The sequence below is a fragment of the Triturus cristatus genome, chromosome 7 (genome assembly GCF_964204655.1).
Source record: "Triturus cristatus chromosome 7, aTriCri1.1, whole genome shotgun sequence".
NCBI lineage: Eukaryota > Metazoa > Chordata > Amphibia > Caudata > Salamandridae > Triturus > Triturus cristatus.
Window position 1 is genome coordinate 954055991 of NC_140590.1, and position 809843 is coordinate 954865833.

General features: G+C 45.7%; 1 protein-coding gene and 1 long non-coding RNA gene across 2 annotated transcripts; one reads left to right on the forward strand and one right to left on the reverse strand.

The window, feature by feature from the left end:
- Positions 1 to 168036: 168036 nt before the first annotated feature.
- Positions 168037 to 175970, reverse strand: LOC146810914 (uncharacterized). Its single transcript, XR_014966646.1, has 2 exons — positions 174392 to 175970; positions 168037 to 168663 (listed from the first exon to the last, which is right to left on the reverse strand). It is a non-coding gene; the product is annotated as an uncharacterized LOC146810914 (long non-coding RNA).
- A 522-nt stretch (positions 175971 to 176492) lies between these two features.
- SEC24A (SEC24 homolog A, COPII component) lies at positions 176493 to 771548 on the forward strand. The gene is made up of 23 exons (XM_085617984.1): positions 176493 to 176754; positions 205592 to 206125; positions 301647 to 301820; positions 314790 to 314870; positions 315499 to 315659; positions 364420 to 364604; positions 386122 to 386224; positions 455068 to 455194; positions 455751 to 455860; positions 503411 to 503523; positions 512609 to 512727; positions 546923 to 546978; positions 553401 to 553607; positions 559708 to 559831; positions 574949 to 575107; positions 603594 to 603767; positions 626892 to 627002; positions 644900 to 645075; positions 697072 to 697209; positions 738582 to 738686; positions 766971 to 767063; positions 768185 to 768288; positions 769082 to 771548. The coding sequence occupies exons 1-23, from the start codon at positions 176688 to 176690 to the stop codon at positions 769194 to 769196; spliced, it is 3336 nt and encodes a 1111-aa protein (XP_085474110.1). The 5' UTR covers positions 176493 to 176687; the 3' UTR covers positions 769197 to 771548.
- Positions 771549 to 809843: the final 38295 nt, after the last annotated feature.

The following is an 809843-nucleotide window of genomic DNA, read 5'->3' on the forward strand; positions in this document are numbered from 1 at the left end:
CCAATCTGTGCAAGAACACATATGTTTTATTCATCTAAATTTTAGGATTGCACACAGCAAAGTTGACCAGTGCCTTAGCGTTTTATCGCTGTAATATTTATATACAATTTGAACCAGACTTAAATGCACAAAGTGCGTGATTAAAGAATTAAGACTCTTGGGAGAACCAAAGGCACATTACAAAGAAAGATTATGCTTACAAATAACGTGGTAATGTTTCACGTCATGGACCCAGGCGGGGAGCGAGGACTTGTAGTCACACACTGTAACGTGAAAACAATTCATAAATAATCGCACGTATGAAGTGTTACCACATGATCTTCTCACGAACAGATGAGAGTAATCACTACTCCAAAGTCCAACGCTCTGGGAACACCTAAGTTCACCCGGCAGCAGGCTCCGATTGGTAAAGTATTCCTGCTCTTGCTGGTATTTAAAAGGAGTTTACCGCGTCATTGGAGCCGGGAACTGGGGCGCCTACGCAGTGACGTCACCGCGTTACCAGCAATCCTGCGGACTCATCGGAAAGACAACTAGAACGTTGCCTGGATTGCGGAAGCCCACCATTGTCAATACCAAACTTTATCAGTCTTAGATGATGAGACTGACAGGGACATCTGTAGTTGCGGGCTCTAAAGAAATATCATAATCAAATTTGCGGGATTCCTTGTTTGAAAAATATATTACCGCTCTCATTTTTAGCGCTCTGCCAAATGATGTATATATTCTAATAAAACTCATTTAAAAACAAAAAAATATACTAAATCCACGTAAAGAGGGACAAACGACCGCCTCACCTCCTGAGCCGCCAAGGGTAGTAGTATAGTGATCCATGGTACTCAGCTTGGAGCTGGCAGCCACCTGTTTGTCTTTGCCCATGTTGGTCAGAAGGTCGCAAGGGGGGGAGGGCAGCGAAATGAGGTACTGCGAGTGAGTTCACCCTCTAGTAGTTTTTCGTCTGTGCTTCCTGTGACCTCAATTATCAAGCCACCAAGCTTAAAGGCTCAAGTCAATGTGCCCCCAGTGCACCTCCAGAGACCTCCCTAGAGCAGGGTCCCAGGCCGGGCCTCACGGAAACCAACTCCTGGACCACAAGCCGCACCAAGCCAATCCTGTTCTCTGCCCCGGTGTGTCTGTGTCTTTGGAGTCTGAGGCTACGGCTGCTATCGGATATGGTCCAGTGGTAGGGAGGGTCTGTCTGGGGTCGCGTCGGGTAGCTGTCCTGTCTGTTGTGTGGTTTACTCACCAATGCGTTCCCCGGGTGACCAGCAGGTTGAGTTTGTACCCCCAGCGTCCAATTGGGTGGTGCAATGGGCCTGTTTAAGCATACAAAAGCCGGTACCGTGAAAGGTGGTAGGAGTTTCTGCTAATCGTGACAGGTAACACTGTTTATAGTGTGTCGGGGGGCCCATTATCTAGCGTTGTTCCCTGAGCTCCTGCTCCTCCGGTGTTTCATTCTTCAAGGCGCGGGTCTGCTGGGGCATGCAAGGGCGCCTCGTGATTGTCTGGCCTACTCGGGTCTCAGACGGCAGTTCTGGGCCCTGGGGCGGTCAGCCTCGACCTTTGATGCGGGCCGTGCTGTCTTCCCTGCCAGCGCCAGGTCTCGATCTAGCCCCCAGGGGGGCAGTCTTATGCAGCTCTTCAATGGCCCTTCGTTCGGCCCTTGACAGGTTTTGGATCCCGGTGACCACTGTCTTTGCCAAACATTCCCAGGGGGAAGAGGGTCTGAGCCAGCTCAGAAGCCTCTGAGGCGCTTCGGCCAGAGTCCGATCCCACTAGCGTCCCTGCCCTCACGTCAGTCGACGTAACAATCGCCGGGGCCTGCAGGCGATCTTTGTGTGATAGGGCGTGCCCACACTCGCAGGATCTATCCCCATGTCTTCTCACCTGAAGACACACTCACAATCAGCCTATCGCTCCGCTGCGGATCCGGCGGCACAGCTCTCAGCGCACTAGGGGCGTCAGCTAAGGCCGCATGGACTGGGTCGGATCCACTTCCCGGTGTGTCTGTTCTGTAGCCTTTTCAGGGTTTATTTATGGTCTCCTGTGTAGCGCAGCCCGTTGTGCATATTTGTCGATTTGGGATGGTCGTGCTGGGGTCCGGATTCAGTACGGATGATGGCAATAATGGCGCGGGCCAACAGAGCTTATTTAGAGCGCGTCCGCCATGTTGGCCTGCCAAGCCTTGTCCCCAAACAAAGACATTTTTGGCTTTAAAAATTAGGAGTCTCCCACCGAAATCAGGTATGTTGGTATGTATGCGATTGCCAAAGTTGTTGTGCTATTTATTATGGGTTTTTTTCCATACTGCTCCTGCCACTTTATTGTTGTCTTGCTGATTGTCCGAACTTTTCACTAGCTTTAGGTTTAAAGCCTTACGTAAGCATACATAGAAAGAATTTGAGAGTTGTGCTTGGGTTGGGATCGGGGGTCTGACGCTTCCTGTGCCACCACTGCATTATTCCAGTTCCAGAGTAGGGATATATGGCAGGGGCTGACGGCACTCCAGCATAAGTCTCTGGGGATCAAGATACCTGCCTGACACTTTACCAAGGCGTGCAGCAGCTCTCAGCAGTGGCTACCCCACTGTTTCCACTACTCAGCAACTAGCTTGATCAGGCCATACCCCACAAAGCAACAGAACCTAGGAGAATAGGGTCCATAATAGCTGACCAACTCTGGCGGTCTACACTAGCCATGCATGGAATTTTTATGTAGCCAGGACATGGGGGCAGCAGGGTTTCAGCGAGCAGAACAACTGGTGATCAGGATCGATCGCTCATAAGGATTGCCCAGGATAGAAGAAGGGGATTGGGAGGAGCCTCTTCAAAGTACGTACACAATATTGGCTAGTTGAGCCATGCCCCTGACAAGCAGCATTATTAATGGCATTATGTTGTCTGTAGAGAGATAGTATGTCAGCTTGGAATTCTATTTTGCACATAGCTCGGGCCATGGAGAGAATGTCTTACAGCACATAAGGTTTCTGCAGCAAATTCTGCCTTAATACTGAAGATTCACACCCAGGGATGATCTGTGACCACAAATCTTCCTCACATTTGTATCTGTAAAAGTCAGTGTTAAATATGTGTTTTCAGGCACGTGACAAAAGAAAAAATGGTTTTACCAGGCTTTTGATGCAATTAACATTTTTCTTTAGCAAAACATAAAATGTGAGTCATTTCTTTAGCTCATCATACACGTCAGTGTCACTCTCACCAAACTGGAAAATAATATATTTTGTGCCAGCACTCAGACAGTTTTGAAGGAGACATATTTATTGCATCTTATTCTTAATACCTATGGTGCAGGTGTATATACCGTACTCCTTCATCCCACAGCTCCTCAGGGGTGGGAGATTCTTGGAATCCTTCAGGATGAATGATCGTGGCATTCCAAGAGTAAGCAAGAGTCCATGGCTGTCAAATAAGCAGTCCTGGATGACATGTGCACCTCTACTCTTGGCTCTGATAGGGACAGGCAAACTTAGCCATGATATCCTCCTTCCATAGGATATCATGGCTAAGTCAGAAAAATACCAGACTTAAAAAAGCAGCGTTAACCGCGGTTAGCGCTGCTTTTTTTGTCTCTAACAGGGTTAGCGACATTCTTGATAATAGGAGAAATGTCGCTTAGCGACATTTCTCCTATTATTGTACTCTGGAACGCCCCCTTTGCATCTCATTAGAGATGCAAGGGGAAGCGTAGAGTAAAAGGGTGCTAAGATGCAAATTTGCATGTTAGCACCCTGTTGTTGATAGGGTGCTAGTTTTATCTCTGCTTTTTTGGCTTTTAAAGCCAAAAAAGCAGAGATAAAGTCCTTGTTGATATGCCCCTTCGTTCCTATGGAGCAACTTCATCAGGGCTTCAAATATCAGAAGAAGAATTACGTCTCTGTAATCATATGTAGCAACTCGGGAGAAAAACAAAAGAACCAGGAAATGTATTTTGCCCATTGACTAACATTGAAACACACACAGTTTTTGTTGGGATGGGGGGTCTCCCACCCGAATCGGGTATGTTGGTATGTATGCTATTACCTAGGCTGTCTAATCTTGATTCCACCTCATATCTCTTTCATGAAACACCATACACTTCCTTCCCATTTATTTCACTCTTTCAGGTTTTTTTTCATCCCTGCTTTCTTCCTTTGTCAGCATTTTACCATCATTCTCTTTCTCATTGCGGGTTTCAAAAAATGAGTGCTGGTGGGCACCTGCAACCAGCGGCTCAAAGTAAGCACGGTATAATCTTCACATTAGAGAGGAGCAGAAGCCCGACATCTCTGTTAACTCTGGCTGGGCCCTGCCCATGAACTTCAGATCCAGAGCCTGCTTGCTTACAGGTGACAGCGTCATCATCGACGACGCTATAGTCAGGACTGTCAACAGGTAGAATAGCAAGGCCTTAGGTATGTAATAAATACCAGGTACAACTTTTATTGTGGGCATAAATATAACCCAATCCTGTTGACCTGACTGTGGCAAGAGTCTGACGGAGGGGAAGACAATGCAGGCAGACGCGTGCAGCGTGAATAAACGCGCCATCTTAACCAAACGACGCGCCATTACGCTGTGAGCAGAATGGATTTATTTATACCACATACCCATTGGTGTCCGTAAAAACCACGTGAATTGAAGGTAGGCCACATCGCCAACCTGGTTCTAAATCACGTGTTGCCATGAAAGGTTTACGAAAGTGGTACTGGGCTTGCTGTGGCTGATTCAGCCAATTAAATGCCAGTTTTGTGGCGCATCACACATTGCCCAAGACCGTTCCTCTCTGACACGCACGTGGGGTGACTCATTCTCAGCCCGGCACGGTTCAAGTACAAAGTTTAGATGAGGTCAGCACCGATAATGCAACTTGGCCACGTAGCGATGCAGGCTCGATGAAAATGACAGCGATGCCAAAAGCGCGGGTGTTTATTTTAAGGAAGGAAAGTACGATTTTGGTAGGGAGCTGTTTTCATTTGGAATTGTGGTGCACTGCAGGCCTCTTGTATTATATACACCTTTCCAAATGAAAACTCGCTTTGCGCCCCCTAATTGGGGTGGCGGGTTGAGCCGTGCTCCTTTAGAGATGATCGGTGCTCTCTCCAAAACAGTGTCTGATCTGCATTGTAACCTATAATACTGTGCCTCTGCCTAAGTTCGCTTTCCAACAGACAGCTGTGCCTCTCACCTGCGTTCTGACCTTTTGTTTTCACTTGTAAAGTTACGGGCGGCGGTTGGCTATCTTGTTGCTACTTGAAATGCGCCTTCTTACCTCTGGCTCTGTTTCATTAAGAAAAAAAAATACATTAAATTAAATTGAAACACATCTCATGGAATATATTTTGGAAAGAAAAGATTATTCCCATCCTGAGAGCTTTGCAGTATTTATGTAAATGTTTTAAAACATAATGAAAATAACTTATGCTGCGTAAGGTACCGAGGGGGCAGCGCTGCCAACATATTTGGAAATGCTAGTGCTGGGGGGTTGTGGTCGAGAGAGGTTAGGGTGGGGAGCTTCACCCCAAGTTCTGTGCGAGAAGATCTGCATACTTGTCTACCCTTGTCTGGAGGCGAAAATGCGGCTGCACTAGAGGACAAACAACTTGGAGTGGGGGTAAAGGGTTGTAGGTGTGAGTCTTTGTCATGACGTAGGTATTAACACTTTACCACAGCCTCAAAAGTAGGGGTCCTAACTGAATCTCACCGGCAGTGGGTCTATTCAAGATGAGACGGCACCGGGACACTCCTACTCTGTTAAGCTAGATACTTTAGTGGGCAGGTGGGCGGGCCTAATGCAGATACCAGTTCTTAATTTGTAAACAAATAAGTGCTGGGGCTCTCGTCAAGAGGCCACTGCAGCTTGAACTACACATTGCACCTGCCATGCTGCAATGATAGTAACACAACTAATAACCATAACACTCCTACAAGTGTGACAATTCGGACTACTTCAGGCCCCTGATAGAGCACTTACAGCACTCTAAATTGTATGGGTGCACTATACTCATGGTTGAAACGCACTCACATGTATTTTGTCGTTTGCAGTGCTTCATAATTATTAAGATGCATTTATTCAAGTTGTAGTAGCTCAAAATTGTAGTGTGCATATTCAAGTAGGATTTTACATCTATTAGAGACACTTATAATTCCTGTTATTCGTAATGTGCAGGATGAAATTATATTCGTGCAGTGTATATTGTTTTTAGTTTAAGTTGTCTGAATTGTAGGCCCAGATTGTAAGTTGTTTTGAGTTTCGTTTCTCCTTGGTTGCTCAAGAAATTATTAAATGAGTCCTTTTTGTGCTCGAAGACAGTGTGTTCTCATCCTACTGCAGGTGCAGGAATTCGGCCTCGTTATTCTTAGATTTAAAGAGATACCCGGAATGTCTTTGAAGAAGTCTGGAAGGCGAGAAGGGAGGACTCCTTTAGTGCCTGGCCTATCTGAAACCCAAGGCCACTGGAAGACGAAGAAAAATTAATTAAAGGTCCTGTGGAAAGCTACTGAAAACGCTGCAATTGAAAAAAAGTTCATCATGTGACATATTGTGGGTTGAACATTGTCTTTTTGTATGATGCACAGGGACAGATTCGAGAGTCTTCTGCTTATTTTCGGAGGAGAAGGAGCATCTTAGCTTTAAGCTATCAGACCCATTTGACGTGAGTACTTCTTAAGAAGTCAACACGTGCTGACACCTTTGGGATATGACAATCGAGATTGGTAGGACCCTCATTTAGAGCAGTGTAGGGAAAGAAATTTTTGTTTTGTGTTCTTCCCAGATGAAAACAGAATTGAACTCAGCTTCTATTCTATGCTGTATTTTGATTTTGGAGTTCATTACTTTATGCCTTTTATGCCAAATGAATTATATTCGTACACTCGGCTTTGTATTTATTTTCATGTATCTATATACTCTCTTATTGAGGTCTGTTTATATTCAATTATTTTTGGCCTTATAATAAACCCACAAAATTGAAATTCTGAGTCTATGGTCCTTTAGAATATGACTAAATTGAAAGTATAACCTTGAATTGTTTTACTCCCCTCCACCACTTTTAGCAAGCAAATAAAAGACCATCAGTCTTAACTTTAGTAGAGAAAGCAGGGAATACAATTTGGCGTAATCACCCCCAAAGCTATAAGAATGGCTTGGACGGCAGGCAATAGTCATTTTTGAAGTATTTTGCATAAATAATTAGCTGTTGTTGTGGTCATCTCTAAATTAGCCAGACAGCGGCACTTTGTTGCAGGCTGCCACAAGCGCCGGTGATGACAATTAAGTGATGGCGCTGAGCACTGGGAAGCACTGGTTCAAATTAAGCACCAGACCCACGGCCACAAACCGCAAAGGCCTAGAAAGTAGAGGGCTCTGACTACCCGGGAGACCCCTGAGTTAACCAATGAGATAAGACACTCCACAGAATCAGCAAAATCCTCCTCTCTTCTGCACAGTACTCGCCCCGATACTCAATACTGCCCACGTGTACAAAGTGGTTCTGTATCTTGCTGCCTGCAGGAAGCACGGAGACTGGAGGTGCAAGCAAGCCGGCCACGCAGCGCCCCCAGCTTTCTCCCTATGACACTAATTCTATTCCTGGGAAGGAAGACACATAATAACAAATTGGCTCGTGACCCTTCTGGAACCCGTAAGGTCGGCTCGGCAGCCTGCAGGGAAGTCCCGGCCCGAGAACTTGTGTAAAACAGGAGTGTTGAATGTAACCAGGATACCCACTTTACCTGACCAGCCTGGTGGTCATAGTTTGTGGAGGCCTTGGGGCTCTACCACAAGACTGGAGCCTGCCTAGCTGTGTCGTCATCATCATCATCGCACTCGTGCCCTGACCTAACCCCATACAAAGGAACAGCTGGCCCAGCACTGCAGTAGGAAGCACATCTCAGTTCTGCCTTGGTATCTCATGGTATGCATAGCATCCTGCTGTCCCTGGCAAATTGAGACAAAGCCTCCCCCTCTTACAGTCGTGTGATTGGTACTCCCAGCATCTGTAATTACATGTAGTATGCCCCCAGATTAAAGAGGCTCTTGCATCTGTCAACCAGATGCTTCATCTGCTACCAGTTCCGCAATCATGGGAAGAGACCGCCACTCCTCTTTCTAAGCACAAACTAAAATAGGCAAATTTACCTTTCCTCTAATAGAGATGACTAAAGCTGTTGAAGCATCATCCCGACTCATCCTTTCCCTGAGTCATCAGGCACTGACACCATCCTGCAATACAGAAGTGAGCACAGATGTTGCCCTGCTACAGCAGGATCTCAACAAAGAAGTAGACAGAGTTTTCGAAACAGAAGGCCGCATTGCTGAACTTGAGAATGCAGTCATGGAACTACAATCCAAGTATCCAAGCTCACTGCACCATCCAAGATGATGGAAGTATGTGCCAAAGATTCTGGGAACAAGGTGTGAAGGAACAACTAGAGATTTGTGGGTTTAGAAGAGGGAAGTACCCTTACCAGAGAAACTCATTAAATCATGGATTACATCTTGATTTCCACTGGACCAATTTTCACCCTGCTTTGTCCTATAGGAGTCTCCACAGTCCCCCTGCCTGGTGCTCCCCCTTGAACTCTCATCGCTAAGGTCTTGATCTATAAGCACAGGAACACATGTTCAAAGTTGCGAGAGCAATTGGCAGCCTCCCCTTTCAGTTCACCCGTATACTCATCTTTCCTGACTACAACCACTTAGCCCAGAAAAAAAGGAAATCCTTTGAAATGGTCAAGCAGAAGCTATGTGTGATGAACCTCACGCACATGCTTATGTTCCTAGCCATACATAAGGTGCTCTACAACTTGCACTAGTATTTCTTTGAATTCCATAAGGCATTCTGGGGCTGGGTTGGAGAGAAGAAAGATCTGAAATAAACTCTGCAGTCCATGGTGAGGAAGAAGCCTTTGCTTCCAGCAGCAATGGTCATACTGGTGGCAATAAAGCGCACAGACAAAAGTTTCACAGTAGGGGGTGGAGAGGTACCCTACCGAATTACCAGACTCCTCGGATACAGAAGGGAACCTAATGTGGATTGGGGCCCAGATGGAGGGATCCCCACGGCACGGACCCACCACATCTTAGGGCTCTCACTCTAAATACACTTCGGACCCTGGACCAGGAGGAATTCTCCCAGTGACTCACCTTTGTTTGTTTAGCAGCTGACGGAATGCATTCCTGAACATGTTCTCCCTATTTCCTCTCCCATCAAGCTTAATTTTTTTTTTGTGTAATTTTTTTTATTGTTTTCACAACAGTTAGAACAGAAGGACATCGAGACAGACCTTGTTCAGAAATCTTATGACAAATTCCCACCCAAATGCACAATTCCTCAACCAAGCCCACTTCCAATGCAATGAGAAGGACAACGTTTCCCCCTCTCCCCGTCTCCCCCCAAACCAACCTAACCATCCGAATCAGAGGAGTCCCCATCAGACACGGGCGGCGGATCACATATTCCTCCCCTTCAAGCTTAATTTTTGCCAGCAACATATTATTTTTACATAAGGCAAGGTGTTGGGGAAGGTTCTGCCTTCATTAGACTCTAGTTGACTTTGTTAAAATAGGGGATTTTAGGGTGACAGATACTTCGGGGTTGGAGAAGGGGGTAGTTGGCGATACCAAGTTACCTAATTACAAATGTATCTTGTTTTGTATCTAAAGACAGTGTGCCCACCTCACTAGATATAATCGATATGTAACCTTCACAGGGGGGCTACTTATATACAAGCACCCCACTGGCGCTGGAGCCCGCCATCAAGGCATACTTATCCCCCATACTAACATGGCCCAGGTAACCACATATGATGTCAATGAATGTTAATAGCCTCAATGGTCACAAAAAGGGAAGTGTGGCTTTCGGACTGGCCAACCACCACTACCCGGCGACAATGCTTCTCCAGAAAACACACCTGCACGGGACACCATGCCCCGCAATGGCCACTTATGGCTATGACAGGGTTTTTCATGAGGGGCACACTAAAGGTTCTAAGAGCACTGCAATCCTTTCTGACAAATCTTTCCCACTATCCATCAACCAGGTTTCTATTGATGTCTCCGGAAGGTATGTAGTAGTAGAAGGCCAACTGGAAGGGAAGAAATGCAGCTTCATTAGTGTATCCATTTCCCCCCACTAATAAGGTCCTCTCTCGATGACCTTAGGTGGTCATAGGACTACCACAAGGTTTACAATCAGTGGTGGAGACATCTAAGCTGTGTTAGACCCCACGCTGAACTCCTCCGGGGCAATGGAAGCACAGCCAAAGAGAAATCTGGTCATATTGACTGACCTCCCTGGAATTATGCAATACCTGGCGAATATGGCATCCACGAGATGCCAAATATACCCATGTTTCGGCAATGCATGGAACCATGCCTAGAACCGACTACATTTACCTTCCAGCTACAGACATATTATGCACAAAGGCAGCAGACATCCTTCCCCTGGAATCTCAGATCATTCCCCACTCACACTTGGAGTGCATCGTGTATGATCAATACGTAATGATAAAACTATTTATTGCAAGGACTGAAAGCCAACATTGAACTCAATGTTGATTCAGTAGACTCCTTAGTGACACTTTGGGTTTCAGGGACAGTCACCCTGTGCGGCAAGGCAAAGATCGTGTTGAGGAGAAAGGACAAGGAGAAAGATCAACAGGTGTCTGGCCTGTAGGCATGGGTTCTTGCACTTGAATGTGAATATCTTATTAAGAAAGAGGAGATAATTTTGTGACAATAGGTGATGGATAGAACATCCCTGTATCAAATATGTATAAAGGAATTCTTGGCAGTGCTTTGTTGCCTCAAATAGACATATCTATGAATGGGGCGACAAACCTGGGATGTTGCTCCACTGGCAGAGACCATAGATGGTCCACCTTCACACTAGAGGAGACTGAGGCATGTATTGATGATATAAACACCAAGACACTGGGTTCAGATAGGATCTGCTTCAGTAGTATACCAACTGTAGACAAAATGTTCAAAAATAAGGACACAGAGGCAGCAAAATTTGATGGAGGAGCTTTACTACAACCGCCTTAGAATTAAAACATAAGTGTCACAAAAACGAACAGGTAGTCAAAAACAACCATATCAATCAGCATTTAATGAACAAAATTAAGAGCAGATCAAACGAATCAACAGACGTGGTTCACAGGGAAGAGGGGCCTCTGCAAAAGCAGGAACTCAATTTGATAGAATTAAATGACAGATAACTTGTCACGGAAAGACTGAGATATTTCCCAGCAAAAAAAAGAAATAACCTCAGATCAGTGTATAACATTCACAGTGCATAACGTACAGTGGGTAGAGTTTGACACAATCCCAAAGAACCACCCACACCACCGAAAACAGATAAACAAACAAGGATCACTTTCCACTACTAATAGACACGGTTTAATCTCTTTTTTCTAAAGGAGTGCTTGAGGAAGTACCACTATAAGTGTTGAAAAAAGGGGTGTATGTAGTGTCTTGTGAGTAAGAGATGACGGGACCCTTTTGGTTCCTGATGGACTTCATAGAACAGTGTTGTAAGTACGTGGGTGATAGAATTCATGATGTAGAAGTTCAGTTAAGATTACACGCTGATGAATAAAGGTGTATAATATGAAGCTGTGTGTGTGACATAATTATTTGCATGTTCTCAGGCTGGATAGGACGCTACAACTGGCTACGAGATAGGGGTTACTTAAACCCCGCGACCTAAAGAACGAAGATTGCCTCCTCAGAGAGTTTGCCATGGTCTAGCAAAATGCTTGTGTGTGCCACGTGTGCCTCAGTTGAAGTGAGAATCGGCGGTTGGTGTATGTGGAGTCAAAGCACCATTCCAGCGAGTGCTAGGCCTGTGAAGGCCTTACAGAAAGTTTGCTTTGTTTGTCGTCAGCTAGAAATTTGCTGATAAAGTTGAGACAGGAGGTACCGTGCACAACATGCCATTATGACACACCAATAGTGGCGTAAACATAATCAACCAACATAATCAACTTTTTCATGATGACCTTGCATACCAGAAATTCAAAAGAACTTTCAGTTACTCCAGAAGGCATCATCTTAGGAGTATGAATAATTGTCATACCCAAGAGTCTGAGACAACAAGTAATTGAGCTGGCTCATGATAGACACCGTCAAGTTGTTGCTACAAAACGAGCTCTATGGGACCGAGTGTGGTTCCCTCATCTTGACAAAAGAGTTGAAAAAGAGTTAAGGGCATTTCATTTGTGCAACTGCTGATCATCCAAGACAACCCCGCATCCGTTAAACATGTTTGATCTTTCAAAGCATGCATGTGAGAAGACTGCAATGAATCTCTTTGGACCCCTTGACAATGGACATCATCTACTAGTAATTGTTGATAAATATTCCAGTTTTGCCCTTGTGAAAGATCTGTCGTCAACTACTCATGAACGAGTCATTGAGAGATTAGAAAGTATCTTTGCAACATGGGGTGTTCCTTTGGTTTTGAAATCTGACAATGGCTCGCCTTTCAATAGTCGTGAATTTAAATATTTTCTCACTCACCCAAATATCAAGCATCAGAAAAGCACACCTCTCTGGCCACAGGCAAATGGTGTGGTTGAGAGATTTATGAGCACCCTTAAGAAGACCGTTGAGAGTGCTGCGCTGGAAAAGCTTGAACTCAAATCAGTTCTTCCGTCTACGCTTCGTTCATACAGGTCAACTCTGCATTCTACCACAGGTGAAAGCCCTGCCACCTTAATGTTTGGGAAAGCTATAGGCACCAAGTGGCCACAATGGACCAATGGGAGATCTATTGATAGACTACACACTACTGACGCATCTCACAAACTCCAAATGAAGATTTATATGGATAAACGTCACTGTGCTTGAAGCACTGTGTTCAACAGAGGAGACCAAGATATCGTCAGGCAGAAACAGAAACGCAAGTCTGATGCTTCTTTTGATGCTGACCCACTGAGGGTTGTGACTAGTAAAGGGCACATGGTGGCTGCTCACCATCCTGGAAAGTTCATTATACAAGATTCTTCACATTTCAAGCACCTGCCTCGACCTTCGCCAACTCCAGATGTCAGGAGTGAGACTTATCCACCTGAGAATCCAGAGAACCCAATGACTGCCCCAATGTCTTTGTCACCAATGCCAGTCATGGAAACTTCTCCGGTACCTCCGCATCCGCACAGGACCATATCTGGGCGATTTGAGCACCAAAATGACTTATTGAAGAGTTGTAATGTATATTTGTATTATTGGTACTTCTTATTTAACAAAGGTGGAGATGTAGTGTCTTGTGAGTTAGAGATGACGGGACCCTTTTGGTTCCTGATGGACTGCATAGAACAGTGACGTAAGTGGGTGAATGTGGGTATAGAATTCATGATGTAGAAGTTCAATTAATCGTTACATGCTGATGAATAAAGACATGTAATACCAAACTCCATCTGTGGCATGATCATTTGCTTGTTCCTGGACTGGGTAGAACGCAACAAGTAATATATTTACTTATATCAAAAAGGCAGGTTACTCATATTGACCCTAGATTTGAGGCTACTGAACAAGTATTACATTATCAGATGGGGTGCAGTGCCTCAAAAAGGAGGGAGACCCTAGCAAAACAATCGGGGGGTCTGGTCTGAAGGATTTGGAGAAAGGGGGGGTCTGAATTATCAGATCAAAGTGCCCTCACACACCCGGTAGGGTATCATGCTTCATCATGAGCCGCACCTAGTCGTGCCGGCGCTGCAATGCCCGACAAGCCCCTCAGTGGGGGCTATTTGGCAGAGATCTTTTGATCTTAAAGCCATATGATGCATACAAGTGAGGGGATGTGAGTGTAGAGTGATGCACAGGTGATTAAAAGAGTCTAAGGGACCCCCAAGAGATTTTAATGGGGTGGTGGTTCCCTTGACACATTAAAAACAGGGGAGTTATTGTGAGTGTCAATGTACTGTGATAGCTTCAATAAGTGTTAAGTGAGGTCAACATGTTTCAAGCCTTAATGCCAGGATGGTCAATGGCATTTCATCAGGACTGAATGAGAACCTACCCTACTAGGGAGTGAGGGCCAGAAAGTAATGCAGGGCCTCCACTCAAATAGGTAAATATTGCCTCTGTTGTGGTGCTGAAAGGGGATACAACCTGCAAGAGAAAATGAGGGGTATAGCCATAAAGAGACTTTGGCCGGAGAGGTTCCAGCCAGTTACCAATATTACATTACCAGTACAATGACTATCTCTGGCTGTCCTATGGTGCAGCAAAGTTCAATAGAGGCTATCTGTGAATAGGGAGGGATTAGAGGACATGACAAACATCTAAACAAGACATCCATATACTCAGGTTCCATCTAGATTGTCTCATTATTGCAAAGTATACCATAAAGGGAAAAAGTAAAAAAAGGGGGGGGAGAAATAACAGATATCTTTTAACACTTACACAGAACCCATATGATTACATATTAAAATTAACTGAACAAGTGTATCAAGATAGATTGGCATAATTACCCAGAAATTGAAGGAGTGATAGCCCTTGTGGGAGGCAGAGGATCGCGCCTTACTGCAGGGGAAGAAAGTGGTAAAAGAGGTATGTACTGGTGTGAAATCAGCATGTCCTTTAGGAAAGCCAAAACAACAGTACAAACGTACACAAAATGTGAGCAATAACTCATGCGGATCCTGCGGTAATCTAGCCGTGGATCTACCCTCCTCTGCCAATCTGTAGGTTGGGAATGAGACAGTGGTCATGCTTATAAGGGGGCTTGTGGTTTTAAATAACGAGCAACAGGTGTAGCTGTGTGGCCATCTAACAATTACAAGTAAAGTGTTTGAAACTGGTGTTTTTTTGGGATGGCCAGGCGGATTAACGTAATCAAACACAGCTGTCCAGTATATGGCGTGAAGCGCGTAATGTCGGCTCCTCTCTGCAGGTGTTGGTGCAGAGATTTTTACAGGATGGCCGAGCGGGCAACCACAATCAATGTCTAGTGTGTGGTGTATGGCGCATTGTGTGGACTGTTCCTACGGTGGCAATTTTGAAGTGGTCACTGCTGTCAGGGAGAACGTATAGTCACACTAAGGTGCTGATTACAATCCGTAAAAAAAAATTACCGACCGACTGGTATCCGTATTTTTTTACGTACGAATCGTACAAGTCCCGTACACACGGCGAAGTACGATTCGTACGTGAAAAATACATACGAATGACCTCGGGAAGAGTCTATGACACGTCCCAGGACAGTTTTACGTACGAGTCGTAAAACTGAAGTCCGAGCGCACAAGTCTGATCCGTCCCGGCGTCCCGAATACACAAGCGTATGGAAAACGTCCCGTACGGAGCGAACTGTGCACGACCCCTTCCCCGGGTACACTTGGGCCCGGGGTACGAGTCGTAAAGCCCCCCCCAGCCTCCCACCCCTCCCGCGTATGTCCGCACCGTACCCCCAGCCCCCCGGATGTACGCACCATACCCCCAGCCCCCACGTATGTACGCACCGTACCCCCAGCCCCCCGTATGTATGCACCGTACCCCCAGCCCCCCGTATGTACGCACCATACCCCCAGCCCCCCGTATGTACGCACCGTACCCCCAGCCCCCCATATGTACGCACCGTACCCCCAGCCCCCCGTATGTACGCACCATACCCCCAGCCCCCCCGTATGTACGCACCGTACCCCCAGCCCCCCGTATGTACGCACCATACCCCCAGCCCCCCGTATGTACGCACCATACCCCCAGCCCAATATGTACGCACCGTACCCCCAGCCCCCCGTATGTACGCACCGTACCCCCAGCCCCCCGTATGTACACACCGTACCCCCAGCCCCGTATGTACGCACCGTACCCCCAGCCCCCATATGTATGAGCCGTACCCCCAGCGCTGGGGGTATGGTGCATACATACGGGGGGCTGGGGGTACGGTGCGTACATACGGGGGGCTGGGGGTACGGTGTGTACATACGGGGCTGGGGGTACGGTGCGTACATACGGGGGGCTGGGGATACGGGGGGCTGGGGCTACGGTGCGTACATGCGGGGGGCTGGGGGTACGGTGCGTACCGGGCCCCCTTTTCCTCATGCATCGCGGCGTACTTAGCTTTTCCGGCACTTTTTGGCTCCCGTAAAAATATAGCCGTGCGGAGTGCTGTGGGTACGAATCGTACTTGCTGGTCCGTAACGCACTGTCCAGGATCGGAATTGTATGTATTTTTTAGCCGTACTGTGTTTTTTACGATTTGTATGGAAATGGTATTTCTGTACGAATCGTAATTGCTGGTTTGTACGGTGGAATTCCCGGGTACGAGTCGTATGTAGAAAACGCTCCGTACGACCATTTGTACCCGGGTTTTACAGGATCGGAATCGGCACCTAAGTGTTATGTTAATAGAAGATGCTCCAAGTATTGTACAGGCACCAGAATAACTAGAAGGCAAAGCTAGCCGTCTTAAACAGGACGCAAGGCTGGTTGCATGATTTCCCGCTCCTGAGGGCATACTAATTGATTTTGAATGCGCCCATTGTGTCACGTGAAAAGCTTATGTCATGTATTAAATTAGGCAGCCACCATATAGGATGTGTCAACAGCTGCTAAATTAAGACAGAAAATGATTTGAGATGTTAAAGACCATTGTCCATAAAAAAAAGTAAAAATGTGAATAATTTTACATGACAGTTGCACGCTTGCTGCATATTCTGTGGACCTTTAGAGAAGAGAGGGTGGATTTCATAGTTGGGGATTATCTGGCTCATATATGAGGGTTAGGAGTGGATCACTCCACTGGCTGTGGTATATAGGTCATAGATAAGTCATCACTTATTAACTAGAGGTCCCAAGAGACGAGAGTGAGGATTTCATGGTCTCAAGTGATTTAGCTCATTCCATGATATTTCATCGTTAAGTCTTTTTATGTGGGTTTGCAAGTGGTACACCCAACGTTGTTCAACTGGTTGTTGGCCTTCAGAATCGTCCATCGGAGGTCATTTGGAGTATGTTTGGCATCCAAAAAGTGAGAGCTCATCTTTGTCATGCTGCAGTGGCAGCGGATGTTGCAGCGATGTTTGGTAACACATACTTTGATGGTTCTGGCGGTCATTCCTGTATAGCCGAGTAGACAAGGGCAGTGGATCAAGTATATGCAATTCTTAGTATTGCAATTTATGTGGTTTCTCTAGGTCTAAATGTGGGTCTTGTCCAAAGTTACTTCTTTTGATGCTTCCTTAAGGTGACATACTCCACATGAGCCACATGGAAAGTTGCCAGCGTCTGGAGGGAGACTCCATAGTGTTCGCTGTTCGGGTTTGGGAATAGCCCGGGTCTGCTATGCAGTAAAAGGTCCCGCAGATTTTTAGTGCATTTGAAAGCGAATCGGGTTTGGCGATTTCCAAGAATCCTGAATAAAGTATGCACAAATGTTTCTGTATGATTCTCTGTATACCATTTGAGTTGGGTGTAAATGTAGTGACGCACAGAATAATGTCTTCTTCTTCTTGTTTGATCCTAGGTTCCAGGAAGGCTTCCTTGCGGTTATTCCTGACCCTCTTCCGAGCCCTGTACACTATCGGGGTAGGATAGTTCCGGGTTTGTAGGTTTTGGCTTAGTATTGCGGGCTGTTGTACGTAATCCCTGATGTTACTGCAATCACAACGTAAATGTAAAAACTGTCCTTAGTGGAGATTATTCCGGAGATGACTGTCATAAAGTAGTACATCTTCTTCTTGTACATGGTAGTAGACAGTCTACCATTATTGACTGTGATTTTGAGATCCAAGAATGGTAGTGCGCTGTCAGACACAGTCTTGGTGAATGTTAAGTATGGATTTAGGGAGCTGATCCATGTGAAGAAGGCCACACATGTATCCTAGTCACCATTCCAGAAGATGATAATTTCATTAATGTAGGGACGCCACAGTTTGATGTTGGCGTTGTTTGGGTTGGTATCCATGTAGATGTGTAGACGCTCTAAGTCTGTCATATAGAGGCAGGCCAAGGTTGGAGCAAAAGTGCTCCCCATAGAAGTTTCTTGTACTTGATGGAACAGCTGATCCTCAAATTGGAAGAAGGTCTCGTTTAATGCCAAGGTTGCACATTCAATTATAAAGCTCACCGGTGTGTTGGATGTCCATACTTCTTCCAGGAGGCACGCCTCGATGACTGCGATAGTCGCATCCTGCAGAATGTTTGTGTACAAGGCTTCCACATTGAGGGTCATCAAGAGGTTGATCTCTTCAAGGCCGTTCACTTCTTCCATGAGTTTAAGGACATCCTTTGTATCTTGGAGAAAGGAGAGGATTTTTCTCACCAAGGGTTGTAGATGGTAATCGCACAGCAGGTGCAGTATTAATCTATTTGAGTGGAGGCCCTACATTACTTTCTGGGCCCCATTTCCTAGTAGGGGAGGTTCTCACTAGGTCCTGATGAAATACCATTCCCCCACTTAGCATTAAGGCATGAAACATGCTGACCTCACTTTACATGTGTCAAAGAAACCACCACCCCATTACAATCTCTTGGGGGTCCCTTAGACCCTTCTAATCACCTGTGCACCACCCTTCACTCACATTCCCTCACTTGCACATATCATATGGCTTTAAGATCAAAAGATCTACGCCAAAGAGCCCCCACTGAGGGGCCCATCAGGCATTGCAGGGCCAGCCAGACAAGGAGCACCCTAGGATGAAGCATGACACCCTAGCGGGTGTGTGAGGTCACTTTGTTCTGATTATTCAGATCCCCTTCACCGGGATTCTTTGGACCAGGCCCTCTGATCAATTTGCTAGGGTCTCCCTCCCGTTTGAGGAACTGCACCCCATCTGATAATGTATTGTTTACTAAGGAAAATGGGTGCTGGGTCTCTTAAAATACAAACAAATCGCTCCTTGTCCCTCCCTTGATCATTGATTACTGGACAAATATGTCAGATCATTTGGTTTAAAGATGACAACATCACACTACCTGCTTCAGGAGAGACATCATGATTACAATGGCTCTGGACGATGCATTTTCCATTTACATATATGCATCTAACACTTTGCCAATACCTGAGATCTGTGGAAAGTGCAAACATTATCTGTACCTACTATATGGCATTAAGTCTCCACCAAGAGTGTTTATTAAATCCCTGACAATGAAGGCAACATATCTTATTCATCAGGATCTTCATGTCTACCCTTACCTGAATGCCTGGCTGATGAAGGATATGACCATTCAGAAATGCTAAATCCATAAAGAAGAAGCTATTTAATTAACAAACAATATAGGATACACAGCCAGTGTGAAAAACTCACATTTCCAACCCCTTCAGATTTAAAATGTTTGGGTTTTGTTTGAAACCTGACGCAACAGCAAACAGAATTGTGGTGTTTCACAATGTGATTCCTTTTACCAGACGTCAGAAAATCTCACAGGGAGAATGTGATGAAACTGTTGGTGATGATGGCATTATGCATTTTGCTCGTGGCACATGCTGCTTTAGAAATAGGTCTAGTTCAGGAATGTTTGAAGAGCCAATGGTTTCAGGTGGCTGGGTCACAGGAGGAACTAATATTGTTGTTGTCCAGAATATATCACGCATGACACTGCTGGAATAAACATAATCTGTTACTGGGGACATAACATGGCAGGCCTTCAGAGATCATTATCCAAGATGCATCTATGACTAAGTGGGAAGTATACATGCCAGAAATACTTATTCAGGAAACGTGGACAGCAAAGCAGGTGCCACAAAATATCAACCTGTTAGAACTCAGTGCAGTGAACCTCAAGCTGAAAGTGTTTCAGAAGATGCTACATGCCTAATTACTGTTATTAATCCCTGTGAGAAATTGGTTTACTGGTTGGGAGGGGCCTACTCAAGCAGAAACTTCATTCCTTGTCAGGGTGAGGCACAAGCAAACTCCATATTAACCTGTGTTCAATTCGCTTATAGCTCGACACAGAGTAGTCAGGCTTAACTTAGAGGCAAAGTGTAAAGTATTTGTGCAATACTTCAAACAGTAATAAAGCGAGAACACATTACAAGAAAAATCCCACACCAATTTTGAAAAATAGAGCATATTTTAATAAATAAATCAAGACCAAAATAACTTAAATTCTATCAGCAAAGCTGGAGATGAGCAAGTTTAAAGATTTTAGTAAAAATAACGCCAATAAGTACAAAGCGCCAACGGTGGATATCTGATCACGCCAGACCGGGACAAGTTCAGACTGACTGCGGGTCGGTGGAGACGGGCTGACTATAGGGCCCTAGTAAGGCTCACTGAACAAGAGTACCCTAAATCCTGGTTGTGGAGTGTTGCGAGGCCCCGCGTCAGGGATGTGTTGCGCAGCAGAGGAGCTGCAGAGCTGCAATGCGAGGTCCTGCATCATCGTCCAGGATCCTGTCGATGAGGGCTTGCAATATGTAGTCCGGCATCGAAGATGCGATGCGTAGTTTACGAAGAGCTAAGAGGCTGGGATGCGAGAACCTGCGTCATCGTCGAGGCTACTGTCAATGAAATATTCGTAACGTGAGGACTTATGCCAGTGAAGCTTTGCACAGCAGCGATTCTGATGCGGGTTGCTAGGTCGATGCACTTGGAGAACCCTCACAGCAACGGTGATGCATTGGTTCGGCTCAAGATGGGGCAGCACAGCAGAGGAAATTTGTCTGTTCTGCTGGATCCAAAGATGGGATGGCAGAGCACCTTCAGACCCACTTCCAAGGTTCCAGGACCAGGTGGCAGTAATTGGAAGGGTAGGACTCACAGATGGTAGAGTCCAGGTGTTGGGTTCAAGGTGGTTGGTTGCTCTAGTCAGAAGGCCAGCCAATTAGCCCTTGGAGTCACTCTGGGGTCCTGAGTTCAACAGATGCAGGTCCAGTTCTTCTGGCCCAGGTAAGAGGGCATAAGGCGTGGACAGCAGGGAAGCAGTCCTTCAGGGCAGCAATTCAGCAAATTGGCAGTCCTTTCACAAGCACAGCAGTCCTTCTTTCCGGCAGAGTACAGAAGTGTACTGAAGAATTGCAGTGTAAGGTCCAAAAATATATACTTGGGCCCTCCATTGAGGTGGTAGAAGCTCCTGCAGGTTTTCATTTGGGGTCCCAGGGCATCATTCCTGTGCTGGCTCAAGACTAACTACAGGAGGTATGAAGCCCTTTATGTGGTGACAGGACACAGCCTATTCAAATGTAAGCAGGGCTGTGCCTAGCTCCTCCCGCCCTCATCCTGCCAATGATGGCCCATCCAGGCACACCTAAGCATTCTATTGTGTGCGGCTGTCTAGGAGGAATACACAATGCCCAACTGTCAGCTGCACCCAGTCATGTGACACAGACAGGCTGCAGGCACTAAAGGGCTAAACCAGGAAAAAAGTGGTATTTTTATATTGCAATTTTAAATCAGACTTTACCATGAGGGGATTTTTCCCCACAATTTCAAAGACTCCAAACATGAACTGGTTACCTGTTACCATTTGGAAATTATCTCTTATTAGATGTAATAAAGTAACTCCAATCTTAGCCTATAGGAGAGGTAGACGTTTCAATAGTGAAAAACACGTCTTTCACTATGAGGACCTGAAAAACGGAAATGTTTGTGTCCAATTTTTTAAATACATTGCCCTCTGTGCTGTCCAGAGCCTACCCTTGGGGTGACTTACATGTATAAAAAAACAAAACCAAAATGTTCATTTTGCCAGGTCGAAATGGCAGTTTAAAACTGCTAACAGACTGCAGAGGAAGGCTTGAGACATGTTTTAAGGGCTACCTAAATGGGTGGCACAATCAGTGCTGCAAGCCAATTAGTACAAGACACACAATTGATGGGCGGAATGCAGAACAAATCATAACATTCACCCCCAGTCAAGAGATCTGGGTTAAATCCTTCATTCTTTTGCTCACCATGCCACCCCAGTTTAGACCTGGCCATATGCAAATCAGTCTTGACCCTGTGCCTCATGGGAACAGTCCAGCCCGAACTGCCAAGCCAGGCCTTCCATGGAATGGAAACACGCATCCTAGGACCGGTTTCGGGGTTTCACCCCTCTTCAGCCAGGATAGCTTGATTCCAGTGGCACAGTGGCCCAGGACCCACGTCTGGGTATACCTGGCACACTTAGGGCGAGAAAGCAAAAGACACACAATTGGAGGACGGAATGCAGAACAAATCAATTAGTAGCATATAATTTACAGACTCTGGGCACTGGTAGGGCCACTTTACCAGGAATGTACAAGTAAATTAAATATGCCAATTTGGTATAAGCCAATTCTACCATGTTTCAAGGAGAGAGCACACGCACTTCAGCACTGGTTAGCGGTGGTAAAGTGCATAGAGACATTAAAAGGCTAACAAAATTGGTTCAGAAAAAAAGCAGGGTGAAGGTTTGGGGATGACCCTGCAAAAAGGGTCACGTCCAGCAGTCCCAGACGAAATGGCAGCTATATATTGCATTCAAAAACAGGAAGGTATACACAGTCTTCTGTTGTCCAGCAATGGACAACAGATTTGACACTGGGTACATGGACATCACAATTACCGGTGGAGCAACTGCCAGGGGTGGATAACGATATTACTGACCTTATAAGCAGCAATGATCTGAAGAAACAAGAAAGGGATATGAAGATGAGAGTTCTACAACGTTTCTTTCAATATTGGGTAACTTCCCATATAGATATGTCTGCAAAAGAAAATAACAAGGAATGCTAAAATTGCAGCTTCAGATAGCCTCACTAATAATTTTTAGTGAATGATTTGTTGCAAATTACAGTACATCTATACATGTAAATTTGCCAAAACCTTCAGTTGAGATCATATTAATTACCTATTGACCTTAGAAAAGACATGCCTAGTTTAGTTAGCAATAAGGATACATATACATACTGTTCTGGCATTTCTAATATAGAACAGGCAATACTAATTTATTTTTGCATTCCTGTCATTAAAGGCTTGTTCGAAAGCTTTCCGAGGATAATTCCATCTAGAACCTTCGTGGTATTTCAACATTGTTCTTAAACGTCTCGTGATTTCCATTTGAACTATTGCTATCATGCACACTACAACACTTTAATGGGGTCCCTTCCCCATTATGAGAACTGACATGAAAGGGCAGTTGTTAGACTTGGCATCTTTTGGTGTGTTTCCCCTGAGTTTTTGCTTTCTGACCTCCCGGTTTTGACTCTGTTTTTGCTGGTGTAGTGTTTCTGCGCATTTTTCTCACTGCTTATCAGTGGTAAAGTGCAAGTGCTCCTGTGGCAAATTGAGTTTTGGATTGGTGTTTACATGATTGGATATTTGATTTACTTGTTAGTTCCTAGTAAAGTGCACTGAGTGTGCCAGGGCCTGTGAATCAAATGCTGCTAGTGGGTCTGCAGCACTGATTGTGCCACCCACGTGAGTAGCCCTGAAAAGGTAACTCAGACCTGCCATTGCGGAGTCTGCACCCAGTTTCTAACTGCCATGTCGACTTGGCCAGTGCACACACTTGCAAGTCCCTCACCTTACCTTTTCTTACATGTCAGCCACCCCTAAGGTAGGCCCAAGGTAGCCCTGTGGGCCGGGTGCAGTGTATGTGAAACGTAGGACATGCCCTGGTGTGTGTGGCATGTCCTGATAGTGAATTACAGCCAATTTAGTTTCTCGCTATTGCAAGTCTACCTGTTGCCCATAGGACAAAATGGGGAGTTTGTTTATAACATCTTATAAACATAACTGGCCCGGGGAATTAGGTAGGAAAATAAAGTTTAGTATGCCTGAACTCAGAATCTTAAGATGCATCTTTTAGTAAAGGTGATTTTTACATTCTGTGTTTGAAAATACCACTTTTAGAAAGTAGGTATTTTCTTGCTCAGTCATCTTGTGTGCCTCTGCTGGAATGTGTATTGCCTGTCTGGGTTTTGGATGACAGAAGGCTGGGGAACAGGAGTGGCTCCAGATAGTCTAGGTGGGTCAGGAAAGGGCTGAATAGACCTGTGCTGCAATTGCGGTTGGGGAGGAGATTTCCTAGCACCTCAAAGGGCCTCCTCTGACCATGCCGTCTCACACCAGAGAAGGCAGAACTGGTTCTGGCTGGGCACAGACATTCTCTGCCCAAGAGATCAAAGGATTTTGGGATATAAATATTGGGGCCCAGACCCCTGGATGTTAGGACTCTTTTGGACCGAGAAGACTGCCAAGAAGAAGAGCTGGAGAAGCTGTGAGGAGGAACTACCACATTGCTGTGTGCTTTACTGTGTTGGCCTGCAGTGGCTGCTTCTGTCTTGGGCAGTGAAAGGGCTGGACTGAACTTTCTGTAATATACTTTTGTGAGTTTCTCCAAGGGCTTGAGGTAGAGCTTGCCCCCTGTTCAAGAAGTCTCAGGAACTGCAAAGACTTCAAGCTCTTCTGCCCAGTGGCGTAACGAAAGTTTAAGGGGCCCCCCTGCAATGTAGACAGCGGGGCCCTGCTCCGGATTTAATCCGGAGCGCTCAGGCCTGTGTACTGTGCTGAGGGGGCACCCTGCAGCTCAGGGCCCCCCGCACCACGGGGGATGCGAGGGCCTGTGTTAAGCACCCCTGCTTCTGCCCTCAGCACTGGGGAGTGTGTGTTTTGTGCTGCCACAGAAGAAAAAGCAACCCGACGCCGTCTACGACGCCGCTGCTGACTCTGTGTCCTGAAGGCATCGCCGCAATGCTGCACCGCGACCCTGGTCTCACCGACGATGCCTGCTGATGCCGCCACTGAGCCGCTGCATGCACCCCGACCTGTGAACCCTGCACTCTGCACCGCCTCGCGACAACGCCTTGGTATCCCCGACGACAACGATCCAATGCCGAAATCAACGCCGCTGCTTGCACTGTGGTTCGAGGGCACCGCTCGTAAAGTTACACGACGCATCGCTCTCATCCCACACCGCAGCCTTGGCCTACCGACTCAGACGCCATCGACTTCAGTTCATCAGCGGACGACAGCACTTCAACAATGACGCCGCAGCCTCTTGCACCGCGACCTGCCAGCACCGCGATGAGCACCGCATTCACTTCGCACTGCGACCCTGGTCTCACGGACGACGCCATCTGATGCTGACACCGAGCCGCTGCTCGAACTGTGATCTGAGGGCACCGCACACCACACTGCTGCACTTCGCACCACAGCACCCGACGCCAGTGCTCCTGATTTCAACAGAGAGGAGTTCGATCTGCAATGCATGTGACTTCAAGGGCCCTGACGACTCCTGCACCAACCTCCGGAACCGACGCCTGCGGACGCAATACTTTCGGAAGCTCAATGAGAGGTCGCCGACGCCCTGCATTTCTAAAAGGCACTGTTTGCGGGTCTTCCCGACACCGTAGCCGGCCCACGATGCCACGGTCAGCCAGAACTGTTTGGATTTGTTTGCTATCAACATCAAGGATCTGTTTTTCACGCATATTTTGATAACTGAAGATTTTTAAGTTCTGTATTGTGGATTTTTATCGTTTTTGGTCTTGTCTTAAGTATATAAAAATATTGGATATTTTTCTAAACTGGTGTGGTGTCTTTTTGTAGTGCTTACACTGTATTACTGTTGATTATGTGCAAATACTTTAGACACTGACTCTAAGATAAGCCTGACTGCTCATTGATTATGTGCAAATGCTTTACACACTGCCTCTAAGATAAGCCTAACTGCTAGTGCCAAGCTACCAAGGGGATGAGCGAGGGTTATTTTAGGAGTGTAACTCCCTTATTCTGACTAGAGTGGTGGTTTCTGCCTGGCTTTGGCACATGCCGTAGCCTACCAAAAGTCCCATTTCTATCAGCAGTCTTTCATCCCAGTAAGGGAACATTAACTGATAAATGCTGCTTCCACTGCAAACGTAATCTATAAAGATCTCCAACATGGATAGTCACGTAACACCAGACTCAGAAGCTGTGAGTCCATTCATGTTTGGCTTTTTAATGAAGGGGCACAACACTACTTCACAACCTGGGTACAGAAGCATAAATGAAGGTCAGAAGAGGAAAGTGGAGAGTCTCAAACAGAAGAGAGAGAGCCAAGGATCCACATTCAGAAGAAAGATGAGGAGGGAGAACGAATGCCATGTGAAGGCATCTACACTGAGAACCTGCACCCACAGGAAGACTAAAAGGCATCCCAACCCGACCAGGAATCCTGAACTACCCAATTCATCACTTGTTGTTAGAATGTGCAAGGACACAGTTGCCAAGAAAAACAGTGACCAAGTGCCCAACTTGATATGTGCCTACCTTTATTTCCAAGGGGTGAGGCACCAGCTCATCCTTATGTTCTGGTTCTGTCAACTGTCACCATCAAAATCATCAAGTTTAAAGTGATTCCGGAAGTGTTAAAATCCAAAGGGACCTCAGAGAGAGACCCTTTAAGAATGAAACCACCCATGTTAATTTATTACTGTACCTTATTTTCTATGAGTAAATACTTAATATCAGCTCTTTGGTTGTGTCCTGTACCTACAGTTGTGTCAGAAGTTGGCTATGTCGTGCCACCATGCTGATACCTACAACACATGATGCAATAGTCCAAAATTTGTTGGAGAGCCAGCACCAACTATGAATAGTGCTTGAGCAGAACACCTAACTTGCATAATAAGAGAGGAAGGCCTTTAGAAAAGCCCTTGGAGATCAATCCTATCTCATGTTCCAAAAGAAAACCAACAAACTCATGATAATGCTATTTGACATCTTTTTGATGTAATGTAGTTTGTATAACGTGATTAGCCTCCAGGGTGTCCTGTCGCTAAGAAGGGAGAATGCTGCAGGCCACTGGATTATTCATCCACATCCTGTAAAAATGAATAAAAAAAACAAATATCATTTTATGGTATAGGTACAGAACATGTACTTGCCACTGACATATACCACACAATACGTTGAAGCCAAAACCCATTGGGAAAGGCAATGATGTTAAAACAGCAGCACCAAACGTAATGGCCAAGATACTTATACAGATTCTAACATTTTACCCACTTTCACCCCCTGGGCTGTGCAGATTATGGGCCTCATGTCTTGGAAGGGGGCTGGCAGGAATTTACAGTAAATCTCTGAGCTCTTGGGTCTGTGAAACTTATGGGAAGAGTCTTGCGAATGCTCCGCCTTTTCTTCCATTCTTCAGCCTTGCTCTCACAGATAGCTCCTCTTCTGGATTGGAGAGGAGATGGAGTGAAAGTGGCGCCTGGCACATGCCTGGACTCATAATGGCGATCTCCTATAGTTATGGTTGGCACATGAGCATGACTACAAACCAGAATACAATGCAAGTCAGGAAGGAATCCAGATCCGGTAGTAACTATTTGCTCATGCAAAATGTAAACGTTAAACATTCGCCGCGTGCACAATGCCATTGCCAAAGCCCACCGTCTGGGACGTCCTGCGGCGATCCTGTTGGCCGACATAGATAAGGCCTTTGACTCCCTAGGATGGACGTACCTTTTTAAGTTATTGGAGGCAGTCAATTTGGGGCCCCGCTTTCGAGCGTACGTTAAATTATTGTACACTGATCTGACGGTTTCTGTCCGGGTGGCCGGGTACCGCGCCGACCCCTTTCCTATAGGGAGGGGAACGAGGCAGGGATGCCCTCTTTCCCCGCTTCTTTTTGCCTTGGCAATTGAACCACTGGCAGCATGGGTGCACCTGGACGCGGTCTACAGGGGTCTAGTTTGGTCCCCGGAATATTCGGATAAAATTGCACTCTATGCAGACGATGTTTTATTCTTTTTCTCAGACCCTACAGGCACTGGATCGCGGGTGCTACAAATTTTGCGTGTCTTTGGCGAAATGACAGGGCTTCACGCTAACCCGTCTAAGTCGACGCTGTTCCCGATTTGTGGGGATCAGGGCAGTCAAGACTGGGCCTCACAGCTAGTCGTGGCACGGGACGGCTTTAAATACCTTGGGGTCCACATCACTAGAGTTCCCGCATTGGCGTGGTCGCTTAATATTGCCCCCTTGCTCCCTAAGGTCCGGGAGGAGACAACAATATGGTCCCATCTTCCTCTGTCTCTATATGGCCGCTCTGCAATTTTTAAAATGGTGTCCTTGCTGCGCTTGTTATACAGACTTCAGAATTACCCGCACTTTATCCCGCCGTCCTGGTTTCGCCAGGTGAACGCTCTCCTCAACAGTTTCCTATGGGGCGGCGGAGCGGTCCGGGTGGCTTTAGCGACCTGTGTCCAATCCACTTATTGTGGGGGTATTGCAGCAGCAGACTACTGGGCGTCCCAGCCGCTAGTCATCAACGACTGGTGGTATAGTCCGCAAGACGACCCGGCTTACGCGGTGGAACTTCTCTTCATGGAGGTGTACCCACTACTAGGTCTCCTATACAGCAACTCTGCTCTAGAGGCCCTTCCTCCGGCCAGCCGCATGGTGATTCAGATATGGAGACGTGTTTTGAGGTCCATGGGTTGGTGGGGCATGCTTACGCACGAGACGCCCCTCTGGTGGGGCACATACCTCAGACAGGTCTCGGGCTTACCCGGTTTCCGTCGCTGGGATACCATAGGGATCTCGACACTGGGCGATGTGATGCGTGGGCCCACACTTAAAACCTTTCAAAGGCTGCAGGAGGATTTTGATCTCCACAAGTCCCAGTTCCATAAATACCTCCAGCTCCGCCACGCCTTATCTCTCCTGATTAAGCACCTTACATCGTTGCCGGATTTCCACCCCCTAGAGGGTAGGTTATTGATGTGGGATCTGGGGGGACACAAAATCCGCCAACTTTATCAGACACTGACCACACATGCCTAGACGAACCTACACAGGACAAGAGTGGTGTGGGAGGCAGATGTGCCGACCCTCTCTGACGACGATTGGACTGAGGCTCTGGCTAGCCATAGGTGTTCAGCGGTGTCCTCGACATACCGGCTGATACAGTTTAAATACCTTCATCGAGTGTATTACACCTGTCTCTGCCTATGGAAGATGGGGGCTATTTCCTCTCCCACTTTCCTCAGATGCCGGTCAGAGGAGGGCTCCTTTATACATACGGTTTGGGGTTGCACAGTGCGGGGTCATTTTTGGTCGAGTGTGTTGTCATGCCTGGGGCGGGTACTGGGTTGGGCCCTCCCGGCAGATCCCCGACTGACTCTTCTCCACAGTATTGATGATGTAGGAGGGACCTGTACAAAAGACACCTGCTCTTTTTAGGTCTCACATTGGCCAACTGCGACACAGCCCAACAGTGGAAGTCCTCTTCTCCTCTAGGGGTGGCGGCCTGGAAATCCGCATTAGATAAATGTATGTCTGCCGAGGTGGCGGTATTCCGGGCTCGGGGTTGTCCGCAAAAGCACAAGAAGATCTGGTCTGCATGGGCCAAATACCGTGGCATTGATCTTTCTATCTTTCCCACGTCCACAACTCAGGAACTCATAGACGGACTTACCATTTAGTGTCCTCCCGGTTTGGCCCGGGGATTGACCGATACAGCGATATGCCTATCTGTTTATATGCCTATATAATGTTTTCAGCGGGATGTGCGGTGCAGGGGGTGGGGTAGGTGGGAGGCGGGGGGTGTTGGTGTGCTTTTTTTTTTTTATGATCCTCGGAGGATACCCTCATCACTGATTTGTAATGTGTTGATTCATGCAAATTATGACCATTATTTGTTGGGGGCACACCCCGTTGGATGTAAAATCTTAATAAAATCTATTGTCAAAAAAAAGAAATGTAAACGTTAAATGATGCGCAATGAAATTTCCATCTGTAACGCCATTTGGGCTCTAGCAATTACAAGAACACCAGCACACTTAGGCATTGCTAAATAAGGTATAGTATCCTGCTTTGTGAATGCAAGGTCAATGTAACAGACTCTGTGACAAGAATTTCAAGATTTGAACAGTTGGGCATCTTTCCCCGCGTTGTGCACCACCGCGCTAACCAACACAGAACCTTACCACATAAGAGGCAAACTAGAGTTTGAATTTGATAATGTGCCACTGCCAGCCAGGTCACATCATTAGAAGACCTTAATAGGCGAGATTATTAAAGTGCAACTGCCAACTTGATCACATCATTGGAAGATCTTAATGAATGCATTTATTAAAGTGCAACTGCCAGCTTGATCACATCATTGGAAGAACTTAATGAATGCATTTCTTAAAGTACAACTGCCAGCCTGATCACTTTACAAAAACAATGTACGGAGTCTGGAGTGTGATGCATGCCATTTTGGGAAAACAGAGAGGAACGATGTATGTTGCTAATTTCTGTAGCCATGGTAATTAGAATTCTTGAAATGTTGAAATATAGTACTAATCACCTAGGGCCAGATGTAGGTAACTTCAATTTAGTGAGTCTTTAATAGCGATTTTTACCGAATCGCTATTAAGGACTCGCTAAATGGAATGTAGGTAGGAATCGCTAAAATATTAGCGATTCCTTAACATTCCTTAATAACGAATCGGTAATTGAGATTCGTTATTAACAAATACCTACCCATTCATTCCTATGGGCTAGAAGTCCCGTAGGAATGAATGGGAAGATATTCACTATTAGCGATTCGGTATTACCGAATCGCTAATAGCGGGAGCTATTTCAAGGTTGCCAGGGTGTCCAAAGGACACCCTGTTGCACCCCTGAAATGTGCATGTGTGCACATGTGGTGCACATACATGCCCTAAGGGCATGGATGGGTGCCACATGGCACATTTAAAAAAGCAAAAAAGTGCTTTTCCAAAGGAAATCGCTACTTACCACCAACTTGAAGTTGGTGGTAATTAGCGATTCCTTAAGGCTGAAGTGCACTATTTTTAGTGCTACGTACATTGCATTTAAGGAATCGGTATTTCCAGTTCCTTAAATGCAATAGCAAAATAAGGAATCGCTATTTTGCAATTCCTTATTTTGCAAGTAGGTTTCAACTCACCTACATTGCACTCAGCCAAATACTGGTCGGTAACGCAAAAATTCTGTGAATTTCTGCGTTACCGCTCGGTATTTGGCCACCTACATCTGGCCCTTAGTGCCATATGGAGCTGATGGTGGATCCTTACCCGTTTATTTTAGTGAGTGCAAAATTATACTAACATCTATGTTGAAATGCACTGTGGAACGAGTTTATTGGCTCTCCTTGCTGTAATCAGCTCATACCTAAGCCAAAGCCAGCATGTAAAAATAGTCAACACCACTTCGCCTACCAAACCTGTTACTTCTGATGTCCCTCAGGACCTCTGCTCTTTGAGCATCCATATATGGCCTATTGCAAAAGTAATTTTCCAACATCAACTACAATTTCAAATGTACGCTGACCACTTGAAAATCTGAAAATTTGTAAGCACAAGACATAGGATAGGGTCAATTCCTTAAATATGGGTCAATCACAAGGGTCCTAAGCCTAATGTGGGGATGCGCTTAGATGGAACCAACAAGGTTTTACATTTACTACTAACAATAAGGGACGGGATAAATGAGAACTTTGCTATATCAAGCACTACAAAACGTATCTAAATTTAACTTGTATACCCTTAGGGAGTTGCAGTCTGAGGATATGGGGCCTTCACAGATATTGTAGGCAAAGCCAGGTTATGGAAACTTGGCTTACTTTCCAAGTTTAGGAAGGACAAATCAACATGCAAGTTTGTAGATTTGGCACTGCTGTTGGACAGGTGCTTGATAGCTACAAACTAGAAATCCACTGGAGCCCTGACATCTGAAATTGGATAACGGAATTTCACAAGTGGGTTGCAGTAGAAAATACCATCCCCAATCCGGAAGTACGAAGAGGCCAACATAAAACAAGTGACCCTCAGAACTGGAATGAAGTGCTAAGACAAGTTGTCAAGAAACAGAACAATGACAAGCTTCCATATGCATAAATCAATATTTCGCAAATGCTTGATGCAGTGAGAACATTGTCCGACTCCATCACAGGGAGGTTCAAAAACACAGACAGACAAAAACACATATTTGATAAGTTATGACCTTCAAGACCTAATATCATACTATTTTAATTTGGTTCCAACCCAGTTGAAAAAGTATATGCTTACTCAGACCAAGCCGATATATGCAGCTTTATTTGTCGACCAGCTGGCCCTGAGATCCAATGATTTTTACTTAACAGATGATGAATTATTGGAAAACAATATTGACCTGAAATCAATTTGGGGTACAAAATCCTTTTGCAGTCAGATTTGAAAAATGTAACTCAGAAGGGGTATCCAACGGAGGATCAGTATAAAGGACATCTATTGTAGAAGCTGGAGAAACAGAAACAAGTACCAAGTCAACAGAGGTCCCCCCACCCCCCGGCAGCCAGGGAGATGCAGCAACAGTGATGCTCACTGACTGCAAAGGAAAGTGTTGTGGGGGAACACTCCTGGGCATACTATGGTGAATGGGCCATATGTTGTAATTTGACATATTCAATAGAGACAAAGCGATTTTCTTTATGTCCTGGAAGTAGTGGCAAAATTACAGTTTGTGTACCCTAGATACCAAGCACTGGAACAGGAGCACGGTACGTCGGCCGAATTCTTTCGTGAGGGCCACTTTTTCGTGAACAAAGTCTCCCACTTTGGGAAGCCAACCACATACAGGAATTTGAGTATCTGGACTCAAAGAGAGAGAGGCAGGCATGCAAGCCAGTGTATCACTGCACTTTTGTAGATCCTGTAAGAGAGTACAGTGATTATCTACGTCAAAGGTTGCGGCTGCCGCCACAATGTCTGGACCATACATCTTAATGCCGAACAGAGGATTTCGTACAGTGTCCGCCCACCCGAGATCTTTTAGGGAGATTATTTAATGCTTGTTGAATCCCATAGAGATGATTCAACCAACCACGCCCTGTACCTAATACTCTAGCCGTTAAGGATTGCTGTAAGTCACAGTTTATTCTCTCCACAACAGAATTGCCCTCAGGCCTATACGGATGTAAAAATGCACTTGCATACCCATGGACTTCATTCAACCTAGGTATGCCTTGGAGGCAAAAGCCGGACCTTGGTTCGAGTGGAATGCACAACAGGCACAAGTCCCGACAAAGACTTGCAAATCTTTAATAACAGTTTGAGCATCAGCCGAGCGCTGTGGCCAAACCCAGAGGAACCTGGAGTAAGAATCAACTGCAACCAAAATAAACTTGAAAGCAGTACTTTCAATTAAATTAATGGACCACAATGATCAAGATAAACATTGCCGAAAAGCTGATTAGAAATAAAAAAAATGTGTCTGTGGTGGTCTAGACACCATGGCGCTTCAAATTTGTTGGCAAATGTCACAACCCAAGACATATTTCCTGGTTTACTTGTTGTAAAAGTGAAATTGTAGCTGACACTCCTGCATGTGCAGAAGTGACTCCTTCATGTGCGGCAACTATTAAAGAATGTCTGCGGTCAAGGTTGGGTATCATGCGATCGTCAACCCCTGGTATAGTTACAAAAGGAACCTGATGTTCATTCAGGTAATATGAATATTTTGAAGGAAAATATTTAGGTAAAGTGGATGCCAGCTTGAAAAGCATGGACAGCAGTTAAGATGTCATTATCAACATCAGGGCCGGACCGGGAACCGAAACCGGGCCTAGCAAACTGCTCGGCCGGCCCCCAGGGGGTGTGAGGTGAGCTGTTTGCTAGGGCCGATTTTGTTACAGGGGGACAATTTTGCCGCCCCCAATAACAAAAACGTCCCCTAGGGGCCCAAATCCAGCCCCCACCCTGGCAGCCCACTGGGGGAACGTCCGGTGCCCGCTAAGGCCAGTCCGGCCCTGATCAACATGAGTTTTAGAACGAGTAACTGCTGTTATTTTACATGTGGCTACTGCAGATTTGGCTACCTCATCAGCCAGAGAATTCCCTACCGCATGTGCTCCCACATGTTGATGACCCAATGTATGAATTAAATGAGCTTGTGGCAACTTATTCTTAAAATCTGCCACCTTAACCCAAAGCCTTTTATGTTTAAGTCATTTAGTCACCAAAAATGTGAATTATCATTAAATGATTGTACACAGTGAAATGAATCACACACTATAAGTGTTGGGAACTCAGGATCCGTATGATCAAGTGCAAGAAGCAAAGCTTTCAGTTCAGCCAAATGCGTAGTACCATCCCCTAGAGACTGAGTGTGAGTAATAGTAGGTTGAAAAACGCCATCTAACATAGTGCCTACAACGATTGTGCATCCTGTGGATTATTGCTGTTTAGAACCTATAGCCAGTTGTGCTGAACCATCGGTGTAGATAATACACTTGTATTCATTAAGTGGAAGAACTGAAGAGGGTACTGGATAAACATGTTCATATTGCAAAGATTCTTGCGACTGTAAAGAAGGGTCGAAAACAAAGTCAACATCAACTGCTGTTAAAGATGAGGCCCATTGAATCCACTGGGGATGAAGGGCTTTTGAATTAGGAACGCTAGCTTTTGTGACAGCCTCTAAGGCGGGCACAGGTGAAATGAGAATAATGCTTTTACATTGAGCCAAAGGCTGTTCTTTGAGGACGGCCATCTGGACAGCTGTCAGTATTTTTTTCAACGGGTGCAAAACGGATTTCCGCCAGAGAATACAAATGCGATTTATATACTATAGGTACTGTTTCACCCTCATTAAATGTGGCATAGGTAAATCCAATTGTACCCAGCAAAATCTGGATAACCAAATTCGTTGTATTAAGACGTGTATGTAAATGTTGCGTTTCAAGTAAATCACATTGTAAAGATCTGAGAATCTCAATGTGTTCAGGCATCCAGCATGATGCCGAAAAATCTGGACGTATCAAAGCATAGAGTGATTTAACATGTTGAGCATAGTCAGGAATGTAAATTCTCCCAAAATTCAAAAAGCCAAGCAAAGATTGGAATTTCTTAAGCATATTGGGTGGTTGCAACAGAGCACATTTTTCTAAAAAGTGAGGGTTAATCATAACCAAGGAAAATGACACTGAGGAAAGCAATGTGAGATTTAGATAAATTGAGCTTGTAACCAACTAAAGCAAATTGCGTTATTATGCGATCCTTTCTCGCCAAATGAGGATTCAATTCATTATCTGTTCAGTAAATATCTTTGACATAGGACAAAGCATATGGGTCAATCATATGTAGAGCAAAGATACCTGGGCTGTTTTTACAGCCTATAGGCAAACCAGCATATAGCCTCTGGGATCAAAAGGAGGTAAACGCGGACCTATCACTGCTCTCAGGAGCCAAATTGTGCCTGAAAAAAACATTGGAAATTTCAAGTGTGGTTTTATATTTTTTATGAACAATGTTTTTAATCAGTGCTGTAATATGTGCATTCTGGACAGCAAAAGTGTGGGTAAAACTACACAAATGTCTATAATCCAATATACAATAAGAGTGATCAGGTTTTAAAAATGGACAAAGAGGATTATTTATCTGAGATGCACTGGGTTCCATTACTCCCTGGTACTCAAATAGAGTAAGAATATGCTTTTGCATCACATTTATTTGGATACTGTGGCTGAGGCTGTGGAGTGGAACGTATAGGGTATACATAGAAAGGAGAATCTTTATCCCAACCAGCTTGGTTGCATTATAAAGCAGGGGTCAGTGCAAGGGCCCATTCAGAAGCATATGCTAGTTTAACTACGTCTAGACGCGATGCGAAAATGAAGGGAGGATAACATCCTCACTTTGGGGACAAGCAAGAAGGAGGAGGCAAATCAAGCTCCGCCAAAAGAATATCATATGAAGAAGTCAAGCTTTAATGGTGCGTTTAACGTCACCTTTAATTTGAATATCCAAGTGGTTGAGTCTGTCAGAGGGTGTAACGCGGGTGTCCTCGGGGTCTACCATGTCAAAGGTTTCAGTTGCTCTCGCCTCCAGATGCTGGCGAAGTGTCTTGAGCACTATGGTGACTTCTGTCAAGGAGAGGCACTGCCCAGCTCCTGTCGAGGAGAAGGGTTCTCACCGTGCGGGGCATAATTAGCGGTTAAGGCTGCAGCATTCTTCTTCTGATAATGGGGCTTATACGGAGGTGGTTGATCCTCCTTCTTGATCTTCACATCAAAAGAATGTTGTCTGTCTTGTTTAGGTTATATGTACTCTCCTTGTCTATGATCAGATTGCCCTCCTCTGTCGAACTGTTTATCAGACGAGTCCTGAAAGGAACGAGGAGAACGGGGATCAGGAATCTGATATTGATCAGTAGTTTTAATCTTAGAGAGCTCATGAAAATTGGAATGCCGTGAGGTCTACCTTTTTGTTTATGGGCAGGGCGAGCATCTTTGCCAGAACTGGTTTAACAAGGTTTGAAACAGAAGGTCTTGTCTCCAAACTGTTACGTCCTAAGGACATATACAGCTGAGAAATAATAATAGGCAACTCGCGTTCACGGTCGGCAATAGCTACAGCGGCAAGTCATTGGCGTATAGCCAAAGAAGCTGCTTCACCATTAGAAAGAATCATTTTGGAGACAACCAGAATATTTCCTACAAGTTTCATCCCCAAATCGACGGCAGGACCTGCCCCATGTTCATTTTGTATTTGTTTGAGGACATTCTGCAGAACGCCCATCAAGGGAGTGCCATAACAGAGAGTATATACTGTGGCAAACATGCAACCCCAGGTGTTGCAGTCGGCAAAAGGGGGAACCAGACCATTAGGCAAACACATGGTTAAAATCTTATGTTTTTCCTTTGGACCCAGAAGAGGAAACACAGCATCAGTTTGATCAATTTTCTGGGCAACCCAAAAGGGAATGTCCTCACGATTAGTTGGGCGTTTGCCCACAACCAAATTTACAATGACCAGACTAATTACATGTCCTACAGCTTGTTATGCCTGAGCAGGGATATCAGCTCTAGCAGGACCAGCCACAAAGGCACAGGAAACAAATTGTATTAAACATCGATATAAAGAACTACCTGGTTATACAACGCACATGTTTCTGCCAAATTTAGTGCAGCTAAATTCAGGTAGGGCGTAAAGCCTGCAAGAGTAGACCAGGTGGCCCAGTCACTACATAAGAGGCCCATACGAACAATGCAAAGGACATAGGGAAGGGCGCTATTGAACCAAGTATGGCGTTCCCAGACCGTAATAGGAACCTCATGAAGTGCATAAGGGCGATAAAGGTTCGGTGCAGCATGTGTAGTATAAGTATGAAACATTTTGTCATTTGTGTTGACAGCCAGAAATGTGACCCAAGAGTAAAAAACCTCAAAACGGTATGCAGCGTCCACCTCAATCAAAACTATAGGAGCCCCCGCATTAGGGACTCCATGCTGGAGTAAGTGTTGAGTAAACGCTGGGCGGCAATTAGCCGCAATTGCAATGCCCATAATCAATAAATACAGGATTAAAAAAGGCAGCACAAAAGAGGGTTTAAACCTTTTAACTTTCAAGCTTGAAAAACCAACAAAACGAGGTGTTCCCTAAAAACTGTGGAGGACAAAACCCACACACCACGGATGTGTTCGCAGGTGCAAGGGTATTGGGGACAAGCACAAGTGCTACTTAGGGTTTCTCAAATAAGTACCAAGCGCTGGTGGTGCCATGTTGCAGGGATTCTGCTCAGGAACAGAACTATCCTTGGGACCATAGAACATCAATAGATAGGGACTGAGTCACCATACCACCTCAGTACCATGACCCTGAGTCCGACTAGCTATAGTGTCTCACTTGCCCTCCTACTCATATCCAGAGAGACAAGTGAATTCACATCCCAGAACACAATACTACTGACCCTCTCAGGGATCGTGGTAACAGGACACACTCTTTTGCTCAAACACTCGTATTCATCCACAATAAGATATGACAGTCATAAAGGAAGTTTGAAATGTTTATTTAAACTATTGTGCTCTAGAATGCATGATACTTGCCATAATCAGAAAACAACTGCCTACCAAAAATACCATCAGCATAGTCAGTAAACTGTATATTATGAAAAGCCTTGTCATATTAGCCTAAACCCCTCCCCTTATACAGAAGCAAACGTATTATACGCAAAGATCTCTGAGATTAGTAGCGGACCCCGTACCTTAGCATACACAGATGGACAATCAACATCTCAGATACAGCCGTGATCTTTTCTCTCTTTTCTCTCTCTCTCTCTCTTTCTCTATCTCTCTCCCTGTTACATTACTGTGCATGCCTATATGACAAGACATACATGCTCATAAACAGCAGCTCTCTCTAGGTGCTAGCGCCTGACCAGAATAAAATAACAAGGGACATTGTTGTTTCACCATGCCAGCCGTGTTCAGAATAAATCTCAGGAAAGAATAGAACGTGAAAACAAGAGCAGGTTCGGACTGAAAATACAATGTGGCACAAAGGCAAATATGTTTATTTAGAAACGTGTGCAAAGCTAATACGGCCCGTGTCGTGCACAGTTAGGCTAACATAGGGAGAACTACAATGGGCCATGCACAGACCACATGACAAGGATACCTATACAAACAGCAGTGACGATGTTAACTCGACGCCAAGCCAAGCCAAGCTACAACTGATTGAACATGGCTGCCAGGCATGATGCAGTCAAACACAAACTGGCACGGGAACTTTTGACAAAACAAATATTTACCTGACAAGCAACCTAGGGCTTGCCTCACAGTTTACTCATGGAATGTAGAGGGCCTAGCAAGTAAAATCGATTATGTGTTTTTTTTTTAGATTATAGAAAGTCCTTTTGTGTGGCAATATTTCAGGAAACCTGGACTTTATCCTCCTTGGCTCTCCAGGCATTCCTTAGAACTAGTAAGTCGACTGTAAAATCTCATATGCTAGGCCATCTAGCTGGGGGTCCTGACATCTATATAGCGGCTGAAATCAAAGCACAAATAGAAGAGATTCATATGGACCATCATAATTTGAAAGCCATAAAGCTCTCAGAATGCTCCCTTGATAGTGGTCATCCTTTGCTGATCATAAATATTTACATTGACACCACGCCTGCCTAGAAAAGGGAAACAATCAATATTTTGTTGCCATTTATCATTGACCAAATATCCTACAGCACTCATCCTTATGGCAGGTGACTACAACATAAACCTGTTGCGGGCAACAGCTTTTGACCAAATCTCCAAGATCAGATCTAGCAAATCCCTTTGTTTCAACCATGGCCGCAAAGGAGGGACAATAGGGGTCGGATTTTTGGATCATTTGGGATTGAGATCCCTAAATGGCCGTACAAAGTCTGATGTCCCTGCACAGCTTACATTCCATTCAGCAACAGCCAACTCAATCATTGACTACACCTTTGTATCCCTCTCTCTCTTCCATATGATCAATTCCTTTGAGATAAGTACCCTTCTAGAAAGTGACCACCAACCTCAAAGAATCCTGCTAGGCTTACATTGCAAGCTATACGATCAACCACAACCGGACATTGGAATTGTCTCCATAACCAACTACAAGAGGCTATATGGGTTAACAAAATCCATTGCAAAGGATGAACTCTAAGTAAGGAACAAATGGGAGCTGAGAGGTATACCAACTTTTGATCCGCTAGAGCAATAGGCCTAGCTTCCAACTCTCCTTTTGTCTGAACAGGGACAACCCTGCGGGAAACCAAAGCCTCATTTTGGGGCTTACTCTAGGCGGTCTTCAGCCCAACTTATTATAGCAAAAGAGAAGCTGAATTACGCTTTGTGGTTACTCAGGAACTGGTCAACCTTCTCGCTGCTGAGGTTTGCCCCTCCCAAGCTGAGATCGTTACATAAACGAGCAATATGGGAGTCAGGCTAGTTAGAGACAGACTGGTATTAGCACAAACTTTTGATAGCCACTAGAAGAAAGGATGGCAGAATCCTCTGGAGGCTGGTAAATCATGCCGTATGTCCCCGGCCATCTCCTGCATCCTCTAACATCTCTGAAGCCTCATTGACTGAGGAAATATTTGGGGACACTAACGTTGTTCAGGTAAACTATGAAGGAAAAGCCTCAAACTCGGAAATCAAACAACCCCTTTGATATTATTCTGCCGGATGAAGTGAAAATAATTATTGCTTCAGGGCATCGTGACTGTGCTGCAGGGCCCAACGGTGTTCCGCAGGCTGTTTTCAAAGAGAACCTCCAATAGTGGGCCGAACAGCTGTGCATCCTTTATAACTACGCTCTTACCCACTAGGCTATTCCTGACAGCTGGCGGGGGTCGATCATAGCCCTGAGCTACAACGCTAGGAAGAAATCTATGCCACCAAACTACCACCTAAATGCTTTGTTAGACAGAGAGGCAAAATATTTTGCCAAGGTCTTGTTGGCTGAGCAAATCGATTGGACAGCAGACGACTCGCTGTCATTACTAGCACCTTAATGCTTACCTTGCTAACAGTTCAAGCTAGATTTCGCTCCTCGAATCTACACCCCTGTTTCGGGAACTTTGATGCTGTCCAGCGCAATACCTTGTGATGCGAGGTATTAAGTTTAGGAATCCCTCCTCAGAGGCATCCAACTACTTTACACCAATACGTGGGCATGGGTAAGGCTGGGCACAGGTGCATCCACTTCAAGGAAAATATAAACGGGCAACGGACTTAAGGTTGTGTGGTAGCCATGTTCTTGTTTAATTTGTATTTGGTGGAGTTGACAACTATTTTTAATAATGTAAACTCGCATGCCCCTATGCTATCCGGTTTTAAAGCCGCCCATATGCTGTATGCCAACTGCTGTATTGATCAGCTACACTAAGATCGGCCTCCAAAGGCTAATAAATGCAACAACACACGAGGCACAGCATGGGCTTCAAGTTAACCAGGGCTCGAGTCGGGGTACCACGCGGGTGGACGGCGTCCCCCCACTTATTTTACCAGGTTTTTCCGGGTGGACGCCGTCCCCCCTGCCCAAAAGCTGGACAGCATTGTGTGAGCAGAGAGCCCGGGTGGGAGGGAAGTTTCCCGTAAATGTTTGTAATTGGAGACTTTAAGAGGCACCGGTGGTGTGTGCAGGCTGGAGTGATTGGGAGGCGGAGCGAGCAGGCGTTGGCGGTTAACGCTTGGAATGTGTGTCCTTCTGTATCTTGTGCACTTTTGAGCACTTCGTTGTGCAACTGGGGCACCCCCTCGGGGGAGTGGGGGGGATGGGAGGGGGGGTTGCAAAGGACATCGAGGAACAGACCAGGGGTAGCAGTGCTGTGAAATGCCCCGTCATCTAAAGGCATATGAATACTCATGAGATTCCTGTTGTGACGTCACTTCCGGTGACAGCGTCCCCCCACTTCTTTTCATGAGATTCCTGTTGTGACGTCACTTCCGGTGACAGCGTCCCCCCACTTCTTTTTTTAGGACTTGTGCCCTGAAGTTAACCTTTCCAAAACAAAGACTATGTTTGTCAGCAAAAGCGGAAACTCACCGCCAACATTCATTCTGGAAGGCTCAACCTTGGAACCAGTAACATAAGTACCTAGGGGTAACCTTTGACTCAAGAGGCGCATTCAAAAAGCAGTGTTGCTCCATCCTAAGGAAAACAATACCCTAACATTTGATTTTTGCACTTTAAAAACACCTTGAAAGGCTTGTCTCCTCAACCACTACTGCAAGTTTTGGCTGCAAAACATGTCCCCTCTGTAGCGTTTGGAGCAGAAGCTCTCAGGGGGAGAGCAGAGAAAGTAATCGACAATGCTATAACTGGTACTTACCGGCGGGTTTCCAACCTTCCACACCACGCCTCACCAGCTCAAACACGACTTAAATTTGTCTACCGAGGCAGAATTTAAACAGTCTTGGCACCTATCTAAATACCTTCTAGAAGCTAAAAAACGAGTTGAGCAACACTTTAAAACAGTGTCCCATGGAAGGCTATTTCTGATCCTGAAATACTCAGAAATATGATTACTTGAACTTGGCTTTAACGACTTTCCCGGCAGAGGCACTCTGGCTCCTAACACTCACTCGACCTGCTTTTAATAGAGTCATTAATTCAGTAGCTAAGAAGCTCCCCTCACTTAATGATAAAGCTCTACTCTCTAAAAGATCACATGCTTGGATGTCAATAGGTACATACCTTCTCTGGAAGCCACAACCGTATTTAGGTGAACTGCTTGGGTTACAAGCAAAACTCAAGCTGCTAAACTTCCAACTAAGCAGTTTTCCTTCACTATGTAACTCCGTATGGCTGTGAAAATCCATTGTGACTGTATGCCTGCTGTGCCAATACGCAAAGGAAGACATCTGCCATATTGTTTGCACTTGCCCTACATTAATGGTATGGCGGAAAGGTCTGCTGAAATATCATCTTATAAGGGTCGGAAACCATGCATGCCGACAGGCACTAAGCGCCTGGCTACAAGGCGAGGACCTAATACCCTACAGGAATTTTTTTTAATTCCTGAGATGGGCAGAAATAAAACTGGCCAAGCGGGTCTTGCAGCAGGAGGACTGAATTTGTGCTCTGTTCGCACTTTGACCATCAAAAGGGTAATAAGCTCTACAGTCTGCCTCTCTACCTTTTAAACTCTCTCTCTTGCACTTGTTCACTTTGCTTCTGTACAGTCATCTGTCACGCCCTATGTACTTTATCCCGTGATCTCTGTGGGCATCAACACTTTACAGAAAGCAAGCCATTAGAACCAAGGAGTTCATTGTAACTGAGTTCGCCCCTCATTAGTCTTAACGTGCATGGTCATGATTTACCATCGACATTTCTTCTCTGGCAGACTATCCATTGCAACTTCCTACTACTCTCCGTGGGATATCACCCATCTCTGTAGCCAAAGCACTGCGCACTTTTATCTTGCAAACTTGCACATGCACTTTGTGCTTCTTGATTGTCCATTTCTAGTTACTATTTATTATAGTGCAGCACTTATCACCTTAGCTAAAGCTTTAAGCACTTTATCCACCAAATTTGCACTGTAATTTGATGATGCCCCTGCAACCATGCTTTTGACGTACCTTACTCTCGCTGAGTCTGTTTAATACTTTCCATGGCATAGGCCCTACCTCCGTAGCTAAAACTCTAAGCACTGTATCCTGCAAATTTGCATTGTATTTTGTACTTTCAGATTGTCCATTACTATTTATCATTTATTTTTGCGTGCACTCACCACCTTAGTTAAAGACCTAAGCACGTTATCCTGCAGTTTTGAACAGTAGACTATGATGTCTCTAAATCCATGCTTTTGCCGTTCGTCTCCTTGACTGAGTCATGCACTGAGCTAGTTCTGCTGACTCAGAGCACCAAGGCCCTCTTTCTCGTTCTGCCTCTAAAAATGCGGAGCAAATTAAAATCAAACATGCAGGTTTTAAACTCCTATTGTTCCGCATGTACACGCAATCTATCTTCTGCATCTTAGCAAATAACCGAGTTTAGTTTTCACTCCTCTGGTTAATGCACCTAGCATTTTTAATCTGTGTGGCTTCATTGTAACCATACCATTTTAGCACAGCAGCCTCCCACTGCACTAAGGCATTCTGATTAGGAACCATTAAGAACACTGGGACAATTGCTGATAGCTGGATTTGTACTAATCTCAAATAATAAAGTCTTCTGTGCTTTTTGTTGCATGTTTTTTAATGTAAGATCCTTTATCTAGCGTGTCATCAAGATCCCGGAGACAACTGCCTTCAGCTCGACTTTTATTGTAATTTCAAGGAGCAGGTCCTTTCTGCTTCTCTGTGTTTTAACTGTAAGTTTTAACTAACTGAACAATAAAGATATTCATTCATTCTAAGATCTGATATCAGTCTGCTAAACATTCCAAAATACCGCAGAAATAGTAAGAATTCAAGGGGCCATTCGATGGAATGTTCCGGCTCCTGGCCTCCCAGCCCTGCGCAATTTACCATGCATTAAAAGGGACTGAAGACAGAGCTTTTCAAATGCACCTTCGATAATAAGAAACTATTTTATGCCTGCCATCCTCCATTCCCTTTTCTAGGACATGGCTACTTCATCCCCCCTCATATAATAAACTCAAACCTAGTTCAATCAACATAATCTCTGAATTATGCGGTGCAACGGCCTTTAGTCTAAAAAAGCTCTCTGCTGTTATTCCTTTCCTTCTTGCACTGACAAGTGGTCCTGGGGACATGACAAATTACAAATCCAATAAATGTTTATTGGGCTGGGCATAATTTTGCTGTACATCAAGACTCTTAAAAATTGATTGTTTGGTTATTCTTGCTATAATTACAAAAACCTTTGTTCCTCGTGTGCTTCTTCAAGCATGGGATATTCCATGAAAAAGGATTAATGGGTATGTATTGTATTTAATTTTATTGAGCACACGATTACCTAAAAGGCATCATGGTGCAGTAACCACATACAGTGGGTTGACACAACAGCAGGGATAATATCTTGGAAACAACCAGGATTTAAGGTTCTTGTTCCTAAACGCAGAAGGAGAGAGTTCCATAGTTCAGCTGCTGTCACTGAGAAAGCATGGCCACCAGAAAAAGCCAGTCAGTAACTAAGGACAAACAGAAGTCTGGCCAAAGCAGACCTAAGCGGTCTCAAGGGTAACTACAGCTGGAACATATTTCGCAACTAAAGAGTACCACGTCTGTGGATGGCCTTGGAAGCCAAACAGAGCGACTTGAAGGCAATTTCTTGGCCACAGGGAGCCAATTTAATGTGTGTACGCCGCCTTGGTGATGAAAGAGAAAGCGGGCCAAGAAAGAGCTAACCAAGTGGCTGCATTTTGCAGCCAATGTAGCTGGTCAATAATGTAGTCAGGACCTCTAAGCAATAGAGAGTTAAACAGTCCAGCAGGTTGATTAAAACTGCCTGAATGGCCACTGGAACGGAAGACCATGGTGGGAGTGGCAGGGTTTTGCGTGGAAGATAGACCATCCTGAAACACTCAGAGTTTGTTTCTGCGTTAGCAGTCAGTTGAGTCCCTAACTCCCAACTATTTTGATACTGCTATTACCATTGACTGGCGACTTATGTGCTGATACTACTACAATTAACATTGTCTGATTGCATGAAATCATTGGATCCCTAAGAGTCTCCACAAATACTTTCGCAATCCCAACACAATGTCATTCTGTTTGAATGCATTGTTTTTGACTCTCTATCACACAACAGGGCTCAACCCTTACTCGCTGTCCTGAGGATCGACTCATGAATGTCCTCTGATTGGAGTCCAAAACCTCAATGACTTAACTTAGCCTACGTAACTATGCATTTAAAAAAAACTTTTGTACTCTCATTAAGAATCTGCGAATTTAGGTTGAGTTGCACTATCTGTATAATGACTCAGGTTGGGTGGTACTATCTCTATAATGACAAAAAGTTTTAATTACTGATTTTATGCTTTACAGAAACTAATTGCTAACACAGAAATACTTTTCATATAGTCTAAGAATAATTCATATAAATTCTAACTTCAGAAAATATGATATGACTATATCTCACTTCTAAGCAAAAGTAGGGTTTCTTGTTTCTAGAGAAAACAGCTAATCACTATCTTAATGCAAATAAATCAGGGTGTCTTTCAGCTGATTAACTGTGCATTATAAAGGCAAGAACTACAGTGATTGAATGAATGAATATAAAAGCTTTATTGTATTATTACTTAAAATCTTTACAAGCATTTAAAAAAAAAAAAACATCACAAGTTATATAACTACTAACGTACCCGTAGCGATTTTAAAAAACAAGCACGTGTGACGTTAATGAGTGTACTATTAAAAGGTGTAGCAATTTAGACTAATCGCAATGAGCAAAGGGACATTTCTAACGTATTCTAGGTGCCGGAGGGCAGGTTCTAAGGTTATCCTGTGAAAAGCCTCGGGGCAAGGTCCCCCATTGACAAGAACCTATCTAGCAGTGCTTTAATTTTATAAAGTGCCCTGTGCTAATGCAATTAAAGTGCTCCTTGCTAGTGCAATTATGAGAAAGCCTCCTAGGCAGTCAACTAGCTAGGTACCCTGTTATCTGATCTAGGCTAAGGGACACTAGGCATTATGAGTAAGTGCGCATGGCAGTCGACTAGCTAGGTCTCCTGTTATCAGATCTTGGCCAAGGGACACTAGGCTTTATGACAAGAGTTACAGCTTTGCTGGACCTAGAAGTAAAGAAGTTCACATCTTAAGCAAGTAGGAAAAAAGCCAATAGGCTATGGGCATTGTGGCAAGCGCTTACAGCCTTGCTAGGCCTAACGATCAAACAAGTACTAAAAAAGCCGAATAGGCTCTAGGAATTGAGGCAAGCACCTACGCTTTGCTTAAGATAAAGGAATTCACATTTTAAGCACGTACTAAAAGCCAATAGGCAATTCTGGCACGTTCTAGGTACGAAAGATCAGATTCGAAGGCTGTTCTGTAAAGTGCCACAATGCTAGTGCCGATTTGTGTGCGAAGTGACCTGTTACCTGAATCCATGCCAACCGTATCAGAACAGTGCAATAAAGTGTCACGGACTAATGCAATAAAGAGAAAACATGCTGGGCAATCAGCTGGCGAAGTGGCCTGTTGTCTAATCTTAGTCAAAATATTCTGGTTAATGCTGTCCCCAGTTCAGGTGCAATTTCCTTATGGAAAAGTCGTGTTTGGTTGTCTTGCATCCTGTGGGAGTCTTTTAGCTTCTGAGAAGAATTTGCCAATTCGGGCAACGTCCTTTGGTACTGCTGTAGAGTAAATGTATGTCAACGCCTCTTCACATGTTCTTATCCTGTTTTGCAAAACAATTGGGTTTAAATAAATGTGCCTTTGTGGTAGCACACCCAAGCAACAGCATACAATGTGTGCTGCAGACTCAGAATGATAGTGGCAACATCTGCACTGCCGTGCCTTGGAGCAGAATTCTTCCATTCGGACCTATATTCCCATATAGGCATTGTTAAGAGCCTGGTCAGCAGTATATTTCTAGCGCTTGTCTTCCCAAGTCAGCCTTCAAATATGGTTGGTAGGAGTTGGTTTCATGAGATGTATCGAGACCCGCTGCTCCTGGAATATTTCAGATTTGTTTTATATAGCAGTCTCTTGAAGCCTGCTTGCCTTGCTCTTTTAAGGTTCTCTTTAAATGATCAATTGTGGAACTTGAATCTATCAAGTCATTTGGGGCCAGGTTTAATGAGTCTCTAGTGTTGCCGAGTGACTCGTCTATTTGTTTTATGTTCCAGCTTATAATTGTGCGGTCTTCTGGCCTCCTGCATCTTCCTTTCTGTGTGATTATTTTTTAATTCTTGTATGAAGCCGTTCCGCACGATGGCACATCTGTTTACTCTCTGTGAGCTCTCTTGCGGAAGGTGGAGCAGCCTCCTGCTTGTAAACATAGTTTGCAGATTGGTCGGCTTTTGTGTTGTTGGTGCTTCGTGAAGATTCTTTATCGTTTGGTCCCAATGATTCTTAGCTTGGTGTGCTTTGTCCCTCGTAGTCAGGAGGAGTTAGGTTAATTTCCAGTGTGAGTACTTGGCCATGCAGGCTGGACCTCATGTGACTCTCTTGAGTATTCGGCCGACATTGCTGGATAATGGCTGGCCAGCCAGCTTGTGGATCTTGAAAAAAATCCAATTGGCCGTACTCTGCTCGTCCTACCAGCATGTTACCCCAAGGAACTGTGGTCCATGTAGTGGCGACGGCGATTACGCCTGTGCCAAAAGTATTCGAAGAAAGTAAGTGTCGCATTAGCCATCCCTGGACACGTGTTTCGAGGTAGTTGCCTCTCGTCAGCAGGGAGTTGGTGAGTGTGTGGGGTTGCCGTGTAGACTGCCAAAAAAGTATTATCAGGTAAAGTACCACTCATGGCGCGCAGGTGCTGGTCCGGGGCTCGTCAGCCCAATGGCTCAAGGGAGCCTTAATACAAAAAATCCAATTGGCCGCACTCTGCTCGTCCTACCAGCATGTTACTCCAAGGAACTGTGGTCCATGTAGTGGTGACGGCGATTACGCCTGTGCCAAAAGTATTCGAAGAAAGTAAGTGTCGCATTAGCCATCCCTGGACACGTGTTTCGAGGTAGTTGCCTCTCGTCAAGCTTGTGGATCTTGTGTGTCATCGCACTCACATTAAACTCTATTGTCACTGGGTGGTGGTCATTTTCTGTTCTTGTTTGAACCTGATAGTTGATACATCTGTTAAACAAATTCTTGCTTAATCAAATGTAGCACAACATTGAAATGTTTTCAAAGGTGGGCATAGCTTTGCCTCCCTTTGTGCCTTTTTGATCGTAAGAGCCCAAATCGAATTTGCTGAGACAGGCTTCAATGATGTTCCGGGGTTGATCCTCACAATTGTTCTCTGATTGGCACAGGTCGCGTATATCGACGTTTCCGGCTACTATGCACTCGTGCCCAGGATGATCATAGAGGATTGCTTTGATAACATCTGCATTGGCCATTTTTACTTCCCCCTGTGGATTCACATGCCGGCTTATTACCATGATTGACAAAGAGCTTCCATCTAGTACTAGGCCGTTTATACCGACCGCCTGCACGTCCCAGGGGGAGTGCTGCAGTACTTTTACTTTCGCTTGCAAGTCTAGTTTCACATATATTGAAAGTCCGCTCATGGGTCTACCAAAGAGATTTCTTTTGTGGGTTGCACTGTGAATGGTTTGGAACTATGGAGATGGGCGTGGTCGACTACGTTTCTTGCAGGCATTGTATGTCCCCAGTGAACTCCAGAACTCTTGTATTTGTCATTAGGGAAGTTAAACCTGCCACATTCCAGCTAATTATCTTCATAGTATTTCTTCAAGACATTGTGTTTCTCCAATCCTTGCAAGGAAGTTAACAGCTTATCTGTTGAGAGGGCTGCTGGAAGCCACGCCCAATCGGACTTTACCACTCTTGTGTGTGCCATAGATTTATGGCTGTCACCTGTGCCCCTAGACAATTGTGCTGTGATCTTTTCTTCCACATGAAAAAGGATTTGTTTGTTTTATTCCTCTCAGGATACTGCTTGCTACTTTATGTTGCACCGGAGGATGTTGCCTTTAGGATAGAACGTGGGGGTAATTTTCTCTCTCTGGCTTATTAATAAGTATGCCACATTCTTTGATTAGTTTGATTTCTGCAATGATGTTTTGCACATCAGTACTGATGGACCACTGTTTTTTTTTACTTATTCATGTGCAATTTGTGAATTCTACTGACATTAAATGCGCCGATGCAAGATAAGTGAGAGGGTATATTGTTAATGTTAATGTTAATGGGAATTTGTAAAGCGCACGTACGCCGATTGGCTTCATGGCGCTAGGGTTCAAAGATAACATTGAGGCAGATACTAACCCTGGGTAAACAGCCAGGTTTTCAGGAGTTTTCTAAATTGGAGGAGGTTAGTGCAGGATCGAATTTCAAGTGGAAAAGTGTTCCACAATTTAGGGGCAAGAATGGTAAATCTGCGTCCTCCTAGGCGTACCCTTTTGAAGTCTGGGATGGTAAGGAGACATTGATGGGCGGACCTCAGGGCACGTAAAGGGGAATACCTGAGTATCAGATTATTGATGAACTCAGGGCTAGTGCCATGCAAGGATTTGAAGATATGGCCATGTCTGAACTGGGGTGGCAGAGTGGGCTAAAGAACGGTGATGGGTCAAACCCAGATCTGTTGACTGGGTGTGAGTGTTTGATTGGTTCTGATGCTCCGTCCATCACCACCCCCTTTTGTACCTCCAGGATTTGAAGATAAGGCAACCCGTCTTGAAAGCGCACCGCTGAGCAATTGGAAGCCAATGTAGTTTCCTCAGCAGTGGGGAGGAAGAGTGCCATTTTGGTTGATGGAAAATCAATCGCGCTGCCTGGTTCTGAACCAGCTGGAGACACTTGAACAGGTAGTGAGGCATTCCCAGGTAGACGGAGTTGGAATAGTCTAGATGAGAGAGAACCGTAGAAATCAAAGCTTGGATCAAGGCGTCATGGGTAAGGAAACGATGGATTTTCCTAATTTTCCGCATCTGAAAAAAGCATTTAGACACCACGGCTCCAACCTGGGTTTTTAGTGACAAATCACTATCCAGCGTTACTCCTAGACTTTTAGCTGAGATGGAAGGGGTAGGTGGAGGGCCGAGTTCTAGAGGCCAATAATGAGGGCCCCAGTGCTTATGGCTGTCCCCAGTAAGCACTATTTCCGTTTTCCCAGAATTTAGCTTCAGATGATTAAGGTCCATCCAGGTTTGGATAAGTAGCATAGTATCCTGGAATCCCGTATCAGCGTTGTTGGAACTATCAACCCTAAGGAGGAGCTGAAGGTCGTCAGCATAGTTAAGAACCATCACGTTCCTGTCTTTAAGTAATTTGATCAAGGGGGCCATATAGACATTGAAAAGGTGAGGGGAAAGGGCAGAGCCCTGGGGTACACCACAGGTGATAGTATGAGGATGTGAAGAAAACTGACCCAGACGAACAGCTTGTGATCGGTCCTCCAAAAAGGAGGTGAGCCAGCGGGCCGCGGTCCCCCGAACTCCCGCACTCCTCACACGGTCGACCAAAATACCATGGTCGACCGTGTCGAAGGCCGCAGACAAATCCAGCAGGACCAAGGCTCGAGGGCAGCCTATATCAGCAAAATCCCGCAGGCTATCCACCGCCGATAGAATCACTGATTCGGTGGAATGGGCGGGTCGGAAGCCGGCCTGACGTGGGTCCAGATGTTTGGACGACTCTAAAAAATTAGAGAGACATTTTGCTATATAGCCTTCCAAGATTTTAGACAAGAAGGGTAGCAAAGAGATTGGACGGTAATTGGACAAAAGCGCCGGGTCAGCTCCCGGTTTTTTCAAAAGGGGAACAACTGTAGCTTTTTTAAAGGCCAGGGGTACTGATCCCGATGTAATAGATTCGTTCAGCAGTGTAAGAGCAGGACCAGAATGAATAGCAAGGCATTCTTTAAGAATGCGAGGGGGGCAACAGTCAGAGGGAGCACCTGATTTAATTTCTACCAATAGGTCTTGGAAGGCCTTATCACTAATGATAGGGAAGCTACTTAAGGTTTTATCATTACAATGTGAAATAAGAAGACCCAGAGGAAGCAGATGAGTTGGGATACTAGCTTTTATTAAAGAGATTTTGTCGATAAAATAGTCATTCAGTGAGTTGCACAAATCTTGGGAGGGGGCAGCCTTCAAGAGGGTGCGCTCAGGGTTAGAGAGTTCCTCTATCACAGAAAAGATGATCTTAGAGTTTTTGTTGGATGCAGGAATGCAATCAGAGAAAAAAGCTGCTTTAGCAGTCAGAATACTTTTCTTGTACTCTTTCTGGGCAGCGGTATATTGTAATCTTTTTTCTGGAGCATATTGCTGGCGCCATTGTCTCTCTAGTTGGCGCAAGACCAATTTCTGGGTCTTGAGCTCAGCTGAGAACCATCTGTTAACTTCCGCCCGACGTACTAATTTAATTTTTTTAAATGGGGCGTGTTTATTACTGGCATCAAGAAGCCATTTGGATACTTTTGTTTCCAGAATGTTGACATCATGGTCAGGAAATGGGGCAGTAACAGCTAGAGTATTAAGGAAATCTTCTTTATTAATGAGATTCCATTTTCTAGCCAACCCTCCTTCAGTGGCATTAATTTTGGGAGGCAATGGTCGTGTAAGTGAGAATTTAAGGAGATAGTGGTCGGACCAGATGCAGGGTAAGGCAATAGGGATAGAAATGGTCGCGCCAGTAACCCAGATTGTGTAGAAGATGTATAATATTTGATCTGTATAGAATGTCCCAGGGTCCTCTCGTCTTGAATTCTGGAGTGAAAATCAGAGCTGTAACTGTGGAAGCCGACAGGTGATCTTCGATTTTTCCATATTCATTCAAGTTTGAAGGGTGGCAATTTGCGCTTATGTTGTTGTGGGTAAGTGTGAAGAGTCATCTCGGGTCCTGCTTGTGCTGGCCGATCTCAGCACGGTTGGTTGAGCTGGCCCATTGTGTGTCAACTTGAGCGAGTGGAGCTATATCGGCCACACTTTTTACAGTCTACAGCTGTAGTCAGGGCTAAGGCCTGGGGCACACTTAAGCATCCAAATTGGGCACTTGTTTGCTCAACATTACTATCATTGGTAGTTCCATACATGACCTGTGAGTAGGTTTTAATGTCTGCATTTGATGCCATTGTCTGCATGTAGCTTTCCTTCTTCCCATCTGTTTTCTGGGGCAAGTTTGACTCAGGGCTTGTCTGCGCAGGTGTCCTCTCCAATGAGACAGCAGCTTGTTTCATTTGTGTGGGCAGATTGGATAAGCAATGTGTAGCTGTTTTTAGTTGAAAGATGGGATGGATCCCCAGCCCGACCGCGCCTTTTTCTTTTGCATTGTCGCCCTCTTTCTCCAAATTCATAGATTCTGGTATTTGCAGTGATTTTTCTTTTTGCATGTTGCAACTCAGTCTATACTTTCTTTTATTGTTTTTGAATGATTTCCGTAACTTTGTCTTTTGATGTAGTGTTCACTGTCTTATCCCATGTGTCCTCTGCTGTCGTCCCACTTGTCTGGCTGGCATTCAATGGCACATATTCTATTATATCTTCACAGTCGTTGTTATAAAGCAGCTGTTCATCATGTTGCTCACGCTCAGTTTCCTCAGTTTCTTCAACAGGTGAGATTGCGTTATTATCTTCCTGCAACCTCTTATTGGTGTTGCATTGTATTCCACCACTTGTGGACTCCTGTGTTCCAGGGTCCATGTGTACTTCATGGTCTATAGTTCTGCATTTATCTATGGCTCCTTTTTTGTTCATTGCTATTGCCGTTGGTTCTGTTTGAGAAGACGCACTCCCATGATGTGTGGTTTTTTTTTATTGGCTGCACAGTTATTTAGTAACATGGTCAGAAGCTCCGGGAGTGAGGTTAATTTCTCAACTATGGCATCACTTGTGCCTCTGGGTGGCGCATTCTCATACCTATGTTTGTTTACTCAGTAGTCTACCTTTGTGATTAGCATATCTATTTTTTTGTCAATCGTCAGCACACTATAGGCAAGCATGTGTTTTACCTCCACTTGGATTTCTGGTTTATGTGACTGCGAGGTGAGAGCTTTCACTGCTGCTAGTAGGGAGGAGTTTATGGTATTTATGATGAACTACGGACTCTCCCCACTGATTGAAGTGAGGCTCGTGGAGCGATCCCCTATGTACGTAGATGTTGATGCGGCCCTGCCTTCTGCCTCAATGAGGGTGTCAACACGTTCCATGTTAATAAGACGAGGTGTGATGGATTGTTGCCCATAAGCCGTCCTGGGTTTTTCCATGGGGGTTGAGCAATTCTGGTTGGGCCATTCGGTTACTGAATCATATAGGGTATTGTGTTGGTATTTGCTTGGCTGTTGAATCAATGCTTCAACTATATTTGGCTGTCTGTTGCATGGTATTGACCGCATGCGGGCCATTGCTCTGAGTAGTGGCCCCACAAATGGAGAGGTTAGGTCACCCCCCCATGAATGTCCCATGTCACCTTGTGCTTGTATCTCCAATATTAATAGTGGAAGAGATCTCTATGACCTCAATCTGCTCCACTGGTGTACTTTCAATATGGATGTCAGTGGTATTTCTATTTTTTTCCAATGCAATGTCTGCCAGCTTTGCCATCCCTTAAATAATAGCTGCGTCTAGACTGGAGATAGCAACACTGTCTGGAGTATAGAGGAATTGCTCTTGTTTCTTCGTCTATACCAGTGCTTCTGGGATTGGCTGCAGTGTGGTAGCCCCTGAGAATTCTACCATGCCGACCCTTGTCCTTGTTAGGTATTTATATATGGAATTTCTTTGTTGCCACCATGCCACATCCTTGGGCATGTGAGCCATTAGGTCTTGCCTCGCCTAGATTTCCCATTGGATGCGGGTCCTTCTCCAGTGTGCCATGGTTCTCTTTCTTGTGTTGTCCGGACAGGATTCTATACACCCTGTGGAAATATGGATTTTCCCGATCAGTTATGTCCCCTATCTTGGACCCCAACGGTTCTATGTGCATGTCACAAGTACATGTATGTTCCCTCCAGTTCCAGTTATGAAGACGCAAATACATGTGCGTCCACCGTCAACATGCCCTCTGTCAGATCCGCCATGACTAGGCCGGATATTCCATTCCTAAATATGAAAGGCCACCGGCTTTGTATGGTTCACTTATGCCATTTTACAGTCCAGGCAAGTAGGCCCAGATTCTGTCATCAAACTCCTCTTGCTTTCTGCCTCTGAAAACTCCAGTTCGAGCCTGCATCTGTGACCATGAACTTTGTCTCATTCTCTGCGCGGCTCACGAAGCCTGACCTCAGCCTATTCTCTGCCAAGAACTGTATTTCGCCTTCGAGTTATCTGCTTCCCCCTCAGCCGATGCATTCCTGTCTAGTAGTTTAAGTAAACATTCTTCCAGCTACCGAGCAAAAGGCTCGACTTCTCTGTCCTCATGCAAGTAATTCATAGCCCTGTTACCATGGAATATTCCTACCCCCTCGCTTTCAGTGTAGACATTTAGACGCTTGTACACGCACGCACAGTCAGTATAGAATAGATTCAGTCCGAGAGTCCTTCTTTTGTGGATAACATAGTTCTTTAAACATAGGATGTTAGATATGATTTGGGATTAGGTTGACTTGACCTCCCAGACTTTTTGTCTCCACATGTAGAGCTAAATGTCAAGTCCCCTTCACCCCCTAGTTGCACGTCAATCACACGTCATACTGCTGCGCGCGCATCTATGCCAAGCATTATCTTATAGATCCACCTATAGGTGACATCATAACCAATTATGTTCCTTTTTACTCCTTATTACACCCATTTTTTGGTTACGCAGACAAATCGTCATTTTCCTTATCAATTGTTACGCCTATTGCATTCGCTTCATTGTAATGTATGTACTATAAAGGTTACTTCATGTCAATAAAGTATGTACTTCACTTCCTGAACCTCCGTGGTGATGGAACTTGGAGCAACCGATTATAATCGATCATTGGAATAAAGCCCATTCCGAACCTCTAATACCACGGATTCTGCCTCTCATTTTACTGAGCTATTTAATTATGTTTCTGTATCAAATTATGTCCAGGTAAAGGAAAATTATTTACCACATGAATGGCGCCCGAATAGGGACACTTTCTCATCTCACGCGCCGGCGGTGCGTTGCAGGCCCGGTCTCCTGCCACAGCTGGACGGACAATAACGCGTACCAGCAGGATTTCCTGTATCTCCCTCCGGTCAAGCGGGGGCGACTGAGACTGCGATCAACACCCAGACGAGGCGGTGAGAAGTGCGAAGTATCCCGACCAGAGCCTAGCTGAGAGAGCAAGATCCGAGGTATACAGAGACCCACCAGTTCGAAGTCAAGCCCAGTGTCCGACGAGTCGAGTCGAGTCCAGTCCGGTTCAAGTTCAAGTTACCGAGGCCTTCCGTTTCCGAAGCTACCCGGTGAGTACCATTGCTGGGGAGGCATTTCTGACGTGCACATAGGTTGTGCCGGTCAAGACGGGTTTGGGTACACAAATCCGGTCTGCACTGTTTTAGCAGTGTATCTGTACTGTTTAGCAGTATATCAAGTATTCCGAAGTATCTAGTTATTTGTCAAGAATTAAGCTTGATGATTAGTTATGCAGACGATCATCATTGTTGGTTATTTTAAAGGTTAAAAATGTTTAATGTTTAATGTGTTAAACGTCCTGCATATTGTGGTATGAATGGTTGTTCATTATTGTGCTTTTTGTATTAAGTGTGTTCAAGATTAAGTATCGGATCAGTTGTCAATATGCCGCTCTTCTCGAAATTAAGACAGATCACTACTAGAAAAGGGGTTCTCGAAGAAGCCGTCCCTATTCCTCCTAGGGACACTCCAGGGCACTTCATGTATCACAAACATGGCTTAGACGCTATATTATTTCTTGATTTATGGGTAGACTACACCAAGGGATTACCGGAAAGTCAGAGGTGGCCCGCAGCGGGAACCTGGGATGCAGAGTGCATCATGAAAGTCGAGGAAGAGTTATGGAAAAGGAAAGTCAGACAGTCACAGAAAGACGCCGTTGAGTTATGGCGTAAAGAATCTCATAGACGCACAGAAAAAGCACGTAGACAGGAAGAAAAGAGTAAAGAAAGTTCAAATAAAGTTCGAGAAAATCTATTAATTGAGGAAGGTATCCGAGTGAAATCAGAACAAGTAGACAGACAAAGAAACGCCCTTGTGAATGGTATGTATCCCCTTCTGGCCGAAGGATTACCTAAGGCTACTCCAGAAATACCGAAAGACTTGCCACCCCCATTGTTCCCAATAAAGGTACATCCTAAGGGGCATCCTAGAACCGCAGAAGATGTTTTTCTTTCCTCATATTTAGATGACGCAGCTCCCGAATATGCCAACTCCGCCCCGCATAGACCGCATACCAGGGAGGTCCAACGCCAAGATCCAGCACCCGTATCCCTACCGCAACAAATCGAGTCACAAGTTCTGGCAAGCACATCTGTTTCTGCATCCGCTGCTACAGCTACTTCTATAGCTGTGTCCACACCTGTAGTTGCTGTGTCACGTTCAACGAATCCTTTCACACCCGACACCCCAGATGGGGCCACGGGAGGTGCTACCAATATCTTCTCTACGCCACCCAGAATAAATAAACTTACTTTTCAAGAGTCAGCACATTCACGTACACCCAAACTCATAAGTGCCCGTACGCTGAAGGAACTTCTTATAGATTGCCGATATGACCCTGTGCCCGGTAAAGAGGACGAAATGACCCTGGCATCATTGCGTATCAGACGAGCCGCAGTGTATTTAGGAAAGTTACCAGGAATGACTGCGCATCTAGATAATATATATCATTTTGTCCAAACAGGGCGAGATCCAGAATGTATTAACAGAGCTATGGAATACCAGAAAGTAGAGATACAGGGGGAACTGTTACGTTTCCTCATAAACTGTGTGATCAGAAATCAAGACCGACCGGGGGTAGACCCGGAAGCAATGCGAGTTCTTACAAGATGGAGCCAGAATATATCAGAAGGGAGACATGATAAACAAAATTGTATAATAGCCATGTGCCGAAAGATCCGTAAAGAAATAGAACGCCTACACGAAGAGAGATTAGAGGTAGACGAGTCCGAACAAAGCGAGGAAGAAGGGTCAGGACTGCCCACAGGACAGTCAGACACCATAGCCTATGTAGGTAGAGGAAGATCTTGTAATAATAATAGACGTCTTACTGACTCGATACGTCCGATATGTCCAGATAATAACAGGAATTTCCAAATACCTATAATTAATATAAGGTCTAACGAGCATTCGTTCCAAACCGCCGACAAACTACTCCGAGAACGAAGGGGTTATCATTTTCTCGATTCTATGGATGAACAAGATTTAGCCAGGGCAGCTGTCCATTGGGTGGACAGTCCCGGAAAATATAGTGATGATACAGTAGTACGCACATTTTTGAATCTTACCCCAGATGAACAGAGGTTAGCTGGGATTTATATGATTCAACAACTCATTATACTATATCGAAGTCAGCATTCGGACCCTGGTCCCTTACCTGACATACTGACTGAATTGCTTATGAATAAATGGAGAGGTGCAGGTACTAAATTAATTAAAGACATTCTAGAATCGAGAAAGCAGTATATCCTTTTTGTATGCGCAGAGCATGTCTCATTGCCCGTCAAGGAAAGAACCACGTATCACATGGATAGACAGAATCCCTTACGAGAAGTGCACCCAATAAAAGGCGAGGACAACGAGTTCAAGCGCGTATTTGTATATACGCCCATATCGAAAATAGAATTGTTACAAATGAAGAAAGTGGTACCCAGTCATGACAAAGATCCAGCGGGTTTTCACCGAGAAATTAAAGACATGTTACTCATGGGAGAGTATACCTATCCCGACATTATGACAATATTAAAGGTATTGATGCCTGCTGGTATTTATGAGAAACTCAAGGAAAAAGAGTGGGAGGTAGGAGACCAAAAGATAGAATGGTCAGTGTTAGAAGCAGAAGAAAAGGCCCGAACTGCAGGAGCAGGACTTGGGGATAAAACTAAAGCACTGCCAGGTTTATTAGTACAGGTACTGCCACGTTTATTAACTACGAAAAAGGAAGATTGGGGTACAATTTCAGCATGTAAACAGAAGCAAGATGAAGACACTAGTGATTACTATGCCCGATTTGAAAAATGTTTTGGTATAAATAGTGGCATAAAAGCAAGTAGCGAATCATACCCACATCTGTTTGTAACAAAATTAGTAGAAAATGCCCTGCCACCAGTAAAGAATAGAGTATTAAAATTCGAGAGTACCTGGCAAGGTAACACTCCATCACAAATGTTACAAATGTTACAGTACCATCACAATAGAATTAGAGAGGAACAAGAACATGAACACAGACGCATGAAAGACACGAAAATGAAAATGCTAGTTTCCCAGACAGTCCCAGCTGAAGGACATAAAAAGGGTATGACACATTCCGATTCAGCAGGACCTGTAAAAGGGACATGCAATTATTGTAAAAAGCCAGGTCATTATGTACACGATTGTCCAGTTCTAAAACATAATATCGCCATAGGTAAAACACAAGAAAGACCACGGCCATTTAGACAAGAGCAGAATGAACAAGGAGCTCTGCAGCATGCCCAGGCCATGCCAGCCGCACAACAGCCAATACAGTTTGTGCCAGCTGCACCACCGTTGCCTGTTGCTGCCACACAGACAACAACACGACAAATGTATCAGACCGCACAGTATGAATATCCTGAGTATCAGCGTTACGCATGAACTAGCCTAGAGAGGGAAGTTGATTTACCCCTTATCGAGATTCCTGTAGATCAAGAAGGACCTTATGTACATAGTGAATTATTAGGCCAAGATAGGAAATTTTTACTCGATACAGGGGCAAGTCGAACAACTATAAAACGTAGTGAAGTTCCAGGGGCACCCCTCTCAGGCTCACAGAATATTTCCCTTGGTTTTTCAGGGAAACCTATTGTTAATGAAGTATCACAACCTCTGCCACTTACGATAGGACCTCTGACCCGAACTACAGATTTATTGCTTACTAAATCATGTCCAGAAAACTTGCTAGGAATAAAAACATTGAAAGCTCTAGGAGCTATAATATGTTGTTCTCCGGAAGGAGTAAGGTTGTTTTTACGCGATTTTAAAGGTCACTATGTGTCTAGAGACATGGATCCCCGACTGCAGACTTTACCTACACGTCTATGGGCACAAGGCCCTACTGATGTTGGTTGCATGAATATTACACCATATAGAGTCACATTAAAGGCAGGAGTGGTGATACCACGAATGCGACAATACAAGTTACCACCAGATGCTGTAGTGGCTTTACTACAAATCATTGACGAGCTTATTGCCCAAGGAGTAGTTGTAGAAACAGACTCCAATGTATGTAATTCACCGATAATTCCGATTCTTAAACGAACAGATCCTAAGGCCCCGCCAGTATATCGATTGGTTATTGATCTGCGCGAGTTAAACAAATGCATTGTGCCACAATTTCCTGTGGTCCCAGATATCTCGTCATTACTGACAGCTATTGATTCCGAAGCAACATTCTTTACTGTAATCGATCTCAAGAATGCCTTTTTCAGCGTCCCAATAGATCCGGAAAGCCAACATTTGTTCGGATTTAGTTTAAATGGGCGTAGCTTTAAATTCTCACGCGCACCTCAAGGATTTACAGAAAGCCCCAGCATCTATAGCCAAGCACTGAAACGAGAACTCGATAGTATCCACATGCCAGTTAACACTGCTCTGCTTCAATATGTCGATGATCTGCTGATCACCGCGAGAAGCGAACCGGAATGTGAAAAAGCATCACTGACAGTTTTACAATTTCTAGCCGAAAAAGGGCACAAGGTGTCCCCTTCTAAGCTGCAATTCTGTGTCCAGCGAGTTGTTTATCTTGGACACTCGCTGTCCAAGGAGGGAAGGCAGCTTACACCCGACCGCATTCAGTTAATAGCTAACATGCCAATACCCAAGACACAAAAGGAGGTACGGGCTTTCATAGGCCTCACTTCATATTGTAGGCAGTGGATCCCTCAGTATGCATTTCTAGCAAAACCACTCATTCAGTTGACAACACAGGAGGCAGCCACATCGACTGTTCTCCCTTGGACTCAAGAACATACACAAGCTTTTGAAAGCCTAAAGAAAGCTTTATGTCAAGCACCTGTTTTAGCAACACCATGTTACAGAAAACAGTTTACACTTTCTGTTACAGAACGCGAAGGTACTGCCTTGTCAGTACTCACACAGGAACAAGCAGGAGCACACAAACCATGTGCTTACTTTTCTAGTACATTAGATCCAGTAGCTCAGGCTTTGCCTGCATGCCTGAAATCAGTAGCAGCGACAGCTTTAGCAATCAGACAAAGCGATGCCATAGTGTTAGGACATCCATTGACAGTTCAAGTACCACACACAGTAGAGGTCCTTGTAAATAGAACGCAAACACAACACTTGACTATAGCGCGACTTACAGGGTATGAACTTACATTGTTTCAGCCACATATAGAAATCAGACGCTGTAACACATTGAATCCTGCCACACTTTTGCCAGTAACCGGAACAGACCCACTAGCTCATGACTGTATTGAAGTTATTACTATAACGACAAAACCCAGACAAGACTTGACAGATGTCCCATTGTCAGATCCAGACCTGACGTTGTATGTAGATGGTTCATGTATGAGAACAAGTACAGGAGAGTTAGTGGCTGCTTACGCAGTCACCACAGATACTGAAGTCATTGAAACTAATCGTATAAATACTTTGTCAGCTCAAGCCGCAGAGCTCATCGCTCTGACACAAGCCTGTATTCAAGGCACAAATAAAAAAGTCAACATATACACTGATTCACGTTATGCATTCGGAGTTGTACATGACTTCGGCGTGCTGTGGCGAGAGAGAGGTTATTTAACTTCCCACGGTGCCCACATTCAGCACGGACCCCTCATTCATGCCTTATTAGATGCAATACATCTACCCACTGCAATATCAATTATGAAATGTAAGGCTCATACGAAGGTTACTGATATCATTTCCCAAGGCAATGATCTAGCCGACAGAACAGCTAAACAGACTGCTCAAACTCAAACCCTCGACATGACAAAGACAATAGTCCCGACACCGACACATTGTATGACAGTTAAAGATCCTACCCTTGACGTAATTGACATACAGACACATGCTACACCAGACGAAATAAAGAAATGGACTGAATTAGGAGGGATCCAAACGGACCAGGGATGGATGATGAAGGAAAAATCTGTATGGTTCCTTCCTGATTCAATGGTCCAAGTTATAATTAACACTATACATAGTCCAGCGCATCTAGGAGAAAAGGCTATGCTAGACAGCATTCAACACATCTGGTTCAATAAACATTTACGAGCAGCAGCCAAACAAAAGGTCCGTACCTGTATGATCTGTTGCCAGTTCAACCCAGGAAAAAGCGTTCCCGTAGAACAGGGTGGATTTCATCCTCCTGACCACCCTTTTGAAGTCCTCCAGATGGATTATATCCAGATGGAACGATGTCGAGGATTCAAATATGTTCTCGTAGTTGTCTGCGCTCTGTCCCGTTGGACGGAGGCATACCCGGTTTCAGATTACACTGCCCCGACTACTGCCAAACAGTTGGTTCGAGAATTCTTCCCACGATACGGTTTACCACGTGTTGTCTACTCAGATAACGGCCAGCCGTTCTCATCCGAATTAATGAAACATGTTTCATTTCTGCTAGGATATCAGTGGAAATTCCACTGTGTTCGACACCCCGAGGCAGCAGGTCTCGTAGAAAGACATAATCAGATACTGAAAATCAGACTGTCCAAAATATGCAGAGAGAAAGGTGTCGACTGGATGGTAGCATTACCAGTTGCACTCTTTTACATGAGAATGGTAGCACACTCTCGAACAGGGCTATCCCCGTATGAGGTGATCTTCGGCAGACCACCAAATATGTGGGGGACGCCCATACCACGCAAAATAACTGATATTGACTGTAATATGCTGACAGATTACTTGGCTTCCTTGATGTCTGCACTACAATCTTGTCGTTCACAGGTTGCTGCAGCATTTCCCGACAACACTGAGGTGAAACCCCATGACGTAGTTCCGGGTGATTTCGTGTTTGTGAAAAATTTCGACCGAAAGACTCAGCTGGAGCCCAGGTGGAAGACACCCAAGTTGGTTCTGCTAACCACAAGAACAGCCGTGAAGATCGAGGGCCGCAAGGGCTGGATTCATTCAAGTCATATCAAGAAATTTCATGGACAATCCTCGGATATAGACATTGTGCCCTGCACTCCCTCACAGACTGATTCAAAACTTCCTTTGGTTGAAAAGACTGAAACTGAACTTTATAAAATTAAATTGAGGCCTAGAACGTCAGACGATTTGATTGTTTAAGTCCTCTCCTAGGTGAAGCGGTTGAATCTGTCTCTGACATGTATCCTCTAGACCTGAATCATGGACAGTCGCGAAAAATGATGAAACGACAGGCGTATTATAAATCACTGCGTAGCCATTGCATAGTGACATTAATAATCTTGTTTTTCTTGAGTCTTTTAATAATTACTGCAAGCATATTGTTGCACATATATTACCCTATTTCTAGACATGTTTATAATGTTACTGCTGAACATTCTTTTAGTGACTTACCTCCGCATGAATTGTCTTATAGACTTGCGCTGCGCAATAACACTTTCATTAGTATGTTACATCATTCCCATCAGACTAGTAATGCCACTAATTGTTGGGTGTGTGGCCGACTCCCTCCCTATCAGAATTATGAAGGAGTCCTGCCTTTCTTTCCACATCCGTTTACACATAATGGATCCTGTGGAGCATGGTTTAGTTTAATCAATTCCATAGACTCAGACACAGCAGTTTACCAAGATCATTGGGTATGGGGAAATCTGAACCTAGTTTTACTCAAGGTCTGCTACCCTGACAAGGAGGGTCGCCCCAAGAGAACAGGAACTGATCTAGAAAATGAAGTATATGGATTAGGTAATTTTACACCTAATCTCATGATTCTAAATGTCATATCCGAAGTTGAACTAGTCTTGCCCACCATGTCAGTATTCCCAGCGAAGGGTGAATTATGTGTAAGAAAGGTCGGTTCCATACATATGGGCCATAGTAAATGCACTACTATAGTAGAATTCAGTGATCGAGGCAAATCTTCATTTAGAGCTTATCGCCACTCCTACTTTATATGTGGTCAGACTGCATATATGCGTCTACCTCTAGACTGGGATGGTACCTGCTACATTGCATTCCTTTTGCCACCTGTTTTCCTAGCTCCTCCTGATTATTACAGAAATATTCATTTAGTACACAACAGAGAGCGGAGAGATCTCCCAATTGTCGATTACACTGAAACAGCATGGGAAAAATACACAGATTTCAATAAAGGCATCTTTCCTTATATAGGTACTGTTACTAATAGTAAACTGATACGTAGATTAACTAGAACCCTTGAAGCAGTAGTGAATGAGACTATTTCCGCCTTAGGGAATTTAACGGAAGAGCAGTCTGCTATGCGGATTGTTGTGCTTCAAAATCGTCTTGTTCTTGACGTCATCCTGGCTGATAGGGGCGGAGCTTGTAGGGTCATCGGATCAAGCTGCTGCGTATTCATACCAGAAAATTCGCCATCTGTATATAAAGCCATCACTCGCCTTCATAAGATTGTAAACCAGATACACCAGAACCCAGGCACTTGGACTTGGTCCAGTTGGTTTTGGAGTGTGATATCGGCCTGGGGATGGAGAGTTTTATCCTTCCTAGGTATTGGCCTTCTCATACTATTCAGTTGCTGTCTATGTCTGCAATGTGGACCAGCGATTTGTGGTCTGTGTACCACATCGTGTATTCCACCACCAAGATTTCGTTCGTCCCGGAAGAAGAAAGAAGAACAAATGATGTTATATTAACAGATCAATGGATTAATGAAGATTGATATCTCTTAACGGGCAAGTAGGGGACAAGGAGGGAATGTGGAAATATGGATTTTCCCGATCAGTTATGTCCCCTATCTTGGACCCCAACGGTTCTATGTGCATGTCACAAGTACATGTATGTTCCCTCCAGTTCCAGTTATGAAGACGCAAATACATGTGCGTCCACCGTCAACATGCCCTCTGTCAGATCCGCCATGACTAGGCCGGATATTCCATTCCTAAATATGAAAGGCCACCGGCTTTGTATGGTTCACTTATGCCATTTTACAGTCCAGGCAAGTAGGCCCAGATTCTGTCATCAAACTCCTCTTGCTTTCTGCCTCTGAAAACTCCAGTTCGAGCCTGCATCTGTGACCATGAACTTTGTCTCATTCTCTGCGCGGCTCACGAAGCCTGACCTCAGCCTATTCTCTGCCAAGAACTGTATTTCGCCTTCGAGTTATCTGCTTCCCCCTCAGCCGATGCATTCCTGTCTAGTAGTTTAAGTAAACATTCTTCCAGCTACCGAGCAAAAGGCTCGACTTCTCTGTCCTCATGCAAGTAATTCATAGCCCTGTTACCATGGAATATTCCTACCCCCTCGCTTTCAGTGTAGACATTTAGACGCTTGTACACGCACGCACAGTCAGTATAGAATAGATTCAGTCCGAGAGTCCTTCTTTTGTGGATAACATAGTTCTTTAAACATAGGATGTTAGATATGATTTGGGATTAGGTTGACTTGACCTCCCAGACTTTTTGTCTCCACATGTAGAGCTAAATGTCAAGTCCCCTTCACCCCCTAGTTGCACGTCAATCACACGTCATACTGCTGCGCGCGCATCTATGCCAAGCATTATCTTATAGATCCACCTATAGGTGACATCATAACCAATTATGTTCCTTTTTACTCCTTATTACACCCATTTTTTGGTTACGCAGACAAATCGTCATTTTCCTTATCAATTGTTACGCCTATTGCATTCGCTTCATTGTAATGTATGTACTATAAAGGTTACTTCATGTCAATAAAGTATGTACTTCACTTCCTGAACCTCCGTGGTGATGGAACTTGGAGCAACCGATTATAATCGATCATTGGAATAAAGCCCATTCCGAACCTCTAATACCACGGATTCTGCCTCTCATTTTACTGAGCTATTTAATTATGTTTCTGTATCAAATTATGTCCAGGTAAAGGAAAATTATTTACCACAACCCCTTGAGGCTCCTGCCCACTTGCTACCGCTTTTTTTGCAGTGGATGTTGCAATGGCTTGCGCTATGTGTCTCAGGTCTGTTATCCTTTTTTAGGTCTCGCCTGGCGAACGCAGCGTGAAGCGCTGCTGTCGCCAGCGAGATCTATTGTTGCTGACTTGCCTCGGAAGCGGGACAGGAGATGTGCACGCGCAGGCTCTTGGCGGATTTGAATTGGTGTACGCGCTTACAGCCACGCGGCGTGCACATCTCCTGTCCCCCTTCCGACCACGTCAGCCCTGTTGGAGCGGCCCGCTGCAAGACGGGGCCGCTCATAATGCCAAAAGGACGCTGTGCCTCGATCAGGCACCAACAATAGCCCACACGGAACCCCCCAGCCCTTCTTCACTCACCGGGCTGCTCTTCTGGGGGGGGCTCCTCCTCGCGGCTGCAGCACTTTTCTTGCGGGGCTTCCCTGCACTCCCGGGAGCCCCGCGCTGCCGTGGGCAGCCTCGGCCGCCGCAGTCTTCACCCGGGCCCCCTCCTGGGACCCGGGGCTTCGCTCCACTCCGGTCGCCACCGCAGGGCACTCCCTTCAGCATGGGAGCCCCGCGTTAGCATGGCACGCCGTTTCTCTTCCTGCCGGAGCAGGCCCCGCCCACGTCCCGGGCAAGGGCGCCTGACTTCCGGCTTGTTCTTCTGTCCGACTGAACTAGCGATCTGTTCTGCAATGTTGTGAAGCGCCACAGAAAGGGCTTCAGGGCGCTAAGGGATGGCGTATGTTGGCCGGGGCAGCTGCAGCAGGATGGGACAGGGAAGGTAAACAACTTTTTCAAGGTTTGCTGGGGGGGACGTCATTAATGACTGCGGCATTCAGACTAGTGGTCGCCCATTCGTGCACTTTGAAAGTATGCAGGGTGCCATGGTGGACTGTGTTTTTTGGGAGGGGCAGTGGTTCATGCCCCTCCTCAAAAGATAAAACCATGCGGAGGGGAATAACGCTGAAGAGGGGCGTGCCTGTGTGAGATAACAGCGGGAGCGTACTTCGATGTATCCTAGCTTTTTGAGAACATCCGTGACACTTTGGGTCTTTAATGGTCGAAAAGGTAATGGATGAACAATCCTCCACGCTGTTAAAAAAGTAATAACATATTAGAACAGTCACCACCTTTTTTCCTTCTACCCATAACAAATAGTATTCCTGCCTGGAAGCGCCATGCTTGGGTCTTAAAAGCGGACTTTGAACAAGCGCTGCTGAGTGGTTAATGCAGGTATACATCCGCATGTGTGCCCAAAACATTACTTCCGTTCCAGCAAAGCACTCCACGGGAGGCCAGGGGGCCACCCCTCTTGATACATGAATCAGGCATAATGTGTACGTTGGCTAAGGGAGAATGGCTGCAGCCATGCTGGTAATATGCTTGGCGATTCAGGGGGCGCTGTAAAGGTGCTGCTGAGAGGGTGCTGCGTAGGATGGATAGTGGAAATTTAAAACACCAGCAGGTACTGGCTGCACACTTCGATGGGGACTGTAGGGGGAGTGGCTGTTTACCTTCTCAAAACTCACAGCTTCCCAGAGGACTCCTCTAGGGGCGTCTTTCCATGGCGTGACAGGCATTCTCACACGGAAACTGCAAGCTATCTTCCTTTTTTCCCCTCCTTACACAAAACACTTATCGCTCACACATCTACAAACCGCCCCTACTAACCACAGCGCTTCACATATTGCTAACAACACCTGCCCCCAAGCCACAGCATAGCCCGCCGGCGCCTCCTCTACTATCACACCCACACTGCGAGCTCCACCCTCCGCAAATGCATCACAAGCCATTGCCCCCCCACCTCCGTGAACATAACTGGCACTGACAGCCCTTCTCTCACACATTATGCCAGCCTCCTTCTGCACACTGCGCATACTCAAACAACTTGTGCGCATACTTAAACAACGCATCTTCCTCAAGCCACAACCCCTCTTCGCACCTACCCAGCCCTTCCACTTTTACTCCACACCACTGTGTTTTCCAGCCTCTTTTTACCCTCTAACCTTGCATCCTATAGCGCAACACCCACGGAACTACTCGCCCACCTCCTATGCACTCATCAAGGAGTAACCCATGGTGAAATTTTCTTTTCTACACTTCATCGTAGTTGCAGCTTTCTATACATATATTGGTCTGTGGTTTAGGAAAGTAAATGAGCAAGAGTTACACTGGTGTGAGTGAATGTATGGCATTATCATTCATAAAACTGAGCTCCTTTTACCTTTTGGCGCACTGATGAATTATTAATGGTCCAGAGTAAACTGGGTTTTCGTTTTTATTTAACGCACAATATATTGCTGCACTTTAAAAAAATATATTTCTCTGCAGATAAGGGCAACAAGCAAATGGGTCAGATTTGTTGAACGAAAATGTTCTACTGGGGACATCAAACATATGTATTGGGGTGCTGGGTGGTTACCACTGCAAGCACGAATCAGTCTGTCCTGCTCTTTTCTTGAGACCACGAATAAACTAGGATGATACATTTGTTTTGTCTAATTTGGCCCTATTCCTGCTGATAAGGAAGACACTTGCTCAGAAATTATGCACACAAAATTTAGACTTCAGTGATAGCAAACTATGCTGCTGTAAGAAGAAGCAGTTAACGTAGTAAAGAACCTTCATCACCTGCAGGATGCCAGGGGTCGTTTGCATTTGCAGTTCACAACAGGAATTACGTTTTTTTTTTTACATTGTAGGGCCATTTTATGGGATTTTGTGTATATTTGGAAGTCAGCACAAGGACCTTGGAGTATTTGCAATGCAATAGGTCTCGTATTTGCGAGACGTTTTTGGCTTTGTAAATGACAATGCCTTTTATGTATGTGTTTTGAAAAACCTGCAAGCGGCGCATAGTCATTGCCTGGCAGTAACTGCACCTCTTTTGCTGCCAGCTTTACTTCTCGTAAGCAATGGCTATATGTACAAAGTGCGTGTTTACGCACCGCTTACAGGTTTTCAAAACACAAATAAAATGCATTGCCCTTTACAATGCCAATAGCTCAAACTCTGGCAACTGCGAGACCTATTGCATTGCAAATGCTTGTTTCCTTCTTGTCTCCGCCACAAGTTTGCAAGACACAAAGATCCTGTGTGAGAGATTAAAGTTAGCACAGAATGCTGAAGACTGCTTCTGTACTTTGAGTGATCTAGGTGGGGGCCTTATTGGCGCCTTCAATTGCACCAGTGAGCAACCTGGTGAACGACCCGGTGGCTTGGCTTGGCTGGCGTGTGTGACTCTTGGGAAGGAATTGGCTGGCTCAATGCCTGTACTGTTGGTTTCTTTCATGTAATGGCACGAAGCGACGCATGCCCCTGCCTCGTATCCCCCCCCCCCCCCCCCCCCCTTCCAGCAGCCTCCTCTGTTTCAGCTTCTCCTCCAACGCAACTGGGGCCTCCCCTTAGCCTGTCCGCCTGGGAGACCCAGATGGTGACGTACAGGATGCGCAAGGTGTACCATGGGTAAATCAGAGGACAATTCAAAGGGCAATCCACAACTGCAAAGTGTCGATTTAGGCTTAGGCTGCTTAATTAAGGCTTAGTGGGGGCTTGATGCTTAAGAGAGGTTGGTAAAGCTGAAAAGTACTTAGTTTCCTGTTGTTTCCCCCTTTATACGCCCCTTTTCTGCTTTAGTGGCTGCTTTAGGTGGCTAGTTCAATAGCTACTTCACTAGTGCCGGTTACTGTGCAGCTGTGTTGATCTGTTGTTTATGCTGGAGCTGGACGCTAGCTGTGGGGGGATGCGACCCCGCAGTGTGGTGCAGGTATCACCGGCCTACTGACGACCTCCTTCTCCGCTGCTTGCAATGCGTGCTACAGGGATGGACGGTGGCGCGGGGGGAGAGAAGGGAGCTGCCGAATATTGACTGGAGCTACCCAGAGATGCTCACACCTGGCCGAGCTGCTCTGCGTGTTGTTACCGACTGTCCGCTGCTACTGGGGTCGACCTCCTCCCCACTCCACTCCTCTGCTCTGCTCTGATGTCTGCAGTGCTCCCTTGTGCGTCCTGGATCAATAAACAAGAGTGATTGGAGGGATGAAAGGATTGCCCCACAGGAACTGTCTGTATCAAGACTGTGCCTTACACAATTATGGGACTGATTTAAAGTTTTGAGTAATTGTATCCCAGAGTTAGAGTTGTCTGCCACCCCCGCGAACATCTTAGGTTTGGTGTAACCGCTGTCACAGGGGTTCTCATCAATGCATTTAAAGCATGATGTGCAGCTCCATCAACATGGAGGTTTTTCAAAATGAATAAAGACATATCTGTTGGGGAATTATGGATAGATGCGGATATTTTTTATATTTATAACATTCGTCAAAGCAATATATGTTTTTCTTTAGAATTACAACATAAAAGTTAGCTTCTTGGCATAGAAAATCATAAATATGTGTTACTATGTAACTTTATACTTATTGCATATAAAAATAACCTCACATCTTTTCAAATCTGTTTTAGACGTATGCATTAATATTTATATCCACACTGGGCCAGTAGCGGCCCATGCAGGTAAGAGTGGTGAGCCGAGTTGGCGAGGGGGATCTGACAGACAACCACGAGGAAAAATTAAATAAATTATTAATTTTCCCTCATTGTCGTCTGTCAAATCCCCCCCTCCCCCGGCCTCACAGCTATTACCTGCATGGGCCTCTGCTCCTCTGGACATATAGCCTGTAAAGTATATAAGAAACTTTTTTTTGACAACGCGAGCTGTAGAAATAATATTGAGCGAGAATGGAATTCCAAACTTAATAGTCAAATAGGTGTAGAACAATTGAGGAAAATACAGTTACATACAATTTCAGGTTGGTTATTAGCTTCTCTTTACCAAACTACTTTTTTAAATTTATACTATTGATTTTGAATTCCCTATAAAATATTTAAAGAAAAATTAATTGATAATCCAAATTGATTGCATTACAAAAATAAGATTGGTTCCTTAACATTTAATATATGAATGTCCAAACATATTTTATCAGACCTTTATCTTTCAATTAGATTATACAATCTAATGACCTAGAGTATCTTTTATTCATTTTTTACATTAAATTATTTTCTTTTCTTATTTCTTCAGCTATCAGTCAACTATATCAAACTGCAAAGATGAACATCTTCGGTTTGTTCATATTTGGTGGACATGGGTGCTATTTCTTAGACTTGTCCAGCCTCCTTCTTTTTATAATTTTAATAAATCTCTAACAACTATGTCTACAGTTTGAAAGACTCTTGGCACTTATGTGGCTAAGACCATTTCCTAATGTTCTTGTATATTTTCTCATGTTATTAATTGAAATGTGGGATTCCTTATTTTGGTAATCAGATTAATTAGTAACTCTTCATGATTTTCTTTTTAGTTTATATCCCACAGATACATTTTCAACATAAGAATTTATAATTTAAAGATTGATTTAGTATTTTTTTTAAGTGTTCCCTTTATTTGATACTAGTTTTTGTGTGCTTTTCTTTTTCTGTGTTTCTAACCGATTTACGTTGAGCCTTTCACCAACAACAGCCATCGGCATTTAAGCACAAAAACAGATCCATCTGGCCCTTTCCTCTGTGAAAAATTAGTGTTCCTCTTCCCTTTTTAATTTAATAAGAACAGGCAATAGACCAATATTGTCCCAGAAAAAGCAGTGTGGCAACACAGCCCACGGTTAAAGCCACAAGAGCCAATCTCTTCATGGGAAGATAGAATTAGTGACCAGTCTGCTTCCAGACCAACCAAAGTTATATCGGTAGGAGACCCATAGCTGAGGAATAAACTGGCGGCTGTGGTGGTTGCCCACAAACAGGGATATTAAAGGAGAGAGAAAGAGAGTGGAATACAATTATAAAGTTTTGTTGATGATATCTTTGAGGAATCCAAGTACAATTCATTGTACATGAAAATATGTTTTTGCAACCTGATTAACATATGTCATGTTCTCATTTCATTAGTATGACTTAAAGAAAGAAGTTCATGAGATTGGTGACCTTGGCAAGGTTGGGAGTTGATGTAATTCTCTCTATATTCAAACAACAGCAATGCCTAACTGAAACATGGCTAAAACTTTCTCTAGCTACACCATAAAACACCATTGCCTTCCAATGGCAGTTACAATTAAAGATGCTAGCTGCGGGTAACATGGCCTAAGGGAGAAAGCTCAACACATACGTTTGTGGATCACTACATATAAAATTGCATAAAAGTTTTTGATCATCCTACAAAAATAAGACGAGATGCCCAAAAAGAAAAAACATTGGCAACACCAATAGGTCTGGTGTTTTCCACCAGCCTTTTGGCAATTCTTATGCTGTTCTCTCAGGGTTTTTGCAAAACTTTATAGTTGGGTAAGCTGCTGGGCCTTCATCAACCTACAAACAACAAAAAAAACTTCTGGATAAATGTACAAATATTTTTGGGTCTGAAAAAACACACACTCCAAAATTAGTCCCTGGCACTGAAAGGAACTACTTTGTGTGTGGATGTGCTCCTCGTGAAAGGGAACTATGCTGTGACTCACAGTAAAGTTAGCCAATGGCTGAAGTTGGCTTACTCATTGTCCCATGGTGCATGCCGGAGTGGGTAGAAGAAAATATGAATGACACAGCAACAGACTAATGGAAGAAGGGCGGAGCTAGCGCCATGCAGTAAGGAGGTCTTGGCATTTGATTTCCAGCTGCCCGAGTCATGAAAGGCTTCCCAGCCGCTCACATACTTCGTTAAAAAGTTGGAGGAGAAGGAGAGCCTTAACAAAGCCCAGTGAGTCAGTAGTGTTGACTGAGAAAGGATGCTGAGCTGCAGCAGTGCCAGTAAGCCCTGCACACACTGCCAGTGAAAACAAGATTGTGGCTGTGACTGCCAGGCTACGGAGTACACTGCATCCTTAAGCACAATTCAGTGGTTCGTGAGGTAGCAGCAATCAAATGGAGTGAGGCTATCTGGAGTGCTACATGGGGTGGTAACTGCACTGTTACAAACCCGGAGTTTGTTTTCCAATGTGCACAAGAATCCAAGCCCATGACCGGCCCTCCCGGAGGAGAGGAACACTGCACACTACCCAGACGGTGCTAAGGGATTTGAAAGGACCAGCTTTCGCCTGGTGGGAGAAACTCCATGACAAAAAAAGATGGGACAAGGTGCTCTACATCTTGCCATAGTGTGTTTTGGTGCCCTACAAAGAGCGGAGGCCACGGCTTGTTGGGTGGACATGGGAGATTCACCTTTGTGTATACTCTATCTATGCGGCAATGAATGAGTGGGCTATCCTCGAGAGTTACTTGAAAACATGGACTCACTCTCAGCTCCAGGGATGTTATCTTCCTTCTGCTGTAGATCCGTATAAGAATTGGGGCCAATAAGTGATGTTCACATATACGAGTTGCACCGTGAGGCACACCAGAGTACATAACTAGCTTCCTGGCCCAGGTAGCTACTGAAAGTTTGGGAACACTGCTCTATGCACAATAATTGTTTACAGCCCCCTTTGATTTGCTCATAGTGCTGGGGTTCAACAGCGCCTACTGCAGGCTTCTCCAATGAATTGCTTGTGAGTGACTGGTAGCTCTCCAGGTGCCTGTAAGTAGTTCTCCTGTTTGCAGTCAGTTTACCAAGTTTTTCCTTAGCTGAAATAATATATGTATGCCAAAATTGAAAAGTGTACATCCGAGACACAAATGTGTGCACCAGACCTTGTAAGCTTATGTGTGGGGAAAAATTGGTTCATTTCCAAAATACATTTCAAGCTGACATTTAAGTGATACATCATGTGGCATGGGGGGACTTTTAATACTAATGTCATTACCTTGGTGGCAGGGGCATTGCAGCTATGGCTGCTATGTATTACCCATGTAAAGGTATTCCAAATTGACAAAGCCTTTTTTACATTGCTTCTGGTAACCCTGCATTGAAGCTATCACTGCTGGCAACACTGAACTACGGTGACCACTGCCTGCTATCTTGCATATGGAACCACCAATATTATCTTGCCTAATGTGGTCATTGTTCCAACACTAATAATATTAGTTGCTTGGGATTATATTCACTGAGCATAAGTAGTTCTTATTACAGAAAAGGTTGGAGACCCCAGCCTACAGGCACAGCTCTACGCAAGCTTCGAGTGGCCTAGAGGCCTGCATTACTTTGCTGTTCATCACTAGTCACTACCAGCCGGCGCTGAGTTGGTGGGGCGCCAGTTCAGCCTCATACAACCAATTACATATCAACCTCTTGCCTTCTTGGTCGACATTAATTGTTGGTCTGTGGCCTGTACAAGCCTTGCTCTAAATCCCACCCACTGACTGGGGCTTACAACACAATGGGAAGAAACCATAAATATAGAGATGATCCCACTGATGGTGCCAAAACTGAGGGGACAAGACTATGATGGTGTCTGCATCAAATGCGGTGCTGACAGTCCAGCATTTGGGGATAACCTTGATGCTATTATACCAGCCATAGGTGCCACCAGAGACCTCCCGGAAAGCAAAATAGACTATCTAGACATAGGACTGCTGAGAGATGACCACAAGAAGATGTCAGAACGGGTGAATAAAGTGGAAGCAGCTGTGCTGAAGTTCACCCTCACAATGGAAAAATTTTAAACAGCATCTGACAGGCATGACAAAAAGGCGCACATTTTGGAAAAGCAGAGTAGGTGACCTGGAAGTCAAAGCACGGTAGAATTATTTAAGGTGGGTCGGTCTGCCTGATAAAATTGAAGGGGATTCAATTTCTTGGGGGGCTGGTGAAAGAAGGTGGCACAGCCAGAGGCCCTTTGCTAGTTCTATGTGGTGGAGAGCACACAGAGATCCTCATTTGGTGATAGCAAAACTTTTGCAGTTCCGCGATAGAGACTATATATTGAAACAGGCAAGATAAGCTAGGCCCTATGTGATGGAGAATGCAAAGGCATCCATATACCCAGGTTTTATGATGCTGGTCTAATTTCAACATGCATCATGAAGCAAAATAGCATCTTTGAGAGCTCAGCCTAATAGATGCACTGTTGTTCCTGGTGCGCCTAAAGGTACAGTCACAAGGAAAGTTGTATTTTTTGTACTGACATTTCTGAAGCATTGACTGGGACAAAGAACTATGTTGCTGGCAGAGAGACTTTGCTGCCTGAGAGGGCCACGTATGTGCCAGTGACAATGATTCAGGCGTTGCAGGGGTTATATCCCACGAAAAGGCAGGTTGAATTATAGGAGAACGGGTGATTGCAGCTGCATCAACACCAACACTAAACAGCTCCTGGAAAAGACTGGCAGAGGGGTTACACATGGACCTGGACTCTGCTACAGCGTCAGAAAGTACTAGGAATTCTGTAACTAATACTGCATTACCTAAAGTAACTCCCGGCACGGCGGACGATATAATCCAAGGTTCTACTATTGGACTCCACCATTGAATTTCCTGCATTCTAATTCGTAAAGTGGAAAGGTTAAAACAGGCCAATATCCTTATATATTATCTAATGTGACGTCATGGAACAGTCGGGATTCATTCGACCCCCTGTGATATTGAACGTCACTTTCTCTCCAAAGCACTTCTCAGCGAGGCCTGCATAGCCTGCACTAGAGGTGCGATTATAGATAAAGTTACTACCGATTTGGACAAGATGTTTAGTCGTCACAGTCTTGGGGGGTTGTGTGAAGTAGTTGATTTTGTTAACTTTTTAGTTGTATCTTACAAGTTCATGTTGGAAAGACGAAGGGGGAAATTATAGTCTGTGTGGTTTCTTTTTAGAGGGCAATGTCACATAATAGACCTTATGCTTTAGTAAGTGATGCCTTTGTTGACACCGCTGATACGCAGTGAGGAACAGGCTGTATAAAAGAGATGGCAGGCCAACTATATTTTAAAAACATATTCACCATTTGCCTGCGGAGTTCTGATTTGTATTAAGCTGGGTACGCCCTTCCAGCTCTTGAGGGAAGTAATTGACTCAGAAGGTAGGTATTGTATGGTGACTGGAAGGTTGGAGGAGAAAAACAATGCACTGATAAATATTTAGGCCCCGAATACAGACCTTCCCAGGTTCTTTGAGGATATGTCTACTCACTTGACTTCGGCTTTGAGTTTTCCTCTTTGATTGGGTTTTGAGTTTTCCTCTTTGATTGGGATAGGGGGACTTCAAATGTATTGCTGATGTGGAACAGGACAGGTCACATCCTCCTCTCCCCGTGACTGTGACACATTCGGTAGCAAAGGCCTGTAGTGAATGGATGGGGCGTTAGGGGATAGTGGATAGTTGGAGAACACATAACACTAGGGGGAGAGAGTACTCCTATTGCTCTGGCCTGCTTGATTTGTATGTCCGGTTGAACATAATTCCTTGTTGTCCTCAAATGCATACAAAGGTGACACGCAATGAATGCTTGGCTAGGATGTACTGCAACCAAAGTCCTTTGATTATGACATTACAGTGGCTCACACCTAGGACGGCTATACCCACAAGGAAACTCAACACAGATTCTCAACAGAATGCAGATACTGCATTTATAGCCACCTTGTGCATATCGATCACTAAATACTTTGAGGACCCTGGCGGCACGACATACACAACATAGTGGAATTGAGGCCTTAAGATAGTAAGAAGGGGATATTGCATAGATAATAGGGTTGGGGGATGAGAACAGTTACACTCTGACATCATAAAGCAAGAATAGCTGCTAACCACGCTAGAGAAGGACCTGGCGGCGGGTGGCATGTGTCAGGAGCGCCTCAAGGAGGAAAAGGAGAAGTTGATGGCGCTGGTTGAATGGGTAAAAGGGTATGATTATAGGTTGTATATGGCAAGGGTACATAACGAAAGAGAGAAAGCTGGAAAACTATTGGCTCGGCTGGTTAAATGAAAAAAACGGGATGTCCTGATTCTTAATATCTCTGCTCCAGGGGATCAGTTAGTCTACTCAAAACTAGAGATAAACAATCCATTTAAAACCTATTATGACTATCTCTATTCGGTCAGGGACCCTGCAATTGACCAAGACATAGTTGACGGTGTCACAGGTACTTCCCCCTTAGGCTTACGTCAGAGGAGGCTGCTGTCTTAAGGGAGTATATAGTGGTACACTAAGTAAGGGTAGCCATGAAGGAGATGGCTTGGAGAAAAGTACCTTGCTTTCACATCAATTGGAGTCTACGCAATGTTTATAGACATGTTGGTTCCCAATTTAAGAGATATTTTGAATCCATCCAGAAATGTGGGATGATGAGGGAAGAAGTCATTGTTTCGTTTTTTTTAAAGGATAAAGACGCAAAGAATGTAGGCTCCTATCGCCCGTTGTCAATGCTTAATGTTGACTACAAAATATTATGAAAAAGTTTAGCAAATAGTTTGCTGTCAAGAGTGAGTACTGTAGTATATCCTGACCAGAAAAGGTTCATTCCCAAATGAAGCATCATGCCTTATATCAGGAGGCTGATCCAGGTACTGGACAACCCATTTGTCAGGACCCTGCTCCCACTCCTCCCTGTGTTATGCCTAGGTCAGTGACCAGGCATGTGAGATAGCAGAAATGAGAACTGGGGCTCTGACCCAATCTCCCTGTGTAGGCGGTAGGGGTCCAAAGCAGGGTTGTCCCATCTTCCCAGTCCTGTATGCCTTGGCAGTGAAGCTGCTGGCCTGGAAAATTAGCTAAAGGGGCTGTTATTGGGGCATGCAGTTAGATGGTCGCCCATTATACATTTCATTATAGGCGTATGACATTCTGCTTTACTTGAATGGGGAGGAGAGAGATGTGCAGTAGATAGTTGAAGCACTAGGAGTCAACTCTCAGGACAGAATGGGAAAAATCATGTGCATATGTTGACTAAGGAAACTGAAGATATGAACAGACCATGTGTGATCCACCAGGACATTAAACAGGATCCCGCCACAAGAAAATACTGAGTCATCTGAAGCTCCTGATCCAAGCGTAGGCTACTGGAAGGAAATATCATGGCAGCATTCACTTCTCTTAGAACAAGCTATTACCTTCTGGAATACAAAAATGATCATGCTGCCAAGGTTACTGTACTTATTTGCTTCCTTGCTCATCCAGATATCTGGAGCAGTGTTTCCTGAACTAGACAGCATGTTGGTAGGCTTACTGTGAGGGACAAAGAGACATAGGGTTGCATTGTCAAAGTTAAGACTTCCGGCAGGTGAGGAGGGTCTCTTTGCTCTCGAATTTGAATTCTATTATCTGGTTGCCCAGCTGCAGTGGGTTACTAGGTAGTAGGCAATTTGTAGGGGAGGACTGCTTGCCGGGTATTCTGGTACGACTCTGCAGACTCTTTTAATGTAATTGTTTGATCATTTTTTTTAAAAAGAGTTTGTTAAAAATGAGGGCATTCTGGATCGGACCGCTCTATTTGGTGTAGATTCATGCACTAGAGAGGACGCATGCATGTCTACTGTATTCTAGGCATATACCCATCTCCCCTTTAATGATCTGGACAGAAGTGGGAAGCTGGAAGGGGCTGACAAAGTGGGCCATGAAGGGCTTTACAGCACTAGACAGTTTATTTACAGGGGGCGCTAGCCAAGGGTTCCAGGAATTCTGTGCGGAATAAGCAATATGACAAGGGCATTTTCTGCTTCATAGGGCCCTCAGGGGCAATACAAACGTGGTGGAAGATGGGCATAAAAGACCTCACCTCCCGACCACGAATACCTACAATACATTTGTACCCAAGAAGGCAAAACAAGAGTAGTTACAATCTTGTATTTCACACTCCTGAAGTCTACTGGGGTAATCTGATGGTGTTGCATCATGAATGGACTGACGATATAAACATGCAGATCACTGATGCTGAATGCCAGATTTCAGTTGATACAACATTACTACTTGCACCAAGTGTACATCACTCCCAAAAGAATTAACCATGTGTTTTCCTGGGCTTGGGCAGGCTGAACTCGGTGTAAGTAGGAGGATTCTGATTTTGTATCATATGGCTTGGTCCTGCCCTTCACTTAGAACATTTTGTTGAGGCACAATTCTTCACACTATTAATAAGGCAACTGGTGGACAGGTCTGCCTCTCCCTGTTAGTGTACCTACTGGGGCATTTCCCAAGAAGCAAGGCTAACTTGGTAATGAGGAAATTCAGAGCATGGGCGCCAACACTGGCCAAACGCCAAATCACCATAAGTTGTATGAATCCTGGAGGCCCTAAACTTCAGAGATAAAGGAAAGAACTAGAGACATGGATGGAATCTGAGGGGGGTAGTGCTTAAACGAGTAGAGAGAGAGTCTGCGACAATCCTATTGTGGAGGCTTGGGATACGATCATAGAGTTCTTCCCGGAAATATACATTATGAGTGACTGATTAGGCCTTGGAATGATGGGGAGGATGCACCATCATGATGACCTGAACAAAGTATGATTATGAGTTGCTCAGCCACCCGTGCCTCTCCCCAACTCACCTCCACCCTGCTCCTCCCCACGGAGAGCCAAAAGAATTAGTAACAATCTGAAAGATAAGGTGTTTGCAATGCTACTGATTTAAATGAAACTTGGCTATTCTTATGTTTTCTCTTCCGTGGTTATGGTTTAGTTACATTGCACTTGCAGGGTTAGTATTGGGATAGCACTGGATAACATGGTCCAATGGTCTAGATCATTGTATTTTACGAGATATGGTTGCAATATAACGGTCTATATATACCCCTTTGTATCCCTTTCCTTACTACAGTATGTGTCAAGAGCCAATACTATAAATACTATATCATATAAAGAGGAACTGCTGCACTGCTGTCCCTTATAAGATTAATAAAACAATAAAAGCTGGATAAAAACAGACTAATTGAGGAAGTCTGGCTGTAAACCGCTATTGCTAACTATGTTATAGACACATTTTAGCAAAATCAAAAGGTCTTGGCTAGAACTACACCTAAAAAGCCAATCTGACTGTTGCAAAGATAGATAGATAGATTGATAGACCAATAGAGATAGACAGATAGACCAAGATTGATAGATAGATAGATAGATAGATAGATAGATAGATAGATAGATAGATAGATAGATAGATAGATAGATAGATAGATAGATAGATAGATAGATAGATAGATAGATAGATAGATAGATAGATAGATAGATAGATAGATAGATAGATAGATAGACATGCCAGTAGCTAGACAGGCAGGTGGCTAGACAGACAGAAAAACCTGTCAGAAAAACAGATAAATAGGTATACAGGCAGATAGATGTGGTTACATAGATAGGCAGATATAGAGAGATGGGGTTACTAAGATATATATTATATATTCACTTAAAAAACCATAGGTTTCACACATGTTATAGTTAGGTGGATATTTCACTCGTAAAAAACCAATGAAATTCCCCCGTTATAGTTACTTCAGATAACTATAACTCGCACGCCCGCAATCCTCTGCTCATGACGTCACATATTACATCACTCATGACATGGTCAGTGGCATCACTCTTGACATCACTGATGACATCATCCTTGTGATAGAGTGGCGGTCGCGCGAGTTATAGTTATCTGAAGTAACTATAACGGGGGAATTTCATTGGTTTTTTACGAGTGAAATATCCACCTAACTACAACATGTGTGAAACCTATGGTTTTTTAAGTGAATTTGCAAGGTTTTTTAAATGCTAATTCCTAATTATAACGTGTGTGAAACCTATGGTTTTTTCAGTGAATTTGTACGTTTTTTAAAAATGCTAAGTTATGTATGTATTATTTTTTTATATATATTTATTTTACAATTAACTATGTATTAATTTTTTTTTTTTTTATGGTTTTTCAGCGTGCGCGCACCCCCACGATTTAAAAAAAAAAAATTTAAATGTTTTTTTCTGCCTTTGGGGTCCTTCAGGGACACCCCTGACAAAGGCTAGGGGGTCAGGAACTCTCTACCTGCCCCCTTTTCACGTTCGCCACCTTCCTTTTCCACTCTCGCACTGAAAACAAACAAAATGGCGGCCGACACTTCCTGATTTCGACCGATTCGAACGTTGACTGACATGTAACAACCAATCAGAATTACACTCGCGCACGTTAAGGTGCGCGCACGGTGCGCGCACGGTGCGCGTCTATAGATATGGATGTGCTTTTAACTGCAATTTTCTCAGGAACTACTGAACAGATTGACTCCATATATGCAAAAGGCACTTCCCTGACCTGAGGACTAGCGCTCTGCCAAATTTCAAGTAATTCTGTTCAGCCGTTCGGGCTGTACCTTCGACTAAAGGTCCTATGGGAAAATGCATGGGGGAAACGCCTTTTGGGACCCCCCTTTTTTCTCGGCCCCCGCTTGACGAATCCCCCCGAGACTTTCAGGGTAGGAGCTGAGCGGAGCGCCCCATTAGTTTTGGAAATTTCGTGAAGATTCGTCAACCGGCGCCAAAGTTATTCAAAATAGAATTTTGAGATTTCCTATGGAAATACGGTCCTAACTATAACTATCTATTGGCGACCGCCAGTAGATAATATATATATATATTAAAACTAACTATATTTTAAACTAACTAGTTGTTAATGGTCCGCTACATGGAATATTTTACTGCATAACTCATCAATGGCCCTACTATTGGTATCTATTAAAGTAACCATTAAAAAAATGCAGATGGTTAAAGCCAAGCTACAAAAAGAACTGAAACTTTTAAAGAACACAAAAAGTGACTCTGAAGTGGCACACATACTACAGAGGATTGCAGTAGTAAAAAGATGACTGCCAGGAAAGCTATTGAAATTAAATCTGCAAAACTAAAAAGAGATCTGTTAAGATTTCATATACCTCCTCTTCCAACTCACCACTTCATAAATCATTCTGTTTTTGGAGATTTTCTTGTCAGTAAAAGCCCTGTGAGTAAACAGCATAAAAAGAATAGAAGATTTAGAAGACAAAAAAGGCTGCATAGCATCAGTCAGCTACAACCCTTCCAGACATCCGACCCAGTTATTGACTTGACTGGAGGGCTCATATCACCAGGCGAATTGAACCTCTTGAGCAAAGGCCTCTATTTCTGTCCTGTACCGAAGGACCATAATACTGCCAACATGATGAGAGACCTAAAAACCTTCGAGAGAAGATGCAGACTTGCAGAATACTTTTAAAATAATTCTAATGTTGATCTGCCAAGGTACCATCCAGATCCATTTAAGAAGTTCCGCCATCCCAAATCATGGACTCCTCAATGTGGTAGAAATCCTGTCCTTGATACATACATTTTATCCATCAAGAAGCTCATCAAGGAATCAACACCTAAAAGGATTTTTGATAACATCACCCGAGAAGAAAGAAAAGCTCTCCACCTCTTTCAACAGAGAATGGATGTCATTATAAAACCGGCAGACGGGGCGTGGCCAGGCGCCGACAGCGATGGCCGCCTAGTTCGTGAGCTCCGCTCGAGCTACCTGTGCTGCCCGCATAATCTGCCTATATATCCGACCTGCAAGCACCGGAGCAGCCGCGCCACCTTCCTGAAGGGGGGCACGCTCGGCAGAGGCCAGCGGGGGCGCCCGGCGACAGAGGGGGCGATCGGTGGCCGCATCGGCTGGTGCGGCGCCGGCATCCGCGACCGGCTGGAGCCTGAGGCCCGGGCCGGCCGCAACTCGAGGTCCCGGCTTGGGGCCTGTCTCGATTGCGGGGCCGCGACGTGGATCGTGCTCGCGGGAGGCAGCCGGACTGCTGTGGGAGAGCGTGAGGCCTGGATACTGTGCTGCGAAGGGGGCCGAGCCTACAGAGTTCCGGCGGGGGAGGTTGCCTCCGCGGCGCTGAGGCCCGGACGCGGAGCGAGGCACGTGGCAGGCCCGGCACTGGAAGGGGGGCCGTGCATCGGCGGAGGCAACGCTCTGGACTGGGAGAGGCGAGGAGAGTGCCGTGGCCCTGGCGCTCGGGCCCTGAAGAGCTCCGAGACAGTGGAACAAGGCTGCGACAGAGGCGGAGACAGCGGGGTCACCGCGGGGGTGAGGCCTGTACTGGACCCCACGAATGAGGAGCCCACACCCGGGCTGGCGGAGACGAGAGTGAATAGGCCCTGGCACACGAACTCGGTGGGCAGCTGCGACCCTGGGAATAAGGCTGCCGGGGAGGCAACGACTGGAGGCAGTGAACCGCTTTGGGCGAGGCGCGACTGGAACAGCCATCCCGCAATTTAGCGCCCAACATTTGGGGGGTCCCAGAGAGTGACTCACGCCGGAGGTTGGCGCGCACGGAGGGCGCGAGTGGCCGACGCTCGGAGCAGGGAGGCGACTGTTGGTCGAGGCACGAGTGCGACGCCGGCCGTGGAGGAGGCGCTGGTGCACTGGCCCGGGCGGCGTGAGGACACACCGCGAAGCCCGGGGCCCTGGCTTGCGCCCGGACTGGGGCACGTCTTTGACGGAGCGACGAGATACTGTTGCCATGCGCCCTAAGGCGGGGAAACCCTTGCAAACTAACAAGCTGGATCAGTATACAGTGCCCGCTGGTCCGGCGCTCCCCGGGGCGACGGCGGATCCCACGGCGGAGAAGGCGGAACCCTTCCTGACTTCCATCATGGCCGCCATACAGACGCTGGGCACGAACCTGGAGACCAAAATGGACAAGATCTCGATCGAGGTCAACCTACTGCGCACGGATCTCGGAAGGACTACATAGCGGTCGAAAGTCAACGAGACGGACATTAAGGCCCTGCAGACAGCAGAGAAGCGACTGGAGGGCCGCATCAATGAGTTAGTCTCTCAACACCGCCAAATGGCCCTGCGGCTTGAGGACCAAGAAGGGAGGGCGAGGCGAAGTAATATCCGCGTCGTGGGTGTGCCGGAGGGAATGGAGGGGGGCAGTGTGGAGCTCTTCCTCGAGGACCTCATCCTCCATCACTTGAAGCCCGGAAGGCTTTCGAAGCTTTTCACGATAGAGCGGGCTCACCGGGCCCCGATCCCTAAGCCCCGGGCGGGGGCCCCACCTAGGACAATCATCGCGAAGATCCTGAACTACCGGGACCGGGACGCCATCCTGCAAGAGGCCAGACGGAAAGGGGATCTCCAACGCGAGGGGGCCACCATCAGATTCTTCCCTGACTTCACGCTCCGGGTGCAGGAGGAGCGCCGCACGTTCCTGGGCGTCAAGGCGGCGCTCAGGGAGCGAGGGATTAAATACATGATGTTCTTCCCCGCTAAACTGAAGATCATCGCAGAGGGCAAGTCGCACTTCTTCACCTCGCCGGAGGCGGTCCAGGAGTGGGTGGACGCAGCGCCGGCGGAGGGCCGTGGTGGGCGCGACCGTGACCGCCTGCCCCGGGTGGTGGAAACATCCCCTGGCTCGTTGGAGAATGGAGTGGGGAGAGCGGAACAGAGCCAGGGGTCGTGGCGGTCCAGATCGAACAGTCCGCGGTGGGACTCTGCCCGGACACGACGAAGCGCTGAACATTCTGTCCACGGCAGCAGGCCGCAACGAACAGTAAAGTATGTGACCAGAACTGGGGACCTGGAGGGGCGGCAGGGAGGTGGGATGGATGGGAATCCCTTCCCCTCCCCCTCTCTTTAGTGCTTTTCAATGACATTGAGCTGGTACCTAAATTGCCTTGCACATTTCATGGTGTTCTACTGCGGGTAGCATAGTGTGGGCGGCGGCTAGAGTTGGCGCCGGCCTCAGTTTTTCCCTAACAGACTTTTCTCCGGGGAGGGTGGCTACTCTCTCCGGGTTGGGTTGAGCGACAGGCGCTCTGCTAATTGGGGTAGTGGGTAGTTTCAGGCCCGCAGAGCAGGGGGCAGGGAGGGGGGTGGGGGGCTTTGTTTGGGGGACAGTTCCAGGGGCTGTAGGGGAGTTATGGCTAACGCCGGTAGTTGGGCCTCTTGAGTTGGCCTTAATCGTGTTGTTCACAGCGGAGGGTTGCGGGGGGGGTGGTTGGGAGGGGAGGGACGTTGTATGGTTGTTATGGTCACACACTGCTGGTTACTGGGGGACGGCGGAAAGCGCCGGGGCACGGGGACGGGCGGAGATCTACAGTAGGGACTATGGCTAGGAGTGGAGGGGAGGGCCTTAGGCTCCTTAGTTGGAATGTCAATGGGCTGGGGGACGGGCTCCAGCATACTATTGTCATGCAGTTCATCAAACGCCACCTCCCCGATGTAGTGCTTTTACAGGAAACGCACTTGATGGGAAACACGTGTCAGGCCCTCAATAGATTTGGATATACACTAGCGGTGCACTCCGGCTTCACCTCTGGCTCGAGGGGAGTGGGGATCCTGCTGCGACGCTCCCTGTCCTTGCAAATTGACCGCACGGAAATAGACTCCCTGGGACGCTTCGCGGGTTTGTCGGGGAGGTGGGCGGGTCGCCGGGTCAACTTTGTGTCCACGTATATTCCCCCCGGCTTGCAGACGCTGGCATATGCGGACCTGGGTAAGCTTCTGCTCTCCTTCCCCGACGGAGAGTTGATGGTTGGGGGGGACTTTAACGTGGTGGCCTCCGGCACACTGGACAGGCACCCGCCTAGGGTGACCCCCCCGGGGCAGCGGTGGTTGGCGGATTTCCTTGTGGCCTTCGGGCTTGCGGACGCCTGGCAGCTGATGCACCCTGAGAGTAGACACTTCACCTTCCACTCGGGTCTGCATCGTTCTTTCTCTCGGCTGGACTATGTCCTGACCTCCCTGCAGCCAGATATGCACATCCGGGAGGCCTCGCTCCTGGCACGGGGCATCTCTGACCATTCGCCAGTGTACGTGCGGGCGGAGCTGGGGGGTGGAAGGGAGGGATGTATTTTCCCCATACCCACTTGGCGCCTCCGGAACGAGGACATGCGAAGAGAGCTGACTAGCTCCATTGAGCGCTACTTTGAGCTCAACACTGGGTCGACGAGCTCTGCAGTCACCCTGTGGGAGGCCTTCAAGGCGGTGCTGCGGGGGGAGGCCCGGTCGGCTATTGCTGGCTGCCGTAAGGAACGAGAGGCGCAGGTCGCCTCGGCTGAGGCAGACCTGCGAGCGCTTGAGGAGGCCGCGTGTGAGGAGGCGGAGCAGGGTGTAAACCACCGGCTGCAACTTAAAACCGCGGAATACAAGGAATTGGTAACACACGCGGCCCAGGCGGCCATTCAGCACAAGGTGGGCAGGATATACGACCAGGGAGACAAGGCAGGCAAACTTATCGCGTGGCTGGAGAAAAAGCAACGGGCCGCAACGGTGGTGCCGGAGATCAGGACGCGGGCGGGGGATACAGTAACGGAGCCCAGAGAGATTGTCGCGGAATTCGCGGAGCACTTCCGGCGGGTATACAGTAGAGGGTCGGACCGTCCGGAGGGAGACTCAGACGACTTGCTGGCGGATATTCGTATGCCCAGCCTGTCAGATGTCGACCGCGAGGCTCTGGAAGCCCCTCTCACCGCGACCGAACTGGAGCGCTCGATTTTGGACCTCCGCCCGGGGAAGGCGCTGGGCCCCAATGGTCTGCCTATCGAGCTCTACAAGCTGAAGCCGGACGTCCTTGGTGGGCATCTCCTTCGAATGTTCGAGGAGAGTGTAGAGGCGGGGATACTGCCGCGTGACCAACGCGTGGCCACCATAGTGGCCATACCCAAGGAGGGGAGGCCCAGGGATGCCTGCTCCTCGTATAGGCCGATCTCTCTACTGAACGCAGAGCCGAAAATACTTGCCAAGACTCTTGCGAACAGGCTCCACTCAGTCCTCCCCATGCTGGTCCACCCGGACCAATCCGGCTTCATGCCCCACCGTAACACGGCGCTCAATCTCCGCCACCTGCACGGGGTACTGGGAAGGTGCCATACGATTCGGGAGGACGCGGTGGTGGTATCGCTTGATGCCACAATGGCATTCGATACACTCGAATGGCCCTACATGATGGCAGTACTCCGAAAGCTGGGTTTTGGGCCGCGCTTCATGGCATGGGTTCGCCTCCTATACACGGAGCCACTGGCCCAGGTAGTGGTTAACGGCAGGGTGGCAGGGTGTCTGAGGTGTTTGGTCTGGAGAGGGGCACCAGGCAGGGGTGCCCGCTCTCCCCTCTCCTCTTCGCGCTTTCTCTCGAGCTGCTGGCGGCGTGGATCCGACAGGACAGATGCCTCACGGGGCTACGGTGGGCGGACGGATGGGAAGACAGAATATCCCTCTCCGCTGATGATATCCTCCTTTATCTTTCCCACCCGCGGAGATCTATACTGGCGGTGATGGATGTTCTTGTAAGCTTCGGGAAGAATTCTGGGTTTTGCATCAATTGGGCGAAATCCGTCCTTTATGTTCTGCATGGCGACCCCCCCAGGCTGCCTGACACCTGTCCACTGGCAATCGCGGATGAGGGCTTTAGATACCTCGGAGTGTTTGTCACGCTGGATAAGGCCCTCCGGTTTGAGAGGAATCGCATGCCGCCGCTGCAACGGTTCCAGCGTGACTCAGCCTCGTGGCAACGGCTGCCGCTGTCGCTGCTGGGCCACGCGGCCCTCTTCAAAATGATGGCCCTCCCTAGGTTTCTGTATGCGCTCCAAAACCATCCGGACCTGGTGCCTGCCTCGTATTTTGCGGCGGTGGAGGCGGCACAGAGGGCCCTCCTATGATCGGGAGCACCCAGAATAGCGCTGCGGAAGCTCACCCTGGGGTGGTATGATGGGGGGATCGCTCTCCCGGATATCCGCAAGTACTACTGGGCCGCCCACCTATCGGTGATAAACCAGGGGACATACTGCGACTGCAATGACCCGGGTTACGGGATGGACAGGTGGTTGCTCCCAGGGGGGAACTATGACGTTGCGTTATACTCTAGACCGGGCAAGTTCCACCTCACGGGCCCAACGAAACACTCAGTTCAAATATGGCACACCGCGCACCGGGCGCTGGGGTGGGCTAACACACTTACACTGGCCACCCCCCTGTGGGCGTCAGAGAGATTGGGCAGCCTGAGGCAGACGAAGGGGTTCCGTAACTGGGACCTCATTGGGATCTCCCGGGTGGGGGACCTTTGGGGGCCGGAGGGGGTCAGACCCTTTGCCTACCTCCAGGACACCTACGACATGGCGCGAACAGAATATTTCAGGTACCTACAGGTCCGTCACTCCCTTCGAGCTAACATCCCTACCTGGAGAGATGCAGCTTATTATTCCTGGGAACTTTATGTTACTTGGTTCATATGCTTTTATTTTTAAAACGTTGGTACAAGTTGAACCAATCAGCATTGGTTCCTCCAATCAACTATGGGACGATTTGTTTACGACTTGTAGGACGAGGAAGCCAGGGGTATGGAAACGTGTTCTAGCAGAATATATTGCGGATGATCTTAGCCAAAAAGCAATTAAAAAATGGCAAGAACAGGAGAATCATGTACTTACTATTAATACTTGGAAAATGATAAATAAACTGAATTTTAGTGTTCTTCGAGGATCTAATTGGAGAAGAATGCTGTTTTTCAGTAAATGGCTTCTGTACCGTACCCCTGCTGCCATTGCTAAAATGTTTCCCAATACTACCGCCACCTGTTTTAGATGCCAGCAATATACTCCTGCAAACTGGTCCCACACTATAGGTAACTGTGTTAAAATAATGCCTTTTTGGAATGAGATATTCGAATATTTGCAAAAGTATTGTGGGATTCTGATTACTTATAATGTTAAATTAATATTGTATGGTTACGATTCCGATCTTGGTTTGACAGAACAGAGGGTTAAACTATTATTTATTGCAATGGCAGTTGCAAGGTCATTAGTCCTGCAGAACTGGAAGTCAGTTCATGTCCCTCTCTTTAGTGCCTGGCTGCAAAAAATTAGGAATGTAAGAAAGACTGAAATGCGATATGCACAGCGAATAGGCGGGATTATGAAGTTTGATAGAATTTGGAGTCTTTACTTTGTGTAATGGTTGATTTCCGTATTGTGTAAATTATTTTCTTCATGTAATTCTGCATTTTTTCTTTCTGCTTGCCATTTATATTTTTTCTTTGTGTGCCAACTTATGGTATTATCAATTGTATTTCTGACACAAGATTTTCAATAAAAAATAAAAAATAAAAATAAAAAAAAGAGCTAACATCCCTCCGGGGATCCGACCTCCGCAGGCCTCCCCGCTTGAGGACAGGCTGTTGGACGGCCACATGCCGGAGCATGCCATTTCCCTCACATACAAAAAACTGATTAACAACCCCCCCGACCCCCTAGACTCCCTGAAAGCGAAATGGGTGGCAGACGGGCTGGAGATTGACGATGAGGAGTGGATTATCACGCTGGGGTCTCCTAGGGAAGTAGCGATATCAGTTAGACTCCGACTGGTGCAGTTAAAAATTTTGCACAGAGTGTATGTCTCCTGCACCAGGCTCCAGGCGATGGGTAGGGGAGGGGAGGGACTGTGCCGTCGGGGGTGTGGAGAGAGAGGTTCCTTTTTTCATATTTTATGGGAGTGCCCAGGGGTACAGCGGTACTGGAGGCGAGTGGTGTCCTGTATGGGGGAGGTGTGGGAAACTGAGATACGCACGGAGGCTAAGAGATGTTTGCTGAACATTTGGGAACCCACGGACTTGTCCCAACGGGGGAGACTATGGGTCACACTGGGACAAATGGTCGCCAAAAGGAATATAGCCCGTCTATGGGGGGCATCGACCCTGCCGAAATTGAGGGACTGGCAGAACGATATGGACTGGTGCATGCTGCAGGAAAAGACGGTATACACGGCACGAGGGTGCCCCAGGAAATGGGAGGAGGTGTGGTCGCTTTGGAACGCATACCGGGGAGATATAGTTGAGCCGCCGCGGGCCCGCCTATCCGGCCTGGAAAGTGTGGACGTCATATAGGCTGCAGGCCGGTTCGGGCTGCTAGCCTGGTCTTTGGACTGTCCTCAGCAGTTTCCGGTGCTGCGCCACCCTAGATGCACTGCATGAAAGAGACCTGTCTTGTGTGACCTGTTTGTGTTTTGTTGTCTGAAAATAATAAAAAGATTTACAAAAAAAAAAAAAAAACGGCAGACAAAGGTGGTGCAGTGGTTGCCATGAAAGTAATTGATTATATCGAGGAAGGAATGAGACAACTAATGGATACCAACACTTACAAACCTTTAGAAACTGATCCCACAGAAGACTTGAACAAAGAAATTAAGAACATGGTTGTAAGATACAGGAGCTTAAACCTCATTGATGAAACAACAGCAGATATACTTGTTCATCCCAAACCAAGACCTGGGAGATTTTATATGCTTCCCAAAATTCACAAAATGAACAATCCTGGCCGTCCCATCATCTCTGGCAATGACACAGCCACTGAGAGACTATCTTTATTTGTCGACCTGCACCTCCAGCCCATTGTACAGGAACTTCCATCATTTGTTAAAGATACCAGTCACTTCCTTCAGATTATTGAAAAATTAAACCAAACCTACACATTTGATGATGATACTCTTCTGGCTACATTTGATGTTACATCATTATACACCAATATACCACATGAGGATGGGCTTATGGCATTATCTGAAGCTCTTAATAAAAGAACTGTGAAAAAGCCATCAACAAATGTGCTTACCAACTTTGCAAGAGTTATCCTTAAATCCAACAATTTTACATTCAATGGTAAACACTATCTGCAGATACAAGGGACTTCCATGGGTACTCGGATGGTTCCATCCTATGCAAATATCTTCATGGGCAAACTAGAGAACTGTATACTTGCTACTTCTAGCAACAAACCACTGGTATGGCTACGATACATTGATGACATATTTATAATATGGAATTCAGGAAGTAGAACATTGGAACAATTTACAGCTTATATCAACAATATCCATCCTACCATCAAATTTACCAGCAGCAATACTAAACATAATCCTCATCTCCCTTTTCTGGATGTGCTACTCACCATTCATGAACACAAAATTACAACTGATCTGTACCACAAGCCTACAGATGCTCATTTGTATCTAAACTGGACTTCATGTCACCCACACCACACTAAACTGAGCATCATCTACAGCCAAGCACTCAGAATAAGACACATCTGCAGCAATGAGGAAACCTGTAAAGACCATCTACAGGAGCTTGCTACATTATTTAAAAGGCGAGGCTATCCTCTGCATATCATACAGCAACAAATTGACAAGCCTTTGCAGTTACCCAGAGAAGCACTTATTTGGAATACCAACGGCAGAAACAAAAGTGACAGAACTCCATTTGTAGTTGACTATCATCCATCAGCTCCTAACTACAGAAATATAATGCAAAAAACATTTCCCTTACTGTCCACTTGTAAAAAATTGCAAAAGGTTTTTCCAAAACCACCAGTCATTGCTTACAGCAGAGCTCCAAATTACGATCTCTTTTTGTGAGAGCTGAACTCAAGCACGCTGTAACAAATGCAGGGGTTCATTGCTGCGACTCTAAAAGGTGCATCACGTTTGAATATCTTTTACAAACATCATCTGCAACTAGTTCTGTTACGAGAAGGACCTATGCAATAAGGCAGCATCTTACATGTCGCTCAACATGCATTATTTATGTGATTCAGTGCCAACGGCAAAGCTGTAAAAAGCAATATGTAGGCCAAACAGTGAATGACGTACACGATTCAGGAACCACAAATATGCAATAATTAATAAGAAAATTGACCAGCCTGTAGCCAATCATTTTAACCTTGTGGATCATTCCTCATGATGCTTTTTGAAAATTCAGCTGTCATCTGTGCAGCCACAGAGCAAACCATCTTGTACTACCTGAGGAAGGCGGAAGCTGAAACGTTGTAGTGGAAATATATTTTTGTTCTTTGGTGAATCTATCTGTTTGAGTCACTTCTTTCTTGTATATTTTATCTCTTTGTGACTCATTGTATCCTTTGGGATCCAGATTTTTGCCCTGGCTGGCTGTTGTTTTCTTGTGGTCCTTCATCTTCAAGTATATATATATATATATATATATATATATATATATATATATATATATATATATATATATATTACCTACTGGCGGTCGCCAGTAGGTAGTTATAGTTAGGACCACGTTTCCATAGGAAATCCGCAACATTCTATTTTGAATAACTTTTGCGCCGGTCGACGAATCCTCGCGAATTTTTCAAAATAGGTGGGGCGCTACGCTCCGCTCCTTCCCTGAAAGTCTCGGGGGGATTCGTCAAGCGGGGGCTGAGATAAAAGGGGGGTCCCAAAACGCGTTTTTCCCATGCATTTTTCCATAGGACCTTTAGACAGGGCTACAGCCCTAACGGCTGAACAGAATTACTAGAAATTTGGCAGAGAGGTAGTCCTCAGGTCAAGGAAGTGCCTTTTGTAGGTTTGGTGTAAATCTGTTCAGTAGATTCTGAGAAAATAGCCTTTAAATCAATATGTATATCTGAGCCAGCTTACGGTGCGCTTACGGAACGCTTACCGTACGCGTACGGTGGCGTGCGCGAGCGCGATTCTGATTGGCTCTTAGATCTTAGTAAACATTCGAATCGGTCGAAAGCAGGAAGCGGCGGCCGCCATTTCGTGTGTTTCACTCAGAAAAAAAAGAGTGATAACAAGAAAAGGGGGCAAGGAGGAGAGTTACAGACCCCCTAACATTTGTAAGGGGGTCAAAGAAGGACAGAAAAGTACAAAGAAAACATTTATTGATTTTAAAAAAAATCACGGGGTACGCGTACGGTAAGCTCAACGTACGCGTACGGTAGAAAAAAAAAGAAAAAAAGAAATGAAAATCAGATTTAAGTGTTTAGATATTAGGGGGCTCTAAAAAGAGCCGTTGTGTTTATGAAGTGATTTTTTTGTGGTACCTACAAGTAAGTACCGATGCAGAGTCTAAGGTTCAAGAGGAAGACTCTGTTCCCTTCATCATTGAAGTGTACACCATCTCCTCTATAAATGTCTTGCATGTCATAACGCAAGTTGTTGTGGTAAATGGAACCCATACCATAGTCACGGAGGAAAGTAGAAACAGATTTGTTGACGTGCTTTCTTGCTTTGTCAATCTGCGGACAGAAATGATTGGACCAGTTTCATTTTTGCCTTTGGCATATGTTAGAAAACACAAAGGCAGTTTTAGGGAAAAGTGAAAACAGTTGTGCAAAGGTCTCCTTCATAAGCATTTCCAGACCTACCCCAGTCAAAGTGCCTAGGTCATTGCCACCACAGGGCACTATTATGAGGTCAGGGTGTTGGATGTGCATGAAGGATTTCACCAATGGCATCAATTGGTGCCACTTTAACCCTCTCTGACCAATCCATTTAATGTCTACATTTGGCAAAGCAAGGTCTCTCACCACACCTGTTTTCTCTGCAAACTTTTCACTCCAGAAGACATAGCTGTGCCCTACAATCCACACTGTGAACATCTTCAAAGGAGAACTGGATGCACTCAGGAGGTGTTTTTCAGTAGAATGGCAATATGAAAAGAAAGACAGTTTGGAAATGGAGGCATACATATTTTTTTTTTAAAAAAAAGAACTGATTGGCTGTTTCATACCATTCTAGAATAAAAACTAGGCTGTATGTGTAAATTAAAAGAAGCATGTTTTGTATTGGTACAGAAAAATGTGTTACCAAAGAACAGTACTATGGATTTGCTGTTAGGTTTGAAAAGTCAAGCACTCTTGCTCTGTGGAATTGAAACATTGTTTGGCGAACTTCTGACCTGACTCCACACAGCAGTGTTCCATGAGCTGTTGCTATGGTAGCAGGCAGAAGTCAAGTTGGGGGAAGGGTACTAGGCAGAAGTCAAGTTGGGGGAAGGGTACTTTTGGAAAAGGGTTGGTTTTCAACCAATAGAAATGTGTGATTACATTTGAAAAAAAGGGGCAAGCACTGAGATTTGAAACTAACATGTATATGTGTGGAAAAAGAGAGGGAAAGTTTGCCATTATCTGGTTCTGCTGAGAGGAGAGAGGTGTAGAGAACAGAGATCCTGGCTCTGATAATCTGCTGTTTGAGTGCCACATTTCTTTCACAACTAACTAATTTTAAAGGTGAGTTTAGAGTCTGAGAGGGGATGTATATGGTAAATTAAGAAATGAATAATAGAAATGCAATTCTTTTTGTTGAAGTTGTGTTTATTATTTTCTGTTTTGGGAGAAATTTAAATGTGAGGAACATGTAAAATAATATGGACTATGTTTTCACAATAAATTAAGGTGTACTGGTATAATAAAAGAATAGTTTAAGGGTTTGAGGTTGGACTCAGTAATGCAAATACATTCAGCATCACTAAGGCTGGTTGCCCTTGCTGGAGTGTAGGCAGACACCCAGGTTACAAATGATGCTGGTCTGAAAAAGCAGTTTGGACATGTGCTTTGAAAAAAATCTGAAAAGTGGATTCATAATGTGTCAGTCTGTAAAAGTGTTTATCACTTGCCAAAAAAAAGAGCAGTAAGTGTGCTTTGAAATTGGCAAAGAAATTTCGTTTTGTGACTAATGTGAAAACATGACTCTGTGTGCAAATAGGAATTACAGGCAGAGATTTATTGCGTATTGGTCTGGTGATTTCACAGTTGCATTAGATGGAAAGGGGGAGACATTTTTTGGTGCAGAAGCAGACTCTTAGCACACAGGTAGCTGCTTACCATGTGGAATCATGCACAGTATTCACAAGCGAGTGGGGTTTGAGGTTTCAGTCAGTAATGCAAATACATTCAGCATCACTAAGGCTGGTTGCCCTTGCTGGAGTGTAGGCAGACACCCAGGTTACAAATGATGCTGGTCTGAAAAAGCAGTTTGGACATGTGCTTTGTAAAAAATCTGAAAAGTGGATTCATAATGTGTCAGTCTGTAAAAGTGTTTATTACTTGCCAAAAAAAGAGCAGTAAGTGTGCTTTCAAATTGGCAAAGAAATTTCATTTTGTGACTAATGTGAAAACATGACTCTGTGTGCAAATAGGAATTACAGGCAGAGATTTATTGCGTATTGCTCTGGTGATTTCACAGTTGCATTAGAAGGAAAGGGGGAGCCTTTTTTTGGTGCAGAAGCTGACTCTTAGCACACAGGTAGCTGCTTACCATGTGGAATCATGCACAGTATTCACAAGCGAGTGGGGTTTGAGGTTTCAGTCAGTAATGCAAATACATTCAGCATCACTAAGGCTGGTTGCCCTTGCTGGAGTGTAGGCAGACACCCAGGTTACAAATGATGCAGGTCTGAAAAAGCAGTTTGGACATGTGCTTTGTAAAAAATCTGAAAAGTGGATTCATAATGTGTCAGTCTGTAAAAGTGTTTATCACTTGCCAAAAAAAAGAGTAGTAAGTGTGCTTTCAAATTGGCAAAGAAATTTGGTTTTGTGACTAATGTGAAAACATGACTCTGTGTGCAAATAGGAATTACAGGCAGAGATTTATTGCGTATTGCTCTGGTGATTTCACAGTTGCATTAGATGGAAAGGGGGAGACATTTTTTGGTGCAGAAGCAGACTCTTAGCACACAGGTAGCTGCTTACCATGTGGAATCATGCACAGTATTCACAAGCGAGTGGGGTTTGAGGTTTCAGTCAGTAATGCAAATACATTCAGCATCACTAAGGCTGGTTGCCCTTGCTGGAGTGTAGGCAGACACCCAGGTTACAAATGATGCTGGTCTGAAAAAGCAGTTTGAACATGTGCTTTGTAAAAAATCTGAAAAGTGGATTCATAATGTGTCAGTCTGTAAAAGTGTTTATTACTTGCCCAAAAAAAGAGCAGTAAGTGTGCTTTCAAATTGGCAAAGAAATTTCGTTTTGTGACTAATGTGAGAACATGACTCTGTGTGCAAATAGGAATTACAGGCAGAGATTTATTGCGTATTGCTCTGGTGATTTCACAGTTGCATTAGAAGGAAAGGGGGAGCCTTTTTTTGGTGCAGAAGCTGACTCTTAGCACACAGGTAGCTGCTTACCATGTGGAATCATGCACAGTATTCACAAGCGAGTGGGGTTTGAGGTTTCAGTCAGTAATGCAAATACATTCAGCATCACTAAGGCTGGTTGCCCTTGCTGGAGTGTAGGCAGACACCCAGGTTACAAATGATGCAGGTCTAAAAAAGCAGTTTGGACATGTGCTTTGTAAAAAATCTGAAAAGTGGATTCATAATGTGTCAGTCTATAAAAGTGTTTATCACTTGCCAAAAAAAAGAGTAGTAAGCGTGCTTTCAAATTGGCAAAGAAATTTCGTTTTGTGACTAATGTGAAAACATGACTCTGTGTCCAAATAGGAATTACAGGCAGAGATTTATTGCGTATTGCTCTGGTGATTTCACAGTTGCATTAGATGGAAAGGGGGAGACATTTTTTGGTGCAGAAGCAGACTCTTAGCACACAGGTAGCTGCTTACCATGTGGAATCATGCACAGTATTCACAAGCGAGTGGGGTTTGAGGTTTCAGTCAGTAATGCAAATACATTCAGCATCACTAAGGCTGGTTGCCCTTGCTGGAGTGTAGGCAGACACCCAGGTTACAAATGATGCTGGTCTGAAAAAGCAGTTTGAACATGTGCTTTGTAAAAAATCTGAAAAGTGGATTCATAATGTGTCAGTCTGTAAAAGTGTTTATTACTTGCCCAAAAAAAGAGCAGTAAGTGTGCTTTCAAATTGGCAAAGAAATTTCGTTTTGTGACTAATGTGAGAACATGACTCTGTGTGCAAATAGGAATTACAGGCAGAGATTTATTGCGTATTGCTCTGGTGATTTCACAGTTGCATTAGAAGGAAAGGGGGAGCCTTTTTTTGGTGCAGAAGCTGACTCTTAGCACACAGGTAGCTGCTTACCATGTGGAATCATGCACAGTATTCACAAGCGAGTGGGGTTTGAGGTTTCAGTCAGTAATGCAAATACATTCAGCATCACTAAGGCTGGTTGCCCTTGCTGGAGTGTAGGCAGACACCCAGGTTACAAATGATGCAGGTCTGAAAAAGCAGTTTGGACATGTGCTTTGTAAAAAATCTGAAAAGTGGATTCATAATGTGTCAGTCTGTAAAAGTGTTTATCACTTGCCAAAAAAAAGAGTAGTAAGCGTGCTTTCAAATTGGCAAAGAAATTTCGTTTTGTGACTAATGTGAAAACATGACTCTGTGTCCAAATAGGAATTACAGGCAGAGATTTATTGCGTATTGCTCTGGTGATTTCACAGTTGCATTAGATGGAAAGGGGGAGCCATTTTTTGGTGCAGAAGCAGACTCTTAGCACACAGCCAGCTACTTACCATGTGGAATCATGCACAGTATTCACAAGCGAGTGGGGTTTGAGGTTTCAGTCAGTAATGCAAATACATTCAGCATCACTAAGGCTGGTTGCCCTTGCTGGAGTGTAGGCAGACACCCAGGTTACAAATGATGCTGGTCTGAAAAAGCAGTTTGGACATGTGCTTTGTAAAAAATCTGAAAAGTGGATTCATAATGTGTCAGTCTGTAAAAGTGTTTATTACTTGCCAAAAAAAAGAGCAGTAAGTGTGCTTTCAAATTGGCAAAGAAATTTCGTTTTGTGACTAATGTGAAAACATGACTCTGTGTCCAAATAGGAATTACAGGCAGAGATTTATTGCGTATTGCTCTGGTGATTTCACAGTTGCATTAGATGGAAAGGGGGAGCCATTTTTTGGTGCAGAAGCAGACTCTTAGCACACAGCCAGTTACTTACCATGTGGAATCATGCACAGTATTCACAAGCGAGTGGGGTTTGAGGTTTCAGTCAGTAATGCAAATACATTCAGCATCACTAAGGCTGGTTGCCCTTGCTGGAGTGTAGGCAGACACCCAGGTTACAAATGATGCTGGTCTGAAAAAGCAGTTTGGACATGTGCTTTGTAAAAAATCTGAAAAGTGGATTCATAATGTGTCAGTCTGTAAAAGTGTTTATTACTTGACAAAAAAAAGAGCAGTAAGTGTGCTTTCAAATTGGCAAAGAAATTTGGTTTTGTGACTAATGTGAAAACATGACTCTGTGTCCAAATAGGAATTACAGGCAGAGATTTATTGCGTATTGCTCTGGTGATTTCACAGTTGCATTAGATGGAAAGGGGGAACCATTGTTTGGTGCAGAAGCAGACTCTTAGCACACAGCCAGCTACTTACCATGTGGAATCATGCACAGTATTCACAAGCGAGTGGGGTTTGAGGTTTCAGTCAGTAATGCAAATACATTCAGCATCACTAAGGCTGGTTGCCCTTGCTGGAGTGTAGGCAGACACCCAGGTTACAAATGATGCTGGTCTGAAAAAGCAGTTTGGACATGTGCTTTTTAAAAAATCTGAAAAGTGGATTCATAATGTGTCAGTCTGTAAAAGTGTTTATCACTTGCCAAAAAAAAGAGCAGTAAGTGTGCTTTCAAATTGGCAAAGAAATTTCGTTTTGTGACTAATGTGAAAACAAATGTAGTAATATATTTAAATAAAATAAAGGAATTTTTTTTTAGTTTTTTTCAGGTATTGCTGAAGAGCAGTGAACAAAATTTAAGATGCCTACAAAATCCAGAGTAAAAAAAGAGCAGAAAAAAAACCTATATTTGAAGACAACTGGAGGACCTAAGTTAGTTGAAGATGCTCATGTTGGGAAGAAGAAAAAATCTTCTGGTAAGCAAACAAAAGATTTTCTAAGGAACATATTCAAAAAAAGGAAAAATGTACAAAATGTCTGTACTGGAAAGAATGATTTCAATCGAAAAGGACAGGAAAAAATTGAGAATTTAGTTAATGCAAATATACCTTCTGCAACTAAAAAGATAAACTTAAACAGAAAAACAGCGTTTAAAGAGATACGTAGAAAAATGTTTCAGAGGAGAGTTATGTCCAATTTGATAAAGGATGTGAAGAAATATAAGCAAAAGGCAAAGTTTTATAAGAGAAAAAAAGAAATTGAAGCCATTGCAGCAAAGGCATTAGAATTAAAAAGGAAACTATTCATTTTAATTTTGAATAGGATGCGTACATTAGACAAAATGGTTAATGTACTGAAATCACATAGCAAAAGGAAAAGAGTAGTGAACAGAACAAACTTTTGTAAAGTGTTTTTAGGAAAATGGATGCATAGTTCAAGTAGTGAACCTTTTTTTAATGAAGAGAGTTATTTTCAAAGTAATAGTTTGCTGCATGCAGTTGACACCAGAGGTCGTGCTTATGAAGTGAAAAATGGTTGCATAATGGAGAAGGAGATAATGGTTCCAAGAGATGAGGTACAAGTGATGGCGGATGAGGCTATGGGGAGACGTCCTAAAGCCCCAGTGTACACTTGGAATTGTAGTAGTATTTGCACTGTGCGTCAGGAATCTATTGATAAATTTCGTGAGTTTCTAAGAGAATATAGCAAAAAAAGTGTGAAACAGAAGATTAAGGTGCTTCAAAGTCTAGATCCATGCAGAGTGAGAGAGAATACTGGTTTGCAGGGTCATTCTCTGGCTTGTCTATCTAGAAAAGTGTGTAATAGTGTTTTCCATCATTTTAGGATGCTGGCTGTTCATCATACTGAAATGAGAAAGTTTGTGAGACGGTTGTATTTTGCTAAAAGTCCAGCAATAAAGTTAGATGAATTGAATAGGGCTCTGTTCCGTGGAACGGTATCAGATGTAGAGAAGGTTGTTGATGAAATTCAGTTTTGTTACTTTGGTCCTGAACAAAACAGAGCAGAGAAGGACACAGTAAATGAGGAAGAAGTGGAAGAAAATGTAGAACCCTCTGTAAGTAAGACATTTAATGATCACATAACAAAATTTGCAATAATCTCTAATGAAAGACCAAATATTACTTGTATTTGTTGCCGCAGAACTCATTATAGAAAACAAACCAGGTATGTTGATCTCTACAGAAAGAGTGAAAATGAAGATAATTATAAGTGGAAGGATTTTGCCACCTATATATTTCTTGAAAATTGTTTTGAATTGGGTGAAGTTCAGCGTATTTGTAAATACTGTTACAACAAGTTAGAGGAAAATAGAATGCCGACCAGAGCTGTACATAATAATTTAGAATTGGATGCTATTCCTGTAGAACTTTCTGAATTAAATACATATGAGTCTATACTTATTCAATGTGTTCATCCGTTCCAGACCATAGTACGTATGGAGCCCAAAACTGGTAAATTACCTCCTTCAGATTTACTGAGAGGTTTAAAAGGTAGAGTGGTGTATTTGCCCTTGGATTTGAAAAAAAATATGGAAACTATTGATGCGGATACTTTGGAAACTGAACCATTAATTATTCTGGTTAATGGTGTACCTACAAAGAATAAGAAGATTTGGCAGGAGCTGGTAGATGTACGGAAAGTACAAAGAGCAAATTTGTATTTGAAAAGGAATAACAAATGGTATGAATCAATTTATATAGAAGAAGAAGAAGAAGAAGATTTACAAGAAGACACAGAAACACCAACTGGACAAATTGAAAAAGTGGACAAGTCAAAGGAAGAAGAAATTTATGAACATTTTAGCATACATCCTCTTCATTCAAAAGAAGTTATGGGAGTCAATATTGATCTATTTCAGATGAAGAAAGCAAAAGGAACTCCCGTGAGTGTATGGGAAGAGAGCTTGGAAGCTCGATGTTTTCCCCAGCTGTTTCCTAAAGGAAAAGGAGGACGATACGATGAACGTCCGGAACAGATTCCAGCTTCTGAGTATCGGACTACAAGACTATATGCTGAAGATCCCAGATTTCGACAAAGTATTCCTTATTTGTTCCATCTTTTATTTGAAAGCGACTTGTCTGCACTGTCTTATGCAGTAAATCACATTTTAAAAAGTGGAGTACATTTACAAAATGTGTCTGCTAAGGATTTTATGGAGAAAGTGCAGCACCGAGATGATCATTTGGAAACACAACTGATCAATCTGATGGCTTGTCAGCGTGGGACAAATGAATATTGGTACCGACGCCATGGTGAATTAAAATGCATGTTACGGAATTTAGGAACTCCAACATGGTTCCTTACCCTAAGCTGTGCCGAGTACGCTTGGGATGATTTACTGGATTTTCTACGAGAGGCAAATTCAAACATTAAAAACATCGAATACAAGACAGCAGGAGAACTGTGCTCATTGGATCCGGTTAATGTTTGCAGATATTTCAATCATAGATTTGAGGCTATGATGTCCTTCATCTGCAATAAAAAAAATCCACCTCTAGGAGAAGTAGTGGATTTCTTTTGGAGAAAAGAGTACCAGGCAAGAGGTGCTCCTCATATTCATATGCTGTTGTGGATCAAGGATGCCCCAAAGTTTGGAACAGATACTGATGAAGCAGTGTTATCTTACATTGAAGAATATGCAACATGTGCTATACCAAAAAGCACAGAAGAGAAAAAGTTAAAGGAGCAAGTTTTACGTTTCCAAAGTCATCGGTGTGGAAAATACTGTCGACGGAAATACAAGAGCAAAGATAAATACTACACTAAATGTCGATTTGGATTTCCTAGACCTGTTCTTTCAAATGGAAGAGTTAACAGTTTTATGTCAGCTGTGAGACATACTATCACAAGAAAATCACCTAAGAATACCTACAACCTTAAAAGAAAAGAAGAATCAAAAAATATAAATGACTACAACCCAGTGATTTTATCCATGTGGAACGCTAACATGGATATACAGTATGTAGCTGACAATTCCATTGCTGTTGCTCGATATGTAACGTCTTACATTACGAAATCAGAAAAAACAGAATTGAAGGAAATGTGGGAAGAGATTTCTCACGAGAAAACTGTCAGTAAGAAGCTGTACAGTTTCAGTTTGAAGATGTTATCGCATCGAGAAATTGGATCCTACGAATGTTCAGATAGGTTATCTTCTGCAAGTCTCTACTCGAAATCAAGAAGAATAATTTGGGCAAGGTTAGGCCTTGCAGCAATGAGAAATCGGGTACTGAAATCTGTTGGAGAAATTGAATATTTGGCCGAGAATGACCCAGAAAGTACAGATATTTTGAAATCAAACATGTTGGATACATATTACCCAAAGAGAAGTCATCATCTGGAGAACATGTGTCTCTATGAAGTGCTGCAGAACTACATTTATTCACGGAAAGCCGCAGAAGACATCAACAATGGAAAATATAAAGTCATTGGTGAGGAAGGATGTTTGGTGAAGCAAACAAAAGGAAGTTTGATAAATCACCGGAAGCTGAGTTGCAACACTACTGACAAAAAGGAATTTTACTACTTGGCTCTTTTACAGCTGTTTAAACCATGGCGTACAGAGGATGAACTACTGGGAGAATTTCAAAGCTATGAAGATTCATTTAATGCTTGCAAAGACAGCATACAATGCAGAACATTCACAACTTATCTGCAAATGTTAAATGAAGAAATTGAACAGGAAACTACAATTGCAGCAGAAATAGCTAGAGACAGTTCTCAGGACAGCCAAAGTTCAGGAACACTCAGTCAAGATCCCCTAGGACAACCAATCGTTGAAAATGAAGCATCGATAGCCATGAATGAAGTGGAAACAGCTATGAATCAAGCTCAAGAAGAATTTATAGACTTACAAAATTTGGAAAGACAACTGAATCAAGAGCAGCAACAAATTTATGAAGAGATCAGAAACAAAATTGATCACGGATTTCTACATGAAAAAAAAGAGTGCTCATGCACATCATTTCATCCAATCAGGATGTATGTAAGCGGACAAGCTGGAACTGGAAAAAGTTTCCTAATAAAAGTCATCAGAAGCTACCTACAGCAAAAAAACGGATTCTACTTTGTCTTGTGTGGTTACTGCTCCAACTGGGTTAGCAGCATATAACATAAAAGGAATCACTTTACATCGTTTGCTAATGTTACCAGTGGAGCATGAGAACAAAATACAATACAACAAGCTAACTGGAGAAGCATGCTTGGAAGTTTCAAGAGTATTGAAGAAGATGCAAGTTCTCATTATTGATGAGGTGAGCATGGTATCGAACTTAATGCTTGCCTTTGTGCATTTAAGAATGCAGCAAATTCTGAAGTCAGACTATGACGTGTTATTTGGAGGAAAACACGTCATAGTTTTTGGAGATCTTTTGCAACTTACTCCAGTTAAAGGACAACCAGTGTTTAATACTGTGACACATGAAGACACGAAGAAGTCATTGGGAAGCATAGGTAATACAAATATTTGGTCCTTCTTTGAGTACAAGGAACTTACAACTAATATGAGGCAAGCAAACGATGAAGAATATGGAAGTATTCTGAAAGATATCAGGATTGGACTACTCACAGAAGCTGGCAAAAAAGCATTACAGACTCGGCTGCTACATAATTTATTTCCAAAGGAAGAAATAGTTGCAGAGAAGATATACAAGAACATTGCAGAAAACAAAAGTGTCATCTGCTTAATGCCAACTCTACGTGAATGCTCAATATTCAATGAGGAGCTTTTGAAATTGGAAAAGGAAGATATCAGGAAATTGGAAGCAGTGGACAAAATTCAGGATGGAAGAATTACTGTCACATTAACAGGCACACTGAAAAATAAATTGGATTCACTAGAGAAGAAGATTTCCAAAACAGCTGGATTAGAAAAAAATCTATATGTTTGCATGAACTGTAGAGTATTTTTAAGGAGAAATTTGGATGTTGAAAAAGGTTTAGTTAATGGAGCTATGGGAAGAGTTGTGGGTTTTATTAATTATCAGAAAAAAGATGGAATTGAATGTTTAAAAATAAAATTTGATCAGATAGAAGAAGTTAAAGATATTTGTCGTTGTACAGTTCGTTTCATGCTTGTGAAAGACTTATATGTACGTAGGAAGCAGTTTCCGTTTTCTCTAGCATATGCTGTAACTATTCACAAGTCTCAAGGATTGACTGTAGATTGTGCATTTGTGAACATTGGTTCAACTGTGTTCAAAGAAGGTATGGCATATGTTGCTTTGTCACGAGTGAAAACATTATCAGGTTTATTCATGATAGACTTTGATGATTCAAAAGTTAGTGCTGATACAAACTGTGTAAAGGAGTATAATAGATTAAGAAGAAGCTATGCTCCTCATTTAGGTCAGTATCCTGTGTTGGAGAAACGTGTAGTTTCTCGTAAAAGGAGAAATGAGAATATCTGTAATGAAGATGTAGAGAGGAGGAAAAAAAAGAGGATTGATGTAATTGCAAGCAAAAAGAATAAGGAAAATGAAGAACAGGTTGTAGGATGTTATTTTGAAAATAGCTCTGGTGTCAACTGCTACGCTAATGTAGTGCTGAATGTTGCATTTTATCTGGAAAGTTTGCAAGAGCAGATAATAGTAAATCAGGGAAAAAGATTCTGTACTGTGCTGAGTCTCCTTTTTGAAAAGCTGAGTAATGATAAAACTCAAATAGAAAGTGCTACTGAAATTAGAAAAGTTTTAGATGTATGTTCAGGACGAACACAGTTTTCTCAAAATGTACAGCAAGACGCACAGGAATTCTTGATTTATTTTCTTCAGGTACTGGAAGAAGAAGGGGTTAACATTGAAAATGTATTTGGTCTCTCTTATAAATGGGAACATAGTTGTGAAAACTGTTATAATATATGTGGCTCTAATGTTGATTCTGAAAGGTTTATTTATTTAACATTGCCAGAGAGTAAAACAGTCACTTTTGCTAAATTAGTTAAAGATGCTAATCATAGCATGCAATGCAGTGAGTGTAAATCTGACATCTTTTCAACATTAATTTTAAAGGAATACAGACAGTATGTAATTTTAATGATGCAACGATGTAGAGCTGATGGTTCAAAATTGGATACTTTAATAAAGACGTTTACAGGACAGCAATTATCAATTTCAGGAAAAACTTTTGTAACAGTTGCAATAATTTTCCATGATGGACCTACTGTAACTTCTGGTCATTACACAGTTTATCTTAAATGTGAAAAAGGCTGGACACTGTGTAATGATTCCCAATTGATTTTTAAGCAACGTTTGCCTTTTGATTTAGCAAATTCCTATCTAATCTTCCTGAAACCTAAATTTTAGAGAGATTTGACAACATCTGGAGAAAACAATTTTACCATTTTATTGGATTACCATTTGGAATTTACAAATAAAAAGATTTAACAAATTATCATTTGGCCTAATGGAAAGGTAACCAATTGTAATGTGGAATTTTTCCATTTTTTAAGGAAACTTTGGAAAACCAAAAATTTAGAAAAAATCGGTAACATCTGCACAATTTAAATTTTGGAATGTTATTGGATTGCCATTGGAAATTTTTTCAAAAAAGATTTTTAAAATTACTATTTGGCCATGCGGAAAAGTAAACAATTCTATTGTGGACTTATTTAATTATTAATTAATCTTTCGGAAACCAAAATGTTACAGAGAAACGGTGACATCTGTACAATTTAAACTTTTGTTTTTTATTGGATTACCATTGGAAATTAAACAAAAAAAGAATTTTAAAATTACTATTTGGCCTAAAGGAAATGGAACCAGATGTATTCTGGAGTTATTTGACATATATTATTGTGATTATACTTCTGAAACAAAAATATCAGACGGTATTTTAAAGAAATAAGTATAGATATTAGATGATATTTTTTTAGAATATTATGCATTTCTTTAAAGTTATGTTTATGAAAAAAGAGATTCTGGGCTTTTTTAAAAACAATCTTTGAGATTGTTAATTTTTTTTTGCCTGCTGTTAAATGATGAATGCAATTGCTTTCACAATTTATAGTGAAATGCAATATTTTCTGAAAACAGCAAAAAAAAGGCAAAAATATTTTTTGAAAAATATGTAAATATGTGTACTGTATTATTAAATGTTTTATTAAATATTAATACTTTTTTCTTTTTTTTCAGATTGAGATAGAAAATTTTCGAAAACTATAACCATTTTAAAAGCAATTAAAAATAAATTAAATGAATAAATCTTTTTTTGAGTGGGTATGGTAAGTCAATAATGTCATGGTCCCTTTTTTCCACTTCTCTACAATCACATTTGCAGTTTTTAATTGTAGTCTCTCAAGGACCTTGTAATGTGATAATTGATTTTTAGTGTTTTTAAAAAACAAAAAAAACAAAAAATTACGCGTACCGTATGCGTACGGTAAAAAAAAACAATAAAAAAAGTTTTAAAAAAATATATAAAAAATAGATGAAAGGTAAGGTTGGCTCTTAAAAGAGCCGTTGTGTTCATGCAGGGACAGAGGAAAGAAAGATTGGGAATATTAGACGGTACGACAAGTGTGCTGATCTATTTTACTGTTCACTAGGGAAACACTGGTCTCCCTATAAGTAATTAGATCGTGACAATGGGCGCACCGTACTTCAACCCTCGCAAACCGAGGGTTAATTTCCAGAGGACCAGAAAAAGGAGATGCTCCCCCCACAGATGAAGGGCTCACCTGACCTGCAGAAGAAGGAGTCGGCTCTGCAGATGATGGTCCAGGCTGAGCTGCTGTGGATGTGCTTGGTTGATTTACTGAAGGGTTACCTTCAGTAAGTCGAGCATGTGTCCTTCTGTGTACATCCTTAAGGTGTCTCATCATGGTGTGATTCCCAAAGGAATACTTCCTGTCAGGATTACCTCTTGAAAGTACACGCTTACACAGCTTGTAAGTCACTAAGGGTGCATTTACCTTTTGCTGGCCTTCTGGAAAAGTAAAATAATCCCATACGTAAGAGGTCTTTTGTTTCCTCGCTCTCTGCCTCAAGGTAGTGCTGCTAGCCTCACTCTCAGAAGAGCTCTGCTGTTCTGCCATCGTATCACAAAGACAACCCAGCTCCTTCTCCTAAGGGATCACAAGCAGAAATGAGGGGAATGGGTGTGGTGTAGGAGAGTTCTAGAACTGAAAGTAGTTTCAACCAATCAAAAGTTGTGTTTCATGATCACATGACCCACCGTACGCTTACGGTACGCTTACGGTGCGCTTACGGTACGCTTACGGCAAAAGTACGCATGCGCGTAAAAAAGACACGCGCTTGCGCGCATGCGCATAACAGTCACTCCCCGACACTTCCGCGTAACGTGCGCGTGTAGCGTACACGCGTACGCGCCCCACGCGGAGTACGCGCGGCTACGCAAATTGCGTAACTATACGCAAACAGCGTAGATAAATTACGGACATTGCGTAAACCGTACGCTTACCGTAAGCTTACGGTACGCGTACTAAAAAAAAAATTTTAAAAAAAGGAAAAAATGTATTGCTAATAAATTTTACCTGTTTATTTTATAAAATATATTAAAAAAAACATTATAGAATTTTAAAAATTTAACCATAGTCTTTAAAAAAGGATAGAAAATTAAAATAAAAATATGTAAAAAAAAATAGAAGAAAAAAAAAAATTAGCATTTAAAAAACCTTGCAAATTCACTGAAAAAAACATGGGTTTCACACACGTTATAGTTAGGAATTAGCATTTAAAAAACCTTTGAAATTCACTGAAAAAACCATGGGTTTCACACACGTTATAGTTAGGAATTAGCATTTAAAAAACCTTAGAAATTCAATGAAAAAACCAAAGGTTTCACACATGTTATAGTTAGCTGGACATTTCACTCGTAAAAAACCAATGAAATTCCCCCGTTATAGTTAGTTCAGCTAACTATAACTCGCGCGCCCGCAATGCACTACTGATGACGTCACATATTACATCACTCATGACATGGTCAGTGACATCACTCATGACATCACTGATGACATCTCAAATGACATCACTGATGACATTATCCTTGTGACAGAGTGGTAGACCTCCTCTCACCCTAATATAACCTTTGATACAAACATTCAAAAATAGACACTAAAACTTTCAAAACAATGGACATACCAATAACAGTTACAACAACCTATTCAGTAATTCTAAGATCCACATACACATCCACTCATCCACCAACAATCCTATACAGTCACTCATACATGTACTCACACATCATATGTACTCATACACCTAAACATCCTGTAACACAATCCCACTCATCCATAGAGTTACTCACACACATAGTCACTCATGCTAATAAAGAATCAAACATCCATTTACTTGCATATACAGTTATACACACACCAGCACACTTACTTTTACAGAAACTTACACATACTTAGTCTTTTTAACAATCACTTATAGAAACACATACTTATTCATACAGGAACTCTTCCAATCTCTCACTCTCACATATACTCACTTATAAACAACAATAGTCACATATACTAGTTTAAAACATATGTAGTTACTTATGAAGACACTATTGAGACAGTCATTCACTCACTAACACACCCATGCACACACTCATCCACCCATACAGTCCTGCACACATGCTGTCTTCAACACATACAAACAGTGAGTCACTCATTCATGCATCTATGCACTACGTAATACCCCCCACCGCACCATGAAGACACTCAGACACTCATACTGATACTCAAAAAACCAACTATTAACCTATATAGACACTCATGTAGCTACTCACCAACCCATGCAGCCACTTATATACAAAGTGAGAGACTGATACAGGTATTTACACATTTAAACATTACTCACTAAGCCATGTATTCAAAAAGATACACTTAATCAGTCAGTTATACAATCAATTTTTCAGAAACAAATCATCAATTTAGACACTTATATACTCATTTATTCTTCCATCGACCTTGAGATATACATATATTAAAACATATTTAATTTTCAGAAAAACACACATTCACTGGATGATGTCATCAGTGATGTCATTTGAGATGTCATCAGTGATGTCATGAGTGATGTCACTGACCATGTCATGAGTGATGTAATATGTGACGTCATCAGTAGTGCATTGCGGGCGCGCGAGTTATAGTTAGCTGAACTAACTATAACGGGGGAATTTCATTGGTTTTTTACGAGTGAAATGTCCAGCTAACTATAACATGTGTGAAACCTTTGGTTTTTTCATTGAATATATATATATATATATATATATATATATATATATATATATATATATATATATATATATTTATATATTTATATATATATATATATATATATTGACGCTCCAAAATCCTTATTTAGTAAGAATAAAAGCACTCACGGGTGGCGTGTCAACGGGTCTTTATTCCCAGAACAGACGCGTTTTGGCGATCTGCCTTCCTCGGTGTTCACGGCACACCGTAACCGCCATATTTTTAAACATCACAGTGTGTCATACACATAGACATAGACAGAGGACAGCGGAAAATGTTTGCGGAGTTGATCGCGCCATCTTGTAATGTAGCCACATCGTATGTATAAATAGATATGTACAATGTAAGGTACAGAATGTTCAAAGTTATCAATTCATTAAACCTTCTTTGACACATTAAAACGTAAATCACTGTAAATAAAATGATCGCCGTGTATTTCAGGACCCGATTCCAAAGTACCTTAAAGTGTGTTTTGCTTGCAAAATCCATGGCAACAACTCCACATCTCAACAATAATGCCGTGTATCGGCACCACTCTAAATCATGCCGTGTATCGGCTTTCACTAGCTGTCAAAAATATGTCTAGTTTACACACATATGTAAAGGGGTAATTGAAAATAGCTCAACAAAGCGATCATTGCACTGTAAACAAAATCCACCAATTCTCTTACTTGTATTGCCAGACTGTCTTATTAAGTTCCCAAATGTACTGATAATTCTTCATTGCTGTTCAAACCAAAGGGAGACTTGGATTGTAGATCTATAATGTAACGTGATTCTAACCTTCGTAGTTTCTTCAGGTGGTCACCTCCTCTAATGTTTTCTGGGACTTAGTCAAGGCCAAAAAACTGTAAAACATTTTTACTGTTAGGATGTTTTTCATCATAATGCCTCGCTACAGGATACGAAGCGTCACCTTTCACTATTGCCCTCCTGTGTTCAAGTATTCGAATTTTCAAAGAATGAATTGTGCTGCCTATATATAATAGGCCGCACGGGCAGACAAGGCAATAAACTGCATAGGGGGTACTGCAAGTTAAAAACTTTTTGATAGGTCTTTTTAAGTTTACATTAGGTACTGAGTATGTTAAGACTCTCTGGCTATTAGAACAAGCCTTACACTTCCCACACGGAAAGAAACCTTGCATGTGTTTCAAAGTGCCCTGCATTGATGGTTGTTTTGCTAGGTGACTACTAACTAGCCTATCCTTTAATGACCTGGCCTTTTTGAAGGTTATCATGGGATAGTTAGGAATATCTTCCCCTATGATTACATCGCTTTTTAAAATATGCCAAGTTTTCTTGAACATTTGTTTCAGAAAATTGGCCTCTGCAGAATATGTGGTGATCATTCTGAACTTTCCTTCATGGGAGTCGTCAGACTCTTTTCTTACTTTCGTCTTATTCTCAAGCAAGTGTTGTCTAGGGATCCCCCTGACCTTTTTTAATGTGTTGTCCAATTGTGCCTGTCCATAGCCTCTTACGCGGAATCTAGAAACACATTCCCTGGCTGCTAGCTCAAAATCACAAGCTCTGGAGCTGTTCCGTTTTAATCTCAAAAGCTCTCCATATGGGATGCTTTGGATTAATTTGGGAGGGTGATTGCTGGTCGCAAAAATAATCTAATTGCCCGCTGTACTCTTGCGGTAAAGAGCAGTTTCTAACTTTCCTTCTGAAACAAACACCTTCAAATCCAGATAGTCCATCACCACTGGACTTACTGTACCTGAAAAGTGCAAATTAAGGTTGTTGTCATTCAAATTCTCTATATAACCTTTAGCTGACTCAGTCGTGCCCTCCCAGACAATGAACAGGTCATCGATATATCGATACCATACTTTCACCTGGCCTTTCATGTTGCCTCTCTCGTAGGTTTTGGGCACCTGTTCCTCCCACCAGCCCACAAACAAGTTGGCGTAACTGGGGGCGAAACAGGTGCCCATCGCCGTCCCTGAGATCTGTTTGAAATATTGATCTCCAAAGACAAAAATATTGTTAGAGAGGCAAAAGCTTGTGAATTCCATGAGCATAGAATTATGTTCTGCAAATCTTAGTTGTCGTTTATTTAGAAAGAATTGGACAGCTTTCATACCGTCTTCATGCTTTATGCATGTGTATAAACTGGTGATGTCCAATACCATCAGTATGTACCTGGAGTCCCAAATTAGATTATTCAGTTTGCTCAAAAAGTCTTTAGTGTCTTTCACATATGATTCCAATTTTAGCACAAATGGGAACAGAAAATGGTCAATAAACATGGACATGTGTTCTGTTAAACTGCCCTGGGAGGATACTATAGGTCTGCCCGGTGGTCTCTCGTTATCCTTGTGGATTTTCGGAATGTGATAGAATGTTGCCACCACAGGAGTAGTATTCCTTAGAAATAAATGTTCCTCCGTACCCAGCATCGATCTGTTATACCATTTTCTGATCAGAGTCTCGTAACTGTGTACACTTGCTTGGTAGATCTCTCGAGTAGATTTTACGTAGTAATTGCTATCCGACAACTGCCTCGGGCTTCACCACAGTATTGTTCCCTGGTTTGTAGCACTACGTTTCCGCCTTTATCAGAAGGCTTAATTATGATCGATGTATCTTGTAATAGACCATCTAGAGCTTGCTTCTCCTCTTTGGTCAGATTCTCACAAGTATTGTGTCTCTGATTGCTACATCTGAATTTCAATAAATCCTTAACCATCGTATCTGAAAATACGTCTATGGCATCAAAAGGCATTTGTGGTACAAACGTAGATTTTAATTTAAAAGGACTTACTTCCGATTCTTGTTCGATGCCCACAGCTATTGCCCTTTGAGCCATATCTTCCGTAGTGCTTGATTGAGTGGATGTTCCATTATGCAGATTATGCAGAAGTTCAACTCCTGGTAGGGCATTGCAGGTAAGTATATCAGTTGTAGTCATTCTCACTCCTACTGATGTCGATTTAGTTAAGATAGGTCTTAATTTAAAGTACTTGTGTAGCTTCAATTTGCGTATAAAATTGTACAAATCGATCCTTGTTTGTGTAAACTCAGGTTTACTAGTTGGGCAAAATGTTAATCCCAAAGTAAGTACCTTGCTTTCATTGTCTGATAATTTTTTAGGAGTGAGATTAACTACCGTTAAATTTGTTTCTGTTACTGCCGTTTGTAATTCCTCTTCTTGCGTGACATCCAGATGGGTTTTCCTCTGCCTCTTCCGGCCCCACCCTGATCGACGTGTTCTCCGGACTGATGTTCGGGTGGTTTGTTTTTCCCACCCCGCAGCCATGATTGCCTTATTATTTGGAACTCGTCGTGAAAAGGAGTCGGCCTACCAGCTCCTTCCAGTGTTGGCGTAGTGCGTTCATCTCCTGGTTCATTCTCCGTTAAATCGGATTCTGAAGTCTCCACTCGCACATTTGTTGTTGATGTTGTTCTTTGTGTCAGTTCTTTCCTTGGGCTTTCGAATTTCCGCGCAAATGTAAGCACGCTGCCTTGTAGGTAGTCTTTCTCGTCACGCTCAAATTTCTCTTGTTTTCTTGACTTGATTTTGTTTTCATATTTCAACAGTCGTGCATACATCAATTTGGTTTTTGTCTTCCTCTTTAGTTAAAAGTTCCTCCAGATCCTTAATCTCCACTAAGGCCTTCTCCCGGTCACTCCAAGCATACTTAACCAGGATATCAAGAGTACCCTGGCAGTACTTCGCGGTATGCTCTGCCCATTCCGATAGTAAATTGGGATCCGGGTTTTCATATGAGGGGACAGTGTAAACTCTAAGGCCTCTGGGAACTCTGTTAGTGTCCACATAATTCTGCAGAGAGGTGGCCTCCCACCACTTCCTTGTCTCACGTTCGTACAATCTTTCTAATTTCATTAAGTTATTATGGAGATTGCCGACAGATTGCAACGCTTCAACTGTGTTGGCTCCTTCAGTCCCCCTTTTCGTTTTAAACATGTCCTTCGCCGCTTCACGGCGTGCCGATTCACTGAACATGATAATACTGCTCAGTTCAGTGATTGATCCTGGAATGTGCCCCTGACACGCCACTCTCGACCTGCCGCTGATTGGCTATAATTGCAACTATAATTATTTGTTGCTCGATCGACTGGGCTGATCAAGCTCGTAGCTGCTCTCCACTCGTCAAGATGCTTGACCCATCCAGTCAGTCAGTCACTTATAAATCCATGCCGCGGTGCTGCTCGGTTCATGAATTACTGCTCCCGTTGCACCAAATCCGAGTCACTCGCAGTCGGGTGCTGTGAGTGCGGCGGTGCCTGCCGCACAATATTGACGCTCCAAAATCCTTATTTAGTAAGAATAAAAGCACTCATGGGTGGCGTGTCAACGGGTCTTTATTCCCAGAACAGACGCGTTTCGGCGATCTGCCTTCCTCGGTGTTCACGGCACACCGTAACCTCCATATTTTTAAACATCACAGTGTGTCATACACATAGACATAGACAGAGGACAGCGTAAAATGTTTGCGGAGTTGATCGCGCCATCTTGTAATGTAGCCACATCGTATGTATAAATAGATATGTACAATGCAAGGTACAGAATGTTCAAAGTTATCAATTCATTAAACCTTCTTTGACACATTAAAACGTAAATCACTGTAAATAAAATGATCGCCGTGTATTTCAGGACCCGAGTCCAAAGTACCTTAAAGTGTGTTTTGCTTGCAAAATCCATGGCAACAACTCCACATCTCAACAATAATGACGTGTATCGGCACCACTCTCAATCATGCCGTGTATCGGCTTTCACTAGCTGTCAAAAATTTGTCTAGTTTACACACATATGTAAAGGGGTAATTGAAAATAGCTCAACAAAGCGATCATTGCACTGGAAACAAAATCCACCAATTCTCTTACTTGTATTGCGTTTCAGGATTCTTTCCCTTTCTCAATGGCGTTTCGATTATATCTGAGACAATTCGTATTCCTTCATTTAAATGTATCTTGCCACAATGGGCGTGGCCCGCACAGCCCTCTGGTCTTTGAAGTTTTAATTTTTATAACCACTAATGGGTACGTCTCTTTATCAATGTTCTTTTTAATTAAAATTACCCCAGTCCCGGCCGCGGAAGTGCCCCGCCATGATCGTTGGTCCCGGGGTGAGAGAAAGACAAGCACCTGCATAGCGGGAGGTATTCCGTGCTGTCGGCGGAAGAATGCAGCCGTTGCTGATCGTAACCTGCCACCAACCCACTGGGGTAATTTTAATTAAAAAGAACATTGATAAAGAGACGTACCCATTAGTGGTTATTCAAAGTTATTCAAAATAGAATTTTGAGATTTCCTATGGAAACACGGTCCTAACTATAACTATCTACTGGCGACCGCCAGTGGATAATATATATATATATATCACCTACTGGCGGTTGCCAGTAGGTAGTTATAGTTAGGACCTATTTTCCATAGGAAATCTGCAACATTCTATTCCCAATAAGTCTGGCGCCGGTTGACGAATCTTCGCGAAATTTTCCAAACTTTTGGCCAGCTCTGGTCCGCTCCTATCCTGAAAGTTTCGTGGTGATTCGTCAAGCGGGCGCTGAGAAAAAAGGGGGGTCCCAAAACGCGTTTTCCCCATGCAATTTCCCATAGGACCTGTTGACGCAGCTACAGCCCGAACTGCTGAACGTAATTACACCAAATTTGGCAGAAAGGTAGACCTTGGTTTAGAGTTGTGCCTTTTGCTTAAATGGTGTAAATCCGTTCAGTAGTTCCTGAGAAAATCAAAAGTAAAATCACATATATATCTGGGCAGAGACTAACCACACATCTCATCGTGAGATCTGATTGGCTGTCAGCACTTCATCCAAGAAGTGTTGGCAGCCATCTAGTGACCAATATACATGATAGCACCACATTAAAAAGCATTGCAGTTAATAGAAGGTTTTAAGACTTTAGTTACATTATAAATCATTTGTTGATGGTACCATACTCATTTTAGGAATTGTGGTATGTTCTAAGGTGATTTTACCATGTGAAAAAGCCTTCTGCTGGAATATCATGAATCATGTTTGAGAGAAAACTATTTTCACATGCTTTTCCCACAGAGGTTTGGAAGGTGATCTATAAGCTAAACTGAGAGCATATTTTCTGTAAATTCACATTATCTTTCTTAGTCATGTGAGAATGAAGTCTGACATTCTCAGTAAAACATGTACATCCAACAAGGGCAGAGGCTGTCAATTGATTCCTTTGTGTTCTACTGCAGCTTCCCAGAGTGTTCCAAAGAACAACTAAAGCGCTAACACTCCTACTTATGATAAACGTATGGCACACCTGAAGCCATCTTGATTGGAATAAAGTGGTAACTCTTAAAACATTTAATTTAAAAAGGAACAAAATGAGGGAGTTCATTTTGCCATAGAATGTATGATTAGTGCTGCAGAAAGAAAAATTAGGGCACATTTTGAGTGACTTCACAAAACCTCTTCTATTTCATTAAAGAATTCTGACATGCAGACTGAAACATGCACTTTCAATACCAGCAGCAGACTTCCCTGGCGAGCAGTAGCTTTACTACAGTGATCTAATGAGCAACTAGAGTGCTAACATTCTGAATTTATGGCAAATGTGTGACACATCTGAATGCCTTCTTCATTGAATCAAAGTAAAAAACTGACAGTATGCCTACTGAGGAGACTAGTAAATGAGGAAATTAGGAAACTTCATAACAAGTCTCGCAAGATGGCCACCAGAGAAAAAGAGCCCAAATGTAGCACAAATATCACCGAGATGTAGCCCAAGTATAGCCCAATGACAGAAATCCCAGAGTGTTTTAAAGAACAACTAGAGCGCTAATAGCCTTACTTATGACAAAAGTATGGCACACCTGAAGCCATCTTGATTGGAATAAAGTGGTAACACTTAAAACATTTAATTTGCAAAGGAACAAAATGAGGGGGTTCATTTTGCCATAGAAATTATGATTAGTGCTGCAGAAAGAAAAATTAGGGCACATTTTGACTTCTCAAATCCTCTTCCATTTCATTAAAAAGTTCTGACATGCAGACTGAAACATGCACTTTGAATACCACCAGAAGACTTCCCTGGTGAGCAGTAGCTTTACTACAGTGATCTAATGAGGAACTAGAGTGCTACCATTCAGAATTTATGGCAAATGTGTCACATCTGAATGCCTTCTTGATGGAACCAAAGTAAACAAACATTGAAAATGCAATAGGTCTCGCCCTCGTTTAAGTTAAAGCAATTCTGTTTGTAATTAGGTGGCTTTTTAGCTTTGCTTTTATTAGTGTTTTTCAAAATTTCATGTTAATAACATGCATATATGTATATGTATGCATGCATTTATATTTGTATTTATATAATTATGCAGAGTATTTATATGTTTATATATGTATGTATATATATATATACACATACATATATATAAATGCATATGCATATATGTGCATATGTGTGTGTGTAGAGAGAGGTAGAGAGAGGTAGAGAGGTAGAGGTGTAGAGGTAGAGACGTAGAGGTAGAGAGGTAGAGGTAGAGAGGTAGAGAATAGTAGAGAGAGTGGTAGAGAGAGGTAGAAAGGTAGAGAGTAGAGGATGAGTAATAGAGAGTAGAGAGTAGTAGAGAGTAGTAGAGAGAGTAGCAGAGAGTGAGTAGGAGAGAGTAGTAGAGTGAGTAGTAGAGAGTGAGTAGTAGAGAGTAGTAGAAAGTGAGAAGTAGAGAGTAGTAGAGAGTAGTAAAGAGTGAGTAGTAGAGTGAGTAGTAGAGAGTAGTAGAGAGTGAGTAGTAGAGAGTAGTAGAGAGTGAGTATTAGAGAGTGAGTAGTAGAGAGTAGTAGAGAGTGAGTAGTGGAGACTGAGTAGCAGAGAGAGAGTAGTAGAGAATGAGTAGTAGAGAATGAGTAGTAGAGTGAGTAGTAGAGAGTAGCAGAGTGAGAGTAGTAGAGAGTAGTAGAGAGTGAGTAGTAGAGAGTAGTAGAGAGTAGTAGAGAGAGAGTAGTAGAGAGTAAATGTAAATGTAAATGTGCTTGTACTTATATAGCGCACAGCTACCCCGGTTCGGGGTTTCCCGGCGCTGTACTCATACCGCTAGGGAACCCTTCCTGGCTTTTTCCCTGTGAAATGTCCACTCCTGGGCATCCCCAGGGTGAAGCCAGGCATCCCAGCGCTGTTGGGGCCGTTGTGGAGATTAAGCAAGCTATTGCCCAGAGTTGCAGCGTGGGAACCATGATTAGAATAGGCACTGAGGCGAGAATATCCGGTCCGCGGAATTTTATAGCTCGAGACCCTGCCACGACGGGAATCGAACCCTGGTCCCGGACCAGTGCTCTGCATCGAGGTCTGCCGCTCTAACCATTGAGCCACACTTCTCCACTGAGTGAGTAGTAGATAGTGAGTAGTAGAGAGAGAGTAGGAGAGAGTGAGTAGTAGATAGTGAGTAGTAGAGAGTGAGTAGTAGAGAGTAGTAGTGTGAGTAGTACAGAGTGAGTAGTAGAGAGTGATTAGTAGAGAGTAGTGGAGTAGTAGAGAGTGAGTAGTAGAGAGTAGTAGAGAGTGAGTAGTAGAGTGAGTAGTAGAGTGAGTAGTAGAGAGCAAATAGTAGAGAGTGTGTAGTAGAGAGAGAGTAGTAGAGAGTAGTAGAGAGTGAGTAGTAGAGAGTGAGAAGTAGAGAGAGTAGTAGAGAGTAGTAGAGTAGTAGAGAGTGAGTAGTAGAGAGTGAGTAGTAGAGAGTGAGTAGCATAGAGAGTAGTAGAGAGTAGTAGAGTAGTAGAGAGTGAGTAGTAGAGTGAGTAGTAGAGTAGTAGAGTGCGTGTAGTAGAGAGTGAGTAGTGGAGAGTGAGTAGTAGAGTAGTAGAGAGTGAGTAGTAGAGAGTGAGTAGTAGAGAGAGAGTAGTAGAGAGTAGTAGAGTGAGTAGTAGAGAGTGAGTAGTAGAGCAGTAGAGAGTGAGTGGTAGAGAGTAGTAGAGAGTAGTAGAGTGAGTAGTAGAGAGTAGTAGAGAGTGAGTAGTAGAGAGAGTAGTTGAGAGTGAGTAGTAGAGAGTGAGTAGTAGAGAGTAGTAGAGAGTAGTAGAGTAGTAGAGAGTGAGTAGTAGAGAGTGAGTAGTAGAGAGTAGTAGAGTGAGTAGTAGAGAGGGAGTAGTAGAGAGAGAGTAGTAGAGAGTAGTAGAGAGTGAGTAGTAGAGTAGTAGAGAGCGAGTGGTAGAGAGTAGTAGAGAGCAGTAGAGTGAGTAGTAGAGAGTAGTAGAGAGTGAGTAGTAGAGAGTGAGTAGTAGAGAGTAGTAGTAGAGAGTAGTAGAGAGTAGTAGAGAGAGTAGTAGAGAGTGAGTAGTAGAAAGTAGTAGCGAGTGAGTAGTAGAGAGTGAGTAGTTTAATTTAAAACACAATGAGGAGGTTCATTTTGCCATAGAAATTGTGATTAGTGCGGAAAAAAGAAAATTAGGGCACATTTTGAGTGACTTCTCAAATCCTCTTCTATTTCATTACAAAATTCTGACATGCAGACTGAAACATGCACTTTTAATACCAGCAGCAGACTTCCCTGGTGAGCAGTAGCTTTACTACAGTGATCTAATAAGCAACTAGAGTGCTAACATTCCGAATGTATGGCAAATGTGTGACACATCTGAAGGCCTTCTTGATGGAATGAAAGTAAAAAACCTGAAAGTATTTCCTACTGAGGAGACTGTAAATTAGGAAACTTCAAAACAAATAAGTCTCCCAAGATGGCCACCAGAGACAAAAGAGCCCAAATGTAGCACAAATATCACCGAGATGTAGCCCAAGTATAGCCCGATGACAGAATGTCCCAGAGTGTTTTAAAGAACAACTAGAGCGCTAACAGTCTTACTTATGACAAAAGTATGGCACACCTGATGCCATCTTGATTGGAATAAAGTGGTAACACTTAAAACATTTAATTTGCAAAGGAACAAAATGAGGGAGTTCATTTTGCCATAGAAATTATGATTAGTGCTGCAGAAAGAAAGATTAGGGCACATTTTGACTTCTCAAATCCTCCTCCATTTCATTAAAACATTCTGACATGCAGACTGAAACATGCACTTTGAATACCAGCAGCAGACTTCCCTGGTGAGCAGTAGCTTTACTACAGTGATCTAATGAGCAACTAGAGTGCTACCATTCAGAATTTATGGAAAATGTGTGACACATCTGAATGCCTTCTTGATGGAATCAAAGTAAACAAGCATTGAAAATGCAATAGGTCTCGCCCTCGTGTAAATTAAAGCAATTCTGTTTGTAATTAGGTGGCTTTTTAGCTTTGCTTGTATTAGAGTGTTTCAAACTTTCATGTACATACCATGCATATGTATGCATATATGTATATGTATATGTTTGTATGGATTTATATTTATATAGATATGCAGATTATATTTATATGTTTATATATGTATATATATATATATATACCATTCAAAATTCGTCCCAAAAGCAGAGGCGCGCACAATGTCAGGCGGACTCCCGCTGCAACAAGAGTCCTTTATTTTGCAGAAACCAGCAATACAATGAATAATACCTTTAAAACATCCCTACGCGTTTCGGAGCTCCTGCTCCTTGCTCACGGGAAACTTGCATTGCGGCGGATACGGAAGAACATGTGTCCTTTAATTGGCCTTTATAACGCCCTCAGATGGGCTCTTTACTTCATGGGCTTCTGGGTCACGTAGTTCTCCCGTTGCAATATGACCCTGTATGGGTTCCGCCGTCAGCAGACTTTAGGTTAGACTCCCCATGGAGCCTTCAGTGTATATGGTGGTTTCAATCCATGCCCCTGACATCCTGTATAACGGATCTTGAAATCAAGGCCCACAGTCCACAAATCCATGTAGTGGCGCTGCCTCCCCGACCTGGACAGGCCGGAAAACATCATTCAAAATTCGTCCCAAAAGCAGAGGCGCGCACAATGTCAGGCGGACTCCCGCTGCAACAAGAGTCCTTTATTTTGCAGAAACCAGCAATACAATGAATAATACCTTTAAAACATCCCTACGCGTTTCGGAGCTCCTGCTCCTTGCTCACGGGAAACTTGCATTGCGGCGGATACGGAAGAACATGTGTCCTTTAATTGGCCTTTATAACGCCCTCAGATGGGCTCTTTACTTCATGGGCTTCTGGGTCACGTAGTTCTCCCGTTGCAATATGACCCTGTATGGGTTCCGCCGTCAGCAGACTTTAGGTTAGACTCCCCATGGAGCCTTCAGTGTATATGGTGGTTTCAATCCATGCCCCTGACATCCTGTATAACGGATCTTGAAATCAAGGCCCACAGTCCACAAATCCATGTAGTGGCGCTGCCTCCCCGACCTGGACAGGCCGGAAAACATCATTCAAAATTCGTCCCAAAAGCAGAGGCGCGCACAATGTCAGGCGGACTCCCGCTGCAACAAGAGTCCTTTATTTTGCAGAAACCAGCAATACAATGAATAATACCTTTAAAACATCCCTACGCGTTTCGGAGCTCCTGCTCCTTGCTCACGGGAAACTTGCATTGCGGCGGATACGGAAGAACATGTGTCCTTTAATTGGCCTTTATAACGCCCTCAGATGGGCTCTTTACTTCATGGGCTTCTGGGTCACGTAGTTCTCCCGTTGCAATATGACCCTGTATGGGTTCCGCCGTCAGCAGACTTTAGGTTAGACTCCCCATGGAGCCTTCAGTGTATATGGTGGTTTCAATCCATGCCCCTGACATCCTGTATAACGGATCTTGAAATCAAGGCCCACAGTCCACAAATCCATGTAGTGGCGCTGCCTCCCCGACCTGGACAGGCCGGAAAACATCATTCAAAATTCGTCCCAAAAGCAGAGGCGCGAACAATGTCAGGCGGACTCCCGCTGCAACAAGAGTCCTTTATTTTGCAGAAACCAGCAATACATATATATATACACATACATTACCTACTGGCGGTCGCCAGTAGGTAGTTATAGTTAGGACCCTGTTTCCATAGGAAATCCGCAACATTCTATTTGGAATAACTTTGGCGCCGATTGTCGAATCCTCGCGAAATTTTCAAAATAGGTGGGGCGCTCCGCTCCGCTCCTACACTGAAAGTCTCGGGGGGATTCGTCAAGCGGGGGCTGAGAAAAAAGGGGGGTCCCAAAACGCGTTTTTCCCATGCATTTTTCCATAGGACCTTTAGACACAGCTACAGCCCGAACGGCTGAACAGAGTTACTTGAAATTTGGCAGAGAGGTAGTCCTCAGGTCAAGGAAGTGCCTTTTGTAGGTCTGGTGTAAATCTGTTCAGTAGTTCCTGAGAAAATAGCATTTAAATCAATATATATATCTGTGGCAGCTTACGGTGCGCTTACCGTGCGCTTACGGTAAGCTTACCGTACGCGTACGGTGACGTGCGCGAGCGCGATTCTGATTGGCTGTTAGATCTTAGATCTTAGTAAACATTCGAATCGGTCTAAACCAGGAAGCGGCGGCCGCCATTTTGTGTGTTTCACACAGAAAAAAAAGGGTGATAACTTGAAAAGGGGGCAAGGAAGAGAGTTACAGACCCCCTAACATTTGAAAGGGGGTCAAAGAAGGACAGAAAAGTACAAAAAAACATTCATTTTTTAAAAAAATCGCGGGGTACGCGTACGGTAAGCTTACGGTGAGCTTACCGTACGCGTACGGTAGAAAAAAAAAATAAAAAAAGAAATAAAATTCAGATTTAAGTGTTTAGATATTAGGGGGCTCTAAAAGGGCCGTTGTGTTTATGAAGTGATTTGTTTTTTTAGTGGTACCTACAAGTAAGTACCGATGCAGAGTCTAAGGTTCAAGAGGAAGACTCTGTTCCCTTCATCAGTGAAGTGTACACCATCTCCTCTATAAATGTCTTGCATGTCGTAACGCAAGTTGTTGTGGTAAATGGAACCCATACCATAGTCTCGGAGGAAAGCAGAAACAGATTTGTTGACGTGCTTTCTTGCTTTGTCAATCTGCGGACAAAAATGATTGGACCAGTTCCATTTTTGCCTTTGGCATATGTTAGAATATGCAAAGGCAGTTTTAGGGAAAAGTGAAAACAGTTGTGTAAAGGTCTCCTTCATAAGCATTTCCAGACCTACCCCAGTCAAAGTGCCTAGGTCATTGCCACCACAGTGCACTATTATGAGGTCAGGGTGTTGGATTTGCATGAAGGATTTCACCAATGGCATCAATTGGTGCCACTTTAACCCTCTCTGACCAATCCATTTAATGTCTACATTTGGCAAAGCAAGGTCTCTCACCATACCTGTTTTCTCTGCATACTTTTCACTCCAGAAGACATAGCTGTGCCCTACAATCCACACTGTGAACATCTTAAAAGGAGAACTGGATGCACTCAGTAGAATGGGAAAAAAAATGAAAGACAGTTTGGAAATGGAGGCATACATATTTTTTTTTTTTTTAAAAGAACTGATTGGCTGTTTCATACCATTCTACACTAAAAACTAGGCTGTATGTGTAAATTTATAGAAGCATGTTTTGTATTGGTACAGAAAAATGTGTTACCAAAGAACAGTACTATGGATTTGCTGTTAGGTTTGAAAAGTCAAGCACTCCTGCTCTTTGCAAATGAAACATTGTGTGGTGAACTTCTGACCTAACTCTACACAGCAGTGTTTCAAGAGCTGTTGCTATGGTAGCAGGCAGAAGTCAAGTTGGGGGAAGGGTACTAGGCTGAAGTCAAGTTGGGGGAAGGGTACTTTTGGAAAAGGGTTGGTTTTCAACCAATAGAAATGTGTGATTACATTTGAAAAAAAGGGGGAAGCACTGAGATTTGAAATTAACATGTATATGTGTGGAAAAAGAGAGGGAAACATTGCCATTATCTGGTTCTGCTGAGAGGAGAGAGGTGTACAGAACAGAGATCCTGGCTCTGATAATCTGCTGTTTGAGTGCCACATTTCTTTCACAACTAACTAATTTTAAAGGTGAGTTATGAGTTTGAGAGGGGATGTATATGGTAAATTAAGAAATGAATAATAGAATTGGAATTCCTTTTGTTGAAGTTGTGTTTATCGTTTTGTGTTTTGGGAGAAATTTAAATTTGAGGAACATGTAAAATAATATGGACTATGTTTTCACCATAAAATAAGGTGTATTGTTATAAATGAGGAATACTTTTAGGGTTTGAGGTTCCAGTCAGTAATGCAAATACATTCAGCATCACTAAGGCTGGTTGCCCATGCTGGAGTGTAGTCAGTCACCCAGGTTACACATGTTTCTGGTCTGAAAAAGCTGTTTGGACATGTGCTTTTTTAAGAATCTGAAAAGAGGATTCAAAATGTGTCAGACTGTAAAAGTACTTATCACTTGCAAAAAAAAAGAGTAGTAAGTGTGCTTTCAAATTGGCAAAGAAATTTCGTTTTCTGACTAATATGAAACCATGACTCTGTGTGCAAAGAGGAATTATAGACAGAGATTTATTGCGTATTGCTCTGGTAATTTTACATTTGCATTAGATGGAAAGGGGGAGCTATTTTTTTCTGCAGAAGCAGACTCTTAGCACACACCCAGCTGCTTATCCTGTGGAATCATGCATAGTATTCACAACCGAGTGGGGTTTGAGGTTGCAGTCAGTAATGCAAATACATTCAGCATCACTAAGGCTGGTTGCCCTTGCTGGAGTGTAGTCAGTCACCCAGGTTACACATGTTTCTGGTCTGAAAAAGCTGTTTGGACATGTGCTTTTTTAAGAATCTGAAAAGTGGATTAAAAATGTGTCAGACTGTAAAAGTACTTATCACTTGCAAAAAAAGAGTAGTAAGTGTGCTTTCAAATTGGCAAAGAAATTTCGTTTTCTGACTAATATGAAACCATGACTCTGTGTGCAAAGAGGAATTATAGACAGAGATTTATTGCGTATTACTCTGGTAATTTTACAGTTGCATTAGTAGGAAAGGGGGAGCTATTTTTTCTGCAGAAGCAGACTCTTAGCACACACCCAGCTGCTTATCCTGTGGAATCATGCATAGTATTTACAACCGAGTGGGGTTTGAGGTTGCAGTCAGTAATGCAAATACATTCAGCATCACTAAGGCTGGTTGCCCTTACTGGAGTGTAGTCAGTCACCCAGGTTACACATGTTTCTGGTCTGAAAAAGCTGTTTGGACATGTGCTTTTTTAAGAATCTGAAAAGTGGATTAAAAATGTGTCAGACTGTAAAAGTACTTATCACTTGCAAAAAAAAGAGTAGTAAGTGTGCTTTCAAATTGGCAAAGAAATTTCGTTTTCTGACTAATATGAAACCATGACTCTGTGTGCAAAGAGGAATTATAGACAGAGATTTATTGCGTATTGCTCTGGTAATTTTACAGTTGCATTAGTAGGAAAGGGGGAGCTATTTTTTCTGCAGAAGCAGACTCTTAGCACACACCCAGCTGCTTATCCTGTGGAATCATGCATAGTATTCACAACCGAGTGGGGTTTGAGGTTGCAGTCAGTAATGCAAATACATTCAGCATCACTAAGGCTGGTTGCCCTTGCTGGAGTGTAGTCAGTCACCCAGGTTACACATGTTGCTGGTCTCAAAAAGCTGTTTGGACATGTGCTTTTTTAAGAATCTGAAAAGAGGATTCAAAATGTGTCAGACTGTAAAAGTACTTATCACTTGCCAAAAAAAAGAGTAGTAAGTGTGCTTTCAAATTGGCAAAGAAATTTCGTTTTCTGCCTAATTTCAAACCATGACTCTGTGTGCAAAGAGGAATTACACACAGAGATTTATTGCGTATTGCTCTGGTAATTTTACATTTGCATTAGATGGAAAGGGGGAGCTATTTTTTCTGCAGAAGCAGACTCTTAGCACACACCCAGCTGCTTATCCTGTGGAATCATGCACAGTATTCACAACTGAGTGGGGTTTGAGGTTGCAGTCAGTAATGCAAATACATTCAGCCTCACTAAGGCTGGTTGCCCTTGCTGGAGTGTAGTCAGTCACCCAGGTTACACATGTTGCTGGTCTCAAAAAGCTGTTTGGACATGTGCTTTTTTTCAGAATCTGAAAAGTGGATTCAAAATGTGTCAGACTGTAAAAGTACTTATCACTTGCAAAAAAAAGAGTAGTAAGTGTGCTTTCAAATTGGCAAAGAAATTTCGTTTTCTGACTAATATGAAACCATGACTCTGTGTGCAAAGAGGAATTATAGATAGAGATTTATTGCGTATTACTCTGGTAATTTTACATTTGCATTAGATGGAAAGGGGGAGCTATTTTTTCTGCAGAAGCAGAGTCTTAGCACACACCCAGCTGCTTATCCTGTGGAATCATGCACAGTATTCACAACCGAGTGGGGTTTGAGGTTGCAGTCAGTAATGCAAATACATTCAGCATCACTAAGGCTGGTTGCCCTTGCTGGAGTGTAGTCAGTCACCCAGGTTACACATGTTGCTGGTCTCAAAAAGCTGTTTGGACATGTGCTTTTTTAAGAATCTGAAAAGTGGATTCAAAATGTATCAGACTGTAAAAGTACTTTTCACTTGCCAAAAAAAGAGTAGTAAGTGTGCTTTCAAATTGGCAAAGAAATTTCGTTTTCTGACTAATATCAAAGCATGACTCTGTGTGCAAAGAGGAATTACACAAAGAGATTTATTGTGTATTACTCTGGTAATTTTACATTTGCATTAGATGGAAAGGGGGAGCTATTTTTTCTGCAGAAGCAGACTCTTCGCACACACCCAGCTGCTTATCCTGTGACATCATGCACAGTATTAACAACTGAGTGGGGTTTGAGGTTGCAGTCAGTAATGCAAATACATTCAGTATCACTAAGGCTGGTTGCCCTTGCTGGAGTGTAGTCAGTCACCCAGGTTACAGATGTTGCTGGTCTCAAAAAGCTGTTTGGACATGTGCTTTTTTCAGAATCTGAAAAGTGGATTCAAAATGTGTCAGACTGTAAAAGTACTTATCACTTGCCAAAAAAGCAGTAGGAAGTGTGCTTTCCAATTGGCAAAGAAATTTCGTTTTCTGCCTAATTTCAAACCATGACTCTGTGTGCACACAGGAATTGTTTTTAGATATTTAATTTGTGAAGGTGTTATTGTGATTTTCACTTGTAGGAAAGGGGTACATAGTATTTTAAGATTTGAAAAGATCATAAAAAATGTAGTAATATATTTAAATAAAATAAAGGAATTTTTTTTTAGTTTTTTTCAGGTATTGCTGAAGAGCAGTGAACAAAATTTAAGATGCCTACAAAATCCAGACTAAGGAAAAACCACAAAAAAAAACTATATTTGAAGACAACTGGAGGACCTAAGTTAGTTGGAGATGCTCATGTTGGGAAAAAGAGAAAGTCTTCTGGTAAGCAGACAAAAGATTTTTTAAACAACATCTTCAAAAAAAGGAAAAATGTACAAAATGTCTTTACTGGAAAGAATGTTTTAAATAGAAAACAACAGGAAAAAATTGAGCATTTAGTTAATGCAAATATACCTTCAGAAACAATAAAGATTAACTTAAAAAGAAAAACAGCGTTTAAAGAGATACGTAGAAAAATGTTTCAGAGAAGAGTTATGTCCAATTTGATAAAGGATGTGAAGAAATATAAGCAAAAGGCTAAATTTTATAAGAGAAAAAAAGAAATTGAAGCCATTGCAGCAAAGGCATTAGAATTAAAAAGGAAACTATTCATTTTAATTTTGAATAGGATGCGTACATTAGATAAAATGGTCAATGCACTGAAATCACAAAGCAAAAGGAAAAGAGTAGTGAAAAGAACAAACTTTTGTAAAGTGTTTTAGGAGAATGGATGCATAGTTCAAGTAGTGAACCTTTTTTTAATGAAGAGAGTTATTTTCAAAGTAATAGTTTGCTGCATGCAGTTGACACCAGAGGTCGTGCTTATGAAGTGAAAAATGGTTGTATAATGGTGAAGGAGAAAATGGTTCCAAGAGATGAGGTACAAGTGATGGCGGATGAGGCTATGGGGAGACGTCCTAAAGCCCCAGTGTACACTTGGAATTGTAGTAGTATTTGCGCTGTGCGTCAGGAATCTATTGATAAATTTCGTGAGTTTCTAAGAGAATATAGTAAAAAAAGTGTTAAACAGAAGATTAAGGTGCTTCAAAGTCTAGATCCATGCAGAGTGAGAGAGAATACTGGTTTGCAGGGTCATTCTCTGGCTTGTCTATGTAGAAAAGTGTGTAAAAGTGTGTTTCATCATTTTAGGATGCTGGCTGTTCATCATACTGAAATGAGAAAGTTTGTGAGACGGTTGTATTTTGCTAAAAGTCCAGCAATAAAGTTAGATGAATTGAATTGGGCTCTGTTCCGTGGATCGGTATCAGATGTAGAGAAGGTTACTGATGAAATTCAGTTTTGTTACTTTGGTCCTGAACAAGACAGTGCAGAAAAGGACACAGTAAATGAGGAAGAAGTGGAAGAGAATGTAGAACCCTCTGTAAGTAAGACATTTAATGATCACATAACAAAATTTGCAATAATCTCTAATGAAAGACCAAATATTACTTGTATTTGTTGCCGCAGAACTCATTATAGAAAACAAACCAGGAATGTTGATCTGTACAGAAAAAGTGAAAATGAAGATAATTATAAGTGGAAGGATTTTGCCACATATATATTTCTTGAAAATTGTTTTGAATTGGGTGAAGATCAGCGTATTTGTAAATACTGTTACAACAAGTTAGAGGAAAATAGAATGCCGACCAGAGCTGTACATAATAATTTAGAATTGGATGCTATTCCTGCCGAACTTTCTGAATTAAATACATGAGTCTATACTTATTCAATGTGTTCATCCGTTCCAGACCATAGTACGTATGGAGCCCAAAACGGGTAAATTACCTCCTTCAGATTTACTGAGAGGTTTAAAAGGTAGAGTGGTGTATTTGCCCTTGGATTTGAAAAAAAATATGGAAACTATTGATGCAGATACTTTGGAAACTGAACCATTAGTTATTCTGGTTAATGGTGTACCTACAAAGAATAAGAAGATTTGGCAGGAGCTGGTAGATGTACGGAAAGTACAAAGAGCAAATTTGTATTTGAAAAGGAATAACAAATGGTATGAATCAATTTATATAGAAGAAGAAGAAGAAGATTTACAAGAAGACACAGAAACACCAACTGGACAAATTGAAAAAGTGGACAAGTCAAAGGAAGAAGAAATTTATGAACATTTTAGCATACATCCTCTTCATTCAAAGAAGTTATGGGAGACAATATTGATCTGTTTCAGATGAAGAAAGCAAAAGGAACTCCCGTGAGTGTATGGGAGGAGAGCTTGGAAGCTCGATGTTTTCCCCAGCTGTTTCCTACAGGAAAAGGAGGACGATGCGATGAACGTCCAGAACAGATTCCAGCTTCTGAGTATCGAACTACAAGACTATATGCAGAAGATCCCAGATTTCGACAAAGTATTCCTTATTTGTTCCATCTTTTATTTGAAAGCGACTTGTCTGCATTATCATATGCAGTAAATCACATTTTAAAAAGTGGAGTACATTTACAAAATGTGTCTGCTAAGGATTTTATGGAGAAAGTGCAGCACCGAGATGATCATTTGGAAACACAACTGATCAATCTGATGGCTTGTCAGCGTGGGACAAATGAATATTGGTACCGACGCCATGGTGAATTAAAATGCATGTTACGGAATTTAGGAACACCAACATGGTTCCTTACCCTAAGCTGTGCTGAGTACGCTTGGGATGATTTACTGGATTTTCTACGAGAGGCAAATTCAAACATTAAAAACATCGAATACAAGACAGCAGGAGAACTGTGCTCATTGGATCCGGTTAATGTTTGCAGATATTTCAATCATAGATTTGAGGCTATGATGTCCTTCATCTGCAATAAAAAAAATCCACCTCTTGGAGAAGTAGTGGATTTCTTTTGGAGAAAAGAGTACCAAGCAAGAGGTGCTCCTCATATTCATATGCTGTTGTGGATCAAGGATGCCCCAAAGTTTGGAACAGATACTGATGAAGCAGTGTTATCTTTCATTGAAGAATATGCAACATGTGCTATACCAAAAAGCACAGAAGAGAAAAAGTTAAAGGAGCAAGTTTTACGTTTCCAAAGTCATCGGTGTGGAAAATACTGTCGACGGAAATACAAGAGCAAAGATAAATACTACACTAAATGTCGTTTTGGATTTCCTAGACCTGTTCTTTCAAATGGAAGAGTAAACAGTTTTATGTCATCTGTGAGACATACTATTACAAGAAAATCACCTAAGAATACCTACAACCTTAAAAGAAAAGAAGAATCAAAAAATATAAATGACTACAACCCAGTCATTTTATCCATGTGGAATGCTAACATGGATATACAGTATGCAGCTGACAATTCCATTGCTGTTGCTCGATACGTAACGTCTTACATTACTAAATCAGAAAAAACTGAATTGAAAGAAATGTGGGAAGAGATTTCTCACGAGAAGACTGTCAGTAAGAAGCTGTACAGTTTCAGTTTAAAGATGTTATCGCATCGAGAAATTGGATCCTACGAATGTTCAGATAGGTTATCTTCTGCAAGTCTCTACTCGAAATCAAGAAGAATAATTTGGGCAAGTTTAGGCCTTGCAGCAATGAGAAATCGGGTACTGAAATCTGTTGGAGAAATTGAATATTTGGCTGAGAATGACCCAGAAAGTACAGACATTTTGAAATCAAACATGTTGGACACATATTATCCCAAGAGAAGTCTTCATCTAGAGAACATGTGTCTCTATGAAGTGCTGCAGAACTACATTTATTCACGGAAAGCCACAGAAGACATCAACAATGGAAAATATAAAGTCATTGGTGAGGAAGGATGTTTGGTGAAGCAAACAAAAGGAAGTTTGATAAATCACAGGAAGCTGAGTTGCGACACTACTGACAAAAAGGAATTTTACTACTTGGCTCTTTTACAGCTGTTTAAACCATGGCGTACAGAGGATGAACTACTGGGAGAATTTCAAAGCTATGAAGATTCATTTAATGCTTGCAAAGACAGCATAGAATGCAGTACATTCACAAATTATGTGCAAATGTTAAATGAAGAAATTGAACAGGAAACTACAATTGCAGCTGAAGTAGCTAGAGACAGTTCTCAAGACAGCCAAAGTTCAGGAACACTCAGTCAAGATCCCCTAGGACAACCAATCGTTGAAAATGAAGCTGCAATAGCCATGAATGAAGTGGAAACGGCTATGAATCAAGCTCAAGAAGAATTTATAGACTTACCAAATTTGGAAAGACAACTGAATGAAGAGCAGCAACAAATTTATGAAGAGATCAGAAACAAAATTGATCACGGATTACTACATGAAAAAAAAGAGTGCTCATGCACATCATTTCATCCAATCAGGATGTATGTAAGCGGACAAGCTGAAACTGGAAAAAGTTTCTTAATAAAAGTCATCAGAAGCTACCTACAGCAAAAAACGGATTCAACTTTGTCTTGTGTGGTTACTGCTCCAACTGGGTTAGCAGCATATAACATAAAAGGAATCACCTTACATCGTTTGCTAATGTTACCAGTGGAGCATGAGAACAAAATACAATACCACAAGCTAACTGGAGAAGCATGCTTGGAAGTTTCAAGAGTATTGAAGAAGATGCAAGTTCTCATTATTGATGAGGTGAGCATGTATCAAACTTAATGCTTGCCTTTGTGCATTTAAGAATGCAGCAAATTCTAAGGACAGACTATGACGTGTTATTTGGTGGAAAACATGTCATAGTTTTTGGGGATCTTCTACAGCTTACTCTAGTTAAAGGACAACCAGTGTTTAATACTGTGACACATGAAGACACAAAGAAGTCATTGGGAAGCATTGGTAATGCAAATATTTGGTCCTTCTTTGAGTACAAGGAACTTACAACTAATATGAGGCAAGCAAACGATGAAGAATATGGAAGTATTCTGAAAGATATCAGAATTGGACTACTCACTGAAGCTGGCACGAAAGCATTACAGAGTCGGTTGCTACATAATTTATTCCCAAAGGAAGAAATAGTTGCAGAGAAGATATACAAGAACATTGCAGAAAAGAAATGTATCCTCTGCTTAATGCCAACTCTACGTGAATGCTCAATATTCAATGAGGAGCTTTTGAAATTGGAAAAGGAAGATATCAGGAAATTGGAAGCAGTGGACAAAATTCAGGATGGAAGAATTACTATCACATTAACAGGCAAACTGAAAAATAAATTGGATTCACTAGAGAAGAACATTTCCAAAACTGCTGGATTAGAAAAAAATCTATATGTTTGCATGAACTGTAGAGTATTTTTAAGGAGAAATTTGGATGTTGAAAAAGGTTTAGTTAATGGAGCTATGGGAAGAGTTGTGGGTTTTATTAATTATCAGAAAAAAGATGGAATTGAATGTTTAAAAATAAAATTTGATCAGATAGAAGAAGTTAAAGACATTTGTCGTTGTACAGTTCGTTTCATGCTTGTGAAAGACTTATATGTACAAAGGAAACAGTTTCCGTTTTCTCTAGCATATGCTGTAACCATTCACAAGTCTCAAGGATTGACTGTAGATTGTGCATTTGTAAACATTGGTTCAACTGTGTTCAAGGCAGGTATGGCTTATGTAGCTTTGTCACGAGTGAAAACATTATCTGGTTTATTCATGATAGACTTTGATGATTCAAAAGTTAGTGCTGATACAAACTGTGTAAAGGAGTATAATAGATTAAGAAGAACCTATGCTCCTCATTTAGGTCAGTATCCTGTGTTAGAGAAACGTGTAGTTTCTCGTAAAAGGAGAATTGAGAATATCTGTAATGAGGATGTAGAGAGGAGGAAAAAAAAGAGGAGTGATGTAATTGCAAGCAAAAAGAAAAAGGAAAATGTTGAAGAGGTTGTAGGATGTCATTTTGAAAATAGCTCTGGTGTCAACTGCTACGCTAATGTAGTGCTGAATGTTGCATTTTATCTGGAAAGTTTGCAAGAGCAGATAATAGTAAATCAGAGAAAAAGATTCTGTTCTGAGTTGAGTCTCCTTTTTCAAAAGCTGAGTAATGATAAAACTCAAATAGAAAGTGCTACTGAAATTAGAAAACTTTTAGATGTATGTTCAGGGCGAACACAGTTTTCTCAAAATGTACAGCAAGACGCACAGGAATTCTTGATGTATTTTCTTCAGGTACTGGAAGAAGAAGGGGTGCCAATTGAAAATATGTTTGGTGTCTCTTATAAATGGGAACATAGTTGTGAAAACTGTTTCAATACATGTGGCTCTAATGTTGATTCTGAAAGGTTTATTTATTTAACATTGCCAGACAGTAAAACAGTCACTTTTGCTAAATTAGTTAAAGATGCTAATCATAGCATGGAATGCGGTGAGTGTAAATCTGACATGTTTTCAACGTTAATTTTAAAGGAATACGGACAGTATGTAATTTTAATGATGCAACGATGTAAAGCTGATGGTTCAAATTGGAGTCTTTAATAAAGAAGTTTATAGGACAGCAATTATCAATTTCAGGAAAAACTTTTGTTACAGTTGCAATAATTTTCCATGAAGGACCTACTGTAACTTCTGGACATTACACAGTTTATCTTAAATGTGAAAAAGGCTGGACACTGTGTAATGATTCCCAATTGATTTTCAAGCAACGTTTGCGATTTGATTTAGCAAATTCCTATCTAATCTTCCTGAAACCTAAATTTTAGAGAGACTTAGCAAGATCTGTACAAAACAATTTTACCATTTTATTGGATTAGCATTGGAATTTTCAAAAAAAAAGATTTTTCAAATTACCATTTGGCCTAAAGGAAAGGTAACCAATTGTATTGTGGACTTATTTAATTCCTAATGAATCTTTCGGAAACCAAAAATTTTAGAGAGAATCGGTAACATCTGTACAATTTAAATTTTGGAATTTTATTGGATTACCATTGGAAATTTCATCAAAAAAGATTTTTAAAAATACCATTTGGCCTAAAGGAAAGGTAATCAACTGTATTGTGGACTTATTTAATTCCTAATTAATCTTTCGGAAACCAAAATTTTAGAGAGAATCGGTAACATCTGTCCAATTTAAATTTTGGAATTTTATTGGATTACCATTGGAAATTTAATCAAAAAAGAATTTTAAAATTACCATTTGGCCTAAAGGAAAGGTAACCAGATGTATTGTGGAGTTATTTGAGATATATTATTTTTGTGATTATGCTTCTGTAACAAAATTGTCAGACGGTATTTTAAAGAAATAGTTATTGTTATTAGATGAATTTTTTTTTGAATATTTTGCATTTCTATAATGTTATGTTTTAGTGAGAAGAGATTCTGGGCTTTTTTAAAACAATCTTTGAGATTGTTATTTTTTTTTGCCCGCTGTTAAGTGATGAATGCAATTGCTTTCACGATTTATAGTGAAATGCAATATATTCTGAAAACAGCAAAAAATAGGCAAAAAATTGTTTTTTGGAAAATATGTAAATACGTGTACTGTATTTATTAAATATTAATACTTTTTTCTTTTTTTTCAGATTGAGAAAGAAAATTTTCGAAAAAAACAACCATTTTTACAAGTAATTTTAATTTAAATTTTATTTAAAAATTAAATTGTTGGGTGGGTCAGGTAAGTCAGAAATTGGATGGTCTCTTTCTTCCACTTCTCTTCAAACAGATTTACAGTATTTAGTTATTAATCCCTCAAGGATCTTGAAATGTGGTAATTGTTTTTTAGTGTTTTAAAAAAAAAAAAAAAAAAAAAATACGCGTACGGTAAAAAAAAAAAAAGTTTTTAAGAAAAAATAAAAAAAAGATGAGAGGTAAGGTTGGCTCTTAAAAGAGCCGTTGTGCTCATGCAGGGACAGAGGAAAGGAAGAATGGGAACATTAGCTGGTAGGACAAATGTGCTGGTCTATTTTGTTGTTAATGAGGGGAAGACTGGTCTCCCTATGAACAATTAGACCATGGCAAAATGAACACCGCATTGTAACCCTCGCAAACCGATGGTTCGTTTCCAGAGGATCAGAAAAAGGTGAATCTGCCCCCACAGATGAAGGGCTCTGCTGAGCTTCCGAAGAAGGACTCGGCTGAGCTGCTGTGGATGTGCTTGGTCGACTTACTGAAGCGTTTCCTCCAGTATGTCGAGCATGTGTCCTAGGGTGTACATCGTGAAGGTGTTGTAACATAGTGTGATTCCCGAAGGAATACTTCTTGTTAGGATTACCTCTTGAAAGTACACGCTGGCACAGCTTACAAGTCACCAAAGCAGCATTGACTTTTTTCTCACCCTCTGGAAAACTAAAATACTCCCATATAAAAGAGCTCTTCTGTTTCCTCCTTCTCTGCCTGATGGTGGTGCTGCTAGCCTCACTCTCAGTTGAAGAGTGCTGGTCTGCCATCGTATCCCAAAGACAACTCAGCTCCTTCTCCTAATGGATCACAAGCAGAAATGAGGGGAATGGGTGTGGTGTAGGAGAGTTCTAGAACTGAAACTACTTTGAACCAATCAAAAGTTTTGTTTCATGATCACATGACCCACCGTGCGCGTACGTTACGCATACGTTACGCTTACGGAGCGCTTACGGTGCGCTTACGGTAAAAGTATGCATGCGCGTAAAAAAGATACGCGCTCGCGCGCATGCGCATAACAGGCACTCCCCAACACTTCCACGTAACGTACTCGTGTAGCGTACACGCTTACGCGCCCCAAACGCAGTACGCACGGCTACGTAAATTGCGTAACCATACGCAAAAAGAGTAGAAATTTTACGTACATTACGCAAACCGTACGCTTAACGTAAGCTTACCGTACGCGCACTTAAAAAAAAAAAAAGGAAAAAAAGAATCTCTATGTTATACTAATATATCTTACCTGTTTAGAAAAAAAAATGAAAAAAAATAATATATTGCAAAATTTTTAAAAATTAAGCATAGTGTATTAAGAGAATATAAAGTTTAAAAAAAACAAAAAAAAAAACTTGCAAATAAAAAAAAAATAAAAAAAATATAAGAATTTGTATTAAAAAAATCATAAAAAAACAGTGAAAAAACCATGGGAATCACACATGTTATAGGTAAGAATTAGCATTTAAAAAACCATACAAATTCACTGAAAAAACCATGGGTTTCACACACGTTATAGTTAGGAATTAGCATTTAAAAAACCTTGCAAATTCACTGAAAAAACCATAGGTTTCACACACGTTATAGTTAGGATTTAGCATTTAAAAAACCTTGCAAATTCAGTGAAAAAACCATAGGTTTCACACACGTTATAGTTAGCGGACATTTCACTCATAAAAAACCATTGAATTCCCCCGTTATAGTTAGTTAAGCTAACTATAACTCGCGCACCCGCAATCCACTGCTGATGACGTAACAGATTACATCACTCATGACATGGTCAGTGACATCACATATATATATGTGCATATGTGTGCATGTACAGAGAGGTAGAGGTGTATAGGTAGAGGTGTAGAGGTAGAGCAGGAGAGGTAGAGAGGTAGAGAGGTAGAGAGAGGTAGAGAGAGGTAGAGAGAGGTAGAGAGGTAGAGAGTAGAGAGCGAGTAATAGAGAGTAGAGAGTGAGTAGTAGAGAGTAGTGGAGAAAGTATCAGAGAGTGAGTAGTAGAGAGTAGTAGAGTGAGTTGTAGAGAGTGAGTAGTAGAGAGTGAGTATTAGAGAGTGAGTAGCAGAGAGTAGTAGAGAGTGAGTAGTAGAGTGAGTAGTAGAGAGTAGTAGAGAGTAGTAGAGAGTGAGTAGTAGAGAGTGAGTAGTAGAGAGTGAGTAGTAGAGAGTAGTAGAGAGTGAGTAGCGGAGAGAGAGTATTAGAGAGTAGTAGAGAGTGAGTAGCAGAGTGAGTAGTAGAGAGTAGTGGAGAGAGAGTAGTAGAGAGTAGTAGAGAGTGAGTAGTAGAGAGTAGTAGAGAGAGAGTAGTAGAGAGTGAGTAGTAGAGAGTAGTAGAGAGTGAGTAGTAGAGAGTAGTAGAGAGTGAGTATTAGAGAGTGAGTAGTAGAGAGTGAGTAGTAGAGAGAGAGTAGTAGAGAGTAGAAGAGTAGTAGAGTGTGAGTAGTAGAGAGAGAGTAGTAGAGAGTGAGTAGTAGAGTAGTAGAGAGTGAGTGGTAGAGAGTAGGAGAGAGTAGTAGAGTGAGTAGTAGAGAATAGTAGAGAGTGAGTAGTAGAGCGAGTAGTAGAGAGTAGTAGAGAGTGAGTAGTAGAGAGTGAGTAGCAGAGAGAGTAGTAGAGAGTAGTAGAAAGTGAGTAGTAGAGAGTGAGTAGTAGAGAGTAGTAGAGTGAGTAGTAGAGAGTGAATAGTAGAGAGTAGTAGAGAGAGAGAGTCGTAGAGAGTGTAGTAGAGAGTGAGTAGTAGAGAGTAGTAGCGAGTGAGTAGTAGAGAGTAGTAGAGAGTGAGTAGTAGAGTAGTAGAGAGTGTGTGGTAGAGAGTAGTAGAAAGTAGTAGAGTGAGTAGTAGAGAGTGAGTAGTAGAGAGTGAATAGTAGAGAGTAGTAGAGAGTGAGTAGTAGAGAGTAGTAGAGCGTGAGTAGTAGAGCGTGAGTAGTAGAGAGTGAGTAGTAGAGAGTGAGTAGTAGAGAGTAGTAGAGAGTCAGTAGTAGAGTAGTAGAGAGTAGTCAGTCAGTGTCAGTCAGTGTCAGTCAGTCAGTCAGTGTCAGTCAATCAGTGTCAGTCAGTGTCAGTCAATCAGTGTCAGTCAGTCAGTGTCAGTCAATCAGTGTCAGTCAGTGTCAATCAGTGTCAGTCAGTCAGTGTCAGTCAGTCAGTGTCAGTCAATCAGTGTCAGTCAGTGTCAGTGTCAGTCAATCTGTGTCAGTCAGTGTCAATCAGTCAGTGTCAGTCAGTCAGTGTCAGTCAGTCAGTGTCAGCTAGAGCAGCTCTGCTGACCTGGTTCTCTCTCTCTAAAGCAGCTCTGCTGACCTGGTTTCTCTGGCTCTACAGCAGGTCTGCTGACCTGGTTCTCTGGCTCTAGTGCAGCTCTGCCGACCCAGTTCTTATGCTACAGAGCAGCTCTGCTGATCTAGTTCTCTGGCTCTACAACAGCTCTGCTGACCTGGTTCTCTGGCTCTAAAGCAGCTCCGCTGACCCAGTTCTATGGCTCTGAAGCAGTTCTGCTGACATGGTTCTCTGGCTCTAGAGCAGCTCTGCTGACCTGGTTCTCTCTCTCTAAAGCAGCTCTGCTGACCTGGTTTCTCTGGCTCTACAGCAGGTCTGCTGACCTGGTTTCTGGCTCTAGAGCAGCTCTGCTGACCCAGTTCTTATGCTACAGAGCAGCTCTGCTGATCTAGTTCTCTGGCTCTACAACAGCTCTGCTGACCTGGTTCTCTGGCTCTAGAGCAGCTCTGCTAACCTGGTTTCTCTGGCTCTGCAGCAGCTCTGCAGACCTGGTTCTCTGGCTATAGAGCAGCTCTGTTGACCTGGTTCTTAGGCTCTAGAGCAGCTCTACTGACCTGGTTCTCTGGCTCTAAAGCCGCTCTGCTGACCTGGTTCTATGACTCTAAAGCAGCTCTGCTGACCTGGTTCTATGGCTCTAAAGCAGCCCTTCTGATTTGGTTCTCTGGCTCTAGAGTAGCTCTGCTGACCTGGTTCTCTGGCTCTAAAGCAGCTCTGCTAACCTGGTTGTCTGGCTCTAAAGCAGCTCTGATTGCCTGGTTCTCTGGCTCTAAAGCAGCTCTGCTGACCTGGTTCTCTCCCTCTAAAGCAGCTCTGCTGACCTGGTTTCTCTGGCTCTACCGCAGCTCTGCTGACCTGGTTCTCTGGCTCTAGAGCAGCTCTGCTGACCTGGTTCTTAGGCTCTAGAGCAGCTCCGCTGACCTGGTTCTCTGGCTCTACAGCAGCTCTGCTGACCTGGTTTTCTGCACTCACGATGCACGCACCCGACTTCGTGAAAATATATTTAAAAATAATATAAGTTTATTATAAGTACAAATATATTATTTTGATGAATATCTTACATAATCTCTTGCCTTAATATGTATATTAAAGACACATACTTATCATTTAGGAACATACATTTTTTTTGCGGGCCCCAGCACGTATATGATGTCACGCGGGACCCGCAACCGCGCAAACATCTCGTACCGTAATGCGCATGTGACGCGAATGCGCGGGAGCAGGAGTCGCAGACTGGTCGCATACCAATCGCGAATATCACGTGATATTAAATGTATATGATGTGACTGAAAAACACGCAGCCGTCGCACACCATACGTGGATCCTTCATGACTTTTCTAAAATGGCGGCTAGAATGCGCGCACCCACCGTGATGTGTACACTTTGAGTGCGCGACTCCGAAAAAAATTTGATTTTTTTTTTTAAAGAAAATAATATAAATATATTAAACTAAAAAATGAAAACAAGAAAATTAATCAATATTTCAGTTTTAATTAAAACATTTTTTTTGCAATTTTCAGAAAAATATATAATGTTATTTAATGAATAAAATATTTATAAATAAACAGTTAAAAGACTGTAGAAAATCAGTACAAAAAAATATATATAACTACTATCACACTTAAAAGTTATCATTTAAAAAACCTTTGAAATTCACTGAAAAAAAACATAGGTTTCAGAGATGTTATAGTTAGAAATTAGTATTTAAAAAACCTTAGAAATTCACAGAAAAAAACATAGGTTTCAGGGGTGTTATAGTTAGCTGCCCATTTCACTCATACAAAACCATAGAAATTCCTCCGTTATAGTTGGTTCTGCTAACTATAACTCACGCGCCCGCAATGCACTGCTGATGATGTCACATATTGCATCATTCATGACATGGTCAGTGACATCACTGATGACATCTCAAATGACATCACTGATGACATCATCCACTTGACAATCTGATACACCTCATCATACACTAGTATAACCTTTCATCACTCATTGTAAAATACCGAGTACCATATTTGAAACCATTGACACACAGGCGCGGTGCGTCCATTGGGGCGTGGGGGCGTAGCCCCCCCCGCCCGCGCCTCGCGCCCGCAGCTCTCCCTCCTCTGTGAATGTCAGTCAGCATGACGTCGGACCGTGGGCGGTCCGGCGTCATGTTGACTGACATCATTGTCAGACGCCTTTGGGAAAGGCAGCACAAGTGCGCATGAGTGGGCATGGAGCTTAATTTTTACTCCGTGCCCAGTCATGCGTACTTGTGTTTTTGCTGCCTTGCGCATGCCCATTAGGAGCCCCTCGGTCTCCTAATAGGCAGGCGGCGGGCGAGGAGTAGGCGGTGCCGTCAGCCAATCCTGGCGCTGCTGCAACGCCAGGATTGGCTGAGGGCCGGGTTGCCAGTCACTTGCGTCACGTGTGTCGCGACCCACAGATGGCGCCGAAGAGCACTGCTGGTTACCGGGAGAAACACCCGTGGTAGGCGGGAGTAAGGGGAACTACAGTTCCCAGGGCGCAATGCGGGCAGACGTTCATAACGTCAGCGCGCTCGGCGCAACCAAGAACAAAAGGAACATCCGGCGGAACTCAGGTGCCGGTTATTTTGGTTTCCTGGTTCGAGCAAGACAGAGTGCGGCGTACTGGTAGGGGTGCTCAGCACCGTCTTACTTTTTCCTCGCTGACTCGTGTGCTTGCGATATTTGAGCATTACCGGTCTGGCCATACACGGTAGTGATACGGAACGTTGTCGATCCCGTTGGACGCCTTCCTAGGCATTGCGGGATCGCGAATTCTTTGGGTCCGCTTCTGAAGAGAACATTGACGATCCCGTTGGACGCCTTCCAAGGCATTGCGGGGTCGCGAATTCATTGTGTTGGGTTCTCGAGACAATTCTGGTGAGAGAGTCCGTAAGAGACCAGGCACAAGGCGGTTTCTTCTTAGTAGAGACCCAGGGAGGGCTCCCAGAGCTATCAGTGCTTTCTATCAGAACATTGTGGTAGTGAGACATCATCGATAACTTGTGGGGGTCGTATCTTGTTACTTGCTGGCACTGCGCAAGATTCATTGGAGCAGTGCCAAGGGGTTCGTGTTTACCCCATCACAGGGGTGCAGGAATTACCAGTGGTTCTAAACCCATCTGCACGTCATTTGTTTATTTTGTACTTCATACAGGGGCGGTGAGGTGACTTCTGGCATACGTCCTCCCCCCCCCCCTGTACGGACAGAAACCCCGGATTGGTGGTAGGTACCTAAACCAAGGGAGCTAACGCAAGTGTGGGAGTAGAGAGGGTGTTGACAGGCATTCTAGTCCGTGCCTTCTCTGTAGGACTCACGAACACCAGCTTCACGGGTATCCAAGTCTCCCAAGTCAGGAGCTCGTTATTTCCTTTACAGGTACTGCAGGGGAGTTAGGGGATAGCAATGTGCCCAGGGACCTAGGGTTGTTCTAACCATAGCATCCTGTTTATTTCTCTTTCAGGTCTCCCTCCCCGCAGTTCCCTTCCTTTCCTTCCCTCGCCTGATCGCCCTTCTGTGTCTGTCATATTTTGATATCAGACCAAGGGGCTATCGGGAGGTGGACCCCTTACAGCATCGTGCGACCCCGAGGACAATTGGACGGCGACAACGTGGACGTGGTGTTCCGGACCGTGTGAAGGAGCAGAGAGGCGCCAACGCGGGCCAGGAGAAGACGAGGCGGTCACCGGTCAGGTAAGTGTTTTTTAATTTATTTTAGGGTGGTTTCCTGACTGTGACCCGGGCCGTCGCTGTCTCTGGCCGCGGCGCCGGCCCCCGTATTGTTTATTGATGTGAAGTGATTTAGTGGTAGACCTAAAAACAAATTATCTGGCATGCACCGGGACAGCAAAATTAGTTCACCATTTGGCATGGAGGAGCTACCTGCACCCTCATTATTTTCATAAGTATCAGATAACCAGAAGGAAACCTTATTTTAAGCAATTCCCAGCACTCTGGACTTGACAATATTCGGATTAAAAAATGCACTTCAGCAGAGATACAACCCATATTAACTGTTGACGTTGATAACAGAAAATCTATAGTTATTATGTTTAGATATATCACTGCACGGATTTCCGGAAGTCGGTGGGACTTGGGAGGGTACAGCTCAGAGGAGGCTCAGAGAGCGGGTGCTGACAGGGGATAACCGTGGTCCGCAGGGGATTGGGGTGGACTGTTTTTACTACTTTTCGCAACATTCCCAGCACAGGATTTGTAATCTCTGCACGCCTCCGAGTCCGCTCCCTGTAAATGCGAGAGTAGTGTGTACATGATGTACAGCACAGTGGGTAGCTATAATCAGGTGATGTCAGTATCATGCCTCCATAATGACGTGCACCACCCTCCGAGCAGACGGCGCCTTGAAGTGGGAGTTCTGTGCGCTCATAAACACCTGGGCAGGAGAGCCCCGAGTAATGAGTATTTCCTCCGTTCCACTTTCTGGATTAGAAAAGTAATTGTTGTGCATCATTCCACCTCCACTGGGAGTTTCTAGTCCAACAAACGAGAGGTCCTGTAAACGCAATAGGGGGGAAGAAACCACAGCTCGATGGAACCGTCAGTACTGAACTTGGCTCGGTTTGCCAGGCTAGGAACACACATATTGGTCATAATCAAGTTTGCGTTGGTTCACCCCAGGCTGTTACATGACTTGAAGTGAGCAGGACCGAACTTAAGACTCGAGCTCTCTGCCAGTGCTCTGGGTGGGCTAGTGTCTCAATCAGACGAAGATCTGGCGTCGCGCTATTTCCCCCCCTTAGCAGGGCTGAATTGGTGCTTGCTGCTGGAACTTTGAAGGCGCTTCTCTGCCGTCTGACTGAATTTTGAAAAGGCTGGTCGCAAGCTTAGCATTTCATTTGTGGCAACTTTCTTTCTCGACGGGACACTGGGAATGACTAATAATTTAATAACAAGGAATGCCCCGCAGACGATGCCAGGTGGAGAAAGTGCTCCGTGCCATCACACAAGTGTAACAAAACCAACCCGAACAATTAATTCGGTGCAGGAGTGATACCCGGGCAGGCTATCGATTAAAATGCTTTCTGTTGTAATACAGCTTTGTATTCTGAAGTGCGATGAAAGGCGGCGCTGCTTCGACGAGGATTGAGAGCTTCCGGTAGCCGCTTGAAGGGTTGTGAGTCAGTTGCTTTGTCCAGGGCTGTGTCCACCTAATGAAACTTCCACTGGCTAAAAATAAGCACTGCTTTAAGCCTTGAAAATGTGGACTGCAATGTCACACGATGCAGTGAAAATGTGTCAAGCGAAACAAGACCTAAATGTCGTGGACTTCCTTTTGTGTTTCAGGTTGTGTTGGGTGCGATGGTTCTCGTTGTATAATTTGCTGCAAGCTGTCATTGTTTATACATAGTTGTGGCCACGATATGCAGGATTAAAAAAAAAAAATAAGACAGAGGAAAGAGTCATTCCTCGAGAAGAAGCGGACCAAAAAATTGGGTGCCCAACTGTAACATCTGCTTCTATTCAATAGAAACCAGTGGACAGGTAGCAACAGAGCAGCACCAAAAATGTAAGTTAAAAAGACCATTGTCAATTCACTGAGCAAGGTTAAGGAGGCACGTTCTGTGTATCAGGCCAGGGACTAACTGACAAGGTGTGTTGCAGTGAAATGCAGTAGCTAAATATTCTTCTTTGACTGTCAGCATTGCTCTTAGCTCCGTTTCGAGGTCTGTGTACACCTACATGGTTTGCTGTGCTTAACGTTTAGGTTCAGAGATGCAGGTATGACCGTGTGTTCTGTTCTACTGCATCGAGGTATGTGAGTGCCCCTGGCAGAATATACAGAGGAATAAAGAGTAGAGGGACCGCAGGCACTGTGCTATCAAGGCCTTAGGTGATGAAGCTCCCGGCTGTGGGTGATTGGTCTGTGGGTGGCACACACGCCTGGCACCGTTGAGATGGCTTCCGTAGGGTTTAGTTGCGCCGGTGTTACAGCGCCGAATTGAGTGGGTGCAACTGTATTCATTGTCACTCTTGTCGCAACTGCTTGTTTCCGTGTGTTCCCCTGGTTCTCGTTCCTTGTGTAGCCAGCTATGCTGCCTCGGATGGCTATTTACTGTAATGCCGCTTTCTGCCTTTCTCGGTCACACACCTCAGCTGTGCGGGGCTTGCAGTTTTCCCGCACCCTCCTTGCCCCTCCCACCACCGGGCACTCAACTCGGACCTCCACCCCCCACCACCTTCAAATGTCACCAGCCGCCCCTGTTGACACACCAATACCAGTTACTACATACCCACTCACTGATTCCTAAGTCTACACACACAACTACCCATTCAACAACAGAATCATCTATACATACAGTCATTAATTAATAGAACACTATCAAATGCACTTATACCCATATATAGACATTGACACATCAGCAGTCATCTTAGTCGGTTATGCAGTCATCCTACTCACTCATGAAAAAAATATATCACACTTAAATTTACTCACTTACACAATTATCCAACAACACCTCATTTATTCAAACACATAGTAACTCATCGTTAATATGTTTAAAAAGCAACATTACAATTATACACTCATTCATATAGTTACTCTCACAATCACTGACTCTTACACATACTTATTTATATACACCAACTCTCACATACAATGCCTTTTATTTTTTTACTTTGTTGAAGATGTACAACTAAAACATATATTCGGTCACCAACACACAAATAAATACACTCAGTCACCCAAACAACTGTTTCCACATGCACTCTTAAACCCATACACCTAGCCAATCAACCATTCACACATCTATGCATAGAGTTACACACACCCCATCCAACCACACACAAACTCAGTGTCCCATACAAATACTCACCCAACTAATCAATAACTAATATACACAATCATGTAGTTAGTGACCAACTGATGCAGCATGTTATACATCAACAGAGACAGTGCTGCACACATTCACATAGTTTAGTTACTAATCCATGTATTAAGTGAGACACTTTTAATTACTCACTTAAAAAGACAGCCAGAGAGGGAGGAGCCTAGCGCGCAACCAAGATGGCCGCGTAGGTGCGAGGCTCCCGAGGACCTCCGCAACCTCCTACATTTATCCTGAATTCATCCTGCCTCGATTGAGGGGACTGTGTTGGTGAGCCTGAGCTGAGGTGGAACCCGTTTTCCGTTCTCGAATCGGACCTCGGGTGCCGGAGTGAGCACCGATTGAAGTTTGCGGCCTTCTTCTCGCCGAACCCCGGATTTGCGTTGGGGGGTGACCCAGTGGCAAAGTGAACAACAACGGCGGGCCGGGCCTGGCGAGTCGCGTACCCCGCACTTTCGCTTTCGCTTTCTCGCCGTCTCTGCAAGTGAGATCGCGGAGCCTTTTGTGTTGGTGTGGCCTCGCTGGGGGACCCTGCCTGCCTGCCTGCTGTGGCCCACCCCGCCGATCTGGGGTGGCCCCCCCGGAGCTCGTGGCCCTGATTGCCTGCCCTCTACGGCGTTGCTGGTTCGATTGTGGGACCAGCGGCGATGGCCACGAAACAAGATGGGGATCGGTCAAAGACCAAGTCGACCCGACGTGGCACCGTCCATCCGGCCAACAGCATGGACCGCTATACCCTCCAGAGGGGATCTCCCGGCGGACCGCACAAGTCCCCTGAGGGCCCTTCTGATGCCCCGGACTTGCCCACGGATCTGACTCTCCACGACGTCATGGGCGCCATTTCCGAGATGAAGGCCTCGGTGGGCCAGCGGTTCGACACCCTGGCACAGAAGATCGACGCGGTCCTTGTGGACGTTGGCCTGGTGAGGGCCGACCTTTCCAAGACCAACGATCGAGTTGACTCTTTGGCCCACACCGCATCGGGCCTTACGACTGAGGTGGCGGCACTACAACTGGAGGTACGCCGGCTAAGTCAGGCGAGCGCACTTATGGATCGCCGCCTCGAGGATTCCGAGAGTCGGGCCCGGAGGAATAACATCCGCATCATCGGAGTACCCGAGGGACGGGAGGAAGCGGCGGCGGATCTATTTGTGGAGGACCTGATCGCTACCCACATCCAGCCTCGGGGACTGAGTAAATTTTTTGCTGTGGAGAGGGCCCACAGGGTTCCCGGGGGAAGGCCGAAGGTCGGAGCCCCTCCGCGACCTCTCATTGCATTTTTAACTTTCGGGACAGAGACGCTATCCTGCAAGCTTCCAGACTACATGGGCCGGTTAAGCTGGAAAATATGGAGGTTAACTTTTACCCTGATTTCACCCAAGCGGTCCAGAAGCAAAGACTGAGCTTCTTGGGCGTTAAACGCCGACTCCGGGACCTGAACTTAAAGTACGCCATGCTCTTCCCGGCCAAGCTGCGAGTGGAGGTGGATGGTCGCACGCACTTTTTTGATCGTCCCGAAGCGGCCGGGGACTGGCTGGACACTCTGTCTGGGGATCGTGATCGAGATGGCGGGGGGGGGGCGGCGGGAGGAGGCGGCCCACTGGATCGGGACTGAGGGGTCAATATTGGGCCTCACTCTGGACGAATACGATGCTACTTTCGATCAAGCGTCTGTCTTTGTACATTCCCCTCCCATGGAGGTTGTGTGGGGTCTAGAAGGGGTACTCTTTCCTCCTCTAGGGGGTCTAGCTAGTTTCTTTCTATAGGGGCGACAGGCACACTGCAAGTTGGGGGGGCTGTCCGGGCTCATGCAGGGGTGCAGGGAGGGGGGAGTTTTGTTGGAGTGGGTGGGTTGGGGTGGGGTGTTGTTCATTTACACCACAAGGCAAGCGTATCTTTGTGTTATCTCTACAGTGCTCTCTGGGGGACGAGTGATGACTTTTGTTTATGATGGGGGGTAGGGGACTGAGTTTGTTGTCCTGGAATGTTAATGGACTGGGGGACAGGATAAAGCGAGGTGTGGTCCTGCAGTTCTTGAAGCGAATTTCGCCCGATATAGTTTTTCTGCAGGAGACGCACCTCATTGGCAACTCCTTTTGCGCTATGAATCGACGGGGCTACCGCCTTGTGGCCCATTCGGGCTTCACGTCCGGTTCAAGGGGTGTGGGCATTATGGTTAAAAACTCGCTCCCGTTGGAGATTGATGAGGTGCGCCATGACGATAGGGGACGTTACACGGTTTTGGTGGGCAGACTGGAGGGCAGAGTGGTCGTTTTTGTGTCCGTATATGTCCCACCGGGGCTGCAGACGACCACCTTTGCGGACCTGGGGCGCCTCCTCCTTGGCCTTCCGGAGGGGATTCTAGTGGTGGGGGGGGATTTTAATGCTGTAGTTTCCGGAACTGTGGATCGTCACCCCCCTAGGGATCTCCCCCGGGCCCAAGCGTGGTTATCTGGCCTCTTGGATACCCTGGGGCTGGTGGATTGTTGGCGTTTAAAACATCCCACGCAGCTACAGTGCACCTTCCATTCAGGGGCCCATGGTAGTCTCTCACGGCTAGATTATGTCCTGGTCCCAGCGGCTTATGTGGGGAGGGTGGGAGAAGTGCGCCATTTGGCACGGGGTATTTCGGACCACTCCCCGCTCTTGTTGCACTTTGATATCTTGCCGAGGGGAGAGGGTAGAGTGGCCCTGATCAATCCCTGGTACCTGCGTGACCCCACCATTCGCGCAGAGCTGATTAAATCCCTTAAGCGCTATTTTGACGAGAATGTGGGGTCTGTGTCATCGGCGGTCTCACTGTGGGAGGCGTTCAAGACAGTACTCCGGGGAGAAGCCCTGTCCCTTATTTCCCACTCCCGGAGGCGCGAGCGGGAGGAGGTGATCCGTGTTGAAGCTGAGATAACCGAGTTGGAGGGTGATCTAGAATGTGGGGTGACGGAGGATAAATTACATGTTCTCCAACTCAAGCAAGCGGCCTATAAGGCCCTCGTCACGGAGGCGGCCAGGGGCCTCAGTAGAGAGCAACAGGGGAGACTGTATGATGTGGGTGATAAGGCCGGTAAATTGATTGCGTGGCTGGATAAAAAAGAGAGAGCGAGTCGTGTTGTCCCGTTGATTGAGAAAACGAATGGTGTGTGTGTCACTGAACCGGAGGAAATTGTCTCCTGCTTCGCGGACTATTTCCGTGGGGTGTATTCCCCAGTGTCTTCCCGCTCTGAAGAGGATTCCCATGCCCTGCTCAGAGATATCGCGCTGCCTTCCCTTTCTGAGGAGGACAGAGTGTTGTTGGACGCCGCTCCAACCTCCGAAGAAATTGCCCTCGCCATACGCTCGGTCGCTTCCGGCAAGGCCATGGGTCCTAATGGTCTTCCCATCGAGTTGTATAAGCTGCGACCGGATACGCTGGCGCCGCATCTCCGTGCTATGTTCCTTGCGGCCCACTCGGTGGGTTCCCTCCCGCTAGACCAGCGTCTGGCTACCATCGTGGTTATCCACAAGGAGGGGAGGCCACGGGACCGGGTCACATCCTATCGACCCATTTCGTTATTGAATGCGGAGCCCAAAATTCTCGCCAAGGTTCTGGCCAATCGGCTGGTTGGCGTGGTGTGTGACTTGGTCCACAAGGACCAGTCCGGCTTTATTCCCCATCGTAACACAGCGCTTAACCTGCGGCGTTTGCATGGGGTGCTCGCACGTGTCCCGTTCATACGGGAGCCGGCCATCTTGGCATCCTTGGACGCCACTATGGCGTTTGACACACTTGAATGGCCATATATTTGGGCGACGCTCGCGAAATTTGGGTTTGGCCCAGGGTTTATCAGCTGGGTTAAATTGTTGTACTCTGGCCCACTGGCGCAGGTGGTTGTGAACGGTAGAGTGTCGGCTCCGTTTGAGTTGGGCAGGGGCACGCGGCAGGGCTGCCCGTTATCTCCGCTTCTTTTTGCGCTTGCCTTGGAGCCCCTGGCGGAGTGGCTGCGGTGGGAACCTTCTATTCGTGGTCTCCGCTGGACCCCCGAGTATGAGGACCGCGTGTCTCTATATGCTGACGATATTCTCCTGTACCTGGCTTCCCCACGTAAATCACTGATAGTACTGGTTGATGTATTGCAATCATTTGGTCGTAACTCCGGCCTTGTCATCAACTGGGCTAAATCGTGCGTGTATGTTCTCTCTGGGGAGGCTCCTATCCTTCCGCGGGGCTGTCCTATCCAGATCGCCCCGCAGGGATTTAGGTACCTGGGTATCTTCATCACCCTAGACGCGGAGGCCCGGTATGATCGAAACCTGCTGCCCCCCCTCCAGCGCCTGAAGGAGGATGTCGCGCGTTGGCGGCGTTTGCCGCTCTCGCCGCTCGGCCGGGCGGCATTGTTTAAGATGATGTCGCTGCCGCGTTTCCTGTACGCTCTGCAGAATACAATGGACCTCGTCCCGGCGCGCTACTTCCGCGAGGTGGAGAGCTTGCAACGCCGCCTGTTCTGGGACGGGAGACCGCGTATCGCCCTGGCGAAGCTGACGCTCCCGTGGTATGACGGGGGGATTGCCCTCCCGGATCTCAAACGGTATTATTGGGCCTCCCAGCTGGCTGCGATTAATCACGGCCTATACGGGCCCGCCTTAAACCCGGCCTTTGAAATGGATAAGATGCTACTGCCGGGTGGTGACTATAATCGAGCGCTCTACTCCAGCTCGCTCGACGCACGTCTGACGGGCCCCACGCGTGTCATGGTACGAGTGTGGCACGCGGCTAATGTAGCGATGGGGTGGAAGGATCGTTTGACCCGGGCGTCACCACTGTACGCATCTGAGCAGTTGGGCTCCCTGTGGACCTCGAAGGGCTTCGAGAAGTGGGACATGATAGGCATTAGCAGGGTGGGGGATCTCTGGACGAGGGGGGGATTCAAAACGTTCGGGATGCTGCAGACGGAATTCCAGTTGCAAGACAGGGAGTACTTTCGGTATATGCAGATCCGTCATGCACTATGCTCCGCCTTCCCAGACGTTGCCTCCATCCCGGAGTACTCCCCTCTGGAAGATAGAGTGCTGGATGGACATGTACCGGAAAGCACGATCTCGTTAATCTATAAAAAACTGATCAATGACCGCGTGGGATTGCTGCTTGATCTTCGCGAGGCTTGGGTTGCCGATGGATTGGAGCTGGACGACGAGGACTGGGTCTCTGCGGTGGCCTCCCCGAAAGAGGTGGCCATACCGGCCCGCCTTCGCTTCGTCCAGCTCAAGATACTCCATAGGGTCTACATAACGGGGCCAAGGCTATTGCGTATGGGCTATGCTGTGGACGGGTTGTGTAAGCGTGGGTGTGGTTCTTTGGGGACCTTTCTTCATATTTTGTGGGAATGCCCAGAGGCGGAGCGGTTCTGGCGTGGTGTGCATGAGGTCCTGCGAGTGGTTACGCGTGTGCCGCTGCTGCCCGAAGCGAGGAGATGCCTGTTGAACGTGTGGGAACCAACCGACTATTCGGCGCCACAGACGTGGTGGGTGACTCTGGGATATATGGTGGCCAAGCGCGATATTGCTCAACTGTGGGGTTCCCAGAGGCCCCCGACTGTTTCGGCCTGGAAGGAAAATATGGACTGGTGCATGTTTCGGGAAAAGGTGGTGTATGTAGCGAGAGGTAAGCCTGGGACATGGGTGAAAGTGTGGGGCCCCTGGAACGCCTACCGTGGGGGAATCTGTGCCCCGCCGTTATTGCCCGATTCATCGCCTGCCCCGTCCCCTTAGCCGGTTTAGCTCTCCGGTACCGGGCACTGAGTCCACCCAGTCCCTGTTCTGACCTTCTCCCCCCCCTTGATACTCCTATGGTTTGGTAGGGTCCCCCTTCTAGGGGAGCACATGCTGCTGTTTTCGATCGTGGGTTGCCTTGTGGTTGGATTTTGTTTGTTGTTATTTATGTTTAAAAGAAACCGTCATGTGGGGTCCGTAGGGTGTGGCCATCAACGCGGCTAACTCCTGTATGTTTCCCTTTGCCGCAGCCTGCGTTCTACTGTGTGTATCTTATGCTCCTCTTGTATGCTAGCGGCCGGCCTGAAGGTTGTAGGCCCATCTTTGTATATTCTTTGAACTTTGTAATAAACGGTTTCAAAAAAAAAAAAAAAGACAGCCAGACAGCTACTAAATCCTCCATCCAGACAGTTATATATCCACACAATCTTCAATACAGATTGGTATATATATAATCCATATTTAAATTTCAAACTAAACCACATTCAGTGGATGATGTCATCAGTGATGTCATCAGTGATGTCATTTGAGATGTCGTCAGTGATGTCATCAGTGATGTCACTGACCATGTCATGAATGATACAATATGTGACATCATCAGCAGTGCATTGCGGGCGCGTGAGTTATAGTTAGCAGAACTATATATATATATATATATATATTTGCTTAGGTAGATAGAACAAACACCACAACTTACATTAGTAATATAAAAGTTAAATGTCTAAATAAGCATGAGATACAAGAGCACTGAAAACAAGCAGGACATACAGACAGAATTGATTTACGAGTGCTATGGTAGACCGCAAGAAAAATACTTACCAGAATGACATACAGGAGTGCAGGTGTAAATGCACTTCGTTGTGTGCAAACCAAATAGAGGATGACTTTATAAAGAAAATGTTCAAATGAACACAATCTGATATGTTGTGAAACAGTAGCAGTCAGATAAACAAAGGGCATTCCAAAAGGAATTTACAACAGCATTAGCAGGAGGGAGAAACGGATAAAACTGGAATGTGCCATGTGCTCACATCGAGTATAGCGCTTCCTGCTATCACATTAGGAAGGAAACTAGGCTTCTAAAATGAGTAGCTTGTGAGCTACTGGTAGATCTCCAGCTACCTGTAAGTAGTTGTCCTGTGTGCAGTTTAGTTTACAAAATGTAAAGTTTTTGCTTGGCTGAATTAGTTATATGTATACCGAAACTGAAAAGTGTGCATCAGAGATGAAAATGTGTTCACCAGACCTCATAAGCTTAAGTGTGGAGAAAAATGGGTGAATTTCCAAAATACATTTAAAGCTGATATTTAAGAGATAAATCATTATGTATTACCCATTTAAAGATATTCCAAATTGACAAAGCCTTTTTTACAGTGCTTCTGGCAATCCTGCCTGATGCATTACAGGGATCACTGCTGGCAACACTGAACTGAGGTGACCACTGCCGGTTATCTTGCATAGAGAGCCAACAATCTAATCTTGCCTGATGTGGTCATTGTTCCAACACTTATAATATTAGTTACTCAAATCAAATCAAAAAATCTTTATTCGATTCAAAAGAATCATCAAAGTATCACAAACAGATCTTTATACACATTGCAATATTGACCCATCTAGTACAGACATTTACAAAAACAATTTCAATAGCGGGAAACTTAAGAGCAAGACGGATGTACAATTTGGGTTTTCTACTTTTGGTCTTGACACTAATAACATGATTTCATTCAAATTGTTGCCATTACAGTACAAAGATAACTATTCCATTAGCCTGTGAAGTACCAACTTGAGCTCCAGTGCCGCTAAATTAATTAGATAATTAAATCTAAAACCATAAAACCTGTTAAAAAAGAGCAAACAAATGTTAACTTTTTTTTTTAATTTAAAGTTTTAACATTTCTTTCAGAACTCTTAAAATTTTGGCCCGTTCTTATTTCTTATGTGACTAGCAGCCAACAAAAATTTACTGACGCCAAATACAATGAGTTGGGAGCTGTCAGATTTTAGGATTCTGAACGACTCTAGGTAGTTCCCAATATTCAGACTTCTACACAAGGGCTTGATCCACTTACGTCTAGGGGTTGCGTATGCAGCACAAAAGAATAGAACATGCGCAATGTCCTCATTTACACCTAGTAGACACAGCGAGCATTTAGGATCTCTTGTCATCAATTGAGACTTTGCCCATTTGGCTGTGAAAACATTAACTTGGAGTATCTCATACTTACATTTCATATAAAGTGACTTTGCCAGTTGTGGTTCGATCTCATCTAAAAAAAGACTCAAAACTCGGAGTTTTTTAAAAGACAGAAATTGAGTAGTCAATCTCCCTAACTCGGGGTTTAAAGTGACTTTGTGCATAATAAAGTCCCAATATGTAGTCCTGATCTCTCTCTTTGAATCAGGGGTCAGCAAACACGGGGTTACCCAATAACGGCTCAAACTTAGATCGGTGAGCCCTTTTCGAATATGGGCCAACGAAGGGAGAGTAACAAATACATCCAGATGTAGTAGCTCCCTCAGGGTCTGCCTATAGGTCTCTAGTTCCTCAGTTGTCCAGATTCTAATCCAATAATCCAATAGCCTCCATACAGCAAGATGTTCTAGCCTTTTTATCCCACTATCGTATGTAAGTGGTATCATCAGAGTATTTTTGGGCAAGCGTGTGAACATTGTGAACATTCTAAGGATTTTATTTTCCCAGTGATAAGAGGCTGAGGGTTTCTCCTCCTCATAGCTCAGATCCATAAAGTGTGGCAGATTAGGCTCTGGATTTATAAACTTCTAGCGTGGGAGTGAAGGCCTTTGACAGGGTGGAATGCTGTTTCTTCACTATCGGGATAGAATTCTATCGGGATAGAATTCTGCATTAGGATTGCATTTGACTTGTTTATTTTAGACTTCCATGTGAGTTTTGAGTCTAATGTGACGCCTAGGTATACAAAGTATGTATGTATGTATGTGTGTTCTTATATAGCGCTCGACTTACCCTTGGGCATCTCGGCGCTTGCATTGGGAACCCGTCCTGGTTTTTTTCCCTGTGAGATAACCCGTACTGGGCATCCCCAAGGTGAAAGCCAGGCATCCCGCCGCAGGGGGGCCGTTGTGGAGATTAAGCAAGCTTGTTGCCCAGAGCTGCATAGTGTGAACTCATGCTTAGAGTGGGCACCGAAGCGAGAATTATCGAGTCCGTGGACACTTGGGCTCCGGACCCTGCCGCGTCGGGAATCGAACCCTGGTCCCGGGTCTGACCTCTGCTTCAGGGTATGCCTCCTCTAACCAGTGAGCTACACTTCTCCACAAGTTAGGACCACATTCCAAAAGCACTCCATTTAAGGTTAATCTTTTTTTTTTTTTTTTTTTTTGAAACCGTTTATTGCAATCTCAAATATATACAAGTATGGGCCTACAACCTTCCGGCCGGCCGCTAAAGTGACAAAAGCAAATGACATACATACAATAAGGCACTTGGCTTTGCATAGACGATAGAGCAGGAGGTATCAACAACGTGGGCCACATAACTCTGAACCCACAATACGGTTTCGTTTTATACAACACAACAACATAAAACCACACCCGCAAGGCAACCCACAATCGAAAATGACGACACGTGCTCCTCAAGTGGGGAACCCCAACCATCCAAAGAAATCCAGAGAGGGGGAGGGAAACTAATCCGGGACTGGGAGAACAGTGTGCCCAGGGCTGAGGGAGGGGGTCAACTATGGGGATGGAGCTGGTGAAGCGGGAGGCAACAACGGCGGCTCGCAAATACCCCCGCGGTAAGCGTTCCAGGGGCCCCATATCTTCACCCATGCCCCAGGCTTACCCCGCGCCACATATACCACCTTTTCTCGGAACATGCACCAATCCATATGTTCTTTCCAAGCCGACACCGCCGGGGGTCTCTGAGATCCCCACAGCTGAGCAATGTCACGTTTAGCTATCATATATCCCAGAGTCACCCATCGCGTCTGCGGAACCGAGTAATCAGTCGGTTCCCACACATTCAGCAGGCATCTCCTCGCTTCAGGCAACAGCGCGACATGTGTAACCGCTCGCAGGACCTCATGCACACCACGCCAGAATCGCTCCACCCTCGGACATTCCCACAGAATGTGTAAAAAAGTCGCCAAAGCACCACACCCACGCTTACACAATCCATCCTCGGCATAGCCCATACGCTGAAGCCTTGGCCCCGTCATATACACCCGATGGAGTATCTTAAGCTGGACGAAGCGAAGGCGAGCCGGGATGGCCACCTCCTTCGGAGAGGCCACCGCGGAAATCCAGTCCTCGTCGTCCAACTCCAGCCCATCGGCAACCCAAGCCTCGCGGAGGCCAGTCAGTAAGCCCGAGCGGTCATTTATCAATTTCTTATAAATGAGGGAGATCGTGCTGTCCGGAACGTGGCCATCTAGCACTCTATCCTCCAGGGGGGAGGACTCCGGGATGGAGGCCACGTCTGGGAAGACGGAACCCAGTGCGTGGCGGACCTGCAGGTAGCGAAAGTATTCACTGCCCTGCAGCTGAAACTCCGCCTGCAGCATCTCGAATGTCTTGAATCCTCCCCTCGTCCAGAGATCTCCCACTGTACTGATGCCTATCATGTCCCACCTCTCGAAGCCCTTCGAGGTCCATAAAGAGCCAAGCCTCTCCGACGCATACAACGGTGACGCCCGGGTCAAACGGTCCTTCCATCCCATAGCTGCATTAGCCGCGTGCCATACTCGCACCATGACACGCGTGGGTCCCGTCAAGCGGGAATCGGGCACGCTAGTGTAGAGCGCTCGATTGTAGTCGCCACCGGGCAGGAGCATTTTGTCCATTTCAAATGCCGGGTTTAGGGCGGGCCCGTAGAAGCCGTGATTAATTGCAGCTAACTGGGAGGCCCAGTAATACCGCTTAATATCCGGGAGGGCAATCCCTCCGTCGTACCACGGGAGCGTCAATTTTGCCAGGGCTATACGCGGCCTCCCGTCCCAAAACAGACGGCGCTGTAAGCTTTCCACCTCACGGAAGTAGCGCGCCGTGACCAAGTCCATAGTGTTCTGGAGAGCGTACAAAAAGCGCGGCAATGACATCATCTTGAACAATGCCGCCCGGCCGAGCGGCGAAAGCGGCAAGCGCCGCCAGCGCGCGACATCTTCCTTCAAGCGCTGGAGGGGGGGAAGCAAGTTTCGCTCGTAGCGGGCCACTGGGTCCAGCGTAATATAGACCCCCAGGTATCGAAATCCCTGCGAGGCAATCTGGATCGGACAGCCCCGAGGGAGGACAGGAGCCTCCCCGGAAAGCACATAGACACAGGATTTAGCCCAGTTAATGACAAGGCCTGAATTACGGCCAAAGGAGCGCAGAACATCGACCAGGACAATCAGTGATTTGCGCGGGGAGGCTAAGTACAAAAGGATATCGTCAGCGTATAGGGACACACGGTCCTCATACTCGGGGGTCCAACGGAGACCTCGGATGGATGGGTGCCACCTCAGCCACTCCGCCAGGGGTTCCAGGGCCAATGCAAAAAGGAGCGGCGACAGGGGACAACCCTGCCGCGTGCCCCGTCCCAGCATGAATGGGGCCGAGACTCGACCATTCACCACCACCTGTGCCAATGGGTCCGAGTACAACAATTTGACCCAACTGATGAATCCCGGGCCAAATCCAAATTTCGCCAACATCGCCCAGATGTAGGGCCATTCGAGCGTGTCGAACGCCATGGTGGCGTCCAGGGACGCCAAGATGGCCGGCTCCCGCACGAACGGAACACGCGCGAGCACCCCGTGCAAGCGCCGCAGATTAAGGGCCGTATTGCGATGGGGAATGAAGCCGGACTGGTCTTGGTGGACCAAATCGCCCACCACGCCGACCAGCCGGTTAGCAAGCACCTTGGCGAGGATTTTAGGCTCCGCGTTCAAGAGCGAGATAGGCCGGTAGGATGTAACCCGGTCTCGCGGTCTGCCCTCCTTGTGGATAACCACGATGGTAGCCAGACGCTGGTCCGGCGGGAGGGAGCCCCGCGAGTGAGCCGCAAGGAACATAGCGCGGAGGTGGGGTGCCAGTACGTCCGGTCGCAATTTATACAACTTGATAGGAATGCCGTTCGGGCCCATGGCCTTGCCAGAAGCGACCGAGCGGATGGCGAGGGCAATTTCGTCCGAGGTGGGGGCGGCATCCATTAACTCCCTGTCCTCCATTGAGAGGGAGGGCAGCGCGATGTCACGCAGCAGGGCATGGGAATCCTCCTCCGGGCAGGGAGAAACCGGGGAATATACCTCGCGGAAATAATCCGCGAAGCAAGAGACAATTCCTTCCGGCTCAGTGACACGTACACCATCCATTCTTTCAATCAGCGGGACCACACGATTAGCTCTCTCCTTCCTATCCAACCACGCAATCAACTTACCAGCCTTATCACCCACATCATACAATCGCCCCTGTTGCTCTCTGCTGAGGCCCCTGGCCGCCTCCGTGACGAGGGACCTATAGGCCGCCTGCTTGAGGTGTAGAACGTGCAGCGCAGCGTCAGTCACCCCACTCCCCAGATCACCCTCCAGTTCAGTGATTTCGGCCTCCACCCGGGTCACCTCCTCCTGTGCGCGCCTCCGGGCATGGGAAATAAAGGAGAGGGCCTCCCCTCTAAGCACAGTCGTGAAAGCCTCCCACAGGGAAATGGCAGACGGGACAGACCCCACATTCTCCTCAAAATACCGTTGCAAGGATTTAATCAAGTCAGCACGAATAGTGGGGTCGCGCAGGTACCAGGCATTGATTGGAGCTACCCTGCCCTCCCCCCTCGGGAAGACATCAAAGTGCAACAGGAGTGGGGAATGATCTGAGATACCCCGCGCCAGATGGCGCACCTCCCCCACTCTCCCGGCATAGGCCGCAGGGACAAGGACATAATCAAGCCGCGAAAGGCTACCATGGGCCCCCGAATGGAAGGTGTACTGCAGCTGAGTGGGATGCTTCAGACGCCAACAGTCCACCAATCCCAGCGTGTCCAAGAGGCCAGACAGCCACGCTTGTGCCCGGGGGAGGTCCCTAGGGGGATAGCGATCCAGAGTCCCAGAAGCCACCGCATTGAAGTCCCCCCCAACCACCAGAAGCCCCCCCGGAAGGTCAAGCAGGAGGCGTCCCAGGTCCGCAAAGGTAGTGGACTGTAACCCCGGTGGGACGTACACTGATACAAAGACGACTACCTTGCCCTCCATTCTCCCCACCAAGACAGTGTAGCGTCCCCTCTCATCATGGCGCACCTCGTCTATTTCTAGCGGGAGCGAGGTCTTGACCATAATGCCCACCCCTCGTGAGCCTGATGTGAAGCCCGAGTGGGCCACCAAACGATAACCACGTCGGTTCATGGCACAATAGGAGTTACCAATGAGGTGTGTCTCCTGCAAAAAGACCACATCAGGCGAAATCCGTTTCAGATATTGCAGGACCACACCCTGCTTAATCCTATCACCCAGTCCGTTGACGTTCCAGGACAACAACGTCAGGTCCCTACCCCCCATCACATACAGAAGCCATCATTTGTCCCCCCGAGAGCATCTCAAAAAAACCAATACAATAAAGGGTTTGCCTTGCGGTAGAAACGAACCACACCCCACCCCAACCCACCCATCCCAACAGAACTCCCCCCACCCTGCACCCCTGCATGAGCCCGAACAGCCCCCCCAAAGTGCAGTGTGCCTGTCGCCCCATGGAAGAAAACTAACTAGTCCCCTAGAGGAGGAGGGAGATCCCCCAAGAGACCCCACACGACCTCCGCAGGAGGGGAACTTACCCTAACAGTCAATGGTGACAATAACACAGTCCAGAGCAAGGCCTACCATTAGTCCCTCAGTCCTGATCCGGCGGGCCCTCCCCACCAACCGCTCCCCCCCCACCCCCCCGGCCCCGATCTCCGGGCAGAGTGTCCAGCCAGTCCCCGGCCGCCTCGGGACGATCAAAAAAGTGCGTGCGGCCATCCACCTCCACCCTCAGCTTAGCCGGAAAAAGCATCGCATATTTGAGATTCAGGTCCCGTAGGCGACGTTTGACACCGAGAAAACTCAGTCGCTGCTTTTGGACCGCCGGAGTAAAGTCAGGATAGAAATTGATATCCATATTGTCAAGTCTGACCGGCCCTTGTAGCCTGGAGGTCTGCAGGATAGCGTCCCTGTCCCGAAAATTGAAAATCCGGGCGATGAGAGGCCTCGAAGGGGCTCCGATCTTAGGCCTACCCCCGGGGACCCTATGGGCACGTTCCACTGCAAAGAATTTACTCAGCCCCCGAGGCTGGAGATGGGTGAGGACCAAGTCCTCCACAAACAGATCCGCTGCCTCTGCCTCGCGTCCCTCCGGCACCCCGATAATGCGGACGTTATTCCTCCGGGCCCGACCCTCGGAATCCTCCAGTCGACGATGCATCAGGGCGCTCGCCTGGCCGAGCCTGCGCACCTCCTGTTGGAGGGCCGCCACGTCGGACGTGAGGCCCGAGGTAGAGTGGGCCAAAGAATCGACCCGGTCATTTGTTTTTGAGAGATCGGCTCTCACGAGGCCCACGTCCACGAGGACCGAGTCGATCTTCTGCGCCAGAGTGTCAAAGCGCTGGTCCACCGAGGCCTTCATCTCGGCGATGGCGCCCATGACGTCTCGGAGGGTCAGGTCCGTGGGCAGAGCAGGAGCGTCAGTCGGGCCCGTGGGGGATCTACGCAGCGCCTCTGGAGATCCCTTCTGGAGGGTGTAGCGGTCCATATTGTTGGATTGATGGGCCGCGCCACGACGGGTCGACTTCACCTTAGCCCGGTCGCCATCTTGTCTTGTGGCCATGGTCGCGGTCCCAAATCGAGCCAATCTCCTCAAAAAGGGGGTAGACAATCCTGTTCAAGGGCTCCGGGGGGGGCGACCACCGCTCCGCAGGACGGACCGCAGCCGGCGGGCCGGCAGGGCACCCCAACGAGGCCACACCACCGCACACCGCCTCGCGACCCTACCTCGCCTGGCAGCAAGGAGGGCGCAAAAGCGAAAGTGAAAGTGCGGGGCGCGCGAGTCGCCCAGCCTTGCCCGCCGCTGTTATTCACTTTGTCGCCGGATCGCCCCACAACTCCAGTACGGGGGGCCGGCGTGGAGAAGGCCGCAAACCTTAATCGGTGCTCCCGCCGGTGTCCGAGGTCCGAATTGAAAACGGAAAACGGGCGTCACCTCAACTCTGGTTCACAAACACCGTCCCCTCATCTAGGACAGGATTCGGTCAGGATTTATGCAGGAGGTCGCGGAGGTCCTCGGGAGCCTCGCACCTACGCGGCCATCTTGGGTGCGCGCTAGGCTCCTCCCCTTAAGGATAATCTTTTTTGAAAATTTTTATGTGGATTCATAGCCATATATTTGGTTTTGTTAGGATTTATCTCAAATCCTTTTGTTTTACAGTAATTATCAAGGCTATAAAGCAAGTTTTGGAGACCCCTGGGTGTTTGTGACAACAGTACTGTGTCATCTGCAAAAGTAAGGGCGCGAATATGGGTGCCTCTGAGCTTGGTAGAATCGTGCAAGGCTAATTGCAGATGCTCTACCATATAATTCACATATAATAGGAACAGGGTTGGCGCCAGGACACAGCCCTGGTGCACTCCTCTCCTAATCGGAATTTCCTCTGTAAGCTCCTCCCCTATACCCCAGCGGAACTTTGCAAAATTCCCATCTCTAAGCCTTATAATCTGGTTGGTATAAAATCTCCTCCGGGACTCCCTGCTTTTGTAACGATTTCCATAAAAGGTCTCTTGGGATAGAGTCAAAAGCTGCCTTCAAGTCAATGAAGGCAACATATAGGTGTCCATGTTTTATCTTGGTGTACTTCCAGGCTATACTAAATAGTCTGAATACTTGGTCAATTGTGCTAATTTTCTGTCTAAATCCAGACTGGCAAGGTGAAAGGATGTCTTTCTCTTCCATCCAAGCATTTAAATTGGCCAAGATCTGTTTGGCATACACCTTTTGGGTAATGTCTATCAAACTGATAGGCCTGTAATTTGCTGGATCGTCCCTACCACCCTTTTTGTGGCTATGGACTATCTCAGCCCCCATCCAAGATTCTGGGGTAGGCTCTCCCCAGGCTATTGCATTGTACAATTGGTTCACATATGGTACCCATACGTCTGGGGCATGTTTCAGAAGGTCACTGGGAATTTTATCTGGACCAGGCGCCTTTGCTGGCTTTATGGTGGCTATAGCTTGCTCAGTATCCTCTAAGCTAAATTGAAGGTGTGTGATATGTGCTTCTAGCAGGGGCCCTTCTGTAAAAACTTGCGAGTCTGGTGCCAGCACGTCTGGTGCAGCATAGAGACTGGAAAAATGTCTCTGCCATGTGCAGGGATCTAGGAAGTAGTCAGTGGTCACCTTACTTTCTTTATTCCCCAGTGCTAGTAATTTCCAAAACTTAAATTGGTCTCTGGTTTTTGCAGCTACAATGAGATCACTCCAATTAGCATGCTCCCATTCCCTCAAGGCAGTCTTTCGTACATTTTTGTAATTAACTCTTTCCTTTCTAATCTGAATTACATTTTTGGATTTGAGCGCTCCAATGAGTCTACATTTAGCCATGGCACATTCCTTGTTGAACCATGGGTTTGCAGACTCTGGTCTCAGACTTGGTTTATTAGTGCTCCTCTGGACTTTGGTTACCTGGGTTTTTATAGTCTCTGACACTTTTGGGAGAATTTGAGTAAACAGTATAGACCCTGGGCGCGACTCTGCGTAACCCGTTAGAAACTCGCAGAAGTCATTATATATGTTAGTGAGGGGCTCAACATGGTCTAATATTGTTGGCCATTTGAAAGTTCTCCGATTGTTACTTACTGATGGATGTCTATTCCCTCCTCTCTGGTTCATTGGATACGATGGATGTTTGGCAGGCCAACTCCCCGGCAGGTCTAGGTATAATGGGAAGTGATCGCTCTACCCTCTTTTGTTAATCTTAATGTCCGGAATGTTGCCCCAATGTACAGTGCTTACCATAGCATTTCCTCTTGAGAAAGTGTTTGAACACCCAACGTCTGACACACAGTACTTCCTACATATTTTAATGGACACGGGCATTCCACTACATATACAACATATTGTGTCTTACATGTAATTAGTTCTCTGATTTCCCAGATTTTGTTATTAGCCATTTGCACTTCTTTTGTTTGTTTCGCAATCTGGCAAGCCTTGCAAGTATGGCATTTTAAAAATCTTTTTGTTTTCAGCCATGATTCATCTTTTTTCTTTCCTTTGAAATTACTGTGAACTAGGTGATCCTTTAAGTTTTTAGCTAGCCTGTAGGTTATCGTTGGATGCTCTCCCACTATTTTACTCACAGTACCATCTAACTGTAATATTTTCCAATTTCGTCTAAAATTTTTGACTATTTCCTTACTTTCATGTGAGTAATCCTGGACGCCTCAGGGCAACTGTAGCGCTCTACAAATCTTCTTTTCATTTCATTTTATCAACCTGATAGGCTCAGGATCCACTTTTTGGTCTTTTTGCTTTGGAACCAAACATTCTTCTCGTATTTTTTCATTTGTTCTGTCCCAACATTTTTTGATTATACTTGTATTGTATTTTCTTCGTTTAAATCTTTCTGAAGTGGTTGCACTATGTTTTTGCCATTCCTCCTCCTCATTGCATATTCTTCGGATTCTGAGAAATTCCCCATATGGGATGCTGGAGATTAATGACTGTTGATGGAAACTCGTTGCTTCTACGGTGGCATTTGTTGCTGTTTTTTCGATGCAACGTCGTAAAATCCCATTGCTGTCCCACTCTTTTGACGATAGACTTCTTCACCAAATACAAAAATATTTTTAGTTAAGCAGATTGTGATCATATCCAAAAACATTTGATTGTGATCACCGATTTGGATGTTTCTTTCTTGCAAGAAAAAAATGCATGCATTTAGGCCCATGTCATTCCCTATGTTGGTATGAAGGGATATGACATCCATTGTTACCAGCTGATACTAATCTTGCCATGGCGTTTTCTGCAGTGACCTCAATAGGTCACTCGTGTCCTGTATGTAAAGGAGCTTTCAACCACTTCTCTTCACCCATTGGTTTGTTGTTGTGTCATTCACATTTTTCTGTCTCTCACTACAGTGTACAGCGTAAGGCAGTGGGTCACCCTACTAAAGACACTTGCTAACTGCACTTTGAGTGACTGCATTTAGTTCTTTCACAAGGAATATATCCACACACAAGGTCGTTCCCTTGCGTGCCAGTGTTTTTGTTTTTACTTTATTGGTCAGTGTTTAAGTAGGGGTCTCCAACCTTTTCTGTAATAAGAACTACTTATGCTCAGTGAATATCATCGTGAGTAACTAATACACGCTCCAAAGGAACCGGGGTTGCAGCCAGGCACAGGGACACACTCGCCCAGGCTCCCCTGAACTGTACCTCCAACCGCTGACACCACTCATCAAAGCACTCCGCCCTCCGGCGCATAAAGCTGTGTCAGGATTACCGCTGCGCGGGACACGCTCCAAAGGAACCGGGTTTGCAGGCAGGCACAGGGACTCACTCTCCCAGGCTCACCTGCACCGTTCCTTCAACCGCTGACATCACTCATCAAACCACTCCACCCTCCGGCGCATAAAGCTGTGTTGGGACCACCACTACACGGGACGCGCCCGGACCAAGGGCGGGCCCGTCTGCGTCCGTCAGCGGCAGGGCTGCCCCCCCCTTTTCGGTTTGGTGTCCCCAACATTGCCACACTGGTAAGACTTCTCTGCCCATGCAATCATTGTTGTCTGTGGAACTAAACTAAAACCCACCACCGCGCTGTGTGCTCAGTGTATTGCCTGACCAACCTAGACGCTCAAGTCTAGCTACAGACCTTGACACAGTCGTGCATGCGGTTAAAATAGTGAACTTCTTGTTCCTCCATTCTCCCCTGACCCCTTTGCATGCGCCAGGGGAGCACAGGAGATACTCGGGCCTCTGTTGTTGTACTTGTTCCCCGTGCTGTTACCTACCGATATAGATGCTACCTCTACCCCGGGCATCAGCTGGAAGGAACGTTCCGGCGGATCATTGTTCTCACCAAATGTTTTGACTGTCCCTATATGATGTGACTCCATTACACGGCTACACTTGGGGGGGCTGGAACTTATGATCTAGTCACTCCCAGTTTTGCCTTCACAATAAAAACTGACTGATTAAGTTGTCCAGCTGGTAGCTGAAACAAGTCCAGATCCCAGGGGCATACTGTAGTGACAATGGGTAAGAGGAAGGCCCAAGAGGTTGCGGCGGTAAAGAAGAAGGTAGCAAAACTTTGTGAGCCAGTTAAGTCAGCAGCTGATAACTGTACACTAGCAGCAATCGACGACTTAATAGAAGAGGTGGAAATAATCTTAGCTGGCGATAGGAACTTAACATCTAATGGCACTAAAAAGATATCCTTATATTACAACAAACAGATAAAGCGAAACACTGTTAGACCCCCCCATTGACCCAATTATACTTCATTATGCCAACAGCGAGAATACTGCACATATTCCATCACTCTCTCCGAATCAAACTCTAGGCAAACTTGCCTGTCCTACCCCTGCTGCGCCGGGGACAGTAGTGCCCATCCAAGTAAGAAAGACAAACTATGAGGCTCCAACAGTAACCTGCTCTAATAGATACTCACTGCTAGAACCTAGGCAAGAGGAAGATCAGGAAATAAAAACAAGATGCTCCCCATGAGACCCAGCCTAAATCTAGTAGTAGGGAAGTTGAGACCCAGACTGAGAGTACAGAATTTTACGCACTCATGGTAGCCCTACATCAAAGACTAGATATTATACAGGATGAGATAAAAGCACTTAAGGAAATAGCTGGAAACCATCCACCTCGAACTACGCCCATTTTAAGTGAAATTAGTAAAACAGAAGGAAACAGCAAACCCACAAGAGGAAAAGTCACCTGTAACCAGACTGCAGGAATAGTAGATAGGTGTCTACCTAGATCTTTTTCTACCCCTGCCCCAATGGAGGCAGTCTATAAGAACCCTTCGGCTTGTAATACTGTCCATCAACCCTCATCAGCTAATTACACTAATTACTCCACTAACTTGGAGATAAGGCCTAGAATGCCCCTCCCTTTGTGGTATGGGGCATCTAACATCAATGTTTCTGATATTCACACATCAAATGGGCCAAATTGTAAGGGTCAAGAAAGGCCACGCCAGAACTTCAGACCAGGTTGGGGGGGACACAGGCAGCCAATATCAATTGGAACCTTATCCAATACCGCAACTTATAACTAGACCTAGGGAGAACATGTGTAATATCTTCCTGAGAAATGTCCCAAGCCTAAGCAATGAAACCAGAGAAGACGAAGAGTCCCTAATAAATAAAGTGACACATTGGATTAGAAACAAACGCCAATGTCTCTCTATAATAAGATATGACATCATAAAAGCCAAACGTCTCCGACAAGAAACAGGGAATCTGGACGATATAAAATGAACCTTCCATTCCAAAACCATTGCAGATAATCTAATAACCATGAACTTAAGAACACATACATTTTTTGAGTCAAAAATCAGCTTTAGAAAAACAAAAACACGTGCAGCAGAGAGAAATAGCCCATTGTTAGCCCTTGAGGGAACACAGAATTTAGAATCAGTCGATTGACTGCATGTGCAGATTGGTGGGATGTCATCTAATGAAAGCATACATAGTCACCTAAATCTGAAGTCTCTGCGACTAGAGCGGGATTTCCACGTTTTGCAAGATGTTTACTCACAAAAAAAACACCCACACGTCCCGCAAACAATCTCTATGAACACTGACATCCATAGAAACAGTACTATAAGCAGAACCCTCGATAGGCCCTCCTCTGATTTAGCTCCAGGTATTTTAAAGATGTTGTCTGGAACATAGCTGGACTTTGCCAAAAACTTTCTGAACCAGACTGGCAGGACTATGTTAACAAATTTGATCTATGCCTTTTCCAGGAATCATGGGCGGTAGAGCCCCTGCACAAACTAGACTACAGAACCTTTTGTGTAGGGGCCATACCATCGAAAAGAGGAAGAGCCTCGGGCGGGCTGATCATTTGGGTAAAAATCACTCTAAACACCATTATAGAGATAGTGAACTCTCGCTCCAAGGACATCTTGGGGATAAAGCTGAAATTTGAAAACAGGCCTCACATACACCTCTTTAATATATATTTAAGGCCAGGGAAGTGTACAAAAGAAGCATTGGGTATCCGAGAGCTACAGGAAGTGTTAGATAGCATCGCGCTAAATGGAATTGTCCTTGTGGGCGGCGACTTCAACTGCTGCTATGAACCGATGATTGGAATGGACACAATCTTCCATGAGGAAGATTTGGCCAGAGGAATTCCTTTACTTGAAACAAATAAAAAGGTGGCGGGCTCCACATCAGCAACCCAAATTTTACACTTCACGATAGAAAGAGGGCTAAGGGCATGTAACGGGCGGTTCCCTTGAGTTGAAAAAAAGAATAATGGAACACATAAGAGCCACTATACATCTGGACAGAACAAACGCTGTGGCCAAGCATATGGAGCAATACCATCAGAGCAACTGGAAACAACTGAAATTCTATGGAATTGAAACTGTTGCGAAGAAAGAAAGTGATGGCAGTAGAGAAAAACTCTTGCGACAGAAAGAATCACGCCACATTCTAAACCTGCGAACAATAACACCATATGGTTTAAATCAGTCAGAAGAACTGTACATTCACCTATAATGACTCAGACAATAACTTCCCTTTAATATAATGTAATGAGTGATGGCTCTGAAAAAATGCCAAAAGTCTTGTAAATTGTTAAAATTATGAACACAGACCAGATTGAGTCCCAAATTAAATAGATGCGCCCTCGTCCCACTGGGGGGAGTCCCATGAGAGGGACATAAATAATGTGGAAATGCGGGGTGGAATAAATTTGAAGTCTCACTGGAGGGAAAGAAGGAAGGTGATTGAGTAATTACATGAAAAATGATGAATGACAAAAGAGGGACTTTGAAGACTCTGTGTAAATAAAAGAGGAAGTGCGATTTATGGCATTAATATGACATGGTACATTTGTATTACGGTTATGTAACACATTCTGAGCATCCTCGCGAGTATTTAAAACTTATGTAACGTACAAAAACTACATCTCCCAGAATGCAAAAGGGCGCTTGTATCATCAAACAGGAAATGAAGTAATGACTGTTTGAATATATGTATGAGGCGGTGATAAGCGAGAAAATTCTATGTCAGTCCACGGAGGCTCAGGTTATGCTTCTCTTAACTTTACTGACATTCACAGCAGCCAATAAACTTTAAATTTGCATAATCCCGGAAGGACAACCCCCTCCATTGAATGCACCAATCACCTATGAGTCCCAGACATAACAGTCCTTGCATGACCTTCCTCTTCCTTTGCTGCTGCAGCAGCGAGATTAGTACCTTTTCTTTTCTCTGCTTTAGTGGAGTTTTGAGGGTATTTCTAATGTTTAAGGTTTACAGGACTTAATGATTGGAATGTTTGCGCCGATACGGCATTATTCATAAGCGCGCGCTGTTGTGTTGGAATTTGCCGATATTTACAGGTTTTATGTTGCAAGATATTAGACATTATAATGGCATTGTAATCACACCTGTTACTTTTTCCTGTGTTTTCTGTGGAGTTTAAGCGCTCTGGAGCTGTCTGGGCATGATTTATGGAGTGGGAGCGGGACGCGCTTTGCGGGCTCAGGGAGCAGTCCTATTTTGATGCCCACGCTCTTCTCATGCACAAAAGGCCGAATCGTTCGTTATACGACCGGCTCTTCACGCATCAGCAACCAGCTTAACTGCTCTATCCCCGGTCCCTTTTAACGCTGACCAGAGCGTTTTGCCGGATTAAGGCTCTGCCTTAGGGGAGTTAGAGGTGGCTCCCTCCACATGAACAATAGTGTCTGGCACATAATTTGCATACTGTATTACCGTTATAGGGGCACGAGGTCTCGCCTTCTGGTAGAGATAGCCAAAGACTTTTGGCATTATTGCCTGGACCATCATATAGCTGTAAAGGCAGAATACATCCTGGGTTCTTCCAATGTGGTAGCAGATTGGAACTCTCGGTTTCTGCGGGATGCCAGCGACTGGAGACTGCATCCCAGAATATTCAGTCAACTGAACAACAAGTGGGGTCCATGTTCAATGGATCTGTTTGTGTCCAGACTCAACGTACAACTACCTCAGTTTTACAGCTGGCGACCAGATCCTCTGGCGATCAGCTCAGACGCATTCCTTCAGTCATGGACGATGGGCATTCTATATGCCTTCCCGCCTTTCGCCATGATTCTGAGGGTATTGGCACAGGTCCGTCGACAGAAGGCGGAGGAGATACTAATCTCACCATGTTGGAAAGCGCAAGCGTGGTTCCCGGTGGCTCTAGCCTTATCATGTGCACTTCCAGTGCAACTACAGTTGTTTCCAGAGATTCTGGAGGACCCTCTGGGTTTGCCTCATCCATTGGTAATGCAAGGCCAAATGTCACTCATGGCGTGGAGACTTTCAGATGACGATGGCAAGTGCCTGGAGTTTCACAAGAGGCTCAGTTTTTCCTATCGCAATCTTGGGCAACCGCTATGCACGAACGATATGAATCAGCTTGGCGTAGATGGGTTAGTTGGTGTTGTGAACGGCAAGGAGATCCCTTGGGATCCGGTATTCATCGGATAGTTAATTTTCTTTCAGAACTGGCGAATTCAGGCATGGTGTTTTGGACAATTAACAATTTTCGTTCAGCAATTTCAGCAGGACAACCACAATGGATGGTAAACCAGTGGGAGAACATCTCCTGGTGTGTAAAGTGGTGAGGGGCATACGTTTGGTGTGTAAAGTGGTGAGGGGCATACGTTTGGTTAACCCTCCGAAACCCAATTACTTAAGGCTTGGCCAGCTAACGAGTGATTATCGCATAAGCAATTGTCGGCAAAACTTACGGTGTTATTATGTTTGGTATCCTGCAGACGGGTCTCGGATGTGCGAGCTCTGGATATAGCAGGTAGAGTATTGACTCCTTCGGGAGTCTCTTTCACAATTTCAAAGAGGACAAAGACACATTCCAGATGTATTTCATACACTGCCCTTCCTCATCATAGCAAATTATGTGTGGTACAAGGTTTAAAATGTTATGAGGATTGTACTAGAGAGTTCAGAAATGGTGTTGCAAGGCAATTGTTGATATCGTTACAGAGACCTTTCTGCCCAGTCACTGCAGCGACTTTAGCCAGGTGGGTTACTTGGTTATTACAGTTGGCAGGTGTTGATACTGCAATGTTCGGAGCTCATTCTGTTAGAGGAGCGATGACTTCCAAGGCCTTTTATACTGGCTCCCGCATACAAGATATTATGACTGCGACGGACTGGTCCTCTGAGTCAACGTTTAAGACATTTTATCAGTAACCTATTGAGGATGTGGCCTCGACGGTGGTGGAACAACTTTAAACTAGCATAATGTGAGCCTCCGTGGACTGACATAGAATAAAAAAAATTCTAGATGACGCGACAAGAATTTTCAATTCTATTAAGGACACGGAGGCGGGGATTATCCCACCCAGGCAATATGAGGATGGTATTCTGTGTGATAGACAAGTCATTGCAAGATTGGTGAAAATTTAATGTACTGTTCATGGAGATGATTTGGTTTTTCTTCCCACCTGTTTTTTGATATTGGACATATAAAGGTTGTGACAATCGAATAACATGATTGTTATGAAAGATATATGGATCATGAATGGCATTTTACGACTACTATTCTCTTTGCAGGAGATCAAGGCAAGCATCCCTGAATGATCAGGATGGAGCTCATTGGAAGTCTCGTAAGGAATCTCTACGGTTAAAGTTCCAGTTATAGTTGGAGGCGTGGTCGGCGCCGTTCCTGTTCAGCAGTCGAGTTCAAGACTGAAGTTAAAGGTTTTCGCAAAGAAAGAGGAAGGGGAAGGTCATGCAAGGACTGTTATGTATGGGACTCATAGGTGATTGGTGCATACAATGGAGGGGGTTGTCCTTCCGGGATTATGCAAATTTAAAGTGTATTGGCTGCTGTGAATGTCAGTAAAGTTAAGAGAAGCATAATCCTCGCCTCCATGTCCTTAATCGAATTGAAAATTCTTGTTGCTTCGGCTAGAAAAAAAAATATGGATCGTGAGCAAGGTATTTGTAGATACCGAAACGCGTAGATCGTGTCGCCTATAGCCATGCAAACGAGGATGTAAAGAAAAGAAAACAAAAATTGCAAAACGCTATGGGAGTGTGAGCAGTTTGTCCCTCTGACCAGAAGGATTGTGTTGAGAATATATATATATATATATATATATATATATATATACACACACACATACTTGAGTAAAATCAAAAGGTCTTGGCTAACGCCAAACCTACAACTGAACTGCATCAGCTCGTTAAAACGTTCATATCTATTGAGAGAAGCTGAAACACCATCTATGACTGTTTCAAGGCAATTTCCATCCTTTGTCATCGGTATGCAGTCTCAAACTCAAACCTCAATTTAACAACAAATTTACTAAAGATGTATAAATCCCATAAACAGATAAAAACGAAACTGCAACTATTGAGACTGCATCCAGGTAAAGTAGCAGGTGGCACCAGTCCAAGATGCCGCATTAGGGGGTAATTAGCCTTAATTCCCTTCTGTTGAACTATTTGAAATAAAGTATCAGAACACGGTGGCTTATAAAGGAAAAGTAAAAGTGGGGGAAGTAACCCTAATTCTCTCCAGTTTAACTATTTAAAGGAAAGTATCAGATAACGGTGGCTTACCAAAGAAAAGCAAGAGTAAAAACATGGCATTTTATGCGACATAAGCCATTTGACAAGAAGTAACTCTACTGAAGGGTAAAGCATACCCGCCTACTCATTTGGCGGGTCTCACCCTATTTTCAATTACATTCGCCCTCCTAAATCGTACCATCCTGCCAAACACTACAATTAGGTCGCCGTTTTTATTTTACAAACCTTCTTCACCCTCAAAAATGCTTTTGTTCTTTCACAACAACTTTGTTAGATGCCTCACCCTCATACGCAAGCCAAAGCGTTGACACGCGTAGCACAGGTGTAGGCTAGTGTTGCATAAATCAAACGAAGATGTATATTCAAGATATACTTTATTTCAGTATAAGCCAACACAAGCTCTGGAGGTGGAGTAGAAGAAACATCCGTTGGGTCTGGTGATCAGCTGTCAACTGTCGATGACAGATGGCAGCTGATGACTTCCCAGCTGATACGGCGTATCAGCTGGGACAACATAGAGCAGAACTAAGGTGTCCACGCAGGGACACAATATGTGAACACAACACATCCTTCCCCTTAGGAAGAAACAAAAAAAGGGGAGGGAGTGGAAAAGATAACCATGGGAAACATGTTCACTCACAAATATAATCTCTTAATTTGGCAGGCGGACCAAGAAGTCTACCAGCCCTGCTAGTTGCTACTGGTATATCATTGTCCAAAACCGGTAGCACTGGCAACTTGCGTCTGACCCTGTCATCCTGGGGACTAGGTATCACAACCTGTCCAGAAGGAGCACCCTCGCCAAGGTCGGCTCTGGATGTAGGATCCATTGGCATATCGCACTCAAAGTCACTGTCATGTGTCCGCTTGAGCCGGGCTGTGTCCACAGGTTCCTGGTCAGATCCACTGGCTGGTTCTTTAGATGTGTAAGTATCTGAATCATCCCAAGGATGTCTAAATGCTGATAGATTGGAAAAGTGCCACACCTTTTGTTGTAGATAGATCCACACACCAGAAATAGACAAGAATAGTAGTTTATTGGGAGCACAGAGAAGCGTTGGCAATCCCACCAGAAATCAGCATACAGTGGTCACACTCCAGAACACAGCTCTGTCACCAAGCATGGCAACATTGGAATCATATGAGTATTCTATACTTAAAGTAACATAGCCCCACACATATAATCAACCAATTCAAGATTACAACATATCCTCCTTCCTTACGTAAAGGTAAAAAAAAAACACATTAAAAAAAAATAAGAACAAAACATAACATTTGATCACAAACTATCACTACCCCCAATCCTTCATTTTACCACATTTACAATGAATCCCCACATACATAATCTTGTAAGTATCTGGGTGGACATCTTAACCTTTCAGGCCTAACCCTATTGGTAATACAGTCACCAGAATCACTGGGTGTAGTTTCAGTAACCCTTCCACTAGCTTCACCATCACTCATGAGAAAATGGGGATTAAAACTTACACCCCCATTACCACCAGCAATCCCAGTAATCCCATCATTCCCATCACCTGTTTTTTTCTTCTTATAAAGTGCCACCCTTCTCAAATTCCAATTTTCCCCATTGTAAAGCGTAACATGTCTACTGTGGACATCTTTCACTTTATACGGTCCACGAAACTTGGTAAATCCAGCACAAATACGTCCCGGTTTCACTTTCACCCAATCATTAGGTTCTATATTTGTCCTAGGCAACAAATCCTTTCCTACCCCTTTAATGTCACCACCAAGGCTAGCTAAACCCAAACACCCTTTCATCCAAGCAGGAACTAATTTAGTACTAACTGTACGCCCCCTCATAACCACAAATGGAATTTTACCCGAAACAGTGTTTTCTGTAGTGCGATACGCCCATACCAAATCATTGACCAACTTTTCCACATCCTCTCTGCTTGCTACAGCCAATTGTATCACCCCTTTTATCATTCGGTTAGCCCTCTCAACCATGCCATTCCCCTGTGGGTTGTACAAAGACGTTTTAACATGCACAATTCCACAGGACTCCAAAAATGAAGTCATCTCAGTTGAAATTAGTTGAGTGCCATTATCAGTGACCAATTTAACAGGAAAACCTTCCTCTCTAAAAACTTCAGATAAGATGTTAATAGTGCTTTTGGTGGTTATTTCTTTGACAAATCTTACAACCAGCCACTTTGATGTGACATCCACCATAACTATCCCAAACTTGAGATTGTACTTCATGTTGGAAAATGGACCTATGAAATCCAAACAAACCGTGTGCCACGGTAATTCGGGATCAACAATTTTACCCAAATTCAATTGGTTACCCACTTTTAATCTTTTCTCACTTTCAAAACACTCTGCACATGACTCGACCCAATCAGAAATTTCCTTGTCCATAGCTGGCCACCAAAAGTGTTCTCTTATCCTCTTCTTTGTAAGCGACTGACCCATGTGACCCTCATGTGCGAGTTTAAATAATACAAACCTCATATCTAACGGAGGAACAATTTTATCTTCCTTCATTATAATGTTAGTCTCACCATCCACGATGGACAAATCTCCAAGAACCTTTAGAAAAGGTCTTACTGCAATGGGGAGAGTACTCTCCCTTCTACCTCCTTTCACTATTAAACCCCTCACTACCTTTAAACTTTCATCTTTGTCCATACTAGCATTCCATTCCTTCTCACCAACAGCACCATTAGTCCAACTTACCATTTCAACCATTGTAGCTACAGCACCCTCACATTGAAAAGACTCCACATTAGATTTGTCCACTTCATCCCAAGGTAAAGGTAACCTTGATAACCCATCTGCCTGGCAATTTCTCCATCCAGCAATATAATCAATCCTATATAAGTACTCTTGTAAACGAGCAGCTAATCTAGCCAGTCTTGCAGAACCTTTATTCGCACCTCCAGGAGACAAAATCTTTACGAGTGGTTTGTGATCCGTCTCCAATGTGAATTGGAAACCCCATAGGTACATTCTAAAATACTCAGCACCCCACGCTGCAGCCAAAGCTTCTTTCTCTATCACTGAGTAATTTCTTTCAGAGCTCGTAAGGGACCTTGAGGCGAAAGCAACCGTTTTCCTATCTGGACCATGAACCTGTGCCAGTACCGCACCGATCCCCACCGCACTAGCATCCACAGTCAAAATTGATCTTAACTTCGTATCAAACGGAGTCAAAATCTCCGCATCACAAATTTCTTTCTTGATTTTTTCAAACGCCAATTGTTGATCAGTGGACCACACATATCTATGTCCTTTTCTCAAAAGAGCTTTAATAACCTCAGTTTTCCCCGCAAAATTATGCACAAATTTTGCATAATATTCAATTAGACCAAGGAATGATCTCAACTGGTCTTTATCTGAAGGAGCCGGAGCTTTCTTTATGGCCTCTAACAAATCTCTCTTTGGCCTAATACCACTAGCTGATAGCGTGTACCCTAAATATTCTACCTCCTCCACCGCAAATTTGCATTTTTCTTTCTTTAAGGTTAAACCTGCACTATCCATTCTTTCTAACACCTCCTTAAGTACCAGATTATGATGCTCCTTTGTGTCTCCAAACACCAGCACATCATCTTGGAAGTATACTACATTCTTTATACCCTTCAGTACTGACCCCATCATCCTCTGAAACACTCCAGCCGCGGATGCCAAGCCAAAAGGCATCCTTGTAAATTGAAATATCCCCTCAGTTGTTATAAACGCTGTCAATGGTTTGGACTCCTCATGCAATTTGATTTGGTGATACGCACTACGTAAATCCAATTTAGAAAAATACTTTCCACCCTTTAATGACAAAATCAATTCATTTATATTAGGCAAGGGAAACGTATCTACCACAATGTTCTGATTTAACGTGCGCAAGTCCACACAGAACCTGTAACTACCGTCAGGTTTGCTCGTGATCACAACCGGTGAAATCCATCTGGATGTTTCAATTTGTTCAATAATACCTTGTTCACTCATCTCGTCAAGCATACGTTTAACCTCCTGTCTAGCAATGATTGGAACCCTTCTCACTCTGTGTTGCATAGGGACCGCATCTGGCTTGAGTATTATTTTATGCACATACCCTTTAAGCTCCCCAATCCCTTCCGAGAACAGGTTCGTCATACCATCAATAATACTTTCCGTTGTGATCTCATCTACTACCATTACCTGTTGTTCCGCCCTGGGATTTAGAATGATATGGAGATCATACTGATGTGCCCAACCTAAAATCGGTGGTCCACTTCGTGCCACATACACTTTACCTTTCACACACCTTCCCTGGAACACAATATCAGTGAGCATGTAACCCTCAATATCTATCCTTTCCCCTTGATATCCTCCTGGATTTATATCTTTGGGAAGTAACGCTACCTCTGGCCAGTTTTCCTTATAAGTTGCTCGAGGGATAATTGTCCAGAAAGACCCCGAATCCACCATTAACTCAGTGTCTTTTCCTTGTATTTGAAATATCGCCTTGGGTCTTATTCTCCTTCCCAATGCCATAGTCAAATCATCCTCTTCAACACACAATATCTTATTTAAGCCTTTATCTACACAAGTCGTCACTACCTTATCATCATTATTTTGTACAACTGCTACCTTCGGTCTACTGTTTGTTTTGCACATTTTGTAGAAATGACCTTTACGTCCGCATTTCTTGCATGTTTTATCAAGAGCATAACATCTCTTATAGTCGGCCATGTGGTATGTACTTCCACACCTTGTGCACATTTTCTCATACGTTTTGTTATACTCTGAATTTCCTTCTGAGTTATTATTATTTCTTTTAGAGGGTAACTTCCCACCAGACTCACTGTTCTTATTATTGCTTACAGCAGCCACCTCCTCTTGTATCACATTCGTCGTACTAGTAGTACTTTCTTTCTTTTCCATTTCTTTCATACATGTCTCTGACTGTTCCACCACCTTAGCTATGTCAATGGCATTACCTAACGTTGGGTTTTTTGCCGCCCATAATCTCTCTTGCATTTTTTTGTTGCAACATTGCACAATAAGTTGGTCTCTAATCATTTCATCCCTCATTGCGCCAAAATGACACTTAAGGGATAACTCACGTAAGCGTGTGACGAACTGGTCAATCGTTTCATCACATCTTTGGGGTTGCGTGTAAAACTTATGCCTACACATTACAATATTCACTTCTTTAGCATACTGCTTCCTTAATCTTTCTTTTGCTTCATTGTAAACATTTGTGATCACTCTACCTTCACCATCTGTTCCCACCGGTAGGAATCTAAAAGCATGCTGTCCTTCTTTCCCCAAAGTGCTTAATAACAATGCTTTTTTCCTTTCTGCATTAAACTCTTTCCCATCTAGTGCTATTATATAATTTTCAAAAATATCGATCCATTCATCCCACTCTATAGGAGGATCACCTGGTTGTTGTAGGAATAATGGTGGTGGCACCACCGTACTTCCTTCCATTGTCTATGGTCTTGTTCGAATGCAACCTCTTATTTAGCTGTTATTTATATATGCTCTCTTTTTTTTTTTTACAACACAAAAAAAAATAAACAAATTATTATATTCGCCTGCAAAGTGAACAATTAAACCAACCACTTCCTATAGCCAGGTACAACTAGAGACATGTTCATACTTCTATTACTTCTATATGCTTGATATTCACTACTGGTGTCCCCACAATTTGCCAAACCTAAAATAAAAAAAAAATTTTTTTCGAAAACGTTTCAGTTACATTAATGTTCCTTTTTGGTACCGTATTGTCAATGTTCGTTGAAGTAATCGTTCCTTTTCCCCAGCGCGTTGATATTTAGTCCCTTCGTGGTATTTTAGTCTCTTCGTGGTGATCGCTTCCGTACGAGACTCCGAGTTCGTTACCTTGGTAACCGACGAGCACGTAGAACAACAAGGACACGTTGCGCGAGTGAGCGTGCTGATGACGATTTCTTCCTTGTTTTTTTTTTTACGTTGTGGCGTGGAGACGTGATGATGTAGATCTCCTGCTGACGCACTACAACCAAGTCGAATCGTCAATGCAAGTCACGGTTCTCTCGAGCAGATGGCATCTTTTGAAATGCTTCACGCGCACTCATCAATGTCAGGATGGCCTCGCGAGGTATACCCCAACGGTACAGTACACGTTCCCTGTATTTCTTTTACAATTTGGACGCTCACCTTGCTCGATTTCTTTCAGTCCGCCAGGGTAGTTTCGATAACGATGTCATAAACGATGTCGGGCATTAAATATTCACAGCCTGCTTTGCCCACCGAATTTTAAATTCTTCTCACGATCGGTTTTCTTCAACGTTGATCGATTTTAGTACATCTTGGTCAATACCAAAATTACTCCATTCCTCACGTTCCTAAGCGCAAATGTGGATTCTGCTTACCAATTGAACCAAAGGTTCACTCTGTGCTCCCTTGACTTTTATCCTTCTTCCCTTGGCAAATTCGTATCAATTCTATCTTCATAGTTCACGGTGTGTCTTCTTGTACGAGGTGTAGCTAAATCGTCGCCATTTGTTGTAGATAGATCCACACACCAGAAATAGACAAGAATAGTAGTTTATTGGGAGCACAGAGAAGCGTTGGCAATCCCACCAGAAATCAGCATACAGTGGTCACACTCCAGAACACAGCTCTGTCACCAAGCATGGCAACATTGGAATCATATGAGTATTCTATACTTAAAGTAACATAGCCCCACACATATAATCAACCAATTCAAGATTACAACACCTTTCCATCACTTAGGGGAGCTGAATTGCAATACACCTCACGGACTCGCAAAGGCGGGGTGTATTTCTCTTGACCTTTAGTGATATGTCCACTCCTTTTCACTTTGACATAGTCACCTTTTTTAAGAACCACTGGTTTGCTTTCATGCGTTTTGTCGTAGTATTCTTTTGCTTTAGTCTGTGACTTCACAAGCTTATCATGGACCAGTTTGGATGACCAGTCAACTTTCTTGGCTGCTTTGATCCAACCCACATTGTCCTTTGACAACGGTGTCCTTCCACGCATGAGTTCAAAAGGACTGTGTCCCGTTGTCTCACATGGGGTGATTCTATAAGCCCAAACTGTCTTTATTGTTTCACACCTCCATGGTAGTCCATTACTATTCACAATTTGTATTATGCCTTTAATTACCCTGTTGAATCTCTCGACAGCCCCATTACCGGCAGGGTGGTAGACAGATGTTGTCTTGTGGTTGATATTGTTTTTCAAAATATAATCTTTGAAAATGACTGATGTAAAATGGGTACCATTGTCACTTATGATTTGTTTTGGTAGTCCTTCACGACAGAAAACACTATCCATAAACTTTACAATATTCAATGCCTCCGGGTTTTTGCTGAATTTTACTTCTGGCCATTTTGAAAAATGATCTATTATGACAAAAAACATACCATTTTTCTTGTCCTTCAGAAATTGGTCCCATTATATCTATACCAATTCTTTTCCAAGGCATGCTTGGGCTGGTTAATGGTTGGAGAGGCGGTCTGAATGTTACCTGTGGTTTGTCTGATGTCATACAAAGTGTACACTCTCTTACTGAACGTTCAATTTCCAGATTGACTCCTGGCCACCAGTACATGTTTTTAACCCTCTCCTTCGTTTTGACTATACCTAAATGTCCTTCATGACACAGTTTAAAAGTTTTCTTCTGATCTTATGAGGAGGTACGAATTTACCATTCCTGAGAAGGAAACCATCCTCATACGACAATTCATTTTTAACCTCCCAAAATGCTTTGAGTTGTTCTTTGAGCTTATTCTTTGTGCACCAGCCTTCTTTTATAAGTTGTATGACTTGCATTATGGTGACGTCATGTTCCTGCTCGATGAACCATTCATCCTTAGATATGCCACTGTCCTGTTCCAAAACGGCTGCTATGGCATTCTCTTCCACCTCGGAAAATGTTTCACTAGTAGGATGACTCACTCTAGTAAGCGAAACTCGGGGCGCCTAGGCATGACCAACGTATCGGTTTTGAACGCATTCGGTTTCTATGGCAATCGTACCACTCCCAGGGAATCCTTACTCAGGAGATGACACTGCCTGCTGCTATTCACGAGAGTGCCGCTCGAGCCCTGCTCTGCTAGGCTGTGAATGCCAGACGTTCCACTGAGGCTAGGCAGCTGGAGTGGGCCGGCCAATCCAGCACTTCTGTATTCAGCCCTTCTGACTAGTACGTGGCGTAAGAGCTCTAGCACTAGCATGATCACAAGTATCATAGATCTCGCGGTGTAGTTCTCGGAATTTGGGCTGTAGGATCTGGCTTCGAGTAGAACTTAGGGAGGAGCAAACTGTCACCAAGGGGGAAAAAAACAGATTTTAGGACGTGCGCGATGATATGACCGTGTTCGCATCATAGTCGGCGTAGCCCAAATTAGTCCTAGTTGTGCTGTGAAGAATCGTTTCTGTCATTTCGGGATACAGCCTGGCAATATCTCAACGCAAGGGTTATGGTTGTGTAGGAAACATGATAGTAAAACATTTAGTAAAATAAAAGTGTTCGGCTTTCTGACTTAAAAATACATTTCTAACCATTGAAAACTACTTTGTAATGCCCTTCGTTGATTTTTGCAAACTATTGTTATCGCAGTATCAATAAAATGTAGGTGTTGACGCATTGGAACTACATGGGACGAAAATGTAATACAGTACTTCTTTTGATTTAGTATAATTAGAGTCTTTTAAAGATGTCCGCCAGATTGTTTTATTGATGACAACATAGTGGATCGTTGTTTATGCCTAGTACGCTCCTAGCGGAGTCCTTCTTCTATGTTCGTGTTCCTGTGGGTCGTGTTTCTAGTCCGACTGGGGAGAGAAGCGCACAGGAAATGCCACGTGTACCTTGTGCGCATGTGCGGAGGGCAGGCCTGCGCCTGGCTGCTGCCGCTGGGGGCTGAGCCTTGGACTTTCCCGTCAGTGCACTGGAACAGGATCAGGCCGAGGCAGGAGTCGGACAATGTCCAGGAGCTAAGGCAGCGGGGCCGCTCACTGCTGCCACCAATCAGCCAGAGTCAATATGTCCAACGCAGAGAGGAGCGGCTACAACAGCCAGAACGGGGGCGCTGCCCCGTCCTACAGTAACGGTGAGTGTTCAGGGAGGGGCCGGATAGGACTGGGTGTTAAGGAAGAACCTAGGGGTATCGAGGCAGGGGCCAGGGTAAGGGATGTTGGAGTTTGGTGAAGGCTGCCGTCGGCCTTGTGTGCTCTGCGCCCGGGAGTTTGGACAGGGCGAGGCACTTAAAAGTCACCTGCGAGGGTAGTGAGGCTGGGAAACCAGGGTGCTGAAAATAGGTTATTAACGACGTGGGTAGAGCCATGGTACCTTGTGTTCTGTTGGGACAACAAACGGTGGGTTGATCAGAAATCTATGTCTTTTTAGAGTATCAACTTGGTGGGTGAAGATGACATGGGGGTGTTTACGAGGGTTTAACACAGTGATATGGTCTGGGTTCATAAACACAGGACTCTGATTTGTTCGCGTGGACAGGGCATTTGGTGACTGATTTAAGGACTGAATATTAGTCGGCCTAGGAACCCAGGTTGAGATTGTCATGTCACTTGGGAGGACGAAGTTGTGGAAGATAGGGAGCCGTACAATATACAGATGTGGACAAGGCCAGGTATGGATGGAGGTGTCGTAGTGCTGAGTGGCGATGGCACGTTGTTCCTCAGGCGTCACGAATGACTAAGAAAAGTTTTAGGAATATTGCCTGAGTAGTTACGTGTATGTCTGTTGTGCCTTATTATGGTGTAGTGGAAGTTGGGTCACTAATTCTATCTTGAGCAGTATTTCTATGAACAATTATGATATGGATGAGATCATTTAGGGCAGAATTCGTGGTAGGTGGGCTCTGTTAGAATATTTTGGCTAGCGGTAGGGGCGTTAACTGTTTTGCTGGGGGAGGGTCTTTGAGCTGGGGGCAGGTTCGGATCAATGCAAGATCTTTTGGATGAGTAGATGGCACCTACCTACTAAGTATTTAGGTTAGGGATTTTAAGGTATCCCTGAACCCTAGATAATTGAGCCGTGTGCCGTTATACAGTGTTATAGAAAAGTAGACCTTATAACTTGGAATCCTTTCCTCGCTACAGCGGTCTCTAGCGTAGTTCTCGTAGGGCAGTACCTGTTCCGGATTTCCAATATATATAAATATATGTTCACTGAAGGATAACCGTGATGCGCCTAATCTGAAAGGCTGTTACTGAACCTTCTTTCGTTGGGACGACCCTCTTGTCAAAGTATCAGTCACTACTGAGTTGATGTGATTTTGGTTTTCAGTGCGTCATTGTACTAGCCTTTCAAATGACGTTTATCTGCCATTAATAAGGCCACTTAGCGCTGGAGGCTGTCTGGAGGATGTATTTTGCATACCTGTAGAGTTGCTCGCGCTTCTTTCTGGAAGGTTGCAGTTTCTCTGCTGTCGAGTATTTATTATCACGTAGTGTTCATTCATGGTAGAATGTGTATGAACATTTATTATGCAGCAATTCTTTTTTCGCTTCCTCTGCTCTTTTCCCTTTTATAACAACGCCATAAAGTCTAAGAACCAGTTAAAAAAAATTATATTGTTTTTAACATTGATTTGCAATTTTCATTCCGAATTAATGCCAGTGGTGTACAACCTGGTGCCAGTTTGTGCCGTTGCTATGAATGAACCAACGTAATTGGCAGTGCATGTGCTAGATGGTGTGTAAGCACAACATTGGTGGACGTTGTTGCCGGTGTGATGTAGCTGTTTGTAGGACCATGCATGTAGCAGACTATTGGTTGTAAGAAGGCTGCAGAGCATGAATGCCCCTTTTCGTGACCATAACCCAGCTCATGCACGATTCCCATCTAGTCTGGAAAATTTTATACCTACTGTCAGGGCTTTGAGTGGGCCGGGTCCTGCCTGTGCTCAGCGCTGTCAGTTCTTAAAAGCAGGTGCTGAGACGGGTCCCTTTCAGGCGCTCCATTTTTGCCATCACCCTCAGGGTGAAAGAAAAACCTCAACTCTGCAACAGTACCACTGCTCAAAGTTATTGATGTAACTTTAGAGATTCGTCTTAGTTCTTTCACAGTCTCATCATTTCAGAACTGAAGCATTTTCAATATTGTATACAGCAAAGCCATAGTTGCTGCTTTTTTCTCTTATACAACTAACAACCATTGACAAAGCCAATAGGCCTGGCTTGTATATATAATGTTACTTGTATCATATATCTGGATGCAATGATAGAAACAGCAAAATACCAGTTGGGCAGCACTCTATGCTAAGCACAGATTTTTAGCTTGTTGGTTTTTAAGGCACACCCTTAATTCCATCAATCAATCAGGGTAATTGTAAGTGTGCTACTCACCCGTAAGGGTCTCAAGTCGCTGAAGGGGTTGGGTCTGCTGATCTGTTTAGCCGAAGAGCCAGATCTTGAGGATCTTCCTGAAGGTGTTCAGGGAGGGGGCGCGCCTAATGTTTACCGGTAGCTTGTTCCAGGTCTTGGCTGCAATGTGAGAGAAGGATCTTCCGCCTGCTCTGGCTCTGTGAATCTGCGGGGTTTCGGCCAGTGCGAGGTTGGAGGATCGGAGGTATCTTTTGGGTACGTGGAAGTTGATCTGTCGTTGAGTTATTTGGGTCCATTGTGGTGTAGGCATTTGTAGGTGTGAGTGAGGATCTTGAAGGTGACTCTCTTCTCCACTGGGAGCCAGTGGAGTCTTCGTAGGTGTTAGCTGATGTGTTCGTGCTTGGGGATGCAGAGGACAAGTCTGGCGGTGGTGTTCTGTATTGTCTGGAGTTTGCGGAGTATGGACTTGTTGATGCCGGCATAGAGTGCGTTTCCATAGTCCAGTCTGTTGGTGATGAGTGCGTGGGTGACCGTCTTCCTTGACTCGGGGGGGATCCATTTGAAGGTCTTGCGGAGGGTGTTAAAGCATCTAGAATTGACGGCGTTGACTGGTTGGTTCATGGGGAGTGATGAGTCGAGTAGGTTTTTGGCATGGTGTGAGGGGGTGGGTGGGCTCCAGAGGGCGGTCGGCCTCCAGTTGTTGTCCCATGCTGAAGGGGTGGTTCCAAGGGCTTCTGTCTTCTCTGCTTTGATTTTCAAACAGCTGTTGGTCATCCAGACTGCAACGTCTTGCATTCATTTCTGGAAGTGGAGTTTGGCGATGGTGGGGTTTTTGGTGAGGGAGAGGATGAGCTGGGTGTCGTAAGCGTAGGATACAATGTTGAGGCTGTGTTGTCGGACGATAGCCGCGATGGGGCCATGTAGCTGAGGGTCGGGCTCAGTGATGACCCCTGAGGGACTCGGCAGGTGATTTTCGTGGGATCGGAAAGGAAGATTGGCAGTCTGATCCTTTTGCTTCTTCCGGTGAGGATTGATCGGATCCAGTCCAGGGCTGTTACCTGAATGCCGGCGTTGTGTAGTCTGGTGACTAGTGTGCGGTCGGAAACGGTGTCGAAGGCCGCTGATAGGTCGAGTATGATGGGGGCTACGGAGTGGCCTTGATCCAGGAGGGTGCGGGTGTCATCTGTGGCAGCAAGTAGGGCGGTCTCGGTGCTGTGGTTGCCTCGGAATCCGGATTTGGACGGGTTGAGGATGGCGTTCATTGATGAATCGTGTCAGTTCCCTGTTGACTGTTTTCTCTGCAACTTTGGCTGCGAAGGGGAGGAGTGAGATGGGCCAGTAGTACTTTAGGTTGGTGGGGTCAGCTGTGGGCTTCTTGAGCAGGGATCTGACTTCTGCGCGCTTCCAGTCGTCTGGGAAGGTGCCAGTTTTCAAGGTGGTGTTGATGGTGCGTTGTAGTTCAGGTGCGATGGCTGCAGCGATTCTGTGGTAGATGTGAGGAGGGCAGGGGTCAACCATGCCCCTTTGAGAGCCCCCGCCTCCCCCAGTTTTTTAATCCCACTTAAAGCGCTGCCTACTGTTACACTGACAATCCTTGGTGAACCCTTTTGGCCAATCCATCTGTTGCACTATTTTAGCTCTTGGTCGTCCTGTTTTATGGTGCTCTGATGAGGAAATAGAAGAGTTGCTATGGCCACTCTCAGTGTGCTAGTTACACAAGTCTATTGCTATTGTAGAGGGCCGAAAATAAGGACGTACAACGTAACACTGGAAGTTCCTAGAAATGCATTGGTGGTCACTTAAGGTAATTGAGCACTGAAAGTTAAGTGACCCACATAAATTAAGTGGTCCACTTATGCTGGAAAAAACGGTTGGCTGTTTTAACATGAAGAGAAGTGAGGCTTGGGATAATGATGTCCCAAGATTAATAGACAGTAATGTACGTGATTGGCTTGTGTTTTGGTGCACAAACTAATTTGGAATTGTGGTGTTAGCTGCAAATTTTGAGAGCAGTACCTCCATGATACGATGGCGAATGATCAGTTAATTGTGATGTTATTGAACAAAGCTTTTTCTCTTCGTGCTTTGCACCACTGTGCCCATTCGGACATTGACTCTGCCACTTCCTTATATTTTACCTGTTATTTTCATAGTTAGCTTCCCTCTACAGTCATGATGTTCACCATACTCTTTGAATTGGATTTAATCTGTAAATTCCTGCTCTTTGGGCCACTCTTTTATTTACCATACAGCCACTTTCCTTCTTTTTCAGACTATCCAGTTCCCAAAGTCAGTCTCCTTACTGTTTGAATGAGCAATTTGGGAGCTTTAGTTGCCATTTTGTCTTGGTGGCAGACAAGCAGAGAAGTAAAGTGGCCATACAGGTTATATGTAAGCCTGAATTATGGTTTATAGCTGAGTTTTTACACTTCATGGCTGCATCTTCCATAGCGAGTGTGCTTGATTAGGCCTGAGTATTTTGATGAGTATCCAGTTACGTGGATAAATGGGGAGTCTCAATGGGGACAGTTGTGATTCAGGATATCGGTATGCCTTTCTACAATAAGGGGTGACTGTACTGATATTTTGACCAAGGTAAGGTTCGTATTAAGGGAGTAATTAAGGTTAGCAAAAATATTCTGTAAAGCCTTGACCCTATACTTTTATTAATTTTGGTTTGTATAGTAAATATTCAACTATAAATAATCTAAGTCAGTGGTTCCCAACCTTTTGACTCATGAGGACTTCCACTGAGTCCCTACTGGAAGCCGGGGACCCCCAAGTAAAAAATACACAAACAAGTACACACCAGACAAATATTTGAATTGCTAAAGATTTTACTATTATATATTGGAAAAAATATGCGAAAAACAATTTATGGAAGGTTGGTGCTGCATCTCGGTGACTAACTTTTCGATGCTTGGTTTGATTTCGTGGTACAAGGCTCCTGCTGCTACCAGGAACCAAAGCATCTCTCTCCAGCAGGTACATTAATCACCAGAGTTATCTTGACACTTAAATTGTTGCCCGAAAACTGCTGGTTATACAAGGAACTTTGCAGTGCTTTTAAAACTGCTGCCTTCGGACCCCCTGGGAATGTGTCATAGACCCCTGGTGGTCTGTGGACCACTGTTTGGAACCTGCTGGCATAGAATATATAAAAACGCACCAGCACCAAAAGACATTTTATATAGGACTCTATCAGTTGTACTAATCAACCCATACAAAGCTATCATAAAATTGTCCATATATTGTTAGAGAGTTGTCATACTGACTTGGCACAGAATCAAGCAGCAAAGCAGTGCAGCAGTAATCCTAATGAGAAGTAGGTTGTAGCAATTTGAGTTCGTGAAAAGGAACGGAACGTGAGCAGCCTTAAAGTTCAAGATGCCCACCCTCTAGCACACCTTCACACATCTTCCAAATCGTTAATGATTATTAAAATTTAGACGGAGGCCACCATATTGGACAAGTCATCCATACATATATATGAAGCACAGTCACAAATAAATTGTGCCAAACCATCAACACTCCCCAGCATAATAATACATCTTGAATAAGAAGAATAAATGCTTTCTTGAGGCAATGTCAACATTTGGGGTGAGTCTGTCTACTCTGACTCCCAGGAGGTGGACAGATCACTTGCCAGTTTAGTTCTCGTTACCCAAACACCATCCTCTCCTCGACATAATCCATCACTCTTAGTGTCTGGTTTAGAGGAGGAGGGCAGGGTTTCTTGTAAGCCCAGTCCTATTGTACTAATAAACAACACTCTACCACATGACCATTCACGTGTAGGACCTCATATTGGGACTAGTTTGGAGGATTTTGCTAATTTAACCTCTGCTCACCAAACTGCCTCCTGGTCCCTTTATTATGGCCTATGATATAGTTTTTATGCAAGAAACGTGAGAGTGTAAGGATATTGTATTTGACGGGTTTATGTTTTTTAGCTTGCCCGCCACTCCGTCTATAGTGGGTAGGGCTAAGGAGGGTTTGGCTGCCTGGTTTAAAGTGGAAATTGCGGGCATGATTGTTCAGCTATATCAGGATCAGGGGGAGGCGTAGGCTTTTTGTCTTTCTTGGAATTATACTTTTAAGTTGTACCTGGTAAATTTTTATAATATTAATTTCACATCTAAAGGCTATTTCCAAGGGCTTTTTGTGCTGATGGACATGCTTGCGGGGAGAGAGGCTCGAATGGATCGTCCTTTTAAGTTGTTGGTCGTGGGGGATTTTAACGCAAAATTGGGACTTTCATTACCCCTTTCCCCAGCCACCTTTGAACCAATCCCCTATGAGCCAGACCAAAATGTGATGGACGCTAGTGGACGGGTTTTATCTACCCATTTGCTAGAAAGAGGTATGGTCAATAAGGCGCCCGAAACGACTGAGCATTATATGCTTACCTTTATAGTACGAGGTACAGGACGCACCATCGACTATATATTTGTCTCCTGGAGTATGTTTTCCCTCATTAAGGTTTGTGAGGTTCTTATCCAGCCATATAGTGATCACAATCCTATCTCCGCTAAGATAGTGTTGCCTTATAGGGGACAGAAGCCTAAGGCTCTATCTATCCAGGCATTATCCACCAAGGATGCTGGGTGGTTTGGCGTACAGCGAATATGAATAGCACTATGTCCCAGGTAATTCAGATTAGTTATGCCCTGTTGTTTAACTGCAATTGTACACCATGTGATCCAACTCGTATCCTACAAGGTTTTGCAACTCTGTTAGATAAAGTCAAATACTTACTTTCGAAACCCATTGCCCAATCTTGTAATCGGGCTCATTCCTGGTTTGATCAGGCTTGCAGAGAGGCTAGCAACACCTTACGCAGGACCTTAAACAAAATCCCAGTGACCAGACGGTGGTCAAGGGAAGTAGGAAGCTGTATAAGCTTGCCACAAAAGAAAGAAAGTTAGCATTGAAGGAGGAGAAGTGGGAATTAGTATTGGGCTCCTGTCTTTCAGGAGACCCCAGGCCTTCTGGAAGGCAGTTCGGTCAGTTCTATCTCCCACCCTACCAACCGATAAAGTAACTGTACATATACCTCCTGAGACTTGGGTGACGCAGTACGCAGGTCTCTACTCTGTCGACTTTGGTGCAGAGGATGCCCCAATACAGCTGAATCAAACATGCCAAAATCTTGTTCTTAATGAAGGGGAAGCCTGGAAAGCAACTGATAATAGTAAAGGTAAGAAGGCTCTGGGCCCAGATGGAATCCCTTTGGATTTGTTTAAGGAAGACCCAGTATTCTGGGCCCCGGTACATACCGCTGTTTTTAATTCAGTCTGCAGCGAGGGAGTCCTGGCGTTCATCTGTTATAGTGCCCGTTAAAAAAAAAAAAAAAAAAAAAAAGGTAATGTACATGACCCCAAATGCGACGGACCTATATCTCTTTTGGACTCCTCTGCCAAGTAATCGAGAGAGTCGTGTTAGACCGGCTATTGGACTGGATTAATGCCAATCACATCTTGGCCCCCTCCCAGTATGGGTTTATGAAGGGTCTAGGTACAATTGAACAGTGCCTTAATCTTCACCTTATCATGGCTAAATATAAATATGCGAAGGGCATTTCTACTCCGCATTTATGGATTTGACCAGCGCGCTTGACTATGTCTCACACTCCAAGCTGTGGGCCATTTTAGTAAATATGGGAGTCAACGCGGGCCTTGTATATCGGAGGCCCCAGTGCAGCATATTCCTACTTCACAGGATGTTCTTGGTTAGTGCTGTGCAGGTTTGTGCCATGAGCAGTAAGTCGACTGCGGGAAGCTCCCCCCCCCCCCCTCATGCACCGCAGTATTATCATGGTATTCAATTGTTGTTTCTTCAGCCTTTACAGTACATTGGTCCACGCACATACACCCTCACCTGTTCCACAGCACGGTTTCCACAGACTACATTTGGCGTTTTTTTTTCTCTTCCTTTTTTTATTAGTTTGTTAGTTATAGCTTATTTGGATGCACATCGCACTCTATTCCTTGTTGTAACCAGTGTACATAGAGACAGCGTATATCCTTTGAATAGCAACTCAGTCATTGACTGAGCAGTGATATAAGGACTGGGTCACATCTCTGTACGTAATAATTTGTTGTCTAATGCAAAACTGATCCACAATGCTCCCAGCAATGATGATGTATAGGTGTTGTAACACACGACCCGTTTACATTCCAGTGTATGTAATCAGAATAAAATCTCAATAAAAAGATGTTAAAAAAAAAATAGCAGTCGACGCGGGCCTGGACTCTTTTCTGAGGCTTCTCCATCACGATCTCTCTGCCTCTGTGAGGTATGGTAATGCTGGTGAATGCTCAGAGCAGTTTAGCATTAAGCGCGGGGTGCGCCAAGGTTGCGTCCTTGCACCAATCTTATTCCTCCTTTATAACAACGATCTGGAGAATACCCTAGTTACGGTTGGGGCTGACGTTCCGCAAGTTGAGAAAAAGCCTGTAAGAGCGCTCCTTTATGCGGACGACGCAGTCCTTTTGACAAGCACTGCGATTGGCCTAAAAATACCTATTGCCAGCTATGGTAATTTCCTGAAGGACTTGGGGCTGGAGCCAAATTATAAGAACTCTTTTGTCATGATTTGTGGCCCCAAATACACTAAGTCCTGCAGTCTGAATATAGAGGGTAAAAAGCTGGAAAGGTTTAGTTCCTTCCAGTATCTAGGCTTGGAATTTGATGAAGGTTATACGTGGCATACCTGTATAAATAACACGATTCACACGTGCATTTGGTACTACTTATTCACTTGCAGTGTCCATACGTAAAAAGCCCATAGCCCCAATCAAAGAGATTTATAAGCGTAAATGTTTACAGATCTTAACATATGGCATGGATATTTGGGGATGCAAGGATGTATCTGCTATACAGTTTGAGGAGAACAGATTATGTCGTAGAGTTCTAGGAGTTCCCCCTTCTGTGACGCATTTTTCCCTCCATCTGGAGTTAGGTCTCGATTATATCCAAGATATTATAAATGCTGCACCTTTAGCTATCTGGTGTTCTATCTGGACAAATGAAGAAGCTGATCTTAATCGGGCAATTATTAGAGACTGTTTAAGCTGCACTCGTGGCCTCTGTATTCCCTGGCTCCAATACATCAAAACTTGCTTTACAGAACTTGGTTGCTCCTCCTTGTTTGAGCATCCAGATTCAATGAGAATGTTGGGAATTCACACATGACAGTGGCTGAAGTAAAACTTCTTCCCTGATTAGGAAAAAAGTGGTTGTAGGGAAAGTGAACTTGTAAACTCTCAGTTGATTTTTACATGAGCAGATCTGCACCTGCATATTTGCTTGTGCTAAAAAGCACTACACACATATTTTCTAGGGGTACGATTTCCTGGCCTACTTCTGTAAATTCTTTTGAATTCATGAAAACCTTAAATCTGCACTAATTTATACCAATGGGTGCTATTTCGTGAATTTCTTTAAGAATTGGGCCCCTAAGTTCTGGAGTTAAACAAAACCTTTTTGTCTCTTTTAAAATATTCTTTCTCCCTCTCTCCATCAACTGGCTTCCGCTCTGTCACAGGGAGCATATCGGGTCACAAAATAGTTTTGTTCAGTGCCAGGGACTACTGTGACAATGTGTGCTTTTTGAGGCCAAAAAATACTATTGCTTTTTGCCAATGTTAGTTGTAATAGTGAGGGCCTGGAAGCACCCATAAAGTTGTACAAAAAAACCTCTCTAAACAATACGCGCATTGACCAAACCTAAAGGCTGACCATCAATATCAGACATATTGGCTTTGCCAATGCATGTTTATTTTCATGTTTCCCATTATCTTGCTGAAACTAGTTGTAGCAATTTTCCATTCTTGGCTATGTTGTGTTTGGCCACCATAAAACCTAATGTCACCCAGAGGCGGTCCTTGCTATTCAGATCCGTAGCCTCCCATATATTTAAAAGGCACCATTTTGCTGATCTCGTGATGTCTCCACCACACACATTCACGGCACAGGATGTCACCGTCTCCCAGTAATCTTGAAGTGTCAGGCAATCCCACAACATACAAAATAGTGCACCTTAATGTCCACGCCCCTTGGGGTACATCTTCGACTCAGCCTTGCCCATCTTAACAAGTGACATGCAGGCAAAATAGATTCTATGTAAAACCTTGAGTTGTATTAGTGTAAAATGGGCATGTATGGCCACTTCCTTAGGGTATGCTATTACTGCTTGCCATTCGTCATCCTCCAAATGTCCCACATCCTCCTCCCACCTTTTTTGAAGACATGACAGGAGGTCAGGGGAGATGTTTAGGATTTTGTGATAAGTTGGGGAGATCACCTTCTTCTCCATATAGTCCTCAAGTAATCGGTCTTCCAATGGGGAGGACACAGGAAGGTCCTCTCCCTTTGGTAGTGCCATCCGTAGTGCATGACTGGTCTGGAGGTAGCGGTATGTCTGTGTTTTCTAGTTGATAATCTCTCTATAGATCCGCAAAGGGCATCACTCCCTCTTCGCACTACAGAGCTCCCACTCTCGAGAGGCCTATTAGGTCCCACTTATTGAAGCCCTGTTGCCTTGCTAGTACGGCGTCCCATTGCGGAGTTGCCTGACTGATCTTACCATATTTCTATCGTAACTGAGGTCGGGTGGGAAATGATTTGTAGCCACTCCCACCATAAAGTTCTTTGAGGTAACCTCGGTCCATTCTATACACGGGCTCATCATGGGGGTAAATGAACCCATTGATTGACTGCCATGAGCTGGGCTGCCAAGTAGCATTTTTGAAGGGCCGGGTGTGCTATTCTGCCATCATACCAACCTCTGGTCAGTTTTGGGAGGGATATTCTGGGGACACCTCCGCTCGAGGGGAGTGTACACTCCACGACATCCACTGCACGAAAGTATGAAGATGATACTGGATATGGAGTGTTGTGCAGAATATAAAAAAAAAAGTGGGGCAGATCCATCATTTTAAAGAGTGGTGCTTTAGCCAATAGGGACATCGGCAGGGCCCTTCAGTCTTGGACAACACTACGCAGATGTGCAAGTGGGGGCTCAAGATTACGTTTATGAAAGGCGTTCGGGTCTCTGGTAATGTTCCAGCACCAAGGCAAAAATCAATGTGGAGAGCTGCCTCCACCCACTGGGAAAATTGTTGATATGCCCCATTCACCGTCACTAGAGCCAGCGGGTCAGCATATCAATGCAGGGTCCAGGCCAAGAATCGTGGACTGGACCCCTGTTTTTCTAGCACTGCATCAATGAAGGACCACATCATTCTCTCCCCCTCCTCCCCCCTCCAGCAAGGTGATTTGTGTCATCCTAATTGCAGTGTTGGTGTGCCAATGTGAATATATAATCTATACAGGATAAACTACCATGTGCTCCACAATAAAAAGTTATATTGACGGGCAGTAGGGTTGAAAGCCCCGGGAAGTAGGGTTGAGGGCCCGCGATGTCTGTTAGGTCCATCGCAAACAGTCAGAGAGGACTTTAACTTTACTTGAAGTCTCCCTCTGACGTGAGGGCCAAAAGTCGGTGTCACAAAGATTCTGACCAATAACAATCTACCCGTGGGGAGGCAGAGGAGCAGTGGACCAAGATCAGAGAAGGCCGGGTTGTGTAATCTTCGGTATATAAAATTAAACTATGAGTAATTGGCCCTCCCATTGTCCAAAATGACTGCTACAAAGCACCAATGTGTGTCACGTGTGATATGTTGAACAATGAAAGGAAATAAACTACGAAGAAATAGGCCCACTCTTCTAGAGCCCCTCGTATAACTAGCATGGGCAGCCATTTTGTACCCCCACCTATTCATCGCACAATAAGGTGTACCCTGCAGGTGGGTCTCTTGAAGGAGCACTACGTCTGGAGAGTGTCTTTTCAGCTATTGCAGCACCACTGCTCCTTGAATTTTGTCTTCCAGGCCATTTATGTTCCAGGAGAGTACTTTAAAGCTGGGTGTCGGTAACATAGCAGCCATCAGACCTTGTCAATGGGCACACCCTGCTGGAAGGGGGACCGTTTGACATTCTCCCGGTTCCGGACTAGGAGGGGTTCACTGGCACACAAACCAAAGCAATATGGAATCCCTCAAGCGCCTAGTGCGCTGGATCCACGGGGAAAGCTCGTAATGTCATGACTACCTTTGATTTGAGGTCGGGGTAAGAGAATAGGCCCAAGTGGACACTGCTTCTGCAAGGAAGTGTCATTGCTACTACTAACACATCTACTATTAACAAATAAATAACACAAGCCCACGTTGCAACCCTGCCTCCCTGCATGACAGACTAATAACTGCCCGCCCCCCAACTGTGCAGAACACCTTTTATCCCAACACATGCAACTTATTGCGAGGAAGGCGTGGAGCCATTTAACAGCCACTCCACCGTTCCTCTTAATATAGCAAGCACTATTTGTTACTATTTAGTTGCTCCTCAGCCTTACTGCAGTTGTTGGTATTTATACAGAAAATAGGCGATGGTATTGTTTTCCCACTTGAGTGGCGGTGCGCTCCGCACCATCTGCAGGATGACATCATGGTCTCAGTAGTTGAAAATATGGGCTGCAATAGGGCGCAGGTGTGCACCCGGTCTTAGTGGGCCACCAGGCACATGGTGCGCCCTCTCTACTGCAAAGTAGTTTGATAGACTACGAGGCTGCCGATGTCTGAGTATCAAATCCTCCACAAATAAGTCCATTGTCTGGCCCTCTCTCCGTTCCAGAATTCAATTATGCGAACATTGTTACGGGGTGATCACCCATCAAAGTCATCCACTCTAGCCCTCAGGACCTCTAGTGCCCCATGACCCAGTTAGATGGATAAATCATCAATAGGGAGAGGTAGGGATGACCTGCTATTGTACTCCCTTCTCTCTAGGATATTGTAAATGATCCGTGCTCTAGGAAAGTGAGGTTAAATTGGAAACCTACAGTCCTACATTACACCAGTATCATCAAAGAGTGTGTATAAGCATGCTAAAATATTCTTCCCACACCCATACACTCACAGATAGAATGTCTGGGGTATAAAGGGTCAAGTGATTGCTTGGCATACCTGCATGAAACTGGTGGGGACTTTAAGTGATACACAGTATCGATAAGAGAATGCTACATCGCTATTGGGAGCTGATGGCCATTTGGCATTGTATATGAAATGGACTGTTATTTTATCAGTGTGCGACAACAAAGGTGACGCCCCCCCCCCCCCAAATCTGGCCGTATACCCGTAGTATATAATAAATCGGTAGGTGAAGAATGAAGCAAATATCTCTTGCATGGATTGTTAAGTGGGAAGACTGATATAGGACTCACAATGGATGAGTTTACTATTTAGTCCTCCTCATGGTAAAATGAAAGATGGTTTGTACCTTCTTGTATGAAGAAATAAAAATGCTACTAGTGATTATTTGTGCCTGGGTTTTGTAATACGCTAACAGTGGGAACTCCCAGCTCTTTTTCCACTCCATTAATACCATTAGACTGTGCCATCAATAGCATAATCGCATAAGAGTAAGGTGCTGAGATTTGAGTAAGACCTTTTTTTATTTTTTTTCCAAGCATGGACTACAGCAGTCACTGATGGGGTTTATGGTTGGATATGAACTTGCCCTACAGTTAATTTGATTATTTGGATCATCCTTAACTAACACTGTCCCTTTTAATTAATTTATTTTTGTTTGTATTGTAGGTGGCATAATGAATACAAGGGACTGGTAGGATTTCAGGAGCTGACATTTTCTTCCTATTTTTCACATGGTGTGTGAATGAACCACAGTTATGTTCTTGATTACTCTAAAAAAAGACCCAAGACCTGTTGAGGCTAGTTTATGGGTCGAAACATGTTGATAATCAGTGTCTGAAGGTCAAGTGTTTCATTGATTACACATGATGACCTACATCTTAGTGTTTTAACCATACCAGAGGTACTCTGTAATAAACTTATATTGAAGTATACCCCTTGGTATTTTTAAGTAAGAGTTCTCTTCTCATCAAAATAACAGGAGCCAAGACATTGTCATGACAGCATATTTTTAAGACCTCGCAGGGTCAAGAGTAGCTTCCCTTGGTTGAAACCGCTAAAGTGGCACAATACCTACCCCAGTATGAGAGCTTGTCAAATGATGAACCATGCCTTGAGAAGTTGAGTGAGACAACCTCTCAAACATCTTTTGATTATCCTCTCTTGAAAGTCAGAACTGTGACAGTCCAGTTGTGACCTCATTACCCTCAAGTGGTTTATGTACTCCACTCTTCAGATGCCGTGTTAGATGCCAATCTATTTTACATCTCGTTTTTTAGGACTAGCCTAGAGAAAACTTGAGTTGCGTTGTCGTCATTCTGTTTTCCAAAACGGTCATAATAAAAATATATATCTAAGTATAGAGTGGAGCTTTTGGTCAGCCCTCTTCTATCATTGCTTTGTCAAGGTGTCATTCACAGTTTCCTTCGGCCCACCTCCGCTTATAGCATGAGCAAGTGTGTCAGCCCACTTCAACCATTGGTTCTCTTGACTGTGAGTGACAGCATTTTACTCTTTCACATGGGTATATCTGCCTTCTCTACAATGTCGGGCTTGTAGGAATGACTCTACTTTAATATTTGTTATATTTGTGATGTTGCATTTTCTCATGTTTTTGCAGAAATATGCACACCAACATTAGATGCTAACTTTCTTAATTGTGAACCTTTGTCTGTTGGATATGTTTGCAAATAATACAACTAAAAATTGCAGACGTACTAAGGCAAAACTACAGGCTTTGCCAATGCTTTTTTAAAATTGGTGTTATAAAGTGGCATTGTTCCAGCAGTGATCTCTAAAAATGGCAATCTTCTGCCCCATCAGGGAGACAGACATAATGTCCTCTGCCACCCTAATGGACAGAGTAAAGACTTCCATTCTTTAAATCGGACCGTAATTCAAAGTGGTATGTTGACAATCTTCACAATCCAATCAACTGAACAAATTTGTGTTTAGGAGTGAGGAGATGGGGGGCATGTAGGGGAAGAAGGTGGCCTGTGGCTGAGATGGGGGGGGGGGGGGCTCAAGACCCATTACTTGAAGAACTGCGACAGCCGATCAGGCACACTAAATCCGCCTTGAAACATAAAATCCACAGAGTGACAATTGATTTTGTGCTCATGCAGTTGCACTTTAAAAAGATGTCTTGGTTGGCTGAACAAACCCTTGACAATCATTTGGAATCCATCAATACTCTGACAAAAGAAGTCTGTAGTCTGTTGGAATCCACTCATAACCTCCACACTAGGGCAGAAGATGCAGAGGAACAACCCAGACAGAACAACTGTGTGGTCAGCCTCCCTGAAAAATTGGATGGTTAAGGAACCAGAGCACATCCTGAAAGATTTTGCCGCAATGGTGATGCAGCCAAAAGATCTGTCAGACCACTTTGTAATTGAGAGGGCACAAGGAGTGCCAGAGATTCCACCCCACCCGGCGCCAGAGCTAGGCCAGTCACTGCCAGGGTTTTCAACTGTAGAGACCATGATGCAGCCTTCAGAGCTGCACGCCAAAATGGCTCACTGAAATATGAAAATTGCGCAGGCATGATCTTCTTGAACTACACCTAGGAGGTGTAGGCAAAAAGGCAATCCTTGGAGCAAAGCAGAACTACAAAAATGTAACATTCGAGACATGATGCTTTTTCCAACGAAGTTACAGATTGTCTTGAAGGGCAGATCATGGTGTTTGGGAAACAAAACACAAGGGCGGGGGGGGGCCTCAGCATGGTGTACAGGTCTGGAAGTGAGTCCATCACCACAGAGGAGTGTCGAGATGTTACAACAGAATGAAGATGAGGGGGACAGATGGGCAAAAATAGAAGACCCATAATCCAGTGGTTCTTTTTCCCTGGCAGAATAGAAGAATAGCAGACAGTGCAATTTCATGGATTTGATAGGTTAAATGTTATACATTAGAGGGCAGCAGCCGCCTCTCGTGTTCGAGCAGGAAGTAGTTCAAAAGTTGCAGCATAAGGCAGTAAGGTGTGAGGGAATAGTATGGGGTGGGAGTTTTGGCATCTGATTGATACCATAGATTGATAGAAAGGTGGTCGGGGGCAGGGGATCCACACAAACACCCACTCCTACCTCAATGTTAGGCCTGCAGCCATCAGGTTTTAGGATTTTAACATGGAATAGTAATGGCCTGGGGCGCACATTAAAGAGGGAAAAAATGATTAGGTTCCTCTCTAGATCAGACAGAGGCCATATTCTATTACAGTAGACCCCCTTAGTGGGCAGTAATTGTGGATTCATTGGCAGAGATCGGCATAAGATCCGAACCCACTCCGGGTTTACATCTGGTTCGCGAGGAGTGTGTATCCTGGCACGGAGGTCATTGATGTTTACTCTGGTTTGAGCAGACAAAGAGGGCTGTTCTGCAGTGACTACGGGAGAGTGGAAAAAAAAAGATAATGGTGTCCCCATACTTCTCCCTGCACGTAGTCTGTCATGTTGGAATGGGAAAATGATGGGCTCCTGATCATAGGCGGATACTTAAATCTTACTATGCATTTAAGATTGTTAGAATCACGGTATCCAAACACTGAACAAGACAAAACACTAAATTTGTGAGTGCTTTCTGTTACCTGGCTCTCTGGAGTAAGATACACGCTGACATACATGAATATTCTTATGTATCTAATAATATGCACTCACTCTCCAAACTAGATTACTTCCTATCCCCTTTGCACAGGGAGGTAGCTAAAGGGAGAGTGGGGCACTTTCTGCTGCATGGAATATTGGACCACTCCCTGCTCATCAAAACACTGGGAATCACAAGTGCACATAGGAGGACCAAGTGGAGGCTCGATCCGTGGATCTTAAGGGGCTGGGACACCAAGAATCAATTGGGACAATACACAGACTTATACTTTAGAGAAAACGTATGCTTGTTGCACTCAGTAGTGAACCTGTGGTAAGTGTATAAAGCTGTCATTAGGTGACAACTTATTGCCATTACGACAGGCAAACAAAAGGAAAAGAAAAGGGCGGCCCAGGAGTTGGAATAGCGCCTTTGCCAGTGAGGAGCAGAGTACATACAAGATCAGAGAAAGAAGCTATCCCACCAATCTCATAAGAGAGGAATGTAGATGGGTTGTAGAATTGGTCCAAACCCTTGACACACAGGGAGGAGGGTCAAAGCGCGATTAGAAAAATTGAAGTCATTCTCAAAAAGGACACCCGCAGGATTACTGCTCCTCTTATAGATCCATATCATTGTTAATGTTGATATCAAGATTCTAGCCATAGTATTGGCTAATCGGCTGTGCCAAGTATTAGAAAAACTTAAAAAAGTGGACCAATCGGGGGTTATCCCCTACAGGTTGACCGAGCAAAACCTCAGATTCCTCCATGGGGTCATGGCGTGATTGGAAGGTATGAGGGAGCCAGCAATATTGCTGGGCCTGGATGTTTAGAAGGTGTTGGACTGACTGGAATGGCCTTCCTAATGACAGAACTTGGGAAAATAGGCCTCTGCCTAGAATTTCGGGGCTGGGTCCAACTACTGTACACCGCCCCATCTCATGGGTGTAAGTCAACGGTGTAACATTAGGAGAGTTTTGGTTAGGCCACGGAACAAAACGTATATGTTCGCTAGCCTCCTTGTACGTATTGCAGTGGAGCCACTAGCCAAGTGGGTGTGTTATGATGCCCAGCTGCGTGGCATTAAATGAGACTAGGAGGATACTATCTCTATATACGCCGACAATAAATTCTCCTATACCTGGCAGACTGTTAACGATCAATCCCTAAATTGCTGGAAATGCTGAACATATTTGGAAAATAATCATGGGTCCATATAAACTGACATACATCAGTGGAATTTCCACTTGCTCCTTGGAAACCACCTGCAGACTGGGAGTGTCAGTTGCAGCAGCCTGGAGAGGGGTTCAAGTACCTTGGGGTCAACATTACTAAAGACCATATAGTCTCTATGCGCAATATTCTGGGTAAGAATTTAGTGGTATATAAGGAAGATGTTAAGCAGCACCTGAAGCTCATTGGTGCTCAACATTTCAGGGAGGCACAATGTTCTTTAGAAGTCAGGCTTGACATTTCGACGTTGTGGACATCTCCCTTTAACAAAAGCAAGACAATCAGGATTGAGATTATAGCTTCTCTCTGTCAGGAGCCTCAGTTTATTATGTCTGCCATATTACAGGTAAGTGAGACCAGATTCCTGAACAGTGTCTGTCAGAATGTAGATCTTTGCAGATATCTGTTGGAGGACGCAGCATGGTGCTCCTTTCAGTGCGCGTGCAAGATACATTTCGGGGCGACGGCATAGTGCAGGGGAAGAATCCGGAAAGCAGGACTCGAGTAAGTGAAGATGAACAGCACATTTATGGCTCAGGTTCACATCTTTACCATAACTGTAGCGAATTAATTTGCCTGATGCCAAGAAACTATTGTCTGGGGTCAAGGACAATACATTTTCAGGTTTTCTTTGTTCGAAGGGCAAGTAGGACCAACTTCATGAATCCCAAACCCTTTGGCTGCCATTTTAAAGTATGGATCTGTGAAAGAATTGTCTACTACTAAAGCAAGATTTTTACGTGTAGATGGTTCAAACCTGTACATATGATTAACTCAAAGCATCTGTGAGCTCAGTTTGCATCACCAGCAGTGATTCCAGTAGAAAAATGTGTACAAGTGTGCAAATTGTAATAGTTTGAAGCTACTTCTGATATGGAGAAACCTCAAAGGAACATCTTTTTTTTTTCTTCCCCACTTTCTAAATAAAATATGCACCAAAAAACTGCAGCTTGAAAAAAGTATTTTGCTAAACTGTGGGCTACCTTAGATTATGTTGCTTTGAGCATCTAGTAAAATGTGTTTGATATATGCCAATCTAAAAAAAAAAAAAAAAAAAAAAAATGATAAAGAATCATAAAATTAGGTTGAAAGCCCAAATCCTAAATCAAGACCCAAATTGTCATGGCATTGGTGCAGAATTACGACTTTCAGGAATTTGCCAAAGTATACTTTTGTGAATTTGGTTTGCACGTGAGCAAATATTAATAGTCACAGGTTAGAATCCAGTGGGTCCACACACCCTTTCATCTTCGGGGGTCGCTAAAATGAGTAACAATTAGTTGGGTACCAAAAATGTGTTATTTCCGCACCAAGGGACCTTATGACGAGCATGCCCTTTACAAATACACACACTGTCATGTTATATTTGTTCATGAGAAAATCTGCTGAGTGATTGCAAAACATAACCTATCCACCCCCCTGCCTTTTATCCTATCCTGAAAAAAGTTCTACTTCTGGCCTTGCCAAAAGTATACTTTGAAACTTTTCTAGTGTGAGAAGAGATTGGAATAGACTTGGTGAATACTCTTGAACATGCAAGTTGGTGGGCATGCAGAAACTCACAGAGCATTCTAAATCTGGATCTAGCACTTCTGCCTATTTGTAGCCCCTGTAAGTAGATTTGTGGAAAGGTGGGCACATTGCAGCCTTGCTAGAATTCAAACCTTGATATAATATGAGTAATCGGGAAGGCTGCCCAAATGACCCACCTCACTGCATGGTACCAAAATAGACAGGTGCATTTTTGTACAGGAAACGTGAATTTTAGAAGCATTGCGCTCTTTGGTCAAGTAGAAATATAAAATTCCACACCCCTGAAATTACAATGAAAATTAATGAATGTTCTGTTTTTTCCTGTAATCTGAATTGTTTGACCGTCCCTGTAATGATTCTACATTCTTTGGCACATTGCATTAACGCACCAGCAGGCGGGTGTGAGACCTATTGATATTTCACAAGAATTAATTTACTTCCATCACCGTACACCACAAAATGAACTGCTGTTTATTCCTTCATACATGTGGCTTGGTGTATTTCCATCTTGCATCACTTGTGATTTATCGCTATTCGTGCACTGCTTCCCCTCTGTAATACTATGTTGTGTTATGTATCTCTGCACCCAGGTCTCTAGCCCCTTTTCATCTTTACTTGTATTTTGATTTCAGTGCTAGTTGTATTGCTCTACTGCTGCCATTTGTTATAGTATTTTGATTAATATCGATAAAATAAGCTATAAAAAGGAGAAATGAGCTAGGAATGGCGCCAGATGATGCGTATAATTTCCAGAGGAGCCTTCTACTGCACAGTGCAGTATGTGTTGAGTAGACTTTATTTGGATACATTTTATATATGGTGTGTGGCGTGTCTCCAGATGCTGTCATTGCAATATTTGAGTATAACATATGTCTTGCTTGTTAAGCATTTGTTTTATATGGTATGCAAAAAAGACATCTAGACGCCCTTTGAGTTGAAATTTGTATTTTGCACAATGATATATAATTCATGTGAACTCTGGAAAATTGTTCACTGATTTAACATCTGTACCATGAATTATGGGTTAGAAAAAATATGATTTTGTAATAAACGTAGCTACGCGTGATTGAAATATTTAGTAACACAGATTCTTTACTGAGCAAATTCCTAAAGCGGTTTCTGTATACAAGACATTATTCAGTGAGCAGGATGTACCTCCATGATATCAGGATCTAGTATGTTAGCCTGCAGCACCTCTAGTTTTCAGAAGGGATGTAAGCAGTGTTTTACTTTTGTATTCATACAGACTGTCTACGTGCAGATTATAAAAACAGTTTTAGTGACTCTTAAAGGCTCATTATTGTGTAATCTTCATTAAGCCCCTTCTTAATGTTGTAAAGTAGGAAATAAAAAAATTGTGTACTCCTTGCTGTACTTTCTGTATCATTGCCCAGGTAGGTAATACGCCCACTTAGGAGATCCCAGCCCAGCCTGAAGGCAACAGATTCAATTCCTTGTCCAGCTGACTAGCGTTGCGTTCTCATGAAATCCATAAACCATGCACAATATGTGCTCTGGACAATAACCAATGCATCTCAAAGCAAAACCACAGTTTTTAAAAACAATTTTTGAACAAGTAGGGTACAATAGCATCAATATCGATTAGAATGTATTTTTCATCCATTTTACATCTTGTCGTGGAATAGAATTACATCGTATTTTGTGCCCCCCTTGACGGTTCTGGAATTGGTAATGCTGACGCGGATAGATGTGTGAGGCGAGTTCTGTGTCCATGCAAGGTAATCTGTGAGCTGTACTGGGAGTTGGGCTTCGCTCTCATTGTCAGCCCTATGCTAACATTGGTGGTATGTGCCAGCTAATGATGTGAACTGGAACAAACTGGGGAGACATAACTGGGATACACTGTGTCTCATATTACGTCACTTGGTGGGGGCCGCCTAATTACTACATTCTGACTAGGTCTCAGGTTGTGCATGTGCAGGGTGGGGGGAGGGAGGCCCTAAAATGCTAAGAAAATCCACAAATCTTGACTGAAAAGGCTTTGTTAAAGAGAAGTTATGGATATTTATTCACATAGCAAAATCATGTGTTTAAAAAAACAAAAAAATAGTTCCCTAAAGGGGGGGAAAGAAAGGAGTAGTTTTATGATTGAGATTGAGAATCTAAACGTCACTTATCAGTTACTGTGGTCTATCCAAACGTTTCTCTAACCCCAGAGTACTCTTTTTTTGCTTCACGGAAACATGTGGAAAGCAGGGCGGGTGAGCGACAGCCAGGTGAGGCTGTACTGAAGCCAGATATTGCCGTCCTGAACCTACCTAGTATTTGTGTATGACTTGACCCCAGTGATCCTGGGCTTTCTAAAGCTACAGTGTCCTAAAAAAAAATCTTCGTTTCCCCAGCAAATGTATGTGTACCCTAATATGTTGTGGAAACACTGCTCTGCTAGACCTGATCATGTCCTGAAGCCTTATCTCATTCCTGCAGGGTAATATTGTCTTTGTCCTAAACTTCCTGGCGTTCCAAAGATCTGCTTTTGTCCTGTAATCTTTCCTTTTCCCTCAGGGCTGTCCATGTAAGTCTCTGTCTTAGACCTGCTAGTCTGCCAAGGTCCATCTTTTGCTGAGCCGTTCCTCGCCAATTTACCGTGCAAAACCGCTCAGACCTTTAGGCCTTTTAAAGGTCCCTTCATTTTCTAGAATGTATTGTAAAACTAGTAATATGTGCATTTTATAGGGTCTTTGTGGCTAATTGCCATTGTACTGCTTATTTTGTCAACTCTATCCAGCTGAATATTCGAATACTGCGGATGGACCAGCATGTCTGAAATTAGATCGGATATTATACTTACTCTAGTTTCAGTCAAAACTAGATCTAGATTGTTAGTAGTTGTTACCTCTGCTCTCTCCAGGTTATGTTGCATTGTAGATCTGCAGTTTTGCAGCAGGCACTTGAGAATGACTAGATAGTGTTATATAGAGAGTCATTGCTGTATTGGCATCAAGCAAGTTTTCATGATTTTCTCCTTTGCCAAACGGTAACACTGTAAGAGCTTTTTTCTCTACTCATTCACAGTTCTTGGGAACGTGGGAACCCTTGTGAAAACTTGTAACAACGAATGTTGAGACATTTTCTATCAACAGATTCTTAATGTATTTCTTTTTAGGTCTCGCCTACGCAGCGCCAAGCGTTGCATTGGAGTGACCTTTTGGAATCACTCCATACTTTTTTGGAAACTTGTGCATGTACTGCACTTTCCAATGAGCCCTCGTGCATGTACGGCGTTTAACTTGCGGGAGTGAGCAGCGGCGCCATCTGGTTGCAATTATCGCGCCCGCCTCTGCTCGCTCCCGTAAGGTAAACGCTGTAGACTTTACCTTTTGCGACTGCGGGCCGCGCTTGTCTTTCAGTGATTGTTTTTTTATTTTTCGTTTCTTTGCACACCGGCCTCCTTTCCACCGGTAACATTGTTGACACATGTTGTGTCGGATGGGTCTGGCAGGCAGAGCTTCGCTTTCTCCATTCCTACTTTGCTGCTCTGTAGTGCGTTGCCTCTGCACAGGCCGCTGACAAGAATCCCATCGCTGGAGGTCATTGGCCCTGCTCCAGTGCTGCGTCACAGCCAACTGTTCAAAGTCAACGACTCTTGGTCTAAGTAGGGCTAGTTTTAGAAATGTATATACGGGGCTGTGACTAACGTTTTCATGTGGACATCTTGCACTGGTGCAGTGACATAACATTAACCCTCGCGGTGCTGGGAGCGCTCCCTCGACGGCTGAAGCAACAGCACGTGCCGCTGTAGGGGCCCATCTAGTTTACTTGACTTAAGAGGGTGACGTGGCTTTGGGTCGTGTCTTTCCCGCGGAGCCTTTTCAACCTCGAATGAGTGCAATTATCCCGAGCTGTTGACTTTGAATTACTGGGTTGGTTTTTAAAGCCATCTTAGTAAAATCCACTACCTCGGGCGGGTTACACTAGCAAGTCACGTTATACTGCAACCAATTCATCTGCGCTGAACGCCCTCAGTTTGCTAATGGGCTGCTTTCAAATTTGACTTTGCTCTCACATAAATGCCGTTTTAAATGACCTGGCTAGAGGAACTTTAGTACCGTAAAAGGAACTAGTAGACGACCATTTCCAGCTACCCCCTCTCTTTCACACACTGAAACATCTTTTCAGTATACAAAAGCTAAATTTGTGCTTTCTTTAACATGACTGTGGGTGACTGTAGGCGGTTACAATATTGTAGTCGAAGTGTGCATCTCATTACAATGTTACTTAGATGGTTAGAAATTCTGAATACAAGCTCAGGTGCTTGTTGCACACTGTGTACTGTACCGTGCCACTCATGATGGGCTCTTAAGAGCACTGCAGTACTTTTCACGGGTGCGCACCAGGCTGACTGTGGCTCGGAGCCATCATCATACTGTTAATATGACAGAGCTGGGCCCACACGGGTATTTAAACTGTTCAGTGGTGCTGTGAATATACACAGACTGTTTAATACTAAACACAGCCAGCGCAGCATTTTGGATGTGATTTTGTGATGCGGACCCACGTTCACGCATCTGCAGGCCTGTGAATTAGTAACTTAAGTAAATATTCTTAATTAAAAAAAAATAACTCTCCCTCTTCTTTTTTTTTTTTTTTAAAGGAAACTGGCCATCACGCGGCATTAAAAATTAAGTGGGTTTTACATAGAGCTCACGGCGGAAGTGGTCAAGCCATTGTTGAAAATGTTGACTCGTGGGGGGTCATAGCTGTAGCTAAGCCGGGCTCGCCATACGTGTTCGCACCCCTGACCCACCCGGCGGCAGGCAGGCAGAATTCTGTTAAAACAGTTAATTTATCTTTCAATAATCACTGGTGCCCTGTAATTCATAGGAAGGTTTCGATAATTCTAAATTAGTCCTTATTCTAGTTACATTTACAAAACTCTTCTGTCTCAGAGTAGAGCAGCGCGTTATCTCCGAGCCCCTGATCATTGAAGATTGTATAAAGTTGTTGATTCGCATAGTTTCGAGCTTCACCCTCTTTTTGTGAACCTCGGAGCCCCGCGGATAAATCTACCGCATTCTGTACTAAGGAAGTTCAGGCCTTATTTAAAATGTCGATGGATATGCAAGGGAATTTTCCCCTCGTTGCGTGCCCAATTTAACCCCTGCAGCTCAGAATTTATCTAATGCTCACTTGCAACATGTGACTCTTCAGAGGGTTCATGCTTGATCGATTTTTGAGTGGTAAACTTCGGAGGTGCAGATCAGCTCTCACCCTACTGGTTAATGACACCCTGCTTAAAACACAGTGTAAATCAACATAATGGCACAAAGTTGTTGAACACGGTCTACTTTTTTAAGTCCCCATAAGAGTTCACAGGGCAACAAAGACTTGTGGGCGATGACCCGGAGCTAGGCGTTGATTGATAGAAGTGAAGTATTCCCCTCCGCAGCCAGGCAAGTACATTTGTTAACACAGATGCTTTTTAAGAGAAAATCTAGCAGAACTCTATAATATTTTAGCAAGTAATGGAAACCTATAAACAAGCATGGGCATAGCCAACAGGTCTCGCCTTTGGGACCTTATAAGTGTTTAGCCATGCAACAGTTGATGTTGTTGCACCAAGGATATTGTGCTGCATAACTAAATACTTATAAGGTCGCAAAAGCGAGACCTTTTGGCTATGCCAATGCTTGTTTTGTTTAGCTGAGAGGTGGTCCTTCCGTTACGACATTCTTTTTTACATGATTGCTACTTAATAGTAGAATTATTGGAGGTAGTGGTGTGGATGTGGTCCATTAGTGTTCTTGATGGTGAAATATGTGCAAGTTAGACCAAAGGCTAGGACACTTATTGCCAGAATTAAAGTGTCAGTCTTTAAAGAGACGTTGATATTGAGAAGCACCTGGGCAGACTCAAGGTATTTTAGATTCAAGCAGGGAGTAGGGCAGCTGGGAACAGGGAAAGTGATAGCAAAAGAACATTTAGGTGTAAGTTGTGCAGGTTTATTGGGTACAGTCATGGTGGTTGACTTTGAGAGGTGGTGATCAGTTGTAGAAGTGGCTGGTGGGGAAGGAGACTTGGTGAGGATATTGAAAGGAGAAGTGATGTGAGGAACAGGTGAGTGAGAGAGGTGTATGAGGGCCAAGGGGAGAAGATTTAAGGGTTCGAAGGGGTGTTGTGAGGGTGCTGTTCGTGTTATTTCTTATGAGCCTGGTTAGATTTTAGGGGTAGAGTATTGATCTGCATGCAAAGATATACTCTGGTCTTCGGTGGCGGAGAGGGGTCTATCATCACTGTTATTACTCAGCGCATTTGTTGGATTGAGAAGTGAACCTGAAGTGGTATTTCCATTTTGCATTCCATTCCTGGGAGTGGGATATTTAATGAATTTTCTGTTGTACTAGGTCGATATTGCCTATCTGTCTTGAGTGAGGTTGAGGCTGATATTGTGACCAACTGCTTGCCCTTAAGAATTTTGGAGATTTTAGTTTGCATTTGGGTTGCATTTCAACACATTACCCTGACGAGTCACTGAAGTGCTTTGGCTGATGGATCACACACTACTTTGCAGGTTTAATCTTGATTGAAAGACTCGGTTTGTAGCTTACGCTATGTGAATGAGTGTATTGATGTTGCGCATGACCAAAATTGTGCTGTTGTACGATTTGTCCGCTGTGTCTGGATGTGAAGTGGAACGAGAGGAGTAAGACAGGGCACATTAACTTTTAACATAATGTTCTGTCTTTCTGGAAGGGTGTGGGTTGCAAATGTGGCCTGTTTTTTTTTAATCCCTTTACTCGCCTATCTTTAGTATTGTTTGTTACTTATTAGAAGGAAGGCTTAATCTTGAGCTTCATTAGGGCCAGTTAACGTGCATTAGAGAAAATGTGTTTTGTCGTTTGTTCCAGTTTATCCAGACAGTGTTCTATTTGTCTCCTGTACTATCAAGAGTTAACAGCACACTTTTGCCGATGTTAATTTCTCCACCAACCCTGACACCATTAAATGCTATTGCAGTGCTCTGCAATGCTGTTCGAGCTTCTATAGCTAGGTAAGACTGGGGTGCAGCCCACCAGAACTAAAATGTATCTACAGACTGTTAACATAACTTGAAAATATTCTTAAGCCAACTGTATTTTAGGCCTGAAAAGTCTTGAGACAGTCTTAAAATCCAAGCCCCCCCCCCCCCCCCATCTAAAACATCATTTTTATTTACTGGTTTATGACCGGTTTACAACTGTCTTAAGCCATGGATATTAATTAATTAAATAAAAGTTCTTTAGCTATATTGACCTGGGCCAGTGGGATTTTTGCCTCTGCCTTCTACGTGACAATCTAAAAAAATACATCCATCTCACAACCCTTAATGAAGAGAAATGATAAATTCTATGACCGCCACTATTATTGCATTGATAAGGCAGAATCGTCTGCCCCAGGAGCAAGCCTGCTTCAAGACTATTTGTTGCACAGCTCTCCAAAGCAAATGTCTTTGTCACCCAGGCACAGATAATTTGTATTGGAAATACAAACTCTTATAAAAGTAGTGATGTATACCAAACACTTTTTCTTTTTTTTCCTTCTCTAGATAATGATTCCCACAGTTGTCTGACAAGAGTTGTGTTGTAGTGTATAGCAGTCGTTAATTTAGTGTTTGCTACCCTTTTCTAGGGGCACTGAAGCACTTGACTACATCAGCAGTGAGCTATACTATATGTGGTTGGAAGGTTGTTTTGTGATCCTATGTGGGAAGTGTTTCCATGTCATGAGTGATGTCCTCTGATGTGCAGTTATCGTTTCTAGGACTCCATGCGTAGCAGTTGGTGAGGAGGGGGAGAGAGAGAGAGAGAGAGAGAGATATGTGCCATAATTGGTTACAGTATTCTGATAGTATGTATTAGCCAGGGGAACCATAGTTTAGCCCTTCTTAGCTTACCTGCATATAGAAAGTAGTTTGCTGTTTGGGTTGTTCCTAGCTTTGGTTTGTTTGGAAGCTGAAGATTGAAATTAAAGCTGGTGGTGTTTTTCTGGGCTCTATCCCAGGGATGTGGAATGATATAGTTGAGTGCAGTAATTCAAGAGGTGGCTAAGCATGATACTTGTTAGTACCGGTTTGCAAGTTGTGTGATTGTACCAGCACAGTAGAATGGTAATGGAAGGCTCAAGGAAAGTGAAAAGACTGCACCTGTTTGGTGTTTTTCACTCTTAAGTGGGGTAAGGTTGGCGGGCTCGTTTTTCATCTGGGAGTTGACAGTAATAAATCCAATAAACCTGCATTTAAGCTTTAATTACTAACTGTTATTGACCATAAAAGCTAGTGGCCACACAGCGTGTTTTTGGCTTTCACTGTGCTCCCGTCTCACTTTTAATCCCCTGTACCTCCCCTATTGTGTACTCCCCCACCCCCCACTTCAATCAGGATTATATTAGTCATTTTCTAAAACTGGTATTAGAAAGTACCGTATTTAGTCATTTGTTGGATAAGCGAACATGAAGCTGCCTCCTTTCTCTGTCCATGTGGAAGAATTTGATTGAAAGATCTTTTTTCAGTTTCAGATTGCTACTGTCCACCAGTTGCCCTTTTATTTGGACTGGCGTTAACCTAGACCTATTGATTTAACTAAAATTTTATGTACAATATTTTACAGGGACTTCAGCCCTTATTCATTCATTGGTCTTTCATTTTTTTCCACCCACTACAACATACAGTATTTGGAAGGCAGTGTCTATCCACTTTGAGCGACTGTATTCTGCCCTTTCACAAGGACACATCTACACGCAAAGTAGTGCCAGAGGCTGCTATATTTTGCTAACTAAAAATATTTTTGCTTTTAGCTACTTTTTTTTTTTTTTTTTTTAAGGTTGCCACCTAGCACCTTTCAGAAAAATAACACACTGCAAAGCTCATGACAAAACAAAAGGAAGCATTGACAAAGCCAAAAGGTTGGCAGCCAACGCTAGACCTATTGGCTTTGTCAACGTTTGTTTAAATATGTTTTCCTGTCCAAGACATTTTTTTTCTTGTCTTGTCTGCAGTCCGCTTGTAGCTATCTGTTGTCGAAGATCTTGTCTTAATTTCTACTCTTGCATTACAAGAAGCCCACTTTCCTATCTCCATCGACAAAAATGACTCCGTTATGTTGGAATGTAAACTTTTTTGGTTGATTTAAATAGGCTCATTATTTAGAATTGGGTAACTGTTTTTTTTTTATTTATATTGTGGAAATAGGGTTATTTTTGTGATTTATAAATTGTCTTGTTTGGTTAATATTAATATTTTTGATTTCTCTTTAAAGGTCCAGTTCAGAATCCATTGATACATACGCCACAAGTGTCTACCGGACAAGGCTACAGTGCTACTTATCCAGGCTCCTACACACATTTGTTACCTGCTAAAGTACCCTCTCATCCATCCTCTGGACATTACATGTATGGTGGCCTTCCAAATGTTTCACAACCTGGGAATTATCAGGGACCTGGTCAGACTCTTAATAGGCCCCCTGTAGGGCCTGCTTCAACAACACCGTTGCAGAATACAGGCTCTCTTCCCAGAATGCCACCTCCGCCTTCGAACTCTGCTCCAATGCCAGCGCCAAACATTGGTATTGCTCCAGGAGCTCATCCTTCACCCCATTCTAATTGGCAATATGGTGCTCCTCATGTGAACTTCCCAGTAGGACCTCAGACAAACCATGTGGCGCATCCAGCAGGAACTGTAGCATCCCAGACATCTTTATCGTCATCCTCTGGAAATACCAAACCTCCAGCCTCTCATATGTATGCGCCGCCTTCTGGTAGGACGCCCGTACCAAACAGCTACACAAGTCCAGGTAAAGGAGGCTTTATGGTTGCAGCATTTTGTTCATCCAGAATGAGTGATAGACAGACATGTCAAAGAGTACATAAGTTGCTAGTTGCCAATATATGGTTGCTGTAAATGTTTTTTAAAATGGCCATTGTGTTCATATTTGTTGACCCCCTCCCTTCTTTGGCCCTACCATTGGTGATTAAGCAGTACATAGTCACCTGGTCTTCCAATGGCTTACTTGCATTTGGCTTCCCCTTTCCTGTGTCAGCCCTCAATCAGGGAGCACACTGAGCTCAAATGGTTTGAATGAGGATGAGTAAATTACATGTTTTTAATTCTAATTTTAAATGGGTGTTGTACACGCATAAAAAACATTGCATATGTTGCAATGTAATGGTGTCACCAGATCTAGTTGGGCTAATTATCATTTTAGAATGTTGATTTCCCTACGTTTGTGTTTGTATTGTTGTATTCGCTTCTATTTTCAAGTGTGGACTGTTAAATAAAATGTAATTATTTTGGTGGGAGCATATGCTCTGCTTCATCTGTCAGAGATAGAGAATATGTATGAAGAAATGATTTTGTCTGTCATTACTATTTGCTGTTCTCTGTGTGTACTGGGTAGTTGACTGTTCACCACAAGAGATTGTTGCTCGATTCTATTCTGAAGTGTACTGCATCATCCATGATGTGAGTTTCAGAGGTTTGATGTTTTAAGGTAGAGTTTACTCACAATTTATTGAACTTAATTCAGGTGTGGGAATCTAGAAGAAGCAAGTAACTCAAAACGGTCCTTCTGAGAAACTGAATAATTTCTACAGCAGAATAAGAAAATAAATTGTCTAATGACCTACATAAGATTGATTGTGATGTAGCATTAATGACTCGCACATCTCCCATTAATGAATCACATCTCCCATCCCCACTACTTTTACTCACACAGCCCCTTTTCTGTAATGTTCTCCTTCAGTAACTATGCATGTGTTTACCAGGGAGTAGTGCGTTGACCACTGTTAATGTAAAGCGTGTAATGTGACTGTTTAGAACTGTTGACTACTGTGACTGCTACATCTTCAAGGACCAAAGAAGTTTACTCCGTTAAGGCACCCAATTCCAAATTAGAGGCTGGCATCAAAATGAAGTACCAGACAACAGGCCAGCCGGTTGTTCAACATCCTTGTTGGGCTGTGTTTGTTTTCTTCCTCCTTCTACATATATGATTGGACCTACATGGCCCTCCTTTTTTTTTCTGGATGACTATGTTCTCTTTTTTTTTAGGCAAGTAGTCTCTGTCTCCACCTGCAGGTGAACCCTTTCTCTACATCACACATCAGTTCTCTCTCTTCGTCTTTCCCTCACTACTCAAGCTAACCTTTTCTCTGTCTCACATTTAACAAATGCACATGTGTAATGTTTCTCTCTCTGGACCTCTATCACACTATCTCTCCTTAATTGTCCTCCTTTTCGACTCGTATCCAGTGTCCATTTGCCTTACTTTGTAACTGATGTAAAAGCAAACTGTTGCTCCTCTTTCCGTGCCTCTTGTTAACGGCTCTCCTTATTTCCTTCTAGTGGTTTCCTCTACTCTATTCTCCCATTTACCACTGTAGCAATTTCCAGTCTCGCTTGGCCTGATCTCACTCACATCCATTCTTTCCACTGACTGTTTTATGTTTCTTCATACTGATCTGTACAGCCGGAGTGCATAACCCACCATTTACGTTTCAAAGTTTGTATGTATCTACTTGCGTTGCATTATCTCAACAATCGGAAATGTGTGTTTGTTTTTATTTTTTTAAAGGTGAAAGTTTCATAACATTTCACCTGGCCCTAGCATTGTTTATTTTCTCTTCCCTTCTACTTCCAACACACTCAATGTGGCTACTTTAAAGGTTGTTTATTATGATCTTTTCTAAGTTTGTGTAAAGAAATGCTCTCTAGTGCTGTTTTTCAGCTCAGGACAACACGGCCATCGAAAGAGGTTTTAGAAAGTTTAGAACTTATTAATTGTACCATCTTAGTAACATGTAGGTCCTGGTTAAAGTTAGTAACACATAATAGTTACATGCAACAAACTACCAGGGCGTTGAAAGTTAATTTTTTTTTTTTTTTTTTTTTTTTTGAAACCGTTTATTGCAGTTTGTAAAAGTTACAGGTATGGGCCTACAACCATCCGGCCGGCCGCTAGAATGACAAAAGCATATTGCATACATACAGTAAAAGTCTCTCGGCAGTGCAGAGCAGTGAAACAGGAGTAATCAATGGTGCAGGCCACACAGCTCCAAGCCCACAGTACGGTTCCCTTTTCTTGAAACAAAACAACACCAAAAAACCACACCCGCAAGGCAACCCGCGATCCAAAGTGACAGCACGTGCTCCATAAGTGGGGGATCCAAACCAGCAGCAGAACTCTGGAGAGGGGAATGGGAATAGATCAGGGACTGGGGGACCGCGCGCCCGCAGCCGAGGGAGGGGGGCCGTCTAGGGAGACGGAGCAGGCGAGGCAGCCGGTAGCAGTGGTGGCTCACAAATACCCCCGCGGTAGGCGTTCCAGGGGCCCCAGAGTTTCACCCACGCCCCAGGCTTACCTCTCGCCACATACACCACCTTTTCACGAAACATACACCAATCCATATGCTCTTTCCAGGCCGACACCGCAGGGGGCCTCTGGGATCCCCACAATTGAGCAATGTCGCGCTTGGCTATCATGTATCCCAGAGTCACCCACCGCGTCTGCGGGACCGAATAGTCATTCGGTTCCCATACATTCAGCAAGCATCTCCTCGCTTCAGGCAGCAGCGCGACACGCGTAACCACACGCAGGACCTCATGCACACCACGCCAGAATCGCTCCACCTTCGGGCACTCCCACAGTATATGCATGAAAGTCGCCAACGCACCACAGCCACGCTTACACATTCCGTCACCAGCAAAACCCATACGCAGAAGCCTTGGCCCCGTCACGTAGACCCGGTGAAGGATCTTGAGCTGGACGAAACGAAGGCGAGCCGGGATGGCCACCTCTTTCGGAGAGGCCACCGCGGAAATCCAATCCTCGTCGTCCAGCTCCAGCCCGTCGGCAACCCAAGCCACGCGGAGACTAGTCAGCAGGCACGATCTATCGTTGATCAGTTTTTTGTATATGAGGGAGATCGTGCTGTCCGGGACATGGCCATCTAGGACTCTGTCCTCCAGGGGGGAAGACTCCGGAATGGATGCGACATCCGGGAAGACGGAGCCCAGCGCATGGCGGACCTGTAGGTACCGAAAGTACTCACTGCCCTGCAGCTGGAACTCCGCCTGCAGCGTCTCAAAAGTTTTGAATCCCCCCCTCGTCCAGAGATCTCCCACCGTGCTGATTCCGATCGTGTCCCACTTCTCGAAGCCCTTCGACGTCCACAGGGAGCCCAACCTCTCAGACGCATACAGCGGTGACGCCCGGGTCAAACGGTCCTTCCACCCCATAGCTGCATTAGCCGCGTGCCAGACACGCACCATGACACGCGTCGGTCCCGTCAAACGGGAGTCGGGCGCGCCAGCGTAGAGCGCTCGATTGTAATCGCCACCGGGCAGGAGCATCTTATCCATCTCAAATGCCGGGTTCAAGGCGGGCCCGTAAAGGCCATGATTAATTGCAGCTAGTTGGGAGGCCCAGTAATACCGTTTAATGTCAGGGAGGGCGACCCCCCCATCGTACCACGGGAGCGTCAATTTAGCCAGAGCAATGCGCGGCCTCCCGTCCCAGAACAGGCGCCGCTGGAGGCCCTCCACCTCACGGAAATAGCGTGCCGGGACCAAGTCCATAGTATTCTGGAGGGCGTAGAGGAAGCGTGGCAGGGACATCATTTTAAACAAGGCCGCTCGGCCGAGAGGCGAGAGCGGCAGACGCCGCCAGCGCACCACGTCCTCCCTCAAGCGCCGGAGGGGGGGTAGCAAATTCCGCTCATAGCGGGCCTCCGGGTCAAGAGTGATATAGATACCCAGGTACCGAAAACCTTGGGAGGCAATCTGGATCGGACAGTCCCGTGGTAGGGCCGGAGCCTCCCCGGAAAGCACATAGACACAGGATTTCGCCCAGTTGATGACCAGGCCTGAGTTGCGACCGAATGAGCGCAAAACATCAACCAGGACGATCAGTGATTTACGCGGGGAGGCGAGATACAGAAGGATATCGTCAGCATAGAGGGACACACGGTCCTCATGCTCGGGGGTCCAGCGGAGACCACGGATAGAAGGGTGCCACCGCAGCCACTCCGCCAGGGGCTCCAGGGCCAGGGCAAACAGGAGAGGCGACAGGGGGCAACCCTGTCGCGTACCCCTCCCCAGCGCGAATGGGGCCGAGACTCGCCCATTCACTACCACCTGCGCCAATGGGCCCGAATATAGCAATTTGACCCAGCTAATGAAACCCGGGCCAAACCCGAATTTCGCCAGCATCGCCCAGATGTATGGCCATTCAAGCGTATCAAACGCCATGGTGGCGTCCAAGGACGCCAAGATGGCCGGCTCCCGCACAAATGGGAATCGCGCGAGCACCCCGTGCAAGCGCCGCAGATTGAGCGCCGTGTTGCGGTGCGGTATAAAGCCAGATTGGTCTTGGTGGACCAAATCGCCCACCACGCCAACCAACCTGTTGGCCAACACCTTGGCGAGGATTTTGGGCTCCGCGTTCAAAAGCGAAATCGGCCTATAGGATGTGACCCGTTCACGGGGCTTCCCCTCCTTGTGGATCACCACAATTGTGGCCAGACGCTGGTCCGGCGGGAGGGAACCCCGCGAGTGGGCCGCCAGGAACATCGCGCGCAGGTGGGGCGCCAACACATCCGGGCGTAGCTTGTAGAGCTCGATGGGAATACCATTGGGGCCCATGGCCTTGCCGGATGCAACCGAGCGAATAGCCAAGGCAATTTCGTCCGAGGTGGGAGGGGCGTCCAGCGAATCCCTGTCCTCCACCGTCAGGGAGGGCAGTGCGATGTCCCGAAGCAGGGCATGGGAATCTGCCTCCGAGCAGGGGGAAACCGGGGAGTAGACTTCGCGGAAATAATCCGCGAAGCAGGAGACAATGGCTTCCGGCTCAGTGACACACGCACCATCAACACTCTCAATCAAAGGCACCACGCGGCTCGCTCTCTCCCTCTTATCCAACCACGCAATCAATTTGCCAGCCTTATCACCCACATCATACAATCGCCCCTGCTGCTCTCTACTGAGGCCCCTGGCCGCCTCCGTGACGAGGGCCCGATAGGCCGCCTGCTTTAGGTGTAGAACATGCAACTTGTCGTCTGTTACCCCGCTCCCCAGGTCACCCTCCAGTTCTGCAATCTCGGCCTCTACCCGGGTCACCTCCTCCCGCTCGCGCCGCCGGGCATGGGAGATAAAGGAGAGGGCCTCCCCTCTAAGGACTACCTTGAAAGCCTCCCACAGGGAGATGGCCGAAGAGACCGACCCCACATTCTCATCGAAATATCGCTGTAAGGATTTAATCAAATCGGCACGAATGGTGGGGTCACGCAAATACCATGCATTGATTGGGGCCACCCTGCCATCCCCCCTCGGGAAGACATCGAAATGCAACAACAATGGGGAGTGGTCTGAGATACCCCGCGCCAGATGGCGCACCTCCCCCACCCTCCCTGCATGGGCCGCCGGGACAAGGATGTAATCAAGCCGCGAGAGGCTACCATGGGCACCCGAGTGGAAGGTGTACTGTCGCAATGCAGGATGCTTTAATCGCCAGCAATCCACCAGGCCCAGCGTGTCCAGAAGGCCGGGCAGCCACGCCTGTGCCCGGGGGAGGTCCCTAGGGGGATGGCGATCCATAGACCCAGAGGCTACCGCATTAAAATCCCCTCCAACCACCAGCAGGCCACTCGGAAGGTCCAGAAGGAGGCGCCCCAGTTCCGCGAATGTGGTGGCTTGTAACCCAGGCGGGACGTACACTGATATAAAGATAAACACTCTACCCTCCATTCTTCCCACCAGAACCGTGTAGCGTCCCCTCTCATCATGGCGCACCTCATCAATCTCCAACGGGAGCGAGTTCTTGATCATAATACCCACCCCCCGCGAGCCCGAGGTGAAGCCGGAATGGGCCGCTAAACGATATCCCCGCCGGTTCATTGCATGAAAGGAGTTACCTATAAGGTGCGTCTCCTGCAGGAAGACAACATCTGGTGAAATACGTTTTAAGTACTGCAGGACCACACCACGCTTAATCCTATCCCCCAGGCCGTTAACATTCCATGACAACACAGTCAAATCCCTACCCCCCATCATACGTCGAAACAATCGGTCGTCCCCCATCGAGCATCCTAAAAACAACAACATAGTAGCGGGTTTGCCCTGCGGTGCTAACAAACAACACACCCCCCCCACCCCCCGGTCCCAACAAAACTCCCCCCTCCCTGCACCCCTGCATGAGCCCAGACAGCCCCCCCAAAGTGCAGTGTGCCTGTCGCCCCATAGCTAAAATACTAACTAGTCCCCCAGAGGAGGAGGGAAGCCCCCAACAGACCCCGCACGACCTCCATATGAGGGGAACATACGCAATCAATAAATGGTGAAGGAACAACGTCCAGAGCAAGGCCTATTCAGTCACCCCTCAATTCTGATCCGGCGGGCCCTCCTCGCCAGCCGCGCCCCCCCCGCCCCCCCGGCCCCGATCTCCAGGCAGAGTGTCCAGCCAGTCCCCAGCCGCCTCGGGCCGGTCGAAGAAGTGCGTGCGACCATCCACCTCTACCCTCAGCTTAGCTGGAAAGAGCATTGAGTACTTGAGGTTCAGGTCCCTTAGGCGACGTTTAACACCAAGAAAGCTCTGTCGCTGCTTCTGGACCGCCGGGGTAAAGTCTGGGTAGAAATGTACCTCCATGTTGTCAAGCTTGACCGGTCCCTGTTGTCTGGAGGTCTGGAGGATAGCATCTCTGTCCCGAAAATTAAAAATCCGGGCAATGAGAGGCCGCGGCGGGGCACCAGTCTTAGGTCTGCCCCCGGGGACCCGGTGAGCACGCTCCACCGCAAAAAGCTTACTCAGCCCCCGGGGCTGGAGATGGGTCAGGATCAACTCTTCCACGAAAAGATCCGCCGCCTCCGCCTCTCGTCCCTCCGGCACCCCCACAATACGGACATTATTCCTCCGGGCCCGACCCTCGGAGTCCTCCAGTCGCCGGTCCATCAGGGCGCTCGCCTGGCCAAGCCGGCGCACCTCCTTCTGGAGGGCCACCACGTCTGTCGTGAGGCTCGTTGTGGTGTGGGCCAGGGAGTCGACTCGGTCGTTTGTTTTGGACAAGTCTGCCCTCACAAGGCTCACATCCACCAGGACCGAGTCTATTTTTTGCGCTAAGGTGTCGAAACGCTGGTCCACCGAGGCCTTCATCTCTGCGATGGCGCCCATGACGTCCCGGAGGGTCAGATCCACCGGATGAGCGGACGCCTCCGTCGGGCCCACCGGGGATGCACGCGATGTCTCCGGAGAACCCTTCTGGAGCGTGTAGCGGTCCATACTGTTGGCCTGGTGCGCCGTGCCACGGCGGGTCGTCTTCACCTTCGCCCGGTCGCCATCTTGTTTGGTGGACATGCTGGCTCTTCCACCGTCGTGCCAAGCTCCCCAAACGGGCCGCTATACCAAGTCACGGGTGCCAGGGGGGGGGCAGGGGCGACCACCGAACCGCGGGTCAACCCACCGCCGGCGGGTCAGCCGGGCTCCTGGACAAGGCCACACCACCGCACCCCGCTCCGCAGTCCGACCCCGCTTGAGAGCTAGGAGGGCGCAAAAGCGAAAGTGAAAGTGCGGGGTACGCCAGTCGCCCAGCCCCGCTCGCCGCTGTTATTCACTTTGTCCCCGGATCGCCCCACTACTCCAATCCGGGGGGCCGGCGAGGAGAAGGCCGCAACCTTCGATCGATGCTCCCACCGGCGTCCGGGGTCCGATTCGAGCCCAAAAAACGGGTGGCGCCTCAGCTCCGGTTCCCCAACACAGTCCCCTCAACAAGGACAGGATATCGCCAGGATTAATTCAGGAGGTCGCGGAGGTCCTCGGGAGCCTCGCACCTACGCGGCCATCTTGGTTGCGCGCTAGGCTCCTCCCTCTGAAAGTTAATTTTTAATTTAAATATATTTTACCATTGCGGTAATCGGTTTGGATTTCTTCACTTGCACCTATTGACCGGGCTCCTGCATTATTAGCCATCATAAAATAATGGCAACCATTGAGTTGAAGACACCTTTTTCCTGTAGATTCACGTTAGACTACTGGTCGATTTGAAAACGAACCCGTTCAATACAGTCTTCTGATATATCCTCTTTGCACTTAACCATTTTGAGGCATTCTATGTCTAATTATACAGCATACACGAAGTATCCAGTAGTGGGCCATACTCTACTACCGCAAGCCATTATTACAGACGTCATTCTTGTAGTTATTGGAGCTAAACATATCTGCCAAGTTACAGTGAACCTCGACCAAATATCCTTACTCTTGATGTTGGTATGGAGTTTGTTTTTGTAATCTCTAAAATGAAATGGAATAACCTCTTGTTCATTACAAGTAGTTCATAATCGAGGTGCCTCTTCTGTGAATAAGTTTTCCATGGACACTAATTAGGAATGTATTGAGTCTTCTGATGGCTTGGGGAGTAGTCCTAATACAGTGTCAGGTAGTAATTTATAGCAGCTGTGTAATAATATGCATTTTTTGTGTTAACTAATAACCCAGGATATCCATTCCATTTCTATGAAATGCTTCCCCATTGTTGAGGACACTGCATCATAACGTTAGCAGCTCTGCACTTGCTTTGAACCATTTTTATGTGCGCCACTTAAGTTAAAACTAATTAAGTTATTGGACCTATCTTCCGTTTTATTGTGAGCTTTAGAGAACTGGACCAGCCAGGGCTGTGATAGATGTACAAACGCTCAAAGTATCCAGGTCTATGATAAGATGCTCACCGACGCTTTCCGGGATACAGTAAACACTGTAGGTTGCAAATTGGTGGTGCTCTAGAGAGCAAGGGTTGGCTATCACACAACCTCAAAATTGGGGTTGATCAATACAGAACAAAATGTTCTGAGCACTCAGAGCTCATAAGTGAGTCAAACGTCAAATCCAAGGAGTCGTAGGATTTCAATCAGCTTTAATCCGATCCACCGTTGTCACAGCATAGCAAAGTATTTCTGTTCATCCAGTCAATACAAAGATAAAGCATTATAAGAACAGGGGGCCAACACGTGTTTCGCCTGCATGGCAAGGTAGCCTTCAAATTCCCCAGGGCTGTAAACAATAAATAAATCAAAAAGTAACAAAAAATGCTCTACCTAGACTCACCATCACCCACCAATTGCTGCCAAGTCTTTGGTTTAAGAATGTGAAGTAGCCAAAAATATTCAAATGTGACATCCGTAAAGCAGTATACATAATTAATGTTGTATCAAACATTTGCTAAAGACAGGGAGAACGTTTTTAGCCAGTTACAGTATAGAAGCATAAGTATAATGGTGTACAGCCAATCATAAAACGAACAGCATGCTTGCAAATAGTATAGTGGAATGTGTCTATATTTGCCCTGCGCTAGTAAAGGGGGTTTCAAAAGAGAGTAGAGAAGATAAAGAAAATGAACCTGATGTAGAGTAAAAAAGTGGTGGTTCCTTATATTTGGGAGTAAGATCCAGGGTTTCAATTCCAATATCTGTTAATATCCTGTGTAAGCACATAAAAGAAATCGCAGACTACTCAAGACTCACCTGAAGTAGCCCTCCATACAAGCATTAACGCATTGTCCACGGGTCTCAAAATGTGTGTGACCCAGTCATACGTAATGACAAGATCTCATTTTCTGTTGTTTTTATACTTTGTCATGTGGCTAAGTATGTCAAAGCAATAATTATTTAGAAAACATACTTATACTAAGGTGACCAAGGACCAATTCCTGTCCTCTGTTAGTCATGCAAGTAGTAATAACATAACAATCTAGTTGTAAAGAGAATACGTCCGTTAAAATGAAAAGGAGATTGTCACTTGTCCAACACGTCAGACAAGCGTCCGGTTAGCATGACCCCGTCCCACAGTACATGAAAACAAAATAATTTTTCAGAGTGCATGCGGCAGAATGTGCTCTCGCACCGATAGTAACAAAGATCATAAAAATGATTACTTTCTAAGTGCAAAGCGAGAGTACAAATAAATGAGGGAATTATCACTTGTCCAACAATTATCAGACTAGCATCTGGTCAGCGTGACCACGTACCGCAAAATATGAAACCAGTATGTTTCCTTGGACAATTTTTAATATGCGGAGTATATGCACCACCAGGTATGTCCTCATCAACATGTATAGGTTTCCATGTTATTAATGGTACACAAGGTCTTCTTCCGCACTTATGATTGCTATAACTCACTGTTAAAAACATTCCAATTTAGGCATGCACTAATTAAGTGCTCCCACTACCGAGACTATCCCACATCTGTGTAACTACGGGACTCTTATCTAAAAGACATGTTCAACTAAAAAAATCCCGCATAATATAATAAGTACCACCGTAACTCACAAAAGCGCCACATTCTATAGAACGCAATAAACTGAGGAAAGCATAGCCACTCCACTTACAATTGAGGCAAAAAATGAAGGCATGGCGAGTACTCCTCCAACAGAATCAGCGTGAATGTTGAGTGCCATCTTAACAGTCCTATTTATACTAACAAAAGAGGACCAGGTGACCACTCATTGTTGGTGACACGCATCTTGGACTGTTGAAAAATAACATAAATGCTTTCCAGTAATAAAATGTAAGCAACAGTCAAACCACGTACATTTCGTGACCTACATTAAAGGTATCTCACACCGTAATAATGTGCTATACACAATTCCTATAGTACTTCACAAAAGTGAGAGCATCTTTAACTTGCGAAAGTATAGTCTAAACAAGTTGGGGAGCAGCCATCTTGCTAGAAAAAAGTGAACCAATGAACTATAACTGTGAACGGGTTGTGATCCGCCAAGTCTATCAAGGATGATAAAATCACTATATACCAAATCTGACAAATTAAACACATGTAGTAAGAAATAATGTGAACGCGAGTGTATAACTGGAATAATATGAATATAATTATCAATCCATTTTTGTTAGTGTGCTAGTATTAGTCCATCAATCGAATATGCACACCGGAGCAACCATCAGAGAGAAGTCTGACCAATAGACACTAAATAATAATTCCAGACCTCACCAGTAATAGGGTCAAATAACACCATGAGAAAGTACCCGAACTTAAAACTGTAACGGCTGGAGTAGGAAGAGTATATATAACCTCACTGAACCTATACATGAAAAGTGTATTTAATGAAATATTGTGGAAAATCATAGTAAACGACGATTTGGGTAGGAAGTATATACCATTCAGGGATATGGAATTCCTATAGCCTGACACCCGGGACACATTGTTTGGGGTCAAGGGCAACACGTTTTCATGTGTATCTTGTCCTTGGGACAAGTAGGCCCAACCCCCTGCAGCACAAACCCTTTGGCTGCCAGTTTACAGTATAACATTATCGATCCGGGAAGGGCACTGTCTGCAGTTAAGGTAATACTTGTGTCCATCTGTTAATGCTGTTCAAACTTGTATTTATGGTTATGCCTTTATTATTAGGGTGAGCGCTCTAAGTAAATGCTGTAAGCTCAGACTGCACTACTGACAGAGGTTCGAGTTTAAAAATGTGTGCACCCGTTTTCAACGTTTAGCAATATGAGGCTATGTATACTGCTCCCAGAGTGCTCTCTGATTTGATGCAAATATTTGCAGAAGCTTGAAAGCAAGATTGATGATTCTTTACTTTCAAAATAAAATGTTCACAAAAAAATGCAAGAATGTTTCGCAAAACTACTTTTAAAATTTAAGTTCCATTTCTTAGCAGCATAATTTAATACAATTTGTTGATGTATGCTAGTATTTCCCAAAAATATTCTGAATGGAAAATCAATGTTACCAGTTTTAATAAGGTTATGGGAAATAAAAATAAACAAGCATTGGTAAAGCCAGTAGGTCTGAAATTGTTGGTCAGCCTTTTGGTTTTGTCAATGTGTGACTTGTTTTGGCATGGTTTTTGTAAAACCTTATTGGTGTGGGAGCTGCCAGGCCCTCATCATTATTACAAACATTGGCAAAAACAAATAACGTTTTGGGTCTCAAAAAGCACACATTGCCTCAGTAGTTCCTGGCACTGAGCAAAACGACTGTGTCGATATGCTCCTTGTGAAAGAACAGAATGGCTGTCACTCACAGTGAAGCCAGCTGATAGACAGATTGACATATTTCAATAAACACAAAAAGGCCTTGGTTATCGCCAATCCTAATTAGAGGCCCAATTATTAAATAAAGTCTCAAAAGTGCACCGATGTCCTTGCATTAAGTGCAGATATATGGCTTTCGTGAATTCCCAAGACTTTACAGAAGTAGGCCAAGAAATAGTACTCCTAGAAAATATTTGTTAAATGCTTTTTAGCATGAGCAAATATGCAGGTGTAGATTTGCTCATGCAAAGTTCTGAGTGTTTGCAAGTTCACTTTCCCTCCAACCACTTTCTCCTCTACCCTGGAAGACGTTTTATGTCTGCTATTGTCAGGAATAAATGTCCAACCTTTCTCAGTATCGGAAAAGATTAGAGAAGAGTTGGTAAAAAGCCTTAAAACATGCAAGTAAGTAGGTTTGCACAGACTCAAAAAGGCATTCCAACCCTGGAACTATTGTTTACCATTACCTTCAGCCCTAGTATGTAGATCTGCGGAAACGTGGCAACATGAAGGAATTGCTAGTATTCAAACCATATTACAGAAGGAGCCCTGACATCAGGGAGGCTATTTCAGAGGTCTTTTATATAATGAGATTGCTGCCATAATTTGTTGCTGCATTAAATGGAACAAAAGGGACAAATGGATTTTGTTACAGGACAAGTAGATTTATGAATCAACCTACCCCATGGACATGTAGATATTTTATTCCACACCCCTGATATACACCAAGATATAAGTAAAGACTGACAATTTAAAAAAAAAATTCTCTCCTGGGTTGTTGGTATCACAGCCTGAAAAGAAAAGCGAGTACAGAGAATAAATAGTATAGCTACTTTGTCATAAATGGCACAAGGGGAAAGGTAGACTCAGAAAATGGAGGGAATTAAAGTAAACCGTACTAAAAACATAATGATATTTCAAAATACATGTATACTAAACCCTGTATGAGGGGCAATGTAAGTCCTAGTAACTACAACAGTAAAAGTATGCATGATGAGTAACTCACACATAGATATTCAGACTGAACAAAGGGTTAACATGTGAGGGGCTTAATCTCCTAGGAAGTATTGCAATTCATTGTCGATATTCAACTCACGTTCTAGTGATTTAAGCCTCATTATCCATGTAGCCTAACAGCATCTCAATTTAAGTTCACAGTTGCCACCCCGTGCATCACTTTTAGTATGGTCTATCCCATGAAATGAGTAATATTGTTGCAAACCCTGAGCTCACATAAGTGTGTGTAAAACCAATAGGGTGCTTCATGTCATTTTGTTTTAATGTTCTGAAATGTTCTGCTATCCTTTCCGAGGTGGCCTGATTTGTACTTCCTGTTAAGTTTTCCGGCATGGACAAATAACGTAGACCCCATTTGCTGAACTCACCTGACGCTGCACACAACTCCTGCATCCCTTTCAGGACGGTAACGCTGTGGTCTCCCCCGCCGCCATTACCCTTGCTGGCCGCTGTGGGGGGGACTACAGCCCCCAGAGTGCTTGGCGGCACTTCCTGGTCCCGCCTACCAGCACGCCCGGAGGCGCATAAATTTGAGAGGCTCCCTCGGTGGAGCGGGGGCATTTGCTGAACTCACCAGACGCTGCACACAACTCCTGCATCCCTTTCAGGACGGTAATGCTGTAACGCTGTGGTCTCCCCCGCCGCCATTACCCTTGCTGGCCGCTGTGGGGGGGACTACAGCCCCCAGAGTCCTTGGCGGCACTTCCTGGTCCCGCCTACCAGCGGGCCCGGAGGCGCATAAATTTGAGAGGCTCCCTCGGTGGAGCGGGGGCATTTGCTGAACTCACCTGACGCTGCACACAACTCCTGCATCCCTTTCAGGACGGTAACGCTGTGGTCTCCCCTGCCGCCATTACCCTTGCTGGCCGCTGTGGGGGGGGACTACAGCCCCCAGAGTGCTTGGCGGCACTTCCTGGTCCCGCCTACCAGCGCGCCCGGAGGCGCATACATTTGAGACTCCCTCCGCGTCGCGGGACGCGCGCGGGCGGCGCCGGGCTAAGCCCGGGCAAAGGGCGGGGCCCTCTGTGGCACTCAGAGGCCTGAAGAGACTGGACTGGGCCTGAGCTTCTGGATGTGCAAGTATAGTTGTCATTATCACTTTAAGTCAAAAGATTGTTGTGTACCTGGTTGTCGTATTGTGCGCGTAACTGGTAAAACCCTCCCCTGTAACCAGCGACTAGCTTCATTATCACCTGATGGCAAAGGGTAAAAATGCGAGTACACTGCAAGGGGCAGGTACCCTGGACAACTATTTAATTAAAAAGGTAAATCAAATCAACTCTGCTCGTAGAGCCTCCTTGGGAAAGGATGCCCTCATCATCTTATCTGAAGAGCTGGCTTCTACCCCTGTAGATTTACATGACCCAAGTGATCTTATTGTTAATGCAGGTAGTTTTGTATTGACAACAGCACAGGTCCATGAAAATTCACACGTACCTCAATTAGTCAACCCTAAGGCGGATTACGTTTTGGATTTGCCATCTGCCAAGCCGGCACGTAAATTTAAAATAGCTCGCCGGAGACATAGGGGGAACGTAACCAAAAACAAAGTATTAGCTACCAGACATAATAGGGCTTTGCCCATGGGGGATACAAGACCTGTGATACCCTCATTGACCAACCCCTCCACGCCTTCTAGAGATCATCTAGATTTACCTAACTCTGGGGTTGTAGAGGAGGTGGCGGATGTGGGGAAACTTTTGACTAGCCCTCGTTTGGAGCATCCTTTTAGTTCGCCTGACCTAGACAGTGAGCTGTTGCCAAGTTTTTCTATTAGCAGTGATGGAGGGGGCTCTTTGTATTGTCCGGGATTTTCCCCTGCGTCTTCCCCTTCCCCTTCCTCTTCCTTAAAAAATACATCCTTACATAAAGCTGATTGTAAGCGAAGGGGGGGGGAGGTTTACCGTTAAAGCCACAAAGAGAAAATTCTAAGAGGAATTTACATTCATCCTCGAGGACTGCAAGTGATCGCTCATTTACCCGCGAGGCCACCCGTAATGCTATCAATGAGGGGGACCTCTTAGGAAAAATTGAGCTCTTGATTAAACTTTCTATGAAACCTCTACTTGAAAAGATCACGAGAATCAATACACATCTGGATCTGATCGAGAAGAAAGTAGAAGAAAATGTATCCTCACTTTCTGGCCTGGTGCGTAATATAGGTAATATGAATCCTAGTAAAGCTCCTGTAAAAGTGATGACAGCGTCACTATCAATTCCACCAATTCCATCATGCTCTGCAACCACCCCTAAATCTATTCAGAGTAGACCATCTTTATCTTGCCCTTCCCAACCTGAGGCGTCAACCGTTCTCTTGCCACTCACAAAGTCTGTCAAGAGGACGGAACCTTTAAGTAAAATAGGAGATTCAAAAATAGTTAACCCGATCCAGGAAGAAAAAATTGAACCCTCTCAACACAAGGCAATTAAAGCCAATAAGGATAGGGAGGTAGGAAACATTAGCAATAAAACCAGGAATACCCATAGTATCGTAGATTTACCCCCGGAAGCTGTCCCGTACGTGATTGTTATGGTGGGAGTCCCGGAGCTTCCTCCTGATAATAAGGAAGACCATCAAGCTCTAAGGAATAAAGTTATCTTTTGGCTGAGCAATAACAGACCTCTGCCTGCCCACATAAACGGGGAAATCTTACACGTTAGGCGCTGCAACTGGGTGGGGGCTCGCCCCAAAGATAAATCAGGTGACGCAATTATTATAAATTTTAAAGACCATAGAGCCGTTAGGCATATTGGGGACTGGTTTGTTTTAAGTAGTAATGACTCTATCTCCACCCACTACCTAAACTATTTCTACCCTTATCCTCTGGCCCAAAGTTGTAAGAACAACGAGATAAGAAGGCACCCCATGAGTAGGCCTGTTTATATGTGTCATGATTCCAGCTGGACTCCAATGTGGCAACCAGCTGATCCACCTAATCTCCACCTCAGGCACCATCTTCCCTATACCAGAGGCCTGATTTATGGTGATAATTCCCTACGGGCCACCAGAGGCACGGTCCCGTTTTTCCACAACATACCAACTTATAATCGTTTTGAGGCCTTTACGGACCTTGATTGTGTGGATTGACACGAAAAGGTTCCCTGTGATAGATTACTGTTAGCCCCAGGGGGGGCACGTCAATACTGATAGTGACAATATCAACGTGCAGAAGACGTGGATTCCCATTGAGGGCAGTCTAAAAAATCGAACAGGTCTCAACGTGTCTAATATCGATACTGGGAATAATTGCTGCGAGGAAGGAAGTAAATTTGATGTTAAGGCTGAGGGAAAAAATGAAGGCCCTTGCCACAAGTTTATCGGAAAGGTTATGGTTAAGGATCTCTTATGTGAAGACCGGGTCAATGAAATAAGGAAAACCTGCACACTCCTCTTTTGGAATGTGGCAGGTTTAAAGGAGAAAATCTCAAATCCCTCCTGGGAAACTGTTATAGAAGGGCACGATATATTGGCCTTTCAGGAAACCTGGTCTACAGACCCAGTTTATTTTAATGGGTATAGAAGCTTTGTCACCCCGGCAGAGGGAAGCCAGCATGGAAGAGCTAAGGGCGGTTTACTCACCCTGGTATCAAATCAGCTCAATTGCGTCAATATACAGTTCACGCCCAAAACTAGTTTTTATCAACTAATAACCCTAAGAAACAAGAAGGGGTTTAGTATTGTTTTTATAAATTTCTATAATAACATTCCTAGGAAAGAAATCCCTAGCATCTTAATAATGCTGAGGGAGGATATACAACACGAAACAGATAAAATTGGCAGGGATTTTATGATCTTATGGGGGGGGGGGATTTTAATTGCAAACTTTGCCTTAAGGGACCTCAGGGCATCTGCGGTTTAACAACAGATCAGGATATAAATCCATCTCATTTTAATCATTCCTTGCTTGGGGACTTATTAAATGACATACTGTTCATGTATGATTTGGGTTTTGTAAATGAAATTGCACATATACCCACTGCCTTTGTACCTACATTTATTGGTAGAGGAGCTTACTCCACAATTGACTTTATTATCGCCTCAAATAATTGTAATCATAAGCTTCTCGATTCCAACATTTTGGAGTCACCAATAAGTGATCATCTGCCCCAAATAATGGAGGTTGTAAACTTCTTTAATCAGCACGAAGATGTACCCTCTGTGCGTACTGCCCCTGACGTAGTCTTAGGTAGACAGAATGGGCATAATTTAAAGTGGAGCAAGGTGGTCCCGGAAATGTTTTTGGGTAGGCTGGTAAATGCCTGCCCAGATAGCTTCGCCATCTGTTTGGACCAAGAATCTAATAGTGAGACGATAATTGACCATTTTAACATAATAGCTTCCACAATAAAGGATAATCTGTGGGTGGAGGTAAGGAAGAGGACTAAGGGTAATACAAGTTGGTTTGATAATGACTGTACCCGGTCTCTAACTGACCTTAAATGTGCAATTCACAGGACACTTCGTAATCCCTCAGAAGTAAGAGACTGTAGGGTAAAGTATAACAAAGCCCTAAAAACAGGAAAAATGCCATCAAAAAAGAGGCCCTGGTAGCTCTTTGTGAAGCATCACAATCAAAGGATGCATCTGCGTTCTGGAGGGCCGTAAATACTCCATTCCTCTACGACAACTCCAAAGCACGTATAGAGATTGCTATTGCGGAGGAGGATTGGGTGGAGCATTTTTCATCTCTTTACAAATCACAAGATGTATGCCATGTCATAGATTCTCCAGTAAGGACCACTGTGGTTGTAGGGAATGAACGACTCGTAATAACCTTGGAGGAAGTCATTGCGGGCCTGAAGGCAATGAAGGGTGGCAAGGCGGCAGGGCCGGATGGGATCCCTGTAGATCTGTTTAAGGCAAATCTTGAGGTATGGGGTCCATTGCTGGTGCAGCTCTTCAATGCTGCACTAGCAGGGGGCCTAAATCCGTCTTGGCTCACCTCGATCATTGTACCCATTTACAAGAAGGGAGATAGACAAAGCTGTGCTTGTTACAGACCTATCTCCCTCTTGGATTCATCCATAAAAATACTGGGGAAAATCGTCCTGGCGAGACTACAAAGCTGGGTCGAGGCTAATGATTTAATGAGTGATTTGCAGTATGGTTTCAAAAAGGGCATCGGCACAATCGAACAATGGCTAAATTTAATGATCCTCCAATCCAAATACATAAGGATAAAAGGCGAACGGCTGTATTTTACGTTCGTGGACCTTTCTTCGGCCTTCGATTGTGTATCTCATTCTAAATTATGGGCAATTCTGAAAGAATTGGGTGTGGAAGATCCCATTGTTTGCTTTCTTAAAGACCTATATTCTGGGGCCACGGCCTCGGTCCGTTTTGGTAACGAGGGTCAGTGCACCAGAAGGTTTGTGGTAGGTTGGGGCGTGCGCCAGGGCTGTGTCCTGGCCCCCTTCCTATTTTTGCTTTACATAAATGGTCTGGAGCGCCATTTATTGCAGGAGTGTGAGGACATGCCTAAGGTTGGGAGGAGGTCTGTTCCTGCGCTCCTGTATGCGGATGACGCGGTCCTGATGGCCCGCACCCCTATGGCACTGCAAAATTTGGTAAATTCATTTGAGACCTTTATGTCTAGTCTTGATTTGAAAGTCAACTGTAATAAAACTTTCTCTATGTACTGTGGAAATGGTCCTGGAAAGCAGAAAAAAAGAATGTTTCTGAACAACGTTCCTTTGTAAGTTGTTCCTACTTTTTCTTATCTTGGAGTTTTGTTTCACGATACTGGGACATGGTCTAGTGCGGTCAAGGCCAGAACTTTGTTGTTCCAAAAAACCATAATGGCCTTGAAAAACTTTATTAAAAAAACTGGGCAAGAAACCAACAAAGGAAATTCTAACAATATATAAGGCTACTTGTATTTCGGTAGCCATATATGGGTCGGCCCTCTGGGGGTATTCCAATATTGACTCAATTCAAAAAGTTGAATAGGTTTTTGAGGTATATTTTGACAGTCCCCCAAAGTGTTGCGACATATATATGCCACATTGAATTGGGTCTATCTTATATTTCTGATATCATTAGAATCCAACCCATACTTCTGTGGCATAGGGTTTGGACTATAAGGGAGTGCGTCATGAACCGGGCCATCCTACGGGATGTTTTAACCCTGGATAATGTTGGCAGATCTGACTGGTTGATCTATGTTAAAAAATTTATGGTTAATATTGGATGCCAACATTTTTATGAAGACCCACTCTCAATGGTCAATATATCTAGAAACCTATTGTCTAAGTTATGCATGGAATACCTCGAGGACAAAAGAAGACAAGAGGAAGAGAAGAAAAACTCAGTTACCCTGCACCTCTGTGTGTCAACCCATTTTAAAGTACAGCCTTATTTAACCTTATCGATGTCTAATCATGATCAATTTCTTTTGACTCGCTTTAGGTTGAATATTCTGTTTAGATTCCTGACCTTCCCAGAAATGAATCTATGGTCGCGTAATCTCCCCCTGTGTCCGTGTGATGAATCCTCACTCCAATCTGATATTCATATCTTATTTTTCTGTAAATTTTACTCTTTACCTCGTAGGCAGTTGATTATACCACTCCTTAAAGAAATGAATTTTAACCAATGTCGTCCAGCTTTTTTGGAATTCCAACGAATGGAAACTGTTCTAACTGTTACCGTACTTTTAAGTTTCTTTAAAATTGTTTTTAAACTTCGGAAAACGATTGGGCTGGGATGAATTTAAATATGCCCCGTCGCTTTTCTTTTTTAATATCATCCTTGTGTAAATCTGTATTCTGATGTTGTAACTTTCATGGTTTTTGTTTTTAAACCGAATAAGGTTTTTCTTGAACTTGAACGTAGACCCCATGTTTTGTATCGCAATTGATATGCATTGAAATCGTAAGCATACCTGTAGCATTATAATTAAAAGACAATGTTTTGTCTTGTGCCCACCTACATACTCTACAATGTCCACATTTATGAAAACCTTTATTGGGTTCAGCTAGCCAATTCTTGTGTAGTTGGTTGAGAGTAACTGGGACTTCCTACTTGAGCCGTTACCATTTTAAATTTGGGTACTTTATCACATTATTTGACCCCGTTACTGGCATGGTCCGGAGTTATTACGGATAATTTTGTTTATTGGTCACACTTCGCTCTGATGGTCGCTCCTGTGTGCATATTCGCTTAACGGACTCTTTAATGCTAGCACACTATAAAACAAATATGGATCGGTAATAATTATTTTCATATTATTTCGGTTATACTTTCACTTTATTCTTATTACACGTTTAATTTGTCAGTTGTGGATATAGTGATTTTATTACCCTTGATACACTTTGTGGATCACAAACCGTTCCGCATTATAGATTATTGGTTCACTTTTTTCTAGTAAGATGGCTGCTCCCTAAATTGTTTAGGGTTTACTTTCGCAAGTTATATACGATCTTGCGAAGTACTAAAGGAATTGTGCATAGCACGTTATTAGGCTGTGAGTTACCTTTAACAAAGTGCACAAAATGTATGTGGTTTGACTGTTTTAATTTTATTACTGGGAAGCATTTGTTACTTTTAGACACCCTAAGATGGCCACCACGAACAATGAGTGATCACCTGATCCTCTTTAGTTAGTATAAATAGGACTGTTAAGATGGCGCTTACTGTCCACACCGATACTGTTGGAGGAGTACTCTCCGTGCCTTGATTTGTTTTGCTACAATTGTGAGTGGATTGACTATGCTTTCTTCACTCGGTTTATTGCATTTTATAGTATGTGGGGCTTTTGTGACTTACGATGATAATTGTTATGCTATGTGGTATTTGCATACTTGCACACGTCTTTTAGATGGGAGTCCCGTAGTTACATAGATATGGGATAGGTCCGGTAGTGGCAGCACTTTAATTTGTGTGCCACTTAAACTGCAACGTTTTTTACAGAGAGTTATGGCTATCATTATTGTGGAACGCGACCATGTGTACTTCTAATTTCATATGAACTTATACATGTCGATTCAGGCATATACCTGGTGGCACATATACTCCGCCTATTAAATTGCCCAGAGAAACATATTGGGTTTCATATCTTGTTGTACATGGTCATGCTGCCCAGATGCCTGTCCGATCATTGTTCGGACAAGTGATAATTCCCTTAATTATTTGTACTCGTGCTTTGACTTACAAATACATCATTATTATGATCTTTGTTATTATCTGTGTGAGAGCACATTGTGGCACATGCACTCTGCCAACTAATTTGTTTCATAGAATTATATTATTTTCATGTAATGTGGGACGTGGTCATGCTAACTGTACGCTTGTCTAATATGTGTTGGACAAATAACCATCTCCTTTTCATTTTCGCGGACATATTATCTTTACAAGTAATTTTTTATTAATACTTGTGTGACTGAGGACAAGAATTGGACCTTGGTCACCTTTATGTTCAATAAATATCTTTTCTTGATCATTATTTTTTTGACATACTTAGACACATGACAAAGTATAAGACAATGAAAATCACATCTCGTCATTACGTATTATCGGGTCACACACGTTTGGAGACCTGTGAAAAATGGGCGATTGACTTATATGGAGTGCTACTTCTGTTGAGTCTGGAGTAGTTTGTGATTACATTTAGTTGCTTACAGAGCATATTAACAGATATTGGAGTTAAAACCCTGGCTCTTACTGCCAAATATAAGGAACCACTACCTTTTACTCTACATCAGGTTATTAACTTTCTTTATCGTCTCTACTCTCTTTTAAAACCTTATCTACTAGCACTGGGGAAAGATAGGAACATTTCACTGGACTATTTGCATGCATACTGTTCATTTTATGATGGGCACTGATGGCTGTACACCATTATACTTTTGCTTCTATACTGTAGTTGGTTAAAAACACTCTCCCTAATGTTTTTAACAAATGTTAATTATTTATACTGCTTTACAGATGTCACATTTGTATATTTTTGGTTACTTCACTTTGTTAAACTAAAGACATGCCATCAATTGTTGGGTTAGGGTGAGTCTAGGTAGAGCATTTTTAGTTATTGTACCTTTTTGATATATTGGTTTACAGCCCTGAGAAAGTCTAAGGCTAATTTGTAGTGCGATGAAACACGTGTTAGTTGCCTGTTCTTATAATGCTTCATCGTTGTATTGACTGGATGTACAGAAATACTTTGCTCTGATGTGAAATGGTGGATTGGATTAAAGCTGATTAATATTCTACGACTCCTTGGATTGGACGTTTGACTCACTTATGAACTCACAACATTTTGTTTTGCCTTGATAGATGTACTTTTTTGTGGAACTTGGTATCATGTCTTCTTTCTTGACAGCGTGATCTACCACAGCCATGGTGAGCAGGATTGTTGGCCTGCTCTCTGCAGGAGATGCACTGACCTTGATGTGAGCGGTCTGACCCGGTCTTTTACATACGGGTGATTCTCCACCCTTTCATGGAGAGCTGTGGTTCAGGAGCCGCCAGACATGGAAAGTCCTACCCAAGAGGAAGAGGAGGTTCGGTATACACACCTGTGCCTTCTAGAGACACCGTACTCTGGGGAGGCTCTTTATGCACAAAACAGTGCCTGAATTCACCACAGGTGTTTGATCTAGGGATGTGAGGTGCCATGGTCTAGCAGCACTTTTTGCCGATCATGGTGTCTCACTGATGGAGGATCAGAGATCACTTGACATCGGCTTGACATCTTGGATCCTGACCCACCCCCATGTGGCCTTGAAATGACCTTGCTTTGAGAGATCAGATTTATGAGTCGAACGGTCATTTTGTTATGGTGGGAACCTGCATCAATCTTCTTGAAATGGCAAAAAAGCAGGAAAACTGTATGAGGGAGGAACCTTTAAAGCCCTCAACCAGGGGTTAAAAAAGGGTCAGTGGGCTGCCTCCTCACAGTCAAAGGTGAAGAAAAAAAAATTGTCTTCAGGAATTTAAATTACTGATGAAATCACTTGTGGTGCCACAAACAGTGTTATTAAGCAAAAACTGGCAGCATTTTGGCAGTGGTACACACTAGGAAGAAACTGCTTGGATTGAGAAGGCACTAGAAAAATCTGAGATGAGGCTGTGAACCCTGGAACAACAAGTGACTGACTTATTTTTCCTAGTACAAGAGGCGGCTGCCTATGGACATAAGAGTCTATATTCATTAAGCCAATAGATGCACGGACATAAATGCTGGACAACTAACAGAGGAGGGAGTAAGCTATGGTTTATGGAGAATTGCTCTTGATCTTCCAGAGGATTGACCCCAGGTTAAAGTATTTTCACTGTGTTCCAGCATGCAAAGTGATACAGACAGATGATGGCTTACGTGCCCTCCCCCCCACCCCTCCCCCCTCCAAGGGATAGACTGGTATATAACCTATCTGTGAAAAGCAGGGAATTAGTCAAGAGGCCTCGGGCATGGTGATTTTGACATCTGCGGCTCCGAGAGGAGATTTTTAGGGCAGCGATTAAGCAAGGGAGTCCCTCTGTTGGAGACCACAGAATCCTTCTTTTCCCAGACCTAGCCCATGAGACAGTGGGGCACAATAAAAAATGACTGGCCTTCCAAAATAAACTGAATATCCTACATATTTGTGGCTTTTTCACCCACCCTGCAGGAGATTCCTTTTGCTATATTGCTTAGGAGTGGATGGAGCTAATACCGAAGGCCCTTCTTGGATACAGATGTGAAATTTGAGCCATACAATTTTTTTTAAATTTTTTTTACAATGTGTGGTTTATGGATATTTGTATTAGAGATCACCCTGCAGTTATGTTTAATTGCTAGCGTTAATGGCGTTGACTTGAAAATACAACTTGTAATGTGTCCTTTTCTGTTTTCCTGACCGCATGCTGGGGTTTGTGGCAGCTTATTTGTGTATGTGCTTTATTAAAATAGTTCAACCATCATGTTGTTGACCTTTTATGTGATTACTTTTCTGTATCCCAGCACAGCCTTTTACTGACCTTGTGAACAGTCCATGTTGTGTCAGGTACCATCACGGACACCAGGTTTGTTCGCTTACTAGTCGCAACCAATAAGACTTCTGGTAATTGATTCATTTTATATTTTCATAATTTGAGATTGGATCTGCTGATCCACTCCTTCCTGGTGACTGTCGCATATTTAAATATTTCCCAACTGTACTCTTATGATTACCAGTATTTTTGCCGTAGTTCAGCTTGTTGAAAGGCATACTGTGGGCCAGTGCGACAGAGTAATTCTGTTCCAGTGTTGGATAGCTGAGCCTGGTTTTCCACCAGCCTCGCTAATTATCTCTCCAGTTGATAAGCCAGCAATGACTAAGCCAGTGGGTCTGGCTTTGGACAGCTGGTGTGATAGAATTTCATTAATATTTTTTTATACAAACAAGCATACGAGACAAAAATAATGAATCCACTCAAAGTTAGGCCAATGCTTGAAATAGAAACTGTACATTTAAAATAAAAGTAAACATTGTATATAATTATAATAGAACAGTAGGTGTGCTTCCCAGCAGTCATGTGTAGAAACGGTATACAAACCCCTTTTTTATTTTTAATGAACCTCAAAGAAAATGTTTATTTTTATGGATGCCATGAAAGGGTAATATTGGCTTTCAATTACCGTGACTGATACTGTTTAAACACTCAAGGATGACTTTGAAAAACAAAAACGATGGTAAGAAAAAAACCATTGACAAAGTAATGTATCGGACTGCCAGCCATGGCACTGAAGTGGACTTCTTTGTATGCAGATGTGCACATATGATCAGGAAAAACGCAGTGCAAGAGAACCTATAATTGAATTGGGCTGACCCATTGTCCCATAGTGTTCTGATGTAGTAGATTGAAGCAAAATGTGATTGGCAAACCAATGGATTAAGAGTACTGATGCCAAGCACCAGTTTGTATGTATAGACACTTTTTATATGTCGATTTTTTTTTTATTTTTTTTTTGCGTGTTTTTTTGTTTTTTGCATAAAGCTGGCATAACAGCGGAAGCCGCCTAAAGGTCAGACCATAAAAACTGTGCTTTCTAGGTGAACTTGTTGAGTGTAGATTGTAAACCCTGCAAAATTAGAGGGGTATTTCTAGTTAAGTTCACCTTTGCTGCGTCCTTTTTGTGATGGCATATGGGCACTGTCTTGCTGTGTTTGAAACTGGCATAAGCATTGCTTTTCTCAAAGTAAATCTTGCCAGAGAAAATGGGCAGCTGTGTCATAACTTACGTGTCTGTAATAACATTCATATATAGATGGTAGTGAGTGCCATTGTTTTTTTTTTTTTATTTATTTTTATTAAACAGTTCAGACAACAAAGAAACACATCAAGTGACATACTCATAAATTCCCAATGTTTCTCAATGACATTCCATACATTTGAAATTATTACACAGTTGTAGCAGTTGGTGGATCAAGAGGACTCGCGCACTTCCGCGTCCTCTTGACGGTCCGGTGGGCCACAGATATCTCCTCTGCAGTGATTCCAAGCCTCCCAGACCCCGCCCCACTTCCCTAGGCACCCACTGGCAGAGTAGACTGACCTCTCCCTAAACATACACCAGTCCAGGTCTTCTGCCCATTTTTCAATCCGGGGAGGCTGGCTAGCCCCCACAGCTGGGCAATATTGCGCTTCGCTATAATGAATACCAACGTTGCCCATTGTGTTTTATGCGTGTTCAGGTCTGTGGGCTCCCAGACATTCAGGATGCATCTGCGGGCGTCTGGCTGCAAGTCTATCCCCAGGACCGCCCTCAGCGTGTGGTGCATCTCTCCCCAATACGCTTGTATGATTTGGCAGTGCCACAGTATGAGTGAATGTCCCTAGTTCCCCTAATCCCCTTCTGCACACTCCACTCTCTGAAAACCCATCCGGACCAGACAGGGCCCTGTGACCTACGACCTGTGAAGTAATCTTAAGTTGCACCAGTCTCAGACTCATCTGGATTGCCACCACTCGAGGGGAAGAGACCGCCACCTGTCAGTCCTCATCGTCTAGCTCTAGATGGCTGTTATTCCAGTGGCGTCGTATGTTAATTAACAGATCCTCCTTGTTATTTATCAGTTTCTTATAAATCAGAAAGATGGTTTTCTCGGGAAGATGGCCGTCTAACACCCTGTCCTCTAGGGGAGAAGCGTCTGGGAGCATCGTGCCCCTGGGGATGTGCGTGAGCAACGCATGTCGGACCTGAAGGTAACGGAAGAGCTCACTATCGTTCAATTTATACTGCAACTTAAGGGAATCCAATGTGTGTATTGTACCCTTTTTCCAGATGTCTCTTATGTGTGTGATCTCTATTAGGTCCCACTTATCCAACCCCTTGGACTTCCAGAGACTTCCCAACTTCTCCGAGCTCCAGAGCGGGGTGGCCAGTGTGAACTTCCCTTCCCATTTAAGGTGTCTGTTAACCGCATGCCACACCTGGACAGCATGCGCCGTGGGCACTGTCAGTGGAAATCTGCGGGGCCCGGCATATAGCGCTCGGTATAGTCTCCTCCAGGTAGCTGCCATCGGTCCATAGCGAATCCAGGGTCATTTGGCCGCCCGTATATCCCGTGATTAACAGCCGCCAACTGGGAAGCCCAGTAATATTTCCTTAAGTCTGGCAATCCTATTCCCCCATCATACCATCCCAAAGCAGCTGCCTCTGGAGGGCCTCTATCTCCCTAAAGTAAGACGCAGGGACCGGGTCCATCGCGCTCTGGAGCGCGTATAAAAACCGGGGCAGAGCCATCATTTTAAAAAGTACCGCTCTGCCCAGCATAGAGAGCGGGAGAGCTTTCCAGCATGCCATGTCATTCCTGAATCTCGACAGGGGAGGGCTCAGATTGTTAGTGTAGCGGAGTTTCGGGTCCACTGTTATGTAGATGCCAAGGTATCTGAAGCCTTCCTGCGCAATCTGTATTGGGCAAGCGTCTGGAACGACCGGCAGGTCACCCCTAAGGACATAAAGCACCGATTTGGACCAATTTATCGCGAAGCCGGAGTGCCTCCCGAAAATTGCCAACACGTCCAAAAAAACAGGTTGGGGACCACCTCGGGTTAGTGAGAGAGGGCAGAATGTCATCTGCATAAAGTGAGATTTTGTCTTCCCATTCCATTGACCATCGCAGTCCACGTATAGAACGGTCCTGTCGGACCCACGCTGGCGATGGCTCCAAGGCCAGGGCAAAAAGAAGTGGGGACAGGGGACAACCCTGTCTGGTGCCCCTGCTCAGATGGAAATCGGGGTACCTGCGGTTGTTCACTACCACACGGGCCATCGGAGTAGAATACAGGAGGCGTATCCAGCCCGTGAATTCCTGGCCGAAACCCAGTTTGTCCAACACTGCGAAGAGATAGGGCTACTCGACCATATCGAATGCCATAGTGGCGTCCAATGATACCAACGCCACCGGCTCCTGAATTTTTGTTGTCCTACCCAGAACTCCGTGCAGCCGTCGCAGGTTGAGGGCTGTATTTCGATGTGGCATAAGACCCGATGATCTGAATGGATCAAGGTGGTGATGACTTTAGCCAATCTTGTTGCCAGCAGCTTTGTCAGGACTTTGGGTTCTTCGTTTAGCAACGAGATAGATCTATATGACGAGCAGCTTGTCTTAGGCTTGCCTTCCTTGTATGTAACCACTATGTTGGCCACCCGCTGATCGTAGGGAAGTTGCCCCCTCTCTTTGCTTTCTTCAAACATAGAACGAAGAAACGGAGCGATTCTATTGGACCTGAATTCATAGAGCTCTATAGGAATGCCATTGGGCCCCGAGGCTTTCCCGGAGTGTATTCCTCTGATGGCTTGTGCCATCTCATCATCTGTGAACGGGGATTCCAAATAGTCTCTATTTTCGCCTGATAAGATGGGTAGCTGGATATCTCTGATCATCTCCCTATTGTCCGCTTCCGTAAACTTGCCCGCCGTACTATACACCCCCCCGATAATATGTCGCGAACTCGTCCGCTATAGCTTGCGGGTCCGTAATGGTACCGGAGTTCTCCACCTGTATCTCCGGCACCAGCCTCGACGCCCATTCCCTCCTTTCCAGCCATGCAATCAGCTTTCCCGCTTTGTTTCCATATTCGTATATTCTCCTCTGAACCTCTCAGTTCTGCGCCCTGGCTCGGTCTCTGGCAATGCTACCAAACTCGTCTTGCCGTGATTTCAAACGATGAAGTCCCTCAGGGGTCACCGCCAGAGACACCTCTCCTTCTAATTTTATCACTTCCTCTTCTGGTTTTTCCAAGCCGGACTGCCGTTCCCTCTTTTTCCTTGCAATCAGGGATACAGCCTCCCCCCGAATGACTGTCTTATACGCCTCCCACAAGGTCTGTGCTGAGTCCACCGTGCCCTGATTCTCCTGAAAGTATCTATCTGTGGCCGTGACTATGCTTTTCTTTGTCGAAGGATCCCTCAAGTGCCACGGGTTGATGGGAGCTATCGTGCCTGCGTATGTCTGGTCAAATTCCATTTTGAGCCAGATGGGGGAGTGATTCGAGACACCCCTACCCAGATGACGCACTTCCCGGAGGGCGTGGGCCTGAGTGGCTGGGACCAGCACATAATCTATCCTCGATAAACTATGGTGCGCGCATGATACATGTGTATATTGCGCTCTGTCTGGGAAGTGCACCCGCCATCCGTCTATTAGCCCCATTGTGTCCAAAAAGTCAGGGAGCCACCTTTGCGCCGGTCTCAACGTACGGGCGGGATGTCGGTCTAATTCACCATCCATTACCGCGTTGAAGTCACCCCCTAACACCACGAGGCCCAGGGGCAGCGTTTGGAAAATAGAGCCCAGATCCTGACACGTATCCGATTGAAGGCCAGGTGGGACATAGGTGGAGACAAAAGTGACTATTTTCCCTTCCTACTGACCTGATATACCAATATACCTACCCCTCTGGTCGGACCATGTAGCTTGAATAGTCCGAGGGAATGAGTTTTTAATCAATATGCCGACTCACCTCGACCCTGTGGTGAATTCTGCATGTGCCACCAGCTTATAGCCTCCTTTATGGAGGGCCATGCATCTATTCCCAATTAGGTGTGCCTCCTGCAAAAGTACCACGTCTGGAGAGTGCCGTCTCATATACTGACTAACCATCTCCCTCTTTATTTTGTCACCTAGCCCGTTCACATTCCAACTCAGCACGCTTATCCCTGATCCCCGTCTATCGCTCGTCATTGGATTGGTATAGAAACTTCACATGCACTCCGCTGTCACTTGATGCTGTCAAAACAATGAAACTACAACCATTCTCACAAACAGTGCGACCCCGAATACAAGGATCGCCCCCATCCCCCTCCCCCCTCCTCCCTCCCTGCACCCTCCCTGCACCCTTGCTCATGGCTTCCGCCCATCCCCAACTGGCAGTGTGCCTGTCGACCCACACTCTAAGTCTACTGTTTAACTAAAGGTAGCAATGAGGAGGAAAGCCGGTGCCCCGTCTCTCCCCCCCCACCCCCCCCCCCAAACTCAAAATAGTCTCCCAGAAGCCGATACAGCCCATTAATGTCATATATTCTCAGAGGTTAAACGGGGGAATCGGCCACGGGCAATCCCCAATACCTGATATTACACAATAGTCTCTTGTATCTGCGGTCCATTCAGTGCTGCTCCTGCGGTGTGCCTTCTCAGTCTCGATCTCGCCCCCCGGGCCACCAGGGGGACGGCTGTCGACCCAGTCCGAGGCCACCACCGGGTTATCAAAAAAACCAGGCTCCCACCTCGACCTCCACCCTCAAGCGTGCCGGGAACATCATTGCGTATTTCATCCCCTTGTCTCTTAGTCTTTTCTTTACTGCAAGAAAGTTCCGGTGTTGTTTCTGCACAGTTTGTGTGAAATCAGGGAAGAAAGAGAGGGTTGCATTTTTGTATCGTAAAGGGGGCCCCGAGCCAGCCGCCTGCAGGATCACGTCCCTGTCTCTGAAGTTCAACACCCTAGCAATCATCGGACGCGGGGGTGCACCAGGTTTGGGTCACCCTCCCGGGACTCTGTGTGCACGCTCGATGGTGAAGAAGTTACCCAGTCCCTTAGGCTTGAGGTGCTTGAGGATAAGGTCTTCCACAAACCGGTCCGGGGCTGGGCCTTCAGAGTTCTTGGGCACCCCTAGGATACGTACATTGTTGCGTCGGGCTCTCCCCTCGTATTCATCCAGCTTGCATTTGGTCAAGTCCCGAGAACTTTTAAGGTCTTGCACTTGCTGTTGGAGCAACGCCACATCATCGGTTAGACTGGCAGTCTTTATATCTAGCGACTTGACCTTTTCATTCACTTTCGTGAGATCTGCACGGATAAGATTTACTTCTATTGTGACTGTGTCCAACTCATTGTCCAGCAACTCCATTTTCTGTCCCAGTGACGACTTGACTCCGTCTATGGCTGCCATCACATCGAGCAACGTTGGTTCGATTGGAGGTCCCGAAGAGCCCCCCCCCCCCCCCTCCCCCTCGCGCCGATAGTGCACGTCCTGAGTCTGCAGGGGAGCCCTTAGGCATTGTATATCGGTCTAATTTGTTGGTCTGGACCTGCCTCGCTCCTTTAGATGACCTTGGCTGGTGCTTGTCGACTTATGGTTTGGTCGCCATCGGAAGAGCTACTCCCTGAGTGTGTCAGCACCCTTTCCTCCTGCAAAGAGTTTTAGTGGGTCTAGGCCGGGCCCACACGGCAAGCTATCCACAGCTGCGTTTCTCTGTCAAGGTGGATCCGAGCTGGCCCAGCCCCAGGGCACCCCGTGCTCCCACGCAGTGTGTTAATGCGCGACCTCAAGTGCCCCAGGAGAAGCCCTATTTGTGTCGACGCTGGAACTCCCCGCAGCCTACATTCAACACCACCTTGGCCAGCCCCGCTACTCAGTGATGGTCCAAATCAGCGAGGGGGGGGGGGGGGAGGGGGTTTGTTTCTCGGCGCCCCAACCAAGGGCTCCGATCTGGGCTACCGATCTCTGCCACTGGGTCTCCACCTCTCAGTTAGCCAATCTGCCCCTGCGACCCTCCCTGGTGGCTGTCTTCCCAGTATGCCGGATCTCGCCCTTCGGGGCGCACAGCACATTTCCCCTCCAATATATCCCGTATGTAGGAAAAAAGGGGGGAGGGGGTGAAGGACCAAGAACCTGCAGCCCACCGCGCACCCCCTCGCCCCCTCAGGGTTCCGCTGTGGCCTCACCGCACTCTCCTGGCTCTCAGCTACACCGTGTACCTCTAATGCACAGTCGCCGCTCCGGGGAATCACACGCGAGGGGTCGGGGTCTCTCCAGCATGCCCCCCCAGCGTGCCCCCCCCTCATCTCTCTCGCCCCCGAGGATTCTTAGTGGCTGCCGCCCTCCGGCGTCCGGAGGCCGCAGCAAGACCGGCGACTTCTGGTTTGCGGCCCCGATGTTGTTAAATGATGATCTTTCGCAGCCAACACTCGAGCCCCGGGCCCCGGCGGCGATGCAGGACGCGATTTTGAGTCCACGTATCTCTGGCCCCCGATGTCACAGCGGGGCCGAAGTTGCCGTTGAGAGCGCTGCCGGTCCTGAACTATCAGGCGGTTTGCTCCAGAATCCGGATGGGTGCCAAGATCTTGTGGCCGGGGGACGGGTGTCGCGGAGCCGAGATCTTACGCGGCCATCTTGGGCCGGCGCGTGGCTCCTCCCCCTTCACTCGTGATTGCCATTGTTGTAGTCTAACACCTGATTTTGAAATATAGGTCTTGAACTAGTGAACCACTAAACACCAAGGTTCTACTTGTGTTTTAAATTGGGATGGAAATAGTATTATACATTAAAACACTCTAAATTCTCAGCAGTGATGTAATCCAGGAGGAATGGCATAGTAAATGATCACAACTTCTTTATTGATGGAAATTCTTTCAACCCACATTTACATCTGCAGCAGAATGAACAGATCAGCAAATATTCGTTTGATTCCCACAAAGGACTTTCTCTTAGCTGTGGGAGAACTCAGTTGACAAAATCTAAATAATACAAACATTGCAATACATATGGTATGCAACAATCGAGTGAAGTAGACAGTGTAGGTTTGAAATAGAAGGATGTAAGGGTTTGCCAAATGCCTGGCATAAGCTCCTGCAATTCAGATACGGTCATCCGTACATATTTGACTCCAGCATAACCACAGGCCACATTCCCGGACATCACTATTGCCCCAGCTGTACAGAGAGACATGCTACTTTTGCCCATATGGTGTAGTCCTGTACCATAATTAGTGATTAGCTGTGTGATGTTGGTCCACCATCGTCTAAGTGTCTGGCAAGCTTAATAGAGATGACCCTAAAGCATGGCTAGCTGGCTTATGCTGAGGTAAAGAGAGGACAAATCAAAGAGCAAATCATTGCTTTGTTTTCTAATCCTTGCTAAGATGCCCATTTCAGGTAACTGGAGATCACCCCACCCACCAGACCAAAGCAGACTGAGGCGTAATTTGTATAAATTTGCACAAGCTGAAACTGATGCTGGAGGCCGTCATGCTAGAAATGTAGGCAGACCAGAAGCAGTGTTGAATTAGGAAATCCCTGCTTCAGGCCACTGCCCTAAAAACTGATGAACCTCTGTAAGTGGCAACATACACCCTGATTAAACTAGCAAGAGTCAGGGAATTTCCTGAGGCACGGTTCTTTCTTTCGCCACTGGTTCTTATTTGAAGCACGCAGAGAGTGGTCCGAGACCAGCCAGCACAGTAGAGATGGGATAATTAAAGTACAGCCCGCAAGCCGCTTGCCGCCCTGCTGACAGTTACATGTGGTTCGAATCGATGAGCGATGTTAACTTGCCTGAGCACTAACCTTCAGAAAGGTGTTGAACGTGTAACCATTTATTTACACATTAACTGAAATAAAGGAAAAAACGATGTCATGCACTACTTATCTTTAGGAACGCCTTCATGTTTAAAGACATTTTTTTACATGCTTGTTACAGAATATGATAAATTCTCCTTGAAATTCAAAAAAGTGTATCTTGAACATTCAGAAGCGTTTTACCTTTGTTCATCATCTTATTTTTTTTTTGTTGAAACATTTTTTATTAGTTTTCAAAGCAACAACAGCTGTACATTACAGCAATAGCTCCCATGTGCCATAAAAGTAGCCCCCTCCCACTCCCAACTCGCCCCCCCTCCCCCCCTGTGTCAGTGCGCCCCTGTCCCCCATTTCACCCTTGATGCGCCCCCCCGACCCTGGAGTTCAATTGCAGTTGCTCACCTCCTCTCTATGTAAGCAAATCGTCCCTTGTGTCCAGGCCTCCGGTATGTGTCTGGGGGCCGCCCCCATCCCCTTCCCAACTCAATCTTCAGTTCCCCTCGCCTCTTGCCGACCTGATGCGCTCCCTTCGTCCTCTACCTCAGACATCAGCCCCTGGAGCTCCACTACTAACGCTTCCCATGCCCTTGCCGTCGCTAACGCTTTCTCATCGGCACCCCTCAGAGCCATCTGCACCCGGAGTATACCCTCTGCTCCCGCCCATCTCTTTGTTCATCATCTTATATCACTGAATTGAGAAACATTTATTAGAAGTGATTGTTTTCAATCATGAACTTAAAAAAAAATACATGCCTCCCAACACACTGACAATAATACAATTATTAATACAAGAGACAAGTCAGTTGTCATTTGCACCCTCCGAGTGGCCTAGGTTGTTGTAAACATGAAACAACATTCTAGTTGATCAAATCCAACACGAGCAGGTTTGGTGCAATTTCAAGGTTCTGTCCTTTGCACCCTCCGAGTGGCCTAGGTTGTTGTAAACATGAAACAACATTCTAGTTGATCAAATCCAACACGAGCAGGTTTGGTGCAATTTCAAGGTTCTGTCCTTTGCACCCTCTGAGTGGCCTAGGTTGTTGTTATACATGGACCAACATTCTAGTTTATCAAATCCAACTCGAGCAGGTTTGGTGCAATTTCAAGGTTCTGTCCTATGTGATAATGAAGAAAAAGGATGCGAATTGGATTAAAACAGTTGCCTAGGATTAAATAGTTTGATCAAGTGGGGAACCCAGGATTGATCTCAGATTTTCTGGTTTCATATTGGGAAGTTCAGGCACAGCTCTTTCACTCTCTTGTTTCACACTAAAATTGTCTCTAATTCTTGGCGCATGAAGTTACAGCGTGGGTGGCAGACAGAAGCCACGTGAAGGCTCTGCTCATTTTTGCCTTGACGAACCATGAGAACCTCTAGCTGAGCTAAAGTCAATTGTCTGGCTCGAGCTAGGATCAAGCCTTCAGTAGCTCGTCCACCTCTATCTCATAATGGCAACTAAGGGGACCAAGGTATAGGAAGCTATGATTTGACTATCCTCAAACAGTTTGGTGAAGTTGGTGTGCCAACACCACAGTGCAGGACTCCTTGTTTCACGATTCATAACTTTTTCACTATACCATCTATTATTGAATGGTCTATTAGACAGTGTGTTCTCTTCCCAATGGGTACAATCAAATGGTTGTTGGATTATGGTCCTGTTTTAATATCACATACTCAATACCAGTGTTCTGCTTGGTTTAAGTTTTTCCTGTCTGATAACGTGCCTTCCAGTTCCATAGTTTCCATCTTGCTTAGCAACTAAAGTGTGTGAGTATTTCCGATGGTGTGACTAAGGGACTATTCTCAACAACAAAAAATGTAATTGTGCTGTGAAACCGGCCTATTCTTTAAATTCAAAGTTCACAACCAGAATATATTGTCAAAGTGGTTTAGCCAGGATTAAACACCAAGCCTCCTAGTGCAATGGCTTAAACCTTCTCAGTGTCCCATGTCTAGCGGTGGAGATTGAATATTTGTGTCTGCCCACCTCCGTGAATTGCACACCTTGTTGGGGAGTCTTTGTGAAGGATGTTTTGTAACACTCGCTACTTTAAGAGAACCTGTTTCAAAGCCCTCCTAATGTTTACAAATAAGACTATAAAGCATAAGGAGATTGATGCCTAAGATTCTATTGAACTCACATTCAGTAATCGTTACTTCCTTTGTACACTTGACTTGCCAAAGGTAGCGATAGCCAGCAGAGATGGATTAACCCAGGTTGTCATTGAAGAATAGCAGCTCAGGTACAGAATAACAGTTTTATGAAATCTGACTTCTAGAGACTAGGGCTTAATTTAGCAGGCTGCATGGAAAGAAACCCTCGAAATAACTCCATGGCTCACTGTCCACTTAATGTACATGCTCCCCCCCCCCCCCCCCCCCCCCCCCTTAACCCGCCTCCAAAACAAAATTGCTGGCATCAATATGGCCCTCGATCACACCACAGACCGTACTTTTGAGCCCACGGGAAAATGTTTGTGAATACCCGTGTAAAGAAATGGCTTTGTGCCGGGTCCACTCAAACTATTTACCTCACTTTTAGATAACTTTGGACTGGTGTTTCTGGTTTTTCGACTCTACATGCATGGAGTCTTGCCAGATGGGCCTTAGTTCCAGTGCTCTGACCCTTAAAACTCCACATTCTTTTTTTTTTTTTTTTTTTTTTTCCTGTAGAAAGGCTAGCTGCCCCATTGGCAAGTAGAGGGCTTGCACTCTGTCAGCCCAGCAGTGGTAACTTGTGATTGAAGCTACTAAATATGGTACTTCAAGTTATCAACCGAATAGTTGCTTTAAACCCGACTTGTTGCTCAAGTGTAATTTAATGTAACTTTTACTCATATTGCAACTTAAGAAAGTTGCCACTTTATGGCCCAAAAGGTTCCTTTCACCATTTACAGTAGCATTTAAGCAGCTATCCTCGAGGCAGCGTTTGGTCCTCCTCGGGAGAGGTGTGATTGGCTCTCAGGAAAGATCTGAGTGCGGCCTTTAACACAGTGTCCCATGGTTTTCTATTGGAAGGACCATCATGGCAGAATGGTCACATTTATTCATATGGTTGTTTGCCATGATTCTTTGATACCAGTAAGTCATTAATATGTAGTCTTTCCTAAATTCTTGTTTCAATTCAACATAGTCAAATCGGATCTCTGACTGAGATCCTCTGTACCCGTATCTACTTGAGAACATTCACAGCGAGATATTCAAGAGGTAGGCCCCCAGACTGAGAGCTGAACCATGTCCAATTATGTCTTATTGCAAAAACAAGTTGAAACTCATTGACCACTACGGCTCTTGTAGCTGTGTTAAAGTTTAAAAATTCAATTGGTCTGTTTAAGCATATTTCTACACATAAGTGGTTTGCCCTGCATGAGTACGGAGACCTTAAACTGGATCTTTTTGTATTATTTATTTGTATGTTGATGGTGAAAATTGTAGACTTTAAAATAGATATGTTGACTCATTATTGTAACTTTGTTTTTTTATTTCAAATAATTTACCTCATATAGTATACAACCTTGAGCGGGTTCCTGACGAAGGCCTAGCCGAAACGCGTTGTGTCTACAAACCAACCGCCTGTTGAGAAAGAACATTGTTTGGATATTTACAAAATGTTATTTTTTAATTGTTTAGTATGCATCATTCTGATCCAATCTAGAGAATGAATAATCAAAAGAGTTATGGATTATAGCAAATGTATTTTTCAATGAATTATAGATGGTCATTAACGTTTGTATACAGCTACATCATGGACCCCTAGGAAGACAATATATGTGTATACTATTATTATTTGTTCATCGTCACTACTAGACATGTTTATATATATTCAATTGATTTATAAAGAAAACAATTTTTGTATCATAAAAAACATAAAAATATATTAAAGGAATTTATATCTAGCTTTTTTCAGCTCTTTTTTATATATGTATTTATTTACATTGTATAGTTATCAGCATTATTGTTGAATTTGGAGTTGACCTATGGTCTACATGCTATACACACTGTGCCCGGTGTTTCTTCATTTTTTCTTATTAACACAGGGATGTGTGCCATGTCGACTGTTTGCTTCTGCACCAGGACACTCAGCCTGCAAAGGGTGGGTTAGGGTGGGTGGGTTGGTGTGTCTGTGTGTGTGTCTGTGTGTGTGTCTGTGTGTGTGTGTGTCTGTGTGTGTGTCTGTCTGTCTGTCTACAGGGCCCCTAAGGGTGGCATGTCGACTCTGTTTTGTTCCGCACCCAGACACTCAGCCTGCAAAGGCAGTGTGTGTTTCAGGGAACAGGACGTCTAAGGGTGGCACAATCAGTGCTGCAGCCCTTAGGGGTCTTCTCTGGTCACTTTGCCCTGGGTACCATGTACCAGGGGCTGACATGTGGCCAGAGATGCCAATTGGGTTTAGGCTTTAGTAGAGTTTTTAGGGAAGGAACACAGGCCCTGGGTACCTGATTGGCAGGGACCCAGGGCACACAAAGGAAAAGTGCATCAGGTATCAGGCAAAAAGTTGGGGAGTTATTGCAACAGAAACCCACTTCCTTTCAAGTACTGACAAATATTACAAAAGACTGCTGCAGTAAAAGAAAAACCCGTTTTAATTACAACGCTTCTATGAGATAAAGCATTCAAAGGGTACTGAGTCAATGTACTGTTGAAGTCACTCCATAGGAGATGGGGTGATACAACGATAAAACTAGCACGAGATGAGAGAGAAATACTCTGAGCGGAGCCAACGCTTACTGTATATATGTTGTAACAAATTAATAACAGTAGATCAGGCAGACTCCTGCGCTGCCCAATCCAGACCTAAAACAACACCATAGTAATGGTCAATGCAATCCTCCATCAGACGGTCAGAAGTGACTATGACCAGAGCATTTTCTTAAAGGTAGCTACTTAGTATCGTAGAGTCCAAAACTAAATACATTAGTATGTCAAAGCTGCAGGCGTCTGAAAAAGTGGAGTAATTAATAAAGCCTTGTCAGTGTGTGATTGAGATTACAGATATCGTAAAAACTGTGCCAAGAAGCACAGATCACCCTTCCAGGGTGTCTGTGTCCTTCACAGTTGTAGCCAGTGCTTTAAATGGATCGGTACTGGCACTTTCTCATTTTGAGAGGGAGAGTGCCAGCCCTTCTCAAGAGAGGCGTAATACTTTTAATCGGCGTACAGGCTCTCATCCGAAACAATCAGGTACTCTGATACAGAGTACCTTCAATTCTATGTTTCCATTTCAAGCAGTGGTTGTAGCAGCATAGATGGAACTGGCATACAGGGGATGTGTGTGGGGTGGGACAGGAACTGGACCTCTGATCTGCGGCTGCACATGTTCCTGCTAAAGATGGACGCAGTAACCCACTGGCTATCTTACCTGCATGCGCGATTGCACATCTTGCCAGCCCAGCACAGAAGCGGCAGAGGGGTAAAACGGAAAAGTTGTGAATCCTTGCGTTACTGAAATAATCCCTTTCCTTGTCGCTCAGCCCCGCGGCTTAACTTTGCTGTGGGTGGCATCTTCCGTTCTTAGGGTGACGGGGATTCATTTTAAAGCCAGCTTGCCCAGACCTATAGGAATGTCAGAGTGAGATGCAGGACAGAGGGGCAGAGGACGGACCTGCCGGTCCTCCGTGTGATTAGGAAGCTATTATATTTCAGTTTGGGACCTGGCCCTTGAAGCTGAACAAGTTTGGGGTCGCAGGAGAGAGAGGCAGGGGACACCGACAACTGCCAGCACCACAGGAGACTTCCCACTTAGTGCATTCTCTAGACTGAGGCGCGTGTTGTCCTCCTATTTTGTAACCACAACATAGAGATGTGTGTTGGGTGTGTGTGGGTGTGCAACTAGACGAACTACTTCACTGACGGACTGCGCTGCTGCTGTGAGGTTTTAGGTTGATGTAAATGATAAAATTACCTTTGAACTTTATTACACTACCACGCTGTATTAAGTTATTACATGCAGCACTGCCAGGACGTGCATTCAGATGCTGTGTGTTACGGAATTCAAGGAATGCAGCGTCTCGTGAAGCACGCGAGTGGTGCGCATGCGCGTCACAGCGTGACATCTGTTTTGCATTATCTCGCACGCATCTGTGCACGATAATTCAAAACGGATGTGGCCCGTGCGGGTAACCGCAACCAATAGGCTGCGGGCGGAGTCAAAGGCGGGAGATGCACTTGCCTTTGCCCAATTGCGTGCTGTCTTTCTCAGAAAGACGCACGCAAAGGCAAATAGCCTCTGACCGAAAACAAACCACACGCACATGCGTGTGGTGAGCTTTCCAAAGCCCTTTTTCTGTTTACATAAAGTTTTGCCAGAGTAGCGCATGTGCGCTGCTACAGGCTCGACCTAAAAAGTCATGCTTTGCTACACACAAGTTTGGTTTGAGAAAGCTGCGCACAGGCCAGTTATGCTTTTTAGGCCTTAGTTCTGACAGTGCAGCTTTCAAGTAAGCAGACCTATAGCATAGAATATTCATAGTGTGCCTTGCATTCGCCTCTTTAAACCATTGGCTTTCTTCAACCAGCCAATTGGCTTTCTTCAACCAGCCAATTGGCTTAGGAAGTTGTCAGTCATATTTTTGCTCTTTCCAGTGGAGGAATCGTCTGTCACCTAATGCTATTGGCTGTTTCAGGTGTTTTCCTTCTTTCTCTACTTGCTATCTTTCTCTGAACTTCATGAGGTACTAACTTGCAACCTGGTAGCCTGTAATACATACTGCCTTTCATTTCTCGTCTTGCATTAATGTGCTTTGGCTGCATGTGTTAGCAAATTAAAGCCAGACTTATTGGTTTCGCTGTTTTCTCACACAGCTGAACATATGTGGCGGTAGATTTGGAACAAGTGAAAGCATACTATATGTATTCCTTATTATGTACTGAATGGCTGCTTTCTTTTTGTCCGTTCTGAATGCTTTTCTCGAATTTTGGTTTGTCATGAAACGCAAAAAGCTAATACACATGTCTGTTTCAGTATTTGTTTTTCGTTGTACGAAAAAATTGTCTGACCGTGGTAGTAAAATGCCGACATTTAAATCAAAATGTAGAAGCACCATCTTTCTGTTCATCGTCAAGTTTTGAATAGCACTAGTTCTCCCTTCTTGATCTGGACCAGTTCACTGTGTTCATACACATTTGCTTGCTTCAGCATAGTTTCTTCGGAGAGTGTTTTTTTCCTATTGCGTTGTTGCTACATCGCACGAGGATAGGTGCTGTAGGTTTCCGTGTACACCGATAGAAGTGGGCTCATTCATGCGAGAAGCTGAGCTTCGGAGTGGTTTTCATTTTAAGTGCGTCGATAAACAGCAAAGCTTGATTTGTATTTGGGCAGGTATTGGCATGCAAGCAGATTTTGCATGTTATCTCAGTTCCCTGGATCGGTTCATTTATTTGCATTGTAAGTTTTATTTAAAGGAATTACTTTTCAAATTACCCCATGAAGTAAGTGCAACAATCAAGTACCAAATTTAAAGCTTTATGCCAGTGCTATAAACTGCCTGAGGGCGGGCCTGGTCATCTGAGGCGCAAGTTTCTGTGGGTTAGGTGACAAAGAAAGCTTGGAGTCCGCCAAGTCTGAAGTATGCCCGATTGTGAGAGTACTCCGCACTTCTAACGCATCAGGATCACATGTTGGTATTTAAGAATCAGCTAGACAAAGCGTCCACACAGGAACAGCTCGGGGGTGTTTTTAATTCACTCCTATCAAGCTTAATAATATTGAACCATACCAAACGTGTATTTTTCATTGAGTCGCCAAACTCGAGAATAAAATCCGTGTTTTCCAGTTCACGGCTGTATGTCTTTGTTCTTCCACTGGTGGTGACCTCCGACCGCCGTCCTTAAAGTGCCTTGCTGCGTGTTTACGGTCAGGGTTGGTTTCGGTAGCCAGCACAGTATATGCAGAATGTGAGGTGACGTAGGCTACACCCTCTGTTACCGTACTGGGCAGATTGGGTGCTGCATCAGTTGCGCATTTAGGAAGATTGGGGAAAGTGTATGTCCTATAGCTGCGCAGAGTGGATCATCGTGTCCGCAAGTCAGCTAGCTATGTCCAGATACAAATTAAAGAAGAGTAGAGGCTGACTATACCTTAAATGCCCTGAACTTTGCCTAAACACACTGGTTTGAACTTGAATGCCACTATTTCTTGTCGTAGTTATTTGTGCATCTTTACACCTGTGTTGTTGTCAGATAATAGCGCTTGAAGTCTGAGCTTGCTAGCCTTGCCCACGCTGTCTGCAGATGTCTTTAAGGGCCGCAAAACGTTTGATAAAGAAACCACTACATTTGAATAATTGACTTTGTTTCCGTCCCTGGCCTGCTGTCATTGTTTTCAACTTTAAGCCTAAATTCTGGGCCAAGCTTGTGCAAACCACGTCAGCAGAAAAGGGTTCACTGGTCTGCCCTTTGCTATCAAGAGTGGAACTCTGCTGCCACGGATGCACCATGTCACTTAAAAAACAAAAGGGAAGCAGGGGAATACTTGAGTCCGTAAATCGGTTTTACTGCACGATTCCTGAAGTCAATTCCGTAGCGCTGATAGCTAAGTAGCTCTCCCAATGGCTTTGTTAAAGGGATAAACTATTTTTGCCTGCATCGCAGATGTCATGGATAACACATTTGCAAGTGAAATTGCGATTGATCCTTGGCTAGCAAGCCTTTAACGGTGTCACGGGTGGGGTGGGGTGTGGGTGGGTGGGTGGGTGGGTGGGTGTGTTTTTCATTGTTTCGCCACGTTTTCCTCGATGTTTACGTCTATTCTACACACTCCCACGGTTGCCCATTTTGTCATGTGAAGCACGTGATCATTTTTTAGGTCTGCTCATCCAGGCAGACTTAAAACTATTGAATTGTGCAATACTTTTTATGAGCTATTCCAAGAAATGAATGGGCTTAAAGCCAACCAATAGAAACAGTGACTGGCTCTGTCACCCTCATTTGCTTGCTTCTTATCTAGTAGCTTTTCGATCTCTTCTTGTTTGCCACTCCCCTGGCCCATAGCTTCTTTACCATCCTTTAAATTGACTGACTAGTAGTCTTCAACTTCTCACTTTAGGGAATACGTTTTTGATTCTTTTTTGGTAAACGCCCGTTAAGAGTGCAAGTTTCGCTCGTGTTTTTTTTCTTCTCCCCATTAAGTACCTGTAGTCCGTGCTCCATACATCTCTCTCGTGTCCTCTGATACTGCTAATATGTGTTGGAGGCCTTGTGCGGACTGTAACCAGTAATACACAAAGTGCCTCTGAGTGCAGTAGTATTAGCATATTTCAAATTGGGGGCAGTTAGCCTTCTTCCTGTAGGATAGAGTTGGTATCCCTCATTTAACTTCGAGGTTGCTTCCCTGTTCCAACCTGAGTTTAGAGATTGTTTTTTTTAAGCTATCATTTGAGGTGTATAGCAATGTTCAGAATGAGGTAGAAGAATGTGGGCAATAGTGCCATCTTGAACAGGAAGAAACCGATATGGCCCACAGTGGATAGAGGAAGTTGTATGATCCATTTAAATTGCAAGTGTCTCACATGCCACCAAATAATCTTCCCTGATTACCATATCTATGTTACAGTGAATGTGCACAAAGAGGCATTTTCCACAAACAGAAGTGCCACTTTGGCTTATAGAGGCAATAGTATATGCCGCACCCCAAAACTAAACCCTCTGGTAGAGTGATGTTGCTGAGCATGCAGGCTAAGGGCTATATCTTAACCGCAGTGAATGCTCATCTGGCTTCCAAGACTGTGATTGTGAAGTCAAGTAATAAAGAAATTGATGCCCCCTTAGCTCAAGTCTTTTTGTTTCAGGGCAAATTGGACAGCACATCCTATTCTCTGTATTTGAAAAGATGACCTACGATGGGACGTGCTAGGCCACAGGGTGGGGGCATGCGCTCTGTTAGTTCCAGGTGTGCCTTCACAAACACTCGAAATGAAAAGGATGTTTTACCAAACAGGTCCACAAGCAGAATTTCTCTATCTTGCCCACCTTTTTTACAATTCATTATTCCGTTCCCTCTGGAGTCCCACAGGGTCATGGAGACTGCTCCAAAAGTGTTCTTATTTTTTTAATTTTGGGTCTGGGTAAGGTTCCTCTGGCACCACAGCAGAAAGGGCAGTTTGGGATTAGGGTACCCCTACCCTGCTCCTTATTTGGTATTTTTTTTTATTATTATTAAATTCAGGGCAAATTCCAATCATATAACGCAGACATACATTGCAGTCCAGTACTAAACATTCCTATGACATTATGCACATCATTATCCACAGCACCAAGGATATAACGTTATTCCATGTGTTAATCTCGTATCCCCCCTCCTCTTCAGAAACCTTGTCGGTCTGCAGCCTGGGTGGTTCACAGATGTAACCCCTGAATTTATTCCATGCCCCCCATATTCTACTCCATTTTTGAGGACATCCTCGATTGATGACCACGTCGGTGATTCTTCCGAACCCCATTTTTGGGCAACATTACGCTTTGCAACCATTATCCCCAGTGTAGCCCAATCTTGTGCTGGGTGATTGAGGTAATTTGGTTCCCAAACATTCAACAAACACCTTTTGGGTTCTGGTACCAGTGATACCGCCTCTGTTTGTGATATCGTTCTCATTACCCAGTATGCTTCAATCTTCGGACATTGCCATATGGTGTGATAGAATGTACCCTCCTCCCCACATCTCCTCAGGCAGAACGGGTGCGGGTTGTCCCTATTTTGCAGAGGGTTAGTCTAGTGTGGTAGGTGTGATGCACTATCTTGAGTTGCACTAATCTTAGTTTTGAAGGTATTCCCACCACACGTGGGGATGCTAGGGAATCCTGCCAGTCAGTGTCATCAAGTTCCCCCACATCTCGGGTCCATTTTTCCCTGAGTGCCGCAGTTGGATCAGGTACGTTGTTAACTAGCTTTCGATAGGTGAGGGAAGTAGACTTTTTTTTGCATATAGTCAGTTAATAGCCTATCTTCTAGTGGGGTGGCCTCTGGGACCTCGGTACAGGGTGCTTGTAGTGCATGTTTGATCTGCATGTACCGAAATATTTCTGAGACTGCCAGTTCATACTGTTCTTTTAGACGTTCAAATGTGACCATCTCCCCTTTGCGCCATAGGTCAACCACCGTGGAGATGCCGATTGCGTCCCATTGGTTAAACCCCTTACTATTCTTGAGTCGCTCAAGCCGCTGTGTATCCCAAATTGGAGTAAGTTGGGTTATAACTCCATGCTAGCCCAATTTAGTATGTGCCGTGTGCCATATGTTGACTATGTATTGTAGGCCCAATTAATGAAGGGGGTCGTTTTTTGTTGTATAGTGCCGACATAATTCCTTCGTCTCCCAACCCATGTCTATGATTGCGGGGCATGTATCCATTAATTGATGATTTTCAACTGTGCTGCCCAATAGTACAATTGTATATTTGGAAGAGCTATTCCTCCGTCATACCACCCCCTAACTACTTTGCTCTGCGCAATGCGTGCCGGTTTGTTCCCCCACAACAGTCTTGAGACCTCTGCCGCTATCGCCTTGAAGTAACTTGGTGGTACTGGGAATGGCGTGTTTTCTAATGCGCACAGGAATCGGGGGAGCGCCATCATTTTAAAAAGCGCTGCTTTTCCCAGCAGTGTCAGTGGCAAAGTGCCCCAGTGCATCGCATCCCTTTTTAAACGCTCTAGGGGAGGTATTAGATTCCTTTTTGAGAATTCATCCGGGTTAGCCGTTATATAGATACCCAAGTACTTAAATGTGCCTTCAGTGATCGGCAATTGACAATCTCTAGGGAGTTGTGGCGGTGGACCATGAAGTACAAATAGGATCGATTTGGACCAGTTTATGGTATAACCAGATGCCCGACCAAAGAGTTCACAAATATTTAGGAGCACCAGAATGGAGCGTTTAGGGGAGGCCATATATAACAGTACGTCATCCGCATTTGGTATGTTTTTTGATATTTTCCCCATATCCTATAATGGTGGATGCAACTAATGGTAAAAAAATAGATATTTGGATATTTAAGCTCACAAGAGTCTGAGACTTTCGCGGGAGTGCCAGTTTAAAAATAGAAAACTCAGATTGGCCCTGGAGCTTAATTTCCCTTGTGACATCTCTCTCCCGCGGGAGGCAGGCATCCTCCGAGAGCGAGTGCTCTGTTTGGCTGCCAGCAACATGAGAAAAATGTTCCTGGCAGCCAAGACTGGACTCGGTGGAATTGGTCCCTTATCCCGAAGTAAAAAAAAAAAAGATATTTATGGGCAGGATACACGGACACCCTAGGCCCCATGGTTGGTCCCCCTCTTCTGCCAAAAAAGATTTTAAAAAAACTGCAAAAAATGCCTCACTGGTCCAGAAAACAAAACCGTACAAGCCGGACTGCATTTATTCATTATGAGCCCCCGGGAGCCTACTCCCGGAGCTGCGTTTATAAAGCAGAGGAGGGCTGCAGGGTCCCCCTCCCCTTGAATACAGAGTCCCCAGGGAGCCTCCCTGTGCTTCCAGAGGCCCTGGGAAGTCTACCCTTTGGCAGAAAATCCACAACATGGGGAGGGGGCAGCGCTGCCCCCCTCCCCAAGCCTGAAAAGGCCTCTGGGTGCCCACCTCCCAGACATAGCAGTTTCACAGCCTGCAGCAGCACGGGCAAGGAAACCTTGGGGCTCCACCCACAGCCCTCAGCAAGGGTGGAGGGTGTCCCTTGGGCCGAAAACAGGCCCGGGCCGGGGAGATGTGTGCCCCCTCCCAGTTTGAAATTCTGCCGGGTCCGAGGAGTGGGGAGTCCCAAGGCTGAAATCAGCCTAGTGGGGGGCGGGGCACATGCCCACCTCCTTTAACATGCTACCAGCCTCCAGTGATGACTATATTGGCCCGGGGAGGGAGGACCGGCATGCCCTCATGTAAATGGTACTGGGCCCCTGAGATGGGGTCCCGGGGAATGAAATCAGCAATGGGAGGGGGCGGATTGCCCTCTACTGAATTGCCCTGGGAATGGAGTCTCCGGGACCAAAACTGGTTTGGGGAGAAAGGGGGCGCCTGCCCACTTCCCCATAAAAAGGGCTGATAATGGGGAGGGGGCAATGTGGCCCCTCCCCTTCTAATTAACGCCATCCCCCCCACTGCAGGTAGTAGGATATTTAGCTCCTTCAGATCTTGGTAATTTTTTTTTACCAAATGTCTTTTTTGACGACTGTTGCATAGAGTGTACTTAGTAGATACCTCTTAATACTCTCTGGTAAGTTTCTTATGAAAGTTTCACTAATTGGAAACAGTGTGGTATATAGTAAACTCTGTACAGAGTAAGCACTGTTTACAGTACCCAGTTTTCTACTGATCTCAACTTAATTTCTCAATGCAGATTCAGTGGGTTTCAGGTGTTTGATACAATCAAAAGCTGTCTGTAGTAGGTAATTTGTTTCGGAACCGACATTCACGATTTTTAGCTGCTAACTATAACTCATTAATTTCCAATTATTTTTTAAACTCCAAGCGTTAATGCCACTGAAAATCCAGCGAAAAACAATGTTACTTAATCCTTTGTTTTTTCAGTAAATCTATATAATTTCACTTTAAATAAATACAGTGAAAGTGCTTTTACAGAAGCCAATTTAAACAGAAAAATACGGAAATTTGTAAGTTGTTACTAGGACTGCAATTCACAGCTTGTACAACGGCTATGCAAATCGTAACTCACGCGCCAGATGCAGTGCATATGACCTAATGATGAAGCATGACACCCTACTGGGTGTGTGAGGGCATCATAATCCAATACAATGGTTTCCCAAATTTGAACAACTCTGGTCAGGTTGACTTATACTCCTGTCGTCTGACTCTCCCTTTGTAGGAACAGCATAACACTTTTCTCAGATTTTTTTTATTTTTCAAATTTGGCTCCGCAAATGCTTTGCAAGCCCAGAATTGAAGACCATGTTTCTGCAGATTAACGATCCTGAAAGATGTCTTTCAAATCTTCAAATGATAAATTGGCTCCAATTGAGGCCTACCAAAAACAATCCAGGCAAAAACACTTCGTTAAGTAAAGTTCTACTTGCATACCTTTGGTGTAATGCCATTGAGCGCTTTTTCTGTAGCTCCATTAACAGCTTCCTATAGGAAAGGTAATGGTGAGTATTACTCCCACCCCCTCAATATTTCCCAGCTTAATTGATCCCTGGAAACTTGCAGTGCTGAACCCAAATTGGATAACATTAAAAAGCTTTTCACTGGAAAGGTAAAAAAGAAAACCCAAACACACCCAGCAGTTTAGCAGCGTTTACTTAGCTCAAAATATACCCCTGCATCAAAAAAGGACCCGAGGAGGCATTTTGTGAGAATTTTTTTTTCACTGAAAAAAAATAACCCAAAGGTTAAAGTGACTTTATTGTTGGGTATAGCACTAAGATTTTAGCGTTCCTTGGGATAAAAAAAACCTAGAAATTCACAAAGGGTATAGTGAAGTTATAGTTAAGCCTTGTTATAGTATGAATATATCATTTTTTTTTAAAAACCTGCAATTCAGCAGTCATGTTATAAAGAACCCTAGAAATTCAATTAGCTCAGTAAACTATAAGCTAAAATCTTAGTGTACCTTACCGAACTCCAATTAAACGAACTTTTTTCCCAGTGAATTTCTGAGATTTTTACAAAATCGTTCTCCTAATTCTTAAACAAGAAATACGGTACAATTATGAACATCTCGGCTTAGTACATGATCTGCAAATCAAAGGGCACTAATGTAATTTGGCACAGGAGAAAAACAACTAAACTTTCTCCTTGGGAGTGCAGGGTGGAGGGTGAGGGGGAATAAATAGGAGAGAAAGAGAGAAAATAGAAGAGAACTGTATGCCTCTTGTACCTCACAAGATCCGACAGTCCTTCTCTCTTCCATCTTACGGCACCGTCAAACTTTCAGGGCTGTCCACATCATTGCCCCTCAGGCCGATCCACCATTTTCCGAGTGACGGCTCGACTATGAATTGACAAGTACCTCAGAATCAGGTAGAGTCCCACAGTCATGCAAACATCCCCATCACTGAACTCCAGATCCTACTCTGAATTTTCATCCGTCTGAACTTAACATAAGCGGACAGACTCTGCTATTACTCGTTCTTGCATATCATCTTACCAGCGTTGGATACCTGTGAGAGAATGCCTTTTAGCCAACAGCAATCATAATTTTGCAGACCTGGTCCTGATTCTGTGGCCCTTTTTGGCCATGGCAGCAGGCATTAAGGACCGTGTTTGTTACCTCTGCCTTTACTGCTGACACACACCTAAGACATCCAACCACAGTTGCCCAGTATCCCTTCAGCTTATTTAAAGTCCAAGTCCTGAGTATAAAAATTGCCACATCTGTCTTTCTCACGCATGTGACAGACCTAGTGGGGAAGATCATATGTGGTCTCCATGGTGTAAATTACGTGTGGTGTTAGTAGTAGAAATTATTCAACGTAAATTAAGCGTTTCTGCTCCCATTTTGCACCAGTTCACATGTCTAGGCCCATTCACCATCCGTCAGTTAGGTCTGAAAGGTCAGTATGCCACAGGGAATGTTCTTTAAATGACAAATTTTGTTTCATTTCAGAGTGGCATGAGAGTCACAATCATGGCTATGTTACACCCTGCATCCACTATCCACTGCAATGCTTTGGACTCGGGTGGCTCAGTGGGATAATCTGTCAATATCCCACACACTTTCCAAGAAAGCTTTGCAAACTGGAGAAACCGCCCCCACCCTATCAAACATCTCTCTTGTGGCTTCAAGTGAAAGGAAATTGCCTCCTGGCTACAAATCTCCCACCGTCTGGCACCCCCCTTCCGTCCATCATATGCTCATCACTTCTACATCTGACAGAAACGGCCACCATGTTTAGCAATTTTGTGTAGGGACGACTTGCCTAATAGCTGCTTCCCAAACTCGAGCAACTTGGCGAACCAAAAAAAGACAGTCTTCTTCTATGTAGGAACCACTCACAGAGTATCTCAGGAGTGCATAGCCCTCCACTGTTCCTTGCAGAAGCCTCTTATACCCAGGTGGGCCCCTCCACACACCATTGTACCACATATTGCAGCAGCCCAGTGCTAATATACAGTTTCAGATCGATCCCAGCCCACCTTGCAGAGTTTTTTAAAAATTTTGTTTATATCATGATGTAAGATTATTACCAGACCCAACTATAACTTCACTTCAACCTTTATGTATTTTCAGTGAATTTCGGAGGTTTTGGATCATATTTACTGAACTACCTCACTGAGCGTACCTTTTTGACCATGTGCGGTAGGGGATTGGAGGCAAGGTCTGGACTCTGGGCCTTCCCCAACACACAGTGGGCAGCCAACATCCCCCTCCTTACCATGTACAGCCTTTGGTCATGTATGGTGGGGGGTGGGGGAAACGCCCTGTTTTCGTCCAACACCCCCATCTCTCTTGGACCCTTCCCCCCCCCCCCCCCTCAAGGTTCAGGGCACCCCACCCTTCTCCCTCCTATTTTTTCTATTTATTTATGTTTTTTAATCAAACTCTGGACACGTAGACAGAGTGCCTGAGTCCTGTAATGGCTGCCACAACATTTCTATTGATGTTGTGGCCAGCCAATCAGATCTCTTGGTACTATGTGACTTGGCTGGTGCTATGGTATCAAAACAGCGGGGGTGTAAGCCCACGTGTCTACTCATCCTCCTTGATCTCTCTGCAGCGTTTGATACAGTCAACCACTCTGCACTACTTAATGTTCTCAGATATCGTTTTGGCCTTAATGGTACCACCTGCAAATGGTTTGTCTCCTACTTAGAACACCGAACACAGAAAATCAAAATTCACAACTGTCTTTCTAGCCCCACTCTGGTATCCCTAGGAGTCCCCCAGGGATCTATCCTCTCGCCATCTCTCTTTAACCTCTTTATGGAACCCCTCACTCTCATCCTCAAACAAGCAGGAATCAACTACCACCTCTACGCTGATGATACTCAACTGTACTACAAGATCAAAACCCACGCCGATATCCTACATCTCAACAACACCCTCGCCAAGATTCAATCCTGGTTCCAAATAAATCATCTCAAACTGAACCCTAAAAAACTGAAATCATTCTCTTCTCCCCTAAATCCAACCCTCTCCCCATCCAAACTAGGATCTCTGACCTCAGTGCCCTTAACTGCTCTCTCTCCTTGTCCAACTCAGTCAAATCTCATTGTATCTCCATTGATAATAACCTTAATCTCAATTCTCCCATCAAAACTTCAGCAAAATGAGCCCTCGTCACTCTCCACCATCTCAAAAAAATCAAGCCCTTTATTCCATCTGAAGACTTCAAACTAGTAATTTAATCCCTGGTCCTCTCGAGAATTGATTATGGCAACGCCATCCTCACCGGAATTCCTAAGATCCTCCTAGCTCCTCTCAAATCTGTTCTCAACCTCGCAGCTAGATTCATCACAGACTGCAAACGTTTCGACCACATCTTCCCAGTCCTCAAAACTCTTAAATGGCTCCCTGTTGAAGGCAGTTCTGCCTACAAAAATGCTTGTATTATTCACAAAGCCCTCCACCAAAACACGCCGCCTAACCTAGCCAACAAACTTTCCACAGCGGGCAGCTCCCGAGCTCTGAGAAGTACGAACGCTCTCCTCCTTGTCCCACCCCTCTTAAAAAAGAAATCCACCCAATCCCGCTCCTTCTCCAGCAATACCCATAGCACCTTGAATGCCCTCCCCAAAGACCTGCGATGCAACTCTTCTTATCTCAACTTTAAAAAGGACCTCAAAGTGCACCTCCTTAACAAATATTGGGGGTCTTCACCCTAACCCCTCTTCTTATCATTCCTTTTAGATTTGTGTAAATTTCTCCTGATCTCATACCTGTATTTGTATAGTTACAAACCGTCTCTCTTTTGTAACCTGTTATTATTCACTGCTGGGGATTGTTGCTGATTTTTGTTCCTGTGATTGTAACTATTTTTTACTCCTGTAAAGCGCTCTGATACTTCTGGTCCAGCCAGCGCTATATAAAACCTCTAAAATAAATAAATAAATAAGATCTCTCTATTTTTTGAAGGTGCAGTATCACAAGAGTCACGCTGAACTCTCTTCGGACCAATATATTAACTTTTGGAACTTTAATTTCTCAAAAAACGCTGAAGTTATTTACACCAATTCACCCACAAAATGATATGGTGGAATTTTGTTCAGCCCTTCATGGCTTCTTAAAGTTTCCAGGGGAAATTGTATGAGGGAAGTACATTTTGGGTCCCTCCCCTTTTAATAGCCTCAGCTTGACAGTACACCCAGAAAATATCCAGAAAAAAACTGAAGGTGGATTAACTTTTTTTTTTTAAACATTTTAATAAATGTTCATGCATATTTGCCAAATAGTACCAAAGCCGTTAGCAAAACAAAAAACACTATTCCCATGGAAACTAACTATAACGACCACCATTGTGTAATATACTCTCTGGCTGTCTCTCTGTGTCTGTCTCTCTCTGGCTGTCTCTCGGTCTCTGGCCTGTATTGGCCCCATTAAGAACACAGGAGTTAAAAACTTAATCTATGATGTAAGGTCCTTGCCATATAATAGCACTGCTGATGTATTCATTCCCAGTGCGGTCACTTGCGATGTAGATCTCTGTCAGCCCCTTTCTGCTTAATATTCTACCCGATTTCTCAGGCTCCTTGTCCCCTCTTGCACTACCCTATTTTAGTTAATTTTGTGTCCTCCGCTGTTGTTTCACTTTAAGGAATATGTTCGGTTATTTGTGGATCGATACTGAAATTGTACAATGATTCCCTGCTGCGAATCATATGAAACACAGTTATGTTTGTGATTCAGAGTGGGTGCTGTGCCTGTTGTCAGCTGTGTATGGGGCCATTACTGCAGCATCCATAATCCTCTCCCCTCACTCTAGGAGGCAGGGAAGGAGCTGCCCTCAGCGCTCCTAAGCCTGCCTGCCTTTCTGCAACTTGGAATGCCGTATCTGTTGTCAGATGTATTTGGGGGCCAGAACTGCAACATCCATACCCCCCCCCCCCCCCCCCCCCCGAGCCTAGGAGGCAGGGAAGGCCCTGCCCTCAACGCTGTAAAGTGGGCCTGTGATCCCACTGCATGCGATGTGCCCAATCAAATATCAGGCCTAAAGTGGGCTGGTCTGCGCACTGTCTGAGCCCAGAAGTGGCTCGGCTGTGCCACCCCTCTAAGTTTTGTGATCTTACAGGCAAGTAGGCTGGCTCCTGCGATCATGGGCAACAGAAATATAACTTTAGCAGATAGCATACTTGCGCCCAGCAGAACTTTTTTGTGAACTTTTTTTTTTGTCCTTGGCATTGGAGGTTATTAATAAATCGATGAAGTGAAGAGAGGCCAGAATCCAACCGAAAAACTGGCACCTATACATCTGTTGTACAGTAGGATATATTCCGGGAGGACAAGGGAGGTGTTGGCCAGTCAGGCTACATGTGACAAACAAAAAGTCTTATGAGGTGTCCTGGAGGAAAACATGGAAATCACAAAATCCTCCATCTAACATCCTCCAGACCTGCCAGACTAAACCACTGTCTGCTAAACAAAGAAACATAATGGGGATTTTGACTCCACATGAGGTAAAGAAAGGCTGGAAAAGTCTTGCTTGGGACTACATGGTTGGGGGAGAATGGAGAAGGACTTGAGAGGACCTTGTCAAATTTGAGTCTTTTTAGGTCTCGCCTGACTCAGCGCTTGCACTGGTCTGGCGAGACTTTAAGTAAGGGCTTCAAAAAATGCTACCGCCGGCCACAGCTTGCAGTGCATGTGCGCGGGCAGAGGCGCCATATGGCGTGATTACTGCTGCGCGCGCACCACTCGTGCACATGCACTGCAAGCTGTGGCCGGCGGTAGCATTTTTCCCCCGCGATCAATTTCACTAAAGGCGCCGGGAGTCGCTGGATCGAAATACTGGTGAAGTCGACGTAGAGATAGGAAGGGTTTCAGATTAGCAGAGACTGAGAGTGGTAAATGAACTGATCCTACCCGTATTACTGGGAGCTGAAACTATTCCACCACTTACTTGAATCACGTGTGATCTTGAGCACCTCTCGTGTGAGTCCCACTGCATGCCACGGACATCAATCTCTCACTTAGACCCTGGGAACGCGTCCCCACAGTGCACCGGTAGGCATAGCATGCACATGATCAAGATTACGTTACCAAAAGCTTTGAACAACTCCAAACAAAAAGAATTATAGCAAAAGCAGGTCAGTTTTATTACTGAACTGAGCCTCCACGGAAGAGCCAAGCAGCATTTCCCAGCATACATTTCGAGAACATTTCAGCCACGTGCCTGGCCTCAATTCACCCCGCTTGTTTTTTTTTTTTTCTTGCATGCAGCTGGCGCTGTACTGAAAGGGCTGTCCTTTTAAATCCAAGTCCTTGAGTTTAAATATAGGAGTCTCTCTTATGGCAGTTCTGTGTGCTTGTCTGCATTGCGGCGTCCCTCCTCTCTGAGAGCCGGCTCCGGTGTGTATTGTACCCACCATACAGGCAGGCAGTCGGAGGGAGGATGCTGGCTCTGTTGTTTGTATTGAATATACTGCCAATGTGTGACCTGGCAAGTGGCAGGTGTATTATTGTCATATGTATTACCCAACTCGCTTACATGCACTTAATTAAGCATGCCTGGATATTACCCTTATCTGGGCGGCATGTCATTTCAAGCAGTCTGGGGATTACATCTGAATTTGTTTCACCTCAATTTAGGAAAAGAGATGGGCGGGGCAGTAAAGCTGAAGAAAGGGCATTGTGTTCACGAAGGAATACAACCAGATTCCACCAAAACGTGAGCTTCTCTCCATGCTTCATTCATTCATTTATATATGCGTATTACGCAGGGAATGTCTAGAGGTGCCTTATATACAACGAATAAACATGAAAAAGTGTTGGCAAAGCCAGTGGGTTTCGGCAGTAAAATGCTGAAATATTGGCTTTGCCAGTGCCTTTTTGCAGTCACATATATGCGCAGGCAGCATGATGTCATACTCATTTGATGACAATTTTGGAAGCGGATTTCTAATAAAGAGGACTCCTTGCAAAATTCGTCGCAGTCACCACGATGCATGCAGAGCGACACCGGGGACAGTTTTAATTTCCTTATTTAACATGACTGGTACCAATTTTAGGTAGGTTAGTTAATTAAAGTAAAACACGCATTGGCATAGCTAATAGGTCTCGCCTTTGGGACCTTATAAGTGTTTAACCATGCAATAGTTAATGTTATTGCACCAAGGATATTGTGCTGCATAACTCAATACTTATAAGGTTCTAAAAGCGAGACCTATTGGCTATGCCAATGCTTGTTGGATACTGTTACTGACTTCATGGAGTAGGTTTATCATAGATTATAACAAATTGAAAATGTGATAAAAGGTTTGGGGGGGAAGTGGAGCATGCATAAAATATTTTAATATTGGCCATGAATAAAGACATGCTATGTCCACCGATCAAGCAGGTCATCATGAGAAAAAGTTACCATACTGTGTGTAGAGGACTCAGTAGGCACACAATTATACCTTTTGTAACCGGCAAGGAGGAAGGGGTGGCGGAAAGAATGGCCATGCACTAAAGTGATGTCAGATCAATCCCAAGGGTGTCCTAATTAATTTGATATAAGAGTACTGGAATTGTTGGCAAACTGGTTTAGATGAAGATGCTGATGTGAGTAGTATCAAAAATACCTTTGTGGCGGTCTCATATAAAAAAATGAGTTAAGTGGTAGACAATTCACTGGGCGGTCTTAAAAAAAGAAAAAAAAAAAAGACTGGTTTGGCGAAAACTGCTCCATGGTCGGTAAGAAAGATTAAAAAAAATGCCTTGAAAGAAAAACCTAGAGATAAATTATTAATTGGGGACAGCCGTTGCAAGTATAAAGGGATGTTGCTTGCTAGGGAGGAGGAGATCTAGTCAAAGGCCTGGGTTGTATTACTACAAGGAACCACTAAAAGTTTTATTAAATTACTGATGTTGAAAAATACATTTAACAACTGTGCGCCTGCCGGAGCTTTCTTACAGGAGTTACATTTGGTGGAAACTTGCGTATTCATATCCTATATTAAAGATCTTCGATCACGTAAGGGCTGGAAGAAATTTCTGTTTTATGACAACATGATCATTCCATTCGTAAATATTTGTTTCCCTTACATTATTATTATTGATTGTATTTGATTAAATGGGGACTAGGAAACCCCCAAGATGGTGGTACAGTTTGCCTTTTAACTGTGTAATTAGTGGCTCGCGTGGCGATTGTTTGGGAATCTTAGTAAATATTTTAAATTAATTCGTATATAGTTCCGTGGTAGGGTTAACATTTGATTAAATGTGTGGAATTTTATATATATATATATATATATATATATATATATATATATATATATATATATATATATATAATATATATATATTTTTTTTTCTGTGCATTTATTGAATTGTGAGATGTATATTGGCTGGTTTTACCCAACAGATATTTGGACAAGCTTGTGCGATTGTATGCTGTGAATGAACTTTTATGGATCGAGGAAGAATACAGAATACACTTTTATTGAATTAACTTAATTTACCACAGAATGCTCTTTGTGCATGACCTAGTTGAGCATCCAGGTAACCTCTACTCTGAAACTTGCTTAAGAAGCCTTAGTGCTTGCACAAGGCCCAGCTTCAAGTTTAGCTACAATGTTTTGGTGCAGCCATTCTGCTTCTTTAGCAATTGGCGTAGTTACTGTGAAGTCTATTTAGCAGTAACGGAAATGATGACTACTGAGTATTTCTACAGTAATCTCCTCGTTAATATTATTCAAACACTTTTTTTAGTTTTCTGTAGTGTTTTTCCTTTAGTGCGCAAGACATTATATATGCCTTATATGTAATTTCAAAATTTTGAAATTACTGGAACCCCAGGCCTGTTAATGTAAGTCCTATCATTGTGTTCTCTTTTCAGTTAGTAAGCCTAAATGTTTCTTAAAGAGTTGTGGAGCTGTGTGTCCTTTAAAATTTGCAAACGTGAAGTAGAGAATTTTATATTTGATTATTATTACATTTATTTAAACAAAAATATGTATTGCCACAAAGAAGGACTTTTTAGGGGTCCAGATTACATTAAAAAATTGGAGAGGCATGATCTTTACAGAAAAATATGCCAAAGAGATACTGGATGAATTTTATACGTAGAGAAAGCGGTTCCCAAAGGTATTGTTGTTCAGAGCTACTAGTGTAGAAGTTGATAACTTTCCATGCATTTCACATTTTTATAAATGTACTCTAGTTCGTCATCCAAGATAGTATTCGTGCTGATTTCTTGGGTATCTTTTTGAAAATGAGTAAGGCTTATGCTGTTTAAATACCTCGGAATACAGATTTATCGCAATACCACGGACCTCTTAGATGTCAATTTAACACGTGCAATCGCTGCGCTCAAATCTCAAATCCAATTCTGGGTCTCACTGCCCCTTTTGGTAGCGGCCAAAGTGGCCATCACAAAAATGGTGCTGCTACCGCAGCTCCTTTATTATTTCACCAATCTACTTATCCTTGTCCCTACGAGGATCTTTAAGGTACTAAACTCTCTGGTGATAGATCTGGTGTGGGGCAATGGGCAAAAGCATATTAGCCTAGCAAAATTGCAATTAACTACGAAACAAGGAGGGATGGAAGTACCAGATTTACGTGCTTATTGTTATGCTAGCCAGTTGCAGTGGCCAGCTTATTGGCTTGCAGGATGTAATTTGCATGAATTGGACATGACACCACGAGACAGTGCCAAGGGGATTATTCACAGGCTTTTACTACCGCAGACCCTCCTGCTGGCATCAACGCCCCACTTATTGAAGTTAGCTATTACTTATTGGAGGAATGCGGTGAGATACACTGGACGGGCGGTACCGTATGCCCCCACTATCCCGTTACTGGGTATCCCTACAAGAATGGGATTGACTATTAACCGTGCTCTGCGGGCGTGGACGGATGCGGGAGTCACCACTATACGAGAGTTTTACTTGGAAGGTGTCCTAATACCGAATGAAACTTTTGTGCGCATACACGGTGTCCCCGATACAATGTTCCTATTGCACGCACACATATCCAGATATATACGCATCACATGGCCGCCGGTTGATACTGAACCAACCACGAATGCCCTACATACCATGCAATACCTAATGGGACATGGAGCACGACAAACCAAATGGCTCACCCACGGTATTCGTACTGAGACGGCGATCTCCTTACGACTAGTACCCAACAGGTGGGAAGAAGATGTAGGCCGTGAGTTTACCGTTAAGGAATGGAATACTATAGTGGGATACCCCGGGAAGGTGTCTCACAATCCTAGATTTAAATGTATCCAATTGATGTTGCTACACAGAGCTTATTTAACACCGCGCAGATTGAACACTGTTTCCGGGAGCAAGTGATACCTGCCCGCGCTGTCATGCACCCAATGCGGGATTGATACACATGGTGTGGGATTGCCCCCGACTAGGGTACTACTGGGCAACAGTGTGCAAACTACTAGCTGATGTAGCCCCGTTGCGCCATACAGTCACCTTGGAATATTGCATACTGGGATTAGGGCCTCGTGGAAAGAAGGGTAACCCCGCCTCCCGATTTGCTAACCTTGCGCTCCTTCTGGCTAAAAGAGCCATAACCACACGATGGAAATCTGCTAGAACCCCGTCCATACAGGACTGGCATGCAGAAGTGGTGAGATGGGGAAGGGCTTAGGGGGCTGAACTACAAAGAGAGGAGTATAGGGGGCTGAGGAAAACACCTATCTCGCTGAGCTGGAATGCAATGATGAAGGAATATGCTGCAATAGATATACGATTCTACTAGGGTGCACTGTTATAGTTTGAGGGACTGGACCACTGTTATGTGACGCAGGGGCTCCTTACATTATCCATGGGTTGTTAAATTGTATGATTCAAAAGACTGCACAATATACCTAAGTCAGATTGTGGAACCGAGATGCACATGAGTCCAATTGTGGAAATGTGAAAATGCTACTATAAATACTTATTGCCGGACATGCAGGGAGGGGCGGGAAGGGTGGGTACGTTTTTAGTTGAGTTGTTGTCACAATGTATTGAGCACTGACTGATTTGATTACTCATGGTATGTTTTTTATTAGACTCCAGATATGGGAACAAAAGCTGGAAATCATCCGTACTGGTTTGCAATCGGAGATTCAATTACAGATGTTCGATTACTAAACAATGTCTTGCGAGGATTCTCATAATGCTTCGGCACTGTCACTGATTGCGAATGTATGACATTATGCCATGTACAACTGATACTGTATCACGTTATGTTGCCTAAGCTGATAGTTGTGTAAAATCAATAAAAACAGATAAAAAAAAAGTAAGGCTTATGCTGTTGGCCCATGCTTCTTCTAGCTCAAGTATTTTTATTGCGGATGGTAAAAGATCGACCCGCAGATTTTTGGTCAAGAAGTCTTAATGTTAGTTTCTTGCCAAGGTTGATAACTGAGTAAGTTTTCGCAGCTTGACTGTAATTTGTACATGAGTTTGGCAAAAGACGACAGCCTTTTGAAGTTTTGATTGCACAAGCTGAACTGAATAGGCACCTGTAAGTTTTGCAAATAAATGTATTTATTGATGAAGCTAATGATTGAGGCAATGCTGCTAGGCCTTATGATAAGGTTGGTTGTAGTTTACTTTCCATTACCTTGGTCAAAGGCTCTAATGATGGATACTGAATTTTAGTTTGAAGAGTGATGTCCATCGGTGGTCGAATGTTCTTCTCAGATATTTATATGCTTCTACTGTTGCGATCTTACCTTTATGTCCCTTCTGGAAGCCTTTATTTATTATTGTTTATTGTTTTGCCAATAATCATTGTTTTGGTTTTGTCTATATTTATTTCCAGAATGCTTTTGTATCAATAAACAGACATAGACGTTGGTGTCCCGGTTTTGGTGGGTTTGAAGAGACGTCTGAGTGAGCTGTAGAGGTCTGCAATGAAGACCTGTAAACAGTATGGGGGTCAGGACACAGCTTAAGCCCATTGAATACTAGGATTTTCCTGGGGCTCGTACCCCTTTTGCCTGTCCTGACCTGGACTCGTATACGATGCTCAATGTCATTTAGCAAACAGTCTAAAATAGTCCACTTTTGCCTAGAGTAATATCCTCAGCACTTTGTCAAATGCATATTTAAAATCTATAAAGCAGGTTTACAATATTAATTTTGCCAATATAGCCTTTGTTGGCTAGGGTAAAGATCTCGATCTCTGGTATTTCCTGGGCGAAAGCTAGTTTGCATGGTAAGAATGCAGTCTTGTTCTGCTGCGCATAGTTCAAGAACAAGTCGAATGCAGCTATTAGATGACAGTTTACAGGGTTTAAGTAGGAAACTTTTTATAGATGGGGTTGAAGGATATAGCCAGCCCATGCACGAATTTACAATGTTTGTGAGGATATGCAAGAGTTAAAAAGGGGAGCAAGGAATATACACATGGTTGTGTTTGAAGAAAGCTGCTGGTAGGCCATTGAGGACCTGGGGTGCCGTCTTGTCTGCCTTTTTGATTATTGACACTATTGGCTATTTGCTGATGCCGCACCACCGTTTCCATAGAGGTCCTCGGGAGAAACCAGTTGGGTCTACAGATTATGCATCTGATTAAGCAGCTACAGGTTAGTGGCACCAGTTCGTGTGACTTTTACAAGGCTTTCAAGAATGTTTAAAAAAAAATTCATCAGAAATGTGTTGATTTTGCACAATTACATGATTGATATTCGTATCATATATGGCAGGCCTGAGCAACCTTGGGCTACTTTTATTCATGCTGATAAGTTTATTTCGTTAGTTAGCCCTGACTTTGTTTTGATGTGTTCTAGATTGCTTTCTTGTATGATATGAGCATTTGTTTCACTCTTGGTGATTTATCATCAAGTTGGCTTTTAAATTCTGTAACTGCTCTGCATAGGCAAAGTTTTTCTTCTTTTAATTCTTTGCTGAACCATGAAATGCTGCAGGTGGTTTCACGCTGTTGTGAGATGTTTCTAGTTTTATTTTATTGGCTTAAGGTAAGGTATCATCTCTGTGGCGAAATCTTAGAGTTTGATCCAGTTGATTGAGCTTAGTCCCGATTACATATCTGAACTGGCCTATTAAGTAATCAATGCTATTTATCAAATAGATTGTTGGGTCTGCCAATCCAGTTTAGTCTTTTTGGTTCTTAGTTGTGATGTTGCCCAGAATAGTGGGCGCTTTCATTGATGGAGAAGTGAAGTTTACAATTGAAAAAGAACTGTGGCATATGGTCGCTCTTGAATCAGCTTTTATCATTTGAAATTCTCAAAGAAAGGAAAACGTGAAAGATTAACGAGAGTGTAGTTCAAAATTGTAGCTCTAATACATGTGAATCAGCGAATTTGCTGGCTGGTCATTTCGAAATCTGCCATTTAGAGTTCTCAAAATATTGAGAGGAGGGCTGTGATGAAAACCTCTCCTAACCTATCGTTTTGAGGATGTTGATACTATTTTGGGGAACCTCCAAAGGTCATCTAGCTCTAATGCTGTTTCGTTAACTAGAGCTGCCATGAGATTTGAATAAAAATTGTCATCTAAAAGCTGATTTTTTTTTATTTGCAGTTTTGATTTTATTTCAATTATAGCTTTTCTTTTAATTTTTAAAGCAGAATAAATATGGATTCTTATTATTAATACACTTGTTTGATTGTTAAATGTCAGTTATAAAGGCCAACTATTGCATAACATTATTATCCATTGCTTGGTGAGTTATTTTGAAATTGTTGTGAAGGTGTAGAAAAATGGCGAGTCCACCCTTTGCCAGGTGCTGCGTAGGTGTTAGATCTATTTTTTAAATACTCACCAATGCAAGAAGAGAAGAAACACAAGCTTCAACAAATATCCCCCCCCCCCCCACCCCACCCATGTGAAAAGCGTCGTTAAGGTGCTGAGTAGAGGTGTTGATTCATTTTTTTAGTACTCACCAGTGTATGAAGAGAAGAAACAAAGCTGCAAAAAATATCTCTCCCCCTCAAACCCCCCCCCCCCCCTCAATACCACCTCCCCCAATAGGGCTTCAGGCGCAGATGAGGGAGTAAGTGCTACCCATTTAAAAACTATTTTTATTATACCCGAGTTGACTGAGTGGCTTGTCAAATGTTGCAGTATGGCTCCTCAAAAGTGTTTTAAATTGCAGGGACAGGAGGTTTCTGTTGTTCCAAACTGGTGGTAACTCTCTTCGAGCGCAGCTGAAAAACAATACTGCACCACCCAGCCAAAAAGGGGCCTGATGATGACGGGTACTGCAGGCTGCATGCCGCTGGGCACACTGGCGTTGCATTCCCTGAGAGTCAACCCAGCCCAAAAAGTATGCTACTACTGCCTCCACCACCCCTGTCGGCCCCCTAGTCGTGCAGCAATGGGGGGTGGGGAGGGGGGGGGGGGCAGAAGAAAGCACATAGAACCAAGGACATAGTGAAGAAGCCACCTTTCCTCCAGGAGCTACAATCACACTGGCTGCTTCTGCAGTGTCCGGTCAGCTCACAGCTACCTAAGACCTCAATTCCCTGCAAGTTTCGCCCTTGCTTCGCATCTTGGTTCCAAAGCACTGGTGATCCCAATGCTGCTGTTAGCATAACCACCGCGTGGCTGCTGACTCAAAGCAGCATGTAGTAGTACAATGTACTGGAGTTTATTCAGAGGGAGTGCATCTGAATCATAGGTGTGTTGCATGTATGATATTGTGTGTTTTCCTTTTAACATCAGTCGTGTAGTAGATATACTAGTTTTATGTTGTGAATGGTGCATTTGTGGTAATGGCTATGTCTTTGTTTCTTTTATAGTGTGGTAGGACATTTGTGATCTGTTTCAGTGTTGTACGTGTTTTTAAACTAACTTTTTTATGATTGTAGTGGATTAATGTGTGAATTGTAGTTAAGTTCCTGTAGTATTTAAAGTGCTATTATGTGTTATATTAAATGGACAGTTATGTAGATCAATACATTTGCAATGAGTTTATCATTAGTTATTACAATATGTTAGGTGAGAAACGTAATAAATATTGATATCCTATAAAAATATTTTCTTAAAAGAAAATTCGCAGTTTTGGATGAGGATATCAATGATGTAATTTCTTATGAATGATGCCAACCATGAGCAGTGTATAAACAGTGCAAAAGGGGGTGCATTAATGCTTAGATTTACCAAACTAAGCAAAGGCACTTTCCTTAGTATTTATAATTTCATCCTAAGTTTTGTGTAATTCTTTTCAAGCCTTTTTTAGGTCTCGCTTAGGGCAGCACATGCGCTGCCTCTCTGAGGCATCCGGTAATTAGTATGTTGGGTGAAACTCCGTCCACTGCCGGGTAATTTCTGTTGCTGCTTGCCATTAGTTTAACGTTGGCATAGCTGTTGTTATCCGGCTTTTTAGTGGCTGTTAATGTGATACTGACTTCCGTTTAGTCCAGAAGCAGCAGTGCCTAACTACTGTTTCGGTCCGCTTGTATGTTTAATGTGTTGCTGAGGAGAACTCTTTTTTTTACGATTGTTGCAGCAACGCTTCCAGACCCCTCCCGCCACCCAACAGCATGCCGAAGCGCCTTTATTTAAGATCAGCGGTGCCTTCAGACACCTCCCGCCTCAGCATGCCGAAGCGCCTTTATTGTTGCAGCAGACCTCCTCTCTCACTACGAGAGGTTTTGTGCCCAGCTTGTTGCAGCCTGTTTCGGGAAGTGCATGATCGCAGGGATACTGGGAGGATAAGAAGTGTGACCCTGCCGAGGCTCTGCAAAGCCTTCTGCATTATTTTTACAAAGGTTTGCATAGCACTACAGTGCCACAGGAAGGGCTTCCTGCAAGTTCTTGCGTTATCGGCCAATTGTGCTGGTAGCGTCTATTACACGGCCTTTAGTGTTGGTAGTGTGTTATAACCTGTCCCGAAAACTTTCAGACCCACATCTGTGTGTGAGCGCAACATACAAATAATAGTTCTGTAGATGCGTCCTTTTTGTGTGTAATGCGGTCTCTGACATAGCCACTGAATATTTGAACACGCATCTTGAAAAACAGCTAACTGCATTCTTTACAAATTACATTTCTGAAAATCGGAGGTTTCATAGTGCATTTACAGGCCTTTTAAGATGTACTAAATGTGTATTTTGGATTAAGATATTTATACCCAGCTAGATTATTTATGAAGACTTAGTATTTTCGCTTTAAAGATGGCATGGTACCTAAAATCCTGACGATTTTCAGAACCACATCCGTGTGTGAGCACAAGATACAAAAAAATTGTTCTGCAATCGTGCGCTTTTTTGTGTATCATGGTGTGTCTGACACTGCCGCTAAATATTCAAACACGCATCTTAAAAACAGTTCACTGCATTCTTTATAAATTGAACTTAAATAAATCAGAAGTGGACATTATGTAGCCCGAGTTCTGAACGTATCCGGTGCAACAGGAACCTACATGAAAGGCTTCCTCTATTAAATAATCTTTCAATGACCTTGTGTAATATATAATAAAGGACCCATCAAAGTCGTCAATCATACAAGTAATGCATCACAACCATTTACTCGGGGCGCTTGTATAAAACAAAAATAATCGTAAATATTAGTGATGTTTAGGATAAGCTTCTTTGTTTACGATACTATCGGAACAACACCATGCACACACAGTCTTTGCAAACTGGGCTGTGCTTGGCTTAGGCAGCAAGTGGTTAAAATAAATTATTTTTTACAACGCCTAGAATTCTAACTCCAGTGCATGTGAGACCTATTGCATTTCCAATGCTTGTTCTGTAGTGGAGAGGAAATACTGCTATGCAAGTTAAAATGGGAAACACACTCTCCTACCAGATAGCACATCTCTGTGTTGATGAAAAGGACTACTGTCTACTTAAAGCCCACTCATTGCCTACTAATTGTTTGCTTTATTGTCCTTTATTTTTTTGTATATTTGTCTACTTCTTTGGGCTTTACTTCCTCTTCCTTCTTATGTTTGTCCATCTCCTGGAGCATGAATGCATTACTTGCATCATTCCCCTGCTCACTTTTAAAGCGCCACTGTTTTTCTTATGGTTTTGGCCTGTGTGTTCCACCGGTCTCTCTGTGCCGCTCTATTCCACCTCCGCCACGCTCCGTATTGCTTGCTGTTGCCCATGTGCTTATCCTCTGCCCCTTCATGTTGTGCTCTTTGTGTGCTTCCTTTTCCGTTGCACCTACAAAATATCAAAAAATATGCCTGCCAAATGATGTGCATAACCATAATACTGTGTCCGAGTTGTAAATCCTTTTATAGGATCTAAATGAAACCTGAAATTCTTGCACTGGTCTTAACTTTCTACAGGCAACCAAATACCATGCAGATAATTAAAAAGCACCAAAGTTGCTTAAAACCGATTTTTTTTAATCTTTTTAAATTTGACATCCCCCTCCCGCCCCCATTTGACGGATCCATACCCTCAGAAAACCAAACATGGAAAATGTCAAATTTAATGTGGGTGCTTGAAGTAGTGCCACATATTACCAAATTACATTTTTTTTAAGACACTATCTATACGTAATACACAGTGGACCCTAGGGCGAGACCAAACCCTATTCTAAGAAAGTGGTATAAGAAGCACGACTTTGGTCAAGACAAAGTCGAGAGGACGTAGAAGTGCTGGGGACCCAAGGAATCACCCATGGTGAGTAGATAAGGGCCCCATGAAGAGCGTGTGCAGTGTGGGAACACAACCACGTGCTCCGTACAACTCTGTGTAAGTCGCGGTTGGATTTTTAATGTTTAAGGACCCTTTCCAGAGGACCCTGAAGAAACCCTGTGGAAGACAGAAGGTTGGAGAGCCACCCCACCCGTGGATACCCTAGTACCCACGTTATCTACACCAGGGAAGCCAGAGGCATACGTGTGAAGTGGTGTCGGAAACCGCTGTCGAACCCAATGGAGGACTTCAGGAAAGTGCAGCTGCTGAAGGAGGAGAAAGTGTCCGGTGGAATCCGAGGATGGATTCTTGATGAGAGGTACCTGCAAGCAGAGGGGACAGAGTCTGTCACTCAGGAGTGACCAGGAGACTTTGAAGACGAATGCCCTCCGATGTCTGGTGTTGCAGGATGGATGACGATGACCTTGACTCTGCAGCTGTGAAGACCAGGAGCCATGCATGAGCAGTCCCGCAAAGGATGTTGAGTGCCGAGGGGTCAGTGTCCAGCGGGAGCACCAGCAAGCCTTGGCAAATGCAACCAATGCAGGAGTGGCAGAAGGAGCAACGTCTGGACCAGCAAGTTCCAGGGGACTCACCAAAAACAGGGGAGTGAGGGCAGACCCTGAGCAATCAGGGCAGCCCAATAGAAACCTGTGTGACCCTGAAATGGACCGACCGGCCGGAGGCCCTGGAGTCGTGAGAGGACCTCAAGCAGCTCACCAAAAGATGCAGGCAACGATGCACAACGATGCGGTGTGGCTGAAGATTCTGGTCTCTGGAGATGGTCGAGGTTGGGACTTCTTGGAGCCTACAGATCTTCTTGGAAGAAAGCCAACAAGCCTTTGCAACTGCAAGTTGACAGGTGCACAGGGGTTTGGTTATTGCAACCCCTACGAGGGATACTGGCCTCAAACTTGGTCATGGCAGGCCTCGGGAGCAGTGGAAAACCACCACCTGTGTTGCAGAACTTTATGGACTCCGGAGGAGCTTAGGATCAGCAGACCAGTCAACTTAGTTGCGGTGCCTGCTAATGCAGGGGAGTGGCTCCTTCATGCCAGGGGAGATTCCTTCAGGCGTCTTTAATGCCCACAGGCCTTGGAAGGTTCATGTAGCGTGCACTGGCACAGACGATGCAGCAGACTTCGTTTGAGTCGAGCCCAAACGAAGTCCAGAGTGCCCAGACGGTGGAAGTAGAAATGGTGTCTGATCTGAATCTTGTCCCATGACGAATCTAGGAACCCATCCACAGGTAGGCCCTTAAGTACCCTTAGGACAGGGTTTGGACGATTCAGGGGACCCTCCCAGGGGAGAGTCTGGACAGAGGGGCAGGCTACTCCCATGTCCTTTGTCCAGTTTCGTTCAGAGCGGGAGCCAACAGCTCCCAGGACTGGTTTGAACTGGATTATGCACAGGGACACCAAATGTGTCCCTCATGCAGACTTGGTGGCGCCGGCAAGTGCACCCACCCGGTCCTAATACACTAAATCCTGTCTGGGAGGTGGTCACACCTCCCTGTAACAGGATGCCTATTGTTCTGCCTTCCCCTGCTCGAGCTTGGCTCAGCAGAAGGAGGGCAGAAATGTTTCTGTGGTCGGCAGCAACCATTTTGTGCTGTCCGGGTCTAGAAGGTTGGCACCGGGAACATAGAGCCTAACGTAGGACTCTTCTAGTGCTTGAAATCATACCTCCCACACCATTTACGGTGTGGGGGTATGATTCCAACATATTTGATTCCAAACATGATAGGATTCGTTGCTGCCAGTTTCGAGATGGTCATTTTGTAATTACGCGGTGCCCCTCTATATTGTATATGGCTGCTTCATTGACAACCCAGGAGAATGGACTTCGTAGGCTGTAGGGGTGTTCTGCTCATGCAGGGCACCCTCGCACTTAGAACCACGCACCTGCCTTCAGGATTGCAAAGGCCTACTATAGGGGTGACTTATAGGTTTTAAGTGCAGTGACCCTAGATATAGGAAACCTAAATCTTTATTAAGTGGTGCAAGCACCAGCTTACACAGGCTGCAATGGCAGGCCTGTAGTTCAATTTTGAATGGTCTCCCATGGGTGGCATAATGCATGCTTCAGCCCATGGGGGACCTCTGGTGTACCTATACCCTGGGTGCATGCGTGCCAGTACTAGGGACTTATAAGGGTACCCCAGTATCCAATCTGGGTGTACCTAATTACTGAACATAACAATTTAGGGAGAAAGCAGATAGACTGGGGTCCTGATTAGCTGGATCCCAGTCAGACTAGTCAGTAACAGCTTAGCACCAGACAAAAAGTGGGGGTAACCATAAAAACAGATCCTACTTTCTTATAGTCCCCAACTCTTATCCAGGGGGGAAAAAGAAAGGTGCCATAAGGTGGCAGAGGAGCTTTTCTGAACTTTGTGCGAAGTTGTGGGGAGGCTGGGGCTTAGACGTATCGTAACGTTCATCCTTCCAGATCGTGTTTTCCCCAGATGTCCTTACAAGGCCTGAAGATCCAGATGTTCATTGTGGTCATGAGATTTAGGGTTTGTTGACAATCGGGGAGTCCCATTCAACTGCACCTTTACCTGCTCCTGCTCTCAACCTCTGGCATCTTACTGTGGTATCCTCTACCTATACCCATTTATATAGTTCATCTTTGTAAAACTTGATAGCCAGCACATGCCCCGCTTTCCAATTGGGTGATATTGCTCTTTGGGCCAGCCTCAAGGCACGATCCACAAATTTCCAGTTTGACCGATCTGTTTTGAGTCTTACCATTAATCCCAGCAAGCATACCTTTAGATTGCACTGATTCATAAGTGTCTATTCTCTCACCTGGTTTGTTACTTATATACAGAACGTCTGTAGCACAGAACTCTCCCAGACCATGTGATTAAAAAGAAGAATCTTGCGTGGCGTCTAGGGCACGAATGATAGGTCCGGGGATACATCTTAGTGAGACCAGAAGGATTAAGGTAGGTGTGATCAGTGAAATTAAGTTGTAACAACTTAAATCTTTAATTTCGCTAGGCATTAAAAGTATGCCGAAGCACCAGTTGCCATTCCTGATCTGTCAGTTCTGTTTCTAGGCCACTTTACCATTTCTTTCACAGGTTCTCCAATTTTCAACTTTGTGCCAACCTCACTGCTTTTTACAACGTAGTTAATGCATGTCTTTGTCCTCCAAGGTTTAATATTAAGTGTAAGACCTGATCTGTTTAGAGTTTAACTGTTTCTGCGTCCCATGTTTTGTTGCAACCCTGTGTAGCACAGTACAGAGTAGTGTAGGTGTTACAAATGGGATTTCTGGTTGGCTAGGGCTTGCTCCTAAGCCAGACCGAAACCACCACTCTAGTCAGGGCATGGGAGTTACACACCGAAGTTAACCCCTGCTCACCCCCTTAGTAGCTTGGCACAAGCAGTCAGGCTTATCCCAGAGGCAATGTGTAAAGCGTTTGCGTGACACACACACACAGCAGCAACACACTTGGCGCACTACAAAAGAAACTCCACACAACGTTATATAAAAAATAGCCTTTGTATTATCCAAAACACATTAGATCATAACCACACATATACACTGTGCCAACTGGCACTAGGCAATATTCACTGGGGATTATATACAGGACCAGCCCAATCGGGCCACAGTCAGAACCATCAGAATGCAGGAAGTAAATATAAACACAACCAGTAACTACTGGTACTATAATGACCTCCGCATTATCACATTAGGCATAAAACACATTAGGCCCAAACCTCATTAGCATAAAACACATTACGCAATAGGCCTCACCAGCATAAACACATTATGCAACAATCATGGTGCATAAATCACGTTTGTCATAGGCATCATAGTAGGCATAAAACCTCATAAGCATAAACCCAGTATGCAATAAATCACCAGCATACACATTATCCTAATCATCAGAAGCCTAAACACCCTGGGCATAAATCACATTAGACTAAAACACAGTAGGACCCCAGGCCAACTGGCCTCTCAAGGGGGCCCCCAATGCCCTCTGTCCAGAAAGTCAGGGCGTAGCTGCCAATGCAGTGAAACTACTGCGCTAATGCGCTGGGGCGTGGGGTACAACTCACCCCTTGTTTCCTCACCAACAAAATGCCCCCAAACACGGCAGCTGCCCACTGTCTGGCGGGGCAGCTGTGGAAATGAGCACTGGCACCACTGTGCCTCTTGAGCCCTCCTCCAGAGCTCTTAAATATCAACTTGCCCCATACATTGCAGCTGCCTGCCACGGCGGCGCAGCTGAGAAAACCAAATAAGCACTGGCACTAACTGTGCCTCCGCAGTCCCCACTGGGACTCTAAAATTATATTTCCCAATAGAGAAATGAGCCCCTCCGGTACTTCTGGAGCACCAACACGGCTCCGCTCTGCCCCCCTCCTCACGTTGCAGTGGCCTGCTCTCCTGCGGGGACGCTGAGGCAAACAGACACTGAAGGCACCTCTACCAAACTTGAGCCCCACTCACCGGGGCTGCTCGGGGACTCCTGGTAGGCACCTCCGGTCCTCTTCTCAGGCCGGAGTTTAGGCACCCGCAGTGTGCCTCGACCTGGCAACCTCTCGCTGGGGAAACTGCGGGGAGCGGCAGGAAGGAGCCCGCGAGGCTCTGGTCTCTCTTCAGACCCCGCTCTTACTCTCCTCTGGCCACACGCAGGCATGCATCACACGTGGGGCTCCCACCGGCACACGGGGGCCCTGCCTCCTTCCCCAGCACTCCCGGTATCCTTTTTCCTGCCGGCTGGCCTTGCCCCCAACCAGGCACAGCAGCCTGGCTTCCAGGTCGGGCCCATCGGCGATTTCTAGTTGTGGCGAAGTGCGAGTGTGCTCCTGCTTTAAAATGAAGCTCAAATATGGGGTGGGCACCCGCTTTTATTTAAACATGCAGGGAAGCGGGGTGGGCTCCCGCTCCGATCGGCAAAACGCGGGGTGGGCTCCCGCTTGGCCAAATAGGCACGAGTGCGGGGTGGGCACCCGCTATCCTCAGCAGCGGCAGTGCGGGGTGGGCTCCAGCTCTGCGGCACATGCACCCACCATGCGGGGTAGGCTCCCGCTTCCTCCAGCAACTCGGGGGAATCCAACGCCGGGGTTCACTCAGAATGCAGCGCAGTGCTGCAGAGCACCAGGATTCCTTCCTGGAATTAAAGATATAGCCCTCACGAGGAGTTATGCCCCAAAAACGTCCAGGGCAAAGGCTGGGCCCAGGCAGGCCAGCACACAGGGTGCTCCAGCAGGGAGGCAGTCCCTTGTGGCGGTTCCTCTGTGGTAAATATTTCGTTACCGGTACTATTTTTTATGCGGTAAAGTCTATTAAGAATAACTCAGTAAAATGAGAGGCAGAATCCGTGGTATTAGAGGTTTTAAAAAGGCTTTATTCCTATACAAAGGAACACAATTCGAATTGTTGGCGTTCTATTCCATCACCACGAAAGTTCAGGAAGGAAGGGCATATATTATTGACAGGTAATCCTTTTTATAGAAAAGGCATTACAGTAAAACAGATGCAGTAGGCGTATCAACTGATAAGACAGAATAAACTATGCATGCGTAACTAGAATAGGCGTAACTAGACAACGTCATTATATATGATGTCACAAGTGGGTGGATCCATAAGAGAATCCTGCAATGTCAGCAGAAATATTTGGCAGAGATGCGTGCGCAGCCGCATGACGTGTGATTGACGTGCAACTAGAGGGAGAAAGGACTTGACATTTAGCTCTACACGTGGAGACAGAAGTCTGGGGTTATGTCAACCTAATCCCAAATCATATCTAATATCCTATGTTTAAAGAACTGTGTTATCCAAAAAGAGAGGTCTCTTAGGATAGAATCTTATTCTATACTGACTATACTGACTGTTAGTGCGTGTACAAGCGTCTAAGTGTCTACACTAGATGCGAGGGGGTAGGAATATTCCATGGTAACAGGGCTATGAATTACTTGCATGAGGACAGCGAGGCCTGGCCCTTTGCACGGTAGCTGGAGGAATGTTTACCTAAACTACTAGACAGGAATGCATCGGATGAGGGGCGGAGGAGATAATCTTGAAGGTGAAATACAGTTTTTGGCAGGCGACGGGCTGGATCAGGCACCGTTAGCCGCGCAGGGAGTGAGACAAAGTTCATGGTCACAGATGCAGGCTCAGACTGGAGCTTTCAGAGAGAGAAGACAGGAAAAGGCTTGATGACAGAATTCGGGCCTACTCGCCTGAATCTGCAAAATGTGGAAAGTGAACCACATAAAGTCGGTGGCCTTTCATACTTAGGAAAGGAATATCTGACCCATTCATGGTGGATCTGAAAGAGGACATGTTGACGGTGGACGCACATATATTTGCGTCTTCAAAACTGGAGCAGGAGGGAACATACATGTACGTATAGCATGTACATGGAGCCGTTGGGGTCTACGATAGGGGACATAACTGATCACAAAATTCATATTTCCTCATTCCCTCCTTGTCCCCTTCGGACCCTTAGGAGATATCGATCTTCATCAATCCATCGATCTGTTCATATAGCATCATTTGCTTTTCTTTCTTCTTCCGGGATCTCGAACGAAAACTTGGATGTGGGATACACGAGGTGGCACACAGACCACAAATCGCTGGCCCACATTGTAGACATAAGCAACAACTGAATAGTATGAGAAAGCCAATACCTAGGAAGGAGAGCATTCTCCATCCCCAGGCTGACAACACGCCCCAGAACCAACCGGACCAAGTCCAGGTGCCTGGACTCTGGTGTATCTGGCTTACAATCTTATGAAGGCGGGTTATGGCTTTATATACTGACGGCGAATTTTCTGGTATGAAAATGCAACAACTTGATCCGATGACCCTACAAGCTCCGCCCCTATCGGCCAGGATGACGTCCAGGACAAGACGATTTTGAAGCACAACAATCCGCATAGCAGACTGCTCTTCTGTTAAATTGCCTAAGGCGGAAATAGTTTCGTTCACTACTGCTTCAAGGGTTCTGGTTAATCTACGTATCAGCTTACTATTAGTAACTGTACCTATATAGGGAAAGAAACCTTTATTGAAATCTGTGTATTTTTCCCATGCTGTTTCAGTGTAATCGACAATTGGGAGATCTCTCTGCTGTCTATTGTGTACTAAATGGGTATTTCTATAATAATCAGGAGGAGCTAGGAAAACAGGTGGTAGAAGGAATGCTATGTAACAGGTACCATCCCAATCTAAAGGTAGACGTATATATGCGGTCTGGCCACATATAAAGTAGGAATGACGGGAAGCTCTAAATGTAGACTTGCCTTGATCACTGAATTTTATTACAGTGGTGCATTTACTATGGCCCATGTGTATGGAGCCATTCTTTCTTATACATAGTTCCCCTTTTACTGGGAATACGGACATGGCGGGCAAGATTGGTGTAGCTTCAGATTCAACGTTCAGGATCATGAGGTTAAGTGTAAAATTACCTAATCCATATACTTCATTTTCTAGATCAGTTCCTGTTCTTTTGGGAAGTCCCTCCTTGTTAGGGTAGCAGACTTTAAGCAAAACTAAGTTCAGGTTTCCCCATACCCAGTTGTCTTGATAAACTGCGGAATTTGAATCTAGGGAATTAATCAAACTAAACCATGCTCCACAGGAGCCATTGTGTGTGAACGGATAGGGAAAGAGGGGCAACACTCCCTTATAGTTCTGATAGGGAGGGAGTCGGCCACATATCCAACAATTTGTGGCATTGCTGGTTTGATGGGAATGATGTAGCATACTAATGAAAGTGTTATTGCGCAGCGCAAATCTATAAGACAATTCATGTGGAGGTAATTCACTAAAAGAATGTTCTGCAGTTATATTATAAGCATGCTTAGGAATAGGATAATACATGTGCAATAGGATGCTGACAATGATGATCAGAAGACTTAGAAAAAACAAAATTAATAATGTTACTGTACAATGACTACGAAATGATTTACAATACGCATGCTTCTTGAGCAGCATTTGATTATTTCTTTCTCTATTCCGGTCCAGAGGATTCATGTCAGAGACAAATTCAACCGATTCACCTTGGAGAGGACTTAAACAATCAAATTGTCTGACTTACTGGACCTCAATTTTAGTTTATACAGTTCTGGTTTCGTTAATTCAACCAAAGGAAGCTTTGAGTCTGTTTGTGAGGGAATACAGGGTTGAGTCTCTACGCTGGATGGTAGTCCATAAAATTTCTTGATATGACTCGAGTGCAACCACCCTTTCCTTCCCTCGATTTTCACAGCTGTCCTTGTGGTAAGTAGAACCAACTTCGGTGACTTCCACCTAGGATCCAGTTGGGTCTTCCGATCGAAATTCCTGACCAAAACCAGATCCCCAGGAACCACGTCATGGGGTTTCACCTCAGTATTGTCGGGAAAAGCTGCGGATACCTGTGAACGACAAGATTGTAGTGCAGACATCAAGGAAGCCAGGTAATCTGTCAGCATATTACAGTCAACATCAGTGATTTTACGAGGTATAGGCGTCCCCCACATATTTGGTGGTCTACCGAAGATCACCTCATACGGAGATAGCCCTGTTCGAGAATGTGCTACCATTCTCATGTAAAAGAGCGCAACTGGTAAGGCTACTATCCAATCGACTCCTTTCTCTCTACATATTTTGGACAATCTAATTTTCAGAGTTTGATTATGGCGTTCCACGAGACCTGCCGCCTCGGGATGTCGGACACAGTGAAATTTCCATTGGTATCCTAATAGAAGGGAAACGTGTTTCATTAATTCGGATGAGAACGGCTGGCCGTTATCTGAGTAGACAACACGTGGTAAACCGTACCGTGGGAAGAATTCTCGAACTAACTGTTTGGCAGTAGTCGGGGCAGTGTAATCTGAAACCGGGTATGCTTCTGTCCAACGGGAAAGAGCACAGACAACTACGAGAACATATTTGAATCCTCGACATCGTTCCATCTGGATATAATCCATCTGGAGGACTTCAAAAGCATGATCGGGAGTTTGGAATCCACCCTGTTCTACTGGGATGCTTTTACCTGGATTAAACTGACAACATATCATACAGGTACGGACTTTTTGTTTAGCTGCGGCTCGCAAGTGTTTGTTGAACCAAATGTGTTGAATGCTGTCTAGCATAGCTTTTTCTCCTAGGTGCGCTGGACTATGTATAGTGTTAATGATGACTTGGACCATTGAGTCGGGAAGAAACCATATAGATTTTTTCTTCGTCATCCATCCTTGATCTGTTTGGATCCCTCCTAATTCAGTCCATTTCTTTATTTCTTCTGGTGTAGCATGTGTCTGTATGTCAATTACATCAAGGGCGGGATCCTTAACTGTCATGCAATGTGTTGGTGTCAGGACTATTGTCTTTGTCATGTCAGTTGTGTGAGTCTGATTCTGAGCAGTCTGTTTAGCTGTTCTGTCAGCTAGGTCATTACCCTGAGAAATGATATCGGTAACTTTTGTGTGGGCTTTGCATTTCATAATCGATATTGCAGTAGGTAAATGAATCGCGTCTAATAGGGCTTGAATGAGGGGTCCGTGTTGGATGTGGGCACCGTGAGAAGTTAAATAACCTCTCTCTCGCCACAGTACGCCGAAGTCATGGACGACTCCGAATGCATAACGTGAATCTGTGTATATGTTGACTTTTTTATTTGTGGCTTGAATACAGGCTTGTGTCAGAGCGATGAGCTCTGCTGCTTGAGCTGACAAAGTGTTAATACAATTTGTTTCAATGACTTCAGTGTCTGTTGTGACTGCGTACGCGGCCACTAACTCTCCTGTACTTGTTCTCATACATGACCCATCTACATATAATGTCAAGTCTGGATCCGTCAAAGGGATATCTGTCAAGTCTTGTCTGGGTTTCGTCGTGATAGTAATGACTTCGACACAATCGTGCCAATGGATCTGTTCCGCCTACTGGTAACAGTGTGGCAGGATTTAACGTATTACAACGTCTGATTTCTATGTGTGGCTGAAACAATGTCAATTCGTAACCGGTGAGTCTCGCTATAGTCAAGTGTCGTGTTTGTGTGCGGTTCAAGAGAACCTCTACTGCGTGTGGTACTTGTACTGTCAATTGATGTCCTAACACTATGGCATCGCTTTGTCTGATTGCTAAAGCTGTTGCTGCCACTGATTTCAGGCACGCTGGAAGTGCCTGCGCTACTGGATCTAATGTACTAGAGAAATAAGCACATGGTTTGTGTGATCCTGCTTGTTCCTGAGTGAGTACTGACAAAGCAGTACCTTCGCGTTCTGTAACAAAGAGTGTAAACTGTTTACTGTAACATGGTGTTGCTAGGACAGGTGCTTGACATAAAGCTTTCTTTAAGCTTTCAAAGGCATGTGTATGTTCTGGAGTCCAAGGGAGGACAGTCGATGTGGCTGCCTCCTGTGTTGTCAACTGGATGAGTGGTTTTGCTAGAAATGCATATTGAGGGATCCACTGCCTACAGTATGAAGTGAGGCCTATAAAAGCCCGCACCTCCTTTTGTGTCTTGGGTGGTGGCATGTTAGCAATTAACTGGATGCGGTCGGGTGTAAGCTGCCTTCCCTCCTTGGACAGCGAGTGCCCAAGATAAACAACTCGCTGGACACAGAATTGCAGCTTGGAAGGGGACACCTTGTGCCCCTTGTCGGCCAGAAATTTTAAAACCGTCAATGACGCTTTTTCACATTCAAGTTCGCTTCGAGCGGTGATCAGCAGATCATCGACATATTGAAGCAAGGCAGTGTTAACTGGCATGTGGATACTGTCAAGTTCTCGTTTCAGTGCTTGGCTATAGATGCTGGGGCTTTCTGTAAATCCTTGAGGTGCGCGTGTGAATTTAAAACTTCGTCCATTTAAACTAAAACCGAATAAATATTGACTTTCTGGATCAATTGGGACACTAAAGAAAGCATTCTTGAGATCAATTACAGTGAAAAACGTTGCTTCTGAATCAATAGCTGGGAGTAATGAAGAGATATCTGGGACCACAGGGTATTGTGGTACAATACATTTATTTAATTCGCGCAGATCAATAACTAATCGATATACTGGCGGAGCTTTTGGATCCGTTCTTTTAAGAATCGGAATTATCGGGGAATTACATACATTGGAGTCTGTTTCGACAACCACTCCTTGGGCAATAAGCTCGTCAATGATTTGCAGTAAAGCCACTACAGCATCTGGTGGTAACTTGTATTGTCGCATTCGTGGTAGTACCACTCCTGTCTTTAATGTGACTCGATATGGTGTAATGTTCATGCAACCAACATTAGTGGGGCGTTGTGCCCATAAATGTGTAGGTAAATTCTGAAGTCGGTGATCCATGTCTCTGGATACGTAGTGACCTTTAAAGTCACGTAAAAATAGTCGTACTCCTTCCGGAGAGCAACATATTATGGCTCCTAGAGCTTTCAATGTTTTTATACCTAACAAGTTTTCTGGACATGATTTGGTAAGCAATAAGTCTGTAGTACGTGTTAATGGACCGACTGTAAGTGGAAGAGGTTGTGTTACGTCATTTATTATCGGTTTTCCTGAGAATCCAAGGGAAATATTCTGTGAGCCTGAGAGGGGTGCCCCTGGAACTTCACTGCGTCTTATAGTTGTTCTGCTTGCCCCTGTATCAAGTAAAAACTTTCTGTCTTCCCCTAATAGTTCACTATGTACATAAGGTCCCTCTTGGTCTACAGGAACCTCTATAAGGGGTAAGCCAACTTCCCTCTCTAGGCTATCTCATGAGTATCGCTGATAATCGGGATAATCTGTTTGTGCATACTGATACATTTGTTGTGTTGTTGCTTGAGTTGCAGCAGTAGGCTGCACTTGTGGTGGCGCTACGATCTGTTGTGGAGCTGCCTGTTGCGGAGCTAATTGTTGCGGAGCTAACCTATGTTGTGCATTCTGAGGGATTTGTTGTTGATTCTGATCCTGTCTAGGTGGACGTGGTCTCTCATGTGTTCTACCTGTGGCAATATTATGTTTCAGGACTGGACAATCGTGTATGTAATGACCTGGTTGTTTACAGTAGTTGCATGTCCCTTTCGCAGGACTTGCGGAATCACCCTTTTGGTGACTATCGACTGGAACTGATTGTGCAACAAGCATTTTCATTTTCGTATCTTTCATACGTCTTTGTTCGTGTTCTTGTTCTTCTCTAATTCAATTGTGGTGATATTGTAACATCTGTAGCATCTGTGATGGGGTATTACCTTGCCAGGTACTTTCGAATTTCAATACTCTATTCTTGACTGGTAGCAGAGAATTTTCAACTAATTTTGTCACAAACAGATGTGGATATGACTCGCTACTGGCTTTTATGCCACTATTTATACTAAAACATTTTTCAAATCGGGAATAAAAATCACTAGTGTCTTCATCTGATTTTTGTTTACAGGCTGAGATTGCACCCCAGTCTTCCTTTTTCGTAGTTAATAAACGTGGCAGTACCTGTATTAGTAGTCCTGCTAGTGCTGTAGTCTTTTCCCCAAGCCCTGCTCCTGCAGCTCGGGCCTTTTCTTCGTTTTCTAATGCTGTCCAATCTATCTTTTGGTCTCCCACCTCCCATTCTTTTTCTTTGAGTTTCTCATAAACACCGGCTGGTAATAGGACTTTTAATATTTTCATAATATCGGGGTAGGTATACTCTCCCATGAGTAACATGTCTTTTATCTCACGGTGGAAACCTGCTGGGTCCTTGTCATGGCTGGGTACTACTTTCTTCATTTCTAATAATTCCAGTTTAGTTATAGGCGTGTATACAAACACTCGTGTAAAATTATCACCGGCGCCTCTAATTGGGTGTACTTCGCGTAACGGATTCTGTCTATCTATGTGATACATTTTTCTTCCCATGATGGGAACTGGAACGTGTTCTGGGCATACGAAATTTAAATATTGATTTCGAGATTCTAGAATTTCCTTAATCAAATCAGTACCTGACCCTCTCCATATATTCGTGAGCAGTTCTGTCAATATGTCAGGTAAGGGTCCTGGATCGGAGTGTTGGCCTTTATATAATATAAGGAGGTGTTGAATCATGTATATACTAGCTAAACGCTGTTCATATGGGTCTAGATTCAGAAACGTGTGTGCAAGTACATCGTCATTGTATTCGCCGGGACTGTCAGCCCATTGTACTGCTGACCTGGCTAATTCTTGTTCGTCCATGGAATCAAGCACGTGGTACCCCCTTCGATCTCGGAGTAATTTATCGGCGGCTTGGAATAAGTGTTCAGGGGATTTTGTATTTAGCATAGGGTTTGGAAGATGTCTATTACATTCTGGACGTATTGGACGTATTGGGTCGTTAAAACCTCTGGTATTATTATGGGATCTTCCTCTACCTACATAAGCTATTGTATCTACTTGGTCTGATTCGTGCTCCCCCTCCTCTCTGTTTAGGTCAGCGGCGTCTATCTCTAATCTTTCTTCGTGTATTCGTTCTATTTCTTTACGGATCTTTCGGTACATAGCTACTATACATAACTGTTTATCATGTCTTCCGTCTGATATATTCTGGCCCCAAGTGACAAGTTTTTGCATTTCTTCCGGATTTACCCCAGGCCGGTCTTGATTTCTGATTACACAGTTTATAAGGAAACGTAACAATTGTCCCTGTACCTCCGCTTTCTGGTACTCCATGGCTCTGCTAATACTTTCAGGACCTCGTCCTGACTGGACAAAGTGATATATATTTTCTAAATGTGTAGCCATTCCTGGTAGCTTCGTTAAATATATTGCAGCTCGTCGAATACGTAATGATGACAGCAGCATTTCGTCCCGTTTACCGGGCACAGGATCATATCTACAATCTACTAGAAGTTCCTTGAGCATGTCGGGGGTTGCTAGTTTGGGCGTACGTTGGTGTGCTAATTCTCTAAGGGAAAATTTATTTCCTCTGGGTGGCGTAGAAAAAATGTCTGTCGTACCTCCTGTAGCACCGTCTAGGATGCTGGACGTGAAAGGATTTGTTGAAGGTGAGACAGCAACCGTCGTTGCGGGAAAAGCTGTAGAAACAGATGTGTTTGTCGGAATGTGTGTCGAAGCTTGTTTTTGTGGAGGTACAGACGGAGAGTCTTGGCGATGAGCATCATCGGCAAGCGGTCTATGTGGTGCGGTATTAGCATACTCGGGAGCTGCGTCATCTAAATAAGAGGACAGGAAAACATCTTCTGCGGTTCTAGGATGCCCCTTGGGATGTGCTTTTATCGGAAATAATGGAGGTGGCAAGTCTTTTGGTATTTCCGGAGTAGCCTTAGGTAACCCTTCGGCCAGAAGTGGATACATACCATTCATAAGGGCGTTTCTTTGTCTGTCTATTTGTTCTGATTTTACTCGGGTACCTTCCTCAAGTAACAGATTTTCTCGGACTTTATTTGAATTTTCCTTACCCTTATCTTCCTGTCTGAGTGCTTTTTCTGTACGTCTATATGATTCTTTACGCCATAATTCAATGGCATCTTTCTGTGACTGTCTGGCTTTCTTTTTCCATAATTCTTCTTCTACTCTCATGATGCAATCTGCATCCCAGGTCCCCGCTGCGGGCCATCTCTGACTCTCTGGTAATTCTTTGGTGTAGTCCACCCATAAATCAAGAAATAATACGGCATCTAGGCCATGCTTATGATACATAAAGTACCCTGGAGTGTCCCTAGGTGGGATGGGAACAGCTTCTTCGAGTACACCTTTTCTAGTTTTGATCTGTCTTAGTTTCGAGAAGAGCGGCATTTTTAGACCTTATTACTAGAACACACTTTACAAAAACACAATAATGAACAGTCATTCACACCACAGTATATAGAACGTATTTAAAACATTTTAACACTTAACAGTTTTACGAACAATGATAACTAATAGAAAACTAGTTACTGACATAATACTGACACTAGATAATACTTATTTATATTTATTTATCTGCAAAACATACTATATATACTGCTAAACAGTACAGATACACTGCTAAAACAGTGCAGACCGGATTTGTGTACCCAAACCCGTCTTGACCGGCACAGACTATGTGCACGTTAAATGCCTCCCCGGTAATGGTACTCACCGGGTAGCTCGGAACGGAAGGCCTCGGAACGGAATCGAAACTGGACCGGACTGGACTGGACTCGACTGGACTCGGAACTTCGGAACTTCGGAACCTGGCGGGTCTCTGTATACCTCGGATCTTGCTCTCTCAGCTAGGCTCTGGTCGGGATACTTCGCACTTCTCACCGCCTCGTCTGGGTGTTGATCGCAGCCTCAGTCGTCCCCGCTTGGCCGGAGGGAGATACAGGAAATCCTGCAAATACGCGTTTTTGTCCGTTCAGCTGCGGCAGGAGACCGGGCCTGCAACGCACCGCCGGCGCGTGAGATGAGAAAGTGTCCCTGTTCGGGCGCCAATTTATGTGGTAAATATTTCGTTACCGGTACTATTTTTTATGCGGTAAAGTCTATTAAGAATAACTCAGTAAAATGAATCCGTGGTATTAGAGGTTTTAAAAAGGCTTTATTCCTATACAAAGGAACACAATTCGAATTGTTGGCGTTCTATTCCATCACCACGAAAGTTCAGGAAGGAAGGGCATATATTATTGACAGGTTATCATTTTTATAGAAAAGGCATTACAGTAAAACAGATGCAGTAGGCGTATCAACTGATAAGACAGAATAAACTATGCATGCGTAACTAGAATAGGCGTAACTAGACAACGTCATTATATATGATGTCACAAGTGGGTGGATCCATAAGAGAATCCTGCAATGTCAGCAGAAATATTTGGCAGAGATGCGTGCGCAGCCGCATGACGTGTGATTGACGTGCAACTAGAGGGAGAAAGGACTTGACATTTAGCTCTACACGTGGAGACAGAAGTCTGGGGTTATGTCAACCTAATCCCAAATCATATCTAATATCCTATGTTTAAAGAACTGTGTTATCCAAAAAGAGAGGTCTCTTAGGATAGAATCTTATTCTATACTGACTATACTGACTGTTAGTGCGTGTACAAGCGTCTAAGTGTCTACACTAGATGCGAGGGGGTAGGAATATTCCATGGTAACAGGGCTATGAATTACTTGCATGAGGACAGCGAGGCCTGGCCCTTTGCACGGTAGCTGGAGGAATGTTTACCTAAACTACTAGACAGGAATGCATCGGATGAGGGGCGGAGGAGATAATCTTGAAGGTGAAATACAGTTTTTGGCAGGCGACGGGCTGGATCAGGCACCGTTAGCCGCGCAGGGAGTGAGACAAAGTTCATGGTCACAGATGCAGGCTCAGACTGGAGCTTTCAGAGAGAGAAGACAGGAAAAGGCTTGATGACAGAATTCGGGCCTACTCGCCTGAATCTGCAAAATGTGGAAAGTGAACCACATAAAGTCGGTGGCCTTTCATACTTAGGAAAGGAATATCTGACCCATTCATGGTGGATCTGAAAGAGGACATGTTGACGGTGGACGCACATATATTTGCGTCTTCAAAACTGGAGCAGGAGGGAACATACATGTACGTATAGCATGTACATGGAGCCGTTGGGGTCTACGATAGGGGACATAACTGATCACAAAATTCATATTTCCTCACCTCCTGGGGCCCAGTAGCAGCAGGTCACCTGGAAGCATAAAAGTACCCCCTTTCATGGGGTCACGGCCCCAGTACTTGTACTCCATTTCCCTCTGTCTGCAGGGCTTAGGGGAACCCGTTCCAACTTGTTCTGGGGGGTGTTGAAGCACTTTGTGTACAGTGCTTACACCCTCCTTTGTCAGGTGGGGGCTCGTCATCAGACACACCACAGGGGGGCGGAGCCAGCATTCACATAGGCAGGCACTGACCTATTCAGGATCAGAGGACTAACCCCCCCCCCCCAGTACTCCAAATGCAGATGCCCTATTCAGCCTAGCGCTGACTCAACCTGCCCTTCCTGGAGCCACACACCCACCTCACCAGCCTCTGGCACTCCAAAGCCAGAGATGCAATCCACATCAGGCAGGCAGACACATAGCACACAGAAATGCCAACTTCTAAAAGTGGCATTTCTAAAATAGTTATAAGTCTGCGCACACCATTGTGTAGCATTTATTATTACTATTCCAACCATACTAAACTTGACCACGCTTGCTCCTCTCATATCCGGATTTACCACTGAAACACTTATCAGGGAATCCCCAATGCATTCCTATGGGAGGGCAGCCTCACAGTAGTGTGAAAACCAAAATGTCTGTTTCTCTTCCAGGACATGTCACACACTTAAGGTACATGTCCTACCTTTCACTTACAATGCACCCTGCCCACAGGGCTAGCTAGGGCCTCCCTTAGGGGTGACTGACATGTTGTAAAAGAGGGGTCACCGACATGGCGCACAATTTAGGTGCCACGTCACAGCGGCCGTAACACTGCGCGCACAGGCCCTGCAATGGCAGAGGCCTGGGATAGGTTTTGAAAGGCTACTTTGGTGGGATTGGCGCAATCAACGCTGCAAACCCACCAGTAGCATTTAATTTACCAGCCCTGGGTATTTGAGATACCACTTTACAAGGGACTGACAGGTAAATTAAATAGGCCAAACAGGTGTAGACCAATCTTACCATGTGTATCACAGAGAGCACATGCACTTAACACTGGACAGCAGTGCTAAAGTGCCCAGAGTCCTAAAACCACCAACACCATGTCAGAAAAAACGCTAGGAGAAAGGCAAAACATTTTTAGGGATGACCCTGCAAAAAGGGCCAAGTCCAACAGTAGGTCAAACATTGGCCAGCAGGCAGCCTGTATTTTCTAAGATGCCCTTAAATGTGTCATGGCTCCAGAATTATGCAATTGACCTATATTTATGAGTGTGACCAAACCCCATGGGTATCTTTTCATATGTGTTAGATATTTAAGTAATCTCAGTACACACTATATTGAGCTTTAGAGAGTATGGTACTTAATACTTGGTCTGTACCTATATTGGTTCAAAAAACGCTTGGCCTTCCTCAACAACCTATGCTGTGGTCTTAACTTGCCTTGTCACCCTTGTATGCCACAGGGACTTCCCTTAAGTAATACAAAAGAAAATGTGATTTTTCCTGCAGGGTTTGCAGACCCTTGTGAATGAATCCCTGAGGTTCACAAACTGTGGCGCAGGTCTGTAGTAAGGACTCTCCAACACTTTTTGCATTTCCTGTGGGGTTCGTGTTAAGCTCTGCAAACTCTTTAAAATAAAAGACAATAAAAACATTGAAAGTGGGGGGAAAATAAGCCTACACTTTCACCCTCATCCCTACCCCCCTGGTTGATTGAATCAGGATGGCTGCTTACAGCCCACAACTGGCACCTACTCATGCTTCTTGTGGCTGAAGGTATGGTGCAAATCGAGGTTTGCAGCCTGCCCCTTGCTTACTATTGGCTGCCTTTTCTGTCACTCTCACTTGGTTGTTTCTTATTAGCGTCCCGGTTTCACCATAGTCTGTTTGTCCCTCCCATGTGGGCTTGATTTTGAAACATGACAATTTTCTTGAGCGTTAAGCACTTCATGAGAGTGCATATGTTTTCAGGATGTCTCCCTAGCATACTTCTCTCGCCCTGCACCCTGTTTCTCTTTTGCCCATGTACTTCTCCATATCCATCCCTCTTGCGTTGGCTCATGCGCGTCCCCACCATCCCCCCCATTACTTTCCCATCCTGGGCCCTCAGAGTTGCTTCCCCCACACCAGGGCCCTCCTTCACCCTTTGATGATGCAACCTACCTGCCTGCACCTTCTGTGTTGCTTCACCCAGCCCCTTTGTTGCTTCATCCCCTGCCTTCTCAAGTATTGCTCCTGAACCCCCTTCCTTCAGGATTGATCCTGCAACAGTTTCCTCTGGTCTGCCGCACCTTGCCACTTTTTGAAAAGATATTATTTTTCCGATCGGAATTGAATTGCCTCTATAAAGAAAAAAAACGCTTACGCCATTTTGTAGGCGTGTATCTTAAACACAGTATCTCCTTTAGAAGGACCCTGTCCTCATAATCTCATTAAGATTGACATCTCTCGGTAAACCTCCTTCGTTGATGTTAAGTTTTCCTCTTCTTTAAATTGCACCCACCTCAACTGTAGGTCTCCAGGTTCTAACTGCCCTAAGATCTGTGCTACTAACTTCGATTGAGCTATTGTTATCCTCTTTTTAACCATGACTTGACTTAACCACTGCTCCTTACCCCCTTATAGATATCCTCTTTCCTGTCTACCTGCAGTCACACTATCATAAGACAGAATGTTCTAGGGACAATGGGGTTGAGTACTATTACAACAAGGATTTACAATGCAATAGGTCTCAAAAACAGCGAGAATTTGAGCTATTGGCATTGTTAATGGCAATGCCCTTTATAATAAAAGGCATTGCCATTTATAATACCAATTGGTCAAACTTTGGCAAAGCAAGACCTATTGTATTGTAGCGCGCGGTGTCCGTAAAGCGGGCGTCGCACTCACCAATAAAGTTTTTTAAAAAAATTGAAATTGAGCGTGGTGTTCCCAAAGAGGGCACCATGCTCAGCATGCAAATTTATTTTTTAAAATGGTGAAAGAATGCACGGTGTCCCGCATCAATCAGTGCGTCTTCGCTGCGGCGTGTTGCACTGATCGATGTGCCTCGTTTCCCTTGATGGTCCATCAGGACGTCCGGCCCAGGTACTCTGCACTGGACACGCGGACCTGCGCTATTTCTCACCAATCCAGTGGATCAGCCCCACAGGATTCTTGGCTCAATTTTTTCTCCATATGTACCTTATGAGGACACGCTGCTGCGGTCCTTTTCACTGGCTTGTCGGCTTCATTTTGGTTGCACAGCAATTTTATTCAGTTGTGTAACACTATGTCCTGATGATGATCCCACAATTGTTCAAAAGGGATCGAAACGTTTAGCCTCTGTACACCGTAAACACTATTTTACCTGATATTACCCAGGAGGTGAGGTAGACTCGCAGAGTGATACACAGATGGCTGACTTTATGCCTATTGGTAGAAACTGGCATACTCTAACCAGCAATCCGCAATGGGAAATTAAAAACGCCGTCAAATGGTAAAGCTTGATGTAGGTTAGATAGTACAAAGACTTAAGGCAACTAACTACTTATTAAACAGCACAGCAATTGCAAAGTAAGCTGAAAGAACCAAAGATACTTTTTTCATCCAAAAATACAAAACATAATTTTATTGTTACAATTTAATACACTTTACAATAAAGACTCACTCATACTAACTCCCTCATCCACTCATTACATCCAGAAAGTTTGTTTAAAAACACAGTATTAAAAAAACAATAGAAAGGTAGCTGATTGTTTCTTACAGATATCAGACAAAGATTAAAAACTCTAGAGATGGACAAGTTCCTGCTTCCCGGCGGGGACTATAACAGGGCGCTTTACTCCCGCTCGGCTGGCCGGACCCTTACGGGTCCTACTAAGATCGCGGTGCGGACCTGGAGGGCTGCCACTGCGGCCACGGGCTGGAGTGAGCGACTGACATGTGCTACTCCTTTGTTTGCCTCCGATCGCCTGGGGAGCCTCTGGACTACGAAGGGGTTTGACCAGTGGGATACGATTGGTATCAGCAAAGTGGGAGACCTGTGGCATAAGGGCGCGGTTAAGACTTTCGCGGCTCTTCAGGCCGAATATGAGCTTACGGACAGGGAGTTCTTCCGCTATGCCCAAGTTCGACACGCCCTGCTTTCAGTCTTTGGCGAGGGGACCAAGATCCCGGTTTCTTCGCCCCTCGAGGACCGCATACTTGACGGACATGTCCCTGACAGTACTATTTCTTTAATTTATAAGAAACTGATTAATCATCGGGCTGACCTCTTGGTGCGCCTTCGGGAGGCTTGGACGGGGGATGGGGTGGAATTGGACGACGAGGACTGGCAGTCTGCACTGTCGTCCCCCAAGGAGGTCGCCATTCCGGCCCGTCTCCGGTTGGTACAGCTTAAGATTCTTCACCGGGTGTATGTGACGGGTCCTCGCTTAGTCTCGATGGGATATTCCGATGATGGGCTCTGTAAGCGGGGTTGTGGGCTCAGCGCCACCTTTCTCCATATCCTGTGGGAGTGCCGCGAGGTGGCGGACTACTGGCGCCGGGTACATACGGTTATGGGACAGGTCACTGGGGTTGTGCTGCTGCCGGAGGTGCGTCGCTGTGTCCTGAATGTGTGGGAGCCCAATGATTATAGCGCAGCTCAGACTCGGTGGGCGGCCCTGGGGAACATGATTGCCAAGAGAGATATAGCGCAGCTTTGGGGTGCCCAGCGGCCGCCCACCGTGTCAGTATGGGAGGAGAATATGGACTGGTGTATGTTCAGGGAGAAGACTGTGTATGTTGCCTGTGGTAAGCCGGGGGCATGGGGCAGAATCTGGGGGCAATGGAATGCATATCGCGGGGGTATCTGTACGCCCCCCCTGGTGGACACTGATATCGCCATGTCCCCCTGACCCTTGACGGTTCCGGGCACCTTTTGGAATGACTACATATGGACGTTTGTTTCCCTTGGCCCCCCCCCCCCGTCCCCAGCCTCCCGGTACTCCTTCCTTTCGCGTGCTGCTTAATGGTCTGAACTGGAGTTCCCCGGAGGATGCCTGACCTGCACTGTTTGTCTTTATGCCTCGCCTTTTGTTTTTCTTTTAGTTTTTTGTGTTTGTTGGACTTAAGTCTCCTGTTCCTTTAGAACTATCCGGAGTCACTACGGGGCCGAGCCCCGGGAACCGACTGCAGCTTTGATAAATGTATATTTTATTCTGTACTTAGCGGCCGGCCCTGGTGGTTGTAGGCCCGTGCTTGTAATCGAATTATTGTTCAATAAAAACTTTAAAAAAAAAAAAAAAAAAAAATAGATTAAAAACTCCGAAGTTATTGCATTGGAACTGGAAAAAAGACAACGTGGCACAAACTCGGATGACTTCGATGGTTTCTACGCACATTTCGGCACCAAAAGTGCCTTCGTCAGGAAAAGCCACAACTTTGATAACTTAATATCTGTAAATGCAAACAAAAGGATACATATGGTTCTTTCAAACATATTTGTACCTTTTTAACATGATGAGACAAAGTGTCTATTGACTTGCTTAAAGTTGTTCGCAGTAAGAAGTGGGAATAGATCCACATTCCCAGCGAAAGAAAATTAGGAACAGGGCTAGAATGCCCACAGTCGCATGCTGTTAATGTGCCAGTTAAAAACAGAAGAACAGAGAAAGGGTGCTCAGATAAAAACAGGTGGACATGCTTGTGAAACTGAAATCACCAAACACCTACCATGCTGCCTTTTCATAATTTTTTATTCTTTAGTGATATCATTTCGGAACATATGACATGCTTCTGAGCCAAGAGTGACCTGGAGACAACCACAGTGTTGCCGTGTTGCTTATAGTTTTCTGCTTATGCCAAAAGATTAAAATGTTACCCTATGTTCGGCAAGGATCTATGCAATACAATGCAAAGAGTTGGTCCTTAATCCACGGGTATAACGCAAGCCGCATCTACTCTATAGGGAAAATAATTTTAACTCTTTTTTTGTGATCCAACTAGTCAAACACAGGCATATTTAAATCTGACTGCTTGGAGGACTATGTAGGATATCTACCTCAACCAATAGATGACAGAAAGTATGCTGGAAATTGCTGCACAGAAGGTCATCAGGTTAAGTTGCAGACAGGAAAATGCAACGTAAAACACTGAAGTTACACAGTAAGACGATACTAAAAAATATATAGAAAAAGAAGTGCGTATTATCTTCTGCGCATGTGTAATATTGTGAAACTACTACGCTGTGCTTATCAAAGTCTTTCACTTGCGTTTTAAATTTGAGACACGAAGAGGTTAATGGGCAAAAAGTCTCTTGAATCAGCAATGATCCGGCAGATAAGAAGAAATGTGTGGTAATGCGCTGCTCCAAAATTGAATTGATGTCTGGAGCTAAAGAGAAACCCAAAACTCGCTTGTAGATACTTCCTCAGTCAAGATGTTTGAACAATATACAGACATTGTGACAATGTTACTGTACTTGCATAATTCTGAGAGCAACTGAAACAATAGATACGGGCCACTCAGATAAGTCTGTAGTTCTGTAACGGAAACGACACTACTTAATGGCTATATGAAAATGTATTGCTACAAAGTAACCAGTTATGTAATAGTGTGCCATGAGTGGCCTCAGCCCTAGTCTTAGATGACAAATACACAGACATGGCGGCAATATTGCGGTACTTCCATTATGCTGTGGGCGAAAGGGAGGATCGACACAGGCCAATGGGGCGAGTCCGTATTTCTGTAACGAAAAACGTCACTACAAAACAAAATAATGTCATAAAGTGACCAGTTATACTGCAGCACACAATAAGATACCCAAACAACCGTCTTACTTGTAGGATAGCTTTAGTCCACACAATAATGGAACCCCCCTTCAGAAACGTCCTCTACATAACGAGTGCAAAAGCTCACGGGCCGCTCTTTGAACGACCAGTTGAACGGTAAAAAATGTATTCTGTTAAGTTAGCCTCTACTCCTCTTCCATTTTGTCTCCCTTGTGTTTCTGCGGGGACTTTCGTAAAGTCAGAAGTTACATGTTCACTGAAAGCTGGTTGCACTGACAATACTTGCGTGCCACAGTAAGGAGTCCTTCCCTGCCGAATGGCCAAAGTGCACAGATGTCTAATCTGTTAGCCCACCAACGCCTGTAACCTTCCTTGCCCATCTACAAAGATGATGTGGGTAGGGGTTTATCAGGATTCCACAGTTCAGCATGTTAGCATTCTGTAAGGGGTTGTGTAAGGGGTTGTGTAAGCGGTTGTGTAAGCGTTATGTAAAAATGCCATAAGAGGGTTATGTAAAGTGTGATGTGACCATGACAAAGTGGTTTTTGGTGAATTCCTATGGTACCCAAAATGTATAAAAGGCAGGTTTGAAACTGTTCTAGTTCGTTCCCTCTCAGGCACTTGTAGTGTCTGTATGACAGAGCCAATATCATGAGATCTAATAAACTTGTGTTTTGTTCCACTCGAGTGTCGATCCTCATTTTGTGAACCCGTAGACTAAGGGTGCCCCTGCACCAGTGAGACAGATAATATATCTCACTTCTACACAGTTAAACGTGATCACATGATACACTGTTGTCCAATAAGAATCAAGCGAGTGTGGCGTTACTCAACTTTATTCAAATTGAACAATGTCAAAACAAACAGTTACATTGAAGTTGAAGTGCTGTGAACTTAAAGTTTTCCAGGTGCAGTATGCACCACAAAGCGCCTGCATTATAATACGAACTAGACGTCATATTAATTAGAACCCAAAGGCTAAAGCGATCGTTGGTTACTTGATAGCATATATTGGAGATCAAGGACACTCTGTATGATCCTCTGAGGCAACCTGATACAAAGCAATGAATATCGCTATATATTGGAGATGAAAGAGACCAAGGAAGTATACAATTGACTGATAGACCCTATACCAAAATGCATGTGAGACAAGGTGCGAAGATGTTGCCATGAGCACCTTGTGCGTTACATAACTGGATGTATATTGTTACTAAATACAACTCAAATAGTCATCCAGATGGAAGTCCCCTGTGTCAAATGGAAACTGACAGATATCTCAGAACACTGGCATAGAGCCCTATGTCAGTATGGATCTTCCTCCTAAGAATATGCCCATTCTAAATAGCAAAGGTAGGTCTGTAAAGATAATCAAATACCAGAGGAGAAGAAAAATAGAGTTCAGCTGGCATTGTAGCGTATGGCTTGCTCCCATGGAATTTCCTAATTTAAACCTCGCATCACTGTATCTAAGGTAAAAATCCAGTAGACTTCTCTACTTTTCCTAATCCCTTCCGGATCAGAACCTGTTTTTTGGTTTATTTTTTCTAAAATGAGCCAGTCAATCTCTTCAGGGCTATGTCCAAGTTCCAGGTAATGCTTAACCAAGGGCGCCATGATTTTTTTGTGCGGATGGCCGAACGATGTTCATTTAATCATATTGCTAGGGATCTAGATGTTTCTCCTACGTATCCCAGTTTACATGGGCATAATAAAAGATAAACTATGTTCTTGGTCTTACACTTAGTGAAAGATTTAATAGTTTAAAATGCACAAATGTCTTCGATATGGTAGCATTATCACACACTTTACATTGCGAGCATTTGTTGTTGCCAACTAAAGGGTATGAACCATCTATGGTTTTCTGGATCAAAGATTTCTTATTGTTCATGCGAGAATGGACTATCTGATCTTTAACATTTTTATTGCGCCTATGGGCAAACATCTTGCTGTAGGACCGAGTTAAGTGTTGTGAATGATAAGGACGCAAATGCTAAAACACTCACAATTTCTTCAGATGCAGAAGTCTGAAATCTGTACTAATCGATAAAAATATGAAATGGGTGTCCATATCTTGGTTAGTTTATACTTCTGTTGGATTGATTATGATGAACAGATTCTTTTATTTTGAGTGCAAGCCGTTGCAGTGGAAATGTAAAAGCTGAATGGGGCTGAATAACATGCTTTCATCACATCGTGTAGTATAGTAATTAATTCTCCTGTATCGACTCGCTGTTCTGCAAATTAGCATGCTTAGGAATAACAACCATTCATTATGTAAAAACGCATACTCCTATAGTATAGGTGCAGTTGGCCGTACATGCTGATGATGTGTTTGATGGGATGCTGTCAGTATGCCTGGTCACGTACTTATTGTATCTCAACTTGCTTGTATTCTCAAAGATGATGCCCTAGATGGCTCAGAAAGCTTTGTTTTTAAAGCATCTAAAGAAAGTCACTCTTGCCTGTGACCACAGTAAACAAATTATATATTTTTTTTAATGAGATTATAGTGAATTCTGTTAGAATAAATATTTGACTAGGATTTTTTTTTGTTTTATATAGTGTGAACTAGACCCGAGACATCGGGTATCAGCGCGCTTTACATGAGCACCATTTCCGTTACAGAAGGACACATTGATTTTTGTTAAGCCCGGGTAGATTAAGTGATTTGCCCAGAATCACAGGATGTTTAGCGTTGTTGCCGAGACTCAATCCTGGTTCCCCAGCTTCGAGGTCGACCGCCCTAGCTCTAAGGCTACATCCTCTCCCAATGTTGATTATGACAATTCTGGTAATAACCCTCGACAGGCTGTATGTTTGTAACTTGCCTTCTAGAGCAATTTTGACTGCTTATATTTTCTTGGAAAGGTGCAGAAATCTTTATACTGATTGCTTATGTTAAACCTACATCTTTTGGCTTTTACTCTAACATTCTATTATGCTGTGCTAGCTTCGAATGTTCTAGTAGAAAGTATAGCAAAAGAATAATGTGTATAACAAGATATCAGAGTGTGGGCTATGTTAACATGATGAGCTCTGTGTAAAAGCAAATACTATGTCCAGCCACACAGATTTTTACGTCGGTCGTTAGTAAAGACTTTTTGATTTTTCTAAAATTATACGTGTAAAATACTTCTATGGGTTTTCAGCTAGCCCTCTTCATTCATTGGTCTGTCATTGTGTCCTTCACATTATTCGTCCATCCACTATACAGCATCTTTAAATGGGTCAGCCCACTTCAGCCGCTGCCTAACTTCACTGCGAGTGTCTGCATGCTGCCCTTCTCAAAACGAGCAGTTCCCCACGCAAAGCAATTCCATCCAGTGCTAGGGACTCTAATGCAACATGTGCATTTGAGCCTAGAACATTTTTACTTTTCTATAATTTTTTTTAAAGATTGACGAGTGCCTTGCAGTTTAATAAAATTGTACATTAAATGTACTTAAAGGGACTTTAAGTTAGCCTTCTTCATCCATAACTGTGTTGCTGTATCATTCACATTTTTCTTCTACCCGCTACAGCATGGGGAAATGAGCCAATCCACTTAGACCATTGACTAACATCACTCTAAGTTTTAGCATTCTGCACTTGTAGGATGTGCACTTTGATAGAAAGAAAGTACTTCTCTTTAGTGGCAGTCACTACGACGCACTCTGCTTTGTGATGTATTCAAAATGAACAAGACTGATGATACAAACAGTTTCTGTTACAAAGTTTTACAAAACCATTACAAAACAAGCTTTTTCAGTATTCGTTTAGCATGATTATCGTATCAAGAACGTGTAAGAACATGCATGTCCCCCAACTGGTTTAGACTCAACCAACAAAATTCTACAAGAGAATTCAAGCCCTAATCCAGAAGAATGGAAAAGGCTGGAAAGAGTGAGCCATGACAAATCCATCAACTATAAACAGCTGACCGATGCCAATATTGCACAAAAACAGATGGGAAGCACTGCAGAAAATGCACCTGTGCAGAGCTTCTTAATGCATGACCAATTTGATTTTCCTCGTGTACAATAAGCTGTGGGAAAGGAGGAATGCTTGTCTCTAGTGGAAAACATGCTAGCTCTGATGTGTGTTCTGTCACTGTGGATTGTAGCAAATCACTGACCACATATCCTTGTGTCACAGGTCACTCGTCTGTAATTGCATACCGGTTCTGCTGGTTTACTTTCTGTACTAATACATCCCTTGACTGACTACTTTATTGCTGGCTGCCTACTGAACCACTTTCAGTGTAGTTATTTTAGTTCCACACGACCATACTGCAAATAGAAGAAAAACAATAACATTGTCTATAGTTGTATACTACAAAAGTTAGAATTTATATTTTCATAGCTAGCAGTAAAGGAAGTTCTGACTATATGCAGTGAGGATAATATTCAGTTTGTTGTAAAACTGCCAACAGGAAATAGTTAACGTTTGTTAAATTAGAACCCTGGGAAAATTTCCCAGTTGCGTCTCTAGGCAATACTTGGAGATGCAACCTTCTCCAAGCATTGCACGAGGGCCTGTTTTTTTATGTTCTTCTGAATTTCTCCTCTTTGGATGCTGTTACTCTAACCAAGATATGAAACCTCGGTTGATAACCATAAACCTAGGGAACATGTTCCCTGAAGTCTGTTTGGACTCTAACCCTGAAACAAATAACATCCTTATCATTAAAAGAATAGGGTGGGCAAGTTAGATAATAACACTGCGCTGTCAATAAATATTAGCACACAAGGATAAAAGCATTCTCATCCCACTGGATAGTCAAAACTCTGCATCCTTAATAGAATTTGTACTTTTCCGTATGCTAGTTAAAGAATTATGCATTCAGTGTCCGGACTGGAATAAAGTACAGTGCTCCCAAATGGTTGTATGATCAGTGCTCTGAAATGAATCGTTAAAGCCTAAAGTCACCAAGCCTGTTTTCCTGCGTTCCTGTTTTCTATTCTTGCAGCTGCCAAGAAAGCGGTAAGCACCATAAAACTCATTACAGAGAGCACTCCAGACCTAAGTGTTTATGCCTTTTTGTTGCTTGATCCGTAGAATGCTGCAAGGCACTAGCAGGTGTTTTCTTAGTTAAATCAAGAACTTTGATTCCCTTATTAAACTCACTTTAACTTTGTACTACAATTTAGTTCTTTATGCATGTAACATCACCTAATGTATTAACTCAACTTCGCAAGTGGTTCTGGTCTTTTAAAGTGAAATAGTAATTAGCTTATTCACAGGACTTTCCTTCCTCTAAACATTATCCTTCAACGTTGTGTTTCCATTTATCTATCCAAATCTTAACCTCATCACATTTTGTTATACTTGTTTTTCTGTCCTCCTAATTTTGATTTTATATTAATTAGTACCTTATTAAAGGTCTTAAATTGGCAGGGCTTGCTGAGCTGTAGGAGCTCTTTATTCCGATCCTTCAGTTACAGATTACACACATCATTTATTATCCTCCTGCTCCTTGTCTGATCTGTTTATTTCCATTGGTCTTCGCTGATTCCTCTTCACTGAAACTCCGAAGATTATACCTGACGGATGTGTGGTGCACCCACACATATGGTGTAGGTGTGTCTTCCTCACTCATGTGCATGTGGCACTGGCCTCTTCTTAGTTCCTCATGCTGCTGTTCTTTTTACCTGGCGCTCCATTTGGTCTGAGTTTGTTTGCTGCTGGTTTCCTGCTGTCTTGTGCACATGGTGCAGTTCCTTCACCCATGTTCCCATGTGCTTGATGCTGGCCTTTCACTTCAAAATAGTTCTTAACTCTAAGAATTGTCTAAAGTATAGTTTGCCCCGAACTGATGTAAAAGTATCCCAATCCTTGCAATGTTTTACTCTTGAAAAAAAGACCGAGAATTAAAATTTCCAACTAGTTTATGAGGAATTTAGAGATGTTTTCAGCGAAAAGGGGTTAATACGTTACCACCCCATTACGCTTTTGACTGTGCTATTGCTTTACCACTTCAAGCAAAGATACCAACTGGGTAAATATATATCTGCTCGCTCCTAATGAAAGGCAGTATTTTTAGTAGAGGAGAATCTTCTTAAGGGATTCATTAGTCATTCAATTTCTCCCGCTTGGGCAACCATCTTTTTTTAAAATCTGAAACTGGATAGTTACTCTAGCCCTTGGATAGACTGCAAGGAGTTCAATGCTATTATACTTTGTAATAGACATCCATTGAAACGTATTTCTCTCTTATTTAATCAGATAAATTCTTCCAGAGTTTTCTAAAAAAAAAACACAATTGACCTGTGAGGTTCATTCATCCTGGTTAGGATTAAGGAAGGTGACGAATAGAAGTCAAACTTTAAAATGAAGTACATGCATTATTATGAAGTTAGCCATTCTTTTTGACTTGTGTAAAGCTACTGCCACTTTTTAGCAGTTCATCAATGATGTCTTCAGGGATATATGCCTTTGGTGGCACTCCTTTAGTAGGCCGTCTTAAGTTCTCCAATCAGCTGTCTGCAGTTTATAGCAGTTTCTCTTTCAGGCGTCTGTTGACAACCTTGCTATCATAATTTCTGGCTGTACTATGTTGCATATGGTTTGTCTTCAGTGAAGTGAAATTCATTTGGGCTTGGGTGTGACTCATCTCTTGGGTGCATCTAAGGGACTGTATGAGATTTCCAATTCTCTCCTCCTGAATTAGGGACAGATGTTTCCACTCCCTCCTTCGATTCCAGAATTTCTATCTGTTTTTGAGGCTTTGTCAAAGCAACTTATATTGTGACGTTTTTGTCCGAGTCCACCCAGGAAGCACTCCACCAAGATGAAATTAAAGAATGGGTGACTTTTCTTTTCTTACTAATCATGGACTAGGTGATTATTCTCATTTCATGAGGACTCTTATTCAAGTTGTTTTTTGGTAAAAAAAAAAAACATTTTTCACTTAGTTGGGAAGAGGGTGGATGAGCAAACTACAGTTTCAGTTTACTTTTGAGAAGTGGATTCTAAGAAAACGTGGCTAGTTTTGACTCCTTCGTTTTTAAACCCAAATTGTACGTTGCAACAGCAGAAACCAGGATCATTATTTTGTTGCATTCCTTTCTAGCTCAGTACTTTTTAAGTGTTATGAAACTCGGCGAAAGATCAAATATAAAATTATTCCAAGCTTACTGTTGTTGCCTTCTGCACAGTCTTCTTCCATCTTTAAGATTACACGATTCACAGACACTGAATATACAGCAATTGGCACAGAACTTTCCACAGCAGGTGAGTAGCTTAATCTGATTAACGTAACTACAGGTTTAATCTGTTTTCCTGTGTCCGGTATTAGCAAACACCTAGAAGTACACTGCTTGGGCAACTTTTTAGAATGCTCTGCCCACATCTGTGTTGAGACGCAATCTTCCTTGTGTGTTGTGTACGATAGAAGAGTTTGGGCCGTTTATAGACTGAAAGTAGTCCTTGTTAGGTGTGAGAACTGCGATTTTTCAATATGCTGCTAAGTGTGAATACAGCCATCGAAATTTGGATTATAAATATCTTATAAACTTACATTGTAAATGATCTGTTTTTCTAATGTAAAATTATGATTTATTTTTAGTATCGTCTCTGCCGCTGAATCAGCCATTAAGCTTACCGTATCAGCCTGCAAAACCACCACTGGGACCACCTCCTATTGATGGAACGTTGGTGAACAGGCCATCTGTGCCTCCACTGGGTCCACAAAGCAGCATTGTGCATCAACACCCACCCAACACATCTGCTCTCCAGGATGGTAAGACAAATCCTCCAATGTTGTCTTCTATGATTTAATCTACTGTTTTAATGATTTAATCTACTGTTTTAAATTTCAATCCTCTAACTACTGCATGAGAATAAATCAGGCTGAATAAATCAGGCACTTTTAAATAAACTAAAACAACCCATCAAACTATACCCCCAGTTCTACTTAAGACAGCGGATATATGGTAGATAGTGTTGCCCTCACAGTTTAACACAAAGTAGGAAGGGGAGACAGAAGAATACATGAAAATGCTTAACCTTTAACAGCGGTCTCATGGGGGATCAAACTGCATATCCGTAGGTAGGTCGGGCATATCCGCTGTCGATATTCAGAGAAAATAATTTGGATAAAAGGTGCCCATCTATCAGGATAGGAAGTACAACTTTGGTCTAGAGACAAGGACAGTTTCTCCATCCCCAGGATGAACCGCATTTTGTGTAGCCGGGAGGTGTGATTGGGAGTCTTATCTGTACCCTAAAGTGATAGAACCACCCGTTGAGTCACCCCCAAAGCTTATTTACTTAAATTTGATTTCAAGCGGAAATGGTAGTCATTTAGAATAAGGTTTTTGTTGTTGCATACACTGTTTTCCCTCTAGTAACTGGAGCATTGGGAAAAAATGTTCAGGATACCTACCCTCCTCCTTGATTTAGCAGGGCATTGCTTTCCAAGAGAACACTAGGCTTCAGTGATTGGAGTATGTTGCTTTGGACAGCTAAGGGAAGTTTCCTCATATGACAGTATAGTTTGCTTTAGAAACATTATTTTGGCATCCATAGCAACCACTTCATTCCGTGATAGTTGTATCACATGAGGACGCTAGATATTTTGCTTCTGTAAACCATCAAACTCGTCCAATTTAAAGACGTGCACAGAGCCTGGCTGAGATTCTCCCTGCTATTGCTGCACACAGCATAAAAAATTGAGGACCTGATTACGATGGTCAGACGACAGACCGACCGACCATCTTTGCAGCAGGAATCGCATATAATGATTAGACCGCCGTGTAGGTGGTCGGAAACTCACTTTTTCTACTGCGGCTTGTGCTGCGACCCAGGAAAAGGGCCGCAGCAGAAGCAGCAGTAAAAAAGGCATTTTTTGCACTTCCGTGTGCCAGGCACCACATGTCACATGAATGTGTGGCGGCACTACATGTGCCCCCTAGGCCACTTAGCAGTGGCCCATGGGGTACGGGGCACTGCTTGGGGCCCCTAAAGTGCCTTTCTGGCAGCCTTTTAATGGCGGTGAGACCGCTAGAAAAAGGTAGACGGAAAGGGATATCCTAATCCCTACAGCGGTGCCTGCGCAGGCACTGCCCCCATGGTAGGGTTACTAATTGTACTGCTGTCCCGATGTGGTCTTTGATCCTGTCGAAGGTGGCGGTCCTACCCCCGATCTCTGTGCTCTGACCGCCGGTATTTTAATCCAGCAGTCAGACTTATTCCCATGATGTCGGACTGACCACCACAGACGGCCTGTCGGTGGTATACACCCGACATAATTATGACCCACTGAATGTTTCCACTGAGCATGCGTGCTGGTCATGTGGACATTGACCAGCCTTCTACCTTGGCAAAAAATTGGTGGGGATCAAAATTGCAGGCTTTGTGGGGCCACAGAGAAATCGTTACTACACGTACTATGTATTTGTATGATACTTTTAAAAGAATGGCGCCTTATGCTTCGCTCATTAGCTGGGAAAAAAGTAGGTCCATTGCAAATTTCCAAATTACAGACCAAGCTTAAAGTAGTTGGAGCCTGAACAGGGGAAACTCTGTGTTCACCTAGCTAATTTTGGAACTTTTGCATTAATAGATTTACGGACCTTAGTACAACCAAACAGAGAAACAAGAAAGTGTGGCAAACGAAAACTGGGAATACTATAAAGATTCTTCTATTGTCTCTGCCTTTTGCATTTTTAACCTATGTTGATTTTTAATTCTCAAACTAACTACTGGAAATGGATTTGCCACATATAGCCGGAAACTCATCGCAAAACAGGAGGGGACCTGGTAGCCCATTGACCAGTGACCACATCATCCTCCCAGGGCACTTTCTGGGCATAAATATGGCACCCTGGCCCTCTGTTCACGCCAGAACTGTGGAAAGGACTAGAGAAGACTGCCCTGCTGACCCATATACTTGGCAAAGAAGCTCCACTGTATCCTGGACTTCACCTGACACACTTTGGGCTAGCAAAGAGAGGACTGTGCCTGTGGCTCCTGGCTTGAGAAATTTGCTGTCAAGCCCCAGACCAAAGAAGTGACTCCATGAGTCTGGTTACCCCCTGGAACCAGCTCCTGGGCCATCAAAGCTGAACTAGTCTAACTCTGTCTGTAGGCACTTCAGAAGGGTCACCACTGACTGCCGCTTGGAGTCCCAAGAGACCCATCTTCGATGGCCAAAAGTTGCACCAAGTCTACCAGACCAGGGAGTGTTTTCAGAGTACAGGTTCTTCACCCAAGAAGGACACCAGCTTGCGTCCAAAGAATATTTCTGGGATCGCTGTGGACAGAGACCAGTAGACCAGCAGCAGCTGGCCTTCTCCTGACACAGAGGACATTAAGAGATCCCGAATTCTGTGGCCAAAGTCGCCCCAACTGACCCATGGAGCGAGGAATAACCGCAAAGACATACCCCTCAACTGCACAGCACCCAATCATTTTTGAGCATCCTCCATCTCCTGCATCCATTACATCAGGACCACTGCATTGAAGTGTACTGCTGTAAGGTTGAGAACTAGACTGGAGAACGCTTTGGTGGCCAGTTATGCCTAAATACTTTTTATTGGCCCCCCCAGACCATATTGATGTTGTATTTGGTTGCCTCAGTCGGGCTGGAGTAGTTGAACACCACTCACTAAAACATTTCAAAAGTTTACAAACCTTATGGTTACCAATGCTAGTTTGCGGTTAAACTGAAATGTAAGTTTTCTTTAAAAAGCTGTGATTTTGCTTATCTTGCACCCTAAAAATTCATAAAAATATAATTTATTTATAAATTGTTGTCCGATTTCTTTTGTGTTTTGTAGCTTTCTTATTTCATTGTTTGGTGCTGTTAAATGTTTTACAGTAATTCCTCTGTTTAAGCCTTATTGCTCGAAGACATAGCTTCCCAGAGTTCTGCAAATGAGCCAAGACAGTTTTTGCGAGTGTATTACACGGTAAGTTGCTCGACTGTACCGTATAATACACCCAAACTCGCACACCTGGCATAAATCTATGTATGCCTAATCAATGAAAACAAATGTAGGTCATTTGCGTATTATTTAGAGCAACTATATTATCAAACACAGATTGTCTTTTATTACTACAAAGCAAAGGTCAAATTCCATCTCATTATCACAGTTCACACATGATAGACATGCACGAACATTATTTACTGCCTCACAGATTACATGTTTCGTTTTTAACACAGGGAACTTTGCTTGTCACAAGGCCTATTGAATATCATTACACAATCACATTCTGCTTTTGTTTAAACACCTTTTTTGAACAGATGCGTATATAAAAAAAAATAAGCATGGCATAAACCATACATGCAGAGTGTGAAATGCTGTTGATCACCTTTGTGGAGGGACGTGAGAACCATCGTTACTCCTCGCGTGAGACATGAGCCCCCTTCCCACACTCAACAATGCTAATAAATAGCATGTTACACTTTATGCATCTGCTCGTTTCTATCGATGGAGAGAATACATAACAGGTAACTGGGTATTGATCCTAGAGGTTCTGGTGACAGCCACGCAGTCAAAAACACCTGTTACCCTATATGTATAAATATTTTTTTAATTTTATGTGTTTATTTTGAGGAAGTCCATTTGAAAAAGCAGTTTTCTTCAAAGTGCAGCTAACAAATTGGAAATAAAATGATTCGCTTTTGTATACATTTCGAGAATAAATTGTATGTCAAAAAGCACAAGTGAGGGCCAGTGGCTTGAGGCGATACTGTGGTTGCCTTGGTTACTGCATAATTGTGGATTTAGCGAATTAGCCACATTAATTGCAGATGTTGCTACATTATCCTAGTAGGAGAGGTTTTGGGTATGTAGTTATGATTATGCAATCTGCATTTCACAGGGAATGTGAAATATTTTCAATTTTTCATAGTTCCTGTAGATTATGCTTTTCTATGCCATTGGTTTGCTGCAAAAAAGTGGTCAAATATGCCATATATATTAATTAAATCCACATACATTTTATATATAAAACAGTTGTACAAAAACAGATTGCTCAAGGATTTCCGTTTGATTTGAGTTTTAATTTTGCAGTCTCTGTTGTTGTTAAATAAACCATGTCATCCACCAATCAGTGCTTACCTGTTGATGTAGTGGCCTGGCAGCCATGGGAGCAGGAATGATGAGTGTTAGTTTGAGCACAGTGCAGCGTGACAATATGTACTCTACTATGCCTCAAGTAATATTTGCTACCACAAAAGATGGGGGCTCATACAAGTATATAAATATTTTAAACATACCCCTTCAGAATTACCTTGTAAACCTTAAGCTTTTAACTCAAAATGTGCTGTCAAATGCACAGGTGGCACACACTTTCCTTATCTTTTTCTTGGGGGAAGAACTCCCTTTAATCTCACTTAGGTAAATCAGGCTTTCTTTCACTAGTTTCAGATTAGGATTAAATTGAAATAGCAAACTCATTAGGGTCTAATGTTAGATCTGTACATCCCCAGAAAATGATTTGGAAGAGTGCATGCACTGGCTTAGGGTGGGTATACATTGTAGAAACAACGATTTCATGCAATGGCCTAGTTTAAAAACTGGGAGGAGGAGAACTATCCACTAGTAAAATGAAGGTGTTTTATGCTCGGAGTGTATACCCAAAGACCTTTCAAACAGTTCTAGCTTATGTACTTGGAGAATAGGAAGTAATATACATAGGCATAACAGGTTCATTGCCATAGGAGGGATTATCAACCTAGACGGAGCCGACAGACCGATATCCATATGTACCACAGATAAGAACACTGAGTGCATCGTCCTCCCTAGCCTGGGCACCAGCCAATGACTACGCCACACATTGAGTTTGGTATTACACACCTTTAATAGTCTGCGTGTAACTCGGAACTCAACATTCTAAAATTGCATTTACTTCACCACACTCTTAGTACTTGCTTCACAGTTCTACAGAGTCCATCAAGGAGCCAAAAGGGTTCTGTTATTGTTAACTCACACAACACAGAGAAGGGCCATCAAAGGCAAAGCAGTCGCTGTGACAGTACCGTAATTAATATGGCAGTTCAACATAATATTACTAATCTCAGTTTAGCAGGAAATTGGACAGTGAGAACATAGTGCACTTAAGTCTGAGAAGGAAAGGTACACCAGCAAAGGTAAGAGGTGGTAGAACACAGACTGTGCCTCTTGATACAATTCCAGCTATGGTCATCACACGACAGCATCTCAGTGCCACTGTACATGGTGCACAAGGTAGCATATTAAAGGCGGAGCAAACCCAGCAGAGCAAACCCTGCAGGTGTGGCTGATAGCTGAAAATGCATGTCTGTACTGTTGTCTTTGCCAATTCTGGTTTAATGTATTGGTTGTAATGTGGCCTGGCACTGCCCTTTCCCCCTTCCTGTCCAAATCTGATTTTCTGCACCTCACTTGTAAATATTTTTGATCTAAGATAATCTTTAGATGTGAAACCGCCCTGAGGTTCTCAAAGCTGGCATAGGTTAAGTACAGTCATAGCAGGGCTGATTCAAGTTCGGACAATTCTGCTTTTAGTTTTGATTTTGAGCATGGGACCTCTGCTGTGACGGTCTGATAGTGGATTTGATTTAGATATGCTTTTAACTTGCAAACAGTATTACACTATAGTATTTCATCCCAGTGTGCCAACAGCCATAGTGTGGAGTATCCCAGGCTTTAAAACGTTGCCCTCCCATTCAGATCACAATTGTTTGCATCCGTTTTCTTCTCGCCACCATCTCGTTCTCATTTTTTTAAACTTAAGTTCAATGTACTTTCCCATGTAGAACCTGGCCCTAACCTGGCTATGTTGCAAAGCTTGAGACCATTGTGCTCTGTTGCACTAAAACTGACCATCTTCCAGAGTTCAACATTTGTGTTCAGTGGTAATAAATACCCCTTGCTTTGGCGTCATTGGTTTTCAGAAGTCAAACAATCCTTATTGACAAATGCTCTGGTTTGTTCAGTGTGCAGCGTGAGCATCTCGTGGGATTCGTGGTGTACGATTCCGGGACTAATGATGAAATTCACCTTCAGTAGGGCGATTAAGTTGAAACTTGTGCAGCTTTCGGTTTATTTAGGTTGTGCTATTAGTAACACATGCCCGATTGGAACATCAGTTTGGTAGCCTCTGAACATGACAGAAAGAAGTTATTTGAGGATATACGGCAGGCCTTCTATTTCTGTTTCCTCTCAAACCCTGGGGGAGCTAGGGTTCCTCCAAGGAATCCTAAAGCAGCACTCTATACTTTAGCTATTAATAGATGTATGCAAACCTGCATGCAGCAGTTGATTCCAGCTGAGCTGTGTGCCGTTGTGGTTGTGCTCCTGCACAGGTACAAAACGGGCTACTCTGGGGTTTATAGTTGGCCACCGCATTTGAAGCACTTGAGGACTTAATTTCTAAATGTATTTTAATGCAAGCTTTGTAAGTGAATTGTGAAGGCTGTGTGGAAAAATTCACAAGGTCTTTTCTACCCTTAAAAATTGGGCATCCAGGAGCAATTGTCTCTACATCTAGTCGTACCTATTAATGAATATCTTCTAATATTTAGTGGTGATGCTTCCTTAGCGGTTGTATCTCTCATGGCTCGAAAATTTGTTTTTGTGTTAAGTGTTCCTGTGATTTCTGTGCTATCACTGTGAAAGTTACACACCTAAAATGACTAACTGTGAAAAGAACTGCAAAGTGGAATTGCTCCTTAAAAATTAAAAAGAAAAAAAAAACTATAGTTTCTCACTGTGACCTCAGTCGTCCATTATATATTCTGAGGTGGGTAGCAGAGAACTCTGTGTACATTCAGTCCCTGGATTCTTGGGAAGCGTTCCAATTTTGATCATGGTTTTAAGGGTGACTGAATAAGAAAGAACCAGGAGAGAACCTCCCTGGGGAGAAAAACCCCTTCCACTGTGCAATATTGAGTACAGGGCTGTCAAGATTCCTTATTGCTACCACAATTCCTTATTGGTAACAGAGGAATAATCACCTCCTTTCCTTTGAGCTACAAAGTACTCCTTTCCAATTCATTGATTATATTTTATGATCAATTTGTGATTAGCAGAATATGTAGTTTTTTGTTGGTTGTATTAACTAACCAAATCCAAATTAATTACATTTCAGCTTCTCTCTGCCTTGTTATAATTAGCTTTTTTGTTAGCGCAGAGAGGGCTAGGAACTGTACACTGTGTTGAAAATGCTTAAGCCTCAATTATTCATAGGGTGCTGGTCCCCTAAGTCTCCCAAAATGGTGTAACCATCAACTTGATGTGCTTCTCCTCTTTTCTCCTACCCACGCATATCTCTATATTTTGCAAGGTTTGTCTTGAAGCACTATTAAGTGGCATTCCTCACAGTTACACTGTATAAAAACAATAACAATAAAGACATAAGTCATAAAAACAGATTCAGTCTATTACCCAAACAGGTAGAAAACTCCTGGCAAGGATCTTTACCTTCTTTCGGCACTTCCGTTACTAAGAATGGATGATTTTGCAGGGGACTCATTCCACATTCAGCTACATGCTTTCTGCATGGGATTTGAAATTCCTGAACATTGCCTGCTGAGATACCTGCATTTGATGTAAGTGGATCTTGTTGGTCAGGTGAAGGCCTTTGTTATCAAGTGTCCACAATCACTGATGAGCTGCCTCTGCCTGGAGGTGTGACAGGTTTTTCTCTAGCAAGAACAAAAAAAGAAAAAGGGCAGCCTCTGCAATCTTCCTGACAGTGTAGATGTATTTAGTCTGACAAACCAACCAATCTCTTTAGGTAATTTGTACTTATAACACTGTGTTTAATAGCTATTCACATCACTCATGCTTCTTTTCTGAGATTGGACAGCCTCAAAGATAAAATTGGTCCAACCACCTCGAAATCTTTCAAAGAGCATCAAAGAAATATGCCGTTTATTGACCATTAACGACTGCCTAGCACGTCTATTGTTTTAGGCCATTTTTTATTTTTTACGGTTTTATCTCACCACTTCTACAAAATGGTGCTGGATATTCAGTATCCTTTCCGTGAAAAGCATTTTTTACTATTGCTTCAGAGCCTTCAGTGTTAAAGCATGTCCGGTAGTTTGTGGTGGACTCTAATGGAAACTGTCTGTTTAATGTATTTTATTTTCTAAATGCATGTGTACACCATCATGCCTTAGCCCCCATTCCTCCAATGTGTACTTATTTCTGTGTTACAGCCTTTACTTCTAATCACATTTTTCCACATCTCGGTATGCCTTCATCATTTGCGGTGAACCCTCTGCAGCATGCGGTGAAATACTTTACCTCACACCCTTTCTGATTAAATCAGAATCCTTTTTTTTCCTTAGAAGCTAATGTGCAACTGAAAACAACACTTTTGCTTTTCTGCAGAAAGTACTACAGTGCTTACAGAATACTGAGGCTTGTTGGAAACCCTCTTTTGATAGTTCTACCGTCTACAGTGCTGAAACAGATGCATACTTCTTGGATCGAGTCTCCTTTGAATGATCATAATTTTAATTCTGTAGAGACGGGAACTTTAGGACTAGAGATGTTTCTTTTGTGATTTTGTTGGTTTCTCAATTGTTTCTCTACTCACCTTCCAGGTACTCATCCAACAGCTAGACCTTTAACTACATGCAGATCCATCTAACCTAGATAACTGAAATATCTCTTTAGGTCTTTTTTGGGGGTTTAACATATATCTTCATGCATCTACTGTCTGGCCATCTGGACTATCCTGACACCATCTCCTGGAGGCTTTTGTGCTTCTCAAACTCAGTCTCCAATATAAGCTGGTATTTTTATTTATACCAGACTCTATCCATGAAAAGGATTTCTGAAAGTTCCACTTAAGTCTTGAGGGACACCATCCCTTGGACTTTCTTCATTACAAGAACATTCCACTCCTTTGAGAGAGATAACAGCTGTCTTTGTTACTGATGTGGGTTCGCACACAATTTCAGGATGCTACAAATCATGAAAGGATATTCTGTACAGATTTTTGTACTGGCCAACCAGTGTGTGAAAGACTCCTAGGCCTCATATTGGAATCCAGAATCTGAGGTCTAATAGACCTCAAGCTTGTTGCTGGGGAGTGCCGAAGTCAGTCTTTCTAACTGTTTCACTGTTCAAAAAAATGGACACATGAAGTGGACACATTCCAGTCGATGATCTTTTAAACTGCAACTAGTTCATTACCATGTAACATGGCAAACTGGTTTAATTGTATTATTCATCCACTATAGAAATGGTCAAGGTTGGGTCAGTGTACATGACTCTTAATTTCCCCTTCCACACCTTGAAGGCACCAGTAAAATTCTTTAATTGGTGGCCAACTTTACAAGAAGGTTCTGTAGGTCACCTGCCAACTTCCCAAAAGGCTTTGCAGTGGAAACAGTTTGTACCAACGTTTGCTTTTCCTCACTTACATAAATTCAGGCACACTGATTTGAAAATACATATTTCATTTAGTTTTTGGTGCATATACATTTAAAACTTCTTAGTTCAGATTTCTAAGTTTTAGTTTTATATGTGCAAAGTGAAATTGGGATCCTTCAGTCAATATTTATTAAAATACACTACTGTTTGGACTTTGAGTTGATAGTAAAAGTACTTTCTAAATCACACAAAATGGATATCGGAGAGATCAAACGAATAATCTAAGAACTACAGATTGAATGTGCCCTTTTATTTCATCTAGATTTATTTCACCTAGAAATTTCAGGTGCAGATGTCCTATTTCTTAGTCTATTGAAAATTACCCACTGCCTATCTTCTTTCTTACACCCATGTTCTTTTAAGTTAGGACTACCTAGGGGCTGTTTGGAATTTTAGATTTTGACCCTTTAAAGGCGCTTCTCCCTGGTTTTCTTTCATTTTGGTTGAGATGCTTAAACCCATTCACATATGCGCTGAACATTTTTGAAAAAATAATTCATCCACGGTTGATTATGTAAAAACTATGGATAACCATAGTTTGTTGTTGAAGCTGAAAAACAGGATAGTTCCCCAGAGCTACACACGGTTTTTAGCATTCCCAGTACACATTACGTTCATCAACAGGGACATGCTTTCCTCTCTGAGGTGTCACCTAGTGGTATGGTCTGGTTTGTAGACCTGAATTGAGAGTTGTGTGCCAATCTTTGGATCCGTTACCAATCTGTGGATTTTAAAAAGTACCTTCTTAACTCAGTCGTTTATCCTGTCAGTGCTTGAAATTTAATTTACTCTGATTTTCATTGCTTTCCTGAAAAATGTGTTTTATGCAATTTTACAAATGGTACAGTTTGGAGTCTTTTATAGCGACTGGTGAAGGCCTATGGATTGAATATGCTTATAAGAAACATAGCTGGAAATTTTGGTTGCTGCACCAGTGAGGCATATGCAGATTTGTAGGATTTTCATAAAACAGCACAGTTTCATGGTAGGTTCTGCTTAATAGCTCCTGTTGTGCGGCTGACCAAAGGCCATGTTTTTAGCCTTCTGTACCTTGCTGACCTTCTGAAAACTGTCTGTAACAAAGGGCTTTTCTCTAGCCAAGTTTGCCTTTCACATTACCCAGCAACTCAGCATGCAGTTCTGTGCCACCATAGAGGAATGTTCCTTTCAGGTGCCTCTGCCAAGAAAAATGCTCGTCTGGCTAATTTTAGATAGTTAAACTCCCTACAGGTAGACCCCCAGAGTCTTGCTTGAGGGAGGTAATGTGACTGGGTTATTGAATAAGGTTGGGAAAAGGTCCATTTGTCTGGGCTTTGCAGGTGAACCTCTGTCATATACCTCTTAATACCTGGAACACTTTTACGTCATCTGCTGTAGGTGGTCCTGGCATTTGTTTACTTGTGTGAGAACTTTAAGGAAGCCACTTTCAGCTAAGTAGATCTAAAATTACTTTTCTTAATTACTTGTGTAATCTTTAGGCGATATCTCTGAGATGGCTCATGGTGCATAGCATAAATAGCGTTGATATACGTACTCCTTATGTCACCTAAAAATGTACATCCTTGAGTTAGGTCACAGTTCAAGGTAGTGAGAAGAATGAAATCGGTTATTCTTGCTTTTAGTTACTGTTTAGGTATGATGTGAGCCATGGAATGACTCAGTAGTACTTAAAAGACTTTTTTAAAATTGTTATCAAACATGAATTAACATTTTAGCCCAATATGATCTAAATTCAGTTATGTGCAATGGACCGGATCGCTTCACACAGTTGTAGGGAGCTTATAATAGGCGTTTATAATGCAAGTCATGTTTAAAACTCCACTGACTAAACCAGTGAGAAAGTCAGATAACACATAGCGCCACTGCATAGACTCCTCAGAGATGTCTTTTGTACATGGCTTTTACTGTCTTGTGACCATTCACCACATGATCTGTTTGTTAAATTATTTTTAACAAAAAAGTTCTGTTTCTTGATTCATTTTTTTTTTCTTTTCATTTCTCGGATGTTGCAGTCGTAGCAGGATGGTTACACCACTTCAGCAACAATTTTGTATGTGTAACCTGTGTCTGTTGTACCCTACTTTGCATATTATCTGGCAACATCCCAGCTGTTACTTTAAGCAATACTCATAACTGTAGTAAGAGTGATGTGTTAAAGTACATGTTTGAAGTGAACTGTGATAAAGTGTTTCTCAGAGAAATGTTAGCCGACCAAAGTCGGTCTATACTCTTACCAGAAGTAGTTCACCTTTTCGTCTTTCTGATGTAAACTGTGAAGCCAGAGCGGTGTTGCTTCTTTGGCTTGCTGAACACCAGGAACCTGGTAGACTGAGATTTTCAGCTTCAAACATAATTTTACAGCTTATAATGACATGATTTACATTTGCTAGCACTCGCAAAATGTTACCTAAATGGTGCAAATCCATTTATTCCAGCATATTTGTATGCTGCTACTGTAATCGCGTGGAGAAACGCCCCAGAAGGAATGGGAAGTAGGCATTACAAGACATGGTTAGTCTAGAGTGTTCATAAATTGCGCTCCAAACCTTTGATATAAGTAAAGTTCCGCGTAAATACCTTTCCAAGATGGTTAAGAAACTCATCATGCCCATACTAAATGGTGGAGTAGGGAATGGGGGTTCTGCATGCATGGGAAAACACAAATTAAGTGTGGAATTGCACATAGGCATTGGCATACCCAGTTCACAGTTGTACTGTGCATACAACTCCACATCGTTGGCATACCAAGATTTTCCCAGGAATAAGCCTGGATAGTTGTGACTGTCACAGCTTTATATACATACTATTGGGAATTTTGTAAATTCCCATATGTCGTACTCCTTTCCCTGCGAGCACAGGTGTGCATGTACTATGTTTTTGTTTGTGAATTGGTCCCTAAATTTTAATTGTGACTGAAAAGGCTATCTAAAGAAATGGTGCACATAGCATGGCTTCCAAGAAGGGTTGGATTATCTGTGCTACCAAAGGATTTCTGCAGGATACTTTAGGACATCTTATCTTGTACTTGTCCCTATCAGAAGACTTAGGGTAGAGAGAGAAAAATGCCCCCTCTTCCTCAAGGATGCAATTTCCTGAAGCTTGTTCAAGATCCAATGACCAGAAACTGTTTGTGCATTGTTTTTCATTGTGTGAAATCTGTTTTTGCAGGCCTACTGAGAGTAAAATCAGCTAGGACACATAGTTGTTGAACTATTTATCTCTGTAGAAGGTATCTAAACATTTTATATGGATTTAGATTTTACTAAGCACTATGTTTAAGCTTTTCAAAGTCTTCTATGTGAAATTCATAAACTGCTATTTGTTTTTAGGGGCAGTTCCTGTGTCAAGTGTGAGTGACGGATCTTCATTGCAAAACAGCTATGATGCAATTGAAGGAGGGGGATACATGGGTAAGAATTAGTACTGTAATGTTGCAAGTGTTTGTTTTAGGGAAATTACCTGACACTCCAACTATGTTCTGTAGTTGGCATTTCTGGAACAAAAGACACAGAAGTGAAATTTTTAGTTACAGTTTGTAAATTTGGGTAAAAAAATCTCCTTAGCCCTCCCTTAACTATCAGAGTGACAAGCCAGTGATGGGTTTGATTATCTAGCAACCACACCAAATGGGACTAAGCCACACCGTTTTTCATCAGCAGACGACAATGAGGCCTTCTGCAATGTTTTTTTAAGTTTGACTGCCTTGTATTGTGTATTTTATTGAGCAGAATTATTGGTGTGGTAAAAAAAATCTAATTTAGCCCACAAATTGTGATCATCTTTATTTGGAGAGAATATCGAAAGCAAAGTGATACAAGACCTTTTCCAATGTATTCAATGTAATTTAGTCTTAAGATTTTGACTGGGGATAATGAATTATTAAAATCGTTTGAATCCAAAATCATTCTACAGGATAAATAAATCTACACCTTGAATTAAAGATGTTGTATCAAGAAGCTTAAAACAATTATAGTTGTCATGCACAGTATTCACAACTTGAATTTTGAAATCTGTTTTATGTTACCACTTGACATTTAGTATCAGCACAGCTTCCACCACCATCCCAGAATACGAAAATGAACAGAACAGTTGGACATTCGTATCCGCCAGGTTACCAGAAGGTACCCCAGTCTGCCACTCAAGGACAACGACCTGTGTCCCAGCAGCAGTACCCTGGAGGACCACAGCAGTACCCCCAGGTAAACTGTCCCTTGCACATCGTGCCTTTATCAATCCACTTGTGCTTATTTATACATTGAATAAATCTTTTTTGGAGAACAAATTCATTGTGACATTTATGTAGACCTTGTACAGCATCTCCCCAATCATTGCAAGACCGAAGCATACATATTCAAAGCCTAAACAAGATGCTAAAACTTGATGCAAAAAGCACAAGTGACATGTTTATAACAAAAACTGAAAATAAGTTAAATTAAGCAGGCTTAGTGGTGCTTAGTTTAGAATGTAAAGTTAATAATCAAAACTGCAGTCAACCAAAAGCATAAAATATACATTTGTTGACGATACAACAATAAAGTCGTAGGCTTATACACTTTGTAAAGTCTTGCTTCTGTGGATCAGCCCTTATACCGGTTTTCTTGTTCTGGTATGATCATGTCCATTAACCGGTATTTCTGTAACTATTATAAATGTCGCTACTTTAATTCCCAGAGCATTAGTAGTGCCCCAGCCCAGTTTGAGCCCTCTTACCCTCCCCATGCAAAGTGTAAAGGCCATCCCAACTGTAATCTACAGTTTAAAACATATTTAGAATACAATATCTTCGCCTTTATACAAACCAGGCTTTTGGTTGATGCTGCGCATAATTGGCTCACAATTTCACTCTTCGCACTCCCTTTCCGTATTGAAATACATTTTCACAACGATCATTGGTACAACCTAAGCTACAAATAGTCTGATAACACATCGGAGTCCACATTGGTAATCCAGTATTGCTGTGATTGTAGGTCTGAAAGAGAGGTTCTCACATAGGGGCCTACTTTCGCCATTTCTAATTTGTTTGTATCTGGCAAGTCAGAAGAATCTGCCCTTAGATTTGATCTGGTCTTGGGTAGCTGCCAAAGCTGACTTGTCAGTATCCCTGTGTTTTAACGGGTCACATTTCTCCATTACTTTTAAAAATAAAAACCTGATCTCAGCATTAAATCATCAGTTTGCTGTGAAATGCGTGCCAAGTGATTCGGAAAATCGCCAACTCTTCTTTCCCCTGTCCCAGCCAAGCCAGGGTCCAAATAAAAGAGGGTGAGATGTAGATTGCATCACACAGAAGCACCTGTGATGGATTTCATTGCAGTAATAGCCCTTTGTTTACAAGAAATATAAGGCTTTTAGATAGTGCTATAGTTTAACCCCCAGATCTTAAGTGAAACGCCCAGTCCCATGATTGTATGCACAGAATCACCAGACTTCACTCATCTGTCATTCATATAGGACAATCGAGCATTGTGTTCCTATTTCCTAATCCTTCAAACTACTTCTATTGGATTTAATCACCATGTTATAGATTTAACATCGTAATGGCAGAATCTTTATAGTCCTCTTTGGTAATGGCTCTCTTCTGATGAGAGGGCATGCAATCTGAGTTCTTGTTGATGGTGAAGCAGGCCACTTAGTATTAATAAAAGAAACTTCATAACATGGGTTATGCTATCGGTGTAACCTGCCAAGTATGATTGTTCTGAAATAAGGTTCCGAAGTGCCCCTTTTCCATAATTATCTGGAAGTTCATTCAATGGTGGCCTGATGTCACTCTCATAACTGGTAACAATGTAATGTTCTTCACCGCTTTCTTTAGGACATTGTGCACAATTACAGTTCAGTGTATCTGAGTTGTGATGTACGTCCTCCATTTCAATTAACCGAGGACAATACTTGTGAATATAAAACTTGTACTAAATGTACATAAAACATTAGCAAAAGGAAAGTCTGTCCTTTTGCTACTTTGGGCTTTTGCATCATTAGTTAACACTACATCAGGTCTTTAATATATTTTTCATCTGAATAACGTAACAAACCGTGGCAATGCCATGATATGTCTGTCTTTTAAGCGTAAGTGCCTCCGCAGTCAGTCATGGGTTTAGACATTTAATAAGTCATCCTACATGCTCTCACTCATCACTTGTGTCCATACTTGCATTTATCCATTTACACAGCCGCAATAAATTCAAATACAAACTCAGCATGTATGATAAATTAAAATAATAAAATTAGAAAAATAAATTGTGCTGCTGCTTTAATATTAGAGCTGTATGCTAGCAATAATAAAATTAAACATAGTGGTATTGTACATGGTGTTTCATTGTTCTGAAATACCAGCATAGCTGCCACGTTTAGATCCAATGTGTTAACTATCTTGGAATGGTAAAACAGTGAAACTATGATGAATACCATTCCATGACAGTGGCCTGGTGCAGAGGCTGTGGCCTGGTTGGATGCGATGCACTGCAGTTGAGATGGAAGTCAAGCAAGGAGCCTGTTAGCATTGCCTGGAGAGCTGTATAATGCTCTAAAAATAATGTAAATAAGGTGAGACCAAAAGAAATGAAAGGAAAAAATGGAAAAGTGAAGTCCTGGCCTGGCAATCTTGGCACTGAAGCTCACCCCTTTTCAAATAGATGTACATGTGATCAGAAAAATGGGATCGCTCTAAGGGCATAGAGCCAGTGGTTGAAGGGATTGATCCGTTGCCCCATGCTGAATGTTATCATGGAATCAAGCGGAGTTAATTCAGCTATTGGATCTGTTGCATTGACTCTAGTGCCCTGTGAGTGACACCATTTTTCTGATGCGCATGCCATAGCAGTAACTCTTGTTATTTAGAGCAACTACACTGATAACCACGCATTTGCACATTTATTAGTGCAGTGCAAATGTATAATCAAGTTTATTACCACAGCACAAATGTCACAAGGCAAACACTTTTTACTGTTTTACAGATTACATACTTCACCTCGTGTGCTTCATAGTCGAAAAAATAACATATTACACTCTGCACTTCTGTGTGTGTGTGGTTTTTAATGGGGTAATCAACACAAAAATCATTGCCTACAGAGTTAATCTGTGATATTTTGTGTTACAAAATACATTTATGTGCTCTTAAAAGGCTAACTCCATCCATCACAGTGGGATGTGTGTGATCGAACTGTCAAATACAATACCTTTGCTTTATAAAGAGCCTTGATCAGGCCTTTGGATTTGAAAAAAAAAAAATACTGCTGGTTGAAGTGTAATCGCTCTTTCTGTGGAAGCACACAGCTTATGAAAATCAAAAGCTGTACTCAGATGAACCAACGTCAGGGCAGAGCCACAGTCCCTCTCTGCAGTACTTATTTTTTTTTAATAACATATAGTAGGGCGACAGCTGCACTGTCAAGTCAGACCTAAAACCCACTTTTGTCACTTTCTCAGTGAACAAATTCAGAAACTTCATTAGTAGATGGTTCAGTTAGCTGGGTTCAACTGAATCGACTCCTTACAGGACATATTATTTATTCTGGACATCATACATACACCTTTGTCATTGGGAAGATGAGTTCCCCAATGGTAAGTACGTCTTTCTTTTAGCACTGAGACAACCATAGTGAATTTGGACAGCAGTAAATGCCATAATGCTCTATTTGTAGTTAAGGTTGAGCTTTTACATCCAAGGCGCTTAAGACTTTTCTGTAATCTATAACCTGGAATGTGATCAGTTTCTCTGTTCTGTGTGCTCACATATACCATACTTATTTTAGTCCTAACTGTCAAACATTCACTCAATATTTTGACACCATTCTTTAAGCAATACCACAAGCCCTCTTCAAGCTTGTCTTTCAAACCAGCCCTTCTCTTGAAAGGGAGGGAACACCCAACTACTTTGGTCCATGGAAGTCTACAAGAGTAGCATGGAAAGGGGCCTGGTATGGGTTTAGGCAATTTCTTGTTGTTTTATCAGTGGTTGGACCTCCACAGGGCACTGGTTTCCCAGTCTCCATTCAGTCATCCTCATCTCATTACAGTTCAGTGTGCAAGCTTACACTCGACACCAATCCTACCCAAAAGAAATGCTAAACGCTGAATGAGTAGCACTGGAAAAACAAGCCAAAATCTTGGTAATGCAAAAACTCTTCCACCACAAGCCTATAAATGGTTTCATGTGCAGCAACCATGTATGAAAGTGTCCTTAAATCACAAATCTGTGCCTTATTAACGGATACCTTTGCTTGTGGGAATTTTTATTAAATAGACTACAGATTCACCATCACGTTAACCCATATTTTGAAGTATCCGATCTTGAGGTTTTTATGCAAGATTGTGTTTTCCCCTTTAATACTGCAAGACTACCAGTTACAATTGGATATTTGCTCATTTTTAGAATCTAGTGAAAGCTAGGATAATCAGTTAATGTGTACAGTTTTTGCTTTTAATAGATTGTCTGACATTTCTACCTCTTGTGTAGGTAAAAACAATCACTCCTGAGAAAAATATTTTGCGATCATGTTAGAATAAAGACGGAGTAAATGTTTGTGGAAAGAAATGGCAAGCTGTCTTTGACACATCTAGGAGTTAGGGTTATGCTGTTTCTTCTTTGCATGTTGTAGGGTAGACCAGATGCAAAATGTATTCCACTTGAACGCCTATGAGGGTCTGGTATAAGGCCTCTTCTTTTAAAAGGTTAATGCAGGGTTGTGGCATGGCTAAATGTCCTTACTGGATGGCTGGAAGATCAAAGCCATCACATCCAGTCACTTCAATTTGTGGTGCAGAATCCTACTTTGGACTCTTGGTGAAAAGTCCCATCTGCATGACCACCTCCTGTGTTGATGCTTAAATTGATAAAAGAAATCTGTGGGTCACCAAATGCGAAAGCTCTTGTTTTCTTGTGTTCATGGTCGTTCTCCAAGCTGGCCTGGCATATGCTGGTCACTACTTATAGTGGCCACCTTGCACCAGTCCAATTCGACTCTTATGGTAGATCGGTTTAAGACAACCTTTTAAAGAAAGCTATCCTAGTGGTAACTGTGGAGAGCAGCCTTCAGGCCAAGTCTCAGAGGAATGTAAAGCAGCTTGTTTTACCTTATAATCTCTTGAATTACCAAATGAAAGGACACCACACAGGTATATATATCAAATATAGATGTATTTATTTCTAGACACATTCTACTAATCTGTTTATGAGATTAGAAGCCAGGAACACATTCAAATATCAAAGTTTCACAATAAGTTAAGCACATATATGGCTGGGGCCCTAGGGGCGTACCAGACCATATACTAAAAAAGAGGTTTAGGAAAGTCGACTTGCATAATGACAAGGCCTAGGGCCTGTAGAATCGCTGGGGCTTCACTAATGCAGCAAAAGCAGGTAAGTAACAGACCCACGGGAGACGCATGCAGTGTGAGAACACAGCTGCGGGTTCCCTATTGATTACAATGGAGCAAGTCGTGGTTGGATTTTTAAAGTTTTAGGGTACTTCGAGGAAGTCTACAAGCAAGCCACTTACAAAGTAAGTAATTTGAGGGCCAACACACACTAGGGCACCGAAGTGCACGAGTTACCTCACCCAGGAAAGCCGGGTGCATAGGTGTCTTTTGGTGTCTGGTCACGTCGCTGTTTTCTATGGAAGCCAAAGAAGATTTGCTGCTTGCGAAGACTGAAGAAGTGTCCGGTGGCATCCAAGGCTGGATTGAAGATGACCTGAAAGCAGAAGGGACAGTGTTCACAGTCACTTGCCAGTGACCTGGGGCCAGGAAGATGGATTCCCACGGGTGTCGGGTGATTTCAGGTGCTTGAGGGTATTTTGACTCTTCGCCCACGAGGTCCAGGAGAGATCGACGATGACCAGCAGCTGGATTCGGAGTGTCCCACGACGTCTGCAGCTTACTGCGGTGTCGGCAACCGGATTGGAGCCAACAAGCCTTGGCAACAGCAAGTCTCGTGAAAAGTGAATAAAGTCAATGGGGCAAACCAGCAAGGTCTGAGGGACTCACCCAGCGAGGGTAGGCCTGGAGCAACCAGGGGAGCCCTTTGCTTCGTTAAAGTCTTCCGGGGACCCACAAGCCAACGGGCAAGGGATTGCGAAGACTCCTCGTGAGGAAATGCTGCACAGGAGCCCACGGTCACTCGGGACGGGGTAGGCCTCTGATTTTCGCTGCACAACCTGCTTGAGGCTTGGGCCACAAATGGTCCAAAGCACAGGTTCGTAAAACGTCGTGAAGGGGTTGCACTCGACAATAGTGCACGGTTCCCAGGTATTGCAGTTCCTCGTCACTCGGGGGGTCCACTTGCCTCAGCTCTGCTGGAGACTCACAATGGCCGTCGAAGTCAGGAAATCCACTTCTGGGGCTACAGGGACTTCGGACTCCGGCGGGAGCGGGAAAGTTTGCGACCGTTGATTCAAGTTTTTGGTGCCTGCCAAGCAGAGGAGTCACTCCTTGACTCCAAGGGAGATTCTTCTGTCTTCCAAAGGTAGTGGAATGTCTAAGGGCCAGGATTCTTCTTGTAAAGCGTCGTCCAGGGATATCTAACTTGCAATGGCAAGGTGTACCTATCTTATAGTAAAAGAAAGGGAGGGACTAGCTCTATGACCACTTCTCTAGGAGGGTCAGGGAGGTGGGTGGTTACACCCACTTCCCTTTGTCCAGTTTCGCGCCAGAGCAGGGGCTGGTAGCCCCTGAACCGGTTTGAGCTGGCATATGCACAGAGGAGCCTACTGCTCCCCCAGTGCAGGACTTCAAAGAACTCTTAAGAATGCACCCACCCAGCTCCAATACACTAAATCCTGTTTGGAAGGTGTTGACCCATCCCTGTGACAGGATGCCTATTGTTGGGCCTCCTCCACTGCGAGTTTGTCAGCAGCAGGAGGGCAGCCCAGTGTCTGTGCTGGTGGCATCCATTTTGTGATGCCAGGGCTCTATCAGATTTCTACCGTGTTTCCACAGTGGGTACATGCCGTTCCCTCTAGAAGGGTGGGATCATACTCCCACATCAGTTACTGGTGCGGGGGTATGATTCCAAGTTGTGCGACACCAAACACGACATGTTTTGATGCAGTCATTCCAAAGTTAGCATTTACCGGTAGGTTATAATGCACTTAAGAGTATATGGTTTAACCGCATCCACAAACAGCCACATGGAATAGACCCTGCCAGCTGCAGAGGGGCCCTGCTCAGGCAGAGGCGCCCCCTCACATTGTAAACCAAGCACCCTGCCCTCAGGATTGATAGGGCCTGCTGTAGGGGTGACGGATAGGTTTATATGTGTGTGTATGGTGAGATAAAGGAACCTATACCTCTGTGAGGAGTGCTAACACTACCTCACCCAGGCTGCAGTAGCAGGCCTGAGGTGTCAGATTTAGTCTGCTTCCCAGGGGTGGCATAATACATGCTTCAGCCCCTGGTAGGCCTGTGAAGTACTTATGCCCTTGATACCCAAGGTACCATATACTAGGGGCTCATAAGGCACCGCTATATCCTATCACTAGTGCATCTAATATGCACTCCAAGTTGTTTAGAGAGAACAGGGAGACTGGGGCCCTGATTAGCAGGGACCCAGCCTGACTATAGCCAGAAACCCGTGTTAACATCAGAAAAAAAGTGGGGGCAACATAAGTGCAGATCCTACTCCCCTACAGTCCACCATTGCATAAATTGTCCAGCAAACCCCAAAAGCACTGATTTGTCTGGCCAGTATCCTGAGTGTTGAATCTACTGGTCGATTATGCGCCCGTCCAGGTCTTGTATATAGTCTCGTTCATTTCTATTAGTAAGCGTAATGACATCTAGCCGAGTTTGGACAAAACCTGAGGAGCTGTTGGATGAAGCATTACTTGAAAATAAAATGAACACTTTTAAATAGAAAATGTCATGTCATGGCCTGATCATGAAAGATGAAGGACACGTAGCTGAGGGGCTCCTCCCTACCGCCATAACATCACTCAACATCTTGCACCTAAGGCAGCTAGAAGAAACCCCACTAAAAAAGAGTGGGGGGGGGGCACTGACCGCTCTGAAGCTTTTAATTGTGTGGGTCCTGAGAAACAGGTAAACATAGCTACAGAGCGCCCCGCCGCAGCAAAGATTTAGGATGGTGAAAGGTGAGGGGCAGAGATATAGACTGCAACTTCACTCAGTGGCCCAGAGTCTCCGAGATGAGCTGGCCATGGACCCACAGTGAGGCTGGATCTGTGAGCTGCTGCTGTGAAAGTAAAGTGGTGGCACAGCAGAGGCACCCATGGAGAGGCTGGGTCTTGGATGGAAGCAGTCCAGAGAGACATTGATAGTCCAGGAGAGTGAATTGAAGATCGGAGCTTGGCAATAACCCCCTCCAGAAGTAAGGGCCAAAGCAAACAAAATAGACCCCAGTCAAAGAAGGTACTGAGTGGAGATGGCAGGGCTCCTATGACCGGTTTAAGAATGGCCAACGGGTGGTCTGGAAAAGGAACATTATGGCGTATCTGACTACAAAGCAACCAAAGGAGAACAAAAGTCTGAAAAGGGTCTGGAGGAGCATGTTGAGAGTGAGCGCTTGTAACGGGGGAGCTGAGGGCCCCACAGAGATGGGCCTAATGCCCAAGAAAGGGACCTGCAGTCACGGGAATGCCTTCTGGAACTGAGTAATAAGTCAGGGGTTTACAGACTTAGAGTGGCTTGGCAGCTGGAGGACGGGGTCACGAATAGACCTTTTGGCAGAGTGGAAGAGGAGGTCCCTCAATACTAAGTATTGCAGTACAAACTGAATAAGTGCATCTCTGTAAGGACAGCCACTGAAATGTTTTGGTAGGAATATACTTGGTCAGCTCAGAGTTGACTCCCTGTTCAAAACATCAACAGACAAGAGCAGCCTTATATGGCCCATGGGTTGAAGAAACAGGACAAGCAGAAACCAGTAATTTCCAAGGCTAGATGGACCGAATGTAACTAGGAGAGCAGCACAAGACCCTCTTGACAGTCACTCTGTAAAGCCATTCGCAAGACAGAGCGATGCAGGGCAGCCTAAGCTTTGCGCCGCAATAGGGAAAGTCCCGGGAGGGAGGAAGTCTGCCTGGGAAACCATTTACACAAGGACACAAATAAAGGATGCTCCTAGGAGATATGAATAGAGGGACGTTCTCAAATAAGCAACAATCTGATAATGGCAGGAGTTAGGACCAGAAAATAAGTGTCCGTAAAGCACGTGCTCCAGCAGGCACCTGGGAAGAAGCGAAGTGAACATAAAGCAATGGACCAAGACCAGGCTGAGAAAGAAAGTGACTCCTTACAGACGATGCATAAATTATAACCAAAGATTCCCATGTCCAAACATCCAGGAACCTCCAGGAGGAGACACTTTTTTTTTTTTTTAAAGTGGAACTGAAATGCATCTAAAGGAAGTAAGCTGAGAGGTCACAAACTGAATAATGAGAGGCACTAGTGGCATGTATTATTTGTCCTAAAGGAGTTAACATATCCTTCCCCAAAGTAAGTGGGAAAATCTCAAACTGCTCTAGGAAAGAGTATTCCTTTAGAGGGACTCTGCGGACAGTGCAGAGCCCAGAGAATAAGTTAAAGGCCTCTTCTCAGCGATTCTTAAAGAACAAGATTCCCAACTACCAGACTTCGATATAGGCCTCTCTGACAGAGAATCAAAAGGACCCAGTTGTACTAATGAGGTTTCACTCTGCTGAGAAGGAGAAAATCATGCAGAAAGCATGGGCAATCCCCCTTGAAACTATTCAAGGAGGGAATTGTGACCTGGGGAGAAGATGTGATCCAGGAATAAGGGCAGCTACTCAAACCTATCCGCATAAGAAAGAAAATTAATTGAAAAAAGGCTAGATTTGGCCACGGACAATAAGATGTGGTGTCTTAAAATAGGTTACCTATTTCAGATTCTTTGGATATGGGTGGAGAAGAACACATTCAATGAAAGTGCGGGAGAGGCTGCAGGGTTGGAAGCTGCTTTGGGCCAGTGGGACCCCCTAAACAAGGGTTATAAAAAGTTGACTTTCAGAGACTCCAACTGTTGCTGAGCAATTTGATCTGTTTCTTCGTAATACGGAATTAGTGCGAATGGGAGGAAATCTGGCCTTGAGAGGAAATGGGCAGGTGTCAATTTTGTAAAATACTATGACAATTCGGCAACAGCTGTGCATGAAAGTGTGTTTCTGTTGCAGGAACCCCCCCCCCCCCACACACTTTTCACCTGACACTTGATGCACTTTGACTTGATGTCCCCTGGGTCCCTGCCAATCGGGTTCCTAGGGCCTTTGTTATTTCTCAAACCTGTACCTTTGTACCCACAATTGGCCCATCTCTGGCCAGGGCTACATGTAAGCCCCTTGTAAAAGGCACAATGGGTACCAAGGGCACTGTGTCCAGGGAAGGCCTCTAAGGGCAGCAGCTCCTATTGTGCCACCCTTGGAGGCCCTGCACCTTCATACCCACACACCATTGCAGGCTGCATGTTTTGGTGCAGAGAAAAGTGAAGAGCTGACATGGCACACATCCCTTTGTGCAATGCCTGCAACACACTGCCTGTGGCCTGGGTAAGTCGCCCCTCTAGCAGGGCACACTAGCCCCAGTTAGGGCAAAGTTGTATGAGCACTGTACCCCTACAGTGTGTACGTTCATTCTTAGACATTGTAAGTGCAGTAAAGCCATAAAGAGTATGTGGTCTGGGAGTTGGTAATTACGAGCCCCACAATGGCTTTACTAAATCCTGTGAAGTTTATTAGAAAACCTCTCAGCACATTAAACCCACACTGATGCCAGTGTGGGATTTAATGTAAAAAGCACTCGGAGGGCATCTTAGAGATGCTCCCTGAAAAACAACAAGCCCTGGTGTGGTTCCTGAATGGCTGCCCGCCATTTGCCACCACCAGGCAGGTTTATGGACCCCTGGGTACAGGGCCTCCGCTCTCTGGGTCCAGAACCAAAGCCGATCCTGGTCTGAGGTGTCATGTATCCTCCCCCAGGATGGACTCGGTGCACAAAGGTTCGAATGCCTGCCACCTTTGTAAGCTGTCCCTATCTTTTGCTGCCCCCAGCAACGTGCTCCCACCGGTTCTGAACCCCACTTTGGGCGGGAGAATCGGCGGGAAAAACCAAGTTAAGAGGAGAAGTGTGCCCACCCCACTACTCTGGTGGGGGATGCGAGGTGAAGCACACATATCAGTCACCTCTGTCTTGGAGATGAGGGGACCCAGCCAATTAAAGCCTCCCCCCCCCTCCCCCCCCCCCCCACTGGTGGTGACATAATAGGGGGTGTACTCGCTCCAAAGAAGGGACTTATTTTTCCCGACCTGGGGAACCCAAAATGTAGTATTTAGGGGGACCCTGAGCCTTGCCTTCCTAGTTTCCTGCAACCTACGAAGAAGGACAAAAAAAGTCTAACAGCAGAGGAGACTGTGGAGAAGAACTGACTTGGTCCCCGCCCTACCGCCCGTCTGCGGTTTTCAGCTAGCCAGTGCCAAAAGTCGACTTCAACGAAGACGTGATCTCCTGCAAACAGCAGCTCTGTTACAAAGAAACTCTGAACCTGCAGAGGATGAAGAAACTCGACACTGGAGCTACCAGTGGCCTATGACCTGAGTCCAAGTGGCCAACCAGTCCCTGCGAGGTCCCCCAGCGCTCCGGAGCCCCTGGGTTGACCCCTCAACGTAACCTGCAGCCTCTGCACAAAGACCCTCCCGGAATTGCGAGTGGCCTGGTAAGGTGAAATCCAGCCTCAAAAGGCACCCCTGCATCTGGCTGCCCTGCGCCCTGGAGAAGAGGACCTGAGGTGCACCTACGTCCCTGAGCCTTCCAACTTACCTGCCCTGCTGTTGGTTCCTCCTGTAAGACTTCCTGGACCAAGCCTGCAGCCAAAATCCCAAACCGACAACCTCAATCGGATTGCATTGGGCTCCTCTCGGCCACCAGAGTGCTGCTGGTGGTGCATTTTTAGTGCCTAACTGAACCTTGGGGAACTTTGGTCCTAACCCCCCAAAAGCCATACTTGCAGGACGTTTAGTTACCTGTAAACCGTTAACACAATTTTTCCCATAGGAAACAATGTAATGATTTTTGTGCCAAAAATTTTCCAAGTGTTGAACTGACTTTTGTATGGAAAACAAAGTAACTTTGCCTTAAACCCCAAATTGTCGTATTTACCTGTAACTTGTAAGTCCCCTTGTGTGTTATCTAGGCATATCACCGCAAGTAGTCGAAGTAACTGAAAAGTAATTTCTATGTATTTTAAACTGTTTTAAAAGCCAATACAAACCTGTAACAATTGCAGATCCATTCATAACTGCATTTCCTTGTAACGTTTTGCATTTGAAAGTATATTTTACTTACCTGTACCAAGTCCTGCTTGGTTCTAGAAATAAAACATAAGTATACCTTTTTTTATACTTACCTAATGGGTCTGGATTTTGTGTGTAATCAGTCCTTCATTGAGTGAATACAATAAATGCTTAACACACCCTCCTGATAAGCCTAACTGCTCGACCACACTACCACAAAGAGAGCTGTTAGTGAGTATCTAATTTATCCTCTGCTATACCTCTAGGGATCCCCTGGCCTCTGTGCACATTATACCTTACTTTGGTATAGTATATACAGAGCCAACTTCCTACAAGCTGTTTGCAGAGTGTGCAATATTCTCATAATCTATGGTAAAGTTAGCTTGAGTGTGAGGGGTCTCAGTGTGCCAGTGGCGCACCTTGCAGTCCTCAACAGTTCGAGCTCTGTGGGGGAGAAATTTATCTTTTTCAGGAAACTAGTCTTTACAAACCAGTCTGGCACAGACTAAATTCAAATTGGTTTCCGTTCCAGCAGGTTTAAGAAATTAGGACTGGAGATGCAATGTGCAATTTTATTATGGCCTCTCCTTATGCTCCCAGTGTGAAGCAAGAAGCCTTCCTGGGAAAGACCATTATAGATCTCTTAAGCTTAGCTGTGAGGAAAATAATAGTAGGAGGAGACCTTAGGACTGCCATGGAGGCGTCTAGATATGGATGTAATAGCAAAGTTGGAAGTGGAAACACCTTCTCAGTCTTCTTTAAGGAATGGCTGGCATAAATGAGGCTACTCATGGAGGTGTGTGCACCCTAAGGACATTGATTTCTTTTGGCTTCTAGATTTAAAATCTTGAGGGAAGAGAAGAGGTCCCACTTGGATCACCAACTGTGTGAGTTAACACAAAAGCATAAGATTATACAGTTCCGGAAAATTGGAGAGCTGGAACTGCGGCAGCAGGTCAGGGCATTGGACACTGATAAAGCAGAATGGGCGATCTGCTATACAAAACAACGATATTACATAAGAGATGACAAACCGGGGAGGTTATTAACAGCCTGTTGGTGAGCAAAAGTAATGGGTCAGAAGGAAAAGGAGTTGTTGGGAGGGAATAGGAAGCTGAACCTACGTGATGGAATCACAACCCCCTCTGGTATCCTCTCAAACAGCAGCGCAGTTAGATGAAGAGATCTCAAAGAAGGAGATAGTGGTGGCCGTTAAATTATTGAAACCTGTTGAAGTGCCAGGGCTGGATAGCTATACAGCAATGTTTTATAAAACATTTTGCCTAGAAATCGCCCTATAATAAAATGCCTTCTTATTGAAATGTGGAACAAGGGTCGCATGTTGGACTCCATGGTTAATGCTATAAAGTAGGTGACCTAGAGTAGGGAAAGCACTCCAAAGTATATAACTCCCATCAACAAATTTTGTTGCTAAATTTAGATAAAAAGCCGTTGACTGGGATATTAACTAATTGAGTCGCCCGGGTCCTCCCACTTGTTGAATGTAGACGAATTGGAGGTCATAATGGGGAGGAAATGCGGAACCAAACAAAGTCCGTCCTCCAAATTGTGTAGAACACTTATCACACTGGAAAAAAGCAATTCTGGTCTCACTAGGCACAGAGAAGGAGTTTGAGCACATGCATTGAGTAAACCTGGGAGCAGCTGTAGGGGCGACAAGGCTAGGTCCGTGATTCAGTTACCGACTGCTGATGGCAAGAATCAGGGTTAATTCGCTGACTTCCTCTCCCATTTGGGATATTTAGAGGTACTAGACGGACACCCTTCTCTCCCTTAATTTTCATGCTGAAGATGGGAGCATTTACATTGCATTTGATTGTGCCTAATGAAGTCAAACTTGCGATGTTTGCAAATGTGATAGTCTTGTCTGATCCAGTGTCTTCGCTGCCAGAACTCTTGAGGCATTTTGAGAGGTATCGCAATGTTGAGGTTCACAATGTGTCTGGATTTAAGATACACTTGATAAAGTCTGAAGCAGTGGCACCATGAAACTCAGATGATACGCTCCACAACCTTCAGAGAGGTTTTCAATTTAAATGCCCATTGAAAGTGGTGTGAGAAAGTGCCATCTTTCTTGCATGGTATGCCCCCACTTTTTGCTGAATTGCTGAATGTACTTTGACTGAGTGTGCCCTGGACTCCTGCCAATCAGGTGCCCAGGGCCTATGTTCCTTCCCTAAAACACACAAAACCCAAATTGGCAAACCCTGGCCACATGTCAGCCCCTGGTAAATGGTACCCTAGGTAACCAGGGCCTTGTGACCAGGGAAGGCCTCTAAGGGCTGCAGCACTTATTGTGCCACCCTTAGAGGCCCTGTACCCTTACACACACACACTGCCTTTGCAGGCTGGGTGTCTGGGTGCAAGACAAAACAAAGTCGACATGGCACACATCCCTGTGTGCCATGCCCATCACCTACACTGCCATGGCATACATCAGCCACCCCTTTAGCTGGGTGCCTTATGCCAATGGTGTGGGCACAGGAGCAGGAGCCCTGTGCCCCTACAGTACCCGGGTCCATTCCTGAGCACTGTAAGTGCAGTGCTGCCATTTAAGAGTACATGGTGCTGAGAGCTCGTCAAACACGAACTCCACAGCACCATAATGGCAACACTGAAGACTGAGAAGTTTGGTATCAAACTTCTCAGCACATTAAACCCACACTGATGCCAGTGTGGGATTTAATGTACCAAGCACCCCAGAGGGCATCTTAGAGATGCCCCCTTAAACCTAACCTACAATCCACGTCTGTTCTGAGGCTGCCTAGGCTGCCACACAGCAGACATGTTGCTGGACCCCTGGGTGGGAGAGCCCCTGCTCTCCTGGGCCTGCAACAATGCACACCCTGGGCGAGGTGCTAAATCTCCTCCCCCAGGATGGGCAGGGGGAAGCTTCAAAGGCATGCTGCCTCTGTGAGCTTCCCCAGGCCACTGCAACTCCCCACTCTGGCGGGAAGCTTGGCCGGAAACCCCAAATAAGGACAGGGGATGTGCCAGCCTGCCAACCCCACCCCTCAGGTGGGGGAGGCGAGGTGAAGCACATCTCCGGGCTCTCGCCATCTTGAGGATGGGAAGCCCTACCCTATCAGGACTAGGCTACTGCCCCCCTCCCACAGGAGAGAGGCAGGATAGGGGGTGTACCCACCCCAGGACAGTGACTCATTGGTCCCTGCCCTTCACCTACCTGTAACACCCCTAAATCTAGTATTTAGGGGCACCCTGAACCTTCCTTCCCCAAATTCCAGATTCCGAAATACAAAGAAGAGCAAGAAGAAAGAAGGCCTGCCCTGCAGCTGCTAAGAAGAGGAAGAACTGCTTTGGCCCCAGCCCTACCGGCCTGTCGACCCTCGAACCTGCTCCTGCTCCAACCCGGCATCTCTTGTGGCCAGCAACCTCGCAAACCCCGGAGGACCTGGCTACCTTTTGGCTCTAAGCCCCTGGGACTCCCATGAGTAGAGGCTCTACTCAAAACCTACTTCTAATCCCTGGCAGCAGCCCGGAACCGCGAACCCAGCACACTCTGCACCAGCCAAGCCTGGCCAGTGCCGGAGTGAACAAAGACCACGAGGACGACCCCACGGCGACTGTGACCCCGAGTCCGGTACCCAAGGACTTCCCTCGACACTCCTGAAGAAGCCTGCAGCCTCAGAACAAGGTGCCCCCCCCCCCCTTACCGCGATCAACAGAGGGTAAGATCTCCCGACACCAAAAGGCACCCCTGCACGCGGCGCCCCGCAGCCCTCTGTGCCCAATCCCGGGGTACCTACCTATCCTCCAACTAATCAATTTACCTCTTGAAGTGGTGGTGGCACCTGAAGAATCCTCGTCCCCGAGCTTGCAGTCTTTTTCTAAACCGGAGATTTCCCATTGAAATCAATTGAGCGCCCGAAGGCTCAAAAGCACCCTGCACCCAGCCGCCCGAGTGGCCCTGGCAGTGCAACCTCTACACCTACCTACTTCCCCACTTGCCCTGAGTAAGTGACCAGGAGCCCAGCTCCCACAGCCGCGTGGCTTGCTAGTCAGCAGCCACCAACCAAGCCCCCCCTATCCCTCATAGGATAACATTGGGCCTAACTGTCTCTGCACCCGGCCGCCCTAGATGCGCTGAGGGGGAACCAACTCTACCTACCTGACCCTGGGGGACCCCTGAGTCTATGCCCAGAACCTCAACTCAGCCAGTCGAGTACTTACCTTTAAACCAATAACTCCATTTTGTTCATAGGGTAACATTGACTGGCTTTTTCTTGAAATTTCTTCTAAGTGTGGAAGTTTCAAATCTTAAAATATTCACCAAAAATCAGCCGAGTAACGAAAACACTCACCTGCTCTTAGGTGAGCTCCCAGTGCTGGATCTTGGTGTCCAGCACTGACTCTGAAATATACTTACGACTGTACTTACCAGTAACCCAATTTTCTCCCATAGGAAATCATTGACTGTTTTTCTGTGAAATTTCTTCTGTCAATTTCTGCAATCTTTAAATATTCTTTAAAAATCGTATAATATCTGAAAACGTAATTACTTACCTGTTTTGGATAAAGTTCCCAGTACTGAGTCTAGGTACCCAGTACTGGATTACAAAAGTAACGAGAACATACTGTACCTGCAACTTGAATTTTCTGCCATAGGGAATCATTGACTGTTTTCTTTGAAATATTTTCTAAGTGTCAACTTTTAAAATAGCTAAATATTGTTTAAAAATCATCACAGTAATTAAGTCGACTTTCATCACTTGGTTCTAAGTACTGCCCCAGGACTGAATCTAGGATCCAGTCCTGGAATTACAAAAGTAATCCTAAAAGTAATCTGTTGCAAATAACTTGAAATTTCCATTGAGCTCAATGCATTGTTGTGTTTAAAATAGTGTTGCCTATTGCAACCACTTGTAACTGTTTACAAAAGTCAATTGCATATTGCAAAAGTATTTATATAAAGCATCTCATTCTGAGAAAGTATATTTTAATGCCAAGTGTTGGTTCTAAAATAAATAAATGTTTATTTTTTATATATAAACCATTGGCCTATAGTTCAGCTATTGTGTGTGAGACCATTTGCTGACTGAGTGTGTGCCATAAATGCTTTACACTGTCCTCTGATACTGCCTTACTGCTCGACCAAGCTACCACTTTAGAGAGTAAGGTTATATCTAACTTTAGCCTCTGTCAAACCCTTGGGGACTGTGGACTCTGTACATCCTGTACCTATTAAGGAACAGTATATACAGAGCCACTTTCTCACAAGTGGTGAAATATTTGGGGATTGACATAGCCCCATTTTCAGCTCCGGCAATCATGCTTAATTATCTCCCACTGTAGGAGATTTCTTCCAGTTTGAGGAAATGGGTAAAGGCACCATTTACTGGCTTGAAAGAATAGCCATTATAACAAGCACTTGCAATGCAATAGGTCTCGCATTGGCGAGGGTTTGAGCAATTAGCATTGTAAATGACAATGACTTTTATTTAGGAGTTGTTTTTCATGACTGATAAATGAAAGGAATTGTCATTTACAATGCCAATTGCTTAAAGTCTTGCAAATGCGAAACCTATTGAATTGTAAATGCTGATATATGGTAGCTTTTTTACAACCATCCATGCAGCCCTTTATAAATAAATTTCTGAGGACGTTGTCAATCCTGCATGATTGGATTAACTGCGTGCTCTTCAAGTGGTGCACTGTAGAACCAGGGAACACAAGCACAAGCCCACCCTGGAGTCCCACCTTTAGGCTTTGAAGTTTTACTCAATTCATCAAATACGCACTGTGGTTTACCACATACTTAACGCCGGCACCCTCCTCTTCCCCCCTGTGCATGCCTGCTCTCTTTAATTCAAGCCTTGTGTCTGTCTGGAATGCAACTGGTGCTGACGTAAAGCGATCTGATACCTTCAGGTAAAGTTTGCGCTATATAAAAGTACAAACAAATAAATTAAATAAAGCCTACCTGTAACATGTCCGTTTTTATTCTGCAATGCCACTTGCCTTCAGGTCCCTGTACTGCATAACTGCACCAGGCTGTGGGTGACCTCAGTGGCAGGAACAATGGGTTGCGGGTCAGACACGGGGAAGGTAGCCATTGTCCTGTGGCTGCACCACGGGGTAAAAGTGCGAGGGCAGTCCCATGGCAGTGTAGTCCTCCGTGCAGGCTGGGCATGGGGGTTGCTGTTGGCCGACGGGAAGTGATGAGGAGGTGCCGGTTCGGTGTGCAAGCTTCCTGATACACTGATCTTAGGCAGGCTAAGGCAATTAAAAAAACCACACCAAAAAGGGTGCCTGGCTAAAACATGCCTATTATAGTTAAAAAAAAAAAATATATATATATATGGGCACTGTGCTAAAACATAAAATTCGGCACCCTAAAACACTGATCTTGGGCAGGCGCTGGTAGGCAAAGCGCTGGGGCCCTGTGGCCCATATTGATGTAGGGCAGTACCGTCGGCAGGCAGAATGTGGCAGGGGGAATCCAGTGTCACGCTGCAAAAGGGTCTGGATCCGTGCACGAAGATGAAGCCACTGCCGTCGCTGAGGGAGCTGCTAGATGACAGGCTGGCAGCACTGGTGGCGGCAGGGAGATAGCAATGGCTGGCCACAGAAATAAAAAAAACACTCAAAAAAGGGCACAGGCTAAACATGAGGCGCGGCGCACATTCACGGTAAAGTTACAAATAAAATTCACATATTAGGGTGCCGTGCTAAAACATGAAGCGTGGCGCCCTTGCATATTAAGGTTGAAAAAAACCTTACAAAATAGGGCACCCTGCTAAAACAAATAGCGCGGTGCCCTAGAACAACAAGCGTGCGCTCCGCGCGAGTGGTGCGCGCGACGGCAAAAGTAGGCTGGCGAGTGGTCTGCGATGCGGTGCGTGCAGGCAAAGGAAAGCCTTGGGGCTGAAAGCTGGCGGATGCTCGCGTGAATGCAAGAGTGTCGCCAGCCAGCAGCACTTTGAAAAGTCACCTACTAAATGTCTCTCCGAGCAGCGCATGCGTGCTGACTCAGCGAGACTTAAAAAGGGTGAGAATGACAGCATCATTCAGTGCATGATATGTTTGGTTTCGAGCTTTTAAGACTAAGACTTCTGCATGACAGATAGATTTCAATGTTCAGCAGCAATGTGCAATTTCTGGGGTCCAATGAGTCAACCAGCCTATGAAACTACCTCGGGCAGCTCTCTTCCCCAATTGGAAATTCTAGCAGTATTACCAGTCTGCCTCCACTTGAACAGATTGTAATACAGAACCTTTGTTTACACATACCATTATAAATCCTGTGCATATTTGAGTTAAATCTTAGAGTATTTGTTTTTCAAAACATCTGTTTGTCAATTGTTATGAATTTCAAAATCTGCCATGAGTAATGGATAAAAACAGTTTGCATTTCAAGAACCACCCTGGATTACCAGGAATACCATTCTCCCACAAGGAATTCACATTGGACTCCAATTTAGCTAATATTGCAAGAAGGAGCGAGTGAGAAGTGATACAGGGTCGCTCACCCTCACCAAACATCTAACCATACAAAAACTACTGGAGGGAACCTCTACCGTGCTTTACCTCTCACTCCATACCAGCCCAAAGGGATCACCCTAAGGTAGTAATAGGATTCTCACCCACTAGGATTGCAAGTGGGATCCCCTGCAAGTCAAAGCCTAATAAAAAGGGGGTATTTGGCCAGAGCAATGGCAATACACAGCACAACAACCTTCCAATTCAGCATCCCACCCTCAAAACAAGTGTGTTATGATAGTAGGCAGACAGGATGATGATGAAACTGGTGCTCATGGTAACTGCATGCTCATCTTTGAAAGTCCTGTAAAACAGCAACCCCTCTCCCAGCTGTGCAGCTTAGAATTCTCAATTATCAGACTTCCAAACATGTGCATTGTACTTATCACACAGGCGACTTAGCTACATACCAAGTATACATGACCTACTTCGTATTTGTACATTTAAATCACAACCACCTTTACTCACATACACAACACAAACATGCCATACTATGAACACCAACAAAAAGACTTACAAACTACAGTCAGACCATCACAATAAAAACGTTTCTAATTTCTATTTACCCCACTCTAACAACAGAACAGGGGAACATTCTACGCCAGCTCTGCTTAAGGAAGTCAAAGTGTCATGACAGTGACACGTTGCTAAATTAGCGCTTTACTTCAACGCTATCCAGAGAATCAAGCAGGAGTGTAATGAGGCTACTACTTTCGTCTGTGAACTAAGAAGAGACCCAAAAGCTGTGTTCCAATGTGCTAGCCTCTCAGTAGAGGCAAATGGGAAAACATGTAAGACCTAAATCCCTCTACTCATACTTAGCAAAGCAGCATGGTTATTCTGACATGTTTTGGGATATATATATAAAGAGACAGCCCACCTGTGAAAGGACAATCAGTACGGAATCAATCGGGAAACTCATTGTGCTGCTGAACAGGAGGACGCTGTTCGATCACCTAGATTCTGGTCTTCAGTTCCAAGGATGCTTACTGCAAGAGATACCACATGTGGGATTCCAAGCCTTCTCGGTGGCCTCTGGGTGTCTTCAAGGCGAGGCGTTATGGTGTTAGCTAGTCACTACGGTAACCACAATGTACAGAAGGTCGCCGTGCATACCTTAAATACGATTGAACATTGTTTCTCTACTTCTTTTTCGGAGGTCTTTTTGTCTAGCAACTACGGTAATTACGTGGAGCTGAGCAGGGTCAATTCCGAGGCACCAGACTACTCTCAGCAACTCACGTGGGCGGACATATTCATACCAACGTGAGCAAAGGTTGAAATCATGTTATTAGTAGAGGTAGATCTACTAGTCAGTTGTTTATTGGCTGGAGGACATCAAAGAGATGATATGTGAAGTCGCCTAGGATTGGCTATCCAGGCTTATGGCGGTTGTTTATTGGCCGTGGAGTCCTAAAGCATGCTCTGCCGCTGTTCTCTGTGATAGCCTGATAGGATGTACATATTGCACGTCGAGCAACGAGGATCCAGGTCAGTGTATAGTCCGCGAGAAAGGCTGTAAACAGCCAGCTCGTGTGAGCGAACCACTGCCCAGATTTGAGCTCAGCTGGTAAATGCTAGTCATTCGTGTGCATAGGATTAATTCTATGAGCAAATCCGTACCCATAGTAGGGTAACATCTCGATGACTTCAGTAGTGCCACCCTCCGCTCAAGAGCCACCCGGTCAGTACATCGTCATCTCCTGCCCTGTGTCTTTCAACTCACAATTTCCGCCTGACCTCTTAAGTTCATGGCTGTGCCAGTGAAACGTTCCTTGACTGTTTATAACAAGCCCGGCTTCTAAAGCGAGCGCCCGCCGCGCGAAAGTAAAAAGCAAATTTGTGACGCGGCGGAGCGTGGCGCGCGTGCTTGGCGGGGGCGGGGGAGCGCATTCCAGGCGGGGGAGCGGACCCTTTGAAGTATGATGCCGAGGGCGCCAGTGGGCTGAAGCGCTTCCCCAAACGCATTGCATGGCGGCACGATGCACGTGATTGTGCGCGTGCTCGCCATGCAATCCACTTTTGGGAGTACTTTGAAATGACCTAAAAATGATCAGTTCGAGGCATATGAGCTGCAGATTGTACACTTAGCTTAGCATAGATCGCCATCTGGTGTTGGGCCCGGATGTTTGCAGTTTGTTTTTCTTCTTGGACAGTCTTTGGAAGTCACGAGTTTGGTGACTCCTCCTTCGGTCCGTACTGCGCATGGGCTTCGGCTCCATCCTCAGATTGTTTTTTTCCGCCATCGGGCTCGGATGTGATACTTCGTGCTCTGGCTTCGAACTTCTACGGTTCCAGCCTCGACGGAAAATCCTCGTATCTTCGAGTTTCTTCATCATCTTCATCTCTCGAAGCGGCACTTTTCTCCATCCCGTACATCGGCACCGGCCTTCGGGCCCTCCTCGACTCCGGTCCCGGCCGATGGAAAGGACTCCGTTCAAAAAGTGCCCAAAATGTGGGTCTAAATTTCCCCACACCGACCTCCATCAGGTGTGTAATCTTTGCCTCTCTCCAGAACACGAGGCCAGAGACTGCCCCGCCTGTAAGTCTTTTCGATCGAAGAAAACCATCCGGGATCGAAAAGCTCGACGCACCATGGCGCACTCATCGTCTGCAGCTCCACCGGACATCTTCGGAGACGGCGCCGAAGCTTCGGGGCAAACACACACCGAGCAGGAAGAAGACGTCGTCAGCGCTTCCGAAGCCGACGACTCCGACGTGGAGGACATCACACCGGCGCAGCGGGCCGTGAGTACTGTGCCCCCTCCCACCCCCGTGCCCAAAACCAAAGAGACTCAGGTTACTCCCTCGCCTGCCGGCCTGGGCAAAACCAAGACCAAAGCTTCGATCACCCCACCTTCGGGCTCGGTGTCGAAGCACCCAAAGTCTCATGGCAGCTCGGGATCGAGCCAGCCGACTCCCGGTGCCGAAAAACAGCATCCGGCACCGAAGAAAGCAATATCCAGCTCGACTCCGAAGCCACCGGTGCCGAAGCCTGGACTCTCGGTGCCGACCAAACACAAACCTAAATCTGTCGGCACCGACGCTCCGACGCGAAAACTCCTTCGACGCCGAAAAAACAGGAGGCCCCAAAAAAGCATGGCGCACACAAACCATCGAAGCCCTCGGCTCCGAAATCACCGGTGCCGACGGACGATTCGACGCCACTGGCTCTGTTTACACCAGACCCTCTACAAAAGACTCTGTCCAAAGATCCAAAGACTGGACTATTGACTTTAATTATCAAGAAAAGACGCCTTGATACTCCGGCTCCTCCTCCACCACCCAAAAGGAAGGACTCTGCTACTTCTCCCCTCAGAGTGCCCTCCCCACTACCGCCTCCCCTACCTCCTCCACCACCTCCACCCCCTCCCCCTCCCAGATCTCCGCCACCTCCACCTCACTACGATCCGGCCCCATCCCCAGATCCGGATGATGGGGACCCGGACAATTACCCGGCGGACGTCCCAATGGATCCCACTCCACCAGGGACCCCAGACCCGTGGGAGGATTACAATAACCCTGATGTACCCGATATTCCTCAGGACGACCTATACCCATCCAGGCCGTCTCCTCCAGAGGACTCCTTAGGGTTTCATCATTTAGTGCAGAGAGCAGCACACTACCATGGGGTGGACATGCACAGTGAACCAGTGGAAGAAGACTTCCTACTGGACACATTTGACATACAAGACAAATCCACTTCTATTTTACCCATGCTTAAGGGTGTCACCAAGCACGCTACAGAGGTGTTCAAAGACCCTGTCAGGGCCAGAGTACTTAACCCTAGAATAGAGAAGAAGTACAAAGCGGCACCCACAGACCCTGCATACATTAAGGGCCCTGCTCCCCTAGATTCCCTAGTTGTCTCCACAGCTAGAAAGCGGGCTAACTCCCAATCCTCAGGAGAAGCCCCACCGCCAGACAAGGAATCTAAACTTCTGGACGCGTCTGGTAAACGCACCGCCTCCCAAGCTGCAAACATATGGCGCATTGCAAACACACAAGCACTGCTTGCGCGATATGACAGAGCACACTATGACGAACTAGAGGCTCTTATGCAGCACCTTCCAGAAAAACACAAGCGCAAGGCTCATGACCTGATACAGGAGGGTAAACTAATTACAAACACCTCCATTAAGTGTGCCCTCGATGCAGCCGACACTGCTTCTAGAGCCATAAATACAAGTGTCCTGCTTCGTCGCCATGCCTGGCTCAGGATCTCAGGGTTCAAGCCTGAAGTCCAGGCGTCCATACTCAATCACCCCTTTGACCAGCAAACTCTCTTTGGGCCAAAGGTAGACGAAGCGCTGGAAAAGATGAAAAAGGACACAGACACAGCAAAGTCTATGGGGGCACTCCAAACACAAGCCTCTAAACGTTCCTTTCGACGCTCGTCCTTTCGTGGCACAGGCAGAGGCTCCTCCACCGATAACGCCTCTACCTCCTACAAGTCCCCTCCTCAAAATACCTTTTCAAAGGGCAATCAAAGGGGTGGTTACAGAGGTAACAACAATAAGGGCAGGGGCAAAACCAACAACACCCGTTCTGCCACCCCACCCGCACAATGACTCCCCTCCGCTCCCCCCAGACCATCCCACTCCGGTCGGGGGCAGACTACAAGACTTTATCCACACATGGGAGTCCATAACATCGGACAAATGGGTGACCCAAATCATTCGGTCAGGGTACTGTCTCGAACTAACATCTACCCCACCCAATATCCCGCCAAGGCACCGTCCAATGTCTCAAGAACATTCCACACTGCTCAAACAAGAGGTACTCTCACTCCTCCAAAAACACGCTATAGAGCAGGTCCCCGTCAATCAACAAAATCTAGGGGTCTACTCCCTATATTTCTTAATACCAAAGAAAGACGGGACCCTCAGACCCATTCTCGACCTCCGGCCTCTAAATGCCTACATACATTCAGACCATTTTCACATGGTCACCCTACAACAAGTCCTCCCACTCCTCTGCCAGGGAGACTTTCTCACAACCTTGGATCTGAAAGACGCATACTTTCACATTCCAATACACCCCTCTCACAGGAAATACCTCAGGTTCGTGGTGGACGGGCAACATTACCAATTCACGGTTCTCCCCTTCGGGGTCACCACCGCACCACGGGTGTTTACCAAATGCCTAGCAGTAGTAGCAGCACACCTCAGACGTCAACATATTCACGTCTTCCCTTACCTAGACGACTGGCTGATAAAAGCCGCGTCCTACGACCAATGTGTGCAACATACAAACAGCACCATCCAACTGCTCCACCAGCTAGGCTTCACGGTGAACTACCAAAAGTCCCACCTCATACCATCTCACACAAAGCAATATCTCGGGGCCACTATAGACACCTCCAAGGGTATTGCCTATCCAAACTCAGCGAGAATCACAAGCATTCAAGCCTTACGCAAAACATTCCTTCCTCAACACTCTCTTCCAGCAAGAGTGTTTATGAAGCTCATAGGAATGATGGCGTCTTGCATCTTCATAGTGCCCCATGCAAGACTCCACATGCGTCCACTTCAAGAGTGCCTAGCACAACAGTGGAACCAGGCCCAGGGTCAGCTGACGGATCTGGTGTTGGTGGACGGCCGCACACATCACTCTCTGCAGTGGTGGAACACCACAAACCTTTCCAAAGGGCGGCCGTTCCTGGACCCGGTTCCTCAGGTGATTCTAACAGCGGACGCATCGCTCTCCGGCTGGGGAGCGCACCTCCTACACCTCACCATGCAAGGTCTATGGACGCCACAGCAAAAATCGCTCCACATCAACCATCTGGAGCTCTTGGCGATCTTTCTAGCCCTAAAATCTTTCCAAAAACAGATTTCGGGCAAAGCAGTCCTCATTCGCACAGACAACATGACTGCGATGTATTATATACAAAAACAGGGGGGGACACACTCTCCCCAGCTCTCCCGCTTAGCCCAGAGCATATGGAGATGGGCAATTCCCCAAAACATCTTTCTCCTGGCACAGCACGTTCCAGGCGTACAAAACACCATGGCAGATCTGCTCAGCAGACAAACGCAACAACTACACGAATGGGAACTGCATCCACAAGTTCTTCACCCATTCTTCCAACAGTGGGGGCATCCTCAGATAGACCTCTTCGCCACCCACGAAAACAAAAAATGCCCAAGCTTCGCCGCCAGATACCCACACCCATTGTCCAAGGGCAATGCGATATGGATGAACTGGTCAGGCAGATTTGCTTACGCCTTTCCACCTCTCCCACTAATTCCATTAGTGGTCAGGAAGCTACAACAGCACTCCCTCACACTCATTCTGGTAGCTCCCACGTGGGCCAGGCAGCCGTGGTACACCACGCTACTACAACTATCAGTGGTACCACATCAAAAACTGCACCTATCCCCATGCCTCCTAACCCAGAACCATGGAGAAATCAGGCACCCGGACCCAGCTCAGCTCAACCTGGCGATCTGGCTCCTGAAATCTTAGAATTCGGATACCTTAACCTTCCCCCTGATTGCATGAACATCATCATGGAAGCCAGACGTCCTACCACTAGAGCATGCTATGCCGCAAAGTGGAAAAGATTTGTAATTTACTGCCGTAATAATACAATCAACCCTCTAGATGCATCCATACAGCACATCTTATGCTATCTGCTCCATCTTCACAGGTGTAACCTGGCATATTCATCCATACGCCTACACCTAGCAGCGATCGCTGCTTATCTACAAAACAGACAGCATTTATCACTCTTCAGAGTGCCCGCTATTAAAGCCTTCATGGAAGGCCTTAAACGAGTAATTCCTCCCAGGGCACCACCTTCCCCTGTATGGAATCTAAATTTAGTTCTCACACGACTAATGGGTCCGCCCTTCGAACCAATGCACAAATGTGAGCTACAGTTTCTCACCTGGAAAACCGCTTTCCTTGTAGCTATCACTTCCCTTAGAAGGGTTGGTGAAATACAAGCGTTCACCATACAGGAACCCTACATACAAATGCATCACAGCAAGGTCATACTTCGCACAAATCCGAAGTTTCTGCCCAAAGTCATTTCCCCCTTCCATCTCAATCAATCAGTGGAATTACCTGTCTTCTTTTCGCAACCCCAATCTGTTGCGGAAAGGGCCTTACACACACTTGATGTGAAAAGGGCTTTGCTATACTACATACAAAGAACGCAACCCTTCAGGAAGACTAAACAATTGTTCGTTTCCTTCTCTCCACCACATAAAGGCAACCCCATTTCGAAATCAGGGATAGCTAGGTGGATTGTAAAATGCATACAAATTTGCTATCAAAAGGCAAAGAGAACACTATCTGTTCCTCCTAAAGCCCACTCTACAAGAAAGTTAGGGGCTTCTATGGCTTTTCTAGGGAATATACCCTTAGATGACATCTGCAAAGCAGCCACATGGTCTACACCGCACACCTTCACAAAACACTACTGTGTAGATGTGCATTCCAAGCAGCAAGCTAGGGTGGGCCAGGCTGTACTAAAGACACTTTTTCAAACAGCTGCAACGGATACCGGTGGTCGCCGCTAAGGTTGGGTACTGCTATATAATCTATGCTAAGTGTACAATCTGCAGCTCATATGCCTCGAACGGAATATGCTACTTACCAGTATGCATCTGTTCTTGGCATGTAGAGCTGCAGAGTTGTACACGCCCATCCGCCTCCCCGGCTACCTGTATCCGTTCCAGTACATCTTATTTAGATACTACACACATGGGTTTCTCACTGTGATTACCAAGCTCCATCATTTCCCTGTTGGCGAAAAACAATCTGAGGATGGAGCCGAAGCCCATGCGCAGTACGGACCGAAGGAGGAGTCACCAAACTCGTGACTTCCAAAGACTGTCCAAGAAGAAAAACAAACTGCAAACATCCGGGCCCAACACCAGATGGCGATCTATGCTAAGCTAAGTGTACAACTCTGCAGCTCTACATGCCAAGAACAGATGCATACTGGTAAGTAGCATATTCCTTCTCCCTAAATTGCAGTACCCTTTTTAAACCATTCCTCTACCCATTAAACCGTACCTAATATGGCAATCTCATTTGCTAATGAACTATTCAGTCTGCGTAGGGAGAAGACCTAGTATAGAGCACACCACACTATATTCCAAAAAAGGAGGCATTGAAATTCCATATCTAACTTCATACTAACAGCCAGCACAACTTATATTGCTAATTGAACGGCCGTAAAAGTGGAAACCAAAAAGCAGTGGATCTTTGATGACCACCTGATAGCAGGCACTTCTTAATGAAGTGTCCAGTGGCTGGGAAGGAAATCCAGAAGCAGGGGCTTTGTACTCCTCACGAATAACAAGGGTAACAGTAGACCATTTGACAGGGTAGTAACGGTCAGTGGGGTTGGGGGGTGGGGTTCACATAATTTCCCTTCCCCATCACACCTATCTGCTGTAACCCTGACTGGGAGAATTCAAGAACTTGCAGGAGTCCAAGTGCGTAATGGTGTGCTCACTCCTAAGGGTGAAACAATTTAAAACATTTTTGGAAATCAAACAAAGAATATGGTCTTACTGAGCAGGAATGTTTCAATCACGGTCAGGTGCACCGTTGGGGTACAACAGCCAGCAATACAGATAGGTGCATCCTAGGAGCTTACTAATTTTGAGATGTAGATGACGGGAGGGTATAGTGATAAACATGTAGTTTCCACTATATATCAATTTCTGATCAACCGTCAAAAGAACTGAGCAGATCATTCAATGACCAAGATTGGGGACACCTCTTTAGGCTCATACATAAAACTAGAGAAAGGTCTGTGGTGCGCGGACCCTCTGAAAGACATTGCTGTACTTCGCTCCTGCGAAATTGCATGAATGGGATCAGGCTAGAAAGCAGGGATGCTTGAGCAGCTGCTCTGAGGATGGGACCCGACCACCTGTTTTTTTCACAGTGCGGTAAATGACAGACTTCTGGGAGAAAGAGTTGAATGCAGATCAGGAAATATATATAGTGTGAAAAGTCCTCGGATCTAGAGATGATTTTGTGGGGGTTGCCATACAAAGGGGATAGATCACTCAGAGACTAACCAGTGGGTAATGGCTATGGGGGCTGCTTTACTAGTGCTTTTGATTACTTAGGGTAGGGAAAGAGTTCCAACCTGGAATGATTGTATGTATAAAATATGGGAACTTCAAGCTTGGTAAAAAGATGGACTCCCCATAGAAGACCAAGAAATAGCATATGATGTAGACTGAGTCCGATGCTTGCTTGCTTGCTTATCTAAGGAATTTAGATAGCTGATGTTCTGCAAGTCTCTCAGGGTTCTCAAATTGTATCCTAGTAGACTTTTCACAAATGTAAGTGGGGGGTTTGTCTGTGGCTTTGAGAAACAGTGGAGTCGTAGCGTAGCACCAAATAGAATTTAGACAGACTGAAGAGGACTTGGGGGAGGTGTAGCTTTCGGGGCAGTTCAAACAGTTTTTTGATTTTGATTATTGATCTTTATAAAAAAAAAAATACTGTGGAAGCGTATTCTTGGAATATTCCTCACTGGCCTTTTTATGCAGTCTTGTATATGTGTAAGCTTGAGCTACAGAAATCAAAAAAAGAGTTGGACTTAAGTAAATAAGTTGAATCTAGAAAATGTTTCTCACTGTAGGATACACATATGCTTTTTTAAAATATTCTACCATTGCTCCCAAGCAGTGAATTCTATTCACTAGGGCACATACCAATGTTTCAATCCTAATTTGTTAACCCAGATGCTCCTTGGCCAACATTACTTTTCCAGAGGTCTTGCTGGACTTTGTCACGCAAGTTGGCTTTTAGCAAGCCGCTGTCCAGATAATGATAGATGGTGATCCTTTTCTGGAAGGATGCTCTTACCCCAATGCAATTGGGAAAGGCTCTAGAGCAGATTGCAGAGCAAATGGTTTCAGCTTTGAAATGGCAGTGAACATTTTAGTAGTCCTGTGTCTTTGGGCAGTTATGAAGTTGAAATATGTGGCTTGCATTTGTGTGGGACAAATGCAATTTCCCTGTTGAAGTTGCACTTAAATCTGATTAAATACTAGCATACTGCATTTTTTTAACTTGCTCATTTACTTGCAGATTCTAGGTCCAAAACATTCCCTTTTACTTTTTTAGGACCTGCTCTCAAACCATGAAGCAACTTTGAGTAGATAACTTGTTTTACCAAGGCTTTGGTTACTTGTTGGATTTTCTGCATCTACTGAAACAAAACATACTGTATCAGATGATCAAGATGGATTTGCAGACTATTTTGTCCTAGCAGGGATGTATTTATTGATGAGATAGTGAGTCTTTTTGTCGATTTCCATAGATAATTTGTAGCTAGTTCCTGGTTTGGGTAACATTGAAAGGGGTTTTTAACTTGGCGCACACTCCCACCAGGATCTTCCAAAATGTGATGATATCATTCACAGTTGAATTCCAGGACAGAGATCCTATTTTTGAAATAGAGAAATACACAGTCTGAGAACTCTAAACTGGTGTCATTTCTAGAAGCCTTAGTCTTCATTAGATTTTACACCAGATGTATTCTCCCTTTGGTTATACTTGGTTTGAGGACTTGGAGTGCTACTTTTCCCTGATGTTTCCTGTGGAGGGAGGGAAGGCGCTTTCTTTGAATAGCAGTAACTTTTATAATCTCCTTCTTTATGCCCTTGTGTTTTTTAGGAGTGATCTGAAATTTGCTTTTTTTGCTCAATTGCCCACTTAAGAAAATGTGGTGATCCGCTCATTGTTGATGTCTTCTACAGTGCACATAATGATGTTGAAGATAAAGTGGCTATGTGCCTGCATGGCGGTGATCCACCTGAAAGTGTTTATTGATGCCAAATGCAAAGGAGTCCTCCTCCAAGACATTAGATGTATTGATGTTGAGGGCTTTTACAATAATCACTCTAGTACCCCATGTTCTTCAACATCAGTTACTTCGCTATCAAACCATTGATTTTTGAATGAGAAGGCCAGGGTGCCATAGTAGATGTCCTTGTCTTCTCTTTAAACCCTCCTGTGGATGCTTAAAGGTATTGTGGATGTAGGAGATACCCTAAGATTTCCATAGTCTGTTAACCTCCAGCTGCAGGCTCCAAGGAGGAACTAGAATGTTCCTGAATTCTGAGGCAAAGTCCTACATGACCTTTTGTTGTCTCCCTGACCATATATTACAGTTTGAACTTCTTGATGGTTTTGCTGTCAGAAAGGCATGCATTTATGATTTTCTTTTTGTCCTTGCTACATGACGGGCACTTTACACACTGTGAACTTATGATGAGTTCTTTATTGACAACTCAAGGGAAAAATGTGTTCTCTCTCAAATTAATTTCAGAGTAGGATCCGTGTATGAAACGGACTAAAAGGTGTGAAATATAAGGAAATGTACTGAAAAATTGGCCAAAATATGAAGAAATTTGGAAAGCCAATGTTTATGGACCCGAACAGTATTGAGTGGAAAATTACCTTCCAGTCAGTTGTCACATCAGTGCTCTTTAAATATTGAAAGGTTTGCCTGGGGACGACCCGTTATTTTTGCTGTTAAAGCTGTGCTGTCAAACTGCCACTTTATTTAATTTTTAATAAGGAACCATAGCAGCATTTAAGAGATTGCTGAAGCTGCAAAATGAGGGTAAAATTTAAATTGACTACTAAAATAGATGCTTTTAAATGGATAGGTATGTATGTGAAAGATATTTCTTTTACAACGTAATCTAGCAGTTTGCACATAGACTCTTCATGAAGATCAGTGAAGGTCTCATGATTAGAGTTTGGATTCTGAGGACATAAAGTGAGAATACATATGCCCACCAGCAAGATGACATGACGACATGGCGGGCTGCACTGCGGCATAACAAATGGACACACACACTGACCGAATGTACACCCTTGTGGCAGGGGACCTGGCTCAAAGAAGTTATCGCGTTGCAGGGTTTCAGGGCCTGGGACCTTATAGGCATTTCACAGCTAGGTGATGTGTGGGTGGGGGATCATATGCGGTCCTTCAGAGACCTTCAAAACAGATATTCCTTGCATCAATCACAATTCTAAAGGTATTTGCAATTGCGCCACGCCCTCCGCGCACACCTTGCGACAGGTACACGTCTTCCTAACCACAGCCCGCCTGAGGCTCAGATAATGTTTGGGGACCTGGGGAGGGGTGTCATCTCCCACATACTGATCAACAATGCCCCCACTTCCCTGGACCGACTGCGGGCTCAGTGGGAGTGTTGGGTGTTCACCTTGGATGAGGAGGATTGGCGTGACGCCCTTATGGCTCCTAGGACAGTCACTGCCTCCGCTAGACTGCGCTTGGTGCAACTATATTATTTACACGCTACATATCTCACTCCGATGCACCTTCACCGAGCCGGGCTTAGCCCAACCTCCGCTTGTACTAGATGCGGCCACAATCCCGCCGACTTCTTCCATATGGTATGGGTATGCCCCTGCTTGGAGCGGTTCTGGCGGAGATTGAGGAAGAACTCACCGAGGTTTTGGTGTGGGAAGTCCCCCATGACCCAAAGCACACGATCCTGGGCATTACTGATGGGTTGGATGGATCTCGGAACGAGAAGTTGTTTTTCACTACAGCAATGGTGGTTGCGAAAAGAGACATTGCAGCCTCCTGGAAGCTCTCCGAACGTTGGATGATGGAGGACTGGGGTGCCACGCAAGAGAAGGTTATGTATGAGGCTTGTGGATGTCCCAAGAAATACCGTAGGGTTTGGGGGAAGTGGTTGGGGGTGTAGTTTAGTCATAAAGGGAATGTCCAATTTCATTTTCCTATGTTTTTTATCAATGTCTGTAAACCGGGTGGTGCTAATTCTTTGGTCCTAGAATTTCATGGCGTCGGGCTGTATGGCTGGTGTATTTCTTCTATTATGTCAAATTAATAAAATTTGTTTATCAAAAAGGTACAAGACATATTTATTTACCTCTCAATTGTTACAAATATTATTTCTGATGTGGCAGAATTGTGGTGCTGTTATGTGAGTAGGACCTAGAAAATGAGCTGTTTATCAAGGAGGCTTCTTTCTGAATTTGATGATTTGGAAATGTGCGAACTACTTGTATATGTTTGATTGCCTCAGACTGTGTAAGTTGTCTGAGGTGTCAGTTTTTTTTAATAACCAATTTTATTGGGTTATTATAGTATATCGGGTAAAGCAATGCACGCAGTTACCATACCAGTCACATTTTGGCGTACATTATGAATATGATGCATTTGATTAGTGCACATTCTTCATCAACTTTGTCGCAATGACGAATGTGTTGGCAGAAATTAGTGCACCATCTGTGGATTTATGACCAGGACTTCACTATCCACAATGCTGTGCGGTCATCTGACCGGCCCATCTGGGGGCGTGATCTTGCATTGTGAAAAGGAGACTGGAGCACACATTCGTCATTGCGATGATTGAAGCTACGGAGAGAGGCCCGTCTGCACCCCTTAAATAAAGGTTTGCCACCTTAAGCATGTGTTTGAGTGCGACTCAATCTGTGGGCAAAACGGGAGCAATCATTTGAGACGGCTGCCCAGCCGTCGAGTCTGCACCACCCCGCGAAGTGAGGGGGCCGTATGGCTCAAATTGGTTGGGCCTTTTCACGGAACACGTGCTGGGGATTTGAGACGTGCGCTCTTTGTGGTGACCCATCCAGGGGTTTGAAATGTTGGCAGAAATGAGTGCACCATCTGTGGATTTATGACCAGGACTTCACTATCCACAATGCTGTGCGGTCATCTGACCAGCCCATCTGGGGGCGTGATCTTGCATTGTGAAAAGGAGACTGGAGCACACATTCGTCATTGCGAGTGCCTCTGAGGAAGGGAGATGAACTCTTGAAACGCGTCAGGCTTATCGCATTGGGACTGCCTGATTGAAGCTACGGAGAGAGGCCCGTCTGCACCCCTTAAATAAAGGTTTGCCACCGTAAGCATGTGTTTGAGTGCGACTCAATCTGTGGGCAAAACGGGAGCAATCATATATATATATATATATATATATATATATATATATAATAGAATCCATTTGTGTTACAATATATTAAAATATTTAAAAAACTTTAAATTTGTTATATGTTTGCTACCCCCCTATTTTTTTTAAGGCTGCACATAGAAACGAGGCCATCACAGAGCATACATACAATGTCCCTAGTTGATGCATAACAGAAAGTGCTACAATGGGGTTACACAAACTACATTTCTTTAAAAATGGGATAATAAACATTTTTTTCATCTGTACATAAAATTAACAGAAGAATAAAATGGGTACAATTGATTGTTTTGAAATAGTGTAACAGGGGTTGCTTTCCAGTTGGTTCAGAAAAAACACATTTGGAGGGTACCCCGACATTGTTGTCACATAATTTAAACAGAATCTTGTCAGAATATATCAATGACGGTTATTTGCGATAAAAGCAAGATATGAAAGTGATCCATGCAAAGAAGGGGGTATAGCGTTATATGCAATTACTGTGGCTTTTTCTTTGTTCTATTCCATCTATCACATGGACATTTCTCTAGGAAAAGATTTTTTAGTTTTGCCCTAGAGAAGGTTTCACAATGAGTAGGGTTGTCATAAAGGTCCCCCAGCCCCAAAGACTCGGAGGTGCATCTTATATAATTCAGCCATGAAATGTTTGACGCATGCTCCAAGTTCATAATATCCTTTAAAATGCATTGATTTGGCTGGACCATCTTTGGTTTCCAAATAGACAACCATAATAGCAAAGAGGGCAATTTTATTGTGTCGGCAATAAAAGGTAAGCCTAGTTCTTTGTAAGCCATAACATTTGTACAAGCCTGTGGGACGGATAGTAATCTTTTAACAAACCCGTCCTCTATCATTTGAAGGCTATCCACTTTAGCTGTACCCCAAATTGCTGCCCCATACCTTGCCACAGAGATTGTTTTTGCCGAGTAGATTTTAACCATCTCATGTATTGGTTTGTTACCCAGACTAGTAGCAAACCTAAAAATTGCATATTTACTTTTGCTCATGTGTGTAGCCCTTGATGTCACAATCATTTTCCAATTTGATGTAATGTCAAAAATAATGCCCAAATATGAAAATGTATCTACACATTCCATTTTTCTAACCTCAATACTTAACTTTCTTTTAGCTCTTTTCCCCTCAGACATGGTAAAAGACTTTGTTTTATTAACATGGAAATCCATTACTTTGGCCGTACTATCGATCAAAGCAATTGGTTGATAGTTTACAGGGTCTGAATTATCTCCCTTCTTGAAGATCGGTACAATTATGGATTGCTTCCACGATGTAAGAGGTCCCTGTTATGCTAATGGCGTTAAAGACTACTGTGAGTAGAGGGATCTACAAGTGTTTATTGGTAAGAAATATATCAACAGGGACCCCATCGGCTTCTGCTGCCTTTAGGGACGTTGCTTATGACAGAGCAAGGTCTATCTTATCCTTTTTAAACACTAAGGGAGAGGTGACTCTAGGGAGTTCTGGCAACTCAACAATAGTGCCTTCCTTATGCTTTTGGAAGATTTTTTCGAAATGGTTTATCCATGTATTCTCATCCATGCATACGTCCATAGAAGGACCTCCCGCATCTTGCAGGAAGGGGATGTTGCCATCATTGCTGTTAGAAGCTGCCCTAATTTCTCCCAGGCCTCAGTTATCAGATGTTTTTTCCTCTCGTCTATAGATGTTTTTTTATATTGCTCTCAGATCTTTAATTTGTTTCTTCTCTCTAGGTTTTTTCTTTAGGGCATTTTCGAAGGTTAACCGAGGCTTTTGAACAGGGTTTATCAAACCAGCGATTTTGTTGCTGGTTACTTGTGTTTGGGTAACAGGTTATTTGGATTTAATACTTTATTAAATTGTACTGAATAATTACTTGTTACTTGTTTGAAAGAAGTTCTAAGAAAGTCAGGGCCTCATTATAGTTAGTCAATATTAATTGGGGAATAAAGCTTTTTATCAGTTTTGGTTCACCTTAGAGAGTATCCATTTAATCCGGCTAAAATAGGTTTAAGGGTTAAGGAGCTCTTACTGGTTGTCAATTGATCTTTCCATGGGAGTATTGTTAAAATCATTGCGTGGTCACTGAATTCCGTCTTCCTAATTATCTCAGTGTGTGTGTTTTCAGAGTTATTCAAAGTTATTATATAATCTATTGATGAGGTAGTCCCGCCCTATAAAAGGTGGGAATCATTGGGGCATTATTGTGAGCTCTTTGGGCTCTAATTACTAGCTGCCAGACCAATAATAAATTGTTTAAAGCATATCCATATTTGGAATGATTGAATGGTCTTTTAGCTCATCTGCATATGCAGTTAGCTGGCACATACGGTGGTCTTTATGCGTACAACTAATTACGTTAAAATCACCAGCCCATATAAAATAGACAGGCTTTACTTGTGTGAGGATTATTTTCTCAGTACTCCTTCGAGTTCCTTTACCGCCTCCGATGGATTAGCAAAGTTATTATTATAGTAGTTTATTATCAACCAATTTACTGTTTATCAGGATAATATGGAAATACGGCAATTTATTGATAAAACTCACCAGTTTGAATGAAATTGTTTTGGATATGCATGTTAGGAAGCCTCCTTTTGCTCTCTCTTTAATAGATGGGAGGGCTGGGGTGTGAAAACATGGATACCCATTTAGATAGATAGGATCCACCTCCCATGTCTCTTGGAAGCATAAAATGTGGTGGTTTGAGACTTCATTGTGCCAATCATTATGTTTTTTACTTTTGTATCCTTCTATGATTAGTGCAAATGATTGCGACTGCGTTCAATTAAAAAAAAAAAAGATACAATAGTGTCAGGAAGTAAAGCGGATCAATTTCTGCCGTTGATAGCTTAGTCTACCTAGCAAACCCATTTCAACAAGAAAAGCAGTTCACTCCTCCCTCCAACCACCAACAGACGGAATCTTTAATTTAATTTTGGCAAGAGGAGGCTGCACACTCTAACACCTGTATACCAAAGTCTTTGGTGTTAGGTTGCCCATGCTGTTGTAACGTGGGTGATGGGTCATATGGCAATGCTTTCTAATGCCTACTCATATCTAGCAGTTGCATGTGACATCCTTTGCATTAGTACTGGTCTCACTGATAGGCAGTGGCAGTTAATCCCTCAGCATATCAAGAGCTTTGAAGGATTCCTGGTTGAGGTCCAAGTACATGAGTATAGGTTTTTTACTAACCCATTCCCCATCACTCCACCTCCTCCCTCCAAGTTAGTAAAGTTGGGGGAGGTTTTTTTTCTTTCTGTTTTCCACCTTCTAATTATGAGTCGTTTTGCTATGAGGAGTGCCAGATCTGCGAATTTCGCTTGTACTTTATAACCCTTTGGGCGAGGGTAGAGACCCAGAAGACCGGTTTCGACTGTATGCCAGGTGTCCCTTTCCAGTACTACCCCCAACACTGAGGTGATCTGCATCCAGTAGCAATAGAGGGCAGGGCATGTCCATAACATGTGTAGCAGATCAGCATCTTGTTCAAGACATCACAGACATGCTGCTGGTACATTATGAAATATTGTGTGTAGTCGATGGGGTGTAAGGTAAGCACAGTTACAATCCTATATTGTATAAATTTGAATCTGGAGCTACTACGGCTTTGGGACGTGGAGTCCCACTCCTTGACATCTATCAGGCGGCCACGTGGGCATCTCTGCACACGTTCACCAAACATTATTGCCTGGACAGCCAAGTCCGGAGAGACGGCTACTTTGGCTGCTCTGTTCTCCAGGACTTTCTGGTTTGAACTTGGTTTGCTGACCCACCTCCGGGGTTAGCATTGATGGGTTATCTATTCTAAAGGTAAGGAATCTATAACTACAGTCTCTTTCAGATGAATAAGTTACTTACCTTTGGTAACGATGTATCTGTAAGAGACCTATATAGTTAAAGATTCCTTGCACCCCCCACCCCTCCTCCCTGTTCTGCGAACTGACTTCTACGGAAAGGGACTCCCTTCCAGGGCCCTAGTTATGTGCACCAGTGGTCAGTGTCTTGCTTGGCTCTGCGCTTCTGGCGCGGAAAGCCGTGTCAGAACTGATGTCAGCGCACAGGGGCGGCGTCTAAATAGACACTGTGACGCCATCCCTTCGAACAGGACGCTGAGGATGGACGCGAAGTTGACTAACAACACCTACCGACGTGCAGGGGTACTGCTAAAGAAAAAACCTCCAGATCCAGTCTGACGCCTGGGGGTAATTCTAAAGGTAAGGAATTTATAACTACATATGTCTCTTACCGAAGGTAAGTAACTTGTTCGTTAAAAACAAATTCTCTTGCAGGCAGCTGCTTGCAGGTTTAGCATGTCCAAATTTCCAATGGTGTTACTGGATGAGCCGACTTCATCTAAGAGGTGTTCGGATTCCAAGTTCTGATATTTGTCTGTTCTAATTTCTCCCCTTCATTTTCCTTGCTAGTCTTCTCACTAAACGTAATCATCCAATTGTGTTTATAAAAATAAGACTAAAATAAATAAGACACTGCTAACGTATGATGAGATAAAAAATATATCTGAAATTCCCTCGTATCCATACCAATACACATGTATGGTTCAATTTCGAGGTTCTGCCATTAGAAATTTGGTTACATCCCCTAGTCCGTATAAGATTGTCACCTTAAATGATTTGTTTGGCTGCCAGGACAGATTAAAAACATTCAGCAGTTTGGCATTTAGTACTGAAACACGCATGATTTTTCTACTTTATAGACAAATTAAGGTGGTCATCATGGTAGCAAAAATATGCTGCGAGTAGCAGTTATGTCAGGTATTTATGCCTCAATGTCCCGATACTTTAATATATCACTTCACAGTTCACATTTTAAAAGGCCAAGATGACTTGTGACTCCAATTGGATTGAAGATCTGAACACCAGATGGGACGTGGATACTATAGAAATTGCTCATAACCTTTGTGAAACATCTTCAGAATTGCAGTTATCTACCTTTCCTGCTCTTCAATATAAGAAGTGATATATCCTAATAATTCCCTATTCTTATTTCACAAATTTCAAGTTGAATGAGCTATTCAGAGGGGACAGCTTTCTGTGGTTAAGATGTAATTAATGCAGGTCGACCAGTCATGCTTGTTCATGACCTAGCTATTTGTATTGAGCAAATGTAACTCAAAAGCTACCTTGGAGGTCACTGGCTTCCCATGGAAACTGGTGACCGCTTTGAAATTAAAAACAAAGATGTTTAAGTCTTCACAGATGATAATTTGGAATATCTACCTGCACCCTGGTTGAAACGAGCAATAATCTATTATTAGATAGTAATGTATTCCATAAAGGTTTTACTGTCAGATTTTAACGATAGCCCCCTCCTAGTAGCAGTTTAAATTTGCTGAGCAGCAAATGTGAGCACAACTGGATTGAGAAGGATAACCAACTATGGATTATTCCAAGAGGCCTCAATTGGTGACCAACGCAAAGTCAGATTGTGCAGGAGTTTACTTGAGGCTCTACACAGCCTAAGACTACGAGCATTAAGTGGCCAGTTTTTATCTGATAAACCAATAAGTTACACCCTCATAGGAAAACCTATGAACATGGTCTTGCACAACATATTTGTATCCATAGAAATGTTACATTGAAAAATGTGGAATTTAGCATCAACCAGAGAGCAACCATCTGTCCCAAACAGCAAGCCTTCTAGATGAGAAAGTAATCCATAATTCCAACTGTGATATTTAACCACAAGTCAGATTATTGGGCAGAGGCCTTGAGTAGTTCCTTTGCTAACCGTTTTATAACAATTTTACAATTTCCGAATCCTGGCATGGCCCAGCTTTGCGTCCAACCCTGAAGAACGGCTGGAAGTCCAACCCTCAAAATTATAGACTAATAGCTCTCTAGGACATCGTCTCAAAATAATATTCAAACCTATTGTCCAAGGAGTTAAGCACATGGGTCCCAAAGCAAAATTCACTTCCTTGGTTACAAACCGGTTTTCTGTCTGGTTGCAACACAACGGATATCATTGTGGCTTCTGATTTATTAATTCAGAGACACAAGAAATTGTTTTATTGAATTTAAGACCTATAGTCTAGACCGAGACCTTGCATAGAAAAATATTTGCAAAGCAGTGCGTTCAGTCAGCACTGTTAAAAGCCATATTGTCATTATTTATAGATACAAATTTAATTCAGGTAAAATAGGCGCTTATTATACATTAATGGATAAAATATTTATTAATAAGGGCCTAAATCAAAGCTTTGTTCTGATGCCTCTTTTGTTTGACTTGCACTTCTGACATTGATTCAGCCTAAAGTAAAAAGAGAGTTTGCCCTTCAAAATTAAATAAGCGTCCTCTCTTTATAATGAAATATGCTGATGATACGTTTGTGCTTGATCAAACCGGGTGGGTTTCCAACCTATATTAAGTGCCCTAGGAGACTATTGCTGTGACAGTAACCAGAGATCAATTACTGCAAGGTAAAAGTGGTGCCACTTGTAAGCTTCACCAATTCTACTTCTACAAGCTCGAGGCTGTACAAATGTGGACCATGTATATCACCTTTAACGCAAACATTTTAAAATGTACCTAATAACCAGTCAGACCTCTCATTGCAACCTCTAAAAGACGTTGTAAAAGCAACATTTCTACCAACATTAACATATGGTTTGTAAGTATACCTGCTGAACATTTCCGATTGGCTGAATAGAGCCCAAGGTAATTTATTCAGATCACTGTTTTGATTTCAGTATTCAACAAACCAGGAGCACATTTGATTGGAATTCCAATTACAGGAGCAATCTTTGGAGCACAAAGAGACTATCCTTACATTTTGGTTTAGACTGAAACAAGTAGAGGCAGGGTCTTTTAAGAGACATTTTCAAATAATTGGACTTGCCTCTGCTAAAGGACGCAATGCTTTAGCATCGGGCTAAAAGATCTTTATTGGAACAGTTAAATATGTAGAAAATATGGGACCAAGCACTATATTACGCATGTTTTATTAAAAAAATAAAAATAATGAACTCATCAGCTTCTAATGATTTATTGCTTTTTGAAAACCAAGAGCACAGCATCCTTTTAGGTAGAAGCTATGATAACAATCAGTCACCATCTAGCCAGGGCTGAAAAGACCTGGCCTGCGATGGGGTAAGAGGGATGAGATTTCCTTGCACCTCAAAGGGCCTGGTCTGCCTCTGACAATGAGGTCTCCACCTCCTGCCAGGAAATCACACCAGAGAAGGCAGACCTGTTCTGGCTGGGCACAGACACTCTCTGCCTAAGAGATAAAAGGATTTTGGGATATAAATATTAGGGCCCAGACCCCTGAACTTTAGAACTCTTTTGGATCAAGAAGACTGCCAAGAAGAAGAGCTGGAGAAGCTGTGAGGATGACCTACCACTTTGCTGTGTGCTTTGCTGTGTGGGCCTTGGTCATACAGACGACACCTGCTGACGCCACCACTGAGCTGCTGCTCCCACCGCGACCTGTGGGCACCGCACTCCGCACCACCTCGATTCACGATTAAGCCTTGGCATCGCAGAGGGCACTGCCGCAACGCGACCCTGGTCTCACCGACGACGCCTACTGATACCTCCACCGAGCCGCTGCTGGCACTGCGACCTGTGGGCACCGCACTCCGCCTCGCGACGACACCGTGATATCCCCGGCGACGCTGCTCCACTCCGAAATCTACGCCGCTGCTTGCACCGTGGTTCGAGGGTACTGCTCGTAAAGTTACACGACGCACCGCCCTCATCCCGCACCGCAGCCTTGACCTACTGGCGCCATCGACTCCAGTTCGTCAGCCAACTACAGCGCTTCAGCAACGACGATGCCGCTCCTTGCACCGTGACCTGCTAGCACCGCCTTCATCTCGCACCGCGACCCTGGTCTCACCGACGACTCCATCTGACAACGCCACCAAGCCGCTGCTCGCACCGTGACCTGAGGGCACAGCGGCACTTCGCACCGCAGCGCCCGACTCCTGCCGACACCAGCACTCCTTATCCCAACATGGAGATCGATCTGCAATGCGTGTGACTTCGAGGACCCCGACGACTCCTGCACCGACCTCCGGAACTGACGCCTGCGGACTCAGTGTTTTCGGAAACTCAACGAAGAGGTCGCCGGCGCCCTGCATTTCTTAAAAGGTACTGTTTGCGGGTCTTCGCGACACCGTAGCTGACCTGCGATGCTGCAGTCAGCCAGAACTGTTTGGATTTGTTTGGTCACGACGCCGTGATAGTCCCGGATGGAGCTTTCGACATCAAGGAACTGTTTTAAAGCTTATTTTGACAACTGTAGATTTTTAGGTTCTGTATTGTGGATTTTTATCGTTTTTGGTCTTGTCTTAAAGGATATAAAAATACTGTCTATTTTTCTCAACTGGTGTGGTGTCCTTTTGTAGTGCCTTCTCTGTATTACTGTGGGTTATGTGCAAATGCTTTACACATTGCCTCTAAGATAAGCCTGACTGCTCGTGCCAAGCTACCAAGCGGTTAAGCACGGATTATTTTAGGAGTGTAACTCCCTTATCCTGACTAGGAAGAAGGGTCCCTAGTTGGACAAAGGTGCAAGCCCTTGCCAACTAGAGACCCCCATTTCTAACAGTTGCTCTGGGTATCGGCCCCAGCAAATCATGTTACTAACATCAGACTAACAACATGCATGAGCTAACAAACTTAGATGAGACAGAAAAGCAATAGTTTTCGGTGAAAGAGTCTGCCCTGTGTTCATAACTGAAACTAAACCTTTCCAAAGGCACACAGCGAGACAGGTTTATGTCTTTCCCCTCTAAAATATTAGATAATGAGAAGTAATAAGGAATCCGGTTTTATCAACAAGAATCGGAGTTCCTGGAGTCAAGTACAAAGATACTGATGTGTTTCCCTGCTTTTACCGTTGAAAGCATTGAAACAGAGTAATTGAACGTCTCATAAATCAATATTCAACAATAATTGTTAAATATAACTACAACAAGTAGAGGTGCACTATACAAAAATAGAGAGTCCAAAATATTTCTTTTTTATCTTTGTTTAGCTTTTATTTCATAGCCGATAAATACACACAAACAGCCAACGTGTTTCGTTCCTTTAAAGAACAATTTAAACAGAACGTCTTCAGGGCTGTAACAAAATAGAAAAAACATTTTTATAACAAACATTCAAACTGACGGACGTAAACCTATTCAGACAAAAAATGTCTTTTTTACAAACATACACCGGATAAAATCATTATGTACAAAAGATACCCTAGCTTGTTCAGCATTTTTTGACAAATTCTAAAAAGGTCTTGTTGTACCTAAAACGCTGTGCTTTATTTAATGTTAACATAGTATACACATGTACAAAAAGAATTTGTTTTATACATAAGATGACCAAAATTAGTTTCCGTAGACCAAAAAAAAAAAAAAAAGAGAAACAAAAAACAGCAAACAAAACAACATATAAATACTGCTGTCTCACCTTGAACTGACAGCAAGTCAGGTTTCAAAACTGTATATTTGATGAATGAAGAAATAAGAAAAAAAGACTGCGTGTCCCACTTAGTATGTAGGAGATCCACAATATCTAAAAATTAAGGTAAAAGGATCCAGATCAGCCAAGCCCGAATTGTTAGTAAACTGATATAAAGTTCTTCAGTTAAATACTCCCATTTAGCTCACCTTGGTCGGTAACAATGTGTTTCAATATATCTGAAGAGTCATTTATTCAAAAGATGAAAAGTGAGAACCAATTACGGTGATGGCTATCAAATTTGTAAAGAAATCTAAAGAAAGAACAAACAAAATTTGTATAACTATATTAGTTTCAAAGAAATTTAATAAATACAATTTTATTATAACTATATTTAAAAAAGTCAGAAGGACTTCAAAAAAGATATCTAAGAAATGAACCAGAGACCAGAAATAGTTTTTCTTTTTCTCTGTTGATGTGGGAAGAGAGAAAGTGCACATTCATACATAGCTTTCTAAAGTTGTAAATCATACCGTTTTCGAAGAATAGCTGAAATCTCATCTGTTGAGTAGTTTCATGAGATTTAAGACGGAATTTCTACTCTGCTTTTAAAGACACTTAATTTCATGCCATGAAATATCATCTAATAAAAAATATATGTGTAATTAATTTTCAATCTATAACAAAGCTGTTTATATAAAACATTATTGAAGTTTAAATATAAGAAAACATCAGTATGCCAACTATTTTCTAAGATAGTAAATAATGACCGAATAATTCGATTTTGACTACGAAGGAAGAAAAGAGAAGAAGAACCATACACAACCGAGCATAATCTTTAAAATAAGGATTCTACGACTCTTATATTAATATTATATGCGATAACTGGTCTCTCACCTGTGATATAGCTTCAGAAATTTAAAGTAGAGTTTCTAATTTGCATTAACGAGCGCTCAAATTCATGTCACCAAGATAGCAGATGATCGCCTAATAACGAATATACGTATTAGTCATTTATCAAACAACACATTGCCATATTGCCAAAGAAAAATATATATGCCTAACAATTCCTGAGTATGAGAAAGAAATCTGTTTCTCTCGACAAGGTTAAAGATGATTTGACCATATGTAACTATCGTTAGGCTCAATTACATAGGTAAAAGGAATTTATATGAATCAAGGTGATTAAATAGCCTTTCGGTTCACTCAATACTAAGGGACTAGAAGGTAATTTCCCTTAAGTCAGAATTACAAGTCGCTATCAGAGAAAGAAGAAATAAATACTGATTGTATCATGACCAATATTCAAATTCGCTATCAATGGAGGAAATGTATACTTAATAATTATTACTGAATAATCTTAAATTTTTTTAAAGTTCATAGTAATATTTCAGATTTATGCACCAAAAAATGGCAAGTCTAACAGTTTAGCTTCAGCCTACTAAGTCCCAAATACCAAGTCTAACAATTTAGCTTCAGTCTACCAAATCCCAAAGACCATATTGCCCTTGTATTAACTAGCAAAAATTTAAATTCTTAGATGCAGCAAAAGTACCTTGATAAGCGATTCCTGCTCTCTCTTCAATCCACCGACAAACTGAAACTCGTTTTCGGCGGTTTTTATACTCCACCTGTATTTCCGAAATTATGAACACCTGATCTCAAGTCCTAGGCACACAATTAATGACATCATCAAGGCGTTACGATTACGTCCGAACGTTCCTTTGCATGGAGAACCTTATTACAAATGAATCAGCCATTTTGAAGTGCCTAAGTTTGATTCTAAAAGCAACTGGCAAACTTTATTGCAATGTTTCTCATGTTCATCTAGTGCGTGACAAGATGAAGGCCACAGTAATATTATGAATCTTTATTCAAATATCATTATTCGCTCACAACGCGATAATATTAAGAATCTTTACTCTAATATTAATTGCGACTCCAATTTATCGCCAAAGGGTATATTCGTTATCAACGGTTTATATAAACAGGACTTGTATTATCTGAGGTAACACTTTATCTCTAGTCCGTTTCGCTAACTTTGTGACATCATAAAGACATTACGTTTGTATCTAGATGGCCTTTTGCTTAGAAAGGCCTATTGCAAATCAGTCGGCCATTTTAAAAGGTCTAAGCTTAAATCTGTAGGTATCTATCAAATTTGTACCAATACTCATCAAATACGTGGCCGGTTAGAAACCACAGTACTAATATGAATTATTATTCCAGCATTGCTTGTGACTCCCACTACGATTACATTCGAAGAACGTTCATATATAATCATAAGACGTTCTTGATACAATTTTTGATTTTAAGATCAGTAGATCAAAAAAGAATATTCTGAATAAAGCGGCGCAGACACATGATCCTGGGTCCCTGACACAGTTGTGATATCGTAGGGATACTACAGTTAAATCAGAACATCCTTTTACATGAAGGATCTTTTGTAAATGAATCGGCCATTTTAAAATGTCTAAGTTTGAATATAAAATCGCATTCTTATATCATCATAAGAAGTGTTGGATACAATTTTTAGTCTTATAATCACTTAATCAGAAAAAAAAGAATAGAGGTTTTGAATAAAACGGTGCAAACACATGATCTTGAATCTATAACGCAATTTTGGTGATATCATACCGTTATGTAAAAGCGGCCTTTTGCATATAAAGTCTCTTGAAAATAAAACGGACATTGTAAAGGGTCTACGTTTGGATATATACATATCCATCAGATTTGATAATTATAATATTGGAAAAATATAATAGGTTGATAATCCAGTTCTATTAAAATATAATAATATAATAATCCAGATTTATATAGCAGTAATGTTCTAAAATCACAAAAGCTTATTGATAGTCTTTGGTAGCGGGAAATGGATAATCAAAGCGTAGGTCTTGGCAGTTTTATAATATCATGCCGACCAATATGAAAATATGAGTGATGCTCGGATTCTGTTTAAAAAAACTGAGCTAAACTGTTAGACTTGCCATTTTTTGGTGCAATCAATCTGAAATATTACTATGACCTTTAAAAAAATTTAAGATTATTTAGTAATAATTATTAAGTATACATTTCCAGCATTGATAGCGAATTTGAACATTGGTCATGATACAATCAGTATTTATTTCTTCTTTCTCTGATAGCGACTTGTAATTCTGACTTAAGGGAAATTACCTTCTAGTCCCTTAGTATTGAGTGAACCGAAAGGCTATTTAATCACCTTGATTCATATAAATTCCTTTCACCTCTGTAATTGAGCCTAACGATAGTTACATATGGTCAAATCCTCTTTAACCTTGTCGAGAGAAACAGAGATTTCTTTTTCATACTCAGGAATTGTTAGACATATATATTTTTCTTTGGCAATATGGCAATGTGTTGTTTGGTAAATGACTAATACGTATATTCGTTATTAGGCGATCATCTGCTATCTTGGTGACATGAATTTGAGCGCTCGTTAATGCAAATTAGAAACTCTACTTTAAATTTCTGAAGCTATATCACAGGTGAGAAACCAGTTATCACATATAATATTAATATAAGAGTCGTAGAATCCTTATTTTAAAGATTACGCTCGGTTGTGTATTGTTCTTCTTCTCTTTTCTTCCTTCGTAGTCAAAATCTAATTATTCGGTCATTATTTACTATCTTAGAAAATAGTTGGCATACTGATGTTTTCTTATATTTAAACTTCAATAATGTTTTATATAAACAGCTTTGTTATAGATTGAAAATTAATTACACATATATATTTTTTATTAGATATTTCATGGCATGAAATTAAGCGTCTTTAAAAGCCGAGTAGAATTTCCGTCTTAAATCTCATGAAACTACTCAACAGATGAGATTTCAGCTATTCTTCGAAAACGGTATGATTTACAACTTTAGAAAGCTATGTATGAATGTGCACTTTCTCTCTTCCCACATCAACAGAGAAAAAGAAAAAATATTTCTGGTCTCTGGTTCATTTCTTAGATATCTTTTTTAAAGTCCTTCTGACTTTTTTAAATATAGTTATAATAAAATTTGTATTTATTAAATTTCTTTGAAACTAATATAGTTATACAAATTTTGTTTGTTCCTTCTTTAGATTTCTTTACAAATTTGATAGCCATCACCGTAATTGGTTCTCACTTTTCATCTTTTGAATAATTGACTCTTCAGATATATTGAAACACATTGTTACCGACCAAGGTGAGCTAAATGGGAGAATTTAACTGAAGAACTTTATATCAGTTTACTAACAATTCGGGCTTGGCTGATCTGGATCTTTTTACCTTAATTTTTAGATATTGTGGATCTCTTGCATACTAAGTGGGACACGCAGTCTTGTTTTCTTATTTCTTCATTCATCAAATATACAGTTTTGAAACCTGACTTGCTGTCAGTTCAAGGTGAGACAGCAGTATTTATATGTTGTTTTGTTTGCTGTTTTTTGTTTCTCATTTTTTTTTAATTTTGGTCTACGGAAACTAATTTTGGTCATCTTGTGTATAAAACAAATTCTTTTTGTACATGTGTATACTATGTTAACATTAAATAAAGCACAGCGTTGTAGGTACAACAAGACCTTTTTAGAATATGTAGAAAAATGCTGAACAAGCTAGGGTATCTTTTGTACATAATGATTTTATCCGGTGTATGTTTGTAAAAAAGAATTTTTTTATCTGAATATGTTTACGTCCGTCAGTTTGAATGTTTGTTATAAAAATGTTTTTTCTATTTTGTTACAGCCCTGAAGAAGTTCCGTTTAAATTGTTCTTTAAAGGAACGAAACGCGTTGGCTGTTTGTGTGTATTTATCGGCTACGAAATAAAAGCTAAACAAAGATAAAAAAGAAATATTTTGGACTCTCTATTTTTGTATAGTGCACCTCTACTTGTTGTAGTTAAATTGGCAGATTTCTTTTCTGAGGCACCATTAGGTGAAGGATGCCAGAGATTGTGCACTAACAGCCAAATAAGGCAGCAGCATTACAAAAAGTGAGGTGCTACCATTCAAGCCCGTCACCTTCTAGTTGTTTTTTGATATCATCAATAATTGTTAAATATCCTTGCTTCTCCACTTCAGTTGCCTTTTATCCCACTAGAAGATCAGCATGTTTGCCTAGTTTTAGAATAAGGTTGTATCTCCATTACTTTTGCAAAAATGTGACGGAGATGCTGAGATGTTTCTTTATAAATTCAGTATTGAATAAGTCTTTTGTGGTGGATTTCAAATGCTGCATGTCTTAAATTATGAATGTGGCTTGTATTATGTTATGTGGCAGTGTTTAGGTTATTTCGTGAATTACCTTTGTTACTTAAGTATGATTTCCTTCCTGCTTTCAAGTACACACTAAGCAAACTGTGACAAATCTTCCAGACAAATGTGTAGTTGTTTTGTGTACTCAAAGGGAGTACCTCAGACTGTAAACCAGAGAAGAAATTAAAGTGCTGTCTGGGGAAAACCTTATTCATATTTGTCCCCTGGTACAGTCTTGACTTTATTGGGTGGGGGTGGGTTAGAATGCTGTCAGATTACCATTTCAAGGTGCAAGGATTGTAACATGATTGCATATGTATGTCAGTCACCGACATTACCTATTTTGTCCACTATCTGCTTTGTGAACCCATTAGCAGCAGCAGTTAACTAAGTACTATGTTGAAAGCCAGTATGTCTTGGATTGTAAATACCTATTCTTGGCAGCAATTCATGCCATTCCTCTGGGATTTGGTAATTGTCTCTAAAATACTACAGCAACAATAACATTTCATTCTGATGATCTCTTTCACTAGACATCAATGGGTCCTAATCAGTTGGCTTCATCACTGGGTGGACTGAGTCTTCAACAAAGCCAGCAGCCAGAAGGTCTACGACCAGTAAACCTACTACAGGAAAGAAATATGCTTCCTCCCACTCCTCTGCAACCTCCTCTTCCTAACCTGCATGAAGACATCCAGAAGCTGAATTGTAGCCCAGAGTAAGACATGCATGTTTTGTAAAGAGATAAAATTGCCATCATATTTTTAGGTCTCGCCTATTCTATCCCGCAGGGATGGATAGGCGAGATTATAGTAAGCAGTCTGAAAAGTCTACCTAGCTGCGGATTGCGTACAGTTCATGTGAACACAATCACGCGCATTGTCAACAACTGCCACAACCACGCGCATTTTTTACAGCTTCCATTTTTTACCAGACACTTTGTGCGCCGCGCTCTCCCTCTGTTGCCACACGCATTCAGCTCACCAGGCTGCACACCCCCTCACTCTCCATATGGTCGCACGCCTTTTCTTTGATCTCTGCCGCGCGTTCCCACAGGCTCCTCTCCGCCCACGTGTAGTTCCGCCCCGCCTTCGCTTTCTCACATTTTTTTTGGGGGGGGCTTTGTGTGACTGACTACTTGACCTCGTGCCTATGAGTTTTGCATGCGTCGATTATATTTATTTACTTTGAATGTTTTTTTTAAATTTAACTTTACGCACCCAAACACGTTCATTGTTTCCTTTCCTTCTTACATTCTTATGCGAAAAAAAAATCACTCTCTCCACAAACAGCACTTTTATCCTGTCTCGCCTCTCTGTGTTTTGCTATCTGCCCTCGTCTTCAATAGTTTCCAGCCTCTGTGTTCTGCTTTACGCATCCAAACACGTATGCTTTTGTCTGATTTTCCTGCTTACATTCTCATGCAAAACAAACAAAAAATCACTCTCTGTACAAACAGCACTCCTCTCCGCCCATGCGTCTCTCCTCTTCCATGTAGTTCCGCCCCGCCTTTTCTTTCTCTGATTTTTTTTTTTTTTGGGCCTTTGTGTGACTGACTATTTGACCTCGTGCCTATGAGTTTTGCATGCATCTATTATATTTATTTACTTTGAATGTTTTTTTTTTTAACCTCCCACGCATCTCTCCTCTTCCATGTAGTTCCCCTCCGCCTTTTCTTTCTCGCATCTTTTTCTGATTTTCGGCTTTGTGCGACTGACTACTTGACCTTGTGCCTATGAGTTTTGCATGAGTCTATTATATTCTCATGCAAAACAAACAAAAAATCACTCTCTACAAACAGCACTTTTATCCTTTTATTCAGTTTTGCCTCACACAATGCCCTACACACATTAGACCACACAAAATGCCACCTCACACACTACCCTACACACATTAGACCCCACAAAATGCCAACTCACACACTACCCTACACACATTAGCCCCCTCACACTCTAAACCCCCTCACCCTCAAATAAATAAGAATACAGTTTACTTCCAAGGCACGGCAGTCATTTACGTGAGCCAGTGTCAGATTGTGTATTTTTTTCCAATTCTAATACAGCCTTTAAAGAAAATAGAAATACAGTGTACTGACAAGTCACTAACCAACACTGCCCCCCTCTCACACAGACCACACACAATGCCCCCTCACACAGACCACACACACTGCCCCCTCACACAGACCACACACACTGCCCCCTCATACATACCACTCACACTGCCCCCCTCACACAGACTACACACACTGCTCCCTCACACAGACTGCACACACTGCCCCCTCACACAGACTACACACACTGCCCCCCTCTCACACAAACCACACACACTGAACCCTCCTCACACACTGACCCCTTGACACACTGCCCCCACATACACTGCTCTCACACATTACCCACTCAAAGTACTTTAGGTCACACACACTGCACCCTTACACCAATTTTAACAAAAACGTTACAGGATCAAAGCGTTTCTAAAACGCATCAGTAGATTTTTGGTTTTTTCGTCGGTTAATGTCTATTGGTGCTAGGTGTTTTGTGCTTAAATTAGAATTATTGTTTAACTTTATTTAACAAATGAACAAAGTTCACGTGGACGTTGCGGTCTGAAAATGTTGTGGCGCGCGCGCGCCGCGCTCTCCCTCTGTTGCCACACGCATTCAGCTCACCAGGCAGCACACCCCCTCACTCTCCATATGTCTCCCTCTGTTGCCACACGCATTCAGCTCACCAGGCAGCACACCCCCTCACTCTCCATATGGTCGCAAACCTTTCCTTTGATCTCCGCAGCGCGTTCTCACAGGCTCCTCTCCGCCCACGCGTCTCTCCCCTTCCGTGTAGTTCTGCCCCGCCTTCTCTTTCTCACAACTTTTCCGGAATCTCGGCTCTGTGTGACGTACTACTTCACCTCCTGCCTCTGTGCTTTGCATTCATCTCTTATATTTATTTACTTTTGAATGTGTGTTTCATTATTTTACTTTACACACCCAAACACGTATGCTTTTGTTTGACTTTCATTCTTTACTTTCCTGCTTACATTCTGATGAAGATCACTCTCTCCACTAACAGCACTTTTATTCTGTTGCGCCTCTGTGTCTTGAGGTCTGCCCTCACAAGTCGCCTGCAACTGGTCCTTCACATACACTGGCCCCTCTCACACAGACCACACACACTGCCCCCTCTCACACAGACCACACACACTGCCCCCCTCTCACACAGACCACACACACTGCCCCCCTCTCACACAGACCACACACACTGCCCCCCTCTCACACAGACCACACACACTGCCCCCTCTCACACAGACCACACATACTGCCCCACTCTCACACAGACCACACACACTGCCCCCTCACACTCTGCACCCCCTCACACTCTGCACCCCCTCACACTCTGCACCCCCTCACACTGCACCCCCTCACACTGCACCCCCTCACACTGCACCCCCTCACACTGCACCCCCTCACACTGCACCCCCTCACACTGCACCCCCTCACACTCTGCACCCCCTCACACTCTGCACCCCCTCACACTCTGCACCCCCTCACACTCTGCACCCCCTCACTCTGCACCCCCTCACACTCTGCACCCCCCTCACACTCTCCACCCCCCCCTCTCAAACACACTATTCTGTTGTCTTCTCCTGTGCTGATGGGATGATACCTTCCAAAGCACCTTATTCTTTAACTACCAGTTCTAATATGCAGTGCTAATCTATTCATATCTTCCACCCACCTCCTTATCAAACTCCCTGTTCTCTTATCTTCTATCCTGCTAATCTGCTGTGCTTTTCCACCCTTCTCAAAGTACGTTCTCATCTCTTCTCCTGTGCTGATCTGCTGCTCTCTTACACCCCACCTCCTTCTTTAACTATCTATTCTCTTATCCCGTACACACACACACACACACACAACCACACGCACACAACAACACACACACACACAACCACACACACACAACCACACACACACACAACCACAAACACACACACATAAACACACACACCTATCTGTCGCCATCACTCTATCTGTCGCACTCACCCTCACTATATCTATCTATCGCCATCACACTATCTATAAATCTAGCTCCCTCACTCTATCTATAGCCATAACTCTAAATATATATATATATATATATATATTGCCCTCACTCTATCTATATATCGCACTCACTCTATATCTATCAATCTAGCTATGTATCTATCTGCCTCACTCTATCTATCTATCTAGATATCGCACACACTCTATCGCCCTCAATCTATCTATCTATCAACCTCACTCTATCTATCTGTTGCAGAGACTCTAGCTATCTAACTATCTATACCCCTCACTCTATCGCCCTCACTCTATCTATCGATCGCACTCTATCTATCGATCGCACTCACTCTATCTATCTTATCAATTGCCCTCACTCTATCTATACATCTATCGTCCTCACACTCTCTCGGTCGATCAATCTAGCTATCTATATATCTATAGGACTCACTCTATCTGTATATCTATCTATCGCCCTCGCTCTATCGCCCTCGCTCTATCGCCCTCGCTTTATCGCATCACCACAGAATCACTCGGGGGCACAACAACATCACTATGCGCTACCACAGCATCACTGAACGCCACCACAGCATCACTCGTCGCCACCACAGCATCACTGAACGCCACCACAGCATCACTGAACGCCACCACAGCATCACTGAACGCCACCACAGCATCACTGAACGCCACCACAGCATCACTGAACGCCACCACAGCATCACTGAACGCCACCACAGCATCACTGAACGCCACCACAGCATCACTGAACGCCACCACAGCATCACTGAACGCCACCACAGCATCACTGAACGCCACCACAGCATCACTGAACGCCACCACAGCATCACTGAACGCCACCACAGCATCACTGAACGCCACCACAGCATCACTCGTCTCCACCACAGCATCACTCGTCTCCACCACAGCATCACTCGTCGCCACCACAGCATCACTCGTCGCCACCACAGCATCAATCTGTGCAACCTTTCAACAACAACTGGTTCAAATATGTTCTCTCAATGTTTCAAACTTTATTACAAATGTCCCAAAATGATAATATTTCTCTTCTGTTCTTGGATATTCGTCGCAATAAAATACACTAAACGTAATCTTCACAAAAGTTATTTACAAAAGTTTAAGCTATTGCCATTATAAATTACAATAACTTTTATTTAAGTATTAATTATTTTGAAAAATTAAAAGCCATTGTTATTTGTAATATCAATACATCTAAGTCACGTAAATAAAACACATATTGCCTTACAAATGCTATAGGTGTCACATTTGCGAAAGTTAAAACTATTGGAATTGTAAATGGCAAAGCTATTAATTTAGCTATTTTCAAAACCAACACATAAATACAAAATTTGGCATTTACAATACCAATAGCTCAAACTTTCCTAATGCGAGACCTATTGCATTGCAAATGCTTGTTTGTTTAGAAACAGTAATTCTTCTAATGAATTGTCAAAAAACCACAGTGTACTTGGTTAAGAGGTAGCATTAAGAACTTTTGATGGTTGACCTGTACATGAGTGTTTGACTTGTGTTCCTCTTTAAAATAGTTATTAGTACCAAAGGAGGTAGAGAACAGCCATTATTGATTGTATTGTGTGTGCATCATCTAGATCATTTAGCGCATACGTGCGCCATTCTACTGCATTATTAGTTCTTGCCAATGTATGGTTCATGAGCTGTAACTGACACAAGTGTTGCTTCTGCTGATGTGGCATTTGCATATTTAATGAGCACAGTAAATTACATTATTATGTTGGTAGACATGGGAGGCGTGGCATGACAAAATGGCCAAGCACAGGGATTGAGCCCAGTCTCCCAGGACCCTCATCCTAAATCAACATAATCCTTTTGCTGGCACTGAATGAGAGCCACCCAAATCTCCGAAAATCTCAGGAATAGGTCAGACATAAACAGTTGGTACCGAAACTCTTGAACCAAGGGCAGGAACTATGCAGCTGTTACAGAGCCGAAACCTCAAGATGGTGGCTGCAGCTCTTCGCGACCCACAGAAGATGTGCGAGTGCTGAGGCTGTGCCACTTCAGGAGGTGAAGTGAGTGGTGAGGAGGCCACGGCTGTGCCTCTGTAACCGCTATGTAGTGTAGGCCGAAGGCAACTGAGTAACGTCATGGAGGTCACAGCGAGTAGGTGATCTTAGTTGCAGCTGGTGGGGTGTGACTTTTCCCCTCCGCGATGGGTGTGAAGCTTGAGTGGAGCTGGCTGGTGGATGTTGCCTGCGAGGACTACCTGGGCCTATTTTGAATAGACTCTGTGGGTTGAGCCACGGATAGAAGGAGGCTTGCACATGGCCTGGTACATGTGCCGAGTGCCTCCTGGATGCCGAAGGCCCACACCGCGAGGAGCTGCTGGCAAATAGAAGTGGGCACCCTGATAAAAGCTTGACTACCATGCAGCACATTCGGGGGAGCGGCCATTAGATAGTGAGAGCACGAGTTGATATAAAATCCGGAGCACAAGCTGTGTGGCTCCTAGAGTCAAGCAACATGACCTGGGTGCACACCCCAAGGCGCGCTCAAGAGGAGCGTCCTGCCATAAACAAGGCCTATAAGAGAAAATTGTGGAAATAAAGTCACAGCCTGATACTAGATTGTGCAAACCCCATAAATGGGCTGATCTGAAACTGTTCAGCAGTAAGTAAAATGCACCATTTTAACTTGGCTCTCTGCCCCCTTTCCCCTTTCCCCACCAAGAGCTGGCCGAGGAGGAACATGTCTTAGCGCATTTTATCAGGACTGCACTGCAACTTGCAAACCTGTTGGTGCTCCTTGCCATCAGGAGAGCACACTGAGCACTGGCTCCTCTGCCAACTTCTGGGACCCTCATAGCCTGGCTCCTCAACTACCATGACAGGAATGTTATCCTTCAGTAGGTCAGATGTAACTAAAATACTAGATATGAAGACCAGGTCATCAGAATTGTCCCTGATTATACCCAGAAGGTGCAAAAACAGAGACAATCATTTGTTGAAGTAAAGCAGAAATTGATAGCCATGAACTTTAAACGCATTCTGCAGTTCCTGGTCAAATTGAAAATATTGCACAATAGAAGATAAAATGATTTCACTATTCATGAGAAAATGTGGGAAAGGCTGGAGACCGGGGATAGGGCAGGGTGGAAATCGGCCCCCTGCAGACACAATGTGATCATGTAAAGGCTTCATAGATCGATCAGACAACAGATGATCACGCAGGTCAACACCGAGGGATACAACAGTGAGGTTCCAACAAGATGTAACACTAGGGCTGGTGCGACAATAGGAAGCACACGTGAAAAATCAGTGGCCAACAGCTGCGCCTGAGACCGGCTCAGGAAATACACCAGTCTAGACATAGGACATAGCCAGGCCAGAGTGGTGACAATATCCAGCCTGAGGGACACTCGAACACAAGCCGAACAGAATGTTTTGTGGAGCAGGGGTGAGGAGGTGGGATGCACACCACATTTCACACAAATGTACACAAGAGGGAGAGCAGGTTTGTCACGTAACCTAGTCACTTGCTGTGGGTGAGGGTATCACTACAATTCTTTCTGAGTAAATTACATCCTGAGCAACAGACCAGGCTACTAAAAATCACAGACTGTTTGATTTTGTGACAGAGCCCCTCACAATAAAACTATGAGAGGTGATGATTGAATGGGTGATCATGATCGGCGAAACAGAGTATCTCTGATGCAGATGACACCTTACTAACTGTATCTGACACTGTCCCAGTTGTCTACCCCCCGATTGTTGCATGAGCTAGACCGGTTTGGAAAATGTGTCCGGACTGCAGATAAATAGAAACAAAACAGTGGTGTTTCCTTTTTCAGCCTTGGCGAGTAGAGTCCAGCAGGACCTTCCAGACCGGAGACTGAGTTGGAAGAAGGGCAGGTTCGCATACCTGGGAATCCATGTCACCCATACAGCAGATAAACAGTACTCCTACAATATGGCAAGAGTCCTTCAGGGCCATATGGCTTCAGTTTGACTCTGGAAAACCTTCCTGCTCTCTATTGCGAATATGGTGCTCCTTCCATGATGCTTATATGTTCTACAGAACTCCATGTGTCCAATAGCTAAATCTACCTTTAAAGAACTAGATTGCATTCTGGTCTCATGAGGATGGGCAAGTAGAGTAAAACTGTAAGCCATAAAATATTAAAATAAGGAAGAGGAATCCCTCAGACTGCCAGACCTGAAATTATATTATCTGGTGACACAGTTGCAGAACACGTCCCGCTGGTGCATGGAGCAATATAACTGGGAGAAAAGACTGCTTAGGGGACTAATGGGAGAGACAACACTACCAGAGTGTCTCATGAAGGGAAGCCACCTCACCCGAGAAATCCCACACATAATACGACAGATATTGCATGCTGGGAAACTGGCAGTTGAAATGATATTGAAGCGACACATGTTCTCGATTTTTAAAGATCAGGTGGCTTCAACCATTCCTCGTAGTAGGCCAAGTCATGTCCATGGCCCAAAGGAGGGCGGGATTAGTATCTTTCATTAGGTGATCTGTACCCTGCTGAAGCATTTGTGACCGTAGAAGAGTCTTACCGGGAAATAGGGTAGGTCAAGAGCAATTTTTACAAGCCGTCAAATACTGCCATTGAAATACGGACTAGCTTCCCGGCCAACCCAGAGGACATCCACCCCACTTGAGATTCTGTTAAAAAGAGGACAAAGCTGGTTTTAAAAAACCTTAGTGATTGGGAATGGTCATATGCTCATGTGCAAGAGAGCGAGTAATGCCAGATTTAAATTGGAACTTTTTAATATCCTGCTTTGTACATTCCTCATCCCACTGAGATTACACAGGATGTATGAAGACTGTTGCCCCCCGTGCCCAAAATGTAGAGGAAAATGCTTTGTTCCTGCATCTGTCCTAGGCTTGTAGATATGTAGCCAACATCTGGAGGGAGGTGGTCACAAAACTGAAACGGGTGACCACTATAAAAGTGGAGTGCACAGTAAAGCAGTGCCTGCTCGGCATTATCTCCAAACATAACAAAAAGAATGTGTCCCAAATTTGCAGCTCTCTGGTCGACAGGAATACAACATTCTGCAGGAATTAGACCGAAAGCTCCAGGTGACTCCTGAAGTCACTTCACCTAGCAAGGTGACCCCTCTACTACTCTACTACCCTCTCACCTCCTGGAAGAGGAGGACTCGGATGATGACGGTCCTTTCGGATATGCCCATAGCCCTTTGGAACTGCATGTTAAGTGCCAGGAGGAGGATTCTGAAGAGGGGTGTGAAGGGGAACAGGACTATGATCCTCCCCAGGACTACCATAGAGGATATCAAAAGGAGGTGGTCTGTATGCCGTCCTCGCTGATTTCGGACTTGCAATTTATGCTGTCAGACTATAAACAGAGGTTTCCAACACCATCCTCGGCTCCGGAACTGGGCTCAGTTCCCACTGGACTAGCCTCTGTGCCTTCCACCCCTCCCTTCCCGGGTGCCACCACCGCTGCTGCAATTATTTGACGAACTTCCACCAACTACTCCTTTTATCCAATAAGATACCTCGGATGATGACCAAGGGGGATACGGACCTCCCAGACCCGCATGGGGAGTGGGATGATTATATTATCTCTACTCCTTCTCCGGTTCCTGTGGATTCTTCGCCAGGGGACATTGGTGGTTTCCACTATCTGCTGGAAAGGGCGACCAAGAGGTTTGTTCTACCTATGCCTTCGGCGCAGACAGACTGTTTCTTATATGATTTTAAGGAACCCTATAAGAAAACTGTAAGAACCATTCCCATTGTAAATCATGTATGGGAAGAGGGTCTTAAAGTCATGAGGACCCAAGCCACCGTGGTCCCGGTGCTTCCTTGATTAGAAAAGAAATATAAAGCCCCAGAGAATAGCCCGGCCTGCCTAGTGAGTCGGACGAAACCAGACTCAGACATATCACAGGCAGCGGAGCCGAAGTCGAAAAATCTGGCAGCTCCTCTTACTACATCTCTGAACAAAGAAGGCAGACGTCTGGACAATGCGGGCAAGATATTCTCCTCTGTCATGCCTCCTGTTCAAAGCAGCTAACGCTTTAGCGATTCTGGGCTGCTAAGACCGCCACATGTGGTGTGATCTTTCTCCTTACCTCCATCAACTACCTGAGAACAGTAAAACTGAAGCAAAAAAGATCCTCCTCGAAGGAGAGGGCCTCCTCTGAGGTCATTGATTGTGCAATGGATATTGCTACAACTGCTTTTCATTCCCTGGTGGGAGCAGTGGTCTTGCGTAGTCTGGGTTGGCTTCGAGCAACCTCGTTTAGACCAGAGGTCCAGAACAAAATCTTAGACTTTCCATTCGATGGAGAAGCTCTCTTCGCAAAACATGTGGATGACGCTCTCCAAGACATAAAAAAGGACACAGACACCGCGAAGTCGCAGGGGATGCTTCAATACCGCAAAGTTCCTTTTTGAGGAGCAAGGGCTAGAGGGCTTCCTTCATATAGAGGAGAGTACCAACAATATAGATACTCCTCTCACACACTTGCCAACCAATCTTACCGTCCGCAGTATAATCAGCGACAAGGTCAGTCAGTGGCCTATTCAAAATCGGCCCGAGAGTCAGAGCAGGACATCAGGGGAAGGATTCTTCAAGAAGTCAATAGCGGCTTGCAGGCTCTGACTACTGTTCCTTCCCCTCATCAACCACCTGTAGGGGGCAGGATTTCTCTATACTTCCAAAATTGACAACAAATAACCTCAGATCGTTGGGGGCTCAACATAGTTCGATTTGGCCATACGTTGGAGTTTGTTCATCCTCACCTAATTAACAAAACATCTCTGTCTCCTGCGCTTAGAAGTCCAACAAATGTTGCTAAAAGGGGCAATAGAACCAGTCCCTTTATCCCAAAAAGGAAAGGGATTCTACTCTCGGTTCTTTCTGGTTCGAAAGACTGTCGAAAAATGGCACCCTATCCTAGATCTGAGGGAGCTCAATACCCATCTCATAAAGCAGTCGTTCTAAATGATCTCCTTACGAGATATACTTTGACTTCTAAATTCAGGCGATTTCATGGCCACGTTGGACCTAGAGGACGCATATTTTCACGTCCCCATTCATCCATCGCCCAGGAAGTTCCTTTGCTTTACAGTAGCCAAGAGCCACTTTCAATTAAAAGTCCTCCCTTTCGGCCTCAGATTAGCATCAAGAGTCTAGGTCTTACCCTCAACAGGGAAAAATCAAACTTGTGTCCGTCCAAGAACTACAATTTTCTAGGAGCCATGTTGGACACATCCCTGAACAGGGCATTTCCGTCACTCGAAAGACAAACCAAACTGATGTCAATGGCCCGTATACTTCTAAAAAGAAGGTCACTTTCAGTTTGCCTCTACAAGTCCCTTCCGGGATCTATGTCGGACTGCATTCCTCTAATACCCCACTGCATCCTACGAATGCGTCCTTTCCCGGAGGAACTGGACTTAGTGGCATCAGGCGCAAGGATCTTTTGAGGACATGATCACGGTCACTACACCAATGAGAGAAGCCGCTTCATGGTGGATTCACAAGGATAACATTTCCCAAGGTCTCTCCTTCTTGGTCACCCCAGCTCCTCAGATAATTACGACAGATGCATCCCTGGAGGGTTGGGGAGCGGTCTTACAAGACTTCCAGATAAGTGGTCGATGGCAACAGCATCATCGTCTTTTGCACATCAATCTGCTAGAACTCAGGGCAATTCGCTTATCCCTATAGGCGTTTCTCCCGAGAATAAAAAAATCACCAGTACTGGAAAGAACAGACAATACCACGGCCATCCATTATGTCAACAAACAGGGTGGCACAAGATTCCGTCTGTTGTCTGTGGAAGCTCAGGGTATCTGGGTACGCTAAGCAGGCTAGTGTCAGTCTGCCACGAGAGGGAGCTGGACCAGAGGACACTGAACGACATCTGGGATCCTGGGGGAGTGCGTTTTCAATGGCATGGTCAGGCGCCTTTGTCTACGCTCCCCCCCCCCCCCATTCCTCTTCTCCCGATGCTTCTCAGGAAATTAAAGGCCGAACCCTGCAAAATGATTCTCATCGCGCCCTCCTGGCCTCGCCAGTACTGGTACACGGAGCTTCTTCTGTCGGTGCAGCATCCTATTCATTTGGATCCTATCCCGTCATTGCTGACGATGTCCCAGGGCCAAGAACTACATCCGGATCCCAAATCCCTACAATTATCAGCGTGGCTCCTGAGCACATAAAGTTGCTCGGCCTAAAGCTATCTGCAGAATGTAGAGACATTCTTTCCCAAGCTCGTACTCAGAGTACAAACAAGACATACCGCATGAAGTGGAAAAGATTTTGTCACTGCTGCCAAGAATCGGGCGTTCATCCATTCTCTTCTTCGGCTCATGAAATCCTTCCTTACATCCTTTCTCTGGCAAAAGTGGGCCTGGCCCATGCATCTATTAAGGTTCACCTCGCGGCCATCTCTTGTTACAGGAGAACATCTTCAAGCCCTTCTCTTTGGTCAGTAAGAATAATTAAACAATTTATAAAGGGGATTTTTCAAGTCTTCCCTCCGATTAAGCCTCCTCCACCACTGTGGCACCTTAACGTGGTCTTGGCTCAGCTCATGAAAAATCCCTTTGAGCCTATCCACAAGGCAGACTTGAAATTCCTGTCGTGGAAGGTGGCTCTTCTTCTGGCTCTTACATCGGCTAGAAGGGTTAGCGAATTGCAAGCACTCACTATCCAGGAGCATTTTCTTCAGTTCAAGAACGACACGGTAGTACTCCGCACTAACCCGAAGTTCATCCCCAAGGTGCCCTCGGATTTTCACTTAAACGAACCTGTGGTTCTTAAGACTTTTATCCCTAAACCTACAACTCTGGCTGAGAGATCACTTCATTCACTAGACATTCAGCGTTGCTTAAAATTCTATCTCCAAAAGACTAAACACTTTAGAAAGTCACCTCAACTCTTTGTGGCTTACAATCAATCAATCAATCATTTATATCGCGCACTACTCACCCGGAAGGGTCTCCAGGCGCTTGGGGGAGCGGGTCTGCTACTGCTCGAACAGCCAGGTCTTGAGCTGTTTCCTGAAGGCGAGGTGGTCCTGGGTCAGCCGCAGGTGGATGGGCAGGGAGTTCCATGTCTTAGCCGCCAGGTAGAAGGATCTTCCACTGGCGGTGGCTCTCTGGATGCGAGGAACGGCGGCGAGGGTGAGGTACGCGGATCGTAGCTGGCGGGTGGGCGTGTAGAAGGTCAGGCGGTCGTTGAGGTACCTTGGGCCCAGGTCGTGGAGGGAGTTGTGTGCGTGGGTGAGGAGTCTGAACGTGATCCTCCTGTCGACAGGGAGCCAGTGCAGGTCTCTCAGGTGGCCCGAGATGTGGCTGCGACGGGGGACGTCCAGGATGAGTCGGGCCGAGGCGTTCTGGATACGCTGAAGTCTTTTCTGAAGCTTGGCTGTTGTTCCGGCGTAGAGGGTATTTCCGTAGTCCAGTCTGCTGGTGACGAGGGCCTGGGTGACCGTCTTCCTGGTTTCGGTCGGGATCCATCGGAAGATCTTGCGGAGCATGCGGAGGGTGTGGAAGCATGATGAGGAGATGGCGTTGACTTGTCTGGTCATCGATAGGGAGGAGTCCAGGATGAAGCCCAAGTTGCGTGCGTGGTCCGTTGGCTTGGGTGCGGTGCCTAGAGCCAGGGGCCACCAGGAGTCGTCCCATGCGGAGGGTGATGGTCCAAGGATGAGGACTTCTGTCTTGTCCGTGTTCAGTTTCAGGCGGCTGATGTTCATCCATTCGGCGACGTCTTTCATCCCTTCGTGTAGGCTGGCTTTGGCGGTGTCGGGGTCTCCAGTCAGGTAGAGGATCAGCTGGGTGTCGTCGGTGTAGGAGATGATGTTGAGGTTGTGTTGGCGTGCGATGGCAGCGAGGGGTTTCATGTAGACGTTGAAGAGGGTGGGGCTGAGCGACGATCCTTGCGGGACGCCGCAGATGACTTCGGTGGCCTCAGAACGGAACGGAGGGAGCCGTACTCTCTGTGTTCTGCCGGCGAGGTATGAGGTGATCCATTCCAGAGCCTTCCCTTGGATGCCGGTGTCGTTGAGGCGTTGGACTAGGGTGCGGTGGCAGACAGTGTCAAATGCTGCGGAGAGGTCTAGGAGGATGAGTGCCGCTGTTTCACCGTTGTCGAGCAGGGCTCGGATGTCGTCGGTGGCTGCGATGAGGGCGGTCTCGGTGCTGTGGTTGGTTCTGAATCCGGATTGCGATGGGTCGAGGGATCCGTTTGTCTCGAGGAAGGCGGCCAGTTGCTTGTTGACTACCTTCTCGATGACTTTGGCAGGGAAAGGAAGGCGCGAGATGGGGCGGAAGTTCTTGAGGTCGGTCGGGTCCGCTGTTGATTTCTTCAGCCGTGCGCTGAGCTCGGCATGCTTCCAGCTTTCCGGGAAGGTGGCTGTGTCGAAGGAGGTGTTGATGATGTCTCGGAGGTGGGGTGCGATGGTGGAGGTTGCCTTGTTGAAGACCTGGTGGGGGCACGGGTCGGTCGGAGATCCGGAGTGAATGGTGTTCATCATGCGGGCCGTGTCTTCGGGGGTCACCTTGGCCCATGTCTGGAGGGTGGCGGCGGGGTGTGTAGGTTCGACCGATGGGTGCGGGGGTGGAGCGCCGAAACTGTTGTGGATGTCGGCAATCTTGCGGTGGAAGTACGAGGCGAGGGAGTCGCAGAGGTCCTGTGAAGGAGAGATGTCATTGTTGCCGGTGCTGGGGTTGGAGAGCTCCTTGACGATGTTGAAGAGCTCCTTGCTGTCATGGGAGTTGTTGTCCAGTCGTTCCTTCAGAGATTTCTTCTTGGTGGTGCGGATGAGCTGGTGATGTCTGCGGGTGGCGAGTTTGAGGGCGGTCATGTTGACGGCGGTCTTGTCGAGGAGCCAGGCCTTCTCGAGGGTGCGGCAGGCCTTCTTGGAGTCCTTGAGTTTGTCGGTGAACCAGGGGGCCTTCTTGCTTCTGGGCCTGTTGAGTGGGTTCTTCAATGGGGCGAGGTTGTCGGTGCAGGAGGTCAGCCACTGCGTGAGGTTGCGGGCTGCTGTGTTGGGGTCCGTTGTCCTGACAGGTGGGCTCTGGCCGAGGGAGGTGACGAGCTGGTCGGCGGTGATCTTGCTCCAGTTTCTGTGGGGAATCTGCTTAGGGTGGTGGTGGATCGTGTTCTTTCTGAAGCTGAAGTGGACGCAGCTGTGGTCAGTCCAGTGAAATCCGGTGGAGTGGCTGAAGGTGATGTGCTTGCTGGATGAGAAGACGGGATCGAGCGTGTGGCCGGCGTAGTGGGTGGGGGTGTTGACCAGTTGCTTGAGTCCGAGGTTGTCCAGCAGGGCGGTGGTGTTGCGGTCGTTGTTGTTCTCCAGGTGGAAGTTTAGGTCCCCGAGGAGGATGTAGTCGGTGGAGGGGAGGGCGTGTGGGCTGATGAAGTCCGTGATGTCTTAGCAGAACTTTTGTGCGCGGTCCCGGGGGTCTGTAGATGAGGGTGCCTCTGAGGGTAGTCTTGGGGTCGGTGTGGATCTGGAAGTGCAGGTACTCAGCGGCGTTGAATGCGTCGATGGAGTCGGTCGAGATGCGAATGGTGCTTTTGTGTACGATGGTGATGCCTCCTCCGGTCTGGTTGATGCGATCCCTCCTGATGATCTTGTAGCCGTCCGGGATGGCTATGGCGATGTCGGGGGCTGAGGAGGCGTTCATCCAGGTTTCTGTGAGGAAGGCGACGTCTGGAGATGCGGTGTCGAGGAGGTTCCAGAGTTCCACGGCGTGTCTGTGGACGGAGCGGGTGTTGAGCAAGATGCACTTGAGGTGGTTGTTGTTGTCCGTCTTGGTGGGCGCGGTGCCGGGTCGGAGGCAGGAGAAGTTGCAGGATCGGCAGACGAAGGGTCCATGGGTGCGTCGCGGGGATGCTCTGCGTAAGGGTTTCCCCCTTTCCAAATAAGGATTTGCACATTGGATTTCCAGCTCTATCCAGTACTGTCAACAATTAGCTGGGGAACCCATACAGGGGAAAGTCTGTGCTCACTCCACGAGGGCAGTCCCTTCCTCTACAGCCCTCTTTGCTGGGGTACCTATCCGGGACATCTGCAGAGCAGCCACCTGGAAGAGTATAACTTTACCAGACATTACTGCTTGGATTCTTCGATGCACAGTGACACTGCAGTGGGCCAAGCAGTCTTGAGGAACCTGTTTCAGTAGTGGTGAGCTTTCCTTCTCATCCCTCCTTCCTTTTTCTTTCCTAAGATCTTCGCTCATTCTTTGATAAATGTACTGTTTCTGGATATATTCTGCTGGCTTATAAACTTTGATGATGCCTCTTGTTTGTTTCTCTACGTCTTTGAATTTTCCATTGGATTGCGCTTAATATAGTCTTGATATTTTATGACCTCTAAATTGAGGAAATGTTTTCCTTTCTCTAATCTTTTCTGTGCATTATTTACGGTTGTTAAATATAATAAGAACAAAATAATTTGCTCATGACTGCTAGCTACTCTGATTCAAACATGTGAATCTACGAAAGTTCCAATACTGGAGTAAGAAAACAAGTTACTTACCTGTAACTTTAGTTCTCCAGTATTGGAAACTTTCATAGATGGGTAATAGTTAAATTACAAATTGAAATTCAACATTATAAGTCCATACTCATTTTCAGATTGATGAGCGACCAAACAGCTGAAAGCACTGTGAGGATGTGAGTTACTCTACAGTTTATTAAAGCCTGTATGTACTCCCAATACTGTATGAACACTGTCACATTAGTCAAGTGACTTTTAACAGATAAATGTGCCATAATTTGTCTCCTATATGTCTCCTATGTGTTGCATGTTTTTTTTTTCTTTTTCAGGTTTAAGTTACTACTTGTTCTATGTTACATTCTATCCTATATTACGACAACAATAAAATAAATGCCCCCAAAAAATGTTGGTAGACATGCCATGCTCAGCAAGTAGCCATGGGCATTTGCTAATTGGATGACTTTCACCAGGGTGCGATAATGTTTAATGTTGTATGTTCTCGGGTAAATAAATTGTGTTGGGGCGGACGGCTGACTCACATGGCCCTTTTTAGGTCTCGGCTAGCGAAGGCTGCGCTTGCGCAGTCTCGCTGTCGAGATTTAATGTTTTCCAGTAGTGGGGCTTGAACCCGCCCCTCTTCTCCATTGGCTGGCCTCTTAAATGCTGGTCAGCCATTGGAGAAGAGCTTTGTCTGTCAATTCAAGCCCGTCTTTTTCGGATTTGAGGGTGTGTTTTTTCGCTTCTTTCTCTTTTTTAAGCCCCGTCCCTTTTACACTGGTGGGCGTGTTTTTTTTTTTTTTTTTACAGGGACGTTCTTGTGTTTATTCTTGTCTCTTGCTGGGTCGGGGAAGGACTCTTCCCCGACCCACAGCTGACTGACAATCATTGTGGCCTCACCCCGAGCATCGAGGGAGAAGTCCTTCAGACACCGCAGCACAGATTCATGCCAGGATTCGGTACGCGATTACTGCTGCCTAGCTCTGATTAGCTGAACTCCGCAGGCCGCCCCAGCTTCTTTCCAAGTCACCGCTGTGAGTAATCAGGCCGTAGCTCTCCTTGCTGGTCGCCTGTGTGGCGACATATATCGCAGTTTCCTGGGGGCTTGTCTCCAGCTGCTGTGTACTATGGAATTTGGGGATCCCCTACTCACTATCGGTCTCTATGGGCTTAAGGTGCCGGTTGGTTTGGGTCCCTGCACACAATTTCAGCGGCCGCCGTCCAGGCAGACGGCCTCGTCTCTTATTACCTATATTGCCGCCCAGTGCTCTTTGTATTTATGCTGTTCCTGGCCACCCCGCCCACCAACAGCGACTCGCCGAGGCCACTGTCGTCGAAGTCGGTTCACCCTCTGAGGTCCGCAGAACTCCGTAGGCCGCCACAGCTTCATTCTTGCAGCTGGTCTCGTTGCTGACAAAGGGGTTGTTGCCGTCGGGTGCACTGCACGGACACCTTTCGCGAAGAGCGCCCCCGGCACCGCCTCCTCGTCTGTCGATGTCAGGACACTTGGAGGCTCGATGATTTCCGCGCCTCAGAGCTCTCCTTTTCTCCGACACAGCCGCCAGGCTCAGTGTCCGCACCCCGCCACCATCTTGGGTCGCCTGAGTCGCTCCCGGATTTGTCGTCCACAGACACTCCTCACAGGGTATTAGTCTTCTTTTTTGCCCTTCCGCTGCAACCGCTATACACTAGGGGACATCAGGCCTCCTTCTTGGTTAATTAAGGGGATCATGAAGGCAGGATTAGTACCAAGATTAGTTCCGGGCTTTTAGATTGGCGGATTAACACGTTGCGCACAATTACATTTTTTACAAGTAGTAGGCACTGTTTCTCTTTCAGCTGTCTGTTCCTCCTCTTACTTTTTAGTACAGGAGACAACAGTCTTCCATTTCAGCCTAAGGCAACTCAAGGTGGCAAAAACTGATCAAGAATGGCTGTTAGTTAACAAAACTCATAGGACCTGCTTTGAGGAAATTTAAAAACATTATTTTAGTAAGATTGTGTTGGAAAACCACACTCCCACACTGGAAGGGTGGTGGTGGTCTTCCGGACACACTGTGGTAGCTTGGCTCGAGTGGTCAGGAATCAGGCTCCGTGCTAAGCATACGACATACCCAAACAATAACCATGCGTGCATCCGTTCCAAAAATGACTCTACACCGTAAAAATTATGAAAATATCTTTCTTTATCTTCTTTTTCTCTTAGTTGCTGATTGGATAAATGAATAACAATCACAATATACAAACTTTTTAGAAAGTGCAGGTTAAATAAATACTGGCTTAATGATTCAATAAATAGGGGTGATCATAAATACTGAAGGCATAAATAAAAGTGCAATACATACAGGCAATTAAATATTCTGAGGCAATAAATACTGTAAACCAATAAATATTGTGCATCAATAAATACTGTGGACCAATAAATACAGTGGAACAATAAATAGGTTAAATACAATAAATACAGTGCCCCTAATAAATACTTAAAAGCTGACAGTGACACTCATGGAATCAGATCACTTTTGAATTCCTAAGGGCTGATTTGGCCCAGGCACAGCTTGTGGGGATGTGGAAGGCTTGAGGGTGTCTACTCCCTGGCTTGGACAAGGCTGAGGCCTAAACTGAGGTAGATAAAGGGGGGAAATACCAGAGACCTGGCTCTCTCTCTCCACACAACCTCTCTAGATTAGTCCCAGTTCACCCCTGGCACAGTCAGGTTGGTTCCAGCACCTCCCTAGCCCCTTAGAGCTGTCTCTCAGGTCTCCACAGGGCCTTAGGCGCCCTCTACTCCACTTACTGCCCTTTTTCTGATGCTCCGACGCCGCTGGAGTCGTGTCGATGCCGTGAGGCGGTTCCGGTTCGATGTCGGCGGCCTCGGCACAATGTCAGTTCTTTGACGACGCCGGCAGGCGGCTCCGGTCTCGATGTCAGCGGCCTCGGTTCGATCTCGACCTCCGTTTCGATGGCGTCGGGCAGTCTTTACTCGACGTCGACTTCGGGCGGCTCCGGTCCGATGGCGACCTCGGATTCGATGACGTCGGCCGGCCTTGCCTCGATGTCGACTTCCGGCGGCTCCGAAGTGCGATCCTCACTCCCGACCTCCGGCACGATTCTCACAGGTTCCGGCGACTCCGGAGTGCGATCCTCACTCCCGACCTCCGTTACACTTCACCTCGGTCTCCGACGACTCCGGAGGGCGGACTTCACTCCTCCGATGACGCCGCTCACACGACCTCGGGTGACTTCCTCCTCGACCTCTGGTATTCCTCACGACCTCTGACTGCGCCCTCTCTCGACCTCTGGCGGCTCCGGGTACGACGTCCGCTTTCCAGTCGGCGCCACTTCTCCACCTCGGGCTCCCGGTCTCAGGCTACTCGACGTCGGACTCCAGGGAAACCAGTTTCCAGGTCAGGATCTTGCTGTTCTCTGTTTCTAAGGCCTGTTCCTGCTGTCCAGGTCCTTAGGATGGGTTTTCTTGCTTCTTCCCACACAGGGCTCCAGGCTGGGCTCAGTCAGTAGGGACTAGTATCAAGGGTGGGTTTATGGACCCCACTCCAGGCACGAGTTTCCACCCCTGCTGCTTCACTCCTTCCTCCTTCAAGTTTCTGCTGCTCACTCTTCACCAGTCAGGTGCCAACTGCCAGCTCCAACTGCCAACTCTCTGTCTTAGCTTCCCAACATTCTAAACCGCCTCCAACTGTCACAGGGTTCTGGAATGTTCTGGAAGGTGCTAGCAGGTTCCAGTGGATGCTGGTGATGTCACAGGTGGCCACCATTTTGTGCTCCAGGCCCTCAGACAGAAGTTTCAGGGGTAGGTAAAATGGCTCCCTGAATCTGCAGCAACACGAAAAAGTCTGGTGGTTCCCAAAAAGGAAAAATTCAAACAGGGTTTGAGGCAAAAGTGGGACAAAATAAATAATGATGAGGAGGGACCACCCAAAGGGCTGACAGGTCTAACAGATTGGGTCTCATGTTTAAATATGTTTTGCAAGTGCAAAAGTGTATTTTGTTATTTGCTAAATCACTTTTTACTAGTCAGGAAAGCTTTCCCGACTTGTCAAAGGGGTAATGCTTCTTATTTCAAGTCGCAAAAAGAAAGGGTTGTTTAAAAGTGCCGCCCTCCTACTTCACAAAAGTGCTGTGGTGCGGACACTCGGAGAAAAAACTGCACTCCACTCCAGGAGCATGCACATTTCTCTCTAGGTAGAGGGGCCCTCGGCTCCGTGGTTAGCTGATTCTGCTTAATCTTAGACATTCACACATGCAGGGTTTGTGTACTCCTTCCCTCTCAGCAGGCAAGTTAGCTTCTAGGTTAAAGAACAGTAGATGTTTCAGCACAAATGGCTAATATGCTGCATTGCTAAATACATATAAGGTCCCAAAGGCGAGACCGATGCATTGCAAATGCTTGTTTTTAGCATCTGCCCACAGATTACATTTATCTGTATGTTGCAAGCGCTCTTGAGGTCTGTATAAGGCCATTGCAGATAATGGATGGATACTCTCTCCGATTGACTTTCATTATTTCCTTAATTAATTGAATACAATTTCACATGCATGGTTCGAATGCACCTCCCTGCGCCTGTTTGTATTACAGGCAGTGCAAGCCAGACCAGTTGATTATGCCAATGCTTGTCCCATTTCATTTTGGCCCAGTGTTTCTCTGTGAATTCACTTTAATAGAAATTTAATTGGAAGCTACAACCTCAAGTCTCCTTTCAATTCTTCTGTCGTAATATACACAGCAGCCTGTTTCTCCTCCTTGGTACTTCCATCTTAAGAAGCAGCCACATTTTTGTCGTATTCAGGACCCTCCAGAAGTATTGTGGAGAGAAATGGTGCTTTCTAAAGAGGGTGGTAAGAAGCACAAACACAGTTTATTAACAAGATGTCACATGGAAAGCAACATTTGAAGTGTACAAAATATGTGAACTGTTTCATTTTGTTGTTTTAGTAATTCTTAATATTTATGCATTGTCATAAAATTCAACAGTTAACGTCCACAAAAGAGATTAGTTTAGAATAGCACAGTTTTTGGTCCCAGATTTGGATACAAGTGCTGTGCGTACCTGTCAATCATCTTTCTAAGGCTTATCGTCATTGTTTTGTTCCTTTTGTGTCATCTGTGCCCTGTGCCATGGATTTTGAAAGAAACTCTGAAAAAGATTTGCATGTCGTTAACAGACTGTTAGTGTTAAATCTGTACCATACTGTAGGATCTTGAAAAAGGATAGTTTGTTCTAAAATAAAAAAAATACAAGTCTGCCCACTGCCAGTCAGTTTATTCTTAAATTGTCAAATAATGTACAAGGCATATAACGTATTTATTTCTTCCAGAGATGGGAGAACTCATTTGAATATTGAATAAACAGTGAAAAGTTTAAGGAAAGTGTTTTTTCCCCTTTATAAGTATGTAATGCTCTCATTTTACTGAGCTGGTCAATGGGTGCTTTCTCAGTCTCATTTGTTAAATATGGTTAGAGCAATTAATTTGATATGATCAATCTACCACTTAGATTTCCATAACATAGATTTTATAATCTTGGTGCGACTGGTATGACTGTACTCTTTTCATAGTGAAAGTTGTAGAAAACTTTCTTTTCTTACCATATTGTTTTACTAAAAGACAATAGAGTGTCTTTAGTTTATGTGGTTTTAAAGTTATCTTTGTTTACACCCTTTTCATGCAGGTTGTTCCGCTCTACACTGACAAACATCCCCCAAACGCAGGCCTTATTGAACAAAGCCAAGCTTCCCTTGGGACTCTTGATTCATCCCTTCAAAGACTTGTCGGTATGAGACACAACATATTTGAAATAATTTCGAATTTCTACTAAAGTTGATCATTTTCCAGTGAGTGCAAAAATAAGACTAAACAATTGCAGAGTTGTTTTCACGAAACAAACATTCCCCATAGTCTTTCTGTCCAGCCAAGCTCATAGAGTTGAAATGCTCTATTTGAAAAGATATAGCAGGCAGAAAGGTGACTTGCTGCTAATAAGAGGGAATGTTTATCTTCCACCCTATCATAAGTGGTTTTGTTCAGTTTTCTATGAAGCCTGGTGATATACTCTGCATTTGTTAGAAGCATGTCTGCTTCAGCCATGGTTATATTATTTGACCATAAGCACAACATCTGTAGCTGCAGTGAAGCCAAATGATCTGTTGCAAATTCTCCATAATGAAGGTCTCAAGGCAGATTCCCCCTAATCTAAAGTGCTGGGTATGGTTCTAACCATACCCAGCACTAGTCTGCTAAATAGTATGTAGCACAGAAAAAAGCATTTGAAGAAAGTTCTCGAGTTTGCCATCAAGTATACGACAATGATAGTTCAAAAGGTATGAAAGGGCCTGTTTGTACCTGTATGTATAGACAAAAAAGGAAATTTTGAATAAGATCGAATCTTTGATCGGTAGCAGTCAAGGTGTATCCTAACTTGAGTAATTAGGATACATTTGCATGGCTCTAGGCCTAACACCAGCTGACCTGCCACTTTCTGGGAGAATTGCAACTAATCAGTAGTGGGCTACAAAGACCAGCATGCAACACATTGCCATAGCAATGCCTGGCATTGGTGGTAGTACACAACATTGTGCTTTACTTACTTCTGAATATCTCTTCACTTGAAAAATAATGTAACTTTGGTCCTTGCCTTGCTAGTAGTTTTTTAGGAAATAACGCATTACACAGAAAACCAGCAGAAACTTTCCCCTGGAAATAGCACAGGCAACAGCTTTCATGCGAAAACATAAAACCAGTTGTATTCTTATTGTATCTCAGCAGGCAGACATTTCTAGGTACAGAAAGCACGAAGATGAGGCTTCTTTATCTGGTTGATTAATTCACAACTAGAACCATAAATACAGACCGCTCCCATAAGGAGGTTTTCATATTCTCTGTCAATTTAGAAGTACTGAAAATAATATTGCAATATCTGACTGTTTTTGATAATCTTACCCTGGTTTCTGGCACAGGCATTACAGAAGTTTAAACCAATCAGGCAAACTTTTTACCTAGATGTCTCAATTTTATCTGTCTGAGTTTTTTTTTTTTTAATACAACCTTTCCGCTGAGCAAGCAGTTTTTCTTTTTTTTTAAATCTAGGTACTCTGTTCTAGTAACCCTGAATGAAGCCTTACAAGCAATTCCTAGTTAACCCTGCATTTGATAAAATTATTTTTTTTTAAAATGAATTTTTATACTGTAAGAAAGGCAAAAACCAGCATATTTCCCCATTCTTGAACCTAAGGCAGTTGCAGCATCTAGGCATATATTAGCCAATTTTACACCTCCCTTGCTACAGCCAAGCGCCTAGAAAGGGTGGGTATTGCTTTGTTTCAAGAATATATATAGAATGATTCAACCTTCAAGCTTCGTTTTAGTACAGAATCTGCGCTTGCAGCAGTGCTTGAGCCCGAGATGCATTCCTTATGAGGACAGTATTTTGATATATATTGGTGTTAAACCTACTTAATCAAAATATTTTACATCAGTGCCTCCAGGCTGCCTATAAATGTTAGTCTTTAACTATCTGGATGCAATCATTTTCCCCATTATAGAACAGTATACATCACTTACTGCACATATTAAAAGTATGTTAGAGAATAGCATATGCAACCATTGGATAATGATATGAAGAGTAGGCATACCATCTAATGAGGAGCATGCAACGTTGTGTAAGCTTTTTCTGAAATGTGTCTGACCTGAATCTTCAACAATCGCATTTGCGGAAATAATTCACACCATGCACTCCAACATCAAAAACGCTCATCACGTTCCATAAATGCAATTTTGAATCTTAACAAAACCAAAAAATAGAAACTAAATAAGGTGAGCAACCACAGCCCAGGCTGAAATAAAAATGATGGTGAAAATTCACGTATGTCTTGCGCACCTTGGTTAACTGCAACATAGGTTTGGGTTGATAACTTTGAGTGGATTAAATGGCAAAAGGTACAAGATTTTAAATTGAAAGTGTGTAGAATGGTAAATTGAACTGTGCTTAGTTTGTAAACGAATGAGTGTCTGTGCCCAGAGCTCTGCTTATAATTTTGCGGGCGGTGCTATCAAACATTGGCAGGCTGGATACCAAGGCTGTGTAGTCTGGACGCTCCCTAAATCTACCACCAGACTCTGTCTACCTGTTTACTTGACACTTGCAAGTTGTTGCTTTATCCCTTTGTGGCTTTTTTCTGTCTTTCTCTTCCTCTGTCTTTGCACTTTGTGGTTTTCTCCCTCTTGTTTTCAGTAAATTTCTGATGTGGGACAATAAATTCAAAAGCATTTGAAGGCATTATTTATAAAATGAGTGCCGATGGGCTCACCTGCAAACACCAGCTGAAATTGAGCACTGAAGTTAATGTTTATATCTTCTTTTAAATGCCAAAAATTGGAATTGTGTTTATATAGCGCTTACTGCCCCTGACGAGGTGTTGAAGAGCTTTATGGCGAGTGGTGCGCTACTCTGGAACCCAAGGTTCGAGATTAATTTAGTGTTTATTGTTGACTATTGCGATTAGTCATGTGCTCTTTAGAAAAATTGCATGCATTTACTCCAGTTACTTTGTGATATATTAATGAGTTAGTTGTGATCATTAGTGGAGGCTATGTGGTTTCAGCTGAATGGATGGTGCGATAGATAGGCTGGTCGAGATTGTTATCTTGGTTTACAAGGACAGGGTTTTGAAGAGGAGAGGTGATCGATGAAATGAGGTATCAGCCAATTTCAGAATTCCAGGAAGAAGGATTAAGGCAGGCATGAAACTGGTACAAGGCTTTACTCAGGAATAGAAGGCATGCAGATGGTGGAAGGTAAAAAGACGGTCAATCTGAAGAAAGAAAGTAGAGGAATGAAACGTAAGAACATAAAGGTAAATTGTTAATGCAGGATTTATGTAGTATGGTGAGGTTAGTCTTTCTGCAGTAGAAAGCAATCGGAGGATGTAAGCAGTAGAAAGAAGCATAATTATTGTTCGAAGTTCCGCGCCTACAAATATTGCGACTTTCCTCTAGTGTCCCAGGGAAGCGGGCCGCCTGCCTGCTCAGACGGTTGAGTAGGGTCCATTTGGCTGCAGAATAAGGGGATTGGTACTCTAGAAGACGAGGGAGCAATCTCTGCTAGAAATAAAGCGGAATTGTTTGCTGTTTCTATCTGTGGTGGCCTGTGTGAGGAGGTGGCCGCGCCTGTGACACTGAGGTGACCTATGGAGCTGTCAGACACCATTCACTTCATTTTTGGGCCTGGGAGAGGAGCGGTGCCTTCCAGGATCTGGAGCAGGGCATCTCCAGTGAATGCCTGCAGCTATAGTGTCTGTTGGAGGCTGCCACAAGACAGGAGGCGTTACCGCCTGGCACAGGGGTGCATTGACAGCCTAGTTGTTGTAACTCCTCATTCATCCACCAGGTTCAGGCCTGTTATTTATAATGGAAAGTGACTGACACGAAGCAAAGGTAACCACAAATACCATCATAAATTCAGTGTTGCTTCCACTCATCCACTTCAAATATATGTACAGAGTATATCCTCTCCAGAACGGGCAATATTTCTTGTCCACAGGCCTTGGACATGTGACCTGCTGTGCCAATTGATTCTGAAATATTGTTCCTCCATGTTCAAGGCATGTGTAGCTGTAGATACACATGCTTTTCATATTCCTCCCATCTAGTGTGTCAGGATGTGTGAAAGTTTTTCTTTGAAGAAATATTTTGAGTCCTGAGATTGAGGTACTCCTCCCCTTGGTGATAACGTGATGGGCATCATCTCCATTGTTGAATTGTTTTCTTCATGCCGTCTGGTTCGGACGTGTGCTTGCGTGCCAGGTTGAGACCTTTACGGATCTCTCTTCGGTTCCCAATCCACTCTAATATGCGCTGGTATTGTTTTAGACCGCTTTTTACGATCCTTCGTATGAAGGGAGATTCGCATGTGGAGTTGATGCTCTCCTTTTGCAGCCCCTCCAGGGCCTCACCCTTCGGAGCATTTGAACTTACTCTCACTCGACAAACGGCCCTGCTGGTATTGAAACAAACGTCTTTAGTTTCTGCTCCCGCTGTCACCCAAAATGTACCGACTCCCATCAGGTCTGTAACCTGTGTTTGTCACCGGAACACAGGAAGTTGAATTGAGACCTGTCGCGCTATCCTATCGAAAAAGAGCCTCAGAGACCATCTGGTACGCCGAATCAGGATGCAGCAGTGGTGCATTGAAGACACTTGCGACCTCTTCAGCCACGAACACATCCGTGAAGTTCACCACCCATAGGCTCCCGTAGCTGAGGAAGAGCCATTATCTATTGAAGACCGTTCAGAATCTGAACATGAACAAGACTTAGAAGTGACTTAGACCATACCGTAGATTGAAGCAGTGAGTAATGTACCCCCTGCCCCATAACCCTTTGTTAAACACCTTAAGACACCCAACACCTCTACAACAAGAAGTATTCGACCACCACCACTGCTAATGGCCATGGTCGGCACAAAACGACTGGTACGGAAGCCCCGCTCCCTAGCTCGGCCCGATGCACCAGCAGAAGCCTTCGGCATCGACAACCCTGGCACCCACCCACCCATCAGTACCGAGCCAACCTTTAACATCTACCGCTTCGGCACCTACTGGAACCTCGGTGACAAAGCACAAACACGGCACTGAACCAAAACCACGTTCTAAGTAGGCACCAAAAAAACTGTGGTAACTCCGGTCAAACCTATTCTCCATGAGGTAAAGACGCAAAACCGAGACCAATCCAGATTCAACTCAAATTGGATTGGTGGTGCAACCCATTTTCCCCTGATCGATCTCAAATCGTACCATCAAGTTTTGTTGTCCGTACGGTCACAAGATCTGACCACGTTTGTAAACCCTTTTGACGCTTTTACATTTTTGAGGTTGCCTTTTGTACTAGTGTATTACTTGGAATGAAGTTGTTGTTTGAAGGCGTCAAAGAGCTGCAAGTGTTTCAGGACGATATTTTGATTTATGTGAACGATATTGTTGTACACAATACTTTAGAATGTTTTCTCAGGATATTGAGTGTTAGAGGAATGGCTGTTTTTTTAAGGAAAACTTTTTTTGGTGAACAAATTGGAGTAGTTAGGCCACACAATCCCTATGGATGTCATTAAACCCCAAAAAATCATATCAATGCCATTATTAGAGCTTCGCCTCCCACTGATAAAGGTTCACTGAGGTCCTTCCTAGGTCTCAGTGAATATTCTGCACATTTTGTGCAGATTTACGTCATGTGTGCTGAACTTTTATGGTGTTTAACATGTAAGAAGGAGAAATGTATTTGATCAAAGGACCAAGACACGTCATTTCAATTTATAAAGGATATGATTTGAACTCCTCCTACCTTACAACCTTTTTCTGGCACGGCTAAATGTGCAGTAACAGTGGATGCCAGTTCTATTGGTCTTGGTGCGGTGCTGCCCCAATCACACAATGGTAAACAACGCACAACAGCTTTTATCTCATGCACACTTAGTACAGCAGAATCCCACTACAGCGCAATTGAAAGAGAGGCACTAGCTTGTGCAAGGGACGCAGAAAAGTTCAAAACATGCCTTTGGGGGAACTGTTTTGAACTGCTAACTGATCACAAACCTTTAATATATCTAATGAATGGTAATGGGACAGGATTGGCTTCATCTAGACTTTTGTCCAAATTTCAAGAATATAATTTTGTAATCCAATACATACCCGGAGGAACCAATTTCAGAGCTGATTTTTGATCTCAGATACCACTTGAAGATAGTTTGGTTTTCAAAATACATCCGGATGAAGAATGTGCTTTTTCGGTGACAGATGAGTCAGTGCACACTCAGGGCTCGAAAAATCATTTAGTTTTTGCTAGACCTGCAGGTCTACTAACCTATAAAATCTACTCGACCTAACTGAAATGCACTTGACCGCTGTCTGTGAAAGCAAGCAAATGTGACCAGTTAACAAGATTTAAAGGCATTTTTATTGCTTATTTACTTTGTGAGCAATAAAGATGCCTTTAAATCTTACTCTCTTGTCACATTTCCTCTGCTTTCAGAGACAGAAGTCAAAAGTCAGTTTATTTTCCTACTTGCCAGAAAGGGCGACTAGAACCTAAAAATAGCTTGCCCTAATTAATTCTGGCTCGCAAATGCGAGTGGATTTCTCGAACCCTGACACTGTTGGCTGCATCACTGAAAAAAAATGGATGCAAGCGTATGAAGGTGATTATATTCTCAGACTAGTTAAAAATGACATTACATAGGGGTGGCTATCGATAAAAAAAAATTGCAAAAATTTTTTTTTACCTTTTCAACTAGTTTCTGCTGAATTTTCTATGTGTTTGGTAACAAGATGAGGCCTTTTCGTGCCTCCAACTGAATTGATTGGAAAGCTGGTAAATATAGCACATAATGGTCATCCAGGCATGTCTGTACGAAGAAATTGCTTCATAAATATTATTGGTGGCCAGGCAAGAATGGGTGTGTTGAGCAGCATGTTACTAACTGTCCTGAATGTCTACCAATCCTTAACCCGCTCAACCATGGGTTAAATTAACTATACGTTTTTCAGGACCATATGCCTGATATGAGATTTTTTAATTGTGCTCACGGATTGCTATTCTAAATGGTTATCATATTCATTCATTCATTCATTCATAAAAACTTTATTTCGGCATACAAAAGCCATAAAAGCACAGTAAGAACAGCCAATAAAAGTACATTGATTTCATTATATATATGCAAGATTAAAAAGTAAAGTTTAAAAGATGGTTAAATCAGCGCGTTTGATGTTAAAACCCCACCAATTGTCCCTAAGTAAAAACAGAGATATATGTTATATAGCTTGTTCATACAGGTCCTGGTTTATCAAATTACTGAGTCAGTAGTTTAAGGATGGCCCTGTGGGTACACCACATACTGAAAAGAAAACGTGAAATGGAGTAAACAATAGGCACGTGCGTATTTGTTTTAAGAATCCTGTACGCTTCAGAATAGTGACGTGTCCCCAGGTTTCTGCAAGTTTGAATTAACCAACGTTTTCTAACCTTTGAATACCCCCTACAGAAGAATTATACATGTAGATCAGATTCATCGGGGTGGTCACATGCCGGGCAGCCCCTATTTGGAGTCCTCTCCCATTTTCTGGAGAAAGTACGTAACGGGAGGACTCCATGCCTGAACTGGACATAAAGTTTTTTGGCGTGGAGAGGCTGTATATCATCCAAAACCAATTCTAGTTTATACTTGCCTTTTATTGCTAGGAATTCCACTGTCAAACGACCAGTGGTGGATATTCGTTCAAGCTCATTAAGCTTGACCTCTCTAACTCTCCATTAGGGTCTTTCTTGCTGTCTTTAAAGATGTAGCCTCCGCGTTGTTCCAAAGGTCGCCCCGCCCCAGGCCCTCACAGATGTTCCTGATGTTGGTCAACCAAGGTATCCTCCCTGAGCCACGCATACCCATGACGTCAATTAATTCGTCCCTATAGGCAGATAGCTCCGGGGTGCTCCAAAGACAGCACCAGTAAAGGAGGGGCCTGAGGGCCACCTCTTCCACTATTGGCCTAACCCCAAGGTCTAAATGAAGGGGTATTAGTGGGGTACTGTTGGGGAGGCTTAATAGTTGTCTAATGAACGTGTTCTCTATTCGTGTTAGGGGGCTCACTTCACAGTGGCCCCTAAGTTCCGCTCCATAAAGGGCAGCAGACCTAGCCTGCACCTTGTAGATTTCTAATACTGGGCTAAGTGTTTTTTTGGAGCAGTTCCTATATAATTTTAGGATGCCCCCCGTTGTTTGTGTAAGTTTCAGGCCTGCTTTGTTTATGTGGGCACCCCAGTCCATTTTCTCAGTCAAAGCGAGGCCCAAATAATCAAAGATGTTTACTCGTTCAAGGGGTCTACCATCCAAGCAAGGGTTAGGACGAATAGATCTACCCACATTGAAGGCGATATACTTAGTTTTTTGCAGATTAATTTCCAGGCCCGAAGTTTGCAGTATTCGCTAAAGTTGTTAAGAGTCCTCTGAATTCCTGTCGGCGATTTTGCAAGGAGGAGTGTATCATCTGCAAACATTCAGGCTGCGATCTTTCTCTGGGCTAACCTGGGGGCGTCGATGTTTTCCCCGCCATTCAGGAAGTCTTTTAACCCATTGATGTAGAGGGAGAAGAGGGTGGGTGCCAGGACACAACCCTGTCAAACCCCTCTTTCCACGGGCAAGGGAGCTGTGAGTTCTCCATTCTTTCCGAATCTAATGCAAGCACAATTGCCCTCATGGAGACGTTCTATCTGATGGCACAGGTACTCTGGAACTCAAATGTCTCTTAAGATTGCCCATAATTTTTCCCTCGGGACCAAATCGAAGGCGGATTTTAAATCTAGAAAGATAAGGTAAAGACTGCCTCCCCCAATGGTAACAGTTTTCCAGTGGATCAACTGTTACCTAAAGTTGATCTGTCGTAGATATCCTAGCGCGAAATCCGGCTTGGAGGGGAGTCAGGATATTATGTTCATCCATCCAAGTTTGTAAATGCCACAGAAGGACTTGAGCAAAGATTTTCTGGCCTACGTCGATTAGACTGATCGGGTGGTAATTGGCAGGCAAGAGTGGGGATCCCTTTCTAAAGATTGGTATTATTTCGGCTCCCAACCAGGTATTAGGAATTGCCATGCCTTGTGATAGGGCTTTAAACAGCATAGCCAAGTAAGGTGACCATATGGTGGGTTCTCTTCGGTGGAGATCACCAGGGATTCTATCCAGTCCAGCCGCTTTTGCAGGAAGGATCTTCCCTAGTGCGTCAATGGTTTCTTTCACCGAAAATAAGGGGGTGGGTTCCTGAGTTGGGCCTGGATTGTCCAGGGCACTGGCATTACTAACTTCCGCTCGCTCGTCCCTTCTATAAAGGGTTTCAAAGTGAGCCCTCTAAACAGATTCATCAATTTTTGGTTCTGTGGCTAATTTGCCAGCCTTAGAATCATTATTTACGATGTCCCAGAAGGACCTCAGATCGTGGGTGTTTAGTGCGATTCTGAGATCTTCCCACTTTTGAGTTTCCCATTGTTGTTTAGCTTTAGTTGTGATACTTTTATATGCAGATCTAGCTTTCTTGATTCTATCTATATCGCTGCTTTTAATGGCAGTTACTAATTGGGTTTTGAGGGCTCGGCAGTTGGCATTATACCAATTGTATTTAAGCATTTTGGGCGCTCTATGCTTTTCATTTTGGTAGAAAAAACTGGCCAGGATGCCAACCGACTCACAATCATTTTGTAGTATCTTAGCGAGGGAATTTGATGATCCAAGGTTCTCTAGTGAACTGGAAATGGTTATAAAATAGCGGACTACTTGCTGGTAGAGTTTAGCCATTGTGCCATGTGATTGAGAGATTTTGGCCCAACGAACTCTTCTCCCAACATTGGTCTATCAGGCTTTGTGCTGGTATCTGGGGGACATCATGGGTCGTGATAGTGCATGGGGAGACCATTTCTAAAATAAGAGCGTTATGATCGCTATTATGACGCGGCGTGAGTTTAAAATCTAACAACTTGTACCAGGACTGCAGGTCTATCATTACATAATCGATAATTGAAGTATGGCCAGATCTGTTATAGGTGTAATTTCCAGGGCTATCTGATCTAGTGCGTCCATTGCATGCTCTTAAAGAATAGTTCAGTGTTAGAGCTTGGATCTGTAGAGCTAATGGGGTCCAGGCCCTTACTGACGGGATGTTAGAATCAGGAATTAGCCAGTATTGGTCCTCCTCTTCAATTTGTCCCCCTGACAGTCCATCCAGCGGCTCGTATTGACTATTGAAATCACCCCCAAATAATTATACCCCAATGTGGTGGAAAGGTTGGAAGAATGGTGTTAAGTTGTTCCAGGGTGGAGGACTCCTGGCCCCGAGGGGTCGGGTGTGAGTAAAGATTTATGAGCAAAATGCTTTGGTTTGACTGGGTAGTTAAGAGTACACAAAAAATGTCCTGTGAATTGCTCTCTACATGTTTGGCTTCACAGCGTAAATGGGCACCGACCCAAGTCGATAATCCACCCGAGGGTCTACCTTTCCCTGCGTGGGTCACCGAGATGTTAAAAACGGCGAACCCTGGCCTACTCAGATCATCTCTAGACCAGGTTTCCTGGAACATGCAGATTTCATGTTGTTTAATGAATAATCCCCAATCTAGTTATCCAGTTTGGATGCTAATCCTGCTATGTTCCAGGAGAGAATTTTTATGCTTGCGGGATGCCCTGTGGCCACCATTGAGGGAGGGGTCAAGAGAAGTGCAATCTAAGACAAATTCTTCTTGGTGTAGTGAATTTCATTTTGAGTTTAGGTTAGGTGAGTTTCTACTTAAAAGGGATGGTTTACCATTGCTTGTTGCTGTTTTATGTAGGTGCATGGCTACAATGGGCCTATCTTTGTTCGCTGTGCCATCGACATCCTGATTCAATCTAACGTTAGATGGATTACTATTCCCTACCTCAAGGGGTTGCTCTGAGGCCTTATGAGATGTTAGAGGGTCACACCTCAGGGCAATCCCATCTATCTTAATTGTGCTCTTACTGAGTTGGGCTTTTTCTAAAGGGGGGGGGGCTACCACTCCCGTTAGTCAACTGCCTCAAGGGGACTAAACCTGTTGTTCACTGGGATATTAAAATAAGGAAGGGTCGGTTTGGCCTGCGGGGCAGTAAAGGGCTGAATGTTCGGGATTTTTTCCCAGATCGGATAATAAGCTCCACTAATCTGTTGATGGTACAGGTGCAGGGGATAGAAATAGCCGAGGGGCAGTAGATTAACAGAACTCCCATATCTGGCTAGATGGTGGTCTAAGAGATAGTTAACAATCCCCCTATTCCTGAAATTAATAATAACGCAGTCACCAGAAATATCTTTAGGTCTCCAGCCTACCCATCCCACTCTGCGGGTCATGATGATTTAATTTGTATCTCTTGTAGAGAACTGTTTGTTATTGGTTAACCAGTAGATGCATTTGTTCTTTAGCTCCAGGTGGGTTTCCCTGGTACCATTCTTTAGTTCTGGGACTCCCGTTAAGATAACAACATACGGGATTGAAGCAGGAGGTAAACTAATACATGGTAGGACGCTCCCTGCCTGTTGGGGTCTCTCCTCTTGCATATTTGTGGATCTGCCCCTTGTGCCAGTCATGGGATTTTCTGGGGACCCTATAACCCCTCCAGCATTGGTCTTGCCCTTCTGTGATCCCTGCCTAGGCTCCTTGGCCTGCATAACATTGCTGGTCTTCACCTCCTTAGGGGTGCGGTGTTGCCTGCCCTCCTTCTCCAGGTTAGGTTGAGTTGGTTTATTGAGAGGGGCGATGTTAGCTTCTAGGATATGGGGACCGGGTCCTGGGTATAACAATGTGTTAACTGGAATCTTTTCTTTCAAAATCAGCTCGGTCCTGTCGACCCAACGTTCTACTAATTTTGCCAAATTGTCCACCCGATCCCATAGGTTTTTCAGTTCGTGTCTGACCATGGTCCTAACTTGAACCTGCAAATCCGCAACCATGTCCATTACCCATGGTGGCTGTTCTAGACCTTCATTCATTGAGGGGCTATGGCCATTCATACTTGTCGCAGGTAAGGTCACTAGGGCCGGAGTTTTTTTTTTGGTCCCTTTTGGAATAACAACTCTGGCTTTCCCTTTTTTAGAATGCCCCCCCCCCAGGGTGTATGGTGTCCATCCTGATTTCTATGGAAGGTCCTACATCGGATGAAGCCCCCCCAGGATGTGTAGCATCCATCCTACTTTCCGTAAGAAGTCCTGCGTCACTTGAAGCAAGTTCCTTGTCCATGGAGAAGGGCGATTGTGTTAGTTCGAGAGGGCTTAGGGGTACAGCAAGGTTAGGAGTATGTGAAAGCCGCCTTTGTGTTAGTTCGATCTCGTTTGCGACTACACCAATGGCTCTCTGGAGCATACGATCTAATGAAGTCTGCTGTATGGAGAAGGCCGGCTGTACAGGGGCAACATTAGACTTTCCCACCCCAGCTCGCCTTACCATGTTTGCTAAGGCTCAATTTAAATACCAGCTAAAAACAAAGGGCCTTAAGTCACTAACCTAGGTAAGGACTTGCTGGCTTCCTCGCCCGGGATCAGGTCAGCTCTCCTTCAAGGATTTAGAGGGGTGGCCCAGCGCCAGCCTCCTTCGGCCTCTGACGGGCGCAGGTGGGCCCGCCCTTGGTGGGAGGCCTGCTCACTCTTTGAATCGCCTCCTGGTGCTGCGATGACGCGATCCACAGGCGTCCCCCAGCGCCTGCTGGGAAATGTAGTCCCAAAAGCCGTTCCCCTCACGGCTTGGCCCGATGGCAAAAAGAAAGCGTAAGCCTTTCCTCTCATGGCTGGAGTGGAGCAAAGGGAGGAATGGTGAGGAAAGAAGCAGTTCCCCTCACGGCTGTGGCTGCAGGCGAGTAAGCGTGTCCCACGCCGCGGGAGGCCTGCTCGCTCTTTGAATCGGCTCCTGGCGCCGCGATGACGCGATCCACAGGCGTCACCCAGCACCCGCTGGGAAATGTAGTCCCAAAAGCCGTTCCCCTTACGGCTTGCCCCGATGCAAAAAGAGAGCGTAAGCCGTTCCCCTCACGGCTGGAGTGGAGCAAAAGGAGGAATGGTGAGGTGAGGAAAGAAGCCGTTCCCGTCACGGCTGTGGCTGCAGGTGAGTAAGCGCGTCCCCGAGTGTGTCTATGCCCACTAATGATGCAGTTATTGAATTTCTAGAAAGAGTTTTTTTACACTGAAGGAACGCCACAGGCACTTGTCTGACAATGGCACACATTTCATTTTGGAGAAAACGGTAGAGTTTTTGAGCAAGCGTGGCATAAAGCATGGAGAAGACACTGCTGTATTTTCAAGCTGCTGAAGGATTACAATCTGCTTTGGCATCAAAAATTGATGTGCATAGGCATCTTTGGGGAAAAAGTATGGCGTTCTTAATGCTCCTCATTCGATCCCTGGTTTTTCACCATTCTTTTCATTGAAATGAAAGATGCAAGAATTGATCTTGACCTATGTTGTGGTAAGCTCTTAAATCTGCATTCTGTGGATGAATGTGTTAGAGAGCATTTTGAACTCAGTTACAGAACTACACATGATAAGCTACTTGCAGAAAAAAACAAAAGAAATTGCTATTGGAGACTGGGTTCGTGTCAGAAAACCGAAAAGCGAGTAAAGGGGGGTCAAATTTTTCAAATAGTAAGGGTTACTTACTATCGAGGATGGTGGAATAAAGGTGCCATTGTCAGTATTAGAACCTTTCAGAAAGTGTTGATTGAGAGAAAGAAAATTACCCATGATGTTGGTGACTGTACTACTTGGGAGTTTGATACTAACGATGCGTAGTTGAATGCCAACAGTATATTTGATGGAAGTGTCTCTCAGACAAATGTATTGGAAGACAATGTTATTTCTCAGTGAGACATCGAGGAAAGGTCAGATTATGAAATGCCGTCTGACAAGGATACTTGTGCTAACTCTTCCATTTCTAGTACATTGACAAATTCTTCAAGAAGGAAAACTGTTTTGCCTGTTAAATTCAAGGATTATTATTTATTTTAGTTTATATTTTCATAATTTAATCTATTTTTGTTGTATAAACAAGGGAGATGTTTTATCCCTTTAATTCTGTCATATATATTTTATATTTGCTGTTTTGTATTCCTTTTAATCACATGAGTGTTCTCATTCTGTTTCCCTGGCTTCTACTGTGGCCCAGTGGGGCATTCTGTTCTGGATTCCTTACTGGACAGAAGTGTCTCAAGTTGCTCATGCCTGCTCTTTCTGGTATTGTTATACCTTTAAACAACCTGCATTAAATTTCTTAGTTTAAGACCTTGTCTGTGCTTCTGAGCGTTTTTCCTGCTCTTTGGATACAACACATCTGTTTGTGGAATGTAGTGCTGTAGATGCGCCCACTCTTTTCCCAGGACACCTGTGGCTGTTGCTGTTGTCTTTACCTTCATTGCTACGCATCGACATCATTTTACTACACTTGCGTTACATTCCATTCTCACCCACCTGCGGGAAGACAATCTAACAGTGGAGTCGGTGACCATGTGCATTATCACCAAGGGGAAAAGTCACTAGTTCTCGTGACTCAAAAGACATTTCCAAAGAAAAACAACTTGCACACATCTGTATCCAACTCTAGATGGCAAGAGTATGCAAAGCATGTGAATCTACAGCACGACATGCCACGAACAGATGCGTACAGGGTTCGTAACATAATTCAGCCCACATATTGGCTGAAGTAATCAAGCTGTCCACCATCCTGTCCCCCAAATTGGCATTACTGTTTATAATTGAAGAGGAATGCATCCCAAGAAGTGAGCAACATACTTCAAGAAAACTGTGCGGCAGTGTGGAAGGAGCATCGCTAGTCGGTGTTAAGGCTATATCCGCTCATATGCACGTTTAATCTCCACATAATATTGGTGGAATCAACCAATTCAGTTAAATAAGAAAATCCCTTCAAGACTCGTGTCATATAGGTCCTGACTGCGAACTAGTCTTATTGTATGGGGATAGGTGTCACAGACCATCCTTGCGGCAGCCATCTTGATTACTTTTTATGGTTTAGCTTAGGTGGTCCCAGGGGTGTTGTGCTTCTCTCCAGGATATACAAGGTTAACATAGTGCTCCGGAGGGAAGTCACATTGGACTGGGCAGTCTCCAGGTACCACCCTTGCAAGCGGAGACCTTCTTTCTATTATGCGGCAGCTTCTTTCCTTCTGAGCATACTGTGGCCAGCTTCGTATACTTTCTGAGGTGCCTCTGTATCTACAGGGCTCTGAGTACTAAGGTTCGGCCTTCACTTCTGAGTTCCCCTGGTTTATTGTGCTGTCTCACCCTCTGGGCCTCACTTGATCTCATATGTGCCCCCTTTCATATCGAAATTTGTGTCCGCTCACATTTTCAGAAGCCATGGCTAATGCAGTCTTGGTCAAGGCGCCATCCACTGATTCCTGCTTTGCTCCGATTTTTACGTAGTCTGCTCTGACCACTCTCCTAAACGAGCTGGCTGAGATTAAAGATTCTATTTCACAGATGTCCCCCACAGTTTCTGCAACAAATTCGGAGGTACAATCCTTGCAAACTGACATCAGCTCCTTTCAGGCCAGACTGACTACTGTCAAGGGGCGACAGATGGATGTGAAATCGCGCCTAGATGCTATTCCAGATTGGGGTAAAGATATCTGGTATCTCCAGCAGAAAGTCGTCAACTTGGAAGACCACAGTTACAGCGACAATATCAGGATTATAGATCTACCAAAGCTCATTGAGAAGGATGATATGCCTGTTTTTTTGGGTGCTTTGATCCCCAAACTTTTGAATCTCACCTTTGACCAACCACTGGAACTCCAATTGTGTGCCCAACTATCATTGCCCACGCCATGCTTTGGCATGCTGTGTACGGCATTAGCATGCTAGACAGATCCTCCAGGAAACAAAAAAGCACAATCCTTATTGGCATCAGAACACTCAAATTCTGTTTGTGGCTGGTCTCTCTGACCATGCTAACACCAAACTAAAACCGTTCTTGGCTCTCCGCCCTCAACTTAAGATGAAGGACATTGAATATAGACTACTGGAACCCGCTTCAATGCTCATCCTTTTTCAGGGCAGCACATCAGAATACCATAAACCAGAAGATCTAGAGACCTTTTTGGATGCCTTAGAGGACACTAGCATGGAGGCCTCTTTGTGGCTTCCACAACCTCCTCGTTCCTGCCTCGAAAGGATGAAACCCAAGGGGATGCCTCCACCTCTAAACGCTAGGACTCGGTCATGCAGAAATGGTTGCAATTTGCCCTGCTGCCTTCTAGGAAGTTTTTCTATCGCAGAGATAAATCAAAGTTCCCCCTTAAGACTTGATGGTACCCTGACCTGTGGCTAAAGTTGGCGGTATTTGCCCTGTAATGTCTACTGGAGACATGAGCCTTTATTTCATGAAAAGGCAACCTTTTCCCCCTGTTTTACTCCAACTTCATGATTGTATTACATCATGGGGGATAGATGTTGTAGATCACTTGGTATATTGTGTATTCTTTTAACACCCTACTCCTGAGAGCTTGGTTGTCCAGGCCTCTACGTCCCAAAGCGCATTCCCTTCCGCACCTCCGGATAGGGAATCCAAGAAGCTGGAGCAGCTTGGCAAGAAGCTGTTTTCATCTGCCAGCTTAGTGCTGCGGTTGGTGAACACCGCATGCCTCTTGGGCTGTTATTTTTGCAGCGTGAATCTTTCTGGATTCACTATGCTGTGCATTATTCCGCGATCTTGTGGTTGGGTCCGGATTCGTAGTCTTTTCTCTGTTTTTTTTTTTTGTAGCCCAGGTGGGCGTCGACGTCCACCATTTGGTGCACCTCCCGTGACGTCGTTGTGCTTCCTGCGGAAGTCCCACCTTTGGGGCGCCATCTTCAGATTCTTTTTTCCGCCGTTGGGTCTGGATCGTCATCGGGAAGCTCCAGAATTACACTCGAAGGAAGAAGGAAGAAAAGCGAGTTTCGTCGATAGAATCACTAGAAGATATCAGGAAAGGAAGAGATTTCATCAGGAGCGCGAAGAAAGGAGGACCAGCGCCCCTTTTCTTCGACGGCCTTGGAGAATGCACGCTCAGAGACCCTGAGCGCAATGGACAAGACGCCATTCAAGTTCTGCCCAAACTGCCACCACAAGTTCGCGCAGAAAGACCAGCATCCGGTCTGCAACCTCTGCCTACCGGTCGATCACCAGAGTATCGACTGCAACGCCTGCTCAGCCTTCGCGCCGAAGACACTCAGGGTGAGAGAGCGGCAGAGAAGAGCCAACGCCAACATGGATGGCAAGGGGAAGCCCCCGACGCTCTACGATCTGGGCCTCTCCACGGACAACGAGGACAACGTCGCCGAGACAGCCGAAAACTTCACGGTCGTAGAGACCGACAAGAAAAAAGAAGACGAGGTAAGAGAATCGTCGAGCACAAAACAGAAAGTACCTCGACAACACGAGGGTGACTCGAGAAAATCTGAGTCAAAGTCCACGAAGGGAGCCCCGGCGCCGAAAACTTCGACGTCCAAAGGGGGAACCACGGACAAGAGGCCGAGCGGATCCTTAGAAAAGGACTCCCTGGTGCCGAAAGACGCCGAAAGGCAAGGGTCGTCGAAAGCATCCCATGAAACGGGCCGATCGACGCAGAAAGAACGTTCGACGTCGACGCAAGTTTCATCGAAAAGACCCGCGGTCGACGCCGAAAGCATCTCCGAGATGGAGAAAAAGAAGAGGCGGCTCGAGGCCGAAATGGAGAACATCCTTCAAAGGAAGAAGGAGTTCGACGCCAGGATGAAGGAGTTCAAGATTCCAACGGTTTCATCGGCGGACGTCGGTGAGGTCGAAGACGAGTTCGACACCGAAGGGCTGACAAGGGATCTCGAAGAGGAAGAAGAGCCCTATTATGAGGGAGAAGCCGAGGAAGAAGACCAACGGTCGTTCTACGAATCGGCGGCATCTACCAGCAACGACGTCGAATGGCACGATCTCGACACCGAAAACCCGGAGGAGCCCGTGGACACGTACCCTTCGAGGCCTTCGCCACCCGACGACATCGGGGTCTACAATATGGTGGTCAGGAGCGCAGCAATGGCCTTCGGCGTCAAACTCGACGAGGAGAAACCGAAAGCCGATTTTCTCGTCGAGACACTGCTCCCCATCCAGACAAGGAGCCAGTTCCTCCCCATGCTACAAAGCGTGATGAATCAGGGGAGAGAAGCCTTCAAGGAACCTGCGACCTGCCGGTCGATCACGCCCAGGACAGAGAAGAAATATAAGCACTCCTCCCTGGACCCCCCTTACATCAAGGGTAGCGTGACCGCGGACTCCATCATAGCCTCCACGGCCAGGAGAAGGGCCAACGTACCAGCAACTTCGGGCCCACCTCCGGATAAGGAGAGCAGGAGGATTGACCTCACAGGAAGAAAGGTCGAGAGGAACGCCGCAATGCACTGGCGCATGGCGAATTCAAATGCACTCCTCAATAGACACCAATACCAGCACTGGGATGAGATGGGGGAGCTAGTAAAGCACCTCCCCGAAGAATACCGCCAGAGAGCCTCTCACCTGATAGACGAAGGCAAGAACATCGCCAACTCCTGTATAAAGACGGCGTTGGATGGGGCAGAGACTTCAGCAAGACTCATGGCCATAGGGGTCACAGAGAGGAGGCATGCATGGCTAAGAATCTCGGGATTCAAACCGGAAGTGCAGAACAACATCCTTGGCACCCCCTTCAACGGAGAGACACTGTTCGGAGCAACAGTGGACGACAAGCTCACCCAGCTGAAAAAAGAAAACGAGACGGCGAGGTCCATGGGGGCCCTACAGCTGAGGGGAATGAGGCGAGGAAATCCCTCGAGGAGACCCTACGGTAGGGGAGGAAGCCAGCAGGGGACGTCGCACCAGGCGTTCCAACAAAGTCAGCAGGGTGAAGGTCACGGACAAGGTCAGCAAAAGCAAAACTGGCAATATCAACCTCGGGGCCAGTCCTTTCGCGGGAGAGGGAACGGACGTGGCCAAAGGAGGAGAGGGGGCGAACAGCCCTCGACGAAGTGACTCAGCACGCAAGAGGTCGCCTACCCTCGTCAGGACCCCAAGGGTGAGGCGCAAAAAAGTGTCATCAGGGGGAAGAGAAGATTCAAGAGCCTACGAGCATACGACACCAGTAGGCGGAAGACTGAGGTTCTACCTTCAGGAGTGGCGGCGTATAACCACAGACAAGTGGATACGGAACGTTGTGCAGTACGGATACTGCGTAGATTTGGAGAAAAGACCTCCAAACAGGAAACCAAAGGGAAGACTGAGATCGGCCCAAGAACTGGCAATACTCAGAGAAGAAACGCGGAAACTCCTGCAAAAGGGAGCCATAGAGACAGTGCCGTTCAGAGAACGCAACAAAGGGGTCTACTCAAACTACTTCGTGGTTCCGAAGGTAGACGGGGACCTCAGACCCATACTAGACCTCCGTTACCTAAACAAGTTCATCTGAACGCAAAGGTTCAAAATGACTTCACTGCAGGAGGTTCTGCCACAGATAAGAGAAGGGGACTTCATGGTCACCGTGGACCTCAAGGATGCCTACCTTCACATCCCAATAAACAGAAGGCACAAGGGCCTTCTAAGATTCAACATCGAACAAGAACACTACCAGTTCACGACCCTGGCCTTCGGATTAAAATCAGCACCAAGGGTCTTTACAAAATGCCTGTCGGCGGTAGCGGCGCACCTACGAAGGCAGGGAATACATGTCTACCCCTACTTGGACGACTGGCTGGTCAAGGCAAACTCACACGGAAAGTGCGAGAGGCACGCAAAACGCGTAACAGACACCCTCACAAATCTGGGATTCTCGATCCACTGGGGAAAATCATCGATGGAACCGGAGCAGGTGAAGATTTTCCTGGGGGCAAAGATCAACTCCCGCAACAGTACAGTAGTGCCCAGCGACAGGAGGACAGAGGCTCTACTGAAGGAGGCGAAGCTCTACCAGAAGGGGCGAGCTCTGACAGTGAGGGCTGTGAGCAAGATGATGGGGATGATGGCGTCCTGTATCCAGCTGGTGCCGAATGTACGCCTGCACATGAGACCATTCCAGGAATGGCTACAACAACAATGGTCACAAGCAGACGGAAGTTGGGAGGATCTAGTGGTTGTTACGCACGCAGTGCAGGAGGAGATAACTTGGTGGAACAGAGACAACATAACAGCAGGGAGAAGCCTGACACCACCAATCCCAACAGTGACCATTACCACGGACGCATCGCAAAAGGGATGGGGAGCGCACATGGACAACCTCAGAGTGAGGGGTCTATGGGCCCCAGTAGATGCGGTCCGCCATATCAACTACCTCGAGTTGAAAACAATCCTGCTAGCCCTGAAGGCATTCCAGAGGCACCTGTTCAACAAGAGGGTGTTGGTCCAAACAGACAACACCACGGCGATGTTCTACATCAACAAACAAGGGGGGACACAGTCGTTCCCGCTCTCATCCCTAGCTCAGGAGATTTGGAGATGGGCCATACCTCTCAGGATAGATCTACTGGCAATTCACCTTCCAGGGAAGGACAATGTGGAGGCAGACTGGCTAAGCAGGCAGACCTCAGCATCACACGAGTGGGAGCTCAATGGCCAGGAAACGGAGAAACTCTTCCGGAGATGGGGGACTCCCACAATAGACCTTTTTGCAACACGCCACAATGCAAAATGCCAAAGCTTCGCGTCCAGGCAACCAGATCAGCAATCCAAGGGAAATGCCCTATGGATAAGCTGGTCGAGGACATTTGCCTACGCCTTTCCACCGATACCCCTGTTGCACAGAGTGCTCGACAAGTGCAGAACCAGCAACATGACCCTGATCCTGGTGGCTCCGCAGTGGGCGAGGCAGATATGGTTCTCACAAATTCAAGAAATGGCACAAGGCGACCCATACAGGTTCGAGAGGAGGAAGGACCTGCTCTCAATGCAAAACGGAGAGGTCCTGCACCCAGAGCCAGAGACCCTCAACCTGGCGGCATGGCTCCTGAAGACCTAGAGTTCGCACACCTAAGATTGCCGCCGAGCACGATGCGAGTGCTACGGGAGGCGAGGAAACCAACTACACGAAAATGCTACAGCGCAAAATGGAAGAGGTTCACTGTGTGGTGCCGGAAAAAGGGCCTGCAAAACAGAATGACAAGAGACTCAACAGTACTGAGGTACCTCACACACCTTCTAAAGAGTAACCTCTGCTCGAGCTCACTAAGGGTACACCTAGCGGCCATCGTGGCCTACACCAGAGGTGAAAAAGGTGGAAGTTTCTTCAGCTCGCAGGTGGTGAGGAGATTCATGGAAGGAGCCAAAAGGATGGCCCCCCCGAAAAGGTTGCCGCCGCCGGCATGGAATCTGAATGTGGTCCTGACGGAGCTCATGAAGGCACCGTTTGAACCCATTCACAAGGCCACACTGCAGATGTTGACTATGAAAACAGCCTTTCTGGTGGCCATAACCTCACTACGCAGGGTGAGCGAGCTTCAAGCACTAACGCTGCAGGAACCCTACATTCAGATTCACAAAGATAGAATAGTCCTGAGAACGGACCCACACTTCATGCCCAAGGTAGTGTCGGCGTTCCACATGAATCAGAGTATCCAGATACCAAGTTTCTTCCAAAACCCGACTACAAACGCAGAAAAGGCACTGCACACCCTCGATGCCAGAAGAGCGGTGATGCACTACATTGAGAGAACCAAGGAACTCAGGAAGTCGAAACAGCTGTTTGTGTCCTTTGCTACTAGCTTCATGGGTAGGCCAGTGACTAAGGGCACCATCGCAAGGTGGATTGCCCTCACTATTCAATTCTGCCACAAACAAGCTGGACAGGAGCTAGCGGAGGGGCCGCAGGCTCACTCCACAAGGAAGAAAGGGGCCACCGTGGCCTTCCTGGCGAACACGCCCATCCAGGACATATGCCTCGCGGCAACTTGGGCATCTGTGCACACGTTCACGAAACACTACTGCGTGGACATTCAGATGAACAAGGAAGCACAGGTTGGACAGAAGGTGCTTCGGCACATTTTCAACGACCAACGCTCATCTACCACCCAGCCGCCACAGAATTAGGAAAACCGCTACAAAGTCTATGCACAGCATAGTGAATCCAGAAAGATTCACGCTGCAAAACGAATAGTTTCTTACCTGTCGGTGTAGTTTTGCAGCTTGAAGATCTTTCTGGATTCACTAGCGAACCCACCCACCTCCGCCAGGAAGATGAGGCTGGAGGAAGAGGGGGTAAAATGGAAAAGATCAAAGAAATGAAAACATACAGATAAAGGGACAAGAAGGATTAATCAATCGCCTAGGGTTAAAAAAAAAAAAAAAAAAAAAGAGGAAAGGAAAAAAGAACCCGAAGATGGCGCCCCAAAGGTGGGACTTCCGCAGGAAGCACAACGACGTCACGGGAGGTGCACCAAATGGTGGACGTCGACGCCCACCTGGGCTACAAAAAAAAAAAAAAAAAAAGAGAAAAGACTACGAATCCGGACCCAACCACAAGATCGCGGAATAATGCACAGCATAGTGAATCCAGAAAGATCTTCAAGCTGCAAAACTACACCGACAGGTAAGAAACTATTCGTTCCACTCTCTGTGGGACACAGTTGCGCAGGTGCTGCCTAGCTGTCCTGATGAGGTCCAGACAGTACTTACCCAAGCTGTGGCTGCTGGGAGAGACGCAGCTAAGTTCTCCATTCGTTGTGGGCTTGACACCGCCGACTTGCTGGGCAGGGTGATTTCCACGACGGTGGCGCTTAGGCGCCACGCCTGGCTGAGGACAACTGGCTTTCCGGGGGATGTCCAGAATACCCTGATGGACATGCCCTTTGATGGCATTCGCCTTTATGGCAATACAGCAGATAGTGCGCTGGAGCGCTTTAAGGACTCGCGTGCTACGGCCAAGTCCATGGGCCTGTCGGCCACTCTGCCTCCTTCGCCTTCTGCCTTTCGCTCCTTTTGTGGCCACCAAAGGGGCGCCCCACTACGTCTGCAGAGCCACAGGCCGTCACAGCAACAACCTCAGCGCGGCTGCGAACGTGGGAACAGTCTAGGTGGTTCAGGGGGCCAGCGGGCGGGTCAGTCCACCTCCACCCCCACGGCATCCACTGCTAAGCCTTCCTAGTCCGTCCTTTCAGGTCCATCAAACGCCAGTGGGTGGACGGATTTGCCATCATGTCCCCCACTGGCACACCATCACATCGGACCAGTGGGTGCTGCGAATTGTCCCAAGGGGCTACTCCCTCCCCTTCAAGACTACCCCTCCAGCCATGCCACCTCAGTACCACCGCATGTCGGGGATCACTTGGCACTTCTCCAGCAGGAAGTTGCGGCCCTCTTGGCCAAGGGGATCATCGAGTGCATTCCGACACCTGAAGTAGGTTGTGACGGTTATTCCCACTACTTCGTGGTTCCAAAGAAGGACAAGGGCCTGCGTCCTATCTTAGACTTTCGGAACGTCAACGGCTTCCTCCGGAAGGAGAAGTTCAAGATGCTCACATTGACTCAGGTCCCGTCTGCCCTAGACCCGCAAGACTGAATGGTAGCGTTAGACTTGCAGGACACCTACTTTCATATTCCCGTCCTACCGGCGTTACCTGTGGTTCACGGTTGGCCATGAGCACTTTCAGTTCACCGTGCTCCCTTTTGGCCTTACCAGCGCCCCTCAGGTGTTCACGAAAGTGATGGCGGTGGTCGCAGCTCATCTGCGCAGATCAGGGTTTCAGTCTTCCCCTATCTCGGCGACTGGCTGTTGAAGGCGGGCTCGCCCCACGCAGTTGTCTCCCACCTCCAGACTACGGCCGACCTCCTGCATTTGCTGGGGTTCTCCATCAACGTGCCGAAGTCGCACCTCTCAGAAGCTCCTTTTCATCGGAGCGGTTCTGGACACGGCGCAGTTTTGGGTTTATCCTCCCGAACAGCGAGTCTGGGACATTCGGGCTATGATTCCGATCTTTCAGCCCTTGTCCTGGGTTTCGGTCAGGATGACCCTGAGGCTGCTGGGCCTCATGGCCTCCTGTATCCTGCTGATCAACCATGCCAGATGGCATATGCAGGCTCTGCAGTGGGACCTGAAGTTCCAGTGGGCGAAGCGTCAGGGGGACCTGTCCGGACATGTCCAGATCTCAGAGGGCACTGCATAGCAGTTGCAGTGGTGGCTCATGAACCAGCATTGGGTCAGCGGCAGATCCCGCTCCCTTCCCCAACCGAAGCACACGGTGGTAACGGATGCTTCCCTCCTGGGATGAGGTGGCCACATGAGAGAGGCGGAGATCAGAGGCCTCTGGTCTCTGGCGGAGTACAAGCTCCATATCAACCTTCTGGATCTTCGGGTGATCCGTCTTGCACTGAAGGCATTCCTTCCCTCTGTCAAGGGGAGCGTAGTGCAGGTGTTCATGGACAACACCACTGCCATGTGGTATTGCAACAAACAGGGCGGGGTGGGGTCGTGGACCCTATGTCAGGAGGCTCTGTACCTCTGGACTTGGCTGGAACATCCAGGCATTTACCTAGTGGTTCAACACCTGGCAGGTTCACTGAATGCCAGGGTGGACGAGCTCAGCCGCAGGTGCATGATGGATCACGAATGGCGTCTTCACTCGGAGGTGGCGCAAGGTCTCTTTCAACAGTGGGGAGAGGCTTGGTTAGATCTGTTTGCCACCGAAGAGAACGCGCAATGTCAGCAGTTCTGCGTGTTGGAATTTCCAAGGCGGCACTCTCTCGGATACGCTTTTTGTCGCGAGTGGAGTAGCGGTCTATTGTACGCCTTTCCGCCTATACCACTTCTGCCCAGAGTACTGAAGATCAGACGTGACCGGGCCCAAGTCATTCTTGTGGCTCCGGACTGGGCTCGAAGAGTTTGGTATCCCGAGCTACTCAGTATGAGCGTGGATCCCCCGATTCGTCTGCCTCTTCGGGAGGATCTTCTGTCGCAGCAACAGGGGACGGTCCCGCACCCGAACCTGTCCAGTCTCCACCTCCTTGCGTGGAGCTTGAGCTGCAGCAGTTGATTCACTTTGACTTGCCTCCTGAAGTCTGTGATGTCATTCTGGCAGCCAGGCGTCCCTCCACTAAAGTGATATACGCCTGCAGGTGGAACAAATTTGTGGCATGGTGCACAGCAAAGGCTGTGGATCCCCTTTCTGCCCCTCTTTCCGAGGTCCTTTTGTTCCTTCCTTCTTTCTTTGGCCCGGCAGGGCTCTGCTCTGGGCACTATTAAAGGCTATCTTTCTGCCATTTGACCTTTCTCAGACTACCTGGTAAGCCCTCTCTTTTCAAGTTCGCTGTTTTAAATAGATTTCTCAAAGGCATTACACACCTTTACCCTCCTATTCCGTTTGTGATGCCACAGTGGGACTTGAATCTAGTTCTAACTCATCTCCTTTCGAGCCTCTTCACAACTGTCCTCTTCGTCTTTTGACTCTGAAGGCTGCCTTTCTGGTTGCCATCACCTCCGCTAGGCGAGTGAGTGAGCTCCAGGCTCTTTCTTGTAAGCCTCCTTTCCTTTCCATTCATCCGGACGAGGTGGTGCTCAGGCCTCGGCCTTCCTTTTTGCCAAAAGTTGTCATGGCCATTCATATTGGGCAGGCTGTTACCTTGGCCACTTTCTTCCCACCTCCACATCTTTCCAGAGAGGAAGACAGGCTCCACCGTTTGGACCCAAAACGTGCGCTTTCGCTTTACCTCCACCGCACACAACAGTTCCGGGTGGATGACCAACTCTTTGTTGGCTACGTTGGCACCAAGAAAGGTCGGGCAGTGCACAAGAGGACTATCTCCCGCTGGGTTGTCTTGTGCATCAAAGCTTGTTACTCTTTGGCTAAATAAGAGCCTCCGGTGGGGCTGCGTGCTCATTCCACTTGAGCAACTGCAGCCACTACTGCATTGGGACGGTGTGTCCCCCTGCAAGACATCTGTCGGGCAGCTACGTGGCCTCGCTGCACACGTTTATAAAACATTTATTGCCTGGACAGCCAAGTCCGGAGAGACTGCTTTTTTGGCCGTTCTGTTCTCCAGGACTTTCTGGTGTGATCTTGGTTCGCAGACCCACCACCGGGGTTGGTATTGCTGGGGTATCTATTCTAAGGTAAGGAATCTATCACTACACGTTTCTTTCAGATGAACAAGTTACTTACCTTCGGTAACGATGTATCTGTAAAACATTAGTAGTGATAGATTCCTTACCGCCCCACCCATCCTCCCCGTTCTGCAAACTGATTTCTAGGGTTAAGGTCATCCCTTTCAGGGGCCTAGTTTCAAGGCACCAGTGGTCAGTATCTTGCATGGCTCTGCATTCCTGACGCAGAAAGTCGTGTACAGAACTGCCGTCAGCGCACGTGGGCGGTGTCTAAGTACTGCCCGCGACGTCATTCCGGCGATCACGACGACTGACGCGGAGCCGCACGACGCCACCTACCGACGTGCATGGGTACTGCCGACAAACTTTCCGGATCCAGCCTGACGCCTGGGGGTAATTCTAAGGTAGGGGATCTATCACTACTAATGTTTCTTACAGATGCATCATTACCGAAGGTAATTAACTTGTTCTTTAACTCCCTTAAAATATCAAAGCTAAGCCCTACACAATCTGCGCAACTGGAAGGTGCGATCCCGGTGGAGGAAATCACCTCAGCGATTGCTGCTATGTCCTCTGGGAAGGCTTCTGGTGAGGATTTCCTCCTGGCTGAATTTTATAAGGCCACAAAAGCCCAGATTGTCCTCATTTTATCTTGGTTTATCAGGAGTTCCTAGATGATGGTCACCTCTCTGCAGTGTTCCTCAGGGCAAAATTTTCGGTGCTCCCGAAACCGGGGAAAGACCCCATGGAATGTTCTAGTGATCGCCAGATTTCTTCGATAAATGCGGACGGTGGGATTTTGGGTAAGGTTATGGCGATGTTCTTGAATAAAGTTATCACAACTCATATTCATCCCTGTTAGGTGGGCTTTGTTCCCAGACGTTCCCCGACCAATCACGTACGCACTCCCTCGCATATTTAAATTTCAACTGAGGGACTAGCTGGAAGAAAACGTCGTCCTCTCTTTGGATGCCGAAAAGTCTTTCGATTGTGTTGATTGGGGTTAGCTATTTAGACCGTGGAGAGGATGGACATAGGTCACAACTTTCTCACATTAACCAAAGGCATGTACTGTGAACCCACTGCATCTGCCACTTACGGAGGTTTCTCCTCTATGTATTTTGACATCCACCAAGCCAGACAGGATTATCCCTGTCCCCATTGTTGTTTCTGTTAGCTCTGGAGCCTCTAGGTATTCGATCTGACAGCATTTAGGGTATTCTCACAACAACGGATGAGGTTAAGCAGCTGGTGACCACCCCCACCCACCTCGCCGGACACACACTCGACGCCGTCTTCTCGTCCAGCAAAAACACCTCCTTCAGCCACGCCACAGGACTCCACTGGACGGACCACAGCTGCATCCACTTCACCTTCAAAAGAACCACGGTCCACCACCACCAGCAACAGGCTGCACGAAGAAGCTGGAACAAGATCACAGCCGAACAACTCACCGCATCCCTGAGCCAGCACCCTCCCGCCAGCTCACCGAACCCCAGCCAAGCCGCCGACAACCTCACGAAATGGATCTCCACCTGCGCGGACGAGCTCGCCCCTCTGAGGACCCCACCCAGCAGACCCGGAAGCAAGAAGGCCCCGTGGTTCACCGACTAACTCAAGAGCTCCAAGAAGAACTGCCGAGCCCTCGAGAAAGCCTGGAGAAGAGACCCAACGCCGGACAACATGACTACCCTCAAGCTCGCCACCCGAATGCACCATCAACTGATCCACACCACCAAGAAAATAGCATTCAAGGACCGGCTGGACAACAACGCACACAACAGCAAGGAACTCTTCAACATCGTCAGAGAGCTCTCCAACCCCAACGCCGGAACCAACGACATCACCCCATCGCAAGACCTCTGCAACTCCCTCGCCTCCTACTTCCACAACAAGATCGCTGACATACACAACAGCTTCAGAACACAACCAACGCTCCCCACGACCAAACCAACGCCCCCCACCACCACCCTCAACGCCTGGACACCGATCAACCTCGAAGACACCATCAGCACGATGAACTCCATCCACTCCGGATCCCCAACCGACCCCTGCCCTCACCACATCTTCAACAAGGCCGACGCTGTCATCGCACCCCACCTGCGGGACATCATCAACACCTCCCTCGACACCGCCACCTTCCCCGAGAGCTGGAAGCACGCCGAACTCAGCGCTCTACTAAAGAAACCAACGGCGGACCCCACCGAACTCAAGAACTACCGCCCCATCTCGCTCCTCCCGTTTCCAGCCAAAGTCATCGAGAAGACCATCAACAAGCAACTGGCAGCCTTCCTCGAGACGACTGGTTCCCTCGACCCTTCCCAGTCAGGCTTCCGGGCCAACCACAGCACCGAGACCGCCCTCATCGCCGCCACCGACGACATCCGAACCCTGCTGGACAACGGAGAAACAGCGGCCCTCATCCTCCTGGACCTCTCCGTGGCCTTCGACACTGTCTGCCACCGCACCCTAGTGCAGCGCCTCAGCAACGTCGGGATCGAGGAGAAGGCACTGGAATGGATCATCTCCTTCCTCACCGGAAGGACACGGAGAGTCCGCCTGCCCCCGTTCAGATCAGAAGCCACGGAAGTCATCTGCGGCGTCCCTCAGGGCTCCTCGCTCAGCCCCACCCTCTTCAATGTCTACATGAGCCCCCTTGCGGCCATCGCACGCCAACACAACCTGAACATCATCTCCTACGCCGATGACACCCAGCTGATCCTCTCCCTGACCAACGACCCCGCCACCGCCAGAGCCAACCTGCACGAAGGGATGAAAAACGTGGCCGAGTGGATGACGACCAGCCGCCTGAAACTGAACACAGACAAGACTGAAGTCCTCATCCTGGGCTCCTCACCCTCCGCCTGGGACGACTCCTGGTGGCCCCCCGCCCTGGGCAACGCACCCAAACCGACAGACCACGCACGCAACCTGGGCTTCATCCTGGACTCCTCCCTCTCCATGACCAGACAAGTCAACGCCGTCTCCTCGTCCTGTTTCAACATCCTGCGCATGCTACGTAAGATCTTCCGGTGGATCCCCACCGAAACCAGGAAAACGGTCACCCAGGCCCTCGTCACCAGGCGACTGGACTACGGCAACGCCCTCTACGCCGGTACCACCGCCAAGCTCCAGAAGAGACTCCAGCGGATCCAGAACGCCTCGGCGAGACTCATCCTCGACGTCCCCAGACGAACTCACTTCTCCAGACACCTGAGAGACCTGCACTGGCTCCCGATCAACAAAAGAATCACCTTCCGGCTCCTCACCCACGCACACAAAGCCCTACACAACCAAGGCCCGACCTACCTCAACAGCCGCCTCAACTTCTACGCTCCCAAACACCACCTCCGCTCGACCAGTCACGCCCTCGCAGCCGTCCCCCGCATCCACAGAGCGACAACAGGAGGAAGATCCTTCTCCCACCTGGCCGCCAAGACTTGGAACGCCCTCCCCACCGACCTACGCCTGACCCAAGACCACCTCTCCTTCAGGAAGAAGCTCAAGACCTGGCTGTTCGAGCAGTAGCGGACCCCCCCCCCCCCCCCCTAGCGCCTTGAGACCCTCCGGGTGAGTAGTGCGCTTTATAAATGCCTATGATTGATTGATTGATTGATTGATTAATGCACAGATGACTTTCACTTGACACTATCAAACCCCTCGGCCTCAACTGCCGCTTTGATTTCTCAACTGGATTCTTTGTCCCAGTTTTTAGACTAGAAGATGAAGTGGTCGAAATGTGAGGTCCTGTCCTTATCGCCCATCACCAAGAGTCTCTCTGGGTAGCTTGCCATTCTAGTGGCTTCAGTCCCATTTGAAATACATTGGGGTGTATATTAATCGGGGCCTGGAAGACATGGTCCAAGACAATATGCAACCCATCGTGGATCGTATGGAGTGAAACTTTAAAAGGTGGTCTGCCCTGAACCTATCCCTGTGGGGTAGGGTCCAGAGTGTCAAGATCAAATGGCCTCCCCAAATTTAATTATATCTTTGCAATGTTGCACCTGGCTAATTCAGTCTCCTGTCTGCAGAGCATCCAGCGTTCCATCTGACTCATTTGTGGTTCGTAAAGACTGAGATTAAAGGATGCTAAACTCTGCATCAGCAAAGGGTGGTTTATGTCTTCTACATTTGAAGGATTATTGGCTGGCGCAGCAGCTTGCTCATGCTCTGTACTGGTTGCCTCCTTCAAGGGCCATGCCATTAGGGGTGGAGTTGGAATGTCTTATTTCAATCTTCAAGATCTGGTTGTTTGTTTATTACTCTTCGAGACCTTCAATAACTACCCTCGTTAATCAGATTATTCATACTTCCCAGTACGCATCTGGCTCATAGGATGGTGCAATTCTTGATCCTTATTCACCCGAAAGCCCTGTTGTGGCGTAATGCGGCCATTGCAGTCAGTGGGCAGGAAATTCCCTGGTCCATCTGGATTACTCATGAAATGTATCACATTGATAACCTTGTCTTTAATGACTTTATCAAGTCGTTCCCTGACTTGAGACTGGAATTTGCGATTCCACCCTCCCCACAATGGAAATACAATCAATTGTCCCACACCCTATCACATGTCCTGCGGAAGACTTCCTAGTGTGCCCATTACTCAATATATCCACACCTGGATAAACTATTCGGGGGGGGCTATTTTGGGATTGTATGCCACATTGTTGGACCCCTGTTTTTCTGTTCCCACATCCATAGCACTGTGTGTTTGATGGGGAACTCATCTTAACACACAATTCTTGGATGATGACTGGGATACTCGAATGGCAGATTATAATAAAGGATTACAGGAGGTGCGTCTTAGGTATAGTTTTTATAAGATCATTCACTGCTGGCTCTAGTCCCCATCAACGTTATTCAATGCCCATCTTCGCGTGGATTCACGTTGGTGGAGATGTGACTTACTGGACTGCGATATAGTCCATATTTTATGGGACTGTGACTAACTGAAGACCTTCTGGTTGCAGGTTTGGCACCATATGAGAGAGAACCTCAGGGTAGACAGGCCTTTGTTGGCCCGGCTTAGTGCTCCTGCATAATACTTCTGACATCCCTTCAGTGACCCAGCAAGTTAATAGATTGCTCTCCACTGCCCTAGGGTTGGTTCAGTTCTACGTCTTCGAAAATCAATTCTAATACCCACTTTACAGACCTTATTGTACAACATGTACGATATGCCATGCTTTGAGCACCTCATTTATAAGATAAATGACAAATTGCAGATCTTTGAAGAGCTTTGGGGCTCTTTTCTTAAAGATTTAAGAGCCAAACTCATCCATACATTTAAGGTGTCTACAGTGTGCCCAGTCCTGTTTCATGTTCCATGCAGACCCCTATGTTTCTTTCCCAGGTCCCTTCCTCTTTTATGTTCCCCAGACTTCGACCCCTATTGTTGTTGGCTTTCGTTGAAGGAAGGCGATGGAGACAGAAAGCCATCTTACTTTATTTCCTCGCGTGGGGGTGTTAAACTCGCCCTTCCTTACTCCTTGTTGCGGGTGCGTGTCTCCTTTTTCCTTTTCCTTCCTTGTTGGTTATGTTCCTTTCCCCCCGTTTAAGTTATTAGTTAGTAATTTTGCTTTATTGGGGATCTGGTTTTCAGATTGATTATGGGTTAGCATTTTACTTTATTTTCTCATCCTGCATGGCGACTGGTGCGTGTATTCCTAATGTACCATTCTTGTTATAGTAATGAGAAACTCAAAAAGGAATTGAATAACATCGTTGTACATAGTGCTCTATATTCGGGGCATACAGCTTAAACATGTTATTCAGAGAGGACACGTATTTAAACATTAAGAGCCCTAGCATGTTGTATGTGAAGCCTAGGGTAGCCCTTTTAAACATAATTTGTAACATCCCAACCTTGGTACAGGGTCTGTATGCTGCACAAAGGTAGTTGGCACAGAAAAAAAGGAAAGGTCTCATTTGACGATCTTTCCTCAGTAATTAAATTTTACTAAACAAATTATTTGGCAGTGGCTGAGAGCATCTCACCAATGCACAGTCCGATTTATACACTGTTTTGTCACCTAATCCCACCCAAGTGTATGTTGTCCAGTTTTGTGTATGTGGTTATTGTAGTATGTGCATTGTATGTTTAAGTGAAGCAGAGTGAAGAAGGCCTTTGGATTTCCGAGCCTGTATCCTGTGCACCAGAGTGGGGTGATGTTTTCCTAAGCTGTGGAAGTGTATCACAGGAGTGTATTTAGTGAGGTGCATCACAGGAGATGTATGAGGGAGGAGACCTAGACAGTGAACTTAGGACAAAGGAGACAAGACTTCTATAGAAATTTGAATAGGTCCTTCCTGTAGCACTGCCACTTGGTAGATGGGTGACTGAAACTGCAGTCTGTTGTTCTTTTTTTTAAAAAATATCTTTTTTTATTGCCATTTGTTATTTTTCAACACAAACCGTCCACAAGCCACGTAAAGCCATGTGTGTGGTACACCCGTACAATAAGTATCTCTGCGATTAGCAATTAAGATCATGTACAGTGAAAATAGATAACCTGTCAAACGATCGTCTCTTCATTAGTAATCGTAAGCCTATATGGTACACCATAACATCTTTTAATGACCATGTTAACACAATCGCCTCAACCACATTACAAAAGAAAGAATGGTTAAAACCTCAAATACAGTCTGATTGTGGAGGATAACTAGCGCCAAAGTAATCCAGAAAATAAATAATGAAACACAAGAGTGTATGCTTTGTGTCTCTTCCTATTTTTATAAACTAAAACAAAACATTAAAACCAACTACCAGGGGTCGTAATCATTGCACTATGTATGATTTATTTTCCTTGGGCTACTGACATCTGTGGGGCAATAAGGGAGACCCGGGCGGCAGCGGGCTACCAACCTACCTCTCACGCTAGACTAACACGGTGGAAATCAACCTTTCCTTATGCTCTAAAGTGTCATAAATACTCACGTCTAGGTTAGGGTGTCTCACAGGGCAAGACAGGATTATATCTAGTTCTAAGTGTCCAAATCAGTCAGCTCTGTATCAGACGTCTGTAATGGTGCATGACGCTTATCCCAAGCTTTCACTGTCAGCCCAGGGTTCTGCGAGCGGTTTGCGTAGTTTAGTCACTCTATCTTATTTGAGCAGAGCCAGTTCCTCAGCTCTCGCCCAACATGTCAAATCATGCTCCCATTTGGTCAATAATGGTGCCTGCTTCGCTTTCCACCCAAGTGCTATACGCCGTCTAGCCAAGAGCAAGGCGAAGTCTAAAAATCGGAACCGCAGCCGTTTGGCTTTAGTCCTCGAATCTTCCCAGGAGGCAAGCTGTGGGTGTGCACACCATATCCAGTGACATTACTTTGTTTATCAGCTCCATCACTTTAGACCAGTAGTCACGGAGCCTGAAGCAGGACCAGACCATGTGGTCAAAGTCTGCGTCACCAAGAGTGCAGCGTGGACATGCCCTTTCTGTACCCAAAAAATACTACATTAGTGCCAACATTAGTATCATCTTAAAGCCGGCTGACAAGGGCGGTGCAATTGTGATCCAGTATGTGGACAAATATGATGCCGAATGTCTCCGCCAACTGGAAAACAACAGATATTACCAACCCATCAACGATGGATGGATCTCCCCGCAAGAAGCAGCTTTTCTGGTCTGTGAAGACCCCAGGATCCCCTACTACTGCACCTTACCAAAGAACCATAAAGGGGTTAATTCCCCTCCGGGATGACCCATTGTTTCAGGGATCGACTCCCTTCTGGAACCGCTGAGTAAATTCTGTGACTTTTCTTCTACGTCCCCTTGTCACAGAGACTCCCACCTATCTCAGAGACACGACGGAGGTCCTCAACCTGATCGAGAATTTCAAAAACCCTTCTAACATCAGCCTCCTCGTCACCCTTGACGTGGAGGCGCTCTACACGAATATCCCCCAGGACACCACTTTGGAAGTATTGAAAGCAACACTACAGAAGGTTGATCCCTGGCCCCACGAAACACCTATCTCTTTTACCTGTGATTGTGCTTCCCTTGCTCTCAAAGAGAACTTTTTTGCATTCCAGAAACAGATTTACCTTCAGACCCAGGGCACCAGCATGGGAAGCACCTTTGCTCCAAGTCTGGCCTTCCTTTACATGGCCGATTTTGAAACCAAATACATCCTCATGGACAATAACCCGTATAATACCAACATTTTGATGTGGTGTAGTTACATTGATGCAAAGGAGTGACGGAATGCGCACCTTCTTTTACTCAATATGACTGTCTGTTTTGGCTTTAATCCAAGTCTGCATGCAAACTGAAGCTGATGCCTTGCAATCAGTCATATTGAGTCAAGGAAGGTGTGCATTCCGTCACTCCTTTGCGTCAGTGACTGATTAATTGCCCTCATTGACGGTTTGCACCCAGAGAAAGAACATGAAAAACTTCGTAATATGTTCACATGCAAGGGGAACATCGAGAATTTAAGAATGTGTCATCTTGTCAATGTTAATACCATGACGTTTACCACAAAGAGCTGTTAAAATTATTTTTTTACATGTGACCAAACAATTTGTAATGTTATAAGTTGAGGCATTTTAATTACTTTGTGTCACCATGTGTTTATGGAATGAGAGAGGATTATGGGAGTTGTACTTTGAGGTGATGGAAGTTACGTGAGAGGTGGGAGCATCAAGTGAACTGATTAGCTTATAGGCAGGAGGGAGGGGAGTGGTTGAGAACAAGTGATTTAAGTAGGTCACGTGAGGAAGAAAGTAATCTTTTGAAAGAGTATGTCGAGTTAAGAGAAGGACGCAGTGTTTGCAGGTATGTGATGCAAGTATTTCGGGTTAGCAGGTGTTTGAAAGTGGGTGGCGGGTGAGAAAGGAAAAAAGTATGCATGGGAGAATGAATGAGAAGTGTGTTATAAAGTGCGACTGTTAGAGAGATGAAATGCTAGTGATTCGAAGAGGTTTGAATGCTAGTTGCAGTCAATAGAGAAAGGGAAAACGAGGGATGGCTGTATTGGGGCGTGTGTGATGGGAGAAAGCTTAGTGTGTAAAGGGAAGGATGAGCGATTACACTGGGGGTGATAAGAGTGATTTGAGGAAAGAGGTGTGTTTTGTGGGTAGTTAAAAAGCGACAGTTAATAAAGCACTGGATGTAGTTTATTTAAAAATGGCACAATAGGGTTTTATTTATTAGGAAAAGTTATTTAAAAACTGGTTTGCGAATAACTATATAAAGAGTGGGATAGGGGGTGAAACAGTTAGTCCTTGTTTAATTAATTTTTATAATGTTCATAATTTCGGGTATAAGAGTTTGGAGACATTTTACGCGAAGAACCGTGTAATAATGGTGTTTTTTTTACATTGACATTTGCAGTTACCCCCGAAGAAGGGCTAATTAAGCCCGAAATGCATTGGGTTGAAATAAATGCACACTGCTTAAAGATACATCATGCGTTTTTGCTGCATTCTTGAAGGCATGAACTCGCATGTGGACTAAGCTGGAAAAGCGGTTAAAACATTTGAACAAGGATGGATTAAATGAATAAAAATGGACAAAAGATTAATAGTGGTATATCGGATTATACTTCGCTGTGCAACTGGGAATGGGGGCGTGATGTCGCCCCACACTGTATGGACTGTCGATACATTGATGACATCTGGGTCTTTTAGAATGGGGACGAAGAGCTGTGTAATAAATTCTATCTGGATCAACACACTTGACCCTTTCCTAAAATTCACAGGAGCACAATCCAAAGACAGTATTCCTTTCTTAGATCTGGAAATCTCTCTCAGTAACGGAGCCTTACACGCAACTAACTACAAAAGACCTATGGACAGGAATAGTCTACTTGTATATGAAATCCATAATCCAAAGGCCCTCAAAGACAACCTGCCAGTAGGACAGTTTCTGCGCCTTTGCAGGAATTGCGACACCCTACAGGAATTTGAAAAACATTCCACAATCCTGTCACACAATCTGTCCGACCGTCACTATCCCCACAGGATCATACAACAGGCCCACAAACAGGCTAAGAACAATAACAGAGAGGTCCTCTTAGAAATCAGGGACAGACAGAAGACAGACACTATGACGTGTGTGACCACATTCACGCCCAATTCAAATAAGATTCAGAAGGCGATCAAGAAACATTGAAAGAACTTTAGAGACTTCCTGGTCCATACACGCCCTAAGACCACTACTATGGTGCAAACAACACTGTGGGCTCTCCCTCCGGTTTAGGGTCATTATCCTTGCGGCAGCTGCTCTGTCTGCCTTCTGACTGCATCTTCCTAAAGCATCGACCTAGGTCTGACCAGACCATGGCAACAAAGGAGACACACCAACTGCAACACAAAAAATGGTGTATGCCTGGTTACCTGTCCCTGCGAGAAGTAATATGTAGGGATGACCACACGACCTATAAAGCTAAGAATAGGAGAACATAGGAGCACGGTGCGGTGCCGCAAAACGCACACGAGACTATTGAACCATTTTGTTGCAATGAATCACAGTGCAGATAGCCTGAGATGGATCCTCATTGAAGCCAACCCAGCCTGGACGAACAATACACTCTTCAGACAAGAACAACGCTGGGTGTTTAGTTTAAAAAGCAATTCCTTAGGTTTAAATGATGAAATCCCTTGGGTAGAATTGACGAACTGAACACCACTTTGCACAGGCATTTGATTCCCATCTGACCTGCCACTGTAGATTACCATGCAGAACCCGTAACACCATCTACTGCCTTGCTATCCCCCCCCCATACATTCCGCCAGTGAGATGACCCACCACTAAGAAGTTACAAAGTTGATTTGGACCAAGGCTTTACTAACTGTCAATAGGATTGACCACCCTGACCCCTACATAATGGGTTACTACTCAATCACAAACATAATCCATCTGAGTCTTTCCTTTTTGTACATTAAAGATGACTAGTCTAAGATGGTGTCCACTATTCCCATGGACCGGTCCTATTGTCTATAACCACCACGAGGAACTCACAAGGTTTATGTGGATCAAGGCGATATTGTCTCTCAATATAAATGACCACTCTGACCCCTATCCAGTGGGTTATTACTCATTCATTAACATAACCCCCTAGAAACTTTCATTACAGACATCAAAAGATGGTCAGTCTAAGATGGTGCCCGCTCTGCTTCACAGATCTGTCTTACTTCCGATACCGTATACGAGCGGCGCGCACCTACGAACGCGTTGTCCGTGATTCACGCCACACTCCAAGATGGCCGCCATAGACAGCCTCTATTCGGGGCTGAGTCACTGACTATCCCCACACTAGTCCCGCCATGCCCTCCCCTCGCACCTCATGCAACACCACTTCCGCAGATGAGAGCTGACTATAACAGACCCCTCGCCTTCACCGCGCTCACCGGCGGCAAGAACGGAGGGGTAGGCTCACAGCACTATGCGGGATGACTGAATGTGATTACACTATTACTACAATCACTACGACGCAGGTGAGTTGACAGATGCTAGAGGCTTCATGTAGTAGCTAATAAAAACTCCTTTGCCCCGCATACTTTGTTTTTTAGATTTTCATCCGCATCTGTCCCCGACTGCTGGCAAGATTGACCGATCCTAAATAGGGGTAGGCTCCCTTCACGTATTTGGTACACAGATGATCGGGGCATGACACTGAGTGGGGGTTTGTGAAAAGGTCCTCCACGCTCTGCCTTTGATATTTTGTATTGTAAAAAAATGGCACAAAATGATTTAAGGAAACGGCACAATATGATTGACCGCACACCCATTGCGATGATCATTGCGACCTAGATGCCACTTTCTTGCCGCATTAGTCATTTCCACATGACCATTATCAATGCTTGACCATGGGCACCATGTTGTAATGTATATGCATGTACAAATGATAAACCACCCTAGATCGGCGCGAGTTCACAAGGGTGATGATCCACCTGTATGCATGAGCACACAGGCTTTTTAAATGCACAAATGCATCTGGAATTGAGTATGCTCCCTTCACAGGAATACGTGATGCATCACAAAATTATACGCATCACATCATGATGAAATTGTCAATAACTTGTTTTAAACTGCATGTGTCTCTCTCATTTACATTTTCTCATTCGGTTGGAACACAGGATTCTATTCGGAATTCTAGTCAGTGTTAATACACACTGCAACCGCATTATAGGTATCGAAGGATTATAGGGCGTCTTTTCCCTGACTCCTTCTCTTTATTTTCACTTGATTTTTCACTCTTGCACTTGGTCCTGACGAAGCGCTCTTGGATCCACTAGGGACCGCTCGCAGCGCGAAACATGTTGACCTGAGCTACATCTTTTCACACACATTTTTCCTTCACGGATGCGAGAGCAGTGAAAAATATTCACCACTCCTCCACATTTGTTTGAAGGAGGATCTCCACATCCCATTGGCATTTTTTAACCTGGTCTTCGGGACCCTTGAATAAAATACAGTTCTGGGTACCGTCGAAGACAATTTTAACTCACTCACCCACCTCTTTTAGGCCCCCACACCTGCATGCACAACTGCAGCGTCTCCTAAAAAGATCTCCGCTAAAGAGCCCTCTAGCGGGGTCCGTGAGGGACGGCAGTGCCACCCCCACGAGGAGCAAAGCCCAATGATGAAGCATGACACTTGTGAGGGCACTATATACCAAAGGAGAATTTCCCCACCCTGTACAATACCCAACCATACTGAGAGTGTCACATTCTCACAACCAGAATAGGTTGTCCTATCCCCCTTTCTTCTCTGTAGGAACAGTCACCCCTTAGTGAATAATAAGTTCTATGTAACCAGTTACATTGCAAATATTTAAAGGCTGCGTTTCAGGACACCTTTTTGGTGCCTTCCAAGGCCCTTTCCCATTCCTAATCGGTGAGCTGTTTGGCAAGCATCTCCTCCCATCGCTCCCTTAGCCGAAGTAGAGGGCAACTCGAGAGCTCTATAATAGCCTGGTAGAGCCATTTCACTAGGTGTCTGGCCGAGCCCAATGGTACCATTGCGTGCATGACCGGGTGTGTACCTGGTTCAACCATCTCTCTTCCCCAAAGCTCCGCTAGGGCGCCCCTAATTTAAGAACTGCCCATGAGGCAACTCGTGATATTCCAAGAAGTCTGTGAGTGGTAGCAACTCCCCATCTCTAACAGTCTCCCACTGTCTGGACCCCTACACCCCCCCAACCCTGCAATTGGTGGCATGTGAGGGGTGGGCCTCCCTCCGTCTGAGGCAAACCCACCAGGGGAACGCAAGGGGAGTAAAGTCTCACGTCGCTAGACCTTGCCACACATCTATCCCAACACGCCATGGCCACAGAAAGTAGCACCCCCATGGTTTTAACCTTTCTACGCCGATCAAGCTTTCTAGGCAGAAGGGTCGCCGAGCCGGGAGTGATAAGATATCCAGCCCTCTCCCATCGAGCCACCAGGCTAACCATTGCAATTGGGCCGCCAGGTAATAGGCCTCGAAATCCGGGGCCCTCAAACCACCGCTAACGAGCGGGAGCTGCATGGTCTGTAGGGACACTATTTCGGTCACCATCCCTCACCAAGTCTCTTAGTATTGAATCTAATTTTTTAAACCAACTGCGCGGTATTACGACTGGTAGGTTGACAAAGTAGTATAAGAGGAGGGGCAGCATCGCCATCTTAGTTAGAGTCACCCGGGCCATTACTGGAAGTTTCAAGGAGCGCCAAAAGATGACATTCTGCTGAAGTCCCTGTAAGGCACCTCCTAGATTACCTTCCAACAGGTCAGCCTGTGCATGGTAAATTCTGACCCCCAAATATTTAAAGACAATCGGGGCCCAATCTAAATCCAACGGGAGAGTTAGCGGTTTCGGTAAAGAGGGACATAACGGAATTAAGGCGCAAGTCCGACAACAATGCAAATTCTCCTAGGAGTCGCAATAGCTCAGGTACCCCCACAGCTCCATCTCTTAAATAGACCAGCACATAATCGGCGTAGAGTGAAATTATATGTGTGGCCCCATCTAATCTGATCCCCAAACGCCCACCTTCCTGTCGGATACGTTCTGCCAAGGGCTCCATAGCTAGAGCAAACAGTGGTGATATGGGGCAACCCTGCCGAGTCCCCCTATAAATATTATATGGTGTGGATATAATAGCACCTGTACGAACCCATGCCCTAGGCTCCTCATACAGCAGCAGTACCCATTTTAGCCAGCCCTCACCCATCTTCATCGTTGCCAGTAAGAAGTCCCAACTCAGGGAGTCAAAAGCCTTCTCAAGGTCAATTGACATCACTACTGCATCTGGATAGGTACATAAATCCTTAAGGAACATTACATTTTACAGCCTCTGCAAGTTATTAGACGTGGACCGCGTGGGTATAAAACCGTTCTGGTCTGTGATCAGCCGTTGCATATAGGGCAGAAGCCTAGTAGCCAATGCCCTGCTAAGAATTTTAAAATCGGTAGTTAACATTGATAGGGGCCGGAAATCCATCATTCTCGGGTGGTCAGTCTTGGTTTTAGGTAGGGAGACCACCAGTCCCTCCCTAATGGAGGAGGGAAGCCTGCGCTCCCCGAGCGCAGTCGCGTACAGGTGTTCCAATTGTAGGGCCAGGATATCAATAAATGCGAAGTAAAAGTCCGCAGGTAAGCCGTCTGGCCTGGGTGTCTTCCCTCTCGCCATCCCCTTAATTGCTTCCATAATTTCACCCACTGGAATCGCAGAAGCAAGAGTCACTAATAGTGGCCTCTAAACCTGGTAACCGTAATGCATCAAGAAACATCCGGATCTCCTCGGGTGCGAAGGTCCCTGGCTGCCGATACAGGTTTTCATAGTATCTACGAAACGCCTCATTAATATCGCTTGGAGAACAAAGCACTTGTCCCATATCATTAGTGATACTCTGGATAGGCACCCCCCTGACTTTCAGGTCTAACCAGCCAGGATAACAATCTGCCGGCTTTACCCCCTTCTTCGTGTTGACGCTCTTTGTATTTTGTCAGGTCCACTATCCGTAATCTATCCCACGTAGTATTATAGCGACTCCTAAGTTCCGCCATCTTATGTACTACTAAACCACTCGCTAAGTCCCTGTCTAGCTCTTGTAGTTGTTGCTCCAACACTCCCAGTTCCCTGGCTATCTCTCGTCGGATGCCCACCGTCTGTCCCAAGCATTGTCCCCTGGTGACCACCTTAAACGCCTCCCATTCCACCAACAAGGAGCTAGCTGTACCCAGATTCTCGGAGAAGTAAGTGGTCAGTGCCGCTGCGAATAGCTGCCTAAACCCGTCATCTTCCAACAAGGCAGAGTCTAATCTCCAAGAGGGAATTGGAATTGTCTCAGAGGTAGGAGCAAACCGCATAAGCAGGGGACTATGATCAGAGATGGCTCTCCCCAAGTATTCAGCCTCGGATAGCATGTGGGTCAGTGTAGTGGAGCAAAAAGACATATCTAATCGGGTGTGGAGGTCATACAAATGAGAATAATAGGAATACGCTCTTCGTTGACTGTTTTGAAGTCTCCATGTCCACCAATACCCATCCCATAGCCCATCGCCTAAGCCACTGTGCCATATTGGTTGCCAGCATGCCCCCCAGTGGTTGGGTAGGTCTGTCCCAGTCTACATCGCACACACTTAAAATCACCACGATTATCAGATTGTCAGCATCCACCACCGCTAAGAAATCTGAGAACCGTTCTAAGAAAGGGATCTGTTCTCAATTGGGGGCATATACCCTTCCCATTTTGATCTCCCGCCCTGCCAACTTCCCTTGTATCACCACATACCGCCCTTCTGTGTCCACCATTTTACCGGAGAGTTTGAAAGGTACCCCTGGTCGAATCCACACAAGGGCACCCCTTGCAAAGGCAGAGTAAGTAGTCGAATACAGCTGTTCCCTCCATCTACGTGTCAAGCTCTCCACCTCAGTCTCCTTGAGGTGAGTTTCCTGTAGGAGTGCCACATGTACACCTCTGCGGCGTAAATAGTTCAGTGACAGTGACGCTTAGCAGGGGAGCCCATACCTCGTATGTTCCATGTAAAGAGCTTGAACCCTTCAGGTCTATCAAGCAGAAAAATACTCCCCACCCAGATCCCTCCCCACCTCAGCAGCCCCATAAACATGGGCGTCCGCAGGGGGGGGGCAAAGGGGGCACTTGCCCCCCCCTGGATCTCTGGTGCAGGCCCAGACAGGGCCGGCGCTAGGCATGGGCAGTGTGGGCAGCTGGACCTCGTGGCTGTCTAACTAGAATGGGCCCCCCACGAGTCCATCATGCTTTTGAAATGGTGCCATTGTAGTTACAGGTGGGCAACCCCCTCCCTTTGTTTCGCAGATTTGGTGAACTGTGAAAGACACAAGGCGGGGTGGGGGGTGAGGGGGGAGCCCTCTCCTGGGCCTGGCTGCCATGGGCTGAAATGGCAACATGACACCGCATCCCTTTGAGGTGCTGCAGACTGGGCAGGGCAGGGTTTGTGGCCGTGATTAGCTTTCCCTTTATCTCTTTCTTTTAGCTTAATCGCTGCATCTGCATGATAACAGCATTAGGCAGACACTTGAACTGGGGTGAGGTGTGAAGTGAGCCCTGCCCCTGCATGAATGAAACGCAGAGCATCCTGCAGGGCTCACAACAAAAAAACAGAGTGACCTCACATAACAATGGGCTCTGCTCACTTCCAAAGAAGGGAAAGGGAGAAGAGCAGAAAACGGAGAGAGAGAGGTGGTTATAGATTTTTTTTAAAATGTATTTAATACTTGTGCTCAATCATGTCGGAGGACGGTGATGAAGTAAAAAGTTTGCCCCCCCCTGGAAACATTTCTGCGGACGCCCAGGCCCATAAAGTATCATAGATCACCTGGTATGGAATAACAACCCCAAATAATTAACTCCCACACCCGTGAGCAGACTGACAACGATAAGCTGCCCAAATGTACAACACCATTGCATAGCACAATCTTACGACAAGACAACAAGGTCCTAGGCAACTAGCCAAGGGCCTGCGAGGGGAGCGCGACCAAAGTTTCTGAAATTTAGTAGTAAACCAGTTTGGTACCCATGGATTCTCAGCCTAAACAGGCCGTCCCCACACGTCCCCAGCCCCCAACCCATGACATCCATCAGAGAATTAAAGGACACTGTGTGCAATATAATCTTATACAAGTTATGCAGTGTTCTCAGTTCAACAGAACATCCAAGAGAAGGAGGGGGAAAGCGACAGAGAGGAAAAGGGGAAAAGAGGAGAGCAGGAATAAAAAGGGGGGGGGGGAGAGAAGAAAGCGGGGGGAGGGAAGAAGAAAGCGGGGGGAGGAGAGAGGAAAATGATCCAGCCACTTATCCGAAGACTCATCAGCCGTCTGTGGGGTCATGTCCGGCATGCTTTTTTGTCCACTTCGTGAAGTGTCTGATCCCGATCCTTCGGTTCCATGATCCTCTCACTTGTGTGCTTTCTCCACACCGCAACATCTCAGCTACTACTTGCAGGGCATTTGCCCTCTCCTCTTCCGTCGGCGATGGACTGGGCTTCTTTGTGGCTTTCCGTCGCTGTCGTCTACGGGGATGCTTCACATGTTCCTGTCTCCGGTTGTCGAGGCTGGGCTTGGCCGTCTGTCTTATAGGTTTCGATCCACTCCCAGGCAAATTTAGGATCATCGCAGAAGTGTTTTTTTCCATCTAACATAATTCGCATCATGGCCGGGAACATCAATGAGTACAGAATTCCTTCCTCGCGGAGCGCTCGCTTGACCTCTAGGAAGGACGCATGACGTCATTGCAGTGGTCCGCGCTGGCAGGCAGGCTCACCCAGCCTGAGAAAGTCAGGCAAGCACTGTCCCCCCCGTTGATCACTCCCATAGTCACTGGGAGAGCGCATACAGTGTGGAGAAACAGTGGGGGTCCAAGTATGCCATGCGGTGCCCCAGTGGAGTAATGGTTGATCAGGCTGATTGCTCGCTCACGCACACACCTTAATGCTGTCCATCCACGGGGGCGCCTGTAATCCTTGAAAGTGTCCACCAGCAACATCGCCCGTTTACAACCATGGCCCTTTTTCCACACACTATCTCGGGGCCTGCCGTAGCTCGGGACAGCAAATGCCTCTTTCGGCGCCCGCGCTCCAACTGGGCGCTAATCTGCTCACCGCGCCCTGCACTGCCAGAGGTTGCCGCCCTGCAACCCCGTGAAGTCCCCAGCCCCCGGTCCCGTGCCTGCCAGATGTGGTACCCGATCACACCAATCCCGGGGAAGTCCTGAGGGGTCCAAACAGCTTTAGGGCCGCAAAAGCGTCCGGTCAGCCATCCTTAGCTTGATATGGGAGTCTGGTGCAGCAGTGACGCAGGACGTTGTCTTCCGCCTAGGCCGCCATCCGCCGCCTCTTCGCTCGACTCGCAGGGAAGATTTCTGCCGTTATCCCAGCCTCAAAGAGCAGCGCTGGGTGGATGAATGCATTCTCTCGGGGAGAGCACAGGAGGGAGCCCCCGGGTCCGGGCAGGGACACTGCTTATTCAGTAGAAATGACTCTGCTGGCGCGGAGCTCTCAGCTCACACGTCCGCCATCGTTGGCTGCGTAGTCACACCTCCTTCCTGATCACCATCTTGTGCCTGTGCATGGCCAGTAGCAAATAGTTCACACCTCTTTGTGCCTCTTTTGTGGGTGCTCAAGTCTGGAAACTACACTGAAGTGAGGAGCTGCACCCCACACAAAGGCTGTGTCTGTAGAACTGCATAAAGATGTACTTGAAAAAGGAAGCAACCCCTAACCAGTTCTCCTGTTTGCAGAATTGGAAAAAAAAGTGCTGATCATGGATTTCTCAAGGGTAATGAAAATGCCTATCTATGCATCCAAGGGTGGTTCCCCCAACAGGGAACCAAAGAAAATGGGGAGGCTGGGTATAATATTCAGGGCTTGACTAAGTAAGAGTTTCTCTATTTATATATGATGTGGCTCAAGAATTTTCATCCATTATGTTGTTCATATAAGGTATAGTTTTATCAACATAATAAAGCCATCTGTTCGTGCCGTACCCTTTATGGAAAGCTTGTGATATGAATTAATGTCCTTAGTGAATATGCAGAAAATAATAAAGGAGCAAAACTAAAATTCACCCCGATATAACCAAGCAGGGCATTTTTTCTGCACACTGAATTCTTGTCCACAACTCAACATGGAGTCCAAAGTTTAATAAGGTCTCAGGATTTCCCAATGCACCTTTGCCCCTACCTTCTACCACACACTAAATCAAAAATCTGCATAAGGCGCATACAAAGGAGTCTATTTCAATTGTGCATATTTTTCTAACAGATCTGGGACCATATCTCTATCAACTGGGACCGTACCTCTATAAATTTGGAAGTACAGATGAAAGAGGTAGATTAGGCCAGGCCCATAATCAATGACTTGTCTTCAGTAATGGAGATCAATGTTAATGTGGCCATCTTGTTATTAAGGACTCTGCCTGTGTGACAGAACAAGTGTGATTCAAGTAACAAATTCCTATGTGCAGTGGAGTAATCCAAATTCGTGAAGAACATCCTTAAAGGCATGCATGTTGCGAGCAGAATGTACGGATCAAGTATATGCAATCCTAAATACTTTTTAGGTCGAGCGTGAGCCAGCGCGCATGTGCTGCTCTGCAAGACTTCTTGTAGATGAGTAGCGAATAGAAGCCCCGCCCACTCTCCGCCCATGTTTACCATTGGCTTGTCATTGTCTGCCCTAAATGGTGGCTTCTGATTCATCAATCTGCTTTTTAGTCCCTCCTTAGTACCACCGCCTCTTGATTTGTCACCTCCCAAAGCGACTGATCCCACCCCCTAACTTTGTTTGTTACACAGTACGTGATATTTAAGAATGTGAGCACTATTTTCTTTAAGGACGTTCTCCTCCTCAGGCACGACATGCTTTTGTTATATTCTTATTCCTTCTTAGAGATGATGATGTATTAGAATGTAGAATGTTAGTAGTAATGTTTTCTATGTTCCGTGCTTATTCTAACCAGTACTGCAGCTTTGGTGCTGCCTTTAACCCCCGCCCGCCCTATCGTTGTACGTGCATTCTCCCCACCCCGCCATCCCGCACGTTGTCCGTGCCCACTCCCCAAGCCCTCCCCCCCCCCCTCACCCCCCCCAGTTGTCCGTGATGCCTCAACCGGTCTGTCTTGCTTTCCACGATTGTATTGTAATCTCTTGAACATAGGGCACCGGTTTGCGCCAGGGCTCCCTTTCAGCGGACGGAGCACCGTCCTGCCCCCATGATTTTAAAGCTGAAGGCAAGGGGGTATGTCACTGGTGACAGGGCCTGTTTACACTGGCTACGTGAAGCGTCATCTGTGTGCAGCTTCAGTCTTGCGTTAGGCACGTCGCAACAGGTTGTGGAACACCTCATCTTTCACCTTTTGGAAGGCGTCAAATGCCTATTTATTCTTTCTCCCTGTGCCTCACTCATTGCCTGTTTTTTCCCTCCTCAATCATCATAGCTTACTACCCCCTCCCCCCCTGCTTTTTAGGTGTCGCCTAGGCAGCGCGCATGCGCTGCTCTAGGAGATGGCTTTTAGAAATCGGTCAACTCTTTTCTGCACACTCGTGCTTGTGGCGGCATCCACCTTGCGGGAGCGAGCAGCGGCACGCAGGGGCCATCTTTTTTCAATTAGCAAAGGACGCGACCGCGCGCGCTTGTTTACATTTGCCTGCTTGCAGTCGCTTTCACTTTTGTTGCCAGCTCGACATCCTGGCGCTTTCACTTTCGCAGCCGCAATTGTTGTCTTTTCCGCCATTACTTCCGCCGCATCCCACCTCATGGCCTTCTCTCGCACATCATTGCTTCCGCTTCCCTGTCCATTCTCTCTCTCACCACACCCTGCCTGAACTCCCATTCCCGAGCAACGTGTGTCCGCTTAAGATCCTGTGATTCTGGACACATCACGTAATCTTCCTGTGCCTTAAAAAAAAAAATATAATGTGACCAGTTGTTGGTGCTATGTCTCGGGTGTGAGGTAGGGCGTGTATCATCCCATCGAGGGGAATAGGATCGGCTAGCCAGTGTTCTGCCGCTACCTGTGGCATGGATTTGGGTGGGTTGATCCAATAATAGGCATAGTGTGCCTGTGCACATTCGAAGTGCAGTTCAAAATCTGCGATATCAACCCCCCCACCCCCCCCCGCCCATAGGGTTGTCTGCCCCCCCAGAACAATATTATCAGCTCTGTATGGAGTGTTTTTAAAAAAAAAAAAAAGAAATGGCACCCAGGGTTGTTCGGGATATTCATAAAAAGATATAAGAACTGCGGGAGCACCACCATTTTTATCAGGGATGCCCTCCCAGCCATCGATAGTGGCAGAGCGATCCACTGCGTGACATTACTGGCAAGGCGCTCCATGGCTGTACCATAATTGAGGCGGATTATCTCCTCCCTGTTTCCACTAATTTGGATCCCTAGGTAGCGCAGGTCAGTATCACACCACTCCAGCGGATAATCTAGGGAGAACCGTGCGGCTGCTGGCGTGAGTGGGAATACCTGCGACTTTGCCCAGTTAATGTGGACTCCAGAGAGGTGTCCAAACACTATGAACTCTCGTAGCAATGAATTTATATTATTTTGAGGGTCCCTTACATAAAGCGTCATAGCGTAGAGGGATACCAGGATTTGAAGCAAGTTACATCTTAGCGCCCTCTCTTGGTGACGTTGGCGCAGCTTCCAGGCCAGCGGCTCAATCGTGAGGGCAAATAGCAAGGGCGATAATGGGCATCCTTGCCTGGTGCCTCTCGAGATGGGGACCGCCGCCAACATGTGGCCATTTATGAGCACCCTAGCTGTGGGGCGTTGGTACAATACACAAATTCAGGATACGAATAGAGAGGGAAATCCCATTGCGCCGTAATATACCTATGAGGTAGTCCCACTCTACTGAATCAAATGCCTTAGTGTCATCTAAAAACACTGCTGCCAGAGGGAGCTCTGGCGCAACGTTCGGAAGGATTGAAAATAAGGTGCGGAGGTTGTGCGTGGTTGCACGCCTGGGGACAAACCCAGATTGATCAGGCAGCACAAGTTTGTCTATCAAGAGGATTAGTCAATTGGCTATGACTTTTGCCTGTATTTTCGTGTCACAATTTAAAAGTGACAGCGGTCTATAGGAGTCTGTAAGTGCCCTCCCGGGCCTCTCTCCCTCCCCATATTTCCGGGCTGTCCAATATTTCCCTTTGAATATGGATTCTCGTGCTGCGGTATCCGTTTACTCTGACAGTTTCTCCCGAAATTCCAGTTACGTCCGCCCTTTTCACCCCACCAGCCAGCCCAACATCCAGTGTCTTGAGCTCCCTCTCCAGTTTCTTTAACGAGCCTTGTATGTCTCTAATGACACCGAAACTTTTGGATATGCAAAAACCCCTGATGGTGACCTTAAAGGCCTGAACAAATAAAAAAGAGAGGGGGACCGAGGAGCGAGTTATGGTCCAGTGTCCATGCTCCTCTAGCATAACTTAAACTACCAAAAAGGGACACTGTTCCAAAGGTAATGTGACGAGGAATGCCCCGTAATCATTACCAGAAAACAAAGGAGAAGCAAAGAAAGGAAAAAACCTAGGTATGGAAAGGGACCCCCCATGAAGGAGAAAGCACAAGTCTTGTCTCCTGTTGCCCTCACACACCCCGAAGGATGTCATGCTTCATCATCGGGCATTTGCTCCTCGTCGGGCCCGGCACTGCAATGCCCAACGGGTCCCCCGAAGGGTCACTTTAACGGAGATCTTTTTGGGGAAATGCCGGATGGTGCTTGTGGGTGTGTGGGGTATGAGTCCCTAAAGGAGGGTGAAAAAGTGCGTGCAGGGTAATAAAAATTCAATCCGGGGTTACTAAACCAGAAACCAGGGTGGGGATTATGCCCATATAAAAGGGAATTAGAACCCCTCGGGTACAAGGTTACCCCAACAGGCATAGATATGCCTGCAGTAGACCAACATGTTTCGCGCCCCTATTGCCACTGGGGTCATTGGCGCTTCGTCAGGATCACAAGATAGAATGTGGTGAGGTGCACGTGAGAAGAATAGTTAAAAACAATTACCCTCATGATCAGTCAGGGCCCGCCAACAACCTGTTTCCCCTACAGGGTGGCTAGATAGTAAAAAGCTCCTGCTGAATACCTAGGGAAGAAGAACAAGATAGAAAACATACAGTATGTGCATCAGTAACAACTTGATGCATCAAAACGTGCCACAATCGTGTGCGCGACCTGTAACAATAAAAGAGAGACACACACACGCAAATTGTGGGATATACCAGCCATGGTCCTGGTCCCAAACCAACCCCTCCTGGGTGTAGTCCTTATATATGCGTACCCGCAGATACCAAGTGCATATCGTGGTCATTTCGAAAGACACTCTCCAACTCAAATGAGGCGCCGGAGTGTCTGAGTGGTTGACACTCCCCTAGACCACAGAATGTTGGCATGCTGAACTAGTCATGGTCAAGTTATTAGTTCCCAAAATAATAGTAGAAATCACCAAATTACAAAGTTACCAAATTACAGCGCTCCCCTCCACGCATGCACAAAACAAGGCAGTAGTCACAATAAACAGGAGGGATCTTACCCAACATTATTGGGAGGGGCACTCCATTGGCCTAAGACGATGGACACCCGTTCCTTCTCAAAACTGTGGAAGCAGCAATGCATGGAAAAGAAGTTAGAAGCCGGGACCCATGCGGTACAGGGGCTATCCCCAAAGCGAGCACAAAAGCTCGGAATGCCCGTGTCTCCCAAAACGCCCCCATGACACTTACGGGAATATTGGAAGTGGGCTACGGAGTACCTGCCCTATCCATGCGTCCGCCAGGGAGAGACATCACCGGGGACAGACGGAGGTTAAGTAGTCTGAAAAAGAGCTAAGGCGGCACCTACTTCCGGCCGTTCAAACCTCCAGAGCGACCGTGCGCATCCACCAAGTATCCACTGGAGATACAGGCGCATGTGCATCAGCGGGGAGAACTAATCACCCGCGCATGCGCATCAGCCTACACTCGGAGGGAAGGATTGTCATAGCCCATCTACGTGAGCGAAGCCGGTCTCTGGTAAGCGAGTGGCGCCAAAAAGAAGTAGTCCTAAATTACCAGTGTTGTATACTCTCCTACAGTTCCCAACTCACTCTAAATATAGTATTACCATGGCGTGTCCAAAGTTAAGGGCAAGACATATTAAAAACGTACTTCCTGCACCAGAATAGCATGCATATTGTTCAGTTAGTAGGGGGAGCCACAGGTGGATTGGGAAAAAGACTAGACCTACATCCCCCAATGGGGATGTAGGATTATCAACCATAACAAGTGCACCCAGGGAGGATCTTTGACAAACACCTAATTAAAAGGTGATGTGATGTTGTGTGTGAAAACTGACATAATAAGAGAAATTAAGGAAGGGATAGAAAAGATATAGGTCCCTCGGCTGAGCCGCCGTGCTTAAACTGAACAAATAAAAAAGAGAGGGGGACCGAGGAGCGAGTTATGGTCCAGTGTCCATGCTCCTCTAGCATAACTTAAACTACCAAAAAGGGACACTGTTCCAAAGGTAATGTGACGAGGAATGCCCCGTAATCATTACCAGAAAACAAAGGAGAAGCAAAGAAAGGAAAAAACCTAGGTATGGAAAGGGACCCCCCATGAAGGAGAAAGCACAAGTCTTGTCTCCTGTTGCCCTCACACACCCCGAAGGATGTCATGCTTCATCATCGGGCATTTGCTCCTCGTCGGGCCCGGCACTGCAATGCCCAACGGGTCCCCCGAAGGGTCACTTTAACGGAGATCTTTTTGGGGAAATGCCGGATGGTGCTTGTGGGTGTGTGGGGTATGAGTCCCTAAAGGAGGGTGAAAAAGTGCGTGCAGGGTAATAAAAATTCAATCCGGGGTTACTAAACCAGAAACCAGGGTGGGGATTATGCCCATATAAAAGGGAATTAGAACCCCTCGGGTACAAGGTTACCCCAACAGGCATAGATATGCCTGCAGTAGACCAACATGTTTCGCGCCCCTATTGCCACTGGGGTCATTGGCGCTTCGTCAGGATCACAAGATAGAATGTGGTGAGGTGCACGTGAGAAGAATAGTTAAAAACAATTACCCTCATGATCAGTCAGGGCCCGCCAACAACCTGTTTCCCCTACAGGGTGGCTAGATAGTAAAAAGCTCCTGCTGAATACCTAGGGAAGAAGAACAAGATAGAAAACATACAGTATGTGCATCAGTAACAACTTGATGCATCAAAACGTGCCACAATCGTGTGCGCGACCTGTAACAATAAAAGAGAGACACACACACGCAAATTGTGGGATATACCAGCCATGGTCCTGGTCCCAAACCAACCCCTCCTGGGTGTAGTCCTTATATATGCGTACCCGCAGATACCAAGTGCATATCGTGGTCATTTCGAAAGACACTCTCCAACTCAAATGAGGCGCCGGAGTGTCTGAGTGGTTGACACTCCCCTAGACCACAGAATGTTGGCATGCTGAACTAGTCATGGTCAAGTTATTAGTTCCCAAAATAATAGTAGAAATCACCAAATTACAAAGTTACCAAATTACAGCGCTCCCCTCCACGCATGCACAAAACAAGGCAGTAGTCACAATAAACAGGAGGGATCTTACCCAACATTATTGGGAGGGGCACTCCATTGGCCTAAGACGATGGACACCCGTTCCTTCTCAAAACTGTGGAAGCAGCAATGCATGGAAAAGAAGTTAGAAGCCGGGACCCATGCGGTACAGGGGCTATCCCCAAAGCGAGCACAAAAGCTCGGAATGCCCGTGTCTCCCAAAACGCCCCCATGACACTTACGGGAATATTGGAAGTGGGCTACGGAGTACCTGCCCTATCCATGCGTCCGCCAGGGAGAGACATCACCGGGGACAGACGGAGGTTAAGTAGTCTGAAAAAGAGCTAAGGCGGCACCTACTTCCGGCCGTTCAAACCTCCAGAGCGACCTTGCGCATCCACCAAGTATCCACTGGAGATACAGGCGCATGTGCATCAGCGGGGAGAACTAATCACCCGCGCATGCGCATCAGCCTACACTCGGAGGGAAGGATTGTCATAGCCCATCTACGTGAGCGAAGCCGGTCTCTGGTAAGCGAGTGGCGCCAAAAAGAAGTAGTCCTAAATTACCAGTGTTGTATACTCTCCTACAGTTCCCAACTCACTCTAAATATAGTATTACCATGGCGTGTCCAAAGTTAAGGGCAAGACATATTAAAAACGTACTTCCTGCACCAGAATAGCATGCATATTGTTCAGTTAGTAGGGGGAGCCACAGGTGGATTGGGAAAAAGACTAGACCTACATCCCCCAATGGGGATGTAGGATTATCAACCATAACAAGTGCACCCAGGGAGGATCTTTGACAAACACCTAATTAAAAGGTGATGTGATGTTGTGTGTGAAAACTGACATAATAAGAGAAATTAAGGAAGGGATAGAAAAGATATAGGTCCCTCGGCTGAGCCGCCGTGCTTAAACTGAACAAATAAAAAAGAGAGGGGGACCGAGGAGCGAGTTATGGTCCAGTGTCCATGCTCCTCTAGCATAACTTAAACTACCAAAAAGGGACACTGTTCCAAAGGTAATGTGACGAGGAATGCCCCGTAATCATTACCAGAAAACAAAGGAGAAGCAAAGAAAGGAAAAAACCTAGGTATGGAAAGGGACCCCCCATGAAGGAGAAAGCACAGGTCTTGTCTCCTGTTGCCCTCACACACCCCGAAGGATGTCATGCTTCATCATCGGGCATTTGCTCCTCGTCGGGGCCGGCACTGCAATGCCCAACGGGTCCCCCGAAGGGTCACTTTAACGGAGATCTTTTTGGGGAAATGCCGGATGGTGCTTGTGGGTGTGTGGGGTATGAGTCCCTAAAGGAGGGTGAAAAAGTGCGTGCAGGGTAATAAAAATTCAATCCGGGGTTACTAAACCAGAAACCAGGGTGGGATTATGCCCATATAAAAGGGAATTAGAACCCCTCGGGTACAAGGTTACCCCAACAGGCATAGATATGCCTGCAGTAGACCAACATGTTTCGCGCCCCTATTGCCACTGGGGTCATTGGCGCTTCGTCAGGATCACAAGATAGAATGTGGTGAGGTGCACGTGAGAAGAATAGTTAAAAACAATTACCCTCATGATCAGTCAGGGCCCGCCAACAACCTGTTTCCCCTACAGGGTGGCTAGATAGTAAAAAGCTCCTGCTGAATACCTAGGGAAGAAGAACAAGATAGAAAACATACAGTATGTGCATCAGTAACAACTTGATGCATCAAAACGTGCCACAATCGTGTGCGCGACCTGTAACAATAAAAGAGAGACACACACACGCAAATTGTGGGATATACCAGCCATGGTCCTGGTCCCAAACCAACCCCTCCTGGGTGTAGTCCTTATATATGCGTACCCGCAGATACCAAGTGCATATCGTGGTCATTTCGAAAGACACTCTCCAACTCAAATGAGGCGCCGGAGTGTCTGAGTGGTTGACACTCCCCTAGACCACAGAATGTTGGCATGCTGAACTAGTCATGGTCAAGTTATTAGTTCCCAAAATAATAGTAGAAATCACCAAATTACAAAGTTACCAAATTACAGCGCTCCCCTCCACGCATGCACAAAACAAGGCAGTAGTCACAATAAACAGGAGGGATCTTACCCAACATTATTGGGAGGGGCACTCCATTGGCCTAAGACGATGGACACCCGTTCCTTCTCAAAACTGTGGAAGCAGCAATGCATGGAAAAGAAGTTAGAAGCCGGGACCCATGCGGTTACAGGTCGCGCACACGATTGTGGCACGTTTTGATGCATCAAGTTGTTACTGATGCACATACTGTATGTTTTCTATCTTGTTCTTCTTCCCTAGGTATTCAGCAGGAGCTTTTTACTATCTAGCCACCCTGTAGGGGAAACAGGTTGTTGGCGGGCCCTGACTGATCATGAGGGTAATTGTTTTTAACTATTCTTCTCACGTGCACCTCACCACATTCTATCTTGTGATCCTGACGAAGCGCCAATGACCCCAGTGGCAATAGGGGCGCGAAACATGTTGGTCTACTGCAGGCATATGTATGCCTGTTGGGGTAACCTTGTACCCGAGGGGTTCTAATTCCCTTTTATATGGGCATAATCCCCACCCTGGTTTCTGGTTTAGTAACCCCGGATTGAATTTTTATTACCCTGCACGCACTTTTTCACCCTCCTTTAGGGACTCATACCCCACACACCCACAAGCACCATCCGGCATTTCCCCAAAAAGATCTCCGTTAAAGTGACCCTTCGGGGGACCCGTTGGGCATTGCAGTGCCGGGCCCGACAAGGAGCAAATGCCCGATGATGAAGCATGACATCCTTCGGGGTGTGTGAGGGCAACAGGAGACAAGACTTGTGCTTTCTCCTTCATGGGGGGTCCCTTTCCATACCTAGGTTTTTTCCTTTCTTTGCTTCTCCTTTGTTTTCTGGTAATGATTACGGGGCATTCCTCGTCACATTACCTTTGGAACAGTGTCCCTTTTTGGTAGTTTGACCTTAAAGGCCTCCCACAAAGTCTCCACAGAGTCAACCAAATCCCTATTTCTCCGAAAGAATTCCCGAATTTCCACTCCTAACTCAGCGTGAAATACTTCATCTATCTGTAAGAAACACGTTAGTTAGATTCCTTACCTTAGAATATCCCCAGGAGTCAGGCTGGATCCGGAAAGATTTTTCGTCAGCAATACCCTTGCGCGTCGCTAGGCGGCGTCTGCGGCTTCGCGTCTGTCGTCGGCGTCGAAGAGCATACCCTTTAGTCACTTTCTGACTAAACTTTTTGAACTTTTTTGGTTCCTATTTCGAGTCGACCTCGACTCCTGGTGCCAGTAGGGATGCCCGGGTTCAAGCCGTGCGACGCCTGTCACCGCCTGATGTCGGTCATGGATCACCACCGCCGGTGTCTCTACTGCCTTGGGGCCGACCATGATGCCGAGTCGTGCCTCGACTGCCGGGCCTTGACCTCGAAGGCTAGGCGGGAGCAGTCCCGCAAGCTGCTCGAGATCCGGCGCCACTCAAGGTCCCGGTCGAGGAGGAGGCCGAGGGAACGGTCGCGGAGCCGCAGCCAGCACTGCTCGTCGGGGTCGAAGTCCTCGCATTCCGGTAAGTCGAGGCACAGCAAGAAGTCGAAGAGACGACATCGCTCTTCTGACTCGCGGTTCCGTCTGAGCCGCAAGAGTCGCAACCCGGCCCCATACCTTCCAGTCCCTGGGCCCGATGCGACTCCAACGGAGATCCGAGACATCCCCGTGGCCATGAGGAGTCTCGCTCCGCCGTCGAGCCCTGCCAGTGCGAATAAACAGAGAGGGGGCCCCAAAAAAACAAATTGGAGGTAGAGACTATGGGAAAACTAATTCAATGCAAAAAGAAGAAAACTCTACCCTATATATGAAAAAAGTACACAGTATCAATAAATATTTTTGAGTGCAAGCTAGAGACACACAGAGGAAAGGAACACAAAAAAATGTATACATACATATGTACACAACCACTTCGATTAATATTTCATACAAATTATTTTTATTTTGTTGATTAGGGTAATTTATATATACAAATATAACACATTAAAGACATTTGGTACGACAAAATAGAGAAAAATTGAGAAAACACAGGTTCCCACTCGGAAAAAACAGTGAAAGAAAAAGATCTAATCACATATACATTCATTCACAACCAACACACACATTCATCAAAATTCATACAACTGTGCTGTTTATGCTGGAACTGAATAAGTGGTACAAGGGGAAACCCAACCCTCAGAAGGTTCTTCACAAAAATACTCAAGGACACGAATGAGTATAAGAGCCTTGGTGGAATAGCGATTTCAAAGGAAAACAGTTTAACTAGATGTTGAGTCCGGTATGGAGAGCCAAGAGGGAGGGGCCCTTGAGCAAAACGCCGACGCGCGTTTCGGTGAAACAACTCCGAAGGACGGAGTACCACCTTCTTCAGGGCGAAACAGAACCACACAAATCAAAATAGGGACCTGAAACAAAAAAGAGGAGGATAACGTATATACATGAAAAGAGAAACCTATATCGGACCAATAAAAACAGATTCATATGTGTTATTTTCACAAAGTGTAACTCAGCTGCAACAATTGAACGAATACATATAATAAAATCAAAATCAGGAGGTAGATCGTGCGCACAGAAGAATAACAGAGAAAGAGTCAATCAAAGGCAAAGGGTCAGAATAAAAAGAGATGAAAAAATGAAAAAACAAACAATCTAAAGAAATAAAGAAAGTAAGTGCAGATAAGACAAAGGCGAATCTTCGTATAATCAAGGCTGATAGACAAAAATCATTTAGGGCTCAAAATTACCTGTATTAATAGGAGAGAAATAATTCAGCGTAATAGCTTCTAAAATGTTTCAATGCGGCCGAGGGATGCCATACTAAACCAACAGAAATAAATGTAACATAAGGATATATACACAGATAGACCAGTATTAAATATAAAATATAAAACAGTTGCAACTCCAAAGAAATTTACCTAGATAGAATACGAATCCAGTAAAATCTCAAAGATTATTGCACCGAGATAAGCCCAAACGCCGAAAATTCGATTTTTGCGGGTGGGGAGCAGCGAAGACACCTCACTTCCAGCAGATTCACCGCTGATGCAAAGAAAGCAGAAGTAGAAACAGAAAGGGAGAAAAAGAATCAAACTATTCAAATAAGTCATTAGGGCCAAACGAAAACACAAGTAGAAACAGAAAAGGAGAAAAAGAATCAAACTATTGAAAAAAGTCCTTAGGGCCAAAAGACAAATCCAAGTCTAAAGCATCAGACAAGATCTACATAGCAAGATCAAGTTTAAACGTGGTAAGGATTATCGAACTCACCTAGTTTCAAAAGCCCAATCCAAATAGAACGAAAAACGCCATAAAGTCCGTATAAGGCGGAAGTTCCGAATGATAAACACCGGATTTGTCAAATAATTAGAGGACCGGGCAGAACAGCAGAAAGCTGGGGATAAGCTGGAACAACAAAAAAACAAAAAAACCAGGGAAGGATAAGGGCGTGGAATAATGAACAACGGGCCAACAAAGGGATAAGTCAAACGCGAGTAAGTAACTTAAACAAAAACAGAGAGGCTAAAGAGTGCAGCAATACCTTTATACTTCAAAGAGCGTCCGAACAGATATACCGACGTCTCAAAAGCGGCGTACTGGAAAAGCGGTCGCTTGCGAGAGAAAAGCCCGCACTAATCAGGCTATTTGAACCCTCCAATCGGATGAACGTCGATCGGGGGTGTGCCAAAAGACCGTTCCGTCAGATTTAAAGGAAAAGGACCCCATAAGTATAAAATAAATTAACCACATCGCGCTGCAATTCACGAAGAAAAAATAATAAATAATAAAAACAATGACAATCTAACAATAAACGAATAGGAACGGTTCAAAAGGGGAGGAAGGGAATAAAATTAAAATAGATAAATAATAAATACGGATCTAAGAGAGTAACAGAAAAAGATAAAGGGACAGCCTAAATGAAATGAGTGATGAAGATTTGCCAAAGGCAATCGTTCGTAGTAGGCGGATCAAGATTACCGAAGGCAGTGGTTCATAGTAGGGGGATTACCAAAGGCAATCGTTCGTAGTAGGGGGTGCACGAATAAAACTATGTAAGGGTCACAGAGGAGGAAAGAAAAGAAACAATCCATCCAATACAAAAAAGGTTCGCACAGATAGATGCCAAAAAATTACGAAGAACAGGTCACGAGTAACAGGAGAAAGGCCAAATAAAGTTACAGGAGTGCATTTTCCCATGCACTCTTGCGAATGCTGTCTGGGTTATATCCCTTCTGGGGGCAAATTTTCTCAAGGATAGACCAGCGTAGTTCATCATCTTTATGATTTTTTTCCATCCAATGGGTCACAATAGGTGCAGTGTGTTTGGAGCATCTAATGTTGGATTTATGTTCCCCAATCCGAACCCTGGCTTCTCTGGAGGTTTCACCTACATAGGAGAGCAAACGGGGACATTGAATAACATATATGCAATTAGATGTTCTACAATTGGTCATCTCCCTCAGATCAGCGGTATACCCATTGATGCATATGGAGGTGCCAACGATAGCATTAGCGCATGCATGGCAAGTGCCACACTTATGGTTGCCTCTTACAGGAGATGGACCGTCTATGGATTTTTGCACCCAGGCTTTCTGATCTGAATCTTTTGCTCTCACCAAAAGATTTCTAAGATTCTTATTTCTGCGAAATGCAAAAATTGGTTTCGGTATAGAGGTAGTTTGTTCACCTAGATTTAACAAATGCCACTCTGAATTGATAATTTGTCTTAACTTGTTATTGAATGGAGAGTGTTTAGTGACACAAACAAGTTTGTCTACTTTGTTCTGCGGTTTGGGTTCAAACATGGCATCGCGGTTGTAAAAACGTGCCCTTTTGGATGCATTTCTCACCATTCTGGGAGGATACCCTCTGCTGATAAACTTGAGCTTCATGGTTTCCGCATGGAGGAGATAATCCTTAACGGAAGTATAATTTCTGCGAAGACGCAGAAATTGGCTGAAGGGGATCCCATCTTTCTGGCTCCTGGGGTGGAAGCTTTCAAAATGAAGCAGGGTGTTTCTGGCTGTGGGTTTCGTATATAGTGACACCATAAGCTTACAATTATGGTGTTCTATCCAGATGTCAAGAAACTCAAGTTTGGTGGTACTAACATGGGCAGTGAACCTGATGTTGTGGTCAGCCGCATTCAACCATTCAATATAATCATTCAAAGATGATTGGTCGCCGGTCCAAATGAAAAAAACATCATCAATGTAACGCGACCAATGTCGGACATTCTCGAAGAAAGGAGCTACTTCATTGAAGATGTTATTTTTCTCGTAATCGCCCATGTATAGGCATGCAATGCTCGGTGCACAGGCCGCCCCCATGCTTACTCCCTGAACTTGTTGATAGAGTTGCCCATCAAATTCGAAGAAGTTTTCCTCCAAAACAATCTCGAGGCATTGTGTCAGAAAAGTGCCATTCGCTAAGGAGAGGTCAGAGGCAATGATGTTACTCACCACTTTGCACGCCTCACTTTGGGGAATGTTAGAGTAAAGCGATTCAACGTCCAGTGTGACTAGAATCTCTCGCTCTGAGTCGTAGTCAAGGCCCTCGATCTTGGATATAAAATGACCGGTATCCTTCACATAAGATAGTAAATTACCCACAATCGGCTGGAGAAACCTATCCAGATATTTAGACAATGGTTCCGTTGCCGAGCCAATCGTGGAGACAATGGGCCTCAAAGGTGGGTCATATTGGTCCTTGTGGGTTTTAGGTAGACCATAGATAATAGGTATGCGGGTGTGGGTAGGTGTAAGAAAGAGGGCCTCCGACAAGCAAATGTCCCCTCTTTCGACCGCTTGTTCCACACTTCGTAGGATACGGCGCTTGATTCTGGGTTTGTCAAAATTTTACAGTAATGTCTAGTTGAACCAAGGAGGTCATGCATTTTCTCTCTATATCTGACAGTGTCCAAGATGACAATGCCCCCACCCTTATCTCAGGGTTTGATTGTAAGGTCCTTATCATTTTTGAGGGCAATGAGTGCAAGGTTTTCCTCCCTAGTGGTGTTATATGCAGGCTTGGGAACATATTTGACTGCCTTCTGGATTTTATTGAGGACTGCTTTTTCAAATAAGTTGACTTCCGTGCCTAATGTCTCTAGGGACGGGGTAAAGTTGGAAGGAGGCCTCAAACCAGACAAGTTGTCATGGTTAGTGTTAGATTCTTCATTCAAGAAAAACTTTTTAAGACGCACTTTGCGAAAAAATGCATGTAGATCTTTGAAGAGTTCAAATTTGTTGATTCTAGTGGAAGGAATGAAGGACAGACCCTTGGTAAGTAGTGTCACAGCAGAATGGTCCATTATACTTTTCGATAAGTTGAAGATGGGAATGGTGTTCATGTCCTCCAATACTGATGCTGGCGGGTTTGAATATACCTTTGTGGCTGAGCTGGGTCCTGGTATTGACCCCTCTGTTGGAAACCCTGAGAGCGAGTCTGGAAGCGGTTCTGGTATCGTGGGCGATAGTTGCCCCGTCGATTGCCTAAAAAACGATTCTCCGGCAAGGGACGCTCAAAGGCCTGTCCTTGTCCTGAGTTACCGTAGGCCTGTCCCTGAGGTGGATTACCATACGGGGAACCCTCACTATCTGAGTCTGTAGTGTCCGAAAAAGTGGTGACACGTCTATTGCCCCAGTTAGAAAAGTTATTGCTAGATGTGTTTTCTCCACTGTTCGCATAGAAGTTCTCAATAAGAAAAGGATAAACCCGCTCCTGAGAGAAGTTTCTAATATCCTTTCTTAATTTATCGGTCTTTCTTTTAAGGAGGTATTCACTGAAGGAATTAAGTTCAGTGGTAATGTCCTCCAATTTCTTTTTGCAATCTTCTACACTGTGTGATTGCTTTAACTTTTCCTCAAGTTCTTGGATTTCCTTATTTAGGAGTTGGATGACCTCCCTTGCTGTTTCAATAATGAGGATCATCCAATCTCTGGAGCACCTATTAGAGATGAGAGCCCACTTTTCAAGGAATTTCCTAATGTCAACAAAGAGGCCTGGTATATTCCGGACGCGAAGACCAATAGGAATAGTTCCTGCCCTGAGATATTCCAACATAAAATTGGCGTGGGATTCTGTGCGTTTAGTTTTCTTTTTTAGATTGAAAAGTTTAGACCAATCCTCATTAGGGCCTTGGGATAACGAAAAAGAAAGTGGACGATTACCATCTAGGGTTTGACCTAGGAGGCGGGCAAAATCCTCATCAGAGAATCCAAACGTCTTGATGCTATCCATGAAACAGAATAGAATAACAGAAAAGCACAAGGAAGGAGCACCGACGTCGTTCGAGTACAGACACAAAAAGGTGAATAGAAAATGTGACTAAAGAGCCCTGCCAGTGCGCCTAAGGGCCCCGCAGGTCTGACTGGGGGGCCTAGCGAGCCGGCGGCTCCGGCCCTGGCGTCGACTACAGTCCTGACACCGCAGGCCCCCGGGCGATCCAGGCCTGGATCCCGGTCGACCTTACAACCCCTCCGCCGGCGCCGACCCCTTTGGTGCCTCCCCCCCCCGGTGCCGTCTTCGGACGACGTCGTCCCCAGGTTTAGTCCCGGCGCGGGCCCCACGTCGCAGCTGCGCCGCCCGGCACCGTATCTGGCGCCGATGGATGACAGATTCATCTACCGCCCGGCTCCGACCTTTCCACCTGTCTACCAGGAGTCGGATGATGGGGACGACTGGGAGGGGTCTGAGGACCCTCTGGCACAGCAGTGCCAGTTATCTCAGGACTGGGCAGAAGAGCTGGGGGATGCCAGTGGTCTTGACACCTCCCCTGCCACTGGCTTCATCTCTCCTCCCTCCGTGGCTACGGAGGAGGGTGCTACCTATTCTGTGGTGCTGCGCAGGGCTGCCGAAGTGCTTCAGCTGGAGCTCCCTGCAGTGGCCGTGAGGACTAACCTCCTCACTGAAGTGCTTCAACCGCCGGTAAGCTCCTCGGAGCCTCTGCTGCAGTTCAATGAAGCACTGACGGACGTTCTGATGGGCACCTGGTCCAAGCCCTCCACAGTCCCTCCTTTGGGCCGGAATGTGGCCCGGTGCCACCGCCCCGCACCGGGTGACCCCAACTTTCTGTCGGTGCACCCCACGCCTGAGAGCCTGGTTATCCAGGCCTCTACCTCCCAAACCGCCTTCCCGTCCACTCCCCCGGATTGGGAATCCAAAAGGTTGGAACAGTTTGGAAAGAAACTGTTCTCCTCCCTTAGTTTGGGGTTGCGGTCTATCAACACCGCGTGCCTTTTGGACCGTTACACCCACTCTCTGTGGGATACGGTGGCGGACGTGCTGCCCCAGATCCCGGAGGAGGTCCAGACACAGCTTGCCCAGGCTCTTGCCGAGGGGCGGAATGCGGCACAGTACTCGATACGATGTGGGCTTGACACAACGGACTCGCTATGTAGGGCAATTGTGACCACGGTGGCGATTCGTCGCCACGCCTTGCTGAGGTCCACAAATTTCTCCGGGAATGCCCAGAGCACCCTCATGGACATGCCCTTCGATGGCCGTCGCCTCTTTGGCGACAGAGCGTATAGTGCGCTGGAGAGCTTTAAGGACTCCAGGGCTACGGCCAAGTCCTTGGGCCTCTCGGCCCGCGCCCGCAAACTTCCGCTTTTCGCCCCTTTCGTGGCCAAGGAAGGGGCGCCCCCACGCGTCCGTCTAGCCACAGGCCGCAGAACCAGCCTCAACGCGGTCGTTGATGTGGATTCCGCAGAGGCGGAGTGGGGGGACAGAGAGACGGTTAGCCCACATCTACCCCAGCAGCATCTGCCTCAAAGCCTTCCTAGTCCGACCTTTCAGGCCCATTCCACGCCAGTGGGAGACAGAGTTCGCCATCACCTGCTCCACTGGCGTACCATCACATCGGACAGGTGGGTGCTGCAAATCGTCCGAAGGGGCTACTCCCTCCCCTTCGAGGCGACCCCTCCAGCAGTACCACTGCATGTCTATTATTATGCGGCTATTATTTTCAAGAGCTTGTCCATTTGAGAAACAGTGGTCTGCATGTGCGCAGTTGTGTCTTCCGTGTCGGATATGCGGCGCTCTGTGTCCTTTATGCGCTCTTCGTGCCTATCAATCTTGTGTACTATATTGTCCATGCGGGTATTCATGGCGTCCATTTTGTCCGCTATAGTAGCTAGGGCTTGACGCACCTCGAGCATGAGTGTTTTCATGTCATCACCAGATGATGTAGTGTTTTCTGACAGCTCTGTCTCAGCCCCTTGTTTCATCTCTGGCTGTTGCGATCGAGTGGTTTTCTTGGTCTCAAAATGGAGGCACGGTTGTTTTGCGTCCGGTTTCCCCATTGCTAAAAAATATTGTGGTGTTAGGATATCCTCTGGACTGAGGGCCGTATGAGCAACCGTCCACTGATGTTCTGAGGGGAAGGACCCACTTCTCTGTGCCTTGCTACCCACGAGTGACGCAGCAGCAGCTGGGCAGCGATATCATTCAATTGAGTTTCCAGGCAGTTCCGCACAATGTGTTTGTCTTCTGACCGTGGGTTATCGTTTGCGCTACCTCTTGTGTGTGAGTCTTGTATGCACCCCCCCCCCCCCCCCCCCGAGTCCCTTCGATGGCTATATACTCCTAGGGTACTCAGTGCCTCAAGTTTGATGCCACTGCCGTCTCCGTAGAATGTTATTGTAACGCACAGGGTATGTCCCTCCTGTGTGCTGTCTGGCCTGCTCGCGCTCAGGGCCCGACACTGCAACCTAACTTCAGGCCCGCTACAGTGTATTCTCCAGCCACAATTTGAGGTGTATCACAGGTGGTATACCCTCCGCAAATATGGCCTCTTCCTGTGATATGTTATCTTGCTACCTTCTGCTGGGGGAGATGGCGGTCACCATAACGTGTCTTGGCCCTCCTTTCTGCGATTCATGTATACCAGCAGTCCGTAGGGTTGAAATATGTGGCATCAGTAGCGCCACTGACGTATGTCTACTTAGCGCTCCTCGACATGGCAGCAAGGCTATCTCTGCACAGGACGTGCCGATCGGTCCTGCCAACAGGGCGGATAATAATGGCGTCGACACTTATGGCCGATTTGTCACCCGCGCAGCGCGACCGGCCCCTCAGCCTCTATTATGGCACCATAATTCAGTGGGGTCAGTTTGTCACCTTCGGAGGTTAGTGGGAATGCCTCCAGTGGTTTGCCTGTTGTTCAGTGCTCCACGCAACGCAGCAGTTTCATTGCACTCGCCGCTCCTCCTCCATCTTCTGTGTCTTGGGCCAAGGGCCTGCCCGCCACGAGGGGGACCACGGCGATCGCGCATCTTCCAGCGCCGCTCGTCAGTTCCACACTTCGCCCACAAATAATGCAGACTCCAACAACCAATTGTAGGTAAAAGGCCACTTTATTTAAGACTAGGTGACAAACTTTATCCGAAACCAATCAATTTAGTAAAAACAGCCAAAACCATAAATGCCAAACCTTTTGTGTTATTTCATTTTTCTTTAAACTTGTAACTTGAGTAAACTTCCATTGCATTCTTTTCAAACCTTTTCCCCTTTTCCCTTTACCGTATTTGTTCTCCTTTTCCCCCCTCCTCCCCCCTCCCCCTGTGAGGGTGATCAAAATCCGCTCTTGACTTGACCCACCCCCAACTCCGCCTCTGTAGCTTCTGTGGTATGTCACCTGTCCTAACCGTGGCAAGAACAAACAAATCACCGTCATGACAATGTAAAGTGCATCAGACCTTGCACCTTTTTTTTTTTTTTTACATTTGTTTTTTTTTTTTTTTTTTATATATTTTTTTTTTTTTATTTATTTATTTTTTTTTTACATTCTTTTTTTATTTTTTTTTATTATTATTTACATATATATATATATATATATATATATATATATATACACATACATACACATATATATATATACACATATATATATATACACACATAAATACATACACCTATATACACACCCATTTTTTTTTTTTTTTTTTTTTTTTTTTATATATGGGGTGGGCGGGTGGGACCGTGCTTTCCCGCCGCCGCTCCTATCCTTTACGTAATGCAGCCTCCCGCCACCCGCGCGCCGCTACTATCTTCCCCTGCGCGCGCTAATCATCCCTCGGTCGCCTGCACCATGCGGGCGAAAACCCCGGGGGGAGACGGCTCGCGCCCGCTTCCCCCCGAGGCCCCATCGCCGAGCCTCTCAGCGGTGATCTCTCCGGGCGTCAATTGGGTCTGAATTTCACCACCGATTCGCCACAAAGTTGCTCTGCCGAAGCCTCAGGGCAGCAGTCACAGACTGTCATCTATTTGCGACATTGACTATTTGGAAAGGATAATCTTGCAGTAGGTGCACTAACCCACCCAGCCCCCTCAGCGAAATTACCTTGGCCATTGTGGTTTCGTGTGGAACAACCACTGGAAGGGGGAGATGTGACCTCTTCAGTTCACTGCAGCCCCGATGAGTAATGTGAGTAGAGGTTCTCTTGTGCTAGCTCATTCAATTCAGACATATTGCCTTTGTCAATACTTGTTTCTTCGGGGAATACTTGCTGCAGTTTACCGTGCCTCATGGATGAAAGATGTGTCAAAAGACTGCCAATGGCATATCATTACTGTGAGCAGCGGCTCACTCTGTTAAGGGCTGGAGGCTGCTGAGTACCAGGGCTGTCTAGTTTTGATTCCTCAGCTTTGCTCTTTCTTCCATACACTACACTTCTCGTTCTTTATCTCACTCTTGTTGGTTCTTTTGCGTCCACGCTTTTTCCATTTGCCTCTATTTTTTAATCTCCCCATCCTTCTCCTTCATTACTTTTTTGTTTCTCTCTCTCTTTTCCCCCGGGTCAAAATCTGATGATTATAAAATAAGTCTCGGCCCCCAAAAATGAGACGTTGCCCACTACTGTCACACTGGCACATATTAAGCACTGACTGTTTGCTCCCCCCTGTTTTTCTTGGCATCTGCTACAATCCAGCTCCAGGAGACAAACCGTGCTCACCTGATTGGTAGATTCTTTATACATTCAGTGATGTGTTTTTTAAGGTGGTAGATTCCACATACTATAGTTTCTTAAAGTAACAGTTCTGTTGACGAAAGACAACAAGAGAGATTCACACAGACGGTCAATTAAGAGTGTTAGATTCTAATGAGACTCTTCACAATTGACTTATTCAAGCGTTCCCTCTGAGAACTGATTTTGCGGAAGAAAAGTTGGATTACAGCCATAACTTCTAACGGGGTTGTTTCTGTTTGTGGTTAGAGGTAAAATCCGAGTATGTGAAAAGATTGCTTCAAGGCTTTGGGGGGATTCTGGGCAATGGCATGAAGCATGGTTCTTAGCGCATCAGATCCAGACTGTACTTGTGAAGGCGCACGGTTATGGGCCTGTAAACCAATATGGTAATTGTAATTGCATTTATATAGTGCTTACTACCCTTGACGTGGCGTCGAAGCGCTTTTCAGCGAGAAGCGTGCTACTCCGGAACTAAAAAGTGTTTAGTGATGAATTAGTATAGAGGAATATTAAATTAATTTGAGCGGTGGACATGTGAGTCTGTTATTTCGGTTGAAAAGGGCAGCGGCGGAGTAGAAGAGGAAGGGGTTTCAATTTATATAGCGCTTGGTACCCCTGATGAGGCATCAAAAACGCTTTTTTAGGAGTAGCATGCTAGTCCAGAACCCAAATAAGATTAGTGGTGAAGTAGTATAGGTAAGTATGGAATTATTTTGAGCGGTGGACATGCAGGTCTGTTAGATTGATTGAAAAGGATAATGGGGGGAGGCGAGAAGATATTAGAAAGGCAAAGCCTTATTAAGTTCGCCATCTGTAATTTGATCACCAAGTGCCCTCCTGTGGAAGAAAAGCTGCAATCTATTCATCATAGTTGTTAGGTTTTGGTTTTGAAAGCTCAGCTGACAAACAGACCTACTGCTAACAATATACTTCCGCCAGCCTCTTTCAGCCATTTACCTGAGATTTTGTCAGTCACGTCTGTGCTCAGCCCACTTTAGAATTTAACTCTCACCTAATGCTATTGGTAGTCTGAGCATATCCTTCCGTCTCCACTTGAGTGATTGCATTGAACTGCAAGAGGGACTACTTTACAACTATAGCTCTCTCTGTCCTTTCCTGCTGGCTCCCCCCGTTTCTTGCTCCAAAGTGCTAATGCTGTATAAGCTAGCACATTGACCGGCAACGTATGGTCTTTGCCAATGCTTGTTTTTCTTCGGTCAACCTTAAGAACCGAGACATGTGCATTTCCTTTTGTCACCTTTATTAGTTACTGAACCCTTGTGTAAAAATATGTATCAGTTTGTGAGTGGAAGTGTTACAGCCTGGGTCACCCTTCATCTAATGCCATTTGTCTTACGCCATTTCGTCTATTCCAGACAGAAGACCCACCCGGCTTTCGGGCTGTGCTTACAATAAAAAATCTGCTTCCTAGTTTAAAAACAGGATTAAAGCCAACTCTATCGTTAGACACGCGTAGACCAGAAGACCTCAGATTATGCTCCTTTGTAGTTTCACAGATTATATTTAGATGATGTATGTAATGTTCTTTCTTTTCATATATGTGCTTTTAACGTTGTATGGGGAATCCTACACCGCCTCTCAGGTTGTTGCTTTCAGATACCCTGCAAAGAGTGGAGAGCAGCTTGTTTTAATATGTATGGAGTATCATATTAACCCCTTAGCTGATAAGGCTTCCCCCACCATAGTGCTGAATTGCTTTTTAGGTCGAGCCTGGGCAGCGCATGTGCTGCTCTGTGAGGCATGCTCTATTCAGGTAAGGCCTTGAAGCTCCACCCACTCTCTGCCCATATTTTTCATAGGCTTGTCATTATCCACTGTAAACTATGGCTGTTCATTGGTCAATAGGCTTAGTAGTCCCTCCTTAGTGCCGTCTTATCTCATTTTGTAACCTCCCATGGCAACACCCTCAGTGTTACTCGGTAGGCTTTAATTACAGCCTCAGAGCTCAATTTTTTCAAATAGCAATAGGTCTCGCATTTGTGAGAGTTTAAGTTTTTGCCATTTTAAATGACAATGCCTTTTATTTATCGGTTTTAAAAACAACACATAAATAAGTAATTGTCATTTACAATGCCAATAGCTCAAATGCGAGACCTATTGCATTGCAAATGCTTGTTTCTTTTGTATTTGGTTAATTCTCTAGCGTTTTAAAATTCCATCTCAGGAGGGTCTGTGTCATGGAATCCCAGAAGACACAAAAGGTTGTTTTCTTTTGCTGAGGCTGCTGGTATTAAACACCCCATGCTAATTCTAGATCGCTCTAGATCTGGTGATTTAGGAGTTAAATACAATTATACAAAGATTGCGTTTTACCTCTCAGTAGTGTAGCTCAGTGCATACACCGTTTACAGGGGCTTTGGCTAATCTCATTTACAGTGGGTAGATGACTGGTATGTTTAGGATTGTAAGGAACACTTGACACAACTGCTCATTATCCACTCTGTTATTTAAATTTTTTATCATACCATACCATTTGCGTGGAGGATTTCTAGGGCTGTGTGGATCATGGACAGGTCTTTTGTTGATAAGGTCCATAATAACATCATTGCGGATAATGAAGAAAAACTAGCTGTAACATCGCTGGTGTTGACAGGGAAAAGTCTTTTTGTCAGCGAAGTGGTATGTGGAAAATGCAGCTTGTTTTGCAGATGTGCTTAAGGAGTGATTGATCTGCACTCTTTATAGTGTGTTTTAAGTTACAATCCTATTGTTTCACACAAACGAGGAACGATTGAATTCAAACTGAAAATGGGCTAGACATACAGTGAAGTTAGCCAGTGGTTGAAATGGCCTGACCCACTGCCCCATCCTGTATGCTATGTTGAATGGAATTTAAATGTGAATGACACAATAACAGACCAAACAATGAAAATGGCTGACTGAAAGCCCCTCCAAGTAAGTATACTTATCGGCATTTCCCATATTTTTACGACCAGTCTGGTAAAAAATATTTGGAAAATCCTTAAGAGTTTTTTCTTACTTTTACACATAAACCTAAAATAGCAAATATATAAAGAAATGACTTGCAAAATATTTGCGCACTCAAAGCTGTCAAGGTAAACAAAAGCACAATTCCCTTGTTTAAAAAAAAAAGAAGGGGGGGGGGGATTTTAGCCCAAATTGTATTCAAGTAGCACCCCCATGTCCTTCCACCATATCTAAACACAACTAAATTGCTGGAATTTTTTCTGAGAATGGTGGCATCCCTGTAGAAATATCTTAACAAAGTAATGTCTGCTGTTACGGCATGCTGCTAAAGTAGCTTTGCTTTTTTGAGAGAGCATCATGAACAAGCATCCAAAGTCAGTATGTGTTGTGAAGTGGTGACTCTCCTAACCATTTCAGAGACTATACATCGTTCTGTATTCTAAACATCTATCTTATTTTAGTTTATCTTTTTAAGCAGTGTTCGGCACCGAAAACATTTGATACATCTAACTCCTCTTTTCTAGCAATTACCTGTTGTCACCTCCAGCACCATCGTGAGATGCCGCTCTTGTAGGACATACATCAACCCTTTTGTCAATTTCCTAGATCAACGGAGATGGAAGTGCAACTTGTGCTACAGAGTCAATGATGGTAGGTGTGCTGCTCTAAGTTGTGCTCCAGTGTTTTGCTCTACAATTTGCGGAAAGCAATGTCACATATTTAGATCTGGATGAGTCTTGATTACATAGGTGAGGCTGGAATTTTATACAAAACTTACCAGATAGGCACAGAATTGAGACATGATACTCCTATGAAGATTCATGTGATGGTAAGAAACGCACACTAAATCAGATGCTTTTGATGCCAGTATTGCCTAAATCAACTACTGTTGCTACATTGTTCGATTGTGATAATCCTCAGAATTTGACTGTTGACTGAATCGACCTTCAGTGAAGCCTGCTTTTTTTAAATATTATAGTGCTTTATAAGATTAGAGACCATAGTTTACTTGTAGGTAATCCTGTCTCTGTGCTCAATATTTGGATTTTTTTTTTTTTTACTTAGCTACCTTTCATTGCTTCATTCTGATTTATTTTGATGTCACTGTCGCTCCTGAGGTGTTAAAATCACAGTAATATTTTGTCTGGGAGTTATAGGATTTTCTAGACATTAATTTAGTGAATGCTAATGTTGTGTTTTTATATAGTTCCTGAGGAATTTATGTACAATCCTGTAACAAGAGTCTACGGAGAACCTCATAAAAGACCTGAAGTTCAGAATGCAACAATTGAATTCATGGCGCCTTCTGAGTACATGGTGAGTTAACGTGCTGATGCATACATTTGATGAGGAACACTCCAGGTGACACAAGTAATGAAGGTGCAAATACATCTTTGGGGGATCTTATATTTTGTTCTTTAGGTTTGGACTGTTGGCTTAGGCTAGGGCACGGATTAGCTGCCAAATAGGATGACTTTAGATAGAAAAAAGACTGGTACCTACTAACAATTTTTAATCTGTTATTTCAGAGCCATCTTTAAATTCTTACATTTTCTACATTACACTGGATTGCATGAAAAGGCATTCCATGTCTATTTTTAAGCAGGGAATGTGTTTTAGGAAATTGGAATTCTGTTGTGAAAGGCTACTTACTGTATGTACAGTGCTATACAGTGTTATTGATGCAACTAAGCCCAGTTCAAATTGCAAGGTTATATTATTGACTATTAGTCTAGTGCAAATTAGGTTAATTTGCTATTGTTCTTTACATGGCAATTGGTTTGTGTGGTTCTTCTGATGAGTGAGATGACCCTATTTCTGAACATTTTATATCATTACTATAATTCACCATGTTCGAGGCATGTGTGCTGTAGGTACACATGCTTTGCATACTCCTGCCATCTAGTGTTGGGTCTGGATGTTTGCAAATTGTTTTTCTTCGAAGAAGTCTTTCCAGTCACGAGGTAAGGTGACTCCTCCTTTCGTTGATAGTGCGCGTGGGCATCAACTTCCGTGTTGGATTGTTTTTTCCACCATCGGGTTCGAACGTATATTGCTGCGCTCCGGTTCTAAACCGTTCTTCGAGTTCCCCTTGGTGCGCAATACTCTGCCCTCGACGGTATTGTTTCGTACGTGTTTCCCACCTCGCCGTGTATCCTTTTGGATAACGAAATATACTTTTCGATCTGAAAGCTTCGTGGACGGCCTCTGGACCTAACCGAGTCGGTCCAGCTCTCTGTTGATGGAACGGACACTGTTCAAATTCTGTCCTCAGTGGCACGCAAAGTATCAACGCACGGACTCATACCAGGTATATATAACTTGTGCCTGTCTCCTGAGCACAAAGAAGAAGACTGCAACGCTTGCAGATCGTTTTGGTCAAAGTAAACTCTTCGCGATCGTCTGGCTCGATGTTGAGAGATCCAGCGTCAAAGCATTGAAGAAACACCGGATATCTTTGGTGTAGATTCCGAGCAAGAATATTTTGGTGTATCAGTGGCGGAGGAGGAAGAGGCCTTCTCCGAGTTGTAGTCGGATATGGAGCTCCAGATAGACCTTGTCACTGAAGAACTTCCGCAGGGACAAGGTGATGTGAGTTCCGAACACCCCTTGCCCCATCAACTCACACACAAAAAACCTAAGACTTATGCACCACCTCTGCCTTCTGGCCAAGGTTGGCACCGAGACGACTTTTCCGACGCCCCACCTTTCGGCTCGGCTCCGAAACACACAATCAAGCCTTGGGACCGAGTCGACACAAACCCTCTTCGGAGCCGAAACCATCCGGTTCCAAGTCAAAATCCGGCTCGGAGCCGAAATCCTCCATGCCGAAAAGCCAATTCAAGATCCCTTTAAAAGAGAAGTCTGTCGGGACCAGCCCCTTTCATCCACCACCAGCATCCCCTCCACCACCCTTTTCCCCGACTTTAAATCCTTTGCACATCACACCTCGGGATTCTCCACAATCAAACCATGACGGGGGACGATATTAGACAGCGACTCAGACCTTTACCCTGCTAAGCCAGCTCCCCCTGATGACAGTGTGTCTTCTCAAGAACTCATTGCCAGGGCTGCAGAATACTATTGGGTGGTACGACACAAAGAATCCCTAGAAGAGAATTTTTTGTTTGAGACGTTAGGATCCATACACAGGTCAACACAAACACTCCCTATGCTTAAGGGTATGATGAGACACGCTGACAATTTTTAAAGATCCTGGACGTGCACACATGTTGACCCCTAGAGTTGACAAAAAATATAAAGCCTCCCCAACAGATCCAATATTTATTAAGGGCCAGTTGCCACTAGAATCACTGGTAAACAAGCTAGTTCCCAAACCTTAGGGGACGCTCCTCCCCCAAACAAAGAATCCAAACTAATATAAGCTTCTGGCAAACGCATTGCTGCTCAAGCTGCCAATCACTGGTGCAGTGCAAACATGCATGGCCTTTTGGCCAGATATGACAGGGCACACTGGGATGAAGTGGAACAATTACTCCAATATCTCCCAGATGAGCATAAGGCAAAAGTGCAAGATTTGGTAAATGAGGGAAAGCTCATTTCCAATTCGTCATTAAGATGTGCTCTAGATGCTGCTGATACTGCAGCTAGAGAGGTCAACACTAGCATCTTCATCAGAAGACCTGCTTGGTTAAGGATTTCCGGGCTTAAGCCCAAAGTCGGACAAGTAATTTTAAATACACCATTTGATTAAAAACCTCTCTTTGGTCCTGAAGTCGATCAGGCGCTTGAAAAAATGGAAAAGGATACTGAAGTCGCTAAGTTCATGGGAATGCTCCGGTCTCCTTCTAACAGAGGCTCCTTTCGCAGCTCTTCTTACCGAGCAGGGTCCAAAACCAGAACACCCCCTCTTAAAAGGTAATAACGATCCTGTTTCTCAAGAGGCTTTCTTCGAGGAGGCTATAGAGGCAACAACTCTAAAGGCAGGGTAAGGGAACCACACCTCGTAACACCCCTTCCCCTCATAAGTAGTGACTTCCTCATGGTTCCATCTGACCATACCACACCTGTTGGAGGAAGACTTTAACAGTTTCTCCCCATTTGGCAATCTATAACAACCGACAAATGGGTGATTGGAATTATCCAACATGGTTATTGCCTGGAGCTTAACACAAATCTTCCAAACATTCTGCCTCGCGCTCACAAACTGTCTCCAGACTACTTGTAGTTGCTCGAACAGGAAGTGCAGTCTCTTATTAAAAGGAGCCATAGAACCGGTTCCATTTCAGTACCAAAGTTCAGTGGTTTACTCTCTTTATTTTCTGATTCTGAAAAAGGACTGCTCCTTAAGACCTATTCTGGATCTCAAAGAGTTAAACCAATATATACTTTCACATGGTAACCCTTCAACAAGTATTTCCACTTTTACAAAAGGGAGATTTTATGTGTTCGAGGCATGTGGGCTGCTGAATTCATATCTGTGCATAGATCGCCGCCTAGTGTTGGGTCCGGATGTTTGCACGTTGTTGTCCTGGAAGAGTCTTCGAAGTATCCTGAGATAGGTGACTCCTCCCCTGGACCACAGTGCGCATGGGCATCCTCTCCATCCTCAGATTGTTTTTTTCCGCCATTGGGTTCGGATGTGCTTATCTTGACTCAAGTTAGGAAAATTTAGTTTAATTCCAAAAGGCCTTTAGTTTTCGTCGGTACTGTTCCCGCTCGGTATCGACAGCTTACTTGCTAGTTTAGCAAACTTATCAAGTTTTTTCGGATCCGTTTAATCTGACCATCGACCTTACATCGATGATGGAATCGAGGACCCCATTCAAACGGTGTCCTGTTTGCCACGCCAAATATACACACACCGACGTCCACCCAGTGTGCAACAAATGCCTCTCGCCGGATCACGACAAATCGAAATGTATGGCCTGTGCCCGATTCCGATCCAAGAAGACTCTCCGGAATCGACGGGCAGCGAGCCTAGAAGCGCAGCAATCGGCACCGGCCCCGACCAACATCTTCAGCACCGAGGACGAAGATATTGAAAGCGTGGAAGACATAAACTCCAGCCCCGCTTCCGAACACGATTCCCGATCGGAAGACGCCGAGGAAGCGCTTTTTCATAGGGAAGAAGCCGACGATGAGGTAGGAGACTACGATGAGGCCTTTGGGGCCGAAGAAGATAGCTCTGGTGAAGAGCAGGGCCTACCCGTCCAAACGGAGGCTATCAAAGTGCGTCAGTCTACGGCTCCGGTCGAGGGATCGCCTTCGGGCCTTACCCGTGATCAATCCCACAGTTCTTCGGCCCCGCCTTCTGGCCCGGCCTCGAACATTCAGCGAGAGCCATTATTACCGAAAAAGACTGGTTTCCCTTCAACGAAACCGAAACCAATCGTCGCACCGGTTCAACAGAAACCGAAAGTGAAACTGGCAGTGGTCGGCTCGAAGACCTCCACTCCTTCGACGCCAGCCAAGACCATCGGCTCCGAACGCACAAAAAGGGATTTCGGCGCCGAACTCGCTGCAGCGGATGTCGGCACCGACCCGAAAAGGAAAGCCATCGGTACCACCAAAGCGCCTCGGCCCCCGGCACCGCAGCAATCGGCCCCGACCACCAAGGTTAAAATGGCCGCTCCATCGGAGTCCACTTCCAAGGCAGCGACTAGGGTCCAGTCATCGACGCCGTCGACCGCTACTACCTCTCCTCGACTCGATGACCCTGTGGATCCGAAGAAGTCCACGCCTACCTCTACAGAACCACTCGGCACCAAAGAACCTTCGGCGTTCTCGGTGCGCCAAGTTGCAGCGTCATTGCAACGCATCACTCCTACTGGGCCTTCACCGTCCCAATTCATCGACGCCGACACCGGCAGACTCATGCTCCGAAAACGGAAGGTCACGCCAGACCAGGCTTTGGACTCTTACAGAATCCCTCTAAAGCAGAAACTGCCAGCAGAATCTGAACCGGTTCTATATGAATGCCTGCACACCTCCTATCCAGATCCCCAGTCCTTTTCTCCGACGCCCTCCGACACGGACGCAATGGAGGATTACATTGGTGATGATACCACCTACCCCAGGGATATAGATCCTGAGGAGCAGCAGGACCCAGATCAAGCTTGGGATGACCCTGCAGACCCGGGTGCCACAACAGATACCCAGGACACGCAGCTTTACGGCGTAAAAACATCTCCCACAGAGGACACTGCTGCTTTCAATGCCCTCATAGAACGTGCTGCAGCCAATCATGGAGTGCAACTCCACTCTGACACAGTTGAGGACGACTTCTTGGTGGACACTTTCGCATCCTCAGAGAGGACTGTCAAGACTCTGCCCATGTTAAAAGGTGTTCTCAAGCCAGCAAAGGACATTTTCAAGGAAACAACCAGGGCACGGGTAATAAACCCCAGGATTGAGAAAAAATACAAACCTGCGCCCGGGGACCCTATGTACATTAGAGGTCAGTTACCTCTGGACTCCATGGTGGTTGCTAACGCTCGCAAACGAGCGCACTCGCAAACAACTGGTGATGCTCCTCCCCCGGACAAAGAGTCCAAGGTGCTGGAGACCTCCGGCAAAAGGATTGCAGCCCAAGCAGCAAACATCTGGCGCATTGCCAATACACAGGCACTCCTGGCTCGCTACGATCGTTCACACTATGACACGCTAGAGTCACTACTCCAACATCTACCAGACGAGTACAAAGAGGCAGCGGAGCTCCTCATCAGAGAGGGACAACTTCTTACAAACGCATCCATTAAGTGTGCACTAGATGCTGCCGACACCGCTGCGAGGGCGATAAACACCAGCGTCATGTTACGCCGACACGCTTGGTTAAGAATCTCCGGATTCAAACCTGAGATTCAAAATAACATCCTCAATCAGCCTGTCAACCCCGACTACTTATTCGGACCAGAAGTTGACCCCACCTTAGAAAAGATCAAAAAGGACACTGACACTGCAAAGTCAATGGGGGCTCTGCAAACGCAGACATTTCGTAGTGGCTCCTTTCGTCGCCCCGGGAATAGGGGAGCGGCTAGAGGACAGGGGTCACAGCAGACATACAATAAAGGGGGCACACAGAGTACCTACGATAAAAACAACAGAGGTGGATATCGTGGCTCTAGCACCAAAGGCAGAGGACGCGGTTACGGCAACACCAGGTCCTCACCCAAGAACAAACAGTGACGCCCTCTCCCTTCCCCCCGACCACATAACACCTGTCGGGGGGAGACTCCAGCGGTTCCTGTCCACGTGGAATACCATCACCACGGACAGGTGGGTCAGGGATATTATCCAGCACGGTTACTGTCTCGAATTAACCTCCACTCCACCCACAATACCGCCAAAGCACCGTCCTATGTCCGCAGAGCACTTAGCATTATTGCAGCAGGAAGTGCTAAGTATGCTGCAAAAAGGTGCAATAGAGGTCGTGCCCGTCCACCAGCAGGGGACAGGGGTGTACTCTCTGTACTTCTTAATACCAAAGAAGGACGGGTCACTCAGACCTATACTAGACCTGAGACCCCTCAACCACTACATTCTCTCAGAGCATTTCCATATGCTCGCCCTACAGCAGGTTCTCCCGCTGCTCAGCCAGGGAGACTTCCTAGCCACACTAGACCTCAAAGATGCGTACTTCCACATACCCATACACCCGTCACACTGGAAATATCTCAGGTTCACTATTCAGGGGCAGCACTACCAATTCAAAGTCCTCCCCTTCGGTGTGACAACAGCACCCAGAGTTTTCACCAAGTGCCTAGCTACAGTGGCTGCACATCTACAGAGACAACACATTCACATCTACCCTTACCTGGACGACTGGCTTGTTCAGGAAAAGTCAGCCCAGCAATGTGCCAGCCACATGTCCCTCACCATTCACCTTCTTCACAGTCTGGGATTCTCACTAAATTACCCAAAATCACATCTCCAACCCGCACACGTACAACAGTACCTGGGTGCGACCATAGACACTCTGGCAGCCACAGCTCAGCCAAATTTAGTGAGGATCAACAGCATGCAAATGCTGATTTCAAAGTTCAAACCTCAACACTCCCTTCCTGCGCGAGTGTTCATGCAGTTGATAGGCATGATGGCCTCCTGCATTTTCATAGTCCCACATGCGAGACTACATATACGCCCGCTTCAGGAGTGCTTGGCACGTCAATGGAATCAGGCTCACGGGCAATTAAAAGACCTAGTGTTGGTGAGCGGTCGGGCATACAACTCTCTGCATTGGTGGAATCCACAAAACCTTTGCAAGGGCCGACCGTTCCAAGAGCCTGTTCCACAAATAATACTGAAGGCGGACGCGTCTCTCCAGGGATGGGGAGCTCATGTACTCAATTACACAGTGCAGGGACTATGGACAATACAACAAAAGAAGATCCACATCAACCTTCTGGAACTGATGGCAATCTTCCTGGCAATGAAGGCATTCAAAGTACACTTGTGCAACAAAGTCGTGTTGATCCGGACGGACAACATGACTGCCATGTACTACATACAGAAGCAGGGAGGAACACACTCTCCACAGTTGTCTCATCTGGCTCAGAGCATGTGGAAGTGGGCCATTCAGAGGAACATATTCCTCATGGCGGAACACCTCCCCGGCAAGGACAACCAGATGGCGGATCTGCTCAGCAGACACAGCCACCAGATGCACGAGTGGGAGCTACACCCGTCAGTACTCCAACCGTACTTCCAACAGTGGGGTCATCCAGAGATAGACCTATTCGCCACAAACGAAAACGCAAAATGCCAAAGCTTTGCAGCCAGGTTCCCACATCCACAGTCGCAGGGCAATGCGATATGGATGAACTGGTCCGGCAGATTTGCGTACGCTTTTCCCCCAGCGCCATTGATACCGCTGGTGGCACGCAAACTGCGACAGCACTCACTGACACTCATCCTAGTTGCTTCCACATGGGCGCGCCAGCCATGGTACACCACCTTTCTAGAACTTTCCGTGGTGCCGCATCAAAGGCTGCGGATCAAACCTGCACTCTTAACGCAGAACCATGGCGAAATTCAGCACCCAGATCCGCAACAGCTGAACCTGGCAATCTGGCTCCTGAAGTCTTAGTTTGGCTACCTAAACCTGCCACCTGACTGTATGGAGATCATTAAGGAGGCCAGGAGACCCACTACCAGAGCTTGCTATGCAGCTAAATGGAAGAGGTTTGTCATTTATTGCAACAACAATGACATTAACCCGCTAGACGCATCCATTCAAAATATAATCTGTTACCTCTTACACCTATACCGATGCAATCTGGCATACACCTCAATACGTATCCATTTGACCGCAATAGCAGCCTATCTCCAGAACAGGCAGCACCTCTCTTTATTCAGAGTGCCTGCCATCAAAGCTTTCTTGGAGGGACTTAAACGAGTAATTCCCCCAAGACACCCACCAGCACCGGTGTGGAACCTCAACTTGGTCCTCACCCGACTGATGGGTCCACCCTTCGAACCTCTCCACTCATGTGAGATTCAATTCCTCACCTGGAAAGTAGCTTTCCTAGTGGCAATCACTTTAAGAAGAGTTAGTGAACTCCAGGCATTAACCATTCAAGAGCCATTCATACAGGTTCACACAAACAGGGTCGTACTACGTACCAACCCCAAATTCATGCCTAAAGTAATATCGCAGATCCACATGAATCAAACTATCGAACTGCCTGTTTTCTTTCAAAATCCACAAAATGTAGCAGAGAGAATGCTCCATACACTAGATGTAAAAAGAGTCCTCATGTACTATATAGACAGAACTAAAGTCTTTAGGAAGACAAAACAACTTTTCGTTGCCTTTTCTCCACAACACAAGGGCAACGCCATTTCCAAAGCAGGTATAGCCAGATGGATCGTTAAATGTATTCAAATTTGCTATCAAAAGGCTAAACGCACATTAACGATTCCCCCACGAGCCCACTCAACACGTAAGTTAGGGGCGTCCATGGCTTTCCTGGGAAACATTCCTTTACAGGAAATATGTAGAGCAGCCACATGGTCCACTATACATACATTTACCAAACACTACTGTGTAGATGTACACTCAAAACAGCAGGCAGCTGTAGGACAGGCTGTTCTCAAAACTCTTTTTTCAGACCGCTGCAGCTGGCACTGGTGGCCGCCGCTAATAGGAGGTACTGCTATGTATTCTATGCACAGATATGAATTCAGCAGCCCACATGCCTCGAACTGAATATGCTACTTACCAGTATGCATCTGTTCTTGGCATGTAGGGCTGCTGACATTCATATCGCCCACCCTCCTCCCCGGCGCCTGTAGCAGCTGCAGCTCTCAGAATTACTGTATAGCATGGTCATCACTTTCTGTATCTACTCCATCACTGCCACAATGGCGAAAAAAAATCTGAGGATGGAGAGGATGCCCATGCGCACTGTGATCCAGGGGAGGAGTCACCTATCTCAGGATACTTCGAAGACTCTTCCAGGACAACAACGTGCAAACATCCGGACCCAACACTAGGCGGCGATCTATGCACAGATATGAATGTCAGCAGCCCTACATGCCAAGAACAGATGCATACTGGTAAGTAGCATATTCACTACTCTAGACTTAAAGGACACATATTTTCATGTTCCAATTCATCCAGCTCATCGCAAATACCTCAGATTTGTGATAGCAGGCAAACATTACCAATTCTAAGTACTCCTGTTTGGAGGTACTACTGCTCCCAGAGTATTTACCAAATGTCTGGCAGTAGTTGCAGCTCATCTCAGAAGACAACATATTCACGTCTTCCCCTACCTAGACGACTGGCTCATCAAGGCCAGCACTTACCAAAACTGTTTACGATACACACAGACTACGATAGACCTACTTCATTAGCTGGGTTTTACGGTCAATGCACAGATATCTCACCTGCATCCTTCACAGATGCAATCACACCTAGGGGCCACTCTATTATTATTATTATTATTATATATAGATTTATTAAGCGCACAGCTACCCGTAGGTTTCCCGGCGCTGGAGCATAGCAATGAAGAGCAGGCAAGGGTACAAAGAGAGAGTTATAAGGAGAACAACCAAGTTTTCACTCCTTTGCGGAACTTAAGATAGCACATTTCAGAACGCAAAGGAATAGGAAGCGAATTCCAGAGTGAGGGCGCCAGATACGAAAAAGAGCGCCCACCAATTCTGGTGCGTTTAAAACGAGGAACAGCGAATCTGCACTGAGAGGAAGATCTGAGAGTACGCGAGGGACAGTATTGGTGAACTAAAGTGGATAGGTAATGAGGAGATTTACCTGCTTTAATGCGATGCATAAAGCATAGAGCTTTAAATTTAGATCTAGATTCTATGCGTAGCCAATGCAGGCTGCGCAGAGCAGAGGAAACAGATGCAGATCTAGGTAAATTGCACAGTAGTCGGGCAGCCATGTTTTGTACCAATTGGAGTTTCCGGGAGACCTCTTTGCAGGCACCCAGAAGTAAGACATTACCCTAGTCCAGCCAAGATGTAACTAAGGCCTGGACCACAAGCTTCTGGGTGTCTTGAGGAAGCATCCACGTGATCTTCCTCAGCCACCTGATAATAGTAGTACAGGTGGCTGCGACTTTAATCACATGTTGTCTCATGGATAGCTGATTATCAAAGAGGACCCCGAGGTTGCGAGCTGTGGTTGCCGGGACTGGCAAAGGACCCATTTGCTGAGGCCAATGTTGAGGGCCCCAGAGAGCGGAGTCAGGCCCAAACAGGAGCAGCTCCGTTTTATCTCCATTCAGCTTTAATTTGTTGGTCGTCATCCAATTGGCAATGTTCGTGAGCCCTGAACTAAGAGAGGAACAAGGGGAGTGTTGATTAGCAGAGAGAGAGAAGATGATTTGAGTATCATCTGCATAAGAAAAAATAGATAATCCAGACTGTACAGCAAGAAAAGCAAGAGGTCTAATGTAAAGATTGAAAAACAGAGGACTAAGAATAGAGCCCTCGGGGACACCGTGCGGAATATTATGAACAGAGGACACCAAGGAAGGAGAAAAAACCTGAAAAGTGCGGTCCGAGAGAAAATTGGAGATCCACGCAAGTGCGGATCCAGAAATTCCAACAGACCTCAGGGCAGAAAGGAGGATGGTATGAGAGACGGTGTCAAAAGCGGCACTCAAATCCAAGAGGATGAGTGCCACCGTCTCTCCTCCATCCACCTGACGTCTGATTGTTTCCGTAACTCCCAGAAGGGTGGACTCAGTGGAAAAGCCCGTCCGAAAACCAGATTGGGAGAAGTGGAGAACGTTCGCCGACTCAATATGGGTAGTTAGCTGACGATTAACGTGCTTCTCTAACTCCTTCGAGAGGCCGGGAAGTAAGGCGATCGGTCGGAAGTTGGTAGGATTATTAGGGTCTGCGTTAGCTTTTTTCAAAAGTGGAGCGACCTTCGCATGTTTCCAGACGTTAGGAACAATAGCTTCGGTGAGAGAAGCATTCAGAAGAGACAAAATGCAGTCAAGTGAAGCAGAGGCTAGAGAACAGAAGATCTGTGGGGGCATGGGATCTAGAGGAGAACCAGATTTGATCTCCGCCAACAAATTCTGGAAAACGGGCATAGAAATGGGGTCCCACTTATCTAGGAGGGGGATTGATGACTGAACCAGATCATCCAGAAGAAGAGGTTGGTCATAATTCTGTGAGGGTTGGCTGGATGCAGGTGGGGCAGATCGTGGGGCTCCAAAACCCGCGTAGATGTTATCAATTTTCTGCATAAAAAAGTCGGCCAAGGAATTGCATTGAGTGCTATCCAAACAGGGAGCTTTAGGAGCACAGGCCATACCTGATAGTTCCTGGACTGCCTTAAAAAGAGCTTTGGGGCGATTCTGGGCTCTAGGCTCTAGACCCTATCAAGACTCTAGCTTCTCCCAATGTAGCCGGAGTTCACAGCATTAAGTCTATAAATCTACAGTTTCAATCCAACCAAACCTTACCAGCCAGAGTGTTCTTGAAACTGCTGGGAATGATGGCGTCTTGCACCGCTGTTGTACACTATGCAAGACTCCACATGCGTCCCCTACAAGAGTGCTTAACACATCAGTGGAATCAGTCGCACGGTCAATTAACCAATCTAGTTTTGGTAGACTGCCGCACCCATCACTCTCTGCAGTGGTGGAACCCACAAAATGTATCAAAAAGATGGCCTTTCGTCGAGCCTATTCCACAGATCATGCTCACAGCAGACGCATCTCTGACAGGTTGGAGTGCCCATCTCCAACATTACATAATACAAGTCCTGTGGAGCAACAAGCACAAAAGCCTCCACATCAACTGTCTAGAGCTTCAAGCAGTCTTTCTAGCGCTCAAAGCTTTCCAAACTCACCTGGTAGGCAAAGCTATCCTAGTCCGAACAAACAACATGACAGCAATGTACTATGTACAAAAATAGGGGGGGGCACTCTTCACAACTTTCAAGCCATTTGGAATTGTGCAATCCATCACAGGATTTATCTTCTGGCAGGACACCATCCAGGGGTAAACAATCAGATTGCTTACCTCCTCAGCAGGAAGAGGCAGTAAATTCATGTGAGAAAGTGCCATCTTTGCTGAATTGCTGATGTACTTTGACTGAGTGTGCCCTGGGCTCCTGCCAATCAGGTAACCAGGGCCTGTGTTCCTTCCCTAAAACTGCATTGAAGCCTAAACCCAATTGGCATCTCTGGACACAGGTCAGCCCCTAGTAAATGGTACCATAGGTACCCAGGGCACTGTGACCAGAGAAGGCCCCTAAGGGCTGCAGCACTTATTGTGCCACCCTTAGAGGCCCTGTACCCTGACACACACACACTGCCTTTGCAGGCTGAGTGTCTTGGTGCAGAACAAAACAGAGTTGACATGGCACACATCCCTGTGTGCCCTGCCCACAAACACACTGCCCTGGCATACCTCAGTCACCCTTCTAGCTGGGTGCCCTATGCCAGTGGTGTGGCACAGGTGCATGAGCCCTGTGCCCCTACAGTACCCAGGTCCATTCCTGGGCACTGTAAGTGCAGTGGTGCCATTAAGAGTATATGGTGCTGGAGTTCGTCATCACGAACTCCACAGCACCATGATGGCTACACTTAAGACTCAGAAGTTTTGTATCAAACTTCTCAGCACATTAAACCCACAGTGATGCCAGTGTGGGATTTAATGTAACATGTACGACAGAGGGCAAGATAGTTTCTGTAGTAGGGGATCTCTGTGTATAGTCATAATCTAGTGAATAGTCCCGCCCATGTGCGCGGACCCCGGAGCAATAAAAAATAATCTCTAAAAGGTGACAAATCATGCAGACCTGCATACACCTTTAAGAGAGAATTTAATTTAAAGACAGATAATGCAGCCTATACCCACAGGCTACACTGTCCAGTACTTCAACTAGAATTCCACCAAAATCCACAAACAGCACTGCCTGTCCAGTTTTTCTCCCCATAGGAAAAAACCCTGCCTCTACCAGCAAAAGCCTCTGGAATGATAGAGAGGAAGGAGTGGACAGACAAGCCCCATAGGCTGCCATTATGTGGCTTGGAACAGGATACTGTGCCTTTAAGAAAACTTTCCAGTTTTCCAGAACTTTCCCCAGTATCCCAGAATGCCCAGCAGGTCCCATTTACTTTCAGTTCTTTTTTCCGGCTCCTGCTAGCAGGACCCTGGAGCATTGAGCTCTACCTTTTTCAAGGTTTTCATTGAGATTTTGGCAATTTTTGTCACTTTTTCTTGTGTTTAGTAGCTGGTACTGTCAACATGCCTGGCTTGTTCGACAAGTGCCCGGAATGTGGTCGAAAGAAGGCTAAAACTGACCCACACGAGGTGTGCATAGCTTGCCTTCCCCAGTCCCACGTGCCTGAAAGCTGTACCATCTGCCACTCGTTTTCAGCAAGAACCCTGAGGGACAGGATGAAGAGCAGGCTTCAAGCTCTGGAGGAGCGAAGACTGAAGGCACCAGGTGGGTCTGGAGGGGCTGATTTGGCCCATGCTGAGGCCTCTGGGGGGCTCCCCAGGGGCAGGAAGACCAGTAAGCGCTCCCGCTCCCCGTCGACGTCGAGGGCGTCGACGGCGACGTCGAGGAGGATGACCACCGTCTGTTCGCCGTCTCCCCAGGGCTCTGGGGAGAAACGGCGTCGACGATCGCCATCGAGGGACCTGAATAGGCCGCCGTCGACTACATCGGCGTCGTCGGCGACGACGCCGTCTTCGACTGCGTCCAGCGGTCGACGTCGAGAGAAGACCCGGCGTCGGCGTTCGGCGTCGAGGGATCGCAGCTCGCCGTCGATGAAGAGAAGGAGATCGACGTCGAGAAAGCGAAGATCACCGTCGAGGCGAAGGTCGCCGTCGAGGCGAAGGTCGCCGTCGAGGCGAAGGTCGCCGTCGAGGCGGAGGTCGCCGTCGAGGCGGAGGTCGCCGTCGAGGCGGAGGTCGCCGTCGAGGCGAAGGTCGCCGTCGAGGCGAAGGTCGCCGTCGAGGCGGAGGTCGCCGTCGAGGCGGAGGTCGCCGTCGAGGCGGAGGTCGCCGTCGAGGCGGAGGTCGCCGTCGAGGCGGAGGTCGCCGTCGAGACATAAGTCGACGCCGAGGAGGAGATCGACGCCGAGAAGATCGCCGTCGAGGCGCAGGTCGACGTCGAGGAAGAGAGAGTCGCCGGGATCGGTGTACTCAGTGGTGTATACCCCGCCTCGGAGGTCTCCGTCGCCTCCTCCTCTCCCACCTCTGCCACCGCCTCCTCCACCGCCACCACCACCACCACCGCCACCTCCTCCACCACCGTCTCCACTTCCTCCACCGCCTCCTCCGCGGACTCTGTCTCCGCCACCCCGGCCTCTGTTGCTGCCAAGCACTCCTGCGGTGCCGCCGCCGGTCCCCCCGAGGTCGGTTTCCCTTCCACGGTACCCGACTCCGCCGCAAGGGACCCCGAAGCCACGACGCCCACGGTCGCCTGGACCAGCGAGACCGGCGGACAGGCCTAAGCCGAAGAGGTCGCGCTCCCGCTCTCACAGGAGGCGACGATCGCGGAGCCGAGGGCGATCCTCGTCAGACTCTAGACGACGCCGCAGACGGTATAGGTCCAGGTCGCGCTCCTCGGACAGGGACCTTTCCCCGACGCTGTCGGACTCCCCGGGGACTAGGGTGTCGCCGGTGGACGACTTGGTCTCGTTCCAGGAGGTGCTGTTGCGAGGGGCTGCGAAGCTGAATATCACGGTGACGGTTCCAACACCCACGACGTCCGTGATATTTGAGACGCTTCATAAAAGACACTTGTCTCGCCCCCTCCTGCCTCTTGTGCCTGGACTGGTGGAACCAGCTTTGGAACTGTTCCTCACTCCCGCAACAGCGAAGGCCGCTCCGTCCAGGCTCATGAAGAAATATAGGGCCCCGGAGTCGGATCCGTCATTCTTGAGAGGGGACCCGAAACCGGATTCGGTTATCGTGACGGCGGCGAGAAAACAACATGCGACCTCCCCGGCCTCCACGGTGCCACCGGACAAGGAAAGCCGCTGGCTGGACTCTGCGGGCAGGAAGGTGTGTGGTACCGCTGCCACCACGATGAAGGCGGCGAGTGCAGGGGCGTTGTTGGGCCGTTACGACTGGGCCCTGTGGGAATCCCTGCAGCAATATGCGGACCTCCTGCCACGAGACAAGAAGGAGGACTTCTTGGAGACGGTGCGCGAAGGCATGCTGGTTTCTAACCAACCGATCAGCGCAGCAGCGGATATATCGCTATTGGCCGCCCACGCCTACTGTCATGGCGTCCACCAGCGGCGGCATTCCTGGTTGCGCCTGACGTCCCTCAAGCCGGAGGCGCAGCAGAGAGTGGCCAACTTGCCCTTCTCGGGGGAGACCCTGTTCGGGAAGCATGCGGACGATGAAATGGCCCGCATGAAGGCTGAAGCGGAAACCCTGACGGCCGTCGGGTTAGAGAAGGCCGAGAAAAAGAAACGACCGTTCCAGAGGAGGTTCGGGTCGTCGGGCCGAGGGCGTGGGCAGGGCTCGGGACAGCAGCAGCCACAACAGCAGCAGTTCCGCAAGCCCTTCCAGAAGCGCCAGAGGGGCAGAGGTGGCCAGCAGGCTACTACCACAAACAAGGGCCCGGCCGGGTCTCGGCCCTGAGCTGTTACTTCCCCCTCAACCGTTACCCACTCCAGTGGGGGGAAGCATTCGATTTTTTCCGGCAGAGTGGAGAAAAATTACTCAGGACAAGTGGGTGCTGAATATTGTTTGCAATGGATACAGTCTTCGGTTCATCAGCCCGCCTCCAGCGATTCCGCCGGTCAGCTCTCGCTTCCAGCTGAGGGAGCTCCAGGCGGAGGCAGACATCTTGTTGAGAAAAAAGGCGGTAGAAGAAGTACCTTTGTCTCAAAGGGGAAGAGGTCTGTACTCTCGGTTCTTCCTCGTTCGCAAGAAGGACAAGAACGAGTTCAGGCCCATTCTGGATTTGCGACAAGCAAACAAGTGGATTCGCAGAGAAAAGTTTCGCATGCTATCGTTGCACCAGATTTACCCTCAGCTGCAACGGGGAGACTGGCTCTGTGCCATAGATCTACAGGATGCGTACTTCCATGTGCCCATAGCACAGAAGCACAGGAAGTTCCTGCGATTCCAAGTCGGCGCCAATCACTATCAATACACAGTACTGCCATTCGGGCTAAAGTCTGCTCCCAGGACTTTTTCGAAGTGCATGGCGGTGGTGGCGGCACACCTGCGGAGGAACAAGGTGTTTGTCTACCCGTATCTGGACGATTGGCTGATCAAGGCGTCATCCTTCGAGGAAGCGCAAGAACACTTCCGTTGGACGTGCGAGCTCTTGAACAAGCTGGGGTTACACGTCAACATGTCCAAATCGGTCCCATCTCCGGTACAGTGCATACAGTACCTGGGGGCCTCCATAGATACGCGGTCAGCAAGCGTGTCTCCTTCGGAGGAGAGACGGTTATCACTCCTTCGGAAGGCTCAGGACCTCAGGACTGCTCCATCGACGACTGTGAGGAAGGTGTCGTCTCTGCTGGGATCGATGGCCTCCTGTATCTTCCTCGCTCCGCACGCACGTCTACAGATGCGACCACTGCAGGAGTGCTTGGAGGATCAGTGGGATCAGAAGACAGGCTCTTGGGACGACAAGATCCGACTGTCTCTACATGCTCGTCAGTCTCTGAAGTGGTGGTGTTCGGCGGAAAACCTCCTCAAGGGGGTTCCCTTCCACAAGGACATTCCCACGACGAATGTGGTGACAGATGCTTCTCTCCAGGGCTGGGGTGCGCATTCCGGGGACCTGCAGATTCAGGGGAAGTGGTCTCCTTTGGAATCGACGTACCACATCAATTTCCTGGAACTCAGAGCTGTCTTCCTGGCACTGAAGGCTTTCCTTCCGTCCTTCCAGACCAACTCGCCGCTGATACAGACGGACAATACAACCACGATGTATTACCTCAACAAGCAGGGGGGGTCGAGATCGCGCACTCTGTCGCAGGAGGCGCAGGCGATCTGGCGCTGGCTGCTGGCCCGAGGATTGACGATCACGGCCACACATCTGCCAGGGGTGCAGAATGCTCAGGCAGACGCCTTGAGCAGGCTGATTCAGGAAAACCACGAATGGGTCATAAACGACGAAGTACTAGGAGAAGTCTTCGCAAGGTGGGGGACTCCAGACGTAGATCTGTTCGCCACCGCCGAAAACAGCAAATGCCGAGACTTCGCATCCAGGTACTACCAGCGGGGGACGCTGGGGAATGCGCTATGGATCGATTGGTCGAACAGCTTTCTGTACGCTTTTCCACCCATTCCCCTGATTCCGGCGGTGCTCATCAAGCTGTCCCAGTCCAGGGCGCGGATGATCCTGATCGCCCCGGAGTGGCCCAGGCAGTGGTGGTTCACGGACCTTCTTCACCGGTCTCTCCTTCCTCACATGCGGTTGCCGTGCAGGCCGGACCTTCTCACGAAGTTCGGGGGGCGGATGGTGCACCCCAACCTCTCGTCTTTGAGTTTGGCGGCATGGCTCCTGAAATAGTGCAATACGGTCATCTGAATCTACCAGACGATTGTATGGACATTCTGAAGGAGTCTAAGCGACCTTCCACTAGGACATCCTATGCTTACAAGTGGAAGAGGTTCTGTATCTGGTGTAAGTCCAAGAACTTTGATCCGACAACATGTAAGGAAGATGTCATCCTTCCATACCTTTTGCATCTGGCGCAGTCTGGCCTTAATTTCCATTCCATTAAGGTTCATCTGGCTGCTTTGACTGCTTACAGGAAGTGCCCTTCACAGACGTCCTTCTTTCAGATTCCTGTGGTCAAGGATTTTTTGGAAGGCTTGAAGAAGGTGTTCCCTCCTGTCAGACTTCCCTCGCCTTCTTGGGACTTGAATGTGGTGCTGTCCAGACTGATGAGAGAGCCTTTTGAACCTATTCACAAGGCTTCATTGCAGCACCTATCCTGGAAGGCGGCGTTCCTAGTGGCCATTACATCGGCCCGCAGGGTGAGTGAACTTCAGGCATTATGTTGTCAAGAACCTTATACTGTGTTTCATGCTGCTAAGGTTGTGATGCGTACTCACCCTAAGTTCCTTCCTAAGGTTATCTCTGACTTTCATGTCAATCAGACCATAACTTTACCTACGTTCTTTCAGAATCCCTCTTCACCAGCGGAAAGGGCTCTCCATTCCCTGGATGTCCGTAGGGTGTTGAAATTTTATCTGGATAAGACCAAGGATATTCGTAGGTCTGACCAATTGTTTGTTAATTATGGCTCAGTCAGGACTGGTCTTGCGACCTCTAAGCAGTCCATCTCTCGGTGGATTGTGTCCTGCATACAGTTGTGTTATCAAAAGGCTAATAAGACCTTAGGGGGTAAACCTAAGGCTCATTCCACCAGGGGCAAAGCTGCCACGACGGCTTTGCTGCGTAATGTTCCGATTGCGGAAATCTGTAAGGCGGCCACTTGGAAGTCGGTCCATACCTTTGCTGCGCATTACTGTCTGGACTCGGATGCCAGGGCAGATGCTCAGGTTGGGCAGGCTTCGCTGCGAAATTTGTTCGCACAGTAGTGGTTGTGTCTTGTGTGTTCTCCACCGCTTTTGTTGTGTGGGGATGGGCTTGCCATTCTATTCACTAGATTATGACTATACACAGAGATCCCCTACTACAGAAGGAGTAGTTTCTTTTCTGTAACTCCAGTTCTGTAGTAGGGGTATCTCTGTTATAGTCATAAGCGCCCGCCCTCCTCCCCGGTGGAGAGATACTTATTCATATGGAGAATGCTACAGGTCTGGCGTGCTACGCCTTCAAAAAGAACTGAAAGTAAATGGGACCTGCTGGGCATTCTGGGATACTGGGGAAAGTTCTGGAAAACTGGAAAGTTTTCTTAAAGGCACAGTATCCTGTTCCAAGCCACATAATGGCAGCCTATGGGGCTTGTCTGTCCACTCCTTCCTCTCTATCATTCCAGAGGCTTTTGCTGGTAGAGGCAGGGTTTTTTCCTATGGGGAGAAAAACTGGACAGGCAGTGCTGTTTGTGGATTTTGGTGGAATTCTAGTTGAAGTACTGGACAGTGTAGCCTGTGGGTATAGGCTGCATTATCTGTCTTTAAATTAAATTCTCTCTTAAAGGTGTATGCAGGTCTGCATGATTTGTCACCTTTTAGAGATTATTTTTTATTGCTCCGGGGTCCGCGCACATGGGCGGGACTATTCACTAGATTATGACTATAACAGAGATACCCCTACTACAGAACTGGAGTTACAGAAAAGAAACTACTCCTTCCCCCTGAACCCAACCTACAATCCACGTCCAGTCTGAGAGGCTGCCTAGGCTGCCACCCAGCAGACATGCTGCTGGACCCCTGGGTAGAGAGCCATCCGCTCTCCTGGGCCTGCAACAATGCACGTCCTGGGTGAGATACTAGCCCCCCCCCCCCCCCCCCCCCCCCCAGGATGAGCAGGGAGGAAGCTTCAAAGGCATGCCGCCTTTGTGAGCCTCCCCAGACCACTTGCTGTACTCAGCAACTGGTCCCCACAGGTTCTAACCCCCACTCTGGCAGGAGGACTGGCGGGAAAGCCCAAGTGAGGAAAGGGGGTGTGCCAGCCTCTGCCAACCCCACCCCTCAGGTGGGGGAGGCGAGGTGAAGCACATCTCCGGGCTCTCGCCATCTTGAAGATGGGGAGCCCTGCCCAATCAGGACTAGGCTCTTGCCCCCCTCCCACTGGAGAGTGGCAGGATAGGGGGTGTACCTACCCTAGGGAAGGGACCCATTGGTCCCTGACCTCTACCTACCTGTAACGCCCCTAAATTTAGGGACCCTCCTCAACGCTCCAGACGACGCCTGCAGTCTCAGAACCAGTGACCCCTCCAACCGCGACCAGCAGAGGGTAAGATTTCCCAACGCCAAAAGGCACCCCTGCGGCCCCCTGTGCCCAGCTCCTGGGTGCCTACCTAACCTACAGCTTCCCAACTTACTTCTCGAAGTGGTGGTCGCACCTGAAGAATCTCCATCCCCAAGCTTGCAGCCTTTGTTCATCTGGTAACTTCTCCATTGCAATACATTGAGCGCCAGACGGCTCAAAAGCACCCTGCACCCAGCCGCCAGAGTGCCTCTGGAAGTGCACCCTCTATCCTATTTTTCTTCCCCACTTGCCCTGAGTGGGTGACCAGGAGCCCAGCTCCCACAGCCGCGTGGCCTGCCTGCTAGCATCCACCAACCAAGGGGCCCCTGCCCGCCATAGGCTAACATTGGGCCCAACTCTCTCTGCACACGGCTGCCCCTATGCCGCTGAGGGTGTACCAACTGTACCTACCTGACCCTGGGAGACCCCTGAGTCTATGCCGGGAACCTTAACTCTGCCGGTCGAGTACTTACCTGAAAGCCGATAACCTACATTTTCTCCATAGGGTAACATTGACTGGCTTCACTTGGAAATTCTTCTAAGTGTCGAGTTTTGAAACTATTAAATATTCACTAAAAATCAGCCGATCAACGAAAACAAATTACTGGCCTGTTATCAGGAGAGATCCCAGTGCTGGATCTTGGTGCCCAGCATTGACCCTGAAGAGTAATTACAACCGTACTTACCGATAACTTGATTCTCCTCCATAGGATAACATTGCCTGGATTTTGCCAGAAATTCTTCTGTGTCAATTTTTGAAACATACAAATATTCCTTAAAAATCGCATGTGTAACAAACGATTTCTTTCAACTGTTTACAGGAAATGCACCAGGGTTGAATCCAGGATCCAACCCGGAGTAAGAAAATCACACACAAAGTAATTGAAATTGCATTTACTTAAAAATCTCTATTGAGCTTATTGTTATAATTGTGTTTGAATTGTGTTGCCTATTGCAACAACTGTAACTATTGCATTTAAAAGTCTACTGCTTATTGAAAGTATACAACTACAGCATTTTATTCTGAGAAAGTATTTTGATACCTATTGTTGGTTCTAAAATAAAACTATATATTTTTATATAGCAAACAATTGGCCTAGAGTTCGGATCTTGAGTGTGTGAGACCATTTGCTGACTGAGTGTGTACAACAAATGCTTTACACTGACCTCTGATACTGCTTTACTGCTCGACCAAGCTACCACTTTAGAGAGTAAGGCTATAACTAACTTTAGCCTCTGCCAAACCTCTGGGGACTGTGAACTCTGTGCACACTGAACCTTACTTTGGTGCAGTATATACAGAGCCACTTTCTTACAATTCATCCCCAAGTTCTCCTTTCATGCTACCAACAATGGGGATTCCCACAATTGGACTTGTTCGCCACAGTCGGCAACGCAAAATGCCCAGACTTTGGCTCCAGGTTCCCACACCCTCTCTCAAAGGGCAATGCCCTATGGATGGACCAGTCAGGGATATTTGCCTACGCTTTTCAGCCTCTCCCACTCATCCCGTATCTAGTTCGGAAGCTCAGGCAAACATCCCTCACACTAATTCTAGTAGCTCCCACATGGGCCCATCAACGATGGTACACCACCCTGTTAGAGTTCTCAGTAGTTCCACATTAAAAGCTGCATCTCACTTCCAGGCTCCTCACTCCGAACCATGGAGAAATCAGACCTCCAAATCCCAAAGAACTAAACTTGGCGTTCTGGCTCCTGAAATCATAGAGTTTGGTTATTTAAATCTACCACCAGACTGTATGACTATTCTTAAAGAGGCAAGAAAGCCTACTACCAGAGCTTGTTATGCAGCTAAGTGGAAAAGATGTGTTGTCTACTGTAATAACAAAATCAATCCTCTAGATGCTTTTATACAAAATATTATCTGTTACACTTACTGCAAACTGGACTGGCTTATACTTCTATTTGTTTGCACCTTGCAGCGGTAGCTGCGTATTTGCAGAGCAGGCAGCATTTATCACTATTTAAAGTTCCAGTGATCAAAGCGTTTATGGAAGGCTTGAAAAGGGTAATACCACCCAGAATTCCTCCACGCCCGTATGGAATCTTAACATTGTCCTTACAAGGCTTATGGGTCCACCTTTTGAACCATTGCACAATTGTTCTTTGCAGTTTATTTCATGTAAAAGTTGCTTTCCTCATTGCAATCAACTCATTAAGGAGAGTTTGTGAGCTACAGGCTTTTTAACCTTGGAAGAACCCTTCTTTCAGCTCCACAAAGACAGGGTAGTTCTACTCAGCAACCCTATATATCTTCCCAAAGTGATTCCTGCTTTTCATATTAACCCATTAGTTGAGTTATCTGTGTTTTTCCTCATCCTGATTCTGTAGCAGAACGAGCTCTTCACACACTTGATGTCAAAAGAGCTTTATTGTACTACATAGATAGAACCAAAGAAATTTGCAAAGCAAAACTACTGTTTGTTGCATTTTCCTCACCACACAAAGGCAATCCCATCTCTAAATTTGGCATTTCAAGATGGATTGTTAGATGCATTCAAGCATGCTATGCAAAAGCTAAAATTATTTATCCATACCCCCTAGAGCGCATTCCACTCACAAAATAGGGGCTACTATTGCCTTTTTAGGTAACATTCCTCTAGCTGACATATGTAAGGCAGCCACATGGTCTACGCCTCACACATTTACCAAAAACTATTGTGTAGATGTGTTAGCACGCCAACAAGCTAATGTATGCCAAGCAGTACTAAAGACACTTTTAAACACCTGCAACATCTACAGGTTAGCCACCGCGTTGGGAGTATACTGCTTTGTAGTCTATGCAAAGCATGTGTATCTACAGCACACATGCCTCAAACTGATTATGTTAGTTACCAAGTAAGCATCTGTTCTTGGCATGTAGGGCTGTACCATCACATGCACCCGGCCCCCTCCCTGGGCACCTATAGTTGTTGCAGTTCTTACTTGTACATTCATACGCATGGACATCTCTACTACACTTACTTCATTCTCACCCTCTTGCGGAAAAACAATCTAACAATGGAGTCGATGCCCATGCGTACTACCACTGAAAGGAAGAGTCTGCTTACCTCATGGCTGGAAAGACTTCTTCAAAGAAAAACAACTTGCAAACATCCGGACCCAACACTAGATGGCAGGAGTATGTAAAGCATGTGAATCTACAGCCCTACATGCCAAGAACAGATGCTTACTGGGAAAGCAACATAATCCTTTCTGAACTCCCTTTGTCCAGGACGAACACCTCATCAATATCTGCTCTACTAGACCTGTATTAAATGTGTGTGCGCTCATTTGGTGGATGTAACCGGTGTGGTAATATTAATGTGTGTTATATACTTTGGTGGTTTTAAAAATATCTAGGTGTGGTAATCCTGTTGATACAGAGTTAGGATTTTTTTTGAACCAGAAAGCTAGAGAAGACTTATGAAACACCACAATTAGTATAATTAGCCATTGTTAATTGATATCAAGTGCCATCTAAAAGGGCTTTTAAGGAGGCTTACCTTGTATTATTCAGGATGAGTTGGCCTGGTCACTGAAGTTTTTGTGGTGGTTAAAAAAAAAACACATACCAGAACCATTAATTGTATGTGTAAATAAACCATACCAAATGTGTGACATTCATTATGATGCAGGTTCCCACCTAATTGCTCAATTTGAAACGTGGCTGTCTAACATTATTGTGCCCTCCTCGGTGGGAATAACCTGTGGGAAAGCGTTATCCGATCAGCCGGAGGAAGGAATTCTCCTGTCGTCCAAGTCGTGTGCAGTTTGCCAGAGAGAGCGCATTGCAGACTTATAATCTGGTTGGCTATGTAGGAAGCTGGCTCTGTATATACTATACCGAAACAAGATATAGTGTGCACAGAGTCCAGTGGAACCCCAAAGTAGGCAGAGGTAAAAGTAGATAGCACATTACCCTCTAGTTGTGGTAGTGGGGGCGAGCAGTAAGACTTTATCGGAGGTTGGTGTTAAGCAATTGTTGTACACACTCAATCAGCAAATTATGTCACACACTCAAAGACTGAACTCAGACCAATTTTGTTTGTATAAAAATATTAAGTCATTTTATTTCTAGAACCAAGCCAAGCCTGGCACAGGTAAGTGAAATAAATGCTTTGCAAAATCTTATGCAGTGTTTTACAATTTAATGCAGGTTCAAATGCAGTTGAATGAAATACATGCAAGTTAAAATGTCGAAATTACTTTTCAGAATACTTTTCAGGTTACTTCTTCTACTCGGTGTGATATGCCTAGATATCACACTGGGACATTTCCTAGAGAAAAGGTAAGTAAAATCAATTTTGCACAGTTGTGTTTTTTAGGTTTTCATACAAATTAACTCCACACTTGGAAATTTTTTCAAGGAAAAACAGTCAATGTATTCCTATGGAGAGAAATTAAGTGATCGGTTAACAGGTAAGTACTCAGTCTTTGAGTTGAGTTTCTGGGGTTAGAACAAGGGTTCCCCCACGGTCAAGGATGCACTCTCAAAGCACCCTCAGCGGCACTAGGGCGGCCGGGTGCAGAATGCTGAGGCCCAACATTATCGAATGGGGGATAGGGGGCTTCCGGTTGGTGGCTGCTCATGTGCAGGCCACAGGGTTGTGGGAGCAAAGCTCCTGGTGTTAGGCTCAGGGCAAAGGGGGAGCCGAGTTGGCGCCTAAATTACACCCTCAACGGTGGCTGGGTGCAGGGTGCTGTTTTGGCATCAGGTGCCCTGTTGGTTTCAGTGGGGATTCTCCGGTTTTGACAGAGACTGCAGGCTTTGGGACGAAGATGTTCTGGAGGTAAGTTGGGATGCCTGGGGATGCTGGGACACCGTCGGTTGGGCCACCCAAGGCCGAGGGACTTCAGGTGCAGAGGTGTCTTTAGGAGTCTGGTTTTCTTACCAGCTCCGGTCGCTTTCGGGGGATCCTCCAGAAAGAGACTGCAGGCATTGTGGAGAGGGCAGAGGCAGGTCAGGGATCACCAGATCTCAGGTCAGGATCGCTGGGAAGACCTCTTCGTGGTGTTGGGCCATTCGGGCCGTGAACGTCTAGTGCAGAGTGGTGCATCCTTGAGGATTTGGCCGGAGTCAGAGTCTGTGGGTGAGCAAATTTCGGTGCTCACTGGAGACCGTCTTATCTGTGGAAGGCAGGGCAGGTACTCTGAGTTCTTAAGGTTGCTGGCTGCAGGACAAACCGGGATTTTGCTTCTGCCGGTTCGAGGTGGGGACAGGCCAGTAGGGCTGAGGTCAAGTCAGTGAGCGTCCTCCTCCTTAGCTTCAGCACGGCTCTTGGGTCCTTCTTTTTTGGTTCTTGTCTGAGTAGTCAAGGTTCAGGGGTGCCCCTAAATACTAGATTTTGGGGGGTCACAGGTTAGTAAAGGTTGGGACCAATGGGTCCCTTCCTTGGGTGGGTACACCCCCTATAATGCCACCCTCAAGTGGGAGGCAGGCATATGCCTCACTCTGGTTGGCTGGGTCCCCCCATCTGCAAGATGGCAGGGACTGCAAGTTGTGCTTCACCTAGACTCCCCCAGCTGAGGTGGCAAAGGTGGACACACCTCCTTTCCTCACTTAGTTTTCCCGCTGATTTCCCACCCCCCCAAAGTGCGGGTCAGAACTGGTGTGGGCCGGTTGCTGAAAGCAGCAAAAGGCCTGGGGAAGCTCACAAAGAAGGCAAGCCTTTGAAGCTTCCCCTTCGTGGAGCCTGCCCATCCTGGGGGAGGAGGCTTGGCACCTTGTCCCAGGATGTGCATTGTTTCAGACCCCCCGGGAGCAGCAGGAACCCAGGTGTCCAGAAACATGTCTGGTGGTGGCAGCTGGCGAGCAGCCACTCAGCCTGGATACTAGTGTTAGGTCGTTTTCCAGGGGGCATCTCTAAGATGTTCTCTGTGTGCATTTTTCATTAAATCTCACACTGGCATCAGTGTCTGTTTAATGTGTTGAGAAGTTTGATACCAAACTTCCCAGTTTTCAGTAAAGTCATTATGGTAATGTGGAGTTTGTAATGACAAACTCTCAGCACCATATGCTCTTAATGTCATTACTACACTTACTATGTCTAAGAATTGGCATAGAGACTGTAGGGGTACAGGGCTCATGCACCTGTACCCTCACCACTGGTATAGTGCACCCAGCTAGAGGGGTGGCTGATCTATGCCAGGGCAGTGGGTTGTAGGCATGGCACACAGGGATGTGTGCAATGTCGACTATTCACTTTGTTCTGCATCAAAACACGCAGCCTGCAAAGGCAGTGTGTGTAAAGGTACAGGGCCTCAAAGGTTGGCACAATAGGTGCTGCAGCCCTTAGAGGCCTTCCTTGGTCCCTGTGGTACCATTTACAAGGGCCTGACCTGTGGCCAGAGAGTGCCAATTTGTTCTTTTGTTTTCAATGCAGTTTTAGGGAAAGAACATATGTCCTGGGTACCTGTTTGGCAGGAGCCCAGGGCACACTCAGTCAAAGTACATCAGCAGTTTAGCAAAAAGTGGGGCACTTTCTTAAAGGCTACCACTGTATTTTTAAGTAATTTAGTTCTCATTGGACACCGCTTCTCTATAGAATATGTGAAACTGGTGATGATGGAGGTGGCGCATTCCTGATTTACAATCTGTAGAGCTACTGCTATGTTCATGAAAAATGTCGTTCTCATAGAACATCGCTCCTGTACAGAGGTATGGAACTGGTACTGAATGCACATTCTTATGGTCCTCAGTATTGTGGTTGAAGTTTGAAACTTATTGAGGCAGCAAGCATTTATGTGAGAGACGGTAGGTGGGGGCAGGGAATGGGGGTGGGTGGGTGTAGTCAATCATAGTTGATGGTTTTTGCTTGGGCTAACTTGTCCATGTTATATACATTCTTTTTTAACTATGCATCTAACTTAAGTACCTTTATCAACAATATGAATCATTTGATACATACATGTCAACTTGTGTTTTTTCACACACCTTACCCACATTGGTGCAGGTTCCCACTGGTGATGATTTGCAAAGCTTATTGTACAATTTGAAAGCATAAGGAAAATGTATCATTTGTGATCTCTTTTGTGCAAATCTAAAACGTATAAACTACAGAAAGATGATGAAATGGGATTGTGAATTTTGTTGTGTGATACAATAGATTTATCACTATATTTGTCTGAATACTTCATAACTAAGGCAGAATAGCTATCCTTTTCTTTATACTTAAGAAAGGGTTCTGCCTCTTGCCTCTCTTCCTGAGTTTGGTCAGGTTTGGCTGTGATAGGCAGAATGGTCAGATCTTTGGGCCTCCATTTTGGATACTGCAACCTAGATACAACCCTGCTGGTGGGATCATGAGTTTAGAAAATGGCTGAGTCTGGAAAGACAGCCTGAGAAGGACACCTGAAAGATGAACTGGACCAAACCAGTTCTGAATGTGCAGACAAATATACATCCCCTTTATAAGATTGGGAGCTCTTGACCCACATGTTGTTCCAGTTTCAAGGACTCTTTGACCAAGGAGCAGATGCTCCACCAAGTACTCTTTCGGCATCTGTGCAACCAGGGCTAGGTTCTTTCTGACATCCAGCTACTCAGAGCTGAGAGGACTCCAACTGGAGTCTGACATGGAACAAGAGCTGTTCCTTGTCCTGGCATACCTGGTGGATCCTGCCTGGAAGATGAAGGAAGGAGCAAGCTTACCCTGCTAAAGGTGACTTTAGGCGTAGTGTCCCCGGTGCCGTGGGTCTATCTGATAGAGACTTATGGAATCGTTACTGGCATGCTCCAAGCTTGGTATCAATTAGTATCTATGAAGCGGAGGATATACAGCATTGCCGAAGTGTCGCTGAGGAGATCATCCCATCAACCCCTCCTTTTGCAGCTGTGTCACTTAACACTGTGTGCTCGAACGTTCTGCAACAGTTGTTAAATAGTGGCACTCGCTAAGAGTGCCTGAATTAACTTGACAGTCTCAGCCAAGGAACCTGCCTCAAATATGCCAGAGAAGTCTGAGCTGATGACTTAGAGACCTATGTAAGCCTGTGGCACTTGCCCCAAGGGTGCCTGAACGGACTTGTAATGGGATGAGCCTGTGGCACTTCTCCAATGTGTGGCCGTGCAAACTACACCGCTAGAAGGGAAGATGCTGCCTCGAGGCACTTACCTCTATGTGCTGGGTTGACTGTGCGGCTACGTATGCACTGACCAGAACTGCATCTGATCAGACCAAGCCTGTGCTGCTGCATTAATGTGCCTTGAAGTGACTTTCCTGCCATTCTCGGACCTGGGACCAGAAGCAAACCATATCACCATCTTGACCCAAGTAGGACCAAGCGGACTAATTCGCCAGTCCAGGAAGAGGAAGGCGATGCCATAACCTGCAAGCTCATCCATCGTTGATGCTGTGTGCCCAGACGATGGCCGCCAACTGAAGACAGCTGCATGCTTGTTGCTGTCTTTTAATGCTTCTTCATGGCCTGCCTCTCCTTGGCAGGGGAGTAGCAGCAGCTCGACACACGAGCAACCAGTGTCTCTTCTCCCACTGCAGCACCACTGGAGGACTAGGTCTGAGGAGTGGGAAGTAAGAGTGAGACCTAATGTAGACTTGAACTGGGGGTGGGACCAACTCTGACAGACTGAATGCCTGCTAATGCTTACCATACCCTGGCGGTGGAGATGGTGGAGGCTGTTAGGGGGCTCCACACCTGTGCTGAAACCTTCACTTGGGGTACCTTAGACTTCTCGTTTTAGTAAGATAGACACTGGGCTGGACATTCATGTTATTACTTTGCTGGGTGTCTCAGTGCTGGCCTTGTTGTACCCCCTACACTAACCTCCCTACCAAGCCTATGACTGCTCGCCATTGCTACTACTGAGTCAAGTGATGAAGATGCTGTACTTGGCCCAGTTTGCAGATGCCATCATGAGTCAGACTGTGGATCATGCGCAGCAAATGGCCCAAGGTCCCACAACTATGGCTCAGTAACCCCTGTTTGACCATGGCTCCCCCAGTGGAGTCTGCCAGTAATTATGTAGTCTCCATTTTCCCCGAGATTTAGTTATCAGTTCTTGAAAAAGGGCAAACAGATGCCATAAGATCGCACCAACGCCAGGTTATTTGCTTATGGGATAGTCAAGGCAAAAGCGTTTGTTGCATGGCAAAATCTTTGGGATGCCTTCCTCTCCGTTTGATAGATATTAGACTCTGGGGACTGTTGAAGTAGTAGTCAAAGCCCACATCTTTACTTTCAGAGGTGAAGCAGGGAGTGACCACTTAGTCTTCTTGAAACCCAAGTTTTACTAATCGCATAAATCAAGGAAGGGTATTTCAAGTGAAAAGGCACAAACAAATTAATACTGTACTCTTGATGAAGATTACATCACACTGCCTAATTAGCTCAATCTTCAAGCCAGGCAATGAAGAAACAATACATAGGTACTAGACTTTGATATCAAGACTCTGCACATAACCAGTTTTCAATAATAAAAGTAAAAATAAAATATCAGAGGTCTTAATGCACTCGCTCAGGTTGAAGCTAGAGTATGACACCAAAATACCCCAAAACAACAAACAGAGATGATGTTATGAAAAGTAAATCGTCCAGTAAAAGTTCAATCAAGACCCTTCCTTAGCAGTCTTTGTAAGAAGACAATTAGTCTTTAGACAAAATATTTAACTTAAGCAGCCGTGTTTAAGAAGAGGAGGAACACGTTTAATACAAACTTAAATGACTAAGAGAAGATTACAAGTTGTAAACACATTATGAAAGGAACTTTACCATCTTCTGTCATTAACAGCAGATGAGTGATCCATTTAATTCATTTATTACAGAGCAGGCTGCATCACTGAGATTGAGCACATAGGATAGAGGAAGATAAATTAGTTGAGCCCATCATCTATAGAGCAACTTCCTTGAAGCAAGGAGCACAGTGCTAGTACCACTGCTGTGTGACAAATGACTGAGCAATTCATAGTAAGCAAGAAGTCAATTGAGAAAGCATTTGTTTCTAGTGGAAGCTTCATCTCATGAGAGAAGGCCTTCATGTTCCCTATTTCTTGGACAGTGAGCTCGCAAAGGAGTATTTGCATACAAAAGTCCACAAAAAGGTTACCAATAACCTTGAACTCAATTCAGTGGGGTTCACAGCTGTATATGAAGAAATTACTTCCAAATTGTTAGAACCGGCGGTCTCTAGTTGGCAGAGGTATACACTTCTGACAAATAGGGACCAACCAACTCTAGTCAGGGCAAGGGGATTACACACTCAGATAACCCCTGCTACCCCCTTGGTAGCTTGGCAGAGCAGACAGGCTTATCTCAGAGGCAGTGTGTTAAGCATTTATGACCACATACAGTAATAAAGTGAATACACTACAGATGGACACGACACCGAAGTTATTATAAAAATAGGATCTTTATATAAGGTTTAGCACAAGACCAAATAACGACAAAAATATACCACAGTCTTAATAAATACTCTTTGGAAGGAAAAATAATAGTTCAAGTAAGGTTTCTTCTTGGCAAATAGTTCTTTAGCAAAGTATTCTTCTGAGCACAGTTCTTTGGCAACAATGTAACCCCCACGGGAGTCACACGACGTCGAGTCTACAAGATTCCCAAGGTTCGGCGTCGACCGCGAGGAGCGCTACGTCGAGCCTGGAGTCGCAACAGACCCCACAAGTACAGTACCTTGAGAAACGAAGAAAACGATGATCCACGGCGTCGAGATGTCGGCGTCGAGGTCGGCGTCGATCGTGCCTCGGAGTCGGGTCAATCCGCAGCGGTGTCGAGGGATGTCGGGCCGGAGCAGCGCTCACGGCGTCGAGAAGGGCGTCGAGTCGATGCGATCAGCAGCGGCGTCGGGACGGGGTCGCTTGGAGGTGGAGCCGATACTCACTCCTCACTGGCGTTGATACCGGCGTCGAGACGGGGTCACTTGGAGCCGGGGCCGATACCCACTGCTCACTGGCGTTGCTGCTGGCGTCGAGACTGCAGATTTTCCCCTTGTGTACTGGAAACAACACTTTCCAGCAATTCAGCAATTCAGTAGATGGTGAAGTCCTTTGGCCCTGTGACTTCAACAGGAGACTGGCACTCTTCCAGTCCTTGGAGATTTCCTAGCAAGTGTTCAGAGAGTACACACCCAGTTCCTCTCTCCTTGTTCCTTGGCAAAAATAAAGAAGCAGCTTTCAGGTTCCTCCACAGCAAAACAGCACTCTGGCAGAAAGGGGAGGCAAGTCCTTAGATCAGCAGGCTTCTTGTCCTTGGTACAGGTTTCCTTGTCAGAAGTGATCTGAGTTCTTGGTTCAGGGGTCCGTCTCTTATACCCCTTTTTCCCTTTGTTCCCTTTGTCCAAGCAGGGAGATTCCCACCATCTCAGGTTTGTTGTGGGTGTTGCCAGGCAGAGGCACCTGGCCTATTCACTGAGCAGGGCAGAGTCCTCAGCCGCCCAGCAGGAGGCGGAGCCAGTATTGTTACTGGCAGGAGCAGGGCAATCAGTCGCCCAGCAGGAGGCGGAGCCAGTATTGTGTCAGGCAGGGCAGGCTACTCTTCCCTCACTCTACGTGTAAACGCCCCATTCACCCCACACTGACTCACTCAGACCTCTGGAGCCACCCAGCCCCTGACACACACACCAAACCAGCAGAGACCGGTAGATAGTTGGACAAGAAAATAGCCACTTTCTGAAAGTGCTATTTTCAAACATAGAATTTAAAAACCATCCATCCTAAAGGGTGTGTTATTAAATCCTGAGTTCAGGGATACTAAACTCGACTTGCTACCATGCTCCCTGAGTCAGATAGATTATAATGGAGTTAATAATCCGTCTGCCCAGTCTGGCCTATTGGAGGCAGGTAGCCCTTCAATAGTGAAAAACGAAAATGGCTGTAATTCACTATTAGGTCATGCCACACACATCAGGGCATGACCTACCTTTTACCAACAATGCACCCTGCCCTAGGGCCTACCATAGAGGTGTCTGAAATGTGGCAAAGTGAAGGTTTAGAGACTGGTAAGTAGGTTTCCTTACCAAGTCGACATGGCAGTCAGGGACTGCACGCAGGCGCTGCGGTGGCAGGCCTGAGACACATTTTACACGCTGCTTCTGTGGGTGGCACAACCAGTGCTGCAAGCCCACCAGCAGCAGTTAACTTACACGCCCTTGGCACACGCAGTGCACTAGACTAGGGTCTGAACAGTAAGTCAACCAAGCCAATCATGGTAACACCAATCAATGTAACAATTTAACATAGGGAGCACTTGCACTGTGGCACTGATCAGCAGTGGCACAGTGCCCAAAGCAATAATCCAGCAAAAACATCGTAAACAGAGGAGGCAAACAGAAAAAAATGGAGGAGAGACTCATGCCAATGATGCCAGGTCTAACACGTGTCCCCTCCAGCTGAAATGTGGGGAGAACTACCCTTCACCCAGGGAGTCCTCATCACTAAGGCGGAAAAATCTGGACAGACCATCAGCATTGGCGTGATCTGTACCAGGGCGGTGTTCCACCGTAAAGTCCATCCCCTGTAGGGAAATGGACCACCTCAACAGCTTTGGGTTCTCACCCCTCATCTGCATTAACCATCTGAGGGGCCTGTGGTCTGTCTGAACCCGGAAGTGAGTCCCAAACAGGTAGGGTCTTAGCTTCTTCAGCGCCCAGACCACAGCAAATGCCTCACGCTCTATCGCACTCCACCTTTGTTCCCTGGGAAGTAACCTCCGGCTGATGAAGGCTACAGGTAAGTCTCGGCCCTCCTCATTCATCTGTGCTAGAACAGCCCCCACACCATGCTCTGAAGCGTCCGTCTGGACAATGAATTCTTTTGAAAAGTCGGGTGCCTGGAGGACCGGTGCTGTACACATTGCAGTTTTCAGGGTGTCAAAGGCTTTCTGACAGGCGTCAGTCCAGATCACAAGTCTCGGCTGCTTCCGGGAAGTCAGCGAGGTCAAGGGGTGCACAATGTTGCCATACCCCTTGACAAACCTCCTGTAGTAACCCGTGAGACCCAAGAAGGCTCTCACCTGAGTCTGGGTTTTGGGCGGTTCCCAAGCCAGGATGGTATCTATCTTGGGTTGCAGGGGGGCCACCTTGCCGCTCCCTACTTGGTGCCCCAAGTACACCACTGAACCCTGCCCAATCTGGCACTTACTAGCCTTGATTGTGAGGCCTGCTCTGCGCAGGGCCAACAACACTTCCTGGAGGTGGCGCAAGTGTTCCTCCCAGCTGGCGCTGAACACTGCTATATCGTCCAGGTAGGCGGCGCTGAAATCTTCCAGCCCGGCCAATACCTGGTTAACCAACCTCTGGAATGTGGCAGGGGCATTCTTCATCCCAAAGGGCATCACCCGGAACTGGTAGTGCCCATCTGGTGTGGAGAATGCAGACCTCTCTTTTGCCCCATCAGTCAAGGCGATCTGCCAGTACCCAGACGTTAGATCAAACGTACTAAGGTACCGGGCAGCCCCCAACCGATCGATGAGCTCATCAGCTCTGGGGATGGGGTGCGCGTCAGTCTTGGTGACCGAATTGAGTCCTCGGTAATCCACACAGAACCGAAGTTCTGGTGAAGCACCAGGCGCTGCAGCCTTTGGGACCAAGACCACTGGGCTGGCCCAAGGACTGCTAGAGGACTCAACCACCCCTAAGGCAAACATCTTGGAGACCTCCTCCTTGATGTATGCTCTGACCTTGTCAGTCACCCTGTAGGCCTTGTGCCTCACAGGAGTGCTGTCCCCGGTGTCCACATCATGGACACACCACTGAGTGACACCAGGGATTAAGGAGAACAGATCAGGGAATTGTACCAACAGATGGCGACAATCTTGCTGCTGCTCAGGGGTCAGTGTGTCAGAGAGGACAACACCATCCACTGACCCATCTTTTTCTTTGGCACACAGGAGGTCAGGAAGAGGCTCACTCTCCTCCTCCATCCCAGCATCTGTGGCAAGGAGCATGCCCACTTCGGACCTTTCTAAGTGGGGCTTTAACCGGTTGACATGCAGGACCCTTAAGGGGTTCCTGGGAGATTTCAAGTCCACCAAGTAGGTGACATCGCTCTTCTTCTCCACAACCTCAAACGGTCCAGTCCACCTGTCCTTGAGCGCACAAGGTTCCACAGGGGCCATGACCCAAACTTTCTGACCAGGTTGAAGCTCAACCAGAGTGGCATTCTGATCGTACCACCGCTTCATCTCTTCCTGGCTGGCCTCCAGATTTGCCTGAGCAAGATCTCTGAAGCGCCGAGTCTGGTTCCTAAAGGCCAGCATGTAACTATATACATCCTGGGGAGGTTTCCTGGGAGATTGCTCCCAGCCTTCTTTGACCAGACTCAAAGGTCCTCTTACCGGGTGACCATACAAAAGCTCAAAGGGGCTGAACCCTAGAGACTTCTGTGGCACCTCACGGTAAGCAAACAGCAGGCATGGCAAGAGGACGTCCCATTTACGCCTCATTGGTTCTTCAAGACCCATGATCATGCCTTTTAGGGTCCGGTTGAATCTCTCAACCAGCCCATTACCTTGAGGGTGGTAAGGAGTGGTAAACTTGTAGGTTACCCCACACTCCTTCCACAGAGACTTCATATAATTCGAAATGAAGTTGGTGCCCCGGTCTGACACCACCTCTCGGGGGAACCCCATGCGGGAGAAAACCCCCATCAGTGCCCGTCCCACCACGGGGGCCGTCACTGTTCGGAGAGGGATGGCTTCCGGGTACCGGGTGGCATGGTCCACCAAGACCAGGATAAACCTGTTGCCCATGGCTGTCTTGGGGTCCAGTGGCCCCACAATGTCAATTCCCACTCGCTCAAAGGGGGTACTGACGACGGGAAAAGGTTGGAGGGGAGCCTTCTGCTTCCGCCCACTTTTCCCACTTGCCTGGCAAGTTTGACATGTCCTACAATGGATATCTGAATCCCTTCTCATCTGAGGCCAATAAAAATGGGTGACAAGCCTGTCATAGGTCTTGTCCTGCCCCAGATGTCCAGCTAACGGAACGTCATGAGCCAACCCCAGTAGGAAGGCTCTGAAGCGCTGGGGTACCACCAGCACACGGGCTGACCCAGGTTCAGCAGCCTTAGGCTCGCTATACAGGAGGTCGTTCTCCCAGTAGACCCAATGTGATCCTGACTGATCACCTGTCGTTTGGGCTGAGGCCTGCTGCCTCATACCCACAAGAGAAGGGCACACTTTCTGTTCAGCACAAAATTCCTCCCTGGAGGGACCACCATCCTGCTGCCAATGGGTCAGCTCGGGCAGGTCTCCCAGTTCGGCCACTTGTTCTCCTGTCGGTTCCAGGGCATCCCCCTCAGGGTCTGCTCCCTCCTGGACCGTGGGGACGATGGGGGACGGTTTCCCGCGCCCCCTGCCTCTTCTCTTCACGGTTGGGACCTGGGCCATACTTTCAGGCTCCGGGCCCCCATCAACACCCTTACTGACTGACATGGACCGGGTGGTCGCACACACCCACTCAGGCAGACCCAACATTTCCAGATGCGCTTTTCTCTCCACCTTAGCCCAAGGGGAGTCCTCCAAATCATTGCCCAAGAGACAATCAACAGGCATGGCGGGCCTCACAGCAACCTGAAGAGTACCTGAGACCCCCCCCCCACTCAAAAGGAACTTGAGCTACCTCACACTTACTCTGTGAGTTGTCAGCAGCTACAACGGGGTAGAATGCATGAGGGATCACCTGCTCTCTGGACACCAAGTGACACTTGACAGCTGTCACACTCGCTCCGGTGTCTCTGAGAGCTTCCACCCTATGGCCATTAATGGTCACCCACTGCCTATATTTCTTAGTGTTACTAGGCAGAGGGGTTGGAGGGACCATTTCCACGTCTCCTAAAGAGACCAGGGACATTTCTGCGGGACCCCACCCACCGGGGGCACCCATCTCCTCCCCTCCCAGGGCTACACTCGCTACCTGACGAGGGGGTGCACGCGGCGGTGCATTTGAATCCTTCATGGGACACTGGGGATCATAATAACGGTGTCCCACCTGCTTACAGGCATAGCAGGTCATGGGGCCCCTGTGAACAGGTTTACCTGTCGGGGCCTCTGGTTTCTTTACAGGGGGAGGCTGGGAACCCTTCCCTTGGTTCCCTTGGGGACTACTTTGGGGCCCTTTCTGAAACTCCCTCTGTTTACCCCTGTCCCCCCCACTCTTCTGCTGGGGACCCTGCCCACCCTTGGCTGAGTCTCCCACTGGACCCTTGTGGACCCTGGTACTGACCCAGCGGTCCGCCTCCTCAGCAAGTTTTCTAGGGTTAGATAGCTTGCTGTCAACAAGGTGCTGGCGTAGCTCTGGAAAACAGTTATTAGACAAGTGCTCCCAAGCAAACAAATCATAAAGAGCATCATAACTATCAACCTTGCTACCCTTTATCCAACCATCCATGGTTCTGCAGAAAAAAGACACATATTCAACCCACGTAGTACCAGGCAACTTCTTACATTCTCTAAAGGTTTGTCTGTACTTTTCTGGGGTTAAGCCATATCTCAGCATTAAAGCATCTTTCATATGAGTATAAGACATCCTATCCTCAGCAGGAAGGCTCAACAAGGTATCTCTCCCCTCGTTTGTAAAGCGGCTCCACAACCCCGTTCCCCAATCCTTCTCAGGGACCCGGTGGGCCAACAATGCTAACTCATACGCTTTAAACCATTGGCTAATATCTTCATTCTTACTGTAATCTTTGATCACATCCTTAGGAAAATAAAACCTACTTTCTGCAGGCACGGATGGAGTGCTGCCACCAGAGGGATTCAACTCTAAACTCTTAGTTTTAAGCTCCATCTCCCTCACCATCTTCTCACGTTCAAACGCTAATTTCTCTCTCTCAAAATCTAATCTTTTGCTCTCCATTTCAGCTTCTCTCTTGCTTCTCGCATTCTCTAATTCCAACTGCCCTCCTAATTTAAGTTTCGCCATTTCTAACTTGTACCCCCTCTCCTTCTCCCTGTCTTCTAATTCTTCGGGGGAAAGGCTCCTAGAGGACGCACTACTGCCTGGAGATGACACTGGCCCACCTGTGGGCTCTTCCTCTTCCTCTTCTTCTTCCTCTTCCGGTACCACCACCGGATCAGAGGGATTTCTGGCCTCTAACCAGGCCTTCAGCGCTTTGAGGAAGCCCTCTTTCTTTGAGACACCTGTGGTAGGAACTTTAAACTGCTTGCAAAAACCTTTTAGATCTTTTAGCGTGTAGGAATCTATCTTCTCCTTATCGAATTCCCCCACAACATTCTCCACAGGTGTAGCAGCTCCGGCATTCTCCATGGTCAAAACTGGCAGTGTTTAAGAAAATTAGCTCCAGGAAAGCGGAGAACAAAAATAGGCAATCCTACCAAACAGACTGTGGCTGCGTTATGGTCTGCTTTCACTATGTAGCGTACACTAATCACTGCACATGAGTCATACATGCAAAGTTCAAATCCTCACCGCTGACCACCAATGTTAGAACCGGCGGTCTCTAGTTGGCAGAGGTATACACTTCTGACAAATAGGGACCAACCAACTCTAGTCAGGGCAAGGGGATTACACACTCAGATAACCCCTGCTACCCCCTTGGTAGCTTGGCAGAGCAGACAGGCTTATCTCAGAGGCAGTGTGTTAAGCATTTATGACCACATACAGTAATAAAGTGAATACACTACAGATGGACACGACACCGAAGTTATTATAAAAATAGGATCTTTATATAAGGTTTAGCACAAGACCAAATAACGACAAAAATATACCACAGTCTTAATAAATACTCTTTGGAAGGAAAAATAATAGTTCAAGTAAGGTTTCTTCTTGGCAAATAGTTCTTTAGCAAAGTATTCTTCTGAGCACAGTTCTTTGGCAACAATGTAACCCCCACGGGAGTCACACGACGTCGAGTCTACAAGATTCCCAAGGTTCGGCGTCGACCACGAGGAGCGCTACGTCGAGCCTGGAGTCGCAACAGACCCCACAAGTACAGTACCTTGAGAAACGAAGAAAACGATGATCCACGGCGTCGAGATGTCGGCGTCGAGGTCGGCGTCGATCGTGCCTCGGAGTCGGGTCAATCCGCAGCGGTGTCGAGGGATGTCGGGCCGGAGCAGCGCTCACGGCGTCGAGAAGGGCGTCGAGTCGATGCGATCAGCAGCGGCGTCGGGACGGGGTCGCTTGGAGGTGGAGCCGATACTCACTCCTCACTGGCGTTGATACCGGCGTCGAGACGGGGTCACTTGGAGCCGGGGCCGATACCCACTGCTCACTGGCGTTGCTGCTGGCGTCGAGACTGCAGATTTTCCCCTTGTGTACTGGAAACAACACTTTCCAGCAATTCAGCAATTCAGTAGATGGTGAAGTCCTTTGGCCCTGTGACTTCAACAGGAGACTGGCACTCTTCCAGTCCTTGGAGATTTCCTAGCAAGTGTTCAGAGAGTACACACCCAGTTCCTCTCTCCTTGTTCCTTGGCAAAAATAAAGAAGCAGCTTTCAGGTTCCTCCACAGCAAAACAGCACTCTGGCAGAAAGGGGAGGCAAGTCCTTAGATCAGCAGGCTTCTTGTCCTTGGTACAGGTTTCCTTGTCAGAAGTGATCTGAGTTCTTGGTTCAGGGGTCCGTCTCTTATACCCCTTTTTCCCTTTGTTCCCTTTGTCCAAGCAGGGAGATTCCCACCATCTCAGGTTTGTTGTGGGTGTTGCCAGGCAGAGGCACCTGGCCTATTCACTGAGCAGGGCAGAGTCCTCAGCCGCCCAGCAGGAGGCGGAGCCAGTATTGTTACTGGCAGGAGCAGGGCTATCAGTCGCCCAGCAGGAGGCGGAGCCAGTATTGTGTCAGGCAGGGCAGGCTACTCTTCCCTCACTCTACGTGTAAACGCCCCATTCACCCCACACTGACTCACTCAGACCTCTGGAGCCACCCAGCCCCTGACACACACACCAAACCAGCAGAGACCGGTAGATAGTTGGACAAGAAAATAGCCACTTTCTGAAAGTGCTATTTTCAAACATAGAATTTAAAAACCATCCATCCTAAAGGGTGTGTTATTAAATCCTGAGTTCAGGGATACTAAACTCGACTTGCTACCATGCTCCCTGAGTCAGATAGATTATAATGGAGTTAATAATCCGTCTGCCCAGTCTGGCCTATTGGAGGCAGGTAGCCCTTCAATAGTGAAAAACGAAAATGGCTGTAATTCACTATTAGGTCATGCCACACACATCAGGGCATGACCTACCTTTTACCAACAATGCACCCTGCCCTAGGGCCTACCATAGAGGTGTCTGAAATGTGGCAAAGTGAAGGTTTAGAGACTGGTAAGTAGGTTTCCTTACCAAGTCGACATGGCAGTCAGGGACTGCACGCAGGCGCTGCGGTGGCAGGCCTGAGACACATTTTACACGCTGCTTCTGTGGGTGGCACAACCAGTGCTGCAAGCCCACCAGCAGCAGTTAACTTACACGCCCTTGGCACACGCAGTGCACTAGACTAGGGTCTGAACAGTAAGTCAACCAAGCCAATCATGGTAACACCAATCAATGTAACAATTTAACATAGGGAGCACTTGCACTGTGGCACTGATCAGCAGTGGCACAGTGCCCAAAGCAATAATCCAGCAAAAACATCGTAAACAGAGGAGGCAAACAGAAAAAAATGGAGGAGAGACTCATGCCAATGATGCCAGGTCTAACACAAATTAACATCAGTAATTCCTTTTTTTATGGAAGGGCATGAAGTCCTTCCAAAGCCCAACATCCCCTTTAGCAGATATCGGTTTCTTACCGTGAAGGAATTTATGAAATTGCTGGGGAAGATGGTATCATGCATTCTCTTGCTAATATATGAAAGTTTGCATGTAAGACCACTGCATGTACAATGGTCCCAACCTTCTGCATTTTTAGATTTAATGTTTCTAACTACAACAGTAGAAAGACCTTGAATTGGTGTAATATTTGGATTTTTTTTAAGTGACAGGCACTCTCAAACAAGAACGCAAAGTTGTTGCACCATCAGGCATGACTTTATCAGGAAATGGTGCTGGTGTTGAGTCTGTACAAGTCAGATGATTGACATTAGTTTGAACTACACTTCACTATGTTGTAGCAGGGACCTGTGGCCTTAGCACTCAAGTGTTTCAAACAATCATACACAACAAAGATGTACCAATATTAAAGGATAATACCACCTCAGTATTTTGCTTCTTAAATTTGGGTGGGAAGCAAAGTTCTTCAAAATTATCCCAGTACATTTCACACTGGGCCTTTGAATTGTTATCACCATTGCATCAGTGTTTTTTTTTTACTCAGCCCTAGAAAATATGGGGCAGATCAATTGGGTTGCAAAATCCATGGTGTCCTGCAAAAATAGGAGCTACACTTACTATTCTCTTTGCTACAAATCAAAATGGAATATTCCAAGACCGCACACACGTACCCACAATAGTGGTTTGCGGGTAATGATTGTTCATAAGTTTTTATTTGCATGAGTTTTGCAATGAATAGTAGACCACCAGTTGTTCCTGATGTGTGATATGATTATATTGCTAACTATGCTTACTAGTCCGCCTTTTGATGTTTCATAGCAAAATCGATATCAGAGGTGTAATTACTGGAGATCGCCAAATATTAAATGTTAGCAGTGTAAGCCATCTGACGTTGCACAAGTTTGTTTCTAATCCATGTATTGATCTCCAATGCTCTACTTTTCTTGACTCCACTGCTTGGAAGTCACTAATGATACAAACATCTAATAAGTAAACATGAAAAGGAACATATTATTTCACTATGTAATATTCTATTGCAAGTACAATAAGATGCATTCATCCAGTGTATTCAGTTCCTTTCATCAAGGAGTCTTGTTCATCTGTATCGAGATCCACTTTATTGAAGTCATTTTTATAAGCGTACAGCAGCCCAGCTAACGCGTTTCATCCAACAGGACTTCATCAGGGCTGTAAAATTCACAGACTATACCAATAAGCCTATATACATAATCAAAATTGTTTACAAGATATAAAGTCACCATTAAATCACAACATTAATCAACCCATGACTCAAGACTCTCTACCTATATACATTCTAAAAAGAGCAAAAGACCAACAAGTTAATTTCCTTATTGAAAATTATTAATAGTGCAATCATATAATTGCTAGCAACAATCAAATCTCAACCGGTTTCTCATTGTCTTCTTTTTTTGGATAAATCCAATTATCAGATATTTACACAGAACATATTAAGTTCTGGCCAATAAATTAAAACAGCCACTCACTTGAAATTAAATCTCCAATCAATGAGTCTTCAAGAAGTTGAAAAAAAGGATTTGTAGTGCAATAGAATCCCGAGCAGGTTCAGTTTCAGTAAGTATTAAAGGTCTAATACCATTAGGTGTAATCTGCAAAGCAGAGTGAACACAGAAATCACCAAATTTGCTCCACCCTTCACAGTATGTAAAATATGCATAGAAACATTCATGGTGAGAAGAGATGTCCTGCATAAAGCAGCAATCACTAAGAACCCGCAGAAATTTAAATGGATCCAACTGGAGAAGACCGTTCATCAGCCAATTTCCAAAGATCAAAACTATTCCTAGATTTAATTATTCCAAATAACGAAATTGATTAAGTTATAATTCAGCACGAAGATCATAATCTACATATTTGAAAGCTGTAGTCAAAAATAGGAACAATCCGAAATGTTTTAATTCTATTATCAAGAAAAAATATATTCCCCCTACACCATATTTCCAAAAAGGAAATCTTCATCCCGTGAGTCTAACTATTGAATACATTTTCTTAATCAAATTACCTCAATAATTCTGTGAATCATCCATTGATATCCAAGCCAAAGCTGGGTTATATAAGTATCGTTCGGCTTCTGTACAAACGAGTATTCTTATAATCTCGACAAAAACATGTGAGCTCCGGCATGTACTCACTGACCTCAGCAATGCCAAAATTCTGAATGCCTTGCAAATGATCTGTGTAAGTGTACGCCGCGTATTCCATGCATTTTAAACTAGTCTTGAACCAATCACTACGCGGTTAACAAAAACTGGTAACACTGTGTATTTCCTGCTGAAAATCGTCCTATACTGATGACGATATCATACATTTGTTAAGGAAGAAGACCAACGCGTCCGAGCGATCATTCATTTCCTGTTCTGTTATTTTAAACCAATAGCTGATTCTTGTTACTCTGTGCACCCAAATCAAAAGTAAATGTTTCCGGCCGGTATGCCAACCAGTCCGCAAAAGCCAATGAGTACCTGAAGGAGCTCACGTCTTTTTGTCGAATTTGAGATTATAAGAATACTTGTTTGGTACAGAAGCCGAACAATACTTGTATAGCCCAGCTTTGGCTTAGATATCAATAGATGATTCACAGCATTATTGAGATATCGGATTTATCCCAAAAAAATGCCAATGAGAAACCGGTTGCTATTTGATTGTTGCTAGCAATTATATGATTTCACTATTAATAATTTTCAATAAAGAAATGAACCTTTTGGTCATTTGCTCTTTTTAGAATGTATATTGGTAGTGAGTCTTGATTCATGGGTTGATTAATGTTGTGATTTAATGGTGACTATATATCTTTTAAACAATTTTGATTATTTATAATTGAGGAATTGAAAATAAAAGAAGAAAATTTTGCCACTAACTTGTCCTGGTGGTCCGTTTCTGTCAGTTCGCCGCAAAGGAAGTGCTGAGAGGTGTTTAAGTGCATATATATATATATATATATATATATATATATATATATATATATATATATATATATATACACCCACACACACAATTATTGGTATATTGTTTGAATTTTACAGCCCTGATGAAGTCCTGTTGGACAAAATGTGTTGGCTGGGCTACTGTACGCTTATAAAAATGACTTCAATAAAGTGGATTTGAGTACAGATAAACAAGACTCCTTGATGAATGGAACTGAATACATAGGATGAATGCATCTTATTGTACTTACAATAGAATAATACATACTGAGATAATATGCTCCTTTTAATATTTATTTCCTGGCGATGGTGCTTAAATCTGGGAAGTCATTGACCTACCTATGATAGCGAAAGGAAACGTTCATACAGTTTCACTTTAATAAATCCAGAAAAATGTTTTAAAATGAAGCTGTACATTTGTTTCATAGTAGTCTTAAACAATTTAATTTTCAGTCATCTTTTAACACGCTGATGCTAATGTTGAAAGACAGTCGCCTACATTTGATGATTAAAAGGAATTAATGTACTACTAGAAGCTAAAAGGATTAATGGGGATTATTTCTTACCCTCATTAATGGCCATCAAGGGCATCCCTTTAACCCAGATGTATATGCCAAGATTAATTGTGCAGTGTTCACTCTTAACTATTTACAGAAGTGAAAACAGTTATTTATTTATGTATATATTGTATTGTTTTTAAAGTATTAACACTTTAGTACAGGCATGAATAACACATCATAAATCAAAGGATTTAAATGAAACGGAAACATACATCCAGCAGTAGCGTTATGTCGGGTGGCAATACATCGTGCATAAGATTACAGATTAGTAATAGGGGATGTCTCATATCCAACCTAACAGTTGTGCTTATGGGGCTCTAACGTCATGTCGTCACCTCTGTTTTAAAGAGCTTTATCGTTTGCCATAACTGTGCCGAAAAGAAGGAAAAGGCTAATGATAACCCATGGTATCACACGGTTATTCAACTACCTGGTAATTATAAGAATTGCACTAATGTGTGTCGTGTGCTGGGAGTCGTGGGGTACTTCTAGTCGCCGACTTTTTTCACATATATATAAGCAGTACTTCTCAAGTGAGATAATAACACAAAAATAAGAGCAAAAGGAAAAAACAGGGACAACGGAACAACAAACAATAACTCCAAAAAGGAAAGAAAAAGAACGACCTGTGGGATTAGGTAGCTAGCGAGAACGTGAAAATCTGCTGTGTAATATGTGACCCAGCAGGTCGTCAAGGTCATAGGTGAGCATGTCAGTGGGAAAGACGGGATCTACTGTAGCATCTAGTTCCCGAAGTTATCCAGTCTTTGCATAGAGATTCCTATGGGGTACATCTGTTTCTGTGGAGGGGGTGGGGATGACCCATGTCTAAACTGAATTGTTATTAGTCTCATACGGAGGGTGGGCCCAGTGCACATCCCTTCAATTCTCAGCTCTGAATCTACCCAGGTGAGCTCCGTTGTTGGCCTCCTAGGCCACCATTGGGGGACTCTTGACTACTTGTGGGTGAACCGGGGGCTCCCCCACCCCTCGGACATGTTCTCTGTGCTTCCATGCCTCAAGCACCTCTGTCAAAAGGCCAGCCAGTGGAAGTGAAAAGTTGTGCTAAAGGTGGAGAGACTCAGTAAGGTTCAAAGCTGTGACAGTGGTCTTTTTGGAAATATACTGTTTTTGGACAAATCTCAATTCCTGCTACCCTGTTTAGGCACAAAATGGAAGTCTGTAATGTATGCATGGTGCAAAAAAAACAGATGTCTTACCTGCATCAACACTTTTGCAGTGTGACTAGTTAGCATGTAATCAACCAGGCTACCAATGAGGTTGTAAAGCCTACAGTATTCGACCATGTCAAAAATTACATTACAAAGATGGTGCTAATGCAGACTACATCGTGGAGCACCAATTTAAGTATTAGTAGAGTCTTCTTACTGACATGCCCTGGTAGACCTCAAAATATTAAACAAGGCAACATTTCTGAGCAGAATGTTAAGTGGAAATAGTATGCATCATGCAAATATCTAGCTAATCAAGCGTCAAAACTATTTTTGCATTGGATGGTGTGTTTTTAGATTACAGAATTATTTTACAACCTATATAGATTTTGTTAAATGTTCATGGTGTATTATATTTCCCATAAAGCGCAGTGTGTGCGCCTGTAAAGTAAATTCAACACTGTCATGTTCGTGTTCGGCAACCTTCCAACACATGTTCTGGCCTCATACTGCATGAAACTTGCAGTGTGCAAACACATTGTGTTACATCTAACTGGTGGATGGTAAATACTGCTGGTCATCCATACCACTCATGAATTCATACCTGTGAGAAAGTGCCTCTTTTGACTAGGTTAGCCTCCTAGTTTTTGCCTGGAAAAAGATGGGGTTTCGATTGAAAATGCATAGGGTCCCTGCCAACCAGGTCCCATGTGCCAGAGCTTTTTCCCTAAAAACTGTACCAAAGTTGGCAACTTCAGACCCCCTGTAAGTCCCTAGTAAATTGTACCATGGTATCTAGGGCATTGGGACTGATTAGGGTCCCCTTGTGACCCCTCACCAAGCCCATGCAAACTGCCACTGCAGCCTGCATGCCTTGGTGCAGAGAAAAACGATAGGTGATATGGCACACTGCCTGTGTGGTATGCCAAGCAGCACTGCCTAAGGTATAGATAGGTAAGTTACCGCTCTAGCAGGCCTTACAAGCCCCAAGGCAGGGTGCACTATATCTCCAGTGTGGGCATCTCCGCATGAATAGATATGCCCCTACAATACTTGTCTATTCTTAATATTGTAATTGCCAACTCGATTTCCACAGCACCATGATGGCTTTACTGAACTCAGGAATGTTTGCTACCAAACAACTCCTCTCAACCCTCATTGCTACCACTGTGGGGTTTATTGAACCATGTACCCAGAGGGCACCTCAGAGGTGCCACCTGACAACCTACCAACCCTTGTATGGTCTCTGACTGGCTTTAGGCAGCCTGCCACCACCAGACATGTTTCTGGACCCCTTGGTCGCGAGCTCCTGCTCTCGGAGGCTAGATACAAAGCCCATCCTGGGTTGAGATGTCACACGTCCTCCCTCGGGATGAGCACAGTGCTCGAGAGGGAAGCTTCAAAGGCCTTGCTGCTTTTGTAATGTGACCATAGCCTCTGCTGCTAGCAGCAGGTGGCAGCCCCTGGTTCAAACCTCCACTTTTGGTGGGAAAACCGAAATGAGAACAGGAAGTGTGCCCCCTCCTTCGCCAATTCCCCCCCTTGGGTGCTGGAGGTGAATTGAAGCACATTTTACAGTGCCCACCATCTTGAAGATGGTGGGACTTACCTAATCAGGGCTAAGGCACAGGAAGGTAGGATAATAGTGTGTGTAGACACCCAAAGTGAGAGACCCACTGATCCCCTACCTGTAACTCTCCTGTAACACCCCTAAATCTAGTATTTAGGGCGCACCCCCAGTCCCTGAAATCAGATTCCCGATGACCTAACAAGAGCCGGACACTACAGCATCGCACCAGCAGAGAAGACTACAGACACCAACTGACTTGACCCCAGCCCTCCCAATTTGCAGCTCTCGCCAATCCTGCACCAAAAGACGACCTATCCTGCAGCCCTCGCCAATCCTGCCCCAAAAGACGACCTATCCTGCAGCCCTCGCCAATCCTGCCCCAAAAGACGACCTGTCCTGCAGCCCAGCGACGTCCAAAGCCTTGGGAGGACTGCCTGCCTTCGACAAAGGCCAAGATCTCCTGTGGACAGCGGACCTGTCCAGAAGAAACCAATGTTAAAGAACAAAGACCTCTCCCCTGACTAACAGTGAAACCTCAACTTGAAAACTCCCAGCTGACCATGACCTGCCCAGTAAGATTTTTCTGATGAATAAGGATACCACTGCACCCGAAGCCCCTGGGCCTTGGTGAGTGCGACCTACTGTGTCCCTACGTCCCCTAGCATCTCGGTTTACCTGGGCAGCTGTGGGTTTTCTTCATCCCGCCTCCTGGTCTGAGCCTGCAGCCTTTCTTCAAGACTGATCTCCCCCATTGGTTTTCATTGGGCGCCCAACGCTGTGTTGCTACTCTGCACCCAGCTGCCCCTGTGCCACTGAGGGTGTAAGTTTGGTTCAGCCTTCTGGCCCCCTGTGCTTACCTTAACCCCCAGAGACTGGGCTATCAAACCATGTTACCTGTGAGCGGCATCTCTTCGATTACCCCCTTTCTCCATTGGATAGCATTGGCACAAGATTCCAAATTTGAACCCTGCACCCAGCCGCCTCTGTGCCGCTTGAGGTGCAGGCTTGCTACTTACCTGAACCTTTCCTGGTGCCGATTCTTCATCCTGAAAACCAAGACTGTTAGTTATATACTTACTTACCTGAAAAGCTGCATTCTTCTTTTCCTCCCATAGGTTAACATTGCTGGACTGGAAATTGCACTGTCCTCTTTTTAAAGTATAAAGTATTTCTTATGAAAAACGTACTTAAGTATTTCTTGGTCTTAAATCTTGAAAGAAGCTTGTTTTTATGAAATTGGTGTGGATCTTCTTTTTGAGTCATGTGCCATTTACTGATCACTGTGTGCATAACAAATGACTTATTCTCTCCTCTGTGTTAGTCCGAAGGCTGCTCCACCATACTACCACAAATAAAGCACTTTGTATTTGCATTGAACCATGTACACTTCTGGGGGTATCTCTGGACTCTCTGCTCGATATAACCACTTAGTGGTATATCCTATAAAGAGCCAGCTTCCTACAATACCTTATTAAAATCCTACATAGTTCTGACTTCAAAATGCTGAACCCTTTCATTAATCAATCACTGTCTAACTCTCAGACAGCTATGAAGTTATTTTCTGTTTATTCTTTCAGTTGCGTCCTCCCCAGCCTCCAGTGTACCTCTTTATTTTTGACGTTTCTCACAATGCAGTGGAAACCGGATACTTGACTACAGCTTGCAAAACTTTGCTGGACAATCTAGAATTGTAAGTATGGACTTGGTTTGGCAATGCTCATATCTTTATCCTTGCCATTCTAGTTTTTCTTGGTTGTGTTCTTTTGCTTCTGGTGATATTTTATTTATTTTATATTGTAATTGGCTTAAAATTTCCCCACGTCCTACTATGTGTTTGCATGGACCTGTCAAAAATGTGAGGAAGCAGGATTGGCTTTCATGCTGAGCCATAATGTAGATGCAAATGGAGTATAACTTTTAAGTTGCATAGGAAAAATTGAAACCCCTGTTTTTTACTCTCTTCTGAATAGTTGTAGACTTTTGGGAGGCGAGCACTAGATAAGCCTGTTTTCATTAAGATTTTGTCTTTGCTGAACCTGCTTTTCCATCATGTTCATGTGGAAATTCCCTACAACTAAATCCTCCCTGATTATTATGCTATTCCATTCTGCCATAAACACAGTTCTGTGGTTACATAATGGCCCAGCTTTGGGCGGATCATTATGTAGAAGACACAAGGTGTGATGGTGACCGAATTTCAGAAGAAAAACTTCAGTTACAGGCCAAAATGCAAAAACAATGTTTTTATTGATGTAGGTCTTGTAGTTAAAACCAGTACAGATCAGTCTGGCACTGCCTGTTTACCTGGCGGCATTGCAGATGAAGGTTTTCTTGAACAACTTTGTTGCCCCCTGTGTTCAGGATGCATTAGGTTGTATGTGTGAATGGGCTTTGCATTATGTAAAACTATCTCTTGGACGTACATAATTTTTTGGTGTGTTATGCACTTGCTGCTGATATCTTTTGTGACCAGGAGAGCACAAGTGTGAATCAAAGTGCCAGAACAGGCTTTCAACCTTGCAAGGTCAATACATTTTGTTCCATTAAAGGGTAACCGTGACACCTGTTTTAAAGTACAGAAACTGAAAACATTGATATAGAAAGCTATATGAAAAAATATTATGTTCGAGGCATATGAGCTGTAGATCATATGCTGTGCATAGATCGCCATCTAGTGTTGGGTCTGGATGTTTGCACTTTGTTTTTCTTCGAAGAAGTCTTTACAGTCACAAGGTAGGTGACTCCTCCTTTCGGTGATAGTGCGCATGGGCATCGACTCCCTTCTTGGATTGTTTTTTTCTGCCATCGGGTTCGGATGTATATCATTGCACTCTGGTTTGACACAGTTCCTTCGGTTCCCCTCGGCGCGCAAGATGCTTACCCTCAATGGTATTGTTTTGATCGTGTCTCACCTTTTACCGCGCATTGTAATTACTTAAAATAATCTTTCAAATGGAAAGTTTGTGGAAGCCCGTCGGGCCTACCTACTTCGGGTCGACCTGCAGTCGATGGAACGAACTCTCTTCAAATTCTGCCCAAGGTGCCACGCGAAATACCCGCGCACTGACTCACACGAAGTGTGTAATCTGTGTTTGTCCCCCAAACACAGAGAACAAGACTGCGACGCGTACCAGGCTTTCCGCTCCAAGAAGATACTCTGCGACTGTCCGGCTCGACGTCGCGACATGCAGAGCCAGCACACAAGCTCCATTCCGGACATCTTTGGTCAGCAATCCGACTAAGAGGCCGACAAGGCCATGGGAACCAAGGATAAGCAGGAGCCGGTCACCATCTCCGAAATAGACTCCAACCAAGAGGAGGACATCCCACATGGTCAACGTACCATGAGTACAGCTCCCCCCTCATCCCAAGAGACAATGCCAATTAGAAAGAAGGTTCCGGTCCAACCCATGTCCTCGGGCCTCGGTCGGTACCGAGATTACGCTTCTGACACCTCTCCCTCTGGCTCGGCACTAAAGCCTACCAAAAAGCCTTCCGGCTCCGAAAGTACTTCCTCCAAACCGAGTTCGGAGCCCAGACCTTCGGGGTCAAAACACAAGTCCAACGCCCACCCACACCCTTCGGCCCCGAAAAAATCGGCAGAACCGAAGACATCAGCGGTTTCGACTCCGGCGCCGAAACAGACCGAAATGCAGAAAACTATAAAGCCCTGTTTCGATGCCCCGATTGAAAACCGGATCCGAAACAAAAGATTTTGTATATGCATCCACAAACTGGCCATATCACTACTAAAGTGACTCTAAAAAGAAGGGCTGATGCAGAAGAAGAATATCACATCCCTTTAAAGAAGAGATCTGTTGGAACTAACCCTTCCCCTCCTCCTCCACCGATTCTTCCTTCATCACCACCTTCCCCTCCTCTTCAATCAATTTTGCCTGAACATTCACCACCACATACACCTGACAACCAGGATGATGGGGATGATGATCAGGATAGGGATGATGATCAGCCATTACAAGAACCATGTGACGATTATAACACCAATTCGCCCACGGGCAATGATCCCGACCTGCACCCTACCAAACCCTCTACACCAGATGATGATGTAGGCTACATTGAGTTATTAGGTAGAGCTGCCAACTACCATGGGGTGAAGCTACATAAGGAGTAATTAGAAGAGGATTTCCTCTTTGAAACCCTGAGTCCAACACCGAGTTCATCACATACACTACCCATGCTTAAAGGGATGGTCAAGCTTGTAGATGACATTTTTAATGACCCAGTCAGAGCTCATATTCTTACCCCTAGAGTGGACAAAAAGTACAAGCCAGCACCATTGGACCCAGTATATATAAGGGGGCAATTGCCACTAGACTCCCTGGTTGTGTCCAATGCAAGAAAAATAGCCAACTCCCAGACAACAGGAGAGGCTCCACCTCCTGATAAGGAATCCAAACTCATTGACGCTTCTGGGGAAAAGAGTAACTTCTCAAGCAGCCAATTTCTGGTGTGTCTCAAACACTCAGGCACTGTTAGCGCGATACGACTGCACGCACTGGGATGAAATGGAACAAATACAATATTTACCCCCAGAACACAAATCAAAAGCACAAGATCTGGTTCATGAAGGGCAACTTATTGCTAACAATCAAATAAAATGCACTCTAGATGCTGCAGACACCGCTGCTAGAGCTATAAACACTAGTGCCCTTCTAAGAAGGCCTGCCTGGCTCCGTATATATGGTTTTAAACCTGAGGTTCATTTTCCATTTTGGATACCCCATTCGATAAGGAACATCTATTTTGCCCACTGGTAGATTCTTCACCTGAGAAAATGAAGAAAAACACTGAGGTAGTCAAATCTAGAACCTTCATGCTCTGTATAGGTACACTTCCAAATCACAACAAAGACAATACAAACATAGAACATGGAACTGAGGATAAAGCACCTTTGCGGCAAGCATTCGTAATCCCGCCCTAGTGCCTATAAAAGAGAAGATTGAGTTACAAGTGTGCTTGGTAGACCCTCTCCCTGGCCCAGGCACATGAAAAGACAACGTGCAAAAGTAATAGCACCAAGAAATGCTGGTATCCCTGCCACCTGCACGAGACAATACATTTATGTCTCACCAACAGGGAGGGATACCGTGGTGTGTAATTAGTGTGGAAACTGTCACGTATGAAAGTTCCTCCTGCGGCGTAGCTACGTCCATGCTCGTCCGGTAAACTGAGCCCCAAGTTAGAAATGGTGGTGCCACAACACCCTTACCGGAACCCCACAAAGAACAATCCTAAGTCGGCACACGAGAGTCCGAACTCCTTCCAGGAACTCCCAGAATAATCTGCAGTGCTGCGGGGAAGCGGATATGCTTATGACCCTTTCCGCGCCGGCAGCGTGCCCCTTGCAGAGGCTCATGGGATTTGTGGTTCGCCGCTAATGCGGAAGCGTAACGTCCCGGAGGACATGAGGAGGAGGGAAATGGAAAAAGCACCCGGATCGCAGCAAGATGACAGGGTTCATGCCAGCTGGGAGGGGGGGTATGACGCAATCAATAACAGACAATTGGAATTCATCAACACGTCTCCAAATATTCCACCAAAGCCCCAAAAACTATCACCAGACCATCTACACCGCCTCAAACAAGAGGTTCAGTCTCTACTTCTAAAAAGGGCTATAGAGCATGTGCCGCCCCAACATCACAGGTCGGGCGTGTAGTCTTTTTATTTCCTAATCCCCCAAAAAGATGGTTCTCTCAGGCCAATTTTAGATCTCCGAGAACTCAACCGGTACATTCAGTCAGACCATTTTCACATGGTGACACTTCAACAAGTACCTCCTCTGCTACACAAATGTGATTTTCTATCTACTCTAGATCTAAAAGACACCTACTTTCATATACCAGTCCACCCTGCTGCTCATTGCAAATTCCTCAGGTTTATGGTAGCAGGTCAACACTATCAGTTCAGGTTACCCCCATTCGCCGTCACCACCGCCCCCAGAGTCTTAACAAAGTGTCTGGTGGTAGTAGCTGCTCACCGAAGGAGACAAAGCATTCATGTCTTCCTGTACTTAAACGACTGGCTTATCAAAGCCAACACGTACCAACAATGTCTGCAGCACACCTTCACCACAATTCGGTTCTTGCATCAACTAGGGTTCACAATCCGTGTGCCAAAGTCACATCTAGGAGCCACAATAGATACTCCAAAAAACTCTAGCTTTTCCCAGTTCAACCAGAATTCAAAATATTCAGGCTTTAGTTCCCCGCTTCCAATCCAACCATTGGATTCCAGCTCGAACTTACATGCAGCTACTGGGAATAATATCATCCTGCATCATGATCGTTCCCCCATGCCAGACTGCACATGCGTCCACTTCAAGAATGCTTAGCCAGTCAGTGGAACCAGTCACAAGGTCTATTGGCCGATCTAGTGTTGGAAAACGGCTGTACTCATCGCTCTCTGCAGTGGTGGAACACACAAAATTTATCAAAAGGATGGCCGTTCATAGACCCGGTTCCACAGATAGTACTGACAGCGGACGTGTCCCTCACTGGCTGGGGAGCTCATCTACAACAGCACACAGTGCAAGGCTTGTGGAGCCAACAAGAGAAGTTGCTCCACAGCAATCACCTACAGCTGCTTGCAATATTTCTAACACTCCAGGCATTTCAGATTCACCTAGAGGGCAAAGTTGTCTTAATTCCTTCAGACAACATGACAGCCATGTATTACATACATCCAACTGTCCCACTTAACCCAAGACATCTGGAGGTGGGCCATTCACAACAAACTGTATCTCCTAGCAGAACACCTCCCAGGAGTCAACAACCAGATTGCAGATCTCAGCAGACAGAGACAGCAAATACACGAATGGAAACTCCACCTTCAGGTCCTCCTTCCATACTTTCAACATTGGTGAGTCCCTCACATAGACCTGTTTGCCACATACCAAAACGCTAAGTGCCCAAACTTCGCGTCCAGGTATCCACACCCATTGTCCATAGGCAATGCACTATGGATGAATTGGTCAGGGATATTTGCTTACGCTTTTCCGCCTCTCCCACACATTCCATTAGGGGTTCAGAAACTCAAACAAGCATCCCTGAAACTAATCCTAGTTGCTCCCACTTGGGCACATCAGCCTTGGTTCACAACCCTATTGGAACTCTCAGTAGTTCCGCACCAGAAACTACGTCTTACACCCAATCTTCTCACACAGAGCCATGGAGACACAAGACATCCAGATCCCAGTCAACTCAATCTGGCTCCTGAAGTCTTAGAGTTTGGCTATCTTAATCTACCGCCAGACTGCATGAATATAATCAAAGAGGCTAGACGTCCTACCACAAGAGCCTGCTATGCAGCAAAGTGGAAGCGGTTTGTGATATACTGTAATAACAAAGCAAAACCAAAGGGAATGATGGACGGAGTGTTGAACATTGCAAGCACTCACCCCCAGTCAACTGATCTGGGTTTAATCCATCACCGTTCTTTAGCCCACTCTGCCACCCCAGTTCAGACATAGCCATATGCAAACTTTGCCACTGGATTCAAGCAAGCCTGGCTGAAGACGGCTGAAATGCCAGAAACCGGTCCTAGGAAGCTTGTTTCCGGTCCAGGGAAGACATGGCTTGGCAGTTCGGGCTGGACTGTTCCCATGAGGCACAGGGTCAGACTGATTTGCATATGGCCATGTCTGAACTGGGGTGGCAGAGTGGGCTAAAGAATGGTGATGGATTAAACCCAGATCAGTTGACTGGGGGTGAGTGCTTGCAATGTTCAACACTCCGTCCATCATTTCCTTTGGTTTTGATACTGTAATAACAACATCATCAACCGGCTTGATGCTTCTGTACAAAACATTATCTGCTATATCTACAACATTCCAATTTAGCGTACACATCCATACGTTTAATTTTGGCTGCGATAGCTGCATATCTCCAGAATAGACAACATCTATCTCTTTTTAGAGTGCCAGTCATCAAAGCCTTTATGGAGGGACTCAAAAGAGTCTTTCCCCCGAGACGTCCACCAGCTCCAGTGTGGAATCTCAACATTGTTCTCCCCATACTAATGGGTCCACCCTTTGAGCACAAATGTGAACTGCAATTTCTTACATGGAAAGTTGCTTTCCTCGTTGCTATCACATCACTCAGAAGAGTGGGTGAGCTTCAGGCATTAACTATAGAAGAACCTTTTTTACAAATGCACCAAAATAAAGTGGTTCTTTGGACTAATCCTAATTTCCTTCCTGTTGAGTTGCCTGTGTTCTTCCCTCAACCAGATTTAGTGGCAGAATGTGCCCTACTCACATTGTATGTGAAGAGCGCATTGCTTTATTACATAGAAAGGACAAAACCTTTCCATAACACAAATCAACTTTTTGATGCTTTTGCTCCGCCACACGAAAGGCAGTCCCATATCAAAATCAGGTATTGCAAGGTGAATAGTCAAGTGCATTCAAATATGCTATGCTAAAGCAAAACAAACGTTAATAGTTCCCCCCCTAGAGCACGCTCTATACGCAAGCTTGGAGCTTCTGTCATTCTTAGGGAATATACCTATAGATGACATATGGAAAGCTGCAACATGGTCTACACCTCACACACTCACAAAACACTATTGTGTAGATGTGTTAGCAAAACAACAAGCTAGAGTGGGCCAGGCAGTATTTCCGACCACTGCAACAGACACAGGTTAGCCACCGCTTTGGGAGATAACTGCTATATAGTCAATGCACAGCATATGATCTACAGCTCATAAGCCTCGAACGGAAAATGCTACTTACCCAGTATGCATCTGTTCTTGGCATATAGAGCTGTTCAGTCATATGCGCCCACCCGCCTCCCCGGGTACCTATACCTGTTGCAGTAATATCTTATTTAGATACATGCATTTATGGACATCTCCTTTTACTACTTTCATTAACTCCATTATCACCCTCTGCGGGAAAACGATCTAACAATGGAGTCGATGCCCATGCTCACTATCACCGAAAGGAGAAGTCACCTTCCTCGTAACTTGAAAGACTTCTTCGAAGAAAAACAAAGTGCAAACATCCAGACCAAACACTAGATGGCGATCTATGCTCAGCATATGACTCTACAGCTCTATATGCCAAGAACAGATGCATACTGGGTAAGTAGCATTTTCCTTCTTTATTATTGAACTATGTTTTGAGTTTTACATTTTAACCTTGAGTGAAGCATGTGACCCATATGAGGTTAGGGGGTTGTATGTGACAGTTTGTACGGAGTCTTGGACTCATTTACCAGTAGATAGTCTGGATTCACTTTGTTATTCTAAATTATTCCTTTGGCCTGTGAAAGAGTGCAGGACAAATGTTTACTTCCATTATACTACTCCTGAAACTTATGAAGCAATATCATGTTTTCTTTTTATCCAAGCAGTGCTTGAGAAGTATTAAAACAAATCTGACTTCACTATTCCAATAAACAGATGTCACAAGTGAATGAACATGAGTGACCATTGACTTTATCTACTGTGCATTTATAACAAACAGAAGGTATAAGGGGTCAATATACTAAGAAAAGACTGCACTCTAGCTAGAACCAGAAGTATATAAGGTTTTTAGAGAACCATGTGGACACAGATTCATTATTCAACCTTGGTCTGTCACCAACTCAGCTTAAACATTCATGGAAACCGTAATGAGACCTGTGGTTTACTTAGACAAGGAGGTTGATTTATTTTCGGGACTTGGTGATGACATTACATTTAGTATTTTTCACATTTAATCGTGGTAGGCGTAAATAAAGGTGCAAGCAAATCCGTGTCCTAGAGAAAGGTCCAAACATTTTTTCTAAAAATGTGAAGCTTTCCGTTTGAAGCATAAGACATTTAATAATTGCTCATAGGTGTCTGGAGTTATACTCCCTAGATGTGTCAGCCCTGCTTTTGTGATTTGATATGGTTGTCCACAGAACAAGGAAACTTGGGGGAAAGACTGTATGTAACAGAAAATGAAAAATTCACTTGCCATGGAAACGAAGAACTGATTGAAGAGGAAAATAACTAGTCTTTCATAGATCAAAATATCTGACAGCGATCATTGTTGAGCGATCAAAAGGACTTATTTTCGATTGTGGCATTATCATAGAAGTTCTTTATTAAAGACCCTGTGAATGACTGTAGGTGAAGAACATGTTCTAGTTCTACATACTTTTGTATGCATTGTAATTTGGGCAACAGCAGTAATGACATTGGGGTGTACTACCGTATTAAATGGATGAAAATGCTTTTTATTGTAGGGAGTGCCGGGTCATTCACACCAGTCCTTCCCAGACTGCGAGTCCTCCTGGGCACAAGCATTCGTATTGTAATGTTGTGGGTAGGCTCTTGTGTATATTCTTGTGCAGGATGCTGGCTCCACTGTGCCTTTACGAAGGCTTAAACCATAATAAAGGGCCGGTGGTTGTATATAATAGACCCGCATGCTAGCTCAGCATGATTCAGGGTTCCAGTAAGCTGAAGCTGTACCAAAGGCAGTACCCAAAATTGAGAACTTATATTTGTTGTGTCATTTCCCTTGGTGCAAAGTAGGCTGTACAAGAATAAGGCGGTCACAGTCATCTTACATAGTCATGTAAAAGACATTTAAAGATTTCCCCCCTCCCCCCCCCCCCCCCCCCTTCCCCCCAAAGTGTCTTCCTTAAGTCAGTGCTGAAAAGTATGTGTTGAGTGTTAACTGGGTCTTCTTCTTATTAATTTGAAGAACATAACATTTTTCCTAGTATCATGGTAATTGCTTTTTCTGTATTGATACCTTTCATTATAATGTTTCATTTTAGACTTCCTGGCAACAGTAGAACAAAAATTGGCTTTATAACATTTGACAGCACAATCCATTTCTACAGTTTACAAGAAGGTCTTTCCCAACCTCAGATGTTGATAGTTTCAGATATTGAAGGTATGTACAGCACCTTTTCTTGAATATCTCTAGATCGATTTATAGCAGTGCTGTTTTAGGAAAGCTGACTGTGTTGAAAAGAGATATAAAATGGTAAATGTATTGCATCCTCACCACTTCATGCTCTATACTATCCATGTGCAACAGTGGTGGGGAATTTTATAAAATATGTACTTACCCGAAGGGTGCAATAATTTAGAAATCTACTGGCCCTGTTCAAAAATCCACTTGTCCCTTTTGATGCTGTGCAGTGAGGTAGCAAATTATGTGTGGCAGCCTCTCTGATTGTGCTCATACTAGGTCATGATTTGAAATATAGCAAGCGTCCGATTTAGCCACATTTCTGCAAATCTATGCAAGAAGTTCCAGCATTAAAAAACTAACTTGCATGTTTAAGGGTATTTATCAAGGTAAGTCTCTCTTTTCCCACACTAGAAAATGTCGGAACAATACTCGTGGCAAGGCCATGAAAATAACTTTTCCCAAGTTGGGGAAAAAGGGAGTGTAGAAAAAGTACATTTGCAATTGTTCAGCAGACTTTCTCACAAACAAATATAACATCACATGTATTTGTAAAGTGTACGTTCACCATAAGGTCTCTTGGTGCTGAAATAACAGATGTTTTAATTACCACCTCACTGGTACTCATTTTATCAACCCCAGAAGGATGACAGACTACGTAGACCTGCTAGGATTCTAACATGTAACAATATATATTTGCTCATGTGAAAACAAAATTCATAAAAATAGAATGTTCGAGGCATATGAGCTGCAGATTACACACTATGCATAGATCGCCATCTGGTGTTGGGTCCGGATGTTTGCACTTGTTTTTTCCTGGAAAGTCTTTGGAAGTCACAAGGTATGTGACTCCTCCTTAGGATCATAGTGCGCATGGGCATCGGCTCCATCCTCAGATTGTTTTTTCCGCCCTCGGGTTCGGATGTGTTTCTTGTGCTCCAGTTCGGAACTGTTACCGATTTATTGTTTCGACATGCAATCCTTCACCCTTTCGACGGTATTGTCTCGAACGCGAACCCTAATCGGCGCACATCTCTACCAGTCTTCGATTCCGGTCGTCAAAGAAGGCCTTCGGGCTGACCCGAGCCTGGCTCATGGAAAGGATGCCTTTCAAAAAGTGTCCTCGATGTGGGTCAAAGTTTCCCCACACAGATCTGCATGAGGTGTGTAACCTCCGCCTCTCTCCCGAGCACGAGGCCAGAGACTGTCCCGCTTGTGCCTCCTTTCGCTCGAAGAAGACCATCCGGGATCGACGAGCTCGAAGGACCATGGCTCGCTCATCGAGTTCGATCCCCGACGACATCTTCCAAGAGGGCGTCGATGTGCCAGAGGAGCGGGTTGAAGAAGAGCTAATCGGCGCCACCGAAGCAAATGACTCAGACGTCGAAGAAGTGACTCCAGCTCAATGGGTCGTAAGTAAAGACGTCGACACGACCCACTCCCTACAACAACAAAGGCTTCGGTCACACCTTCGCGTTCGGGCTCAGGTGCACACCAACACACTGCTTCCCATGCCCCGCCCTCGGGCCTGGCAAAGAAGCCTACCATGCCTTCTGGCGACTCGGGCTCGAGTCTGCCTGCCACCGGTGCCCAAACCCAATCATCGGCACCGAAAAACAAGCCGCACCCATCCTCGGGGCCGACCGCTACTTCCACCCTGAAGCCCTCGGCACCAAAGACTCCAACAAGTGACTCCCCTGCACCGAAAAAACACTCTGAGCCGAAAAAAGCTTCGACACCGAAGAAACACACAGACACTGACAAATCGCATGGCTCGAAGCCCAAAACCGCTCTGCAGCCAGTGCCGAAAAAGCCCTCGATGCTGACACCGAACACCCCACCTTCTTCAGAAGAGCTTTTTTAACCAGACCCTCAACAAAAAACTTTAACTAAAGACCCTAAAACCGGTCAATTGACTCTCAGTTCCAGAAAAAGACCACTGGACATGCCTGCACCAGCTCCACCACCTAAAAAGAGGGATATAGCCACATCACCTCTTAGGGTACCTTCTCCACCACCACCACCTCCTCCACCTCCTCCACCTCCCCAACCTCGTTCTCCTACGCCATCCCGTACACCGGTAGATGACGACGACACATATGATGACACAGGGGACGGTGACAACAACATGCCACTAGATGACTCCAGTCCACCAGGCTCCCCTGACCCGACTATAATACGCCTGACGTCCCTAATGTCCCACAAGAGAACATCTACCCCTCTAGGCCTTCCCCACCAGAAGATACCATGGGGTTTAATCAGCGTATACACCGGGCTGCCCAGTACCACGGGGTCGACCTACATACAGAACCGGTTGAAGACGATTTTTTAATGGACACTTTCGACACCACCCAAAGGTCCACGTCCAGTTTACCCATGCTCAAAGGGGTGATTAAACACGCTACGGAAGTGTTTAAAGACCCTGTCAGGACTAGAATCATCAATCCTAGAATTGAGAAAAAATACAAAGCTGCCCCTACAGACCCAGCTTACATTAGGGGCCCTGTTCCATTAGACTTCTTGGTGGTCTCAAATGCTAGGAAAAGGGCTAATTCGCAGACAACCGGTGATGCATCTCCGCCCGACAAGGAGTCTAAACTCCTGGACGCCTCTGGCAAAAGAACAGCGTCCCAGGCAGCTAATATTTGGCGCATCGCAAATACTCAAGCCCTGTTAGCCAGATACAAGAGGGCTCACTATGATGAGTTAGAGTCCTTACTCCAACACCTCCCAGACAAATACAAACATAAGGCCAACGACCTAATACAAGAGGCTAAAGTTATCACCAACACCTCTATCTGGTGTGCTCTTGATGTAGCAGATACCACATCCAGAGCAGTGAACACAAGCGTCCTTCTACGCAGGCACGCGTGGCTACGCATTTTCGGGTTTAAACTTGAGGTGTAAAGCTCTATGCTCAATCAACCATTCGACCAACAACACCTTTTTGGCCCTAATGTTGATGCGTCCCTTGAGAAGATGAAAAAGGACACAGGTACAGCCAAATCAATGGGAGCCTTGCAATCGCAAGCTCCCAGACGTTCTTTTTGTCGCTCATCCTACAGGAGCAACTCCAGGGGATACTCGTCTGATACCCCATCCACCTCCTACATGTCTCCCACCCAATCCACCTTCACCAGAGGTTACCACAGAGGAGGATACCGAGGCAACAATAACAAGGGCAGAGGCAAGACTAACAACACCCGCTCTGCCTCCACCCCTGCCCAATGACTTATCTCTGCTTCCCCCGGACCATTCCCCTCCTGTCGGGGGAAGACTACAGCAGTTCCTTCCTGTCTGGACCAACATCACCACAGACAGGTGGGCGCAACAAATAGTGCAATCAGGTTACTGTCTCGAACTTACCTCTACCGCCCCCTCAAACATTCCACCCAAACAGCGTCCAATGTCAGCAGAACATTTGTCACTCCTCAAACAAGAGGTAATTTCCTTACTACAAAAAAGTGCAATAGAACTAGTTCCCCTGCACCAACAAAACACGGGAGTTGACTCCCTGTATTTTCTCATACCAAAGAAGGATGGCTCTCTGATACCTATTCTAGACCTCAGGCCACTAAACCTGTACATACTTTCAGACCACTTCCACATGGTCACACTTCAGCAAGTCCTCCCTCTACTTTCACAGGGTGACTTCCTGGCCACCTTAGATCTCAAGGACGCCTATTTCCATATTCCCATACACGCTGCTCACAGAAAATATCTCAGGTTTGTAGTGGACGCGCAGCACTATCAATTCAAAGTACTCCCTTTCGGAGTCACAACAGCACCACGGGTATTCACAAAGTGCCTAGCAGTAGTCGCAGCCCATCTAAGAAGACAACACATTCACATCTTCCCATACCTAGACGACTGGCTCATAAAAGCCAGCTCGTACAACCAGTGTGTTAATCACACTCACGTGACTATCCAGTTACTCCACGACTGAGCAGAAAGAGCTCTTCATACTTTAGATGTTAAAAGAGCATTGCTCTATTACATTGAAAGAACACAACCTTTTCGAAAAACCGAACAACTTTTCGTGTCTTTCTCACCACCACACAAAGGCAATCCCATATCGAAGTCCGGGATAGCCAGATGGATTGTTAAATGCATACAAATTTGCTACCACAAAGCAAGACGCACTTTAACTGTTCCTCCTAAAGCCCACTCTACAAGAAAAATAGGGGCTTCTATGGCATTCTTAGGGAACATTCCATTAGATGACATCTGCAAAGCAGCTACATGGTCTACACCACATACGTTCACAAAACACTATTGTGTAGATGTGCAATACAAACAACAAGCCAGTGTGGGCCAAGCTGTACTCAAAACCCTATTTCAGACTACTGCAACAGATACAAGTGGCCACCGCTATGGAGTGGGACTGCTATACAATCTATGCATAGTGTGTAATCTGCAGCTCATATGCCTTGAACGGAATATGCTACTTACCAGTATGCATTTGTTCTTGGCATGTAGAGCTGCAGATCTACACACGCCCACCCGCCTCCCCGGCTTCCTTTATCTGTTCCAGTATTATCTTATTTAGATACGGTATATAAGGGCATCTTCCGGTTTCTTACAAAGCTCCATCATTTCCCTGCTGGTGAAAAACAATCTGAGGATGGAGCCGATGCCCATGCGCGCTATGATCCTAAGGAGGAGTCACATACCTCGTGACTTCCCAAGACTTTCCAGGACAAAAAGAAGTGCAAACATCCGGACCCAACACCAGATGGCAATCTATGCATAGTGTGTAGATCTGCAGCTCTACATGCCAAGAACAGATGCATACTGGTAAGTAGCATATTCCTTCCATTCATACGTTTGCAAATTTCTGAAAGTCGTAAATCTGCACCAATGCACAACATACATACGCGTGTACTTTTGTGTCTTTAAGAATTGCGGCCCCAATCTATTCTCATGATTCGCCCTCATTTATTTAATTTTAATATTGGCATGCATCACACACATTTTACTATAAGCTGCCCCAGAGAAATGGTATCTAAAATTGTGCATATAAACAGAACGCTTTTTTCAAGTTGAATTATATATTATTTTTTTTAAGCAGATTTTATTGGTCAATTTGCATATAGGTCGCAGAGCTCTGCCCTCCAGAGACCCCCGCCAAATCAAACAGAAGGCATACCTTACAGCAACTGACCTTTTTCCCCCCCTTCCCCATAAGCAACCAAGCACAACACAGTGACATTTAATTACATTGCCCTACACCCCCACCCCTCTCCAAATGCTTTCCCCTCCCCAAGGTCGCACTAGTCCATATCCCCCCCCCCACTGCAGCACCAAAGGAGCACTCCCAAGCCCACCACCCCCCTTGCTCCTGCCCACTCCTCCCGATAGGCCCACCTCCGGTCTTAATTGAACAGCGTAGGCTCCTCCACCACCAGAGGGTCTAGCCAGAGGCCTCTGTACTCCGCCCATCTCTTCCATATTCTATAGTGTTTACGCAGGCACCCCCTGTACACGAAGATAGGCTGTTCCAGTCCCATGCAGAATTCTATACCATTTTTCCAGGCCGCCACCGAGGGAGCCCTCACCGCCTTCCATGTCCTGGCAATATCTCGTTTTGCCAAAGTTAGGCCCAGGAGCAGGAGATGACGTTTGTATATATTCCCCCCCCCCTACCCCCTCCATAACATGCAGCAGCGCCAGTTTTGGTGCCCGGATAAGTTCCCACCCCAGCACCTCTGAAAGACAGGCAAAGACCCCCTCCAGAAGCGGTCCAATGCCACGCATTGCCATACAGTGTGTATAAATGTGCCTTCCGCCCGTCCACAACGAAGACAGTCCGGCGAGGCAATCATTCCTGCCCGCCACAACCATGTCCTAGTGTAGTACACTCTGTGTAGGTATTTGAACTGGACAAGGCGGCGTAAACGAATGGCTATGGCCACCCCCCGCGGTGACGCCAGGGCCTCCGTCCAATCCTCCTCCTCCAGTCCCCCCGAAGTTTCCGTAATGTAGGGGAGCAGTGTATAACCATAGACCTATAGATGCGCCAAATCTTTTTGTCATGCAGGTTCCCCATAAAAACTTTCGCCTCAACCGGACTGAACTCCGGTATGGACACCAAGTCCTGCAGGCTAGGAGTCAGCGCATGACGCAGCTGTAGGTAACGATAGAATTGCGCCTGTGGCATATGGAACTCTTCCTGAAGAACCCTCCAAAACAAGGCATTCTTATCCACAGAAAACCATACTATCTCTGGCTCACAGTCTATACAAAAGAGTTCTCGTCTGTCTGTCGCCACAAGTCCTTTTTTCGCATGATGTCATCTGCCATCCTCATGGTGCCTCACACACGTCTAAGGATGAGGCCCTTTCAAGAGCAGTTGGACAGACAATGGCTTCAGATAACAAGATAATTTGAGGATATCATTCAGATCCCCCCGGTCATGAGGTAAGCACTTCCATGGTGGCAGTCCTCCATCAATCTCTGTGGTGCTGACATTCCTTTCCCCTCTTCAAGAGTTCGTTCTGACCACAGATGTTTCATTGGAAGGCTCTCCTTCAGGACCTACAAATAAGCGGCAAGTAGATCGAAAATACACCAAAGAGGACAGTGGACCAAACAAACAGCCAGTCAGGCACCAATCCCAATACAATCACCAAATAAAATCATTCAAATACAAAAATGAGTTTTTGTGTGCAGAAGCTCCAAAGGTGCCCCCTGTCCAAGAGCACTCCCCTGTTACCAGGGGCAATCAAAGCAAAACAAAATTGGAGATGCACCACTTAGCAACAATATTCAACAGAGTCCTTTGGATAATAATTCTCTACGGATCCATATAGTCGTTGTACACTGGTCAAGATTTTATCTTTTCCTTTATTTAGTTCTTTAAAAGACAGACAGCCAACGCGTTTCGTCCTAAAAAAAAAACAGGACTTCTTCAGGGCGATGTCTGAAAGAAGTAACGACTTATGGCATGATAGCCTTTGCCAAAAGATGCCCTAATCTCAGTCACCCTTTAGTCGTCTATAGGCCTAGTAGGGGGATGGCGGGAGTAAAGGGTGACACTGCGCTTGTTAGTCTATTAGTCCTGGCAAGACAGGCTATCGGCACGTGGAGCAGACTGGTAGCCCTGAGAGTCTAGGCGAGTGGAAGGGAATAGGAGATAGTTCGAGAGTCCATTCCGAAATTCTGCCATTGAGAGCCTGTGTCTTTTGCTTTCTCGCCCTAAGTGCGCCAGGTATGCTCAGACGTGAGCCCTGGGCTCACTGTGCCACTGGAATCAAGCTATCCTGGCTGAAGAGGGGTGAAACCCCGAAACCGGTCCTAGGATGCTTGTTTCCGGTCCAGGAAGGCCCTGGCTTGGCAGTTCGGGCTGGACTGTTCCCATTAGGCACAGGGTCAAGACTGATTTGCAGATAGCCAGGTCTAAACTGGGGTGGCATGGTGAGCAAAAGAATGATGGATTTAACCCAGATCTCTTGCCTGGGGGTGAATATTTTGATTTGTTCTGCATTCCGTCCATCAATTGTGTGTCTTTTGCTTTCTCGCCCTAAGTGCGCCAGGTATGCTCAGACGTGAGTCCTGGGCTCACTGTGCCACTGGAATCAAGCTATCCTGGCTGTAGAGGGGTGAAACCCCGAAACCGGTCCTAGGATGCTTGTTTCCGGTCCAGGAAGGCCCTGGCTTAGCAGTTCGGGCTGGACTGTTCCCATGAGGCACAGGGTCAAGACTGATTTGCATATAGCCAGGTCTAAACTGGGGTGGCATGGTGAGCAAAAGAATGATGGATTTAACCCAGATCTCTTGACTGGGGGTGAATGTTTTGATTTGTTATGCATTCCGTCCATCAGTTGTGTGTCTCGTACAGGGAATGCCAGAGAACCATTGAGCCACCCACTCCAGTTATGCAACATAGTAATAACGTTCTAATTCCAGGAGGGCCAGTCTTGCCTCTGCTACTGGAAGTCTCAGCGTAACAAGTGAGACACGACGCCTTCCTGTTCCCCATAATAATGTTTTCAAGGAATGTGTCCAATGGTTTAAAAAAAGAATGTGGAGAGGAAGAGAAAGATTATTGAAGTAATGAAGGATTTGAGGCAATACTACCATCTTTACCAAAGCCACTCGGCCAATTACTAATAGCAGCAAAAATGACCAGAACGTGATCTGGGTCTGAAGCGTTGCCCAGATTTTCATCACGCAAATCAGCGGGAGTATGGCAAGTTGATTCCTAAATACAGAACATGGCTGGTTCCTAAATACAGAACATGGCTGGTTCAGACTGTATCCTGGGATCCAGCAGTAGGTGGATAGGAGTTCTGCCCATCTGCTGTAGAGTAAGTATGCAGGAGTTGGTCCAATTCAACTTGAGACCCGATAGGGTTTGCGAATTTGGAGAAGACCTGTGTTACGTCAGCTAAGTCAATGTCACATAAAAGGAGGAAATTCACATATTCGAACTGCGTGCATGATGCACTGCACCGTTATCTCCCAGTTTGTCCCTAAAGGTGTAGACGATCTGCCAATGGCTCCATGACCATGGAGAACAGCAACGGTGAAAAGGGATGTTGGACATGGCCCATCTTAAGGGGATTTCCCTAAAATGTTTTGCTTCATGTCCTCCTGGTTTTTGCCGACTGTTTTCATGACCCTAGGACTCTGGGCACTTTACCACTGTACTGCAGCAGGAAAGTGCACGCGCCCTTCCTACACATGCCACGAAGGGATGCTTACTTAATTGGTTTAGGGTTGCATCTATTGAGCGCCCTGAGAGAAGATACAGCACATACCCAAGGCGGGGTACTGCACTGGCTAGTGGTGGGACGCAGCACTGCTTGTCACTCCCACTGAAATAGGCTGTTAAACACATATCATGCTAAGGTTGGCCTTTCTCACTCATTAGCCAACCTTGAGGGGGCCTTTCACTACCACCAGAGCGTCCCTAGGGCAAGTACTGAGGGATGAAGCTTGGGTTGGTGAGTGGCTCGGTAGGGACCCCTGCGTGCTCGCTGCTTGGGTAGGGAATAACACCCGTAGTGTGTCGGCTCTCCCCATGGGACATCTCCTGTGTTTTGCTGATTCTCTCATTGTGGCCTTAAGGCCTGGGGCACTTTGCCACTGTAAATGCAGTGTGAGGGTGCGCTCACCCTTCCTACCCATGTTAAAAAGTGGTGTTTACCTGATGTTTGTAAAACAGGTCACCAGCCTGCCATTGCAGGCCGGTGTGTGCGCTGGCACCAATAATGTGCTTAAACATGTGTCCAGGCTATACTTGTTCCACCATCCGACCGCACCATCAACACCCTTCCGGAATTATTATGAGTACAACAGATGTTTAGGGTCCCCCCTCCCCCCCACACATGAACCCCTAGCAATGTTTTTTGATAGGAGTTTGTGGTACGACGACCGTGGTAGAATACATGCGATGTAGCATAGTAGAGATTTCGCTCTTATCATTTACCTCCAATATTTACTTTCTCATTATGTTAACTGTTGTGTTCGAGGCATATGAGCTGTAGATCACACACTTATGCATAGATCTTCATCTGGTGTTGAGCCCGGATGTTTGCACTTTTTTGTTGTCCTGGAAAGTCTTTGGAAGTCACGGGATAGGTGGCTCCTCCTTTGGACAATAGTGCGCATGTGCATCGACTCCATCGTCAGTTTTTTTCCGCCATCGGGCTCGGGTGTGTTAATCGCGCTCCAGTTCGGTGTCGTTACCGATCATCTTTTTGACGCGAAACCCTCACCCTTACTTCGGTATTGTTTTCGATCGCGTTCCCCTTGGCCGCGCATCTCTACCAAATCTTCAAATCTTCGATTCCGGTCGTCGATGCAGGCCTTCGGGCCTACCTGCGCCATTGGGCCTTCGGCTCATGGAAAGGTCTCCTTTTAAAAAGTGTCCTAAATGTGGATCCAAGTTTCCACACGCAGATCTTCATGAGGTGTGTAACCTCTGCCTTTCACCTGAGCACTAGGCCAAACAATGTGCAGCTTGTGCCTCCTTCCGCTCCAAGAAGACGATCCGGGACCGTCGAGCTCGAAGAACAATGACTCGATCATCGACATCCATCCCCGACGACATCTTCCAGGAAGGCATCAATGTACCGGAACAGGAGCAGATTCAACACGGCACCCGTCAGCTCCTCCGAAGCCGACAACTCCTACGTCGAAGACATCACTCCAGGGCAGCGGGTCGTAAGTACTGACGTTGACCCCTCCCCACCCCCCTTCCCAAAAAGGCTTCGGTCACACCTCTGCCCTCGGGCCTAGGTGCACACCGAGACCAGACTTCTCACGCCCTGCCTTCGGGCTCGGCACAGAAGCCAGTACAAAAGCCTTCAGGCCACTCGGGATCGAGCCAGCCTGCAGTCTGTACCGAAACTCCATCCCCGGCACCGAAAAAGAAACAGATGCCTTCCTCCGCACCGAAGCCTACCGACGCCTTCGACGCCTAAACCCACTGGCATGGACGCCCTGGTTTCAAAAAAATCCTCGGAACCGAGCAAACACCAAGCTCCAAAAACCTCAGTCTCTCAGCCTTCGGAGCACAGACCTACGGATCCGAAAAAGCCACCGGAACCGAAAAACAATCTGTACCAAAACCACTATTGGGATCGAAGAAAATTCCCGATTCCAGGCCTAAAGAACACAAGGAGCCTCAAAATATACAACGGGCACCCAAGAAGCCGTCGCCGAAAGAACACACGCCTGAAGATGAACTTTTTCGACCGGATTCTACTGAAAAAACACTCCAAAGAAGACCCTAAAGCAGTGAAACTCATACTTAGCCCTTCAAAAAAACGGAAGATGGACAAACCTATACCAGCTCCACTTCCCTTGAAAAAGAGACATTGCTACTTCTCCATTACGGATTCCTTCTCCTCCTCTCCCTCCACACCACTCTCCTATCCCATATTCACCTCCCCCACCATCTTCTCCACCTCCAGATGACACCTCTGACGACATGGGGGATGATCACCCTATAGGGGAACCCAGTCCTCCTGGTCCCCCAAAGGATCCATGGGAAGATTACGACACACCAGATGTCCCACACACACATCAGGACGACATCTATCCATCTAGGCCATCCCCTCCTGAGGACACTATAGGGTTCACTCAACTGATATACAGGGCAGCAGAATACCACAGGGTAAACCTACATACAGACCCTGCAGAGGAAGATTTCCTCATGGACACTTTTGAACCATCCCAAAGGTTTAGTGCCATTCTCCCTATGTAAAAAGGGGTAATCAAACATGCTCCCGAGGTGTTCAAAGACGTTAACCCCAGGGTAGAAAAGAAATACAAAGCTGCCCCATCTGACCCGGTTTACATTAAAGGGCAAATACCCCTCGATTCTTTAGTGGTCTCCAATGCCAGGAAAAGGGCCAATTCGCAAACCACAGGAGATGCCCCACCTCCTGATAAAGAATCAAAACTGCTAGACGCGTCCGGAAAAAGAACAGAGTCCCAAGCAACTAACATGTGGAGGATCAACATGTGCCAAATCAATGGGAGCCTTGCATTCGCAAGCTCCCAGGATTTCTTTTCGACGCTCCTCTTACAGAGGCGCCTCGAGGCTTTTCCACAGAAAACCCCTCCACTTCATACAAAAGTCCAACAGAGACCTCATCTACAAGAGGCTATTTCAGAGGACACTACAGGGCCAACAACAATAAGGGTAGAGGCAAAACTACCAACCCTCGTACCGCCTCCATCCCTAAACAATGACTTCCCTCCACTCCCCCCGGACCATTCTACTCCAGTTGGGGGAAGATTGCTACAGTTCCTACCGGTCTGAAACACCATTACCACAGACAGGTGGGTGAGACAAATCATCCCATCCGGTTATTCCCTGGAGCTCACTTCCACTCCCCCGTACATTCCACCCAGACAGCGTCCAATGTCAGCAGGACACTTAATGTTTCTAAAACAGGAGGTACTTTCCCCTCCCACAAAAACATGCCATAGAGCCAGTTCCCCTTCACCACCAGAACACAGGGATTTACTCCATGTATTTCCTCATTCCAAAGGAGGACGGAACCCTGAGACCCATCTTCGATCTCAGACCATTAAACCTCTACATACAATCAGACCATTTCCATATGGTCACTCTTCAACAGGTCCTCCCGTTACTAAAACAAGGCGACTTCCTTGCCACATTAGATCTCAAGGACGCCTACTTCCACATTCCCATTCACCCTGCTCACAGAAAATACCTTCGGTTTGTGGTAGACGGCCAGCATTACTAGTTCAAGGTCCTCCCGTTCGGAATCACCACGGCGCCCAGGGTCTTCACAAAATGTCAGGCAGTGGTAGCAGCCCACTTAAGAAGACAACAGATTCACGTCTTCCCATATTTAGACGACTGGCTCATAAAAGCAAAGCCACATATCCAGTGTGTAAATCACACAAACGCAACAATACAACTACTTCACGACTTGGGGTTTACTATAAACCTCCCAAAGTCTCACCTCCAACCATCCCACATCCAACAATATCTGGGTGCAACAATAGACACCACAAAAAGCCTTGCATATCCCAGTCCAGCCAGGATAGCAAACATGCAAGCTCTCATAGCAAGATTCCAACAGCAACACTCCCTTCCAGCTCGAGTATTCATGCAACTTATTGGGATGATGGCCTCTTGCATATTCATAGCACCTCATGCAAGACTCCAGACGCGCCCTTTACAGGAATGCTTAGCACGTCAGTGGAACCAAGCTCAAGGTCAGCTGGCAGATCTGGTGTTGGTGGACGGCCGCACACATCGCTCTCTGCAGTGGTGGAACACCCAAAACCTTTCCAAAGGGCGAACGTTCATAGAGCCGGTTCCACAGATTGTGCGAACAACAGACTCATCGCTCACCGGATGGGGAGCTCATCTACTTCATCACACCATACAGGGTACATGGACACCTGAGCAAAGGCTACTCCACATAAATCATTTGAAGTTACTGGCAATCTTTCTGGCATTAAAATAATTCCAGAAACAAATATCAGGCAAAGCGGTCTTAGTCCGCACGGACAATATGACAGCAATGTACTATTTACAAAATCAGGTGGACGCACTCTCTCCAGCTCTCTCAATAAGCACAGAGCATATGGAGATGGGCCATTCCTCAGAACATTTTCCTATTAGCACAAATTCTCCCAGGAACTCAAAATCACATGGCAGATCTGTTAAGTCGACAGACACAACAGATTCACGAGTGGGAACTTCACCCACAAGTTCTCCAACTGTTCTTTCAAATGTGGGGGCAGCCAGAGATAGATCTCTTTGCCACACATTACAACACAAAATGCCCAAGCTTCGCCGCCAGATTTCCACACCCATTGTCCAAGGGCAATGCGATATGGATGAATTGGTCAGGCAGATTTGCGTACGCTTTTCCGCCTCTCCCACTCATTCCATTAGTGGTACGCAAGCTGCTACAACAGTCGCTCACACTGATCCTAGTTGCTCCAACGTGGGCCAGACAACCCTGGTACACAACAATGCTGGAACTATCAGTAGTTCCTCACTAAAAACTACGCCTCTCCCCACAGCTCTTAACACAGAACCATGGAGAGATCAGACACCCAGATCCAGCACAGCTCAACCTAGCGATCTTGCTCCTGAAGTCCTAGAGTTTGGTTACTTCAATCTTCCCCCTGATTGCATGAACGTTATCAAAGAGGCTAGACGCCCCACCACTAGAGCCTGCTACGCAGCCAAGTGGAAAAGATTTGTTATGTACTGTAACAATAACATCAACCCTCTAGATGCCTCTACTCAGCACATCATATGTTATTTTGTACATCTTCAGTGATGTGACCTAGCATACACATCAATTAGGTTACATCTTGCTGCCATTGCAGCTTACTTACAAAATAGACAGCACCTATCACTGTTCAGAGTGCCCGCCATTAAGGCATTTATGGAAGGCCTCAAAAGAATAATTTTGCAGCGTGAATCTTTCTGGATTCACTATGCTGTGCATTATTCCGCGATCTGGTGGTTGGGTCCGGATTCGTAGTCTTTCTTTTTTTTTTTTGTAGCCCAGGTGGGCGTCGACGTCTCACCATTTGATGTACCTCTTGTGACGTCGGCGTGCTTCCTGCAGAAGTCCCACCTTTGGGGCGCCATCTTCAGATTCTTTTTTCCGCCGTTGGGTCTGGATCGTCATCGAGAAGCTCCAGAGTTTTAAACGAAGGAAGAAGAAAAATACGCGAGTTTCATCGAAGGAGAATTTACGGAAGACTACAGAGAGGAAGGAATTACAGCCGGGACGGCGAAGGAGGAGGAGATCCTCGAAATTCTTCGACGCCCATAGGAAAATGCGCATTCAGGGACTCTGACCGCAATGGACAAGACACCATTTAAATTCTGCCCTAACTGCCACCAAAAGTACGCGCAGAAGGACCAACTGGGGCCAGAACTGTGCTCCTGGCTGAAGCAACTTTTGCCTGCCGATCGACCACGAGAGCAAGGACTGCAACGCCTGTTCCGCATTCACGCCGCAGACACTCCGGGTGAGAGAAAGACAAAGGAGACCCAACTTCAACATGGAAAGCAAGGGTAAGGCCCCGTCGCTGTACGATCTGGGCCTCTCCACCGACGATGAGGACAACATCGCCGAAGGACCTGATGTCTTCACGGTCGCAGAGACCGATAAGAAAACGCCTGACGAGGTAAGAGACACGTCTAGTACGAAACCCCCGAAAGGGCCCCGAAAATCTGAAAGTGACTCTCGAAAAACAGAGTCAAAGTCCTCAAAAGGAACACCGGCGCCGAAAAATTCGACGACCGCGAGTGGATCCAAGGACAGAAGGCCCAGCGGATCCTTCGAGAAGGACTCCCAGGTGCCGAAGGCCGCCGAAAGACAGAGTTCATCGAAGCAGGCCCACGAGGTGGGTCGCTCGGCGACGAAAGACAAGGCCGCGTCGACGCAAGCTCCGTCGAAGAGACCTGCGGTCGACGCCGAACACGTCTCCGAAATGGAGAAGAAAAAGAGAAGGCTCGAGGCGGAGATGGAGAGCATCCTTCAGAGGAAGCAGGAGTTCGACGAAAAAATGAAGAAATTCAAGATCCCAACGATCACGTCGACGGAGGTCGTCGAGATCGGGGAACAGGAAGAATTTGATGCCGAAGAGCTGTCGAAGGATCCGGAAGAGGAGGAAGAAGGCCCCTACTATGAGGGAGAAGATGAAGAAGAGGATCAGCAGTCGTTCTACGGCTCGGCGCCGTCGACGACTCAGGAGCTGGAATGGCATGACATCGACACCGAAAATCCCGAAGAGCCCGTGGAGACTTATCCTTCGAGGCCTTCGCCGCCAGAAGACATCGGAGCATACAACATGGTCGCCAAGAGCGCTGCAGCAGCTTTTGGGGTGAAATTGGACGAGGAGAAGCCGAAAGCAGATTTCCTACTAGAGACTCTGCTCCCCATCCAGACGAGGAGCCAGTTCCTCCCCATGCTCCAAAGCGTGATGAACCAAGAGAAGGAGGTGTTTAAGGACCCAGCAACATGCCGGTCCATCACGCCCAGAACGGAAAAGAAGTACAAGCACTCCTCGCAGGATCCTCCTTACATCAAGGGATCGGTCACTGCCGACTCCATCATTGCTTCCACGGCCAGGAGAAGAGCCAATGTGCCGGCGACCTCGGGACCACCTCCTGATGAGGAGAGCAGAAGGATGGACCTCACTGGAAGGAAGGTTGAAAGAAACGCCGCTATGCACTGGCGCATGGCAAACTCTAATGCGCTACTGAACAGGCACCAGTACCAGCATTGGGATGAGATGGGGGAACTAATCAAGCATCTCCCAGAAGAGTACCGACAAAGGGCTTCCCATCTAGTGGAGGAGGGGGAGAATATCGCCAACTCATGCATTAAGACGGCATTGGACGGGGCTGAGACTTCGAGCAGACTAATGGCCATTGGGGTCACTGAAAGGAGTCGGGCCTGGCTCAGAATTTATGGATTCAAACAAGAGGTCCAGAACAACATACTGAACACCCCTTTCAACGGTGAAATGCTGTTCGGGGCACCGGTGGACGAGAAGCTCTCCCAACTGAAGAAGGAAAATGAGACGGCAAGGTCCATGGGGGCCCTGCAATTCAGCGGGATGAGAAGAGGCACCCCAGCTCGGAGACCCTACGGAAGGGGAGGTAACCAGCAGGGAACGTCACACCAAGCATTCCAGCAAGGACAGCAGGGTGACAGTCACGGCCAACAAGGACAGCAGAAGCAGAACTGGCAGTACCAGCCTCGAGGCCAGTCCTTTTGCGGGAGGGGAAACGGACGTGGCCAAAGAAAAAGAGGGGGAGAGCAACCCTCATCTAAGTGACTTTGCACGCAAGGAGACGCTCACCCCCAGCATACCCCGAGGGGTGAAGCGCAAAATAAACACAGTGAGGGGTGTACACAAAACAAGCGCCTACGAGCATACAACACCGGTAGGCGGATGACTGGGACTTTACCTTCAACAATGGCAAAAAATAACCACAGACAAATGGATACTCAACGTCCTACAGCACGGATACTGCATAGAGTTGGAGAAAAGGCCTCCAAACAGGAAACCAAAGAGAAGACAACGCTCTGGTCAAGAGCTTGCTCAACTCAGGGAAGAGGCGCAACAACTACTCCAAAAGGAGGCCATAGAACCAGTGCCATGCAGAGAAAGGAACAAGGGAGTGTACTCAAACTACTTCCTGGTCCCAAAGGTGGACGAAACACTAAGACCCATCCTGGATCTACGATTCCTAAACAAATTCATAAAGACACAAAAATTCAAAATGACATCGCTACAAGAAGTGCTACCTCAAATACAAGGCGGAGACTTTATGTCCACCGTGGATCTCAAATATGCCTACCTGCACATCCTGATGAACAGGCGCCACAAGAACCAGTTAAGGTTCAACATCAACCAGGACCATTACCAATTCACAACCCTGGCATTCGGTCTAAAGTCCGCACCAAGGGTTTTCACAAAATGCCTTGCTGCAGTAGCAGCGTACCTAAGGAGGGAAGGGATTCATGTGTATCCTTACCTACGACTGGCTAATCAAAGCAAGTACTCGCGACAAGTGCGAGGAGCACGCAGAGCGGGTGACAAGAACAATAACAAGCCTGGGGTTCTCGATACACTGGGGAAAGTCATCAATGGAACCAGAACAGGTGAAGATCTTCCTGGGAGCGCAGATCAACACCTTAGACAAAACAGTCATGCCCAGCGACAGGAGAACGGTAGCCCTGCTGAAGGAGACGCGTCTCTACCAGAAGGGGCGAGCTCTGACAGTGAGAACAGCGAGCAAGATCATGGGCATGATGGCGTCATGCATTCACCTAGTCCCCAATGTACGGCTTCACATGAGACCGTTCCAGGAATGGCTGCAACAACAATGGTCACAAGCGAACGGAAGTTGGGAGGATCTAGTGGTTGTTACGCACGCAGTGCAAGAGGAGATAGCATGGTGGAACAGGGAGTACATAACTATAGGAAAGCCCTTGACACCACCAAGCCCAACTGTGACCATTACCACAGACGCATCCCAGATAGGATGGGGAGCGCACATGAACAAGCTCAGAGTGAGGGGTCTGTGGACTCCAGCAGATGCGGTCAGACACATCAACTACCTGGAATTGAAGACCGTACTGCTAGCCCTGAAGGCCTTCCAGAGGCAGCTATACAACCAAAAGGTGTTGATACAGACGGACAATACTACCACAATGTTCTACATCAACAAGCAGGGAGGAACACAATCGTTTCCCCTTTCAACTCTGGCACAAGAGATTTGGAGATGGGCCATCCCACTCAAAATAGACCTGCTGGCGATACACCTACCAGGGAAAGACAATGTGGAAGCCGATTGGCTCAGCAGGCAGACCTCGGCATCCCACGAGTGGGAGCTCAATGGACAGGAAACGCAAAGGCTATTCAAAAGGTGGGGTACACCGACAATAGACCTGTTTGCAACACGCCTGAATGCAAAATGCCGAAACTTCGCATCCAGACAACCAGAAAAACAATCCCAGGGGAATGCCCTATGGATAAGTTGGTCAAGGACATTTGCATATGCTTTTCCACCAATACCACTGATACACAGGGTACTCAACAAGTGCAAGACCAGCAACATGACAATGATCCTGGTGGCACCACAGTGGGCAAGACAGACATGGTACTCACAAATAGTGGAAATGGCACAGGGACCTCCACACAAATTCGCAAAAAGAAAGGACTTGCTCTCCATGCAGAACGGAGAGGTTCTACACCCAGAGCCAGAGAGCCTCGGACTGGCAGCTTGGCTCCTGAAGACATAGAGTTCGCACACCTTAAACTACCTCCAAGCACTATGCGAGTGCTGCGGGAGGCAAGGAGACCAACAACACGGAAATGTTATGGGGAAAAGTGGAAAAGGTTCACAATGTGATGCAGCAAAAATAAACTGCAAGAAAAAATGACAAAGGAATCAACGGTGCTCAGATACCTCACACACCTTCTAAAGGCGAAACTTTGCTCATCGTCGCTGAGGGTACACCTAGCGGCGATCGTAGCTTACACACGAGGTGAGACAGGAGGAAGCTTCTTTACGTCACGGGTAGTAAAGAGATTCCTGGAAGGGGCAAAAAGAATAGCGCCACCAAAGAGGATGCCGTCTCCGGCATGGAACCTCGACATAGTCCTGACGGAACTTATGAAAGCGCCCTTTGAGCCCATGCACAAGGCCTCCCTCCAAATGCTAACAATGAAGACAGCCTTTCTGGTGGCAATAACCTCACTGCGCAGAGTAAGCGAGTTGCTAACGCTGCAAGAGCCCTACATCCAGATACACAAGGACAGGGTCGTAATGAGAACGGACCCACACTTCATGCCAAAGGTGGTGTCAGCATTCCATTTAAATCAATCAATTCAAATACCAGGTTTCTTTCAGGACCCAGCAACAAGCACAGAAAGGGCACTGCACACTCTAGACGCTAGAAGGGCGGTGATGCACTACATCGAGAGGACAAAAGAACACAGGAAAACCAAACAGTTTTTCGTGTCTTTCGCAACGAGCTTCCTGGGTAGACCAGTGACAAAAAGCACCATTGCACGATGGATTGCGCTAACAATACAATTCTGCCACAAACAGGTGGGGCAAGAACTATCCGAGGGGCCACGGGCCCACTCCACAAGGAAGAAGGGAGCAACAATTGCCTTTCTGGCAAATACACCCATTCAAGACATATGCCTGGCGGCAACATGGGCTTCGGTGCACACGTTCACCAAGCACTACTGCGTGGATATACAGATGAACAAGGAAGCACAAGTAGGACAGAAGGTGCTTCAACATATATTCAACGAACAACGCTCATCTTCCACCCAGCCGCCCCAGAGATAACAAACCGCTACAAAATCTATGCACAGCATAGTGAATCCAGAAAGATTCACGCTGCAAAACGAATAGTTTCTTACCTGTCGGTGTAGTTTTGCTGCTTGAAGATCTTTCTGGATTCACTAGCGAACCAACCCACCTCCGCCAGGAAGATGAGGCAGGAGAAAAAAGGGTGGAAGGACAGACTGAAATAACAAGATAAAACTGAGAGGATATATAAGGAAGGTTCTTAACGCCTAGGGTTAAAAAAAAAAAAAAAAAGAGAAAGGAAGGGAAAAAAGAACCCGAAGATGGCGCCCCAAAGGTGGGACTTCCGCAGGAAGCACGCCGACGTCATGAGGTACACCAAATGGTGGGACGTCGACGCCCAACTGGGCTACAAAAAAAACAACAAAAAAACTAAAGAAAGACTACGACCACCAGATCGCGGAATAATGCACAGCTTAGTGAATCCAGAAAGATCTTCAAGCTGCAAAACTACACCGACAGGTAAGAAACTATTCGTTCCTCCCAGGGTACCTCCTTACCCCGTGTGGAATCTAAACATCGTCCTCACAAGACTAATGGGTCCTCCATTCGAACCTCTGCATAAATGCGAACTACAATTCCTCACATGGAAAGTTGCTTTCCTTGTGGCCATTACATCTCTTAGAAGAGTCAGTGAGCTACAGGCACTAACCATTCAAGAACCATTTTTACAACTCCATCATAACAAAGTGGTTCTCAGAACAAATCCCAAATTTCTTCCTAAAGTTATCTCTCCCTTCCATCTGAACCAGTCTGTTGAGTTGCCAGTGTTCTTCTTGCAACCACAAACAGTAGCAGAAAGGGCTCTTCATACACTAGATGTAAAAAGAGCACTCCTTTACTAAATAGACCGAACAAAACCTTTTCGTAAAACAAAACAACTTTTTGTATCCTTCTCACCGCCACATAAAGGCAATCCCATATCAAAAACAGACATTGCAAGTTGGATTGTCAAATGTATACAAATTTGCTACCACAAGGCAAAACGAACACTATCTGTTCCCCCTAAAGCCCACTCTACCCGAAAGATAGGTGCTTCAATGGCATTTTTAGGGAACATTCCCCTAGATGATATCTGCAAAGCAGCTACATGGTCTACACCGCACACATTCACAAAACACTATTGTGTAGATGTGCAGGCAAAACAACAAGCTAGTGTGGGCCAAGCTGTACTTAAAACACTATTTCAAACTACTGCAACAGACACTGGTGGTCGCCGCTAAGGAGGAGTACTGCTATGCAATCTATACATAAGTTTGTGATCTACAGCTCCTATGCCTCGAACGGAAAATGCTACTTACCAGTATGTATTTCTTCTTGGCGTGTAGAGGTGTAGATCCACACAAGCCCACCCACCTCCTCGGCTACCTTTATCTGTTCCAGTATTATCTTATTTAGATACAACATACATGGACATCTTTTCTGTTTCTTACAAAACTCCATCATTTCCCTTCTTGGCAAAAAAACATTCAGACGATGGAGTCGATGCCCATGCCCACTATTGTCCAAAGGAGGAGCCACCTATCCTGTGACTTCCAAAGACTTTCCAGGACATCAACAAAGTGCAAACATCCGGGCCCAACACCAGATGGCGATCTATGCATAAGTGTGTGGATCTACAGCTCTACATGCCAAGAACAGATGCATACTGGTAAGTAGCATTGTCCTTGTCACTTAACGGATATATCTTGAAATGCAGGACAAAGGGAATAAATCTCACTCTAGGTTGTGAACACTTGTGAATATATTAAGAGATGCTACAAACTGCATGGCAACTGTGCTAGACATTTGTACTGTTGTAACTTGAAATAATAAGCTGTGTTGCTGTACTATGTTGCTATATCCTATGAAATTGTATTTCGTATCTGATGTATATTGATGAAAATCTAATAAAGAAATATTGGTGTACAGCCTGCCATTGTAGGCCGGTCTGCACACTTGCACCAATGATGTGCTTAAACATGTGCACAGCCTGCCATTGCATGTCTGTGTGTGCTCAATTGCACTTCTGCTCAGGCTGGCCTTTTTAAATCACCTGAGAGGACCTTTCACTACCACTAGAGCACCCCGAGGGTAAGTCTTAAGGGATGAAGCAAGAGTGGTAGGTGAAGGGCTGGGTAGGTACACCTATGTGTTACCTGCCCAGGTAGTGAGAAATACCCATGTGTGTTTTCACTACCTATGAGGTTTGCTCGTCACATAGGCTAACGGGGAAATGGTTGGAATTATTTCAACCTGCAATAGTGTATTGCAGGGGATCAGCCTCGTCCTGTTTCCTATCTTTTGATTCACAATGACAAATCATTTCCTGTGGTAATGGTGGTTTTGTCATTCCTAACTTAGAATGCCTCTCCTAGAAAGTGGGCTTTTCTCTGCTCTAAAACTCTGTGCGTGCTATTTAGCTTGACTCTAGTCCACACTGGAGGCTGGGGGTGCAGATCTGGGTATTCCACAGCGAAAGGTATAAATCATTGGGCATGCAACTGGAACGATAGACCTCTGCCATTTGAGGGCCTGGCGAGAAAGATTGGTGGAAGAGGTTTTGACACTTGGCCTCTGAGAGCCAGATCATGGCCCCACTAAAGATTACGATTTGCATTCTGTGGTGTCATGGCAGACAGGACTTAAATTTAGGGGAGAGATCTGTGGTTCATACCACCCTCTCTTCAAAGGCCCACTCTAGTATAACTACTGGTGCCATACTTCAGTAGGGTAGAGGTACACTTTTGGGGACATGGGACCAGAGAAGGTGGAACTGCATGGTGCACACTGCCAGAGGAATCTGTTGGAAGGAACTGTGCGCCCTTCCTGAATAGTGGTTGGCCTGGGCAGACTGCATGCTGGTATGTGGCACCCTGAAGTGTGGTCTCCAAGGACTTATTGGCTTGCCCCCTGTTCTTTCAAAGGTCTCAGGGGGATCAGAGCTCTCCAATGAGGGACCCACACATCTACTTGTGACACCTGGAAAGAGGTGCCCTTTTAAGTTCCCACATCGTCTGCTGGACCCCAAATGGTAGGGCTGCTTGAGCTTGAAACTAAGAATTGTGCCTGTAGACTAGATAGCCCTGTGCGGAGCCCTAGAAATCTTGCCTGCATTGAAGGCAGGTTGCCCCTGCATTGTGGAGACCTCAGCACACATGCGCCTCTTGTTGGTGGTGAACGGACTCACCAGTTGCGGGATCCAGCGTGGCCCGCTTCGTCGATCGTGCTGCATCTCTCTCGTGCGACATGCCGAATAAATCCTCATTGCATATTGTGTCCGATTCACAGGTTGCGACCCTTGAAGTTGTGGGTGTAATTGTAGTAGTGCCTTATTCTACCTCGTAAGGCATTGCTGAACTTGCGTCTGTGTGTGTGATCAGAATTGTCTGGTGCAACTCATAGTGGTGCGCACCGGACGTTGTGCTTGATTTCTAGGGAGTTACAGGAATTGCATCTCTGTGCGTCGACTGGAATGATCTTGTGCGACCCGTATCAGCGAGCATGAGACGTTGTGCTCTGATGGCTTGGGTGAGACTCTGATGAATGTGTACCTGGTGGAGTACCTCCTTCTTCCGGGAAGCTCCTCTGCGTTCTTCTCCATGCCTCGATTGTTCACTTTTTGGTCTTCAGCGTAGTGGACCAACTGCCCTTTCCTCACCCAGTCCCCGACAGCATAGTTTTGGCTGGTAGTATTGCTCGGCTTGGGTTTGAGTAGTGAGAGTATGTAGGAAGCTTGCTCTGTATATACTATACCAAATGAGGTATAGTGTGCACAGAATCCAGTGGAACCCCAAAGGTAGGCAGAGGTAAAAGTAGATAGCACCTTACTCTCTATTTGTGGTAGTTTGGGCGAGCAGTAAGGCTTTATCAGAGGGTAGTGTTAAGCATTAGTTGTACACACTCAATCAGCAAGTGAAGTCACACACTCAAAGACTGAACTCAGACCAATTTTGTTTGCATAAAAATGTTTAGTTATTTTATTTCTAGACCCAAGCAGAGCCTGGCACAGGGAAGTGAAATAAATGCTTTGCAAAATCTTATGCAGTGTTTTTACAATTGAATACCTGTTCAAAATGCAATTGATTGAAATACAGGTAAGTAAAAAATGTCGATTACTTTTCAGATTACTTTTCAGATTACTTTTTAAGTTACTTTTTCTACTCAGTGTGATATGTCTAGATAACACACTGGGGCATTTCCTAGAGAATAGGTAAGTAAAATCAGTTTTGCACAGTTGTAGTTTTTCAGGTTTTCATACAAACCAACTCCACACTTGGAACATTTTTCAAGGAAAAACAGTCCATGTATTCCTATGGAGAGAAATTAAGTTATCGGTTAACAGGTAAGTACTCAGTCTTTGGGTTGAGTTTCTGGGGTTAAAACATGGGTTCCCCTATGGTCAAGGATGCACTCTCAAAGCACCCTCAGCGGCACTAGGGCGGCCGGGTGCAGAGTGCTGAGGCCCAATGTTATCTAATGGGGATAGGGGGCCTCCGGTTGGTATCTGCTTACAAGCAGGCCACAAGGTTGTGGGAGCAAAGCTCCTGACATTAGGCACAGGGCAAAGGGGGATCAGAGTTAGCACCCAAAGTACACCCGCAGCGGCGGCTGGGTGCAGGGTGCTGTTTTGGCTTCTGGTGCCACTGCAGGCTCAGGGACGAAGATCTTCTGGAGGTGACCACCGGTTGGAGATGTAAGTTGGGATGCCTGGGAATACTGGGACACCATCAGTTGGATCACCCAAGGCCAGTGGACTTCGGGTGCCGCAGTGTCTTTAGGCGTCTGGTTTTCTTACCAGCTCAGGTCACGGTATTGGAGATCCTCCAAAAAGAGACTGCAGGCATCCTGGAGAGGATCGAGGCAGGTCAGAGATCACCAGATCCCTGGTCAGGATCGCCGGGGGATCCTCCTCGTGGTGTTGAGCCTCTCTAACTCGGGCCGGGGGCGTCGGGTGCAGACTCGTGGACTTGGCCGAAGCCAGAGTCTGTGGGTGAACAAATCCTGTGCTCACTGGAGATAGACTTTTCTGTGGAAGGCAGGGCAGGTCCTCTGGGTTCTTGAAGTTGCTGGCTGCAGGACACACTGGGATTTCATTTCTTCAGGTTCGAGGTGGGAACAGGCCGGTAGGGCTGGGGCCAAGTTAATAGGTGTCCTCCTCTTAGCTTTGGCACGACTCTTCGGTCCTTCTTCTTCTTTTCTTCGTGGTTGGTTCTTGTCTGAGGAGGTAGGGTTCAGGGGTGCCCCTAAATACTAGATTTAGGGGGTTACGCATAAGTAAAGGTTGGGACCAATGGCTACCCTCCCTATTATGCCACCCTCTGCATCTGCAAGATGGCAGGGGCTGAGAGTTGTGCTTCACCTCGCCTCGCCTCCCCACCTGAGAGGTGGGGTTGGCTAAGGTGGGCACACCTCCCTGCCTCACTTGGTTTTCCTACCAATTCTCCCGCCTAAAGTGGGGGCCAGAACCGGTGGGGGCCAGTTTCTGGAAGCAGCAAAAGGCCTGGGGAAGCTCACAAAGGTGGCAAGCCTTTGAAGCTTCCCCTTCGTGGACCCTGCCCGTCCTGGGGGAGGAGGCTTGGCACCTCGTCCCAGGATGTGCATTGTTTCAGACCCCCGAGAGCAGCAGGCTCTCGACCCAGGGGTCCAGAAACATGTCTGGTGGTGGCAGCTGATGAGCAGCCACTCATCCTGAACACTAGTGTTAGATTGTTTTTCAGGGGGCCTCTCTAAGATGCCCTCTGTGTGCATTTTTCATTAAATCCCACAATGGCATCAGCGTGGGTTTAATGTGTTGAAGTTTGATACTAAACTTCCCAGTTTTCAGTAAAGTCATTATGGTACTGTGGAGTTTGTAATAACAAACTCCCAGCACCATATACTCTTAATGGCATTACTGAACTTACAATGTCTAAGAATTGGCTTAGACACTGTAGGGTACAGGGCTCATGCACCTGTACCCTCACCATTGGAATAGTGCACCCAGCTAGAGGGGTTAATGATCTATGCCAGGGCAGTGGGTTGTAGGTATGGCACACAGGGATGTGTGCTATGTCGACTCTCCACTTTGTTCTGTACTAAAACACACATCCTGCAAAGGCAATGTGTGTGTGTGTGTGTAAAGGTACAGGGCCTCTGAGGGTGGCACAATAAGTGCTGCAGCCCCTAAAGACCTTCCAGGGCCCCAATGCCCTTGGTACCTGTGGTTCCATTTACAAGGGGCTGACCTGTGGCTAGAGTGTGCCAATTGGGTTTTGTTTTAAATGCAATTTTAGGGAAAAAACATAGGCACTGGGTACCTATTTGGCAGGAGCCCAGAGCACACTCAAAGTACTTCAGCAGTTTAGCAAAAAGTGGAGGCAACTATCCAAAAAGAGGGCACTTTCTTACAGAGTAACTGACTGGGTTCAAGGAACACTTCTGAGAGCGATCAGAAGAGGGTCAAGAGACTGTGTGTTCCCTTCTTGCTTCACAGAACTTGGCTGGTGCCAGAAGGCTCTTGTGGAACTTTTTTGAGTGACCAATTCTTGCCCTCAGCCTGCTTTAGCTCAGTGCATCCTGTGGGTGTGAACTTCCCGAGTGGCTGCCAAGCCCCCATTTGATGTCTGCCTCCTAATTAGTCCTTCTACCTTACCCCCACATTCTTTCCTGGACCCTGAATAATAATCTTTTTTTTATTTTTATTTCCCAATGAGACCTGAGCATACAAATGTTTTTTGCAAGGTGATCAGTATGTAGAATGTGTGCCAAACTCGATAAGGAGCACCATCTCAGACTAACTGCGACATATCTATACAAACGGCGATAGAACACTATATGAATGGGAATAGCATCCATAGGATCGATCAGAAAGTTCATAACATGTCAAAGACCTAAATAACATCCAGTGTTACGTGAGAGAATGTTTTCTCTTCTACACGGACCCAAAACAGAGATCCTAGTTCTGGGAGGATAGTTTACTGCTATTCTCCTCTTCAGTTGTCGCTCAAGCCATTGGGCAGCTCCCCCCCCCCCCCCCGACTCCGGAGCTAAATACTTGGGTTCCTTCTTAGACATTCAGCTCTCAAATCAACACAGTTGTTAATGGTGTCAATAAGCAAATTTTCATTCTTTTCAAAACTCTGCCACATATACGAGCCTCCCATCAGATTGGGCTGTTAATCTTTTCAGCCACTTTCCTGAGCTAAGACTATGTGTTGGCGTGGAGTAACTAGAATCTTTCATTATCATAAATGTTGGCTTGTGATTTGTTAATAGGCTTGTTAGTCCCTCCTTAGTACCACTTTGTCTGCGTTTGTAAGCTCCGAGGGCTGGCCCTTTTACTTCTGTTGCTACACCGTACGTCTTAGTTATTCTGTAAACACTATTTTTTTTATGTGTTTCTTCTACTGCAGGCATGACGTGCTTTCCTGCAACATTCAGCGCGCTATGCGTGCTTTCACTCTCCAAGCAGCCCGGGACAAAGTCAGCTGCTTCTTTGAAGTGATATAGGTCTCGCATTTATGAGAGTTTGACCTATTGGCATCGTAAATGACAATGCCTTTTATTTATGTGTTAATTATCAAAACAGATAAATAAAAGGCAGTGTTATTTACAATGCAAATAGCTTAAACTCTCACAAAAGCGAGACCTTATGCATTTCAAATACTTGTTTTTCCAGCTATTAATTAGATTCGGGTTGGTGTTGTACTTGCGCTCACAGGACCTATTTTAAAACTACCCTTCAGCATTGCCTGCTGCCGGAGTTAAACATTTATGATTACTCATTGGAGAACAGGGGCACACCTCGGAGTATCCGCGCGCTATGTAATTCACCCATTTAATCATTCATTTATTTTGTTGTGAAGAATTTTATTCTGTGAATGGGTTATGCCACTTAAGTAAGGTGCATTACAGATACATGTGCAGCGCACACACAAAATATGAGCGAACACGCCTCATTTGATTACTTACTTATCAAATTCACTTTATAGTCAAACAGTACATTTTTAATTACTGCCCCTTGCTTCACTTTTAGTTTTACCGTGTCAGGCATTTGTTTGTAACAGGGCAGTAGACAAATCCAGATCGAAATGTAGTTGCTCATACACCGAACACCTCTTAGCTAGTTAATGTTTCTTAATAGCTGTGTAATGGTTCACGCCTGACTGCTCGTCTGTTCCATTGCACGCAGTACACTTAGCCTCACGTGAGGAAACTGTGGCATTCACTGTGCCTTTGTGCTAGAACGCACTTTCGGTAAATTCTGGTTACACGGTCGGTTGCCCCTGGCCTCGAGAGATGGGATGCTTGTGTGATTAGTAACCGGTTGCGAGTTCCTGCACGCTTTGGGCATTGTCGGCATATGTCACTGTGTGACTGTAGGCAGTTGTTAATTTAAATGGATTTTCAGAAGTTTGAACTGAGGACAATGCAGTCTTCGCATTCTCTAAATCGGTAATTTGCTGTGACCTCACGAGGGCTGATTGTTAATTGCAAGCCAATTACTGCTAATCCTTGTACTATGCTGGCTTTAACATACATTCCTGTGCTATTTTTAACCACCTTTGTCCAAAAATACTATTATGCCTAGGTCTAGGCCAGACTCAGACATTGGCAACTTCAATTCACTGTCTACAACTTTGTCCCCATTCATTCGTTAATAAAACATACCTTACTCTTTCTCATTAAAACGTAGAAAAGACGTCTGTGCCCTGGGACGGATGTATAGACGAGCATCGGAAGTATGCTAATTATGCTAGTAAAAGTGGCTGGGCCCATTGCAGATTCTGAGATGGTAGAATAGGACGAAATTGGGCAGAGGGCTAAAGCAGGATGAGAACATTTTGGAAACTGATCTGTTTTGCAATTTAGATACAGCTCTAAAATCATCAACAATCAATAATGAAATGCGTGAGATGTGGAGTACATCCAGCAGTTTGGAAACTCGAGGTGGGATTTAAAAAAAATTCTTTGGTTAGGTATATTCATTAATATATGCTTTAAATTGCACGTAGTTCCTTCCTCACTCTGATGGGGTGCATGGTATACTTGAATACACTGATGAATGTGAATTAATGGGGGGAAAATAACTGAGAGACCACATTGAAGGAAACCAAATAATGGAAAAATAGTTTTAAGAGAGACCATTTTAAGGAAATGCAAATAAATCGAAAATTAAAGGAAACATTTCAAAGGAAAGATTATTTTAAGGAAAAATACATTAAACTTGGGCAGCGTGTGGAGGACTAGCGAGGGGTTTTGGTTTCAGGGTTACGAATGTTTAGGGGTAATGGGGGATTTAAGAGGCCAGGAATGGATGGAGTTCAGGCATAGAAAGTAGATTTTAGTCGAGTTTAGGGGTGGTAAAGGTTTTTTAGGGTTCATGGATGAGCAGACTTTAGAGGGTAGTGATATATTTTCAGGGTTCATGGATAGGCAGAGTTTAGAGCTATGAGTGTTTTAAGTTCTGTGATGAGTTGAGGTTAGGGCTCGTGAAGCGTTTTTTGGGTTCAGGATTGGGTGAGGTTTATGGTGGTGCAGGGTTTTTAAGGATTATGGGATGGCTGGGTTCAAAGGGAGAAAGGTTTTTTAGGTTTCAGAGATAGGTAGAGGTTAGGGGTGGTGAGGGATTTTTAAGGGTCATGGATGGGTGGTGATTAAGGATGATGAGTTTTTTTAGGGTTTAGGGTTGGGTGTAGTTTCTGGGTGTTAAGGTGTCAGGGATGGGTGGCGTGTAGGGGTAGAATGGATTTCTAGGGTTCAGGGATGGATGTAGTCTAGGGTTCAGGGATGGATGTAGTCTAGGGTTCAGGGATGGATGTAGTCTAGGGTTCAGGGATGGATGTAGTCTAGGGTTCAGGGATGGATGTAGTCTAGAGTTCAGGGATGGGTGTAGTATAGAGTTCAGGGATGGGTGTAGTATAGAGTTCAGGGATGGGTGTAGTATAGAGTTCAGGGATGGGTGTAGTATAGAGTTCAGGGATGGGTGTAGTATAGAGTTCAGGGATGGGTGTAGTATAGAGTTCAGGGATGGGTGTAGTATAGAGTTCAGGGATGGGTGTAGTATAGAGTTCAGGGATGGGTGTAGTATAGAGTTCAGGGATGGGTGTAGTATAGAGTTCAGGGATGGGTGTAGTATAGGGTTCAGGGATGGGTGTAGTATAGGGTTCAGGGATGGGTGTAATGTAGGTTTGGTGAGGGTTTTTTAGGTTTCTGGGATGGGTGTAGTATAGGGTTCAGGGATGGGTGTAGTATAGGGTTCAGGGATGGGTGTAGTATAGGGTTCAGGGATGGGTGTAGTATAGGGTTCAGGGATGGGTGTAGTATAGGATTCAGGGATGGGTGTAGTATAGGATTCAGGGATGGGTGTAGTATAGGGTTCAGGGATGGGTGTAGTATAGGGTTCAGGGATGGGTGTAGTATAGGGTTCAGGGATGGGTGTAATGTAGGTTTGGTGAGGGTTTTTTAGGTTTCTGGGATGGGTGTAGTATAGGGTTCAGGGATGGGTGTAGTATAGGGTTCAGGGATGGGTGTAGTATAGGATTCAGGGATGGGTGTAGTATAGGATTCAGGGATGGGTGTAGTATAGGATTCAGGGATGGGTGTAGTATAGGATTCAGGGATGGGTGTAGTATAGGATTCAGGGATGGGTGTAATGTAGGTTTGGTGAGGGTTTTTTAGGTTCCTGGGATGGGTGGAGTGTCAGACTCTTGGACAAAGAATTCATCCTGGGGCCTCCTTCCCACCCCCTGCACTTAAGGGTGAACGTCAGCTGTTTCGAGCTTGAAAGAATCCCCATGTTGTGGGCGACAGTCAAGCCCTCAGTCTAGCCTAAAAAGCCACCGAAGTTCAGGTTTAGTTCATTAAGCCAATATCTTTCACTCTCCTGCACACCTCAGGTTATGGGCACCAAGCATCTCCACCCATCCATGCCACCGTGACCCTGTTGCCCAGAAATCCCAGTCTCTGAGCTGAAACCGACTTTGAAGTCTACACCCAGACCTTTCCCCAGGTTGGCTCCAAAAGAGCCCTCGACTTAGAGGTCAGATTCAAGCAAGTTCCTGATCGTTCTGCATCTCCGCGATGTGCCTGATGTCAGGCAGAAGAAAATCTTTATACATCTCTCCATGGAAAAATTCTAACCAGACCTCCTCTCAAATGAACAACCCCACTTTGCAGTTGCCAAAATTGTGAGAGAGTCACTTATGAGGAGCAGCTTTCCCAGAAGACTCAGACCTTTCTCCCCTGTAAGAAGGTTAGGGGCAGTGCCACTAGCCCCCACCACAGCCCCTTATCCCCAGGACTCTTGTCCACCACTGCCGCTACCACCTACTCAGCATCGCAAACCCAACCTTCTCCGTCACCACACATCTCCTCACATTCCAAATACTGATGTGGACAAGGCAGCCCATACAAACCTCAGGATTTATACTACAATCCTGTTGCATCAGTTGGGGGGCGGGTGGAATTATCCTTGGTAGGATTATTCTGTTGACCTCCTGGACGATTCAGATCTGGCCCACTATCCTATTGAGGAAACCCATACTCCCTCACCCCCGATGACTCCACTTCGTACAGTTATACAGAGGACAGCACAGCAACACAACGTGAAACTTCCTATAGTTCAAGAGAATGACATTTTGATCCAGACTATGTCCAGAACTTGTCCAGCACATAACCATATTCCATAGCATGTTTAAAACCTTGACAGCCAACTTTAAAGTCGACGTCAAGGCTAGTGTTGTCCCTCCCCCCATCCCCTCCCCAACTCCTTAAAGGCAATGATTACACAATGGAGTTCAGTCAGAATGCTCTCCATATAAGGCCACCATCATTGGAAGGAGATGGATGAGCTAGTCAAATACCTCCCTGAAACCCATTGCAAGAGACACAAGACCTGTCGAAGGAAGACTGAGGTTCTTCCTTCCGGGGGAATTAACCGCCAATAAACTGGTACTCTGTGGTACATCAAGGGTACTGCCTGACGGTCCACACCATGCCACTAAACCTACCACCTCGCCACCGACTCACAACCATCTATTACTGCTAGAAGATGAAGTGCAGGCACTCACAACCAAATGTGCTATTGAGCTGGTGCAGCAAAGGAGTCTGCTTCCTATAATTCTTAATCTCCAAAATGGACCGCAGTCTGCGGCCGATACTAGACCTCAAGCCAATAAACCACTACATCCTGTTGGAGCACTTCCCCATGACTACCACACAGGGTTTGATCCTGCTGCTGCAAAAAGAGCAATACACAGCGGCTCTTGACTTCAAGGACCTCTACTTCCACATCTTCATACATCCAGCTTACCACCGCTACCTGCGCTTTATGATAAGTGGGCGACCATTCCAGTTCAAAGTTCTACCCTTTGGAGACACTACAGCCCTAGGGGTCTTTACAAAGTTTAGCAGTAGTGGCTGTGCACCTGTGGAGAAGTGACATTCATGTCTTCCATTGATGACTGGGTGGTATAGTGCAGCAGCAGAGAGCAATGCGTAGTACATACTAAAGACAACAGTGGTTTTGTTACATCACTTAGTCTTCACCATCAGTGCCAGAAAACTCCCATCTCCGGCCCATAAGGTCCTACCATTTTTAGGGCCTGTTTTAAATGCTGTTATGAAAGCCTACCCCTAAGCATTAGAGGATGATGACATTGCTAAAGCTCATACCTATTTTCACAATGTCCAGGAACAGTGGGGATTGGCGCAAGATTATTGAGCCTGTTATCTTCATGCATTGCAATTTTATCATTGTAATCTTACCATACATAAATATAGATATGCACCCCTTGCATGGGTGCCTTTCAAGGCAGTGGGCATAAGCAGAGGGTCACTGGCCAGATCTAGTGCTGGTACAGCCCAGGCCTCAACAAGAACTTGTAGCTGTGCAAGCTTTGCTTTTCCTTCACTTCCTCTTATCCCATACATGGTTAATAAAATTAGGTGTGTGTCAATGTCTGTAATCTTAGTGGTATCAAAATTGGCATAGCAACCTTGATACTCAATGTTTCTGGAGAGTCCTGTTAATCCACATTAAAAAACCCACTGAGGATAGATCTTCTATCTCTGACTCTGGGTCAGTTCATACACCAAGACCTCACGGTACTTAATCTATGTATTTGGCATCCAAGCTTCCTGAGGAGTGTATGCAAATCCTGTGTGATGCGTGTAAACCATAAACATCCAGCTGTTCGGCAGCTGTGTGGAAAAGATTTGTTCACTATTGCATTGGTAAACTCGTTTACCCCCTAAAGGCCTTCGTCCAAGTAATCTTTTGTGATTTGTTTCATTAGCAAAAAGTGGGATTGGCATACACTTGTCTCCGTCCAAACTTAGCTGTGGCAGCAGACTATATGCAGAATAGGGTACATTTATCCCCCTCCAGGATTCCTGTTATTGAGGCACTCAAGGAGGACCTTAAAGTAATTTCTCCAAATATGCCTCCCGGGCTGACCAGTCGTATATGAGGTCTTCCTTTGAACCACTACACGTGTCCTGAAATGTAGCGTGTGCGGTTCTTGTCATACAAAGTTTACTTCTCTAATCACCATCACATTTCTAAGGAGAATCTGTGAGTTGCAGGTTATAGAATATAGAAGAAATGTTTATTCAGGTTCATAAGTTTAGGGTCGTCTTGAGAACAAAGCCAAAATTCCTAGCCAAAGCTGTGTCACCTTTTCATGTTAACCAGACTTTTGAGCTGCCCATCTTTTTTCCACATCCAGATTCTGTGGCTGAAAGAGCATTACACACTTTAGATGTCAAGAGGGCTCTCCTGTATTACACTGACTGGATCAAATCCATCCATAAGACAAAGCAGCCATGGCTTTTGCAAAGCCTCACATGGGAAACTCCATGTCCAACGCAGTCAATGCTGGATGTTGGTAAATTTATACAAACGTGCTATGCTAAGGCCAAGCGTACACTACTTGTACCTTTGAGAATACACGCCACAGTAAAAAAGAGAGCCCCTGTGTTTATTTTGGGTAAACTTTCTGTTTGCAGACATTTGTACAGCCACTACATGGTCAATATCAACAGAAACTGAGTGGGTATTCAAGTCCACCAGCAGTGTATAGTTGGTTAGATAGTTCTGAGAACTTTGTTTCAAATATCCACATTATCTGCTTTCTAGACAGCGCTCATTGGAGGACCTTCTTTGCAGTTTATGCAGCGCATATGTAAATAAACCACAAATGCTACAAACAGAACATTTTATTTCCCATGTAACCATCTGTTTGTAGTGTGTGATGTCTTTTCGCATGCCGAAGTTGACTATAATTGCAGATGTCTTCACTATGGTTTTATTCCACAATGCTTTGTTCATACATTTGTGTCTACCACAATACACTAATCACCTGCTTAGCAGTATACAATCTCAGGTGGACTCTTTCTCTTGGTGCATTGTCGGCTAAGTGTGACGTTGCAATAGGTCTTGTGACTTGAAAGCAACTCTGATGAAAAAGAACTTGCAAATGTTCATGCCCATCACTAGATGCCAGGCGTATGCATGGCATGTGCTTGTACAGCACTACATGTTGTGAACAGATGGATAAAGGGTAAGTAAGCTTCCATTAAACTCCTAATGTGTGTCAATTTGAATGTTCATTGCACTGCATTCAAATACTGTAACTGACTTGAATCCATGTATTAAAACAGTCACAAGTGCACTGTTTGAGCATATTTAATTCACTATTTAGGTATCTACGTTCATCTTTTGAAGCTCATTTGACGGTTGTCATTAAACAATTGGTTAAACCTGTATGATATGTAGACCTCTTTTAATTTGAGTTTTCCATGCTAATTGGAAGGATCATTTTTGAGTAACTTGTGTTCTTTTTCCAGATGTGTTTATACCAATGCCTGAAAACTTGCTTGTAAATTTGAATGAAAGCAAAGAGGTAAGGCCTATCTCAGAAGCATGCGTCCTGTTTGTATAAAGTACAACATGTTTGTTGCCGGATTGTGAAAATTTGATTGAAGACAGCGCGTGTATTACTATTGTTAAGTATGTAAGCCAATTCTGTACTTCATTTGATTTTATGTTAAAATAAATTTTTTAAATTGAACTTTTTATTTTTTTTATTTTTCTGGAAAATAGACTTTGGATTGAGAAATTTGAGTTGGTGTTAAAATGTGCTGATCATCAAGTGAAAGAGATAACAATGTTATGGTTCCAGCGTAGAAACAAGAATCAATCTGGTGACAAAGCTGAAAAGCGGCAAGGGTTAAAGAGAAAGCTAGTGAATCCTAAAGGATAAGGTGAAAGAAGAGGTGAGGTACTGAAGCTGAAAGCAGTAGAATTAATGATTTAAGTCTAAGGAATACCAATAAGTGAGATAGCCTAGGTATGTTTCAGTGCTGAAACAGTATAGGGAACGGGTATTACACCAATAACTAAAAGATGAGGCTGTTCAAAATTGGAGCTAATACTGAAAGCTAAGGGCATTTACAAAACGTTCAGCAGTTAAAGCAGAGCATCATTTGGAGGAGTGTGGTAGCATATGGGTATTTAGGTACTGAGAAGGGTCCTCTAATGTTTGTGGGTACAGTTAAGAATCAAGATGATTGTGGACAAAGGTTAAGCACATTGTGCTAAGTATGACGTAAAGCTATAGATGAGTAGGAGTGGTGCAGTTAGTACAAGTCAGTCTCGTACTAATAGTATCTTAATCCCCCTTTCTTTCAGATTAATGCAATGTCAGAGGTGAGGCTTCTAGAATAGTGCTTCCCAAACGTTTTAGAACAACAAACTTTCGCGACCGACCTAGCTTTAACAGACGTGAGGCTGGTGGTGTTTTTTTTTTCTTTTTTAAATGATTGCAATAGTACACATGCTTTCTAAATCCTTTGAATTACAAATTTGTGTTCCCCCTACAACAGCAACTGTTTGTAAATGGCACGCCCTTGACCACGATCTTCGATTTGTCTTTATCTCACTGTTACCAAGTTATTGATGAACGGCAATAGCGCTGGAAAACGTTTGAGAGTGAAATGCTGGGGTGTGTCATCTGTTCAATATATAATTACAAGGCTTCTGAAAAACCTTGGTGTTTATACCAGTGATTTTAGTGAATCTGAGGAAAAACCCCTGCTGCAGCAGAGTATGGGGGTAAGGCCTCATATCCATTGTTGTGTTAAAACGAGGCCCAGTGGTGCATTTGGGGAAAACTAGATTATAAGATACTCACTGAAGTAATAAACATAGGATATTCATGTGCATTTGTGGGGATCCCGGCACACTTTTTCTTCAGTTATTGAAAGTCAATCCGTGGATAGAGGCAACCACTTCAGTGTCCATAGAATTAGTTACCTACATTAAAAAAACATGACTGGCCTTTATTTACTGACTTTTTCTGGAACATAAAAATACATCTAAAAAAAACACACAGCAAATGGGGTAAGGGGCAACTTTGACTGCACTTATCACAGTGAAGGGTTATAAGTTAATCAAGCTTTTTGGGGTGCAAGTGATCTGTGGCTCAATAACCCTAAGCCTCCTGGGATACAAAATCGCACAAATATCACAACAGCAGATTGATCCAGCACTCAACTTAGTAAAAAGAGTAAAACACTGTTATGTGCAAAACAATTATGACTTGATTCAGCAGGTCTTGTTCCAATGATTCTTTATTCAAATTCTTCTTAAAAGCGACAGTAGCCAACGCGTTTCGTCCAAAAGACTTCTTCAGGGCAAAAACAATGTGCAGAACCTTTTTCAATAATGGTATGTAAAGTTCTGCATGCCAGCTGCATGCCCTAGGTGTGCAGTATCCCAGGCAGTTTTTCTACACATGACGTGGAGTTGTCCTTTGTTGGAGAACTACTAGGTTAGAGTACTGCACGTGCTTGGTTAGATCACAGGAGTCAAGCTGGACAGAATGGTCAGCCATGCCTGCTAAGACTTTTGCCGCTCCCCAAAGCAGGCAGAAAAATGGGATATAGATTCCCATGGCTTGTGGAGTATTGGACCAGAGCTGCAAAGCAATACATTGGATATCTCTGCCCTTGCCATGGCGCAAATGGGTGTTGGATCTGAGTGAGTTGTTGGCTGCAGAGGAATGTAGGCTGTGACTAGTGCATACTGATGAGAATGCGGAGAGAGATTTGAAAATCTGGGAAAAGCCGGTGGGACGTTTGAGTATGGTGACTGAAGCGATTAATGGTTCCCTTGGATCTTCTCGTGTGGTATGATGATCTCACATGGTGAACACTGTGCCAGAGAGTCTGCTTTGTGGGGTGTTGCAGACTTGTGCTGGAACCACCTACCCTTCCCACCCCTTACCCCTCCCCCACCCCCATTTGTGCTGCTTTGCCGACCTAGGACAAGCAAGCAAATATATCAACAGACAACAATTCAGAATGTTAGCCCTGTGTCCGATTAATCCACATTTAATGAAAGCTGACCGAATGTGTTCTGTGGATCTCCAAGACGCATATTTTAACGTTCTCATAGAGAAAAACACCGAAACTTCTTAAGGTTTGGGGTGGGGAAAAGCTCATTATCAGAACCCAGTCCTTCCATTCGGTCTAAAGTCTGCACCAAGAACATTCTCCAAATGCATGGTGGTGGTTTCAGCTCACCTCTGCAGAAAGATGATTTTACATTTACCCCTATCTAGACAATTGGCTGATAAAGGCAACTTCTAAGCATCAAGCACAGTTGAATTTCAAAATAACGGCCAAACTCTTGGCAAACCTGGTCTTCCATATAATCACAAGAAGCCATCTCTTCTCCTCACCAACTTCTAATTTATCTAGGACCCACTGGAGATACTAAAAACGGAGAAACATATCCTTTGGAGGAAAGAATGTCAGCCGCTTTTCGGCAATGCCACAAACTTATACGAATGTTGCATCCAACAGCTTGACAGACCCCATTCCTACGAGGGTGTATGGCGTCTTGCATTTTTCTAGTTATAAAAGCATGTCTCAGAATGAGACCTTTACAACGGTGCCTCGAAAACCAGTCTCAGGACACCGGTATGTAGGCAAGCTTTTCAAATAGGTGTATTACCCAAAGGAAGCTTTGATTATTGTACTGTTGAAACCTATCAGAGGCCCATTAGACTTTAATCTTGCAGACTATTGTACCTGATTAACAAGGACAATACGATTCTGGCAAGTTGCTTGCACTTTGACTAGGCCTGGGCGAAGCACTACGCTACGCTCGCGTAGTTTGCGAAGTTCGCGCTACTTCGCACTACGCGAACTGCACGTAGCGCAGTGCGAACAAGCGTAGCGTAGTGTTGCATAGTGCTGCGGTCATTTTTTGCTTGCTCGCGGTCCTCAACGTCAAGTTGGCGACCGCAAGCAAGCAAAATGACATCCCGGCGAGACTTTTTCCTTGATCGCGAGCATGGAAAATAAACCTCCCGGCGAGATTCCCAACGCGAGGAGGTCATGTTTCTCATTGCGAGGGGTCGCGTATGCTCGCGACCGCTCGCGATGAGAAACTACCAGTTCGCGTTGAGAAAGCTGCCGCTCGAGTAAAAATCTACTCGAGCAGCAGAAAACTACAGCTCGCACTGTGCAAGATGCCATTTTCAATGATTGCACAGTGCCGGTTGCTTGTCCGCACTGTGCAATCATTGAAAACAACATCTTGCACAGTGCGAACATGTTACTACGCAGTTCGCGAAGTGCTACGCGTAGCTCGCGTAGTGCGAACTTCACTTTGCGTAGCTTCGCGAAGTGCTACTTCGCGAACTACGCCCACCCTTAACTTTGACTCAACATAATTATTAATATTTTGGTGCATGGGTAACAATGCAGTTTCTTCCCCGGTAGGAGAACCCATCTTAATATTAGGCACCTGGCTCATGTTGTGGAGGCATCTAGGAGTACAACTGAGGAGATGAACACTTGTGTCTTTGGACACAGAAAATTCAGCAACGATATAATTGTGCTGTGTTAGAGACCGTATAGTTTGGATCAATATTAAATAAAATGTTCAAGCTCTAAAAGAAGGTCAGAACTAACAATATCTTGGAGGATTAGGAGATGGAGAGGGGCGGAACACGGGGTACCCTTTGTCCCTGTTACAGTTTGTTCTAGCTGTAAAACATTTGGCCTGCCAGCTACGCAGCAAGTAGAGTAAGTGTGCAATAGAAATCCATCAAAACAAGCATGATGTATCACTGTACACAGATGACCTATTAGCTAATTGACAAACGCCCTCTGAATTGATTGGGAATTCTGGTACAGTTGATGGGTCACTTTGTGCTACAATATGGAATGGGCACATTCCCAATGAGGTTTCTCCACTCATCAGAAAGCATGCCTCTGCCACAAGTTTAGGGATACCCTGAATAAATGACGTATTCCATTTCCTTGGTATTAACCTTGGGGGAAGAGACCTCATTAGTTTAAAACCTTTAATTGATACATTTACCATGCCACCTGTGCCCTCAATACTGGGAAATGCTTGTATTCATATTGTATATTTGTCAGGAGTTCAAAGACAGTTAGGACAATCCTTCAAGATCATCCGAGAATAGAAAATGCTCATATACGGTCATAGCATGTGAGTTGCATTGATTCTCAATCAGTTGGGTGTTTTTTTAAATGTATGTATTTAGTTTTTTGTAAAGTTGTAAACTTGATATTTATTGCATTTTGTGTTTGTATGATATCCATCAACGTATATGCCTGTGTGTGTGATTAATCGATTTATAGCCTTTGTAATCTCTGGCCCCGGTACGTCTATTGCTATTCATTGTAAGTTTATTTTTAAAATTGCAATGATTTCAAGCATTGTGATTATCAAAAACTATGAAGGGACTATTCACTTTGTTCTGGATAGTAAATAGCTTTTCCATTGATTTTAAAACTAGGCCTGGGTGGAACTATAATTCTGCTTGCATAGTGTGGGTAACTCCACGTTACGCTTGTAACTCACAGTCCCCGACACATTCTGCCAATCTGTGCATGGCGGAATTATTCTGTTGTTTGCTCCTCACATGAATAACCTGAGGCTTCACAACATGTGCCTGCAAGCTGGATTTGCCGGCCCCTGGCGCGATTTCCAGTCACCTTGGAGCTTTTATAACGCCTGCTAGCACAAGCGGTCGCAGTCAGAGGGCTGCCCTTCAAGTAGATCAAGTAGATTTGCAGCCAGAGTAGATTTTCTACACTAACGAAAACAAAATCAACTCGAATGGCTCTGCGGTCTTGCGCAACACATGGTGCAGTTCAGCCTGATTTAGAGCACCGCTAGCACCGCTAATTTGCAGAGCGAGAGGCATATGTTCTGTATGTTGGTTGTATTCTGCGGAATCTCGCAGAGTTGCTCTGTAACGCCACAGATTAAAACTCTGCAAGTACCGCCCACACCTATTAGCATGTTGTGCAGCAGACAAGCAGCTGCATTAGGATAACATTCACATTTCCATTAAACAGCTTAAGGATTTCCTGCATGTTTAATAATGCCTGACGATTTCAAATTTCCAGCCCTTGCCAAGTTGTACCGAGTGTATTTAGAATAAAGTACATGAAACTCTAGTTACAAATCTGCTTTAAACAAGGTAACGAAATAGCTCTGTGACAGCATGGTTATGGTTGTGTCCTTTGTGGTGGCACAGAGCTCCAGGGTGCCTTGATGTCTTTATATGGTGTACCCTTGTACACCCTGTGAGGCTTTCAATACCTTGGCCTGTCTTTGGAAAACTCACACAGGTTATGTAAACAAAGTTGATCTGCCACCTGTCAGGACAAAGATCAGCAGGGTTATAACTAACTAGCAGAAAGGGGGTAATTCTAACATCGAAATGATTGTTATATTAGTCTTACTGCTGTGTGTTAAAGCCGATATTGGGCACTGACATCAGTACTGGCTTGATATAGTTTATAATTTGCAGTAAAGTAATCATGATGTATGTGGCACCCTGATATATTCTTGATCTTACTTCTATTATGACTGCAGTCTATGCATTACTAGTTCTTTAATGGATTGTTCGCTAAGCACATTTTGGGTAGGTTTTTAAATTTGTTTTGTGGTCTTGTTCTGTGCAGTCACTTTACTCATCATGGTTTCGACTCCATTAATAATGCGGCCCATGATGTACAAGGTTAACTGTATTAAAGGTAAAGATTTATTCATGAAAAACATACTGCCAAAAAAAGAAAAAGTAAGTTTCCAAAAGACTAACATGTGTCTGTAAATTCCAACTCGTTAATTTGTAGGTTTTAAATGAAATTTGGCAATAACCCAAGAACAGAATATGCATGTTTCTTTTTATTATTTCATGGTAATAGGTTCAAGGCACATTTGCTGTGTATTTGTTACTGATAAATTGAGGTACTTTCTATTTCTTTGTGGTAGTTAGTTCAAGATTTGCTGAAAGCTTTGCCACAAATGTTTACAAAGACCCTGGAGACCCAAAGTGCACTGGGACCTGCTCTGCAAGCGGCCTATAAACTAATGGCACCAACAGGTGGACGAATCTCGGTCTTCCAGACACAGCTCCCTTCTATGGGAGTTGGAGCATTGAAACCTCGGGAAGAGCCCAACCAAAGAGCGTCTGCAAAGGTAAACTAAACATAACCTGGTACACATGAACTATCTTCAGAAGAAAGCATATGCTGGCAAAGAAGTGGTCACAAAGTCCCATGCTGACATTTCTTTTTCAGATTATCTGTGAAACCCTAATATTTGGTCTGATATTACTTTCAACCTCATATGTTTACCATTCTGTTCCTTCTTTGGAGCATGGTTCGTTCATTGGATCTCAGATTTTTGTGAAGTAGGTTGACTCAGTAGGCCCTGCCAGTCTCACTTCTGTCACATATTGGAACTGCATTTCTATAGCGTTTACCATAAAATAAACTGTCATGTGAGACATAAAATAAATAATACCAGTATAATGTGTGTGATGCTTTTGAACTTGCTGTTTACTGCTTTTGCCTCCTTTATTACCTATTGATCTCTGTACTCCTGGCCTGAGGGCATTGCCATCTGCTGTCCATTCAAAGGTTGGTCCACGTTGGACCCCATGCTAAGATGCTCTGTGTTGAATGTTTCTGTTTTAAGTAGCACTATTAGTTACATTTGTTGACCTTTGTAAATTATTCAATTCCTTTTCATGAAACACTGCATTTTTTTAATCACTCTGGTACTTTTCATTATGTGATAAGTAAGGTTGAGTCAATATTGGTGTCTACTTCGGGATTGCAAGCTTTACATTTGCTTTCTTTAGGAGCATACCCAAAATCCAGTCATCTCAAAAATAGCCTTGAAGAATGTCATACCTCTGAGGGAGGAAAATGGTAGCCCCTCCTCTGGGTTGCAGTTTATCTTGTCTAAGCTCTTTTAACCATTCTCTCCATTAGTCTGCATGTCAGTTCTTTGATCATTGCAAGCATTGCCAACCCAGTATTACAGTTTATCTGCACTTTTGAATTTCAAATGGGTGCTTGCTTGATTCAATAGACTATTGTGCCCCGGCACCACAGGATTAATCTTGCTGATCTTTAAGACTGTCTGACTCCCATAGGGATAAACTTTCCATGCAGCATGGAAGAAAGCTGAATTTTACCACAAGGAAATCTTTCAGTCCCAGTTGAAAAAGGAATTGCCTGAAATGATTTTGGAGCCCAGTAGGAAATAATTGTCCAAACTAATTTAGAATATATCCTTCTTGTGCGAAAAAGGAATAACCTCAATCCCATACAATACGTCTACCTTAATACCCCATCAAAAATATGCTAGACCTATTAAGAAAGATTGATTCTAATCCTGCCTGAAATAGTTTGTACAAGAGCATAGGTTCACTCCCAAAACCTCATGGTTGCACAATACTCCAAATATACCGACAGAAGTGAACCATGCCCAGAGTGTTATGGTGCATGAAAAAGCCATTATATGTAAGATTAGATGTGAATCACTCTGTGCTTGGTATGTAGGGTTCATGTCTGAACTGCTTGAAGATACTTCCAGAAAGCAAAGTCCGTTTGTCCTGGGAGCGAAGGCCTAGTAAAGTAGCGAAAGCCAACCGTTCATGGCAACTTTACCTTGTTCCTCATTTCTCTTTACTTTGACAACTGCACCATCTTCCTGCAAAGAGACAAATAATTTCCACTATGGATGCATTTATTTCAACAAGTGTAACCCTTTTTCTTGAGGGTGTTATACCAAATTGGTGCCATGCTGATGTGTACATCGTTTTGTAGTTGAGCAATTAAAATTTAACTAGTCATGAAGGCTGAGCTAGTGTTGGAGTGTGAATGTGAAACGAGCATTGGCAACACCAATAGGTCCAGCCTTTTCAAGAGCTATTTGCTTTGCCAATGTGTTTTTGCCATGTTGTACACCAGTATGGCTACTGTTCAGCATGGCCAAACTTTCGCAGAGTGTGGTGTCGCATCATAGTGTGGAATGCTGTGCAGTAAAGTATCCGAGTGGAAGGAGTAAAGTGACATGGTTTATTGTAGAATCTAGATTTATAAAGTGGCATAGATTGTCCTAAAGTCAAGTGGCGTAGAGTGGAGTAACATGGAGTTAATGGTGTGGAGTAGAGGGTGTGGTAGCGTATTGCCGTTACAAACAAACCATTTCCAATTGAAATGGCCATTACATTTGCACACACTGTGAAAAAGTGCCATCTTTCTTGCATGGTATGCCCCCACTTTTTGCTGAATTGCTGATGTACTTTGACTGAATGTGCCCTGGGCTCCTGCCAATCAGGTGCCCAGGGCCTGTGTTCCTTCCCTAAACCTGTGTTGAAGCTTAAACCCAATTGGCATGTCTGGCCACATGTCAGCCCCTGGTAAATGGTACCCAGGGCCCTGTGACCAGAGAAGACCCCTAAGGGCTGCAGCACTTATTGTGTCACCCTTAGACGTCCTGTATCCTGAAACACACACACTGCCTTTGCAGGCTGAGTGTCTGGGTGCAGAACAAAACAGAGTCGACATGGCACACAACCCTGTGTGCCATGCCCACAAACACACTGCCCTGGCATGCCTCAGTCACCCCTCTAGCTGGGTGCACTATGCCAGTGGTGAGGGCACAGATGCATGAGCTCTGTGCCCCTACAGTACCCAGGTCCAGTGCAGGTAAGTGCAGTGCTGCCATTAAGAGTATATGGTGCTGGGAGGTCGTCATCACAAACTCCACAGCACCATGATGGCTACACTGAAGACTGAGACGTTCGGTATCAAACTTCTCAGCACATTAAACCCACACTAATGCCAGTGTGGGATTTAATGTAAAATGCACGCCAGAGGGCATCTTAGAGATGCTCCGTGAAACTAACCAACAACCAGCGTCCTGACTGAGAGGCTGCCTAGGCTGCCACCCAGCAGACATGTTGCTGGACCCCTGGGTAGAGAGCCATCCGCTCTCGTAGGTCTGCAACAATGCACATCCTGGGCAAGGTGCTAGGTCTCCTCCCCCAGGATGGGCAGGGGAAGCGTCAAAGGCATGATGCCTTTGTGAGCTTCTCCAGGCCACTTGCTGTACTCCGCAACTGGCCCCAACCGGTTCTGACCCCCTACTCGGGCGGGAAGACTGGCGGGAAAACCCAAGGGAGGAAAGGGGGTGTGCCAACCCCACCTGTCAGGTGGGGGAGGCGAGGTGAAGCACGACCCTGGGCTCTCGCCATCTTAAGGATGGGGAGCCCTGCCCAATCAGGACTAGGCTCCTTCCCCCCTCCCACAGGAGAGTGGCAGGCTAGGGGGTGTACCCACCCCAGGGAAGGGACCCATTGGTCCCTGACCTCTACCTACCTGTAACACCCCTAAATTTAGTATTTAGGGGCACCCTGAACCTTTCTTCCTCGGATCCCGATTTTGCAACAGGAAGAACAACAACAAGAAGAAAGTGGACCTGCTGTGCAGCTGCTAACAAGAGGACGACACCAACTGACTAGGCCCCAGCCCTACAGGCCTGTCGACCCTCGAACCTGCTCCTGCTAGATCCCGGCATCTCCAGCAGTCAGCAACCTCAAACCCCGGAGGACCTGCCTGCCTTGCTCATCTAAAGACTGGGACTCCCATGAGCAGTGGTTCTGCTCAAACAGCAACAACCCCTGGTGCCAGCCAGGAACCGCGAATCCAGCACACTCTGCACCCGCCGAGCCCGGCCTGTGCCTGAGTGAACAAAGACCACGAGGACGTCCCCCCCGGCGATTGTGACCCAGAATCCAGCACCCAAGGACCCTCCTCGACGCTCCTGGCGATGCCTGCAGCCTCACAACCAGGGACCCCTCCAACCGCGACCAGCAGAGAGTAAGATTCCCCGGCGCCAAAAGTCACCCCTGCAACTGGCGCCCTGCGGCCCCCTGTGCCCAACTCCTGGGTGCCTACCTATCCTACAACTTTCCAACTTACCTCTCGAAGTGGTGGTCGCACCTGAAGAATCTCCGTCCCCGAGTTTGCAGCCTTTGTTCGTCTTGCAGCTTCATCATTGAAATCCATTGAGCGCCCGACGGCTCAAAAGCACCCTGCACCCAGCCGCCCGAGTTCCCCTGGGAGTGCAACATCTATCCTATCTTACTTCCCCACGTGCCCTGTGTAAGTGACCAGGAGCCCAGCTCCCACAGCCGCGTGGCCTGTTTGCCAGCAGCCACCAACCAAAGGCCCCCTGCCCGCCATAGGCTAACATTGGGCCTAACTCTCTCTGCACCCGGATGCCCCTGTGCCGCTGACGGTGTAACAACTGTACCTACCTGACCCTGGGAGACCCCTGAGTCTATGCCCAGAACCTTAACTCTGCCAGTCGGGTACTTACCTGAAAGCCGATAACCTAAATTTTCTCCATAGTGTTAACATTGACTGGTTTCACTTGGAAATTCTTCTAAGTGTCAAGTTTTGAAACTTTAAAATATTCACAAAAAATCAGCCAGTCAACGAAAACTGAATTACTCACCTGCTATCAGGAGAGATCCCAGTGCTGGATCTTGGTGCCCAGCACTGACCCTGAAAAGTAATTACAACTGTACTTACCGATAACTTGATTTTCCTAACATTGCCTGGTTTTTACCAGAAATTCTTCTAAGTGTCGATTTTTGAAACAAACAAATATTCCTTAAAATCGCCTGTGTAACAAAAACGATTCCTTTCAACTGTTTACAGGAAATGCACCAGGGCTGAATCCAGGATCAAAGCCCTGAGTAAGAAAATCATACGCAAATTAATTGAAATTGCATTTACTTAAAAACTCCCATTGAGCTCAATGTTATAATTGTGTTTGAATTGTGTTGCCTATTGCAACAACTGTAACTATTGCATTTAAAAGTCTATTGCTATTTGAAAGCATTCAACTAGAGCATCACATTCTGAGAAAGAATTTATGATACCTACTTGTGGTTCTAAAATAAAACCACTATATATTTTTATATACAAACCAATTGGCCTAGAGTTCAGTTCTTGAGTGTGTGAGACCATTTGCTGACTGAGTGTGTAAAACAAATGCTTTACACTGTACTCTGATACGGCCTTACTGCTCGACCAAGCTACCACTTTAGAGAGTAGGTTATATCTAACTTTAACCTCTGCCAAACCTCTGGGAACTGTGGGCTCTGTACACCCTGTACCTATTTGGGAACAGTATATACAGAGCCACTTTCTTACACACACACATACAGTTGTACTGATAAAACTACACAACAGATAATGTGTGGAAATGCCACTACCCAGTGTATTGATTTGTTTTGATTGTATTAAAATAGTTGTTACCATGCTTCAGAATTACAAAAAAAAAGTGTCATTTGTTCTTTTCTAAATCTGATATTTTACTAAATATTTGCACTGTTTATTTCCAGACATTTAAATTTTGTAGTGGTTTGGAAAAGAAAAATAACATTTTATAGCCTCCCTCCTGCACACCCCAGTACACAATGTGATTATCACATAAATCCTATCACTTTGAAGTCCGAGAAAGAAAAGTAAACACCAAGCTCTCACTGGAAGACCGAGCTTAAAATTTGACCTCTGTCTTTGAATACACACCAAATGTGACAAGATAAGAACAAAATGTAAAGGCCTGTGTTTCAGAAAGCGAGGACATGTGGAAGAATACAGTACACAGGCTATGTTCCACAGGAGGGACAAAGACCTGCTGGACAGCCAGAAAGAAATTAAGCAAGAAAATAGAAAGCAAGTAACTGAGTTACTAAAACACCAATGGGAAGCAATGAGTGGAATGCATTCCCCGGGAAGCTGTCTGAAAGTCCCCAAAAAGCCTTTACATACCAGACAGCTGCACAGTCTGACACAGGCTTCAACCTAAAAACAAAAAGGCCTTTGGGGTTAGGAAGTGTCTATTTTACTCGTTTATGTTGTGAGTTAAGGTTCTATGCTATCCTTGAGTTTTGATAAGCTACTCCAATTTTTCCATTTTATAAATTCTACTTTGATGTCACAGCCAGTCCAGAAATGCATAATTAGGTTTTTTTGACCTGTGCTCCAGTGCTATGAGTATACCACTTAATTGGTGTTAAACACCATGTATTTTAGCTTTGTTTTGCAAAAGACAGTACATTAAATGTTGTCAAAAGTAGGAGGCCAGGATTATTGTTAGTCTCATTATTCTGCCACTGAATCTGTGTCCCAAACAGACTTTAGGAAAAGGATATTTTCATGTAGTTTGATACACAAACCTAATTGTGATAACTTTCCTCCTTTAATAGGATATCCACCACCTCACACCAGCAACAGATTTTTATAAGAAGCTGGCCTTGGACTGTTCTGGACAGCAGATAGCAGTGGACCTCTTCCTTCTTAATGGACAGTATTCAGACTTGGCTTCATTAGGTGAGTTATAGGACTTTGTCGGAACATATGCTTTTTAGGGGCTTCATTTATGAAATGTGATTGTGTTGATTTACACGGCTGTTTGTACGCAATATGATTTGAACTATTGTCATTAATAACTCTGAGCACAGTTGAAAGCTTGATGGTCATAGTTGAGATATCTAAAAATGCCTATGGTTATTGAATCACACGACTGAGGCCTTTATGGAAGGAATACCCAGGAGTCATAAAGATCTGAAGCCTAGTCAGCTGGAAAAAGAAGATCTGTATCACCAGAGTGCGAAGGATGCATGAATTATTATAGTAGTATAGCTGTTGGTGACTGCAGAGCACCTCAAATGGCCTAACTTTGTGTGAAATTATATTGCCCATTTTTAAGTCCGAGAGGCACAGGACATAAGGATCTCTTTGTTCACTGTAGTCCCCAAATAGTTTGTGTCTCGTTGACTTTAGCTGGTTACCCTGAGGCTGGAACTGTTTGAACTAATATCCTATGGCATACGTTCGCAGAGAGCACCATTTGAAGGCGCTATTCTTGCGTTACATGGTTACCAGCCGCTCCAGTCTTGTGTCTCCCCAGTCATTGTCTCCTGACCCATTTGTGCCTCTCCACATTTGGAAAATGTAAATCTTCATCAGTCATTATTAAAATACTTAACCTTAATGGCAGGTACTGTGTGGATATCACTCTTGAGGTATCAATAGTCAACTCACACCCTTATACTAGTTGACTTCTTAAAATTGGCTATACTAATTTTGAGACTTCTAATGCTCCCTTGAGCTGTCATCTATAAACCCCAACTTCTTTCCTGAGCATCGGAGCTCTTAACCCTGATGCAATCGACACCCAAGTATCAGATTTTCTTTCCTGCTTCCTTTTTGCGAATTAATACCAACAGTCGAGAACTAGAGGCTCTCTCTACTTTATTTTTTCGCCAACCAGTACCACTCCCTAGCCTTTGTTTGGATTCTCAGCTTCCTTTTGAGAGATGAACTACTGGGTTTTTGTCACAATCCCTGCAAGACTCGTTTGGGTCTCCTGAGCTATTTTTCTTGACCCCTGACTTGCAAGACAAACTAGGCAAAAGGGCAGAAATGTCCCCTCAGTTATATAGTAGTAATGCATTTACTAGAGTGACATTAATATATCTGTAGCACTCTAACATTACACAAAGACTACTTCGGAACTCTTGAAGACATTTTTTGCAGTCTGTGTACAAAGTTAAATCATTTGCATTCCTGTTCATTGGTCCTGCACACTGTCATTTTTTCTAGTACTACAAACACAGTTGTCCTGGTTTGGCTCCAGAATATGGTAGGACCTTCTATGATTAATAAATAAACACTTACTATTTTCTTTCAGGAAAGGCAGGTCACCAAGAGATCTCTTGGGCTTTTTTCAACCTGCCCCAGCATCAATCCTTTCCCATCTACTGCGGCCATGGTTGGGACACAAATGGGTGTCTGCAATACCACCATACCCATCAGTCCTACAGACTACCCAGTCCTTTCAGAGGACACAGGAGCCAGTCCCAGCATACTGTCCAGTGCCCCCCCCCCACATTTTGCTGCCACAGCCTCTTAAGTGCACCCTCATTCCAACACTGCCATCCCGTGAGCGGCAGGTTCAGGCACCACCTGCCCCAACGGGCTGGCATTACCTCCAACAAATGGGGTGCTCTAAATTGTGCATAAGGGGTATACCCTTCCGTTTGTGGATCCCCCTCCTCCTCTGCCACCATCCCAAGAATGGCTAACAGAGGACCATCTCTCTTTGCGGACGTGCAGGCTCTTCTGGCCAAAGCAGCCATTGAGAGGGTGCCCGAGCCAGAAGTAGGACGTGGTTGCTAATCCCACTACTTTCTTTGTGCCGAAAATAGACAGAGGACTTCATCCTATGCTAGATCTGTGCCCTCCCAGTGACTTTCAACAGAAAGGGAAATTGAAGATACTCACCCTGGCTCAACTCTTATTGGCCCTGAGAATAGTAATGTTGGACTTAAAGGATTCTTATTTTCTCATCCCAGTCTTGCCAGTCCACAGGCATTGCCTGCGGTTCACAGTGAGCCAGGATAATTTCCAGTTCGTCTGGCTCCTTTTCAGCCTCATCAGTGCCACTAGAGTGTTCATAAAAGTGAATGTGGAGGTCATCTACAGAGGTCAGGGTTTCCAGTCTTCCCTACCACGACGACTGGCTGCTGTAAGTAGGCTCATTCCAAGCAGTGGACGCCCACCTCCAGACTGGCATTTGCTGGGGTTCTCTATCAATATGCTGAAATCATACCTGACACCTTCTCAAATGCTTCCTTTAAACTGAGTCATTCTGGATACAGTGAAGTTCTGCCCCTTTTCTCCTGAGCTCAGAGTCCTTGATTTTCCTGCTATGATTCTGATATTTTGGTCTCAATCCTGGATTTGGGTGAGACAGACTCTGAGGCTACTGTGTCTGATGGCCTCCTGTATCCTGCTGGTGAGGCACACCAGATGGCATATGCAGGCTCTGTAGTGGGATCTGAAGTACCAGTGGACTCAGCACCAGTGGAATTTCTGCACCCTGGTCCGGATTTCAAAGTGGGCTGCAAACTATCTACAGTGGTGCCTGACTGACCATGATTGAGTCTACGGCAGACCCCTCTCTTCCCCACCCAGTGCTGACAGCGGTGACCAGTGCGTCACTTCTGGGTTGGAGCAGCCACCTGGGAGAGTCGGAGATCAATCTATTCTAGTCTCCATTGGAATCTCACCTCTGCATCATGTTTCTGGATCTGAGGACGATCCGCTTGGCATTGAAAGTCTTCCTACTGTCCAGCAAGGGAAGGCTGGTTCAGGTGTTCACAGGCAACACCACTGCCATGTGGTATTACAATAAACAGGACGGGTGGTGTTGGACCTTGTGCCAGGAGGTTCTGTGCCTCTGGTTTTGGCTGGAGCGCCAGGACACCTTTGTGGTCGTATAGCACCTGGCCAGCTTTCTGAACGACAGGAAGGACCAAGTCAGCTGTGGATGCCTTGCAGATCACAACTAGCAACTACATCCGGAGTTGGCATGAGATCTCTTCCATAAATGGGGAAAACCTTAGCTCAAACAGTTCACCATCGCTGAGAACACGTAATGTCGGCACTTTTGTGTGTTGGGAGTTTCCAAAGCAGAGACCTGTTCCACCTTAAGTGTAATATAGGACTCCTATATGTGGGTATGCTTCTGATAGTGATGAGCCGGAGGTTCACTTCCCACATAATTCCTATGGAAAGTTGCTGAACTCTGTTATGGCTAAATATGACCTAGCAGTATTACAGAGTGTAAAAGATGATCACGGTAACCCAGTTCCTACATTTACTGGTAGGGGCGCTGGTACTGTAATTGATCATTTAGTTATTTCAGCGAATATTAATACTCTCTGTGGAACCCCGGTGACTTTGGACCTATCTGTTAGCGATCATAACTGTATTATTTTATGTCTGTCCTTATGGGGTCATAAGAAACAGGTGTCTGAAACTATTGTAAATGATGTTGTTTTAAGTAGGCCTAATGGTCATAGGATTAAGTGGACTGCCACTAACTCAGACACGTACTTGAACAGAATTGTTACTCTGTCTACCCGAGATAAGCATGTGTCTTGAAGCTAAGGTTGGTCACTTAGGTATCCTACAACGTTTTAGTACAATTAATGACAATATCAATAAGGTTCTGACTACCTCTAATGCAAAGCGACATAAACAGAACAGTGGATGGTTTGACAAAGCTTGTACCAAGGCCCTACAGAAGCTAAAGAAAGCTCTTTTGTGTAGTCCCCGGAATAGGTCTTTTATTATTAATCTTAGGATAGCCTACAAGGAACAGCTAAAACGTAGGAAACGTGAACTCCAGGCCGAAGCATGGGACAAATTGACGGCCGCGGTTGAGTTATCTAATAGTAAGCTCTTCTGGGATACTGTCAACAGCCCATTTCTAAGGAATGATGATGCTCCGACAATTACTTCTCAAGTTAGTAAGGAAAGTTGGGTCCTCCACTTTTCATCTATTTTTAACCTTAGTGATATTTCTTGTATGCCTAGCCAATCCACTGTCGTATGGCCTATTATCCCCCTTAATATTACTCCCTCTGAAGTAGTACTTGCTTTAAGATGTAGTAAAGGTGGGAAAGCTCCCGGGCCAGACGGAGTGCCAATTGATCTTTATAAAGCCGACACAACTATATGGGGCCCTGTCTTATCTAATGTTTTTAATGCGGCTGCAGAGGAAAAGATTCCGTTGACTTGGGGGGGGGGGGGGGGGGGGGTCCATAATAATCCCCATATAGAAAAAGGGCCTTAGGTCTGAAGCCAAAAATGACCGCCCTATATCTCTTTTAGACTCCTCATTAAAAACTATGAGCCGGGTCTTATTGTTTAGACTAGAAGAATGGGCAGAGGATAATGGGATTTTGGCTCAATCTCAATATGGGTTCAGGAAAGGTCGGGGAACCCTGGAACAATGTGTAAATTTAGATCTCATTATTGGGAAATATACGCGCGCAAAGCAGGGATCTCGTTTCCTCCTCTTTGCTGATCTTAGTAGCGCGTTTGACCTGGTAGATCATGGTTTACTATGGTCAACCCTTTTGGACCTAGGTGCCCCCCAGGCTATCATTTACTTTTTGGCACGACTTTATGCTAAATTGTCTGCAAAAATACGCTATGGCCAAGAAGGAGAATGTACAAGCCAAATCACGGTGAGTCTTGGCATTAGGCAAGGCTGTGTGTTGGCACCCCTACTTTTTTCTAATGCCATAGATGCCAATCTTAAAAAGGTTAAGTGTGATGCCCCGCAAATTGAGGGACAGGAGGTACCTGTGCTGCTTTAAGCTGATGACACGGTTCTCCTCTCGAGAACTCCCATTGGTCTACAAAAACTAATGAATAGATTCTCTGATTTTATAAAGGAAAGGAAATTAAAACTCAATAACTCCAAGACTTTTATTTTACAGTGCGGACGTAAAATAAGGAACTTGAGATCCTTCCATATTGAGAACCAGAAAATCCTTTTAGTAAATACGTTTTGCTACCTTGGCATCATGTTTTCAAGTAATGGCATGTGGCACGATGAGATTTTAAATGTCAAGGCCAAAATGGCCAGATGCGCCTACGGCGTTTTAAAATTTGCAATCAAATTGGGGGATCGTCGCATATTTGATATGTTACACATTTATAAAAATAAGTGTGTTTCAGTAGCACTTTATGATGCAGGGGTTTGGGGCTATTGCCCCCATGGAGAGCTTCAGACTGAGGAAAATGCTTTTTTTTTTAAAGTTATTATGTTTTCCCTCGTCCGCTCCTACCTCATTAATTCATAACGAGATGGGGCTGAATTATTTGTCCGACCTGATAGAGCTGAAACCATTAATGTTATGGAGGTCGGTCTGGTTGAAGAAAGAGACTGGGTTTAATAGAAGCATCATTAAGGACTGCCTCTGTTTGGACAAATGCCTACAAATCCCATGGTTAAAATTTGTGGTTACTACTTTTAAGGACTTTTTCAAGGTGAATATCTTAGAAAATCCAAACTATGCGTCTGATTTTTCTAAGTCAGATTTCAAACAAATTTTTTTAAGGGAAAAAATTCAACGCCGCCATTTTAAGAACATGCAGCTTGCAACCGTGGCTTTTTATTATTCACAGGAGCATGCTGTAGGGTTTCAATCATACCTATCTCAGGTTACTAGAACCTCGCATCGGTTCGTACTGACCCGACTGAGATTAGGTATTGTCCACCATTTGGTGGCTTTTCCATCGATAAAAAAATACCCCACTGCTCCTTGTCTATGTGATGGAGTCACTAAACAGAGTGTTACACATTTTCTCCTTACATGTAATCTATATATGCATTTGCGCATTGTCTATCTGAAACCACTTTTTAAAAAATATGGGTCTCGTACTTTGAAATCCGCTTTGACCCTGTTGTTTACTTTAAATGAGATAGATATATGTTTTTTTACTGCCACGTTTACCTTAAAATCTATTGCTGCTAGAAAAAGTATGTTTTTTTTACTTTTATGTTCAGATGATAGATTATTTTTTGTAAATTTTGTATTGTGACTCCCTCAAATTGTTATTTGGTTTAATTCGCTCAGTAAGTTGTATATTTGTTGTCTTGTGCTTTTATGATTGTTTTTTTTAACAATCAAATAAAGCTTACTTTGAATTGAATTGACTCCTATATGCCTTTCTGCTTTCACCATTCCTGTCTCAAGTCCTCAAGAAGATCAGAACAGACATGGCCAAGTCATTTTAGTGGCTCCAGATTGGGCAGGGAGATTATGGTATCCAGAGCTCCTGAGTATTGTCAGTCTTCGGATCAGGCTGCTCCTTTTGGAGCATCGCCGGTTGCAGCAACAAGGCAAGGTCCTGCATCCAAAACTGTGAATTCTTCATCTTCATGCATGGAGTTTGAGCAGCAACAGTTCAGGGTTTGAGACCTTTCTCCTAGGGTCTGTGATATCCTCTTGGCAGCTAGATGTCCATCCCACTAAAACTGTATACGCTGCCACTAGGATAAGTTTGTTGCTTGGTGTTTCTCTCTACATATAGATCCCCTTTCTGCCCTGCTGTCAGAAGTGTTGCTGTTTGTTTTATTTTTGCCCCGGCAAGGCCTTGCTCTGGGAGCTGTTAAGCATTACCTGTTGGCTATTTCGGCTTTCCTGTGTTTGCCGAATCAATCCTCTCAGTTCAAGCCACCTGTTAGGACTTATTTTCTGAAAGATTTCCAACATTTCTACCCTCTTACCCTTTTCATGATGCACCAATGGGACCTCAATCTGATCCTTGCATTTCTCATATGTTCCCCATGGAGTCCCCACACAGCTGTTCTGTGCGGCTCTGGACTGTTTAAACAGTTTTTCTAGTGGCCATTGCCTCGGCCTAGAAGGTTAGTGAGCTTCAAAGTCTCAGTTCACCCTCATACACAAGGTTCTTCCTTGACAAACCGTTTTTTCCGACACTGGTCTCTTTCCGGTCGAAAGTTTTCACCCCATTTCATGTCGGTCAGAGCATCACTCTGCCAACTTTTTCACTCCACCTCACCCTTCCAAGGAGGAGAGTCTCCATCGTCTTGACCCGAACACAGCTCTTTCTACTTTGCTTGCACCAAAGACCATCGGGTGGACATCATCTTTTCATCAGGTTTGCTGGAGCGAAGAAAGGAAAAGCTGTGCAGAAGCAGACCAACTCTCTACATGGATTGTACTCTGCATTAAGATCGGCTACATATCAGCTGAGCAGCAGCCTCCTGAGGGCTCACTGCACGAGGGCCAAGACTGTCTCTTGAGTTAGCATGCATGGTACCTGTCCTGGACATCTGTCTAGTCACTACGTTGGTGTCACTCCACATGTAAGTAATTATATTATGCGTGATTAATGCAAAATTTGCATACACAGTACTCAACCTTAAAACTAATAAAAAACAGGACAAAACAATGTTAAATACTAATGCGACAGTAACCTCATTGTTTTGCATTGCGCTTTGCAGACTGAAATGAAAGCTTAACATTTCGTGCTTATGGTGCCTTGGCAAGTTCTTACGGCAATAGGCCAGTAGGGCCTAGTAGCAAAGACGAGCTAGTTGAGGTACTCCATTTTATACTTTAAAGTGCACTGTGCTAGTACGACATGCAAGCAGGGCAGGGACTCCAGAATAGCGCGCCCCTTATGAGGTTCTAAAACCCGCTCTATATCACAGTACCATGTTCAACGCACAGACTGTTCCCTTTGCGTGTATTAAGTAGGTTAAGGTGCAAAGTTTTATCCCTTGGCGTGCTAAAAAGAAAGGGCCAATAAAGGAGGGAAATGCAAAGAGCAGGTTAAAGTGTGTGATTTTATCCCTTGGAGTGTGGTTGGTAAACTAAAACTGGTGAAATAAGGCAGACCCTAATGTATCATCCCGCTCTTGGCCATAATAGGGTTTTAATGCTCTTGCCCCAAGCATTGATACCTTGAGAAATGCTAAAGCACTTAACAGAGATTTAAGTACCAATGTTTTACTTTATAGTCAGTTGTACAAGTAATCTTTTGTGGGAAAGTGTTGTTTGTTGTGCTTGCCTTCGAAATTCCATTTAAAAATCATTAGGTTGAAATTATTGACAGTAGAGTCTGACCATGTCAGTGAGCAGCTGACCAGAATGGAGTGCAGCTCGATCAGACTCGGGCAACAAGTTCAGGATATCAGTCTGTTAGCCTTCAATCCCAACAAAGGATCTTGTAAGGTAGGTGGTGCCAGTCATACCTGAAATGGTCTTTTAGTGGTCTGTGGCTGTCAGCTATTAGGGTCATTCTAGCCTTGTTCCTTCTTTAATGCCCTTTCAACCCCCCTAAGGCAGATCAGTACAATGCTAATTATTTTTACTCTGTCTGTGGGGAAAGTTCATTGGGAGAAAGATGCCCATTGGGAGAGAGTTGCCCAGTAAGAAAACAGTTAAATTGCCTACTGTATTTTGTCCATGAAATGTTATAATTACTTATCTCACTGAACTGAACATTTACACTGACATGCAGAAGGCTGTGCCTTTTGCCAGTCAGGGTACATGGAAATTTAAACACTGATTAGCCACATCCTTGCTTTTTATTAAGGTTCTAGGCCTATCATAGACAATCGGCTAGTATTAAAAAAGTATACTCCCTCATGCGCATTACTGAAGCCACCTATTTGTGGTACACAGTCAATGCACTTCTGATGGCCTCTTTGCTTCTGCGCCTGCGTCAATAATATGGTGCGGGTTCAGAGGCAAAGTGTTTACCTCATTTTCATGTGGCCACTCACCCATGTAAATGATGGAGTGCCCTCTTAAGATAATGCCGACGTTATCAGTATTACAGAAGTAGCTGCACAAACATTTGCAGCTCCTTCTGTAATACAACAGCAACCTGGGGGTGTACAGAATTTACGCCCACACTCCTTGCGCCCCTTGGGCATGCGTATTGTATCATGGCCCCTGGAAGTTATTGTGGATTTTAACCAGATTTTAATTGTTCTTGTCATCTTAAAGGAAATCTGCACATACTTTATACATTGAGAACTTGAGCGTTTTATTTCTTTATGAGGTACTCTATTGGTACTCATTTGTGAGTTCACAATCCTAGTACTAAACCTAGAACATCTGTTTCAAATTGTTTCCGAGTACCCTGTGTAAAAAGCTGACAATTAAAACATCTATGACAATTCAATATGTGCAGATACAAAATAGCATTTTGGATGTGGAGGCAAACGCCTTGACTAGTATTTATACATTTTGTAAAAACAAAACACTGCCTTTTTGTGAGAAAGTGCCCTCTCTCTTGCATGGTATGCCCGCACTTTTTGCTGAAAAGCTGATGTACTTTGACTGAGTGTGCCCTGGGCTCCTGCCAATCAGGTACCCAGGGCCTGTGTTCCTTCCCTAAAACTGCATTGAAGCCTAAACCCAATTGGCATCTCTGGCCCCATGTCAGCCCCTGGTAAATAGTACTATAGGTACCCAGGGCACTGTGACCAGAGAAGGCCCCTAAAGACTGCAGCAGTTATTGTGCCACCCTTAGAGGCCCTGTACCCTGACATACGCACACTGCCTTTGCAGGCTGAGTGTCTGGGTGCAGAACAAAACAAAGTGACGACATGGCACACATCCCTGTGTGCCATGCCCACAAACCACTGCCCTGGCATACATCAGTCCCCCCTCTAGCTGGGTACATATATGAGTGTAATAAACAAGAAACTGTAATTGGTTATGCCTGCCCTTACTCACACTCTTCACCCAGACACTACGCTGAATAGAGGATACTGTGGGTCTCAAGCTAATCAGATCGCGTTCCAACAAACGATAGGAAGTGCAGAAATTCCTTTCAGAATGCAAGAGGGCCAAGTACTTGCTGGAGAACAAAGAGGGGATAACCAGCGATAACCACCTCGCTGTTAATAAAGTTTGTTCAAAATAACAATATTCTCGAAGGGGATTGATGTCTCTGAAAATGCCGTCGGTTACAGTCCATAGGTTGGGGGAATGCGCTAGTCAGCGCTTATGTGCCACGCTAAGCATTAGCAAAGTCTTGCAGTCACACAGTTCTGAAAGCGCGGCACAAACGAAAAAAAAAAAAAGAAAAAAAAAGGGGACCAAGTCGAGTGCTCCGGCACACTTAACGGAAAGGGCAGTCTCTGGTCCACGCTATTTCAGCCTCTGATAATGCCAATATCGTGTTCGGGAGGAACAACACTGCAGGTGCACATGATCAAAACTCCGCTACGGAGCCGATGGCAGTCTTTTCCTTGGGAACAATTAGCGAAGGCAGGCGCCGATGATTGAAGCCGGAATCTCGAAGGAAGGTGCAGTTTCGTCAAGGAGAGGTCTTGAAAGGTGGGGACGAGAGCAGGACTCCGGTGCTTGCAAGGGAAACTGGAAATGCGGGAAACTGGAAACGCGGAAGAAAACAAATCCGCCGTCCGTGACCAAAGGTTGACTTGCAAGGTACTCGGAACAAGGGGGCGTGATCCTCAGTAGATGGAAGGTCAAGCACCGGTTACAAGGAGCTGCGTGATTATATACAACAACGTGGTCTCTGATTGGTCTCACCTCATCCTGGGCAGACAAACGATGCGGTAACCATCGCACTGCATCCTGGGACATGTAGTCTTTTGCTTGTTCTCGAGCCCAGAAAGCGTGCATGAAGCCCGACTGGTAACAATGGGAGAATTGTTTTTGTGTGGACTGAAGAACAGTTTATAAACATTAGGTAGATGGCTTTTTATGACAACCAAATGATAATCATTCTGTGTTTGTTCCGTACCTAACTAGTTTTTATTGATCAGCATGTTCTATGCACCAATGAGTTTTACAATGTTCCAAACAAATTGCTTTCTCAAATTACGTTTTAATAAACAAGAGTCCATATTATGCTTAGGGCTCTCTGCCCCGGCGAGCGCCACGGTGCACCTTTAACCAGGTATGCCTTGTCCAGAACAGGGAAGCGCACCCTTGTTAACAACTTGCAGCTGCCCAGGGGGAAGCGCATTACTGAAGCCACCTATTTGTGGTACACAGTCAATGCACTTCTGATGGCCTCTTTGCTTCTGCGCCTGTGTCAATAATATGGTGCGGGTTCAGAGGCAAAGTGTTTACCTCATTTTCATGTAGCCACTCACCCATGTAAATGATGGAGTGCCCTCTTAAGATAATGCCGACGTTATCAGTATTACAGAAGTAGCTGCACAAACATTTGCAGCCCCTTCTGTAATACAACAGCAACCTGGGGGTGTACAGAATTTACGCCCACACTCCTTGCGCCCCTTGGGCATGCGTATTGTATCATGGCCCCTGGAAGTTATTGTGGATTTTAACCAGATTTTAATTGTTCTTGTCATCTTAAAGGAAATCTGCACATACTTTATACATTGAGAACTTGAGCGTTTTATTTCTTCATGAGGCACTCTATTGGTAGTCATTTGTGAGTTCACAATCCTAGTACTAAACCTAGAACATCTGTTTCAAATTGTTTCCGAGTACCCTGTGTAAAAAGCTGACAATTAAAACATCTATGACAATTCAATATGTGCAGATACAAAATAGCATTTTGGATGTGGAGGCAAACGCCTTGACTAGTATTTATACATTTTGTAAAAACAAAACATTGCCTTTTTGTGAGAAAGTGCCCTCTCTCTTGCATGGTATGCCCGCACTTTTTGCTGAAAAGCTGATGTACTTTGACTGAGTGTGCCCTGGGCTCCTGCCAATCAGGTACCCGGGGCATGTGTTCCTTCCCTAAAACTGCATTGAAGCCTAAACCCAATTGGCATCTCTGGCCCCATGTCAGCCCCTGGTAAATAGTACTATAGGTACCCAGGGCACTGTGACCAGAGAAGGCCCCTAAAGACTGCAGCAGTTATTGTGCCATCCTTAGAGGCCCTGTACCCTGACATACGCACACTGCCTTTGCAGGCTGAGTGTCTGGGTGCAGAACAAAACAAAGTGACGACATGGCACACATCCCTGTGTGCCATGCCCACAAACCACTGCCCTGGCATACATCAGTCCCCCCTCTAGCTGGGTGCCCTATGCCAGTGGTTAGGGTACAGGTGCATGAGCCCTGTACCCCTACAGTGCTCATGTCCATTCCTGGGCCCTGTAAGTACACTGCTGCCATTAAGAGTATATGGTGCTGGAAGGTTGTCATTACGAACTCCACAGCACCATAATGGCTGCACTGAAGACTGGGAAGTTTGGTATCCAACATCTCCGCACATTAAAACCACACTGATGCCAGTGTGGGATTTAATGTGAAATGCACCACAGAGGGCATCTTGGAGATGCCCCCTGAACAACAACCAACTACCAGTGACCTGACTGAGTTGCTGCGTAGGCTGCCACCACCAGACATGTTTGTGGATCCCCGGGTCGAGAGCCTGCTGCTCTCTGGGGCCTGAAACAATGCACATCCTGAGACGAGGTGCCAAGCCTCCTCCGCCAGGATGGGCAGAGTTCCCGAAGGAGAAGCTTCAAAGGCATACCGCCTTTGTGAGCCTCTCCAGACCACTTGCTGTACTCAGCAACTGGTCCACACTGGTTTTACCCCCCACTTTGGGCGGGAGACCCGGCGGTAAAAACGAAGTGAGGAAGAGAGGTGTGCCCACCTCTGCCAACTCCACCCCTAAGGTGGGGGAGGCGAGGTGAAGCACAACCTAGAGTCCCCGCCATCTTGAGGATGGGGGGACCCAGCCAACCAGGGACAGGCTCCTACCCCCCTCCCACTGGAGAGTGGCAGAATAGGGGACCCATTGGTCCCTGCACTTTACCTACCTGTAACGCCCCTAAATTTAGTATTTAGGGGCACCCTGAACCTTCCTTCCTCAGATCCAGCAACCACAAGAAAAGGACGATGACAAGCCGTGCAGAGCTAACAAGAGGACGACGCCCACTGACTTGGCCCCAGCCCAACAGGCCTGTCTCCCCTTGAACCTGCTCCTGCGAAACCCCGGCGTGTCCTGCGGCCAGCAACCTCAAAAACCCTGGAGGACCTGCCTGCATTCATTTTCCAAGCTGCTTCTCCCGTGAACACTGGACGAGTTTGAACTGCAGCTTCTGGTGCCAGCCAGAAACCGCGAATCCAGCACACTCTGCACCCACCGAGCCCGGCCTGTGTTTGAGGGAACCAAAACCACGAGAAGGTCCCCCCGGCGATCCTGACCTGAGATCCGGCGACCCCTGACCTGCCTCAACCCTCCAGACGATGCCTGCAGCCTCAATCCAGGAGCCCCCCCCCCCCCTACCGCGACCAGAGCGGGTAAGAAAATCCGACGTATAAAGGCACCCCTACACCCGACGCCCCACGGCCTTGTGTGCCCAGCCCAGTGGTGCCTAACCATCCCTCTACATCCCAACTTACCCCTCGAAGTGGTGGTCACTCCTGGAAGATCTTCGTCCCCGAGCCTGTAGTGTTTCTTTGTCCCAGAGAATCTCCATTGAACTCAACAGGGCACCCGACCTCAAAACTGCACTCGGCTGCCCTAGCGCCGCTGAGGGTGCCCCTTTGGTGCTAACGTGGTCCCCAACGTGCCCTGAGCTTAACCCTAGGAGCTTTGCTGCCACAACCCTGTGATCTGCTTGCCAGCAGCCACCAACCGGAGTTCCCTATCCTCCATAGGATAACATTGGGCCTCAACACTCTGCACCCGGCCACCCTAGTGCCACTGGGGGTGCAACAACAGTGCATCACTGACCCTGGGAGACCCCTGAGTCTAACCCCAGAACCCTAACTCAAAAGACAGATTACTTACCTTAAAACCGATAACTCATTTTTCCACATAGTATTACACTGACACTTTTTCTCCCAAAAAGTTTGTGTCGACTTTTGAAAACTATTCCTTAAAAATCAGCCGATTAACCAAAGCGCATTTTCTCAACTATTTTCAGGAGATGTCCCAGTGCTGAATCCAGGATCCAGCACTGAGTAAGAAAAAGTAACCATAACCTAACTTACCTGCTAAGTGAATTTCCTCCCATAGGATAACATTGGTGATTCTATGTGAAAAAGTTTGTGTCAACTTTTGAAATGCAATAATATTCCTTAAAAATCGTACCTTTAACCAAAAACACATTTACTCACCTGTTTTCAGGAAATGTCCCAGGGCTGAATCTAGGATCCAGTTCTGTGGTAACAAAAGTAATCTGAAAAGTAATTAACTGCATTTTACTTAAAAAGCCTATTCAATTGAATGTACTATACCTGCAATGTGTTGTAAACTGCTTTCTTAAAACTGTAACCAAAACCAAACTGCAATTCTGAATTGTGTTCAAACAAGTAAATTACTACTGCATTATTTATTTGCTTACCTGTACCAGGCTTGCTTGGTTCTAGAAATAAAGCAAAAGTATATTTTTATATACAAACAATTGGCCTAGAGTTCAGTTCTTGAGTGTGTGAGACCATTTGCTGACTGAGTGTGTACATCAAATGCTTTACACTGTCCTCTGGTGCTGCCTTACTGCTCGACCAAGCTACCACTTTAGAGAGTAAGGTTATATCTAACTTTAACCTCTGCCAAACCTCTGGAGACCCTTGGACTCTATATACACACTGTACCTCACTTTGGTGCAGTATATATAGAGCCAGTTTCTTACACTTTTGCATCATTGTAGCAATGTTTGAGCTCTGTATTCAGACTGTTACCTCTCTTATGTTGTTTTCATTTTCTGTATGGGTGCTCCTTGCCAGTGGATTGGGAATATGATCACTTCTGCAGAGGTCTGTAGTCTACTTGTGAGGTCTCTTCATCGGTCTGCATGACATTTCTGTACTTTTGTGCTGTCTCTCCACTGTTCTGGATGTAAATTCATGAAACCGACGAGTGGCCACACCTACGTATCAGAAAGAAAAAGAGCTACACCTCAGAAGTCAAGCGGAGCATTTATGGATATTTCAAAATAAATGCATTTGTTGCTGCATTCTACTGCTGTTCAAATGGGGTATTCACTGTTCTCTGTTTGAGTCATATCCCATTTAATCAATGTACATATTTTCTTACCAGTGCTATCTAGACAGTTGTACTGAATAATGCAAAAACTAAAATGTAGCTGTGCCATATTTATGCATGCTGCTGCTTATGATATTTCTCTTGTCTAGGGTGCATTTCCAGGTACTCTGCGGGAAGTGTGTTTCACTACCAGTCCTACCATCATCAGCACAATCCAGTCCAGGTTGAGAAGCTGCAGAAGGAGCTCAAGCGGTATTTAACCCGAAAGATTGGCTTTGAAGCAGTTATGAGGATAAGATGCACCAAAGGTTAGTTTATAGTTTCCATTGTGTTCATTTCACCATCTCTTGTATGTCTGTTCCTGAACAGATGTTGCATTCTTTAATGCCTTAACAAGTCTTAATGAATTAATGACACAACTACATGGCCCCACACAAATGTAAACCATAGGTTGAAATGTTGAAAATAAATTTTTATCCTTCAACTCAAATAAAGCTCTTTGTGATAATCTATTGATAATCCTATGAATGTGTTGTCCATCTACAATGAGCCCTAAAGATGTGTTCTGATGTGTGCTCCACATTTCGGGGATTTTGTTTTTCTTTCATGTAGAAGCCTTGCGCATAGTGTGTATCTTTCCACTGATTCAAAGTGTTGGGTGTTGAAATACAAATATAACTATTTAGCAAGTTATTTTTCCACATCTTATCAAACTGATTACTTTGTCTAACTAAGGATACATTACCATTAAGTATTGTCATTAAAGATACTTGTTCACCTCCCAAATCCACTTCAGTGTGTTTTTCATGTTCTGTAACTAATCCAATTTGTGCATCCTTGGTGACTTAAATGCATGGTTTTATAAACCAAAAATCTGCCTTCAGATTAATAAAACAATTTAGTCTCCTGGAACGATCATCAAGTCACCTCTTTTACTTCCACGACCTCATCAAAATGTATTGTCAATCTACAGCATATTTAACAACCTACAGATAGGGGAGCAGACGGAACATGGAGGATGTCCAAACTTGCATTATAGCAAACTCAAACCTTTAGCAAATAGCCACAATAGAAAATCTATGTAAAAGAATGCACTAATCATTTGACAAGTTAATACTGTTAAAAACATCAACTGACCTTAAAGAATATAGAGTGCTACATGGATGAGTGAGCAAATAGAAAATTATAATCTCTCAACTGTGCTCACTTTAACACAAGTGGCACAAGCAAAATAATTTACTAGACAAAATACAACTCCGTAAAAAAAACGGACTATGTAAAGCCACAATCGGATTTCTGATGTCAAATTCCCTTTTTCTAATATCAAATGCCCTTTAAAGGAAATGCACAAAATACTAACATCTGTGTCGCAATCACAAAACTTCTATAACCTTACAGCAGAAAACTTTGCATCCCAAGCTTAATCCTTAGAGCTATATAGTAAGAAAGTAGTCTATTGTTTGGGTGGACAGTCACCCACCACACAGAATAATGACACTTGTCAAGGGAAGAACCAGTCACTAAATTAACCTCTGTTCAACCCTCTGGTAGCTACGGCACATAGCAAACTGGCTTGACTTAGGGCAGCATGTGAAGTATTTATCCAGTAGCAAAACCGAAATAAAGTCAAAATACTAAAGAATAAAAATCCAAAACTAAATTTGAAAAGTGGAGTTAAATGGAAGCAACAAAACAACAAAAATCCAATAGTGGGAATCAGAAATATGAATTTTGAAAGTTTTAATTAAAAATAGCACCAATGGTAGTCTGTGAAAGTGGTAAACTCGTTGAGTGGGGCGATTGCAGGGCCGTAGCAATGGAGCGCGGGTCAGATACTCCTAGTGGGTTCTTTCTGGTCGAAGACTGTACCTTCTGGATTTGTTTTTTTTATGGAGCTCAAAATCCTCCAGTGGAACAAGCCTGAAGCTGTATCTGGGAAAGGTGAATTGAAATCACCTTTAGTCACAACTTCTCAGGGTTTTGGAGCAGCTCCTCTGGGTCACTTCAAAGCCTCCCTTGACCTCAAGCACAGCACGTTGGGGCCATGACACTTACAGCAGAGGGCACCAGCAAGGTTCAAACCAAGTCCAGTAGGAACTAATCACTTCATGAAAAGGGTATCTCACAGCTTATTGTGTCCCTCTAGCTTCAACAGGTGGTCAGCCTTATGATTCTTGGAGTCCCCTTTGTCCTGGGTGTAAGAGGGAACCGATCAACTCCTTCAGTGCTCTTCTGAGGCTACAGACATCAGGTCCAGTTCTCTTCTAAATTTCTGCAGGTCAAGAACATGTCCTGAGAAGAGTGCCTTGGAATGTCACATTTATGGGTGGCACTGGCTAGCGGGTGGGGGGTGACTCGGGGCTCCTCTCTAACCAGTAGAGTAAGGGCAGCCCTACCTACTTTTTCAGCATTTCTTGCTTGCCTTATTGCAAACACCCCTGCAGTGCCCTTCATTTTTAAAATCAAAATTGGGGAACCTTTTCTACCTGGTGCAGAGCTCTCGTGTCTGCCCAGAGGAGTAGCCAGGGAAATGAGCAGTCCCCACCTCTTGTCGACTCCCAACTAGTGGGTCTAGAAGTACCTTTCCTCCCACTGGGTGTGAAGCCAGCCTGGCTACTGTGGACCTTGGGGACAAGTGCTTTTCCTTCTTTAAGTCTCCACACTAAACTATGAATGACCAGACAGCATCTGTTAGTTTCAAGTAAATGAAGTTCCTGGGTGCATCCCAACTGTCCTTCCTTGGCTGATAGGGATCAGATGTCCCACACTCAGCCCATCCTGTTACCAGGCCTAAGATATTGTCTTGCTCTGGGATAAGTTTTCACACCTCATTATGGCCAAGCACAGCCAAACTAGCTGTCGCTAGGTTAACACTAATTCATCTATTGGAGGCTTTGGCAGGTAACAGGTAATGTTCTAAAAGTCACATTTCCTAAATATTTACATATAAATCTGACTTTACCATCAAATTGGACTTTTAATATCTATTACAAATAGTCTGAGTAAAGTTTGTAGCCATTTCCTGTCATAAGTTACAGACTAAAGTTTATGATCAGTAGTTTGCCATTTTCTAAGATTCGTCTAGTCCTACCAGTTGCACATGTTGCGCTTTCAAATGTCAGGTGCCCTACTTTGAGGGCGACACAATACATTTAGGGATAATAATGTTTAAAAGCCTGTCTGACAGATATTTAGGCTTCTGCTGTCAGACTGTACTCAGGTTGCACATGTTATGCCTGAAACTGTGTTTTACAGTCCAACCCTGTAGATGGTACCACAGATGCTGCGGTTCACAGATGCTGCGGTCCACAGACGGCATTCAATTTCTACGCCTTAGGTGTAGGGACTTATAGGCAAGTTAAGTACGTGAGTCAAGGGAAAGCCAATTTAACCATGTTTAAAATCTGAGCAATGACATCAGAAAAGGCGGCTTTGAAAGATAACAGACCGTAAAGCTGAGCACAAATAAAAGGAAACACCACCAAGAGACTTACTCCCACACTACCTTCCTTCAAGAACCTAATTCTCAACCTGGTTAAACCCAGTTGGTCTGCAAGCTCACCATCAAATCCACGTCCATTTCAAGGAAAGTCCGCTGTCAACGGCAACTACAATCATAGCAGTGAATATAATCAACAACTCTTTTGCTCTGGTGGGAACATGTTGATAGTAAAATACCAGACACATATGACCAGTGATAAACTAAAATAATATGGATCCAGCAGACCCAACAATTATTATCCAATATTAGACTGAAAATTGGTAGAAAAGGCGGCTTACTACTGAATTGCAAACGTCTAGGAAGAAAATAACTTATCAGGCAAACAAACGGGCTTGCACTCATGGAGAGGCACTGAATCTGGACTAATTTCAGTCTGGGATCATCTGAAAACCACAGTTGCCAGTAATGAAGCAGCAGCTTTACTTCTCAACCTTTACGCAGCTTTCTAGACTGTGCACAATGATTAACTAATTATTAGATTGGAAGAAATTAGCGATTGAAAGAAATTGAATTTAAATGAGCAATTCTTGACAGGACCTCCTCCTTTCGTATAAACAGGTCAAGCATTTCAATGCCACCAATCACATCTACATCTTAAAACAGCCGAGCAGGGGGTTCCTCAAAGCTCTGATCTTCCCACTACTTATCACATTTAACATCAGGCCCCTCCCAGACTTCATCAAATTCTTCAGATGCTCGTGCTAAAACCACTGAGTTGATACCCATACAATCCTTAATCTGAAGAAGCCATATGACCTTGTACTAATTGTCTGCATGTCATTTGTTGATTGTTGGACGTTAACAAACCACCTAACACTTAAGAGACTGTGAATCATATGACCTATTGGTATCTGACGTGATTGGGAATACCAACAACCACCTCAAGGGAAGCAAAAAAAACTTTGAATTATAATGGACTCCACCATATCTATGACCTAGCAGGTAAATCAAATGATTGAATTCCATACCATGAGGATTCTGCAGCATATTTTTCCTTATGGAATTCTCTCCGAAAGTCCAGGAAACTATTATCCTCATTATGTGACTAATGGATCATAGCAAAAACCAAAGGAAATGATGGACGGAGTGTTGAACATTGCAAGCACTCACCCCCAGTCAACTGATCTGGGTTTAATCCATCACCGTTCTTTAGCCCACTCTGCCACCCCAGTTCAGACATGGCCATATGCAAATCAGTCTGACCCTGTGCCTCATTGGAACAGTCCAGCCCGAACTGCCAAGCCATGTCTTCCCTGGACCGGAAACAAGCTTCCTAGGACCGGTTTCTGGCATTTCAGCCGTCTTCTGCCAGGCTTGCTTGAGTCCAGTGACAAAGTGAGCAAGGGACTCACGTCTGAGCATACCCTGCCAACTTATGGCGAACAAAGCAAAAACCAAAGGAAATAATGGATCATACCAATGGTCTATTGTGCAGTCTCAATACAAGTTATCAGATGTCTCCATACTCCTACTGTGAACAACTTGCATGTATGCTTTTTGAGCATAATGCCAGTGGAAGCATTTATATAGGAGGGTGACTGCTCATGACATCCTTTCACACAGTCAAAACTGTGTTAAACATTCAGTACCTGCAAGACAACATGAATTTATTAGGAGTAGCCATACTGTATAGTACACTCTCAGACCTAAAAAATCAGTTGCCATAAATTCAAAAGACTGCCTCTGACTGTGATACTGAGAATGTTTGAACCCCTAATAGATAGCACAGAATCTGAGAGCTATTTCGGCATCTAGAATAGAACAAATATGGATGTAACAGTAAGAGAAACTATAGGCCAGCACGGGGTACACCTTAATTGCAAGTGACCAGATAGATGGAACTACCCATATCTTTGTATGGTAGGATCATTATTAATATTGTGGTCTTGCTAAACTTTTTATACCTCTTTTCATTATACAGATAATGCTGCCTAAATCCCTTTAAGCTAAAGTTGGCGTTCCTATAACTTACTTGGACGGGTAAAGAAGTAAGAATTAAACACGTTGGCCAAGGCTATGGAATTCTGTGGTCTTGAAATTACTATTACACTAAATAGTAGCTCAAACATTTTCCATGTTTTGATTCGCACTAGTAGCAGGGTACACGCTCCAAATAATTGAGACCAAATTGTTAGAAATGGGCCTGGTTGGAACTTTGATTAGTGGGAAGTTGGTGATGCCAGTTTTTGTAAAACAGTCTCAAAAATGAGATGGGCCTGCCATGACATAGTCAAAACCATGGGCCTGAATGTTGTATACTGCTTTGTTTGACCTAAGTTGTCAGGGTATGCCCAGATGTGGGTACATTGCTCACTTTGCCACTGGATTCAAGCTAGCCTGGTTGATGAGGGGCGTTACCCCAAAGCTGGTCCCAGGATGCTTGTTTCTGGTCCAGGGAAAACATGGCTTGGCAGTTCGGGCTGGACTGTTCCCATGAGGCACAGGGTCAAGACTGATTTGCATATAGCTGGGTCTGAACTGGGGTGGCGAAGTGAGCTAAAGAACGATGATGGATTCAACCCAGATCTGTGACTGTCTGAAAAGATTCAGCACTCCGTCCGTCTCCTTGTATTTGCTTTACTCAAAACTACTTCAGATAGTGCCTGCATATCTCACATCCCCAAACCCACCACAAGAGTACCATGTATTAACAAAAATGTCCCTAGAGGCAGTGTGAAAACTCTCTGTCAGAGACATGTGTACTGTAGATACACATGCTTTGCATATTCCTGCCACCTAGTGGTGGATCCGGATGTATGCAAGTTGTTTTTTTTCGAAGAAGTCTTTTCCAGTCACAAAGTAAGGTGACTCCCCCTTTTGGGTAATATTGCACCTGTGCATCGACTCCATTGTTAGATTGTTTGCTTTTCGCCATTGCGTTTGGATGTGGTTTGCGGCGCTCTGGTTCAAAACCGTCCTCTGGTTCCCCTCGGTGCGCAATCCACTGTACCCTTGACGGTATTGTTATCGTACGCATTTCACTTTTCTCCGTGTATCAAATCGATCAGGAAACTCCATCATCGATCGAAGACATCATGGGTGGCCTTCGGGCCTAGCTACTGCGGTCGACTTCTACTCCATTCCGTACTAGCTAGCCTTCTGCCGATTAAATGGACTCTGTTTAAATTTTGTCCGCTGTACCACTCTAAGTACCCTTGCACCGACCTGCATAAAGTCTGCAACTTATGCCTACACCGGAGCACAAAGAAGAAGAATGTGAGGCTTGTCGGCCGTTCCGATCAAAAAAGACTCTACGGGATCGTCTGGCTTGACAAAGAGAAATGCAGCATCAAAGCATACCACATACCCCGGATATCTTTGGAGAAGAATCTGAAGATGAAGAGGTCGAAACGTCTGCAGCAGAAGAGGAGCAAGCCGCCTTTATCCCAGAATCAGATTCTGAGCTGGAAATCGAGTTGGAGTCTAAAGAAGTTCCACTGGGACATGGTGCCGTGAGTACTAAAGCCCAATTACTCCCCAAATTCTCTTCGACCAAACTAAAGGCTTCGGCACCACCTCTGCCTTCGGGCCATGGTCTGCACGGAGAGGATGTTTCCAACGCCCCATGTTCTGGCTCGGCACCGTAACAATCAGTCAAGCCTTCTGGCTCAGGATCTAGTTGCATAAATCAGTATTCGGAACTGAAACCTTCCGCTCCGAAAGATAAGTCCGGGTCAGAACCGAAACCTTCTGCTTCGCAGGACAAGATACAAGCCAGGTTCGGTGCCGAAATCAAAAGAGGGCCTTACAAAGGCTCCAGAACCAATCCGGGACCTTATGAAAGAAAAGCTAGACCCCAAGCAGAAGAAAATCTACATCAATCCAGATACTGGACATATTTTGGAAAAAAACACCACCCAAAAGGAAAGTTAGCTCAGAGAACGCTAGTTATAAAAGTCCTCTCAAGAAAAAGGAGGACATGGTTACAAGCCCTATTTACCCTAATCCTCAATCCCCTCCACCATCTTCACCACTACCACAGTTGCCATGTTCAGACCCTTTATGCATAACACCTTGAGTGTCTCTACATACATAGCCTGCTAAAGGCGATGATGAGAATAGTCATTTACCTGCAGACCCATGGGATGATTATAATATTGATCCACCCATGGATGATAATCCGTATTTATATCCTGCTAAGCCATCACCTCCAAATGATAATGTAGGTTATCAAGAGCTGATTTCAAGAGCAGCAGCTTACCATGGGATTGCATTATATAAAGAGTCTAGATGGTAGGGTCTACACATAGGTCAAGTCAGTCTACCTATGTTAAAGGGCATGATGAGACATGCCGATGACATCTTTAAAGACCCTGTTCATGCCCGCATATTAACACCTAGGGTTGACAAAAAATACAAACCTCCACCATCTGATCCCATTTTTGTTAGGGGACGGTTGCCTTTAGACTCACTAGTAGTCTCTAATGCTAGTAGGCAACAAATTCACAGACCTGCAGATGCACCTCCCCGAGACAAAGAGTCTAAATTGATCAATGCATCCGGTAAAAGAGCTGCTGCTCAAGCCGCTAACCACTGGCGTATTGCCAACACGCAGAGCTTTCTAGCCAGGTATGATAGAGCCCACCAGGACTAAATGGAAGACCTACTTCCATACTTTCCAGAGGAGCATAAGAAAAAAGCACAGGAACTAGTACAGGAAGGTAAACTTCTATCTAATTCCTCCATTAGATGTGCTTTAGATGCTGCTGACACGGCAGCAAGGGGCATTAATACCTGAATTCTCCTATGACGACATGCATGGCTTAGGATTTTTATGTTTTGAAACCAGAAGTTCAGCAGTCTATTCTGAATACCCCTTTCAACAAACACCTTTTTGGGGCTCAAGTAGATGAGGCCCTAGAGAAAATTAAAAAGACAACAACTTGGCGAAGTCTATGGGATTACTTCAATCCCCATCAAACAGAGGCTCCTTTTGCCGTTCATTTTATAGAGGAGGGTCCAAAAAGAACATCCTCTGAGCCTAATGCTTTCTCCTATAAATCGAACACAAAACCACCCTCTCCCTCTAGAGGTTTCTACAGAAGAGGGTACAGAGGAAACAACTTCAAAGGTAGGGGTGAAAGCATGCCATAGCATAACTCCCCAACCCCCAATAAGCAGTGACTTGCCTACATTTTCCCCCTAATCATTTAACACCTGTCGGAGGAAGACTTAAACAATTTTCCTTCATTTGGCAGTCGATAACGTCCGACAAATGGGTACTAGACATTATCTGACAGGGTTATTGCTTGGAGCTTACCAGCAATCTTCCCAATATTTCACCTCGCAATCACAAACTCATCAGAGCACCAACAGCTCCTCAAACAAGAGGTACAAGATCTTTTAACAAAGGTAGCCATAGAACCAGTTCTATTACAGTACAAAGGTTCAGGGGTTTACTCTCTATACTTTCTAATCCCCAAAAAGGATGGCCCCTAAGACCTTTTTTGGACCTAAGAATGTTAAACCTTTACATACTGTCGGAACATTTCCATATGGTTACGCTTCAACAAGTGCTTCCACTTCTACAGCAAGGCGATTTTATGTCCACCCTGTACTTAAAAGGCGCATACTTTCACATTGCGCTTCATCCGGAACATCTCAAATATCTCAGATTTGTTATAGCAGGAAAACACCATCAGTTCAAAGTACTCCCATTCGGAGTAACTACTGCTCCCAGAGTGTTCACAAAATGTCTAGCAGTAGTGGCAGCTCACCTCAGAAGACAACAGATTCATGTATTCCCATACCTTGATGATTGGCTCGTCAAAGCCAGCACACACCAAAAGTATTTGCATCATTAGACCTCCTCCACCAATTGGGTGATACGGGCAATACGCAAAAGTCTCCTCTTCAGCCTTCACAAATGCAGTCATATCTGGGAGCGACTCTAAACACTCATACAGCTCTAGCCTCTCCCAATGTAGCAAGATTTTAAATATTCAAACTCTATTGCTACAGTTTCAGACCAACCAATACTTAGCGGTCAGGACTTTCATGCAACTGCTAGAAATGATGGCATCATGCATTGCAATAGTGCCTCTTGCAAGATTACACATGTTTAGCACATCAGTGGAATCAGTCACAGGGTCAATTAGCAGATCTAGTTTTAGTAGACAGCCACACCCATTGCTCTCTGCAGTGGTGGCACACACAAAACGTAACAAAATGGCAGCCCTTCATCGACCCTGTTCCACAGATCGTGCTAACAGCAGACACATCTCTCACAGGTTGGGGTGCCCATCTACAGAACTTGACAATTCAGGGTCTGTGGGACAACAAACGTCTCCAAATCAACTATCTAGTTCTAGCTGTGTATCTAGCACTGAAAGCTTTTCAGTCTCACCTGATTGGGAAACTTGTCTTAGTCCGCACGGACAGTATGACAACTATGTACAAAAGCAGAGGGGACACACACTCTGCAACTATCGTGCCTCTCTCAGACCATTTGGCGTTGGGCAATCCATCACAGAATTCATCTTCTGGCAGAGCACCTCCTAGGAGCGAACAATCAAATTGCTGACCTCCTCAGCAGGATGCGGCAACAAATACACGAGTGAAAACTTCATCCACAGGTTTTCCTTCCATACTTTCAAGAATGGAGATTCCCACAAATAAATCTGTGCGCCACAGTGGACAACTCAAAATGCCCAAACTTCGCCTCCAGGTTGCCTCACCCTCTGTCCAAAGGCAATTATGGATGAACTGGTCAGGGATGTATGCCTGCGCTTTTCCGCCTCTCCCTTTCCTTCCTGGTTCGGAAGCTCAGGCAAACATTGTTCACACTGATTTTGGTAGCTCCTACATGGACCCGTCAACAGTGGTTCACACCACTGGAGAGGTGTGGCTCACTGGTTAGAGGAAGCAGACCCAGAAGCAGAGGACGGCCCGGGACCAGGGTTCATTCCCCGACGCGGCAGGGTCGTGGACCAGGGCCAGCGGACTCGATAATTCTCGCTTCGGTGCCTACTCTAACCAGGGATCACACTCGGCGACTCTGGGCATTAGCTTGCCTCATCTCCACAACGGCCCCCCACATTCGCCGGGGATGCCTGGTTTCACCTTGGAGATACCCTGGAGGGACCATCTCACAGGGATAGCCAGGACGGGTTCCCCAGCGGTCTACAGCGCCAGGACACCTCAGGGCAGCAGTGCGCTTTACAAGACACATACATTTACTTGGAACTGTCTGTGGTTCCACATCAAAAGCTGCATCTCAATCCCAGCCTCCTCACTCAGAACCATTGAGAAATCAGACACCCAAACCCCAATGAGCTCAATCTTGCAATTTGGCTCCTGAAGTCAAGGAGTTTGGATACTTAAATTCGCCGCAAGATTGTATGACTATTCTTAAAGAAGCAAGAAAGCCTACCACCAGAGCATGTTATGCGGCAAAATGGAAAAGGTTTGTTGTATATTGTAACAACAACAATATTGATCCGCTAGATACCTCTGTTAAAATATTCTTTGTTACCTTTTGCATTTACAGCGAGCTGGACTAGCCTACACATCCATTCGGTTGCACCTTGCAGCAGTAGCCACATATTTGCAAAACAGACAAAATGTATCTTTGTTCAAGGTTCCAGTAATTAAAGCCTTTATGGAGGGCCTGAAAAGAGTAATACCACCCAGAGTACCTCCTTCACCAGTTTGGAATCTGAACATTATGCTTACAAGACTCATGGGTCCACCTTTTGTGCCATTACACCATTGTCCATTACAGATTCTTTCATTGAAGGTTGCCTTCCTCATTGCTATCACTTCATTAATGGGAGTTGGTGAGCTACAGGCATTAACTTTAGAAGAACCCTTCTTTCAGCTCCATAAAGATCGAATTGTGCTTCGCACCAACCCAAAATTCCTTCCAAAAGTGGTTTCTGCTTTTCACATTAACCAATCCGTTGAGTTACTCATGTTCTTTCTTCAACCTGATTCATTAACAGAAAGGGCTCTTCACACACTTGATGTCAGAAAAGCGTTATTATTCTACATTGAAAGAACAAAGACTTTTTGTAAGGCAAAGCAACTGTTTATTGCATTTGCTACACCTCACAAATTCAGTCCTATCTCTAAATCTGGTATTTATTTATTTATTTTAAGTTTGGAAAACCTTTATTTAAGAGTTGTACGGTACATCAGTGTGATAAAAGACACCATATCATATTATACATCGGTATACATGCATAGAACACCTTCCCATACCAGAATTAACATGGTTTTAACTCCCTCCCCCCCCCCCCCCCCCCCCCCCCCATAATGTCGATGCAGGCAAGAATCTCATTATGCAGTCCGATATTTGGCATTCCAGCATATCAGCATATGATGCAGTCCACTGTTTACCACGGAATGAACAAGTGCTAAACGATATGCAATACACAATTATCCCAGGCATAGTATCTCCCCAGTCATAGCACCTCAACTCCACCCCTGACATACATGACAGGAAGGCTCAAACCTCATTCCCAGTGTCTCCACCCCAACGCTGAAAAGATCTCCCACTCAGGTTTCCCTCCTGCAAGGCACAGGAGCGGGATTCAGACACCACCTCATTGCCTGTCTCCAGAGCAACCTCACGTTCTACCTCTTTGCTGCCTGTACAGGCAGATATGAAGTTAATGGGCCCCAAATGTCTTTCGGACGCGACCTAGTGGGTAAAGGTTCTGCATAGCCGTGCATGTTTTCTTGCCAAGTAGTCATCGAGTGAATCCACTCTTTAAACTTGGGAGCACGGCCTCTCCCCCAGCGACATGCCACCTGCCTTTTTGCTAATAGCATTCCCATTGCTAGGAATTTTTTGTGTCTTGTGTTAACCGTTTGTGTCAGTACCAGGAGGGCTAGGAGTGGGCATGGCTGCACTCGAACCCCTATCATGTCCGAGATTCCTTCGAACGCTTGCGCCCAGAATTCCGCCACCGGTGGGCAGCTCCACGCCAGGTGAAAGAAATCTGCCCCTTCCCGCCCACATCGCACACACAGATCATTCTCCCTAAGTTTGAACCTGTAAAGTTTAGCCGGAGAATAATATCTGTGCAAAAACTTGAAATTAATAAATCGTAACCTACTGTTGCCTGTAATGGCCTCTGTCTGTGTGCAGCGAAGTTCCCACTGTTCCTCTGTCAATGGGATATCCAAGTCCCTATCCCACTCATTTCGGGCCCGAATAGAGTAGGTTAGCATTGCTTTCTGTGTGTTTATATAAGAGAGATATAGCGTGCTGGGGGAGCTCTGCCTGTAAGAATGCATGTAAAGGAGCTAATGTAATGGGCTCTGCAGGAAAATCCAGAGTCACCGCCTTAACACTTTGGCGGAGCCTCGTATACAGAAATGTATCCATAACAGTGGGTGTACGTGTTCCAAAGAAATGCTCCTTTGAGCGGAACTGCCCCGCTATATAAAGGTCTCCCCAGGTGGTGTACTTGAGGCTATCAAGCAGCTTGCGACATATTCCCTCACACGTGACTCGCAACAAGGGATTTCGTGACCGGGACATTTTGGGGGGAGTATAACACAGAGCTCCCCAACTTACGAGCTATCTGATGCCAGGTCAGTATAGTACAGTCCACTGTGGATGGATCACGAGCTCGCTCCCTAACTGCTGTAAAAAGGTAACCTGACCGAGGGGTCGGGGCCATATATCCATCTTCGACCGCCAGATGGGGCATGAACGGCGGCGGATGGAACGAATAGGTTGCAAAATGGGCCTGTTCACAGTAGTAATAAAATTCAAAGGTATTTCAATTCGTCAGATTCCCATATGAGAGGGTAGTCCAGCTGATATGGCAGGGTATTTTCTGTGAGGGGGAACACAGCAGATTTGGACCAATTGATTTGTATTCCAGATATGACACCAAATTTAGTTATCTCCCGTAATATGGGGTTCAGATTGACATGGGGATTTCTCACATATAACGTCATGCCATCTGCATATAACGAAATTAGTAGTTGTCTATTGGGATAAATCAGCGCTTTGGCATTATGGTGCTGCTGTAGCTTCACTGCTAAGGGTTCAATGGCAAGAGCAAACAGAACCGGGGATAGAGGGCCCCCTTGGCACGTTCCCCTGGAGATGGCAAATGGGGAGGATTTGGCTCCATTTAAGAGTACTGACGCCACCGGCCAGTTATAAAGCAAACATATCCAATTTAGGAAAGTAAAGGGCATCCCCATGCGCTCCAAAATCCCAAGCAAGTAGTCCCACTCCAGGCAGTCTAATGCCTTGGTAGCGTCAAGGAATACTGCCACCGCCGAGCAGTGAGGGTCAATATCTTGTAGCACTGCAGCAAGGGTTCGAAGATTATGCGACGTGGCTCGACTGGGGATGAACCCCGCCTGGTCAGGAAGTACCAAACGCTGCATTAGCAAGCCAAGTCGGGTCGCCAATACCTTAGCAAGTATTTTAGTGTCACAGTTTACTAAAGATAGGGGCCGATACGAGTCGCAAGAGAGAGGGGACTTTCCGGGCTTCAATAACGAGGTTATTAATGCCTCGCGCATAGTACCAGGCAAGCTACCCTCCTCTAGTGCCACATAAAATACCTCCTTCAGAATTGGGACGAGAATCGAAGCATAAGTTTTGTAAAATTCTATAGGTAACCCATCCGACCCCGGGGCCCGACCAGACTGCATCTGCATAATGGCGTCTGTGATTTCATCTAACTCTAATTCCAGGTTTAAATTTTTTTGCTGATTATCTCCTAACCAGGCCAGAGTGGTGTCTTTAAAATAGTCAGGCAGATTGAGGGGGGTGCCTCTCTGTGAAGAGTACAAAACTCACTGAAAGTGGACAATTGATCAGGGAGATTCCTGTGTATATTACCCTGCATATCTTGAATCTCCGTTACATACTTGGAATATCGAGGGGGTTTGATCGCCGTGTCCACTGCCTTCCCCAGTCGATCACCCTCCCCATATCTCCTTGTCATGTGAGGCTTCCCCCGAAATTTACATTCCCTGTCCGCTATTTCACCATATTCAGTTAGCTTGCTACGTATATTGGCTCTAAGTCCGTGTCTATCAGTGCTGGCATTAACGTCCTGCTCTAATGTTTTAAGCTCCCTTTCCAATTTGGAGAGGTCCCTGCGCAGCGTTTTCAGGATGCCACCCCCTTTGGATATACACCATCCACGAACCGTAACTTTAAACGCCTCCCAGACTGTAATTATACTGGGAACTGATTTGACATTGCGCTTAAAAAAATCACGGATATCTTGTTCCAGCTCTGCTTGAAACACCGTGTCATGCAAGTGTGAGGGGTTGAGGCGCCAACTATTTTATATGGGGAGTGTTGCAAAGGGATATGAAGTTCTACCACAACTGGAGAGTGGTCCGAATACGTTCGGGCCAAGTGAGACACGTCTTTCAGCCAGGGCGCTATGCCAACTGATATGAACAGGTAATCCAATCTAGCCCAGGATGAATGAACCACTGAGTAATGCGTACCTTTCTGCAACTTAGGATGCATATGTCTTCACGAGTCAAGTAAACGATTGTCGGCTATTATATCTCTCAATGTTCTATGGGTGAGCGTGGAGTGGGATGAGGCGACTCGAGATCTATCCAGTCGCGGTTGTAGTGTCGTATTAAAGGCGCCTCCCCATATAACCCAAGGAGTGCCTATCTCTTGAATCTTATTCCATAGTCGAAGGAGAGCATGAGGGTCATCAGTGTTGGGGCCATAATAATTAGCAAACATCACATCATAGGAGTGGAGTCTACCCCAGGCGAGGCAAAACCTACCGCCCACATCCATGTCTGTCCCACTAGGCACAAAAGGTACCTCCCGTTTGAATAAGATAGCAACTCCATGAGAATAACTGGAGTAGCAAGCAAAGCAGCGGTGTGAGGCCCATCGTGAAGCGAACAAAGGTACAGCTCCAGGGCCGATTTGCGTTTCCTGCAACATAGCCACAGTGATTTGGTGTCTGTCTAAATACCCAAGTATCTGCCGCTTCTTTCTGGGGTTATTCAGGCCTCGCACATTCCATGAAGCAATCTTAAGCCCAATAAAATCACGTGTGGTGCCTGCCAGTGTGACTGCTAAAATCTGCACTCAACCCTGCATCGAGAACTACTATACTTTGTGCATGCCAGAAAACTGCAACCATACTCCTCCCTCCCACACCGGCTTCCCCAACATGCCGGGCACATTGACCCTCACCGCCCAAGTAACCATCAATTTCCCTCGCTTATTACCCTACTTTACCGTAGAATTGGGGGTTTGCCCTCTTGTGGAAACGCCAAGGGCCCACGACCTGTCCTCTCCCTCCTTACTCTCACCCACCCACCGCTCTGCTTGAAAGCGGGCAGTTACCACGGGACAGAGGGGAGATGCCGAGCAGGACAGTCTACCAATAACATATGAAATATTAATACATCATCAGCTGCGAATCGTTCAGCAAGAGCTTAGCATCAAGAAGAGTCTCAGGAGAGCCAATGTCTATCACAGGTCTTAGTCGGGGTCCGACAGTGGAGAGTTAGACCCGGAGCGCCCTTCGTGCTCCCAATTCCTTGGACGTCGCCCTTCGATGTTGTTTAAGGGAATCTTCAGCCTGCTGCGGGTTCTGGAAGAAGTGCTGCTTACCCTGATGCGTGATCTTCAACCTCGCCGGGTACAACATTGCATAAGGGATGTCCTCCGACTGAAGTTTTTTCTTGATAGCAGAGAACGTACGCCTGGCATCCTGAACTGCTTGCTTGTAGTCCGGATAGAAGGCCAATGTAGTGTTCTCATAGTGAACCTGTTTCTTTTCGCGAGCCAGGCGCAGGACTGCATCTCTGTCACGATAGTTGAAAAAGCGGGCTATCACCGGTCTTGGCGGCGCCCCCGGATGTGGGTGAGCCCCCAGTGATCTGTGCGCTCTCTCCACCATGAGATGCGCAGAAAAGGATTCTCTGCCCAATAGATCCACAACCAACTTTTCGATGAAGTCCTCCATAAGGCCCACATTGGTGGATTCCGCCAGGCCAAGGATGCGGACATTATTTCTTCGGGAGTGAGCCTCTAAATCTTCGTTTTTATCAGTTATAACCTTGAGCAGCTTGTCCATCTGCGCTAATTGTCCCCTGTTGGAGGCAGCGCCATCTTCAAGATCCGAAACCTTAGTCTTGGCTTCCTTCAGTCTCTGCTTATGCTGGTCCAGTTTGTTGACCACCACCTCCATGCGCATGTTCATTGTGTCGATCTTAGTGCCTATGGACGTGAGGCTTTGCATCATACCCACCAGAAGGGCCTTCCAGTCATCATCAGGCACCTCCGTGGCATCCGAGTCAGCTGGCCTCCTGCATGGTCGATCTGGGTGCCTTGTGCGTTTCAAAAGGGAGTTTAGATTGTTTGGTGTCCGTGCGCCCCATCTTGTCGCGCTGAGGACAAAGCAGTGGGTCAAACCAGGAACTCCAGGGATGGTATCAGCGTCAGTGACCGCAACAAATCAGGGATGGTGCCTGTCACCTGCCAAGGAAGGCAGACAGCCCAGCAAGTGCGCACCCAAAATCAGGACTCACGATGACCGATGAAGTAAGGTTTGGCCAATCTGCTTCGCATGTGCCCCCTACAGCAGCAGTGTAGTATCCACCAGCAATACAGGCAAGGGGGCGTAACAGTGTGCCAGCAATGCACTAACAAAACAGCGGCTCCAGGTATCCAAAGGCTCTCCGGGGAAGCCCAGTGCCCTGCATGGAGCCCAGAGGGGTAAGAAGCAACGAATCTCTGCACTCCAGCCAATGAGGATCAGCCTCCCTTCTTCAGCCAGTTCGAATTCACAGAGGCTCAGCGTGCACAAAATGGCTGCCAGGCTCAATCTAGGCCTCAAAATTAGCGATGAGAGATATTTATGGGCACAGCATGGGCCACGGGCTCAACACACAGCAGGCAGCCGAGAGGGGGGCCCACCCAGCAGTCCACAGTCACAGCCAGGCCCCAGGGGCTCGTATTTTTGTTCCGGCCTACTATAGGCCTGGCAGACAAAATGGCGATCGCCCCATGCAGAGCGTGTAAGAGCGCATCTATGCCGGCACTGACCTCAGTCCATTACAGGCAGGGAAATGCAGGGAGCCAGTGAGCCAATGAAGGTATCCTGGAGGCTCCCCCTCAGTCTGCGCGAGCCTCAGCCCCACGGCACCTCCTTGAATGGTAGCGCACTGCGGGCTGCCCGCTTCGCAGCGTCTCGTGTCCCGCAGCTGCAGCGTCCGAGGCAGAAGCTCCGTTTGCAGCTCACGATGGTAAAATGAAGCGCCAGAGTCCTCTCACACCGCCGCGCAAGCACCCACCTCCAGGCCGCAGCAGCCCGATATGTAGTACGGCAGGCGCTCTGTCTCAGCGCTCATTCCACAAAGGCATTTCTCTACCGCCTCCGCGGCCTCGGGCTCTCCCAGCATGGACGACCGCCCTCAGGCTCCAGACCGCAGTATGGCACTCCGCTTGCTGGAATACACGCAGCTCCCCAGGTATTTCTCCAGGCTCAATTCACAACTGCGGTGTCCCCGGACTCAGCGGGACTTCAGACAGCTCTCCGTGACTTCTGTCCTTTACTTCGGCATTGCAGGATGGGGTAAAAGTATAGTTTCCTGCTCGGCAGGACTGGAGCCTCACAGGCGTGCGGCCATTGCGGTCGTGCGCCACCTAGCGCCCCACTAAATCTGGTATTTCAAGATGGATTATTAAATGCATTCAAACTTGCCATGCTAAAGCTAAAAGAACTTTATCTATGCCTCCTAGAGCGCATGCCACTCATAAAATAGGAGTATCTATGGCCTTTCTAGGTAAAATTCCCATAGCTGACATTTGTAAGGCAGCAACATGGTCCAAACCACACACATTTTATTTTTAAACATCTTTTTTATTAAGGTTTATACAGTCTATAGAAGGCATCCAGTTACAATTGGTCCGTACTTGCTTGGCATCTAGTCGCTGCCCATAATCAAATACCTCAATCTTTAATCTGATACTTGTTCTTCCGGCATCGAGCCTTGTTCTCGCCTTCGTCTCCTGTTCCCCCTTGACAGTCCTTTTTTTTTTTTTTTTTTTTTTTGAAACGGTTTATTGCAATCTCAAGTATATACAAGTATGGGCCTACAACCTTCCGGCCGGCCGCTAGAGTGACAGGAGCACCTGACAAACTTACAAAAGGGCACTTGGCGTTGCAGAGAAGTAAATCAGGAGGCATCAACGACGTGGGCCACATGACTCTAAGCCCACAATACGGTTTCATTTTATACACACACAACAACATAGAAAAACCACACCCGCAAGGCAACCCGCAATCGAAGGTAACCACACGTGCTCCTCAAATGAGGGACCCCGACCATCCACAGGAATCTGAAGAGGGGGAAGGGAAACAAGTCCAGGACTGGGGGAACTCTGTGCCCGGGGCTGGGGGAGGGGGTCAACTAGGGGGACGGAGCCGGTGAGGCAGCAGGCAGCAGTGGTGGCTCGCAGATACCCCCGCGGTAGGCGTTCCAGGGGCCCCATATTTTCACCCACGCCCCAGGCTTGCCCCTCGCCACATACACCACCTTTTCTCGGAACATGCACCAATCCATATGTTCTTTCCAGGCCGACACCGCCGGGGGCCGCTGGGATCCCCACAGTTGAGCGATGTCACGCTTAGCTATCATATATCCCAGAGTCACCCATCGCGTCTGCGGAACCGAGTAATCAGTTGGTTCCCACACATTCAGCAAGCATCTCCTCGCTTCAGGCAACAGTGCGACATGCGTAACCAGACGCAGGACCTCATGCACACCACGCCAGAATCGCTCCACCTTCGGGCATTCCCACAAAATATGCAAAAAAGTCGCCAAAGCACCACACCCACGCTTACACAACCCATCCTCAGCATAACCCATACGCAGAAGCCTTGGCCCCGTCATGTAAACCCAGTGGAGTATCTTAAGCTGGACGAAGCGAAGGCGAGCCGGTATGGCCACCTCCTTCGGAGAGGCCACCGCGGAAATCCAGTCTTCGTCGTCCAACTCCAGCCCGTCGGCAACCCAAGCCTCACGGAGGCCGGTCAGCAGGCCCGAGCGGTCATTAATCAATTTTTTGTAAATGAGGGAGATCGTGCTATCCGGAACGTGGCCATCCAGCACTCTATCCTCCAGGGGGGAAGACTCCGGGATGGAGGCGACGTCTGGGAAGACGGAGCCCAGCGCATGACGGACCTGCAAGTACCGAAAGTATTCACTGCCCTGCAGCTGAAACTCCGTCTGCAGCGTCTCGAATGTTTTAAATCCCCCTCTCGTCCAGAGGTCCCCCACTTTACTGATGCCAATCGTGTCCCACTTCTCGAAGCCCTTCGAGGTCCACAGGGAGCCCAACCGCTGAGGCGCATACAACGGCGACGCCCGGGTCAAACGGTCCTTCCACCCCATAGCTGCATTGGCCGCGTGCCACACCCGCACCATGACACGCGTGGGCCCCGTCAAGCGGGGATCCGGCGCGCCAGAGTAGAGTGCTCGATTGTAGTCGCCACCGGGCAGGAGCATCTTGTCCATTTCAAATGCCGGGTTCAAGGCGGGCCCATAGAGGCCGTAATTAATTGCAGCTAGCTGGGAGGCCCAGTAATACCGCTTAATGTCCGGGAGGGCAATCCCCCCGTCATACCACGGGAGCGTCAACTTCGCCAGGGCTATACGCGGCCTCCCGTCCCAGAACAGGCGGCGCTGTAGACTCTCCACCTCACGGAAGTAGCGCGCCGGGACTAGGTCCATAGTGTTCTGGAGAGCGTACAGGAAGCGCGGCAACGACATCATCTTAAACAATGCCGCCCGGCCGAGCGGCGAAAGCGGCAGGCGCCGCCAGCGCGCGACGTCCTCCTTCAAGCGCTGGAGGGGGGGAAGCAAGTTTCGCTCGTAGCGGGCCTCCGGGTCCAGCGTGATATAGACACCCAGGTACCGAAACCCCTGCGAGGCAATCTGGATCGGACATCCCCGCGGGAGGACGGGAGCCTCCCCGGAAAGCACATAGACACATGATTTAGCCCAGTTGATGACAAGGCCTGAGTTACGGCCAAAGGAGCGCAGGACATCAACCAGGACAATCAGTGATTTGCGCGGGGAGGCTAGGTACAAAAGGATATCGTCAGCGTAGAGGGACACGCGGTCCTCATACTCGGGGGTCCAACGGAGACCACGGATGGAAGGGTGCCACCGCAGCCACTCCGCCAGGGGTTCCAAGGCCAATGCAAACAGGAGCGGCGACAAGGGGCAATCCTGTCACGTGCCCCGTCCCAGCGCGAACGGGGCCGAGACTCGCCCATTCACTACCACCTGCACTAACGGGCCCGAGTACAACAATTTGACCCAGCTGATGAATCCCGGTCCAAATCCAAATTTCGCCAGCATCGCCCAAATGTATGGCCATTCGAGCGTGTCAAACGCCATGGTGGCGTCTAAGGACGCCAAGATGGCCGGCTCCCGCACAAACGAAACACGCGCGAGCACCCCGTGCAAGCGCCGCAGATTGAGGGCCGTGTTGCGATGGGGGATAAAGCCAGACTGGTCTTGGTGGACCAAATCGCCCACCACGCCGACCAGCCGGTTGGCAAGCACCTTGGCAAGGATTTTGGGCTCCGCATTCAAGAGCGAGATAGGCCGATAGGAGGTAACCCGGTCTCGGGGTTTCCCCTCCTTGTGGATCACCACGATTGTAGCCAGACGTTGGTCCGGCGGGAGGGAGCCCCGCGAGTGGGCCGCCAGGAACATCGCGCGGAGGTGGGGTGCCAGTACGTCCGGTCGCAGCTTATACAACTCGATAGGGATGCCGTTCGGGCCCATGGCCTTGCCAGATGCGACCGAGCGTATAGCGAGGGCAATTTCGTCCGAGGTAGGAGCAGCATCCAACGACTCCCTGTCCTCCACCGAAAGGGAGGGCAGCGCGATATCTCGAAGCAGGGCATGAGAATCCGCCTCCGAGCAGGGAGAGACCGGGGAATACACCTCGCGGAAATAATCCGCGAAGCAAGAGACAATGTCTTCTGGCTCGGTGACACGTACACCATCCATCCTCTCAATCAGCGGAACCACACGACTCGCTCTCTCCTTTTTATCCAACCACGCAATCAATTTACCAGCCTTATCACCCACATCATACAGTCGCCCCTGTTGCTCTCTACTGAGGCCCCTGGCTGCCTCCGTGACGAGGGCCCTATAGGCCGCTTGCTTAAGGTGTAGAACATGCAGTGCAGCATCCGTCACCCCACTCCCCAAATCACCCTCTAGTTCAGTAATTTCGGCCTCCACTCGGGTCACCTCCTCCTGCTCGCGCCTCCGGGCATGGGATATGAAGGAGAGGGCCTCCCCCCTAATAACTGTCTTGAAGGCCTCCCAAAGGGAGATAGCCGAAGGGACAGACCCCACATTCTCCTCGAAATACCGCTGCAAGGATTTAATCAGGTCAGCACGAATAGTGGGGTCGCGCAGGTACCAGGCATTGATTGGAGCTACCCTGCCCTCCCCCCTCGGGAGGACACCAAAGTGCAACAGGAGCGGGGAGTGATCTGAAATACCCCGCGCCAGATGGCGCACCTCTCCCACCCTCCCAGCATAGGCCGCAGGGACAAGGATATGATCAAGCCGCGAGAGGCTACCATGGGCACCCGAATGGAAGGTGTATTGCAGCTGCGTGGGATGTTTTAAGCGCCAGCAGTCCACCAATCCCAATGTATCTAAGAGGCCGGACAGCCACGCCTGCGCCCGGGGGAGGTCCCTAGGGGGGTGACGATCCATAGTCCCAGAAACCACCGCATTGAAATCCCCCCCAACCACCAGAAGCCCCCCCGGAAGGTCAAGGAGGAGGCGCCCCAGGTCCGCAAAAGTGGTAGACTGTAGCCCCGGTGGGACATACACTGAAACAAAGACAACCACTTTGCCCTCCATTCTCCCCACCAAGGCAGTGTAGCGTCCCCTCTCATCATGGCGCACCTCATCTATTTCCAGCGGGAGCGAGTTCTTAACCATGATGCCCACCCCCCGCGAGCCAGACGTGAAGCCCGAGTGGGCCACCAAACGATAGCCACGCCGATTCATGGCACAAAAGGAATTACCAATAAGGTGTGTCTCCTGCAGAAAGACCACATCTGGCGAAATTCGTTTCAGATACTGCAGGACCACACCTCGCTTAATCCTATCCCCCAGTCCATTAACGTTCCAAGACAACAAAGTCAAGTCCCTACCCCCCATCACATACAGAAGCCATCATTCGTCCCCCCGAGAGCACCTCAAAAACACCAATACAGTAAAGGGTTTGCCTTGCGGTAAAAACAAACAACACCCCACCCCAACCCACCCGTCCCAACAGAACTCCCCCCTCCCTGCACCCCTGCATGAGCCCAAACAGCCCCCCCAAAGTGCAGTGTGCCTGTCGCCCCATAGATGAAAACACTATCTAGTCCCCCAGAGGAGGAGGGAAAGCCCCCAAGAGACCCCGTACGACCTCCACGGGAGGGGAACTTACACAATCAGTCAATGATGACAATAATGTAGTCCAGAGCAAGGCCTACTATTAGTCCCTCAGTCCTGATCCGGCAAGCCCTCCCCACCAACCGCGCCCCCCCCCCACCCCGATCCCCGGGCAAAGTGTCCAACCAGTCCCCGGCCGCCTCGGGACGATCAAAAAAGTGCGTGCGGCCATCCACCTCTACCCTCAACTTCGCTGGAAAAAGCATTGCATACTTGAGGTTCAGGTCCCGTAGGCGACGTTTGACTCCGAGAAAACTCAGTCTCTGCTTCTGGACCGCCGGAGTAAAATCAGGATAGAAGTTTACGTCCATATTGTCGAGTCTGACCGGTCCTTGTTGCCTAGAAGTCTGCAGGATAGCGTCTCTGTCCCGAAAGTTGAAGATCCGGGCAATGAGAGGCCTCGGAGGGGCTCCGATCTTAGGTCTCCCTCCGGGGACCCTGTGGGCACGTTCCACTGCGAAGAGTTTACTCAGCCCCCGGGGCTGGAGACGGGTGAGGATCAGGTCCTCCACAAACAGATCCGCCGCCTCCTCCTCACGTCCCTCCGGCACCCCGACAATGCGAACATTGTTCCTCCGGGCCCGACCCTCGGAATCTTCCAGTCGACGATCCATCAGGGCGCTCGCCTGGCCCAGTCGGCGCACCTCCTTTTGGAGGGCCGCCACGTCCGTTGTGAGGCCCGAGGTGGTGTGGGCCAAAGAGTCGACCCGGTCATTCGTCTTGGACAGATCGGCCCTCACCAGGCCCACATCCACGAGGACCGAGTCAATCTTTTGCGCCAGAGTGTCAAAGCGCTGGTCCACTGAGGCCTTCATCTCGGCGATGGCGCCCATGACGTCCCGAAGGGTCAGATCCGCGGGCAGAGCAGGAGCATCAGTCGGGCCAACAGGGGACCTACGCGGCGCCTCTGGAGATCCCTTCTGGAGGGTGTAGCGGTCCATGCTGTTAGACTGAGGGGCTGCGCCACGGCGGGTCGATTTCACCTTTGCCCGGTCGCCATCTTGTTTCGTGGACATGGCTCCAGTCCCCAAATCGTGCCAATCTCCTTGAAAGGGGCTGACAGACCAGTTCACGGGCTCCGGGGGAGGGCGACCACAGCTCCGAAGGGCGGATCACAGCTGGTGGGCCGGCAGGGCACCCCGATGAAGCCACACCACTGCACGCCGCCTCGTGACCCTACCTCGCTTGGCAGCAAGGAGGGCGCGAAAGCGAAAGTGAAAGTGCGGGGTACGCGAATCGCCCAGCCTCGCCCGCCGCTGTTGTTCACTTTGTCTCCGGATCGCCCCACAACTCCAATCCGGGGGGCCGGCGTGGAGAAGGCCGCAAACCTCAATCGATGCTCCCGCCGGTGTCCGAGGTCCGATTTGGAAACGGAAAACGGGTGGCACCTCAGCTCGGTCTCACGAACACAGTCCCCTCGTCTAGGACAGGATATGGTCAGGATTTATGCAGGAGGTCGCAGAGGTCCTCGGGAGCCTCGCACCTACGCGGCCATCTTGGTTGTGCGCTAGGCTCCTCCCGCCCCTTGACAGTCCTGATGGGCTGGTGCAAATAACCCCTCTGTGGCTGTTCCATTTTCACCAGATCAGGTCCCACTTTTTTGGGCACCCCCTGCTCCTAAATATCCCCCTTTCTGTGACCATGCTTATATCCATATGTTTCACCCAGTCTCTAAGTAATTTGTACTCGCACCACGCACATTTACTAAACACTTGTGTGGATGTGTTAAGAGGTCAACAAGCCAGTGTGGGGCAAGCAGTGCTAAAGACACTTTTTCAAACGACTGCAACACCTACTGGTTAGCTACCGCTTTGGGAGAATACTACTATATAGTCAATGCAAAGCATGTGTATCTACAGCACACATGCCTCCAACGAACTGATTATGTTACTTACACTTTATGCATCTGTTCTTGGCATGTAGAGCTGTAGATTCACTTGCACCCTCCCACCTCCCGGGGCACCTGTAGTTGTTGCAGTTCTCATAATTTACATTACATACACATGAATATCGTTCTGTTATCTTATTCACTCCATTCTCACCCTCTTGCGGGAAAACAATCTAACAATGGAGTCGATGCCCATGGGCAATATCACCGAAAGAACGAGTCACCTTACCTCGTGCCTGGAAAATACTTTTTCATAGAAAAACAACTTGCAAACATCCGGACCCAACACTAGTTGGCAGGAGTATGCAAAGCATGTGAATCTACAGCTTTACATGCCAAGAACAGATACTTACAGTGTAAGTAACATAATCCTTCCTGTTTGTATTTTGTAACACTGAAAATTAGGAAATAACCAACATTGTTGGAAGTAACACGATTAAGGTGAAGTGTGGCAAATTTTAAGATTCGATTGCTTTAACTGTTACTGCAAGTAAAGTAAGTATCCCTAAACAGTCAATCTTATTTATTAATATTTTTAAGGAGGCTGTATCACAAACCACTAAGTATTAGCAAATGTAACTGAGAGGCAGGGCAGCTCTGAACTCTGCAGGTGATGTGTAAGGAAAGGGATGGCTTCTTGCACTTGGCGTGGCTGTGCCAGGTAGTACAGACCTACTATAAGGACGTATTTCATACACTGTCTTAGGTGATCTAGTTGGATCTTCCATTTACCTCTCTACTGGTCTATGTAGCTGAGACACCGGCACAGATGGTTGTAGATGGTACACCACAGTATATCCACTTGTGGAGAAACTCAGGGTGGATATCAATTGGTACAAAGGATCACCACCTCCAGTAAAAGAATTACTGAGAGACTTGGCACATTTCAATGATGTAGCAAATGCTTATGCTGAACTTAAGTACCCAGCACCAAAGCAAATTGTCATGTGGAACACTTTTGGTAACGCAAGCAGGTAACAGTGAATTTAAACAGGAAACAATTGGGATATGGTTACATGAGACAAAAACTGTGTACATAATAATGGCTTCTCAGTGGTGATGTTCTGAACCCAATTGCAAATTTTGATTGATAGAAAGTGGCATTAATATTTAGATATGGAACTCAACACCATGTTGCTATCTGACTGCACAGATTGATATTTTACAGCTTGAAAATATGAAGTGAATTGAATGTCTTACCAATAATCTGTATAAAAATGCAAAATTTATAAATATGAGACTGCCTGCTTGGCTATTGGTTTTCTTTTTCTTTTTTTATTCTAAAAAAGCAAAAAACTCTATCCTCCTCATTAGCACTGCATCTTGCCATACCACAAAAGAAAAAAATAATCTTCTAATGGATTCTTCAAACCGAAGATTTCTCACTTTGTGAATAATCCACAGACATCAGACTGTTTCTAGAAATATTCAGAGTAGTCCTCCTACATGCCTCTAGGTAACTTGCAGCTCTATGTTGATCCCCAAGTGATGAGAGGAGCAGTATCTAAGTGCCACCCCATTGTATTGACATGCTTTCTTTTGTTTGCACACCTTCAAACGTGGATCTGGAGGTTCTTCCTAGTCTTTTGCCCAAATATTCGTCAAAAAATATCCAAGGTGCAAGGGAAATATCACCCTCTAAAACTACAGAGTTTACGCTGTGCAGGGACTGTTGCAAACCAATGTCTGTGATGGACCTGCACAAAGATGTTACCGTTTCTTGCGTGGACCATGACTCCAAGGCCTGTGGTGACTGCACCCAGATAAACCTGAAAGCTGTATGGGAATGCAAAGCCATACTCTACATCAAGACAAGAAATCTCAACGATGTTGCGAGTCGAAGTCTAAAGGAAGAGGTCCCATTCTCGCTCCTGAAGTCATTCCTGGTGCAGGTCTTTGTCACGGTCGAAGTCTTTGTGTAATTCGAAGGAAGCACCTAAGTGGGAAAATGCCCCTTCCTTTATGCACTCACGCAGAGATAGTGCAAGGGCATCAATATGCCTCTCAGTCTCACTCCTATCACCATCAGAACAGATTCCATCTTTGGTCCTGACATATCCTGGTATTCCAGGTCCGTTGGTGACATCATAGCAAGTAGAAGCCTTCAGGGGAACTATGCTGTGGATCTTTGGTACTTTGTGCCCCTCTGGTATGCCTTCAGGTCTCAAAGAACAGCAGGGGCTCCAGTCTAACTTTGTTGCAAGGATCCTGCCCAGGTAGTCTGATGTTGGTGCTCACTTACACCATGCTCAACGCAGGTGCTACTCATCAATGCAGATGTAACGCCATTGATGGCGAGGAGAATGTACAGCCTATAGTGCTATCCAATTCCAAACAAGTTCCTACACAACCTTAACTGCATCCTCATGACAATCTCTCTGACTCTAATTTTTACTCTTACCACATAGTAGGGCCCAGACTCTACCATCAACAACTATAGTGGCCTGTACAATTATGTTCCCCACTGTGATGAATATAATTGATATATAGAGCATCATGATGCCTGTGGACTTGACTCCTCACTTGATACTGGCATTGTGTGTCCCCCGGGTCCTACAGAGTTAAAGCACCTTTTTCTCCGTCGCAATGGAAAGGGCAGCTGAAGCATTAGACCTCCAATTTCCAGCAGTGGAAGTAAAAATCAATGTTTTAACAGAAGTATTGCAACCTGGCCAGGCTCCCGCTGAGTCACTGTTACCATTCGACAAAGCACGTAAGATACCCTTTTGGACACCGGGGACAAGCCTTGTTAAGGGACACGCGTTAATAGACAGATTGCCCATCGCTCTGCGCCTGGTGACCCTATCTTTCTAACTCAACATCCCACTGCAAAGAGTCTGTCTGTTCAAGCATCCACCAGCAGGGTTCATCCGAATGCTACTCCTCCCAAGTCGAATCCAAACAAATAGTTTTGGCAAAATAATTCTCTCCTTCACAAGCCTTGCTCTGGCATTGTGAACAGCCGCTATCCCCTTGACTGTTATTCCCGTTCTTTAGGGATACGGTTGCTCAGATTTTACCAGTTTTTCCTTTTCATCGCTATGATAGAGGGTTCCCTGTCCTTCAATGCCAAACCAAACCAACACCACATCAGGAATTATTAGCCCCTTTGTGGCAGGGGCCATGACTTCCACGGACCACATGGCCAGCAGGGACAAAGTGCAGTTCATTCCCCACTCCAGCGACTGCTGCCGCAAAACCACTTTAGTTTGTCCTTGCCGACACTAGCCACCCTTTTGGAGGTAGGATCTGATATTTCCTCCAGGGATGGTAGGCCTTTACGACCGACAATTGGGTCCTTCAAATTGTTTGCTGGATCTATGCTGTTCCCTTCCTTTCTACCACTCTGCACCTTCCACTGCCTTCTGTCCGTCTTTTAGCAGGACGTGCAGGCCCTTTTGGCAAAAGGGGCCATAGAGAGGGTTCCAGCCTCAGAAGTAGGAGCTGAGTGTTACTCTTGCTACTTTATTGTGCCAAAGAAGTATGGAGGCCTTTGTCCTATTTTAGATCTTCACCTTCTCAATGCTTTCCTGCAGAATGACAAATTTAAAATGCTCTCTGTACTCCAACTCCTGGTTGCCCTTAACCTCTTAAACTAGATGGTAGCATTGGTCCTACAGAACTCTTTTTTTCACTTTCCTGTTCTGTAGGCCAAGTGCTTCCTGTTGTCCTGGTAGGCCAGTTCAGTTTGCAGTTTTCCACAATGGCCTCCCCAGTGTCCCTCCGGTTTTCACGAAAGTGGTGGCGCTGATTGCGGTCAAGGTCCTCTTTTACATTGATGACTGGGTGTTGAAGGTGGGCTTGCCACAGGCAGTCATTAACCAACTCCAGAATCCAGGAATTTGTTAAAGTGTATTACAGTTCTGTGACCTGCAAAAACCTTCTTAAACAGATATTTAGATCCTGGTAAATGTGTGTGTTCCATTGATATTTTTTTTTCCCCCTTTAGGTCTCTCCATACATACTTTCCATGGGAACTTCTTTGTGCGATCCACAGATTTGTTGTCTTTGCCCAATGTGAACCCAGATGCAGGGTATGCAGTGCAGATGTCAGTAGATGAGAATCTGACTGACATGCAAGTGGTTTCATTTCAGTCTGCACTCCTGTATACGTCCAGCAAAGGTAAGAACTAGTCTATTCTCCACAATCAGTGATTGTCTTAAATTAGTTTGTCCACATTTCAACTGGGTCAACTTCATTTTTTAATTTCAGTGAAAGATAAATATTATGCTACCTAAGCTGGCTTGCTCAGTCTGTCTCTCCAGGGGTTTACAAGTATGCCAAAACGTACCATCAAAGATTAACTTTTGAGGACAGACACTATCCTGTTTACCTTCCTTTCATCACAATGTACTCAAAAGACCTCAAAGTATGAAAATCAATTTCTCTCATTCCGCTCCTAAATGTTTATTTATGCTTAAATCTGGATCCTAGACAGACACGTACCTCAATCAGACCCATGTCGTACCTCAATACACCAGCAGCTAGCTCCTCCAGTAGTACACATTTATGGAAAATAATCAACTCCAGCTTCAATGTAGATTGCGTACCTCATAAATAGAAATGGCAGTCATTAAACATTTACTTAATAAACGCAAGATGGTTCCATCTAATCTTTTAATCTATTTACCTATTACACTACTCCCTGCTATGACAGAAAATGCGGAAAGATTTCGGAACACTATCACTTAAGTTTCGTTCAAGAGAAAAATCTTTTAGACTGATTTCCAGCAAGATTCAGGTCAGGAGAAGGAACCAAAATAGCTCTCACAGCTGTTAAGTACAAGTTAAGGTATTATGGCAGTTCTCCTATGAGATATTTCAGCTACATTCAACAAAGACTACCACAATATAATGGTTGGAAGTCTTATAGTTATAGGCCTGAAGGACGCGGCACTAACTAAAATGGGTCACATGATTCTTAATATTATGCACTCAGAGGGTGACATCCCCCCCTCCCTCATTCACAAAAGCCATCTGCTAGGACTCCTGTGGACCCCCCTAAGGATCTTTACTCTTAACTATATGTGGAGCCCCTTCAGTATGTGATCTGAATATTTAGCTTCTAGGCCATCTCATACATTGAGGGCACACTGCTGTTTATCAAGCTGGATCAGAATTCTGATATAATATTGGATTGCTGCAGGAGTGCTCGCTCAAACTGCGATTGAAGGAGTGAGTGTCATCTAACCGGGGTTATGATGGTCTGCCACATTTTCTTGGCATGGACCAAACAAAAGATGGCCTCCATCTTTGAGAACCAAGCTAACATCTGCTGTGAGGTGAAATATCTTGGAGTACTACTAGATAAGGATCTAGATCTACATAAAAGCGTAATCCTGTTACTGAGCTTACTTTAAAAACTCTCCCATCATCCCCCAAGAAATATATGCTACAGAGGTTGGGGCTTTTGTACATTCTCACCTTCACTACTGTAATTCACTGTGAGATTACTTTTGAAGTACTTCCGTAGGCTGCAAAGAATGTAAAACTTTGTGGCCTGAGTTATCAACGTGTTGCACATTAACGAACATGTTTCAGAAACTCTCCGTTCTCTCCACTTTCTCCGTGTGAAGTGTGCTTCTTGTGAACCATAAAGCAGAATATGGTTGTGATCTGAAATAAATGCACTGTTTTTCTTTACCCCTATACATAATCAACAACTTTGTAATCTGGTTTAGGTTATTTCTTGGTGATCCCACTATTCAGGAACACAATATATGGCCATCAATTATGTGAAGTGCTGGGCACTCAGGAATACAACATGAAAAGATTAGAATAGCACTGTGCTTTTTAGGGGAGCATTAAAACTCCTATATTTTGTTACGATCTGCTAGACCTATATGGAGTACTATGCTTATTGGCAGCTGAAGCTTCCCACACTAGAGCAGTTCATAAGTTTATTTTACTTTACTTTCACTTTCTTGTTTCTATGTAAGCCTTACAGAATACTATTAGATCATCACCAATGTAAATGTTACTAGATGGAGCTGTTATTTATTAAATTAAGTGTTTATCACCATAGAGCTAATAGTTTCAGAAACGCATTGACTATTGCAGGACTTATGTATTTCCGAAAGTGTAATGCCACCTGGAAGGATAGAGTTGTACTGTAGGAATGTAGAATAAAGGAGACAGGCTATTTTTGTAGCAAACGTTACTGCAAGTGTGTAAACCCTAAAGATTGCTAAAGCTGCTCACTTTCAAATTATTTTGTCAACCTGCAAGCAAATGGCATGGCACTTGTTCACCAGTGAGCGCTACTGTACTGTTGCTAAAAGAATATTTTGATGTTGGAGGCTCGCACATCTTGGATTCCTGGCTCAATCGACTACTTTCTAATAATTCATTATTCCTATTCTATGCTAGTAAATTCACCAGGATGCAAACTAGAGTTGAAATCCTGAAACTTTGGGGATGGTGACCAAAGAAGTAATAATCTGTGAAGCTCATTTCAGGGCGGCCGCTCAACCTGGTTCCTCTTAATGGGGTCAGATTTCCTCCAAACAACATAAATATCAAGTGCAAAAATCATTATCACAGGTAGAGGTACTAGGAGAAAAGAAGAAATGGAACCGCAATGTCATCTGCCTCTGGAAACATTTAAGCAGTAACTTGCGATCATCTTCTTCCCTCACTTTCAAGCACCGAGGATAAGTGGGCTGCAACCACCTTGTAGAGTGGCATGAAATTACGCAAGCCAGTTTGCTGCTTACTGCTTTAGAAATCAGTGTGTTCGAGGCATATGAGCTGCAGATTACACACTGTGCATAGATCGCCATCTGGTGTTGGGCCCGGATGTTTGCAGTTGTTTTTCCTCTTGGAAAGTCTTTGGAAGTCACGAGGTATGTGACTCCTCCTTTGTATCGTATTGCGCATGGGCTTCGGCTCCATCCTCAGATTGTTTTTTTCCGCCATCGGGCTCGGATTTGTTCTTCGCACTCCGGTTCCAAACCGTTTTCAGTTCTTCTGATCGGCGCGCAATCCTTCCCTTTCCGCTGTATTGTTTCGATCGCGATCTCCACACTCGACGCGACTCATCATTCGAAGTCTTCGATTCCGGTCGTCGACGAAGGCCTTCGGGCCTACCTGGGCTCCGGTCCTGGCTGATGGAAAGGACTCCATTTAAGAAGTGTCCTCGATGTGGGTTGAAGTTTCCCCACACCGATCTCCTTGAGGTGTGCAACCTCTGCCTCTCCCCAGAACATGAGGCAAGAGACTGTCCGGCTTGCAAATCCTTCCATTCGAAGAAAACTATTCGGGACCAACGGGCGAGGAGAACAATGGCACACTCATCAGCTGCGATCCCTGACGACCTCTTCAGGGAAGGTGTCGACGTTTCGGAAGAGCAGCACACTGAAGAGGGCCTCGCCAGCACCTCCGAAGCTGACGACTCAGATGTCGAGGACATCACTCCGGCACAGAGGGGCGTGAGTACTACCATCGACCCCCACCCTCCACGACATCGAAAAAGGCTTTGGTCACGCCTTCGCCCTCGGGCCTAGGCACGACCAAAGACACTGCTTCCCATACCTCACTTTCGGGCCCGGTTAAGATGCCCATCAAGCCTTCCAGCGGCCTGCCCTCGGTGCCGAGAAACACTCCTCGGCACCAGCACCGAAAAAGATGGCCGCCTCCTCCTCCGCGCCGAGCTCCACACCGAAGCACTCGGCGCCGAAGACTGGTACTAGCTCCTCGGTACCGACACCATCCCCGGAGCCAAGCAAAAAACCAAAGGCCCTCGACACCCACACCTCGAAGCCGAAAGTCATCTCGGAACCGAGGAAACAACCAGACATTTCTAAGCCACACGGTTCAAAACAGCGAACCGATGCCGACTCGAAGCTTAAAAAACCTACGGCTCCGACAACTTCGGCACCGAAGGATCGGCCCCCCACAGATGAACTATTTCGGCCCGATCCACTACAAAAAACACTTGTCAAACAAAGAGCCTAAAACTGGACATTTGATGCTCAGCATCAAAAAGAGACTGCTGGACAAGCCTGCCCCAGCTCCACCTCCAAAGAGAAGAGACTTTTCTACCTCCCCTTTCAGACTGCCTCCACCCCCTCCTCCACCTCCTCCTTCTTCTCCTCCACCTCATCATTCTCCCACACCCTCCCCTGATGAGGATGATGACTACCTCGACGACGACACAGGGGACAGGCCCCATGACCAGCCCACAGGGGACCCTACTCCTACAGGCTCCCCAGACCCATGGGACGACTACAAAATCCCAGACGTCCCTAACGTCCCGCAGGACGACCTTTACCCTTCAAGACCGTTCCCCCCCTGAAGACACAATGGGGTTTAACCAGCTGCTCCATAGGGCTGCACACTACCACGGAGTTTATCTCCATACAGACCCCGTGGAGGAGGACTTCCTCCTAGATACTTTTGACACTACACAAAGGGCCACTTCCATTCTGCCCATGCTTAAAGGGGTTATCAAGCATGCGCCGGAGGTCTTTAAAGACCCGGTTAGGGCCAGGGTCATCAACCCTCGCATCGAGAAAGTATAAGGCCGCCCCTACAGCCCCCACCTACATCAGAGGCCCCGTCCCACTAGACTCCTTAGTAGTCTCAAATGCGAGGAAGCGTGCAAACTCCCAGGCAACAGGTGAGGCCCCACCACCCAATAAGGAGTCCAAACTCCTGGACGCCTCTGGAAAGCGAACTGCATCCCAGGCTGCCAACATCTAGCGCATTGCAAACACCCAAGCGCTCTTAGCAAGATATGACAGGGCACATTATGATGAACTGGAAGCCATAAAGCAACGCCTCCCTGACAAATACAAGAATAGAGCCAACAAGATAATCCAGGAGGGTAAAATAATCGCCAATACTTCCATTCGTTGCGCCCTCGATGTAGCTGACACCGCCTCTAGGGCAATTAACACCAGCGTCGGCATGCCTGGCTACGAATTTCAGGGTTCAAACCAGAGGTGCAGCATTCCATCCTCAACCACCCCTTTGACGAGCAACATCTGTTTGGCCACAACGTCGACGCTGCCCTTGAAAAAATGAAAAAGGACACCGACACGGCAAAATCTATGGGAGCCTTGCAGTCGCAACCTCCCAGGCGCTCCTTTCGGTGCTCTTCCTTTAGAAGCAACTCCAGAGGCTACTCCTCCGACAGCGCCGCCACTTCCTATAAGGCCCCTACCCAATCCTCCTTCACTAGGGGTTACCAGAGAGGCGGCTACAGGGGTAACCACAATAAAGGCAGAGGCAAAACTAACACCTCCCGCTCTGCCTCCACCCCTGCCCAATGACTTCCCTCCACTGCCCCCAGACCATCCCACTCCGCTCGGGGGCAGACTCCACAATTTCCTTCCTGTCTGGACTACCATCACCTCAGACAGATGGGTAACACAAATAATTGTGTTAATACACTCCGACCATTTCCACATGGTCACACTACAGCAGGTACTTCCCCTACGCTCCCAGAACGACTTCCTTGCCACCCTAGACCTCAAGGACGCCTATTTCCACTTTCCCGTTCACAAAGCTCACAGAAAGTTTCTCAGATTTGTAGTGGACGGTCAACACTATCAATTCAAAGTGCTCCCATTCGGAGTCACCACAGCACCATGGGTGTTTACCAAGTGCCTAGCAGTAGTGGCAGCACACCTGCGAAGACAACACATCCACGTCTTCCCATACCTAGACGACTGGCTCATAAAAGCCAACTCATACAACCAGTGTGTACAACACACTCACGCCAATATCCAACTACTTCACAAACTGGGCTTCACAGTAAACCACACGAAGTCCCATCTGCAACCGTCCCACGTAAAACAATACCTCGGTGCCACCATAGACACCTCAAAAGCGCTAGCCTATCCAAGTTCTGCCAGGAGAGCAAGCATTCAGGCTCTAAGTGCAAAATTTCAACCGGAACACACTCTTCCAGCTCGAGTGTTCATGCAACTTATAGGAATGATGGCCTCTTGCATATTCATAGTACCTCACGCAAGACTCCAGATGCGTCCTCAAAGAGTGCTTAGCGCACCAATGGAACCAGGCCCAGGGTCAATTGACAGATCTGGTGTTGATAGACGGTCATGCCCATCGCTCTCTGCAGTGGTGGACCACCAAAAACCTTTCCAAAGGGCGACCGTTCCTGGAACCGGTTCCTCAGATACTACTGACAGTGGACGCATCGCTCTCCGGCTGGGGACCTCACCTACTACATCACACCAGCAGGTGGACGCCTCAACAAAAGTTACTCCACAGCAACCATCTGGAGTTACTAGCCATATTCTTAGCCCTAAAGGCCTTTCAAACACATGTCTCAGGCAAGGCCGTCTTAGTCCGCACGGACAACATGACAGCCATGTACTATATACAAAAACAAGGTGGCACACGCTCTCTCCGCAGCTCTCTCAGCTAGCACAGAGCATATGGAGATGGGCCATACCCCAAAACATCTTTCTCCTAGCATAACATGTCCCAGGAGTCCAAAACACTATGGCCGATCTGCTGAGCAGACAAACACAACAGATCCACGAGTGGGAACTCCATCCACAAGTTCTTCACCCGTACTTTCAAATGTGGGGGCATCCACAGATAGACCTCTTCGCCACCCACAAAAACGCCAAATGCCCAAGCTTCGCCGCCGGGTATCCACACCCATCGTCCAAAGGCAAAGCGATATGGATGAACTGGTCAGGCAGATTTGCGTACGCCTTTCCGCCTCTCCCACTCTTTCCATTAGTGGTTCGCAAACTACAACACTCCCTCACTCTCATACTAGTAGCTCCAACTTGGGCCAGACAACCGTGGTACACCACACTGCTGGAACTATCTGTAGTACAGCACCAAAAGTTACACCTCTCTCCACGCCTCTTAACCCAGAACCATGGAGAGATCAGGCACCCGGACCCAGCTCATCTCAACCTTGCGATCTGGCTCCTGAAATCCTATAATTCGGTTATCTAAATCTTCCCCCTGTCTGTATGAACATCATTAGAGAAGCTAGACGACCTACCACTAGAGCTTGCTACGCAGCCAAGTGAAACGTTTTGTGGTCTGTTGTCATAACAATAACTTCAATCCCCTAGATGTGTCCATTCAACACATCATAGGCTATTTACTACACCTACAAAGATGCTACCTAGCCTACACGTCTATTAGACTGCACCTTGCGGCCATAGCAGCCTATCTACAAAACAGACAACATCTATCACTCTTTAGAGTACCTACCATAAAAGCCTTCATGGAAGGCCTCAAAAGAATAATTTCCCCCCAGAGTGCCACCCTCACCTGTGTGGAGCCTAAACATCGTCCTCACCAGACTAATGGGGCCTCCCTTTGAACCTCTACACAAATGTGAACTTCAATTCCTAACATGGAAAACTGCTTTTCTGGTAGCCATTACTTCCCTCAGAAGGGTCAGTGAGATACAAGCACTCACAATTCAAGAACCTTTCCTGCAAATGCATCATAACGAAGTTGTTCTCCGCACTAATCCAAAATTCCTCTCTAAAGTCATTTCTCCCTTTCATCTAAACCAATCTGTGGAACTGCCCGTATTCTTCTCACAGCCACAGACCATTGCAGAAAGAGCTCTCCACACACTAGATGTCAAACAAGCCTTACTCTACTACATCGAGAGAACACAACCCTTTCGTAAGACAAAACAACTGTTCGTATCTTTCTCCCTACCACACAAAGGCAACCCCATCTCCAAATCTGGGATAGCTAGGTGGATTGTCAAATGCATACAAATTTGCTACCACAAAGCCAAACGTATGCTCACTGTTCCCCCTAAAGCCCACTCTACACGTAAGATAGGGGCTTCCATGGCATTTTTAGGAAACATTCCCTTAGATGATATCTGCAGAGCAGCTACATGGTCTACACCGCACACTTTCACTAAACACTATTGTGTAGATGTGCAAACTAATCAACAAGCTAGTGTGGGCCAGGCTGTGCTCAAAACATTGTTTCAAACCACTGCAACAGATACTGGTGGTCGCCGCTAGGAGTGAGTACTGCTATATAATCTATGCACAGTGTGTAATCGGCAGCTCATATGCCTCGAACGGCAAATGCTACTTACCAGTGTGCATGTGTTATTGGCATGTAGAGCTGTAGATCTACACCCGCCCACCCGCCTCCCTTTATCTGTTCCAGTTTATCTTATTTAGATACAGCACACATGGGCATCTTCACTGCTTATTACCACGCTCCATCATTTCCCTGCTGGCGAAAAACAATCTGAGGATGGAGCCGAAGCCCATGCGCAATACGATCCAAAGGAGGTGTCACATACCTCGTGACTTCCAAAGACTTTCCAAGAGGAAAAACAACTGCAAACATCCGGGCCCAACACCAGATGGCGATCTGCAGCTCTACATGCCAAGAACAGATGCATACTGGTAAATAGCATTTGCCTTAGGGTCAGAGGCACACCATCAAACATCCCACTGCAAAAATAATTCCGTTTTTTCCCCTCAATCAGATAGTTGGAGATGCACATGTCAATTCCTATGCACACGCATTTAAGTAATGCGAAAGTTCGCCCGACATAGTGGTATAGATGGAGGCAATGTCTCTTGATGAATTTCCTTTGTCTTTTATTCAAAACAATAACACAAGGTCCAGCCACCATATGTTTCGTCGTTGGGGTGAAAACTCTCGACTTCTTCAGGGCTGTCACATGAGAATTAGGGGTGGGCGGAATTTGCGAAATCCACTTTAAAAAATTATCGCAAACACGCGGAAATATCGCGAAGATGCGGAAGTTTTTTTCCCGCATGTTCGCGAGATTTTCTGCATGGTTGCGGCTCGCCAACTTACCCATGTGGTTGCTCGCGGGCGCGGCCATCTTGTTTTCAGTTCTCGCGGTGCATGATTGCGAGAAGAAAGACGTGATCGCGCGACGTCACTGCGGGCGCGAACTGTCGTGAGACAGCGCAAATGGCTAAATACAATACAACATCTCATGGAGAACGCGACCGGATCAAGAAAACTTGTCGGCGAACGCAGGGATTCAGATAAGGCGATCGCGAGAATGTATTATTTTACAGCGCGAGCAAGAAACAAATTATCTCCGAGCTGCGGAATGCAGAAACTTTGACATTTTCGCACTTTTCGCGGAACGCGAAAATGTCAAATTATCGCAATTTCCGGGAACGGAACAACATTTTTGCCCAGGCCTAATGAGAATAAAGGTGTTCTTGACCTAAAAAACGGTTATAATTCCGACCCAGAAGGTCAATATTTATCCAAAGTATTCGTTCTAATTGTAAGTTAGTTATGCCATGAGTCTAAAAACCGGTTATAATTCCGGTAGGTCAAGAATTGTCAAAGTATTTGATCCAATTAAAAGTGAGGCACGAGTCTTTCGGTATGATGCCAAAATAGAGACCGGTTTAGAACATGATCCCGGCAGTGACCGAATCTTCGCAGCATCCTCGCATAAGACGGCTTGTGGCTCACTTCGACCTGTTCTATCTAAACATTGTCTCTATTTTGGCATCATACTGAAATTGGAACAAATACTTTGGATAAATATTGACCTTCCGGGTTGAAATTCCGTTGCCAACAGAAATAGACTGTTTACTTCTGAAATTGCGATTTGTTAACTCTTATGGATTGTGTACACCTGCAACCGAATTCCTTAGATACACAATCATAACCTTCCCGAAGACCTCATATGTATACCTACATTCCTATCTTCTTAGAACGCTGTTGTGATATTAGTCCTATATCCAACAACGGGTAGCCAGGCGCTCTATAAATCCCCTCAATCAATCACTCCTCACTTGCAATACTAAAATGCAGTTACTGTTAATGTAATATTGTAATTCATTGTTGCTTGTGCAAGTGGATATGAAAATTCAGTAGATTTAAACAAAAAAATAAATGTCATTTCAGATGTGTAAAAAAATAAATAAATAAAACTTCAGCAAACCAAGAGCTTCTAATTTAGTAGGCTGGACTGCACACAAAATAGTTACTTTCACGTAGTTGGAGAGCTACCAGTAGTTCAGAAGCTACTTGTTAGAGAAGGCCTCTGTGGGGTTTTTGATGTTGATCCAGAACAGGTCATTGTGTTCGCACAGACCACATTGATACTGTCTCCACTGCTTCCTATCAGTTGAAGACCATCTTCTCAGGGTCTCACACTCACCCCAGTCCGCACTGCATTTGTCCCAAGTTCTTCCAGTAGCTCCTCCACCGGCACCAGCTTGGGAGCCTATCTCACAAACAAAACCCATCCACATGCACTCAGAGTCCTGTGCAAAGATTAGTGGAGGAGGCCCAGTACAGTGAAAAGTTTGAGCCCAGGACTTTTCCTAGGGCTGAATATTTGCAAAGCATGAATGTCAACTGTGACAGAGACTGACTACATCAGAAAAGACACATCATTGACCATAATGATGAAAACACTAGTGAGATGGCCCACTATCTACCTCCTGGTATGACAGATGCTGTGGCCAACTCGGGCATCCAAAATGCAAGCAGCCTGGATGCCTCCCAGGAGGCGGAATTTGAGTGCTGTTCAGGCCCTTTAACTGCTGTCTTTCACAGCAGTATTTGAAAAAGCCTCAATGTTCCTGGAACTACCTCTCCCTAAAAAGAAAAATATGTCCTACCTCATAGAGATTCTTCAGCTGGCTTTTTCATCGTCTGATTCATTGCTTCTGTCTAATGAGGCTATTGTTAAAAGGTAGCGGCAGTCGTAGTTGGTAACCTTTCAAGTATTGCCCGGCGGTAATCGCCTCTTATACCATTCGATGATAAATCAACAGAGAGGCAGGCGCCGGAGACTGGAAGGCAGGAAACAAAGTTTTATTCTCTCCGGAGGCGAACACATCAGGTCAGACAGCAAGGTATCGTCACGAGGTGTTCTAACTGCATCTCTGAGGCCTGGCCTCTTATACACAGGTTTATGACTTTATTGCAGGTTTATCACACATGGCACATTCTTGAGATCGCTTTGATACATGAAAGAACATCCTCAGAATCCCCACTTCAAGCTCGTTCCCACACATCTACAGTGGAAGTCCCCACCCCTCACACAGTAGGAGATGGCTATCACACAGCTGGACATTCCGCCAATTCCCGGGGGTGTGTGCGACTGGTCGGGTCTCAGGGGGTGGGGGCCTTGATCTGCTGTAATCCCTTTGATGTGGGGTGTTTGCCTTACAGTAGGGGCAATAAACTGCATCCGCAGGGCTAGGTAATGGCCTGGGATCGGTTCGGACAATTGGGCGCAGAGGAAGGGGGTTATCAAAGAGATGTATGACCATGTATGGGATGTCGGTCAGGCGTCGGATGTGGTTTCATGGCAGAGTCGCGCAGAAGGAGAGGGTTCATGGCCTATGTATGAGAGAGCGGGGGTGGTTAGGCGCGCGGGGGATGTTCGCAGCGCCAGAGGGACGCGCTGGCGATCGGCAATGAGCAGGGAGAGAGACCAGGGTGCCTAAAATGGCGGCCGTGCGTTCGCTGCGCGTGGCGCTGGGGAGAGGCAAGATGGCGCAGATAATGTTCAGTTACGAACTAATTTTCCACAGTCCTCCCTTTTAACATATCTCGCCAGCTTGTATAGTTCGGATCTATCCCCATAATGCCACGAGCGTCTACCTTGTATAAAGCTTTCATATGTTCTGCTTCAAAGTTCCGAGTTTTAGGGCGGACAGGAATAACCTGACACATTTGTACATAATTACATGTAGTTGATGGGATAGGCGAGGAGGCAGTGCATACAAAATTACATCAGCTGCGTCACATGTCAGACCCGGAGATAGGAGGAGGGAAGCTTGCTTGGGCACATACATGATACCATAAAGAAAAATGTTTCTGGCAAAACAAGGAATATTTCGTACATTACTTAAGGCCTAGACTTCGTGTGGATCAAAAATAGTCAGCATAGTCATGTGCACGGCTGGTGTTAGACAAGTGTCATTATACAAAGTTAGAGTTTCTTAACTAGCAGTGTACAGTTGGAAGTGACTGATGCAATATCATAAAAACTCGATTGGAAGATAGTCAATACGAAAGCGGTTGGGAGAGGAATTCAATTTAAGAAGGGTTACAGTCAGGGGAGGGAGTTCTTCTTTCCAGTGTCCTATTATAACGAGCCATCACTGGTAAGCTCTCTCTTCTTCTTTTGTTGGCACTGTTGAGCACCGGCGGTGGAGCTAAGGTCCAGCTCAAATCCAGATTTTTTTTCGCGTTGCAGGGTGTGATCATCCTTTGCTCTTGGATCACAGTCCTGTTCTGTCCTGTCCCTTGACTGGTCTTATCGTAGGTACCTTGAGACGGGGTACCCACTTATTTTTCTTTTGTAAGGTCAATGTCAAACAAATAGGGGTGCTTTTGGGAGGCCGAGGGAAGAGGGGGTGGAGTGGGATCGGATCAAAGGCGGACCAAGGAGAGCAGAATCTTTCAGCATTGGGCCCATTCAATCGGGCCCGACGGGTTGGGACTTCAGGCACGAGCTGATCAGCGAGCAGGGGGCTTCGGGATAGCCTTTCGTTCTATTGCTTTCCATGCTGTGAATGGTGCCTCGTCCCGCATCCCTTTGCTTCGTGGCTCCCCCTTGGTCGATGCCATAGATGTTCCATGATGGTCCGTAGCCAGGCTTTGCGTCACGTCCGACCCCTCTCTTCCGATGGCCGCAGGTTATCTTTGAATGAGTACAAGAAACAAAATCTTAGAGAGCTGGCAGGGAAGACATTTACGCACTTCATTCTCTCTCCCAACCACCGAGTAGTCGGGGAAATGTTTTATCGGTCGCTCTTATGATGGATGTCTATTAACTCTTATATCGGTGTATGTTACTAACTTATTAATCATTGCTGTGGTTCAGGTTTCTGTGGGTGTTCCTGTAAATTTCCATCGTCTGGCCTGCTAGGTGTCGATTCCTGTACCCTATAATCATGGCAGGAAGCCTGACATCTGTCAACTTTCTAGTCTATCAAATTTCGAACCGGCTTCTCCGGCAGAGACTCGTTCTTCTTAACACAAGTTCTGTTAATACACATTTTCTTCCGAGGACTGCTAAGTTTATGAAAAAGTGCGAGGTGCTACTGTCATGGATTCACAGGTATCTATTTTGGGGAGGGACACAAGCTAAACGTTTTTCTTGCTGGAGACAATAGGTAATCCTCATCAGTTTAGGCGATGTATCTTTAGAAAATAAAGTCATCAGCTGTTTTGTTCGAAATACTCTGGGACGGCTAGTACAGAGCTGGGGTGATTCTGGGAGGACGGGGTGCTTAGACATTCTAGTTCGGAGCAATTGGGCGGGGGCAATTCTGGGCGGTGGAGATGGTGTCGTTAGAGCTCTAAAAACGAAAAACACTGACAAATAGTCCCCGTGATGAGGGCCAGATTGGGAGACATCAGTCGGCTTACCTGTCCTTTCTTCCTCAGCCAGTTGAGGTCAACATTTTACAGAAAGGAGAGGTAGTAACGTGGTAAAGTACGGTCGTTTTTGTTTCTGTCAATTTGTTCCTAACACCGCCGTGTTTGAGGCCAATTATACACATACTGAGGAGGTATAGTGTTGGTAATTTATTCAAAAAGAAAGAGGGCAAGAGAGCCTTCAGCGAGGGAGGGAGAGAGAGAGAGAGAGGGAGAGAGAGAGGGAGAGAGAGAGGGAGAGGGAGAGGGAGAGAGAGAGAGGGAGAGAGAGAGGGAGAGAGAGAGGGAGAGAGAGTGAGAGAGAGAGAGAGAGAGAGAGACGTGCGCATCAAGTAGACTATTTGGTATATGTACGACACAAAACGAGAGAGAGAGAGACATGTGTACGATAATAGGCTACTTGGTGCACACACAACATGGAGTAGCACGGGTCAGTTCTATGTAAGAAAACACAAGCGGGGGAAAGACATAAATTCGGTGATCACGTACACACAAATACCGGATAGGGCGTGACAGTACATACATCAAGCGCAGAAACTTAAGACGAAGACACAGAGCTACGTTGAGTATGGGGACCTTTCCTTTCCTGTCCTCTTTCCTGTGCACGCTGCGTATTTTCAGTATTTTCCGTAATTCATTTTGGGGGGGGGGGGGGGTCGGACCTTTTACTCCCCTCCCTTTGATCGGTAGATAAGCACTTCAGTCATACGATGACGTTCTCTTCCAGCGACCCAAGCATATGAAATGCACACACATTCATACCGTATAATCGTCGCACACACGCACAGTCATACCATACAGTTTTTCACGTTCCCAGTGGTGGTCTGCATTTTGCGCACTATCCCACAACGTTTGTCTATGTTTTTCCCTATATTGAGCACGGTGCGGTCCATGTCCACTCCATTCTTCAGTCGGAACTCCGTTGTGACCTATAGAGAGGAAAAGAGGGGGGGGGATGTGCAGCATTCAAAGTACGTTAGCGCGCGTAGACACGAAAAAGTTCTACTTACCACGTACCAGGCTGGCTGCAGGGGCGGGTAATACCACAGACCTACTATATCCTTCCCTTCGACTTATACAAGACGTTCCATTTTATTCGTCTCCTAAAATCGGGTTCTCTTGTCGTGCATTTGTTTCTTAATTGGTCGCATATTATAAGGTAAGGTGCCGTGCCTTGCATTCGGCAGATACCTTAAGCTATAGTAAACCATTTTCTAACAATTCTGAAAAAGACAGGCGTGATGGGTACAAATTTCATCAATCCAAAGATTCAGGCAAAAAGAAAAAGGGTCTGCATTATCTGCTTTCTATTGCTTGGGAGTAACAGTCATTAAAAACCTCTACCAACCTAGATGTTTTGTCATGACGCTGATTCCGTAATTCCTTCAAGAAGCCCTTTATTTAAAACAATGTCAGTATACAAATACGGGCCTACAACCATTACAGGCCGGCCACGGTGTGAGAGGCGCCGAGTATCATGAGCAACACTACCTTAACACGAAAAAAAAAAAATGATAATAAAAATGGGGAGGACAGCATCAATAAGGTCGTCCGTATGCCCGATCAGTACCCTCCCCGTCCCTCCGCCCATCACGTGTGAAAACATCGCATTCATATCCCTTTAACATAAATGTCAAATAACTGAAACGCCATAAGGAGTTGTAGGCCCTTCCTACATCGGCGCCATTTTGGGGCGAGGTCGGGCGGGTCCAGCGTACAGTCTAAGTCCTTCCACTAACTAGCTGCCAGACCAGAATCCCTTTCGGCAGTTCGAGAACTTTCGTTAGAGCCAACGGAAAGAACAGACAGCATGAATCATGATTCGGGGGTGGGGAAGCACAGTTTTTGTTCCTACCGGGTCATGTTGAGGTTCCACCGGAACTGATCCGAGCGGCTAGGCTACAGTGTCTCCTGATAATTCAAACAGAAGCTTGCGTCAGCATGGCGTCACCACGGTCTCGCAGCAATGCCATGATCCATTCTCAGGGCGGGACAGCAGGCGGGTCTCGCTGCCGACGCCTTGAATCAGTCTCTCTCAGGGCACCAAAAGGAGGCAAGATGGCTGCCGCCCGAGGCAAAGACAAGTTAATGTGGAATGATCGAGCAAGCAAATAGCGGCGGTTGTCCCCACCGGAAGTCCACGGGAGTCGAATGTCAATGACTCCCGCAGAATCTGCAAAGTTGAGAGGGTGTTTTTCAACGGTGGGGCCCACGCCCGAGCAGACAAGCTTCCGAGTCCAGAGCCGTCTTTCGGTGGGCCAGGCCTGAATCTGAAGAACCGACCGCCAGAGTCCAGAGGCAGCAGCAGCAGCAGCTCTTCCTTTCAGCCACCGGGGTGGGTCCCCCGATCACTCAGCTGCGGGGGCCCACTTCTTGCGTTGAACGCTAATGGCAATCTTGGTGCAAAATGGAACTTCCGCCTGAGTGGTTGCCCGGCAGGAAAGATGTGAATGGCTGTCCTGCTGCAGCTGGCTGGTGAGTGCAGGGGCGCCTACTCATCTGGACGGCGAGCGTAACGGCTGGGTGCAACTCAGCTGGCCGGCGAGTGAAACAGCAGGGGTGCAATTCAGCTGGCCGGCGAGTGAAACAACAGGGGTGCAACTCAGCTGGCCGGTGAGTGAAACAGCAGGGGTGCCATTTCTGCTGGCGAGCCTCCACCTGGGGAGGCGGGGGAGGCCCGTCCGCGTCGCTTCCCCCCTGCCAGGGCACCCTTCGCTGCCGGTCGAAGCAGAGAATGGGAAGACCAGTACAACGTGGTGGACTCCACCTTGGCGCTGCCAGGGCCTCGGCGCTGCATGTAGCCTCCGGCCTATTCGCACAATCGTCCGCCACTGATGCCGCCTCACAGGCCGATGGATTTTGCAGGTCTTTTATAGCCCAAAGCCAACTAAAAGGACCGCCCAAAACAGGCCAATGTTACTATTTCGAAGAAGGAGGGGCGAGGACTGTCATGTAAATAGTTGTTTAAAAAACGTTTTTTTTTAATGTGTTTACCCTGTTGGCGTGTTGTTATATCTATAAGTTATTAAAATGTTATAACTATACTACTTTGTCGGAGTGTTTGTACATATTTGCAATCTGGCAACGAGCACGAGGATGTTACTGCGTAACCGGAAAATGACATGGCCCAATCGTGCGCGATCTAGCCCAGTTCGGTGACGTCGATGGTGGGTATCAGCAGGCTTCTGTCGTGTTTACTGGGCGGGGTGGGCAGTAGGGCAGACATGTTTAGACAGCGAGAGCGACGGAGCCGAGCTACCTCGTGGCTACCTCGACCGTGAGCTTGGCTCCTTCCCCTAGTTTCATATATCCCACAAAGGGCTATTTCCTAGTGTTTCTTTAGTTTTGTAGGGTCAAAAAGGATCCCACCAGTGGCCACTGACTTTCGGAGTCCTTCTTTGTATATTTACGCCATAGTTTACTATAAGCTACAGCGACTGGTCCATATTTAGTGAACGTGTCCTTATTAGGAGTGCCCTCCAGTGGAGCCGGATGGTTCACCTCTAATAAGCGGTCCGAGCAGAACCAACTACTAATCAGTGGGGAGAAGACAGGCATGACGGGTTACAACGGGTACAAAAGTCTGCACTACCTATCTTTTCACTGCTTGCAAAGACTAGACAGAATATCTCTATTCCTTGTTATTTGCAAGCAGAGAATACCTCCAAAGAACCAATATCGAACAACTAGTGTTCGGACAATCAATCAATCAATGGGGAGATAAAAATAGGCACGACGGGTTACAATGGGGACAAAAGTCTGCGTTACCTACCCTTCACTATTTGCAAAGACTAGACAGAATATTTCTATTCTACGTTATTTGCAAACAGAGAATATCTCAAAGAGCACTATTCCTCAAAACAATCCATGTTCGGACAATCAATCAGTGGGGAGATAAAGATAGGCACGACGGGTTACAATGGGGACAAAAGTCTGCGTTACCTACCCTTCACTATCTGCAAAGGAAGAGAGAGTATTTCTACTCCTCCCCGTTTGTAGACAGCGAATATCTCAAAGAGAACAATCAATAAGTAATACTAGTATTTTCAATCAATCAATCGATCGTTTCGCAATTTGTCGTGTTTCACGACCTTACCCGGACCGCATGGACAGTTTCTCGTCTTCCGCCTCCAGCGCCCGATCGTCCTCTACTCTCCGTATTTGCCGCGGCACTCCTGATGGTTCCCAGTCAGGACCGTAGATCACTCGAGAGAGGTCTGCTCGGAACCAGTGAAGTTCGGATGATCGGCTGCCAGACGAGAGTCTATCGGGCAGGAGCTCTCCCGATCGTTGCAGTCGTTCACTCTGTCGTCGGGACCTCTCCCACTGGATCCACGTGTCGCTGATGGGCCCCACGCTTGGGACGCCAATTGTTAAAAGGTAGCGGCAGTTGTAGTTGGTAACCTTTCAAGTATTGCCCGGCGGTAATCGCCTCTTATACCATTCGATGATAAATCAACATAGAGGCAGGCGCCGGAGACTGGAAGGCAGGAAACAAAGTTTTATTCTCTCCGGAGGAGAACACATCAGGTCAGACAGCAAGGTATCGTCACGAGGTGTTCTAACTGCATCTCTGAGGCCTGGCCTCTTATACACAGGTTTATGACTTTATTGCAGGTTTATCATACATGGCACATTCTTGAGATCGCTTTGATACATGAAAGAACATCCTCAGAATCCCCACTTCAAGCTCTTTCCCACACATATCTACAGTGGAAGTCCCCACCCCTCACACAGTAGGAGATGGCTATCACACAGCTGGACATTCCGCCAATTCCCGGGGGTCTGTGCGACTGGTCGGGTCTCAGGGGGTGGGGGCCTTGATCTGCTGTAATCCCTTTGATGTGGGGTGTTTCCCTTACAGTAGGGGCAATAAACTGCATCCGCAGGGCTAGGTAATGGCCTGGGATCGGTTCGGACAATTGGGCGCAGAGGAAGGGGGTAATCAAAGAGATGTATGACCATGTATGGGATGTCGGTCAGGCGTCGGATGTGGTTTCATGGCAGGGTCGCGCAGAAGGAGAGGGTTCATGGCCTATGTATGAGAGAGCGGGGTGGTTAGGCGCACGGGGGATGTTCGCAGCGCCAGAGGGACGCGCTGGCAATCGGCAATGAGCAGGGAGAGAGACCAGGGTGCCTAAAATGGCGGCCGTGCGTTCGCTGGGGAGAGGCAAGATGGCGCAGATAATGTTCAGTTACGAACTAATTTTCCACACTATGAATGAACATTTCAAGGCAGCCAGAGCCAAGTTATCCTGTGCCCCAGCGGTGAGCTGTCAAATAGCATGTAAGCATCTGTTGGCTCCAAGGTAACTTAGCTTCGTCCCAGCTCCTACATCTCCTGAAATCCTAGTGGGGCAGAATCTTTGCACACAAAACAAAATCTTGGATCATTCGTCAATGCACTTTCTGACCAGGATTCTAAAAAGACAAACAATGGGAAGCAGGTTGTCTCTTCCGGAAGTCTGGCTTTCCGGTGACCCAGTGTTACCTACCTCTTGGCCATGTACACCCCATCCCTGTGGGAAATGATACAGGTGGGTGTGCTTAGCCTTCCTGACCACCTGCATATCTATTGGTCAAATTGTATTGCCCTTGTCTCCACCTCAGCTAGGAAGCATTATATGGCACCGGTGACGTAATGTGTGGAGGGAGGGAGAGAGAGAGATATCATTCAGCATGTCCATTGCTTATCATTAGTTCCTTCATGTGCTTATCCAAATTCCTTAGTGGATAGGGTACATTTGTCTGTTTTAGTCACGCCCTGGAGACTGCCCCCATTACATGGATTATTTCATGATCGGCCATATACTTTAGTGTCCCGCCCTTTCTTTTCCTTCTGCTTGTTTTTTCAATTTCCTGCTCATGTTCTCTGCTCGTTGCTCCAAGTGCCACCCCTTTTCCAATTAACTCATTGTCATGTTGTGTTTAGCCCCTCCCATCCCACCTCAAGCAGGGCTGTAATCAGTGTGGTTTCCCGAACGCACGCGTCATCCTCCCCGGTCCTCTTCCTCCTACCCATGCATCCTAGTGGCCTGCTGGTTTAGCAAGTGTAGTGTTGGATTGGGAGTGCTGGCTACTTTAAGAAATTATCTTGGCTTTGTAATGGACTGCTTCCAAAATAGCTTTTGAGCCGTGTAGTAAACAAGCTGATGCTAGCTGTGTCCCTTCACATTGTCTCCAGGAATATGAAAAAACATTCTGCAACTGTGAGGGTGCAGATACGTCTGCATGAGCGGTGTTTTGCCCTCACATTTGTATGCTGCAGTCCCTTCTTTAATGTTGTTTAAAAATAGCTGAAAACCAATTGTATTATTGAAGTTTAAATCAATATTCTATATGTACATTGCTCGTTAGTCACCCATTGGGTTATTAATTTTCAGCAGACGATCACTTCATAATCACATTGCGGTGGTGTCTCTTTTTTACATGGTTGTGAGGCATGAGTATTTCATTTTTCTTTTAAACTCAAGTGCCTGTTTCTGGTTCAGGAGGCACTAATTGCTTCCTGGGTTGTTATAGAGCCCTGGTTTGAATCTCAGTTTATTTTAAACGGTTGGAGGCTGGATCATGCACAGCCAGCCGAATTTACACTTCCCAGTCTCTTTATAGGAGATACTGTTTGATACATTGTCTGGCAATGTTTCTTTATGGCATACAAATTGTAAGTTATGTTTGGTTGTTTTGATATTACAGCACTTTCAGGGTCACAGGTTTTATTATGCAGCATATTTCACATGGATGTTTGTAATACATCGTGATTTTTTGAGGATTCTTTTGGCTTTAGTCACTTGCATGTGTGTTAATGAATTAAAGAGTTTTTATCTTATTTCTTTTTTAAGCTTGAGTGCTGGTTTTGGGCCATAAAGCATGTATTTCTTTTCTGTGTTGGCCTGTGAAATTCATGTTAACTTGGGGGTGTCCATGTGCACTGTCAGTTTCTGGGACTCATTCAAGCAACTACACGTGGGTTATTAGTACGGAAAGCACAGTGTGTGTTAAAAGGCTGTGCACCTTGAGACTGTAGAACCTAATCAGTCACCAGCTTTCCTTGAAACTTTTCATGCACCGACATAGCACACCACTTAGAATTGCACGCCAAGAACTACTTCTTTAGAGCATTGGTTAAAAAATGGTTTGCAAGTATTATTTATTGGGTCTGCATTTGTCTAGTTATATTGTTATACTGCCCTCACATTTGCCATGAATGTGTATCAGACAGCTAATTTCCTGTGCTCGAAAGCGCCCCAGTAACAATCCAAATCCTGCTGCTCCAGTCCTAATTACTTTCCCTTAGCCAATGAGGAATTCCTTAGCCAGCATTGTAGGATCCGCGCTCTTAAGATTTAGTTGTCGCCCATGATGCAAGCTATAGTAAGCTAAAGGCTGTTTTATTTTGAGCCCTTTGCTCAATGGTGAAATAAGATTATAACATTTCAATGCAGCATTCCGGTCCTAATGCCACAGAAAGCCCATGTGACCGTAAATGAATTAGGTTGATTCTTTTGTTAACGTTGCCAATCTGTTTTACCACTGATCTTTGTGACCATTTTCTCACCTGTGATGTAATCTTCTATCTTAGTACTTCGTGGAGCATTGCTCATAGGAATGCTGTGTTAAAAAAAAAAATACACATAAAATACCATTCCACATAATTACACTACTACACTACATGAGGTAGTTAGGACCAAAGTTTCCATAGGAAAAGATTTTTTTGTTTTGCCAATAACTTTGGCCCTGTTTGACGAATCTAACACGCAATTTTCGCAAAATATCCTCTATTTGGTACAGCTGCTGTGTTGAAAGTTTCAGGGTGATCCATCAAGCGAGGGCCGAGAAGAAATGGGAGACCCAAAGCGCGTTTTCCCCATTTCAAGTCTATGGGGATTTTTCATTTTTTTAACATGACTACATCCTGAACTGCTGAACGGAATTACACCAAATTTGGTAGAAAGCTCCAGTCAATGGGCAGTGCACTATGGAGGAACTGGTCAGGGATATTTGCCTACACTTGTCCTCCTCTCCCACTCCTTCCAAATATGATTCTGAAGCTTTGGCAGACCTCCCTCACCTTCATCCTAGTGGCTCCCACGTGGGTCAGCCAGCTGTGGTTCACAATCCTCCTCTAGTTGTCTGTAGTCCCTCTTTTGAAGCTCCCCAACAGGCGGGACCTTCTCACTCATCACCAGGACACAGTCAGGCTTCCAAGTCCCAGGCAGCTGAACCTGGTGATCTGGCTCTTGCGGTCCTAGAATTTGGTTCCTCAATTTGCCTTCTGAATATATGTCCATCCTCATGGAGACTCACTGTCCCACTACCCGAGCCTGGTATGCGGGAAAGTGGAAGAGATTTGGCCACTAATGCCTACCCAAACATATTGATCCACTAAAGCTAATATTGCAAGATATCGTTGATACCTGTTTCTCATGCAAAGCTCAGGCCTGGCTTACACATCCATTCATTTACATTTGGCTGCAGTGGCAGCATACCTACAGAACTGGGAACATCCTTCCCTATTCGATGTTCCCATCATTAAAGCATTTATGGAAGGACTTAAGGATACCTCCAGTCCCATCGTAGAACCGTATTGTAGTCCTCTCTAAGGTCATGGGACCCCCTTAAGAGCCTCTTCATTCTTGTAATCTCTAGTTTTTGTCTTGGAAAGTAGCATTTCTAGTCACTATCATTTCCCTCAAGTGTGTGATCGAGATCCAAGCTATTAGGCTGGAAGAGCCCTTTTTCAAGATTCACATCCTTAAAACTAACCCAAAGTTTCTGCCCAAAGGTGACCTCTCCTTTGCACCTCAACCAGACAGTTGAACTCCCGGTATTATTACCATTCCCAGACTCTGTAGCAAAGAGAGCCCTTCTCTCACTAGATGTAAGAGATCCCTCAGGTACTACATTGATAAGGCAAAATAGTTTAATAAAACACAACAGTTGTTTGTTACCTACACTAAACCACACAAAGGCACTGCAATTTTTAAAATCCAAATTAGTTCTCTAGCTAGTGAAGTGCATTCAAACCTGCTATTGCAAGGCCAAAAGGCAGCGCTCTGCTCTAGGAAGCCAGCATTCTACCTGTAAATAAGCAGCCTCTGCGGCCTTTCTCTGTAATATCCCAATGTCTGATGGCTGTAAGTCAGCTACCTGGTCCACACCAAACACATTCACCCCGCACTACTGTGTGGATGCCTTAGCATGATAACAGGCTCAAGTGGGCCAGGCTGTGCTACGTACACTTTCAAACTTCTGCAACATTCTCTGGCTAGCCACCGCTTTGGGGAGAGCTGCTTTATATTCTGTTCAGAGCATGTGCATCTACAGCAACACATGTCCAAGCCGAAAATGTTACCCTGTAAGCATCTGTTCATGCCACGTTGTGCTGTAGATGCACATACGCCCACCCTCCTCCCCAGAAGGGTTGTTGCAGATGCCTTTTTTCTTTTACTTTCCTTCTTTCCTACTTTTTTTCACATATGGCCATACTTGAGCATTTTCATGCTCCATCTCTATCCTCACTCTGCTATGGAGGGAAACAATCAACAGATGCCCATGCACATTACCAATCATAGAGGAGTCACTATGAAGAAAAACAAGTGCTACATGTCCGAGCCCAACTCTAGATGGCAGGAGCATGCAGAGCTTATGAATCTGCACCACTACATGGCACGACAAACTAATTCTTACAGGGTAGCATTGATCTTTTGTTCATTTGATGGTTTATTTATGTAATTATATATTGTTATTGTATCTGAATTCAATAAAAAAAAAAATAGAAATGTTTTCTTGCTAATTTTACCAGGTGTCATCTGTGCTTAACACTCTAACCCACATATGAAACCGTTGTTTTTTCTAAAGGTGAACGGAGGATACGTGTCCATACCTTGTGTTTACCAGTTGTTTCCTCTCTGGCTGATGTCTATGCAGGAGCTGATGTCCAAGCAATTTCAGGTTTACTGGCCAATATGGGTAAGCATTATCTGTACAACAGTCATCAATTACACTTTGTGGTGCTTTTAATGTATGTGTAATACTTGTTAAGGAAGATAAAAGCCGCACTTACGAACTGTCTCATCTAATATGTTGCTAGTATGATTTCCGTAGCATAATAGAATTGTATTTGCATGAAACATTGTAAAGTTTGCCTAATCCTTTAGTGAAATAAAATAAAACAAAGTTGACTCGATAAGTAGATTTAATTAAATATGCCAAATTATCATTTTATAATTTAACAATGGAGAGCTTTATGATTAATTTATCAGTTAAATATGGTTAAGTAGAGACCCTATAGGAAATAGTGCTTTGTGACTCGGAACATGCATTCATAGCCTCTGAGCTCCAAACCAGCCACCCATTATCAGAGGCACCCAGAATTATTGGCCCTCCAGTTTACTTGAATGTCTTTCCCCACTTGCCCACACACATTTAGACCTGTTTGGACGAAGAACCGGGCTAGTGATGGTGGCAGGACAAGCTGAATTTGCTAGATTCATCCTAACAGCTGCATCCTCAAAGCTAGCTGCAAGACCACAGGGCGATTAGACCCTGACAGTGTTCCTGAGTGATTGGTGCACACTTGGTGTGGAACCTGGTTGTTACAGAGGGTGACAACAGTGGGACCTTCAAAGCAGCCAGAGAGCAGAGATCAGTGAGCTGAGCAGCTGGGCTGCTGCCAGAGCCTCTTCCCTCATGAATGGCTTACTGACTCAGGCTGCAACATGTTTGGAAGTGACTGTGTGGTGGCCCTTGGATATGGAACTCATCGTACAGAGGTAGAGGCGGCGCCCAGAGAAGAAACTGAAGCAGCATCACATTGGAAAGACAGGAGTTTGTGAGTAGTACTGCTGGTGTGGGACCAAATACGAGGAGAATTTCAGAAACCTGCCCGGTGGAGTGTGCCGAGCCCTAAAGTCCAAGCATAATGGAACATAGACTTTCTGGAGGCTGGAAAGCAAGATGCTCATTCTGTTCGAAAACAGAAGGTGACTGGTTACAGTAAGGGAAGACCCGATAGTCTCTTACAAGTGCATTGAAGAAGATTAAAAAGAATGGCCATGGAATATCCCTTAGTGATCAAGCGCATTATCCTACTGACAGAGACAAGTTTTTAATCTGGCGGTGAAACTCATTTCTAGATTTGAGGAGTTGTTTGAAATAAAGAGAAGGGAATTGGTCAGACCCAGGTTTTCCAGTCAGCCAATGATCAAAAGGCTGAGGAAAGTGTGGTGCTATAACAAACACAATATCAATTAAAAATAAATAGGGTCTTGTATCAAATGATGGTGTGTCCTTTGTTTTTTAAAATAGTTTTCAAAATATCCATTGTGTATGTCCTGAAGCAGGTAGGGCAAACTAAGAAACTTCCAAACTGTGCTTAAACAGTTTTGGGGAATTTTATTCTCAATATTTGAATGCATTTTTGATGCAATAGGAAATGATCATTGGAATATACAGTATTGTGACTGTGTACACTCAATATTGATTTTTATGGACATTTTTATGGATGTAATGTAAAATTGTTTTTACGATAGTGTTAAAATAAATGACTATTGTATACATATTTTTAATGAATCTCTGAAATGTTCTGTGGTAAACAGGAGTGGTAAGGGAGTCAAATATAGATTCAATCCATATAAGATGGTTCATCATAGAGGGGGGATTTGGGGTTGAACAGTTTAATTTTCTGCATAAGATGTACCTGACTCCCAAGCATCTTGTCTAAAATATATTTAATAGTGGCATCAAAATGCACTAGATGCTGTAAGTTGGAGGCAGATTTCTACCATGTGGTTTGAGACTACTGGGTATTGGCAGAAAATAATGGTAGTGCCAGAATAAACTATTCTGAGGCCAGAGGCATGCTTACTCGGCTTCAGCCCTTGAAACAACAACAAAAATGGGTGACCAGTGACTTGACCTAGCCTTAGTAAGAGCAAAAAGGTGCATAGCACACACTTGGAAGGTCTCAGTAGACCTGGGGTGTAAGCAATTGGTTGAGAGGCTCGCTTATTGGGCTGATATAGAGGGGATGTTCTCCGCTCAGAAAGAGGTTGTTAAAGTATGAAAAGATATAGTGCAAACGTTAAAAAATATTAATTACCAAGATAGACTGCCCTGAAGTGATAGAGAGGTGACCTGAGATTTTAATAAGTCACTGTAATCCACAGGTTTCTATCTTTGTGGTGGGTCATGCAACCCCTTGAGCGCCATACAACCCTTATTAATCAGATTATACAAGATGAGGTAATAAAGCAGAAATGTATGTTCACACGTGAGACAATCCCACCAACTTTAATATGTTCTTAATTCTGTTTGGGGATTGAGTTAGTTGAACTTAACTGACTGCATGAGTGACTGTGCACTAGATGAAAAATAGATTGATAGTGTAGCTTGATGCCGTACGGACTTTAAAAGAATTGAATGGTACGCAGTAACAAAGAGAGTCTATTGTCAATGTTTATTAAAAAGTAATCAGATTGGGTTGGAAAAAATAAAACATTTGGTGTGGTATGAGGAAGCTCCTTGAAATGTGGCAGACACTTGGTGCATCCAGCCTATAGTCCCCATCTATGATATAATTCAGAAGGGGGAACTATAGTTACATGGGGAATCTAAAATTAACATTTCCCATTTTTAGTGTCCTATAACTTTTGCTCTCAGTTACAGTATTTACTCAATGGAATTACACCAAACTTGAGCAGTACTCTGAATAGGCCCTGCTGTGATTTGTTGTATTTTGAGGTAAATGTATATTTTCACTCCAGGTCAGGAATGTTTTGAAATGTTAGTATTTTATAGATCTGCTTTCATGTACATTTGGTAATATTTGGATGAGTAATAACTTGGTTAAATGTTATAAATTACATGCAGATTGTCAAAGGAAGCGTAAGGTGATGGATTTGGCCAATCAAATCCGCCCGGATTTTTCTGTTTTTGATCACTTGGTTGTTGACCTTTTTACTGTGAGTGAGCCTCACAACCTGCGTCTCATCAACGGTAAACTCAAGGTAAATGGACTGTGTTTACCACCAGTGTCCCGCCTTTTAAGATGAAGCAGCTGCAACAGAGCAAGGGTAAGGGGCACATGACTGGTTACAGGTATGCACACATGGGATACTCCTGTCGTGCTCAGCACGATAAATACACACTAGTAGCCCGGCGCAGGGGGGCACTGCAGGGTTGGATATTAACCTGGGATAGGTCTCATTAAGTTAGTGTACACTCATAGGGAAAGTCAGTGTGGTTTACTGTCTTGTCTGCAGTGACACTCCATTATACACCTATGGGGAAGCCTTGGAGTGTAGTTTTGCTTCCTTTTGGCCTACAGAGACCAGTGATATATCGAATTAGGGTGGAACCTGTGCGGGAAAATCCATTTTGAAAGTTGCAAAAATATATCTGTACTGCTTATGGGTCATCCAGGATACTCATCTCAGGACCAGAGCCCACGCCTTTTGTCACCCTGCTGTATCAAGTTAGTTACATTTCTCTCCAGCAGCAGGAACAAAGGCCACCCTATACAATGGGAACAATTAAAAGTGCTTCACTCCGCTCCTGAGGATGAGGAAGGGGATGAAGGATCTGCAGCAATCAATCAGCTGTCACACTGTACCAGGGATGGGTCAGCCCACTGAACACAGATGGAAGGCCAGACCTCTGGAGCAAACACAGACCTTGGCAGTGATTTCCACGAGGGGTGGAGCTGAGCCCCCCAGAGCAGATGTGACTTGTGACTCCTGGGTGACACCATTTTTATGGTTTAAATATTTTATTAAGATTTTGTCAACAAACAACATGTCCGGCATCTCGAAATATATAGGATAGCGAGGGCAATACAAGCCCTGAGTGGCTAAAATACAAAGGCAGAGGAGTCGGAGCAAACTAACAAAATGAAACTAATTCTAATCTGAGCCCCCCCCCCCCCCGTCTCTCGTCCACCAGAATAGTGCGAATTGTGAAAGCAGTCAGGATCCCAGTACGTGAGTAGAAGCGTTATGTTGCAGACGGCTGCTGATCAGAGAGCAGTAGAAGGCACAAATACCTGGGGCAGGTCACTTCTCGAAATTCTGAGGCAAGAAGGGACAGGAATGGCTGCCAGAGCTCTCCGAATGCGGAGCCTTTCCAGGCTAGCTTGAGGGTCAACTTCTCCATCCCAAGAACATGCCAAAATCGATGTAACTAACCTATGAATGTAGGGATCTGAGAGGTGCGCCAATGGATCAATATGTTTTGAACCGCTGAGCCTAGCGCAATTACAATTAAACAACCTCTTCGGGATTTAAGAGGGTACGTCAAGGGGTTCGGGAGACCTAATAAGATGTATGTGGAAAACCATGGCAGTTGTGTCTCTAGGTGTTTGCCCACCTCGTCAAGAACCTGAGTCCAGTACGATTGTAAGTGTTTGCAATCCCAAAGGAGGTGCACCAGGGTGACTACCTTCCCACAACCCCACCAGCAGTCAGCGCTCTGTCTTGGGTCCGCTAAGTGGACGCGCTCAGGGGTGTAATACCAATAAGTGGCTATTTTGGTCAGTGGTTCGGTCAGTCCCGTGTGATAGGCTGAGTGGCGAGCCCTGTAATATACACCCTCCCATTCCTTATGACTGAGTGACCTACCCAGGTCTCGCTCCCATCGTGTGCGACTGGCGCTATGCATATGTGTGTTCCTGGCTAATAGCATTTTGTATAAGTCGGAGATTAGTTTTTTGTCCGATGTGCGCGTGAGAAGTGATTTTTCATATGCGGAGAGGTGTCTGTGAGCATGTGGCCTAATTTGTGGGTATAGTGCCCAGTGGGGAATCTGGAGGTAACGTTGTCGTTCGGTTTCGGGGATCCCGTACTCCGATTTGACCTGCTGGAACGGTATGATCCCATCAACATCGAAGAGATGGCCCAGAGAACGGCACCCTGTAGATCGCCAGCGTACAAAGACTGCTTCGCCCATGCCCGGCTGAAATTCGGGGTTATCGAATAGTGGGGTAAGCGGAGAGGGAAGGGTTGTCAGTTTATGTTTAATGTTGGTACGATCCCAGGCCTCCAAGGAAACCAGAATAATATAGGACGCATAAAGATTAGGCAGTCTGTGCGCCTTTCGAAGGAAAGGAACTTTCTGGAGGGACGTAGCAGCTACAGCGCGGTCTTGGAATAGCCATTGTTTCTCCAATTCCAGCCGACCAAGTGACGCAATTGTGTCGCTTGGAAATAGAGCTGGAGGTCGGGGACTCCAAGGCCACCTTCCTCCGGTGGGAGGGCCGCTATAGCATGTTTCATCCGGGGTTTGCGGCCGTGCCATATAAATTGCGCAAGTTTGGATTGGGTCTGTTGGATCCAACCAGAGGGAGGACTAAGGGGCAGGGTCTGGAACAAATATAATATCTGGGGTAGTATAGTCATTTTAGTGGGCGCCACCCTGCCAAGCCTGGGGAGCGGGTAATGCTTCCATTGGCCCAGCTCCTTGCGAATCCGTGATCGCAGTTGAGCATAATTGATAGCGGCTCTGGCCGGAATGGAGGGGGCCAGCTGGATCCCTAGGTAGGGAACCGTGTCTGCTGCCCATTGGATAGGGTGTTGCTCCTTAAGACATGCCCAAGTGGAAGGTGACAGGGAGAGGTCAAGCGCCACGGATTTATCCATATTGACTTTAAACCCTGAGGCCTGCGCAAAGCTGTCCAATTCCAGGAAGCAGGCTCACAGCGCAGGAACGGGATTTGATAGTGAAATCAGGACATCGTCAGCTTATAAACTAATTGTGTGGACTTTGATCCCTGTTATCAGAGGGTTATGCCGGACTCTGTGGGCCAGAGGCTCCATGTAGAGCGCAAAGAGGAGGGGTGAAAGAGTACACCCCTGCCTAGTGACCCTACCTATAGGGAAGCGAGACGACGTGTGGCCGTTCATTCGGACAGTGGCTGTGGGGAAGCGGTAACAGTTTAAGATGTACGTTCTAAGTTTATCCCACATACACACACGTGTAAGCACTTGTTCCAGGTATGGCCAATGGACCCATGTGAGCAACATATACTCCCCCTGTGTCCGGGAAGCTTTCTCAATGAGATGGAGGGCCCGCTTGGTATTATCGCTCGTTTGGCATTGAGGGATGAAACCTGCCTGATCTGGGTCTATCAGCCCCAACATGTAGGCAGTGTTGTCTCGCCCCGGGTTTGGGATAACCGCGATGGATGCTTCAATCATGTCTTCAGGGATTGCCCCTGGCTGGTCAAAGGAATTGAAAAGACTGGTCAAGACGGGAGCCACTAGTGTGCAAAACGTTTTATAAAAGGCAGCTGAGTAGTCGTCGGGCCCGGGGGAATTAGCTGGTTTAAGGCGCGAGATAGCTGCGACAACCTCTTCTTTTCTTATTTCTCGCTCTAAATGGTCTGCTTGTGCCTTAGTCAGGGTAGGTAGATTAGCCTCCGCCAGATAAGCAGCGCCGCTGGCGCTATTTAGCGGTAGGCCTGTGTAGAGTTGGGCGTAAAAATCCCAGAAGGCTTCAGCGATCTGAGTCCTCCGATACCTGCTGACCATCCCCCTGGCAAATCTCCTGAACTCCTTGTCTTTTCCCAAGCTTCCTGAAGCTTGTTGGCTAGGAGGCGGCCACACCTATCCGCTCCAGTATAATAACTGTGGCGTAATCGAAGGGCAGCAAACTCAGCCCTGTCCTGATCCAGTGCAGCTAGTTGTTGGCGCATAGCCCGCAACTGACGCCACCCCCTGGGCGCCCCTGTCCTCTGGTGCATGTGCTCCAACTCCCTCGTCTTCTGAGTGAGATAGTCTCTTTTACGTCTACGCTCCACATGGTCTGCTGTGGAAATAGCCACAAATTCCCCGCGTATGACCGCTTTGAGTGCTGCCCACTGTGTCGAGAGGGAAGTGTTGCGGTTAGCATTATGTGAGAGGTAGTTCTTTATGGAGCGCTGGATCTGCTCAACAGCTTCCACCCAGTGTAAGAGGGTGTCGTGAAGGCGCCACTGACGAGTGGGACGATGCAAAGGAGGGAGTGTAAAGGTGCGATAACTGGGGCATGGTCTGACAGAGAGGCAACCCCTATCTCCACTGCAGTTGCAACGCATGTATGGGCAATGAACCTAGAAGGTAATCGAGCCTAGCGTATGTTTTGTGCGTGCTTGAATAGTAAGAATACTCTCGGCCATGGGGATGGAAGCAGCGCCAGAGATCTTTGAAGTCTAAGTCCTGTAGTCGTGCTAGACCTGTCGCAGAGAGGGCGCTTGTCTGACTTGTGCGCTGGCATGATCTGTCAAATAAATTATCGAACACCAGGTTCAGGTCCCCCCCCCCCCCCAACAGGATCCTGCGCTCCGCTGTAGCATCGGTGAGCGCTTCATGCAAAAACTTCTCTTGTCCCACGTTAGGGGCATATATCGACCCAATGGTGAATGTCCAGCCACCCAGGGTAAATTGATAGGTGAGGAGCCTCCCCTTAATTCCGGCCTCTTTCTGAAGGACTTTAGCCTGAAACGTGCGAAATACTAGGATGGCCACGCCAGCAGATTTAGCAGGGCTGGAGGAGAACATCTGAATCGGAAATATGCGGGATTTTAGGCGGTAGCAGTCTTTCGACAGGAGATGCTTCTCCTGTAGAAGGCATATATCAGCTTTGGCATTTTCAAGACCTGAAAGGACCACTCTGCATTTAACGGGGTTAAGTCCTCGCACGTTCAAGGTGAGGATTTTAAGAGTGGTAGCTGGTGAAAAGCGATAGCAAGGGGCGGGAACAGCCCCTGATGCTGCAAGGAAGGAGCATATACACCGGAGGGTCGACCCCAGTGGGTACCTGTGCGATTAACAAAAAAGGTGGACGAGGGATCCCAATTCCACAAGGAAATCACTCCAACCTAACAACCAAGAACAAAACTATCCAAACAAAGCGGACTCAAGGGGAATATTCCAGTATCCCAGGATGACCAGGAGTGAGTTAATACGGGGACCATGTCGTGGCCAAGTGTCGGGACTCACGCCCACCTCAGAAGCAGTGAGAAAGAGCAGGGGCATCAGACCCGCTCAAGTGCCATCAGAAGTGTTCCTTGTAAAAGCCGCTGACATGGAGTCAAGGACCGCCTGTCGTCCCTTGGCGATCTCCGACTGGTCAGGCCATTGGATTCGTCGCCTGTGACCCTGCCGCCGCCAGCCCGATGGGGAAACTTCAGGGCCGGAGGTCGTGCTGCGACTGTCGTCGTCTTCTGGTGGTACCGGGATTCCCAGCAACCGGCAAGCCTCAGTAAGGGAGTGCAATTGTAGCAACTTGCCATTATGTCTGAAGATGAGGCGAAATGGGTGGCCCCAAGAGTAGAAGACACCTTGCTGATGGAGATGTTCCGTAACAGGGTGGAACTGCCACCGCCGTTGAAGGGTTAGGAGAGCCAGGACCTGGTAGAGCACCGGAGACTGATCCTTGAACGAGATTGGTTGCATAGCTCTGGCCTTGGTAACAATCGCCTCCTTGGTCCTGAAGTCGTGCACGCAGACGAGTATGTCTGCGGGTGGCGCATTGCCCGTCCGTGGAGTGCCAACTCTATGGGCACGGTCTAATTTGATTTCAACATCGTGGGAATTGCCGAGGATGTGATTGAAAAGCTCTTTGGAGAAAGTGAACAGGTCAGCGGTATCTGCTGTGACTTTCACTCCCCGGATGCAGATGTTGTGTCTCCGAGAGCGGTTCGAAAAATCCTCCAGTTGAATCTGTAAATCAAGGTGCTGGTCCTGGAGACGTATCACCTCCTGTTGGAGAGTGGACAGTTCAGTGTCTCCTCTGTCCTCCAAAGCAGCAACCCTGTCGCTGAGACCATCCACATCCCTGCGGATATCCTTTATTTCGGAGGTAAGGTCCCTTTTCACTGTCTGGAGATCTTCCCGTAAGGTCAAGAAGAGAGACTCCAGGCACGCCCGGGTGATAGGTTCCTCACTCGTGCTCTGGGTCTTCACAGGGTTCCGGTCCCCCAAGGAAGAGTGCCCCATCGTGGAAGTACTCTGTTGGCGGGCAAACATTCCTTTAGCGTCTTGTCTTTCTTCCCCCTCGTGGAGGACATAATCTTAGGCCTCGTCCCGCTCCAAGGGTCTGCGAAGCGAAATGAGGAGGTGGTCTGGGTGTACCTAGCCCAGTAGTTGGCGAACGATGCGTGCCAGCAACAGGGCCAAAGTCGCCCAGTCGGCTCTGTTTCAACAGGCACTGTAGGAGTACCAGCTGCTGTGGAGATGTCGTGGTCTCGCCAGGCCCTTAGCACCCGCTCCTAGTCCACCAAGGACGTGGCGTGTCAGCATAAAAGGTGTGAGAGGACTCCAGCCGGGCGGGGACGTGTAGCGAGGCGTCTCAGGGTGCCAGGTGGTGGAAATGGCCCGCAGAAGATGGGAGTGCATAATGCCCAGCCTGTGACCCGGGCCAGGCCATGATCGAGGCACAAACTCCTGAAAGGGTGAGGAATCCTAGGTCAGCAGGGGCCACACCGGGGTTGGCGTAGATGTCCAAGAGAAGTGCACTCTGAGGTGGGTAGCATGCGTGTCCCCCACGTCAAGCCCCCACACCTCCGTACGTGCCAATATCGGTGACGATCACGTGTCTCGAAAGGGAGTCCACTGCTCTGATGCTGCTTCAGGGGTGAGGGAGGGCAAGCTGGGGCGGCAGCGAGCTCACAAACCGCTGCTAGTCCTAGCTGGGCCGCTTCTGTGGGACGCCGCGGCCCTCTCTCGCCGTCCACCTCTAATGGCGGCCACGCTCGCCCTCACCCTGCTGCATTACCGGAAGGGTAGGAGTCGTTTAGCTGTGCCGTGGGGATTCCGCTGTCGAGCACATGGTCCTGGCAACTGGGGGGGTCCCAGATCCTGAGGGCGCCCTAAGGTTCCAGCCTCTTGTGGTCCGGCTGCCCACAATCTCCACGGGTGCCACGGCCCTGGTATGCAGTGTGGTGCGGCACACGGGCTCCAGTAGCAAGGGACCAGGAGGCCACACTCCTCTGGACTGCCGCTTATCCCGGGGCCCCTTGAGTCCATAAACAGTCCCGCCACTCACAAGGCAATCTCGGCGGATGGGGGAGCCTCCGGTTGCACCAAAAGGGTCGGCGTTGCTTCTAGCCGGGGGTGTGACTGCAGTGCGGCCGGGGCTGTGAGGCTGGCTGCAACTTTAGGCCAAGGCCGCGCGTGCGCACCGGTCACGCTGGGATTTGGAGGCCAGAAACAGGCGGGCCCCACCGAATAGAGCGTAGCCCCGGTACCTGGTCCTGAAGGGTAGAGCGGGATCCTCCGTTGCCATGGGTCGTAGGTCTGTGCTCTTCAGATGCGTGCCCCAAGGAAGCCGCTCGGCGGGTCCCCGCTCCGTATGGCCCACCATTTGGACGAAGCGAGGTCAACAGGCCCGACACAATTCGGGAGAATGCCGAATTGCAGGGACCCACCCGTGGGTCGGTTCTGCACTGTTCGTGCTCTGGAGAGCGGCGCTCTGCTCCGGCGGTCCGTCTGTCAGTGAGAACTCCGGAAAACACTTTAAAGGGCAGGTGACGGGCAGGAGCTTTGAGGCAACGCGTCCTACCTTGCCGCCATCTTGGCCACAGCCCTGTGACACCATTTTTAAATGTCCAAGCACACAGTGCAGGAGGGTTGGGACAGGGGCAGAAAGGTGATGTGGCACCCCTGGATAGTTTAGGGGTGCCTTGTTTCCAGAACCTTCTGCCCCCAATTCTAAGGGGGAGAGCTCTCTTGGTTGTGTTTTTTGGACGCTGGGACTGGAGGCGGCAACCATGGTCAAAGGAAGAACTCCTGCATACCCATCTGGGCTAAGGACTCTAACTTTAGGTGACCCCAAGACCAGTGGGGCTCTCAAGAAGACCAGGGAAGCTGGCCCCCTTTAACCTTCTGAGGACCAGTTGAGGGAAAGGCAGGGCTTCTGTACTGAGGAGGGAAGCTGAAGAGGATACCAAGGACAAAGGCCGGCGCAGGGAGCCAGTGTAACCAGCTTTCTGCAAAGATCGCCAGGAGGCCTCATGAAAGTACCCCAGGTGGCTAGGGCTTGCTACCAGCAGCAAAATGATCTCAAAAACAAGCAAAGCGGCTCATCGGCGCCTGAGATATCTGCTGGAGAAGAATTGACAATTTGACACCCACCACCCTTTCCCCCAGCGAGTGGAGTTCCACTGCCAGCTGAGTCAAACTCCCCAGGGTGAACCAGGCCTTGGGTGTCGCCGCAAGGAATCCTTTTAATTTGTAGCCCTGGGAGGGGTGTGTGGGGAGACCTGGAGGCCTGGGAATCCCAACCAAGGAAGAAATTGGTGAAGCGCTATCGATTCGCCGCCCCCCCCCTCCCTCCTGTAACTGAAGGAGGGTCCCATGAACCACTACCATGGCTCCAGCACTGGTAATCGCCAGCCCCCCCCTCCCCATGTTTTGGGGGAGCAGGTGTCTGCCACCATTAGCCATGCCCTGCCGCAGAATCCGGCAGCAGCACAGATGAGTGATGCTCGTGCTGGGAGCGGGAATTGCAAAAAGGGGTGGGGCTACCTTGTCTGCCCCCAATGTCTAGAGGCAATAGAGTGCCCTGATGGAACAGGTCACCCCCAAGAAGAAGAAAGGCCACATGGCAAGTGGCGAAAAAAAGAAAAAGGCAGCTAATCAATTCTTCAAGCTTCCAAAGTAGCCCCTGTAATGCCCCACAGGAGATTTTCACACAAGTACTGACCGTAAGTTGGATGGAAGGGTCACAGAAATGAAGACCATCCCAGGCTTCATTGTTGCTTCAAGCACTTCTCACGCTGGAGCTTTGATCTCTACAGCTGGTAGTGCAGCACCATCTAGGAACTAAGTCTGTAACTGCAGTTATTGTGGCCTAAAGGTGTCGAAGGAAAGGTACATGTTGTACAACACCTTCTGGGGCTAAGTCTATGGTTAAATATGTGATCAAAATGCAATGACCTCTTAACGCGGTTTTTATAATTGCGTTTCTAATAGCTAAAATTACCTAAAAAGCACACAGACCTATGGGAAGTTCATATTGTAAATACTTTATTGATCATTTTGACTGTGACTATTGATCAAAGTACATATGCTTTATTAACATTAATAAGTGCAATCACACGTGGTTATTTGTCATTATTGCTCTTTAAATGATGTTTTGACATGTGGTTTGCTGATATTGAGCCTTTGACCAAGTAAATATAGCTACTTGATGTGTTTGTATAACCCTTCAGGGGGTCAGAGGTGATTACAGTGATTACTCAATGACATCAAAGTTATTTCCACCAGCCTTATGTATATTTGTAAATTACTGCACAGTATTGACTAGTGGGTGTTTGTAATAAATGTACTTTTCCTTTTTCAAAAGATAAAACACAGACTGGACGATCATTTGAACCTGAAAACTCCTGAGGCGGAAGCCGGGAGAACGCCGAAATTCTTTTAAAAACTATCACCACTGTATTTTTGTGTCACCTTACTAAAATTGTATTTTAAAAAGCGCACTCACCCGGCAAACAGTCAGAGCGGGCTAGAGTCACGCTGAAACAGCGACTCCTTCGCTGCAACGAGCAAACCCTGGAAAAACAATTTCCCGCCGCCATTTACGGCGAGGAAGCAAGGCCACGCCTACCTGAGGCCACGCCCACCCCCCTCAGCATATATACGCGACCAGCAGCGTTGAAACTGACAGAACCTGAAAACTCCTGAGGCGGAAGCCGGGAGAACGCCGAAATTCTTTTAAAAACTATCACCACTGTATTTTTGTGTCACCTTACTAAAATTGTATTTTAAAAAGCGCACTCACCCGGCAAACAGTCAGAGCGGGCTAGAGTCACGCTGAAACAGCGACTCCTTCGCTGCAACGAGCAAACCCTGGAAAAACAATTTCCCGCCGCCATTTACGGCGAGGAAGCAAGGCCACGCCTACCTGAGGCCACGCCCACCCCCCTCAGCATATATACGCGACCAGCAGCGTTGAAACTGACAGAACCTGAAAACTCCTGAGGCGGAAGCCGGGAGAACGCCGAAATTCTTTTAAAAACTATCACCACTGTATTTTTGTGTCACCTTACTAAAATTGTATTTTAAAAAGCGCACTCACCCGGCAAACAGTCAGAGCGGGCTAGAGTCACGCTGAAACAGCGACTCCTTCGCTGCAACGAGCAAACCCTGGAAAAACAATTTCCCGCCGCCATTTACGGCGAGGAAGCAAGGCCACGCCTATCTGAGGCCACGCCCACCCCCCTCAGCATATATACGCGACCAGCAGCGTTGAAACTGACAGAACCTGAAAACTCCTGAGGCGGAAGCCGGGAGAACGCCGAAATTCTTTTAAAAACTATCACCACTGTATTTTTGTGTCACCTTACTAAAATTGTATTTTAAAAAGCGCACTCACCCGGCAAACAGTCAGAGCGGGCTAGAGTCACGCTGAAACAGCGACTCCTTCGCTGCAACGAGCAAACCCTGGAAAAACAATTTCCCGCCGCCATTTACGGCGAGGAAGCAAGGCCACGCCTACCTGAGGCCACGCCCACCCCCCTCAGCATATATACGCGACCAGCAGCGTTGAAACTGACAGAACCTGAAAACTCCTGAGGCGGAAGCCGGGAGAACGCCGAAATTCTTTTAAAAACTATCACCACTGTATTTTTGTGTCACCTTACTAAAATTGTATTTTAAAAAGCGCACTCACCCGGCAAACAGTCAGAGCGGGCTAGAGTCACGCTGAAACAGCGACTCCTTCGCTGCAACGAGCAAACCCTGGAAAAACAATTTCCCGCCGCCATTTACGGCGAGGAAGCAAGGCCACGCCTACCTGAGGCCACACCCACCCCCCTCCTTAAACCCATAAAATAATGTGCAATTACCGGACGCGCAGCGGACGGGCGCAGCGGGCGCGCCGAAGGCGCGCCAAAGGCAAGCCCGTCTGGGCCCGTCCGGACCCGGACGGCCCGTGGCCCTGTTACTCTGCCAGGTGACCCTCAGGAGCGAGTGATGTATACAGCTGATACACTACGAGCCCTACGTCCGAAAACCATCCTGACCTGCTACCACACGGTTACGGAAGGTAAGGTCTTTTCGACCTGCTCATACTGCAATCCGACTCCCCCCCCCTAAAATCACCAGACCGGCTCTGAAAGCTGGACTCCTCAACTGCCGCTCCCTCCCGAAACACGCCACCGAAGTAAATCTCCTAATCCAAAATCAGGATTTCGACCTAATGTTCCTAACAGAGACATGGCTTTCTGACTGCACCGATCCGGATGTCGTCACAGCCCTCCCCACAGGTTATCTCTGCCAAACGCTAAATAGACCTAAAGGGAGGGGAGGCGGGGTAGCCATAATCCACAGGGAACGATACGTCTGTAGGATGATTAACGCTGATATCGAGGATTGTGAGTGCGGCCAGTTCTCCATCCAAATCTCCCCAGCCTTCACTGTGGCGGGGCTTCTGACCTATCGTCCCCCTGGGGCCCCAGGCAATTTCTCCAACTCCATAGTTGAATCCATTTCTCAACTAGCCTCCTCCACCTCCAACTTCCTGTTATTAGGTGATCTCAATCTCCACTTCCTTGATCCAACGGATCGTGTCGCCGCGGACATCAGACATGACCTTACAGTTCTAGAGGTATGTCTGGTGAACAACGAGCCCACCCACGAGAAGGGCCATCTATTGGACCCCATCTTTACCAATATTCCAACGATGACCACCAACCCTCCGGTGACCCTTCCATGGACTGACCATTTCCTGGTTCCGTTCTTCTGGGAAACTCCCATATCTAATCACTTAACTCCTAAAACCCAGGTTACCGACCGCCAATGGCACAAATTGTCATCTGATATATGGGCCCGTTCTCTTACAGATTCCACTCCCGAGCTTTCCTCGGACCCGAATGCGGCCGATAAACAATTCAGTGACTGGATTACGTCGTCTCTCGACGCTTTGCTTCCAAAAATCACTACTTTTAAACAGCTTAAAAAGATATCCCCTGCTCCATGGTACACTCCAGAGCTTAAAGCCCTACGGCAAGAATGTAAAAAAATCGAACGCTCATGGAGACGTGATAAAACAGGAGCAAATAAAAATATCTACTCCATCTCTCTTCTCAATTATAAAACCGCTATCCGGAAAACCAAAAGCGTGTTTTTTCAGGAGAGAATAGAGAGAGCGGGTGGCTCCGGGAAGGAAGCATTTGCTATCCTCAAAGAACTCTCAAAACCACCAGAACAAGAACGGGGACCCCCTTCTGACCCTAAAGTTGACCAAGAGAAATGCCAACAATTGGCTAACTTTTTCCAGGACAAAATCCGATTAATCCTGGATTCAATTCCTCCCCTGAGCCCGAGGGAAGAAACCGTTCTCCCATATCCGACTTCTTCCACCGGCCTGTCCACATGGGGCCAGGTCACCTCAGACGAAGTACGGACGACGCTCAACTCCATGAAGAGCGGCTCCCCCAGAGATCCTGCTCCTCTTCGGATCCTTAAAGAGGTAGCCCCTTCTATCATCCCCTCCCTCACTCAGTTGATTAATACGTCACTTCAACAGGGAGTTGTGCCCCTGAGCTGGAAGAAGGCGGTGGTAAAGGCCTTACTGAAGAAACCCACTCTTGACCCTGAAAACCTGGCGAATTACCAGCCCATTTCCTTACTCCCAGGAGTAAGTAAAATCGCGGAAAAACTCATCAACAAGAAACTTTCGCAGTACCTAGAGGCTAACAACAAACTGAAAAATTCCCAGACGGGCTTCCGACCAGGACAGGGCACGGACATCGCCCTCCTGGCGGCGGTAGAGGAAGCCAGAACGCTGCTGGATGGAGGAGGATCAGTGGCAGTGATCCTCCTCGACCTTAGCGCAGCGTTCGATACCGTTGACCACCAACTCCTCATCGAAAGGCTGGCAAGAGTTGGTCTGGAAGGCACAGCCTTATCCTGGCTCTCATCCTTCCTGACACAACGATCTTATCAGATCTGGGAGAAGAACGCCCGCTCCTCCGAAATGCCCCTCCAATGTGGTGTGCCTCAGGGCTCCTCCCTGAGCCCCACATTATTTAATATCTATATGTCCACATTGGAGGAGGTTATCTCCCCTTTCGGAGTGAGTGTCATCAGCTATGCTGACGACACACAATTAGTGGTGTCTCTGTCCCACCCTAAACAACAGAAAGCTGATCTCCTCAACTGCCTCACGCAGGTCCATCATTGGATGAATAGATCAGCGCTAAAACTAAACGGGACAAAAACCGAGGTCCTTGTACTCGGCTCAAAAGGAACTTCACTTCCTCTGGACATGTGGCCAACATGTCTAGGTCCTCCCCCAGACCCAAAGACAGAGGTGAAAAGTCTGGGTGTTTGGATTGACTCGGAACTCTCATTCGCCCCGCAAGCAAAGAAGGTCGTAGGGACCTGTTTCGGTCTTCTAAAATCCTTGAGGAAAGTCCTGCCCCTTCTTCCTCCGAAATCACAAAAACTATTAGTCCAGGGTCTTATTATATCAAGACTGGACTATAGTAATGCGATTTATCTGGGTGCACCGGAAGCAACACTGAATAAACTGCAAAGGATTCAGAATACTGCTGCCCGGATCATTACCAACACCCCGGCAAGATCATCGGCCAAACCTGCCCTCAAACTCCTGCATTGGCTCCCTATAAGGGAGAGAATTAAATTTAAAGCCTTGTGTTTGGTGCACAAAACTTTGAACAACCAAGGCCCCCCAGTTCTCCGCAATTTCATCACCCCTTACATAGCCACGAGATCCCTCCGTTCCAACGCAGAAAATCTCATCAACGCCCCAAGGTTTAGGAAAGCACGTTCAGGAGGAAGACGGTTCTCGGTCCATGCGGCCCGTCTTTGGAACTCCCTTCCTCGGGTTCTCCGTCTGGAACCCCAATACCTTTGTTTTAGGAAACTGCTAAAGACACATCTTTTTCCCTAGCTCCTATGTCCCCCTCGTGAACTCAGCCTCGGTCCTCAGTTTTACTGTTTTAGGGTTCTTCAGCGCTGGGATACCTCCGGGTGACTATGCGCTTTATAAAAATAAATAATAATAATAATAATAATAATAATAAATAATTTGAGTGTTATGACTGTGTGCCAGCGAATAGGAATTACTAACCCACATCGCTTCCCTTGAGTAGGCCTTGGACTGGTTTGCTACCCTGAGAGAGTCAAGCGCTACAATGGGGTCGTTCTCAGTGGAGGGCCAATCTGCACTCATTACTTGCTCAAGCCACACAACTAATGGCTCATTTCCCAGCATTTCCTTTTTTATGTCACATTGCATTACTTGAACCAGTTTGCAACCCAGTTCTCAAATCGGTTTGCAAACTTAACAGTCAAAGTATATATAAGATTTATCCTGTTTTGATATACATACAATTTTACGTGGTTTTTGGAACTCCAAACCATAAGCCATTTTTATTTGGATTATTAAGAATATTCCCAGATATCACTACTTTTTAATGTTTTTAATTTTGATTAACTGACTTGCACCAAAATCCACAAAAGCAAAGTTTGGCGTAAATCCGGTAGTTTTCTTATATGAAACCAAACATTCCTATGGGAATTTAAATGAGATCCTTGCCCTCCCCAACCAATCTGAATGAAATTTCAGATAAAAATCAAATGCCCTCATTACGATAGACGCAGTAAATTGTGGTCCCTGCACAAGCACCGCCACGGGGCCTTCAATGATGGCCTAAGTGACTTTTTGCATGTTTGTCAACCAAGACTGCTTATTAGCCAATTCAGTCTCTGCCACACACGTTTACACAATTTCTCTTGTGATATTATAATGGTGTACTGTTTATTGGTGTTGATTATTTCCAACAAACATTATAAACGTGATTATTATATTAGTGAATACTGTTTTGAAGCTTCTTTGACGCATTAATCTTTTCGTTGTAGCTGTTGATCGGACTATCACAGCCAGCTTAAGCGATGCTCGAGATGCCCTAGTCAACGCTGCAGTAGATTCCCTTTCTGCATATCGCACAGCTGTCCTGACTATTCAACAGCCTGGTCTAATAGCTCCTTACTCTCTGCGACTGTTCCCTCTTTTTGTATTGGCACTGTTGAAACAGGTAAGAACATTGTTAACTCTCTTGGTAGTCTGTGCTAGGTTCTCATGTGTTAGCGTTCCTCCCAGTTACCTCACAATCCTGTAGTCACAGTAAGTTATAATAAATAGGTATCTGGTTTTGTTCATTATAACTAATTCCAATGTTTTAATGTTTGTTATAAATGTCATCATGCTGATCAGATATAAAAGGTCTTCACTCTTATGCAGACCTTTACAACTGTTGTTTTTACATCAGTATTAGTCCTTTCATACCACCACAGTTAAGGCTTCCTGCGTCATATTAATATAGATTTCTGTACTGAAGGTGTTATAGGTGGTGATTTTATGGTCTCTCATCAATGGATTGTTTTAAATAATAAGGGCCTCTCCAATAAGTAACTCATAATTAATTACCATATTTTAAAGTTTTTGATATTTTAAATCTCTAGGGGGTATAATACAGCCTTCTGCTGTACAGCCCACCCCTCATTAAGCCAGAGGCAATGAATATAAGTGAAATAGAAGGGTGTCATGTGCCCCTCGCCACATTCTACAGCGGCAGACAATCATTGTGCATTATGCTACTAGAATTCACCCTACCCCTTTCAAAAACACTGTTTTGTAGGTTGTTTGTAATAGCCTATACAGTTTTTTAGCTTTATTTTTGCACTGTCTTCTCAATCTGTCATTAAGTTATCTAAACTCTGCTCTTCCTGTACTGAGGGAATGGCCATGAATACTAAATGTGGCCATTGTAATATGTGCTTGCCCTTTCGTCTAATACAATTTTTTAAAAGCATTCAGTTGGTTTAAAGGCCATTTTCTAATTATTACTGGAACCCGGGGACCTACTCGGAATGATTTTTGGAATCCAGGGACTTCCACCAAGTCATTTCTAGAAGCTGAGGAAGCATTTTTAATTATTTGAACCATAAAAAATGCAGAAATAAGCCTTCGCCAAATACACAAATGTTTACATTTTATTTAATTCACAAACAAATATAAAAAGAAATCAACATCTAAATTTTAATCGGAAGGTAGGAGCTTTTGTAAATTCAATTAAGACCACTCATTGTCCATACTATAATCTGTTTGATGCACTTGTGCTGCTCTAATGAATCAATCTGAGGATGCTGACTTAATTTTTAGCCTCCAATTTCAAATTCCTTCAAATTTGCAGGACGTTATAACATTTTCATCTTTATATTTTGCTTCTTTATTCACATACACTTTATCAATCTGTTAATATTATTAAGTTTTCTGAGCAGTCGGGCCCCTGAGTAGGCTTTGCGCACCACCCCGGATGTGACGTCAGTGGAGTCCATTAAACCCCTCCGCCGACGCGCCAATATCCGTTCCTTCTTTTCCGCGCTTACGATGTGGACCTGGAGCAGAATTTAGGCCCTTCCTCTATCTCATTGTCGAACAGTATGCCAATGTCTTTTGGGTTTAAAACCTGTCGTTCTTGTGGGAGGCAAATGTCCATCACGGATCCACATACTGTCAGCATGTGGTGTCTGGGTGAACACCATGACTCCGCAGACTGCGGCTCCTGTCATCGTCTCCGGCCGAAGGTGTTGAAGGTGTTGAAGGAACGCAGCATGAAACGCCTTGCGGCGCGTGTGTCAGATGAAACACAGCGTTGTTCGTCTTCCCCAAGACCGGGAAAAAGGTTGGAGTTGCTCAAGCAAGGAGCCATCGCCCTCCCACAAGGCGCCGAAGACCCAGCGTTCCAAGTGTAAGTTGGTCGGCGTTTCGCACCTTTCGGTCACAGAGGCCTCTCAAGCAACTCCGTGCCTCCTTGAATATCCTTGAGCCAGGGCAAGCTTGGAGCAGATGATAGAATATTTTTTCCCTTCAGCCGATGTTCGCTACCTCGACTCCCTCTGGTGCGGTTTACAACCCCAAATAGGTGGGGAGTACCCCGGCTGTCTCTTTGCCGACTGCATCGGCCTCTGCCACAGTGGGGTCCCCTGAATCTGTTAGCGGATTCGACATGGCGCCGGTGCACAGCCCTCCGGGGCTCTCACCTTCGGCGTCTGTGCCTCTCTCGTCTGCGACGTCGACAGTGCCACTCGATGCGGACCCCATTGATATTTCTTTTTTTTTTTTTTTTTAAAACCTTTATTGACATTTCAATCAATTACACATATGGGCCTACAACCCCCGGGGCCGGCCGCTAAACAATCAGAATAACAGAAAGCAGGTCTATCACAGTCAGTACCTCGGGGAGCAGAATCTCGACGCTAGCATTCTCTCAGTCTCTGAACAGCCCAAGTAGGAGACCAGGATAATAAAGGTTTACATTTTATAATAGAAAAGGATGGAAGGATCAGGTGCCAAACAGTTTCCCAGCAGCGAAAAATGGCAGGCAGAACGATGAACGTAAACAATACACAGCAGTCTATCTAAGCAATGGCGCTGAAACAGGAAGTTCAGGATGTAGAGGAATGACACGGCCATTTGCGCCTGCAACCCCCTGCCCCAAGACCCAGGAAACTCCACGGAAATTATGGCACTCCGGAAACAGCAGTGATTAACAACAAAGGAGTACTACCATGCTGATCCCAGAAAAGGACAAAGAAGAATAAGAGAAGAAAAGGAGGCCATAGAAAAAGAGATGAAAGACTAGAGGATCCAACCCCCCACCCTGCACCTCTGCAGATGAGTATGGCCCCCCCCCCCCCCCCAGCAGTGTGCCTGTCGCCCCGGAACCAGACCCGAAATATAGAAGAAACAGAGAAAAGAAGTGGGAAAAGAGCCCCCACCAGACGGGGGGGTAGAGAGAGTATTAATAAACTGGAGGAGGGCCTGCAAAACACGCCCCCGGCTTCTCCCTCCCGCACCACACGGTTTCCCATAAAGCACACAATAAAGAACACAAAATCGACCCTGTCAAAGAGGAGTAAGGAGCATTACGCACTTGGTACACTAACAGTTATGCCGTGAGAGCACACAACTCCCGAGCCCGCCCGCCTAGTAGGTGACCACCTCGGAAGGGTAAGCATCATCCTTGGCCACTCTTTGCAAACCCACCCATGCATACCCCTCGTCCCAGTGCCATGTCCAATGTTACCAGGAAGAGAAGTGTCCAATAAAACTCAGGAAGCGACACACACAGGTAGGGTAGAGGGCTCTGAAGATCGACACAGTCAGCTCTAGGGAGGATCGTCTTTCCCGATGCCGAGCCAGGATTTACACTGCACACCAGGCCCAGGAAGGCGGAATCAGCCAGGGCGGGCGACCGTTGCTTGGACGTTGCCTGGGTCGTCGGAGACCGCGCACGGGACAAGGCCACCACCCCCCACTCAGGTCCGAAACCTCCGGGACAGACCAAATCCACAGCCAGCTGATCGCACGTTAATATACTGTCCGGAGAGTCCAGGCGTGCACTATTCACAGGGGCGGCCACGACACTGTCCCCCCGTGCGCGGCGTGAGAAGTCCCAGTGTACCTGGGGATAGGCAGGCGGCAACTGTTCCGACGCTGATGTCACTCCATCGAGCTTGCTCCCCAACACCCAGGCTCCGTGAATCAGGGTGGAGTGAAGGGCACCGAGAGCCTCGAGAAGGTCACCGTACCCCAGTACAGCTCCCGGCGCTCGCTCCGCTACGCTCCTCAGAGTCGCACCCTCCCAATCCTGCTGCAACCCGGTGTACAGGATGGTGGACTCAGGCATACCAAAATGGCCGCTGGGTAGGTCCATCCCAGATCGGGCCGGGGCTCAGACACAAGCGCCTCGGGTTCCATGGCACTGGTAACTGGGTTCCGAGGGCAGGCAAACAATGTGTCCGGTGTGTGGTCACGGGCCACGGTCGTCCCACCACGGACCAGCGCCCACGAAAATCCGGGAGCAGCCCGCAAGAATCGGGACAAGTTACGGGCGGCGTCCGGGCAGCTCACCGGCGAAGGCTGAAGCAATCACCGGAGAGTCTTGGAGTTGCCACCACGGGCACGCACTCGTTCAGCTACGCTTAGTGGTAGGAGCGACCACGGCGAAGCGCAGTCCGACATTAGCACCACTCCGGCAGTCCGACCACACCCAGTCACCAAAGGCCGTTGTTGTTGCACTGCCGCCCGGCCACGGCGTTCACTCGAGGTCCCGGCTCCGGGGCTGCACAGGCCGCAAACTTCAGACGGACATTTCTCCGGCGGTACCGCTGCCAGAAACTTCGGGGTCACACGGCCGGTTGCCGCTCGCGTTCACCAACCCGGGTAGATGGCGCAGGCTTGTGGTAAATAATTTTCCTTTACCGGGACTTAATTTGATACGGAAACATAATAAAACAGCTCAGTAAAATGAGAGGCAGAATCCGTGGTATTAGAGGTTCGGAATGGGCTTTATTCCAGTGAACGATTACAATCGGTTGCTCCAAGTTCCATCACCACGGAGGTTCAGGAAGTGAAGTACATACATTATTGACATGAAATGACTTTTATAGATCATACATTACAATGAAGCGAATGCAATAGGCGTAACAATTGATAAGGAAAATGACGATTTATCTGCGTAACCACAAATGGGTGTAATAAAGAGTAAAAAGGAACATAATTGGTTATGATGTCACATATAGGTGGATCTATAAGATAATACTTGGCATAGATGCGCGCGCAGCAGCATGACGTGTGATTGACGTGCAACTAGGGGGTGAAGGGGACTTGACATTTAGCTCTACATGTGGAGACAAGAAGTCTGGGGGGTCAAGTCAACCTAATCCCAAATCATATCTAACATCCTATGTTTAAAGAACTATGTTATCCACAAAAGAAGGACTCTCGGACAGAATCTATTCTATACTGACTGTGCGTGCGTGTACAAGCGTCTAAGTGTCTACACTAAATGCGAAGGCAGGAATCTTCCATAGTAACAGGGCTATGAATTACTTGTATAAAGACAGAGAAGCCGGGCCTTTTGCTTGGTAACTGGAAGAATGTTTACTTAAACTACTAGGCAGGAATGCATCGGCTGAGGGGGAAGCAGATAATTCGAAGGTGAAATACAGTTCTTGGCAGAGAATAGGCTGATGTCAGGCTTCGTGAGCCGCGCAGAGAATGAGACAAAGTTCATGGTCACAGATGCAGGCTCAGACTGGAGTTTTCAGAGGCAGAAGGCAAGAAGAGTTTGATGACAGAATCAGGGCCTACTTGCCTGGACTGAAAAATGGCATAAGTGAACCATATAAAGCCGGTGGCCTTTCATATTTAGGAATGGAATATCCGGCCTAGTCATGGCGGATCTGACAAAGGACATGTTGACGGTGGACGCACATGTGTTTGCGTCTTCATAACTGGAACTGGAGGGAGCATACATGTACTTGTAACATGCACATAGAACCGTTGGGGTCCAAGATAGGGGACATAACTGACCAGAAAAATCCATATTTCCACATTCCCTCCTTGTCCCCTACTTGCCCGTCAAGAGATATCAATCTTCATTAATCCATTGATCTGTTCATATAGCATCATTTGTTCTTCTTTCTTCTTTCGTGACAAATGAGATCTTGGTGGTGGAATACACGATGTGGCACACAGACCACAGATCGCTGGTCCACATTGTAGACATAGACAGCAACTGAATAGTATGAGAAGGCCAATACCTAGGAAAGATAGGACCTTCCATCCAAGGGTAGATATTATACTCCAAAACCAACCGGACCAAGTCCAAGTGCCTGGGTTCTGGTGTATCTGGCTTACAATCTTATGAAGGCGAGTTATAGCTTTATATACAGATGGCGAATTTTCTGGTATGAAAATGCAACAGCTTGATCCGATGACCCTACAAGCTCCGCCCCTATCAGCCAGGATGACGTCAAGGACAAGACGATTTTGAAGCACAACAATCCGCATAGCAGACTGCTCTTCTGTTAAATTGCCTAAAGCGGAAATAGTTTCATTCACTACTGCTTCAAGGGTTCTAGTTAATCTACGTATCAGCTTACTATTAGTAACAGTACCTATATAGGGAAAGATGCCTTTATTGAAATCTGTGTATTTTTCCCATGCTGTTTCAGTGTAATCGACAATTGGGAGATCTCTCCGCTCTCTATTGTGTACTAAATGAATATTTCTATAATAATCAGGAGGAGCTAGGAAAACAGGTGGCAAAAGGAATGCAATGTAGCAGGTACCATCCCAATCTAGAGGTAGACTCATATATGCAGTCTGACCACATATAAAGTAGGAGTGGCGAGAAGCTCTAAATGAAGATTTGCCTTGATCACTGAATTCTACTATAGTAGTGCATTTACTATGGCCCATATGTATGGAACCAACCTTTCTTACACACAATTCACCCTTCGCTGGGAATACTGACATGGTGGGTAAGACTAGTTCAACTTCGGATACGACATTTAGAATCATGAGATTAGGTGTAAAATTACCTAATCCATATACTTCATTTTCTAGATCAGTTCCTGTTCTTTTGGGGCGACCCTCCTTGTCAGGGTAGCAGACCTTGAGTAAAACTAGGTTCAGGTTTCCCCATACCCACTGATCTTGGTAAACTGCTGTGTCTGAGTCTATGGAATTGATTAAACTAAACCATGCTCCACAGGAGCCATTATGCGTAAACGGATGTGGAAAGAAAGGCAAGACTCCTTCATAATTCTGATAGGGAGGGAGCCGACCACACACCCAACAATTGGTGGCATTACTAGTCTGATGGGAATGATGTAACATACTAATGAAAGTGTTATTGCGCAGCGCAAGTCTATAAGACAATTCATGCGGAGGTAAGTCACTAAAAGAATGTTCTGCGGTAACATTGTAAACGTTTCTGGCAATAGGGTAATATATGTGCAACAATATACTTGCAGTAATTATTAAAAGACTTAAGGAAAACAAGATTATTAATGTCACTATGCAATGGCTACGCAGTGATTTACAATACGCCTGTTGTTTCAACATTTTCCGCGACTGTTCATGATTCAGGTCTAGAGGATACATGTCAGAGACAAATTCAACCGCTTCACCTTGGAGAGGACTTAAACAATCAAATTGTCTGACGTTCTAGGCCTCAATTTTACTTTATAGAGTTCGGTTTTAGTCTTTTCAACCAAAGGAAGTTTTGAATCAGTCTGTGAGGGAGTGCAGGGCACAATGTCTATATCCGAGGATAGTCCATGAAATTTCTTGATATGACTTGAATGAATCCAGCCCTTGCGGCCCTCGATCTTCACGGCTGTCCTTGTAGTGAGCAGAACCAACTTGGGTGTCTTCCACCTGGGCTCCAGCTGAGTCTTTCGGTCGAAATTTCTCACAAATACGAGATCACCCGGAACTACGTCATGGGGTTTCACCTCAGTGTTGTCGGGAAAGGCTGCAGCTACCTGTGAACGACAAGATTGTAGTGCAGACATCAAGGAAGCCAAGTAATCTGTCAGCATATTACAGTCAACATCAGTTATTTTGCGTGGTATAGGCGTCCCCCACATATTTGGTGGTCTGCCGAAGATCACCTCATACGGGGATAGCCCTGTTCGAGAGTGTGCTACCATTCTTGTGAAAAAGAGTGCAACTGGTAGTGCTACTACCCAGTCGACACCTTTCTCCCTGCATATTTTGGACAATCTAATTTTCAGGGTCTGATTATGTCTTTCTACGAGACCTGCTGCTTCGGGGTGTCGGACACAGTGGAATTTCCACTGATAACCTAACAAAAGTGAAACATGTTTCATTAATTCGGATGAGAACGGCTGGCCGTTATCTGAGTAGACAACACGTGGTAAACCGTATCGTGGGAGGAATTCTCGAACTAACTGTTTGGCAGTAGTCGGGGCAGTGTAATCTGAAAACGGGTATGCCTCCGTCCAACGGGACAGAGCGCAGACAACTACGAGAACATATTTGAATCCTCGACATCGTTCCATCTGGATATAATCCATCTGGAGCACTTCAAAAGGGTGATCAGGAGGATGAAATCCACCCTGTTCTACGGGAACGCTTTTTCCTGGGTTAAACTGACAACAGATCATACAGGTACGGACCTTTTGTTTGGCTGCTGCTCGTAAATGTTTATTGAACCAAATGTGTTGAATGCTGTCTAGCATAGCTTTTTCTCCGAGATGTGCTGGACTATGTGTAGTGTTAATTATAACTTGGACCATTGAATCAGGAAGGAACCACACAGACTTTTCCTTCATCATCCATCCTTGGTCCGTTTGGATCCCTCCTAATTCAGTCCATTTCTTTATTTCGTCTGGTGTAGCATATGTCTGTATGTCAATTACGTCAAGAGTAGGATCTTTAACTGTCATACAATGTGTCGGCATCGGGACTATTGTCTTTGTCATGTCGGGGGTTTGAGTTTGAGCAGTCTGTTTAGCAGTTCTGTCGGCTAGATCATTGCCTTGAGAAATGATATCAGTAACCTTCGTATGAGCCTTACATTTCATAATTGATATTGCAGTAGGTAGATGTATTGCATCTAATAAGGCATGAATGAGGGGTCCGTGCTGAATGTGGGCACCGTGGGAAGTTAAATAACCTCTCTCTCGCCACAGCACGCCGAAGTCATGTACAACTCCGAATGCATAACGTGAATCAGTGTATATGTTGACTTTTTTACTTGTGGCTTGAATACAGGCTTGTGTCAGAGCGATGAGCTCTGCGGCTTGAGCCGACAAAGTATTTATACGATTAGTTTCAATGACTTCAGTATCTGTTGTGACTGCGTAAGCGGCCACTAACTCTCCTCTACTTGTTCTCATACATGAACCATCTACATACAATGTCAGGTCTGGATTTGTCAATGGGACATCGGTTAAGTCTTGTCTGGGTTTCGTCGTGATAGTGATAACTTCAATACAGTCATGGGCTAGTGGGTCTGTTCCGGTTACTGGCAAAAGTGTGGCAGGATTCAATGTGTTACAGCGTCTGATTTCTATATGTGGCTGAAACAATGTAAGCTCGTACCCTGTAAGTCGTGCTATAGTCAAGTGTTGTGTTTGCGTTCTATTTACAAGAACCTCTACTGCGTGTGGTACTTGAACTGTCAATGGATGTCCTAACACTATGGCATCGCTTTGTCTGATTGCTAAAGCTGTCGCTGCCACTGATTTTAGGCATGCAGGCAAAGCCTGAGCTACAGGATCTAATGTACTAGAAAAATAAGCACATGGTTTGTGTGCTCCTGCTTGTTCCTGTGTGAGTACTGACAAGGCAGTACCTTCGCGTTCTGTAACAAAAAGTGTAAACTGTTTTCTGTAACATGGCGTTGCTAAAACAGGTGCTTGACATAAAGCTTTCTTTAGGCTTTCAAAAGCTTGTGTATGTTCCTGAGTCCAAGGGAGAACAGTCGATGTGGCTGCCTCCTGTGTTGTCAACTGAATGAGTGGTTTTGCTAGAAATGCATACTGAGGGATCCACTGCCTACAATATGAAGTGAGGCCTATGAAAGCCCGCACCTCCTTTTGCGTCTTGGGTATTGGCATGTTAGCTATTAACTGAATGCGGTCGGGTGTAAGCTGCCTTCCCTCCTTGGACAGCGAGTGTCCAAGATAAATAACTCGCTGGACACAGAATTGCAGCTTAGAAGAGGACACCTTGTGCCCCTTTTCGGCTAGAAATTGTAAAACTGTCAGTGATGCTTTTTCACATTCCGGTTCGCTTCTTGCGGTGATCAGCAGATCATCGACGTATTGAAGCAGGGCAGTGTTAACTGGCATGTGGATACTGTCTAGTTCTCGTTTCAGTGCTTGGCTATAGATGCTGGGGCTTTCTGTAAATCCTTGAGGTGCGCGTGAGAATTTAAAGCTACGTCCATTTAAACTAAATCCGAACAAATATTGGCTTTCCGGATCTATTGGGACGCTGAAAAAGGCATTTTTGAGATCAATTACAGTAAAGAATGTTGCTTCGGAATCAATAGCTGTCAGTAATGACGAGATATCTGGGACCACAGGGAATTGTGGCACAATGCATTTGTTTAACTCGCGCAGATCAATAACCAATCGATATACTGGCGGGGCCTTTGGATCTGTTCGTTTAAGAATCGGAATTATCGGTGAATTACATACATTGGAGTCTGTTTCCACAACTACTCCTTGGGCGATGAGCTCGTCAATGATTTGTAGTAAAGCCACTACAGCATCTGGTGGTAACTTGTATTGTCGCATTCGTGGTAGCACCACTCCTGCCTTTAATGTGACTCGATATGGTGTAATATTCATGCGTCCAACATCAGTAGGGCCTTGTGCCCATAGATGTGTAGGTAATGTCTGTAGTCGGGGATCCATGTCTCTAGACACATAATGGCCTTTAAAATCACGTAAAAACAACCTTACTCCTTCCGGAGAACAACATATTATGGCTCCTAGAGCTTTCAACGTTTTTATTCCTAGCAAGTTTTCTGGACATGATTTAGTAAGCAATAAATCTGTAGTTCGGGTCAGAGGTCCTATCGTAAGTGGAAGTGGCTGTGACACTTCATTAACAATAGGTTTTCCTGAAAAACCAAGGGAAATATTCTGTGAGCCTGAGAGGGGTGCCCCTGGAACTTCACTACGTTTTATGGTCGTTCGACTTGCCCCTGTATCGAGTAGAAATTTTCTATCTTGGCCTAATAATTCACTATGTATATAAGGTCCTTCTTGATCTACAGGGATCTCGATAAGGGGTAAGTCAACTTCCCTCTCTAGGCTAGTTCATGTGTATCTCTGATACTCAGGATATTCATACTGTGTGGTCTGATACATTTGTCGTGTTGTTGTCTGTGTGGCAGCAACAGGCAGCGCTGGTGCAGCTGGCACAAACTGTATTGGCTGTTGTGCGGCTGGCATGGCCTGTGCATGCTGCGGAGCTCCTTGTTCATTCTGATCTTGTCTAAGTGGCCGTGGTCTTTCTTGTGTTTTACCTATGGCGATATTATGTTTTAAAACTGGACAATCGTGTACGTAATGACCTGGCTTTTTACAATAATTACATGTCCCTTTTACAGGTCCTGCTGAATCGGAATGTGTCATACCCTTTTTATGTCCTTCAGCTGGAACTGTCTGGGAAACTAGCATTTTCATTTTCGTGTCTTTCATGCGTCTGTGTTCATGTTCTTGTTCTTCTCTAATTCTATTGTGATGGTACTGTAACATTTGTAACATTTGTGATGGAGTGTTACCTTGCCAGGTACTCTCGAATTTTAATACTCTATTCTTTACTGGGGGCAGGGCATTTTCTACTAATTTTGTTACAAACAGATGTGGGTATGATTCGCTACTTGCTTTTATGCCACTATTTATACCAAAACATTTTTCAAATCGGGCATAGTAATCACTAGTGTCTTCATCTTGCTTCTGTTTACAGGCTGAAATTGTACCCCAATCTTCCTTTTTCGTAGTTAATAAACGTGGCAGTACCTGTACTAGTAAACCTGGTAATGCCTTAGTTTTATCCCCAAGTCCTGCTCCTGCAGTTCGGGCCTTTTCTTCTGCTTCTAACACTGACCATTCTATCTTTTGGTCTCCTACCTCCCACTCTTTTTCCTTGAGTTTCTCATAAATACCAGCAGGCATCAATACCTTTAATATTGTCATAATGTCGGGATAGGTATACTCTCCCATGAGTAACATGTCTTTAATTTCTCGGTGAAAACCCGCTGGGTCTTTGTCATGACTGGGTACCACTTTCTTCATTTGTAACAATTCTATTTTTGATATGGGCGTATATACAAATACGCGTTTAAACTCGTTGTCCTCGCCTTTTATTGGGTGCACTTCTCGTAAAGGATTCTGTCTATCCATGTGATACATGGTCCTTTCCTTAATGGGTAATGAAACATGTTCTGAACATATAAAAAGAATATACTGCTTTCTTGATTCTAGAATTTCTTTAATTAATTTAGTACCTGAACCTCTCCATTTATTCATAAGCAATTCAGTCAATATGTCAGGTAAGGGACCAGGATCTGAATGTTGACTCCGATATAGTATAATGAGTTGTTGAATCATATAAATCCCAGCTAACCTCTGTTCATCTGGGGTGAGATTCAAAAACGTGCGTGCTACTGTATCATCACTATATTTTCCGGGACTGTCCACCCAATGGACAGCTGCCCTGGCTAAATCTTGTTCATCCATAGAATCGAGAAAATGATAACCCCTTCGTTCTCGGAGTAGTTTGTCGGTGGTTTGGAACGAATGCTCGTTAGACCTCATATGGACTACGGGTGTTGGGAAACTCCTGTTATTGTCTGGACATATCGGACGTATCGGGTCAATAGGACATCTATTACTATTACAAGATCTTCCTCTACCTACATAGGCTATAGTGTCTGACTGTCCCGCGGGCAGTCCTGATCCTTCCTCCTCGTTTTGTTCGAACTCATCTACCGCTAATCTTTCTTCGTGTATGCGTCCTATTTCTTTACGGATCTTTCGGCACATGGCTATTATACAATTTTGTTTATCATGTCTACCTTCTGATATATTCTGGCTCCATCTGGTAAGAATTTGCATTGCTTCCGGGTCTACCCCCGGTCGGTCTTCATTTCTGATCACACAATTTATAAGGAAACGCAACAGTTCCCCCTGTATCTCCACTTTCTGGTATTCCATAGCTCTGTTAATACATTCTGGATCTCGCCCTGTTTGGACAAAATGGTATATTTTATCCAGATGCGCAGTCATTCCTGGTAACTTCCCTAAGTACACTGCGGCTCGTCTGATACGTAATGATGCTAGGGTCATTTCGTCCTCTTTTCCGGGCACAGGGTCATATCTACAATCTATCAGAAGTTCCTTAAGCGTACGGGCACTTATGAGTTTGGGTGTACGTGAATGAGCTGACTCTTGAAAAGTAAGTTTATTTATTCTGGGTGGCGTAGAAAAAATATTGGTAGCACCTCCCGTAGCCCCATCTGGGGTGTCGGGTGTGAAAGGATTCGTTGAACGTGATACAGCAACTATAGGTGTGGACACAGCTATAGAAGCAGCTGTAGGAACAGATGTAGAGACAGATGTGCTTGCCGGAACTTGTTGCTGTAGAGATACGGGTACCGGATCTTGGCGTTGAACCTCCCTGATAGGTGGTCTATGTGGGGCGGAATTAGCATACTCGGGAGCTGCGTCATCTAAATATGAGGAAAGAAAAACATCTTCTGCGGTTCTAGGATGTCCCTTAGGATGTACCTTTATTGGGAATAATGGGGGTGGCAAGTCTTTCGGTATCTCTGGAGTAGCCTTAGGTAATCCTTCGGCCAGAAGGGGATACATACCATTCATAAGGGCATTCCTTTGTCTATCTACTTGTTCTGATTTCACTCGGATACCCTCCTCAATTAATAGATTTTCTCGGACTTTATTAGAATTCTCTTTACTCTTCTCTTCCTGTCTACGTGCTTTTTCTGTTCGTCTATGAGATTCTGACTTTCCTTTTCCATAACTCTTCTTCTACTTTCATGATGCACTCTGCATCCCAGGTTCCCGCTGTGGGCCACCTCTGACTTTCTGGTAATTCCTTGGTGTAGTCTACCCATAAATCAAGAAATAATATAGCATCTAAGCCATGTTTATGATACATGAAGTACCCTGGAGTGTCCCTAGGAGGAATAGGGACGGCTTCTTCGAGTACCCCTTTTCTTGTAGTGATCTGTCTTAGTTTCGAAAAGAGCGGCATATTGAGAACTGATCTGATACTTAATCTTGAACACACTTAATACAAAAGCACAATAATGAACAACCATTCATACCACAATATGCAGGACGTTCTTAAAACATTTAACATTTAACATTAAACTTTTAACTGAAACAACAATGATGATCGTCTGCATAACTAATCACCAAGCATAATTCTTTGACAATAACTAGATACTTCGGAATACTTGATATACTGCTAAACAGTACAGATACACTGCTAAAACAGTGCAGACCGGATTTGTGTACCCAAACCCGTCTTGACCGGCACAACCTATGTGCACGTCAGAAATGCCTCCCCAGTAATGGTACTCACCGGGTAGCTTCGGAAACGGAAGGCCTCGGTAACTTGAACTTGAACCGGACTGGACTGGACTCGACTCGTCGGAAACTGGGCTTGACTTCGAACTGGTGGGTCTCTGTATACCTCGGATCTTGCTCTCTCAGCTAGGCTCTGGTCGGGATACTTCGCACTTCTCACCGCCTCGTCTGGGTGTTGATCGCAGCCTCAGTCGCCCCCGCTTGACAGGAGGGAGACACAGGAAATCCTGCTGGTACGCGTTATTGTCCGTCCAGCTGTGGCAGGAGACCGGGCCTGCAACTCACCGCCGGCGCGTGAGATGAGAAAGTGTCCCTGTTCGGGCGCCATTCATGTGGTAAATAATTTTCCTTTACCGGGACTTAATTTGATACGGAAACATAATAAAACAGCTCAGTAAAATGAGAGGCAGAATCCGTGGTATTAGAGGTTCGGAATGGGCTTTATTCCAGTGAACGATTACTATCGGTTGCTCCAAGTTCCATCACCACGGAGGTTCAGGAAGTGAAGTACATACATTATTGACATGAAATGACTTTTATAGATCATACATTACAATGAAGCGAATGCAATAGGCGTAACAATTGATAAGGAAAATGACGATTTATCTGCGTAACCACAAATGGGTGTAATAAAGAGTAAAAAGGAACATAATTGGTTATGATGTCACATATAGGTGGATCTATAAGATAATACTTGGCATAGATGCGCGCGCAGCAGCATGACGTGTGATTGACGTGCAACTAGGGGGTGAAGGGGACTTGACATTTAGCTCTACATGTGGAGACAAGAAGTCTGGGGGGTCAAGTCAACCTAATCCCAAATCATATCTAACATCCTATGTTTAAAGAACTATGTTATCCACAAAAGAAGGACTCTCGGACAGAATCTATTCTATACTGACTGTGCGTGCGTGTACAAGCGTCTAAGTGTCTACACTAAATGCGAAGGCAGGAATCTTCCATAGTAACAGGGCTATGAATTACTTGTATAAAGACAGAGAAGCCGGGCCTTTTGCTTGGTAACTGGAAGAATGTTTACTTAAACTACTAGGCAGGAATGCATCGGCTGAGGGGGAAGCAGATAATTCGAAGGTGAAATACAGTTCTTGGCAGAGAATAGGCTGATGTCAGGCTTCGTGAGCCGCGCAGAGAATGAGACAAAGTTCATGGTCACAGATGCAGGCTCAGACTGGAGTTTTCAGAGGCAGAAGGCAAGAAGAGTTTGATGACAGAATCAGGGCCTACTTGCCTGGACTGAAAAATGGCATAAGTGAACCATATAAAGCCGGTGGCCTTTCATACTTAAGAATGGAATATCCGGCCTATTCATGGCGGATCTGACAAAGGACATGTTGACGGTGGACGCACATGTGTTTGCGTCTTCATAACTGGAACTGGAGGGAGCATACATGTACTTGTAACATGCACATAGAACCGTTGGGGTCCAAGATAGGGGACATAACTGACCAGAAAAATCCATATTTCCACAGGCTAAGGATCTCGTGCAGGATATCTGTGCGGGGTGCGGAGGTTCACGGAGCCGGGAGCCTACGCTGCCGTCCCGGTCGCCATCTTGGCTCCTCCCCCCCATTGATATTTCTGACGTTGAGTCAACGCCACAATGGTGCCGGACGGCGTCGGCTGCGCCGCTCATTGTAGATCCATCTACTTAGGATTGTATTCAACTACTACTGGGGTTCCCTGTGGGAAATCCTCATTATGCAGGTGGAGAGGAGGGTGTGGGGGCAGGTTCTTCTCAGTGCTCTTGCCCCACCACCCTTGGAAGAAAACTGGCTCACTGATCTGGGGGATGCTAACGGCCTGTAGTCTTCCCCAGCCTGAGTTGCTCTCTCCTCCAGGCATTGCAACAAAGGGAAGTTCCTCTTTGTCAGAGGTTCTGAGAAGAGCATCTACAATTTTGCATTGCCAATTTTTCTTCTGTGCAACTAACTACAGACCCCACTGATGCAGGTTATCCACAAAGGTGAGACAGGAGTGGTCCTGTTACTCCCCTACAACGAGTCCCTCTTCGACATACTGTTGGGGACTTGAGCATAACCTGTCACGAGTCAGCCTGTTGACTGGACAGTGGGCCACAGGCATCGCCCTGCCCCAGGAGATCCCCCCCTCAACCACCGCCTCTTACGACATCCCACTACTGGGGGTTTGGTGATACAGGCTGCTACGGTGTCGGTACACACTTCTGTCCTTCCGGTGGTTCCTCCTGGCAAGGATGTCAGATGGCTACATAATTGTGGTCAGGGTCTCTTCTCTTCTGCCAGTGCAGCCGTACGATCTTTAAGTACTAGCTGTGTTTTAGGCAGAATGTCTCATGCTCTATGGGACTCTGCCGCACAGCGCTTGTCCTCGGTGTTGGAGGAAGCTAAACAGGAGCTCCTCCAAGCATTACAAGATGGTCGGGAAGACGTCAAGTTTGTTATTCACTGTAGTATGGACACCACTGGTTCTGTTGGTAGAAGTATGGCTCAGGCTGTGTCGCTGCGCAGGAAAAATATGCCTTTTGATGGTATTCATCTCTTTGGAGAGCAGGCTGATTCAGCTCTGTCTGTTCAAGGCTAACCGACCTGATAAATCAACCTCATAGGTTAGTAGTTATATATTTTTTGTTTGTCCTCACAGCGGTATGATGCAAATCTGAGTTCAGAATGTTTTGGTTAGGTGTCACCAACACCCTTTCGAGGTAATACAATAGCTTTGTTTGTTACTCATCCTGCACTCCCTCTAGGAGCACAATTAGTACCGTATTTCTTTCTCTGTTAGGTGCAGAATTGCCCTTGTACTATGTGCAGCGGGTTTAGCTGCTTTATTCATAAGGGTTTTCTTACGGCTTTTTGAGCTGTACTATACCCTATGTGGGGTATCAATAGTACGCTTTCGTCAATCGTTTCAGTTTATATCCATATACCTTTTGTATATGCTTGTCTATTCCCTGTATCTCCCCATGGTTTCTTCACCTTGCGTAGACGTGATGTATGTTGTTTATTCAGCTTCTTCAGATGTGTATTACGTGTAGGTATGGATATTGTTTGTAATTAGATCTGTCCATTGCTTGACGTATTCGAATATATCTTCATGCATTTAGCCCTGTGAGCTTCCCTGAGGTGACGTTTCTGGGCTCCTTCATCACACTTTTCCAAAACGATTGTCGTTGTACCTCTGGTGGATACTGGCCTCTTTCTACCCAGATGGCCTAATGAGGCCCTCTACCCCTATGTAGGCAGCATGTTTGTCTCTTGTAGATGGCACGTAACCTACTGCCTATCGGGCCACGATGAGTCGTCCTGCTTCTGGGGATTCCACATTATAGATCAGAACACTCTTTAATTGTGGTTCTTGGTTCCATTATCCTGGTTGCCACATGCCTGGGCTGTAACCTTTCACTACCTTTTGCATGCGCTTTTGCCTTTGGAGTGATACAACGCTATGCGTTTTCTCTTTCTGCTCCCTTTTCAGGAGCATTAGTTCCTCTATTGGGCTTTCTATGTGGCTATGCTGGTTTCCTCACCATTATCCTGTCAGGTGACTGCTTTTTGTGTGCTTTCACCTTGGAGTGGTGTGACGTTCAGCGTTGCTAGGCTTTCCTTCCCCTTTCGGGAGCGCTATTGGGAATTTTTTCTGACTGTGATGGCCCATTGTCCGTCAGCGTTAGAGGGGCTAGCCTCCTGGTTCTACCGCTGGTTACTTCTTACTCTTCTTCTCCTTTCTTATTCAGGTTCTCGTCCTTCGGCGGCTCAGTCCCTTACTTTTCCTGCGTCTATTGCAGATAGTTGGGATTTATTTTTTTCTTTATGGTCCCGATTTGCCTATATGTGGTATGGTTAGGTATCTCTTTTGGCTACCTTGTATTACATACCTGCTACTTTCTTCCTCGTGGATTCATTTCTACAAATTCATCTATACCTTCTGAGGTCTGTAGACTATTTTCTACGTCGCCTGGTTGGTTCTATTCGCAACATTTGTGATCAAGTTAGACTACACCTGAGGTCCGGCATTGCATTGTCCTATGGGGGTTTCCTTCAGTTGCATCCCTTTTCCTTATTATATTACCTCCTTTTATGGTGTTTACCATGCACCCTTCTCTCCCTTTTGTGGCGGACATAGTTGTTTTGTATACACTGTACTACTCAATTGCTATGTTGTCATATCGGTGCATCGTGCCATTATACCTGTCATTCTTCCATCTTGTTTGTATATCTTCCCTTGAGGTAGAGTAGCATTCTCTTGCACTCTTCCCGTTGTTTCCAAGGGAATATACGCATATAGCTAGATACCCTTTGTCTATCTTAGTAAGATCCTATGTCTATATATTTCCAGAAATGTGGACATTTCAAGAGATTGTCTATAACTCTTTTTTATATTTCTGGCCACTTCTTGCTTATGGTTATTGCAATTGTTTTCCGTCATGATTACTCTGTATTAGGAGATTGTTCAGTAGCTTTTCAGAGGTTCTGTGTTCCACATATCCTATTCAGTGTCCTAGATTCACCCTATGATCGCCATTGCCTTATTATCATTGCTGTAATTTTTCCTTGCCATGGGTAATTTCCCTTAACGCTGTGGGAATTATCTTGTCTACCTGTGGTTGTTTCAGTTGTGGTCACCTGATATATCTGGGTTAGATGGTGTCGAAGTCGAAACTTATTGTTTTTCTCCGTTGTATTTCAGTTGGCTTGCTGTGACAGGCAAACAGGCATTCTGTTCTCATGGTTTTCGATGTACAATTCTTAAACATCTGCTCCCTTTTCAGGGCTTGTGATGAAGTTACTGTGTTGGAATTTTGACTGAGTATGATATTCTCCTCACTAGTCCTTGTCCCCCGGTCTTTTATTTTCTGGGAATGGTATGGCTTGTGTATCTTATTCTAAGTAAGGAATCTGCGGCTAGATGTCTGTCCGATGAACTAGTTACTTACCTTCAGTAATGGTGTAGCTGGTTGAGACCGTATCTAGCATTGGATTCCTCACGCATCTCTAATCCTCCCCGCACTGCAAACTATTTTTTTTTTCTTTCTTCATTTATATTGAGTCTGTGTTTGGGATGTCCTGTTTATAGACATTCTTGTTGTGTTGTATGCTCATGAGATATCTTTCCTGGGGATATCCTGGTTGTGTTACAGGTTCGTTCCTGCTTCATTTCTGAATTCTCCACTGGTGGTTATGTCGATTTCTTGGAGGGGCAGAAGGACATTGTTGTTTCTGCTTTCTGCCTTGAGTATTTTTGGACCTCCTGCATTCTTTACTGTTTATTTCTTTCCTTTTCATTCCACAGATATGTGACACATGGTGTTTATTCCCTTGGCACACTGTTCCAATAGGCAGTTTCGGTATGTGGCTCCACGTTTTGAGCTTAGACTATAGTCACGATGAAACTGACATCAGCGCGCCGGCAGAGGGGTTATATGGGCTTCTCTGAAGTCACATCTGGGGACAACGTCGCTGCGGAGTCTCTTGACACCCTCTGCCAGCACGCAGACGTACTGGGGGAAAAGGTTTCCGGATCCAGTCTTGCGCCTGGGGAATATTCTAAGTAAGGAATCTGTGGCTAGATCCTGTCTCTACCAGATACATCATTACTGAAGGTAAGTAACTTGTTCGACAATTTGAATTGGAATTATTGAAATTGGAGTCTTCCATCTCAAAGCATAAACCTGTAGAAGTTTTGCTTCAAAATGCATTATCCCTTAATGTGCCGAACTAGGAGCACTGTAGACAAAAAAAGTAATCGGTGGAATGCTTGACATTTAATCTCAGCACATTCCAGCCTGTTTGTGTGCCTGCTGTGGCATACACATCATACAAGAACCAGCCATATGCAAATTAGCTGTAATCCTGCTCCAATAGGAACAAAACTTCCAGGCCAAGTCCCTTCGGAACTGAAACATAAGTTCTTAGTTCCTAAAAGTAAGGCCAACTTTAATACTTATTTAATGTGTACAGGGAGTCACTGTACAAGATTTGTGACAAGTGTATATGTACACATGAGCCAAAGAATTATTAAAGAAGACATATTCTGCAATGTGCTGCCTGTAGGCAACACATCACAAACTTTGACAAACATGTAATTCGAATTGAGACCTCTTTCCCTGCATTGTATGCTTTGAGGTTGGTAGGTGGTGTGTGTTTGCAGGGTGGTTGAAAATAGTACTTTTCGTCACATGTTCATCTCTTCGTGAGTATTTCATGAACAAGATTATAAAATCTGAAGATACTAAACCATTTTTGTACTCTTCAGGGTTAGCTTTGCTACCTTCATCTTGAAAACCATTACACCGTCCACGATATGCACATTATTACAGTACATATATTGACTTTCATGTGGGAAGACTGCTACTTTAAAACGATTACATAAGCATTTACAGTAATTCTTTTTGGTCTTTAGCCATCTGACGCAAAGACTAATTACTCACTATAAACAGTGCAGTGGTTTACTGGCGAATTGTGAGCCTAAGCTTAGTTGTGGGTTTTTCATTATTTCCTGGATGTATGCTGCAATAGTATTGGACGTCATGGGATTTATGTAACTGAAAAGTAATATGTAGGTTTTAGGCATGTTCCTCACCATGTCTTCCACCTTCAAAGGTGGGGCTGTTCTCTGCATCCTTGCTCCTACATGTAGATGGCAATGAAAAACAAAATCTCATCCTTAACTTCTTTGCCAAGCACTGGCTTTATTATGTAGTGTAGTGTGAAAAAAGGGGGCGGTGTTCCTCATGTGCCAGCCGTGTAAATTGCGTTTGTATTTTTGATCCTGGGTCAGACATGTGTGCATCATCCATATTTGTCAGTTTTTGCTCCAGGTTATGTTTTTTTACATGCCCTCATATCTTGATTTGCTTTCGCGTTACACTGCAATAAGCCAGTAATTATTTGGTCTTTTAGTTTTCGGTTTAGCCATTGTCCTATCAGTTGAATTTGCGCCACTTCTAATTTTTTGCTTCACCTGATACTGGGCCATTATGTCATTTGCAAGTGTGTGATATCCTCAAATCATTGTTATTCAAGGCATTTTGTAGCTGGTTGGTACTCCTCTTGTCTTTTGGTAATGAGGTAGCTTGTCTCTTTGGTTGCTCTCTTTATCAAATGGCTTTCATGGACCATATGTTTCTAAACATTACTGTTTTTGGGAACATTGCGCACCATGCTATCTAATGGTGTTGAACCTTCAGGAAAATTGGTGAATTAAATGACTAGAGGCGTTGGGAACTGGAGGAAAAAGCCCTGTCTTCAAAAATGGGAGTTAAACCTTTGAAGGAGTGGTTGCTGTGCCATCACTGCTGTGACCAGCATGACACAAATGTGAGGTTTAGACTACATGATCGGCCTAACATATTCAGTTTTTATGTCCCAAGTTGATATCTTGGATAATAAGTGATGTATGTAAGCTGAGCCTCTCTGCCCACTCATCGGTCTGCTTTTTTGTAGCACATAAGGTAGGCGGGAATGGATGTGCTAATTATTTTGTACTGATAAGATATTAAAAAGAAAGCAACGTTATGATTGGGGTAATCGAAGTTGGAAAGAATGTTTCCACCCAGCTATGGACTGAAGAAATTATATCTGTGCCATATTTTTTTTTTATCTTGTTTGACTTTGAACGATCTATCTGGTTTAGAATCTCGAGTGCTTTTGCATTGTGGAGTGCTCTATGTGATGGGAGCAAACAGCAGTGTTGCACAATTTCAGAATAAACTCAACTTCAGAACAAAATTTTAAATAACAGTCTAACCTGATATATAGCATTTATGTTGTACAAGGGCTGGTGCAGATAAATTAATCTTGTTTATTTACCGAAGGCCTTTGAGAATGTAGCAACATGTCAAGGACACAGGAATGAATGTACTGGAAAGTGTGGGTGATTCTCAAACTACAAGATCTTTTGATGATGAGAGGCTCAGTAGGGGTTAACATTGCATTCCTTATTCATATTGGAAGTGTAAAAAAGTAACTATGTGGAAGGCTTCGTGAAAAAATTAGATCGGACCTTATTTCACAAAGGGCCCCTATTATTAGCGACTGTTGTGGGAGATTGAGACTTGGATATCTGGCTAAGAGTTAATATTTTAGGGGTGGAAATGTCTCGAACCAACTGTAATTAAAAAATTATGTTTTAGAATGTACTTTCAAGTAAAAGGCAGTAATGTGACTGATTAATATAGTACTAAAATGACATAGATAACAGGAGCTGGAACGAAATGTAAAAATTGCCAAGCGTGATATAAGATATACATAGATATATAGATATATAGATATATATATAGATATATATATTATAATAATACACATAAATATATGTATTTGTGTGTGTACATATATATATTATATTAAATATATTAAATTCGGGGGCATGTTATATATTGTATTAAAAATATTAAATTCGGGGGCATGACCTGCCCGCCTTATCCAAAGATGAAATAAAGGATTTACCTGAAACAATACTGTGAGGCGAGCAAGGGAGTTGAGAGGGGTATTTTACCACCTCTTGATGACGTCGGAGGCCTGGGCTCTTTTGGACATTCACTATCTGTGGCAGTGCAGAATCATGAGCACCTTGGGAGCACGCAAATTGAACAGTGTGCAGAGCGCAGGTAATAAACCAAAAAAACTATTTTACTACGAAATGCACTGCACTCTGAACTGATGTTATTTTTTCCCTTTGGTGCATTATGGGTAACATATTATTTCGGACTTCAGTGTTCAGAGGTACTTTACTTTAAAATTTTGACCACTTGGCAACACTACCCATCCCCCAATGATTAAGGCTATTCAGCTGAAACGCGTCTGGAAGTGATTAAAATCTGCCGCCCTATGTCAAATAAAGAGCCCTGTTTTCTCCAATGTCGAGCCTTGGCAATTCATTTGTGCTGTTGTCAGAAGCAGGTTGCTCCTGCATCGCCGAGGCCGCCCTGTTAGGGTCGGTGGCCCCTCAGCACGGAGAAAGCTCATGTGGTTTATCTATCTATCTATCTATCTATCTATCTATCTATCTATCTATCTATCTATCTATCTATCTATCTGAGATATAGATGGATATATCGACAAGTTGCTTTAATGAACTTAAAGGTAAACATCCTGGAGTGCGGGCAACTCTGCTAGCACGGCTGCACAAGCAAAATTGTTTTATGTGTGTGTGTGTGTATATAGATAGATAGATAGATATATTGCAGTGGTTGCCATGAAAGTAAGTGATTATATGACTATATTGAGGAGGGAATGAGACAACCAATGGATACCCACACTTACAGACCTTTAGAAAATGATCCCACAGAAGACTTGAAGGAAGAAAGTAAGAACCTGGTTGTGAGAAAGTGGCTCTGTATAGACTGTTCCCAAATAGGTACAGGGTGTACTGAGTCCACGGTCCCCAGAGGCTTGGCAGAGGCTAAAGTTAGATATAACCTTACTCTCTAAAGTGGTAGCTTGGTCGAGCAGTAAGGCAGTATCAGAGGACAGTGTAAAGCATTTGTTGTACACACTCAGTCAGCAAATGGTCTCACACACTCAAGAACTGAACTCTAGGCCAATGGTTTATATATAAAAAATATATGCTTGTTTTATTTTAGAACCAACACTTGGCATTAAAATTTACTTTCTCAGAATGAGATGCTTTATATAAATACTTTTGCAATATGCAATTGACTTTTGTAAACCGTTACAAGTGGTTGCAATAGGCAACACTATTTTCAAACACAATAATGGAAGTTTCATGTTATTTGCCACATATTACTTTTAGGATTACTTTTGGAATTCCAGGACTGGATCCTAGATTCAGTCCTGAGTCAGTACTTGGAATCAAGTGATAAAAGTCGACTTAATTACTGTGATGATTTTTAGACAATATTTTGCTATTTTAAAAGCTGACACTTAAAAAATATTTCATAGAAAACAGTCAATGATTCCCTATGGCAGAAAATTCAAGTTACAGGTATAGTATGTTGTTGTTACTTTTTTAATCCAGTACTGGGTGCCTAGAGTCAGTACTTAGCCCTTTATCCAAAACAGTTAAGTAATTACGTTTTCAGATATATACGATTTTTAAAGAATATTTCAAGATTGCAGAAATTGACACTTAGAAGAAATTTCACAGAAAAACAGTCAATGATTTCCTATGGAAGAAAATTGGGTTACTGGTAAGTACAGTTGTAAGTAGTTTGTGCTGGGTACCAAGATCCAGCACTGGGAGCTCACCTAAGAGCAGGTGGGTATTTTCGTTTTCGTTACTCGGCTGATTTTTGGTGAATATTTTTAGTTTTGAAAAGTCCACACTTAAAAGAAATTTCAGGAAAAAGCTAGTCAATGTCACCCTATGAAGAAAATTGAGTTATCGGTTTAAAGGTGAGTACTCGACTGGCAGAGTTGAGGTTCTGGGCATAGACTCAGGGGTCCCCCAGGGTCAGGTAGGTACAGTTGGTTCACTCCCAGCGGCACTAGGGCAGCCGGGTGCAGAGAGAGTTAGGCCCAATGTTATCCTATGAGGGATAGGGGGGCCTTGGTTGGTGGCTGCTGACCTGCAGGCCACGGGGCTGTGAGAGCTGGGCTCCTGGTCACTTACTCAGGGCAAGTGGGGAAGTAGATAGGTGTAGAGGTTGCACTGCCAGGGCCACTCGGGCGGCTGGGTGCAGGGTGCTTTTGAGCCTTCGGGCGCTCAATTGATTTCAATGGGAAATCTCCGGTTTAGAAAAAGACTGCAAGCTCGGGGACGAGGATTCTTCAGGTGCCACCACCACTTCGAGAGGTAAGTTGGGTAGTTGGAGCATAGGTAGGTACCCCGGGATTAAGCACAGAGGGCTGCGGGGCGCCGGGTGCAGGGGTGCCTTTTTGTGTCGGGAAATCTTACCCTCTGTTGATCACGGTGGGGGGGACACCTTGTTCTGAGGCTGCAGGCTTCTTCAGGAGTGTCGAGGGAGGTCCTTGGGTGCCGGACTCTGGGTCACAGTCGCCGTGGGGTCGTCCTCGTGGACTTTGTTCACTCCGGCACAGGCCAGGCTTGGCTGGTGCAGAGTGTGCTGGGTTCACGGTTCCGGGCTGCTGCCAGGGATTGGAAGTAGATATTGAGTAGAGCCTCTACTCGTGGAGGTCCCAGGGACTTAGAGTCAAAAGGTAGCCAGGTCCTCCGGGGTTTGTGAGGTTGATGGCCACAAGAGATGCCGGGTTGGAGCAGGTTTGAGGGTCGTCAGGCCGGTAGGGCTGGGGCCAAACCAGTTTGTGTCTTCCTCTTCTTAGCAGCTGCAGGGCAGGTCTTCTTTCTTCTAGCTCTTCTTCGGATTCTGGAATCTGGGGAAGGAAGGTTCAGGGTGCCCCTAAATACTAGATTTAGGGGCGTTACAGGTAGTTGAAGGGCAGGGACCAATGGGTCCCTGTCCTGGGGTGGGGGCAGTAGCCTTGTCCTGATAGGGTAGGGCTTCCCTTCTTCAAGATGGCGAGAGCCCGGAGATGTGCTTCACCTCGCCTCCCCCACCTGAGGGGTGGGGTTGGCAGGCTGGCACATCCCCTGTCCTTATTTGGGGTTTCCGGCCAAGCTTCCCGCCAGAGTGGGGGGTTGCAGTGACCTGGGGAAGTTCACAGAGGCGGCATGCCTTTGAAGCTTCCCCCCTGCCCATCCTGGGGGAGGAGATTTAGCACCTCGCCCAGGATGTGCATTGTTGCAGGCCCAGGAGAGCAGGGGCTCTCCTACCCAGGGGTCCAGCAACATTTCTGCTGTGTGGCAGCCTAGGCATCCTCAGAACAGACGTGGATTATAGGTTAGGTTTTAGGGGGCATCTCTAAGATGCCCTCTGGGGTGCTTGGTACATTAAATCCCACACTGGCATCAGTGTGGGTTTAATGTGCTGAGAAGCTTGATACCAAACTTCTCAGTCTTCAGTGTTGCCATTATGGTGCTGTGGAGTTCGTGTTTGACGAGCTCTCAGCACCATGTACTCTTAAATGGCAGCACTGCACTTACAGTGCCCAGGAATGGACCTGGGTACTGTAGGGGCACAGGGCTCCTGCTCCTGTGCCCACACCATTGGCATAGGGCACCCAGTTAGAGGGGTGGCTGATATATGCAATGGCAGTGTAGGTGATGGGCATGGCACACAGGGATGTGCGCCATGTCGACTCTGTTTTGTCTTGCACCCAGACACCCAGCCTGCAAGGGCAGTGTGTGTGTACGGGTACAGGGCCTCTAAGGGTGGCACAATGAGTGCTGCAGCCCTTAGAGGCCTCTCCTGGTCACAAGGCCCTGATACCTAGGGTACCATTTACCATCGGCTGACATGTGGCCAGGGTTTGCCAATTTGGTTTTTGTGTGTTTAGGGAAGGAACATAGGCCCTGGGCGCCTGATTGTCAGGAGTCCAGGGCACACTCAGTCAAAGTACATTCAGCAATTCAGCAAAAAGTGGGGGCATACCATGCAAGAAAGATGGCACTTTCTCACACTGGTTAAACCTCAATGATGAATCAATAGCAGATATACTTGTTCATCTCAAACCAAGACCTGGGAGAATTCACAAAATGAACAATCCTGACCGTCCCATCATCCCTGGCAATGATACTGCCACTGAGAGACCTTATCTTTTATTTGTCGACCTGCACCTCCAGCCCATTGAACAGGAAATTCTATAATTTGTTAAGGATACCAGTCTCTTCCTCCAGATTATTGAAAATTCAAACCTAACCTACACATTTGTTGCTTACACTCTTCTGGCTACATTTGATGTTACATCATTATACACCAATATACCACATGAGAATGGGCTTTTGGCGTTATCTGAAGCTCTTAATAAAAGAATTGTGAAAAAGCAATCAACAAACATGTTTTCCAACTTTGCTAGTTATTCTTAAATTCACAAATTTTATCTTCAATGGTAAACACTATCTGCAGAAACAAGGGTCTTCCATGGGCACTCGGATGGCTCCATGCTATGCAAATATCTTCATGGGAAAACTAGAGAACTATATTCTTGCTATTAATAGCATCAAACCACTGGTATAGCTACGATACATTGGTGGCATTTATAATATGGAATGCAGGAAGTAGAACATTGGAACAATTTACAGCCTATGTCAACAGTATCCATCCTACCATCATATTCACCAGCAGCAATTCTAAACAGAAGTATCCTCTCCATTTTCTGGATGTGCTACTCAGCATTCATGATAAAAAAAACATAACTGATCTGTACTTCAAACCTACAGATGCTCATTTCTGTCTAAACTGGACTTCATGTCACCCACACCACACTAACCTCAGCATCATCTACAGTCAAGCACTCAAAATAAGACGCATCGGCAGCTATGAAGACACCTGTAAAGACCATCTACACGCACTGACTGCATTATTTTAAAGGCGAGGCTATCCTCTGCATATCATACAGCAACAAATTGACAAGTCTTTGCGGTTACTCAGGGAAGCACTTAATTGGAACACCAACTGCAGAATCAAAATTGACAGAACTCCATAGTGGTTGACTATCCTCTATTTATTTATTTGAAAAGTTTTATATAGCGCTGGCTAGACCCGAAGGTATCAGAGCACTGTTCGAGGCATATGAGCTGCAGATTACACACTTTTGCATAGATCGCCATCTGGTGTTGGGCCCGGATGTTTGCAGTTTGTTTTTCCTCTTGGAAAGTCTTTGGAAGTCACGAGGTCGGTGACTCCTCACTTGGTTGGTATTGCGCATGGGCTTCGGCTCCATCCTCAGTTTGTTTTTTTCCGCCATCGGGCTCGGATGTAATACTTCGTGCTCCGGTTCCGAACATTTCCAGTTCGACGATCGAAGCGGAATCCTCACTCATCGCGGTATTGTTCAGATCCTGATCTCCTCAATCACCTTCTCTTCGACACATCTTCGATTCCAGTCGGGCCTATCCAAGCTCCGGTCCGGGCTGATGGAAAGAACTCCATTCAAGAAGTGCCCTCGATGTGGGTCCAAATTCCCCCACACCGATCTTCGTGAGGTGTTGCAACCTCTGCCTCTCCCCTGAACACGAGGCTCGAGACTGTCCCGCCTGCAAGTCTTTCAGATCGAAAAAGACTATTTGAGATCGAAGGGCCAGACGACATCTTCGGGGATGACGTCGAAGCCTCTGGGACAGCAGCACAGCGAAGAGGACCTCGTCAGTGCTTCCGAAGCGGACGACTCAGATGTGGAGGACATCACCCCGGCGCAGAGGGTTGTGAGTACTATACCCCCTCCCACACCGGCGCCGACACCTAAAAAGGCTTCGGTCGCGCCTTCGCCTCCGGGCCTAGGCAAGACCAAAGACACTGCTTCGAACACCCCAACTTCGGGCCCGGTGAAGAAACCTAATAAGCCTTCCGGCGGCTCGGGCTCGAGCCAGCCTGCCAGCGGTGCCGATAAACACACTTCGGCACCGAAAAAGAGACCGGCCTCCACCTCGACACCGAGCTCCACACCAAACCCCTCGGTGTCGAAACCCAGCCTTTCGGTACCGACCAAACACCATAAGGCCCTCGGCACCGACACTCCCGGGCCGAAGCCTACCTCGGCGCCGACCAAAAAAACGGAGGTTCCAAAAAAGCACGGCACGAACAAGCCTAAAAAGTCATCGGCCCCGAAACCTTCGCGCCGACGGAACAAACATTGTCTCAGGAACTGTTTACACCGGATCCCTTGCAAAGACACTTACCATGTTTCCAAAAACTGGACATTTGGCACTTTCTTCTAAAAAGAGACATTTGAACAAACCGGCTCCGCCTCCACCTCCAAAGAGGAAGGACTTTGCTACCTCCCCTTTCAGAGTACCTTCCCCACCTCTTCCACCTCCGCCTTCTCCACCGCTGCCTCATCGCTCTCCGACTCCGTCTCCAGACCATGATGATCAGGGGGACCCATACTACGATCCAGGGGATGTGCCACAAGACCCCACCCCTACAGGATCCCCAGACCCATGGGACAATTATAATAATCCAGACATTCCAGATGTCCCACAAGATGACTTTTATCCATCCAGGCCATCTCCACCAGAGGACTCATTAGGTTTTCACCACCTACTTCAGAGGGCGGCACATTATCACGGGGTAGAGCTACACACTGACCCGGTAGAGGAAGATTTCCTCCTCGACACCTTTGATACTGCACATAGGTCTACTTCCATACTACCTATGCTCAAGGGGGTAATCAAACATGCGCCAGAGGTTTTTAAAGACCCAGTCAGGGCTAGGGTCATTAACCCATGCATAGAAAAAAAGTATAAAGCTGCCCCCACAGATCCTGCCTATATCAAAGGGCCAGCGCCACTGGATTCCCTAGTGGTCTCCACGGCACGGAAAAGGTCAAACTCCCAGGCGTCAGGCGAAGCACCACCACCTGACAAAGAGTCAAAGCTACTGGACGCGTCAGGAAAGCACACTGCGTCACAGGCAGCCAATATATGGCGTATCGCCAACACTCAAGCGCTATTGGCCAGATACGACAGAGCGCATTATGATGAACTAGAAACCATCCTGCACCATCTCCCAGAAAAATACAAAAATAGGGCCAATTAATTAATTCAAGAGGGTAAGACCATAACTAACACCTCTATACGCTGTGCCTTAGACGCAGCAGACACAGCCTCCAGGGCCATTAACACTAGCGTCCTCCTCCGTCGCCATGCTTGGCTGAGAGTTTCAGGGTTTAAACCTAAGGTACAGGCCTCCATATTAAATCATCCATTTGATCAAGAACATCTATTCGGTCCAAAGGTAGATCAGGCCCTCGAGAAGATGAAGAAGGACACAGATACGGCGAAATCTATGGGAGCCTTGCAGTCACACCCTGCTAGGCGCTCCTTTCGCCGCTCTTACTTTTGGGGCACGGCCAGAGGCTACTCCTCAGATAGCGCGTCCACGTCCTACAAATCCCCTGCTCATCAATCCACCTTCACAAGGGGTTATCAAAGAGGCGGATATAGAGGCAATAACAATAAAGGCAGAGGCAAAACAAATACCGCCCGCTCTGCCACACCGCCTACCCAATGACTTCCCCCTGCTCCCTCCAGACAATCCCACTCCGGTCGGGGGCAGGCTACAAAATTTCCTTCACGTCTGGGAGACCATCACCTCAGACAGATGGGTGACCCAAATTATTCGTTCAGGGTACTGCCTAGAATTGACATCTACCCCCCAAACATTCCACCCAGACAACGCCCAATGTCACAAGAACATTCCACGTTACTAAAACAGGAGGTAATCTCCCTCCTACAAAAACAGGCGAATAAACAAGTCCCCGCCAGTCAACAAAATTTAGGAGTCTACTCCCTATATTTTCTGATACCAAAAAGAGACGAGACTCTACGACCTATCTTAGATCTCCGGCCTCTAAACACATACATACATTCGGACCATTTTCACATGGTAACACTTCAGCAGGTACTTGGGCTCCTCTCCCAGAACGACTTTCTCACCACACTGGACTTGAAAGACGCATACTTTCACATTCCGGTACACCATGCTCACAGAAAGTACCTCAGATTTGTAGTGGACGGGCAACACTACCAGTTCAAGGTGCTCCCGTTCGGGGTCACAACAGCACCAAGGGTATTCACCAAGTGCCTAGCGGTAGTGGCAGCACACCTCAGAAGACCGCACATTCACGTCTTCCCATATTTGGACGACTGGCTAATAAAAGCTGCGTCCTACAACCAAGGTGTACATCACACCGCCACTACAATCCAACTACTTCACCAGCTAGGTTTCACAGTGAACCAGCAAAAGTCCCAGCTAATACCATCCCACACAAAGCAATACCTCGGTGCCACCATAGACACCTCAAAAGCCATAGCCTACCCCAATCCTGCCAGGATTGCAAGCATTCAGGCTTTGCGTCAAAGATTCATACCTCAACACTCTCTCCCAGCAAGAGTGTTTATGCAACTAATAGGGATGATGGCCTCCTGCATTTTCATAGTGCCTCATGCAAGACTCCAGATGCGTCCACTCCAAGAGTGCCAATGGAACCAGGCCCAGGGGCAACTGACATCTGGTGTTGGTAGACAGTCGCACCCATTGCTTTCTGCAGTGGTGGAACACCACAAATCTTTCCAGAGGTCGGCCGTTCCTGGACCCGGTTCCACAAATAATCCTAACAACGGACGCATCGCTCTCCGGCTGGGGAGCTCATCTACTACACCTCACAGTGCAGGACACATGGACGCCGCAACAAAAGTTACTCCACATCAACCATCTGGAGTTACTGGCAATCTTTCTAGCCCTAAAATCCTTTCAGACACAGGTTTTAGGAAAGGCCGTCCTTATTTGCACAGACAACATGACGGCCATGTACTACATTCAAAAACAAGGCGTCACACACTCTCCACAGCTCTCTCAACTAGCACAAAGCATATGGAGATGGGCAATTCCACACAAAATCTTTCTCCTAGCCCAACATGTCCCAGGAGTCCAAAACACCATGGCAGATCTGCTCAGCAGACAGACTATATTTCATAAACAATGGGGTGACCCTGTGTCCCTCAGAACCTGGGTATAAATGATATAAAGTACAGTGGTTCTGTCTGGTATGACCAAGCAATTGCTTTGTTTTACGATTGAATCAAAAGAAGCTAGATGCATCAATCAACAACAAAAAATTAATCATAAAGGAAATTATATTTAAGAGGACCACATGAAAAAATAAGCAATGACAATGCACAAATCACGATGAAATCAGATTTGCTGGGTGGCAGAGTATTCTTTATATATAAATTGCATCATTTATATTGACACCCATATAATTCTTTTTAGCGAAGCAAGGCTCCCAAAGTTGTAAACATTAAAGTGAATTAGTGAATCAGTGACATAAGTGACAGTTAGTGCATAATATATACAAAGTGAATACAAAAGTTTTATATACAAAATAAAAACGGGCCAGTATTAGAGAGAGGCACAATGACACGGTTTCCAAGGATAACTCAAGTTCTATATGAAACCGGGTCTTGAACTGGTCCTAGGTACTGTCGACGTTTCGACCCTATATATGCGATCTTAAATCGTCATGCGGGTCTTCATCAGGACTTAGAATTGACAATGGCAACCTAGCCGTTAGTCTAGGATGACCTAATATTCACACATTGTAGAGCCGAATCACTCGTCCAATGGAGTTTCTCAAAAATCGACTTTTTGGCTACGAGGCTTAGTTGGTTGAGTAGTAGCCGTCAAATCCAATTTGGAGCAGAAGTCGTTAGAAAAATCTAACAGTGTTTTCGGTAATAGCAACAAATTGCTTCAAAGCGGTGTTGAATCCCGCTACTCGGCCGCCTTTCGTTAATGTGGGGAAACCGCGTTCGAGAAGACGCAGCAGATCCACGAGTGGGAACTTCACCCGCAGGTTCTTCACCCCTTCTTTCAGATGTGGGGGCATCCACACATAGACCTCTTCGCCACCCACGAAAACAAAAAATGCCCAAGCTTTGCTGGCAGATACCCACACCCATTGTCCAAAGGCAATGCGATATGGATGAACTGGTCAGGCAAATTTGCGTATGCCTTTCCACCTCTCCCACTAATTCCATTAGTGGTGCGAAAGCTACAACAGCACTCCCTCACACTGATTCTAGTAGCTCCAACATGGGCCAGACAACCGTGGTACACAGACCGTGGAATGCAGACTTGCAAACTCCGCTCACGGAAGACCAATGGCTGTATCGTTGTAGCCAACTCACAGCCCTCTCCCCTAATTATAAGCTTAGATTAGTCCATTTTAAGTTTCTACATAGATTTTACGGAGCACCCAGCAACATGCATCATATAGGTCTCAAGGAGGATGACAGTTGCTGGAAATGTGGGAGGGCTCCGGCCGTCGTCTTCCATGTGGCATGGGAATGCCCACGGTTAGAAAAATACTGGCTCAATGTATTTCATATAATCCACCAAATAATTGAGCGGAATGGAGAGCCTGATCCTTTACAGGGATTGCTGGGGTATGTTAAAGACACTCCTGCCAAATTTCGGAAACTGCATGCACTGTTGCTCCTCTTTGCTAAAAGGCGGGTAGCCATACATTGGGGGAGTAAGCGGGTCCCATCCAAAAATGACTGGATAGCAGACATAACATTTGGGCATTCACAATTGACCACATTTTGGGAGTTGATGCCTTCCACATCCAGACCCAAAGACATATGGGAACCATTTGGGGTATGGGCCCGTGAACACCAAGAGGCGAACGATACCAGGGTGCCTTAGGAATAAACATATGGGAGGAGGGAGGGTCTGCAACACGTGGGGTGGTGATAGAGTAAATGTGTAAATGGGTCAATTTATGGTATGTATTTTTCAAGCTTTTTGGTTGTTTGAATTTGAATACGATGTGTCATGCATTGATTTATTGTATTGAAGATACTGCTGCATTCCCTATAAGGTAATTTCCCATCATGTTGTTGGGATTCTGTGTCGGAGAGATCAGGTGAATATATGTAGTAACTCACATAACTGTTACGAAACGAAAATTTTGTATGACATAGGCAAATGACTGGCTGTTTGCGTTTGGTTTTCTTGTTGTATCATTGAAAATGTCAATAAATAAAAAAAAAAAATTATTTATTTGATTCCGTGGCACTGCCAAAGCTGTAAAAAACGATATGTAGGCCAAACAGTGAATGACCTATGACCTCCGTGCACGATTCAGGAACAACAAATCGGCAATAATTAATAAGAAACCTGACCAGCCTGTATCATTTTAACCTTGTGGATCATTTACTATCCGAGTTGAAGTTTTTCTCTGTGGAACATGTCTTAAAGGAAGAACGACAGGACTCCAGAGAAAACTTCTGGATGTACATCACTGACAATGCCATCTGATGACTACATATCTCGAGACCTCCGGACTGCATTGATTCCACATTCCAAATGGAATCTTCACTCATGATGCCTTTTGAAAATTCTGCAGTGTCATCTTTGCAGCCACTTAGCAAATCATTTTGTACCACCTGAGTAAGGTAGAAACTGAAACGTAGTGGAAATATATTTTTGTTCTTCAAGTATCTGCTTGAGTCTGTGTGTGTCTGTGTATCCCTGCATCCTTACTACCACCAAATGGAGTAGCCAAGAAATTGAAATATCCCTGACTTTGAACCAAAGCTATAACGCCAAGCAAGTCATTGCGACCCACTGCAGAAGAGCTTCCTCGTCTCTTCCATCCAAGCATCTATCTATTCACCTTTTTATCCACCCGCTGATAATCACCTTTACATTCTGTTATCCATTCAGTCTTTCATCCAACATTGTCTGTCCCAGTTCCGTCCATCAGCCCACCCATCCATATTCAAACCTATCCATCTATCTTCAGACCTATCGATCAAACATATCCTTTCACACAGTCATCCATTTTTCACCCTTCCCTGCAGTCATCCGTCCATCACCCTTTTGCTCGTCCATCCACCCTTTTGCTCGTTTTTGAGATTATTAAAACAGATAGTTTTACAAACAATCCAGTGTTGGCTATGCAGGCCACAAGAAGACTCACTCCTTGTCCTTCATTGGATCCTGATTATTTGTAACCTTTAGCGTATTACTCTCAGTGAAGCAGTATTCAAGGATATATTAAATATTCATACTTCCAGTGTTTTTTTAATATCAAAAAACAAAAACGTATCGAAATGAAAACAGCAATAATTTTTTGTACATTTAATTAGACACTCACTGTTTAGCAGCATAATAAATGTGGCAGCTCAACCTATTCTGAAGTATTTGCATGGTGGTAAGAAAGCTGTATTTTCACCTTTCTCTCTTGTAGAGGGGGGTGTAGTTTTGTGTAATGAATACAATTAGTATTCTGATATATGACGGTTATAGTTAGCAGAGCTAGCTATAACATGTGCCCCTGCCATGCACTCCTTATTACTGCACATATTATATCACTAAGATCACTCACCATACATTTGCTGGGCCCACGGTGGAGCCCGAGGGCCTCCTCGGCACCAGCCAGCTGACCGCATATTGTGGGAGCCGTCATGGTCCTGCCTGCACGGAGCAGCTACTTAAGCTGCTCCCTCTGGCGGGGGCAATCTGTTTCTCTGCCTACATCAGTGCAGGCAGGGAAACCGGTCAAAAGTCTTCTCCCAGCTAGCAGAAGTATTTTCAAAGCTACCATTTGCTTGGAGCAGACTTTGCGTTAGCTCCCGCTTGGTGGGAGATTTAAAAATGTTTCCACCAAGCAGGAGCACACACAAGTTCCTGTGCCTGTGCGGGCACGAAACCCACTGTGTCCCAGGAGGGTGTGCTCCCCTGGACACAGCGAGTGAGTTGGCCTGGGGAGTGGGTTCCCTAGGGCATTTGGAGGCTCAGGGATTGGGACCATGCGTCCTCCCTCTAATTTTGGAGAAAGTTCGGCATCAAGGATTTTAGACATAACTAGCTCCAACCACTGTACGGAATTACACCAAATTTGGCAGGAAGCTAGAGCTTGGTCCTAAAGAGTGCTTTTTGTAATTTGGTGTCAATCTTTTAAGTAGGTTTGGAGTTATTAAAGTAAAATTTATATATATATTTAGAGATGCAGATCTGTGCAGATTAGCAGATCCACGCGGTAACAGCAATACCGTGATTGGCTGGCCGCAACCTGAAAGGAAAGTTGTGGATGCCATATTCCTCCTTAGGACACGGTTCCCAGGGGTGGGGTGGAATAAAATGTTAAAGTGATAGAAGGGGTCAGAGCATTTCCATTTGTTCTCTATAAGCAAAGTTGGACCCCAATGTATTGAGGGTGCACAAAAGGAAATTTTGTTTGTCATCATTGATAATATCACTGCAACATTGCCATTGAAATTATTGATGGGAAAACTGTGCATGCGAGACTTATGCGGCCAATGAGTTTATTTAAAATGTTTGAGAAAGGGGATGTGGCCAAGATGGTGGCGTGCGCATTTTAGGGAGCTCCACGCCGACCCGCATGATTGCGTGCATTTCTCTTACCCCTATTGTTCCGGCCCAACGGCTGCCCCTCTAGCTACGGGGAGGTGCCGCAGACACTTTGGTTCAGCAGACGCTTTGGTGCCACGAGGCGGGGACAGAGGGCGTTTTTCACGCGGCCTGCCGGGGCTGCTGAACCCTTGCCTCGCGTGATCTGGCATCCTGCGGCCGCAGTCTTGTCTGCGCTGCATAGGTGCTGGGTTGGGACTCTACCCACGCTACCGAGGTGCTGGGGTGGAACCCCCTCCCTCGCATTACGGACATCGCAGCACGCTACGGGGCTGCCTGCCAAGAGGGCAAAGCTGCAGCTGTTGTTACACGGACACCCCCGTAGCAGTAGGCCCACCCTGGACTCAGTATACTGCAGAGGTAGGGCCTAACATGGCCTATGTGACGTGTTAAAGTAATTGAACACTTCCCGTGCACGCTATCAGATCACTCACCAGTATTTCTGACCCTCTGCATCCCCCGTATTGTGTGTCTTCGTGCTCCCTGGCACTTCCCCGCTGAGGCGCTACATGACGAAGTGTTACGCAGCGAGGTCAGAGATGCCACAGTAGAATATTTTCATTTAAATACTGGCCCAGTGGAGCATCCGGCTACCTTTTGGGAAGCTTTTAAACTGTTCATTAGAGGACTCTGTTTCGCCAAACAGGCGGGAGTACTGCGCTCCATTCGCCATGAACTTGACTGTTGAGGGAGCTATTCAAGAGATAGAAGTTTCAGACTCAGACTGGTGACCCCCCTCCCCTTTGACACATCGACGTGCGACGCTCCTCTCAGAGGTTCTAGATTGTGCGGCACGTGAAGTGAATTATCTTGGCAAATACGCCCGGGCACGGGTATACAGTGAGGGCGAGAGGCCCAGGCGGATGTTGGCTAGATTGCTCCACCCCAATATTAATCCTCCTTTATCACACACCTCGAGTTGGACGGTGATGAGACGCTTACTCGCAGGGAAGTCATTTCACCTGCTTTTCTCTCCTATTACACCTTTTTATATACCTCTCGGTCACCACCTGTGGGTGGCGCACTCACCGACTACCTAACCAAGGTGGCCATGGTTTGGCTCTACAATGAGCAGAGTCAGTTCCTGGCCTCGCCCATCACTGCTAAACACTTACAAGGTCCCAAAGGCGAGACCTATTGGCTATGCCAAAGCTTGTTTTTGGTATTCACAAACTACGAGTTAATGCCTGCTGTTATACGGTTGTAAAGGTGTCACGCGCTTGCTGTTCTCTCTGTGACCCGCTACAACAGCTCAGATTTGAAGGAAACTGCGCGTTTTTGCACAAAAGCTGTCATTGTTACCTTTCAAATGCACTGATGGGTGTATTGGTCCACTCTTCCGGTCAGACATTTAATGCGATCACTGATTCCATTAATCCCGTTATATGCGGCGCTTTTTTGATTAAAATACATTCCCGCATTCCCCAATGAGCACTAAAAGAAAAAAAAAGCTTCCCTGTCTCCAAAATGAGCAAGAGGCTATTTGAGGAGATACATTAAGCCTGGACTGATTTTAAAAGAATTAGTGCGTGTGGCCATTCAGTATAAGCCTGAATGACCTAAAAATGTGCTGTTCTAATCACGTGACACAAAAATGGCGCTATTCTGCATTTGCACCCTTTCTCTGTGGCTGCCTCTTCCACAGCAACATGATTTCATAAGTCGGCTGCAGTCTATCGCACTTACTTGTTTAACAAGTGTTCCCCGGTGTGATGAGGAAAATTCACGACCTGAACCGGAGGACCGAAAAAAGCACCCACTTCTCAGTGAAGAATTATGGCTACGTATCAAACGTGAGCTTCTTTAGGGGCAGCCCTTTTCCCACTGCCGTTAGTTTCCTGGCGCCCTTTCATTTGAAGGGAAGTGGGTGAGTAGTACACGCCACAGAGTTCACCACAGCATAGTTTTCCATTCGACTGCTAATCACAAACGTGGTGGTGGTGGACGTGATGGTAGCGGTGCTGGTGGATGCGGTGGTGGAGGACATGGTGGTGGACGTGGTGGTGGTGAATGTGGTGGGGGTGGATGTGGTGGTGGATGTGGTAGTGGTGGACGTGGTGGTGGTGGACAGGGTGGGAGTGGACGTGGGGGTGGTGTTGGCGGTGGATGTGGGGGTGGTGTTGGCGGTGGATGTGGGGGTGGTGTTGGCGGTGGATGTGGGGGTAGTGTTGGCGGTGGACGTGGGGGTGGTGTTGGCGGTGGACATGGGGGTGGTGTTGGCGGTGGACATGGGGTGGTGGCGTTGGCGGTGGACGTGGTGGTGGTGATGTTGGCAGTGGACGTGGTGGTGGTGTTGGCGGTGGACGTGGTGTTGGCGGTGGACGTGGTGGTGGCTGTGAACGTGGTGGTGGCTGTGAACGTGGTGGTGGTGTTGGCGGTGGATGTGATGGCGGTGCTGGTGGTGGACATGGTAGTGGTGGTGGTGGACGGGGTGGTGGTGGACGGGGTGGACGTGGTGGTGGATGTGGTGGTGGTGGACGTGGTGGTGGTGGTGGACGGGGTGGTGATGGACGTGGTGGTGGTGGTGGACGTGGTGGTGGTGGTGGACGTGGTGGTGGTGGTGGACGTGGTGGTGGTGGTGGACGTGGTGGTGGTGGTGGACGTGGTGGTGGAGGAGGCGGTGGACGTGGTGGCGGTGGACGTGGTGGCGGTGGACGTGGTGGCAGTGGACGTGGTGGCGGTGGACGTGGTGGCGGTGGACGTGGTGGCAGTGGACGTGGTGGCGGTGGACGTGGTGGCAGTGGTGGAGGATGTGGTGGCGGTGGAGGATGTGGTGGCGGTGGAGGATGTGGTGGAGGAGGTGGTGGTGGTGGAGTAGGTGGTGGTGGTGGAGTAGGAGGTGGTGGTGGTGATGGACGTGGTGTTGGTTGTGGACGTGGGGGTGGTGGACGTGGTGATGGTGGACGAGGTGGTGGTGGACGTGGTGATGGGGGTGGACGTGGTGGGGGGTGGACGTCGTGGGGGGTGGACGTGGTGGGGGTGGATTTGGTGGCAGTACTGGTGGTGGACATGGTGGTGGTGGTGGTGGTGGTGGAGGACCTGGTGGACGAGGTGGTGGTGGATGGGGTGTTGGACGTGGTGGTGGTGGTGGTGGATGTGGTGGTGGACCTGGTGCTGGAGGACCTGGTGGTGGTGGGTGTGGTGGATGTAGTGGTGGACGGGGTGGTGGTGGACGGGGTGGTGGTGGACGGGGTTGTGGTGGACGTGGTGCTGATGGTGGTGGTGGACGTGGACGTGGTGGTGGTGGACGTGGTGGTGATGGACGTGGTGGTGGTGGTGATGGACGTGGTGGTGGTGGTGATGGACGGGGTGATGGACGGGGTGATAGTGGTGGTGGACGGGGTGGTGGTGGTGGTGGTGGACGGGGTGGTGGACGGGGTGGTGGTGGTCAACGGGGTGGTGGTGGTCAACGGGGTGGTGGTCAACGGGTTGGTGGTCAACGTGGTGTGAACCGGGTGGTGGTGGTGGTGGTGGACGGGGTGGTGGTGGTGGTGGACGGGGTGGTGGTGGTGGTGGACGGGGTGTTGGTGGTCTACGGGGTGTTGGTGGTCTACGGGGTGTTGGTGGTCTACGGGGTGGTGGTGGTCGACGGGGTGGTGGTGGTCGACGGGGTGGTGGTGGTCGACGGGGTGGTGGTGGTCAACGGGGTGGTGGTGGTCGTCAATGGGGTGGTGGTGGTGGACGGGGTGGTGGTGGTGGACAGGGTGGTGGTGGTGGTGGACAGGGTGGTGGTGGTGGACGTGGTGGTGGACGGGGTGGTGGTGGTGGACGGGGTGGTGGTGGTGGACGGGGTGGTGGTGGTGGACGGGGTGGTGGTGGTGGACGGGGTGGTGGTGGACATGGTGCTGGTGGTTAAAATGGTGCTGGTGGTGGACATGGTGGTGGTGGACGTGGTGGTGGTGGACGGGGTGGTGGTGGTGGTGGTCGGGGTGGTGGTGGTGGTGGACGGGGTGGTGGTGGTGGTGGTGGTGGTGGACGGGGTGGTGGTGGTGGACGGGGTGGTGGTGGTCAACGGGGTGGTGGTGGTCAACTGGCTGGTGGTGGTGGATGGGGTGGTGGTGGTGGATGGGGTGGTGGTGGTGGACGGGGTGGTGGTGGTGGACGGGGTGGTGGTGGTGGACGGGGTGGTGGTGGTGGACGGGGTGGTGGACGGGGTGGTGGTGGTGGACGGGGGGGTGCTGGTGGACGTGGTGCTGTTGGACAACATGGTGCTGGTGGACAACGTGGTGGTGGTGGACGGGGTGGTGGTGAACGGGGTGGTGGTGAACGGGGTGGTGGTGGTGGTGGTGTTGGTGGACGTAGTGGTGGTGGTGTTGGTGGACGTAGTGGTGGTGGTGGTGTTGGTGGACGTAGTGGTGGTAGTGGTGGTGTTGGTGGATGTAGTGGTAGTGGTGGTGTTGGTGGACGTAGTGGTAGTGGTGGTGGTGTTGGTGGACGTAGTGGTAGTGGTGTTGGTGGATGTAGTGGTGGTGTTGGTGGACATAGTGGTGGTGGTGGTGGACGTAGTGGTGGTTGTGGTGGTGTTGGTGGATGTAGTGGTGGTGGTGTTGGTGGACGTAGCGGTGGTGGTGCTGGTGGACGTGGTGCTGGTGGACGTGGTGCTGGTGGACGTGGTGCTGGTGGTGAGCGGGGTGCTGGTGTTGGACGTAGTGCTAGTAGTAGTAGTAGTAGTGGTGGTGGTGTTGGTGGACGTGGTGGTGGTGGTGGTGGACGTGGTGGTGGTGGTGGACGTGGTGGTGGCAGTGCCGGCTTTTGGGCGGTGCGAGCGGTGCCACCGCACCAGGTGCCAAGGTCAGGGGGGCACCATTCATGCTCTGAAATCGGCACCAGTCGCATTGCCCAACACTGTTGTCCAACTGCCTCTGTCTTTTCCACGATGTTAAACGTAACGTCGTAAAAATAGAAGAGAGAAAACAGTGTTAAACAGATCAGGAGGCACGCTTTTATGCCCACCCATACGCTGCAGTTAAAGATTTGCTCATGAATCAAAAAATAAAAGGTTTTGCATAAACGGTCGGGGTCTTTTATTTAATTGATCTAGGCACATAGAGCCGAGCTCGGCTCTCAACTTTCACTTTCAGTATGTCTTCTTACCGCCTTGATTACGAGACATTCCATGCCAGCTTAATTTTGTGTAATTCACTTTCAGTTTATTAATTAAAACATGTACGTTTTAGGCAGGGCCGACTCTGTGGCGGTGCAACATATATTATGGGTTTAAAAGCACCTGCTGCTGCATTCTTTTCTTCCAGCAATTTTCACACAACAATAAACATGTCAGGGTAACTCTGGTGATTAATATTCTTTCAGGAGGAAGAGACATTGGAGCTTAGTTAAGTGGAAGTTTTGATTCATTGTAAGGTAGCACAGAGGCTTAAGATGCCTGCTGCAAAGAACATGTGCCATGCACATATTAAAGAGCGTATAATGAAAATAAGTCAGTAGGTCACTGCTGTTGTCAGAGAGATCATATTGTTACTTGCAGTTTGTAAGTTAAAATCCTAATGTAGAACAAGGAGCTATTAACTGTCATCAAACCGCTGCATGCAAACTACAAGGTTTAGATTGGAGTGTTATGATTTTTCACTGGTCATTCATTAGTCTAATGTTGCAAAATGGGTTCATTTGGGCAGAAATCAATTATTATTATGAAAGAGAACCCCAGACCAAGCACTCTTAAATTATACTGCCTACGAGTATGGATGACATGACTCGTAGTGTAGTCCTCTGTCTTATGTAATGTTTCCCATACACTGATTTACACATGTATAATTGATTCAGTGGTGTAGCAAGCTGGGAGGTGGGGGCGGTCCACCCCAGGCGGCATGAGTTTTGCTGGCAGCGGCCTCCCCCCACTCTTACCTGCCGTCTCCGTTCAGAAATCCCCCCCACTTTTCAATCGGCCGCCCCGCGTGGTAGCAAATGCAGTGACCCCCACGGGCAGCAGCCAAAGGGCTAGCTACGCCACTGGATTGATTTTCTCTGTGTAATATTTGTGATGTAAAAGGGTCTGACACAGTAAACTGGTATGGGTGGTGCTATAAAACTAATTTAATGCATCTGTGAGAGAGTAGTTATGAAGAGTTGAGGGGAACTGTTGAAGAGTGGTAGTGATTAAATCCCTAACGAAGGTGGTCATTGGGGGGCGCCAACAAACATTGTCGCACAGGGTGTCAACCAACGCTAAAGCCAGCCCTGGGTGGTGGTGGACGACCTGGTGCTGGTGGACGACCTGGTGCTGGTGGATGACCTGGTGCTGGTGGATGACCTGGTGCTGGTGGACGACCTGGTGCTGGTGGACGACCTGGTGCTGGTGGACGACCTGGTGCTGGTGAACGACCTGGTGCTGGTGGACGACCTGGTGCTGGTGGTGGACCTGGTGCTGGTGGTGGACCTGGTGCTGGTGGTGGACCTGGTGCTGGTGGTGGACGGGGTGGTGGTGGTGTTGGTGGACGGGGTGGTGGTGTTGGTGGACGGGGTGGTGGTGTTGGTGTTGGTGGACGTAGTGGTGGTGGTGGTGTTGGTGGACGTGGTGGTGGTGGACGTGGTGGCGGTGGATGTGGTGGCGGTGGCGGTGAACGTGGATGTGGTGGACATGGATGTGGTGGACGTGGTGGTGGTGGTGAACATGGCTGTGGTGGTGTTGGTGGACGTAGTGGTGGTGGTGGACTGTGGTGGTGGAGGATGTGGTGGTGGTGGAGGATGTGGTGGAGGTGGAGGATGTGGTGGAGGAGCATGTGGTGGTGGAGGAGCATGTGGTGGTGGAGGAGGATGTGGTGGTGGAGGAGGATGTGGTGGTGGAGGAGGGGGTGGTGGAGGAGGGTGTGGTGGTGGAGGAGGGTGTGGTGGAGGAGGGTGTGGTGGTGGTGGAGGATGTGGTGGTGGTGGAGGATGTGGTGGTGGTGGAGGATGTGGTGGTGGTGGACGGGGTGGTGGTGGTGGTCGTGGTGGACGTGGTGGTCGTGGTGGTCGTGGTGGTCGTGGTGGTCGTGGTGGACGTGGTGGTTATGGTGGACGTGGTGGTTATGGTGGACGTGGTGGTTATGGTGGACGTGGTGGTTATGGTGGACGTGGTGGTTATGGTGGACGTGGTGGTTATGGTGGACGTGGTGGTTATGGTGGACGTGGTGGTTATGGTGGACGTGGTGGTTATGGTGGACGTGGTGGTTATGGTGGACGTGGTGGTTATGGTGGACGTGGTGGTTATGGTGGACGTGGTGGTTATGGTGGACGTGGTGGTTATGGTGGACGTGGTGGTTATGGTGGACGTGGTGGTTATGGTGGACGTGGTGGTTATGGTGGACGTGGTAGATGTGGTGGACGTCGTGGACATGGACGTTGGGGATGGGGTGGTGGTGGACGTGGCGGTGGTGGACGTGGCAGTGGTGGACGTGGCAGTGGTGGACGTGGCGGTGGTGGACGTGGCGGTGGTGGACGTGGCGGTGGTGGACGTGGCGGTGGTGGACGTGGCGGTGGTGGACGTGGCGGTGGTGGACGTGGCGGTGGTGGACGTGGCGGTGGTGGACGTGGCGGCGGTGGACGTGGTGGTCGCGGTGGACGCGGTCGCGGTGGACGTGGTGGCGGTGGACGTGGTGGTCGTGGTGGACGTGGTGGTGGTGGTGGTGGTGGACGTGGTGGTGGTGGACGTGGTGGTGGTGGTGGACATGGATGTGGTGGTGGACGTGGTGGAGGAGCTGGTGGACGTGGTGGTGGTGCTGGTGGACGTGGTGGTGGTGCTGGTGGACGTGGTGGTGGACGTGGTGGTGGTGGTGGACGTGGTGGTGGTGGTGGACGTGGTGGTGGTGGTGGACGTGGCGGTGGACGTGGTGGTGGACGTGGTGGTGGTGGACGTAGTGGTGGACGTGGTGGTGGTGGACGTAGTGGTGGTGGTGGTGGACTTAGTGGTGGTGGTGTTGGTGGACGTGGTGGTGGTGTTGGTGGACGTGGTGGTGGTGGTGTTGGACGTAGTAGTGGTGGTGGTGGTGCTGGTGGACGTAGTAGTGGTGGTGGTGCTGGTGGACCTGGTGCTGGTGGACGTAGTGCTGGTGGTGAACGGGGTGGTGGTAGTAGTGGTGGTGGTGTTGGTGGACGTGGTGGTGGTGGTGGAGGACGTGGTGGTGGCAGTGCCGGCTTTTGGGCGGTGCGAGCGGTGCCACCGCACCAGGTGCCAAGGTCAGGGGGGCACCATTCATGCTCTGAAATCGGCACCAGTCACATTGCCCAACACTGTTGTCTAACTGCCTCTGTCTTTTCCACGATGTTAAACGTAACGTCATAAAAATAGAAGAGAGAAAACAGTGTTAGACAGATCAGGAGGCACGCTTTTATGCCCACCCATACGCTGCAGTTAAAGATTTGCTCATGAATCAGAAAATAAAAGGTTTTGCATAAACGTTCGGGGTCTTTTATTTAATTAATCTAGGCACATAGAGCCGAGCTCGGCTCTCAACTTTCACTTTCAGTATGTCTTCTTACCGCCTTGATTACTAGAGACATTCCATGCCAGCTTAATTTTGTGTAATTCACTTTCAGTTTATTAATTAAAACATGTACGTTTTAGGCAGGGCCGACTCTGTGGAGGTGCAACATATATTATGGGTTTAAAAGCACCTGCTGCTGCATTCTTTTCTTCCAGCAATTTTCACGCAACAATAAACATGTCAGGGTAACTCTGGTGATTAATATTCTTTCAGGAGGAAGAGACATTGGAGCTTAGCTAAGTGGAAGTTTTGATTCATTGTAAGGTAGCACAGAGGCTTAAGATGCCTGCTGCAAAGAACATGTGCCATGCACATATTAAAGAGCGTATAATGAAAATAAGTCAGTAGGTCACTGCTTTTGTCAGAGAGATCATATTGTTACTTGCAGTTTGTAAGTTAAAATCCCAATGTAGAACAAGGAGCTATTAACTGTCATCAAACCGCTGCATGCAAACTACAAGGTTTAGATTGGAGTGTTATGATTTTTCACTGGTCATTCATTAGTCTAATGTTGCAAAATGGGTTAATTTGGACAGAAATCAATTATTATTATGAAAGAGAACCCCAGACCAAGCACTCTTAAATTATACTGCCTACGAGTATGGATGACATGACTCGTAGTGTAGTCCTCTGTCTTATTTAATGTTTCCCATACACTGATTTACACATGTATAATTGATTCAGTGGTGTAGCAAGGGGGGAGGTGGGGGCGGTCCACCCCAGGCGGCATGAGTTTTGCTGGCAGCGGCCTCCCCCCACTCTTACCTGTTGTCTCCGTTCAGAAATCCCCCCCACTTTTCAATCGGCCGCCCCGCGTGGTAGCAAATGCAGTGACCCCCACGGGCAGCAGCCAAAGGGCTAGCTACGCCACTGGATTGATTGTCTCTGTGTAATATTTGTGATGTAAAAGGGTCTGACACAGTAAACTGGTATGGGTGGTGCTATAAAACTAATTTAATGCATCTGTGAGAGAGTAGTTATGAAGAGTTTAGGGGAACTGTTGAAGAGTGGTAGTGATTAAATCCCTAACAAAGGTGGTCATTGGGGGGCACCAACAAACATTGTCGCACAGGGTGTCAACCAACGCTAAAGCCGGCCCTGGGTGGTGGTGCTGGTGGATGACCTGGTGCTGGTGGATGACCTGGTGCTGGTGGACAACCTGGTGCTGGTGGTGGACCTGGTGCTGGTGGTGGACCTGGTGCTGGACCTGGTGCTGGTGGTGGACCTGGTGCTGGTGGTGGACCTGATGCTGGTGGTGGACCTGATGCTGGTGGTGGACGTGGTGCTGGTGGTGGACGGGGTGGTGGTGGTGTTGGTGGACGTGGTGTTGGTGGACGTGGTGGTGGTGGACGTGGTGGTGGTGGACGTGGTGGCGGTGGCTGTGAACGTGGATGTGGTGGACATGGATGTGGTGGACATGGTGGTAGTGGTGAACATGGATGTGGTGGTGTTGGTGGGCGTAGTGGTGGTGGTGGATGTGGTGGCGGTGGACGTGGTGAATGTGGTGGTGGAGGATGTGGTGGTGGAGGAGCATGTGGCGGTGGTGGAGGATGTGGTGGTGGAGGAGCATGTGGCGGTGGTGGAGGATGTGGCGTTGGTGAAGGATGTGGCGGTGGTGGTGGAGGATGTGGTGGAGGATGTGGTGGTGGTGGACGGGGTGGTGGTGGTGGTTGGCGGTGGACGTGGTGGTCGTGGTGGTCGTGGTGGAAGATGTGGATGTGGTGGTTATGGTGGACGTGGTAGTCGTGGTGGTGGATGTGGTGGATGTGGACATGGTGGACGTGGCGATGGTGGACGTGGCGATGGTGGATGTGGCGATGGTGGATGTGGCGTTGGTGGACGTGGCTGCGGTGGACGTGGCTGCGGACGTGGCTGCGGTGGACGTGGTGGTGGACGTGGTGGTGGTGGACGTGGTGGTGGTGGACGTGGTGGTGGTGGACGTGGTGGTGGTGGACGTGGTGGTGGTGGATGTGGTGGTGGTGGATGTGGACGTGGTGGATGTGGACGTGGTGGATGTGGACGTGGTGGATGTGGTGGTGGTGGATGTGGTGGTGGTGGATGTGGTGGTGGATGTGGTGGTGGAGGACATGGATGTGGTGGAGGACATGGATGTGGTGGTGGACGTGGTGGTGGAGCTGGTGGACATGGTGGTGGAGCTGGTGGACATGGTGGTGGAGCTGGTGGACGTGGTGGTGGTGCTGGTGGACGTGGTGGTGGTGGTGAATGTGGACGTGGTGGTGGTGAATGTGGACGTGGACGTGGTGGATGTGGACGTGGTGGATGTGGACGTGGTGGATGTGGACGTGGTGGATGTGGACGTGGTGGATGTGGTGGTGGTGGATGTGGTGGTGGTGGATGTGGTGGTGGATGTGGTGGTGGAGGACATGGATGTGGTGGAGGACATGGATGTGGTGGTGGACGTGGTGGTGGAGCTGGTGGACATGGTGGTGGAGCTGGTGGACATGGTGGTGGAGCTGGTGGACGTGGTGGTGGTGCTGGTGGACGTGGTGGTGGACGTGGTGGTGGTGGTGGACGTGGTGGTGGTGGTGAATGTGGACGTGGTGGTGGTGAATGTGGATGTGGACGTGGTGGATGTGGACGTGGTGGATGTGGACGTGGTGGTGGATGTGGACGTGGTGGTGGATGTGGACGTGGTGGTGGATGTGGACGTGGTGGTGGATGTGGACGTGGTGGTGGATGTGGACGTGGTGGTGGATGTGGACGTGGTGGTGGATGTGGACGTGGTGGTGGATGTGGACGTGGTGGTGGATGTGGACGTGGTGGTGGATGTGGACGTGGTGGTGGATGTGGACGTGGTGGTGGATGTGGACGTGGTGGTGGATGTGGACGTGGTGGTGGATGTGGACGTGGTGGTGGATGTGGACGTGGTGGTGGATGTGGACGTGGTGGTGGATGTGGACGTGGTGGTGGATGTGGACGTGGTGGTGGATGTGGACGTGCTGGTGGATGTGGACGTGCTGGTGGACGTGGTGGTGGTGGACGTGGTGGTGGTGGTGCTGGTGGACGTGGTGGTGGATGTGGACGTGGTGGTGGTGGTGCTGGTGGACGTGGTGGTGGTGCTGGTGGACGTGGTGGTGGTGGTGCTGGTGGACGTGGTGGTGGTGGTGCTGGTGGACGTGGTGGTGGTGGTGCTGGTGGACGTGGTGGTGGTGGTGGTGGTGGTGCTGGTGGACGTGGTGGTGGTGGTGCTGGTGGACGTGGTGGTGGTGGTGCTGGTGGACGTGGTGGTGGTGGTGCTGGTGGACGTGGTGGCGGTGAACGTGGACGTGGTGGCGGTGGACGTGGTGAATGTGGTGGCGGAGGACGTGGTGAATGTGGTGGCGGAGGATGTGGTGAATGTGGTGGTGGAGGATGTGGTGGTGGTGGCAGCATTGTTGGCGGAAAAGCATAATCTCATTTAGATTCGACTGCGGTCACTCGTCCCGTCTAGAGTACTACACAAGCGAGGCAGCGCGTAAGCTGATGACTGTTCACTCAACAAAGCCACCAAAGATCCTCTTTGAAGTAGTCACGTGGATGAACAGATGTGAGCCGTGAAAGTCTATCGTGCATGTACGGCGTATACCTTCTTTTCAAGCTCGTACTTGTGCTCAGCTGTTTTGAAGCACACTCGTGCTTGTGGCGGCATCCGCCTTGCAGGAGCGAGCAGCGGCCAATTAGCATGCGCGCCCCTGCTCGCTCCTGCAAGGTGGATGCCGCCACAAGCACGAGTGTGCTTCATAATGAGCAGACCGATGGCTAAAGGCCCTCCTAGGGCAGCGCATGCACGCTGCCTAGGCGAGACCTTAAAATGGACCCCGCCAAATCACATTTTTGCTCCAGATGTGCTATGGACCATGCTGATTTATCTCACATGGCGTGGAGCTGCGCACCTATGCTGGCATACTGGGGGGGAGGTTTTTGTCCACCTATCCCAGATGATTGAATCCGAATTACGTCGGACCCCACTGCTGGCCCTGTTAGGCTATGTCAGGCCTCTACCGGCGGCAATATGGAGTTTCGCTGCTATCTCTCTGCTTCTTGCTAAGAGACAGATCTTTCTACATTGGGGGCAATCCACCGTTCCAACAGTGAAGGATTGGGATTTAATATATTGTGACACTACTGGTGACACGTATGCCACATTACAACCACATACTGCACAACCAAAAAATATATGGCAGCCATTATGGACCTATTTATTACTCACCCTGAGGCGATTGACTATCTGTGCTGTACCCGAACAGAGCCCCCGATGGATTACATAGGTTTATGCGATGCATAATTGTCAGTCGCAACGTTTATATCTCCATGCACCTGGTCAGGGGTCTATGGACACGCCTCTCATTATGATGCAACAATTACATTGTGTATTACGCACATACATAGATGGGCACTTTGAGCCCCTGCTTCCATTTCTTCCCATTATTATTCCGAATGGGACTGATGTCACTCAAACCTTGTTCTGAAGGTATGGATATGTTCTCTAGCGAGTATAGTGCATACTGGTCACTGATTCTGCATATGCTGGTACTATTATTATGACATTATTTTTCCTTGTATTTTCTCTTTGTTTGCTCTTTCTTTCTCTTTCTTCTATTCTCTTTTTTATTATGTTGATGGTTTTTGTTATCTGTCTGAAAACTTAATAAACAAAAATTTTTAAAAAGGGAGAGCTCACTCTCTCCATACTTTATTTGTAACAGATTTGGACAAAGATGCATATGATGCTGGTGATGAATTTGACCAACCATACACTGATGACAGTTTGTATGAAGACCTTCACACCAATGGCCTGAACACTTCATCATACATTGGGCTAGTTTCGGCTCTGGGCCCTGGCATGCAACAAAGTGCCTCTTTCGCCATTTTCATGCAAAGGATGAGGTCCTCAACATCCAGTTAACCTCTTTGGAGGTGCTCACTGAGGTGCTTTGGCCTGGGCCCCCCTGCTTCCGTTCAATAAAGAATTGTCTAGGCAGTGCATTTGCCACCAGTGTGACTCTCAGCAGGCATGCCATGGAAGGGTTCACAGGCTTCTCCGGCAACGTCTACTCCACGTTAATGGACTTGTCTTTTGATGGCCGTTGCCAGCTCCTGCACATTTTATGGATAGTAGGGCCATGACACAATCCTCTCTGACCCTGTCCGCCCGGTCACACCAGGGGCACAAACAATTTTGCCCATTTTGTGGCGGTTGTAGGGACTTCTGCATGGCCATAAAGTTCAGCCTGCTCAGCAAACCCTTCCAGCTTTTGGTGGCTGAGGCCACGGTACCCTCAGACCATGGAAACAGCAAGGAGAGTGTGTAGCACAGTCCTTCTCCCTTATGTTGCTGCACCCTCAAAACCTTTTAGTGTGCCTTTTGATGCACATAGCCGCCCTGTCGAAGGCATGATCCAACATTTTCTGCAAGGGTGGCAAAAAAGATGGTCCCATAGTCCAGTGGGTTTACGCCCTAATTATTTCTTCAAATCTGTCCTTCGATCAAGCTGCCGTCTCGGGAGGACCTTCTGTTGCAGCAGGGCAAGTTCCTGCACCCGGGCCTGCGCAACCTTTGCCTCTATGCTAGGAGATAGACCGACAACATCTGTCTGTCTTCGATCTCCTTCCTGAGGTTGTAGATGTCATCTTGGCAGACAGGCATACCTCGACAAAATACATATATGTCTGCCGTTGGGGCAAGCTTGTGGTTTGATGTGGGACCATCCAGAGTATTGCTTTTTGTGTTGTTCCTAACCCAGCAAGGACTTGTTTTGGCGTTGTTAAAGGGTACCTGTTTTTGTTTATTTTGTGTCGCTTTTGCAGTAAGGTAAGAGAAACTTGACTGGATCCTAAAATGGCTAATAGCATTGACTGTAATGGGGAACATCATGTGGAAGATCAGCTCTTTGTGGGATTTGCTAGAGCAAAGAAGGCAGGAGAAGACCGTCTCCCAATGGATTGTGCTCTGCATTAACGTCTGCTACACATTGGCTCAGAAGCAGTCCCTTGAAGGTTTGCTGGCTTATTCCAACAGAGCCAAGGCTGCATACAGGGTGCCTCACTCCTCAGGAAGCATTACACTCTAAACAGCTAAGTCTGTTGAAATTGGCATTTTTACTGCTTGGTCCTGCAAGCCTATTTGGGTTTAGCCAGATCAGACGCACCACCTGGGAGTTACTGCTTTGATATCTGTTAAAAAGGTGAGGAATCTGTGGTTGCAAGTATCCCAAGAACAAGTTATTACCTTCAGTAACACTCTTTCTGGTAGATACTCTTTCTAACCATGGATTCCTCACTAATCCTTTCTTGTTCTGTGAACTGGGCTTTTCTCCACCTGAAAAGGTCCCAAATGTAAAGATCTGCACACCTGATCAAAGCCAATTTGATGGCTCTGCAGCTGGTGGTACAGGCAGCTTTGAAAGAAACTGCATCAGTTTGCACGTGTGGTGCCTGTATGTGCTTCGGCACAGCATTTCCGGAGTGAAACGTCTTTGCAGAGCTGCACAGCGCTAGCTACTGGTGCGCACGAGTACTGCTTGAACCGTGTCCGGGTCTGACGCCTGGGGAATACTCAAAAGGTTGGTAATCTGCACTGAGCTACAGTATGTACCAGAAAGAACATTACTAAATGTAAGTAACTTGTTTGTTCTTGCTGAGGTATTTGGTTACTTGTACAGTTGGTTTAAAAGGTTTATTGTACTTGAGGCAGTGCTGCAATGATAACTGTGTTTTTATTTGGAGATTTGGAGCCACATCCGGATATGGTCTCAGGGGTTTAGTTCATACCTTTAGCAAATCTGCTGTCTAAATACATATGGTAGAACAGATGTCGATTACTGTCGGGCACTTTCAAACAAATTCTTGTCCTGAAATGTCTTGTTCTAACATCCAGGCTCTGACGTGGCCCATGTTGTCATGGGGTTTACTCTGATGCCATGGTCATTGAAGTTTGAAAAATGTAATTAATAGAATATCGCTAGAATTAGCTCCCTTTCAGTAGTTCTCAGTACAGTCAACCTTGTGTCTCCCAGTACTCTTGAGTTCGATTTGCTTATAACCAGGTTAAATCATTTGTATTCTATAGTGTCTGGTGCACGTCAAATTCATAGATTCCCCTTCTTTGCAGATCATGGCTTTACTTCTCAGTCTGTTATTAAAAAAAACGTTCCCTGAGTCTGTCCAGAAAAATGCAGAGTTTATGTGAGTGAATAGTAATTTGCTTATTCTTTCCAAGAATAGTTGTAATGTACAACTATGGGGAAGACTGTTAAGACGAAAAGGAAGTAAACACTTATTATTGGCTGGTAAACCTTTGTATTTCTGGGAAAGGAAATAAGCATGGAGTTTGATAATAGAGTTGCTTTAGGTAGAAGGCCATGGTTAATCTGCTCTTCATCACTTTCAACAGTTTGAAGGTTATACCATTTTTTCTAAATGTTGTTAAAGATATTAATTTAAAAAACATATTGTTCGCGCCCTCGTTCTTCCTTCGCCCCCTCGGCCCCTCCCCCCATTCAAACAGTAGTTCTCAAAAATGTTGCTTTTCATGTTCAAAATTGTACCTGTATGCTGTAAAACTTGCACTTGTGAGAAATGCATGCTTAGAAATGGGAGCTAAACATATGATGTTAAATCCCTTATTGACTTGCGAGCACTCGTTTCCTTAAAGTCATTTTATTCTTTTCTTTCAGAAAGCCTTCCAGACAGGGACAAACACACGTTTGGATGAGCGTACTTTTGCTATGTGTCAAATAAAGAACCAGCCCCTTGTATTCTTCATGCTAATGACCCATCCCAATTTATACAGAGTTGACAATTTGACTGATGAGGTATGTACAATGTGTTGCCTTCCTTTCACCTACTGCCTCCTTAATTTCAACTTATAGCTGTGCATTTGGATACTAAATATCATAAAATATTGCCTAAGAGAAAAGCCAGTTGTATATGTGCATCCACCCACAAAGTGATTTCTGGTGATCCCCGATATAAACCCTCATATGCGTACCTCCAAAACACTGACCAAGATAACAAACATTATAATGGCTTATAAAGACTTTTTTCTGAATTCCAGAAGATGTTTAACTCTTTATTAAGATTTTATCAGAATAAATTTTTTTGTGGGAAAACATTAAATAATTGAGTTGGGGTGTTATAGATTATGAGAAAGCACTAGCTCAGGCAGATTCTTAGGTCCAAATTTTGACCGTCCCTCCGAGTCTTCCCCACCTAAGCTAACATGCCTAACAGACTATAGTATCCTAATAGTTACTTTTTCGCCATGAATTCTCTTAAAATAGCTCTAGAAATAAAGGCAGTCCACCTGAGAGCCCAAACCAAAATATATATGTGTGTATATATATATATGTGTATATATATATATATATTTTCATCCACAAGATCTAATCAACAGTATCCTCTGTGGTGAGGTGCTCAGGTTAAAAAGAATATGTAGCTGTGAGGAAGAACTTAAAATGGCCCAATTGGAGTCTAAACAAAGATTCCTTGCCCGTGGTTACTCTGCCCAAATTATTAACGAAACGATCTCATAAACATCAAAAATATATAGGCTCAATATATTTAACAGACAATTGAACATGGACACCAAACAATGCGACCCAAAAACCGTAGATGAGGAAACCAGGCTCATCATGACATATAGTAAACAAGAGCGGCAACTAAGAGCTATAGTAAGGAAACAGTGGCCATTAATTTTAAGCAATCCTACCATTTGCACGCTGCTCCCAAAGGGACCGGTGATAACCTTTAAAAGATCAGTTTCAATGAACAATGCCCTTGTCAGCAGTAGTCCAGAACTATCTGATGCCTGCAATTGGCTTTCTTCCCAAAATATTTTTTTTAGATGCAGTGCCGTGCAAGGCATGCCAATTTGGTGTAAATATGTCACAATATGGTACTCCGTTTCATGAAAGGCCTATAAAATAGACAAACTCCTTACCTGCAAAATTGATTTTGATGTGTATGTACTTGCATGTATATGTCAATTGCACTATATATAGGGAGTACTAAATAGCAGTTGCATAAACGCATTTTGCAACCTATCCGAGCAATAACTAACATGGATCCCTTATATCCGGTAGCCCGTCATTTCAAGAAGACATATCAAAATAATTGTAATTGACACAGTACCTAAGAGACAATCGAGAAGCAATATTGCGTGGACTGGAAACAAGATATATTTTAGATTCAGACGAAAAATCCGAATGGGCTCAATGCTGGCGAAGATTTATATACATATCTGTAGTAACTGGCTTTTGAGCTTTCTTTCTTTACTGTTCCTTCCCCTATTTGAATATCTATAAGCGATGACCTTAACAAAAAGAATTGGTCTTACTAGTCCAAGGTGTTTTACATGTTGATTTTGATATGCATTATAATATGTTTTTTTTAAAGTGAGACATGAGGGGATTTCTGTAAGAAAGTGTATTTAAATAAGCTGCAAACATGTTAACTTTATATCGTACAATAATAGGCACGTTGTTGGCACTTTAAAAGCACGTAGTCACTTTAAGGGTTATAAGTTTGGCTAGTATACTTTGCCCACAAGGGTGGTATTGAGGCAAGAGTTAGGGCTCAAAAATTGAGCTCATTAAGGAATGGAGCGGCTATAGAGGATCATAACACCACAAGATACACTAAGACAATATCGATCAAAAAATAACATGCAGTAAAGGAATCATTGTGGAGATTGTTTTGATAATGAATTAACAAATGGCATTTAATCAAAATGTACAACATGCATTATGCACTTTATATTGCAGATTTTGCACCAGTGTACTATTTGGCTATATGAATTATATGAAATTATGGCGATCTGTAATTTTTCTAATGGAATAATTGCCTTCATTGTACAAATGCATAATTTTGCACAAGTGTTTTAATATTTAATATTTTGTGCTACAATAATCAAGTTAGCCATTTGTAATGGAGATCCTTGCAACTTTCTTTAATATAGGGATTGACTACACTGCACATATACAGTTTATATGTTTTAAACTCAATAACGATGTCTTTTAACTTGTGCAAACAAAAAGAAAAAATGAAGAATAGTATACTTGTGACCATTTGTGCACGATATCAAAGTGATATGTTTACAGCCAAAAAAAGTCCCGGTATAGGTTTTGTTTGAGTATTTAGAAGTCTTTTGTCTATATCCATAGAATCAACTAACAGAATGTCATGTGATCAAGGCCAGGTAGGCCTAAACGCATCGTGGCGGATGTGCGAAAAATAAAATTACTGCACTAGAACTTTGTCTCTGTGTCCCGATGTCTCCTGGGAGGGGTGGAGTGAGGGGATGACGCAGCCAATATATAGATATATATATTAAATATATATATATATATATATATTATCTACTGGCGGTCGCCAGTAGATAGTTATAGTTAGGACCTATTTTCCATAGGAAATCCGCAACATTCTATTCCCAATAAGTCTGGCGCCGATTGACGAATCTTTGCAAAATTTTCCAAACTTTTGGCCAGCTCCGCTCCTACCCTGAAAGTTTTGCGGTGATTCGTCATGCGGGGGCCGAGAAAAAAGGGGGGTCCCAAACGCGTTTTCCCCATAGGACCTGTTGTCGCAGCTACAGCCCGAACTACTGAATGGAATTACACCAAATTTGGCAAAGAGGTAGTCCTCCGTTCAGACTCATGCCTTTTGCTTAAATGGTGTAAATCCGTTCAGTAGTTCCTGAGAAAATTAGAGTTAAAAGTTAGTGATATCTAATGCCGGGGAGGATCAGCGCACCCTCCCCGAACCCTCCCGAGCACGAGCTGAATGCTAATTGGCTGCCAATACTCTGAATCAGGAAGTGTTGGCAGCCATCTTGTGCCTCGGTAGAACCGAGGCACAAGAAAACCGAAAAAAAGGCGCAAAACGCGACAAGGGGGCAGGGTAGAAACACCCTGACCCCCTAGGCCTGCTCAGGGGGTCCCACACGGACCCCCAAGGCCCAAATTTTTTTTATTTTATTTTTTTAAATCCGCGCATCCCGCTGACGGAAAAAAAAAACGAAGCGCGGATGTCCGCGCTTCGTTTTTATTTAGCCCCCGGGGGCAATATCTTTATCATAATGGGGGGCCCAGAGGGGCCCCCACACGCCCCAGGGACCGCCACCTCCACGGGGCACTAATTATTTAAAATAGGGGGTCCGTTACGGACCCCCAAGCACCGGGGACCACCACCCCCCGGGGCTTAAAATTTAAGTGGGAGGGGGGACCCCCTCCTGGGGCCAAAGATGGCCCTGGGGACCGCCACCCCCCAGGGCCGCTCCTGCAGTGTCATTTGAGATGTCATCAGTGATGTCACTGACCATGTCATGAGTGATAGAATATGTGACGTCATCAGCAGTGCATTGCGGGGGCTCAAGTTATAGTTAGCTGAACTAACTATAACAGGGGAATTTCTAGGGTTTTATACGAGGGAAATGTCCAGCTAACTATAAGGCCCCTGAAACCTATGGTTTTTTCAGTGAATATTTAGATATATAGATATATATATTATCTACTGGCGGTCGCCAGTAGATAGTTCTAGTTAGGACCGAGTTCCCATAGGAAATCTGAAAATTCTATTTTGAATAACTTTGGCGCCGGTTGACTTATCTTCGTGAAATTTTCAAAACTAATGGGGCGCGCCGCTCAGCTCCTACCCTGAAAGTCTCGGGGTGATTCGTCAAGCGGGGGCTGAGAAAAAAGGGGGGTCCCAAAACGCGTTTTCCCCATGCATTTTCCCATATGACCTTTAGTCGAAGGTACAGCCCGAACGGCTGAACAGAATTACTTGAAATTTGGCAAAGAGGTAGTCCTCAGGTCAGGCATGTGCCTTTTGCATATATGGTGTCAATCTGTTCAGAAGTTCCTGAGAAAATTGCAGTTAAAAGTACATAAATATCTATATGCGCGCACCATGCGTGCACCAAATGTCCGCGAGCGTAATTCTGATTGGTGGTTAGATGTCAGTCAACATTCGATTCGGTCGAAATCAGGAAGTGTCGGACGCCATTTTGTGTGTGACAGTGAAAAAGAAAGGTGGAGAACGTGAAAAGGGGGCAGGGTAGAGAGTTCCTGACCCCCTAGCCTTTGTCAGGGGGGTCCCTGAAGGACCCCGAAGGGTGAAAAAAACATTTTATTTTTTTCAAAAAATCGCGGGGTGCGCACGGTGAAAAACCCTTAAAAAAAAAAAAAAACATTTTAAACTGTTTATAAGTTTATAGAAGATATTACCTATGCTGTTCAACTTTATCCAAATTCCAAAAAAAAGAGCTGGGCCATTCCATATTACAGGATACAGTCAATCTATAACTATATACATAGGTAGTTTATTGTAAAATAAATATATAAAAAATATAATACATACATAAATTAGCATTTAAAAATCTTGCAAATTCACTGAAAAAACCAAAGGTTTCACACATGTTAGCTGGACATTTCACTCTTAAAAAAACATTGAAATTCCCCCGTTATAGTTAGTTCAGCTAACTATAACTCGCGCGACCGCAATCCACTGCTGATGACGTCACATATTACATCACTCATGACATGGTCAGTGACATCACTGATGACATCTCAAATGACATCACTGATGACATCATCCAGTGAATGTGTCTTTCTGAAAAATAAATATTTTTTATATATGTATATCTAAAGGTTAATGGAAGAATAAATGGGTAAATAAGTGTTTAAAAGGATGTCTTTTTTTGTAAAATTAATTGTATAACTGACTTATTAACAGTATCTTAGTGAATACGGTGATGTAATATGTGACGTCATCAGCAGTGGATTGCGGTCGCGCGAGTTATAGTTAGCTGAATTAACTATAACGGGAGAATTTCAATGGTTTTTTACGAGTGAAATGTCCAGCTAACTATAACATGTGTGAAACCTATGGTTTTTTCAGTGAATTTGCAAGGTTTTTTAAATGCTAATTCCTACTTATCACGTGTGTGAAACCTATGGTTTTTTAAGTGAATATAGATATATATATATAGATCTATATATAGAGAGAGAGAATTTTTTTTCCCCAGCGGCACACCCCCACACAACTCCAGCAAAGTGCTCATTAGTTATTTATGTCTTGTTTTTCATTAAACAGTTGCTGTTTTTCACTAAACAGCAACACTCAACATGGAACGCCAACGCATTTCGGCATACACCTTCAACCGGTCAACCCCATGACCCACAACCACTGTTAAAATAAACAACAACATAAAAAAGTGACATGTCCTTCGTTCATTTCCTGTTAACAGCATCTAGACTACCTACTTCCCCATCATGTCTCACAGTTTCAGCCCCATTGGCGTTACTTCTGATTGCATGCAGTTCCATAAATCCCAACTTCGCACCACATTTTCAGTTTTAGTTTTTCAGGCATGATTTTCACTGTGTGTGGACCAGATTTTAAATTCTACAACTGAAAATTCATTCTTAAATGTTACTGCTGAGCCAATTACTTAGCTGCAATACTGCACAGGTTTACAACTGTTGTACATTGCATATTTCATGGAGTGTCATGTTTCTTCAATACAGCACTATGGCATATATATTGTTGTTAGACCACATTATTAAATTGCTAATGCCTATATATCATTTCCTATTTTTCTATTGTGAATATCCTATGCATCTCTTATTATTTCTCGATAAAGTACAAGTGCAACCAATATGTATCCATTTTTTAATGGGATCAACTGCCATTATGGTTGGGTCCCAATATTATTGCACAAACCACATAAAGTGCAAATGCATACTTCTCAACAATTTCCCACAGGGATCAGCCACCCATCAACTAAAGTGCAAGTGCTTTCTATAAACTATTCTTGTGCTCTCATCGCTGTCGCCTAAAGTGCAGATGCATAGTCATAAGCACCAACTCGGAAGTAACAAGTATATCCAGTATAAAATGCAAATACTGTTTCTAAACAAGTCACTCTATTCTGCCCAAATGCCTCTGAAGTGCAAGTGCATATTGGTAAACACTCTTCTCAAATCGTAGAATGCAAATGTTGCTTATAGGAGTATGCACATATAATATTCTCACTCTATGTATGCTTATAATATTCTCACTCTATATATGCTTATAAAGTGCAACTACATAACCATGAACCGTTATGCAAATTATTTCCATTTTGTGAAAATTAAAGTACTGATGCTATATATAAACAATTACCACTATGGTCCAACTTCCATTGTGATCCATTCCCTTTTATTGAACCATATGTTCTATGGTGATCATAAGAAAGATAAATTAATCCTCATACATCCCTCTGCATGCAACCTGGCACTATGGCACGACCACTTGTGCCAGGTATGATTCGTTAACATGCTGTGACAAAGCCTGCTACATGTCCATTTCAACATTCTCGCAAGTGCTGTTCAGTACATCACATCGAAATATTCAGGTAAAAACCATTTCCGATTTCAGCATATATATCAGTTCAGTTCTCAGATTCTAGAGGGTCTGACAATGTACTATCAATGAAACTCAGGCTTTAAAAACGCAGGTTCAAAAGTGCAAATATAAACTATTTATAAATGGACATGCAGCTCAGCATCACGGTTTTGTGCCCCCACGATTTTTTCAGTGCCCCAGAGAATGATTATCCTCGATTCGCACTGACATAGTTCTAATTCCCTATTTACTCTACCTGGGTAGATCGTAATGTGCTTTATGCCATAATATTGCAAAGATGTTAAATTGACTTGGTGGCTCTCCCAAAAATACTTATGCTTTATAGTCCTGATGTGCTGCAAAATCCTTCGTCTCAGCCTATAGATAGTACTACCAACGTAACACATTCCACAACCACATTCCAATTCATAAATCATGAACTGATCTTACATGACCTACCTTCAAATGTCTTATAATCTGTGCAGTTAGTTACAAATTTGCAAGCCTTGCAAGTGGCACATTTCTTAAAATCATAATTCCTACCGGTCAGCCAGTCAGGCTCTTGATTGAACATAGACCTTATCAACATATCACCCAAAGATGGTGCCTTACGTTGTGTGATCCTGGGATGCTGACCTGTAACATCCTTCAAATGTTAATCAAGATTTAAAATGTTCCAATCTGATAGAGACTACTAGCCACAGATTCCTTCTCGTAGAATTATCCCCAGGCGTGAGACTGGATCTGGAAACTTTTTGCCACAGCATCCCTGCGCGCCGGGGCGGGGCGACATTACGCGACTCCGCCTAGGCGTCGTCCGCATACGTGACGTCAGCGAGGTCACATAAGACCCGCCCCGGCACGCCCACATCAGCTTTTTCCTTTTCCGCGTGCAACCCAGATCCGTTCCTTGCTACGGGCCTGTTTAGGGCCCCCTTTCTTCCATTATTTTTGGTGGAACAGTGTGCGAATGCCTTTGGGCTTTAAAACGTACACGTTTTGTGGGCGTCTTATGTCGGCGACGGACCCTCACCTCATTTGCATGTGGGGTTTGGGGGAGGATTACGGCACCACAGATTGTGCAGTGTGCCAAAAGTTGAAGCCGAAGTCGCGGCGGGAGCGCCAAATGAAACTTCTCTCGGCGCGTCTCTCCAGTTAGACGTCCTCCCCTTGGTCTGCTTCGGCGGACGGCTTCAGGTCCGGCCTTGGTCGTTGTCCTCGCCTTTCTCCAATGTCACGTGAGCGTCTCTCCCCGATGCGTAAGTGTTGCAGTTCGTCCTTGGGGTCTGGTTTCCAGCCTACCGGGGGCATGGACTTTACGCGGGTGATGCGGCCCCACGTGTCGTCCTATCCACCGTTTCCTGGTGTTGTAGCATCGAGAGTCCAGATGGAGACTTACGCGGCGGCTTTGCATGCTTCGCTAGTGTCACCTCCTCCTTCCCCTCCTGGGGCGTCGGCGGATCCCCGCTCTGCGCAGGTCCCTCCATGGTGGTTCCGGCCCCGGAGCCGACTGGGTCGGATCCAGGCTTGGAGGATGTGGTACTGTTGGGATGCGGCACCTCCTTCAAGCCACGGCGTCTCTGCCTTGCCGCAAACTCCTGTGGGGGTCCCTGTGGTGTCGCGGGAGGTCGCCAGGTCTCGGGTCGCATCCCCGAGCTCCTCTCGGTCCCTTGGCAGGGTGGTCCTGTCTAAGGCCGTAGTAACGCTGCTACGGCGCCAGCAGCAGCTGGACCGTGCGGAGCCACAGGGGTCGGTGGACTCTCCTCGTCCCGCTCCGGGTTGAGGCCGAGGGCGGACCCCTCGTCCCTCTCCAGGCCCCTCTCATACCTCCTCACAGGCGGCTGCCTCCTTGGAGGGCGAGTCGGAGGTTGTAACATCACTGGCGCCGCCACAGGGGTTGCCGGGCGACCTTCGCCTACTTCTGGGTCGCGGCCAGCGGAGTGCTTCGGGCCCCTCCCCGGGCCCGTCCCGTTCCCTCACGCAAGTGGTTGCCTTGGCGGGGGTAGGGCCGGCGCTGTCCCGGTGCCGCTCCGGGGCTGGTGCGGCTCCAGCTCTACTCCGGTCCCCGTTCTGGGGTGACTTGAAGGTCCCTTGCCCGGTGACGCCAGATGGCGCCGGTGTCCTGCCTCAAGCAGCGGACGCTATGGCTCTGCGCAGGGGTCGTACCGCGGATTCGTCTTCGAACGCTCCTAATTCTCCAAAGGCAGGCTGCATATTGGTATCGTCCTCCCTGGAGACTGGTCGCCGTGTGGTGTCCTTTTCACCGGTGTCGAAGGGTGGCTTCCTGCCCTTCTGGATACAGAGGTGTTCGTCAGAAGAGCGGCAGGTCCCTCATTCTTCGGCTCCTCCTGACTTCCAGGTTTGGCCCTTGCCCACCCCGCTTGGCCTCGGGGACGGCCGCCTTAGTTTGCAGCCGTCGCCCACGGAGGAGATGCTTTCTCCCCCGCGGGGCCCTACGGATGCAGGTGCAGCCTTCGCTCATGCGGTGTTCACGGCTGTGGGCATCCTATGCATGGGTGACCCGGTTAATCACTTTCCGGCGGACCATCTGTTGGAGGTCCTCCACAAGGACTCTGGTGGGAGGGAAATCTTACTTCCCTTTGAAGGTTCGCTCCTTTCTGCCTTGACGGGGGCTTGGAGGCATCCTGCCTCCGGGGACCCGGTGCCTCCGCATCGGCACCTTCCGATGCCGCGTGACCCGGCTTGCCTGTCCATTCACCCCTCAGCCGCCAGCCCCCTTTTGCGGACTGCTTTTCCCTTCCTGCCACCCCTGTTGGCTACACCGTCCAGAGAGGCCCGCTGGCTGGACACTTGGGGACGCAACATTTTCGCCTCGACCAGCGCGGCCCTGCGGGCCCTTAACACCTTGTGTGTGCTGGCTCGGGCCTCCTCCTGTTTGTGGGACTCTGCTGAGTCTTTGGGGTTTGCAGCGTCCCAGGAGTCTGCTCAGGTGGATTTGCGGCATCATGCCTTGGATGGCCGGGAGCTTGCGGCGTTTATTCTCCACTCCGCTCTGGACGTCTCTGAGGCGCTGGGCCGGGCCATGGCTTCCTCAGTCGCTCTCCGTCGCCATGCTTGGCTTCGGTACGGCGTCTTCCTTGAAAATATTCGGGAGAGGCTCATTGATCTCCCATTTGATGGCAGTCTGTTGTTCCATGCCCTGGCTGACTCCGCCATCCAGAGGCTCTTGGCAGGGCTCTGTCCTTCTCCTCCGCCTTGTCCTCCTCCTCCTCCGTCCCCTACTCAGTGACTTCTGAGTTAGGGTTGCTTCTGGGCCTTCTTAGGCAGGCTGTTATGGTTGTGAAGTATGTTTTTCTGGCCGTTTACGTCCTTCCTTGGGACTTTGGCATTGTTGGCTGCTGGACGGCCCTTTTGTTGTTGTGTGTGAGTTCTGCAGGAGTTGTTGCACAGACTTGGCCCTGAGATTGGGCCTTCTGCTTTGCTTGGGCTGCTGTCAAGCCTGCAGTGGGGGTACTTTTTTTTCCCCGTGGTTCTTTTGTTTCTTAGTCTGCTGCAGAAGTTCTTCCAAAGAGGATTCCCATATCTTGGGACTTCACGTGCCATATGTGGGGCTATGGTGGCTGTCATATGGCTTGCGCTCTGCTGGAGGGTTCTGGTCGCATTCGGGTACCTGTTATCCATGGTGTTTACGTAGGTTGCTTTTGCTTCCTGAGGTCGTGTGTGTGGCCACTCGTGGTGGTGGCACAGGGCCTCTCCTCCTCTCCCTGCTCCTGTTCTGCGGTCTGGGGTGTCCCTGTGTTCTCCCTTGTCAGGCGTCGCCTACTTGGCCTTCCTGGGGCCTCGGGCTGTTCTTCTTGCTTCTGGCCTTGACTGCCGGCATTGTTCTGGCTGGCAGGCTGCTCTCCATCTGGAGTGGGCTCGCCTTCTTCTCCCTAGTTTCCTTGGGCTCTCTAGGCTTCTTCTTCTTCTTCCGTCTTCCTGTCTTGGCATTCGGCGGAAGCTATGTTGCCTTGTGGTGTGTTTCGGCCTCTCAGCCCTTGCCCTTGGTTCCTCTGCTGTGAGTGTATGAGCCTCTCCAGCCTTCATTCCCTCCTACATCCCCTTGGGGTCGGTGGGGTTCTGCTTGTGGGGGTTCCCTTGGGCTGGCAGGGGCAAGGTTCTACCTGGTCCACAGATCTGGTCCCCTTTGGGGCCCTCTGTTCTGCATTGGCTGGTGGGTTCCTTTCGCAGACCCTCCTTCCTAGGGGGTATTGCTAGGGTATCTATTCTATGTGACGGAATCTGTGGCTAGTAGTCTCTATCAGATGTACGAGTTACTTACCTTTGGTAACGATGTATCTGGTAGAGACATTTCTAGCCGCAGATTCATTCACGGCCCGCCCTTCCTCCCCTATTCTGCAAGGACACTTGGGTTGGTCTTCGATACTCGCCTCCCGGTGGGGGGCTCTGTCTCCTGTGAGTGCCTTGCTTGTTCTTGACAGATGGCTCCGTCTGGGGGCGGTTCATTTCTCCCTTGGTTCTTTGGAGGATGGGGTTTCGGTGCGCCGGTGCCCTGCTGCTCTGGCTACTCCAGGTGTGGGGGGATTGCTTCTATCCTTGTCCTTCCTCCCCTCCCTTGCTATCCTCTGGTTTGAGGGTCCTCTGGCCGTGTCTTGCCCTTGTCCTTGTGGGTGGTTGCCCTCTAGGTTGGGATGGCTTGGAAGTTTGTTGTCCCTGTCTGTCTTGAGACTGGTCCCATTCCTTGCTCAGGATGGGGGGGGGGGGATGGGTTGCCTATGTGTGCCATGACTTTTAAGTATGCTCTTGCCTCCAGGGCACAGAGATGAGGTTGTCTGTGCTGGCAGGGTGACTGTGCAGGTTCCTGCTTCTTCTTTCTTCTTTCCCTGTCCTTGGGTTCTGCGGTGTTGGCACTACTCTGGTGGTGTTTTTCCACCGTTTTTTCACCGTTTCTTTCCAATTTTTTCTGCTCTTCGCACACTGTTCCCATGCTTCCACAGTTTTTTATCTGGTGATTCCGCGTTGTGGTGCGGAAAAGTTCTCATAAGAAAACTGATGTGGGCGCGCCGGGGCGGGTCTTATGTGACCTCGCTGACGTCACGTACGCGGAGTCGCGTGATGTCGCCCCGACCCCGGCGCACAGGGATGCTGTGGCAAAAAGTTTCCGGATCCAGTCTCACGCCTGGGGATAATTCTACATGAAAGAATCTGCGGCTAGAATCGTCTCTACCAGATACATCGTTACCGAAGGTAAGTAACTCGTACATTACGCTTGATCAGGGAAATAATGGGTCCATATTCCATGTTGTAACCCATAAAGAAGCGTATCTCCCTAACCTGGTAACTTGTACCATTTGGTGTGGTTGTGGATTTAGCCTTAGTATTTGAGAACAGCAGTATCTCCCTGTTTTTAGTCAAGGCCCTCTGTTTGGCTTCCCTGAGAAGTTGTGCTGGATATCCCCTCTGGGAGAGCCATGCAATCATCAACCTGGCTTCTGTTTCAAATAATTAATCAGTTGAACAGATACTACGTGCCCTTAATAGCTAACTGTAGGGTATACTCCATTTCAAGGAGCGTGGGTGACCATTATTGCCATGTGGAATCTAATTGGTTTGGATGGAATTCCTTACTACTTGTAACTTTACATCCAAAAAACCTCAATTTTAAACATGCTCTATGTTACAGTCAGCTGTATATTGTAGGGATTGGTGTTCAAAGTTGCAACATACTCCACAATGCCTCATCTCCATCCCACAGGATAAACAAATCATCAATGAAGCGCATCCTTATTGCAACCTTACTAATGTGGTGCGCATTACACTCAGCCCCATGCAACTCCTTTCTTCCACCAGCCCATATAGATGTTGGCATACGTGGGGACAAATGCTGCCCCCATCGCGTCCCTTGTTTCTTGAGATATATTTTTTTTGTCAAAGATAAAGATGTTATGCGTTAGGCAAAAAGAGAGCATCGTAGTATGTTGCACTAGTGCCAGGGTTCTTGATCTTAAAACATAGCAGCAAGCCTCTATAACATAGTCCTGGGAAATAGATGTATACAGATAAGACATCCATTGTTACCATAATATAGCTACTACACCAAGGGATGTTATTAATCTTGCATAAAAAATCGTTCGGATCCTGTATATACAATGCAAGACATGTAACGTAATGTCATAAAAATAAATCTAAAAACCTGGAGAAGTTCTCTAGTAAAGACCCCATCATACTAACAATTGGTCTTCCTCAAGGGTTTTGCAGATCCTTGTGCACCTTAGGGAGACAATAGATGACCGGTGTCTTGGGGTGATCAATCTTTAAGTACAAGTGTTCCTCAAGTGACAGCAGCCCCTTTTCAGCCCATCCCTTGAGCATAGTATGATACTCCCTTTGATGGTCACGAATAGGGTTACTTTTCAATTTTTGGTAGTGTTCTTTCACCTTTAACTGCCTGCTCATTTCCCTGGTATATTAACAGGTGTTCATAATGACGTTGCCGTCTGAGGATTTGAGGATAATAGATCTATTATTCCTCACTGTAAAGTTATGGCTTATCTGACTTTTAGCCTCCCTCAGTTTATTGATGTTATCTGTTAATAGTTCATAGAACACATCAATCAAGTTGCCAGTTTGTAATTGTGGTATTAATCTACTTCCAGGTTTCAATCTGCTGTCAGCGGTATGATCTGTTGAGAACCCTATTTGATTGAGTATGGGGATGTTGATTTCATTGGATGCCGATTTGGGGCCACTTGTCTCTCCTCCCTATCTAGGCTGTTCATTTCTAATATGTCCGGAATATCACCAATGGAGAATTGTACAGAATCGGACTCAAGATGACTGATACTGGTGGCCTTTCTGGGGTTCTTCACAGCATAATGCTTACACAGTTTTAATTTTCTAACAAATTTGTTGGCCTCTATCCTCAAATTCACAAAGTCCGGTCCTACCGAGGGGCAAAAGCTTAGGCCATAAATCTAAATCTTTAGTCTGCCTGGTGTGAGGGGGACACCCAAGGTGTTAATCACAGTACTGTCTGCATCGTCTTTCATTACATTAAAAGATGTTAATCCTGTAGTTCTTTCGTCGCTCTCCCCTTTCCTTTTGCCATTCCTCTAAAAGGCTCATATTTTGGGGCAAATGTATAGATCATCCCAAATTGATAGTCCAATTTGTCTGTCGAATTTTTGAGCCTTGCGCACCATTGTCTCTTCCTCATGTTTTTCGACGCATTCCTTCATTTTCTTGAGGAGTGCTTTCACTTCCTCCTTCCCTTTGACTATCTCATCTTCCCTTAAAAGTAGATCTAGAATTGCTTTTTGCTCTTCGATGCAAAGCCTCGCATGGGTTAGGAGAGTTTCCATGAGCCTAAAGGAGCAACCTTCTGTATCTGATCTCCAGTCCTCAAATAAATCTACATCCATATCCTCAAACGTGGGCATCACAAAAATGCGCGACCCGCGTGTTATCCTTTTGCACTCTATGTAACTGGTCAGTGACCTCTCCCACCATTTTTTGGATTCTGCAATTCGTGCTTTCTCCAATTCTCTGATCACCACCAGTGGTGTTCTTGCAGCCTCCGTTCTTTATTGGTGTGTTACCGTTGTTGTTGTTGTGCCACTAAATACATCTAGGGCCGCTTTCTCCCACTGAGCTCTTTGTTCTGCCATCTTAAAAAAATATATTCGATCAATATCACGGTTCTGTACAGGCTCTCTCTTCCTCTGGTATTGCACTCAAAATCTCACTTAATTCAAATCCATTTGGGACCAGAAAATAGCCTAACAATATGTAGTTGTAGTCGGATGTTGCTAAATTAAGACAACTCAATGGCAGCCGGGTAATTTTATTATGTGTGTGTGCCCTTCTAATACAGTTTAAGTGCAGGAGAGCAAGGAATCCGGCTCACACGCCCACTAGTAAATATGCCGGCAGCCGGGCAAAGTAACATCGGTTTCAATGAAGGTAAGCTCTATCACCGTGTGGATACCAGGTCGTGTTCCCTCCCCTCCGATCAACGTTTGTTCGAGAGGAACTCGTACCCTTATCTTCCTCAGCGATCAGCACGATCATCCATCTTGTTTCATATACCGGTGGAGAATTGCCCACAATACCTTCACTTTGATTCCTGCTCAGAACACAGACGCTTCTCCTCTCGTTGTGCTGGCTATCTGCGTGTAGGAACACGCATGTACATTACTCCCTAACTACCATCATATATATATATATATATATATATATATATCACAACAGGATCCCAGGGGTACAACCATCCGCAGGAGCGGCGCAACACCAGGAAACAGACTCCGCAGGCAAAGTTGAAAGTTAGTGATGATTTATTCAAGCATCAAATGTCCCAACTGCCACGTTTCGGCTGCCAGACAGCATGGACTGTTTTAGTGATGCAATATATACATACATACACGACTCTACCCCGAACTCGCCAAACTCTCCCTTCAGATTCATTCTTGAGTATAACAGACAGGAAAAAGCCATCAGAAACATCATTAAAAGAAACTGGCCACTCATTCGAGAGGATCTAGTGATTGGCCATTTACTCCCCAAAAATCCTTCTATAACCTATAGTAGGGCACCCTCCATGAAGGATGTCCTGGTACGGAATGATCCGTTTATACCATCAGGGGGTACTTGGCTTTCACAAAGGACAGGATATTTTCCTTGTAAAACATGCAAAGCCTGCCAACATGGTGTTAAGAAAACTACCTATAATACACCTTTCAATGAACAGGAAAAGAAGATTAACAAGGCCATGACTTGTAAAACTGATCATGTGATCTATGTGCTGGAGTGTCCCTGTACCCTACGATATGTAGGAAGTACAATACTACAGGGGCACAAGAGGATACTCCAGCACATCAGGGCAATAAAGAACAAAGACACAGCATACCCTGTGGCACGACACTTCGGTGAAGTACATAATGCCAATCCCAAAGATCTAAAATACTTTTTAGTGGATACCATCCCACCTAACTAAATAGGGGGAGACAGAGAGAAAAAACTGAGGCAATTAGAAACACGCTACATTAGAGACCTCGACACCAAGGCCCCTGGGGACCTTAATGTAACTGAGGAACTCTACACCTGCCTCTGAAGGGGATAGCTAAACCGAGTAAAGCAATTACAGCACATGCTGACACTTGAACCTAGGAGCTACTCAGAATCGCATATTTTCTGAATCTAAGCAAGTCAAACTCATAAATCACTGTGATTCTAACTAAAAGAAACTCAAGCAGTCGCTGACTTCCAATTATTTTGCACATATATTTTACACTGATTTTTAAGGGGTTTTAAGTAAATTAGATGTGGTTGACACACTATTTATTTGCACATAAATTGAGGGCTGAGAAATCATACAAACAAGCAGCAAATTATTTAAATTGAATGTAAAATGGATAAGGCACTTGCACGTTCTCTAGCCTGCCACAATAGCACTTTTAAATATGGGTCAACATATTGTGACAATTATTGTAAGTACTGTTTTATGCATTAGCACTTTAAAGCAACAAATTGCTTCTTCAAGGATATACAAATATGAAGTATTAGTACTTGGTAAACATGTTACTCTTTGAGGGAAATATTTACAGTGTTTTATCAAAGTTTTTCAATGAGGTTACATTTTTATATGTAAATATTTATCTAATTTTTAATGCATAAACAATATTGTGGTTAAATATTATTAGGGCTGAGGGCAAACAGGTATTCAAACCTGAATGTCCCGCAACCTCTGCATACTACATATTAAAATGTCAAATGTTGGATGTTACAAAATAGATCAACATGCCATAACAAATTTTTTAAATATGCGTTGTTTGCACAATTCTTTGCTCAGGCACCCGTCACTTTAAATGGCAAAAAAGTGTAAAAAAATAAAAAAGCACAAAAAAGAAAGTAAAGTTGAAAAAAAAGAGAGCAAAAAACTTGAGGAAATGATGCACAAGGGTATTTAAACCAATCATGTACTGTGTTTTGTGTCATGTGATCAAGGCCCTTCGGGGTGGCAACGTGTCATTCTGGTGGTAAATTTTGGTGAAATAAACAAAAAAATCTGCACTTACACTCTTGTCCGTGCTCCTGTTCCAGTGAGGTCGGGGAAAAGTCAGAGTTTCAAGGAGATATATATATATATATATATATATATTACCTACTGGCGGTCGCCAGTAGGTAGTTATAGTTAGGACCCCTTTTCCATAGGAAAACTTCAACATTCTATTTTGAATAACTTTGGCGCCGGTCGACGAATCCTCGCGAATTTTTCAAAATAGGTGGGGCGCTACGCTCCGCTCCTACCTTGAAAGTCTCGGGGGGATTCGTCAAGCGGGGGCTGAGATAAAAGGGGGGTCCCAAAACGCGTTTTTCCCATGCATTTTTCCATAGGACCTTTAGACACAGCTACAGCCCGAACGGCTGAACAGAATTACTTGAAATTTGGCAGAGAGGTAGTCCTCAGGTCAAGGAAGTGCCTTTTGTAGGTTTGGTGTAAATCTGTTCAGTAGATTCTGAGAAAATAGCATTTAAATCAATATATATATCTGTGGCAGCTTACCGTGCGCTTACGGTGCGCTTACCGTAAGCTTACCGTACGCGAGCGCGATTCTGATTGGCTGTTAGATCATAGTAAACATTCGAATCGGTCGAAACCAGGAAGAGGCGGCCGCCATTTTCTCACTCGCACTGTCAGGGGCGTGAATAAAAAAGGTGGATAATGTGAAAAGGGGGCAGGCTCGACAGTTCCTGACCCCCTAGCCTTGGTCAGGGGGTCCCAGAAGGACCCTCAAGGGCAAAAATGAAATTTATTTTTTTTTCGAAAAATCGCCGTATGCGCGTAGCGTACGCGCACGGTGTAATCTGCGAAATTCCGCGAAATTCGCGGAATTACGCGTACCGTGCGCGCACGGAAAAAAATGCATAAAAAAAAAAACCTTTCCATAATGCAGGATATAGTACATAAATTATTATATAAAAAGTCTTACAAAAAATGACATAAAAAAAATTTGCATTTAAAAAACCATACAAATTAAATGAATTTGGGAATCAGACACATTATAGTTAGAAATTACCATTTTAAAAATCTTGCAAAGACACTGGAAAATCCATAGGTATCAAACATATTATAGTTAGGAATTAGCATTTAAAAAACCTTGCAAATTCACTGAAAAAACCATAGGTTTCACACACGTTATAGTTAGGAATTAGCATTTAAAAAACCTTGCAAATTCACTGAAAAAACCATAGGTTTCACACATGTTATAGTTAGCGGAAATTTTACTGATAAAAAACCAGTGAAATTGCCCCGTTATAGTTAGTGCTGGCAACTATAACTCACGCGACCGCAATCTTCTGCTGATGACATATGTGTCTTTATGAAAAAAAAATATTTGTAATATATGTATAGCTAAAAATGTATGGAAGAAGACATGGGCAAATAAGTGTCTAAATAAACTATTAGCATCAGCAGAGGATTGCGGTCGCGTGAGTTATAGTTGCCAGCACTAACTATAACGGGGCAATTTCACTGGTTTTTTATCAGTAAAATTTCCGCTAACTATAACATGTGTGAAACCTATGGTTTTTTCAGTGAATATATATATATATATATATATATATATATGTTATCTACTGGCGGTCGCCAGTAGATAGTTATAGTTAGGACCCTGTTTCCATAGGAAATCCGCAACATTCTATTTGGAATAACTTTGGCGCCGGTCGACGAATCCTCGCGAAATGTTCAAAATAGGTGGGGCGCTACGCTCCGCTCCTACCCTGAAAGTCTCGGGGGGATTCGTCAAGCGGGGGCTGAGAAAAAAGGGGGGTCCCAAAACGCGTTTTTCCCATGCATTTTTCCATAGGACCTTTAGACACAGCTACAGCCCGAACGGCCGAACAGAGTTACTTGAAATTTGGCAGAGAGGTAGTCTACAGGTCAAGGAAGTGCCTTTTGTAGGTCTGGTGTAAATCTGTTCAGTATGTCCTGAGAAAATAGCATTTAAAAGCATATATATATGTGGGCGGAGCCTAACCACACATCTCATCCTGAGATCTGATTGGCTGTCAGCACTTCATCCAAGAAGTGTTGGCAGCCATCTTGGGACCAATATACATGATAGCACCTCATTAAAAAGCATTGCAGTTAATAGAAGGTTTTAAGACTTTAGTTACATTATAAATCATTTGTTGATGGTACCATACTCATTTTAGGAATTGTGGTATGTTCTAAGGTGATTTCACCATGTGAAAAAGCCTTCTGCTGGGATATCATGATTGAGAGAAAAATATTTTCTCATGCTTTTACCACAGAGGTTTGGAAGGTGATCTATAAGCTAAACTGAGAGCTTATTTTCTGTAAATTCACATTAACTTTCTCAGTCATGTGAGAATGAAGTCTGACATTCTCAGTAAAACATGTACATCCAACAAGGGCAGAGACTGTCAGTTGATTCCTTTGTGTTCTACTGCAGCTTCCCAGAGTGTTCCAAAGAACTACTAGAGCGCTAACAGTCCTACTTATGATAAACGTATGGCACACCTGAAGCCATCTTGCTTGGATTAAAGTGGTAACTCTTAAAACATTTAATTTAAAAAGGAACAAAATGAGGGGGTTCATTTTTCCATAAAAAGTATGATTAGTGCTGCAGAAAGAAAAATTAGGGCACATTTTGAGTGACTTCTCAAATCCTCTTCTATTTCATTAAAACATTCTGACATGCAGACTGAAACATGCACTTTCAATACCAGCAGCAGTTTTCCCTGGTGAGCAGTAGCTTTACTACAGTGATCTAATGAGCAAAAAGAGTGCTAACATTCTGAATTTATGGCAAATGTGTGACACATCTGAATGCCTTCTTGATGGAATCAAAGTAAAAAACTGAAAGTATTTCCTACTGAGGAGACTGCAGTAAATGAGGAAATTAGGAAACTTCATAACAAATAAGTCTCCCAAGATGGCCACCAGAGACAAAAGAGCCCAAATGTAGCCCAAATATCACCCAGATGTAGCCCAAGTATAGCCCAATGACAGAATGTCCCAGAATGTTCTTAAAAACAACTAGAGCGCTTACTGTCTTCATTATGACAAAAGTATGGCATACCTGAAGCCATCTTGATTGGAATAAACTGGTAACACTTAAAACATTTAATTTAAAAAGGAACACAATGAGGGGGTTCATGTTGCCATAGAAATTATGATTGATGCTGAAGAAAGAAAATGAGAGCACATTTTGAGTGACTTCTCAAATCCTCTTCTATTTCATGAAATAATTCTGACATGCAGACTGAAACATGCACTTTTAATACCAGGAGCAGACTTCCATGGTGAACAGTAGTTTTACTACAGTGATCTAATGAGCAACTAGAGTGCTAACATTAAGAATTTATGGCAAATGTGTGACATATCTGAATACCTTCATGAGGGAATAAAAGTAAAAAACTGAAAGCATTTCTTACTGAGGAGACTGCAGTACATGAGGAAATTAGGAAACTTCATAACAAATAAATCTCCCAAGATGGCCACCGGAGACAAAAGAGCCCAAATGTAGCCCAAAATCACCCAGATGTAGCCCAAATATAGCCCAATGACAGAAGTGTGCAAAACACTTATTATTTTGTGTTTTTGCAGTGTTATATAGTGCAGACTTGTCAGGTATTGGAGTGCTTTACATGAGCATTGGTTACATCACACAAGAACAAATTCATTTTGGTTGTAGACATGGGGAGACTAAGTGATTTGACCAGAATCACAGAATGTCGAGCTGAAGCAGAAACTTCAACCTGGTTCCCCAGTTGCAAAGTCTGCAGTTCTGGAAGTAACACCACATCCTCTCCCCTAAGTGCAACATTTAATCAAGTGTTCAACTGGATAAAAAAACATAAAGATAACAAATAATTTAAAAGTGCTTTGTCGCTATTTGAAACTCAGAAAATATGTCCTTATTTTAGTCTTTTAGAGCACTAACCATAATTTTGATGCCAATAAGACCCTCTCATATATGTAATTTCTAAAGGAAATGCTCTAGGTATTACAGTTTTGATTACATCAAGATCATGTCAGGCGTTCCACACTTTTGTAATAAATATAGAATGTTAGCAATCTAGTTGTTCATTAGGATACTGTTGAGAGGCAGAGGCCAGGGGCACGGACTCTGAAAATTGAAGGCAGGTAGGAGGGTGCAAAGGCAACAATTTAACCACACTGAGCAGGCAGGAAGGGCCATGGAAGCACAACAGACTATGGAGGGCAGTGGAAAGGGGGGCAGGGGCAACAAACCAACAATACAGGACTTGCAAGAGAGGCTGTTGGAGGGAAGATCTATTACGGGTCAAGGAAGCTAGGGGCGGTCCCCAGAGCCCCGGGAGCCACCACAGAACTGAGCAGGAGAGTGAGTCAGGGACAAAAGGTGCACCTTAATTTGAGCCGGGGTGCCTAGTAACGCTTGCTCCAAAAATGAAGAAAACAGACATATGAGACATGGAATTGGAGGCAGAATACAATGGCAGTTTAATGAGAAGATGCAACTTCAAAGAAACCGCAGAATAGAGACATAAAGTACAAAATACAGAATCCAGATAATCATACAGCTGTCATGATATTCTCTGTATCTCAATTAATGTACTGACAGAGAGAGAGAGAAAACACATCTATAAATGCATCATGGGAAACAAGTTACACCAAGGAAAATGTTACCTAGGAACACTCACGTTTACTCTTAGAGCAAGCATTCCTGCAATTACAATACAAAATCTTTTAAATGCAAAAGTAAAGAGAACAATGGTTAAACATAACATGACATTTCATATAGGTAAAATAGAATAAGATACTTCAAGCAAAGCAGAGCAAGACATTTTAAGCAAAGGAAGACAAGAGCTCCCAGCTCTTGGGGAAAACCTGCACAGCCTGTTAACCTACATACAGACGGCGAGGTAGTCCGTCGAGATCTGTGGGTGCTTCCTTTTTATATCATTTTGTGGGCTCCTTTGCACGCTACATCTACCTACGTATGCTACCCAAAAGCTTTGTCTGCAGATTTTACCAGACATTTCGTCATTTACCCACTTAATGCTGACAATGGGCTGGGTGAAAAGGTCAGTCTCTCAGGCCAATCGCTTATCGTAAGTTCCATAGAGCAAGCAGAAAATAATGGGTATTGTACGGGAATTCAATATATTCATGTATAAAATCTCCTCAGTTCTCCTAACTTGACGCTCTGTGGTTGCCACTTCCTTAAAAGCGGGAAACCTGCCCAGGAAGCAAGTACCAGTCCAGGATGCAGCCTACTGTATGTCGACAGCTTCAGGGGGATGTTGAACTTTGATACGGAGCACTCGGGTAGGGTGGGGGCTACTAGTTTGGAGCAGAAGGCCTCGCAGACCTGCCTTCAGACTGCTATACACTAAAATTGCAGAGCTATGGTCAATTTAACAAAGAGGCCTACATATTGAACAGAAGGGCCTACACAGGGGTTTTATGCTGGCTGAGTGGTAAGGATGTCTCAGGATAATTATATAGCAACACAGGACCCGCTGGTCAATTTAATACGGCCTACAAATGCGGCTGGCAGGGCAAGGACAAGGGTCTCATACTTCAGGTGTGGACAGAACGGGCCAGGGGCCCCCTGTGATACAAAATCTACCCTCCTTCAAGGCTGTGGCAATGTAATAGACCATTGTGGGCAGAAGGAAGAGGCAATGGTAGTACAACCATACATGCCAACAGACCCGATTCAGCCAGGAAACGTCCAATGTTTTTAAGCTCAAATGGGCTTTATTTGATCTGTCTCCTGTCTACAATATCCTCTTTTTCAATGTAACTCAAAGGGGAAAATCAATACCCCAGTTTTTTTTCAAAATCTCGCTCTTACCAAGTTCAAAATGTTCGCAAGTATGGTACATTGGATCATGGAAGGAAATGGGATAGGGACATAGACTTGGATAACAGAGGACAGGAGGGACATGGAGAGGTGCACCAAACTGACCCTGCAGGGCAGGCATCAGGGTTTGCAGCAGCACAATACACCACACAGGGCATGCAGGACGGGAGTGCAGCACAAAAATCCATAGAAAGCAAGAGGGAGGGGACAGGACCATGCACATGGACAACAGAGAACAGAGGGACAAGAGGCAATGGTAGCTAGCTGACCATAATGGACAGAGAGGAGAGAAAGCTGCAGCATAACAGACCATAAAGGGCAGGGGGGACGGATCAGGGGCATTACAATGGAACAGACAAGCCAGGAGGGAGGGAGTAGGGGTCTGCACATGTAAACAGAGGGCTGGGGGCAAGGGGGCAGGGCAGGAGCAGCAAGATAGCCATGAAGGTCAGGCAGGATGGGCACTAGAAGCAAGACACACCATGAAGAGCAACAGTGAGACTGTGATGGCATACACACAGACCATGGAGGGAAGGTGGGAGGGGGTCAGGGGCAGCTAACTGACCACACAGGGAAGGTGGGAGGGGCCATGGCAGCACAGAAGACCATGCATGGCAAGTGGGAGGGTTAGTGGCAGCACAATGGCTATGATGGGCAAGAAGGAGGGTGCAGGGGCATGCACAAAGGACGATGGAGGATAGAAGGGAGGGTCAGGACCTGTGCACAGACAAGAAAGTTCAGGGGAAGGGGCCTCACAACAGACCACACGGGGCAGGCAGGAGGAGCAGTTGCAGCACAACAGACCAGGGAGGGCAGAAGGGTGTGGCAGTACAATGGACCATGTAGGACAGGAGGAAGAGGATAGGGGCATGGCTTGTGGACAGGCAGGGTGGAGGTGGCAGGGACAGGTTACAGTCATCTGACAATGCTAGGCAGGTGGGAGGGGAGTGGCAGCTCAACAGAACACTCAGAGTAGATAGGAGTGGCAGGTCCATGGGACATGGTGGGCAAAAAGGATGGAGCAGGGGCATGCACAACGACATCCGAGGGCAGGGGGAAGGAGAATAGGGGCAGCAAGCTGAGCACAGAGTTTAAGCAGGAGGTCAATGATGGGGCATAGAATTGGGCAATGGAGGGCAGGAGGAGTGGACTTGTACATCATACTAAATTGAGGGCAGTGGCAGCACATCAGACCATGCATGGCAGGAGGGAGGAGGCTAGTCCATGGATTCACACAACAGAGGATAGGGAGGAGGGGGATGGGGCAGCAAGCTAACTGTTCAGAGAAGGCGGGTATTAGGAACTTTATTGTTTTTAAAACATGGTGTCTGTGCGAACTACTTAAAATATGAACAAGTATGCAGCATAATCTCACTTTTATTCAGGAAGAAGAGGACGTTTGTGACTGTGACTCCGGGCTCACTTGGCAGAAACACCCCCTGACCCTCCACCCCCTATCGCAAAATGTAATGCCCGTGAAAAGGGTAGGTGAACACAGTGTTATATAGAACATAGTCCTGAGAGCACGATTGAAAATGAAAACTAGATATAGTGTATGGTATAAACTATGCACCAAAAAGTGTGATATAAGATGAACCGGGCGTGAAATATAATATGCAATACATTGTGCGCAATGACAGATTCATTGGAGAGCGCGAGATAGCACAGGCACTAGCGCGTGCTATGCGATATGCGCCTTGGAATGTAATATGCACAGGGCAGTGTTGTGTAACCTAACTAGTCTCTAAAGTTGTAATATAAAATATGTGCTGGGGAGTGTAACGTTGCATATGCACTGTGACAAAGATATGGATCCCAGATTGTAATATGTATGGCATAGCACTGTGCGTTATAACATAGGCATCGAGGAAGGCACGTTAGATGGGGCAATATAACCCGTGCGAAGACAAGTGTGGTATGACATATTCACGGGGTGGTGTTACAGTGCACATGGGCTAGAGAGTGTCATAGCATATGCACTAGCTAGTGGAATACAACACAGAGGTGTGTGGCACTCGGCAGGCAATGGTGGGTGTAACACAGCATTGGGCTCTGTCAGGAGCGCGCTGTGACTCTCAAGTGATGTTCGTCCCCTTTCCAGAGAGTAAAATAAAAAGTATTACACATCCAGCAGTGGATGTGTGTTTTATTAACCGTGAGGGGGGTTTCTTGCATAGTTTTGGTCGAATTTTTGTTGAATCCCCTTTGAATGGCTTGGTGTGCATGTGTATTAAATGTGCCCGTCAATAGCTACCCATGTTTGTATAAATAAACGACAAGGGTGTCTGCCGGGATTAGGCACGGTAGGGCATCAGACATGTCAGAGCTTCACTAGTGGTGTAAATACATTCCACGTGGATTCATTGCATGCATAGTCGCCTTTTAATGAATATCACGCAAATCGTCATGGTGATAGGTACGTACGGTTTGTCCAGCATGTCCTAGGTGTGTCTATAAATATATATTTTTTTAAAATAATAAAAAACAGTGGCCGGCCCTGGGGATTGGGGTCAAAAAAATATAATTAGGAGACAGGCCCTGGGGGATGGGGTCATCAGGGCCAATACATTAGAATAAGAAGGGGAACCACACAGCCCCCCTTCTTAAAAAATTAAAATAAATAAAAGGCTGGCATCGTGCCGGAGGCCATGACCCCTCCGTGCAGCACTCTGCAAACGCGCCCCCAACAGGCATCTCCAGTATGCGCCAGGGAGCTGCGCTGCAGACAGGTGTTCTGAGGCCAAGCCCCTTTTTACACCTCTCTGCAACGCAGCTCTGTGGCGCTTACTGGAGGTACCTAGTGGTCTAGTTTGACCATAGGGACCCTTAGGATTCAAGGGGACTTAATCTCTCAACTTAGAACAGCCACAGGGCGCGTTTACACAGTGATGAAGGGAGGGGACGGGGCCTGAGGTGACGTGTGCAAACACGCACTATGGCACGTTTTAAATTGGGGATATAATTTCCCTTCAATACTGAGGGCCCCTGGGGGCTAACTAGCCCACCAAGTGCTTCCAGTAAGCGCCACTGAGCTGCATTGAAGAGAGGTGGTCCAGGCCGTGCCACTTTTTACACCTCTCTGCAACGCAGCTCTGTGGCACTTACTGGTGGTACCTAGTGGGCTAGTTGGACCCTAGGGACCCTCAGGATTCAAATGAACTTAATCTCCCAACTAAAAATGGACACAGGGCGTGTTTACACAGTGGTGAAGGGAGGGGACGGGGCCTGAGTTAACGTGTGCAAAAACGCCCTGTGGCCTGTTTTAAGAGGTAGTTTTAATCCCCATGCCCTATAATATACTAGGGGCTTACAGAGGAGGTCATGCTAATCACAGGGGGACCCCAACGCATAATGTTCCCTAGTGTATGTAGGTGTTTTCACTGTATTCTAAGTGTCTTTTAACATAGCACTGGCTCTAGGACTGGTTAGTCAGACTCAGTTACCACCAGTATCCGTCTGAAAAAGTTGAGGGTACAGGATGATTTTGCAACAAGGCTTCTTTCTGCTCTTCTTTTTGTTCTTTCTGCACGTTATCCTTCTTCCTGCACTTATCTTCGTATTTGAGGACATCTGTTGCTTCTTTCTGCACTTCTTTTGTTTCTTTCTGTGCATTTTTTCTTCTTTCTTCACATGTCCTATCTCTGTAGGCATAGTTAGAAATTAGCATTTAAAAAACCTTTGAAATTCACAGAAAAAACCATAGGTTTCAGGCACGTTATAGTTAGGAATTAGCATTTAAAAAACCTCAGAAATTCACTGAAAAAACCATAGGTTTCAGGGGTGTTATAGTTAGCTGGACTTTTCACTTGTACAAAACCATTGAAATTCCCCCGTTATAGTTAGTTCAGCTAACTATAACTCGCGCGCCCGCAATGCACTGCTGATGACGTCACATATTACATCACTCATGACATGGTCAGTGACATCACTCATGACATCACTGATGACATCTCAAATGACATCACTGATGACATCATCCTTGTGATAGAGTTGCAGACCTCCTCTCACCCTAATATAACCTTTGATACACACATTCAAAAATAGAGACTAAAATTTTCAAAACAATGGACATACCAATACCAGTTACAACAACCTCTTCAGTAATTCTAAGATCCACATACACATCCACTCATTCACCAACAGTCCTATACAGTCACTCATACATGTATTCACTCATCATATGTACTCATACACCTATACATCCTGTTACACAATGCCACTCATCCATAGAGTTACTCACACACATAGTCACTCATGCTAATAAAGAATCACACATACATTTACTTGCATATACAGTTATACACACACCACCACACTTACTTCTACGGAAACTTACACATACTTAGTCTTTTAAACAATCACGTATAGAAACACATACTTATTCATACAGGAACTCTTTCAATCTCTCACTCTCACATATACTCACATATATACACCAATAGTCACATATACTAGTTTAAAACATATGTAGTTACTCATAAAGACACTATTGAGACAGTCATTCACTCACTAACACACCCATACACACACTCATCCACCCATACAGTCCTGCACACATGCTGTGTTCAACACATACAAACAGTGAGTCACTCATTCATGCACCTATGCACTACGTAATACCCCCCACCGAACCATGCAGACACTCAGACTGATACACAAAAAACCAACTAATAACCTATATAGACACCCATGTAGCTACTCACCAACCCATGCAGCCACTTATACACAAAGTGAGAGACTGATACAGATATTTACATATTTAAACATTACTCACTAAGCCATGTATTCACTATGATACACTTAATCAGTCAGTTACACAATCAATTTTTCAAAAACAAATCATCCATTTAGACACTTATATACCCATTTATTCTTCCATCGACCTTGAGATATACATATATAAAACATATTTAATTTTCAGAAAAACACATATTCTTTGGATGATGTAATCAGTGATGTCATCAGTGATGTCATTTGAGATGTCATCAGTGATGTCATGAGTGATGTCACTGACCATGTCATGAGTGATGTAATATGTGACGTCATCAGCAGTGCATTGCGGGCGCGCGAGTTATAGTTAGCTGAACTAACTAGAACGGGGGAATTTCAATGGTTTTGTACAAGTGAAAAGTCCAGCTAACTATAACACCCCTGAAACCTATGGTTTTTTCAGTGAATATATATATATATATATATCTCTATCTATATCATATCATTCCACCCTCGACTTCGTGACCAGCTATGAAGAGCGCACTGTGGCATGGACTGTTTTAGTGAAGCAATATATACATACATACACGACTCTACCCCGAACTCGCCAAACTCACAGGCGGGTGCTCTGCTCATGAAGGTGGAACTGCTGTACACATCCGTTTCAACACTTCCAAGAAAGAATATATTTTTTAAGTGCTTTTTTGCCCTGGTGGATCCCTCTTGGATCTCACAAGCCTAGCTAAAGGGGCCAGGGTATTCCTACCCTGCCCCCTTTTCTTTCTTTTTTTTTTTTTTTACGTTGAAGCAGAGTACCAAGATGGCTCCCAACACTTCCTGGTTAAAGTGTTGGCAGCCAATCAGATTTCAGCACGCGGACTGTCGGATCCTCAGAGGATCCACGCCGCTAGATATACAAATTTGTTTTTCATTTAATACCTCTAAAGCTACGGAATGGATTTACACCAAATCATAAAAAGGCTTCATTCTCGACCAAGAGCTATCTTTTTGGCAAATTTGGTGTATTTCCGTCCAGTGGTTCGGGCTGTAGTCGTATTCAAATCCCTATGGGAATTAACATGGGGAAAATGCATTTCGGGACACCTTCTTGCAGCATGCTGTTGGTGTTTTGGACAAGGAAATTGAGTTGGCAACTCGTCTGTGAGAAAGTGGCTCTGTATATACTGTTCCCTAATAGGTACAGGGTGTACAGAGTCCACAGTCCCCCAGGGGCTGATAGAGGTTAAAGTTAGGTATGACCTTACTCTCTAAAGTGGTAGCTTGGTCAAGCAGTAAGGCAGTACCAGAGGACAGTGTAAAGCATTTGTTGTACACACTCAGTCAGCAAATAGTCTCACCCACTCAATAACTGAACTCTAGGCCAATGGTTTATATATATAAATTATATGTTTGTTTTATTTTTAGAACCACAAAGGGAATAAAAATATACTTTCTCAGAATGAGAGGTTGAATATAAATACTTTTGCAATAAGCAATGGATTTTTGTAAATAGTCAGTTGGTTGCAATAAACAATCCGATTTCCTAAACATGACAATGCATTGAGCTCAATGGTAAATTCAGGTTATTTGTAATAAATTACTTTTCAGATTACTTTTGGAATTCCAGGTCTGGTTCCTAGATCCAGCCCTGGGACAATATTCAGAATCAAGTGGTGAAAGTCGACTTAATTAGGTAGAGTACTTTATCGTTACTTTTGTAATCCAGGTCTGGGTACCTAGACTCAGCACTGGGGTCTTTATCAGAAACAGGTAAGTAATTACGTTTGCAGAAATTGTACGATTTTAAAAGAGTATTTCAAGATTGCAGAAATCAACACTTAGAAGAAATTTCACAGAAAAGCAGTCAATGGTTTCCTATGGAAGAAAAATGAGTTAAAGGTAAGTGTAGTTGTCGGTACTTTTCAGAGTCAGTGCTGGGCACCAAGATCCAGCACTGGGAGCTCACCTAAGAGCAGGTGAGTAAATTCGTTTTTGGTACTCGGCTGATTTTTGGTGAATATTTTGAGTTTTGAAAAGTTCACACTTAGAAGAATTTCCAAGAAAAAGCCAGCCAATGTTACCCTATGAGGAAAATGAAGTTCGCGGTTTAAGGGTAAGTTCTTGACTGGCAGAGTTGAAATTCTGGGCACGGACCCAGGGGGTCTCCCAGTGTCAGGTAAGTACAGTCAGTTCACCCTCAGCGGTTTCAGGACGGCTGGGTGCAGAGAGAGTTAGGCCCAATGTTAGCCTATGAGGAATAGGGGGGCCTGGTTTGGTGGCTGCTGACTAGCAGGCCACGTGGCTGTGGGAGCTGGGCTCCTGGTCACTCACTCAGGGCAAGTGGGGAAGTAGGTTAGTGTAGAGATTGCACTGCCAGGGCCACTCGGGCGGCTGGGTGCAGGGTGCTTTTGAGCCGTCGGGCGCTCAATGGAAATCAATGGGAATGTTCCGGTTAGGAAAAAGGCTGCAAGCTCGGGGACGAGGATGCTTCAGGTGCCACCACCACTTCGAGAGGTAAGTTGGGTAGTTGTAGGTTAGGTGGGTACCCCGGGATTGGGCACAGGGGGCCGCAGGGCGCCGCGTGCAGGGGTGCCTTTTGGTGTCGGGAAATCTTACCCTCTGATGATCGCGGTTGGGGGGGCACCTTGTTCCGAGGCTGCAGGCTTCTTCCGGAATGTCGAGGGGGGTCCTTGGGTGCCGGACTCGGGGTCACAGTCGCCGTGGGGTCGTCCTCAGGGTCTTTGTCCACTCCGGCACTGACCAGGCTTGGCTGGTGCAGAGTGTGCTGGGTTCGCGGTTCCGGGCTGCTGCCAGGGGTTAGAAATAGGTTCCTGAGTAGAGCCTCTACTCGTGGGAGTCCCAGGGGCTTAGAGCCAAAAGGTAGCCAGGTCCTCTGGGGTTTGGTGAGGTTGCTGGCCACGAGAGGTGCCGCGCTCGTGCAGGTCCGGGAGTCGACAGGCCGGTAGGGCTGGGGCCAAAGCAGTTGGTGTCTTCCCTTTTTAGCAGCTGCAGGGCAGGTCTTTGTTCTTCTTGCTCTTCTTGTAGTTTTTCGAATCTAGAATCTGGGGAAGGAAGGTTCAGGGTGCCCCTAAATACTAGATTTAGGGGCGTTACAGGTAGGTGAAGGTCAGAGACCAATGGGTCCTTGTCCTGGGGTGGGTACACCCCCTATCCTGCCCCTCTCCTGTGGGAGGGGGGCAGTAGCCTAATCTTGATAGGGTAGGGCCTCCCATCTTCAAGATGGCGAGAGCCCGGAGATGTGCTTCACCTCGCCTCCCCCACCTGAGGGGTGGGGTGGGCAGGCTGGCACATCCCTGTATGGGGTTTCCGGCCAAGCTTCCCGCCAGAGTGGGGGGTTGCAGTGGCCTGGGTAAACTCCTAGAGGCGGCAGGCCTTTGAAGCTTCCCTTTGCTCATCCTGGGGGAGGAGATTTATCACCTCACCCAGGATGTGCATTGTTGCAGGCCCGGGAGAGCAGGGGCTCCCCCACCCAGGGGTCCAGCAACGTGTCTGCTGTGTGGCAGCCTGGGCAGCCTCAGAGCAGACGTGGATTGTAGGTTAGTTGTAAGGGGGCATCTCTAAGATGCCCTCTGGGGTGCTTGGTACACTAAATCTCACACTGGCATCAGTGTGGGTTTAATGTGCTGAGAAGTTTGATACCAAACTTCCCAGTCTTTAGTGTTGCCATTATGGTGCTGTGGAGCTCGTGTTTGACGAGCTCTCAGCACCATGTACTATTAAATGGGAGCACTGCACTTAGTGCCCGGGAATGGACCTGGGTACTGTAGGGGCACAGGGCTCCTGCTCCTGTGCCCACACCATGGGCATAAGGCACCCAGCCAGAGGGGTGACTGACATATGCCTTGGCAGTGTGGGTGTTGGGCATGGCACACAGGGATGTGTGCCATGTCGACTCTTCATTTTGTCCTGCACCCAGACACTCAGCCTGCAAAGGCAGTGTGTGTGTGTAAGGGTACAGGGCCCCTAAGGGTGGCACAATGAGTGCTGCAGCCCTTAGGGGCCTTCCCTGGTCACAAGGCCCTGGGTACCTAGGGTACCATTTACTAGGGGCTGACATGTGGCCAGGGTTTGCCAATTTGGAGTTTGTGTGTTTAAGGAAGGAACATAGGCCCTGGGCACCTGATTGGCAGGAGTCCAGGGTACACTCAGTCAAAGTACATTCAGCAATTTAGCAAAACGTGGGGGCATACCATGCAAGAAAGAGGGCACTTTCTCACATCGTCGTCTTGCTCGATCCTCTGTGCTTTTTCCCCTCCCAAAATGCCCCCATGCTTTCATGTCCAGTTACTCCAGAAAAAGCTCCTACTCTCGAACTTGTGATCATGGACCAGAACAAAGATGGGGCTGTTGTTCATTCCTTATGAATCTCACTCATCAGGGTGGTGTGTGTCCATTGGACATTCAAATAAAGTCAGTAGCTTCTAATGTGGGCCCTGGAACAGAGAAGGGAGCAAGAGCAAAGAGAAATGGCCCCTCGATCGGGAATTTGCCAAGCTCAGGAAGAGCATCGGTTCGTATACCAGCCCTGCAGATTCTACAGCTGTGCTCAGTCCGGACCTTGTTTGACACTTTTAAGGCATCGTTGTTAGCAGCACTCGATTGTAAATTAAACCCTTTCCTTCATTGCCTATCGGCTATTAAAAACGACCTTAATAAGATTTGTGTTCTCACAAGGTGACCCCACAGTGTTGATAACTGTTTCTTTGGGCCTAAATGCAGCCCAGGCAGCAAACATATAGCGCATCGCCAATACACAGGCCCTCCTAGCTCGCTACGACCGTTCACACTATGACACATTAGAGACCCTACTCCAACACCTGCCAGAGGAGTACAAAGAGGCAGCAGAGCTCCTCATCAGGGAGGGACAACTGCTCACAAACGCATCCATCAAGTGTGCACTGGATGCCGCAGACACAGCTGCAAGGGCAATAAACACTAGCGTTATGCTACGACGACACGCCTGGTTACGAATCTCCGGATTCAAACCGGAAGTCCAAAATAACATCCTCAATCAGCCGGTCAACCCCGACTACTTATTTGGACCGGAGGTTGACACCACCTTAGAAAAGATAAAAAAAGACACGGACACTGCGAAGTCAATGGGGGCTCTGCAAACGCAGACTTTTCATAGTGGCTCCTTTCATCGCCCCGGAAATAGAGGTGCAGGTAGAGGACAGGGGTCACAACAAACCTACAATAAAGGGGGCACACAGGGTTCCTACGATAAAAACACCTGAGGTGGATATCGTGGCTCCAGCACCAAGGGCAGAGGACGTGGTTACGGCAATACCAGGTCCTCCCCCAAGAACAAACAGTGACGCCCTCTCCCTTCCCCCCGACCACATAACACCTGTCGGGGGGGAGACTCCAGCGGTTCCTGTCCACGTGGAATTCCATCACCACAGACAGGTGGGTCAAAGATGTTACCGAATTAACCGCCACTCCACCCACCATACCGCCAAGGCACCGTCCTATGTCCTCAGAGCACTTGGCGTTATTACAGCAGGAGGTGCTAAGTATGCTGCAAAAAGGCGCAATAGAGGTCGTGCCCATACACCAGCAGGGAACAGGGGTGTACTCTCTGTACTTCTTAATACCAAAAAAGGACGGGTCACTCAGACCTATTCTAGACCTGAGACCCCTCAACCACTACATTCTCTCAGAGCATTTTCACATGCTCACCCTGCAGCAGGTTCTCCCACTCCTCAGACAGGGAGATTTCCTAGCCACGCTGGACCTCAAAGATGCGTATTTCCACATACCCATACACCCGTCACACAGAAAATATCTCCGGTTCACCATTCAGGGTCAGCACTATCAATTCAAAGTCCTCCCCTTCGGAGTAACAACAGCACCCAGAGTTTTCACAAAGTGCCTAGCTACCGTGGCTGCACATCTACGGAGGCAACACATTCACGTCTACCCTTACCTGGACAACTGGCTTGTTCAGGCAAAGTCAGCCCAGCAATGTGCCAGCCACATGTCCCGCACCATTCAGCTCCTTCACAGTCTGGGATTCTCACTAAATTACCCAAAATCACATCTTCAACCCGCACACGTACAACAGTACCTAGGTGCGACCATAAACACTCTGGCAGCCACAGCTCAGCCAAATTTAGTGAGGATCAGCAGCATGCAAATGCTGATTTCCAAGTTCAAACCCCAACACTCCCTTCCTGCGCGAGTGTTCATGCAGTTGATAGGCATGATGGCCTCCTGCATTTTCATAGTCCCACACGCGAGACTACATATGCGCCCACTTCAGGAGTGCTTAGCACGTCAGTGGAATCGGGCTCAAGGACAGTTGAAAGACCTAGTGTTAGTGAGCAGTCGGGCATACAACTCTCTGCATTGGTGGAATCCACAAAACCTTTGCAAAGGCCGACCGTTCCAAGAGCCTGTTCCCCAAATAATACTGACAGCGGACGCGTCTCTCCAGGGATGGGGAGCTCATGTACTCAATTACACAGTGCAGGGACTATGGACAACACAACAAAAGAAGATGCACATCAACCTTCTGGAACTGTTGGCAATCTTTCTAGCCATGAAGGCATTCAAAGTACATCTGTGCAACAAGGTCGTGTTGATCCGGACGGACAACATAACTGCCATGGGACGGACAACATAACTGCCATGTACTACATACAGAAGCAGGGAGGAACACACTCTCCACAGTTGTCTCATCTGGCTCAGAGCATGTGGAAGTGGGCCATTCAGAGGAACATATTCCTCATGGCGAAACACCTCCCAGGCAAGGACAACCAGATGGCGGATCTGCTCAGCAGACACAGCCACCAAATGCACGAGTGGGAGTTACACCCATCAGTACTCCAACCGTACTTCCAGCAGTGGGGTCATCCAGAGATAGACCTATTCGCGACAAGCGAAAACGCAAAATGCCAAAGCTTTGCCGCCAGGTTCCCACATCCACAGTCGCAGGGCAATGCGATATGGATGAACTGGTCTGGCAGATTTGCGTACGCTTTTCCCCCAGCGCCATTGATACCGCTGGTGGCACGCAAACTGCGACAGCACTCACTGACACTCATCCTGGTTGCTCCAACATGGGCACGCCAGCCATGGTACACAACCTTTCTGGAACTTTCCGTGGTGCCGCATCAAAGGCTGCGGATCAAACCCGCGCTTTTGACGCAGAACCATGGAGAAATTCAGCACCCAGATCCGCAACAGCTGAACCTGGCAATCTGGCTCCTGAAATCCTAGAGTTTGGCTACCTAAACCTGCCACCTGACTGTATGGAGATCATTAAAGAGGCCAGGAGACCCACTACCAGGGCTTGCTATGCAGCTAAATGGAAGAGGTTTGTCATTTATTGCAACAACAATGACATTAACCCACTAGACGCATCCATTCAAAATATAATCTGTTACCTCTTACACCTATACCAATGCAATCTGGCATACACCTCAACACGTGTCCACTTGACCGCAATAGCAGCCTATCTCCAGAACAGGCAGCACCTCTCTTTATTCAGAGTGCCTGCCATCAAAGCTTTCTTGGAGGGACTTAAACGAGTAATTCCCCCAAGACACCCACCAGCACCGGTGTGGAACCTCAACTTGGTCCTCACCCGACTGATGGGTCCACCCTTCGAACCTCTCCACTCATGTGAGGTTCAATTCCTCACCTGGAAAGTAGCTTTCCTAGTGGCAATCACTTCGTTAAGAAGAGTTAGTGAACTCCAGGCACTAACCATTCAAGAGCCATTCATACAGGTTCACGCAAACAGGGTCGTACTACGTACCAACCCCAAATTCATGCCCAAAGTAATATCGCAGTTCCACATGAATCAAACTATTGAACTGCCTGTTTTCTTTCAAAATCCACAAAATGTAGCAGAGAGAATGCTCCATACACTAGATGTAAAGAGAGCCCTCATGTACTATATAGACAGAACTAAGGTCTTTAGGAAGACAAAACAACTTTTCGTTGCCTTTTCTCCACAGCACAAGGGCAACGCCATTTCCAAAGCAGGTATAGCCAGATGGATCGTTAAATGTATTCAAATTTGCTATCAAAAGGCTAAACGCACATTAACGATTCCCCCACGAGCCCACTCAACACGTAAGTTAAGGGCGTCCATGGCTTTCCTGGGAAACATTCCTTTACAGGAAATATGTAGAGCAGCCACATGGTCCACTATCCATACATTTACCAAACACTACTGCGTAGATGTACACTCCAAACAGCAGGCAGCTGTAGGACAGGCTGTTCTCAAAACTCTTTTTCAGACCGCTGCAGCTGGCACTGGTAGCCGCCGCTAATCGGAGGTACTGCTATATATTCTATGCACAGATATGAATTCAGCAGCCCACATGCCTCGAACTGAATATGCTACTTACCAGTATGCATCTGTTCTTGGCATGTAGGGCTGCTGACATTCATATCGCCCACCCTCCTCCCCGGCGCCTGTAGCAGCTGCAGCTCTCAGAATTACTGTATAGCATGGTCATCACTTTCTGTATCTACTCCATCACTGCCACAATGGCGAAAAACAATCTGAGGATGGAGAGGCTGCCCATGCGCACTGTAGTCCAGGGGAGGAGTCACCTATCTCAGGATGCTTCGAAGACTCTTCCAGGACAACAACGTGCAAACATCCGGACCCAACACTAGGCGGCGATCTATGCACAGATATGAATGTCAGCAGCCCTACATGCCAAGAACAGATGCATACTGGTAAGTAGCATATACATTATCGGACCAGACAATGAATACCAATACGACAGTCATTGGCAACAAGGTCCATAGATGGTGCTTCTTCACAGCCCAGGTTGAACCTGATATCAGGCACCATAGCAAGTATGCCCTCTATCCCAGGAATGGTTGCAAGTATGTCGGATGGAGCCTGAGAACTGTTCGGGGGCACCCAGTAACTTTACCCAGAGCGCAGGTACTTGACATCTGCCACCTGATTCAACCCCCTTTGTAGTGACTTTAGCAAATGTACCTAGTCTTCCTCCTGGAGCAGAGACTTCAACTCAAGAACAAAGTTGTGTATTGTTTGAATTCTAACATTGCAACAGGTTTGCAGGTGGAAAGCCACATTATAATGTTGCATAGAGGACATCTTGGATGGACGGAATTAAGAAAAATTGTGACTGGGATTGTGTCACCATCAATTTTAACAGCCCCCATGGTCTATTTTGGTCTGATCCTGATTGCTCCACATGGTCTCCGCCTCCCACAACCCGTAACGAGATATATATATATATATATATATATATATATATATATATATATATATATATATATATATATATACACACACACACACACACACACACACACACACACACACACACACACACACACACACACACACACACACACACACACACACACACACACACACACACACAGGATAAATTGATGTTATAGTTAGGTGTTCAAATAAGGTAAAACCTAACAGTTAAAGTATATTCCTTACTGAGATAACTATAATTTGCGCACAATGTATGATTGAACATTTTCGATCACACATGGCATTTAAATCATTGATGACCACTGATGACCGCTCAAATTACATAATTGATGAAATTACTGATGACAACGTACAGTCATTCTGACATCATCCTACCGGTCTGTGGCAGCCTTGAAGTCATTCAATACTCTCATACTCTCAGCACGTTAAACTGTTGGATCCTTGGAGGATCTGTGCCTCTAGATTTCCAAATTTGAATTCCCTTTAATATCCCCAAAACTACTGAACGGATTTACACCAAATAACACAAAGCGTGTGTTGTACTCTGTGGTAGAAAGTAGACGTAGGTAGCCATGCAAGTTCTTAAGTACCTTTATTCCAGTTGTACAGCTTAGTAGACCAAATAAACAGGTAGTAATGATGTAGGGTAGCCCAGTAGTTAGCCCTTGGTCCTATGCCACAGCAGCCCCATCAGGAGCAGCCTGCCTGCTGCTCAGCCCATCTGTAACTGTCATACCTCACTCAGACACCCAACATTCCACGCATCACAGCATTACCAACATTGTACTCCAAACACACACAGTGGCTGAGCAGCAGGTGGACTGGTAAACTGCAAGATATGAAAGTACTATGCAGGGCATATCACATCCCCCTCCTTTTAAAATGAAAAACGAAAGTGACATTGGTACCAGGGAAAAGCAACAATGCAAAAAGAGAAAACTAAACGCAAGAAAAAGTACATTTGCAAGAAATAATACACAACTCGGAGATGCATAAAAGTATTAAAAATGACAAAAGAATAAGAAGCAATTAAACCAGAGAAGAAAGAAATCATACAATACAGAGTGCAATATAACCCATCCTCCCAAAAGAAGATAAAACATGAGACAAATAGTGGGGTATAACAACGGGTGAACAATCCCAGCGACACTAGTCCCAAACTATAAAACATACTGTTGCTGAGAGCACAGATTACTAATTTTGCAAAGGTTGCAAGATTACAAATGTAAGAAATGGTTCAAAACCCAGGGATGTGCAAATAAGTGAAAATCACGAGAGGGTAAGAGCCATTCTTAAGCAGAAAGAAAGGATAAAATAAGACAGATAAATTGAGTACAGTAACACATCCTCTCCTATTCAAGAAAAACGAGAAAATGTTGTTGCGTAAGGCAAAAGGTAAACACCCCCCACAGTATATGGGTCCAACACCCATGGAAGTACATCCTGTGTAGGGAAGACCATGTATAAAATAGATGGGACCCAAACCAAACAAACCAACCCTGTGTAGAGGTTAGGCGTAATGTAATGGGAAAGACCCATGGAGACCAACCCTGTGTGAGGGTTAAATGTACTGTTGAATGCAACGTACCCAATAAACACACCCCGAGTAAGGGTTACCAAATCAACAAACTGTAAATGGAAATAGAACCCATCCCTATGTAGGGGCTGCGTGTAGCGCACTATGGAAAGGGGCTCGTACCCAAACCCTGACCATCCCTCATGTAAGTGAGGACATACCCCCTGTAAGGGTTCCACCCCTGAATAGGGGCCACGTGTAATGCTTTATGGAAAAAGGGAATGTACCTAAACCCATGACTATCCCTCATGTAAGGGAGATGTAAAGCACACTATGGATAGGAACTCGTACCCAACCCATGACCTACCCTCATGTGAAGGAGAACGTAGTGCAGCTACCCACTGAAAGAATACCAAAGAGCGTGCTTTCTGGGCCAAACTCTACTTTTCTGCCAAATTTGGTGTAATTCTGCCCAGCAGTTTAGGCTGCAGTCGTAAATACACCGCCAGCAGGTAAAGCATCTTCTAGTGAACACATGGGTACAATTTCTATTTTTACTAGTTTATGTAGCACATTTGCTTCCACTAGGCTACTTCAAATTGTTGAGTTCGTAGTTCTTACTGTCTTTCTGGCCCATGTTTTCAAATGACCACAGGTAAAGCAGCCCAAGTCAAGCAAGGGAGTCGCTTTGGCGAATTTGTGACTACAAGCGCCCCTTCCTACCCGGACAGAGCTCATGGGGCCGTATTTAGAGGACGATTATGTACTTATCTAAAGAAAGTATGTACGAAGTTGGTCTCTAGTAAGAGAACACATACCAAGTAGGTAATATAAGTGCATGTATCAGTTTTTCTTGTGCATAACTACAACTCCTATTATGAGACCATCAGGTCTTATAGGAGTGGTAAATGGGATCATATTCGTTTGTCCTGATGAAAAGCCTTAGGGGAAGGCTTAAAACATGTTGACCAGGAGACAGGCAGCCATTACAGTGTAAGTCTCCCATCCCCTTTTTACTAGTACAAGCTAGAGGACTTAATAAATTATTCACTCCGAATAGCCAGGTATTTTTTAACTTTACTAATCTACTTGACCCTCCCACTCGCTTCCCCCATAGTCATACACCCAACAAAGTGCTCCCACATCTTCGTTGGTTGTAGCATGCCCCGTCACGCAGGAGGGTGGGAAGAAACTGATAATGAAGCATGCCACCATGGGTCACTTTGGTGGGTGAGGGTTATTTTAAGTAAACTCATTGTTTTCTAGAAAAACATTGAGGATTACAATGATAGGACGGTCAAATTTCTGATTATCTACACCTTCTCTTTATACCATTGTATTTACTCGGATTTGAGCGGCCATGGAGCTCATGGCCAGCTTTTCCAAAGATTGTGCAAATGTGGTCAAGCTGCCTCTTTTAATCCAGGAGATCTGTCTTCTTAAGTCCTTTAACACTTTAAAGGTGTGGCTGTTTCTCCATTTTGGCTGTCTGAGAAGGGCTCCAAATAAACAACATGATGGTTTGTGGTCTAGTGGTTAAGTTGACCCTCATTCATTATCTGTTAAAAATGAGTTGGGGCATGGCCTGGCCAGATTGCTAACAAGACGTGCTGCGTTGAGGCTCTGGCTCTCCCCTAATTTAATCCTGCAATTTTTGATAGTTTTCTAGCCGCAGATTTGTTACCTATTGCATATTTCCCCAGTCAGACTGGATCTGGAAAATTTTCAGCACTGCTTCTGTGAGTCAGAAGATGGCACTGTGCAGCTCTGCTCTGAAGCTGTTCCGCTCCAGAAATGAAGTGCGGGCCTATTTAGGTCTGATGCCTGTGGAAATATTCAAAAGGTGAGGAATCTGTGGCTAGATAGACTACCAAAAAGGTACGAACCTAGTTCATCCTTTCTGAATCCCCAAGAATTAGTCTGTAACCCCTCCCAAAATAGAGGTTGTCCTGCTTCAACTGTTGCCATATTTGGAGCGGTTCATGCTTCTGGCAGAGCTGGGGCCAATGAGGTAGACTGTCTCTCTCTCCCTGGATTCGCTGCAGCCTTGGGAAGCACCAGAGTCGCCTAACACTGTGGCATGGCAATTGACTCTGTCCGGGGAGTGTGTGATCCCAACTAAGAGCCCTTCTGGGTCTGGGGACTTCGTCAAGGCTATTTAAAGTACCCCTGCCTTGCTACAGATGCATACCATGCACATACATGAGGCCTAAGGCTTTCATCTGCCTTAGTCTTCTGTCTTTGGGGAATACCCGGATGGTGTCTGATCCTTGATTAAAGTGTGATGGGCTCAGAGTGCGGGCCGAAATATGTTGGCCTTTATGTATTATGGGTAATTAAACAGCTAGATTCAATAAAATCCCTGAAAAAAACGTTTTATGCATACCCCAGGTACCCTACAAATAAAGGAACTCTTTGTGTATACCTGTAGGTATTTTTGACTTTCCACTCTCCTTCTAGATCCCTCCTTATTTAGCCAGATTACCAGGGTGCAATGGGTGCCGATGATGAAGCATGTGACGATAAAGTGAGTGAGTTATCTACTCCAATATCTTTGGATACCCAAGAGTTACTAGGAAGGGGAACCTTCCTAGAACAGGATCCGTTTTTCTCTTTCTTCAATTATTCCAGTTGCTCTTGTGTGAGAATAGAAATATTGCCAAACTGAATGATCAACTGACTAATAGGCCACCTTGAAGGAAATTTGTGATTCTTGGGAAACGGTGAATACCAAATTGAACTCTCCTTTTGTTTTGGAAAGTACTAGATTGCGTGGAAGTTGCCTAAATAGTAGCTGTAGGCATGAGGAACCTCATCACCCTCTGTAAATCGTGTAATGTTGACAATATTACAACTGTACTGTCAATGCTGTTGTTGAGAATCAATAAAAAATTAAATTCAACACAAACAGTGGATATTTTGGTTATACTTTAGGCCTGTAGGAATTATTTTGCTATTTTACATAGAAAATCAGTGAGGACTTTTGAGGTAAAAAAAATGGGGCATGGCAGGTCGAGGAGGGTTGAATTAAATTTCCACTGTGTGGGAAAAATAGTTAATGTGTATATTTTCCACAAAAGAAACAGCAGCCGAATTGCAATAAATGTGCCAACAGGTTGTCCACTGAATTGCCCTGTGGTGTCCTAGATTCCATTCTGGCATTATCAGTCTTTCAATCATAAGTTGAAACTCTTTAAGTCCTTGTCTGCAGTATATTAGCAGAGAAGTGGTGATGTATACAAAGCGGTGTGATGCTTGATCCAAGTGGAAGAAACTTGGTCCTACAGTGACTTGTGATTTTTTTTTTATTTACTTGCTTAGTTATTATTTATCCTCCATTGACGATAGTTTGACATGTAAATTTCTAGTTGTATGAACTTTTTCAGCCATTTATATTGTTACATTTTGTTATTATGATCTGAGAACAAGTGCTGTTGTCTGTGTTGTTCTACTTAAATATTAACAACAACTCCTGGGTTTCTCTAGGGAGCACTTAACATCAATGACAGGACAATACCTCAGCCTCCTATTCTTCAGTTGTCTGTTGAAAAACTGAGTAGAGATGGTGCTTTTCTGATGGATGCTGGATCTGTAAGTAAAACACATTTGAAAGTGCTTTAGGTGATTTCCTGTCAGTCTTTTTCTTCTACACTCCCTTTGTTGTCTTCTGGTTTCTCTTACTTGTTGCTTCTTTTTAAGTTGAATTCTTAACCCCCGCAGTGCGTCAGTTACATGGCTTCATTTTTCCAACACATACGGAAAGGGAGAGAGGTACAACTCCTTTTCCATCCTCCTTATATATAAACACTTGTACCCACAAACAGAGGAAAAGGAGGAAATATGAGTGTTCTTTACAAACAGACTCAAAACTTAGGAAAAACGCAAGGTGTCTTTAAAATGCCCTCACCCACTGCTAATCTCGTACTTCATCATAGGGCTGCTACAACATCCCTGTGTAGGCCAATGCCTGGGAAGAAGCAAAGGAAAGGGGAAAGACAATACAAACAAAAATATTTGGATCCATGCAGCAGAACAGCAAAAGCAGAATATTAAAACTATCTCAGGGATGACCTAAGCTAGTCTTTATTCTTCCAGTCCTCGGATAGGATTAAAATAGAAAAAATGGGGTTTACCCAGAGTGTAATTAGTGCTCCTTCATCCCTCTATAATGCTAATTTTTTTGTTGACCTGTTTCGGCCGTTATTCATCACCCTCAAGGGGTCGTTCAGCCTTCCTCAGGACAAGCAATTCCGCTTATTTCATTTCCCTTAATGAATAAATGAAGTTTTAGGATATATTTATCCAAGTATAGCATCCTGATGTGTCACTGTTATTCCTGCACTTATTTTTTAGTCTAGCATTTTATAGTCAAATCTGTACATCTGAAAAAAAATGTCCACTCTATCTCCGTACTGGTACTGCACTTGTTTAAACAGCATAAAGCCATCAGATGTTGTTCAGTTGAAGCCATGGAATGTCATCCATAAGACCGACCTCATGGCTTCGGATTCGATAAATCCATTTCTGCTCCCTTTTAACCAGGAAGGTCATTTGCCCCTGGTGTTGTGGGGAATCATAAGTTTGTCTGATAAAGTCCAATGGATATCTTCTGCTGTATGGTTCATTTCAGCGAAGTGTGTTGTTGAGTTTGGTCATGTTTTTCTTGCACTTCACATTACTTTTATGTTCAGACCTTCACCTTGCTAGTCATCATCCCTGGTCCTCAACTTGTCCAGAGCTCCCTGTGCCATTGTCTGCCCCACAGCACATTGAGACCATGTTGTAAATGTTCAGTGTCCTTCTGGCATGCCTTCAGGTCCATGGAATCATATGGGTCTCCTGTCAGGTTACTTCCGGTGACTCCCTCTGTGGCACTTTCTGTCCCCTTGGGACATGTTACCGGGCTTGTACCAACTCAGTTACAGACTTCTATTCCGACCCCATGATCCATGCCAGTTCCAGCGGCCCTGAGGTCAATCATGCAAAAGGATGATCTGGTGCCAATGCACATGTTGAATCTAGAACAAACGTCGGTCTGAGCTGAACCAATGTGGTACAAGATTTCTAAAACGCAACGAGTTGACATTCAGCCTGACTCTAAACCTGTACTTCTAATGTGTTGCAACTATCAATAGAGGCTCCATAAACTTTTTGATTTGGACTCCGACCCTGTACACCACAGGATCTTGATGATGATTATAGCGAGAGAATGGCTTACTTTCCCGATCATTACCCTGATGAAGCCTTATACATTGATTTACTGAACCCCAGTGGACTTGACCCCTCCCCTGAGACCGAGCTTGACTCGCCACTTGGGCCAGCAACTGAAGACCGTAACTAATTTGCAATGGGGGTTCGATGGGCAGCTAAGGTTCTAGAGTTACAGCTGCCTTCGGTTGAGTCTAAAAAATATGTTTTGAAAGAGGTTCTTCATTTAACTATGCCATGACAGAGAATCTGATGGTTAACTGGTCTTAAACCAGGTTCTTGAATGCCTGTCAACAGGCAGGTGGCCGGAGTTCATACATAAGCCAGCACTTGGTGATCTGGATTTTCACACCAAGCACCCTACTTTAGAGAGCCTTATTTTGCAGAGCAGTGAAGTGATTCCTAATTCATTCTCAACACTTCTCTGGGTAGCGAATCTAAAAGAATTAACACCTTTTGATAAGCATATGTTTTCTTCAGCGAGTCTGGCATTTCATTGCCCTCTTTAAATCTGTTTGTCTGATACCCCATACCCTTTGAGACATGGCCAGCGAGGTCTTGCCGTCAGTCCCAGAAGATATTAGTGCTCTTTGACCAAGATGATACATGATGGGCAAGAAACAGCCAGCTATGTTATGCATGCAAACTTGGATATTATGGATTGCCTTGGCCACTGGGTTCTCGGGCAATGTCTAGGCCTTGTTGATGGACATGCCCTTTGATGGATCCCACCTCCTCAGTGAAAAGTCTGATACCACTTAGAAATGCTTTAAATACAATAGCTACAGCAAATTCATAGAGCCTGTTGGCCCTACCCAAACAATTCCTGCACCACTTTCAGGTATTTAAGGGCTACTCCAAAGGGCTGGTATATAGAGAGAAACAAACAAAGGCTCCAGTCTTCCATCTTCTCCTTCGCTGCTACAGCACCCACTGCTTTAGTGTGCCCTCTGCTGGGCATGCCTACCCTTTGGGAGGCAGGATCCATCACTTCCTTTAAAGTTGACAATCCATCACTTCTGAAAGATGGGTTTTGCAAATTATTCAAAAAGGTTATGCCCTAGCTTTTCTTTTCTCCCTGCCCAATATTCTTCCCACTGCTTGGAAGATTTCATAAGAGCATCTGTCCACCCTGTTGCTTAAGCTACCAATGTTGCTCTACAAAATTACCAGAGAGAGGGTACTGGACTCTGAGACAGGTGAGGGTGGTTATTCATGCCTTTTTGTCATCTCAAAAAGGAAGGAGGCCTCAGGCCTATCTTGGACCTTCGTCCCCTCAATGCCTTCCCACTGAATAACAGATTCAAAATACTGATATTGCCCCAGATCATGTCAACTTTGGGCCCAGGTGACTGTATAGTGTAATTGTACCTTCAACAATGGAGCCAATGCAGCACTGCTAGGTTGGGGAAGATTGGTCACCTGGGAGAGGTGGGGATCAGAAGAATCTGGTCTCCCATGGAGGGTCGGTTCCACCTCCGTCTCTGGTGGATCTACAGGCTTATCTTCTGGTTATGAAGTCTTTGCTGGCATCTATTAAGGAGAGGTTGTTGCAAGTTATCACAGACAAAACCATTGTCATTTGATTCTTCAACAAGTAGGGCGAGTAGTGTCTTGGATCCTGTGCCAGGAGGCTTTGCACCTAAGGAGATGGCAGGTGGCGGTAGTGCCAGGGCATTTTTCTGGCTGCTAACTACCTGGTGGGGTCCATAAATGTCATAGCAGATGAACTGAGCAGGTGTCACTTGCTAGAATACGATGAGCACTTATATCCCCAGATGGTGGAGGGTGTCTTCCACCAGGGGGGGGAAAGCCTGGCTAGATCTTTTTGCCACCATCTAACACACATTGTCAACAATTTTGTGCATAGGAGTTTCCACAACTATACTTGTAACAAGACACGCATTCTGGCAAATGTGTAACCAGGGAGTCCTTAAGCAGCGCAGGTACAGAAATTAGGCTGCAACAAGGTGAGCCCCCGCTCACGGAGGATCAGGTAGCAGAACAATTATGGAAATACTACGCATAACTCTACTCCTCCCGCGGCCACTGCTCAGACGAACGTATATTAGACTACCTGACCCATATTAAACTCCCATGGCTATCCAACTGGTACCGCGAGTTACTGATGCGCCCGAGCGAGAAGAAGTGATACTCGCCCTCTCGGAGATGAGAGCAGGTAGCGCACCGGGGAGTGATGGTCTCACCATGGCCTTCTATAAGGCGTTCCAGGACCTCCTAATCCCCCACCTACTCACACTGTTTGAGGATATATGCACCTCAGGAAGGATGCCTCCGACTATGCGAGAGGCGATTCTGGTAGCCATACTCAAACCGGGGAAGCAGCCGGAGGAGTGCGCTTCGTACCGACCGTTGTCCCTTATGAATGTAGATGCTAAGATCTTCACGAAGCTACTCGCCAATCGCCTCAGCCCACTGGTCACCACTTTGGTGGCACCGGAACAGGCTGGCTTTGTACCTAGCCGGAACTTAACCTATAATCTGCGCACTGTTTTTGCTGCTTTACAGCATACCCGTTCAGAGGTCCCAGCTGTTGCGGTATTTTTAGACATGGAAAAGGCCTTTGACTCTGAGTGGCCTTTCATGCACCATGTCCTGGGCCGTATGGGAGTGGGGCCGGTTTTCCTGCAACTCCTTGCGACACTATACTCCTCCCCCACGGCACGCATCCAGATCTGATCCCTGGTCACTGACCCCATACATATTTGCAGGGGCACGAGGCAGGGCTGCCCTCTCTCGCCAATATTGTATGCCCTGACGGCAGAACCTCTAGCTTGTGCACTACGTGAATACCACGGGCACAAGGGCATAAGATTCCCAAATTACCGTCTAATTGTATCTGCGTATGCGGATGACATGCTTATTTACGTTAGAGAACCTGAGACCAACCTTTCTTCGGTTCTGCGCGAGGTGGTTCTCTTCGGTTCCCTTTCAGGCATAAAGGTCAACTGGAACAAGTCCATCATTTTCCTCCTCACCCCAGCCACATCTCGATTTTGAGCCGGAATATCCCCTGCAATGGACCACAGGGGAGGTACGATACTTGGGTATCCGGCTACATACCGACTCGGAAGTGGTTCTGAGGGAAAATTATGGAGTGGCTATCTCCAAGCTGGAGGATGATGTCGATAGATGGATCAGTTTTCCGCTTTCATTGATGGGCAGTGTCCCTCATGAAAATGATTGGTTCGAGGCATATGAGCTGCAGATTATACACTGGCCATAGATCGCCATCTGGTGTTGGGCCCGGATGTTTGCAGTTTATTTTTGTTCTTGGACAGTCTTTGGAAGTCACGAGTTCGGTGACTCCTCCTTCGGTCCGTACTGCGCATGGGCTTCGGCTCCATCCTCAGATTGTTTTTTTCCGCCATCGGGCTCGGATGTGTTACTTCGTGCTCCGGCTTCGAACCTTTCCAGTTCGACCTTCGACAAAAAATCCTCGTCCATCGAGATTCTTCAGACGAAATCGGCTTCTTCATCTCTCTCTTTGGCACTTCCTCGATTCCAGGCAGCGGCCTTCGGGCCTATCTCGACTCCGGTCTCGGCCGATGGAAAGGACTCCCTTCAAGAAGTGCCCAAAATGTGGGTCTAAATTTCCCCACACCGATCTCCATCAGGTGTGCAACCTCTGCCTCTCTCCCGAACACGAGGCCCGAGACTGCCCCGCCTGCAAGTCTTTTCGATCGAAAAAGACTATTCGGGATCGACGAGCTCGACGCACCATGGCGCACTCATCGACCTCGGCTCCACCTGACATCTTCGGAGAAGACACCGGAGCTTCGGGACAGCAGCACACCGAACAGGAGGACGAGGTCGTCAGCGCTTCCGAGGCCGACGACTCCGACGTGGAGGAGATCACACCGGCGCAGAGGGTCGTGAGTACTCTACCCCCTCCCACTCCCGCGCCCATACCGAAAGAGACTCCGGTTACCCCTTCGCCTCCGGGCCTAGGGAAAACCAAGCATACCGCTTCCATCACCCCACCTTCGGGCCCGGTGAAAAAGCATCACAAGTCTCCTGGCGGCTCGGGCTCGAGCCAGCCTCCTAGCGGTGCCGAAAAACACGCTTCGGCACCGAAGAAAACCACACCAAGCTCCGTTCCGAAGCCATCGGTGTCGAAACCTGGCCTCTCGGTGCCGACCAAACATAAATCCCTCGGCACCGACGCTTCCGTGTCGAAGCCTGCCTCGGCGCCGAACAAAAAATCGGAGGCCCCGAGAAAGCATGGTGCGGAAAAACCAACGAAGCCGTCGGTTCCGAAAACATCGGCACCGATAGAGGAATCGGTGCCGGAGGAGCTTTTCACGCCAGATCCTCTTCAAAAGACTTTAACAAAGGATCCAAACACTGGACATTTAACTTTGTCTTCCAAGAAAAGACATTTAGACAAGCCAACTCCTCCTCCACTGCCAAAACGGAAGGACTCTGCCACATCCCCATTCAGAGTACCCTCCCCACCACCTCCACCTCCTCCAGTCCCTCCATCTCCGCCCCCACCTTCTCCACCCTTGCCTCATCGCTCTCCAACCCCGTCTCCAGACCCTGATGACCAAGGGGATCCATACTATGATCCAACAGATTCCCCGCAGGACCCCACTCCTCCGGGAACACCAGACCCATGGGAGGATTATCACAATCCAGATGTCCCAGATGTGCCTCAGGATGATCTTTATCCATCCAGGCCATCTCCACCAGAGGACTCCCTGGGGTTCCACCACCTCTTACAACGGGCGGCACATTATCATGGGGTGGAGTTACACAGTGATCCAGTTGAGGAAGACTTCCTACTTGACACGTTTGACATAGCAGATAAATCCACCGCTATATTACCCATGCTTAAAGGGGTGACCAAACATGCGACAGAGGTTTTCAAAGACCCCGTCAGGGCTAGGGTCTTAAACCCCAGAATAGAATAGAAATACAAGGCAGCCCCCACAGATCCTGCCTATATTAAAGGACCTGCGCCCCTAGACTCATTAGTGGTATCCACAGCTAGGAAGCGCTCCAATTCTCAGTCATCTGGTGAGGCTCCACCACCCGATAAGGAGTCCAAGCTCTTGGATGCGTCAGGCAAACGCACTGCCTCGCAAGCTGCCAATATGTGGAGCATCGCCAACACGCTGGCGCGGTACGACAGAGCGCACTATGATGAGCTGGAGGCTCTCATGCAACATCTCCCAGAGAAATATAAAAATAAGGCTCATGAACTCATACAAGAGGGAAAGATTATTACCAACACCTCTATTAAATGTGCACTTGACGCAGCAGACACAGCTTCCAGGGCTATAAACACCAGAGTTCTGCTTCGCCGCCACGCCTGGCTCAGGATCTCAGACTTTAAACCAGAGGTCCAAGCATCTATATTAAACCACCCTTTTGACCAACAACACTTATTTGGCCCAAAAGTAGACGAAGCCCTGGAAAAAATGAAGAAGGATACAGATACGGCGAAGTCTGTGGGAGCACTACAATCACACACCCCTAGACGCTCCTTTCGCCGTTCCTCCTTTCGAGGCTCTGGCAGAGGTTACTCTCCCGATAACGCCTCCACGTCTTATAAGTCCCCTCCTCAGAATACCTTCACAAAGGGCTATCAAAGAGGTGGATATCGGGGAAACAATAATAAAGGCAGGGGCAAAACCAACACCGCCCGTTCTGCCACACCGCCCACACAATGACTTTCCCCCGCTCCCCCTAGACCATTTCACTCCGGTCGGGGGCAGACTACAAGACTTCCTTCAAACCTGGGAGACCATAACATCAGACAAATGGGTGACCCAAATTATTCGGTCAGGGTACTGTCTCGAACTAACTTCTACCCCCCCCAAATATTCCACCAGACACCGTGCGATGTCACAAGAACATACCACACTTCTGAAACAAGAGGTACTCTCCCTCCTGCAAAAACAAGCTATAGAGCAGGTCCCCGTCAATCAGCAAAATTTAGGGGTCTACTCTCTATACTTTCTGATACCAAAGAAAGACGAGACCCTACGGCCCATTCTAGACCTCCGGCCTCTAAATGCATATATCCATTCAGACTATTTTCACATGGTAACTCTCCAACAAGTTCTCCCACTCCTCTGTCAGGACGACTTTCTCACTACACTGGATTTGAAAGACGCATACTTTAATATTCCACTACACCCTGCTCACAGAAAGAAAGTACCTCAGATTTGTGGTGGACGGCCAACATTATCAGTTCAAGGTTCTCCCCTTCGGGTTCACAACCGCACCACGGGTGTTTACCAAATGCCTGGCAGTAGTGGCGGTACACCTCAGAAGACAAAACATTCACGTCTTCCCCTACCTGGACGACTGGCTCATAAAAGCCGCGTCCTACCACCAGTGTGTGCAGCATACAAACACTACCTTCCAACTACTCCACCAGCTAGGCTTCACGGTGAACCACCAAAAGTCCCTCTTGATACCGTCTCACACAAAGCAATACCTCGGTGCCACTATAGACACCTCAAAAGCCATAGCCTATCCCAACTCAGCCAGAATCGCAAGCATACAAGCCTTGCGCCAAAGGTTCCTCCTTCAGCATTCTCTCCCAGCAAGAGTGTTCATGAAACTAATAGGGATGATGGCATCTTGCAACTTCATAGTGCCTCATGCAAGACTTCACATGCGTCCACTCCAAGAGTGCCTAGCACACCAGTGGAACCAGGCCCAGGGACAGCTGATGGATCTGGTGTTGGTGGACGGTCGCACCCAAGGCTCTCTGCAGTGGTGGAACACCACAAACCTTTCCAAAGGGCGACCGTTCCTGGACCCGGTTCCTCAGGTGATTCTAACAGACGCATCGCTCTCCGGCTGGGGAGCGCACCTATTACACCTCACAGTACAAGGTGTATGGACGCCACAACAGAGGTTACTCCACATCAACCATCTGGAGTTATTGGCGATCTTTCTAGCCCTGAAATCGTTTCAGAAACAAATCTCAGCCACCGCAGTCCTCATTCGCACAGACAATATGACTGCAATGTATTATATTCAAAAACAGGGGGGGGACACACTCTCCCCAGCTCTCTCGCTTAGCACAGAGCATATGGAGATGGGCAATCCCACAAAAAATCTTTCTCCTGGCACAACACGTCCCAGGTATACAAAACACCATGGCAGATCTGCTCAGCAGACAAACGCAGCAAATGCACGAATGGGAACTGCATCCACAAGTTCTTCACCCATTCTTTCACAAGTGGGGGCATCCTCAGATAGACCTCTTCGCCACCCACGAAAACAAAAAATGCCCAAGCTTCGCCGCCAGATACCCACACCCATTGTCCAAACGCAATGCGATATGGATGAATTGGTCAGGCAAATTTGCATACGCCTTTCCACCTCTCCTGCTAATTCCATTAGTGGTAAGGAAGCTACAACAGCACTCCCTCACACTCATTCTGGTAGCTCCAACATGGGCCAGGCAGCCGTGGTACACCACACTACTACAGCTCTCGGTGGTGCCACATCAAAAACTGCACCTGTCCCCATGCCTCCTAACCCAGAACCATGGAGAAATCAGGCACCCGGACCCAGCTCAACTCAACCTTGCGATCTGGCTCCTGAAATCTTAGAATTTGGATACCTTAACCTTCCCCCTGATTGCATGAACATTATCAAGGAAGCCAGACGTCCTACCACTGCTATGCCGCAAAGTGGAAGAGATTTGTTGTTTACTGCCGTAACAATACAATCAACCCTTTAGATGTATCCATACAGCACATCATATGCTATCTGCTCCATCTTCAAAGGTGTAACCTGGTGTACTCATCCATCCGTCTACACCTAGCAGCAATTGCTGCTTACCTGCAAAACAGACAGTATTTATCACTTTTCAGAGTGCCTGCTATTAAAGCCTTCATGGAAGGCCTTAAAAGAGTAATTCCGCCCAGGGCACCACCCTCACCTGTGTGGAATCTAAACGTAGTTCTTACAAGGCTAATGGGTCCGCCTTTCGAACCAATGCATAAATGTGAGCTACAGTTCCTGACTTGGAGAACAGCTTTCCTCGTAGCTATCACTTCCCTTAGAAGGGTTAGCGAGATACAAGCATTCACTATACAAGAACCCTTTTTACAGATACATCACAGCAAGGTGATACTTCGCACAAATCCAAAATTTCTGCCCAAGGTCATTTCCCCCTTCCATCTTAATCAATCAGTGGAATTACCGGGTTTTTTCTCGCAACCTCAATCTGTTGCGGAAAGGGCTCTACATACACTTGATGTTAAAAGGGCTTTACTGTACTACATACAAAGAACGCAACCTTTCAGAAAGACTAAACAGTTGTTTGTCTCCTTCTCTCCACCGCATAAAGGCAACCCCATCTCAAAATCAGGGATAGCTAGGTAGATTGTAAAGTGTATACAAATTTGCTATCACAAAGCAAAAAGAACATTATCTGTTCCACCTAAAGCCCACTCTACAAGAAAGATAGGGGCTTCTATGGCTTTTCTAGGGAACATACCCTTAGATGACATCTGCAAAGCAGCCACATGGTCAACACCGCACACCTTCACAAAACATTACTGTGTAGACGTGCACTCCAAACAACAAGCAAGTGTGGGCCAGGCTGTACTAAAGACACTGTTTCAAACCACTGCAACGGATACCGGTGGTCGCCGCTAGGGTTGGGTACTGCTATATAATCTATGCACAGTGTATAATCTGCAGCTCATATGCCTCGAACGGAATATGCTACTTACCAGTATGCATCTGTTCTTGGCATGTAGAGCTGCAGATCTGTACACGCCCACCCGCCTCCCCGGCTACCTGTATCCGTTCCAGTCTATCTTATTTAGATACAACACACATGGGTTTCTTTACTATTATCACTACGCTCCATCTTTTCCCTGCTGGCGAAAAACAATCTGAGGATGGAGCCGAAGCCCATGCGCAGTACGGACCGAAGGAGGAGTCACCGAACTCGTGACTTCCAAAGACTGTCCAAGAACAAAAACAAACTGCAAACATCCGGGCCCAACACCAGATGGCGATCTATGCACAGTGTATAGATCTGCAGCTCTACATGCCAAGAACAGATGCATTCTGGTAAGTAGCATATTCCTTCTACTACGTTTTCTCTTCCTCTTTATGAACATTCCAATGGTCCTGTTCAAAACATTCTTTCGGCGCCTTCACTCTTTAATGGTGCGTCTGGCGTGGGCGGGCAGACAGCCACGCGTTGCTTGGAAGATATTGACGTTGCCATATACGATGGGGGGCCTTAGTGCTCCGGACTTGGAATTATACTATAGAGCTGCTCGATGCACACATGCATATCACTGGATACACGGACCCTCTGACATACCACACATACTGATTGAGACCAAAAAAACAAGGGAGTCCTGTGTGTCTTTCCGCTACTTCCTCAGAGTTTCCCCAGAGTTCTGAAAAAGATCAAGAACAGTGGGGCCCAAGTCATCCTCGTGGCCCTGGATTGGGCAAGAAGAGCATAGTAGCTAGAACTGCTCAACATGAGCAAACTGTTCCCCAGTCAGGCTGTTCTTTCAGGAGGACCTCCTGTCTCAGCAACAAGGTAGCATCCTCCAACCGCATCCACGCAGCTTCCACCTCCATGTGTGGAGACTGAACGGTGGTGATTGACTATTTTGTCGATTGAGGTGGTGGATGTCATCCAAGCTGCTAGGCACCCTTACACAAAATCCATTTATGCCAGGGCACTGTGACAAATTTGTGACCAAAACACAGACCCCTTATGGGAGAAACTATTGGATGCCCTTTTGTTTGTTTTATCCTTAGCCTACCAATACCTTGCAGTAGTCACTATAAAAGGTTATTTGTTGGGCCTTTCTACATTTACCATGCAAACCATCCTTGTACAGATCCTCTGTTGCGATTAGATGTATTAAAAGTTTGACACACGTTTTCTCCCAAGCCATTTGTGTTGCTACAGTGGGACCTTAATTTGGTCTTGACATTCCTTGTGTAGTCCGTTTGAGCAGATCTAGAACTGCTCACTGCGTCTTCTGACCTTGAAGACTGTCTTCCTCATTACGATTACGTCAGCATGTCACGTGAGTAAACTACAGGCACTCTCATTGCAACTGCCCTATACTGTTATTTTCCCTGAAAAGGTTGTGCTTAGGACTTAGACAACCTTCTTACCTAAAGGTATGACTCCCTTCCATGTTGGACAGTCCACAACTCTGCCAGGCTTCTTTGCTCCCCCTCACCACTCGAAAGAGGATGAGACGCTTCATTGGTCAGTTACTGAAAGAGCTTTAAGCTTTGACATAGATTGCACCAAGGAGCAATGAGTGAATGATCAGCTTTTTCTGGGGTGCTCTGGAGCACAGAAAGGAAAGGTTGTGCAGAAGGGAGCCTTGTCGAGGTGGATAGTCCTCTGTATCAAGATCTGCTAAGTACTGGCCAAGAAGCAGTCCTTTCTGCCTGGGCCAAGGTTGCTACCATTGTGTTGGCGCTTGGGGTGCCTGTCCTTGACATCTGCCTGGCTATATTAAGGCCATCAGTGCATACGTTCACTGTGCGCTACTGACTTGACAAGCAGGTCATAAAGGAAGGACACTTCACCTGTTCGGTTCCTAAAGACTTTTTGGTTGCGTCCACTCCACAGACCTTCCACCTTGGGGAAGTGCTGCTGCTAAGGTGAGGAATCTGCTGTAAGAATTATCCATCAGAAGAACATGTACTTCAGCAACAATCTTTCTGAAGGTTGCGCTATCTACCCCCATTTGCTTCCCTACCCTGCCACCTTCTGTAGAGTGATCTCTTTTTTTAAACCTCAAAGGATCTAAGTAAGTACTCAGCACACTGTATCCAACAATTGTTTATGACCCTCGTTTGAGGGAGCATAAAAGCAAAAGACAAGAAACTGACGTCAGCGTATAGGAGGGGCTTCACTCCACTTCCAGGATGGTATGGAGCCAGTGCAAAGTAATATGACCCTACCTACTAGTGCGTAGGAGCATTGCTTAAAAAAATCTCAAGACCCAGTCTGGCTCCTGGGGAATATTCTATAGTTAGGAATTTGTGGCTAGAGTATTCATCAGAAAGAACATTACCAACGGGAAGTACCTTGTTCTTCGCAAGTGAGATAGTAGTGTGCTGGGTCCAGGATTACCTAAAAGATGTGAAAGATCAAGTAAAATTCTGGACTAGAAGAAATGCTTTATAGTCTGGTTACAGGTCATTTTGTTTACTTCAAAGCATTACAAAAACATCCTGACATTACTGGGAGGTGAGGCTTAATGTAACACATCTATGGTTTATTTTCATAAAGGTCTCTCGCAGACATTCAGATATGACTGTCAAAATCATGTTTATATCCAGGTATTCATATCTGGGCACCATTTAAATGTGTGAAATGGCTGCTTGTAGCGTTAATACTAGCCCATCGTTTCCAGTTTTTCTTACCAATGTGTTCTTAATTGGACCCCTAGCTAGGAGTGAGCAGGTTAAACATTGTGTGGGGAGCAATGTTGTAGACGTTTACGGTTAGGGTGATGCAGATTTAATCAGTGTCGTGTACATTGAGGCATGGAAAGTGGACGTCTGTCGCTGTGGATGTGATAAGCGGCATTGATGTCAAAGCTTTTTTAAACTACTTGGAGCAGAATGAGATGGGGAAGTTATGAGTGTGATACAGATCAGGGTATCAGAAATATGCCCACTACCACAGATAGAGTAATTTCACAGTTACACGCACATGCATTCATCATACGCTAGGGCCCATTTCACTAACATACGCTCCAATACTCTACCAGCAGCAAACCTGTGGGAAGAAAACTCCTAAAGCACCCTGCATCTATATCTAGGCGATAGGACCAGTTTAGTGGTTGCCTAACATAATATAAACCATCTATAAACAATAATCATAAAGTCTTCAATAAATGACAAGAAAAGAAACAACCAACACCATGTTTAAAAGTTATATTGCTTTATCTAAAATTAGTCAGAGTAAATCAGAATAAATCATTTCTCATAATTACCTATTCTAACTAGTGTCAGAACGGGTCAGGACCAGTCTCTCAGAAAAGTCTTTTCAGGATAAGGTCCTCAGCATCAGTCCTCAGCAACGCAAGTTCACGCAGCAAGGCGACGAAAGAAAGTGTGGGGAGAGCCCTCCCTAAGCTAACATTTTATAATGCAAAATACAATGAAAACCCACATGAATTCAACAAGTAAAATTGTAGCACTGAGCAGAACGAGAAGGAAGGGATGTAACTTTGCAACATCTTGAAATCTCCGCTCAGGAAAAGTCATAATACGCAAACCTCGGAACAGGAACCAAAGATTAGTAACTATTAAAGTTCATTTCCCTCGGCAAACCGGCTTTAGCACAGAGTTCTTTCTGAGGCTCTTTGTTTACCAAGGACAAATCATTTCTTTTGGAGATCCTCCAAACTTGCTGATGTCCTCCCGGAAATTTCCATATAAGGACTACGGTCAGTTGTCTGTAACCGAATTCCAGCAGGGGTCTCCCTTGTCACATCACAGATTTCGCCTGCACCACAGCTCAGCCAGGCTTCAAATCATTCTCAGTCATTTCACAAAGGCCTCCATAGGCCACAATAGACCATCTTTAATTAAAGAGACAAAATAAAGATTACTACATCATAATGATTAAACAGTGTTAATCCCACTAACACCCTTATGTGTATGCATTTATCTAGCTTTGCGACATATAGAGCATTAATTCAGACAGCGTTTTGTGCTCAAAATAAATAGCACACAGCAACGTTTAAACATGAAAACTTGCACGTTATTGTAAATACAAAAACAGCACACGTATGCTAACCCTCATGTAACCTTCTCTTGTGTTAGGACAAACAGGTTGATTAATAGAACGCACTTGCACAAGACAAATAATTAGTTGTTAATTATTAATAAATTAATAAAACGCATAGACATGCCAGAGCTTCAAAAGCCCCAGAATTTTCTAACAGAAAACTCTGCTCCAGCAATCCCCCCTTTGGTGATTTTATCACCAAATAAACCCCAAAAAAAAATTAGTGAAAATTTAGTCCCATTTTAGGAGAAATCAGAAATGTCTTTTCCCCTTACACAACATTAAACACCAGTCACTCTTTCATCATCTCTCTTAGTCTCTAAATAAACACTCTCCCTTAATTCTTCTAATTCAATCTCTTCTGGTTCTCTTTTCGAATTTTTCGAATTCTTATTTTTCTTTTCATTTTTCAATTTCTCTTTCCCTCTCCTGTTTTTACAACACACACACACTAATCTCAGCATCAGCAAAGCAACAATTATACAAGACAAGGGAAACAATATTCTACCTACGATAGTACTACCTATTTTTGCAATAAAATCCTTAACAGCTATCATCTTATTAGCTAGTTTAGTCCATAAACTCCCAGTTTCAAGTGGTACTAAATCTTCATGCAAATCAGTAATATTTTTGATATAGACCTTCAGGTCTCTACTTTCATCAGGAATGTAAGTGCAACAATGTTGAACTTTCAAAATTCCACAGACTCCACCCTCCTTAGCCAAAAGAATATCAAGGGCAAGTCGATTTTGCATAGACATGGCACGTACGGCACTTAACTCCGTATTTACCAAAAGAAATCCTCCTGCGGTATTTGTCGATAAACGATCAACCACTGTGGACAATTTCCGAATTCCATAAGCATTTAAAGAAATTCCCACTGCTGGAATCAAAACCCCAAAAATATCACCCACAATTTCAGACCAAGTTTCTCTCTTAAAACGTTTTAATAGGTTAATATCTTCTACATCACTTATTTTATCTGTATGAAAAATCTTAGGAAAAACCAAACCCACATAACATGTGCCATACCAATGGTCAGGCAACTTGTAATAAGCCTTGTTCCCACACACATAGTACACTCCTGGAAAAATAGTATCTTCTCCACCTCTGAAACCCCAACCAGTCGCAACGAAGTATGTATCATGGCACTCACTAGTCCCTACAAAATATGTATCATATTGGGATTTCCTTCTGGTAATGCATAGTTTACCCTTCTGCGGTGCATCTAAAGCCAAAGTTGGACTAGCCCCATTTCTCAACTCTTTTCCCATTTCAATGTCCCAAATTGTCTCACTCACTTCATATTTCCCTGCTTTCTCATGCATGTTCACTCTCCTTTCCTCTACCATATCCAGGAAAGCTTTCTCCTCTTTTTTCAAACTGCAAGTTAAATTGTTCTTAAAAATGTAATCTAATGTTAGTCCTTTTTCTTCAATAAAAATCTCACCAAAAGTGTTAGCTTCTTTAGCTGGATTCAGCTCTTTGTTCATTGGCAAGTGCCCAAAAATACTATCTCTGTTAGACATGTTATAATCTATTTTCCCTAACAAATAGAAAACACTACTTAAAATACTACAAGAAATACCATATGTAGCTGGTAAATGATGATAAGTAACACCTTCTGAAACAGATGCAGGTAACTGCATGCAGACATAGCAATCCCTCACTTCCATTGTCTTCACATATTCATATAACAGTTTAGAAAAAACATTACTAGAAAAATTGTTAATTGACCTATCTTTGTGTATGTAACTATTTCTAATTGAAACTACTTTTTGTGAATTCTTCTCTATATTAGTCATGTTCTCTGTATCCATCCCAAATTCAACCTTAAAAGTAACTAATAAAACTAAAACACCCCATAGAAGCATTAATATTCCAGTACAACAGCAGCACATCTTGCACCTCCTTTTAAAGAAGGCACATCTATTTTGATTATTCTCTATGTTAGCCATTCTGCCTTAACTTCTACTACTCCACTACTGTAATTAGAACTTTTCAAATCTCCAACGTTTGTTCCAAACTCTTCAGCTTCTTCAAAGATCTCTCTGTTCACTCAGTCCAAGTGAATCCTTCTTTTACTCAGTTTGGATATTCATCATTTTTCACTCCAATTTCTTCAACATCAAATTGTATCAGATCTCCAACGTCGGAATCCTCAGTACTCGACTCTTCTCCAATGTCAGTCAAGAGTACTTTCAGAATTTCACCAGTATCTTCCTCAACCACTTCTCTCAAGACCACTCCCGGATTATCTTGAGTCACTGTTTCTTCTTTTCCTTCTTCAGACAGTGTCACATAAGACCATTCCGGTGATCTGTACTTTTGGTTGGGTCTTTTAACTCTTTTTATTTCTACTGGTTCTTTTGTTCTCTTTGATTCTTCTTCTTCAGCCTTTGAAGTTTGACTGGATACCTCATTCACTTGTTCAGCTTCCGATGTATTTGCTTTTATTATCCTGTATCTCAGTCTTTTCACTCTGTTGTTAGGCCAACGATCTCCTTTCACAACCTTTTTCGGCTTTTCTTTAACACTCCATTCTCCAATCGAAGTTCTCTTTCTCAGAACTCGACCTTCTGTTTGTTCATTCTCATCATCCGATTCTGTTTCAATTGCCTTTTGCTTTCGTTTCTTAGCAGTTTTCTTTTCTTTCACAGATTCTTTCACCACTATTTGAGACTTCCCTACTTCTGTCCCTCCTCGGGTCTCCGACACGCAATCTTCTTGCTGTCTATTTGTCCCTTTACCTAGCTCCTCATCAATGTTCCCTACACCTCCTCGGGGGTCTTCCGCAATCTGTCCTTCTCTATCTTCTTCTGACCCTGTTTCTTCAAGAATAATCTCAAGTGGCTCTTCAATCTCCTCCTCTTCTGATTCAGGAGTAGTCTCAATGTGTTTTCTCTTTTCTTTTCTTTTTCCTCCACTGCTATTCGAAACTTCAGGCTCTTTCACAGAATCAGAATCTGATCTTCCTTCTGATACTCGCAGTGAATCTCTTGAAGCTTTCTCTGCTTCTTTTCTCACTGATTCTGTATCTTCAGGATCTTCACCATCACTGGAATCTGACTCTTCATAATACTCTTCACCAGTTCCTTCTCTCGGACTTGGAATTCTCAGAGTATGACTTGCATGTACCCAGTGTCTCACTCCAGCACACTTTACTGCAGTCGTTGTAGTCAGAATAACTTGTCTTGGCCTTCCCCACCTTGGAATCAAGCAATTTCTTCGTCTGTGCACCTTAATCCTCACCCAGTCTCCTGGACTCAGATCATGGGCTTGCTTCTTCTCAAGTGTGGTAGCTTCTTCTCCAACCTGGTGAAACACAGAATGAACTGCGTCAGCCAGGCCTTTACAGTAATCCAAAATCATGTCATCAGTTATTGTCATCAACTTATTCACAGGCACGAATGCATGGCGCATTGCACGTCCCATAATGATTTCATGCGGACTCAATCCTGTAGTTCTGTCTGGAGTAGATCTCATAGTCATCAAGACTAGAGGCAGAACATCTGGCCATTTCATGCCAGTGGCTAAGCACATCTTTCCAATTCTGTTTTTAATTGTGCCATTAATCTGCTCAACCACACCAGAAGCCTCTGGTCGGTATGCACAATGTAGCTTCTGCTGTATTTTTAATGCTTCACAAATCAAACCAATGAGTTCATTTTGAAAGTGTCTACCTCTGTCAGATTCAACTGTGACTGGAAACCCAAACCTAGGAATCAATTCCCTCAACAGTAATTTTGCCACTGTTAATCCATCATTCCTCCTTGTCGGGTAAGCTTCCACCCACCTTGAAAACAAACAGACTACCACTAGGACATACCTCAGTCTGTTCACTTGGGGCATTTCAATGAAATCAATTTGCATCCTTGTGAAAGGACCTCCTTCTCTGCCAATTGTCCCTAAACTCACCACTGTCTTTTTCCCAGTGTTAAACTGCTGACAAATTAAACACCTTTGACAGATGCTTTCCGCAATTGTCCTAAACTTTGCATTGTACCAGGTCTGTTTAAAGGACCTAATCATCGCGTCCCTCCCCAGATGTCCCTGGCCATGATACATCCTTGCCATTGACGACAAAATTGAGTTTGGCATCACTGGTCTGCCATCTCTGTAGACCCAAACATGGTCTGTTTCTCTTGGAGCACATCCTGCCTTAACCCAATTTCGTTTCTCTTCTTCTCCTGCCTCATCTTGTAACTGTTTCACTTCATCCCACGTTTCTAGGACATTAGTAAACATCACAGAAGGGAAAGACATTTCCTTTTTTTCTCTTTCCCTGTTAATTGATTGGTTTAGTTTTGCACAATACTGTGCCACATCGTTAGCATATCTATTGCCAACAGTGATAAAATCCTCTCCTGAAACATGTGCTGCACATTTTACAACTGCTAACTCCTTAGGCAGCTGTATCGCCTCAAGCAATTTTCCAATCAGCTCAGCATTCTTTATCGGAGTTCCACCCGATGTCAAGAAACCTCTTTGTAGCCACAGTTGGCCAAAATCATGCACCACTCCAAACCCATACTGACTATCAGTCAACACAGTTGTTCTCAAATCTTTCCCAATTTCACAAGCTCTTGTCAATGCCACTAATTCAGCAACTTGCGCAGATTTTACTCCTTTCAATGGTGATGCTTCCATAACTTCTGAAACTTTGCACACTGCATATGCTGCACATAGCACACCATTATCATTTCTCAGGCATGATCCATCCACAAACAACACATGATCATTCTCAGGCAAGGGAACATCCTTGATATCTGGTCTTGGTTTCGTACAGTACTCAAGCACATCCAAACAATCATGATCATCTTCCATCTTTATACCCACATTCTCAATATCCGGCAAAAGTGTCGCTGGATTCACATTTGTACATCTTTCAAGAGTCACATTTGATGCTCCCAAAATCACTTTCTCATACTTAGTCAACCGACTATTTGACATATGCTGAGTTCTGCTTCTTGTCAAAAGAATCGCCACATTGTGAGGTACGAATACCCTTACAGGATACCCCATTATGATCCCTTCACTCTGTTCCAGGCTTCTGCATGTTGCAGCCACAGATTTTAGACAACCTGGTAAACCCACAGCTACAGGGTCAAGTGTCGATGAGAAGTACGCAATAGGCCTTCTCAATTGTCCATGTTTCTGGATTAACACTGAAAGTGCACATCCATTTCTCTCACTGCAGTACAGTTCAAATTCTTTTTCATAGTCTGGCATACCCAGAGCTGGAGCTTCACACATTTTTGTTTTGAGCTCTTCAAATGCTGCCAATTGTTCTGCATCTAGATCCAATGGATCTGTCATGTCACTTTTTGTCAATTTAATCAATGGCTTTGCTATCAGGGAAAAATTAATTATCCACTGACGACAATATCCCACCATACCCAGGAACATTCTCACTTCTCTCTGGGTTTTTGGAGCTTTCATTTCTCTGATTATTTTGATCCTGTCAGTAGTCACTTTTCTCAGACCCTTCTCAATATTATGTCCAAGATAATGCACCTCTTTCTTGCAAAATTCTAATTTGGCTGGGGATACCTTTAACCCTCCATCTGCCAGATGATTCAGTAAAGCTATGGTATCCATTTCACAAGCTTCACGTGTCTTTGATGCCACCAGTAGGTCATCAATGTATTGTACTAGCACTGAGCTTTCAGGCATGATCAGACTTTCCAACGATCTTTTCAATAACTGATTGAATATCGAAGGACTCTCCGTATACCCCTGTGGGATACGACACCATGCTAAAATACGCTGGCCAAACCTAAATGCAAAAATTGGCTGGCTGTCATGATGCAATGGAATTGAAAAGAATGCATGACACAAATCAATCACTGTATACCACTCAGCATCATGTGGAATTTGATACAGAATCACCGATGGATTTGGCACGATGGGACAACATGCCACCACAATCTGATTAACCTTTCTCAGGTCCTGCACGATCCTGAACTTGCCATTAGGCTTTTTCAGTCCCATTATCGGTGAATTACACGGACTACTCAGTAGTTCTCTTAGGACTCCTTGCTGAATCATTTTCTCAATTATAGGAGTTATCCCTTCAATTATCTCTGGCGTCATTTTGTTCTGAGGAATGTTAGGATATGCAATTCCCTCTTTCACTGCAATTTTCACTGGATCTACATTATTCATCAATCCCACATCCTCTCCTGTAAAATCCCAAACTGCTCTTTTCACTGTGTCTCTCAGCACCTGAGGCAGATCCTCCGGATTGAACACTGGAAATGTACCAATTAATTCACTTTCTCTATTTTCTAAAGTCATCCGGTAGAAAACATCATCATCTGGTGTCTCAAAAGCTATTCCATCTGGTGTACAGAAAATTGTGCAGTTCATCTTGCATAATAAGTCCCTACCTAACAGGTTCACTGGGCTTGTGTCACAGACAATAAATCTGTGCATGTCTGAAAATTTCCCTATCTGTACTTTCACTGGTTCAGTAAGACGTGTTCTGATTTGTGTATTGGCTACACCAACTACTTGGATTGCTTCATCCGAGAGAGGAAGATTTCTAACATCTGTTGACCTGACAGTTGATCTTGTCGCACCTGTGTCTACTAAAAAAGTAACACCCTCTTCATTAATTTTCCCATCCACAAATGGTCCTGCCTGGTCTATTTCTAGAGTTGCACCAAGTATGCACTCTTCTTCCTCTCCTCGGCACCGTCAATAATCACCTTCAGACTCACTCCCTTCACTCTTTAACAAGTACTGTTGTACCTTGTTAGTACGTCTTGGTTTGTTTACCTGCTCATCATTGAAGAATCCCGAATCCTGACTGTACTTTTGTACCCCTCTATTCTGCGGTAAAGGTGGTTTTGGCTCTTGATTCTGCTGCTGTCTCACAACTTTCTGCTGTTGTTGCTGTTGCTGCTGGTTATTCCCTTCATTCTGCACCTGTTGATTTAAGGATTTACCCTCATTTAATGGTGGATTAGGACATTCCGACCTCCAATGTCCCAGTTGGCCACAGTTGTGACACGGGAACTTTTTCTTTGCTTCCTCAAGACTTCCCCTTCCTTTACCTGCAAATCTTGGTCTATTTCCTGTATTTTTCCCTGGATTATTTGCCTGTTCCACCAACTGTGCTTCCTGTCTTTCTGCAACTTTCACCTGTGCCCACATTGCTTTTTCTTTCAGCTTTCTTTGTTTTGCTTCAATCTCATCACTGAAATATTTTGCATGTCTCAGAATCTCATCTACTTTCTTACTCTGCCAATCCACTGTGTGTTCACGAATTCTCTCACTAATCTCAGGTCTTAGACCATATACAAATCTGTATACAAAATGACTCAAATCTTTGTCACCCAGATGTTCATCTCCACTGAATTGTTTAAAAGCCAGTATCAGCCTTTCGTAAAAAGCATGAACTGATTCTTTTGCTTCCTGTTGTGTTCGATCTATTTTAACCCAGTCTGTCTCTTTTGGAGGAACTTTACTCTTCAGGTATGCCATCACCTGATCGTACTTCCTCATCACTTCTGGATCTGGTGCCCCTGTTCTCGGATCTCTTGGATATTCCTCACTAGGCCAACTCACAACTATTTTACACTCAGTCCACAAGTCTGCTGGAACAATTATATCAAACAAACTATTCAGGTCAACCCACAGCACTTTTGACAATTTCACAAACCTGTCTACCTGCCTATACCACTCGACGGGCTTTTCTCTCAATCGAGGAAAATCATTCGTAAATGATAAAATATTCTGTCTGGTCCATGGAACATGTACATATCCTCCTCCAGGTATTTCTCTCATGGGAAACTGCTCCACTGGTTTCTCTTTTTCTCTCACTGGAAATGCTGAGTAAGTTGTTCTATCTTCAGATTCATCCCTTTTCTTATACCACCTATCCTTCCACTTTTCCACATCACCCCATCTACGCAATAATGCCACCATTTCTTTAATCTGTCCTGTTCTACCAGAATTATTCAAATTCTCTATGTCCTTCTCTGTGAAATCCATCCTGTACGTTTTCTGTAAAGCCTTTACTTTATCAATGTCAACTCCTTGCTCATTTGCTATCGCTCTTAGTCTATCATGAGTATTTCTTGCTCTCCATGTTATGCTCTTGCACATGAACAATAATTCACCATCATGATGACTTTTCAGGATTTCTGTTGGAACTGTTCCTGTCACAAGCTCTTCTAATTCTATACGTAATTTAACCACATCAACAACTTGTGAATCTTTATCCTTTTTCTGAAGAACCTTCATCCAGTCATTTAGGTCATCAACTGTTATTTCCGCAGTTTTTCTCGCTGAAACTATTTTTTTCTGCGGTTCTAAAATTGGCATCCCTAAACTACTAGAATCACTAACATCCATGAATTCACTACCTGTGTCATGTCTTGTTTGTCTCAGGTCATTTTTCCCTGTTTTTTTACCTGAATCTCCTGAAGGACCAGCTGAATTATTTGCAATATATGGAACTACCAGCCCATTTTCACTTGCTCTCTGTCCGTCAAACATAGGAATTACCGGACCTATAGTAACAGGCACTGTAACAGCTTCCATATTCATCGTTAACTCTCTAATTTTCTCAGTCAGTTCTGTTGTTGTTTTTGCTAATTGTCTGGCATTTCTGGCATTTTCCTCTCTGAAAGAACTATTATTTCTTGATTCAGGTGTCATTTTTTCTTTCTCAACTGTATCTCTTATCGGAGAAACAACTGGTGTACTCTCTTCCGATTCTGATCTATATGGAGGTGGTCTCTTGTACATCATATCATTCAAGACCTCATCCTCAAACTCTCCATATCTTCTCCTATCTGACTCAGAAACCCTTTCTTCTGAAGGAGCCGAAGCTTCAACTGTTCTCATAGGATATAATCCATCAGACATGGTAGCATCTCGCCATCTTTTCATTCGATCCTGATGTGTCTCACGATCATGTCTCCTCCCAAACATATACCTGTACTGACCTCCAGTTCTCTGTCTTTCTCGATTTAATACTTCTTCCCATTCCACTAAAGCCTCGAACTGTGTAGGTCTCGGCTTCGGGTCCAGATGTGCCATCTTTTCCCGTAAATTTCTCAACACGGCCAGATTAAATGAACCATGTTCTGGAAATGCTAGAACACCATCTTCTTTAGTATAGCCAACCCAATTCTGCAACCATATACAGGTATGTAATCCATATTTCGCAACCATAAAAGATGCAGGTGTTTTCGCTGGAGGTAGCAACTCACCCTCTCTTGTCTTAACCTCTTTATCCTTGCTAAACCACTTCTTAACCTTTCCAAAGAACGTCTTTTTCTTTTTCTCTTCTTGATAATACATCTTAGCTTACTCTTATTAAACTCTCTACTTTTTAGGTTGAAAAACTCAATTCTCGCTAATGCACCAGTCCTGGAGCGTCTACGTCACTAAGCAGCTCTTCCAATCCCTGCGCGACTCACACTAACGCACCAATCCTAGCGCGAACCCTATTCTGAATCACTATCCAATTCAGTGCGCGAACCTTCTGACGTCAGTAACCGCTGCAGTCTCTGTCTCCTGTCTCTGTCACTCGTCTACCCCTCCTTTACAAAAACTCTCAGTAGACTTCGTGTGTCAAAATTTCTACAAAATCTATTAGTTACAACATGAAAACATCTCCATTGTCTGCTTCGCTAACCACAGAATAGTAAAAAGAGAGTCTATTTCTCAAGAGTCAACAATTTTACATACATCTCATAACTGTTTCCTCTAGGACGTATCCAAAAGAGTCTTACAATCAATAAATGTATATGCATTCACGCACATTCATACGAGAAAAATATAGTACATGCACACAGAATCCTGTTTCTTGAGAACAGCGCACAATCTGCCTCTGTACAGAATTATATCTCTCAACAACTAAGCAGCTTACCTCTGCTCAGTTCTGCAAACAAGCTCAGAGAATACCTATTACTCCTCCCGCAATAAGCTTTAACGGAAATCCTTACGGATCCCTGGGACTTAAGACCAGAGTTTCACAGATAACCTTCACTACGATACACACTCCTTATATACTAGAAATGTCTAATAGTAACATACAACAATGTCACCGATTCCGAACCCAGACAATGTGAACGCGCAACTTCAATTGTCACACGTAATTCCTTACAATCCCGTCTTTCCCGAGAGCAGCATACCTTCCTCTGCCCTACTACGGAACTGCTTCCAGCTTCCAAGTTCCAGAAGCACTACATATAACTCAACATTACGACTCCAACATTTAGTATTAGTACATATACCAAAAACATCAAAATAGATCAATAATCAATAAGCTAATTTACAAGCAATCTTATCAGATCAAGACAACCATCTAAACCATCCTCTGCTACCAGAGAAATTGATACAGATCAGGGTATCAGAAATATGCCCACTACCACAGATAGAGTAATTTCACAGTTACACGCACATGCATTCATCATACGCTAGGGCCCATTTCACTAACATACGCTCCAATACTCTACCAGCAGCAAACCTGTGGGAAGAAAACTCCTAAAGCACCCTGCATCTATATCTAGGCGATAGGACCAGTTTAGTGGTTGCCTAACATAATATAAACCATCTATAAACAATAATCATAAAGTCTTCAATAAATGACAAGAAAAGAAACAACCAACACCATGTTTAAAAGTTATATTGCTTTATCTAAAATTAGTCAGAGTAAATCAGAATAAATCATTTCTCATAATTACCTATTCTAACTAGTGTCAGAACGGGTCAGGACCAGTCTCTCAGAAAAGTCTTTTCAGGATAAGGTCCTCAGCATCAGTCCTCAGCAACGCAAGTTCACGCAGCAAGGCACCGAAAGAAAGTGTGGGGAGAGCCCTCCCTAAGCTAACATTTTATAATGCAAAATACAATGAAAACCCACATGAATTCAACAAGTAAAATTGTAGCACTGAGCAGAACGAGAAGGAAGGGATGTAACTTTGCAACATCTTGAAATCTCCGCTCAGGAAAAGTCATAATACGCAAACCTCGGAACAGGAACCAAAGATTAGTAACTATTAAAGTTCATTTCCCTCGGCAAACCGGCTTTAGCACAGAGTTCTTTCTGAGGCTCTTTGTTTACCAAGGACAAATCATTTCTTTTGGAGATCCTCCAAACTTGCTGATGTCCTCCCGGAAATTTCCATATAAGGACTATGGTCAGTTGTCTGTAACCGAATTCCAGCAGGGGTCTCCCTTGTCACATCACAGATTTCGCCTGCACCACAGCTCAGCCAGGCTTCAAATCATTCTCAGTCATTTCACAAAGGCCTCCATAGGCCACAATAGACCATCTTTAATTAAAGAGACAAAATAAAGATTACTACATCATAATGATTAAACAGTGTTAACCCCACTAACACCCTTATGTGTATGCATTTATCTAGCTTTGCGACATATAGAGCATTAATTCAGACAGCGTTTTGTGCTCAAAATAAATAGCACACAGCAACGTTTAAACATGAAAACTTGCACGTTATTGTAAATACAAAAACAGCACACGTATGCTAACCCTCATGTAACCTTCTCTTGTGTTAGGACAAACAGGTTGATTAATGGAACGCACTTGCACAAGACAAATAATTAGTTGTTAATTATTAATAAATTAATAAAACGCATAGACATGCCAGAGCTTCAAAAGCCCCAGAATTTTCTAACAGAAAACTCTGCTCCAGCAAGTGCAATAAACTTAGTGATGTGTATGATCTTTATATTGACTGAGTTCAGAATGGGTAATATGGGCATCCTGATGGCAGATGTTTTTGAGGAAGTTTTTATTTTGTTTATTATACAAACGATTGATAGAAGCTGAACAAGCAGATCATCCTGCAGAGAGAGGTGGTTTAGAGAGGATCAAACCGCGAGACCGAGTAGTTTCAGTGGACGTCGGGTGGGTTTTAACTTGTTGGAGATTGATTAGACTGGGAAGATTCAGTCTGTGATGGAGGGGGAGGAAGAGGAGTGGATAGACTGTTGAGGCCTATAGTGAAAAAATGTTCTGAAGGACGGTAGACAAGTCAAGAGGGCTATGTTAAATGATGTATCATTATATTGTGAGGCAGTGATATTCTTGGGGACCTGGGTAAGTGCAGTACGAGTTAAATGGAGACCAGATTAGTGGAGGTCTAACAGGTTGTAGGTGGAAACCTTGTGTATGCACAGAGGAAACTCCAAATGTAGGAGCAGTAAACTAGTAAGTAGGTGTAAGATCTGGCTTGGGACACTTCTTGAGTTCGGGACTGTGACTACAGTGGCTTGAAAACATTTATACGTCATGTGAGAACTGCTTGGCTGAATGTTTGAAGTGAGAGCAGTAGTTAATGTACGTGTGTTTTCTAAAGGTTATGTACTGTTGGCATTGGAAAACAAACTGTATTGTTTACATGTTTGAGGTAACAAGACAAAGTATTTTTTTTGTTCAGTGTATTAATGCCTAAAGACTTAAGAAAGACAACGTCTACGCTTTATGCTCATGAAAAAGAACCTTTTTATGATGGTCAACAAGTGCAATTTGATCATTACGGAAGCAGTTTTAAAAGCCTCTTATTGAACATTGGGCCACGTGATTTAGTGCGTTAGCAAATTCTGAGCATTGTGATCCTAAGAACGGGGAAATGCTTGAACAGGAGTTACATGCACGTCTTAGTAGAGTGAGGTGAGATGGCTTGAAGTGGAGCGGCTGTGCACCTAGTTTCTTTGTTTTAACCCCAGAAAAATTAATCCTCACAGCGGCTTGTTACCTGTAGTAATAGGTCTATAACTCTACTCAGTCAAATGAAAGCAGAATGTTTTTAATTATTGTGGACATTCTTTATGAAGCAAGTTCTAAAACATTCTGTTTGGGCACAAAAGGACATTGGATCTGCCTACTCTGAGGAAATCAATCCTTTTTTTTTAAAACCGATTTTAATTATTAAAATATGTCCTCTCAACATACAGCTATCTATAATACCTTAATGTCTAGGTCCATCCATTTTGTTATAACTTACACTATGTAATAGAAGAGGCGTACTGAATACATTGATATTACCCATTAATTTCAAGCTGCTTTTATTTCTTAATCACGTCTATAAAACATGCTTTAAAAAGTAGATACATTTATTATACACTGCCTGATTAATGTGAGCACTTGGGAGCTGCGATTTAAGGCCTTTGATGGCATTTGTCGCCTCTTGGATACCCTTTTAAGGCTCTTTTCAAATTACTTTTAAAAGGAGCCATGGTTGTGCACGTGGTTGCTCAAAGCGCTCGTTCCAGGGCTGCTGGAGCATTAATGTGCTGGGAGCAGTGCAAAGGTGAACCTACAGCAGCTCACATGTCTCTAGTGCTCTTTTAAAGGGTGACGAGTAAAGGAACATTAACACGTTAAATTGTAGTTGTATTTCCACATTACATCATGCAAGACCAACAGCGAACCCAGAGCCAGGCAAGGTTCCTTCTCAATCAGAAAAAAGGGCATTATGACTCATAACTTGCCTCCTTTACATTCGCTGCTTGTTTATTTGGTAAATGTTAGGGAGACGTTTCCGTTAAAGTTGAAATATTGGAGTGTTCGTTTACAAAAAAGTAATGTTCTCTCTCTGATGACTGAGCTCGCAGTCCAAACAAATGACCTTACTCCCTTTTCCATTATTCAAAGCAAAAATACTACAGTATTGACATTCGGTATATTTGTGTACAAATTTGCTGCGTTTAATGTAATCAGTACCTCCGAAGATGCAAGTCTACAGGAGTAGAGACTTGAATTTGTTAAAGATGTGCATTCATAATACTAACATAAAACAGAAACTGGTGCGCCTTTTTAATTAAAGTGTGATGTTGCAGCACGTGGACTTTTATTAATAGAAACATTTTTTGACTTTCAGATCATGTTTCTGTGGGTTGGGAAGAACTGTGGACTGAGCTTTTTCACTCGCGTTCTCGGGGTACCAAATTATTCATCAATACCGCAGACAATGGTAAGATTTGTATTTGATATTTCTGGAGCGATCTTGTAATTCAAGACGGTAGAGGGTTCAACTGGTGCTTTTATTGAAATCATAGATGACCACAGTTGGTGGTCCCTCTCCAGCCAGCAGAATACTGACCACAGAGAACACCCAACTGTGTCACTAGAACATATGTGACTCAGCATTCTAGGTTTAAAGGAACAAGTGCCCTAAGCACATTAACGCAGACTCCATATATCTTATTAATTTACCAAAATACAACAAGATACTTAATTCCGGTATTTGCCAAACGTAAACAATACATTGAGATAGTTCCTGTTTTTTTTTTGTTTGTTTTTTTGTCTTTAATTAGTAATACTGTAAATGTCCCAAAGCATGCTGCCCCTGGTAACAACACGGTTAAAAAGTCTTTAATTTCTAGGATGTCATGTGTTTCAGTGCTTGATCTTTTGGGTCGTATTGTGTTTTACATCAAGTATTGAATTTGATAAATGAGACTCGCCGCTAACCTGCCCATCATCCTCTGGCGAGTTGTTTCACTGTCCAAAAGTCCCAGGGTGGCAGAAATCAGACTTAAAGCGTCTGGTGAGCTCTGCTTTCAAACGGGCCCGCTCCTGTAACTCATGTGACATCCACATGGTAGCTACTGCCCTTGTATGATATTAGGGCAGGTGGGGGTAGAATTATTCTTGTACTGTCCCCTTCTCTGTCTGCCCCTCATGTCATCCAAGGGCACTGACTGGCTGAGTGGGAGTAGGGTAGACTGACTGGCAGGAGCTGCACCCCTCTGGTGAACATTAGCCACTGGCATCCCTGCTTGGCCCACACTACATGAAGTTCTTCCTACACTCCTCAGGCACCACAGGTCCTGGGTGAGTATAGCACATGTTGTTTTTCTTTTAAATGGCTGAGTGAACTAATACATCCAATGCACAGATGTTTGATCTCCTGGTTACAGGTTTGAACCCCAGCAGTTTCACTCAGCGTAAGCACCACTGAGTGAGGTAACATCTCGTTACATAGCGCCAAAAAGCATCTGGGTGAATGTCCCCTATACAAAAAACACTATGTTACTATGTCTGCCAGTCGCAAAGATATCTTATAAAGTCTACATTTCTATTTTGTTGCAGGCTCATCTTCCTGAACTTGATACAGCGGAATCAGCCAGGATACTAGCTTTCGTGTCCTGGCTGAGAGAGCAGAGGCCATTCTTCCCTACATTGCACATTATACGGTGAGCTGAGTTTTTCATATGTTCATGCATTTCATAGGCTCGGTCATAAAACAGTGAGCTTGAAAACTATCTAATGCTGCTATATTGTTGGGCACGTGTTATACTTTCATCGTCCTGCAGTCACAGCTCCCTTTCAGGTCTGTCACGATACTCAAATGTATGCTTTATAGAAATAAATGTGACTTATTTAGCATAGGACATCTTTCTGACTATCACTGACAGTGAGAAATAATTCAGTCTGGTTTTAGGGAGTCTAAATTGTAATTTCTTCCTAAGCTTGCTTAGGGCAGGACAGAGAGAACTGAGCACTTAATTGATTACTTTTTATTGACATGAGCCTATTTTTCCCCCAGAAACCGAACTGTGGCAGTGCTGTCACCCCACTACCTACATTTCCATCATTGCAAAATTTACTTTGACTTATCTGACTTCACCAAGTGACCCCCCAGCCCCTACCCACTCCAGCCTTCTCCCATCCTCATTCGGGCCTACCCATTGGTTGAGGACACCCACCGGATCTACACCGTATTAATATATATGTACGTTTAACAGAACTTTATAAAACAAAAAAAATCTTTTAGATTTGCTATTTCGCTGCACCACAAGATAAGACCAGTTTACAAAAGGTGCAAGTGTATTGATAAACAATTTAAGAAAGGCGAGGGCCCTCCTTTAGGGGTACGTTGATTTCACACTCTTCGTTACACACTGGTTTGACTCACATTGAGATGAAATTAAACTGAGGTCATTCTTCTTATCCCTGTGATAAAATGGCATTTTTGTGTTTTAAAAGGGATGAGAGTTCGCTGAAACCAAGCTTCCTTCAGAACATGATCGAAGACCGAACAGAGTCTGCCTTATCATACTACGAGTTCCTGCTCCATATCCAGCAGCAAGTGAATAAGTAAACCACTCTAGGGACAGCTTGGCCCTTCTCTGGACTGGAAGTGGACCTTTTGAATTGTCAGCTTTGTGGGCCTCGAGCTATTAATACGATATTTTTCACTGTGATTTCAACAAATTGAAGCAAATAAAGGACCGCGTGAGGACTGAAACGAGCGACTGCACAATATGGTGACTTTTTAAATCAAGGCATAATGGAACAAGCTGGTTACCTTTATCTTGCTGCAAAATATATTTTGATAAAGTTGCTGTATGAATCACAGAAAAATGTCTACTGTAGAGGCGAAATACATTTTGTAAAATAAAGCTCGATCTTTGTTGTTCAAAATGTATATTTTTCTCTTTTTATTTCATTTCCTTTTTATAATATTATTTGGCTGCTAGAAATAACTTTCAGGCCTAGGTAGGTTGCAAATGTTGCAGAGATATTTTAGGCCCACTGATTACCGATCAAGTGAAATCAACGTGACTGACTAGTAAATTCAAAGGTAATAAAATAACTATTGGAATCTGAAAATATAGAAGTACATCAAAATTATGTTTCATGGACATTTTTGCTTCTCTGCACAACTTTTTGTTTGAACAATGTTTTCTGGTTATCATGTGCTTAGAATTTAAGAGGGTTTTTGTTCTGGAAACAGGCCTGGCTTTTGAAATGCGGGAGACATTAGACTTCTCAGTTGTTTTAGGAGCTATTGAACATTGCACTATTCCTAGTGCATTCTGAAAATTATGCAGAAAACAAGACGTGTCTCTTGCAGATTTTTACGATGACTGTTGTAGCATTTTATTTTGCTACAAAGGTGTACTGTGAATTGTGTTCTTGCACCCTCCTTTAGTGAAATACGCAGACTATCTTTTTTATTAAAAAGTAGGGACAATTCCACAGATGCAAATTACAAAACTGCCTTCTTAATTTCCTTTAATTAAACTTGTGGTAGGCTCCATGACTGTACTTCAGAACCTGCTTCAGTTTTGTGAGATCTTGGTTGAGCTGTAAAAGGCCAGACAAGTTTCAAGGATACTGTGGTCGGTGTGCATCTAATGCAAAGGCACAGATGACTTGAGTTGAATGTCTAAAATTGTCATTGAGAGGAATGATTTATTTGCTGTCTTAAAAATTAGTGCAAACCAAATCAATCATTGCAAATGTGAATGCTTATTTTCATGGTTTTTGGAAAGGGCATATTATTTGCATTATTAGCCTTTTTATTTTAGGGAAAAAAAGCCCTGCTTCCAAGGACTACACACTCTGTATGCTTTCGTGAAGCATTTTTATTTTTCATTCTTTTCCTCATCACCCTCTGGAATTTCTTACCTATGCCCAAGCACACGGCCTTTTGTTCTCCATCACACCCCCAACCCCCACAAACAAACATACACACACGAATGTGGGGACCTCTGGGTGCCTCTTATTAAAATTGCACATCTTCACACTTGCCGTTGAAGTAGTTTGTGTAAATAGGGTCAAAGATGTTGAGTCGAAGTGGGAATTCTTGTTGTTTTTGTTGTTAGAAATATAAAAACGTGGTAAAAAAAAATGCCAGGAGCAGATGAACCCTTTTCGGGTAGACGGCTTTTGGATTATTCGTTATATTAGAGCAATCATAATATGACGTTTTCAAATATTTAGTAGTGTTGTCTCTCCCTTCCACCTTGTGTGATTGGTTTGAACTACATAGTACATGACCCCTGTTTACTGCAAACCATCTTCAACATCATTTCAATTACGAGTTTACACCTGCCTTCAGCAAAGTTAATCCGTACTTGGGTTTCAGATGGTCTCGCGTTAATAAGTGTGCTTCACTAGTCAACATAAAAAAAATGTCAAGACCTGTTTTGTTATCAATTATATTGTTGGGCGTGGCTCACCATTTACCTTAGTTTGTTTTCATTACAATGTCATATTTTGAATTACTGTTTAATGCTCTCTCCCAGGTTTGCAGTACTACTACAGTGTAAATGGCTCACCATCTTATAATTTTTCATTAGTTTTATTATAACGGAATTTATAATAATGGGGGGACCATCAAATGTGATTTAACATTTTATCTTCATTATCACAGTTGTAATCTACACAAGAACAATTTAATTTTGTAAAGTAGTGTATAATATTGTAACATTAAATCCTTCTTCTGACAAATCTCTAAGAATACATATAAACCTTTAATGTGATGATAAAACTCCTGCCCATTTTAATCTCTGGAGGCGAGATTTACTTGCCTTTCTTTTTACAGTTTGTAATATTTTTTCCTGTTATATTCCTGTAAAGAAAGTCATTTGTAACACATGCAAATGCTTATTTTATCTGTGCTAATTTATCAAATTTGGCTACTCAATAAAATGAATTGAAAGCGCTTGCACATGTGAAAGTCTTATTCTGTATGGAAACCTGCATGGCAATGCAGATTAAGTTCATTGTGTGATTGTTTACGGGTACACACTGATTTTCTTTCAGAAATGTCAATGTAATTGTTTCAGCACTTAAAACTAAATCCGTTTAACGTGTATTTTTGCTGTCATTCGTTGTATTTGAGGCAGTACCAAATCTCTCCAGTTTAGTCTACTGGGTTATATAGGCCTTTTACTGCACAGTCTGTTTTTCATACAAAGTGTCTTACAACAGGAAGGCAAGCCACACCATTGTCCTGGTCAGGTGGATTTTATGAATCAGACTATATATCTCATCTGTAATTTCAATGGAGCATGCTTGTATTTAGCCTTCCTAATAGCTTAACATTACTACTTCGAATTTCCCAAACTGTTCTGCATTGATTCTTTTTGTTTTGTGCATTAAAGGACTGCAAAATGTGTCGGTTATCATTTAAACTAGTAGTTAGTCTGGGGCTTCTAAAAGCATTAAAACTGCGTATGGTTATTATAAATATATTTTTAAACATATAACACACTTTTCCCTTAATATAAATTTGGTATTTGCAAGCCATAACTGTGTTTTCTCGACTTCACATAAAGTTGGTTAGTTTCTTGCTGTAGAAATTTACAACCGAGTTGAATCCTACCAGCTTTGCAAGTCATTAAGGGAGCATTCATAAGCTTCGTTTGTAACTGATATACAGTCACCCTTAGAGGAACTTCATAGTCCGCTGTTCAAAGCCCCCGTAGGTAATACCAGTCCAGTGCTAGATTTGGTACAGTTGTCTCCAAACAGAAGTGCAACAATAAAAAGGGCATTTACTCCTTCTGATAAAATAAGTGAAACAAATTCAGGACCTTGAGACCATTCATATGGCTGTATTCCTGCCAAATAAAAGGAGTAATTTGAAGAACATCGTGTGATCACAACAGTCAAACTTAAAATAGCGCGTACTGCTGCCAAACTTGTCTGTATATGAGGATCTGGTTCCACCCGAACGAGTTGGTCCCAAGATTGATAGGCTGTCAAATTATTAAGTGCTTTGGACCATCTTAAGATGCGTTTGCAGCGTGATCCTGCTCCACATTCACATGCTGTGCATTGTTCTGCCCTATGGTGGTTGGGTCTGGAAATTAAATTTAAAAAAATTACTTCTGGCATCAGCCATTAAAGGAGTCAGTATAATTCACTGTGATGTTCACCATAAGTCCACAGTTTTCTAGTACACCACCACTGTCTTTAGATTTATGTTCCACTATTGGGTTTGGAAGTGTGGAGTAAAACATCTCAAATATTTCATTTAAGCTGTTTTTTTTTTTTTTTTTAAACATATTTTATTGGCATTTAGTTCATATACACTTCTGTTACCTTCATGTCAAGACAATTACATACCCATAGGGTTTATGCTATTGTTCTCGTCCTCTCTTCTGCTCGTTGCCAGTTCATAAGATTTCATTTAAGCTTCACAGAAGAAATTCTGGTTGCTTGAGTACATCTTAAGTTAGCTTTTGGAAAAGCATAACTTGACACTAAAGACATGAGAAAGCATAGCTTAATTGCTGGTGTGAATAGAACATCCTTAGACTACGTGTTTGCCGTGGAGGTACCTGTTGGTAGCTAAAACTATTGGCCAATCCTGTACTGGAAAATTGCTTTCATTCCCATCCTTGATGGCACAGGATGTAAATACTGTTCAAAATTTTGACAAAAAATTCTGAAAACAAGAAAGGAAAGGTGTTGTGCCAACAGAGATCAAAATCCAGTATAATGGAGGCTTCCAAGCCCAAGGGTATTTAATTTGGGTTTCAGCTCAGAGATTGATAGTTCAGATTATGAATTTGAAGCTTTCTTCCACTGTTCCAGTCTTTTATACACAGATTAGAACAGAAAGCCTACTACTGCGATTCACTACTGAGACCTCCCTGACACAGAGTTGATAGACATATCTGATAGAGACTACTGGCCGCAGATTTTGTCACGTAGAATTATCCCCAGGTGTGAGACTGGACCCAGAAAACCTTCTTGTCCAGCATCCCTGCGCGCGGGGTGGGGTGGCGGCATCACGCGACTCCGGCCAGGAGTCGTCTGCGTACGTGATTTCAGCGAGGTCACTTAAGTCCCACCCCGGTGTGCCTACATCAGTTTTTTCCTTTTCCGCGTGCAACGCGGATCCGGTTTGTGCTCTGGGCCTGTTTAGGCCTTTCCCTTATGCTATTACTGCGTGTGTGAGAACAGTGTGCGAATGCCTTCGGGCTTTAAAACTTGTTCGTCGTGTGGCCGCCCCTGTCGGTGACGGATCCTAACCCCATCTGTATGTGGTGTTTGGGGGAGCACCACGACTCCACTGATTGTGAGGCGTGCCAGCAGATGAAGCTGAAGTCCCAGCGTGAGCGCCGGATGAAACTTCTTTTGGCTTGTGTGTCCAGGTCGGCGTCCTCTCGCCCGGCCCCTGAGGAGGGTTCTCGGACCCGCGGCTTCCCTCGCCGACTTCGATCTTCTCCCAGGTCGCAAGTGCGCTGCTCACCTCTTGGTAAGTGTCGCAGTTTGTCCCCGAGGGTTGGGTTCCGGCCTGTTGGGGGCGTAGGCTTTCTGTGGGTGGTGCGGCCCCGCTTGTCGTCCACTTATCCGCCGTTTCCTGGCATGGGGGCGACCAGAGCCCAGATGGAGACATATGCGGCGACTTTTCAGGCCTCGCTGGCTTCTCCTCCTCCTCCTTCACCTCCTGGGACATCGGCGGATCCCTTGCAGTGTGCAGGGTCCTCCGCGGCGTTGCCGGCCACTCTGACGCCGACTGGTTCGGATAAAGGCTCGGAGGATGTAGTGCCGCTGGGGTGCGGCCCTTAGGTGTCCCTCCTTAGGACCACGGCGCCTCTGCTTCACCGCCAACTCCCGCGGGAGTCCCTGTGGTGTCGCGGGAGGTCGCCGGGGCTCAGGTCGCACCCACGAGCCCCTCTCAGTCCTCGGGACGGGCGGCGCTCGTGTCCGAGGTCGAGGTGACGCCGCTACAGGTGTCGGCGGAGGGCCCTTCTCGCCTGAGCCCCTCTCGGTCCTCGGGGCAGACGGCGGCCTTGGCCGAAGTGACACTGCTATGGCCCTGGCAGCTGCTGGCCCTGGCAGCACCACAGGGGTCGGCGGAGGTGCTGTCTCACCCGGTCACGAGTCGCGGCTGGTGGGGCTCTCCTCGTCCCTCCCCGGGCCCTTCTCGTCCCTCCGCGCAGGCAGCTGTCTCGTCGGAGGTCAGGTCAGCGCCACCCCGGCTCCGTTCCAGCTCCAGTCTTCTGCGCCGGAGGTCGCCCTGGCATCTCCTCCGGTGCCGTTCGGCGACGGTGTCCTGCCTCAGGTAGCAGACTCTTCGTTGCCGGGCCGACGGCGGGTCATTGACTCCTCTTCGGACGCCTCCTCTTCTCCAGAGGTTGCTGGTGTCATCCTCACCGGAGACGGGCCGCCGTGTCGTGGCTTTTTCCCCCGACGTCGTCCAAAGGTGGCTCCACGGCCGCGGCCTTCGCCAGAGGAGCCACAAGTCCCACAGTCTTCGGTCCCTCTTCCTTCCTTTCGTCCTTGGCCCTTCCTTCCGCCGGTTGGCTTGGGGGATGGCTGCCTTAGCTTGCAGCCGTCACCTAACGCGGAGCTGCTTTCCCCTCCGCGGGGCCCTACGGAGGCGGGTGCACCTTTCGCCCACGCTGTTTCCACGGCTGTAGGAATTTTGCGCATGGGTGATCCAGCTACCCATTTCCCCGCAGATCATCTTCTGGAGGTTCTCCATCAGGGCTCTGGTGGTAGGGAACTGTTGCTTCCCTTCGAGGGTTCACTCCACTCTTCTCTCTTGGGGACTTGGGGCCGTCCCACCACAGGGGACCCAGTGCCTCAGCACCTTCTACACCGCCACCATCTGGCACCGCGTGATCCGGTGTGCGTTTCTCTTCACCCTTCGACCAGAGGCCACCTTTAGCAGTCTGCCTTTCCTGCTTTGCCGCTACTGTTGTCTCCCCCATCACGGGAGGCCCGCTGGCTGGACTCCTGGGGGCGCAATATGTTTGCCTCAACCAGTGCGTCTCTGCGGGCCCTGAACACACTGTGTGTTTTGGCTATGGCCACTTCTTGCTTGTGGGACTCGACAGAGTCCCTTATGTCTGCTGCTTCTCAGGAGGGTGCCTGTGTGGATTTAAGACACCATTTCTTGGATGGTCAGGAGCTGGCGGCGTTTATCCTTCACTCCGCTCTGGACATCTCGGAGGTGCTGGGCCGTCCCATGGCTTCTTCGTTTGCCCTTCGTCGCCATGCCTGGCTTCGCGAAAGTGTATTCCTGGAGAATGTTCGAGAACGGCTAGTGGACCTTCCCTTCGATGGTGCTCTTTTGTTCCATGCCCCTGCGAACTCAGCCATCCAGAGGTTCTTGGCGGGGCTTCCTCCTCCTGCTTCTCCTTCTTCTCCTCCTCAGTGACCTGCGTGTTGATCTGGTTCTTGGAGCTGTTCTTCCGTTGGGGCGGGTCGCCCCGGTTGTCTTGCTGAGGTGGTGGTTCTGTTGGCTGCTGGCCAGCCCGTTTTGACAGTTTTTTTTTCCTTTGGGGTTTTTACACCGTGCTGAGCCTGAGATTGGGTCTTCTGCATTTCCCTTCTGACTGCTTGATAGGCCTCCTGCTGGGTTTTTTGCCACAGGTCTTTTTTGGTGTCCTCTGCTGTGGAAGTTTCTTCCTAAGAGGTTCCCATGTCTTCGGATATGACATGCCCTATGTGGGGCAGGGTTGGCTGTTATATATCCCTGGTATGTGCTGGGGAGTTGTGGTCGCCTGCGGGCTTCTGCTCTTCGTGGCGTTATGGTATGTCACGGATGCAACCTTCTTCTACGCCTTTTTGCTTGAGTGTTTTGTTCTGTGGTGTCCCTGGTGTCTGGCGGTGCTTGCCAGTGCCGCCCTCTTATTCTTCTGCACCGTTGTGCCTTCTTGGGGCTTTCATGGGACTGTCATCCTGCCTTCTCCGCGGTTTCCAGTGGGCCTTGCACTCGGTTCTACCTCTTCTCCCTGTGGGGGGGATGGTCCCTGGCTTCTGGACCCTCTTGCAGGCGCAGTTTGTCCCTGCGGAGCATTGGATGATTCTTCCTGGGTGACCTTGAGTTCCCCTTTTCGGCTTCCGCCTGCTTCTTGCTGCCGGCACCATCCTGTCTGGGATTGCCTTTGCTCTGCCTCTTCTCCTTGGAGTCTTTAGGGTGCTCTTCTCCTTCGGTGCTCCGTTCCTTGTCTTGGCCGGAGGTTTTGTTGCCTCACGTGGGCGCGGGGTGTTTGGCCCCCCCCCCCCCAGGTTGGTGGCCCTCTGCTGGCGGGGGTTTCCCTTTGCCTGGGGACGGGGATCCTCGTCCTGTTTTCGGACTCTGCCCCCGTGAGGTCCTCTGTTATGCCCCAGTGGGTGGGGTCCTCTTGCAGACCCTCCTTCCCCTTGGGTATGGCTAGGGTATCTATTCTACGTGAAGGAATCTGCGGCTAGTAGTCTCCATCAGATGTACGAGTTACCTACCTTCGGTAACGATGTATCTGGTAGAGACGACTCAGATTCCTTCACGGTCCCCCCCCTTCCTCCCCGTTCTGCGAGGTCCTTCAGTTTGGTTTTTTGCACTCACCTCCCTCCGGGTGGCTTGTCTTCTGTGGGTGTCCGTTTCGCTTCCTCCCATACAGGATGCTTCGTTCTGCTTGATTGTTCCACCCCTTCTTTTAGGATACATGGTCGGTTGGTTCATGTGTGCTTCTGCATCCCTCCACCCTGTTTTTTTCTCCAGTGTAGGGGCCTACTTTTACTCTTCTCCCTTTTACTTGGTTGGGGTTTCTGATTCCTTTGCAGTCCTCCATGTTGTTTTTTTTTTTGCCTGTACCTCGGCCTTTTAGCTCCTTTCAGGGGATACGGGCCTCCTTGTTGGTGTCGTCTGGGGGTGGATTGCTGTTATTCCTCTGTTTCGGGCTTGTTGCCCTGTTGTGGATTGTGATTGCAGTCTCTCTCTCTATCTCTCTCTCTTCTGCTATGGTGTTTTTCACATGCTTTCTGCCTCCTGGGAAGATGTCACCTTCGCTTGCAAGGGTGTTCCTCAGAGCGGTGCTCTGCTCTTTCACCGCTATGGCTTTTTGTACCTTAGTGCTTGGCGCTTTTCCAACTGGTGCTTTTCCTCACCTTTCGTTTCTCTCTTTTCTGCTTCTCTGATTTTTTCGCACACTGTTCCCATACTCTCCACAGTTTTGTTTGTGATGGCTCCGCGTTGTGGTGCGGAAAAGTTCTCAGAAGAAAACTGAGGTCAGTGCGCTGGGATGGGGCTTATGTGACCTCGCTGACGTCATGCCCGTGGACGACGTCAGGGCAGAGTCGCGTGGTACCGCCCCCCCGGCACGCAGAGATGCTGGGGCAAAGAAAGTTTTCCGGGTCCAGTCTCACGCCTGGGGATAATTCTACGTTAAGGAATCTGCGGCTAGAATAGTCTCTACCAGATGCATCGTTACCGAAGGTAAGTAACTTGTACGTTTGTTCTTTTGGGGAAGAAAGCTTTAACTGGTAGATAACACGGCTTATCTTTTTAGTGCTTTTATAGGGACCTTGCCATTCTGCTTTCATCTTAGCAGGAGAGGTGGGTAGAACCCAGCCCCCTGCAGCATATTCTCTCCCCTTCCTCTTATCATAAAATGCTTTTGTTCGAGGCATATGAGCTGCAGATCACACACTGAGCATAGATCGCCATCTGGTGTTGGGCCTGGATATGTGCACTTGTTTTTGTCTTGGAAAAGTCATGGGATAGGTGACTCCTCCTTTGGATCATAGTGCGCAAGGGCATCTGCTCCATCCTCTGTTTTTTTCCGCCATCGGGCTCGGATGTGTTTATCGCACTCCAGCTCGGTACTGTTACCGATCCGACTTTCAACGCGCAATCCTTCACCTTTCTCTACAGTATTGTTTTCGATCGCGATCCTGACCCTCGCGCATATCACCAACATCGAAGTCCTCGATTCCGGTCGTCGACGAATGCCTTCAGGCCTACCTGGGCCTCTACATCTGGCTCATGGAAAGGACTCCATTCAAGAAGTGTCCTCAATGTGGGTCGAAATTCCCACACACAGATCTGCATGAGGTATGTAACCTCTGCCTTTCACCGGAGCATGAGGCCAGAGACTGTCCAGCTTGTGCTTCTTTCCACTCCAAAAAGACCATTCGGGATTGTAGAGCCCGAAGAAGAATGGCTCGCTCGTCGACTTCCATTCCCGACGACATCTTCCAAGAGGGCGTCGATGTACCCGAACAGGAGCAGGTCGAAGAAGGCCTAGTCAGCGCCTCCAAAGCAGACTCCGACATCGAAGGCATCACTCCTGGGCAACGGGTCCGGAAGTACTGCCGTCAACCCCGACCCCCTCCCCCTCACCACCAAAAAAGGCTTCGGTCACACCTTCACCTTTGGGCTCAGGTGCACACCGAGAAAGTACTTCTCATGCCCCGCCTCCGGGCCCAGCCAAGAAGCCAACAACAAAGCCTTCAGGCCACTCGGGATCGAGTCAGTCTGCCGTCTGTGCCGAAACTTAGACCCCGGCACCGAAAAAGACGACACCGTCCTCCTCCTCCTCGGTGCCCACCACTGCCTCCACATCGACGCACTCGGCACCCGAACCTACCGGCGCCAATCCCTCGACTCCGTAAAAACTATCGGAACCGACAAAAAAGCCGCTACTGAAGACTACAGACTCTCTCAAACTTCGGAGCCGAAAAAACATTCGGAACCGAAAAAACACCCAGTTCCGCAGGCCTCTACAGACACCTCAAAACTTCATGGTGCCAAGACCAAAGAGCACAAAACCACTCGACAGTCGGTGCCCCGCAAGCATTTGGAACCGAAAAAATCTGCACCGAAAGACATGCCTCCCACAGAAGAGCTTTTTAAATCGGATCCCACCCAAAAGACTCTTCTTAAAGATCCAAAGACTGGTCAACTGATTCTCAGTTCTGAAAAGAGACCACTGGATTCGCCTACACCGGCTCCAGCACCTAAAAAGGACATTGCCACATCTCCTCTCAGGATCCCTTCTTTACCTCCTTCTCCTCCACCTCCTCCTCTCCCACACCACTCTCCTACACCATCTCCTCCACCAACGGACAATGATGACACTTCTGATGACACAGGGAAGGGTGCAGATGATGAGCCACTAGGGGATCCTAGTCCACCTCATACCCCAGACCCATGGGACGATTACAATACACCAGATGTCCCTCTAGACCTGCCCCTCCAGAGGATACCATGGGCTTCAACCAGCTTGTTCACAGAGCTGCACAGTACCACGGGTTGACTTGCACACAGAGCCCGTGGATGAGGATTTTTTAATGGATACTTTTGATATCTCACAAAAGACAACCTTCATTCTACCCATGCTGAATGGGGTATTTAAACCTGCACCTGACATGTTTAAAGACCCCATTAGGGCTAGGGTTATCAACCCAAGGATAGAAAAGAAATATAAAGCCGACCCAGCATACATTAAAGGCCATGTTCCATTGGATTCGTTAGTAGTCTCCAACGCCAGGAAGAGGGCTAACTCTCAAACGTCAGGGGATGCTCCACCTCCCGACAGAGTCCAAACTCTTGGACGCTTCCGGTAAACGCACAGCCTCTCAAGCAGCTAACATGGCGTATCGCCAACACTCAAGCCTTGTTAGCTAGGTATGATATGGCGCACTATGACAAGCTAGAGACCCTATTGCAACACCTGCCTGACACATATGAAAACAGTGCTAACAACCTCGTACAAGAGTGTAAGCTCATCACTAACACCTCCATTCGCTGCGCTCTAGACGTGGCAGACACTGCCTCCCGAGCCATAAACACAAGTGTCCTCCTGCGTAGACTCGCTGGGCTACGCATTTCCGGTTTTAAACCTGAAGAACAAACTTCCATTCTCAATCAGCCATTTGACCAGGAACACTTGTTCAGACCAACCGTGGATTCATCTCTTGAAAAGATGAAAAAAGACACTGACACGGCTAAATCAATGGGAGCCTTGCAATCGCAAGCTCCCAGACGCTCCTTTCGTCGCCCCTCTTACAGAGGCAACCCCAGAGGATATTCCTCAGACAACCCCTCCACATCTTACAAGACTCCCACCCAAACCACATTCACCAAGGGTTATCACAGAGGAGGCTACAGAGGCAATAATAACAAAGGTAGAGGCAAAACTAACACTTGCTCGGCCTCCACCCTTATCAAATGACTTCCCTCCACCCCCCCCGGACCATCCTACACCTGTCGGGGGAAGATTACTACAGTTCCTTCCTGTCTGGAACACCATTACCACAGACAGGTGGGTGGGTGAGGCAAATCGTTCAAACAAGTTACTGTCTGGAACTCACCTCCACTCCCCCAACCATACCACTCACAGTACCCAATTTCATTAGAACATTTATCACTTCTAAAGCAGGAGGTAATCTTCCTCCTACAAAAACATGCAATAGAACCAGTCCCCCTTCATCAGCAAAACACAGGAGTCTACTCCCTGTATTTCCTCATCCCAAAGAAGGACGGATCTCTGAGACCTATCCTATACCTCAGACCCCTAAATCTCTACATACACTCAGACCACTTTCACATGGTCACGCTTCAACAAGTCCTTCCTCTCATGTCCCAAGGCGACCTCCTTGCCACTCTAGATCTCAAGGACGCCTACTTTCATATTCCCATTCACACCTCGCAAAATATCTCGGGTTTGTTGTGGAAGGCCAGCACTACCTATTCAAAGTTCGGAGTCAACACACCACCCAGAGTTTTTACCAAGTGTCTGGCGGTAGTTGCAGCTCACCTAAGAAGACAACACATTCACGTCTTCCCATATTTGGACGATTGGCTCATAAAAGCCAACTCATACAAACAGTGTGTATGTCACACTGACGCAACAATCCAGCTACTCCATGACTTAGGGTTCCCAGTAAAAGTCTCATCTACACCATCCCACATACAACAGTACCTTAGTGCCACAATAGACACCTCCAAAGCACCTGCTTACCCCAGTTCGGCCAGGATAGCAAGTATACAGAAACTCCTAACAAAATTTCAGCCGCAATAGTCTCTTCCAGCTCGAGTGTTCATGCAGCTCATAGGGATGATTGCCTCTTGCATATTCATAGTACCTCACGCAAGACTCCAAATGCGTCCTCTGCAGGAGTGCGTAGCACGTCAGTGGAACCAAGCTCAACGTCAACTAACAGATCTGGTTTTGGTGGACAGCCGCACTTATCGCTCTCTGCAGTGTTGGAACACCAAAAACCTTTCCATAGGGCGACCTTTCCTCGAGCTGGTTCCACAGATTGTATTAACAGCGGACGCATCGCTCTCCGGCTGGGGAGCTCATCTATTACATCACACCATGCAGGGCACGTGGACTCCACAACAAAAATTACTCCACATCAATCACCTGGAGTTACTAGCTGTTTTTCCGGCCCAAAAGGCATTCCAAAAGCAAATATCAGGCAAAGCTGTCCTAGTCCGCACCCACAACATGACAGCCATGTACTACATACAGAACCATGGCGGACACTTTCCCTACAGCTCTCCCATCTAGCGCAAACCATTTGGAGATGGGCTATTCCTCAGAACATTTTTCTCCTAGCCCAACATGTTCCAGGAGTCCAGAACAGCATAGCTGATCTGTTAAGTTGTCAAACGCAACAGATTCACGAGTGGGAACTTCATCCACAAGTTCTTCAACCCTTTTTCCAGTTGTGGGGGCAACCAGAGATAGACCTCTTCGCCACACATGAAAACGCCAAATGCCCAAACTTCGCCGCCAGATATCCACACCCATTGTGCAAAGGCAATGCGATATGGATGAATTGGTCAGGCAGATGTGCGTACGCTTTTCCACCTCTCCCACTCATCCCACTGGTCGTGCGCAAACTGCAGCAACATTCACTAACCCTCATCCTAGTTGCTCCAACATGGGCCTGACAACCGTGGTACACCACATTACTGGAACTGTCTCTAGTCCCGCACCAAAAACGACACCTCTCTCCACGCCTCTTGACCCAGAACCATGGAGAGATCAGAGACCCGGACCCAGCACAGCTCAACCTAGCGATCTGGCTCCTGAGGTCTTAGAGTTCGGTTACCTTAACCCCCTGACTGAATGAACGCTATCAGAGAAGCTAGACGCACCACCACTAGAGCGTGCTATGCAGCCAAGTGGAAATGATTTGTGATATATTGCCACAACAACACCATCAATCCTTTAGCTGTGTCAATTCAACACATCATAGGTTACCTACTGCATCTCCAAAGGTGTAACTTAGCCTATACATCTATTAGATTACACTTCGCTGCCATAGCCTTCTTACAAAATAGACAACACTTATCACTCTTCAGGATACCTGCCATCAAAGCTTTTATGGAAGGCCTCAAAAGAATAATTCCCCCCAGGGTACCCCCCTCCTCTGTGTGGAACTTAAACATTGTCCTCACAAGACTAATGGGTCCTCCTTTTGAACCTCTGCACAAATGTGAACTACAGTTTCTAACATGGAAAGTTGCTTTCCTAGTAGCCATTACTTCCCGTAGAAGAGTCGGTGAGCTACAAGCACTAACTATTCAAGAACCGTTCTTAAAACTCCATCATAATAAAGTTGTTCTCGGAACCAATCCAAAATTCCTCCCTAAAGTTATTTCTCCCTTCAACCTCAAGCAGTCTGTGGAGTTGCCCATATTCTCCTCGCAACCACAGACAGTTGTAAAAAGAGCTCTTCACACTCTAGATGTTAAAAGAGCACTGCTTTATTGCATTGAAAGAATAAAACCTTTTCGTAAAACCAAACAGCTTTTCGTGTCCTTCTCACCACCACATAAAGGCAACCCCATATCGAAATCTGGCATAGCAAGGTGGATTGTCAAATGCATACAGATTTGCTATCACAAAGCTAAACGCCCCTTATCTGTTCCTCCTAAAGCCCACTCTACCCGAAAGATAGGGGGCTTCAATGGCATTTTTAGGGAACATTCCCCTAGATGACATCTGCAAAGCAGCCACATGGTCTACACCGCACACATTCACAAAAACACTATTGTGTAGATGTGTAAACAAAACAAGTTAGCGTGGGCAGGCTGTACTCAAAACACTATTTCAAACTACTGCAACAGATTCTGGTGGTCGCTGCTAGAGGCTGGTACTGCTATACAATCTATACTCAGTGTGTGATCTGCAACTCATATTCCTCGAACGTAAAATGCTACTTACCAGTATGCATCTATTCTTGGCATGTAGAGCTGCAGATCCACACATGCCCGCCCACCTCCCTGGCTACCTTTATCTGTTCCAGTATTATCTTATTTAGATACAGCATACATGAGCATGTTTTCTCTTTCTTACAAAACTCCATCATTTCCCTGTCGGCAAAAAATCTTTCTGAGGATGGAGCCGATGCCCATGCGCACTATGATCCAAAGGAGGAGTCATCTATCCTGTGACTTCCAAAGACTTTTCCAAGACAAAAACAAGTGCACATATCCGGGCCCAACACCAGATGGCGATCTATGCTCAGTGTGGGGATCTGCTGCTCTACATGCCAAGAACAGATGCATACTGTTAAGTAGCATTTTCCCTCCAGATTATCATGAGCCAAAGCCCTCAATTTCCCCATGCTAGACTTGAGCTGATTGGTATAATCCTCCCTTTCGGGTCTTTAGTGGTGGCTCGTGCCAGTCCCTCCTTCCAATCCCTCCTTCCAATCCCAAGCCCAGAGTCTCCATACACCTGCGTTATCCGCGCACCTCCAGGAGCGTGACTGGGACTGGTAGCACTCCGACGTTCACTCCGTTTCCCAAGTCCTCTGCTTGCTTCTCCGGGTTCAGGCTCACGGCTCCTGTGCATTAAACAAGCCAAGTGGTGTCCTGTGATCGGCCCCGGAATTGTCCTCTGATAGGCCCCAGTATGCCACTGGTACTTCCTCCTCCTGCAGCATTTCGGTGTCTTTTTGGAATCTCCTCATTGTTCCTCTCCTGCAGATTGCGCGTCTTCCAGGTTGACACGCATAGTCTAATACCAAGTCCGCCCTCTCAGGCCAAGGGTGGAATCCACCACCTCTGCATCTGTGAAATGCGGCTTAAAGTCACAGTATTCCTTTCTGGCCTGTAGAAAAACGTGTGCCGTTTGCTGCATGATCAGTGGGAGAGAGCCAGGCCAGAGAATCATGCAAGTCCTCCTGAATGTCACACAGCTGCTCCTGGGTAACCCAACCCACATCTGGATCACTCCAAACCCTCCCCACCTCTCCTACCATGAGGGTAATATAATGAGCGGCCAGATACCATAAAGTGGACCTCCATGTAGTTCAGAAGGATGACTACTTCTTAGTTGAGAATCTAAGACAGATCATACTGTCCGGTTTTTACCCAGGTTAAAGGGCATGCTCAAACCATCTACAGTGCCCTTTAAGGACCCAGTCAAAGCCAGGGTTGGAAAACCTTTGTTAAAGCAGAAGTACACAGCCTCATCAGGGAACATGTAGAAACAGACTCCTTAGTCGTCCACGTTGTAAGCATGTAAATCTCAAGGAATGGGGGACGACCCACCACCTGACAAGGAGAGTAAGAAGCTGGACACAGCAGGTAAAAGGATAACCATGGGGACAGCTAACCACTGGTGCATCAATAATTCTGTTGGCTTACTGGAAAGGTATGATAGGGCCAACTCGGACCAAATTCAGGAGTTATTTCAGCAACTTCCTCCTAAGTACAGGCAAACTATCGTCATGCCCTAGATGCAGCAGACACTGGAGCACAAGGAGTGAACATAAGTATCCTCATTTCCCCGACATGCATGGCTTCATATCTCATGATTTAAGGCCGAGGTTTAACACCACCTACTCAGTCTCCCCTTTGATGTAGAACATTTGTTTGGCCCACATGTTTACCAAATATTAGAGAAGTATAAAAGGCAAATGATACAGCTCAGGACATGGTGGGTTCCCCAAACCGCAGGCGAAAGGATGTCCTTTTGAAGGCAGCAATACTGTGCAGGCTCGAAGACTACCTTCCCAGAAGTGGGATGTTTCCAAAGGCATCAGCTGTCCTACCAGTCTTATGCCTCTAGAGGTTATTCACAAGGGAGGCATAGAGGCAGCAGTAATAAAAGAAGAGCTAAAGGGGTTTCCAGTAGGGGAGCCTCCACCACTACTAAACATTGACTCCCTACACTTCCCACCCAACTACTTGACACCTATCTGATAGCGACATCTAGCCGCAGATTCCTAAACTTAGAATATCCGAAGGCGTCAGACTGGATCCAGAAAATTCTTTGCAGCAGCACCTCATTGCGTCGGGGGACGGCGCCACACGACCCCACCCTTACGTCCACGTACGAGAAGTCAGCGAGGTCATACAAGTCCCTCCCGGCACGCTGACGACAGTTTCCTTCTTTTCCGCATGCAACACAGGTCTGGAGTAAGCGGTTCCTGGCCTGTTTGAAGTTTCGCCTCTGGAACAGTGTGCGATGCCTTCGGGCTTTAAAACCTGTACCTCCTATTCGCGGCAAATGTCTGCGACAGACCCACATCTAATCTGTATGTGGTGTTTGGGCGAACACCACGACTCGACAGATTGCGACGCCTGCCAACACCTCAAGCCCCGGCGGGAGCGACTGATGAAGCTCCTTTCGGCTCGACTGTCCCGTCTGAATCGTCTCGTCGTCCGGCCTCCTCATCGCCGGCAGGTCCCTCTGGTTTCCAGTTGCGGTGTCGCTCGCCCTCTGAGGCCCGGAAACGTCGTTCACCCCTTCTGGGTAAGTCGCGGCGCATGCCGCCGAGGTCCACGACCTCACTTCCGCCTGTTGTCAGGGGCACTAGTTCCCGGAGCCCTCCGGACGTGCACCCCTCGGGAGTTGCCCATCCCCTATCCGCCCTATCCAGGCGCGGGGGTGACTCAGACCCAAATGGAGGCCTATGCCGCGGCTCTGCAGTCCTCCCTTGGGTCCGCTCCTGTCCCTGGGGCGTCCTCGGGGCCGCCGCTACTTGCGGGGTCCCAGACCGACTCGCCAGTGGGTTTGCCCCCGGCGCCAATTAAGCCATTGCCCCCCAGGATGGTGTCATCAGGATGCAGCCCGGCGGGGTCCCCCTCTACGATCCATAGCACCCCTGCCGTGCCGCATAGTCCCGCGGGGCTCCCTGTGGCGTTGCAGGTGGCTCCGGGTGTTTAAAGCCTTCCTTCAAGCACACCTCGGCCTTCTGGACAGGCAACAGAGGTTGGCGCCGTAAACTCGCCTTCCCGGCTCCGTCTCCACTTCCTACTTCGGAATCGGAGCTTGTTGTGGTTAAGTCGGTGTCGGAGTCCGACACCATCCCCTTCTTCGGAAGCGGGGCTTGTCGTGGACGTGGAATCGGCGCCGGATGGAGCAGACTCTGCGCCGGATGGAGCCGAGTCAGCGCCAGACGAGGCAGGGTCGGCGCCGACTGGAGTCATTTTGCCGTCGCGCCGGCGCCGGGTTGTAGACTCTTCTCTGGAAGCTTCTGGGGAGAGTTTGGCGTCGCCGTCACGTTTGGCTGCACCGGATCTATCCTTGCATGTGCCCCCTTAGAATTTGTGGACCCGGCAGGATCCCCGCCTCCACAGGAGCCCCCTCAGGACCCCTATTCGTCAATGGGGTTTCCTTCCTTTGGGCATTGGTCACACCCTCCGTGTATTGGTAGACTCAGTTTACAGCCCTCGCCTACAGATGAGTTGCTGTCCCCTTCTCGGAGGGCTATCAAGGCCGGTGCGGTGTTTCTTAGAGTAGTCTCCTTAGCCTCTTGTGTTCTAAACATGCAGCCCCCTTCGTTCTGCTTGCCTGTGGAGCCTCTGCTTGGTGTCCTTCACCAGGGGTCGGGGAATGTGGAGCCTCTTCTGCCCTTTGAAGCTTCTCTTTATGACGCCCTTTTGGGCACCTGGGCTCGGCCGGTTTCCGGTGATCCGATGGCTCGTTCTGGCCTACTCCACATGATCCAGTTTGCTTATTTGTTCACCCAGATGTGCAGGGGTTTGTTTTGCAAATTGCCTTCCCTTCTTGCCTCAGTTAATGCTTCCTCCCTCCAGGGAGTCCAGATGGCTTGCGTTGTGGGGTCGTAATATCTTCACCTCCACTGGTGCTGCCCTTCGATCACTAAATACACTAAATACAGTGTGTCTTGGCTCGGGCTACCTCTGCATTGTGGGACTCTGTAGAGTCTCTTTTTTCGGACACCTCTGAAGGCGCTCGTGTTGACCTCCTTCATCTTCTTCGTGATGGCCGTGACCTTGCTGAATTCACGATCCGCTCGGCCTTGGATACTGCCGATTCCTTAGACCGGGCTATGGCTGGTTCGGTTGCCTTGAGGCGCCATGCTTGGTTGCGGGATAGCGTCTTCCCAGAGAATATCCGGGAGCGACTTGTTGATCTACCCTTTGATGGGGTTTTATTGTTTGATGCCCACGCCGAATCGGCAGTTCGGAGTCTCCTTGCGGGCTTTCGCCCTCCGCCTTAAGCCTAAATTTCCCAGGTCTTCTTTTCGCATGTTCTAAGGTGGTTACCCTTTCATTTATCATCCTTTCGATGCCTTATGTGTTTTCAGCTGGCAATACGCCTACTGTAGTAGTGTTCCACTGGATGTTGTGTCTGGCCTCTGACTGTGGTTTGCCCTAAGAGGTGTTCCCCGTTGTTTGGGGTGTCCATATTCCAAGTGGGGTACTTGTATGCTATTGTATAGCTCTGCTTTGTTATGTGGGCCTAGAGATCCTTTGGGCTCTATGCGTCCCCTGGTGCACTTACCTTGCCGTTGTACGGTGTTCGATATTGTGACTTGGCGCAATCGTCTTGCTTATACGCGTCGTTCTCCTCCTTGGGTGATTTTCATATTGTTTTTCACACTTAGAATGCGGATACCACCTGCCATTGATGCACTAGGTGTGCTCCTATACCACCCATGTGCCATGGTCATGGCTCGTTTACCCTTCTTTGCTATATATATATATATATAGGGGAACAACCTTTACAACGCAACTTTTACAACGCACTACACTTACAACGCATTTTTTACAACGCACAATCCATTACAACGCATGACATTACAACGCATGACACTACAACGCATTTTTAAAAACTACCTTTACAACGCATTCCATTACAACGCATACTACCATTACAACGCATAATATTAAATTGCATTTAAGGTAAGTATTAGTTAAATTGCATTTAAGGTAAGTATTAGTACTTTTTACCCCTATACTATCCAACATTTACCCTACTGTTGCACCCCCTGGAGTTAGAATAGTAATTTTTACCCCTATACTATCCAACACTTACCCTACTGTTGCACCCCCTGGAGTTAGAATAGTAATTTTTACCCCTATACTATCCAACACTTACCCTACTGTTGCACCCCCTGGAGTTAGAATAGTAATTTTCACCCCTATACTATCCAACACTTACCCTACTGTTGCACCCCCTGGAGTTAGAATAGTAATTTTTACCCCTATACTATCCAACACTTACCCTACTGTTGCACCCCCTGAAGTTAGAATAGTAATTTTTACCCCTATACTATCCAACACTTACCCTACTGTTGCACCCCCTGGAGTTAGAATAGTAATTTTCACCCCTATACTATCCAACACTTACCCTACTGTTGCACCCCCTGGAGTTAGAATAGTAATTTTTACCCCTATACTATCCAACACTTACCCTACTGTTGCACCCACTGGAGTTAGAATAGTAATTTTTACCCCTATACTATCCAACATTTACCCTACTGTTGCACCCCCTGGAGTTAGAATAGTAATTTTTACCCCTATACTATCCAACACTTACCCTACTGTTGCACCCCCTGGAGTTAGAATAGTAATTTTTACCCCTATACTATCCAACACTTACCCTACTGTTGCACCCCTTGGAGTTAGAATAGTAATTTTTACCCCTATACTATCCAACACTTACCCTACTGTTGCACCCCCTGGAGTTAGAAAAGTAATTTTTACCCCTATACTATCTAATACTTACCTTAAATGCAATTTAACTAATACTTACCTTAAATGCAATTTAATATTATGCGTTGTAATGGTATGCGTTGTAATGGTAGTATGCGTTGTAATGGAAATGCGTTGTAAAGGTAGTTTTTAAAAATGCGTTGTAGTGTCATGCGTTGTAATGTCATGCGTTGTAATGGATTGTGCGTTGTAAAAAATGCGTTGTAAGTGCATGCGTTGTAAAAGTGTGCGTTGTAACGACATACATCCATATATATATCTGAAAGAGACACGTTGGTGATAGATTCCTTACCTTAGTATATCCCCAGGTGGCAGACTGGATCCGGAAAGTTTTCGTCAGCAGTACCCCTGCGCGTCAGCAGGCGTCGTTTCTTCTGCTTGGGGCACGCCCATGACCCCGAGGCGTGCCCCGATTGCCGGGCCATGGCGCCGAAAGCTTTGCGGGAGCGTTCCCGAACGTTGTTGGAAGTCCGGCAATCGGTTCTGCGTCGATCAAGGTCCCGATCCCGTGGGAGGTCAAGGGACCGTTCGCGGAGCCATCAGCATCGCTCGTCGTAATCGGGGACAGGTAAGTCTCGGTGCCATAAAATGTCGAAAAGCTCTGTCACTCTTCTTCTACCCCTTACTGGTCACGGGACGCGGTGGAGGGGGTGGGCGGTAACTCCCCCGCGGCTCCATTGGAGCCTCCGTCGTTGCCTGCGGCCTACACTCCCTTTCCGGGGCCGCACGTGACTTCGGACGAGGTGCAGGCCTTTATGTCGGCCTTGCGCCATTTGTTTGCCCCGCCGGGTCTTGCCGGAGCGCTTTCGGGCCCCACGGATCCAGTGGAAGGGTCTGCCCCTGTGCCGCCGCCTCTGGCCCCGGCTAAGCCAGCACTATACCCTGCAGCAGACAGACTCGTGCAGGCTGCTGCGAGCACGCATCCTTCGTGCTTCTTTGAACTCATAACTGAGGCAATTTTCCTCACAAGTGGACAATCGGCCACATCCTGGCCCGCCCATCATTCTTGTATCACCCCCAAGTGATCCAATCCTGAGTTCATCCTGACCTACCATTCCTCTTTTAACCCAATCTGCTAATGCTAATTTGCACAATTGTTTTTAAAAAAAAGTCTAATATTTGGGAATTGAGGGGATTTTAATACTTGGCAACTGAGGGAATTTTAATGCTGGGAAACGAGGGAATTGCCTAATGTGTAGCGTTTAAGCGAGCACAAAGTGAAAGAGTTTAACTTTACCGACCTGAGTGGAATTGCATCGCTCTGGTTAGCAGTCTAGTTGTCAGTCGCTAGACTACATTAGCGGGACGCTGGCGTGGCCGCGCAGCGGACGCGCGCAGCGTGGGCGCCGCTGGCGCGCCTAAGGGAAGCCCATCTGCGCCCGTCCGCGCTCAGACCGCGCTTAACGCCAGTTATGCTGCCCGTGATGCTGTGGGGGATACCGTCGGGGAGCGGCTCTGCTACTCGAGTGAAGAACTCAAACGGATAGGCAGGTTAGTAAGCGATAGGATCAGTACTTCCTGCTTGAAAGGTGTATTGGACACTAAAATTGATCCAAAAAGCAAGAATGCCATACTGTGAGGGCTGCTTAATGTTAGGTCATTGCCCAAACATCATGTAGAGATTCAAATGTTACTTGACTCTCACTGCCTGGACGCTCTCTTCATGACCGAAACCTGGACCCTGTCTGGACTGGAGGTCGATCTAGGCCTGGCCTGTCCTCAGGGTCATAAAATTATACATAAGCCAAGAGCCTCAGGATGTGGAGGTGGGGTAGGAATTATATTTAGGGAAAATCTGGACTTTACCCAATTTGAGATCGATGAGACCGAGGGCTTTGAACTTTTTGGCTTCTCCTTTAAAGATTCCAGGGGATGCCTACTGTCGGGCATTATCTGTTACAGACCCCCAGGAATGATAAAAGTATCTCATTTGCAGGGATTGATTGACACTATCTGCAATGTGGCCCTTACTCACTCTAGCTTACTCCTTATGGGTGACTTCAATCTGTGGTGCAATGGAAAGCTGGACTCTGGATATAGTAATCTTATCCAGGCCTGCGAGAATTTACAACTGCTCCAGTGGATTACTGAACCCACCCATATAGGAGGGAATATTTTGGATCTTGTCTTCTCTAAGGAAAAAGCAGTGGAAATAGTGGAGATTCTCCCGGTTGACTGGTCTGATCATCACCTGGTCAAGCTTCAGTTACTTGACCTTAGAGGGGGTCGACCTGCCACCAAAGTAACTAGAGTGTTTAGAAGCAGAGATTGGAAAGGCTTTTTCAAAAAGAAGATTGATCTTTCCTTAACCTTCTCGGCAGATCAGGCCTCTGATCCAGATAGAACAGTAGAAGACATCTATCTGGATTTTTGCGCTCAGCTCCTAAATAGGCTTGACATGACTGCTCCCATTAAAGACTGTAAAAAGCTAGGTAGGCCGTCGGCATGCTGGTATAACGACCACTTGTAAAAGTTAAAATTGAACTGCCGAAAGGCTGAGCGGAACTGCAGGAGGTATTATCTGGATGAGGATAGAGCCTCTTGGAAGGCCTCTATGGCAGAATATAAGAAGGAGATCAATGTGGCTAAATCTAACTACTTTGCCAACACTATTTTACATTCTAAGAATGACTCTAGAGCAATCTTCAAAATAGTGAAGGATATGAGCGCCCCAGAGTGTACTCAATCTAAAATTATTCCAACTCAAGCTCTCTGTGATAATCTAGCAACCTTCTTCATGGAGAAAATCAGTAACATCATTGTTGGACTGAATAGGAATAATCTTTCCCAGAAAGAAGGAATCATACTTGGATGTAATAAGCCACGAGACCTAGTGCGGGATACTAGGGTAGAGACAGGGCATCTGCCTTCCTTAAGTGCATTTGAATTTCCTTCGGAAGAAGTATTTAATAAAATTGCCTTGAGTGTATCCTCAGGGTCTCCTCTAGATCCTCTTCCTCATAAGATCTGGAAGGAGCTGGGTTCTGAGCTCTTGCCTATGGGGAATTATAGACCCATCTCTCTCCTACCATATCCGATCAAGATCATTGAACGGCTGGCAAGTAACTCTCTGTCTCAGTTCCTGGAAGCTAATTCTAAGCTGGACGATGTTCAGTTTGGTTTTCGACCGGGCCATGGCACTGAGACTGCTTTAGTGACCGTGCTAGACGATCTGCGACTACGGGCAGACAGGGGACAATCGGGTATCTTAGTTTTACTTGACCTGTCTGCCGCTTTCGACACGGTGGATCACTGCATCTTGCTGACTAGGTTGAAGGAGGCTAGGGTGGCAGGGGTAGTTTTAGAATGGTTTCGATCTTACCTCTGGCAGAAGTCAGGCGGTTCTTCTTCCTCCGTACCAATAAAAAAAAAATTATATCCACTATGGCGTTCCTCAGGGATCGGCTATAAGCCCTATTCTCTTTAATCTCTACATGAGACCCTTGATTGGAGTTATGAAAGCGCATGGGGTGAGAATAGTGAATTAAGCCGATGACACCCAGCTCTTCTTTTCTTTGGAGGGAGATCAGTCGATCTCCTTAACTTCCTTTCATGACTGCATGCAGGACACTGCCCAATGGTTGAGAAATAACTCACTCCAATTCAACTCAGATAAGTCGGAAGTCTTATACTGTGGTGTGGGGAAGGTCCCCCCTCCTTTTCCGTAAATTTTTTGGCCTTCCCCCAACTACATCTGTTCAAACTCCTGATGGAACAGTACCGAATTTGGGAGTGATGCTGGATGCGCATCTGACCATGGAAATGCAGGTAAATAGGGTGGTTGGAAGCTGTTTCTCCCTGATTAAAGCACTAAGGAAAATTCTTCCATTACTGCCAAAGATGACCAGGGCGCTGGTTGTCGGTAGTATTATCCTTAGTAGGCTTGATTATTGTAATGCCCTCTTATTGGAGGCCCCGAAATTTCTGATTGAACGCCTCCAAAGAGTCCAAACTGTGGCAGCTAAGCTGGCATTGATGAGGCCTCGTCGCTCGTCTGGGTCATTAGCACTGGCAGAGCTTCATTGGCTACCCATATTACAGAGGGTTCAGTTCAAGTCCCTGTGTCTGGTCTTAAAGGCCCTTCATGGCCTGGGACCTAGACCTTTGCAGGGGCTCTTTACATGGTACATACCATCAAGGCGCCTTCGATCAGCCACGGCCTGTTTGGTGAAAGTCCCAAGAACTCAAAGAGTCAGATCAGGAGGAAGAGCGTTTAGCTCGGCTGCGGCCAAATTATGGAACAGCATTCCTCTGGAATATAGACAGATGACTGATCTGCTACAGTTCAGGAAAAAGATCAAAACGTGGTTGTTCCCTAGAGTATGCGGTATTTAGGAGCCGCTGTTAGTTTATATTGTTCTTTCTCCCCCCTATATTGTTCTTCCCCCCACCAGTTGTTGAGAATCTACGTACCAGCGCCAAGATACCCGTTGGGTGATAGCTGCGCTTTATAAGTTACACATACAATACAATACAATGCAATCGTGATCGCTGGCTCACACCCTCAATAGGGAACCCGGCCAGGTCTCCCTGTGAGTATCGTTCTTTCTTTTTCTCACTACTTGCACGGTTGGCACCAATCACAAGAGCTAGACGATTTGGAATTCAGATGTCCCTACTATCATAGGTCCTGATGAGACCCCACATTCCAAGATGGTCGAAACGCCATCGACACCATTGATGAAAGTGAACCAGTCACAAGGCACTCATTATCACAGATAGCTGCTGTATACTGTAAAAATTTTAGATGTGGACGCTTTCAATTAGCAAAAATTATGAAATCTTGTAAATACTGTTTCATAATACGTGATGTCACTCAACTGTTAGGTTCGTAGTACACTTGGGACACCTTGTACAACTGAAGTTTGTCTGTACATTGTATGATCAATATATACATTTGTGTTAAACAAACATTGGTGTTTCTGGTCCTCTCTCTCTTACATCATTGTAAACCCTCATATCGCGATTTCGCTTTCTACAGAATTGTATACAGATAACTATTCCACAGGAACCACTGTTTTCTTGCTATAGGCACCATACACTGTGGCGCCGCTGGCTCCAGCCTCAGCCCGGGTGCCAGCTCTGGCCTCGCGCCGGCCCTGGATCCGGTTCCGGTGCCGGGCACGGCGCTGACGCCGATGCCGGACGGCGCTGACCCGGGACTGGTATCTTACCCTCCCATTCCATTTCTTGGTGGGGAGTTTATCCCGTTTCTCATGGCACCTCGTCCTTACCGGCCCCTTCAGCAACCGGTGGACAAAGGGGAATACTGGGAGGGGTCTGAGGACACTCTTGCAGCTCAATGCGAGGATGAGCCTGAGTGGGAAGGCGATGTGGAGGGTCCAGTGGATCTGGATTTCTCTCCACACCCTGGTACTCTGTCCGCTCCTTCCGTGGCCAAGGAGGAGGTTGGGACTTTTTCGGTGGTTTTGCGCCGGGCAGCTGAGGCTCTTAACCTCAAGCTCCCTTCTGTACCTATCAGGACCAATCTCCTGACTGAGGTCCTGCAGCCGCAATCCTCTGCGGAGCCGTTGCTGCCCTTCAATGAAGCGCTTACTGATATCCTGTTGGGCATCTGGATTAAACCCAACACAGGAGCCCCTGTAGACAAGGGTGTGGCGCGCCGCCATCGCCTGGCGCCGGGCGATCCCAGCTTTCTCACACAACATCCGACGCCTGAGAGTCTGGTTGTCCAGGCTTCTGCCTCGCCTAGTGCATTCCCTTCTGCTCCTCCGGACAAGGAATCTAGGAAACTGGAGCAGTTTGGGGAAAATGATTTTCACATCTGCCAGTTCTGGGTTGCGGGTGGTGAATACTGCGTGCCTGCTAGGCCGCTATTCCCATTCTGTGTGGTACACTGTGGCACAGGTGCTGCCTCAGTGCCCTGTGGAAGCACGGGCGGTTCTCTCCCAAACCATTATCAAAGGGAGAGATGCTGCAAAATGTACTATTCATTGTGGGCTTTACACGGCCGATTCTCTCGGTATGGCACTTTCCACAACTGTGGCGCTCCGTCGTTATGCTTGGCTCTGAACTACTGGCTTCTCTGGGGATGTCCAGAACACCCTGTTGCACATGCCCTTTGACGGTACACGCCTCTTTGGTGATAAGGCGGATAGCACACTGGAACGCTTTAAGGACTCTCGGGCTACGACCCAGTCATTGGGTCTCACCACCACACGTACTCCCTCGGGGTCAGCTTTTCGGTCCTTTCGAGGTCAAGGTCGGGCTGCCCAGGCGTGTTCTTTTCAAACCTGCAAGACTGCGCAGCCACAGTCTCAGCGCAGCCGCGAACGTGGGACCTGCTGTGGTGGGTCCCGAGGACAGTAAACGGGTCAGTCCGCCACCTCCCCTGCCGTCGCCTCTAAACCTTCCTAGTCCTGTGTTTCAGGCCCACCTGACGCCAGTGGGTGGCAGGATTCGCCATCATCTTCCCCCCTGGCGCTCCATAACCTCGGACAGGTGAGTTCTGCAAATAGTGCACAGGGGCTATTCCCTCCCCTTCAAATCTACCCCTCTGGCCATGCATGTCGGGGGAACACTTGGCACTTCTCCTGCAGGAAGTTACGGCCCTCTTGGCCAAGGGGGCCATCGAGCGTGTTCCGATGCCAGAAGAAGGTCGTGGTTGTTACTCCCACTACTTCTTGTTTCCGAAGAAGGACAAAGGTCTGCGCCCTATCTTAGACCTCCGGAACGTCAATCGCTTCCTCCGGAAGGAAAAGTTCAAGATGGTCACACTAGCTCAAGTCTTGTCTGCTCTAGACCCGCAAGACTGGCTGGTAGCGTTGGACTTGCAGAATGCTTATTTTCATATTCCCATCCTGCCAGCCCACCGGCGTTACCTACGGTTCACGGTAGGCCACGAGCACTTTCAGTTCACCGTGCTCCCTTTCGGCCTTACCAGCGCCCCTCGGGTGTTCGCGAAAGTGATGGCGGTGGTCGCAGCTCGTCTGCGCAGATCAGGGGTTTCAGTCTGCCCCTATCTGGACAACTGGCTGTTGAAGGCGGGCTCGCCCCAGGCAGTCGTCTCCCACCTCCAGACTACGACGTACCTCCTGCATTTGCTGGGGTTTTCCATCAACGTGCCGAAGTCGCACCTGGTTCCCTCTCAGAGGCTCCTCTTCATCGGAGTAGTTCTAGATACGGCGCAGTTTCAGGTTTATCCTCCCGAACAGCGAGTCTGGGACATTCGGGCTGATTCTGATCTTTCGGCCCTGGTCCTGGGTTTCGGTCAGGAAGACCCTGAGGCTGCTGGGCCTCATGGCCTCCTGCATCCTGCTGTTCGATCATGCCAGATGGCATATGCGGGCTCTGCAGTGGGACCTGAAGTTCCAGTGGACGCAGCATCGGGGGAACCTGTCCGACTACTTTCAGATCTCAGAGGGCACTGCACAGGACTTGCAGTGGTGGCTCACGAACCAGTGATGGGTCAGCGGCAGATTCCTCTCCCTTCCCCAACCGGAGCACACAGTAGTGACGGACGCATCTCTCCTGGGATGGGGCGGCCACATGGGAGAGGCGGAGATCAGAGGCCTCTGGTCTCCGGCGCAGTCCATGCTCCATATCAACCTTTTGGAGCTCAGGGCGATCCTACTTGCACTCAAAGCATTCCTTCCCTCTATCAAGGGGAGAGTAGTGCAGGTGTTCACAGACAACACCACTGCCATGTGGTACTGCAACAAACAGGGCGGGGTGGGGTAACGGACCCTATGTCAGGAGGCTCTACGTGGCTGGAACGTCAAGGCATTTCCTTGGTGGTTCAACACCTGGCAGGTTCTCTGACAGCCAGGGTGGACGAACTCAGGCGACGGTGCATGTTGGATCATGAATGGCGTCTTCACTCGGAGGTGGTGCAAGGTCTCTTTCAACAGTGGGGAGAACCTTGGTTAGATCTATTCGCCACCGAAGAGAACGCGCAATGTCAGCAGTTCTGCGTGTTGGAGTGTTCAAGGCGGCACTTGCTAGGCAACGCTTTTCATTGCGAGGGGAGTTGCGGTCTGTTGTACGCCTTTCCGCCTATACCACTTCTGCCCCGAGTGCTGAAGATCAGACAAAGTCATTCTTGTGGCACCAGACTGGGCTCGAAGAGTTTGGTATCCCGAGCTACTCAGTATGAGCGTGGATCCCCCGATATGACTGCCTCTTTGGGAGGATCTCCTGTCGCAGCAACAGGGGACGGTCTTCCACCCGAACCTGTCCAGCCTCCACTTCCTTGCGTGGAGATTGAGCGGCGACAGCTGATTCCATTTGACTTGCCTCCTGAAGTCTGTAATGTGATTCTGGCAGCCAGGCATCCCTCTACTAAAACGGTATACGCCTGTCGTTGGAAACAATTTGTGGCATGGTGCACAGCAAAATCTGTTGAGTCTCTTGATGCCCCTCTTTCTGAGGTCCTATTGTTCCTCCTTTCTTTGGCCCAGCAGGGCTCTGCTTTGGGCACTATCAAGGGCTACCTCTCTGCTCTTTCAGCCTTTCTTAGGTTGCCTGATCAGCCCTCTCTTTTCAAGTCCCCGGTTGTCAATAGATTTCTCAAAGGCATTACTCACCTTTTCCCTCCTATTCCTTTTGTGATGCCTCAGTGGGACTTGATCATGGTTCTCACATACTTGATGTGCGCTCCGTTGAGCCTCTTCATTACTGTCCTTTGCGGTTATTGACTTGGAAAACTGTCTTGCTGGTGGCCATCACCTCCGCTCGGCGGGTGAGTGAGCTCCAGGCTCTTTCCTGCAAACCTCCTTTCCTGGCGATTCATCCGGACAAGGTTGTGCTTCGACCGCGTCCCTTCTTTCTACCAAAAGTAGTCTCTGCCTTTCATCTCGGGCAAACTGTATCTCTGCCCACTTTCTTTCCACCTCCGCACCCTTCAAGAGAAGAGGAGAGGCTCCACCGTCTGGACCCAAAACATGCACCCTCGTTCTATCTCAACCGCACACAACAGTTCCGGGTGGATGACCAGCTCTTTTTGGCTACGTGGGCGCCAAGAAAGGCCGGACTGGGTTGTCTTGTGATTAAAGCCTGTTACTCTCTGGCTAAAAAGGAACCTCTGGTTGGCCTGCACGCCCATTCTACCAGGGCGACAGCAGCTACCACAGCATTGGGACGTGGTGTCCTCCTGCAAGACATCTGTCAAGCGGCCACTTGGGCCTCATTGCATACTTTCACTAAGCACTATTGCCTTGATAGTTGGGTCCGGAGAGACGGCTTCTTTGGCTGTTCAGATCTCCGTGACTTTTTGGTGTAATCTTACTTCGCAGACCCACCACCGGGGTTGGTATTGCTTGGGTATGTATTCTAAGGTAAGGAATTTATCACTAACGTGTCTCTTTCAGATGCACAAGTTACTTACTAGTGTAACGATATATCTGTAAGAAACATTAGTTAGTGGTAGATTCTTTACCGCCCGCCCATTCTCCCCGTTCTGCGAACTGTTCTCTAGGGTTCAGGTCATCCCTTTCAGGGCCCTAGTTCCATTGCACCAGTAGTTGGTCTCTGGCATAACTCTGCGCTCCTGGCACGGAAAAGTTGTGTACAGAACTGACGTCAGCGCACGTGGGCGTCTAAGTAGCTCCGATTACGTCATCTCGGCGGATACGACACCAGCGACGTACGCGGAGCCTTACGACGACGACTGACTACGCGCAGGGGTACTGCTGATGAAAACTTTCCGGATCCAGTCTGACACCTGGGGATATTCTAAGGTAAGGAATCTATCACTAACTAATGTCTCTTAAAGATATATCGTTACACAAGTGTAGGAGAGTAGGATCTGCTTTACATGGGTACCCCCACTTTTTTCTGGTGTTTCAATGTTTTTCGACCTTAGTCTGGCTGTGGCCCTGCTAATCCGGACCACAGCCTAACTGCTTCCTCTCTAAAATGGTTTCCATGTACATTAGGTACATATCTAATTGGATTCTGGAGTGCCTTATAAGCCCCTAGTATATGGTATACTATGTACCTAGGTCATAGGTACCTCGGAGGCCTACCAGGGGCTGCAGCATATATTATGCCACCCCTGGAAAGCACTCCAAAATGGCACCACAGGTCTGCTGCAGCCTGGGCAAGGGTGTGCTTGCACCCCTTACTGTGGTATAGGCTACCTATATCCACACATATATACGAACACATATAAACCTATAAGCCACTCCTATGGCAGGCCTTGACAATCCTGAAGGCAGAGTGCTTGGTTTTATGTGAGAGGGTGCCCAAGCAGGAGCTGAGCCCCTCTGCAGCTTTCGGAAATACTTCCTTATGGCTGTTCTGTGATACAGCCATACCATATACTCTTAAGTGCATTAAAACCTCGCGGTAAATGCTAACTTTGGAACGGCTGCATCAAAACATGTCGTGTTTGGTGTCAAACGCTTTGGAATACTACCCCCCGCCACTTCTGGCAGCGGGGGTAGCATTCCACCCTTCTAGAGGGAGAGACATGTTCACACTGGGTAAACCCGGTAGGACTTTCCTGAGCCCTGGCATCACAAAATGGATGCCTCTGCCACAGACACGGGTCTGGCCTCCTGCTGCTGACCGAAACTCCGGCAGGGGAGGCCTGGACAATAGGTTTCCTGTCGAAGGGAGGTGTCACCACCTCCCCAGACAGGCAGATGTGTATTTGGGCTGGGAGGGAGCACTCTCTGGTGCTTTGAAGTCCTGCACTGGGGGCACGGTTGCTGTCCCTGTGCATAGCCCAGTTCAAACCAGTTGCAGGGGCTACCTGCCCCTGCTCTGGTGCAAAACTGGACAAAGGGAATGGGTGTAACCACCCCTCTTTCCAGGCCCACCCATAGGTGGGGCCTTAGAGTTAGTCCATCCCCTAAACTTACTATAAGTATAGGAATCCAGTCCCTAGGACTTTAGATTACCCTGGACGAAACTCTGCAATGTACATCCTGGACCTTCGACGTTCTATCCTGACTAGAAGACTGAAGAGATCTCCCTTGGGGTCAAGGAGTGACTCCCCTGCTTGGCAGACACCAAAGAAGCAACTGACCGGTCTGCATCGCTGAAGCTCCCACCGGATGCCGAAGTCTTTGCATCACCAGAGGTGGATTTCCAGACTTCCCCGAGGCTACTCTGAGTCCACAGCAAAGCAATCGTGGGTGACGTGGAACCGCAACGCTATCTTCCTGGTCCTCGTCGAAGTTGTGCTTTGGGCTCCTAGTAGCCCCAACCTTGAGCACCTCCTGCACCGAAGATTGTTGGCCTCCACTCCACGAGTGACCCGCGGGCCAGCTTCAAGTGCGACTGCTCGAGGCTCCTTCGCGATCACTAGCCCGTTGCCTAGCAGATCCCCACGATGGCAACTCCTTTTCTGATTGGGCTTTCCTGGTTGCTCCAGACGTGCCCCGACTTACCCTCGCTGGGTGAGCCCCACAGACCTTGCTGGTCTGCACCGCAGTCCTTTCTCTGAATTCCAGTGACTTGCCGTTGCCAAGGCTTGTTGGGTCCATTCTGGTCGCCGACACCGCAGCACTCGACAGACTTCGTGGGACAGCTCGAATCCAGCTCGTGGACTTCGTCGACTCCTCCTGAACCTCGTGGCTGAAGAGTCAAGACACCCATCAACTCATCTGAAGCACCCAACATCTGTGGGCATTGGTCCATCCTGCCCTAGGTCACTGGCAAGTGACCCAGACTCTGTCCCCTCTGCTTTCAGGTTCCTTCCATCCTAGATCCAACTTGGATCTCTACGGACACTTCTCCTCTTCACGGCAGCAGCAGTTCTTTGCAGGCTCCCATTGAAATAGACTACGCGGCCCGACACCAAAAGACACCTATGCACCCGGCTTCCCTGGGTGAGGTAACTCGAGTACTCCGGTGCTCACGTGGGTGCTAGCCCTAGAACTTCGTAAGTCCAAAAGGGTTTAGTCCTGACTCTGTTAGAAGTGTCCCTAATCTTTAAATTTCCAACCGCGACATTGCCCATAGAAGATAACGGGAACCCGCGGTTGTGTTTACACACTGCATACAGTCCCCGTGGGTCCCCTGTGTCACTACCTTGGGTGGTTCCTGAGGGTCCCAGCGATGCTATAGGCCTAGTGTCTATCCCAGTCGTGGTTCATATACCACTTTTTTGGTATATGGTTTGGTACGCCCCTAGGGCCCAAACGTGTATTTGTGCTATTACTGATGATTGTTATCTTGTAACTTAAGTACTTCGAACTCCAGTCTCATAAAGAGACTAGAGGGGTGTGTGTTAACCTAAATACATATATTTTAAATGTATACCTGGTGTGGTTGTCCTTTCATTTGATCATTCAAGAGATTATGGACTGGTAAAACAAGCTGCTTTACATTCCTTCAAGACTTAGCCTGAAGGCTGCTCTCCATAGCTACCACTAGGATAGCTTTCAAATATGGTTGTCTTTAACCATTCACCATAAGGGGTTGTTTGGACTGATACAAGGTGCCCACTAGAACTAGTGGACAGCATATATCGGGCCACCTTCTCACAACAAGTAAGTAACTTGTGCATTTGTATATGTGTGTATATGCATGTTATCTTGGGTACTCTTCTTCCAACATCTCCACCTCTCTTCGCTGCTACTAAGGCTTGTCCTATATCTGCATGAATCAGGGAGCTGTTTAGGGCTGCACTCGGGATTGCCCTTTGTCTACACTGCAGGGTGTCTTTCAGTACACTTAGGTGCACTTAGTTGCTTTTCCTGCATCTTCAGCAATAGGCTCCCTTTTGCGTCCCACTACCTGGGGTGGTTCCACGGCTTTACACTGCTCCCTTCTTGGTGTGCAGAAACTGAACAATATCTCTCTTTCTGGCCAGCGGTTCTGTGAGAAGTTGGCCTGGCATATGCTGGCCACCTTGCACCAGTCCAATTCGACTCTTATGATAGATAGGTTTAATACAACCTTTTAAAGAAAGCTATCCTAGTGGTAGCTGTGGAGAGCAGCCTTTAGGCTAAGTCTCAGAGGAATGTAAAGCAGCTTGTTTTACCTTATAATCTCTTGAATTACCAAATGAAAGGACACCACACAGGTATATATATCAAATATACATGTATTTATTACTAGACGCACTCTACTAATCTCTTTATGAGATTAGAAGTCAGAAACACATGCAAATATCACAATAAGTTAAGCACAAATATGGCTGGGGCCCTATGGGCGTACCAGACCATATACTAAAAAAGAGGTTTAGGAAAGTCGATTTGCAAGGGTACAAGGCCCAAGGCCTGTAGAATCGCTGGGGCCTCACTAATCCACCCAAGGCAGGTAAGTAAAGGACCCAAGGGAGACGCGTGCAGTGTGAGAACACAGCCGCGGGTTCCCTATTGATTTCAAAGGAGCAAGTCGCGGTTGGAATTTTAAAGTTTTAGGGTACTTCCAGAGAGTCTACAAGCAAGCCACTTAAAAGGTAAGTAGTTTGAGGGCCAACATCCACAGGAGCACCGGAGTGCGCAAGTTACCTCACCCAGGGAAGCCGGGTGCATAGGTGTCTTTTGGTGTCGGGTCGCGTCGTCGTGTTCAATGGAAGCCGAAGAAGTTTTGCTGCTTGCGAAGACTCGAGAAGTGTCCGGTGGAATCCAAGGCTGTATTCAAGAAAAAGAAGACCTGAAAGCAGAAGGGACAGTGTTCACAGTCACTTGCCAGTGACCTGGGGCCAGGAAGATGGATGCCCACGGATGTCGTGTGATTTCAGGTGATCAAGGGTGTTTTGACTGTTCAGCCACGAGGTCCAGGAGGTGTCGACGACGACCAGGAGCTGGATTCAGAGTTTCCCACGAAGTCTGCAGCTTACTGAGGTGTCGGCAACCGGATTGGAGCCAGCAAGTCTTGTGGAAATTGAAGAAAGTCAGCGGTGCAGACCAGCAAGGTCTGAGGGCCTCACCCAGTGAGGGTAAGTCAGGGCAGGCCTGGAGCAACCAGAGGAGCCCTTTGGTTTGATGAGAAAGTCTTCAGGGGACCCACAAGCCAGCCGGCAAGGGATCGCGAAGACGCCTCCTGAGGATTCACTTCACAGGAGCCCACGGTCACTCGGGACGAGGTAGGCCTCTGATTGTCGAGGGAAATCCTGCTGGAGGCTTGGACCACACGTGGTCCAATGTACAAGTTCGTAGAACGTCGTGAAGGGGTTGCACTCGACAATAGTGCACGGTACCCGGGTATTGCAGTTCCTCGTCACTCGTGGGGTCCACTCGCCTCAGCTCTGCTGGGGACTCACGATGGCCGTAGAGAAGTCAGGCCATCCACTTCTGGGGCTGCAGGGGCTTCGGACTCCAGCGGGAACGTTTGCGACCGTTGATTCAAGTTTTTGGTGCCTGCCAAGCAGGGGAGTCACTCCTTGACTCCAAGGGAGATTCTTCAGTCTTCCAAAGGTAGTGGAACGTCGAAGGTCCAGGATTTTTCTTGTAGAGCGTTGTCCAGGGATATCTAACTTGCAATTGCAAGGGTTCCCTAACTTATGTCAAAGGAAAGGGAGGGACTAGCTCTATGACCACTCCTCTGGGAGGGTCAGGGGAGTGGGTGGTTACACCCACTTCCCTTTGTCCAGTTTCGCGCCAGAGCAGGGGCAGGTAGCCCCTGAACCGGTTTGAGCTGGCATATGCACAGAGGAGCCTGCTGGTCTCCCAGTGCAGACCTTCAAAGCACTCTAGGAGTGCACCCACCCAGCCCCAATACACTAAATCCTGTCTGGAAGGTGGTTACACCTCCTTGTGACAGGATGCCTATTGTTGGGCCTCCTCCAGTCAACATCAGGAGGGCAGCCCAGTGTCTGTGCTGGTGGCATCCATTTTGTGATGCCAGGGCTCTTTCAGAATTCTACTGTGTTTCCACAGTAGGTACAGGTCTTCCCCTCTAGAAGGGTGGGATCATACTCCCACACCAGTTACTGGTGTGGGGGTATGATTCCAAGTTGTTTGACACCAAACACAACATGTTTTGATGCAGTCATTCCAAAGTTAGCATTTACCGCTAGGTTATAATGCACTTAAGAGTATATGGTTTAACTGCATCCACAAACAGCCACAGAGAATAGACTCTGCCAGCTGCAGAGGGGCCCTGCTCATGCAGAGGCACCCCCTCACATTGTAAACCAAGCACCCTGCCCTCAGGATTGATAGGGTCTGCCTTAGGGGTGACTGATAGGTTTATATGTGTGGGTATGGTGAGATATAGGGAACCTATACCCCAGTGAGGAGTGCTAACACTACCTCACCCAGGCTGCAGTAGCAGGCATGTGGTGTCAGATTTAGTCTGCTTCCCAGGGGTGGCATAATACATGCTTTAGCCCCTGGTAGGCCTGTGAAGTACCTATGCCCTTGGTACCTAAGGTACCATATACTAGGGGCTCATAAGGTACCACAGTATCCAGTCATCTAATATGCACTCCAACTTGTTTACAGAGAACAGAGAGACTGGTGCCCTGATTAGCAGGGACCCAGCCAGACTATAGCCAGAAACCAGTGTAAACATCAGAAAAAAAGTGGGGGCAACATAAATGCAGATCCTACTCTCCTACACAAACCCCCCCCCCCCCCCCACGCAGGAACACTAAACTAACCTTGACCAGTTGAGTCTTCGTGTTCTAAGTGGAAATACCTTGTGAGTCCATCTGCATTGGCATGTTGGGTCCCAGGTCTATTTTCCACTGTATAGTCCATCCCCTGTAGGGAAATGGACCACCTTAGCAGTTTAGGATTTTCACCTTTCATCTGTTTGAGCTATAGGAGGGGCTTGTGGTCCGTCTGAACTATGAAGTGAGTGCCAAACAAGTATGGCCTCAGCTTCTTCAGGGCCCACAGCAAAGGCCTCCCTCTCTATAGCTGACCAACGTTTCTCTCTAGGGGTCAACCTTCTGCTTATAAAAGCTACTGGCTGGTCTTGACCTTCATCATTCAGTTGAGACAGTACAGCTCCCACACCCAGCTCAGAAGCATCTGTTTGGACAATGAACTATTTTGTGTAGTCTGGACTCTGTAAGATGGGGGCAGTGCACATGGCCTGCTTTAGGTCATCAAATGCCTGTTGACAGTTAGCTGTCCACTGAACCTTTTTTGGCATTTTCTTTGAGGTAAGATCATTTAAGGGGGCACTATAGATCCATATCCCTTAACAAACCTCCTATAGTACCCAGTCAGGCCTAAAAAGGCTCTCACCTGTGTCTGGGTGGTTGGAGCTACCCATTCCATTATGGTCTAGATGTTGCTCTGCAATGGTTGAACCTGGCCTCCACCTACAAGGTGGCCCAGGTACACAACCTGACTCTGCCCTATCTGGCACTTAGTGGCCTTGATAGTGAGACCTGCTTTTTGCAGGGCCTCCAAAACATTTCTGAGGTGGACCAGGTGATCCTGCAGGTGGAACTAAAGACAGCAATATCATCCAGATAAGCTGAGCAATAAGTTTCCATACCTGTCAGAACTTTGTTCACCAACCTCTGAAAAGTGGCAGGTGCATTTTTCAAACCAAAGGGCATCACCACAAAGTGGTAGTGCCCACCAGGGGTTGAAAATGCTGTTTTGGCCTTGGCATCATCGGCTAACTTGATTTTCCAGTAGCCAGCTGTTAGGTCAAATGTACTCAGATATTTGGCTGAGGCCAAAGTATCAATGAGCTCATCTGCCCTTGGAATTGGATAGGAATCAGTCCTAGTGACTGCATTGAGGCTTCTGTAGTCTACACAAAACCTTATTTCTTTCTTACCACCCTGGGTATGAGGTTTAGGCACAAGGACGACTGGACTAGCCCAAGGGCTATCTGAAGGCTCAATTACACCTAGTTCCAACATTTTCTGGACTTAAGTCCTGATACAGTCGCTGACATGGTCAGGTTGGCTGTAGATTTTACTCTTGACAGGCAGTCTCCAGTGTCCACCTCATGGATGCACCAGGAAGTCTGACTAGGGGTCAGGCTAAACATATGTCTGAACTGATGCAGAACTTGTCTGCATTGAGTTTGCTGATGGTCAGCGAGGCTGCTTGCCAAAGCAACACCATCTACTGACCCATCATCAGGGTTCTGTGAGAGCAGGTCAGGGAGAGGGTCACTCTCCTCCTCATGTTCCTCATCAGTTGCCATGAGCAAGCCCATGTCAGCTCTGTCAACATATGGTTTCAATCTGTTGACATGGAACACCCTAAGGGGGCTCCTGGGAGTTCCAAGATTCACCAAGTAGGTGACTTCTCCCTTTTGCTCAACAATTGTATGGAGGCCACTCCACTTGTCTTGGAGAGCTGTTGGGGCCACAGGCTCCAACAACCACACTTTCTCCCCTGGCTGGTATACTGTCAGCACAGCCTTTTGGTCATGCCAAGTTTTTTGTAGTTCTTGGCTTGCCTTCAGGTTTTTTGTTTGCATTCTTCATGTATTCAGCCATCCGGGAGCGGAGACCAAGTACATAGTCCATCACATCCTGTTTGGGAGGTTTGAGAGGTAACTCCCTGCCCTCCTTCACCAAACATAATGAACCTCTTACAGGATGCCCAAACAGAAGTTCAAAAGGGCTGTAGCCAACCCCCTTCTGTGGGACCTCTCTGTATGCAAACAGAAGGCAGGGAATTAAAGGTCCCATTTTCGCCTAAGATTTTCTGGGAGGCCTTTAATCATTCCCTTTAGGGATTTGTTGAACCTTTCAACTAACCCATTGCATTGTGGGTGATAGGGAGTAGTGAACTTGTAGTTTACACCACACTCCTTCCACATTGCTTTTATATACCCTGACATGAAGTTGGTAACTCTGTCAGATATAACCTCCTTAGGGAAACCCACTCTGGAGAAAACTCCAATGAGGGCTCTTGCCACCACAGGGGATGTGGTGGTCCTGAGGGGAATTGCTTCTGGGTACCTGGTGGCATGATCCACTACCACCAGGATAAACCTGTGCCCAGATGCTGTTGGAGGGTCAAGGGGACCAACAATGTCAATCCCTACCCTTTCAAAGGGTACCCCCACCACAGGTAGTGGTATCAGGGGGGGCTTTGTTGTGCCACCTGACTTGCCACTGGCTTGGCAAGTGACACAGGAGCGACAAAACTCATTGGTGTCCTCTGACATGTGTGGCCAATGGAAATGTGGAACAAGCTTGTCCCAGGTCTTATTTTGGCCCAAGTGTCCTGCTAAAGGGATATCATGTGCTAGGGTCAAGAGGAACCCCCTAAACTTCTGAGGTATTACCAACCTCCTGGTGGCTCCAGGGGTAGGATCTCTAGCCTCAGAATATAGGAGTCCCTCATCCCAATAAACTTTATGGGACCCACTAGCACTCCCAGCAGCCTCAGCAGCAGCCTGCTGTCTCAGGGGTTCAAGAGAGGGGCAGCACTGTTGCTCCTTACTCAGATCTTCCCTGGAAGGTCCCCCTGCCCCCAAGAACTCAACCTGATCAGGCTCAAGTCCCTCTGGGGCAGTTCCTTCTTCAGGATCTGCTTCTCCTCCCTCAGGAGGGGAATCTGAGATCTGAGACAGAGGGAAGGCACTGCCTTAACCCTATTGCTCCTCCTCTTGGGTAGCACCTGGTCCATACATACTTTCAGGATGCAGAGCTGGTTCAGTTTGATGCATTTTGGCTTGTGACCTAGTCACAGCAAATACCTCTGCAGGTATGCCCAACAGAACTCTACTTCAGACCAGGCTGAAGCCTCTAGATCATTGCCCAATAGACATTCGACAGCGAGGTCTGCACTGACTACTACCTTCTTGAGGCCAGTTACCCCTCCCCAGGAGAAATTCACAACTGCCAGACTATGGTTGGTCCTGACATTGCTTGCATTGGTAACCTGGTACATTTCACCCAGGGTGATCTGCCCAGGGTCCACAAGATCCTCTGCCACAATGGTGACACTAGCACCTGTGTCCCTGAATGCCAAAGCCTGTTTGCCATTTATTACAGGCTGCTGTTTGTATTTGCCCAGATTACTGGGGCTCACTAGGAAGGACATATCAATGTCTCCATCACAAACCAGCAATGCCTGAGTGGGTACTCTGACTAGGCCAGAGTCCACTTCAGAACCCAGGGTCAACCCTACTACACCCTTATTCTGAGTACCACCTCCACCAGTAGCTGAACTAGGGGGAACAGATGCCTTAGGGGCAGGAGTGGTGATGGTTTGGTCTTTGGACTGTTACAATCAGAAGTCCAGTGCCCTTTCTGTTTACAGAAATTGCACCAGGGCTTCTTTTGGCCTTTTCCCTTTGTAGACTGTGAATCCCCACCAGATGCAGATTGTTGAGGCCCTTGTGAAGACTTCTGGTCTTTTGACTTATCCCCACCTATCTCAGAGCCTTTAGGATCCTGCTTCTTAGTGTCACCCCCTTGGTTCTGGGTTTTCTGCCTCACCCTGGTTGTAACCCATTTGTCTGCCTTCTTTCCCAATTCTTGGGGAGAGGTCAGATCAGAGTCCACCAGGTACTGATGCAACAACTGTTTTTGGCAATTATTAAGGATCTGTTCTCTCATCATAAGATTATACAATCCCTTAAAATCAGTAACTCTACTACCAACCAGCCAACCCTCCAGAGCCTTGGTTGCACAATCTACAAAGTCTGTCCAGTCCTGATTCTGTGCTTTCTGGGTGTCTCTGAACTTCAACCTGTACTGCTCAGTGGTTAAGCCAAACCCATCTATTAATGCACTTTTCAGGACTTCATAGTCATCAGCATCCTCTTCTCTAACAGTGAGGAGCTTGTCTCTTCCTTTATCTGAAAAGGAGAGCCACACGATTATTGCCCACTGTTTCTGGGGGACCTGTTGTACTCTACAGGCCCTCTCCATAGCAGTTAACCATTTGTGGATATCATCCCCACTATGGTAGGGAGGAGCAACCTTGGACAGGTTCCTATGGTCTGGAATGTAATCTCTGACTCTAGGGACACTGTTGCTGCCACCGGGGGTTCTAACCCCTCTTTTCTAGAAGCTCTCTGGAGCTCAAGGGCTTCTTTATCTAATGCCAACTGCTTGGCCTTAAGGGCAAACCTTGCCTCCTCATACTGCAGCAGTTTGGACATTCTTTCAGTGGAGTTCTCTCTTCTACTAAAGTATGAGCTCCTCTGATGGACAGATTCTCTGCCAGAGTGATATGAGTGGTCAGAGTCCCTAGAAAGGGACCTTGGCCTCTCCTCCACTCTGTCAGTTCTCTTAGGGAGAATTCTTCTTCCCTGTTCAGACCCATGTGGGTCTGGCCCTTCAATCACAGAGTCCTGGTCATCTTGATTTTCATCATCTGACCCAGACACTGTAATTGACCCACTCCCTGATTCAGATCTGTTGGCTCCTAGAGCCAACCTCAGATCATCTGCTGTCAGCAGATCGATCAGGCCTAGTGTGGAGGGACTCTGTCC

What these genes read in the sequence shown, in the direction of transcription:
- SEC24A (XM_085617984.1), top strand. Translation starts at nt 176,688, where the DNA reads ATGTCCAACGCAGAGAGGAGCGGCTACAACAGCCAGAACGGGGGCGCT. An exon ending in TGGCGCCTTCTGAGTACATG is followed by an intron (nt 455,861 to 503,410) that starts GTGAGTTAACGT and finishes TTATTCTTTCAG; the next exon opens with TTGCGTCCTCCCCAGCCTCC. An exon ending in ACCAAAGAGCGTCTGCAAAG is followed by an intron (nt 553,608 to 559,707) that starts GTAAACTAAACA and finishes CTCCTTTAATAG; the next exon opens with GATATCCACCACCTCACACC.